Source organism: Penicillium maclennaniae (genome assembly GCF_028827695.1).
Source record: "Penicillium maclennaniae strain IBT 15551 chromosome Unknown utg000004l:1.0-3007600.0:1.0-3009580.0, whole genome shotgun sequence".
Classification (NCBI taxonomy): Eukaryota; Fungi; Ascomycota; class Eurotiomycetes; order Eurotiales; family Aspergillaceae; genus Penicillium; species Penicillium maclennaniae.
The window spans coordinates 281,895-1,281,875 of record NW_026623216.1 but is presented as its reverse complement, the minus strand read 5'-3'; the positions used below and the strand labels follow the sequence as shown (position 1 = coordinate 1,281,875).

At 49.4% G+C, this 999,981-nt stretch overlaps 358 protein-coding genes across 358 annotated transcripts; 170 read left to right on the top strand and 188 right to left on the bottom strand.

Moving 5' to 3' along the window:
- Positions 1-6,107: 6,107 nt before the first annotated feature.
- On the bottom strand, positions 6,108-7,118 carry N7477_004657 (Ccc1 family; the record flags this gene model as incomplete). Its single annotated transcript, XM_056966320.1, has 3 exons — positions 6,108-6,163; positions 6,548-6,638; positions 6,699-7,118. The coding sequence occupies 3 exons, from the start codon at positions 7,116-7,118 to the stop codon at positions 6,108-6,110; spliced, it is 567 nt and encodes a 188-aa protein (XP_056823101.1).
- A 1,118-nt stretch (positions 7,119-8,236) lies between these two features.
- On the top strand, positions 8,237-9,297 carry N7477_004656 (lactate/malate dehydrogenase family protein; the record flags this gene model as incomplete). Its single annotated transcript, XM_056966319.1, has 3 exons — positions 8,237-8,510; positions 8,579-8,808; positions 8,860-9,297. 3 exons carry the CDS (start codon positions 8,237-8,239, stop codon positions 9,295-9,297), a joined length of 942 nt encoding a protein of 313 aa, XP_056823100.1.
- A 621-nt stretch (positions 9,298-9,918) lies between these two features.
- N7477_004655 (phosphoenolpyruvate synthase) lies at positions 9,919-12,342 on the bottom strand (the record flags this gene model as incomplete). Its single annotated transcript, XM_056966318.1, has 1 exon — positions 9,919-12,342. The coding sequence occupies one exon, from the start codon at positions 12,340-12,342 to the stop codon at positions 9,919-9,921; it is 2,424 nt and encodes an 807-aa protein (XP_056823099.1).
- A 1,499-nt stretch (positions 12,343-13,841) lies between these two features.
- On the top strand, positions 13,842-14,696 carry N7477_004654 (uncharacterized protein; the record flags this gene model as incomplete). Its single annotated transcript, XM_056966317.1, has 3 exons — positions 13,842-14,397; positions 14,451-14,543; positions 14,608-14,696. The coding sequence occupies 3 exons, from the start codon at positions 13,842-13,844 to the stop codon at positions 14,694-14,696; spliced, it is 738 nt and encodes a 245-aa protein (XP_056823098.1).
- A 3,788-nt stretch (positions 14,697-18,484) lies between these two features.
- On the top strand, positions 18,485-20,142 carry N7477_004653 (oleate hydratase; the record flags this gene model as incomplete). Its single annotated transcript, XM_056966316.1, has 3 exons — positions 18,485-19,014; positions 19,073-19,474; positions 19,515-20,142. 3 exons carry the CDS (start codon positions 18,485-18,487, stop codon positions 20,140-20,142), a joined length of 1,560 nt encoding a protein of 519 aa, XP_056823097.1.
- Positions 20,143-20,933: 791 nt separating this feature from the next.
- N7477_004652 (uncharacterized protein) lies at positions 20,934-21,841 on the top strand (the record flags this gene model as incomplete). Its single annotated transcript, XM_056966315.1, has 2 exons — positions 20,934-21,152; positions 21,209-21,841. 2 exons carry the CDS (start codon positions 20,934-20,936, stop codon positions 21,839-21,841), a joined length of 852 nt encoding a protein of 283 aa, XP_056823096.1.
- A 4,598-nt stretch (positions 21,842-26,439) lies between these two features.
- Positions 26,440-28,345, top strand: N7477_004651 (serine hydrolase domain-containing protein; the record flags this gene model as incomplete). Its single annotated transcript, XM_056966314.1, is given in 6 exon segments — positions 26,440-26,989; positions 27,059-27,147; positions 27,233-27,361; positions 27,438-27,495; positions 27,551-28,144; positions 28,158-28,345. 6 exon segments carry the CDS (start codon positions 26,440-26,442, stop codon positions 28,343-28,345), a joined length of 1,608 nt encoding a protein of 535 aa, XP_056823095.1.
- A 1,578-nt stretch (positions 28,346-29,923) lies between these two features.
- N7477_004650 (MFS multidrug transporter) lies at positions 29,924-32,279 on the bottom strand (the record flags this gene model as incomplete). Its single annotated transcript, XM_056966313.1, has 3 exons — positions 29,924-30,052; positions 30,106-30,310; positions 32,002-32,279. 3 exons carry the CDS (start codon positions 32,277-32,279, stop codon positions 29,924-29,926), a joined length of 612 nt encoding a protein of 203 aa, XP_056823094.1.
- A 3,145-nt stretch (positions 32,280-35,424) lies between these two features.
- On the top strand, positions 35,425-35,715 carry N7477_004649 (uncharacterized protein; the record flags this gene model as incomplete). Its single annotated transcript, XM_056966312.1, has 1 exon — positions 35,425-35,715. The coding sequence occupies one exon, from the start codon at positions 35,425-35,427 to the stop codon at positions 35,713-35,715; it is 291 nt and encodes a 96-aa protein (XP_056823093.1).
- A 2,478-nt stretch (positions 35,716-38,193) lies between these two features.
- On the top strand, positions 38,194-39,069 carry N7477_004648 (uncharacterized protein; the record flags this gene model as incomplete). Its single annotated transcript, XM_056966311.1, has 1 exon — positions 38,194-39,069. The coding sequence occupies one exon, from the start codon at positions 38,194-38,196 to the stop codon at positions 39,067-39,069; it is 876 nt and encodes a 291-aa protein (XP_056823092.1).
- A 4,008-nt stretch (positions 39,070-43,077) lies between these two features.
- Positions 43,078-43,934, top strand: N7477_004647 (uncharacterized protein; the record flags this gene model as incomplete). Its single annotated transcript, XM_056966310.1, has 2 exons — positions 43,078-43,634; positions 43,688-43,934. The coding sequence occupies 2 exons, from the start codon at positions 43,078-43,080 to the stop codon at positions 43,932-43,934; spliced, it is 804 nt and encodes a 267-aa protein (XP_056823091.1).
- Positions 43,935-46,036: 2,102 nt separating this feature from the next.
- On the top strand, positions 46,037-47,162 carry N7477_004646 (aromatic ring-hydroxylating oxygenase subunit alpha; the record flags this gene model as incomplete). Its single annotated transcript, XM_056966309.1, has 4 exons — positions 46,037-46,336; positions 46,403-46,519; positions 46,589-46,860; positions 47,045-47,162. The coding sequence occupies 4 exons, from the start codon at positions 46,037-46,039 to the stop codon at positions 47,160-47,162; spliced, it is 807 nt and encodes a 268-aa protein (XP_056823090.1).
- Positions 47,163-47,888: 726 nt separating this feature from the next.
- On the bottom strand, positions 47,889-52,601 carry N7477_004645 (putative GTPase activating protein (Tsc2); the record flags this gene model as incomplete). The annotated part of the gene is made up of 1 exon (XM_056966308.1): positions 47,889-52,601. The coding sequence occupies one exon, from the start codon at positions 52,599-52,601 to the stop codon at positions 47,889-47,891; it is 4,713 nt and encodes a 1,570-aa protein (XP_056823089.1).
- Positions 52,602-53,288: 687 nt separating this feature from the next.
- N7477_004644 (uncharacterized protein) lies at positions 53,289-55,101 on the top strand (the record flags this gene model as incomplete). The annotated part of the gene is made up of 2 exons (XM_056966307.1): positions 53,289-53,515; positions 53,577-55,101. 2 exons carry the CDS (start codon positions 53,289-53,291, stop codon positions 55,099-55,101), a joined length of 1,752 nt encoding a protein of 583 aa, XP_056823088.1.
- A 646-nt stretch (positions 55,102-55,747) lies between these two features.
- Positions 55,748-59,036, top strand: N7477_004643 (uncharacterized protein; the record flags this gene model as incomplete). The annotated part of the gene is made up of 8 exons (XM_056966306.1): positions 55,748-55,808; positions 55,873-56,183; positions 56,248-56,415; positions 56,490-57,814; positions 57,878-57,960; positions 58,011-58,314; positions 58,367-58,546; positions 58,598-59,036. 8 exons carry the CDS (start codon positions 55,748-55,750, stop codon positions 59,034-59,036), a joined length of 2,871 nt encoding a protein of 956 aa, XP_056823087.1.
- Positions 59,037-59,524: 488 nt separating this feature from the next.
- On the bottom strand, positions 59,525-60,164 carry N7477_004642 (peptide chain release factor family protein; the record flags this gene model as incomplete). The annotated part of the gene is made up of 2 exons (XM_056966305.1): positions 59,525-59,917; positions 59,976-60,164. The coding sequence occupies 2 exons, from the start codon at positions 60,162-60,164 to the stop codon at positions 59,525-59,527; spliced, it is 582 nt and encodes a 193-aa protein (XP_056823086.1).
- Positions 60,165-62,033: 1,869 nt separating this feature from the next.
- On the top strand, positions 62,034-62,472 carry N7477_004641 (serine palmitoyltransferase small subunit family protein; the record flags this gene model as incomplete). The annotated part of the gene is made up of 2 exons (XM_056966304.1): positions 62,034-62,151; positions 62,228-62,472. The coding sequence occupies 2 exons, from the start codon at positions 62,034-62,036 to the stop codon at positions 62,470-62,472; spliced, it is 363 nt and encodes a 120-aa protein (XP_056823085.1).
- A 686-nt stretch (positions 62,473-63,158) lies between these two features.
- Positions 63,159-63,576, bottom strand: N7477_004640 (uncharacterized protein; the record flags this gene model as incomplete). The annotated part of the gene is made up of 2 exons (XM_056966303.1): positions 63,159-63,407; positions 63,526-63,576. 2 exons carry the CDS (start codon positions 63,574-63,576, stop codon positions 63,159-63,161), a joined length of 300 nt encoding a protein of 99 aa, XP_056823084.1.
- A 327-nt stretch (positions 63,577-63,903) lies between these two features.
- N7477_004639 (dodecenoyl-CoA isomerase) lies at positions 63,904-64,791 on the top strand (the record flags this gene model as incomplete). The annotated part of the gene is made up of 2 exons (XM_056966302.1): positions 63,904-64,094; positions 64,155-64,791. 2 exons carry the CDS (start codon positions 63,904-63,906, stop codon positions 64,789-64,791), a joined length of 828 nt encoding a protein of 275 aa, XP_056823083.1.
- Positions 64,792-65,053: 262 nt separating this feature from the next.
- cdc123 (cell proliferation protein CDC123) lies at positions 65,054-66,395 on the bottom strand (the record flags this gene model as incomplete). Its single annotated transcript, XM_056966301.1, has 2 exons — positions 65,054-66,209; positions 66,268-66,395. 2 exons carry the CDS (start codon positions 66,393-66,395, stop codon positions 65,054-65,056), a joined length of 1,284 nt encoding a protein of 427 aa, XP_056823082.1.
- A 174-nt stretch (positions 66,396-66,569) lies between these two features.
- N7477_004637 (COG1/VPS51 family protein) lies at positions 66,570-69,043 on the top strand (the record flags this gene model as incomplete). The annotated part of the gene is made up of 3 exons (XM_056966300.1): positions 66,570-66,712; positions 66,770-66,939; positions 66,990-69,043. 3 exons carry the CDS (start codon positions 66,570-66,572, stop codon positions 69,041-69,043), a joined length of 2,367 nt encoding a protein of 788 aa, XP_056823081.1.
- A 909-nt stretch (positions 69,044-69,952) lies between these two features.
- Positions 69,953-77,314, bottom strand: N7477_004636 (uncharacterized protein; the record flags this gene model as incomplete). Its single annotated transcript, XM_056966299.1, has 13 exons — positions 69,953-70,771; positions 70,914-71,426; positions 71,476-71,639; positions 71,702-72,106; positions 72,209-73,300; positions 73,355-73,817; positions 73,877-73,897; positions 73,949-74,532; positions 74,581-74,653; positions 74,717-75,121; positions 75,294-75,449; positions 75,500-75,732; positions 75,796-77,314. The coding sequence occupies 13 exons, from the start codon at positions 77,312-77,314 to the stop codon at positions 69,953-69,955; spliced, it is 6,447 nt and encodes a 2,148-aa protein (XP_056823080.1).
- Positions 77,315-78,311: 997 nt separating this feature from the next.
- On the top strand, positions 78,312-79,702 carry N7477_004635 (CCDC90 family protein; the record flags this gene model as incomplete). Its single annotated transcript, XM_056966298.1, has 3 exons — positions 78,312-78,687; positions 78,755-79,468; positions 79,524-79,702. 3 exons carry the CDS (start codon positions 78,312-78,314, stop codon positions 79,700-79,702), a joined length of 1,269 nt encoding a protein of 422 aa, XP_056823079.1.
- Positions 79,703-79,843: 141 nt separating this feature from the next.
- N7477_004634 (uncharacterized protein) lies at positions 79,844-81,247 on the bottom strand (the record flags this gene model as incomplete). Its single annotated transcript, XM_056966297.1, has 3 exons — positions 79,844-80,233; positions 80,468-81,093; positions 81,226-81,247. 3 exons carry the CDS (start codon positions 81,245-81,247, stop codon positions 79,844-79,846), a joined length of 1,038 nt encoding a protein of 345 aa, XP_056823078.1.
- A 241-nt stretch (positions 81,248-81,488) lies between these two features.
- Positions 81,489-83,170, top strand: N7477_004633 (uncharacterized protein; the record flags this gene model as incomplete). The annotated part of the gene is made up of 4 exons (XM_056966296.1): positions 81,489-81,652; positions 81,884-82,276; positions 82,327-82,771; positions 82,865-83,170. Coding segments are annotated over 4 exons (1,308 nt in total), but the record flags the coding sequence as incomplete, so codon positions are not given.
- Positions 83,171-83,368: 198 nt separating this feature from the next.
- N7477_004632 (Zn(II)2Cys6 transcription factor domain-containing protein) lies at positions 83,369-85,245 on the bottom strand (the record flags this gene model as incomplete). The annotated part of the gene is made up of 4 exons (XM_056966295.1): positions 83,369-83,914; positions 83,999-84,656; positions 84,709-84,987; positions 85,049-85,245. The coding sequence occupies 4 exons, from the start codon at positions 85,243-85,245 to the stop codon at positions 83,369-83,371; spliced, it is 1,680 nt and encodes a 559-aa protein (XP_056823076.1).
- A 392-nt stretch (positions 85,246-85,637) lies between these two features.
- Positions 85,638-91,939, bottom strand: N7477_004631 (AP-1 complex accessory protein LAA1; the record flags this gene model as incomplete). The annotated part of the gene is made up of 4 exons (XM_056966294.1): positions 85,638-89,021; positions 89,077-89,433; positions 89,482-91,541; positions 91,594-91,939. 4 exons carry the CDS (start codon positions 91,937-91,939, stop codon positions 85,638-85,640), a joined length of 6,147 nt encoding a protein of 2,048 aa, XP_056823075.1.
- A 39-nt stretch (positions 91,940-91,978) lies between these two features.
- On the top strand, positions 91,979-93,001 carry N7477_004630 (post-initiation translation factor DPC29; the record flags this gene model as incomplete). Its single annotated transcript, XM_056966293.1, has 2 exons — positions 91,979-92,318; positions 92,376-93,001. 2 exons carry the CDS (start codon positions 91,979-91,981, stop codon positions 92,999-93,001), a joined length of 966 nt encoding a protein of 321 aa, XP_056823074.1.
- Positions 93,002-93,205: 204 nt separating this feature from the next.
- Positions 93,206-95,560, bottom strand: N7477_004629 (Mis6 domain protein; the record flags this gene model as incomplete). Its single annotated transcript, XM_056966292.1, has 4 exons — positions 93,206-94,303; positions 94,354-95,372; positions 95,431-95,481; positions 95,545-95,560. 4 exons carry the CDS (start codon positions 95,558-95,560, stop codon positions 93,206-93,208), a joined length of 2,184 nt encoding a protein of 727 aa, XP_056823073.1.
- Positions 95,561-96,098: 538 nt separating this feature from the next.
- Positions 96,099-98,186, bottom strand: N7477_004628 (CLPTM1 family protein; the record flags this gene model as incomplete). Its single annotated transcript, XM_056966291.1, has 5 exons — positions 96,099-96,434; positions 96,485-96,970; positions 97,028-97,918; positions 97,978-98,088; positions 98,145-98,186. The coding sequence occupies 5 exons, from the start codon at positions 98,184-98,186 to the stop codon at positions 96,099-96,101; spliced, it is 1,866 nt and encodes a 621-aa protein (XP_056823072.1).
- Positions 98,187-98,387: 201 nt separating this feature from the next.
- N7477_004627 (short chain dehydrogenase/reductase family protein) lies at positions 98,388-99,848 on the top strand (the record flags this gene model as incomplete). Its single annotated transcript, XM_056966290.1, has 4 exons — positions 98,388-98,707; positions 98,814-98,899; positions 98,958-99,122; positions 99,175-99,848. Coding segments are annotated over 4 exons (1,245 nt in total), but the record flags the coding sequence as incomplete, so codon positions are not given.
- Positions 99,849-100,118: 270 nt separating this feature from the next.
- N7477_004626 (uncharacterized protein) lies at positions 100,119-100,499 on the bottom strand (the record flags this gene model as incomplete). Its single annotated transcript, XM_056966289.1, has 1 exon — positions 100,119-100,499. One exon carries the CDS (start codon positions 100,497-100,499, stop codon positions 100,119-100,121), a length of 381 nt encoding a protein of 126 aa, XP_056823070.1.
- A 786-nt stretch (positions 100,500-101,285) lies between these two features.
- N7477_004625 (uncharacterized protein) lies at positions 101,286-102,025 on the bottom strand (the record flags this gene model as incomplete). Its single annotated transcript, XM_056966288.1, has 2 exons — positions 101,286-101,810; positions 101,879-102,025. 2 exons carry the CDS (start codon positions 102,023-102,025, stop codon positions 101,286-101,288), a joined length of 672 nt encoding a protein of 223 aa, XP_056823069.1.
- Positions 102,026-102,321: 296 nt separating this feature from the next.
- Positions 102,322-103,118, top strand: N7477_004624 (SNAP receptor SEC22; the record flags this gene model as incomplete). Its single annotated transcript, XM_056966287.1, has 4 exons — positions 102,322-102,378; positions 102,434-102,543; positions 102,598-103,003; positions 103,056-103,118. 4 exons carry the CDS (start codon positions 102,322-102,324, stop codon positions 103,116-103,118), a joined length of 636 nt encoding a protein of 211 aa, XP_056823068.1.
- Positions 103,119-103,448: 330 nt separating this feature from the next.
- Positions 103,449-104,637, bottom strand: N7477_004623 (Elongator subunit IKI1; the record flags this gene model as incomplete). The annotated part of the gene is made up of 4 exons (XM_056966286.1): positions 103,449-104,176; positions 104,230-104,386; positions 104,439-104,496; positions 104,558-104,637. The coding sequence occupies 4 exons, from the start codon at positions 104,635-104,637 to the stop codon at positions 103,449-103,451; spliced, it is 1,023 nt and encodes a 340-aa protein (XP_056823067.1).
- Positions 104,638-105,548: 911 nt separating this feature from the next.
- On the bottom strand, positions 105,549-106,283 carry N7477_004622 (uncharacterized protein; the record flags this gene model as incomplete). The annotated part of the gene is made up of 2 exons (XM_056966285.1): positions 105,549-105,772; positions 105,836-106,283. 2 exons carry the CDS (start codon positions 106,281-106,283, stop codon positions 105,549-105,551), a joined length of 672 nt encoding a protein of 223 aa, XP_056823066.1.
- Positions 106,284-108,796: 2,513 nt separating this feature from the next.
- N7477_004621 (SNUT3/LISCH7 family protein) lies at positions 108,797-109,825 on the top strand (the record flags this gene model as incomplete). The annotated part of the gene is made up of 2 exons (XM_056966284.1): positions 108,797-109,079; positions 109,140-109,825. 2 exons carry the CDS (start codon positions 108,797-108,799, stop codon positions 109,823-109,825), a joined length of 969 nt encoding a protein of 322 aa, XP_056823065.1.
- A 413-nt stretch (positions 109,826-110,238) lies between these two features.
- Positions 110,239-115,021, top strand: cwh41 (mannosyl-oligosaccharide glucosidase; the record flags this gene model as incomplete). The annotated part of the gene is made up of 11 exons (XM_056966283.1): positions 110,239-110,278; positions 110,348-111,016; positions 111,136-111,520; positions 111,735-111,982; positions 112,041-112,292; positions 112,361-113,105; positions 113,162-113,271; positions 113,324-114,072; positions 114,127-114,371; positions 114,562-114,805; positions 114,875-115,021. 11 exons carry the CDS (start codon positions 110,239-110,241, stop codon positions 115,019-115,021), a joined length of 3,834 nt encoding a protein of 1,277 aa, XP_056823064.1.
- A 155-nt stretch (positions 115,022-115,176) lies between these two features.
- On the bottom strand, positions 115,177-115,461 carry N7477_004619 (MMtag domain-containing protein; the record flags this gene model as incomplete). Its single annotated transcript, XM_056966282.1, has 2 exons — positions 115,177-115,390; positions 115,424-115,461. The coding sequence occupies 2 exons, from the start codon at positions 115,459-115,461 to the stop codon at positions 115,177-115,179; spliced, it is 252 nt and encodes an 83-aa protein (XP_056823063.1).
- Positions 115,462-115,756: 295 nt separating this feature from the next.
- On the top strand, positions 115,757-118,321 carry N7477_004618 (uncharacterized protein; the record flags this gene model as incomplete). Its single annotated transcript, XM_056966281.1, has 5 exons — positions 115,757-115,870; positions 115,925-115,932; positions 115,988-116,036; positions 116,091-117,417; positions 117,597-118,321. 5 exons carry the CDS (start codon positions 115,757-115,759, stop codon positions 118,319-118,321), a joined length of 2,223 nt encoding a protein of 740 aa, XP_056823062.1.
- Positions 118,322-119,071: 750 nt separating this feature from the next.
- On the bottom strand, positions 119,072-120,974 carry N7477_004617 (RBR-type E3 ubiquitin transferase; the record flags this gene model as incomplete). Its single annotated transcript, XM_056966280.1, has 2 exons — positions 119,072-119,397; positions 119,426-120,974. The coding sequence occupies 2 exons, from the start codon at positions 120,972-120,974 to the stop codon at positions 119,072-119,074; spliced, it is 1,875 nt and encodes a 624-aa protein (XP_056823061.1).
- Positions 120,975-121,513: 539 nt separating this feature from the next.
- On the top strand, positions 121,514-122,340 carry N7477_004616 (phosphatase PAP2 family protein; the record flags this gene model as incomplete). Its single annotated transcript, XM_056966279.1, has 3 exons — positions 121,514-121,561; positions 121,629-121,818; positions 121,886-122,340. 3 exons carry the CDS (start codon positions 121,514-121,516, stop codon positions 122,338-122,340), a joined length of 693 nt encoding a protein of 230 aa, XP_056823060.1.
- Positions 122,341-123,781: 1,441 nt separating this feature from the next.
- Positions 123,782-124,759, bottom strand: N7477_004615 (uncharacterized protein; the record flags this gene model as incomplete). The annotated part of the gene is made up of 2 exons (XM_056966278.1): positions 123,782-124,306; positions 124,571-124,759. 2 exons carry the CDS (start codon positions 124,757-124,759, stop codon positions 123,782-123,784), a joined length of 714 nt encoding a protein of 237 aa, XP_056823059.1.
- A 1,623-nt stretch (positions 124,760-126,382) lies between these two features.
- Positions 126,383-126,741, top strand: N7477_004614 (cupin domain-containing protein; the record flags this gene model as incomplete). Its single annotated transcript, XM_056966277.1, is given in 2 exon segments — positions 126,383-126,563; positions 126,578-126,741. Coding segments are annotated over 2 exon segments (345 nt in total), but the record flags the coding sequence as incomplete, so codon positions are not given.
- Positions 126,742-127,042: 301 nt separating this feature from the next.
- On the top strand, positions 127,043-128,059 carry N7477_004613 (NADP-dependent oxidoreductase; the record flags this gene model as incomplete). The annotated part of the gene is made up of 1 exon (XM_056966276.1): positions 127,043-128,059. One exon carries the CDS (start codon positions 127,043-127,045, stop codon positions 128,057-128,059), a length of 1,017 nt encoding a protein of 338 aa, XP_056823057.1.
- A 2,571-nt stretch (positions 128,060-130,630) lies between these two features.
- Positions 130,631-134,018, top strand: N7477_004612 (FAR11/STRIP family protein; the record flags this gene model as incomplete). The annotated part of the gene is made up of 7 exons (XM_056966275.1): positions 130,631-130,696; positions 130,750-131,791; positions 131,847-132,592; positions 132,648-132,766; positions 132,816-132,958; positions 133,014-133,143; positions 133,199-134,018. 7 exons carry the CDS (start codon positions 130,631-130,633, stop codon positions 134,016-134,018), a joined length of 3,066 nt encoding a protein of 1,021 aa, XP_056823056.1.
- Positions 134,019-134,257: 239 nt separating this feature from the next.
- Positions 134,258-135,358, top strand: N7477_004611 (ribosome biosynthesis protein MAK16; the record flags this gene model as incomplete). Its single annotated transcript, XM_056966274.1, is given in 3 exon segments — positions 134,258-134,316; positions 134,447-135,296; positions 135,311-135,358. The coding sequence occupies 3 exon segments, from the start codon at positions 134,258-134,260 to the stop codon at positions 135,356-135,358; spliced, it is 957 nt and encodes a 318-aa protein (XP_056823055.1).
- Positions 135,359-135,938: 580 nt separating this feature from the next.
- On the top strand, positions 135,939-136,466 carry N7477_004610 (uncharacterized protein; the record flags this gene model as incomplete). Its single annotated transcript, XM_056966273.1, has 1 exon — positions 135,939-136,466. One exon carries the CDS (start codon positions 135,939-135,941, stop codon positions 136,464-136,466), a length of 528 nt encoding a protein of 175 aa, XP_056823054.1.
- A 1,944-nt stretch (positions 136,467-138,410) lies between these two features.
- Positions 138,411-140,154, top strand: N7477_004609 (putative MFS sugar transporter; the record flags this gene model as incomplete). The annotated part of the gene is made up of 2 exons (XM_056966272.1): positions 138,411-139,208; positions 139,258-140,154. The coding sequence occupies 2 exons, from the start codon at positions 138,411-138,413 to the stop codon at positions 140,152-140,154; spliced, it is 1,695 nt and encodes a 564-aa protein (XP_056823053.1).
- Positions 140,155-140,895: 741 nt separating this feature from the next.
- N7477_004608 (uncharacterized protein) lies at positions 140,896-141,507 on the bottom strand (the record flags this gene model as incomplete). The annotated part of the gene is made up of 1 exon (XM_056966271.1): positions 140,896-141,507. The coding sequence occupies one exon, from the start codon at positions 141,505-141,507 to the stop codon at positions 140,896-140,898; it is 612 nt and encodes a 203-aa protein (XP_056823052.1).
- Positions 141,508-142,924: 1,417 nt separating this feature from the next.
- N7477_004607 (aminophospholipid-translocating P4-type ATPase NEO1) lies at positions 142,925-146,707 on the bottom strand (the record flags this gene model as incomplete). The annotated part of the gene is made up of 1 exon (XM_056966270.1): positions 142,925-146,707. One exon carries the CDS (start codon positions 146,705-146,707, stop codon positions 142,925-142,927), a length of 3,783 nt encoding a protein of 1,260 aa, XP_056823051.1.
- Positions 146,708-147,357: 650 nt separating this feature from the next.
- On the top strand, positions 147,358-153,980 carry sec16 (COPII coat assembly protein SEC16; the record flags this gene model as incomplete). Its single annotated transcript, XM_056966269.1, has 3 exons — positions 147,358-151,586; positions 151,625-153,339; positions 153,394-153,980. The coding sequence occupies 3 exons, from the start codon at positions 147,358-147,360 to the stop codon at positions 153,978-153,980; spliced, it is 6,531 nt and encodes a 2,176-aa protein (XP_056823050.1).
- A 704-nt stretch (positions 153,981-154,684) lies between these two features.
- On the bottom strand, positions 154,685-155,987 carry N7477_004605 (checkpoint protein HUS1 family protein; the record flags this gene model as incomplete). Its single annotated transcript, XM_056966268.1, has 5 exons — positions 154,685-154,711; positions 154,766-154,842; positions 154,909-155,707; positions 155,779-155,846; positions 155,945-155,987. The coding sequence occupies 5 exons, from the start codon at positions 155,985-155,987 to the stop codon at positions 154,685-154,687; spliced, it is 1,014 nt and encodes a 337-aa protein (XP_056823049.1).
- Positions 155,988-156,134: 147 nt separating this feature from the next.
- Positions 156,135-157,672, bottom strand: hxkB (putative hexokinase; the record flags this gene model as incomplete). The annotated part of the gene is made up of 2 exons (XM_056966267.1): positions 156,135-157,442; positions 157,499-157,672. The coding sequence occupies 2 exons, from the start codon at positions 157,670-157,672 to the stop codon at positions 156,135-156,137; spliced, it is 1,482 nt and encodes a 493-aa protein (XP_056823048.1).
- A 905-nt stretch (positions 157,673-158,577) lies between these two features.
- N7477_004603 (GAS2 domain protein) lies at positions 158,578-162,588 on the top strand (the record flags this gene model as incomplete). The annotated part of the gene is made up of 1 exon (XM_056966266.1): positions 158,578-162,588. One exon carries the CDS (start codon positions 158,578-158,580, stop codon positions 162,586-162,588), a length of 4,011 nt encoding a protein of 1,336 aa, XP_056823047.1.
- A 340-nt stretch (positions 162,589-162,928) lies between these two features.
- N7477_004602 (cupin domain-containing protein) lies at positions 162,929-163,616 on the bottom strand (the record flags this gene model as incomplete). Its single annotated transcript, XM_056966265.1, has 2 exons — positions 162,929-163,161; positions 163,223-163,616. 2 exons carry the CDS (start codon positions 163,614-163,616, stop codon positions 162,929-162,931), a joined length of 627 nt encoding a protein of 208 aa, XP_056823046.1.
- A 1,579-nt stretch (positions 163,617-165,195) lies between these two features.
- On the top strand, positions 165,196-166,253 carry N7477_004601 (aldo/keto reductase; the record flags this gene model as incomplete). Its single annotated transcript, XM_056966264.1, is given in 3 exon segments — positions 165,196-165,520; positions 165,536-165,657; positions 165,723-166,253. The coding sequence occupies 3 exon segments, from the start codon at positions 165,196-165,198 to the stop codon at positions 166,251-166,253; spliced, it is 978 nt and encodes a 325-aa protein (XP_056823045.1).
- A 3,106-nt stretch (positions 166,254-169,359) lies between these two features.
- On the bottom strand, positions 169,360-172,007 carry N7477_004600 (GTPase-activating protein GYP7; the record flags this gene model as incomplete). The annotated part of the gene is made up of 4 exons (XM_056966263.1): positions 169,360-169,697; positions 169,746-170,064; positions 170,114-171,802; positions 171,855-172,007. 4 exons carry the CDS (start codon positions 172,005-172,007, stop codon positions 169,360-169,362), a joined length of 2,499 nt encoding a protein of 832 aa, XP_056823044.1.
- A 936-nt stretch (positions 172,008-172,943) lies between these two features.
- Positions 172,944-174,139, top strand: N7477_004599 (aromatic ring-hydroxylating oxygenase subunit alpha; the record flags this gene model as incomplete). The annotated part of the gene is made up of 7 exons (XM_056966262.1): positions 172,944-173,030; positions 173,088-173,240; positions 173,295-173,476; positions 173,528-173,723; positions 173,774-173,887; positions 173,963-174,068; positions 174,126-174,139. 7 exons carry the CDS (start codon positions 172,944-172,946, stop codon positions 174,137-174,139), a joined length of 852 nt encoding a protein of 283 aa, XP_056823043.1.
- A 625-nt stretch (positions 174,140-174,764) lies between these two features.
- On the top strand, positions 174,765-176,270 carry N7477_004598 (putative iron-sulfur cluster-binding protein; the record flags this gene model as incomplete). Its single annotated transcript, XM_056966261.1, has 5 exons — positions 174,765-174,974; positions 175,078-175,194; positions 175,249-175,609; positions 175,660-176,151; positions 176,203-176,270. 5 exons carry the CDS (start codon positions 174,765-174,767, stop codon positions 176,268-176,270), a joined length of 1,248 nt encoding a protein of 415 aa, XP_056823042.1.
- Positions 176,271-176,766: 496 nt separating this feature from the next.
- N7477_004597 (uncharacterized protein) lies at positions 176,767-177,680 on the bottom strand (the record flags this gene model as incomplete). Its single annotated transcript, XM_056966260.1, has 2 exons — positions 176,767-177,583; positions 177,646-177,680. The coding sequence occupies 2 exons, from the start codon at positions 177,678-177,680 to the stop codon at positions 176,767-176,769; spliced, it is 852 nt and encodes a 283-aa protein (XP_056823041.1).
- A 2,892-nt stretch (positions 177,681-180,572) lies between these two features.
- N7477_004596 (uncharacterized protein) lies at positions 180,573-183,403 on the bottom strand (the record flags this gene model as incomplete). Its single annotated transcript, XM_056966259.1, has 11 exons — positions 180,573-180,590; positions 180,734-180,792; positions 180,843-180,961; positions 181,012-181,408; positions 181,462-181,638; positions 181,707-181,935; positions 182,041-182,138; positions 182,190-182,402; positions 182,454-182,652; positions 182,702-182,895; positions 183,043-183,403. The coding sequence occupies 11 exons, from the start codon at positions 183,401-183,403 to the stop codon at positions 180,573-180,575; spliced, it is 2,064 nt and encodes a 687-aa protein (XP_056823040.1).
- A 330-nt stretch (positions 183,404-183,733) lies between these two features.
- On the bottom strand, positions 183,734-184,904 carry N7477_004595 (uncharacterized protein; the record flags this gene model as incomplete). The annotated part of the gene is made up of 7 exons (XM_056966258.1): positions 183,734-183,857; positions 183,919-183,960; positions 184,015-184,073; positions 184,124-184,199; positions 184,257-184,303; positions 184,359-184,437; positions 184,489-184,904. The coding sequence occupies 7 exons, from the start codon at positions 184,902-184,904 to the stop codon at positions 183,734-183,736; spliced, it is 843 nt and encodes a 280-aa protein (XP_056823039.1).
- Positions 184,905-188,123: 3,219 nt separating this feature from the next.
- Positions 188,124-189,764, top strand: N7477_004594 (CFEM domain-containing protein; the record flags this gene model as incomplete). The annotated part of the gene is made up of 8 exons (XM_056966257.1): positions 188,124-188,213; positions 188,266-188,398; positions 188,454-188,638; positions 188,688-188,724; positions 188,773-188,843; positions 188,894-189,181; positions 189,232-189,326; positions 189,395-189,764. The coding sequence occupies 8 exons, from the start codon at positions 188,124-188,126 to the stop codon at positions 189,762-189,764; spliced, it is 1,269 nt and encodes a 422-aa protein (XP_056823038.1).
- A 3,796-nt stretch (positions 189,765-193,560) lies between these two features.
- N7477_004593 (uncharacterized protein) lies at positions 193,561-194,541 on the bottom strand (the record flags this gene model as incomplete). Its single annotated transcript, XM_056966256.1, has 3 exons — positions 193,561-193,717; positions 193,812-194,054; positions 194,105-194,541. The coding sequence occupies 3 exons, from the start codon at positions 194,539-194,541 to the stop codon at positions 193,561-193,563; spliced, it is 837 nt and encodes a 278-aa protein (XP_056823037.1).
- Positions 194,542-194,896: 355 nt separating this feature from the next.
- N7477_004592 (uncharacterized protein) lies at positions 194,897-198,256 on the top strand (the record flags this gene model as incomplete). The annotated part of the gene is made up of 3 exons (XM_056966255.1): positions 194,897-195,154; positions 195,217-197,541; positions 197,594-198,256. The coding sequence occupies 3 exons, from the start codon at positions 194,897-194,899 to the stop codon at positions 198,254-198,256; spliced, it is 3,246 nt and encodes a 1,081-aa protein (XP_056823036.1).
- Positions 198,257-199,199: 943 nt separating this feature from the next.
- On the top strand, positions 199,200-200,898 carry N7477_004591 (MFS transporter; the record flags this gene model as incomplete). The annotated part of the gene is made up of 2 exons (XM_056966254.1): positions 199,200-200,141; positions 200,287-200,898. 2 exons carry the CDS (start codon positions 199,200-199,202, stop codon positions 200,896-200,898), a joined length of 1,554 nt encoding a protein of 517 aa, XP_056823035.1.
- A 781-nt stretch (positions 200,899-201,679) lies between these two features.
- N7477_004590 (uncharacterized protein) lies at positions 201,680-202,409 on the top strand (the record flags this gene model as incomplete). The annotated part of the gene is made up of 2 exons (XM_056966253.1): positions 201,680-202,022; positions 202,075-202,409. 2 exons carry the CDS (start codon positions 201,680-201,682, stop codon positions 202,407-202,409), a joined length of 678 nt encoding a protein of 225 aa, XP_056823034.1.
- A 2,583-nt stretch (positions 202,410-204,992) lies between these two features.
- N7477_004589 (uncharacterized protein) lies at positions 204,993-208,741 on the top strand (the record flags this gene model as incomplete). Its single annotated transcript, XM_056966252.1, has 3 exons — positions 204,993-206,814; positions 206,892-207,785; positions 207,840-208,741. 3 exons carry the CDS (start codon positions 204,993-204,995, stop codon positions 208,739-208,741), a joined length of 3,618 nt encoding a protein of 1,205 aa, XP_056823033.1.
- Positions 208,742-209,405: 664 nt separating this feature from the next.
- Positions 209,406-210,528, bottom strand: N7477_004588 (putative extracellular exo-polygalacturonase; the record flags this gene model as incomplete). The annotated part of the gene is made up of 2 exons (XM_056966251.1): positions 209,406-210,006; positions 210,083-210,528. 2 exons carry the CDS (start codon positions 210,526-210,528, stop codon positions 209,406-209,408), a joined length of 1,047 nt encoding a protein of 348 aa, XP_056823032.1.
- Positions 210,529-211,283: 755 nt separating this feature from the next.
- pmeA (putative pectin methylesterase) lies at positions 211,284-212,370 on the top strand (the record flags this gene model as incomplete). The annotated part of the gene is made up of 3 exons (XM_056966250.1): positions 211,284-211,720; positions 211,771-211,883; positions 211,943-212,370. The coding sequence occupies 3 exons, from the start codon at positions 211,284-211,286 to the stop codon at positions 212,368-212,370; spliced, it is 978 nt and encodes a 325-aa protein (XP_056823031.1).
- A 450-nt stretch (positions 212,371-212,820) lies between these two features.
- On the bottom strand, positions 212,821-214,378 carry N7477_004586 (putative 2-methylcitrate dehydratase; the record flags this gene model as incomplete). The annotated part of the gene is given in 4 exon segments (XM_056966249.1): positions 212,821-213,123; positions 213,141-213,436; positions 213,498-214,275; positions 214,334-214,378. 4 exon segments carry the CDS (start codon positions 214,376-214,378, stop codon positions 212,821-212,823), a joined length of 1,422 nt encoding a protein of 473 aa, XP_056823030.1.
- Positions 214,379-215,072: 694 nt separating this feature from the next.
- Positions 215,073-216,861, bottom strand: N7477_004585 (DNA cytosine methyltransferase; the record flags this gene model as incomplete). Its single annotated transcript, XM_056966248.1, has 2 exons — positions 215,073-215,550; positions 215,606-216,861. 2 exons carry the CDS (start codon positions 216,859-216,861, stop codon positions 215,073-215,075), a joined length of 1,734 nt encoding a protein of 577 aa, XP_056823029.1.
- Positions 216,862-218,453: 1,592 nt separating this feature from the next.
- N7477_004584 (amidophosphoribosyltransferase) lies at positions 218,454-220,296 on the top strand (the record flags this gene model as incomplete). The annotated part of the gene is made up of 3 exons (XM_056966247.1): positions 218,454-218,538; positions 218,607-219,047; positions 219,110-220,296. The coding sequence occupies 3 exons, from the start codon at positions 218,454-218,456 to the stop codon at positions 220,294-220,296; spliced, it is 1,713 nt and encodes a 570-aa protein (XP_056823028.1).
- Positions 220,297-221,405: 1,109 nt separating this feature from the next.
- On the top strand, positions 221,406-223,133 carry N7477_004583 (endonuclease III domain-containing protein; the record flags this gene model as incomplete). The annotated part of the gene is made up of 1 exon (XM_056966246.1): positions 221,406-223,133. The coding sequence occupies one exon, from the start codon at positions 221,406-221,408 to the stop codon at positions 223,131-223,133; it is 1,728 nt and encodes a 575-aa protein (XP_056823027.1).
- A 672-nt stretch (positions 223,134-223,805) lies between these two features.
- Positions 223,806-225,783, top strand: N7477_004582 (aldehyde dehydrogenase family protein; the record flags this gene model as incomplete). The annotated part of the gene is made up of 2 exons (XM_056966245.1): positions 223,806-224,081; positions 224,167-225,783. 2 exons carry the CDS (start codon positions 223,806-223,808, stop codon positions 225,781-225,783), a joined length of 1,893 nt encoding a protein of 630 aa, XP_056823026.1.
- A 166-nt stretch (positions 225,784-225,949) lies between these two features.
- N7477_004581 (uncharacterized protein) lies at positions 225,950-227,524 on the bottom strand (the record flags this gene model as incomplete). Its single annotated transcript, XM_056966244.1, has 1 exon — positions 225,950-227,524. The coding sequence occupies one exon, from the start codon at positions 227,522-227,524 to the stop codon at positions 225,950-225,952; it is 1,575 nt and encodes a 524-aa protein (XP_056823025.1).
- Positions 227,525-228,499: 975 nt separating this feature from the next.
- N7477_004580 (uncharacterized protein) lies at positions 228,500-228,752 on the top strand (the record flags this gene model as incomplete). The annotated part of the gene is made up of 2 exons (XM_056966243.1): positions 228,500-228,520; positions 228,576-228,752. 2 exons carry the CDS (start codon positions 228,500-228,502, stop codon positions 228,750-228,752), a joined length of 198 nt encoding a protein of 65 aa, XP_056823024.1.
- Positions 228,753-229,342: 590 nt separating this feature from the next.
- Positions 229,343-230,066, bottom strand: N7477_004579 (uncharacterized protein; the record flags this gene model as incomplete). The annotated part of the gene is made up of 2 exons (XM_056966242.1): positions 229,343-229,641; positions 229,718-230,066. The coding sequence occupies 2 exons, from the start codon at positions 230,064-230,066 to the stop codon at positions 229,343-229,345; spliced, it is 648 nt and encodes a 215-aa protein (XP_056823023.1).
- Positions 230,067-232,190: 2,124 nt separating this feature from the next.
- N7477_004578 (F1F0 ATP synthase subunit d) lies at positions 232,191-232,933 on the bottom strand. The gene is made up of 4 exons (XM_056966241.1): positions 232,911-232,933; positions 232,431-232,826; positions 232,283-232,369; positions 232,191-232,229 (listed from the first exon to the last, which is right to left on the bottom strand). The coding sequence occupies exons 1-4, from the start codon at positions 232,917-232,919 to the stop codon at positions 232,200-232,202; spliced, it is 522 nt and encodes a 173-aa protein (XP_056823022.1). The 5' UTR covers positions 232,920-232,933; the 3' UTR covers positions 232,191-232,199.
- Positions 232,934-233,256: 323 nt separating this feature from the next.
- On the bottom strand, positions 233,257-234,053 carry N7477_004577 (nascent polypeptide-associated complex subunit alpha; the record flags this gene model as incomplete). The annotated part of the gene is made up of 3 exons (XM_056966240.1): positions 233,257-233,578; positions 233,640-233,698; positions 233,832-234,053. The coding sequence occupies 3 exons, from the start codon at positions 234,051-234,053 to the stop codon at positions 233,257-233,259; spliced, it is 603 nt and encodes a 200-aa protein (XP_056823021.1).
- A 722-nt stretch (positions 234,054-234,775) lies between these two features.
- N7477_004576 (60S ribosomal protein eL14) lies at positions 234,776-236,147 on the bottom strand (the record flags this gene model as incomplete). The annotated part of the gene is made up of 6 exons (XM_056966239.1): positions 234,776-234,835; positions 234,943-235,071; positions 235,155-235,205; positions 235,313-235,447; positions 235,509-235,574; positions 236,145-236,147. 6 exons carry the CDS (start codon positions 236,145-236,147, stop codon positions 234,776-234,778), a joined length of 444 nt encoding a protein of 147 aa, XP_056823020.1.
- A 749-nt stretch (positions 236,148-236,896) lies between these two features.
- N7477_004575 (protein transporter YIF1) lies at positions 236,897-238,075 on the bottom strand (the record flags this gene model as incomplete). The annotated part of the gene is made up of 4 exons (XM_056966238.1): positions 236,897-237,097; positions 237,152-237,715; positions 237,771-237,959; positions 238,019-238,075. The coding sequence occupies 4 exons, from the start codon at positions 238,073-238,075 to the stop codon at positions 236,897-236,899; spliced, it is 1,011 nt and encodes a 336-aa protein (XP_056823019.1).
- A 258-nt stretch (positions 238,076-238,333) lies between these two features.
- Positions 238,334-240,346, top strand: N7477_004574 (signal recognition particle receptor subunit alpha; the record flags this gene model as incomplete). Its single annotated transcript, XM_056966237.1, has 2 exons — positions 238,334-238,555; positions 238,628-240,346. The coding sequence occupies 2 exons, from the start codon at positions 238,334-238,336 to the stop codon at positions 240,344-240,346; spliced, it is 1,941 nt and encodes a 646-aa protein (XP_056823018.1).
- A 1,788-nt stretch (positions 240,347-242,134) lies between these two features.
- N7477_004573 (RibD family protein) lies at positions 242,135-242,938 on the bottom strand (the record flags this gene model as incomplete). The annotated part of the gene is made up of 1 exon (XM_056966236.1): positions 242,135-242,938. The coding sequence occupies one exon, from the start codon at positions 242,936-242,938 to the stop codon at positions 242,135-242,137; it is 804 nt and encodes a 267-aa protein (XP_056823017.1).
- Positions 242,939-243,148: 210 nt separating this feature from the next.
- On the bottom strand, positions 243,149-244,159 carry N7477_004572 (glycoside hydrolase family 43 protein; the record flags this gene model as incomplete). The annotated part of the gene is made up of 2 exons (XM_056966235.1): positions 243,149-243,820; positions 243,869-244,159. 2 exons carry the CDS (start codon positions 244,157-244,159, stop codon positions 243,149-243,151), a joined length of 963 nt encoding a protein of 320 aa, XP_056823016.1.
- A 1,235-nt stretch (positions 244,160-245,394) lies between these two features.
- N7477_004571 (NAD(P)-binding protein) lies at positions 245,395-246,411 on the bottom strand (the record flags this gene model as incomplete). The annotated part of the gene is given in 3 exon segments (XM_056966234.1): positions 245,395-245,761; positions 245,778-246,249; positions 246,300-246,411. The coding sequence occupies 3 exon segments, from the start codon at positions 246,409-246,411 to the stop codon at positions 245,395-245,397; spliced, it is 951 nt and encodes a 316-aa protein (XP_056823015.1).
- Positions 246,412-248,433: 2,022 nt separating this feature from the next.
- Positions 248,434-249,627, top strand: N7477_004570 (SDR family oxidoreductase; the record flags this gene model as incomplete). The annotated part of the gene is made up of 5 exons (XM_056966233.1): positions 248,434-248,873; positions 248,948-249,257; positions 249,311-249,366; positions 249,426-249,534; positions 249,595-249,627. 5 exons carry the CDS (start codon positions 248,434-248,436, stop codon positions 249,625-249,627), a joined length of 948 nt encoding a protein of 315 aa, XP_056823014.1.
- Positions 249,628-252,035: 2,408 nt separating this feature from the next.
- N7477_004569 (Ras family protein) lies at positions 252,036-253,007 on the top strand (the record flags this gene model as incomplete). The annotated part of the gene is made up of 4 exons (XM_056966232.1): positions 252,036-252,047; positions 252,209-252,323; positions 252,409-252,684; positions 252,769-253,007. 4 exons carry the CDS (start codon positions 252,036-252,038, stop codon positions 253,005-253,007), a joined length of 642 nt encoding a protein of 213 aa, XP_056823013.1.
- A 1,018-nt stretch (positions 253,008-254,025) lies between these two features.
- N7477_004568 (flavin adenine dinucleotide pyrophosphatase) lies at positions 254,026-255,142 on the bottom strand (the record flags this gene model as incomplete). The annotated part of the gene is made up of 3 exons (XM_056966231.1): positions 254,026-254,659; positions 254,740-254,906; positions 254,957-255,142. The coding sequence occupies 3 exons, from the start codon at positions 255,140-255,142 to the stop codon at positions 254,026-254,028; spliced, it is 987 nt and encodes a 328-aa protein (XP_056823012.1).
- A 235-nt stretch (positions 255,143-255,377) lies between these two features.
- N7477_004567 (GMF family protein) lies at positions 255,378-256,060 on the top strand (the record flags this gene model as incomplete). Its single annotated transcript, XM_056966230.1, has 4 exons — positions 255,378-255,403; positions 255,470-255,570; positions 255,677-255,808; positions 255,873-256,060. The coding sequence occupies 4 exons, from the start codon at positions 255,378-255,380 to the stop codon at positions 256,058-256,060; spliced, it is 447 nt and encodes a 148-aa protein (XP_056823011.1).
- A 3,751-nt stretch (positions 256,061-259,811) lies between these two features.
- On the top strand, positions 259,812-260,897 carry N7477_004566 (uncharacterized protein; the record flags this gene model as incomplete). The annotated part of the gene is made up of 3 exons (XM_056966229.1): positions 259,812-259,897; positions 259,968-260,753; positions 260,813-260,897. The coding sequence occupies 3 exons, from the start codon at positions 259,812-259,814 to the stop codon at positions 260,895-260,897; spliced, it is 957 nt and encodes a 318-aa protein (XP_056823010.1).
- Positions 260,898-265,730: 4,833 nt separating this feature from the next.
- On the bottom strand, positions 265,731-267,185 carry N7477_004565 (uncharacterized protein; the record flags this gene model as incomplete). The annotated part of the gene is made up of 3 exons (XM_056966228.1): positions 265,731-266,026; positions 266,085-266,956; positions 267,013-267,185. 3 exons carry the CDS (start codon positions 267,183-267,185, stop codon positions 265,731-265,733), a joined length of 1,341 nt encoding a protein of 446 aa, XP_056823009.1.
- Positions 267,186-268,892: 1,707 nt separating this feature from the next.
- On the bottom strand, positions 268,893-271,056 carry N7477_004564 (uncharacterized protein; the record flags this gene model as incomplete). Its single annotated transcript, XM_056966227.1, has 8 exons — positions 268,893-269,310; positions 269,370-269,591; positions 269,650-269,913; positions 269,974-270,094; positions 270,154-270,430; positions 270,485-270,535; positions 270,589-270,807; positions 270,877-271,056. 8 exons carry the CDS (start codon positions 271,054-271,056, stop codon positions 268,893-268,895), a joined length of 1,752 nt encoding a protein of 583 aa, XP_056823008.1.
- Positions 271,057-272,096: 1,040 nt separating this feature from the next.
- Positions 272,097-274,116, bottom strand: N7477_004563 (S8 family serine peptidase; the record flags this gene model as incomplete). Its single annotated transcript, XM_056966226.1, has 2 exons — positions 272,097-273,280; positions 273,336-274,116. The coding sequence occupies 2 exons, from the start codon at positions 274,114-274,116 to the stop codon at positions 272,097-272,099; spliced, it is 1,965 nt and encodes a 654-aa protein (XP_056823007.1).
- A 1,827-nt stretch (positions 274,117-275,943) lies between these two features.
- N7477_004562 (uncharacterized protein) lies at positions 275,944-276,792 on the top strand (the record flags this gene model as incomplete). The annotated part of the gene is made up of 1 exon (XM_056966225.1): positions 275,944-276,792. The coding sequence occupies one exon, from the start codon at positions 275,944-275,946 to the stop codon at positions 276,790-276,792; it is 849 nt and encodes a 282-aa protein (XP_056823006.1).
- Positions 276,793-277,497: 705 nt separating this feature from the next.
- Positions 277,498-277,869, top strand: N7477_004561 (acetyltransferase GNAT family; the record flags this gene model as incomplete). Its single annotated transcript, XM_056966224.1, has 1 exon — positions 277,498-277,869. The coding sequence occupies one exon, from the start codon at positions 277,498-277,500 to the stop codon at positions 277,867-277,869; it is 372 nt and encodes a 123-aa protein (XP_056823005.1).
- Positions 277,870-278,900: 1,031 nt separating this feature from the next.
- Positions 278,901-279,678, top strand: N7477_004560 (uncharacterized protein; the record flags this gene model as incomplete). Its single annotated transcript, XM_056966223.1, has 2 exons — positions 278,901-278,940; positions 278,972-279,678. 2 exons carry the CDS (start codon positions 278,901-278,903, stop codon positions 279,676-279,678), a joined length of 747 nt encoding a protein of 248 aa, XP_056823004.1.
- Positions 279,679-279,787: 109 nt separating this feature from the next.
- Positions 279,788-280,937, bottom strand: N7477_004559 (putative oxidoreductase, 2OG-Fe(II) oxygenase family; the record flags this gene model as incomplete). The annotated part of the gene is made up of 2 exons (XM_056966222.1): positions 279,788-280,495; positions 280,554-280,937. The coding sequence occupies 2 exons, from the start codon at positions 280,935-280,937 to the stop codon at positions 279,788-279,790; spliced, it is 1,092 nt and encodes a 363-aa protein (XP_056823003.1).
- Positions 280,938-281,536: 599 nt separating this feature from the next.
- Positions 281,537-283,819, top strand: N7477_004558 (RNase P/RNase MRP complex subunit; the record flags this gene model as incomplete). Its single annotated transcript, XM_056966221.1, has 6 exons — positions 281,537-281,612; positions 281,675-281,978; positions 282,025-282,562; positions 282,636-282,714; positions 282,990-283,565; positions 283,623-283,819. 6 exons carry the CDS (start codon positions 281,537-281,539, stop codon positions 283,817-283,819), a joined length of 1,770 nt encoding a protein of 589 aa, XP_056823002.1.
- Positions 283,820-284,450: 631 nt separating this feature from the next.
- N7477_004557 (tRNA splicing endonuclease subunit SEN34) lies at positions 284,451-285,377 on the bottom strand (the record flags this gene model as incomplete). The annotated part of the gene is made up of 1 exon (XM_056966220.1): positions 284,451-285,377. One exon carries the CDS (start codon positions 285,375-285,377, stop codon positions 284,451-284,453), a length of 927 nt encoding a protein of 308 aa, XP_056823001.1.
- Positions 285,378-285,802: 425 nt separating this feature from the next.
- Positions 285,803-286,123, top strand: N7477_004556 (uncharacterized protein; the record flags this gene model as incomplete). The annotated part of the gene is made up of 2 exons (XM_056966219.1): positions 285,803-285,860; positions 285,924-286,123. The coding sequence occupies 2 exons, from the start codon at positions 285,803-285,805 to the stop codon at positions 286,121-286,123; spliced, it is 258 nt and encodes an 85-aa protein (XP_056823000.1).
- A 22-nt stretch (positions 286,124-286,145) lies between these two features.
- N7477_004555 (elongator complex protein 4) lies at positions 286,146-287,361 on the bottom strand (the record flags this gene model as incomplete). Its single annotated transcript, XM_056966218.1, has 2 exons — positions 286,146-286,846; positions 286,899-287,361. 2 exons carry the CDS (start codon positions 287,359-287,361, stop codon positions 286,146-286,148), a joined length of 1,164 nt encoding a protein of 387 aa, XP_056822999.1.
- A 280-nt stretch (positions 287,362-287,641) lies between these two features.
- N7477_004554 (DNA-directed RNA polymerase core subunit RPB8) lies at positions 287,642-288,146 on the top strand (the record flags this gene model as incomplete). The annotated part of the gene is made up of 2 exons (XM_056966217.1): positions 287,642-287,967; positions 288,041-288,146. 2 exons carry the CDS (start codon positions 287,642-287,644, stop codon positions 288,144-288,146), a joined length of 432 nt encoding a protein of 143 aa, XP_056822998.1.
- Positions 288,147-288,567: 421 nt separating this feature from the next.
- Positions 288,568-289,582, bottom strand: N7477_004553 (thiamine pyrophosphokinase-related protein; the record flags this gene model as incomplete). Its single annotated transcript, XM_056966216.1, has 2 exons — positions 288,568-289,492; positions 289,542-289,582. The coding sequence occupies 2 exons, from the start codon at positions 289,580-289,582 to the stop codon at positions 288,568-288,570; spliced, it is 966 nt and encodes a 321-aa protein (XP_056822997.1).
- Positions 289,583-289,786: 204 nt separating this feature from the next.
- Positions 289,787-290,500, top strand: N7477_004552 (OPI10 family protein; the record flags this gene model as incomplete). The annotated part of the gene is made up of 1 exon (XM_056966215.1): positions 289,787-290,500. One exon carries the CDS (start codon positions 289,787-289,789, stop codon positions 290,498-290,500), a length of 714 nt encoding a protein of 237 aa, XP_056822996.1.
- Positions 290,501-290,835: 335 nt separating this feature from the next.
- Positions 290,836-293,378, bottom strand: N7477_004551 (MHYT domain-containing protein; the record flags this gene model as incomplete). The annotated part of the gene is made up of 4 exons (XM_056966214.1): positions 290,836-292,314; positions 292,367-292,552; positions 292,606-293,170; positions 293,227-293,378. The coding sequence occupies 4 exons, from the start codon at positions 293,376-293,378 to the stop codon at positions 290,836-290,838; spliced, it is 2,382 nt and encodes a 793-aa protein (XP_056822995.1).
- A 4,769-nt stretch (positions 293,379-298,147) lies between these two features.
- N7477_004550 (thioredoxin family protein) lies at positions 298,148-298,548 on the bottom strand (the record flags this gene model as incomplete). Its single annotated transcript, XM_056966213.1, has 2 exons — positions 298,148-298,442; positions 298,517-298,548. The coding sequence occupies 2 exons, from the start codon at positions 298,546-298,548 to the stop codon at positions 298,148-298,150; spliced, it is 327 nt and encodes a 108-aa protein (XP_056822994.1).
- A 1,336-nt stretch (positions 298,549-299,884) lies between these two features.
- Positions 299,885-302,164, bottom strand: N7477_004549 (uncharacterized protein; the record flags this gene model as incomplete). Its single annotated transcript, XM_056966212.1, has 1 exon — positions 299,885-302,164. The coding sequence occupies one exon, from the start codon at positions 302,162-302,164 to the stop codon at positions 299,885-299,887; it is 2,280 nt and encodes a 759-aa protein (XP_056822993.1).
- A 5,578-nt stretch (positions 302,165-307,742) lies between these two features.
- Positions 307,743-308,847, bottom strand: N7477_004548 (translation initiation factor eIF2B subunit alpha; the record flags this gene model as incomplete). The annotated part of the gene is made up of 3 exons (XM_056966211.1): positions 307,743-308,290; positions 308,353-308,744; positions 308,798-308,847. 3 exons carry the CDS (start codon positions 308,845-308,847, stop codon positions 307,743-307,745), a joined length of 990 nt encoding a protein of 329 aa, XP_056822992.1.
- A 256-nt stretch (positions 308,848-309,103) lies between these two features.
- nuf2 (kinetochore-associated Ndc80 complex subunit NUF2) lies at positions 309,104-310,682 on the top strand (the record flags this gene model as incomplete). The annotated part of the gene is made up of 4 exons (XM_056966210.1): positions 309,104-309,199; positions 309,272-309,532; positions 309,603-310,517; positions 310,569-310,682. The coding sequence occupies 4 exons, from the start codon at positions 309,104-309,106 to the stop codon at positions 310,680-310,682; spliced, it is 1,386 nt and encodes a 461-aa protein (XP_056822991.1).
- A 950-nt stretch (positions 310,683-311,632) lies between these two features.
- On the top strand, positions 311,633-314,409 carry N7477_004546 (AP-3 complex subunit beta; the record flags this gene model as incomplete). The annotated part of the gene is made up of 5 exons (XM_056966209.1): positions 311,633-311,765; positions 311,838-311,995; positions 312,070-312,612; positions 312,660-313,375; positions 313,452-314,409. The coding sequence occupies 5 exons, from the start codon at positions 311,633-311,635 to the stop codon at positions 314,407-314,409; spliced, it is 2,508 nt and encodes an 835-aa protein (XP_056822990.1).
- A 782-nt stretch (positions 314,410-315,191) lies between these two features.
- Positions 315,192-316,296, top strand: N7477_004545 (serine/threonine-protein phosphatase; the record flags this gene model as incomplete). Its single annotated transcript, XM_056966208.1, has 2 exons — positions 315,192-315,498; positions 315,587-316,296. The coding sequence occupies 2 exons, from the start codon at positions 315,192-315,194 to the stop codon at positions 316,294-316,296; spliced, it is 1,017 nt and encodes a 338-aa protein (XP_056822989.1).
- Positions 316,297-316,648: 352 nt separating this feature from the next.
- Positions 316,649-317,369, bottom strand: N7477_004544 (rho GDP-dissociation inhibitor; the record flags this gene model as incomplete). The annotated part of the gene is made up of 3 exons (XM_056966207.1): positions 316,649-316,779; positions 316,838-317,206; positions 317,279-317,369. The coding sequence occupies 3 exons, from the start codon at positions 317,367-317,369 to the stop codon at positions 316,649-316,651; spliced, it is 591 nt and encodes a 196-aa protein (XP_056822988.1).
- A 1,007-nt stretch (positions 317,370-318,376) lies between these two features.
- N7477_004543 (KilA-N domain-containing protein) lies at positions 318,377-320,000 on the top strand (the record flags this gene model as incomplete). Its single annotated transcript, XM_056966206.1, has 5 exons — positions 318,377-318,437; positions 318,564-318,772; positions 318,841-319,003; positions 319,059-319,926; positions 319,976-320,000. 5 exons carry the CDS (start codon positions 318,377-318,379, stop codon positions 319,998-320,000), a joined length of 1,326 nt encoding a protein of 441 aa, XP_056822987.1.
- Positions 320,001-320,630: 630 nt separating this feature from the next.
- Positions 320,631-322,434, top strand: N7477_004542 (cleavage polyadenylation factor subunit CLP1; the record flags this gene model as incomplete). The annotated part of the gene is made up of 3 exons (XM_056966205.1): positions 320,631-320,876; positions 320,970-321,159; positions 321,221-322,434. 3 exons carry the CDS (start codon positions 320,631-320,633, stop codon positions 322,432-322,434), a joined length of 1,650 nt encoding a protein of 549 aa, XP_056822986.1.
- A 2,524-nt stretch (positions 322,435-324,958) lies between these two features.
- N7477_004541 (uncharacterized protein) lies at positions 324,959-327,394 on the bottom strand (the record flags this gene model as incomplete). Its single annotated transcript, XM_056966204.1, has 1 exon — positions 324,959-327,394. One exon carries the CDS (start codon positions 327,392-327,394, stop codon positions 324,959-324,961), a length of 2,436 nt encoding a protein of 811 aa, XP_056822985.1.
- Positions 327,395-328,698: 1,304 nt separating this feature from the next.
- N7477_004540 (quinone oxidoreductase family protein) lies at positions 328,699-329,910 on the top strand (the record flags this gene model as incomplete). Its single annotated transcript, XM_056966203.1, has 3 exons — positions 328,699-329,576; positions 329,633-329,807; positions 329,863-329,910. The coding sequence occupies 3 exons, from the start codon at positions 328,699-328,701 to the stop codon at positions 329,908-329,910; spliced, it is 1,101 nt and encodes a 366-aa protein (XP_056822984.1).
- Positions 329,911-330,171: 261 nt separating this feature from the next.
- Positions 330,172-331,822, bottom strand: N7477_004539 (uncharacterized protein; the record flags this gene model as incomplete). The annotated part of the gene is made up of 4 exons (XM_056966202.1): positions 330,172-330,399; positions 330,422-331,381; positions 331,509-331,598; positions 331,655-331,822. 4 exons carry the CDS (start codon positions 331,820-331,822, stop codon positions 330,172-330,174), a joined length of 1,446 nt encoding a protein of 481 aa, XP_056822983.1.
- A 1,021-nt stretch (positions 331,823-332,843) lies between these two features.
- N7477_004538 (inositol polyphosphate multikinase) lies at positions 332,844-334,278 on the top strand (the record flags this gene model as incomplete). The annotated part of the gene is made up of 2 exons (XM_056966201.1): positions 332,844-332,929; positions 333,069-334,278. 2 exons carry the CDS (start codon positions 332,844-332,846, stop codon positions 334,276-334,278), a joined length of 1,296 nt encoding a protein of 431 aa, XP_056822982.1.
- A 764-nt stretch (positions 334,279-335,042) lies between these two features.
- Positions 335,043-335,587, top strand: N7477_004537 (mitochondrial 37S ribosomal uS19m domain-containing protein; the record flags this gene model as incomplete). Its single annotated transcript, XM_056966200.1, has 2 exons — positions 335,043-335,085; positions 335,292-335,587. The coding sequence occupies 2 exons, from the start codon at positions 335,043-335,045 to the stop codon at positions 335,585-335,587; spliced, it is 339 nt and encodes a 112-aa protein (XP_056822981.1).
- A 468-nt stretch (positions 335,588-336,055) lies between these two features.
- Positions 336,056-336,885, bottom strand: N7477_004536 (putative TFIID and and SAGA complex TAF10 subunit; the record flags this gene model as incomplete). Its single annotated transcript, XM_056966199.1, has 2 exons — positions 336,056-336,490; positions 336,634-336,885. 2 exons carry the CDS (start codon positions 336,883-336,885, stop codon positions 336,056-336,058), a joined length of 687 nt encoding a protein of 228 aa, XP_056822980.1.
- A 437-nt stretch (positions 336,886-337,322) lies between these two features.
- On the bottom strand, positions 337,323-340,011 carry N7477_004535 (uncharacterized protein; the record flags this gene model as incomplete). Its single annotated transcript, XM_056966198.1, has 4 exons — positions 337,323-338,606; positions 338,658-339,311; positions 339,361-339,806; positions 339,933-340,011. The coding sequence occupies 4 exons, from the start codon at positions 340,009-340,011 to the stop codon at positions 337,323-337,325; spliced, it is 2,463 nt and encodes an 820-aa protein (XP_056822979.1).
- A 1,183-nt stretch (positions 340,012-341,194) lies between these two features.
- On the top strand, positions 341,195-342,955 carry N7477_004534 (uncharacterized protein; the record flags this gene model as incomplete). The annotated part of the gene is made up of 1 exon (XM_056966197.1): positions 341,195-342,955. One exon carries the CDS (start codon positions 341,195-341,197, stop codon positions 342,953-342,955), a length of 1,761 nt encoding a protein of 586 aa, XP_056822978.1.
- Positions 342,956-344,151: 1,196 nt separating this feature from the next.
- N7477_004533 (putative serine/threonine protein kinase (Nrc-2)) lies at positions 344,152-346,152 on the top strand (the record flags this gene model as incomplete). The annotated part of the gene is made up of 4 exons (XM_056966196.1): positions 344,152-344,550; positions 344,586-344,994; positions 345,051-345,350; positions 345,419-346,152. 4 exons carry the CDS (start codon positions 344,152-344,154, stop codon positions 346,150-346,152), a joined length of 1,842 nt encoding a protein of 613 aa, XP_056822977.1.
- An 846-nt stretch (positions 346,153-346,998) lies between these two features.
- Positions 346,999-347,560, top strand: N7477_004532 (DASH complex subunit DAD3 family protein; the record flags this gene model as incomplete). The annotated part of the gene is made up of 2 exons (XM_056966195.1): positions 346,999-347,235; positions 347,309-347,560. 2 exons carry the CDS (start codon positions 346,999-347,001, stop codon positions 347,558-347,560), a joined length of 489 nt encoding a protein of 162 aa, XP_056822976.1.
- Positions 347,561-348,101: 541 nt separating this feature from the next.
- On the bottom strand, positions 348,102-349,345 carry N7477_004531 (mitochondrial 37S ribosomal protein uS5m; the record flags this gene model as incomplete). The annotated part of the gene is made up of 2 exons (XM_056966194.1): positions 348,102-348,319; positions 348,370-349,345. The coding sequence occupies 2 exons, from the start codon at positions 349,343-349,345 to the stop codon at positions 348,102-348,104; spliced, it is 1,194 nt and encodes a 397-aa protein (XP_056822975.1).
- A 362-nt stretch (positions 349,346-349,707) lies between these two features.
- On the top strand, positions 349,708-351,330 carry N7477_004530 (tRNA (uracil(54)-C(5))-methyltransferase; the record flags this gene model as incomplete). Its single annotated transcript, XM_056966193.1, has 1 exon — positions 349,708-351,330. One exon carries the CDS (start codon positions 349,708-349,710, stop codon positions 351,328-351,330), a length of 1,623 nt encoding a protein of 540 aa, XP_056822974.1.
- A 389-nt stretch (positions 351,331-351,719) lies between these two features.
- Positions 351,720-353,264, bottom strand: N7477_004529 (actin-related protein 3; the record flags this gene model as incomplete). The annotated part of the gene is made up of 4 exons (XM_056966192.1): positions 351,720-352,619; positions 352,706-353,067; positions 353,153-353,175; positions 353,230-353,264. The coding sequence occupies 4 exons, from the start codon at positions 353,262-353,264 to the stop codon at positions 351,720-351,722; spliced, it is 1,320 nt and encodes a 439-aa protein (XP_056822973.1).
- A 656-nt stretch (positions 353,265-353,920) lies between these two features.
- Positions 353,921-355,665, top strand: N7477_004528 (threonine aspartase 1; the record flags this gene model as incomplete). The annotated part of the gene is made up of 6 exons (XM_056966191.1): positions 353,921-354,087; positions 354,140-354,339; positions 354,394-355,257; positions 355,310-355,419; positions 355,469-355,575; positions 355,638-355,665. The coding sequence occupies 6 exons, from the start codon at positions 353,921-353,923 to the stop codon at positions 355,663-355,665; spliced, it is 1,476 nt and encodes a 491-aa protein (XP_056822972.1).
- A 443-nt stretch (positions 355,666-356,108) lies between these two features.
- N7477_004527 (TFIIH/NER complex subunit TFB4) lies at positions 356,109-357,275 on the bottom strand (the record flags this gene model as incomplete). The annotated part of the gene is made up of 1 exon (XM_056966190.1): positions 356,109-357,275. One exon carries the CDS (start codon positions 357,273-357,275, stop codon positions 356,109-356,111), a length of 1,167 nt encoding a protein of 388 aa, XP_056822971.1.
- Positions 357,276-358,483: 1,208 nt separating this feature from the next.
- On the top strand, positions 358,484-361,073 carry N7477_004526 (UNC45-central domain-containing protein; the record flags this gene model as incomplete). Its single annotated transcript, XM_056966189.1, has 3 exons — positions 358,484-358,564; positions 358,645-360,257; positions 360,305-361,073. The coding sequence occupies 3 exons, from the start codon at positions 358,484-358,486 to the stop codon at positions 361,071-361,073; spliced, it is 2,463 nt and encodes an 820-aa protein (XP_056822970.1).
- A 1,144-nt stretch (positions 361,074-362,217) lies between these two features.
- On the top strand, positions 362,218-366,010 carry N7477_004525 (glycerophosphocholine phosphodiesterase; the record flags this gene model as incomplete). The annotated part of the gene is made up of 4 exons (XM_056966188.1): positions 362,218-362,353; positions 362,440-365,268; positions 365,330-365,730; positions 365,795-366,010. 4 exons carry the CDS (start codon positions 362,218-362,220, stop codon positions 366,008-366,010), a joined length of 3,582 nt encoding a protein of 1,193 aa, XP_056822969.1.
- A 1,404-nt stretch (positions 366,011-367,414) lies between these two features.
- N7477_004524 (uncharacterized protein) lies at positions 367,415-367,867 on the top strand (the record flags this gene model as incomplete). Its single annotated transcript, XM_056966187.1, has 1 exon — positions 367,415-367,867. One exon carries the CDS (start codon positions 367,415-367,417, stop codon positions 367,865-367,867), a length of 453 nt encoding a protein of 150 aa, XP_056822968.1.
- Positions 367,868-370,008: 2,141 nt separating this feature from the next.
- Positions 370,009-370,743, top strand: N7477_004523 (oxidoreductase, short chain dehydrogenase/reductase family; the record flags this gene model as incomplete). Its single annotated transcript, XM_056966186.1, has 1 exon — positions 370,009-370,743. One exon carries the CDS (start codon positions 370,009-370,011, stop codon positions 370,741-370,743), a length of 735 nt encoding a protein of 244 aa, XP_056822967.1.
- Positions 370,744-370,923: 180 nt separating this feature from the next.
- On the bottom strand, positions 370,924-372,180 carry N7477_004522 (TauD/TfdA dioxygenase family protein; the record flags this gene model as incomplete). The annotated part of the gene is made up of 4 exons (XM_056966185.1): positions 370,924-371,078; positions 371,133-371,507; positions 371,564-371,893; positions 371,955-372,180. The coding sequence occupies 4 exons, from the start codon at positions 372,178-372,180 to the stop codon at positions 370,924-370,926; spliced, it is 1,086 nt and encodes a 361-aa protein (XP_056822966.1).
- Positions 372,181-372,778: 598 nt separating this feature from the next.
- N7477_004521 (putative MFS transporter) lies at positions 372,779-374,741 on the bottom strand (the record flags this gene model as incomplete). Its single annotated transcript, XM_056966184.1, has 7 exons — positions 372,779-372,990; positions 373,043-373,079; positions 373,128-373,171; positions 373,226-373,769; positions 373,824-373,997; positions 374,048-374,265; positions 374,384-374,741. The coding sequence occupies 7 exons, from the start codon at positions 374,739-374,741 to the stop codon at positions 372,779-372,781; spliced, it is 1,587 nt and encodes a 528-aa protein (XP_056822965.1).
- A 678-nt stretch (positions 374,742-375,419) lies between these two features.
- N7477_004520 (uncharacterized protein) lies at positions 375,420-376,210 on the top strand (the record flags this gene model as incomplete). The annotated part of the gene is made up of 2 exons (XM_056966183.1): positions 375,420-375,505; positions 375,577-376,210. The coding sequence occupies 2 exons, from the start codon at positions 375,420-375,422 to the stop codon at positions 376,208-376,210; spliced, it is 720 nt and encodes a 239-aa protein (XP_056822964.1).
- A 3,878-nt stretch (positions 376,211-380,088) lies between these two features.
- Positions 380,089-382,092, bottom strand: N7477_004519 (choline transport protein; the record flags this gene model as incomplete). The annotated part of the gene is made up of 8 exons (XM_056966182.1): positions 380,089-380,568; positions 380,637-380,966; positions 381,021-381,418; positions 381,470-381,552; positions 381,603-381,692; positions 381,753-381,776; positions 381,849-381,919; positions 381,973-382,092. The coding sequence occupies 8 exons, from the start codon at positions 382,090-382,092 to the stop codon at positions 380,089-380,091; spliced, it is 1,596 nt and encodes a 531-aa protein (XP_056822963.1).
- Positions 382,093-382,793: 701 nt separating this feature from the next.
- On the bottom strand, positions 382,794-384,025 carry N7477_004518 (uncharacterized protein; the record flags this gene model as incomplete). The annotated part of the gene is made up of 4 exons (XM_056966181.1): positions 382,794-383,223; positions 383,276-383,418; positions 383,472-383,696; positions 383,762-384,025. The coding sequence occupies 4 exons, from the start codon at positions 384,023-384,025 to the stop codon at positions 382,794-382,796; spliced, it is 1,062 nt and encodes a 353-aa protein (XP_056822962.1).
- Positions 384,026-384,091: 66 nt separating this feature from the next.
- On the bottom strand, positions 384,092-384,437 carry N7477_004517 (uncharacterized protein; the record flags this gene model as incomplete). The annotated part of the gene is made up of 2 exons (XM_056966180.1): positions 384,092-384,247; positions 384,336-384,437. The coding sequence occupies 2 exons, from the start codon at positions 384,435-384,437 to the stop codon at positions 384,092-384,094; spliced, it is 258 nt and encodes an 85-aa protein (XP_056822961.1).
- A 2,518-nt stretch (positions 384,438-386,955) lies between these two features.
- N7477_004516 (glycoside hydrolase family 16 protein) lies at positions 386,956-388,088 on the bottom strand (the record flags this gene model as incomplete). Its single annotated transcript, XM_056966179.1, has 4 exons — positions 386,956-387,047; positions 387,168-387,603; positions 387,655-387,935; positions 387,995-388,088. The coding sequence occupies 4 exons, from the start codon at positions 388,086-388,088 to the stop codon at positions 386,956-386,958; spliced, it is 903 nt and encodes a 300-aa protein (XP_056822960.1).
- A 1,580-nt stretch (positions 388,089-389,668) lies between these two features.
- N7477_004515 (TNT domain-containing protein) lies at positions 389,669-390,337 on the bottom strand (the record flags this gene model as incomplete). Its single annotated transcript, XM_056966178.1, has 1 exon — positions 389,669-390,337. The coding sequence occupies one exon, from the start codon at positions 390,335-390,337 to the stop codon at positions 389,669-389,671; it is 669 nt and encodes a 222-aa protein (XP_056822959.1).
- Positions 390,338-391,784: 1,447 nt separating this feature from the next.
- On the bottom strand, positions 391,785-393,093 carry N7477_004514 (carbon-nitrogen hydrolase family protein; the record flags this gene model as incomplete). Its single annotated transcript, XM_056966177.1, has 5 exons — positions 391,785-391,964; positions 392,030-392,074; positions 392,131-392,343; positions 392,408-392,898; positions 392,946-393,093. 5 exons carry the CDS (start codon positions 393,091-393,093, stop codon positions 391,785-391,787), a joined length of 1,077 nt encoding a protein of 358 aa, XP_056822958.1.
- Positions 393,094-394,403: 1,310 nt separating this feature from the next.
- Positions 394,404-395,422, bottom strand: N7477_004513 (lipase family protein; the record flags this gene model as incomplete). Its single annotated transcript, XM_056966176.1, has 3 exons — positions 394,404-395,076; positions 395,126-395,294; positions 395,344-395,422. The coding sequence occupies 3 exons, from the start codon at positions 395,420-395,422 to the stop codon at positions 394,404-394,406; spliced, it is 921 nt and encodes a 306-aa protein (XP_056822957.1).
- A 1,365-nt stretch (positions 395,423-396,787) lies between these two features.
- N7477_004512 (protein arginine N-methyltransferase) lies at positions 396,788-399,532 on the bottom strand (the record flags this gene model as incomplete). The annotated part of the gene is made up of 4 exons (XM_056966175.1): positions 396,788-397,081; positions 397,148-398,673; positions 398,727-399,351; positions 399,416-399,532. The coding sequence occupies 4 exons, from the start codon at positions 399,530-399,532 to the stop codon at positions 396,788-396,790; spliced, it is 2,562 nt and encodes an 853-aa protein (XP_056822956.1).
- A 325-nt stretch (positions 399,533-399,857) lies between these two features.
- Positions 399,858-402,238, top strand: N7477_004511 (DEAH-box ATP-dependent RNA helicase PRP43; the record flags this gene model as incomplete). The annotated part of the gene is made up of 4 exons (XM_056966174.1): positions 399,858-400,138; positions 400,197-401,909; positions 401,939-402,062; positions 402,116-402,238. The coding sequence occupies 4 exons, from the start codon at positions 399,858-399,860 to the stop codon at positions 402,236-402,238; spliced, it is 2,241 nt and encodes a 746-aa protein (XP_056822955.1).
- A 77-nt stretch (positions 402,239-402,315) lies between these two features.
- N7477_004510 (uncharacterized protein) lies at positions 402,316-404,751 on the bottom strand (the record flags this gene model as incomplete). Its single annotated transcript, XM_056966173.1, has 1 exon — positions 402,316-404,751. The coding sequence occupies one exon, from the start codon at positions 404,749-404,751 to the stop codon at positions 402,316-402,318; it is 2,436 nt and encodes an 811-aa protein (XP_056822954.1).
- Positions 404,752-404,984: 233 nt separating this feature from the next.
- On the top strand, positions 404,985-405,649 carry N7477_004509 (nucleobindin SSP120; the record flags this gene model as incomplete). Its single annotated transcript, XM_056966172.1, has 2 exons — positions 404,985-405,111; positions 405,165-405,649. The coding sequence occupies 2 exons, from the start codon at positions 404,985-404,987 to the stop codon at positions 405,647-405,649; spliced, it is 612 nt and encodes a 203-aa protein (XP_056822953.1).
- A 1,972-nt stretch (positions 405,650-407,621) lies between these two features.
- N7477_004508 (uncharacterized protein) lies at positions 407,622-408,805 on the top strand (the record flags this gene model as incomplete). The annotated part of the gene is made up of 4 exons (XM_056966171.1): positions 407,622-407,874; positions 407,987-408,541; positions 408,602-408,672; positions 408,719-408,805. The coding sequence occupies 4 exons, from the start codon at positions 407,622-407,624 to the stop codon at positions 408,803-408,805; spliced, it is 966 nt and encodes a 321-aa protein (XP_056822952.1).
- A 786-nt stretch (positions 408,806-409,591) lies between these two features.
- Positions 409,592-411,116, bottom strand: N7477_004507 (phosphoinositide binding protein ATG18; the record flags this gene model as incomplete). Its single annotated transcript, XM_056966170.1, has 5 exons — positions 409,592-409,640; positions 409,694-410,567; positions 410,621-410,780; positions 410,852-411,006; positions 411,065-411,116. 5 exons carry the CDS (start codon positions 411,114-411,116, stop codon positions 409,592-409,594), a joined length of 1,290 nt encoding a protein of 429 aa, XP_056822951.1.
- A 3,380-nt stretch (positions 411,117-414,496) lies between these two features.
- Positions 414,497-416,695, top strand: pps1 (tyrosine/serine/threonine protein phosphatase PPS1; the record flags this gene model as incomplete). Its single annotated transcript, XM_056966169.1, has 4 exons — positions 414,497-416,222; positions 416,288-416,408; positions 416,464-416,520; positions 416,572-416,695. The coding sequence occupies 4 exons, from the start codon at positions 414,497-414,499 to the stop codon at positions 416,693-416,695; spliced, it is 2,028 nt and encodes a 675-aa protein (XP_056822950.1).
- Positions 416,696-417,392: 697 nt separating this feature from the next.
- On the bottom strand, positions 417,393-419,786 carry N7477_004505 (mismatch repair ATPase MLH1; the record flags this gene model as incomplete). Its single annotated transcript, XM_056966168.1, has 4 exons — positions 417,393-419,059; positions 419,142-419,385; positions 419,440-419,619; positions 419,685-419,786. The coding sequence occupies 4 exons, from the start codon at positions 419,784-419,786 to the stop codon at positions 417,393-417,395; spliced, it is 2,193 nt and encodes a 730-aa protein (XP_056822949.1).
- A 231-nt stretch (positions 419,787-420,017) lies between these two features.
- On the top strand, positions 420,018-422,133 carry N7477_004504 (uncharacterized protein; the record flags this gene model as incomplete). The annotated part of the gene is made up of 3 exons (XM_056966167.1): positions 420,018-420,609; positions 420,666-420,917; positions 420,983-422,133. The coding sequence occupies 3 exons, from the start codon at positions 420,018-420,020 to the stop codon at positions 422,131-422,133; spliced, it is 1,995 nt and encodes a 664-aa protein (XP_056822948.1).
- Positions 422,134-422,553: 420 nt separating this feature from the next.
- Positions 422,554-425,542, top strand: N7477_004503 (proteasome regulatory particle base subunit RPN1; the record flags this gene model as incomplete). The annotated part of the gene is made up of 5 exons (XM_056966166.1): positions 422,554-422,698; positions 422,797-422,861; positions 422,925-423,089; positions 423,146-425,458; positions 425,516-425,542. The coding sequence occupies 5 exons, from the start codon at positions 422,554-422,556 to the stop codon at positions 425,540-425,542; spliced, it is 2,715 nt and encodes a 904-aa protein (XP_056822947.1).
- Positions 425,543-426,012: 470 nt separating this feature from the next.
- N7477_004502 (protein kinase RIO2) lies at positions 426,013-427,382 on the top strand (the record flags this gene model as incomplete). The annotated part of the gene is made up of 3 exons (XM_056966165.1): positions 426,013-426,102; positions 426,161-426,305; positions 426,367-427,382. The coding sequence occupies 3 exons, from the start codon at positions 426,013-426,015 to the stop codon at positions 427,380-427,382; spliced, it is 1,251 nt and encodes a 416-aa protein (XP_056822946.1).
- A 513-nt stretch (positions 427,383-427,895) lies between these two features.
- On the bottom strand, positions 427,896-428,223 carry N7477_004501 (Glucose-repressible protein; the record flags this gene model as incomplete). Its single annotated transcript, XM_056966164.1, has 3 exons — positions 427,896-427,912; positions 427,968-428,151; positions 428,209-428,223. The coding sequence occupies 3 exons, from the start codon at positions 428,221-428,223 to the stop codon at positions 427,896-427,898; spliced, it is 216 nt and encodes a 71-aa protein (XP_056822945.1).
- A 1,779-nt stretch (positions 428,224-430,002) lies between these two features.
- On the bottom strand, positions 430,003-430,911 carry N7477_004500 (NAD(P)/FAD-dependent oxidoreductase; the record flags this gene model as incomplete). Its single annotated transcript, XM_056966163.1, has 1 exon — positions 430,003-430,911. The coding sequence occupies one exon, from the start codon at positions 430,909-430,911 to the stop codon at positions 430,003-430,005; it is 909 nt and encodes a 302-aa protein (XP_056822944.1).
- A 375-nt stretch (positions 430,912-431,286) lies between these two features.
- Positions 431,287-433,159, top strand: N7477_004499 (uncharacterized protein; the record flags this gene model as incomplete). Its single annotated transcript, XM_056966162.1, has 5 exons — positions 431,287-431,309; positions 431,362-432,142; positions 432,212-432,401; positions 432,453-432,498; positions 432,550-433,159. 5 exons carry the CDS (start codon positions 431,287-431,289, stop codon positions 433,157-433,159), a joined length of 1,650 nt encoding a protein of 549 aa, XP_056822943.1.
- A 313-nt stretch (positions 433,160-433,472) lies between these two features.
- On the top strand, positions 433,473-434,293 carry N7477_004498 (mitochondrial 54S ribosomal protein uL23m; the record flags this gene model as incomplete). The annotated part of the gene is made up of 2 exons (XM_056966161.1): positions 433,473-433,552; positions 433,690-434,293. The coding sequence occupies 2 exons, from the start codon at positions 433,473-433,475 to the stop codon at positions 434,291-434,293; spliced, it is 684 nt and encodes a 227-aa protein (XP_056822942.1).
- Positions 434,294-434,688: 395 nt separating this feature from the next.
- Positions 434,689-437,613, bottom strand: N7477_004497 (putative LON domain serine protease; the record flags this gene model as incomplete). The annotated part of the gene is made up of 4 exons (XM_056966160.1): positions 434,689-434,776; positions 434,834-437,072; positions 437,150-437,381; positions 437,416-437,613. The coding sequence occupies 4 exons, from the start codon at positions 437,611-437,613 to the stop codon at positions 434,689-434,691; spliced, it is 2,757 nt and encodes a 918-aa protein (XP_056822941.1).
- Positions 437,614-438,104: 491 nt separating this feature from the next.
- Positions 438,105-439,190, top strand: N7477_004496 (porphobilinogen deaminase; the record flags this gene model as incomplete). Its single annotated transcript, XM_056966159.1, has 2 exons — positions 438,105-438,366; positions 438,442-439,190. 2 exons carry the CDS (start codon positions 438,105-438,107, stop codon positions 439,188-439,190), a joined length of 1,011 nt encoding a protein of 336 aa, XP_056822940.1.
- A 193-nt stretch (positions 439,191-439,383) lies between these two features.
- N7477_004495 (IGBP1/TAP42 family protein) lies at positions 439,384-440,558 on the bottom strand (the record flags this gene model as incomplete). The annotated part of the gene is made up of 4 exons (XM_056966158.1): positions 439,384-439,698; positions 439,767-439,961; positions 440,016-440,292; positions 440,347-440,558. 4 exons carry the CDS (start codon positions 440,556-440,558, stop codon positions 439,384-439,386), a joined length of 999 nt encoding a protein of 332 aa, XP_056822939.1.
- A 364-nt stretch (positions 440,559-440,922) lies between these two features.
- On the top strand, positions 440,923-446,055 carry N7477_004494 (uncharacterized protein; the record flags this gene model as incomplete). Its single annotated transcript, XM_056966157.1, has 10 exons — positions 440,923-441,191; positions 441,292-441,446; positions 441,508-441,611; positions 441,659-441,924; positions 441,981-442,088; positions 442,136-444,266; positions 444,323-445,234; positions 445,292-445,477; positions 445,537-445,689; positions 445,753-446,055. The coding sequence occupies 10 exons, from the start codon at positions 440,923-440,925 to the stop codon at positions 446,053-446,055; spliced, it is 4,587 nt and encodes a 1,528-aa protein (XP_056822938.1).
- Positions 446,056-446,445: 390 nt separating this feature from the next.
- N7477_004493 (uncharacterized protein) lies at positions 446,446-459,523 on the top strand (the record flags this gene model as incomplete). Its single annotated transcript, XM_056966156.1, has 4 exons — positions 446,446-446,728; positions 446,784-449,455; positions 449,515-454,206; positions 454,253-459,523. The coding sequence occupies 4 exons, from the start codon at positions 446,446-446,448 to the stop codon at positions 459,521-459,523; spliced, it is 12,918 nt and encodes a 4,305-aa protein (XP_056822937.1).
- A 304-nt stretch (positions 459,524-459,827) lies between these two features.
- N7477_004492 (uncharacterized protein) lies at positions 459,828-460,759 on the bottom strand (the record flags this gene model as incomplete). The annotated part of the gene is made up of 3 exons (XM_056966155.1): positions 459,828-460,006; positions 460,069-460,222; positions 460,301-460,759. The coding sequence occupies 3 exons, from the start codon at positions 460,757-460,759 to the stop codon at positions 459,828-459,830; spliced, it is 792 nt and encodes a 263-aa protein (XP_056822936.1).
- A 2,923-nt stretch (positions 460,760-463,682) lies between these two features.
- Positions 463,683-468,176, bottom strand: N7477_004491 (sister chromatid cohesion factor PDS5; the record flags this gene model as incomplete). The annotated part of the gene is made up of 3 exons (XM_056966154.1): positions 463,683-466,040; positions 466,097-467,761; positions 467,844-468,176. The coding sequence occupies 3 exons, from the start codon at positions 468,174-468,176 to the stop codon at positions 463,683-463,685; spliced, it is 4,356 nt and encodes a 1,451-aa protein (XP_056822935.1).
- Positions 468,177-469,636: 1,460 nt separating this feature from the next.
- Positions 469,637-471,160, top strand: N7477_004490 (MFS transporter; the record flags this gene model as incomplete). Its single annotated transcript, XM_056966153.1, has 1 exon — positions 469,637-471,160. The coding sequence occupies one exon, from the start codon at positions 469,637-469,639 to the stop codon at positions 471,158-471,160; it is 1,524 nt and encodes a 507-aa protein (XP_056822934.1).
- A 583-nt stretch (positions 471,161-471,743) lies between these two features.
- On the bottom strand, positions 471,744-474,499 carry cdc48 (AAA family ATPase CDC48; the record flags this gene model as incomplete). Its single annotated transcript, XM_056966152.1, has 6 exons — positions 471,744-473,819; positions 473,881-474,042; positions 474,106-474,193; positions 474,255-474,310; positions 474,364-474,391; positions 474,450-474,499. 6 exons carry the CDS (start codon positions 474,497-474,499, stop codon positions 471,744-471,746), a joined length of 2,460 nt encoding a protein of 819 aa, XP_056822933.1.
- Positions 474,500-475,245: 746 nt separating this feature from the next.
- N7477_004488 (uncharacterized protein) lies at positions 475,246-475,733 on the bottom strand (the record flags this gene model as incomplete). The annotated part of the gene is made up of 3 exons (XM_056966151.1): positions 475,246-475,470; positions 475,524-475,631; positions 475,680-475,733. 3 exons carry the CDS (start codon positions 475,731-475,733, stop codon positions 475,246-475,248), a joined length of 387 nt encoding a protein of 128 aa, XP_056822932.1.
- Positions 475,734-478,138: 2,405 nt separating this feature from the next.
- On the bottom strand, positions 478,139-479,183 carry N7477_004487 (uncharacterized protein; the record flags this gene model as incomplete). The annotated part of the gene is made up of 2 exons (XM_056966150.1): positions 478,139-478,938; positions 479,117-479,183. 2 exons carry the CDS (start codon positions 479,181-479,183, stop codon positions 478,139-478,141), a joined length of 867 nt encoding a protein of 288 aa, XP_056822931.1.
- A 402-nt stretch (positions 479,184-479,585) lies between these two features.
- N7477_004486 (uncharacterized protein) lies at positions 479,586-481,715 on the bottom strand (the record flags this gene model as incomplete). Its single annotated transcript, XM_056966149.1, has 1 exon — positions 479,586-481,715. One exon carries the CDS (start codon positions 481,713-481,715, stop codon positions 479,586-479,588), a length of 2,130 nt encoding a protein of 709 aa, XP_056822930.1.
- Positions 481,716-484,309: 2,594 nt separating this feature from the next.
- On the top strand, positions 484,310-485,164 carry N7477_004485 (Mpv17/PMP22 family protein; the record flags this gene model as incomplete). Its single annotated transcript, XM_056966148.1, has 3 exons — positions 484,310-484,438; positions 484,504-484,779; positions 484,847-485,164. The coding sequence occupies 3 exons, from the start codon at positions 484,310-484,312 to the stop codon at positions 485,162-485,164; spliced, it is 723 nt and encodes a 240-aa protein (XP_056822929.1).
- Positions 485,165-485,585: 421 nt separating this feature from the next.
- Positions 485,586-486,883, bottom strand: N7477_004484 (defective in cullin neddylation 1 family protein; the record flags this gene model as incomplete). The annotated part of the gene is made up of 5 exons (XM_056966147.1): positions 485,586-486,018; positions 486,073-486,247; positions 486,303-486,373; positions 486,645-486,688; positions 486,800-486,883. 5 exons carry the CDS (start codon positions 486,881-486,883, stop codon positions 485,586-485,588), a joined length of 807 nt encoding a protein of 268 aa, XP_056822928.1.
- A 566-nt stretch (positions 486,884-487,449) lies between these two features.
- N7477_004483 (ribosome biosynthesis protein NIP7) lies at positions 487,450-488,249 on the bottom strand (the record flags this gene model as incomplete). Its single annotated transcript, XM_056966146.1, has 5 exons — positions 487,450-487,473; positions 487,539-487,610; positions 487,695-487,838; positions 487,890-488,048; positions 488,115-488,249. The coding sequence occupies 5 exons, from the start codon at positions 488,247-488,249 to the stop codon at positions 487,450-487,452; spliced, it is 534 nt and encodes a 177-aa protein (XP_056822927.1).
- Positions 488,250-488,485: 236 nt separating this feature from the next.
- N7477_004482 (nuclear export protein Noc3) lies at positions 488,486-490,558 on the top strand (the record flags this gene model as incomplete). Its single annotated transcript, XM_056966145.1, has 1 exon — positions 488,486-490,558. One exon carries the CDS (start codon positions 488,486-488,488, stop codon positions 490,556-490,558), a length of 2,073 nt encoding a protein of 690 aa, XP_056822926.1.
- Positions 490,559-491,180: 622 nt separating this feature from the next.
- Positions 491,181-493,271, bottom strand: N7477_004481 (uncharacterized protein; the record flags this gene model as incomplete). The annotated part of the gene is made up of 1 exon (XM_056966144.1): positions 491,181-493,271. The coding sequence occupies one exon, from the start codon at positions 493,269-493,271 to the stop codon at positions 491,181-491,183; it is 2,091 nt and encodes a 696-aa protein (XP_056822925.1).
- Positions 493,272-494,457: 1,186 nt separating this feature from the next.
- N7477_004480 (PT repeat family protein) lies at positions 494,458-498,808 on the bottom strand (the record flags this gene model as incomplete). The annotated part of the gene is made up of 4 exons (XM_056966143.1): positions 494,458-496,382; positions 496,450-498,253; positions 498,300-498,730; positions 498,784-498,808. The coding sequence occupies 4 exons, from the start codon at positions 498,806-498,808 to the stop codon at positions 494,458-494,460; spliced, it is 4,185 nt and encodes a 1,394-aa protein (XP_056822924.1).
- Positions 498,809-501,234: 2,426 nt separating this feature from the next.
- Positions 501,235-501,744, bottom strand: N7477_004479 (GNAT family N-acetyltransferase; the record flags this gene model as incomplete). Its single annotated transcript, XM_056966142.1, has 1 exon — positions 501,235-501,744. The coding sequence occupies one exon, from the start codon at positions 501,742-501,744 to the stop codon at positions 501,235-501,237; it is 510 nt and encodes a 169-aa protein (XP_056822923.1).
- A 1,060-nt stretch (positions 501,745-502,804) lies between these two features.
- N7477_004478 (GFA family protein) lies at positions 502,805-503,349 on the top strand (the record flags this gene model as incomplete). The annotated part of the gene is made up of 3 exons (XM_056966141.1): positions 502,805-502,870; positions 502,934-503,096; positions 503,150-503,349. 3 exons carry the CDS (start codon positions 502,805-502,807, stop codon positions 503,347-503,349), a joined length of 429 nt encoding a protein of 142 aa, XP_056822922.1.
- A 498-nt stretch (positions 503,350-503,847) lies between these two features.
- Positions 503,848-504,349, bottom strand: N7477_004477 (DUF3759 domain-containing protein; the record flags this gene model as incomplete). Its single annotated transcript, XM_056966140.1, has 3 exons — positions 503,848-504,017; positions 504,103-504,246; positions 504,334-504,349. The coding sequence occupies 3 exons, from the start codon at positions 504,347-504,349 to the stop codon at positions 503,848-503,850; spliced, it is 330 nt and encodes a 109-aa protein (XP_056822921.1).
- A 406-nt stretch (positions 504,350-504,755) lies between these two features.
- On the bottom strand, positions 504,756-505,868 carry N7477_004476 (isocitrate lyase/PEP mutase family protein; the record flags this gene model as incomplete). The annotated part of the gene is made up of 3 exons (XM_056966139.1): positions 504,756-504,782; positions 504,848-505,329; positions 505,385-505,868. 3 exons carry the CDS (start codon positions 505,866-505,868, stop codon positions 504,756-504,758), a joined length of 993 nt encoding a protein of 330 aa, XP_056822920.1.
- Positions 505,869-507,067: 1,199 nt separating this feature from the next.
- On the top strand, positions 507,068-508,052 carry N7477_004475 (putative MFS transporter; the record flags this gene model as incomplete). The annotated part of the gene is made up of 2 exons (XM_056966138.1): positions 507,068-507,164; positions 507,217-508,052. The coding sequence occupies 2 exons, from the start codon at positions 507,068-507,070 to the stop codon at positions 508,050-508,052; spliced, it is 933 nt and encodes a 310-aa protein (XP_056822919.1).
- Positions 508,053-509,166: 1,114 nt separating this feature from the next.
- Positions 509,167-509,688, top strand: N7477_004474 (uncharacterized protein; the record flags this gene model as incomplete). Its single annotated transcript, XM_056966137.1, has 1 exon — positions 509,167-509,688. One exon carries the CDS (start codon positions 509,167-509,169, stop codon positions 509,686-509,688), a length of 522 nt encoding a protein of 173 aa, XP_056822918.1.
- Positions 509,689-510,045: 357 nt separating this feature from the next.
- On the top strand, positions 510,046-510,738 carry N7477_004473 (uncharacterized protein; the record flags this gene model as incomplete). Its single annotated transcript, XM_056966136.1, has 1 exon — positions 510,046-510,738. The coding sequence occupies one exon, from the start codon at positions 510,046-510,048 to the stop codon at positions 510,736-510,738; it is 693 nt and encodes a 230-aa protein (XP_056822917.1).
- Positions 510,739-513,403: 2,665 nt separating this feature from the next.
- N7477_004472 (ATP synthase subunit C family protein) lies at positions 513,404-513,868 on the top strand (the record flags this gene model as incomplete). Its single annotated transcript, XM_056966135.1, has 1 exon — positions 513,404-513,868. One exon carries the CDS (start codon positions 513,404-513,406, stop codon positions 513,866-513,868), a length of 465 nt encoding a protein of 154 aa, XP_056822916.1.
- A 1,741-nt stretch (positions 513,869-515,609) lies between these two features.
- Positions 515,610-516,371, bottom strand: N7477_004471 (uncharacterized protein; the record flags this gene model as incomplete). The annotated part of the gene is made up of 1 exon (XM_056966134.1): positions 515,610-516,371. One exon carries the CDS (start codon positions 516,369-516,371, stop codon positions 515,610-515,612), a length of 762 nt encoding a protein of 253 aa, XP_056822915.1.
- A 1,652-nt stretch (positions 516,372-518,023) lies between these two features.
- Positions 518,024-519,202, top strand: N7477_004470 (uncharacterized protein; the record flags this gene model as incomplete). Its single annotated transcript, XM_056966133.1, has 3 exons — positions 518,024-518,265; positions 518,317-518,749; positions 518,810-519,202. 3 exons carry the CDS (start codon positions 518,024-518,026, stop codon positions 519,200-519,202), a joined length of 1,068 nt encoding a protein of 355 aa, XP_056822914.1.
- A 425-nt stretch (positions 519,203-519,627) lies between these two features.
- N7477_004469 (cysteine-rich PDZ-binding protein) lies at positions 519,628-520,139 on the top strand (the record flags this gene model as incomplete). Its single annotated transcript, XM_056966132.1, has 3 exons — positions 519,628-519,798; positions 519,871-519,994; positions 520,054-520,139. The coding sequence occupies 3 exons, from the start codon at positions 519,628-519,630 to the stop codon at positions 520,137-520,139; spliced, it is 381 nt and encodes a 126-aa protein (XP_056822913.1).
- A 326-nt stretch (positions 520,140-520,465) lies between these two features.
- N7477_004468 (mitochondrial 54S ribosomal protein mL46) lies at positions 520,466-521,595 on the bottom strand (the record flags this gene model as incomplete). Its single annotated transcript, XM_056966131.1, has 3 exons — positions 520,466-520,768; positions 520,834-521,498; positions 521,550-521,595. The coding sequence occupies 3 exons, from the start codon at positions 521,593-521,595 to the stop codon at positions 520,466-520,468; spliced, it is 1,014 nt and encodes a 337-aa protein (XP_056822912.1).
- A 362-nt stretch (positions 521,596-521,957) lies between these two features.
- Positions 521,958-522,359, bottom strand: N7477_004467 (uncharacterized protein; the record flags this gene model as incomplete). Its single annotated transcript, XM_056966130.1, has 3 exons — positions 521,958-522,059; positions 522,108-522,196; positions 522,254-522,359. 3 exons carry the CDS (start codon positions 522,357-522,359, stop codon positions 521,958-521,960), a joined length of 297 nt encoding a protein of 98 aa, XP_056822911.1.
- Positions 522,360-523,607: 1,248 nt separating this feature from the next.
- Positions 523,608-524,976, top strand: pex26 (the record flags this gene model as incomplete). The annotated part of the gene is made up of 2 exons (XM_056966129.1): positions 523,608-524,041; positions 524,100-524,976. 2 exons carry the CDS (start codon positions 523,608-523,610, stop codon positions 524,974-524,976), a joined length of 1,311 nt encoding a protein of 436 aa, XP_056822910.1.
- Positions 524,977-525,945: 969 nt separating this feature from the next.
- Positions 525,946-526,720, top strand: N7477_004465 (uncharacterized protein; the record flags this gene model as incomplete). The annotated part of the gene is made up of 3 exons (XM_056966128.1): positions 525,946-526,281; positions 526,341-526,455; positions 526,518-526,720. 3 exons carry the CDS (start codon positions 525,946-525,948, stop codon positions 526,718-526,720), a joined length of 654 nt encoding a protein of 217 aa, XP_056822909.1.
- Positions 526,721-530,409: 3,689 nt separating this feature from the next.
- On the bottom strand, positions 530,410-535,914 carry N7477_004464 (uncharacterized protein; the record flags this gene model as incomplete). The annotated part of the gene is made up of 2 exons (XM_056966127.1): positions 530,410-531,577; positions 531,626-535,914. 2 exons carry the CDS (start codon positions 535,912-535,914, stop codon positions 530,410-530,412), a joined length of 5,457 nt encoding a protein of 1,818 aa, XP_056822908.1.
- Positions 535,915-537,988: 2,074 nt separating this feature from the next.
- N7477_004463 (uncharacterized protein) lies at positions 537,989-540,834 on the bottom strand (the record flags this gene model as incomplete). Its single annotated transcript, XM_056966126.1, has 3 exons — positions 537,989-539,707; positions 539,763-540,614; positions 540,670-540,834. 3 exons carry the CDS (start codon positions 540,832-540,834, stop codon positions 537,989-537,991), a joined length of 2,736 nt encoding a protein of 911 aa, XP_056822907.1.
- A 411-nt stretch (positions 540,835-541,245) lies between these two features.
- N7477_004462 (uncharacterized protein) lies at positions 541,246-544,845 on the top strand (the record flags this gene model as incomplete). Its single annotated transcript, XM_056966125.1, has 1 exon — positions 541,246-544,845. One exon carries the CDS (start codon positions 541,246-541,248, stop codon positions 544,843-544,845), a length of 3,600 nt encoding a protein of 1,199 aa, XP_056822906.1.
- Positions 544,846-544,986: 141 nt separating this feature from the next.
- Positions 544,987-545,464, bottom strand: N7477_004461 (YCII-like protein; the record flags this gene model as incomplete). Its single annotated transcript, XM_056966124.1, has 3 exons — positions 544,987-545,019; positions 545,084-545,247; positions 545,407-545,464. The coding sequence occupies 3 exons, from the start codon at positions 545,462-545,464 to the stop codon at positions 544,987-544,989; spliced, it is 255 nt and encodes an 84-aa protein (XP_056822905.1).
- Positions 545,465-545,900: 436 nt separating this feature from the next.
- N7477_004460 (flavin reductase family protein) lies at positions 545,901-546,960 on the bottom strand (the record flags this gene model as incomplete). Its single annotated transcript, XM_056966123.1, has 2 exons — positions 545,901-546,813; positions 546,920-546,960. The coding sequence occupies 2 exons, from the start codon at positions 546,958-546,960 to the stop codon at positions 545,901-545,903; spliced, it is 954 nt and encodes a 317-aa protein (XP_056822904.1).
- Positions 546,961-547,897: 937 nt separating this feature from the next.
- On the bottom strand, positions 547,898-550,471 carry N7477_004459 (fungal specific transcription factor domain-containing protein; the record flags this gene model as incomplete). Its single annotated transcript, XM_056966122.1, has 9 exons — positions 547,898-548,340; positions 548,397-548,583; positions 548,634-548,809; positions 548,861-549,134; positions 549,188-549,639; positions 549,782-549,913; positions 550,010-550,194; positions 550,247-550,339; positions 550,425-550,471. The coding sequence occupies 9 exons, from the start codon at positions 550,469-550,471 to the stop codon at positions 547,898-547,900; spliced, it is 1,989 nt and encodes a 662-aa protein (XP_056822903.1).
- A 673-nt stretch (positions 550,472-551,144) lies between these two features.
- On the bottom strand, positions 551,145-552,610 carry N7477_004458 (putative proline oxidase Put1; the record flags this gene model as incomplete). The annotated part of the gene is made up of 2 exons (XM_056966121.1): positions 551,145-551,958; positions 552,024-552,610. The coding sequence occupies 2 exons, from the start codon at positions 552,608-552,610 to the stop codon at positions 551,145-551,147; spliced, it is 1,401 nt and encodes a 466-aa protein (XP_056822902.1).
- Positions 552,611-553,502: 892 nt separating this feature from the next.
- N7477_004457 (L-glutamate gamma-semialdehyde dehydrogenase) lies at positions 553,503-555,322 on the bottom strand (the record flags this gene model as incomplete). The annotated part of the gene is made up of 3 exons (XM_056966120.1): positions 553,503-554,987; positions 555,044-555,151; positions 555,200-555,322. 3 exons carry the CDS (start codon positions 555,320-555,322, stop codon positions 553,503-553,505), a joined length of 1,716 nt encoding a protein of 571 aa, XP_056822901.1.
- A 1,663-nt stretch (positions 555,323-556,985) lies between these two features.
- On the top strand, positions 556,986-559,433 carry mvp1 (sorting nexin Mvp1; the record flags this gene model as incomplete). The annotated part of the gene is made up of 5 exons (XM_056966119.1): positions 556,986-557,472; positions 557,541-558,329; positions 558,383-558,525; positions 558,577-559,170; positions 559,224-559,433. The coding sequence occupies 5 exons, from the start codon at positions 556,986-556,988 to the stop codon at positions 559,431-559,433; spliced, it is 2,223 nt and encodes a 740-aa protein (XP_056822900.1).
- Positions 559,434-560,702: 1,269 nt separating this feature from the next.
- Positions 560,703-561,677, top strand: N7477_004455 (Na+/H+ antiporter Nha1; the record flags this gene model as incomplete). Its single annotated transcript, XM_056966118.1, has 1 exon — positions 560,703-561,677. One exon carries the CDS (start codon positions 560,703-560,705, stop codon positions 561,675-561,677), a length of 975 nt encoding a protein of 324 aa, XP_056822899.1.
- Positions 561,678-561,736: 59 nt separating this feature from the next.
- On the top strand, positions 561,737-564,045 carry N7477_004454 (Na(+)/H(+) antiporter; the record flags this gene model as incomplete). Its single annotated transcript, XM_056966117.1, has 2 exons — positions 561,737-563,879; positions 563,999-564,045. The coding sequence occupies 2 exons, from the start codon at positions 561,737-561,739 to the stop codon at positions 564,043-564,045; spliced, it is 2,190 nt and encodes a 729-aa protein (XP_056822898.1).
- A 466-nt stretch (positions 564,046-564,511) lies between these two features.
- N7477_004453 (tethering complex subunit PEP5) lies at positions 564,512-567,731 on the bottom strand (the record flags this gene model as incomplete). The annotated part of the gene is made up of 8 exons (XM_056966116.1): positions 564,512-564,832; positions 564,890-565,288; positions 565,337-565,843; positions 565,893-566,228; positions 566,284-566,517; positions 566,568-567,200; positions 567,254-567,670; positions 567,717-567,731. 8 exons carry the CDS (start codon positions 567,729-567,731, stop codon positions 564,512-564,514), a joined length of 2,862 nt encoding a protein of 953 aa, XP_056822897.1.
- Positions 567,732-568,141: 410 nt separating this feature from the next.
- Positions 568,142-570,166, bottom strand: N7477_004452 (uncharacterized protein; the record flags this gene model as incomplete). The annotated part of the gene is made up of 1 exon (XM_056966115.1): positions 568,142-570,166. The coding sequence occupies one exon, from the start codon at positions 570,164-570,166 to the stop codon at positions 568,142-568,144; it is 2,025 nt and encodes a 674-aa protein (XP_056822896.1).
- A 1,946-nt stretch (positions 570,167-572,112) lies between these two features.
- Positions 572,113-572,870, top strand: N7477_004451 (S1 family serine peptidase; the record flags this gene model as incomplete). Its single annotated transcript, XM_056966114.1, has 2 exons — positions 572,113-572,380; positions 572,479-572,870. The coding sequence occupies 2 exons, from the start codon at positions 572,113-572,115 to the stop codon at positions 572,868-572,870; spliced, it is 660 nt and encodes a 219-aa protein (XP_056822895.1).
- A 1,660-nt stretch (positions 572,871-574,530) lies between these two features.
- amdX (putative C2H2 transcription factor (AmdX)) lies at positions 574,531-578,070 on the bottom strand (the record flags this gene model as incomplete). Its single annotated transcript, XM_056966113.1, has 4 exons — positions 574,531-574,637; positions 574,672-577,279; positions 577,321-577,952; positions 578,010-578,070. 4 exons carry the CDS (start codon positions 578,068-578,070, stop codon positions 574,531-574,533), a joined length of 3,408 nt encoding a protein of 1,135 aa, XP_056822894.1.
- Positions 578,071-583,940: 5,870 nt separating this feature from the next.
- On the bottom strand, positions 583,941-585,535 carry N7477_004449 (ribosome biosynthesis protein RRB1; the record flags this gene model as incomplete). Its single annotated transcript, XM_056966112.1, has 4 exons — positions 583,941-583,965; positions 584,028-584,703; positions 584,766-585,281; positions 585,340-585,535. 4 exons carry the CDS (start codon positions 585,533-585,535, stop codon positions 583,941-583,943), a joined length of 1,413 nt encoding a protein of 470 aa, XP_056822893.1.
- Positions 585,536-586,100: 565 nt separating this feature from the next.
- Positions 586,101-587,267, top strand: N7477_004448 (Spg1/Tem1 GTP-binding protein; the record flags this gene model as incomplete). The annotated part of the gene is made up of 3 exons (XM_056966111.1): positions 586,101-586,698; positions 586,751-587,118; positions 587,169-587,267. 3 exons carry the CDS (start codon positions 586,101-586,103, stop codon positions 587,265-587,267), a joined length of 1,065 nt encoding a protein of 354 aa, XP_056822892.1.
- Positions 587,268-587,995: 728 nt separating this feature from the next.
- Positions 587,996-588,586, top strand: N7477_004447 (uncharacterized protein; the record flags this gene model as incomplete). Its single annotated transcript, XM_056966110.1, has 1 exon — positions 587,996-588,586. One exon carries the CDS (start codon positions 587,996-587,998, stop codon positions 588,584-588,586), a length of 591 nt encoding a protein of 196 aa, XP_056822891.1.
- Positions 588,587-588,707: 121 nt separating this feature from the next.
- N7477_004446 (transglutaminase domain-containing protein) lies at positions 588,708-590,186 on the top strand (the record flags this gene model as incomplete). Its single annotated transcript, XM_056966109.1, has 1 exon — positions 588,708-590,186. The coding sequence occupies one exon, from the start codon at positions 588,708-588,710 to the stop codon at positions 590,184-590,186; it is 1,479 nt and encodes a 492-aa protein (XP_056822890.1).
- A 1,976-nt stretch (positions 590,187-592,162) lies between these two features.
- On the bottom strand, positions 592,163-592,492 carry N7477_004445 (uncharacterized protein; the record flags this gene model as incomplete). Its single annotated transcript, XM_056966108.1, has 2 exons — positions 592,163-592,323; positions 592,345-592,492. The coding sequence occupies 2 exons, from the start codon at positions 592,490-592,492 to the stop codon at positions 592,163-592,165; spliced, it is 309 nt and encodes a 102-aa protein (XP_056822889.1).
- Positions 592,493-592,495: 3 nt separating this feature from the next.
- On the bottom strand, positions 592,496-592,735 carry N7477_004444 (uncharacterized protein; the record flags this gene model as incomplete). The annotated part of the gene is made up of 2 exons (XM_056966107.1): positions 592,496-592,646; positions 592,692-592,735. The coding sequence occupies 2 exons, from the start codon at positions 592,733-592,735 to the stop codon at positions 592,496-592,498; spliced, it is 195 nt and encodes a 64-aa protein (XP_056822888.1).
- Positions 592,736-592,765: 30 nt separating this feature from the next.
- N7477_004443 (uncharacterized protein) lies at positions 592,766-593,048 on the bottom strand (the record flags this gene model as incomplete). The annotated part of the gene is made up of 2 exons (XM_056966106.1): positions 592,766-592,906; positions 592,941-593,048. The coding sequence occupies 2 exons, from the start codon at positions 593,046-593,048 to the stop codon at positions 592,766-592,768; spliced, it is 249 nt and encodes an 82-aa protein (XP_056822887.1).
- A 2,586-nt stretch (positions 593,049-595,634) lies between these two features.
- N7477_004442 (sugar porter family MFS transporter) lies at positions 595,635-597,356 on the top strand (the record flags this gene model as incomplete). Its single annotated transcript, XM_056966105.1, has 2 exons — positions 595,635-595,936; positions 596,024-597,356. 2 exons carry the CDS (start codon positions 595,635-595,637, stop codon positions 597,354-597,356), a joined length of 1,635 nt encoding a protein of 544 aa, XP_056822886.1.
- A 1,041-nt stretch (positions 597,357-598,397) lies between these two features.
- N7477_004441 (ankyrin repeat domain-containing protein) lies at positions 598,398-600,606 on the top strand (the record flags this gene model as incomplete). Its single annotated transcript, XM_056966104.1, has 5 exons — positions 598,398-598,531; positions 598,588-598,714; positions 598,911-599,325; positions 599,408-599,484; positions 599,527-600,606. The coding sequence occupies 5 exons, from the start codon at positions 598,398-598,400 to the stop codon at positions 600,604-600,606; spliced, it is 1,833 nt and encodes a 610-aa protein (XP_056822885.1).
- A 2,114-nt stretch (positions 600,607-602,720) lies between these two features.
- Positions 602,721-604,132, top strand: N7477_004440 (TLC domain-containing protein; the record flags this gene model as incomplete). Its single annotated transcript, XM_056966103.1, has 3 exons — positions 602,721-602,843; positions 602,894-603,625; positions 603,683-604,132. 3 exons carry the CDS (start codon positions 602,721-602,723, stop codon positions 604,130-604,132), a joined length of 1,305 nt encoding a protein of 434 aa, XP_056822884.1.
- An 854-nt stretch (positions 604,133-604,986) lies between these two features.
- On the bottom strand, positions 604,987-605,922 carry N7477_004439 (uncharacterized protein; the record flags this gene model as incomplete). The annotated part of the gene is made up of 1 exon (XM_056966102.1): positions 604,987-605,922. One exon carries the CDS (start codon positions 605,920-605,922, stop codon positions 604,987-604,989), a length of 936 nt encoding a protein of 311 aa, XP_056822883.1.
- A 5,614-nt stretch (positions 605,923-611,536) lies between these two features.
- N7477_004438 (carbonic anhydrase family protein) lies at positions 611,537-612,447 on the bottom strand (the record flags this gene model as incomplete). Its single annotated transcript, XM_056966101.1, has 2 exons — positions 611,537-611,907; positions 611,997-612,447. 2 exons carry the CDS (start codon positions 612,445-612,447, stop codon positions 611,537-611,539), a joined length of 822 nt encoding a protein of 273 aa, XP_056822882.1.
- Positions 612,448-616,133: 3,686 nt separating this feature from the next.
- On the bottom strand, positions 616,134-617,027 carry N7477_004437 (uncharacterized protein; the record flags this gene model as incomplete). The annotated part of the gene is made up of 3 exons (XM_056966100.1): positions 616,134-616,169; positions 616,220-616,808; positions 616,873-617,027. The coding sequence occupies 3 exons, from the start codon at positions 617,025-617,027 to the stop codon at positions 616,134-616,136; spliced, it is 780 nt and encodes a 259-aa protein (XP_056822881.1).
- A 702-nt stretch (positions 617,028-617,729) lies between these two features.
- On the top strand, positions 617,730-618,688 carry N7477_004436 (uncharacterized protein; the record flags this gene model as incomplete). Its single annotated transcript, XM_056966099.1, has 2 exons — positions 617,730-617,959; positions 618,007-618,688. The coding sequence occupies 2 exons, from the start codon at positions 617,730-617,732 to the stop codon at positions 618,686-618,688; spliced, it is 912 nt and encodes a 303-aa protein (XP_056822880.1).
- A 555-nt stretch (positions 618,689-619,243) lies between these two features.
- Positions 619,244-620,724, top strand: N7477_004435 (chitin deacetylase CDA6; the record flags this gene model as incomplete). Its single annotated transcript, XM_056966098.1, has 2 exons — positions 619,244-619,496; positions 619,550-620,724. 2 exons carry the CDS (start codon positions 619,244-619,246, stop codon positions 620,722-620,724), a joined length of 1,428 nt encoding a protein of 475 aa, XP_056822879.1.
- A 422-nt stretch (positions 620,725-621,146) lies between these two features.
- On the bottom strand, positions 621,147-622,989 carry N7477_004434 (uncharacterized protein; the record flags this gene model as incomplete). The annotated part of the gene is made up of 2 exons (XM_056966097.1): positions 621,147-622,522; positions 622,581-622,989. 2 exons carry the CDS (start codon positions 622,987-622,989, stop codon positions 621,147-621,149), a joined length of 1,785 nt encoding a protein of 594 aa, XP_056822878.1.
- A 395-nt stretch (positions 622,990-623,384) lies between these two features.
- On the bottom strand, positions 623,385-624,969 carry N7477_004433 (adaptor protein STE50; the record flags this gene model as incomplete). The annotated part of the gene is made up of 3 exons (XM_056966096.1): positions 623,385-624,436; positions 624,491-624,652; positions 624,705-624,969. 3 exons carry the CDS (start codon positions 624,967-624,969, stop codon positions 623,385-623,387), a joined length of 1,479 nt encoding a protein of 492 aa, XP_056822877.1.
- A 2,066-nt stretch (positions 624,970-627,035) lies between these two features.
- On the top strand, positions 627,036-627,548 carry N7477_004432 (uncharacterized protein; the record flags this gene model as incomplete). Its single annotated transcript, XM_056966095.1, has 1 exon — positions 627,036-627,548. One exon carries the CDS (start codon positions 627,036-627,038, stop codon positions 627,546-627,548), a length of 513 nt encoding a protein of 170 aa, XP_056822876.1.
- A 2,194-nt stretch (positions 627,549-629,742) lies between these two features.
- On the bottom strand, positions 629,743-631,005 carry N7477_004431 (uncharacterized protein; the record flags this gene model as incomplete). Its single annotated transcript, XM_056966094.1, has 1 exon — positions 629,743-631,005. One exon carries the CDS (start codon positions 631,003-631,005, stop codon positions 629,743-629,745), a length of 1,263 nt encoding a protein of 420 aa, XP_056822875.1.
- A 1,708-nt stretch (positions 631,006-632,713) lies between these two features.
- On the bottom strand, positions 632,714-633,913 carry N7477_004430 (alpha/beta hydrolase; the record flags this gene model as incomplete). The annotated part of the gene is made up of 3 exons (XM_056966093.1): positions 632,714-632,879; positions 632,934-633,636; positions 633,763-633,913. 3 exons carry the CDS (start codon positions 633,911-633,913, stop codon positions 632,714-632,716), a joined length of 1,020 nt encoding a protein of 339 aa, XP_056822874.1.
- A 612-nt stretch (positions 633,914-634,525) lies between these two features.
- N7477_004429 (uncharacterized protein) lies at positions 634,526-635,314 on the bottom strand (the record flags this gene model as incomplete). Its single annotated transcript, XM_056966092.1, has 1 exon — positions 634,526-635,314. One exon carries the CDS (start codon positions 635,312-635,314, stop codon positions 634,526-634,528), a length of 789 nt encoding a protein of 262 aa, XP_056822873.1.
- Positions 635,315-638,555: 3,241 nt separating this feature from the next.
- Positions 638,556-639,594, bottom strand: N7477_004428 (arylamine N-acetyltransferase family protein; the record flags this gene model as incomplete). Its single annotated transcript, XM_056966091.1, has 2 exons — positions 638,556-639,105; positions 639,197-639,594. 2 exons carry the CDS (start codon positions 639,592-639,594, stop codon positions 638,556-638,558), a joined length of 948 nt encoding a protein of 315 aa, XP_056822872.1.
- Positions 639,595-640,250: 656 nt separating this feature from the next.
- N7477_004427 (Amino acid/polyamine transporter I) lies at positions 640,251-642,146 on the top strand (the record flags this gene model as incomplete). Its single annotated transcript, XM_056966090.1, has 7 exons — positions 640,251-640,358; positions 640,414-640,484; positions 640,537-640,650; positions 640,705-641,165; positions 641,215-641,238; positions 641,298-641,623; positions 641,688-642,146. 7 exons carry the CDS (start codon positions 640,251-640,253, stop codon positions 642,144-642,146), a joined length of 1,563 nt encoding a protein of 520 aa, XP_056822871.1.
- A 1,306-nt stretch (positions 642,147-643,452) lies between these two features.
- On the top strand, positions 643,453-645,610 carry N7477_004426 (L-Aspartase-like protein; the record flags this gene model as incomplete). Its single annotated transcript, XM_056966089.1, has 2 exons — positions 643,453-643,637; positions 643,696-645,610. 2 exons carry the CDS (start codon positions 643,453-643,455, stop codon positions 645,608-645,610), a joined length of 2,100 nt encoding a protein of 699 aa, XP_056822870.1.
- A 991-nt stretch (positions 645,611-646,601) lies between these two features.
- Positions 646,602-647,453, top strand: N7477_004425 (uncharacterized protein; the record flags this gene model as incomplete). Its single annotated transcript, XM_056966088.1, has 1 exon — positions 646,602-647,453. The coding sequence occupies one exon, from the start codon at positions 646,602-646,604 to the stop codon at positions 647,451-647,453; it is 852 nt and encodes a 283-aa protein (XP_056822869.1).
- A 1,080-nt stretch (positions 647,454-648,533) lies between these two features.
- N7477_004424 (uncharacterized protein) lies at positions 648,534-649,514 on the top strand (the record flags this gene model as incomplete). Its single annotated transcript, XM_056966087.1, has 3 exons — positions 648,534-648,681; positions 648,746-649,128; positions 649,173-649,514. 3 exons carry the CDS (start codon positions 648,534-648,536, stop codon positions 649,512-649,514), a joined length of 873 nt encoding a protein of 290 aa, XP_056822868.1.
- Positions 649,515-652,419: 2,905 nt separating this feature from the next.
- N7477_004423 (putative PHD and RING finger domain protein) lies at positions 652,420-654,352 on the bottom strand (the record flags this gene model as incomplete). The annotated part of the gene is made up of 3 exons (XM_056966086.1): positions 652,420-653,029; positions 653,083-654,010; positions 654,100-654,352. 3 exons carry the CDS (start codon positions 654,350-654,352, stop codon positions 652,420-652,422), a joined length of 1,791 nt encoding a protein of 596 aa, XP_056822867.1.
- Positions 654,353-655,232: 880 nt separating this feature from the next.
- N7477_004422 (60S ribosomal protein eL43) lies at positions 655,233-655,953 on the bottom strand. Its single transcript, XM_056966085.1, has 4 exons — positions 655,878-655,953; positions 655,762-655,792; positions 655,496-655,660; positions 655,233-655,384 (listed from the first exon to the last, which is right to left on the bottom strand). Exons 1-4 carry the CDS (start codon positions 655,894-655,896, stop codon positions 655,321-655,323), a joined length of 279 nt encoding a protein of 92 aa, XP_056822866.1. The 5' UTR covers positions 655,897-655,953; the 3' UTR covers positions 655,233-655,320.
- Positions 655,954-656,735: 782 nt separating this feature from the next.
- On the top strand, positions 656,736-658,153 carry N7477_004421 (saccharopine dehydrogenase family protein; the record flags this gene model as incomplete). Its single annotated transcript, XM_056966084.1, has 4 exons — positions 656,736-656,925; positions 656,985-657,132; positions 657,185-657,382; positions 657,445-658,153. The coding sequence occupies 4 exons, from the start codon at positions 656,736-656,738 to the stop codon at positions 658,151-658,153; spliced, it is 1,245 nt and encodes a 414-aa protein (XP_056822865.1).
- A 210-nt stretch (positions 658,154-658,363) lies between these two features.
- Positions 658,364-659,747, bottom strand: N7477_004420 (alpha/beta fold hydrolase; the record flags this gene model as incomplete). The annotated part of the gene is made up of 7 exons (XM_056966083.1): positions 658,364-658,641; positions 658,698-658,749; positions 658,815-659,145; positions 659,203-659,312; positions 659,372-659,479; positions 659,534-659,586; positions 659,669-659,747. 7 exons carry the CDS (start codon positions 659,745-659,747, stop codon positions 658,364-658,366), a joined length of 1,011 nt encoding a protein of 336 aa, XP_056822864.1.
- Positions 659,748-660,148: 401 nt separating this feature from the next.
- N7477_004419 (pinin family protein) lies at positions 660,149-661,265 on the bottom strand (the record flags this gene model as incomplete). The annotated part of the gene is made up of 4 exons (XM_056966082.1): positions 660,149-660,568; positions 660,622-660,690; positions 660,746-661,190; positions 661,255-661,265. The coding sequence occupies 4 exons, from the start codon at positions 661,263-661,265 to the stop codon at positions 660,149-660,151; spliced, it is 945 nt and encodes a 314-aa protein (XP_056822863.1).
- A 272-nt stretch (positions 661,266-661,537) lies between these two features.
- Positions 661,538-661,864, top strand: N7477_004418 (PHF5 family protein; the record flags this gene model as incomplete). Its single annotated transcript, XM_056966081.1, has 1 exon — positions 661,538-661,864. The coding sequence occupies one exon, from the start codon at positions 661,538-661,540 to the stop codon at positions 661,862-661,864; it is 327 nt and encodes a 108-aa protein (XP_056822862.1).
- Positions 661,865-662,076: 212 nt separating this feature from the next.
- N7477_004417 (twinfilin) lies at positions 662,077-663,338 on the bottom strand (the record flags this gene model as incomplete). The annotated part of the gene is made up of 3 exons (XM_056966080.1): positions 662,077-662,193; positions 662,232-663,232; positions 663,320-663,338. The coding sequence occupies 3 exons, from the start codon at positions 663,336-663,338 to the stop codon at positions 662,077-662,079; spliced, it is 1,137 nt and encodes a 378-aa protein (XP_056822861.1).
- Positions 663,339-663,792: 454 nt separating this feature from the next.
- N7477_004416 (putative succinate:fumarate antiporter (Acr1)) lies at positions 663,793-664,933 on the bottom strand (the record flags this gene model as incomplete). Its single annotated transcript, XM_056966079.1, has 4 exons — positions 663,793-664,406; positions 664,462-664,660; positions 664,720-664,817; positions 664,870-664,933. The coding sequence occupies 4 exons, from the start codon at positions 664,931-664,933 to the stop codon at positions 663,793-663,795; spliced, it is 975 nt and encodes a 324-aa protein (XP_056822860.1).
- Positions 664,934-666,574: 1,641 nt separating this feature from the next.
- N7477_004415 (uncharacterized protein) lies at positions 666,575-667,887 on the top strand (the record flags this gene model as incomplete). Its single annotated transcript, XM_056966078.1, has 2 exons — positions 666,575-667,335; positions 667,386-667,887. The coding sequence occupies 2 exons, from the start codon at positions 666,575-666,577 to the stop codon at positions 667,885-667,887; spliced, it is 1,263 nt and encodes a 420-aa protein (XP_056822859.1).
- Positions 667,888-668,449: 562 nt separating this feature from the next.
- N7477_004414 (NAD(P)-dependent alcohol dehydrogenase) lies at positions 668,450-669,564 on the bottom strand (the record flags this gene model as incomplete). The annotated part of the gene is made up of 2 exons (XM_056966077.1): positions 668,450-669,385; positions 669,439-669,564. Coding segments are annotated over 2 exons (1,062 nt in total), but the record flags the coding sequence as incomplete, so codon positions are not given.
- A 546-nt stretch (positions 669,565-670,110) lies between these two features.
- Positions 670,111-671,400, bottom strand: N7477_004413 (O-methyltransferase; the record flags this gene model as incomplete). Its single annotated transcript, XM_056966076.1, is given in 3 exon segments — positions 670,111-670,500; positions 670,511-671,137; positions 671,239-671,400. 3 exon segments carry the CDS (start codon positions 671,398-671,400, stop codon positions 670,111-670,113), a joined length of 1,179 nt encoding a protein of 392 aa, XP_056822857.1.
- Positions 671,401-673,958: 2,558 nt separating this feature from the next.
- On the top strand, positions 673,959-677,779 carry N7477_004412 (Male sterility NAD-binding; the record flags this gene model as incomplete). Its single annotated transcript, XM_056966075.1, has 2 exons — positions 673,959-675,005; positions 675,062-677,779. The coding sequence occupies 2 exons, from the start codon at positions 673,959-673,961 to the stop codon at positions 677,777-677,779; spliced, it is 3,765 nt and encodes a 1,254-aa protein (XP_056822856.1).
- Positions 677,780-677,892: 113 nt separating this feature from the next.
- On the bottom strand, positions 677,893-679,557 carry N7477_004411 (uncharacterized protein; the record flags this gene model as incomplete). Its single annotated transcript, XM_056966074.1, is given in 5 exon segments — positions 677,893-678,515; positions 678,527-678,994; positions 679,052-679,223; positions 679,257-679,275; positions 679,337-679,557. 5 exon segments carry the CDS (start codon positions 679,555-679,557, stop codon positions 677,893-677,895), a joined length of 1,503 nt encoding a protein of 500 aa, XP_056822855.1.
- A 624-nt stretch (positions 679,558-680,181) lies between these two features.
- Positions 680,182-681,556, top strand: N7477_004410 (NAD(P)/FAD-dependent oxidoreductase; the record flags this gene model as incomplete). The annotated part of the gene is made up of 2 exons (XM_056966073.1): positions 680,182-680,820; positions 680,861-681,556. 2 exons carry the CDS (start codon positions 680,182-680,184, stop codon positions 681,554-681,556), a joined length of 1,335 nt encoding a protein of 444 aa, XP_056822854.1.
- Positions 681,557-682,929: 1,373 nt separating this feature from the next.
- N7477_004409 (uncharacterized protein) lies at positions 682,930-683,445 on the bottom strand (the record flags this gene model as incomplete). The annotated part of the gene is made up of 1 exon (XM_056966072.1): positions 682,930-683,445. The coding sequence occupies one exon, from the start codon at positions 683,443-683,445 to the stop codon at positions 682,930-682,932; it is 516 nt and encodes a 171-aa protein (XP_056822853.1).
- A 2,475-nt stretch (positions 683,446-685,920) lies between these two features.
- Positions 685,921-686,730, top strand: N7477_004408 (class I SAM-dependent methyltransferase; the record flags this gene model as incomplete). The annotated part of the gene is made up of 1 exon (XM_056966071.1): positions 685,921-686,730. One exon carries the CDS (start codon positions 685,921-685,923, stop codon positions 686,728-686,730), a length of 810 nt encoding a protein of 269 aa, XP_056822852.1.
- Positions 686,731-687,232: 502 nt separating this feature from the next.
- Positions 687,233-689,827, bottom strand: N7477_004407 (uncharacterized protein; the record flags this gene model as incomplete). Its single annotated transcript, XM_056966070.1, has 3 exons — positions 687,233-688,698; positions 688,727-689,472; positions 689,526-689,827. The coding sequence occupies 3 exons, from the start codon at positions 689,825-689,827 to the stop codon at positions 687,233-687,235; spliced, it is 2,514 nt and encodes an 837-aa protein (XP_056822851.1).
- Positions 689,828-690,812: 985 nt separating this feature from the next.
- Positions 690,813-693,971, bottom strand: canA (putative cullin binding protein CanA; the record flags this gene model as incomplete). Its single annotated transcript, XM_056966069.1, has 4 exons — positions 690,813-691,087; positions 691,141-691,225; positions 691,282-691,418; positions 691,469-693,971. The coding sequence occupies 4 exons, from the start codon at positions 693,969-693,971 to the stop codon at positions 690,813-690,815; spliced, it is 3,000 nt and encodes a 999-aa protein (XP_056822850.1).
- Positions 693,972-694,076: 105 nt separating this feature from the next.
- N7477_004405 (ribonuclease P Rpr2/Rpp21/SNM1 subunit) lies at positions 694,077-694,628 on the bottom strand (the record flags this gene model as incomplete). The annotated part of the gene is made up of 1 exon (XM_056966068.1): positions 694,077-694,628. One exon carries the CDS (start codon positions 694,626-694,628, stop codon positions 694,077-694,079), a length of 552 nt encoding a protein of 183 aa, XP_056822849.1.
- A 392-nt stretch (positions 694,629-695,020) lies between these two features.
- N7477_004404 (RNA lariat debranching enzyme) lies at positions 695,021-697,433 on the top strand (the record flags this gene model as incomplete). The annotated part of the gene is made up of 4 exons (XM_056966067.1): positions 695,021-695,062; positions 695,121-695,222; positions 695,272-697,309; positions 697,390-697,433. The coding sequence occupies 4 exons, from the start codon at positions 695,021-695,023 to the stop codon at positions 697,431-697,433; spliced, it is 2,226 nt and encodes a 741-aa protein (XP_056822848.1).
- Positions 697,434-697,905: 472 nt separating this feature from the next.
- On the bottom strand, positions 697,906-698,809 carry N7477_004403 (uncharacterized protein; the record flags this gene model as incomplete). The annotated part of the gene is made up of 4 exons (XM_056966066.1): positions 697,906-698,115; positions 698,165-698,296; positions 698,359-698,643; positions 698,708-698,809. 4 exons carry the CDS (start codon positions 698,807-698,809, stop codon positions 697,906-697,908), a joined length of 729 nt encoding a protein of 242 aa, XP_056822847.1.
- A 2,634-nt stretch (positions 698,810-701,443) lies between these two features.
- N7477_004402 (uncharacterized protein) lies at positions 701,444-702,098 on the bottom strand (the record flags this gene model as incomplete). Its single annotated transcript, XM_056966065.1, has 2 exons — positions 701,444-701,986; positions 702,069-702,098. 2 exons carry the CDS (start codon positions 702,096-702,098, stop codon positions 701,444-701,446), a joined length of 573 nt encoding a protein of 190 aa, XP_056822846.1.
- Positions 702,099-702,890: 792 nt separating this feature from the next.
- N7477_004401 (RTP1/Tango6 family protein) lies at positions 702,891-706,439 on the bottom strand (the record flags this gene model as incomplete). Its single annotated transcript, XM_056966064.1, has 4 exons — positions 702,891-703,566; positions 703,598-705,676; positions 705,726-706,311; positions 706,367-706,439. 4 exons carry the CDS (start codon positions 706,437-706,439, stop codon positions 702,891-702,893), a joined length of 3,414 nt encoding a protein of 1,137 aa, XP_056822845.1.
- A 2,865-nt stretch (positions 706,440-709,304) lies between these two features.
- On the top strand, positions 709,305-710,851 carry zpr1 (zinc finger-containing protein ZPR1; the record flags this gene model as incomplete). The annotated part of the gene is made up of 2 exons (XM_056966063.1): positions 709,305-709,436; positions 709,514-710,851. The coding sequence occupies 2 exons, from the start codon at positions 709,305-709,307 to the stop codon at positions 710,849-710,851; spliced, it is 1,470 nt and encodes a 489-aa protein (XP_056822844.1).
- A 530-nt stretch (positions 710,852-711,381) lies between these two features.
- Positions 711,382-712,093, bottom strand: cyp5 (uncharacterized protein; the record flags this gene model as incomplete). Its single annotated transcript, XM_056966062.1, has 2 exons — positions 711,382-711,999; positions 712,082-712,093. 2 exons carry the CDS (start codon positions 712,091-712,093, stop codon positions 711,382-711,384), a joined length of 630 nt encoding a protein of 209 aa, XP_056822843.1.
- A 295-nt stretch (positions 712,094-712,388) lies between these two features.
- N7477_004398 (uncharacterized protein) lies at positions 712,389-713,788 on the top strand (the record flags this gene model as incomplete). Its single annotated transcript, XM_056966061.1, has 2 exons — positions 712,389-712,573; positions 712,630-713,788. 2 exons carry the CDS (start codon positions 712,389-712,391, stop codon positions 713,786-713,788), a joined length of 1,344 nt encoding a protein of 447 aa, XP_056822842.1.
- Positions 713,789-714,086: 298 nt separating this feature from the next.
- On the bottom strand, positions 714,087-715,428 carry N7477_004397 (queuosine 5'-phosphate N-glycosylase/hydrolase; the record flags this gene model as incomplete). The annotated part of the gene is made up of 3 exons (XM_056966060.1): positions 714,087-714,716; positions 714,768-714,922; positions 714,978-715,428. 3 exons carry the CDS (start codon positions 715,426-715,428, stop codon positions 714,087-714,089), a joined length of 1,236 nt encoding a protein of 411 aa, XP_056822841.1.
- Positions 715,429-716,418: 990 nt separating this feature from the next.
- N7477_004396 (E1 ubiquitin-activating protein ubaB) lies at positions 716,419-718,852 on the top strand (the record flags this gene model as incomplete). Its single annotated transcript, XM_056966059.1, has 10 exons — positions 716,419-716,478; positions 716,570-716,740; positions 716,860-717,096; positions 717,152-717,276; positions 717,326-717,390; positions 717,446-717,725; positions 717,776-717,954; positions 718,005-718,117; positions 718,174-718,517; positions 718,573-718,852. The coding sequence occupies 10 exons, from the start codon at positions 716,419-716,421 to the stop codon at positions 718,850-718,852; spliced, it is 1,854 nt and encodes a 617-aa protein (XP_056822840.1).
- Positions 718,853-719,088: 236 nt separating this feature from the next.
- N7477_004395 (SDR family NAD(P)-dependent oxidoreductase) lies at positions 719,089-720,093 on the bottom strand (the record flags this gene model as incomplete). Its single annotated transcript, XM_056966058.1, has 2 exons — positions 719,089-719,246; positions 719,295-720,093. 2 exons carry the CDS (start codon positions 720,091-720,093, stop codon positions 719,089-719,091), a joined length of 957 nt encoding a protein of 318 aa, XP_056822839.1.
- Positions 720,094-720,282: 189 nt separating this feature from the next.
- On the top strand, positions 720,283-720,796 carry N7477_004394 (elongin C; the record flags this gene model as incomplete). Its single annotated transcript, XM_056966057.1, has 3 exons — positions 720,283-720,472; positions 720,530-720,578; positions 720,658-720,796. The coding sequence occupies 3 exons, from the start codon at positions 720,283-720,285 to the stop codon at positions 720,794-720,796; spliced, it is 378 nt and encodes a 125-aa protein (XP_056822838.1).
- A 1,140-nt stretch (positions 720,797-721,936) lies between these two features.
- Positions 721,937-724,823, top strand: N7477_004393 (putative ubiquitin-protein ligase (Asi3); the record flags this gene model as incomplete). The annotated part of the gene is made up of 2 exons (XM_056966056.1): positions 721,937-724,235; positions 724,282-724,823. 2 exons carry the CDS (start codon positions 721,937-721,939, stop codon positions 724,821-724,823), a joined length of 2,841 nt encoding a protein of 946 aa, XP_056822837.1.
- Positions 724,824-725,389: 566 nt separating this feature from the next.
- N7477_004392 (NAD-dependent malic enzyme) lies at positions 725,390-727,516 on the bottom strand (the record flags this gene model as incomplete). Its single annotated transcript, XM_056966055.1, has 8 exons — positions 725,390-725,718; positions 725,781-726,148; positions 726,201-726,467; positions 726,518-726,651; positions 726,708-726,836; positions 726,885-727,088; positions 727,154-727,375; positions 727,442-727,516. 8 exons carry the CDS (start codon positions 727,514-727,516, stop codon positions 725,390-725,392), a joined length of 1,728 nt encoding a protein of 575 aa, XP_056822836.1.
- Positions 727,517-728,173: 657 nt separating this feature from the next.
- On the bottom strand, positions 728,174-728,950 carry N7477_004391 (CFEM domain-containing protein; the record flags this gene model as incomplete). The annotated part of the gene is made up of 3 exons (XM_056966054.1): positions 728,174-728,619; positions 728,680-728,818; positions 728,870-728,950. The coding sequence occupies 3 exons, from the start codon at positions 728,948-728,950 to the stop codon at positions 728,174-728,176; spliced, it is 666 nt and encodes a 221-aa protein (XP_056822835.1).
- A 3,625-nt stretch (positions 728,951-732,575) lies between these two features.
- On the bottom strand, positions 732,576-733,238 carry N7477_004390 (putative DNA polymerase delta subunit 4; the record flags this gene model as incomplete). The annotated part of the gene is made up of 3 exons (XM_056966053.1): positions 732,576-732,716; positions 732,769-732,836; positions 732,893-733,238. The coding sequence occupies 3 exons, from the start codon at positions 733,236-733,238 to the stop codon at positions 732,576-732,578; spliced, it is 555 nt and encodes a 184-aa protein (XP_056822834.1).
- A 1,206-nt stretch (positions 733,239-734,444) lies between these two features.
- N7477_004389 (arrestin C-terminal domain-containing protein) lies at positions 734,445-735,795 on the top strand (the record flags this gene model as incomplete). The annotated part of the gene is made up of 3 exons (XM_056966052.1): positions 734,445-734,522; positions 734,615-735,499; positions 735,553-735,795. 3 exons carry the CDS (start codon positions 734,445-734,447, stop codon positions 735,793-735,795), a joined length of 1,206 nt encoding a protein of 401 aa, XP_056822833.1.
- A 1,243-nt stretch (positions 735,796-737,038) lies between these two features.
- N7477_004388 (uncharacterized protein) lies at positions 737,039-737,322 on the bottom strand (the record flags this gene model as incomplete). Its single annotated transcript, XM_056966051.1, has 2 exons — positions 737,039-737,224; positions 737,278-737,322. 2 exons carry the CDS (start codon positions 737,320-737,322, stop codon positions 737,039-737,041), a joined length of 231 nt encoding a protein of 76 aa, XP_056822832.1.
- A 135-nt stretch (positions 737,323-737,457) lies between these two features.
- N7477_004387 (tRNA-splicing endonuclease subunit SEN54 family protein) lies at positions 737,458-738,857 on the top strand (the record flags this gene model as incomplete). Its single annotated transcript, XM_056966050.1, has 4 exons — positions 737,458-737,570; positions 737,624-737,822; positions 737,888-738,356; positions 738,406-738,857. 4 exons carry the CDS (start codon positions 737,458-737,460, stop codon positions 738,855-738,857), a joined length of 1,233 nt encoding a protein of 410 aa, XP_056822831.1.
- Positions 738,858-739,472: 615 nt separating this feature from the next.
- N7477_004386 (NEDD8-activating enzyme E1 regulatory subunit) lies at positions 739,473-741,194 on the bottom strand (the record flags this gene model as incomplete). Its single annotated transcript, XM_056966049.1, has 2 exons — positions 739,473-740,777; positions 740,829-741,194. 2 exons carry the CDS (start codon positions 741,192-741,194, stop codon positions 739,473-739,475), a joined length of 1,671 nt encoding a protein of 556 aa, XP_056822830.1.
- A 1,885-nt stretch (positions 741,195-743,079) lies between these two features.
- Positions 743,080-743,959, top strand: N7477_004385 (ribose-5-phosphate isomerase RKI1; the record flags this gene model as incomplete). Its single annotated transcript, XM_056966048.1, has 2 exons — positions 743,080-743,455; positions 743,520-743,959. The coding sequence occupies 2 exons, from the start codon at positions 743,080-743,082 to the stop codon at positions 743,957-743,959; spliced, it is 816 nt and encodes a 271-aa protein (XP_056822829.1).
- Positions 743,960-744,150: 191 nt separating this feature from the next.
- On the bottom strand, positions 744,151-745,338 carry N7477_004384 (WD40 repeat domain-containing protein; the record flags this gene model as incomplete). Its single annotated transcript, XM_056966047.1, has 3 exons — positions 744,151-744,961; positions 745,026-745,281; positions 745,329-745,338. 3 exons carry the CDS (start codon positions 745,336-745,338, stop codon positions 744,151-744,153), a joined length of 1,077 nt encoding a protein of 358 aa, XP_056822828.1.
- A 154-nt stretch (positions 745,339-745,492) lies between these two features.
- N7477_004383 (GTPase GPN2) lies at positions 745,493-746,655 on the top strand (the record flags this gene model as incomplete). The annotated part of the gene is made up of 3 exons (XM_056966046.1): positions 745,493-745,781; positions 745,838-745,938; positions 745,999-746,655. 3 exons carry the CDS (start codon positions 745,493-745,495, stop codon positions 746,653-746,655), a joined length of 1,047 nt encoding a protein of 348 aa, XP_056822827.1.
- Positions 746,656-749,064: 2,409 nt separating this feature from the next.
- Positions 749,065-749,424, bottom strand: N7477_004382 (uncharacterized protein; the record flags this gene model as incomplete). Its single annotated transcript, XM_056966045.1, has 1 exon — positions 749,065-749,424. The coding sequence occupies one exon, from the start codon at positions 749,422-749,424 to the stop codon at positions 749,065-749,067; it is 360 nt and encodes a 119-aa protein (XP_056822826.1).
- A 1,847-nt stretch (positions 749,425-751,271) lies between these two features.
- N7477_004381 (Rpp14/Pop5 family protein) lies at positions 751,272-751,952 on the bottom strand (the record flags this gene model as incomplete). Its single annotated transcript, XM_056966044.1, has 2 exons — positions 751,272-751,645; positions 751,712-751,952. 2 exons carry the CDS (start codon positions 751,950-751,952, stop codon positions 751,272-751,274), a joined length of 615 nt encoding a protein of 204 aa, XP_056822825.1.
- A 464-nt stretch (positions 751,953-752,416) lies between these two features.
- Positions 752,417-754,444, bottom strand: N7477_004380 (uncharacterized protein; the record flags this gene model as incomplete). Its single annotated transcript, XM_056966043.1, has 2 exons — positions 752,417-754,247; positions 754,311-754,444. The coding sequence occupies 2 exons, from the start codon at positions 754,442-754,444 to the stop codon at positions 752,417-752,419; spliced, it is 1,965 nt and encodes a 654-aa protein (XP_056822824.1).
- An 889-nt stretch (positions 754,445-755,333) lies between these two features.
- On the top strand, positions 755,334-756,848 carry aclA (putative ATP citrate lyase subunit (Acl); the record flags this gene model as incomplete). Its single annotated transcript, XM_056966042.1, has 2 exons — positions 755,334-755,774; positions 755,832-756,848. 2 exons carry the CDS (start codon positions 755,334-755,336, stop codon positions 756,846-756,848), a joined length of 1,458 nt encoding a protein of 485 aa, XP_056822823.1.
- A 1,968-nt stretch (positions 756,849-758,816) lies between these two features.
- Positions 758,817-760,017, top strand: N7477_004378 (aromatic ring-hydroxylating oxygenase subunit alpha; the record flags this gene model as incomplete). Its single annotated transcript, XM_056966041.1, has 2 exons — positions 758,817-759,554; positions 759,583-760,017. 2 exons carry the CDS (start codon positions 758,817-758,819, stop codon positions 760,015-760,017), a joined length of 1,173 nt encoding a protein of 390 aa, XP_056822822.1.
- Positions 760,018-761,135: 1,118 nt separating this feature from the next.
- N7477_004377 (fungal hydrophobin domain-containing protein) lies at positions 761,136-761,502 on the bottom strand (the record flags this gene model as incomplete). The annotated part of the gene is made up of 2 exons (XM_056966040.1): positions 761,136-761,251; positions 761,340-761,502. The coding sequence occupies 2 exons, from the start codon at positions 761,500-761,502 to the stop codon at positions 761,136-761,138; spliced, it is 279 nt and encodes a 92-aa protein (XP_056822821.1).
- Positions 761,503-762,544: 1,042 nt separating this feature from the next.
- On the bottom strand, positions 762,545-764,912 carry N7477_004376 (fungal specific transcription factor domain-containing protein; the record flags this gene model as incomplete). Its single annotated transcript, XM_056966039.1, has 5 exons — positions 762,545-763,054; positions 763,103-763,552; positions 763,604-764,034; positions 764,090-764,639; positions 764,679-764,912. The coding sequence occupies 5 exons, from the start codon at positions 764,910-764,912 to the stop codon at positions 762,545-762,547; spliced, it is 2,175 nt and encodes a 724-aa protein (XP_056822820.1).
- A 381-nt stretch (positions 764,913-765,293) lies between these two features.
- N7477_004375 (uncharacterized protein) lies at positions 765,294-766,501 on the bottom strand (the record flags this gene model as incomplete). Its single annotated transcript, XM_056966038.1, has 5 exons — positions 765,294-765,415; positions 765,468-765,896; positions 765,948-766,069; positions 766,139-766,375; positions 766,425-766,501. The coding sequence occupies 5 exons, from the start codon at positions 766,499-766,501 to the stop codon at positions 765,294-765,296; spliced, it is 987 nt and encodes a 328-aa protein (XP_056822819.1).
- Positions 766,502-766,655: 154 nt separating this feature from the next.
- N7477_004374 (FAM50/XAP5 family protein) lies at positions 766,656-767,797 on the bottom strand (the record flags this gene model as incomplete). The annotated part of the gene is made up of 3 exons (XM_056966037.1): positions 766,656-766,961; positions 767,010-767,574; positions 767,631-767,797. 3 exons carry the CDS (start codon positions 767,795-767,797, stop codon positions 766,656-766,658), a joined length of 1,038 nt encoding a protein of 345 aa, XP_056822818.1.
- Positions 767,798-768,438: 641 nt separating this feature from the next.
- fip1 (cleavage polyadenylation factor subunit FIP1) lies at positions 768,439-769,550 on the top strand (the record flags this gene model as incomplete). Its single annotated transcript, XM_056966036.1, has 3 exons — positions 768,439-768,585; positions 768,636-768,685; positions 768,737-769,550. 3 exons carry the CDS (start codon positions 768,439-768,441, stop codon positions 769,548-769,550), a joined length of 1,011 nt encoding a protein of 336 aa, XP_056822817.1.
- Positions 769,551-769,999: 449 nt separating this feature from the next.
- Positions 770,000-770,601, top strand: N7477_004372 (GroES family chaperonin; the record flags this gene model as incomplete). The annotated part of the gene is made up of 3 exons (XM_056966035.1): positions 770,000-770,002; positions 770,192-770,416; positions 770,518-770,601. 3 exons carry the CDS (start codon positions 770,000-770,002, stop codon positions 770,599-770,601), a joined length of 312 nt encoding a protein of 103 aa, XP_056822816.1.
- A 315-nt stretch (positions 770,602-770,916) lies between these two features.
- N7477_004371 (uncharacterized protein) lies at positions 770,917-771,948 on the bottom strand (the record flags this gene model as incomplete). Its single annotated transcript, XM_056966034.1, has 1 exon — positions 770,917-771,948. The coding sequence occupies one exon, from the start codon at positions 771,946-771,948 to the stop codon at positions 770,917-770,919; it is 1,032 nt and encodes a 343-aa protein (XP_056822815.1).
- Positions 771,949-772,591: 643 nt separating this feature from the next.
- Positions 772,592-773,839, bottom strand: N7477_004370 (TauD/TfdA dioxygenase family protein; the record flags this gene model as incomplete). Its single annotated transcript, XM_056966033.1, has 3 exons — positions 772,592-773,332; positions 773,382-773,768; positions 773,807-773,839. The coding sequence occupies 3 exons, from the start codon at positions 773,837-773,839 to the stop codon at positions 772,592-772,594; spliced, it is 1,161 nt and encodes a 386-aa protein (XP_056822814.1).
- Positions 773,840-774,747: 908 nt separating this feature from the next.
- On the bottom strand, positions 774,748-776,500 carry N7477_004369 (nucleoporin FG repeat-containing protein; the record flags this gene model as incomplete). The annotated part of the gene is made up of 3 exons (XM_056966032.1): positions 774,748-775,705; positions 775,769-776,194; positions 776,430-776,500. 3 exons carry the CDS (start codon positions 776,498-776,500, stop codon positions 774,748-774,750), a joined length of 1,455 nt encoding a protein of 484 aa, XP_056822813.1.
- Positions 776,501-777,135: 635 nt separating this feature from the next.
- On the top strand, positions 777,136-778,627 carry N7477_004368 (uncharacterized protein; the record flags this gene model as incomplete). Its single annotated transcript, XM_056966031.1, has 5 exons — positions 777,136-777,404; positions 777,458-777,520; positions 777,575-777,716; positions 777,773-778,439; positions 778,491-778,627. 5 exons carry the CDS (start codon positions 777,136-777,138, stop codon positions 778,625-778,627), a joined length of 1,278 nt encoding a protein of 425 aa, XP_056822812.1.
- A 635-nt stretch (positions 778,628-779,262) lies between these two features.
- N7477_004367 (haloacid dehalogenase superfamily protein) lies at positions 779,263-780,255 on the bottom strand (the record flags this gene model as incomplete). The annotated part of the gene is made up of 2 exons (XM_056966030.1): positions 779,263-780,184; positions 780,239-780,255. 2 exons carry the CDS (start codon positions 780,253-780,255, stop codon positions 779,263-779,265), a joined length of 939 nt encoding a protein of 312 aa, XP_056822811.1.
- Positions 780,256-780,397: 142 nt separating this feature from the next.
- N7477_004366 (uncharacterized protein) lies at positions 780,398-781,352 on the top strand (the record flags this gene model as incomplete). Its single annotated transcript, XM_056966029.1, has 4 exons — positions 780,398-780,523; positions 780,582-780,884; positions 780,914-781,198; positions 781,251-781,352. 4 exons carry the CDS (start codon positions 780,398-780,400, stop codon positions 781,350-781,352), a joined length of 816 nt encoding a protein of 271 aa, XP_056822810.1.
- Positions 781,353-781,669: 317 nt separating this feature from the next.
- Positions 781,670-789,480, bottom strand: N7477_004365 (putative cell morphogenesis protein (PAG1); the record flags this gene model as incomplete). Its single annotated transcript, XM_056966028.1, has 2 exons — positions 781,670-788,701; positions 788,758-789,480. Coding segments are annotated over 2 exons (7,755 nt in total), but the record flags the coding sequence as incomplete, so codon positions are not given.
- A 2,357-nt stretch (positions 789,481-791,837) lies between these two features.
- On the top strand, positions 791,838-793,988 carry cprA (NADPH--hemoprotein reductase cprA; the record flags this gene model as incomplete). Its single annotated transcript, XM_056966027.1, has 2 exons — positions 791,838-793,634; positions 793,692-793,988. 2 exons carry the CDS (start codon positions 791,838-791,840, stop codon positions 793,986-793,988), a joined length of 2,094 nt encoding a protein of 697 aa, XP_056822808.1.
- Positions 793,989-794,614: 626 nt separating this feature from the next.
- On the top strand, positions 794,615-798,276 carry N7477_004363 (DDB1/RSE1 family protein; the record flags this gene model as incomplete). Its single annotated transcript, XM_056966026.1, has 5 exons — positions 794,615-794,709; positions 794,805-795,490; positions 795,541-797,429; positions 797,479-797,925; positions 797,974-798,276. 5 exons carry the CDS (start codon positions 794,615-794,617, stop codon positions 798,274-798,276), a joined length of 3,420 nt encoding a protein of 1,139 aa, XP_056822807.1.
- Positions 798,277-798,566: 290 nt separating this feature from the next.
- Positions 798,567-799,136, bottom strand: N7477_004362 (uncharacterized protein; the record flags this gene model as incomplete). Its single annotated transcript, XM_056966025.1, has 1 exon — positions 798,567-799,136. One exon carries the CDS (start codon positions 799,134-799,136, stop codon positions 798,567-798,569), a length of 570 nt encoding a protein of 189 aa, XP_056822806.1.
- A 346-nt stretch (positions 799,137-799,482) lies between these two features.
- On the top strand, positions 799,483-800,073 carry N7477_004361 (CENP-S family protein; the record flags this gene model as incomplete). Its single annotated transcript, XM_056966024.1, has 4 exons — positions 799,483-799,512; positions 799,562-799,685; positions 799,819-799,852; positions 799,950-800,073. The coding sequence occupies 4 exons, from the start codon at positions 799,483-799,485 to the stop codon at positions 800,071-800,073; spliced, it is 312 nt and encodes a 103-aa protein (XP_056822805.1).
- Positions 800,074-801,038: 965 nt separating this feature from the next.
- On the top strand, positions 801,039-802,424 carry N7477_004360 (uncharacterized protein; the record flags this gene model as incomplete). Its single annotated transcript, XM_056966023.1, has 6 exons — positions 801,039-801,185; positions 801,245-801,278; positions 801,328-801,576; positions 801,637-801,869; positions 801,946-802,204; positions 802,285-802,424. 6 exons carry the CDS (start codon positions 801,039-801,041, stop codon positions 802,422-802,424), a joined length of 1,062 nt encoding a protein of 353 aa, XP_056822804.1.
- Positions 802,425-802,831: 407 nt separating this feature from the next.
- On the top strand, positions 802,832-803,690 carry N7477_004359 (uncharacterized protein; the record flags this gene model as incomplete). The annotated part of the gene is made up of 2 exons (XM_056966022.1): positions 802,832-803,274; positions 803,357-803,690. The coding sequence occupies 2 exons, from the start codon at positions 802,832-802,834 to the stop codon at positions 803,688-803,690; spliced, it is 777 nt and encodes a 258-aa protein (XP_056822803.1).
- A 1,572-nt stretch (positions 803,691-805,262) lies between these two features.
- Positions 805,263-806,096, top strand: N7477_004358 (alpha/beta fold hydrolase; the record flags this gene model as incomplete). The annotated part of the gene is made up of 1 exon (XM_056966021.1): positions 805,263-806,096. One exon carries the CDS (start codon positions 805,263-805,265, stop codon positions 806,094-806,096), a length of 834 nt encoding a protein of 277 aa, XP_056822802.1.
- Positions 806,097-807,368: 1,272 nt separating this feature from the next.
- N7477_004357 (uncharacterized protein) lies at positions 807,369-808,744 on the top strand (the record flags this gene model as incomplete). Its single annotated transcript, XM_056966020.1, has 2 exons — positions 807,369-807,587; positions 807,650-808,744. The coding sequence occupies 2 exons, from the start codon at positions 807,369-807,371 to the stop codon at positions 808,742-808,744; spliced, it is 1,314 nt and encodes a 437-aa protein (XP_056822801.1).
- Positions 808,745-808,795: 51 nt separating this feature from the next.
- On the top strand, positions 808,796-809,131 carry N7477_004356 (uncharacterized protein; the record flags this gene model as incomplete). The annotated part of the gene is made up of 1 exon (XM_056966019.1): positions 808,796-809,131. The coding sequence occupies one exon, from the start codon at positions 808,796-808,798 to the stop codon at positions 809,129-809,131; it is 336 nt and encodes a 111-aa protein (XP_056822800.1).
- A 284-nt stretch (positions 809,132-809,415) lies between these two features.
- N7477_004355 (uncharacterized protein) lies at positions 809,416-809,646 on the top strand (the record flags this gene model as incomplete). Its single annotated transcript, XM_056966018.1, has 1 exon — positions 809,416-809,646. The coding sequence occupies one exon, from the start codon at positions 809,416-809,418 to the stop codon at positions 809,644-809,646; it is 231 nt and encodes a 76-aa protein (XP_056822799.1).
- Positions 809,647-809,790: 144 nt separating this feature from the next.
- On the top strand, positions 809,791-810,081 carry N7477_004354 (uncharacterized protein; the record flags this gene model as incomplete). Its single annotated transcript, XM_056966017.1, has 1 exon — positions 809,791-810,081. The coding sequence occupies one exon, from the start codon at positions 809,791-809,793 to the stop codon at positions 810,079-810,081; it is 291 nt and encodes a 96-aa protein (XP_056822798.1).
- Positions 810,082-810,450: 369 nt separating this feature from the next.
- N7477_004353 (acyl-CoA dehydrogenase family protein) lies at positions 810,451-812,097 on the bottom strand (the record flags this gene model as incomplete). Its single annotated transcript, XM_056966016.1, has 3 exons — positions 810,451-810,787; positions 810,840-811,434; positions 811,488-812,097. The coding sequence occupies 3 exons, from the start codon at positions 812,095-812,097 to the stop codon at positions 810,451-810,453; spliced, it is 1,542 nt and encodes a 513-aa protein (XP_056822797.1).
- Positions 812,098-812,552: 455 nt separating this feature from the next.
- N7477_004352 (phosphatidate phosphatase App1 family protein) lies at positions 812,553-814,919 on the bottom strand (the record flags this gene model as incomplete). Its single annotated transcript, XM_056966015.1, has 1 exon — positions 812,553-814,919. The coding sequence occupies one exon, from the start codon at positions 814,917-814,919 to the stop codon at positions 812,553-812,555; it is 2,367 nt and encodes a 788-aa protein (XP_056822796.1).
- Positions 814,920-816,090: 1,171 nt separating this feature from the next.
- Positions 816,091-817,193, top strand: N7477_004351 (proteasome inhibitor PI31 family protein; the record flags this gene model as incomplete). The annotated part of the gene is made up of 2 exons (XM_056966014.1): positions 816,091-816,265; positions 816,319-817,193. 2 exons carry the CDS (start codon positions 816,091-816,093, stop codon positions 817,191-817,193), a joined length of 1,050 nt encoding a protein of 349 aa, XP_056822795.1.
- A 439-nt stretch (positions 817,194-817,632) lies between these two features.
- On the top strand, positions 817,633-818,920 carry N7477_004350 (serine/threonine-protein phosphatase; the record flags this gene model as incomplete). The annotated part of the gene is made up of 7 exons (XM_056966013.1): positions 817,633-817,794; positions 817,855-817,896; positions 817,978-818,083; positions 818,139-818,465; positions 818,569-818,673; positions 818,726-818,798; positions 818,848-818,920. 7 exons carry the CDS (start codon positions 817,633-817,635, stop codon positions 818,918-818,920), a joined length of 888 nt encoding a protein of 295 aa, XP_056822794.1.
- A 583-nt stretch (positions 818,921-819,503) lies between these two features.
- On the bottom strand, positions 819,504-820,421 carry N7477_004349 (uncharacterized protein; the record flags this gene model as incomplete). Its single annotated transcript, XM_056966012.1, has 1 exon — positions 819,504-820,421. One exon carries the CDS (start codon positions 820,419-820,421, stop codon positions 819,504-819,506), a length of 918 nt encoding a protein of 305 aa, XP_056822793.1.
- A 739-nt stretch (positions 820,422-821,160) lies between these two features.
- On the bottom strand, positions 821,161-823,363 carry N7477_004348 (putative homogentisate 1,2-dioxygenase; the record flags this gene model as incomplete). The annotated part of the gene is made up of 8 exons (XM_056966011.1): positions 821,161-821,411; positions 821,473-821,595; positions 821,658-821,820; positions 821,876-822,478; positions 822,530-822,704; positions 822,759-822,781; positions 822,830-822,906; positions 823,192-823,363. 8 exons carry the CDS (start codon positions 823,361-823,363, stop codon positions 821,161-821,163), a joined length of 1,587 nt encoding a protein of 528 aa, XP_056822792.1.
- Positions 823,364-823,606: 243 nt separating this feature from the next.
- N7477_004347 (uncharacterized protein) lies at positions 823,607-825,386 on the bottom strand (the record flags this gene model as incomplete). The annotated part of the gene is made up of 6 exons (XM_056966010.1): positions 823,607-824,185; positions 824,247-824,588; positions 824,637-824,818; positions 824,869-824,916; positions 824,969-825,138; positions 825,202-825,386. The coding sequence occupies 6 exons, from the start codon at positions 825,384-825,386 to the stop codon at positions 823,607-823,609; spliced, it is 1,506 nt and encodes a 501-aa protein (XP_056822791.1).
- Positions 825,387-825,902: 516 nt separating this feature from the next.
- N7477_004346 (uncharacterized protein) lies at positions 825,903-827,620 on the bottom strand (the record flags this gene model as incomplete). Its single annotated transcript, XM_056966009.1, has 5 exons — positions 825,903-827,125; positions 827,181-827,240; positions 827,301-827,358; positions 827,425-827,445; positions 827,501-827,620. 5 exons carry the CDS (start codon positions 827,618-827,620, stop codon positions 825,903-825,905), a joined length of 1,482 nt encoding a protein of 493 aa, XP_056822790.1.
- A 506-nt stretch (positions 827,621-828,126) lies between these two features.
- On the bottom strand, positions 828,127-829,830 carry N7477_004345 (acyl--CoA ligase; the record flags this gene model as incomplete). Its single annotated transcript, XM_056966008.1, has 1 exon — positions 828,127-829,830. One exon carries the CDS (start codon positions 829,828-829,830, stop codon positions 828,127-828,129), a length of 1,704 nt encoding a protein of 567 aa, XP_056822789.1.
- Positions 829,831-830,260: 430 nt separating this feature from the next.
- On the bottom strand, positions 830,261-832,078 carry N7477_004344 (uncharacterized protein; the record flags this gene model as incomplete). The annotated part of the gene is made up of 7 exons (XM_056966007.1): positions 830,261-830,781; positions 830,837-830,879; positions 830,929-831,290; positions 831,350-831,525; positions 831,580-831,858; positions 831,911-832,001; positions 832,036-832,078. The coding sequence occupies 7 exons, from the start codon at positions 832,076-832,078 to the stop codon at positions 830,261-830,263; spliced, it is 1,515 nt and encodes a 504-aa protein (XP_056822788.1).
- Positions 832,079-832,979: 901 nt separating this feature from the next.
- On the bottom strand, positions 832,980-833,342 carry N7477_004343 (uncharacterized protein; the record flags this gene model as incomplete). The annotated part of the gene is made up of 1 exon (XM_056966006.1): positions 832,980-833,342. The coding sequence occupies one exon, from the start codon at positions 833,340-833,342 to the stop codon at positions 832,980-832,982; it is 363 nt and encodes a 120-aa protein (XP_056822787.1).
- A 1,420-nt stretch (positions 833,343-834,762) lies between these two features.
- Positions 834,763-835,521, bottom strand: N7477_004342 (fungal specific transcription factor domain-containing protein; the record flags this gene model as incomplete). The annotated part of the gene is made up of 2 exons (XM_056966005.1): positions 834,763-835,208; positions 835,266-835,521. 2 exons carry the CDS (start codon positions 835,519-835,521, stop codon positions 834,763-834,765), a joined length of 702 nt encoding a protein of 233 aa, XP_056822786.1.
- A 2,286-nt stretch (positions 835,522-837,807) lies between these two features.
- Positions 837,808-838,877, top strand: N7477_004341 (3-hydroxyisobutyrate dehydrogenase; the record flags this gene model as incomplete). Its single annotated transcript, XM_056966004.1, has 3 exons — positions 837,808-837,811; positions 837,862-838,040; positions 838,143-838,877. 3 exons carry the CDS (start codon positions 837,808-837,810, stop codon positions 838,875-838,877), a joined length of 918 nt encoding a protein of 305 aa, XP_056822785.1.
- A 913-nt stretch (positions 838,878-839,790) lies between these two features.
- N7477_004340 (uncharacterized protein) lies at positions 839,791-841,806 on the top strand (the record flags this gene model as incomplete). The annotated part of the gene is made up of 5 exons (XM_056966003.1): positions 839,791-840,698; positions 840,746-840,926; positions 840,980-841,074; positions 841,136-841,456; positions 841,512-841,806. The coding sequence occupies 5 exons, from the start codon at positions 839,791-839,793 to the stop codon at positions 841,804-841,806; spliced, it is 1,800 nt and encodes a 599-aa protein (XP_056822784.1).
- A 494-nt stretch (positions 841,807-842,300) lies between these two features.
- N7477_004339 (FAD synthase) lies at positions 842,301-843,302 on the bottom strand (the record flags this gene model as incomplete). Its single annotated transcript, XM_056966002.1, has 2 exons — positions 842,301-842,957; positions 843,186-843,302. 2 exons carry the CDS (start codon positions 843,300-843,302, stop codon positions 842,301-842,303), a joined length of 774 nt encoding a protein of 257 aa, XP_056822783.1.
- Positions 843,303-843,688: 386 nt separating this feature from the next.
- N7477_004338 (uncharacterized protein) lies at positions 843,689-844,429 on the bottom strand (the record flags this gene model as incomplete). Its single annotated transcript, XM_056966001.1, has 2 exons — positions 843,689-844,220; positions 844,272-844,429. The coding sequence occupies 2 exons, from the start codon at positions 844,427-844,429 to the stop codon at positions 843,689-843,691; spliced, it is 690 nt and encodes a 229-aa protein (XP_056822782.1).
- A 336-nt stretch (positions 844,430-844,765) lies between these two features.
- On the top strand, positions 844,766-847,187 carry dbp4 (RNA-dependent ATPase HCA4; the record flags this gene model as incomplete). Its single annotated transcript, XM_056966000.1, has 2 exons — positions 844,766-845,717; positions 845,851-847,187. The coding sequence occupies 2 exons, from the start codon at positions 844,766-844,768 to the stop codon at positions 847,185-847,187; spliced, it is 2,289 nt and encodes a 762-aa protein (XP_056822781.1).
- A 669-nt stretch (positions 847,188-847,856) lies between these two features.
- Positions 847,857-849,547, top strand: N7477_004336 (amino acid permease; the record flags this gene model as incomplete). Its single annotated transcript, XM_056965999.1, has 2 exons — positions 847,857-848,176; positions 848,251-849,547. The coding sequence occupies 2 exons, from the start codon at positions 847,857-847,859 to the stop codon at positions 849,545-849,547; spliced, it is 1,617 nt and encodes a 538-aa protein (XP_056822780.1).
- A 792-nt stretch (positions 849,548-850,339) lies between these two features.
- Positions 850,340-851,989, bottom strand: sclB (uncharacterized protein; the record flags this gene model as incomplete). Its single annotated transcript, XM_056965998.1, has 3 exons — positions 850,340-850,768; positions 850,833-851,360; positions 851,423-851,989. The coding sequence occupies 3 exons, from the start codon at positions 851,987-851,989 to the stop codon at positions 850,340-850,342; spliced, it is 1,524 nt and encodes a 507-aa protein (XP_056822779.1).
- A 3,025-nt stretch (positions 851,990-855,014) lies between these two features.
- N7477_004334 (ATP-dependent RNA helicase DBP10) lies at positions 855,015-857,771 on the bottom strand (the record flags this gene model as incomplete). Its single annotated transcript, XM_056965997.1, has 1 exon — positions 855,015-857,771. The coding sequence occupies one exon, from the start codon at positions 857,769-857,771 to the stop codon at positions 855,015-855,017; it is 2,757 nt and encodes a 918-aa protein (XP_056822778.1).
- A 364-nt stretch (positions 857,772-858,135) lies between these two features.
- N7477_004333 (uncharacterized protein) lies at positions 858,136-859,063 on the top strand (the record flags this gene model as incomplete). Its single annotated transcript, XM_056965996.1, has 3 exons — positions 858,136-858,139; positions 858,192-858,271; positions 858,323-859,063. The coding sequence occupies 3 exons, from the start codon at positions 858,136-858,138 to the stop codon at positions 859,061-859,063; spliced, it is 825 nt and encodes a 274-aa protein (XP_056822777.1).
- A 257-nt stretch (positions 859,064-859,320) lies between these two features.
- Positions 859,321-861,336, bottom strand: N7477_004332 (MATE family efflux transporter; the record flags this gene model as incomplete). The annotated part of the gene is made up of 2 exons (XM_056965995.1): positions 859,321-860,127; positions 860,239-861,336. 2 exons carry the CDS (start codon positions 861,334-861,336, stop codon positions 859,321-859,323), a joined length of 1,905 nt encoding a protein of 634 aa, XP_056822776.1.
- A 1,143-nt stretch (positions 861,337-862,479) lies between these two features.
- Positions 862,480-863,229, bottom strand: N7477_004331 (aminoglycoside phosphotransferase family protein; the record flags this gene model as incomplete). Its single annotated transcript, XM_056965994.1, has 1 exon — positions 862,480-863,229. One exon carries the CDS (start codon positions 863,227-863,229, stop codon positions 862,480-862,482), a length of 750 nt encoding a protein of 249 aa, XP_056822775.1.
- A 504-nt stretch (positions 863,230-863,733) lies between these two features.
- On the top strand, positions 863,734-864,435 carry N7477_004330 (DUF202 domain-containing protein; the record flags this gene model as incomplete). Its single annotated transcript, XM_056965993.1, has 2 exons — positions 863,734-863,816; positions 864,015-864,435. 2 exons carry the CDS (start codon positions 863,734-863,736, stop codon positions 864,433-864,435), a joined length of 504 nt encoding a protein of 167 aa, XP_056822774.1.
- A 339-nt stretch (positions 864,436-864,774) lies between these two features.
- Positions 864,775-865,744, bottom strand: idi1 (isopentenyl-diphosphate delta-isomerase IDI1; the record flags this gene model as incomplete). The annotated part of the gene is made up of 3 exons (XM_056965992.1): positions 864,775-865,010; positions 865,063-865,401; positions 865,504-865,744. 3 exons carry the CDS (start codon positions 865,742-865,744, stop codon positions 864,775-864,777), a joined length of 816 nt encoding a protein of 271 aa, XP_056822773.1.
- A 532-nt stretch (positions 865,745-866,276) lies between these two features.
- N7477_004328 (TauD/TfdA dioxygenase family protein) lies at positions 866,277-867,590 on the bottom strand (the record flags this gene model as incomplete). The annotated part of the gene is made up of 3 exons (XM_056965991.1): positions 866,277-866,456; positions 866,623-867,093; positions 867,147-867,590. 3 exons carry the CDS (start codon positions 867,588-867,590, stop codon positions 866,277-866,279), a joined length of 1,095 nt encoding a protein of 364 aa, XP_056822772.1.
- Positions 867,591-868,148: 558 nt separating this feature from the next.
- N7477_004327 (Dimethylaniline monooxygenase N-oxide-forming) lies at positions 868,149-868,911 on the top strand (the record flags this gene model as incomplete). The annotated part of the gene is given in 4 exon segments (XM_056965990.1): positions 868,149-868,282; positions 868,337-868,549; positions 868,561-868,750; positions 868,795-868,911. The coding sequence occupies 4 exon segments, from the start codon at positions 868,149-868,151 to the stop codon at positions 868,909-868,911; spliced, it is 654 nt and encodes a 217-aa protein (XP_056822771.1).
- Positions 868,912-869,269: 358 nt separating this feature from the next.
- On the top strand, positions 869,270-869,803 carry N7477_004326 (uncharacterized protein; the record flags this gene model as incomplete). Its single annotated transcript, XM_056965989.1, has 1 exon — positions 869,270-869,803. The coding sequence occupies one exon, from the start codon at positions 869,270-869,272 to the stop codon at positions 869,801-869,803; it is 534 nt and encodes a 177-aa protein (XP_056822770.1).
- Positions 869,804-870,517: 714 nt separating this feature from the next.
- N7477_004325 (uncharacterized protein) lies at positions 870,518-872,657 on the top strand (the record flags this gene model as incomplete). The annotated part of the gene is made up of 11 exons (XM_056965988.1): positions 870,518-870,689; positions 870,750-870,807; positions 870,858-870,943; positions 871,176-871,507; positions 871,571-871,695; positions 871,748-871,792; positions 871,841-871,944; positions 871,995-872,050; positions 872,104-872,219; positions 872,275-872,505; positions 872,570-872,657. The coding sequence occupies 11 exons, from the start codon at positions 870,518-870,520 to the stop codon at positions 872,655-872,657; spliced, it is 1,413 nt and encodes a 470-aa protein (XP_056822769.1).
- A 336-nt stretch (positions 872,658-872,993) lies between these two features.
- N7477_004324 (uncharacterized protein) lies at positions 872,994-873,211 on the bottom strand (the record flags this gene model as incomplete). The annotated part of the gene is given in 2 exon segments (XM_056965987.1): positions 872,994-873,187; positions 873,202-873,211. The coding sequence occupies 2 exon segments, from the start codon at positions 873,209-873,211 to the stop codon at positions 872,994-872,996; spliced, it is 204 nt and encodes a 67-aa protein (XP_056822768.1).
- A 4,144-nt stretch (positions 873,212-877,355) lies between these two features.
- Positions 877,356-880,683, bottom strand: N7477_004323 (uncharacterized protein; the record flags this gene model as incomplete). The annotated part of the gene is made up of 12 exons (XM_056965986.1): positions 877,356-877,800; positions 877,857-877,925; positions 878,004-878,038; positions 878,091-878,166; positions 878,512-878,548; positions 878,594-878,752; positions 878,924-878,944; positions 879,000-879,049; positions 879,110-879,565; positions 879,619-880,140; positions 880,192-880,585; positions 880,638-880,683. Coding segments are annotated over 12 exons (2,310 nt in total), but the record flags the coding sequence as incomplete, so codon positions are not given.
- Positions 880,684-880,953: 270 nt separating this feature from the next.
- Positions 880,954-885,878, top strand: N7477_004322 (ubiquitin-binding serine/threonine protein kinase VPS15; the record flags this gene model as incomplete). Its single annotated transcript, XM_056965985.1, has 4 exons — positions 880,954-881,167; positions 881,230-881,350; positions 881,406-884,511; positions 884,565-885,878. 4 exons carry the CDS (start codon positions 880,954-880,956, stop codon positions 885,876-885,878), a joined length of 4,755 nt encoding a protein of 1,584 aa, XP_056822766.1.
- Positions 885,879-888,804: 2,926 nt separating this feature from the next.
- Positions 888,805-891,610, top strand: N7477_004321 (DENN (AEX-3) domain protein; the record flags this gene model as incomplete). Its single annotated transcript, XM_056965984.1, has 2 exons — positions 888,805-889,185; positions 889,244-891,610. 2 exons carry the CDS (start codon positions 888,805-888,807, stop codon positions 891,608-891,610), a joined length of 2,748 nt encoding a protein of 915 aa, XP_056822765.1.
- Positions 891,611-892,232: 622 nt separating this feature from the next.
- Positions 892,233-893,391, bottom strand: N7477_004320 (SDR family NAD(P)-dependent oxidoreductase; the record flags this gene model as incomplete). The annotated part of the gene is made up of 4 exons (XM_056965983.1): positions 892,233-892,689; positions 892,740-893,070; positions 893,129-893,160; positions 893,267-893,391. 4 exons carry the CDS (start codon positions 893,389-893,391, stop codon positions 892,233-892,235), a joined length of 945 nt encoding a protein of 314 aa, XP_056822764.1.
- Positions 893,392-893,986: 595 nt separating this feature from the next.
- N7477_004319 (uncharacterized protein) lies at positions 893,987-897,199 on the top strand (the record flags this gene model as incomplete). The annotated part of the gene is made up of 1 exon (XM_056965982.1): positions 893,987-897,199. The coding sequence occupies one exon, from the start codon at positions 893,987-893,989 to the stop codon at positions 897,197-897,199; it is 3,213 nt and encodes a 1,070-aa protein (XP_056822763.1).
- A 364-nt stretch (positions 897,200-897,563) lies between these two features.
- On the bottom strand, positions 897,564-899,138 carry N7477_004318 (uncharacterized protein; the record flags this gene model as incomplete). The annotated part of the gene is made up of 1 exon (XM_056965981.1): positions 897,564-899,138. The coding sequence occupies one exon, from the start codon at positions 899,136-899,138 to the stop codon at positions 897,564-897,566; it is 1,575 nt and encodes a 524-aa protein (XP_056822762.1).
- A 1,338-nt stretch (positions 899,139-900,476) lies between these two features.
- Positions 900,477-901,000, top strand: N7477_004317 (uncharacterized protein; the record flags this gene model as incomplete). The annotated part of the gene is made up of 2 exons (XM_056965980.1): positions 900,477-900,676; positions 900,736-901,000. The coding sequence occupies 2 exons, from the start codon at positions 900,477-900,479 to the stop codon at positions 900,998-901,000; spliced, it is 465 nt and encodes a 154-aa protein (XP_056822761.1).
- Positions 901,001-902,176: 1,176 nt separating this feature from the next.
- N7477_004316 (Zn(II)2Cys6 transcription factor) lies at positions 902,177-903,850 on the bottom strand (the record flags this gene model as incomplete). The annotated part of the gene is made up of 1 exon (XM_056965979.1): positions 902,177-903,850. One exon carries the CDS (start codon positions 903,848-903,850, stop codon positions 902,177-902,179), a length of 1,674 nt encoding a protein of 557 aa, XP_056822760.1.
- A 284-nt stretch (positions 903,851-904,134) lies between these two features.
- Positions 904,135-904,302, top strand: N7477_004315 (dolichyl-diphosphooligosaccharide--protein glycosyltransferase subunit 4; the record flags this gene model as incomplete). The annotated part of the gene is made up of 1 exon (XM_056965978.1): positions 904,135-904,302. One exon carries the CDS (start codon positions 904,135-904,137, stop codon positions 904,300-904,302), a length of 168 nt encoding a protein of 55 aa, XP_056822759.1.
- Positions 904,303-904,670: 368 nt separating this feature from the next.
- On the bottom strand, positions 904,671-904,889 carry N7477_004314 (uncharacterized protein; the record flags this gene model as incomplete). Its single annotated transcript, XM_056965977.1, has 1 exon — positions 904,671-904,889. One exon carries the CDS (start codon positions 904,887-904,889, stop codon positions 904,671-904,673), a length of 219 nt encoding a protein of 72 aa, XP_056822758.1.
- A 108-nt stretch (positions 904,890-904,997) lies between these two features.
- On the bottom strand, positions 904,998-907,178 carry N7477_004313 (putative C2H2 finger domain protein; the record flags this gene model as incomplete). The annotated part of the gene is made up of 1 exon (XM_056965976.1): positions 904,998-907,178. The coding sequence occupies one exon, from the start codon at positions 907,176-907,178 to the stop codon at positions 904,998-905,000; it is 2,181 nt and encodes a 726-aa protein (XP_056822757.1).
- Positions 907,179-908,454: 1,276 nt separating this feature from the next.
- On the bottom strand, positions 908,455-909,281 carry N7477_004312 (synaptobrevin-like protein Sybl1; the record flags this gene model as incomplete). Its single annotated transcript, XM_056965975.1, has 2 exons — positions 908,455-909,187; positions 909,244-909,281. 2 exons carry the CDS (start codon positions 909,279-909,281, stop codon positions 908,455-908,457), a joined length of 771 nt encoding a protein of 256 aa, XP_056822756.1.
- Positions 909,282-909,790: 509 nt separating this feature from the next.
- N7477_004311 (uncharacterized protein) lies at positions 909,791-912,259 on the bottom strand (the record flags this gene model as incomplete). The annotated part of the gene is made up of 1 exon (XM_056965974.1): positions 909,791-912,259. The coding sequence occupies one exon, from the start codon at positions 912,257-912,259 to the stop codon at positions 909,791-909,793; it is 2,469 nt and encodes an 822-aa protein (XP_056822755.1).
- A 957-nt stretch (positions 912,260-913,216) lies between these two features.
- On the bottom strand, positions 913,217-914,101 carry N7477_004310 (DUF1115 domain protein; the record flags this gene model as incomplete). Its single annotated transcript, XM_056965973.1, has 1 exon — positions 913,217-914,101. One exon carries the CDS (start codon positions 914,099-914,101, stop codon positions 913,217-913,219), a length of 885 nt encoding a protein of 294 aa, XP_056822754.1.
- Positions 914,102-914,469: 368 nt separating this feature from the next.
- Positions 914,470-917,796, bottom strand: N7477_004309 (uncharacterized protein; the record flags this gene model as incomplete). Its single annotated transcript, XM_056965972.1, has 2 exons — positions 914,470-917,450; positions 917,511-917,796. 2 exons carry the CDS (start codon positions 917,794-917,796, stop codon positions 914,470-914,472), a joined length of 3,267 nt encoding a protein of 1,088 aa, XP_056822753.1.
- A 1,343-nt stretch (positions 917,797-919,139) lies between these two features.
- On the top strand, positions 919,140-926,005 carry N7477_004308 (bifunctional carbamoylphosphate synthetase/aspartate transcarbamylase; the record flags this gene model as incomplete). Its single annotated transcript, XM_056965971.1, is given in 4 exon segments — positions 919,140-919,830; positions 919,909-924,980; positions 924,994-925,893; positions 925,949-926,005. 4 exon segments carry the CDS (start codon positions 919,140-919,142, stop codon positions 926,003-926,005), a joined length of 6,720 nt encoding a protein of 2,239 aa, XP_056822752.1.
- A 4,471-nt stretch (positions 926,006-930,476) lies between these two features.
- Positions 930,477-930,876, bottom strand: N7477_004307 (uncharacterized protein; the record flags this gene model as incomplete). The annotated part of the gene is made up of 2 exons (XM_056965970.1): positions 930,477-930,658; positions 930,729-930,876. 2 exons carry the CDS (start codon positions 930,874-930,876, stop codon positions 930,477-930,479), a joined length of 330 nt encoding a protein of 109 aa, XP_056822751.1.
- A 2,326-nt stretch (positions 930,877-933,202) lies between these two features.
- N7477_004306 (uncharacterized protein) lies at positions 933,203-933,595 on the top strand (the record flags this gene model as incomplete). The annotated part of the gene is made up of 1 exon (XM_056965969.1): positions 933,203-933,595. One exon carries the CDS (start codon positions 933,203-933,205, stop codon positions 933,593-933,595), a length of 393 nt encoding a protein of 130 aa, XP_056822750.1.
- Positions 933,596-933,732: 137 nt separating this feature from the next.
- On the top strand, positions 933,733-934,443 carry N7477_004305 (uncharacterized protein; the record flags this gene model as incomplete). Its single annotated transcript, XM_056965968.1, has 1 exon — positions 933,733-934,443. One exon carries the CDS (start codon positions 933,733-933,735, stop codon positions 934,441-934,443), a length of 711 nt encoding a protein of 236 aa, XP_056822749.1.
- A 12,979-nt stretch (positions 934,444-947,422) lies between these two features.
- On the top strand, positions 947,423-948,577 carry N7477_004304 (uncharacterized protein; the record flags this gene model as incomplete). The annotated part of the gene is made up of 1 exon (XM_056965967.1): positions 947,423-948,577. The coding sequence occupies one exon, from the start codon at positions 947,423-947,425 to the stop codon at positions 948,575-948,577; it is 1,155 nt and encodes a 384-aa protein (XP_056822748.1).
- A 1,302-nt stretch (positions 948,578-949,879) lies between these two features.
- Positions 949,880-950,320, top strand: N7477_004303 (uncharacterized protein; the record flags this gene model as incomplete). The annotated part of the gene is made up of 1 exon (XM_056965966.1): positions 949,880-950,320. The coding sequence occupies one exon, from the start codon at positions 949,880-949,882 to the stop codon at positions 950,318-950,320; it is 441 nt and encodes a 146-aa protein (XP_056822747.1).
- Positions 950,321-950,425: 105 nt separating this feature from the next.
- N7477_004302 (uncharacterized protein) lies at positions 950,426-950,784 on the top strand (the record flags this gene model as incomplete). The annotated part of the gene is made up of 2 exons (XM_056965965.1): positions 950,426-950,479; positions 950,539-950,784. The coding sequence occupies 2 exons, from the start codon at positions 950,426-950,428 to the stop codon at positions 950,782-950,784; spliced, it is 300 nt and encodes a 99-aa protein (XP_056822746.1).
- Positions 950,785-950,908: 124 nt separating this feature from the next.
- N7477_004301 (uncharacterized protein) lies at positions 950,909-951,889 on the bottom strand (the record flags this gene model as incomplete). Its single annotated transcript, XM_056965964.1, has 1 exon — positions 950,909-951,889. The coding sequence occupies one exon, from the start codon at positions 951,887-951,889 to the stop codon at positions 950,909-950,911; it is 981 nt and encodes a 326-aa protein (XP_056822745.1).
- A 437-nt stretch (positions 951,890-952,326) lies between these two features.
- N7477_004300 (uncharacterized protein) lies at positions 952,327-953,652 on the bottom strand (the record flags this gene model as incomplete). Its single annotated transcript, XM_056965963.1, has 1 exon — positions 952,327-953,652. One exon carries the CDS (start codon positions 953,650-953,652, stop codon positions 952,327-952,329), a length of 1,326 nt encoding a protein of 441 aa, XP_056822744.1.
- Between the last annotated feature and the right edge of the window lie 46,329 nt (positions 953,653-999,981).

Here is a 999,981-nt window from a genome sequence, read left to right as displayed (position 1 = left end):
CTACCACGACCGAGAACTAGACGCTAACGTGAAGCGGGGAGAGCCACGCCAACTTAGTTGGTATGATAAACTCTTTGGACAAGCGGTCCCAAAACATCTAACATAAGAGTCATATTTCAAGGAGCTACTTAATGACAATTTGTTCCGCCTGCAGCAGCTTACGATACACTACTTTCCCAAAAATGTGTTTTAAAAGTGGCACAATTTGAACATTCCTACTAGTCCACCTTGATATGGACTTTGGACGAGAGACATTTCGTACTTTTTGGATTTATCGATCTGAACATTGTGGACTTTCACTTCAGTTCACGGTCTCAAAAGCAAAAAGACAAAAGTATTGCAGATTTGAATCCGCTCATCGCCAAATCGACCTTTAGTCTTTTTCATATCCCTTCTTGTCTTTTGTCTACTCTGATTGCCTTGCTCGACCTTTATCTTCAGCTTCCAAGTATTTTGGTATTTGCTCTGGTCACCAAAGGTAAGACTTAGCTTCGAGTGGTCAAGATGGCATTCGGTCTCTAATTCGACAAGACAAGTATAGCTTGCTAGGAATTGACACTAGAACATTCCTATTGCTGCCTCGGCCATTCTAGATACTTTCTAACTTCCGACATGCGATGGCACTGACAGATAATTTTTCTCATTTACACCTATAGCGTACACGAAGACGTGCTCACCATTTTCGCAATCTCTCTCCTTTGGACCATCCTCACAGTATTCTTCGTAGCTTAGAGTTATCGTCTCATTCTCCTCTGATGGAATCATAGTGCTTGCGAACTTTCTAGCTTCTCCTTCAGTTCTAAAGGTTCCTTGAATATGTGTGTCGTAGGCGGATTTCCGCTAGAGCTACATTAACGATCAGTCGTCTGTACCATAAGGTAAAGAGGGATCATATATCAGCTGTCTTCATTATCTATCCTCCAGTGAAGATTATTTGGAGACATGATGCGATCTGGGGATACTATACCTCTCATGCGATGGTATAGAGAGGAAATCCCGTTCCCTTAGACGCTACAAGTTCCTCCTGTGCTGTAGCATCTATTTCGAGGGTAAAAATCTATTGATGCTCATAAGCGCTTTGAGATTGACAACTACAAGCAGCTTGATAGTTTTGCCTACAGAATTATAGGTATAAATATTTGCACCTTCTCAGTCCGTTCACTCTAGGACTCCTTCGATTAGGAGATCAATTAAATAACATAATCAACGAGATCAAACTCGAATTCATGCTCATACGCCACTTTCTGGTATAGAGTCCTGCCAAGGCTATATTTCAAGGACGTGAAAAATAGTAATTGTGTTTCAGTTTCACCTCATTTAGTCCTATTGTGATGCCACGTCCTAAGTGCAGCGAACCACGACCCGACCGTGGACTTGGCTACACCGAACTATTAACCGTCGATTAATCCCTATTTGTAGCCTACTTAGCCTGTTTCCTGAAGCATTAACTTATCACTCTAACACAACTCCACCTTCAGTAGCCCTCTGGCAATCCCTAAAAGCCATACCACTTTTACTGACTATTACTAGTCCTTTTAATCAAGGCTGTACTGCTGAAGATCGTACTTTTTGTTAATCGACTTCGAATCAAGGATAATTGAACACATTCGTTTTTTACGTCCTTTGAGTCCTCGATTATTTTGACAGGATCCTCGGTCTGGAGCTTAGACTTAGGAAACGTTGCCATTTCTTCAAAAACTACAAATAATTGACGTCTTATGGCCCCTAAGCATTTACTTAGGGCTATTTCAGATATGACACAAAAGTCCCTTTGAGCATCACGAAAGCACTGCTCTTTGAAGAACAAGTTGTTTCATTGAGTGAATCATTTTTCATTTGAGTGTCGCAACAACGAGGTCTTCCTCGGGTTTTAGTCTTAAGCTGAACGAAAAGCTCAACCGTTTGGCAGAAGGTAGCTTCGACGTCCTAGGAGCTTTTTATAATAGAAATTCCTTCAGTCAGGCTCATAAGATTAACCAGATACAAGCTCATTCTGGACCTTTCACGGAATGAATCTTCTTAGTGTTCGTAGATTTCGCGGGCGCCTATATTTGACAGACCATAACATTTGAAACATCCGCGATCACTAAGCTATGTCTGCCATGAGCTTCATTCATTCATACTTCTAAGCGCTCCTATTTTTTTTGTGCGCACAAAAGATAGTGACAAACGACAGAAATTTCAACCATGTTGATGGTCATCGCGGTGATGGTGGTGACCGTCGTTATCATGGTGGTGGCCATCGTTATCATGGTGGTGGCCATCGTTATCATGGTGGTGGCCATCGTTATCATGGTGGTGACCATCTTTATTATGGTGTTGATTCCGAGGCCCGGGATTATGTTCATACGGAGACATTTCGCGCCGAAATTGAGAAGAGGCACCTGAAATAATGATGAAATTTGACAATGTACCGGGGCATAATATAGTTGGGTATGATTACTAACCATCAGCCATTATGGAACTTGAATGGCGTGATTGAGCACTGGCTCGAGCTTTGTAGTTAAGTCTCGATTATTATAAGGGATTTGAGAGTAACCTCTAGGACAACTTCTGATCCTAGGTATTTGTGTTATCTTGCTCGGGAGAATATCACGATATTAGTCACAGAGTGGAATGAACATACATTTTTTTGCCGAAAATCGATGATGTCAAAAGTCGCGCCATCCCTCATGTGGTCTGATTTGCCACGTCATGGCTGAAGGAAGATTAAGCTAGACCCATGCAGATTCATGGGTGGGCTCACTTAGCCTGCAATGTGAAACGGACCCTTCTCCCCTCCCCCCCAAGGTTTTGCTTGAATAGCTTGTGCTGACCCCAATAAAGCAACTAAACTAGAGAGAGGAAGAAGAGAGAAACAGGGAAATAAGTAATTATAGAATAATATCCTTCTCTCCTAAATTAGATTAGCCTGATATCTCATTCATAATTACTATAACGTATGACTATCTTAAGGCTTAAGGGAGGCCTAAGGGGGAATATAATCTGGAGGGAGCTATAGGTCTAACCTAATTTAGGATAGAAGTAGTTTATTTCGTAGATACTTATTTCCCTCTTTCTCACTTCTTCTTCTTCTCTAGTTTAGTTACCTTATTAATAACACACGAATTCTTCTTCGTCTTAGTCTGTAACACATAGCACAATATATCAAATGAACCCAAACTTATATACGAAAAGTGTAATTTCTCTTATATCCGAATGATGATATGTATTTCTGTATCGATGCTCGTGCTTCCAATATTTTTTCTGTCATCGCAAGCTTGAAATCAATGACAATTCTATGTATTGAAGGTATCTGCAATTGACTCTTCTTCAAAGTGCCCATTTTCCGTCTTCCTCCACCAAGGGACATATATTGTGACAAACTCAACCTAACGAGGTCTTATGATATGGAACTGAAATCTCAAAGTTTATGAGCTCTAGATTCCTTGGCAAATGGCTAATCGCGAGTCGTATGATCTCACTAGTGTCCGTTCCGGAATGTGATTACGTCATCACTTATCCGAGCCAGCCCTTTAGTTGTCGTAATGTAATCGCAAAAGTAATTTGCTACCTACTTCATAAATTCATATCGATTAATTGGCTGCTTCACTACTTTGGCATGCTTCCAGCTGCAGGCCAAATTTTCTTCACATGTCTACGCCCATCATTTGTTCGTGGCATGAATGGATAGACTTCCATACGAAATTTGCTTCCTTATTCTGTATAGATTGAAGCGAGAGGATCTATTGGCCTTCAGTCTCACGGCCCAAAATTATCTCCATCTTACTCAACCGATCCTGGCAGGATACAGACTTCTTGGTGCCTTGATTGTCAATGAAAAAGTTGTGCCGACTCTAGAATCATCGCATGCCGTACCTCACCTTGATCTATCAGTCTGTCATGACAATAAGTCAATTCTTCATTTTGCAATAGCCAGAAGCCACTCCAGAGTTGCTGAGTGGCTAATTGCTAAGTGCCCTTGCCTGCTTCAGACAAAGGATGACCGTATGCAGACACCATTAATGCATGTTGTATTTAAACGAGAGGATATTCTCTTGCAAAAATTCATCACCAATGGGGCGTTCATCAACGAGCAGGACGACACTGGCTCGACAGCCCTCCATTACGCGGCTGGCTGTGGGTCCTTTGTCATGGTTCGATATCTGTTAAATGCCAATGCAAATGTCTGCTTGCAAAATAAGAGTGGGTTCACTCCTTTGCTACTTGCGGTGAGAGCAAATCACGAGATAGTCGCGATTGAGTTAATAGAACGAGGAGCAGATGTTGGGACATGTAACGAAGATCACGATGCATTGTTCTGGGCGGCATTTCACAAGAACGTCAGTTTGTTGCGGCATCTCCTCGATAACGGGGCTGAGCCGCAGTCTTTCATCTCCAAATCGGGGGATACGCTGCTTCATAGGGCAATCTTCTATGGATACAATGTGGTAGAGGAGTTAGCATCAAGGGGAGCCAATATTCACGCCCGCAATAATGAGGGCCATACACCACTACGACTTGCACAGCGATACGGCGCAGAATCTATCGTGGCTTTGTTGGGGACAAGGTTTGCGGGTTGACACATTCATTCAAGGGCAGTAGGTCTCATTGTCTCTTGAATTTATTTACGCTGTTCGGAAATATTTGACTTGACTGCCACGGTACATCGATTTGTTAGCAATACTGTTATTCCAACACTTGCAGAGCTGAAGCCATTTGTGTGGTCTCGGTCAGATACTATCTGTTCGCATTCAATTGGGATACTGCCCCACTTCACTGCATCCTTGCTTCAGCCTCCATGATATCTAGATCCATAGCTTCATCTCTAGAATCCACAATAATCATCATATCTCTCATCATTCATCTTCCATCTTCGTACTATCAATGTCAAGGTTCTGTTGCTCCAATATCGTCGTTTTGACACACATATAGCTTGAATGCAGACTGACCTAGAGCGCCGCTTATCGTCGGAATATGTATGCGTCAGACAATTGGAATGTATTGCCTACTGATCTTTGAGCGTCTAAACTATGCATTCACGGACCAAGAATCTGCGCGAGCAAAAGCCGCCATTAAATTCGAAAACTGTAAGCAGTATGCTACGGAAGTACCAACAGAATCATATTTTCCCGCAAAGACGTCGAAACAAATTGTAAACATGGAAAATTTCATTTTGTTCTATTGACGCATTCTCGGCAAGTGATAAAACCTACAGAGCGATCACGCGGTCGTTCGATTCTATTTTTTAGGTATGCAATGTCAAACACGTAGCCGGAGCATACGCCTCGTCTTTGATATTATTTAAATAATGTATATTAGATAGCCCTTCTTAAAGAGGCAAATTCATAGGCAGTGGGCAACAATTGCACAGCAAATGTGAAAGTTAAGCTTTTGCTCATATCTGGAGGCAGTAGAAACCGTCATTTCAACATATGTATCATAGCTACCCGATTATTTAGTCGTCATGTGCACATTAAAAGTTTCTGTGCGAACAGAGACGGTAATATTCAAAAAGATCATGATTCAGCGAGCATAGATTGTTTTCATAGAATCAACCACAGCTCCTTAACGCCAATCTCCTATCACTCTTTTCCTTTGGGCAACGTAAAAACCAGTAGAGGGATGGATAGTCCTTCATGCTAGAAAAATTAATCAACATTGCAATAATTTATAAGTGATCTAACATTCTTATCGGACGGCTTAGTGACTGATTTGTAGTAAAATGCCCTCCTCGTGGTAGAGGGAATACAGTGAGGAATTGACGCCGCAATTATTAGAGTCCAATTTGAGTGTATTGGTGAGTATTTCGAAATGTACATCTTTGATTGTGTCATTGCACAAGTGTTGTCGTGGCCAGGTTCGATAAGTCCGAGGTGGACACGAAATGTATCACGATGTGGCGGCAGGTATCTCTGAAAAATGTTTAGTATGTTGGTGTGAAGAACACAAACAACAGGGTAGTGGACAGACTCTGTTTGAAAAAGGGAAAGGGGACAACTGAGGACAAGCCAGATGTGTCCAAGAAAAGTACTATAATTGACTCCCTCAGAAAATTTGAGGCTGATAAGGCGTCTGTGAATCGCAGTCGCTAAACACAACTGCCAATATTCTTGAGCACCTAGCATTTACTCCGCGCTCAACTTGATGGCGAAAATATTCCATTGAGCACTTCCATGCCAGCCTGGGGTGATAGTCAATAGCAGTATCCTTTGAGCTGAAAACGCGCGAGGAAGGAAATCAAGAGCATTCTGTTGGTGGGAATCCATAATTTATCTAATATTGGTGTGATCGATTCCATATACAATACCATAGCTGGCACCTGCAGCTACTACTCCTACAGACAATGTCTGTATCGCACCTTTAAATCCAGATCGCTTTTTCCTGACCATGCTATAGTTTTTGAAAAACCCAAAAAGCAACAAAATTGCAACCGTTATACCGATCGAAATGAAGAGAGCATGAGTGACGTCCCTCGTCGCAAAATATGGAATCATAGGCAACAGCCCACCTCCAGCGGTTAGCAAACTTTAGGCTTCCTAAAAAGGATTAAGTGTATGGGACGTACCAACGAAGTAGGAAATTCCCATGGTTAGAGCAGAGAGCCATGCTCGTGATGGATTTGGTTTCATATACCTGAGCTTGAATTCCATTACAAACTAATATAACCAATTAGCTCGGTATTGTGATTTTTGACAGCGATAAGGATATGCTCTTACTCTGACCAAAGTATCCTCGAGAGTGAGGCAGTTGAGAACACCCTCCGCAGCCTCTCTGCTTATCCCGTAGCCGAGAAACACTTCGATGATCTCCAATCTTTCGGCCTCAGGCCTGCAATTCACTTTATCTCTTACAAATTTCTCCTGGCTTGAATAACGATCTCGGTCCGTTAATGCAGCAAGATACGCACCCATTCCCATTGAGATGGTGCCACTTAGGAGCTCTGCAAGCCCGCCAATGACAACAAGCTTTGCGGAACCGAGACTGGAGAGACCCGCTGTTAATGCAAAAGGAACAGTCAACCCGTCTGCAAAGCCGATAATAATATCCCTCAGTATCAGTGAGGTGTTTGAAAGTCTTTCCGCTGGAGGGCAATAGTGATCAGTACTTCGCGTACCGGGTGGAATCCGCGCTGACATTTCGTGAGGACTTCAAGGTGAAAATTGTCTTGAATCTATTGCTAGAACATCCCGACGGCTGGATTATGAAATGGAACTTAGAGACTTGAGGGTGTTTTATGATGCACGGCCGGTCTTGGAATCGAAGTCGTCTGTGGAAATCTCGACGGGGTTGTGAATATTGTCTTTTCCACTCAAAATTGTCATCTCCCGAGGCTATTTACGGGCATCGTTAAGCTGCTGTCTAGAAACCATGGTCAAAAAGAACCTAAAAAATCGTATACCGAACCCACACAGGCAACCACGTGGCCTGGATCGCTTGCTCATTGCATTTCATTTCTGTAAATCGGATGACGATGCCACCCCCATTGAAAGAATCAGTTTTTTATTTTTTCCTAATTCTTATTCCCCCATATTTTTACTGCGGCTTAATACGGCATTGACATTTTCAATGTATCTCGGTCGCGGGCCTACAAACGGCCTATCTCTAAACACATAGCCGCAACTTCGCGGCCCGATTTCGGATTAAATACCTGGTCTCGTCTTTAATTTGATTTATGAACGCTAGATACGAACCCCCTGAGCTGAATATGTGGAGGTGGCTACTAATATCTGCCACCATTCAGACTATATGTGTCGGTATATCAGGGTCTTCAAGGGACTTTGGGCCAAGGGTAGCGAGGGCCAGTAGAAACGGCACTTGCGTGTTCGATTACCTTGAGGAAAATTTCTTACACTTACCCGAAAATCAGTGAAATAGAAACCTCGATATCAATATATTTGACATAAGATACAATGTTCCATATTTCAGGGATACAAACTTGTACTGGATGAAGTGATTCCAAAGTTAGCATGCATAGGAGATCAAGACCGTGGTTACTGTGTTCGTCTTCTAACTCCGAGGACTACGAACATATTCCCAACTACTTTTTTTTTTTCTTGGTGAATCGTACCATCTGCTAAGTGCAAGTCATCTCGTCATGATGAGGTAGTGTTGATTCAGAATTCAATCACCTTGGAAACGCCTCAGACGATTCGGTCACATGCGCTTACCCCACATCGTTCAACGGGAGTTGCTCTTGATATCTCTTTCCCATTGCAAGTCCATGGCCAATATGAGATCTTCATAATACCTGGAAATGTCATTGAGAAACGCAAAACCAATTTCTCAGATCGCGATCATCGGCGTTGGTCAGGTAGGCGCCGCCGCCGCTTACGCGCTTATCCTTCAATCGGTTGCTAGTGAACTACTCTTGGTAGATGTCAAAATGGATCTGAGAGACAGCCAGGCTCGCGACCTTTCTGATGTGTGCTATAGCTGCAACAGCGAAACACGCGTGCGAGCGGCTACCCACCAGGAAGCAAGTCAGAGCGATATTGTGGTTGTCACGGTCGGGTCAAAATTCTCCACAGGTAAGGAATGAAATGGAGATGAATCTTTCAATGCTTGTTTAATGGTATGGTATCTAATGGCGACTCAGGTGAAACTAGCGTTCAATACATGTACCAGAAGATCTCGATTATTCGAAGCGTTGTCAACACGATGAAGCCATTCAAATCTGACGCCATTCTTCTCCTGGTTGCAAATCCCGTCGACCTCCTCACTTCCATTGCTCAGGAACTGTCTGGTCTGCCAAGATGTCAGGTGTTGGGCTCAGGAACCTTCCTCGATTCGGTACGAATTCGCGGACTTTTAGCCGAAAAAACTGGGGTGCGTGCACAGATTTCATCATGCGTAAGGTTAAGGCTGATTTCAGAGTAGGTCGCGGCGAACTCGATTGATCTCTATGTAGTGGGAGTACATGGAGATTCGCAGGTTGTGCCGTGGTCGGATGCAATAATTGGTGGTGTCCCCATCCAGAAATTGATCCCGCTCAACACTTTAGACTACGACAAACTTATTGGTGAGTGCAAAAGTAGGACCCAGAAAATTATTCATGCGAAGGGGACGACACCTTTTGGAATTGGATCTGTCATTTCCAATATTGCCTCCTCTATCCTGTCTGACAAACGAAACATTTGTCCCATCAGCCATTTTCAGCCTGAATGGGGATGTTGTTTCAGCTTGCCTGTGGTTCTCGGGAGAGCGGGAATCATCAAGACAATGCAGATGCCGATGAATAGCGGCGAGAGGGCTGCTTTAGAAGAGTCGGTTAAGGCCCTTAAAGGCACGATGGAGAAGATCCACGAGGATCATTAAGCATGGTACGTATCCTGGAACGGAAATTTCCATAATTCTCGCATGACATACCTGGGTACAGCCTTTAGCAAAAGGATTACTCATCTTCAAGGACTACTTCGTTCCACATCGTATTTCACATGAATTGAAATAATCATTATGAAGGTCAAATTGAATGACGTTGTTGTCCTGTGGTTTCATGTACTTTTCTACTATCTCGAATCATTGTGTTTCACTATAATATCTTCAGTTCCTTTATCCATACGTGATTGAGGACCTCAGATTGTTTCTAGGCGAGGCATGTGATGTCGGCGTCCATCCCGCTGAGCAGAACATGACATGCTCAACAACTTGCTGGGTTCCAAGGCTTGGCTATAAAAAAGGTACTCCTATGCAGTTCTACCTGCGAATATGAGAATGGCCCCACCACATATCCCAACTGCGCCTTGGATTGGACTAGGTCTACAGAATTATATAAGAACGCCCAAGTGCCTCTACGGAAAGAGTTCAGGAAAATTGACATCAAAAAAATAAGAAGTTTTTCCTATTGCACTAAAACTTACCAAAGATTACGGAGCTGCAGAAACGGTCCAAGAACGATATTCGTAAAAACCCCACTTTTCATCTTATTCATTTTGTACATCACGTGGAGGAAGATGATGACCGCTCGCTAGCAACTGCATGTTTCTTCACGGCGACAAAGCTATCAGGGCTGACAGAAATCGAGTTAATACCAGCCTCGACTAAGAACTTTGTAAATTCGGGATGGTCACTCGGCGCTTGGCCGCAGATGCCAATCTTGCAGCCCGTCTTGCGAGCCACTGAGATTACCTGTGCAATCATCCACTTGACAGCCTCATCTTGCTCGTTGAACAAGTCTGCGAGCTCACCAGAGTCACGATCAACACCGAGGGTCAACTGGGTAAGGTCGTTGGAACCGATAGAGAAGCCATCGAAGTATTCAGAAAACTCAGCGGCTAAGATAACGTTTGATGGTATCTCGCACATGACGTAGACTTGAAGGCCATGCTCACCACGCTTGAGCCCGTTGCTGGCCATAGTGTCCAGTACCTTCCCCGCTTCTTTGATGGTGCGACAGAAGGGAATCATTACGATGGCATTTGTGAATCCCATCTTCTCGCGTAGCTGCTTGATCGCACGGCACTCGAGCGCGAAGCCCTCTTCATACAGCGGAGAATAGTAGCGCGAGGCGCCTCGAAACCCAAGCATGGGGTTCTCCTCCTTTGGCTCGAACTCAGTGCCGCCAATAAGGCCGGAGTACTCGTTTGTCTTGAAATCACTCATGCGGACGATGACTGGCTTAGGGTATACTGTTGCGCAAAGGGCCGCAAAACCATGCGCCAGCTTGTCGACGAAGTAGTCGGGCTTATGTTTGTATCCAGCAGTCAATTGCACGATCTTCTCCCTAGATTTCGTGTCCTTTAGCTTATCGAAATGGACAAGTGCCATAGGATGAACCCGGATAGAATTCGTAACGACAAACTCCATGCGAGCAAGTCCGATGCCATCTACTGGAAGCCGCCACCAGCGGTATGCCGCTGCTGGATTGGCGAGATTGATCATGATTTTTGTATTGATTGACGGCAATCCGGTAAGATCTAATGTCTGGGTGGTAATATTGGAGATACCCTGGTATACGAAGCCTTTGTCACCCTCGGCACAAGAGACAGTTACGTCCTGGCCGGTGTGCAGAACATATGTAGCATTTCCAGTCCCCACAACGGCAGGGAGGCCAAGTTCGCGGCTGACAATGGCGGCATGCGAAGTTCGCCCACCATGATCAGTGATAATAGCCACAGCGCGCTTCATCAGTGGCACCCAATCTGGGTCGGTCGCTTTTGCCACCAATATCGATCCGTCGAGGAATTTTTCAACATCTTTAGTCGTCTCTATCATGCAGAGGCGTCCCGAGACTGCCGCATCCCCAACCGAAAGGCCCGTCGTAAGGAGAGAGCCCTTCTTACCGACCTTGTAGGTCTTGAGAACACCAGCATCACGTCGCGAGTGAACGGTTTCAGGTCGAGCCTGGACGATGAAAAGTTCACCAGTGATACCGTCCTTTGCCCATTCCATATCCATGGGACACCGATAGTGCTTTTCAATTATGCATGCCCAGCGGCTCAGCTGGAGGATTTCTTGATTGTCGAGCACGAACGCATCTCGCTCCGCTTTTGAGGTAGGTATGTTGCGTGTTGGCATATCGTCACCACCATAGACCATCTTCATTGACTTGTCACCGCGCTTTTTCTCTATTATTGGGACTAGATTGACATCGTCCAGTAGCGGCTTGAAAACTTGGTATTCGTCGGGATTGACGGTCCCTTGTACAATATTCTCCCCTAGTCCCCATGATGCGTTGATAAGCACAAGCTTGTCGAAGCCACTTTCAGTGTCAATGGAGAACATGACACCAGAACCGCTAGCATCGGAACGGACCATTCGCTGTACCCCAATCGAGAGTGCGATTCTCAAGTGATCGAATCCTTTAGTCTGGCGATAGCTGATGGCACGGTCGGTGAAAAGAGAAGCATAGCAGCGCCGGCAAGCATTCAAAAGTGCATCGATCCCCGAGATGTTTAGAAAGGACTCCTGTTGGCCAGCGAAACTCGCGTCAGGCAAGTCCTCTGCTGTCGCGCTTGAACGAACGGCCACACTCAAGTTTTCGATTCCCACTTTGGCCGAAAGTTCGCAATAGGCTGTACCGATGGCACTTGCGATATCGGCGGGCCAAGTGCCGCGGAGGAATAAATTGCGAACTGCATGACCAGTCTCGGCCAGATTCACCTTACCTGATTGCCATTCCGCAATCAACATTGCCATACTCTCCCGGATCTCATTACTGTCGACGTAGAGCCAATAAGCGTGTGAGGTGGTTGCAAAACCAGGTGGTACCGCGATTCCTTTCGTCCCAAGGGCACCGATCATCTCCCCAATGGAGGAGTTTTTGCCGCCTACCAACGCAACATCGCCGCGCGTGAGAGTCTCAAAAGGAAGAACTATATTCCCAGCGCCAGCGACACCATTGGTTTTTTCAACTTCGGCCATGAGTGCTTCAACTGTTTACAACTTTTCTCGCCGATGGAATGGTGTGGAATCAAATATTAATAAGCGAAGAGTCAAGGTTGCCCTGAAAAATAGACTCATGCAGAGATGGGCTGTAAAGAAGGATCAGGGAAGTCGTGACGAAAAAGCGCGATGGGATTTCGGAGAGAAGGAAATACATGCAACTACATTTATAGAATGTTAAATGTGCCGAAAGCGAAATGTTCGTACAGTTGAACAGAAACGATGGCGCAAAGTCTATCCCAGCATTATACATTATTTAGAACTCTTATGGGTCCAAATGAGGCCTAGGCCAAGGCCACGATAAGGTGACCCCGAGTGGCGAATGAGATCATAAGACATGTATCATGAAAGGGCGGAAGAGGCGCTGGGGCTAGGCCATGCACGCAAAACAAATACAATCGATACATCATCTTTGCTCAGGTTCTTTACTGGTCTGGAATAAGTCCAATAAATGTGTGAATATTTCATGGATCATCTTACTTTTCAAATTTGGGTCGGGTCATCTAGGAATTTTGAAGAGGTTTTCAGATCTTCCCTAGTTCCTCCCGTGCTCTTGATAATTTCCGGAATTTCAAAGCCGAGGTTCCGAGGATCAACTTTTTAATTTGGTTGACATACGATTGTCAAAGATAATTCCCATTCAGGGCTTCTTTAATTACGAATAATTCGGAACGCAGATCTTTCAGGACTGCTTTTTTAGCCTCCTTTATTATTACATCATAAGCTAGGCTGTAGAATTTCCCGTCCAGAATTATGGTGGCATGACCGTTACAGTGCCATGGTATTGCATAGACCAGGCGGCTGGTAGACTTTAATTACGTCTTGAATTGGAATATCAAATACGAATCATTTCCAGTCTGAGGGTATAAAAGTCCTTTCAGTCTTACACCCTTACCCACAATGAACTTCAATTAGAGCATGATGGTACGACAGCTCTTAACTCGATACCGCCCCCACTATACCCAACCTGACGCGTTAGGGGCGAGAACAATCTACAAAGCTTTCACTGCAGGCTGCTCACATCTACGTCAATCCTCCATAAATCAGGTCCATTTTTACTCTGACTTCTCCTCTCACGATCTTCGATTTCCACGTAGTTGTATAGAGGTGAGGTCTTTGAATGTCTTGCCTGCAAGAATCTATTAGTGGCTGATTGTTCTAGCCCCACCGCCTGACAGATATGAAGGGCCTAGTCTACACAGCTCCGAACAGATACGAACTCCGAGACTGTATTATGCCTGAAATTCAATCTCCAACAGATGCCGTTGTTCAGATGAGCTATACAAGTATATGTGGTACGGACTTACATGATACTTAAAGGCGATGTGCCAACAGTAGAGCCGCGCCGAATCCTCGGCCATGAAGGCGTTGGAAAAATTGTTTCCCTTGGCGCAGCAGTTGACAGATTCTTTATCGGTGATACAGTCCTGGTCTCTTGTATATCCTCCTGTGGTACATGCACCGCGTGCAGAAAAGGCATGAATTCACACTGTGTCACTGGAGGATGGGTCCTTGGAAATGTCATTGATGGGACCCAAGCAGAGTATGTCCGCATCCCTCACGCAAATAATTCACTTTACAAGCTTCCTGGAAATATTGACCCATGGGAAATGATATCTCTTTCTGACGCGCTGCCTACGGGGATGGAGTGTGGAACCCTCAATGCCAATGTTCAGCCGGGGAACTCAGTGGCGGTCGTCGGAGCTGGGCCTGTCGGTCTGGCTGCAATGCTCACAGCGAAGCTATATGCACCCTACCCTGTCGTTGCGATTGACATTGATAATTCAAGGCTTGAGCACGCTCAAAGGCTTGGTGCTGATAAAGTCATCAATACGAAATCGCCTAATGCCATGGAGGAGCTCGATACGATTGTCGAGGGAAGAGGGTTTGATTCGGTGATTGAAGCAGTCGGGCAGCCATCAACTTTCGACCTCTGTCAGAAGTTGCTGGCGCCTGGTGGCTCTCTGGCAAATATAGGTGTTCACGGTCAAAAGGTATCTCTTGATCTGGACGAGCTCTGGGATCGCAACATAAGTAAAGTATACCTTCGCTTGTTTCTTTGCATTTTGAATTAATCCGGCCTAAAGGTATCAAAACCCGACTGGTTGACACTCTCTCAATCCCCCTTCTTCTGCGCCTCTGCCAGGTCGGCCGACTCCGACCTGCATTAATCACGCACCGTAAGCTTAAGTTTCCACATGATGATTTGCTCCTTTGCGGATACTATTCTCACACAATTATCAGGTTATCCATTCTCAGATATAATGAAGGCTTATCAAGTATTCGAAAACGCTTCAGAAGAGGGCGCCTTGAAAGTTGGAATCCATTTCTGATCACCACTGGTTGTACTATATCAGTTTTGCTAGAGCAGCCGTGAGCTGGCCGTTGCCAAACCAAAGTTGTGAATTGAAGTACAAGCAGCCGATTCAAATATGTATTGATTATATCTAGGGCTGAATTTGAAACAATTATCTTCTGCTAAAACATTGTTTCTGCATAGATTCTCGATCATCAGTTGAACCCGTTGCCAAAATATAATTCCGCCTGACAAGATAACGTAACGTTTCGGACATATGATACTGCAATGACCTTTCTCCGGGCTATGTCTGGGCTGATGATTTTCTTTGAGGGGATGATGGCGAGCGCCAAAGCTAGCTATGTAGAAATGCGCGTCAGCCTGCTACAGCATAGATCGACATCAGCGAAGCGAGCTTTGCTCACTTTGATTTTTCAAAGGTGTTGGCCAGACCCACCTCACACTTCATTTGGGCTAGCCCCACAATACTGGTCGAATCATGATACAATTAGGAGCAGGGATTGGCGGCAAGCTAGCGATATTTGGATTTTTTCGCCGACGAAGTGTCGAATACTTCGCATTCGAGCCAATAGTGACCAACTCGCCATATATTTCTTACTCCCAAGCTCTCGAGTTAAAGAAGAGAAACGGAAAGATACAAAGGAAGTCTTGGCATGATAGTTGTCGAGATATAGATACGTGATTGATCGCAATTACTATGATGTTAAGGGGTGGCGGATGGCTTGTGGATTACGTTAGTAAATGCGATAATTTACAATTAGATACCTCCACAACAAATAGCTAGATTTCTTTGATTATTGGGATTGTGAAGATAGAAGATGGAAGATGAGAGATATGATGATTGATTGACTCTAGAGATGAAGCTATGGATCTAGATATCATGGAGGCTGAGGCAAGGATGCGGTGAAGTGGGGCAGTATCCCAATTCAATGCGAACAGGGATGATACAATTGAAAGGCATATTTAATCGTGTAGACTAGGTTTGAAATCTACAATCAAGAATTCCGTTATTGTATTACCCAACATTATGTCTATATATCCTTGTGTTGAAAAAAGAGCTTAGGGAAGACGGAGATAGTCAACATGAGGTTGTTCAACTCAAGAATTTTTTTTTATTATTATCTTCTGGTTCTCAAGGGCACATTTTTACTATTCCCTGTTAACTAGAACGATTTTTTTATCAAACGCATACCAACCAGATTACTTCACCATAACCTCGGAATTAAGATAAGTACACATTGAATCTGAGGAGTAATATAAAGGAGACTCGGCCGCTTCGAATCCACGTCCAAAATAGGCTGGTCTACGATTTCATCCTGCGTATACCTAGGATGGGAAATGTATTCTTACGTGTCTTCCACGGGCCCACACATGCCACAATGTTCGAGGACTCCATAGCGCGGCTTCTTCAGCATTGCGGAAGACGGTCTCAATCTTCATCCGTTAATCTAACTCCGTTCTGGTTATGGACAATGCCTCGTTTCATCATTAAGAGCGGATGACGCAGACGAGTGGAAAGGCAGGGGTAATATTGCTCTAACTACCTACCACCCTACTCGCCGAACTTGTATTCAATTGAAGAAATTTTCGCCGAGCTCAAAGCCTTTATCAAACGCAACTGAAGTCTTTGGGAAGTAGATCCTGATCAAGGCTTTGCTTTCTTTCCTGGATATATTGATGGGGCGGGTGCAAAAGAAGAGAGTGCTATAGGTCATTTTCGGCATGGCTTGAAAATTGAAGAAGTATCAGAAACTTGCTAGGTGGAGCACAATTGAATGATCCTACGCGCGATTATAAGGTTGACTATTCCTAGGACAGCGGACATAGTGCGATAATGATTATGACCTTAACGAGAACGGACTCACGGATGCTTTCGTGTAGCAGAAATACCTTCACTGGCTGGAACTTGTCAGCCCGCTAGGGAGCATCTCGCAAGAAATAGGAGCTTTGCTTAAACTAGGTATTTTACTTCAGGTAGGCGACAGTCGGTCTAATCTGCAGAAATTCCCCATGTCTGACGAAGGCATGACTGTAATAGAAAAAGGGCGAGCCACAAACCGTTTTCCATCGGACTCGAGACACCTAGCTCTTTGTTCGATACACAAGGCAGAAATTGAAATCAGCCTTTTCAAGTATTCAGTCCGCGTCTTATCTTTGGCCCAACCCATCTTACCATGAGGACATACTATCAGAACAAAAGACCAAATTGGATTTTGACTGAAGCAATAATAGAGGAGGATTGGAGCGCATATCTTTGTATTCCAGGCAAAGATGGTAGCTTGGTCGTCTCAATCGCCTGGTCGCCAGATGGAAGCCGACTCACAAAATGAAGTATCATAGGTAACAGCCACCTGCCACGGTAAGCAAGTGTCAGGATTCTGAGGTTTAATAGTGCAAGACGTACAAGTGAAGCAAGAAACACCCATGGATGCGGGAGCCATGTTCGCGATGGGTTTGGTCTGTTATTTGGTTTGGTATACGTTGGGCTTTCCCACTACGAAACAACGTGACCCTCTAGCCAAGGTTCAAGAATGTCAACCACCAAAGTATGATATTACTCTGATTAAGTTATCCTCGAAACAAGGACACATTTCCACATATCTCGGCTTCGTTTAATATTGAGAAATGGCTCGATATCATTTCTCGATAATGTCCGACATTTAGTCTCATACTCGATCGCAGCAACATCCGGTAACTGGTAACTCTCAGAGATGTACTCAACCTTTGTCTGACCTTTCTTCGGAACACTATCATTCTGTAGCCCTCTTGACGACAAGCACAGCCCAATGGGAAACTTTCGTCCTCAAGTTGCACCTACAGCAAGGCAGAGTGCATGTCACAGCTAGTTGGTGTTTCTGACAGCTGTGGTCTATTGGTACCTTGTTAGTTTGGACTTGATTGGGAGTGATTTATACTTAACTCGGAAACAAGTGACTTGTTTTTGTTTGTCTTATTTCTTTTTTTCAAACTGCCTCTGTCGATTGCTGTTTTGTTTGTACTCTCTTGATCTCGGACATCCAATGATTCTTTCTCCCTGCGTGGCTCATATGCTTCGGCGTCAGAGGTTCGCTCCATCGCAAGGATAGAATCGACAGTTCGCATCTTCTCATCGTCGAGTGAAGTTTGGTACACCGCTTCCCCGCAAGGGGGTGTTGGGTCGGCGGATGATTGATCTGGCGTAGTCGTGTACGAAGATTGCTCAATTATTTTGCGGGAAGCCAAGGCGCTGGCAGGCATGTAAATGAATCTAGAGTCATCAGACATGTTCGAGGCTCGTGCCGTTGCTGAGCTTCAGGGAAATCAAAGTTCATGAATTACTGAGCGAATCTTCGTCGATATGGCTCACCTCTGGGGCTAGAGCAAAGACTTTTGGGCTTGGAAAAAGGAGGATTGTTCGATTGTTGGGGTCCATTTGCCCCACATCAGTTGACTTCCGGTGTTCGTAAATCATCTGTCAGAAAACAAAGAATTCATGGTTGACATCAGATGCTCCAAAGTCTAAATCGCAGTTCGGCGGGTCTGGCCACACTGGGAATACTCTTTGCGGTGAACTGATCCTTCCACAGGCAAAGACCTTCCCCATTCAACAAAAGCCTGAAGATAAATGGTCAAATTCAGTATGAGTTGATGATGCAACCCTTTAAGATTCCAAGGTTGAGAAATGACATGTTAAGGGGGGGGCAAACAGTTTCATCAGATGTTTTCGGCACCCGTGGGTTGATGGGGATTTGTGAGAATATTTATTTCCCAAGCCCTGCTTGAATATTACCCTGGTGACATACCAACAGTCCTGAAAACTTGACAATGACGCCCACTCGAGACCACAAGGACGTACAGGCATGGCTTATCGGAAGCGGTGTCGCATCGCTTGCGGCTGCGGTGCATTTGATTAAACAGGGGAAAGTTCCGGCGCAGCAAGTCCACATTCTCGACGTCCACCATGGTTCTGGCGGAGCCATGAAGACGTCGGGTAACGCGCAAGAGGGATACGTTCTACACACAGGCGCACAGCCGTACTTTCATGAGGACTGTGTGAAAGACCTCCTTTCGATGGTTCCAAGTCTAGGAAACCCGGACAAGACTATATGGGAGGACATCAAAGAGCACGAGTTGTACACGAAGCCAATTAACAAAGCACACACGCGTGCGATCAGGGAAACAAAAGATGGGTTGCGCAACGTTGACATGCACCATCTGAGAATCGGCGCAAAGCTTCGCATGGATCTAATCAGATTCATTTTGGATGGCGAGAGGGGGTTTGACTCAAAGCGGATTCGCGACGTTTTTGAAGAAACGTTCTTTGAGTCGGAGTTCTGGACTCTGTGGGCAACAACGTGAGAAGATCGCTATCTTCAATATCGCTGATTACACATGATAACTGATTCTCTGCAGTTTTCTGCTTCAACCATGGCATAGCGCCATTGAGTTTCACAGGTTGCTCCTGAAATACCTCCCAGAAATGAACACCCACAACGATGTGCGAGAGTTGGACAGGACGCCGTTCAGTCTTTACGAATCGGTAATCCATCCCATAACGACATTTTTGAAGGACCAAGGAGTTGATTTTCGGTTCCATACGATGGTTACGGATCTGAAAATGTACCCTTCCAGTGACCCAACCACGATTTCGGAGATTGTGATGCTGGAAAATGGAAAGGAAATGCTTATCACAGTGGACCCTATTGACATAGTAATCGTGACGTTGGGATCGTTGTCTACCGGTATGCAGACCGGATCTAACACAAAAGCCCCTCCGCCATGGTCAGGATCTCCAGATATCATGAAACATGGAGAGTGGGCTCTGTGGCAAAAGCTTGCGCAGCAATCTCTCAAGTTTGGCAATCCTTCAAACTTTTTTTTCTACGCGCTCGGATGAGTCGAAGATCGAGACATTCACTGTCACCTTGCGTGATTCGGGCTTTATGAAGTGTTATGCCGATCTCACTCGGGACAAACCGGGCGTTGGTGCTCTACTCACCGTGGTAGAAAGTCCCTGGGGTTTGAACATCAGCGTTCCTCACCAGCCTGTATTCGCAACTCAGCCCAAGATTGTACATGTGATTTGGGGTTACGGCTTACATCCGGAAAGAAACGGGAAATACGTCAAAAAGCCGATGGAAAACTGTTCTGGTGAAGAAATTCTCTTCGAGCTTCTTTCCCATTTAGGGTTCCCCGCCGACGAAATTCTTCCATCGGCGATCACAATTCCTTGTCTTATGCCGCTTGGGACTTCTATGCTTCTATCCCGCTCTTACCATGATCGTCCGCGTGTGGTTCCTCATGAGACCACTAACCTCGCGCTAATCGGCCAGTTTGCAGAAATCCCTGATGACACCACCTACGGTGTTGAGTACAGTGTCCGAGGAGCGCAAATGGCAGTGTGCAATCTAATGAATCTGGGACACGCCCCGTCGAAAATTAGGAGAAACAAACTCTTGGAGGTTTTTGAATTGTTAGTATGAGAACTCGCGTCATTATTCTCGAGCTGTTTCGACCCGTGTGGCTCCCTGTATAAGTCATGCGGGTTTCATGATGTGACTCTCAAATTTAATCTTTGGGGATGCTCGTATGTAACGTTTCGAATCTCCTGTAATATTGTTCTTTCTATTTACACATTCTTTTCCATAATCCGAATAATCAAAGGGACGTCCTTGACTATCTTCACCCTCTAGTCGTGATTGCTTGCTTGGCGACCTATGTCGCTGGATAGATGAGGGACTGATGAAGCCTACGACCATCACTTCCGTTTGCAGAACTCGCATGTCAAGATAGCTTTCCGAGTGCAATAAGCTGGGGTTTCTATCCAACGCCACTTATTAGCTAGTGATGCAACCAAACACTTAGGCTCGAACGAAACGATCAACCGGGCCCGGCCGACACGGTATTTTGAGTTTGTGTTTCCGGCGGAGACTCTTACTTTCCCCGCTTTAGACGAAAAACGGTTAGAGGTCGATCCATCAGAGCTCTCTCGCTTCGAAAGCCCGTTCCGAAAGGCGGCGTCTTGGGCGAATCAAAATCATCCGGGGGGGATCATGAATTCTCTACTGAAGTGATAAAAGACCATAAAATGAGATTTTATCGGTTAGCCCAAACTTAGGGGATGGTCTCGACCGTCTCCGCCGAATAAATCTGCCCATAAGCTCGAGGTGTGAACTTATTTAAGATACACTCAAATGACGCTGTCTTTTTTTTTCATATCTCATCAATATCTTAAGGCTAGATGTCCAAAACAAACGTGAACCTTGGCACCATAATGACTACGGTGGAGAATCTAACGCACTGGCCCCCTGCAGACGGTGGACTTGTGGACGTGTTCTATCCAGAACTTCCGCCCTGGGATTCGCAGTATGGTCAAAATTTCATGGCTGAGAACCTTTCTGACAGCCCTTCACTGAAAGACCCATTCGAAGATTTCTGGGGAGACCTTACGGATTGTCCCTTTGACCAAGGCTCTCTAATCACTATTGGCAGTGTATGTGTTGCCTGACATCTTTTCCAAGTCAACATATAGCTAAAAACACAGTCAAGGCTCCTGCATACAATGGACACTTATTGCCGTCGGATGGAAACAGGCCTTCAAAGTATAGCGGCCATATCTCTGGAAGCCTTGAAACATATAAAGGCCTAGCGAATTGTCGCCAAAATGGGCTGGGGTCACCAACAACTGAGCGAAGGAAAACTACCAATCGAGATTCAGAAACCTTTAACCCGTCGCTTAAGAACCCTCCCCAGAACCCTGGTTATATATTATCCGAGTCGCGAGATCAGCACTCCAATGCCGCATTTGAAAGAGAGAGTTATTCGAGTAGCGAAGACACGCGCCGAAAGAAAGCCCACTGTCTAGTTGAAAAGCGGTACCGGGAAAACCTCAACTCCAAATATCTACAATTAGAAAAGGATATGCTGAATATCGGCCGCGATCAATACCGCTCAAATGTGGAGATGCCCCACAAAACATCGAAACGATCGAAAAGAGCGGAAATTCTCGAGCTTGCTCATCAATCTATCTCGAGTCTCCAGGAAGAATTGAGTTCATGTAAGAAAAAGCTACAAATTTTAAGGGAGGCAACTATTCCTTTTGAAACTTGCCAGTTCACGTTGCCTGATGATCTTATTGAGCCTACGAATTTCATGTCTTCTAAATCAGAGGCCAAATACTAAAATTTGCGTGATTGATTTCTTGCACCCATTATCTGACTGCCAGGTAACCGCGCTGTATGTTCATTAATGGGTAAAATGGGTCTACAGTTATCCTATTCGTCGCCTCGATTCTAGATGCCCCATAGTTCCCAGGGGTCTTAGCCTGACGGAACTCATTTGACCCATGTAAGACGTTTTATAGGATATATCTCGATTCAAGTACACTTGAGTCAAAATGTTACAGTTCACTCTACAAGATAGTCACGGTTAGACCTCGGTAAGGACCGGGACCGGGCCATATGGTCTTTGGTCTTTTTTTAAGTAGTCAGGACCGCACCACAGTCCCCCGCGGTCCTTTGCGGTCCCTTGTGTGGTCCCCCGTAAATTCATAAGGTAGTGGGAGGACCGGTGACATAATAGCGTATGTGTGGCCTTAGGCATGATCTAATGTCTGCAGTGCATAGTGCATCTTTAAGACAGAAGTTAGAGATAGACTAAGCAACTACCTAATTCAATTCCAGTTACTTATATATTTCCCTTTTTATAATAAAGCTTTAAGGAGAGACCGTACAGCCTTAATAGGATATCTATATAGTGTGACGCATGACCGTCTTGAGGCCTGAGGGAGGCCTGAGGGGGAACGTGATCTGGAAGGAGCCGTGGGTCTAACCTGATTTGGGATAGAAGTGGTTTTGTTTCGTAGATACTCGTTTCCCTCTTTCTCTCTTCTTCTTCTTCTTTAGTTTAGTTACTCTTATTAATAATATATGAATTTGTTTTTATCTTAGTCTATAATATATAACTAAACTCTTCTTTTCTCTTTCTTATCGCCTCTAAGTATAATCTAGATATTAGATATCTCTGTAAAAAATCTACGTGTTCAGGGTAGAAGGCCTGTCGGTTAGGTAATGGTATTAAAAGAAGCAAGACTGATTCTTGCTAAGTCTAAGTTATCTGGGTTAGACCTGGCACTCACCCGCGGGTGACCCTAAGGACCCTCCACCCGACCCGCCCCGCGGGTGGGTAAGGTCTGACTTCTGGACCCTAAGGTCGGGATATAGAGGTGCCCGACCCGTATAGGGTCACCCGCAAGTGACCCGCAGGGTCTATAAATAGGATAAATAGGTAAAAAACGTGACTTATTTATAACGTATTCCACCACCTTCCCGCCCACACCACCCACCTACTTCTATATTTATTATATTAAGAGATTATAGCGATAACTAAGGCTAATAAAACTTAGGATAAATCCTTTAATCTAATTAATAATACTAAGGAGAATAATATATAGGCTTAGGATAAGGAGTCCTTTTTATAGTCTTATATAATAATAGTTAATCTTAAAGAGATAGAGATTATAGATTATAATAAGGACAATAATATTAATATTAACCTTCTGTTATTTAATATCTAATAATATATATTTAGTAAGAAGCGTAAGCACTTAAAGCTACTTAATAGCTATATACTTAAGTCTTAATAATTTATAATTTATTCTATATATTAATCTAATTATATAATATTTTTTTTCTGACTTTATAAAGATTAATTGTAAAGAATCTACGTGTTCAGGGTAGAAGCCTGTCGGTCAGGTAAGGAAGGATGTCTGGACTGGAGTGTGGTATTATAAGAAGCAAGACTGATTCTTGCTAAGTCTAAGTTATCTGGAAACCCTCTCGAATTAAGTACGAATCGGGTCCGAGACTCGCTTATTACACTGCGGGGTAAACCTTCACCGCTAGTCGTTAGTATTCCTTTACACTAATATTATAGCTAAAGAAGCCTATTATTAATAGCTATTAGAATCTACTTATATTATAGCTCTTAGTCCTTAATATCCTTTTTTAAAAGCTATTAGAAAAGGTAACGCCCTAGCAACATACCCCTAAATAATAATAGCTATCAGAAAATTAGAATTACTTAGTATTAAAAATTACTAATGAATATACAGAAAACCCCCCGGAATCTATATAACTTATATATGAATAAGTAAGTCACGTTTTCTATCTATTTATCCTATTTATAAAACCTAAGGGTGACCCTCAGAGAGTCGGATATATAGGTGCCCGACCCTTAGGGTCTAGAAATGGGACCCTCCACCCGCTAAGAGAAGGTGTGGGTGGAGGGTCTGGAGGGTCACCCGCGGGTGAGTGCCAGGTCTAGACAGGATTAAAGGAGGGGCCCAGAGGTACGATATATATAGCAATTTTCATACAAAATACGCGGGGCGAGGTCCCACCCGCGTTATGTAAAATGCAATTTCTATTCTTGATAAATTAGGGATCGACGGCTATACCTAATATAGATTAGCGTGTTTCAAATTAGGGTTCGGGAACTAATTCGTGACAGTGTGGAGTTCAAACTGATTTCGAATATGACTGTAATCAATAGTTTTCTTGGAGCCCGGAGGTATTGCCATTATGATCGTAACGGTGCTGAATATAGTCTTGCAAGCAAAGAAGATGTAAATGTTTGAGAAGTGAAAAATGACACTGAATGCAAAAGTACGATCCAGGGACCGCAGTGGTCTTTTATGTAGCATGTGGAAAGCTCAGTTTCTAGGACTTTGTATTGGCGTCTTTCTTTCACGCTTTCACCACCCTCTCTTCACCACCCTTAAACATACGTTTGGGGTTCCAATCAAGCACCGTGATTCCGTGCTGTATATTATTGATTTTTTTCGAAGAAGGCTCATTAGAAATTTACAAATTGGCGCTTAGAATATATCAATAAGCCGGATACTTGATGATGCAGCCATTGAACCGTTGTTCTAACGTTCACTTACCATTGAATATTTCAGTTATTCGCTTAATTAAGCCTGACAACAAATGATCGTGAGCAAAGACTTTGAGACGCCACAACTGTTGGAAGAAAGCTTCTTGTACATTACATCGTTCAAGGCCTAAGGACGTCGTTCAGACTCAGCCACGGGCAAGCCTCGCAGAGCGTTATCCGAGACACAAGCACCGCCGAGACATCAGAAACCTTTTGGGAGACGCACGGGCAAACTAGAGAGTGTCGGTATCTGGCTGGCGGCTATTGACGGGCTTCATTAACGCTTTGCCACGGGCAACCCGTCTATCCTTTCCAGAGACTGGGGACAAACTTTGTTAAAGGAGAGGTGTTTAAACGGTGTGGTTAAACGGTGTGGTTAGGCGGTGTGGATGAACGCAGGAGTGTTGACATGTGTCGCCTGATTCAGCACGCATGATTAGTTGTCTTTGCTAAGATAGTCTTCCTCACCAATACAACTTTCTAGGTTGTCTTGGGCTTCGCTCTCTCTCCCTCTCCCTCTCCAACATATAGTCTTAGATATTACCGACTTTGTCGGGTCCATATTTCCATCACTTTCAGAACTCAGAAGCGCCTCTACTCACAAGACCTGTTCGGTAGATCTGGACCCATGACCCACGGACTAACTCTCATGACTTAGGCAGCGATGAATATTGCCTTTCACATATAGTTTGAGTCAAGCCTTCTTATGTACGTGGGGTTCGCAGCACAGACGCCCGCAAATAATCACATGCATAAACTAAGCAAGCCCACCTGAGATCCCTTGGACTTCCAAAATCGGATGCGCTAAAGCCGCGGTTTCCGGCGGGGAAGATGACGATATTTGTACCTGGGTCGGATCTCAACACAAAGGTGCCGTGCTACCCGATCTCGAGACTTGGGGTTTTAAGGACCTCGTTGTAGCGGCGACCCCTGTCGACTCTTGACCGTAACTCTGGAAAGTCTAGTGCTTTGTGCAGATATACCATTGTAACATTAATTTTTGTAGTCTAGACAACCTGCGAATCCGTTAGCACAGGTTAACTTTCAGAGAGGGATTCAAAAATATCTAGAATAACATAGAGCGGGGCAAGGTTAAATCATGGTGTAACCCAACCCGTGCAGATCGAAGCTGATAGGCCGGCGGATCAAGCCAGAGTTCTAGCGCATGCATCTATAACCAAAACTGGGGTACCTCCGTTCTCTTTGTTATGAGAGATTTCGAGGCCTGCTGATCAACAATGTCCGTTCTTCTGTTTCAGGAGCAATGCTAATACTTTGATTCCGATCCGATGATCAAGAGCTACGACGAACCTATGACTATGAGCTGACAGGTATGATCCCTGCTCATCACTCTGAGATCTGCGTCCTATGGTTACAGAACGCCCCCATAGTATAAGGCGAACTGCCGCACCGACGCTAGCTAATTCAGTGTGACAATATCACTACCCTTAAAACCAATGAAGCAATGTAAGTTGGCCTCGCGAGTTCAATACGAGAAGTTTGTTCACTTGACTCCAGGGATGCATGGAAGGAGGAGGGCCCTTCCACTAAGGCGTGTGAATGAAGGGAAGGGTCTAGGTACAGTACAATATGATAATCGCAAGAACATAATTTGGATAGTCCTAGTCAAATCATAGTGGGAGTCTGTCACCCTTAATTGGATGCAGCCCCCGTTTGTATGCTTTCTATCTTCAGTCCGTGCACTGTCAACGTGGGTATATAGCATTGCTCACGAGAACTTTCACGATAATTTAATAGCTCAATTTCCAATGGGCTTGGCGTATCGGTACATCCTATAAATATCACGTCCACCCTGAACAACATCCAATTTTAACCTGACCAATATGGCTTCTCTCACTATGCTGCTGTACCCGCCTCTGCTGGTGCTTTGCGCTGCTCTCACAAGCGCTATCCACCTCTGTCCCCTCCTTGGACCTAGCTGGCCTGCGGCCACAGATATCTCCAACGATCCTACAGTCCAGTCGGCGCTGCAGAACATCACCACGACTATTCAGGATGCTATCAACGCCGGAAACTTTTCTGGAGATTCCCTGTCTTTGGTGATATTTGACACAAGTGATCCTGGTCCATTGCTCACTCTGTCCTACACGGCCGATGCTATCAATACCACCATTGGCGTGAAGGAGGTTGACGAGAACACCGTTTTCCGCATTGGCAGTACCTCTAAGATGTTCACTATGCTTCTGCTGCTAATTGAAGCCGGTTTTAATCCCTTGGAAGACCCGGTTGCTGAGTACGTACCTGAAATTCAGGCGGCTATTTTTGATCTTCTCCGGAATTCCACACAAAGACAAGATGGGATCGACTTTACAACGTGGAACGAAGTGACGGTTGGAGAGTTGGCGAGTCACTTGGCTGGTATACCAAGAGACTGTGAGTTTTGCCCTGGTTGAGAGTCCCTTGGGCTCCCTGCGCCCACGTGTCGAAGCTAAGAATTTCTAGATGGTGTCCTTGATCTCACTGAGCAAGCTCCCTTGCTTGAATCACTGGGATTTCCCGCCCTGCCACACGCGCAGATTCCGCCCTGCGGTGTGCCGAACCCCTGCAGCAGAGAACGTATGTTGATTACTATGTCTTACTTTCGTTCCATCTCGCTGACAGGGTTTGTGATAACAGAATTCTTCAATGGGTTACTCCAGGCCCACCCTATTTTCCCCCACATCCTCCACACCGATCTACTCCAATGCTGCCTTCCAGATCCTTGGATATGTCGTGGAGGCGCTTACTAGTAGAGATTTCGATAATGTCTTAGAGAAGGATATTATCAAGCCACTGAATCTGACCCACACCTTCTACAACACGCCTAGCACCAAGCTCGGAGTCATCCCTATTTCGCAAGGCGAATACTGGTGGGATTTCAATATTGGGGAAGAGGGACCGTAAGTAGCTTCACACAACTCACTGACCCTGGATAGAAGATTCACGTGTTTCTAGTGCCGGCGGCATCTACTCATCCGCAAAAGGATATGTCCATCTTTGGTCGTGCCATTCTCAATAGCTCTCTTCTGCCCCGGTCAACCACAAGACGGTGGATGAAACCGCTTACTCACACATCATCCCTGGATTACGCTGTTGGCGCGCCATGGGAGATTCTGTCATTCGGCGACGAGCGGCCGATTGACCTCTACACCAAGTCAGGAGACATCGGCACATACTCGTGTGTGCTAGCTCTGGACCCAGACCACGGCGCAGGCTTTGTAGTCCTCGGGGCCGGTGACAACACCCACGTGTCTCTTGCCCTCGCCTCGGATCTCGTTTCTGCAAGTCTGCTCCCCGCACTTGAAAAGGCCGCCAAGAACCACGCGAACACGCGTTTCGCAGGAAAATATGCTCTGAACACCGGCAACTCCTCGATCACTATCACCACAGATGATGGACCTGGCCTAGCCGTCACAAGCTGGGTCAACAACGGAACTGATATGTTCCCAGGCTACATGACCCTCAACGGCATCTCCGATCCCTCTCAGTTGAGCATCCGCCTGTATCCGACCGGTCTTGAGAGTCCAGGACAGCTTTCCCTTTCGGGCGGTAATCCCGCCAGACCTTGGGACTGGAATTGGGCCATTCACCTCATCTTGCATCACCTGGGTCACTGTTGACTCATTGGTATACGGCAACGTGGGCCTCGACGAGTTTGTTTTCAAATTGGATAAGAATGGCAATGCAGTTAGCGTTTCTCCGAGGGTCTTGCGCACGGTTCTTCCGAAAACTAGTGGCCCCATTTGTTAATTAGCTAGCAGCATAATTGTTTAAGTACGGTACAGCCCACAGGGTACACTTATTTTGATCATGAATTATACGATGCAATTTCTTCTCGTCTCCCTTTCTCGGCCAATAGGTTTAGCATTTATGGAGTAGGAACACCACCTTCTTGTGGTTAGAATGTAAAAATCACTTAACTGTTTATATGTAACGTAGAATCCGGGATCAAGCTAGCTTATACTCTGTGGGTTTCAAAAAGGATACTCGGGCTGAGTCTCTAAGCTCGACCATAGCTGGAGCTATTCCTCAATGGGAATACAAAATAAGATATTGGTCTTGTCAAAGCGCGTAGCCAAATCACGCTAGGAACTATCGTTGACTGATCTAGCAATCGCAACGTCATCAGGCGTTATCCCTCCGACTGTCGAGGACATTGTGTCGAAGGAAAGACTGCAGCTTCTCTTCCAAGAGCAACAGCCAGCAGGTGCTTGGCGCCAGAACCAGATCACCCGTCTGTGTGCTCCGCCAAAGCCTTCTTGTTGGCCGTAACTCGCCAACTTATGAAGTAGTGGATACGCCGAGGCGGATCCTCATCGGAGATTTCGTTCTTCTCAAACTCAGATGACTGAAGTAGTGGAATAAAATAGTAATCTGGTCGAAGTCGGCTTGCAGGTTTGGGCTAATCATCCAGCGCGATAGAAAGGGGAGACACAAGCTAGAGATCATAGCTGGCTTTTTGGATCATACCGATCGGGGACGTTCGACAAATGGGTCCACTTTAGCGGGCCGGCGTTTAAGCCTTTTGGTGGTTTCTATGGGCCCCTAAGCCACTTCATGGGACGCGCGAGGTTGGGAGTCCCGTGAAACCCACAGTGCTCTAGCTTTAATCAAGCTACGGCGGGAAACGTGCACTAAGTGTAGACCTGGCACTCACCCGCGGGTGACCCTCCAGACCCTCCACCCGCACCTCCTCTTAGCGGGTGGAGGGTCCGATTTCTAGACCCTAAGGGTCGGGCACCTATATGTCCGACCCTCCGAGGGTCACCCTTAGGGTCACCCTTAGAGTCCATAAATAGGATAAATAGGTAGAAAATATAACTTATCTATTTATATATGTTATACGGATTCCGGGGGCTTTTCTGTGTATTTATTAGTAATTTTTATTACTAAGTAGTAGACCTGGCACTCACCCGCGGGTGACCCTCCGGACCCTCCACCTGTTACCGACCAGGACGAAGAAGAATTCGTGTATCATTAACAGAAGCAACTAAACTGGAGAAGAAGAAGAAGAGAGAAAGAGGGAAACGAGCAACTACGAAACAAAACCACGTCTATACCAAATCGGGTTAGACCTACGGCTCCTTCCAGATCACGTTCCCCCTCAGGCCTTCCTCAGGCCATAAGACAGTCATGCGTCACACCAAGTCCCTCACAGTACCAAAAAGCCAACTTCGATAGGTTATAACTCAACAGCGATACAAATTATTAAAAATCTATCTGAAGATTTAGAATCAGCTGAGCTCATTGCCATTTTGTAGACTTTGTTTAGTTCGAAACTGCTGATGTGGCTATTAATCGAAGTTGGATTTTCCCTCATGGTAAACACTAATCTCTGCTGAGCTTTGCCCTAAGCCTTGCCCCAAAGAAATAAAACACATAGGGGATGAAAGTCATCCCCACCCCAAGAAAAGCCAAGAGCCACGACGCCCACTGCAATCCCAAACGATCATACATCTGTGTGGTAAAAAGCGGGAACGCAGCACCCCCCCCCAAGATCGCAAAAAAACCTTAGCTGCCAAAGCGGACGCAGCAAATTCCTGGTACGAGTCGATGATATAATTATTCACCGAGTAGTAACATAGTACCATGCCAAAACCAAACGCAATACCTGAGGAGGATGGCCCCACCCAGATGATGTGCTTGAATGATGTTGCGCCCAGAATAAACAAAGAAATAGGGATGAATGGAGCCCCCAGTAAGGCTCCGAGGAGTCTGTCCTCGGGAATTGGGGTCCGTGACTGGCAGACTCGCTTGAAATGTTTTTCGATCTGTTTGTAGCCTACTTAGCCTACTTCTCCCATAGCATTAATTCATCACTCTTACACATATCTCCATATTCAGTCATCCCTCTCTGACAGGTTATGAGTCCCTTTGCCTGGCGCCAGTGATCTGACCATCGCTGGCGCCCCCTGATCATCATCCTTATCGTCTCATCGCCGTGATCATCGTCACCGCCGTCCTCTCGTGGGGGGCAGGGTAGCCATCCCTACCCGTTTCATCAAGGCTTTCATCAAGGCTTTTATCAAGGCTTTTATTAAGGCTTTGCCCTTCTATTAAGGCTTTGCCCTTTCTATTATTATGTCGACCAAAACCACCGGCTTCACCGAGCCTAAGCTCACCGACCTCGTTTCTACCCTCGTAGGCGAGAATAACTATACTTCGTGGGCTACTAGCCTTCGCTAGTCTCTCGACGCTCGCGATATATAGTTTAATAAGCTCCTCGCCGGTGAATACGTACGCCCTACCTTCGCTGACCCTTAGGCTCCTTCTATAGCTAAAACTATTTCCTATAATAAGTGGGACACTATCTCGCGATACCTTCTGCTATTACTTTACGCTATAATCGATCTAACCCTCTGTTTATATATTAGTTAATCTACTGACGCTTTTATAGCCTACCAGACGCTTAAATATGCCTTCGCCACTATAAGCTACCACACGGGCTTCGCAAAGTATTACCGGTAGGTCCGCACTACTTATAGCGGCCAGGATCCTTAAGGCTTCGTTAATACGTAGCGCCTTACTCTCGTAGAGCTTTAGGAGAATTCCCTATATCTCTCAATAATCTATATCTTCTACTAATTCCTCGAGGTAGTTAGTAGCTAACTAGAGGCCTAGATCTAGCTAAACACTCTTAAGATTAATCGTACGACCGCGGTGTCTACCAAAAATATTATCGAGAACACCTACGCCGACTTTGTTATCTCTAAATTACGTTATCTCTTTAACTTCGACGCGCCTATATCTTACTCTATGCCTACCTCAAATAAGGTAAAGGCAAAGGTTAAGCGTTTCTACTATAAGTTCTATAAGCGCCAAGCCACATATTCTACAGAAGAATACTTCCTTAACCCACAGAACTAAGACCAAGATTAGCGTCCTAAGATAAATACCGTCGACCTAAACGATCCTGCCAGTCTCTTCCTTAGGTCAGCCTAATTATCTATCTATGCCTATCCACGGTATTATACCAATCGCCGGTATTCTTTCAATTTATGCTATCCACGCATCTATGCCTATCCACGGTATCTTGCCTATCCACGGCAGCCCTCGCCTACACAGACCTCTACCTATATAGCCTAATTAAGCTACACAGATACGTTTTGGCGGCACACACACACCCGGGAATAGCTTCAACAGGATCGAGGGATTATCATTCTTCATACGGATATCTCCCACACGCATGCACCATGCTATGGTCGTGGGGGGTGTTTGTAGCCTACTTAGCCTACTTCTCCCATAGCATTAATTCATCACTCTTACATATATCTCCATATTCAGTCATCCCTCTCTGACACGATCAAAGGTGTTATGAGCAGGGAGAATCCCGCCCCTATCAGTATGGGGATGAACATTAATCCTATTATGCCGTCGTTGTATCCGTATAGTTTCCCAAAAATGACCGGATAAGCGAAGAAAATGCGTACAACATAGAGTAAATCAAAACGATATACATAGACATCAAATCCAGCACTAATTCAGTTAGAATCATTGTGATGGGACGAATCAAGCTAGTGCGGACGATATCGCGTAGGCTCAATTTAACCTTCTCCTGCTCAGTGATGATATTCGGGTTACCGGTATCCTTGCGCAGCTTCTTGGCACGCCGTTTGAGAATGACAGGGGCGTAAGTCTCCGGGATCAAGCCGACAATAATTAGTATTGCGCCAGCAAAGGCCATGTTCACCCAAAAGAATAGGTCAAGACGTCCTGAGCCAACGTTGATCCAACCACAAACAATTGGGCCGAGACTGGGCCACAGTAAGGTGCAGCAGCAAAGAAAGCAATAGCCATCCCACGGTTTTTGATTTCCCAAATGTCAGCAATGGTTCCACCAGCTAGCGTCAGCCCCGAGCTGGAGAAAACACCTGACAGGAACCGACAGGCGAGTAGGCCGCCAATGTTTGGTGAAAGAGCGCATGGAATCTGAAAAATAGTATAGAGGCCAAGAGATAGAATGTAGACCGGACGTCGACCAAGGATCTCCGACAGAGGAGACCAAAGTAGCGGCCCAACTGCGAAGCCGCATACCATAATGGAGGTTGTCAGAATGGCGACTTCTAGCGAAACATTGTACTTTTTCTCTATCAAATCTAACCCACCAGTTACAAATGACGAACCGTAAGCGATGCACACCACCAAGGCCGATACGACCATCGTGATGTACCAGCGATAAAGTCGAGCCCAATTCTTTGGATTATCGTGGTCATCAATCTTGAAGGTAACAAAATGATACGGTTCACCTCCCTTCTCCACATCCAAAATAGATATTCTTCTTCCTGTTATTGTACTTGAACGGATCTGTTCAATTGTTCTTGCGGGTACCAACCCCGTTTGCGTTTCGAGCGTGTATTGTTCAGGGAAAATGGGATTTTCAGGGCGTCCGACTTCAGGGTAATTCACCCCTAATTGTGGAGGGATTTCGGGCAGTCCATATTCACGCATCGTCTCCCCTGTCTCTGTCCTGAGAAGATAAAGATTGGGAGGTTGTCGTGTTGCTTCCTCGGGCCTTCGTGATATCATAATTCGAGAGGTAAGTGGACTTTTTTTATAGTATCAATTGAACCCTGTTCGATAGCGCGTAGATATATTATAGCACTTCAAATACTGGAAACATACCCGTTTTATCTGTGAATTGTAATCGACGATTCTTATTTCGACCTGGAGAGTACGCCAATTAATAAAATCGCGGTTTGCACGTGCCTGCCCGTTAGTTCACATGACCTTGTATACAAATTTTCAAAGAGCAGCATGGTGAGGACATGACCCAATACATGCAATCAAGCCTAACATACAAATTCAGACCTGTTAAGATTTTGGTTGGCGAACTTATTCGCCGTGAAAAATCCCTCCGAAGGTTTTCATAATTATAGCTGCTACACCCGGCCAGTATTTTATGACCTGGATAGTAGGCCCGGGAGTGTTTAATTATCCTCGCTAGATTCGATCGCTGTGATCTTCTTGACCAATCAGGCCTTTCCCTACTCATCTCCTCTCTCGCATTTGCCTAGGCCAAAAAGGTCTGTATTTTGAGCTCGAAGACCTAAAGTATTATCGGGTAGCGGGTCCCCAAACCGCCCGATACTTTACGAATTATTGGGAACAAACACGTGAAGAGAGGTTTAAACGCGAGAATTAACCTTCATATCGATCACGGCGATTCAAGGACCAAATTAGCCTCGATACCCGCAAACCGAAAGCACTGCAGCGCAATTAAAACCGATTTAGGATACAGGTCCTGAGCATGTTGAAGCAGAATCTATTTTCAATCAATTGACTGACGAGGAGAATGTTTACGCTCAGGTTTTGCTCATGCTTTGCTCAATGAGCAAGGACGGATTGATCTCTTGATCAGGACCTAGAGGCTTACCATGCAAGCTCTGGTCGGCTCATACAACTGGCCGCCTCCAACTGTGAACAGAATCGCTCCTCTTCTTCAAACTTCTTAGTCATCCCGTCGGGCAGTTCAGGGAGAGCTTCGAATGGGCTGTAACCAAATTTACATTGTATTGATAGTCAGTGGACGGAACCCCAGGGACAGGAAGCCAATCAGAAGGTAAAATATTCCCTGACGGATAACTGCCTATATCGGGTTGCAGAGCTCGCAATAGCAATTTGTCTGTACCTATTGGATTTCTCCCTACAATTAGACCAATAATTCTTCTTTCACAACGCAAGGCAGACGAAGAATAGTCGATACTTGTACAAGCTAGTCTTTGAGCGGCTTGAAACAATTTCCGACAGAAGGCCCAGGGGTGTAATTTATTAGGAACTCCACGTGATCTGAGGTCTGAGTGGAGAATATGTTGTTCTCTGGCCAATCGACAACAATTCCCACCCTACCAAAGTACTGAGAGAACGGGGTTTAACCAGCAGCTTTACGCCTTCTGGGGGTGTTTAACGCTAGGATTTTAGAAATTCAATTTTTAATTCACCGCCTGTAATAGCCCTCTTTCCGCTATTCGCATTTTGATCGCCGCTCAAATTATACGGCCCAATTAAATGTCTTGCACGCTACATCTCCCTGGTTATTTAACTTCTTTTTACCCCCTATAGGAAAGGATCTAGCTTATGGGAATGTATTCTGGAGGAGAGATTCCCTATAAGTTAGGGAAGCCCTTGGGTGTGCTTTAATATAAGAGACGATATGCATCTAGGGAACCAATGCTTTAGGCGCCAATTAAAATGGGTGGTAGGAGTGTGTCAAGCTTCGTGTAACGTACAACACGAGGTCATTCTTAGAAGCATGAAGCGTGTGCTCTGCAGCGTGATGTCATATTTTTCGGCTCCGAGATAAGGTGGGTGACGGGGAGGCAAATGAAGGGAGCTGGTAAGTTGACAGAGATCTCCGCACGTTGACTTCGTTTACTCTCATGCATAGATGAATGTAAACCAAGTTCTGCCGAAGCTCGCAAACATCTGCATGCGACACATCTTTCTACTGTATCAGTCACTTACTACAAAGCAAAAGCAAGACGAAAGCCCCCATATTGTAACGTGGGAACCATACTCTTTGACGTGTGTCGCGGTGTTGTGTGATCCTTTAATTTGAAACTCTTAATTACTCGACAGTGTAACTTTGACAGGTCTAGACTATCTAAAGTAGCTCGTTCAAAGATTACGTTATTTCTTGACTTATGAACAATCCGATGATCCGTATCGTGGATATCGATACTGATCATCATGACGTAACATATTGAACAGCAATATCCTTACATAATCAGGGACATTAAATCGATACGAAAGGTCGTCAGAAACGCAGCCACTGCTTCATCACAACCCTGATCGAAGCACCCTTTTTATTGAACCAAAATATTTATCCAAACATGCCTAGAGCAAAATTCAACGACGACAACATCACACTGTCGGTGAACCGGGAGTACCCACATATGATGGTGGAACTGTTGGACAATAAGGGTAAACGACAGGGTTGTTTTGGTCCCCACGACAAAGTGGAACATTTTACCGGAGAAGTTGAAGCTATCAATATTAAAAGAAGCCCTTTGGGTCATGAGACGCAGACGCAGACCCTAGAAATTGCGGAGAATGTGGACTTTGACGCTGGAACGGATGTTACTCTTAAGATGGATGGTGAGCACCCTATACCAAATTATTAATGAAAAGACTATTAACTAGCCAATCAAGAAAATGAGTTTTATTTCGTACAAGAAAAGCGGGCTCGGTTCTATTATGAGTATTACTGAGACATGTCTGTTGCTTACCGTATCATATGAAGACCCAATGATGGAACAGAAATGTGGATTGATTGTTACACCTCTTCCACTGTATATGGCTAAGCCATAAATGTCCTATTTCTTCTTGATTTGTGTGTAAAATTGTGGGAGGTAGTTTAGTATCATCTCTAGAATTATAATCAGCAGGTAGTAGTGATATATTTCCCGGTCTTCCAATGTGACGTATGACTATCTTAAGGACTAAGGGGGAACGTGACTAGGAAGGAGCCGTTAGGCTAACCTAATTTAGGATAGAAGGGGTTTTATTTCGTAGTTTCTCATTTCCCCCTTTCTTTCTTCTTCCTCTCCCTAGTTTAGTTAATTTATTAATGACACACGAATTCTTCTCGTCTTGGTCCGTAATAGTGTGGCCATGCTGATATTTTGAATGCACTCTATTTCAACTTATGTCTATCTCGCTGCGGTATGAGCCCCATCAGTGTATTTATGTCATCCAGTACTATAATTAATGGCTTTGCGTGCTGTGGACCTTTTAACACTCTCTGCTGACGATGCTTGCTCATGGTATGCGGCTGAAGCATCAGACTAATGCTTTGGATATGAAACTTCAAATATTTTCTAATGGTACCTAGATTGAACCAGACGTAAATTCGCGCCTGGTGTGTCTTAAGAAGTAGGTAGTGGACTGAACCCAATCAAATGTGAATGCCAAAGAAATAGTACGGCAAGAACAAAAGTCGCAGTTAGGTAGAGAAGTATTGGTCTCACAAATGTTCGGTCGAGGCTAAAAAGCTTGGGGTTGCGGCAACATACCCATGGGGCCTTGTGAATGCACAAGAAAATATTGCGAGTTTATACTGCACGTCGCAAGTATTTCTAAATATGGACTTTCAGTTATGGCCTGTTAAACCTAAGGATCGGCAGGTCAAACGACGATGGCTACGCAAGACATACTGAAAATGTGGTGACCAAAATTAGGCTTATAACTGAACATGAACAGGACATGTTTGGCTTTATATTTCACCCAGAAGTGAAAAGAAGATCCGATGCACATATTGCGACCCAAAGCTTCGCAGTTGGCGGCATATTTGTGTGAGGCCGGCAGTTCCCTCTATTTTGTAAAGCTGGCAGGCTTGAAGATTATTAAAAACACACAACAATGTGCATGCAATGTTAGGCGCAGATCAGCATCTCCTTTGCAAGCCACTCACCAGCCACGGCTCGTATAGTCTATTGAAAACCATGTTCAAGATTAGGTTAACCCAGACGTTGGTCATAGGAATTTGGGGTGACGGTTTGGCCCAGGGGACTCCGGCGATTTCGCTGGATATCTTATGACGTCACCATTTATGGTCTACAAAGCGACGGTTGTGTGACTATTTTCATGTTAGTGTGGCAAATCAGCCCATTCTTTTCGTGCTTCTTGTTGTGTGATAAAAGTTCATCTCGTGTTACTGTGGCATTTCATGTCGCTTTTATTATGGTCCTAGACATCTCAATCATAGTAGCCACCGAGAGATAAAAGAGCCTGCTGCGGCGGCATTTAACTTGGGGAATATAATTCATTATCGAAAAGGTATCTGACAATGCACGACAAAGTATCATCCATTCGTGACCCTGAAAGTACCCAAGCATGGTTGGTTGGTAGTGGAATTGCCTCGCTTGCTGCTGCCGTGCACCTTATTAGAGATGCGAGACTACCAGGGTGCAACATTCATGTTCTTGACCGTCATGAAAAAGTTGGAGGGGAATAGCTAGCTCGGGAGATACAGAAAACGGATTTATCCTCCACCCCGGCACTCTGCCATATTTCTATGATGAATCCGTGGAGAATCTGCTGTCGCTCGTTCCGAGTACCCAAGGATTAGACAAGTCTCTGTTGGACGAAATCAGGGATTTCGAATTGAACGAAAATTCTCCACCCACAGAAATTCCCCAGACACGGTTTATCAGAAACAAGGGAGGAAATTGTGAACGATCCGATGCTGCCCATCTCTCGGTCGGGCCCTACAATCGACTACAGCTTATTAAGGTGTTATTGGAAAGTGAAAGTCTTTTAGGAAGACATCGCATCCAGGACTTCTTTGGAGATGAATTTTTCGGGTCCGATTTTTGGGCATTGTGGTCCACCACGTGAGTCCGCGGAATCAATTTCCGGCCAGTGTTCTTCCCTATCAGCTAATGTTCAATTGCAGATTTACTCTCCGTCCATGGCACAGTGCCATTGAGTTTCAAAGATGTCTTCGTAAACATCTCCCTGACATTCACAACCTCAATAATGTCAAGACACTCGATCGAACTCGGTATACTTTATACGAGTCAATTATTCAGCCAATTTCAACGTATCTTAAATCAGAAGGTGTCAATTTCCATTACAGTGCGAAAGTTGTTGGCATACGAATGAGCTCGGATGACGACTTAAGAGAAGAACCCACTACTGTCAAGGAGATTATTCTGAGAGAGCAAGAGGAAGAACGCACAGTGAACGTGAACCCTAATGATCTTACGATTGTCACCATTGGGTCACCAAACTCAGGCTATCAACTGGGAACGAACTTCAACCCGCCGCCTCAGCTTTCTGATCCGGACGATTTCACAGAAAGTGACTGGTCGCTCTGGTTACATCTGGCTCAGAAGTCTCCTAAATTCGGTGATCCATTGAACTTCACTTCGCACATCCCAGAGTCCACACTAGTCACGTTTACCGTGACTCTCCACAGCCCAGAATTCATACATTTGTATCAGGTGCTTACACATGATGTTCCTGGATCCGGTGCGCTTCTTTCGTTTCCCGATAGCAACTGGATGCTTAGCATAAGTGTTCCTCACCAGCCCGTATGCTCAAATCAACCGCCTGGTACACATGTCATTTGGGGATACGGTTTGCGCCCTGAGAAGATGGGAAATTTCGTTGACAAACCAATGACAAAGTGTGCCGGGGAGGAGATTATGAAGGAGTTACTCTCCCATCTCGACTTTCCCATGGAAAGTATCCTCCCTAAATCCATCACTATCCCATGCTTGTTGCCTCTAGCAACCTCAGCACTATTACCGAGGTATCCTAAAAATCGCCCGGAGGTCATTCCACGCGATACCACCAATATCGCTCTTGTTGGACAGTTTACAGAGATTGAGCGCGATACAACCTTTAACATGGAGTATAGTGTACGGGGGGCTCAAAGCGCAGTATATACGTTGATGGGCTTAAGAAAGTCGCCGCCGAAAACAAAGCGGAATCTTCTTCTTGATGTTTTTGATCTGCTTGCAGAGGGCTGATCAGCTCCGAGCGGAATAGTCTGTCTCTTTATAAATGGCACTAAGGAGACACCAAAAGTGATTTTGATGATTTATAGCTAAAATTGTGCATCGCTACTGAAATTCTAGTACTTCTTTTGTTTCCTGGTTTCCTCATTTCTGATTCCGGGCTCCCTTTTCACTCATATGTCCCTGGCCAAGATTTATTTTCCCTAAGCTAGCAGCACCACAGTGTCATAGATTATTCTCGCTCTTACTCCATGACATATCAACCGAGTTCAGGGGACTCTTGGTGTTATGACGCTGTGAGGGATCATCAAGGTAAGTCTGACTAGATATCATGATCAACGACACACTGTGACCCTGGCGCAATGGCGTTGATCTTTGAAAATATCTTCATGACTACTTGAATACTCAGCTTCTCACTAGTCGAAGGACTTCGAGTCTAAGACAGTCTACCTATAAGGACCTTATGTACCATTGATTTGTTTTGGCTTTATTACAACGTCAACGTATTGGTGGCAAAGCCAAACTCTTTCATCATTACTTTAAAGCCAATCAGTAGAGGCACGAGTTTGAAAATTACTGGCTTTTCCCCTCTTCATGACTCTGGTGTGGCAAGATCAGTTGGTTTATGTTCACGATCGGAGGCCATGGCACCAGATTCTCTAAACTTGCAAGTTTTCCTAGCACTGTCTCATGACTGCCTACTTTCATTTTAGAGGAAATCATCCATGGTTGACCGGAAATAGCTGCATTGCCCTCCTTGGAGGAGGTTGTCCAGAATGGGTGAGATCAGTGACACCTCAAAGGGCACCAACGATAATACTCAGGCTTGACACCGCTTTGGGGGAATGATCGTATTGGAATTCGAGCAAACATCAATACTTAGTTTTTAGGATCATGTGGTTCATAATTCCCAGAAGCAAAAGATCAGGCATAGCCGCGTTGAGTTCTCTGTGACCAGGATATAGGTGTTTCAAGTACCAATAGATTTTTGTCTCTTGGCTTCACGATAATCCCAATTGGAAATTCCCAGATGGAGCTGCTGCGGTGCCTGATATCAATTTCCGGTGTACGAACCACTTCTGTCGTGCTAGATGGGAATCCTATGTAGACTCGCGCTGAGACCCACATTGTAGACTTTCAGCCGTGGCAGTGGGCGCATATAGGCTGGTCACGAGCTTCTATCTGGTTGGCAAAGAATTCGAACACATTGCTCTAGAGACGGCAGAAGCAATACCAATGGAGCTATCGTAAAGATTCTGGTGCTGATCCTACAAAGGCCTCACAACGTGCAGAACGTATTAACTCATACTGACGTCCAATCGTTAAACAGTTCAGCAGACTTAACAGGGAGGTTCCAAAACGGGCGTGCTGAGCAAGGCGATACTACTTACACGACAAAACGTATCAATCAATTATTTGTACTCAGAAGACTCTCAATGAGGTTTCCGAGACATCAAGTATGCAGGCGTCAAATCTTCCACTGAAGCTCCGAGGTGAACATCATTGCCCATCTGAAATTGCAAGTCTATGCCAGTATTTATCACACTTTGTCGGCCCGACGAGGGGGAATTGCCAGGTTAGAGGTTGACTGGCCCAGACTGAGAAAGGTGGCTTCGAACCGTTATTCTTTCCATATTGTATCCAATTGATTCAGCCTACCCCTCCTGGAAGTAATTTGCATGCTCACAATGCAAATCTAATTGCTTCATTGTTGTAGTAGTAGCATTTCCGCCAGACTTAGACGCTGGCATGATCTGGACATTCTCCGCTGCCGCCCGAGGTATTTTGAAGGAGTCTTGATAATTTATGCCAGCATTGAATTCCCAATATTCTATGCTGTAACATTTGCATATATGCAGGTGCCTCTGTTCCCAACCAGATTGATCATTAAAACTGATCTTGAAGGAAAATTCATTATATCCGTCATTGGACAAATTGCGATCCACTTGTGTCCCAGTAGTCTGCCCTCCCTTCCGACACAGTCTTCCAACAATCCGTCGTGAAACGGGCGGCAAAGTCTTTTCAAACCCAGGATTTTCCTGCGCAAATGTACCGATCAAGTCTCCTCGATCCCATGATATGTCTATATGCTGAAGCATACCGCTGAGCATCTATAGTTGTCAGATCATTTACTGCATCGTGGAGCCGAACCTTCCATCCCCAGCTGGCCATATGTGGCTCAGTGGCTCCAATAATTTGACTTCCTCTGAACTCATCGGTATCTCCGACAGGGGTTGTTCTTCGCTCACGGCCAATGGGCAGTCTAATCCGGAAAAAAACGATGATTTTGATCTAGTTGGGATCGAAGTGCACCATCTTAGTGTCAACTGTAATTCCACATACAGTAGACGGCTGGCGTCCTTCCGAAATAGCAAAGAGCAGTGCGAACAATCTCGCCAGAATCTTGCGCAGATTTAAATGTTGTCCGGAATTCATCTCGAATTCTTTACGGAGAAATTGGGTGCGTCCTCACTTAGCAGTATCGGTGTATAGCGGAAAGAATCGCTCAAAAAGTTCGATGGGCGAATATTTTGATCTAAACACTTACACGCAAGGTCGAAAGGCGCATTAGTATCTTAGGTGGCAAAGTCGAGGAAAAGGAGTGGACAACCTATCTTGACTTTTTTATGATGTCAGAAGCCGAGAAACTGCATTATTGGCTTTCTGAACGAGGTCCAGACTGGTCTTTGACAGCAAGGTGGGATGACTACTAGCGAAATATGGTTGCAACGCGAAGTATCACCGGATCCGACCTTTGCTCTTCGGTCTTTTGTCGTCTTCCAACCGCGTTGCCGTTTGCCGCCACCGGTTCACCAACCACACTACTACTTTCTGGATTAAATGCTCTGTCCGATTTCCCCACGGAATGGGTGCAGTGAATTTTGAGATTTTCGAATGATAAAGTAAGATTTGCCATGTCGGAACAACCCTTCACAGAGACTTCTAGCTCTGGTCGGCAAAGTTGCCCTGCAAAGTCACAGGTAGATCAAGGTGGTGCTACCGGCGATATAACGAACACAGACGCCCGCAATGAGTAAGTCCGAAAGTCGAAATAGTGGAAGGGGAAACATAATTGACAGTGGGTTATTGTCTACAAGTTGTACACACGTTTCCATACCTGTTCAATCATCGACCATGAATCATGACAAAATAAGGGGACAAAGAAACTCCGAGAGCTCCAGATTGAAGGCTTGGCCATCTTTACCGACTTATCCTGTATCCGTTCATTGTCCGTATTGTCATATGCAGGGGGTTACTGAGATCAACTTCCGATTTGGGCATTACGCTAAGTACCGTTCGCCTATTTCCTTTTCATGAGAGATTTGACTGATGTTATTTAATACTAATATTTTGGTTCCTGTAGGCTTTGGTCATGTCTTTGCTGCCTCTTCCTGGGGCCATGCGGAGCTATCTTGCCCTGCTTCATAAGAAAATGTCAAGAATGTGAACATTATTGTGGGGAGTGTCACAGACTCCTTGCTGTGGTTGAAAGACCGGGTCAGATACGCGTTGTAGCCTAGGGCCAAGGTTTATGGGAGAAGTGCATCGAAATACCTCGGAGTAAGAATGACAATGCTCGCTCTAGATCAAGCTGCACGTGACCGTGAAGCGAGCTCATTCTCATTAACTTCCTAGGAAAAGGGATTTGCTTCTATTTCTCGGGGCTATAGTCAATGTCTTGACATGCATCGGTTGGAGGCTAAGCAACTATCATGGGATAATCATCACCACGTCTGTCCTGATGCCAGTGGGAAAGATGCTCTTCTAATTGATCAGTGGTGCAAGCCACTACCAGATTGGCTAGCGTAGAAAAAGGACATTAGAGAGGTAGGAATCACAGGTACCGGTCAGGAGATAACATTCAAGTTCTGGAAAGAATGCGCAAAAAGTAACAGGCAATCAGCTGTAATAGTAGCCATCATCATGAGGTAATAAAAATAGGTCCAGTATCTATTAAGCGAACATGAACCTCCAAACTCATTGATAAAAGAGAACGCTTTACCAGCCCAAAGATCTGTCATGTTTCCTGCCGTTCAAGAAACCCTACCCAGTCGTGACCCGCAAAGTACTCAGGTGTGGCTGGTTGGCAGTGGCATTGCCTCCCTCTCCGCAGCTGTCCACTTGCTTAACGATGCTAAGATTCCTGGCGCCAACATTCACGTGCTAGATCTACATACTTATTCAGGTGGAGCTATGAACCCGTATGGCGATCCACAGAGAGGGTATTTCCTTCCATTCGAATGTCATCCGCATTTCCATGGCAGCTGCATGGAAAGACTTTTGTCTCTTGTCCCCAGCGAAACCCAGCCAGGCAGGTCGCTTATGGAGGCTGTCCGAAACAATGAAAATTTTCAACGTCCAGTCCCTAAAAATATCGTCAACACACGTGCACTCAAGCTGGGTGACCTGGGACCAGTATTGGTTTACACTGAGGGCATTCACATTGGGATAAAGAATCGAATAGCACTGATAAATTTGTTGCTTACGAATGAGGATCACCTGGCGTCAAAGAGCATTGAAGACGTGTTGGACAAGTCACTCTTTGGGACTACTTTCTGGATGCTATGGGCAACAAGGTAAATTGCTGACGCTTTAAGATGAAGCTCCTACTCTAAAGCTTTCTGATTAGCTTTCAACTTCAACCATGGCACAGCGCTGCGGAGTTTAAGCGACATCTTCGTAAATACTTGGAGGACATTCAGTCCCTCAACAATCTCAAAACCGCAAATCGAACAGAGTTTAATCTCTATGAGTCTCTCGTCCTCCCCATCACGGGTTATCTGAAAAATGAAGGTGTCAACTTCCACTTCAAGACTGAGGTGACAGATCTTCGATTCTATCCGGGAGAGCGACCCAAGCACGGTCATCGGGATTGACCTAGTTGAGGACGGAGAGGAGAAAATGATTGAAATGAGCCCGGCTGATATTGTAATCGTCACTCTCGGATCAACTAGCGGAGGCGCAGTTTTAGGGACTAATGATTGTCCGCCTCCCAATCTGTCCTTGGATTGTGAAGCTCAGATGGTTCGTGACTGGAAACTCTGGCAGAAGCTTGCTCGGAGGTCTCCAAAATTTGGAGATCCTAGTAATTTTCTTTCCCCAAGGTCTACGGCCTACCGTCGAAACCTTCACTACAACATTTGATGGGCCAGAATTTATGAGGTTATACGAGCAGCTCACGCATGACCGGCCAGGTACAGGCGCATTGGTCTCGCTGAGTGACAGTAACTGGTCGATAAGCCTCAGCATTCCTCACCAACCTCTTTTCTCCAGTCAACCGAAGAATAGTAACATCATATGTGGATATGCCTTGACCCCAACTACCCAGGGTAGTTACATGAAAAAATCCATGTACGAGTGTTGCGGAGAGGAAATTCTGTTCGAAGTTCTCTCCTATCTCCAATTTCCTATTGAGCCTACTCTTTCTACTTCGAAAACCGTTCCTTGTGGGATGCCGTTAGGCACTTCACCCCTGTTGTCACGCCCTAAAGGAAGCCGGCCACGTGTGATCCCACAAAATACTAGCAACATCGCCTGTGTTGGTCAATTCGCGGAGATTCCGGATGAAACAACTTTGATGATGGAGTACAGCGTGCGTGGTGCCCAGATTGCCGTGGCCAAGTTAATGGGACTTAGAGAGAAAGATCATGGGGTCCGGAAAAGCCTACTGCTTGAAACTCTGGATTTAATGATTTGAAGTCTTTCACTGAAAAAAAGCCACGAGTTACATGAGGTGTTTCTAAATACATGCTATACGGATTTGGAAATTTGGATCATGATTTAGTCATAAATGATTCGCAAGGGAAAAGTTTGGGAAGGTTGAAGCATAGCTCCTGCTGGAAGGAACAAGTACTAAATTGCCAGAAGCGATTTTCCACAGAGAAGCTCCTTCAGGGGAGAAGCTCCTTCAGCGGAGAAGCTCTTTCAGCGCATTATAACAAAAAGATAATATAAGCCGACAATGGTGAGAGACACCCGAGGAAGGGTGACCGACGGCCCAGTTTAATCGTGCGATTTACATGATGTTTCTCGTTCTTCGGTCGATTCCTGCAGAGGAAAACCCATGCTATAACGTGTAGCACAAGACAGCCACATGTCACTGTATCCAGTTGCGATAAATTCTCTTTTCTTTTCTTGGGATTGAAAATTTGAATTCATAAAGCTTTTAGGTATCGTCTAATGTCTTCCTATCTATAGCCCACTTTCTTAGTTCCGCTGATAACTACCATTTGAAATGGAGCCGTATTGATCTGAACTTACGCAGCATCTGATTTATAGCTACATCGGTGGCGAGGCCATATAGTGGAGAGAGACACGTAATGACCACGTGGAGGTACCGATTCTTCCCAGTATATAAGAGTGACAACTTGGATCATTTGGTAAACTGGTGTGAATCTCGTCCATGATATCTTTCGATGCAGCTACAACAACATCCATGGCACAGATCCATCCGACTACATAATCATCCCTGAAGGCACGTCACTATGCACCCTCATCGGGATCTATTACTGAGACACCCATCAAAACCTCAGGGTCTGGGACTCGCGATATAACATATCAATAACCATCGGCTGGCGCATTATACCCAAATTCATTGGCTCCAAGTGGCTCAATCTCCAAGTCAGACCAAACGGAGTATACAGTGGCAATTCTATCCCGGGTAAGTGGGGAGCTTGACGGAATGCCGCCCGAAATTGCGGTGTGCAACAGGCTAGGAGATGACAAAGGTAGGTAGATCAAAGTATCATCCAGCTGGGCGGGTGTTTTCAGTGACTGATTCGGGTTGATGAGCGCGACTCATGCAGGGTTTTGATTCCACATCGAAATCGAGGCCCCCATACAATCGTGGAACTTGACCCGAACATGGAAGTGATCAAACAGACTGAATGAGTATAAGTGCATTGTATGGGCTCGTCATTCGTTTGCTCAAAACGCTTTACAGATCAACTCCAGTTGCAACGTGATTTTGACTACAATCATGGCGACCTCGATGATGCACTGCTTCCGCTTCGGCAGCTCGAAAGAATATGCCCCGGTCGTGAAAGAAAAACCGGTTCGTACGCTGCCTGCTCAATGGTATACCTCGCCGGAGATTTACGAGCTGAAGCGTCGAGCCATATTCTCTAAACGATGGTTGTTTATTACCCACCGCGCGCGAGTCAAGAAAACCGATGACTGGCTGCGGTTTGAGATCGCCGGGTTCGACTTCATCATTACCCGTGACCGACAAGGAGGAATCACTGCCTTCCACCATATTTGCCAGCACCGCACATACCCTGTCATAGAACAAGAAGGATCCGGATAAGTCAAGATCCTAGCATGTCGGTATCACGGCGGGTCGTAGGGATTGAACGGCAAAATGGCTAAAGTCCCGGGGTATCAAGATGTAGACGGCTTCGATAAAGAGCAGAACGGACTCTTCCGAATACACGTCAAGGTGGACATCAACGGCTTCATCTGGGTCAACATGGACGCAAAAGAAACACCTGAAATGTCGTGGGAAGAACACTTCGCCGACGTCGATGAGTAGGAGCGGTACAAGGCATACAATTTCGACGACTACGATCTCAACCATACTTATGAGCTGGACGGGCATTACAACTGGAAGATCCTGGCAGATAATTTCAACTACCACTGCCCCACGACACATGCGAATATCCCATTTCTCAACCTTGAATCTTTTGACAGCGACCTCAAAGACGGCCACATTCAACACCACTGCGTCTCTACACCCGAACAACTTGCTAAAGGTCTCTTCACAGTCAGTGCCTATTATTTTCCCGTCACAGCCATGTTCGTCTCGTAAGTTCTTTCCCAAACCCGCTTCACCAGCAAAAATTTAATCCCTAACACCGTAATTCCAAAAAGACCTACCTCACTTGATCATGATCCAGAAATTCCTAGCCAAAGGCCCTAAGTCCTGCCCAATGCTTTTTGAAATCTACTGGAATCGCAATTTCACTGGAGCAGACTTCTGCCTGATAAGCGACATGTATGAGCGCGTCATGCGCGAGTATAAAGTCTCCTGTACGGATGCGCAACGAGACCTTGAGCGCGGCGTCTTCGTGAATAGTCAACTTCATCTCAAGTATGAAAAGGATTAGACATGCTCATATGCCCATCACCCTCTTTGGAACATGTCCTACACCCAATTCGACCTACTGCCTCCTCCGCCAACTCAACAGGCGCATTACGATCCAACCTCTCTTGCCAAAGCGTCACTCCCGTACCATCAACATCCTCAAGTCGAAACCCCCAATCTCCAAGCAACATCAATTCGATCGCCATCCCAGCCCCGCCCTGTCTAAAAGCACCCCTCGTGGACTCTACCGCAGCAGAGCTACATTTGGAAAATTGATGCCGAGTCAAAACATCTAGGCGAAAGCTACAAGAAGCGATACGACGTCAATGCTCACGAGTGTGGGATGGTTTCCCAAGACACGCACAGAAACAGATACAGATACGGAAAGGGATCATCAGACACAAACAATATGGATCGTCATTGCTGAAGCTAGTCGATCTGAAGCCCAGAAGGTAGAAACAAGCGCCCAGTCTCCCTTTTCGCCGGGAAAGAGCAAAAGAGCAAGACATAAAAAACAGAACTTTTGGGGATGGGGTATTCACAAATGCCGCAGTGCTGCATTACAAAAAGCAAGGTGATGTACATGAATTCGTGCCGGGGGTCGTTCATTGCTCGTGGCAAGGTCTGTCGTTTCTTTTTGGCGTGTATATTTTTATTGGTAGATGGAGAATCCGATATTCAAAAAAGGGTGAGTGGAGGTTAAAGGAATGCCCCAGTTGGAAAGGCAAGGAGTTGGGTAGAAGAGACACTAACGGCTCCAGCGGGAGAAGTCAAGGTTCTGAAGAATATTTGTATCCGAGGCCGCGGTCCATTCCGAGATGGAGTCGGTCTTGAAGGAAGGAGCGCGGATAGGCGTTTCTTCGGAGAAGATACTGGCTTTCGTGTTGCGACGCAGGCCTGGGTAGGCTCCCTCTGGAGCCTCCGAGCCTTGGGCTTGGGCAGCCAATGCACGTTCGCGAACCTTTTTGATCTCGCGCAGACGGGTGCGCCAGGAAGATGCATGCTCGCCACCCTCGGTGTTGTAAACGAGAGAGAACACCGACGCGTTGAGAGCGAGGATCCTAACAAATGGCGCCAGGTTTCTGCCTGAGATCACCTTGGGCGTTGCAGCAGGTGAGACATCAGGGAAGCCCGGTTTGCTCATCACCTGCACACTGTAGTAAAGCTGATCAGGATCGGTTTCTCCCTTGACAAAGCCGGACTCATCGTATGCGATATTACTCGAGGGTGTAATGACAATGTTGATGGAGTTGAATTGGGACGGGATCGTGTCGAAGTTGAAAGGGAGGTTGGAACGATTAAACACGATGGTGACAAAGTTGTTACCAATATTTCGCTTCTTGTTGATGCAGGTAGGATCGCGGTCGAAATCAGTAGGCATCATTGTCGCGACGTGGTACACGATCTCCGTCACTCGGTCACGCCAAGCATAAGTGGCCTCTCCGTCGGTATCAGCGTATAGACCCTGGGTGTTGAATTGGGCGTCTCGAAGCGACACCTTGAATCCGAGCCCGGAGAGGAAGTGCTCATAGTCTGCGGAGCCTCCAGTGTTGGCCAAAATTTCGGCTTCTTGGCTCTGACCATTATCAACATAAACAACGCCGATCTTGTGCCCGTCGACAATATCGGTACGATCAAAGCTGCTAATTGCTCGTCGAGTAATGTCATCTTCGGGGATCGGAATGGGCTGCATCACAGTCGGAGTGGGGAAGGCAGTCGCAGTCATCTGCAGCATGATGTGGCTCGGTAGAATTGCCGTGCGCATAGAATCAGAGTGCAGGTGAGCATCTACATTTGCAGGAACCTGATGTGGGAGTACAGGGGCTGTTCGCTGCTGATATACCGAGTATGTTGTGCCGGAGGCTTGGCGCTTCGTGATCTGCGTCAGTCCAGATACACCGGCTGTTTCAACGGTGACGAGACTCATGCCCACAGCCCAAGATTTCTTTGACACGGGCCCATCTTCTGGAGTGGGAGGGAAGGTCTCGAATGGGATAGTCTCGCCGAGATCGGAAAATGCAACGCGTTGCATCAGGTCGATGAAAACCTGGCTTTGCTCCTCGACAACCTCCTTTCCGTTGTCATCGCGGAAGATGAGACGGCTGGTGATCCAATTGACATGTCTTGCGCGATCCTGCAGCTTCAGAGACAAGAACCAGAAGACCATCACGTTATATGTCAAGGTCATGACATAGCTTGACATGACATCTTGCGTCGGGAGCTCAGTGGCTTCGGCATGTTCCCGTGAACCAACACTAGATCTTGCTGATGGGTTCTGAGTAGGCCGAACCAAAGGCGAGTCAGAGCTTTTGTACCGTTGCTCCCGGGAGGTCTGTAGGAATCGAATGCATATTCCAAACACGGTGCGAATCTCTTCTTCTCGCAAGTTGACATAGACCTCAGGAAGACGTGCAAGCAGAGCCAAGAACTCCAAGATATGAACGGCAATGTTCGACATAGTTATAATTTTAGCCATCCTGTCTAGTATGCTCATAAGTGACTTGGTAACCGACATGGGGATCTCATGACAGCAGAGTGACAGTGCCTGAATGCATCCACGGGAAGTCGCGCCCCAAGAACCGATGATACCGGACATGAAGGCCCGGACAAGGTCATCCTCCTCACTCTTAGCGAGGTGTTCATGATAGCTGACCAGCATGCACAAAGCATCGAAGATGCAAGCGGCCACATCGCTCTTTTTCAAGCCAGTCGTCACTGGGGGCTCGTGGAATGTCTCATTCTTGACCTGGTCACACAAGATGCTACGCAGCAGCTTGACCTGAGGAATCGAGTTGTTGAAGAAGTCCTTGTTGGCAAGCTGAGGCCCAAGATGTGTGAGGAGATAACTGTAGACATCCCAATCGGTCTCTCGTTGAAGTAGAGCAATCACAATTTCAAGCCACATATTCACTTTCAAAATACCAATCTGGGCCGGCGTAGACTCGGAGAGGTCTGACGCGCCATCCATCGTATAGGCGAAAACCAGGCGACTGGACTCTCCTGGTGGCTGCTCAGGAAGAACCTGTGGCAAGAAATGCGTCCATGCTGGGGCTGTCAACTTCGAAGAGCGGGCAGAAATGGAGCCGCGCGGGGCCGACTTGGACGGAAGGCTAGATGGTGGCTCTTTCGTGGGGGTCTTCGCGTTCGCTGAGAGCGGCAAGGCATCCTGGGACACGTCCTTCGTGGGACTGTCGACAGAGGATTGTACCATACTGGCGACATCAACATTGCGACCTAGAACATTCATCAGGAAATCACCCTCCGATGTTGAGACTACCGTCACAGATCCTGCTGAGTCACACCGAAGTCGGAAAAGCAGCTTTAAGACGGTAAGACGGGAGTCTGTTGGACGATCCGAGGATTTTGCGATCTGCAATAGAGCCTCGAAAAGAATGACGGACTTGGTGCCAGAATGATTGAGGGCACGAAGCATCATCTTCACAAGGCTCACAGCACACACATTCGACAAAGTCAGCTCCAAAAGGCTGGTAGTTGATGTGCGACGAGAGGAGTTATAATTAGAAGATGTCTCACGATGCTCGCTGGTGTGGCAGTCATTCGTCAGAGGAGCGCTGATGATGTCCACCAAGTGTTTGAACGTGGAATCGTTGACTTGAGTTGCAGGTTCCGTTGCAGGTTCCGTGATGAATGAGACTAACGATTCCAGAAAGAGCAAGTCATGTTCCGTGGAGAAGTCTTGAAGGAGTCGATCCAACAAGCCATGTTCCTCGGTGAAGAGTAGCTTCTCATTGCCGGAAAGAGCTTCTTTCAGCGTATCCAAAGCCATTATGCGAATATCAGAGCTTTGTTTTCGAGGCTGAATGAAGCGCTCAATCAATTCCTGGCAGTGCTGCACCCAAGCCGAATCTTCCGATGGATAGCAGATCTTGTCGTGTCGCATATGGTTGATAATTAGCTCAGCCTGAGATGGCTCGATGTGCGCGTATCCTTTCATCAAGAATTGAGTAGATTGTTGTTTTTGTTCGTTGTCGAGCTGTTCCCACAGTCCTTCAATTGCGGAGGCGATCCGCGTTGTGTTGGCAATTATGTTTGATCTGGTATCGTCAGGAGTGTTCTTGACAGGGTGTTGCAGCGGACTAGTCGGAGATGAGACTGAGTCGTCAGATTCATCGAAGACTCGCCGAGAACATAGGAGCAAAAGCTTGACAAAGCTCGACCAGTCACTAGCCAAGGCGACTCGAACGAAGTTGCCCTCCAATATGTTTAGACATAGGTCCAACACATCAGCATCGACCTTGCCCTCGTCTTTTTGAGCAATGGCCAAGAGAGAGTCAACCAATTCATCAAAAGGAATTTGAGGCATTCCATTTTGACCGTAGTCACGAACAAGATCAGAGAAGACGTAAATGGTGCCTCGAAGAACATTCAAATTCCTTGGCTGGTCCTTGGCGCATGACTCCCTCATGAATGAATGTAAGGTGTTTACCATTTCTTCTTGTCGTCGAGACTTTGCCAGACTGCGAACTGTCCGAGAGGTTGGTCCAGAGAGAGACTTGACAGATGCATGAATACTGCACAGCACTTCCAGGAGAGGAACGAAACTGGCATCTGGCACATTTGCGTAGTCAATTATAGCCTCAAACACTGCCAAAGAGTTCTTGATATCACTTGCCACACTGGTTTTCTTGCAAACAGTAATGGTTTCTGTTAGCAGTAGTGAAATCTCCTCTTGTGATGGTGGCTTGCGTTGGAGAGTAATCAAGTCCTCCGCAAACTGGAAGAGCTCTTCCAAGACCGCTTCATCGTGGCTAAGCTCGTTGGGCTTGGCAGCCTTGACCCTCTTCGCTTTGTTGCGTGCAGCAGCCAGAGTTTCATAGAGAGGCATGACCCACGAAGCAATGATGTGGAGAATAGAGGTACTCGTGAAGTCCAACTTTCTACCGTGATCTGATAAGGCGACCAATGACTGTACACGCGAAGCCACCAACTCGGGGTCGGTGGGGCAGGTGATGGCTTCGAAAATCACACGCCTCGAAGATGGTGATAGATCCTGACGGGCTGCGATCGCTTCCAGTAATTTGCCCCCACTCCTTTGGGCCTCTCCGGAATGTTCATGATGTAAGAGATACTCCGCAGCCTCCCACAGTACCATTGACTGTTCCGCGCTGAACCAGGGAATAGTTCTTGACAGCGCCTCTGCTTCTTCTATTGCCTGAGCTAAATTTTGCTTGTTGGACAAGATCCGGAGAGAAGCATCGAAATCGGGACCACTAGGGGTGTCCGAAGAGCTCGACACAACGCTGCCACGATGCATTGATTCAAACCCGAGCACAAGCCGGCTATTTCCTCGACTATCTGTTGGGTGGTCGCTATTGTTCGCTTGCAGAGACACCGGTGAATGCGATTTCGGACGGCCGACTCCTAAAGTCTTGAAGACATCGACGAAGCTGTTAGAAGACGATTTGAATTGGGCTGCTAGAGGAGCATCGTCGGAAGACATCCGCCTGACAATGGCAGGGTGGGGTCCAAGTCAGGACTTGGTTTATCTGTATAATCCAGGGGATCTGGTCAGTATAATGTGGCATACCTTCGAGTGCTGCGCAATGCGGTCTCACCGTTGACCAAGGACGAAAACAGGCTTTTCACAGCATCAGGGGATTTGATAAATATCATGTGCAGTCAGGGGCAAAGGCACTGTCGGAGGCCTGTGGCAAAAGTACAGTCTGGCGCCGGGTGTCTCAAAGCGGGACCCGCGCAGAAAAAATAGACCGAATGGATGCTCAAAAGCTACAAGTTCATCGATTCGCAGCTTCTAGTATTCCGAATGGTTTGATATATGAGTGGACGAGCGAAGGCACCACAGGCGGAAGGGGTGTAGAGGAGTCACTTGGAACCACGGGAATGAGGTTATTCCAGCCCAAGTCACGGGATAGGGCCGTCATTGTATAGTCACCGCCTTGGCGGAGCAGCAGAAAAGGGAGCAGAAAAAGTCGAAGTGGGGGGGCGGTGAGCTGTGAAAAGTACGTGCAGCTTCAATTCTGCAGTGATTTTTCCTTCCTCCCCTCCTGGCAGAAGCCAGGAAGGACACCCTACATTTGATTTACTCGACGAAGGGCCTTTTCTCGTCATTCATTCTCTTCAGATACTTGGTGTCACTTGAACCTTCACTCTTTACGACACCGTCGACATGAAGTACGTCGTCGTCTCCGGAGGTGTCATCTCTGGCATCGGTAAGGGCGTAATTGCCTCAAGTACCGGTTTGCTGCTCAAGACTCTCGGAGCTCGTGTGACTTCCATCAAAATTGACCCCTATCTCAACGTCGATGCCGGCACCATGGCACCGACTGAGCATGGTGAGGTCTTTGTGCTGAACGACGGCGGAGAGGCAGACCTTGACCTCGGAAACTATGAGCGGTGAGTCACCATGGCAAATATTCTTCGAAGCCTTGCAGAGAGCTGATGATCCGTTTCTTAGTTATCTTGGAGTTACTCTCGGAAGAGATAATAATATCACCACCGGCAAGATCTATTCGCACTGCATTAGCAAAGAGAGACGTGGTGACTACCTCGGCCGTACCGTTCAAATCGTGCCACACTTGACCGACGCAATCCAGGACTGGATTGAACGTGTCGCTCGGACTCCCGTTGACGAATCTAACGAGCAGCCCGATGTCTGTGTCATCGAACTTGGTGGCACTCTGGGTGACATCGAGAGCGCTCCTTTCGTCGAGGGTTTACGTCAGCTCCGTCGCCGAGCTGGCAAGGATAACTTCGTCCAAATCCATGTCAGCCTTGTCCCCGTAATTGGGGATGAGCTCAAGACTAAGCCCACACAACAAGCTATTCGTGACGCTCGCTCAGCTGGTATGAGTCCCGATCTAATTGCTTGTCGTTGTGAAAGGCCTCTGGATCGGGCTACCACTGACAAAATCGCTATGTTCTGCCAGGTGGAGCCCGAGCAGGTCATTGGCGTGCACAACGTCAGCTCCACTTATCATGTCCCGCTGCTCCTCGAGAAGCAGGGATTCTTGCACGTGCTCAGTGATCTTCTCAAGATCCAGAATGTTGAACTTCCTCAGTCTCTGGTGATCAAGGGCCAGTCCACTTGGAAACAGTGGAAGGCTTTGACCACATCCCAAGAGCACGTTTTCGACACCGTCGAGATTGCTCTGGTCGGAAAGTATGTCAGTCTCCATGACTCCTATCTTTCCGTCATCAAATCACTCGAGCATGCTGCCATGGCTTCTCGCAAGAAGCTCAACATCATTTGGGTCGACGCCTCGCATTTCGAGCACAGTGCGAGGGCAGAAAACCCCCAAGACTATCATGCCGCGTGGCACGCCCTTACCACCGCCAATGGAATCCTAGTTCCTGGCGGCTTTGGTACCAGAGGTACCGAAGGTATGATGCTCGCCGCTCAGTGGGCCCGTACCAAGAAGGTGCCCTACCTGGGTATTTGCCTGGGTATGCAGATTGCCGTGATCGAGTATGCTCGTCACGTCTGTGGTCTGGAGGGAGCCAACTCCGTCGAGTTGGATGAACGTACCTCCCACCCCATGATCATCTTCATGCCTGAGATCGACAAGGTCAATCTTGGAGGTACAATGAGACTCGGCTCGCGCCCAACCATCTTCCAGGAGAACTCGGAGTGGTCTAAGCTCCGTGCACTTTACGGCCTTGACCGCACATCCGTTGACGAGCGCCACCGCCACCGCTATGAAGTGAACCCTGAATACATCGATCAGCTGCAAAAGGCTGGGTTGCACTTCATTGGAAAGGACGATAAAGGAGAGCGCATGGAGATTGTCGAGCTCAAGGACCACCCCTGGTTCGTCGGTGTTCAGTTCCATCCCGAGTATCTCTCTCGTGTTCTGGCGCCTAGCAAGCCTTTCCTTGGCTTCGTTTCTGCTGCCGCTGGCGTCTTTGATGAGGTCATGAAGGCATCCCAGGCGAATGAGGCGGACAAGTTGGCCAACGGCATTGACAACATCATCATCTAAGCATACGTACAGGATCTGGCGGAGTTCATCATTAGGCATGGATACAAGAAAACATATAATTAACATAGAGCATACAATCCATAACTGCATCGCTACACTTGAAGCAAAAGTTTCAAACACGTGCATGTTCGCGTCAAATTTGAGTGGCACCCGATAATTTGCAGAGACGAGTAGTGAATTAGACATTCGTCTCATATCAGGCAGACAGACTCTTACAACGGCCCATGTATCGAAATAAAGAATCAATGAGCGTTTCAAAACATGCCCATAGAGGAAAAGTGGAACCCCAGAGAAAATAGTCAGTTCAGGCTCACTTGCGATGTCTCCTTGCTGCCATGCGATTTGAAGTATGTGTTTTTGCCTGAGGCTAATTAACCGCCAGAAGCAGAATGGTGCACATGTGACGCACTAACCTTGTAGGGATTAGCGTGTTGTTGCGGTGGGCTGCCCGTATGTCGTCGGCCCTCATTATTTATTATGATCCTTGAGCTCAGCTTTTACCCGCGCATTGTGTCACCGCCTGCGTTCATCCTTTGTTCTCGGAGGACTTCAGAATCGCAGGAAAAGTTCTATCCGCACCTATCATTGCGCATTGCTCTTCTTTCGATCAGCCCCTCCCTCTGTTGATACCCCACGTCCGGTGAAAATGGCGGAGGCTCTTGGAGCTCTGTTAGAGGCAAGCTTGGATCCGAGACGGAACAAGGAAGGTGAGCGGGCAGCCTTTACCACCGTAATGGTGATAATTACTGACTGATTCTCCTCTGCTTCCAGCCGAAATTGCCCTACGTCAAGAAGAACAAAAGCCTGGTTTCTCGCTACAGCTCCTTCACATCACGGCATCCCCGTCCTCCCCGAACCACATCCGCCTCGCTAGCGCACTTTGCTTCAAGAACTTCATCAAGCGTAACTGGACGAACGAAGATGGAAATTACAAGCTCCCGGAGGAGGAGGTTACGACCATCAAGCGCGAGTTGATCAGCTTGATGATCTCTATGCCCCCTGGTATCCAATCTCAACTGGGTGATGCCGTCAGTGTGATTGCCGATAGTGATTTCTGGGAGCGCTGGGACACCCTTGTGGATGTAAGTAGAAAGTGCACCGGGATGTGCTCGTTTGCCTCCGCTAACATCTCTGTCTCCCCTCCAGGATCTTGTCTCGAAGCTGTCGAACGACCCTACCACCAACATTGGCGTGCTCCAGGTTGCACACTCCATTTTCAAGCGGTGGCGCCCGCTCTTCCAATCCAACGATCTGTACGTGGAAATCAACCACGTGCTGGAGAAGTTCGGCACTCCGTTCCTCGGTCTCTTGGAGGTAAGATCGGCTCTCTCCCTTCTGACGAGGACAGCATATTGAGTTAGCATTCTAACAATTTGTCTCTTTCCCAGAGCCTGGATGCCTATCTCGAGGAAAACAAGGGAAACAAGGAGAATTTGGCCAAGGGCTTCACTCAATTGAACCTGATGATTAAACTCTTCTATGATCTATCCTGCCACGATCTCCCTCCCATGTTCGAGGACAATATCTCCGGAATCGCCCAGATGTTGCTCAAGTACCTCACTTATGACAACCCACTTCTCTACACTGATGACGATACTGAGGCTGGTTTGCTCGAGTATGTGCGCGCTGGAATTTTCGAGGTGCTGACTTTGTACGTGCAAAAATACTTGGATGCATTCGGTGGCCTTGTTGGGCAATTTATCCAGAGTTCGTGGAGTTTCTTGACCACCATTGGTCAGGAGACCAAGTACGACTTACTGGTGAGCCGAGCTCTGCACTTCTTGACCTCTGTCGCCAGCATGCCCGAGCATGCCGCTTCTTTCCAGGCCGACGAAACTTTGGGTCAACTCATTGAGAAGGTCATTCTGCCCAACGTTAGTCTGCGCGAATCGGACGAGGAACTGTTCGAGGATGAGCCGATTGAGTTCATCCGACGAGACCTGGAAGGATCCGATAGTGAGACCAGGCGGCGGGCTGCTACTGACTTCCTCCGACGACTGGCGGAGAAATTCGAGGAAGCAGTGACTAAGGTTACCCTCAAGTACACCGAGCACTACTTGGCTGAATTTGCCAAGGACCCGGCCTCTAACTGGAAGTCTAAAGATACGGCTACTTATCTCTTCTCTGCGATTGCCGCCAAGGGCGTTGCCACTTCGACACACGGTGTCACTGCTACCAACAATCTTGTCAGCATCACAGACTTCTTTTCGGAGAACCTTGCTTCGGATCTGGTTACCGATGCTGGTATTCACCCCATCCTCAAGGTCGATGCTATCAAGTATCTCTACAACTTCCGTAGCATCATCACGAAAGATCAGTGGCAAGGTGTCCTCCCCATTCTGGTGAACCACCTTGCTTCTTCCAATTATGTTGTCTACACATACGCCGCGATTGCTCTTGAGCGGGTTCTTGTCTTGACCGATGCTCAAGGACAACCCGTCATTGCCCCAACTCAAATCACTCCTCTGGCTAAGGATCTGCTGGAACACATTTTCAAGCTGATCCAGAGCGACCCGGCCCCCCAGAAGGTGCAAGAGAACGAGTTCCTCATGCGATGCGTGATGCGTGTGCTGGTTGTCATCAAGGAGGGTGTGGTTCCTTTCGCGGACATTGTTCTGGAGCGTCTGATCACTATCACTCAGATCATCGCCAGCAATCCCAGCAATCCTCGGTTCTACTACTTCCATTTCGAAGCCATGGGCGCTTTCATCCGGTGAGCCTTCCGTCTTGAGTTTGAGCCTTGGCATACATCTCGCTCGGTGCTAATTTGTCGTAGCTATGCCGCTCCTGCCAACCCTGACAAGCTTGAGCAAGCTCTGTACACACCATTTGCCGGCATTTTGCAAGGTGATGTGCAAGGTCGGTCACATCCCACGATTTTATTTTCAATCCAGCTAATGTTTTCCCAGAATTCATGCCCTATGTTTTCCAGCTGTTCGCGGCTCTTCTGGAGGCCAACTCCTCCGCAACTCTCCCTGGATACTATCAGGAACTCATCGCACCCATTCTGATGCCCGTCATGTGGGAGTCGCGTGGAAACACCCCTGCCCTTGTTCGTCTGCTGTCCTCCATCATCTCAAGAGGCTCCCAGTACATCCTCGAGCACAACCAGCTTGAGCCTATTCTGGGCATTTTCCAAAAGTTGGTCTCGACTAAGGCTAATGAGGGCTACGCCTTTGACCTTTTGGAAACGGTTGTGTCGAACTTCCCTCCGTGAGCTCTCAGCCCAAATATATCATGATCATCTAATAACCGTCTTGATTAGCGCCGCATTGGAGCCTTACTTCGTTATGATTATGCAGATTATCATGCAGCGTCTGCAGGGCTCTAAGACCGAGAACCTGTCCCTCCGCTTTGTCCGGTTCTATCACTGCGTGACTGCCCATGACGATAAGGGATACAACCCCGACTTCGTCATGCAGGCGACGGAGAAGATTCAAGAGAAGTGAGTTGCGTCAATTCCTTCACAGTCCCCTACATGCTAATTTCTTCGCAGGCTTTTCACTCAGATTTATCTCGGTGTCATCATCGAGGAAACCCAGAAGCTCGCGCGTCCTCTGGACCGCAAGACCGCCGTTATTTCTTTTACGAAGACCCTTGCTAACTCTGAGGCCTTCGCAAACAAGTACGCCAAAGGTTGGGGCATTACGTGCAACAGACTGCTTAGACTTCTCGAGCTGCCCCCCGCGGTCGCTCTCAAGGACGATGTCGATGTGGACGTCGAGGAGATGTCATTTGGCGTCGGCTTCACCCCTCTGAACACCATCCGCCCTGTGGTCAAGGACCCGTGGCCCGAAACCGGCAACGATTACAAGGCCTGGGTGGGTGCTTATCTCAAGGAGGCGGACAAGCGCTACAACGGCCGTATCTCGCAATTTGCGCAAACGCGTCTGGACGACAATGACAGGGCTTTGCTTGGAAGCTACATTTCCTGAGTTCGGTCTCCCATGGACTTGGCTGGTCCAATCGATGAAAAAACAAAAATGTTTGAAAGACAGTTTCACTGCGCAGTCGTCTCTCCTTCGAGACATGATCTGCGCGAGGGCGGCATCGGCATGCATACAACGGAGGAATTTCTTAGATAGGGACTTGATGGTGTCTGGCCTCAACGATCTAGTCCGGTATTGGCAGCTGTCCAATGAATCATTCCAATGGAAGAACTAGGCAAGGAGGTTCATTACTTCCCAATTCAATTCTATAAAATTATACATAATCTTTGCTTGGTGCGATGTCTAAAGCTATCAAATTAGAAGCGCTACGCGCGGAAACAACATGGAAGTCACCATTTGATCCTGTATGGACAATGAAGACCCGCTCTGGGCCACGGAGTAAGGAACAAGAATCTTAATGAATTCAAACGCCAAACCAATGCATCATGTATTGTACAGATGGTGCGCAGCATCTTCGAGATGGTGCCCAGTAGTTAAGCCTCAGACGAGCCCTTGGACGTTTCACCAGCCCTCCTCGTTTCTGCCTTGCCACCTTGACCTTGCAATTCATCCTCAATCCCATCTTCAAGTCCATCCTCCAGATCCTCAGCCTCAGCCTCAACCTCAGCCACAACCACACCTTCTTCGCCCTTCTCCAGAGCCCGATACTTCCTTTTCGCCTTTTTAACCTTACTAGCCTTCTTCTTCTTCGCTGCCTCCGCCTTCAGCGCAACACGACTCTTATCCCCCTTCTCACGCGCCTCGACCCGATCCGCTAATAGCGAGCGCGCTATCTTTTCATTCTGCGAGCGCGAGCGTGTCGCCTGACACTTGATGACAATGCCAGAGGGTCCATGGGTAATCTGGACCGCGGAGTTGGTTTTATTCTGTCAGTGTTAGCAGCTCAAATCAATGATATCCATTGAAACCTGCGAGCGAACTCACAATCTTCTGCCCGCCGGGGCCGGTGCCCTTGAGGTAGGATACTGTCAGGTCGGCATCGTTGAGCTTGAGCCGCGCGGGAAGCGGCTTTTCTGGGAGGACAGGGGTTTGAGTAAATGTGCGTGATGGGATTATTGTCGATAGCGGTATTGATGGCTTTAGAGGCCCTAGCCAGGGGCGCAGACGTAGCATTGTGCTGGTGCGACGGAATTGGAGATGCCGATGCTTTGTGAAGGGCTTCGATAAGATAACAATACTTGGCATCCAATTGGCGATGAAGTTTCATATAACATGGTCATTGCAAAGCATGACACTCTTGCAAATTAGAGAGAGGCGACTATGGAATATGCGACCTTTGTAGTGTATTTCAAGTTCTACTTCTCATTTCCTCACTAATTCCTGGCATGTCATTCCCGTTTCAGTGCTCACCTCTCATGGGCTTTTTGCTGCTGCATTGATTATTACATAAGCGGCCTTTCAAACACATCGCTACTCTCTGCCACCACATCGGCTAGACATTTCCGAAGCACTGCTATAGGAAGGAAACTGGCTCCAAGTTCTATCTCGCGGTATTATAGGATGGGAAACCGGTATAGCGTGCACATGTTGCCTATAGGCTCTCTACCTTCTCTTGCCGTTTATATCCATGCCGAAGCCTCCCGAGGTCTGATCACAGTATTCAACGAATATTTAAAAAAATTAACCTTGACAAGAAAATGAGGATATATAGTCTGGAACAAAGGCTATGAGCATATTTACCGGGGCGGTAGATTGAGACATAGCCGATATTTGTAAAAAGGTTGGTTTCCAAGATGACGCTCCTTCATTATTTTGCCCACCTCGAATGTCGAGCATTTTCAATCAGCCCATGGATGAAACGACATCAACATGCAAAAGGCCATCATAGATAGTAGAGATAGGAAAATAGGAAGACCTGTGGCGCTTGTCTTGTCTATGCTAGATGGTTCTTATTACTAAGCGCATGAAGAATCGTGTGAACAATTGTGGTTAAAGGTCTTGATGGAGAATAGCCCGGAGCGTACATAAGCGGAATCGGAAATTTTAGCAATGTTTAGCGTACTGAACTTGGGTGCCTAGTCAAGGGTTGGCACTCCACTCCCAACCTTGGTCCCGACTCTTATCACCACGGATGTTCAAAGGTTAATTCCGTCTTGTCCACCTTCATATGTCCACAATTCCCATCTCATTCAGACTGTCCAATATGCCACTTAATGGATAATGCAATCAAGGGCCAGGATGTACTCGTAAATATGCCGTAGTGAGCACTGATTAATATCGACTTGCTATCCACTATTGGCGGGTTGAGGCATTTTGTCCGCGAACACTGGATCTACCGACACAAATGAAGATCGAAAAAGGAAGGACACTCATCGGAGTATGGGCGCGTATGGGCCCGAGGCAGATCAAATCATCAATTCCGTCCATTTTGTACACCGATTTGACTCGCGAGGTAGCAAAGACCAATGATCACGATTCAATTCATAGTTGCATAACTAGTCCGTGCTGAATAAGATTAATGAAGAGCCTGAAACGGGCCGCGGAAATTGTGCAGTTTGTGGCGACAGGGGCCGAGACGCGTCCCTTTTTCTCGCTGGTTTCTTCTGAACCCCTCCGCTCCTTGGACATTATTCTCACTGTATTCTCTCCTGTTACTTATACTTACTCACTGTTACTTATTGTTACTTATTGGCATTTCTTCGCCTCGAAGGCCCTCTGTTCTTGGTCTTCATCCTTTTGAAGTTACATCGAGTCCCCAGTAGCCACCCTCGACCTGCGACCCACCTCAAATCCATCCCCAATTAGTATGACTGTGTAAGGGACTGGACAAAAGCCTCCTTCGCCTTCATCTCCCTTTCAGATCGCCCAGAGTCCGCTGCTCCGCGCACTCATTTCACGAGGCACCAGCGTTGCCAAGCCGCCGGGACAGCGTCTGCGGACAAAGGAGTCAAATCCACCCCGGAATTCCAAACGACCGAACGCCGACCACAACATTCTCGAAGAATTTCATATTCCCCGATCACACCCACGACACGAACAGCAATGGCACTCTTCCTCTGGATTCTGACCAGTCTCGTCCGCTGGGTGCGGTTGAAGATCTACCAGTATGAGGTGACTTTCGCTATCTACATGCTCACCCCAACGGAAAAATTCATCTTCAGTATGTTCCTCCTGAGAGACCAGCCTGCAGAATTCTCGAGGCCTACAGATCAATTTTACTAACGCTAATCTCGTAGACTCCCTGCTCCTCACCCTCATCACCATGATCGCGACTGGAATCTACATTTACCTCCCAGACCACCTCCGCTCCATCTACGCACACATGTACTACTACGCCGTCGGCGAGCGCCCCTTCATCTCCTCTCGTCTATCCTCCATGAGCTCCGTGTTCGGCGAAAGCGCCACACAATCACTGGAGGTAGTCTACGAGACAGCCAAAAACACAGCCGCGAAAACAACGCAGCGACTCGCCGAGCTTTAAGCCGCTATGTGAATAATTCGGGATTTGAGGTGTTGGGAAGAGAGGTGCCGGGGTTGGGGTGGAGCCGTCTTCTTATCCTTTGCATTGGACACTCGGCCCCTTCCATGTACATGCTGGCCTCTCCGGGCGTTAATCAATCTGATTTAAGAGCGAGTGTTGGGCAGCTTGTCCTGTGTGTTCATACAGAATGTCAAGTGCTACCCCCCTGTTTGATTCTGTTTGTGGCGTGGCTTTTCATATTTCCCGTCAGTGGCTTGCAGTTTTCAATTCGTTCGGTGTCTCTGTTCGCAGGGATTCATCGTCATTTTTGATATTTTTCTACGCCCATCACTGCGACTGATAGAGATGGCGCATGCCCTTTTGCATATAATTTTTAATCGACGGTTTATGTATAATGCGCAGGCCCGGTAATGATAGACAAGAATGATAATATTCAATCCATAAAATCCCATCCTTAAAACTCCAAATATGCACAGAGTAGAGTGTTGTACAGTTGACTCCTCACACGTGTAACCCGACATCAAAGGAAATGTCATGCTCTGAGAAGGGCCAGCAGAAGAAAATCAAGCCATTGTTAGAAGCCTGATTCATTCGTCGCGCCACGCCCCCCCTTATAGCAACCCCCCTATCCTCACGCTTTTATTCCGCTCCGCATAATAGGAAAGAGTGCAAACGTTCCTCATTGCTCATTGCTCGGTGCTCGTGGTCTGGGCCTGCTGAGCCTGGATCTGAGCCTGAGCGGCGGCCTGACGCTCCCGTCGCATAGTGTCAACCATGCGCATGCGCGCCAACTCCTGATCGATTTCCTCCTTATCAAGAGGGATCTTGTGTGATTGTTCTTCGGTGGGCCAGAAGCCCTTCACTTTGAAGCGATCGTCAAGATTCGTGCCGAAGTAGTACATCCAGCCGATGGGGAAGAGGATGTACACGCCAAACTGTCAGCTCGGTTAGCAGCGGATCCGACGGTCCTATATACGACCCTCGCAACCGATATTTTCATAGGCAAAGCCTTTCGGGAAGGGCGGGGTGGGGAGGCGATTTTGTTTGGCGTACCTTGAAGACTTCCAGGTTTCCGCCCTGGAGTCTGCGGAGAATGTTGGACATGACGGTAGATATTGTTACCCTATCGGATAACAACGGATTTCAAGATTCAATTGAGCTGCACTTTCAAGCTCGAGAACTGCCCGTGTACAGAATAACCGACCATGCAACTGGAATGATCGAATTGTCTGATACCCAGTCACGGGGGTTGCTTATTCATTCAGTCAAACAGTGCAAATGGAACTCGGTCACCTGATCTGCCGCGGGCCTCGGCTCCCCGCAACAACGGGCCGCTTGAGGTGAGAGTATATGTTCGGCCTGACCGGCCTTCGGTGTTAGACGGTTCATCCTGCCAATTGATTCCAAAATTTTCCTTAACCAATAACTAAAATGTCAAACGAAGACCTTGTCACCCTCACTTTCCAAGATCGTGTTGCGATCGTTACTCTTAACCGACCTGCCAAGTTGAATGCCCTTAACCAGGAACTTTACTACCTCCTTGGCGAGCGGTTGCGTGAGATTGAGCGCCGCGATGATATCTTCATCACCGTTCTTACCGGAACAGGTCGATTCTTCTCTGCGTACGTTCAAGAGAATCCCATCTTTCAAATTTAATTCATGATTATTAACCTTGTCAACAGCGGCGCAGATGTCACCAGTTCTCGTCCTAGTGGAGACCTCAATTCTAGCGTCCGCCGTGACCTAGTTCGCAGCTTTGTCGCCAACAACGTCGACGTAACCCGCACTTTCTACAACCATAGCAAGATCCTAGTCGTCGCCCTAAACGGCCCAGCCGTAGGCCTTTCTGCTGCCCTAATCGCGCACGCAGACTTCATCTACGCCGCACCCCATGCATTCCTGCTGACTCCATTCTCATCTCTCGGCCTTGTCGCCGAGGGTGGTGCCAGCCGCGCATTCGTCGAGCGTCTTGGAATTGCCAAGGCCAATGAGGCGCTTCTCATGAGCAAGCGGATTACCTGTGACGAACTCGTGTCAACTGGATTCGTGAACAAGGTGATCACCGCGGCTTCGGGGGATAAGAACGATTCAGCAGGATTCCTGAAGAATGTGTTGCTGGAGGTTGACGAGCGTCTTGGGACGCATCTTAACCAGACGAGCTTGCTCGGTATTAAGGAGCTTGTTCGGAGGCCCGAGAGGGAAATCCTGGACCGTCAAAATGGAATTGAGGCTTTTGCAGGCCTTGAGCGCTTCCTGATGGGAATTCCGCAGGAAGAGTTTCGGAAGCTGGCTTCTGGTGAGAAGAAGCATAAGCTGTGAGCTGATAACCGTGAGCTTCCCTGCTCGAATGGCAAGATAGATTTGTGCTTGGGCTTTTCTGTACATAGTGGAGCTTCAGACTCTTGATTGTTCCTGTGAATCTACACTAACGTCCAAACGAGGACATAACCATGGAATTTTGAATTCAAGACTTCTCTTGTACAAGTAAATTGAGATGGTCGGTTCTTCGAAGATGCACTTTTATATTCTTTATACAGATCTCGTAACACCAAACCAAGTAACGACTCACTGCTCATGAGCTCTATTCAGAGTCACTGCTGGCTTGCTGATCCTCGCGTACCTGTTGCGCCAATATATCCTGCCACTTGCCCATAAATTCACTCATTCCTGCAGGTCCAGCCAGCGAGGCATCGACGAGTTCCCTCGGTACCTTGTGAGCCGAGTACTGCGGGGTATTGAAAGAATAGGCTTCGGGATCATTCTTCTTGATAAGACGGAACTCAGGCAAGAATGGAGCCATATCATCATCACCCTCTTCCACGGCCTCTTCGGCCTCATCTTCTGAGGATCCTGATTCCTCACCGCCGTTGCCATCAGCCTCAGAACCAGCGGTCATAATGCTTCCATCTCGCAATGAGATCCGCACAAACCCTTCGTTCAAACCATCGCCTTCGTTCTCAAACCCAACCGGATCCTTCATACGCAGAATCTCGAGCCAGCTGAACAGCAGCGGATCTGTCCGCTGCGCCCAGGGATTGATATCAATCAACCAAACCCGCTGATGCGGCTGAGGAATATAAACATCAAACGTGAAATTAGGATCCGGGAAGGAATCTCGCAACTTCTCGTCGAAGAACGACTGGATGCGCGAACGCAGCATGTCGCGCATCTCGAATAAAAAATCGAAATGGTTCTGGTCGCGCTGACACATGCACAGAAGCTTGCGGTTGCGCACGAAACATCTGAACTCAAGTGAAGGGTTGAAGTTGGCGTATTTGCGGAGGACTAGGTGGTAGGGGACTTCAGGAAGGACGCTCTCGACTTCGGAGTGGCCATTTGTATCTTCCGCGGAGTCAGGAACACAATCGTCAAAGGGGTGATCTAGGTCGTGGGTGATGAAGTCGCTGCTTTTCAGGAGGAGGTAAATGTCGTTGGGTGTTTGGCATTTTGTGTCGTTTGTGGCAGACATGAATGTTGCGTCTTTCGGGGCGCTCCAGTTCAGTTTCGGAGTCACTTTGCCGAATTCGGTGATTGTTTCTTTGACCTGAGAGTGAATCTCTGGCCACTCTTTCGAAGGGTCCTCTTCTTCTTCGCCATCGTCGGAGAACGTGTCGTAATCGTCGTCGTCACTTGGACGTACCGCTTCGGGTGGAAGGACTATGCCGTCGGCGCGGAGGTAGTTGACAAACGAAGATGAAACGGGGATGACTCGGGATTTTGGGGCAAGTGTGCGATAGCTGGTAACCAATATTAGAACATTTTTGAAAGATATTTCGTCAAGTATGTATGACATACCGGGGGTGCCAGTCATGGTATGAGCAGTGCAAGATGTGAGAGTAGGTGACGGGCGGGAAAGGGAGCCGGTCCGGCAGATCGTTGGTCAAGGATTCCACCGGAGAGGCTTCTGGGTCCATCATCGGCATCTTGAAGAGTCTGATACAAGACTAGGAGCTGAATGATGGAGGGGAATCGCGGGGGACGATTTTCTTGAGTCACCTGCCGATAACGATAGCTGAATCAGCCTACCGCCTCAGGCACCGGTTGCTGATTTGGTCTCAACGCAGCCTCGAGCTTCTACCCAGTATCGCCCATTTAACATGGCCCCTGAGGCCCCAGATCCCCAGAGTCTGAAGTCATGGCACGATGCATTTCAATACCCGATCCCGACGGTTCGTCGCGTAGAGCAGGAATTGCGTCGGGACATTGCGAGCAATAAGGAGAAGCTCCGAGCTCTCGTGGGGTAAACACCTCGCGCCGCATGACGTTGAAGAGTTGCTGACGATGTTTGTGCCTTTAGGACCCGATATCGAGAACTTGTTGGAACTGCCGAAACCATTGTTTCCATGAACCGGGAGATACAGGAGGTGGAGGCTATTTTGACGGATGTTGGACGACGATGCAACCCGCGACTTGTGGAGAAGAAGCACCAGCACGCGCGGTTGGTGAAGAGTGATGCTGCTAAGAAGGGTATGAATTCCAACAGCGTTGTTATCTGATCATTGCTAACATTGGGATAGATGGCGAAAAGCACGCATTTGGCGCGCAACTTGCGCTTCTCCACAGGTGTACTACATCGATCGCAAGATTGCTGCGCAAACGGGCGTCGCTGCTACTCGTAGCAAAGATTATGGTCGTTTCTCGGCTACTGCACAGTACTCTTACAAAACACGGGAGCACGCCACCCTTCCTCGATGACCTCCGCAATCAATTGGCTTCTCTCCGCCGAGCCTTGTTGAAACGGGTTGACAGACGTCTCACATCCACAAACGTCGCAGAGGATTACATCGTCGAGTCATTGGCAGCATACTGCCTCGCTACAAGTTCGTCTTCAGACGACGCCATTCACCATTTCCACCAGGTGCGCCTGGATGTCATGGTCAACCAGCTGGCCTTATCACGCGAAAACATTCCAAAGAGTCTTCAACTATTCGTTCGCACACTACAGACTTCGAAGGTGCTGAGGTCACGCCAATTTTCTGATGTTTTATCCAAGCTAAAGACAAGACCTCTCCTCTCTGACCCAGAGATTCGCGGCTTGGACGGCTTGGATATTGAGGTTCTTGGTCGCTGGGCTGCTCCCGATGTCAAGAATTTCACGCCTTGGATTAAGCTGAGTGAAATGAGCCGATTTGAGGGTGTTGAGTCCATTAAGCAGTGGTCCCTGCAGGCCTTTGACAAGTTTGTCGAGAGCTGCCAAAAGAGCCTTGCCCATAGTAACAACTTCAACGAACTTCTATCTCTCCGTGCCGATACTGTGGAGCTATGGCTATCATCCTGGGGCTCAACCATCACACACAGCTCTGTTGACGTCCTCGAGCGTTTGCGTAAAATTTTCCATGACCACCTCAAACGGGTTCTGACTGCACAAGTGCAAACAATCGAAGAAGTCGCGGCCCAAATAGCAGCAACTATTAAAGCCTGGGAAACCACTGAGCATAAGACCATCGGCTCCCTCTGGGGACCAGATATCATCAATGCAGATTTCTCGAACGGTGCTGTTCTTTTCAAACAGACTGTTGCAGATCGACTCTTTGGTCGTGACGAAGATGTTTCTACCATCCTTCAGAAATACAAATCATGGCTTGCATCTATTCAGGAGGTCAAAGAGTCTATTGACTCCCTACGTCGCCTGAAATGGACCGACGTCCTCGTTGGCAGCGAGGTTGAGGACGAAGACATTGATGTCAACCCACAACTCAACGAGGATGACCCCAAGTTCCTGTCAGATGCTCTCCACTCCGCTGTGCAACAGGCTCTTGAAAGTCTCAACTCATCAATTGGCGAGGTCTTCCAAAGCTTTGGCCCCTCTCACGCAAGCGAAAAGGCCGTATTTCTTCTCAGAGTTATCCGCCTCGTGCGGATGGACATCCCAACAGACTTTCTTGCCAAGCACTTTACATTCTCCAGCGAAGTTGTACCCGAACTGCAGAAGCTACTCGCCACCGAGATTGTTGCTCAAAATGGCTCATTATCATTCGTTCCGTCATCGAAATGTCACCCCGAGACCGGCAAGGTCAAGATTGTTCCTGGCAGGTCGCTCTGGGAAGGTGAACCGCCTGTCCCGGTGCAACCTTCACCAGGTGCATTCAAATACCTGCGTCGTCTGACAGCCACGATGGATGAAAAGGGGTCGGATCTCTGGGACCCGTCAACCGTAAAGGTATTGAAGCAGTTGCTGCAGAAGCATCTGGAGATTTCACTTGGCTCTGTCCTCGATGAACTCGAAGCCTGGAAACCCAAGACCAAGGAGTCCAAGTCTAATGGCGATAAGGAAGTTCAAAACGGCGGCGAAGAGAAAGACGCAGAAACATCCACGGAGACCGAGACTGCCGAGACTCCAGAACTCCCCAATGCACCATCCCACACTGAAATTCTCCGCGACTGGAAAGTCCAACTCTTTTTTGATGCGATGTATCTAGCCAACATGCTAGGCGACGCGACCCAGCTGGCTGGCGTCGCTGAACGAGTACAGAAGAGCGCAGAGCCAAGCGCGGAAGCAGTCAAGGCTGTGCGGAAACTGGCTCAGGAATATTGGAAGCGTACAGAGATGCTTTTTGGATTGGTGGCTTAGCGGTCGATGTGCGCATGGATCAGTGTAGCATTATTTGCATAGCATAGAGTGAACCCAATTTTGACTCGCATTCTAGCCGTGGACATTTCCTTTTCCCTTTTCCCTTTTTCCTTTTTCTTATACTTTGAAAAGTGGCCGGTCTTAGGCTATAGATGTAAATACCATTGCCTCAAAAAGGCATCGGACAAAAACCTTGAATGGTCATCTTGGAATTCCTACATGTCAGGGGCACCCTCTTTCCTATACCTTCTATTTTACCATCTTAGCTGATTATGTGTTGACTCCTTTGATGGCAACGATACAGCGGACTGAATCGCAGATAGAACTTATAGATTGATATGACAGCAACGGGAATAGGAAAACGGCATTGTCCAGAAACTATTTAAATGTTCTTGCATTGCTCGAGGACTCGCAACGTCCAACTTGCGCATTTCAAAACCAACTAGCGAAACTTTGCTCAGGCCTAATGTTCGCGAAACTTTCTTGGTGGTCCACTCAATCAAGACTTCAGCCCCGGTAGATGATTACAGGTGCACCCTATCTTCTGTTCATTGGTGGGTTTGGCATGTTTAGGAGTGAGCGAGATATGAAACTAGAGCATGATTTTCCAAATTCAAGGACAGCTTTCCAAATGGGATAGGATGAGCAAGTCTTTGTGCTCAATTAAGCAATTGACTCTCAAGAATGTACGCATCTTCTTGGAAGGGCCCTAAGGTCGTCACTTTACATGTTCCATGATAAACATTGATTCTTACATAATTCAAAACACTGATCATACAGAACGCGATTCTCGCAATCGTCGTACATCATACGGTCATACCACCATACATAAGCACACCGCAGTAGGGTTTCGTTTCTTACCTTGTTTTCGTCAGTGTCAAATTCCCCGAGAACTCACTCCTCACAGGCCTAGTACTTGGCAACTTCCTCAAGTTGGCTCCGCACAACCTCAATCTCTTGCTTGACAGCCCAGATAGTGCGTTGAGCTTCGCGAGCCTTCTCACCATGGGACTTCGCAGTGACCATGATGATACTGACACTCAGACCCTTCAACGACCATAACTGGGCAATTTGTTCAAGCTTGACCTCCAAGGGACGGATATGTCCGTGCACGGTATCCAGTTCCTCAATTTCTTCCGCGGTGACGTGAGGGTTCTCGAGACAGCTTTTCCACTTCTCCTTCAATCGACGGAGACTCGTATACAGGCTGTTGAGTTCACTTATAATGTCCACGCCGTTAGTGAAAATTAACTTGCGAATGCGAATCTTTTCCTTCGCAGATACGCGGGCTGAGCCAGGGAGAGTATTGAATCTTTGCTGGCAAAGGGCAAAAAGTTGGAGGAAGATTTGCCCTTTGTTGGATCTTTTCAGGCAGCGGGCGTCTGCGAGGATCTTCATAACGCGTCGCCATCGACTTTGGAGGCTAATGATTACTTCCAGCTCGTGACGGGTGTATTCGTCAGCGTCGGCGGCGTCTTTCGCAAGAGTTGTCTGTGCACGCTTATCCTCGCCCGACGAGCTTTCGAGAAGTGTGCTGAGCTTCACCTGCGGACTTGCTGTTGTAACAAAGCTGCGCAAAAAGGCTGGACATTTGTTGTTATCGTCGAGACAGATCACTTGCAATTTATCTTTGTCATTGTAGCCAGCATACTGCCGTGTGACTTCGTCCCGAAATTTCGAAATGGCTGTTGAACAAACAAATGAAGGCGGTGCAGAATTTATGATCACCTTTTCGATTGTGTAATTAGCAAATTGCAGGGTATCAAAATAGATGACGCGGAACGGTGAATTTGAACTGATATAGGAACAAACTCATTTCACTCGCGAAACAAAGTCTAAAAAGAGACTCTCCATTGATTATAACACGTACCTGTTGTGCTTTCTCCCACATATCTGCAAACCCTCGAGGCAGAGGCGTGTAAGCATGCAGATTCAGAATGATTGTTGTAAGATAGTCGAAAATGCGCTTCCTGTGGACCACGGGGGAGGATCTGTGACTTAGCGCTTCGATTGTGAAATTGTGCCGAGATATGGCATGCTCCAGACTTTCAGTGATTTTGCAGAATGATCCGATGAGTGCCTTGAGGAGTCCGAGCTGCATGTTGCGATCCGAATCCTGGTAAAAATGGTTCCATGCCAGTGGGGCCTTGAAAATCACTGGGAGATATTGTATGGCCCATGACGATGGCACCATTATGGCGTTGTTGTAATTGACAATACACAGCTGTAAAATGTAAGTAAGCCGTTCCCGACCCCAGACATGAAATTGACGCACTATGTATGTCGCCACAAGTTCGAAAATTGCCATTACGCTGTGGAAGGTCCTGAGCTCAGTAGCTTCAGCTCGCTCCACACAGATGAGAAACTCCCTGACTCGAGAGTACTGCAATGTTCAAATTAGCATAAATCTACATGCAAGCAGGAGGACTCACGAAGTCTGTGATGTTGGCCTCTGAAATAGCCCATCGAATCTGATCTACTGCCTGCACAGCGCTGAATGTGTTGTTCAACGGATTTGATTCTCTTCGGCGACGGCCTAGAATGTAGCTCTTTTTCTTTGCTAAGGCGCGGGCGTAGCTGAGAGCAACCCGAGGGCCTATGTTAAAATTAGAATTTGGATTGTCCGGGTGAAAAAGCAATTGACAAGAAATTACTCACCGAGAACATGGGCCATCTGAAGCTGCTCAAAGATTCCACTGAAGGTATAGATCTCATGCCACTCTTCCTGCATTCGATAGAAGAGGAGATTCTCAATGCTCGATGTGGTGGCAAAGAACATCGGGCTATGTAGCAAATTGCCTATTTTTGAAATTGCTTCGGCTGAATGCTCGAAAGAACTGATGAAAATCAGCTCATTGAGGAGTAGGTGCAACCAGCGTCTCCGCATGCCAAGGTATTGTACGCAGAAAGATTCCGGCATGAGTCGGTGATAATACAAGATGCTGAGTCTGCTCAAGACTTCACTGACGTTGAGAAGGCAAGTCAGCTTCAAAAAACAGTCGTCGTGGCTTGGTTTTTCATGAAAAAAATGACATTCTCCTGCGCGAGCTTTGAGGCAAGTCCCTGAAACGAATTAGCTCGAGCCTTCCTTGCTAATTTGTATGACTAGTAGGAGTGGGGGAGGCAGTCCCGAAGCAGCTTTGAGTTGCATTCATCTCAACTTACCCCTGTAAAGAAAGTGCTTGCAGCGCCGGGGAAAAAGATCTTTGAAGAGATTAAAAGCAACGCTTTGGAAGGCTTCCACAGTACTGAAGAATCTCTCTCGAATCCACTGTCTTGCTTGAGTCAGCAAAGCTTCTAGGGACATGTCCTCTAGCATTTGCAAACCGTCGGTCCGCAGAGGGGACCAAGGAAGTACAGTCATCTGGTTTGAATTTTTTGGCGAGCTCCATAGACCGCAGACGAGCATTAGACCTTCCGAATCCTTGAGCTCTCCAAATTCCATATTCTGAATGAGTCGAATGACATGGGTGAGGATGTCCATGGGTAGGTTCATGAGTTTGTCCCTTTCGAGAAGCTTGATCTCGGACTGGTAGACAATCGAGAAAAGACTGAAGAAGTCTACTAGGATTGGGCTTGCCCCCAGCGACTTGAATGAAGCCTGAGCGCTCTTTCCCTCATAATCATCAATTAAGTTGAAAATACTGAGCCATTGCAGAGCAGTCTTTTCTAAGGGTGTCGATCGGGATGACTGTAACAAATCCTTTTCCAGCTCGGGTCGGCTGTCAATCAAGTGGCGGTGATTGAGAAGGGTCTCAGCCATTGAGTAGTGCAAAATCATCTCGGCAACTTTCTTGTCGATCACTGGCAACAGTTTCTGGGTCAGAAGGGTGTTCATAGCTTCAGGCAGATCTCCAACGGCGACCGAAAGCTCGTAGTATTCAAACCACCTGTGGCGCTCTTTGTAGAGCGATCGCATCTGATCAAACATCTCAAATTCCTTGAAGAATGACAGTTTTTCTACATCGGATCCCAAAAGATCGATTGTTGTCGCTCTCAAGTCAGTCGAAATGCGGCCTTGTCTGAGCAGGATGTTGCAGAGCCGAGAATAGCGGGTCAAAGTATGGAGTGGAAGCCTATGTCCATGTCGCTTGATGTATTGGATCAGCTCACCGAATTCTTTACCTCGGCGCAAGACCTCTATTGCCTGTTCATAATCTCCATGCAAATGGAAACAATCGGAAGCTTGACGCAAGTGGCCACCTTTTTCGTAAAACGCTGCGGCTTTAGGTAATTGGCCTTGGCTTTTCCAGATTTCTGTGAATGGATTAGTCGGCAGTCATTGGCAAGTATGATACACGAATCCAGTACCTGCAGCTTTGTCGTATCTTTCAAGAGCCTGGTAGCAGTCTGCAGCGTCGGAGAACAAATTAAGTTCCAGAAAACACGCAATTGCTTGCTCATATTTGGAAGTAGAGCCTTCAAGATCATCGAGTGCTCGAAGTGATCGCGCCTCTTGTTCATATAGCCAGGCTTGGGAATGTGTCATACCGCGAGAGTCATTTGCTTTTCTGTAACAAAACAAGGCATCGGCAAAGTTCTTTTGGTGTAGCAGATGTGCTGCTCGCTTTAGCCATCTCTCTGGGTCCACCGAGCCACCTGCTCGGAGGACTTGGACCTTTACGGCAACATCTCGATCTTTCTTCCTCACGAGCTCAGCGAGATCAGTCTGTCCATGAACCGAGAGCGCTTGAAGAACTGGATCGATGCTGGCCTCAATGGTTTCCATGAACCACAAGTGCTTGCGCGCTCTTGTTACTGCAACGTAAAGATGCTTCAATAGATTCGTCAGTTGGGTCCCAGACAAAATGTGAGATTTAGATATTCGTGTACCTTCAGCTCAGAGCACAGGGCCTGTTCAAGATTTAGTGAAGTTCTATGATCTTCGTACCAACAAAGACTCACCGCGTGTTTTCGCGCGTCAAACTTTGTATGTTGCTTGTGAGCAAGCAAATACAAGCATCGATAGCTGCTACCAAGTCCACTGCTTCCAAAAAAGTCATAGACAAGGACATCGTCGAACTCCATGCCTTTGCTCTCGAGGATGGTAAGAACAAGTGAGATATCACCAATCTGTGCCTGCAGTCTAGATTTGGATGCATCGTCCCGGACAAGAATCACTTGTTCGGCACCGAAGTTAGCTATCTGGTCGTTCAATTTGACGAGACCGATCATCTTGGCTGACAGAATCGAAGAGTCAAATCCGGCAAAAATGATTGGTTTGGGGCCTCCGGTCTGACCGATCTCAGGATCTAGCTTGTCGATGGTCTCAGGGAAGCCATTCCACAGCATTGTCATAACCCAAGATGCGAAGCTAAGAATACCTTGATGAGACCGGTAGTTCTTGGCCAGCATGAACTGCACAGGCTTGGCGATGGAAGGTTGATTCAGCTCTTTGGAAATTACCTCATAATAGTCATAGAAGAGCGCTTTGATTTCGGGAAACCGGAAGGCAGAGTCCTTCGAAATACACTGTGCCGTGTCCCCAGCTTGAAAGTATTAAAGAACATTCAAGATTCACTGACCGAGTGACTTACCCAGATGAATGCCACGAGCATCACTCAAGCAGCTTAGAAGTAAAACGATGTCGAGACAACGTAAGTCTTGGATCTCTGAGCAGAAGGTTAGCGGCATGCAACTTTCGGAATGGGAGCTGATGATGATACCGTCTACATAGACTTCTTCAAAGCAATGACGAATGAGAGATTCCAAAGAGGAATCCCCTTTCAGCAACTTCAACAAATCTATGACACGGTCCAGCTCATCAATTTGGTGTCGCTGTTTCTTCTGCCGTTCATATCGTTCAAAAGTCCGGTAGACAACTTCGCGTTCTACCTCTGAAGCAAATGCGGGGGAGGCCTTGGAGGAATTGGAGAGATACTCGGCACGATTGAGGGGCATCAAGGTGCTCGCGGAGATTGCCGAACCCTTGATGACTCCCATTATTCCCGCAAAAAGAAGCTCCGGGGAACATCCAGATGGAACCATCCCGGAGAGGCAGCTCCAATACTCCGTCTTGAAAACATTGAAATCTACCACCTTGGGCTTGTCGAGTGCTTGCAGCTCTGCATTTGTACTCTTTGTCCTGGGTCGAGTGCTTTCGAGAAAATCTTGGCGGTTTGCTCGCCTGGAGAACGTTAACGAGAATTGAAACAGTCACATAGCCTTGCTTGATGGATCTTGAATGGAGGTGACGAACGAACCTGAACGTCTGCTCAAGGAGATTCAAAAAGGCATCATACGTGCAAACAAAAGGGAAATCTTCGTCTTTCAAAGCAAAGAAAGACTCCATCTTCTCATTGTAAGAGGGTGTTCCGTGTGCCTCTTTTTCGAACTGCGTATTGATCAAGCTTCTGGCATAGGTCTGAAGCTTTGCGGCCAGATATGGTGAACGGGTCAGGAGGAGCTTTTTCATTAGTATGAGAAGACCTGAGATTGACCTGGCTCGATACTTACCTGTCGAGCGGCTTTTCCATCGGGCATTTTCTGTCTCGCTCTGTGCTTGGCGAGTATCTTGAACAGAAGGCATGTGGTTTTACCCGTACCGCTTCTTCCAAGAATCAGGCTAGACGTGTTAAAATGTCCAATAATCTCCATTTCTTCTGGTGATAGGTCAAATGGAAACTCTTCCAAATCTGTGTTGCTGACGATGGACTTGAGGAAAGGTTCAGTCACATTGAAGAACTTGTCTAGATGATATCAATTTCATGACCTGATTGAGGGAGTGCTACGAGGGTTGATTGTTTCCTTACTTGACATCTCGATCAATGCATGATCAATCCTGGCTGCGCCCATCGGTTTCATCTTTGCGTAGACACCCTGGGTAGGCCCCAGCTTGTTCGGGAAAAAAACGCCATTTGGGTGCTGTCCAGGGCGCGTTAGGCAGAGTCGGGCGATCTCTGGAGCGATATAGCTCTGCAAGCTGATGATTTGATTGATGGCAGCGTCAACCTCGTCATCCGAGCTTGTGATCTGCCAAACTTTAACAATCTGCTGCTGAACGCCCGGGGATTGATGTTCAAATCCCACATCAAGGTGCCAGAGAATTGACATGGTGCGAGAGACGTGAGCTTGCAGAATTGGGATAATCATTTCCTGCCTTTGCTTCTTGGAGCCAGTTAGACGGGAGAGGTCCTTTCCTTTCCATGCACCGCTTGCCAACTCCCTGAGTTTTTGCTCAACGCGAGAAAAGTCGCCTGCGCGAGCCAACTTTTTCGCATTCTTCATCGCAGCGTCGGACAGTAAAACTTTCCACAGTCCGACTTTCTTTCCAAATATGTCAATCGAGTGGCTGTTAGTCAAGGCCTGACAATCGCGATGGTCCAAAAAGCCCGCGAACGTGGACGTAGTTCCCGTCACCCTCTCTAAGCAGAGTCTGCATGGGAAACTATCTAGCGCTTTGTGTAAGAGTTCAGGTATTTTCTCATTCTGAATGAATTCAAGGGCATGAAGAAGATGGCCGATGGAGCTTATCTGGGGCCCATTGAGTGATTTCAGGATGTCAAGGACAGACTGAGGTATCTTGAATGAGCTCTCCTGACTTTTCACCATGAGGGTCTGGCTGGTTTTCTTGTCATCGGGGTTAAGAGCCCGCATGTTCTCCAAGGGAGGCAAATTCTCTTTCTCGCTGGTCTTGTGGTTCTCTTCCCGGTGAGACTGAATCAGGCTCTTCAGGGTGGACATCAAAGTCCTGGCTCTGTACCAGCTTTCGGAAATTTCGCTGACACCATGGCCGGAGCAGCTGTCACACATGAGAATGAGTCTTTCCGTGATAGCGCAAAGGGTTTGGAAGTCCAGGTATGTCTTCTTCGAAAGCAACAATGATTTTATGGCGGAGCAACGCTTCTCGTCAGCAACCAAGCGCTCAAACATTCCTTCCTGTGTGAGAAAGAGGTCTGCAACGAGCTGCAAGTAGGCCCCGGGGTAGCGAGTAACGATCGAAAGGGAGGATCCGACTAGCTGGAAGGCTAGCTCGGGAGTAAGAAGGTGATCTGGCGAGTTGACGAGGGTTCCGACGACGCTTTTGAATATTCCCTCTGCGGCGGGTGCTGACATTTTCTGGTCTTTCAGTATGCTGAAGGCTCTCTGAAGACGTGTGATCGTTCGCTCAGGGTTGAGCATGATCTGGTCTCGGAGGGCTTCATCTCGCATGCTCACATGCAGACGAGTGTAGTACTTGCTAATACCGGATAGTAGATGATTGTAATCATGTAGACTCGGCTCGGAGCTCTGTAGCAACAACGTACACAGAGGAGGTTTTGGTGCCTCCATTGCGGAAGAAACCATCGCTGGTAAGCGATTTCTCAGGGCTGGGAGGGAGTCGGAATGTACTTTCCTAGGCGTGTCAAAGGTACACAAGGAGATACTGTGCGATAGAAATTGATGTGTGTGATGGGGGTTGAATGAATCGGTGGTATGAGAAGTGGGATGTGATGAAGTGACGAGAGAAAGTAAGAGCAGAGGCTGGCTTCGTGGCTGCCAGAACAACCAAAACTGAGATCAACGTGACTCAAGCTCAGTCTTCTTGAATTCTTCCATAAGGATCTTGTCTCGTTCTTCTTGTTTTGAAAGAGCATTTTCGTTTGCTCGCTCGTTAATATCCTACACCGACCCATCGTTTGCATAGCTTTCTTTCAAGAGCTTAGTCGTGGCAAACGATGGGCCCGGCATTTCTGTGGTAGCTGATTTCTCTTTTGGATATACAAGTGAATCTTGGATACAATGGACACTGTCTTCGATCAGAAAAATGGAGATATTGAACTGATCCTTAAGTTGCTACCGCGAATCTCCTCTATATATGTTGCAGTGCTCCAGTGCCAAGAACAGTCTAACCAGAGGCCTTTCAATTCGGGAACTATTGATATAATACATTACTTAGCATTTGATCGAGGAAATTATGCTGCAGGTACCAAAATGCCAACATTTTGGTTTTAGCGTGCATGTCTCTGTTCAGCAAAAGACAGAAAAATTGTAACTAAAAGCACCAGGGCTAAAGCGTATGGATCATGCTGAATTGAATCAGTGGTCGATATTTCAATCTTGGCACAAAGAGCATCACTAAAGGACTCGATATTACTAAAAATATTAGAAAAAAAGTAAGAACAATCAGAGAATGAGGCGAGTACATAAGAGTAGCTTCTACATCAGGGCAATAAAAATGCACGTGACTAAGCCGAAGCAGTGTGCTTACATAAGGTGATTTCCGCGGGGGACATCGTCACTCAGAGTTCCCCGACGGGAAATGATTGTGACTTCTTCAAATCCCACCATGGCCACTCCCAGGCTACCTTTCTTATATCCAAACTGGATGCGTGCCATTCGTTCATGTCAGCCGACCACTAATCGCTCTTGCCGACCCTTTGCCTCGCGCCATAGATTTCATACCAGCTGCCGCCGCCACCAGCAGTCCTATCATCGCCGCTATGGACCGGCCGTGGATCCAAATATCCCTCCTCCACGGCGACCCGGAGAAGCTCCGTTAAAGCAGGATGGGGAATATACACCTGTCAACCCAGATGTGACAGACCAGCCCGAACTGGGGGCTTCGGATTCCCCGCCAGAGCAGGCCGAGCCGCAAGCGCAAGCGAAAGAGTCACAGCCGGATGATCAGCAAGACCCTGTTGCTGATGATGCTGCTGCCTCAAGTTCAGAACAAGCCGCTGCCGAATCGACGAAAAAGTAGTCATGCCACATTGGAGCCGGAAGTGCCAGAAGAGGAGACCGATGATGCAGAGGCCTCTGCATCTTCAATGTCATCGGCCAAGGATGTCGGGGAGGAGATGTCACAAATGCCTCCATACATGAACCAAAGTGCCTTTGAAGAAGTCTTCCACATGCCATCTCCTTCGAATTATTTGGCCCCAACGGGGCCCTTTGAGTCGGAAAGCAAAGCGCCCCATCTGTCTCCTGCCCCTTATGTGCACCACTTCGATACATATTCGCTGGTTCTCGATCTTTCAAAGGGCGGTTACACCAACGAGCAGGCAATCACGATCATGAAAGCTGTACGAACTATTTTGCAGGGTAATCTCGACTACGCCAAGCGAAGCCTGACTTCCAAGTCGGACGTCGAAAATGAGTCATACTTGTTTAAGGCTGCTTGTTCAGAGCTCCAGCAGTCATTGCAAAGTGCACGTAACTCTGAAGTGCAGAGACAACGTGCTTCACGGACGCAGTTGGAGCATGAAGCAGACATTCTGTCTCAACGTCTCAATCAGGAGCTCGCTGGAATGAAGGATGAAATCAAGGGCATGTTCAATGATCACAAGATGTCCACGCGAGAACAGCAGAGAACGATCGACACTTCAGTTCAGGAATTGAACTACAAGATCACAGTGTCACTCAACAGTGACGGTAAGAGCGAGATTGAGAGCCTGCGATGGATCTTGACCAGACGTGCTGCTTTGACCCTTGCCACTTGTGCTCGTGAGTATTCTCTTCTATATTCCAGCCTCAATCCGTTGACTGACCCTCTTTTTAGTCATGATTATCCTCTTCCTCAAGTACTCTTCTACCCGCAAGGTTCCCGACTCTCCCAAGGTCGAGATGGTCGAGAAGCCAGTCGACAAAGAAGTGACCAAGGAGATTCAAGTCACCCACGACATCGGAACCCAGACAGAGTTGCCACCTGAAGCCCACCTCGGTGAATCCCTCGGCTGATCACTCTCGTGCCACCCTTGTTCTGTCTTTTCGTGCCTGTTCATAACTGCTATTCTTTGACATTTTTGTTTGCGTCCATGAGCCCTGTCTCAAAATCGAGAAGGGTTGTACAACTACCAATAGACCCTTATACCCCCACAATCAGATTACACTAGACAACACAGTCCATGTCAAAATAGAAAAATCGATACACTGTCCATTTGAATAGAAGAATCCACCCTTCAGCCACTCAAGCTCCTTCGGAGTGTATTTATAAGCCCTAAAAACGGCATTACTCTGGTTCGAAAATCCATTTCTCTCCATCTCCTCCCGCTCCTCAGCCGCCATGACCATCTTATAGTCCTGCAATTGCGGCACAACGAACTCCCACACCAGAATTCCACCCTCGGTAACTTCGAAAATCCGTCCCGTGGCAGCCTCACAAATCAAAACATTCCTATTGCCAAGCTTCTGAGCCGATCCCATGAAAGGCGTGAAGAAGCCCAACCCTCCAGTCGACGTGTCCTCGTATTCCCACTTGACCTCCTTCTCCTTTGAAACGATGATAGCCCGTGAGAAAGGAACTGAGGTTCCGGGTCTGAACACTCCATTGTCTCAGGATGAGAATATCGCCTGATGGCGTGATCTGGTGCGAACAATGCTGCTGAGAGACCGTAGGAGCAGCGAGATGCCAAAGCACCTCGCCTGTCTCCCGACTAATAATAAAAACCGACGAAGCATTGCGCGACGAAGCGACAATGTTTCCATTGCTATCAAATGACACACTTTGATAAGTGGCCAGTGCTCACGAGGATGATGAGCGTGTGCAGCAAATGCCTCGGAATCAAGATGTTCAATGGCCCGCCACGACCAGAGTAGCTTTGCGCCACCCTTTCCCTCGCCTTCGAAATCGGCCGATGGCGAAATTGTGGACGCCGACCAGGGCCGGACAAGTTTGATGCAGTCGGCGTGGATGATTCCGCCCGGTGCCTCGCTGCCGGGGATTCCACCTTGCACGCGTGCTGCCTCGGCCGGGGTGAGAGGCTCAAGAGTCGTGTAGAGGATAGTTCCGTCGTCGAGATGATTCTGGTCATGGTGCGCATAGGGATCAGAGTATTGGCGAAGGATCTTGCCGTTTGAATCAAGCTGTATCATCATCCCACCACGGTATTTGGCCCACATGGGAAACAATCTTGGAGCATCGGGATGTACACCATTGTAGGCCAGGGAGCTTTCGGGAAGAATGCGTGCATAACGTCCCACGCGGTACGGTAGGGTCCAGCGGTGGACTTCTTTGCCAGATGTTGACACGAGGTGTGCGGTATTTGATGTCAACGGAGAGTAGAGCACGTAGCCTGGTGAGACTAGTTGTTCGTCGATGCCTTGGAGGCCTAAGCCGCGCCGGCGGAAGGCTTACTGTTCCATTTCAACATATTAGTATGGACAAATGAAAGAAATTGGCACTGGAAAGTCACCTACGAGTAGCAGAGACGGAGAAATTTCAATTGGAAAAGAGAGGGAGAGCGTGATGTCCCAGTATTAACTTAGGGCTCCCTGGACCGGCATGCCGCGGTATGCCGTGGCGAGATAAGCGGGCCAAGGTGATGGTCGTGATGGCGTCAGATAAGCCCCAAATATGCTTATCAGTAAGTTTTTATGGGCAATTAGAAGACAGCTTTGCTAAGGTAATGAGGACATGGGCAAGTATAGAAAGGGGGTTGATTCTCGTCGGTGGACTGTGATTGATGTGCAAGTGTTTTACTACATTTCTAGCAACCAGAATTTTTTTTATTATTTTCTCGTCAATATGAGCCGTCAGCACTGTGATAAGCCTCAAAGTACAGCATCCTGTCAAAAGGATAGACCATGGTTCCATGGGAAATTTGATATTGAGGAGGGTGGTATTGAACGTGTTACCGACGACCAGCGACAGCAAGATACGACCAAGTTTTGGAATGCTGCTACTTTCTGGTAAGATGCAGTCTTTCTTATACCGGTGCATGTCAACTAAAGCTAGGGATTATTGTCTTTCTTGAATTTTTCCCGGGCATCTGGAAGGCATCTCTTATCTCTCATTTCGAAAGGTCTCGCCCATTGAAAATCTCTTTGGACATGCCTTGAGAGATGATTTTGACCACCTGTTGGGATTTTTCATGTTGAAACTCACCCAAATATGGCACCGGACTAACTGGTTGGGAACAGGTTCAGTGCCAACATGGCCGTTGCCACTCTCAATATCGGTTCCTTGGGGGGGGGCTCTCTAGGTCTTGGGTTCTGGGATTGTTTCATCATCATCCTGATCGTCAATCTATTGAGTGATCTACTTTCTGCGTGGACAGCCATAGTAGGATTGACGGGTCTACGAATGACGACCTTCTCGTGCGTGATCGTTTCAAGTCTTCCCAATTTCATTATCATTATACCCCAAGCTAACAATCTCATCTTGGTAAACGATACTCGTTTGGATACTGGGGCAACATGCTTGTCGTCATCTTCTCAATGGTTGCAACCACAGGGTGGAACGCAATCAACTCCATCTCAGGAGCCTTGGTGCTCAACGCTTTGTCCAACGGGAGGTTCCCAACTTGGGCCGGGGTCATTGTAATATGCACCTCCGTATGGATAATTTGTGCTCTAGGAATCAGCTGGATCCACCGTTTGGTCACCTATATCTGGATACCGCCTCTGATTGTATGGTGCGTGGCTGCTGGTACAGGCGCGTCTTCGTTCACCGGTGCGCGTAGCAAGCACCTTGAGGGTGCGAACAAGGCGGCTGCGGTCCTCACGTACATGGCGAGCATCTTTTCTTTTTCTGTTTCTTGGGTGAACTGCGCGGCTGATTATAATGTGCGCATGCCAGCCAACACTCCACAAGGGAAGATTTTCAGTGCGACCTATATTGGGATTTTCGTTCCCACTGTCCTGGTCCAGATACTCGGAGCTGCGAGGTACAGCGGTGTCGTGACTAGCACCAGGTGGAAGGATGCTCACGCATCCTGTTCCATTGGAGGTTTACTGCAGATGTCGCTTGAGCCGGCAGGTGGATTCGGCAAGTTTCTCATGGTCCTTGCAGCGTTGAGTGCGATTGTGGTAAGTCGCAAATGTCTTTCACAATTCAATTGCGCAATATCTGATGACCATGGGCACAGAATAACATTCCAAACAATCAATCTTGGCCCATAGGTGATGCGTATCCCCAGGATCATTCTTGTCACGTTCGGCTTCATAGTGTCTATCATTGTGGGTTGTTTCGCAGCTATGTATTTCGATAGCACACTGTCGACACTGTTGAGCGTCATTGGATACTGGACAGTCATTCACATTACAGTCGTGATGGAAGAGCACTTCATCTTCCGCCATGGATGGAAAACATATGATTGGGATGCTTGGAATAGCCCTACCGGACTACCGTTCAGGTGGGCAGCAATTGGAGCTTTTGCCTTCGGGTTCAATGGAGCCGCCCTTGAAATGAAGGTGACATGGTACGCAGGGTCAGTTGCCTCGCTTATCGAATAATCACGGTGGAAACATCGGTCATGAGCTGACATTTGCATTTTCTGGCATTGTGTTTCCGCCCTTCCGTTGGATTGAAAAGCGATATGGAGGCCGATGAAAATGCAAAAGAACGTTTCCGAGAGGTTCGGCTTTGAAGCTGTTGTATGTCGTCATAATTCACTGTTGTTCAGATCATGAAGTGGCAGAACTTTGCGGGAAGAAGCTCTGATCCGAGAGCAAGTCCCAATGTCCATCAGCAGATGCTCCCAGTCCCAGGAATTCGGGGAAGTAATAGTTAGAAAAGCTTTCCTCCGGCATGACATAGATAGGCGCAATTAACGGGATCTGTTCTACACGAGGACGTAGCATTTGGTGGACCTTTGCGATGATATTCCCTAGTGTGTGTGCGGCATGGCAAGGCAGGCCAATAGAATGAAGCCACTGGACAAGGTCTTGAATCAAACCATCGAGACCACCAATGTTAAAATTAACACTGAGCTCTTCCTCGTAGCTATTGAGTAAGCGGCAGATAATGATCGCTGCAAAAGTAATCATGTGGTAAACATGGTCACTTAAGTGGCGTGTGCGCTCATCCACAGTATCCATGGCGAGATGGACAATAGCAGTAGAATGGCGAATCATTTCTGACACGACAGACTCGCGGGCTCGAGCAGTCCTTGACTTCAAGGCATGCTCATAAAAGAGCAAGTTCGAGAAATGGAATCCCATCAATAGAAACTGGGATCTTGGTTGCTCTGTGATTTATGCGTCAATGAGAAGCACAAAGGGCTCAGCGGAGGGCGGGTTTTACCGAGAACGAACTCCCATTTTTCCTTCCCACGTTTGCAAAGCCGCTACTGACTTGAAAAGGTCAACAGAATCCTCAATCAGATGTTCGTAAACATTCCAATAGAGATAAATCTCCACCACCATGCGAATCTCAAAGTTGATCGCATGATCGGAAGTCAGAATAACCCGACAGCGCTCAATCTGCCAGGCCTGCAACATGGACCTGCGACTAGTCCCAACACAATAGTGCAGATGCGCTAAACACAAGTGATTCCACAAGCAGTATCGATGCAGTATTGTCCCATCCATTTTCATAGGTTGCTGAGATTGGGATGAAATCACATTGAACAAGGGACTTGATTGACAATGCTGCAAAGCAAAGCCACTCAGCAGCCAGCTGTCAATACTCAAAGGCACCTGTCCTACGGTTGTTGACCACATACAAAGAATAAGAGTCGCTTGGAAGAATTCGATAGGCTGTGGCGCTGCTATGAGTGCACTCGAGACCAAGGGTTGAGCACATTCATACAGCTTCGGAGCAAGACTTGCCGCTAGCTCCGTTGAAGTATGCCGAACTGCGATCAAGCAGGATGCGCAGAATAATAAAGGTGATCCTCGTACCTTGGACAAGAGAACAGTAGGGTCGCTTTCTGGGTCGAATGTAATCCAACGACCGTAATACTTAAGAAATCTCACTCCAAGGTTAGTCGAGCTGCTAGATGCAAGAATAAATAATGACCTACATTGTGACGAGGCTCAATGCCAAATCAGGCGCAATGAGATCATCCAGGACTTTCTCCAAAGTTCTCATATCTGGAGCTGGCCTTGGACCATAGTCCGTAGCTAAATCGCGGATAACCATGATCGGAGCCGCGGAAGATTCTCTCTCATGTAACCTTTGCTCGCCGGGATCCGGGGTCGTCAGTGCGCTCTCAAGTCTGCTTGAGTCATGTTCGGCTCTGTTCGGCGCCTCTCCCAATCTGTCAAGGAGATTTGCCACAGTTCTTTCAAGACGCTCCAAGCTATTCAAGATGTCAGTATGTTGATGCTCACTTGAAGGGGTGGCACGTAAATTAATCATACCGAGCATCCGTACCCGAAGCAGAAGGCACCGGATCCTCTTCAGGAGCCACATCCTCAGTTTGTACCAGCGAGCATCTCTGGTGAAGGCGTTCACATCGAAGACAGGCTTTGCCCGGTGTTCCAGGCTCATAGCAGCGAGTCTTTTGCTTTCTGCAGGAGGCGCATGCTCGAGAGGCGCGGCCTCGATCCGGTGGCATCGTGGGCGAAATAAGACCCACAGAAGAGGGTTATCAAAACGAACAGAGATATTAGAATTGAATCATGGATGCAATTGTGAAACGTGGAATTTTGAATCGGGTTTCTAGTGAAGGGTAAATGGCGTCACCTGATTCGGATGAGATAAGCGCGCCCCGAGCTTCCTAAAGCAAAAGCAGATGTCTACACCAGGCACTTCGCTTATCATGTATGTTCTAGGTTCTACCCATGATTGGTGATGATGGGAAATGAAGGAAAAGAGCTCATTATCGTTGCCTGTAGGCGGCCTATACATTAACTGTCTCACTGTGCATCAAGTCGTGTCACATTCATCAGCCTAGTTGATGGCACTGTTGTTTTCTGTAGCCAAACTAAAGCGAAACAAGCGCGGCGTTTAGAAATCCATGCGCAGGGCAATACTAGGCGCAGCCTGTGGTGGATTGTCGGCGGTTTCGCCTGCCTTGGCGGCACTCGTACCTCCACCCGCGCTGCGAAGAACCTCTTCCAGAAGCGACTTTTGGTCCGCGTTCATGTTCGCAACCAAGGCTCGGAAGATAAGTTGATCAGCTTTGGCAAGTTCAAGAAGATTACCAGCTGACTCTTGGTGGACTGCATGTCCTTCGCTCTTGGCGCGTGCCAGGAGGGCAGACATGACGAGCGACGCGGCAGTGGGCATCTCAGCGGGAGAGAAGATGGCATTGCTAACGCATGACACGAGGGTCCGAGCGATAAGGGTGCGCGAGTTCTCGGGGTCGCTGGGGATGTCGCCACCGTCAATTGGGCATCCGACGAGGAAGGCGATGAGTCGCGGAATGAGGTACCGAGAAATCACGTCGTCGGTCATATAGCGAGGGCTTGGCTTGAGTAGAATCGACCGAAGGCAGCCTGCAGCGACCGTGGCAAGGCCAACGTCATGAAGACAATCAAGGAGTTCATCTAGAACGCGGTTGATGACTGGGTCCTGAGGAGGGAGGACATGTCCCCCTGCTGTCAAAAGGAAGGTTATAGCCAGGAGGGTGTTTTTGGCACATGCCATAGAGGAGTCTGCCTCTCGTCGCTGAGCAATGGTCAGGATAGTCAAGAACCGAGTGAGACAGCCACGCAGCTGGGAGGCAACCACGTCGATATCGTCTGGAACTTCAGGGGTGTGAGTGATGCCGTAGACAAACTGTCGGAAGATCGGCAGAGCCTGGGGCACCACTTCATTCTGGCAGATTCCGGTAGCAAGAATTGTGGTAAAGATGTGCAGGATACAAGCGTGGAGATCATTTCGAATAATCGATGGGAACACCGATGCAACATCAACCAGAGAGCGGAGAGCCAGCCGAATAAGCGTCAAAGAATCATCAGACGAGACGTTGAATCGCGCGAGAGGAGTCGATTCACGCAGGTTAGGAAGCATCCCAGCAAGGACAAGTATGATGCTTCGAGTCAACTCGAAGAGTTGCTCGATGTCATCCGACAGATGATCACCTCGCTCCTGGTCGCTCTTAGCAGCTGGGTGGTCCAGTGACAAGTTCTGGGCAATCTCGACGATGACAGTCTGGATAGGAGTGCTCTCGGTCAGAACAAGGCGATCGAAAGTGTCCATGGTCTCCGAGAAGATTGCATCCTGATAAATGGCGTTTCCAGAGATGATGGGTCTCAAAATACGCTTGAGAGCCTGCAGAATCTCTAGGCGCTGGGAGGTTGTAGTAGCTTGGTCAACAAGGGATTCAAAAGCAAGTCCAAACAAGACGAAAAAGAAGGCGACGGGTTCCTCGCGGTAATTAATGTCGTCGCCCTTTCCTGTTGTTTCGCTCTTTGCGACCTCTTTGCCGGACTCTTCTTCCTCCGCCTCCTTTTCAGCCTCGTCTGTTTCTCCAACTAATTGGAGCTTGCCATCCAAAGCATCGAAGACAAAGTCAATATCCTTCTCAACCAAGCCGGCAATAGCATCAACAAGGCTGAGCCAGGTGTCTTGGTAGAATTTCAAGAGCGTCTCGCGATTCAAAGCAGCATAAACCTCGTCCAGATCCTTGCTCTGTGTGCTCGTGCCTAGAGCACCCGAGATGTCCGGCTCAAAGCGCAGACGGGCGTACTCTTGCAAAGAGGAAAGCCAGAGCGGTGTCAGCTTGGCAAGATAAGGTTGAACCACCTTATTGAGATATTCCTGCTCGATGCTAGCAATCTGCAGTCTAGCCCATGCAGAGAAAAGCGCCAGTTTGACCATCACTCGAGCATTGGAATTCAAACCTTTCAGATCCCCAATCCCAGTGGTGGCAGGGTTCTTCGCGAAGTTTTCAAGACCCAGAACCAGCAGCTTGAGAATTCTGCCCATGCGATCCACATTTGTCACAATGCCTGTGGCAATGAACGTCGCGGACACGTTGATTGCTTCAGAAGCCAGCTCTGCTGAGGAGTCAGCTGCGAATGCAGGAGTGAGAGCAGATCCGATTTGAGCCTGGTACTGCTCCAGCAGAGAAGCTTCCGCGAAATCGGGATCTGGGGTTTTGCCGAACATAGTCAAGACTTGATCAATGATCCTAAGACCCCAAACACGCAGCTCAATGACATTTGCAGTTGAGGCGGAGAAAGCCATTCTGACAATCTCTCCAACCTTAGACTGAAGAGCAAGCTCTGCCGGAATGCTCGTGTCTGGCAAGATAGCTTCCTGGACTGTTGCCAGCAGTTCGGAAAGGCAGCTCATGGCAAAGTTACGCGTCTGCCACTTTAGCATTTCCTGGCCAGCGACACCATCGCCTGCGGCATCGCCTTGACCTTCTCCAGCGACGGCGGATGCGAATCCTGCAACTTCGTCATCGGGAATATCTGCTGCAGTAGCTTGAACTGCTGTGGATGGTGGAAGCTCCACCTTGTTGCGAGTCTTTGTCATAATTCTCTGACAGCGTTGGATCCAAAGTTCAGTCTCTGTGAGGGCAGTCTGCTGCAGCCATTCTTGAATCATTTTTCTGAGTGGCTTGTTGTCTGGGGCATCATCATACGCAAGCCAGACGTCGTCTTCAAGTGTCTCACTGGCCGTTCGCACCACTAACGCGGCATCTCTCTTCATCAAATTGCTGAGACCGCGGACCGCCACGTCCCGCATTAAAGAGTTGCTCGCGCGAAGCTCCGTCTGAAGTCTTTTCACGTATCCCGAGAAGTCCACAAAGTTTGAGGCGTAGAGGGAGAAATGATCCAAGCATTTGGAGCTTTCTGTCACCAACGCAGGATTCTCCTCCAACTGGAACTGGCGGAGAAGAGTCAGGATAAGGTTGCGAGTCTTAGCAATATCCTGCAAATCCGGCCCAAGGACGTTGATGAGGGAATCCACGCAACGACTGATGACAACGGGTGTCAAAAAGCTCATTTCGATGTTTGAGGTAGCCAAAGCTGCTGCTTCCGCATTGTGCGTGTCGGCGTTGTAGAGCTGCGCCAGCATTCCAAGCGAGCTGGAGGCAAATGGGGAGAATGTCAATCCGGCAGAGTTCGCCACTCTCTCCAGTCCGACAAGAGCCCAGAAGTGAACGACAGGATGAGGATCATTACAAAGAGACATGAGTACACCAACGATTGTCTTTAAATGAAGACCAGCTGCCATACCACCTATTTGCGAGTGAATACAACCCAAAGCAGCGGCGCAGCCGGCGCGAGCATTGGGCTCTCGGTTTTCAACAATGGTATCGACCAGCCAGTTGACCTGTGCGTTGGTGCAAGCATTTCCAGCGCTGTCACAAAGACGTCCCAAAGACTCAACGCCAATAGTGCGGACGACAGGGTCAGTGTCAATCACGAATTTCTGTACCACAAGTCAGGATTGTCTCAATATGATACGGTCTCTGGGTATGTCTTACCTGAACAAGTTCCTGCAGAGTCTTGTCAGTGGAGATGCTCAATTTTCCGGCAACAAAGTCGGTCTCCTTGACTGCGACTTTGAGAGCATGCAAAAGTGCCACAGAAATGTTCACAACCAAGGCTGCCTTTCTTCCTGGGTTCCTGTGAAGACTCGGGGAAGCAAGAAATGAGGCGATCTGTTCCACACTGCTCTCCTGGATTTTGGACGAGTGAAGGGCAATAGCAACAGCAAAAAGGTCAATTGCAGAGTTCACAACTCCGGTGTTAGGGGGATCGACAGCGAGATTGTGATCAGCCCGCAAACTGTACAAAAGAACAGCATCGTGCTCGCTGGCCTCACAAACAGGAAATGTCAACTAGAATGGTTAGCTTCAAGCCATGAATGTGTGAACTTCGAGACTCACAGCATCATCAACATCCTTGTCTGCATTATCGAGTGCAGACCAAGCAGGACCATCATTCCCGGACGAACCAGAATGTGCAGCGCTAATATACTCCTTGGCAAGTCCAGTGACGCCAAAACCATAGTTATCACAAAGCTCCCAGAGGCCGTCGAACTGTCCAGCTGAACCAGCAATCGAGCTCTCCAGCGGGCGATACTGCGCATCAGGGTCGGCAAAAGAAGAGATAGCAAGACTAAGTAGGCTAGACTGGGAGATGATGTCTCCATGACTGGGATGATGAACATGCACGAGCTTCGCAAAGCACTGTAAGACCCGGCGGCGGACCATGGTGGTGAAATCATGGAGTTGCAAGGAAGGATGAAGGCGTTGAGAGATGTCCTCCATTGACTTGGGTCGTGGCAGATCGTCCAGAAATTCAACGGTATTCTGCAGCATAGCGGCGATTCTCTTGGCACCATCTGCTGTGATGAGCTTGCTGTTAAATTCCATGAACACCAACAAAGCGCCGAGAGCACACTCCCTAACGTGGGTGAGAAAGCTTGTTTCGAGAGTACCAGGCGCCGCAGAGTTCTCTTTGCTCAGATGTTTTGGCAGGGAATTCTTCCATAGCAGCATCAATTGAGAAAGATGGATCTTGACAAAACTAGGTCCGAGAGGCATCAACCCGCCAATCAGGATCCATGCGACTTGGATTTGGGTGCTAGCAACACGTAGCTCGGAAGTGCTGCTGTTCTTCAGAAGGTCGGTTGCTTGGGCGAAGATGCGGGCGAATACGTCGACGGCACCGTAAAGCGGTTGCAAACGAGACGTGCTGAGCATCGCAGAAAGGCCATTGGCATAGCCGACACACCGGCGAGATGACTGGCGTGGCGTAGCAAGCTGGCTGATTTCACGGTTGAGGCTGTTCATGCAGATTGTCACACCAGACAGAAGCTGATGAGGGCAGGCAAGTACGAAGCTCCGCAGGCAGTGCGCGGCGTGGACTTGGACAGTATAGCTCGGATGAGGAAGCACCTGAAGTAGAGCGTCTCTGCAGCTGTCTGCGTGGACACCGAAAGCAGATCCGAGAGACGAAATCAAAGAGGACAGAGCGCTGACTGCACACGTTAGGGTATATTTGGTTGGCTCGCGGCGCTCTTGGATGACCTGCGGGTAGTCTTTGAGGATTTCATTGATGATCCATTTCGCGGCGTTCAGCTGGCTGTTCTCGTGGAGCAATTCACGGCCAATTGTATCTTCGAGGATAGATTTTACAAACTTCCGAGTCATCAAAAGGCGGAACCGATTGTAAGTTACGGTCGGGTGGTTCATCAGTTCAACGAGCAGATTGGTCGCAATCTGCCCATAGCGTTCATCGATGATTTTGTCACCCAAATTGCGCAGGACATATTTGTAACAGACGCAGATTCCGGCACGCGAGCGGTTGGAAGTTGTGCTCTTCAGGTATTGCAAGGACAATTGGCGCAGTAGGTCTGGAAGGAGGAAGAACAATCGCGATTCGGTCTTCTTAGCAGCTCCTGGGACGTTCGCAGCAGAAGACTCGGACATCTCGTCCTCATCCTCTTCTCCGGGCCGAGCAGATGGCTTCTTAGACATCCTCTTGGTTTTCTTGGACTTGGGCTTCGGGGCCGCCATAATCGGAGTATCTGACGCGTGCAGCTTGACCAGAGCCCGTCCAAGACAAGCTGCTGCTGCATGCCTAACCGGGGCAGTGGGGCTGTCAATGACCTTCCACATAACAGTCTTCAGGTTGTCAAAGTCATTTGTATTATCGAAGAAAGGTGTCATGTTGATCAACTGCTCAATACAGCGACAAGAGTGAACCTGCACGAAACTAGACTTGTCGCTAGTCGCCGCATTACGCGCCTGTTTCCAAATATCCCGAGCAGTAGCCTCGTCAACCGGCACGCCAATGCCCACGATGATCTTCCGCAGTATGGCGAATATAGCTCCGCGGAAGCCCGTATGACTGCTGGTTGACTTTAGAAGCTTAATTGTGCTAGACACTGCAACGTTGGATTGCATGAATGCACTCTCGCCGGCTGTCGCAAACACCTCGCCTGAGACAATGCGCCGCTGCGAACTTTGTCTTGATATCCGCCTCGCTCTTACTAGCATTCATTATTCCAAGAAGATCGGTAATCGTCTCGAAGAGGATCCCGCGATCCCCGTTCGTCAAAATAGCGCCGAAACATCGTCCCAGGTTGTTGCGCAGGACTCGCGTGATGGTGGGGGAGGTAAGAGTCAGGATCTTGAACAATTCCTTCTTAAGAGACTTTTGTTGCGCTGATACCTGCTGTGCGTCGAGACTGGAAATAAATTGCACTAGATCGGAGGTAAAGGTGAGCAGATAGAGGTCCTGTTGTTCTGAGGGGAGTGCATGGAGCTTGGGGACATCCAGCTCTGGGGTCGCATTTTCGGGGGTCGATGACACCGGGGCCGATGCGGAGGAAGACATTGAATGAATGTTGTGAGGACAACAGGTATCCCCATCAGGATGAAAGGAGTGTATAGGGAGGGAGGTGTTGACAGCATCATCTCTCCTTATCGTGTTCGTCCGCGGAGACGGAGAAACTGTCGGCCCGTGTGGAATGTATACAGTGCGGAGGAGCGCAACTTTGCACTCGACCGGAATATGGCACTTCAGTTAAACAGGCTGTTACGGCAGCCCCGTGGGGCTTCCGCCTGCATTTCCTGTCGCACTTTCATTACAACAGCCATCACTTTCTCTGGTCACAACAAATGGTCGACAATCAAGCACGACAAAGCCAAGAAGGACAAGGGAAAGAGCAAAGAGCGCGCGATGGTGAGCAAGGAAATCAGCAGCGCTACACAATGTACTTACCGGCCCAGCACTCAATCAAGGAGTCTACTAATGATCATCTTTCCTCTAGTATGGGGCGCCGATCCGAAGTACAATCCACGCCTGACTCTCGCGCTATCAAATGCGAAACGAGCCTCCATACCTAAAACCGTTATCGAAGCCGCCATTCTCCGAGGCCAGGGGCTCAGTGTCACAGGACAAGCATTGGAGAATGTGACAATAGAAGCGATGTTCCCCGGATCTGTGGCCGCTGTGGTGGAGTGTCAGACTGACCAGAAAGCGCGCGTGCTGCAAGACATTCGGTACATGATCAAGAACGGCGGCGGCACAGTAACACCCACGACCTTTCTCTTTGAGAAAAAAGGACGGGTCACCATGGAAAAGAAGGAGGGAGTCAATGCCGATGACTATTTGGATCAAGCCATCGAGGCCGGTGCCATCGACATCATCACGGACGAGAAGGAGCGCTTGGTCTTGTTCACCGACCCATCTGAGACCAAAAGTGTCGGCGAGGCGTTCTCTAAACTTTCGGGTCTGACATTGGAAGAACTAGAGATCTTCTGGGATCCGAACCCTGATACCTTGGTCGATGTACAGGACTCGGAGCAGCTCAAGGATCTTGAGGACCTGGTGAGTACTTTACGGGAGGATCACACTGTTCAGGATATCTATATGAACTCGATCCAGAAGTTCTAAAAGGTCATCAGGCTCTCACACGATTTGAGACCAAGCCTACGTCAACATACGCAGAGCAGGCTCATGTACGATATTTGTACAGGTTACAACCCTTTTGCATTTCAACGGCGTTGGCAACAGTTCGTATGTAAAACAACCAATTCACAATCAATATTATCCTCTACCTCTCATGCTATAATTGTACATGTCCACGGGTTCCTCCCCTCACTCCTTCCGTAAAGCCTTCATAGTACTCCTCATCAAGTAACTTGTCCCCCTACTGCCAAGCGCCTCTAGCCAATCTAGCATATGAACGCGGTACTCTTGCCACGTAATTATAGCACCTCCATCCTTTTCGAGCGCCTGCAGAGCTTTTTGAGTCACCGGCTTCCTCAATTTCGGCGCATGTTGGGGAATTCTTTGGTCCGCCTCCAGATCCGCAAAACACGCGGCAGACAAATTACAGAATGCTGCATGATGGCTGATGGAGAATGCCGAGAGCAGGTTGGAATTGAAAGCGCTTTCCCGATCATAGTGTCTGTTCGCCTCATTCACATTACGAATGTATTCTGTGAAGGCCGCAACGCTCGCTTGCGGGATGAGACAACCGAGTGCATTCGGGTCCTCGACGTTCAGGGCCCGGTTCCGCCACACGAGGTTGCACATGTCCATCACATAGCCGTTGAATTGACTGACTAACGCGGTTTCATAAAGCGGTTCCGGTGGGTTGGGTGGTCGTATGACTTCTGATGTGAGGGAGGCTTCGAAGGATGACTTGTAGCTTGCTAGAATGGCATTGAGGATGGATATGATGGCGACGCTTGGGGTGAAGGCGATTGTGTAGACGGTTGGTGCGAGAGGCACCGTCAATCGGATTCTGGCATTTCGGGATGCGTGCGAGAAGAGATTTGCGAGAGATCTGTAGAATTCAAGGAAAGAGAGAATCATTGGCCTAGGCTCGTCTTTGTTCTCCTCGGTGACGGCTGTGAATTCTTGAATTGAAGAAACAAGGAGCTCCGCATGTTTAATCACCTTGCTCAAAGGAGTCGATTCCTCGGATGCGGATGGTTGGTCTCGCAGTTTGTTACCCCACTCGTTGATCAATGAGGAGTAAAACTCAAGCAGTTCAAGGAGAGCTTTTTGGGAACTGGAGGAACCATTCATCATGGCTGACTCCAACGGGGAGAAGGTATCCGCGCGCAGGGATTCGAAAGATTCAATAGGGAGATACCGCAGCAATCGAAGTATTTGCTTGCGATTATCGTAGCCATTCCATGTGTCGATATAAGAGCGCAGGAATGACCGAACCGAGGGTAAAAGTTGCTGTGATTAATTATTATCCAAATCAAAGGATCCGATGTGGGAAGCCTTACCTTGGTATAAGCTGCATAGCCTTCCACGAAACTCAGAACATATGACAATATCTCCGGCTCGTCATCATCACCTTCCCGAATCTGCTCCAATTTGTCCTCTAGAAAGCTGCGCAGCCATTCATCCAGGCGGTGACTCGCAGCTTCAGATTGGGTCAAATGAAGATACTTTTGAGCCATAGCATCTCCAAGCGTGGAGATGATCTGGTTCGGAAGTTCAATTTTCTCGATCTTCTCCACGAAATGGCTGACATCCCGAATCTCCTCCAATGATGTATGCTTGCTCGATACGCGTGAGGTTTGCAAGACAGGGATGACTACCTCAACTTTACTCCTCTTCACCGTACCCCGATGAGTGACTTGGTAGCTAGACTGCTCTGTCGAGTCCATCCTTTGGTCCTGCAGCAATTTTGCATGACTCGACCATTCAGGATCGGGATGCTTAAAGAACAGAGCGCTTCTCCTCGAACTGCCAAGATCTCCGACAATGATTTCAGGATAATAATTCTTGAAGACCCGAAGCAAGCTAAAGAGCTCTTTCTCATCCCCGCCGGAATTCCGTATTAGTTCCATAAGAGCCTGGATCCGGAAGGGCTTAACATGTTTGCGCCTCGTAATCAGCGTGAGCAGGTGGCACAGCGGTTTGCGCAAACTGATCATATCAAGATGATTGAAGAGAACTGCGTACAGCTTTCCAAGATGGGACTTGTCATCGAGGAGGTCGTATGCGAGGATCAGCCAGCGTACGAGTAGAGCTTGCGTTGCTGGACTGGGCTTGGACTTGCTAGGTCCCAGACAGCAGACAATTTGGGTGATATATTTGGAGGCGACTCGTTCCTGTGGATAGAGGTTCTTGACGAGCGCTGTCACGGTTCCCTGGTCTAGGTTGTTTTTCGTGGTCAGAACTTTCAGCAGGCGGCCCAGCGCGGTTTGCGGAATGCCGCTCTCATACGCGTCTGAAGCAATGGAGTTGGCCAGTTCGCCTGCATCGGTATACCTTTGCTTGAGCGGTACATGTGCAACTACGATTTGATCAGCGTGTGTGATCTGTATTCTCGAAAAAGAAGAGCATTTACATACCTGCTTCCAAATGCTCGAGAGCATCAAGCAAGCCACTTGGCCGAGTTTGTTCTGTGAAGCGTCAGCATTTGCGTGGCGAAAAATTTATTAGGGAACAAGTGTGAAAGGACACACTCTTGGTAATATCCATCTGAACATGAAATGTTCCGATGTGGTGGTCTTTCAATGGTGGGGAGCGAAGTGCTTTATCTCGGCGCGACGACGCGCAGTCGCGAAACGCCAATCGCCGTTTATAGCCAGGTACTGGGCGCAAGACCAGAAAAATGTTCTAAGTGATTTGACAAACTTCGCGGGGGTACGTTTCTGACCTGGCGTAGAGACAGAATCGCGGGAGAATCTAGAGGGCAGAACGTGGGCGCGAACCGCGGAGGATTGGCTTAAATCCTAACGCGGCAGTCAACAACAGCGGGCGGCAACATTGGGAGTATTCAAAAAGCAGCTCTTTCTCAGTGGTCTGAACCTAGACGAAGTAGAGATAACGGGCTCCGAAACAAAAAGAAAATTTTCAGGAATTCCTCAAATTTGAATTAAATAACGTCTTCCAACATCAACGCGATGAAACGAGACGAGTATCGGGAAGTCGCGCTATTTCTAAGACACAAAAAAGCTCAAAGCGAGCTCAATGAATCACGGGCAGATCAATGCTACAGTGTGACACTACCTAGACACTACTTCCTCTTGCGAGTCGAGGCTTTGCCGGAGTTATCCTTGCTAGAAGTCTGAGCAGTAGTCTCCTGCTTCTCACCTTCTATGGCTTTCTTCTCCTCTACCACCTCTTCCTCCTTCTCTTCGTCACTGTCACCTCCCTGGCCAAATTCGTTGACACGCTTGTAGTCAACCTTGTACTTATAGCTCTGGTACAGCCAGATAAAGAAGATGACATCGTCACGGAGCGTAGCCAGGCGGTGAAGCCAGGGCATCTTGACGGTGAAAGCGAAAAGATCGTCGATGAAGGTATTCAGGAACTTGTATCCCATAGCCTTTCCAGGCATGTGGGCGACGGACTAATAACTATTAGCGTATTGCTTCTGGAATTGACCCTGGTGTGACTGACCTTCAGGCGATAGTTAATATACAAGCTGGGAACCATCATGAGGAACCCGTAGGCGTAAACGCTGCCGACAAGAGTCTGGATGATGTACGAGTACCACGACTTGTGAGTGTTGTACATCAAGCTGTATCCGGCGTAGGCGAGGAGCAGAGGCACCGCCACGATGTACAGGTAGCGGAACGCAATCTCATCGTATTCCTTCGTCTGCCGCTCGGTCTCAGAGAGTTTGTGCTTATCCTCGAACACAATGACGTAGGGCAGGAACCAGAACCAAGAGCCGGCCGGGGGAGGACGCAGGCGGACATCAACAGCCTTGGTAATTTTCCAGAATTCCAAGAGGATACCGAAACCCTGACTGGCAAGAATCATCCAAGAGGTGTTGTCGCTGTTGTCCATGAGGTAGAGGAAGATGACTAGCTGCATGAAGACGTTGGCCAGGATTGTTCGAACCGAGGTACCAACGACATCCTTCTTCTTGCGCCAGTGGGACTAGAGGTGGGATTAGCATGCTAGTCAACATAAGATTATATGGAAACGACCACTTACTATATCACTTTTGAACGCCAGGGTCTCGAAGATCATGTGCAGAATGGTGACAATACCAGTGGTGCCAAGTAGGTAAATATTAGTATCTAACAGAATCTCCTTGACCATTTCCCACTCGTTGCCATCGCCACCACCAGGGGCGGAACCACCATATGCAGCCTGGCGAGAGCTTGCCTTGGATCCCCCGTCAATGCTAGTAAGGATATTGAATTTCCAGTTTGCCATGTTGTTGAGAGTGATGCGAAGGGGCACGGTCTCAACAGTAGAATTGAGCACGATCATGTGGGTCTTGAGCTGCCAGAATGTATTGAGGAAGGCAATGGGGTAGTACCAGCCATTCTTCCCAGAGATGTCGCGAGCGCCGGTGCGTTCCAGCTGGACGTGCTGACGAACGGCCGGGTGCATCTGGCTGAATCGCTGAGTGCCGGAGTCGGGGATCATGGAAAGAGTGAAGTTAGGATGGTAGTGAGAAGCAGTCCACACGTCCGGGGTATTATCCTCTTCCTCTTCCTCCTCTCCCTCAGAGGCAGCCAGGAGATTTTTGAGCTTCTTAGCTTTCTTGTGGGGGAGATACTGGTTCAGAGGGCGCAGGAAGTGCACGGCATCAGCTGTATCATAGTCCTTAGCGGCCGGGTCGAGCGGATGTCCAGTACGAGCGAGGAAGAAGTGAGCGTAGAGGGTTCCGTTGTTCTGAACCTGCTTCGGGACTTTGATGGTTGTCTCGATCTCACGGGTGTCACTGTAATTGCCAATGGTGAAGTTTTTCTCCTGCAGCACAAGAACACTTTCCGGCGACTTGAACGAGGGAACAACAATCGAGGGAGTCACATAGATGCTGATATCAACAGAGGTATCGGACGGCCAGATAGGAGCGATGAGTTCGGGAGGACGCTGTAATCGGCCACTTCGCTCGGGTCTGGGCGATCCGCGAAGGAGGGCATGCCACCCACTGCGGCACCGGGAGTACTAGACTCCTTCTTGTTGAACCATTGGTTCATCGCAAACTGCATGAGCAGGAAAAGTCCGAGTCCCTGGAGGGCGCCCTTGAAGCCGGAGCCAGACTAGAGATCATTAGCCCGGCATGACAGATAGTCCCTTCCACCGACAAGATACTAACGCTAGGCTCGGCATCCTGTCTGCGCTGCCTTGGTTCAGGCATGGTGAAAATGAGGTGGCGAGTGGAAGAAGAAGAAAAGAGGCCACAGCAGCCAAAGGTGTTATCTTTTGGCCCAAGCCGCTTGGACTAACGTTGCTTTGGGGGGAACCGCCTTGGCAATTTCCCCTCCGGCTCCGCAATAGCAATCGCAATTGATCTATTCTTCAGCGCGTTTGCGAGCTGTCGCTGATACCCTTTTAAGCGCGCGATGGGTATCGCATTTACCCTCTAGCGCTGACTCCGACTCCATGGACAACTACCCGTCCCCCGATTTCCGCTCGCATTTTCCCTCGCACACTAAGCCTAGAGTATGGCTCATCACCGCGGGGGGATTCGCCCATCGGGATCTCGGTCGCTCGGCAGGCCCTAGCGCACGGTGACTTTGTACTGCTTGGGCTAGCGCACTCGGTTTTGGAACGCGACGAGCGCCGTCGGAATGGGTTTGAAGCTTTCCTGGCTGAGATCGAGGAGCACCGCGACGAGGGATGGAAGCAAAGGACAAAGACCGTTCCCTTGGATATCAGGTGCGGGCATCCCTTCTTATGCCTATTGAGTTGTACAATGCCATTCAATTGAACAACTTGGAGGCAATTTCAGGTGCAGAAGCTAAAATAGATTTCCGCAATACAGGATGATGGGCGAATGTCAGGCAGTGGTTGCTGATGCAGTCGCGGCATTTGGCCGAGTTGATATCCTCCTATGCTGTACAAGTCAAAGTAAGCCAACCCAAGAGCTTCGATATACTTCCGTCAGCGTGTTGACAATTCTCTTCAGCTCTGGTCGGGACCGTCGAAGAGCTATCTGCTTCACAACAGACCCTCAATCTCGTCCGCGACCAATTCGAGGTCAACTACTTCGGACCTCTCAATATCATAAAAGCCGCCCTACCTCAGATGCGCAGAGAAAGCACCGGTCATATAATGATAATATCTGGAATCAGTAAGCCTATAAAATTTGTCCATCGCATCATGCAACATCTAACATGTCCCAGCGGCACACATCGGCACGCCCGGACTGGGAATGTACTGCGCAGCCGGCTGGGCCCTCGAGGGCTTTTGTGACGTGAGCAACACTCAAATTAATGAATTCAGCATAATCTCTAATGCCTCCAACCAGAGTCTGGCTTACGAAATCGCCCCATTCAATATAAAACTCACGATCATCCAATGCAGCATCGAAATTGGAATCCTCACAAACCTGGTCACCAGCGTCCCGCCCATATTCCCTGCCTACTCGCCTGCCAATAACCACGCACCTCTGTTCCGTGGTATACTAAACCACCTTGTACCGCGACTCCCGGACGCCGCGTCAGAAGGAGTGAACTCCGCAAATCACCCAAAAGACCAAAACGAGAATTCCCGCGTCAGCTCAATTGAAAACGGCCCTTTCTCAGTCCCGGAGATTGTCTCCATGCACCCGCCCCTGAGCTCTGCACATCTCGAGGTCCTGGTCACGGAAACAGTATACGCGATTACTTCAATTGGAGGACATGAGAACCCTCCTTCTCGGCATATCGTTGGACAAGAGGGTGTTGCAAGCGTCAAAGAGAAATTGAAAACTGTCAGTGAGGAATTAGAGGATTTTATTCAGGCTAGTTTCGCTGTTGATGTTGCTGCGGACTTAGATGCCATGCCGCCTATGGGAATGAATGATAGGCTATTCTGAGATCTAGGTACAAAGTCACGAGGTTTCACATCTGCACAGAGGAGTATGTAAGAGCTTTAATGCTTGAATTTGTCCGTGGGGCTGTGTTTCATCTCATCTTCGAATTGTTTGCTTCGTCTCAACGGTCAAGTGATGGAACCACACTATCCTTTTAGTTGTCTTAGACCCCGGTATGGATGCGGGTGCTCCCCGGGAAAGATGAACACTAGCTGCTGGATATTCGAGATGGACGGTACGCTATCAGAATCACATCTTAGGCGGAAAGTAATTCTAGCCCACCCAATCGGTGTCTGCGTCCGAGTCGGGCTGTTGGACCTTCTCGTTCCTTTTTTGTTTGAAGTACCAGGTCTGTCGTACCTCGAAAAGACTACCCATATCCTGGTTATTTCGATAGCAACGGATCTCTTTCCATGCATTTGCCGTGCGCGCGCCTTCTTTAGGTCGGCCATCGATTTGGAGAAGGCAGGTGACCAGATTTGCAGGGGCCTTGATGCCAGAGACAACAACCTCATTTGTTTTGTACGGTGTGATTGGAAAAATATGTCTGGGCTTGGCAGATGACTGAGGCTCCTGCTCGGATGTAGGCGGTGATAGGTCTCCTGGTGCCTCGGATAAAAGGGAATCGGGGGGATTGTCTTGAGTGGTTTTCATGTTAATTGGGGAGTCTGTTGGTTCTCGAGACTCCTTGGCAGGGTGTGTGCGCGGAGGATTTAGTGGGTTTTGTTGGGGTAAGTAGTTCCTTGGGCGAAGATATAACGAGGTCAGGTTTGGCTTGTTCAGACTCCGTTTGCTGGTTTGCAGGCCCTGGCTGGCTTGAACTTTCGGTTGGAGGTTCAGCTTCAGCTTCTTTTTCAGGCTCCGGCTTAGGCTGTATCAAATTCTTGCGTGGCCGACCACGCTTGCGCTTCGCAACAGGCTCTGGTGCAGGAGTAGGCACTGTTCGCTTGGCTGTTTTCTCGGCTGAGCTCGTATTCTTCCTTGGGCTTACAATCAAGACCTGCAAGCTAACTTTTCTATCCCTGGGAGATTCGTGGGAGAAGTCATCGGTTTTTGCGGACTCGTCTCGTCCCTTGCTTTCATCTCAGTTTCAGTTGGTATGACAGCAATTGCAGGCTTCTCATTCAGAATGTGATTGAGGTCTTTTGAGCGGCTTTCACTGGTTTGCTCGGCGCGCGTTGCGGTAATTTGGGCGTTATCTTCATTCAAGTTTGAGGTCCTGGTCTGCAGAGCAGGTTCGGCATTTTGAAGGGCAGTGGCGGTTTCTGAAGGGTCGGTTTGGACATCATCTTGCTTTGCCTCCGTGCTCGGTTTTGTTTCGGTAGTCTCTTGTGCTGCGGTGTCCATTGATTCACCAAAGGCACTTGTTAGGATAGTACGTGGGCCCTTCGCGACCACGAATGACAACAGGGTACCGTTAATTTCGTGGACCTGCACCATTTAGCAATCTGTAATATCAGGGGTCTTCAACCTAGATGATCCATACCCGAGCTTCCTTGTCGATAACCAGTCGATTTTCTCCCTGCCGAAGACGAAGTTGAATCGCCATACATCACCAAGCTTAATGACACCGGCCGCAACGAGCTCACGCAATTGTATACGACCATGCTCGCCAGCTGCGGCCGCCATGTCCATTCTTTGCTTCTGTCCCCAGAACTCCTCAAACTCCCTTTCTTTGAATTTGTCGAAATCGCCATTCTCGCGCTTGCGCCTAGCATTTTCGGCTTGGCGTAACCATTGGGGATCGTACCGGCCGTTTTCCAGATCGAGTTGGAAAACACGGATGCCCTCCCGCCAATTAGTTGAGTATCGAATAAATTCCTGTGGCAGTGGTGGAATTCGATATTCGGGATCTGTCTTTGACAGATCCCAGTCCGGGTGGATGTCTGCGGGGAGGAGAGCTAGAATCTCACGCTTCTCAGCTTCTTCAAGCAAGTTCCATGCTTCAGGTTTCGCTAAGAGCTTCTAGGAAGTAGAAGATTGCTTCGTTAGCTGTGTTTTGCGTACTGGGGGTCCGGACCATCGAAATTTACCACAAGGTCTTCATGAATGAGAACAGACTTGTCGCTCGTCAACAGCTTCTCCTCACTCCACTTGCCGCGAGCTACGGGTTTCCTTGGGGGGCGTTTGGCCGGGGAAGCCTTTTTACCAGATGTTGGGGGCGACATTTCAGGGCCCATATGTCGGAAATTCTCTGCTACATTGGTAGAGCGAGTAGAAGGTCGTCTGAAGCATCATTAGAAAGAAACAAAGCATGAACCAACACTGATCGGCGCAACACACCCGCGGCGGCGCTTTTTGCCATATGTGACCGCTTTCTTGCGGGCCATTCTGGCCGATTGCGCGCGGTCTTCAGGACAAAACAAGAGCAATTCTGTGATTTTACACCCGTCAGAAGTCGTCGGGATGGTCAAATCGACTCAGATTGCTAGGCTCGATGGTAAGGAAGCTTTGCGGATGAGATAAAGTCACGTCGATGCTAACTCAGGAGCAACCAGGCCTCATGCTGGCCGCTTCAGTCGACGATGAACAGGTAAGAGAAAGAAGTGAGACCGATGGACAAATTGGAAGCTGACGAACACTTTCAGGCTGAGTCCGAGCTGGCTGAGATCAAGAGTCAAGCGAAGATGATCTTCCGCCGACTGAATCGCAATGCTGCACCGCAGGCGAGCATTGAATCCGGTCAATACAATCTCCAGTGAGTAAGAAAAAAAAACGAGGCAATAATGTGGCACTACTAACACAATAATAGCTACACAATCAAAGACGATATCTGTTTCCTCTGCATCTGCGACCGCTCCTACCCCCGCAAGCTTGCATTCACTTATCTTGCTGATCTGGCTTCTGAATTTACGACCACCTACTCCGCATCACAATACCTCTCTCCCACTCTTCGCCCTTATGCCTTTGTCGAGTTCGATACCTTTATTCAGCGCACGAAGAAGTTGTACCAAGATAGCCGTGCCTCGGGCAACCTGGACAAGCTAAACGATGAGCTGCGTGATGTCACAAAGGTCATGACCAAGAATATCGAGGACCTCTTGTACCGTGGAGACAGCCTGGAGCGCATGGGCGAACTTTCAGGTCGCCTGCGCGAGGACAGCAAGAAATACCGCCGGGCAGCAGTGCGCATCAACTGGGAATTGTTGGTAAAACAGGTGAGATGTCATGCTCCATACCCTGGAGATGGAAATACTGACGTTGTCGCAGTACGGGCCTTTCGCTGGCGTTGGTTTCTTAGTGCTTCTTCTTCTTTGGTGGCGATTTTTCTGATCCATCTGCTACCAATGACTGGGCACAAAGACCCCTTGTACGAACGTATGCATATTAATAATTCCTGGTGGTTGCAGGATACAACCCACCAAGCTAGAATGCAGAAAATGTGTGCAGATTGCAGACAAGACACTTATCACCGTATAGTCGGACCGGGTAGAAAGCAAGCGGGTCTTAGTAGGCGGCCATAGCTTGGCCAGAACCTAGTACCCGCCCCCCAAAAAAGACCTGTGGAAGTACGCGCTAGAATCGATATATCTGAATCAAGAACGGAAAATGATGAATTTGATTCAACATTCACATTACCATCTCCGATTGTTTTAGACATGTCTAAATCTCATCTTCCTCTTCGTCGAAATCGTCTTCCTCGCCCATGTCGTAGAGGATTCGGCCACCTTCGCCAGGGCCGTTGCCTTGCTGCGCATCGAAGTATGGCAAAACAACACCTTCCCTCTCGCGTCTCTGTCTCTCAGTGAGACGCAGCTCGAATGTTGACTGGGGCTCCTCATCGCCAGCATTCGTGTCCAGCTCCATGGGCGGGTTATAAAGAACATTATCATCAAGTAGAGTGACGATCTCTTTCACTTGTTGTGACGAATAACGTGAGGCAGGCGGCAGAAGGTACCACTCCAAAACACCGCGTCCACTTTTACGTCTGTGTTCCAGTTCAAGAACAATACCCTCAGCGGCATTAGTGCCGCGCAACTTATCGAGCCGACCTAGAAGAACGCCCTCTTGTTCTTCTTCGAGGCCGAAGACGGGCGCAACGAGACTGCGGTCGCGAGCAGCTTTTTGCGCCATAATGTGAGAAAAGGAATGAAGAGTAATGATGCTAGTCGCCAGGTACGTGAGCATGGATAATGGCGATGGCGAGTAGGGGCTCTGCTGAGGAAGGCCCGGGACATCTTGGTGATATGTTACCACCAGCGATGTGTCAGCCTTGCCTGTGGGGCTAGCCGGCGCGATGAAAGAGCCAAGGAAGGTCGGTAAATGGAATCCAGTGTCGAGATTCCTCGAGCTCAGTAAAGGATTGATGGCATCGATAATGATGAGGCGTCCTAGAGGATTCATGAGCTGCAGCACTGTTGCACTAGAAGCCAACGAGACTCACGTTTTGACGGAGCGGCTGATGTTGGGGGCTGATAGGCCGCGCCTGCTTCTTTGACAATTCCTTCGGGGCTCTTGCGGCGGGCAGATACGAAAGCATCAACTCCATCGGGTTGCGCTAGTGTCTCAAATGCAATCAGAGTGACATGGACTTTGGAGAGCTACGCGACCAGTTAGCGTGATCAGTGTGATCTCAATGCCATCTAACGCCACAGTCAAAGCCAATTTATCTGGGATGGAGTCCTGAACTTGCCTTTGCGCGTCGGATGTACTCTTTGATGAGGGGTGTGGCGGGCTGCTCCAGCGAGTCCTGAAGGAGCGTAAGTGGAGACACTGTGTCCCGCAAACTCAACAACTTGGAAATCAAGAGCAAATTATGCGTTCGCCGATGGGACAAATTGAGAGGAGCCATGGCGCTAGGATCTGGGGTGCGTATGGCTGCAAGACAGATGAAGTGGGGTCGAGGGGCACTGCTGCAAAAATTTCGCGGTCCGATTTACAGTTGAGGCTCGACGGCTCGGCCCGTGAGGGTGCATTGCTCCGCGATCTTTCCATCGGCTTTTCATTTTTATCGCTAGTTAGTGACAAAATCGCAATACAAAATTGTCTTTGAGGTATGCCTTGGGCTTTACCGGAGAACCCTCTATCTAGGATAAAGGTTTGGATAGGTTCATACGAATATAACATGCAAGTAGTCTGGTACGGTTGCAGCTTAAATCTACGATAGTTCTTTTCATAGTTCCATCCCAGTGACATGTAATTCAAGATTAGACATTCAAATCAATGATGTTGACAAAAGAAATGCTAGCCCAAGTACTGCTCCCTCAAATTTCGACTGAAAATGTAACTCATGTACCCCGTTCTTGGATGTAAAAGGCTAGTATCGCCATCATGCCGGCCATGCAGTATATGAAGATATGAGCTTAGCCGAAACTTTGAGGTCTGCTTTCATGCTTATTGTGCTCGACATCTTCTCCATTACTGCTTTGTTCGAAAGGTAAAAGCCTCCATCCTTTGCGTGCCAGTCGTCGATGCATTCCTTTGCTTATGATCGATTCCAGAAAGCAATGTTGGAAGTCAGCATTTTGCGATGACAGCACTTGAACCATTGATGCCGCTGCTGGTAATTTCTGGCATCGGACGGAGGCGATGTACATCTTCCCGGTCTTGCTGGAGAGTAGGACTTGGCGATACGTCAAGGTTTTGTAAGCAGAGAAACCGGGGGAAACAGGCCGCCTGTTGAAAAGGCACCCTTGATGAGAACCCCCAATCAATAATGCTTCGGCAGTAAGCACCTTGGCTGTAACCTGTGGACAATCTCACTTACCCTGTGACATTGTTCTGCTCATCTATGAGTATGTTTTGTGGCGACATATCGCCATGGGCAATAGCGAAAGGCGCTTCATCAAGTTCAAGTAAAACAGCATCAGAGAGAAATTCCATTTGGTCAGAGCAGTCCTGTTCCGTGATCTCTGGAAGGAGACCCTCGCGGACACGACGGGTCTTGTTTTGAATTATCCGGGTGAAATGCTTTAGCGAAGATCCCCCTGAGATGATAAGCAAGGCTCAGTTTGAACAGATAAGGTATTGAACATAGGCATTGAACATACTAGCCTGCTTGGTACATTCAATTAGTGATGTGTGCATCGTCGCAACTTGATCTAGGATTTCTTTCCGAAGAGGTTGCGTAGGATGTTCATCGGACCATGAAAGCTGGTTGCCTGGAGTCCATGTTAATGCGATGAAGGGGTATCTGATGGCATTATCAAATGTGAGACTGCAGCCCCGGAGCCTTGGAGCCCACGAGAACCCCTTCAATCCAAGCTCCTCAAGAAGACAAACTTCGGAATCAAGGAGCTGTATAACAGTGTCCTGCGAAACATGGCGGACGAAAAGAGGGACTCGTACAGCCCAGCTCTCGCCATTCACGAAGGTCACCTTGAATACGCGACATTGGCCACCGTCAAAGTACTGGCGCAGGGTAGGAATTTGTTTATCGCCTCGAAGTTGGGATATGGCGATGGGAATGGTATTCTCGTAAAAAGACTGTTCCTGCATGATTTCAACGCGAAAGCGATTAGCCCGACTGTGTTCGTTGTGGGTAGGTATTTAAGTATTTTCTCGGTCGGAGCTTCTGAAACAATTACTCGTGGCTATGCTTGGTGGCGTCCTGTCCCGCCACCATTCTTTACTTGGTACTCTTTACTGCTGCCCCGATGGGTCAGGCGAACCGAGACTGTCCCAATTTAAAGGAAATTATGTTGAGTGCGCATGTGCCTGTAAGATTTCAAAAGTATACACGTAGCTGCTATATTGGAGACATACTTATGCCCAAAATTATGAACATTAATCTTTCTATCACATACTACAGCATACGGTCCCGGTAATGGACCAAAGACAATATTTTATATAACAGGGTATGGCTTTAAAGCTGAGTGCGTTTAAGGAAAGGATCCAAGCTCTTATTACTTCTGTAATCTTGTACAGAAGCAGTAAAGACTCACGGCACTCGTGTCATCCCTATCCAAAGACGCTGTGGATGTGAATTCCATGAAGGTGATCAGGATTGCTTGCATTGCAGGTGCATCGACACCCACGAGTCCAGACTGGTTCGGAAAGAACCCCGTCGGATATTGCAGCAACATCTGTTGTGAAAGCCCATTGTTGTTCAAGGATTTCCTAATCTGAAGCCAATTCCCCCTTAGCTTTCTAACTGTAAACCGGAAATGGGGCTGCATCATGTCAAGGACCACTCAAGTGTGGGGTCTCCCTCCATCGCTCCATCTGTTCCTCCATTTATTTCCTCCATCTCTCCTCTCCATTTGTCCACCCTCGCGTCAGGCATACATGCTTGTGGCAGCTACTCCACTACGGTTTTGTAAAAGCCTCTCCAGCAAGGCAAAATCAAAAAAGGCCGTCAATTTTCACCTCTTGAGACCTCGTAGCAACTTGTTCTGGCTTGGCAGCACACCCTGATAGGTTTAAGTGGATAGGTAGGGGAGAGAGGTAAGATCCGGCCCACTGGAAGGCGTGACTGAGTGATCTTCTCATCGATCAGTTAGAGAATGTATTATCGAGGCAACTACTGTGCTGTATGCCGAGTATAATTGACGATACATTCAAGCCAGACTTTGGATATTCAGGACAGGGAGGTCTTGGACTACTTGTATTTTCAAATGAACACGCACTGTCCTTGACCATAAAGGGAGGCTCGAATGGATTCCGAGCTCTTATACCAACTTGCTGACAAGTTGACCAAAAATGGTTTCCGAGTGATGAACCGCGCCAGATGCAAGTTTGGTGGTGAAGATATCGTAGTTAAACCCGAAGCAGAGATACCCCTTATTCTATTTTATCCACGGTGGTCCGCAAGATAGCTGGAGACAAGGGTTGGGACAAACGCTGCCATCTTGCGCTTTTTGCCGAGCATGGCGAGAACGGGACCCTGCACAGCACGCCGGCGACTGGCAGATGCCACAATTACTCATTCATGGCAAATGGAATCGTCAGCGTTCTGTCCCCGACACCCTGGCAACATTAAACACTCTAAACCTGCATTCAGTCGAGATCGCTCTGCTCGTATTTCCAGATGGAGACTTTCAGATCCGGAGCCCCGAGAACTTGCTATTATGGTATCGCACTCTGCTTAACTGGTTGGCGCCGTATACAAGATGAAGAGCAAGGAATATCTTGATGGTGTTGATACAAACACACCCCCTTCCTGATTTCTACCTTTTATGATTTCTGCTGGACCAATTTTGCAACTTTGAATTCAGCATTACAAATTTAAGAACGCCATTTCCAGTCAGAAATTATCGCTTGTTTGTCCATAATTACCAACTTTCAGCTATGCAGACTGCAGGCCGCTGCATCGGACCTCAGCTCCTCCCTCGGCATCTCCCTCGACACCTCTAGCGACAGCTTTATTGGTTCAACTGCACCAACTCTGTCTTGAAGCAAATATCAAAGAATGTCATCAAGTGACCGAATCTCTTGTTTCTTCTGTGTTCCATGAGGAATGAATTGATCCGTTCTATCCTACGGGCAACTGGTCAGGCTATGTATACAACGAGAAGATTCAAATTGATTTGGAAATTAGCTTGAGTGTCTGTACAGACACCTCGGAGCTAATTCCGACGATGCGGTCTGATTCCTAATCTGCACCAGCTTCACATGACAACAGTTTTCAACCCATGCCAACGCAGTGATCGAGCACATACCAAGGTTGACTACAAAAGTATCAATTGCGTGAGATTTTCGCGAACGAAACTTTGGCCAATTATGAAGTTGCATGTTCTGAGCTTAGCTTAGTAAATCAAAGGTGCTCAATAATTAGACAATCAGCGACTATAAGTAATCATTGCGCACCCACTGAGAGTCAGTCATCGGTCACGTCGTAGGACTGAGCATGATCACTCGGCCTAAGTACGTAATAAGATACACTCACTGAGCCTGAGCCTAAGCGGTTCCATAAAAGCGACAGCTGCTAGGATCAGGAATCCCCATCTAGCAGGGAAAATTCTGTACATATAGCTGCATCTAGAGGCATCGAGCGATATCAAACTGCGCAAATGGCGTTCCCCGATCACCGGAATAAACTTCTCTTCCAGCAGCGCTGGCCGGTTCTCAGTTGCGACAACTTAATACTCCTCACCTCATTCTCTGTTGACAATGTGCTTGTGAATTTCTCTATCATTCAACTGATATCAATCGTTGAAGGAACAAGTGAACGGACTACCACTTTCCCTCGCCTCAGCACACCCTACCACCCGCGCGAAACGGGCTTTCGCCTTCTGCAACCATCATGGCGGAACCTCCAGCCAAGCGCGCTCGGCGCATTGACAGCACTGCAATGTGGGATATGATAGACTCAAATCACCGCTCTGCGGAGCCAGAATCAGATCTTGACCGCAGACGCCCACCTCCCAGAGACGACCGACGCGACGCCCCCCGCGATGACCGTCGATATCGCTCGCGTTCTCGCGACCGGAAAGACACAAACCGTGAAAGGAGCTGGTCTCGAGATCGTCGTGATCAGGGAAGGGATCGAGATGGCCGTGGGCATAGGGTTCGGAAAAGGAGCACCAGCAGAGACCGTGGTAATGACAGGCGCGGTAAGATCAACCCAAAGGCCATTCGTATTCTTAACGAGAGCATCTCTGACCCGTGCTGCATCTATAGGATACCCATCTCAAGGCGACAAATTTCGCGACCGCTCACGGTCGCGGTCTCCCGTGCGAAACGGTACCAAGACTGCCCGATCACGATCACCACCACCGCGAGGAGGATTCAAAATTGATCGCCGTCCCGAGCGCAGAGAACCTCGAGCTCGAGGTGACGGGCGAGGTCCCAATGGCTCATCGGGGCCTGGTCATCTGAACCATGAGATGGACGTGGACTTCAAAGAAGATGCGGACGAAGGCGAAATGGACGAGATGATGCGGAGGAGCATGGGATTCAGTCGATTCCGGACCACGAAGAACACCAAGGTTCCCGGGAATGACATCTACGGCGTGCGGAAGGAAAAGAAGAGCGAGTATCGCCAGTACATGAACCGAACAGGTGGTTTCAACAGACCACTCAGTCCGTCGCGGTCTTGATGATCAAGTTTTTTCTGCTTTTCTTGGCTTACCCAGCTACCCATTTCTGTTCACTAGGGGAAATCTCTTTTTTTCATTTGCTTTTATTCCCAGCACAACTAGCATTCGTGGAGCATGTTATCCCCGGTTTTTGAAGATCTAAAATTTTGACCAAGGCTTTGTTATTTTATTGCCACTTGTTCATCGGAAGTTTGAGCAAATCAGATATGCTATTTGGAATTACTTAAATCACAGTGAGAAAACTACAGAAATGTTGCAGTTGATGTAAAGCATAGCACATGACCAGGCATACCCCGACAGCAGTGACGTAGCCTGCTTTGGACCAACACCGGTTCCCCCAGTTAGTCTTCTCGACACTCCTCAACGTGGCTTTGTTCAGATCACTTGCTACAAAAATCGCGTCTTTCAGGACAATGTCGGTCGCCGGAGATCGTCGCGAGATTGTCATTGTTGGTACGCGTAGACCGTTGCGACTTTCATACCCCGCGCCCACTCTATCAGCGTACTGACTAAAACCTTTAGGTGGTGGCATCATTGGATGCTGCTCTGCATACTATCTTACCAGACACCCTTCTTTTGACCCATCGCGTCATAAGATCACACTCCTCGAAGCCTCTGACATTGCAGGCGGGGCATCTGGCAAGGCGGGCGGACTTCTCGCGCAATGGGCTTATCCGAGCAACATCGTCGATCTGAGCTTTGCACTACACGCGGAACTTGCCGAGGAACACGATGGAAAGAACCGCTGGGGATACAGAGAGACGAATTGTGGTCAGGTCGTCGTCAAAGGCCGTGCCATGACCGAAAAGACCGAGAAGAAAGAGGGTGGAGAATCGCTGCAAAAGCGCAGCACAGCTGCAATCTCGAAGCTCAAGTCTGCCAAGATCCCACAGGATCTGGACTGGATTCAACCTGACCTTATGCGAGCCTATGAGAGCATGAGCGGACCGGGAGAAACTGCGCAAGTTCATCCTTATCTTTTCACCTTGTCGATGGCGAAGCTGGCTCAGGAAAAGGGCGCCGAGATCATTCTCGGACATGTCACAAATATTTCTCGTCCTGACGGTGTCGTCGAGTCAGTGACGTATACCGACAAAGAGTCTGGAGAATCGCGCACAATTCCGGCTACCGATGTAATCGTTGCTGCTGGTCCTTGGACGCAGGCTGTCCTTCCCGAAGCTCCAATTTCAGGTATGCGAGCACACAGTGTCGTTATCAAACCAACTAGGCCAGTCAGCGCATATGCTCTCTTCACGAACATCGAAATCCCGGCCAACTTCAACCTGCGAAAAAGTCTCGGCCAACTGTAGCTGCGCCGGAGATCTATGCTCGGCCTGATGACACTGTATATGCATGCGGTGAAGGTGATAAAGAAGTTCCGCTGCCCAAGACATCTGCTGAAGTTGAGGTGGACCCTGAGCACATCCAGGATATCATTGACCAGGTGGGCAGCGTGTCGGATGAACTTCGTGATGGCGAAGTTACCACCCGCCAAGCTTGTTACCTTCCCAACTGCACTGGACCCGGAGGCCCTTTAATCGGCCTGACTCACGACAAGGGGCTCTATCTCGCCTCTGGCCACACCTGCTGGGGTATTCAAAACGGGCCGGGAACTGGCAAGGTCATAAGCGAGTTCGTATTTGAAGGACAAGCCAAGAGTGCGAAGATCGGATCACTTGATCCTCGTAACCAGCTGTAAATTTAGATCAAATATACAAGGCAAGAAAGTAGTCGGAGCTTAGCGACCACATTTCAGATGACTGGAATTGTATAGTTTGTTTTTTTTCCTAGTTAAAGCGACTCAGCGGAATCTCGAGCCAGGAGCTCGGGCCACGTAATTGCGGAGTGAACAGCAAGCTCCGCCCTGGAACTGAACACCTTTCCGATGCCCACAATTGAGTGATGCCAGCATGATGCATCATCTCAGCATTTCCGTTCTAGTCGCATCGCTACTGTATGCGGTTGGGATCTTTGCAAGCCAAGATCCCAACGATGTATCCATCTTGGTCAAAGAGGCCGCGCGCGCTAACAACGAATCGCTGCTATGGGGTCCCTACAAGCCAAATCTCTACTTCGGTGTTCGCCCTCGGATCGCCAACAGCTTAGCTGCTGGGTTGATGTGGGCCAAGGTCGATGATTATGCGACCGCGCAGCAGAGTATGCTCCAATTTCATTTGGCTCCTTGAAGTACGATGGTTGCTGATACACGGATAAGACTTTAGGCACACCTGCGAACAAAATGAAGGCATGGCTGGATATGGCTGGGACGAATACGATATTCGGAAGGGTGGAAGACAGACCATCCACGATGCAGGAAACACACTTGACCTTACGATTGATTTCGTCAAGGTGTCTGGCGGCCAGCATGGCGGTAGCTGGGGATTCCGTGTGAAGGGTACCCCTCGTAAAGATGGTAGCCCTAACCAGCCGACCTCGATGGTTTTCTACACAACTCTCGAGGGGCTGGGTCAATTGGCTGTTGATCCTAACACTGTGTCCGAAGACGCACCCTCGACGGAAACGTTAGATTCACAGGCTACACTTCTGAGCTGGGAGATTTCTCTATCGATGTCACCGACGGGCCGGACAGCAACGAGTACTACACGCACGACCACCGCAGTCAAGAAGACAAGCCTCTGGGCCACGGAATCGTGTCTAGTGGTATGATGCCCCAGGAGCACCTCTGGCAGGCAAAGGGCATTCTATTCTCCCAGATGAAGACCGAGGTTGAGGATGTTATCAATGAACTCGGCACCGAAAACCCGCCGCCCCCCGCACAGCTGTTCACGGTTAAGCATGCACCCGGCAGTGGCAATGTTCACCTTGTTCAGAAGGTCTTTACGGGTGCTTTTGAATTCGATGTCCTTTTCTCCTCTTCCTCGTCGCCTGAGCCGATGACCTCGGAGAAGTTGACGAAGCAGCTGGAAGCCTCCACATTGTCGTTCTCTGAGCGTTTCAACCAGGTTTTGGCACCCCAGGCTCCCTTTGATTCAGCCAAGTACTCGAAATTCTCGAAGGCCATGCTGTCTAACCTCATTGGTGGCATCGGTTTCTTCCATGGTGACGATGTTATTGACCGGTCCGCCCATCCGGCATATGAGGAGGAAAACGAAGGTTTCTGGGAAGAGACGGCCGAGGCTCGCGCTGCCGCGAAACCCGTCATTGGTTCTCCCAAAGATCTGTTCACATGTGTTCCTTCACGCCCATTCTTCCCTAGAGGCTTCCTCTGGGATGAGGGATTCCATCTGATGCCCGTCATGGAGTACGACTCTGACCTTGCGTATGTTCCCCAAAGCCTTTTGTTTGTATAGTGCTCCTGTATACTAACTGCTCCAGTCTTGAGATTATCAAGAGCTGGTTCCACCTGATGGACGAAGATGGCTGGATTGCTCGCGAGCAAATCCTTGGAATGGAAGCTCGCAGCAAGGTTCCCCCCCGAGTTCACGGTCCAGTATCCGCACTACGCCAATCCGCCTACCTTGTTCATGGCATTGGAAGCCTTTATGGACAAGGCTAAGAGCAACAGGAGTACTCAATTCGAATCCCTTGACAGCCACGATGTCGCCGAAAATCTTCGCTCTGCTACTCTGCGTAGCCCTGAAGTTTCCGAGGCCTATCTCCGTTCATTCTACCCGCTCATGAAGAGACACTACTTCTGGTACCGCAACACCCAGCGTGGCGACATCAAGTCCTACGACCGCGAAGCTTTCTCTACCAAGGAAGGCTACCGCTGGCGTGGACGCTCCGTCCAGCACATCCTGACTTCCGGTATTGATGACTACCCCAGAGCCCAGCCTCCGCATCCCGGTGAGCTGCATGTCGATCTCATTAGTTGGATGGGTATGATGAGCCGCACCATGCGTCGTATTGCGGAGTACTTGGGCGAGGAAGAGGACATGGAGGAATTCGCATACTACGAGACTGCCATTACTCGCAACATTGACGATCTTCACTGGAGCGAAAAAGAACAGACTTTCTGTGACGCTACCATTGATGAATTTGAGGAAAGCGTGCATGTTTGCCACAAGGGCTACATCTCCCTCTTCCCCTTCCTGACCGGCCTGCTTGGACCCGACAGCCCCCATCTCAAGCCTGTTCTGGACTTGATCAACGATCCGGAGGAGCTGTGGTCCAACTACGGTATCCGCAGTTTGAGTAAAAAGGACGAATTCTACGGTACCGATGAGAACTACTGGCGAAGCCCCGTCTGGATAAACATTAACTACCTGGTGCTGACGAATCTTTATGTAAGTCTTGACCAGGTTCATTTGATTTCTCAAGCTAACCTTTCCTTTCTCTAGGACATTGCCATCGTTCCCGGTTCTCACCAGGAGCAAGCTCGCGAAATGTACTCCAAGCTCCGTAAGAATTTGGTCGAAAATGTCTACAGAGAATGGAAAGAGACTGGTTTCGCTTGGGAGCAGTACAATCCTGATACTGGCAAGGGACAGCGCACGCAGCACTTTACCGGCTGGACCAGTATGGTGGTGAACATGATGTCGATGCCCGATCTTGCTGAGGGTGCTAGCACCGGTCATGACGAGCTGTAAGTCCAGTTGACTAGACTGTAAATTAGACCCTCGAATAAAGTTGCGCCATGGTGTTCCTTGTGCTTGCGTGCAGATTATTCGCGAATTCTTTGTTTATAGGATCGTATGGAAGTCATCAATCAGGACCAGTGGTCATCGTGGTTCAGAAGTTTGCTGGCGTTCGCAGCAAGTAAAGTGGTAAGTCAGTGCCGACGGTAGTTCTTATCTCGATCCGCACGACGCTCCGGATCTCGCCGATGTTCACGCTGTCTTGATTCGGATCGTCCGAGCTCATCGCCCTCTCGGTATCTACGACGTTCAGAGTCTCGCCGGCGCTCGTGTGAAGATCTACGAGGGCGGTCTTCACGACTATCCTCCCCGTGTCTGCGCTCGTCGTGACGGGTCCGCTCCTGGCACCTGCGCTCGCCTTCGTGCTTCCGCGCATCGCTGTGTCTCCGCTCATTGCTTTGATTCAGCTCATCACGTCCCCTGCGCCCTTCACCAAGCTCACGCGAAATAGGTGGCCTTCGTAATTCATCTCGGTCTCGTGAGCCGTGGCGGTGTCTGCGGTGATGGCGGTCCCTTTCCCGATCCTGATCTCGATGACTCCTGTGTTCTCTCTGTCGGCGAGGACTGCGACTACGTTCATGTCTGTGCCGTCGACTAGAGCGCCCATCCCTCTCCGGATCCTTGGCATTGGTCATATCGCCACCGGCTTCCTCGGTGTTCTTGCTCCCTAATGGAATCAGGTTGGCATTCGTCTCGGCCTTCACAGGAAGAGGTAGGCCGAGGCGATTGCCATGGCTTCTTCTTCGGCATCCTTCACTCGCTGGAGCTCTTCGCGTTGTTTGCGAGCTTGCGCTTCTTCATCGCCTTCATCGCCCTTGGCGTACCACGAAAGATCTTTTCCTGCTGCCATCGTCCGACCGGGGCCATCAGTGAATGGCCCAAATAGTTCTCGCGATGTGACGAGTCCTTGACATCGGACCATTTGAACTCGGTCCGGCCGCCACTGATTGGGAACGTCATATTAGCCCTATAAGCGGAACAGTAAAGGGAAAAGACTTACCGGCTGCCTTCTTTGCGTACACCAGCAACAAGATCCATGATGTTGATCTAGTATCAAGGCCGAGAGGTAAGAAGCCGAAGAGATAGCGGCGCCGAAGGCGGTGAGGAGCATTTCATCATGGCTTAGACGTCCCCCGCTGTCACGGATGATGACTCTTTGTGTCGGTCTGATGATGTCCTGCTCATTGACATTTACATTTATGTTCTCTACTACCCCGCGTTCACCGGAAATGAGAATCATAAATACACGCCCGCTTTCCTCTTACTCCCCTGATCACCCATAACCTGACATCACTTTCTACTTCCACCAGTAACAAGCTACCCTTGCCTGAGAATGGCGTCAGACAGTGACGGGGCCGATGTTTGGAGCCAGAGTGCTTCGGCTAATGACTATGTCTCTTCTCGGCCTCAGATCCAAGTTCTCAATGTTGAAACGCCTAAAGAAAGAGTGAGTTCGCGCATTATCATACCTCACGTGAGCTTCTTGAACTAACTTTAACAGTTCCCTAGGTATAAGATACATGAGACAGGAGAACAATTTGGGTGATACTGATTACTTCTGCAGTTCTGAAGACACCAGGCCTCCTGATGTCGCAACGTGGAGGTGCAATCTGGTGCGAAGTCTTGAGGCTTAAATTGAATGTTCCTTTCAGCTAACCAGTGTTCAGACTGCACTGTCCCAAAGGCGCAACCTACTCTTCGTGGCATCTGGAAGAAGAATCCATGTATGGGTGCCATCTGGGCCATTCCAAATGCTGGGCTCTCAACCGCAAATGATTATCGAACCTGTGATGAAGATGCCTCGAGCAGAGGGCTATATTGATCGTCACAACCCACATACCATCAATGCAATACTTGTCGATGATCTAGGACGTGATGAAGTCCTCCTTTTAGTCACAGACTCCGGCAATGTATGTGGCTACCATGTGGAGGCAATCTACTTCTGCCTGGCCCGTTGCAAGGAAGAAGGGTTCAAAATACCCTTTGACGGTACTCAGGTGAGCCCTTTCTTCACAGAGGAAGTAGGCATGAGTGCATGGGGTCTAGCAACTCATAAGTTTGCTCGCTTGATTGCTGTCAGCTCGAACACCGGCCAGATTACAGTGTATGCATTTGCACTCGTAAATCAGACTCTGGATGAACATGACATGCAAGGTTGCACCCTGACATCAGATCAGACCTGGGTCTCCATCAACAACAGAAAGCAGTTACGAGAGCTTCAGAGGCTCATGCCCTACAATCACCGGTCCCGTAATCTACGGTTGACTTATCGAGGTCATTTCGACAATATTCCATGTGTCTCATTTGCTAATTTTGATCTTGATGCCAACGGTATCTGGATGGTCAGCACAGACATCAGTAACAGGGTTATCGTATGGCGTGTGTGGGACGACCTATGGCCTTGTCGAGTGTACTTCCCTGGTCACTCCTCGAACAATCCACCACAAAGAGGCTGGACAGTGCTACCTCTTGATCCACGCACATTTAAGCGCTACGACTCAAGAGAAGAAGCATGTGGAACTAGGGCAAGATTCGAGCTTGATGGGTTACGGACATTATTAGATGTCTCAAAGGCTATTCAAGAGGTCAAGGATGCGTCCCAACTTATCAATGAGGCGGAAGACCGATACCAAAGCGAACCTCTCGACAACCACTGTATCCCGGATGATATATTCTCTTCTGAATGTCGCATAGATGAGGACCACATTGTCTCACCGGCAGGCTTGGGACACGCGCCATCTGTCTTCAACCATGACCAAGTGGATGAATTTGGAGGCTGCCTCGCGCCTGCTGTATCAGTTGATACAGAGTTTGCGGTATCTCCGTCATCCTTACCTCCAAAGATCGGGTCGAGGCCTCGAACGAAGCCCCTTTTGACCAGCCTTTTCGAAGAAGACAACCCACATTCCCGCGTTGAGCCACGGTTAATCTACAAGCCAACCCGGGAAGATTTGACGGATAGTTTTGACGACTTTCCCCTGACGCCTGTCCACCGTAAGCTATACCTTGAATGTCCTTCGGACAGATTTGAGTCATATTAGGGGAGAAAGCAGGCTAACATCCAAGGAACCAGCTCCCTCTCCCGGTTTCTACCCTGTCATTCATTTCTCTGAGACCACCATCTCCCTTGCTCCCCTACCCGATGCGCTCCGAATATCATCTAATATGCAAAGCACCTCTCCTGCAGAAATTCCAGAGCTGGGACATTAGTCGCCATTGTGATCGTTTCAACATGGTCAAGTACATTCCTGAGCTTGGAATTGTTGTGGCTGCTTCTCAGAAAGGTCGCGTAGCCATTATAACCCTCACCTGGGCAAAGGAGATCGGCTTTGCATTCCGACTTGACTGGATCGTCCCATTCTCCACCCAAGAGCAGAACAACGAACGCCCCGAGAGCCCTCTTCTCGGCATTGCTGTCGGTCCCATGGCGGGTTCAGAGATTCCGCAGGATGTCCCTTGTATTCCCCAAGGCGTCGACCCCGATGACTGGCTCAAATTTCACTACCGCATTCTAACCCCCGAGGAAAACGACGACTTATCCTCTGCCTCTCTGTCGAGATCTTCTAGCCCCGCTCATAACGATGTCCCCTACTCTGTATCCGCCACATATGCACAGTTCGACCCAACATCGCAATCCGCAAGCTATGCAGATTCGAATGAATCTGAAGGGCCAGACACACGAGGCAACTCCTCTCCTATCCAAGACGAAAATGTGAAAGAACGTAGGACGCTTCCTGAGATCCACGCCGAGGCATACCGTGCCTACCGCCCCCACGAAACTTGGCACGGCTCGCACCCGTCTCGCCATTACCGTCTGCTCTTGATGTTTCATGATCACACGGTCATGAGCTATGAGTTCTGGCATGACTGGGAAATCAAGGGTTCTGCCGATGGGTAAATCACCTTGGCCTGAAAAGTCACATACATGTAGACATGCTAGCGTGCTATTTGGAGTCATGGGGTCTTGCGACGATTTTCATCGGCGGCGTTTTGCATCAAGGCGGCATTTCTTTTTGGTGATACCGAATCTCTTGTGTTTGATACAAATTAGCGTTGAGATTGGAAATTAGCATTTACTCATTTCCTGGCACTATATAAGTTCGAATAAGCCACCACAAGTCTACAAGCATTAGCTCTCTTCAAGCTGTCAGAGGTATTCGAGGTCCAATCAATCAGCCTTCCCACCTTTTCTTTTTCCGGCACCTCCAGACAAACGACCTTCAACAATTTATACTCCCCAATCACTAGTGGTTACCACAATTTCTTAGAGGGCCAGCGTTCTATGCCTTATCGAGTATGGATTACGTGGGCATCACGACCTGAAGGTTGGATTGGACTTTCCAGCGATCCAGGAGCCTTTTCGACAAGCCCTTTCAACGATGTCTTTGCGGGTCATTCTCAAGGCCACGACACAGGATGAGAAAGAAATTACTTCAAAATCAAGTGCAGTGTTGCATAATTCTAAAATTTGTGGGAAAGCAAGAATCGCTCAAGAAATGCAGAGACAAAGCTAGAACTCAAAACAGATATCATATAGCCAAAAGTAAAATGAGGCTCTCATGTGAAGCAAACTTCAACCTCACTGGGGATCATTTCTCGTAAACATCAAAGAGCAAAAAGACCAACCGGCCTTTTGTGCAAACCAGGACTAGAAGTCCTCATCCAGCTCATCGCTGTCCCATTCATCTTCCATGTCATTTTGGGCCATATACAAGAACCGCTGCAGTGCGGCATGCCGGTCTCGCGCTGCATCGACTACCTCTTCTTGACCGGGTTCAGGTCGCCGAATCGGACGGTTTCGGTTGCGAACTTCCGCCATGGCGCGTGCTTGGGCCTGGCGTTCTGCTGCTGCTGCGCGAGCGGCCGCGTCCCGACCGGGGTTATTCGCAGCACCGCCTCGTGCTGCGCCGGGATGCGGGTGGAATCGGCGCGGGTGGAGGAGGGCGGTTAAACGGATGATCTTCTTCGTCGTCGCTGAAGTGGGGACCCCACTCGATATGACCGTCGATATTGTCGTCGCTATCACCGTCACTCTCTGCGTCTGGAATTTCCTCGTCGTCGAAGACCAGTAAGGCTTCCGGGATCCTGTGTAAGGCTTCTGCGCCTTCAGGCTCGAGGCCGTCGCCGCCTTCCATATCCCAGAGACGGTTGTAGCACTTACTGCTACCGTTGTTGAAGTGTTGGTATGGATTGTCTGCGGAAAGCCAAGCGGAGCATAGGTAGCAAAAGTGGGTCTCGCATTTGGTGCAGCGCATGTGGTTGCAGCCCATCCGCTTCTGGCAGCGGACATTGCAAGTCGGGCAAGGAGACGTATATTGTTGCAGATATGCCTCGGTTGCTTTCTCTTCTGCTGTCTGCTCGGCTTGGCGCCGCGGGGAGCAGTAAACCAGCTCGCCATGCCAGCCCTTCTTGCAGACGGAGCAAAAAGCGTAGTTGCAATCTTCGCAGATGGCTACCCGTTCAGCCATAGGTGGCAGTTGGCCCTCCTCACCAAGAGGATCAAATGCGACGACCTCTTCCTCATCAGAGGTATCAGCGTCGTCAGCCATTCCCATTGGATCCGTAGGTTTTGGATGTCGTTTTGACCGAGCTGCCCCTTGGCACCATTCTCGTGGACAGTAAACTGTGGTCTTGTCGGACTCGATCTTCTTCTTGCGCTTGAGAAAGACATATCTTTGTACAGTTTCTGGCTCCAGGGGAATTTGCAGAAGCTCACTGGGTCCCAGGGTCCGATCACGTTTCTTGCGGCGCGGTGTATCAGCGTCAGCACCAGGGGCGCGCTTTGGGCTTTGATCATTTTCGCAGTCCGGGGCAAGACATTTGACACTTGTGACTTCACCCTCAGAAATGCAAGTGTTGTAGAAGTCCTGTAGACAAGGGACACAAAAGACATGGGAACATCTTAGCAGACGGTAGCAGTTGGTGCCTTTCTTAGGCTCCAGGCATACACCGCACTCGAAAGTCTCGTGTTCAAACTTTTCCCGCTCTGCCTTGCTATTGAAGTCCAGCAAAGCGACCTTCAGATCTCGGGACAGACATAGCTCTCCGTCCGAAGTGTCCTGAATCCCGAAAGCAGATTCGGCGAGTTGTTGAAGATGGTCGATGTATGTGTACACAACCATGTCCTTCCCGCATTCCTCCCACAGTCGTCGACAATCATCTGAGAGTTGTGTGAGAACAGGAGCTGGCAGCCATGGCGGAGTGGTGCTCAGTTTCACAACGGGCGGATTCTCGGAGGGGTAGCCATCTGGCAATTCAATCTCTAGACTGAGAGGGGGCAGATGTGATACTATATGAACATCTTTGACGGCAGGTGGACCGAGATCGGCCTTAAATTCATCCACAGAGGTGGGAGGTGTCAACGCAACTGCAGCATGTAGCCCAACCTCAACGGATTGCTGGAAATCGATACGTGTAGGCGACGGAAGAGCAACGGGGAGGTCTAGCGCGGCTTTGAATGGAGTGTCGGGCTCAAGTCGAATCTCCGGATAGATGGCGGCGATGGATGACAATTCGACGGACCGGTCGTCTTCGGGCTCCGGGTCTGCCATTTTGAGGTATAGCGTTTGCGAAGACAGGCACGTTTGCCTGCTTCCCTATTCGCGATATATCGATCTCCGCACGTCTTAGCATGCAGCCACGGCCATCGCAAAAGGGTCGCGCACAGTTTATAGGGGTGATTATATCGAGTCAGGCACGAATATGTGCAGGCCGGGAGCCAGGGATCACGATACTGGTGCGTGGACTATTCGTGGCCAGGTGAACCGAACAGGCGTTGGAGAGGGGTCTATCAAATGATGTAACAAGAGGGGAGTATATGAAGACGGGGACTGCGTCATGGTTTGGGGCAAAGTGAAACGGTAGTGATTAAAGGGTCATAAGCGCACAAGGACTAGAGAAAGAGGAAAAGGGGGGAAAGGTTGAAAAGAAAGTGGGAGACACTTTTGGTGCCTGATGAATTTTTCGTGTCATCGAGTTTCGCTTTTCCCCCGCCACAACTTTCTCCTATCTCTTATCGTTCCGCCTTCTCTTCTCTCATCGGTGTTTACTGCTTGAGTACCGTCCAAGCTTCAAACAGCTTTCTCTCACCATGGGCGACACTCCGTTAGCGTCGCTGTCTCTGACACACGTTCATTATGTGAGTCCTGTCCTTTTTCTCTTCTTCTTGATTTCAAAGGTTCAACCCGAACTGACTCGCTGCCCAGAATCCCGAGGATCCCCTGTCACTGGTGTCGGCGTGGCTGGCCTTGCTGCCACAAGCACTATGTGTCTCTTATGCAACCTTAGTGTGGGCCTCGAGGGAGGTGGAGGTCGTCTTGATGTTTGGAGGCCAACTAGCCTGTGAGGCGTTGAATTTTGTGCTCAAGCGGCTCATCAAGGAAGAGCGACCGCGAGGTGAGTCTCGACCACGTCAAACGCGATCCCGGCATGCACATGGTTTCTGACCCTACTCTATCCGCAGAAATGTTTGGCAAAGGCTACGGCATGCCATCCTCGCACGCCCAATTTATGACCTTCTTCTCGATTTACCTTACCCTTTTCCTGGCGTTTCGACACACCCCGGCCTACGCTGGGCCCTATCCCTACTGTGGCTTCTTGCTTCGCGTGGCCGTTACAGTGGGTCTCTGGGCTGCTGCTGTCAGTGTCGCTGCGAGTCGAATTTACTTGAATTACCACACTCCTAAACAGGTGCTGGCAGGCTGTGGGGCCGGTTTCGTGTTCGCCTGCGGTTGGTTCATATTAACCAGCCTGCTACGGAATTTGGGCTGGATCGATTGGGCCGTAGAACTTAGGGCATCACGTTTGCTGCGCGTCCGTGATTTGGTCGTCAGTGAAGATCTGGCCGAGGCCGGCTGGCAACGATGGGAAGGCCAGAGGCTGAAACAGCGCCTTGGTGAAGCGCGTAAGGCGGAGTGAAAATAGCTACCAAATGTACAGAATGTAGAACAGACATCTATATTCTGGCCTTGTTGTCAGTTTTTCGTCGCCATTTTCGGTCTCTTCATGATGTGACTTAACATTCATTGTCTCGTAGTTAGCGACGTGTTTGGAACAAAACATTGCTACCAATTCAGTGGCATCTAGAACTCTGCTATTATACAATCCCTCTATAGACAAGTTGTATAAAGGATGAACATGCAAACATATTAAATATACACTACAACGATTCCTCCAGCATCAGGGCTGGATCGATGCTAACAACCCCCTTCATGGCCTCAGAGTCGTTACTTGGCTAGTGAATCCCTGAATTCCTCTATATTCGGTCTCTCTAAGATATAGAGGCTCAATTCCTCTTCAGGGCTAGTAGTCTAGGTGACTCATATTACATATATCTCAATTTCCGCTCCGGGAAGTAATCGGCTCCTGGAGCACAGGGTGAGTTGGTCACCTTGCCGCCCTGAGCTGCTACCTGAGCGAAAGCCATGGAATGACGTGTTTCTAAGTTGCTATATCAATATTCGTCTCCGCTTCCAAACTTCTAGATGGTCGACTCAACCAGCCTACAAACTTGTACGAGACCTAACACCCGAGTTCAACATTGGCTGGCATGATCGATTCAAGCGAGGCCTATATTGTCTCAAGCCTCAAGGGTTCAACAACTGGAAGTAGACGACCTAGGATGCTTGTAGCATGGAGGATAAGGCGACCTATCTGCTATCAGATACAGACGCTTCGCATTTATCCTATGCGGTGATTCTACTCAATCGGCCAGATGTCTACTGGTGTAGAAATGGTAACGGTTATTATTTCGATACGCGCAAGGGATTGAGTGATGAAGTTGGTGACATCACAGCTCTGCATTCTTATTGAAAGGAGACTTGAAAGAAGCTGACTCATTCTTCTTTCAAGGCTCTGACAAGAGCCCAAGATGCACTATGTGCGAGGTCAACTACGTCGGCAGTAGCTTCAGTGACCAAGCACGTCCTGCGACGTTCAGCAAGCGTGACCAGAATGAACTGGTGGGGAGCGAATAATGGGTGAAGATTGAAAGTGTAGCCCCGGGAACCTTCATTTTGAATCAAATTCAATCATATGTCTTCTTTCCAGGTCCAGAGCTGCATCTGGATGAGCATGTCTGGTGGCCTCTGCCGGACGCTGTGGGCTGGAAGAGTATGTCAGACATCGGAAATACAAAACTTGAGTAAGACGCAGATTCAAATGAAATGTTTGCTATTCATGGCCTAGACATACTGGCTTGGCTTGAATACATGTAGAGTTGTTCATCTGATATACCTTTTCAATTTCTGTCAACCATGTGTTCTTTATTGAGCCGGAAAGATTTTGTAGCGAACACCCGAAATAGATGGGAGTGAATTGTGCCTTCTATCTATCTTTACTACCTAACAGCTCCAGGAAGTCAAATAGTGTACGGCGGCCCTCGGCTTCCGCCCTCATGATAGGCAGGGCCAATTTCTCCTTTATCACATTCAAAGTCACCTTTCCAAGTACGCTCGAACCAAGCGCCATCAAAATGATCTTCTGATCCATCATTATGCACCCGCCACTGCCTCACCACATTCCCACAATCATCTAAGAACACATGCAATAAGCCTCCACCGTTGATCGCCACCTCATCCTCCACATAGATATGAGTAACAACACAATCAGCCTGATATAGACTATACCTCGAAAGAGAGTTCTCTTCTAGTTTCGCCCTTTGCCGCGCTAAATACTCCTTGACCTCATCAGAGTAGTCATCTTCACCAGAATCTGAGCCTTCTTGTTCAGCAGCTACTATGTCCCTGAGTGCCTGGTCTCTGACCTTAAGAGACACACCCTCATTCGTGACACGCTCAGGAAATATTTCCAGAGCGGCTGCCAAATCCAGACCACCGAAGATACTTTCATCGTCGAGCACTACCCCCCCCATGAGTAACCCATTCTGTGTCTTCATTGTCAGACCATAGAGCCTTATGCGCCTCTTCATCAGTGTAGCAGAGACGAAGCCAGAGGCCCGAGTCAGCACCGGTATTATAAGCGTAGGTGCGTAGTGCCTCAGGCCGTATAGGCCGAAGAATTTCCTCTATCTGGGCTTCAGTGGGAACGGGTGGTGGATTTCGTGGCTGGGACAGGTAAGGCTAATATATTGAATTTTGTTCACTTAAGGGTGATGATTCTAAGATTGAGGAATATAGGAGGTATTTACCAATCTTCTTTCATATCCTAATGTGAGGAATTGGCGTAAAAGCCGTTTGCGACGGTCTGTCGGGGACTCGTTGGATTGTGAGGGGTCTGGGTGAGACTTTTCCCATTCAGAGAGGAAATAGACCTCCAATGGAAGTTCTCCCCAAGCAGGTTTTCTGGGGTTGTCGTCGGCAATGATATGGAGAGGCATTTTGTCTTGGTTCACTCCGAGGCTTGGGAGATTTATGGGAAGAGGAACAATGGCATAAAATGGTCCAAAACTTAGTCGTTCTACGCTTGGAAGTGATCGCGGCGCCCGCCCCATCGGGTTTAGCGCCGGTCAAAATCACAATTTCAGCAACTATTTTGAAGACAAATGGGTAGTTGTATTAAAGACTACAGTAAGCTATGTGAATCAACCAAAATAAGAATTTTCGAGATGATTTGAACTTTTCCATACTGTGATCTCTACTAAACCCTTTTTCCACTTCCGTCTCTGCCGCTTCTGATCAGCGTCCTCGCTTTATCTATACTGTTTATGCTTCATTTCCCAAACCTGACTCGAAGTTTCAATATCAGTGATTCTTGTCATTTCGTCGAGAGGTACCATGCCGAGCATAATTTCTCGCTGTAGCAGCTTGAGTGCAAAGGATTGGCGCTGTTTTCCGGACGCGAAGGTCATAGTCGTTTCAGCACTTTTTCTGAGTTTGCTAAGGCTTGTTTGTAGTGCAAAGAAGAAGGACTACGATGATTGATATAATAACGAATCGTTTGTACCCTTGGGCTGTTTCTGGGCTGCTATATTCGCTGAGTTGTGATGTTGTTGATGTTATTGATGATGCATTGACTCGTGTCGTATCCTCACTATGTACAGGCAGTTCATCTGCAATGGTGTTCGAATGAATGAGCCAGAAGCTGGGTCATCTTAACCCATATTTGATTGAATAAAGCAAAAGGTCTCTTGGTACATTTGCGTGATGGAATTTAGATATTCAAACTATGTAGACCCCATTTAACCAGTCACCGTTACAGCCTTACTCCCTCAATAAGTCAGTGTCTATACACATTGAAAGCACCAACATCGAGGGACTGTAAGCTATTACTTGAATGTAGGAGCGAGGATAGTTATAGTATCATTCTTCTCACAAGACTGGATAGATTCTCCGGTTAGCTGGAATCCGAAATGGTCACAAAAGACAAGGCGTTCTGCCATGTTTCACCATATTCCTCGGTTTGTATCATAGCTCATAGCACCAAGGATAGTACGTAATGCCTTATTCAGAGCAAGCTGTACCCGCCTTTTACGGAGCCTAGAGGGGGTTATACATATCCGCCTAGTTAGTGTTGCCGATTCTGCAGACTGATCTTGCCATTGAGCCATCCCGTCTCAGTACCTATTTTGGTTCTCTCAGAATGATGAAGGGAAGTACTATACATGACAATAATAGATTGAGGATCAGGCCACATTCCTTAATGACTGAAAGTCGTTCAAAGAAGTTCTCAAACACCTGCATCTGCCGAGCCTTGGAATACCCGAATGATATCGGATAGCCGGTTAGCCTATGCACAGCACCCTTACTCGCCAGACAATCATACCCCTTGAGCGTTGAATAGTTGAAAGCCGAAGACGCTAAACATATGTAAGCACCCTACATGTTTGAGCTAGCTTTTACTCCTATTCCACCATAAAGAGTCAGCTTCATCCTGTCACAATGCAAGAGCCAGTCTACAACACTGAGTATGTCCTCCAAAGACCACCCATCCAACGGAACCAGACAACTCACCATATGGCTTTACTAGATGCCCTATGGCAGACACAACCATCTCTTATTAGTACGAACAGGTCAATTGTCCTGGAAAGACCATCGTCGGCATGCTCGTTGAATATCCTCCTAGTGGTGCCACCCCTCCTCATCGCCATGGAGGTGCGTCTGTCTCTGCCTATGTTATCCATGGCTCTCTCTTGAACAAAATGAACAACGACCCGATGAGATTGGTTGAGAAAGGGGTTCCTGGTACGAGGCTCCAGGCTGTCACCATCGTATTGGCGCCAACGCCAGCCAGACCGAGCCAGCAGCCTTCTTCGTCAGTTTTGTGATTGACTCTGAGACGCTGGAGCGAGAAGGCCCATCGGTGCTGGTGCAATACGACGCGGAAGACAAGGATGTCATGGCGCAGAAGATGCGAGGATAAAGCAGACTGTGGTTAACGTCAATGTACAGATGACCTTATTGAATCTTTAATTATGGTTCAATTCTGTCACTTAGTCTTATACATTCTCGCCTGGAATATCCTCAATTAAATCCTGCAAACCTGTAGAACCACCCGTATAGCCTTCCACATCCATGAAGACGGCAGGATTATACCCGCTGCATATAGCCTATTCATAGCCTCCATAAATCTGCCAAAGAATCACAACCTCAAAGAATATTTAACCCAAGATCGAGTCATTCCAGTTCAAACTTTCACCACATTCTCTCTTCCACCACGCACAATGCAAGCCATTCGCCTCCATCCCGCTCCGCCCGAAACCACACCCTATTCACCATCCAATCCAGCGCCATCTACCGCCCTTCAGCTGGACCATGATATCTCCATTCCAGTGCCCTCCGAACCCGGGGAGCTTCTTATCCGCGTCAAAGCCACGACCGTCGTTCGTGATATGCTCAGCTGGCCCGAAACCTACGCGCACGAGTACGCTATCCCAGGCAACGACGTCGCCGGCATTGTGACGGAAGTCTTCTCGTCAGTGAGCAAGTTCAAGCCCGGCGACGAGGTCTTCGGCATGGCAAACGCAGATCGCGCGGCCACGTGGGCCGAATACACCATCGTCAAAGAGGGTGAAGTAGCCCGGAAAATGGACACATTGACGTTTGCACAGGCCGCAGCATTACCCCTCAGCGCACAAACTGCCTATGAGGCCCTATTCGAGCACGCGCGGATCCCCCGCCCCACGGTGGAGGAGTTTCTTTCCCGGCCCTCGACGAGGAAAGACCACCGCGTGCTGATTACCGGCGCTGCAGGTGCGGTGGGCGTGTATCTCGTGCAGCTTGCGGCAGCATCCGGGGTACATGTCGTCGCCGCTAGCAGTTCTAATGCGCGCAATGGAGAGTTTCTCAGGAGCCTGGGGGCCGACGAGATCGTGGAGTATAGTATGCTGGACAGGCATATGGGACAATTCGATGTCATTATTGATGTGGTTGGCGGGGAGGTGTTAGCAAACTGTTGGGCTTATGTTGCGGAGACGGGTGTGCTGATCTCGGTGGATTCAGCGAGCTTCAACTTTGTTGAGGAGCATGAGAAGCGTGGGCTGCGGAAGGTCGGGGTGCATGCTCTGTTCTTCATCGTCAAAGGCAGTCCGGATGCGTTGCGTTATATTGCTGAACTGGCGCATGCCGGGGCCATCCGCCCTTTCGTGGCGGACGTATACCCCCTTGCAAGAGCACGAGAGGCGTACGATCTTGCGAATGGGAGGTTCTATGCGCGTGGAAAAGTCATCATTGCTGTTTGACATAGTCATCTTGATCTATTAGTGCCAAACTAATACGAAACCGGACCATACTTGTATAAGACATTCAGCCATAGTCATTGACATGATCATGATCCATTGCTCATCCCCACCGGAGGACCGTCCAGGATTTCAAGGTTATACCAGCCATACAGTACTTCAATGGCTCCGACGGAAGCACTCAGATCGCTGTCGTTCGTCAGTAGACCGCCAGGGTCGAATCTAGACTTATCCCGTACGTCGTGACGGATATGCGGTGATATCGGCGGACTGGTAAGGCCAGAAGCCTGGTTTGGGCCTCCACCGCCTGTAAACCTCGGACAGTATGGATATTTTCCAGATCAGGCGTGGGTGTGTCCAGGGGCAGTGCCCAAGCACAACTCGAATCATCCTCGATGGCGTTAGGTTGGAAGGACGCTGCAAATTTGGCCTGAAAAATCTGCAGATCAATGGCGAGTTTAGCTGCCCGATCCGTCTATGATTTGGCCTCGGCCTTGTAGTCATATCAGAACAAGGCTACAGAGCACAGAATCCGGCGTTGGACCTGGATCGAATCATACGACAACAACAGTGAAAGAGACACTTCGACATTGTGTCTGAGTGGAATAGACCATTGTCGCACGTTGTAATTATTCTCCATGAAGCGCAAAGCGACGATTAGGAGTACAAGGCCGTGCTGTCTGCTTGGATCTTGATATCGTTCGGTCAGGTGGTTCCGAGGAATGGATCACAGATACGAAGATTTTGGAGTATGAGTCGATACATGGGTCATTTCCATCTTCCCCGGCGAAGTGTGTTCTTTGCTCGCGGGACGAAGCCCATGCTGTTGTCCCTTTATCAATATCGAGCACGTCAGACTCGGGTCGAAACATCCACCGGGATTGGCTGCGTCCCTACACTCCTCATGACGAACGGTTGTAGTTTGTTGAAGACTTGTGTGATCCATGGGTTCATTATAGACTGTCGGAGCCATTCATTCGCGACGTACCGTCAACGCAGCCTAATCTATTCTCCCGCCCCGCGATCGTGCATAATTGCACTGGTTGCCGACTTCCGAACAGCGAGCACAACATGGCCGCTTCCCAACGCATTTCGCATGACAGGAGCGACAGGGCAAACAAGTTAGCGATGAGCGTGTAGCCGACAAGCATGTGTGATTGCAGTCGCATCCATGGGGTGATGCCAATGTATACCTACATAAGTGAGACCCTGCATGCCCTGCGGAGTGGAACCAACGGGTATCCGGACAGTCCAATGTAAGCTTGTCTTGAACTACATAGAGACTGACAATCTCAGGCACATTCTTTCATTTAATTTACCTTGAAGTGATAGCTATCGTACTTAGATTTCGGAACTACCCGCGGTTGACCCTAACGGCCCTGGCTAGGCTTCACCAAAATCCGCGCTAACCCGGACTCCACCCAACCCGAACCCGCATGGCCTACAAATAGATTATGCAAAAAAAACGTGTGATCTAGGATTGCAATAGCCCTTTTATCCCGGGTAAGAACAATGTATACATAATAGGGTAAACTCTCTTCATAAAAGTCTAAATATATATAAAAGCAAGGCTCATAGGTTTCGAATAAATTAAGAAGTGGTGCACCGATCCTCAAAGGAATGTATATGCTTTGAAGTGGTGAGACGCATGACATAAGAGATATCGTTGCGGCCTGTGCCATGATTTCCTTGGGATATGCAATAGTCTTTAAATGAGAGCGAGCTAGAACAGACATCTATCCAATTCATTGCAGTTTCCACTACATCCTGTGATACATGTTGCAGCTTTAGATGCAGCGCGCAGAGCGTCATATAGAGACACCATCACCCACCTCCTGCGGAACCTGTGGGTGTTCGTGCGTGTCCTCATAGTAGGTGCTGCCCAGTCTATGTGGCCATACAGCCATTGAGCCATCTCCATTTCAATAGGTGCCTTGCTCTAATTGTATATCCCATTTACCAATCACAGTATTCGTAACTATTTTAAAAGTACATACAAGCTAGAGATACCCTTTACATAAGCTATATCATATTTAATTATCTAGATAACGTCATTTTTGACAATTCATTGAAATTCTGGATTACAGGAAAACGTGTATTGCTTAGTAGGAGCACAATGTAGGCGGTGCCGTGAAGCAGAAAAAGTTGGATAACGTGATCGTTCGTATCCCCACACAAGGCCATGTTATCACATTTTAGAACTCTGGTATTACATGATCCTCCTATTGACAATTTATATTGGAGAGACATGCAAGCAAGTTAAATGTATAGAATGACCATCGAGCATCTGGGGTGTTTTTCATGCTGACACGACGCTATAGTCACGTGACAATCATCACGATATCACCGCAACTCCGCAACGCTGCGTTGACTCGACAAAAATCGGCAATGTTGCTGGCAGGGACATAAAATCTTTCGCCAGAGGCCAAGCTTGGTGTATGAACCTGCCCACTCTCATTTGTCTCACCTCACCACCTCCTAATGCCACCATTTTGAGCCACCGGCGACAACCCCTCTTCCGCTCCACACTCCCTTGTTTTTGTACGAACCAAGACCTTGCGAAAGGCCAACGGGATGGAACCTCCACCTGCAGCTGCCGATTTTACAATTCCAGAGCAGCACATTGTCAAGGCCGATGAAGTTGACCAGACTGGAACCGATATTTCTCCTGTTCCTGACGAGCAATTGATGAGGAGGTTGCGGAGAGTCTTCGACAAGAGCAGACCTCCTCCGCAGCACCCATGCAGGAGTCTGCCATTGAAAATCAGCCTGAGAATGTGACCAAACGACCTGAACTTCGTCGAGACGTATCAGCACCTCCACCACCGCTACAACCCCCTCCTCCTGCCCCCGTCCAGCAAAATGCAGATCGACCCCCCGATTCGCTCAGCTTGTCGCAGCTCAGAAGATTGGTACAAGAGATGCCGAAGGTCGAGCAGCCGGCATATGCTTTCGAGTACGCAGATGCGCAGCCATTTACAGAAGAGATCGAAGAGTGGTTCCAATATAATGAATTCGATCGTGTGATGTTGATGGGAATGAAGGCGACCTTTGATCGCCGATGGGCTGCATTCGCTGAAGAGAATGGCTTCGATTCAAATGATGTCTCCTGGATTGACTCGTCAGATGAATTACGTCGGACTTTTATCACCGAGTCTTTGGAGCAGGTACAGCATGCTGACGCCTCCACCCGCCTGGAGGCATTGGAGACTATCTGCTATACAATTACGGGCGTGTGGGGTCTTACCGCAGGACGTGCTACAGATGGTCATTTCACGAGTTCAGACGCGAGGACAACGACAGAAACCCCTTGGTCTAAGTCGCTGCAGATCGCATGGATTGAACAAAACGTCTTTCTGCTCCAGCAATGCTCTGGAATACCTATCATAGTCGAGAAGCTGTCCCAATTATTCGATAAAACTCGTTCTTCGCTTGGCCCTGACTCAGATGGAAATGAATTCGAAAAACTGAACCCGGGTGACATCGCAGCCCCGGAGCGTGAAGCCAACTTGGTCCTCACTGTGCTCTATTTTTCCATTGAGGTTGGTCGAAAAAAAGAGGCTCAAGATCCTCAGTGCAATTTGATTCGTGATGCGCTGGCCGAAGCAAATCCTTGCCTGTTGGTCACTATCGTCGAAATAATTGCGCGGTTGAGATGGGACGAGTCTGCCAACATTCCACTCACCAGAATCATTCTTCTGCTCTGGAAGTCACTCCTTCTTGTATTTGGCGGCAGTGAGGAACTGAAGAGGGCCAAGGAAGCCCTCGAGCCGAGCCTCCCCCCCTCAAGAAGATTCTGCAACCCGTCGCACGCCATTCTTGACTGCGTCTCCTCTAGATTATCACCTATTTCGACAGGAGATTACCTCAAAATACCCTGCCTACAACCCTCCTGTCCCTATTGTGCCACTCGAACTAGAGAATAACTCGATTCTGCCCCCTCTTCCGCAACATCCTGCGAGGTCCAATTCGTCTAGCGGCCTCTTCTCCGGAGTCGGACCCCCTATCGCTGGTCCAAACGGCTCTATTCTCCAGCAAGCCGTTCACATTGCGACACCAGCTCCATCACCTCCTCCTTCTCCTATCGGACCTGGAGGTAAAGCTGGAAAGAAGCAAAACTACCAGACCAACCAAAACTTCCCTCTCATGTATCCACCTCTAGACGATTCTAGCAATCAGATTGGCGGCAAAGGTACTACTGAACGCCAGGATGTACTAGTCGGAAAGCGGTGGGAGGGCAGTGATGTGCCTGCATCAATTATCGAGGCTGGTCAGCTCTTCTCAACCCATGTCAAGATGACTCGCGCGATGCAACAACTCTGGGGCGAACGCGAGAATTTCATGAAATACGACAGAGGCTGGAATATAGAACATCCCTATCGCATGCCTGGTTCAATGGTACCCGATGATGTGTCCCTCGAAATGGACCGACTGGACTTGTCCAACACTACTCCGTCACCTCCGCCTAAGCCAACACGAAAGGAAACGGATGACCCAGATGTCCAGAGAAGACTGGATGCTGTTGAAAGCTTCTACGTTAGTATCCCCCCCGACTCACTGGATGCTGCCTTAATAATGACTTTACATGCAGGCTCATACTCTGTCTCACCTGCAATCTATCACGATCGTCTTTTTGAAGATCATCCTGACCAACGTCAGTGCTGTGGTCAATCAAGCTAATGCCTCCGGTTTCCCAAAGCATGAGGTACGGTACCCCTGGATCTTTCCAAAACGACCCCTATTTCTCATGCCAATATAGTAATGGCCACGGTGTGAATGGCTCAACCGACTTCTATCCCGATACATCTATTGATGAACTTGATAATATCCGGTTGCGTGAGATTACCGGGAAGGCTGTCTCTGGAACTCTGTTGCTGATGTTGAAGTGGTTCAAACGTTCCCGTGAGTCTTGACCAATGTTTAGTCATATAATGTTCATCTTGCTTACATGCCGAAGACATCTTGAAATTCGAGTATATGACGCAGCTTTTGCTCGACTCGAACTATCTGCCCCTCATCCTCAAGATGTTTGCTCATCAAGATGTCGACCAGGCAGTGGCACAAAAAAATGACCGTGAAGACTTATCGTGAGTATTCTGACATTGATTCTCCTGCTACGCACTAGTCTTTAACCATAGACAGATTTTTCTACTTCTGCGCCGAGAATTCAGATCATCACTCTGGATTTGAGGACCCAGCGAATGGGGACACGGAGAGTGAAGACGAGGCTGTTCCTCCTCCAATCTCGCGACAACGCCCCAATATGACACGCGGCAATACCTCTGTACGATTCGCATCTGAAGAATCGGTAAATGGCGGATTCGAATGTCCAACACGTCCTGAGGTTGACGAACTTGGCTATCCCACCGCACCTCTACCCAAGGAGCCAATCACTGTCTTCTCATTCCGAAACTTTTTCTCCGCCATAAACTACCTCCATATCATGCAGAAAATCACCCGCAACAAAGCACACCGCTGCCTTCTTCTTGTCCAATACAAGTCGAGCACGATTCTCCGTAAGGGTCTCAAAATCCCCGATCCTCACCTTCGCTTCTACACCCTGAAACTTTTCAAGTCGCAGGTGCCCTACTGCGGGCGGAAGTGGCGCCAAAGCAACATGCGCGTAATTACCGCTATTTACCTATATTGCCGACCGGAGCTGCGCGATGATTGGCTCGCGGGTTCAGATGTCGATGCTGAAGTGGAAGAGGCCCTTCCCCTGGAGCAAGCCCTTCGCGGATTGACGCATTGGTGGCACCTACGCCAATACAAAGACGTGATGGGCGGACCTGATGGTCCATCTATAATGGAAGAAGAGCGAGACTTCTTCGTCCGAGAATTAGAGTCTATGGGATGGGGATGGGCTGAAGAGATTGGTGAGGACTCCGACCTGGGACATAGTCACATGATGAATGGGACCGAGTGGGAAGGGCCTCAGATGCAGACGGAAAGCTGGTCTTGAGGGAAGGCTATCCTAGGTCAACAAGAGAAATGAATTGAATATAATATACCCTTTGCAGTCAATACATCAAAAGTCGGCATCGTAATCACGGGTGGAACGTATAGATTCCATGGGGGGACGGGCCACTGGCGGCGTGCCTATCGATAAGCAACTCACGTGACAACCACTTTTTTTTTCATCGATCAACACCTGGGCAACGGTTCTCCAGCACCGAACATCACCTTCCAAAGTTGCCCATCATGTCGGACGAAATTGTCTGGCAAGTTATTAACCAGCAGTTCTGCTCCTACAAACTCAAGTGAGTCCCACAATTTCATAATCGAGCGCCCATTTGTCTCTAGTCGTTATCGAAATCTTTCGAAGCCGAGCCGGAATCTGCAACTTTTGAGAACCTCAAAACGCTGACGAAAATTCTTCTTCTGGAAAAGAACCACCAAGGGCCAAAATTTCTGTCGCAATGAATACAACGTCAGCGGTCTCTGCAACCGACAGTCCTGCCCGCTCGCCAACTCTCGGTATGCGACTGTGCGCTCAGACCCTGAGACGGGCGCAATGTACCTGTACATGAAGACCATCGAACGTGCCCATATGCCGAGCAAGTGGTGGGAGCGGGTTCGCTTGCCGTCGAATTATGCCAAGGCACTTGAAATGCTGGACGAGAAGTTGATCTACTGGCCGAAATTCCTAATTCACAAGTGCAAGCAGCGCATGACGCGGTTGACACAGGTGAACATTCGCATGAAGAACATCGCCAAGGAGGAGGATCGGCTGGGCGAGACCATTGTTCCTAAGCTGGCGCCTAAGATTCGTCGTCGTGAAGCGACTCGTGAGCGGAAGGCCGAGTCCGCGGCGAAGGTTGAGCGCGCTATTGAACGTGAGCTTATTGAGCGTCTGCGCAGTGGTGCTTATGGTGATCGGCCGCTTAACGTTGAGGAGGGGATCTGGAAGAAGGTCATGCGTGGCCTGGAGCGTGCTGGTGAGGGTGAGCGCGATGAGGATCTGGATGATGGAGAAGAGATTCTCGATGAGGAGGAGGAGGGTGTTGGTGAGGTTGAGTATGTTTCTGACCTTGATGAGGAGGAGGATCTGGAGGACATTGAGGACTGGCTTGGTGGCGACTCTGCCGACTCCAGCGACTACGATGAGGAGAGTGACGATGAGAGCGACAGCGGCTCGGATGATGAGGCTAGCGAAGATGAAAAGCCCAAACCTGGTACTAAGCGGAAGCTTGCTGCGCCCCCCCAAGCCTCGCAAGAAGGGCCCCGCAAAGGGCAAGGGGTCCTCGCACCGAGATCGAGTACGAGCAGGAGGACGCTGGTCGGGACTTTGTCATGGCATAGACTCGTGGGGTCCTGCGAAAAACTTTATATCTGATCTTGCACGTGGGCATGGCGTTGGGTCGGTCCTATATTTTCTGTGTAATCGCGCATCATTTCCTTTTGTTACATCGACTGCCATATGCATCGGTCAAAACGGGTCCCGGATACCATTCAATGTTTCAATTGTTTTTTTTTTTTCAAAAAAAAAAAAATTTCATCTGTTCATGACTTCGTAGTTGAATATCTTGCATGTTCGAATGCACCTGTTCGAGCTCAATGGTTCAATCTTCTGAATCCCCAAGTATATGGTCACGTGCTTGCGGTCTCCGCCTTCTGTTTCACTCTTGTGACCACCGCCACTCTCTCAAACATCCACAAGAGCCGGCTCTTTTGTGGGAAGCGCCTTTTAATCACCTCTAATTACAATATCGCCGCCGAGTCCCAGCTCGTTCAGCGCCGTTCTACGATCTACAAATACCTGCATTGGGTTACTGCAGGATAGCAATTCCGCATCACCCCCTACCCCACACCACCTCGAAGCAGTCCTTTACAGCTCGCCGCGTTAGGCATTACCCCCTATCAACGCACCCAGTGACTCAAGATGAGCTCGTACTTTTCGTCTTTCACTGGATCGTCCGCCTCGATCTCCAGTGCCTTGGGCTCGCGGCTCACCAGCCTTCGCCGCGCCATTACTCTCGGCGACGAAAAAGATGATCCGGAAAATGAAGACTGCTCGCACATCTCCAATGCTCTCCGCGCTTACTACACCGAGAAAGGGCACCCCTTTCCTTCCTGGTTGCCCCCGGACCCGAAGGCGCCCCAAGCCACATCAAATCGTGTCGTGGCCACCTCACAGCTGCCCCAAGGCCAAGGCCTCGCCACCGCATCCTACAGCCGGGGCGGAGGTCTCGGTGACCTTTGGGGTGACTCCGGAGCATCCCAACCAGCAGGCGCACAGACAGCCAGTCTCCGCCGTGGCCGTGGTGGTAATGCTCCCCCGCTTATCCCCATGAACAGCGCGCCGGGGGGCGCCATGTCGCCGCCTTTCCCTCCGCTCCAGCATGCTCACTCGCAACCTCCGGCTTTATCCGGTGGTGTACAACCCGCAAGGCGCACGACCACTCCCTAGCCAGCGACTTGGATCGAACCAGTCTGGCGGGTCCCCGCGCGCATCGCAAGACCGGGCCGGGTCGGCACAAGAGCGACTACGGGCACGGCTTCAAGGGAGCCGGTCTTCGAGCCCTCATGTCGATCCGAGTGTGAGGAAGCCTGTGGGATCGTCGGGAAGACAGTGATGAGCAAGGCAAAACATAGAAGGAACACATTGCATTTCGCATTGTCGTCAGTGTGGCGACGGGAGTTTTTTTTTTTTATTTTTTTTTCCTTTTCTTTTTTGACAATTCAATCTCACCGTGCCTTGGAAAGCGTACATAACCAATGACCTTCAGCAATGACTATGTCTATGCCCGGGAACCAAGCCATCAAAGTCCACGTAGACTGTCCAGCGATGCCAATGCCCAGGTGGGCGAGCCTCGATCTGGGGTTTCTCTTTCCCTGTTTGTATACTTCGACCCGACACTAACCTGCCCGAAACCCGCCAGAACATGCCAGAGAAGTGGACCAACACCCTCCTCATCACCAATGGCGTTGCGTAACCCGTACCCACGATTGGGCCACCGACGTGGGATGGGACCATATCCCGTATCGATTTCGGGAGACTAAAGTTCGACCCTAACTTTGGCCACGCCAACCGGCTTTGGCGAATGACGCCCTCGGCTTGCAGCAAAGATCCCGTGTCATTCTTTTTGCGGGCGAAAATCGGGAGCTGATCACTCGGCATACTGTGCCAACATCGGGCTCCGGGAATCTCACCCGAGAACATCGTGCCTGGACCACCCCCCGACTGCCTGAATTTCCACACTACTTGAAGGACCTCTTGCTGGGCATGATCTCACCACTTTTTTTGGAGGTCCTTCTCTTCTCCTCCACACGGAAACATGTTTCCACGTACGCTCGGACAGAGAGTCATCACGCCTGGCACCATTCCGGGACCCACTGATATTTCGCCGAAGACTCTCCGACCGACGCCTCTCCTCCATGGGGAACCCCAAATTCCCCGTTCTCGCGCGTAATATGCATGGCTCGACACCCCCACGACCGCGGACTCTCGCCGAAGCCCAAGACCTCGTGATCCCGTCTCGTGTTCGGCTCATGGGCTCGGCTTTGTACTCTGCCGCAGTGTGATGAATGTCTACTCTACTCACACCGACACGCCGAGTCTTGCAGGATGCGGCCTGAGCCGGGAAGCCGACTGCTCTTCTGGAAGGATTCCTGGCGGGAATCGAAGCCCACGGCCTTTAAGCTTAAGCCTTCCGGGGGGGGCAGGCGAAAACTCGGGCGCAAGTCGTGGAAACCTTGGAAACTTGAGCGGGTTAAGCTTTTGTGTGGACGGCGGTTCGACCAGACGCCCGATACATGCCCCATTCCCCTCGAATTCCCCTCGAATTCCCCCGGTCTCCTCTCCATTCTGGAATCCCTGTCCTATGCACATACTTCTTCCGGCAGCTAGTAGGGATTTGGCCACCGGTGAGGCCTCTTCTCCTCATTTGGTGTGCCCGCGGGGGAGGGCGTTCTGTTTCGCCGTGGTTGGCCCGACTGCCGGAACGGGTCCCGTTCTTCGACCCTTCTCCACAACCTTCTTGGTCGATGTATGTACTCCAGAATTTAGAAAAAAATTGGGAGAAACACGGGGCGGGTCTCTAGCTTGAGACAGTTAGACTTGGGTGTTTTCCGCATTTTCCCCACTGCCAATTTTCTTTTTTTCTTTTTTTTTTCCTCTCTTTGCATCAAAAGGTAAAGCGTATTGCCGGGCGTCATCGTAGTAGTGGTCAGAGATCGACCTCAAATAGTCCCTTTCCCCCTCCTTTCTGTCCTACATTCCCCAGACAGTTTTGACTTCTACTTTTCTCCCTTTTCGCAAAGTCCCCACCGGGATTCAGTCTTTGCGATCCTCTAGTGCTATCATTTTCTAGTCTCAATACATCCTGACCCTAGGAAGGGTTTCCATCTTATCATGGCCGATGAAAAGGACTTCAAGGATGTCGAGGCTCCCCAGAGCACCCAGCACAAGGAGGGTATCGCGGAGGAGTTCGATGAGGTTGCTGATCAGAAGCTGTCCAACCGGACAGAGGCTGCTATGGACGCAGAGATTGCTGAGCTTGAAGAGCAACTGCCGTCGCTGAGGAAGCCTCGCACCGAGATTGAAGTCGTGTTCACGAACCCCGCTTATTTCACATGGGTTCTGGTGGCTTTTGCCTCAATGGGTGGTATGCTCTCTGGTCTCGACCAGTCGCTGATTTCCGGTGCCAACCTCTATCTCCCCGATGCTCTGCACCTCAACAGCGGACAGGCCAGTCTGGTGGATTCTGGTATGCCTCTTGGTGCCGTTGCTGGTGCTCTGATACTTTCTCCGTCGAACGGGTATCTCGGTCGTCGTATGTCCATCATCGTTTCTTGTATCCTGTACACCATCGGTGCCGGCCTGGAGGCTGGTGCCATCAACTTCGGTATGATCTTCGCTGGTCGTTTCATTCTCGGTATGGGTGTCGGTCTGGAGGGTGGTACCGTACCTGTCTACGTCGCCGAGTGTGGTAAGTTCTTCCTTGCTATGGCATACGATCAATCATCAAACATCAATCTAACACCCAATCCCAGTTCCCGCAAACTTCGCGGTAACCTCGTCTCACTTTATCAATTGAACATCGCTCTCGGTGAAGTTCTCGGCTACGCTGTCGCGGCCATCTTCCTCGACGTTGCAGGAAACTGGCGCTACATCCTGGGCTCATCCCTCGTCTTCTCCACCATTCTCCTCGTAGGAATGCTCTTCCTGCCCGAATCCCCCCCGTTACCTCATGCACAAGGGCAGAGAAGTTGCCGCCTACTCCGTCTGGAAGAAGATCCGCGGCTTCAACGACTTTGAATCCAAGGATGAATTCCTCGGCATGCGCCAGGCCGTCACCGCCGAAAGGGAAGAGCAAGCTCTCACCAAGAAGTACGCCTGGATGGACTTCTTCACCGTGCCCCGCGCCCGCCGCGCCATCGTCTATGCAAACATCATGATCTTCCTCGGTCAGTTCACCGGTGTCAACGCTATCATGTACTACATGTCCACTCTCATGGGCGCCATCGGCTTCGACCAGCGCACTTCCGTCTTCATGTCCCTTGTTGGCGGTGGCTCTCTTCTCCTCGGCTGTATCCCCGCCGTCCTGTACATGGAGCGGTTCGGTCGCCGATACTGGGCTAACACTATGCTTCCTGGTTTCTTCATTGGCCTCGTGCTCGTCGGCGCGGGTTACACCATCGATTACACCAAGTATCCCGCCGCCGCCGAAGGCCTCTACCTCACCGGTATCATCATGTACATGGGCTTCTTCGGCTCCTACGCTTGCTTGACCTGGGTCATTCCCTCCGAAGTTTTCCCTACCTATCTTCGTCACTACGGAATGACTACAGCCGACGCAAACCTGTTCCTGTGCTCCTTCATCGTGACCTATAACTTCACTCGCATGAGGGATACCATGACGAGCACCGGACTGACGCTCGGTTTCTACGGTGGTATTGCCGTGTTGGGATGGTTCTACCAGATCATCTTCATGCCCGAGACTAAGAATATGTCTCTGGAGGAGATTGACGAGCTGTTCGCGCAGCCGACTTCTGTCATTGTGAAGAAGAACATGAAGCAGACTGCCGAGGTGATTCGTGATCTGTCGCACTTCCGTTTCAAGAAGGTGTTTTCGCCCGAGCCTTATACTCGTTAAGACAGTTGAAGACTGTTAGGAGAGATGATTGCTATTTGTTTTCTTATCCTTTTGATGCCTAATGAGCACGTTATGTGGTGACGTGATTATGTGACTCGCTGCAATTATACCCCCCTTGCCAATCAATCTAATGTATAACATTGCAACTCCAATTATTTCTCCGTAAATTGCTATTTTTAAGGTAAAGTGTAATTCATTCGTGGTCTCGAATAATGGATTTCAAATTGGCATAGAAGAGTTCACAAGGACAGTGAGCCATAGATGCAGTTGATTAAAAAATGACGAGAACCTGCTGCTATATCAACTCTCTTTGGGGACTCCTCGTGCGCATCTTGTGTAGTATCTTGGACAATCGGATGCTCTTCCGTGAAATTTCTTCTTTGATTCTCTTCCGTGTCCTCCAGCACAGACCCATAGCTGTCCAAGATTCCTCAGCCTGCGGCGTCTCGGAGCTCTTTCTCTCGGCCTTCCTACCCTGATCTCCCTCTGTTTCTTTCTCAACATCAATGATTTGCTCAAACGACATAGTCCCCCCGATTTACGCTTCACTAGCCAAAGGCTAGTTCAAAATTTCCTTATTTCTTTCCCAAAACCTTGTACCACCCGATCTAGCCGCTCCACGTTTCTCTTCCGCCGCGGACCCATAATCTATTTAGGTCACAAAGTGTTCAGCAAATAATACTTGGAATTTCACAGATAACCAGGTAGTAAGAAGTGTCCGGATTGTTTCCCCGTTGAGTCTCATGAGCCGACACTGCGGACCTCTTTCAACATGATCCTCGCCATGTATTCAGATAATCTTGAGTAAACATTGACCCCATTCCATACTTCTCCGTCACGTTCTTTTGTAATCTCCGGTGTACCCACTTGCTCTATGGCGAACGATGCCCCAACCGAGCCGTAACAAGCTGCATCCAAGACGTTCCCCGTCTTGACATACCCAACAGCGTATGCCCCCAAGAAAGTGTTTCCGGCTCCAGTTGGATCAATGACCTTGGAGCTATTCACATCCCTCGAGTCAAATTTATAGTACGGAGGGAACCATTTGGGAGAATGGCCCCACGCACCGACAAGACACCCATGCTCACCAGCCCGAACGATCACAGTACCTTGGCGGTCTGCACCGACTCCGTGCTGCACAACCCGCGCTGCAAGATTCTCGATGCTTTCCTGGATCGATTCAGCATAAAGTGGGACTGAGAATAATTTGGCCAGCTCTATGTGATTTGGAGAGAACACGTCAACCATCGATGCGGCTTCTAAGCATTCCTGGAGGTTGTTCGGGCCGCAGAACAGAGGAGACGGCTCCCATATTATCAACGGACGCTCGGAAATCGCTTCTCTGTATCTCATAGTGAAGAGATTTGATATCCGTGTTTTTATGTCTTGGGGCGAGGCTAAATAGTGGTATGCCTTTGACTTCAAAAGTGGTGTTCCTTCTAGACTGCTATCTTGAACTCCGAGGACTGGGGTCGTGTACTTGAAGTCTTTTGCTAGAGAACTGGTTAGACTCTGGAAAGGTATGCACAGACTGACGAATTGACAATCCAAGGGGGATGATAATAGAAAATGGCAGAAGTGTGAAGGGACTCTTACGCCCAAAAGTAGTATCCTGATACTCGAGTAAACCCCTCGTTGAGGGGTTACCTGGTTCTTTTCGAATAATCAATGTTGAATTCCAGCTCCGCAGTCCTTCTTCAACGGAAATCGGAAAGTCATCTCCAACACGAATCATCCAGCCTAGGGTGGGACTGAGTAACCCGGGAAGAAATAATCGCGCACCAAGCGTGGCTTCAAAGCAGTTTCAGTGGCCATCAATCTAAAACAGAACTATTCATAGTCTTGGAGAAATAGGGTAGCTTTCACTCACCATATGTACCTGAACCACCCAGTATGTTGGTCAGCAGCTCCTGGCGAGGGACTCGAATGTCATCGAGCACGGCCAGGCCGAGGCTAGTAAAGAAAATATCCTGTTCGTGTTCGGGCATCATGCCATGTCCAGTCAATGAAAATCTTCAAATCTGTTTGGGCGTGATTGAGCCTTGAGTATCGCGTTTTTGTTCAATCGTCAAGGGATTCGAGGACGCGGTGCCCAGGTGGGGTCGGCTGCAAGCAGGTCCAAGGTTCTTGCACGAATATTGAATCCACATTCCCCCGCTTGAGACACCATTCAATGTGTAAGCATATAGCTCGTGGTCATCAAAGCGTTGCTCATTCCTGACTATATGTTCAATCGAAAGGAAGTTCGTGACCCCACCTTCCATGGTTTTCATCGGGAAGATATATATAATACGCTCCAAGTGGTGCGTGCGGCGATAGCAAGCCGTGGATATATTCTCTTTGAATGTTTCTTGTTCGCCTGGAATTCGAAACCTCAACCGTCTCTCTTGACCTGAAGTCTACTGTGTCGACGATTTACTCAGACTTCTTGCCACGAACACGTCATAGCAAAACTAGACAGGTGAGGTCTTACACCTGTAATCCAGAGATCCCGGTCCATATCTACGATTCCTACGGTGTCCAGGTATCAGATAATTAGATGCGAATGGCAGCATTTTGGCAGACCCAACTTATATGGACGATACTACGCCAGAACAAGAGACACGATAATGATTCCAAGTTTTCAACGCCTGATGCGCTTTGCAATGACAAGATGCTAGGGGTTATATACACGAGTACACCAGCCAGCTGGCTATGACCCAGAAAAGAAAAGAAAGAAAACCAAGGATGAGAATCACTGTCAAGATAAAACAAAATTTTACAGTGTAGATCAACCGCGCACCTTGCGGTAGCTCGGAGGTTTCCACGACTGCTTAATCATCTTGCCAGCCCAGACCGGGAGCAGAGAAACGGCCAATACGGCGGCGACACGCCAGAGCCAGTCGACAGTAATGACATATCGGAGATTGAAGTAATCGCCGAGGAAAGGGACACTACTGGCGTAGAGGAGAAGTGTGCCGATGAGGCAGAAGATCATGATCGGGTGCCAGGTGGTGATTGCGATTGCGACCATTCCCAGCTCGTTGAGCACGAGGGCCGTGAAGGACACGCTGATCAGACGGTAGCCAGTAATCGAGTTCAAGAGGATCTGTGATAGGCCTTGGATGACAGCTCCTTGATAGACAGAGATGAGCACCCAGGTGAAGAAAGAGCGGTAGCTCAGACTCTTTCCTGTTTTGAGTTCCTTGTACAATTCCGGGTACATATTGGCAAGGCGCTCATCCACGTCTTTATCAAACACTAGAGAGAAGACCGGTGCGTTGGTATACACAGTGGCATATCCGACCATGAGCCAATTGATGAAGAGGCCCTTGGGCTCGAAATGGCTAGCAATGCTGTACATGGTCTGACAGATACTGATAATGAGACCGCGATGCATGATGAACTGTGCCAATTTGGCAGACCGCTTGTAAGAGTTGCGTCCGTGCCAAACCAGAAGCTTGGTAAGATGGTGAAACTGGGTGATACTGAAGTCGGCGGCCAGCGAGGCCTGTTTGCCTTCTTTGCCCACAATACCAATGCCAACGTCGGCGGCCTGAATCATGGACACATCGTTACCACCATCACCAATGCAACAGACACGCTTCTTCGTGTACTGACGGATCAATTCGGCAATCTCTGCCTTCTGGGTCGGAGAGCATCGGCACGCAATGACAGCTGGGAGGAGCACTGCAACGGAGATGAAGGCAGTCCGGAATTGACTGAGCATCAAGTTCAATGATTCGCCGTCGATCAGCAGGCAACAGTCGGTCTTATTGCGCAAAAAGTCCAATGCTTCCTGCGCAGTCTGTTTGTCTGTACATTTTTGAACAGTATGGATATATTGGCCTCGGGCAACCAGCTTGGCCGAAATGGCGACACATCGGGCTGTTTCAACTTTGTCGCCTGTCAACATCCAGATTTTGATGCCTGCGTTGCGCATCAGCTCCAGTGAAGATTTGACATCACGTTGCAAGCGATCTTCCACACCAGTCACTCCAAGAAGTTCCAGGTCCCGTTCAAGATATTCGCTCAAAACCTTGGCCATGCCATCATCTCGTCCCTGGAATGACATGGAGGCCTTTTTATACATGGAGGAAAAGTCCTGGTACTGAGAGAGAGAGAGTCGCTTGCGACCAACCACCAAAGTACGCAGACCTTCACGCGCCATGTTTGCAGTCTCTTCATCAAGCCAATCATTTGCCGCGACAATAGATGACATGACAGTATCGGCACCCTTTTGATAGAACCATATCTCAGGCTCTTGCTTACTGTCAAGGCCAAGAGCACTCTCATCCTGCTGGAACTGGACAATGATACCCATTCGCTTGCTGTCGGAAGTGACTGGAAAAATATCGAGGATGCGAACACGAACAACAACCTGTTTGGAGTCTGTGGATTCAAGCACCACATTCTGACGATCACGATACGAGAGCTTCAACCCAACTTCTTCAGTGTATCGAACGATAGCAATCTCATCGGGAGAGGATGCTTGGTAGGCTGTGACTTTTTGTCCGTCCTCCTCCTCGGTAGTCGGCGTAACATTATGGCATAGACCAAGGGCCAGGATGATGTCTCGGACACGAGAACCAATCTCTCGCCGGGTTCGCGGGGCTGCACCTTGACCTGCCTGGGTTCCAAATACAGTCGATGGAGTCGTCAAGGCGTTGGCAGCAAAGCCTTGGCGAATGAACGATGCGACTTCATCCATTGCTTCGTTCGCATATGAAACTGTGCCAACATGAATCTTCTTGAGTTCCATCTCATTTTGAGTCAAAGTCCCTGTTTTGTCGGAAAGAAGATATTCAATTCTGCCCAGATCTTCGGGAATAGTACTCGTTCGAACCACAGTCCCTGGAATGTCTTTGTCCCGTTGGATGAATCGGCCGTAGACAGACTTGGCCATGTCGAGATTGACTCGAAGACTCATCGGAATGATTGTGGAGAACAGAATGAGATAAATCATCATCGCGACGTACCACTTCTTATTGTTCGTCGGTTCGAAACCTTCCAAAGCCACAAGCACAACTGACATCAGAATGCACAGAATGCACAGGATTTTAGTAAGATTGTTGATCTCATACTCCAACAAGCCCACTTTGGATCGAGACGGAGAAGTCGAAAGGGCGGCTCGAGTTTGTGAGCCAGTGTAGATGATAGCGGCGTATGTGATGGTGCTGGACGCAAGAACAGTATTGGCCCAGGCGGTGTTATCGATGGTCAGTGGCGCTGAATTAATTTCGCTGTCACTTCCCTGGGACGCAAGCTTTTGTGCCTGGGGAGTGTTCTTATCAACATGATCATCATAGAAGCCTGCGGGAGGAGCTAGCTCGATTGTGCCCATAAATTCATTTACCCGTTTGTCTGGAGGGCTTGCAGTGATCTTAAGTCGTGCAAAATCGGCCAGAGAAAGAGCTTGTGATAATGCAGAGGGAAGCCGAAGTTTCCAGTCAGTCTCACCATCCAGTTGATCGGTCCGAATGAAGGTATCACTAGCGGATGATACAGCAACATTCGCCGGCTCGGGACTCGTGTCGAAGCCGGCGGCAAGTTCCGACGGCCCCTGGCCTGTCTCGAGGAGATCTGTCACCTGCGCAGGGGCTTCCTCTTCAATTGAGTTCTGTCGGCTCGAGCCCGAATCATTGGAAAGACTCTGAAGTATTACCACATCGGCGGGCAAACGCTGATTCTTCCGAACCTTAAGTACGTCTCCAACTTTCAAATCACGGGACTTCTTGTTCATCTCTAACACGTTGGATCCCTCTAAAGACACCACAGTAAATGGTTCAGCGTTGGCTTCAGCATCTCGTCGCCGACGCACAATATCGTCGAGAGCCTCTTTGCCCAAGGAAATTGAGACAACGAAAGCCAGCGGCGCAATGTATGAAGACATATATCCAATGCGTAAAATGGGAATGATTTGTGAAAGGGCAACGAGGAGAAAGTATATGTTGAAGAAGAACGAGAACTCGTTGTACAAGGTGCGTGGGAGGAAGCTCCAAGGGGTATATTTTGCGTTCGAAACCACATTGGCTGGATATCTGGTTGCTTGGTATTGTCCGACAAAGACCTCTCGGGGAGGTTTTTTCGATGGATCATCGGGTTTTGAGCGCAGACGATTGGTGATACTGTGTAGAAAGCTCGGACCTTTAAGACTGGGCAAGCGGAACCGGCCACCATTGTTGGAAGGCTCATCGTCGTTGAATAAGCGTGTCGAGCCGCGACGGTCGAGAAGGGGTGCGTCGTCGTCAGTCAAATTATGGGAGCTGGCGTGTGACCGCCGTAACTCATCTTCACCTCCGCCCTGGAGTAATGCGTCCGTGTCTTCTTCTCGTTCTGTACGCCCAGATGCACTTCGTTTCCAACGACTTCCCACCCCAACGCGTAGATTTCTGAGCGCGATACCTGGTCCATAGTTTCGTGACCGGCCTGTGTAGTCTCGGGAGATCCGGGATTTTTGCGACGGGTTGTTGCTAGGATCAAGCTCCTCGAGGTCCAAGTCGTCGTCGGAGTCAGAAAAGTCGGGTTCTTCAGCCTGGTGTGGAGGATGTGTGTATTCGGGTGAGTCAGGCATGGTAGATGATGTTTTCAGCTTTCCACAATTGCCTGATCATGAGCTGCGAGGCAACACGGTGCTTTCCAGCCGTATCAGCAAGTAAAGGATCATGTCAGATAACATCAAGTGAAATTGACGATCAGGGCAAGCATCGGGAAAACGATTATGAAAATTGCGTAGGAAGTGAGATTGTGTAGATTTAGCCGAAGCAGAGATCGGTTTTGCAGCTGGTATCTTCAAGCGCAAGTCTAAAGGTCCAACTGTTATCAGGACGAGTAGTGACTGCCTACCGCCTGTGATGCGTAATCACCTGACGTACCCCGTGCACAAGCTACATTATTATCTCAGCATGCACCGATGACTAACAATGATCCAACCGGAAGAATGTTTGTCCTTGATGTCATCACGAATCAGGCCAAGTCAACCTATTCGCGATTCAAGGTAAACCACTTCTTTTTTTGCCTCTGGTGACTGGATGCTGCTCATGATTGATTATTTTCTCTAACTCGTGTTGTTTCCCTTGTTCACTACTCTTTTTAATGGATTGCTGAATTTATCCCGGTCGTGAGATTTGTTTATTAAGATTGTTGTTCATGGTCACTGGAGACGTGTCAGGTTGACCTCCGAAACTCCGAGTCGCCTCGATACCCGAGGGCCACACGTTCGCCATGGCCCAAGAACCCACAGCCGATGATATTGATGCATGGAACATACCGTCTCAACCAGATGATTCATCTACCACCGCCACGGTGACTTTCACGGGAGGCGACTTGTTGGATCTCCTGACGACCGCCGACGATACCAAAGAAACCCTTGCAACAACTATGAAGTCACCTGTCAGCGAGGAGAATTTTCCTGCATGGGAACTGCATCAAGATGCAGTTGCCTTTTCTCCCCAGGATGCACCGACAACGACAAACGCGCTCCGCGACAACGTGCCGACCTCTTTGGACGCTGCCATACATGATTCACAGAAGCCGGAAACCACGACAAGACCAGCTTCAGTGGAAATGCCTTTATACGTTGAAAAGCCGGAGACTCCAGATGGGGAGCTGATCAATGGTACCGAGTCAGCACATACGCAACCAGCTCAGCCTCTCGCAAGACCCGTGGAAGCATCCGTGACATACACCGAGACCGCTCATGAGCCTTCTGGCCCAGCTATATCAGCAGAGGTTTCACCCCAACCTCAGATCCACAAGCAGCAGGAGAATGCTCCCCTGCGAGGCGAGGAACCGGACGATTCTAAGGAGTTGATCGCACAGCAATTTGTTCTACCTGAGGTAGAGGCGCCTCCAGTAGCGGAAAATATCCCAGCCCCTCCCATGCCTGCTGAGGACACTTCATCTTCCAAGCCACAGAACTTGCCGATCGAGTCCGAACTCAACCTTGTAAAATCGGACATTGAAGAAACGGCGCAGTCTGAAACCCACGAGCAGTTAGGCATCGAATCTGCTCCTGCGCATAAGGAGCAAGCGTCAGAGGTGGAGTCAGAGTCTTTGCCCATTGACCCTGAGCAAAAGGAGAATTTCGAAGGATCTGCTATCGACGATGCTGTTCAGCCGATTGTGACAAATGGCCCTTTGGAGTCAGAGACAACCTCAAAACAGCTTGAAGTCAGAGTGGAACCAACCGTTGCATTCGAGTCCGCTGGCCAGAATATTACCACAGAAAATGCAATCGGAGAGCATCTGCAGCCAACGGCCGCGCAAGATCCTTGGGCCATCGATTCAACCCCGACACATTCCGAAGTAACCGAGCTCAAGGCCCCTTCCGTGGATATGACGCTTCAGAATGATCTAAACGACCCTGTCATTGAGGAAGCTGAACAGGAAGCGGCAGGTCACGATCCCCGGGCCGTCGAGCCCACCCCGCCACAGCCCGACACTGCTGAGAAGCAGAACCCTCAACGTGAATCCGCGGACCTCGTAAATCTTCAGGAAAGCGTCTTTCAAGAACCGGCGGGCATCGAGGCTCGCGAACAATCGATTCCCTTGGAGCCTTTTGTTGAACCCACGCAGGCCGCTCCTGAAGAGCATGTAGCACATATTCCACCACAGGAGACCCGCTTGGGGACTCCTGTGTTCCAGATTTTGCCCGATAAGGTCGGCCCGCTCAAAGCCGCGCGGGCAGATTTGAGCGTTAGGGTTGATGACCAGGAGTCTCGAGTTAAACATGTCGTTCAAAAAGATTTCACAGAGCAAACCGAGTTCAATACTCCGCCCGTGGAGGGCAAGACTGACGGAAACGATCTGTGGGACAATGAGCCAGCCGCCGATGTGGATTCGGATGGAGATGAATTCTTTAACCAACTCAAAACTCAAACCAAGCCTATCTTCGCATCACCAGAGTCAGAGTCGCGATTTGAGGAAGGCGTTCCGTTGTTGGATGATACATACCCAACTTCTCCCCCTCTGGCTATACCTCAGAGGAAGACTGTCGAGAATCCCTTCGGCGATGGAGATGATGGAGCCGATTTCTTCACTTCCATTCAAAACTCCCATGCAAGCAAGGAACTCCCAATTCGTCACATTACTCGCAAGAGTACCTCCCAAGTCGTGGAATCGATGGGCTTCGATGTTGACTCCCCGTCAAGCGATATCTCTGCAGCTGCTCAGCTTGAGGAAGTTTTGAAGTCCGCGGCTTCTAGCTCAAAGACCCCACAAGCAATTGAGGAGCCACAAGCTTCTCAGTCCTTCCAAGCTCAACAAGAAGCTCCAGAACCTACAGAAGAGGAACTGGCCGCTCGATGGGAGGCAGAACTTAGTGACGTCGGGGAGGAGGATCTCGCGGCACAATGGGAGGCTGCGCTTGATGATGATGATATACTGCTTGGAGATGAATCTACTCCAGCGCAGCCTATTGTCCAGAACCCCATGCAATCCGCGCCTAATGCTCCTTTGGGTGGCTTGAACAGCCCATTTGAGACCCCACAGAGCTATGGTCCGGCTAGGGCAGCGCCTAGCGTATACACACCACATCAACCATCTACCGCGGATTTGATGGCTGGGGTCTACATGCCAGGAGTTGCTCAATCGGCCAATCCAGCCATTCCGCCTTATTTCTCTCAGCAGCCGCAAAATCCTGTGGCTAGCAGGGGGGAGAGCTTTGCTGAGGCCTCAAAGCAGGGGTATAAATCTCCTTATGATCTGCCAGATGATCTATCCCGACCTCGGCGACCTCTAGCAACCTCGAAGCCGGCTCCCCAACCGGTAGCTCTGATGCCACCGCCCGCTTCATCAACTGTGGCTCCTCCGGCAAATACTGTTCAAGCCGCCGCCGCGACTGCACCAGCTGCGCAGTCCGCCCCGAAGAACTTTTACGAGGAACTCCCTTTACCAGCGCCCAAGTCTCGACCCGCTGGCTCCGGACGATACACTCCTAATCCAAGTGCGGCAGGGCCCACCTCTTCCCATATGCCTCCGCCCCAAAATCCATACGCGGCTGTTTCTGGTCCTGCTCCCGCTCCAGGGCCTGGGTTGGCTTCTGTGGCAGCTCCGCCTTTACCAAGCAATGGAATTCCGGTACAGTCTCCCCTACAGCCGCCTGAGCGGCTGGAACCATACGGATCTATGTTGGCGACGAGTGTACCCGCTGGGCCTCCCGCTGCATCTAGGTATTCTCCGCAGCCGCCGGATGCGCAAGCTCCCGCAAAGCCCTCTCAGTCACCGCGATACTCGCCTGCGCCACCCCCGGCAGGCCTCTCTCCCCGTAATCGCTATGCCTCGCAGCCTTTGTCCGTCCCTGGCCAAAACTTGCCATTCCAGCCTCGGACATCGAGCCCTCTTGCATACCACGAAAAGGTCTCTTATCAACCTGAAGATTCTCGGCAACATCAACTACCCTCGTTGCAACCATCTGTCGATCTTTCTCCACCTCGATTTCAACGAGCGAGCATCGACCAGGGATCTTCTTTTGCCCCTCAAGATGCAACTGGCCCACACGATGCTATGGGGCAACCAGTCGGCCCACCTGCTGCTCAGCGACAGACTCCTCCACCTGCCGGGAATCGTTATGCCCCTCAGGATTATATCAATGAGTTCGCGAAGCGTGTAACACCGAGTATGGCTTATGCTCCACCAGCCCCGCAAATGCCTGCTCCAGGACCTCCCCAAGCTGCCGATCCGCAGATGCCTCCCCTTCGATCCCAGACCCAGTCTCCAGGCCAGCACATGATAAGCCCCCGGGCGTCTGTCCCTCCGATTTCCACCATTCCGCGTCCGGCTTCAGTCCATGGTTCGAGCTCACCCACCAAAACCCCGAACCCATATGCGCCGTCCCAACCTTCCGTGCAAAGTCGTGCTCGGGCACTTTCTCAGCGTGGTCTCGGCTTCGTCACCCCTACTGATGGCCAAGAACATGATGTCCTTGAGCGGTGGAAAGGTGCTCCCATCTTCAAGTTTGGCTTTGGGGGAGCTGTGCTGTCATGCTTCCCCAAGCATATTCCTCGTTATTCTGCCGGTCAGACAGCTCCTATGCTGATGCCAAGTCCGGGCGAAATCAAGACCGCCCCACTCAACCAATGGCTACCTGCAGCGGAAACCATCGTTCAGCACCCTGGGCCTCTCAGGGCTAAGTCTAAAAAGAAGGATCTTGTGTCCTGGCTGTCAGGCAAGATCGTCGCATTGGAGAATGAACCTACTCCCGACTTTGATCTCTCTCACCCGGAATCACAAAGGCGCCACGAAGAAAGGATACTACTTTGGAAGGTCATGAAGATTCTGGTTGAGAACGATGGCACATTGGAAGGTTCACCTGCGATTGAAAACTCTCTCCGCCAGGCTATTTTCCCGCATCTTTCGGAAGCTACAAGTGATGGTTTTCATGCGAGTGGCTTTCCTACATCTGGCGTTCCCTTCAATGTCCCTCTCGTCCTGATGCCGTTGACTCTGAATCGGTTGAAAAATTACGAAACAGTTTACTGCAAGGAAATAGAGAAGAGGCAGTTTGGGCAGCAGTCGACCGTCGTCTTTGGGGACATGCGATGATTGTTGCATCCACAATGGATAAGTCTATCTGGAAGCAGGTCGTCCAAGAGTTTGTCAGACGTGAGGTTAGGTCCTCGGGGGGCAACACCGAGTCACTGGCAGCACTTTACGAGATTTTCGCCGGCAATATCGAGGAGAGCATTGACGAACTCGTTCCTCCGTCTGCGAGGGCCGGTCATCGGTTGATTAGCAAGGCCGATGGTCAGGGAACGACGAAAAATGCACTTGACGGGTTGAACTGTTGGAAAGATACACTTGGCTTGGTGTTGAGCAACCGTTCCTCTGAGGATCAGCACGCATTGCTGGCTCTTGGTCGCCTTTTGGCATCATATGGGCGCACCGAGGCTGCACATATCTGCTTTATCTTCTCCCGGGCTGCTGTCTTCGGTGGTGCTGATGATCCCCAGGCCAACATCGTCCTCCTTGGCGTTGACCACCAACAGTTCCACTCCGGTCTGCTCAGCGAAGACGCTTTCCTCCTGACTGAGGTTTATGAATATGCCACTTCTATCTTGGGCAACTCCCCCGTGGCGAATCTGCCTTACTTGTTGGCCTTCAAGCTCCTGCACGCCCGTCAGCTGGCCGATCGGGGCCGCATATCTGAGGCGCAGAACTACTGCGATGCCGTGGGGGCATCTCTAAAAGCAACCACTCGCCCTTCCCCCTACCACCACCAGCTTCTATTCACTGAAGCCGATGAACTTTCTGCGCGTCTTCGTCAAACAACCACTGATGGCGGTTCTTCGTGGATCTCCAAGCCGAGCATGGAGAAGGTGTCTGGATCTATGTGGGCTCGATTCAACAGCTTTGTCGCCGGCGACGACGCTGACCCTGCATCCGCCGGTGCACCAAAGTCGGGGGAAACTGCAGAATTCGGCCCCTTCGCCAACGTGGCAGGAACACCGACTGTTAGCCGCTCTCCTTCCGTGTCTGAACTGTACGGCTCTTATCCCGGACATGGGGCGCAGTCGGTTCCTCCCGGTGGTGCTTCGCGTTACTTGCCTTCAACCCAATATGCTCCCAACGCGTCGCCAGAACAATTCCGTGGCCGATCATCACTCGATTCCCAGAGATCTGCTTCGTATGGCGGGATGCCGGTCGGACTGCGTCGAAGCTCGACAGATTACCCATCCCCCCCAGTTGACTTCCAATCGTTCCAGGGCGGCCCCATCTATGGCTCGCCTGGTAGTACTGGGTACCAACCCACTCCGCCTCAGGCGTCTTATATCCCTCTTGCACCGGTTGAAGAGGATGCGTCTCTCCACGGTCAGTCGCCGGCTGACGCACTCACGTCGATGCAGCCTCCAGTGAACGGCCTCTTCTACCAGCCCTCCGGACAGGATGTGTCGCAGACAGACCAGTCGCCCTATTACCAGGGGCCGCCCGATATGCCGCAATCGGACAGCCCTGCTAAGGCGCAGTTTGAGAGTTCCTACACGCCTCCGGCTACGACTGGCAATGCTTATGACCCACCATCGTATACCCCGGATTTCCCACCCACGGAAGAGCCAGAGCAATACACGAAAGAGGAAGCGCCGCCCAAGAAGAAATCATTCATGGACGATGACGATGACGATTTGGCTGCACGATCCGCTGCCCTTAAGAAGGCAGAGAACGACCGCAAGGCTGATGAGGCGTTCCGAAAGGCCGCTGAGGAAGATGGTAGGTCACTTGAACCTCTTATAGTCAAAGATCTTATGCTAACACGCTGTTCAGCCAAGAAAGACGCCCAGCAGCAGAAGAAGGGATGGTTCGGTGGTTGGTTCGGAGGTGCCAAGAAGGAAGCAGAGCACACTGGCGGTGGCCCTATCAGGGCCAAGCTTGGCGAGGAGAATTCATTCTATTACGATAAGGAATTGAAGAAATGGGTCAACAAAAAGGACCCTGGCAGTGCCAAAGCTGTTCGTGCGACGCCTCCTCCCCCTCGTGGCTCAGCTCCTCCCAGTCGCACCAGCTCTGGTAGCATGCCTCCTCCTCCTCCTCCTGGACCCCCGATGTCCGCTTCGGGCAGCCGTCCTCAATCCTCCTCCAGTGACATGCCACCGTCTTTATCATCAAGCCCCGCGTTTTCCAATCTTGGTGTCCCGCCGCCAATTCTGGGCAATTTGCCCCGATCTGTCTCCACTGGCGCGACGGTTCCCGTGCCGCCTGGTGCGTCGTCCGCCCCTGGTCCGCCCCGGCCTACATCTTCATTGAGCCACGCACAGTCTATTGACGACCTTCTCGGCGCCCCCATGGCACGGAAGGGTAACAATGTCCGCGGCAAGAAGAAGGGCCGTTACATTGATGTTATGGCAAAATAAACAGCATTGCTGTTCTACAAGCCAGTATTGGAGTCCCAACAAGGTCACTTTGACTAGTTGAGACGAATTTCTTTTGTTTCATGTCTGATATGCTGCTTGTTTCTCACACTATGAATCCTCACCCCCTATAATAGATCCCCTCCCCAGCATTTTGCATGTGTCCGGCCTTTCGCAAGACACCCCATTTCCGGCGTTTTCGCACTGAGCTCATCATCGTGAAGCCTTGCACATAGCTAGCTTCTTGCTGTTCTTTGTTGCGACTCGTTTCGTCTGCGAAGCGAGGGAGACGATTCTCCTTGCATCATGTATATCATCCCCCATCTGCCTTGCAGGCATACACTGTGGCTTTCTGAGTTTCGCGTTGCACGCTGTATCTGATGTTCTCTTTCTTTCCGCATTGGCTCTGGTCGTGCGCTTGTCTTAATAATGATTTCTGATAATCATGACCGCGGGTCTGTCTTCCATTACATGACTGATCATATTCTCAACGTACATTCGTCTTATAAGATAATGGTAATGGGTCGATGTTGGAATATGACTTGTCCATTCGGTTTATTGATGAGTCCTTGGGGAAAAAATCCCGAGCAATATTTGTGAAGAAGTCAAAAGGATGAGAAGAATAATTGTTCGGACCGATTTGCATTGTTGATTCCTTGGTCCGGATATTAGCCGTAGAATATTGCAAGATAGAGCTGCAAGGGGTATCAAGCTGTGAAGGAATTAATGTAGTACTGCATATGGTTAGCGTGAATAAATCCGGCCATCGTGGGTCCATATCAACTTACGGTGAGGCATGACTCTTCGCCATTCCAGCTGCCCGGGAGATAGACGTAGAGAACAAGAGCCATCTCGTTAATGAAACCTAATATCAATGACTTGTCAGTAAAGCAGCACACTCTTGAACGGAGGTCCCGAATCTAAAACCCACACGCAACAACCTTGGGACTGAGCCTCCCTACACTCAAGACCCGACTCCAATCCTTTCCATCAATCCGCACTTTAGCCCACCCAGACTCATCATCATCCCCAACTCCCCGCATTCTCTCACTCGGTAACTGCGAATATTGCTCTTGATTAATGTGAGCCGGATCAAGCGGCGGATTCACTAAACCCGACCACACACTCGCAATCCGCAAATCATCCGTCGCAATCGCTAGCCTCAGTTTCCCATGCATATTCGCCGACAACTCCAGCTTCGGCGCCGAGTTGGTCGATAACGCTGTAGCCCCGGCCCCAGCCACAGCCGACGCACTCGGCGCATTATTGGCGACCTCTCCAGCCTGTCGACCCTTTTCCGTAGATGCAAGTTTCGTAAATCGATCTGAGATACTCTTCAACTGCGCCAATCCAGGCAGGATAATATGCACGTCCGGGTCTGGACAGTGCGGTTCATGTAGACCTTCCACGGCTGACTCGTGCAGGATCTTGATGGGAATCTCCTGCGTGATCCAAGTCTCACGTTCACGTGCGCGCCGGTCACCAACGACATCACTTTGACCGGGCTGCTCCTCGTCTGTGGCGAGGGCCATGTTACCCTCAGTCCATTCCGTGGTGAGAACGGTGAGTGCCAGAAGAGGCATTTTGTCTTTCTTAGTTAGGCGGAGTTGAGATGATGATGCGCCAAATGTGGAGCGCAAGGCCCGGTTCAGGACGGCGACGTTGATTTCGATGTTAATTGCGTCAGAGTTGGATTCTAATTGGTATGATTCTTCGTCGAAAATTGTGCTCTTTGGTTCGTGTCAGTCCGTTCTTTTTTCTTTGTCGTCTTAAGGGTCAGAATGAGACTTTTCACACTTACAACTGGAATTTGAGCCCAGACTTGTGTGCCTTGATCTGGGATGATGGTGAAGCGGACCACATCGTACTCTAGGCGCATCCAGCATACCTTGCCCAGGGAACGAGAGGGAAGCGGTCAATTCTGGATTTGTTAGAATCTACTGAAAATGTGCGGAGACTTCACTCACTGGAGAAGGTTCTCGTATTCTTTAAATGAGTGCGAAAGCGCATTTTGACTACGGGTGGGATGTTGGAGAAGAGATGGGTGTTGATGGTGGAGAATCCGGTTATCAATTTCTTATCGCTCTAGTCTATCGCCGACACGTCCGAGCCTCAACTCTTCATCTACACTTTTTATATATCTTTCACGTTCTGCCATCAATCGTCCTTTTTCTTGCTTAGGTGCCCCTTCATATCTCTATCAAGAACCAGAGCTGCCGCTAGAGCAGCTCCCACACTTGACCCATCCTCCGAGGGATTCAACACAATTAGGTCCAGCTCGCGAGATGGCCAGTCGAAGATGTCCCGCAGCCCCTGCGCAGCTCGCTGCTTAAACCCGCTATACTTGTTGAAGACCGAGCCATCCACGCCGACATGACATTTCTTGATGCCCTTCTTCTTGCAAATTGCCGCGATCCCGCACGCGTACAGACGCGCTGCGCGTGTCGCGATCAGACCGATGAGGTACCGACAAACTTTAAGCTCTATCAGCAGGGGGCTCAAACTTAGACTACTCTCGAACTCATCTCTCATGTCTTCCAGATCCTCTGAAAGATCCAGCTCGGCGATGGATAGAAATGTAGCATCAAGTGCGTTTTCGCATCGCAGACGCGTGATGTCTTGGCCTTTGAAGAGCCTATTTTCCTCGTGCAAGTTGACCATGATCAGTCGTAGCATTTCTCCGACGTAAAGACCTGCGACCATTTTCTCATAGCGCTGGGTTCCGGGTCGTAAGGACTCGCGATCGAGTTGGTGGTCCCATGGAGTCAAGGGTAATACAACGGAATCGTTGTCGAATGCACCGTATTCGGTGTTGATGATTACCTGCGCGTCTTTGGGAAGGTTCAGATGCTTCAACTTGGGGATCAGTCGACATTCTTCCATGTATGCTGCGTTGCATCCGGTACTGAAAACGCAGCCGACTTTGACTTGCGGATCACCGTAGTGCGAGGCGATGAGTGTGCCGGTCGTGTCGTTGATCAGGGCGACGATCTCGACTGGAACTTTCTGGATGAATGAGTTGTGGAGCTTTCCTCTATCATTCAGAACATATACCTTTCTATCAACCGCAGCTTTCAATTGTGCCACTACATCCTCGCCCTCCGCACCGGACACACTGAAGCTCTTCGTCCATTGCTGGAGGACCCCAGTTGAAATGGACCTCTGGTCCACTGGGAAGGAGAATGTGAAGGCCAAGGGTAACTTTTGGTTCTTCTGGCCACCGCTGTCGTGATCATTGAGAAAGTCCTGCACACGATCCGCAACCCAACTCCACAGCTCATCGGCCGTGCCTGTTTTGATTTCTTCTGGTAGTTGGTACTTCTTTTGAAATACATCAGAGTCTCTCTTCGTTGATGACAAGTGGACAGCGCAGACGCGGAGATTAGTGCCGCCCATATCTATTGTCAGAAATCTTCCCTTTTCGTTACCGGTGGGATAGCCCATAACCCAAGTGATGTTCATCGGCTTGGCCATTTTGCGTTACTAACATCTTCCTTGGGGGTCCTTGGACTCCGACGTACGATATTACCACCCTCTACCGTAAGCCCCTTTTCGAGCTCCTTAATGAAATGATGGGTGATCTCCTTCAGCTTGGGTGGTTCGAGCGTAAACCAGTCCTCATATTCCTTCAGGTCGCAGGCGATATGATCTGCAACCCCTTCCAGCATTTCGGGGCGGTTTGGGAAACTCGACATGATTCTTTGGAGAATGCTGACTATGAGGTGCTAATTGACAGGATTCGGTGGATCTTGCGATGTGGAACGTTTTGCAGATGCCTTGAAATGTGTAGATTTGCCCCGAGGACGCCATTGTGACGGTAGTATGACAATCCTGGAGCTTGACCACCATGTTGTGGGAGCCTCTTTCGAGCTCGAGACTAACCTCCGAGACGAGAAGGCTGCTATTCCGTGCACTGACGCTGTCAAGTCCTCGCGGTAGAGCCATTACCTACGGGTACACCGTGCGTGTTTCGGATGTAGTGAATAGGCCCGCTTTACCCAAACGACAGCTCGCAAGAATGAGTCCCAAACTAGCTATCCCTGTATTGGTATATATTTGAAGACTATTCAAAAAAAAACTAATCAAGGGCAAAATGGTAATAATTGTCGACATCTCCCAGACCTCCAAAAACAAATAGCGTCGCGGATCGGCGGAAGCAAATGGTCCACTTTAACCGTGCCCCCTTTTGACTCCACCTGTAATGAACCTCGATCAGCATTTATTTTTATTCCCCGGTTAATCGCCACGGAGCTAGGAGCTTGGAGGGTTTTTTTTTCTTCTTTTATTTTTCTTCAACTTCCTCGTTATCGAACGACTCGTCCAACCTCCCCATCCTCGAATTCTCACCTGTCTCACTTGCCGCCCACCTCGTGTTTTCACGCGTTGAGCTTCATTTAGGAGAGCCAGATCCCTTGGTCACAGCATTGGCTCCTGAAAACTGAGAAATCGGTTGGAAGGCGTCTCAGCATGCAGGCTCGACAGTGCTACCGTCCGCCTGCAGCCCCGTTCCGACCTCCGCAATTCATGTGCCACTGCGAACCATCCCAAGCTCTCTCTGTGTCTCCGTGAAGCTTGACTTGGACCACGACTATCAGTCGGCATGGCTACCAGTCGAAAAAGCCCTTTTCGTCCCTCGATTCGCCTCTCTCCCGTGCACTCCCGCGATAACTCCCGCTCGACTTCCCCTGAACGAAACCCGGGTTCATCATACTCCAAAATCGACCCTCTGCTCAGCAACCTCTCTCCCGAGTCAACATTGCAAGCCCTTACCTCAACCGAAGCCATCCCCTCGAGTGAATCGTTCTCCCTTGACAGCCTATCACAGAGTATCTCCCAGGTCTCACCCGCCGAACGGGCATTGGGCATTCGTGCTGCCATAGCTGCCCAGGACTTGAAAATTTGGTATAAGGAGGTCCAGTCGTGGACATGGCCGACACACAACGAAGCGAAAGATGGAAAGGGATTCGTCCCGCCGACACAACCGTACGTCGCGGGTGCAGCTTCCGTCCCGAGCTTACTGCTGCCCCCTGGTAGCGGTGAGGTCGAGTACTATGGGAGTCTGCCAGCGGATGTGGTCGAGAAATATGAAAAAAGGATTGAGGAGATACGCGATGGAATGGACAATTTAAATGTGGAGGAATTGAAGGAACACGTTCTCAATGCCCACATTCCATCCCGGTCTCGCCCTTCCTCCTCCACTAGCACTGTGTCTGTGCCACCGCCGCTCAGCTATGTACAGCTAAGCGACTTCACAGCCGTCGTCACCGCTACAATTCTCCGTGCACTTCCGTTTTTGTCAAGGTTGAGCGCTCTCCTCAGCACCTGGGACGTTCGACTTCTTGTTCTGCGCCAGGTCCCGGGCCTTCTACGAGAACTCAAAATCATTCGATCAGCTCTCGACTCCTCTTTTGACGCATTGCGCATCTCCAGTTCCCCCAAACCCAGCGACCATCTTTTTTCCAGGTCTTGTCTACGCGAAGAACATGTCAAACTCGAGTCTGCGGTTGTTTCTGTAGGCAGGCGGATGGACCGTGTCTTGGATGTGTTGGAAGGCCGCCAGGATTCTTTGCCTGAGAGTTGGATTGACGATTTGGAGAAAGTTGAGTCGGATTTTGCGGAGTGGGTAGTCGAAGCGGAGAAATATCAGCTTCGTGCGGATTGGTTACGTGCGAAAGAAGAAGCCAAAGCTGCTGCTGCGGCTGCGGCTTGCGAGGCAAGTAAGGCTCAGCTGGAGCAGACCTCGCAAGAGTCGATGCTGGACTTAGCTCAAGCTGGGACTGTGACAGAAACTTCATGCATTCAACAGCCTGCCTACACGGAGACTATTGAAGAAGAACCTCAGCCTGAAGTGGGGGCACCTGCGGTCTCAAATGCCGAGCAGCGTCAACCAAACGTCAAGGATTCTACACCAAGTTCGATGGGGGACCAAACTCTACCTACCCTGTCTAGACTGCAAATCATTTCAAATGTTCCTAGAGCCTTCGAGAAATCAGGCGTGAATGACGCCGAACAAGGATCTGCAAGTCGATCTAATGTCGTTATTGCCGAAGATCTGGAAACACCAACACAGGCCAGCTTCTTCGCCAGAACTTCCATTATCCCTTCAATGGGAACTCCACAGCTATCGCCATCTCGGATACCACTGCCAGGAACACCAGACATCAAGGACAAAGAAAACATCCCTCCTGAACTCGTGGAACCACCGGCTTCATCATCCCCAGCTCGAGGGGTGTCCAAAGCCGTCGCTTTAAAAGAGCACGATGTTGATGAAGACCCCTTCGTTCAAAGGCCTACTTCCTCCGGTACTATTGAGGTGAACGTCAACCCAATTGAGTTCCCCAAATCTAGCCCCAAGACAAAATATCATCCTACCAGCTATGATGGAGCCTCCGATAGCCGCGATGAAGAGCTTGAAGGGGATATGAATGCCCTCGATGTACTCTATTCACCAGATCCATCACACGCCAAGAATTCTTCAGCTTGCTCAACTGACTCGATGGCCAAGCTGGTCAGCGAGAAGCCCGAATATCAAGTGTCATTCCATGCTCCGAAGGAGATGATTGCGTCGGAACCAAGGACGCTGCCTGTTGAGGCTTGCAAGAACCCTGGGCTTTTTGCGCAGCATCAGTTCATTCAGTCGGAAAATTTAAAGCCTGCCACCTCCGATAGAGAGCCTGTCAATGTCAAGTCTCAACCAACAGGGAAGAGTACGTCACAGCAACCAAGCTCTGCCCGGAAGCCGCTACAAAGCCCCATCAAGCTTGGAAAGATCCGGCCAGGAAAACTCCATCTCGACAAGAAATCTCAAATACCGCGTCCTCGTCGACCCTCTACCGGGTCTGTGGGCTCTCTGCTCTCCGACAACTCCTCTTTGACCTCCAGCACCGATGCCCCTGAGCCTCAAACTGGGTCGTCGGGAGACCACTTGACCCCTTCTCGCCCTGATTTCCCGACATCCCAGACCACTAAGTCACATGGTGCTCGTTTATTGCGGAAGGATCGCCTCCTTCACCTGGAGAATCGAAAAAGCTCTTCTCACTCCTCATTTCAGCCAAACCGTTCCGTCAGCCTTCCTCTGGAGCGCTTCATCAACGAGGAACTCGCTTTCGAGTTGGTGACTGGAGAGGCGCCAGACATGGTCCAGCTTGAGTCGACCGCTAAGGACCCAGTTTCTGCCAAATTTCCTCCCAACGGGCCGTCTACGCCAAGAACCCAAGTGCCTCTTCGTTCCTCCGGTCGTCGTCCCGCTCTCAGCCGGGGTCGATCAGCGTCTGATTTAAAGGCTAGTACACAAAAGGCAAGGACTATCACCCCCGATTTGAAACCGTATGGCCAGAATACCGCCCAAAGAGCCGTACAGCATCAAGAGCAGCCAAAATCTGCTCGACTACTCAAGCGTTTGACTGCTCATCCCAGTCTGGAGAGCCTCGGTGTGAGAAAGCACGAACTGTCATACGTCGAGGAAGACGATTCGGAGATGACGGATATTGGCTCTCGTGCCTCATCGCCAAATAGGCTCTCTGGAAAACCGAGGGATCGTCTTGACGAAAAGATCAACTCCATCCTAAACACTATTCCTGGTCGTATCCACCTTGTGGATCCCAACAACGAGGCAGATACATCTTCCTCGTCCTCTTCCATGGACCGAAAGATGCGAGAGCGGTGTCTGTCAGAGTCTCCACATGGACCATCATCTCGCAGTATGACACCTGCTCCGGGTCTTACCCTTATGTCCGCTTCCAGGAGGCGCTCTTCCTACGCTCACAAGACCGAGGATAGCTGCGTCAAGCTGTATCATCTCCATCATGGAGGACAGTCAGCACCTACCAGGCTATTTGTTCGCACTGTAGGTGAAGAGGGCAAGCGAGTCATGGTCCGTGTCGGCGGTGGCTGGGCTGATCTTGGAGAATACCTCCGCGAGTATGTCATCCACCACGGCCGCCGCAAGGTTGCAGAGACACCTCGAGTAGAGGTTCAAGGCTTCGCACCTCGCACGTCACCAGGCTATTCTCCCAGCAATACGCTCCAGCCCGGGGCGCCCACCCATATTAAGTCCGGTCGAGCTACCCCCTCGCGGCCTCCTTCTGCTCTTAGCGCCCGCCCGCCCTCTTCACTTACCGTCCGTAAAGCCCGACGAAGTTCCAATGCATCTGATTTATCGACAATGGCTCCTCGCTCGGTGACAACGGGGGCTTTGAGCTCTTTTACCTCGCCACCCACAGCAGCCGTGGGCAACCGACGGCTTTCTATGTCATCTGGCTACTCGGTCGGAGATCTCCACGCACACTCCCCAGCAAACACTACCTCTGGCCACTCCGACTCACAGGCCACGCCTCTGGGTCTAGCAGGCCCCAAGCCTCGCTCGCGACAAATTTCGATGAGCCCCGAGGGCGAAGCTTGGGTTGAAGATGTTCTTCAGCAAACCCGGCGCTCTAGCTCCGTCAATCCCCCACCCTTTTCACTGAACATGGCACCAGAAAATGGTGTACCTGAAGCGCAAGATGCGCATGACCATGTGCATTCTCTCCCAAAAATCCGCAGTTTCGGTGACATCGGCTCAGCCGGTACAAGCCGACGTATCGTCCTGAAAGGACTCAACGGTCGCCGATAAACGATAGACCTTCTATTTCTCGGTTCTTACATGGATTTTTTTTTCGATTCTTCAATGCCCGAGCCCGGATGAACACTTGTTCCACATCGAACTCGATGCATTTTGATCAGCTTTGCGTCATTGTCTCAAATTTCTTGCTATTTATTTCTCTTCATTTGCATCAGCGCGGCGAACCTGAGACTGGATCTGTGTCACTTGAATTGTTTATCTTGGTTTTGGCGCACTGATATCCCGATATCCCGATATCCTTTGATTTTCAATTTTGCATTCAATACATACTCTCAGGCCTTGCTCGATACTCCCCTCGAGATTGGTTCACTTTCGGACATTTGCTTTTCTCTCAAGTAGATCGTGGCTTGTAATACTCCGGGTACGACTCTTTGTACCCCAAAACATACTTTCCCAGAATCAAACCGCCGAAGAAATTCAAGAGCACGCCTAATGGTCTAGCGACGACTAAGGGCCCAGGCAAAGCAAGTACTACACCACCGAAATAATTAAACAGAAGTACTTGCGGGAAACTCCGGTCCACCCCAGCCTTCCGACAATCATCACGATAGGACTGCACATTCCCTATAATCCCATTACGAATGTAAACATGCATCAAACCGGGCTGGAGGAAGAAATGACTCACGGAAGAAAGCCTCATCTCCTACCGCCCTCGGCTCTAGCACAAACTCCACAACCAATCGTTTCGTCAAACTCGCATTACAGAACGTATGGATCGCGCGTGGAGGGATCGTCATCGACTCGCCAGCAGATTTGATACTTTTCGCTCCATCACACGTAAATTCCGCTGATCCTTCTAGGACATGGAATGTTTCGGACTGGAACCGATGCCAATGTAGCGGTGGCTTGAGAGCGATGTTTTGGGTTCTAGCGCTTGAGGCTGGTGGCCAGCGATTTATTACTAGGTAGCGGTCGGTTGGAGGCTTGAACTCGATTGATGAGAGACCGGAGTCAAATTTTATTGGATTCAGGTGAGCAGTGGTCGTTCGAGGGACTCTTTTGGCGAGAAAGGAGAGCATTCTGGAGTGGAATGCCTAGATGATTATCGTGGTTTGAGATCACGATAGTCTCGGAGTCTGGGGAAGTTCGATGTTCCTGTTCCAGAGTAGGGCGGTGGGGCCAAAGGTCCGGGGGTACTTTTCCTCCCTAGGGATCCATCTATATTTGAAGAATTACTTCGAGAAACGCTTAGTTTAGTTTGGTCAATAAATAAGAATCTTGGCTTTCCGAGCCTAAGTTACACAGGTTCTTGCCTTGAATGGCTTCGTCTACGATTTGGTCTCTGCGGCCGACCGTGCTCATTCTAGTCATTGGCGCGGAGTAAGGTAAGCAACGAGATGTACATATTGGAATGCGTTCCAACTGATACTGATCAGCAACTAAAAGAGAGCGTAATGATTGAAGCACAACCTCAATGACCAAGCAAAGCTACTGGAGGGTAGCACATGTCCATTAAAACCTTCAAGAGTTCGGAAATGTAACAAGGCTGGCGTTGCCCTAACGCAGCTGTAAACCTTTTTGCATATAGATCGGGCTCCCGCACAACTCAGCTCTGAGCCAATATATTCGACGCAGGCCCCTTGACTTTGCGCAAGAATCAAGCTTATAGCATTTATGAAGCTAGTAAATATGTTCAATGCAAGTTTCACTATCCATGCCTATGCGACCCAAGGATGGACAATATGGCGAACCCCTTAGTCTATTGGCAGCCTATATGAATATTTTATATGGTTGGCTGAAGCCGAACACAAGGCGAGACATAAGGGTCGGGGACTACTGCGGTGCCATTGTAGATGACGCATCCATGGCCCACCTCTAAAACGAGTTCCCGGAGTACCGAGTGGGGCACTTTGGTGATCAGTCGCACCAAGATCTCAACCTACGGGTACAGGAGCCGGATATAAACCACAGGGGGCAACGAGGAATATCATAGACGATCAGACTACCCGGTATTGAAGTAGATGGCGCTTTTCCATTAATTGCGTTCAAGCGACCCATGGTCCACTTTACGCAACTGTCAGCAATTAGCGTGAGTGTAACCTTATTCCCAAACGGGGCGACTTCTCGAATTTCTCTTGCATAGTAATAATTCACGGTCCATCATATGCGGCCGTCAGCAATAAGCCTACTTTGCACTTGAGCGAAGGGACTAAGAGGTGTCTAGAACCAGAGAAATCCCGCCTGCAGTCTCCCGAGTCGATCACAGGTGCGCGTGAAACTGATAGGCCGTGAGTTAATACCGGAAACGGTTCGATTAGATAGAGCTAATCCGATCTTGCCGGATCATGATCATATGGGCACAACTGAGGTAATTTTGCCTGTCATCAATTAGCGCTGCCAGACATTCCTTTGTAACTAGTGGCAAAATGGACGCTCGACATTGTATAAAGATCGACAGACGCGTCACTACATCGAAGCTTTACCCTCATCACAGATCACTTGAAAACTGCCCATTCTCTGCCTTTTAGCATACAAAGCGTCATGGAGTACATCAGGTAAGTCCAACTTCCTTCTGCGCACGTTGTTCGACCTAACAAGAAAACCCTCTCAGACTTGGGAACTCGGGCGTTAAGGTCTCACAAAATTGTGCTTGGTTGTATGACATACGGTGATCTCAACTGGCAGCCGTGGATCACTAAAGAAACCGATGCACTTCCTCTGATCAAGCACGCTTATGACCGGGGTATCAACACATGGGATGTTGCCGACACTTATTCCAATGGAAAATCCGAGGAGATCCTCGGATCGGCATTGAAAGAGTACGATATCCCAAGATCCAAGGTCGTGATCATGTCCAAATGCTTTCACGAAGTGGATGAATCGCGAGGTCCTTTGAACGCCGCCGAGTTTGGCATCAACGACGGCGTCAGAGTGAATAGAGTCGGACTTTCACGAAAACACATTCTCGATGCAGTCAAGCGAAGTGTGGAATGACTAGGCACCTATATCGACGTCTTGCAAATCCACCGTCTTGACCGGGAGACTCCTATGGAAGAAATCATGCGAGCATTGAACGATGTGATTGAAAGTGGAAAAGTTCGCTATATCGGCGCCAGTTCTGTAAGTTCTTTTCTTATCACGAAATGTTATCTAGGATTTGTTGACGGATCCTAACTGGGAGACAGATGGCTGCATGGGAATTCCAGATGCTCCAGAATATCGTCGAGAAGAATGGCTGGCATAAGTTTATCTCTATGCAAGGGTTCTATAACCTGTTGTACAGAGAGGAAGAGCGCGAAATGTTCCCCTACTGCCGTGCTACTGGCGTAGGCCTCCTTCCGTGGTCGCCCCTCGCAGCCGGCGTGTTGGCTCATTCGTGGACGGATCACTCGGACAAACGTGAGCAGCAGGATGTCTTCCTCAAGGCTCTCTTCAGAAGCCAAGAGGACAAGTCTGCGGAGGAAATCGTCTCCCGTGTCGGTCAAGTTGCCGAAAAGAAGGGGATCAGCATGGCTCATGTGGCTACAGCATGGGTGCTCGCTCAGAAAGGCGCCGCACCAATTCTAGGCTTGGACTCCATCGATCGGATTGATCAGGCCGTCGAAGCATCAATGTTGAGCCGACAGATGAGGAAATTTCATTCCTGGAAGAGCCATATCTCCCCAAACAAGCAATTGCCTTTAAAGCACGGGTGTACATGTGCAGTCAGAACTTAATTACCTACAATCGAGGACGCCACTCAAGATTGAAAGTTACAAGTGGCCAATGCCCCCTTCTCGAGGGATTGAAATTTTTCAAACGTTAAATAAAATTCAGTTTGAGAGCAATTGCAAAGAATGAGGTGTTCAAGTGGATGTCTTTCAAGTCTTTCATGGACTCGAGCTAAATAACATAACCCGTACCGCAGGAGAATTTACGCAATCACCTTACTACTGACACCTAAGAAACCTGGAGAATCCTCGATGCGCTTGTTATTCGAGCATCGGTCAATAATGACTGTTTTGTCCTATGAGAAAAAATTTTGCTTTTCGTTTTCACCATGCGTGGCATGCGAAATTTGTAAAGCTACTGGGGAAGTGCTGCTGCAAAGTCCCATCATAAACTGCATCCTTTGGGTATGAGGTTATGGATTCGCGCTAATTGCTGACAGCTGCAGATGGTGGACCATGGAACTCGGTACCGCAGTCTATTTAGCTACTTCCGTGGTTAGCCAGTGGGGCACAGTGCCATTTATTTTGGGATGTTTCCGATGCTCATCTCCGTCTATCAGGTGAAGTGAGGCTGCTTTTCGGATCTTGAACAGCGAGTCATTTCCATACAATGAATGCAGTAACTAAGCAAAAGTTGCAGCACCCCAGACTGACCATCACTCACTACATAATATTCTGCCTGCCCGTAAACCCGAGGTCCTTTAGCCCGTCAATCTAATAGGGTGTGCCCCATGAAAACCATGGCTCTCAATAGTAGCTCTCACATAACGCGGCGGAGTCCTAGGTAGGTGCTCCAGGTTTCTTACTTCTCTCCCTCCGACTAAGCCATCTGAGCTATGTTAATTGTTACTACCGTCGATGGGCGGTGAAAGCGGTGTTCGAGTTGGGATGCGTTGCTTAGTCAGTGAAGTGCTTGATTCGCTATCTCTGGATTCCATTCGTGAGACTCTCACTAATATGTCACCAGATTCATCGCTGTATTTTCCACAATATGATACCTATCTGTTGATCTTATGACTTGATATGCCACTTGTATGAATCAGTCAGCTATCAGCCGGCCCTCGCACAGCCGACAAATGAGTCATGAAGAAGCCATGGTTTATCCCCTTTGCCTCTGAATGAGATAAGAGGCCAGTATAAAACACAGGCTGATACATGTGGCTATGAAGTGCATTTTTATTGTTATCCCACTATACATTAAATGATTCAAGGAAACATGATCGTATTCATTGTACACTAGCGAACAACACCACTGGCTTCGTAAGCACAATCTCGTTATCAAAGTAGAATTTGGTGAAGCCTGAGAGATTCCAAGAGCCGAGGATAGTTAGCGAAGACAACTGGCTTCACTTGACAAGAAGAAAGGTTTAATACAAGCCCATTTAAACCGGCGGAAATTGCATGTCCCTCGGCAACCTCCACATACTTCTTACAACAACCTGCCGGTTGATCCTTATTTGTGTGGAAGTCATCACCCGCAGTGATTTACCACACGAATATACCAGCTGGGAATGGGCAGCCAAGTAATTATGACGATCCCACGCCCTTTGTGTTCTCAATCGGAGGACAAACTCTGACCCGTCATGTTTATGAAGCACAAAACAAGTCCCGCAAGCATATTGAGTTGGTAAATCTCTCTCAAGTCGGCGAAGGAATAAGAAATTATCGCGGTAGTCGCTGGGTAGTAGGACGTCTGGTCTTAGACGATAGTGTCTATGCTCTCTTCGTTGTTGCATACATTTGTGTTGGCGTTGCATACTTCCTCTGGGATATTGGAGACACTCTCTGGATTCACAAATACGTTCTCTTTGGCGTCTCAAGCTTGCGAAAAGGTAGCGAGTGCAAAGTGAGAAGCAAAGTATATCATTTTCAGATAGGTAGTCGGATATTGAAAGGATGAGCTCGACGGGAAGGCTTTGAGGTGTGTGGCCCGATTTTACAAGAATTGGTTTCTCGCAAGCCCTATTAAGGATGGGCTTAGCTGACTTTGAAATATCGTCTTTCGTGATAGTCATAATCAGAGCTTCGATGAGTTTTTGACAGAGTCTCAGGGCAAGATTTGGGATGGTCCAGAAACTGCAATCAGTCCTGAGAATAGGTCCAAAGCGAGAGGTGAGAAGTTGACTGGGGATGTAAGTTGAGGAGTTAAGAAAGAGTGAAGAAGGTATAGTTAACGAAATGCCCTTCCAAGTTTGGAGTAGGACTATTTTGTCACACTACCGACCTTAATCGGGAACCAGCTAAGCCCGAAATAGAGGGACGACTGGACAACCACCATTTCACGATTTCACCTTCCTCGACGCTCCAGCGGAAACACGGCATAACCTGGCTGACCTCAGTAAAGGGCCATCTGCCCATATCTCAGAATAACCAGGTTTCTCATCAAAGCCTGACGTGCATAATACAGGACCCAGACTCGAGTGACCTAGGAACCCCTTCAAGGTATCTGATAAATTCATCTTCCGAGTGAGTGATATCAAAGCTGACCATTGCGTACATGTTTATGGCCAAGAGTCCAAGTGCTCCGAATCAATCGTTCATTCCACGCCAATATAGACCAGAACGAAAATTTTCGCCTGCAGGATCCTCGTGCCGCACGCTACATCTTCTACATCCTTCACATTGACTGTCGCCCCAACATCAATCTAGACGAACAAAACAGGCGGAAAGTTACTCACAAGGCTGCCATCCAGATATCTCGCTCGAATCATGTGGTCCAGCAGACAAAAACAAATATCAGGACATGTGTGACTCAAGTGACTATTCTCTCCGCACAGTGCAAAGGACAAGGTGCTTTGAGAAAGACGGGTATTGCCATTCTGAAATCGGATGTTCTCAACGGCGACGACAAGCAAACTGGCTCCGGAACCCACAGGTTACCTGGCCTAATAGAAAATGCCATACCGGGTGCTTTAAGATGAAATTGCGATGCAAGTAAATTTCTTAGCCTGACCCATATCAATCCCGCCCTGGCTGGACCCACAAAGAGCAGGGTAAATGAGTGAATCTTATACATAAGTAAATCATAAAGTCATGAATCAACGAGTGCCATGGTAGCAAAACCGACATATTCTTCTCCTGGTGATAAATCCTCGGGGCCAATGACGTGAAGCTAAGATGCCCGTTGTCCTTTCCAAGGGATATCCTTACGGAGCAATTCGCGTAGCTCGGGGGATATGACCTTTGGTTTGTCCTTTTCTATTGCCTGTTGTAATGTTGAAGGGGCTACGCTGCTGCTCGACCCCACTGTTAGACGCTGTGGTGATTTCCCTTTGCCCGCAAGATTGGAGTCTGGACTGCTGGTTCCTGGTCGGCGCTGGTGAGCAGTTGGAGCGGCGGGGAAATTGTCCTTTTTGTCGATTGCTTGGACGGCACGCTCGAAGCGGTGGAACAGTGACTCAGCGCGAGTCAGAAGGGGCACGAGATCCATGGTATTAGAGAGCTCGTTGACTGGAGCGGGTCAGCATGAGGAAGACTTCGAGTGAGGTGTCAACTAACTGTATTTCAACACTTCATCAAAGTGCTTGAGGTGATCCATGATCACCTCCCGATGCTTCTCAAGAATGGCCAGGGCAATGAAGAGATGGAAGCTGCTGGAGAAATAGTCTGTCCAGAGGGTCTCCCATAGACGTAATGTATCACTCCAGTCAAACTCTCGCTTGTACCAGACCAGCAGCATGCGGAAGAAGAAAAAGAAATTCGTGCTGTCCGCAGACTGCAGATGGAGGTACAGTTGAGGATCCATCAGCTGCACAAGTTGGTCAAGCGCCAGCAATTGAGAACGCATTCCAGACTGGTCCCTGAGGAAGTTCCGTTCCTGGGCCTTGTTAGACACCGAGTATTTGTTAGGGGAAGTATCCACTGACCATGCGGTCCATAAAGCCCACGAATGCCCAAAAGGCGACAGCGTCATCCTGCATCACAGCATAAAGCGGAGCTAAGAGATCGCTCATTCCCTGCACATAGCCGAGATCCGGATTGTACTCGTTGTAGGTAAGGAGCATGTCTTTCATCTGCTCTAGATGCACGTTGGTGCCCACATCGGCGAATGGTGAGTCGGGATCAGGATGAGGAATATCCTCTCCAGCGAAAAGAGGAATGGTGCGATCGGTACGGTGAACGTCCTTCTCTGGGGGGATGTTAGCGGCTAGAAGGGCGTCCAAATAGGTACAATAGTCCTGACCTATGCGATTGCGCTGTTCTTTCCAATGATCATATTCATCCGTAGTCGAGTTACCCTCGACCATGCGCTCCCACCATCCAGACTTCAATCGGATGTACTCGTCGCGTTTGGAATTCATAATCGCTTGGCGTTCTTCATGGCTGCTGTCCCATGGATACACGCCAAGAAGGAAGAGCCAAGCTTCTTTCCGGGCCCCATCGTTCGGGTCAAGGCCACCATGGAAGATGCGCTCTTTCACTTCTTCGGCTGTGACATGCAATCTTCCGGAGGTGGGGTCAAAGAAACCTTTCCACTCTGGAAGAGTAAGAATCTTGCGTCGCTCTTGTAGGGCCAGGTTTCCAGTTTCGAGCTCAAGGATCTCGAAGTCCCCAACAGAGCTATTCTCAGACTCCAATACATCCTGAGCAGTCCAGATGCGCTGTTGCCGCTCTCTCTCGCTCTGCTCAGCAATGCTCATAGCCCACCTAGCAAGGTAAAGCCGGGCACTATCGAATTCATCCTGTAATGTCTGAATCTCTGGATTCTGAATCAACCGTCGCACTTGCTGGGGAATGCCCGGATTGGAAGCAATGTCATTGGCTGTTCGCCGTGTAAAGGTTGTAATCTTGCTCAGGGATTCCAGTACTTTCCAACGTGTCTCCTTGAGAGTCTTCATGAAGGGATCCATGGTCGCATCTCGCTGTGGGACTCCACTAGGGCCGGCGGATGGAACTTCGGGCTGTGCCTTGGACACTGACCCATCAGCAGGCATGGTCGCCCGTCCAAATGATAGCTGATCTTCCGCAGAAGGGTTGATCAAATACACATTCCGGTCGACGGACGAGCGCTCAACTTCCACGTATCTCCGCAACCACCGAAGAACTTCGTCGCCTCCCCAGAATAGACCTCCCTCGCTATCAAAGGGGTCGAATGTATCCTTGACTCGCTTTTTCTTTTGAAGTATTGTCGACTCGCACTCGCTGTCGTGGAAGAACAGTGCAGGGAAGCTGTCACCCGAGCGTGTATTGATGACAACACTACCAAACCACCACCCCAGACTCGGCGGTCGCACGAGGAGAGAGTAGATCTCGGATACTGGAACAGCGAAGGAGTACAGCCCGATCGGATCTCTGTGGGTAGTTGTCGTTGGAAGAGGGGGCACGAGGTATCGCTGACGGGGTGGGGAATCACCGTCAGCAAGATCTACCTGGACGTATGTGCTATATGCGTCCCCTAAAGAAGACTCCGGGACCCATGCGAGAAGGTATGAGGCTGAATCGTTGCATTCTGAGGACGCGGCTGTGGTGGGGTTTGGTGGGGCAGGCTTTTGCTGGAGGAGGGCGATGAAGCCAGGAATATTGTCTTTAGCAGATGGCGAAGGGTGAACATACACCTAGATCGACATGTCAGCTTGTCAGTCACTGAAATTCAGGTGGCACGCATACCTTGCTTTTGGAGTAGAGCAGCTTCACGCCTTTGCCGGTGCTGGCGTGGGCGATGGTGTTGTACTCATCCTCGTCGTCATCGCTCATATCATAGAAGGATGCTGTCGGCGATGGAGGTGAGGGTGGCGGCGTGTACTGAACTGGACCCGCCATGATGTGATGTGAAGGTGAAGAAAGGCGTTGGAGATGAAGACGTAATGATCCCCGATAAGATAAGGATCCCCGCCTGCTCAGCTCTGTCTTCGTCCTTCGTTGGCTTATTTGTGGTTCTTCTTCTCGTCTTTGGGATGACTCTGCTTCGTTTCAAATTCCCTTGGTGGTTTATTTCTGTTAGCAGGACAGTTGTTCAAATTTTTCTTTCATGGCACTCCTGCCACGTCCCAGGGCCGCAGCTCCAGGCAACAGCAAATCCCACTCTGAATGAATAGCTTCACACTTTAAGCATACTCTACACATTAGCACGAGCGGTGAAGCTGTCTGCATTGTATATGCATTTCTTGTTTCGGTGTTTCCTGTGAGAAATCATCTGCAGTGATCAGCTGCTCCTTCCCGACGCCATGTCCAAAGACTTGATCATTTACAGCCATAGATAGCCACAATGAAGCAATAACTATCGAGAATATGCCCTGGCACGGAATTTATGGGTTAATCTCCGAATCGATGAGAACGTGACGTTTCTCAGATTCCTCTAAGTCGTGCCGAAGTCATGCTTGGAACTAGGATCCGCAAGGTATCATTTGCCCTGGAACACACGCGCTATGATCTACCAGGCCCAGCCGTAAGAACATTTCGGTGAGAAACAAGTTTCCCTTGAAGAAGAGGCATTGAGTCTGGATCATTGGGGTGGACTTACGCAACCAGCGGGTGCACATTGTGCCCCGCGGGATATGATAACTACTTCAGGAAACGATAAACCGCACTCCTTCGGATGACAAGCTTCGGCCCCTGTACCAATAGAAAAGGTAATCAGCCCTTCCTCACGAGCCATACAGTGAGAACTGCGCCTATAAGTTTCTACGTTCATCGCGCTGGGAAAGCGATATTTCAAATCCACAATTTACTATACTCGGACTACATTTGACGGCGATCATGACTGAACTCAGACGTACCCTACCTGCCTCATGGTACACCAACGAGTCGCTCTATCAGATGGAGCGAAGGGCGATTTTCAATAAGGTATGCAGAAAGCACAATGTATAAGATCGGAAAGACTAACATTGAAGGGATTGTAAGTCTTGGTATCTGCTTGGTCCGGTCACCAAGTTCCAGACTGTGGGCGAGCATTATGAGTATGAACATGCGCAGCAACCCATATATGTTGTTCGTACTTCCGGTGATACTTTGAATCCAACAGCCGAAGAGCTGAAGGTGTTCCACTCAGAGACGGTACGCGATGGCAATGGATCTTCTGTGACTTACTCTGATGTAAATGAATGACAGAGCAAGGAACTGCGTAGCCATCTTACCCCAACTGGTCTACTGTTCTCAACCATTTCCGATGAAGCTCCCAGCTTCCACGAGTTTTTCCCTGATATTGAGGAGCTACTTGCAAAAGTGGACTTCACCAAATTGCCTTACAGGCACAGTATCAAATATGAAGGCCGTTTCAACTGGAAGACCATGTATGATTATCGGAGAAGTTCTTTTATTAAGCCCTCTGACTTTCATTTTAGGGTCGATGGGTACCAAGAGTGTCTGCACTGTCAGTACACTCATCCATCATTTTCCATATATTATCCGCCTACTTTCTATACCGTGAAGAACTCCCATAATTTCAGTCAGCACATCGCCGATCCCAAGAAGCCGGATGACGGACTCTTTCTTTACACCTTCCCGAATTCTACGATCAATGTGTACGGAGGCGGAATGGTAAGGTACTCGCGACCCCGATTTCTTACGCTTGAATAACAGTGATCTAGTCTTCTTTTCGAGTGTGTCCGACATCTGATCCCAACGTGACTCGCATGGAGTTTGACTACTACCACTTGGAGTCGGGCGAGAAATTTGACGAGTACTACAAGTTTGTGCGGCAGGTAAGCTCTTTATGGAACGTAATCTTTTAATCTCAATTATGGATCTGACCGCAATACTCATTTTCAACGGCACAGGTCGCGCACGAGGACTTCGAGCTCTGTGAGAAAGCCCAGTTTAATCTCTCACAGGGTGTCTACCACGAGGGCATCTTGAATCCCGAGAAGGAAACAGGTGTCTCTTGTGAGTTTATACTCCCAACCCTCTCAAACAGAAAACTAAATATTCCCAGATTACCAGCAACGAGTATTTGACATGGTCTGCGAACAACACAGAGTGGATTGTGCAGCCAAGGAGGACGCCCAGAAAGAATCGCAAGAACGAGCTGCGCCAGAGATGGTTCCGATTGAAGCGTAATACCAATTTAGTCATGGTCGCATTGCATAGGCGTGCGGCTCCTCCGATCATCAGGTCGACCCTGACCTGATGACCTGAGGAGCTACATATTCCATTGCATCGTTGCTGTTACTGTATCTCAAATCGTTTCTCGGATCGCGTCTCGGATCTGGATCAGAAATCGGATGAAAGTTACCCTCAATCATCAATGTGGAGTAAATCAGTATCATCAGTACAGAATAAGGAACAAGGATGTGGCATGATAAGCTCAGCGGCCAGTCATCGTGGCCCGATATCCAAGGCGTGACTGGAGGTGGGTAGCACATGGTAGTCCCGCACCCTGGAAATTCTAACTCGATCGGGAAATAACGTGCAAAGAGGGGCGTGTATCTTTGGGTCAATGCGATATGCTTCCTGAAGTAAATAATGTGGGGTCTTCTGACGCAACTTGGGCCTCCATAGGCGTAGTATAACTATGGAAGTGGCCTGCGAGAAGAGGGTAAATAATTTGATTATTATTGGCATTTCGATTGTCACCTCGAGATGGAATTTATCAATGCTTATTTCCTCTCGTCACCGGCCTCGGTCTTTGTGGCTGTAGTGACTTTTGCGTTCCTCGCGGTTCAGGCCTGGCCACGGAAGCAGACCGATAAGATCAGGATCAGTTATCCGTCTACCAGAGACGAAAAGGCTTCGGATATTACGGTTTCTAAAGAGCCAGAGATTCCTGAGGGGTGGTGGTCCAAACGAGAAGTATTCGAACTTGAGCGACGAGCTCTCTTCAGCAAAGCAAGAAACCCTTTTTCTTTTTTAGAATCGCCGATCTTTGTCGTTTTGTCATCTAACTGGATTGCAGTCCTGGTTGTACCTTGTACACATTAGTCAGTTCTCCAAGGCAGGCGCCTATCAATCCTTTGACATCGCTGGATTCCCGGTGTTTTTGATTCGCGGCAAGGACAGCAAGATTCGCGCGGTAAGCTAGATTCTAATCCATGGCAGTTAAGACAAGGCTGACATTCATTCTCAGTTTCATAATGTTTGTCGGCACCGTGCGTATACCATAACCCGGAAAGAGACTGGTAATTCCACGGTTCTCGGTTGCCGTTATCATGGCTGGAGCTATGATACCACGGGACGATTGGTGAAAGCCCCGCAGTTTGATGACATTCCTGGATTTGATAAGTCTGAGAACAGCCTGTTTGAGATTCACACGCATACTACTGAAAGTGGTCATGTGTTTGTGAATCTTACTGCTACAGATCCGGACCCTTTTGATAAGCCTGCTCATCTAGCATTGGAGGAATTCAGTCGCACTGCTAGAGCCGGAGTAACTTCTAAATTTATCATTGGGCAGACACTGTCCGGACATTTTAACTGGAAACTTGCAGGTTTGTTGAGTACAGAGAGAATTCTGAAAATGATCCTAACTCGTGATTAGCAAGCGGACGTCAATTCAATGCCATTCTCCATCAATTAGAACAGCGCGTCTCTGAGGCAATGCTACCTTCTTTGGCAACAACACTCATCAGAATGATCACACAAAAGAACAAGCAAGCAGACTCCTCCTTCTTCCCAAATTCATTCTTCTACTCATTCGAGAGTTCGGATCTTTGGCTTTCAGTGACCTTCCTCCCGTCATCTGAGACAACTACTCAAGTCCGCTATGACCTCTTTAGCTCATCATCTGAGGTCAATACTAAGGGAAATGACTTGGCCAATGTCATTGAAGACGTAATGGAGAATCTCGTTCAATGTATTCAAGCTGAGTATCGGACCATGAGCGATGGACCGGTCGAAAGCTCGCAGTCTACTGGACGGATTCTACGAACGATCCAGGAACATTCGAAGATTGAGAGAATGAAAGGTGGACAGATCCTTCCCGCTATGCATAAGCCAAAGGGAAGCATGCTTTTCCAGCAAGCTGAGCAATGTAAGTCCTCCTTCAAATCTTCTGCAATGATGTAAATTAACGGGATACCAGTATGCAAGGAGATTGAATGCTCAGGTCCAGGCTCTAATGGATCTTCTTCGGGCGGTCTGGATTGGTAATTACCTCTGACGGGGTCACTTAATTATAGTCTCCATGCATATCATTAGACAAACAAGAAGGGGAGGGGGGGCTCGGTAAGCAGACGTTGCAGTTCATGATGGATGGAACGCAGTCATTATGGCAAGGGATTCTGGAGATTTGTTCCAATCAATTGTACTGATCATTTGAAGGCATATTTTGTTTCCAGAATTATTCCTGATCTGTGCAACTTATATACCCCCAACACACAATCCCATGATGCTTATAGGTTGGACGAAAAAGATGCAGTTCTACATATTCAACTCCCAAAGATAAATAGCCTCAAGTGAAAGCGCGTGTCAAGGTCGTCTGGGGCATCTTATCGATAGTATGGCATGCCCCGCCAAGTGACTGACTAGTCAAATCTCGTGTTCGACTGATCTTCATGGCTGATAACGATCACAAATTTGACAAAGCTTGGCGATCAACTCTATGAAATGTATCACCCACTTGGGAACTCCATTCAACGAATGCTCATCACTTTCCTAGCCAGCCTTCATACTGCGCAATCGCAAACCCGGACATAAGAATCAAAGCTCGGTTATCCTCAGTCTGGATGTCAGCCATCTTCGACCCCACCCCATCAAAGAAAATAATCCCGTCCCGATTCATCACGGCGACAGGACTTCCAGCCTCAAGCGGTTCGACGAATGAGCCAAATTCGCTGACCCGGCAAATTCGAGTATCGCGATTCACAGCAAATGGCAAGTCTTTTTGGAGATCTTTCGAAAGATTTCCAGTGCTCTGGAACTGCCATATCAAAGTTCTCGATGAGACATTTTGATTTTGGCTATCATCTTCGCGCTCAAATTGATAGTGCTCGCTGTCAATTTCAATCCATCTCCATCGCTCGCCATTTGGCAAGAACACATATCCTCGGTGGCAGTTACACACACTACAACCAAGCCAGGGAGGTGGGTCGACGTCGATACCGGCCACTAAGGCATTTGTGCTGAAGGATATCGTATCTGTATCGCTAGTCTTCAAAGCCTCCATGTCCTCTTCGTATTCTGTCACGATGAAGTCGTTCTTGATTTTGAGCTTGACAGGGTCAGGCCCCAGTTGTGTAAGGGAAGTACCAAAATATCCAGGACGCCATATATTGAAGATTGGGAAGACGGAGCTTTTATTCCAGCAGGTAGATTGGTTGATTTGAAAAGACAGCTTCGGCTGGAAAGAGATAAGTGGTAGACATGAATGGTCATTCGCGATCGCACGGCCCCTTGGTTGACTGATCGCATAGTATTCAGCGCATCGGGTCTTTGGTGGTGCTGAAGAATGACCGATTTCGGTGCTGGAAGCACAAGTTAGCCTGTTGGTACATATTGACTAGGCGGTGAAATGGGGTAGCTCTACCCAGAACTCTTTTTCTCGTCAGTGGTGCTAGGCATTGTTCTTAAGAAAATAACGATGTTGGCAAGGGATTTGGAATTTCAATTATGTCCGAAACCCACCAGAGAACGGCAAGTACTTATATGACAGCATCTCTTTTGGGTAGTCTGAAGGCTAAAGAACACATAGACCTTACCACGGAGCCGCAGGGTCTCGTGATGTGAGACCAGATCGATGACATGGACCTAAGCTTTTCCCTAGGCACCAGTTTCATGGTCTTGGGGTCCAATGGAATCTTCAGATCCAGCCGTCGGCAATTTGGGCTCGAAGGGGTTGGAGCTAGTCCTCAAACAAAGCCTTCTATTATTAGAGATGCGGTCATAGCGTACGAAGACAGAGCATTTCGAGAATAGCGTGTCACGGTTTCAAGTCGTTTCATAGGAATTGTTTTACAAACACGTCTTGGTGAACTATCGAATCGCGGTGACTTGAGACCACATTGCATCTTTCACTTCGGTTCGATTTGACCTTTTTGGAGAGACTTCAGATTCCGCCTTCCGGAAAAGTCTCAAATTTATCGCTGAACAAGCCTCTCCATCTTCTGTCACTCGCGTCGTGAAGCTATGCATCTAAAATGCTAATTATCAAATGTGGACCATATCTCTACGGGACAACTCCGTCAGCCGCATCCGCCCCACCGATCTTGTCCTTTCGCCCAACTCCAGTCTCACTCCACCTCATTTCTTCTCTTCACAATAAGTGAACATCCTCCGAGAGAATGACCGGGGAGACTAGCTCACATTGTGCATTCGGCCAGTCCATAATGTCTATTTCCAGATGATGTTAACCCGCCTAGCCTTCAGTTTCTCCCCGTGAAACAGATCAGGTGGACAAATACCTGTATACAACAGTCACGGCTGATAAATGGTCAGTCTAGCTTCATTGTTATTGAGACGTGTGGCCCCTCTCCTCTATCTAAAGAGAGCAAAATACGACGCGAGAAGGGCAATCGGCGGTTGCTACGACCTATGAGTCGAAGCAAGTCTTTGAGGATCACCTAGCCTATGAGAACTAAAACCACGAGTCCACGAGTCCACGAGTCCACGAGTCCACGAGTCCACGAGTCCACGAGTTGTTGTGAGTCATCTTGATTCGTGCACAACCGCTGTTTGCCCTCATGTCGACCAGAATGCAGCACACAGCTTAGACACAGCCGCCGAGGGGCTTGGATCAATACTGCACGGTCGCAAAAGAGTTACCACTCACTGAGACCAGTATCCTTGAACACCTTCAGACTATGCCCAATTTCCGGTTATAGTCTGGATTGGAAGTAATAATTCGTGCAGCCGTGCTCACTAGTGAAGCAACTTTCGGCGCTTTGATTCAGGTCCTAAATAGCGGCCGCTAGAAACAACTAAAGATTGATTTCTTGTGGAATATCATGTTAATGTGGCATGTTCGCCAAAACTAATCCCAAGAATCCGAAAATGTAAGTAGAAGTTAATCAGGAGTGAGGGCTATGGAACAGTAGAACTTCATATTACATAGTGTCACCTGAAAGGAGGGTAAGAAGGGAAGGAGAGGGGACAAAAAAGCGATAGATGGAAGCTATGAAAGACGAACCGACGAAGCAACTGCAATATAGCTAGAAAGCCAAGAGAACAAGGCGGTAAGGCTAAACAGCAATTTTAGTTAACAAAGCTTCCCGCTATACCGTCGTGGTGCGAGGTTAATGCGAAACTTGTGCTTGACAATGTCTCATGCACAAGTCAGATTCTAAATTTTCGGTGCAGCTCTAGATCGCACCATTGCTAGGAATGGATAGCTGAGACCTTCCCAGAAAAAATGAGGCGTGTAGCTCATCAGGTCATCAGGTCGACCCCTGACCTGATGACCTGATGAGGTCAATTTGGTTATGCCCAGTAATTACCAGTAATTACTGGTAGTTTACACCGTAAATTGAAAATTTTGAAACTCCCACTTTTGTCATGTGATCACGAAAAGCTCATCAGGTCGAAATTGGACCCACTTTTTTGACCTGATGAGCTTTTTGAGTCACTACCAGTAGTGACTAGATAAATGGATATTTTCATAATTTATCAAAAATGTGAGTGACCTGATGACCTGATGACCTATTACTGGGCATGACTGGTAGTGAGAGGATGGAAGCAGACATAGCCTGGAAATCTCGGTACTATCTTAAAGCTACTAGTTTAGATTGAAATTTTGAAATCTATCTTTTATCGTGTGTACCCTATTCTGAATAATATATATCTCAACATCAATGTTTCTAAATCTAGTTGTAACATAATTGGTAAAAGTTTCATTCTAGATTCTTCTTATCACTTATAAGGATAATGGGTAGTCACTGGTAACTCCTGGTGGCGACTAGTGTATCAGACTACTAATAATTACCTAAAGGATAAATATAGGGCTAGTAAGGGGGTAAGAATCTTAAATATATTGAGAAGGGAAGTAGGTATAACTGGTGGAAATATATAATAAAGTGAAAGTAGTTACTTAAAGCTCCTTGTATTGCTAGGTTCTTTCTACAGAGAACTAGTTCCGCTAAGTAGAATTGGCTTCATCTTCTGCGAGATCGGAAAAATTCCTTTGCAACATGACCTAGCTCACTTCTTGTCTGGCTTAACCTCTCATCGATCATACCCATAAAGGTGTCTAGATCATCGTCCTCTGGGGTAGCTAGTGACTGGTGATCACTAGGTGCCAATGGTAAGCTACCCTGGGAATGAGCTTGAAGGGTCACTGTATCGCTAGTAGAAGCCTGTGAAACTGATCTTGACTGGTAGTCACTAGGCACTAGTGTTGAGCTAGCCTGGCGTGATTGTAAAGGCGAAGGAAGAGGCGGTGAGCTAGACCAAGTCTGTGGACTTGACTGGTGAGTCCCCAAATCGATCTCATATGGTAGAGAGTGATCGTTACTAGTAATACTAGCTCTGCTCGGAGGACTGTCTGTGTCATTCAGAAGATGATATCCTAGTTATTACCGGTAAGTAATAGATATATCTGGAGGCTCCCTAAAGGATAAAATACCTTCGAGTGATAACTGATTTGCCTTTCTCTTCCGTGAAGTAGCAGTCGTAGGTCTTACTGGAACTGGTGTCTGCAGTAGGGTTTGAGTATTAACCTCAAGATTCTCTGGTGGCGTGACTAGTCACTATCAGTTAATATCAGAAATGTATGATAGTAGCTAGTCATACCTTGTCGCGGACGAGTCGCAGAGCGAGAAGTTGGTGTTGTAACTGCATGAGTTGGACGCACACCAAAGCGAGAATAGCGATGGAGATCCTCAAAAGACCGAAGATCTGATTGGTGAGACCTAGAAGCTACTGTTAGTCACTGAGAAATACTAAAGATAAAATAACTTACTCCTGAATTGCTGGGCGAAGTTGAATTTGAATGCCACTCCGATTAGTTGTGGCATGCAGTCCTTCAGTAAGATTGGTATGTTTTGGAAACTTCTTGAAGTGACTGGTAGGCATCAGTGAGAAGGCGGGGTTTAGACCTGAAAGAATCCATGGACGGATCTTATGTGTAGCCCAACTAGTAACACCAGGTGTTAAGGAGCCTTTAAGACCGTTTAGGATCCTCATACAGCCCTCTTGGGAGGGAACAGTAAGGATTGATTTCATCAGGTGGTAATCAGGAGCTCTGCGGAACCGATTCAGATTTCGTTGGAAGTGCACCTGGCAGTACAAGAAGATAGACTGCACGTGTTGTTGCCATGTCCGGGTTGGATCGATTGTTGTAAGATAGTGCCCGAAGCCTATTGATGTAACCGGTTATTACATGGAGTAACCAGTCACTACAGGTACTTACCACTTGCTTGCTTAGCACACATATCCACAATGACCGCCTGGATCCCATTCCGATGGATATGATGCCATTGGACCGGAGACCGAGCTACCTCTGCGATCTTCTGAAAGAGTGCTTTAAACAGTTCAAAATACATCTCAGTAGAATCGCAATTGACAAAGACACGTGCGAGCACGATCACTGAAGAAAATATTAGTTGTTACAGGTAGCGTCTTGTTATAACCAGTAGTAACAAGTAGCCCACTTACCTTGTCCAAGAGTGTCGTCCTTAGTGACAAAAACAACCTCATTGATATTCCCTGCAACCCGTTTAAAGGTCATATCCATCTGGAAGAAATGGATTTTAGCCCAATACTGGGCCTGCGCTAGGGTAAAGCAGATAATCCGTATGTTGTTGCCGTTGGTGTACATCTCCTGGATATACATCTCACAAGGAGATGATGATTCCTGAAGATATTCAAGGTAGGTACCTAGAAGCTATCAGTAAGGAAATATCATAGCTTGTCACACGTAGTAATTACTAGCCCAACCCTGACCAAGAGGATTTACTAGAATCCGGTGCTTTCTGATCAGTACTCGTACCATATCGCGACATCCAAGTGAAGGGTGTAGGGCTGCGAAATTTGGTAACTGGTAGCGTGCGAGGAAATCTCTGACAACATCGCTGCGAATAAATCGCCCTAGAAGTGACTCGTTATAACTAGAAGTGACTATCTGGTACCACTACCTACCATGAGTAATCTGTCGCTGGTCGACCTTTCTGATAAGATCTTGCACACTAGACACAATATGATGTGGGGTCTTTGTCATTGGTGGTGGTGGATGTGAATGTGTGCCCCAAGATGCGTAGACAATAAGCGGTAGTGCTGTAAGGTTCTTTGGTTTGATTACCATAGTTTTAACCTCACAGCCCTGGACTTCGATCATGTCAGGTCCATGTGCACCTAGAAATACAGAGTTACTACCGATATTTATTGGTGAGGAAATTTACTTACCACAAGCTGTCAGGCGGCTACTAGGAGCAAGAAGTGTCTCGCAGTCCTGGTTAGTGATAAGTGGAGGTTCGGCATTGTTAAGAATAAGGTCCCTTAAGTAATCAATGTCCAGTCCTTCAAGGGTTGGTAGCTTGAAAAATAGGTGTCTCCTGCTCCTTTGAAGAAAGAACTGGCTACAACCAATAAACCATCCAGATCCCTGAAAGATTACTAGTGGTTACCAGAAATAACAGGAAAGAACAACTTACATCTTGAAATTGGCGTAGCACCATTTGTCCACCCTCGCATTGCGTGCCACATATCTCCTGGTAGCGACTTTTCTGTTCAAGAAATATGTTGTAGGTTGATATCCGTAGACGATCAGAGGCGGCAACGCGAGCTCTTGCGGCTAGAACTCGCTCGCGGTCATCGTAAAGACGGTCCCAGAGACTCTCAGTCACATCTGTATGCTCGTAGTCATAACGAATATGGGATGCGAGCTGTTTGCAGACTTTGACTCCGGAGCACTGCCTTCTGATAAATGTGCAAAGGCTATCATTGAGTAAGGGGCAATTTTTCTCTTTCTGCCATCTCTGGTTGTTCCTAGTACCATTCCCATATTGTACATCAGCATATGCGATCTTCACATCATCTTCTGGTAGGTGCCGGATATCAACGATATAGGCAACACCCTCAGGGTGGGTTATTGGGTATTCCGGGACTGCCTGGGTGTATGCGATAAATCGGACACGGTCAAATCCTCCAGTGAGAGGCTTTTGAGAGATCTTATACCCCGCAGGATATTCAGTAAAGACATGAGATAAATTAGTAGAGTTATCAGGCTGCAGGGAAGGACTTGGTGTTTCTGGTGATACTTGATTATCACTCAGTTCAGGAAAGGTAGCAAGCTCATCTCGTAGTCGCTGCGGAAGATGAGTATTACTTCCCCAGTCATCCATAGGCGTCGCCATAATAGAAGTGGTGTAGTCAGGAGATACCGGAAGTAAATAGATTGTCAAAGATAGATCTTAGGGGGTAATCAGGGGTATTCGGGGGAGGGATAAAGGGTAAGTAAAGAGTGAAGATGAGAGGCTATAGAATAATAGGTATTTGAATAATTAGGTAAGCTTATAGAGGGGAGAGGGAGGAAATTCTATTTCTAGTAGCGACAAGTTATGACATAGATTTACTTGTAGTGAAGAAATCATTAAGGGGTATCATAGAATCTGGCTATCTTAAGCTCTCATAGGAGAGAAAATTACTATCCCGTAATATCAAAGTGTAACTAGAAAATCCACGCCCTAACTAGGGACATCAGGGAAAAGCTCCATATCAGGATCATCATTATCATCCACAGGGATAGGCGCAGGTCCGGGATCAGTAGTTGTAGGCGTAGGAGTAGTCGCAGGCACGGGAGCAGGGGTACTAGAAATAGATTGTCAGTACAAGTCATAACAGGTCGGTCCCTGAAAGACTACTAACTTACACAGCAGTCATAGAGCCGGTCCGGCCAGGAGGCTTCCAGTTGCTATTAGATATTAGCAGTAGTTCCTTCGAGTTACCAGTTATTATTTGTACTCACAACCAACCCTTACTATCCTTCAAAGAGACCACATAAAGGCCGAGGAAAGTGTCCTCATTCTAGAGTATCAATTAGTAACTAGTAATGGCCTGTATCACCCAGTACTTACCACATGCTGTTTCTCAATGTGCTTTCGGATGCTGCCACCTCTACCAGTAGCTGTGCCAACTGTGGCTTTCAGGCCGCTACCAGTAGTAATAATTAGCTCTGCAACGTTTCAAATTATGACTTGAAATACTTACGGACAGTAGGCGCAGTAGGGGCAGACAACTGCGCACGGGGGAATAGCCTAAGGCCACATTAATATTGGTAAGGACAAGTAACAACATACAACAACCACTTACAACTGGTCCAGATCGAGGAAATTCGGTGTAGCGGGTGTCCTTGTGGTCCTCCTCGGCGCAACGGCAAATCCACTTCACACTAGTAATAACCTGTCAGGAAAAGTCGCAGGATTTGATAACTAGTACTTACTCGAAATCCTGACGCAGACTCACACACCTTTCCGGGTTCTGATCGACGGCAGCGGTAACACGTGCTACCTGGTTAGGACCAGGAGCAGCCAGGAGAGGAAGATCGGACCGTCGAATGTTACTAGTAGCAACAGGGTTCTTTGCGAAAGACTGGCCAGAACCAAGTTGCTCCAAGTCACTACCAGTCTCGGAACCAGTACTGTCCTCATCGCTAGAAGGAGTATTGGCAGGGGCGTGGTCCTTACCGGTAGTGACTCTTGGCTTCTTAGGAGGCGCGACGGGCTGCTTTTCGACACGACCAGTAGCGACACGTCCCTTCTTTGGGAGCCCAGTAGCGACATTTCCCTTCTTTGGGAGCCCAGGCTTATCAGGAGCCTTCTTGGCACCACCCTCACCAGCGCGGCGAGTGCTCACCATTTTTGTCAGTAAGAAAAAAAAAAGCTTGGTGTAACTGGTAGCTAAAAATCAAGATTGTTAGGGATGCATCTCTTCAAGTCATGACTGGTCTTCATTCAGTCATTCTCGTCATGAATCCTCAGCAGTATGGCGGTAAAGGGAGACATAGGAGAATAGGTCATAACCAGTTACTTGATGCCGAAGAACTGGTGAGCACCGCTGAAGATAGAAAGGCATCCGGGCATAGCTAGTAGGAAGTAGGAAGGAAGGAAGGGTAATAGGGGTATGTCTGGGGACTTTTCCCCCTCCAATGGGCCCAGGTATCTCTCCAAAGCTCTCAGATCTTTCACTTTTGAGTTGCTGGATGCTTCTCGTAGTCGATATTGAGGTCATAAGAGGCCTGGGGAGACATTGTAGGGTCATGGAGGATCAAAAAGGATATGGTGGGGGATGGATACGTACCGGGAGTGGATGGAGGGGAGTTAAAGGAAGAAGAAAAATAGTAAGACTAAAATAAAGAAGTGAACAATATCATGGAGGTGAGGGTGAAGCATACTGCGTCACGTGATTACCCCGGATTTTGTTCTAGTAGTGACTGGTCAGAGAAAGTTTAAATTAATACTGAATATGTTTTTGCTACCTTCTAGAACCTCTCGGAAGCAACCAGTAACAAAATAGACGTTAATGAATCTCTAGACATGATTACTAGTGATATACTAGCTTCTGCTTGATTATTATTATACTAGTCATTATTGAGTCTCTGAATTAGAAGTAATCTATTCCTTCCTCTCACTACCAGTCATACTCAGTAATAGGTCATCAGGTCATCAGGTCATTCACATTTTTGATAAAATATGAAAATATCCATTTATCTAGTCACTACTGGTAGTGACTACGAAAAGCTCATCAGGTCAAAAAAGTGGGTCCAATTTCGACCTGATGAGCTTTTCGTGATCACATGACAAAAGTGGGAGTTTCAAAATTTTCAATTTACGGTGTAAACTACCAGTAATTACTGGTAATTACTGGGCATAACCAAATTGACCTCATCAGGTCATCAGGTCACCTGGTGACCTGATGACCTGATGAGCTACATACCCGAAAAAAATGCCAATTTCGCCTCATTGGAGAACGATCGACGTTGCTAATCTGCATGAAGGCTAATTGCTGACGTTTGAGAGCTCCGGTGAGCCTATTTATTGGATTTTTCGATCGTGGAAGCGGTCTCGACTCGGCTACGGACCTACTTTTCGACGTCAATAGTAAGAAAAAAGTAACTCAGACAAATTTCAGAACGACATTCCAAGTTCCAGCCCGATTAACTTTCCTCAAAAATGAGTTTGACATGACTGGAGGGTCTCTTGAGCCGAGTTGCAACCGACCAATTAGACTCGGGCTCTGTTGACACCCTCGTCTAAATGATTTGGAAATGTCTTCTTGGTCTTAAAGCAAAGACCAAACTTACTTCTTCAGACGATGGTGAAGGTCGATTCGTGATTGCAAGAGTAGTCGATCCCTGCTTTACCCAATATCCTCTCACCATCTTGCTCAGTGATGCGACATTTGGGCACACGTAACAGTAGAACGCACAATGGACTTATACTCTGTGTCTGCTTTGATGGTGCCATTGTTTCCACCCGCCTAAAATCGCTTACCCTATCTTTAAATTCACTCGGCATCGCCTGATCGCAAAGGCCGTGTTCTGAAGATCGCCCCACATAGCTCAGCGATCTGAGACAATTGATCGCTTCGAGCAAGTTTTTATCTCCGCCTAGCAAATATCATTCTGGTACAAGACCGTCAATGAAGCGTGTTCGGTTCGTTTGGAATTACCTTCTCCGTTTGTAAGCGCACGGGCGCCAATGGCGCCTCGGTAGATCGACCAACCCAATTGTAGAAATTAGAAAGGCCTATTATTATCGAATGATGTACTTTATCGCCTCCTCGATTTAGTTTCAAGCAATAAGACACTAAACGAGATGTTGAAAATGTTCTCCATGCGACCGGGTGCCTTGGTCCTAACGATCATTCAAAATCGTCGCCGAACACATGCTTTTCTTGAGAGTTGACTGTATTGGAAAGAATGCAATGAGTATGATCACCTGTATGTTGCCCAAAGGCAGCAAATGAAAGGCAAGATCACAGTTAAGTGGCGCCCATAAACTTTTACTTTCCAAGCCGATATAGCGGATCTCGGGGTGCGCTTAGAAGTCACTTGCTCTTCGCTTGTCTTTGTTTGTATGTAAGCGGTTCTGACAAAGCTATGTCTTTATCCACAAGTACGGTCATTCTTCCAAGGTTCTGGAGGCTTTAGGGGCCCCTGCCGACCTTGGCAACACAGCCGCACGCTCAACAGAATTTTTCAGACCCAGATCGGTGGCAAGAGATCCGATCGTCTTCGCAACCGAGATCTGACAAGTCCTCAATAGAAGAAAAGCCACAGATTCATTATGGATCATTTACCATGCCAATTCTTTTCTATACGTGAAGAGTACTGTGATACTCGGATGAAGAAAATACAGATCTGAACGGCCATGCCCTTTCTTTTGTGAGAAGCGCGGCGGGACTTCATCTGAAGAGCCTCATGCTCAAAAATGGGGTGGAGCACTTGCCAGCTGAACATAAAAGGGGAGTCCCTGCATACGACTAATTGACCACGCGATCGGGGTATCCCAAAGAGGCAGGTGGGAGCGTAATCGGTCTTCAGACCTAAAAAGAACAGAGGTGATGCCTGGGGGTATAGGTGTGAATTGGTTGACTGACTATAAACAAGGAAACGCTTGGGTTCAATAATCAACGCCTCGGGTCTTACCACTGATTCTATCAGGCGGAACATCCGAAGCAAATGATACGAGACACAGACGCTGTAATTTGCGATTTGTGCTCATAGTGGATACAAAAAGCGCCCCGCTGGAACGATCTAGACAGACCACGGATGATTTTCCCGATCTAGAAGATCAGACCGGAAAGAATCACCTCGGGAGATTAGGGCTAGTCTCAGTTGACCCGAAAAGCATTCCAATGTACTGGTACTCATTGTTCAGAGAAACGCCATCGTGCGAAATAGATAACCTTAAACCTGATTTTCCAGTGCTTTCGGCCTTTTGCCGCAAAAGCAAACTCCACGGTATCCACCTAGACATTTATGTTGACTCAGGATGAAAACCAGCCGTTCCCCTCGCGAGATGCTCTTCATTTTAAAGATCTCCGGCGGCCCTTTCTAAAGCATTGAGCGCCATTATGAGGCTTTACCTTTGCTTGCTCAGTGTACTGGCCCTGCTGGTGGTGGGGTCGCATGCCACAGATCTAACCGATTTCCCACCCTGCGCTGTACGTACGGCATTTTCAAGACGGCTCTCCGGACACGACTGACTTTCGCCAGATTACCTGCGATGAGAATTTATTTTCAAGTTGCTCGCTTAGCACGAACACAACTTGCTTCTGCGCAAGCGACTCGCGCGTTACTACATTCCTCGACGCGGTCGAGAGCAACTGCACGGTGAGAGACTTTTTTAGTGAGTTTCAAGTCTGTTTGATCGGCACTACCATGCTTTGGACTAACGGTTTCAGCGACAAAACGGCTATACCAAAGCGAATGTGACATTACTCCGCTCCAGAAGCCTCAGGTGGTCAACCCCTCTACGTTGATACCTTTTATACTTGCCACGGTTTTCTTCGCTGCCAGAATCTTCGCCAAGAGCAGTGGGCTTGGAGGTGGATGGGGATGGGATGACTATTCCATTATTGTTGCATATGTAAGCTCAACTATCTTGGTTTCCGTGCCACGGTATTAACAGGCGTCAGGTCCTTGGCACTGCGATCTATTTCCTCGGTATGCAAAGTGAGTTTTTCCCAAATCATGTTCTCTCACATAAAACTAAGAAGACAGTGGTCCGTTTTGGATTTGGTCGCAATATTTGGGATATCACACCACAAAATGACATAACCCTCATTTACATGGTACAACCTTTCTGTCACTCAAACACAGGTCCTCATATTAACGGTAGCAGATGTTCCAAGGTCTCGCTGTGATGTATAAGATCCAAATTTCGCTGGCCAAGATCAGCGTGATTTTGTTCTTATTACGCATTTTCCAGACACCCAATTTCCGCTACCTTGCGTACGCTCTGATCGCCGTTAACTCCGCCATTGGAATTACCTGGGCCTGTGTCGATTCATTCCGTTGCATTCCTACCCATTTGACCTGGGACGGTTGGACGGGAGAGGAAAGTGGGAAGTGCATTAACTTTATCGACTCAATCCTCGTCAACTGCCTCGTCAACATCTTTGTTGACTCTGTATGTACATTTCACAAGGTCTGGTTTCTTTAATCTAACAAACTCTTCAGGTGTTGATCATGATGCCTGTCTACGAAGTGAGCAAGCTGCAGATGCCTCTGCGGAAGAAGCTCACCGTGGCGTTGATGTTTGTTGTTGGTTCAGTGTACGTATTCCCTCACCGCGTTTCATGCCATTTCCTTTGGACTACCACATACTGACCGTGCCTTCAAGGCTTACCATCATTGCCATCATCCGTGTCGTCGTCTTCTGGAACAATCGCTGGGGTTATAACCAAACAAAGGGTCTCTATCCGCTCATCTATTGGTCCGTCATCGAATGCCAGATTTCAGTCCTGTGTGCTTGCCTACCTGCTTCCAGGGCTCTTGCTGGACGCTGGTTCCCCGGACTGATGGGTGGCTCTTCTCGACAAACATACGCCTCTGGGCCGAAGTACTTCAATACAGCCGGATATGCACGTCAGGACAGCAAGATCAACAAGTCTGTCAGCTACACCGTGAACTATGGAGATGCGTCGGAGCATGGTGACTCCAATAGTGATGTCGAGTTGGTAGTAAACAACGGAAAAGTGACCCGTCGGTGATTCTCTACATTTTCTTTTTTTAATTTCATTGTACAATCTTCTCGGAAACTCAGCACTATCAGCTTTGAAAAACACGACGCACTACTTTCTGCTTCTCTCACTTGGTTTACTTCCCTGTATTCTCTGGGCTCCATAATGTCGAGGCAAAGGAATGACAAATCTTTCATTGTCAAAATATATCCGGCATTTGCGTCCAAGTCAGCTAAATTACAGCCCACTTGATACTCCAAAAGCATTTCTTTGGACTGTTCAAAGCATTTGGAAAGCAGTTACTTAGCCCGGGAGTGGAATTTAATCATTACCCCCCATTTCTAGTGCGACTCACACTTTTTAACTCGCCTGTGAAGTTCACAACGAACACAATCCAAGTAGTCAAAAATCAATCGTAACCAATCAGCACGATAGCGAAGAGGAATCGCGCCGGGCTCATAACCCGGAGATCCCAGGATCGAAACCTGGTCGTGCTAATATCTTTTTTCACTCCTTTTTTTAATTCCTTTTGTCTGTTTTGCGAGGAATTGATATGCCAGTATCCGCTGACATAATGACACCCATCAGCACGATAGCGAAGAGGAATCGCGCCGGGCTCATAACCCGGAGATCCCAGGATCGAAACCTGGTCGTGCTAGTACCTTTTTATCTTTTAGATCTTATTTACTCCTTTTTTGCTCCATTTGTCTGTTTTGCAAAGAATGGATCCCCCAGTGTCTGCAGGTATGAGTCAGAATATTGAGTTGTGTGGCCAATTAAAGGTAGCATCAATGGGCAGAATTCTCACCGGTTTTGCGGTGCACGAGAACGCGCTCTGTGGCTTGATCATCTGGGCGAAGGCCAGATCCACACCCATCGGAGACGATACATTGATGACGATGGCAAAAAAATCCTCCAATTCGTACATATGGGAGGCATACCATTGACGGCAGAAGCAATCCGGCTGTTTGCTGCAGGTCTTCAAACCCTGATTTCTCAGACTACCCAGCCCTCCATTTTCTTATCATTCCTGGATCCTCCCTTATATATCTTTCGTAGTGTCCAGTGCTCAGAATCTTTGCCTATATATCCAACATACCACTCGTATTGTTTCCAAGAGCCCCGGGCTTGACTGGGGAAGCCACCATGAAAGCAAAATCACTTGCCACTATGATTGCCTGTTTCTTGCTTGATTTCGCGAATAATGCGCGGCATCTTGTTCGGGTACGTTACTCCCTGACGCTTTGAACGGCCCGCTCCAAGTGTGCGGTGATGTGAATGCACAATTCGATGACGAGACCTCTGTTGAGGGCGTCGCTCTACAGGAACGTAAAGGGATGAATCAAATAGACAATGAGAGAATGGACTTGATGGGTATGAACGCTGTTCTACACGGGAGCAGGATGCCACAGAGCATTCATTTCCACCAGCTGAAATGCCTATTTAAACTGGGAAAGGACAATTACGATTGTCCATGGCGTCTGTCTTCATAAGCCCAAAGGGCATTTTCGACCTCAAGGGCAAGGTCTTCATCATCCAAAGTCAACCCTTTCGGTCAAGACCAAAGGACAAACAGCAACGCAGCCGGTCACAGCAGACCACGTTGGCAATATACCGCGATAAAACTTCTTCTCCAAACAATCGGGCAAGCCGACATGGTTGATGAAAGAGTAGGTTCGCGTCGATCGAGGGTAGTGTAGGCCCGATGACACTGTGTGACAAGGCATGCGCAAGCACAGAGGCCAAGTCACGAGATCCAAAAATGAGAATAATCAATGTGATGTCACGTGGACATCTTTCAGAGATTAAACTGAAAAGAACAGATACTACACTTGATCTAAGCCAATTGGCAAAGAGAGCTAAAGAAGAAAGAAAAAAGGATGAAGGACAGGGAAGGACGAAAAAATATATATGGGACTCGCATGGTCCGTGCGCGTAAAGTCATGTGATACATGAGTCACAAAGTTCAGGTCCCGTGGGTCAAGTGTCAATCAGTTCCCCAATTTGGAGGCCGCGCTTTCCAGTGCATCCAGCCTCACCGTTCCATTCACCTGGCTTAATTTCTAAGTCTTGACACAGTCCATCTTCTACAGATCCTTCTTATGCAGTCATTCACGTAGATCCCACAAGATTCCCACTTCAAAGGTAGACGATGAGACCTCGTGGATTACTTTCGGAACTGTATTCTAGGAAATCATGTCTTCACACGGCTTTTAACAGCGTCCAAATGACGCGGATTGGAGACCTTTCGCCACACAGGGGATACACTTATCCAGCGCTTTCTTCACCTTTCTTTTCGTCAGGCCATCCAGAAACTTATACATCAAAGACCTCATAGGTCTTTTTTCGAAACGACGAAGCTCGTCAAATCCAAGAATGAAATTTATTGAACCCTACATCCGCTCATTCATAGACACTGCCTCGCTTCCATGAGCACAGTCTCCTGATACTGACTAGTCCGTTATGGGTAAATACTCCCCCGAATCAAATCACCGTGCTTGAGAATACCGTGCACATAAAGCAGATCATCGCCAACGACGGCTTGTACTTATTGATCTTCGGGAGCTGATGCGCGATGACCCATTCTGCACCGAAGTCTTTCAGGGGTTTAGCGTTGGACACCGAAACAATAGTGATGAAAGATCGATCCCCAGTAAGCTTGGTTGAGTGCATCGAGACATTTGCCAATGTCTGTATCCACCCAGATGAGGATTATATTCTGCAGGATAAAGCCAAATCCTCTAGCATCAGGGTTCACAGGCAAAGGTAGGCCGGAGCCAAAAAATTCAAAGACTTAGAGCTACGGTGGCGATGTCGATCGGATACGGCGCCGCTTCGGTATCTTGAATTTCGCCTGGGGCAATACCCAACTAGTTGCCATTTCAGAAAGATTTATTCCTGAAGACCATCACATGGTACCATGATGAGGTCGCTCAAACAGGGGCCGGGATGGCTTGGGTGCTGACATCTAGGTACTGTGACGAGGAAACCTGCGCAATAAGTATTGCGACTTGGTCGTGTACCTTAGCAAATGGAAATGCCACAAATTGTCCCAATGTCTTTCCTGTATGGCACAGGCCTTCTTGTTCTTTCACTTGTGACTCACCTTTCCTACTCACCAAAGTTCAATCTACAAAGCTCATGGCAGCCTACATTGAACGATCTATAACATCGCCTTGAAACAGGTCCGTGACGTTCCCAAGGTGGTGCATCGCTCAGTGAAGAGTCAAGTGGAGTTGGTCATTGCTCATAGTTCACATTAAGAATCAGGTTGGTATAGCTCGGCACAGTATCATCTCTTGGCTGCTTTGGGCGGCGTGTACGATTCTTGGCAGATGGGACATCGATATCGCCTATACTCGAACCAAGAAGTGAGACAAGCCAAGTGAAATGCATGATGACATCGACTCAGAACAATGATTTCACTGTCATGCTTGGAGCCTGGTGCGCCATATGAAACCGACCTATCTGAACGAGCGTGAGAGGGACCCCGCTGTCCAGCCAGATGGGTGGGTTCGGGGTTTGTGAGATACGGTTTTGATGATAAGGAGGATAGGCAGATGGGACTGGGACTGGTTAGCAAAGTGTCGGTGAGGTCAGAAACTCGCAAGAATGATCGAATAATGGCTGATACTCCGAATTCGGCCCAAGGAAGGAGGACTGGGTGCTAGATTATCGATGAAATTGGGAAAATGCCGGCACATGGCAAACCAGTGGGTCTCCGGATAGGGCAAGGAGACCCATGGCCCAGCCTAGGCATTCCCCGCATCACATCATCGAGCCCCATGAGCCAAGAAAAAGTGTCGGGGTTTGGAAGAAAAGAGACCTACCAAGTGTCTTGGGCGTATTGCTCTGGGTCGCTTTCAACATTTTGCTCTGCTAGCCACCTCGCCACTGAGGGCTCCTGCATGGATCCAGTCGCATTGAGAGTCTCAGAGGCAGTACGACGCGCTGCATTTCGACGATGGCTCCACATGATAATTCTGAAAGATAGAGGCATTAGCAAACTAAACGTCAAGACGCTTCGACTGCATGACGCGGGATAAAGCCAAGCCGCGTCCGCGGCCGAGAACTTACATCGGAACAATGCTGATTATGGAGAACAACGCGATAGCTCCAATCACGATCCCGATCACCTCACCCTGAGGCAAAGCTTGTTCGCTCATAGGTGGGAGAACATAGGACCCAGCTCTGAATGCACGTCGAGAGAACGAGGAAGAGTGTGAGGAGGTGACAAGCAAAGTATATCGCCCAGTAACAATTGATTTCAGTTCGTGCGTTGGGCAGAGCGAAGGCGCAACATCGATCGGATAAGTCGGACTACGCCGGTCAAGTACTTATCTTTATGAAATCAGATCAAAGTCATCGACCTTTGCGGGGAGAACTGTCCACGGGTAACCACGGTTGCCACCGTAAAGCAAATTTTGGAACTCAGGAGGGGGGGATCGGGACGGGAGAAGGGGGAAGATTTAATCACTCCGAAAACTCCTAGGTCTCGTAGAGACACGGATGCCAAGGTGAATCCAAGGCTAGCCAAGAAGGAGACACATCGCTGCCGAGGGTTGGAGAGGTCGAGCGGAGGATGCCCAGTCCCGCCAAGATTCCGCTCTTGGCACTCCGCGCCCTCTCGGCCAATCGGCGCTCGGTGGCGGCTCGTAGCCGAGCCAACGCCGAGACCAGTCGTGTGCGTCATCCCGCCTCGGCAACGAAAACGGAGGCTTTTGCCAAGTTCGTCCGCTCGATACCGACGTTTGGTACACCAAGGTGATTGGAAGGCGGCGGGAAACTTTAGACCCAATGCTGGCATGATATCCGAGATTCGGAACAGATAAACGATGGATCCGTTCGACATCCAGACCTGTCTTGCCATCAGCCTCAGACGGACATTATTTATAGAGGACGAATGCCCTGTGGGGAAAGAGGAAAGATAGAACATTAGAACGTGTACTTAAGAATCAAAACGAAGATCGGAGTCCGCTTATCCGATCAAGCCTTGTCACTGGATATACTTTCTTTACTCCAGTGCATGGACTCTCACTCCCTTGACGATACTTTTTATATGACACCTCCGTAAGGTCTCATTCAAGTACACTCGCTACTCTCATTTTCACACGGCTTTCTATACACTACTTGCGACGTTACGCTACTTCCCTGGATTCGCGATGGCTCCAGACCTCGAGAAAGCCCAATCCAAAGCCTCCAAGTCTTCCGTTGATGTCACCTCATGCCTTTCACAGCCTGCACATAGTCTTTCAATCGACGAGGCCATTCGGCTATTAAGCACCAACCCAGACGACGGCCTCACATCTGGAGAAGCCAGATTGCGAATTGAAAAGTATGGCGAGAACATTCTGCAGGGGGACACTGGAGTCTCCTTTGCAAAAATCGTCATTCGGCAAATCGCGAATGCCATGATGCTTGTAAGTTATCAATCAAAGATAATTCAGGCAAGATGAAGAAGACGCTAATACTAAAATCGCAGGTCCTTATCATCGCCATGGCAGTGAGTTTTGGTATAGCGTCTTGGATCGAAGGTGGCTTTGTTGCAGCAGTCATTGTTCTCAACATTGTAGTTGGGGTTTACCAGGACTTTGCTGCCGAAAAAACCATGGACTCATTGCGGTCTCTAAGCTCCCCGACGGGTGTTGTAACCCGCGATAGTAAAACCGTGACTGTGCCTGCCAACGAGATTGTTCCGGGTGACATGGTTGAGCTTAAGGTCGGAGACACCGTACCCGCAGATATAAGATTGGTAGAAGCCTTCAATTTCGACACCGATGAAGCTCTTTTGACCGGCGAATCACTCCCAGTCACCAAGGAGGCTGATGCCACATTCGATACCGACACCGGTCCCGGAGACCGATTGAATATCGCCTACAGCTCATCTACCGTCACACGTGGACGTGCAAGAGGCGTTGTAGTGGCTACGGGGATGGGAACCGAGATCGGTGCCATCGCCGCAGCTCTTCGCGGCGGTGATTCCAAACGCCGGCAGGTGAAGCGAGGCCCAGAAGGCGAAACCAAGAAGATCTGGTACATTCAGGCCTGGACTTTGACCACTACGGACGCGATCGGTCGCTTCCTGGGTATCAATGTCGGAACACCTCTACAGCGCAAGCTGTCTAAATTGGCTCTGCTTCTCTTTGGTATTGCCGTCATTTTTGCAGTTGTTGTTGCCGCAGCCAACGATTTCCGTGGTGATGCCGAAGTTATTATCTACGCGGTTGCTACGGGACTGGCCATGATCCCAGCTTGTCTGGTCGTTGTTTTAACGATCACAATGGCTGTCGGAACTAAGCAGATGGTGCAGCGACATGTTATTGTTCGCAAACTCGACTCTCTCGAAGCCCTTGGTGCAGTGACGAACATCTGCTCCGACAAGACTGGTACACTTACCCAGGGTCGCATGGTCGCAAAGCGCGCATGGATTCCTTCCGTTGGAACCTATTCGGTTGGATCCTCGAATGAGCCGTTGAATCCAACAGAGGGAGACCTGAGCCTTATTCCTGAACGGCCTGTCAACCTCGGCGCAGATTTGAAGCCCGAGACCTCTTCACCCCATGATCTGCTGAATAATGAGCTCCTCAAGTCTTTCCTCAATGTAGCCGCGATGGCTAATCTTGCTCACCTTCATAAATCAGCGAATGATGAATGGCAGGCTCGCGGCGAGCCAACCGACGTTGCCATCCAGGTTTTCGCATCGCGGTTCGATTGGGGACTTGATCGCTGGACAAAAGGTGACAGCCCAGTCTGGCAACAAAAAGCCGAGTATCCATTTGACTCCAGCGTGAAAAAGATGTCTGTAATATTCGCCAAGTCTGACGCAGACGTGGAATCTCAAATGATCTTCAGCAAGGGTGCCGTTGAGCGTGTCCTAGAGGCCTCCACGACTATCACCTGGCTAGAAGGTTCCGAGTCAGTTACCCTGAATGATGAAATACGCGATGAGATTTTGCAGAACATGGAAGCGCTAGCAAAGGAGGGGCTCCGTGTGCTTGCCCTCGCCGGTCGAAAGCATAAGCCGAAGCAGGGAAGCGACGAGCCCCTTCCTCGCGAGGAGATCGAGAAAGACCTTGAATTCTACGGCCTTATCGGACTATATGACCCTCCTCGCCCCGAAACTGCCGGCGCGATTGCCCAATGCTACAAAGCTGGGATTTCCGTGCACATGGTGACCGGTGACCACCCCGGCACTGCTCGTGCCATTGCAGCCCAGGTGGGAATTATCCCCGGCAACATGAACACCCTATCCAAAGAAGTTGCCGATGCGATGGTTATGACTGCTGGCGAATTCGACAAGCTATCTGAAGAGGAAATCGACAATCTGCCGACTCTGCCTCTCGTTATCGCCCGATGCGCGCCTAACACCAAAGTCCGCATGATTGATGCTTTGCACCGACGGGGAAAATATGTTGCCATGACTGGCGACGGCGTGAACGACTCACCGTCCCTGAAACGTGCTGATGTTGGCATTGCCATGGGTCAAAATGGCTCTGATGTCGCCAAGGATGCTTCAGAGTTGGTTTTGACCGATGACAACTTTGCCTCTATCATAAATGGCATCGAAGAAGGGAGAAGAATTTTCGACAATATTCAGAAATTTGTTCTACATCTTTTGGCTGAGAACGTGGCTCTTGCATTGATTTTGCTTATTGGACTTGTGTTCAAGGACGATACCAATCAATCTGTATTTCCTATCGCACCGGTTGAGATCATCTGGATCATCATGGTCACTTCTGGTCTTCCTGACATGGGCCTGGGGATGGAAAGGGCCTCTCCAGATGTTATGGACCGACCTCCGCAAAGCGTATGTATACACCTTCCATTAACAGCTACGCCACATATTAATAGCTTCACAGAAACAAGGAATATTCACCTGGGAAATTATCGTCGACATGCTCGTCTACGGTGTCTGGATGGCAGCACTCTGCCTATCTGCCTTCACACTAGTACTATACGGCTGGGGTGACGGAAACCTCGCGCAAGGCTGCAACACTCAATACAACGACGCCTCGAAGCCTTACGGCTGTGACACCGTCTTCCGTGCGCGCGCCACAACATTCACCTGCATGACCTGGTTTGCACTCTTCCTCGCCTGGGAAATGATGGACCTCCGCAAAAGCTTTTTCCGCATGCAACCTGACTCCAAGCGCTATTTCACGCAGTGGATGCATGATATCTGGGGCAACCAGTTTCTGTTCTGGGGCATTATGGCAGGGTTTGTCCTTGCGTTCCCGATTCTTTATATTCCTGTTATCAACCACCAGGTATTTAAGCATTCGAGCATTTCATGGGAGTGGGGTATTGTCTTTGTTGAGACGGCCCTTTTCTTCAGTGGCATTGAGGCTTGGAAATGGTGTAAGCGCTGCTATTTCAGGCACCAGGAGAGGAGAGCGAAGAAGGCGGGCGATGTGCCGAGAGATGAGCATCGTCGCTTGAGGGATTTCAGTCGACACACTACTATGAGTCGCTCGGAGACCCAAGCGACTGGCGATATGAAGGTTGCACAGTCGATGGTTTAAGGTGGAACAAAGGCCCCTTAAAAGATGAGACGCATTTACTATTTTATTGTTGATTGTCTTTTCACTAATAGATATCATTATTTGGGTGATGGAAAGTGGACCTCTCATGAAGCTATCAAATAGAGATACACCAACATCACTTCGCAACATTGCTTGATTGCTTTTACTTCCGTATCGAATTGCAGCCATGAAATTTTTACAGCTCACATCAATCTATGCACCAGAACTTCACTTTATCTCATGTACGAGAGTTTCGTCCCCTCAACGGTTGACGCATTAAACAAGCTTTATATATCCGTCGAAAATCTATTGTTTTCGATCATCTTCCAGTATGAACTCTACAGAATGCGTTTTTCTTTGCACCAGAAGGTAATGTGCAGTTTCGTAAGTCCTCTGGGGGCACAAATAAAAATGGGAGATCAAGAATTCATTCGATATCATGATCATGAGGGTAGACTGGCGTGATATAGAGTCGCCCCGAGACTTTTACTCCAATTGAGGAGACACACTTTCTTCCTTGTCAGAGAACCCTTCATTAATCACTCGATCCGGGTACCCTGTCTTAGTCCAGATGCAAAATGAATGATCTTCCGTAACCGGGCCCGAGACTTGCTCGATTGAGGACGATCACTGCGTCTAGAGCGCGATGACTCAGCAACACATACCGCTTACATCATCGGACCCGCGTAGTATCCAGCTTTGCCCTTGGTTCAGTTTCTTGTTTCTGCAACCTGATCTATTTCATATCCTGCGCTCGCTTTTTCTATCCTTCGATCATTCCGTGTTATACATTCTGTCGCAGCTTTCGGACAGTCTCTGGGTGCTGCAAGCTCGCGCACGACCCCAGCACCGCGGGCGCGCTCGGACTGTCACCAACCTCCCCCAATCGCATGGTTGGATTTGAAGGCGTCGCACCATTCCTCGGTCCTTTCGTGTTGCCAAAATGACAGTCACAGACCGTACTTTGATTGGCCGTCGCTCATCAACGCAGCACTACCAGACCTTCGACACTCCTCCACCCAAATCGCGTGGTCGTCCCAATTCCGGCCAGTCGGAGTCCTCTGGCGAGGCATCGCACGATTATCACAATGACCTCGAGAACCACGCACAGTCCCCATTGCCGAGAAAGCAGATGGCAGTGTTGGCCATGATTGCCTTGGCCGAGCAAACGGCGCTCAACTCGATCAGCCCGTATTTGCCGGATATGGCATCGAGTTTCCCCGAGGTGGAGCCGAGCCAAGTGGGTGTCTACGTGGGAAGCATTGCTTCGGCATTTGCGCTGGCACAATTCGCGACAAATTATTTTTGGGGATGGCTTTCCGACCGGATTGGCCGTAAGCCAGTCATACTTCTCGGCACACTGTTGACCGCACTCTGTTTTGTTGCATTCGGGTTCTGTAAAACTTTGTGGCAAGCCATTGCCGTACAAGCTTTGATGGGTGTTGTCAATGGTAACCAGGGTCTTGTGTCGACCTGTCTGGGCGAAATCACCGACCGGAGCAATCAGTCCCAGGCTTTCACTTGGCTTCCTGTCCTCTATGGCATTGGAGGCATCACAGGTCCACTCCTGGGTGGTCTTCTAGTCTTCGAGCGCAACCCCTTCACGGGCAAGGAAAGCACATACCCGTACCTGGCGCCCAACCTTTTGGCTGCATTCATTCTTCTGGTTGACTTTGTCTTGACTTCACTATTCATGGAAGAAAGTCTGGAAGATGCGGACATCCTTCCCAAGTTTGGCAAGAAATTCCGCAGTCTCTTCTCATGGATCTGGCAATTCACAGGCCTATCCAGACACCCCACCTATCTTCGGGTGCCTAGCGGCCCCGTTCGCCGCAACACTGGCGACAGCCAAGAACATGACAGTGATTTGGACTCTGCTTCGGAGGTATCAAGCCAGTCACATCAGCATGCCGAAGAGCTAAGATGGGACGAAATATGTACAAGAGACACCCTGCTCCTACTTATTACCTACTTGATCTTTGCTTTCTGCAATGTTTCCTTCAATTCGCTCTTCCCAATCTTTGCCCAAGCCAAGCCCCCCCATGGGACGCCACCTCACACCCTCTGAGATCGGTCTGGCTCAAGGATTCGCTGGAATTGTCACGATCATTTTCCAAATTTGCATCTTCAACCGTTTGCGCGACAAGATGGGCAACAGATGGTCTTACCGCGCAGGACTATTCGGTTTTGTGATTTCTTTCCTCTTGATGCCTTTCGTTGGATACAAGAGCGAGGACAGCAAGGGCTTGACCAGCAAGTCTGCTCTCATGGCCGTCGAGCTGTGCTTCGTCCTCCTGGTCAAGACCATCGCCTCCGTTGGTGGCCTGACGAGTGCTTTGCTATTGGTTACCAATTCAGCCCGGAATCACGCTGTTCTCGGTGCCCTGAACGGTCTAGCACAGACTCTCAGTGCAGCTGGCCGCTCGATGGGCCCGTTCCTTTCTGGTGGTCTCTTCTCCTTGACTGCAAAGATCCAGCCGAAGGGAGAAGCCCTTGCATTCGGCGTCTTCGGTGCTGTCTCCTTCATCGGATTCATTCTGAGTTTCGGCATCCGGGGTCGCTCTCTCGAGGCCGAGGGCTGGGGCGAAGATAGCGACGATGACAACTATAAATCAGACGAAGACGAACCCAACGGTGCTTGAATGCATTTGAAATCCGCGACATGACGTGACGACAATTCTCTGATTCCTTCGAGCCTCTTTACATTTGATATTATTAATCTTCAATGCCCTTGTCGAATTGGCAATCCTATTCTTAGCTGAGCATCCCTTGGTTTGGCGTTTTTCTCTTTTCACTCTTCACATTGAGCATAGCTTGAGTTTGATGGATTGCTGTTTGAACACACTGTATTATGTCTTTGTGAGACGCTGACTTTGCTTGTATTATTCTAGATGACTACAAATAAAAGTGCCCAAGCCATACACTGAGTAATGAAGAGGCCAAGACCTATGCCGTCTTGGCCTCCCACTCGAAGATCATTCAGCTAACCCACTATCAAGATATTGCACATGTTGAAGACGGAACTGCAAAGTATGCAAACTCATCGCAGAGTGTCGGCTGTCGAGGACTTGGAACATCATGAGTGACTAAACCTGGGCTGGGACCCACATCTCAAGATTTCCCCTCGTCTCTGTGTGAATCGTAGTTTTGGAACGTGCGATTTCGTATTTCACGAACATCAAGATGCCTTTTTTTGATGTAGGTTCAGATCCAATATTCGTCTTTCGTCCCTTGATCAATATTGATTCAAGATCGACAGGTTGTGGTGACTTTCACCGCGGATCAATTTCGTAGCATTTACCGTGGCAAGGCATACCATGAACCTGACTACGCGGCGGTTCTCAAAGTGACAAGATATTGCTCACAACCATGTCATTGAGTGACGCAGAACAAAATCTTCAATTAGTCAGGCAATTTCCAGACATGTGCAAGATGACGCTGGGCGTGCATCCGTACCATGCGGGTGAGATCTACGAGCATGAGGGATCTGAAGGCAGCCAGAATAGCTACCTTGCATCCATTCAAAAGTTCGCAGAGATGCTGCTGGCAAATAAGTCTTCTCCACTTGCAGCCTTTGGCAAAATTGGCCTCGACTATATTTATCTGGATCGCGCGGACAAAGACACGCAACAACGTGCATTCCGCGATCAATTGGGGTTGGCTACACAGCTGCAGTTGCCTCTGTTTCTGCACGTTCGTGAATCCACCGATGACTTCATCTCAATCATCAAGCCCTATCTGCCTAGATTACTTCGTGGGTGGCCTGGTACATTCATTTTCGGGCACCAAGGACGACATGCTTCGGTTGGTGGAGCTAGATCTTGACATTAGTGTTCATGGCGTTTCGTTTCGGACAGAGGAGCAAATTGAGATGGTGAAAAGCATCCCGTTGGAAAAGCTGCAGATTGAAACAGATGCTTCGTGGTGTGAAGTCTTGTCTAATGATCCTAAAATTGAACGCTTCTTAGAGACTGCGAGGCCTCTGCTGCCGAGCCGGAAACATAACAAATTCATCGCGGGGCAAATGGTGAAAACTAGAAATGAGAGCTGCACTGTCGAGAGAGTTGAGTTGGTGGTGGCAGGGATAAAGGGATTGACTCTGGAGGAGGTGGTTGAAGCTGCGTGGACGAATAGTTGTCGGATGTCCTGGTGAGAGCATATACTTTTCTAGTGACTTTACAGATTAGAAAATAGAACAGATCACTTCTGGATCCTTTTCGGCTATGTGGACTACAAGTGAGGGGCTTCATGTTTTTCTGATAGATGAGTATCATGAGATTCAGACTGGTTGATCGCGGGTCATGCACGACGATCCAGCGAGGCTGTTTGGACACATGCATGTCACATGATGGTGGGTGTGCTCGAGCCAGTACAATTTTATCTGTGTGCTCATGTAAACTTGGCTTGGCATGGGCACCTAGTTCGCCGAGATGCATGTCTACTATCACAAACAAGTCTTGAGATTGCTGAACATTCTCATAGATCCAATGGCTTGTCTATCATGGGCCAATGTTAGATGGAATATCTTGTCCGATCATCACTTTCGGGTACTGGCTGAGATTCTGCGTTATGAGGGCCACTTAGGGGGGTTAGCATAACCATGTTTTCTGTTGCCTGCAACTGTGAAGTGATGGTGAACTTTCCTACCAACACCAGAAGAGCCAGGAGTTCGCTCCTTGCCCTTTGGCCCCAAGTAGAATGATCTTGATGTGGCGTTTTGAAAGCTCTCGAATGCAGGATAGATGTAAGATAAGTTGTTGAGATCCCTTGCGGCCCCAAAATCTCGCCCTATAGCTTGCGGGTCGGCGGGTTAACGAAGCTCGAAAGGTGGTCAGCATAGAAGACAATGCGTATAGCCCTCGTGCAAATTATATTCTGCGGACTGCTTTGGCCGACGCTTTGATCGTTGAACCGCTTGATTTATCCTCAGTTAGCTTAGAACATAGGGAAGCCCATCTTCTGTATATTTGAGAAGTCAAAGATAAATCCTCCGGCGATTGACGGATGATCGGCAATCAACCTAAGAGTGGGCCGCCCGCACGCTTCGGGCCGACCAAGTACATAGTGCCATACACCATCGGAGCCCGGTTGACTGAGGTAGGCAATAATCTATACCATAAATTACTTAGGTAAGGTAGAAGTGGCAAACCGTGCGCTCGGCCGCCCAAATAGGTTACATATGCCTTGGAGGCGTTCGGGCGACCGGCCATTCTTTTCATTTCGCATGCGGGGACGGAACTAGTGAACGGTACTCGGTTTACAGACCATTACCTACTGCAATCAATAAGCGTATCGAGCCACTGCGTTAGATTTATACGTGATGGCACGCTTCTGGCTCAGAATAGGGGGGATATACGCCCCAGGGTAGGTCATACCCTGACCCAAAGAACGTATGTTTGGCGGCAAAGGGGTGTCAGACCCGCCCGTACCATTTTCGTTCCAATTAGATCCATTGGCCCTTCTCGTCCTCTCCCCGATGAAACCAGCAGGCAATGCTGCACGTTTAGTGGCGAATTATAGCATCTTAAGGGGCCATTCATGCAATGGCCACAACTGGACATCCTTCATGGTGTGTAAGGATGACAATATCTATGAATCTGCATGATTGTTTCGAGTCAGTGGCTCCATATCCACTAGATAGTGAGCGTGAAAAAGATCATCCGTCGTGCCTGAGAAATCACACATCAGCGCTAGCGGGATGATTAGCAGGGTATTCCACTTTGGTGCTTCGGACGTAGCACAAAGCTATAAAGAGCATGGCCTAAATCTGCATGGAGTCTCGTGGCTTTGCAGTCAGCCTTCAGCCGTACTCTCTCATGTTCCTCGGCAGTTGTGCCCTTCGTGTTGATCGTCGATCTCTTCCTCGAACCGCGATAGAGATCTGTCAACTCGAGAATAACTCAAAAATAAAATTGACTTCTTCCGCCTCTTCTAGCGCGAATTCAAGGTACAAATGTCAATAGGTTGAAATAGAAAGGTCCTTCCTGTCAAGATTGCAGCTCCTCCATAAACTGTTTTGGCCCCGGCGATCACTTGTTAGCGCAAGCACATTGTGACAAGACCCACCACAGAGATCAACTACTTATTTCAGGGGCCTTTGGGGATAATTCACGATCTACGAGGTATAGGAGATATAGACCGCGTTCCTCGGCCCTAAAGTAGAGCTGGTTCGCTGACCTTCTGACATTCAGGCTATCTTTAACCCTTGTGTATACTTGACTCGCTATTTAAGGAGCCCGAATTGTCTTTGTTCCTATTCTCATACAGTCCAGGACTTTTTTTCTTTCGACAATTGAACTTCCATGACTCGTACTCGGACTCTTATTACATGTAAGCCCTTTGAAAGACACGTTGCCGGGGAATAGTCGGGTGATCTCGAAAGACAAAGATAATTAATCAGTCAATAGAAAACGCCATAGCTTGACAATGCGCAAGGCTTAGTCTTCAAAGGCTCCGCAAGCAACCCATAAGTTTACAATGGTCGCAGCTTTCAGCTTTTCGATCCATCGGGCTCGTTGTGGTTCAACCAGTGCCAACAAGAAACAGCCAACGCGACCCTCTTCGCTTAGAAGACAGCTTTGTGAAGAGCAACCATAAACAGAGCTCTGAATTACAAGCAGTGCAAATAACTGTACCCCTTCAAGAGGATACAGAATCAGAGACGGTTCCGGTGAAGATGAGGATGGAAGTGAAGATGTCAGGATCTCGCTCCGTCAGTCCTGAACATCTTCGGACCATGTTTATCTCTGATCCTGCCAAGCTGGCCAACCCCCTCTCTGAAGCGCATAGCGAACTCTCCACCCTCCAGAACCGGGAGGGAAATTCGGAGAGCGGATCAACTTCAGACCATGCCGCATCACGCACCTTCTATCTGCTCGGTAGTCATCAGTCCGACTCCGACCCCGACATCTCCCCAATCTCAGATGGTCACCCTCCTGCCCGATCTACCTCTGTACTGGCCCGTTTCTTCCCCGAACTATCATCTAGCTGGCATGCTGTGTCCCCAACAACCCCCGATGTGATGAAACAAAATATGAAGTCGCTGGACTATGCCTCGATATTCGAGAATGAACGTGAAGATCGACTCAAGACTTTCTATCAAAGCCCACAGGAGAGCAAATTCGGCGAAGAAGCGGAGAAAACGAATCAAAGAAGCCCAGAGAGTGGCAAGAGCCGTGATTCTGGACAAGGCAGTCTGTCTGACTGCGCGTCCTCTAATTACAGTCACCGCACGTCTCTTACCAGTATCAACATTGACTGTCTCAGCGAACGAATCGCGTATAAGCCAGCAGATACATATTCCATGTTTAACCCTGTTTCAGCGGGTGTCTTTGAAGATGCATCATCAATGTACTCGCAGGCCCCATCCGTTGCGTTACCAGTCGCCCAAGGGGAGCCAAGAAGCGCAACCAGCATCCCTCCCCCACGAACAGGTCGCCTGGCCCCGAAGATGTCGATCGAAGAATTGAAGAACAAAGCTTTACCACTGGAGCCGATCCGAGAGCCCAGTCCGCTAGGGATCCGCCGCCCCAGCCCCTCGTTCCATATTTCGTCCACGTCGTGTTCGCATGCCTTGCATTCAACACATCGATCGAGCCCAAATCACTCGGTGAACATTCGACGGCAACAACATGAAGAGTTTTGTTTTGAATGTGGAAATCATCGCAAGCAACAGCCGCGCCATGGGACCATATCAGGACGGTATCGGCAATCGCAGGGTCAAAACATGCGCCGCGGGCAGACGATGTCGCAGGCCACAGAAGAGCTGGAATATGCACTGGCCGATTTTACTAAGGGCTTTGCGAGTCAGCAACGAACCGTCCTCATTCTGGATGGACCTCTCCAAGTCAGCCGACACAATGGTGACCTGGTAGCCAAACGCCCAGCTCCTCGGCCTCCACCTCTAGCGCCTCATTCAAAGTCGCATCCAGGAGGACCATCGATCTTTCTGCGACCATCCAAGAGCCAAAAAAGGTTGTCAAACAAATTGCCCAAGAACGAAAGCACGAGAAAAGAGCATAGACCGAGTAATCTGCAGTCCATTAGTGAGACTTCGCCCAAAGGAAAGGCCTCCAAGACGGCCGAATCGAGTGTTTCCTCGACAAAGAGAAGCACAAAGGCCTCCAAAGCAATCGAGGAGCACAAAGGACGGCGGCTTCAAGCCACGCCGAAATCCAGCGATGAGAAAAAGGGAAAATCGAAGGTCAAAAAAACCTTCACATTGTCGATACCGTCGTTCAGTCGTAAAACTTCCAATGCACACCTGCGGAACCAGGAAGAAGATCATCGCCTCGATGCTCACAGCTCGGGGTCAGAAAATCTGTCGAAACCAACGTACAGTCGTGAGTGCCATTCGCCTCACCAAGCTTCCAATTCGAGCTTGACTTCCAACAAGCGAGGTGAACTCCTCTTACAACTTCCCCGCCTTCAGACCCAGGACTTGAAAACATGTAGCCTTATCGACAATCAGACTAGCGATCAGGAACAGTACGCCACCCGCCCCGCAGGCTTATACTCGGCCAACACTGCAGCTGATGCCGCACTGCACCCTCTACTACGTGCGTCGCCAGTGGAAGAGAAGATTCTTGTCGGCAGCAGGATGTGGAACCCCGGAGCTTTTGTTTCGACAGCCCAGGCCAGCAGCATACACATTCCACCCGATCGGATCTACGAACTGGACGCGAGTCCGCCTTCCCTGTCAGCGCGGCCCAGGCCCGAGCCGCAAGTTCAAATAAGCATGTTCCGATCAAGGTTGACTTTCCGGTGGACCTACCGAAAAGTCTCGTCATAGCAATTATGAAGCAAATTGATTCCCTTGACGATCTTTTTGATTTCGTCCTTGTCAACAGGCGTTTCTATTCTATCTTCAAGCGCCGAGAGCTTTCTCTGATCAAAAGCGCTCTATTCGGAATGTCGCCACCAGCGTGGGAACTGCGTGAGATGAGTCCACCATGGGAAAACGAGTGGACACCCCTTCTGAATCCTGATTCGCACGTTCCGGAATACACACCTACCTCGTACTTGAATCGTTATGCGACCGACATTTATACTCTGGCCCGGCTAAAATCTATGATCCTTGTTCGATGCTCTTCATTCCTCCGCCGCGACACCATACACGGCCTGTCCGGCGCTGATCCAATTCGTCTTGAAGAAGTTGACGACGCATTTTGGCGTATCTGGACCTTCTGCCGTATCTTCGGTAGCGGAAAGGGTCGCGAAAACGACCTAGAGGGACAAGTGGACTGGCTGAAGGGTGGCGCAAAGGCTAGAAAATATACTGGCGCGACTTCAACCATGACAGAACCTTTCAGGATGAACAACAATTTATTTGAACCACCCGAGGGCTTTGCTCGTGGAAACTGCGGTGGCCTGTCGCAAAACCAGCTGTATTATATGATCGAAATTTGGACTTGTTTGGGCGTGCTGTTGCAGGATCTGCACGCAAAGGTCGCCGATGCGAGAGCTGTTGGCATTTTGGATTGTATGTGTATTGCAGGGGGTGATATTGTGCAGGAAGAAAGTGCAATTGGTTAGTGATGATCAGGCACCGCTCGGGAAAGCTTTTGCTAATGCATATTGACAGAGGAATGGACATCTTACATTCTCACACTGGGCCTTTCGGCTGTCTTGACTCTCAGCTCTCAGTGTCCCGCCAAAGGCGCGGCCGAAACTTTGGAAACAGCCAAGTCGCTCGGTCTGACCAAATGGGAAATGACGGAAAGCGAAGTCAGTCGGTCATCGTTTCTCAAGGAGGCAATCTCTCGCGCCTACGAAGAGCAGGAGCGAGCTCTCAGCACACAATCCAACAGCCCTCATGACCTTAATTCTCGCGAGCTAGACTTGACAAATGCTGAGATAGAGCGTGCACGAGAGCAGCGAAACCTCGCATTCAAGAACGAGCTCCGCGCCCTTCGTCTAAGAAACGTTCAATCGAATAAGGAGCTGGTCTGTTCATTCTCCAACGAACGTCCCATGTCCGAATACAGCGTCATTGTCCGCAACCTTGATGGAAGTCTACGCCACCCATCAGGTTCAGCACAGGAAGATATTCCTCCGGTTCCTCCCGCCCCTCCTCTTATTCTCAATCGCTCGTCTACCTCAACGTCAAGCGCTACACCTCCTACTCCGAGCTACATCCATCCACCACCAAATACCTCTAAGCCATCCTTTTATTTATTTCCGCGCACCTCTTCCAACCACCCACCCTTAGCTCCCCCTCCCCTCAGACCTCAAGTCCAAGATCCAGTCGATCGTGCCATGTATAGGATGGTACATGAGCTAGGTTTCAACGAAGATGACGTCAAATGGGCTCTCAAGATCACCGACACAGGCGAGGGCATAGATGGCCTCGCTGCCGAGCGCCTCCTCAAGGAAGAAAGGAGGAAACAGCAACGTGACCCTTTTGCACCTCGCGGTAAAAACAGCTTCCTTCATTCTGTCATGAATCTTCAAGGATCGCAGGAATCAGGCTGGCGATGGGCATAAGCATAATAGCCCCCGGCATTTCACAACGAGCCTAGATCATACTTGATTTATGTATTGAAATATATCGTTGCGCTTGTTCCCACGCTGCACGTCAATTGTTCTGATCTCCTTTGCGATTTGTTACATAAACTCGTTATTTGCAGAAATTATTTTAGCATTTGATCACTGTCTGTCTAGGCATGCTTAGAAATGAATTCTAGAAAAGACTTGACATATCGAAGTCTCCTCCATGAGACAGTTACCATGAGTAAACCGATTGGCTTGATGCTCTTCTCATCAGTGGTGCCGATCTGACTCCCCACGATCACGGCGGTGGAATCGGTGATTGAAAGGGAAAAGCGCAGCGGCAAGATATCGATTGCACAGCTTGGACGTGTTCTGAGATTGGGTCTTCAGTTGGAGATATTTCGCTCTATACTTTAAAACTTGAATTGTTTCCTAGGTCCATTCACGCAAATTCACCCCGAGGCTCCAGAAGTACAAGACACCCCAAGATCCTTCAAAGTATTGGCACAAAGAACCTCATTCTTCCCGTCTGGTGCCACAACCGTATATTCACGAATAGTAACGCCGCAAGTCCCATTCTCTCCACAATTCAGATTCGCGGTAACATCGTCATATTTCCCACTCGTTGTCCCACTAAACCCATCAAAGACAATATCCGTCAACACCGCATCCCCGGATATTTCTCGCAATAATCCTCATCTTCTCCATAGCAGCTCTGTATCTGGATCGCGTAATCACAACCTTCAACGTGGACATTGGTCCATGTCACATTAGTCACAGTTGATAACCCATGACTTCCACCAGAGGGATACGTCTTGATGCCAACCGCTTTCGTGGAATTGATCATTGTTGCGCCGGAGACGTATACATTCTTCACCGTATCATCTGAACTCTTTCCCAGGGATCCGACAGAAAGTCCATGGCTGCCAATGCAAGTGATATCGGTCACAGTCACCCCGTCCGCGCCGGGTTTGAACGCGACACAGTCGTCATCATTGGTGATGGAGACATTAGTGAGTGTTACATCTGTACTCTCGCCGATATCGAACCCGTCGGTGTTTTTCGCTGCGTTGGTGCTTTTCGATGTCGCGTCCATGGTTAGGTCTGAGAAAATCACGGTGTGGCTTCCGCCTTTGACTGAGTTGAACACGTTGGGAGGATTCTTTTGTCGCAGATTTGAAACCTCGATGTCTGAGCCGCCGGTTATATACAGGAGAGTCGGGCGTTTGTAGCTGCTGTTTGTAGCGAAGAGGTCGTACCTGTGAAATAATGATAAATCAGCCATTTTCCAGCCTTCAATATCTTTGACGTGGTAAGCAATTCGATTTGACGCACGCATCTTGTCCATTCCCATCAATAACACCATCTCCCGACACCGAGCGGATTTTGATCCCATTAATGTCATTGACGTTAATCATTGCCGTTCGGCCTTCCCAGTAGTCCGTATCCGATGCGAACTTTAACAAGCCCTCGATTTGGAAATCACAGCCAGTACATCCGGCGAAATCGAGTACACTGTTGAGGTAGTACGTTGTGCCGGCGGGAATGACAATCGTGCCTCCTTTCCCGCAGGAGGCGATTGCCGAGGTAATGGCTGGAACATCATCGATTGATGAGGATCCTCCGGCTTTGGGGGTACATGTTGAGGCGCGGGCGTTTAGCGTGTTACTTGCGTTGGGTAGGGATAGGGATAGGGCAAGGGAAGTGTTGTGAGGAGGGTTAGGCCATGGACAAGTTTGGACATTGTGAAATGGAATGAGAATCGAATGTTTGCTTGTCATTTCACAGTCTTGATGATCAAGGGTTTATAACATTAAATGGTGAGAAACATTTGGTTTGATCTATAGTTATGCCGATCCTTTCTGAAATGACCGCGGAGGCTGAGCGGTCGAATAACATGAAACACCAAACCCACGCTATTCGATGATTTGAGGAACTTTCTTGACCGAGAAATTCTAAACTCAATCTTTTTCCATGCTACTATACTGATGTAGGTCCGGTAGGGTCGAAGTGCCCCACTATTTTGAAACCAGTCACTCTCCTGTTCGCAGGCATAGGCCCGGAGCTAGTGTTGGGTAGGGACCAAAAATCCCGGAGACTCCAGACACTCTATGCGGGAAACGAGGCACTTGCCAGGGAATAGAAGTTCGTGACGGGGTCAAAGGAAGATTTGAACGACCTGGCTTTTTCTCATTAGGCGCTCGGGACCTCGGTCTAGATATTCACGATTACGTTTGGAGTTCAGCCTAGTATGCCGTTCATCGCCTAGGCAGATGACAGCTTCTAGCAACAGACTTGCTTCTGATAAAGTGTGCTATTCATGGAAATTTCAAGATTGTGGAGAATGTCGCCCATCCCCTGACCGTCCCTGATTCGAGGCTTTAGTGCTACTCATGAAACGAGATATTCCGGAAAAGGGCCGAGACATGTCTTGGCGCCATTGGCATTGTACAAGATGCATATAATACCTGACAATCACTTTTAAATCTCCATCATTGAGTATTGCGTCTATCTGGATAATTTCAGTCTACACGCAATGGTTTCCAAATCCTTCCTATCAGTCCTTTGCCTCGTCACCGCGGTGCTTGGCGCCCCGGCGGAACTACGCCGTCGGACAAGTAGAACCAGCGCCCCCGCGGGATGTCTCACTGTTGGTTCAGGTGGAAAATTTTCGACTATCAGTGATGCAATTCATGCACTTACTTCGTCAACTACCTCAGCTTGCATCTACGTTGCTAGTGCCACTTACAAGGAGCAACTCACCATCAACTTTGCCGGGACTTTGACAATTTACGGCGAGACGTCGGATACCGGAACTTATAAAGACAACACGGTGACTATCACGAACACTCTTTCCTCGCCCGATGCTGGATCTTTGGATTTGAGTGCGACTGTCAATGTTGTCTCCGATGGATTCAAGATGTATAATATCAATGTTGTCAACGGCTATGGTAAAGGGGCACAGGCCGTGGCGTAAGTGATAGAATCAAATGACTGAAACTTGTCAAAGCTAACAATCAAAGTCTCGTCGGAAATGCTGATCGGCTTGGTTTCTACGGCTGTCAGTTCTCGGGTTATCAAGATACCCTTTACGCTAAAGCTGGAACACAGTATTACTCCAACTGCATGATTGAGGGTAAGCCTGCACACATCTTTAATCTTCAAAAATGTTATATTTACAAGCTTCGTATCCAGGAGCCGTCGACTACATTTTCGGTGACGCCTCAGCTTGGTTCGGCGAATGCGACATCGTCTCGAATGGTGCCGGTGCCATAACCGCAAGCTCGCGCGAAGAGAGCACAGACACGGCATGGTACGCCATTGACCATAGTAATATCAAAGCTGCTTCTGGAATCTCCCTTGATGGACAGGTATACCTTGGACGTCCATGGCGCGTGCTTGCGCGCGTGATTTTCCAGAACTCGGACTTGGGCAGTCTGGTTAATGCAAAGGGGTGGACTACAATGGCGGATGGGGCAACGCCGTTGTATTACGAATACAATAACTCTGGTGATGGATCGAATACTTCCGGAAGGGCGTATGAGACTTCTATCTCGGCAGGTGTTACGAAGAAGACGGTCTTGGGGAGTGATTATGGGGATTGGATCGATGAGAGTTATTAAGAACTTGAATAGTGGTTGGATCAATGAACGACTACATTTACGCCAGACAATTGACATAGAGGAGTCATAACATTTAAAGTCCTTGGAATATGAGGACCTACTAAGGGATTGCTGTCACTTGTTCTCCTAGTGTTCCTAGCGGAGCCACTCGCACCTTGGCCTACTTCCGCTCTTCATTTCCTAGTCATGTAAACAAATTATCACAATTAGAATGTTCCTATCGCTATTTCTCAACTGCGATCGAATGTTGAGACTCTTCCCTTGCGGGTGCGGTGGTCAATGCCGAGTCTACGAAATGAATCTTGTGAACGGCGAAAGCAGGGCGGTACGTCTTTGGCCCATTTACACAGACTTATTCGTCTCTCTTACATGGTACGAGATACTTGAGGTCAGTAGAATCGTCTATATAATATTTTGCAGTATAAATCAATATGTCCATCAAACACACATCTAAGCCGAAGCAACCATCTTGTCCTTGACATAGAGGTCGACATACTTGTCAACATCGTAGTTCTCAAGAGCCTCGCGGTCCCAGCCCACCTGAAGCAACTCATCAATGCGAGCCTGATCAAAGTGCGCCTGCAAGTGACGCTTGTACTTAGCGAGGATTTCAGGCTTGGCTTCCTCACGTCGGAGACGGTGACCGAGAGGCGCCTCAATGACAACCTCTTCGAGAACGGTGCCATCGTTGAGGGTGACGGTCAGAGCGTTGGGAATGGTGCGCTTTGACGGGTCGTGGTAGTCGGCGGTGAACTGGGGGTCTTCGACACACTTGATGCGCTTGCGGAGGTCCTCGACAAGGGAGAGGTGGCCGCTTCACCGCCATCAGCGTAGTCGGTTGCGGTGAGGCGGTTGAATGCTAGCATGGTGGCGACCATGTACTGGACGCAGTGGTCGCGGTCAGCAAAGTTGTCCATGGCCTTGAATTGTTTGTCGATGATGCGGATGCAGGCTTCGTGGGTACGGTTGGTAATTTCCTTGATGTCTGCGGCGGTCTTGCCCATCTCGGCGAGCTTCTTGTTAATGACCTCTGCAGCCTCGATGGCGGTCTGAGAGTGGAATTCGGCTGGCCTGGGTTAGTTTCTTTTCTCTTGTTGTATAGGTTTGAGTTGAGTAGGGAATCTTACCAGGGTAGGAAACCTTGAAGAGAACGTTCTCCATGACATAGCTGCCGTAGGGGCGTTGGAACTTGAACTTGTTGCCCTTGAACAAAACATCATAGAAGCCCCAGACGGGTGCAGAGAGGACGGAGTGCATGCCACCCTCACCCTTCTGGACCTTCAGAACCAAGTTGACGGCGCGCTGGCAAGCATCACCGGCGGCCCATGACTTGCGGGACATGGTGTTGGGCGAGTGACGGTAAGTACGAAGACTCTGGCCATCGACCCAAGCCTGGGTAATAGCATCGGCAGTCTGCTTCTCAGTGAGACCCATCATCTTGGAGACGACGGCAGTAGTCGCAACCTTGACCAGAACGACGTGGTCCAGGCCAACCTTGTTGAAGGAGTTCTCAAGGGCCAGAACACCCTGGATTTCGTGAGCCTTGATCATGGCCTCAAGAATGTCTCGGATCTTCAGGATCTTGCCGTTCCCAATGTTTCCGCCGGCACGGTTGGTACGGGAGATCCAGTCGGCGACTGCAAGGATACCACCGAGGTTGTCGGAAGGGTGGCCCCACTCAGCGGCAAGCCAGCAGTCATTGTAGTCGAGCCAGCGGATCATGGAACCGATGTTGAAAGCACCGTTTACGGGGTCCAGCTGGTAGGGAGTGCCGGGCACACGGGTACCGTTGGGAACAACAGTGCCGTCTACAACGGGGCCGAGCAGCTTGGCGCACTCCTTGAATTTCAAAGCCTCCAAGCCGCAGCCAAGAGTGTCCAGGAAGACCAAACGAGCAGTGTCATACTGTATCGATTGAAATTGTCAATAGGCGGTCTTAGCAAAAGCGTTCAAGTCAACATACAGCCAAGTCGGAGTCCACCTTGTACTCGTGGATATAGCTGGCCATGTCCGAATCTCGGGATCATAGGTCTTGTCGCCCGAAACTGGGGGAGCAGCCGATTGACGAGCAGCCATAGTGGAAAATTGGGGAATTCGGGGAACTCTCGAAACGGAGGGGATGCGGGAGGAGAAAGTAGACAGTCTGGAGATGCGGGCCAAAGTGCGGGGAGACGAGTGGGTCAGCCGTCTGACTGCGGGAAGGGACATGTTGGTGTCAAGAAAGAATTGAGCAGGATCGAGGGAATCCAAGTGAGCTTTAAGGATTTAAGAGGGAGAAAAGAAGAAGAAACGAAAAGGACGATCGACAAGAATGTGGAGTGGTTGGGGGTTTAGTTGGGGAAAGGGTGTCAAACTGACTTCATCCTTGCCGAGGTGTTGCGGTTAGTGTCGGTTATCGGTGTGAAAGGCACCTTCTGCGGAGCTACACAGAGAGGTTCGGATCCGAGTCTATTCATGTTCCTGTAATTATTGGCCGTGATCAAGGTCTAAAGTAAATCTGGGAACTGCTACCGAAACTGAAGCTCGGTCGCAAGGGCCCCGAGGATCGGAGGAGAGCTCCTGGAAGGTGCCAAACATGCTCGAGAAAAGAGAGAACAGCGATTATCGGAGCTTAAACAGAGTTTCAGGTTATCAGGACCAGGAACGTGAAAGCTGCAAAGATACAAAGATACAAAGATGCGAAGAAAAGAACCAAGTCTCTGTTAACGTGACCCCCTCAAAGCTCGGCCCATCCCGTCACATGCCCGACGCGCTTCCCTTTGCTGCAACTCCTTCTCGTCGGTTTCACGCAGTGATCGACGGATCTCCCGAAATACGGCTTCGGCAAATTTGGGAGGTACCGCATTTCCAATTTGTTGGCGAACATTTGACTTGGAAAACTGAAAATTGACGGGGAAAGTCTGCAGAGACGCCAATTCGCGACAGGTGAACGCCCGTTTGCCACTGGGGTGGTAGTTAGAGTCGCCGCCACTGCAAGTCAAGGTTCTTGCGGGCTGGTGTCCATTGTACGGCTGACGCCATCCGAGCAATGCCCAACGTCGGAGGCCTTCCTCCACATCATGGTTTGGAGCATGTTGGGGGATGTCATTGATGGTACTATGGATGGTCTCAATTGACTTCAACCCACCTCCCGGAAGGGAGTGGGTGGGTTGGGGAAACTCGGGGAGAGTCTCGCCAGGGCTATAAGCAAGTCAGTCGAGAAAGAGGTAAAAGCAGCAAAGCCAGATTCACTTACCCAGCAGCGATGATCAACAGGCGTTTGCGGAACTGCGGAACTCCGTAATAGGAGCACTCAAGCACCGACCAGCGAACGGAGTATCCGTCTTGGATGAAGTTCAGAATGATCCGGTTGAACTCCGGCTTGAACCTCTCGTGTAAACCATTCGTTTCTTCCATGGTCAAAATGCGTGGGCGTACTCGTCTGATCAAATCGCTACCCGTGAACACACAAGCCGAGTTCCTTTCATCATTCGTCTGGTTATTGGTGGTGTGAGCGGGTGAGAACGGTTGACATGGTGGGGAACAATGGGCGATGTCGACTCGCAATTCAGACTCCGGAATGGTCATCAGCTGGAAGAACTCAGCGTGATAAATATCCGTTTCATCAAAGTTATGGCGGTATGTATCAACTGCATGACTGTTGAAATCCGAGGCCCAGGTATTTACCAGCCCGGCCTGTCTGGCTCCGCACGAAGCACCACCGGCTCCGGAGTAGGCATCACCGAACGTGTACGTCCTGTCACGCAAGCCTGTGAGATCAAAGCAAGGTGGAGACACGTCCTCCAGATCAACGGCTTCAGGCCCCTCTATCCGCGATCGCAAGTCGTACGGCACATTTGCTGCACCGAAGGGGACAGTCTCTCCAGGACCGCGCCAGCAGTCGCGCAAGTCCGTCGACGCCCACCCTTCACCTGCATCGCTCTCTTCAAAGGAGATGTATTCGACCATGCGATCATCCGCATTCAATGCATCCCGATCACGAACAGGCGGCTCGTCGCGCAGTCGGACGGTGAGTTTAAGTCGACAAACCAGATCTTCATGGTCCTGCCAATCAGTACGTTCATTGGTGAATCGTATACTCTGATGACCCGCAACTTCATTGAGAGAGACTGCTCTAGCCAGACTTGTCATCCAGACCAGTTCCCCTTCGACCTTGGGCAAGTAGTTATCTGCACGGCGATCTATCATAGACAGGAGATGTCGGCCATAGAGAATATAGTCTCCATTTCGGCGGCTAATAGTCTCGATTCGAAAGAAGGAGTCGTCAAGGAGCTTCAATGACATAGAAGGTCGATACACGATACCATCGGCAATCGCCTCTTGTGTATCTTGAGTCGGTAGAGCTCTTGGTGAACAAGAAAGCCATGCTTGGAATTCGTCGTCGGTCATGCAATCAGCAGGGCGTATGTCAAAAGTCTCGCCCACGCTTTCCAGCGGTTCTGTCAAGTCGACAAATTCAGGCTCCGTATAATCCAGCTCATCGTTGGTCATGTCAATTGGCCCCCGGGAAGACAAGCTTTGGGAGCATTCAACGCAGCAATGTGATCCTTCAAATCCTTGGTACCCATGAGAGAAGCTATTTGAATTTTGGGTTCTTTGTGAGCTCACCGGAGTAAATGGGGTCGAGGAAGAATCGTCATATCGAGAAGGCGAGGAGGTCACTTCCGAAGAATCATCCTTCGAGAATCGAGACGGCTCTTTATGAGAGTGATGATAATTTTTCTCGGGCGTTTCTTCGCCCGATGGCCATCCGAAGTCCTCTTCAAGTCCCAAATGACGGATAGCGAGCGAAGATTGAGATTGAGGGTTTTGTTTCAGGTGTCCTTGGCGCATGGTTTTTATCTCATCCGAGGGACAGTCCTCGTCGGCCATGCTTTCCATGCGAAGTGGTCGATCCATTTCTGGAGGACAGTTACGAGACCAGATTTTTGAGGAGCTAGGGAAAGATTGGGCTTTCGGATAATGGGGAAACGTTTGAATTTCGGGTGACAAACGACCCTCAGTGATCGAAAAGCTCTGATTTTGGGGCATGTCTGAGAGAGACGAAACTGAGGTCAACTTTTTCGTGAGTGATTTTGTGAGTATTCCTCTCTTGTTGGTATTCTGAATGTCCAATTTATCCTTCTGTATATGAGACAACAAGTTTTGAAGAAGAGGTAAGTGAGCAAATGATTGATACGGACGGTGTCTGGCCTGTGTCGTCTCTATCTCAAAGTCTGCCTCCAGATCGATGGTCTCGATGCCCATAGTGCGCTGAATATGAGGAATTTTTGAAAGTGATCGTAGCAAAGAAGCCAGCAATTATTATTGCAGGGAGGTGTATGTTCTGGGTGTGGTGGGTTGGTTAAGTGTGTAGAGATGGCTCAGGAACGACGACCGCGAGGAAGCAGGCGGAAGAAGTCGGTAAAAGATGAACTGACAGATTTGAATTATGCGCTTTGCGGAGTCTACAAAAAAAAGCTATTCCTACTTGTTGAAGGTGGGCGATTCCTCCTATGGTCAGAACCTCAGTAATCACATTATTGTCCGGTGTTATCATCTGAGCAAACAAAGGAGAACTAGTCGATGCCTCAAAGCAGTGCATCAAGCAAGAGGCTATAAACATCCTTATGTATATCCGAAACGGACATTCAAACAGCATCATGAGAATGTGAGAACGTGAAGCTATCCATGATGATGAGAGCCGTGCGCGGGGCAATAGGGCATGCTGACTAATCGCTAAGTCAGCCGGAGTCGGCGCGAAAAAAAATCTCAGTGGAGACGGAACCACGGAGGAGGGAAAGGCCACTATGGAGATTTTCTTCCTCTTCCCTCCGTGTTTTTGGGGTCCTGGATGAGCATTGCTCCCTAACTTCCTGGTTTCTGTGAGTGGTGTCTCGTGTCTTTATGTCTTCCGTTCCTTTCCCCCGTCTCTATGATGAACTCGGTTTTTTTTTATAGATGTTAGACTTCCTAACTGCATTGCGGAGAAACATCCCTTGCTGATTGAGACATCTTCACCCCGCGATTGATGATTGAATGGCAAAAGGACATTGTGCTAATATGTCTTGCTCGATCTAGATACCCCCTAACCCGCCATCAAGATGTGTGGAATCATCGCTCTGATCCTGGCGAACCCTTCCGCCGCCGCCGCGGTGGACCTCCACGAAGCCCTGTACCTCCTGCAACGTGAGTGGTGCCCGACAGCTCTGCAAGGATAAACACTAAGTATGCTGTGTGACATAGATCGTGGTCAGGATGCAGCCGGTATCGCGACCTGTGCGTCCGGGGCCGAATCTACCAGCTCAAGGCCAACGGCATGGCCGCCAAGGTCTTCCAGGACGGTGCTAAGATCGCCAACCTGCCCGGCTCAATGGGTATCGCTCACTTGAGATACCCGACTGCTGGCAGTAGTGCCAATGCTGAGGCTCAGCCGTTCTACGTGAACAGCCCCTACGGTATCACCTTTGCTCACAACGGTAACCTCATCAATGCGCCGGAGCTGAAGAAATACCTGGACCTCGAGGCGCATCGGCACATCAACACTGATAGTGACAGTGAGCTCATGCTGAACATCTTTGCCGATGAGCTGAGCGAGACAAAGAAGGCCCGGGTGAACAAAGAGGATCTTTTTGCCAGCTTGAGCCGTATGTACAAGCGTTGTGAGGGTGGCTGGGCATGCACTGCCCTGCTGGCTGGTGAGTTTTTGACCTCTTCCGTTGCATCCGAATCATGAAGACTGACAGTTTTTTTGGCTTAGGCTTCGGTGTGTTGGGTTTCCGTGACTCCTACGGTATCCGCCCGCTGGTTCTTGGCTCCCGTCCCTCTTTGGATGGTCTTGGAATGGACTACATGATGGCATCTGAGTCGGTTGCCCTGGATCAGCTTGGTTTCTCCAACCACCGTGACATCCAGCCCGGTGAGGCTGTCATTATCCAGAAGGGTTGCGAGCCGGTCTTCCAGCAGGTGGCACCCAAGAAGGACTACGCTCCAGATATATTTGAGTTTGTCTACTTTGCCCGCCCTGACTCCGTCATCGATGGCATTAGTGTGTATCGCAGTCGTCAGCGCATGGGTGATCGTCTCGGTGCCCGTATCCTTGAGGTCCTTGGCCCCGATGTCGTCAAGGACATTGACGTGGTTATTCCCATTCCTGAGACCTCCACCACCTCTGCCACTCACGTTGCTCAGTACTTAAACAAGCCTTACTGCCACGGCTTCGTCAAGAACCGTTATGTGTTCCGAACCTTTATTATGCCTGAGCAGAAGACCCGCCAAAAGGGTGTCCGCCGCAAGTTGAACGCCATGAAGGCCGAATTCAAGGACCGCAATGTCTTGCTTGTCGATGACTCGATCGTGCGTGGCACCACCAGTCGTGAGATTGTCAGCATGGCGCGGGAAGCCGGCGCCAAGAAGGTGTACCTGGCCAGCTGTGCTCCCGAGATCACCCACGCCCACATCTATGGTATCGACCTTGCCTCTCCCAAAGAGCTGGTCGCTCATAACCGTGACGCCAGCGCGATTGCCAAGCACATTGGCGCCGAGAGCGTTGTTTTCCAGACCCTGGACGACCTCAAGGGATCCTGCGCTGAGATCGCACGGGAGAACGGCCTGACCGAGCCCGTCAACTTTGAGGTCGGTGTCTTCTGCGGTAGCTACGTCACCCCCGTCAGCCAAGGCTACTTCGACCACCTGGAACAGGTCCGCGGCGAAGGCCGTAAGATCAAGGCTTTGGACAAGGCCAAGGAAGCTGTTGCCAATGGCGTCGCCAGCATGACCGACTTCGAGATTGCCGCTAACGGTGTCGCGATGGACACAAACGGCCAGATCATCCCTGCTTCCCACACTGTGCGGAAGACTGAGTACACATCCGAGAAGGAGGATCACCCCAAGGTCGATGACCGCATGGACATCAGCATCCACAACATTGCTGACCACCATGAATGATGAGCCATGCCATTTTCCTTTTTAGAGCCTTTGGGTTGACTTGCATATGGAGTCTTGGAGTTCGTTTCGTGGAATTATAGACAACGGAGGTGGAATGATTTTATGTTGAAGATGTGAAAACGGCATATCAGAAATCTTGATATTATATTATATTATCCTTTACCATTTCCCAAGGTTGAGGGCAGATACCATTCGAACCAAAATTATCTTTTTTGAACTATTCACGACCGAACTAGATTGCGACGCATCCCCTTATTGCCTTCCTATGTTCCCTCCTGATCACCTTCTGACATCTCCATTAGGGGGTCTGTCGGTCCGGCTCAAACTGATTCTGAGGTAAGACTACAGCATGCCGCGTGAGGGTCTCCATGTGAATTGCGAGAGGCCGTGACATTTCCAGAAATTCTAGAAATGATCGATCAATAGGGGCTTAGAATCCTCTTTCTCTTCGAATTTCTGGACATCTTCCACGACTGCTTTCTTCTTATTCTCCATGATATTGAAGTTTGTCTTGCTGCCTGCGTTTTCTCTTATTTCGTTCCGATCGTTCTCTTACAGCACGTTCGTCTCTAAACATGACTTTATCTACTTACAGTCTATTCCCGATGTCATCCATCTCCTGCGAGTCACCTTCTCCTATTTCAATATTCCTCTTGTCATTATTCTTCTGCGTCTTGAAGCCTCCTCTACATACTCCGATCGCTGCAATACGCTGCAACAATCTGCCTGTCGAGAACGACGTCACGTGCCAACAGTATACTTCCAGATTGACCATTCAGCATACACGATCCGTCTTACATCATGCACCACAGATTCGCTCTCGCATCGATCCCCCGCAGTCCATACATTCCAGACCTGCGGCCCAACCCCAATCGGGAATTCTCAGGGGCATCGAGATCGCGATTCTGCAGTCGTCCAAGCTTGACGTCATGCGCGCCTTTAATTCTTGATCCACCATCTACCCCAAACCATCTATTCATAATTCAGGTCCTACCTCTTCTCTTCATATTTTTAGTCGTTCGTCTCACCTCTTCCTCTCGTCCTGGCTCTTCCCCAAAATTGAATCAATGGGAGATTTCGAATATCCAGCAGGCCTCGAGGGATCTGCGATGCCCTCTGATGACTTGACGTCTGTGACCACACCCGCAGACTTTGAGCCGCGTCGATCGGCTCGCGTGCCAACGGCGAGATTCCCAAATCCTGGATCCATCAAGTTGGCTACATCCAATGACGCCGCCAGGTCTTCGGAGAAACAATCACTGGAAGGCCCGATTATAACTTCAAGCGACAGCATTGAGGCGATTGCTAACCCCGAGTCTTCGACTGATGTCCGGAATTCACACCTTACCCCCAGAGCTCGTGCCAAACCTGCTGCAAGGTCTGGCAAAGTGAAGAAAGCTACCACAGCCAATAAGCCTCCCAAGGCAAAGGAAACAACCCGGAACGCTGCTGTGAGAGATGCTATTAATGAGGTCGCACAAGAGAGCATGAAATCCGAGGCTTCTGATGAGCTTCCCCATAATCTCGGCAAAATTCCAGGCACACTTCCAACAACCAAGATTCCTGTGGGACCATCTGACGGTACCAATAAGGAAAATCAAGAGCTCGCTGCCACAATGTCCGACAATACACTAGCCGATCATCAACCAGTTGACGCTGACGCGCCTTCTGCCCCTGTGAAGCAGGAATCCGAGGACGCAAAAGAAGGCGCAGGTACTCCAATCAAGAAGCCGCGTACATCGTATGGCTTGGTAGCTGGCAAGACGCCCTTCCCCACTTTCAAGCAACCAACTGTCGCGCAGTGTGAGGAGGTCAATCGCCTGTTGAGTGCAGCTCATGGTCAAGTGACTAAGCCCAAAACTGTTCCGGAGCCTTCACTCACTGTCACTGGTTGTGGTGAAGTACCTTCCGTCCTTGATGCGCTTATCCGCACGATTCTCAGTGCAAATACGACAGGCAATAATTCAAGACTTTCTTTTAAGGGACTTGTGGATCGATTCGGGATTCTTTCTGAAGGCATCGGCAAAGGCAGTGTGAATTGGGACGCGGTTCGACAAGCTTCTTTAGATGACATATACAAAGCCATCGAAAGAGGTGGAATGGGCAGAATCAAGAGCAAGACTTTGAAAAAACTTCTCGATCAGGTCTACCAAGAGAACCAGGAACGGATGAAAGACTTGGATACCAAGCAAATGACGGCAGACGTGAAAGAGCCAAATATGTTGCCTGATGAGAAAGAAGAGGAACAGAAATATCGACATGCCTGTGCGGACCAACATTTCCTTTCTTTGGACCACATCCACAAACTCTCCACGCCGGAAGCCATCACTGAACTCGTCAAGTATCATGGTATTGGACCAAAGACAGCGGCATGTGTATGTCTCTTCTGTCTCCAGCGGCCGTGCTTTGCAGTTGATACCCACATATTCCGCCTCACTAAGTGGCTTGGTTGGATACCTCCAAATGCTAACGAGGTCACCGCGTTCAGCCACTTGGAAGTTTGTATCCCAAATCATCTGAAATATCCCCTCCACAAGCTCTTGATCACCCATGGAAAGACTTGCCCCCAATGCCGAGCTGGTACTGGAGTGAACAGTGCCAACTGGCATAAAGGCTGTGAGATCGAGCATCTGGTGAAGCGCACCGGGTCCCGCAAGGGCAGCACTGATTCCCACAAAGAGTCAGCTGTCCTTTCGAAGGTTGGTAACAAGAGAAAGAGGTCTGCAGTCTCGCCAGGTGCTGCAAGGACCGACCGCGAGGCTTCTGTTTCCATCTCCCAAGAAACTCGCCGAGAAAGAACCTTACTCGCAATGCATCGGCACAGTCTAAGATCCTGAAGGAATCATCGCCCTCGGATGGTGATGAATAGTCAACTCCTGCTTTGCCAACTACAGTAGAGTCTTCGATCGTCAAAAATCCTGCTCCCATCATCTCTCACGGACTCTTTGTCTCCCTCCATGCCAACTTCTGACCAAAATCATCTCCCGTAGCGCTCGGGCTACGAAACAAATTCAAGCCATGAAACCGACTACTCGAAAGACTCAATCTAAGAGAAGGCTACTGATACAGCCAAGTCCAAGACAGGAAGGCAAGGTCTTCCTCAAGAGAAGTTCAGAAGGGCCAAGAACATACCTATGAAGAAACCGCCTCAATGTAAACGACGAAGCGTTATGGACCTCATCAAGCGATCAAGCATGAGATCTGCAACAACTACTTCCTTCACGCGTCTCAACCGTATCCACTGACTAAAAGATGGAGTGGCGTTCACTGAGAATTGAGCTGCTCATGTTTTATACCCTTATATCGCCAGCCTCGATTATTTCAAACTATTCTATATGTTATGGTTAGATTAAAAAAAAAAAAATTCAATTCAAAACATGGATCATGATCATCCCACGCTCAAAGGAAGATCCCCACTTACTGTTTAGGAGGTCCGTGTTATCGTCTATCGGGAAAAAAGATCACCTCCGAGCTCCAGGGGCTGCGCCAACTTCGCCAATTCCGCCCACATGGATTCTTTCCTCGCACGCCTTCCTCCAGGCGTTCGCGTCGTCGTGGAGCCCCATTGTGCCTTCGTGTCCTCCGAACACGCTCAATGGGCTGGAGTCACGCTCGCCTCCCTACTCGCCGTCTACGTGGGGTACCTATATATCCTTCGCCGGAGGGAGGCTGCCGTCACGTTCAATGTCCCTCTGCCGCAGGAAGTGCGTAAGAGTGCAGGCGGGAAGAAATGGGATGATGTACAAGGGCAGGAAAAGCGCATCCTAGAGGATCAGGCTCGTGGGGTGAGTCTGCGCGTTCGGGTTGTCTTTGGCAGCCTGGGATCCGTCAATGCGATTGAATGTTTGCTAAAGGCCGGATTCGTTACAGAAATGGAACGACAAGCTAATCATGAGCTACTGCCCGGCTGATGGACGTGTCTTGGGCAACGGAATCAAACCTGCCACGGTCGAGGATGTCAACACTGCTGTGCGCGCAGCCAAGGCCGCGCAGCGCGAGTTCGCGAAGACTACTTTTGCCGAGCGCAGACAGATCCTGCGCACTCTGCTGAAATACGTCCTCGACCATCAAGACGACATCGTGACCGCCTGCTGCCTCGACTCCGGAAAGACAAAAGTGGACGCCTCTTTCGGCGAAATCCTGGTGACGGCCGAGAAGCTCAAGTGGACAATCGACCATGGCGAGAACGCCCTGCTCCCCTCGCGCCGCCCTACCAACTTCCTCATGATGTACAAGAAGAACATGGTCACCTACGAGCCTCTGGGCGTAGTAGCTGCCTGCGTTTCCTGGAACTACCCATTCCACAACTTCATCGGCCCCGTCATCAGCGCCCTGTTCACCGGAAACGCAGTCGTCGTCAAGCCCTCGGAACAAACAGCCTGGTGCACATCGTTCTTCCTAGATATCGTCCGTGGTGCCCTGTCTAGCTGCGGCTACTCGCGCGATCTTGTTCAAACAGTCGTCTGCCTCCCCTCCGTCGCAGACACGCTAACCTCCCACCCCGACATCGCTCACATCACATTCATCGGCTCCCGCCCAGTCGCCCACCACGTCTGCGCATCCGCCGCCAAAGCCCTGATCCCCGTCTGCGTCGAACTAGGCGGCAAGGACCCCTCCGTGATCGTAGACGATCCCCGCACCCTCCGCAACCTACCAACCATTGCCTCCATCCTGATGCGCGGTGTCTTCCAATCCGCAGGCCAGAACTGCATCGGCGTCGAACGCATCATCGCCCTCCCAGGCTCCTACGACAAACTCATCTCGCTCGTCGAACCGCGCATTAAATCCCTTCGTCTCGGCTCCATCCTCCTAGACACCCTGACCCCAGACATGGGCGCCATGATCTCTCCCGCCTCCTTTGAGAAACTGGAATCCCTCATCGCCGAAGCAGTCAAGCAAGGCGCTCGTCTCCTCGCTGGTGGTACACGCTTCCAACACCCTGTCCACACTCACGGCCACTACTTCGCGCCTACCCTCCTCGTGGACGTCACTCGCGACATGCGAATCGCCCAAGAGGAACTTTTCGCTCCGGTCTTCCTCGTCCTCCGCGCTGACTCCGTCCCCGACGCAATCTCAATCGCAAACTCGACCATCTACGCCCTCGGCGCTAGTGTCTTCGGCCACAATACCTCCGACGTGCAGGCATGCGTATCTGGTATTGAAGCGGGTATGGTCTCCGTCAATGATTTCGGCGCTTACTACGCGGTGCAGCTGCCGTTTGGTGGTGTCAAAGGATCGGGCTATGGGAGGTTTGCGGGCGATGAGGGATTGAGAGGATTGTGTAATTTGAAGGCGGTTTGTGTGGATCGGTTCCCGACGTTGGTTGGGACTGCGATTCCACCCCGAGTGGATTATCCTATCCATAAGGGAGGTGAGAGAGATGGTGTGAAGGCTTGGGAGATGTGTAAAGGGGTGGTTGAGACGGGGTATCAGATCACGATCGGAGGGTGGATTGCTGGTCTTTTCCGGTTGTTGGGGAATATGTGATGTGAGTGTTTTTCTTCCATTGAAGAGCATTTCTTTCAATTCTGTAATATATGACATGGGATTTCTATACAATCTAATTCTAGCTCGGACATGGCAGTCCGTTTGATTGTTCTAATTAAGACATGGGTATCGTAAACATCCTCCAATCTCAGGCGGGAGCGTCAGCTCAAGGCCCGGTCCGCGGAGGACTTCTCACAAAACGAGGAGGCACTTGCGGGCCAGCCTGCTTCAACCACCAATGCTTCGCGTCGAACGAAGTCTCATCGATATATCGCTTGGGCGGTTCCGCACCGGGGCCATATACTGCATCAATATACTTCCTTCCCATCCCATCCTGTGGATCCAACAATCCCTGATAGAACAATGCGTGGACAGGATATTCCCCCGCCCTTTCAATATGGTTCTCGATCTCAAGATAGAAATCCATTAACCAGTGGACGAATTTGCTGATTCGGCCATATCGCACGGGATCTTGCTCAGCCATCGAAACGAGATTAAACATCCATTGAGTCAGTTCCGTCGATTTGATCGGCATCGACTCCGCCGAGGCACGGAGGAGAGTCTGAAACAGTCGGACGCTCTGTAGGGGATCGCAGCGTAGACGGATCACGGTGAGGTAGTGCTCGGATGGGATGGTGTAGAAGACGGATTCTTCTGTTCTATGGCCGTGGAAGCGACAGAAGAGCTCGTCGATTTTGAGTAATGTTTCGAGAGCCGCGAAATTCTGCGTTAAGATTGCTTTGTTCACGCCAGTGTGTAGGGCGCCCCGGTCCACGGTGGTATATGTACAAGGTCCCAGCTCGCTGGAGGGCGGAAGGGTGTTGCCCGAGGTGATGCGTAGCATTTCGAGGAATTCGACGTCGGCATCGCTGAAGCCGTTGGGTCCGCCGCGCAGGAGATTGGGTGGGAAGACTTTAAGATTGAGGGCGGGCCAAGTGACGGTTGTGCCTAATGTTTTTGAGCGGTATTCGATGAGGGTCATCGGGTTGACGCATAGCTCGTACTCGTGCGGACCGGGCTGTTGGGCTCGACGCAGCAATTCGGGATTGGCCCTGATCTGGGGCACTATTTGGACTGGCGGTCCTTTTCCTTGGAAGGTGGCAACTTTGTTGTCTTTGCGCTCCATGAACTGTTCCAAAGCTTCCTGCTGGTCTGGCTCCATAACGATATCGTTGTTGATCCACTGGCGGCGGATGGTCAAGAGCATCATGGTGGGAATCTGGTCTCGGACGCGATCCAGGGTGCAAAATCGACAGCGGAAGACATCCTCCTGCAGCTTGGCGCGTTGAGTGATGCCCAATGGAATGTAATCCAGCGGCGCTAGGAGGGTCCCGATGCCTTTGTATGAGGAGCTGCTGTCTGGCGGGTCATCCCAACAGGCGAGGATGATCAGAAGCTTGTAGATGTGTTCTCTAGAGAGCGCGGCAGCGAGGGCGGGTGAAGCCCGTGGGAGGTTGAGGTTTAATGAATGGAGAAAGATCTGCTCAATGAGCTCCCTGGGCAGGGCCTCGAGCATGGACAGCACCCTGCGAGGTGGAGTTGGGGCGACGCTCGGGGATGCCGAGGGTCGGCCCGAGCGACTAGACCGGGATGATGAGATGCTTGCACTTGCACTCCGAGGTAGCTTGAAAGGGCGTCCGGGGGGCCGTTTGGGTCTGGACGTCGATCGTGCAGATTTGGAGATCCTAGGCGGTAAACTGCCTGTGCGCGTCACTGGAGTTTGATTGCCCTGACGCGCCATTATGTGATCAATCACCAAAGGAGTCACCCCGCCTTTCAGTAATCGCTCAGCTCCATCAACAAACGACCCTATGGAAATACTCTGATATCATGTAGCTGGTTCCCCTACAGTACGCTGTATGATATCAGTGAGATACCATTTTGATTGGTGGAAATGGAACCGGTGCAGGGCTGGTTCGGATCACATGATCTGCCGCCGTTTTTACCCCCACATCCGGTCATGTGATACCTCTTTGAAAGACGGGACGTGGTGATGTCATCACCATCTAGGTCCCGACAGGGTCCAGCTCCATGGCTGGAGCAGGGCCAAGCTGTCAACCCTAGCGTGCGCGGCAGAGATGGAGATGAACCTCGAACAGATTTTAAGGCACAGGGGAGATAAGCAGCAGTGAACCACTAATAGACACTCGCTAGGAGCACATGGGGGCCCTGAACCTGACGCGCCAAAAAAAAAATCAAGAAAATCAAGAAAATCAAGGAATTCGAACCCTGGCCACGGTCGAACAATGACGGAGGGGTCAAGCCACATGTAGCACCCGACATCGTATCTGAACCTTTTCTCTTCTTCATTCTTCCAAACCTGTTGAATAAACCTGGCAAGCCGCCACATTTGCGCCCTTATCGACCCAAATACGTCAGAGCTGTCTCAGCCCTACTTGGAACATTCCACCTAATTTAGCACAAAGCAGAGGGGATCCGGCCGTGACACAATTAGGATCGTCTCAGATTCCACCCGTTTTGAGACGCAGCTACGTGATAATATCGACGATCCTAGCTGGGTCGGCCTTGTTTCCATTGCGCGCAGGAACGTTGTGGCTGTTCTTGCCATCCCATAAATACCCTCCCCAACGACCCTTTTCCACCTTCTTTCAACATGCGCCCTTTCAGTGACACCTCTACCCACACATCAGCCTCTTCAAGCTACGGCTCCGTTTCTCCAAAGCCTAAACCTTAAAACACACTACTCAAAGTCAACATGGGTGCCGTCGTCTCTTGCGTATGTCCACCTCGCTCGTCCTTGACACTGTGAACCATTACTCACCATTTCCCAGATCCAAAGCGTCTTCCACGCCATCGGCTCGTGCCTGATGGGCATCGTGAACGCCATCGGTTCCGTTCTGCACGCTATCATCAGCGGTGTCGTCACCGTCATGGACGTGCTCATCTCCTGCCTGACATGCGGTTACTGCGGGAATCGTCGTCGTCGAGGCACTAGGTCTGCGGTCTAGCGATACGAAAACATTCTGCATGCTGGCTTATGAATCATGATTTGTGATTGTTATGCTTTGCGACTTGGTTTCGCTTATTTGTATTTCTTATTTCTGCGGGGTGATTCACCTCATGACATGGACCATGTCATCCCCACACTTTGCTACATACCCAGGCGCAATGGAATCCGAACCTTTTTCTAAATTCATAATCACGCTATGCTCTAGTATGCTATGCTCCAGTATGCTCAGTTGTATCTTCAAAAAAATCAAAAAATAAGGCCAGGTCCACCATATCCTTTTTCGTACTCAGCAATTCAACCCTTATATCCACTGCATCCCTCAGCATACCGTACCAACTGGTCCTTCTCGCCAAAAGGAATTTCATCCCATCGGCGATCGAGAATGAAATTTGCAAATTCATCACCAGCTCCACTCCCATACCGCCTCACTTGTGCATAGTGCTTCTCTTGTAATGGCCAACGCACTGGCACCCTACAATTCGCAGCACGGAAATACATCCCCAGCAACCTCTTGAACGGCTCAATAGTCCGTCGACGAATCAATCGCGTCGTTATATTCGCCGAGCGATCGGGCGAGAACTCATCATCTCAGAAGAAATCCCCCGCGAGCAGTTGCAGAAACTCGAATTGGGATTCTGACCACGGGGCGCGGAAGATTTTATCGGGGATGCGACCTGGTCCGATCACCACAGAGCTCGGCAGACGGAAAAGGTCTGCTTCGAAGTAGATGTCGTTTTGTTCGCGGATCTGGACGGCGCCGAAATGGAACCAGATTGCGACTTTGCCGGGTAGAGAGGTCGGGAGGGTGGCAGGGATGATGAGGTCCCCTTTTCCGCGACGGCCGTCGAGGGCCTGGTCACATTGACTTAGATTGGAGAAATATGGGTCTAGGTTGTCGAGGCAGGCTCGGTCCTCCGGGGTGAAGGTCAAGTCGGAGCATTTGCGTTTGATCGCGTGATCCACGTATTCGCGTTGACATCGGCGGAGGAGTGGTAGAGTACACCATCTGCAGGCGAGGATGGTGGTTTGCAGATGTTGGCGCTGTTGCCAGGGTAGAGACCAGAAGTCTCAGGGGCGGGGGCAGGAAGTCTGGGGTGAAGAATCCTTGTCGGGAGCCGGGGTTAGTGCTGCTGAACACGAGGCGGATCAACCATGTGTACAGCAGTGGGTTGGAGAGGGCGCGGCTGAGGTATGGGGAGGCTCGGGGAAGGTTGATTTCCAGGCTGTACAGGAAGATCAACTGGAGGATTTCGACGGGGAGGCTCTCGAGGCGCGAGCACGGATCGCCGGCCAGCGGGTGGGAGTCTCCCATATGCGGCGAATTTGACGCGGTCTCGGGGTGTCTTGAGCGAGGTTACTCGTGGTGACCGCCGCAGACACGGGGTGTTATGTGGGAGATGTGAGGCCAGCGAGGTGGACGGCTTTTGTAGGGCGGAGCTCGGTCATTTCAAAGGCATTGGGGGACCCTGGAATAGATCTCAATCAATGGTCATGGTGAGTTGCAGCTGGGCTGGAAATTGGAGCTGCATCTGGAGGTGAGAAGTGGGTATCTCGAAGCAGATTATGTCTTGGCAAAGACTGTAACACGCCCTGGTCGCATTGAGACGAGGTCTGTGGCGACATCATCTGCGCTGAGTCATTTGAAGATCTACAGGTCACGTCTTTGCCAATCTGCCGTCGTGGCTTGTAGATCTCGAGCCACAGCTATGTGTCGCTGACTGGGAGACCCTGGTCTTTGTATGGATCGATACCAGATTGAGCGGTGGATGCGAACATTCAAATGCAACCAGAAAGAAACCAAAAAAAAAAAAAGGGTTCTGTGATCGATCGATCTTATATTCTTTAGGATCATCTGGGTCTTGGTTCGCATTTTCTTTGTTTTGTCAAGCCCTGAACTATAGAAGGCCACGGAGGCTCGATCGATTTCAGATGCACTTGAATGCCGAGCAATTTCTACGCATCAATTGCAAAGTCGAAGATGAGATTGTCTTTGATGGCTTATTTGCACCTTATTGGAAATTAAAAACTCTGAAACTACTGATCGTGAGGTTCCCTGCACAATTCCTTTTCCTCCATATCTGCCATTTCTTGCTGCACAAGAGCCTCCATAGATTCCAAATCTTTTCTCACCAAGTAACTAGCTTAAATTTCTCATTACAGACCTCATTTAAGCCTATCGTGACCACGCCCCACAAAGCTGCGTGATATACAGCTCAGCAAGGGCGCCAAAGTAGGACGAGGAAAGTTGAAATGTACCATCCCGAGCTCCCGTCCTCAGTCTCACCGATAACTTCATATCCATCTGAAATGGCCCGAAACTTCAAATATCATTTTCGTCGAACTGCTCCAAGTATCTAATGGGTGGATGCGACACTTCCTTACGCTGAATAAGGAAGGGCATCGAGTGCAAATCAAGATAGCATTTGGGCTTGTTCAGATTCGACACATCCATTTCCAATAAAATCGTAATGATAGTTTTAATTTCTATATTAGCTAGATCGATGCCCAGGGTGGGTCAAGCGGCAAATGGCACGAACCTTTGATAGAAACGCTAAACCTAAGCCGCAGCCGCTCCAGGGACTGGATCCCCATACTATATCGGCCGGAATGAAATCGTCCTTCATCATTTCTCGAATTTTTACACTGCGTGACCTTCAAGCTCAAGATAACTCCATATTCTGCGACGCCGAGTTTGCTGACATGGGGATCCCGGTCATCGCGTGGGACCCGGGATGTCCAGCGCTCTGCAATTGAGCGGTGAATGTAAAAGTTGGTAGGGGAGATTCGAAGCATGCTTTGCTTTTTTTTGAGGCTTGGACATGTTATGGATTTGATTTCCGACCGACCTTGTGAGATCTGTCCACCGAGGTGGGCGGATTGCCGCTCCCAGTATATATACCGCGCTCCGTGGTTCCGCTCAACCAAGAGGATATAGCAATTGGGCATGATCTTTATTAGGGTAATTCTTCGCAACATTCGGTCCTACCTACGCTCATTCAGTGGGTTCACCCCTTCAAGTGCATCCGGATAGCCAAATCGTGCTCGACCACTAGGATTATGCACAATTATTTGGTCCGGCTACAATTCCCGAGTATTTCCTTGTTATTCTCAGAGCTTGCAGCAAGCCACACCAAAGCCCTCCTGGAGCTTTGTGCAGTCTACGTGTTGTACCTGGCCGGACAAATACATCGGGCGCTATTGCTTTCAATTGTTGCAGTCCACAAGAGGCGAGTGCACTGATTGACTGAGGTAGAAATACGATCAATGCGAACGCAGAAACCAAATTGAATTGTTTCTATACACATCCCAACCGCCCCACCACACCATGAAGGAAGGCGTCGGAGACGATCCTGGCGAAAGCGCCATACGCTTGACATCGAACAAATACATCTTGCAGTGTGATGCGTTGGGGGATAACAAAAGGAATTTGAACCGGGCCCAAAGTTTAGACGGCGGAAAGATCGCCGAAACGCTCCTGCGAACTGCATAAGTACGCGATAGAATACCGGGGGATAGTTGTATGCATACCTTGTAGCCCGGGGGCATCCACTTGCCCTTGGAAACGAGGGAAGCGGTCTTCTCGTCGATCTCGGGCTGGGCAGAGGCAACCTCGTCCTAGACGCAGAATGGAATCAGTATTTGGTCCAAAGGGTTTCGTCCAGCATTCAATACGTACGACAGTGAGATCCTCGAAGGGACGGGCAGTCTCGATGTTCTCCAGGGTCTTCTGCAAGTTGGCGAGCTCAGCCTCAACCTTGCCCTTGGTGGCCTCGGCGTTCTGGACAGCCTGGGCCTCGAAGGCGTCAATGGCCTTGAGCTGGCGGGAAACGTCGTAGGAAGCGGGCTTGAAGGTCTTGAAGTGGTTCTCGATCTCGTCGACGATGGCCTGGTTCTTCAGGATACCGCGGTAGTGGGAGAAGTCAACGGTCTGGGGCTGCTCGGACAAGACCTGGACCTTGCGGCGGGCGTCATCGTTGCGCTTCTTGAAAGACTGAAGAGAAGCGGCGGTCTGGCCGCGGAGGCCGAGCGAGGTCGAAACCTTGGCCCAGTCGATCTTGAGAGCGGCGCTGCGCTGTTGGGGAGGCTGCGTTAGCGGGTCTGGTCATTGCTTCCGGGAGCTTTTGTTGCGTGGGACGATCGGTACGGGAACACCTACAGCTGCCATTGTGTCGGGAGGAAAGATGGGTTGTGGAGGTGGAGAGAAAGAGGGGGGAGGTCGATGTGCAGGGAGGTGCCGGACAGGCGAGTTTGACTCGGAAAGGTTTGGATGCGGGAAACACGTGACCATCCGGGATCCGAGCACCGGCTCACTATAACATCAGCCCAATTCAATATTTACCAGGTACTACAAAGTTCCTTTTGGAGCATTAATTTAGATTTACGGAGAAATTGAGTTGGGCAATTCTTTTTGATTTGAATTGTATACACTCGTGGGCGCCATGACGGATCGCCATCATTTGCAAAACCCAAGTCGCTCAGAGAACCGTGTCTCGGCTAGCTTATTATATGCTGAGAGCCATGATGGAGTTGACGATATCGTTATCGTTCTCCCGCAGTGCCTTGACGGCCTTCTTGCGGGAAACGTTGGCCTGGGCAACGACCAGGTCAATGTCCTTGGCCTCAAGGCCACTCTCGTCAACCTCCTCACCATCGTCCTCCTCCTCATCCTTCTTGGGCTCAACAGCCTCGCCAAGGTCGGAGTGGTCGTGACCGGCGTGGTCGTGGCCAGCGTGGTCACCGGCAGCCTCAGCGGCAGCGAGCTGCTGGGCGGCGGAAGCCTGGGCCTGGGCGTTCAGGTCCTCAATCTTGGCCTCACCGAAGATGCTAGATTACACAGTCAGCAAGGCAATGAAAGTTGATATCCGGTTAGTGGGTCAGCACATACATCCAGGTGTTGCTGTTGGGGGACTTGTAGACATCGGGCTGGTTGACGACGAAGAGGATCTATACATCGAGATCAGCTTGGCTCGAGATTTTGACGAGGCGAAGCATGGAATTGAGACGGAATCTCCACCAGTACATCGATTTTGCAATGCGCTGGTCTATGATCTCATTCCACAGTCGGAGCTTGACGTACGTTCTTGGGGCGGCGGAGGGTGACACGGGTGATGCCGGGGACATGCTTCAGGCCGAGCTTGGCAATGGCCTTGCGAGCCTTCTTCTCGTTGCGAGAGTGGATGGTGACGGCGGCGCCGGCGGGAATGCTGGCATCACCGGCCTCGGACTCGGAGTCGCTGACCTCCTCAACGTTCTGGGGGACCTCCTCATCGGGAAGCTCTTCAACACGGGGATCGGCCATTGTGAATATGTGGGCGAATCTAAAGGATTCGGAAGTTCAGGATTAGTGATCGCGTGGTGAAGGTTGCGCAGGTTCGGAAGCTTGGTGGGTGGGAGGTGGGAGGGCGGGCGTATAGTGGGAGAACCACCTTACCGCCCACGAATCGCACAAACCTCGGGAAACAGCGATTCTGGAGGGTAGAAATGGCAGAAGATGGGTATTCGAGCAATGGAACGCACCTGGAATTCAGATATCGAGCTGTGGTGGTAGCAGGGGGATTTTGATGGTCGTAGAGTCAAAGGTTCAACAGCTGTGCGCTGGCCAATCCCGAAAATCGTTAGCGAGCGGTTGCGCCCACCCCGGACTCCCACATTGCCCTATACCTAAGGCCATCTAACATTTGGAGTACTGCCCATGACGGTGACAGTCTCATCTACAGTAATTCATTTACATTGATTTTTCAGAGATATTGTTGGAAATTCAAGGCTTTGATCATTGTCTACTCAATTCGCTTTTCCTTAGTCAAGGAAACGGAACTTCCCAGTTCTATAAAATAGACAGACTCGGCCTAAGACGCATAAGAGAAACGATGATACAAGCCCTTGCCGGGATATCAAGGATTTTGAATCATTTTTGCTGTAGTATCAATAATGCATACAGCGCTTTTGCTGGGGGAAATGCCAGCTTTGGAAACCCGTCCCAGGACACCTCCTTCATCCGATGCACCGAACCCTCGTAATCATTTATGACTTAGCAGCGGTAGCGCGGACCTTGGCGAAAGACTTCTGAACCTCGTAGCGGGCCTAGATTATTGTCAGAATGTTGCCTTATAGAATTTCCAAGGGGGATCAGTCGGAGCGAGTGGCGCACACGGCGCACTCGATACCCCCAATCCGCATCCATCACGTACCTGCTTGCGAAGACGCAGGACCTTGAAGCGCTCGAAGTCGCTCAGGTTCTTGCGGCGGTCGGCCTTCTCAGTCTTCTGGGCGAAGGTGGACTTGGCCCACTTGCCATCGATCTCGTTCTTGGCCCAGAGCTTCTTGACGGGGCCGGTACCGGCAGCACGGGGAAGAGCGGGAATGGTGAAGGGAGTGAGGGTAGCGTGGGCGAGGGAAGAACGTGACGGGGCACGGTCTTCTGCTCCTCACCAGAGGGACCGTCGACCAGGACCTGCAGGCAATCGCGAGTCAATACACATGTTCTCCAAATTTCTCGATTTCCGAGTACGGAGCTTCTTGATCTTCCGGGCAGATCGAGGAGTGCGGTTTTCAACGTACACGGCGGTGGTCGACAATCTCAACAATGGCGGCGAGCTTGCCAGCGAAGGGGCCGCGGCGGATCAGGACGAGGCGGCCAACCTCGACCAGCTTCCACGAAGCGAGCTTGACATCGATATCGGCCATGGCGAAATTCTGTAGACAATAGATCTCAGCGCTTGTTCAGATGCAGCGGTTCAGGAGCGAATGCACTCACGGTCGACAACCGGGGGTGGGAGATAAGTCGGGAGGGTTGTTGTCGAAAGAGTCGGATTGTCCAAGTCTGCGCTGTCGAATTTCGGGATGTGCCCACACAGTTCTCGCTTAGCGGGCCACTCAGCTGCGGGTCTAGGGTTGGCTTATGTCATACCTTCGCGGACTCGGACTCTCTTTCTTCCGATCTCCTGCTTTTCTTCACTTTTTTTTTTTCGTTCTTAGCTTCACTGTCATCACTGGTTTTGCCACAGTCTTTGCCATGAGCTTAATGTTGCTCTTCACTAACTTACCAGCTTCTTGAGTCTACTCCATTGTGAGCTGCCTCATGGTACGTGCAACTCCCTGTCACCCTCTTCTCCTCTCACATGATGCCGTAATTTGCGATTGACCCAGTGTCTGTGAGGCCCTCGCCGGGGTCTCGATACAGCGCTGCTGGATGATATTCAATTTCTTACATATTCTGAAAATGAGACGCAACCCACCACTTGTTATGATTGCACCAGCTCGAACCTTTTGCTGACTGCCCGAAGATTTTTTAGGCCTTGTCGCAGCGCAAGATACCTCTAGGCCGGAACAAGTTTTGCTTGTCCGGTCTCACGCCTCAAATGGTACGTTCTTTTATCTTTTTCTATCTTACCATGCTTTTGCCCACTGCATCCTCCTCCCGGTCCGATGATTACAAAACTTTATCACGCCTAGATAGTAATTGATGCCTTCGGGCAGCTGAAATTTCTCTTCTACCAAGATCTCTGAGAACCATCACACATCGCACATTGTTTCATGATGCTCTTGTTGGAATCATTTTCTAACATTGAACAGGGGTTTTCATATTCTCACGGACTTGTCTCCTGACACCTAGCTACATCAATATTAATGCAAAATAATACTCATTTCTTTGATTTCTTCTGTAAATTCTGCCACGCCGATTGAATAGATAGGTTTTGTCAAGGTCGCTCAGCTACGAACACATTACGTAGTGAGTGTGTGGCTGGCAATTGAGTTTAGCTCAGCTGCGGTATCGATTTTGATCGTCTTTTGCATCGGGATCTTTACGGCCAGCCGAGCTTGTTCATGGTCTTTAGATTCGCCATGAGCCACCTAGTCATGCTGATGAGAACTTCGTGCATAATCATGGTACTTTCAATTCAATACATATTCAGTCTGGGTATCAATTATCTTCCAATTCTGACCAAAACGTCTGGAAAGGGCGATTGAAAATGTGATATTCTGATTACAATAAGTCGTGCTATATCGTGACTGTTAAGGTCTGGCTCTTGGATCCAAGACCTTGAGCAATGCGATGGGTCGCGCTCCCAACCACACATGCCATTTCTTCCATCAACTCGATCTATTCCATCATGCATCTCGTTGTTCAATTTTATGACTCCATCATGAGCTTACGTTTGCAGCCAATGCGGACGGACCCTCGCGACTGAGCACCCACATAAACACAAATTGGATAATGTACGAGTAGACAAAGAGGAACTGAGTGCGGCGGTTGCGCTGGCCGCGAGCCACAGTGTGCATGGCACCTGCGCGCATGGATGAGTCGGCCGAGTCGGGGAGCAAGACATACTTCAGGGATCGGAGCTAAGTGAAAGATGTTAGTGAAATATCAACCCAAGCAAAGAACTGATTCCTCACCAGGAAGAAAGCGTTAGCCAGGTAGGTGTAAATAAAGACCGACCAGCCAACCCAGCCTCCAGTTCCCCGCCCTGGGGTAAGGATCTCGGATGTAACCAAGGTAGCAATGATTCCCACAAACTTGTATCCGGAGTAAGCCACTAGGTCCAATAGCTGCGAGTCATTGTTGATGCTGAGAATGTACATGGCCATCTTCAAGCACAAGATCTCAAATATGATCACCGCGATAGATGTGGTGGTGACCGAGCCTAGGAGCTCTGGGTGGAAGTCTCCACGGAACCCAGCCAGCAATACCGATAGGAGAATGTATGTGACCACGGCCATGACGGGGATATACATATCGGGCGAGTTGAGATCGTCTCGAGGGGGAAGGAACATGGAGGAGTATTGCTGCTGCACAATTTGGCCGTCCGGTCCAGTGGCATTGGTCGCCATTCTGGCTTGTTGGCGCGACCAGGGTTTGTGACGCCATGGAAAGAGGACGAGACCGACTTTGTTCAGGACGTAGGAGTTCGAGACGTTGAAGTAGTGCTTCAGGGCGGGTATGGACACATAGCGATTGAACTGTATTTTCCAGTTAGAGACGCGTTGAAAAAGCACAGTATGCGAGTCTTCATACGTTCTGTTCCATATATTCCTGTCCAGCTGCCATCGCACTCTTTCCAACCTGGAAACCCATCTGTGCCGTAGGATCGGTCATGAACCCGGGGAATCCGGGGCCATAGTTGCCAGCAGCACCCGCGGCCCCTCCCTGGGCGGGCGATGGCTGGTATGGATTCCCTCCGCCGCCATATCCGGCATTCGGTGTCTGTTGGGAAGGAGGGGAGGCGAGCGCATCATGGGGACGGTCGACACATGTTGCGGGACAGGGTGGTGAAGAGGCGGCGACTGCGCGGGAGGTGGTGCGAAGGAGCCGCGATACATAATGTTCCTTAAACGACAGATGAGTGACAGGGAGAGGGATCACTAAAGAGCTGAACTGTAGGAGTAGATGTAGTCGGGGGTTGAGAGAGGTGTAGAGTGGAAGTGTTTATACGTGGCTGAAGATCCGCTCTGCCTCCGAGCTCGAACATCGCTTTTTGGCCGACCCGCCACCACAACTTTCCATCCTTCTTCTGTCCCCCTTTTCGCCCGCAAAACCCCTATTCAAAGCTTCTATAACATCCCAGTACATAAATCTACATGCTGGAAGCTTTCGAAATCCTCACCACCTCCGGTGTGGTGCTGTGGTCTAAGTCTTACGCACCGGTGGGGTCTCATGTCATCAACAGCCTGATCAACGACGTTTTTATCGAGGAGAAGGTCGTGCCTCAAGGCGGCTCAAATGGCGGCTCCCCAGTCTTCAAGAAGGAGAAATATACGTTGAAGTGGAAGAGGGTGAAGGAGTTCAATCTGATCTTTGTGGTACGTTCGCCGCCCGTCGCATCTCTCGTCTTTCCCGTCACTGTGTCGCAAAGCTAAATAGTTCTTCTACAGGCTGTCTACCAATCACTACTTCACCTCGGATGGATCGACAGACTCCTGGAGAACATTTCGACGATCTTTATTGACCTCTACAAGGAGCAGCTTAAGGGGAACCGCGCGAGAATTACTGCGTACAAATTCGACCCGTACTTCGAGCAGCAGGTGCGCGAGCTGGAGGACAATACCGGCAGCGTTGCAGAGACATATCCTGCGGAGACCGAAAAGAAAGACCCGTTTGTCTCGTCGGACAATGGCGGCCCGCCGCCACCCCCCGTTCCTGGCCTCATGAGAGCGCAGCCTCAAGCTGCGCTGACCGGGGCGACCTCTGACGAGGGCACACCACCAGCAACTCCTGATTTCTCTAGATCTTCGACCCCTGCCGGTCATATCCTCACTGGAAAGGCTGGCCCTGGAGGTCGACTCTCTCGCCGTGCGAAGAAACTCCAAAATGCAAGTGCCAATGCTTCCTCTGGCGATGAAACTCCGCGTAAAGGCAAGACTCCCAAAGGCTCTGCGAAGAAGGGCCGTAAATGGGACGCAGATGGGTATGCAGATGAAGATGACGGTGAGATCTTGGACTACTCTGCTCCTGCAGGTGAGACTGAAATCGCCGCTCCTGCTGTTGAAGCCATCTCCCAGGATGACTGGGGTCGCCGAACTGGCAAGGGCCAGTTTGTTCTGAAAGAGCTTGGCGATGAAGTGCACAGTATCCTGGATAACGCCGATGCTGAGAAGAGCAAGGGTAATTCTTCTTCGGGTATTGTCGGCTCTGGTTTCAATGCCGTTGGTGGCTTCTTCCGCAACATTGTCGGCGGCAAGACGTTGACTGAGGCCGACCTCCAGAAGCCCCTCAAGGCGATGGAGGAGCATCTGTTGAAAAAGAATGTCGCCCGCGAGGCTGCTGTCCGTCTTTGCGAGGGTGTTGAGCGTGAGCTGGTCGGAAAGAAGACCGCCAATTTCCAGAGTGTCGACGCTGCTCTGCACATTGCCATGGAGGCATCTCTACGAAAGATTTTGACCCCCACCTCCTCCTTGGATCTATTGCGTGAAATCAACGCTGTGACTGCTCCGACGACCAAGCAGCACGCCCCTCGTCCCTACGTTATGTCCATCGTGGGTGTCAACGGTGTCGGCAAGTCTACCAATTTGAGCAAGATCTGCTTCTTTCTCCTACAGAACAAGTACAAGGTCCTCATTGCGGCTTGTGATACCTTCCGTTCTGGCGCCGTGGAGCAACTTCGTGTCCACGCACGCAACCTGAAGGAGCTCAGTAACCGTGATGGTGCTGGCGATATTGAGCTCTACGAAAAGGGCTATGGCAAAGACGCTGCCAACGTGGCCAAGGATGCAGTTGAATACGCCGCTGCCAACAAATTCGACGTGGTCTTGATCGACACTGCCGGTCGTCGTCACAATGACCAGCGCCTCATGTCTTCCCTCGAAAAGTTCGCCAAGTTCGCTAATCCCGATAAGATCTTTATGGTTGGTGAGGCTTTGGTAGGAACAGACAGTGTCATGCAGGCACGTAACTTCAACCAGGCGTTCGGAGCTGGTCGGAACTTGGACGGCTTTATTATTAGCAAGTGCGATACAGTGGGCGACATGGTTGGCACACTGGTTAGCATGGTCCACGCCACGGGCATTCCTATTGTGTTCTTGGGTGTCGGACAGCACTATGGAGATTTACGTGGTCTGAGCGTTCCCTGGGCTGTCAGTCTTTTGATGAAGTGATGATTTGCTATAGCCCCCTTGCTTTCCTATTCTTTCTCCGGCATCTTGTCTGGTATTTCTATGACTTGTACTATTTCTTCCAAATAAGAAGGCTGATAGATACTGCTAATGAGCGTTTGGTCACGTTGCAATGGGCCTGTATGCAGAATGCCTGCTGAGAACAAACAAATCGGTACTCGTCATACCAGAATAATCGAGTGACTGTTGACTAGTCCAGCAAAAAATGAGGCCATGGCCCCCGTGCAGCTTACCCTGCTTCCTTGTTCTTGAGGTGACCATCTCATCATGGGAATTTTCTTTGCTTTCGGCCTGTGCCGCCTTTTTATCCTCGTGTTTCAATATAGTGATGTCACCAGGTTGTGTGGGAAAAGGTAGTCGCCGTCTGTCGAAAGCGTTTAGTTTCAAAGTGAGGATATGAAGTAAATATTTTCTTGTGCCATTTGGGAAGATCTTGCCTCAGATCTTGAAGACGTACAAGGACGTGCATGTCAATGAATACTAGATGATCAATTTTTAAATCAATGTCATCATGCATCTGACTCTAGCTCCTCTATCAGCTGCCCTGACCCGCAATACACTTAAAAGGAAGATTGACAATTGGCCGAATCAAAGTAAGAGAAGATTGAATGCAAGGCCTAACCTCATATTGATAAAACCCCTCTGAGCACCACGAAGAAAAAACTTATACATAGACAGGCCAATGGGGAAAAAAAGGACCGTAGATTGAATCCAAAAACACCAAAAATTTGACCGACGCAGGGGTCGAACCTGCAATCTCTTGATTCGTAGTCAAGCGCCTTGCCATTGGGCCAGCCGGCCTTGTTGAAGACTGGAGCGGGATTGTGTTATATAATCCAGATCTTTTTCGCCGCAAGACCCACATTCCCTGTTAAGTGGTAATTCTAAAAGGCAATTTCCCCAACCTTATGCAAGAAAGGAGCACTCAAAGAATCAGAGGCAGATCAATGCTTTACAACAATATAAATCTGATAGGCCAAAAAAAAAAATGGAGATCCTGGTCGTGGTATATCTAGATTAAAAATGCAAAAACAAAAAAAGAAACTCTCCCTCGGGGAATCGAACCCCAGTCTCCCGCGCTTATCGGTGTTAATGACAAGCGGAAATCATGACCACTAGACCAAGGAAGATGAGATGACTGAGTTACTGCTCGGCCACTTGGGTGGTTGATGGAAGAATGAGCCACTTTTGATTATATAGTCTTCCTGAAGACCGGAAAAGAAATTCGGATTTTTCTCCTAAGCCCCCCTAGCACTTCTAATGTGTCGAGACGGGTGTGCAGATTATACCCGGCCTTACTTCCATAAGACAGAGAAGATAGTCTTTGGTTCAATCACTATTCAGGCTTTCATTATTGTTCCCTGAGTACTATTCACAGGACCATTTGAATGCTCGAATGAGCACTTAGCCTGGTTTTCGTGCAATTATATATAGTGCTGCGGCTTGATTCAGACCGTGGGGCTTAGAGAGATGATATTCCCGATATACTTATCAGAAAACACCTTGACCATTATCTGAAGATCATTCCAGCTATTCCGTTACTCTTGAAAGGTATCTAGGCATGTAACCACGAGTTTCTAATTGAGACACGTTCAAGACCACCTGACACTCTGGCCGAGCTATTCACAGGTATCCATCTCCAGACATTATCTACACGGTGTTCAATTGTAAGGCTTCAGAAATCCACTAATCTGAAACATTGGCTTCACTCACTAAGAAATCATGGCCGAGAAACTGCCGTCAAGTGATTGCTGTGGTGGCTGATCCTTCTTATTCTCGAATCTGACCACAAAGAACCACATCTTCCCCGAATGGATACCATTTGACATTGGTCAATCTCGCCGCAGAGATCGCTTTGCCTTCACCATCGAAGCGTCGAGCAGGGGAAACAACCACTCCGCCCTGGCCCAACCATGTAGGGGCAATCGTGATAATGACTCGATCGATCAGGGACATGTTCGATGGCTCAAGCAGAGAGTTGATAACCTGTGCACCCCCCTCAATCATAACGCTCCGAAGACCATTTAAATGAAGCGTAGCAAGCAAATCACTCCAATCGATCTTGTCCAATATGATGAACATCCCCCCATATTTCTCCAGCAAAGCCTTCTTTTCTGCCGGTGGCTCTGGGAGTGTAGTCACGACCCAAGGCGCCCGACCACGCCCTTGAGTACAAAGCTGAAATAGCTTACTATCATTCGAGAAATCCCACCGAGCAGAGGGATCAATTACAATCGGCCGCGGCTGACCCTCTAGACCCCCACCGCCGTACCCTCCCACCCCCGCGATGCGGCAATTAAGGCCAGGATCGTCCGCCACGGCGGTTCCAACCCCGATGAGGATGCCATCATGGCGGGAGCGCAGGTAGTGCGTCATGGCTTTGGACTGAGGTCCCGAGAGGACTGTACGTGCGCCTGGTGATAGAGCAAGCGATGAATCAAGGATGTTGCGAATGTGAGAGTCGTGAATGGCATATTTGGACGTGGGGTTGAGCCATCTTTTGGCGGGAGCTGAGGTTCTTAAGAATGATCTATCCGACTCTGGAAATTCCAGTGCATCTCGTGTTGATGCCATCGTGGAAATGGTCTTTCGATTCTTTTGTCTGGTTGGATTCGGAGTTTAAAATGCGATCGGTGGATGTTTCCTCCATATGCCTGATATTCAAGGCGTCAAAACTGTTCATTCTTTTTATTTTTCCTTGCTTGAGTCTACAGTGACTGGGAACATCATTCTATTTTAGATGAAAAAATTGTGATTACAGCTATCAAGCCTGCTGGTATATAATCAGAGCACGCTAAGTACGTTGTTCGAAGCGCCAATGTCGGCGACATACATCGCACGCCCCTTGTCCAGGTTCTGACCGTTCTCAAAGGCATGGAACACAATCTTCGAACCATCGGCATTGAAGTCAGCGCCACCAGGTCCACCCAGATCGCCAGCATCACTTGCATCACCCGAGACGAGAAGAGGAGCGCCTGGGGCCTGAGCCTTTGTATAGGGTCCGGTGATTGCAGCCGCGGTGGCGTAACTCACATCGTAGTTGAGCGTGTTGTACATATTGGAAGAGAAGCTAAGGTAATATGTGCCCCCAATATTTGCAAGGCTAGGAGCCTCGATCAAGGGACCGTCATTGTCGTCGCGGTCAAGGAGTTGCGTGGCATCACCGATTGGAGTCACGGCATCGGATTCAAGAGCCTGGAGCATAATGGGCGTGGCATGAGTAGTGCCATCGCCATTGAGGCTATTTCCATCAATTTTATAGACGACGTAGTAGGTGTCTCCATCTTTGTACCCATCAGCATCAATTGCGCCTCCCTGGTCGAGAGGGCAAGCGAATGGATCATTCTCCGGGGTATAAGGACCGGTAATGCTCGAGGAGGTAGCAGCCCCGACACAATGCTTGCTACTATCCTGACTTGAAGCGGCAGAGAAATACATGACGAAAGTTCCGTCATCCTGAAACCGATTAGTCTTTACATTGTGAAACATTCTTGGCGTCCTTACTCTTTGGTTAACATCGGGGGCCCAGATTGCTTGGGAGCTAGCTACCCAGGAGGGAAATGGACCAGGCATGGCATCTGTATCGGAAAGAAGATCCCATGTTAAGAAGTCTGCGGATGATGCAACTTGGACATTCACTCCGTTGCCAGCAGTAGCAAAAGCGTAGTAGCCACCGTCAACCCGAATGACACAGGGGTCGGCAAAATCCGAATCGATCGCACGGGTTGGCTGTGCCGCGGTAAACCCGCTCATTAAAGCTGTAGCCACATAAGTGATGAAAGCAATGGAGCCCATTGTGATTGGAAGTTACGAGGTGGTATAACTTAGAGAGATGGGATGATTGGGATGCTTAGAACAATACTCGGCTTAAGGGGCTTCAAGGGCCATTTATGGGCTCTATCTCAGGAGGGAAGGCATATTTGTATATCATTGTCAGGGCACGCTGCTAGTCCCAACTTGTTCCTGGCGCTGTTAAGGGTCTTGCTGGACACTTAGCCCCACACCGGGATCAGCAAGCACACTATGCCCAGATCAGAAAATGGTCCTCATCTTCATAGGGATTTACCTGTTGGGGAATAGAATTAGCTGAAATAGTGTATCTTGCATGATATTGAATAGCAGTCTCATTCAGTCATTAGAAAATCCCCCGTCGCGCTCGATTGCATAAACTTGCCTAGCACTGCCTCGCTCTTTCGACGCCGCCAAGTAAGGAACCTTGTAATAGTTGAACGCTGATGTCAGCGGCGTTCAAATATACCTGCCTCTCGAAACATCTTCCCATTCACAGTGATTTGGCAAGCCAACTGTGACTTGGCCCTGGGAAAAAGCCGCGCCCAGAGGAAGCCGAATTTGAAAGAAACAGTATCAGGTCTCGATGACGTTACTTGGGAGTTAAGCTGGCAAATTTTGGACGATACATCTACAGGCGGAGTATTTACAATAGAAAGGGTCTTGTTATTCACAGACATATGTCTTGTGTAGACTTTACGTGCACTGGGCCTTTCGTGAAAAGCTCCGCATACGTAGGTCAGGCTTTGCTTGGAGTCGAATTGACTTATCTTAGAACTCAGCAATAGGTCTCTACCTCTAAGGTCCAAGTAATTCATTTTGGCAATTTGATATCTCTCTCTTCTTTCTCTTCTCTTCATCTCTTCCCCTTCTTTTCTTTAAATTTATTTTCTCAGCAGTGAAAGACAAGCAGAGGTTCATCTAAACTTCGCTGAGTGGCCTTGACAGGGTGTTCGACCATCTACAAACTTGCGAGTGTGCAGTATCTCCACTGCTCAAAGTGTTCCGCAGACTATGATATCTGCTCAAGTAATGCCCGATCTCAGAGAACATGTTCTACCAGACCGGCACAAAATTCGACGGAAACAAATTCCACACTGAGGTATCGCCTACCTCATCGATTGGAAGTGAATCTATGTGGACAAAAAGTCAAGTATAGTGAGGCTGTCTCTGTTCATTTGGTTTCATGAGAATGAATTCATGCAAAATGTACTAAAGATGCTTCGTGATAGAACCCATTATCAAGATAGCTTTGACTCATCCCAGCTTGTGCTGTCCGACGCAAGATATTCTTGTCCCTTTTCAAGGATTTGGCTATTTTCCTTTCCCAACCAATTTGGTTCTAACTTCTGGATGCCATCTTCGATTTCGTAACTCTCCCCACCCGATACATACACAATCTTACCGGCGAATGGAAGACGAGCGCCCTGATGAGTCAGTCCATCCGTGCCCCGGTTAGCAGTAGCACAGATTAAAATGGCTCTACCGACATCTTCGGGCTCATTGACCGGTAAGCCCCGCTCATACCAACCCTTTTCAATCCCGAGAACCATCCGTGTTCCTAAGCAATCATTAAAATTGGACAGACAATAGACAATGAGGAACTTACTTGTCATCCAGGGACAAATGACATTCACCCTGATATTCTGCGGGGTCGCGGTCAAATGAAGGCCCCGCATCACCCCAATCACGCCATGCTTGCTGGCCGTGTAGGTGACCAGCCCCCCCGCATTCCTTGAACCCGGCAATGCTGCTCACAAGCACCAGATCTCCGCCCCCGGCTTGTCGCAAGTAATGCATACCGATGCGTGCACTGAAAATAGCACCTTTGGTGTTGATATCGATTTCCTTCATGGAAGGCTCCTGCGTAATATCCTCAGCGGGGTCGAATATGTCCTTTGTGATCGAGATCCCGGCATTCGCGATTACAATATCCACTCTGCCAAACTTGTCGTGAGCGGATTTGAATAGTCCGAGCTGATCCGAGTAGCTCGAGGCGTCGCATTTGACGAAGTGGACATTTGGACTGAGTTCGGATTCCAGTTGTCGCGACGGCTCCTCGAGGATGTCGCCGAATATTACCTTTGCACCATACTCTGATCATAATTAGGACATAGCCGGTTCATGTTGACTGGCATGAACTCACTGCACAGTTGCTGAACGGTTGAGTGGCCGATACCAGTGGCTCCGCCCGTCAATACGGCCACTTTCCCAGCCAAACTGTCGAGAAGAGAAGGCTCAAGGAGGAGGTGTGTCATTTTGCCGGTAAGACTGACCGAGATAAACTGGGCACAAGCTTGAATGGGGATATTTTAATGATCAACATCCCTCTTTTGAATGAATCTCCTCCCCGAGGTGGCGCTTGACCCCACATTCATTGTCCCTCGGGATATCGCTATAACATGGGGTTCGGATCAACACCCGTCAGGAATAGTATCTGGCTGAAAGAGTATTGAATACAGTTAGTCATTTTTAATTCATATATTTATGGATATCACGGTGAAGTTACAAGGGCGATGCAGCTGCGTTGACCAGGGGTTCGCAAGCGGGGCAGCGGAATTTACACCCCGCGCACACGCGGGGTAGAATAAGTGGCGATTTATCGAAGCGGCCTAGCTTGTCTCCGATATGCATCATGTATGATGTTGAGTTCCTATACTGACCCTGACCGGCAAGAAACGAAATTGACATTGAAATGGAAAATCCAGACGACAATGCATAGTTCTCTACTGATCGGATTTATACCTGGAATGACCACATAAAATGGGGCATTGGAACGAAAAGGATGAATTAGTTGGTCTAAAAAGCGATCGATAAATGCAGAAACCAAGAGCCACAGTTTTGAGCATGGAAAGTGAGATTCAATCACTGAGTGGATAACTTGCTTAGAACATTTCGAATTGTCTACCTGGGACGAGGAGCTGAGTTGGAGCTGGGTATGGAAAGGAGCGATAACAATTTGGATCTTTACTTGGGTCCGAATGCTGTGCGTCAGTAGATAGGGTTCAGCTTGAAAGACTGGGGACCCGAGCTTGTTTCTCCAAAAATTGGCGTTACCTGATAATGGGAGTCCTCGGGAAGAGTACTCGCATCACCTATGGCTTCACCACTGAAGCAAGCCATACTTGGCTTAGTGGAGATGGGCACTTAGGATGGTGGCCTCTTTGTGGTGGCCGGGAGTTGCAACGAGCTGTAAAGATCTCTCGACGAGTCTCAACCCATTCTGGTGCAGTCGGGATAAGCTCGAGAGTCGATCCGTTCGCGGCTGCCAGGTTAGACATCAAAAAATGAGAAAAGTTACCAGTGTCTTGGTCAAGATAAAGATATTCTCGATTTCTGCCGAGCCATCATCTGCGAATGAAGAGATGTCAGCGTGTCCTTTTGCTGCGTAGCCGAGCTGTGAGCCACGGAGGCTCAAGAAGTCCCTGTCAGTATGAGTTAGATTCACAAAATCAGGGTCAATGTATTTGGATGCATGTCGTAGGTCTGATTCGCATCTGCAGCCCAGTGAAAGTCTTCGCCTCGCAGGTGGTTATTTGAGACCTCTTTACTGCAAGTTGTGATGTTGGGTAGTAGATGATAGAGTGGACAAGCGTGTCAAGAGAAGTTGAGGTATACTTGCTGTTGAACTGATATCTTTTTTATATTATATCTCAACGTGCCAAACATACCTATTGTTAGCTCTCGATGAGTTACATCAAAATTTTAAGGACAATAGGGGTTTCTCTCTCAAGTGGGAAGCTCGAGGGGAATGGCAAATAAACTCCTGAATTTCTCTAAATCTCGAGACTGAATACATCTTGCGTTGGAACATGTTGGGAGAGAGAAGTCTTTGGGAGTGTTTGTGTGATAAAAGCGAGTTAAAACAATGAATTGCTGCATATCGCAAGGTAAAGTGTTGCAAATGAACCCTCGACTTTTCGCACAAAAGAGGGCCAAAACTTGCTTATAGTTCAGATGCGCATAGAAAACGAAATGTTCATCCAATGCCGAATCAAAGTACCGTTGATTGTTCTTCCCGTCTTCTACGATCAATCGATACTCTCATTCCGACACAATTTTAAAGATTCTCGGCCGAGCAATGAATCGGATACAGACCTCGCCGGTGCATCGCCGAATATCCAGAACAATGAAAATTGAAACTCGGCGCGAAGGCCGATCCCGCGCCGCAATTAAAAGCCGATTACATAACCCGACATGACGCCAACGCGATCCCCGCACGCCATGAGGCCGTTTTGTGATTTTCTTTGCAATTCGACCGAGAGATACGAGCACCCTTAATGAACCATATCAGAGCCTGTGGTAAATCAATTCAGCTCCTCCACCGACTCTCCGCATCCCAATCGAACGCTTTGCTCTCTACAAAGCCCAGCCCTTTCTCTCTAGCTGTTCAGTCCACCAATATCCGTCGCACTATGGCCTCCGCAATGGCAAAGCGCCTCGAGGGCAAGACTATTGTTGTGACCGGTGCTTCTTCCGGTATTGGAAAGGCCACTGCTCTTGAGTTCGCGCGTACCTCGCCTAAGAACCTGAAGCTTATTGTGACCGCGCGCCGTATCGACGCCTTGAACCAGCTTGCTGCTGAGATCAAGGCTGAAGTTGGCGATGGTGTCAAGGTGCTACCGGTCAAATTGGATGTGAGCAAACCGGAGGAGATCAAAAACTTTGTTCCCTCTCTGCCGGAGGAGTTCAAGGAGATTGACGTCCTTGTGAACAATGCGTGAGTCATCAATCACATCAAAGAAGACGGACACCGGACAAAGAGATAAATGAATGCTAATAATGGCTACACAGCGGTCTTGTAAAGGGTGTTGCTCATGCTGGTGACATCGCCACCGAAGATATGAACATCATGTTCAACACAAACGTAACTGGCCTTATCCACATGACTCAAGCCGTTCTGCCTATCTTCAAAAAGCGCCCGGAAGGCGGCCGCGGTGATATTATCAACATTGGTAGCATCGCCGGGCGTGATCCTTATCCCGGCGGTGGTATTTATTGCGCTACCAAGGCGGCTGTCCGCTCCTTCACTGAGTCGATTCGCAAGGAGCTCATTGCTACCCGCATTCGTATTATTGAGATTGACCCCGGTCAGGTTGAGACTGTACGTATACGTTCCCTTTGTACATTACAACACATAAGCTAACATGTGTGCAGGAGTTCTCTGTTGTCCGATTCTACGGCGACAAGTCCAAGGCTGATGCCGTGTACAAGTAAGTGGAGTTGATCAGATCCATGTCCCTTTTTGAGCCCAATCTAATCATTTTCTTAGGGGTGTTGAGCCTTTGACGGGTGAGGATATTGCCGAGTTTGTTGTCTTCGCAGCCGGGCGACGGGAGAACGTCGTCATTGCGGATACGCTGATCTTCCCCAACCACCAGGTATGTAACCTTTCGTTGTCTCAAATTACTTGTGAAAGAATTTACCTTACCATTGAATAGGCTGCCGCCGGCATTATGCACCGCAAGTCGTAGGTAAATGTGTGCGATAATTGGAAGCGTGGCAGGTACATAGATAGAGTCCGTCGTACATGGTATCACAAATATGAGAGTCAAAGATAGAATCTCGAGAAGATCAGGCCACACCTGCGGGTCCTTGTGTCCATAAGCTGCGTGAGAGATCAGTCATGTGTAGTAACCCTTGTAGCACCTTGGCTTTGTCAAGTTGTCAACAATATGAATATGGAGATGATCTTAGACGAGCACATCGACAATTTGATAGCACTTGATTCGGAGATATCCTCAGCATTAAAAGGGTTGAGTGCATGGACGGCCGTTTTGCTAGGTCGAACTGATCTGACGAGACCTTTGTCTCCTTTGTCCAATGGAGACGAAGGGTCCAGCGGAAGTGATTCGGCTTCAGTGGGTTGTCCTTATTGATGATATGATCTATCCTTGGTTTCAGATCTGCGTACTCGGCATTACTGAGATAGTGAGATGATACTGCATGACAGATTGCGTAGATGCAGACGGCCTGTTTTAGATCATGATTTCCGCCCTCAACCTCAATCCACGATAGAACTGACCGTGACTCTTTGACACCTTTCAGATTGACCCGGGCGCCAGAACATCCGTGCATCTCTATACTGATCTATAATGACGAGCAGCCCTATGCAGTTGGTCCCATCCGAATCGCCCAACTGCCGGATTGCGACACCTGCAGCAAGCCCTTGATCCATCACCGACCGTGCGTCCAGTACACGAATCGGGGAGTTTGATCCATCATTTCAAGACAGCTGCAAAGCTCCGGGACCTCAACTGCAGCGACACTCTACAATTTCAATCCAAACTGCTGAGTGTGGGCATTTCACTAACGAGAATCTGCAGCTCCAGGCTTCCAGAAGGCGACAATGAATTGAATTCTGACGTCCCATGGGTGTCACGGATTGCCTCGGATTGCCGGTCGCACAGTCCCCCCCGCCTAGAATGAGAGGGGCGTCGCGCTCGCGTCAGGAACCTTGGATCCTTGAGACTTCTAGAGCACATGCGATCTCCGAATCCCAAGTGCGGGCATAAAGGAGGGGTCTGAATAAGAGCTAGGCGATCGTTGCCTCCAGAGTGGGATTAATGGAGACTCCAATGTGACACTGAACGCGAGGCTTTTGACTGTGGGTGGATGAGCGGGGCACTACCCTACAACACATGAATCTTCCTATTGCTCCAGGGTCCAATACCAGGATCTACAGATGTCAACCACGGGGTGGTTCGTTGGGCGAGGACCGGGCTTCCCAAACCCTGGCTACGGACATGAAGGTTTGACGGAATCCTCCATGGGCACGGAAATTCCGGGGAGATGAAGCCGCAGAGAGTTGATACAGAGAGACCGGGGTTCTGTCGGGATGATGCAATCGACATGCAAGGCGGCCATCTCCTGCAAGCCATTCAGGTGTAAAGGAAAGCCAAGATTGATACTCGACTTTTTTGGTGCCCGACAAGCTACGGCCCTCACAGGTTGACCATCACCCATCAGCACCACGCTAAGTTGTGCGAACTAACCCGATTTTCTGAAGCGCCCTGGACCCATCCCCACCTACGATCCACTCGGGTCTGGAAGTGACTCGATGTGGGCTCTGCAGTTGATCAGGAAGATGGAGATTTTTATTTTTCTATTTTCCATGTTTGGGTCCGAGAACGGGGGGGATTATGTGCCGGAAGATGTGCTGTCTGTCCTATTGAAGTTCCGGATAGGGTCAGCACGTCGTTCGTAGGGGGCTGGTGGGATGGCCAATCAATGGAGGACTTCGATAGTAGCGTACCAAAGCTCGATATTATTTTAGTTCAATTCCAGAGCACGGCTATCCTTGTGCACCAGCAACCAAGTTATGAGGCTATGTTGAGGAGGAGGATTTAATGGCGGCAACCCTACCTAGGTAGATGGGGTTCCAAAGCCTATATATATAGGCTGAGGAAGTTAGGAGAAGAATTCCGAGAGTCGTAGAGACTACATACCATCAAAGTCCAGAATCTCCCCTTTTTCTCACCCAATCATCGCCTCCCCACTTCTTCGATCTCCTGAATTTCCTCTTTCCTCCCCCCCCCTTTCCCCTGCTTTAAGTCATTTCCTTTACGGCTTTAACCGGTAAGCCTTCATCTCGTAATCAAACATAATCATTTCTGTTTATATAATTAGTTGATCGTATAGGTGCCAGAACAAACCTGGGTTGTAGGGGCTCCACAAGCCAAAGAAGCTCACAACAGCGGTTCTCCATTTTCTTCCCGTCGACACTCCGAACCTCTCTTCTTCCCCCCCTAATCACTTCCTTACTCGACCCGTATTTTGCATTTCTCTTTTGGACCCTTTTTTTTTTTCCCACTTGCCTGATCGTCTCTTGATCTTCTGTTCCTCTCCCCTTTCTGTTTCGGAAAGGATTCCTAGAATCACCATGGCTTCAAAGGTGAGCTCCATCCCCAAACACCTCCTATCGATCTCCACAGATCTCCCTGTCTCGCAATCGACCTTCACATCAACCTCGACCTCGCCCTCGCGCCTCCTTTCCCAACCGAACCAATCTCGAGAAAGGTCCTCAATGGCTGACCATGTCCTTTTTCGTCGCAGTTCCTACGAGAATACAAGCTGGTGGTTGTCGGTGGTGGTGGTGTCGGAAAGTCGTGTTTGACAATCCAGTTGATCCAGAGCCATTTCGTGGATGAATACGATCCGACAATTGAAGGTGAGCCGAATACACCTGCCCACGGTCATCACCAGGCCCCCGATCGACGCGAACTGAATTGCTCACGACCTGTTTGTTTTCGCAGATTCCTACCGCAAGCAGTGTGTCATTGACGATGAGGTCGCTCTTCTGGATGTCCTGGACACAGCAGGTCAGGAGGAGTACTCGGCGATGCGGGAACAGTACATGCGGACCGGCGAGGGCTTCCTGCTCATCTACTCCATAACATCGCGCCAATCCTTCGAAGAAATTATGACCTTCCAACAGCAGATCCTTCGCGTCAAGGACAAGGATTATTTCCCCATCATTGTCGTCGGCAACAAGTGTGATTTGGAAAAGGATCGCGTAGTCTCGCAGCAAGGTACATTCCTTTCTCCCAGTTCCCCATTATCTCCACATCACGTTTCATCTAAACTGCAATGCCCGATCTAACACGTCTCTACAGAGGGTGAGGCTCTGGCCCGTCAGTTCGGTTGCAAGTTCATCGAGACTTCCGCCAAGTCCCGCATTCACGTCGAAGACGCCTTCTACGACCTCGTCCGCGAGATCCGCCGTTACAACAAGGAGATGTCATCCTATCCCTCCGGCTCCGGTGCCTACGGAGCCCGCGCACCAGAGGGAAAGATGGACGTGGCTGAGCCCGATGAGAGCGCCGGTTGCTGCAGCAAGTGCGTCATCATGTAAAAAGGCGCCCCCCCCCGGTCTCAACTTACACATTTGAGACGGCTGTCGGAGCGCTCAGAGCGCGAGAACGAGAACGAGTTCATACGAGCGGGTAATACCTCGGTGGGATATATGGAAAAGTGAGAGTGCTGAAATACGGTTATAATCGCCCCCAGGCTGGGAGGAAAGGGAAAAGGATACAACAAGAGGAAAAAGAACTGAAAGTGGTTTTGTGTTTTGCGGATTTCGTGGGGTTGCCAGGTCTCCCATGGAGGCTTGCTCTGCTACTGCAACGCAAAACAATGATTGCCTGACGCCCAACCCTCGTCTCATGAAACATTTTGATTCCCCTTTTGTTCCTTTGCGTCTATTTTTTTTTTTTGTTTTTATTATTGGTTCGCGAAAGATTTGTCCTGGTTACTTGTTTTGTCTATCATCAGGTGTCTGTCTCGGGCGAGACGACTCGGCTGTCAATATATGTTCCTCATTGGATTTCTTTGCTCTCTATCATGGTGTCATTTGGATCTAGATCGTATCTTCCAAAGGTAAAGTCACAGTGAAGGTGAACAGGTTTTGGGATGCATCTTCTCACTAATCTAGTTTCAATTCTTCTGCCCAATTGGTACCTCTCACCCGCATGTGCATGGTCAATTGCTCAATAGGCTGGAAGTGGACTTTCTGCAGAGCTATTCATGCCCAGGTGCCCAAATGTGTGATGCGATGGAGAATCGGCATGCAAGCATAAGTACTTCGCATATCCCGAGGGTTGGCGCGGGAAGACGTTGTCATCAAGAGTTTACAAACACGTTCACTATCTCAGAGTAGATCCTGTTTCTGGTGTCAGCAATCTTGAGACAGCATCGGAGGTGTTCTGGCCACTGATCGATTCCAACCTTGACTACCTAGATGACGAACCTCTGACAGCATGCTTCAAATATCAGATAAACTCATCAATGGTCTAAACAACCCTCCTCAAAAGGCGGATGCTCTATTGATACATCAAAGCCCCCTGATCACGCTTTGACATCATACATATCATCTACTGACTATAAACAGTCTCCCCCTCATCTTTCGGATCCAGCTCATCCTCCTTGGATACCCTCTTTCCCTGTACATTCTCCTCGACCTCTTGCACAAGGGACTCAAGATAATCCTTGTCCGCCCCAACCAAGGTGACAGTATTCCTCTTCCTCCCCCATCTCGGATAACTCCCGACCTTGACACCCTTCGGCTCGACCTTGGCCGCCAGCTCCGTCAAATAAGGTGCAACTGCACTCTCCGGCAACGGTGTACTGATCATCACCCGCTCGGTCGCCTTGCCATCCAAATGAGCCAGTCTGGGCTTGATGCTGGGCTGCAGGTTCATGAGGAGTCTTTCAAAGAGACGCGGGACGCCGGGGAGAATGTGCACGTTTCCGTTCACCACGGCGATGGGAACCCACATATCTTCCGCGACGAAAAGGGCTTGGTCTGCGGCCGGGACGGTGGGATCGTAAGGGAGTTCAACCATGCGGAGCTTGGCAGTTAAGCCGGGGGATGGGGTTTCCCAGTCGAAATTGGGTTGCATGGGATGAGGTTTCGAGAGTCTCTTCATGCGGGCAAAGGCTGCTTCGTGCAGTTGGAGTTTGAGGTTGAAGGCTTTCGCGACCGATCGGTAGGTTATATCATCGTGGCTGGGGGTTAGGTCAGGACCCGTGTATTGCGTGGATGTAGGGATAATGTAGATGGGGGAGGTTTGAGGGGGTGTACGGACGTTGGACCAATGCCTCCGCTGGTGACGACGAAGTCGTAGCGGGCGCTCATGCGGCGCACAGCTTCCATGATATCCTCTTCATCGTCGGGGATGACTTCCACGCGCTTCAGCTGGATGCCGAGGCCGAAGCAGAACTTGGCTAGGAAGGGCGAATTGGTGTCGATTGTCTGGGGTTTTGTCAATTGCTGTAGGTACCTCCTTGAGTTTTGGTACGGACCTTTCCGCCGAGGACCTCATCGCCAATGATCAGGCAGGCTGCCGTGTGGATGGGTTTGGTGAAGTTTGGATGGGCTGATGTCATTGCGAGCGGACCGGGACGGAGGGGTGAGAGCGTTGGGGTGGTAGGACGGAAACCAAAAGGATGGGCGAAGTGGCGAGATAATAAGTTGAGTCGGTTAAGCATGAAGTGGTATTAGAGCGTCTGCGCTGGTTCTTCGGGGATGAGGGTTGAAGGGGGAGCTGTAAGTGGGGAAGAGAGATCTCCGCCTGCATTTCGTTGGCGATCGCGAGCTTTCCCACATTTCTCGTGTGCTCGTCCTTTTCTTCATCTGCTACCACGTTGTCGGTTCAGAGCATCGTTTTTCAGAGATAATCGTTGTGGAAAAATCACAGATTCTTCCATTCACATATTAATCAAAATGGTGAGTCTTTCAATACTGCCTAGGTGACGTCAAAAAGGAAACATGCGACAACCCCCTCTTAAAAGGATCGCGGGCTGACAAGCTGCTAGTCCGAATCACGGTTATACACTTTCTCCCCCGGAGACAAGAGAGAAACTGCGCAAGTTCCGTCTTACCACGTCTAGGGCCAAGGAAGCCCAGGCTATCATCTGTACGTGCCCCTTATACCAACCTCCCACTTTCCACAAAATGCTATCAAGGCAGTCACATCTTGACCGAGGACATACACGCTGATAAACTCGATAAAACCCATGCAGATATCATCGATAAAGAGACACAAGAGATCCGTCCTGAAGATGGCGAAGTCTACACCAAGATGGAGGATCTCGCCGATGAGCTCCCCGAATCCTCCCCCCCGATACATTCTTCTCAGCCACCCTCTGACCACGGTGAGTGGGCCTCGATATCAACTCCGCGAAGGCTCCTAACGTAGCGTTCTGCACATGTAGAAAGACGGCCGTCTCTCTGTTCCTTACGTCCTGCTTTACTGGCTTCCCGTGAACTGCAACCCGTCGCAACGGATGATGTACGCCAGCGCAGTGGAGCTGATGCGCAACTCGGCTGAAGTGAATCGAGTCATCGAAGTCCACGAAGACGAGGATATCACCTCTATTGCCGAGAAGCTCGCTGGGTCCGACTAGATCCCATCTAAGCGCGGCCCGAGCGCGTATTTTCCCCACGGATCAGATCATTCGGTATATTTTCGATCTCCAGGGGAGTGTCGTATAGTGCGGGCATTTGACAGGTTGTAGATTTGCGCTGCAAGCGCAAGTACAAGTGTGAGCTTGTACCATACCATATTTTGGATCCCCGCAAGGCGTCGCGATTCATGTCATGTCAATAGGAACCGGATTTTCTTCGCAATGCGCGATCTATCACAAGGATTGACATGATTTGCAACGGTGCCGTCTGCTGTCTCGAGCTACAATAGGACTAGCGAGGGATCTGACAGCCTGATTTTTGAGTCTTGCCGAATTGAGCTGTGAATCGATTGATGTCTGTGCTTGAATCTTTATCGACCAGACTTGCTTGTTAGTACAGATCATCTCTGGATGTCAAGAAAATCGTGCGGACCTGTCCGACCGCACAGCCGGGAACCCGTAGATCGTCGATCTTCCATGACCGACAGCCAACCAGCCAGCTTGAAATTCTCAGCTGAACCCGCCGCCGATCTTTTAGTCTCTAGATGATTTCCAGCACAGAGCGAATAGCGGCCTTTCCTATCCGAACGGCATTCCAGCTGGCGACAATCCGCAAGCCTAATGATCTACAGCTGCTCTCTTTCCCCTCCCGGATCTATTCTCCAGTGTCGATACTATCGAATGCAAGTTGTAGTACGCCGCATGACTCGAACAATGAGTGTTAGTGTGAGCCATTCATTGGCTGGTCTTGAAAGGACCGAGTCCTAATCGTCAGCTACGAGGACATGCGCCCCCAAGCCTTCTTCGTCGAACACTGATTCGGCAAGTAGTCCAACGTGGTTGGTACCTGAGCTAACTCCCGGCTAGGAGTGCCAACAGACAAGATACGGAGAACACCGTGATCTCATGAAGACCTGCACATTCATGTTCATACAGCGTCGAATGCTTGGGCGGCGCGGGATCGTTGCCGGGCATTAATCGACAAGCTCAACGGCAGCATAGAAACATGCACAGCTGTCCAAGGATTGATCTGGCTCGGTGACACTCATTTAGTTGGCGCTTCTGACTGTCCAAAGACGAAAGTCAAGAGTGAAGTCGGCTCCCAAGATCGGGCGATGTGGCCAAGTGGCATGTACCAAAAGCCCATGCCTCAGTGGCGTTGAGACTCAACGCCATGCCCCTCCCCCCATTTTGGAGGTTTCTTGCGAGCTTAGGGCTTTGACAGTGAGGGGTAGGCGGTAATCGAAACAGGTGGATGCACTGCCGGCCTGTTGCTGGATCCGGAAGTTTGGGACTTCTCCCTGAGATGGAGGCCAAGTCACAGAAGACGAGTTCTATCTCGATGGAAAAACCAGCTTCTCCAATCACCGAATCGCGAAATTTATAGTGCGAATCTACTGCTGATTGACTTTTCAACGGCGCCAATAGTGTGAAAAATTATAATGTACTTTTGCAGCCGACTATTTTATGCCTGCAGAACCGTTGCCAATTGAACGGGGGTAACGATGGCCGAGAAAAAGGCCCGATTGTTCGAAGCTGCAAGACGCTACTCGGTGCCAATAGCGTAAATTGGGGTGTTCCAAAGCAACACGAATGTCAGAGCCAGTTCACCCCGTTCATTCCGATACCCGTACGGAGCATGGTCTCCACCGGGTGGACCTCGTGCCGGGCGTTTGTCCTGGGATCAGGAGTCCGTGACCCACTCCAGGCGATCGCATTCGTGTCCGCCTTTCCCGGTGGACTGGCGTCGGCACTGACCACCTTGAAACGAGGATGCACAGCTCATTTACCGAGGGGATGGTTCAGCTTACAGCGGTGTGTCGCGAACCCTACGCGCCGTGACTGGACGGTCAAGTTTTTTAAAAGGAGAAAAAAAAACCTTGTCGCTTCTCCGCCGGTGAGCTGTGGCTCTCCCCCCCTTTGGCAAAGAACTGGGAGAAACGAAGCATAGGTGGCACTCCTAGGATGCGACCAGGATGCACGGCAAAAATAGAGGTGGAACCGTTGGGCAACGAGGGATGTTCTGAATGTCATCGAATGATCATCCCACGGCGGCGTTGTTAGTCTGCAGTAGTTGCGTCCGACGAGAGCGCCGTCGCCTGTAGCCCAAAGTTTGAACTGTCCGATCGATGATTCCGTCCAATAGCGCCTGGGTTTCATCGAGTACAGTACACCGCTCGGCCCCAGAGATCGTCCATGAACTCCCATGTACTACTGTACGGGGCGGTGTTTTGCATTTGACAAGATGAAAAAAAAAAACCAAAGCAGCCTCGATGCATAGGCTCCACACTATTCTCTCCCGGTGTGCAGAATCGTTGCAGGGGGTTCAGGCTCTAGCGCTATTCGGGTACGCATCGTCGGGTCTGTAGATAGTGACGAGCGGAAATTGGAATTGCATCCCGGGTACTGGGCCGGAAGGCAACTGACAAATACTCGGATTGCAAAGTCTGATCCCCAAAAAGTCTCAGGAGGTTGCATGCGAGAATCCCGATGCTCTGGTTCTCCTCAGCGAGCTCGGCGCTTTATGCCCTTTGCTTTAGTGAAAGTCAAAGTGATGGCCATGTCCGGGTGAAGAGTCGAGGCAAAAAGTCAACATGGAGCCGATCAGCCCGGTAAGACCTTGATGCTATTGTCAGGGCGGGGGGTAATGCCCCTTACTAAACATGGTTTGATCTTCACTCTTGCACATGAATCATGAATCATGAATCCTTTGACCATGACTTTTGGGACATGATGGATCGGCCAGCGCATCCCCGACACAACGGCAATCTCCTGACTGCCCTGATCCGTAGGTTAACTCATTCTGGAAACGCATCCGAGCAAAGGGGCGGGTACATCCGCTTGAGTTTGTGGTTCAGCCGATGGCCCACTCCGCCACGCTGATCGGGACAAGACCAAGTGCAGACGCTCAGAAGAGATGGGATTGGGCCAGGAGTGACGGAATGGCGCGAATCTGTCCATAGCCCCGGGAGTCGGACGAGGTCCGGGGCAAAAGCCCAGAACTCGGAGCCCACAGTCTCCAAAGCAATGTGGTCCAAGCAGCTCCCGCTTTGGACCCACTACGAGTTCTGTACAGGAGGATACCAGGGATAGTCCCTGTCAGTACCTGAGAGCTACCATGAGGACGGTCGCGGAGGTATCCATACCTCAATACCGGGTGCAGACACGGAGGAAATCAGCGTACGGTGATGCAGTACATGAATCTTACCATACCGACCCAGACTGTCGGGATTGCCCCCCATGTGCCCGGTCTTGGGTTACTCGTCTCTCTCTCTGAGTCCCTCTCTACTTGCATTGTACCGTATTGTTTCCCCCCCCCCCCCTCCTCGTTTTATTATTAGGATCCTCGATCATTCAAGTATCGGGCTCTCACCCAGCTTAGCTTCGACCTGGATTTCGACTTCGGTTACCAACTATATCGACTTCGGATATTTCCTGCTCGCTTTGCTTACTTCGACACATCACAACGCCCCATTCCCCGGTAATAAGACCCTCTCGGCCGGGTCTCCCAATTCACTGGTTCGGGACTGGCACGAATATCTATTGGGTCTCTCGACGGTCGACTTCGATATAAAGGGAATGAAGTAATTGCGCGACGTCCAATTTTGATCTGCGCCCGAGCATTCGCCATCGCATTCTTGCGCCACCTTGAACTCGTCTGAAACCCACCGATCTTCAACATGTCTCAGCAAGACACCCTAGGCCGCCCGGCCGGGACAAACCAGAAGGCTTGTCCAAATATTTGAAACGTATGAAGACCGTTCTGCGCCCACGGTCTGGCTCAAAGCGTCAATCTATGACTACCGTTCTCGACGTTGGACAATCCAGCACTGCAGCGTACGCTTGACAATCTATACCTATTATCGGCTGATAATCGACCCGTCGCTAACACTGATCAATCTTTCAGAACCCCAGTTGTAGACCCGGCCCCGAAACTGGTGGTCGAACAACCCGCTATGCTAGCCGACTATAGTATCGCTCAGCAGGCAAAGGCCCGGTCTCTGTTCTCTAAATATGGTCTCACTCTGGAACCCGGCGAGTGGAAGTCGCCTACCGATCTGCAACTCGCTCGAGTTACCAAGCCGATTCGCATGCGCGTGCGCCGTACCTGTCACCGCTGCGACACCACCTTTGGCCCAGACAAGGTTTGTGTCAATTGCCAGCACCCACGCTGCAAGAAGTGCCCAAGGTTCCCACCATACGAGCAAGACAAGGATGCAGCGCAGCCACGTACCCCGAAGCTGCCCAAGATCGCCGAGATCCGCGCCCTCCAGCATGGCCCACCGCCCAACCAGCACTTCAAGTGGACGGGCGATCCTCATGCACCGCTCAAGGTACACTCGCGCTCTGGCGGACAGGATCTGATCCGCAAGACTGTGAGGCAGCGTGTGCGAAGAAACTGCCATTCTTGTGGGACGACTTTTGCCGGTGGATCCAAGGAATGCGAGAATTGCAAGCATGTTCGCTGCAAAAAGTGTCCTCGCGATCCAGCAAGGCTAGACAAACACCCTCATGGCTATCCGGGCGATGTCGACCCACCAGAACCGCTAAAGCAGAAGCCCGATCGTACTTATAGGAAAGCGCGTCATCGAGTCCACTACATTTGTCATGTCTGCGACACGGGATATAATGAGGGGGCGAAGACTTGTGGAAAGTGTGGTCAGGCAAAGTGTACGGAAACCGTACGAATTCCGTGAGTGCACTCCAGCCCGTACTTTGAGATTCGATTGCAACTGCTGACGATATCTACAGACCAAAGAAAGTCAAACGGGACCCGGACCCTGAAGTCCTACGGCGCGTCGAGGATAGAATAGCAGCCTGGACTGTCCAGGCATGAGCGATGCGTCTTGTCAAAGCAAACGCGAAGACAGCCTCGCAACCAACCGTCACATGAACCTGGGTTTTCTATCTCATATCAGACAGACATAGCATTGCATTGATTGCCGCAAAGAATGAAACTCGTACATTGACCAGCAATGGTCACACACATCGCAACCCCAACTCTCCAAGTCTTCCTCGCAAGTTTAAAGAGTTTAGAGATACACAGTCTAGAAGAGATACACAATTTAGCGAGGCACCGGTAGATCAAATCCTCCATTCCCGAGTGTAATTCCCTTATATTCCGTGTAGGACCTTGAGGACCAACGTCATTGCCGAGCGGCGTGTATTTCGACAAGTCTAGAGTCCAGGTACCATCGCCCGAAATTCCCCCACTACGGCCGAGATCACAAATCGAATTCTCCGTGGTATGGTCTGGATTGCCGGTCCAAGCTTTCTAGAATATGCTCCAATAAGTGAAATCAGAAAACTAATCTATTGCGGCCAGCGTGGCAGACATTCTCTCCACTCGCAACGGCCAATACCTTATCGGGAAGAACACTTGCAACGGCGAATCCCGCATCGGGACAAGCATGAACGCCTGCTTAATTTACTTCCGACCTCTTTCAGTCTTCCCCCACATCACCGTGGACTGGTGCGTTGTCGCGGGCTTTTTTGTCTTTTTCTGGCGTGCAGAGAACAGAACAGAGGACGCATCTTTTGAAAATTGTGCATCCTAGTAGGTTTTTTGCAATCTTGTACCTCTTTCTGGTAAATACGCGAGAATAACTCAAATCCAAGTATCATACCACAATCATCTCCAGATTTCTATTTTCTCATCATCGGATGTCCACCCTTTTCGCATTCCATTTCCAGTTTCCATTTACCGATTCTAGTTCTGGTTCCGCTTCTCAGAGTTGTGAGCGGACCGACCCGTTTTGAAGGTGGATTCAAATTGACACTCACTAAAAGTATTTGCCACCTTTCCATCGCTCATTCCATACGTAGTGGGGGGCAACATTTGTGGCTACGATTGGTCAGAATAGAGTCCCGGAAATACGCCATACCCGCTTTGGCCTCGTCGAGACTGTTTCCTTCTTGGGATTAGATGTGGGGGGTGCTGAACTTTTGCGTGGGACTCGGTTTGGCGGGCTTTGGGGTTTTTTTTGGAGTTTGGCTTGCGATGCTCCTCTATGTGGGCCGAGCTATCTTTTACAGTACTTTCTTGTCTCTTTTTGTTCTTTTTTTTTTTTTAGAATTTTTTTTTTTTAGAATTTTTTCCATTCTGACGTGCTTTCAAACTTGTCGTAGATCAGTGATGAGTTATTTTGTGCATAAAATTTGGGGTTTGGGATTCCGGTGGTATTCTTTCATAACATGGTATCATCGTATTTGGAATCTACATGAACGTATCGACAGGCGTTACACAATGGCCACATTTCCCCTCAGTATCCTTGCTAGATCCTGTCATGCACCCAAACACAAGTGCCTTGTTCTTTTCGCACTAGATCCCTCCCATTACTACCCTACTGCATTTATATATTGGTTGATTTGGCCACTCAAAGACCTTGGTATAATACTAGAGTCATCTGGTTCCGAAGTAAGGATAGACCAGCTGTCAAAGCGGGAGTCTAGCACAGGGACAACCCGAAGATTGGATGCGAGACCTATCTCCGAGTATGTTTACTATTTCCTCATTCTCGAATTGGCCCTGTCGATGGATCGGACTCTACTTTACCAAACAGAGCTGTCGGACAAGGGTCACATCTGCAGTAAGGAGGCCGAGGAGGGACCCGGTCTGTTGGGAATTATGGTGGCATCCGATTGGTCTGGTTGCAAATCCTGGCCCATGGAAGGAGACAATTCAAATGCCACTGTAACGGTCGACTAGCCGGATCGAGAGAGAGAGAGAGGGATGAAGTCTTCTTGAGGAATCTCCGAGTATAGACAAGATGGAGAACAGAGATCACTCAACTTTATTCGATGACATTATCGGGACAGTATCTCTTGCTACGCTGGTGCTCATCTATATCTGTGGCCGGATACTTAGTTTCATCATCCCATCGGACTACCGGCGTCAATACTACTCCTGCATGGCTCACCATGCATCTCGAGACACTTCTTTGTACGATCGATTCGATTAAATCCACAAGGGTAATGTTTCCCGACGCTTCTCCAAAACAAAGAAACTCGCCCCTGTCACGTCTCCTTCCACACTCGGCCCTTGGCACGTCAGTCCACGATCTCGGTATCCACTAGGAGATTATCTGGGTTATACCACCGGGTCAATGCCACCGTTGTATGTAGATCATCTTTCAAAGGTCCAGATGCCGCGGACGTCAGGGATGGAGACTAGTCTGTTTGGGCTCCACAGGTACAGCCTGTCACGACCAGACTGTCGGGATTCAGAAGTCGTCAAGGGTGAGCTGCACTCGCTGGTTCGCAGGAGTTGGCCGCTCTCATTCCGTTAAGGTTTGACAGGCCAGGAGGCTACATGTGCTTTGACACCTCTGCCGAGAGCGGTATGGCGGTTCTGAAGATGTGCTGATCTTTGTGACTCTGGCGTTGGGACTGAAGACATGTCGAAAGTACGGTACACGCATGATTCAAAAGTTTGGCACAAAGCTTGTTTGAGAATAGCGCAATTTTCAGGGGTCTGACTCAGTCGCACTTGGTCCAAGTGGAGAAAGGATTCAAATGGGGGTTTGATGCCAAGACAGAGGCCCTGGGCTAATGACTGCTAGAAAGTAAAAGTACGTTCAATTGGCCTTTGGACCCCTATGCAGCCATGCAATGCAATAGTATCATAATTAATGTGGCTGCTCTTAATACATGTCGAAATGGGGACGGCTCGATGGCTGGCAGTGCAGACGGGCAAACACCAACATGAAGGCGCGCACCCACACATATACACACACTCCCACCTACGGTAGGCAGGATATGGCATTTGCCGCAATATTGCAATGTAGATGGCCTTTAATCGAGTATCTTGAGACGTAGAATATGGTGAGAACCGGAATGAATTGGGTACTTGCTTAATCTATGTCCAACTCCCTGATGAGGGTGCAAAATGTTTTGTGTCTCAGGCATCACATATGCCTGAGGCCACATGTATGTCATTAGTCACAGGTTCTCCCACTACAATATCTGCTTGATTACTGCCCTAAGAGACTTAGTAAGGTAGGTGTGTGGATGATGGCTAGTTGCAAATAGGGAAGGCCATGGCTTTGCATATCTCAGATTAACGAGGCCACCGGTATAGGGCTAGCTAAGGCTTTAGGGATCCAATGAGCTATTATATTTTAATCGCTGTTCTTCTCAGTAGTGTTTCATGAGCATCTCTGCTGCAAAGTCTGTCAGATCAAGCCCAAATTCGTTATCAAGGAGGGAAATGACCACGTTGAAAACACTGCGAGCTGCTTGACACGCCCCGTAAACATCGTGTAGTATTCTTTCATTCATTCAATATATTGGTCTGGCTCAGAATATTCAGTATGAGGCACGTTTGCAAGACTGTTTAGATAGGGGACAGTGCTTTGATGAGGGGATCGGGATATTAGCAGAATTCTGGAATCGGTGTATTGTCACCCATGTCTAAATCGACTCAGATCAGCTTGCAGATAGCACGTGGTGCAATGGAGGGTTCGCAGACTCTGTGATTCAGCCACATGTAAATGTCCGTCAGAGCTAATGCACATGTTATACTGAAATTTGATCAATGGGGGATGAAATTCCCGAGAATAAAGACCCTACTCCTGTTATCAACGCATAGGCTTGCCCGAAGAGGCAGACAATTGATTCACTCCATGGAACAGGGTGAGGCCCCGCTAAGCGGGTGGCGTGAATGCATAGGTAACCTGGGTGCGCGGGTGGCCTGGATGCTGGGGTAGTCTGGGGGCGCGGGGTGGCCCGAGAGATTACATGATGGTGAACTGCAGTCTATAACATGGGATCAATACCTTTTTATGAGATATTTATTATCACCATCAGCCATTAATCAGCCTTTCTCAGCTCCAGGAAATCTTTGTGATTTGGGTTATTGTGATGCGATCTACATTGAGTCTCCTGGTCCTGAGCTATCTCTCCTTTGAGGTAGCCGCGGACGCAGCATACCAGCAGACTTGCAACAGCATACAGGTTTTCCAATCAGGTTTCGGAAGCGAATATGCGACCCTTTGCGGCGACTGCGAAAAGGAAAGTACTGTTTACTCGGTCAATGTGTGCGTCAATCTCAGCACCTGCTTTGCGAATGATAATGGCAACCTTGTGGTTCGATATGAGTACGTTGCCTTTCTTGTTGTCGTGGTGTATGTTACTAACGGGTATGCTATATAGTGGTGGGATGTCAGGAAGCTGCAGAAATTTGTCCGTCTCAGGTACTCTCTTAAGCGCCCAATGCGAAAATGAGTCGGGGGATTGGGTTAATACTTCTATCGATATGCGTACGTTTCTACACATTTTTTATATTTTAACTATTGCGTACTTACCATGCATAGAATGGTTCATTGGGAACACCAATGGCGAGCTTACCTGCTATGGTACGAATGGTCTATACTGATCAACAAGTTAGTATCCCCCTTTAAGTTAGTGGGTACGTCAACACCCAATACTGATGAGGAATCAGGACGCTCTATCCAAGACAAGTTTGGACCCACTGGAATGCTTTAGTCGGAACAAGATACAGTCATTACTTTCTCTAAGATTTCTAGATCTCTCATGTAGAGCAGAATGAATTTTAAATTTGAACCATCTGCTTGTCTTGTTAAATAGCCTGACCATGACATGAATCGCTCCTATGGCCTACTGTTGTTGGTAAAATCACGTGGCACGGTACCCTCGTGCCGTACAAATTTCAAAAGAAGCCCTTTTTACCCCTGATTTTCCATAGCAAGTACCACAAGATTAACAGCTCAAAGGCACCGATGCTCATCGTAATTCCTCCGAACAACTGTATGTTGAGATAATTGAGATCGGCACTACCATGAGAGCCAACCGAAGCGAGCGCTCCTGCGATAGGTGGCCCCAAAAGCGATGCGAAGCTGCTGATACTCTGAGCCATTCCAAGCCAGGTGCCAAGGATTTGTGAGTCTGGACAGACGTGATAGAATACACTAGGCGGGAGAGGAATCAAGGCACCAGAGATACCCCCTATCGAAAAGGAAACTGTTAAGTTTTGATAGTACCCAAGGCATCAGTTCGGACTGACCATAAAAGGCTGCAAAAAGAATAAATCGCACCAAAGTATCTGCACTGATCCAAGCAAAGCATAAAATTCCGGAGAGTATGCCACAGAATATCCAGGACACCATTGAACCAAAGTAGTGGGCACAGATGGTGGTCCCAACACGACCGATAATTGAACATGCTTGTGATATGATGAGCACGTAAGAGGCCATGCTCGGCGAAGTTCCAAGCTTAGTTTGTGCATAAGTTGGAATATAATAGAAGGGTGTTATGTAACCGAGATAAAGGAGGAAATTAGCAACAGTAAAACTCCAGAACGGAAGATCTCTCAGAGCACGGATATCAATCAGTTTCTTTCGTTGGTCGTTCGTGATCGTCGATACACCCTTTCCTAGGGTCACCAACAGAACGGCAGCAATGACGAAAAGTGACAACATCACAAATGCCATGACGCGGACTGTCCATGCAAAACTCAGATTCGAAATTAGCCGATCGAACATGACTGTATAGATGATACCTCCTGCAGGGGCGCCACTTGTCGCGAAACCCAAAGCAACAGCTCGCTTGCGAACGAATGATCGACTGATAAGCGCGATGCTAGGGATATACAATAGACCAAAACCAAGTCCCATGCATACACCTTGGCTAAGAAATATAGCATAATAGTCATGAGAAAGGCTCAACATCATGAAGCCAAATACGGACAGAAAGGCACCAGCGCCAATCATGATCGAGAAATAGCCGCGGTCAAAGAGAGGACCCGAGATGAGACCGGAGACGATGAGTAGCCAGCTCTGTATTGTGCCGATCCATGCTATTGCAGACGCTGAGAAGTTAGGGATGTAAGTCAGAGCATAGAAGCTCTCGAAGGATCCGTACGCAAAGGTAAGGCCCCTACCATCGTGTTAGCGATGCTCAAAAGTACTAATTGTCTTATGGAGAAATATTACCAAACATTGAAGATAATTAAGAATACTCCCACCACTTGCAAGGACCCGCGGAGAGTTTCCTCGGCTTTTAACGGAGAGGATGGCGCAGAAGACTCTTCAAGTTGGAAATTGGACTCCGCATCATTCAATGGTAGCTTCGCAGCATTCGATTCTGATTCCAGTTGCACTGACATGATGTCTGCAACAATGCTAAAACTTCCCCGCAGAAATCAGCTTGGACCCAAGTTCAATTTTGTACAGTAAAAGTAAGTCAAGGCGAAGGAGTATTTGAGGTATCGGCACTTGACTTCCGAGACAACAACCTATCGCATAGCTACGTATTACCAAAGCATTGGAGTCGGTGAACAATGTAAAAGCACCTCATCGAGTCACTAGCCGCACCATACCAATTAGTAATTCAGATCATCGAGAGAGCCACACTGCGAAACCTCGGTTGGCCTACTTTAGCACCCGAGTACCCCGCTTTGAACGGCAACAATTCCGGGGGGAGGCACAAGGCTTTGGGGTCTGTAACAAGATCAACAGCTTGATTCTGACAATCTCTAGGTACCCGCTGACTTTCGACTTCACGACAATTCTGTGTTTTGCCTTGAACGCATGATGGAAAATTACGCTAATATCCACTATTAGACTTCAGGATGAGATGATGCGTGCTCTGAAGCATGCTGCTGGGGAAGATACCGCTATATTGATGAGCCAATCCAATGCGGAGGGTAAAACTCCACAGAGCCTACTGAAGAAGACCAGGAACAGGTGGCAGGGAATAGCGCAGCCCAGATTTGGCGTCGGAAGAGACAGAAATAGAGGCAGAGGGCAGCTAGTAGGAGCCCAACTACAATTGAAGAATACCTCATTACTGTACCCATGGTAGCACCTCTTACTTGTTCTGGAGCTAGTGGAATATATATTTGCTGTAAGAACTAGGGTTCTTGCAAGATTTTCTGTCGAAATAAGGTGGGAATTTCTGACAAAAGAGATACCTTGCATCTGGCTGACTTTATGAGGTACAGGTGTCAGCACTACAGCCATAGACAGAATATGTGTACTACAAGTGTTCTTGGTAATCAGCAACGAGCTTAGATTGTAGAGAAGTGTATGAATAGTGGACGAGGTGGTCGACAAAACATGGATGGGCTTGGATTCCCTAGCAAATGGTGCTGGCAGTTTGCTTTTTTGCGTAAGTCTATTGTTCTAGACCTCGTGTCCTGTTGGGATTCTACAGGAGTTTCTCGCGCGGAAACCCCGCCAACCCTCTATCGACCGTCCCGTTCCGCCACGACCCAGATTTTGTCAATCGTGACACTCTCCTCAATCACACTGTGAAGATGGATGATGAATGATGAGAGATATGATAGATGATTGATTCTAGAGATGAAGCTATGGATCTAGATATCATGGAGGCTGAGGCAAGCATGCGGTGAAGTGGGGCAGTATCCCAATTCAATGCGAACACACACAAAGGAGAAGATCTCAGTTCCAAGGGTCTTTTACACTCGCATCTTCCCTTGCTTTCCTACATCGTGCTAATTAGATTGTGAGTCTCACCTGGAGCAGTTGAAGGTGCTCCTTGCTGTATTGAAGTTATTAAAGAACCGATGCGCAAAGGAGGAATTGGCCAAGGCCACTCAGAAAATTGCAAGCGTTCTTAAAGGGTGAATGCAGCAGCTCGAGTTGTTTCGAGGTCCTCAAGTCCCATATTATTCCGATTATACTGCATTCACGACAGAAATCAAACAGCTCAGCAAACGAAGATGAAATGATCGGTTTGGAGAGAAACAAGGATTGTGCACATATGTCGATAAGTAACAAAGAAAGTAACATTGAAAAAGGAAAGAAGCACTTGCAACCGCAGCTCGAACTGGTTCCGAGTCAAACAACCATTATGCGCTCTTTTTCATCAAGGTCCTTCCAATAGCCTCGCTACAGGTCCTGATGACATCCTGCTGCGCAGCTATCCATTCCTTGGTCCAGTCCTCCAACTTCTTAATCCCAGCCACAGCGTCCAACTCACCGGGATCTTCGTAGTCCTTTGGATCGGAACCCTTTTTCTCCTTGGCCACATTTAATCTCCAATACTTCTTGACCTGGGGGCAAGGAGCAAATGCGTCCACGAGATAGCGGAAAAGAAGATGAGTGCTCTCGGTATTAGTTGCAACTGAGACGAAGCTCATCATTGCGCCTTTGAAGTTGAATCCCGGCTGGGCGACGGCCACGTTGGAAGCCATCCCTGTACCAATGCTCAGGAAGCAGTCCGTCTCGCGAGTTGGGCCATATACACCGAGGACTTCAGTCCATAGCCTATATAGAAAATTTAGCCGTCATGGTCGTACAAGTTTTCAAGTACGCCACATTCTTACCATCCAAGGGGATTATTCGCCAACAAGCCACCGTCAACCAGTTTCACGCGGCCAACCTTGAGAGGCTTGAAGTACGCAGGGGCAGCGGAGGTAGCACGAGCAGCCTCCCACAACTTGATACCGGCCAGGTCCGCATCAGGCACCTCAAGGTCGTTGGTATAGGAGCGAAGGAAGACAGGTCCTCGGTTATTACCGGCTTCCTCACGCACCGCCATTAGGAAGCTGGATTCAACAGGTAAGCTTCCACAGTAATATCACTTCAATAGACAGGCAATCTCACATTTTGCAGGGATTCTCCTTGTCGTCCAGTAACAGTGCGTTATCTGCGTCTTCCCCAGCTGGAAGCCTCTTCCGAAGCAGGGCTTTGATCACCTTCTCCAACGTCTCAGCGGAGTAAAACGCCCCTGTCGCAGCATATCGGGCTGGCTTCGTGACATGGTCGTGTATCCATCCGGATCCAAACACCTCCTTCATCAACGCGCTATACTCGTCCAGGCATTCCTGAACGGTCATCTTCAGGCGGCCCAGCATGATAGCAATCAACCTAATTCAGTTAGCACCACGTCGTAGATGGAACAGGGTCTTGTCTCTCAGCTGTACGAACCCGCCTGTGCTAGTTCCTCCAATAAGATCAAATACCTCACAAGGCTTCTTATTCGGAGCACCCTTGTCCATGACTTCTTTCAGTAACATCAGCGACGAATACCCTCTCACACCTCCTCCATCTAAAAGAAAACAGTCAGGCTCTGAAAGTAATAGGTGGATGTTATCTGGAAAGCCTTACCCAAAGAAAGAACACGGAGAGGTCGCTTTTCTTTGCCAGAAAACGTATCCGCTCTGTCCCAGGCAGCTGTGATTGTAGGCCCGTACGCATTGTTACTAGAGTTGACGCAGTTTAAGATCTGTTGCAATGCGATGGTATCCTCTATCACCTGTGCGTAACTAGGAGGCTGCTCGACGGGGGTGGGACGTCCCATGTCCAGTACAAGACAGGCAGCCCTTCCGTACAACTCCCAGCCAGTGAAGCGGGCGCAGCCTCGCACTGCAATAACATTGCCAACCTAATACAGACAGTTAAGTACCCGATTTCACCGGAAGTCGGTCCAATAACTTACCTCGAGGAGAGCCAAAAGATCATGCTTGCTGGCGAAAACCTCACCAGATAACTAAAAGCCATCATGAGATCCCACACAGCATGTAGATCCGATGAACGACTTACCCAGTTGTACTCTTTAGATTCCATATCATTCTTGTGACTCATCCAAACCAACTCAACGCCTTCTCTTTTCTTGGGGGTGTCGGACGACTCATTCTCATAAATGGCCACCTCCAGCCATGTCCAGTTTCCAAGAGCACGATCATCCACCCAGCCCTGGTCATGAGTGTCTGCAAAAAGCTGTACGCTCTGGAGAGCCAGAATAGCAGCTTGACTGAAGGGCTAAAACAGTGGGGTATTTAGAACTGGGTCTTCCAGAGGCAGACATTGCGATATGGCAAAAAGGCTTACCGGTGACTTGAACCAGGTTTTTGTGTCTATCGCCGGCCCCTCTGCAGAGATAAATGGCTCTTCTTCATCCTCCGGTTTCGGTGCGTTGACCACATATCGGCCCTCTGGGAAGGTTGAGTTGTCATCGACTGCCCGTGAAGGCAGTTCTTTCAACCCTTGCAACGAAGGTGGAACAGACATGTTGATCTTTGCAATTGCGCTGTTTTCTTGAATTTGAGTTGAGATCTCTGACAACGGAGTTCGTGGGTGCTATTTGTATGTCAAAAGGTGGCTCAGCTGACAGAACTGTCAATGATTGCCGGTGGGTCTACTCTCGAGTCTTAGCGGCATTCGTATTTGACTACATACCTATCGCTTCATTAATCAGTATATCACAATACATGGCTCGGTTATATTATGTTGACAGGAGGCCAGGTAGTGTCACTAAGGTCGGTGATATCCGGCTCTGGTGGCAGTACGTATTCGCAGTGGGTCGTATTTGTTTTTGACTAAACCGAATATGTTACTGGTCTTGTGAGTCCCCCAAGACGCAGCTTGGTGGCGGTAACTATGCCCCTGAAGCCTGCTTTAGTGTGATTGTGACGAATGTGGTTCTGGATGGGGCCCACTCGCCTAAATTTCTCAATTTTTTAAGGTAGCGCTGTGATTCTCATCATAGTTTGCTAGCGTTTCCTTGGCAGCTCCGCCGTGATCAGATAGTCGTATTCTCAGCTGGAAAAATACTTTGCTTGTCCGGGGTTGCCGAAGCCTCCCAACGGGGCTGACTCCATTGTGTGGGTGTGATACTTTCACTGACAGAAAGTTAAGCAGCTTGGCGTTGTCTAGTTTGTTCTCACACGGCTTTGATATGTCACGTCACAATTTCACATTGGATTTCTTGCAAACGAAAGGCCGAATGCCTACGAACACTATGCCAAAATGTAAAGTAAACACTCCCCTGTAACCGATCGTTCAAAGCAAATTCTCAGTAAGCTAGATTGTGAAGAGAAATACAGAAAATTGATTGGTAAAATTAAAATAGTGGAAAATCAACATTGAACTACATGACATGAATTGCACGACAAACGGTAAACAAAGATGCAGTCTGAGCCGGGTTATATGACTCAGGACAATACAAGGGAGTGTTGAATCCAGGCAAACTAAACAGAAATGAAGAAACAGACATCGACACAAAACTTGCTGCAGTTGAATAAACGCACACCTCGCAGGTATATCCTCTACTACTTTGCTGCCGTGTCGCTCTCGACGCTCCAAACTAGTGCAAAGGGCTGAACATCGGCCATCATGGTTCCTCCCACTAAAACAGTGAAGGTCACGGTCGCCTCTCTTTTCAGATCCTTCCAGACAATTTGTTCGACAGTGTTGACCCCGTCAGAAGGAGCTGGATGGATATTCTCCTGCTCGCCCATGTTGCCATATCTGACACGCCGGTCCTGGCCTGGGATTTCAACAGTTACTGACAGGTTAAGGTTGTTCTGCAGCAACGCTCCTGCGACATCCGTGTAAACCATAGTCACCTTCAAGGTTGAGGACGGTGAGGCATCATCCATATAACGACTCATGTTGAAGGACATTGTGAATTGGTCCTTCAAATCCTCATCGGCTACTTCAGCTTCAAGGAAATCGCGGTTGGGGGTCTTTCCCTTGATGATCATCGATCTAGCCAGATCAACCCGACCAAAGCCTTGAAGCTCCCGTTTCTTTCCAGTGTCAACTGCACCGTTAATCAACAGGGCCTTAAGGAGAGCAGCACTGGGATTTGGGAGCCCATTTGCAATAAGCATCTGGCGCAGCACGGCCACGCATCCGGCAACCAAGGGAGTGGACATGCTTGTGCCGGATGAGAATCGCCAAAACTTGTCATCGCTCTTTCCGAATGAGTTCTCTGGCCGCATGGCTCGAGAAGCAGTGGACAGAATCATCCCTCCAGGTGCTACAACGTCGGGTTTGATGCGACCCTCCATGGTGGGCCCCCGGCTGCTGAATCCAGAGATGTTGTCAGGGTTCCCTTTGACCAACCCATTGGCATCATAGACCTCACAGCTGTAATCTTTGGAAGATCGTGGATTTTCGCACGAGCCTACGGTGATGCAGTTCTTTGCAGCTGGCTGTGCGCCAATGTGGCCTTTGGGGGTCGCTTGCTTGCCACTGTTCCCGGCAGCGAAACACACGACAAGGTCCTGATGATCCCAAACAAATTTGTCAATCTCTTCTGAAGCATTGTTGTAGGGAAGCTGGCCTCTCCAGTTCCACTGAGGGCCCCATGAATTGGTGTGAATGCGAGATTCATGGTTCTCATAGGCGTCCAGCAGGAGGTCCCCTAGTGTCTTGCCCGAGGAACCAAAAAGCGAACCGTTCTCCGCGAGGAGCGCCTGAACAACCAATGTTGCCTCGGGTGCAGCGCCTTGAATTGAGCCCCCCCATGATGTCTGACTTGCCGTTTCCCAGGACTGACCCACAGACATGAGTGCCGTGGCCATTTGGGTCACTTGTTGAGTTCTCCCGTCCAACTGGGATGAGATTGCGCACTCTGTTCGCGAACGCAGGGTGCGGGTCAGACTTGTCTCCAGTATCAAAGCCGGTATCAGCGACTGTGACAACCTGGTCTTTTCCTTTGTAAGGTGTGAGACTGCCGGCCACGGAATCCCCAATATCAGCATGGATGACATCCCGAGCGACGTTGTTCAGCAGCGTCAGGCTGTGAACCTCTTCAATAGCCCCAACGCTATCAATCTTGGCAATCTGCAACAAATCCTTCGGGGAGATTTGCGCTCGAATGACAGAGTTGTCTGCTCGGACGGACATATTCTCCGGAGCGATGCCGGTGATATGACTAATTTCTTGCATCAAGTCCTCGGCGGATTGATCGGCAGCTTGATGCAAAACGAGGTCCACTGACTTTGGCTCGTCGTGGTGCTCAAAGTGGCTTTGAGTCTTCAGACTCGGAGGCAGCTTCAGGAGAGGGGAGAGAACCTCAACATTCTCAATGAATGTTTGTTCCCTGATGCGATCGATATCGGTAGGTTCGTAACGGCACTTGAAAGTGTTGTCGCCAAGGAACTGCTGCACTTGGATGTGCAATTCAGAGAGACGTCGTTTCTTCTCCCGGTCCAGGGCACCGGTCAACTTGATCAGAATGTAGTTCGAGTCATTGATACTGGGCTTCACATCAAAGGTGCTCAGCGACGAGAACTCGGAATCTTCAGACAGAGAGAATTTATTTCCGTTGAGGTAAGACATGATGAATCGTTGAGAGTGAAGAAGCAGGCGGCGATGTCACAAAGCAATTATGCGGACTCGAATTCTGGACCACCGGCCGGTATTACTCCACGTCTTTATGTCACTGTGTCCAGCGGAGTATCATGGTCTAGTCACTCTCCTTCAGCGGGCTGCCACCATGGCCGAGATCCATAGGCTGGAATCGGTGTGCTTGGACATTATTCCAAATCCTAACTGCTTCGATTGGAGTCATTTGACGTTCGTTGCTCGAATCCACAGCCGCAGGTCTATATCACGGCCCCACTATATCCAGTCGCCTATTTTTGCCCGAAATGCTATCCAGGAACGGCAATCACTCGTTCGTAACTAATCCGGGTTCTTTTTCCCTTTCGTAAAGAACTCTGGATACGTGCCCCGTGCTCTGGCAGATCCTGTGAAGTCAAACCATGTGGATATGATGTGCAAAGCAGAGACCCCATGTCTTCAGCTGCGCCTTCTTGAAGTCTGTCGGCTAACTGCTTAGATGCGCAGGGTGGGCATCCTACCTGCTACAAGTTCCTCGCTAGAACAAACATTTAGCTCACATCTGGCCAGGAAATGCGAGTAAGTATAGGCATTCCGGGCTCGAATTGTGTTGTCATTATACCATGCTGCGGGAAAGAGGGTTTGAAAAGATTCAGGTTTGGTGAAATTCCCAAACGGGATGATGATCATGAGTGACATTTCATCGCAGAACGTAGTGGCAAAAGAGCCGGACGTAAATCAAGTATACGGGATCACCGTAGTCGCCATCGACAAGAACAAAGCATGTAGTGACAGGCAAAGTTGAATAGAGACGCACAGGTGTTCATGCACGGCCGCCATGGCGTCGCGGCGTGACCAAACACGGGGGCAACGCAGGAACCACTGCAAGGGCCGGCCCGGGTATGTCCACCGGCTTTGAAACCATGGGTACGAATTACCCCACTTCTCTTCAACTTCACACCATCACAATGTATCACATGGAATCACATTATATCACATCAATCGCTGAAATCAAGAAAATACACACTGTCCCCTTCGATGAGTGCACCATCACGTACTGTTCACACGTAGCGCACTTCTGTATAGGTGTATCTTTGCCGATTGGCGATGGCTTTTAGAGCCCTTTCCCCACTGTTCTGTGGAGTCAACGGAGAGGCCGGCGGCCCTCGCTAAATTCTACCTAGAGCTCAGCGCTCAAGTAGACTTGGCATCGCGAGTCTATGGTCTCATTGAGTTCGTCACCTGCAACGTAATTCTGAAGATACTCGCTAAAAATGCCTCCGAGACAGAGACGACCTTTTCAGCTGTGACTGGCTGTCACTTGTCTAGTGATGTGCTAGAGAAGACGAAAGCACTCACGAGAATCTTCTGTCTTAGAGGGAAGGTCCCACTGGTAACTATGGTTCCTAGTTCCTGTTCTATCAATCATCTGGTTGGTCTAAAGATACTCGCTAGAGGTGCCCTTAGATACAGCGGGGAGTCATTTTCAGCTGCAACTTGTTTCCAATCCTCTATTGCCCTCTTCGGAAAGGCCGAAGGCTGGCTGAAATGAGCCTGGGCGTCAACAAGGAATGTGCGACGGTCGGTCTAGTGGATTGCAAAGGCGACCTGAGGCTGGAGTAGCTCACAGCAGAATATACCTGAAAAAATGTATATAAAGTGCCTGTTCTCTCCCCCAACAATGAATACTCCATCAGCAATCAGCAATCTTGAAATCATCCGCTTTATATTCAGTCCTTCTGAGTATTCACCTTCTTGATATCTTTCGCAAGACGATCCTCTGCACATCCCAATCACTTTTCATCTCCACCTTCTACATTCATCATGTCTGCCCCCGTCGAAACCCTGGACGCCAGCTGGAAGAAAGCCCTGAGCAGCGATGTTTCTGTGCTCAAGTTGGCATCTTCCGAGGGTAACGTTGGTTTCCTCTCCGTCTTCTCCGAGAAGACGCTCATGAGCGTCCAAGCGGAGACTTCTTCTCTTCGCCAAGAACTGATGGCGATGGACATCAACACCATGTACAACAACTCGGACGTCTACCAGAAGCTCAGCCAGCAGACGACTGATGGTCTTCAAGCAGCCCAGAACGACGTCGAAGCAGTCAAGCGCAGCCTGGAAGAGAATGCGAATGGCCCTAACGCCAAGACTGAGGGTAGCTGGCAGACTGTGCTGCGCAACTCTATTGAGCAGCAGAAGAAGGCCAGCGACAAGCGATGGGACGATCTCCTTACCCTCGGCATCACGGAGATTGACAAGCTCCCTCCGACCCTGCGAGCTGGTGCAGCAACCACTTACACGGCTGGTCTGGCTACCATTGGTGCATTCGCTGGCAAGGCCATGGATGCGCTCAAGGGCTTTGTTGGCCGTATCGGCGAGTTCATCACCAGGGCCTGGGAGAAGATCAAGGAGTTCGGGCAATCCATTGTCAACTGGACCACCGCCGCATGGTCTAGCATCAAGGGAATCTACGGTAGCATTTTCTCCGCTCAGGGTATCTCCACCCAGAGCTTCGCAACTCAGAGCACCCTTGCCCCTCCGAATGCGAACGGAGACTTTGCTCCTCGCAACCTGAGAAAGGTTCTCAGTAACGCGGCATTGAATGGAGCCAGCGATTCGGACAACATCATGGTCCCTGCCGGTCTGCTTCGCGGTCTGTTTGAGATTATTTGGTAATCTCGTCCGTCTCTAGGCGACTTGTGAATGTATGATTCAAGGCTACGAGTCAGTCCGACTGAGTCACAATGTCGAACAATAATGGAGACGCTCCAGATCCTTCTAAGTTGATCATCGGTTGATGATCTGCTGGTCCTTCCTCCTTTTTCTCTTTTGTTTTATCATGCTCTGTTGGTTCGAATGGAATTTCTCCGCTTGTGGTCTTGTTCACTTCTTGTTGACAACTTATGCTGTCAAATCTTTGCCTCGTACCCATAATAGTGAATAAGATCCGGGCTCAACGCACAAAGACTCATCCCTTCGTACAAAACCCACATTTAGTCAATTGAATCCGTTTGTGAATATTGCTGTGTATTTCATTCTGAGTGCTTCATTATATGGCTCATGCCTGTCTCAGTGAACTGACAGATTCTCAAGCAGCAATAACTGCCCTGCCAGTCTGGACCTGAGAACATCGATAATTTAAGATGGCTCTCTGTTTAGCTGCTGCCCCATTGCAATACTAATAAAATTGAATACTAAGCCATGTTTCATGTCAGGGCAACCGAGGCAAGACGTTACAGAACGACGTTTGGAGGCGCTAGACTAAAATGGGCAAAGCTAACCCGCATGTAGTAAGTGGCATGTCCTTACTTTACAGCCTAAAAGGTGACATGATCACTGTCATTCACTTCCTGCCTTCAGTGTTAATTTATTTTTTACAAAATGGCAGCGGCACGACCGCGCGGTCCAATTGTCTCGTTGACAAAGGCATCTTTACCATCGGGCCAGACCCAGCTCCCTGGCCGAACCATTCTCCTAGAGAAGCTGGAATCAAACCACGCCAAAGACCTCTTCAATCTCGTGGGTGGTGGTGATCCTGCTCGCACGTGTCTATGGGACTACATGGGCGATGGACCATACCCCCAGCTAGATTCATTCGAGAAAGCCATCGCTTCCAAGTCGGCTTCCCCGGATCCCTTCTACTTCGCGATCGTCGACAGGCGCAGTGCTATGCCCACCTTCGGCAAGGCCATTGGATACCTGTCCCTCATGCGCATTGCCCCGAGCAATTGTGCATTGAGATCGGCAATGTGATGTTCTCATCTGCCCTTCAACGCACCATTGGAGCAACGGAAGCGATTTATCTTTTGGCGCGACATGCATTTGATGATCTGGGATATCGCCGACTGGAATGGAAGTGCGACTCACTCAATGCACCCTCGCGGCGATCAGCTCTGCGACTGGGTTTTACATTCGAGGGAATCTTCAGACAACATATGATCGTGAAAGGACGGAGCCGGGATACAGCTTGGTTTTCGATGTTGCAGGAGGAGTGGCAGGGGACTATGGCTAGGGCAATGGGATTGTGGCTGAACGAGAACAATTTCCGTGAGGATGGAAGCCAAATCAAGACGCTGCAGGAACTCAGACAGAATGTCGCACGATAATATCGCGGCTGATTTGACTTTGTTCTGCATCAATCCAGAAACCAGTCTAGTCATCTTGATCTTCACCATTCATCTCTCCCCCAATTTTACGTGGGCGAAGAATTTAGTCTGAAATATAATTGGATAATCACAAAACGCATCGTTTCATGATAAGAGAGCCTCTCATATCGCACGAACTACCCTGCGCTGCTAGCCGATTACCCACTACTGTGTAGGGATTCAGCGAGCATACGCTGGGTCCGAGTCTCAGTTCCCACTATTGCCCAATGAATCTGCCATGACCTGTAGCCTTAAGGCATAAGTCCTCGTGCTATGAAAGCTGTAGGGATCTAAGTACACGCCATTTAATAGTATTGAGCTTAAACAAGTCCTTGAATCGTGGACCTGTCAGGCATGACACAATGAAAAATGTGGGTCGGAGAAATGACTCTCAGCCGTGGTACATCAGCCCCTCAGCACTAGCTGGCACAGAGTCATCACACTGGACGTATTCTAGAAATGGCTTGTTCCCGCCGATGCTAAGTCATCGTACCGAGCATCCCAGAAGGCTCTCCGCATGGCTTGCGAACTTGTTGACCGCACTTGTCCTTGGTGTGTCAGCTTAACCCCATCTTCACCTCGCGCCTCATGAATCTCAGTCAAGCACAATCCGAACTTTCATTTCTACACCCTTCCAACATGGCCACGGTCGCAGATCTCCCCACTTTACCAGAGATAGGTATTCACCCCCCCTCCATCTCTTCTTGCAGCGAAGGCCTTTGCATACGCGAAACAGCATTGCACAGAAGCAGTCTATAACCATGCGATGCGCTCCGCATACTGGGCAATGATCATCGCCAAAAAGCTTCCCGAGTTCCACGATAACCCGCGACTGAATCTCGTGGCAGTCTTTGTTAGCTGTATTCTTCACGACATGGGCTGGGCCAAGACACCAGAACTGATATCGGCGGACAAGCGGTTCGAGGTTGATGGTGCCAATATTGCGCGGGACTTTATTCATAACGAGCTGTCTCATGCCGGTACCGAATCATGGAGCGATGATACTATTCAACGTGTGTGGGATTCGATCGCTCTACATACAACGCCCTCTATTGCTCGACATGCGGCGCCTGATGTTGCTCTCACTAATTTGGGCATCACGGCGGATTTTGCAGGCCCAGCGCTTCCCGGGCCTGATGGGGAAACGCTTATCACATACGAGGAATACTTTGCTGTCATGAAAGTCTTCCCTCGCGCTGGCTTTAACTCGGATGGATTCAAGGACATCATGTGCTGGCTGTGCCGTACAAAGCCTGAGACAACCTACGATAACTTTGTCGGGGATTTCGGATGCCGATTCGGACCTGACGGTACTGGGGAAGGGGTTGAGGAGTTTAAATCAGCGAAGACAGCAAGACAGACCATTGACATTCTGATGTCGGGCCTGGAAAAGTTGGACTCAATTGATCCTCAGTAGCTATCTTGATTGAATTCAATATTACGGAATTTCGTTTATGCAGGCACGCATGATTTGATTATACGGAGATTCAAGGTCGCGCGTCTCATTTTCTGCCATCCCCCGTTGACTAGACCACGATTCGTCGACTCATCTGCTCTGTGCCAGCAGATTTCTCATAATCAATCTCTTTACCAAGATCCACTCGACGGCCAAGAGCTCGACGAATAATCCAATCCCTGCTATTGATTTCCTCTTCAATCTGACCCTGTTTGATTGGAGGAATGATATCCGAGCCATCTAATCGTCGCAGCATAACACTGTCTTCCGGTCGAGCAAAGTACACCAGACTATATCGCGTTGAGTCACCTTGAATCCCTGGCGGTGCAGTGACACGGTGGATGTTGGAACGCAACAGGCCATTTGTAAATTTCACCATGGCATCCCCAAGATTAATAATCGCGTGTCCTGGCAGCGGCCGCACATACACCCAATCTGCATCAGCGCCCGGAGGAAGAACTTGAAGCCCACCAAGTCTGTTAAAAAGCACAGTGACACTTCCGAAGTCAGTATGTTGTCCTAGAGCGGTGCGACGGTCGTCGATCGGTTGAGGTGGTGCTTTGATGAACCGTACTTGGTCGCCACCAACAGCTTGCAATCGATGAATGCTGGAAAGTGTACCCTCTGCCAAGCCGAGTTTGTCATTGAGGATGTTCAAAATAAGAGACACGATCCCATGGGAGCCCCGCATGAACGATGCCTGCTGTCCTCGGCTTTGATTCAAGACGTCAGGTGCCGGGAGAGGATCGCCGATTCCCAAGATATCGTCCTTGGAAGTCTTCGCAGAACTGGTTAGTCTCCTATTTCCAACGACCAGGCAGAATGTATGCACTTACATTATAAAACTCATTTCGATCCAAGTTGCCGTCCTTATCGACAATGGAAACTCCCCGCCCTTTGTATCCAAAATATGAATTTTGAGCACTGAAATCATAGCGCTTCTTTTCCTCAAGGCTAATGTCGAAAAGCTTCTCCCCAACAATGAATAGCTTATCAGCATCACTCAGCAAAGAGACTCCTTGCTCTGAGTCTTGAAGATCGAGATAGAAGAATCCGATCTCAACACAAGTTTGAAAAACTCGCTCACACTCCGTCGAGTCTCCCGCTAATAGCTTTTTTAGGGAGAGCCGCAATAGAGGCGCGGTGGGGACATCATCTGGGAAAGGCGGGAGTCCAGGAAAGTTGTTTTGGATTTCTGCGTAACTCGCCTCGGATTGCATGGTTGAGATCGGGCCAAATATGATACTAGAATGGGAATTCTCTTTGAAAAGTAGGATGCTCAAGTAATTTGTTGGATCCGGGTAGCCGAAGCACCTGGTTACTGTTATTTAAATCATAATGGACTTGTGACAATTTGCCCATGCGGGGAAGCAGTACAAGCCGAGGATCAAGACGAATCTGGATTTAACTTTGTGAATCGGGCGACATTCATCTAAGCAGTGGTCCAGGTTGAATATGTAACATCACGTTCTAACAGAAAAATTTGTGAGACTTTCAATACAATATCCATATCGATTTCTCGGCAGTCACCATTCCTATCAGGTCATTCTTGGCGAGAGAGGCCTCGCTATGATCCTAGACTATTCCAAGGCATGCGGAACCTGACCGAGTGCCCAAACTCTAGAAACCTGGGAAAGAACAGTGTTAGTCGATCAGACCAAGAACATCATGTCTCTCCGTGACTTCTCTACCTAGCCTCCAAGTATGACCCCAAATGTGGAGTGCAACTTCGCAGGATACTGGGCCGGCCCACTCCAGATTTTAGCCCATCCCGCGACTCCTCTGCCTCGACAATCTGTAGTGTGAAAGCTATCCCAGTATGACAGTAGAAAAGATTTTATCCATTTCAGATCTTGAAGCTGCCGCTTCCAAGAAGCTCCCGGTGGCGATCCGAGGTATGTCCAAATTGCAGTCTAAACATTCTCTTCCCCAATTAATGAGGGGTACTGATAACCAGACTTCTTCAACTCCGGCGCAACGAACCAAGTAACAGTGCGGGAAAACTCATCAGCATATCAGAAGTACCGCCTTCTACCTCGAGTGCTCAAAGATGTGTCTCAAGTCAGCACAAAGACTAGCGTTTTCGGCCGGGACATCGCGTTCCCGCTCTGCGTATCTCCAGCAGGGCTACAAGGCATGGCTCATTCAGACGCAGAGTTGGCAACAAGTAGAGCATGCGCCAAGGGTGGTATCAATATGGGTGTCTCGACCTATGCCAACCATTCAGTCGAGCAGATTACTACTGCAGGCCAAGAGATCGGGTCAATTCATCATGTCATGCAACTACATTCAATGACAGATCGCGAGAAAGAAGCTCGAATTATTCGTCGCGCAGAGGCTTCAGGATGCAAAGCCATCTTTCTCACTGCAGATAGTCCTGTTCTCGGCGTGCGATATAATGAATGGCGTAACGATGGCCTTAAAACTACCAGCCGGGCTAACATATCCGATGATCGAAAAGACGTCCGAGCAGATCCAGTCGCAAACTCATGATGACGGGTTCGCATCTTTCAACTCGAATTCTCATTCTTGGAGTAGAGAAATTCCTTGGTTGCGCAGTTTCACCCGTATGGAGATTTGGATCAAGGGCGTCTTGACACCCGAGGACGTTGAAGCGGCAATCGAATATGGTTGCGAGGGTGTGATCATTAGTAACCACGGTGGACGGCAGTCGGATGAAACACCGGCGACGATCGATTTTCTTCCTGCTTGTGCGAAGGCTGCACGTGGAAGAATCAAGATTCATATTGACGGAGGTATCAGATCCGGCAGTGACATCTTCAAGGCCTTGGCTTTGGGAGCGGAGTGTTGCTGGGTGGGTCGTCCTATGCTTTGGGGACTAGCGGTGAGTCTCATACCTACAAGATAGCTCAATAGCTCTGGTATGAATCCAGAAATAGACTGACTGCTTCCATTAGTACAATGGACAGGAAGGCGTCGAGCTTATGCTCAAGATCCTTTACGAGGAGTTCCAGAGGTGTATGCAGTTGGCAGGCTGTAAGTCTATTTCTGAGATCAGTCCGTCAAGCGTAGGAATTGTTCAATCCAACAGTCCTCTGGCAAGACTTTAAATCAGAGATATAGAAATAAGATATAGAATTGCACTTCAACCTAGATGAGGTCAGGATCAACAGTGAAAGGTGTAGGTTACAGTCCCGCGATGATAACTCTTATCGGGGGGTGACATCAAACAATTTTTCCCTACTTCAACTCCAACTCGAACTTGAACTCGAACACCGACACAACCCACCTCGAGGGCCCTGAAATACCAGACACCTCTTACATCCTGGCCAAAAATTCAATTACCTACATAATGACATCTTCTTCTTCCGCGCCAACCACCCACATCGCTCAAACCCTCCTCGCGCGCGCCCATTCCCCCGACACAGCATCCCAACAATTCACCGAGCGCATTAAACAAAAACCCCTCTTCCTGCGCCCAACCTCTCCGTCCGCCTCTGACAACCGCTCGAGAAGACGTCTCCACCGCCTCCGTAAGAAAGAATATTTTCTGCGACACCAACGCCCGCGCCCTCTATCCGCACGCGAGAAGCGCACGACAGGCCTCTACGACCTCCCTAAAGAAGAATGTAAATACGCCATCTTCAAAGGTCTACATGACCTGTGGACGACCTATATGCAGGAAATCCTTGATCTAAAAGCTGATGGGAGAAGCGGACTCGTGACACCCGCGTCGCATGGTGCTAAGCTCGTCAGTGCGGATTATCATGGTGCAGAGATCGAGGTTGTGAGAAGTCGGTCTGCGGGGAGGGTCGGGTTGAAGGGATACGTTGTAAGAGATACGAAGTTCACCTTTGTGATTGTTACGGAGAAGGATCAGGTGAAGAGTGAGTCTAGTCTCTGCGAGAGGAGGAATGATTTTGAATGCTGATGATTTATGATAGCGATACCGAAAGAGCATAGCATTTTCCGCTTTACGGTAGATTTTCCGAAATCTGCGAAATTGAAAGATGGAGAGGAGCAAGGGAATGGTGAAAAGCCGAAGCCATTGGAGTTTGAATTACATGGGAGCCAGTTTGAGAATCGGCCTGTTGATCGGGCAAACAAGAAGTTCAAGTGGAGGAATGTTGATTATTTGTGAATCTTGTTTATGCGAAGGAGCTTCGAATGGCTATTTCATAGAAGTTACATGCTCCGAATATGATACCCTTTTAACCTATCCTTTCGAGTCACTACTCCACACCAACGGTAGACTATCTAGCCCGACTTGAACAAAATAACGCTCAAGGGATAGTTACAATTGGTACTAGCCAGGATTGCTCAAGGTGTTGGTATAAATTGCTTTGTCATGTAGGGTATCTGATAAAAGTCGAGCCACGATTGCAAGCGTGGGTAGGTCACCAGAGCCATGTGTGAAGAGTAACTTGATAGCCAATGTTACGCAACATAGCTTAGTTGAGTATTTCAAATAGAAGCATAAACCCATGTAAGTAGATGGCTCATGTTTCGAGAAATACCTCGAATATCAAGGCCAACTCTCAAGGCGTGCATCCGTCCACGGTGCAAACCGAAAGTTTGGTCGTCATGGGGTAGGTGCTGGACTGGGTTTGAGGGACTCAACATCGCGAGCAGTGTCGCGAAGTCCCAAGAGTTGTAGAAAATGCTATTGTCCCGTTCGATGCACTCGTTCAGTGGGTTCTGGCTGCTTTGCAGGCCACGAGACCGTCAAGCGGCATGTTCGATGTCATTCAAAAGCTCGAGGCGAAAACAAATCACATGCCAGCCCATTCAATACTGAAGGCACGAACGCTTTTGACTCGCTCAGCCTCGGAGTCGACTTCTTCGCGAGTCTTCTCTGGCCCACCGAGAAGAAAGCCCTTCTTCACACCAGTGCCGAGACGACCACCGTTGATGATGTCCATCAGATCGATGTTCTGGTCCCATTCCGCCGACACGACGAGGAAATGCGAATGAAAGCGAAGAGGATCACCGGGGTAGGCCACGTACTGACATCCGAAGCGCAGTCCAGGCGAGAGGAAGTAGCCTCGCGAGTGGAGGTGAGCGAAGAGTGGGTACGACAAGGGCACTTCAGGCTTTGAGAGAATTCGGCTGGACGAGGTGGGCTGAGGCAGAGGTGGATAGGATGTCGCAGGTGTGATGGCCATCGCCAGTTTAGATTCGGGTGTTATGTCTGCAGACCGAGAGGCCGTATTACTGCCATTGTCGAAGATATCCAGCACAGGCGATGGCTCATCCTTTGGCGCCGAGGAAGCAGAGGTATTTTCTGCGGCTTTCGCAGCCTTGAGTTTGGCCTTCTCGCCTAGCTTCTTCAGCGCCTGCTCTCGTTGCTGGTCCTTGCGGTCCGCCAGGATGCGCGAGGCGTGGAGACCCTGGGATTCTAGTTCGCGTAGATACTGTCGGCGGTCCTCTTCTATGAGCGACTTCATGCCATCGTGGGCCTTGGCTTCGTCTACAATGCAAGCTACATCCCTGTCTACCAACACCCGCGCCTCCTCGGGCATCAGCTCGAGCGGCAGACCCAAGAACACATTTTGCTGCGGGATTTGAGGAAGGGTCCCGATCAACACACCGCAGATGTTGTGCTCGCGTCGGAGATAGGTCACGGCATCGATTGAGAACAGCAAATATCTACCAGATATGTATGAGATCGGAATGGGGAGTGTAGGTTGGGAATCCATCTTTAGGGCGTTTTCATAGAATCTGAAACAAATGCGATGTTAGCAGTTGCTCATCAACACTAGTTGCAAGTTGAAAGGAATGAAGGTTTCGAGGCATATCATTTTCAATACGTTTCTCAGTCACCGGCGCTCAATTTTTTTGAGATTATAACGAGCTTTCAGGGGATTGACAGATTTGTAGATGGATAATCATGCAAGGAGGGGAAGATCATATAAAAGTTGCAAAGACTTACCATTAGCGAGACGAGTCTGGGATTTGACCAGCAAAGCCAGAGACTCGAAGAAGTGGAAGAAAGAAAAAAGCGAAAACCCGAGTTTTGTGAAGCTCCGCCCGCGCTTGTCCTGTTTGGGAGGCGGTCTTGGCTCCCCGCGGCTCTGCTTCTGCCGTTGAACTTCAGCTTCATCATGAGACGGCATATTTCGCGATGAACTTCCTTCTCTTGCTATTTTTGGTCTTCTTCGCCCCTTTGCTGCTTTTCGCAGGTGAGATTCTATATACTTCACCCCTCCCGATCCCGAGGACGACAAATGTGCTGACACAAACAGCATGGCTCGCGGCTTCATCTTGTTTAGGGAATGGCTTCCGCCTAGGAGGCTTTTCAGCGCGACCGGGCATGGCATATGGCCAGAGCTACCTCAGAACTATGGCCAATTCAGGACCCGCCATGTCGGAGCAGATCGAAATGGATGATATGCTGGCCGAGCCGGGAACTCACCGCCCCTTCGATGAAGAGGACGAGTATTAAATTTCAGGCTGTTGCGCACCTCTTAGAACTCCAGATCGGATTTCTTAGGCATTGTCCCGGAAGTGGATGCCTCCTGTGCCTCTTTGTCACCCTCATCCGGTGGCAAGCTGAAAGGCTTGATCTCGAAACGCCGACGACTCAAGATAAACGCCCAGTCCAATCCCACGTTCTGATCACTGCCGCCGCCACGTTCGTGCAATACTGGAAGACGATGAGTCTTGAGCATACCTTGCGGCGGCTCTTCTGATGATGTCGCACCTCCAGAGGCTGCCAGGGCATCAGAGGAGTGCGGGAAAGGACAGAGTTCAATGACACCGTCGCTGAGTAGCTCCATCCAGCGGACCAGGCCGGTTGAGCGAGGGAACAGTGATAACGGGAGGGTTATCATAGCGGTAACTCGGGTTGCGAATGCGCTCAACAAAGCTTTCAAACCATGGAGGAATTGCAGCACATATTCGGGCTGGCAGGCGTTTGGTGGGTACATGGTGGGATTGAGCAATGAGGGAATGACGATTCGGTGAATGGTACTCGGACTGTCCGAGGCGATGGCGGTTCGCAGTCGTTTCAAGATGGCAGTAAATGGCGATTCCCTTGAGGCCATCACCGGAGTAAATTTCATATTAGTAATAGACGGATGGGCAAGACGTTTAGTGAGATCGAAGGCGTGACAGAAGGCGGACTGCGGCTTCCCACCTTGATCTCCAGCCGCTGCAGGGGCAGGAGCTTTCATTTGTTAGCTCAATATATATGTACGACACATGCGCGAGAAGCTTACCATCTCGCGATCCCGCAATGCCCGCGCCGAACTCGCCTAGTCGCTCGTATCGCCATGCGATCTTCATCTTCTCATCCTTGCGCTTGTCTGACGTCTTGTCGTTCAGCGAGTCCGCTGTGCCGATCAACCCAGGAAGACTGCGACCCCATTGCTCGGGTACTCCAACAACATGAACCTTTTGTTCCTGGACGACTCCCTCCGCCGCATAGTATCGCAGCAATGCACCTGCAAAATCCGTCGTTCCATTCTCCTCAATTAATAAGGATTTGCCCATGGGAAGGCCTGCATGGCCAGCCATTAGATTGTCTAGCGAAGGCGTTCCAGTAGAAGTAGTTGGGCGTCCATCATCGGGGGAGGGGCGAATTCCTGGATTGGACTCTGGAGCTGGCTGTGGTGGGGCATTGGGAACAGCTGTACGGTCGATACCTGCTGACAAGCCGATGTTACGCTTGCGAAAGGACATCGTTTGTGAAACAGTCAGTAAACTGAAAATCGAGAGATGTAATAGTCGATGCGTTGCAGTCGAGTGCAAATCGTTATCGGCGGGGAACCAACACCGGCAGAAAAAAAGAAAAGCTTCAGAACTCCGACTCCACCTTCAGATCCTACCTTCCGCAACTTTTCGCCCGCCAACCGCTTTCACGTCCGAGACCTTTGGGATTTCAACACAACGATTCCAGGCGCCAAGCTTTCAAATTCTTTGCATACCCGTTAATCGCGTTACCACAAGACACAATCTCATAATGTCGGACCCGCTTCTGTTCGAAGACACTTTCACGATCACCGCGATCAACGCCCAGAAGTACGACCGTGTGTCGCGCTTGACCTGTACCTCCAACGATGCCTCTATCACATTCACTCTCGATGTGAACTCGGAGCTCTACCCGTGCGCGGTGGGCGAGTCGCTCTCTCTGGCTTTGGCCTCGACCCTGTCTCTTGACGGCAAGGAGGATACCCGAAACAGCTGGCGAGAGGTTGCCAACGGCGATCAGACTCTCGCGAACGACTACGACTACGTTTGCCATGGCAAGGTTTACCGATTCGAAGAAGGTGCTACCAAGGATACCATGTGAGTTATGCAATGGTTCTCTTCGCGCAGATTCTATTCGTGGATCTTTAACTGACATGCATTGTTCTTACAGGGCTGTCTTCATTTCTTTCGGAGGTCTGCTTCTCTATCTTGAGGGTCCCTACAAGAAGCTCGCTCCTCTGCGGATCGACCACGTCTACTTGCTTCTGAAGAAATAGATCAATCTTGTTGAATTGGTGTCTGACTTGTACCGCTAATGGTCGGAATTTGCCTCGAAGTAAATATTCAAGGGCAAAAAGTTACGGGGTGTACTTGATCTGGGCAGATGTTCATATCTTCTTTGTCGGGTTGTGCAGCGCTGGCGTTTTTTTTTTTTGCATTCTGATTTGGGAATACCAATAGATGATCGTCTATTAAAAATCGATCTTCGTTCTCGTAAGGAACAGTCTCCGTAATTTATTTCTGAACAGTGGAAGGCAATATTTCGGGATCACCTGACGCGTTCAGGCCATAATTCTGCATTCACCATATGTCTGCGGCTAGTTATACGAGATGGGGAAATAGCAGCGTAATGAATGAAGCTCAAGTAGCGTGAGTTGATCTATATCAGTTCATGTTGTATATACAAAATGCAAATATCTACCTCTGGGCGTGCGACGCCGTTGGGAATTCCAACCGACGATGCAGGCGCGCCTGGATATCCAAGAAATCTGGCTCGTTCTCCGCCGTAAGAAGACCATTGCGAATAAAAAAGTCAATGATAACGACAGCACAGTTAGGCTTAAACTCACCCCGTGCGAGCGCTTCCTTGACTTCATCGATTGACAACAGCTTGAACTCTTCGACCTCATTGTCGCATGGCGTGGGAACCACCGACGGATCAAGCTTCAATTCGTAGACGTATTCGACCTCAGGCTGCAAGAGGCCAGTCTCGCCACCGGCGCGCACATCACGCACATGGTGGTATGTCACGCAGCCTGTGGCGCGGATCAAATGGCGGACTTCGGCTTCTGGGAGGGAGGCTTCTTCCATTGCTTCGCGAACGATGCATTCGAATGGTCTTTCTCCGGTGCACATGCCGCCCGCCACGGTGTTGTCTGGCATGCTGGGATATGTCTGCTTAGTCTTTGCGCGGCGGGGGATCCATAATTTAAGTCCTGTTTCGTCCTCAACGTAGGCGGTCATATGGGCGCCGTAGGTGACGACGCCAAAGAGACATGATGCGCAGCGCTCCATCTCAAGAAGATATTCGCCACCCGGTCCGTACACAGGGTAGTTCTCATTACGCCATCCTTTCAGCACTTCGAAGGTACCTTGCTTGGCGGCCTCTGCGATGCTCTCTGCGACCAATTTGCTGCGAAGAGCGGGGTCTGCGTCGGCGGGTGTCACTAGAGTCAATGTCTTCGCGGCGGAGTCAATAGCCCAGTGTTCGGTCCACGGGAATTTCTCGATGACCGAATTCAGAACATATCCTAGCGTCGCATCGCAGCCAAATACTCGGAAAGCGTGATAGTTTTTGAGGTTTTCCGTGTAGGCGGCACGGTCGTCCTCATAGTAGGGGAAGCTGCGGGCGTCAGAAAACGAATTGCAAGACTAGATAGGAGCTTCAGTACTTATCGCATTCGCGAACAAGCTCCAGATTGGTCTTTCCCATAGTGCTTAAAGATTCTTCAAGACCTGTACAAGTCAAGGTTCGCAGCGCAGTCAACTCAAGATCAACGCCAAGCCCTTATCGGCCCGATAAGGGCCAGCTCCCCGCTCTTATGTCACCGAATCCTGGAATCTGTTAGAAGCTCGAACAACGAAAGTTCATTTCCTCAATTGCCTACACTACTTGTACGCAACTCGACTCTCAATCATGTTTTCCGTCGTCATTCCGGGCCGTCCGTGCCTAACAGATATCGTCCCACTTGACAGCCAACCGAATGGTCAAGCAACCAAGTTCGCATTCAACATCCCGCTCAACCCATCCTTCAGCGAACTAGTAGTCTTCTTCCTGCCGGGAACAGTCCTACCACCAGGCACAGGCGCCGCAATCTACGTCCAGACACCGGACCCAAATACCGGAAACCCTTCAGAGTTCCGCTTCATCGGCGCGTTGGCCAACGAAAAGCCCTCTGGCATCTTCACAATCAAGACTCCCTCCAACGACGGGGCGCGTCGCTCAGAAGCCGAAGAGGAAGACGAGATGCTCGACGAGGGCACAGCCGGACAAGCGGGCCCACCCAATGGTGTCGTAACATTGGGCATTTCAATCGAGGCTGCTGAGATCATCGCTCCGCAGCTGTCCGCGCTGGAAGCTGAGGCTTCGCGCGAATCTCAATCTCAGTCCACCGCCATGATCAGGTTGTCTCCGGAACAGGCGCAACAGAAACAGCTGTCGACGAAGGTTCTTGCGCAGCGCATTATCGGCAGCGCGTTTAATTTCCTGGCTAGTTTTGCTGAGTCGGATCCGACGAAAGGGCAAGACGTCGTGCCGCTTAAGAGCTTCCGAGATTGGTGGACGAAGTTTGAGAGGCGCATTGATATGGATCCTTCGTTCTTGGAGCGGCAAGATCCTAATGCGACGTGAGCTTTCTCGCAATCTCTTTTCTCTGTAAGGGAATTCCTTGCATGTGGTTTTCTGGAGTCTAGTGTGCATTAGGTATGAGCGAACTTTTTTTTCCTATCTTGAAATGTGTCATGAGATTGTGGTTGCGAATCGTCCCTGATTGATGACTTCATAGTCCAAGGGGAAGTGTAGTAATTAATGGATGAGTTCAAATTTTTTTTTTTCTCATTCGTCATTTGTAAAGAGAATTTATGATATACAAGCTTTGCGTATTTGCAATCGATCGTAGAATCAGATATCTTGTTTTCCAATAAGACTCCCGACCAGATATCCTCCCAGCGGTGCGTATGAAAAGATCACAATTCGGATTTGCGCTGCATGTGTTGTAATGTCGAGTCCGGACGGAGACGGATGCCTGGCTCATAGCAAAGACTGTACAGTTCATCCACGTATGTGGTCGGGGTGGTGACATCGTCACCCGCCGCGATGATAGCATCGTGTGTGCCAACGGGGTTGTGAGCTGCGTTTTCATTGAGCCGACTAACGTCAACACGAACCTCTTTCTGCACTGTGATATCACCAAGGGCTGTGGGGGTCTCAAATAATGATTCCTGAGAGTTCATTGTTCCAGAAGTAGATGCCTTTCGAGACGGCCACATGCGAAGGAACGCGTTCTTTGTCGTGGCCAGAATATCTGCTTCTGACGCTACTGAGCCGGAGCGAACGTCAGTAATGAATAGCTCCTGACTGAGCTCGCGGGTGAATCCATCTCGGTCGGCAATGCTGTCGTTGACTTGCTGCTGAACGCGGAAAAGACGGAAGGGAGTGAATGTGAAGTCGGAATTGGGGACCTGTGTGTCAAGGGTGCCGACGACACAGAATGAGAGGAGGGTGCATTGTTGGGGCTTCAAGTCTTCTTCTGAGAATCGGCCTGCAGTACGGCAGGGTGTTACGAGAGGTCGAGCAGAAAAGCGCGCCGCTGCACGCATATCCTCTGGGAGTGTTTTGGAGAGAGAGGCGATTCCGTCCATGAGGTATTGACGAAACTCGTCAATTGCGGAATCGGATTGTTTGGCAGCTGAGGATGCGAGATACTTCAAGCAGAAGTTCATTGACCAGCCTTCCATGTGAGAAATGAGATCGAGATGTTGCACCTGCAGTCGTTTCAAGGGCAAGGTAGCAGATGGTAACGGGTTACCGGTGCCCTTGGTGGTGAGAATTTCGAAATGGTCGGCGACGGTGGGACGCATCACGAACGAGATAAGGTGAACACCCTCCCCGAAAGTACGGTTGGAGGATGCGTAGTCGCGCATATCCCGCAGGCGCTCAATGAGAGTCGGCTCTGGGACATGGATACGGCGGGAGAGGGTCGATGTGATATGCTCGATGGTCGCAAAACGGAATCCAATCGAGGCAAAGCGAGTTGCTTCATGCTTCTGTAGCTGTTTAACACTAAACATAAGCTGACCCTTGCCTGTACGCAGCGATGAACGACCCATAGCTCGAGAAAGTCGTGAGAGAGGAATCGCTGTTGAGAGGACGTCGTCGTATAAGGTTCCCAGATCTTGTAGGGGCTGGCGAAGGTCGTCGGAAATCTCCTGAGCTGTCACACAGAAGAGCTGCTTGAACAGGGTATCGAAATCGGTCTGCAGCTCGGTATCCTTGTCCATAACAACCCCGCGAGTAATGACGTGTCTTCGAATAGCGCGCTGTTCGGAGTCCAGACGGTTTCGCATGAAGGGAATAAGATCTTTCACAACGGGCCAGTTTCGGCTTGCTCTGAAGGCCCAGAGGAAGGTCGGGTGAGTGCGGGTCAGATCGTCATCTTTAAAGGTCTGCATTAACGGTTAGCTTGATAGATTGAGTTATGCTTTTGGCATAGCGCACCCGTCCAATGTAGTGATCGACGACCTTCCGAAGCGGCAGAAGCGCTTGCGGGGTGACCATAACACGTCCAGCAGGATCAAAGTAAGCACACGCGAGCACAAGCTGGTGCGCGCGAGTAGTCGATCGTCGTCGGTTCCCACCGGCCACAATGGCACAGGCGGACAGAATCAGACACGAGACGCAGGCCTTGACGAGTGGTTAGCTGTCAATACAACCCAATCAAACGAAGGTAAACTCACTAGTACAGCACAGACAATGACAGTCTGGCTTCGCGACAATTGAGATCCCTGCTGGATGGACGTTTCGCGTTCTCTGTAGCTCGTACCGACGGCTGCAGTCCAGTGCATGCCCGAGACAGCAGCAGCAAGTAAACAGGCACAGATACCACGTCTCCACCAACTATCAGTCCATGACGCTCTCCATCGGAAGAAAATTCCAAGCGCAGCGATACTCGAGAAAATAGCGATAGCTGCGGATCCGACAACGTTGGCGACATTATAGGCGCATCTATAGTTTGAAATACCGAGTTGGCCGACATAGTGCATGCCACAGACAGAGCTTCCTGTGAGAAAACCTCCGAGCAGGATACGAACGTAACTCGCTTTCTCTTCAACCCCGACGGAGTAGAAGGCGGCAAGAAGAACGACGACGGGGAGTACAAAGGAGGTTCCGGTAAAAGCAACATTATAGAAAATTTGGATGTTCTGTGCTCCATCGCCGAGGACAATCGCACGATTGCCGATGAAATGCATGCACCAAATCCCGATACCGCCCATGGTGATGGAGGAAGTGAGGAGCAGATACCTTTTGATTAGTTCATGTTAGTGGAAAGTCGGAGTGGGAAAGAAAAGAAATTGTACCAATTGTAGAAACCAGATCTGGATGTTCTGCGATGCAGAAGCTCAAGGGTAGTTGCACATCCCATGGAGCTGATCACATACGAGAGGAAGATGTACCCGGCCAGGTATGAGATATGGGCGGGTGTTTCATCTTGAGCGCCTGCACTGGTCATGTTGCTAGATGCTGTATGGTGACGCACAGCGATCCTCGCATCGGCTAGCGGCGTAGATGTTGTGTAAGGCTGACGAAGCCGAGAAATCGACTGCAGTGATGTTATCAGACCGGCATAGATGAAGTGGGAATAACCACAGGTATGGTTGAGTGATTATACAGATTGTGTGGATCAGGGAAAGATCATCTCCCGGAGCGACGACCGTGATATCTTATAACCCCAGATCAGCGGGCACCATCTGGACTCGCATATTGCCCGTGGCCAGCGCAGTTAACTAAGGCATGCATGGCGTCGGACGAATCGCACGCCCCGAATGTGAGCGATAGAGACCCAGATTGCGATTCCCAGAACAACGAGGAGGCCCACTCGCAGGCGCGCTTGGTCCTGTATCTGGCCCGTCCCACCGTCGCATGGCATTACAGTCCAACCGGAAGAGTGGATTCGGGCTGATGATTTCGCACTAAGAGCACTGGAGAACAAACCTGTTTTGGATTGATCAGATGTGGACTATCCGAAATCCGGGATGGGTGCTTTGGACCCCTGTCAGACGGAACTTTTGAAACGAGAGTGGTATTTGCGCACACGAAGCAGGACATAGGCCAGGCTAGATCTAGATCGGATCGCAGGTGGGTAAAGAACGATGGGGCCCGGGGATCGATCGGAGCGCATCACAAGCGACCTAGCCTTGGTCCCCCGGTGCTGTCGCCCTGTTCGGGCTTAGTTCCTGACAGTAAAATGTTGTCCAAATTGAAAACATCGTGGATTTTCGCTACGCGGTGATAATGCAATGAGAAGATTCTTCGGTATTTTTGGCAATGAACAAGGCGTATGAGTATGCTATACGAGGTATGACCCCCAGTGAACGGGCTGGTAGATCTGCTGCAGTCTAAATGTGTGTGTGTGCATGTTTTGTGGACGGTGGTGCGTTCGGCCCCTCCGTGGCGTTACTTGGGGCCCTACACCACCAGCTCGGGCTTCAGCTGCGGCTTTTCGTCACTGACAAATGAAGTTTGAATAGATTAAAAGCCCCACGTAACTGGGCAAAATCGGAGCTCTCTCCTGCGTGCCTGAAGGCAATCACAGAGTTCGCATTCGGAGCTGCACTTTATCCCGGACGATCAGTCACAATGCCGACAAACTATCTTAGCGCTGATGGGCGTCTATCACTGCGTGAGAGCCATGTGAGACGGAGACACGACGGGGACTTGCTGAAGATGGATTCGAGATAAATTGCCAGGCCCCTAGAGCCGCACATGAACCGCGGTTCTGGTTCAGGACAGGTATGTGAAATTGTTCGCGCTATCCCGCAACGGGCTCATAGGGTGTGTGATTCGGGTCCTGAAGGGAATACAGACCCGTAGTCCCGATCTATCGCACTAGCGCCATCCTGTGCACTGGTTCACGGTGGGCGTGTTTTGGCTCGCCCATGGCTGATGCGACCGATAGCTCGAGCGTTTTGTCAACAAAGTACCGATCTGATCCATCTCACTGGGACATTCAGTCTGATCCGATTCACTTTGTTGAATTCCGGCACCTGCCAGATCCACTCTCATACCGCCACCGGCTGCCCGGACGACGTTGGCCGCCGTTTACAATGTCCCCATCGAGGAGAATCCAGAATGGAGGCACTTGCAGAAGGGTTTCTGGTCCTACCAAGCTCGACACATAATATCCGGGGGCGAGTGACGAGTCCAGCCCTGGAAGGCACACCGAACCTTTCAACCTGGAGAGGTTCACATGGCTGTGACATGTGGGTTGGTTCCACGGTCAATGGTAGAATTCTCCGGCCTCGCCCTCCCGTGGCTGTCAGGCAAACCTTGGAACCTTCCCGAGTCATCTATGAGGATCTGGAATGTCGCCCACAATTAGATTAACAGTGTGTCACGCGTCCAACGGTGCCTCGGCTATTGAGGACCATTGAATTAATCAATAGTTATGATCTGGATGGGTTGCAGACCCTGCCATGGAGTTCCTGCTTGAGGCGAGTGGTCCGCGCATGGCGTAGCCTTTGAAGGTACAAAGCCAAGTGCCCCGACGCCTGGGAAAGAAATCTATGCCATCGCTTCACCTCTGGGACTACCATTAATTGCCTAAATCTTTGTCTCTTAAAACAACACATTATTCTTGGCCTCGTTCCAAACGAACGTTGAATAGCGCATGAAAATTCCGGTCCTTAAGAGTCCTAGCATTAGCTTGATCCGACGGTAATCTGTTAGTGCGGCCACAACAGCTGACTGGTCACACTATGAGGGGAAGCAATCACTTGCATGATGCACAGCCACAAACTCGGGTCTGAGCTTCTTCCTTGTATTCCCCGTCCCTGCTTTGCTCCTGGCGGACCCTAACATGAGGAACCCTCAATTCTCTCCTCTGTCTGTCCTCTTCAATCTTCAATTAGACCCGCGTAAAGGACTCCCTATTCTCCACCTGGCCTATCGCTTAGCATGGCTTGTTTCATCAAGAAGTCGGACCCATTTCATGGTCCGCCACAGCGTAGCGTCTTTGACTACCGTCGAAATCGTCCCAGTTACGAACTTTTATCCTGAGAGTCCATTTCGGGGATCTCTATTGCGAATCAGGTGACTGTTATAATCTTTTTCGGCAATGACACAATGTAGAAATTCGTCCTCCCCAGTTGCTTCCTGCTACAAGAGAGGCAGGGAAAATACAACAATCTTTCCACGCCTTGGCGCAGTGTGCTCCACAGTAGCTGACATAGCTGAAAGGCTCCACGCAACCAATCAGGCCGCCTCATCCTACTACCGAGATTAGCTTCATCTTCATCTTCTTTTCATCGATCATGCGCGAACTAAGTGGGTACAAAACTTGTGAGATTAAGCGAATAACGAAAAGACCCCTAAAGGATCTCTCAACGCCGAAGCTTAGCTCCGCTCGTTCTAGGGTGTTTGCATCTTGCGCTTATACCTGACAGCTTTTTCTCGCGGGATTGGTGTGCCTTCTATTACAGTATGCTCTATTTGAAATGTCAAGGAGCCCACATGCCGTAATTAATCTAGACTGATCTAAGTAACTATATGCGTTGACCAATTTCTCACCAAGGGACACAGAACACATCTTGCATCCGCTTTCGATTAAAAGACAATGTGAGTTTCATTTCCGATGAAGATTTCTGTCAGGGAAGGAGAATCTGAGACGAGGCACTATCTTCCATCTCATTAGCTCGGTAGCTGTATACAATTGCAAGGTCAATTACGCAAGATCAGATTCTTCATCCGGAAACAACTCTTGCGACTGGAGCCCGTTGTTGAGCAACGCAGAATCCGGCTCAGGCTGATCAAATTGACGACTTTGCCACTCAAAGCCGCCAAAGAAATTTCGACAAAGTATCAGGCCGAGAAAATGCATTGCACCGTCGGCCTCGCCATCCTTGACGAGCCCTGTCAAGAATCCATCCATACTTCATCATGTCCAGCTATGGCAACAACTGAATCGGGTACACGCTGGATGTTCTTTGTTGAGGAAAAAAACGACACATCAATGGCTGTTACAGCGGAGTTTACAAGAAATATCTCGCTCTATACTATCTTGTGATCCTTGCAGTAACCCAACGAGCATTAAATCTGTGCGTAAACCAACAAAGAAAACTCCCTCCCCATCGTGGTATCCAAGACCAAGAGTACTATCATTCATGGCGGAGCAACAATACTCGCGATATTCAAGAGGCAGCCATATTAGTTTCTCATTTAAGAGGTAACCCACTGTCCTCCTGTAGAAACATGAGGGTTCGGCCTGTCTGGGCTCTACAGTCCTACCACTTTATCATGTTATCACTTACTCGACTCATAGACTGTAGCTTGTCTTATCACCCCGATCGTCTCTGAAATCACTCTCAGAAGACTCATCGCTTCCAACCAGTGAAGAAAATGGGTTTTGACAAACTCTCGAACCTTGGCCTCAGTGACACGAACTCTTCTCCAGTTGGTACACCCAGTGCCGACAGCAATATTGGACGCCTGGCTGAAGATTCTGCTCGAGTTCACGACTTTTCCTTTCGGTACGCTAAGGGCGACGCTGATCTTGAAGGTTGAAAGCCACTCAGGTCATCAGTTCAGAGATTGATATGCGGCAGCTCAAGTTTCTTAATCACATACACCGTCACTCTTCTCTTCATTAGCGTGATGACCATGCAGACTTTGCTATTTTGACTACTCTTTTCCCTTGTTGCAAAGATAGATCGAGGCTGTCCCAGGTACCGAAGTAAGAGTTGAGTCGTTCGATACATAAAGAATCGCATTTCGAGTTATTTATGTTGGTTTTGAAGCCCGCTTTTTTGTGAATGCCGAGACCCGCAGTTCATTTTTATGTGGGATATAACAACACTACAACAGCGAAAGAGGCATCTGGAGTTTATGGATCGAGCCGACAAGATCGAGTCATATATCCAGATCGTTTGTCAATCACGGTTATGAAATCGCAAAAATAGTTTACTCGATTTCAAGATATCAAGATCATAGTGCACAGCTTGGCAGCTCTCCGCAGAGCCCTTAAATAAACAGCACTACCCTCAAAATAGGAAGATGATGCGCATGACCATTGCCCAGGTGGCTTACACATGCATATGCGAGAAGGATATGTGAACAAGAGCATGTCACTACGTCGATCGCAAAGTACGACCAGAAACAAAGACCAATGGAGAATTGCATGTTTGGGATCAAAGACGGGGCCAGTGGCCCGGAATCATTATGTGTCTGATCTCAAAAATAAAAAAAATTAAACGAGACTATTTCACAAAACCGCCGAATAGTCATTTAAAGCAACTTCTGGATAGCAGCCTTGATGGCGGGAGGGTTGGCACCACGGACCATCTCGATCTGCTTGCCATCCTTGAAGAAAAGGAAGGTGGGCATAGCGGAAATGCCGTTATCGGCAGCGACCTCGCCGAGCTTGTCAACATCAACCTTGTAGAACTTGACGCCGGAGTGCTCCTCGGAGAACTCCTCGATCTTCGGGGAGATGGCCTTGCAGGGACCGCACCACTCGGCGAAGAAGTCGACGAGGACGGGCTCGGAGGAGTTGATGACCTTGGACTCCCACTCTTCCTTGCTGGAGGAATAGTCGTGTTAGCATGTGAACCTAGGAATGGAAATGGATCATTGGGAGGGGGAGTAAGAACGTACGAAGTAATCTCGATGACGTTACCACCAGCCATTTTGAAAGTCGAGCTTGAAAAGCTTGGGACGGGAGTAGATGAGAAAGCGCGAGGAGCGATGAACGGAATTCGCGAAGAGAGAGGAGTGCGAACGAGCAGCGGGGTAGCTCTTGTCAAGGAGTTGCGTGCGAGACGGAAAATGGGAGATTTGAACTAGGAGCTTTTTCAGTTTTGAAGGAGGGGCAAGCACTGAGGGGCGGGTGGTTTTTTATAGGGCGATGACGTTCCGGCCACCGGGGGCTTAGGTAAGAACAGCTGAATAATGGGCTGGCCCCCCTTTCCACGCAGTCTGCCTAAGGAATTGGGCGTGATAATGGAATGGGGCGACTTACGGCTTGCATGGTAGGATTTGTTGTGACAAATGGTCTTTGCTAGGCTCGAACTGTCCAATTGCGCGTGTTTTGACGTCCCGACGGAAAAGGAGATAGGGCGGTAGATGGGGGCAGTATTTGTGAGTGGAGATGACGTGCTCGGCTGCTTACGAATTGGACGCTTCTGGATTACAACTACATAATTGCCAAGTGAAGAGTTGGAAGGTATTGAGTCAAATGGTTCTATACAAGCTCGAGTGATATATGATACAAGTGTGCTGATCTCAAAGTACATTCGAGGATGTTCTGAAAATTCTCAAAGGCCCTTTCACTGTCTCCAGGAGTGCTTGGTCATGCCAAACACCAAATACCGGTGATCGGATGAGCGGCACCAATCTCTTGATAGTCTCCAACCTGGCCTCGATGAAATACAAAAAACACTGGAGGAAGCGTCTATGGAGTAATATCTGACATGGTGCAAGTGAGCACTTGAAGAACTAGAAGAACTAGAAAAAGAGAAGCACAGACAGAGCATCGTGCAGCAATCGCAAAAAACCGCTTATGTTGAAAGACAACCCAAGAACCCATCAGGGGACAGTACAAAAATGAAGACAGCCAGTGAGAACATCTACTGGATTATGTGCATCGTGGTTAACAGATATGGGGAAAGGCCAATCAGCCCGGCTATTGAAACATGAGGCTGGGAGATGCTGGGAAAGTCAGAACAGGGGGCGAGTTGGGGGTATCAACAAATCGAATGGGAACAGCTTGAAATTGCAAGCTCAGCTCAGAGGGGATATGGGGTAATGGGAAACAAGAAGGATTCTTTAGGGGATGGGAACATGGAGCACCGTCGGACCGATTGGGCCCGACATCACATCGTACAGTGTAGATAGCAGCATCGAGACCCCCCCAGGCCTGGCGCGAACAAAGGGAAAAAAAAACATAAGAAATGGCTAAAAGGAGTGACAGATCAATTTCAAGACCAGTTAGGCCCATGGCCTGAGGAGTTGATCTTTGAAAATTTAACCTTGCTGCAGTTCGACATGGCTAGTTACACCGTGCTGACTGGCCACTCGCTGAGGGGCGGGAGGAAGATCAGTCTCTTCATCAGAAATGTAATCCTCCTCTGCCGAGATGGGAGAAAGCGAAGGAATGCTCTTTAGCATGCCTTGGGTGGACTTGGGACGGACGGTTGGATTGACGATCATGGGCCGTCGACCGAATTCATTGCGGTGCCACATCTCGGAAGATTTGCCTGCGTCGGTAGCACCCAGCTCGTCATCCAGCTCCGGTTCACCCATCACATGGCTACTCGCTCCACGGGAGTCAACAGAGTCCCGCGAATCGTCATGTGTATCGGCGGTGCCGTCCATGGCGGCTTCAAAGGAGGTCATGTTCGCTCGAACTGGACTGCCCGGGCTACCAGGCTTTTGAGACATCCGACGGAAGAAGCTACCAGACATCCATGATCCCTCGGAGTCAATCGAAGCCAGCGACTGGGAGAGAGGTACATTGTCAGACTCGGCGTCGATGCTGTCGTTCCAAGATTGGTGGCGGCGTCGACGTGGGTTGATAATATCCACACCAGCACTGGGCGTGGTTCCATGAAGGAAGGTGCTCTCCTCCTTCTCCAACGAGGATTCGGGAACCTGCTCGGGTATATCGGGAGATTGCAACCGTGAGTCTGGTGGTGACAGAGGCTCGTCGCCAAAGTCAAAGTGCTCCGTGAATTTGGACTGAGAACGCATGACAGCGCCGGGAGACATGAAAGTTCTCGGCGGGAAGGCTGAGGGCGCGGGAGGTGATGATTGAGTGTGAACTCTGTAGAAGGATTCGTTCGAAGGCTGCGAGGAGTGCGCGATGTCAGGAGTGGATTCGGGGAACCGCTCGCGATAGCGTCGCTTGAGGCGAGAGGAACCCCGTCGAAATAATGAGGTGATCGTATTTCCACGGCGGGCACTATTATCTGGTGACCGATGTTCAGAGAGATCAGAGGCCGAACCCATGCCAAAGGTCTGGGATTGACTGGGAGTGCTGATTCCTTGGCGGATAGATGAATGGGACGGGGAGAGGGTCGTTCGCGACATGCCCATCTCATGCGACGGCGCAAAGCTGGGGCGCGTGGAAAGCTTGGGGATCTCGCGGGTAGAGGTGTCACCGATATTTGCGACAGCGTTGGCGCTGTCCAAGGACTCACGCCTGGCAGCATCGCTACCCTTTGACTCTTCTCGTAGCCAGGTCTCGGGTTCTTCAGCAGGTACAGGAGTGGGCTCATCAATTTGGATCTGAATTTGCTCTTCCCGCTGCCCCGAAACATCTTCCATAGCTAGCGACATCTCGACTTTGGGTTCGGCCTGCGGTTCTGTAGCTTCCGGTGTGGTTGCTTCGATCGCCTGTCGCCTTTCTTCTGCCGCTTGTTCATCGGCTCGTTTTTGCAATTTGCGCCTTAGCTTCTCTTGATCATCAATTTGTTGCTTATCTCGTCGTCGGCGATCCCGGTCTAATAATTCGCGGAGGCCTCCGGCATCTAATGAATCGGCGAGTTCATTCACGCGGCGTCTTGAGTCGTACAGGTTCTCTTCGGACATAGTCAAAGCCTGCATTCGATCTTTGTCGCGTCGAACGGTTTCTTTATTGGCAGGCTCCTGGCTTCGGGCCGTCGCGAGACGAGGCGCCTCGACATAGCGAACAACGGGACGGGGAGTAAGCGCGGCGAAGGCGTTGACTTTGTATGTGAACGGGTCCGAGTTGTCGGATATGGAGGAGGCAGCAGAATCACGAATCGATAGGCTAATGTCCGACATATAGCGGTCGGCACGGCGACCATTGGCCCTCTTCTTGCGATGTTCTAGCACATAGTCGCCGTCGGGTGCGAGATTTCGGTGCGGAATGTCGATCGGAGTGGACGACAGCATGCGAATATGCCGCTCACGTAGGATCTCCTCTGTGCGGCGCTTGCTTTTTTGGAGCTTTTTAGGCCCATTGGAGGCTTGTTTTTTGAGCATAGATTCGGCGTAGGACAGGCGTCGCTGGGGGATCAGGTCTGGATTGGGGCGATCGTGTTGTTCTGACATTCGGTGGTGTAGCGAGATGGGTCGGGCGCGCGCCGAGTCATTTAGACTGTCCGAACCATCAACGGTACGCGTCCGAGTGTTGAGCCGTTTGGAGGCACGGCGAGAAAGCTTGCGGCCCAAGCTTTCGGGGGTGTCCTGCTCGAGGGAGGTCTGAAGGGCGGCGGCTTCGTCGGGACTGACTTGAATGGTGTGCCGCTTACTCTTCCGGCCAAACGGCCACAGCGCCATGACGGCAGGAGGGCACTGAAGCGGGTTCAGTCAGAGAAGATGAGACTCATGGAGTGAAGTGAGGCGGGTCGGGCAAAGAGTCGGCCACTGGCGTCATATGTGGGTTTAGTCCCTTTTAGGTTTTCGAAGGTAAATAAACAGCGAACGTGGATCAAAGTGGCAGAGCGTAAAGACCAGGAAGAGAGAGAAAGACCATGAACGGTGAATGGTTTGGAAGATGGGGAGTCAGAAATGGAACCTCAACAATGAGAAAATGGAAAATGGAAAAATGGGTTAAAAAAAAATAAAAAATAAAAATACAAAAAAATGAGCGGAAAATGGACCAGAGACCAGAAAAGGCCCCAAAGGAGCCCCCCCCCCCAAGAGGGCCCAGAACACCAGGCAAGGCCAGGCACCATATTTGGTTGTCCCTCAAGATCATCCGGCATTCTTGGGATGCCTTTACATAAATTCGCCTTCCAGAGCATCCCGGGACCCAGGTCACACTGTACCTGGTACCTGCTGCCCCTATGCATGACACTCAGGCCACGGGTAGAAGATACGATCCGAAGTCCCACGCCCTATGTCCTACTGTACGTCCTCAGGGGATCGGCGAGTCCCATTTCGTCATTTGGCTTTGTGGGGGGATCACATCCACTTCTACACCGTCACTGTGCAAGCGATCTGTGCTAAACTCGAGGACCAAAGCACTAGTGATCATGACGAGTCTATGCATTCAGCCAGGTCTCTGATTTCCTCAATCAAGGTCTCTCTCACCCCCTTCCTTTCTCCCCTCGCGGATATAACGGGAGACTCGATCTCGTGGACAGCGCGCGTGCCATTACTTCCGAGCCAAGGCCGCCGTTGGGCGCCCGGTGGACCCCGAAAGCGGGCTCATTGAGAAAGATGCCTTTGACTGGGTTGACACGCGGGGATGGAGTCGATCTTACGCAACTCGTGGTTGGGGCCCTCCTGTCCCATGGCCCATCACAACACGCCTCTTAACTTTTGACCCATCTCTGCAGATTTGCACACTCGGCCAGCCTGCAGGGACTTGGCTACTGTACAGTACTGACTGGTGGGGGTGATCATCTAGGTTATTGCCGATTCGGTCAGAACTACGTGCTAGTGAACGTGAGCTTTGTTTTTTTGGGGTTCTGGGATGTGCGCTTAGGAGGGGCACTGGAGACTGGTACTCAATCAGGTCCATCTCCTATCCGGTGTTAGTGGTACCAGGGAAATTGCGTGGCTCTGTTCGAGAAAGATTCCCCTGCCACACTCTCTTCGGATTGGACCGTGCTCTGTCATTGCAGGGGTCTCAGTACAACGCTAAAGCTGTCCTCTGCCTCTTGTCTTGGGGTAGTACGATCACGTTTAGATCGGCTCAGCTCAGCTCTCTTTTTGCTTTCTGCTTGATACATCCCATCGCCAAGTCTCAGTCTCAGTCTCAATTCCAGTTTCCTCCCAGAACCCTTATATGACATATCAGCATCAGCAGGCCATTCGTCACAGGGCAATCCCTCCCGAGGTCAGCGGAGACGGGACACTGGATATTGGACACTTGCCAGCGTCTAAGCCCTGCACTCGGCACAGTCGGACTCCAGAACCCCGGCGCCAGAGACCAAGAGGACCTAGAAGACCTAGACGGTCTCAGATTACCTCAGTCTATCTCAGTCTAGCCGAGTCCCCCGCTTCCAACTGAGACAATTGCCAATTCGATCAACCACACCCACTCCTGTAACCCGATATTGTGTCCATCGAACTCACCAAAATCACCTGGACATCAGAAGGCAGTTCCCCGAGTCTAAGAGACAATATTGGGCATCAGGACATGCAGCGCATTCTGAACCGAAGTACCCGGCCCAGCCTTTACCCCTTTGGGATCAATAGCGCGAAGGCGGGCCAATCTAGTACCTAATGACCCTACACTGGGACCCAAACCCACGGTTGACCCACCTGAAAATAGAAAGCAAACACGCCGCAGCTTCTGATTGAGCCTCTAACATTCATGCACTCTGCTTATCGCGTTTAGTCAGACTAATTGGTCCGAGCTATTGGGGCTTGAGGGGTTCCCCATGCAAACGGCCGAAAGCCGACTCGGCAATAAGCAATCAAAGATCCCCTTCGTTCCTGTATGTGTCAAAGTAAAGTAAATCGAATCTAAAGGAACAATACCAAGTGCCACCTCCAGTCCCTCGTGTATCCCCCCCTCCTCCCTGATTCCCGAGCCTCTAGTGTTAATGTAAACGCCAACCAAAATGCCAATCAAAATCATGTGCCCAGAAGCCAAGACTTTAATCCTAATTGAATATGCCCTTCATGCAAGCCCAATAGTCCAGCAGTCCTCAACGACCTACACCACCAGCTTCCTACCCTAGGTACCTAAGTTCCGAAGTACTCTCAGGCCGAAGAGACACGTAAATCCGCCAACACTCACACATGTCGTCTGCCGATTCTCCGCTAGTAGTCCACGCAATATCAGGCACTGACACGTTTCCGCAGCCGATTCGGCTCTCGCTCCAAGACACGATACCGCCGGTTTCCGCGTCCGAGGAGTCTCTTTAGTGACCACGATCGGCAGACTTGGACCTCGGGACTGGGCTCTTCGTTTGGGTGGAGCTCATCGGATTCGGAAGGCAGATGGGATTGAGATGTCAATAATTGGGCATTCATTGCGAGTCGGTGTGGGATGGTTTGTGCTTGTCGGGAGGCTGCGCTGGATTGCGCTAGATAGTCGGTTTCGAGGGGCACGGATTCGAGGTAGAATTCTAGGCTCAAGATTTAATGGCCGTCCGAAGAACGTGATCTTATGGGCCCGATGTATTGAAGGTATGATGAGGGTGAATGGTAGCTCCAGATCCCCATGAGAATGTTGGATCAGGAACCAGAGAGCGGGGTTGAGCTGGTGGGGCGGTTGACATCCTCTGGTCCAGTCTTGATCTGATAAAAAGGGGTCTTGTAGACTCTACGTGGAGATACGATCCCAGGCTTGTCTTAGTCATTTGCCAGACGCTAGGTTCGCGGTTTATGCGACTGAAACCGGGCTTTCCAGTCCATGAGCTATGATGGTCATGATTATCTTTCTGGGTCAATAACCTGGCACGTGTCTTAATGTTCGTTACACAGTTGTTGCAAGAGGCTAAATCTAGGTCAAGGGTATTGCAAGTGCTAGATTTAATCGATTCTACTCTGATTCCTTGGCTTTGCCTGATGGTGGAGGGAGGCGTTCGTTAGTGTCGTCTCCGAGTAAATCACGCGACACGATGAACGCGCTTTGGGTGCCCAACTCTTGGTCGAGGACACACGAGGCGCAATATCTCGATGCAATAACCTTGGAACCTTTGAGACGACCTACAAATTCTGGCTTCACTTTTGTGTCTTGGTACAGAATATCAGGACTTTCCAGCGCGATCGTAACTTACGGGCTTGCGAGTCACCTGTAGACTTATGGGATTTTACATTACTTTCAGAAGATAGCTTTAACCTATGGAAAGAATAATTGCAATCCTCTAATAGAAGTTCGGAAGGTGTTACTTCGTTGTTCTTGTCAAGCTGCCAGATACTCAAGATGTCCAGGCTAAAAGGCACGCACAAGTCTGTCAGCTTTCCCGCCGAGTAAGCGTTTCCAGCCAGCTGCTTTTATAGACTATTGTCTACCTCTCTGTTGGGAAGTCAAGAGCCAGACCATTGCTATCTTCTCCAATGTCATATCTGCCGACAGAGACACCATGTTGTACGTGTCTCCCTGTACCGCAATATGGTCCAGAGTGGCTCCGGTTCCTCTAATCTGTTTTACTAACGCCTTGCATTCATCAAGATTCTCGCAATCAAAGTGTATGCTTCTCTCACAATTTTACTCACTAAGCTGAACTCGTGATCTGCTCAAAATTGGAGCGAGCTTGGGCCTGAGCGCCTTTATGAAAAAGACTACATTCTAGTTAGGAAAACCGTCAGGAGGAAGACCTTCTCGTTTCTTCTTGTGTTCAAGCTGATGTTTTCGCATTCTAAGATCTCATTGGAATGATCTGATATCTTTTGTCTGATCACCGGTGGCCGAGTCCCAGAAGCCAGCCCCTAAGTATCCAGAAATCGACCAAGTCCACAAATAAGCCTTTCGGACACAGCCAAAGATAAGCGCTAGGCGTATAATCTTGTATGCTCCCACACCCGTCTACCCTTGTCTGACACATTCGACAGTTGAAACCCTGATCACCGAAGACATACTTCCGCCCTTCAGTCCTCCCCTCAGTCATTTCGCAGTGGAAAAGAACAATAGACGTGTGATCAACGCCACTTGATTTCAGATCACAAGGAAAGCCTCATTTCGACCTCTAGCCAAAGAGCGACCTTGAGTATGTTTCCCGATCTGGGGCGGTCACCACAGATCGAGAATCGTGCTCTTCGAGAACCCCGCATCATTGCCGTTGCATCGTTCGGAATGGCCTCTCAATGGCCGGAATTCAAACACACGATCGACTCGTATTGGATGGGCAATTTCGGAGATGATGGAATTGTGTCCTGACTTATCAGTCTGGTTGGGTTCTAAATGCTCAAATACATATTCCTCGCTCGAGAGTGACGTCCTGTTCTTCCATCCTACGTTCCTGAGCAGACAAGCTGATATTGTTCCCCCTCATAAATATTTGGAGAACAGCGAATCCTAGCAAGGAAATTTGCGACTCTCTCCGTCAATTTTTTTAGTCGCGCGTGGTCTAACCCACTCGCTATTTCCCTCTTTCACACCGACTTTCCTACGTCTCGCGACTGCTAGCATGGCTCCGCTGTGGATATTTGTGGCCTTCGGGTATTTACTGCTGTATGCCTTTGCCTCAATGCAGACGGAGTGGCTTGATCTCATTTCAAATCGGTTAAGGGGTTGAGACTATTGTAACGTCGTGTCTCGCAGTTACCCGATTGCGAGATCGCCAGCTAGTGAGACAATATTGTCTTCGACAAAGCCGTTGACCGCCATTTACCTTTTGGCCGATGCTTCATGACTTTGAAGGCTCTGCGAAATCGGAGAGCGTGTGGGGTTGACGGCTTTGCTTGCCTATGAATTATGACTCGAGAATTTCATCAATGATACTCAAGATCATTCTTGACCCGGCACCACTGTCCCTCGAACAACCTCATTCGCTGTACTGAAAAATGATGTTGGAGAAATATCTATCTTTCGACGCCGGAATCGTTCGATGATTGATGATTGATGACTATGACTATGACGGAATTTAGGACTGAACAAAAGCGTTACTTCGTTAAAAAATCTTGTTCTATTTCAGAGTAGAATGATTAAGATTCATGATTTTGTACTGCGATCTATCAATGATGCACCGGATCATCACCGCTTTGACAAGGTCACAGTGGAAAGTAAAGGCATGGAATCCCACAGGCATGTGAGTACAAACTCTCAAGACGTCCTCTGGTTTCCTTTACCCAGGGCAGATCTCGCGCATTCGCCCTGCATTAGCCCTGGGGCCCTTCTTGTGGGAACAAGGCTATGGAGCGAAGAGCTAATTCCTTAAAAGGTCATTCCCCGTCATGTCATCAACTCATAAAGCCTGCGACTGGATTTCGAGCGCATAAGCTTGGTAGGGGCTCTTTAGAACCAGATCTTGATCAACTCCTCGCTGACAGCACTGGGTGTCAAGACACCGCTATCAGTGATCAGTGCTGAAATGAGGTGCGGCGGTGTAAAGTCCACCGAGTCGCAGAGCGGCAACTCGATTTGTCGGTCTCCACTCGTGGGTGTGGCCGGCTCCTCCTTCTGCTCAGTAATATCATCATCGGATTTGAAGTCGATAACGTGCTGGTTAATTGGCAGGTCGTACTGGCCCAAGGGATACAGTCGTACGAATTTATGACTCTCCGCCACCACGTAGAAGGGCTTACCGATGGCTTTGGCCAGAAGGCCAATCTGGTAAGTACCCATGCGGGACACAATACCACCATTCTCAACGACACCTTCAGCTCCAACAATTACCATATCTGTTTTTCCAAGAGCGTATGCGACTGCCGATTCCGGTATCGTTGAAACGGGGACGCCCTTAGCTCTCAGGGCCCGCACCGTCTCCATGCCCTCCGGCTCCCCCGAAGGATCATCGGCATTTTTGAAGGAAGACAAGACATAGATCACCCGGAAGCGCACCGCTGACGGGGAACCTCATCGGCTGTAGCCTTCTGCAACAGAGACGCGACAGCTCTGGATCCACCATTGGTAAGCACCGTGCAGCCGTCGCGAATGAACCCTCGGCCAAAGGCCGCGATCTTCTCTCGACTCTCCTTGGCACGGCGAATGAATAGTCGGCCATTTGACAAGAGATGTGTCCGAATAGCCTTGAAATCACCGGCAGGGCCTAGTTGACCAGGTCGTTGTAATGTAGTGATCAAATATCGTTGAAAGAGATCGGTTCCGGCGGAGAGACCGATGGGGTTGGGGTTGGCTTTTTTCAAGATGGCGGTAGACTTTTCGAGGAGGTCAAGAGTTTCAGAGATAGTCGAGGAAGGCTCCTTTGTAAGAAGCAATACGAGGGCTTCAATGGCCGCGATGGGCATTGTGAGATCGGGATCGGAGCGCAGGAGCTCATTGTATGATGCGACGATGCTGCAGAGAGCATGAGCATGGCACTCCGGGGATACTATGGATGGAGAACTCACTCAAAAGGCTTCGTACCGGCCGCAGCCGAGCTTCCCGTCTCTGTAGCCATGATTATCTGGTCAAGAGCTCTGGTCGAAGAGTTCGAGGAATTGAAAGAGTCACGATTTCTTTGATGGCGTTTGCTGTGTTTGCATTCTGCCCCTCCAGCGTTGCGCTAACCCGATGCGGGTGTCATGCGGGCTCCTCTCCAAAGTAAACAATCGTCGCAAGTCACAACATCACTGGCCTCTTCGACTCCTCACACTACCGACTTCTCGATTAACTGGTCCCTTACCTGATTGTGACCATCCTTTCTACGTGACGCGATGGCGTACAACCATCGTATGAGTATGGCTGGCTCCCAGCAGCAACAAAATCGGGGTCGCAAGAAGGAAGACGATAATGACGCACTGATGCGCCTGGTCAGTCCTGCCTCGGCCTCATAAACAAGCTTTATCTTCATACCGGTGAAACATCTGCTTACAGTGTCATAGCCCGACAGGGAAATTGCAGGATGTATCAACGATATCGGTATTCCGTTCACCGCGGCCGACCTGGCGAAACCAAATGCCCAGCAAATCCAGATGGTCTTCGAATGGTTCGCTGAGCTTCTCATGAACACAACAAGGGAGACAGTCGAGCCAGCTATGCACGCAGCTGCTGAAGATACCTGTGGCGACTACCCCGACATCGTTCCGAATGACACACGTAACCTCATGGGTTTTTTCATAAGCCTGCGGAGATTGTTGACAGAGGTACATCGTCACCATCACAACAGACTGAATTGGGAAACACCGAGACTGATATCCTATTTCTGGACTACAGTGCGGCGTGAATGACTTTACCTTCACAGACCTGACAAAACCGACCCACGACCGACTAGTTAAAATCTTCTCCTACCTCATCAACTTTGTGCGCTTCCGAGAGTCGCAAACGCCTATCATCGACGAACACTTCAACAAGACTGAGAAGACCAAGTCGCGCATTGATGAACTACTTGCCGAGAATCAAGAGATGGAACAACGCCTAGCGGAGATGCGACAGAACCAACAAGCCAATGAGGTCCAAGTGCGTGAGAAAGTCGCTAGAAACGACGCGCTTAAAGCCCGCCTCATCGAATTGGGCCGAGAGCAGTCACGGGTTGCAGAGACACTCGACCGAGTAAAGAGCGATAGACAACGGCGACAGCAGCAATTAGAGGAGAAGATGGAGAGGACAGTTCGGAGCCGGCAAGAGGCCGAAAAGCTGCGGCCCTACGTCCTTGAGTCCCCTGCCACTCTGCAAACGTCCTTGACGGAATTAGCGGAGAGCCTGATGCGCGAAAAGGCTCAAATTGATGCTATGGAGAAGCGCGCACGGGCTTTGCAGACCTCCTCAGACACGTTCACCGTTGTTTCCAACGACGTGCAAGCATGCGTGAAGCTACTTGATGACATTTCATCCGAACTTCAAAAGGAAGAGGAGGAGGAATCTCGTGCAGCTCGTAACAAGGAGGCTATTTCGGATAGAGGCAACAGCGTCAGGGAAGTGGAACAGACCGAGAAACTCTTGCAGCGGCAATTGGCCCGTTGGAATGAGAGAATCGAGGGTCTTCGCAAAAGCGCACAGGAGAAAGCCGAGGTTGCTCAGGCCCGAATGGAAGAGCTTCGCAACGTACAGAAGCAGCTTCGTGAGGAACGAGCCGAGAAACAGCGCGACATGGAGCGCCGGCGGATCCGCATTGAGCAGACCGAGAAGAAGGTAGATTCTGTCAATCACGGCTCTCATATCTTTTTGCTAACTTTTGCATAGATGGTCGATCTCAAAGAGAACATCGAGAGTGAGATACAATCTGCTCACGACCAGTATCTCAAGCTGGAAGCCCACATCAAACTCTACATCTCGGAGGTGGACAAGTCCTTATAGGGATTTGATTTTCTGTGGCTGTTACGGATCAGGAGTTCAGAGGTTAAGTCAAGGATACCCGGGTACAGATTCATTTGGGGGAGTTTCATCATATGGCAAGTGTTTGGCCGGCTTTCTCCCACTTTCAATATACCTCGTTTCTTTTCACAGATGCATGTTTTCATTAAAGTCGAACCAGCGTTGGGCAATCTGTCTGACAGATACGCCTCGTCCGCCCCAATTGCCGTCTTCGCCGCGTATTCGAACAGAGCCGTTTAGTAAGGGAACTGGTCTATCCCATAGTTTTCCGCCCCAGTCGTCACTCGAGGGAGTTACGGAATTGATACATTCGCAGAGCATCAGGTCCAGCTCTGTACGGGAGGCTGTTTCTACAGCTGCTGCAAAAGTTCTCGAGAGTCCTTGCGCGGAGAATTCCGCGGTAGTCCTTATGTAGAGCCACCATGTCCAGGATGACCAGTCGAGTTTCTCTCTCTGACTGGTCTTTAACGGTCGCTCCGAAAGCTGCAAGATAGGCTCGGAGACTCTCCAGAGTTGAGCAGAAGGTCAGTTGGATTCGGCTTGAGTTGGCAAGCAATCCGATTGTTGGGGTGAGTAGGTCATGACGAGACGTAGTACTCGAATCGGCGCGTTGTGAGCGAACGGCGGCTGCTAATTGCACCAAAAATTCTGCTTTGGTGCCACAGATGATGAGTTGGGATCTTGAGTTGATATTAAGCAACTCTTGTAAAAGATCCGTTACTAGACTGCAGGAAGCGACGGTTCGCGTTTGGCCCATGATGTGATGTTTCTAATGGTTTGGGTCGTAGAGTCGTAGGGTCTTCGATCCAAAATCGGTCACATCTCCTGGAACATGTGTGTCTGGTTCGAAATCATGGCGTTTTGTTGTCAAACTAGCCTTGGAGAGTGGTTGTGGTAGAGATCAGCGGAGTCCCTTTTACGCCGCGGAGGTCATGCTCCTCCGCCTTGCCTCCCCCACCTATCTTCATCACTCCCAGTCAATTCTCGCGCTATCTGGACTGGGCTTCGCGGAGGCTGGAATCACAATGGAGACAATATCTCGGATATCCTCGATGCTGGAAACAGGTATGTCACAATGCCTCGTGCTCACGCGCCCATCGGAGACTTGGAGCTGATCTGTGGTCACTGTGCGCATAGCTCGAGAGCTCACCCTGGAGGCCGCCCAGTCCGCTGCGAGCACCCGAAGCTCTATTGCGGACTATTCTTCGCGGTCTTACAGTGTCGCTAGTATCAAGAAGCTGCTGGACAGTCGTCATGAGCGAGAGGTTCTTGACGGAATGCGGCGGGTGATCTCGGTATGATGGTACTCCAATACAAGACAAGACCCAGGTACACAGTAGCTAACCCAGTCTTTACGTGATGATTACAGTTGATGTACCGCTCCGAGCCATCCATGACTTTCTTCTCGGCCGTTGTCAAGAATGCGGCCAGCGCCAACCTCGAAGTCAAGAAACTAGTCTACATTTACCTTGTTCATCATGCGGAGGCCGAACCAGATCTGGCCTTGCTATCCATCAATGCGATCCAAAAGTCCCTCACAGATTCGAACCCACAAGTGCGGACAATGGCGTTGCGTACCATGTCTGGTATTCGCGTGCCAGTTATCAGCCAAATCGTGTCACTAGCCATCAAGCGTGGATGCGGTGATATGAGCCCCCATGTGCGGAAAGCGGCGGCTCTGGCTATTCCGAAATGTTATCGTCTGGACCCGAACACGTTGCCGCAATTGACTGGGTATATCTCGACTCTTCTCGGTGACTCGCAATACTTCGTTGTTGGTCCGGCTGTTGCTGCATTCTTGGAGGTTTGCCCTGATGAAATTGGCCTTATTCACAAGCACTACCGCAGCTTGGTCAAAAAGCTAGTGGATATGGATGAATGGAGTCAGCTTTCGACGCTACGACTTCTCACGGTTTATGCTCGCCAATGCTTCCTCGTCGAACCCAAAAGGTCAAACAGGCGGCTTCAAAGCCATTCTACGATGACGAAAAGCAGGATCCGGATTCTCAGGATAACGGTGAAGAACACGAAATTTTTGTGCTGGATCCGGATCTGGAACTGTTGCTCCTAGCATGTAAATTGTTATTGCAGAACCGCAATTCGGCCGTCATTGTCAGTGTCGTTCGTTGCTTCCTTTATTTGGCACCACCAGGGTACCTCGCTTCGGCAGTAGGCCCTCTGGTGGCTTTGCTCCGAAGCCCTCAAGATATGCAGCTCATTGCTCTATACAACATTGTTGTTGTAGCTTTGAAGGACCCGAAACCATTCACAAAATACGTCGCTCGCTTCCTGGTCCATGCCAACGACCCACCGCATATCTGGCGTTTGAAGCTGGAGGTGTTGACAATTGTCTTCCCTTATTGCGGAAAACACTGGAAAGGTGTGATCATCAGCGAGCTGGAGCATTTCTCCAAGGGGCCCGATCCTGAATTGGTCCGAGAAAGCGTGCGTGCCATTGGGCGCTGCGCACAGGCGGACGCCAGTACTGCCGATATGTGCTTACGAATTCTGCTGGGTCAAATTTCCAGTCTGGACGGCAATCTTGTATCTGAGTCACTGACGGTCATCCGCCATTTGATCCAGCAGGATCCGTCTTCGCATAAGCAAACCGTCATACAACTAGTTACCCACCTTGGCACGACAACGAACCCGGACGCAAGGGCTACCATCATCTGGTTAGTGGGGGGAGTTTGCGGGCGTGGACCCAGGAAATAATATTGCACCTGACGTTCTTCGCATCCTTATCCAGAGCTTTGCCGATGAAACTGAGGTTGTTAAGCAACAAATCGTCCTGCTTGGTGCTAAGGTCTACCTTCATCATCTACTACAAAAGTCACCGGAACAGCCGAAAGATGAACCCCCAACATCACCTGAACGCGCTGCCGCCCTTGCAAAGGAAATTCGCAACGAATGGACCGAGGACCGGACTGATGAGCAAATAGAAGCCAGCCAAACTACAGAAGACCGACGCCCTGAGGACGATGGATTCCAGTCAAAAGGGGAGGAAGAAAAAGAAGACCGAATCACCCTGCTTTGGCGTTACATCCTTCTTCTCGCGCGTTACGATAGTTCATACGATCTTCGCGACCGCGCCCGGCTATACAAAGCTCTACTTGCTAGTCCTGCATCCACTCAACTCGCCAACCTGCTACTACTAGCACCAAAGCCAGTCCCTCACGCCCCGAGCCCCTCCGAAACTCGGAAAGACCTCCTCATCGGAACGTCAACTCTTGTCGTTGGCCCCGAAGCAGGCTACCACGGCCTTCGCGGCTACGCCGATATACCCGATTGGGTCGAGCTGGGCCAAGAGCCAAGCCCAAATCTGCGCACCGAGGACGTCAAGCCTGAATCTACTTCCCTCCAGACTTCAATGACCGCCGGCGAGCGCTTAGACCGAGCGCTTCGCGAGCATCAGACTTCTGTCCCGCCACGTAGGCATAACGGTGCACCGAATGCAGGGTCAGCTAATCAGAAATCTCTTGATCAATGGCTTGATGAGGAAGAGGAGACGGAGTCTGAAACTGAATCGGAGGGTGAATCTGACTCCGATGAGTACGAGACTGACTCAGAAGAGGAAGAATCTGGTGAGGACGATGACGAGGATGACGAGGATTACGAGGAGGACGATGAGGATGATGACGGGGAAGCTGAATCTGAATCTGATTCTGAGAGCAATGTCCATGGAGAGGCTCGGCAATTGCTTGCTTAGGCTGTTCCGAAACCTTGAGATGTGAATCGCGGATTGTTTGGAAGCATCCATAGATTTGATACTGAAAACAATGGAGATTTTGGTTTAACCTCATGCTACTTTGGAATAGGTGCCGCTCAGTCATCTGCAAGAAGTCGACCATAAGAATAAAGATCATCTTGGGAGCAACAAAGAAAGAATTGGACGGTGCTATGTTACAATGTGAGGGCACATACGTTGGCAGTGATGACCATATATATATTTTTCGTTTGGAATAGAATTTCCATATTCTCGAGTATGCAGGGCGATGCGAGACTTTGATAAGTGTTATAATAGATCAATCTTCATCACAGTTTTTCCACCTACAGACCAAATATCTGTAATTTGAGATCCTAAACTCGCGCAGGTTACATTTCCCAATCAGGAATCTAGTCACGTGCACTGACCGGTGTAAACAGGCAGAACCCACCCTGGCAAGAGTCCAGCTCGGGGAGGTTCCTGGCAGGTTTTAGATCTCACTGCTTGAGACGATAATCTCAAGTTATCGGAGTGAAAATGTCCTTGTGATTATGATGTCCGCTGCGCACCAATTTTCACTTCCATATCTTGTTGATCGCTATCGTCCTTGTCGTCTCTTAGCTGGCTCCCCTCTCTAGCCTCGCAGAGCACCGCCGGCCGTTTTCTCGCATCTGCTACGATTCCCGGTCGTCTTCGTTCGCATACACCCTCTGAGAATTACGGATTGCATACATTGGGCGGGTTTCACCAAATTTCGTCGCCATGCCTGGCCTTCCCAGTATGTTATGCGCTGCGGCCAGCCGTTACTCCAGCCCCGGCCCATCCGAGCTTCGGTAAGCAATGCTGACGTCGCAACAGCCAGTATCGACCTGGATGAGTGTATCGAGAGACTCTATCGCAAGGAGCTTCTTGCCGAGCCGGTGATTGAAGCCATCTGCGCTAAGACTAAAGAGCTGCTCATGAAAGAGAGCAATGTCGTTCATATCAAAGCGCCAGTAACCGTGGTTGGGGATATTCACGGCCAATTCTTCGATTTACTGGAGATTTTCCGCATTGGTGGCTTTTGTCCCAATACCAACTATCTTTTCCTCGGTAAGTGCCCATCTGCTTGTCCGTGAGGGACAGCTAGGATATTGTTCTCCTACTTGTGCGCGAGGCGTTGCTAACTCTGGAGACATAGGTGATTATGTCGACCGTGGGCTATTTAGTGTTGAAACTATCTCACTGCTCGTTTGTCTCAAATTGCGTTACCCGCACCGAGTGCACCTTATTCGCGGCAACCACGAGTCTCGCGGAGTTACCCAGTCCTACGGCTTCTATACCGAGTGTGCGCGCAAATACGGCAATGCCAATGTTTGGCACTACTTCACAGATATGTTCGATTACTTGACACTCAGTGTTGTCATAAATGATGAGATCTTCTGTGTGCATGGAGGTCTCTCTCCTTCCATCCACTCTATCGACCAGATCAAGATCATTGACCGGTTCCGCGAAATTCCACATGAAGGACCCATGGCTGACCTGGTTTGGTCCGATCCCGACCCAGATCGAGATGAATTCTCCCTCTCTCCTCGAGGTGCTGGATATACATTTGGTGCGCAAGTGGTTCGGAAGTTCCTCGAGGTGAATAATATGTCCCATATTCTACGGGCCCATCAGCTCTGCAATGAAGGCTATCAGGTCCTCTTTGATGACCGGCTCAGCACTGTTTGGAGTGCGCCCAATTACTGTTACCGCTGTGGTAACCTCGCCAGTGTGCTGGAGGTGGGCGATAAAATGGAGCGCTTCTTCAATATCTTTGACGCGGCCCCTGAGAATGATGTGCACCGCAGTGAGCAGCAGGCACAGCAAAGTCGGGACTCGCAGCCAGTGATTGATTATTTCTTGTGATACCCCGGGATTTTTTTTTTTTGCAAACTTGTTTTATCATGCCAGACACCGTACAGGATAGGAGTTTAGGAAAGGGCAAAGAAAATATGACTGCACATTTACAGACTTGATTTTGGAAGGCTGGCTAGTTTGCATTTAAATGGAACATGAAACAACTGCATAGGGAAAGGGATGTAGGAAAAGACAAAAAAAAAGCCCACGAATTGGGGGGCTTCAATCCATGCAAAGTAAATTGGCCCGAGCTGGGTCCATCTCTACCAGGCTTTTGGAGTCAAAGGAAATTCGTCACGCTTGGAAACAATTAAGCCACTCAAGAATTCAACGCAGTATCAGTCCAAAATCTCTGAACCGATTACCAGTCTTTGGCGATGTCGAAGGACCAGTCGAACTGGAGGTGAGTGTGGTTATCGTCATCGACGAAGACAGACACTGCGTTGTAGTGACCGCGGGCGATCATGCCGGAAGGAGCCTCCTCTTCGGCGACTGGAGCAACAGAGTTAGGCAATCGGATCAATTTGTGTAGAGAACACTGGATACTTACAATCCTTCTCATAAGTGGGCTTGTCGGTCGTGCTGGGGGCGAAGCTGCCCAGCATCTCCTGGTCCTTGCTGACACGGATACCTTTGCGTTTGACGACCTGGACGTACTTGAGACCGCTCAGAACCTCATTGTTGACCTGAAAGACGGCCTTGATGTGGAACTTGGCACCCTCTTTGATGGTGAAGGGCTTATCCTTCAGAGTCGCGAGAGACTTAGGGTCAGAGAGGTCGATCACGACATTCTCACGGCCCGGGGTGACCAGGGCGAGGGACTTGATGACACAGTTGGGATCACCGGGCTTGCCAATGGGGTTACCAGGGTTGAGACCCAGCGAAGCCTTCCAGCGGTTCATGGCCTCATCGTCCTTGTCTGCGGGGGAGGGGCAGAGTCAGTATAGGGGTCTGTGTGCTGTAATTGAGCCACGATGGAGAGAAAGCTCACCGAGTTCCTGGTACTCCTGGAGAGTCTTCTTCTCTCCAACCTTGAAACCCTCGGTCTTGGAGACAGCGAGATCGTCGTCGTGATCAGCCATTGTTATTGTTGAGTTGGTGGGGTAATGAGTCTTGGTGATAAGAGTGAGCGGTCAATTGGGGAAATAGGGTAGATCTCACAAGTGAACAAGTGAACAAAAGTGAAGAAAGGAAGTTAAGAAAGGGAAAGTGAAAGATATCACTTGTCTCCTGAATCGTGGTGGGGTTACAGAAAGGCGGTGGAGGAAGAGGGGCGAGGCTATTCGGATCTTCGAAAGGTAAACAGCCGTTGACGCATACATACGCAGTGCATATCTATTTCGGGAAGATGCGAGTTAATCTTTAAATTGACCGTAGCTGCTATGAACGATGGCGATGGGGAGGTAGTGAAGCTCATCTACCTATGTTGACCTGGGATGGTGCTCGTGGCCGCACCCCAGTACACGTAGCAGGGATGATCTAGGGCCCGGAGGCTGCCAGTTTTGGAAACCCGTAAGGCTTGTCATTGGAGTGCATAAGACATGTCTCCACCATACAGGGGATCAGAGTCGTGAGAAAGCAAACTCCGCAGCTAAAATAATACCCAGAGTAACTAAAATAGGGTCACTGAGGTAAAGTCTAGTGTAAAGAAGTAAACAGACTTGAATGCCTCAGGAATGAGCATGTCACGGGGCCAACGCCCCAACGGAGTGTATCCCCATAACAGGGTAATTCTGACATTGTCGAATCAAAACCCGTTATATCGTGTCTAGTACGGACTCGAAACCGGACCATTCCGGAAAGAGGCAAGGCCCGTATAGAGCGAATCCCCATGCCGTCGCGACGAGCGTCTCCCCTGATTATCTTCTCTTTTTATCGTCGTTTGGTGAACTACTTCTTTGTCCTGACTGTCGGATTTTCGGCGCGTTCTTTCGCCCCACCTCGCGTTTTATTCCAAAGTCGGTGCTGATAACCGGTTTCGATCCTCGTTCGTCTATCTGCGACGCGCCTGCTACGTGGCCGCGGTTGGCGCAACTTCTCCTTTGCATCTAACCGAGTGCTCATTCTGTCGCTTCGCAACTCGCCCGCCATGTCACGAACTCTCCCCAAGAAGACCAACCCGCTGATCCTCAGCGACGCCTCTCCGGCCTGTAAGTCTCCCCTCGAAGCGCGTGGTCGCGCGACCGCGCATGCAACCGGTGTCCCGCCCTAAATCGGACCTATCAACTTCCTTTTTATTTGCGCCCTCGCTAACTCATTGCCTTTCACCATTATAGACGAGGAGCTTCTTGCGCGCCGCCGTCTCGGCAAGACCAATCTTTCCGTTAAGCCCGGCCTGATCGGCTCATCGAATGCAACCAAACCCGAGAACCTGGGTGTCTTCGAGTATGCTCACCTCCGGGCTCCCTTGCCCAAGGACTTGAAGGGCTCTGAGATCTTCCCCTCGCACTCCCCGGCTCAGCATCCAGAGACCTACTTCTTAATGGCAAGTCTTTCTTTTTTTTTTTAAAAAAAAAAGGAAATGTGAAAAACAGCTATTAACTTGCAAAACAGCGGAGGAGTAAGGACGGCTTCGTCAGCGCAACTGGCATGTTTAAAATCGCGTTTCCCTGGGCCAAGACCGATGAGGAGAAGACTGAAAGAGAATATCTGAAGTCTCGAGAGTACACGAGCCAGGAAGAAGTCGCTGGCAACGTCTGGATTTCCCCAACTTTTGGTAGGTCTATCAGCCTCGCTGTTTTACATGTATATCATTTAATGATTATCTCCAGCTCTCGAACTTGCCCAAGAATACAAGATGTACGACTGGGTACGCGCCTTGTTGGACCCCACAGAAATCGTGCAGAGCCCGTCGACCTCGAAGAAGCAGATCACCCCGCCACCCAAGTTCGACCTTCCCGAGGATGATCGAGCCTTGGCCCAGCGCCGAAGCCGTCGCTCAGTGTCGCCTAGCAAGAAGACCACTTCGCCTCGCAAGTCCCGCAAGGCCGGTTCTGCGAAGGATGCTCCCAGTACTCCTTCAACAGCGGCTGCCAACAACAGTCTCCAAGAGGCGTTGTCACTGACAGCCGCCATGGAGTCAGATGAGCTACCTGTGTTCGAAATGGAGGAAATTGAAGTGAAGACCACGGAGTCACCGAAGAAGAAGGGCCGTAAATCTAGGAAGGCTGCTGAGGCCGAGGAGGAGAAGGAAGAAGACATGGAGAAGGAGACCAAGAAGGACGAAAAGGAAGCAAAGAAGGAAGAGAAGAAGACCGAGAAGAAGAAGAAGGCTGCTGCGAAGGAGACGGAAACCGAGGTCGAGGTTAATGAGACTACTGAAGCCACACCAACGGGCAAGTCTATCCTGACGACCTTATCGGACGATATGCCCGTTAGCCTGGCAGAAATGCCCTCGCCTTCCGCCAAGGATATGCTCGCCGAGGCCAAGGCGATGGTGGCATCCGTCAGCGGCCATAGTGAGGGATCCCCATCTGGCAAGGTGACGAAGAAGCGCAAGCCCGAAGAAGACGATGATGAGGAGACCGTGGCCGAGTCTGCCCAGCGGGTAAAGAAGGCCAAGGTGTTGGAGGACAAGCTTAAGCGCGAGCGTGTCCGCAACCGCGCTCTTTTCGGCGTTTCCGCCGCCTTTGCTCTTGCGTAAGTGGTTGTGGTCCAATTTTTGTTTTTGCTTGCTAACTCAGCCTAGTGCCTCTATCCCCTACTTCTTCTAGACCAGGCTTCAGCCTTGCCCGGAAAATCATACCCAGGCAGCTCTCGTTCCTCGAATTCCCTAAACACCGCTCCGCCATTGGACTTGCTGAACGGCTGATTGAATCGAACAGTCTTCCATTCATTTGCACTTGTCGGCCACAGACAGAGCAATCCCCATACCCGCTCATCCCTGGTTTCTGTCTCCGTTGTCGTGATGATAAATATATTCTTCCTGGCCCTCCTCGAGTGTGCACTGTACTTCCTTTTGACACCATTTTCCTTTAATATTTTCCCTGCCACTTGAGAAAGACATGTCAATGTCCGTTCTTATTGCCGAATGACAAAAGAGACACGCTCCAAATTAACCCTTCCATTGATTTATTCCCCTCTTCTCCTGGATACCAAACACTCGATTTCGCTGTTTTGTCTTCTGACTGCCCTGCGTTGTAGTGAAGAACGCCTTAGCCTAGCGATGACTAAACATTTCAAAGCCCATTATCTCTTCAATTGTAGACATACTCGGAATTATCGATTGAGCATACTATGAACTACGAAAGCAGAGTCTTTTGACGAGCCTAAGCACGCATTTAACGTGTGCGCACCCTTCAATTGACTGGCTGTTGATTGCAACTGCGGGCGGGAGTGCAAACATGTTAAACAGCCCGGAGCTATCCAGCTCAGCGCATTATCCATCTTCGACCGGTTCCCTCCCCCAATTTCTCCCTGTTCTTCTCTGGAAAATTGAAAGGAGTGATGCAATGTCGCTCCCAGGGTTAGAATTGACACAACCCTCGGAGGAGAGGCAGCTCGCCGTAGCGCCGCCATCGCAAATTTCCTTGAACCCTGGCTCAGAGTGGAGATTCGAAGTCGCATTTGGGCACCTCGTTAAAGTGAAGGTATATCATCTCACATAGTGTTCCACCGCAGAACTTGCTTTTTGAAGCTTTAGACATCATCCTGAAAGGACAGCGCTGACGTAAAAATCGCAGCTTCTTAGTGGCACAGCAGAGCTCTTCGGAACGGAGCTCGCACAATTGCAGACATACACCTTCCACGGGACGAAAGGCGCAATCTACACATGGCATGGCTGTGAGTTGGAAGTCAGCGCCGGAGAGACGGTTGCTTTGTCGACTGATGGTCTTACGACGACGGCCGGACACGGCGCCGGCGGCTGCCAGAGTGAATACATCGCCGAAGAGACCCCCCATGGTAGAATACTCCAACGTTCACTTCGCACTAGAGACTTTGCGAGAAGAGGCCCAGTCGGTAGGCAAGGATGGCCCTCGTGTTTTGTTGCTGGGTCCTGAGAACGCCGGCAAAACCAGCCTGGCCAAGATCTTGACAGCCTACGCTGTTAAGGTCGGTCGCCAGCCGCTGGTGGTCAACCTGGACCCGACCGAGGGCATGCTCAGTGTCCCTGGAACCTTGACTGCAACTGCTTTCCGGACGATGCTGGACATTGAGGAAGGTTGGGGCAGCAGTCCCATGTCTGGGCCGAGCCCTGTGCCAGTGAAACTTCCGCTGGTTTATAGTTATCCGATGCCCAATCCGCTCGACGCTGAAGGCGTAATTTACAGGCCCATTGTGTCTCGCCTGGCACTTTCAGTAACAGGCCGTATGGCTGAGGATGAAGACGCACGCGAGGCAGGGATCATCGTCGATACGCCAGGCATCCTGAGCAGCGGCAAACCAGGAAGTCTCGAGCTGATCAATCACATCGTGACCGAATTCGCCATCACGACGATACTGGTCATTGGTTCTGAGCGCCTCTACAGCGCCATGGTCAAGCAGTACGACGACAAGCCTAGTTCTAGCGCCACGGCGGCCGTCTTCGACGAACGCGTCTCCGTCGTGAAGCTGTCCAAGTCGGGCGGCTGTGTTGACCGCGACGCCGCTTTCCACAAAGCAACGCGCGAATCGCAAATCCGTTCTTACTTCTTCGGCAACCCAATTGCTACCACCGGCACATCAGCGCTTTCCCTCTCCTCATCTTCCGCCGTTACTCTCTCCCCTCATGCTCAGCAACTCGATTTCGCCGCTCTCCCGGTCTACAGCTACACCGATACATCGGCAGACGACGAAGACGAAGACGAGTACGACCCTTCTCAACTCGACTCTTTCCTTCCAGGTGGGGGCTCAGAAGACTACACGCCCCAAGAACTCGACAACGGCACATACCACCCCGGCATGGGCGACGCGAACCACACACCACAGAGCAACGTCCCGTTAAAGAGGATCCTGCCGCCCGCTCCCTCCACCCTCGCCAATACCCTTCTTGCAATTACCAATGCTCCCACCACAGCATCACCCTCCGAAGTCCGCGACGCTAGCATCATGGGCTTCCTCTATGTCGCTGACGTCGACGCTGACAAGGGTAAGATCCGTGTGCTCGCCCCAGTTGGTGGACGCGTCCCACCGCGCGCAATCATCTGGTCTCAAGCGTTTGCCCGGTGAAGTTGTTGGACTTGTTGGATGAAAGTCGTTCAAATTTCGCTTTCCACATATGCATTGTAATTGTCTTTTGGTTTGCGATGGCGTTTGAAGTTCAATGGCCCAGGTTGAGGGTCTGCAAACTGACGGTGTATATAAGCCGCTTTCTTTAGAGCATGAAAGTACCTTGAAGTCAATCTTGTTCTTCATAAGTCAAGTAAATATGTGTGTTCTGGACTTCCTTTGCAAACTTTCCACCGGATCATCTGGGAAGACCATCTGGACCTCACGTCTTCCAATTATGGGCCTTTTACTCCCGGACAAGAGAGCCCCTCTGTAGACATTAGTCGAATCAGTTTTGGCTCCTAGCGTTACCCAGACAGATCCTCAGGACCTCTCAACGTTTCTTTTTTTTTTTATATATATTTTTATATTTTTTTTGGCTCATTTTCGATTTTCTCTTGGGCAGATTACAGTCTTGAGGTCTCCTACTGATCCAAGTGACCGAATTGCGAAAGAAATCATGGCAACCTCCACCGATGTATCTTCAAATATTGCTCCAAAACTGACTCCCACATACACAATCACCTCCACATTCAAACTGAGTATAGGAAATTGATTGAACTCCCTTCTTCTCCATTCCGACATCAAACAAGACGACATGGCTCGAAAGTCCTCTCCAAAAACCGTGCCTCACCCGAGAGGTGGAAGCCACCACCCCGTCTCACACGACCACAGCTGGAAATTGGCAACAGTCCGATCAAACATGTTCACAAGTGGTTTGCTATTTAAATGGAGCGATCGAGAGATCGGGATTCATAAGGCACCGTCTTTACGAGTGTGTTATTGGCCGAAAGAAGCTGCCGGGGACTGAGTTTCGATGACATTTGGACCCGGAAGTTGGTTCCTTTTGGTTGTATTGGAAGACACATGATCATTGACTTGAGAGTGTAGCTCGAGCAGCCCAAGAGATAGGTCTATCTTTTGGAGAATGAGCCCAGGAGTTCAGGGACTCTCAGAGCTTAGCAAGTTTCTAAGTAGATCAATACTAAGCCTGGCTCGGAAGATTCGCTATGATGGCGTCCAGGAAAAAGCCTGAAGAACTAGAGTCCGGGTGTACCCTCAACAGAGATACTGACAGTCTGATTTCTCTGTTACTCCTGTCTGTGAATCATTGATCCCCTGATCCAAATCATTATCACCCCTAGACTAGTGGGTTGATCATGAACTTTCTCGCGCAAAATAATACCTGACTACAGCAGAATGCTGGCAACCCTAAGAAACAGACCGCGAGAATCTTGATACTTGGTGAATATACCCGTACCCTTAAAATATCGAAGTCAAGAACCCGCGGACATGCTAAGACTAACCCTTCTCAGCCATTTAGTCTACATTAGTCTCTTGGCTGCACATCACGGCGGCTGCCACGAAGACTGCTTTGACCGGTGAGCAGATCATACTTCAATTGGTGATATTCATAACTCCTTCCCAGAATAAGCCAGCCAAGAATAGGCGACATAAAGAGAAGCAAATCAACTATAAGAATCCTAATACGATCAAACACGGGTAAACTCAAATTTTACCTTCTGGTTCATGTGTGGGTCAAGCGAACCACGGCGTTGGGGAAACGTATTTTCTGCATATTGCGGGGAACCCACCATCCATTCGGATCGCGTGGGAGACAACGGTCTAGACCAGATGCCCGCGGGTTCGAGAAGCCATCAGACCAATTTCTCTGGGGAGATAAGTCGACCTCTCTGGCTATTATGATTGTACTTTAGTGTCATTATGATCGAATTTAGGCAACAGAGTCGACATTGCACTACGAGAGCACCTGGGCAGGTTTGCAGCTTGAAAAATACTGACTGTCCGATACATCCTCAGAAACGAATCTAAGCAGTAGTAGGCGACATGACTTACGGCCGGAGAAGAATGACAAAGGGAAAACTTCATCCCGAACACGTCTACTGGGAACTATCGTTCATCTCGAAATTTAGATTCTAGCTCCGTGAGAACCAAGATTGGCGGATGGGTGTATACTCCGTACGAGGTGTGTGCCAATCCAGTAATGACGTCTATGGGGGCGATCGATATCTTTGGGTCTCCAAGGCCCGGGTTCGCCGTTTTAAGTAAAGGGTTGTTTGTAGCTGTCAGAGAGAATGATCGAAGATGGAGATATGCGTAAGAGTGATGAATTAATGCTATGGTAAAAGTAGGCTAAGTAGGCTACACACAGGAGCTATTGTGGACTAGTTCATTCCGGGTACACGACCTCGGAAGCGGGAAAGGTTCTTGCAAGACACCAGAATGTCCAGCAGAATAGATGACAGAAAAAGCAAAGCAAGAGATAAGGAATAAGTTCAAGTTGTAATCGTACATAATGCTAATACTATACTAATGCGAATGCTAACGTTGCCCCCAGGCGCGCCAATCCAATGCCCAACTTTTATCGAACCTATACATGAAATTCAAAAGAAAAAAAAAGAAAAAAAAAGACCACCGTGATAACTATCCATACACGTTCCTTTTACCATCCAACTCCCCTCGATCACTCCCACCTCCGCCACTCCCCAACAGCCTTCCTCATCTCCTCATCACAATCATACCCTTTCCCCTCCGCAATAAGCAACTCCTCTCTCCGATCCTTAAATCTCCTCTCTGCCTCATACCGTCTCAGGGCCACAGACTGCAGCTCTGCAAAATCATCTTTGGCAACCGCATCCCTGAAGCGTGCCCTCATGCGCGCAGAATACAGCTGACAGCTCGCCTCGCGACAGCTCCGTGGTCCATCACCGGGTAATAGCCTCATAGACGTACAGAACATCCGTGCGATAGGACGGTTGCGTTTGGCAAGGGGCCAGACAACCTCATCGTAGCAGTCTTCGCAGACGCTTAGTTCCGGTAGAGACGGGATATAGTGCCATGCGCCGAGTGTGGGTCTATCGCGACGACAGTCACGGAGAACAATCTTCCGGCGAGCATAGCTCAAGAACTCGCGGACATCGGGTCGGCGTGATGGATCTTCCTCGGCGCACGAGGAGGCATCGTCGAGGAGATCGATGAACTGCACGAAGCGCGGGCTAGTAGTGACGAAGTCGCAGGCGCGTTCTTGGGGTTCTGGACAATGTTGGAAAGTATCGCGGAGTGCAGGCATCAGAACGCGAACATTGCGGGCACAGGTGCCGCAGATGTGGAACCGGGGTAGGTAGACGTTCGTCTCTGGGTCGATGATACGGTACCAGGTTTGGTTGGTGACGACTCGGCCTGGGCAGGCGCGGCTTCCCGGAGGCGGACGCGTCATTTGGTAGAGCATTTCGAGGCTGTCGTGTTTCTTTTTGATCATCTGGGTCCAGGAAAGACGGGTCCATGGGTTTGCGAAGGCACAGCGAGTTTTCTGGGTTGGGGGTTTCGCAAGGCTGGGGATGAAGAAGTCGCGGAAACGAGAGTGGGCGATCTGGCCCATGCAGGATGGGCAGATGTCTAGATGGGTGAGGCCCTTGAGGGTGTACCAGTCTGTTTGGCCTGCCGTCGGAGCTGAACGGGGGCATGGGGTGATGCATAGACCCGTGGGGTTTGAAGGACGCCGTGGTGGACTAATTTGCCGGCTTGGAGCTGGGACTGGGACTTGGGCTAGAACCTGGGACGTTGTCGGCTTCTCCGTTGGTATGTCTTGGAACTTGACCGATCCCGGAGTACGCGGAGGTTGGCTGAATCCAGATTGAGTTCCATTGACCAGAATAGATTTTGGGCGCTCTCCAGTCTTGGATTTCGAGCGAGACAGAGTAGGCGGCGGAGCCGAGCTTACAGTCGCGGCTCTGGGTCGTGAAGCTGGGGCCGAGGCGTGAGGATCACGAGAGGGCGAAATGGGCGCCGAAGCAGGAATCGAGGTCTTCAAGATTGATTCGCCCGGCTTAATGATTACAGTTGGAGCTTTCGAGCGAGTCTCTGTATCCGATGACATTCCCGTGTCGCGTCGCTCTTGACGCTGGCGAAGCTTTTCCTCGATTCGCTCAGCGAGCGTCGGGCTAGTCTGCTTCTCGATAGGTATCTTCTCCGGCACTCGTGGTGCAGGCGGAGGGTGGTGAGAAGATGCTCTGTTACGTACCGCATTTGAATCAGACATATAACCCGGCGGCGATTCACGTCGTGAGTTTTCATGCGCCGAGGATCTTTGGTCTCCAGTGCTTTCAGCTCGCACAGTCTTGGACTGGCTGATAGGTGGCGCGGACTGGCTTGAATGGGCCCGTTCGTTGACCGGTCCACGAGACCGAGAACGAGGCCTTTCAGGACGCACTTCTCGTGATCCATAGGGGATGGAATGAACAGGAGCCTCATGTTTGGTGGCACGACTGTCTCGTGAATGTGCCGGGGGCTGAGATTGGCGCGAGACATTCACTCCAGGATCAGAATGCCGTGGAGTTGCGGGCAGTGGTCGACCTCGAGAGTTGCTCGAGCAAGACACAGCCAATGGCGCCGGGACCTCATTCTTGGATATGCTATCCCGCGAGTGCGGTGGTGGACGGCTGTGGCGTCGAGGAATCGCGTCACGGCTTGACTGATGATGCATATGAGATGAATGGCCTCGAGACCGGCTCGAGGCAGAAGAAGCAGACGATGACGTATTCCTTGAGCGTTCCCGCGACTGTGGTCTGGAGCTTGTGCGGATTGCTGGTTCCTGGACCATGGGAGGTGGTGTGACCGGTCCGCTGCTGTCGTCTGAAGACACATTCCCCAGCCCGGGCACATTGGAGGCATCGGGTGGAGGCGATGAAAAAGAAGAACCAGGGGAGCCCGTATCCACAATAATTGGGTACTGGTCGACTGTACCTCTCACGCGAGTTCCCTCGAAGCCTGGTTTTTCAACCAGCTTGGTGAGGCCGTGTAGTTCTCGAGCAAGCGAGGTGGGTTCTTCCTCCACGCAAGGTGGTGGAGGGTACGCCACCAGCACGCTGCTTCGAGAACGGCTGCTCAGAAAAGATGGCATTGTTTCAGGTTTGATCATGCACGGGTTGAGTAGGTAGTGAATCGAAGAGCTATCCGGCTGCAATGAAGGCTCGATGAGAAGCTTTGCGGGCCGATTGACTCATAGTATAAATTAGAAGTGCAGTTGAGAAGATCGCGCGGCGATCAATTTAAAAACAGTCGAAAAATTTTCAGTGTCAACAAAGATGGGTGGTGTGTGCGCGTTACCCGGGTACGGGGTGTTATATGGTCCTTGAGATCGGGCACCATCCCATCCCTGATAGGGCCGCCACGGCCATTGGGCCAAAACCGACCTATCAACCAGAATAGCATCAGGCTGAAGAGCATCCGGATCGTCATTGAAACAGAGGGGGAAGCACATCAAGGGGTGCCAGTCGAGAACCTCGCCACGCGAAGGCTATCTTTGTTATTGGGCACAAAGACGGTTGCATGATGCTCCTGTGGTGCTTCACTGGTTGTATTTGCAATCGCCCGATCGGATCGGCGCTAGAGTGTAGTTTACAAAAGAATGTTCAAACGATGCTGCCTGCTCGAGGGGAGTGAGCAACACCCGCTCAGTGATCAGACACCGAGTAGAAACCCCTAAGATCAATAGGCGTGTCGCCCAAGGGGTCTAACATGATCTTAAGGTCAGCCCCAAGCAGGCCCTGGGGGGCACTGCATGAGCAACAAAGGATACCGTGCATGATGCCCAGAAATCGTCCGGGGTTCAGCGGGAGGGCGGCTCCGCCCCTCTTGTGGCTGCCATTGTTGGACGTGACTTGTTGAAACGCACGGAGGGGCCTCAGTCCAAACGTTGATAAAGTACAAGCCACGGTGGTCCAAGTCGCTTGTTTGGGAGTACGGGGGAACCGTTGAAGTGGCTGATGATGAGTCTTAAAGCCAGCATCCATGAAACCCAGAGCTCGTTTTGGAAGCAGCTATGTAGGGGAAAAGCGCCGTGTGTGAGTGTATTGTGAAGTGTAAACTAGGAATTGGTGACTCGGAAGTACAACGCATCGGAGATCATCCGACGGGTCTCGAAGACCCATCGGAAGTGCGTCAGTTCAACTCCACTTGGAGCATCCGAGTGCATTGGGCTTTGTACCCGTGTAGGAAGGTGGAAGCATTTAGGATTCTGAAGTAATCTGAGTCGGCTATTGAAGCACTTTGAAAGGAAAAAAGAAAAGCAATTGCAATTAATCTATGGAGCAAATCAAAAGAAAGCGACGAAATTCCGCGCTCGGAGGATGCGGGGATGGCGATGACAAATTGAAGCTCAAGTTGTGTACCTAACTCCCCGGAGCTTCCCCCACTATTTCTATAATGTCTTTCGCACGTCGCAGCACTTTCCGTCTCGTAGCTCTGCGTGGCCAATTGATCACTTCTACCGTTCCTATCACGCGCCCTTTCTCATTCTCACCAATTCGCAATATGTCCGTCCCCACCACCATGAAGGCCGTCGTGGTCGAGCAGACCGGTGGCCCCGAGGTTCTACAATATAAGACCTCCTATCCGGTTCCAACGCCCCAGGAGGGCCAGCTGCTCATTCGCAACAATATCTCCGGAGTGAACTATATCGACACATATTTCCGCACGGGACTATATGCTTCGCCTAAGCCCGAGATCCTAGGTCGTGAGGGCGCTGGCACAGTCGTCGCACTGGGCCCCAATACCTCGGGTTTCGAGATTGGTGACCGTGTTGCGTGGTTGGCCACCAGTGGATATGCGGAATATACTGCTGCACCAGCTGCCAAGACTGTCAAGATCCCTGAGGGCGTGAGCGATGAGGACATCATGGCTTCGTTCCTGAGCGGGTTGACTACTCTTGCCTTTGCGACGGAAACTTATGCTGTGCAGAAGGGCGACTGGGTACTTGTACATGCTGCTGCAGGCGGTGCCGGATTCCTCATGACTCAGATCCTAAAGAACATCGGCGCTAAGGTCATCGGTACTGCTGGTGGCCCGGAGAAGTGTGCGCTTGTGAAGAGCCTCGGAGCTGATGTGGTCATTGACTACCGCAGTGAGGAGGGTAAGGACTGGGTTAAGTTGGTAAAGGAAGCTACTGGCGGCCGTGGTGTCGATGTGGTTTACGACTCGGTCGGCAAGGATACGTGGGAAGGCAGCTTAGAGGCTGTGAAGCGCAAGGGTACTATTGTCTGGTTCGGCAATGCCAGTGGCCCTGTGCCTCCTATTGCTCTCCCGTACGCACTTCAAAGTTCTGTCGAGTTTTATGACGAAGCTGACTCGTTTGGAATAGCAAACTCTCGCCCAAGTGTGTCAAGATTGCTCGCCCTACCCTCTTCGGCTACATTGAAACTCGTGAGGAATTCGAGTTCTACACCAACAAGCTTTTCAGCATGCTTCAATCTGGTGCGCTCAAGGTGAAAATTCACAAAGTATATCCGCTTGAGGATGTCGCTCAGGTTCACAAGGTCAGTGGAATCGAAATTCCTGGTCAGATTATTTTATTGCTCACACAGTCCACAGGACCTTGAGGGCCGTAAGACTACCGGAAAGCCCCTCCTGAAGCCTTGATTAGATATTGAGTATCGAAAAGGTAGTGTCCTGGGTTGAAGAACTAGTTACATGCTACGACTGTACTTAAGAAATTTATGTTATCAACGAAGCCTAGCATTTACCTCTGGCAAAGTACGAAATTGATACAGACTGTTTGAACTCCAAAGGGGGAAAATGCTATGCAGTAGATACCATTGATTTCCCAAGGTTCATCCCTCTTGCTCGCTCTCCTCGGAGCCTTAAGCAATAAGTGCGAGTCTGAAAAAGATAACCTGTGATCTAAGCTCCATCTCCACCCAATTTGCCATTCTTCTGACCAGTCTCCTTGGAAGTCTCAGCATCAAAAGTCCAGTGAACCGCATTTCCAGGCTCTTTGCTCGTCTTCTCGTCATCACCACCCAAATCCCTTGGCCACTTCCACTTCATCATCATACCATTGGCAATAACCGTGTAAAAATTAGGATAGGTCGACAAAATTTCGTCGAAGTAATAGACTCCGCAGTTGAGCTTCCAAACCCCCCGTGTTTACTTTCAACCCCGCATACATCAGTGGGAGTAGAGCCTTGTCAACAAAGAACTCGAACTCGTACGTAGGAACCTTACCATGGTTCCAATCCCAACGCTCCTCCGGGCTCATGTCGAGATCAGGCTTGGCTGGGTCACGGAAGGAGACGGCTTTGACTCGGCCCAAGGCATCGTGCTGAGATGCGTATTTCTCATAGAACTCCAGGACTCTAGAATCCGGCTGTATGACTGCCAGTATCTCAAAGCCATCAATGTCGAGGACTTTCTCGGCTGCAAGCCTATGTTTGTTCCCGAGCTCTTTGAAACTGCTTGCTTGTTCAAAATTGCCAACCCCTGCAATGGCACATCTGACGACATCGCGGGCACGTTCCATCTTTGCCTTGTGACATTTTTCTAGCTCACTTCCCAGTGAAGGTGTATTGGATTGGGAAAAAGCTCCACCGAACAGCATGGAGCAGGCCTCATTGAATTGCCCGGGAGCTTCACGCACCAGCTGAACATTCATCCAAAGCTCCTTTGCTGCCAGGTCGCATGTCTTGCGGGCTTGAAGTAGATTGTCAGTGTATTCGAGACATACGTCGCGCTGGAGCAGGTAGGTGTAGAAGTTTTTGATGGTTTCAGTTGCCATCTTGATCACCTTTTCCGTCTCCAGCTTAAAGCAACTGATGAAGTACGAGCTCCTATACCGCATTAGTTTGGGTCGCGTATCGAGGAACGGAACTGCTTGCATGAAGCCTCGAAGAACTAAATCGAAATCCACATCCAGCGTCGCGCGCACTTTCCGAATCTCAGCCATAGCACGAGCCTGCATGATTTGGTCTGCGGTCATGCTCTCCATTTCCTGATAATTTGCCTCACTTGCGATAATGCTTTCGATATCGACTCCGCCATACTTAAGGTATTTCGAGAACATGTTCAGTCTGGCTGGCTCGATACGACGTCTGAATTGGAACCGTCTTAGAGCCTCTTCTATTCGGCTGCACACATGTTAGTTTGACGGAATCTCTGAATCCATTTTGTTCTTACTCGGTAAATGGTAGATCTCTGAAAAGTTTATTAGCTTGTATTATATCTTCGGTGCTCTGTTTCACATACGGATTAAAGACCTCGAGCATCTCAGCGTGCTCACTCGGGGTGAGGGGACCGTCGGCGAAGTATTCTTCAAATCCAGTAGGCTTGTCCTGCAACAGAAATATATGTCAGCTTCGGGAGATGATAATTTGAAAGCCATAAATACATTTCCCCGCTTGCTCTTTGGTCTTCTTCTTCTGGCTCTCTTCTTGGCCACGGTAGCAGCCAGGGCATCGGGGAAGTTCAGCTCTGGGTTCATTCTGGCCAGGTTTATGGCATCTTGGATTTGCTCATTTGTTGCATCTTGTACTTCCACCAGCGGAGGTTGAGCCATCTCTTTAGTCACAGATAAGGACCTGTCGTAGCGTATGGGAAGACCTCCTGAGATGGTTGCCGTTGTTGAAGTTGAAGGCTTCAAGACGGGGCGGTGGCAATGAGGAAAGGAGAAGCGCGACGAAGAGCGATGGGGCGTGGAAGAGTGACGAGGGTAAAACAGAGAAGTGACGGATGCTTGATGCTAGAGCTGATAGCCAGGAAGGCAGAGTTTTTTTTCGCAAGGTAATATTTCGCACCGTTGTTGAAGATTGGTCTTAAGATGCTGTAATTCATGAAAATCAATATACGGTGAATTCACAACACCCTTCTCTTAATAACGAAGCTTTTTTTGTTAACAAATCTGTCACCAAAATACCCTCTAGCGCCAATGAGGCGATTTTCTACCTCTCCTCAATGTCCATCGTGGGTGTGAAAGTAGCTCTTGTATGGGGAGAGCCTTAGTTTAAACCCCACGATTACTGAGCTGGAACTGGGGATAATTCATCCTAATAGCTAGTCATTTCTTTCTCATTATTTCGTTACGTGATCTTCGAGACATTGCCGGGCTCCTTCCCTTATACTTTTAACGGTGTTCTTTTCGTGTGTCTAGAATAATAAAAATTGGGCCGCCCACTCAACATGTTTTTGGTCGGGCTGCAGATCGCATCACATTCATTGATTGTCTTGTTGGCCTATTGTATTATGTGGATCTTGTACATTGACGAAAGCAATGGCTGCATTGACCCTCGATGGTAGAAATTTGACACGGTTAATAATCATCGCTACCAAGACTCCGCGGCAGTTATACAATCGCGGATAAAGCTGACTGGGCCCATGCGTTTCAAGTCCCGCACGCCGATCATGATGTCGTTTCCCTGACAGCTCTCTCCTTTTTGTTTTCCAGTTTGGTTTTCTTTGCGTTCTCAAATCATTTCACACGACAAGCAGCTACCGAGATCTTCTATGTTCAAAACTTGCTTGTTGAGTCATTCGGCATGCTGTGAACGTTCCTTGTCGCACGAGACTCTCGCACATTCAACATGCCGCCCTCAAGATCAGAGAGTTTAAAAACGCCGCAACTGGGCAGCGATGACTTGGTGCCATTTGACCACGTCGCCGCAGGCCAGTAAGTCTGTCCTTCCCCAGCTCCAAGCCCCCACTCGATCACCTGCAGCCGACGCCGACGGTGTCCTGCGTGGGGCTCAGAGCCTTATGCGCAACTTTGCGTGTTCTCCGCATTTAGCTAACAGTGCGTCTTGCTACAGCGATGGTGTCCGCTGTACCCTTTCCGGAGCCCTGATCGCCAAACCTTGCGTCCAGCAGGAGATCGATTTCTACGAAGCTAGCGCTCTCCATCCCGAGTTTCAGGAGTTTATCCCTCTCTTCATTGGCTCGCTCTCGTCTGCTGATCAGCAACAACCGCTGGCGATTGCTGCTGCCCAAGGTCCTGGCGCTGTCTTTCTACCACCCACTGGCGATGCCCCGACGGCTTCAAACACATCCTCGGTTTCGTCACAACAAACACTCGCCCCGAGCATAGGAGCTTCTTCCGGGAGAGATCAGCCATGGGTGCCATCTGAAGGCAAGAAGCTAGAGACAGAACTTTCTATCGTATTGGAGAATGTTGCCGCGGGATTTCGTCGTCCAAATGTGCTAGACGTAAAGCTCGGAGCCCGGCTCTGGGCTGATGATGCGCCCCCTGCCAAGCGCAACAAGTTGGATACTGTGTCCAAAGAAACGACCAGCGGCAGCCTAGGCTACCGGATTGCTGGAATGAAAGTGTGGTCTGGTTCAAATGGCGAGACCGATGAGGGCGCCAGGACGGATCCGTACGCGACCAAGTACGAAGGGGCGGAGGGTGCCAGAGGAGAAGTCATCGAGAAAGATGGATATCGACGCTACGACAAGTGGTATGGCCGATCATTCAGTGCAGACAACGTTAAGGAAGGATTCGAGACTTTCCTCGCTGGAGCCAAAGCGGGCTCTGTGGATCGCTCGAAAATGGTCGCACGCCGACTAACCGAAGAGCTACAAAACGTACAACGTGTACTTGAGTCAGAGGAGAGTCGTATGTACTCCGCCAGTGTCTTGGTGATTTACGAAGGCGATCCAGAGGCAATGAATATTGCCCTGGAAGAGGAAAAGAAGATCCCCGAGCAAAAGGATTCAGAAGACGGGGATGAAGAAGACGGGGAAGTGGATTTCAAGTTCACGGAAGAGCCCCTCGAGCTTCTCGATGTAAGACTTCCAGACGGACTACCCCAAAAAGCTATAAACATCAGCTTCGACCCTCAAATGGCGCAAGTTCCATTGGAGGTAGACGATGACGAAGATGAAGAGGAAACCCCGAAAGTACACGACCTACGCATCATCGACTTCGCCCATGCGAAATGGACACCAGGGGAAGGACCCGACGAGAATGTCCTGATGGGAATTCGCAACTTGGTCAAAATTTTCAACGAGCTGGCCGAATGAGCACCTTTTACACCATGATTCCGTTGCCGGCAACGGGGCTCAACATTGGCGATTGGCCTTTTTTTTTTTTCATACGCATATTGACTCATAATGTATTAGCCATCATTAGCCACTATCATCTTCATCTTATTGGCAGGTAAACGAGTCAGTGCAAGCTCAGGCCAGTATTCTGTAATCTTACATTGCATCGGCCACTCCCGGCCAAGATTTATTCGGCAATAAGGCCTATAGCTTATAGGTATGCTGGTCAGCAGGTCATTCGATCCATGGATAGATGCAGCCCCTCAAACAGTGTTCATTCATTGATTAATTTTCCATTCCTCGCACAGTGTGACGACTTTGTTCAAATGCATGGTGTCCGGGCCGAGAGTTCATCTCATGCTTATAAATCTAGGGCGAGAACTTTGAGGCAATTCTCTCTTGCCAAAGAACGGTATGTTGAATAGATATTCAGATTCTAGCTGTTGTATAGCTAGCCTGAGGTTATGGAGCCAAGCACTTGTCCGGAAATAGCGGCTAACAAGACCCAACGAGTACACAAAAAAGGGAGAACAGGGATAAGAACATCACGAGGGTATGTAAGAGCCCCTATGCACTTTGAAATGCTTTAACTTAATCTTAACTCATTCTAGACAAGTTGAACGACTCCGATCCGATCTACCGTCGCGTTCCCAATTGGGAAGTTCATCGATGACTAAGAATTCAAGCCGGAGGCCCTCTTTTCAACTTCTCCAGATTCAAGGCTTGATCAATTGCACGCCACAATGTTTCCCACACGAGCCCTACTGGGCCGATCGGTCTGGAAAGGTAAGATCTGGCGGCCATCCCCACAAGCCCACATGCCATCAATTAAGAAGAATATCGCTGCTAACACGTTCATCCAGGCCCGAACATCGTCCCGTACGTGAAAACCCGCCATGCGCCATTCCATACGCCCTCCTGTCCTTGCAGATTCGAATAGAGACACGGAGCCAGAGACTTGATTGAAGTTCTAACATCTTCCTGCCGAACAGTCTTCCTCTCCCGCGCACCCTTCCCCCGCCGCCAAACACCCCCCCCGATCCGCACACAGAAGCGCGCAGCTACCATCCTGCCTAACTTCGTCGGCCTGCGCTTCGCTGTCCACAACGGCAAGACTTACGTGGAGGTCCAGATTACCGAGGAGATGGTTGGTCGCAAACTCGGCGAATACGTTGCGTATGTCTTCACAAGCCTTCCAGGTGTAACGGTGGTCGTGCTCAAGATGATGCTAATTTGCTGCCTCAGAACCCGCAAGCGCTTCACATACAAGCAGTCCAAGAACAAGTAAATGACTTGCTCAACTTTTTCGGTTCCGTGGTCCTCATTCTGCCTCGGCTTGTTCTCTCGCCTTCAAACCCTCGCTTCAACGAAGCAATCTTTTTGGCCATTGGCCGTGTACAGATATATCCAACACTTCCCTTGTGACATTACTTGTGGGATGGAGTTTAGCATGGAAATTACTCAATATCATTCATGACTGGTTTTACAGCTCATTTAAATAAGCATCCCAGTCTCAACTATTTACCCCATAGCAGTGTAATGACGAAAGTGACAAAAACTCCATTTTCTAGATCCGTGGATTCCCAACCAAAATGCCCAGGGCCGTGGGCAGGATATTTTCATCCGCGACCCCTTTTCTCAAATGTTGTGTACGCCCAGCGCCGAAACCCATCATAGCCACGAAACATAAAAGGGAGAGGATAGCACACGCGCGCATTCGAGTGTATCAATCACCTCCAAACTCCAAAGGTACAAGTTACCGGTAGAACTCGCCCCGCTTGACAGTCACGCCATATTCCGACACAGCCATGCCCAGATCCTCCATCGTCAAGACGGTTCGACCTTGGCCTGTACCGCCTGAACCACCACCACCAAATCCGGCGCGCTGGATTCCGAGGTGTGTGTTGGCTTTGTTGCCTTTTCCTCCGTCGCCGGCCACTGGAGCCGCGGGGCCTCCTGGGCCGCCGAGGCCAGAGGCGACGGTTAAGCTGCCCATCGGGTTGTTAGCGGAGGAGCTGTTCGAGGCGCGGATGCGGGCGAATTGATAGGAGTCTGCGGCGATGTCGGAGACGAACTTTTGCGTTGCGAGCGCGAGGAGGCGGGCGAGGTGGGGTGGAGTCTGGTTGGGGCCTGTTCCCGGTGGTGGTAGGCCCGCGAGGGTGAGGTAGTGAGCCGTGACTGCGTCGGGGATCTGGGAGAGATGTCAGCTTGTGCTTCTGAGGTGTGCTCTCGTTTGCTTTCATCGATCGTCTCGCTCCGGGTACATGTAGGACTCGGATGAAATTAAAAGAACGGGACGATAGATCGAAGGAAAGAGTAGAGTGAAGAACGTACGATCGGCGCATAATCATCCATTTTACTCAAGAACTCGCGGAGACTGGTCTCCTTCTTGGAGGGTGTCGGCGCGGGGGCGATGGGATCCACGGCATCCTCGGCATTGGCGCTCTGCGCTGTTCCGTCGGCGTTCATGTCGATATCCTGCTCGATGGAAGGGTCGAGGTCAGGTTCGGGTTTGATAGCAGAGTCGGCAGTCTCAGCTGGTGTGGAGGGCTGCTCAGACCCGTTGGGTTGGGAAGGGTCGGCCATCTTCAAACCCTCGTTACGTAGACGCTTTGAGATTGGGCTGCAGGGACCGGGGATGAAGGGTCCAATCAATGCAGTTGAAGTTGTTGGAACGTCGACTTTGTCGCGCCAGTCACACGCGGGCGGAGGAGCCGTGCACGGCCCACATTTGCGGCGGAGTTGAACTACATCTCCATCTTCATCTACTGATTTACACTATCAATCTATCAAACTATCAATCTATCTGGCTATCCAAGTATCAAACTCACACACTATCGGCATCTACGGGGACCCTGATGATCTGAAAATCGTATCGTTATTTCACACGTGCTATCGCTATGTACTCATACAGTAAATGGGAAAGCCCCATGAGCATCGTAAAGCAAATCTCTGTTAGAGACTTCATTGTACATTCCTTCCTTGACTCCGAATTCAAAATGCGAGACAATCATCTCAATTATCTACTGGCCCAGCTGCATGTGTGGATCGATATGATGATCCGGCGTCTGCGAAGCATGCTGCTGAGGGTTGTACTGGCTGCCGTGGACTTCCTGGCTAAGGGTTTGCATCAGATTTTGCTCTGCAGTCTGGTCAAAGACGGCCTGGCTATTGGCGTCCGGGGGTAGGCTGTGGCTTGGTGAGGCCGACATCTCATGGCCACCGACGGGCGACTGATGGGCTCCCGCCAGCGCCATCATCCCCTTGATACCTTCCACGTGAGCCTTGTCTTCTTCACCTTGCTTCTTCTGACGCTCCCGGGCCTCACGCTTGGCAGCCTGGGCGGGGGCGCGGGTCTTCAGCTCTCCCGTAACGAACTTGAGGTAGTAGGGAACCTCGATTCCACTCTTCAAGAAGAAAAGCTTCAAGTTCCGCGCCTTGTCCTTGAGCTGAACCTGATTGCGGTCCTTCAAGGCTTCACTGATGGTCCCGCCGGGCCCAAACATGGCTAGAATCTGACTCCAATGAGGACCCTTGACACGGTCCAGTCCAGCCATCAGCGCATTCTCTTCTTCAGTTGTCCAAGGGCGGCGCTGGCTGGGTAGGCCAGACTTGCGGCTCGTCGGGGAAGATTTTGCCGAGGCAGCCTGGCGAGCTCGCTCGTAGAGCACCTGGGTAGGCTGCGACTGAGAGTAGTGAGGGATCCCTGGCATGTAGACATGACTAGCGGACATGCCATTGGCTCGCGCCTGCATAGCCTGAGCAGCATTGGGCTGGAACTGCTGGAAATTGACCTGCAGCGGGCTCTGCTGGAAACTCAAGCCGTGTTGCTGTTGATATCCACTGGGTGGCGTGGGGCTGTGGTGATATTGCTGAGGAGCCGGCTGTTCTGGCTGTTGAGCAGGGGTATAGCCCTGAAGATATTGGTTCTCTGGCTGGGAGGTGTGCTGGTGTTGTTGTTGTTGGTGTTGATGTTGTTGTTGTTGCGGTTGATGCTGTTGCTGCTGCGGTTGCTGCGGCTGCGGAGGTGGAGGCTGAGAAGGGGATTGACTCGCTTGAGACGGTGGTTGCTGCTGGTGCTGGTGTTGCTGTTGGGATTGCTGCTGAGAACGACGAAGACCATGGCCCTGGAGGGCAATCTGTGCAGCACGAGCAGCGCGGGCCACAAGATCTCCGTGCATGTTGCGATCAACAGGAACCTCGACCGGTTGAGTGACCGCGAACTGACCCTGGTGGGTAGTAGTAGGGGACTCTTGAACATCACCGTTGGAGCTTGAAGGCTGTCTTCCTTTGACCGGCTTCTTCCCCTAGTGCTCATTAGAAACCGTTCTGTCGAAGTAACATAGTAAGAGACAAACCTGTTGAGTGTTGATAGCATCGAAATTCTTTGAAATGTAAGAGCTGAGCTCCCAAAGGAAGTCTTCCCAGTGGTAATTGTCAGGCAATGCCTTTAAGGCCTCCTCATCATTAATCTTGCGTAACAAAATGTCACGGCGAGAATTGAGTCGGCTGACAAAATCGGTCTCACTTGGGGCCAACTGTCGGGAACCTGGGCGTCTCGCCAACAATCGCTGCTCCATATCTTCGGGGAACAGTTCATACAGGAGCTGTGTCCGGGTGCGGGACTTGTTGTTCATCGCTGCGATGAACGCTTGTGTCTTGAGATCCAGGTACAGACCACTTTGCGCCTTAAGCAAGCGATTGCCCTCGGGCACAAAAACATCCAGAAAGTGATCGTTGAGCTCCGCAAAACCAATCTCTTGCGAGCCAAAGATGCTCGACACAAATGAGGCCAAGTTGGCCTTGCGAATGACATCAAGCTGGGAGCTCTCCGTGATTTCAATATCGGTGGGTTGAAGGAAAGAGTTTTTTACGCTGTAGACACGCTTGGTGTGGTCGAACAAAGATCGCATGGTTGCATAGGCCTGACCGTTCTCGGAGTCCGGCTCGGACACCATAGCAGTGAGATCTTGATAGCTGTTCTTGGACAAGAATGACAGTATTTGGGTAGACTAATAAAGATCAGAACTCGTCTCTTCGCACGGCGTATTTGGAACTTACCAGGTTATCCAAGATGGGCAAGCTCTGGATCTTCAAATGTGAGTTGGCCTTCAGGAACGCATAGCCTCGTGCTCCGGGGAATTCATTGGTTGCAGGAATCTCCTGCGGGCCCATCAATACGGTATTTTCCTGACGGTCTGTGTGGTCCATGATGTCGGAGATGATGGAAGTGACATCGGCGTTGACGTTGGAGCCTCCATCATGCGGTGATCTCTCAGGCTGGTTATGACCACCTTGAGACTGATCGTTCGACTCGACAGTGTCGACGACACTTTCACCAAGGGCGTTGGCTAACTCTTGTTCAATCTTATGACCTGCGCCGTGCTCCTCCGACATGAAATGCTGGATCGAAAGGTCTTCATCCGGCCCAGAATCCGTGCGGCGCTTCTTCGCCGCGGGTGGCGATCCATGTTCCGCATCATCTAAAGGATGAGAGGGTTTTTGATCTAGTAGTCGATCAGATAAGGCGTCAGTCACAAGGATACCGGATTGCGATGTTCAAGATAAGGTTTATGGCAATTGCGGGTGGTCGTAGCTTGCGACGGCATGGACGGGGAAACATTGAAACTCACCAAAGTCATCAACGGTATCGAATGAAGGAAGCTCATTCGAACCGTCAAAAGACGGTTGATTGCCTCGTGTTTCGACCATTGGGGCGCAACAAAAGGTAGGGTTGGGCAGTCAACTTCCAAGAGCAGAAATGAGGGCTTAGGGGTAGGGCGCATTTGTAGGGCTTCGACGAGGGTTGAGATTTGCCGCTCGGGCGGTGCAAGGTTTTTCTGCCACTGGGGCCTCGTGATTGGTGATTGCGTGAAGACTCCCTCCACCGCCCACAAGGTGGGAAATATGTGCGAGAGACGGGAATTGTTAGCATTTTATGGGGGTAATTGATGTTTCTGCTCAATTCTCATCTGTCTGAATACCCTCGTATTCCCATCTACCTCTTTGACGGTCATTGAGCAACCGTCTTACTGTGGCGCTGACGCTGATCCTGATGTTGACACCTGAGGCAGAAAGGCAACATGAACGTCCCCCCGGATCTGCGAGCTCAGCCCTAGCTCCCCACAAAGGAATTTTCGATCACGAAAACAAGCCCTGGCCACTTAAAAGAGCTAGTCTTTAGTTGTTTCCTTGAGAGGGTCCTCCGACATCCCCACTTCTTCCCGCTCCTGGAGATCAAGCTCCTAAAATGCGGTGTTACTTGTGCGCGTCATCGACCCGAGGCTCCTCGGTCCCTCCATACTTTGCGTGTAACCCTCCAACCACACATCATAGCAATACCAGAGCACTTGAAAATGATTCATTACTTCTTCTGCCAGAATGCCAGAAAGAGGATGTCAACATTTAGCAGAAGAACAGCTCTTTGATGGACAATATAGCCAATTATACCATTGCGGACGTTTTTATCTCACTTAAACTCTCCATATAAAAGGCATGACTTGACTGGGTACAACATAGTCTCGATATATGGGTCCATGATTTCTCAAGATGCAAGGCGCTCGTGTGCCGAGGATTCCGAAACCCTTTCAAACCTATGGTCCATCCGTCGAAAATCATCTTGTCGAAAGGTAAGACTCACTTCCGAATGCAGATGATATCCTTGGTTCTTTCCCTGGTTTCCCTGAATCTATAGGCTATGCTCCAGGGGTCTGGCCCATACATCCTACCCTGGGATTGAGGTGGACTACAGTTTGCTAGCTTTATTACCCGTGGCTTTCCCAGGTCCGCGAGCGAACCCCCGCCTGAATGTGCTTTCCTACTTCTACTATTGGCCGTTGAAGTGATAGGATAACCTTCATTCGCGCTTTATAGGTCGACACCAATCGTCGCCATCATGTTTGCCCATCGACAATTGCTCGCTTCTGCTCTATGCCTTCAGGCGTCTATGCTTGTTACAGCGCAAGACTATGGCGCGAAAGTATGGGGAGTCTTCGCATATACCGTACACGGCGAAAGTATTCCCACTGTTCTCACAGTTTCGCCTGGATCCAAACTTTTGACGGAATTTGGTGCCAACCAGCTCCAAGCTGCTGGATCATCCTTCCGGGATCGCTATGTGCCGACTACCGATGGTAATAGCAGTGAAACTGCCATCGTGTACTTGCCGCCGGATTCCCTCAATGCGGAAGATGTTAGTGTACTTTCGATGGCCGATCAATACGTTTCGGCCTCCGCCCAGGCCTTTATGCAGGGTTTGTACCCTCCTCTCGGCGAATCGGATATTACCAGCTCTGAATCGACTGATAATGCAACAATTGACATGGCACCATTGGATGGATATCAGTATGCTCATATCATTACACTTGGCGAGGCGGATCCTAGTTCCATCATGGTGGATGGATCTGCTCAGTGCGACATGCACCAGACGGCCGAAGCCGAGTATAAAGATAGCAGTGATGCTATGAGAATCACAAAGGAGTCTGTGGATTTCTATGTTGGTCTTCTGGATGACGCTCTTGGTCCGGCATTTGATGCAACGACTGCTACATACCGAAACTCCCCCGAGGTCTCTGAGTATATGGACTACGAAGCTATCCACAACAGCTCGTTCATGGACACTGTCAGTGATAGCGATCTGAGCCGAGCTCGCTGGCTCGCAGATCAGTACACCTACGCAACGAATGGTCAGGACTCTACCGCCACTAGCAGCCTTTCCACGATTGGCCAAGTAAACGCAATCGCTGGTCAAACGTTAGCGTCCAGTTTGTTGAGCGCGTTTGATAAGAATATTGAGCACTTCGGTGCTCACCAGCAGATGACACTCCTCTTTGGAAATGATGCACCTGCTGTTGCCCTGGCTTCTTTGATGGGCATGGCATCTCAGCAGCAATCCAACTTTTATTCACGCCCCACCCAAGGTGCTTCTCTGATTTTTGAGCTCTACAGCTTCGCATCTGATGAGGTGTATCCGACATGGCCGGGAACCGACAACCTGTACGTGCGTTTCTATCTGCACAATGGAACAGATGCCTCGACTGAGTTCCAATCGTTCTCCTTCTTCGGCTACGGACCGAGCATCGAGTACGTCCCGTGGACCGAGTTCAAATCAGAGCTCGAGACCTTTGCAGTATCTTCGACCGAGGAGTGGTGTACTAAGTGTGATGCACAGTCAATCTTCTGTAATGGTGTGCTCAATAACGACAAGCCTGCGCCGAAGAAGCAGATGCAGCCTGCGGTGGCCGGTGTTATCGGTGCCGTGGTCACACTAGTCGCCGTTGGTCTGCTGACCATTGTCGGGTTCTTGATCTGCGGTTGTCGTAAATGCAAGATAGCTCACAAACCTAGCATTGGCGGCTTCAAGGGCAACGGAAAACTCGCTAGTGACACGGACGTCACGTTCCGCAACCCTATCTGGGGCGGCTCCAAGGCTGCAGGTGTTGAAGAGTCAGACGGTGTCGCAGGTGCTGATTTTGGCCCCGGACATGAGCGATTGGGTAGTTGGGAGATGGGCCAGCAAAAGAAGGAATTTGGCCAACCTGATTCTGCGACTATGACGAAAGATCGCGTTCCTATGTCGGTTGCATGGGATGAAATGGAAGAAGAGTGGAGAATTTACAGTGGACTCCAGCCTGTCAAGGCTCGGGAGAGCGTTTAATAGATATAGTATTTGATGAAGACTCGGCCTCTTCTGGTGCGTTTCGGTGCCTTAAGTATCTTTATTCGTTGACATACAGGCAAGCGCCAGGGCTTTCCAGGCAGAAAAAACAGCGTCAAAAGCTCTCTTGATATCAGTCTTCTTCCCTTCTTTTATTCTACCCTGGTAGAATTCACACGAAATCTTACCCACAGACACCAACAAATGGATGTTCTTCAGGAGCCGCATCGGCGTTACTGAGTTTGACGTCATCACAAGTGATAGGGAATTGCCTTATATCAACTCCGAAGTTACTGCCTCAACGACTTCACCTAGCTCTGCTAGATGATCTATGGGCTCTCAACTCTTGAGGCGGATTGAGTGAATGAGTTCTTTTGGATTCTCAAGTTCAATCACGTCATCTGGGGATTCACCGCGTAGCCCTATTTGTAATGATTAGGAGATACCGCTGAATCAAGGATCATACGTTGTCTTCCTGGGTGATCTTGAAGAATACATTGGACAAGAGCAGAAAGTAGACTCGAAAGGCCTTGATCACATTCTCAAATCATTCAGGAACAGGAGCAGGTCTTTATCTTGAACTCAGTAAAATACGGATAAATGAAGTCCGTATTTCCGAGATGCAGTCGAAATCACGTGTGGCAGATTGCAACCTGTCGCTACTCAAACGCTTCGAAGATTTTGTTTTCCAGTCCAAATAAACAAAGAGAGCACTTCACTCGTATGACTGATTTTCAAATACTCCATAGCCAATTCACTTTCACTCTATCGTTGGAAGAGTTGATCAATCATAGTAGACAAAAATACAATAGGCTGAAGAAGGCGTATTGAGGAGCCAAGGCCGGTGGGAATGCGATGAATTAGTCAGATTTCCCTCCCGGGGGCTGCGTTCGTCTCCACTTTCGACTCCTTCTCTTTGCCTCCCTCCAATCTGTCCTTGCTCATTCATTTTTGTTCGCTCTAAGATGCGGCTTTTATGAGCCTCGTTGCGCGATACTGAATTTCCGTTTATTCGGGTGGATAGCCCTCGTTGCAATTATAGTTGGCCAGGTTGGCCCCGGCGTATCTCCATCTTGCCCGGCTCTGAACATCCCCCCTCACATCGCCCGTTCCTTCACTTCGTGCATCTTGCCTTTTGAGGCCGATCTCCACCGCCCCAGGAGATAGTTAGTTCCAGTCTTCGCAAGTCGTCCGTCATGACACAGCTTTTCGCATCCAGTCCCTCGGCCATGTCTAACGAAAAGCGCGGGAATTTCCCTGGCCTTACGCTGCCCTCTCGCAAACACTCCAACGAGTCCGGTCATCTTCCGACAAAGATTAAGAACTTTTTCCGGATCAACAGTTCCAGCAGCAACTCTTCAGCGCCGAGCGGCAGCCCGTCTAGCAATGAACGCGAGAGAGATAACGCTTCGCCCGCCAAAAACGAAAAGACGTTCCGGCAATCTCGATTCCTGCCTACCATCGGTCGAAACCGATCAACAACCGTGGCCAGTGAGGGCAACCCTCTCGACGACGGAGTTTCTCCTACAGCGACCGCCAATCCATACTTTGCCCACCAGGGTCAACCTGCATTGCGACATCGGAACGATGGGTCTGTGCCTCGTCCCCGCCTGATACGCCAGAGCTACAGGTTACCGGAGTGTCGGCAGTAGAGCAGGCTACCACCGCCAACAAAGAAGAGCTGGCTCGCAAGTTGCGTCGCGTGGCGTCTGCTCCCAATGCCCAAGGTCTCTTTGCAAGCGGAGAAAATCGTCCTCAGCCTATTGAGATCAGCAAAGAGGCTCTTGCGGAATTTCCTGGTTCAATCTCGGCCAACGAAAAAGAACTCTCCCTGTCCGTGCCCTCTATCGGTCTGGCCCACAAGCTGGCCAACGAGGAGAGTAGTTTCCGCCGCACTTACAGCTCGAATTCGATCAAGATTCGCAACGTGGAGGTGGGACCGGCTAGTTTCGATAAAATTAAGTTGATTGGCAAAGGTGATGTCGGAAAGGTATACTTGGTCCGCGAAAAGAAATCCAGCCGTCTTTATGCCATGAAAGGTATGCTACATATTGAGAGTCTCGCGACTAGTTTGCCAATATTAACCTTTTTCTAGTTTTGAGCAAGAAAGAAATGATCAAGCGCAACAAGATCAAGCGTGCTCTGGCTGAGCAGGAAATCCTGGCAACATCGAACCATCCGTTCATTGTCACCCTGTACCATTCGTTCCAGTCTGAGGATTATTTGTACCTCTGTATGGAGTACTGCAGCGGAGGAGAGTTCTTCCGAACTCTTCAAACTCGACCTGGCAAATGCATTTCGGAGGACGCTGCCAGGTTTTATGCTGCTGAGGTGACTGCCGCACTCGAGTACCTCCATCTGATGGGTTTCATTTACCGTGATCTTAAGCCTGAAAGTATGTTTAGTCATCTCAATCCTGATTCCTGAACATTGGCCTGAGAACATTGACTAAAACCTCCCCAGATATTCTTTTGCATCAATCTGGTCATATCATGCTGTCAGACTTCGATTTGTCAAAGCAGTCCGGGCCCGGTGGTGCTCCTACTATGATCCCTGGGCGGGTTGGTGGCAATGCCAGTGCTGCTCTTCCTACCATTGACACCAAATCCTGCATTGCTGACTTCCGCACAAATTCTTTCGTTGGAACCGAGGAGTATATCGCTCCCGAGGTCATCAAGGGCTGCGGACATACCAGTGCAGTCGACTGGTGGACTCTGGGTATCTTGATCTACGAGATGTTGTATGGAACCACTCCATTCAAGGGCAAGAATCGTAATGCAACGTTTGCCAGTATCCTGCGCGATGATGCGCAGTTCCCTGAGCACACGGGTGTGCAACCGACATCAAATTTGTGCAAGTCCTTGATCCGGAAACTCTTGATCAAGGACGAGACGAAGCGTCTCGGTGCCCGTGCCGGTGCCTCGGATGTCAAGACCCACCCCTTCTTCCGCACGACACAATGGGCACTCATCCGTCACATGACACCACCCATGATTCCAAATCAGGGTCGCGTCGGTACAGACACAGTGAACTTCCGCAACGTCAAGGAAAGTGGCAGTGTCGATATCGGTGGTACCAATCCCGCTAAAATGAAGGGAGTCCCCATGGACTCTGGCCTGGCAACCCCCAACGGCGAGTTGAACGATCCTTTCGAGGAGTTCAACAGTGTCACTCTTCACCACGAGGGAGACCACTAATAGTGCTTGCGAGCATAGTCCATAATGTATGTTGCTGTTCTTCATTTTCTCCTGCCACATGGGGAACGGCCGCCTGGGCATCGGCTCGTTAACGACCATGATGCATTGACGACTGCATTCAAATTTATTGTTTTCTTGCATTCCCCCGCAATCTGTCCGATTGGAAGGGGTGACTCAAGGCTTTCCGCGTTGATTCACATGAGCTTACTGCTTTATGGATTCTTGTTTTTCTGGCCATCTCCCGCTTTGCATCTTGCATTCTCAAGATCGCCGAAGGTTTGAAATCGCGTGCTTCTCTCCATATTTATCACCCCTTCTCTCATGATTCCATCCTCTTCTGGATCTCCCTGTGTGGATCTCAGCTTTTGCTGAATGCTGCGGTATTCATCGGCTCACTCTTTCTAGTGTGCAGCGGGCGGCGTTATGGATATGTGTTTTTGAATACTTGTGATATTTTCGGTTTCGTGTTGGCTTTCTTCATTTTTGCCTTTGAATCTTATAGTCTCATGGCGCGGTTCTATCCTTTAACGAAAGTCGGTTCTATCTTGGCCTTGCAATGTGATTTGTACCTGATGCGAAAGCGGCCTGTTTTTTTGCTGGGCTAAGTGCGTGTCTCTGCGACGATTGAAAGTCACAAGAAAAAAATCCTTGTCGCAGAATCATCCTCCAAGTCATTGTAGAATCGATCCGTATCATCACTTAGTGCCAAGATGAGTTGTATGCTTCCGGGGCATTTACGTGGAACAGTCCCGCCCAACTCAACCTTAGAAATCGGGCTAACAACCAAAACACCTTCCGCTTCACGTGCTCCTCTTTGAATGAACAACACCACCTCAACCATCCACCATGTCCGCCTTTGCCGCCCCCGAAGACCCAGATGCTCAAGACTACTCTTTCGCCGAAGACGACCCCGCATGCACAACCCCTCCCATTCCGCAAGAACAAAACATATCCGACGCGGAGAACCCCCAGGCCCACAACTGCTCCAACAACCCTCTTCTAGGAAACGACAATCCCCTCGTTTCTGATCTCGAACAAGAAGTCCTTGACGAATACTCGCGACTCCTCCGAAACGTGAACCAGGTACGTTTCCCTGACGCGCAGTTCCCCGCAATGGATGTACCCGAGCTCTCAACTAATCTTCAAATTTGCTTAGCTCTCTGAAAAGGTCGCCGATCTCGCAGGCTCCCCAGCTTCCATGACTCTCGATGGAATGAGGCTCCTAGAGCGCAAGACTGCGACCGTGTGTACACTGCTCAAAGCCAGTGTTTACAGTATTGTTTTGCAGCAACAGATTTGGAATGAAGACCAGGAACAGCAGCAGCAGACTGAGAATTATGGGTTTCAGGATACGGAGTTTCAGCATGGTGGGGTTTATGAGGGGGATGGAGATGTGACATTCCAGTGATCTTTTCTTTGGTTGTGGGATTGGGGTGTTTTATTTATCTGCGTATACCCTAGGCGCGTTTTAGTTAATTGGCGTGGCATTCGGAATAGGCAGTGTTTTGAGGGATCATGGGGGGAACTTATATCCGCATACATACTGCCGTAACTTGGAGATAATTAACGTTCAGATGTGGATATATCTGTCGGGGCTACCCCAAGGCATGTTAACGATACCCCGAAAGAAGGATGCATCGAGATACCCATGTCTCAAAAGACTTTGGGACTATCGAGAAACTGCCTGAGAGGCTTGAAAGAATTCAGAAGAATATAGAAACCAAGTGTTTGTACCACATCTACAAATTTCCTTGTTCCGTCGGTTTATTCCCAGCCCTGAAGGTTTGCATATGTTCAAAATTTTTTTAAAAAAAACAATGCTATTGTTGATTGATCCTCTTGGAATATATGATGAACAGGTAAAAATACAAGTACATGCAAAAGAAAGGAGAAAAGAGACATTATATACACGCCGAGGGAATATGCACGACTCGACAACTCAAGTGAGCTTAGACCTTGCCTGCATAGTACACATTGCGCACATCGACCATCTTCCTACCGCGAGCCCGGGCAACTTCCTCAGGATCCTTCTGGCTCATGAGCGCCTCGTAGGCGGCCTTCACGGTGTTCATCTTGTTCCGGGAGCGTCCGACCCGCGCAGCGAGATCGTGGATACCAGCGGCACGACACATTTCGTAGATAAGGTACTGGACACGGAGACCGAAGCCTAGAAGAAGATTAGTGGTGATCGTGCGACTGTAGAGTCATATAGCATACCTGGGGGACGGTGCATCAATTGCAACTCCACGGCTCCGACCTTGCCCTCAACATCACCGAAGATCGTGCGGTTCTCGTAGCGGGGGATGGGCTGCATGTTGCGGATAGCACGGTACTGTGACTGAATCTTCGCATCGGAGGCTTCGTCAGACTTGCCCTCACCGATGCCCAAAAGACCGTTGCCATTGCCAGCGATGGAAAGGCGGTAAGCACGGCGGACCTTACCCAGACGAGTCTGGTTCACGACGCTGTGGGACACCAGGGTCTTGGTGCGCAGATCCCTGACCTGGCGCTCTGTGTAGCCCGTGGCGAGGAGAAGGCTCTTGAGAGCATCAGTCATCTCCTCTGCCGCCAACGAACGCTCCTTCTCACCACGCTCTTCTGCGGTCTTGCGTTCTTCCACACGGGGCTCGTCGATAGTCTCGTTGGGGCCGAAAAGGTCAGGAACCAGCACGCTGTGAGGATCCAGCTCGGCCTCTTCCTTTCCATTGGTGACGCGAAGTGATTCCGCGAACCGGACAAAGTCAGCACCTGTCGGGTTCTCGGGACCCTCGGCGAAGAAACGGCCAAAGTCCTCCATGAACTCGCTCTCGCTCTTGAGTTTCATGTTGTAGTCCGAGTTCGACTTGGGGGCGCGAACATTGCGGTCGACGCTGGGCTCGATCACGGAGAAGTCGTCTAGGTACTTGAATGCCAACGGGTCGGCACGCTCGTGGAATTGCTCGGCGAAGTCCTCTGGGTCGATGGCGGCCTCGCCGGCTTTGATGGCCTCCAATTGCTCGGACGAGTACACCTTGGCCAGTTTGGCCTGCTCTTCCTCGGTGTACGGAGCGGCCTTGATGTTACGGAACTTCGGAGTCCGCTTCGACAATGATGCCGGTGTCGGGTGGAATTGGCGACGGGGAACTCGCGTGATCGGAGTGGCAGCACGGGAGAAGCTGCAGAACAGACATCTTGCCGGCCGGGCAAGAGTCATGATGAAGGGTGATAGTACTCGACAGCTAGCAATTCGCTAGCCACGAGCTTTGAAACAAGAAAGGAATGGAAACACAGCGGAGCCTCGACACGGACAACAACGAAGTTTGGCGGTGTTGAACTCGGGAGGAATTTCTTGCTCGCGAGCGGTGAGCCCCCGGCCAATCAGTGGTGTCGCAGATCGCCTTTATAATTAATTTTCAGAATTTCGTACTTTTTGGATCTTCGTTCATGTTGGCCCTGCGCTCGTCTACTCGACGGTTTCCTTTCGCTTGCTCGGTTCTGTCTCGTTCGATTGTCAGAGGACAGTTCCTTAATCTTTCGACCTCGCCCATAGCCAATGCGCCACTCCCCGTCGCAATAATGCAGAACACTCCGAAGAAGCACTTTGGCGGCAAGAAGTTCAAGAAGGCCAAGGTCGAGCGCAAGGATAAGGCTAGTGGTTTTGATGAAGTTCTTCAGGCCGATATCGATCAGCTGCTCAAACGCAACCGCCCGGAAGAAGACCAGAATGGCGACCAGAACCCCGCGAAGCCCATTCTCCCAGAGACCTTCACCGAAATCGACGTGACAGTATCCGAGCTTTCCTCCACCGGTGATGGACTTGCGCTGTCGGAGAAGGCGGACCATGTGTTTGTGGTGCCCTTCACAGTCCCTGGGGACAAGGTTCGGGTGAAGGTTATCCGCCACCACCCCGCGCTGTCATACAGTGTCACCGATTTCCTGAGTGTGATTGAGCCGGGGCCTCAAAGAAATGACTCTTTGATTGGATGCAAATACTTCAGTCAATGCTCGGGGTGTCAATTGCAGATGATGTCGTATGAGGACCAGCTGGCGCATAAGCGGCGCATCGTCGAGAAGGCTTATGCCAACTTCTCTGGACTGATTCCCGAATTGGTTCCCAACATTGGAGAAACGTTCCCCTCTCCCATGCAATATGGATACCGCACAAAACTCACACCTCACTTTGCGAATGGCGTTGGTCGCAGGAAGAAGCAAAAAGCTCAAGAAGAGTCCGGCGAGGTTGAGATTGAAGTACCTCCCATTGGATTCACATACAAGAACCGGCGGACAGATCTTGACATTGAGGACTGCCCTCTTGGAACCGACGTTGTGCGTCTTGGTCTCAAGAGTGAGAGGAAGCGTGTTGCTGCAAACATCCGGTCCTATAAGAAGGGCGCTACTCTGTTGATGCGGGAATCGACCAGCCGCATCTCCAAGACAGCCCCAGAAGACTCCGAGACCAAGATCAATAACGGCTTAGTACCGACTCCCGGTGCGGATACCGGGGACGTAATTCGCGTTGAGCGCGAAAACTACATCGAAGAGAAACGCTGTATCACCGACAACAACGCTACATCTGTCGAATTTATTGACGACTACGTCTTCAGCAACAAGGCCGGTGGTTTCTTCCAGAACAACAACTCGATTCTTTCTGGTTTTACCGAGTTCATTCGCTCACAGGCCATGCCTCCTGGCAACGATCAAGACTCCAAGCCAATCAAGTACCTTCTTGATGCCTACTCTGGCTCCGGGCTTTTCACCATTACTCTGTCCCCACTCTTCAAATCCAGCCTCGGTGTCGATATCGCCGGTGACTCTATCATCTGCGGGCGCGAAAACGCCAAGGCTAATAATTTGCCCAACACCGGCTTCGCTGCTGCTGATGCTGCCGTCCTGTTCAAGGACGTTCCTTATCCGCCTGACCAGACTCTACTCGTCATTGACCCGCCGCGCAAGGGATGTTCCGAGGACTTCATTAAGCAGATGCTTGACTACAAACCTCGGCGCGTGGTCTACGTCAGCTGCAATGTGCACACCCAGGCCCGTGATGTGGCTCTGATGGTCCAGGGTGACGAGACAAAGAATGTCCGCTACGAAATCGAGAGCATTCGAGGATTCGACTTTTTCCCCCAGACTGGACATGTCGAAGGTGTTGCCATTCTTAATCGTGCCGAGTTCCCTCCCAAGGAGAACTTTGCCTGAAATTGTACACCAGGGTGGTAATGTGTGTTTATATAGTACCCGGAACTGGAGACATGACACGTCTAATACCTGCATCTTGGTTGTGGCGTTCGGTTTGGCAAGGGAGACTAAAAGCGTGAACAGAAAGAGGAATTTTGCATTTTCATACGCTTCTGAAACAAATCAAAGAGTCTCAACCAATCCCCTCTCTATCTACTCGGGACATCCGGAACCAGTTGTAGCATCCTTGGACCCAGCGCCATGCCGCCCGCTTTGGAGAACAAAAAGAGGAAAAGTGTCACGAGGAGAGGGCAGAAAGACATGAGAAAAAGCTATGGACTATGAACAAAGGTCCAGCTACACCAGCTGACAAAAGGACATGAGATAATAAGGATAAATGACAACCCACTCTACGAGCTTCCGGGACCACCGAGCAGTGCGAATCTCCGCACAATGCTAGGACCGATCTCGTCGTACTCGGCCTTGGTGTGGCAGTAGCTTCGGAATTCGGGCGTCTGACCCAGCAGGCTGCCTCCGAACCAAGGTCCGTGTCGCTGGCGCTTGTGTGTAACAACCGCGACGTCCAAACCACCACTGCGCGCACCACCGCTGCGGGCCTCGGATGCGCGAATGCGAGCATCCACGAGATGACGAATGTCACGCTGTAGACGGCGGCCGAAGTCCTTGTACAGGGTGGAACCACCGGACAGGACAATGTTCTTATAGAGACCCCTTCGAACGTCAATGGGCGAAGACTGGATAACACCGTCAACAACGTTGGGGAGCGGGGTCAGGAAGTCGGAGGAATAAATCTCGGGATTGAAGAAGATCTCCGGGGCGAGGAAGCGCTCGTAGCCAACATCGATCTGAATGCTGCGGCCGTTCGGGGACGTCACGGTGTGCTTCAAGAGGCGATCGGGTTCGCGGTCATAACGAGCGAATTCCTTGACGATATCCGGGCTGACGTAGCAGTATTCCTCCTTCACCTTTTCGGCGGTCTTCAAGCTGCTGTCAGGCTCACCGCGGTCACGCAGCAAGCTCTGCACGAAATATGTGATGTCACGACCAGCAATAGGAATGCTCTTGATGGAGGAACCGATAACGTAGCCCTCGGCCACGGGAATAACGTGCGTCACACCATCACCAGAATCAATTACAGTTCCGGTCAGGGACCGATCGGTGACCTTGGAGGAGGTCCACGAGGCGGCGAGGGCAAGCACAGCTTGGACGGCAATGTAGAGACCGGCGCAGTTGAAAGATTCAAACATAATCTCTGCGGTGTTTTCGCGATTCTCAGGCGGGTTCAGCGGCTATATTGATGCCTGGGTTAGCATTCTAGGCCACTATGACCGCCTGCGGGGGAGGTGCATATTTGGGGGGTCGGGCGCTGGCTTACAGGTTCGGTGAGGAGGAAGTAGTGGTCTTCGGGCTCGACGCGGAGATACTTGAAAATTGAGTTCGACCAGAAGCGCTCCATATGATCCCAGTTCTCGATCTGACCGTGTCGAATGGGGTAGTTCACACCGTATCCGGGGCCATTGCCGGCGGCCAAAGCCTCATCACCGATGAAGAAGTCCAGGTCCTCGGTGCCACGCTTTCCAGATAGATGTGAGCTGGCTCCAGCACTACCAGAGAGGAACGAGGGCTTGTTGGCGACAGCAGGCCGAGAACCCGCGGAGCTTCCAGCGCTCCCGGCACCAGCCTTGGTTGCAATTGCAGTGGGGAAGACGAAAGACGGCGAATCGTTACCGGCGAATCCTGTAGTCGGCAAGAACTATCGTTAGTTTCCACGTGCTGATCGATCATAGCAATTGAATCGAATTGCTTCGCATGCGTCACCTACCAAGCTTAGAGTAACCAGTACCGCTGTGAGAAGACTGGTTAGTAATGAGCCAATTCCACTGCAGCTGCGCAACTTACTTGTCCATGACAACGGCTGGTGTTTGAGACGCCATGATGGGCAGGGAATATCAGGACCAATGCGAACACAGAGAGGTATACCAGGTCCGCCTTCGAAGGGGGGGTGATGAAGTCGTGGCGGAGCTCAGGCAGACAAGGCGGGGAGCGTGCTTACCTAAGAGGGGGTCACATCAACATCATGTGCCCTTCCCATAGTCGAATTTGATCAAACTAAAAATTTAAAGGAAAGAACAGTCCTTTCATAATCACTTTACCATGGGGATGGAAAAGCAGCCAAGCTGATATAAAATGGAAGGAGCCTCTATCTTTGGTGGTCGGGAAACCCACACGCGTGACTCTCAGCTCTACACATCTCTTACCATTTTATCTTGTCTCTCTTGACCTTGACGCACAGGTGTACAGTCCCCCAAGGTGGTCACTGACTTTATTCTTCCTTTCTATTCATACCCCTGTTGTTAACCAACTTTGACCATCGGTATTCTGCATTCTCTGAACAAGGCGTCGGAACTGCTGCTGTCGCCAATATCCCATAGTTGTGTCTACGCAGAATAACGCGCATACGTACTCTGTTCACGCTCTCTTGAACTTTTTACGCGCCCTGCAGACCTGGTTTGCATGCTCTTGTACTCTCAAAGGTAACTCGCTTGCGGGCTTCCAGCCTCTGCTCGCCGCCTTCACTTGACAGCAGCCCATGGCGCCACACAACGATTCTCCACGTCCCTCTGGCCCAGTTGCCGAGCAATCTACCAACATGGAACGAGGCAAACGGTCCAAAGTTCCATGTGCTGTGTTTGTCCATGCCGGTGCTGGATATCACAGCCGAGAGAATGAAGCGAAGCACCTGAAGGCCTGCTCAGAGTATGTGACTCTCCTTTCTACTTGACAGATTACAGCTGATAACTTGATTTAGATCGACCAGGGCTGGGATGATTGTCCTGCAGACAGGGGCGACTGCGGTCGAGGCAGTGGAGATGGCGCTCTCAATGCTCGAAGACAATCCCATCACCAATGCAGGGTATGGTAGCAATCTGACTGCGAAGGGTGTTGTCGAATGTGATGCGTCCATCATGGATCATCTTGGCCGTAGTGGTGCCGCTGGAGCTGTTCCCAGTAAGTACAATTTGATTGCTGCATGCCCTCGATCGGTCTCTTATTGTGATACAGACGTTAAAAACCCGATCATGCTGGCTCGCAAGATCTACGACGAGGCGTACAGATCCCCTGGCATGTCGCGTGTTCCACCCAACTTCATCGTGGGTGACGGTGCTACCGAGTTCGCATGGGCTCATAATATTCCCACCATTCCACCTCATGCTTTGATCACAAATGCTGCCAGAGAACGCTGGACCATCTGGACTCGCGAGATTGAAGAATTTGAGGCAGAACGTGCACATTCTCTGGAAGACTCTGCACCTACGTGGGTGCGTCCTTCCACTGACCATGGCTCTCCCATACCGGCTGGTGTTGCCCGTGGCACTCCTCCTGTCTTTGGTAGACTCGATGCCAGAACTGCTTCCGCCAGTCAGCTCAATCCAGAACATGATAATGACTTACTAGTAAGCGGATCGACAATGGATGGAGTGCTTCCTCGTGTCAAATCACAGTCAGCCGGTGAATATTCCACATTTCCTGAGTCTGATTGGGCAAGATATCCGAAAAATCCCACCGACGGTGAAACTGGCGAGGATCGTATCACAGATACTGTCGGGGCGATTGCGATTGATCAGTGGGGCAATATCGCTGCCGGATCCTCATCTGGTGGCATTGGGATGAAGCATCGAGGCCGAGTAGGTCCTGCAGCATTGATTGGCATCGGAACTCATGTCATTCCCGTTGACCCAGCCGACCCAGAACAAACCACTACAGCTGTTGTGACGTCTGGGACTGGCGAACACATTGCATCCACGCTTGCAGCCAGTACCTGTGCGACTCGAATTTACTATGGCCAGAAGATGGGTCCAAACGGTACATTCGAGCCAGTCAGTGAAGAAGAGGCACTTCACTCAATGATTTCGAATGAGTTCACTGGTAAGCGCGCCTTCGTTTGACATTTAATTTGATCTGAACTAACCATCTCCAGGTCACCCTGCAGTTCAGAATAGTGAGGTCGGTGGCTCCATCGGAATCCTAGCTGTTAAGAAAACAAACGAAGGCATCGGTCTCTTCTTCGCCCACAATACTGAATCGTTTGTGAGTAAGTTGTTGGTTGCCTGTGAGGCTATTTACTAATCTTGGCCAGGCTGTTGCGTCGATGGCTGCCGGAGATCTCGAACCCCAAACTGTGATGTCCCGGGGTAGGAAGAACGGATCTATCGCTCAGGGTGGGCTAATGATTCGTCCTAGAAAGTGCGTATAGACATTTCATTTGGCTTGAACTACGGTAGTCGCTAATTGTCCACAAGGACTAGGTCCCACCATCAGAAATCCCAGAACTGATAAGAGCCTGCTCTCGTGAAAATTTTCTTCGAGATGCTCGCTACATCGTATCAACACCCGCTGATACTCCCGTTCGCATGATGTTTGTTGTCATCTCTGCGATGCATTCGGACTATCCACCTTGACATTTCCACTTGCGTTGAGCCCGGAGCACCCATCGTCGGCGTTCTCTTTCAGCATAACGAGCATTGCTTTTTTACTTCCGGACAAGTTTGATCATTCTCTTCTGGCTTTTCTCGCCTTCTTCTGCCGGCAAGGCATGCTTGTCAGTGGTCAAAAGCACTCCCATGAGTCCCTAGAAGTCCCAAAATTCCAGCAATGATCCTAGATATTGATTTGATAGATATCTTCATAGTAGCTGTCTCAAATCCAGCGAGAGAAAAATAAGCTCTAAGTGTACAAAATGTCCATCCTTTTTTTCTCAATTCGTTGAAATGAAACAATCATGGACCTGGCGTCGGTGTAGACATAGGCGTCCCCGCTGCCGAGGCCCCATTAATCAGTTTCTTCTTTTTCTTCTTCCTTTTCATGAGAGCAGGCTTAACATCATACTCGCCCACATCCAGCTCCGTCCCACAAGTGAGACAGGCACCACCTGGGGGAGCTTCACAGAAGATGCTCAGGCAGATAGAGCAGACAAAGCCGATATTAACCACTCTTCGATGACAAAAACAGGCCGCTCGGAAATCCACGTCCTCCCTCGTAGGAAGAACAAGATGTCGACGGGAGCGCTGATCTGGCAAAAATGCCATCATTAAATACTGTAGTAGCCCGCGCGGTTCGGAAAGAGCCATGTATACGCCCTTCGTGGCGTCGCAAGCCTGTTGTAAGAAAACCGCATCGCCGCTTAGTTTACATACATCAATGGGGATTTGCAGGCGCTGGCAGGCGAAGATACTATTCATGACGGGGATGTACTGGTGTGCAGAGTCACTGGACCCGCTAACGGAGACGATCAGAATACGGCTTTGGAGCCGTTCGTCGTCGTTCGACGCAGAGTATCGATTCGCACCACTTCCCGCGCCTGATTCAGCTGCATCTTCTAGACTTGCGCCGCCGTGCTCTTCCGCCCAGGCTATCGTGCGTCTGTTGATGTGGCTGAGTACGAGTGTCAATGCGCCAGCTAGCATTGTTGATGTATTGCCTTTGAGATCGTCGCTGCTCGTTGAGTCCATAAGGTCTTTCAAGCGTCGGGTTACTTGTTCTTCGACCACGCGAAACGGGCGGTATTTATTCATTTGTGCGGGGGCGCTGTTGGCGCCGTTCATTGTGACGTCTCCATCACGGTCTAAGGTTGAGTTTGGGACTGGGTATAACCATGCTGCTTTTTGGCTGTGGGATGCGACGACAGCCACTTCGTTGGCGTAGTTGCAGGCTAAATGGGCATTAATGAAGACGAGGATGTTGGCGACCGCTTTCGATAGTGGGAGGGAATCTTCGAGAGCTGCCCAGGCGTGCGGGTTCGTGTCAATGACGATTGTCAGCAGGGAAGGGGCGAGATCTGTGAGATATGGTGGTAAGCAAATCTCTTGCGGGCCTTGTTTGCAATATGTAAGTAACCAACCGGTGGTGCCTAGCTCGTAGTGCTCGGAAGCATCGACGGTATTCATGATGCCGAGACTTGTCAAGGACGGAAGCTCATGACGAAGTGGCCCTGACTAATGTTTTTTCAATAAGAGCTAAGGCTGCGATGCAACGGCAGAATCGTCTGATTGATGCCCGGACGCGTCCTTGACGGAGATGGCAAGAAAAAGCGCAGAGCAAGACGGAGAATCGCAGGAGCTCCGCGATAAGGCCAGTCACGGGATGATAACGAGGCTTTGAATCTATGTTGCCTTTTTATTTTACGACACATGAAACCCACATGGGGATACCTATCTCACTTTGAATACAGGACTTGAGTCGAGAACCTCCTATTGTGAGATCGACTGGTGTCTCTTTCTTGGCAACGTGGATAGTTGGACTATTGGACTACTGGGCTGGGCAGGTAATGCCCGTGTTACGGCCGAGCTATATTTGGTGATCTTCACCAGGGTAATCAGCTTGGCGGTTTTTTCGAATCCACCATTACACACCCCTGACATTGACTCGTCTGATCTCTCCAGAACCTCCGGAGCCTCTTTAACCTCTGCAGCCCTTAGAATGCATCGGCAAAGACTATAAGCTGGAAGCTAGGACAATCTGTACTTCGTATGCGGGAGAATGGATTTAAGGATGGCGCTACGCGGCGGATTCCTCGAATAAGAGCCTTGGACGGAGCTGTCCCACATGCCCGGTCTTCGCATCTACCGCGTTGAGCTCATCCTGTTGTGACGTACAGGTTACCGCTATCTAACGATACAAGCAAGGCCAGCTTATTCCGGAGTCTTTATAACCTGGAATGGATGACGAGTAGGTTCGAGCAATGTGACGGCGTGGCCAACTGGGTGGATGTGGTTGGTCTTATCAGCGGGATTGATAATGCTGTTGACCGAAGGGTATTTTGTTCCATTCAGGTTCGTTACTTTGACCTTTACCCAAAGAGTCAAGGGGCTAATGTGTGTAATTACCGTATGGAGATTCCCAAGCATAAGATGGAGACCGAGAAGCGCATTGCTTTTTTATCCATACGTGGCTCACTCCCATCTGATAAACCCAGTGTCGCCCACGTATCTTTCTCTCTTTCTCAACCGCTCCGCACCTCCGCCTCTCCGCCTTCCCCTCCTAAAAAAAAAAGTCCCGATCCGTGTGAAGTGAGAACTTTCTCTTCTCAACATCCCGCACATTCAAATAAACGGACTGTTCTTCGTCGTTGGTGCTGATTCTCAGCATCACTGCAATGGTCCACGCAGCAGGCGAAGAGCGCGCTGTTCAACTGGCCCGCGAGGCGGTCGAGTTGGTCGACGCCGGTCATCGCGAGGTGGGTAATGCGCGATAATTTCCCCCTGGAACGCGATCCGGAGGGAGTTCCGAGAGACTCACTAACCTTGATCTCTATAGGCCGCATCACGCAACCTCCGAGAAGCTCTTTCGATCGCGCCCGATAACATCGACGTGAAAGCCGCCTTTCTTAAGATCCAACAAGAAGAGAATGACGGCCACCAGCTACTAGATCTTTGTCGACGCTACGCGAGTCGTAAGGATGAGTCCGCCGGGAAGGGCGCTGTGGCTTATCTCCGCACAGACGGTCTGAAGCCGCCGGAGAATGTGGCTCTAGAAGCGTTGAAGCTGTTGCTGGGTGAAAGTGCGCTGGCTCTGTCTGAGCTACAGGATGAGATTATCTCTGGATTGGTTCGCCAGAGCGCCAGTGTTCGACAGTACTTTTCGAACCAGCTTCAAGTTTCCGTGACCGCCTTCTTCGACGAAATCTACGACCGTGGCGACGGAGCGGCAGTTTGCCTGGACACCGTGGTCTTGGATCCTAGTGTCTGGCCATCGGAGGACACACGGTTGCACTGCGAGAGTGAACTGTTTCAGCTCTTCTTGGCGAAGTTGATGGAGTCAGGCCATGACCTAGACGGCCGTTCTCTGAAGGGAATCACAAGACTGTTGGCAGTTGACGCCGATAGCCTTCAGCATTTGATTGACCACGAGGGATTTGAAGTGATTCTGTCGTCCTTGGACAACCGACTGCCCCTAGAGGTGAGGAGTCAAGCCACATTAGCAACCGCCAAATACCTAGAGGTAGCCAAGGAGAATGGTACAAAGCAATTCTCTGCCTTGATTGGGGCCAAGGTCGCCAAGGGTCGCCTAGACGATCTCATCCTCGCCTTTTCCGCTGTGGCGGCCGTTTTCCCTGTGGCACCTCCGGCTGCTGCCAATGTATTCCTCTCAGACGAGTTCATGAAGGCATTGACTCCTTTGGCCGCACCGGATGCGAAGCGCAAGCGTGTGGAGGTTACGATTGCGGAGCTGCTTAATGCAGCCTGTATCAGTCGTCCCTGCCGCGAAGCAGTTACCAAAAACTTTTCCGAGTGGCTGTCGCACACCTTGACGAACGGGAGCGACGAGGGTTCTGAGTTGGCAGCGGTGGTCTTGGCGAAAATTCGAGCTTCTGAGCTTAACACAGCCGAGAACGGCAAGGTCGAGGATGCAGACACCGGTGTCTCTGAGCTGGTTCAACGTTTCAAGGGACTGATGTCTGAATCCAAGGCTGAAAATGTTTCCCACGCCATCGAGGGTCTGGCTTATTCCTCGGTCAAGCCCGTTGTCAAGGACGATCTCGTTAAGGACCCTTCCTTCCTCCGTGAATTGGTTACGGTGCTCAAGAAGAATATCAGCGACTCTTCCGTGCTTTATGGTGGCCTGATGGTTATTTTAAACCTCACCAGATTCCTTCCCAACCTCTCGGAAGAGCAGAAGAAGATGTCTCAGCTAAAGGACTATGCGGATGCATCGGTTGGCAAGGCCAAGGCCGCTGCTGCTCCGGACCCACTGGAAGAAGATGAGGTGGTGCTTGACCGCTGCAGGGCCGTCATTGACGCAGGCGCCATGGCCCTACTGGTGGAATGTGGTCGAGTTGCGATGCCCTCCGTCCACGATCTCACAGCCAAGATTCTCCTCGCCCTGGCACGGCGAACGAAATCGCGGGGCACTTTGGCTCAACAGGGGCAGTCAAGCTGTTGCTCGGCCTGGCCGTTCCCAAACATGGCAACCCTAGCCTTGCTACGGAGACGACACAGACCGCGTCCCACGCACTGGCTCGTATCCTTATTTCTGTCGACCCTGCCCATGTATTCCCATCCTCTGGCTTCCCTCAGGTCACGTCTGCTGTGCGGCCGTTGCTTTCTCTTCTGACTACGCCCGAGTCGGCCCCTATCTCGGTAGACCAGCCTCGGGATTTGCTTCCCGTGTTCGAAAGTCTGCTTGCTCTGACGAACCTTGCCTCTTACCCACACGATGATACACCGGCCGAACTCACGGTCCGGGAAGGCTGGCCCGCCGTGGAAGATCTCCTTTTGTCCAGTAACCCTCGTGTGCAGCGGGCTGCGTGCGAACTGGTGTGCAATCTGATGACCTGCGAGTCCGGCATTGTCAAATTTGCCGACGGCTCCAAGCGCGCGTCTCAACGCCTCCACATTCTGCTGGCCCTCACCGATGCCGACGATTTTCCCACCCGACGAGCCGCTGGCGGCGCCGTCGCCATGTTGACTGAATACGATGCCGCCATCGCCGCCGTCTTGGAACGCCCACGCGGAGTGGATCTTCTGCTGGGGCTTTGCCAAGAGGACGACGACGCTCTGGTCCATCGAGGCGTGGTGTGTGTACGTAACCTCACCTGCGCGGCATCTGGTGATATTGGAGCTCGTGCCAAGGATGCGGTTCGTGCTGCCGGGGGGATTGAGATTTTGACTGCTTGCATCAAGAAGACGTCAAACCAAGCGATCTTGCAGGCGGGCGTAGAGGCTTTGAAGCCTCTGGTCCAGTAATCGATTCGGGGCGTGTTCCTACGATGGCCCTCTAGAGAGTGGTCACTTTGCATGTATACTTTGCTGGAGTTTATCTTATGGGTTTTTTGGGCTCTCATGATCATGAGCTCATTCTGTTTAGCGTTCTTTTCTTGCTTTTCGGGGACACGAAATGGGGAGTTCTCTATGTCCCTCTGGGACGGCGCTCTGAAATTTTGGCTCAGTATGAGGGGTTTGCGAACGCTATAGAATATGACAAAATTTCTCACATTGATCCCAAAGTAACATTGATGGTTGCTCAAAGACCGGGCTCCATCCTATCTAGGCAATTTCAGACAGTCTCCGTTCCAGCTGACAAGAGACGCAGGGTGGAACTGGTGGAACTAAGTATAGCGACCCCATATAGTCACCCGACTCCTTTATAAGCTTTTTTGAGGATGCTTGCATGTATCTCTCTCTCACCGATGACGGTAGCTTATCCCCAAGCGCAACGTGCCTCAACTAGCGACAAGCTAAGAGAGCACAGGCACTTGGCCCTAAGTCACGGGGCCTCCACCGGGCCCACTATTGGAGCGGATCCCCGACGATCCCCGTGTACAGTAGCCCGAGCACACGGAAAAAGGAATGAAAAATGTGCATGCACAACACATCACATGACACTCGGATCAAGGCGCCATGCCGCCGCAATCCAACGTTCTCACTGGCTGCGGACCTTTGGATGTACCGCGCGGGGGACTTTCGGGGATCGACAAATCACCGTTTCCAGTGCAGGCACGAACTTCACCAAGCCCTCATCAGTTGCTTACCACCCTGCTCCTATCTTCCCTTGACGACATCGGACCGCTCGAATCTCTTGTTTTACGAGCTCCACCGCCGAACAGAGTTTTTCCATTTCTCACCGCTTGGCCTCTCCTTAAGCCACCAGGTATAGTCGGAATTTGAAGCTACACCCTTATCCCCCTCCCTCATGGCGCTTGTGAACACTCTCCTACCTTGCGTACGGCCGCTCACCTGATCACTTCCTGTGACTCTCAGGTTGCCGACTCGACCCGTCTCCGATCCCGTGTACAGTGTGGAGGATTTGGGCGAAGCGTTGGAAAACGTGGTGGAAGAAAAGAGGACTTCGCGCAAGTGGTGAAACAACACTCTGTCTCACCTTCTCAAAATGAAATTCGGTCGCAATTTGCCCCAGTTCACCGTGCCGGAGTGGAGCGCTTCGTACATCAAGTACAAGGCTTTGAAGAAGCTTATCAAGTCCGCCGCTGAGCAAGTCAAGGATGGTCAAGAACCGGATCTGGCCGGTAAGTCTGTTCCTTTTGTCGCCTCGAGCTCTCCTGCATCACTCGGAGCACCTTTTTGACTAGGAGGCTTGTTGGGGTGCGTTTAGGTTTCTTCTATTCGCTCGACCGAAATGTCGAGGACGTCGACTACTTCTACAACAAGAAATATGCCGAGTACACCCGCCGTTTGAAGCTGCTAGAGGAGCGCTATGGGTATTCGATGGAAGGTCACCATCGACTGGAGCCTGAGGATAGACACGACCTGCGCGAAGCCCTCCTCGATCTGCGCTACCATCTGCGCCGCTTACAATGGTACGGCGAGGTCAACCGTCGTGGTTTTGTCAAGATCACGAAGAAACTTGACAAGAAGGTCGGGGCCCAGGCCCAGAAGCGTTACCTGGAGACCAAGGTTGATCCTGCTCCCTTTGCATCCAATGCTCGCGTTTTCAAGGCCCAGGAGCGTATCAATACCTGGATGGCCGTGATCACGGATCAGTCGAAGGAGCAAGAGAAATTTGACGATTCTAGCTCAACCCATTCATCCCTGTCATTGAAGCGTGGCGCAGCCCGTCCATTCTTGAATCTACCCACTGATGTCGTGATGGCCGTGGACGAAGCTTTGAAAAAGGACGACGTCCATGTTTTGCTCGAACTACTCGAGACCTTGAAGTCTGCCGCAGATGACGCCGGTGAAGGTGTCTTTGTCAAGGTTCTGAAGACCCTTATTCAGCGAGCCATTCTGCACCGAGCTCGGGCTTGCTTGTCATCTCTCCTTCCTCGCGTTGATACTTTGGAAGAGGATGATGATATCAATCGTCGCAACTGTCTTCATCGTCTGGTCATCTCAATTGGCCGGGAGCAGTCTACTAGTGACTCTGAGCCTACGGCATCGTTGGTGCTGGACTTCCCCTTGGAAACCTCCCGTTACATCACACCCGCAGCCCCACCTACCCTGCAGCCACCGCGATCTGTTGTCAAGGAGGCGCATATGCCCCAACAGATGGGTCGTGAAGATTCGGCTGTTGCTCTTTTGAGCCATTTGCTTGGTGCGCTGCGCCCGAATCAGCGTGAAGCCCTGATGGCGAAAGATATCTCTGGACGGACCCCACTCCACTATGCAGCCCAATATGGCTTCAAAGTGGTGTGTGAAGTAATTATTGAACACCTCCGAGAATGGGAGATGTTCGATGTTAGCGAGGGGATCGACGGCCCTATCTGGCAAGACGAGGATGGCTGGGCACCCCTTCACCTGAGCGTGGTGGGTGGTCATCCGAAGACTACCCGGTATTTGCTCGATGCCGAGAACTGGAAAGGATCCCACAGAAAAGAAGATCAGGTCCGCAAACAGGCTCCCAAATCCAGCGCCGTTCTTGCATTAGCTACAAAGGCCAATTTCGTGGACATTGTCCAGCTTTTGGTAGATGCTGGTGTTGATATTAACTACCAGGATGAACAAGGCGAAACTGCGCTCCATGTTGCCGCTCGCTTTGGCCACGACGAGTGTGCCCGGATCATTCTCGAGGGCTCTGATGTCCAAAAGGCGAATACGGATCTTCCAGAGAACATGTATTCGTGGACACCTTTGTTTATTGCGTGTGTTGATGGTCACCTGAACGTGGCCCAACAGCTGGTTGCCGCTGGTGCAGATGTGGAACGCTTTGACTCGTCCGGCTGGACGGCCAAGGAACATGCAGCTCTTCGAGGTCATCTAGATATCGCGCGGTGTCTTGCTGAAGTGAGCCCTGCGATTCCGGCCACCGAGCCTGAGCCCTTCTCAGTCCCAACCAACACTTCCTCCGCATCGTCTTCACCCCCTTCCCAATCTTCTTTGACTGACCGTCGGTCGAATGCGCCTGCTCCTACCTCTGCTGCGAATTCTGGTTTACGCAACACTGAGCCTATTAAGACTTTTGGACACCGGTATCTCACCGACGAAACCATGATTCTGGTGAGCCTAGGAACAATGGATATGCGCAAGCCTTTGGAGACTGTCAATCTCGACCGTATTCCCATGGAAGACGCACACGCGACACAGCTGGACACAGCTCTGTCTCTGGTCGTCACCGCCAGTGGTGCTCACGGAGAGCCCGAGGTGATTGACCTGCCCGTTCAGGATAACATCTCGACCGAGCCGATTGTCTTTCACACGACCGATGCTAGCAAGGTCCGTCTTCTTTTCGATCTTGTACCCACCTACGCCGGATCGAAAGAGAAGATTGTTGGCCGTGGTGTCGCGCTTCTTTCCAGCATTAAGCCGACAATTGGCTCTCAGCGGATCAACCTCAAGGGCGATTCTACCGTTCCTATCGTCGCTGCTAATACGTTGGATGTGATTGGGTCCGTGACTTTTAACTTCTTGGTCATCACACCTTTTAAGCACCCGAAAATGTCCATCACAGGGAACCAGACCTATTGGCGCTCCATGAGCTCGACAATGGTCATCGGCCACCGTGGTCTAGGCAAGAACATGGCCAGTCGTAAGTCTCTTCAATTGGGCGAGAACACCATTCAGTCGTTCATCGCAGCTGCGAACCTGGGCGCTTCCTACGTCGAGTTTGATGTACAGCTCACCAAGGATCATGTCCCCGTCATCTACCATGACTTCTTGGTTAGTGAGACCGGCATCGACGCCCCGGTGCACACCTTGACGCTCGATCAATTCTTGGAGCTCGGCAAGAGTCGGCATCGGAATGTCTTGCCAGACAGTGGTCATGTCAATCGTGACACAAACCTGGGTCTCCGGCAACGCTCGATGTCTGTCGGTGGCTCTGAGTATGACCCAGCCGAGCTGACCGAAAAGATCAAGCATACACGCGATTTCAAGAAGAAGGGGTTCAAAGGCAACACCCGCGGCGAACACATCCAAGCCCCTTTCGCTACCCTAGAGGAATTGTTCAAGAAGGTTCCCCAGCCGGTCGGCTTCAATATAGAACTGAGTGAGTTACAACCGCTTCGTAAAGAACGGCTACCTTTCGACGATCTAACCAAGATCGCCAGAGTACCCCATGCTCCACGAGAGTGAGGAGGAAGAGATGGACACCTACGCCGTCGAATTGAACTCCTTCGTTGATACCATCCTCACCAAGGTCTACGATATGGGCGCCGGTCGAGACATGCTTTTCTCCAGCTTCAACCCTGACGTTTGTCTGCTGCTCTCCTTCAAGCAGCCGTCCATCCCGGTCCTTTTCCTTTCCGACTCGGGCGCTTCCCCAGTCGGCGATATCCGCGCAAGCAGTCTACAGGAAGCCATTCGATTCGCTTCGCGATGGAACCTCTTAGGCATCGTGACACAGGCCGAGCCCCTGGTCTTGTGCCCGCGTCTTGTGCGCATTGTCAAGGAATCTGGCCTTGTCTGTGTATCCTACGGTTCCCTCAACAACGAGGGTGTCAATGTCGATGTAAGTCCACCCATCCATTCCATCCCTGATACATAGGCTTACCACGGATTTGGGAAATCAACAGTACCAAGTCGCCGAAGGCATTGACGCTGTCATTGTTGACTCCGTCCTTGGAATCACCAATGGCCTTATTCAGCGCCAGAACAAGAGCGAGCGCACCCCGGGTCCTTCACCCAACCCAGCCCCCGTGGGTGACAAGGGCGCCATTCGCATTCCGATCTTGGATCAGGCGAAGCACAATGTGGCTGATCATGACGTGAATCCTGCGACCGTTCTCTGAACGACCATCTCACAGTTTGGTACATTTACATTTCTTTCCGGCTCACATAAATACATGCATTTCAAGTTCATAGTTGCATAAAGGCTTTAGTGGCCTGCTTCAACAGCAAATATTACTGGTTTTTCTTTTATGAATCTCGAATATCTTGTCACAAGTAATAGCTCAGAAGATGCCCGGGTATAGGACATGGCCAAGTACAGATTCGAGATGAATGTTGGTGTGCACAGCCTAGCTACAGTTTAGAACCGTCACTTGACTTGATAGTTTAGCTACATGCCGTGGGTCTTGTAGTCGTAGCAAGAATTTTCGACGGTCATGTACGAAGGATCGAAACATCGAGAATACGTGGGGACATCTTTCGTTGTCAAGATTGTCCCCTACGTACCGGAATTCCTCTGCCACTTTTTAGCTTTCCCTATCCGTTTGAGTGCTCAGGCCTTGCCGCTTTTTGCTCACTGAGTACTGAGCGGTTTGATCTGATCATTGATCGTTACGTAAGCGATCTGGTCTGCTCTATAAACATCTCGTCTATGACGAATCGCGACGGAACCCCTTGCCCCGAGAGAGTTAGATGAGTATGCGGCGCTGAAGTCGAAGCAACCTGGAATTTCTATTGTCGAGACAACGTGCCCAGTGTCAGCATTGGTTGCTCAATGAATCAAATATGCTGCAAAGGACACTGGATACACTGCCACCGGAGCTTGTGTTCCTGATATTCAGCTATCTATCGCCCGTTGATGCTTCTTGCCTGGCTTTATGAAGCCACCATTTTATGGCTTTCACTCCCGGCTTCGATGAACTTTTAGGTAAACCTTTTCCTGGCGTCCGTATAGGAGGGCCGGGCGAAAACCTGCGGATCGATCTCTTAACCAGACTTGCTCGCCATTTGCCACAGTATTACTTCTGCTACGCCTGCTTGAGACTTCATCTTTGGCGACATGTCGACTTGCCAAGTCCAAATTTCAAGCTCCGGAGTTGTTTCGACTCTATTGAGGACAGATGCTCTACTCTACTTATGCCAGCTCAAATCTGCCAGTACCCCGCTTACTCGCCTCATAAATTTCATTTCGTACATCTCCATCTTGCCATGAGGAGATTCTACTTCGGTCCGTCCTTTGGTATTTCTGCAGAGTCGCTAACGCATACCGATGTGTCATGTATGCCCCTTTATCCACGAAAGCTCTTTAATGCACGGATGTCTGAAAAAGAGTCTTGGCCTCACATCGGACGAGCCTGATGTGAGTTGAGGCGCGTGCCTGCGACAAACCTCCGGGTCTGTGCCTGCGCATACAGAATCTCGCGGTAGCTAGGCGACAAAATGTGCTACAGCTTTGTCGGGAGGATGAACTTGTCCGAGTCTGCGCGCATATCAGATCCTGCGATAGCAATATCTCCCACATCTTAATGTCGCTTATCGAAACGTACTGCCGACAAGACCAGGAAGATATTAGCAGGCTTTTGCGTCAAGGAAAATGTGACCGATGCAACACATCCTGGAAGCTGGAACTACGAGAAATCGAACAAACGGATATTTGCCTGCTTTTGACCATCTGGAAGGACTTAGGGCCGGGTTTGGACCCTGAGGATGACCGCTGGAGAGCCCAGCAGGAATGGACATGTCAGAGGACATTGAAAGCCAGTGAGATGGTGGATCCGCGCATGCGATTCGAGATGCAATCGAATGAGCCAGGATCTAGTTCGTCCCAAGCTTTGTCAGAGGAGAACATGTTTCTTCGGAACGTGTCTCTTTTGAGAGACCGGCGTTATCGAACTGTCATGACACGATGGGGTCCGGGGTGGTGGTATCTTCAAGGGAAAGAAGACGAGGTCAAGCATTCCCATTGTATTGTCATTTAAAGGGAAACATAACTGTCTTTTGGAATTACCTCTTAGCTAGAGCTAGACTGGGATACAACCATACCGTACGGTTTCGGTGCAAAACGGCGATGGTCGTGCCTGCCCTGTTGAGTTGCCTCGCGAAGTGAGGTGAAGCAGGAGCGCCCTGCTGCCCATCACCCCCCAAAACTCTGTCCCATTCTTCCTCTTCTTTTCTTTCTCTTTATTTCCTCGCGCCCAACTCTTTAGCTGTTCTATCTGCTAACTCCGTGACGCTCGAGCTTTAGCAATGTCGGACACCAGAATCGGAGCCTCGCACGAAGTTCCTGATACTGTCGTAGTCATCGAATTGGCCTGTGATTATCTCTATCCTGATCAGACTCGATGATATTTTTGGGATAGCTTTTCGGGACTCCGGCAGTATCCTCGAATGGTGACTTCAGGGGGAGGTTGCAGTGTTTCGATGATGCACTGAGCAAATTTTCTAGTCACTCCTGCAATACCCACAGTTAGCGCCATTTTGTTTTGAGTATAATAAGGGGTTCAAAAAGAAGATAGGAAGGACTTTCTAGAGGTATTAGGATCAAATATAAGATGAATAGAGGGATGGTAAGTCGAAGAATGAGTCCTTATGGATTCACACGGCGGGACCATTCTATCTTTCTTTCCACTGTGTCCCGAATACTTAGAAACAGTGATGGCGCTGCCGGACTTGATTCGCGAGACTCACCCTGAAATATGGCTGACCATCAATTGATTCATTCCTGGAGTCCAGTCGAGGAAGTTGCGAATTCCACGATATTGAAACTTCGAGCCTGATACTAGGTAAACAATTGCCCACATTTGCCTTCCAATTAACACCCCTCGGGATCAGAATTGGCATTGTTAGCAAAGAATGAGGACCATGAACATTCGACGTACACCCAAGATACTTCCAGTGACGTAATGTGGAGAACTTCATGACAGGCTCCACTGAGCTTAAATCGCTCGACCAATTGTCTGACTGAACCACGGATCTCGCAATTCCTTGGGTTTTGATTTCACGAGAGTAGAAGATTGTTAATATGAACCCTCGGAGGCATACACCTCGTTGTATCGGTCGAACTACGATTGTCCTTAGCTAGTTTAGACGGTCGAGCCCACATTTCGAGCTCAAAAAGTGATGACCACCTTCTTCACGGACACACCCCTTCTATTGTATATCGAGACCATGCCGGATATCTTGAAGTCCATTGCCAACGACGAATGGCTCCGGTTTGGCCCTGAAAGTTCCGTTTTCCAGAGCCCGTGGGACGTATTTGCTCCAGTTTCACTCACCAATACCGCTGTGAGGGTCCTGAATGATAAGAGTAGGGAGTCGTCATGTTCAGTTCATCCAGAATTGCCGAGAACGCTTCAAAGCTAGCATCTTCCGAGTTTGCATCGTAGTTTTGAGGGGAGACCAAGGGAGTATTAATGGATCTTCCAGTCAACGGATTCTGGAAAAGCTGTCAATCAAACAGTCGTACAAAACATAAAGTCAGTGAAAGGTCTAAGTCACAATAGCAACAGCTTGGGCTTCGGCGCTGACTTGATCGTGAAAGGATACGCTAAAAGGCCCAGTGATTCAGGCTGCCTCATTATTTGCCATGTTGTGGTATCTCACTTGCTAAGTGATGAAGGAATAGACAAAACTCGCGAAAGTAAAGATTTTTGTGGTGTTTTGTACATTTTTGACGGGGAGAGGGCGGGGAATCGCATTGACTTATATATCCTTCCTAGATACATGTCAAATATCGATGACACATGCTCCTCGCCTTCCCCTTTCTTTTCCAAGTGATGCGAAGGTGGAGACATACATCCAAGGGCGAAACGCACCACTGAAAGGTATCGGTTTTACAGGTATTTCTGGATCTTTTCCTGGCATGACTAATGGTCATCTTCGGACTTTGCGATCGTAAGTCCGCTGAGTGGATCCGGAGCCCCACCAAACACCAGAAACAAGATACGTGCCCCAAGATAACTTGCACCTCTTCAGAGTCCGGATCGCTGATCACTCACAAACGATCGAAGAGGTAACTTCATTGATCCTTTCCAGTCGTTCTCTCCGACGTCCTGAATCATAAGCGAGGACAACTCTCTCCTTTAGTCTGCCTGACCTGACCAAATATCTCCAACCAGTCATGCCTTCAATCAAAGATTCCACGATTCTTGTCATTGGCGGCTCCTCCGGAATTGGCTATGGAGTTGCAGAAAAGGCCCTCTCTGAGCATGCCAAGGTGCACATCGCGTCTTCCAATGCTTCCCGAGTCCAAGAAAGTATCAAAACCTTGCAAGCCAAGTTCCCGGAAGCGCAAATTTCTGGACATGTCTGCGACCTTGCCGATTCAGACGTTGAAAAAAACCTCGAGCTACTACTGAGCACTATTGGACCGCTTGACCATATTGTATTTACCGCCGGCGACCGTCTGCCTGTTCGACCTTTGGATACCATCGATCTGGAGGCGATTCACCGGGCAGGCCACATTCGATTCGCCGTCCCTCTTCTGCTTGCCAAGCTAGCTCCTCGTTTCCTCAATCCGGGCTATGGATCATCAATTACTCTGACCACGGGCGCGGGCTCTCAAAAGCCATACCCGAACTGGTCATTGATTGCTGGGTATCTGATGGGCCTGCATGGGATGGTGCGTAACCTCGCACTAGACCTGAAACCAACCAGGGTGAACCTTGTTAGCCCTGGTGCGGTTGATACCCCTCTCTGGGGATCTGCTGGAGTGTCTGAGGAAATGAAGAACGCCACTGCTTTGCACAAAGTGGGCACAATTGAGGAAGTCGCGGAGGCCTATGTTTATCTCATGAAAGACACGAATGCTACAGGTAGTTGTGTCAGCACCAATGCTGGATCTCTTCTGCTTTAAATCGATATTGATACCGGGCGCGCGAAGGAATGCACAGATGTAGGCAGCGAAAAGCTTGACAATACATCAAGCTTTCAATTTCAAAACGAAGCGTGTCCGCTATAATGTATCCATTGTAAAGAAACCTCGAATTTGTTTCAGTTCAGCAGCTATGGAATAAAAGAGACGAATTGCGATTTTCTATTGATTCCTGGCCAATGCCTCGCGACGGCTGGTGCTGTTCGGGTCCAGGTATGGCCTCTCTCCAAGCCCAACCGCACGATGTCCTGTTCGCGGGCCGATCTCCTCATAGTCCCAAGTAGCAGCATGGTAGACTGATCTATTATCCCAAATGGCTATAAGAATATTAGAAAAGCATCTATATGTATAAAGCTAATTCCGAAACTCACCGAGGTCATTCGGGTTCTGCCAACGGAGGCGCACTTGTAAATCATGGTTCTCCACGATGAGACTCACGAACCACTTGAGAAGATGGGCACTCTCCTCATCCGTAACACCATTGATCTTCTGAACATGAGTACCAACAGCGAAAACACTCTTCCATCCAGTGACGGGATTGGTTCGGATCACAGGATGTTCTGCGCGCAGTTCCTCGCCAACATTCTCGGGAGCTCCGCGCGGACCAGGGTGTACCTCGAAGCCGTTCTTCTTGGCAACATCGTTGAAGCGGGGCTGGGCGTAGGTGGCTGTCAAGCCCTCGAGGAATTTCTGGTATGGCTCAGAGAGGCGGTCGTAGACCTCGTACCCGGAAGCCCACAGCGTATCTAGCCAGATTGTAAGCGAGAAGCAGCGAGGTTGCAACTGGATACTAATCACTTACCACCTCCAGTTCTGGGAAGTTCTGTCAGTCGGAGAAGAGTGTAGTCGCTTGGAATGGGTTCAAAGGTGATATCGCTGTGCCACTCGTTACGAGAGCTTTGTCTGCGGCCATTTCGGTCGGTGTACAGCTTTTGCCGTTGCTGGGAGCTGATCACGCTAATTTCATCATCTGTGACGCTGTGCTCCCGACCAGAGTTGGCAATCGGGTGGATGTGAAGTCCAGAAGTCTTTGGTTTGCCTGAAAGCTCACCCAGTCGCTGCACGAGCTCCTTCTGCAAGTTGTCGTCAAGTCCGTCTTGCTTGCGGAAGAATACGACGCCGCGTTGCGAAACTTCACTCGGATGTTAGCGAGAATATACCACTGCCAGGACACAAAACCAAGCAGTACTCACTGGTTAGAGCGAGCTCGCGAAGCAAATCATCCGAGTTGGGAGCCCGCAGGAAGTCCTTCAGGCTGGCATTGGGAAACTCGCGTCCAATTATCGGGGTCACGTCAAAGGACTCAAATGCATCTAGAATACCGCTTGACTTGAGAGGAGTTCGTTCAGGGCCTTTCAGTGAAATCTTATCTTCCATGACGGGGACGGCCGGGGTTGTCGCGGTCAAAGAAGGAGCCATGTCTTCGATGGATAGGAACGGATGCTTGCTGTGAACTTGGCCAAAATCTGTGTACAAATTTTTATTCCGTATCATGCCAGTATATATACTGATCTGTCACGGATTTAGTGCCGGTTATCCGATTGCGACATCGAAAATGCATTTACAACCATGCGCCAGGAGGTACACTTGCATGTCGCACGCCTGTCAACAAAGCACGAATTCCAAGTCGGAAGTAATGCACAGTCCGCATTCGCAATTCAGATCATGAATCATGTCAGATCCCACACTTATGGTCAGTTTCGGATCTTGATACTTGCGGGGTTATGGGGCGATCTGATGGGGAAGTTGCGCAACATGGTGCTATGATTACGAAGAAAGCCGCTTTCAGTGGTCCATCTGTAAATGCAATTTCTAACGCGCCTATTCACAAGGACGATTTATATTCATACCCACAAAGGTCAAGATGTGTTGTCATTGAAAGCACGCCAAGTAAGTTCCAGCTAATTCTAGATGTAAGAATAATGTTCAAGCGCACCAACAGTAAGATTGAGCATGAACAATCGAAGAAACGGCACGCGTCCTCGATCCACCATCGATTATTCCAGATTTTCAGAAATCAATGTGCAAAGCGGAAATCCAAACGTCCACTACCCTCATCCTTCGTGTTCGCCAAGTAATAGGCTTTTTGTTCATCCGTCATGGCATTCCACTTATCTCGACTCGAATTGCGCCATACATAGTAAGCCTTGGCACCGAGGTAGATGAATATATTTGCAACCACCAAGCCAACAAGCACGCGATTGCCTCGCTTATAGAGTGGAGCATCGTCTAAAAGTAATCAGTAGAAAGTCAAACGCATGCAGTCATTCCGAATACGAACCGGCTCGGTAGATGTTCGAGGCAATTATAGACGAAGCCTGCACAGACATGTACTACATGGCAGCCAAGACTGTCCGAGATCGGACTGTGTTCGAGTTGCGAGAGTTCCAGCCAACTTGTAATGCATGTGCTTTATGGTCATCAGCATGTGCCCTGAAAATCGAAATCGGTAATATTTACTTACCATTTGGAAAACCGAGCAGTAATGTCACAACAGCCCAGACAGACCATCTGTTTGCAGTGCCGATATCTACAACATACAAGTATACCACGAAAGGAAGGGCCCAAATCTGTCCGAACATTGCGACTAAACTCAGTTCGCCAACAACCTCTGCAACGTAGGTGAGAATGAGCATCGTGATGCATGAGATGACCGTGCTTGGAATCGTCAACAAATTAGTGACAAAAGTGCCAAATCCCATGCCTTTCAGGGTCAATGTGAGATATTGCTTTGGTGTTGTCATGGGCGTCTCGGATGTAAGACCAATGATGTAAAGAGGCCAAAGATCGAAATCACAAAGACTCTTCCAAAGTAGCTTCGGTGTGATGGGCTCGCGATTGTGCATGGTCCCTTTGCTGGGATCATCCCGAATGACTCGATTCACGATGATTGTTTCCTCGCGTGGGGTGAACCAGCCTGCCTTACCGCGAGACCAATTGGCCGTTTGGCATGGCCCCGGGGGCATCAAAACGTATGCGGCCAGACCGAAAAGGAAAGTAATAATACCCTACATTGTTTTTCAGTTATGAAAGATCCATCTTGGTAGACAGAGTGCATTTACCTCGATAAGGAATAGCCAACGCCAACCCGCCTGGCCTTCAACCCCACGGAGATACAGCAGACCAAAGGCCAGGAAGCTGGCAATAATATCGGCAACATTCATCGCTGTCCAGAAGAAGCTCAGGCGAATAGACAATTCATGAGATTTATAGAAATAAGACAAATAGAGGATCACCTAGCCATTTGTGAGTTGGAAGTTCAATGCTAGTTAGGCGGAATACATACGTCTGGTATGAACCCGCCCTGCAAGATTCCGAGCAAAGCCCGACACACTAAGAAAGAGGTCTTGCCCTGGAGTCCGTACTGTCCCATGGCCCCCGCCGACCATAAAACCATCTGCGTAGGTATGCACCGATCTGGGCCGGCCCACTTACTGACAAGTTGAGAGGGCAGCTCGGCGCAAAGGAAGGACAGTTTGAATACGGTGTTTCCAAGGTTATAGTCTGTGATTTGTACATTGATCAGAAAAGCTTAACAGAGCAATTGGACGAAATTACCGTTTGTGTTCATGCCCAAGTCCGACAAGAAGTCGTCCGTCAAAGCCTGTGAAAGATTACCCACGATCCAACTCCAGAGCCATGAACATGACGCAAGCGAAGAACATGATGCGAAGATCGATCTTTCGCACAAGGCTATATTCCTCTGCCCATGTCCATCTCGCAGAGGGATCGAATCGATGAAGATTCTCCCAATCAGCTCTCGGCTGGTACTGCTTTGCGATATCAGGGTTATCGTAGACTGATGGCTGGGTGGCAATTGCCTGAGGATCATAGCTTTTCGCGCGTTGAAACCAGAAACGACGTTCCTCGCTTGGGTTCCCCAAAGGTGCGACGTGTTCCGGTGAGTCTGAGGCTTTGATGGATGTCACTGACTCACGGGCGATTTTCTTGGAAAACGATCCGGAAAATATAATGCTCATATTGGCTAGCTTTGATTCCTTCTGGGGCTTTGCCTGCAAGAAATCTCTAAAGGACATGGGACTCACCCTTTATAATTTCCACAGTCGGCTATATGTGTTTCTTTTCCCACCTGCACAAGGCATCACAACACCTCCTTGAGATGGTGCTTGGCACTTGCATCATACGGCCCAGGATGACATGTTACGTGCCTGGGCTCACGATGTGAGAATCTGATGACGGTCAGATAGCAGATAAGAGCTTTTCCTTAGAGCCATGCTAGTGCTAGTGAGGATGACATCTTGATGGTGGTCAATCACATCATTGCGAACGTTGGGCTGATCACCTTAGAGTCACAAATGAATTCAATTCTCATTATCTCAACAATAGTTTGAGATTGCTTTTATTTTTGTTATGAGATGATGTATCGCAACATGTGCACCACAGTGTCTACACTCTGCTTCGTTGACATTGTTCACGAACGATGCCTCGACACCAGCAGCGTCACTTCTCTTCGGGTAGCGCTACAAACAGAGGCGGAGTCGTGCGTTTGATACCCACTTCTTCTATTAGAATTCAACCCCAGCTCTGCGCAACTCAATGCTCGACTTCCCTCACGCGAGCCACCTCACCATCAATACCCTAACCAGCAGCGACACACGAAAAGGTTGTCACCCTGGGCCTCGATTTAACCCATCAGAATGTCCGACCAGATTAATCTTCAGTCGCCCAGCGACAAGAAAGGAGCGAACGACGCGCTCGATGAAACACGCGACTTCTGGATCTTGTCTGACCCTTCTGTCTCCCCCACACACTGCGCCTCCATCCAGCTCGAGAAAAAGTTGTCGACTCAAACAGAGCCAACCCCCACCAGGGAGTTGACCTCCCGGAAATTGGAACCTTCAAGCTCCCCAGGATGGTGATCCCCCTCCGTGGACCATCCGATCTCGAAGACTGGGATATGGCAGTGCGAGAACTTCTTGTGCGATACTCACTCCACAATCTGGTAGACTCGAATATGCTCCGACCCAAATGGAACGACGCTACCTCTCTCAAGTGGCAGACCCAGTCTCGCCTGGTCCGAGATTGGCTACATGAAAACATAGTGCCGTACATGCTGAAACACATTCTGAAACGCAACCCGCGTATGGAATTCGCTGATGAGTTCATGGAAGATCTACAAAAAGCTGTCATTGATTTCGGAATCAAGTGGGATAATGAAGCACTCATGGAAGTGCTCCGTTTCAAACGCTCAGATTGCCTTAGTGCCAAGATGTTCATCGATTCGCTTGATATGATGTACCGGAGTCTGTGGGTGACCGTTCCTGCGCACATCATCATTGCCATTTTGTTGAAAGAGGTCCATGACGATATGCCTAGTCGCACAACTATGGTCTTGAAGGATATTGGGACGCGGAAAAGCCCATGGGATACGCTGATCAAGAAAGATTTTGAAAATATTCGGGATTTTCTTGTTCATGGTCTGGGATGAGACTGGGAGAATGAGTCCTCTTCTTTGCTACGTGGGTGGTTGATGCGGTTGTTTCCGCACAGTAGACATTCAATGGAGCGTTCTTTTGTGTCATTGTGCCGTTTGATCATCAAAATCTTTTCTGGAAACAGAAGTATGAATGATGACTCAAACTTAAGCGGTAACTGGTAGCAAGGCCCCATCCCCGTGCAAAGCTTTATATGCAGGAAGCTCAAGCTCAAAACTCACGACATCCCATGTGCATGGCCATGTAGCTATAGAGCTTGTTCTGTTCAAGAATGACGTCGATGGAGCAATCCGTGTGTGGGTCCTGAGCAAGAGCCACCAGCACTCATGCACGCTGGGGGATCGGCCTTTAGAATGGTTCCGTGAGTGGTTCAGACACGAGGATCAAAGACTGATGCCGCGGCAGGATGGTACGAGCTTTTACGTGCTCGACCATCTTGCCCCATTTCGTATGTCGGAGGATAAAGAGGTATCCAGGACAAACAAAAACTATGAGTCATATGAATGAACAGTTGACGTAACTTGAGCTTTCCTTTCGATCTTCGAGAAGCTCGCTGTGAATTTACTGGACGAGTTTCTGGACAGTCAATTTTTCTAAAGCGTAAGCATCGTCTACAAGTGTTTCTGGTTCTCGACTGTTTAGCGAGCTAGTCAAGAAGCGCAAAAATGTTGAATTCGTCGATGAAGATGGCTTATTGCTACCCTTCTACTATATCGTAAACAGCGGCACAATCGGAAACATTATACTCGTACTTTTCTGCCAAATGTGACTCAGGCGACTATGGATGGATTCTCACTCTCATCCACGTTGCTATTACCGGTCTGACAGACTGAATCAGAAGGGACCGCAGCATTCTCCGTTTTTGAAAGGCAATCAGTGGCTGCATCCACTTTTAAACGAAGTGCCCAATGATATCGAAGCATAAGAGTGGCTAAAATGACAAAAGCAGAGAAGATCAGCAGGCGTCGGATCGTGTCATGTAGCAAATGACATGCTAGTCTTTGTTCTGGTTAAGGTAGCCAGTTGTTCTGTAGGGGCTAGAAAAGGGGAAGCCTAAATAATTCCCTGAGGCTCGGCAGGGATCTTGGGTTTAGGTCAAATTAGGCAATGGGTGCGAACGTCCCCGTGGAACTCGGTGATGCTAGTGTCGCGCTAAGCTTGAGCCCAGGCTACTCTGGAGCCAGTGATCATGAACTGAGCGGGTCAGTGACCGATGCAACAAGTTCGAGCCGCAGATCACAGGGAGCCCAATAGCGACAGCTGGGAGCGTGGATTCCGCAAAGATGCCACAAACGCCAGATATATGGTCCAATTAGTCCCATTCATCTCCTAGTTTGCCCCATCTTTGTGCTGTCTTTTGTCCCCTAAACTTTCCTTCCCCTGACTCATACTCTGGTTGGTTTGATGAGCATCAATTCGTCGAGGCTTGGGCCTCTGCGCGATGGCTATGTGTAAAATCTGCCAGTCTCTCACTTTGAACAGCCAGTCTGGGTCTTGACTCATCAAATCGTGAAAAAGTCTCGTATAGTGTTCAAGCCTAGCACGGCTGCGGCGCCCAACCTCATGCCAGACTCAGCCCCAATCAACCAAGGGACCTTCAATCTCTGGCATTGATGGACGATCCAGGACAATGCAAAAGGCGGACTTGGCGGGCTTTCTCGCTTAATCATTTGAAGACGAAGAAAAATCTATGTAATAGGCAAGCCCGAAGTGGATCCAACGGGGGCGGTCGATCACCAAAGATCCCCAATTTAACGCTGTCGTCCCTCGATTCGTCTTTTTTTGTCATTTTGGAATCCACTATTCAAATTAGGATTACTTTACTCAGCCGATCTTGATCAATACGGTCGAGATTCGCCGCAAGACTTATAGAGGCCGGTTACCCCACCGAAATCAACCCACCTCTTTTTCTTCAGCCTTGCCCACCAACGTCTTGTATCCGTGCACTTGCGCTTCTCTAGACTCACACATGCGTCAAACGACTTAAAGCCGCTGCAGAACATGAAAAGCATAGCTTATTTGCGTTTCGCATGACATTCCTTCTCGAATGACATAATCGCACTCGGCGAATACTCGATATCAACGGCCTAAAACATGTCCCAGTTACCGACGCCTTTCATGGACTCGATTCCCCTCTTCACCGAGCCACAGTACGCCCATTCAATATCATCGCCTACCCCGACACACCTGTGCGGGAAGTCCACCAGCCCCAGCCATGGGTCTCTTCCTCCGTCCCCGGCTCCTTCCCAGAAAGAACACCGCGTGAGCAAGGCTAAGAAGGGAAAACGTGTACACGCATGCGAATTCTCTGGTTGCGGGAAAGTCTTTACGAGAGCTGAGCACCGAAGAAGGCACGAGTTGAGCCACAGGTCTAAGAAACCTCATGCGTGCTCACATGAAGGCTGTAACAAAGCATTCCACCGTTCCGATTACTTATCTCAGCACATGGCCCGACAGTGAGCATTCATTCAGACTATAAAACCCGAATACGGAGCTAAATATACGAGTAGTGACCCTGACTACCCGTCGAAACGACCTCCTTCAATGAAAACAACCGACCCTGCTTCGTCTCTTGTCACGCTCGCGCAGCAGGAACAACAAAACTCCAGTTCTCCAATTTTATCCGAATACCTCTCTCCTCCACCGTCGGTCGACATGGTAACGCCATCTATTCCTGCACAATTTATGACTTACGCCCTTTCTCCTTGCTATAGTTGCCAGCATCACGGACAGAATGTTGTGATGCGCAACTCAGGATACAACTATCCACTGAACATGGGCCAAACACCTCTCTTGCAGATTGAGGTAGGAGTAGGTTCAGACATAGCTCTCGATCAGTATCTTGGAAGTGTTCTTCGGCCTGGAGCCTTCCTGGCTCCGCGTCAACCTCAGACTGAGATGAACTCTTTTTCCGGGGCCAGTCTTGATACAAATCTGCCCTTGGTCAACCCGTTATCTTTCCAAGATTAAAAAGTCTACTCTTCATGGAATTCTGCGCCAGACTCCATGTCGACAATTGTTGCTGCAAATAGACTGTCCTTCACGGCCCCACCCCAGCCTCAATGATCAGAGCGTCTGACTTGGAATATTACTAGCATCTCTTTATTTCAGCGCATCATGATTTCAAAGTGTGCATTCTACTTGTTAAGAACCAGAGTTGCTGAAATCGCGTCGCGTCATACCCTCCATCTGGCATGTTTTTTGATCATCTAGAAGCTACGGGTATCACTCGTCCCTACGACAAGTAAGAACCTCTCCGCGTGCCAACATTATTCAGACTAGTCAATGTGGAATTCTGATTCAAGCACTTTCAGGTATATCATGCTCTGCCGCCGGGCTTCAAATTGGACTATACCATTTCATGCTTGTAGCTCCGGATGTCGCCCCAATAATTGATTCGGTCCGTATTTATGTATGGCTTACTACTGTGGCCAGTGAAATATTATGAAACTTAACATTGGCGAAGTATGCAACGCTTGGGTGGTGCAAATCGGCCGCTACGAGTCCCACAGGGTTCGCCCGTTAACCGATTCCAGTGGAAATCTGACCGGTAACTCCCTGTTTCAAAAGTGTAGAGTCTAGGTTGTTCTCCCGAAAGAATTTTTTTTATTTATTTTTACGGTCCCGTTGACCCTTTACCTGATTATTGGACATTGAACGACAAGAACGTCACCACCGTGCTTCGACTGTGCGCAAAACAATCTCGTCTTATGTTGCTAACAAGGATGAATAATGAGCAAACACACAGGAAGACGACTTTTTTCCTCATATTCAAGGATCGATTACAATTATACTGGAATTTTGAGCTCAGATAACGTCACTCTTGGGCTTTCTATCTCGTCTCGCCCCAATCAACTCTTAACAAACCTACTCAATCAATCTCCACGACCGGGCCATCATAGACATGCCGAGCTCGCACAGCATAATAAACCAGACTGAGAATGATCACTCCAAAAGTACCAACCACACTGAAATTCATAGACTGCACGGTGACAGCCCATGACGGAGGCCAGAAACTGAAAAACACGGCAATGGTCATATAAATCAACGCGAAAGTATTGACAGCAATACCTGCGATGCCTGGAAGGTGGAACGGACCCCAGGCGCACACGGATCCCGGAACATTGACGAGTCCGTGATCGCTGTTGCGGGCGTTACTGATGCCGCCCGTGCAGCGGCGGTAGAGTAGCAGACCAGCCACAACCATATACGACAGGTATAAGCCGGAGATAGACATCGCAACCAGGTCGTTGAAAGCAACAGAGGATCCAACGTTAATAAGTGCTAGTAGACAAACAACACAGGTTGTCAATAGCACGGAGTAGATGGGAACCGCAGTAGTGCCGTGAACCTAAAAAAAAGCAATTAGGTGAGCATGTTACGGCGACTACAAAAAATGATAGACATGATGATACATACCTGGCTCCAAAGACGCCAGCCTGGAATCCCACGGTCTCGTGCAAATGACCAAAATTGTCGAGAAGTAGAAGCTAGCATGCCGACCGAGGTAGTGATACCCATGGTGGTAATGATCGAAGCCATTACAGCAGTTCCGGCCACGGAGTCTGTAGCTTGTAGAAAAATGTCCATGAATGGATAGCCCGTGGTTGAGGCCAGGGCCTTATCGATATCACCCAAGCAGAATAGCATGGCGAGTAGCATTCCGAAGCCCAAGGAGCCGTTGATTAGTACAGAGAGCATGATTGAAGTTGGCACTGCTGTCGAGGCATTTACGATCTCTTCGGACATCTGTTCAGTTTGGTCAGTGCGTTGCCATACTTACTTGGAGATGTGCACTCTTACGTGAACCGCCGCATCACCACCGGCAAATGCAAAGATACACCCGACCATCCCAACGAAGAACGAGAGACCCTGAGAAGGGAATTCGCCTAGGTTCAGGAACTCGGTAAACACCTCCTTTGCAGTTCCATGATCACCCATATAAGTGAGTGGGATAAGGATGGCGAAAAATCCGAGAATGTGAAGGATGAGAATGAAGCCTTCGAACCGAGGTAGCAGTGTTCCTCCGATGGAATTAATTGATACAGAGAAAACTGCCACGGCCCAGAAAATCAGAGTACCGTGCCAGTTCTTGGGTTGGTAAGAGCTATTGGTTAAGACGATGAGACCCTGGATGAGGGTTCCGCATAGATAGCATGATGTGGCGTATGTGGCTTGCCATCCGATTACCGTGAGCCAGCCTGAATTGATGTCAGTACGAAAGTACACAGCATTTTCAAATGACAGCGCACCTGTAATGTAACTCAGTAGCTTCATCGCGGAGCGTGGTGCAAGCATCGAGCACCAGTGATACTGTCCGCCCGAGGTCGGTGCCCTGAACCCATTTTAGTGAGAATCACAAAGCGTCATGCGCTGAGCCCATACATTGATGCCAATTCTGAAAGCACTACGAAGGTGCATGCGACTCCGGCCCAGACGAAAAGATACCCATACACAGCACCGGCGGGACCACCACTGCACAACTCTGGTCAGCACATCTCGAGGAACTGCGGATAAGGTCTAGTGAAAGCTTACTTTTGATAAGCCTGCAAGAACAGCCTATTCAAGCAGCTCGAGTCAGCGAATGCAAGCCGCAAAAAAGCAATTCCATTGTGATGAGTCCAAACTCACACGACAATTCCTTCCCACGTGATAAGAATGGTACAACTGAAGCCAAGCATGGACATCAATCCGAAGTTTCGCTGGCTATAGTCAGCAGTTGACCTCAATCGTGTTGGAGTGTGAAGATCTACACCTTCAACACCGGGCGCTTTCCCATGCGCGCCAAATTCGCATCGTCGAGCTCTTCCTTCGTCGGACTGGCGATCTCCCGCATGCCGGCCGTGCTTGTTTGCTTCACTTGATGAGAAAGCATGGTGGGCAACTGATGAGCAAAAGACAAAAGTCCCTCCTGCTCACACGCCCAAACAAAAGAAGTAGTGGTTGAAAAGAAAAGAAGATTCCCAGGTTGTCGCAGAGACTAATGCAAAGTCCGTACTAGAGTAATGTTACAAGACATGACCTGGAGCGCTTAGTCTCGTCTATCCACTTAGGTAAATGTATCCCAAGGGGAAATTCTCTTTTTGCCGCGGCATTTTCGTTAACGGACCATGCAAGGAATACGGTGGATTCGACTAGCTTCTTGGTTTTGCAATGTCGGTGGCTCGGAATCCCGGTGTTCTCACAACGCGCCAATGGTCGAGTACGCCCGGTTATTGGCCCTCTTTACATTTCTTGACGATCTAGAACACACTGAGCAGCGAAGCCCGTTTACCTCGCTAGTTTTGGTTAGGGGCCCACTTGTCCCCGGCACTAGACTTCGATATCCCTGTGATGTTACATAGCTCCACGTTATTCCTTGTAGCCTTGTACATTACGTTTCCGATTTCTAACGCCAAGGCGGTATCATGAATTTGATTTTACGGTGTTTTTGAGGTTCGAGTTCCAGGAGCTATCATGGCTTCGCAAGTCACTTTATATTATTCATTCCATTAATAGTTTCGCTGGGCTACATCGTTCTGTTCCAACCATACCCTAAATTGGAAAGTCCCGTTTTAATATCGAACAAAGCCATATCTACTCTCGTTGCGCTGTGACTGTCCATGTCCGAACCTCACGAATAATCTGCGCCTGACTCGATTGGCTCTCCGAGTCGCAGTCTACCATTGAAGTGACAGTGGTATGGTTAACGCCGTCCCCATGGATTGAAACCAATTCGTGGGTGTCGCTTCGCGTGTCTCCGGCACGTCCAGCGCGAGATAATTTGTAGTACGAGGTCGCACCGTACGTTCGCTGCTTGCTCTCATAGCTCGAGTCTCCAAGACTCATCCCAGACGATCGGAGGCTATCGAGGAAAGGTTTGAACTGGGGCGAACAAGCAGTGACAATGCTCAAGCTCTGAGCCATCTGGGTCGAGATGGCGACGGTCCATGTATCCCATGACGGATCAATCGTGTGTTCATTCTCGTGAGCATAGGCCAATTGACATATGATCGCGACCACGACGCTGCCTTCAAGTTAGCAGGATCTCACTTGCGATAGAACAGACAAAAGCTTACATGACTCGCAGAAGAAACACACAGGCCAGGACAGCTTTCTTGTGGAAGTCCGCTTGGATCCGCAGAATGACCAACAATGCCTGTGCGACTATGCCAACCTCTGACAGGATGTTGGTAATCCCGAGGTAGTTCCACCAAGCGACCTAGTATCTATGAGTCATGATGCAAATACGGTATCGAAGCAACAGCGACACACCAAGTGAAAGCATTTCCCATGCAGATAATCCCAAGTGTCCGGTAACGAGCACTGGAATGCTGCGGTGAAGGCCCCCGCCATCGTCCATAGTAAAACGAAGACTCCCAATCCGAGTGCGAAGCGTCGGTCTAACGTGGCGGGTGTCAAGCTGCGAATGAACATTATGAGGGCAAGTTTGGAGCAGGCCATGCTGGCGATGAACAGAATATTTGCGGCGTATTGGGCCTATGAAGCCATATAGTTAGCAACGTGGAGACATTCCCTGTTGGAGGTCTGGGAGGAGCACTTACTTTCATCATACTCACTCGCTGCCCATCCGACAAAGAAAGCAGATGCTGTCCGAGACCGGACTTTGTCGCCATCGACACAGCAATGGACTGTCCGACACAGGCGAACATTGCACCGATACTCATAAAGTCATCAAGACCCCATTTTCTCACCATGAAATATTTGGTGCCCAGCCGCGTGAAGACACTCAATATGCTGGTGACCAGCATAAAAAAGGTCAACACATTGATGGCAGGGGTCCATGTAGCCTTCAATTCCGGCTTCATTGTGCGCGCTTTGATAGAATCACAGGAAGCCAAAGTTGCTAGAAACAATCTAGAACCCGACAAGCCTCATGCAAAGGCTCCCACAGTGGCTCCAGACAACAGTACCTTCACAAGACCGTGACCTGACCAGGTCCACTCAATACCACCATTGTTGATCGACTCCACAGTGATTCGGCCGCATCTTGATCCAGGCTCATCCAATGATTCGCCAATCTCGGTGATCTGAATCAAACGTGGGTCAAGAATATAACTCCACCATTAGTGGACGAAAAGCTAAGAGGGGCCGAAACCGATTCCTATCATAACTCACGGTTTCGCGGTCGGCGTTGACCGGGCCGGGTGATCCCTGTTCATCCTTCCAGGAACGAGTCAGCTGCGAAATTTTTTCTAAGGCGCCAAGAAAGTCTTTCATATTTTAAGCGACAATTAACATTCTTGGCAATTGAATGCCCTTGGCTGGAACAGAAGCACAATTTGACAACATTTCAGAACCAAATAGATTTAAAAAACACGAAGAGATAATGTTCGACAAACTTGATGTTAAGCCACGTCAACATGGGTATTCTGATGTTTCTTCGGCCAGGTACGCCTTGAATTCGACCGCGGCATGATTTACTATTCCTCCAATAGCCCGAATATTTCTAATTCCAAATCTCGGGCAACAACAATTACTATCCTCATCTAGACTACTAGCCCGCGGTGCCTTGGATGAAATAGAATTTATTCCTAGACGAATCAGACAATGACCAGAAACAAATTGCGCAAGGTTACACCCAAAGGTGGACAAGTTCCCACTAGCGCGGTTTGATGTTACGTGTTTTACAGGAGCACGCCATGTTTGGCCCTCAATCGATCTGATCATAATTCTGGGCTGCCCAATTCTCTCGACTCCAAGGGATTCGCAACTAGTCCTTCATTTGGGCGGCTTGAAAGGACGATCTTATGGTTGATAGGTTCCAAAATTCAACTGACTGGTACATCGATGTACTCAAGTGCTTTTGCGCCCGGGCGTTGAGTTGCTTCTTTGGGGCCCGAATGCAGATCTGCATATTACCTTTTCGCTGCGGGGACCTGGAGGATCGGGCTAGCGCAGATTTGAATGGATCCAGGGTCTCGTTACCGTTTTCCGTTGACGAATCATGTATCCTTGGAGGGGGCCGAAACTGAAACAGATCTCGCGTCTATAGACTTTATGGATACATGAATATAGAGCTTCCTTTTAGGAAAAAAAATGGTCTGAAAGTTCCCCAGCCGCTCCTTCAGTATTGGCTCTTTCAAATCACGTACCGACGGGTCGGATGACAATTCCAATCCATAGTCACATGGAAGCGTTCTGAGCCTTCATAAGAAGTATCCTGCCCGGTGCCAATATTTGCCGTCGTAGCATGCTCCAACTTCCGTATCTACATCACAATGGAAATTGCAACACCGTCGCCACTTGAATAAAATTCCGTAGAAACCAAAAGTAGCAACATTTGATTGCCAGTACCGAGGACCCGGGTTTGGGCATTGTAATTAAACTTGTGTAAATAGATTCAATTTCAACAGAAAGCTTTCATGACTCGACGTTGCGTACATGACCATCTCCACCTTGAGGGCCCCCTTTTCCATCCATGCTGGACATGATGGCAGTGCCAAGAAAAGCCACTACAAGCTTTTGATATCTGAGTAGCGACATATAGGATTGAAACTCGAGCTGAAAATGCTCTCTGTGTACCAGGATGAATGTAGGGAAGTGCACCAGTTTCAGAAATGAGGGTACATGTTTCTTGACGATTTTCCTTGATATGCTTCAATCAACCCGCGGAAAACAGACACTTTTACGAAGCCCAGAACAAAGCGTAGTGCCAGAAGCTTTTAAAATGGAACTGCTCGGATGTTTTTGCTCACGACAGCCGAGGAGGTAGCTTATCAAAAAAAAAAAAAGCCTAGATGATGCGAGTAAGAGAGTCCTTGGACTGGAACTTCAAGCAAGGACTCCTCACTAATAATGATTCCGTACAGATCGCCGACAAGACCGAGCACTTTCCACAGAGTTCTCAGTCTCGCGGTAGCTAATTTTCACGATCAGTATAGTTCACAATATCTACTCCAATAGTTGAAGTTCTGTGCCAGGTTCGTCTTCTTGTAGACATTCCAGTTGCAAACAGTTCAGCAGCATTGAAGGCAGCCATCTCGAGTCCAGCCTTCGCAACCGGTTCCTTGCAATCCTCAGTCGCGAGATTTGCCCTCATCTATCTCAGGGACACCCTTTCCGGCTTTGCTTATATTAACGTCTTTTCTCCGTTTCACCATGGTGGTCTGTCTTCCCAGCGCTGAATCCATAGTCTGCGCTCATCTTGTCTGCGGTACACAGCTCAGATGCCAGATTCATGTACTAGGCAAAGGCTCCTATCGACGTTCTCTGAAAGGGGAGAGCTTCATTCCGGAAGCTAAATCTATTTTTATGACCCCCACCTCCGGTGCACTACCTCACAAAAATTGTCGAGTATGGTGGTTTCCGAAAATCCCCTCAGGTTTTGGTATGCGCTCGATCTTGCACTTTGCCAATTTGGGCCACTGAGCGACTCGTCGCCCAAGGTCGCCAGCGACTTTCCTTGGGATTAAGATTGACCTGAAGGCTCGCTAGACTGCAATCACAACACTCATTATTTGAACATAATAATCTGAATCGTGCACGAACTTGTGTGTGAGTAGGTGTTTGCCAGTTTGTGGACAGGGACGATGCCTTTTCTCATATTCATACAGTCATATGGCTATCAGGTTTTGAACGGCCAAGTCAGTAGTATGACATTCCTTGACAGTTCTATATTATGTGCATTCAAATTGAACAACGCCGATGCGAAAGGAACGTAATATGGTTGGTACATCTACACATGAAAATCACCCCGAGACTATACAAGATCTGTGGTTGGTGGATAAAGGACCCATCACAGCTGGAAGACACCAGCAATAATAGCGACGATGGAAGCCGTGAACATAGACGAGACCATAGAGACCGAGGCACCAGAGTAGGCGTAAGCTGAAGCGGAAGCAGACGCAGCAGAAGAGGCTGTGCCGGAAGAGCTGGAAGAGCTACTAGAGGAGGACGAGCTGGAGGAAGAGGTGGATGACTTGGCAGAGGTGGAGTTGGAGCTGGTACCGTTGTAGGCCTTGATGCTGGTGTAGTCGCCGGTCTTGTCGGTGTACTTGTAGTACTTGGCAGGGTTGTAGTTGATGACCTTGACGGACTCAACGTACATGTTGAAGGGACCGTCATCGTAGTCTGTCTCGCCACCAGCCCACTCGATAGTACCCTCACTGTTGTCGGGGTCGCCACCGGCCCAGATGCCGATGCGAATGCGCATGGGAGTCTGGGGGTAGTTCTTGCCGTTCAGAGCATCGGCGTAGTTGAGGGTGCGCACGATGGTACCGTCAAGGAGCCAGTTGATGCGTTCCTCAGTCCAGTCTATGGAGTAAGTGTGGAAGGTCGTCTCGGGGTCGGTGACGTTTACGGTGGTGGCACGGTCCCAGTCGGTGGTGTTGTCTTTGCCAAAGTAGTCAGTCTGGATCTCACCAGTGTAGGTGCTAATTTGCTCCTGTAGCATGGTGAGAAATTTGCATCTGTTGAAATAACTTGCTCGTCTTACCCAGTCGATCTCATCAAGATCATCAGACTCCATCATCCAGGTGGAAACGATACCAGTGCCGTTGGCAGCACGGAGCTTCACGTCAACATGGCCGAAGAAGATGTAGAAATCACTCTCGATGGTGGGAGCATCTCCCTCCGCGGCAATTTGGAATAGAGCGCCAAGGTCAGTGCTGTTGACGGTTCCGGCGGTTGTGGTCCACTTGTCAAAGGCAGATGAACCACTGGTGAAGTCGACGTTGTACGACCACTTTGCCAGACCGGCGTCAGCAGGGCATGTCTCTTAGATAGGTAGTCTGTGAGAATTCTGGCTGAAGACCGGATTTAAGGATTGTGCTTACTGTTGAGCGGGTCGCAGTCAGTATAGGTCTGAGCAGCACCAAGCTGGGCAGTTGCCAGCAGCATGGCAGCCCACTTCATGTACGAGGCAACCATTTCGAACGTGAACGAGTGGAATCCGACAACTAATGAGGGAAGAATGGAATAAAATAGCAGATCCCGACAGAGGGACGGGCTTCGATAGTATAGGAAACGAGGAAACAAGCCATTTAGTGACAACTCCATCTATTTTTAATTGATCAAGTCAGCTAGGACAAGCCGAATTGACCAGTGCGTTCCGATCTTGAAAACAATCTCCACCCAGCGGCGATAAATCAGGTGCCTTGCTCCAGAAGGTCCCGTCATTGGGCTGCATCGACATCAGAGTGGATATGAGCCAGGAGAGAAACAGACCGATGGTCAATGTATTTCTAAACGATAGATGGCGGTTCCACCGAGAAAGCTTGGGTTGGTCGATGACGGCAGCGTCTTACGTGGTTCTCAACTACGACGGATCGAGCCGTGAGCCACGCAATTGGGCTAAATCTTTTTCCCCAATGTACTTTCCAGCCCTAAGCACCAGAATGGGAGTTGGTGCATAGTAAAACAATAGTAATAGATTGATGAAGATCTACGTCTTTGAGATAATGACTCAGTGAACACAATTGAAATCAATGGACGTGATGATTCGGCGCTAACGGATACAGTGTTCACTGGGGGACCCACTTGCCACGACGCCCTGACGAACGCACTCAGGGAAGACGAATCAATTCTTGTAGCCAAGGAGATCGCGAGAAGAGGATCATAGCCTACTCTCTGTCTTACTAGGCACAGTGAGAGTACGCCTTTTTGGGAAGCTAGCAGCCCTAACCTCAGGAAGGAGGCGTCACTCGGTGCCGTATGTAGGTCCGACGTAAGTCCTAAGCCGCTCGGGCATGTCCTAGTGGCCTCCAAGCCACGTATAACGTGGATTCCTGCATTGTATAACCACAGGACGATGACTGTGGGGAAGGATACCTTCGTCGCTTGCTGTATCATTCAACGGTCCCTCTTGCGTGTTGTGAAATTGGTCTGATCAACAATGCAAGAGGCACCATCGCGGTAATGCGACGAAATGCACTAGAGCAATCAGAGAATTTGTTTTCAGTTTCTCGTTTCAAGACAAAACTTTCGGTGTTCCCAAATGACTGTGTCTTATGCTGTGATTCGAATACATTCCACCAGACTTGTTCACATGTGCATTCTCTGGCCATTAGCACCATTCCATGCAAGCTAATTCAAAGTTTCTGAAAAATTTAACCCATTTCCTTTTTTTTGCTCCTAGTTAGCAAACTCCAATTGGTGAAGCAACAAGACACCTGATTTTTCTTCCTGCGTCGAAGTCCGTCTTGTCATGTCCCCTGTCCCTTCCACTTCTGCGCCAATACGACCCTGACTGGTGCCACCACGACCAGTTTGCATGGGCCTTGCATTATATCTGAGGTATTTCATCTAACTTTTGGGCTTCTTGATGCAAGCTACAATGGACGGACATGGGTCCGCCTTTGGGTCACTTCAATACTATATCATATTACTCTGCTGCCTTATTCCTCCCCTTTCAAAATCCAGTACAGATTATTACTTCTAGCTCAGCTAGCAGCGAAACTCGAAAAACCTCCACCTGAAATACCCATCAATGAGACAACACCACACTTACTTTAGCTATTATCTGGCCCGGGAGTGTAGTTGTCTGCAAAGTCTGCCCTTTGATCATACTCCGATCTATCCAGACGTCGGAGATTCTGGTTCTCCAGAAGCACTGAAATGTTGTCCGCAGTATAGAATTGGGTTCCCATTCCAGGCTGTTCAAACCACGGTGTGATAGGCGACAGATAGACCGTAAATTCCTTGATCACCTCATAAACATAGTATTCGTAAGGGAAACTCTTGTCGTATGTGTCCAGACTCGAGGGGGGCAAAGCCCGCTCGATGTAAGGCGCACCCAACGGACCGAGGAAGTTGCCACCTTCGGATCCGAAGCGATCAACCTTACGTCCGACGGGGAGGACGTAGTCACCCACAATTGGGTTCCCCTCGCTGTCGATGACGGATCCGTTGGAATCAGGATAATGGTATTTGCCTTCGAAGGGACCGCTGTGATATGTCCACTTTTCAAGGAATTCATACGGACACAGATTACCGAATCGGGCATAGGTAGCCGTCTCTGTAGAGAGCGGGAAGTCCTTGGGGAGTTCGACCGGACCAAGGCGTGAGTCGCCACAGACATATGAAGCGTTGGTGAAGGTGATGTTGAGGCAGGGGTCTGGGAAACACCGTGCCGGGTAGGGAGGTTCCTGAAGGTAAATAAGAGAACCGATTAGTTTCATTCTTGCAATTAGTTAGGGTTTGTGAAGCTGCGAAATACTTACCTCAACATCAACGCCGCCTTTCTGCCATGCTTGAGCAGTGGTCAAGGTTGCACTGAGTAGCAGCGCAGAGCGAAGAGCTTGTTTATAGAACATCTTCGTGAAGAGATGAGCCTCGGGACCTTTCTAATGAGACTGACAAAGCCTTCGCAGATTTGGCGGATACTTAGTATATTGAGAAAGCTTTCTGCTGGCAACCTTGGCATTATTTATACTGCGGAGTTATACCATTTCCTATGGTTTGCACAGAATGTATCCCTTGCAATATTTCTCCGAGCCTTTTCTGAAATTTACAAAGACTATGGCTTGGGATTGTGACATCGCAATGTTTGTAGGCATGTTCAATGCAATCCAGCCACACCAAGGAATTGACAGTGACAGAAATCGAAATCCAACACAAATCACAACATTGATATTTGGAGAGAGGCCATCATTCTTTGAAGCAGGCCGTAATTCATCTCATGCTACTTCTGCATTTGAAACGTTTTCACGCGTGGTTTCATTCCTGAATTATTGGCGGTAATTAACGCGGAGCAAATATGCCTCCAGCATTTTTCAAAATGCCCGCCCAATGGGATCATGCTATCTATGCCAAAGCAAGGTCGAAAATGTGAGCCGCTTATGTTCTCCAATCAGGTTTGCTAAGTAAACTATCCTTCCACCCTTGCTTGCTGGGGAAACACATTTAATGTCGCCAGTCAATTTTCGAACGCACTGACCAGCAAACATGCCGCATGTCCATCTTTATACACGTCTGATAAATGATACGCCGAGAGCTTTGAACAGAGCTAATCAAGTATACGAGTATCGAACGGCGAGAATGAAGGTCAGATATGTACCCCAGATGGGCCTGACCTTCTTTTCTTTGCAGCCAGTGATTGTGCCAAATGACCTTTTCCGCTCAAAGTCAAAAGTCCACTTCTTACCTTCAAGTTGTAGACAAATATGTCCCAGTGAATTGGCTTTGCCCTGCTATGATGCGTCGTATATCTCTTGTTCAACGGTCGTTGGCTGTACTGACATGATGCAATGCGCCCATTGTGATCATATTCAAATATATCCTTGTACAAGATAAGACCACGCGATGAGAACAAGCGAACTAAACATCTGAGGTTTAACTATCAAGCGAGGAGCTCTATAATCTAGAGCTACGTTTACAGACGCAGTCTAGGAAGAGCTAGTGAAAATCGTAAATTTATGCGAACTAATACAAAACACAAACATGAGAGGAGTTGACTGGTAAGCTACAGTCGCAAGGCTCTTGTTAAAAGCAGCTGACTGCTGTTATAGATAGATCTAAACACAAAATCGGACTTTCGGGGCTCCAAGGACAGACAATACCAAACGGGTGACCGGTTGCTGTCCAGTTATCGCAGACACTATGAATTTCCCTACCCGATGTTCATTTTCAGTTCAATTTATCATTGAACTCAGCAGTAGCAGGCTCCAGTGGGGTGGAAAGGCCAACGCGATCAGCCGTTCGAGTGTAAACGACACCTCCATTAACTCGGTCCTCTCGAACAACCAGGTCCTTACGATTGGTGTCGACAAGAAGACGGATGAGGTCGGGGCGCATGTAGTGGCCACCCTGTTTTGAAAAAAATCAGTACAAGCGGCTAATGAGAAATCCCAGGCATCAGAAAAAAGGCTTACAAAGTCCGCCAGAGATTTGGTCAGGTGAATCTCATCAAGATCAATCTGCGAATAATTCGTCAATGTGAAACTCGGATTTGTTTCAACTTTGGACAACTTACGTCGACAAAGAGCAGACCCTGGAAGTCCTTGGCGGGGTGAGGAACAAGATTCTGGCCATCCGGTCCAAAGATGCGGCCGTTACCATTGTAGATGTTCGGGTCCTCCAATTCCTTTCCCGGTGGGGTGTTCAGCTTAATGCCCTCGGTCGTGATGGTCTGCCAGGGAGCAAGAGTAAAAGATCCTGTCTCGATGGCATAGGCAGGGGTAACAAGCTGAGCCGTCTTGTCAGTCATCAGGCCAAAGATGGCACCATAAATGAGACGATTGGAGACTTACGTCCGCGTTCGCCTCTGCGATGTTAGTGTAAGGATCGGGGTACTTCAGTGTTTCCTTTCCAGGGTACAAAGGCCAGGCAGCAACGTGGACCTGCTCACCCAGAGAGGCAGCGTATGCTTTGAGGAACGGGTTCATGTTCTCCCAGCAGTTCAAGTGGCCGATGCGACCGATTTCGGTGTCCATGACTGACTCAGTGGTGTCACCGGTGCCATCCCCGAAGACAAGACGCTCGACGTGGGTGGCGCGAATCTTGCGGCGGTGATTGATGATCTCTCCAGCGGGGTTGATCATGACCTGAGTGGTATAGAGACTGGCCAAGTCCACCTCGGAGTATCCGAGAGATACGAAGATTTTGTTCGCACGAGCAGCTTCGCGAATACGGCGCATCTCATCAGAGTCTGAGGGGAGACTGTTCTCGCGATATTTCTTCAGAAGCGGCAGGCTTTCCTGGTAGTTCGTCTTCCAAGCCCAGTAAGGATAGCCGGGGATCCCTAAAAGGCATTAGCTAGAAGGCACAATATGAAATCGACAGACTTACACAGTTCCGGGAAAGCAATAAACTTGCATCCAGCCTTGCCAGCTTCGTCAATCCAATGGATGGTCCGTCGCGTTGACTCCTCCAGATCAAACCAGCCTGGTTCAGCGTTAACAGCTGCGGCCTTGTACTTTTTCAGAACGGGTGCCATTTTGAAGGTTGGGTCTTATGTTCGGGTGAATGGATGCAATGTAAAGAATGATTGTTGTGTTAATGACCTCCTCGAATAGATACCAAGGTCCCTTTTATAGCGTTCGCCCTGAGTATATGACCGGAGCATCATCCGTCCGAACACAGAGCATTCGTCACGCCCAGATCGGGTGTTCGGATCGGTGAATGCTTCTCAGGTTGATCAGTCCACATTGATGAAGACCCCGGTCGTTGATCGAATCAAGATGACGGATGAGAAGAGATGTTTCACCTTATCTTCGGCATTTGCTGTATATCACGCCATGGGCAGTTCACTCGATGTCACTTGCGATGAACATCCCGCTGCCGGGTTATGCATCGGGAGCTTCTCATATCCCGAGCCCTTCAACAGATTAGGAGGAGTCATTCCATTGGAAACACGGCAATATCTGCATTGATCTAACTTCTGGTCGCTGTGACCCATATGAAATGGTCTCAGGCGGTTGCCCAGATCCCGACTCGCACCGGGGTCTGTAGATGGTAGTAGGACACCACATAGCAGCCCTGAAGGATCTCTGTTCGGGACCTCTCTACTTTCACATCATGCCACTGTGGGACCTTTGTTTTCTCTGAAATCAGAGAGCGTTGGTGCCCTGGACCATTTCGGATATCCGTGGGTGATAAGCCAAACCCCGGGCAAAGCCCGCCCACTTGTCCTGGAATAAATGATTGGCAACAATCGCATTGACGATGAATGGAGATTTGCGCACTTTTGAGGGCATTTCTTTCCATGTCTGGGAAGTTTGGCTCCCCGGGGAGCAACAAAAATTTGTTGGTGATGGCCGAGCACTGCCTGGGGTCCACCTCGGAAATTGTTTGCTTTAGTCTCAACTTGCAATGACTCAATCGAGATAATATGACCGAAATCAGTATTCATCTTCCTCGAGAATGGAGTTGGCTTTTTTTTGCCAACATCCCGAGGTGGGCCAGAGTGGACTGGGAAAAACTATCTTGAGTTGCTGTTCATTCAGTCACGCCTTATGTCTTTTGACAAGCACGAAAGCCGAGAGAAATTCATGACCCGCGATTTAACCAACGCTGTGTATACCGAACCAGTATGGCCTGTACGAGTACTAACTATTTCTTCTAGTGTCCGGTTATTCTTCCCTATTGACATTAGCGAATATGTATCATGCGATCATACAAATACGAATATGCACAGATAGATGGGTTAAAAGCAATTCCTTGTTTTTTACACTATTTTTTGCATCTCTATAACTATTTGAACTCATATATAAAGTTTCATACTCTCTCTAAAGCGCTCAAGGATCTCTAGTGGGATCTCTTCCAGGGAATCCCAAGTCCAATGCATCCATCAGCACGCTCAAAGTACCAGTGGTGAGCGGAAAAGGCTTCAATGGTCGGGATACCTGTCTGCGTGTTACCTTGCAAGTTAATCTCACCGTCGAGAACCTGAATATCGCCAGTGGTAACAGTAACGTTGTTACCAGACGTAATATAGTACTCCTGGCTGACGTGTACGTAACCCATAGCAATAAGAGGCAGCTTAGGGACAGGGTCATTGGTGTGGGTGAATCGGTAGTTGTTATTCTGGTCAGTGATGAACTTGGCCAGTGCCGGATTAGCCACACGAGGCGAGGCATAGGCGTATAGCTTTGCCGAAGGGTGACCACGGCCCCGGATATCGGCGGCAGCGAGAGTCGCAACGCCAGCGCCAAGACTGTGGCCCACAACAATAAGCTTGTAGTCTGAGTTCGCGGATATGACTTCGTTGAGACTCTTCATGATGTCGTCGCGGACTACGGCCCAAGAGCTCCAGAAGCCGAATTCAGCTTCGCAGCCGTCGCAGAGACCGGGATCGGTGTAGGGAAACTCGACGTCAGCGATCCAATTACGGACTGAGTAAGAGCCGCGGAAAGCTAGAATCACGGCCTTGTTGGTGTTGTCTACCGCAATATAGCCCGCAGTATCGGTAGCAGTGGTACTGTACGTGTTAGAGCCCTTCTTGTTCCTCGGTGGGTTAGATAGCCTACCTGGAGAAATCATAGACAATTTTGGTGTCAGCTGCCTCAACCTGGGGGCAGTTACCGGCCCAGCAGCCCAATTTGGCACCAACCTGACCAGCATAATTGGCTTCACAGTAAGAGGCAGCAGCATACTGAACCCATAACTTGAATTGAGATAATTCATCGGATGGGACATCTAGAAGAGAATCAGCAAATAGATGACATGATTTGAGAAAAGATCCTACCTCTAGCCTTCAGCGGGCTTGGGAGTGCAAGACCCGGCACAATGGCCGCAAACAAGGTAGCCAAGATGGAGAAGCGCATTGTGGCTGTATATGAAGACTTGATACACAGGTTCTAACTTGAGGCCTAGGGAGCTCTTTATGTCTTATTGACCTACGCGGAAAAGAAATTCTGAGGCTCCTGCATATGACCTACCGAAACTGAATACTCATCAAGCCGTGGATCACCACATTCAGGTGTGATTTCGATCGATGCTGAGATGATCGACAAGCCGAGTAACTCATTGAGGGGAGTACCTCGGCGCATCGGTAACCCTTCTGTTTGGTGACAGATCCATGCAGATCGGATCCAAATCCCGCTTTGCCGAATCTCCAATATCTCTGCACCGGCTTCGGTAATGCCGAAGAGCCATAGCATAGATCTGATGGCACCAGCTTGATCCAACCCCCGTAATCCAGGGACAAGACCCTCGGTATCTACACGGCTTTACAAATCCCATGTGCAGTTCCCACCAAGTCTCCCAATTTTTGACCCATTGGGGCCCAATGGCTTGGCTTGGCATTGGCGAACCGGTGGATGACGATGGGGCTCCACGAGCATCTGACTGTTTCGGGGGATTCGACCGGCGGAGGATGTTAAGACACTGCCGATCAAACACTGATCATGCGGGTGAATTGGACACCCCGCGGCCGTCACTCAGCTGCATAGTGGACTGAGAGTCACAGTACTGTATGTGACAAGGGACCAGTGGAAGATGTCGCGTGCAACCAAAGCGCGGCATTCCAACGCCACCCGCCCCCGTGCATGAACCATTCCACTCAATACACGAGTCCACGAACCGGTTCGCTGAGATATGCAGGCTGGGTGACATGAATCGATGTAGATGAATACAGTCTCTGTGAGGAAGCATCTACGGTCACTTTCCGCCGATCAGGTCGCTGTAACTTCCAAGTCTTCTTGATTGACCCACTTTCGGAATGCAAGATTGATGACGATGCGGTGTCGAAGTACCATTTGAAGGTGCGTTTCTCGCTTTAGTCAAAGTCAAATTCTCGGCTTCTTCGCGCGGATACCGAGCCTCCACGTGCAAATCGATGTACCAGGGTATCTGCGTGGCTTGAAATTGAGACGCAGATATCGAAGAGACTAGCTTTTGTTAAATTATGAGACCGGATTCGATGGCGATTAAAGAAGCTGGTTGGATTGGGCCAGTCTCGTTTTCTATCAGAAACGACTGAGGACTACCGGTACCTTCCCGCCCGTGTTATCTTCAAGATTTGTCAAGTTGCATTCATCCCAGAGGTCCTTGAAAGTGAGAAGATGAATAATGAATATTGTGAAACTTGCACACACTTAGGCAACATATACTATTGCACTTAATCATGATCATCACCTGGGCATCAACCCAATTTTTTGAGATTCAATTCATAGATCTGAAACAAGCCCCTACATCAGGCATCCCTCCTTAATACTCGAATGCATGTCACTCAAGCCCACCCGCACGCGACGGTAGTCCGGCCGAGGACCTCCACGTTGGCTCTTATCCTTGCCCTTCAGACTTGCGATACTAGGTGAGATTGAGCGTGCACCACTCATAGCCGGGGTTGTGAGGCTGGGTGCAAGGAAAGTGCGTTCCAGAGCAAAGACTTCCACCATCCACTCGTACCAAACCTTCCGATCGTCAGTCTGACGGTACATGGTAACGACAATCTCGCCGTTGTCAGGAACGTTGAGAGGTGTCTGTTATTAAGAGTCAGTCTTTGTAACGAACTTGTGACCATGTCGTCGGCTTCAAGAAGAACTCACCTTCAAAGGGAAGTAAATAGGGAACCAGCTGATCATGCTAGCACTCTTGGCGTCCATAGTCACTGGATTGGTCGACAACTCAATATCTCCATATAGAACGGTCTCAAAGTATCCAGCCAATCCGTGACAGACACCACGGTTCTGAGCGGGGAAGGATAAGCGAGTTTGACGCACGTTGTGCGAATTGGAGATGGTGGATTGTGACGTGGACTGGATAGGAATGTTCTTGTTCGGGTGAGAGAAAGACCATGCAGTTTGCACAAAGGGGCTTGGGAATTCAGTGGCGGCAATAGGCGCCGCAGAGCCTGAGGCCCGGTTTGCCGTGTTTTGGTTTCCAGCCTCAGCGAGAGTGGGAGAGCCGGCGGTAGAGAGGAAGTCGATCGCGTGTAGCATGACGACATATGGTGTTTCCGGAGCCGCTGGGTTTGAGACCGTCTGGTTCATGACATCGGCGTGCAGCTTGGGGGCGGAGACCGGGGTGAAATGTGCTGTGTATGAGGCAGGAATGGAGATACCATGAACTGGGTTGATAAGATCGTTGACACCATCCAAGCACTCTGGGGAGAGTTCGTTGTCGGCAAAAGAGCCAAGCAATTCGGACACAATGATGTCCACGTAGGTGTGCGTGAAAGTAGAGGCTTCGGGGTTGACAAAATCGGACGCCGGGCCTGGGTCATTCTCACCCTTCTTCGGTGTGTAAATCAAGGTGTCTTCAATACCGAGAGTCTCGCCGACGCGTTCCTGGCTTCTCTGGGTTGCCTGTCGGCGCACGCGGGGGCCTTTCCAACTGCGCATGTCTGACTGAACTAGCGTGACCTTGTTGTCCCAAATGGTATCGTTGTGACGCTGCAACAAGACAAATGCGTTTTGATTTTTCTCAACAGCCCATAGATCTATTTCGACGCCCGCTTTAATACTGGCCTTGATCGCTCGAGTAACCAATGGGCCTCGGCCAGCACCCACAACTGCGAGGATCACCTTGCCCTCCGGGTGTGAGGTAGGTTTCTTCTGCTCTGCCCAATCTCTCAGGGCCTTTTCAATCGCACGCTCATACCACTCATACTTGATTGGATCTTTTTCAAAGACCTCGTATGTAATGCTCTCCAGGTTGACGGTCAGCGGTTGCAAGGGCGCCTGCAAATAGTCCTGATAACCCGTTCCAAATCGTTCGATGGGAGTACATGCGGGTTGGCGCTGCTGGAGATTCCTGATATAGGAAAGATGAGGAGTCGGGTCGTGGTGTGTTTTGGCCCCCGCGCCCAGACTTGGGTAGTCTAAGCTGGCAGTGTTTTCCTCGTCCGCATTGCCAAGTCCTGGGATTGGACCAACATTGCACAAAAGTATCCATGGAGGGGTCCGAAGGCGCATTAGCTTTGCGATAAAAGCCTGGTGAACCTTAGACAGAACGGGGTACCCTTTCTGGTTCTTCAAAAAAGCGGTACCCTCAATCGAAAGTAAGTGAACCGGCTCAGAGTGCCAGCGGGACTGCACAGGCAGAGGCGGGAGCTGTTTGGGCAGGGCAAGGGCTGTAGTCAACTTTAGCGACTGTTTCATCGATTGTAGAATATTCCATACGTACCAACGACCAGTCTGGAGTGATATTTGCAAGTCTTACGGATCAAATCCCATGCATCCCAAGTACCGAATAAATCTTCTTTCGACAATACACCGTCATCTGGTACAAGATACTCCTCTCGAGCAAATGGAGCCAGATCACCCATGCTATCAACCTCGAGCTCGGGAGTATCGACCATGCGCAACCAAGTGTGGAATTGGATATAAGGGCCCAGATTCAGTGCATCTTGGATGGCTCTCGCATAGTACACCACGCCTTCTGAGTGTATACCGCCGTGATGCAGCTTAGGGCTGGGTACTAGAAGATATCCAATGCCACAGAAAGCAGCGTAGGCCACCTCCAGCATAAAGACCTGGCGGGACAAGTCTGCAATCAGGGGGTCAGGTGAGCACATATCAATCCAGCTGCTGACCACACCGACAATCTGGCTGGTCGCATCATTTGGGGTGAGAGTTGAGTCTAGCTTTGAGAGCGGCGGCACTACCAAAGGTCGCGTATTTTGCGACGTGCCCATAGTTCCAATGGGATCATAACTGGGCGGCTGTAAGTTGGACAGATACGAAGAGAGCAGTCCCAAGACCCGCGAATGGAAATGCGGTGTTGTGATTGAGACAGTCAACATATCATACTAGACCTTCTTGGTTAGCTTGAAAAGGAAGAAGTAAACTGCTAGTTCGAAGGCGAAAACTCACGTTGGTTTCATGGACCCTGCGGATCATCTGAGGAGTAACCGTCACGGAACGATTGGCCTCATGATGACCAATGCAGAAGGTCGGTCCCGGGTCTTCAGAAGCACTGTAGCTGTCCATATTGACACTGGCCTCGTGGAATGGTGGGGGGGGAAAGTCCGGAGAGTGACAGGTTACAGTCTTTCAACCACACCACAGAAGGAGGTCACTGCAAGGGCGCAGATACTGCAAAGCAACCCTCGGATGACAATAGAGAAGCCCAAAGTTTCAGCCCCTGCGTGAATCACTCGTGTCCCTCGATCCCTTTGTGGGGTGCGGCAGAATACACCAGGCGGTGAGCCCCTCATACGCAGAGGGGCGATCGGCGGTTGACTTTCCTATCTGAGTTTTTTTATCGGCCGCCCGAGTTTTTGCTCTTTGCAACTTGCAACTCCCATACATCACTATGGCTGACCGAAGAGACCCAACTGACGGTACGCGAGCTAAGCGCCAAAAGATGGACGCCGGTGACCCCAAGGACAACCCTTACCTCGCCCACATGTACGAGAACAGCAATGGCGACGTGAACAACTCGTCCCTGGCCAAGTTCAAGCGCCACCAGACAACGGCGGCAATGGCCAAGAAGGTTGAAGATGGCGAGATCAACCCCTTCAACGGTCGGCCCTTTTCCAGCAAATATGTCTCTATCCTGCACGGTCGACGCGATCTCCCCGTGCATCAGCAGCGGTAAGCTTCTACCAGATAGCTCCTAGCGCGCTTTAGACTAACGATGTTGTTCGCGCAGTGATGAGTTCCTGCAACTCTACCAACAGTCTCAGATTCTGGTATTCGTTGGTGAGACCGGTTCTGGAAAGACAACACAGATTCCCCAATTCGTCTTGTTCGATGACCTCCCCCAGACTCAGCGCAAGATGATCGCTTGTACCCAGCCCCGTCGTGTGGCTGCCATGTCCGTCGCTCAGCGTGTCGCAGAGGAAATGGACGTCAAGCTTGGAGAAGAAGTTGGTTACAGCATTCGTTTCGAGGATATGACAAGCCCCAAGACCATCCTGAAGTACATGACTGATGGTATGCTTTTGCGAGAGGCCATGAGTGACCACAACCTCACTCGCTACAGCACCATCATTCTTGACGAGGCGCACGAGAGAACTATGGCCACTGATGTTCTGATGGGTCTTCTGAAGGAGGTTGTCGTACGTCGCCCAGACCTGAAGATCATTATCATGTCCGCCACTCTGGATGCCCAAAAGTTCCAGCGTTACTTCATGGATGCGCCACTCCTTGCTGTTCCCGGTCGTACGCACCCCGTTGAAGTTTTCTATACACCCGAGCCCGAGCAGGATTATGTCGAGGCTGCGATTCGAACCGTCCTACAGATTCATGCTACGGAGGATGAAGGAGATATTTTGGTGTTCTTGACTGGTGAAGAAGAGATTGAAGATGCTTCGCGCAAAATTTATATGGAGGCAGAAGAGATGGTACGAGAGGCCGATGCAGGTCCACTCAAGGTTTACCCGCTGTACGGTTCTCTTCCTCCCCACATGCAACAGCGCATCTTCGAGCCTGCGCCACCTCCTCGTCGCCCCGGCGGTCGACCTGGACGCAAGGTCATTATCTCCACCAATATCGCCGAAACATCCCTGACCATTGATGGTATCGTCTACGTCGTGGACCCAGGATTCTCCAAGCAGAAGATCTACAACCCGCGCATCCGTGTCGAGTCCCTTTTGGTCTCGCCTATCTCCAAGGCCTCTGCGCAACAGAGAGCTGGTCGTGCCGGTCGTACCCGCCCTGGAAAGTGCTTCCGTCTTTACACTGAGGACGCTTTCAAGAAGGAGTTGATTGAGTCAACCTACCCTGAGATTCTCCGTTCCAACTTGTCATCCACGGTGTTAGAGCTGAAGAAGCTGGGCATTGACGATCTTGTCCACTTTGATCTGATGGATCCTCCTGCGCCAGAGACTCTCATGCGAGCCCTCGAGGAGCTGAACTATTTGGCCTGTCTAGACGACGATGGTAATTTAACTCAGCTCGGCCGCCTAGCTTCTGACTTCCCTCTCGACCCAGCTCTCGCTGTCATGCTTATCAGCTCGCCGGAATTCTACTGCTCCAACGAAATTCTCTCCATCACAGCCTTGCTTTCCGTACCGCAATTGTTTGTCCGCCCGGCTTCTCAGCGTAAGCGCGCCGACGAGATGAAGAACCTTTTCTCTCACCAGGACGGTGATCAGTTGACCCTGCTGAACGTCTACCACGCCTTCAAGAGCCCTGAGGCGCAGGCCAACCCCAAGCAGTGGTGTCACGACCACTTCCTTAACCTGCGATCGCTCCAGTCAGCCGACAACGTCCGCAAGCAACTTCTCCGCATCATGGAGCGCGAGGAAATCGAGATGATCTCCACTCCCTTCGACGACAAGAAGTACTACGAGAACATTCGTCGCGCTCTCTGCGCCGGCTTCTTCATGCAAGTTGCCAAGAAGGACGCCCAGGCAAGAGCGTCTACACCACCATCAAGGACAACCAGAGTGTCCTCCTGCACCCGTCCACAGTGCTGGCTCACGACGCGGAATGGGTCCTTTACAACGAATTCGTCCTTACCACGAAGAATTATATCCGTACCGTGACAGCAGTCAAGCCCGAGTGGCTCTTGGTATGTTTCCTCTATCTTTCTATTTCAATCATGCACCCGCTAACTGAAACCAGGACATTGCTCCCACATACTACGATATTGAGTCCTTCCCAAAGGGAGATATCCGCTCGGCCCTCATGCGCGCGTCGGAACGACTTGCTCGCAAGGAGAAGATGCGCGCCGAGAAGCGCCGCTAGATTTGCTTTTATAAATCAACGCCGTTAGATTCCCTCTAAGCTTGCTAGAGCTTTACAAAGTACAATAGAATGTGTTTTTAGATTCTCTCAATAATAAATACATCTCGTCTATTGGTATTGAACCTCTCCGTGAGAGTGTAGGTATATTGTAATGTACAAGGATAAATAAACAGTGAACTTCCCGCGCTAAGCACTTGGCTCATTTCTGTCGAGCGGTTTTCTTGGCCATCGCACTGGCAATTGTGCGAAATCCCCTTGGGTCGATCCGCTTGCGCTAAGTTATTGGAAGTCGGCGTGTCCTTTGGGAATCGCCTTGTGAATGGCCGCGAGCTACCTTTCGATTGAGGCAGCGTGCGACCACTGTCGATCAATTCGGATATCCTTTCGAACTCGACGTTTTTAGGGGTGTGAGAGGTTTCAGGGGCGGGGGTAGATGAGGTTGCGGCGGGTTGTGAAGGGGCTTCTTGCTCGACTTCGTGAACATCTTCTTTGATTGAAGATTCAATATGATGTTTGCGAAGTTCAAATACCAGGCCCCGAAGCTGGTCAATTTCGTTCCTCAGGGTGGCCATCTCGTCATTTTGAGCTTTCCGTGGGCTGTTGATGGTCCGCAACGTGGCTGCCGAGGATATTGTAGTTGACTTCGCATCTTTTCCGATATTATCGTGTAACGTGTTGCTGGCAAGAGTTGTGGAGAATGCATCCTGCGCATGAAGAGCAAGCCAGCTGGCCCGATCTAACGCTAATGCGTGGTTCTCTGCTTCGAATTCGTTCAATTCTTCGCCGAAGTCGTTGACAAAGTCAAAGCACTTCTTCCATAGAGGCCGATTGGCGTTCTCTCTGGGTGATGATTGAGCGGCCTCTGTCCATCTTGCGAAGTCGCGATCTACAATTGGCAGGACATCACCCTGCAAAGTCGGAATGGCCGGGTCAAATCCACTGCGCATGGCCGCTGTGATTAAGACTTCTGAAACCTCCTTCTTGCCGCAGGAGTCACAGAGGTGGACCATTAGCATGAGCAGGCGCTCAACCATATGGCTCTGATGGTCAGTTGAGGCAACCAGAAAGGTGGTTGCTCTCCTTAATGCGTTGATACCTTTCTCCCAATCTTGCCGGATGCTGTAGAATCGGATGTAGTAGAACAGTGTTGTGAAGTTATCGAAAAAGCCTATCCTTCGCGCTGCTTGAAGCCATGCGTCAGCTCGATCGGGTTGGTCGAAACGTAATGCAGCCGCGATCAGCTCGCAATAGATCATTGGATTGTTACTGTCAAGCGGTGGGACGACGATTTCTAAGCCATTCACCTTCCGAACTCGGTAACGACCAAGAGAACCGAGGTTCAAAGAGTAGACGCCGTTGCCACTGAGCATTCGAAGGAAGAGATCAAAGTCTTTGAGATTTTTGGACTTGCGAAAGAATGTGATAATGGTGATGATGAGTGACGTGCTCATATTGAAGCCATTTGGAAGGAGGGCGCGGAGGAGAAGGTCATTTACGTCGTTCTGCTTAGCTTGCGAGAAAGCAATGAGGATGTATCGGAAGGCAGCGGTCCGGTCCGGCTCAGCCGAAGCGAGAAGATTGCTGGATACTCGCATGAGAAGTTCTTGCAGAGACATCTGCTCTTTTGTGTATAGCTCGATGTCCCGATTCAACTCTGCGTCAAGACGCTCGGCGTCTTTTCGTCTAGCTTCCTGCGGTATCGAAGCATAGTCACCAATCACATCGTCATAGTGCGCATATCTATTAGACTTGAGGGCCCTTATTCGATGCCGGACGGTGTTGAGTTCCTCCAAAAGTTTCGGGGTGTTAATTTGGGGCAGATCAAAATCGGCAGCGTAATTCATCGATACTCCAGAATAACGATGGGCGATGATCGGCCGTAGAAGAAGGCGAATTGCAAATTGTCTCACTGCAAGCTTCTGAATAGCTTTGACGCGCAAGGGATCGTCATGGGCCCAGCCCGGTAGCGCTTCGTCATCCATGCCAATGTCATCAATTTCCGCTTCGGCAGCAGTTTCAAAACTAGCGGCCTCTTCTGCTAGTGTAGACTCGAGCGATTGTGCGTTGGCACCGCTGAGCAGACTGCGCTCAGTATGGAAGGACCTTGTTGGCTGGTTTGGCGTGACTCGTCCAGGCGCGGGAGAAAGGTTCATGACCGTACCGAGCCCTCTGACCTGTAGCAATCGGTTGATTCCCCGGGTATTTCTTCTCCGTGACTCCAATGATTTCAGAAGTCGCTGTTCCTCGTCCACCAACTCGTTCACCTCGGCCTTCACAGCCGCGATCTTTTCCTCCCAGTCATGTCGACGTTGACTCTTGGCTCTGGCATCGGCAAGGGCGGCGGCGGCGAAGATGCTTGTGTAAAGCGCGGTCACAGAGTTTCCAATCCGCAGTTTTTTCTTGCTGGCAGCGCCTGCCGACCGCGAAGTGACTCCGCTAGCCGTCGTACTCAGACACGAGACACAGCGGCAGGACGACTGTGACCGTGCAGCGCGGGACCATAAATTCTGCATTATGGGAGCATATCTGTTACACAATAGTAGCGCAGAATAAGGTAAAGGGTCAATGAGACCCCCCGCGGAGTCCGATGCTGCAATGGGGTTGAGAAAACAATGAATCGTGCAATGCGAGAAATTCCGGCAACGCAAATCGCCCGTGCAAACAGAGCAAACAAGCTTGTCCGCTTGCATCTCCTGTTCTGGGGTCAAGGATACATTTCCCAGTTCCTCGTCAACTACATTCTACAATGGCCGGTCGCTTAATCTGCTTTGTCGCTGGGGTGCTCGCAATTGGCAGTGGCCTCGCAAATGCTCATGGATCTCATTCGAGCGACCAACCGCCGTCTAACGATTGGGCCACGAGACACATGATGGGTACGACTCGAAGAACCTCAAAGCATTCGCAAGGTCGCTAATCATTGGTTTAGAGGAACATCACATCGAATCCTTTGACGCGGGCTCATTCTTCTTGTTGCACGATTACGATTCCTCCGGGTCATGGTCTGTCGACGAAGTCCGCAAGACGTACGGTCTCGACGATGAATCCAACAACGGCGTAAGCGAATCCAGCAAACAGGCCGCTGTCCGCACTGTCTTTGATCTCTTTGACCCTTCCCACACGGGCTTCATTACCCGTGAAGCCTGGATGAAGGCGATCGCCGATGGCGTGCGCCTGCCCGACCTTGGATATGGACCAGGACACCATGGCGACATGGAGTATGAATACGAGATTCACCACTTTGAGAAATTCCACGGCGACGACGCAAAGGAGGAGGACTTGACTCACCCTCAGGATATCGAGCACTTCAGGAGGCATGACGAGATGGAGGCTGCTGAAATGAGGCTCGAGAAGCTCGAGACGATGCAAATCGTGGAAGTCAACATTCCTCAAAAATTCCGCCGCAACTTCTAAAGCTTTTGTGGGATCATGTCTTTTTTTATGTATATAAGTACTGACATATTGGACTTTTGGAGAGGTCTTGTGGCTCTTGGCCACATGTGTTACCTTCGACCTACCTAATGATACGAATCATCATGAACCAACCTCATTGGGACAATGAATGGACGTTTGATGTGAATTGAACATTGTACTCATGTCCTTGCGATTTAACTTTTTTCACTCGCTAGAAACTTGCAGATACCGCAGTCAGCGAGAAACATCTCCGTTGGTCCCATGGAAGTACAAATGGAGCTACCTTCTTTCTGTGTGCATTCGATTCATTTTCTGCCGATTCAATCGCGGGTGCTTCAGGCGATGTACTGAATGTCTCAAATGGCGTTCTAAGCCCCCAGAATGTACGGTACGCCATGACACGCCCCACATGGCAGTTGCTGAGGACTGGGTCTAGAATCTCGTTCCTTCAATGATCCAATGTTCGGGCATTCCAGGTGCAAGCTTGGTGCCACGCAGTTTCGCCTGGTCAATGCCCCAAAATACAATCAAGCGAGGAACATAATTTTCTGGACATCTCTACAAGGGTCTCCCTATACCTCCTTTGTTCCTGAATACTTTCTCAAAGCTTCCTTTTTGATGACTTTGAAGATAAGTCTTGAGTGGATAGATATATCATGGCCACGTACTTTGAACAAATTGTATAACATTACTCGAGCAGCTCTGTAAGACATCAACAATTGAATGCCCCCGAGTCAATGTCCGTCCCTCTTCATACACATGCCATTGATATATCAGAGGGATTGCATTTCAGATTCCTGAGTATCGGTGCACTGTATGTTTATTCTATTTTTTTTGTGGCATTGTGGGACATGAGGAGATTTAACAAACCCGGTGCCTGAGCATATACAGCGTTATAGCAATATTTGGAGATATGGTGTTCTGTTGTTCTGTCAAACCAAATGGGTGCCATAGGTAAATTCAGGCACACGGTTGTAGGCACGATGGATACGTTTTTTCAGGCCGAGCCGCAGCATTACAATCTTCCAGATTCAATGCCAATTATTTACAATTGAATGTCATGCAAATAGGCTATTGTTTGAACGTTTCTCATATAGTTGGACTATGCGAGAAGGATATGCCACGCTCGGAGAGGTCCTTACAGGCGTGAGCTATTTCCTTGACTAATGTTCCGCGGCGATCTCCAACTCCATTTTTTGTACGTAAGGCTATCACGATAGATGGAGCCAACGTGATCAATATTTATCATGGAAAGAGAACGATTGTCTTTATTAAAGTGTGGTCAACAAAAAACTTAGACTGTGCAAACTTGAGAATTGGCATAGATGATTACTCTAGAAAGGGGCTTATCTGCAGTATCACAATAGGGGCTCAAGACGCTATTGCTTTCCATTACAATTGCGGCACACTCAGTCTCGATAATATGGTATTCATGGAGTAATTTTATCCTCTAAGAAAACCGTTCGCCATATGCCCAAATAAAGCTGTGGGATCAGTCTATTCATGAGTTTCGCCGGTCGGCCAAGTCGGCGAACGCTGATCTCCAAAAAAAAGCAAACTTGACCAGATAGAGAAAGTCTATGTGCAGACTGACCCAATAGGAGCCGGGATTGATCCGAAAACACATGCCGTGCCGAACCTGCACCGCCTTCCCGTTCAGTCGTACTGCCGTCACTACTCCTTTCCATTATTAATCTTCTAAGTAACTACGTAGACTGAAATTGAAAACATTTATGCACGGAAAAATTACAAAGTAGCCTCTCGAAGACAATGATTCGCAGAAAATTACAGATCTCTCTCCAATTGATGCGTCCTTACGATCGAGCTTTGGGCCTGATGTGGAAGGCGGTCTCGGAAATGCGTGTCTGTAGCAGGACCCACAAAGCGCGCTTTCCCTTGCGTTGCTTCGGTGAACGGCAGACCCCCGAGGATTGTCTTACGCCGATTGCCTAGTCGCGCCTTGAAAGTCAATATGGTGGCTTATCTTCCGCAGCATGAACTCGATACCAAGGACGATCGCCCGTATATGGAGCCGGCCATAGCCCCCTTTGCTGGGCGGCTCGGCGGAAACCAGGACTTTGTTGTCGATCGGCATGACCCTCGGAATGTGAAAGTCCTGGAGAAGGTGCCTGACGCTGCACCGTGCATGACGTTGGCCGAGGTTTTTGATTTCCGTGGATTTCTGAGTGCCGATCTATACAAGTTTGCGATGCTGGAATGTGTTGGTGAGTTCTTTTTTTATTTTGTTTTTGAGGATATTCCGGACTTGGAAATTCCTTCATCCCGACCCAACCTTGAACCACGATATGGGAGGCTAATCTAATTGGTTATGTATAGCTAGTATGATGAATGTTTTCATCTCGTGCTGGGTCACGACGCATCCACTTGCTGCGACGACTTCCCCGAAAACCCAGGCCGGCGTTTACGCTACTGTCACCTTCTTCTCTCCACTCTTTGGAGGCATCACCAATCTCCTTTTGACTCCGCTCCTGATCTATACCTTTTCTCCATCGAGTGGAGGCCATATTAGCCCGACTATTACACTTGCCACATTCTTTGCGCGCATTATTTCCTTCCCACGCATGGTCTTGTACTTGGCTGGGCAAACTTTTGGTGGGGCTTTAGCTGGTTTCATGCTACACAGTGCCTACGGGAGTCGAGAAATCACGGTAGGAGGATGTCATATCGATACGTCAATGGTGAAACCCAAAGAAGGCCTCGTGATTGAATTCATAGCTTGCCTCATCCTCATTTTCCTGGCGTTTGGCGTTGCTCTTGACCCACGACAGGCTAAAATCTTTGGCCATGCCACAGCTCCGTGGTTTGTGGGGATCGTTCTGGGAATCGTCAGTTGGGGCACAGCCTTCACTCGTGAAGGCTATATTGGAGCAAGTCAGTTCTAGGCAGAAGTGGATACACAGAGGGCGCGTTTAGCTGACTCGGTTCATGCAGGTCTTAATCCAGCTAGATGTTTCGGTGCTTATGTGGCGTCGGAATTTCCTTCCTATCACTGGATCCACTGGGTAAGTTTGCCTGTCACGCATGAAGAGCTTGTTTAACCTTACGTAGGTTGGACCACTTGCCGCTGCTATCGGGCACGGTTTGGTGTACTTTGTCGACCCACTTTGGGCCGAGGGGACGTCGAGCCTACCGTGAAGGGCAAGATCAGGCCGGAGGTGGCCACCGAGAAAGCCGCCGCTTGCCGCCTTGCATACATAAGCCCGAAGTGATTGTCAGCAGAAACATGGACAAAGAAATAGATATGGACATAGACAAATTTATATGCGTACATAGTTTAGAGATAGAGATAGACAATATTTGGTTCGATCCGCCAAACTTATTCGACCATCTCCATTTTATAACCTAATGACTTGACTCAGGAAAGGTAACATCGACAGCTAAGACCAGTATAGGGTCCGTGTGCTTCGCACGGTGCAATTGCCCATTACACAGGGGAATTACTCACACCTATCTTGGGTTACGTGTCGCTATGGATTAGGAGGAATTAGAAGATGGAAAGGGTCATATCAATTGATTGCAATCCAGTGATGAACTACTATCACAGGAAAATTGAGGCTCGCAATCAGCCGTCACATGTACAGAAAACAAATCCACCAGAAACCAAAGATAACGAACGCAGAGCATGGGTGCTGACGCCAAACACGGAGAATTGAATCGCTAAAGCTCGGAACGAGGGAAATGAGGCCGAAAGAGGCCGAGAGCAATGTGCAAAAAATGTCATGAGCGACCTCATGGAAAGAAACTACCACGGACCAACGCTCCTGTGTCTTCCTTCCTAGGGGAGGGAAATGGAAGGGAGAACGCGACTAAATTCTTGACTTTGAGGTGATGTATAGAGAGAAGGCCAATGGACTGAGTCAAGAAGTCGTTATTGGAATATGCAGAGAGCCGTTGTCATCACGAAGACAAGGGAGATGTTGATCAGAAATCCATCGGTGGGTTTCCTAGCCGGTCAGTCGAATCTATCACCCTGAAAATCAATTAGTGAAACCAGATCAAACGAAATTGTGCGTCGAGACTTACGAATATTGCTTCGTAAGGGTTCCTTCCCCACCCTTGGACAGGTCGATGTTGAAGACGTAAAAGTTACCATCGCTAGTAACGACCATTACTTGGGGAGAGCTATTGCTCATAGCAACAACACTCCGAAGAGGTCCAGGACCGCCACTCCCACCTTGCGCTTGGTTGGATCGTGGAATCTTGATCCAGGCAAAGTCTCGTGCTGGTTCCCACATTTCACTTACACCCTTGGGGAGATATCCCCCCATTCTTGAGGCCACAGCTCCACCGACATTTTGCGATGTTCGGCGAAGCATCCCTATCAAAGTGCCATTGTGCTTTCGGGCGGCCAGGTTCGCACTGGTCTCCCCAACCCCTTCGTCGGACTCATGCGAGCTTCCAAATTGGCTGGTTCCGAGAGATGACTCGCGGCTGATTGAAGAATGCGATGGAGGAGAGCCTTCGGAGGGTGGACCTTGCTGGCTCAATTTAAAGAGATGAATGGTTTCAGTGGAAGAGGAGACACAAAGAAGTGTTGATGTGGTGTTGAAGGACATGCTAAAGATGCGCGAAGGCATGGACCCACGTCGGAACTGGTAGAGCTTATGACCGTCGGGGACTGAGAAAACGCGGACGATCGTGCCTTTGTCCGAGGCCGTTGCTAGCAGTGTCCCTTCGCTGTTCAAGGTGATACAGGCCAACGGAGACCTGTGAGCCTCGATAACGTTGATTGCTTCGAGCTTGTGTGCGTCAAATATGAGAACATCTCCAGTAGTCGGCGAGACATGCGTTGTTCCTGGTGGGGCATGAGCTGGAGGTTTTATTGATGTCGGGGCTTTCTGGGGTAGAGGATATGCCATATAGCAGTTGTCTGACGACGGTGTCAAGGCACAAATGGCTGATTCTATGTTAGTGACCATGGAGACATAAAGATCCAGCGTTACGGCATACCATGTGGATTCGGTGACGTATCGATGGTGGACAAGAGCTTCATGGTTTGGATGTCATAGAGGTAGATCTGATCTTCTAAGACAATGACGAGACGTTTGCGATTCAGTTTCACAGCCAAAACTGTCGTCGGAAACGTCAATTCACATATCGTGCATTGACGCTAATATGAAGTCGTCTTATCAGTTTCATATCACTTTTGCATGGCGGGCGCCCTGATAAGCTCTGACGAACCTTGGTGTTTGTGATTTGCAGCCGGCGGGGCGATAGAATGAGTGCAACTAACGAAGTTGAGAACAGCATTTCAATCACTGCTATATTCCCTTCTTTAGTCTCGTAGCTCTTGGCGAAAGGTTCAGTGGTGAATATGCGAAATCCCTTGGACGTGGCTGGCTGATGTCAGTAAAAACCGCGATAGAGGCTAGACTGCGTAGGCAAGAAGCTCACCAACAGCCAGGTAGCTGTAGTCCTGGTTAAAGGTTACGAAATTCATCGCCATTTCGCCGGTAGACTCGAAGCGCAGGGAGTCGGATCGCCAAAAGGTGGATACAAGCGCGGCGGATGGTGACCCCGCTGAGGGGAGCTGGCGGGGGAGGGGAGAAAGGGAGTAGTCGCCCGTCACCGATCAGCGCATATCATTTCTTGTGGGTAATAGGTCGTTCTGCAAATACGACGGAGGTGGAGAAGCGAAGATTCGATATCCGGATATCCCTGGCGCGGACTTGGTCGTTCGCAAGCGAGAGTCGCCGCGCTTGGGCCACACCTTGATTACCCACCGCCTACGAAGACGCTTATCGATAACAACTTCTCTCCCACCAACACCTACCCCCTTCAGAGCTTGCTCGTCTGGTCACGATCTGATCTTGCAGACCTTGCGGATATGATCTGAGCTTGTGACCTACAGCCTCTGGCTTACAGTATCGCTGACAAATGGTGGTATCGGCTCCAGCCTGAGCGAATCCTCCAGGATGATCTACCCCGAGCCGTGGTTCGTTTGCTGTGTAGTCCCAACGCTGATCGCCCATTATCAATCGCGGATAATGTCTCCAAGGGCTTTTTCCACGGTGAAGAGTCTACCATGGTTCAGGAATGAGATACATTTGTGGCATCTGTGCTGCGAGTCAGGAGTCGTGTCACAAGCAAGCCTGTGGACAATTACACTGGGACAGGATTGTACGGACCGTTTCAGCGAATTTTTTGATGAGCAGAGGTGGCTCCATGGCTGAGACGCCGTACCCGTCTAAGTGGACTATGAAGGCTCATGTAGCATGGCCATGCTATTAGCAACACACAGGAGCTTACGGCTTGAGAGGTAGAATAAACCCCACAACAAGATTCCATGAGGATCTGCGATCCTCGCTCGGTCTAGTGCGGTACCCAAACATGAGATCTGAACGAGTCTGACGTCTTGGTGAAAAGCATTTGACCCTGCGACGGTGGCTCATTCCCCTTCATTGTCAATGTATTTCTTGGCGTGCGTTTCTCACCCGCCCTTCACGAGGAGATACCGATGACGATCGCCTGGTGCAAGAGGATTAAACAATGGCTGAAGATCTTTGACACAACAGCATCGAGAATAATGGGCAGTGATCATGTCCTCAGGGATGTTTCGCCTTGAGGCCCCCTATCTCAATGGGGACTCTTTCCAAGTTGAAATGGCAGACCTTCAAAACATAGTGAAACCCCGCTTCGCAGCTTCATGTAAAATTTTAGATGGATTTGAGTACCAGCTCCATGTCGAACGCATTGTCACCGAAGAGTGATCCCGCGCCGACTGATAACGAAAACAGAAGCGTTGCTGATCTCGACACCGTTGTTGAAGTACTTGGACACAGCTGACGATCCATACAGCATTCTATGAATTCCTTTTTTTGAACCAGATAATGCATTCGCCGGGTCCGGGCCACTGTTTACCGGCCACGTCGCCTGCGCAAGCCGTGATACTTCAGCAATGACTCGGCCATAAACCGGTTTGTGAAAAGCTCAGGTATCGTATTCTACACCGGATTTGAAGAGTAGTACCTCGCGAATACCACCGGCTAAGATCGTAACAGACAGTCACTACCCGCATTATGCGAGTCCTCCACGGGTCTAGGCAGACGGCCTTCACAGGTTGTTCCACCAGTCGAATTTGATGAGTTTGATGACAACAGCAGCCGCTATTGTTTCCGACGATCAATGCTTCCAGTTGGGGTAGCTCCAGATTTCATGTTCCAATGTATCTCTAGAGTTTTGTTATTCAAGTTAATCCCGGATCTTGGGACTGCTTCCGATGTGGTTTCATCATACATATGCCTAACCTCGTATCAGCAGAGTTGGAGTTATCTAGGCAAAAAGGAAGACCCCTTCTCATCATGATGTAGAAGTTTAGCCAATGTGCTAGTCCGATCGACGCACGGCTCCTGTTCCTGCCCGAGGCCGCGCAGTGCATATCATAACCGGGAGCTATCTAGTTCCACTCTCACATATCTTCCCAATCAACCCCAATACATAATCCAGATAGCGAATTACCAGGCGTACCCGTCACCGGGCCAAGTTCTTGGCAGCCTCGCCACAAGAGTTCAATGTTGTCAGCATCCCACCTTGATACTTCGCCCAAACCTTCGCAGGGGCTAGCCCAACACGGCCGGCAATTGCGACAAGATCAACATAAAGTAGCCCGAGGGTACGACGCCGACTCGCCTGACATCTCCCGCATCCTGCGATTACTAGCCTAGGCCTGGAATCGCCGACCCATGACTGGCCCGTCGATGAGAGTTGTGTGGTTGAGATGGCAAACATTACGCGAGGGGGGAATTTCCCCCTCCCCTCCCCTTTCACCCTCCCTGTGGTACATTGGACACACATATGAGTTGGACTCGGACACCGGTTTGATAGTCGTTAGTGAGATACCTGTCTCTTAGGCATCGATATCGGTTTCTGCGTCTGTACTAGCGTTGGTGAGACTGATGATTTGTATCTTGTTCATCCTCTCCGGTTTTTGGCAATCCCCAGTCTCAAAAGGTTTGGGCCTCTCCTGCATCCCCCACTTGAAGGTGGATCAGACGGACGATCCGGGGTCGGCCCTGCGACAAACGTACGACTCTGGACTCCTGTACTCTAGATAGTGAAACCCACTTTGGGTTCCAAGATCAATCTTGCGCCTGGAGCAAATTGAGTTTCCTGACCCTCCCTTCTCATGGACGGACGGGCCTGGGTAAATTGCCACTGGAGGGTGAGCGTCTCCGAGTGGGTATCGAGGGTGCGGGGAGAGTCATCCTGGTGGTGCAGGGGCCGCACAGACGATGCCCGTTGGACAGGAATCCAGACCGAGGGAGCTCGGGAAACAATCGAGGAATCTCAGCGTCATCGGAAACCGCCCCGGGGGACCGTGATTGGGGTTGGGCATAGATTGCTGGTGCCGTAGAAGCGCGTTCCGTGGAAATGGACGAGGATGTTCCAGGCGGGGTACGCCTTTGCTCTTTAGTCACTAGGGTCCCAGCCGGTTCAAGTACTAATCGTGATAACTAAGTGGAGCGGCGGAGTCGTGAAGCCATCGGGAATGACGATGATGAGACCAAAACAGTAGCTCTCTGGAGTATTCAAACACACTCCCGACTCATTCCTGGCCCCTTACTAGCCTTATCTCCGTCGTATGATTGTACCGTGTTATACTTGTACATCTCACTTTCCCCCCCCCTCGCATGCTCCTGTCTCCATGTCTGATTAAGTGATTCCTCTTCTTCCTCTTCTTCCTTCTTTCTGCTCCAAGAAATGTGATCTGCTGGTTGCGCCGCCTGCCGAATAGTGTGTGATATTGAATCTCACTGAATCTCACTGAACCTCACTGAACCTCACTGAACCTCACTGTGAACCACTGGCGATCGTCAACTCTCCATCATGGCAACCGTTGTTGTTCAGCAGGCGCTGCGCCATTCGACCCCTCCCCCATCACCCATCCCATCCGCCATCTCCGTCAATCGACGACCGAGCCCGATTCCAACCAGACATCTGCCCGTGTGCCCAACAGGCCCCTCGCCTGCCGATTCACGGGAGACGCCTGCACAATGCACCTCCAATGATCAGACATCTTCTCTTCTCTACCCGGCAGATGGTTTTGTGCGCATTTCCTCTCCGCCGGCACCTAATATCTATGCTATCGATGCCGAAACCCTGTCTTCAGCGCTCGATCACCTGGCAGCGCAGCCATTGCCCGATCCATCGCAGATGTTCCCCTGGCTGCATGGTCTTCACCCGGATAATCATCTACAGTTGGGCTTCTTCTCAGGCCGTAGGAAATCACTGCGCCGGCCACCGAAATGCTGGCGCGGTATCACCGTGGTCAAACTGGGTGGAGATTTGAGTAAGGCGCGCCTCAAAGGGGCCGTCGCTCCCAACGAAGTCATCTCACCCACGTCGCGGTTCTTGATGGCCGACCCTCCGGACGGTTTCTCTGTTCGAAACTTCCAAATCCAGACTGCCAAGCTCGCGCATCTGTCAGATATTGTGGTCTATGCCGATGACCACGCCAGCAAGTCGGAGCTTCTTGCCCTAGCAGAGGACTTCGCGATGGCCCAGCAGGCCTGGCGCATGAAGAACGATCCCATGCATGAACGCCCACCCTACAACACCTTTGTAGTCACGAGCTCCTTCCACCACATTGAAAAGAAGCGCCCGCAACTGGTTGCTATCAACGCGGATGGCGTACTTACCGGGCGGGTCTTGGACTTTTCTCAACAAGAACGCCTGGAGATGTGCAGCATGTCTCGCGCATCGGAGATCTCAAAGAATGTTTGGCTCGGACCAACTCCTGATTACATGTTGCGACCTGACGCTTGCGAAGAGCCCGAAACATATCCCTATGATCTGATGATCGAGGCAAGCGATCTCGCCAGTATTCCCGGGCCCCGTTACTTGGCCACTGTCGATGCGAAGCTGGAAAAAGGACCGCAGCGAATTGATTTCCCTTCATCGGGCTCCATTGTCCTCCCATCAGGCAACACCCGCGAAGTCGAAGACTTGGTCGCCACCGTCCGATGGATGTATTACCTCACTCATCCAGATCCGCATGAGGTGGCTGACCGTGATGGCGACATCGCCATGACCCATCCCGGGAAGAAGCCTCGTCGAATCTACATCCATTGCGCAGACGGCTATACCGAGACCTCCGTGCTGGCAGTTGCTTATTTCATGTTCGCCGAAGCTGTTCCTGTGCACGAAGCTTGGCTTCGTCTGCATCGTGAAAAAGGCCGGAACTTCTTCGCCTACCCGACGGACGTTGCGTTTCTAAGCCATATTCAGTCCCGTCTTTTGCAAGAAAGTCCGACAAATCACAACATTGACACCTCCGAGATTTGGGATCCAAACTGGTTCTTGAAGATGGATGGATCTTTGCCCAGTCGTATTCTCCCGTACCTTTACCTGGGTAACCTCAATCACGCCAACAACCCGGATTTGTTGCGGGAACTTGGAATCCGACGCGTTTTGAGCATCGGAGAGCCTGTGTCGTGGACCGACGAAACCCGTGCCAAATGGGGCAAAGAGAACCTCATGTACATCGACAATGTTCAAGATAACGGTATTGATCCGCTCTGGCACGAGATCGACAGGTGTCTGGAATTCCTCGGTGAGTGAGATGCATTGAAATTGTGTCTAGTTTTGGCCTTGAACATATCACTGACGAAGATTTAGAACATGACAAAGAAGAAGGCAAAGCTACCCTGGTTCACTGCCGCGTTGGAGTTTCCCGATCCGCCAGCATCTGCATCGCCGAGGTGATGAAAATCAAAGGTCTCTCCTTCCCTCGCGCATAGTATGTCTACCTTTCTACAGTCCTACATTCGATCCCCCAACTAATCCCTACCTAGTTGCTTTGTGCGAGCTAGACGTCTCAACGTGATTATCCAGCCCCATCTCCGCTTTGTGTAAAGATCTCCACCCGCCCCCAACACTCCCCAGTCACTAACACTCTTCAGCTATGAACTCCTCCAATGGGAAGAAGATCAAATGAAAAAACGAGGCTGCCTGAAACGCGAACTTGAATGGCCAACTGTCGCCCGCGAGATCGCCCTCCTCAACAAACCTTACTCTCGATCCTAGGACAGCAACCAAGCTCAACTTGTGACAACCTGTAATTGCCACCATACGCCCGACCTCACTACATATTTCTTAATCTCTTTCTATTACGTTGCCGTATTCGCACACTGAAGTGGGAGCACGCATTTATGTTGAACGATTTGACACACGACTGCTACGAGGAATATTTTGTCGCTGGATCATGGCGCTTGGCGTTGCTGGATTTGATATGGAATATCAACAAAGATGCAATGCTTTCACCATCCTCACAATGTCGTGTTCTAGTGCCTTTCTTATTCATCTTTTAGCCTCCCCCTTTCTGTTCCTCTTGGACATTGTCCTTACGGTGACTCTTACTACATTATTCATCATCATTCTTATACTCTTTATCATTCTCATTTTCTACATTTGTTGTTTCCATCTTTTCGCTTCGGTCGCATCAAGAATACCGTTGCTTCTATGAGTGGTGATCCTTCCGTGCCTTCCTTTTTCTTACGTCTTGACTCTAAAATTACATAGTCCGGACTTATTGTTGTTTGCCTACCTGCCTTCTTCCCTATTGATATACACGTTCGACTTACTCGCGACGAAGAAGGCGCGGTTTTCAAAACCGATCAGTGCCAGATCTTCTGCGGCCTCCAGTCATGTGGGGGGTTCACTTGATTCATGATACGTATTGATGTGTCAATAAGAATGTTTCTCTCAATTCTAAACTTAAGTCTTAGCATCGTTCAAAGACCCTGTAGAGACCTTTAAGGTCGGCAACTTCCACCACGCCCTTGAGCATTCGCGACGTTGCCACTAGCCGGCTGCGGAGTGCAGGGAATACCGCGTGTTCCAGCATTCGGGTCATTTGCGCGCGCCGGGTAGTGATCATTGGGTCTTCTCGGGTATTTGCTTCTTCTGGGTTGGATGCCTCTTTGGATGGCGAGACTGGGAGCTGTTCTGGGGTGTAGAAAGCGGCTAGTTCACGGAGAAAGCTGCTGAAGCATTCTTCTTCACCGGACCAGTCCACGTAGGGACCGAGTCTGAGTAGAAAGCGAGGAAGTTTTGCTAATGAAGGGACGTACCCCTTTAACAGGAGGGGGATTGTGAGAAGGTCGCCTTCTGGGCTGACTTTAAATGAAAAGTATTCGTCCAGCATTTCACGCCGCTCGATGAGGGTCTGGGCTACCATTTCTGCGGCGTTGGCGAAGATGGTTTCTGCGTCTGGGTCATTGCTGCGGTGTTCTTGCTGCTCTGCCTCGGCGGCAATCTTCAGTATATCCACTAGCTTTGGCGGAGGGTCCAGCCTGATAACACCGAAGTTTCCAAAGTCTGTTAGCCCGATTTGGTAGAAGAACTCGTTGCAGGCGAGACCGTAGTCGACTAGGTAGAGTTTCACTCCGGATTGGATGGCTGCTAGGCGTCGTCGTTCATCCACAAGGCCGACATAGGTGAGTGATGCGAACATCTCCGTTAATGTGTTGTGCATGGTAGCGCGCACTGCGCTACGGAGGTTCTTGACGGATGTGAGGGCGATACGGAGGGGTTGGCGGTCTGTGGTTTCGTATTGAAGACTGTCATCCAGTATAGATGATGGCTGATTGCCCGGGGTGGTAGGCGTGTCGGGTTGTGCAGGAGATGGTGCAAGCATAGAGGTGATTTTGCGGACTTTGGAGTCTGTCCGAACGAGGCTGTTTTCGTATGGTCTTTTGGTCGAGGCCGGTGTTTTTGGTGTGCTTGCTGTCTTTCCATCCGGTCCACCTTCTTTGACAGAGCCCTGATCGAGCTGGATGGTATCAATAGTCTGAACACCAGGCAAAAGACTCTGCGTGAGGAATGTTCGACTGGAGTCCACTTCGGCAAGTTTAGATCTGATTTCATTGCAGACCATCTCGATGATCTCATCTTCGTTCAAGAAATTAACTTCGCGCTTAGTCGGATGAACATTAACGTCAACGCGATGAGGCTCGATTTCCAGATCAATGTACGCGAAAGGGTGACCACCTTTGGGCAAGAACGCGGAGTATGTCTGTTCCACGGCACGTTTGATGGCGGTTGATTCCACGGCACGGTGATTAATGAAGAGGAGGACAACGGTTTTCTTGACATGATAGTTTGCGTTGGTAACTAAGCCCGAGGCACGGAAGCCAAGCTTGTTGTCTGAAGCTTCAAATTCGACCACTTCGTTTGCCACGGCACTACCGTGGATTTGGCGAATGCGGTCGACAATGCTGGCAGCAGAAGGAGTTGAGATACTCACTCCTGAGTCTCCATGCTTGCGACATGAGAAGGCGACGCCGGAACAGTGTACTGCATATCGACCAACAACGTCGAGGATTTTAGCGTACTCTTCGCTTGCAGAGCGGAACGCGCGGCGGCGAGTAGGAACATTGTAGAACAAATCTTCGACCTATTGCATCCATTAAAGACCTGAAAAATCATCAGAAATGCTGCGGTAGTTACCGTTATCTGTGTTCCCCTCGACCAGCTGTCGCCTTGGGGGCGGCACTTTGTCCTGGCTTTGCTGGAACCAATTTGCCATCACCGTAATGTGCCCGCCAGGCACAGCTAGACCCAGCCGTCTTAGTTGTCACCGTCAAATGAGCGATATGACTGATACTGGCCAAGGCCTCGCCACGAAATCCATATGTGCCGATGGAAGAGAGATCCTCGAACTCCTTAAGTTTAGACGTGGTGAATCGTTCACAAAGAATGGGAAGGTCATCGCGCTTGGGGTGGCCAGTCAGGTTATCTATATTCACTAGAAAGAGATATGGACTCACATCGATTCCATGCCCGTTATCCGTAATTTGTAGCAGCTTCAATCCTCCATCCTTGATCAGAACCTCGATCGAGGTAGAACCTGCGTCGACAGCGTTTTCGATTAGTTCCTTTAAAGCGTGCATTGGAGCAACAATGATCTCTCCGGCGGCGATCTTGTTGACGACATCGGGATCAAGGGCCTGCGGAGGCTCGTTAGCATGGATTGTTGCATAGTGCGCCACTGGATGCCCGGGGTTGCTCGTACCTTGATTCTCTTAGGCCTGGACAGTTCAGAGACCTCTGCCTCCTCCGCGGCGCGCTTAGTTCCACGCTGATCAGAATGATCCAGATCCATGTTGTCAGCCATGGTGCTCATTGTTCTTCGTCGCGTGCGCGCGGCGTGAAGTGGATAAGAAACGCGGAGCTCAGGTTGGCGATAAGATGATAAGCCGTCGATCTCTCACTCGATGAGGAATGGTTCTACGTCCTCTCGACCCCTACGCACCTCTCCCACCCTAGGCGTTGCTGAACTCTGATAAACCTTTGGGCTCAATGCTCTTTGCAGATCCTCTGGCTTCAACGCCATCCGCGTTATAGCATGGCGCCCGCAAAGATGCCCTTACGCGCCGACGAGGAGCTGGGCAAGAAGGACGACGATCTCCACTTCGATCAAACTCGCTTTCGTCCTGCACAAAGTCGCGTGTACCCACGCCCTCGGCGTATCTTGATCATTGTCATCGCTCTGGTAGCCCTCTATCAATTCTTCAAACACATGCCCACGGACATCGCCCCGGCCGCCGAACGATACAACCCGGCAATCGCACAATTGAGACACCCTTCTCCGCAACTTCCTGTTCAGTCACCAGTCGTATCTAAAACCGATAGCCCACCGTACCGAGTGCTGCACATAAATGACGAGGAAGAAACCTTTGACGGGGCGATCAAATTCTACGAGTTGGCTCGGTCTCTTCCCCACAGCAAGCAGTCGGAGCACACGGCTAGCCATGCCGTGCTGTTTGCAGCATCGAGCCTTCATAGTGTCTCGGACATGCTACCTTTGGCCTGTCAGATGGCACGACAGAAGCTGAACCATGTACATTTTGTACTTGGTGGGAAGGATAAAGTTTCTATCGAAGGAATCAAAATAGTGAACGGCATTGTAGATACCGAGTGCCCAATGACTTGGCATGGTTCGTTCAAAAGCCTTTTGAATTGTATGTTATGGTAGTGCTGATCTCTCTAACAGACAGTCGACCGGATCGTTTGGCAGATTCTTCTGATGCTCGCATGGAACGAGCTGTGGCTGGAGGGTTGGGTTTGATCCAGGCATATGTGGCTCCAGAAGTTATTATCACGCAGAGAAGAAGCTGGGAAGACACATTCTTCTGGGATGGAGTGCAAGTCCATAAGCAAAAAGCTGCTATTCCCCATATCGCGCTCCCCTCAGCTTCTAGAGATATCATGTGGATGTCTTTCATCGATAGCACTGCTTTGAAAGGTAACTTCCCTTAGAGAAGCAGCCGCTTGATTGAAAATTGTTGATACTGATACATTTGATACCAGTCTGGAACGAGATTCGTATTGACATGGTGGTTCACGCTTCCAAATCGTCAGGATCCTTGATCAGACTCATCCGGTCCTTAGACGCTGCAGATTACCTGGGATCAATGCCTAGCTTGACTATTGAGCTTCCACCATCTCTTGACCCTAATTTACGGGGAATCTTACAGAAGTTGGAAGGATTGTCCCAGCTTGCGGGACGCATCACTCTCCGGCGACGTATTGACCCACGCTACATGGATCCAGCAGAATCTTCTATTCGCACGGTGGAAGGCTTCTACCCAATGAACCCCCACTTGAACCACTTGCTGTTGCTATCCCCTCAGGCGGAAGTAGCTCCTTCATTCTATCACTACCTCATGTACAACATTCTGCAGTACAAACAGTCGGCCAGGGCTAAGTACACCTCGGTGGATCTCATGGGAATCTCTCTGGAACTACCCTCTACAAAACCCACAATCGATGGAGGACCATTCAATCCGCCTTCGATGCTATCAGTGGATGATACCAAGAAACCTCAACTGAGCTCAATCCCATCTTTCTTGTGGCAAGCGCCGAACAGCAACGCAGCGTTGTTTTTCGGTGACAAATGGACTGAATTTCACTCTTTCTTATCCAGTCGTCTGGGTATTTCAGAGACGCAAATTAATATTGTTTCACAAGACAAGACCATGTCCAGGAGATACCCGGCCTTTATGGATTACCTGCTGGAATTAATGCGGGCCAAGGGATACTACATGCTGTACCCATCATTCCCGGGCCGCTCGGCGGCATCATTTGTTACCATTCATCATGATCTGTACCACCCCCCGGAAGAATTCGCCCATGAAGTCAGCCTCAATACCGGCAAGAGACCAATTCCTGATATCAATAGTCATGATGAGCCCTTGGAGCCCCTTGTGGATGATTTATCTCAGGAGAGGCCGTTGACTGGAGCAACGACTATTATGCCTCTCGTTGAGCTCTTTGAATCGGGTCTTCCAGACATTGAAGAGTTGTCCTTGCTCTCTTATAACGGAGAGGAAATGACACCGGAGACAAATCTGAGGCAAACCAGGGACTATGCCGACAGTTTCCGTATAAAGTATGGACACTGTACTGATGACAGCAAAGTAACCGAGGGTCCCGGCTTAGATCTATTCTGTCTTGGTTGAGCATTGGCTCAATTAACGTCTAGCATGACCCGCTGCAGATTTTAATCTTGCACACCTGTCATTTTTGTATTGGAGTTAAGCATGGGAAACCTATCAAACAGACTATTATATCTACTGAGCATCTATACAACGAAGTTTGTAGATAGGACCTTCTGTATCTAGTGGATCGACGTTCATGATTTCCGAGGTGTCGAGGCAAAACAATGACGAGAGCTTGGCGCTGACATAATACGGGAGCTGCACCAGCCCGAGCTCTCTGCGCTTCCAACTCCAGCTTACAATCAACTGCATCACCCGTCGTCTGCAGGTGTCTATCTCTCATTTCCTTTGTGACGCTGCAAGTTTCATCTATCGATTCTCAAAACCCCTGTCACGCAACCTCGAACACACAACGAACCGGTCGCCAGATACCCGTCAGAAATGGCGAACGAGGGCGAACGGCCAACAAGTGCCGACAAGGGCAAGGGCAAGGTTGAAGACGTTCGCGAGTTGAACGGCAAGAAGCCCCAAAATGATGAGAAGACCACCGAGGATGGCAAGAAGAAGGACGAGGAGCCCCGGGACGGTAAGTCGCGACAACACTTTGCAACATTCTCAGAGCGAAGCGTGTAGCTTCTGCGGCATGCTTCACGGCTTAAAATCAAATTGCTGACCTTTTTCCAGATGAGCTCAGTGAAGAAGACCAGCAATTGAAAGATGAGCTCGAGATGCTCGTGGAGCGGTTAAAGGTATGGCGGCCCCCAAATTCACCTCAAGCGGACGATGACGTTGATGCTAATGTCTGCTCGTAGGAGCCCGACACCTCACTCTACGGTCCTGCCCTGGACGCGATCAAGAACTTCATTAAGACCTCCACATCTTCCATGACAGCTGTCCCAAAGCCGTTGAAATTCCTCCGTCCGCATTACGATGACCTGGCAGCACTTTACGAGAAGTGGACAGCCGGCCCCGTTCAGGTTGGTCTGATATTTAGCCATTCCAATTAGCAACTTCTGATCATACCTCTATTTAGGACTCGCTGGCTGATATGCTGTCCGTGCTCGGTATGACCTACGGAGATGAGACCAAGCTGGAGACTCTGAAATACCGCCTATTGGCTAAGTCGGAAGATCTTGCCTCCTGGGGCCACGAATACATTCGACACCTGGCGCTGGAGATTGGACAAGAATACCAGAATCGGTTGAATGCCGAGAAGGAGACCAAAGACCTGGTGGATCTCGCTTTGTCGCTGGTGCCTCATTTCCTCAGCCACAACGCCGACGCTGATGCAGTCGATCTCCTCAGCGAGATGGAGATCATCGAGGAGATCCCGCGCTTTGTGGATGAAAACACTTACTCCCGAGTTTGCTTGTACATGGTCAGCATGGTCAACTTGCTCACTTACCCCGAAGACCAGCAATTCCTCCGCACCGCCCACGAGATCTACGTCCGTTACAACAAATTGACCCAGGCCATCGTACTCGCCATTCGGTTGAATGACATCGATCTCATTAAGAGTGATATCGACGCCACCGACGACAAGTCCCTTAAGAAGCAAATGGCTTTCCTCGTTGCTCGACAGCAGATTTGGCTCGACTTGCCGGCCGAGGACGAGGAAGGTGAGGCGTTGAATGACTGCCTTAATAACACCTCCATTCCCAAGCACTTCAAGTCTCTTGGAAAGGAGCTCAACATTCTGGACCCTAAGATGCCCGAGGATATCTACAAAACACACCTGGAGAGTAGCCGCGGAGCCGGTCTCACCAACCTTGATTCAGCACGACACAATTTGGCCAGCGCCTTTGTCAACTCCTTTGCCAATGCCGGCTTTGGTAACGACAAAATGATGCTGGTTGAGGGTGAGAAAGGCCCGTGGGTGTGGAAGACCAAGGATGACGGCATGCTCTCCACAACAGCGTCGCTGGGTATGCTTCTTCACCGGGATGTTGAGGATGGCTTGGATAAGATCGACAAGTTCACCTACGCATCGGAGGACCAGGTCAAGGCCGGTGCTTTGCTTGCCATTGGTATTCTGAACTCTGGAGTCCGTCTTGACTCGGACCCGGCTCTTGCACTCTTGAGTGATCCCGACAACTTAGAGGCCAAGAACGTGCCCATGCGAGTTGCCTCTATCATGGGCCTCGGTCTGGCATATGCTGGTTCTAACAAGGAGGACCTCCTTGAAATTCTTCTTCCTATTGTAGAGGATTCTTCTTTGGATATGCAGCTCTCTGCTATGGCAGCGGTCTCACTTGGTCTCATCTTCGTTGGCTCATCAAACCACCAGGTTAGTGAGGCCATTGCCACGACTTTGATGGATGAGGAGCGCCAGAAGCAGCTCAAGGACAAGTGGACACGATTCATGGCTCTGGGTCTTGCACTACTTTACTTCGGTCGGCAGGAGGAGGTTGACGTTATCCTCGACATCCTGAAGGCTGTTGACCACCCTATGGCCAAGCCCACCTCCGTCCTTGCCTCAGTGTGTGCCTGGGCCGGTACCGGAACTGTGCTCAAGTTGCAAGAACTTCTTCACATCTGCAATGACATTATTGAGGAGAAGGAGGAGAACAAGGGTGATGAGCTTGTTCAGTCTTACGCTGTCCTGGGTTTGTCCCTCATTGCCATGGGCGAGGATGTCGGCCAGGACATGATTCTCCGTCAATTCGGCCATCTCATGCACTACGGCTCTCCCAACATTCGCCGGGCTGTGCCCCTTGCTATGGGATTGATCAGCCCCAGCAACCCCCAGATGAAGGTTTACGACACCCTGTCTCGATACAGTCACGACAATGACAACGATGTTGCCATTAACGCCATCTTTGCCATGGGTCTCTGCGGTGCGGGTACCAACAACGCTCGTCTGGCACAGCTTTTGCGTCAACTGGCTAGCTACTACCACCGTGACCAGAACTCCCTGTTCATGGTGCGCATCGCTCAAGGTCTTCTTCACATGGGCAAGGGCACAATGACGCTCAACCCCTTCCACACTGACCGCCAGGTCCTTTCCCGAGTCTCGGCGGCTGGTCTGCTCACAGTCCTTGTATCCTTAATTGATGCCAAGGACTTCATCTTGGCCGATAGCCACTACCTGCTTTACTTCCTTATTACCGCCATGTTCCCACGTTTCCTCGTGACTCTTGATGAGGACCTGAACCCGCTTACCGTCAACGTGCGCGTGGGTCAGGCCGTGGACGTCGTCGGCCAGGCTGGTCGGCCAAAGACTATCACTGGATGGCAGACCCAGAGCACACCGGTGCTTCTGTCACATGGTGAGAGGGCTGAGTTGGAAGACGAGCAGTATATCCCCCTTAGCAGCACACTCGAGGGCTTGGTCATTCTGCGCAAGGTAAGCCACCCCGATCTGACACGTCATCCCAAGTATGCTTGCTAACGAACCGTTTAGAACCCTGACTGGGAAAATCCCGAATAAGGCAGAAGAGAAAGCAGACAACCTATCCTTACGACGAGCCTCACATAGCGGTCAGGTTATTGTCGAATCTAATGTATTCAGAACGACCGAGGAATAGCATGAACTTTTTTCATCTTCTGGATTTGGTATATCAGACGGCTTAGGCTGTGTCGACTGGGGATCTTGTGGAGACTACATCGCGGTCATGGGGACTAGAGCTATGTGCTCTACTAGATGTGTGAAATATCGACGATTAAATTCTGACTTTATTCCTCGAGCATAACCAAGTCATTTCCCGGCTTCGTGTTTGGCATCGTCGTGTAGATTGATAGCGATGTTCAACAAGGTACTCGCCCAAAGAGGAAATAGGGCTTAGGGCTATGAGCTTATCACTTTTTTCTCTCCGCGTTACTCTTTCCAGCGACAGCCCTACACTTTTTACGCCAAAGATCTGCCTATTCTCAGGCCAAGGACTCTGAGATCTTGCAAATATGAAGCTCGACGCGAAGGCAATTCGTTACCTCACAAGTGAGGATTTCAAAGTTCTTGCGGGGTACTTATCAGCCCCTCCACCCCGCCGTGTTTAGAGCGGTCTCTCGCGATGATCTTCAGATAACTAACACTGATCACCTCTACTAGGTTGAAACCGGAAGCCGAAATCACGAAGTTGTTCCGACCCCACTCATCGTGCAGCTTTCGGGTCTCCGAGGTGGCAGCGGCGTGCATCGCGCCATCTCGAATCTAGCCAAGATTAACCTGATCGCAAAAGTGAAGAACGCAAAGTGTACGCGTTCCATCCTCGTATCTCGTCATTAAAACACTAACTCATATATCTCGCATTGCAGATGACGGATACCGCCTCACCTACGGTGGTCTCGATTACCTCGCTCTCAACGGACACCAAAAGCAAAAAGTCGTCTACTCCGTCGGCAACCAGATCGGCGTCGGCAAGGAATCAGATATTATCGTGGTCGCGCACAGCAGTGGAGCACAACGCATTCTGAAGATCCACCGTCTCGGCCGTATCTCCTTCCGAACCGTCAAGACAAATCGTGACTACCTCCGACACCGCCACACCGGATCCTGGATGTACATGTCGCGCCTGGCCGCGATGAAAGAATTCGCCTTCATGAAGGCCCTCCGCGAAAACGGATTCCCTGTTCCCGAACCCATTGCACAGAACCGGCACACCATTGTCATGAGTCTGATTGATGCGTTCCCGCTGCGTCAGATCGCCAAAGTTGCCAAGCCCGCGAAACTATACTCTGAGTTGATGGATATGATTTTGGAGTTGGCGCGCTTTGGTTTGATTCATGGTGACTTTAACGAATTCAATTTGCTTATCAAAGAAGAAGTGATTCCGGATGCGGATGGCAATGTTCCGGATATTGAAGATGCGCATGATGATCAGATCAAGTTGACTCCGATTGTCATTGATTTCCCGCAGATGGTCTCTATTGATCATGCGAATGCGGAGATGTACTTTGATCGTGATGTGAACTGTATCAAGCGGTTTTTCCAGCGAAAGTATCATTTTGTTAGTGACGCGCCAGGTCCATTTTTCAAGGATGCGCGGAAGAATTTCTTGAAGAACCCTGGCAAACGACTTGATGTCGAGGTCGAGGCTTCTGGTTTCTCAAGGAAGATGGCACGCGAGCTTGAGAAGTATATGGAGGAAGTTGGCGCCAATGCGGGCGAGGGTGAAGGTGAAGGAGACGAGGAAGAGGAGGATGACTCCGAGGAGGAAGAAAATTCCGAGGAAGAGGAAATGAATGAAGATGAACCAGAGCAGTCTAGCGCGGCAGACGAGAGTGCCCAGCGATTAGAAGCACTGGAGATCTCGGGATCATCCGAAAAGTAGATGACCTGGGAGTCCTTGAAACCTTGCATCCTGCATGATTGTACTCTAATGACCACGAGTGATGAATCTAGACTGTAAATGGCCTCACCAAAGCATGTCCACGATACGCAGCCACCACATACCTTTTCTCTTCATTCACTACTAGAAGTGAGTCTTTGAGGCTTGCCCGGCGCTTCCATATCAACGGAAGCTGACCTCAGCGTCAATGGACTACTATGACATCCACTGAGTCTGATTATGTTGGCCATCAGAGCATACACCCGAGGTAAATACGTCAATGACAAACTGAAGAACACGATCATGACTCGGTCCCATCAGGAACAAAAAGAAAGAAAGAAAAAAAAGAAGAAACACGGTGTTATCAGAATAATATATTTATTATGCAGATATATGCTAAATTATAAACCATGGTATCATCAAACATCCAGAGGAAGCGAGGTGATGCATGCGGGAGCCGTAGTGTCAAACGGGGTAATAGCCGTTCTTCCACAGCTGTTCACAGGTGTTGAACACTTAGTGCTTAGCAGCCTCTATAAGTTGCGTTAGATTTGCTCTCAATCCAAACGTCCTCGATACTTTGCTTACCCTTGTGGACATCAGCCTTGGTGTTGTGGACCTGCTCGTCCTTCTTGTCACCGAGGGCATCGACGGCGGCGTTGGCGCGGGTGCTCAGGTTGGCATTGGAGTCCTTGGCGACCTCCTTGTTGGCCTCCTTGGAAGCGGTGGCACCGGCGCCCTGAATAGTCTCAGCGACGTAGTTGGCAGCGTTCTAGATGTCTCTTAGTATTGGGTATGGGAGGGCAGGGTCTTGCAGGTGGCCACGAACCTTGACGGTCTCCATTGTGAAGGTAGGATTGGTAAGATTGGGAGTTTTTTGAAGAAGCGATGGTTGAGTTATTGAGAGTGTGGATGTGATGAAGAAAAGAGAGGTAGTGTGGAGGGCTACCACGAGGTATTTATCCTCGACTTGAGCCCGGAGGCTTTCACGATGTTTAGCTGGGTTCCTTGCTTTTAGGAGATCTACTGCGTCATCGTAGCCCCATGAACCGTATTGCGGGACGTGGGAAAGACTTCCGGGGCTAAGTGTCTTTTGATCCGGGGTCTTGGATCTTGTTTAAACCCCCCAGCTATGGAAAGGGCCGATGAGGCTGAACTATACAGTCGTACTTTGTCCACCACGTCATGAATGCCCTTCTAACATCTCTACGCATACTGATTTTATCTATGAAACAGGCCATGGTTCACCTCCTCAAACCCCACGAAACCCTCTGAGGATCGCCACGGGACAAAAAGTGCAGCTGCGGAATCTCGGGATCTTCCGATCGTCGTCAGCGGCGCCGCACGGACCATGTTTGGCTCCGATCGCGCGATGCCAGAATAGTTTTTCAGATCAAATAGATTCAAACGCCACAGTAGCACTGTTGAGTCAGTGGCGGCTGACTGCCGATGGGTCGCACATGTTTGCATAGGTGGCGTGGCCGAGGTCAGAAATCAAGGATGCGCGACGCTTTGTCGATCTGACATTTCGGAGCGGACCGAGATGGTCGAGATCGTAGACCGTGTCCTTTCTCGGGCCATGCAAATTGCTGATCCTGTGGCGACAGCATTGCTGCTGTAGCGTCCACCTGCAGCCTCGGCAGCTTATGCAGGCAGTCTTCAGAATAGCCAGACCTGCTCTGAACCTAAGGACAAAAGATTGATGATCCAAAGTAGACCATGAAAGATTGCTAGGATGCTATGGTGTTCATGTTGATGGATACAGACCGTGAAATACCCTACTGCCACATGAGCCTTCCTTTTCAAGCTGCCAACCGGCTCTTTTTAAACCATTGCAGATTGTGGACAGTCTTTGTAGAGTCCATTGTTCAAATACTTCCCAATGAGTGCGTTTAAGGCAATTATGAGGGCATGGGATCGCATCGTCGAAGAGCAAGAATATCCAATGTGTGGGTAGTTGGGTTATCCACCACCATGGGAATCCCGAGTTGCCTAAATGAGAGACGATAGACCGGCTATCGACGGGAGAACAACAAACCAAAAGCACAAGATTTTGCGATGTTTTTAGTCAAAGGGAGCATGTGGATTTGAATGATATAACGGATAGTTTGATGGAGGCATGCTGGCCACAAGTCTGCCCCCGGTGGCTGGGCTCATGTCTCCCAGAACAAACCATGGAAGCTTTCCCCATTCTTTGTTCCCGCTTACGGGCTCAGTTCATGGACCTACGCTTGTTCTCATTTTCGCTTCATATTTAGCTTATTAGAATGTTATTTCAAGATACTGACTCTCTGATCTTGAGTCTATCCTACCACCTGCAGCATCTGCTCGAATAGTTGATCCGAGTCTGGCCCAATCGGGTTGGCCGCTGCCAGTGCCTCCCGGGCATCATGAGGAGGGTAAATCAACTTCTGGTTGATAAAGCGTTTGACGCGCTTTGCCAAATCCCCCGTCAGCTTGGTATGCCTCTCCCAGCCTCCCGAGATGATCGCGCCATAGGATCCGAGATCCAAGCAGCAGTTGTATGCCGCTTGAGCATACTCTATCAAGGGCTCGCCAAGAAGTTCGGCCGCAGCGTTATGACCCGAGACGCGTCCAAGCTGAAGAGCATGCTGACAGGACATCAATGCGTAGTGACCCATGGTATCGGCAAGAGCAGCGGCAGCATCACCAGTGGCAAATACCTCCCGGCGAAAGGAACGCGAAGATGCTGATCCACCTTCAAGCGACAGAGACCATCCTTTGACCCGGCAATCTGATGTGTGAGAGGCGTAGCCCTCACGCCAGCAGTCCAGATTACAGTCTTGCTCTCAATACTTTCACCTGATGCGAGTGTCACACTGTTCGCGTCAACCGCCGCAACCGCAGATCCGAGCTTGACTTCTATTCCGAGATCCTTCAAGGCATGCGTGATGACAGGACGAGGCCCCGGTCCAAGTTCAGGTCCGACCTGCTCGGCAGAATCGACCAGCACAATTCGATGATTGGGCATTCGAGCAAGACGCGCGGACAGCTCGGTTGCGAGCTCGATACCCGTAAAGCCAGCGCCGCACACAACGACAGTGTCGCGAGCAGATGTTGCTGGAAGGGAAGGAAGGTTCTGGATATGCTCTTCAAGCTTGATGGCTGACTTTAAAGAATCTATATCGAAAGCATGTTGCTCGATCCCGGCTATACCCCGAGGTCGTACGACAGAGCTGCCTGCCGCTATGATGAGGCGGTCGTAGCCAATGCTTGAATCTGGGCCGGAGGCTGATTGGACGGACACGGTGCGTGTCTCGGTAACGATGGTACTCACAGTACCTTGGATGAATTTGATACCTGCACTTTCGAACATTGGTGCGAGAGAATGGACCATATCAGAAGCGTTGGTTTCGTAGAGTCGAGGACGAATGACCATAGACGGCTCAGGAGAGATGACGATAACCTCAATGTCGACATCTTCGCGGGTCAGGTCGATTAGACGCTTGGCTGAGAGAGCGCTCCAGACACCGGCAAATCCAGTGCCAATGATGATGATTTTGCTGGACATCGTTGAGGCTCTATAGATCGGAGTGGATCCGCGAGTAAAACGAAGTGGTGCTTGGTTGAAGGCGAGAATATGAAAATATGAAAATATGATGTGCTCAATCGGATTCTCAGATGATCTTCAATTTAAAATCATATTTTTGATGATACTATCTCTCGAACTTGGAAATCAAAAGTCTTTATACTTGCAGAATCTCGGCGTGGTTTGCAACGGATTCCCGCATTGGGAGTGAGTCCCCAAATACCCAAGTATCCGCACTTCTTCACCTTCAACTCTATTCTATACTCTCTTCAATGATTCAATGAACTCGACTTCGCGAAATGCCCGGGCTACACGCTCATCTCTCGCTTGTTTACCCTGTCGCTCACGCCACCTAAAATGCGACGGCAAGCGACCGTGCTGTACCCGCTGCGCGGAGTTCGGCAAACAGTGTAATTATGCTCAATCGCGCAGAGGCGGACTCGACCGGGCGGCTTTGGCTGAGCGGCGCAAGAAACTCGCCGCTACCGAAACACCTCGTGTATCTCATGAGCCCAGCCTGCAAGAACACGCGGCTTTTCAACACGGCCCGGAATGTACACCATTCCTTGAGACAGAGTTCCCGAGTAGCTACGATCTACTCCATGAGATCGGCACTGCTGATATCACTGGAAGGGCATCGCTTACAGTACCAAATGCGGACGTTGGCAATATAGAGAAAGACGTTTTGATCGATGCATATTATCAAAATTTTCACAAGTTGCATCCGTTCCTCCCGCCGCAAAGGCATTTCTACAGACTTTGTCAGAATCCGAGCAGACAACTTGACTTTACCCCCCTCGTTGCTGTCATGCGCTTGGTTGGACATATCTTTCACGCGCGAGACTGGCCAACTTCACTCCAAGACCATGCCGAGGCGTGCTTTCCACGGGCATCTCCGACTGATCCGATCCTGATTCAATGCCGACTCTTATATTCAATAGCGTTGTTCTGGTTCGACTACAAGGACGAGGCCAAGAGCCAGAAGGACAAGTCAATCCGTCTTGCTGTTGATTTGCAGATGTATCTTCATGGTTTCGCAGCGAAACACGGCGGCGAAGACCCTGTGTTGACGGAAAGTTGGAGGCGCACATGGTGGATGCTCTATCTCGTTGATGCGTACTATGCTGGGACTCTCGGAACTATGAACTTTGAAGTTGTGGACATTGAGACTACTGTGGAATTGCCCTGTGAGGAGTCCGCATTCGAGTCAGGAGTGAGTGCTGCCTATGACCTATCCATTTAACAGTTTCAACGCACCTGTGCATAGCTGAATCGTGAACAGAACATTCCCGCGCCCAGAAGCCTAGAAGATTTTGACTGCCGCGAATTCACTCCTGAAATCACCTTTTCATCCTTCGCCTACCTCATTGGCGCAGTTCGTTGTGCAGCGTCGGCAATAGCGTCTGCGCCGAAGATTGTGAATAAAGACGACTCGTTACACATAATCCAGGCTGCAGACTCCAGCCTTGATGGTTGGAGGCTTCTGCTACCAGAGAATCGCAGGCAACTAATGACAAAGACAGGAGATATCGATGAATTGATGTTCCAAGCGCACCTGCTAGTCCATGTGTAAGTCGCCGATGAGACAAAAGAGAGAAGGGGAGTTAATCCATCTCATAGAGCCACCATTGGATTACACCGACCATTCTCAGACCTCAAATTCAACGCAGTGGAAGAAGTCTCAAGTTGCGCACGGGAACCGCCTCTCGTCACACCCACATCGGACCTCGTCAACGTACACACAGTGCGAGTCCTTCGCGCCGTAGAAGCCCAGATCCGCCTCTTAGCACTCCCAGTTCGGCGATTCCACCATACGCCCTTCACAACGTGTATGGTCAGCGAAGGCACATTGGCGCTCCTGTCAGCCTGCAATTTCTTATTCAAGGAAAGGGATCTAGCAACGGCAAGAGACCAGATCCGCATGACTATCGGGTGTCTGAAGGCACTCGGTGAGATCTGGCCGCGGACCGCGAGAAATGTTCGTGAGATCCAGACTATTGCGCATCATGTGTTGGGAATTAGGTCGAATATTGCAAAGAAGGGCAACACTCCTAGCTCAAGTGGAGTGCCGCATCTTTTCGGCGGTCAAGAGCAGAGAGGTCTTGGATCGGACGGGGACTCCAGTAATGGAACTGATATGTTACCCTCACTTGGCTCGATTGAGGATCTTTGTGGATGGTATCATCTGGGTGATCTGGAGGATCTTCCGTGGGGACTGCCTGGTCAATGATTAATGTCTTTGCTTGTAACGATGATCACGGTATGCCCGAGTTTAGTATGAGACCGAGGCCTTGATACAGGTGGCGCTGTAGAATATGAATAGGAAGCTTTCAGGCTGAAACCAGCCTTGGTGATGCGATATTACTGTCATTTGAATTGCACAATTCATGCAAAAAAAAAAGACGGCGCAATGTGAGAACAAGCCATGAAGGGTCATCGAGCAGAGTACGGCAGGCGACGCGGCCATCCGCGCAATTTCCACCCGCAAAAGATCACCAACATTAAACGCCGAACACTCCGACCATCAACTACCACACACCACAATGGTTCGCAAAACAATTGGCCTCCCCACGAAGGGGCTAGGATCGTTCGCCCCTCTTTCTGAGCGCAAACAAGTCTATCTGTCCGTCACCCTCCATCCTCTGGTCTCCCAACCTTCACCCCGAACTTTCAACTTTCAACTTTCAACCCCGTCGAAGTCTTCCGACCACTGCGCCAGAAGCAATTTCCTCGCAATCTGCTAACACATCCCTTTTCTAGCCCCGAATTTGTCATTTCCCTCGTCCGAACCCCCAACCTCTCAAACCGCTATGCCCAGTTCCGCGTCCCCCTCAACTTCAACAAACTCGACATGCGCGACTACCTCGAGCGTGCATATGGTGTCGGTGTCGTCAGCGTCCGCAGCTACGTCCAGCTTCAGCCTATTACCCGTATCACCAAGGACGGAAGACAACTGGGCGCGTGGCGACGACCCAAGTCCGAAAAGCGCATGACGGTCGAGTTGAAAGACCCGTTCGTTTGGCCCGAGGAGCCTACTGATCTCAGCAAGTCCGTTTCACCAACTCAATCCCGGCCCTTGGTAGAAATTGTCACTGATGCAAATAACAGATGGGAGAAAGATTCCTGGGACGCTCAAGAAAGAGTGCAAACCGAGCAGCGCCGCGAAAACGTCCAGAAACCTCATGCTGCCGAGAAGCCGGATGAGAAGTTGCGTGAGGCTTTCAAGAAGCAGGCGGAGGAGTTGAAGAAGAATAAGGAGGCCTGGAGGCCGACTTGGAAGGCGCTTGGGTTGGATTTCGCGCATAAGGAGATGGCTAATGTGGGTAAGAGTGTTCCTCCTCCTAAGTGGCAGCAGAAGCCATAAGGGTAGGGCCTTTATTTGCATCTTTCTGTGCTGGATTTTCTGGCAAAAATCGGTGTTATGTGTATTTTTCTCCCCCATTTGAGGTTCGAATTTTGTGATTGGGCCGTTTGTATTATATCTTCAGGTCGGATTTATAGATCTTTTGCCTTTGGGCCTTGTTTTCAAGACTTTGGTTTCATATTATTGTATGTGCTCATAATTGGAAACCTTGGTTGAGCAGGTACCGAGAGTTATATTGATCTACAGACAAGGGAAAACCTAAGCGCATGAGTGCATCAAAGACAGCTGAATTAGAATCAACGGTGGAAGGGTGAAATGTCGCTATGCAGAACGATTAGAGTCGAGAGGGCTTGAAACAACGCAAAGTGAACAGCAACAGCGAAAGCCGAGAATATCTACAAGCGGCTCTCGACGAAATTCATATGGTGCTGGCCGGGCCAGTGAGCATCCGGCCAGATCTTGCCGAGTGCCTCCCAGATATGCCTGTAAACGTTAACATATGAATGGTGTTGTAAGCTTCGAGTGTGGTGTGTGACTTACTGCACGTAGATGATTTCTAAACCATCGTGAACCTCCTGAGGGACATCCTTGACATCCTTGCGATTGGGGTAAGGCAGAAGGACAGTCTTAACACCGGCGCGCAAGGCACCGATGAGCTTCTCCTTGATTCCGCCAACAGGCATCACGCGACCACGGAGGGAAACCTCACCAGTCATGGCGATCTGAGGGGGAACGGGTTTATTCGAGAAAAGGGAGATGAGGGCGACAGTGTGGGCTAGACCAGCGGACGGGCCGTCCTTGGGGATGGCGCCAGATGGGCAGTGAACGTGCAGGCTGCGGTTCTTCATGACATCTTCATTGGGGTCGTGAGTAAGTCCCAACTCGAAAGAGTGGGCCTTGACCCAGGTGAGGGCCACCTCAACAGACTCCTTCAGAACGTCACCAAGCTTGCCGGTGAGCTGAACTCGTCCGTTGCCGGGCATATCGGCCACCTCGATGAAGAGAATGCTTCCCTGACCACCAGACGAGTAGGCAACGAGACCCGTGACCACGCCAGGCCGGCCGTGCTTCTCGGCAATTTCTTCCTCGAAGCGCTCGATGCCCAAAATATCTTCCAGATCATCCACAGTAACAACAGGGTTATACTCATCCAGCCGATTTGCGTCACCGGCATCGGCGAACTGGACTGCCTTGTGACGGCAGATCGAGCCAATCTCACGCTCCAGATTACGGACACCAGATTCACGAGTGTAAGAAGTAATGGTCTTGTCAATGACCTCATCAGACATAAGGACCTGTCCTTCGCTTAATCCGTTGGAACGAATCTGCTTGGGGATAAGGTGGCGCTTGGCAATATGTCTCTTCTCAACGGTGGTGTATCCGGATAGCTGAATGGTCTCCATACGGTCAAGCAAGGGGGCCGGGATCGTATCGAGAGAGTTGGCAGTGGCAATAAAGAGTACCTTGCTCAAATCAATCGGAATGTTGATGTAGTGATCGATAAACGAGTTGTTCTGCTCAGGGTCCAACACTTCCAACATGGCCGCAGAAGGATCCCCCTGGAAGTTGGAGCCACCAACCTTGTCGATCTCGTCAAGCAAGAAAACCGGGTTCGCGACACCAACTTTCTTCAGCCCATTGACGACGAGCCCGGGCATGGCGGCAACGTAGGTGCGGCGGTGGCCGCGGATCTCGGCCTCGTCACGGACGCCACCCAGAGAGATGCGGTGGAACTTGCGTCCAAGGGAAGCCGCCACTGATCGGGCCAGACTGGTCTTTCCAGTGCCGGGAGGACCGACCAGGAGCAGAATCGGGGACTTGTCAGTCATGCGCTTAGACTTCAAGATCTCGAGTCGGGTCTCCAGGGCAACTCGATCGGTTTCGGAGAGCAAAGGAATGTCCTTTTCAAGGTCTCCAGCAGATGAAGCGTCCAATTCTTGAGACAAGCCAGTAATCTGGCGTTGAACATCATTGTTGGTTGACTGCTTCAGGCGCAACACGGCCAAGTACTCCAACAGCCTCTTCTTAATGCGCTCCAGACCGTAGTGGTCCTCGTCCAGTTGCTGCCGGGCACGCTTCAAGGTATCCGGGCCAAGTTGATCAGCGGTAACCTTGGACCACGGAATCTCTGCAAGGTTCTCCAGATAAGTGCGGCAAACGCCGTATTCGGCATTCGCAGGGTTCATCTTGCGCAGGCGCTTCATTTCCTTGTCCGCAATCTTCTGAGCCTCGAGGCTCAACTCCGCGTCGTTGAGTTTCTGCTGTAGCTCATCAATCTCATTCGGCTCCTTCTCTTCATCGCCGCCACGTCCGCCGGGCCCAGGGGGCGACAGGCCTGACAGACCTTGCATCGCACGCCTGGCAAGCAGCTCACGCTCTCGCGGGTCAATGTTGCTAACATCGAGATTGGAGTTGGGCGGGAATGATGTCGTGGAGATCGATGTCACCTTCACGCTGCTCTTGATGTGCTGGGCTTGGCGGGAAAGAATTTCCACGACACGCTCCAGTCGCTCCTTCACATCGAAAGAGGCCAGTATCCGCAATTTCTCTTCGAAGCTTGCATCAGAGACATCTGCCATGAAATCTGCAAGCTTTCCAGCCTGGGCTAAGTCTGTCTTTGATATGTAGAGTTCAAATTTCCTTGCCACCAATGGCGACAGGCGAGTTGAGGCCGCCGACAGCAACGACGATAGGCGCAATAGAGTCAGGAGCTCACGGGACAACTGCCTCAATTGATGGAAGAGATCAGCAGCCTCCGAGTCGCCCTGAACGGATGAGTCTGGCGGAGAAGGGGTTAGTCACAAGATTGGGATTCGGGATTGCGTTAGTCGCGTTGGTTGCGTTGGTTGCACCTACTATTCTCCTCATGGATGAGGACCTCTGCCTCAAAATACGGTCGGTCCTTTAGGACCTTCTTCACAGTAAAGCGTTGAGAGCCTTGAACCAGCAGGAAAGGTTCGGCATAGGCGCGGCGTTGAACGCCAATCACCTTGCCCACGGCGCCGTGGCGGAACAGGTCATCCTTGCGCGCCTGGCCCGCATCGATCGAGTCATAGTCCTCCTTTCTCTCGTCATCGGAATTTTCGCCCTCGAGAAGTTGTTGACCGTCTCGGCTCAGGAACGGGGAGCTGAGGGGGAATACATCCGAATGTGATCGAGTTGCCATCGCGCTTGGGCCGGTCGACCAGGGAGGACAGTAGGTTGGTTAGGTCGGGACGGTTGGAGACGGGAATGCGCAGGGTCACGCCTGGCAGCAGGACGGAGCCCTTGGCCAGGGGAACTAGAGGGAGCTTGGTGACTCTACCGCTGTTTGAACCCATCCTGGGGCTAGTGTGAGGGTGGGAGAGTCCGGAGGAACAGTGAGAGAACCGTTCAAAACTGGAAAGGGGGGGAGGATTGACAAGGGACAAGAATAGGGTAATGTGGTAAATCGGGTGTTACAGGTGGAGAGAGGAGAAGTTCCAGAATCCTCCGTGCAAATAACCGGGGAGGCGAGTCCGGGGGAGAGGCGATAAGAGGTTGGTCGCATGTCGTGTAATCTCCACGTCCCGAAGCCGAGGTCTACGTCAGATTTGCAGATCCGGGCTTCCTTTTTGTCACTCCATTTGATGCAAATGCTTAGGCGTCGTGTTTAGGGATCTTTGATCGTCTCTGATCATCTCTTGTAGTATTTGCTTACATCTCGATGTTGCTCTTGCATCTTGTTCACGGTACAGTGGGTTCCGCGTCCCGTGATCGGCTCCCCACGCAATCGCCTCTCGCCTCTTTTTCCTCGGCTTCGTTTTCGTGATTGGCATTGCCCCAGACAATCATGGCTACCCCCGCCCCCAGAACGACCTTTACCATCGGTACCCGTGCATCCAAGCTCGCCTTACTTCAAACGGACTTGGTGCAGGCCGCCCTCAAGAGATCACACCCTCAATATGAATTTAAGATCTTCTCCAAGGAGACCGCAGGCGATCTCAACACCACCATTGCCTTGAAGGATTTCACTAGCAAGAACCTCTGGACCGAGGAATTGGAGGAATTGATGATCGAGGGTCAAGTTGATCTCATCGTTCATTCTCTTAAAGGTCAGTCTGCCCCGCTTAGACTTGCCCCTCGTTGGAGAGAAAAAAAGAGAGCAAATCGTTAATAGTTTGGTATAGATGTTCCCACCCTTCTCCCCTCGACATGTACCTTGGGCCCGACTATGTCTCGTGAAGACAGCCGGGATGTCCTCGTGGTGAAGCAAGGGCTGCCGTACAAGAGCCTGGCGGAGCTGCCCGCAGGCTCCGTGGTCGGAACGTCCTCCATTCGCCGCACTGCGCAATTGGCCCGTAAATACCCTCACCTCAAGGTGCAGGATATCCGTGGCAACATTGGAACTCGTTTGTCGAAGCTGGACGCGGAAGACAGTCCATACACGTGCGCTATTCTCGCTGCTGCTGGTCTGCTGCGTTTGGATCTGGCGGATCGTATCACTCAGTACCTCGACTCGAAGAACAGCGGGATGCTTTACGCAGTTGGACAGGGTGCTCTGGGAATTGAGATCCGCAAGGATGATACTCTTCTGCACGAGATGTTGAATAAGATTGGCGACTGGAAAACCACCTATGCCGTTTTGGCCGAGCGAAGTCTGCTCCGCACTCTGGAGGGCGGCTGCAGTGCCCCTCTGGGTGTTGAGACTGAGTGGGTCAAGGGTGCCGAGGCCAACAAGTTGCGTATGCGATCTGTTGTAGTAAGTGTCAACGGCCAAAAGTGCGCTCAGGCGGAGGTCGATGGTGATGTCGACTCCGTTGAAAGCGCCGAGGCTTTCGGTATTACCGTGGCCAAGGCTCTGGTGGCTGATGGCGGTGGTGAAATTCTGGACGAGATTCAGTGTAACAAGGTAGCCAAGGAGAGTCTCTCTTCTTGAGCAAAAGTAATTGTCGGATAGACCATTTGCACATACTCTACAGATACCTGTGAAATGACCAACATCAACGAATTTATTTTGAATCCTGGACCCGAGGACTTTGTATTTATGCATTGGATATTGAACCTAATTAAGAGCCTTCAGACTCCATCTATCGCTTTTGATGAAGACTCGCGTCAACACTTCATAATTTTCAGCCCCGATTAAGGGTGTTGCCAGATCCCTTTGGGTTGGCTTCGGTATATTCATCCCAGGCGCGAGCTCTCATCGTTTCCTCATCCGCCTTGTCAAAATCATCCTCGTCAACTTCCGGTATGATGCCAGATTGCTCTCCGCCCTGAAGTACATTTCCTCTCCTGTGCTCTTCTTCAAGATACTCGTCAATTGTCATTGTCGGCAGGTTGTGACCTGAGCGGAACACTCCTTGCTGGAGCTGTGTACGGCGGTCGAGAAGAGTGAAGGGCTGCATCGGCTTGCCTTTGCTATTCAGGATAGGACCACCTCGTCCCTGCCGAGCAGCTGTGAGATTGATGGGTCCAAGCGGTCTGAATAGTTGGCTCCTCCCAGGCCTCCCACCCGTTGTCTAACATCTTCCGGCTGCGGGTCGGGAGGTGGTGGCGCATTTTTCATGAGAGCAAGCATCGATAGCTCCTGCATCAAAAGGTCTAGTGATTGGAAGGTCTGATGGGTGTAGAGTCGAAGTTCTGCTAAATATAATCTTCGCGTGTCATCGTCGTCGCTCTGGAGTCGGGCCTCGTTCCGTGCGAGATACTCCATTGAGAGTAAGCAAGCATACAAAAGATGTCAGACCCAGTAGTGACCTACCTCTAATTTTTGTTTCAGCTCCTTCTCTTCCCTGAAGCGTTTCACTTTGACATCGCGACGAGCGGCGGCGTCACTCATCGGGGCGAGGGTAAATGTGGATGGATTGGCCATGTATTGCTCAAGAAGCTTCTTATTTCCTCCGGTGAGCAACTCGTACTCATCCAGACGCGTAATGAAAGTCTCATATTGTTCTAGGGCTCGACGAAGAACTGCTTCACGATCGGAGGTGGGGCCACGCTGGACCAGCTCAGCGAGGTGATATTCCAGGGTCATATACCTAGAATCGATTGTTAGCCCCACAGTATCAGCAGTCGTAGGTTGCTAGGCGTACGTAATGTTACCCGTTGAGACGTCATCTAGGGATTCATTTGAGCTGAAAAGTGACAAGATGCTGATCTGGCGCTGACATTCGTGAAATTTCGCGATTGTCGCATTCACGGCATCACGGTAGGCTTCGGTATTGGTATCCCCTCTCGTTTCCAACTCAGTCTTGTCATCACGAGCGGATTGAAAGAGTGATCTGAGACTCTGAGACTCCTCCATTATTTGTCCGTGCGGTTAGGTGAACACTGAACAGGTCCCCGCAGTCGCCTGAGTTTTGGCGAGCCGATAAGCCGATAACCGATAAGGAGCTTCATCTTATCACGTATAGTTCCCATGCGAAGTGAATTTCCACAAAAGTGATGGATTCGACAAACTTGAATCTTTCATGGTATCAACTTCTTGCTCTCATCTTTATCATGTGTCAGGCATCACATTCGTCGACCTGAATAAGTGCTATTTGCACAAGTCAATGATTATTATGGTGCCCATCTCCGCATACATACATATCGCCTGAGAGGTATTACCGTACTGATCATCCATCACCTCACTTCACTCTTCTTTCCAACAACATTCGCAGATCAAGATGCCGATACTATCAGACCGTACAAAGAGCGTTCCTATGCTTTTGGATCACTTTGAGATCCAAGAATCTACTGAAATGGGTCCATACTCCACCAATGAATCTTTTGCAAGCTACCCACGGACCGGAGAAGAAGACCTGCTGGCCGATGTAGTGAAGCCTGGACCAACGGACGGCTCTCCACAAAGCCCCAAAACTGAAGAGATTCAAAAAATGACCCGTTATGAAAATGCTCCCAGACGGCGCCTCCAGAACGCTCAGTTTGAAGCCTTGTGAGCCAAGATGCTAGTGAGCACCTGGCACATGAAACTGCACTAATGCGAATATAGACTCTCAAATCACGCTATCCAAGCTTCTGGCAGGATAGAAAAGGATAATACCTCAAGAACACCCAAGAACGAGCTTCCTATTGCCCCCCCTACTTGCGAAGCATGATCACAGCGGACGAAACTTGGATCCTCGTGAATATCAGATTGAGCTATTTGAACGCGCAAAGAAGAAGAATATCATTGCTGTACTCGACACAGGTAAGAAATCACTATTAATTTGTGTTTTGAAGAGTCAATGAAACCTGATATATTTACCCAGGCTCCGGAAAGACACTGATCGCGGTTCTTCTGCTCAAACATGTCCTCAACCAAGAACTTATCGACCGAGATAATGGAAATCCACCTCGAGTGGCATTCTTCTTAGTATATAATGTGAAGAGACAAAGAGGAATATTGCTAATAAGAACCAGGTCGACAGTGTGACCCTTGTCTTCCAGCAGTCAGCAGTCCTTCGAAACAACCTCGATCAGGATGTAGCACATATTTTCGGTGCCATGGGCCCCGACTTCTGGGACTCTCAGGTTTGGGGAGACCACCTGGCAAGACACATGGTAATTGTGTGTACAGCAGAAATTCTCAACCACGCTCTGCTCAATGGGTTTGTGAAGATGGTCGACATCAACCTATTGATCTTTGACGAAGCTCACCACACGAAAAAGGACCATGTCTATGCTCGGTCAGAATAATCGCACACTCTGGGGCTCACTGCTTGTTTTGCTAAATATGTGCTAGTATCATCCGAGACTCTTACCTCCCAATAGAGAAATCTAAGCGTCCGAGGATCCTTGGGATGACTGCCTCCCCGATCGATGCCAAAGTCAACATCGCAGCTGCAGCCACGTAATCAAACCTCCGATAGTACAATACCTCATGCTGACAGTAATTAGGAGGCTTGAAAAACTTCTTGATAGCGAAATTGCAACGACGTCTAATTTGACCCTGCTACGACAAGTCGTGAGAAAGCCAGAAGAAGAGACATGGACCTACAACAAGCTTGACCTACCCTTCCCCACGGAGCTCTATCGGCAGATAGAGAGGGGATTCGGGAACGTCAAAGCCCTCAAACCAATCCTGCAATTTTCATTGAACGCCACCTCGGAGCTGGGAACATGGTGTGCGGACCAGGTTTGGGAGTATGCCGTGGCAGAGGATGTGCTTCCAAAGCTCGAGGGCGTTATGTCAAAAGACCTAGACGCAGACTCTGCATCGAGTTCTTCGAAGCAGAGCCCGGAGGAAATCCAAAAGGACATCATGCTGATGAAAGAGGCCTGTCATATTGTCCGTTGTCACCAATTCAAACACCCATCAGGGCGGGATCAGCTCAGCCCAAAAGTCGAGCTCTTCATTCAACAATTATTTAAATTGTTTGCAACGTCCAAAGAACGGAAATGCATCGTTTTCACTCAGCGCCGAAACACGGCGAAAACCTTGGTCCGGCTTTGTGAAAAACTGGACATTCCCAATCTTCGCCCCGGAGTGTTGGTTGGAATTCGCGACGGTCTCATTGGATCGGCAAACTTCAGTCACCAACTTCATGTTTTGGCGAAGTTTCGACAAGGTGAGGTAAATTGCCTTTTTGCGACATCGGTTGCGGAAGAGGGCCTCGACATTCCGGATTGCAATCTTGTCGTGAGGTTCGATCTTTACAATACACTGATTCAATATATCCAAAGTCGTGGCCGTGCAAGAAATGCCAACTCTATCTATGCAACCATGGTCGAAATGGGCAATGAAGAACACAAAGGTAGACTTCAGGAAGTTCACGAAGCTGAGCGCCTCATGCAAGCCTTCTGCAGATCTCTGCCCGCAGATCGAATTGTCAGCGAAAACGATCATGATGTGGACATAACATTAAGGGAAGAGAAACAGAGAATCTACACTGTTCCTTCAAGCGGCGCAAAGCTGACTTACGCACATGCCATCAATATTCTGGAACACTATGCCACCTCGTTGCAATGCGAAAATGACCTTCCAGCTGTGGTCAGCTACGCCTTGTTCTCACAGGACCACTCATTTATCTGCGAAATTATTCTCCCAGAGAAGTCACCCATCAGAGGGCTAATTGGAAATCAAGCATCGACAAAAGGCCTGGCTAAACGATCAGCTGCTTTTGATACCTGTCTCCTGCTCCGCAACAATGGATTACTTGATGATAATTTCAGGTCCAGGTATCACAAGAGGCTGCCAGCGATGCGCAATGCAAAGCTCTCTGTCACGAAGAAGGTAGGTAAATATATCATGATTTGCAAGCCTTCAATCTGGAATCATGAAAGTATTACTCCAGACATGCTTTATGGCTTGCTCATCAATTTCACGCCAACGAAGCCTTTGAACAGGGAGCATCAAAGTTTGTTGCTATTGTCTCGGAAACGACTCCCTTCATTTCCGACTTTCTCAGTGTTTTTGGAGAATGATGTGAACACTATCATTCAAACGGAGGGTATTGACAAATTTGTGGTAACTTCCCAAGAACTCAAACAACTTTCCAGCTTCACACTGGCGGTCTTCCAGGGTGTATTCCACAAGAGCTTCGACCCGGTGCCCGAGAAATTGCCCTGTTGGCTTGCGCCAGTCCGAGCATGTGCTGGTGGCCTTAATCGAAATACCGCACCCAAGAGCGTGATAGACTGGGAGACAGTAGCTTTCGCGCAGGATCATTCGGACTGGAAATGGTCTCCAGATATGGACGTGAACTTTCTTTTGGGTCGTTTCATGTATGACCCGTGGGATGGAAGAAAAAGATACTTTCCCATTGCCGTTGAGACCAATCTACATGCATCAGATTCCCCACCAGACTGGACACCACGTCGACGCTGGATGGAAAACATTGCCAACTACTCTCTGAGTCTTCCGAGGAAATCACGTTCCAAGTTCTTCGAGCATTTTGACTGGAGCCAACCTGTGCTACAGGTAGAATGTCTCTGGCTGCGGAGGAATTTCCTGGATAAAGCGACCGACTCAGAGAAATCTGAGGTCAAAACATGCGTTGTTTGCCCACAGACACTGGCCATATCATCGGTAAGTTCATCTGCAACATGATTCGTGTTGCGTAAAATAGACTAACACTCAACAAGATCCCATTGACGATAGTGACTTCATGTCTCGCATTCCCTGCTATCATCAGCAGATTAGAGTCCTACATGATCGTAATAGAGGGCTGTAAATCCCTCAACCTGGATCTCAAGACTGACCTTGCCTTGGAATCCTTCACGAAGGACTCAAACAATACCGAAGGGCAATCTGGAATTATTAAGGTACAGCGAGGCATGGGAAAGAATTATGAGCGCCTTGAGTTCCTGGGCGATTGTTTCCTGAAGCTAGGAACAACAATCTCGCTCTTCGCCCAAAAGCCAGACAATGACGAGTACGACTATCACGTCTATCGAATGTGTCTCATCTGCAACAAGAACTTGTTCAATACTGCGATCAAGCTCCGCATCCATGAGTATATCCGCAGTCGTGGCTTTTCACGAAATACGTGGTATCCGCCAGGTCTAACGCTATTACATGGGCGGAACTATATTCCGCACATTGAAGCGGAGAGCTCTCACAACCTCAGCGAAAAGTCAATTGCCGATGTTTGCGAGGCATTGATTGCAGCATCCTTGCTGTCCTGTGGTAAAGATCATCGATTTGACTTGGCTGTTCAAGCAATCACCCTTCTCGTTAATAATGAGAACCACACCGCAACTCGTTGGGCAGACTACCTTTCGTCTTACACGAAACCAACCTGGCAGTTACAAGTAGCCGATGCAGCTGAGCGAGACCTTGCGAAACAGGTCTTTCAGAAGCTTGGGTATAGGTTCAAGTTTCCTCGTCTGTTGCGGTCTGCTTTCACACATCCTTCTTTTCCGTTATTTTATTCTAAGGTGCCCTGTTACCAACGACTCGAATTTCTGGGTGACGCGCTTCTCGATATGGTGTGTATTGAGTTTCTGTACCATCGATATCCCGATAAAGATCCTCAGTGGCTCACTGAGCACAAAGTAATTCCATGCATTAATTCAGACGCATCTCGGCCACAATCGCTAACATAATCACAGATGGCTATGGTGTCGAACAAATTCCTCGGCGCTTTGGCAGTGAGACTAAGCCTACACCAGCATCTTCAATACGTTGGTGGGCCCCTGCAAGGCCTGATCACGCACTATGCAGAAGATATCCAGATTGCAGAGGCCGAAGCCGACGGGGCGATGGACTACTGGCTTGACACAAGAGACTCTCCAAAGGTAAGTCTAAGCAAATTTGTTGCATAAGTGCTCATCAAACTGAATTATTTGTACTATAGTGCCTTGCAGATATGATCGAAGCATATACCGGTGCCATTTTCGTAGACTCGGAGTTCGATTTCACCGTGGTCGAGACCTTTTTCACAGCTCATATGCGGCCTTTCTTCGAGGACATGTCTCTGTATGACACGTTTGCCAACAAGCACCCAACGGTAAGTGAGCCTGGCCTGTCACCTGAGATACATACCTATCTATACATATACTCACGGCGTTAGACCTTCCTGCACGCCCAATTGACGAATGTCTTCGGGTGCACCAACTACTGTCTCAAGACTGGCGAGATCCCCGAGATAGATGGCGAGAAGCCAAAAATCCTGGCTACCGTAATGGTGCATGGCCACTCCATCGCGAATGCGGTTGAGACGTCTGGTCGGTATGCGAAGGTGAGGGCGAGCGAGCAGGCATTGGTAGCTGTTCAAGGAATGCTTAAATCCGATTTCCAGCTCAAGTACGGCTGCGGTTGCGGGTCCGTGGATAAGAAGGATCTCGAGGAGCTGGAGATTGGGACTGCGGTGTGAACTAGTAAAGGAGAGATGATGCAAAGCAATGACAAGCAATGAATGGCGCTGGATCAGGAACCCGCGTTTGTCACATGGTTGGGCGACTGCGCTAAGCCGAATTGAGAAAGGCGCATCCCCTGAAGTAAAGTGAGCTGTTCCAACAGACTCCGCGTACTGGATATCGACACCTGCTCCTGTCGACTTTTCTTCTCTATTGTTTAATCTAGATTCCCTAAGTTTTTCTCTCACAACTCCAAAGACGCGATCTATCAGCCGTCTCCACCATTGTACACTGTGCACCGCCACGACGCGACCCGTGTCAACATTTATTTCTTCCGCCCCGATCGCGCTTCAGCTTTCTCCCTTCCATGATCTGCCCGGGCTTGTCGCTTTAGATCCGAGACAACAATGGAGGTCGCCTCCACAGGGGTGCCAAACGGCGTCTCGACGCCGGATCTGGCAGCTTTGGTGGATTCCGGCGCTGTGATTCAGTACCTGACGGAGGTGCTCCAGGTGACACTGGGCGCTCTCAAATCCGAGTTGGAGGCCACCGGGAGCTTGCTCTCGGAGGCCAGGTACAATGAGACCTTGCATAGATGTACGCGGTTCGCCTCCGAGCCGCAGGTCGCGATCTATGTACAGAAAGATATCGCGGGCGCCGCGGAGACCAATGGCGAAACCGAGGGTCAAGGTAAGTTGATCCCCGCCTTTAATGCCGCGGGCATATATATTGATTCAAAGGCAAGACTCGGTACAATATCTCTATACTATCTCCTCGGAGATTTCATCGTCCTCAACCACCGTCTCGTCGGTGGCTTTCATCAAACGTCCTGCTCCTATCGACCCGGCTCTACCGATCGCTTCGCAGATTCAGGTCATGAATCTGCCCGGTGTCGCATCTCTCAATAATACTCAGGGTCAACAAGGGACTACTATGTCGCCTTACCAGGTTTTACATCTGCTGCTCCACCATGGTCTGAGTCCCTATTTCGAAGCCTACGCCCGCAACCAAGAAACCATTGCTGGCGTGAAGCCTAGAGCCGATACTGAGACAAAGACCGGTATTCCCGGAACGAAGAAAAAATTCGCCGAGTTAGAGCTAGGTCTTATGCATTTGCAGCAAAATGTGGAGATCCCAGCTTTGAACCTTCCAATGCATGATGTAGTCCAAGCCGCGTTGAAAGAAGCTGAGGCCAAAGGTGTCAAACCCTCGGTCGAGCTGATTCCCACGACAATTCTGGACAACAGTGCCTTCACGAACAGCATCCAGAATACTGTGAATGGTTGGATTCGCTCGATTCAGACGATCACCAAAATGTCTCGGGATCCGGACAGCGAGTCAGCATCTCCCGAGATTAACTTCTGGCTGTCTATGGAGTCGGCTTTGGAGAGCATCGAGGCTCAGCTGGCAAGCGATGGTGTCAGATTAACCATGGACATTCTCCGCCATGCGAAGCGTTACCAACCGACCCTTAGTTTCCAGGCTGACACGGGACTGAGAGATGCCTCCGAGCTGGTTCAGAAGTACAATCAGCTGATGCGTGACTTCCCTCTGGATGAGCTTCTATCTGCCACCTCTCTGAGCAAGGTGCAGGAGTCGCTTGGCTTAATATTCAGCCATCTGAACAAGAAGCTGAAAATCTGCCCCTACCCTATCAAGCGAGCCCTTTCACTCGTCGAGGCCATTTCAGGTGACCTCGACCGGAAAGTCCACGATCTCATTCCCGGCCGTGATATCTTGCACCTGGATTACCGTGAATTTCGGTCGTTGATGAAAACCACCCAGGCCATCTGGCGTGCGTGGGATGAGAATCTGAAGGAATTTACCAATGTTGCTCGTGACTCGACTAGACGCCGCAATGAAAAATTCATCCCGATCAAAATTAATGGAAGACATGAATTGACCCGCGAACGTCTCAAGTACATCGACACCTTCCGTGTCAATCACGAGCAGCTTCAGAGGACCATTATTAACGTCCTCGGACCTAGCAAGTCTTCCGCAGAGACCGGCGCTGGCGTTGACTCTGACGAGACTGTTATTGTTGAGGAGATTGGTGATGTTGATGCCGTCGAGGAAGTGACGCATGCCTACGCTGCCCTCAAGAATGTTGATGTTTTGGACGTTTCCCCTGAAGGATCTCGTACTTGGGAACAAGCCGAGATTGGCTACAGTGAGCGTACTTCTCGCGTGGAGAATTCTATCATTGCTCGTCTGCGTGATCGTCTTGCGACTGCTAAGAATGCCAACGAGATGTTCCGTGTTTTCTCCAAGTTCAATGCTCTTCTGGTCCGACCTAAGATCCGTGGTGCTATTGGAGAGTATCAGACTCAGCTCATCGACAATGTAAAGCGTGATATCTCTGGTCTACACGAGCGCTTCAAGCAGCAGTATGGCCACTCCGAGGCTCATGCGATGGCGCAGCTTCGTGATCTTCCACCCGTCTCCGGCGCTATCATTTGGGCTCGTCAAATCGAGCGTCAACTTGATAGCTACATGCGCAAGGTTGAAAATGTTCTGGGAGAGGACTGGCACTTACACACTGAAGGCCAAAAACTCCAATCTGAGAGCAACATGTTCCGCAAGAAGCTCGACACTCGACCTGTCTTTGAATCCTGGCTCTACGATGTTCAAAGAAGACACATCACAATTTCTGGACGACTCTTCAATATCGTGCGTAATCGCGCCGCTGGAAATATCCTGGAGCTTACTGTCAACTTCGATGCCCAAATTATTGCTTTGTTCAAAGAGGTCCGCAACCTTATTTGGCTGAATTTCCAGGTTCCTCATGCTGTCAGCAACATCTCCAAGGAAGCTAAGCGCGTCTACCCCTACGCCATCAGCTTGATGGAGAGCGTGCGGACCCTGCTACAAACCCTCCGTATCATTGCCTCTATGTCTGACGTCGCTATTCTTCTCAATGGATACATCAACGACTCGCAGGCCATGGTGGGCAAGGGTATACCTCTGCGCTGGGAGTCGTTTGTTCATTCTTATGAGTTGCATGTTAAACAGTCACTCCCAAATGGTACCATTGACAGCACCGTGCCTAACCGTACCGAGAGCAAACATGTTCAATTTGTTCGCGAGTTCGCGGGATCGGCATCGGTCCTTCAGGACAAGACGACCACACTGTCCACCATCAACGAAAGCATTCAAAAATCGACCCATGAGCTCAAGACTTGCGCATACGACTCCGCTGCTTTCAAGCAGCGCTTGGACACCATTCAATCTTCTGTTGATAAACTCAATCTTGAGAACTATGTCAACTTGGAACACTGGGTTTCAGAGCTTAATGGAAAGATCGAGGTAATCCTTCGTGAGCGTCTTCATCGCGCGATTCGTGAGTGGATCAGCACCTTCCAAGAATCTCGTACTGAGGCAACAACGTCTTTCCACGCTCAAACCAGCGCCGGGGAAGTCGAGTCCCCTGCCTACAACATCTCATTCCTGAACTCTTCCACGAAATTTCCATGAAGAACCAGGTTCTTCACCTTGACCCACCGCTGCAGTTCGCTCGAGCTAGCTGGTTCTCTCACTTTGACACCTGGCTGGGAGTTATCTGCAACCTCGAAAAGATCAAGGCCTCTCGTTACCAGATTTCCATCAATGTGCAAACTGTGCGTCAATCTGAAGCCTGTTTCTCAGAGCTCCCCCAAGGCTGTACCGATGAGCTCAACCAGGTCTATGGCGTGATCGAGTCGAGACTAGGTGATGTATCCGAGTACGTCGACAAATGGTTGCAATTCCAGTCGCTTTGGGATTTGCAATCTGAGCAGGTCTATGATATCCTGGGAGACGATCTTTCCCAGTGGCTTCAACTGCTACAGGAGATTCGAAAGAGCCGTGCCACCTTCGACACCTCGGAAGTCGGCCGATCTTTTGGTAACATCCGAATTGACTATGAGCAGGTGCAGACGAAGGTCAACGCCAAGTATGACCAGTGGCAGCACGAGATTCTCCAGAAGTTCGGTGCCAAGCTTGGTGGTCGTATGAGAGAAGTCCACTCCGAGATTGCTACTGCTCGTCGTGATTTGGAGGGCCAGACCTTGGAGGCTTCCTCTACCGCACATGCTGTGTCTTTCATCACCATTGTTCAGCAGTGTAAGCGCAAAACTCGTGTCTGGGAGCCAGAGGTCGACCTTTTCCGCCAAGGTCAGACCACCCTCGCACGTCAGCGCTATCAGTTCCCTAGTGACTGGCTTCACGTTGAAAACGTCGATGGAGAATGGGCCGCATTGAACGAGCTACTAACCCGCAAGAGTAAGATCGTTCATGATCAGACCGAGGGCCTCCGCGCAAAGATCAGCGCTGAAGACCGAGTCATCAATGACAAGATTGCTGAGGTAATTGCTCAGTGGAACGATGAGAAGCCCGTCTCTGGCACTATCCCTCCCGACGAAGCATCTCGTACTTTGAGCTCCTTCCAGTCGCGCCTTGAATCCCTTCAGTCTGAATTCGAAATGGTCTCCAAGGCCAAGGAAGCACTTGACCTCCCTGCCAGCTCTGAGTCATCTCTTCCAGCTATTCTCGAGGAGGTTCAAGACTTTATGTCTGTCTGGGCTGCTCTATCAACCATTTGGAAGAGTTTGAATGACCTCCGTGATGGTTTGTGGACTAGCGTGCAGCCCCGCAAGCTGCGCCAGGCTATTGATGGTCTGATCAAGATGACCAAAGAAATGCCTAGCCGAATGAGGCAGTACGCTGCTTTCGAGCATATTCAGAATGTTCTTCGCCAACTTCTCAAGGTGAACACTCTCCTGTCGGACATGAAGTCCGAAGCTGTGAAGGAACGCCACTGGCACAAGATTTACAAGTCTTTGAAGCCTGGAAAGCGGTTTTCACTTGTGTCGCTGACTCTGGGCGATGTCTGGGACTTGCAGCTGGCAACAAGCGAGACTGTGATCCGTGATATTATCGCTCAGGCCCAGGGTGAAATGGCCTTGGAGGAATTCCTGAAGTCCGTTCGTGAGACCTGGCAAAACTACTCTCTAGACCTGGTAAATTACCAAAACAAGTGCCGTCTTATCCGTGGCTTCGACGACCTGTTTGCGAAATGTAGTGAGAACCTGAACTCGCTCCAGGCCATGAGACACTCACCTTACTACAAGGAATTTGAAGAGGAGGCTGCCTCCTGGGAAGACAAGTTGAATCGCGTCCATGTTCTCTTTGATGTTTGGATTGATGTCCAGAGACAATGGGTCTACTTGGAAGGTGTCTTCACCGGCAATGCTGACATCAAGCATCTGCTTCCGCTGGAGTCGAGCCGATTCCAAAATATCAACTCGGAGTTCTTTGCTGTTATGAAAAAGGTGTACAAATCTCCGTTCGTTCTCGATATTCTTGCCATCAACGGTGTCCAGAAGTCTCTGGAGCGCTTGGCCGAGCTGCTGAACAAGATTCAGAAGGCACTTGGTGAATATCTCGAGCGTGAGCGTGTGTCATTCCCTCGCTTCTACTTTGTTGGAGACGAGGACTTGCTTGAAATTATTGGCAACAGCAACGACATCTTCCGTGTTGCCAAGCATTTCAAGAAGATGTTTGCTGGTTTGAATGGCCTCCTAATGGACGACGAAAACAACATCGTCGGATTAACCTCAAAGGAAGGCGAAGAAGTCCGCTTGAAAAAGGAAGTCAACCTCCTTAAAACTCCACGCATCAATGACTGGCTCACTGCGTTGGAGACCAACATGAAATTGACTTTGGCTGAGCTTCTCGGAGAGGCTGTCGAGCAGTTCGACACTTTGTACAGCGGCCCTGACGTCGATCGTACTGCCTTTAACGATTTTCTTGCCAACTACCCTGCCCAAATCGTTGTCCTTGCCAGCCAGGTCGTCTGGACTAACGCTGTCCAGAAGTCTCTGGAAGACGGCGGCGCAAACCTCCAAGCTTTGTATGACGCAGAGGTCAGAATTCTGGAATTGCTCGCTGCCACTGTGCTTGGAGAACTTGATGCCATCACTCGCAAAAAGTGTGAGCACATGATTACAGAATTCGTTCACCAGCGTGACACCATTTCCAAGTTGATTCAATTCAACGCAACCACCCCAACACACCATCTGTGGTTGCTACAGATGCGCTACGTTTACCAGCCGGAGGGTGACTTCCTTCAACGTCTGTATGTCCACATGGCGAATGCTAAGCTCAACTATGGATTCGAGTATCTCGGTGTTCCTGAGCGTTTGGTCCGCACTCCTCTTACGGACCGTTGTTTCCTTACACTTACTCAGGCTCTGTGCCAGAGACTTGGTGGCTCTCCCTACGGTCCAGCTGGTACTGGTAAAACCGAATCTGTCAAAGCCCTGGGTCTTCAGCTTGGTCGCTTCACGCTTGTCTTTTGCTGTGACGACACTTTCGATTTCCAGGCCATGGGCCGAATTTTCCTTGGTATCTGTCAAGTCGGTGCTTGGGGTTGTTTCGATGAATTCAATCGTCTGGAGGAGAGAATCTTGTCTGCAGTTTCCCAGCAGATTCAGAATATTCAGATTGGCCTGCGCAAGGGCGAGGAAGATAGCAAGACACAGATTGAGCTAGTTGGCCGTAAGCTGGCTGTCAACGGCAACACTGGTATCTTCATCACCATGAACCCCGGCTATGCGGGTCGTTCCAACTTGCCCGACAACCTGAAGAAGCTGTTCCGCAGCGTTGCAATGTCCAAGCCCGACAAGGAACTTATTGCGGAAGTCATGCTGTTTTCTCAGGGTTTCAAGCAAGCCAAGCCTTTGTCCAAGCAGACCGTGCCGTTCTTTGACCACTGTGCTTCTCAGCTGTCTAAACAAGCCCACTACGACTTCGGCCTTCGTGCATTGAAGAGTGTCCTTGTCAGCTCTGGAGGTCTCAAGCGTGCTCGTATTGCCAATGCTGACGGTGAGATTGGCCCTGACGAGGTGGTTGAGCCTCAGATTATTGTTCAGAGTTTGCGAGAGACTATTGCGCCCAAGCTTGTGCAAGAAGATGTTGAGCGGATGCTGAACATTCAAGTCGAAGACTTCCCTGGGGTCGACTATGTGCCTGCCAATTACGAGAAGCTTACTCAGGCCATTCGGGATATTGCTAAGGAACAACACTTCGTAGACAGCGACATGTGGATTTCCAAGGCTCTTCAGCTGTACCAGATCCAGAGTATTCACCACGGTGTCATGATGGTTGGAAAATCTGGAGCCGGTAAGTCAGCTGCTTGGAAGATACTTCTGCAGGCCATGCAACGCATTGAAGGTATTGAGGGTGTCTCCCACATTATCGACTCCAAGGTTATGTCTAAAGAGGCTCTCTATGGTAACCTGGACAGCACTACGCGTGAGTGGACTGACGGTCTCTTCACTGGTATCCTGAGAAAGATTGTCGACAACCTTCGTGGAGAAGATAGCAAGCGCCACTGGATTGTATTTGACGGTGACGTCGATCCCGAGTGGGTTGAGAATTTGAACAGTGTTCTTGATGACAACAAACTTCTTACTCTGCCCAACGGTGAACGTCTCAACCTGCCATCGAATGTCCGCATCATGTTTGAAGTCGAGACATTGAAGTACGCGACCCTCGCTACTGTCTCTCGATGTGGTATGGTGTGGTTCAATGCCGATACTGTTACTCCATCCATGATGATCAACAATTATGTTGAAAGTCTCAAGACCAAGACATTCGAGGACTTGGACGATGATAGTGCTCCTGCGGGATCCGCTGCGGTCAGAACCCAGGTTGCGCAGGATCAGCTTTCCACCATTCTTAAGCAGCACTTGGAAAGTGATGATCTGGTTCTTAAGGCTCTTGACGAAGCCAAGAAGTACAACCACATCATGGACTTCACCGACATTCGCGCACTCAATACTATGTTTAGTTTGCTGAATAAAGCGTGCCGCAACGTCCTGGAGTACAATATCCAGCATGTTGACTTCCCTCTTGACCCCGAGCAAATGGAGTCGTACATCTCCAAGAAGCTCTTGCTTACTATGGTCTGGTCCTTCACTGGTGATTGTCCTCTTGCGGACCGTAAGGCCTTCGGGCAGTATCTCTCTGGAATGTCCACCATGGACCTGCCACCAGATGGCGATTCGTCTCTCATCGACTTTGATGTGACTCTTCCTAGAGCTGAGTGGACTAGTTGGCAGTCACAGGTGCCATCGATCGACATCAACACACACTCGATCACCCAAACGGATGTCATTATCCCGACTGTGGATACCATTCGTCACGAAGATGTGTTGTACTCATGGCTCGCAGAGCACAAGCCTTTGCTACTTTGCGGTCCCCCCCGGTTCGGGAAAGACTATGACCTTATTTGCCGCTCTGAGAAAGTTGCCGAACATGGAGGTTGTCGGTCTCAACTTTTCCAGTGCAACCACCCCTGACCTCTTGATCAAAACCTTCGAGCAGTACTGCGAGTACAAGAAGACCCTCAATGGCGTGGTGATGTCTCCCAACCAAATTGGACGCTGGCTCGTCATCTTCTGCGACGAGATCAACTTGCCCGCCCCTGATCGTTATGGCACCCAGCGTGCCATCTCCTTCTTGCGCCAACTTGTCGAGCAGAATGGATTCTGGCGCACATCTGACAAGACGTGGGTCAGCCTTGATCGTATCCAATTCGTTGGTGCCTGTAATCCGCCTACAGACGCAGGTCGTACCCCAATGGGAGAGCGTTTCCTGCGCCACGCTCCTCTCATCATGGTTGATTACCCTGGTGAGATCTCTCTCAATCAGATCTACGGCACATTCAATTCTGCAGTCCTCAAGATCTTGCCATTGCTACGCGGATATTCTGAGGCCCTCACCAAAGCCATGGTCCAATTCTATCTTGAATCCCAGACCAGATTCACACCGCAGATCCAGCCCCATTATGTGTACTCTCCTCGTGAGCTTACTCGCTGGGTTCGGGGCGTCTATGAGGCAATCAAGCCACTTGAAAGCCTGTCAATTGAAGGCCTTGTGCGTATTTGGGCCCACGAGGCTCTGCGTCTCTTCCAGGACAGATTGGTCGGTGAAGACGAGCGCGCCTGGACTGCTGATGCTGTTCGCCGTATTGCTCTGGAGCATTTCCCCACGATCGATGATCAAGAGGCATTGAAAGGTCCCATCCTGTTCTCGAACTGGCTGTCCAAGAATTACGTGCCCGTGGATCAAGAGCGACTTCGTGACTTTGTCAAGGCACGTCTGCGGACATTCTGTGAAGAAGAAGTTGATGTGCCTCTAGTCCTGTTCAATGATGTTCTGGAGCATGCTCTACGCATTGATCGAGTCTTCCGCCAGCCCCAGGGTCACCTCATTCTTATCGGTGTTAGTGGCAGTGGTAAAACTACTCTGTCTCGCTTCGTTGCTTGGATGAATGGTCTGAAGGTCTTCCAAATCAAGGTTCACGGCAAGTACTCGTCGGAGGATTTCGATGATGATCTCCGAAGTGTTCTTCGTCGCGCAGGCTGTAAGGGCGAGAAGATTTGTTTCATCATGGACGAGGCAAACGTCCTCGACTCCGGTTTCTTGGAGCGCATGAACACCCTGCTTGCCAACGCCGAGGTCCCCGGTCTCTTTGAGGGTGATGAGTTCTCTTCCTTGATGACAGCTTGCAAAGAGGGTGCTCAGCGCCAGGGTCTGCTCCTCGACTCCCAAGAGGAACTCTACAAGTGGTTCACACAGCAGATTGTCAAGAACCTGCACGTTGTGTTTACCATGAACCCACCCGAGGACGGACTGTCTTCTAAGGCCGCGACTAGTCCCGCCTTGTTCAACCGTTGTGTCTTAAACTGGATGGGAGATTGGTCTGACCAAGCCCTATTCCAGGTCGGTTCTGAGCTCACCCAGTCGGTTGATCTCGATAAGCCCAACTTCGTTTCTCCCGACAGCATTCCGGTAGCTTACCGCGAACTGTCACTTCCAGCTTCTCACAGAGACACTGTTGTCAATTCGATGGTTTACATCCACCACTCGCTGCACCGCTTCAACCAGCGTCTGCAGAAACAACAGGGCCGGAGCACTTTCCTCACGCCTCGTCATTTTCTCGACTTTGTTGCTCAGTATGTCAAGCTATTCAACGAGAAGCGCGAGGACCTGGAGGAGCAACAGCGCCATTTGAACGTTGGCCTAGAGAAGCTTCGCGATACTGTCGAGAAAGTCAGCGACCTCCGCGGCAGTCTCGCCCAGAAGAAGACCCAATTGGAGAAGAAGGATACCGAGGCCAACGAGAAACTACAACGCATGGTCGCTGATCAGCAAGAGGCAGAGCAGAGGAAGCAGGTTTCGCTAGAAGTGCAGGCTGCTTTGGAAAAACAGGAGAAGGAGGTGGCAGAGCGGAGGGAGGTTGTCTTGAACGATTTGGCAAGGGCCGAGCCCGCTGTTGCGGAGGCACAAAAGAGTGTCAGCAACATCAAGCGTCAGCATCTTACAGAAGTCCGATCCATGGGTAACCCGCCGGCTAGTGTCCGCCTCGCCCTGGAAGCCGTCTGCACGCTTCTCGGCCACAAGGTCGATAGCTGGAAGACCATCCAAGGTCTTATTCGTCGTGATGACTTCATCGCTAGCATTGTGAATTATGACAACGAGCGCCAAATGACTCGCAACCACCGAACCAAGATGCAGAACGAGTTTTTGTCCAAGGAGGACTTTACCTACGAGCGAGTTAACCGTGCCAGTAAGGCATGTGGTCCCCTGGTCCAATGGGTTGAGGCTCAAGTGAATTATTCCGCGATCTTGGACCGTGTTGGACCCTTGCGCGAAGAGGTTGACCAGCTCGAAGAGCAGGCTCTGCAAACCAAGGCTGAGGCGCAGGCTATTGAGAATACCATCCATGGCTTAGAAAGCAGTATTGCTACTTACAAGGCTGAATATGCTGCTCTCATCAGTGAAACGCAAGCAATCAAGACAGAAATGTCCCGTGTCCAGTTCAAGGTTGACCGCAGTGTCCGTTTGCTTGACAGTTTGGCATCCGAGCGTGAACGTTGGGAGGATGGCAGCAAGTCGTTCGAGACACAAATCGGCACCCTTGTTGGTGATGTGATCATTGCCGCCGCTTTCCTTGCCTATGCTGGTCTCTACGATCAGCAATTCCGTAAGGCCATGATCGAGGATTGGGTTCACCAGCTGGCTCAGTCCGGGATCAACTTCAAGCCCCACAATCCGATCACGGAGTACCTTTCTAATGCTGACGAGCGTCTCACTTGGCAAGGAAATTCCCTGCCTGTCGACGATCTCTGTACAGAGAACGCCATTGTCTTGAAGCGTTTCAATAGATATCCTCTGATTGTCGACCCGTCTGGTCGTGTCACCGAGTTCTTGCAAAAGGAAAGCAAGGACCGCAAGCTTACCGTGACGAGCTTCCTGGACGATTCCTTTGTCAAGCAGCTTGAGAGCGCCTTGCGTTTCGGAAATCCCATCCTTATCCAGGATGCCGAACACTTGGACCCAATTCTCAACCACGTTCTCAACAAGGAATACCAGAAGACCGGTGGCCGAGTCTTGATTCAACTTGGCAAGCAAGAGATCGATTTCTCACCATCCTTCAAACTCTTCCTGTCTACTAGAGATCCTTCTGCTTCGTTCCCACCGGACGTTTGCAGTCGAACCACCTTTGTGAACTTTACAGTCACTCAGAGCAGTTTGCAGACGCAGTCGCTGAACGATGTGCTAAAGTTCGAGCGACCCGATGTTGACGAACGCCGTAACAACCTCGTCAAGATGCAAGGAGAGTTCAAAGTCCACCTTCGGCAACTGGAGAAGCGTCTGTTACAAGCACTGAACGAGTCTCGTGGTAACATTCTCGACGATGATAATGTCATCGACACGCTGGAGACTCTCAAGAAGGAGGCTGCTGAGATTTCCAAAAAGATGTCGGAGACCGAGGGTGTCATGACAGAGGTGGAGAATATCACTCACCAGTACAGCACTATCGCTCGTGCCTGCAGTGCTGTATTTGCTGTTCTGGAGCAACTTCACCACATCAACCACTTCTACCAGTTCTCACTGCAGTACTTTGTTGACATTTTCAACTCGGTCTTGTACCAGAACAAGCGACTTGCTCAGGAGAAAGATCACTCTGCGCGCGTGCAGATCATCATTCGTGACTTATTCATTACCACTTTCCAGCGGACTTCACTAGGTCTTGTTCAGAAGGATCGCGTTACTCTCGCTATTCTTCTTGCTCAGGCCACTCCGTTCCCTATGGACAGAGCTATCTTGGACCGTATTCTGGACGAATCTGTCGAGGACAGTGATCTTTCCACGACAACAGATTCTCGTGACCAAGTGATGAACAAGTTGCTCAACATGTCAATCTTCAAGGATTACGTACCCGGCATTCCCCAGGATCATTGGGATCGATTCTTCGACGAGGAACTTGCAGAAAATGCCGTTCCGATCGTCTGGGGCGAGAACACCACTCACCTCGATCAATTGCTTCGGTCATTGCTCCTTGTCAAGCTCTGCCGGATGGACCGATTTGTTCCCATGGCCGAGCGCTTCATCGAGGCTGTGTTTGGACGTGAGCTCTTTGAGGGCAGCAGCGATCTTAAGGACGTCGTTGAACAGGTCACTGCAACGAGGCCCATTGCTCTTAGCTCCAGCCCGGGCTTTGATGCTAGTTATAAGGTTGACGCATTGGTTGAACGTACTCATGCCACCTGTGCTAATATTGCCATGGGTTCGAACGAGGGTCTCGAGAGTGCCGACAAGGCTATCAGCAACGCTGCCGCTGCTGGTAACTGGGTGCTAGTCAAGAACGTTCACCTGGCGCCTTCGTGGCTTCAGAGTCTGGAAAAGAGATTGGATTCGCTCAAGCCTCACAAAGAGTTCCGCCTCTTCCTGTCTATGGAATCCAGCCCCAAGATCCCGGTCAACCTGATCCGCGCATCTCGCGTTCTGATGTTCGAGCAACCTGCCGGTGTTCGCGCCAACATGAAGGACTCTTTGTCATCATTGAACACCCGCGCCAGCAAGGCCCCCATCGAAAAGGCTCGTGTTTATCTCCTTCTTTGCTTCCTTCACGCTGTAGTCCAGGAACGACTCCGTTACGCGCCCAGCCTTGGATGGAAGGGTTTCTGGGAATTCAATGACAGCGACTATGAGTGCTCTGCGTTCATCATCGACTACTGGGTCGACACCGTTGCTCAAGGCCGCTCCAACGTTGCTCCTCAAAAGCTTCCATGGGAGATGATCCGCACGCTAATCACCGAGATGTATGGCGGCAAGATCGATGACGCCGGCGATTTCCAGCAACTCGAGAACCTGGTCAGCCAGTTCCTCACGCCCGCAGCCTTTGAGGACGAGTACAAGCTCGTCTCCGGCGTAGAGAAGGACGATCTCCTCACCCTGCCCAGCACGACCAATATTCGCGACTTTGTCAATTGGGTCAACAACCTGCCTGAGCGTGAACCACCCACCTATCTGGGACTTCCAGCCAATGCAGAGAAGCTGCTTCTGGTTGGCCATGGCCGCAAGATGATCTCTGATCTGTCGCGCGTTACCACACTGCTGGACGAAGGGGAGCAGTTGATGGTTGACGCCTAGTCTTGTCTTTGTTCGTTTCCTTGTTTGTTTGTTTCCTGGTTTGGGATTCCATCTCTAGACTACGGTTGGTGGTGGCATGATGGTTCTTATACCCAAAGACCGCTGGCGGAATTCTTGTTTACTACCTTTTGTTCTATGAAGATTTTTTTGTGTGATTTATTGAGATCCTTTCGTTGTACACTTTACTTTTCTAGCTTCTCTTCTTTTCAAGTCTTTTCGAAGAATATATTTCCTGTCCCATGCACAAAACTTTCCATAGTATTCCGTTCTACAGAACAGTATGCAGTGGTGAATGTAACTAGCTTTATATAGCAGCATTCATCTTAGCTTCCTTCATCTTCTTTTCTTCTCGTTCGCTAAAGCGATCACCAAACAGCGCAATATGAGGCCGCATCAAGATGGTATACTTGACAAACTCCTCCATGCAATCCACCAGACGATCTCGGTTGCCACTAGGCATAAGACGTTGATCTTCTGGTTGACCTCATCCGGGAATTGTGTATATGCCCTAGGGATCGAGGACTGATTCGGAATCGTGAACATACGCATCCACCGGCCTAGGATGCGCAGAGAGTTTACAGCGTTGAAAGACTGAGAACCACCGCACACTTGGGCAATCGCTAGCGTTCGACCCTGAGTGGGACGAACACTTCCTGTCGTCAAAGGAATCCAATCAATTTGGTTTTTGAACACCGCCGTCTAAAAGTGCGGGAGCCCGAATCATTAGTTATTGCGCCCATTGTCAGAAAGAGTTGTGATAGAAGATAGACCACTCACAAGATTGCCATGTTGTTCGGGCGACACCCAAAGATGACCATCACTCCAATAGCTAAGCTCGCGGAGTTCCTGGACTTTAGGATGGTCTGTATCATGATCGTTTTTGACCGGAAGACCTTCCGGGTTAAAGACGCGTACGTCACAGCCAAGTCGAAAAAGGATACGGGAGGCTTCGAGTGCCACAAGCCGCGAATATGACCTTCTCCGAAGACTGCCATATAGGACCAGAACTTTCAGCCTCGTCTTTGTATCGCGCAAGTTTTGCTCGGCCAAGTCTAGAGCCGTGGTGAGCTCCAAGTTGTTGACCCAATCCTCAGTCGCATTGTCGCTCAGGATGAATGGTCGGTACTTTTGGCGGATATCAGAATCATCTTCGCTGAGAGGCAATGCCAAAGTCCGATTTGATGCATCCATTTGGCGGCTATGTGAAGCCAATTGTTGAGGGACAGCGGAGTACATCCTGTATGGATAGATGGGCCGCGACAGAAAGGGTCTCCAAGAGATCGCCGACTTGGATGTCGTAGGTAACCTTTGTAGAGATCGATAGAACATAGAGTTGTCGAGAGCAAGCGCTAATAAAGACAAATCAAAAATCTCGACAGAAAGAAAAATCGGTTTTTATAACGATCGAGTGCATAAAATGAGGAGTATGTCACCTTCCCATTTTCATTGGACCGGATACAGCGCGCTAGCAAGTGGGTCTTTTCCGAGGCCCGGATCACGAATTCGACGCTATCAGATCGGGCCGCAGAGGTCAAATTCAGGTCCACTTCGCCACACGACCATCCGTATCATCGCTGACCGTCCTGAACACAATTTGATGACAGGGAAATAGAAATGGCAGCATCCAGAGGAGAATGATAAAGCCATGAAGCCGACTGATTAAGGGCGAAGTTTCAGTGGGGACTATGACGGTGTCCAGAAAAATGTCCAGATAATTGGAAGAAAAGTTGAATAAGAGAATGATCGATGTACCGCTACGGAGTGGATTCGCTGGTGGCACTGGAGGTCCGCAATTGGATCACTAGAGAGCTCCAGGCAAATATGGCACTGTTGGATATTTTGGCAGCGGAGCCAATGAAGATGTTTGCGGGGAAGATTGCGGAGAAGAGTAAATTGGTTACTGGCGGAAAGTAGAAACGGCATGCCCTTTAGGGATCAAGTGCCTATCCCACACCCTAGAATAAGTGCTATTGACCGCCACAGAGTAATAGTACCTCCTGACTTTTAGGGGCTGAGGGCCAATTTAGATATTGTAGTACCACTTTAGAGCATTATACTGAATACGAGGATAGATTCACTCATACTTGTGTTGGCCTATTTTCGAACAATAGATAACCCTGAGCAGTATACCCTGCTTAGGTATAGTCGAACATAGGCTTGAAGAAGAGGAATGCGGCTCGCTCATTGGACAATCAGTGCTGATAAGTAAGTAGTGGCTAAGTGATCAGTAAGTGATCAAGGAGCAATCACTCAGTTGCTATGATCAGTCACTGATCAGTGACATAAATGCACTCTTCAGATCACTGAACATGAGTCGTGCTGATTTTACTTAATGAGCATGAGCCTGATCACCTGCATCAAAGAGGCGGTAGCCCAGAAAGGAAAGCCGGCGGACAAAATCCGGTATATATAGGTGCATATGTGTGCGCTTCCTCCAAAAAGAGGAGTTTATTGACGTTGATCCGCCTTGCTTGCCCGAGTCTATTGTATTGGAGACTGAGTGCTCGCTATTTGTACATGCGGCTTATCTGCACATTTCTTTTGAATGAACTAAAGCCTCTCTTGTCAATTGCGGAAACCTAATGTGATATCCGCCTCTCAATCGAGCGGGATTTTGACATTGTCCAATATAGAGCGATCTTGCATAGATACAATTTTGGAGATGTGGTAGTGTACGTCCCGAGACTGTCTCGGTTTTACACATCAGCCTCGATTGTGAGTTTTCCAGCACAAGTATCCCAGCTTGAGACGCCGGACAGGACGGAGGCGGACCTCGGACCGAATGGGTGGGAGAAGTATACTGCTGGAGAGGTTTTGGCACTGTCGGTGAATGGAGATCATCTTGATCTGCCCATGCCGAGACATGTCCACTTGCTTCATCAGCAAATGGAGGAGGCTTTTGCTTATTTCCAGAGACAAGATTGATTTGCTACACCTACGTAAGAAACCCAGGAAAGTTAGAAATAAAATCATAGTGGATAGAGGCTTACTGAACGGTCTGCCATCGTGCAGCGTACGTATCTGAGTAGAACAGCGGTTTTATAGCTCGAGTTAGTGGATCCTTGTCTCTACGTAAAATATCACCATCCCCCTGAATCTGTTCACTCGCTCGTGTTCTGCACTACCGAACCAGTATGGACAGTTTTGCAACACGAAATCGCGCTCATCAGTGTAGAACTCACCATTTCCATCCCATCCCATGCAGGAAGGAAGGATGGTCGATACGGACGAGATCAGGGGTAGAAACCTTACAGACCAGAATATGGAATTCTGAATGACGGGTGCGAAGACTGTCTTGTGAAACCGGACGTCGTCTGGGTTCTTCTACGAGTTACTGCAGACCTATATCTCCTGATTGATGGCCGAGATCAAAGGGGCACAGGGAGACGGCGATATCGCACGACTGGCATTCTGAGATTGTGGGAATATATTGACAGCACCATCACTTATGCCGTAAGCGCCACTCACTGGCCCAATCTCAATCAGATGATATTGGGCTTCGCACTGTGGGGATTCACCATCTCATTCACGATTCTTGCGGTATTCGGCCATTAGAATCAATCTGAAACGCACGAGGTGGAGGGGGAAGTCAGATAGTAGTAGCCTCGAAGCACAATGAGTGATCGTCAATCCTAAAGGGGAGAATTGAGATTCGATCAACTCAGCTAGGTAGTAAAATAGGGTGCTTGCTAGATGGTTCTTTATTTTTGGGAAAACTGCCTTGTAGTTATGTGATGGGAAACTGGGTTCTTGTTTGCACTAGTATCATCAAGTTGGAGGGCCTCCATCCAATTTTGACACTACAACCATAGGATAAAGGTATACGTGCATCGGATGATGATATTGTACTGACAGATGCAATCATGAAGGAAACGATCAATACACGCGGACAGGCTGAAAATATCAGAAAGCAGGCTGGGTATACATCTCAGACGTTATCAACTGCAGGCAACACGCGCGATAGGTTATGAATAAGAATGTGCGTCTTTATGCGACGATGGTTTGTGATGAGAGCATAGAACAAGAAGATGAGAAAGCGGGTAATATTCCACTCATAAGACTTGCAAATCAGCCTCGCCGAGATGACCGGCGCGTGGGCAACGTGGCTGTCACTGGTTTCTTGGCCGTTTCCTTTGCCTTGGAGGCTTTGCTACCTCGGCTAGGGGGGTGGAGGTGGTGGCGAGTTTTCTTTTTCGCTAGTATCATCGGCTTCGGCATTGTCTTTTTGCTGCTCATCCTGACCTTCAGCTTCCACTTCGTCATCTTCCTCTTCCTCTTCGGCATCATCGACGTCTTTGGCCTTGGCTGCATCCCACTTCTGCATTTCTTCGTCCTCTTCGTCGCTGTCCTTGTCTGCGTAGCTGACATCGTGCTTTACAGTACCTCGGCTACTGCGTCGGCGAGCAGATGTGGGAATATCATTTCCCGCACCACCATCGGATGACCAGTCATCCCCATCCTTCCGCTTGCGTCTCGGGGCCTTGCTCACACCCACTGATGAAGTGGACCTGCGGACCGGACGGGTAGACTTCTCTTTCCGTGCCTTCTTGGTCGATGCCGAGTGGCCGTTGGGCCCTAGGGACTCTTGCTTGCGCTTCTTGGCAGAAGTGTTCCCACCGGAGGAGCCCTTGGATTTCATTGAAGCACGAACAACACGATCCAACAAATCGTCCATCTCGTCGGGAAGGAAGTTCTTATCAGCAACACTTTGGGCCTCGCGGTGGCTGGGCATGCTGGCAAACAGAGAACTGGGAACGCCCATTTTTCCAGGGTAGGTCTGCAAAATGTTGGTCCCGCCGGCGGCGCCGCCAAATTTGTGTTGTTGGGAGTAGATGTCGGCGAATCGCCGAATGACCGCCTGGGCCAGATCGGAAAGGGTATAGAGACGGGTAGAAATCTCGTCGGATTTGTTAATGCCATCCCGGAATTGCTTGACACGTTGGGCGATGTGGAAGATCAAGGACATGTTCTGTTCATTCGCCACGGCGGATAGGTAGAAGAGAATATATTGGGAGAAGTCGCTGAGATCCCCGAGTTTCGTAGACTCATCCAGGTCGTCTGATGGGTAGTCAGGATGGTAAGCAAGCAGAGACAAAAGACGGGAGAAGATCATCTCCATCACCATGTTCTGCTCTGTGCGCTTTCCACTTTCCTTGGCCCTTTGAGAGAAATACGCGGCACGGGATCGCAACCAGGTGAGTGTGCTCTCCTTGAAGCCTCGGCTCGGCTCGAAACCAAGCAGGCAAGGAACAACGTACCAGCGGTGACCAAGGTGTGACTTTTGAACCAATTTCTTCTTGAGATGGTTGACGAATCCACCACGCACCTCCAGAAGAGGGTCCTGAGCGACCAGGGCAACTACATTGAAGTCCGCTGGGGCTAACAGTGAGTCACAAAGAACGCTGGAAGCACATAACTTGACCAGAGACTTGGCCGCAAGAAGCCGCAGTCGGGACTTCTGTGTCGCCGGGGTATCGTTCTTCTTGGACAATTCGCCCTCTCCGACCACAAGCTTGTTCAAGGTATCATAAACAGGCTTAGCATGCGCACGGAAGTCGTCTTCACCATCCGCTCCGTCCTTTGCTCGGAGACGGTTGACAATGATCTTAAGGGCCCACTCCTTGGCTTGCGTTTCCTCGTCAGTTGTGTCAGACCAAAGATAGCCGGAATCAGTCTCAGGGGAACGGTTGGTGAGAAGAATCTTGTTGATGGCAATGGAAATGATAGCATCGCTTTCTTCGTCAGCTTCCCTCGGAGCGAGCAGGTTCAGTTGCGACAACGTAGCAAGGCGAGTAAGAAAGTGATCGGAGCCATACGCCCACTTCTTGACACATTTTTGGACCAGATCCTTCGCGTACATCTCCTTTTTATCAGCTGTGGCCATGAGAATTGAGACGGCATGCTTTGCGGACCGTGGCGAAGTGCTGTTAAGAGCATAGCTTGTCAGCGCTTGGAAAAACTTGCGGTCCTTGGGAAGCTTTTCCGGAAGCTTCTTAGCAAAGCCAGCGCAAGCTTTGAGAATGTCTTCATTGCTGTCATCGCCAGTGGAGTTCGCCTTGGGGGCTTGCGCCTCGAGGTCCTTGCACATTTCTTGCACCTGCGCCTCAAGGACTTCAGGGTTCTGATTAGAGATCTCCTTCAGCATCTCGTGGGCAGCATTAGCTAAGCCATTCTCATCGGTTCGTGAGAGACTCATGATGGCAGGAATGTGACTCCGGTTATAAATGATTGACCCTGATCTGTAAAGCAACGGCGTCAAGGTTTCGAGCAGTGGGGCATTGTTGGCACTCTGTGCACGTCGCTGGAGCTCTCTGATGGCCTTGACCACAGTACGATAATCGCTGGCGGCGGCCATGGCGAAGCGGATCAATTGATAACTGCGGCGGTCGTGGACCTTGGCGAATTTCCAGAGGTCGGCAGATGAACGAGAGGGGTCGGGGAACAGCTTGGACAACGAGTCAATGATGACCGATAATTTTTGCTTGATATTAGCTTCGTCTTTATCAATCACGCCACCCTGTGGACATGTTAGTACACTACCACAAGTTCCAGCGAGAAGCTCAAGATGCTTACATTGTACTTTTCGCAGGCATCCAAGTACATTGTCACTGCTGATCTCAGCTGCAACTGACGAGCCAGCATGACAAAGAATACTTTTCGGGCCTTTTCATCCAAGCCTCGGAGCAACGTGAGAATGCGACGCACACGAATCTTGTCAACATCAGTTTCTTCTTCGGAAGGCTGGCTATCTTTCTGTTTTTGAGACTGATTCGAGGCACTCCGAGACAGCTTTGACTTGATGGGAGGGTAGTTGAGCGGGAGAAGCGACTCATGGATCACCCGATCGATGAGGAGATGGATTTCTTGATCGTTTGTGTAGAAAGCATCGAAGATTCTTGATGGAATGTCTTTCAGTAAAGATGTGACAGGCTCAGTATTATGCTCGATATCACCAGCCGCCACCGCCCAGATTCGCGCTAGGACTTTGGTCGAATGCTCGCGTACTTGCTGTCTGCGATCCTTCGGTCGCTCCGAGAGAGCTGCAAGCACTGAGCCGGGTGATGAGCAGCCACCATTCAAACCCACTTTGTGAATAATGTGGGAATAGCCAAATTGTCCCACAGCATCCACTGCAGCAACACGAACCTTGTCGTCGGCATCTTGAAGCATAGCTGCGAGGCTTTGAACAAGGCCCTGCTCCTCGTTCTCGCTCAGGCCAGAGCCTCCCGCAGAAGTCAGGAGGATCCTTCCCACGACTGTGACCCACGCAGCACGTACCGAAGGGGTCTTGTCCAGTCTGCGGCTCAAGAATGCATCATAGGCTGAAACGTGAACTTGAGAGAAAGGCTTGGGTGAGACGGGTGTGAGAAGAACATTGGGCTGAGGAATCGTCTGCGGGTATTCTTCGATGGTCACTGGCGGGTATGCTACTGGGTCCATGGGAGGTGTGGGAGGGGGTCCGGCGACACCGATACCTGCAGCAAGATCTCCAATAGTTTGAGTAGCGAGTAACCGGAGTGCGACAGACTCTGCGGACAGCTCAGCTTCAATTTGAGGAATGACATTCTGCAGGACTTCGGGACAGGCGCGCCAAAGTTCTCGAATGAGACGATGCGCTTTGCTCAACTCCTTGACATCTTCCCCCTCCTCGTCAGAGTCGTCCAGGCCTGACTTCCGGGCGCCGTGCTTGCCATTCGCCGGACCGGACTGGGCTGAGGCATCGATAATGACATTGTTGAAGTACTGGCTGATATGGCTGGTCATCCGTTCGGGGCAGGCCTGGCAGATGGCCTTGGCCATATTATAGGCAGGCGGATAATCCTTTAGCAACAGGGTGTCCTGTTTAGCATCGATTGGGGCGTCCGCGCGCTTGCCTTTCTTGGGATTGTCCAGTACCCGAGGATCGACCCGCAAGAACTGTGCCACAATGGTATCCACCACCTCCGGGGCCAATACGGGTGTTTCGTCGATAACAGTAACCAAAAGGCGAGTCATATCAAATTCGACGCCCTTCGCGACTTCCTCGCCAGTAGAGGCTTTGGAGGAACCCGAGATGATGTCAAAGCAGCTGGTGAAAAGGGGAACGATGAGCGAGTCGGGGTGATCGAGATCTGTCATGAGAACCACACTCTTGACCTCGGCGAGAGAGCCCAAGACATAGATGTGCTGAGCATTGTAGGCATTGGAAGGATCGGCCAGTGCGGGGATAATGGACGTGATAACACATGTGAAGATATCCTGTTTTTTGTAGTCCGTGATCAGCGTAAATTCGTCAATAGCGGAAAAGTCGAATCCCAGCTCCCCATTTGCCAATGCGCACCTTGAGCTGGTTCCGTGTAAAGGGCGCGTCCGGCGCGCAGAGTCGCAAGACATCAACGATGCAGCAAGTGGCCCATGCCCGCACACCCTTATCCTTGTGGGCAAGCAAATGCGCACTGGCTAGTTCCTGCGAGACCTTGCGCAGAGTTTCCTTGTCAATTTCTTCCTGTTCGAGCTTGCGCAATTCCTGGGCGAGAGTTTGGAGGCGTTCGAGTAGCTCGGCGATGGGGATGGCGGAGCGCCCCACGCGCCATGATAACGGCTGGTTGAAGGACAGGCCACGAAGCCCAGAGTCCTCATCTGCGTCGGCAGGAGGTCGAGTGCGCGACGGCATGATGTAAAGAATCTCACATGAGGGATGGGGGAGAGAGGGACGCGGTACGAAAAGGGTGGAGCGAAGGTTGACCGCCCAGACGCGTCGCACGGGATCGCGTCTGCCCTACAAAACGTGGGCACGGTATTTCTCCCAGTTTAACTATGATCAACTATGATGGAGCTTAGATATTTGGGTCAGAGATCAATCGATTCAGACTGCTGAATTCTGCAGATTTGAATACAAACGTCTATCACCCTGATGATTCTGCCCCTAGCCTACCTACTATCAACACAGAGCACGGCATCTATGCTTGTAAGCCAAATCCCCACCATGAGCAACCCTTTTCAATGGATGCACCCTGAACCTTATACGGCCGAACCAAGATCATTACGATCCTCCTGTGTAGGTGACCGTCGGTTATTTTCCTGCGTCTATAGCAGTGGTTGAATAGTAAGAGAGAAAGAAGAAATCGTGATAAGCCCTTGACATGATCTCCGGAAAGAAAACAAGAAGAACCAAGAGACCTTAAACTATTGGAAGGATCTTGAGACGAAGTAAACGCACTCCTTGATCGGGCAATCGTCTGTATAGAGTTCTGCGCTGTGCCTCACAAAGCGGCGGAAGTAGCCGAGGGTTTCTGGAAGCTTTCAGCTGAGCTCCCATCGGGGCCGGTTAAGGAAAATGCCGACCGAGACGGAGTTAAGAGGCATGGAATGGCCCAGAGGCTTGGCTCATTAGGGCTGCCACGCTACCAGGCTACCAGACCATAGAAATAGGTTTCCCCACGTAAGAAATAAGGCCCAAAGAAGTTGAATAATCGGGGCATGAGGGTCCCGCGAATCTAGGGAGCTCCACTCGGTCGTTCGGCCCACGCGAAGACCGAACCCGAGCATCTCTTTTCCTATTTCCTTTGGTTTTTTATCTGCCCGCTTTCCTTTCTCGTAGTGACTGACGCCATCAGGTACTACCCCGGCCTGTGACATGACCATGAGCTCAAGCTGGGTGACTAATGTCAACGACATGGCCATGTTTACCCCCCCCCCGATCTGGCCTTGACGTGTGCCGATATCCGGGCTTTGGACCTGTTTCAAGATGTGAATCAGCATCTCGCGGCCTTTCGGACTTTAAGCCACGGCCTTACCACAGCGCCATCGATGGATTCAGCAGATAGTGGAGACAAGAGGAGTCAAATGGATCCGTCCACGAGGTAAGGCTGGCTCCGAGCTTGCTCTTCTTTTTGTTAGCTCCGGTCCATTTCCTTCTGGAAGACCCAGCATAGATTTCTCCATGTCGCTTAAATGCCCCCCTGATGCCCACCTGTAGCCTCTTTAGATCTGGATCACGGCTGTCAAATCTTCGAACCACTCAAGTGCGAGCGCGCTGCAAGTGTCTTCGCCATTCCCAGTCACGGTACAACTTGATATCAGGCATGAGTACCCACCAATTTGACTCAACTGTCACCACTTCCCCCCCTAAGTATGGAGCATCAACCTGAAACCTTCCCGGCCGTCAAGGACGAGGAGAACCAACTGCCTCAAGAAGATACCGATGTCGAGAGTACCCAAAACCAACCTGTCCCGGAGAAGCCTACCGAGAAGGATCCCAATCTCGTTGAATGGGATGGCCCCGAGGACCCGGAGAACCCTCAGAACTTTTCGAACACACGCAAATGGATTATCACCGTCACCATGTCGTTGATGACAATGTGGATTACATTCGCAAGCAGTGTCTTCTCCACCGCAACTGTGGTCACCGCAAAGGAATTCAATGTCTCCGACGAAGTCATGATTCTAGGAACTAGTTTGACTGTCTTCGGATTCGCCCTCGGCCCTCTGTTCTGGGCTCCCTTATCCGAACTATACGGCCGTCGTCTACCTCTCTTCTCAGGATACGCCATCTTCGCCATCTTCCAAATCCCCGTAGCCGTTGCCCAGAATATTGAGACAATCATGATCTGCCGGTTCCTGATCGGTGTCTTTGGATGCTCCCCTCTAGCGTGCGTGGGTGGCGCCATGGCCGATATCTGGAACCCCGTTGACCGCGCTGTGGCCATCGCCATGTTCAGCGCAGCCACTTTCCTTGGTCCCGTCCTCGGTCCGATCATCGGTGGCTTCATCACCGATAGCTATCTAGGCTGGCGCTGGACCGCCTGGATCACTCTCATCGCATCCTCCTTCTTTGGTCTGGTTGCCCTCATTGTCGTCCCTGAGACCTACGGTCCCAAGCTACTTCAAGACCGCGCTGCCCGTCTGCGTCTCGAGACCAAGAACTGGGCCCTACACTCTTTCTTGGACGAGCACAAGCCTACCTTTTCCGACATCGTCTACAAATACCTCCTGCGTCCGTTCCAGATGCTCATCTCCGAGCCTATTCTCATCTGCATAACCCTCTATCTCGCCCTCATCTACGGCATCCTCTACCTGTTCTTCGAAGCCTACCCGGTCTCCTTCGGCGAAGTTCGCGGTTGGACCCACGAAGGCGTCGCTGCTCTCCCCTTTATTGGCATCATGATCGGTGTCCTCATGGGTGTCGCCCTCATCATCTACACCACCAAGACCCGTTTCGCTCGCAAACTCAAAAAGCATGGCCGCGTCGTTCCAGAGGAGCGTCTCGTCCCCATGATGATCGCCTCCGTTCTTCTACCTATCGGCCTCTTCTGGTTCGGCTGGACATCCGACAAGAACATCTCGTGGGTTCCACAGGTCATCGCCGGTGTGCCGATTGGAATGGGCATCCTGGTTATTTTCATGCAGGGTCTCAACTACATCATCGATGTGTACATGATGTTCGCGAACTCGGCTATCGCGGCGAACACACTTATTCGATCCACGCTGGGCGGGGCGTTCCCGCTGTTCGCGACGCAGATGTACCATAACCTGGGTGTTGCGTGGGCTTCGAGTGTTTTGGGTTTCATTACAATTGCTATGATTCCTATTCCCGTGTTGTTCTTCATTTACGGTGCAAGAATTCGTGCTATGAGTCGGTTCTCTCCGAAGTTCTAGTCTGGAGTCTGATGGCTTGATACTGGGACTATTCGTAGAAGACTGATGCGCCTTCCCCCCCCCCTCATGGCTGGAGTTTATTTTGTTTTTGTTTCGCTGTTGCTTCGGGCTCTGCATGTGTGTTATGACCTAAAAGCTTACGTGCATTAAAAGACTAATGAATCAATATAATATTCCCATTCTAATTTCTCTGTTTCTTGTTTTTTTCTGATTACAATACCTCTGACGGAGTCGTCGCGTCGATGGAACATGACACACGTGATATTGAATTGTCGTACCGAAAGTCAGGAGGCAGAATTGCTTGAACAGATACGTCTTTATGCGGGTTTACGCCCGGGAGAACGCAAGATTGGTAAGATTACGAACGACGAGATTTCACATAGAGATCGCTTTACTTGTATTGGCTATTATGGCACATTGTATGAGGCAAGGAAAGCACGAATCGAAAGAAAGGTACACAGCCCAGTCTCAAAACAAATTCCGACTTCGAAAACGATCTTTCTAAAGATCTCAGCGCAGGAACCCCGGCCGAGACTAAGCGGCCCCAAAAATCAAATCATAAAAAGCAATAATAAGTACCCATTTAATCGTAGAGGCTATCGTCGTTGCCGGCTTCGCCGAATGTGTCGTTGTTCTGCACCTCCCCAGCAGAAGGGAATCGGAAGAAACTACCGCCTCCGGTGTTCTTCAAGCTCTGAGCGAAGGCCTCATAGCGGCGGATCTCAACGTCACTGACGGAGCGGCGAGCAGACTTCATGGCCTCCTCGAAGTGGGCACGAGTGAGCTCGGGGACGGGGTCCTCCACGTCCTCCTCGTCGTCCATGGTGACATCCTCGCCGGCAGCCTCGCGAGCCTTGACGCGCTCAATGTCGAGGGAGATGGCCTCCTTGATGGCAAGCTTGACGGCACGTTGGGTCACGAAGCCCAGATCAGCACCGGAGAAGCCGTGGGTCTTGCTGGCAATGAAGGGGATGTCGACATCGCCGGCGACAGGGGTCTTGCGGAGCTGAGCCTTGAGAATACCCTCACGGGAAGCCTGGTCAGGCAGGGGAACGTAGACTAGAGTGTCGAGACGACCGGGACGGACAAGAGCGGCATCCAGCTGCTCGGGACGGTTGGTAGCACCGATAACGAAGACATTCTTCTTGGAGGTCATACCGTCCATCTCCGTGAGAAGCTGGTTGACAACACGGTCGGAAGCACCACCCGCATCGCCGACGGAACCACCGCGGGACTTGGCAATGGAGTCCAGCTCGTCAAGGAAGACGACACAAGGGGCGGCAGCACGGGCCTTGTCGAAGATGTCACGAATGTTACTCTCAGACTCTCCGAACCACATGCTCAGAAGCTCAGGACCCTTGACAGAGATGAAGTTGGCAGCACACTCATTGGCGACAGCCTTGGCCAACATAGTCTTACCAGTACCAGGAGGACCATAGAACAGAACACCGCGAGAAGGCGAGAGACCGAACTTCTGGAACATCTCGGGATGGTCGACAGGATACTGGACACTCTCGATGAGCTCGCGCTTGACCTCCTCCAAACCACCAATGTCGTCCCAGCGGACGTTGGGAACCTCAACAACTGCAACCTCGCGGAGAGCAGAGGGGTTGGAGACACCGAGGGCATAGCGGAAGTTCTCCATGGTGACACCCAAAGAGTCAAGAACCTCAGCATCAATGGTATCCTCATCAAGATCGATCAGATCCATCTTCTCACGAATCTGCTGCATGGCGGCTTCAGAGCACAGGGAAGCCAGATCGGAACCGACGTAACCGTGCGTCTCTGCAGCAATAGTCTCGAGGTCGACATCCTCACCAAGCTTCATGTTCTTGGTGTGGATCTGCATAATCTCCAGACGGCCAGTGGGGTCGGGGATACCGATATCAACCTCACGATCGAAACGACCAAAGCGGCGGAGAGCAGGGTCGATGGAGTTGGGACGGTTGGTGGCAGCCATGACGACAACGTTGGAGCGGGCCTTCATGCCGTCCATCAGGGTCAGAAGCTGGGATACGACACGGCGCTCGACTTCACCGTTGGTCTTCTCACGCTTGGGAGCGATGGAGTCGATCTCATCAATGAAAATGATAGCGGGAGAGTTCTTCTCGGCCTCCTCGAAAGCCTTGCGCAGATTCGACTCAGACTCACCAGCCATTTTGGACATGATCTCGGGACCGTTGATGAGGAAGAAGAAGGCACCGGTTTCGTTGGCGACAGCACGAGCCATCAGAGTCTTACCAGTACCCGGAGGACCGTACATAAGGATACCACGGGGCGGCTTGATACCGATGGACTTGAAGAGTTGAGGGTGGCGGAGAGGTAGCTCAACCAACTCGCGGATCTGAGCCATCTGTTTCCGGCAACCACCAATGTCATCGTAACCGACTTCATTGAGGTTACCTTCCTCGTCCTCTCGCTGGATGGGCTCACCCTCGCAGTGAATCACTGTGTCCTGTGCGACAATACCAAACTCCGGAGCGTCAACCTCCACCACCTTGAACTCCACCTGTCTCATACCACCTCTTACTGTGAACAGGTCACCCTGTCGGACTGGTCGGTATGCCTCGCGGAAGTAGGGGGCGAGGAAGACGTCAAAGATGGAGCCGGTCAGGCCCTCAATGGTATCGGCAATGGGAAGAACAGCAATGCGCTTGGCCTAGATTGAAGATGACACATTAGCAGATAGTCAAAAGCTAGGGTAGTAAGAGGAGTCGCACATATTTAATATCGGGACAGGGGTGGACGGTGACGATGTCGCCGTGCTTCACTCGGAGGTTGTGGCGCACAACACGGTTGATACGGACACTGCCGTCATCCAAATCATCGTCCGCCAAAACAATAAGCACGGTATCCTTTCTCTTCTTTCCCTTCACGAGGACCTATTGGGGACATTGAGAATCAGCGGGTATCCAAAGACGGGTCGGAAAGTGGAGATGGCGTACAGTATCGCCCCGGAAGAGCTGAAGGGTCTCCATGGTGTTATTGGACAAAGCAATCACCGAGTTATCATCGTTGACGGCATCAGTGACGCTGTTGATGAGATGTCAGCTTCGTCCCAAGTACCATCCACAGTGGCTCAATGTTTGCTTACATCAAAGAGTTGGGCTTCTTCTTCTTCTTGAGGATGGCAGTCGCGGTGTCGAGCTCCTGTGAGATGTCAGCAATCGCACTGTGGCCAAACTGTGCTGAGTCCGCCTTACATCCTTGTGCTCAGCGCCCGAGGCATCCCTGATGTCACTGTTTAGCAGATTGATGGTGATAGAATAATGTGTTATGGAAAACTCACCGGAGGTTAACCCTCTTCTTATCGTGAGTGTGATCGGGCTCGGAAGACATCGTGAAGGATCTGAGATGTGTGACGTTGACGAGAACCGAGCTTGGGGAAGGGAAAGGTTCAAAGTGTTCACAACCGAGCGAAGAGAGCTCTATAACGTGAACGGAAAGCGAAAATGAAACAAGTGACGATGGAGATGCAGAAATCCAGCAGATCAAGAGACAGACCTGGCGGCGATGGGGAGATGAGAGGTGGTGTTGGAGCTACCAGGTACCCGCTGAGTGACGATCTGCCCGGCCGCTGACTTAAGCTGAGATTATGTCATCGATCACGGCGAATCTGATGGAAGTGCGTCGATTGGTGCCTTGTTGCCTGATCGGTCGGGGATCGATGTTTCGATCCTTGATCTGGCTATAGACAACGGATCAGAGTGGCCGCGGCTGAGATGGTCAGCCTGAAATTGGTTGTGAAAGGAGGAATGAATCAGCCAAAATCAATGTGGTATGTTGTAATCATTCTGAGGTTGGACCTTCTTCCTAGTCTGACAGCTACGTCCACGTTTCTAATAAGAATGATTTAAGTTGTACTCCTTTTATAACAACAATTTGCACATAATTCTGAATCTCTTTGCCCATTTGGTCCAACAAGTCTGATAATTCGTCGGGTCTGTCTCGGTTAAACTTAGAAGACCTTGTGTGTAGCCCTTGGGAATCAAAAATCAAGCCCCCTCCCAATGGCATATTAGACACCTCTCTAGTACTAGCCAATTGGTCTACCACTTCGACATCCACGTTGACTACCACAAAGTCTATGGCTGGCTTGATTTCTCAGCAATTCGTTGGAATACTGCCGATGGCTCCAGGAAGGTCTCTGCCCGATAGCACTTCACACGCCCGTCATCATCTTTCCGGACAGAGAACACCGCGAAACCGGGTATAGTAATTTCGTCGGTGACTGGATTGTCGCCTTTGACAAGATATCGGATGGTCGCAGCTTGATAGATACGAGGGGCGACATAGTCAAAGTAGCGGATCTCATGAGTCATCATATCTAGTTGGCCGAGACATTTTTGAACATCTGCCGCACCTCGCTGCCCTTGATGACGGCGTTATTTGCGTATTGCATCTCCACATCTTCGGTCATGAATTCGTCAAGCCATCGGTCGGCGTCGAGGGAAGCACTCGCCCTGTGGAACTAAATATCGCTATGAGCTGGCAGTCTATTGTTTCTGAACAGGCTTACCGCTTCTAGCCACTCCAACACAGCGCTATTATCAAGCTCAGGACCGGCTGACATTATGAAACTGAGAAAATGAGTTTTCAGGTTCCAAGGTCTCTTGAGATGCAAAATGAAACAGGCTCTCAAAGCCCGCTGAGAGCAAGGAGACTAAAGTATCTCATAAAGACTGCTTATAAATGCAGAATTGACTAGCTTCAGCCTACAGCACGTCTCTGTGAAGTTGGACCGTGCACATCTATCGTAGCCAACCACAGGTCCATACTTGATTCTGTCGGGTATAACGCTGATGTCAATTTGTCAGTCTCTGTAGCCTCTTTAATCTACACTGCAGTAGCCCTTCTGTCCTAGCCCCAGCCGGCGATTCTCATCACCGGTTCCCGAATTATTTCTGTGCACACCTTCACCGAATAAAGTTGAGCGTGCCTTCAAATTAGGGACCGAGAGAACTCACTCGTGAGAATGAAGCGTTATAAGCGGTTTCCAATACGATAACAATAACAACCGTTCTTATATCTCATTGAAAAGCACATCAGTCTTAACCACCATATTTTATCTTGGCTTTACTACTTGATGATAATAAGGTACACTGAATCTGTAAAATCACACTAACAGTTTGACATGGCTAGAAGGGACATATCACACCATCCTAGATACACTCCACTTGAATCAATCGACACAACTTTTCGTCGTATCCCTTGCCCGTAACTGCCTATTCCTTCCTCTCATTGCTCACAATTCCAAGTCAATTTCTCTTGGGTGCCGTTTCAAAGACCTCGGATTCAATATCTTCAAACCGAACTAGCTATGTAAAATGCCGTCTCCGCCACCAACTTTCACGGCTCAAAGTGAGATTTCTTCTTCTCCTCGGCGATGTTGCTATAGCACTATAGCAAGGAAAGCTACTTGACAGCATTGGAGGCAGGGAAGAGATCTGCCTACGTGTCATTGCTACGACCTGGTCAGTGACTGAAGTCGCCATCTACTAGTGGGTGGACATAGGCCGGCGGGTCCTCATAGCAATATCTTCACACCTCCACTAGAACAGCAGGAACAGCCCGAGATTTGCTTGAGATTCGAACGGGCCACAGGCCATAGACCATTCTCATTGAAGACACAGATAGTATGAAACTCGCACCATTCCTTAGTGGATATATCATTGGTACACACAATGATCAAACCGATCATGCTTCAAAAAGGAGGTATCTCACTCGGCAAATGGCGATTGTAATTTGAAGACATTAACATGGCAAGGCTTCCACAAGTGCATAACGCTATTTGTAGCCATTTATTCGAAAGTAAAGCGAAAAAGCAAAGGCTGTTACTCTTATACGTATGAACGCGCTGTGGGTGGGGCCCGGGGACAGGAAAAGCGGAGAGAGAGAGCGAGATTGGGGTACAACGCATTGTGAACACTACTGTAACCCGTTTCCCAATTCTACCGTAGTCAATTCACATATGCTCACAGCTTCATCTGGAACTAAAAGACACCCTCAATCAAGGCATTGTGCCGCCGATCGGTTTCTTGATATAATCTTCATCATCAGAATCCCTGAGAGGTGAAGTTATCTTCAAGCCTGCTCAAACGCGAGGAAAAAAATTTCTTCAGATCTCTCGCCAGAACCATCTCCATCGATTACGATCCATATTTCATCTCTTTGTGCCTGAAGGGTAAGGAAACTGGATTTCCCGAAAATGATGGTTGAATCAGCTCAACGGGAGCCAAACCAGAGAACCCCAAAGCGGCAAGTCCAACAGCCCCCAGGAGGCTCACCAAATCCATCAGAGCTCAGAGCAACAAAACATCATCTGTCCATAGAGATTCATTGAGAGCTCAATCCCACCAGTCAGTTGATGTACTCCCCGTGAACCATTACGTATATGTGTCCCATTTACCGTGGAATACCCTATCGCGTGAAAATACCCGTCACAACCGCCATCTTCTCCTCATCATCGAGCCACTTCCAGCACGGCGTCTCGGGAAAAAGATTTTTTTGCTCAAAAGAACTTTTTTTTTTCGCGGAAGCGGGACACGAAAACAGCATTCGTCCTGGCATCCGGCCGTGATGGCGTCGGTAATGGTCGCAAGTCATTTCATTGTGCCAGCGACATGCTTGGTGTATACTTTGTCACTTATTTTCACGTCGAGCTGGGTGTCATAAAGGAGAAAGAGGTACTGCAATATGATATTTTAGCAATTTGATTCGGTGAAGAAAGGGTAAACTTGACTGTGTGCAGGATGTTCGGCCCCTGCGTCAATGCTTAGGATTCTCTTGTTGGCTCGGAGAAGGAACAGCAGTACATGCACGAATTGCTCAGGTTTCGAAGGTCCAGCTTGAATGACCTCACGATGTTCATTCTACTTTCGCATTGAAACCTCGGGCAATATACAGTATATTGAAATGTACAGATTGGTATATTCGGACAAATAGTAAAGTAACAGGGGAAGAGAAAAGAGGGAAAGATCAAGCTTTGGCCGTGGCCGCCCAGGAGTCGCATAGACCCCAAATGCCAGCACCGAGACTGATAATCCCGACAAGGTGGTCAGGGACACCAATGCCCTTTTCGAAGCACCAGTGAAGGCACAAAGGAGCCCAGAGAGTATTGTTGACGAGAGACTTGCGCCATGAGCGGATCTCCAAGCGCATAGCTTCAGCGTCCTCGGCCTTAGTTTCTTTGCTCTCGGTGGTGCCATCTGCAGCGCGTTGCGCTGCGACACGTCTCTTGCGCAGAACGTGCTGGCGCCATAAGACGAAGAATTCGAAGAAGATATGCCCGAACCAGCCGCGTGTGCTCCACATCTCCCAAATCGCAGTTCCTCCATGCTTGTCAATGAACTTTCTCGAGATGATACCCTTCGACGCAAGGTATGACACATTCTCCAGGAATTGGTAGATTACATTGGAGATGACTTGTAAGATGGTCAGCGTGCGGATGATGGGGTCGGCAGGTGGTGATCTTAGAGTCTCGGATCCCCAAACCCAAAGAGGGATCAGGCCAAAAAGGCGCAAGTTATATCGTGTCTCCGAAGCGAGGGAGGAAAGGGCGGCGAATTTCGATTTTGTTCCCGTCGGTGTGGGTTTCACATGCTGCGATGCAGCCCGGCCCTTCAGACGCGTAAGAAGGGAAAGTCGAGTTTGCAATGCGATCCAGGGCGCGGATGCGCACAAGTGATGCAATATCGAGGCGACATAGCCCACTGTCGCTAATACTCGCTCTTCCCCGGCGGCTGAAGACAAAAGCCCGCGGAGTCGGTTAGCGGATGCTTTAGATGAAAGACGGGAAATAGGCAAGTTGGAGTCCCATTTTTCAACATTCAATTGCACATAGAGGGGAAAGAACACAGATTGCTTACAGATCTAATCGCCGTATCGTTTTGTCAGTCGCTGTCAAGGCTGCAAGCAGCTGTCGCCGTGTTGCTGTCTTCCCCGCGCCTATCGCACCTTTCCCCACACGCTGCTCGTGTTCCGCGGCCGAGGCTTCGGAGGGAGGGAGCTCAGGGTCTGCCATGCTGTGCTTAAAGAGTTGATGAGAAAGACCAGCTTCTCATCATCGGAAACAAAATAAAGTAGCGCGGCTCTAATCACGGAATTCGCGCAAAAGGAACGGAAGGGACCGAGGCTCGGAACTGGGTTGGGACTTCCCTAATCGGCCGGCTCCACTGCGGGTATCACGTACACGTTCCCAGCCTCGGACTTCATACTTCGTACGCCATTCTCGTGTTTTGGACACCCTCGGACATAAGATCTACTCAATTTTGTCGTTGATTCCACACGGTATTATTGAGTGTCTCGAGATCCCTGTCGTACATGGCATGTCTTCGTTGCTCTTTTTCCGGTGCACAGCAAGCTCCTCTATCACGCTATCGCCGGGAAACTCTCCTCAACCCTTGTCTACACCTCGTCAGAGGTATCATACAGGTTGTCCGGATTTTTTTTCTGTCCGCCGAATGACTGTGGTCTTTTGAGTCAGTTTGGGGGGAGAGTAGGCGATCTGGCTGGGCGCGGAGCTGGCACCCTGGGTGATCAGCGCGTCTCGCTGCTCCGTGACAAGCCGCGTGAGCTCCTGGTGTTCCAGCCGGCTCAAGGCCTGCCAACGATGCTCAAGGGAATATTCCCAGCCTGGATAGACCACAAGTCCTTCCTGTGTCTCAAATTCCTCCCAGATCGGGTGCCGACTGATAGAAAGCACTGGGTCAAGGCCCATGCTCATGTGAGAACATTGTCGCTCGCTCGACCGGGGAACAATGAAACGAGAGTCGGCGATAGACTGACTGAAAGACGAGATTTGTTCAAGGTTTCTTGCCTCGAGCCATTTTACGCACGCGCCGATCTCGCGTTCTGACCGGCGCTGCCAGTAGACCCACCAGCTGGTGAACTTGAACTGCTCCTCAGTCCACTCTCCGCTCAGGGCGTGACGAAGTACTGGAACCATATCTCGGCCAGATGAGTACCTATTCTCCTGCCACCAGAGGCCAAAGTCACGCCCGCGCATCCAGTGCATCGGACGCATCTCTCTTAGAACAGCGGCGTCGGAAATCGGTCGGTTCAGATACTCGGGGATGTTGGGGGGTACGACGTATGACTCATTGGCAACTTGGTCAATGTGACCGATGGAGCGTTCGGTGAGTTCCCAGTGGCATCGAGGGCAGAAGAAAGCTCGACAAGGACCTGCGTTCCATGGATTTTCCTGAATATTACCGTCAGGCTGACTTTCACGGCCGGGTTGTCGCGCGAGCCATTCACGCACTGTTCTCTCTTCCTCCGTGGTCGGCGGTCGTGCTGCGTAGGCAGTCTTTGTGGCGCGTTCTGCTTGGACTGCGCGGTCTCTTGCTGCGCATTCAACCACCTGCAACTTCTGTTTCACGAGCTTCTGCACTTGTGCCGGGGTGTACGCTCCTTTGGTGATCGCCTTCTGCATCCACTCTGCGAGTATGGTGATATCAAGGCCTAGGGTAGTAGTGGTGGAGCTAGTGGCAGCAGGGCCAGTTGAAGCAGATTCGTTCCCGGCAAGGCCTGGAGGAGCAGCAAGGCCAGAATAAGCAGATCTGGTGGAACTAAAGCCAGTGAGAGTAGGATCGTTGGTAGGGGGAGCGGGCGAAGCAGGCTTGTTGGCAGCAACGTCAAAAGAAGAAGATAAAGCGGGAACATGTTCGCTGGCAGCAGGTACAGCAGAGGCTGGGCCTGCAGACCGAGGGGATGCATCAGTCCAGTCAGGCGTGTCTGCAGTGCAAGACCACAAGAATCGAGCAGTGCCACCGCAAGTATCGCAGACCCGCTCTGGGGCGTCCTCGTTGACCCAATATCTCAGAACCGAAGTGTGATGACACTTGCCCGGACGAGCTTGGTAGCGTGCATGACGGACTGACTCGGGAGTTTCATGCATCTCAGGTAAAATGCGAGGGTCAGGCATTTCGTCGATTTGCGTCGGTGAGGAGTATTGGAAACGTTGACCGGTTCTCAATTCATGGAATTCAGGGCCAGACAAACGTCCGGGAGGAATATTTGCAGGGTTTTTTGAGATACCCTCGAACTCACCGATCTCAGGAATCAAAGCACGCCTGGGAGGTATTTCTGCCAATGTCTTTGAGAGATTCTTGATTTTAAGGCTGTGAAGTTCAAGATCACGTTTGAGATTGATTTTTGTTAGTGTCTTTGTGGCATTCTCGAGGTGAGAAATATCAGAATCAGAAGCCCATCTATCGAGATGGCGATGGTGAAGCAAATCACGGAGGGGAACTTCTTCGATGGTAAGATCTTCGTCTTCGGCCTGTTCCCACGCGGAAGGGCTCGAGATTGGCGGCAAACTATGGCGTCGAAGACAAGCCAAGCGCGTGAAGTCTGGCGTAGAGGGTTGGTAACGAGAGGTAGACACCTGTGGCCACAATCCGTCGTTGGTGGGGTATCCAAATCTCCCAGCATGGGCGTCGTTCGAACGGGACGAGTAAGTATTGGCATTGTCGCTGTTTCGATGAATTCCCCTGTGATGGGTATTATCGTGGACGCTACCAGCTCCTCCATTTCTGAAACTCGTTCCGCGCATCAACGTGTTGCCTTCGTTCGAGCATGCAAGGTCATAGGATGAGCTCTCCGAGTTCAAATTGTTGTCCTTATCAACGATTACAAACTTCCCTTCTGATCCCTGCGAAAGTCAGTACGCACATCCCATAACAACTTTCGACTGACGGAATGATGTCGCTTACTGGCCACTCACTATCCCGCGCTCCCAAGGTTTTCTGATCATCCTCGTCGAGCTCTGTAGCCTCACTGAGCTGGGTAGAGCTAGTACTTTCAATATGATTCGTGACGCTCGGATCACGCATCACCTTATGAACAGGAACATGCGACGCCGAGGGTATTGCTGACCCTTTGGCGCCGGCGACATCATCACTACGGACTTGGAGTGGCCGATGAATCCGATCTAGATGATTTCCATGCTCTGCTAAATATGAGGATTCGATACTTCAAGGTCGACTACTCGATGCGGAAGAAAACTTACCCAAATCTGGGTCCTCTCTCCAGATAACATCATCCACAGCATAGGGACATCGCTGCACAAGAGTTTCAGGGGTCGGCCTAGCACGTTCAAGTCCCAGCAAGCATGCCACAGAATCTGTGGACCCTTAGATGTCAGCTTTCCAGAAATCTTCCATCTATGTTGAAATTTGAGAAATGTGTCGTATTCGCTGCAGCCCAAGACATACCTTGAGGCATTTGATGGTCGAGAGTTAGTTGATGCGTTTCCGGCAAAGTCAGGTCGCTGACGCCAGCCTGCTTGGCCATTTTTTGGTATTCTAAATCATCCAAGCACCTGGAAGACATCATGACTGAATCGGACCCTGATCAAATGGCACGCCTGAACAGGCCCTTGACAGACTTTTCCGCGGTTCTGAGAAGCAAAAGAGCAAGCAGGAGGAAGTGGATAGATAGAAAGGATGAAGCGTTGTAAAAAATAGCATCAACGTGCAGGTCCACGCCTGATTGGACTTAAAAGTAAAGGACCCGTCGAACGACGACAAACAGATTACAATGGGCTCTCAATAGGCCGTGTCCATGAATTACAGTGCTTTGGATACGTTCCACGTGAAATGAGTGGTCTACGCTATTGTGCGTGGAAGATCCAACGTAGTAGAACCCACTAACAGCCTACTTGACGCTATTCTTAGTTGCAATTATGAAGTTCGACAATGCTGACTCCGACCTCATTTCGGACTGACCAGCTACATTTTAACCCCCAGCATATCATTAACGGCGCCGTAACCTCAGGATTCTTCGTTTCAATTATAGTAGGTTCCTGTGAGTGCCATATTGCGTGGACTTTGCACTAGTGCTTATTCTCAAAAGTCGTCGGTGTCCCGGCTCCGTAGCAGCTTGAAGAGAGGTTTCATATACGCACCTGCTGTGGGACCGCTTCACTGTCAAGAAGTTTTAAATGGTATTGTCATAATCAACACCTAAGGTGCCGGTGAGAGGCAATTGCCGGCTTTCACGCATAGTGAACCATCTTTACACTCTCTAGAAGTGCTCTGCAGAGCATGCTTCAGCCTTGACGCAGCATGTTTCTACACGGGCGGATTGTCAACCCCCAACAGAAGATTCTGATTCCACGAAGCGCTTTTGACAGGTGGACGTATTTTTGTCTGGCTTGGTTCGAGCGCAAGCGGTTCCGTGCATATGAGCGATTGTTAATGCGAGAAAAATCAGAAGAAGCGTAGAAGACGTCAGGGAGACGGGTTCCCGCCAAGTCAAAGTCCATTCATAAGGTCTGATGAGTTTGATAATGTAAATACTCCCAAAGAAGCCGCGGTGGCTTGTCTTCCCGCGTATGTGGAATCTGATAGGTAAGGTGTGCTTAGATTTTTTCAGATTTATACAAATTGTGTTGGAATAAATCTATGTAATTTTCTTCAACGCTTTCTGGAAGGGTTTGAGGAAGATAAATCAGGGATACAGACGTTTCAGAAAGTGCAAAGGCCCTTTGAAAGTTTGCTCTTCTAATTGGGGGATCACGGTAAGTATATATTGCTACTGCCGAGCAGCAGCTTCGAAGGTTTTGAGGATAAAGCCTTAATTCATTCCAATACATTGGGTTCAGGGATTAAATTGTTGCAAGACTTAAAAGATGAGACATCCTAGATTCATTAACTTAAATTGTCGACCTTCAAAGTACGGGTCCAAACCTCCGAGGTCCACCCCCGTTGAGAGAACCGTGGGATCAGTGTCCTGAAGTTGCGCGATGGCCGACGGAACCCCCCGATCTCCGACGAGCTCGCCCAATGGATCTGGCCGGGGTCTGCCCCATCTCATCTGCCGATGCGAAGGCCGACCGCTTCCCATTCATATACGGATTCTACCCCAGTTTTTCACCTGGTTTCATTCCAGAAATTCCGTGACCAGCCCTGTATCACCCAAAACACCAGGTACGTCGGCCCAAGCTTGGCCCAATTAGCCCTGCGGGCCTCGGTTACCGGGACCAGCCCCCTCCGACATGTCATAAACAAACATCCCAACCCCCTGTCTCTTGTTTCCCACGCGATACATCGTCTGGTTATCGTGTCTCTCCATTGACCGCTTTCCCATCCTCATAGGCGCCTGCGGAATCTCTAATCCCGATTAAACCCCCCCATCATATCCATCATGTCCGTCAAGTTCCAGGAGGAAACCGTCCGCACGGTCGCCGAAGCTGCCGGCGGCAAGCACGAGGGTCTGGCGCATCGCATCGGTGACCGATTGACTGGTGGCAAGGGTCAGACCGGCTATCTTCAGGTATGTGGTGCCCAAAATCCCCGATCTCCGACCGCGCCCACTAATCCGAAGAATGTGGATCGCAGGCCTACCTGAAGCAGCTGCAGCAGAACCCGCTGCGCACCAAGATGCTCACCTCCGGTGTGCTCTCCGGTCTGCAAGAGCTCCTCGCCTCGTGGCTCGCGCACGATGTCGGCAAGCACGGCCACTACTTCAGCTCGCGCATCCCCAAGATGTCGCTCTACGGCATGTTCATTGCCGCCCCGCTGGGCCACGTCCTCATCGGCATTCTGCAGAAGATCTTCGCTGGTCGCACCAGTCTGAAGGCTAAGATCCTCCAGATCCTCGTCAGCAACCTGATCGTATGTATCCTTCATGCGATATCCTCAAGGACGCGCGACAATGCTAACCGGAGCCCCGTTTCTGTAGATCGCGCCGATCCAGAATGGCGTCTACCTCTCTTCCATGGCTGTTATCGCCGGCGCGCGCACGTTCCACCAGGTTCGCGCCACCGTCAAGGCCGGCTTCATGCCCGTCATGAAGGTTAGCTGGGTCACCTCCCCCTTGGCCTTGGCCTTCGCCCAGAAGTTCCTTCCCGAGCATACCTGGGTGCCCTTCTTCAACATCATCGGTTTCTTCATCGGCACCTACGTCAACACCCACACCAAGAAGAAGCGCCTCGAAGCTCTCCGCAAGCGCTACGACCAGCGTCGCGGTCCCGAGTACGAGAAGCGTGACTACCCTTGAGTGAATCTCGCGCCCTGCAAATGAGTCGAGCAAGTACACACACGCGTGTACCACGATATACCTACCATTTGTGGCTATTTACCCTTTCTTTTGTACCTCATGCCCCCTTTTGTTTTCTCCCCGGTGTTCTGAACCTGTACACATCATGCATCCCTCGCCACCAAATATCTATTCACCCCTTGATGTTATTTTTCAATCTTACGACGAATGGCCTTCCCCGATATACTACTTTGATATTGGATTCTAGAGAGGGGCGCACATATGCTTTCATTGCCATCTAGAGCAAAGTAAACAAAGGTCTGCATAGAAACCGCGAGTCTTTGACAAGGAACAAGTTCCTCCATGACCCTCGTAAGTGGATCTTGGCCTCATATGGTATCCACAAGTAGTGGACACCATCAGATAAGAGTGCAAGGAAAGGCTACTCAACATCCATCTCGGACCCCTTCCCCCTTCTCTCCTTAACGTAGTCCACAAAGTCATCCAACGCCCCAGGCCAAGCCCCATCTGGACTCCACCAACCAAAATCCTCATCGTCGAGAGACTTGCGCATGAACACCTCAACCTGCTCCCACAGATCCTTGTTCACTGGCTTCTTGCCACGCTCCTCCAGGAACTCGAGCCACCAGTCCAACCATGGCGTACGGGCCGTGTTCCACAGCATACCGCCATGTTCGGATGTAAAGAAGAGCTTCCACTGATCGGCGGCAATCTCATATTGAAGGTTGCGCTGGCCTTGCATTCTGGAAAGAGGGAATGTAAAGCGGTATACGCGGCGGAACAGATTAGGGTCGTTGGGAATTTGCTTGCGGAGGTATTTGATATATTCCTTCATTCGGTCTTCATTGTCGCAACTATGTGGGGTAAATACGTGATTTTGTGAAGGCTGCGAGGAATGGATGACTTACTGGGCATCCTTCCAACCGTCGATGAACCCGTCGCGCGTGAATTCGCCCATTGAAGGGGATTGACACATCTCCAAGACGGCGAGACAGGCTACTTCGTCGAGTTGGACTTCGATGGTGCTGAGGAATTTCATGGCACCGTCGATGCCAATGCCATCTGGGTTCTCTTGTGGGTTATCTGTAGAGTGTGAGAATGCATCTGCAAGGTAGGTGTAGGTCGTGAAATAAAGTACCTCTGTATTTATCAAAGATCGTGCTGAGAGAGGCTTTAGCTGCGCCACGAGAAGAATCACTGCCGAAGAAACTGTATTTTGATGAGATTGTCAGCTTTGTGCACGTTTTGACGCCCTTGCTTTTGAGTCGACGGTTCGCAGTGCTGAAAGTGCTTGATGGAGTTTTCTCTTTCGAATGGCCCAGGGCATATTCAAGACCTGAAGCGAGTCGACGTTTGATACCCATGGCTGTGAAGCTTGTGGAAAGTGCTCTTTCGGGAAACAAGCATAGGAGAAAGACAGAAAAAGTATAAAGCATCGCAGACATGAAAGAATGTGTGACAAATTTCTTGTTCAACTCACCTGTCAACTGCTCTTTCGACGTTCCATCCTACTTGCTTCAGATACTATAACAACCTGTTAGTCCAACCGTCAACGAACATCAATCCTCACGCACGCACTAACGAACCGAGTTCGGATTTTGATGCGTTACTCATGGGCATACAAGAAAAACTCACCTTCGAAGCTATGGTCCGCTGGGAATTCGTCAAATCGACAAACTGGTCGATGGCGTCTTTTTGCGCCGCGGTGTAGGCCGGCATGGCGGGGTTGATATTGGTGCCCCGCGATGTCGATGATGGAGACGTAGGGGTATGAGTGATCTCGATTTAATGGCGCGTGGCCTAAAGCCTGGAGCACTAGATGTATACTTCACAATACCTACAATGAGGCCTGATTTTGAGCAATTGCGATAGGAATGTCCTCCCCGTCGATGCAGACGATCACCGCCCGCGGGCTTGATTGTGGTGACTCAGCTTGATGCCTCAGGCAGAACTTCACATCGCAACAAACATAAGTGATTCCTCGATTAGGGGACTCACGATACCTAGAATAAATGGGTTCGTGTGCAAGATCCTTGACCCAAAAAAATTTCCAAGAGAGATGGGACAAAAGCTCTTCAATGCAAGACCCTTGAATTGTTTTTTTGGGGGGTTGTACATGATGTGCGCGAGGCCGGAAAGATTTAAAGAGGTAGAAGTTTCATATTGAGATCGATGGTATTTGACTGCAAAGCAAGACTTTTTACGTGATAGAAATGACTCCATTAACTCCCATCCTTGATCGAGTATGCGAACATGCAAGATTCTTTTGCCCTCGCGGCCCATCCTTAAGTAGTGAAAAGGGTATCCTCCTATCTGATGTTAGCTCTGTTCTGTATAGAAACCGGACAGCCCATCGTAATTGGAACCGACTCACCTCACGGAGGTATTCTCCAACATCCGCTTGTCTGAAGAGGACAATGCCGGTAGGGTCCAGCTTCTTAGCCTCCTGGGTTGAACGCGCCGAGACTAGTTGTCAGTTAGTACATCTCCATACGTTAAGGTGACCGAACTTTGTCGAGCGAAATCTTACCTCCGAATCCAAGAGGGGTATCATCCTGACTGTACACAATGACACCACTGTGCTCGGGGCAGTCTCGGACCAACGGCCCACGTGCGCCTTCACGACGTTGCCTCCGTAAAGGAAAGGCATCTCTCCATTGGCCTTGATCCACAACTGTGAAAAGTTAGCATACGCTCAGTTGCTGCAGGTACGAGCTGAAGATACCTTGTATCTGGCGTGAGGAGCCACCACGTCCAGGCAAGTCAAGTTGAGCCTGAACTTTCCAGTCTTTGTGAATTTACCAATCTGGGTACCAGCCGACAACAGGTTGTCGCGGGGAATCGAGGTCGCCAAGTTCGCAATGGACAGGGGCATATAATAGACCTGAGAGCGTTTTGTTAGCAAAGAGCGACTTCCATTGGGCAATTGCGCATCATGGCAGGATCTTACTCGGCTTCCTTGCAGACGGAAGACCATCTGGGGTCCGCCATCAGTGGGGGCAACGAGGCTGTTCAAAGAACGCCCCGTGTAGTGGGCGAGCTTTGAGAACAATGTTTTAGTCTCTTCTTCGGTAAGTTGACGCATCTTGGCCTGTGAAACTCGTTACTGAGCAAGGCTGGCCGACACAGACGCCATTTTTTTCCCGGGCGATAACAGATCACATGACAGAGCGTCCACTTATGCCTATCGACACGTGACAAGGAATGCGATAGCGCTGGCAGAAAAAAAGTTTCGGTGCACAGGCGGTAAGGAAAAAGTTGGACCGCCTAATCGTCGCAGACCCTTCAAGTTCGGACACCACAACACCGATAAACAACAAAATGGCGCGTGGTGCGAACGTGAAAAGGAGACGTTTGAGCCCTCCTGCCGAGGAGGAGGGCTCTGCCTCTCGCAACAAGGACAATTCCTTCAATCGCGACAACGAATGGGATGTCGAAATGGACTACGAACGCCGCCCGCGAAAAGGGAACAAGAAAGCCAACGAGCAGACTCGATTGCCGATTAAGACCTCCGAGGGACTCGTTGAAGCTATGGAAGAAACCGAAGAACCCGAAGACGCAGGTGAAGAAACCGACAGCTTCTTGGGTACCGACGATGACGGTGAAGGCGAAGAATCCGAAGAGGAAGAGGAGGCTGTTGAAGAGAAGAAGCCCAAAATTCCGATCAAGGTTCAGATAATGCAGGCCAAGGAAGACCTCGCCCGAATCGCTATGCTGATCAACGAGGACCCCGAAGAAAACATTGCGCTGTTCAAGACAATGGCTGAAATGGTGGAGAAGAAGGACTCGCCGATCACTGTCAAGAAGCTCGCTCTGGCGTCTCAAGCTGCGATCTTCAAGGATGTAATTCCCGGTTACAGGATTCGCCCTCTTAGCGAGGAAGACAAGACCGCGAAGGTTTCAAAGGATGTGCGAAAGTTGCGCGATTTCGAGCAGTCCCTTGTGTCCAACTACAGAAACTACGTCAACAAGCTGTCTACTATTGCCAAGCCTGGCAAATTCGTCCAGGTCGATCCTGGCCTGAAGAGCATGGCCATCAACTGTGCCTGCAGCATGCTCCAAGCTGTCCCACATTTCAACTTCCGCAACGACCTGCTCAAGATCGTTGTGAATCGCCTCGCCAAGAAATTGATTGATGCAGACCAGATCAAGTGCCGCGAGACATTGGAGGATATTTTCGCAAAGGACAACGATGGCGTCGTTTCTCAAGAAGCTGTGCGCCTGCTCGCGAAGATGATGAAAGCCAGAGACTTCAATATTAACGAGACCGTTTTGGATACCTTCCTTCATCTTCGCCTACTTGGCGAGTTCAATTCGAAGGCCTCACAAGACCGCGTGGACCGGAAAGAAGAGGAGCAACCCCATGGCAAGAAGCAGAAGCAGAAGCGCGAATTCCGCACAAAGAAAGAGCGCAAGCTGCAGAAGGAGCGCAAGCTTGTTGAGATTGACATGAAACAGGCGGATGCGATTGTATCTCATGAGGAACGTGACAAGAACCAGGCCGAGACACTGAAGCTCGTCTTTGGTATTTACTTCCGCATTCTGAAGGCGCGCATTCCACACTTGATGGGCCCTGTGCTTGAGGGCCTGGCCAAGTATGCTCGTCTGATCAACCAGGACTTTTTCGGTGACCTGTTGGAGGCAATGAAGGATCTTATCGGCCATGCCGAGCGCGAGGAACTTGGTCAAGAAGGTGAAGACGAAGAAGAAGATGATGAGAACGAAGAGCGTGCGCCTGCATCCGAGAGCAGAGCTCGCGATGCGCGCCGCGAGACACTGCTCTGCACAATCACCGCCTTCGCCCTCTTGGAAGGACAAGACACTAGCAAGGCCGCCGCAACCCTCCACCTCGACCTCAGCTTCTTCATCAAACACCTCTACCGATCACTCTACTCGCTCGCCGTCAACCCCGATGTCGAGTACAACCCCGGAACCTCTTTGCGTCTTCCCGATCCCAATGCCCACGGAGAAGATGCCCAGGCTCGCATGCGATCAAAGAACAAGGTCAACTTCCAGACCCCTATGGTCTTGCTCCTCCGCTGTCTACAGTCCTCCCTCCTCTCCCGTGCACATGGTATGCCGCCACCAAGTCGCCTGGCCAGTTTTGCCAAGCGTCTGATGACAACTTCCCTCCAACTGCCCGAGAAGTCTGCGTTGGCCACCTTGACTTTGATGAACCAACTCGCAAAGCACAACCAGCGCCGAATCTCGTCTCTGTGGCATAGTGATGAACGCAAAGGTGATGGCGTGTTCAACGCATACGCGAACGATATCGAGAGCACGAATGTCTTTGCAGGCTCCGTATGGGAGGGCGAGCTTCTCCGCATGCATTATTGCCCGCAAGTGCGAGAGTCAGCCATTGATATCGAAAAGCTGATGAATGATTCGAAGTAGTCGTGTCTTTGTGTATAGAGGTCTCTAATAGAGAAAGTGACACGGCTCCTGTATGTACGCGTTGATACCATTTACTGCTTTGGCATCTTCTTCCATAAACAGTATTCATTTGCATTTCATTTTAATTCCCCTACCCAATTCATGCCTATAACATGAGAGCGCATCTTCTCTTCCACATAAACCAAATACGCTGATTTAGGGGCATTTGGTCCATATCTGGCCGCGATCGAAGCAAATTTTGACTAGTCTACTGAAAAACTTGCGACCTCAAGTATTGTTCAGTACCCTGAAACTCGCTCAGATACGTGACGAAGTGAACCCCTTGGTCTTGGACGAAGTGAACTCCTTGGTCTTCGGACTCGGTAGACTAGATGCCCGAGGTAAGAATGTTGATTCACGTTGGCCGTTTTGACCGTAGTGAAGATTAACAAACGTGATTAGGGAACAAGTCCAAATTTTATGAACGCATTTATTGCAACTAGGAGACCTTTGTATTAGGGAAAGGATTACCGAGAGTATTTTCAGTATCTCCGTCACGCTTTCCATGTGCTTTTTGGATGAGAAGAAAGAGTCGAAGAATGGCACATAGCGAATTGTGCAACACGAAACGCCTCCGAATACTTCAGATATCCACTGACTCCGCACCAGCAAGTTCGGAAATTTTTCGTGGAATTGCAGGAATGGGTGGAGTAGGAGTTGAGGTTCGCGAGCTGCCATCGTCGAGAAGCAGGGCGCCCTCGGTGCGACGGAGGGATGATCGAGAGTGTCTGCCCATAATGTTCTCGTGGTGATCACGACGGTGGAGAAATCCAAAGAAAGATCGTTTCTTTCCTGCATTGGAGGGGGTGTTCTCAAGTTGCTTCTCTTTGTGGTCTGGAACATTAGAGACTGAGACTTTTGGGCCAGTCATAAATCCTTTCTTCGTTAGGGATATGCTTCGAGGCAATGTACCGGCTGGCTTATGGTCCTGCGCGGAGGACACTCGGGGCCGCAGAGGAAGTGGTGTATGGTCAGACGCTGGGGTAGGTGCCAGAGACAGAGCACAGTCACGATCGTGTTCAGTGATCAAAGGTGGAGTACTGCGAAAAGTCGACTCACTGAAGCGCTGCACATTCATTGAGGGATACGAAGGAGCTCCTATGTGACCCTTTGGAGCTTCCAGCTCATTTGAGATAGCGGGGAGCTCTTCTAATAGCTCGCTATGATTCGGAGTAGCTGAGCAAGAGGAAGGAGGGAGCTTGGCGGCGTCCATGGGAGCCTTGACACATCGGACAACCTGCTCTTTCTGAGTCTCATCAAGCTTGTATTTTTCATCCTGGGCCTTGAGGTATGTGATATCCTTCTGAACTTCTTCATTCTTGCGGTGCTGACAAGCAATAAATTTTTGAATCGTATGGGACGAGTATTCGTTGATGAGGTTTTCAGTTTTGCAATTCAAATCCTCGTAAGAGCGAACCAACGCACGAATCTCGGCTTGCGCTTCATCCATAACCTTCATTTCGAAATTATTGAGTCGCCGCTCCATGACGCCGACCTCAAGGCGACATTCCATCTGGAATTTCATAATTTCTTTGGAGACTTCGAGCTGCTTGCTGTTCAGGTCGGCTTTAGCACGCGCCAAGTCGGAGATAGAAGTGACCTGTTTCTGAAGCTGGTCGCTGATCCAGTTGGCGAGCTCGTCCAGCTTGTTGTTGAGGTTATTGATACCGAGATTCGTGTGTCTCTGTATTGAGTGAACCATGTCGACGAGGTCGTCCACTTGCATGGGAATGCTGCGGCTCGGATACGCAATCTCCTCCAGCGGAAGGCCAACCTTCTCCATGCGCTCTCGAAAGGATGGAATGTAATCAGGCAAACAGGTCACAGGAGCTTTGTTCTCCTTGTAAGCAATTGGAATAATAATATTCTCCTTGGGTGGGACTGAGGGACCACAGTCTCTTTCAGCCCAGTTTCGGGGCTGGTATCTCGTCTTGCCCGGTACCTCGGAAAGATGGCGAGGCATGGGGGGCGATATCTTGTTCGATTGATGATTGGGTACTCTACAGAAGACGCTTGAACTCTGAGAAATGTCCACGCAGGTACGTGAGAGGACAAGCTTCTTTGGTCGTCGTTTTACAGTCCCAGTGGCTCCCGTGTTGTGCTCTGCGCTGGACTTGCTCTGGGTGCTATCCTGAGTAGTGGAAGAACTTTGACTCTTCGCACTAGAAACACGCCGGTTTTGGTTTCTGGACGGAACCACAATGCCATGCGCATTGGTGTATGTTCCAGAAGGAGGAAGAGGGATTTTACTTGGTGCAGTGCTGGATTGAGAGGTGCAGCCGAAGAGATTACCTTGGTCGATGGGCTTCAACTTCGCCTTGAAGTTGTAGTTGCTCTGCGCCATGGGAGGGATGGTATTTGGAGAAGCAGCAAAATGGAAGGCCCTTCTGGAGTTCTCATTCAATGGCGGAGTAGGGAGATCAAAAGCCTTGGGCATCGGGGGAGAAACACGGATATCCTCAAGGGAAACTTCCTTCCGCAAATCCTTGAAGCTCAACTTAGATTTTATGAGATCCAATTTAGACTTTTTCTTCATATCTTCGGGGGTGCATGAGTCAGATTGAAAAGGATCGTGGGTGGAAATTGGATCCGTCACCGAGCGATTCTTGAGTGCAGGTCGAGCTGACTCGTCCTCGAGAGGGGCGTCAACACCAACGTGCCGTGGTTTCGGCATGGGCAGGGCAAGGTCCTTATCGTAATCAAGACATGAAGTCTTACGACAGATGCCAGAACGATAGAGCTCTTCAGTTGGGCTGCTTGGAAGCGAGTCACCTGTAATATTTACTTGTTACTTGCCGGAAACATTGAATGACAGGACTGGAGCAACAGAACCAGCTTCGTTACTCACCAAAATTTTTGCGCGCATGTCTGTCTTCTTCCCATTTACGTCGAGCAACAAAGGAAAACGCGTTCCCAGGGGTAACAGATGGCGAGTCCGACCCCAGCACGGAACCAGGTAGAACGAATGCCGCAGGAGCGGGAGGTGGGATGGGAGGGCGAGCAAGACGAGGAGGAGCTTCAGTCGATGAGACTCTTACACTATCCAAGGAATGCCGCACAGTGGTACCCTCAGAGGACTTTTTGGGTGACTCTTTGGGTGATCCTTTAGGGGACCTAGGACTCAGATGTTCGGTGGGAAATGGAGGAAATGGTCCAAACATCCTGAGGTGACATGAAATAAAACAGGAGAATGGATGACTGGCCCAGAAACAGAAAAAGAAACGACTGTAGAGAGGAGAAAAGATGATAAGGAAGTGTGAATCAGAGAAGTGAGGGACGAGAGAGAGAGAGAGAGAGAGAAAGAGAGAGGTCAAGGGAAGCAAACGAAGAAAAGATGGCATGCCCATGTGAACATTGAAAGGTACATCAATAGAATGTCCCAGTCTGCAAGAGCACTGTAGCATACAGGCACTTAGTCAAAATAATTCATCCAGTTCATTAGGCTAATCGTAAATGTCATACACATTGGAGATGCAAGACCGCTTCTCGATCTATCTCAAGGCCGGCCAAGCTCGCCAATATGCTAGACGACAAATGAAATTCATAAAGCGAAACAGAAAGCAAGTCAAAATCCGAGAGAGAAGGAAAATCGTAATCAATACAGGGGAATCAAGCGCAAAAGAACATTCTGACTTTGCTTTGCTTTCAATCAAAATCCTTCCTGCAAATACAAGGTGAAGGGACTATCAGTGGTAAAACGTGCGCCAGAGTATCGCAAGAATGGGGATCACAGCAAGAGTTGTCCAAAACGAGGCCCTGGTGAATCAAGGTTAGTATTGCGATTCAATGCGTATCTTTCTCATTGAATTCGGGATCCCTTCATGCAGAGCATCAAGGATGGGGGAATCTCGGTCACAATCTTACTTGCGGTCCTTGCCACGACGGCGGAAGGGCGCAAAGATAGTTCCAAAGAATCCCACAAACATAGTGCGCAGGAACGCCTTGAGCCAGTTGTCAGGTGCGCTATTCAAAGAAACAGCAGTCACTGACCGGTTCTGGCTCGTGGGACGAGCATCCTCCTCATTAGCGTCGTTGGCAGCGGCGGTTTCCGGAGCGAGCTGGGCAGGAGTCTCGATAGACTTCTGAGTGGGCTCCTCCTCGGTTTCGACCTGGGGCTGCTTGGCGGGAGCGGAAGTCTGGGGTTGTTCACTGGTCATGCTGGCCAGCTGATCGGTCGAGGGTTGGTTTAGCTTGCTGAGAAGAGCTTCACGATCAACAGCAAGAGCTGTGAGAACCAGATCAGCTTCGAACGATGGGACCGACCCGTTGTTGGTCGAGGCAGCGTAGGGTTGCAGCTTACTGTTATCGGGCTGCGACTCTTCTGGGGCTTCAGTCTCAGTCTGGGCCTTCGTAGGCTCGTCCTTAGTCTCGGCGATGATCGACTTCTGCTCGGCTTCAGGGGCTGGAGTAGGTTTGGACTCCTGGTGCAGCGCAGAGGCGACACCGACGGCGGCGACCCCGGCCACGGCAGCGGCAGCTCCAGCGCCAATCACCTCGGCGGCGATATCGCTGTCCTTGGCGGGTTCCGTAGTCTCTTCCTTGGGGGCGTGCGTCAGCTCTCGGAAAGCGGAGTACTCCTCAACAGGAGCCTCGGACTGAGCAGGAGTCTCCTCGGCGATGGCGATGTTCTCCTCATCTTTAGTGGCTGGAACTTCCTCGGCCTGCACAGGCTCTTCCTGTTTTTCAGGCTCCTGTGCAGTCACAGGGGCCTCAGCAACTGGCTCTTCTTCTGTCGGGGTAGGGACTTCCTGGTGTTGCACATGCGTCTCCTCCACTGGCACAGATGGCTCAGCAGCAGGGGTAATTTCGGGCTCCACAGCTTCAGTAGAGCTTTGTTCCTCAACAGCCGGAATGGACTCCTGCTTGACATCCTCCTCGACGACTGGCTCATCAATCACAGGCTCATCCTTGGTTGTATTCTCGACAATTGGCTCCTCAACAGTCTCCAGAACGGGCTTCTCGAGGACGGGCTCTCCCTTAAAGGTCTCCTCAACAACAGCGTCATGAGTGATAGTAGGAGCGGGGGTCTCCTCAACAACATCCTTAACGCTTTCCTCAACGACGGGATCCTGTTGAACAGGCTCCTCGACGATTGGCTCTTCCTTGACGGGCTCCTCTATAACAGCCTCATGAGTGGCATCGATCTCAGCAACAGGAGCCTCAGCGACAGGAGCCTCAGTAATGGTGGCTTCTTCGGCAACGGGAGCCGCGGCAACAACGGGCTCGGCCACTGTGGGCTCCTCGGCGGCAACCTCCTTGGATTCTTCTTGGACAGCAGAGATCTCGACAGGCTCTTCAGTGACAGTCTTAGCAATTTCCTCGTGAGCAGGCTTTTCGACAACAGGCACTTCAGTGACCTCCTCCTTGGAAGCTTCTGCCTCGCTGGGGACCTCGGACTTCTCCTCGCCAGCGGGAATTTCAGAAGCATCTTGCTCTGTGACGGATTCCTCAACGGCAGGAGTATCGACAGTCTCCTTCTGTCCAGCTGCAGAGAGCTCAGCTGCGGGCTCTTCGATCGCGGCGGGTTCATCCTTAGCCTCCTCAACCGCGGTGGCGTCTGCAACAGGCTCCTCGGCAGCCTTAGTCTCCTGTTTAGGAGTAGCCTCAACAGCGGTAGAAGCCTCGGGCTCGGCGATAGTCTCCCCAACATTCTGTTCCTCGGCCTTGGGGACCTCAGGCTCCTGGGTGAGGGCTTCTGCAACAGCGGGTTCGGCGGCAGTCTCCGTGATGGGCTCAACGGGAGATTCAAGGACTGCTTCCTTGGTAGATTCCTCAGCAGCGGTCTCTGTAGCAGGCTCAGTGATAGACTTAGGGATAGACTCAAGGATAGGCTCGACGGGAGCTTCGCTGACGGTCCTCCTTAGAGGCTTCTTCGGCGACCGGCTCGGCGACCGGCTCAGCAACGGGCTCAGCAACGGGCTCAGCAACGGGCTCAGCAACGGGCTCAGCAACGGGCTCAGCAACGGGCTCAGCAACGGGCTCAGCAACGGGATCAGCAACGGGATCAGCAACGGGCTCAGCAACAGGCTCAGCAATAGGCTCAACAACAGGCTCAGCAACAGGCTCAGCAACAGGCTCAGCAACAGGCTCAGCAATAGGCTCAGCAATAGGCTCAGCGACAGGCTCAGCGACAGGCTCAGCGACAGGCTCTGCGGTAGGCTCTGCAGTAGGCTCTACAACGGGCTCAGTGACGGGCTCGGTGGGCTCAGCAATAGACTCCTCAATAGACTCCACAATAGGCTCAGCGACAGGTTCAGCGACAGGCTCAGCAATAGACTCCATAGTAGGCTCAGCGATAGGCTCAGCGACAGGCTCAGCGACAGGCTCAGCGACAGGCTCAGCGACAGGCTCAGCGACAGGCTCAGCGACAGGCTCAGCGACAGGCTCAGCGACAGGCTCAGCGACAGGCTCAGCGACAGGCTCAGCGACAGGCTCAGCGACAGGCTCAGCGACAGGCTCAGCGACAGGCTCAGCGACAGGCTCAGCAACGGGCTTAGTCACAGTCTCCTTGGCCGCTTCAATAGCTGATTCCTTGGTAGGCTCCTCGGTGGTAGAGTTATCAGCGGGGATAGACTCAGTCTGCTCGGCCGCAATCTGCTGTGCAGGTTCCTCAGCAGAATCCTTGATCTCTGTCTCCGCAATGGCCTCAACGTGAGACTCAGTGGCAGGCTTCTCGGTAGGCTCTTCATCGGGAGCTTCAACGGCAGGAGCTTCCACGGCTGTGGTCTCAGCAGCGGGGTCAACGGTCTTCTCGGATGCATATTCGGCCACGGCGGATTCCTCGGTACTCTGAGGCGCGGATTCTTCGATGGACTCCTCGGCCTTCGGCGCTTCACTAGCCTCCTCGGTAGACTGCTCTTTAGTAGGCTCAACAACAGCAGCCTCTCCGGTAGTAGGGGGCTCAACGGGCTCGGAAACAACTGCGGGAGTCTCCTCGACCTTTGAGTCCTCAATCTCGGGGGCGGGAGTAGGCTCGGCTGCCTCAGGAATAGCTTCGGGCTCAATCGTGGTAGTTTCCTGCTCTGGTTCGGCAACGGCAGGCTGTTCGATAGTCTGCTCAGCAACGGCGTCTTCGGCGGTAGTGGTCTCGGTGCTAGGTTCCGCAACTTCTTCATTGATCTCAACAGGAATAGACTCTTCGGTCTTCTGGGCAGTCTCGAACTTGTCTTCAGCCGGGGCAGCGATAGTCGTCTCCTCAGTGGGCTTGGGGGAGGCCTCTTCGGTGACAGTCTCCAGGACAGGAGCTTCCTCAACGAGTTGCTCAGTGCTAGGAGCTTCGGTTGACTCCCCGATGGCGGGCTGTTCCTCGGCAGTCTCCTTGGAAATTTTGGGCTCCTCAATAGCAGGGATTTCAGCGGGAACTTCTTCCTTGGACTCGGAGACAGTCTCCACGGCAGGTTCCTTGGCAGTCTCCTTGACGGACTCGTCGGCAGGAGTCTCTTCGACTAGAGCTGCCTCAGTAATCTCCGGGGTTACTTCCTCAGGCTTGGATCCTTCAGTTGTAGACTCTGTGGCGAGCTGCTCGGCGGGGGTCTCGACCGTCTCTGTCACAGCCTCAGGCGAGTTCTCAGCAGCAGGCTCTGTTGTCTTTTCCACAGACTCCTTGGTAGCTTCAGCGGACTTGAGACTCCTCCGCGACGCGCTCGGCAATTGCCTCTACAACAGGTTCAGTCTCCTCGCTCTTGCTGGGAATATCGGCCACGGGGGCTTCTGTGATGGGTTCTGACTCGGCCTCGATGGATGTAGGCGTCTCTTTAGTAGGCTCGGCAGATTCTTCAGTGGTGGGCTCGGGTTGCTTCTCGGAGACAGCCTCTTCGGTGGGCTTCTCAGCCTCAGCGACAGGCTCGGATTCAGCGACAGGCTCGGATTCCTTTGTCTTGGCGGTCTCCGCAATCGACTCAGTGGGCTCGACCTCTTGCGAGGATGAGACGTCCGCGGAGTCGTTGCCATTCTCGTCGGCCTTGGCGGCGGCCTTCTTTTCCTTCTTCTTGGCGTTCTTCTTAGCCTTCTTCTTTTGGGCTGCGGTCATTGGAACCTCAGTCTCAGCGTCGCCATTGGCGGCGGACTTATCGACGATTGAGGATGTGATGGGCTCGACGGAGACAGGGTCTTTGAGGAGAGTCTCATCAGAGACTATTCTCATCATTAGCAGGCTGTAAGATAAACATATAAAGCTCGAGGCGCACCATGTTGGATCGCCGCGGTCGCCATGCCGGCGGTTGTCAATTCGTAAAGGTCGTGAAAAGGTGAAGAGAAAAGCGACAAATGATTTGCAACTTGACCAGCAAAGCAGCACTAACGCTGGATCAACTGTACAAATTAAGCTCGCAGAACAAAATGGTATTATTAGAGGTGTGAGTAGAGGTGTAGAGAAGAGGTCAGGTCGGGGAGCACGATAAAAAAAAAACTCGGATGCCCAATTCGACTGTACAACACAGGCGCATATGATTCACAGCGTGGGGCAAGGTTGTCACAGTGACCAACTCGTGCTTTACTCCATTCTGACCAAGTCTGCTCCTCTGGCTCATTTGTCTAGTACCGATTCAGGATAATTGGACTTCCGTTGCAGCCCAATGGCCAGTCGTTGTCGTCTTGGGCCACTGGGTCCCCACTGGTGTCCAACATGCGGTGAAGCTATCCGGGTCTGAGGTACCTTGGCTGATCCGCTTTTTCTTGTATTGCACAGTACGGAGAACTAAGAGCAAAGAGCTATGTATGACAGCCGGACCCGGTGTGCATGACTCGCCTGCGCGGTCGCAACAGGGTCGAGTCAAGCCAAGTGGAAAGCTCCCCAGCGAAAGGGGAAAAAAAAAAGTGGAGCCTAATGCGCGACGGTCCTAAAGACGCACTAGAGATGCACTAAGAAGACTAATCATCACTAGGATCCATCCATTTGATCCTCTGATAGATGGGACCCAATAAGGGGCCAAATACCTGAAGGGACGTTTCTCCACCTGTCAATTGCACTGATTGCAGCGTGATCTGATGCTCGTACAAACACGGCCTGGCGGTTCGCCCGGCACACTCGACTTTGCTCTACTTTTCCCGAAATCGGGGCTTTATAAAAGGGAAATAATAGAACAATAAAAAACTCGGTGGCCTCGGATGTCCAAGGCTCGTCCTAACAAGTTCCATGGGTCCGCGATGGGGCACGGTATAGCCTGACACCTGCGCCCTCGGTTTCGAAGTGATTCCATGACATGGCTGGCACGATGCCATTAAATCCAACGGAAGCTACGGACGGCCCCTCACGAACAGCTTGCTTAAGGCGCAGGCTAGCAGGGGCTAACAGCTTTGCACCCGAATAACCTCGGTCGAAGCGGCTCCGGCCTCACCATCACGTAGGTAGCTTCCAGCTCCACTCATGCGGATCTCGGTCTCGTACAGTATCTATTCCGCGCACCCGTAGCCACTTTTCGGAGATCTTGCTCGTCATCACCAAGGTTCACTTTCGTCCGCTCTTATATTTTTTCATTCCAACTCGCAAATGCCTCTTACCAACCCCTTGCCGAACCGGGACCCCGCCTGGCACGCATAAAAATTCGGTGTGCGGGTTAGCTTGCCTGTCTATGCTGATCGAAGCGCTGCTGCATTAGGTTATCGAATTCAAACCACGCTATCACGCTCACATAGCGACGGCGCCGAAGCCGTTGCGTTCTTCATTGGTTGATATTGCGCCGTGGCCCACAGGGACATTGACTTTGGATCGGGGTTGGTAGCTGACTCGGGACCGGACGCAGACCACGTTCTGCGCGTCCCAGAGGCGACGCTCGAGCGAAGCGGTCTTTTGCGACAAAGTCAAATTTCAGTATGAGGCCGACCGTAGTCTGTGTTACCCTCTGAGAAAAGACTATCATATTCTTCATGGATATGCAGCATGATTGTGCTGTTCGTGACCCCGACGAGTTTCACATCATGCTGGAAAAAGAGGTTGCTCCTCGAGCTCGCCTCATGTTTGACCCGGCGACGATCTAGGGTTAATTGACAACATTCAACGTCCACTTAAGCTTGCCATATTTATTAATCGGGTAGATGCTGCAGAAGCCATGCGAGGAGACAATGATCTCTTCCCTGTACCGCATAGTCAATTTCAGACGCGCAAAGCTCCATGAGTCACTCCACTTCGTCCTGGATCCATCAAGCGGTGTGATACGAATATGCGATAGGCATGTCAACTTAAGTGTCTGGTATGTATGCGTTGCGCGATGACGGAGTGATCCACGCGAAGGCTTTAAGAGCGAGCGGGATCGATGTCAATCTAGACGTCTATTTTGGTATGCCACATGGTCATCCTATGATTTGCCCCCAGCTCAAGCAGTCGTTGAAATGCAATTTAGATATCATTTCGACTTTTGAGTCACTCCTGGGCTGCCAGGTTCCGGAAATCGAAGTCATTGCACGGCTCTGGCATGCCAAAGATGAGATTCATTTATCTACCAGTCGTGACAAGAACAATGCAGGCTCAGATACTTGGTTTACTCTCAATCGTACAATCATTATAGATATCTGAGATCTTGAGACTACTTATTCAAGAGTTTTCTTTTCTATTCAACATGATTCATATGTAGCTTTGGCCCCGCACTAGGCAAGCTCGTTTCCCGGGTTGGTTTCAGCTCCAACTGTCCTGTTCCCGTCGTCTATAGCTTCAATTCCCAAAGCTCGCCCGTCAATTTGACTCCGAAGGTACTGTGCTCTTCCGTTTCTATAAGCTGATACCCTTCATTCTTATATATTCGCCGAGCCGTCACTAGTGTACTCTGAGTCCACAGCACAATCTTCTCGTAGCCCACTTCCCTTGCAAATTGAGTGCACTGTCGTACCAAGGCCCGACCAACACCAAGGCCCCGAGCACTCGGCTCCACCAATAACAGGCGAAGTTTCGCCGTTTTTTCTTGCGGTCGATCTTTCAGTAGCATGATGCATCCGAGAAACTGCCCCTCTCGTTCGGCGATCCAACAACGCTCCAATTCGGGGTCGAGCTGGTCAATGAAATCTGCGGCAATGCGGGCAACGAGAGCCTCGAAGCGCTCATCCCAGCCAAATTCTTCATGGTAGAGTACTCCGTGGCGATGAGTGATAAAGCCTATGTCACCCGGGCGATGGGTCCGCATGGTGAAGGAGCGGCTGGTGAGTTCCGTGTCTCCCATTATGGGGATTCGGGGGCGCAGAAGTGATGAATAAGAGTTGGATGTGATGGATGGATATAGTTTTCAGCAGATAAAAATGAATCATTTCAAAGAATCAGGTTTTACGCTTTGTTTTAAGTCTTTAAAAGATCTCATGGGATGACTACAAAGTCGGTGTCGGCCTTCTGGACTATTCGATGTCATGTAGAGGGCGCAAACTAAAAGTGGGGCTGACAAGTAGCTTTTTGGAACCTTTTGCCCTTCTCAATGATTTGTTTTTAAGAAAAACGCCAACTATTCTCTATTCCTCTTGAGTCTTCTATACTTTCGCTTGGCAATGAAGTTTTGAAGATCATTGACTTGGCCGCCAAATTGCCATCTACCAAGGGAGACAGGCCGTCCTCGGGCCCAGCCGGAGCGATAGATCTCGGAATTATGGTCACTTCAAACATGGCGTCCTTGGTTTCCAATCGTCACATTTATCCATATTTAAGTAGAGAATAGCAATTGATGCTTTCTGTTGAATTCTCCAAGCTTTACCGCTAGAGTCAACTCTTCTGACGTAGCCAATATACATACATCATCCTCCACGACATTCTTCTAAATTCCTACTTCACTACCCCTCCATAATGCCTTAGTATCCGTGCTCCTGCAGCATTGCTTGATAACAGCAGTGGCTAGAGCCTCACGCACACCATGGAATACGGCAACATCTCACTCCGGCATATTCAAGCTGTGTTTATAGTTAGACCCGAATTGAGTGACGATTCAAAGCTCAAATGATAGCGTAGCGAGTTGCAGCAGCCGAACCGTCATACAACGCTAGCAAGAACTTGATCCAAGTCAAAAGCAGCAATGGCCCCCTATGCCTTCGAAGCCCGACCAAATCTTCATACTCAACATTCTATTGTTGGGGGCCAACATTAATCATTAATCTCTTTGTAAGCGGCTCGTGTGCTGATACTACGCTGCGGGCAATAGTTCGCCCGCACCGATTTCAGGTGAATCATCTCATAATCTCTGTTCATAAGCCCCCCTTGTCTTATGTACCATCATCGCACCAGAGACTTTCTCTTTCAAAATGGCTGTTGGCGGCTGTTTCTGCGGAAATATTCGGATTGAATACAGTGGCCAGCCTTTAACGACGGTCAGTGTACATACGCGAGATGGATTGCTGTCATCAACTTAACATCATACTTTCTATCAATAGGGATTTTGCCACTGTTCAGATTGTCGTAAACTGACCGGTGGCCTCTACACTTATAATTTTGTCGTGAAATATGCCGATCTGAAAATCACTGGAAGTCCTAAAGAAGTCGCAAAAACGGCGGACAGTGGAAACTATATAAAGAATTATTTCTGTTCAGATTGTGGTATCTGCTTTTCAAGGAAGTTTTGGCAAGGCTTTGATTGACAGTGATCATAGGAACGCCGCTATATGGAGGGAAAGTGACATCCACCGGAACTCCTCATGACATAGTCATCCTCGGGGCTGGTATACTAGACGACATCAACGTTCTCAATGAACACAAGCCCAAGGCGGAGATATACGTTGACGGACGCGTCAGTTGGCTCAGTCCAACTGAGGGAGCTGATCAACTTGTTGGCATGCCACCACTCCCGTAATCCTGCGTTCGAATGTGCGGGTAGATCTGTACTTAGACTCTATTGCGTCAGTAGAGTGAGATTCGGCTCTTATGCTGATTTCCACACAAATTGGACCTCATGTTTTGAGAATCGCATGCCGTCATGCTCCGGATCAAGTCGAACTTCTTTCACAATTGTCACGATCTAAGATGTGAGATTCAGGGAAAGTCCTTCGAACACATCGTTAATCTTACAAGAATGACTGGTAGTATCATTGCATAATAGCGCTTGCTTTCTTGCCTTGTAACGAAAATCCAGTACCCTAACTTCCTTCCTTACTCAGCAGAGGAACATCATCCTTTATGTCTTTATTGTTGGAAAAGGCAAGCGAAATTGAATGACTAATGAATCGGTATTTTACATGTGATTACGGATCCTAAACCGGGCTTCGAGTTTGACAAGAGTTTCATGTTTTATTGTTATTTGCTATGGACCACTCATGTCTCGCGTGGCAAGCCTTGAGTTCCGACCAGGTATCTAGTAGCCATACTGGCTGGGATCGACGTTGTTGAAGTGCTCCTCAGCCTGGCGCTTGGCCTTCTCACGATCAATGAAATCCAGGCCCTTGGTCTCCACCTCACGGTCAATGAAGGCACCAGCGAAGCCAGCAAGGAGCTCCTTGGCCATCTGGTGGTTAGGAGGTTGACCTATTAAGGAGATTTACCTTGTTAGCTGCTGATCTTTTCTCCTGTTCCACGATGCAAACTGGGGTTACAAAGAATCCGTGCTTACCGTTCTCAGCAACGTGGTTCTCGTAGGCCTTGGCGGCCTCGAAGCTGGCGGCACCAGCAATCAGCTCGTGGGCGAAGGAAGGATCATGCTCCTGGGGGTTGGATGCGTTCCACTGGTCTGCGTAGTTCGCCTGATCGGAGTCGTCTAGTTGTGGTAAACAAAGCATTAGTGACTGAAAAGGAAGCCTTAAACAAGCTGATGGCGGAACTAATTGGGGATTCAATCACCCACCACTGAAGAAGCCCATTGTGATGGTTTGAGAAGAAGAAGATAATAAATGTGCGAGATTGAGAAAGGTGGGAGATGAGAAGAGAAAAGGAGAAAAGAGGGAATGAGGGGCAGAGGGGTAGAGGGGCAGAGGTCACTTACTGAGCTGGGTTTAGGCTCGCGCTATCGACTGAGATCACGACACCAGCTCAGTCAGAACGAGGTGGCGATTGCCTAGTCACATTAAGGCTTAGCTGAGCTTGTTTATAGAGTAACCGAATCTGCATTAGCGCGTTTGGGGGTCTACGGTCCCCTGTCACCCAACGAATTTCCGAAGACTCCCTAAACAAGACCCACCAGGACTTACATAGAAAGTGAATGGACAGGAGACAATAGAGACAAAGGTGATATACGATACGGTAAGGAGTAAATTCATCATATCTGCTCTAGAACTTGTACTTCTCCTCTCGGTCCTGGGTAAAAGTTGATTAGCTACGTTCTGACAATATTCGAAAGGCAAAGTGAGTATGAAACTTACCCAGTATTTGTTGAACCCGACACCTTCGCACACCTCATCGTATGTCAATATCATGGGAGGTGCGCCCACTGTCATGCTTTTCTTGAGTCCATCCAAAGCCTCCCGAACACTTTTCAAGTGAGCCGCCACCAAGGTCCAAGGATACGCGACCGCGCTGTATCCCAACTCTGCGAGCTCCTTGGCAGAGATATTCTCGGTCTTTCCACCCTCGATTATGTTTGCAAAGATCGGAATATCAATTTCCTCCGCACACCGCTTCATGGCATCGCGATTGGGAAGAGCCTCGACAAAGATCGCATCGACTCCAATACGCTTGAATTCTTTGGCGCGAGTCATAGCTTCATCCCAGCCATGCATCAATGCATCCGTGCGGGCAAGAATGAAAATGTCTCTTCCTTCATTGCGGGCATCGACTGCAGCCTGAATGCGAGCGTAGGCCTCTTCACGGGAGACGACGCTCTTTCCCTTGGTGTGTCCACAGCCTGGGTTTGGTCAACGTGAGGTTTCCAAGAGGTTGAGAAAAGGATTTTTACTTACGCTTAGGCCATTGTTGATCTTCAATCATAACGCCCGCTGCGCCTGCGGCTGCAAAGCTCTCCACAGTTCGCTTCACATTCATAGGACTTCCGTACCCAGTATCTCCATCGGCCATGATGGGGATGGACACTTGCCGGTATGCCTCCTGAATCTTGTCGCACAGCTCGGGCATCGAGATGTACCCTGCATCGGGCAGTCCATATGCCGAGGACACGGCATATCCCGCCAAGAAGACCATGGGAAAGCCTGCTTCTTCGACTAGGCGCGAAGAGAGCCCGTCATAAGTGCATGCGTGGGCGAGAATCTTGGTAGGATCGTTGCGAGCCTCGAGCATCATCGTACGCAAGTGTGATGTCTGCTCAAATGGGATTTTGCCTCGAACATTTCTCAGAGTCAAGTTCACAGTCGTGGTACGTCCATCCTGCGGGCCGGAGCTTTCGCGAGGTTCGAATTGGAAAGGATAGGGGACAGTGCTTGCCGACATCTTGATCGATTTTGCTTGTTACTCAGAAAACAATGAAGTCAGAATGAGAGAAGCAGAGCCTTTTAAATTGTGAATATAAAGGCGATATCGGCAGTGGGTCCTTCTGCAAGTTGCCGCCGCGATGCATGGAGCGGATATTCAACGCGGGTATTTGGCACCATCCGTCCGCGGTTGATTCCCCCGCTCGACTTGATCATACCGAGGGTTTGCAGGCAGAGGAAGTTGATCACCCGATCCAATTAAAAACTCATCATTCACATTCGTGTCTGTGCCATGGAATTAATTGAGGCGGGGAACCTAGTGTGTCGTCAGGTATTGGTGCCCCCTTGCCTGTGGGGTACCCCGGATTTCCCAAAACTAATATGCATCTGCAATCATTAAGTTTGTTGGTGAGCGGCAGTTTTTTATACGAGGTATATTTATTTCCGCGATTTCCTTTCGCATTTGCTGGAAGAAGGCCTTCTTTTTTTGATATCTACATGCACTGATTGAGTAAAGCATCATGTCGAGAGAGAAAGATCCAGAACAGCTGCTCAGTTGCCAGCACTTTGAAACTACGGCCTCTGGGAAGAGCGATGCTCAAGTCGTGATTTCCGATGACCGACAATCTTTCATCCGAAAGAAGGTGAGCTCCGCTTGTCGCGCGTGGATCAAGCCAATCTGACATTGACCCAGTTCGATCGACGAGTGCTTCCCATTGTTTGTACTCTATACGTCCTGTCCTATCTTGACAGAGGTGAGTTAAAGCAGCCACCAGATCATCTCACTCGTTCACGCATACCATCTCACATACGTGACAGGGAATATTGGCAATGCGAAAGCCGCGGGAATGGGCAAAGACCTTGACCTGACCAATCGTCAGTGGTCCTGGGTACTGTACTCGTTCTACATCTGCTATATTGTGTTCGAATGGACGGTGGTCTTGTGGAAGATTCTCCCGGCGCACGCGTACATCGCATCATTGTGCATTTGGTATGTTTGTCCATTGTTATGTTGTGAGGCTTTTCATACTAAAGTCTTGTTCAAGCTGGGGTGCAGCCGCAATGTGCAGTGGTGCAGTGAACAATTTTTCCCAGCTGGTCGCTTGTCGATGCTTACTTGGTATCTTTGAAGCTGTCTTTGGCTGTGGGGCACCCTACTTTCTTTCCCTGTTTTACCAAAGACGAGAGCTAGGTTTCCGCTTGTCACTGCTTCTGGGCATGTCTCCGGTCGCGAATTGCTTTGCATCAGCTCTCGCATTCGGCATCACCCAGATCAAGGGCTCATTGGAGCCATGGCGGTATCTGTTTATCATTGGTAAACGGAATCGATCATTACACTTCGAGTTTACAGGGCTAACTTCTCGCAGAGGGAGCTCCTACGGTTCTTTTCTCGGTAGTTGTATTCCTCTTCCTTCCCGACTCTCCAGGATCCGCCAAGTTCCTCACTGAGACTGAGCAAACCGAAGCCGTCGAACGTCTCCAGATTGTTGATAGAACAGCAAAGGAGAAAATGCAATGGGGCCAATTCTTCCAAGGATTGACCGACTACAAAAATTACGTCCACATGGCCATTCATTTTTGCTGCAACTATTCCTTGTCAGGTCTATCGAACTTTCTACCAACGATCTTAGAGACCATGGGCTATACTTCAGTGAATGCGCAAGGGCTGGCAGCACCACCTTATTTTGCTTCATTTCTTTGCTGCGTTGCCGCTGCTCTAGTGTCTGATCGATGGGGAAATCGCGGCTACGTGGTCACCTTTTTTGCTTTAATGGGTACAGCCGGCTACCTTATCTTGACCTGTGTGCAAGATGAGTCAAAGACGGCCGCACGCTATGCTGGTGTTTGGCTCGCGACGTGTGGAATATTTCCTTCGCTCGCTATCAATATCACCTGGCTACTGAATAATCAAGGAGGTGACAGCAAGAAGGGCGTTGGTCTGGCTTTGTTAGCCACATTTGGACAGTGCTCTAGCCTAATCAGCAGCTCTGTCTTTCCCGATGCCGATGCACCATTGTATACTACGGGGTGCGCCCTTGGATGCGCTTTCACTGGCCTCATTGCTATTTTGGCCATGGGACTACACATTGCTTTAACGTTGGAGAACAAAAGAAAGGATCGTCTTTACGGGCCAGTCAATGAAAACGACAAAGTCGATGTGACTGAGGGAGGCGATCACCCCAACTTCCGGTACTTGACTTGACTTGATCGGGCTTGCAAGATTGAATACTGTTGGGCCAGATCAAGCTTATTCATGTCAGTTTCATTTCGCTACAGTAGAATGACAGCAAATTTGAATATTGAATTGAGCCGGTGACATTAGAGATCGGTGATCACCGCTACAACATTACGTATGCCTGACCCATCCTAGCTTTATGCATAACGACAATCTTCAAGCTTCTGTATTTCCCGGATTTGAGAAGCCATAGGACAGTGGTAAGCATGGCCGTTGTGCATATGACTTGTGTAATGTCATCGGAGAGGACCAGACCCACCGCGGATATTTGAAAAGGCCGCACCCCGCATATCATCTTCCATCTGTTGCGCCGTCATGGAAAAACGGCCGCCACGCAGTAGAGCTGTGATCAATCATGACTTTCAGCGTGCGTACAAGGCGTGCATTCCATGCGCTCGACGAAAGGTGAAGTGCCTGCCGGGGGAGGGCGACAAATGCGTCCGATGCAGCAGACAGCAACTCAATTGCGTCTTCAGCTCCAAGAAACCGTGGTCTCGACCTTCAAGGAATGGCGAAGACTCACAGCCTCTCCGAAGATCACAGATATCGAAGAGCAGAATACCGAGGTGAATTAGAAATTCATTGCGCTTGATTAGCGTGTGCTGATTGGCAATAGCAGCTCACAGTCGGCTTCCCTTCCCCAATCCGAGACCCAGGATGAGGGTTTACCTGCGTCAATGTTGCAGAGAGTCGTATCTAATAACAAAGATGCTATGAATACTCTCTTCGAAGCAGCACTTCGCGAGGAACCACAAGATGCACCGGCCGAACGCGGACTACATCATACGCACATATCGCAGACGCTCAATGAGACGGACACTGTCCAAATCTGGAATGCTCATCGTTTCGTGAAAATGGGCTGGTTCACAGCTAAGGAAGCCATGAAACTTGTTGACCTGTAAGTCAACCGTCCCCTTGTGATCGCTCTGCTATGAACCATAATGTCTCAGACTCATCTTGCTCCGGTAGTTTTTTCGCAAATCTCAGTCCGCTCTCTCCCATCCTGACCGACTTCTATGCTTCCCATGAGAATCAGTTCTACCTTGTCACTCAAGAACCCATGCTCAGTTGTGTAATCTTAATGATCTCCTCACGCTATCATACACTACCGGGGGTCGGCAGTTCCTCTCGAGCCTTCTTCATCCATCAGCGCCTGTGGCAACATTGTCAACATCTACTTCTTCGCCTGAGCCTTGGTCAGGAAAAGATCTCAAAAGCCAAGACACGGAATATTGGAAGCATTGAAGCATTGATATTGCTTTCCGAATGGCATCCGCGAGCACTACAATACCCCCCGGAAGCCGATGGTTGGGATTCTGACTTCCTCATGTCACATCTTGATGCCCGAGACCCACCTTTGCCGACTGAGGACTCACCTGTATCTGATAGATGGAGAGAAGATGTCGTGGAACCGACAAAGCGGTTTGAGCGAATGTCTTGGATGGTTCTCAGCTCCGCTTTGGCTCTTGCACACGAACTAGGCGGCTTTGACCCCACCAAACAGACACCGAAGCCAGACGACCTTGCTCGGTTAGACGCAGCAATCTATCTGGAGCACCTTGAGGTGCGTCGCCAACGTCTTCCAAGCTTGTTGTTTGTCTAATTCAATGTCTTGTCCACTCGCATCGGATGTACATCGCCCATTTCGCCCGAGGCAGAGGTCTCGCTTCCTGACTCGCCATTACTAGGTCCGAAGGATCAGATATGGGTTCGCTTCATGGAATCTTGGATTGAACTCACGAGATTGACATGTAGAACTTTGGCTGAGCTCTCTCCTCTGATGAATCTGACTTTAGGGACCCGGTCTCCGAGACGCTTTGTTTCCTTCCTGGAGGAAAAACAAATGGTACTGTCTGATTGGCATCGCCGCCATCTCACTACAAATATAGCAAATTCACCTTTTATGGAAATTCTTTTCATAGAATATCAGCACCTCCGTATTCTGATTAACTCGGTTGGCATGCAGAACATTGTGCAAAAGGTTCTGGAGCAAACCAATTTGCATAGCGGCTCGACAATTGATTACCCCTTCATCGAGAAAGCACGACAGACAAATATGACCGTCCGAGAGTATGGCTTCATTGAAGAGGTGATCGATGGATGCTGTCAGACATTGGAAAAAGTGGCCGCGCTGGGAACAGCGGGTTCCTTACACTACTCACCCATGAGGCTCCTGTTTCGCACAATCAGCTCTTCTATATTCTTGATGAAAGCTTTGGCATTGGGAGTTCGCAATAGCAAGCTGCAAGAGGCTTTGCAAATACTCGATCGAGCTATTAGCGCTCTCCAGGACGATAACCAGGACGATGTCCATTTGAAGGCCCAGTACGCTACCTTACTCAAGATTCAGGCCTCAAAACTCCGGAGAAGTCTGGTTTCCTCGCATCAGACTGCCTCTCTCCAGAAACCCCATTCGAGTGATCATACAATACAGCTGCCCGAAACAACGCCGCTACATGCGCAGCTTGTTCATCAACAAAGCACGGACAACGAAGTAAGCTCAGACACTTTCTCCAATTTTGATTTCAACGATTGGCTATCATTACCTTTTGATCCGTCTATGGCGCCTTTTGGCCCTCACGAGGGAGATTTTGGGGTTCGCATGGATGGTGTTGATTTGGACCTTGATTTTCTATGGCAACTACCTCCATGAGTCGTCCATCGTCGGTTGATCTTGCTATAAGTTATTCACCGTGCCAGGCCAGGGATGTCTCCAGCTCTAGATCTATTTCCACACAATTGAAATTTGTCACGTACACCTACAAAAGCTTGGCTGCGTGGGTCCGTCAATCAACATGTGGCCGTACTCCGATTCTGTTCATTAGATAAGAATGATCGCACAAATGTCAAAAAAAATTAACCAAAGCACGCTATGCCAGGTGTAGCAAGGGAGTGGATCTCAAGGAAAGCTGGGGAAAGCTCATCGAGAATGTGTGTGGCACCGATACTAGTGTTGTACCTGGAGAAAGCCCCCCCGTTGTGGCTTTCATCGTAGGGCACGACAGATGTTGGCCCCAGGCAGCCGATGGGTCCGGATCTCCTTGAGTCGAGAATCGAGAATCGAGAATCGAGCATTGAGCATCGAGCATCGAGCATCGAGCATCCATGGGAGATCTGGCTTTAATCTTCAGCTTCAACACTTCCGCTGCAAGCATGTACATCTAAGTATGCCCCATCCCTTTCCCGACGATACCTGGATCTACAGTAGCTATGTGCTCAGCATGCCAACTCGTTGGCTTTCTCGTGGAAGCTTAGTCCCTTCGAGAGCCGTTACCCTTTTGAACCAGCTCAACCCAGAACCAACACCAACAATACAAACAACCCCAGCGAAGCTTCGGATGGAAATTACCCTGAATCGACTGGTTTCTGCCGCGACGCGTCTCGTGAAATTCAGCTGTGTCGGTACCTGTAAACACAGCTGATACCAGCCTCCCCTGTATTGATGGGTTCCACTGCCCCCGTCGAGTGGATTCATCACCTGGACAAAAGCCTGGGATAGGTGATTTCCGGCTATAGGTATCCGTAGGCCCGTCCATCTCGTTGAGAGACAGCTGTTGCTATGCAACAACTCAACAGATGTTTGCCCGCAGCCCCCCCTGCATCTGCATGGGTGTAGTTTCCGCGCATATATATCACAGAGATGATCCCCTCAATTGGCTAGATACGAGGCAAGTGGCCAGCTGTCCTTCGCCAAGTATTTCCAGCATGACCTCACACAGCGGGTCTCTGGTCGATGATGCCTCGATGAGTCGGATCGATGGATACCGTATTGTAACTTTACACGTTCCCTAAAACACCCGATACACGGCCCCTGGATCATCCTCACGTCCACTGGGGCAAACATCCACCACTTCCATCATCATAAAAGCAACCGGATGTCCCTGGCAAGCTGCCACTCATTTTGAAGCTGTAATTTTTCTCTTTTCTCCATGATTTTCTTTTCACTTAATGTCGTTGGACGTAGGATTACTGCAAGGGCGTTGACGGTACCGGCAATCCCGATAGAGCTTATGTGGGTCCGCCAAGATCCGGCTGCAGCAGTTCGATTTCTCCCGGAATGAGCCTCTCAGAGCCTCCGGATCCCTGTGCGATGTTCTATAAGCCTTCGCATGGGAGGATAGGGGGGTGCTCCGATGCATCCTCAAGGCATCAAACTGCATCTACGAAAAGAGCCCTTTATTATAGGCGTCTTAGTTTTTCCGCGGTTCCTTGGCCGGGGGTTCCCGGATAGGTATATATTGTGATCCGGCTTTGGCGGACCCGGGAATCCACAGGGTGGAGGCCGAGAAGGTGGACTGGAATCTTGGAATCCGTATTCATTTATTGTTATTTCTCCCCAAATTTTTTATTTTATTTTTTTCTTCCTTTTGCGGGAAACCTATAAAGGCATCCTCTGGGCCCATGGCAGCGCCAGCGCATGACGGCTGGGAAAAGTGACGAGCCGAGCAAGCATGTAGTCCGAAGAAGGTAAGATTCGGTCTGTCTAAATTACGTGTTCCCAATTAGACCACTCGGTGAAGCTGGTTCCCGAGGAAAGGGCGAGTGGTAATATCCACTTGACCCTCCTTTGCCCCGACTAAGTGGCTCCCGGGGAACAATGGTTGCCCAGTGATGCCGTATGTGGTGGACCTGGAATCCGAGTCGGCCCGGTTTGGGACGACGCCGGGATGGATTCTGGACACCTAGCGTCTGTTTGGGAGTGCCGATACCATTATGATTGGTGATCCGGATGTGGATCCGGTGGATCTGAGACCCACTTCCACTCAATCGGAATATGACGATCCATTGCAGGAAAAAGGGTGGAAAAGAAATTGGGGACGGCTTACTCGGAGCTTTCTGCTCATTCCCACTCCCCCCTTCCCCTTCCCTTTCCCCCCCCTAACTGGAAAAATCCGGATCACTCCTATTGATCACCTCACAGAATTGAAACATTGATGCAGGGGAAAATCAGCTAGGTGTAATTTATTTGCTTTCTGAAAGACGAGTATCCAAGTGGATCCACGAACAGAGGCGTCGACCCGAGCGAACCCGAGTCCAGCCTGCAATACCGGTAAGAAATGAAAGATTGGTGAAATACAAGGTATGCATTCCATGTAAAGGGGATTTGCGAGTGAAATACTCCGGCGTCCGCACAGAGTAGGGCTTTTTTCACGCGCGCACTAGCCTCGACCGGGAGGCGGACGGGCGAAAATTGTGCCGTAGAGTATTTATGTCCTGGGACGACCTTCTTCCGTAGTTTCCCAGCTTTTTCTCCCTGAAAAGTTCCCTATCCATCCCCATAACCAACCCTCCCAAACTCCTCTCCAAAAACCATCACAATGGCCTCCCGTGTCTTCACTCAGCGCCTGGCTTCCACCATGGCCCAGACCTCCAAGGTCGCCCGCCCTGCCGCCCGCTTCCAGCTCAACGCTGCCACCAAGCGCACCTTCACCCAGAAGGCTCCCGCTGCCACCTTCGGTGCCCCCAAGCGCGTCGCCGCTCCCACCGTTCTCCAGGCCAACGCCCGCCAGGCCTTCCAGTCCGCTGCCCGCCGCCAGTACTCCTCCGAGGTCGCCACCGCCATGGTTGAGGTCTCCAAGAACCTGGGTATGGGTTCCGCCGCCATCGGTCTCGGTGGTGCCGGTATCGGTATCGGTCTCGTCTTCGCCGCTCTCCTGATGTCCGTCTCCCGCAACCCTGCTCTCCGTGGCCAGCTCTTCTCCTACGCCATTCTGGGTTTCGCCTTCGTCGAGGCCATGGGTCTCTTCGATCTCATGGTTGCCATGATGTGCAAGTACGTCTAAGCGTTTGATCCAAGGGCTTTGAAGGAACAAATAGAAAAAAGATCTTTTTTTTTTCTTTTGTCCGCCGGGGAGGGTATTTGGTCGTGATGTATTACCATGTACTACTTTTCAGCGTCATCTACAACTTTTCCTTTCTGTACATATAGAGTCAATATGGCCTACCTATCCCAACTTCCAAGAGCCAAACCAAAACTCTGTGTGTTGAGTCCTCCGGCTGTATCACCAAATTCCTAATTGCTCCCCCTGCATCTTTTTTGCCTCTTGAGCATTTCTCTCGTAGATGGGGGCCATCTTGCAGTAGCGATGGCATCCCCCAGCTATTGGATTCTGGACTTGGTCTCAGGCACTCCATGAACTGGAGCTCTGAGCTCCATCATCACCAACAGCTCCTGCTGAATCTGGGGAGTCGCCCTGGCTCCGAGTTTTGATGAGTCCCCCGTCTCTCCGGGTTTGCCACGCGTAGTCTTTGCCCATCGACAACTTTACAGCCACCATCGATTGGCGGTCAATGCTGGGCCAGATGAATCCACTCATCTCAGTGAGTCGATTGAGCTAGCTTGATTGATATTATATCAGCTAACGAAGCGGCCCCTTGAGCTCGATATCCCCGGCATCCCCAAGCGCAGAGCCTGCACTAGCTCCGGGACCTCGGGTAGCGCGTTCCCGCATGGGCCGGCTGACTCAGCTGCAATAGCAAGGAGATCCAAGTCGTTATATGATCTCATATGCCTATATATTTGCAGAGTGCCTTCCTGTGTTGCAGGTAGATGAAGTGATCAATTTTCCAGCTCTGGGATTCTTATCCGATGTGACTGTGGCTGTAATAGCCGGTGTCGGCTACCCAGAGGTTGGCGAAAGAGTTGGATGTCTTGACGCAAACAGTCAAAGGTACCATACCATGTGTCATTACATCAACGATCACTGGTGTCTCTTTCGGTCAAAATTAGTGTTTGCTATGTCTGTCGAGGTCTTTGAGCTGATGAGTCTGCTTGAACGAGGTCCTGGGTCATCCTTTGACCTGTCTAGAGATCAAATGGAGAGCTTGGAGACCGTTTGCTCGTTTGTGCATACATCTCACAATCACGAAGGCCAAATACTCCCGACCTTGGGAATCATTTTAGCTATTGCCCTCTGTCAAATTTTAGGTGTGGTTCGTGTATGCGATACGAGGCGTCCTTGAGCTAATAGATCAGAGGGTTTGCATGGGACAAGTATATATTGTGCGACCAGCACGTTATCTGACATACATTGATTCAAAGACATAGCGCTGAATGTATGCATGGAAAGGTCTCAGAACGAGAGAATCATACTTATTTGAAAGACTCAAATTATTCTTAAACAGCGAATAACATTCAACGTTGCGGGCAAGGCTGCAGCCTTATTTAGTGCCAACTATCCAGGGGCTACGGCTTCCGCAATCCGGAACGTTCAATTGCAGTGCACTACATCAGCCACACATCCACGGCAACTATTGAACTCAATAAACAGTTGAATCCAATATTCAAGATCAGCAGAATGAAGGTCATTAAGGTTAACACATAGGGAACAAGTAAGTATCCAGACACCAGCAAATTCGACTCCGATCATGCCACAAGACTCGCTGGCTCAAAACGCAGTGGGGGAAAATAGGTATCATGACATGGGAATAGGAAAACCCAGATAGAAAAGACAAGAACCAAGTTCCAGATAGAGACAAGAACCGAAGAGACTGGCTTTGCCCCCAAAAAGGGGGAACAGCACGTTAAAAGATTTCCAGATCTTCAAACTCCACAACCAGCCCGTCCGCGGATCCAGCCGCTAACGAACTATCCAGACTCAGCCCATTCATCGCGTCGAACATAGTCTGCCCGCGACCTAAATTCATAGGCCGACTCGCATACATCCCCACATGAACAAACTTATCCTCAACGCCGTAAAAGAACCAATTGACTTCCCGCAGCTTCGTCCACGTCGAACCCACGGCCCCCGGACTCCGCGCAAACGGCGAAACAGAAGGAACTTGATACCAAACCCAGAGTGCATGACCGATACGCTCGAGTTTGATGCGCAGAGACTGAACACGAGATCCTTCGGCCGATTGAACAGGAGACACGCACCAGTCGGCGCCATCGGCTGTCGCGCTCGTGGAGGATGCATTGACGGTGCCGGATGAAAACTCCATGCCGGCTTTGACCCATTTGCACGGTGGCCGGGCGCCTGATCGGCGGCTCGTGGTGCTTGCCGGGGCTCCCGAGAAGGACTGCGGTGCTGCGCCGGCGTAGATGACCAGGCCGCCTTGGTCCCATTCCATTTCCCAGTCGGCGCTGACGGTGACTTCGGCTACGACGAACGGGTGTCGTAGGGAAGTGAACACGATCGGCGCGGTCGAGGTATCGCCATTTGGGGGCTTCCGCCATAGATCAGTGTTCGGCCCCGCAGTTAGAGTGAAGTATTCCATGCATTGCGGTAGACTGAACTCTGGTGGTAGGTTCAAGGCTGTAAAGGAGGAACCGTCTGGAGGCATATTGAATGTGATGCTTGTTTCTTGTTGTTTTGTGAAGGGCGCCTCACAGCTCCTGGGGCTTTCTTGTGCTTTTATAGAGAATTGGCACGGATCGTGCTGACTGTCCAAGGCTGAGTCAATGCCTCCAGGTGGACTGCGCGTTCCTGTAAAGTAATCCCACCGAGTCTGTGCGGATGATTCAGACGGGAAAGTCAGAGACACAAAGAGGGTCCACAGCGTTCGCCTAGAGCATGGAAAGAATGAGGCGAACAAATCGAAAAGGTAATTGGATTCTTTGCGGGGGCAAATGTTGAGATATGAAGTCAACTGCGCGCGCTATGCGGATGAGCAGCCGCATGCGGGCATCGAAGGAACACAACAGATAGGGAAAAATCACAACAAATTGGAGACCCCCCCCGAGACGAAGAAATTAATTTGTGGCTAGTCACTATTTATACATAATATCTTTCCAACCCCCCCTCCCTGGGAGCTCAGGGGAGAGCCCGAAAGGAGTCTAGCAAGACTCAAGCCCGAACCACCTGGGGACACCCGTACTATCGGGCTCCCAAGCGATTGGGAGCACTTGGAGTCCGCCCTGGACTTGAGGATCGCCAAAATCTCAACTGATGGCGCGGGCCAGTTTGCAAGTGGCGGGTCATCATGCATCCGAGGGGGACCCATCACGTCGTGGATCCTAGGGCAACGTGGGAACCGGGAACTGGAGGCAAGGAACCAAAGCTGAAATGGAGCTTTGTCGGACTCAAGCTCCAGCTGTACGATGGACGTGCGAGTGGCGAGCGCAATTATACTTCGGATATCTGTTGACGACTGGGACACGGGAATCAACCCAAGCTGAGTTTGACTCCAGGATCTTCCCTGATCGGGGCGTGGTGTGGCCTGACAGCTCGGGGAGGACTCGATGCTTCTCAGCTGCAGGTGGCGGTGGTGCTAAGCCACAGCCCTGCAATCGGCTGAATCTGGCAATTTGCAGGTGTAGTGGCCGGAGGTGCCGTGTCTCTACTGATAAAAAGCGTTCATCCTGCCTCGACTACTCGTAGAGAATTTTGGATGTTCTCGAGGTGAGATAAATTGCGTGGCTAATTATAGTGTCTCCACCATCTCTACGATCGTGGATGCGTTGGCACAGGCGCCACTTAACTCGATCTTTGACCCCAGCTGACGATTCCATCGGTCACTGTAGAATAAAATGTATCCTTTCCCAGATCACTCATCCTCAGAAATATCACGCGGGGCCTAAAAATAATCGCCTTCTCTCTCACATACACACACACACACACACACACACACACACACACACACACACACACACACACACACACACAAAAAAAAAAGGGGCCAAAGCCACGAACTGCACGCCAAGCTCTCGGGCGCCTCGCATTGCTCTAAACGAGGCTCACACCCAATAGTAACCGTTAGAAAGTGGCCTATACTGGCTAGCCTTCTTCCAAGGGTCTAAGAGGCTCTGGGCATGATGCCCGGGGAAATGAGAGTTAAAACCAGCCCTGATGACTCGCCACGCCTGGAATATTTCTCTTTTGCGCAACCTCCTGCTTCTACTACACCCTGTGCAGTCACAATAACCATTCTTTAAAATTGAAATCTGAGACACTTTCGAGAATACTGTCTTCCTGCACTGGTCGACCCACTTCAACATGCCGCCGCACGGGCTGTTCGCTCGCTACAGCTACTCCTACAGTGGCGCGGACGCGTGGAACAGGGAGTACCGACTCTCATTAGACAGGCTTGATCAGCCAAAGCCCCTCTTTTATGCCCAGTTTGCGTTCAGCGTTCTGACACTGGCTGCCCTAATCTGCGGAACTATCTGGGCATGTACGATCCGCAACCATGGCGGTGCGATGAAGGGCATGCTCACTTCTCTGATTACCTGGCTCATGTATGTAAACCGCTCATGACATAGCGACAAGCGCTAATGAAATATTTTCAGTGCGATGGTTTTGATTGTCATTGAAGAGTCTTTCTTCCTGGCTGGCGTCACAGTCACCCAGTACTATCTGATCGACTTGTTCCTCTATGACTTCTTCCTCTCGTTCAACGAATGCATGCTCATCTTCGTCTTCTACAACGTCATACACAAGCTACTCGACCATCTGACCGACTCAGGAAGACCATACGCTGCCGTTGTCATCATCCACGGGATCGCTCTGGCCTTCGCGGTGGCGCTGGCTATTGCCTCGTGGGCCTTGTATGTCGGATACAGGGTGGCGTACGTGCAAGGCTCAAGCTTGTATAATCTTGGAACAATCTACAATAAGGTGGCAAGTGCGCAAGCGATCTTTTTCTGGATACTTTCACTGGAAATCCTCGCCTGGTCCATTTTTGCGACGATCAAGGCTGGAACCCATCGCTTTGTCTCGAGAGTGAGTTCACCACATCAAAGTTGCAAACGTGACCAGTTTCGTCGTATTAACAGCATACAGATGCCCGCTGTCGCCCTCATAATTGGCAGCGTCTTCTGGTTCGCCCTAAACATGATGTGGGCGGTCCTCGCCATGCATTACTGGCTTCCGGCTCGCTGGTATACTCCGCTGTATCTGCCAACCCTCGAGACTGTCTTCCAGTTCGTCTGCTGTGTCGGTATTTACGTGGGCCTTCTCACCTGCTGCATGAAGTGGAGCAAAGTCGGCGGAGAAAATGACAAGCCCGTGCCTTCGCAATATGCTGTGCCTGCAAGCTATCCGATGTACCCGGCACATACGACTTATCCCCATTTCCCACAGTCCTCTCAGCAGTATCCTCCGCATATGCAGCAGACCCAGGGTCAGCAGTTTTATCAACAGCCTGCGCACCAACCCCAGCAACAGATGCCATAGCGAGGAGGTAGTGCAGGAGTGGACGGAGATGGGGTAGAGTTACGACTTCCATTGCCAATGAAGCTATTTGCGAAGTAGCTTTGCGATTCACCTTTCATGTGCTCTGTGTTGAAATTCTATCACGCGACTGTATATTCTTTTCAAGTAATATCCCAGATTTGAAGTGGACGATGTTGTACTAATGAATTGATACCCGGTTGCGATATCCCGATTTTGCATTCTTTCTTTGTGCAAGAGCGTAAAAGAGTCAAAATACATAGACCTCACAAGCTAGAAGCCTTTGACCACCGAAAGAAAATCATGATCTAGTCATTTCCAAGTCATTCCATCTACACTCCGCAAAATGTCTTGGCAAAGCAGGCGGTGGCGGGCGAAGCGATAACATCACCCGAACATCTAACCCCAGAACAACATCTCTCAAAACCATGGTGTGCGCCAAGTGCCAGAAAAAGCTCAAGTCCACTGAGCTCGCCACGCCGGGCGTCAAGCGCAAGAATGATATGTACTACGGCTCTCCGTCTACCACGCTAGGCGGTTCCTCGGCGGCTGGTGCGGCGAAGGGCAAATCCACTCTGGGTAACACGGGTATTGGCAAGGTATGTCTCTTTGCTTGTTTATGTTGTCTGCTGTCTTTTGATTCGGGGGACATGGCTAACTTAGAAATGTAGAACAAACTTCTCAGCGCGAAGGCGAAGAATCCTTATGCGGCTTATGCTTCGTCTTGTGAGACGTGTAAGACGAAGACGGAGGCTGGGAAGAAGTACTGCCAGCGATGTGCTTATCAGAAGAATGGTATGTTCCTTCTCAAAGATTCGTCATCTTCGTGAGATCTTTGCTAATGGTTTACTTAGCCTGCCCGATGTGCGGCAAGAGTATGTCTGGCAAATCAGCCAAGGACCAGCCTGTTGTACAAGGCCAGAAGTTCAATTTGAAGTGAAATTGACCTTTCTCGCCCAGGTCGAGGGGATAGATGTGATAGTATTTTCTGTTGGTGCTATATTACGGCATGGCGTTTGGAGTCCCGGGCAGGGCTATGGAATTTGAGCCCAATCTCAGTGGATAAATTTGATTGACAGTACAGTAAAAATCTAGTTATACATGGCATGCGCGGTAAAAGTATATGCAGTGCGTCGATGACGCTTCATACCAGGCAACAAATGGCCAGTTCCTGGTTCCTGGTTCCTGGCTTTTGAGCTCGCTGCTCCTTGTTCATACACCAACTCGATCCTAACTCCGGTATACACACTTCATCAATCCAATCGCTTACCGATCGGCAAGCATGTTCTTGACGTAGCTGTAGTATTGCGGGAGTACGTGCTTCGCGATCTCGTCTTTGGACAACCACTTGAAGTCCTTGAGGTTTTGGACGTTGGAGGACAAATCGGCTTGACCGGTCATGATGCGGGCCTTCATGAAGAAGGTCTTCTCGCCGTGAGTCTCGGCGCCGGTCGCCTGGTCGATGTGGGGCTTGCGGTTTTTGTAGACGTGGTGTCCGGCGGGGTGGTAGCCGACCATCCAGGTGTTCATGTTGACTCCAGCGGATTCGGCGAGGGTACGCTCAGCGGCCTATGCAGAGAAATCAGTTAGAAAGACTGTCCCTAGATCAGAGTATGGATTGGGCGCATGCTCACCTCACGGAGGGTCTCCTCGCCCGCTACGGGAGAGCTGGGGAACTTCCAATATCCCTCCTTGGACTGAACAAGAAGGTAGAGAGTTTGGGGGAGCAGCCGGTTCAGACTCTTGAGGTCGCCCTTCTTGTCGGCCTCCGTCACTCGCGGAAATGGTCGCGGGATCTCTTCCTTCTTGCTGGTATCTTGGGAGGTGGCGTTGGCTGTGGACTCAGCATCTTCAACAAGCTTCTCCACCTGGTACTCCGGGTCGGACTCCTTAGATCCCATGAGAAGTTCATCATTCCAAGCGTCGCTGGCGTACGCGTTGTAGTTGCCGATATCGCGTGCCGGGGTCCGGCGTTCGGCGATCTTCTTTTTCCAGTCGACGTCGGCGGGAGTCCCACGCTTGAAATAAAAGTATTTGGTGAAAGGCAGCGCCAGACGCTCGTTCAGACGCTTTTGGTAGAAATGGTAGGCTTTTTCGAATGGCTCGAGGTCGCGGGTGATCTGGGGCGGACGCGAAAGGACAACACCGGCGTTGATGGTGTAGACGGGCTTCACGACGGGGAAAGTGGTATCGGGGGCAGCCGTCGTTGACTGCGTCGCAGCCGCAGCAGAAGCATAGTTGCGGCGGCCGATGGTTTCTTGACAGCTTCTGCACACATTGGAGTCGAGCCTTGACGGGCCTGGATCAGGGGAGTTAGTGGGAATTTCAATCCGTCATCAATAGTACGTACGTAACAAGGAGGCTACGCGCCGGGCGCCATTGGAACCTGACGACATCGTTATAGAGACAGTTGATGCTGTTTCGACGCCCTTACCAACAACGAGAAAAGTTCCCAGCAAAGTCACGTTGGCACTACACCTAAAGGGGGCTAGCGCGGAGCGGACCACATAAAAGCGCGATCTCCGCTTCAAAGATTTTCTCTTCTTCAGGCACCCATTTCCTTATCGTCAGCTGCGTCTAGTAATTCCCACGACCAGTCGATCATTTAGTGGTGTCTAGAGCGATCTCGCGGCTGATTCGCTAGCGGTACCTTCGTATTGACCAAGGTGTACTGTTAGATAGATGCGGCGAACATTCCGGCACTTCATTGATGCTATCTCTAGGTATCTGAATAGTCACTCAAATTCATCTCGTCCTTTCATGCTTCCTCCAAAATCATGTTTCTGGTTTCTTCGACCTCAGTGATTTCCACAATCTTCTCGTACATGCCGAAGTCGCCCAGCTTGTTTCCGTAGACGCCCTAAAGAGTATCGGTCAGGGAAGGAATTAACACACCATTGCGAGTTACCTTAGCGATTGTCCCTTTGGTTTCGGTGGAGGAATGTAGTGAAGCATCCAGAGGAAAAGAGGATTCTTTGATGCCGTCGTCGCTTTCGCCTGCGCAATCCAGGAGGTCGATCGGGTTGCTTTGAGCTTAACCGGTAAGAGCATTACCGAGGCTGCTGAACAACTCCCGCGCGCCATATGACTGAATCTGAGGATTCTGGAGCTGTATGTACTGCAAAGAGCCTGTCGCGCCTCGAGGCATGAACACCTCCATGCGAAATCGAAACTGAACGGGAGCCTGAGAAACAAGAAGGCCGTGAGCATGCTGTCATAGCCCACCTCATGAAGACTTTCGTGCCTCACGTACTTTCGGGACATTTTCTCCAGGACAGTACAAATTGAATATAGCTACCAGCAAAATTGAAGAAATCTCTGCAACATACTGATGGTTGGAACAGCCAAATTTGCCATCCTTGCAGGCCTCTGGTAGCGAAGAACACGCATTAGTACAGCACGAGTAGTGGGAAGATCCAGTGGAAGAGAAGCTAGACCTCTTTTACCGTGTCAGGCAACTTGCCGATGAAGTGGTAGTAGAAGAATCCTAAGTCGGCAAGCAGTTTTATCTAGTAATTTGTAAGAGCCAAGGGACGATAGTAGAATGTAGCACATAGTTTGGCATATTGAGAAGGATCCTTGGAGTAACACCAAGCGTATAGAACCTCCATGTAGAGCGACTGACTGACTTGACAACTCGGAAGGCGCCTTGGACGGTCATTCTCTCGATATATGCCTCGATAGCTCCAGGTACTTGTAGTTCAACAAAAAACCGTAGCCGAAGCCTGCCCTCGCTAGTTTCCCGATAGATGTTGCCATGCATACGCCGCTCCCAAGCTTCCACAGAGTGGGAGCGTCAACGAACACACTCCATGTTGACCATTTTTGACAGTCTCTTCTGCTGAAGCTCGAGCATTAGAGCCAGGATATGTGCAGACTCAGCTCCGCCTGGGCAACTCAAAGGACATATGGGCAGAAGGCCGATTGCTCGTGAATCGCATCAATTTCAATTAGGGAGATAATAAGGATTAAAAGAAGGGAATGCTGTCTATGTCTTTTATCCAATTTGAATACCTTCTTTTTCAGAACAGTGTGATGATTTGGCGATATACAACGGTGCTATGTCTTAAGTTGAGACCGTAGGTCTGGACAGACCGTAATCTTCCTTACCCAATTGTAACATCTGTTTAAAATTCCGGAAATTCTGATGATTATTGACAAGGCATTAATTACCGTGCAACAGAGCATCAACGACGTAAACATCTGGACGTTCACGGGGAAAGTAATCCCGTGACCAACCCCGGACTTGGGCGAGCCGAGGGAAAACGACAGCCGATCGCAGAGTACCCGACGCCAGCTCACCTCTCTTCCTTCGCCATCGATCTAATCTTTTCTTATTCATGCCCAGGAAATAACTTGATCCAAGTATTGCGCCATTCCATGCTTCTGGAAAGCATCGCCTGACGCAATGTCCATACATACCAAGCTCTCCTCCCCGTCCTCCACCAGCCCCATGAGGCTCTGCTCCAAGACGTACAAGAAAGCTTCCCAACTCTACCTCACACGACGCCTACCGGAATCGCTTGAATCCCTCCAGCCGATCATCAATGTCCCGTCATCACAAGAAGAACAGTACACAAACGGTGACTCGGCCGCGGTCGCGCCTGTCGCGCCGATCGCCACCGCCCCCGGCACGTGGAGAATCAAGGTGTGGAATCTCTACATTACCCTTCTCAGCGCAATAGTAGACCTCGGGGCCGAGGAAGGGCAGAATCAATTCGGCCAGAAGGAGTGGAAGACAATCGCGACACAAGTTCGCGAAGGCAGCATTTGGCAGACCGTTGTGCAGGTCGGATACCAAGGCCGGGAAGGCTCCGTGGACGCCGAGGTTGTCTACAATTTGTTAGTGATCGCTTTCTTCCTCTGAATTCGTGAACTACAATTAATGCATCATAAACAGAGCAACATTACTACTGAATCACTCCTCCTCTCAAGCTCTCAACCAGCAACGACTTGAAACCTACCTATCATCATACGGACAACCCAACCTCGACCTTACAGATCGTCTCCAAGATGCGTCTAGTGGCTCTCCACCTCAGCGGATCTCCGCCACGAGCGGAACAGACACCCCCAAGGATTTAGCCGCCCGCGTGCGGATTATCGAGCTGTTTGTCTTGCACGTTCTTCCCCGCAATGAAGAATGGGAATACGCGCATGAGTTTGTCAACCTGAGCGAAGTCCTCGACGAAGAGCGTAAGGATTTGTTCATACAAACCCTAGAAGGTCTAAAGGAAGAGAAAGAAAGAGGAGAGATGCGTGCCGCGGAGTTGCAGCGCCAGAAAGACATGGAGCTTGAGCGGCAACGAAATGATGAGCGCCGAAGGGCCGAGGAGGCAGCCGCAGTCACACCTCCAAGGGCCAATGGGCATAAGCGCAATACCAGCGAGGTGGACTATGGGATCGAAAAAGGAAGCCCGCGCAGCGCTTCCAAAAGCAAGGGCTCAGGCTCCAAGTCCTCCGATAAGTCGGCCACCAGCAAGTCTACAACACGGACGGCTCTTCCGTCTAGCTCCAAGAGCTCCAAGAAGCAGGTCAAGTCCCAGCCTCAGGCGAAGTCAAAAGCCGTGGCCAATTCGCTTCGTAACCTGTTCAAGCATATCGTCCAGAGCGTGTCGGGCAACCCACTATCAATAGTACGCACCCTGCTTTTCGTGCTTGGAATACTGATGGCGATAAGCCGACAGGACGTGCGCGAACGAGTCCGCAGGATCACGGGCTCCGCGTGGGACAAGGTGAAGGGTACTGTCGGCATGGGTGTGAAGGTCAGCTATATCTGAGATATCAGCTCACCATGAGTCTTTGCCTTCAACATTGCATTACTTGTTGTGTATATCTTTCTTATCATTTGGATCAACCTCCTTGTTTTCCGGGGACTTGAGGTCGCATATACATTTTCTACAATTGTGATTGATTCTTTCGAGGTATTCTACTATGAACTGAACCCATCATCATTTCTGGTTGACTTGGTCCTGCTACACAAGCCGAATTAGTGGGGGCTTTTTTTTCTTGGTAGCTTTTGCCCTTCGTCGATCTCCGCGTTCACAGATGAGATTCATATCTTGCCCAAGCCCGGGTGCGCAGACTTGGACTTTCTTGAATGCCCTGACTCCGGAATCATCCTGCCTTTTAGCGTACTGCTTGATAGTGCAGATCTAGTTACCCGTTGAGAGATCCTGACGATCCAAGCATTGATCCCTTATCACAGGTGAGAGTTTAGGGGGGGGAAATAGCAAGGCTTACTGAGCTGACATGTGCATGGGTCCTGACTTGGGTCATAGAATCGCTTGGAAATCCAGAACCTCGTACCTCGTGTAGTCCCGGGGGACCCTTTGGCCACAGGAATGGTGCCACATCCATCACTTCGTGACGGCTGCTTTCCGCCCTATTCCCGACATTTAGTCCCACTCAAAGTCCCACTCATCCACTCGTGTCCAATCAAGTCTTGAGATCCCCCCTGTCAACTCCGCTGACAAAGATCATCGGAGTCTCAAAACTCCGCTCAGCCGACACAAATTTTCAATGCTTATGAATTCTTTTATAAGAGCAAAAATAGTGGAGTTTGTAATCCCACCAGGTGGCTCGCAGTCAGATAATTGGTGTTGACACCCGTGGACCCATCGGTCGACCAAAAATAAAAAGACGCTATAACTACCCCCTCTGTAGATATGAAAACCGCACACCGGCCTCTTCTGTGGACTTTGATTCTCTTCATTCCTCTAATCTACTACCTCTACGCATCTATCACAATGGGCAGCCACGCAGTTGAGTTCAAGAACCCGGCGACTACCACTCTTATGGAGTTGGTCAAGTCCCGCCGCACTTACTACAACCTCAAGGCCGAGAGCCCCATCTCCGACGATGCCATTGACAGCATTGTCCGGGACTCGGTCCTTCACGTCCCCAGCTCTTTCAACACTCAGACTTCTCGTGTCGTCCTCTTGTTGAAGGAGGAGCACAAGAAGGTTTGGGACATTACCCTCAAGGTCATGGAGGGCCTCGTTGCTGCCGGCCACGTCCCCAAGGAGATGTTCGAGAACAGCACCAAGCCCAAGCTCGAGAGCTTCAAGGCCGCGTACGGAACTGTAAGTCACTTTGGCTGTGCTCTTCCAATGACTGTGAATCGCAACTAAATCCTGTCCAGGTCCTCTTCTTCGTTGACTACGAGTCCCTGGGTCCTATCAAGGAGAAGTTCGCCATCTATGCCGACAAGTTCGACCCCTTCGCGCTTGAGTCCAACGCCATGTCTCAGTACCTCGGTATGTTTTAGACCATGTTCCACAAAAGTTTCCTTTCTTGTAATGGTCCTAACAATTCACAGTCTGGATGGCTCTTGAGTCCGAGGGCTTCGGTGCTAACCTCCAGCACTACACCCCTCTGATCGATGAGGATGTTCGCAAGACCTGGGACCTTCCGGCGTCCTGGAAGCTGGACGCCCAGCTGGTCTTCGGTGTCCCCGCCTCCGAGGCCGGTGAGAAGACCTTCGCCCCCATCGAGGACCGCTACAAGGTCTTCGGAAAATAGATACGACCTGCTATTTTTTTTTTTTAGCCCAAGACTATGCATAGACTATGACTTCAATGGAATCAAGACATTATCAAGAACATTTTCCGGGTCGTATGGAGTTTATGAATCATTTGCATTAGAATATGACTTTATGAAGACGGTCTCTCTTTACATTCATGCTCAAGGAATGTTTGGTACATAGTTTTTCATCACATAGAAAGTCGTACAATAACGACCCAAGCATTATTAAGAATTGGAACTACTCTAGTTTTGTCGTAGGGTTTGGTCCGTGCATCTCAAGGAATGCGGGTAGATCCGGTTCGTTATGCAAGATTTCCCCTATTTTATTCACGCTTAATTTTCTGACAGGACATGAACTTGTGCAGTAAAGTACAGCAACCTTACAATTAGGCTCAGGAGCTTAACAAGCGCGTCATTTGATAGAATAAAGCTCCGCATAACCGCGTCAACCGGCATTTCCATAGTACACGATCCCCAATCACCACACGACAAGTGAATTGAGTTATAATATGGATGATCGGGGTCCGACAGATCAAAGGTAACACTAGAGTAAGGCTGAGCACCGCCATGATTGGCAAATTCTTTCGCTGGAATCGCTGGAGCGGTTGAAGCTTAAGCTTCTGTCGTTGTTGATTTCGATGTACAGTGCTTTGAAGTCAGCTGGGGTATTAATGGTTCCGATATCGCCAGTCTGCACAAAGTAATCTGTGATGAGTCAGTAAAGAGCGGGTCTTATATACTTGCTAGAGAGCTGACCAGTCACAACCGCATAATCTTGATCCGGAGTAACTTTGACATGGTGTGATCCGACTATCGGTTGGTCCTCATCCGAGTCTTCAAGTCATTTGACTTGGTTGAGATCACTGATGTCGAGAGCAACAATGCGACTTGCGGTTGTCAGAGTGAGTCGCAAGAAGCGACCGTCTTGGTTAATATCCTTGCTGTAGTGGGAGAGAAGCGGATAGTATGTATCATACACTCGGTTGAAGTAGTTGGTTGCTCGCATAGTCTTCGATGACTTCAAGTTCTGCACTTTCGACTTCACCGCTGGCGACACAGCTGTTTTGCCTGATGAAAGCGGTAGCAATATGCATTTGTGACAATGACTGACGCATTTTTCAAGGTCACTATATTGAAAAGATCTCGGAGACAGAGAAGTTCAACTGGATAGAGCTACACAAGAGCGACCGCGTGGCTGATATATATTTTGGCCCAGTGGCTTCGAATTACCCATCGGACATAGTTGCTGAAGTATCGAAGCTGGGAATTGAAGTGCTCACATGTGAAGAAGAAAAAGCAGCCACTCGTTCAAGGATAAGGTCTCCGTGCTTATCGCACATGGGATGATGTGCCGGGTCGTGATGGTTTTCTTTAACGACTACTTTCCCCATAAAATGCTTGTCTTCTCTTGCGACCTTCATCAATATAGCCATATTCTATGATAGTCCACAGAAGACGATTCTTCCTAGCCAGTCTATCTCGACTTCACCATTATGTCCGCTGCCGATAGTAGCCCAATACTTTCATCCCCCATGCCAGTGTCGAGGTGAATCCTTCCACTACATGCTCGGTAATGCGCTAAAGCGCGTAGTCTTTGAGCCTTTTCGTGTGTCAAGGGGAAAAGCCGGGTCAATATCAGAATAACCGTTCATCGTTATCCCTAAAGCACGGCAGAAATTAGTGAAGACTCCTTCTTTTGAAGGTTATGACTTACTTTCGTCAGAAGTAATGACGTTTGCGTATTCCTTTAGTAGGGCGCGAGACGTGGACTCGGAGCACTAGTTGTACCCGCCGCTTATTATCAGAAAGGAGGTCAGCAAGTAGACCCACCGTCAACTGGCTACAAGCACCAGAACTTACCGACCCATAGTGATCGCGTAGTGGGTGAAGATGGAGATGGTTTGATGGTTGTTGCAAAAAGGTCCAAGTAAGTGCAACAAGAATGGCTATACAGATGAAGAAAGATTCGTAAAGCTCGGAGGACATTTCGACAGAATAAAGCTCACGTAGACCAAGTCGTAGAGGCCGTTTCAATGAAACACTGGGCCCCTTTATATGGACGACGTAATATCCACTGACCGAACTTAAAGCACGAAAGATAGGACAAGGGACCCCCTGGTCAAAGTCTGCGATTTTTTGTGAGCTCATGCGAGGAAAGACGACAGATCACGCCTGGAAATTTTTTTAAAACCCTAAAGGTTACAATGAGAGAGTGGTATACGGCTGGCCAAGCATATGATGCATAGCCCTGTCTGTTTTCGTCCACGAATGGGTATCTGAGCAAATGATCCTTTTGATTATAGTTATCATTAGATAACACATACCAGCCGGACCAAGGAGATGCTGTAGATAGACCTCAAAGGCGACCAAAACTTAACCTTTCAGGTGTAGTTTACGGGCCAACAATTACAGTACCATCTAGAGAAGACATTTGAAAGGAGCCAAACGGTGCCATATATCACTCTTGGCATTATTTCATCAAGGACGAGGTGAAAGTGGACTTTGAGAGCGAAGACTTTAGGCTGCGGTCTATAATTCCCGTGGATAAACCGCAAAATAGTCATTGCACGGTCCTCAAAGTTATATCAGGAGCATGGAACACAATCTACCACCACAGTAAAGGATCCGTGCATCCACTTACATGATCCCAATACCTCCGAACAATTAAGATGACCCAAATCAAGCGAAGAAGGATTCCCAGGACAATGGACTGGGAATCCAAGGACCAGGCTCCTGGAATAGACCGGTGAATGACGCAGATCCAGGCCCCTGCAGTTCAGCAGGACATGTTTTCATGCAATTCAGTAGACCCGGGCGATGATCCATTGCCGAGAAAGTCGAACCTAGAGGACTACGAGTATCCCAAAGGACCCGAAACACACTTATGCAAGACCATGCATTTCCCGCGATCCGCGAGCAATGAGCATCTCTCATGGTGCAGCAAAGCCCCGAGCCGGTGCGGACGTGCATATCAAGCCCGAACTACTGCCGAACCCCGGTCCTCGGGTCCGTCGGCCCGCACCCATCTTACCACACAATCGGGTCGAAGGCCTGACTTGCCAATGAAAGATGACGAAAGCCCTTTCCGGTTGCTTTAATGTTGGCCTTCTAGGTATGCTTTCTGCGCTTCTGCTAATATGATCCTTGTCAGGAGGACGCCGGTGCCTTGGTTAACTCTTTGCCAATTTAGGTTGTTGGGCTGTCGATCATGCGGCTCTGTGCGCGGTTTCCTTCCCTCGGGACTATTGTCTTGGTGGAGATTTGGCCAAAGCAGTAGGAAAGAGGAAGGGATTCATCGGGACCGGATGAAGATATCCGCTGTAATGACACTATGAGGAATATTCTTGCTGGGAATTCAACAGAACTATGTGGGTCAGGGCATGCTCGGTCAGGGCCTTCGACAGCGAGTCTACGCGGAAACCTGTCTGCACCTTCAAGGAGACAAATTGAATAGAGATCGTCAGGTGAAAGTTTGCGTATCGAAATTAGAAGCGCTGTCGCTATAAACCATGACCATGAAGGCTGTGAAAAATCAAACTCCAGGAATGCAAACATGCAGATTGTGTAGACACCCAACACCAGGCCCGGCCAAGCCATTGTCAAGTCAAACCCCCGAAAACTCCATGACTTTACCAGAAATGCTTTGATAAAACCCGCTCCTCCCTTGAGTATGATGAAAACCATCTTTAAGCCTTGTTTGTAATCGCCTTTCTTTTGAGAATACCCAGCTCCTCCAATTTCGACCACGCCCTGCCCATGTCGGGACTGTCCTCGCCTAGGGATGGCCGAAGCTCCAACCCATCCAAGGTGCTGAGTGAGCCGCTTGTGCCAGCGTATAGCAAAAGCTCCAGCACGCTTCTGCGTAACCGAGTTGCTTTATCCAAATGGATGAGGTACTTCGCATCTGCGCTGGGGTCGGCAAGAGGGAGAGTGAATGGGTCGTTGATCTTGATATCTCGCGCGTCCTTTGACCCGTCCTCCCAAGTGACTGCATGAGTCATTCGGTCATTCTGATCAAGATCGGCAAGAGCATCCGAAAGGTCTCGTTGATATTCCTGTTCGTGGATCACTACCTTATCCTGGTTCTTCAACTTCTTGCGATCCGCGTTGCTACCATTGCCAGTGAGAGCTGGGGGGTAGAAGCCAACGGTCAATGGATTACCGCGGATATCAAGCTTTCGTAAAGAGCAAGGTTTTCCGCGGCCATCCCGACCCAGTCGGCTGAGAATTTGACAGATTCGTCTCATTCTGGCCAGTCGATTTCCAACGAGCGATAATCTGGAGAGGCACTTCATTCCCACAAGTGGCTCCAGCTCAATGAGTGAGTTAAAGTTCATGTTCAACACCTTGATGTTGGGGAAGTTTGACGCAAAATCATCGGGAAGAGCAGGCAGGGTGCAGGCAGCCAGATCAAATAATTGGAGTTGAAGCAGAGGTACCGACGGTGAAAGACATCCAGATGAAAGCTTGTTTGAAGAAAGGAACAGTTTCCGCACATCCTTCACACAACCAAGATCGAGATCCAGAGCGAAGCTCGACTCGTTCTCCGAAGGCGAAGACTGCTCTCGCACAGAAAGTACTTCAAGATTGTGGCAGTGCTCCAGGCTAGCGATAGCCGACAAGCAGTTCTGGTCAACGTATAGCAGGCTCACAGAAGACATGTTCTTCACATCAAACCGATCCAGTCGGTTTCCAGAGAGCCGAAGGGCACGTAGGCTAATAAGCGATGATGAAGGTTCAAAGCGTGTGATTTTGTTGGCGCTGAGATCAAGGGTAGAGAGAGAGGGAAGCCACTCAATGTTCTGAACCGAAGTCAGACAGTTATGACTTAGGTCAAGATCACGAACTCGAGTCCTAGAAAATCAGTACTGCACACAGTAACTACGTGACAGGGCAACTTACAGTTCAGCTCCTTCGAAATCCACGCTAGTAAGGGAATTGTTGCTCAGCTTCAAGCTCAACAGCCCATTCAGATCCATGATGCCGTCGATGTTGCGGATGTGGTTATCGTTTGCCTTCAATTCTCGAAGGTGGATCAAACTGGAGAATCCATCCAGTGTTTCAATGTCGTTGCCAGAAATGTCCAGATATTGCAAATTGGTCAAGTGGCTCCAAGGCGTGAGGTTTGAGAGACAGTTTCGAGGGATCTTCAAAGTTCGCAAGGTTGAAGGAACACCACTCAGCTGACCAATGTCATTATCTGAAACATCGAGATCCTCAAGTCGAGGACAGAAGTCGCTAAGCTTGTGGAGGGTAATCAGTCCCTTTTGACGAAGCACCAAGCGGCGGACATGGTCCCAGTAAGGCTCGTAAGGCTCTACATCAGTAATGTGCTTGATGAGATCCTCTGTCGCGAGAGCAAAAGTTCCATGAACCTGTCTCAGCGACTTGGGGTTTGTCCGTTGGGCCACGTAGCTCATTTCAAGGTTCAGTGGGTGGTCTGGCTGGTTCACAGAGAAGTCGGCGAGAGGACTCAGATGGAAACTGTAGTTCGTCTGCTCCGGACTTTGAATGGGGACCAAGGAGGTCTCAGCGCCATTTACACCTGGGGTTTGCTGGGCGGCTATTAGATCACCCACACGAACAAGACCGAGATCTTCGGCGCCTTCCTCGTTTCTTTCTTCGATTCGAGAGATAGGACGTCGGATAAATGGCTGGCCAGCTAGAGAGGTTTCACGGTCAATCGGCCGTGCGGTCGACCGAGTTGGAGCATGCGGCTGATCCGTACGAGCTGGACTATCTTCCGATGAAGTAGCAGCGTCAGTCACCTCTCCTTGTTCCGGAATCGATTCTGAGGCATCGGAGCCATTTCTATATGCGCTGTGCGACTCAAGAGGTGTCGAAGAGGTGATTGTTGCAACACGAGCCTGTTTGGTGCGAGGCTGCGAGCCGGGTGCAGGAGCCACTTGGCTGACTTGTCCTTGAATTTCAGTCGTATTCCAAGATGTGGCTCTGGTCCCAGACTGAGGCACACTTGATGTGAATCTTGTCGCTCTAGACTGCAGAGAGTTTGCACCCATCGAGGGCTCACCGTTCCTTGTGTGTGGTCGCAGGAGAGTCATCCTAGGGGTTGCACCTGCACCGGGAATAGGTGCACTGTGGTCCACGGGCACACTCTTCTCAGGAGATTCGAGTCCATGGACTCTCAGCATCTCTTGCAGCTCATCCACGCTCAGGTCCGGAATATCCTGGAATGGATCATGCTCAGTTTCACGAAGAGGAGTGGGCACTGGCTCTTCAGTACCGTCCTTGATCCACTGATTCTTTGATCGATCATACGTGAAACCGTTCACTTGCTGGGGAATCAAATGGGAGACAAGGTCAGAAGACAGCATGCCTTTCGCCTGCGAGTTTTGTGACGAGCCAGTTGGAACAGAGCGAACGCTGAACCCAGACATCTGAGTGTTGATTGTCATCAGGTCTTGAGCAATATTCTCAGCCGTATCATCGATCGAAGCACTAGTCTTGCGCTTTCTTTGTTCGGGGGCAAGTCCACCTAGTCGGCCATCATCCTTGTAGGAAGAGTAGCCGTTAAGTGACATAACCGAGTCACTACCGTCTTCTCTTTCTTGATACTTCTTCAGATGGCTGATGATGAGTGGATTCAACTCCTTGGGCTCCCGCTGCTTGCGTAGGTCTGTCCCATCCCGACTTGGAGGACGAGAAAAGGCTTCCCGAGTAGATTCGTCCTCGTAGCTGAAATCGCCCTCTTCGCTGTCCAGGTCACTCTCCTGCACACTGGTCAGGCCAACAGTTGATCGGCCTTTGGACCGGATCAAATCCATGATCTTGGTAGCCTCATTCAGATAATCCTGAGTGGTGATTGACCCTTTTCGCGATGTGTCACTAGTGCCAGTAACTTTGAGAATTGGGATTTCTCCTTCGATAGAGAATGAATCTGAATAGTCTAGTTCATCGAAATTGGACTCAGAAAAGTCCCTGACTGGGGCAATTGAGGGTTCATGAGTCGACCTGATTTGACTAGGAGTAGGTGTCCTGGGTCGTTGCATAGAGTGAGATAAGCCAGGAGGGGCGAGATAGTCTCCATTTTCAAGGTGCACGCCGTGCTGGAGCAAGCTCCTTTGCAAAAGAGACAAGCTGTCACCAAATTTTGGTGGAGAGTCCCCATTCTGGTAGGAATGTTCTGTTTCTGTGTTGTCTCGCAATATTGTTCGGCGGCGTTTAGGAGTTGGGTCGGCTGCCTTTTTGGGAACTCGTTTCACTTCGGGGGATGTCCGATTTTCCTTCTTGTTGAGACGTGACACTGAAGTATCGCGGAGATGGTCAAAGTAGCTCTGGCGAGTCCATGCTGATGGCTTTCGAGTAAAACTGGAACTTGAAGTCCTGGTGTAGTGGAGAGAGCCCTGTTGAGACGCTCCGCGGAGATATTGCTGTCTACCAGATGGAACCCTCCGTGAGGAGGGTCGAGAGCTGAATCCTTGGGCTTCATCGTAGACCAACTTATTCTCATATGGACTGGCATCAGAAAAGTCGAATTGATCGAGTTCTCCATCCCCAAACCGGCTCAGTCGAGGTCGTGGGATGTTCCGAGAGGCAAGTCGCTCGTTGAGCTTTGACGAAATTTCTCTCATTGGCTCGTGTCTGGGATTCAAAAAGCTGCGGCTCTCGCCTTTTTGCCGGGCTTCTTCTGATGGCGAAGGCGGCCCTTCGCCGTCTGAGGCGTCACTGAACTCTTCAAACTGACTCATCCGCCGCAAGAGACGGTTGTTCGTGAAGGTGTCGTGTTCGCCAAACAGCTTAAGCGGGCTGCCTGATGATGGCATCTTGGATTCATTTGACGCATCCCCCGCTGTTGAAGGGCGAACATGAGAGGAGGAAGGTCGCGGCAAAGAGGGAGATCCTTTCGACTGCGAAGGGTTGAAGAGAGGAGAGCTGCGGATTTTTGTATTGGCAAGGTTCGCAGGGGACATTCGATGGGAGGGAAAGGGCGAAGGAGTGAATCGATGACGGAAAGAGTGGTTGCCACGGCGGCTGCTAAAATCCACTGTTCCCATTGAAAGGTCCTGCGGCAAGGAGTGACTAGTCACATCAAGCAGACTATCATCTTGCGGTGAGCCTTCGGCGCGGGCTTCGCTGTGATTGTAGAAGAGAAAGCTATCGCTTGCTGCCGAGTCTGGTCGGCTGTCATTGTTCATTGACAGGCTCTCGAGCTTGTCGGTGACTTGCTTCAAGGCGGATTTGATGACCGCTGATGTAGCCCCGCCTTCCAGTGTGTTTGGTCGCGTGAATGTAATAGGCGTAATGCCCTCATTGCGGAGGTCTTCCAGCCCACTGGCTGTTCGCTGCTCGTTGTATCCCCATTGTGAAACATCCTCCTGGGCGTGATCCTGTCCTTCAGATCTTGTGTCCGTCCAAGGCGCATGATTAATCGTGCCCATTGGTGACTCCGTGCCGGTGCCCAATTTATTGCCATCAACAACACGAGGTTCTTGTTCATGGGGCTCGTCGGCGTCTTCTCGCATTGCGCTATCCTGTCGAGAAGTCGCGTCGGTGAAATCCCACAACGGGTCGTCCTGCTTCGTGAACGGGATTGCGTCTTGCTGCGGGTTCGTGAGTCCAGGCGTCGGCGGTTTGAACACGCTTTCAAGGCCCATAGGCGCAAACAAATCTCGTTGTTCTCCCACGCCAATCTCTCCGTGCACCAGTCGCTTCCGCCATTCGGGTGTTGCCGCGCCCTCATCCTGGGTCTTCTTTGGTTTGATCTGGACCGTGCTTTGATACCCTAACTGACTTGAAACATTCGAGACCGATCGCAAAGGGGAGCGCGTCTCCATGGCCTGCGGCTGCTTGCCAGCCGCGCCGGAGGGGGGCCTCGGACTGCGCTGCGGAGAGGGTTTCGGAGAGGCCTTCGGGGTGTTTGTTCTGGTCTTAGCAGGGGTTAGCGACTGGGTTGTCGAGAGTTTCCTGCGAGTTCGAGGCGTCTTCGGGGTTGGCGGCTCTCTTTTATAGAAGTGACATGGCCGAGTCACCTTTTTGTCGCTGGCGGGTGACTGTTGGGCCACGGACCGACGGGCGGGCACTGGAATGCGACTAGGGGTATCCTGGGCGCCCGTTCGAGGAGAGGAGGGAGGGATGGACTTGGAAGGGCCCGGCGTCACAGGTGTTGTAGGAGAGACAGGCACCGATGGCCAGTCGTCGGATAGGCTATCGAGCCATGGTTCGGCATTCATTTTCCCGCGTGTCTAAGTTTGTTTTGATGGGCGCGTCTCGCTCACCCTCCAATGGACGGGGGATAGAGTGGGAAAAGAAACAAGGTGTCAGTCCATACAGACAAACCCATCAGATCGAAGAACAGTGGAAAGTGCGGAGATGCGTTGTTGGTCCGGGCAGTTGACTGCTCCACTGGAGCTCCCTTGTTTATTTTCCTTAGGCGCCACCGGTCAGATTTGAACTTTTCACTTGTCGCTGCGATCTGCTGTGTCTATATAGTTTGTTTACTTTTATTTACTGCACTTCTAATCCACAACAAGTTCGATTAGTCTTAGTCTAGGATGCATTTTATTATATTCTGATTGGCTCCAGTCTCACTGCCCGATGTGTTGTCGCGGTCCCACTCGTCTCAACCCGAAGAGCCTTGACCGAGATTTTAGACAGTATAGACAGCAAATGGACATGACTAGGATTCTTGCATGTGTTAGTAGCCCTGGAAAATACCGACCTAGCAAGCCATTGTGCTCGGTTTATTTTGGTGTTACTTTCCACCCCCTCACCTCGGTTGCTATGTGATCGCAAAGGGCTAGCTCGACCTCTTGATTTAAATACATCCCAGTGGACGTAGCGGGGTCAAGATGTGGTGTATTGGGGCTCTTTGGATTAAGACTTCTTCAGAATTCACCTTCTGTCACCATGACCTAATCCATAGTCATAAATGGATTGATGAATGGAGTTCACAGAGCTCACCACTAACGAGCACGTTGCACATCCTGACTTATAAGATGCGAACTTCGGCATTTGCCTAGGTTGTGGGAAAAACATCCAAACAATTAATTTGTGAATAGGAAGTTTCCAAGATTGAACCCGTCAAAATAAATTCACAGGGCACAATATTTGAAAAGTAGCTGTAATACATGGCGTTAATTGAGTTCAAGTTTCATTTATACAGACTTCCTAAAAAGGAGTAGTGCACCAGTTATTGAGGACTTGGTACCAAACCGCCGCACACTGAGCCGTTCAACCATGTCTCCGGGCTGTATTAGGGGGGGGACCTCATCCTTGGGTACTACAGTCAGACCAAGGTATTATACTCCTGTCTACTATGATTTGAAAACTGTTCTCTTACTTCAAATCATGTCGCTTTAACGTACATAATGATGCCGCTTGTCGACTACTCCAATCTTGACACCGAGGCTACATGCCTGGCCCAACTTGGCACATTCACAATGCTTTCAACAGAGATACGACTATTGTTATGGGAATTTCTTTTCAATGGAAGAAAGCAGAGTCCCACGTATTTTGGAACAAACATCTTGTTCATCCTCTGCTGCAGCCGGTATCTCTACGATGAGGTCTCCTCCCTGGCCTATGAGAATATAAAACACGAAATCTATGTCTAGACGTCACAAGCTGCAAGAACCTATTTCGTCGTCAACATATCGTTCAAATCACTACAACAAAAGCCTGATATTCGGACCAAGCATGTTCGTCGACATACCCAAAACCTTCCTCATCATCGACTCCGAAATTGCAGTCTTGGACATAGTATTATACATTATTCTCAATTCGGATCATCATCGGAAAAATGATGAATCGGTGGTAATCAATAAAGTAATCAGCGATGCACTGAATTATATTGAAGTATCCCCCCAGATGCCTGGACCTTATGTATGCATACGTCTTCAAGGGAAATGGAACGACATGGGCACACCAAGACAGAGCATTAGGGATACAAGATCAGACATCCCTTATCCGTACGACCACGACATCGCATTACTACCATTTTCTCGCCTTCCAAATACGAAGTGGGAATGCAGCTTCCCTTCAAGCTGGCAAGATGTAGTCGCGTGGTGGAAAAACACAACCTGGAATATGAAACCCGTCAAAATCTTTGGAGACGGTCCGAGAAGAGCTGAAGAATCACCGAAAGAGTCAAGTATCCACGCCAAGTTCTCTAAAAAGTCCACTACAGAGTATGATAGGTCATTGGCGTAACAATTCGGACGATTTATTCACCCCAGATGGAACTCCTATATTCTTGCTCCGTAAATAATTTTTACAATGTGACACATAAATGGCAAACCGACTCCCTTAAACAATGAGCCTCTCGAAGGAATATTTACCAACCGCCTTACGACGAAGGTATCCGATCTCACGACTGGAACGAGACTTGATATCGCCAGTGGCCTTGTTGATCTTCGTTTTCGACACATCGGCTGTGGCAGGCTTCAGCGACAAAGGCAGCATCTTGCCACCGGCATCGCCATCATATCCGTCCTCTCCTTCACCAGGGCGACCAAAGATGACAAGGTCAGCTCCATTAAGCTTCTCATAACGAACAAGATTGGACGAAGCCGAGGTCTCATCGTCGATCTTGGAAATGGCGTCTCCAGCGGTAGCGGCTGGGGTAGACACTTGGTCGGCAAAGCGGAGGTACTCGCGGAGAATACCCTTGAGGTATGTGGCCTCCTCCACACCAGCAAGGGCGGCGGAGATTTCGGACTTCATGTCGGCAATTAGCTCCATTTCACGGCTGGCGGCGGCGATGGCCGAGTCTGAATCATCGTTAAGGTCCACGGCGGGCAGGGCGGAGATCCAGCCGGAAGGGCCAACTGCATCCACCGAGGCAGTCATGAGGTCGATAATGGTATTGAGAGAGAGAGAAGGGGTAATTTGGTCGAGAGTGATGGGAGTGGGGGGGTTTTCGGTGCAACGTGAGGTGTAGCCACCAGTGGCAAGGGAAAGACGGAGGTGGTGGATCAAAGAAATGAGTTCTGTCCGCGACAGGTTCGAGCGCAGAGACTGAACAATAGCGGACTTGGGCTGTGAGTGGACCTTTTGAATGGAAGTGTTCAGGCCAGCGAAGATATCCTTTAGAGTGACTCTTTCAACTCCGAGGTGGCGAGTGAGCTCCTGCGTGGGTGTAGCAATCTCACCGCTGGTTATGGCACGAGCAGTCTCTTCCAGAGCACTAGAGTGCAGGCGAGCCTGGTTCAGGAAGTACTTAAGCGCGTAGGTCAGCTCATCGGAGGAGATGACCGAGGGCCCTGCAAGGACTTGATTGACCTGCTTGAGCGAGGGATCGGCATCAATGAGAGATTGGACAAAAGAACCGGTAACCAAGGGCTGCAGAATGCGAGGCTTAGAGGCTCGGCGAAGAGCAATCTCGACGTTGTCAGGAGACAGATGACCCAGACTAATGAGCCAGTCGCATGTGACGGAAGGCCAGAGCACAAGGCGCAGTTGAGAGGGAGATGAAGCGGAGACTCCATCCTGAATTTTGAAATCCTCGACTGTAAACATCTTCGATAGCAGGAAAAGAGTAGACTCCGGATTAACATATTGTCCCCGAGTTGGAAGAGTCTCAGGCGCATCAGATTGGCAGAAATAACGGAGAACCGCCTTGTCAAACTTCTCGGCATCCCGAGTCTTAGCCGCCTCGTCCACATCCTTTGTCAACTGATTCCATTGTTCCACCTGTTCAGGAGAGGTGAGTCGAAGAGAGGTCATGTTCTCGGAACGGTGCTTCTTAGATGCCATATTCCACTGCGCAGCAGACGAGCCGATACCGCGGCCAATAGCATCGATGAGGAGACCATCGCGCGATCGCTTCAGAGAAGATCCGGAGTGGCTCTGAAGAGAGGTCAAGTCAAATGCGATAAGTGTATTTCCCTTGGTTGCGACAGCAATTCCAAGCTTTGCAAAGTAGCTGATGAAGACCAGGGGGGGCATCCGCGTTGGCGCTGGCTCCGGACAACACATCGCCCGCGGCGATGCTTCGCTGTACAGATTGATATTGGGTATCATATACTGCCACCAATGAGTCACTCGCGCCAATGACACATTGTGGTGAAATACGCATGACAGAGGAGAAGCGTTCGTCGAGAACGAACAGAGAGGTCACAGAGGGCGAATATTGTGACAAATCGACGTTCAAAAATCCCTTCGAGAACGACAACTGAAGGCCTGCTGACCCCGAGTGGAAGGTCCATTGGAGGCCATCACTGTCAACTTTGTCTAGCCCGGATGGGGCTGGAACCTGAATTGTCTGAAGGTGTCTAAGACGTTGACTCTCTTCGTGGCCTCCTGATTTAGCGCTAGCAGGAACCGAGAACATCTGAACAGTAACTTCTTTCAAAGCAATCTGGTCAGCGTCCTTTGGGTGGGACACAATCAGCAAAATGGAGGGTTCATCGGTTCCCAAAGCCGTTGAGTCCCCGAGAGCCAGAGCGGCCAAGTCCTGTCGCCGTCTGAACAAAGCCTTCTTAGCATCCTCAAGATCGACCAAGAAGCACGAGTGAACGGCATGCGTGGTGGAGCAGATTTTGGAGATTTCGCTGTGCTGAATGCTCCAACGCTGACTTTTCAGATCGGATGAAAGTCGGCGCACGCGACCGTCCTCGTGGACGGCAAGAATATCGAAGGGGTCGACCTCGTTGTCGTCTTCGACAGTGTAAGGGATAATGCCAACAAAATTTGTAGGGCTGCTTGAGTCAGTGATGGTGGCGGCAGAGGAAGAGATCACCGGCGCAGTGGAGCCACTGCCAATCTCTTCAACGAAGCACTTGATCTGGCGGTCCGGGCGTGTTGCCGCGGTATATGTCTGTCGCTTGACGGAGGACTTTTTGGGCAGCTTTCGGCGAATAGAGCATGGTGTGCAAGAGAAAGTGGACTGCGGAGGGACTGCGTATGAGGTCACAAGCTTGGGTGTTTGGACCTGGAAGAAAAAATGTCAGCCCGCACAAAATTGATCATTGAATCGGGTGTCATACATTGTAGATGTTGACAGCTTCACCATCCACTGCAACCGCGACCTCATAGCGCTTGCGCTTTTTGGCGTCGGCCAGACTGAAGACGTCGCTAATGCGAGTCTTGCCCGTAGACGCATGAAGAGGGCGTGGCAATTGCGCCAGAACCGATGGCGACTGCAGATCCATGACGCTCGGAATCACGATCTTGTCAAAATAAGGATTCCAGTCCCTTCAAAGCCTGATCGGTGAAGCTGCAAAGCCGTCCCAACGGGGAAATCTAAAAATTTTTCGGGATAACGACGGGCCGGCCCCACCACTGTGCTAGTCCCATTCAGGAAACAGCGCATCTCTACTCGGCGATGTGATCAGGCTGACATAATCACTCAAGACGCGCCTTTCGCGTCGGACGTGTAAAGAGATAACCACGATAAAGACCATTTGGCCTTCTCTTTTCTGCCCTCGTCGATGACCCGAGTCTCGACCGTAAGCGGCTTCTGATGAACGTGCATTGATCTCCTTCTCCTGCCGCCCCCTCCTCCTGGAGCTACTGAGGGATTCAAACTTATGGACACCCTCACATCCCATCCACCAGTAGCCATGGGACCGGGCGATCAGCACGTTGTCCACCCTTTCTTCAGACAGGGTATGAGCCTCGCGGTTAATTTTACACTACTATTAGCTCATATCGAACACCCAGATTTTGCAGTTCCAGGAAAAACCAATCACTCCCTTCCCAATGGCAACGCAGCCTCAACGCCAACCGATGTATTTGCTCGCGCCAACGAAGAGCAATTGCCGCATTTGCAAGAATCGAATGGACCTGAAGTCCCGAGGTCTCAGATCTCGGCGCCCTTGAACCAAGACGAAGACCCTAATGCGAGCCGACGCAAAAGACGCAGGATGGAGAAATCCAAGCCAGACCAAGGAACAATATTGAGAACAGGACTCTCAGGATGGCTGGGAATCGAGACTTCAGAAACTGCGGCTCCTCCACCCATAGCTGATACTCGGCCTGCCCCTGCCATCGCTTCACACCAGTCGCCTCGACCCTTGGACGATAGCGGTCAGGTCCTAGACCCGAGCTCCAATGAACAAGACGACGAAGACGCGTCCAATGGCGGCAAACGAAAGATATTGAAGTTGAATACCAATGGTAGATTGCTGAGCTCCCCTCCTGCCAGCTCCACGGCAATAACAGACCGAAAGTCGACGGGAAGCAAGCGACGAAGAGGTGCGAAGGTCCGCAGTAAACTCACCATCCTCAAATACAGCACCGAAGGAGAGAGGGAAATTGGGAGCTTGATCAACCAAATTCTCAATGGCCAAACGGTATATAGACCCGCCCCTCCACGGCCTGCAGCACCCCCAAAACCCGTGGTGAAAGGACCTGCGAAGCCAACACACCCTTTCTTTGTGAAGAAAGCGGCACAAAAGTCCCAGGATGACACGGCATCTGGTGGTGACTCAAACACTGATTCAAGCAAGACCAACACCCCTGCCATATCAGAGGCCAGGCGAGAACCAAGGCCATTTCCAACATTTCCCTCGACAAACAGTCGAAATAAGTCAAATTTTCCCGAGCTCATTGAACCTTTGTGGCCACCCAAAGACCTTGTCCATATCCGTTCTCTTGACTCGGAACAGGCTACCAAACCCTTCACCGTCAACCCCTTCATAAATGACCGAAAGAAAGCCAAATCTCCGGCGATCGTTATTAGCGATGACGAAAATGCTCTTTTGACCAGCACATCATGTGCACGGGAGATGGCAAATTCATACATGGGAGGACATGGCACATCGAATCTACGCTTGCCTTTACGGCATATCGCCAGTGGACGTGTTCTGCAGACTGCAATTGACAATCAAATGTCCTGGTCCTCACCAAACTCGCGTTATCAGGCCCAATCTGTCGCCCCAGTTATATCTAATTTGAGATCAGCATTGCTATCATCTTTCTCAGCTTTCGACCGTGGGAAGTATGAATCGCAACTCTGGGCTCACAAATACGCACCCAAAAAGGCTGAGGATGTTTTGCAAGTCGGCCGCGAGGCCCAGGTACTCCGTGACTGGCTTCGTCATCTTAAAATTTCGGCAGTCGACACTGGAAAGCCTTCCAAAGATCACGGCAAATCCAACCTAACCCGAGACAAGAAAAAGAAAAAGCGGCGAAAGAAGAACGACAAACTCGATGGATTCATCGTCTCTAGCGAAGAAGAGGCATCTGAGATGGACAACATCTCAGGATCAGACGATGAGCTTGCTGGAGATGTCACAATTTCTGCTCAACGAACTGTGATCCGATCAGGAGACCTGGCAATATCCTCATCACAAGGAGGAGAGAAGGGTCGTGTTTCAAATGCTATCCTTTTGAGCGGCCCATCCGGCTCTGGCAAAACTGCTTCAGTATACGCGGCAGCCAAAGAGCTTGACTTTGAAGTTTTTGAGATCAATGCTGGCAGCCGTCGAAGTGCGCGAGACATGCTGGAAAGGGTCGGGGACATGACCCAGAATCATTTAGTCCATCTTCTGAACGATGGCGACGAATCTTCTGCCAAGCCTCGACCATTGGGAACGGAAGACGATGCAAAACAAAACAAGCTGATGGGATTTTTCAAAGGACAGACGTCTAGGAGTGCTAGACCCGACAAGAAGAGTACTCAACCTAGTCCAACAACCGACAATGAGGCAAAGCGCAATCGTGAACAGAAACAGTCTTTGATTCTTCTCGAAGAGGTCGACCTGCTTTTCGACGAGGACAAACAGTTTTGGACTGGCGTTTTGACCCTCGTCAGTCAGTCGAAGCGACCCATTGTCATCACATGCAACAACGAAAGCCTCGTACCAACCCAGGACATGTCTTTACACGCCATTCTCCGATTTCAAAGGCCCCCACGCGATCTAGCCATCGACTATTTATTACTTGTCGCCGCGAACGAAGGCCACGTTCTCAAACGAGAGGCTGCCGGCAAGCTATACGATGCCTCAGGCATGGACATCCGAAGATCTTTGATGGACCTGAATTTTTGGTGCCAGATTGGCGTTGGAAGTGAAAAAGCAGGTCTTGATTGGATTTTATCCTTATGGCCTCCGGAGGCGAATGTAGACCAGAATGGTGATAGAGTTCGAGTTCTCAGTCTGAACACTTACGAGCCATACATGGGCTGGTTCAATCGCGACATTTTGCTGGAGCAGGATCCTCTGGAGAGTGAAACGGAGACTCTGCAGAATACCTTGCACTGGTGGAGACTCGGCATACAAGAAACAGAGGACGCGGCCCGCGGCAGTATCATGGAGACTTTGCCTCATGATCTTTATCAATCGCGGTCGAAGACGGAGCAGCTTGATTTGCTGAGTCGCGAAGCGGACTACCTGGAAATGCGAAGCTCACTCGACCTTCTCTGCTCGAAGTGTTCTTTGAGCATGCTACAGGCAAGTATCATCTCTTGCATCGACTCGACATTAGGACTAACCAAGTTCCAGGATGTTGTCGACACGTCTGCCCCTCCACCTCCCGAAGGTCATCGCTCCAACTATCTCGAATCATATCCTCTCCTGCAGGCCGACCTGCGACCCGAACACTCCTCCTTAAGTGAGAACATTAGTCTCACGTTCAATGCATTGATTTCACGAACCTTCCGACCCAAAACCGAAGACCACGAGTCTTCTAGCGTGGCTCGCATTTTCAAAGGCTGGACCAAGGATGGCGCACGTCGGATGCATTTCCCAAACACTCTACCCAACTTTCAGAAAGTGTTTGAGCCTCTCACGCGTGCGAATTACTCCATGCCGATCCCCACAGGGCGATTGGCGCCTTCTTTTGAAAACAGCCTTGCCCCAATCACCGAGGACATCGCCCCATACGTCCGCGCCATTATGGTCTTTGATGGTCGATTGAAAGAGTATCGCGACAAGTTGCGCGCACTTTTGACCAGGGAGCATGGTCCTGGCGACAAGCGTGGCCGAACTACTCGTGCCAGCCGAGCTGCGCTCGAAGGAGGCGACAAAGCTTCGACGCGGAAAGAGAGGTGGTTCCCGGACGACACGAATTATTTCTGGATCCTAGGTACGGGGAAATACGAGTGGCAGAATATCTTGTTCCAGATGGGACATTTCCACGTTCAGCCTGCCGTGGAATTCTCCGAGGAAGCGCGCAGTCATGATTCTGATGAACAACAATCTCAAGAAGGGGGGTCATAGTGATGCAATATATCGCCTTCTACAATCTAGATGAAATATCCATTTTTCATCTTTACCCAACCTATTGCTAAAAAATTCCCTATCTCGGTCGTACTTGCACCTTGCGTCTCCAAGCTCCCCTCTCCTTCGAGCCGTGCGTGCTCAAGGGAGTGGCAGGCGAACTGCAGGTACATACTGCATGTAGATTGACATCAGCAAGAAGCTTTGACGCATGAAATAACCAGGGAAGTCCACGTACGGGCATGATCTCAATCCTTTCAATGTCCCACACACCACTTCTTGCGTAAATGTCGTCCATGATGATATCTCGAACTTCTTCGGCGCTCTCGCCGGTGTATACGACCACGCTGCCCTGGAATTGTGCTTCCTTTCCTTCTTGAGGATGTTCTTTGAAAATGGCACCTGGAACCCGTTAGATGACCGAAGTCCTGTATAATCCCAGTGCCATTGTTCCTGACCTCCATCCACAAGTTTCCCTTGGGCGATCAATGGCTGTATCCCTACATAGTGCTGTCTATGACTTAATGTCAGTCTAAGTTGTATCTGCGGAAATCATCGTACAGAAGACTTGCCCCTTGACCTGTTTCCTCAATTTCAAGACGTTGGGATTATCTGGCATGATGCATAGGAATTCTTTTGCCTTGCCTCTTGTTGCCATGGTCCTTGAAGGAATCGCTCGTGGATAGCGGACGAAGACGGAGTTGATGCGGGGAGCAAATCTGGAAAGAAACATTTCAAAAGCCAAGTTTGATAGAATTGAGAGCTTGGAAAGTTGAAAATAGCCCCGGAAAGATACAGCTGCATTTAAGGAAACCTGAAGTCGAAAGTCGATACATTGGCGCGAAACACTTCGGAGGAGGCTCCCGAGGAAGATCCAGAGATCGTGGGCGAACGCGGATGCAAGATCCTTTATCTTACATGTCGGCCTTGTTATGACATAGCCTATCAGTGGATTTTATCCGAGGGACTCGTTGAAATGCATCGAGAGTATATTCTGGAGATGCCAAGAGATCTCTGGACATACTCATTCGGCTATCCTCGTGACTATGATGATTCTATTTGATATTTGTCTTCGAAGCATCTAACTTGGCCAGAAGCTCGCTCTTTGGAATTTCCTCGGACCATTTACCACGCGGCCTCTCAAAAGTGGACGTAATTCTGCCATATGCAACCCCACCCAATTGACCAACTGGTCGCAGCTTTTCCAAGTCGATATGGCTGTAGTCTGCGTCCGTAGTACCTTCTTTCACCCAGAAGCGAGTGGCTTTGATCAAGACATTGGCAGCAAGGCTCATCCCAGGGCGTTGATGATCGGTAAACTCTTTGATATCGATGACTTTGCCTTCAATGTTGAACACCGACTCTGCGACCCGCGACGGCTTGACTGTTGTGGAAGGGGCTTCTGTGAGACCCGAAACATCCCACTCTGAAACACCGTAGGGCACATCGAGGGAACTGGCATTGACAGCTTCGATCATGTTTTCGGAAACTGTATTGATCACGCATTCTCCTGTTTCTTTCAGGTTGCGGTAGGTATCTTTGACTCGGCCAGGACGCGAAGAGAATCCCACAATGAACATTGGGGGATCGTGGTCGATGACTTGAAAATAGCTGAAAGGCGAGAGGTTCTTCTCGCCTTTTGCATTCACTGTACTGATGAAGCCTACTGGTCGAGGTGCAATGCCGGACACAAGCAGACGGTAATTGTTAATCATTGGCCGATCAGACGCGTAAGGATCGATTTCGTGGTGTTTTTGGGCCAAACTGGCGCCCTTGTCTGGCACTCCCTGCCCGTATTTCCATTCAGGATAGGGAGATTTCGTCACCTCGATGGATGTCGAGTGGTCGAAATCAGGGCGCTTGGCTTGCACTTCATCGAAGTTGCCGACGTCTTGCACAATTTTGTAGTCTTGCTGGGCCTTGGCAGTAATGCTTTCTGAAGGAGCAGTTGCAGTCGATGAGCTCGTTCTGACTGCCCCTGATCGTGAATCTCGAATCAGAGAAACGCGATAAGAATCGCAGGGTCTTTTTATGCTTAGCTTCCAACCTCCACATGGAATAGATTTTCACTTACTGCTTAGCCAGCACTCGTCCGAACGTTCTTGATCGCCACATACTGAGAAGCCTGTTCAAAGTCTCACTCAATCAATTGCCTTGAACGCCTAGCTCTTATAATCGAACGCTGACCAGTAGATCTAATTTTCACACACGTGCTGCCTGGTTGCTTAAAAATTGATGTCAAGAAAAGTCGGGAGGGCTTCCCGACCGCCGGAACAGCCTACCGACATTGTGGAGATAAGGTGGATGAGAAGAGACCTTCTCACAAAACCACGATCGTGTACTTTTTTGACTTCGTCTGAGTGCTGTAGCTGCGATATCCAAGGGGCTGTGACTCCTGTGCTCCAAACATCGAGTCAATGAGTATTTTGGAGATTAAGAAGGGCAGTGCCGAATGAGTTGCCAGGGTAGGTTTCCATAATATTCTCGCGAGATCACCCTGCATGCTAATGCTCTATCGTTTCGGATCTTGCTAGATCTCGAGGTAAGGCGATGAAAATGAAGGACTAGGGGATGCAACGTGACTTTGGATGACTTGAAGGGGGACAGTTTTATTATCAGTAAGAGTAGTATTTGGAGATCTCTGTTTGGTACTCCGATTATCAGCATACCGCATTCTGCAGTACTAGGAACATGCGGCATCTAAGATCGGCCGATCTTTGTAAATGGTCGTTTCAATATCCGACCGGTAAATGCTCTTACTTTCGATCCAAAGTTGAAATACTCGTGTCAGGGAGGCTAATACTCGTCTCAATCAGATGATGGACATTGCACTGAGATACAGTCACCGCATCATAAATGGACGCGAAGGCACTTGGAGCTGGTTAAAGATAACTCGGAGAGCCCCAAAACAATGCTCCTAGAATAGCGCTTCTAAAATAGCGCTTATAAGTTATGCGATTACTTTTATTGTTTCACTACTAGCACGAGACAGGTAGAACCGGAATAGTGATCCGTTTTTCACGCTCATGTGTGGTTCATCATTCGTAGCAAGTCAATTGCTCGATTCGACTACACAATTCACGGATTGCATGATGCTTTCCACGTCTAGCTGATCCGCAAGATCAAGCAATTCTCTCGGCGGAAGGCTAACAGAAGAGTTTAAACCCAGCAAGTCCCACTCAAATTCGTCGCCGACGCCAACATGGTCCAGATCATAGACCTCCTCACCCTCATCTGGGGCTTCATCAAAATTCACTGGAGGCAAAGAGATTGAGAGATTAGGAGTTAAAGGTGCCAGGATTTGTTCCAACTGCTTTAGCTCCTGCTTTCGAAGTGGCGCTGCCAGATTTCCCTTTGAAATTAGCTTATCCAGCACACTGTTGAGATTTTCACACCAGTTGTTACTATGGATGAGCTCAGGGGAAATTGCGCGAAGCAAGTAGAGCACGAAGGCAGATGATGATGCATCTTCAATCTGGAAAGGTAGGAACGCATCTGAAAAATAGGATTAGATGCCTCATTTTCATCATGAATGATAGCCAAGAACGCACCTATGAGATCGTCATCGGCTAATGTTTGTAGTGTTTGGAGAATAGTCTGGGCGGAATCGGCACAACATTGTAAGAGCGAAGCGACGGGTGGAGAAAGTGATATTGTTTTGGATGCGCGTCTCTCGGTGCGTTCAATGTGCATATGGAGAGCGCACATCACCAGTGGTCTTGTTGTCAGAACCACACACTTTTTTTGTTAGCTCCCTAGACTGGAATACTGAGATAAAAAAGTCTCACATGGTGATGGGCCAGCATCAGTCGAATCGCCATCTTGGAGGCTCGACTGATCAGCCCGTGGAAGTGTGTATTCAAGAATGCTGTCAGGTCATGAGATAGCTCTGCCATGCTATGAAGTATGGATTGCATGTTTCGGACGAGCGACCCGTTGAATTCGTCGCCAACTCCGTAGACATCTATGAATTAAGATTAGTGATTGGCGAGTTGTGAAGCAGCCAAAAACGCACTTGCCAAGATTTCAGCCATTAAACGCGATAGACGGACATGCAGCGTCAAATTGATATGCTCAACTGAATGTTCGACCTCTGCTGGTAATCTGACTGTGATATCTTCATCTCTGATCGAGCTCGGTGCGCCCATGAGCGCAGAGAATTCCCTGTCTAACATATAGACCACCCAAAATATGGTTCTGCAGCGACGGGAGAGCTCCGGTCCGCCCAATTCTTCTGGAACATGTCTATGAATACCTTCTATTATACAACCACGCAAAGCTTGTCCGATCTAGAGTCAAGATTAGCATGCTATGGGTATGTTGCGCCGACGTGCAGACTCACGTGCTGGAATGCAGCCCGTCTCATGTCAATAGACTGAAGATAGACTGCCCCCAGGCTCAGCGCCTGGATGCAGGTCAATGGGTCTTCGTGCATACCAGACAAGTCCGGTAAAAGAGCCATTGCTCTTGAGGCATATTGGTGACCCGGGGGAGCCCCGGAGGCGTTCTTTTGAGTCAGAAACGCCTTTCCGAAGGCCAGAACGAGAAGATACTGAGCGTACCAATAACGCGAAGTGGCCGCTTTCGCTGCAGGGTCTTTGTAGAACTCATGTAGGTTTCGAAGGTAAGCATCCTCATCAATCATGAATGAAAGAAAGCCAAAGTAGAACTTGACAGTATTGAAAAGAAACAATGCATAATCCAATGGTGGTAAATTGGCCACATCAGGAACTTCGTCAGAGTGCATAGGCTTCCATTGGAGCTTAAATGCCATTCCATCTAAGTGCCATGGGTCTGGGGACAATTAGACTCGGGGATTCTTCTTCCTATCAAGGCAAGGACACGGCGACAAAAAGACCATGATGATGTTGGGCCCATGTACCCTGAAATTATTTGTATTAGTAGGTTCGAATTTATCTCGTCAGGGTTCACTTACAGAAGCGGCCGTCCGGTGTCTGCGCAAAGGAAGGATCCCTATCCACGAGAGGATTTCTTGAGAATCGTGACCTGCGTTCTTCTTCGATGTCGAGATCGCTGCCAGAACGCTCTCGCTGCTGATGCGGAGTTTCTGGGAGATTAAAAGACGTATCTATCCCTTGAGGTAACTTCATCAATCCTTTTGTTTCTCTCAAGACCAAATTCAAAGGCTTATTCATAGACTAACCGTTGGTGATATCTCCCAAATGGGCTTCAGGTTGATCATGCAAAAGATACGATGTTGCATTTGTGGTTGTCAAATTGATATCGCGTCCAACATCTGAGGGTCCACTCAGAGGTCTATGCCTCGAACCACTTGTGCGAGGGAAGCCGTTGCTTTGATTTAAATGTTCCTCAAGCTGTCGTAGATAGCTGGTCGAATTGGTTAGTTCTGAAGAGCTTTGGAGTACCGTCCATGACTGACCGCTCCGAGACCGAGACTCGTACATCCTCGGGAGGGAAAATGGCAACGTTGCTTCTTGCGGGCGCATCTTGTGCAGGGGTCCGATCCAGAGCACTTCACTTTCATACTCCGACATCGTACACATCTTGCATAAGATTTTAGAATTCAACTCCAATCATTAGCGTGCTGGGCAACTTACGCCTTCAGACATTTCTTAGCTTTCCCTTTGTTTGCTGTCGCAGGCATACCGGACGATCGAGCCGAATGAAATGAACAACTTAGCAGTATAGAATCGGTGAATCTTCTCCGATATCAACGATGAGGCGGGGTAGAATAGGATAATGCAAGAAGAGAGTGTCGGGAGGGCCTTCCGACGTTTTTTTATCCGCGAACCTTGTCAAGCCCCCACGTTATGAGATAAGGAATGTGGGGATAGTAGTCAATTTCGATACCTGATTGGTTGATTGGACCTAGAGCTCTTGCCACTACGGAACAAGATATCAAGTGTAGATCGTAAACAGATCAAGGATACATCTTGGATGGTACGTTATGACCCCGGCTCCCCTATAGCATGGTACTCTCCCTCGAAACTAATCTCGCGAGGTCATCGGTAATTTGTCTTCAAGCTGCTTTCGATCCGATCAAAATAATAGAAATTTAATCATTCAAAAAAATGAAATCTCAAGCTCAGAATGAAAAAAGAATTACAAATTTCCCCCAGATCATTATCTCTGAAGATAGGGTTATCCCTCCTCTAAGTTGTGTACTCTACCGGAGGCCTCGGAAATAATTCAGGCCTCTCGTTTACATAAATATATCAATTGCACAAAGAAGACGAGCACAGGTCAAAGTTTGACATAAGCGTCATTTTCCCTGGAGAATTCTGGGTCTTTGTTACTCTCATAGAAGTCTTTGATCGTCAACCAACAATCCTCCGCCACAGCTCCTGGCGCAGAGCAGTCGCCATATGCTGTGTACGCTCAACGGCGCCTTTGTTTTCAATAGCCCGTCGATACAGATATTGCATGCACTCCGAGACCGATCCCCATGCCATACATTTGAAAGCCTTCGGGACCGGCATGTTCGCTGCGGAAGATTCCTTCAAAGCATTCTCATAGTTCTGCACTAATTCGCAACTAAGCTCGTCCGCCATTCCTTGGATCTGTCCACATTCCAGCAACACCGTTGGCTTATTTGCAAGCAGACGACTCTGATGTGTGGAGATTGCTTTAGCAACGCTCGCGGCATTATGTGTGGCGAGGAAAAGGGCCGCGATGGGAAATGTCAAGTTTTTGACATCTTTGGGCATTCTGCGACAGAGCATTGTATCGGCGATCAGATCATAAGATTCGTCTGTCTCCTCCTTCGTATCATGAATGAGAGATCGAGCTTCATGTTCAATGTATGCTCCCCGAACCAGTTTAATTCCAAGGGCCCATCCCTCCTTTGCCGCCAAGGTTATGTGATTATCGAGATTTGCCTTTGAAGCCTTCAAATACCCCTGAATGGTGTTGTACACAAGTGGTTGATTGGTTCTGTTATGCTTTCGCATTATCTCAATAGCCCAGTCATCTAGGCCGTGCTGGAGAACTTGCTGTTCAGCATCTAGCCACAAGCGTGATCCCTGTGCTTGGGCAGCAATACAAATTTCATCTATAGCTTTCATTATGACCTCAGGCATGGTCCTCTTCTCTGCCATACCGTCCACGGCAATTGGACCGGCACCCGTGAGCCTGACAATGACATGAGATGGGCAACGGAAGGGAATGAGGAATGGGAATGGGAAATGAAAACTTACTTCACAGCCAGGAAATCTCCTGATCCAATCATACTGAGAGTATCAAGTGTACCATGTTTCCATTCTTCCACCATCTCATAACACTTTTCACTATAAGTTGCCGAACTGGTCTCATCCTGAGCCAACTTTTCGTTGGGGTCAATGACGATCTCTTTCGAATAACCCAGAATGACTCCTTGGTAGCCAATTTTCTTTATTTCTGCAACCGTCTTTGATACTTCTGCCCTGTTCGTGCCCGCACAAAAGTGGTCATACACTGTCCATCGTAGGATTTTATTGAGGAATAGGTTTTGATCGGGGTCAAGGATCGCGGATTTGGAATTTGTGACAAGGTTCAGAACGGAAAGTGCGGGCTTGAGAAATATCTTGGAAGACATAAGAGAGGTCAAAAGCAGAGAACGCAAGACCAATTTGGTTGGAAGTCTTGCCATGGTCGGAACTTCGGGCGGAGGCTGGATTGTGGGTGTAGCAACTGCTGCATCATGAAACCTTTGCTTGGTTGAGCGATGCCGCCGATAAATTGTGCTTTGCACTTGTGGAAGGCGGGGTTTGACTCCGACGTGAAGAGATGTAGATCGAGAAAGCATCGTGATGAGAATTCAGAAGGAAGAGGGCTGACAATAGGTTTTTTCGAGCCGTGACTCTCGAAACAAGAGAAAGGCGTTGGCTTTTGACTTGATGAAAACGACAAATTGCAGGTATTGTTGCGACGGTCTCTATATCTAGGATACTTTGTCAATTTACCTTGATCCACCAATGTATTATGCAAGTGTCAGCCGACTCCAGTCGGAGCGACCATCCGATGGTGAGGGGGGGGGGGTCGGACGAGGTGCTCCTCCAGCCAAAGTAACTTATCAAAAGAGGGGCCTCATGTTATCAAGGGAAATCGGGGCAGCCGCCAGGCTGAGACACTTCATTTACTTGAGCCGGGCCGGCTCGTGAGATTCCTGGGCTGTGAGGTGTTAGCCTTGCATATATGATTTGATCTCAACTAGTTTCGTACTGTTGCGTCTAGTCAAATAGACAAACTCATTGAAAGTGTTCAATCCATTCCTTTGATCTAGGTAATGCCCAGGAGAAGGCAGTTTGCTTTCAACACATCCCACTGTCCATTTTGAGGGTCAAGTTTTCTATCGAATCACGTTGAAGATATCAAATTCCAGCTACAATTTGAAGAGTAGAAGATGTGGCTGACTAGAAGACAACCACACCGGGAAACTCTCAGTTAACAGTTGTCGCCTCAGAAACCGAGGCGTAGGTCATATCAACGCTTCGGTGGTAACGAGAAGACTGTCATTATCTATAAGACTTCTATTTCACCATATAACCAGTCATACATGTAAGAGGCTGACGTTACATATTAGAAAGGAATTTGAACAATAGATCTCCACCCAGGTTTAATCAAGAATTCAACTCAAACTTATACATCAATATGTCTTGGCATGTGATATCCCATAAGAAAGAGGTTCTCTATCTACATTAAACCTCGTTGGAAGGGTATTCAACCTTCTCGAGAGGAACGAACTCCTCTTTAATGGTGCGAGTGCTAACAAATCGCTGCAGATGGGCCATTGTGCCGGTTTTATCATTCGTGCCCGAGTCACGACTTCCACCAAATGGTTGCTGAGCCACAGTAGAGCCGGTGCACTTGGTGTTCAAGTAAAGCATACCAGCAGCATGCTTCAGGATGGTTTGCGCCTGTCGGCTGGCATAAGGATCCTTGGCGAAGATACTGCCTGTGAGGCCATAGCGAGATGTAGTATCAATCAGCTTGAGAGTCGGCTCCCACTTCTCATCGGGATAGACGTAGACACCGAGAACAGGACCGAATAGCTCTTCGGACATGATCTCATGACGGGGGTTGGATGTGCGGTACACGGTAGGGTGCACATAGAAACCCTCCTGCTTGGAAGCCCTGCCACCAACAACCAGCTCCAGCTCCGAGTCATTCTTGGCCTTCTCGATGAAATTGTTGAGTCTATCGAAAGACCTTTCGTGGATCACGGGATTGATGAAGTTTCTATAGTCTTCAACACTTCCTACCTTGAGAGCAGCAGTCTCCTGAACAAGAACTTTTTGGAACTCAGGCCAGACGGACTCTGCTACGTAGACGCGCGAGTTGGCAGAGCATTTCTGTCCCTGGTATTCGAAAGCCGCTCGAATGGTGTTCAAAGCGGCACTTCTCACGTCCGCCGAGGGGTGCACAACACCCCAGTTCTTGCCACCAGTCTCTCCTACCACGCGGGGGTACGAATTGTAGATGCCCTGGCCAATTCCATCACCGATTTTCTTTTGAATACCTTTGAAGGTAGCGGTCGATCCAATAAATGTGAGCGCACCGAATTCAGGCCTCTTAAGAATGGTGTTGGTGACTTCCTCAGCGTCGCCGGGCAGGAATTGAATGACATCCTTGGGGAGCCCAGCTTCAAGCAGAATCTTGTGAAGCAACCAACTAGCATGCAGAGCCGAGTCGGAAGGTTTCCAGATGACAACATTGCCAAGCAAAGCAGCTGGTCCAACTAGGGTAGCGCCAAGCGCGGTGAAGTTGAAGGGTGCGATGGCATAGGTGAAGCCCTCCAAAGGTCGGTATTCCATTTTATTCCAATTTCCGTCAAGGTGGACTCGTGGCTGCTGAGAAAATAGGGCCCAGGCCTCTTGAACATAGTGGCGGAAGAAATCGGCAGTCTCAGCTGGTGCATCGATCTCTGCTTGCCAGATATTCTTGCCTTGTCCAAGCATTGTCGCCGCAACAATCTCTGAGCGATATTTGCCAGTGATGAGCTCGGAAGCGCGCAGGAAAACAGCTGCACGATCTTCAAAAAGTGTCGCCTCCCATGCCGGCTTGGCCTTCAGGGCTGCGTCAATTGCGGCGTTGGTTTGTTCTGGCGTGGCAGATGCATAGTTCGCAATGATCTCGCTATGCTTTGAAGGATTCAGCTGGGCTCGCGATCTTTTTGTCTCGACCTGCGCGAGTACGGAGGTTAGAAAATGTGGAAGAGTCATTTCCATCCGTATCTTACCTTTGAACCATTGATCTGAATAGGAATGGTGAATGGAAATTCACTCTTAAGCTTTTGGATAGTTCTGGTGAGCTCGGCTCTTTCAGCAGAGTCTTTCGCATAATTGAGCTATGTAATGAATTAGCAAAAGTTGGGTGAGATTATTTATTAATTCACCATTTTCTCATTCTCAAACTTGGGTGGTTGCAGCATAGTCAAGTAGCGACGGGCAATTCCATTGCTGTGTGAGGCCGTGACTCGGCTCAGGCCAGCTACACGCTTGATCACTGAAGGCCGCATATCTGATTTTCGGGGTGAAGAGCTCGTAAAAACACAGCGCATGGCTTCCCCTCATCGGATATTTAAATATGTTTAATACCTAACTCCGCTTCATATAGCATAGTCCGACTGCCGGAAGACCAGCCCGAGTCAAACATACATTTGTTTCACGGCTTATTATGTAATTGACTTCCACGTTCCACAATTGCGGGGAAGATGCATCTTGCATATCGTTTGTAGATGTCGGGATGGCCTTCCGAGAAACGACAAGGACGAACCCCGCGTCATTCGCCCTTGGTAAACGGCGAACGTTCGATGGAGATTAGATGACCCGGATATCTTTAAGGCACTTTGCAATCATGTCGGAGTCTTGTAAGTCGGACTTCAACGTCGCTGGTCGATTTCGAAACATCCGTCGTGAAGACTTTCCTATCATAACCGAGGGACATGAGCAATCCCTTACGACGAGAAAAATCAAAATTTGAAAACTATGTTTTTCGATCAAATTGAAAACTTTGAGATACGCCAGGGAAATTGGCTACCGGGTCGCCGCGGTGACGGCAGTAACAATGGAAGTGTAGGCCCATAATGAAGAGAGCATTTTGATAGAGATAAAAGTCAATATGAAGGTGGGCGATCTGCATAGCTGAGACATATGGGACCATCAATTCTCTTTTATAGGTGTTTCTTTTCCCTTGCGCGATTATGTTCTATCGGCCAAAACGCAATCCCCTACAGGTTTCCCTCTAGAGCCTGTCACCGCTAGGTAGGTGAAAAATACAACATCGCTTTACAAAGATAGCCTAGGAAATCATAGCCTAGCCAATAGCAAGGTCATTCAGCTCGCTAGATCCTGCTAAGAAAGAGCATTTCCGATAGCCTAGGAGGTGTGACATTCGCATCGCCAAGCTCTGAGGCGGAGACTTCAGGATATGAGTCCTGAAATAGACCTGATCCTGGCGCAATACAATGAGCACTTACGGCGTCGGCACGCATTTCTAGCCAAATTCAGTCTCGTGTCCCACGGGAAGAGAAATGGCGTCCGGGCACTTATCGATAATAGGATGTTGCTCCATCCTTGTCATCACTACACCAATTGCCTATAAGAGACATGGCCTTGGGTTGACTAGATGGATAATTTTTCAACGGTGCTTGGATAGTGGAAGTTGATCATGTGAATTGATGGCATACTAAAATCGCGTACACCGGTCGAATAAACATTCAGGCCCGCTCTGCTTATGGATAAAGGAAAAGAGATTATCTCAGCTCAGAAAATTGGGATAGTGCTACCTCACTCATCGTGCAATTTTCTTGAGATGTAATATGAGAGACTTTTGAGGCTCAGCGCCGATACATTAGGTATTGATTGTTAAAGCCATTCCAGTTGGTCTGCCGAACAGGTAGCGCCCCCCTGACCACGACCGACTAAATACCGAGGTTGATGATTCTGAAAAGGCTTATAAGAACTATGAGGTTCCTCACTCCACAGCTTGGATCTAAGAATGAACATGTCATGCTCGAATTTAGCATAGAGGCATCCCGACATGGTCTCAGTGTCGGCGACCCACTGTGCGACCATCCCGACCGAGCTTAGCTCCGCTTGATCGACCAAGACCTTCGTCATTATCGCCATCACCTCCACACCCCAATCCTCACCCCCAGACATTCCACCGGCGGAGTCACAATGTCTCTGTTTGGAACCTCGCCAGAGGAACCTTCTGCGGCACCGGCCCAGAGGTCTAAATCCTCGCTCTTCGCAGACGAATCCGCCGGCGGCTCCTCCCTCTTCGCGGATGACGACGGTGATGATAGCTCCTCCACTCCCTGGAGTCAGAACAATACGTTCAAGCGAACTGCTCGCCGCGATCTGGTCCGCACTCTGCTTCCCGTTACCGATGTCCCCGAGAGCTATGTCGACGCCTACGATCTGATACTCAATAGTGGGGACAGGGTCGGTTCCGGAATCGGCCTGACTTCGATTAGGGAGATTCTGTCGAGCAGTGGCCTGACAGCGTCGGATCAGGGCAAGATCCTCAATCTGGTCGTGACTGGCGATCAAGAAGATTCTGGAGGGCTGGGTCGTGCCGAGTTCAATGTCTTGCTGGCGCTGATCGGGCTGGCGCAAGAGGGGGAAGACCTGTCGTTTGATGCCGTCGATGACCGTCGCAAGAGTGAGTGGCCTCCTTTGAACCCTTTAAAAATGCTTTGGAGGCCCTGGCCTAACATGATCTACACACAGAGCTTCCTCAGCCTAATAGCAGCTTCCTCAACCGGCTACGAACATCCAATAACACGCCCTCTGATCCCACAGAGGGACGACCAAATACACCCCCGCCCCAAGTGTCACCATTACAAGAGCCAAACTCAGCGCGATCGCGGCGCTCTCGACGGGGATCTTTGGGCCTGGGCGGCGGCTTGGAATCAGACCCATGGGCGAGCCCAGAATTGCACCGCAATCACAACCACGAAGCAATCACCACCGAAGAGCGCGTCAGGGATGGCTTCGAACGCGTCGTAAATGGCTTTGGAAGTATGCGCTCTACAACAAATGCATGGTCCGGAGGGTCTGGTGCTAGAGTGATGGAAGAGGCCAGACAGAGCGAAGAACCACAACGTCAGCAGCATACAAATGGTCGGACCGAGGCAGCGCCGCCCAGCAGCTCCGGCTCTGGATGGGGGAGCAACATTGGTGGGCCGCCTAGAGATGATACATTTGGTGTTGGACAGCCCCCAGCCCTCGGTGGTTTCGGACCTCCTGGTGACGATCCTAGTGAGATCGGCCCCCGGCGTCGGTCTTTCGGTCTCTCACGGCCTACGAATCTTCAGGTTGAAGAAACCGTCTCTATCACCCTCCTCCAGGAGAAGGAGGGCATGTTCATGTTCCAACATCGAAACTACGAGGTCAAGGCGCCACGACGAGGGAGCACAGTCGTGCGGCGGTACAGCGACTTCGTCTGGCTCCTGGACTGTCTTCAGAAGCGATTCCCCTTCCGACAGTTGCCCCTCCTCCCGCCCAAGCGCGTGTCAGGTACGTCCAGTCCTGGTGAAGGCACTCCAAGTTGTTGGCTCACCTGTTTGAAGTGAATGGTACTCATTTATCAGCGGATTCGACTACTTTTCTGGAAAAGCGGCGCCGTGGACTTATTAGGTTTACCAATTCTCTCGTTCGACACCCCGTACTTGGCCAGGAACAGCTGGTGATTATGTTCTTAACTGTTCCCACTGTAAGTTTCGACTCTCCGATTGATTACGCCGGACATCTGACTTTCGACCAGGAACTGTCTGTGTGGCGCAAGCAGGCCACCATCTCCGTGCAGGACGAGTTTGTTGGCCGTGCTCTCCCACCTGATCTGGAGGACTCTTTCCCCGCTACTCTCGATGAGACCTTTGAAACTGTCCGCAGCGGCGTTCAACGATCTGCAGAAATTTATATCAACCTGTGCACTCTACTCGAGCGACTAGCCAAGCGCAATGACGGTCTAGCGGCTGATCATTTGCGATTCTCCCTGGCTCTGCAATCGTTGACCGAGGTCACCAAGGATACATATTCGATCGACACCAATGATATCCCCGCACTGAACACTGGAATCACCGCGACTGCCCGGCACCTCTCGGCCAGCCAAAGTTTGCTAGAAGACGAGGCTCGAGCCTGGTCGGACGGTGTCCTCGAGGATCTGAAGCGCCAGCGAGACGTCCTGGTCAGTGTACGGGAGATGTTCGATCGGAAGGACCGATACGCGCGAAACAATATCCCGCAGCTCGAACGCCGCATTGAAGCCAGCGAACGCAAGCTGAAGGAACTTCGTGCCCGACCAGCCGGATCTGGCAAGCCAGGCGAGATTGAAAAGGTGGAGGACTCTATATTCAAGGTAAGACGACCAATCCGATATCGGAGGCTCTCCAAGACTAAGTCCCTGTGCAGGATAAAGAGTCAATCGTGCAGCAACATGCGCGAGGCGTGTTCATCAAGGAGTGCATCCGCGACGAGCTCATTCACTTCCAGTCGAGCCAGTACCACATCAGCCGTCTGCACCAGGACTGGAGCCAGGAGCGAGTCAAATATGCCGAATTGCAGGCAGACAATTGGCGACAATTGAGTGATGAAGTAGAGGGGATGCCGACGGGAGAGTAAAGGTAGTTGGGCCGATCAGGTCGTACATAGGGGCGGCTTACTTGTCGACGCACCAAAACCTGTACCAGTCACGATTTCTTGACCAAGCGCGGGGTGCGCGATTCCCGGATTGCAGTGATGTGTGTGTTTGCTTTTTTTTTCTTTCTTTTTTCTGATTCCCTCTTGATTTGCCCTGGGTTTCTTCCCAATTCCCCCTCGATTGCCCCCATTTTTTCTCCGCAATTGCCAATGCATTTTTTCGATTAAATGTTTCACATGTTGGAATCCGGGCTATGTGTTTTCCCCAATATCCCAATCGGCTTTGTTCCAAGAGTGTTATACTTGAATCATGAATTACATATTGGCTTCTCGAAAGCGACCACATTGCAATGGCATCCCATAGTGGCCAAAAGTGGCCTAGAAAACATAGATGCGTAAAAATACAGGGACGATGACGTCCGCCAGCCACGATTGGCGCAGATCCACCGAGTAGTGGATATGATGGAGAATTAGGGCCACTGACCACCAATTGAAGCGGCTAGGATGATGCTGGTCTTGGCGGCTCACAGGGCTGGGCAGCTCATCCTCCTTGGCCCGAAAACGTATAAAATACCGGGATCGGCATCGTCACCTCTATTTCCATTCTTTCGCGGATTTTTGATTTTTTCTTCTTCTGCGTAGTTCGATCAGGGTTGTTCGCGAGATCTGGTTCTGATTGCTTCATACATATTCTTGCTATCTCTACGGGCCCTAAATCTATTCCTCCGCCGGCCAAGACTCGTCCGCCTTCAACGTGGGGCGCAAAAAGTCTCGGCTGACGAATCCCGCCCGTTACAAGAAGACCTTCGTTCTGGGCAAAGCTCCTCGAGCGCGCAATCGCTCTTTGGCCAAGAGCACCCCCCCCGCCCAAAGACTCTGCGCCCTGCTCACTCTCTCCTTCCCTTCTTAACACCCCCGGGACTGGTTGAGGCTGCCAGTGAGAAGACTTTTCCCCTCCCAATCTCCTCCGCTTCCTCATCGCGCTCGAACAACCAAGCATCTATCCTCGCTTCTAGGTTACCGACTTTGCCGGCTCCCCGAGCGTCAACCCGGTGCTGGACGACTGAAACTCCCGCTCAGCCCTACAGGGCTCGAAATTCGACCATCTGTTCGACGATTCTCCACTCTCACCACCTCCAAGGCATGAGGAGCTACACGGACGGTGGCGGCGGAATACCATCTGGTAATTGATTGAGGAAACGGGGTTGCGACAAAAATATTCCTCGGATCTGACGCGCCAGTCTTTGCACCATGGCGTGGGATCATCTGGACATCGACAAGCCGCATCTGGCGTACATGATTCTTGGCGGCTTTACAGGCTTGTTCATGCTGTGCTCGCTGTTCGTCAAGGAGAAGCTTTACATTGGTGAAGCTACTGTTGCTACTATTTGTGGTATTATCTTTGGTCCGCACGCGGCGAATCTATTCAATCCCTATGAGTGGGGCAATGTGGATAAGATTACGCTCGAATGCTCGCGCATTGTACTGGTCGTGCAATGTTTCGCCGTCGGCGTCGAGTTGCCCAAGGCTTATATGGAACGTCACTGGAAGTCTGTGACTTTATTGCTGATTCCTGTGATGACATGGGGCTGGCTGTTAACCAGCTTGTTTATCTGGTGGATGGTGCCTCCGCTGAATTGGTTGGAGAGTCTGGTCTGTGCTGCCTGTGTGACGGCCACTGATCCTGTCTTGGCTTCCTCTGTCGTCGGAAAGGGAAAGTTCGCTAAGCGTGTGCCTAAGCATTTGCGTGATCTGTTGTCGGCTGAGTCTGGATGCAACGATGGCATGGCTTTCCCTTTCATTTATCTTTCCTTTTACATTCTCCGATACCGACCTGATGCCGGAGAGGTTTCGCTGAACTGGTTTTGTATCACAATTCTATACGAGTGCATTTTCGGCGCGATCTTCGGCTTTACGATTGGCTACTTGGCTCGCCATGCCATCAAGCTCGCCGAACGAAAGGGACTCATCGATCGTGAGAGTTTCCTGGTGTTCTACTTCGTTTTGGCTGTTTTCTGTGCCGGTTCGGGCAGTCTTCTGGGAATGGACGATCTGCTGATCGGATTCTCATGCGGTGTCGGCTTCAGTAATGACGGATGGTTCACAGAGAAGACCGAGGAATCGCACGTCTCAAACGTTATCGATCTTTTGCTCAACTTGGCCTACTTCGTTTACTTCGGGTCAATTGTGCCTGGGAAACCTTCAACGCTCCCGAATTGGGCTTGACACCGTGGCGACTGGTTGTGATCGCGATTTTGGTCATTTTCTTCCGTCGCATTCCGATCATGCTGCTATTGAAACCTATTATACCGGACGTCAAAACATGGCGCGAGGCTCTTTTCGCCGGTCACTTTGGCCCTATCGGTGTCGGTGCCATTTTCGCTGCAATATTGGCGCGAGCAGAATTGGAAAATGACAACACCCAGCCATCGCCGGAAGGCAGTCTACCCTCACCTGGTGATGAAAACTACTACATTATTCAGCTGATCTGGCCTATTACCACCTTCATGGTTATCTCGTCCATATTGGTGCATGGATCTTCTATCGCTGTGTTCACCCTTGGCAAGCGCATCAATACCTTAACTGTCACCCTGTCCTACACTCAAGCCAACGAGGATGGTCCTTCCTGGATGAACCGTCTCCCCCGTGTCCAGTCTATTGCCAAGGGTTCCATGTCTTTCCGAAAGGCTGATGAGCTGGAGGGCTCGTCCGAGGAGAAGCTGCCAGAGTACCCTCCCGGTACCCTGCCACCAATTGGCATGCCGGGTAACTTCCTTCGCCGTGTGCGTGACGAAGACAGTGAATCCCAAGGTGTCGAAAACGAGCGTCAAAAGCCTGTGCGCAGGAGAAAGCGCCGCAAGCACGACGGTGCTGGTGGTCCAATCAGCCAGTCTGCTATCATGCCTGCAAGGCGCACTGAGAGTGAAATCGAGGCTGAAGATGAGCAAAAGGAATCGGAGGAACGCGATGCCGTCGAGCGCGGTGCGTCGCCACCCAACGCTGAACGCGACCGCTCCGGCCGCGAGCCTGAATTGGAAGTCTTCCAAGAGGGTCACCACATGATCATCGAGGACGAAGAAGGCAATGTTCTCAAGACCGAAGACACTAGCCACTTGACTCCAGAGGAACAGGCGCGGCATATCGAGGAACAGCGCAGGCGTCTGGAAGAAGACAAGAGCGGGAAACTGGCGCGTTCCCACAGCCAGCCTCACCAGAAGAACGAAGGCGAGGAGATCATGCAGGCTCTCGATGCTAGAGCCGGCCATCCCCTCGAAAAAACTCGCACAAAGTGGAGCAGCTGGATGGGTCGTGGTGGAAAGGACCAGGGCAAGGAAAAACCCGCGGAGAAGCCAAAGGAAGAAAAGCCTAAGGCCGACTATGCCAAGCCTAAGCACCGTTCTGCTCATGCTTACCAGTTTGGTAACACTATCATCGTTGAGGACGAGGACGGTGAGGTGCTGAAGAAGTACACTATTCCGGGCGACAAGCATACTAAGTCTAAGCCCGCTCAACCCGAGACGGAAGCCGGACCATCCCGACCCCAGCTCAAACGTGGTATCTCTCGCATGGGTACCTGGTTCGGCAAGGAAGAAGATGGCAAGACCTCCCATGCTGAACAAAAGAAGCCTGCACCAAGGTCCAATACCGAGGACTGGGCTACGGATGACGGCTTGCGATTTACTCTGGCTCAGAACCAGGAAGTCGATTCTATAGGCATCGGCCACAAGGGCCGTCGTATGAACAAACAAGAGTTCTTCCAGCAGCTCAGAGGCCTCGACTCCAAAGCCCGCCGTGACGCAGTGCGGCAGAGCGATGCCCCTGATTCCGTGAAGGAGGCTGTTATCGACGATGCCAAGCATGAGGAGAAGCAAGAGCGCCGCCTCTCTGCCGCAGCCGCCGCGGCCACCAGCGGTGTCATTCCCGAGGAGGCAGCCGAAGAACTTGAGTCAGAGTCGATGACTGAAAGCGAAGTCAGCGACGCTGAGACCGACGACGGCCGTGGCCCTGGCCCCAACGTCGCCACCTCGCTGGCCAAGTTCACCCGCGGTAGCTCTGCACAAGAGCGCCGCAGCAATCTCAGCCCTGCACCTCGCACCCGAGACCGTGCCCACCGTGACTCGGATGACGACGGCACTGAGCGTGTTCCTCCCTCTCGTCTCCGCAAGGCCGCCGGCCTCGCTGCTCCCCCACGCCAAAGAGACGATGAAATGGGCGAAACACCCGCCGAACGTCGCCGCCGCCTCGCAGCCCTCGGTCAAATCCACAGCGACGATTCCGCATCAGATAGCGACGATGCAATTCTCTCGGACAGTGACGATGACGGCGAACCCCGTCAAGTTCCTAGCAAGATATCTTTCGCCGAAAGCCTCAAACCTGAACAATCCAACCAAAGCGGCGATCAATCATCCCCATCTGGCTCTGGCTCTGGTTCGGGCGCTGGCTCAGCTTCAGGCACAGGATACATACGGGGCCATCGGCCCCGCGTCTCCTGGGCGGCGAAAAGGGTCGGGTTTCCTAAATTCCATACATTCACGTCCATCGCGCAGCAATGCCATACACCGCTTCTCATGCGCGCCACTGTTCGAGTGCATGAAAAGTGTCACAGAAATGACACAGTACACACAACTGCGGGACATGAGTTGTCTCTTATCAATCGTGTATTTCGTGTATTTTCGTTTTCCTTCCTGTGCATAGTACATTTGTTCTAGGAAATAATCAATGCATTGAGCGTTTTCCCATTGTTCAATATCGTGAATTTTCTCTGGACTATTCTTGCCTAAGAGCGTGAACTCCGTCAATTATACAATCTGATTTGCATGGCCCTTCTTTTACGTTTACAAACGTACTCGGCTTAGTTTGCAGTTTAGCTATCTGGAAAGATCTATAGATTTGGAAAAAGACGAGAACCGCAAAGGCACGTACGGTATCATCCAGATCGAAATTGAGGTATCAAACAAAAGCAGAAAACAAGTATTTCTACATCATTGAATAAATACCCATAGCCCTTTAATCCATCGTCGCCTGCGACCTCATAACTCCTCTTCCGAAGAACTCACTAACTACACCGAAACGATCTCTCGAGCGCGACAATTCCCCTTGAACAGATCATGCTGATCAGCCGAATCAACCTGGCGCTGACGAATAGCACGGAGGGTGGAATTTGTTGGCGCACAAACGGGACACTGAGCATCCTCGGAGGGGTTGAGACAGCGCTCGTGGAAAGAGTGACGACAGAGGAAGTGAACGGTGGGCAGGTCAAGTGTGCCGCCGCAGGATTGGCAGCGACGAGATTGGAAAACGACGGGTTGGGTGGCAAGGTTGTCGAGTTCTTGTTTCTTGGTGGCTGTTTCGGATTTGTAGCTTGCGATGAGGCGGCGGTTCTAAAAGAACAAAATTAGAATTTGGTTACAGAACTGGTAACGGGAGACGGAGCATACAGTGGTGATCTCTTTGCGTTCACGGTCAATATTATCGCTGAGATACTTTTTGACACGGCCCATTGTGACCACGGCGTTGTTGCTCAGAGCTTGGATCACTTGCAGCGGCGAGAGAAGGCCGTCTTGGTCGATGCGGCGCAGAACCACGTCCAGCTCGTCACCTGCTTCTTCGAGAATTTGCGGACTTGAAGCAAAGTATGTTAGGGCATCGATGTAGAGCTGAGGCTCGTCGGGTCCGTAGCGTTTCAGGGCTTGAATGGCACCTTGAGTGTCCTTGGCGGATGTAAAGGAACGGAATATGTCCAGACGTAGACCTTCTTGCTCGCGCACGAGCGTCGAGCCTTCCCGGAAGTTGGAGAGATCGGAGATGAGAAGGACGTTGGAAGTTGAAATTGGAATCTAGCCATCTTAGCGGCGTGAAGTCACATCCGGGTTTCAGGTACTCACGTCTTTGCCTTCAATCAGCTTCTTCGCCTTGCTCTCCCATTCTTGTTGTTCTGCTGGGTCTTTCTTTCCCTTGGCCGTGTCAAGATACATCTCGAAAAGCGTCGTGAAGAGATCGACCTTGGAATCTTTCTTCAAGTCGGGCTGTTGCACAAGGGTCTCCAGGAAGCTTATGAATTCTTTTGGGTGATCGACGAACGCCGAAAACGCAGTTCGAGGCTTTGGAACATCGTATTCCGGTGGAATGTCAGCGGGGCTTTCTTCAACTACGGTAGACTCAGTAGCCGGAGTTTCGGCCTTCGTGCTGCCTCCGCCGGTCATGTAGCGCAGCGGGAGGAGACCCGCCAGACTTTGGATGGTGCTTGTTGGTTGTGTATGAGGTTCGGCGGGAGGCTCAACATCAGTGTGCGGCCGATATTGTCCAGTGTAATAATCTTTGAATAGTTCCGTTGTACGCTCTGGACAGTGAGTCAGGAGGACTCGGGCGTACTTCATCAAATTGAGATATGCCTTGTCGAATTAGTATCTGAGCCTCTAGGTGTACTCCATGATCGCTTACCGCCTCGGGCTCCAATCGCCAGATATACTCCACAGCTTCAGCGTACTTCTTTGAATCCTCAATGAGTATGTCGACCACCATGTCATTTTCTCCATGTTTCGTGGCAAGATAGGCCGCTTGCTCAAAGTATCCTCCCTGGCGACACATCGCGATGGCTGTCTCCAAATCAAACTTGAGCTCACCGGGAGCTTGAATGAATGAATCGAGCTTGCTAGTGTCTTTCAACTTCGCGTAGCAGTTCAAGAGAAGTGTTGTGTGGTCCACTGTAGCACGCCCGTGGTCATGCAATTCCTCCAAATACTCTATCAGGTTGTGGATCCGCTGCGTATCCAGATACTGCATTAAAAGTCAGCGAAGTAATCTCTCATCATAAATGGTGTACTAAACGAACCTTGCGAATGACTTGAGATGGTTCCGTATTGTCAATTGCTCGAAGGTACTGCTGCATGGCTGTGTCGTAATCACCTCGCTGGTATAGGAAATCACCATATCTGCGATAGATGGCGTTCTGTTGCAGAGGATCAATGCCGATCCTTTGCGCAAGGTTGATAGCCAAGATGTAAAGATTGCGCTCATAGAGAATTTCAAGCCTTTGCTGTAGGCTCTTTTCACGATATCGGAAGATCTGCGACAAGTCAGATAACTTGTTTGCTCATCTGATCTCGAACTACATACCTTCCCTTCGGTCGTAAGCAAATACAGATCACCCCACTCTATGAACATATGCTTCACTGGCGCCACAAGCGCCTCACTATGAGCAATGAATTTGAGATCGGTATCCAGCAGAGTGAATGTCGTGGTGCCAAATATCTCGTCTCCAGGACTGACACCATACTTGCGCAAGGAATCACGTCTGACGGAACTCGCTTTTGGAGGGCAAACTAACGCCACGTAGTCACGAAAAGACTTGATAGACGTCTTGGGGCTTTCAAAAGCATAGCTCGGCCCACGGCCCCGAGGACCATATGTGTAGACCGCATCCTCTCTGGCAATGAGTATATCCCCCGTCTCATGATCCGGGGTCATGCAGTTCAGACCACATCCGGTGTCGTCCAGCACACGCGCAGGCTGACCCTGTCCACGCCCCGAGATAACCAACGTGAGGATCCGGCTTGTCGTTGAGATATATAGCACAGTGACAGATCCCTCCTGTATTTCAAGGCCCGTAATTGGCTCTTCTGATTCGAACACAATGCGTTGGCGCGCGCCGCGGTCGTGAATCAGGTCGCCACGAACAATCGTCACAGACCCATTTGCAAATCCAACCGCTACCTGCGAGAGATCATTCACGGCCGCAAAGGCTGAAATCTGATCCTATGTTAGAAAGAAGTCAAAATCACCACGTTATTAGACTCGCGCACCGGAAATTGCCGGCGCGCATTCTGCACCGACACGGTTGACAGACATTGCGGCCCACCGCCCTTCTTCTCCGTATCCAGCGCCCAGACCTTCAATACTGGCTCATTCGATAGATCCTCGGACACCGTTACGAGTAGGGAGGTACCGTCGATCTGCTTCATGTGCGTGATGGAGCCGGTGTCGTGGGCCTTAAACGAGCGCGTGATGCGGAAACCCTGGGTGACGATATGGATGAAGCCATCGTGGGTACCGAGGAAGAGGTTCGAGGAGCCGGTGCAGAGGCTGGAGAGATCGCTCTGTACATTATGTGAGCCGGTGGTCCGTATGTGGGAGGTGGATCGAGGCCTTACACCGAATAGCGCGGAGATCTCCTCTGGTATCTTGACCGGCGAGACGTCGATAAAATTGAACGCTTTCCACTGTGCTTGTTAGCAATGCAGATTTAAAGAAGATAGGCCTTCATACTGATGTCAGAGCCATGACTGGCCATGGGTTTACCTGGTGACGGAACTAAGTTGGAGATGGCCGGGAGCTTCATCCCCGCTGACGCTCGGGCCACCTCGTTCCTGCGGATCTAGAAGACGGAGAATTGAAATTCTCGAATACTGTTTGCTCCTACGTAGACGTCTATGATCATGGACGGTCTAATATATGCATGAAAGTTGTGTATGTCTAAAGTAGACGCCACTGCTCCAGATTCGGAGTTTCAAAGCACGCCATAAATGATGGGAAATGGGGAATCATAAGTGCCAAAGCAATCGTAAGAACTTGAAGATGCGCTGTCGTAAAAATGAAGCATTGAAGGTCGTCAAGTGAGAATATCAAGATCTCCAAGCCGATGAGGGTGTATTTTGAGGTAACTTGCCCCTTCTACTGTGCTGGCTGGTCGGTCAGATCTCCTTGAGAAAGTCAACGCTCTGGCCTAACCAACCCCCTAGATCGACAATGGCCTGGCTCAGCGGAAAGCTATCACCACCTTGGAGACCACCTTGGCCATCCTGAACCGTTGTGGGCGTGTCCCCGCTAAGGTCGAAGGGTAGAAGAGTCCCTTGGGTAGTGGATGGGTTCCCGGGCGCTTGTTCGGGCCGGGGTACAGCATTATGTGGACTGGGGGTTCCAGTTCGTGACTGGGCGGTCTCAAACACGTTTTCAGCAGATGGCGGCGAGCCCTTTTGGGATCCAGGTTCATTATGGATTATTTGTCCCTGGGGACGTGATTCTTGCAGCAAGAGCGGACGAGAAGCTGGGGCTTTCTTTTCGGTGCTGAACGTGAAAGGCGTAGCGGCATCGATCATACACTGTGTGCTCATAGCCTGCATTCTGTCCCGGAAAGTCTGTCTAAAGCTTCGTGGTTGAGACTTGTCTGCGGCATGAGATCGATACAAGGGTGTTTCTCGTGCTAGAAGTACGGAGTCATCACCAGAAGGAGACTGTGGACGTGGGTGAGCTGGTGTATTGCCTCGATTCTGCTCAGGGCTTTTCAGATCATCTTGGAATGATCTCTGAGCATGGAGCAATGCAGCTTGCGTTGAGAGCTGCGTATCAGAGCTGGTGTCTCCGATATGCTCGGGGTGTGTCTTAGGCATCGCCGTGGAGTGCAACGATGGCATCCGGTCTGACACACCGGGATGGGGAGGTACCTCTTGCGCAGATGGAAAGTCTTCACAAGTGTTATGCTCAGTGGGGACTTGTGCATATGTTGCTGTAGATTCCGACTTTTCAGCTTCGGCAAATCTCAGGTCCTTTGATCGATTAATAGACTGATTTGTTTCCTTTGCACTGTGATCATTCGCAGGTCTTTTGGCTGGCTCTGGAGCATCTGGTACTATAGTATCACCATCTTGCATCTCAATGGTCTCGGCAGAATATGGTGCTTCCTCGATTGCTTTGTCTGGAGACTTTGAATGCGCCTGCAGGCCAGAGTCTTGGTGCCAACGGCGATACTCAAAGCGCGGTAGTTGAGACGACGAGTTGACCACGCTGAAAGATGTAGCCACATGTTCAGGTATCTTTGGAGATATTTGAGCCTTCCTGGGCGATCGATTGGCGACCACAGAAGGTTCATTTGTTGTCGGCTCCGCCTTCTGAGCAGACACCGGTGAAGTATATGGTGTGGCGCCCCGATCCAGAGTTTCGGAGCCAGCAGACATATTTGGCTTCTGCAAAGCCGAAGATTTGGGAATCTTATGCTCAATTGAGCGAGGAACACTCCTGCGAGACGTGATATATTCTTGTCTAGAAGCAATTTTCGAAGTTGGGGAGCTGGGTGGCTCAAGTCGCCCAAAATTCGTGGGCTTCCGATCTTTCCTCAGCCACTGGTTGATATCAGTTTTGGCGACTGTAACATCCTCCGCCGCTGTACTTGTGAAAGGGGCGTTTCTCAATTTTTTTGCTAAGAATGGGGCTCGATTCTGCTGATCAGCTGCTACATTCTGGAACGGTCTTTTTCCAGTCGATTCGATAACAAAAGATGGCTTCTTTTGGTGCTGAGCCGAGACGACATTGGATTTTTCAGCCTGAGATGTATCAACAGAAGGAAGAATTACCGCTAGATCCTCTCTGTACTTTGGGCGTCTTGGGTCAGTTTCCTGTACCACGGGCTCTTTATCCCACCCGCGAGCATCTAGCCCAACCGCTCTGGAATTTCTATCGGATGCGATCTTCCGTTTCTTGGTCCAAGGGTTCTTCCAGCCGTCATCAAACGGTCCACGGAGAGATGCGGAGAGAAGAAACAAAGGCTGTCCTTGAAGGTATGACGCGGCGAGTTTCTCAATTCTTCGGTGTTTGGCAGCAAGAGCAACATCGTCCAGCTCATCGTCAGAGCCCAACAAGTCGTCCGGGTTTATATTGGAGGTCGCAAGAGAGCATGGTTCGAAGGTGATGGGAGAGATTGGCCGCGGGAAGGGCATCGGCATGAGGTGTTGAGGTCGCGACTTTGTGTATTCGGGGCGGCAATCATATACCGCGACGGAGCAGTTGAAGGATATTCCGGAGGGGTGGTCGACATGTCTGGGCGAACAAAGAGGGGCTTGGAGCCTAACGCGAAATGAAGCACTCAACGCGTGGAGACTGCCCCAGCAACCGCGGAGTGTCTGCTCTCACGTGAGACCCACCCGAAGTATACAAGTGACTTACTCTCTTCATGTAAATTGTACAGGCAACGGACAAGTTATATTAATTCGCTCCAATCGAAGAGAATTGGATTAATTCCTGGTATTAACACCATATACTTCAATCTATCTTTCCGGGCCTGCGTGCTCGAATCTGAAAGTCTTTGCGGAGCTGTAAGCTTTGACTCAGCGGCTTTCACATGTTCTTCGAGATGAGCCAGGTCGAATCCACATCTTCGAGGACCTTAGATAGAGGCTGCAAAGTTTGCTCGTGTAGCCACGGGTTAGTATATGAAAAGCCAACGAACTGAAACTGTGAACGCCACATAGCTGCAGGAATGGCATTGGTTTGAAAATCAGCCGCGATATCCACTGTCCTGACACAACTTGGCCTTTTTTGAAATGTGGAGGGTTAGAATGTTTTTATTTTGCAGCAGGGCAGGGTAAGATGATAGTTGCGGAAGCCGTGATCCTTGAACTCCCCTCTGACTGGTGGTGGTCGATTACTCATTCTCCTGCTACGTCTCCCTTGATACTTGTGGCGGACCATCGGATCTCCGAACAAATGCAAGGTTCATCCCTAATCTCTATGCACTTGTCTACAAAACTAATGCGTCCTTTGCAGGAGAAGCCAAATTGCTGCATGGCGCGTGCTCAAATCGGCTAATAACATACATCAACATGACGGCAACACGTGAAATAATCTATCAATTGGACAAAAGCATGGTGCCCGAGCCTGTGATTGATCATTTTAATATTTACAAGCACGGAAAATTTGCAACCTACGGTTTTATCATCTGAGGATGGCAAGAGGGGTGCTATAGATGAGAGAGAAGCTGCTAATGAGTTGAGTCTATCATGGTGAGGCTCCTCATCGTGGCGACAGACGTAAATGTGACTAAAAATGAAATAGCGTCAATTTCAGCATGGCAAAGATGCAGAAGAGTCCCTAAGCTCCCTTGAGCTACGGCGTTTAGTACGGACTCTGAAGGAAAAATTCCAAAGAGACATTTTCAGGCCCACTTGGTAGTACAGAGACTGACTTTTTTGAGGCAAGGTGCTTGTACAAAGAACCCCGAGGTCTCCATCATGAACAATCAGGTTCTCGTTGGGGTTTATGTATAGGTCAGTCTACGTGGGGATACCAAAACACCATGCGGTAATTTACGGAAAAGAAGAATCTTACCGTGTGGTACGTACTTCACTACTAGATGCAAAATAAGCTAGAGTCATTACCAAGAAAGCATCGAACTTCATTCTTTCGAATCAGCCACTTGACTTGTGAGCTCCAAGGTCAAATGGTGTCACTGAGACACCGAGGATTTCCGAGGCTGACATACCGCGATCGTCGTAGAGATCGGCATGGATAGATCGACCCACCTACATAGCAAGGGGTCATGAAAAGCCAATCCTGATGTACGCTTCCGTATAAGCCCCCCCAATCGCGCGCTGGAATCTGCATCGATGGAGCTTTGCAGGCAGGTCGAATTATTTTAGCTAAACAAACTCGTCTTCTTGGTCAAGTGTGGATGCCTAGGGGAAGAACATGATCATGTCGATCTCCATAGTCAAAACGCCACATTGATTTGACCGACCTTCCTGCTTCAGTGGTCATTAGCTATCGTTTTTTGCTTTCACCACACCCTGAATGTGTACTTCCCACGTGAGGCGGTCTTTAAAAGCCCTGGATTTCCTCCTTTCAGTATCCTGACGTTCACTCGCTGGCATCTTGCTGATTGAACCCCTCCATCATGAAGCTCATCAAGGCGCCTGGCAATCTGCTATGCTCCATTCTCATGGTTGCCCATTCTGCGAGTGCGATCGTGGGAGGGAGCGATGCATCTGCAGGTGATGCACCCTTCACAGTCGCGATCATCTCGAGTGGGTTTTTTGGCGACACCTATATCTGCGCTGGCTCTTTAATCAGCTCCAAGAGCGTTCTCACCACCGCTGGATGTGTCGATGGATCCTCCGCATCTTCGCTCAAGGTTCGCATTGGCAGTCTCGATCACATTGCTGGTGGCAAGTTGAATCAAGTCGTCAAAGTCATTAAGCATCCCAACTATAACACTAATACCCAAGACTTTGTTTTGCTGTTCTTCATCTCATAAACGCAGTCACGGATATCAAACCTGCGGGAATTGCCGAGAAAGCTGCACTGACAGGGGCCCCCATCAAGCTGTATGGCTGGGGATCCACTGCCAAACTCCTGGATGCAAAGCCTCGGGCATTGCAACGGCTCGATACAACTTTCATCTCAGCTGATGATTGCGAGACCGCATGGTCTGATGACAACCCGGTGACTTCCAACATGAACTGTGATGCTGCGCCCGAGAAGAACCAGGGATCCTGCAACGGGGATCAAGGGGGTCCCGTTGTCAACGAATCCGGCGAACTAGTTGGTATTATGGGGTACTATGACTACTGTGAGCCGCATTCAAATGGTCGGCCTGACGTGAATAATGATCCGGTGGCCGCCGTCGACTGGATCGATCTGAACACCATTTGATTGAATGGAACATGAAGGGGTTGTGAAGGAATCGTAGACTGAGTCGTGAACATAGAAAAAGGCTACTCTTAGAGATCCTGATCCGTGTTTGAAAGATTGCAACTTGTTCGATAATCCCAGATTTTGGCGAGCAATGGGCAGCAAGGCATCATGCATTTTTCTAGATCGAACACAGCCCAGCGGAAGGAAGTTCATGTATTACTGAATTCTCTTCAGATCTTACCCTCTCGACGTGGGAAGGGGCAATCGCCATGTTTGCGCTTGCAGGACTATATCTAAATAGGCATCATGGGAGTCACCTTCGGAGTTCAACCACGTCAAAGCAGACTTCCCTTCCGAGCTTAGTGCCGAAACGACACCTTAGTGCAAGTTGGCTCAGACAGAGTTGGCAGAGCTAGCTACCCCAAAAAAGAGCTGACCCTGTAGAAGCCTCTCACTATACATTGCCGAGTTTCAGGAATCCCAACGGACGAGATCCTAATTTCGTCGGATTTGGTGAGAGCGAGCAATAGCCCAGGCTCATCGGGTTCCGACTATCTTGTGTCTGAGCCCGCCTTTAACAGAATGCAAAGAGTCAAAGTAGTTCCAAGGTACCACTTCATAATTGAGCACTGCTCTAAGAGCCCCATCGGGCTCTCGTTGAAAGACCTGGAATATTTGAAGACAATAAAAAACTTAGAAGCTCACACCCTTGATGAGCCGAGACATGCATCACGTATCTGACCCCATTGCAAGGAGCGCATCGACGAGTCCGACTCGCATGTCACGCGCAGGGACTCTAATATAGATTTGCCAGGTGGATGCTTGGAAATCTGCTGGATCCACGATCCTTGTAGGGACTAGCATCAGTGCGCAAGTACTTATGGAGCTCAGTGGGATCTTTTCAGCCGAAGAAGTGGAACAGCCTTGTCGGACATGATTATCCTGCCGCAAATTTTCCGCTTGATATATGATGCTATATTGTAAGGGAAACTCAATGGATGCAGTATGTTTTATCTAAGAGAACTCAAACTCAAAATTCTCAGTATTATCATTCCAGCTACGGCGATGCAATGAGTCGATTTTTCCAGCCACGACATACCTTAGGTATCCGTCGAGCCGCATACACAACGTCGTGATTACGCCGAGATTCATTTACCGCTCGGTCAGGTGAAAAATTATTGATTAATTCATTGGTCTACAAGGAAAGAGAAGAGGAAAAAGGAGAATTGCGAATACGCGCGCTTTTGTTGTGGGGTTGATAGCAGGAAGACGTGCTTTCCTACACGACCTGCACTCTACAAAATACTAGCCTGAAGTCGAATGTAAAATCGTTTTCACATGAGGTTTAAGCATAATTGAACATATAAAAGGGCAAAGGACAAAGAGACCTGGTCAATCGATACAGCAGCCACATCAACAAAGCCTATAGTCATCAGGCTCATACAACAAACATCAACGCTAAACATCGTGCTAGTGAAGACAACATAAATAACATCTTAAGGGGCGCTCTATTATAATTCGAGGGTATCGAAGCATTCAGTTTGGTTCCGAGGCACGGGTGACAGGGAAAACGGGGGACAAAATGAGGAAAGAGAGAGAGAGGAGGACCTCGGAACATTGATTCATGACAGTGCCGCAAAGCATGGGAAGACAAAACCGCAAAAATAACACATGATCGTTAAGTAGTCATCATAACGGAATTCTCAGCTCGCTCTTTCATTCGCATAGCCTGGGCCTCCAGGGAACGCGCCATCAGTTTAGTCACAGGCCACACGGCAGCACGGTCTCAGGAGGCTGGCGGTGGCTATCAGTATTTTACACCCGTATCCGCCCTCCACGACCGAAGGGAGGCGTTTCATCACGCTCAGTGCAGACATGGAATTGCTGATCTGCACTGTTCGTTGCATTTTTGATTCAATGCTTGAAAGAATTTCTTTAATCTTGTCGATAAGCTTGCAGTCTTCGTCCTCAAGAAGCATGACGGCTGGGACCTGAGTGAGATCAACGTCGTCACGACCTAGTATGCCGAGGTAGGGGCCGACGCGCTCTTGGACGGTGGTTATCCATTCTGCGAGGACTTGGGAGCAGTCGAAGGAGCACATCGCGCATTGGAGGGGCAACTCGCGGGACGAGAAATCGGCGAATGTGTTACCAAGGCGGTCGGACATGTTTATTGAATCTGCGGCGTAAAAGGCGGCTTTACGAAGATGTTTCTCCCGCTTCGATTGGCCTGATCTGTAGACATTCGAGAGGGACTCCATAGGTTCTTCTTGTGTTGGGGTCTTGGAGAGGGAGAGGTCGGCCACGCCCAGGTCATTGATGGATTCTCGTCGGCCGTCGAGCTGACCGGTGAGTGAGGGGTCCACTAGGTCGTTCATATTGGTATCAATATGTTGGAACATCTCTGTACCTCGTGCGAGCTCGTCTGCCATGCCATTCCAATCCCGCTGCCAGAAAGCCTCTTTGCAGCGACCAAGGTTGACGAATAACCGAACATAGGCTAAGTCCAGAAGTGGAATGCTATCTGCTGAGAGTGGCCCGGCGCCAAATGGATTGGGTCGCTCCAGGCTGTGGACTGGGTTACTTGCCCACGCAGCCTGCCAAGCTCGGAGAGCCGGCTCGATATGTGCTTGCATTGCTTCAGTTTCTTGTGAGGTCCATTGGCGACCCATATGTCGTTGCCGGGTTTCCCAGATGTAGTTATGCAAAGAGTAGATAAGAACGAGACATCCAAATGTACTGGGTCTATTGTCCGCGCTGATTGGGTCATCCGAGGTTCCACCGCCGAAGAAAGCATTCGAAGATTGATTTTGCTGCTCTCGTTGGCTGGCGGTCAGAAGTGAAGTCAAAGCCGCCGAAAACGATACGCTTTTGACAGAACCTGTGGAGCCTCCCATCTTCTTCCATGCTTGAGGAGACTCGGCAGCCCAAACATCCTCCTCACAAGGGAGATCAAGGCGGATTTCGGAATTTGTCAAAGCAGGCGCGTGGTTGTATGCAGATACAAGGAAGCTTGAGAGTACAAATATAGCGTAAAGGGTGCGCTTTCGCTCTTCAACAATTTTCCAATTCAGCCAATCTTTTCGTTCTTTTGGATGGCTGAACGACGAAGACATCCAGTTCTCTGTATCAGCTGCGTCGGATAGATTGAACCCGGTGTTGAGGTGATCGTGCGGTAGGTTCTTAGTGTCCAAATGGTGGGTCAATTCAGCCGCGCGGGCCAAACTGACCAAAGCGGCGCAGTGGGTACTCGCGATATCCGCTGACGTCTTGTCACCGCAGCTATGACCATAAATCACATTTAACAACATTGCCTGGACCAGCCAAAGCGGTGTATTTTGAACGGAATTGTCTCGTGCAGAACTGGAGCGACTGAGTGCAGCAGACATGTCGGCTTTCCGTCTCTCTTCAAGGTACAATTGGATCATCTTTTTCGCGGCTTCAAACAAGTCTTTAGAAGCAGCTGCATCATATTCGTACAAGGCGCCAATGGCAGCCATCGAGAGTATCAGGCAACCTCCGCCTCCTGCGACACCGGTTGAGCTGAGATTGAGATGTCCACTGGGCGTGCGAAGGTTGCTGGTGTACTCAGGAGCTTGAAAGTTGAGGGTCGGAATGTGAAGGAAAGGCAAATGGGGGTGAAAGTAGGTGATATAGGCGGAAATGTAGCGCTGCATGTCTGAGGTGCTGGGTAGTTGACCGGAGCTGTTGAAGCCAGTCGAGCGGGCGAACAACTCGCGGCTGCTCAACATGCTAGAGGCGGGCTGAGAATACTTGCGATGATTGAAGCCAGTGGGTTGCGACATGCTTGCTAATAAAGCCTGTCGTGTGGAGTCTGTAAATGTATCCTCTGAGACTGCGGAATGTTGACTTCGTAGGGCACTATTCGGGAACGGAACGTTGAGAGGATTAGGAGATTCTCCGTGTGTTGTCATAGATGATGATAACATACTCTGTGAATGTCCCCCAACAATGGGCTGGCCAACCGACGTCATGGATGGAGGGGTGGCGTAATTCTCGCCAAAGGGGTTCTGGGTCATCAGTGACTTGGGCGACACGGTCTCTGGCGAGATCCCCAAGTCGTTCAGCGTCGTCGGTGAAAAGTCAATGGCGAACTGGTTGGCCGAGGCGTGCGTGGGGAACGGGTTGTGCCAGCCATTGGAGATCGGGATTCGGTTGGGTCCATCCAGCATGGCCTCGCTGATCCCACTCTGGCTGCCCGTGCTCATCGCCGAGGGCGATGACTCGTCGATGACCGAGTCATTGCCGTTTCCCAGAGCCACCGCCGCATCGAATCCGTTCATCCAGTCGAAGTTCATCTCTTCATCCATCATGGGATCGGTAGCGGGATGCATGCCGTGGGGGTTGTGGCCGAACGGGGAAGCGGGGGTGTCACCGAAGCCCTGGGGGGAACCTGCAAAGTGTAACTGTGCTGGGTTGATGGTGCTACCATGACCCATCAACATACCATCGATGCCCATGTCAAAGCTGCCGTAAACTGGGGCGGTCCGCAGATTACCGGACATGTCCAGGGGAGCCCCGAAGTCTCCAGCTTAGCCAATCCATTTACTGGAGGGTGGCCTGAGCTGAAGCCCCTGTAGTCCATACTTGAGCCGACCGAAGAGCTCAGGCTGGGGTGATATGTATGGCCTGGGTGATTCGGGGCGGAAGATGGGTTAGCACCGTCAGGAAGTCCCAACGAATTCCCACCGATATGACTGATCGTGTTTGCTCTGGGGCGCATTGAGGAGGCATTGTTAGCAACAGAATTCTTGCGCACCCGGTTCGCGCCGCCAGGGGCACCACTCGTGCTCTCTCGGCGACCATTTCTGGGACGAGATGAGGGGGTAGAAGTCATGTGCAACTTTTGCTGATGACGGAGCAAGAGATCGCGACGCGCAAAGCAACGGGCGCAGTCGGGACACTCAAAGGGCTTCTCCTTCGTGTGGGAGCGCTCATGGCGTTTCAGGTGCTCCAATCGCGCAAAGGAGCGACCGCAAGTAGTGCAAACGTGTGGCCTCGGCTTATCAGTCTTGGGAGGAGGAATGTTCCCATTCGCAGCCTGGCCATTGGCCTCGACCTTCTTAGTTTCTTTCGGAGCTTTTGACGGTTCAGAATTCACGGGGGCATAAGTATTCCTGGATCCGTGGTACTTACCAGGCATGTTTCCGGGGACTTCGTTGATACTGGCGAGATCAATCATAGGATCTAACAGCATCCTAGAGTAATGCGATTTCTACCCAACGGACCAAGCACCAAAACACTGATCCCGAATGGACGGGGATGATTCGCAAGTATGCGATGCGGGGAGCTTTTGGATTGTAACGGGGTCACTCTCAGGACGAGTCGTCAAAATTGTTGATTTACACTGTGTACTGTCGCATCAACGACTGATGTCAATGAGTCAGCCCATTTTCTTTGACCCTCTGATGATGCGTTGAGGGGACCAAGGTGACCCAGGGTAGCGAGGTTATTCATAAACCTTGGCCGGGACAGGACCCACCGAAGGGAGACCAAATGTACAGTAAGTCTATGGTGAAGTTTTGAGATTGTTTCGAGCGATTCAATGAGAAAGCGATCAACAGGAAGTGAGGACCTGTGGCCGGTGAACGGAACAACGCCTGGTATTAACGTCTTTCCGGGGATCAGCAAGGCAACCAACGACGAGGACCGCGCAACCACAACACGGCCACGAATCGGTATTCACGATGCTCGATTCTGAATGTTCGATTCTGTGGCAAGACCGAGCGAGAGCACTCACAGCTATGAATGAAGGCTTAAGTGTCAAGCTTCCCTGAACTGCGAATGTTCAGAGCATGGAAGTGGATAAGCCGGAGATAACCGAGATAGCGCGGCAATTGCTGATAAGGATCACCGAGAGCTATCCACACCAGGTCCGAAGAGAGAGAAGCTGGAGGTGAGGGTACGGAGGAAGGTAGGAGGTCAGGAAGGGAAGGTTGAAAGGTTAAGATAGGAATCGGAATCAGACAGGTATTAGAGAAGTTGCCTCTGAATCAAATGAAGGTACCTGGGTCTGGGTACCAGAGGTCGTCGTGGCAGTAGTGGCGGTTACCACGCTGTAATCACCTGGTGCCGTCCAATGTGTACCGGTGTACTTGAAGCTACGCAGTCCCCAGCACATTCTACACAGGGGCGGCCAGTACTCTCAACATACCCCAACTGTCTCGGCATGGGTACCTCCACGCCCCACGCACGAGGTGACAGACGCATTACGGGATAAAGTACAGTACTGGCACTAAGTGGAACCCGCACGGGCGGGCGGCCTGCATCGCCAATGGCCAGGCGACGATTAGCCAGGGTGATACTGAATGCGGCGTAGACGCAATCTTACACGCACGGTGCTGCGCCGGTCGGTCCACGCCCACCAGTTCACCAGTTCCTGGCGTTATCGGACAGACCCATTGGCCACTCACTTTACTGGCTTGGGTCTAGTGGCGTGGGTGGATGTAGGCTCCGAGCTGGACTCTGAAACCATGGGACGATAAGGAATAGAGGCCGGTTTCACCTGTCCCCCGTGATGGAAGTACCGTGGATGGTCTAGGATTCTCGAGGAGATGCTCATGGTGTGTTGAGAACTCGAAAGGTACGGATTGCGGACCACGACTGACTTCTACTCGTACAGCATTCCTCTTAGAAATTACGCTATTACCCCAGAGGCGCTTGGGTATCGTCACGGTGGAGACCCGGGGAGGAAGACGGACCATTCACCTTAGGTCGCTCACCATGATACGAGATGCCATCTCGTGACTGCACGGCCGGGATTCTTGTTCTTGTCTCGTTTCTTACCTTTGCTATTACTTCTCGTCATTTACAATACCTCCTGGCTTGGTTTACTTTGGTACTTGTTATTCTCAGGTACGATCCACCTTGGGGTCACGGCGGATGGATCCGCAAGGCCCAAATATTAGAGGGCCATGCGCCCATTTTTGTGGGGGAAGCAATTATGGGATGGTGTGGGGGATTTCCCTTTTCTCGTCTTGGTGCCAATGAAACATTGCCCAAACGGCCTGGAAGGAGTGGATGATCCATCCCCGGCTTTCCTCCATTGCACATGCCCTTTTCTTTTTGGGGGTGGCAAACTCCATTTTCACCCAGAGGCTGGAGGCTGCTTCTGGCGAAACTTTCTAGAAGTCCCCCGGTTCTCCTTTGACTTCGAGACGCACGTTGCAGCCACGCCAGTTTGAGTTTGGTCGCACGAAATGGGCAACCCACCCCGTTGCCAGGGATTAGTGATTGATGCGGCTGGATCGAAGTCCGGGGTTGACTGGGGTTTTGACGATCCTCGGATCCTAGAGCGTCCATCAATTCATCCTGAACACTAAGCGCTAGAGGCACAAGTCAAGGGGCACTCTGCCGCGAGCTTCCGAGGTCTGGAAACAGGTCTCTGTGACGCAAACAGACCTGAACTGCAGCATCGAAATACAAATTATCATGCTAATGCAATGAGAATTGCATATTGCATATTGCGACGGACTATGCAGCGCTAATCCTGCGTGGTCCTTCTGGAATCCGTCGCCTCCTTACTTGACCCCGGATGTCGCACGGACATCTCGTTTGCAGAAACCCCAGACCCGAGCAACGCGCACTAGACCACTAGGGCAAAGTCTGACGGCGAAGCAGGTGACCGGACCTGACAAATGGAACCAAGCCACCAAGCTCCGTCTGGCGCATTGAGCACTCAACCCGGCATCGCCTTCCGGGGCACCTGATCTGAGCGATTTTATGCTTCGGGTGCGTCTAGATTGTCTTTTTATTTTGTCTTGTCATCATTTTTCTTTTTTCTATTTTATCCGGCGTTCTAGAGTCGTAAAGACTATTAGGCTTTGACTTTTGCGCATCGGTGGCTAGCTCAGACCCTGGTGAGATTTCGGGACTTATACGAAAAGATGCATATTGGAATAGGTATTATCGGAATGAATGCAGGTCCACGGCAGAAGTCAATTCCCGTCCAGCTGGCACTAGGCTCCGTTCACCAGACCATTGCGCCACAAGGCCCAGAGCGCTCCGACTCCCCTGGTCAATCCAGATACCTCACCTGCGTCATTTAATCGAGTCGTTATTGTGTAACCGCGCTTTGCGGGTGATCGCTGACCGAGATGTGCAACAGTCTGTCGAATCCCGGGACAAATCGCAAGCCACGAAACCTTGGCTTCAAAGTCCTGAGTGGTGTAGATAGCGAATACTATAATTCTCCGACGCACGTATCCCGGTCCTGCGTGCCACAGGGGATCGCCAGGTGGCCTGTGCTTGCCACTTGTGCACGATGGCATCAAGTCTGCCGATGGCGCGACGGCTCGGATATTAGTCCACGGACTGATCGGACTTCAGGCCGTTTTCCCGCGTGTTGTGTGTACTGTGTAGTGTACTCTGTATTGCCCCATTTGAACCGACTCCCGCGTCCGAGACGAATGAGACGGCGCGTCAGACGGAGTGGCTCCGGGCTGATTCTCGTTGATGGAGAAACCCCATTTCGCGCTACAGGGTGACCTAGGAATAAAGGTTACTTCTCCACTTCGATTCTGCCAGTTTTATATGAATAATCAACGTATCTAGCTTGTTTCGTTCCCTCAATACCGCTGGTAATTATTGAAAAGGGAATAATTGAATGCGTCACGTAAAGTGAATACGTGGGCGGTATGTAATTGAAAGGAAAAGGCGGTGAACAGAAGTAACCTTTATCCTTTGGTCGCCCTGTACAGTGCTACCCGTGCTTGGCCGTTGATCTCCGTGGCTTCGTCCCGCTAGCTCCGTGGATTCGTCTCAAGATTTGTCAACACACTGCTGTCCCTGAGGCTCTGGGATTCGCTGGCCCTATGCGTCATGGTGTCCACCTGCGATAATGCAAGTCCGCGGGCAAAGGTTCGCCGATTGCGGAAGAGTGGATGAGGTGGAGGAGATGAACTCGGAGCCTTCCACTCCTGTGAGGAAACATCAGGAGAGGTACATAGTACATCCTTGTTGACATCGATTAGATCGCAAGAGGTGTCCCTGTCGGACCATTTTTGCTTTTACCAGTCAATCTTGACTCAACCCACTACGCCGTACTCGCACTGCTTCTTTGAATGCTGAATTTAGATCTGCCGCTCGGCAATGAGACCGTAATTCTTATCCGAAGCGACAAATTGACTGGCTAATATCAATTTGAAACACACAGCCACAACGAAACAGAGTCTAGACATAGAGTGGACTTAGAGTGGAACCTTCGGACAAAACATGGGAAACTACAACCGCGGATGGTTACATCGTCTTATTGGCTTCTATTTTCGATTTGTTTGACACGGCGGTTCCTCGTCAGCAAGGCTCCGAAACCTGATAAGCTCTCATCATTGCACGATCGGCCCTGGGTAAACGGCAAAGGCTAGATCCGCGGATACTACGTCGCCTGCAGATTGGCGTTGCTGACAATAGGGGGCTGGAAAGGTCATTCTTAATTCCGATTCCAGTGGACCGAGCTCGGAGCTCGGGAGCTTTCAGTCCCTGCAAGGATGATCGAGCATAGCCTATTAAAGAAATAAAAGGACGGATATCCCGGCATTCAAGAACCTGCAGGATCCTCTGGTGGCAAGTCGGGTCGCAGTTGGGCGAGGGATCTGCGAGCAAAGGCCGGCTCGAAATTTAACGCAACAAAGGTCAAGAGATGCATTTTGATTTTACTCAAGTTTGGAGGTACCACGCTGGCAAATCGACTCCAAGCCCAAGTGGATCTGATGCGCGCACCTTACCGGTGACCTGATGAAGTAAAACGTAAATCCCATCGCGACATCGCCCGATACAGTACAAGCACGACTCCAGCCAAGTTACATGCTCCAAGTTCTCCCGCCTATGTTCCATATTCCAAGATATAGAACACACCGGAGAAAGTCCGGCCGTGGACACTACGCGGGCAGAGACACAATCCAATGTGATTGATTCGCGGCGTGCATTAGCGGAGCTCGTAACGGATGTAGCCATTTCCCGAAGATCGCCAGGACCTAGACCTGAACCCAAATATGGACGTGGACATAGCCTCGTTACGACGACCGGGGTATACAAGTCCTGACATTGCGCAGAAGCGAACCCTCAAGTATGGCTATAGTACCTACATACTGGCCACCACATACCCGTCCGAGAAACACACCTCAGATCTGGGAAACCTCCACAACACCACTTTCGGTACAACATGAAATCTCATCCAATCCATGCATGTCATACCTCGGCCAAAGTTCTGTGGGAACTCGCACGGACAGCACAAGAAGCACTGCCCACTAGACGCTCCTCGCCCAGCACCCATCGCGCCACGTCCTGATCGCCTCGATCATCCTACCACGTCCCCTATGCCCACACACATCATCTAACTGGCCCCCAATAATCCACTCTCATGTCGGAATCGACCAGCCCATGCAGTGTCGCACCCGACCTGCTCCTCAACCTGGCGCCAATCCGATCTGGCGATGGAGCGTAGAAAGCGCGCAGTGACGGCGTAGACGCATCCCTGCTGTATTGCGCGCGTTTATTACGAGGACCAGTGCTGTACTGTGCTCGGAGTTCTGGAGGCCGGTGGTACATTCGTGCTGGGATACTCTGGGATCCCCCTTACTGTAGCTAAAGCATCCCACGCTAGTTTCGGTGAATGTTGTGCATTTGCAGATTTGCCCCCCCTCTCCAAGGTGACATGATTGTTGATAACCGATCGCTGATCTCGGCCGAGGCTGGTCCTGATTGCTTGGGGCGGAATTGAGGGTAGCTTTTCATTCCGCCTTTTCAGGGTTTGTGGTGGGTGGATTTGAGTATACAGCAGTTCACGCTATTCCATGGGGGGGGGGGGGAATGCCTGAAGCGCGGGAGATAAGTAGACTCCGATCTGAGTTTATGAGAATACGGTCAAGAGATCAACATTGCCATTAAATAAATGCAGGTCTAATCTACTCCGAATATGTTGTAAAGCAAGTTTTTTTGTTCATCGCCCGTCGTTGACGGGCTTCAACTCCGGTTCCGATATAGACGAGTAAACCTCGTACTCGAATGGTATATGAGCATGACATCACACATGAAATTCTTTTTTTGAGTCGAGCGCGCTCGATCTGCTCATTAGACACTGATAGTCTTGAAAACACTGTAGTTAATTTTGTTAGCATTGCATAGAGGACGGCTGAAACTTTCCAGGGATTGACGTACCTGAATCCACTGCCACCGGTTGCCATCAGCGCACCCGGCATCTGATTGTGCCAGTGCACCTCCTTGACAGACTCCATATAATGAACGAACAAGAGCTGCGGCGGAATATCCGCCATACCAGCCTGTCGGCTCTCTTCGTCATCCAACTCGACAGCCAAATCCCATAGAGTGACCGTATTGTCGGCGGAGCCGACAGCGACGACGCTGTCGTCAGTAGGGTGCCACTCGATACTGGTAATAGGCTCCTTGTGGAAATCGAAGGAAGCAACAGGCGAGGCGCTGATCTGACCCGCATTGTTAGGCTTCCAGTGTCGCAAGTCCCATACAGCCCATTGTCCATCGTCGGCACCAGTTGCCAACAAGTGGAAAGTCTGCTTAGCCCAGCTCATGACGTTGACGTCGGTTTTGGAGATCATCACATCCACAGCGGGCTTGCGAGACTTGGACCGTACATCCCACACCTTCACACTGCCGTCGCTACTGGCAGAGGCAAACACGTTCTTCTCGTTGGGGGACCACTGAAGCTCCTCGACCGAAGACTGGTGCCCCGTGAATGGACGGTTGTCGGTAACCCAACCTCCACCCTCGGTGCGGGTGGTCGCGTAAATGAGACCGTCATTGTCACCGGTCAGCAACTTGCCGAGCGGCTGTAGAGGAGACCAATCGAGGGCGTAACCTTCGGACTTGTGCATGCGGAGAGTAGAAAGAGGCTTGTTTGCGGAGGAGGGAGAACTGTACCGGGCACGTCGAAGCTCTGAAGGTGCGCAGTAACGTCGTGAATAAGAATTTGGGAGTTCTCAAGCATAGTAGCAGTCAGTGTCTGTGGGGGCTTGGAATAGTCCGCAGACTGCGAAGGTGTTTGGTGGGCGCGAATGCGGTTCGTTGTCGAGCCCAGTGGAATAGACTTGTGTTCCAGAATGGGCTCGCCCATGTCGTCGTCGTCATCAGAATCGGACTCTGAGTCCTCATTTTCACGCTCCATCTTGCTCAGTCCGCTCATCTTGAGAACCATAAGCTCGTTGTCCTTGGCCTTTCTGCCATCTGCCTGGGTACCGGCAACAGCGTACACTGTAGCGGGGAAGGTCTTGCGGTTGTCACCGAGCGAATCGCGAACTATGTCGAAGGAAAGACATGGCCATGGTGTGTTGAGGGCATGGAGCATGTCATAGGTGGACGGGTCTGGGGAGAGCGTCTCGCCGGGTGCCAATTTCGTTCGGCCAGGAATGAAGGTCTGCTTGTCGACATCCATCGCCTCTATTCATTGTTAGAACTGCTGCCGCGCGCCAATTGATCCGTAAGCCGTAATTCGTACCTTTCTCTTCCTCCTCGCGCTCTGCATCTGGGCGACCATCGACACCGGCCTCCAGAATTTCGTCCTCGCTCTCGAATTCATCCTCGAACTCGTCCTCGAATTCACCGGCCTCGTCCGGGATGGCGTCGGCCATGGGGCGCTCGCCTGCCTTGAGGGCAGCCGAGTACTCTTCGGTGTCCGCAGCTCTCTTAGACATGGTGAAGAGTGGTGAAGCGGGGTGTTCTAGAAAGAATGAGGGACGATAAGAACTTTTTTCAGTTTGGGCACGGAGACACACACTAAGCCTATCGGGGACTAGCGCACATCCCGCGCAGCGCAGTGTTGACAAGAGCTGAAGCCTCTCGGAGATTCGACTGCTGCTTTCTTTCCAGTTCCTGCAGCTTGCCTTTCGTTTGTGGCTTGATTTTGTCGCAGCACTCATCTCACCTCCTTCCATCATTGTCCCCGGTGCACCGAAATCCCTACCCGGCCGCTGTTTACGCCAAGGGACGGTTTACCAACTCCTAAACCAAACTTGATCCTCATACCTCCGATTCGTCCGATTTACTTGACGAGGAAGTGCAGAAGATCACTGCAGTACACAAAAGTTCGTCTGGACGTTTCTGTGATCTGATCGCCTTCGTAATTGGTTGGTGACATATCACACAAGGGTCTCCTTTCCCCGCAGGCGCTGACTGACATTCTCGAGCAGGGCGCGCCTACGAAGATACCACCTTGACACAAGCCCTACCGCCACCATAAATCCGTTGCAGCAGTCCGTTATGGATGATTCTGCTGTTGCGGAGCCGCAGCCCCCTGTGGAGGAACATGCGTCAGAGGTCCCGGAGCCTCAGGTTTTCTCCGAACAGCCCCTCGAGCATTCGATGGATCAATCATTGGGGCAGCCGATGGAGCACCAGGCGCCAGTCAGCGTCAACGTCGAAGAACCAGCCCCTGGAAGGGCTACGAGTCGTATAGACCACGGCTACAACAGCGATTCCAAAGCGCACTACCACTCTCGATCGACTGATTTCCACCACGCTGCTCCTGAATATCCTCCTCATGAGACCGATCAATCTGCTCCCCTTGCCTCATTCCCCTCCGTTAGCCAGCAGCCCTCTTTGCAGCCTTCATCACGCCCTGGCTCCAGTTTCTCCAGTGGCCCAGAGAGATACGGTCTCTCTCAGCAGCAACAACAGCAACAGCAGCAGCAGCAGCAGCCGTCAGAAGTCACCCAGCGACAGGCGGCTCAGGCCCAGTCCTCGAAGAACAGTGTTGTCATTAAGGTTGGCATGGTAGGAGATGCCCAAATTGGAAAGACAAGTCTCATGGTGAAGTACGTCGAGGGAAGCTGGGATGAGGATTACATTCAGACACTAGGTTTGTGTGAGCCGCTCTGATCAATATGTATTTTTGCTGACGTGATTTTCAGGTGTCAACTTCATGGAGAAGACCATCTCCATTCGCAACACAGAAATTACCTTCTCTATCTGGGATCTGGGTGGTCAGCGCGAGTTCGTCAACATGCTGCCGCTAGTCTGCAACGATGCTGTGGCCATTCTATTCATGTTTGATCTCACCCGCAAGAGCACGCTGAATTCTATCAAGGAATGGTACCGTCAGGGTCGTGGTTTTAACAAAACTGCTATTCCTTTCTTAGTCGGCACCAAGTATGACCACTTCGTCAACTTCCCTCGGGAAGACCAAGAAGAGATCTCCCTCCAGGCCAAACGCTTCGCAAAAGCGATGAAGGCCAGTCTGATCTTCAGCAGTACAAGTCACAGTATCAATGTGCAGAAGGTGAGTGTCTTTCCATCTGTCCTTTCCAGCCTACCTCTAACACTCCACAGATTTTCAAGATCGTCTTGGCCAAGGCTTTTGACCTCAAATGCACAATCCCGGAGATCGAAAATGTCGGCGAGCCTCTGTTGCTGTACAAGAATGTCTAGAAGAACCGCGGGGATGAATACGTACCTTGGGATGAAGTGATGCTCTTGATGATCGATCCTGACTCCTGGCCCTCGTGGCCCTCTTTTCTGTGTATTCTTTTCTTCCTTTCTCTCCATCATGTATTTCACGTTTATCATGTGTCCGGCTCGTTTTTGGTTTTCTGTTATCATCAAACTTCGGTCCTGAGATATCTACGAAGTCTGCAACCGCGTTTGACAACCTTCCTTTGTGTCGCTTGACTTTCCAGGGGCGATTCCCCATAGCAGCTACATCCTTTCTTTTGTTCATCTGTGTTTTCTCTAGACAGGGCCCATATAGCCGTCTTGAGGCGTTTGGGAGTCCGGTGGTATGAAGACTAAAAAATGAAATATGTTTCCAAAGAACATTCCCTGTCCACATGTGCCTGTTCCTAGTCATAGATATAGATCTGACCCATGGTCCACGCGATGCGGAACGCTCTTCACTGGGGCGAGACCCCTCTTTAAAATGAGCTGCCTCTAACATCACTCCAGGTGTTTCAGCTGCTCGTTCTACACTGCGTCGGAATTTTGTTCGAGGGTGCTTCTTCCTCTGACGACTACTTTTTGGCCCCCAGGCTTTCAGGGCTCTGCACCCGGCCCCCGCCAAGCCACCGAGTGCTGGGTGTGACTGTCTTTACAGCACCTCTGGTTTCGGGCCCTACTCTCCACCAGGGTCACTGGACAAAGTTCGCGGAAGAAAAGACGACATGACTGAAGAGCCGCAGCTGGGTTCTATCCAGGAGCGGATTGCCGCCCTGAAGTTGGCCCAGGCGGCCAATCCTTCTGGCCCTGAACCACCAATCTTCCGCCCTAACATCGACCGCAGCAGATCCGCCAACAACCCTCCTTCCTACAATGTGACCGGCTCTATCCTTGACAGCGCACCCATAGGGAATGAGCCCGCAGGCGAGCGACGCCCAGGACAGGCTCCGCGACCGCCTCCGACAGTGTCGCCAAAGCCGGAAGTAAAACCCAAGAAGCCCCCTCCGCCCTTGCCTACGCGCCGATCAGATCGCTTGCCTCCTCCAACACCAGCGCGTGCTGAAGCTCGTCCTTCTCTTCCACCTCGCAGACCTACGGAGCCTGTGCGGAGGCCCTCCGCCGAGTCAGTCACCTCCAAGGCATCACACTCGACAGCGGCTACAAGCGTTCGCGCTACCTCGACATCTGTCAATTCCAATGGCAACGGCCGTATCAAAGCGCCCGCGTGGGAGAGAGACCACGCTACCGGTGCTGCCTCCGAGACGCCCGAAGGAAGAGATCACAGACGTGACACCATCACCGTCCTCGCGTTCTGAATCTAGACCCGCCGAGGGCAAGAGCATCAGTGGCTTTGGCTTGAGGAACAAATTAAGTGCCAACGTAAACTCCTTGCGGGGCAAGGACTCCTCTTCTTCAACCTCTTCGTCCCGTCCGAGCATGCCGTCTATGCTATCTCGTTCCAAGACGTCCACCGATACGTATTCTGCGCCCCAGCCGCCCTCGCGCCGGCCCTCGGAGCAGAGCATACAATCAAATGGAGCAGGAGAAGAACAAATCCCTGGCTTGCCGCCGCGGAGACCACCCCCGAGGTCATCTCAGACAGATCTACGTGACGCTCGGACGGCCGGATTTGGCAACTTGAACAAGATGCCGGCGATCCCTGGGAGGCCAAATAGTACACCAGCTGTTGGAGCGCCTCCGCCAATCCCAACTGGGACTCGTCCGGATCTCTCCAAGCTTCTAGCCACAAAGCCGCGGTTTGACGGCTCGGCAATACCAGCTAGCCTCCCTGCTGGGTCATCCTACACAGACTGCCTGGTATGCCGGGACTTCTCAGCTCCAGACCAACACGCAGCACAGTATCCTCGTCATTCGCTTCCAACCCAGGATTTAGGATGGCTGGCAAATGAGCTGACTGCTCCATTCCCCTCATTGACTGACAAGGCCCGGGCTATATTTACCTGGCTGCATCATAACATCCGTTACGATGTTGACGCCTTCTTCAACAATCGCGTCAAACCCTCGACCCCTGCCAGCACTCTCGCCTCTGGCTTGGCAGTCTGCGAAGGCTTCGCCGGCCTATTTGCGGCACTTGCCACGAAAGCCGGTCTAGAATCCATCGTAGTATCGGGACACGGCAAGGGCTTCGGCCACGAAGAACTTGCGCCAAGTTCCCCTATCCCCCCTTTCAGCTCTACCCACGCCTGGAACGCAGTCAAAATCGACGGCGGACGCTGGAAGTTGATTGACCCTTGCTGGGGCGGAGGCCACATCCAAGGCGCCGGAAAACCCTACATGCAAGTTTTCGATCCACTGCACTTCACCATGTCGAACGACGTCTTCGGCTTGAAACACTTCCCATCAAACAAAGAGCACTTCTTCCGCGACGACGGTCGCCCTCAGATTAGCTGGGAAGAATACATGCGCACGAACCCGGATAGCCCTTCTGGCGGTTCACCGATCAGAATGTACTGCGGTGTCGGAAAGAACGACATTAGCAAGAGCACTCTCTATCCCACCGACGGCCGAATCTCGGTTTACAACACACCGAGCCCTGTTCGCTTTCAATTCGGTCTTCTATGCGAACACTGGACACTCGCACGCCACAGTCGTCACAAGCCAGGTCTTTTCATACTTTGTATCCACGGCGTGGACGGCCGCAAAGATGAGCGTCTACTCTTTAACCATGTTCCTGGCTCTGGACCCGGTGGTGGCGGCGAGTTTTGGTATGTGGATGTTCCTGATGCGCGCCAGCTGGGCGCACCGGGCCAGAAGGTGCTGTTGGCTGTTATCACTAAATTTGGAGATCGAGAGGAGGAGGAATGTCGCGGACTTACGGCGGAGGAGTATAGGGCGCAGTTGGGAGGTGTTGTTATGGCGTGGGCTTATGTCGCTGAGTGGGAGTTAGTCGCATAGTGATGCTTCAGGATCAGTTCACTCGAGGCGTTGGGTATAGCGTCATTCTAGTGCATTTTTGATGTCATTGACGCGGTTGAGTTGGATTCGAATTATGTCTTAATTTTAATAAGGAACTCTGGAAAACCTCTGCGAACTGTACCTCGTACTACCCACTCTACTGAAAATCAAAGCGGGCGCCTGGACAATCCCAGGGGTCTCTACATCATGCGTAAGCCCTATGTGGCATATACAGACCCTAGGCCACGCGCAAACATGGACATTTCAACCAGCATGTGAATAACTATTTTTCGTGGAACAACACTCAGTTCATAAAGGAAGATTTGAGCAAAACAAAATGAGGATGGACAGATCTCCTTACAAGACTCATTACTTACGAAAAAGCTTCGTGATCGAAAATATAATGGCCGAGGACGCCTTATTCCGTCTCACACTCTCCTTTTCACTTGAATTACCAGTCTTCTCGAGCAAATTTTCGTCCAACCACTCGGGTTAATGAGGCAGTGAAGCTTAATATCGTTGTGCTTTAGTACTCTCTTGGAAGCAATTGATTAATGATACGTGCAATAACTTTCGCCCAAATATCCAAGTCACCCGGCGGGAAAAAGAAAAACACTCTGCACAACAGACCCCGGACAAGAGACTATCGGTACTTACACGAGGCTCTACAGAACCTTCCACTGATATGATCACCCACCGGACCATGTTAAATAAACTGCTCAAGGATCGACTAGTAGCTCCAGTAAGCACCAAATGCTTTTACAGCAGGTGAAGGATTCGAGGGGACAGAATGTGACCGAGGATAGGTTCAGCTATCATGAATATCAAAGTTATAGGCGAGGTGTGGCGCTTTTTGTGACTATGAAAAGTCTACGATATGAATGACCCAAATATGACAGCATCAGTGTGACAGAGAGAGGAAAATAGAATTGAGCGTAAGACAATTAGAATTGTATTCCCGAAGAGACATCTTGTCACAAATCAAGTAGGTGAACATCTACTTCTGGACTAGCGTTGCCTAACGAGTAAAGCAACGCATCCCAGTGCATCCATGACCGTTTGGAAGTTCCAAGAAGAAAGAAATACTCCTACCCACGATATCAGAGGCCTCTTTTTCTCTGCAGATCTAAGCAGTGGACCATCCTCATCCGTCCATTTCATATCTCTCTTCGTGCAGAGCCGCCTGTATGACTTAGAGGAAAATACAATGCATGGGCGGGATTAAATTAATCCTCAATATGGCATAGGAGAAGTACGCGACTTGTTCAAGCCCAAATTTACACGACCTAACCTAAGTCATCGAGAGCTTAGCGATTTAGGTTTTATGTAATGGGGAAGATCTCAGTGACAAATTAATCGATAAATTGCCTAAGATCATCTCCTTGTTAACTATTTGGTGGATTAGGGAATGATCAGAGAAAGTTGAGCTAAGTTAACAAACCTCCCTCCACGCGCGTCTAGTCGGTGCTGCTGCTCCAGCCACGCGGATACAAAACATATTCACTAGCCTATAACCCAGAGCAATCAGTCTTGACGGCAAAATTCCAGCAATAGAATGAAGAAAGCGTAATGCTGTGTTCGCTTGTGATTTGACCACACTGATCATTTATGACAGCCTTGTAAGAATTGTCGCAGTTGGACACCATAACAGTCTGGACGGGAGGCAGGGTCGTGATACCAGTGCTTGTCGCAGAAGCCTTAACATCAATACAGACATACTCACTTGCATGGAGACCTGTACAGCCCGTCTTGACAGCAGGATTCCACAGGTTGATCTCATGTCGCAGGATCACGCTATCAATGCCCTGGAGCCTCTTCTACGTCTGTCACAGATTGGTCGATCTTCAGCTTCAGGTGATGATAGACGGCTGACTCTTGACCTATGCCGCAGAAGTTGGTCCTAAAGATCAGATTTTGTTGGGAACAGTGTCAATCGTTGCTTTATTGAGGAAGATCAGTGGAAGAGTAGCTCAATTCTACTCTTGTGCCTTAACTGGCAAGCTCAGTCCACGACTATTCAAAAAACTTAGTCCTCCTTCGTCCAAATTCGGATATTTGCGCAATGCAAAGAAATCCAACCGGAAATTACCCGCCTTAGTATAATCCGGCAAATACTTGCGTAGTAGGTCTTTCCATTCTTTTTCCTCTTATCCTAGACCAATTCCAGTATAAGTAAACTCCCACCGGACAGGAAAGTACCCCGAAGGTTCCCAATCTAGAATACCTGCCAAACTGCCATTATCTAACATAATATTGACATTAGTAAGGTCGGAGTGAGTAAAGGTATAGGGAGTAGCACTTAACATTCGTTAACGTAATTTGAGGCGGATATCTTCTAGCACTTTGAACAAGGCCAGCGACATCTCAGCCCACAGCTCATCGTCAGACAAAAAGGGCCCGTGCTCAATACCGTAGTTAGTCGGAAATAGAAAAGCCGAGTATAGTGGTTGTCCGCCTAGGCTTTCTATTCGGTTCGAATGAAGTTCACGAAGCTATATCAAATACGCAGCAGTCTGTTTTGCGACGCGTTCTTTGTCCGCTCCAGACATAGGAGACTAGATTTCACTCAAGGGTTAACCTTAAATCCGTTTCCTAAGCAGGAAACATATCCGATTATCTTCCTGCCACTCTTCAACAATTTTGGGTATAGGTATTGAAGTTCTTTCGGCCAAAAAGCGGATATTGAGAGCTTCGAAATTGGGCGGCTCAAATGGACCGTTCTTTCAGAATCAGGTTTGAACCCAAATACCATACTCCTCGATCGCTGACACCGTAGAAAACGTTCACATGACTGTTGTACCGACACCCCTCTTGACGTGTGGGCGACCAACTACATGCTGAGCAGATAATTTCGGAGGCCATCTAGGAAAGAGAAGTAATCAGAGGAATGAATGCCTTGTGGTTGGAGACGACTGCGGTGTGCTGCGTTGGCACCGAAAGTGGAAACAACCCACACAACGCCTATTGGTACTCTCGGGGGTGCTCGTGGTGGATGGCTTCAGATTTCCAGAGTGACTGCAGTATTAAGTCTTACGGGTATTACGATTTTGAACGCATGTGGTTCGAACCGGGCCTTGGCATGAGGTAGTCAAATTCTAGCTCTTTTGGTCAATCCCCCCGACCGTTTGAGTTCAGAACGGATACTGTCGCATGATGATTTGCGTTTCAATGGTCCTGCATCATGGGGGGCTATGCGGTAGTTTCTGTATCAGCTCGGTCTGTTGTTTTCTGAGTATTATTCTCGCTAGTCATCGAAGATTCAAGCACGCCGCTAGGCGTTGCCGTTTTTGCAGTATTCGTTTGCTTACCAGGCACAGGCGAATCAGCTGAAGATTGCTAAGAAGAGAAGGCGGGGAAGCATTCCAGGTCAGCCCCATCCCAGTGAGTGCCTACAAAAACTCTTCCAAAGAGGTCTTCTCGGCCTTCATACTCCGATGAAGAAAGCCATATTCTATAAACTTCGATAGAAACTCGTCCGACGAAGTCGTCTCGCAGCTTGGTCCCCCTTTGTAATCGCTGAAAAGACCGATCCAATGATCACAATGCCGTCTGGCCACTTCCCAGATGTCAAAGCATTTGTGCTGTGATCGTTCTGATTGTTCTCGGGAGAAAAAGTGGGGAAGCATTTTGGGTCTGGTCCGTTCAAAGGGATGAGCACAACACCTCGTCCGAAAAGGATATCGTCTTCAGTGTAATCTTCTCGGCTGAAAGTTGAACCTGGCCTAAACAAGAATTTTGGCGAGAGTGCACTGGAGATATTTCTTCCTGAATCAAGCTCTATTTCGATCGCTTTCTCGACATCATTTCGAAAGACGGAATTGGAAAGGCAAAGCAACATCGCGCTACCTTCCATCTGGCAGTTCCGAGACAGTCAAATTTAAACCCACTTCATCTCGGGTGGAACCGTCCACGCTGCCCATATTACCACACAACGTGCATGTCCACGTCAAAGTCCTGTAAAGTGGGTGGCATCAACCATGAAACCAGACGACGCGGGTACAAGCTTTAAGCCTCTAGCCCCAACAAGCCTCAACCGTACGGGAGGCTTCCTAAGGTTTCTAGGGAAGAACGCCGATTACATCACTCACACCGCAGCTGGCCAGTAGCGTCGGCCAGGAGCAGCCCGAAACTAATCTTTTTCAGGCCAGGTCCGTGCCAGTCACTTTCAAGAGATGACATTCAACGAGACTCAAATCGATTTCCAAGGTTCATCCCCATATAGTGAAGTCAAGAGGTGGAGGCAATGCCCGGGGAAATGCTTCCCGGTGTACGAATTCGGATGCGGGCACCCCAATCTCCGCAGATTGAAGGCGGGGATAGATTGGAGAAAGCAAGGAGCCGACGCAGCGAAGAGAAGAAACCCCCCCCTGGAAAAGCGCACTACGTCGGCGGCAGCGCCAGAAGTGGGACACTAGGAGCTAGACTGGCCCACATAGGTCAAGAATGGGCAAGCATCGAGGGCCGCGCAGAAATTGAATCACGGCCAACAACCGGGACACACGGGATTTGAGAGGAACGGGGCCCGAGTGTACGCTGTCCCCGAGTCCACTTCGGCGTGCGCCGGCCAGTCATGCCGTGTGTACGCCGGCTCAGGGCGTCGATTTCATACCTGTTCTAGGCAATTGCCCGCACTTGGGGTCCCCGGACTGGGACATCTGTGACAAGGTAGAGTTTTTTGTTCTTTCGAGTGGGCTCCGGTTAATTGTTATGAAATTTAGTTCCGTCCAAACAGGGTTATGGTGTGTGAGCCATACGGTACGAATAGTGTGTCAGTAATTCGATTTTTACCCAGTCTTCTGAGGATGGGGTGAAATTAGACCCTGGGCCCTGGGGCCCCCCCAGGTTGACCAGCTTTATTAGCTTATAATTCTCAACAACAACTATGCGCAGTATGTTTCCGAAATTTTAGGGATACTTGGGATCCCGAGTCAGAACCCGAGTGCGGTCCCAACAGCACACCAAGCCGACAGCAGGGATCTCGCCGACGCCGAAGGAGACCATCCTAGAACATCGCCCGAACGAGTCTAGTTCAGGTCAGCCACGAGGCCCAATTCCCCGGATCCAGACAGCGATCTCTCGGATGCACCAATCAGAGTGGCCAAAGTGGAGTTTTTCCACCAATCAGACCCCGCATGTCCGGAATAGGGTCTTGGCGACTACCCAATGCTCGAAACGTTGCACTCGTTTGCAACTATTCACCCCCATCCATTACATCCCCAAATCCACCCCAGATTGAGATTACCCGAAATGAGCCTGTCCACGCAGAGGGTGGGGACACTCGAGGCCCCGTGAGATTCTTCGGCCTGTAATTTTACAGCCGGGAGAAGCTGATCTATTTAAGTCCTCCCTGTTCCGGCGTGCTTCCTTTTTTCTTCTTTTTTCTTCTGTTCAGTGCTCGCTCTCCTCTTTTTCTCTTGCCCCTGGGATCACTGTCTAGGACCATTCAAGATGGCCGTGGGCAATATCTACGTGATCGCTGCCGTCTCCGTGATTGGTGGCGGTCTATTCGGTTTCGATATCTCGTCTATGTCTGCTATTCTCGGCACCACTGCTTATAAGTGTTATTTTAACGAGGGTCCTATTGGACCTCCCTTTACCGATGATGAGACCTGTTCTGGATTGAGCTCGCTGAACCAGGGTGGTGTCACTGCCGCTATGCCTGCTGGTTCCTGGCTTGGTGCTCTGATCTCGGGCTATGTCTCTGATCGTCTGGGCCGCAAGTATTCTATCATGGTTGGTTGTATTATCTGGTATGTTGATTATATGAATCTTAAACCTATCATTTCCCAAGTAACCCAATTGACCATATCACTAACATTCACACTCCATGCTCTCAGGTGTATCGGCTCCGCTATTATCTGCGCTTCTCAAAACGTGGGCATGCTAGTCGCTGGCCGTGTTATTAACGGTCTCTGTGTCGGTATGGAATCCGCCCAGGTCCCCGTCTACATCTCCGAGATCTCTCCTCCCTCCAAGCGTGGCCGTCTCGTCGGCTCCCAGCAATGGGCCATCACCTGGGGTATCCTGATCATGTACTACATCTCCTTTGGCTGCTCCTATATCGGCGGTCAGACCTCCTCCACTTACAGCACATCTGTTTTCCGTATTCCCTGGGGTGTGCAGATGGTTCCCGCTGTCCTGCTCTTCTTCGGAATGATGCTCCTGCCCGAGTCGCCTCGCTGGCTTGCTCGCAAGGACCGCTGGGAAGAAGCCCGCGCCGTCCTCACTCTGGTCCACGGACATGGCGATCCTGACTCCCCCTTCGTGCAGGCCGAGATGCAGGAGATTGGAGAGATGTGCGAGTTCGAGCGCCAGCATGCTGATGTTACCTACTTCGAACTGTTCAAACCCAGGATGATTCACCGTACCTTCACTGGTATCTGGTGCCAGATCTGGTCGCAGCTCACTGGTATGAACGTCATGATGTACTACATTAACTACGTCTTCAACATGGCCGGTTACTCCGGTAACAGTGCCCTACTCGCTTCTTCCATCCAGTACATCATCAACGTGGTCTGCACCGTCCCGGCCTTGATCTGGGTTGACCGCTGGGGCCGTCGCCCGACCCTTCTGGTTGGCGCCGCCTTCATGATGGTCTGGATGTACGCCAACGCCGGTATCATGGCCACATACGGTACTGTTGTCCCCGGAGGTATTGACGGCGTCCCCGAAGAATCCATGATTCTCTCTGGCGCCCCTGCCAAGGGCCTGATCGCCTGCACATACCTCTTCGTCGCTTCCTACGCCCCGACCTGGGGCCCCATGTCCTGGGTCTATCCCTCTGAGTTGTATCCGCTTCGTGTCCGCGGCAAGGCCGTCGCCCTCGCTACCTCCGCCAACTGGGCATTCAACACCGCTCTGGGTCTGTTCACGCCCGTCGCTTTTGCCAACATCCGCTGGCAGACTTACATTATCTTCGGCGTGTTCTTGACTGTCATGTGGTTCCATGTCTTCTTCCTCTTCCCCGAGACTGCTGGCAAGACTCTCGAGGAGGTTGAGTTGATTTTCGAGGACCCTCATGGTATTCCTTACATTGGTACCGCTGCTTGGAAGACGAAGCACGATACCAAGCGGACTGAGGCTGCTGAGGCTGGTGATGTTGAGGCTCTTGGTGATAAGCTTGCTTTGGGCGATAAGTCTGTTGTCACCCACAATGAGACTACGGCTTAAAATTTGTGTATTTCGATTCTGTGAACCCCTCAATGGGCGTCGGGTTTGGGATGTGGCGACTGTGTCGTTTCACTGGATGATGTTATGTAAAAAGTTTTCGTTGAGAAAACATCATGATATATTAGATTTTTATCTTCTTAATTCATCAATTCTTGAAATTTGGAGCATTACAATTAGATCCGAACATAGCTGTTAGAATCAAATGAGGAAGGTATCGACCTTTAGTGCTCTTGAGGCGGCTCAACCCACTTGCGCATTGGAGTCATTCTTTCATGGTCCTTCGCAAAACGGTTAGTCTTATACTATTGAGATAATTGTCGAGCTGGCCCCACGCACTCGGCGTCGGCAATTCTCTTCCAAATTTGGTGCACATGATGGATATAGGGAAAGCTCCCTCTACGTAGCATTGGTCAATATTTCAACAAACTATTTTTAGAGCTAGTGAAAGTCCATTCTCCTGGTTATCTATTTACTCATTCTAAGTTTGAAGCGCTAATCAGGATTTAACCGATGCATCCTAATGTGGGGTTGCGAGAAGGGAAGGAATCCTGTGATAACCTCAAAAAATTGCTTCTCGAGCCAGCCGGTACCACGTTGCTTTAATGACTTATCGCTTCATGCTCAACGGAATGGTTCTATAATACTTCAATCATATGCATGGATTTCATTCAATAAAATTGTGCAGCCTGGTGACCGTGACTATTGACAAGATAGTGTAGATATGCAAATTTATTTTTGATCGCTACTACTGCTTTCTCCACTTTGGCGTACAACACACGGCACACTTTACCTCCGGCATCTCCTCACTATGAATATTTCAGATCTAAACAAAGTAGTTCACCGTATCGTCCAGCGGTTTCCCAAAACCCACATTCTGCTGGCATTGAACGAGTGTCCTGAGTGCCACGGACGAACAAGTATCTGGACTGCAATAGCAACAATGCGGCAATGGGGCCTACCCGCTCTCCATATTTTGGTGACCAGCCATGATGTCTCCGACATACGTCGATTCCTTACCCCCAAGCGGGTCAGGATGTGACGATGAAAACCCCCGGAGTTGACAAGGACATTGACAACTATGTTTATCACCAATTGACAACTGACCCAGACCTCCATCGATGGAAACACGATCGTGCCGAAATTCAGGCTGCATTAACAGAACGTGCACAAGGAGTGTAAGTTGTTCATAGATGAGAAAGTGTAGGTTCTTGATAAGCTGATTTTTTCTCAGGTTTCTTTACGTGGCCTCCCAATTGCAACAACCTCTAAAAGAGGTTCATCTCAAGTGCGATCGCAATGCGGTCCTTCAGGACTTGCCTCTTGATATGAATGAAAGCTACGCGTGGCTTTTGCGTAGTGTTGGCGAGAGAAACACTAGAATGTGCGGCGTATCATGACTTTGCTTTGCTGTTCAAACCATCCACTGACCGTGGGAAAAATTTGCCACGCACTTGCGGTCAATCTCCAAAAGCCATCACGTTTGGACCTCGGAAACAACTTCTCACCGAATATGGACTTCATGAAATCTGTGGCAATTTGATTGAGATAATACAGAAAAACATCACCGTAAGCCTCCAGGCTCTAGTTGTCAACACTCCAATTGTCAATATTGCCCACTCCTTGGTTCAGCACTACCTTGAGTCGGACACTATCCGAATACAGGACGTTGCCGCGTTTGCAATCGAACGTGGCTCTGCAAACAGAGAACTTGCACAGATATGTCTGGTGTACCTCAAATCCGCCCTTTCAGATGGGACAACAGGCCAAGAAAAGAACGAAAAATTCCCATTCGCTCTTTTCGCTGCTATGGAATGGTTTCACTACTACGCGGCATGTCAGGATAAAGACTCTAGTCTCAAGGATCTTGCATTTGACCTTTTTAATGATGGAAAAGGCGGCTGCTTCAATGCTTGGATCCAGCTCCATGATGTGGATTCCCGCATGGAACAATTGGCAAAACATGGAGCAGGTGATGACCAATAGGGGACCGCCTATATATTACGCGAGTCTTTTGGGGCTTAATGACATTGCTGACATGATCCTGCAATCAGGATCTGATGTGAACGTCCAGGGTGGAAGATATGGCAACGCACTCCGGGTGGCATCTTTCAAAGGAGACGCCGCAGTGGTGCAAGTTTTGCTCAAGCATCACGCTGATGTCAACATTTAGAGTGGAAAATATGGTACTGCACTCCAGGCAGCATCTTTAAAGGGCCATAAAGAAGTGGTGGATATTTTGCTGAGCCATGAAGCTGATGTCATCATCCAAAGTGGACAACATAACACTGCACTCCAGGCGGCCTCCCTTAATGGCCATAAGGAAGTAGTGCGGGCTCTGCTTAAACGCAAAGCGGATGTCAATTCCCAGGGTGGAAAATATGGCAATGCATTCCAGACGGCATCAACCAATGGTCACAAGGAAGTGGCGCAGCTGTTATTAGAACGGGGTGCACGGGTCAGCCTTGAAACCCTAAGCAAGGAACTTCAGATGGCATCCATGCGCGGCGACAAAAAAAAGGCGGAAAAACTCCTGAATATGGCTCAAAAGGTTTCAAATGGCGATCTACAAGTTGCTATAGATACTGCACTGCTGAGTGCATCGGTTTTCTGCCATGAGAAAACGGTGAAGCTTCTCCTGCAGAAAGGTGCGAATGTCAATGCTCGAGGTGGGCATCTCGGTTATCCACTTTATGCCGCATCGTTGACCCAGCGAGAGATGCTTGTGCAGGCGGTGTACCAATATTGCTCGGAACTACATATAGATGTTACTGCTACCAAGGAGCTTGCCGATGGGAATGCGCGTGGAGTCTCGTTCATGACTACAGCCCTGCAAGAGAAATCCAGTCTACACCGAGTATTTGAGAAATTCTCGGCGATGCTTGTGAATGATTTGTATACAGACGGCTTCTCCGCAGACTTTGAGTGGATTGGTATATCATCCGAAGAGTCTGAGAAAGTGGTAGAGATACTACCGGCCAATGGTGCTGACGTGAACGCCCAAAGTGGAAAGTACGGCAACGCACTGCAAGCTGCATCTCACATCGGAAATGAAAAAGTGTTTAAAATTTTGTTGGATAATGGAGCCGACGTGAATGCGCAAGGCGGATTTTATGATATAGCGCTCAGTGCCGCTTTAGCTGGAGGTCATAGTGGAGTGGAGCAGATATTAAGAGACCACCAAGCCAATACTGCAAGGCGCACTGGCGCTGAGCCAGCTGAAATCTTCTCTGATATACATCGTTGTACTTAAGAGCTTTCAACGTTCTCAGCTTTGTCAGTCAAGAGACACTCGCCCATTGATAGGTTTGTGCCGCCGCATGATTCCCTCTTCGCGGTTTTGGAACAACTAATCGGTCGATCGTATTGCATGTTTCAATAGATCTATACAGTACATGACGTCTGAATTTGAGATCAGTTTATTGCCAGGCATTCTTGCTTTATTTTTCCATCAGTATTAGGTTTTGCGTTGGGTCTATTGTCGGCGACTTGACGGCTGCAATGCACACGTCCGCGGTTATAGCGCAGATCCGCGATTTGTGATCTGCAAATCGCGAGCTTAGAAATAACCTGAGCTGGTTACGAGGCTGTCTCTAGGAGTCACTGGGCGAGAGCCGCAGTTTGCATATCAAAAACACTCGGTTTTAGGCTCAGCTGCAGGTATCTCCTAATCACCGGATCACGATGAGAGTAAAACGACATATTGTAGGTAGAAATCGAGCTACTGCGAGAAAGGAATATTAGCATTTCTAATATATTAGATAGCGTTATAAGTAAAGTGTAGCTCTCAAAAGGTAAAGGGTCCCGTTTCATCGCGATCAGAAAAGCTTGAAGTAGCTCTTCGATCGCATAGCTGAAGATACGTAGGTGGGAATCTGAGCTCTATCATAGATAATCTTATTAGCTATTTCCAAAGGTACCCTCGACCCTTAAGGTGTGGCTAGGGTTCTTCTAAAAGGTATTTATTTCGATTAGTCGTCACTATCAAGATACTAGTGGCGTGACTTGCTCGTAATAGCTCTTCTAGTAATAGGTTCCTTAGGTCTCAGGATAGACACTTAGCCTCGTTACTCTATGTATATATAGGTAGAGTCTTTCCGATAACATTGATGGTGATTTTAGATAACGTGAAAACTTTAACGTAGCGGCCATGATATCTAGCTCACTAAACTTAGAACTATACTCTATTCTAGCTACCAGATAGTCACTGTCATTAACACTGACTCGACTTGAGCTATTACAAAGCCTAAGATTCCCTATAATCTGCGAATCTTAACCTCTCGAGATTCCCAGAGTAAAATTCTATTGACGCTCAACGCTGTGAAGTGCTCTAGTAGAATCCCGCAAGCATTATATATCCTGAAGGATCTATTGTATATCCGTTAAAGTGCTTCTCACGAATAAAGAACTATACCTATAAGCTAGGCGATCGTTATAAGCTCGCCCTTGTGATAACATGGGCGTTGTACAGGGGTCGAACGGTCATGTTATTCTACTTTTTCGTGCTCTCGGTTAGCAATACACACTTTCACGCCTCTGGAATCTCATCCTTGATGACTATCTTTCTTTTAATCCTTGTTTAGGTAGTAGGGAGCTCCAACGACTCCTGAATGAGGAACGCGTGATTTCTGTAAAGGTAATATGCTTAAGAATTCGGGAAGCTTAGATACATGCATCAAAGTGCCGGGCTACCTCGGTATCTGTACACAATGACGTCATTGAGAGCGAGATATCACCTAGCGGCTTGAAAAGACTCAATTTAGCACTTGGGGATAAGCAAATAGTTCTGGCAAGAAATACTTGCTGTCAAGTGAGAGCAGTAGATCCGCTATTCGGTATAAGTCACGCCACGGGACCAGTTCGGATAACTCTCATCAAAGATATGGTGATCAGGTACGGAGTTCCCACTGTGGGACTTGGCACTCCCATCAGGTCCCCCTTGTCTGACCCGACGAGATCATGGCAATTACTCGGACTATATTTTGCTCAGTACGGCATAGTATCGCCAAGCCGACGTTGTTTCGGATCTATTCGTTTTGTTGCAAATAATGGCCCAGATCTTCCATTTCTAGGGCGACCGAGGCATCACGAACGCCAAGAGCGAAGAGAAGAGCGCGGAAATCTGGCTGACTCTGAGTGGGTCGAGAGTTAGCCCCTGGGATCGGGGCAAAGAAAAAAAAGGTGATGGTCGTCACCGATGGAACCCAATCTTCCGTGAGTTCCAGTTCCTCTCTTCCATTCCCGCTCAACGTTCCTCCGAAAACACGTGAGCGATCTACAACTTTTCTGCCCGTCTTATCTCCCCGTTCTCTTTGCCTTCCACCATCGACCTCAACATACCTCGTACTCTCGTATTCGACTCCCGCCATGGTTCGCCCGCGCGGAAGGTCGAATCTGGGCGTGGACATCCGGGGCGACACCAGCGCCCCCGCGATGTCCACCATGAATGAAGTCAGCCCGATTGAGCCTTCCTCTCCCGACCTGAATAAGGTACGTGCTCTTGTTCTCCCGACTCGAATCCCTCTAACTTGGCGCATCAGCAATTGGACAAGCAATATGCAGACAAGGCCAAGACAAATTCCAAGAAGCGTCGCAATCGCTCCCACCTCCACCGCTTCGCCGATACCTGCCTCCGCTACACCTGGCTCCTCCCGTTGCTCATCATGATCTTCCTGCTGTCGCTGTACGCGGTCAACCCGACAACTTCGAACCCAATGCATAGCGCCATCTTCTTATCCTACCCGCAGCCACCAAAGTCTCCCGGCGGATCCATCATGTACGGTAAGGGTAAGAAGGATATCGCTTTCGTGGCCTTCTACACAGTGGTGCTGTCCTTCACGCGCGAGTTCATCATGCAGCAGATTATCCGTCCGTTCGCGGTGTACTGCGGTATCCGCGGAAAGGGCAAGACTGCGCGCTTCATGGAGCAGGTGTATACCGCCATCTACTTTGGCATTTTCGGACCGTTTGGGCTATATGTCATGAAGCGCTCGGACATTTGGTATTTCAACACCACTGCCATGTTCGAGGGCTTCCCTCACCGCGAGCACGAGGGTCTTTTCAAGGCTTACTATCTACTCGAGGCCAGCTATTGGGCGCAGCAGGCTATTGTGCTCCTGCTGCAGCTGGAGAAGCCGCGCAAGGATTTCAAGGAATTGGTCGGACACCATATTATCACCCTGGCGCTGATTGCGCTCAGCTACCGATTCCACTTTACCTACATGGGTCTTGCAGTGTACATCACGCACGATGTGTCGGACTTTTTCCTGGCGGTATGTTGAATATGCAATGACATGGTACGGGAAGGCGGAGCTAATAATGTTGACTAGACCTCCAAAACGCTCAACTATCTCGATGCGTACATCACCGTGCCCTACTTCGGTACATTCGTTGGCATGTGGATTTACCTCCGCCACTATCTGAATCTGAAGATTCTCTGGGCCGTTCTGACCGAGTTCCGCACCGTTGGACCCTTTGAGCTGAACTGGGAGACTCAGCAGTATAAGTGCTGGATCAGTCAGTACATCACTTTCGCTCTGCTAGCCAGTCTGCAAGCCGTCAACCTCTTCTGGCTGTTCCTAATTCTGCGTATTCTCGCCAACTACATCTTCAACAGCGTCACCAAAGACGAGCGCAGCGATGACGAAGATGAAGAAGAGCTCGAGACAGATCCCAAGGCCATCGCCACCGGCATTGAGAACCAAGCCCCCCAAGTTCTTGTCAACGGCGAACCGGCTGAGCCTCCGGGTCCTCGCAGATACAGCAAAAAGGACTCATAAGCCCCCTGTCCCTCTCTCTCGAAGTATTGTGTCAGTGGTTCACTTTCAGTAGCGAAAGGGCCCCAATTTTCAAGATTGTCTCAACAAAGGTTCCATATATGGCGCGCTCGCCTGTTTATAATTATGCATAAAGGGAAGCTGAATCTGCAGGCTTGGTGTTTGACCGTTCGGAGCGTGTCTTCTTCCCTATATTTCATGTCATGTCTCATACGGTTGATGGTTGTACTGAATGTTGGCATGCTATTTGATGCTGTGTATTATGCATCATGCATTGGTGGGGGGGGAAGGTGGTTTTCTATTCGTTGCACAGTTTGCCTTTTGCAGTAAAGGTTCATTCGACTGTTGGTTTATCACTACTTTATGTTCTTTATGTTGTGTTCTGTGGAGACTCGGGTCCACTTAAGGTATCTGTTGGATCTGGCAGGGACACATGTTGATGCGCCGATACGAATACATATGGATGATTTTCATTTGAATGCTTCTTGTGTAGCTTTACTGCTGGATGTAGTTATGAACTAATGTAATTCCCACCAAACCCACCTGTTCAATTTTCGCGTCTCTGTGCGTCCTCCGTATGTTTAGGTCACCCACTATGCCATTGATTCGTTCTATATTTGAGCAAGATTCAGTCCAGCGAGGAAGTAAGATGAGCTCACAGTTTAAGCTAATCAGAATGAAACTATTCCCTCGATGTAAAAGTTCATTATTTGCGGTGTGGGATGAAGGACCCAACCTGCCCTCCGCAAAAGCGCGAGAAACACACGAAGTGACCTCATACGAAGTCCATTGATATACAATATCATGTGCCCAACAGCTTATTTAGCTAAATACACAAACAAATATATGCAAAGATTTTACCAAAGGGCCTGCCATACTAATAAAGCCACGCCGATAGCCAATGGATTAGTGAGCGGGAGACCGGCAGGCGCAGAATTCTTGCTGGTAGTAGTTGAGCCCGTAGTATTGCCTGCGGCAGCAGTACCATTAGAGACCATAGCAGCGCTAATAGTTGAACCCAGAGTAGTGCCTGCAGTTCCAGTGGCGCTAGAGCTTGCCGTAGCAGATGAAAGAGCGGACGAGGAAGTTGATGGCTTAGGACAAACGTTGTTATACACATACTGCTCAGGGGCGCCGCTACAAGCGGTGGCAGAGTCAGCGTTATATGTGCCGTTCGGATAGACCCAGCAAGTGCCCGAGGCATACGGCGAGTTGTCGGGATTTCTCGGGTTAAAGACGGCATAGCTGCATGAATCGGCCTTGGCACACAGACTCAAGCAGTTCGATGCATCCGAACTAGCATAACAATCATCAAAGCAGTCCTCGGGCGCCGGGTACCCGCAGACAGAGGCAATAGCAGAGGGAGTCGCGGTGGCGGCGCAGGCGCCAGTAGTGGTGGTTGCGCTGCCGCCAGCACACACGGGCTTGCTATAGACGGACAGGGTGGGGTTGCCGCAGTCTGAACTGCCTTTGCTCGCATCAAAGGTTTCACCCGGGTACAGCCAGCATGTGCCGGTGCCCGTGTAAGGGTTGCCGGCAAGGAAGATAACAAAGTTGCAGGGAGGATTGGCGTTACAGTAGTCCCAGCAGAAGGCCTTGCCGTCGCTGGCGACAGCAAAGTCTGAACCAGGTTCCGGGTAGTCGCAGAGACTAGTGATGAGGGAAGCCGTACAGCTTGGTGCCGCGGCAGTAGAGGTAGTGGACGTAGCAGATGTCGCTGTAGATTCAGCAAGTACTGCTAGAGCGTGTGGAACTAGTAGGGCGATAGAAGCCCGGAACGGAGCGATCTTCATGGTAGCGAGCGTAGGTAAGGAAATGAACGTGTCCAAGACTGGGGAAAGTATTAAATTAAAATGAAAATAGGGGGCGGTCACTAGTACGAGCGCCCTGTCTATTTATACCTAGGCCACCATACGAACCGCATTCCCCCGGTGGGGGCTGACCTACTCCAGACGCCACCGCTTTAATGAGCCGCTCAGGGACAGGCACACTTGGGAAATTCCAGTCCGAGCTCAGACTCACTGAGCTGCTTAGTCCTAGTCACGTTCCACTGGGCGCTCAGTCAGTGCTTAGTAAACGCCCAGTGTTAGGGATTAGCTGCTCACTGATTGCTTACTTATCACACAGAGAAAGATCCGGGAAATCTTTTAAGCACTTCCTCCGCTTAGTCTATACCTGAAAGGGCGCCCGGCCCTATAAAGCAATTTTTTTGGACTTTTGATAGCCTAATTAGCTTCAGTTTCTTGAAATATTCTATACTACCATTTTAACCCAATCCCGGCCCGCCCAAAAAAGGAGATAGGGCGAGATAATGCTCAAATAGAAGGCACGGAGTATATCTGTTCTACACTGAAGTAGGAGGAATCTCCCTTTGCCAATGTTACCTACGGCTGCCTTTGCGTAGACCCGTAGAATATAGATTGAAGCTTCATTCTTTCCTTCGGTTATTGGTATAGTCTTATTCTTCATTCTTCTCTCAATTCCTTCGTACGTTCATTCTATCTTAGCACTAGTCTGGGTATTCTCTTATCTTACTTATAGGTAGAAAATTCTTCTTTACTTAATAAGATAGCCTCGCTAAAGAAACGTATCAAATGCAAATCGGATAAGAGTGGCTATGTTTTTAGCGCTCATACAGATGAGGACTCTATCCGCGATAAAGATAGAAGGGTACCAAAGACTACGAAGATATACTACCACGCTGTTAAACTCCAAATGAAGTGAGCTTCCATGCATACATACCTAGTGGTCGCTAACCGAACAGGATCAAGAGCTACAAAATGGGGCTAGGCTGTGCGATTCCAGATCATACACTCATTGGAGAGCTCGCTAGCTAGTACAGTCATTCTGCGCGAGGTGTGAAAAAAAAAATTCGACGGCTAGTGCTAACACCGGTTCTTAATTGTGCAGAAAGGCTGGTTGGTGGGTTTGGAGAAAAAACGCAGCTTAAGATCATAATAGAAGACCGGAGTATTTAATACAAGCTAGTAAACAGTCTTCATTTTCTTTGTTCCAAAACTGACTGTGGCACAGTGGATAAAGAAGACTTTAACAGCAAGTGAGGTAACGATTCAGAATATCGAGGATCTAGGGCATAGCTCTACCGACGAGGAATCTCTTCCAAATGATATCTTCTATATGGTAATCGGATCATGGCCGGTTTATGCCCGGATTACTTGAGGCGAAAAACGCCTAGGATACAAAGTGAGAACCTTTTGGTGTTAGAATTGCACATAGCTGCGGATTTTAGAATAAATTTCATCTGGTTAGGAACTTATTTAAGGAAATGCTCCTTTTTGCAGAAGACCTTAAAATCCACTGTGAACGAGATTTTAACGTTGCTTTCCTTCTATCAAGCCCTATCTAAATTTCTACCCTACTATAGATTGCCTCGTAGATATTGAATAGTGAGTTTCTCTGATAAAAAGTGATAGAATACATACTAACATTTTCAATCTAAAAAAGTCTGCAAGAAGCGCTTATATCCACAACTGTGTCTGATGTGAGATTGCCCTGGATCTTAGAATCTTAGAGTCATACTTAGAATCTTATTAGGAGTGTATGAAGTGGTTACAAGTACTGCGAAGTGATTGTATACCGCCACACAGTAATCCGACCTAGCTACTGTCCCTTTTGCTTGTAGAATAAGGATCTCGAGGAGCCAGATCGCTTATATTGATGGCTTGAAAGCAAGAAGTTTAGGCAATACATTGAAGAGAAGCATATACTTGAAGACCAGTGGCAAAGTGCGAAGCTAAGCTATGGATGAGGCTACGCTTTCGTCAATGCGCGCCACCTTTAACATCAGCCGCATGATATCTATAAGCTAATTAAGGCTATATAGTGAAGTGGGAACGGCTCGATGGCTGTCTGGCGGTGCAGACTGGACAACACACACACACACACACACACACACACACACACACATGCCTGTCCGGTGTAGAGGACGGTCTGGATGAGGCCGTACTGATGCCCTGATGTGGCAGTACGGAATAACCTTAACACTGTATCATGAATAGAGGAAATGGGATGAATCTGAATGAATTGGGTAGATGACTTCTCTATCTCCAACTCTGTCTTGAAGATGCACTATGCACTGCAGACATTGAATCATGCCTGAGGCCACACATATGCTATTATTCACCGGTTCTCCCACTACAATAGTTAAATTAAATGCTTTCGAGGAAAAGAAATCGTTCGTCCAAGTCAGAAGCTAAAACTCTTCCACAAAGTTAGAGAAGCAGCCCCCGAAGAAACTCCGCTTCTATCGTTCTCCCTCTGCGTCACGAACACGAGTATCAACTACTAAAGAGCTTTTCTTTGCCTACTACAACGCTTAGTATAATTATTAACAAGCAACTAAAGCGGCTTCACTATCTAGATATTTATAACAGTCTAATAGAAGGCAGCAGAAAGCTTAATTTTAAGCTCGCGGCTAAGAACCCTAGGTTCAAAGGAGGACAGTAATCTAAATCTCTCGAGCCACCTCCTATTCGCATAGGATAGCCAGCTCAGCCAAAGAATCAGATATTGAAAAGGAAACGGCTCGATGGCTGTCTGACAATGCAGACTGGACCACACACACACACACACACACACACACACACACAGACACATAACTCTCCCTGGTCGGCGTAGTGATTGGTCGGAATGAGGCCGTACAGATGTTCTGTAGAGACCGAACGGACCATGCCTAATGCTGCATCATGAGTGGGAAAATGTGGTGACAACCGGAATTGAACCGGGTCGTTGCTTAACTTATCTCTAATTCCGTCTTTAAGATGCATCATGCGCTTCAGGTATTTGTTATGCCTGAGACCACACACTTGATATCATGTCACCGGTCTTCCCACAACAAAATTTAAAATAGAACCCTAAGTCAAGGATCCTTTGAATGAGCAGGATATAGAGAAAAGACTATCCAGGGGGTCTTTCGTAGCTCCTGATATACCTACGGAAGAAGTTTTTTAACCTTATGGCGATATTACTAAGCCACTAGCTACGGGTAAGCTCAAAGTCAAATTGATATCATTTATTAATGCGGAACAGTTAGAGGACTTCGCCCCAAGCGTTGCAATCGGCTATGAACTAAAGTCTCATAAGAAATCTGCCCGGTTTCTATAAAATATAATGAATTATATGTTTTTCCAGAGCGTCAGCGTGAAAATGATCCGTTAATTCACCAAAATTTAGCGATAAAAATATATGCTGTACCAAGGATTTAGCGATTAGCCTTCGCGAACCTCTCATTAAAGCATCAAGAAAACTACGACCTACTTCGTATCGTCTAAGTAGTCTAACTAATAAATAGTAATAACGAAACTCAGTGCGGAAGAGAAACGAAGGCTACGTGAACAAAAGAGCCAAAACTTAACCCCAGGGCAGATTAGACTTAATTTCCCGGATATCAGTATAGTCTTGCTGCAATAGACTTGTATATATATAGGCGCTTCTCAGAGATGACTAGGTTAGGGGGGCTTAGGAAAGGGGTGGTTAAGGTCTATCAACTAGAAGTATTTTAATTTTATTCGATCAGAGTGTACATTAATTGCAAGATTTAGCCAAGATAATAGAGGATAGACTTTTATTCGAATATCAAAGATATCATAACCCCTAGTCTAATCAGAGCCCTGAGGAGTTCGTAGTACTATACAGAATTTTTTAGCATCTTTTTCTGTCTAATCTCTAGAGGAAATTCCTTCGGAACACTTCAAACGCAATGGGTCCTCTTTAAGTTCTTCATCGCGGGTCTAGCTACAAAGAAAATTTACTATACTAGTATTGCTTCTAGGATGTCGTCAAGCCAATAATCATAAGCCAGAGAAGGGAGTATTACCAAACGAACTCTCATTACAAAAACTTGTCATGATTCGAAGATGTCATTAAGCTTAGCATAGTCTGCATTGCCACAGCCGAATCTTAACAAAACTCCGCTGAGAATACTGTAATACAAGACGTATATTTGGCCGGGTATAATTCCTCTACGTAATGGGCTTAGCAAATACTGTCATGTTCCTTTAAGTTCCGAATAATCATGGATGGTCAATTGTGATCTCACCCGCAATGTCATTTGGGAACATTTTATTTTGAGATGGAATCGGGATGAACTAGGTCTATGATTCAAACGCTACATTTGTTTTTGCATGATCAATTAACTCGCATTTCAACTGACCTGTATTTTCGATCAGATGTGTCCAGCCGTGCACAAGTCACTTCACAACTCTAAGAAGATCGGGCATAATGCCAGAGTGACTTTAAGCGCGGGTAACCGATGGTCTTTGGGGTCCCGATTTGGTTGAGGGAAAAAAACGCCTAGTGTTAGCTCGAGGAATTCCAGGTCGAGGAATTCCACCTAAAACCTAACCGACTCCGAATCAGGTACGGTTGGGTCAGGGTTACATTGGGTTGTGCGGAAGCCTAGGTAGTAGTTTATCCTCCGTAGCACCTACCCAGGGAGTTTCAGTAGCAAAAGAAGGAAAAATAAACGGCAATATGTATACAGTATACACAGAAAGCCTAGCTATAGAGCTGGCAAACGTCTGATAGAGTTTCAATTGAACATAAAGGCGTTGTGGTCATCTGAATGCTTCATGAATAAGGAATTGATAGAATGGGTGGGCGGGAAGACCGGGAAATACGTGAACTCTCGCAATCGACGAATTGGGTCTGGTCGCTGGAATATGTGAAAGGCACCAAAAATCAGGTGGCGAACACAACGAGGGGCCGCGGGAGCTAGCGTGCGCACTTCGCACCGTATCAAAGTAAGATCTGCAGCGCGCTGGAGAATAGTGAACTTCCGGGGCCACTAACACTTCCAAACTTCAGAGTGGATCAGGGTCCCAAAACGTTCACAAGGATAGCGACATTCGATGATTTGGGAACATTAGTACGATGTCGCCCTTAATGAGTCTCACAAGAGAATCAAGTGCCCGTAGAACAAGTCCGACTTTGGTGTCGGGGAACTCGGCCGTTCAGGGATCTGCAGGTGAGATTTCCTCAAACAAGCGTCGGGATCAGAGCCCCGCTTTGCACAATAGATCTCGTACTAGAGATGCTTGTGGATGCTTCTTCCGATGAAGAGATTTCTCCTACGATGCCATCCGCTTGCCCCCTAAACGGAAGCTACGGCATGTACTTTCGTCTTTGAGACAGGAAACCTATTCTGTGCAAAATGATTGGGTGAAATGAGTCGTGTCTCCACATAACTAATTGGCATTTGACTGCCGAGATCTTGCCATCGATGGCTCGCTAAACCATGACTATTATTTTGAGATAATTGCTTGCATACTATTACAGCGGTGTATGCCCGCTCCAACCTAACAAGCCGGGCAGAACACTATGACACAAATTTGTTTCAACCGGCACGGCCAATCTGCGCAGCGAAACATACTTCAACAGAGCTTGAGCTTAGTTCAAGTCAGCCGCGGCAACCTCGAGCAGGTTGTCCTGGCCAAGGGCGTTCTGGGTATATCTCGAATTGAACTTGAGAATGTGCTTGACAGCATTGTAGCTCTGAACGTTCACGGGCAGAGGCTCGGTGCTGAGGTACCAGGCCACGCTCTCGGAGCAGGGAGGAGTAGTGAGAGAGCCATTGTACTGATAAATACCGTGGGTGTTCAGGTGGCGAGTGAGCGCAGTGAAGTCAAGCTTGCCAGTCTTAGTGTAAGTGCCAGGAGTGGCAATGTCCTCAACGTGAGCAAAGACGGAGTCGAATAGGGGGTAAGAGTAACCGAACTGAGAGAGCTCGAAGACGAAGCCCACAACGGCGATGGCGCCAGCTAAAAAAGTCTTAGTTCGAAAATTACAAGCTATGCAGATGAAAGAAAGTAAAAGTCTTTAGGCAAGACTTCAATACGGATGGACATACCAGAGTTCTCGAAGACAAAGTGAGCCTCCATGGGATAGTGCTCATCGTTGATGCGGTGCTCACTAGGAGTGTGGAAGTGGAACTGAGCAAGCTCGTAGGAGCCAGCCTTGGTGACCAGGGAACCGTTGGTCAGAACGACCTCAAGGCCCGAGCCAAGGTTCTCAAACTTGATATCGTTGGCAGTAGGAATATTGAAGTGAACGGAATTGGCGGCAGCGTAGTCAATGTTCTGGGTGACAATGTTTATGGGCGACTGACGCTTGCCAGTAGCGCAAGCACTGTTTTTCTCTTTATCGAGACCGTACCAGTTGAGGGGGCCGCCGAGGTTGGTATAGTTGTAGTAGTTAATGTCGACGGTGCCGTCAGCTGAACGCGGCAACAGCGAGGTGCCGTGAAGGCATGAGGCGGACACCGCGGTGAGAAGAGGGAGAATGGTAGCGGCAACTTTCATGGTGACTAAGACGATGAAGATTGAAATATAAGATGGACTTTTTTGCTGTTGACGAGGGTCTTTGCTGCGGGTTGGGGGGATTTTATACCCTCGCCATCCGCCAGCCGTATGAATTGAAGCATATACTGTAGGCCTTCACCCAGGCCAATGGGACGGACAGAACAATTGTTGAGGACGCCTCCGATGGAGAAAGCTCCGCTATTGTAGAGATCTCGGGGTCGCTGGACGGTCTACAAAACGACAGCGAGATCCACACATCACAATTCGAGATAAAGATCGACCGCGCCAAAACAACGCAGGTATAGTCGATTTTATGAATACCCGAGCACCACAAACTCATTTCAGATCATCTCAGAGAGCCCCATCCGTTCTCCTAAAGTGGAGGCTTAGCTCGCTTAAGCTCTTCCAAGTCCTATTGACCCTGAAACTGTCGCTGGGTAAGATCGTCGTGTGTTTTCGATTGGTGTCCAATCCGAGGACGCACACAAAGCCTGTGCCCACAAGCTCCATTCACCATATTTGACTAGTGTGAGAGCCTCAGCACACCCATACCGGAGCAACTCGGTCTTTCGATTCGATCAGATCCAGCATCGACTGAGTGGAGGCTAAACTAGATAAAGGAGGTTCTTGTACACTCTTGACTAATAGTTCACTACTTCACTGCACATCAGGACTATATCGAGAAGTTTGCTTATAGGATAATGCAAGTCATCAATTTGCTAGACTTGGCAGTGCCTGAACACACAACAGTCCGGTAGCACTCTGGAAAACTTCAGTGGCCGCCCTTTGTGTGCATACAGGATGACCAAGGAATAAATTTTGGTATTTTCACCGCCTTTTTCCTTTTCTTACAATCCACATACATTCATCACTATAGGTGACAAATTTAACTTCTTCCTCTATCAACTAAGTGAAATAGATCATCCCCCTATTTCGCCTGACTTAATCCCCAGCAAAGCCTATGGTATTGGCTAAAGGAGTACGTGTCTTCTAAATCCGCATCCTACGCATTATATTCAGGCTACTATGACCTTACGCCTATCATACAGGAAGGGTTGGAGGCTCTGCCTACAGATATACTAGAAGGGCTAGTAAATCACATGCCACACTGGATTCAGGAGCTGAATTAAAGCGAAAGAAGGGGACGCAGTCTTAAAACATCCAATTTAAAAGGATAATTCATATAATACTGGCAGAATAATTCCTTAGTCATCCTGTAGTTCGCCAAGCACTTTCACGATTGCTGGCCCACTTTGTGATAGGCGATCTAGCCCTTTTCATAGTTCATCCGGTCTGCTAGGCCGCCGCTTGGAAGGAAGCTGGGTCGGCAATTCCCGCGTACCCCTTAGAATCAGAACCACGGCCTCGATTAGCTTTCTTAGCTCTTCGAGCCGTAATTAGTCTCGTATAGTAGCTTCTCGGAAGTCCGCGGAGAGACCGCGCACAAGTGGAATCAGACCTGTGTTTCCAAACCTCAATACTTTTTTTGTTACCACATTATTGAGCTAGAAGAAAATAACAGCATTCGTATTAAGTTGACTTCCGCGCGACTTTGAAGAGCTTTCCACCCTTTGCTCAGTGAGCCTGCGCAATAGGTCTAACAATCTCTGAGAGATATGCAGTATTCGAAGCACGGCTCGTTGAGGAACAGATGTTACCTCCCCGTTCAATCTGGGGTATTTTGTCATGATCCTTCTTTCTGGCTTTCCGATCTTTTCCATCAGAGCTATTGTTGGTGGTATACTGTGTACGACTTGTTTCACCGCAACTCGCACTCCCATCCTATCACATGGCCTGCGGCAGTTTAAAAAACATACAAAGGGATGAATACATCTTCGACTCAGAAGAAGACTTCCGAGAGGCAATCTACACTGGACTGGGGTGGGCTCACCGACCCAGTAAGTGGTTGCTATACTCAGCTCTAACCTCAACCGCCGACCTTTGCTGGTTGTAGTCCCCCCCCCCCAGAAAGGCGCTCATCACGGCCTACCTGGCCGCACTAGTATGTGTTGTGACCTTCAACTCATCCGTCATGAATCCGGTCAGTAAGGACCGCAACCACGACTTTGACATATCCAAAGAGGTGTCGATTTTAACCACTTCCCTGTTCGGGCCGGCCTCTGAGATTCTTAAGCGAAAACATTCCAACAAGTGTCGGCGTTTTCCTATTGCGCTGAGAAGAATGTTGCTACCATCTTTGTCTGCCTCCTCCTCGGCGGATTCTTCAGGACTGCTTCTTTGGCTACCATTTGTCTTCGACCATGGCATTGAGCAAGTCCGTGTAACATATCCTCAATTTGAAAATCTCACTAGGCTGGTGGCGGTCTCGCCAAACTCGGGGCATTACTTTCGCGGGCCATTGCCGTGGCCGGTCTTGCTAGTGTAACGTTTCTAAGACCCGTACTTGGCCCCCTCAGTGAGTGATCCAGAAGCATCCTACTCTGCGACCCGGCATCAACATTTTCATGTAGTCGCTGGCTTCGTTACCCAGTTTCATCTGCGATGGCGTTGGCCGCAGTGGCTGTCCCTCGTTCTCGCTCTATTCTTCCATGCTATGTACACTCTATTTTGCCTCGAGACACATGATAATGTCGAATATTTAATATCCCGGTGTTCAATAAAATGAATCGTCATAAAAAGAAAATAAAGGGTTTCTTGACGTTAGCTCTCCATTCGATGAACTAACTCGCGTGTGCGTTGTTTCATGTGGGCTTTCCGTGTCCACCTTCGAGATGCTGGATAGAACAGTTACAATGAGACACGAAGGCAGAACCTGGACAAAGGAAGAGGGTTTCAATTCACTCCTCTCTATGATTGTATTGCTACCCATTGTCAACGGCACCGGTCATTTATGCTGACCGCGGCAAAGCTTTTGCGAATCCATACATCATATTCCTGGTTGCGATCGTAGTTGCTGGAAACTTCCAGTCACCTTGTCCCCAAGTCAGATTGAGCTTTCAGTGCTTGATCTTCAATTCGTTACACCTGACGAGGACCAGCCAGTAGAGGGTGCGACAAGTGGAGTAAAGCCCGGCTTCATGCCCTCACCAGTGCGGTAGTGTTTGAGCGAGAGCTTACCATATCGCTTCAGCTTTCGAGTCTTCCTCCAGGAGGTTGATACGTGGGTTGGCGATGAAGTGAGTCGTGTCCAACTTGAAGACAGAAGCGTAGCATTGAGCAGTCATAGTCTCAAGCCCATTGAAACCAGGCCGAGCGCAATCCTACGGCCGTCTCTGTTTGCCGCTGTGCCCTCGTAGACCGCAGTGCTCACCTGAGGAGTATTCCAAATGTAGTCTCCCAGCCCTGAAGAAAAGAGAACTCGCATGGACCTCATCCTTGCACCTGGAGTCGGAATTGATGGTATCTGGATGGTGTTTCCGGCGTATTGTGGTCTCTTGTGTAGGGCTCATCTCTATGTTGACAAAATATGACCGCGATTTCCGAATACTAGTAAGTGATCAAGTACGATAGAGCGATAGCAAAACATCTTGGTCATTGCGCTATTGAAAGGCATCGAGGAGGGGGTATCTTGTCTGGTAGACTGTGGCAGAAGATGGCTACTCTCACTGCTACAGAATTACTATGTAACCAACTAGTGAATACCATTTATGACCAGAAAAAACCTCATTAGATCATTGGGTCAACCCCAAACCACATGAGCCTGACGAGCTGTACAACCTTTACTTTCATTTCGTCTTTTCCGAGTCCATGTGGGAGGAAGACTATGGATTCGTTAGCTTTGTGACCTATAATTTGAAGTCAATTGGCTAACCTCATCCTTGCTCTCATCGGTGTCTTCCTTGTTGGCTTCCTTAGGTTCTTCCTTGGAGTCGTTCTTCGGCTCATCCTTGGTTTCCTTGGATTCCTTGGATTCTGTCTTTGCTTCCTTGGAGTCATCCTTGGAGTCCTTAGATTCCTTGGGTTCTTCCTTGGGTTCTTCCTTGGGTTCTTCCTTGGGTTCTTCCTTTGTCTTGGGTTCTTCCTTTGTCTTGGGTTCTTCCTTTGTCTTGGATTCTTCCTTGGATTCTTCCTTGGAGTCATCCTTGGATTCCTTAGATTCCGTCTTAGATCCCTCGGGTTCTCCCTTGGACTCCTTGGAATCGTTGGACTCGGTAGACTTCTGTTCCGTTTCATCATCCTTCTTCTGTTCCTTGTCTTCCTCACTAGGCTTCTCCTCGGCCTCCTTCACATCTTTCTCCTCCCCAGCATCAGAGTCAGAAGATGCCTCTTCTCCCTTCTCCCCAGCCTGGTCCTCATGCTCGCCGTGAACATCGTCATGCCCATGGCCATGAGGCTTATCGGAACCAGAAGGCCAAAGGTAGTAAATCATGGGGAGGGTCACACCAGCTGACGCCAGGAGCCTATAACGGGAAACAATTCGTCAGAGGCCCAATTGGCTGAAGAGCATAATGAGACACAACGTACCATGGAGTATCACTAGTCGCATACTCATGGTGGCCCTTTCCACCGGTAGAGTTAAACCTTTTACCCAATACCTGACCGGTACGCCTTGAGACCGGGGCGCGAAAGGCCCGAGCTGCATTAGCAGCGCGGAGTGCAGAGCGGCGGGCAAAGACCATGATGGTACAGATAGAAATGTGATTATTGAGAATTGAGGGAAGGGGGATAGAATCAGAAGAGCGTAGAGAGGAGGTGAGGTGTGCACGAGACCCAGGGGCCGGAGCTAGCCATGTCGCTTTGAGGTACAAAGCACCGAGCCCATCGTAAGACATGTTTCCCAGCCGCTCCCGATGGTCTGTGCGGCTGCCACGGTGATGTAATGGTGCAGCAAGCCTGCATTCTTGTCTCTGGTAAGAACCCCTCTGAGAGAATACAAGATCTAGAGTAGTAATTATTTATGGGGATTTGCTTTTGAATTAGCCTTTGTTGGCTTATCATGTCCCTAGGTGTGTATTCCTATGGAAGAGTTCATAGCTCGTGGGGAAGGGCGGAGCTCCATCTGATTAGATTGACCTCGTCAGGGAGGCTCATGGCGCCGAATGACTTCTTTCTAATACTTTCGGTCTTAATTGACTCAATAGTTCGAGATGAGAAGTCGTAAGCATGAAAAATTGTAAGCATAAGATGACTTAGTTCTGCTTCTTCCCACACGTTGTCTCTGCCCCAGGCAACAAGGCTGCTAGGCATCAAATGAGCTTCTGCCTGAGGCTCGAGACCCCACGTTTGGCGCAGCTATCAGCCTCGTTGACGATAACGTTGGCGAATTGCTCCTTTCATATCCGCAGCGACTCTTGCATCACGCTTAAGGCCTTGTCACCGCCATGGGAGACCGACACATTACCCAGCAGAGCATCTTCACCCTTCTGGGCAAGCTCGACGACCCCGATGCCGACCTGCGATACATGTCTCTCAATGATCTATTCAATATTCTCAACAGCCCAAACTCTTCATTTCTCTCGGGTGATGAAAGATCTGCCACTAAATTGGCTGATGGACTGCTCAAGGCACTGGATGATCAGCATGGCGACGTTCAAAATCAAGCGTTGAAGTGGTGCGTAACATCCTCCACCTTCCGTTCACGACTAACGCAGACAACAGTCTTGGCCCCTTGGCCCTTCGACTGCCATTCAATGCACTGATGCCCTTGCTCGAGAAATTAACCAACCTCACCTCTTCCCAGACGCTGGACACATCGGTCCCTAATACCGCCCTTCGCACCATTGTTGATACCCTCCCCCGCCCTCAAGCCGGACAGCCTGCGACTCCGTCCGCAGTCACCGCATATAACGCCGTATCCAAGGTTCTGATTCCTAGGCTGGTTGGTCCGACTCAGTCAAGCTCTGGCCGCCGAGGCTCTGTTGTGCGGGGCATGTTGGAGAAGGATCCGGCCAAGGGCTTCAGTAGTGATGCCATCGATGTGCTCATCAAAGTGGTTACATGTTTCGGACCGCTTCTCCAGGAGCACGAGCTGGCTGCTCTGACTGAGCCTGTCATGGCCATTATTCATAACGATACCGCGGGAACCGTGGTCACTAAGCGTGCGCTGGCGGGCATTTCTGGACTGGTTCTTTTCTACTCTGATTCCCAGCTCAATGCTTTTGTGAAGCGCCTCGCGGATACTCTTGCATCGCCTGAGATATCCACTGTCCACAGACGTCATCTGATTGCGGCGGTCGGTACTATTGCCCGAAGTGCCCCGGTCAAGTTTGGTCCACATCTGAATAGTCTTGTGCCATTCGTCTTCTCTGCTGTTGGAGAGGAGGGTGTTACAGCACACTGAGCTGGTTACCTGCTTTCAAAGTTCTGCGAAAGAAAGACACTGCTGGCTCCAAGTGCCTGTCATCGCGTGTCCTTCATGCAACACCGCGCAACCTGGACAAAGTGTCTCAGCGTTTACGAGTGTTATAGCTTGGCTCGCCGGTAACGCAAATCATGCAGCTTAGCTTCTTAGGCAGGATGTATCAGCTGAAAGCTGGATAGGATACAAAAGAGGGCCAGTCTGACTTGAATTAAACGATACCCATGTTGTCTTTCCATGCAAACATGACCCATGTCCTGGAAGATTCAGAAGAGGAACAAATCTGCCTACTATGGAACATGATTAACTTCGAGGGGCGAGCCTTCCTCACTATTTAGCTTTAGTCTCGCCAATGCAACTTTGCTTCCTCGCTCCCTCCAACCGTTGCCCCACGTACTTGCCGCTGATGGCAGTCTCCTTGTTTCTTGCTTTATTCCCTCATGTCTCCCACTTCTCCTTCTCGCCTCTCTCGCTAGTCTGCATAGCCAGCTTACCCCTACCTCTTATTGCCCATTTTACCTGATGGTATACTTCGAGATGCGGTTATATCGATTCCTTGGTATTATCGCCCTCTTCATGGGCACCGCCCATTGCTTCTTCTTCGATGCTATGAAACCCGACACAACCGGCACCGTCCTGGATCAGCCCAAGTCGGTCAGCGAAGAGCCTTCGGCCGAAATTGAAAGTCGACTCGAGAACATTCAGTCCCGCGGGCTCACTCAGAATGCCGACTATAAGTGTGGTGCCAAATGGGGCCGATGTCCTATGGGCACCTGTTGCTCTGCCTCAGGTAAGTCCCAGTGCCAGTTGACGGACAACATACTGATCAGAAACGGGTACCAGGTTATTGCGGCACTTCCACTTTGCACTGCCGATCTCCTGACTGCTTGATTGACTGGGGTCAATGCGATGCTGACCGAACACCCAAGGGACCGCCCACAAAGGACATACTTCGCCCTAGCATTGGTAAAGTCCCGTACGGTCCGCAGGAGATTCGTTCCTGCACTGTTCCCGGAACAGTCGCTTTGACATACGACGATGGCCCAACGCGATATACAGGTGAACTTCTTGATCTTCTCGACAAGTACGAAGCTCCAGCTACTTTCTTCATCACCGGTGTCAACAACGGCAAAGGCCAGATTGATGATCCCACCCTGCCTTGGGCTCCTCTCATCGAACGCATGCTTCTGAGTGGTCATCAAATCGCCAGTCATACCTGGTCGCATGAGGATCTCAGCAAGATCACTCCCACTCAGCGCCGCGACCAGATGGAGAAGAACGAAGCCGCCCTGCGGAATATTGTGGGAAGCTTCCCGACTTATATGCGGCCTCCGTACTCGAAATGTCTCGCTGGCTCTGGATGCCGCGAGGCCATGGGCGAGCTGGGGTACCACATCATTCTCTATGACATAGACACAGACGACTGGAAGAACGACAGTCCAGATCATATTCAGCTATCCAAAGATGCTTTCGACAAGGCCCTTTCCGGGGGAAGCCCTGCGAGCAAGTCTTGGCTGGTCATTTCCCACGATGCACACGAACAAACGGTTCGCAATCTTACGGAGCATATGCTACGAACAATGAAACGACTTGGATATCGCCCCGTCACAGTCGGCGACTGTCTCCAAGACCCGCGCGACAATTGGTATCGCATTGACAATCGATGGCCCGGCCACAAGAACAAGAAGAAGCCTCCCAAGAAGGGTCCCCAAAAGGGTATGCCACAACAGGTCTCTGTCGATGGCACCTGTGGCTCAAACTATACCTGTCTCAGTTCCCGCTTTGGACTGTGTTGCAGCAGCGACCACCTCTGTGGGAATTCCACCCTGCACTGCGGCGTTGGTTGTCGTAAGGACTCTGGCTATTGTACTGTTGAGACCCCCTCCAACGGCGACCCATGGGACCCGAAATTTCCGGGCAAAAGTGGCAAGTCCGAAGGCGAGTCTGATTTTCGTGCTGTTGGCACCGCCGCTTTGACTTCACTCCTTCTGGCTCTGATTGCTGCCATGTTCATGTGATTCCCTTGGGTCCAATGTTTGTCCTTTGGGATGCACCCGATGATGGATTTGTGGGATTGAATGATGTTGTATCTATATTCACCCACTGTGGCTGTTTGCCCTGACCCTCATTGCCTTCATTCTTTGATGAAGCTTGGTTATCACCGAGCAAGTTCCTGTGACTTAGGTCCTCCAATGGATTTCTTTGCATTGAACTGAAGTTTTCTTTTCTGCTCATTGTAAATTTCGTAATTGCTCACAGAGACAAAGGCCCATCAAGGCATGAGAATGCAAAATGATGTATACAAAATATCAATCCCACCTAAACAGATCTTCAAATCAAATCAAAGCATAATTCGTAAAAACAACAAAGGGGTATAAGAATAATGAACGCAGCAGAAGAAGCCAGAACACAGGATTAAAAAAATGACTCGATCCATCTATCACTTCCGAACAACCTTCAACAAAGGCGCAATCCGCGCCCTTTTACTCAGCCCCACTCGGTAAGGCACCTTTCCCGTCGATGAGATCGGGCTGTGTGCGCCTGGTGCTTTCCGGGTCTGTGTATCTGGTTGAGGCGTTTGGGGAAGGGGATTGGTTGGTTCATTAGGAGCGTCTGGGACGGGTGTTTGGTCTGCGCGTGGAACTGTTGGCTTGTCGCCCAGGATCTCAGGTGCAGCTTCAGGAGCTGGAGCTGGTGGCTCTGGTGCTTGGTTCTCTTTGGATGCTTCGGCATCAATGGGCTGTTCAGACGGTGTCTTGCGCTTGCGCCCTCGTTTCTTGGGTGCCGGTTGTTCTTCCTTGCTTGGATTTTCTGCAGCTTGAGGCGCTGTTCCCTCTATGGGTTCTGGAATCGTGGTGTTCATGCTTGGGTTGTTGGCATCCGCCTGGATAGGCCTTGGGTCCACCCAGATGACATCGTCATCCGCCGCACGGGGTTTCTGCATCACCGAATCCGCGGTCTTGCTTCTTCTGACTTTCTTCTTGGTCTCTTTCTCAACAGGTGGCAGGGGGGCTTTGACCTTCAGGATTGTAACCCTATTAGCCCCTGGGGCTTCAGCTCCCGCGACCTCTTTCTCGTTTGCGGTGGTTTCTCCAATGTTTGCAGCCTTGGGAGGCCGGCCTGGCTGCCTCTTTTCAGGCTTGCTCTTAGTGGACCTGGGTTCCACCATGGCGAGTTCATCGTCATCATCGTTCTCTGGCATTGACTGTTTCTTCGTAGGCCCACGCTTCTTAACCGTGGTTACCTCGACAGTTACAGCTGGCAAAGAAAGCTCGTCGTGGGCATCAGCTTCGGAGTATCCTGGTGACATGAGGCCTGATCTGACATTATCGCTCTTCACACGACCTACTCCCGGCGATACGATAGATGACATTGGCTCCGTGTCGTGTGGAGAGTACGGCTGCGAGTGCATAGATTTGGATCTCTGGGTACCATTTTGCGACGGATGCGCGCGAGACTCGTGAGTGATGTGGATGGTCGTAGGATACGACATGGTCTCTCCATATTCCCCAATCGGTGAATCCACGGGGGTCGATGCCGCGGGCGTACTATACTCGTAACCGTGGGCCTGAATCGATGGGATAAGCTGGGTCGCCTCGTATGAAGGGTAGACCACTTTTTTGACGGGGTTCGATTCAATTTTGGTGACCTCGTTCGTCTGCTGGTACGGGTAAACTGGCATGGTAGGGAAAGAACCCGGTTGGGATATCTCGCTCGAATATGGCGTCGCCGTGGATGGAAGACGCTGGGCGAGACTGAAAGCCTCGTCGTCAAAGAGGCGTTGCTGCGCAAGTCCGATCTCCGTCATCATTGCACCTGAGCCTAGGTATGTTAGCTCAAACAACAGATAAGCAAGCTTGTTGACCGCACGCACCAATCGATCCACCCCCGCCTTCACCAGTCGATGGAATCCACCTTTCTTCGCGTCGCTGTTGCGACGAATTGAGATTCACGTGATTATTTTCTTGCGATTGCAGGAATTGATCAAAGTTGACGTTCAGTTGTAGTTCGGCGCTAGCATCATGGGGCTCAATTGGGTAAGGTGTTTGTTGGTCCGCGACCGGGTGATATTGTTCATGGATAGAGGACTCATGAACCCGGGGCGGCTCATTGAACGTGGAAGCCTGCTCCTCAATGAGTGGCTCGTCCTCATCGGAGTCTTGAATCACTCGGTCCCAGCTCATTGGAAAATCGTCGTAGATGCGCAGTGAGGAAAAGGAAAGCTTATCGGCGCGTTGCGATGAGACACGAAGGCACGTGACGATAAGCACATTATAGACCATGGGACAAAAGACAAATGGAAGCAACTTTTAGGACGCCAATTGGAATAATGATGGAAATTTCAACGTGATCACTGAGCGCTGTTTTGTATCAAGGCTCAGTGTCTAAAATTATCCCAGAAAAATAACAAAAGGCTTATGCACGATGCGGGTTTAACAGATAAAGAAGCAGGCCTTGCAGACACTGCCAATGAAAGAAAAAGAACGCCGGACTAATCCATATCGGCAATTGCGAAATTCCCCAGCCCTCCGCGGGCTAGGACTACCAATATTGATGACATATCAAGAATAGAATATCAAGACACCAGCACCCCAGATGCAACGGAAAGATACAAAGGCATGTCATAAGTCACTGGGTATCTTGGGCGGCAGACGCAAAATGCTTCGACTCGTAATAATCACAGAACACCTCCTGGTAAATTGATTTGCCCTTGGCGTCCACCTTCAAATCCAGCACTGTTAGGCGCTGAACCGGTGGGGGGATACGACGAAGGGTTGTCCGGATGGATCTTTCGCAACATGAACATCGGCTTCCGTCCTTCCTTCTCGAGTTGTTTGAAGAGTAACAGAGGTTTCTCATCTAACGCTAGGCATCGCTCCTGGTCGCCGTAAACAATGTATAGCGCATAATTCTTCGGGTCGGAGTGGATGTTGTATTTCTTTAGAGCAGCAGGAAGGACCTTGTAGCACGGGTCCTCCCAAGACACGCGGAACGATTTGAATATTTCCACACTGGAGGGCTCGCCGGTGTTGCGATTTTCTGCGCGAGATGTAGAGGACGGTGTTTCGGTCCGAGGCGTTTGCTGACTGGGAGTGTGCCGATCTGCTCTAGACAAACTTCGTTGTATCTCTTCAGAGTGATCATGTCTGGAGTTGGAGCTGGGCTGAGAATAGGATCGCGGATTGAGTGTCTGATGCTGAACAGTGTGGGAATTTGGAGATGTCGGTGATGGGACTCCAGGTGAATGCTGCGTTCCTCCGTTCATCGAAGCAGTGAGGTGAGAAGAGGCAGCCAGGGCCGCGGCAGATGGATCGAGGCTGGCTCCATCGGCGTAATTCCGCCCATCGTAGACGGAAGGAGGAATATGTGTGGGTGAGTTGGTCTTGGATGTCGCGCCTCCACCATACGTGCGCTTGGAAAAAGCTCGACTCAATTTCGATGACGAGAGATTATCCACGAGAGTGAGCTGGGAAGGTGATGTAAGAGTTGCGCCGTCATGATAAGTGTCTGATGACTGGCTCATGGAAGAGGGCGGAGGAAGCGGCTGGGATCGATCTTTGGCGATTTTGATAACGGGCAATATCTCCTCCCTCAACCGCCGGTAGTCCTCCGCAAGGCGCCGCATTTCCGCCTGTACGGTGATAATTGTTTCATCTCGACGCTGAATTGACTGAATTAAACGGGCCAAGTCGTCTTGGGATGCAGTTTCGTTCATACTTTGGTCGGCAGCTGTGTTCAATATTAGCAGGAGCCTAAGTGACCAGGTTGACGGAGGAAACCTACAGAGAGGGATATAGTGATCAACATCTAGGGGAACCTGCTGGCGAATCTTGATCTCATAGACGCTTTTCAGGATCGTCAGCCTATGCCCGACACTGTTGATGCCCATTTCCTTCAGTTCATCATGTTTGAGAGCGATGAGTGCTTCGCCCACAATTCCATTCTCTGCGAAAGCGTTGTTAGTATTGAGGTTTGCCACTGTGGTGATATAAATTACCTCTGAAGGTCCCACAGTACTGGAGAAGACCGAGCGACGTCAGAAATTCGATACATTCATCTGCTGTCCATTGCGAGATGATGGATCGCGGTGTGCGTGGGCCGTCGCTGCCGTAGCCGAATTTGGTCGGAGTATGTTCGGAAGAAGGAATGTCGGAGTCAATAGGAGAGGCCTCGAATTCCGTTTGGAGGTGCGGCGAAGTGATTACACTGCGCTCGTACTCGTCGTCCGCATCGGAGTCGGCGTGATAAGAGGTGTGAAGCATCGCGCCGAGTATTGTTCAGGGGCGAGATTTGTGCGCGAAAGACGTAATTCGCTCAAATGACACCAGCGCCGTCGGCAGAGGAGAGCTGTTAGACAGAACTAACTTGGTAAATATGCGTAGCGTGGGCGTAGATCATGAAAGCGCGGTCGGATGAGGGCGAAGGAAGGACTCGAGCCTATCAAAGAAGCATAGATCGCAGTGATTGCAGAAATGACAGTTCACGCGGTTCTATCGCGCGATGCAGGTCTTGAGCAACTTTGGGCCCCTTGTGACGATAGGCGCCGGAGGTTGAAAACGAGGGTAGGCGCGGGAAGCAGAGCGGGGAAGCTTTCCCAGGCACGGGCCGATGTTTAGGGCTTCGTGGGGTCTGCAAAGGCACGCCAAAGCAGCAGCGAGACAAAGTCCGGAGTGGAAGACGATAACATGCGACAACGATGACAGAAATACATCGACTAGGGATTGTCGAGGTCGATGGGCATCGCAAATGGGACGCATCAATGGCGTGCACGTGACGCGGTCTGGACTCGGGCACGTCCGCATCTTTTTCCCTCTTTTTTCTGTTTCTCGCTAATCTGACTTGGAAATTAGGTTATCGCTACTAATGAAGATGTATTAGTTAGTCTTCCGGGACTAAACCTTCCTAGAATGGACCACAGCTGTCTTAGATCCCACCAAGATCAGCGAAAGGGAACGTGTTGGCCACCTTAGGCGCCCCACTCGCTTTTGTGACGCGTGGGCATTGAAACTGGAGAATGCTTCTAGACTCCTGGGTCGAGTGACAGATTATCTGTTCTTGAATTCGAGGTTCCAAAGTTAATATTAGTCACTAGTTGCAAAGCCTATTGTCATCGACGTCCTTTGGGTTTCTCTCTACACATGTGTATAACTTCGTGTCCCAATGGTGCGAGGAGAATGCCCTAGTTAACGACACGTCCAAAATGATAATTGTTAGCACCAGACAGCGGTGACCAGCTCATTTTTATCCGGATCTTCATAACTGGATTTTAGGGGTTCTGCAATCTGAAAATTGTAAAAGATGCTGGCTAGTCAGTCGTAAGTTCTTTTGGAGCCGCCTTTAAATTGAACAGATATGGCAAAGATGAAAGACATCAGCTTATTTCATATAAGCTCAAGTAGAACTAAAGCAGTCTATTATGTTTACGGTCATGGCCGCAGAGAACTCTTCAGCTGTCCGAAGACGATGAATATACACCAGATTTGTCTCTTGATAAACCACTCTATGCTAAGTTATTTACCCCCAAAAATGATCAATAGCGAGGAAAATACTGGATCAAGAGACTCGCCTCGTCAGGGCTGTGGTTATGTCAGCACACTCCTTGTCGCCTCCACGCCGATTGGCCTGGATACCATGAGCCGTGGCTCTCAACCTTCAGTTTTCTGCAATTGACTGCTCAGTGACAATTGTACATTCCGATATCTCTCCGGGTGTGCAATGGATACATCTCTTTGACCCGGTGTCTATTCTCCCGGCCGACCCTATTCCCTCCTTCTCGCCGGCTCCCGACTACCTTACCTCCGGAACGAGGACGTTTTGCGCCCGCTCGACCTGAGCTCATTTCCCTGACTACGAGGACCCCACTTTGGTGAGTATGCACTTTGACTACAGACTGAGTCGTTGTATCCCTTCCTTCCGTCAACTCGCATTGCATAGTCGCTGCAGCGCTAACCGGGATCGCTGCCGCATTGTCAGGCCGGACCGCGGAACCATCGTCATTCTCCATATCCACTTTTACGCGAGCTGCAACCGCCTCTCATCAGCGCCAATAATCATAATCAGTCTATTCTTCGACAAGCACAATTCATACTTGGGGCAGGTTCCCCTTTTCATTTTGTTGCCTGTTGTCGCAAAAGCTTAGGCCGACAAGCACCGGCGAATGCGACGGGGCGCAAACCCTCCAAGCCGAGCTCGCCGTGACCACCACATCCAATCCGAGTCCCTGAGGCGCATTTCGAGACCATAGGACAAACCTCAATTCAAAATCTGCGACAAGGTACTCCAGCCCGAGGGCTCATTCGCGGCGTGAACCCCGCCGAAGCCCTCTAACATGCCATCCTCCACCCCCACCGGCGCTTCTTCCACCCCCGATGCCCTCGAGTCCGACCTTCTCACGAAGCTTGCTGCCACATCCGCATTAGAAGAGCTACAAGACAGACTTTTGGGCTCGCTCCACCGCGCAGGGTGGACCGAGAAGATCACCAGCCTCGCCACCGAACTCCTCCGCGCCGGCCGCTGCGAGACATTCGACGACGTGATGGAGGCAGTCATAGCATCGGCCGAAGGTAGATCTCACCCGGCGCTGGGCTCAAAACACTCCGGAGAACAAAACGGAGAAGCAACACCGAATGGCACAAAAGAAGGAAAAGCCAATGGAACCAAGAAGGGTAATGCAGGCAATAATACAGATAACACCCCATACGACCCGTTGAAATATATCGAGGAGGTCGACGTGCGCATTCCGGACACGGTTGTGGACGAGGGCGTGCGCGGTCTCAAGGATATATTGAGGGAAATGGTTGACATGGAAGATGAAGGTGCTCCGAATGGAGACAAGAAGTAACGAACCTGCATGGCGGTGATTCTTTTCCGTATTGGTTTTCTTTCCTGTGGAGTCTTGATATGGTTTTCGGCAATGGCTACGGCATTAAATTTGGCATGTGCCCATCTATGATCCCTGGGTATGCGTGTATGATGGGCACTCTCACATCGAATTCAAATAGACAAATTGCATTGGATTGGGGGCTTTCCGCCCGAGACTGATCTATTTCTTACCTTTGTCCACACAATCTCTTTATAAGCCTGGCAGTTTGTGCCATCAATGGTCATAATTGAAGTCTTATTTGCTCCATTGCCTAAGATGTCGCTTACCCAAGGTATTGAACTCTGGGACATGTAACTTTCACATGCCTGTCAGTCCCAAAATAAAATTGAACATGTCGCCGAGTACTCAGGATTGATGGTACCATCTCAGCAGTCTCTAGCATCCAGCATTGCTGATTGCCTAACCCTCTCCTTCACCACATCTAAAACATACATCGAGCAATCCGTACTTTCATATTCTGTTACTGATATAAAGTCTTGTATTCTTGATGATCGGATTTGACCGTGGTAGATTATTTTCTTCAGAAGGCAACAAAAGCAAAGGTTGCTTTCAAAAGCGCGTACGGAGTTCTCCATGGACATCTTTTGTGAATAGTAATCATTCACCGCCGGTGATTTCGAGCTCGCAAATAAGCTCTCCAAAAGCGCAGAAAAAAGGCAACAAAAAAGCGCGAAATCTTTTCATTTTTCCGGTACCTTTCCTGTCTTCTGCCAAGCGAACATCGCAGTCACGGCGATACGAATAGGTCACAAAGATTTTGCCCTTTACGTTCGAGACATGTACGACGACGTCATTATGGAGGATATCAATTCGCGCCTTTGAACCATTCTGGGGTCTTCTGTTCTCATCGGAGCCCCACCATGAATTGGAGTGTCCACATAAGCATTACGGGTGTGATGATTTTGGATCCGAGCCACTCATTCATACTCAGAGACCAAGCGTGAAGAAGGTCCTATGCTTGAAAATGATATCTTGGCAGATACATTTCTGCAGGATGGGAATCCTGGCTCTTGTCCCCATTATGATGTCCCATGTAGCGATTTAAAAAAGTCGTTCATCAAAGCTTCGAGACGAGTGTCAAAGTCGTGTGTTTAGCCCTGCTGTTAGGCGCAACTTCAATGATTTCCCCATACACCAAGAAATGATAGGCACGGAAAGTAGCGCTAGTATAATGTCAATAATTAAAGGGGGCTCTGACACTAATAGAGACACGATACTGCATCGGAAGCATGAACAATTGAAGCGATGAATTATTTCTCAATCAATGGGCAAAGCTTGGCCAGCCCTCTGCATTCACTAGCCCAGCAAACAAAGTCACGGATGTGACTATCAATTGTCAATTCGTGCCAATTTTGCAACTATCACGAGCAGAGGCGACTACATACTTTCGACGTGCCTATCCTCATTCCGAATCGCTATGGCCTGCTCCATGACACATCGAGGCCCATCTGCAGTAAAATACACCATATCTGGCCCGATAGCCCCAAGTAGGCATTATCATCGTTCCCGTCTGCACGCGCCTCGTGTGTAAGGGTCCAGAGATGTGGAGACAATCGGTTGGTTCACAGCGCCAGGCTAAAAGGCTCAAGTGGGTCAGATGCCGTGGCAGGACCTTGGATCATGGAGAAATCTGAAAGGGGGCATTCCAGTCGGATTATGAACATTTATTGAAGTCTTTAACTCGCCATAAATAGTGGCAGCCCCTACCCGACCCAATCATTGATGATTGTATCGAGATGCGAGGGAGGAGTCAGAAGCGGTTTACCGGGATCTGGCACGGATCTCAATAGTTATTACACGCCCAATCTTCAATTGATTCCTCCCGGACTGCGGTTTAGGTGTATATCTTTATAATCGAAATCTTTGCTCTGTCTTGGATATAATTCGGAAGTATACATTGGTCTTTAGTGCAAAGCAACGATTTTTTACCGCGGCAGGCATGACATTTAAATTAATCAAACAAATCAAAAGATGTAGACAAACTAATAGATCAAACAAGAAAGACAAAATAATAGAGAAATACAATCGCCGGTCCTTTTCACGCGTCGGTTGAACGACACTGCGGTGTCAGACCATTTTGACATGGCTTTGTTGAATGCCAGATCAAACAGCAGCTTAAATTAACGAGTCTGTCCTTGCGAATGAAGAAATCTCACTGTGCAGGCGGAGTAGCATCATCAGAGAGCTCCCGCTGTTCACAGAATTCGCTCGCATGTTGCATGAAAGACAGAAGCCGCTGGCGCCGGTAGTATATGTTGGTAAGATCGATTCGGGCGTTTGCCTCCGCATCGTTCTGACCAGTGATGAGAATGAGCATGAAGAATGTCTCGATGATGCTGGGAGGCACATTCGAAATTAACTGTCCGGTGAGGCTCCACTTCATGGCGCTTGAAGCGACAAGACAGCCAATGGTGAGAAGGAAGCCTGCGATCACCATGAAGAGATGGGAGCTGACCGCATCCATCCAGCGGGACACACGCTGGCTCAATGATGGGCGCTTGGCGTTTCCAGATGAAGGGATAGCCATCGACAGGCCAGCGAAAAGCCTCACGTCTGCCTTTTCCACAATACGAATTTGACTGTTGATGTATTGGTGCACCTTACCTTGGATATTGCGGAGGACGAAACTATCGAACAGACCAACCAGCCCTGCATACGTGCCGATGAGCAGCCACCAGTTATTGTTGAAGTGGAAGATGGGCCCGACAGCTGCCCAGGTGATGATCACTAAGACGAGGAAGATGATGCCAATCAGGGTGCCGATGATGTCGGCATAGTAGAAGATCGTGACCTGCAGGAAGTTCTCCTTCGGTGGCAAGATTACTTCGGTCTGATTGGGAAGGTCATCTTGACTGAGGCGGCGAAGCTCCTTCTCAAGAGTCGAATCGAGTCTGAAGATGGCATCCAGGCAGACGTTGGTGTAATCAGCATAGCATTCCCGCAGGCTGGCCAGAAACGCAAAGACCAGCACCATCAGCGCTGACGTTGCGTCGTTTATGTAGAGTTGCCACCGGTCCGACCAGCCGCAGTGCGGGCCGAAGCCCAACCAGATGAAGATGCAGAACCAATAGAGACCGGCACTTATGATATGTCCGAACGTCTTGGCCGAGACGATAATACATCGCGCAAAGAGACCCTGGGCACGCAGTCCATGATCCAGGGGTTGGAGAGCCTGATCCTTGCGTTTCTCAGCGACGCGATGAATCACCTCTGGTCCCAACTTTCTCTTGATGCTAGCGATCATGCGCTGATGGCTGTTGCATCGGGACTGGATTTGGACCACGGCTTCGCGCTGCTCGGAGTACTCGCGGAGCAGCTGGCGCATGAGGAACGAATCAAACACATAGCACAAGATAGCCTGAACATCGGAGATGGCAGCAACCCAGACATCCGAGTTGCCGAAACGAATGCCCATCAAGGCCCACGTCAACAGGCCAGCGATGATACACAGACCGGAGCGGACCCGGCCATTCTGACCGTCACATCGAGCCAGCGATCCACCAATCTCGGACTAGCCTTGACCGTGTAGCCAGATCCATCCCCAGTACTTGTCACGATAACGGCATCATCCTTTGCGTCCTTCACAATTGTCACGGGCTGCGTGTCTGCAGCCCCCCTCAACCTCGCACCGAAAGATCGGCCTGAAGCACTTCATCGTGACCGACTAAGCGATCCAAACTGGATGATAGATCTGATACCGTGTGATTGCTCAGGCTGACGGCCTTAATCTCAATTGACCCACAAAGTCAGTTAGGGTGGACGAGTTGTATCTCCAGACTTGCGAGATGATTGCAGCCCAGCCAACGTGCCTGAGACCAAGGAGGCAGTAGAAACGAGAGAGTTCATGGAGCAAGGATCAGCCATTCAGAGTGAAAAGACCAGACACTGTGTGTCGTGGAAGAATTCAATTAGTGAGTAAGTGAGAGAGGAAGAAAGAGCAATACTGAGGAAATTGGGAGCGGACGGAAAAAAAAAAAGGGTCGGGAGTCAAAAACAATTATGTTTGATAGAGAGGTGCCATTAAATGCCGCATCTGCGCCTCAGTCTTGACTATGAGTACTCGAGCATTGCAGCCACATGGCTGGCGCCATATCTTCAGGCACTACCATTGCACGTGTTTCAGTACACTTCCCAGTGGGCCTCGTGGGTGGTGTGACAGACAAAAGAACATCTTTTTCTCGATGCTTCAGACCCTTCCCACGGACTAGGCAGGGTCGACAAGATGCACCTATGGCGGGGCCAGGCAGCAGCTTATAGATATTAGAGTTTTCTCCGTCCGACTCCATTCTTGACGCTTTTACCCGCGTGGAACAAGTGGTCATTGGGTCCAAAGCGAGTCTGAGCCGGCTGGGGTTGCGTTGCCCTCAGGCGGTCATTTATGGGTAGGGCTGGCGTAACGCAGAATAAGCTTCGGGAGGCGTTCCTGACACAAACCTGCGCAACTGCATGTATCAGTTCACACTTAGAAATGCTAGTTCGTGGCATTCAAATACAAACCGGGGGCTTTCAAACCAAGAGCGTCTCTATAGCACAATTCGTAGCTGTCGCAGGCTAGACAATCACTCGATTCCTCAAGCAGTCAGTGAAACCGAATCATAGGAGATATTCAAGCTGGGTAGAGCGACCTAAAGTGCGGATCCAGAGATGGAGCGCGATAACCTGCAAAAAGAGGGTGTGGTGCTTGGAAATTTAAAGCACGATCAGTTTGGCCGGTCTCAAAGAATAGTATCCATCATCCGGTGGCAATGATGTGGGTGTCTTGTTGCTGTGGATTTAGTCACAAGTCTTGGATCTGCTTGGTCATGAACGTAAATGGCGGGAATTATGTGGTATAAGACAGTGGATATGCAGATCATAAGTCTCATATAGACTGATGATGAGCGTTGACATCAGGGTTGGAGAGATCAACCGAAAACCGCAAGTGGTCGCAGCCATTGCGGGACCTACTGGAAGTGTTCATGACAATACCTCTCCGAAATCATTGATTACCAGTCTCTACAGGTCATCGTGAGAGACAATTAAAAATAAGATAATGCTATGTCTCTGAATTGGAATTATCTCCATGGCAAGGACAATCTTCCCCTTCAGCGGCAGTGTGATGTACATTAACTCACTGTGCACATTCAATCAGATATGATTTCAAAGGCCCCAGCTGGCGGGTTCGACAACGCCCAGGTAATACCGTCGCTCATGACCTGATCCCAATATTTACTCGAGGACGCTAGCTTATCGCCAAACCTTCTGAATCCATGCGGTACGCCACGGAAGACATGGACATCGATAGGGACACTAAGCAGCATTTTGTCAGTGGTAAAGTTAGATTGGGGTAATCAAGAGACTCACCCGTTGTCATTCAGAAGCTTTGCATAGAAAAGCCCTTCATCACGTAGTGGGTCATTACCTGCAATGCCAAAGGTCGTAGGCGGAAGTGCCTTGACGTCTTCCGCGGACGCATTGCCAGGGTTCATCCGGAGGTCCTTCTCCGCACCCCCAACGCCAACAACGCCAAGAAGACTCATAAACATATTGATGCGATCAACGGGCAGGATGGGCGCCTGAGCACATTGCTTGTAGCTAGACAACTCAGGACTCTTCAGCAGGTCTAGTCTCGAGCCATAGTAATCACTTTGAACGAGGCAAGGGATCATCAAGACCTGTCCCCTGATTCTGGGACAAGCTGCCAACTTCTTATTCTCACCACGAAGCTGGGCCAGTGCTAGTGAGGCAGTCAATTGGCCGCCAGCTGAAATGCCACCCACGACGACTTGGTCGCTCAGGCCGCCGATCTCAGCGATGTTTTCGTGAGCCCAGACGAAGGCGTCTTCGATATCGTCCCAGGCGGTTGGATACCGGTATTCGGGAGTGTGACGATAGTTCACGTTTAATACGACGATGGGCTCGTCCTTCTCCGCCCGCGAGGTAACAATGCGAGAGCAGATGCCATCCTCGGACGCGAGAGTCCCAAATAAGAAGCCACCGCCGTGAATATGGATATAGAGGGGAGACGCTCTGAGGGATCCACGCCGGCAGGTCGGTAGGTGCGTGCCTCGAGGTTGAAGCCATCACGAGCGGGTATGGTATAATCTTTGAGCTGGACCTTTTCACGGAGTCCTATATCAATAACATCATTAGTAAAATGTACGAATGATGCTGTGTAGTAGGTATTATTGACCACTGCTCATCGCCTGGGTAGCAATGTCCTCACGACTTTTGTTGAGCAGCTGCTTGAGTTCCTCGACCGAAACTTCAGGGAGCTTGGGCAGGCTCGGCTCCAAAGCAACCCAGTCGGCACTGGGTGCAGCGTATTCAGTATAGTCAGCCATTGCAAGATATATACAGTGCTTCGTTCACGAAGGTGTTGGTAATCAGAAGATGAGGCTTCCTGAGTGAGCAATACCCCTCATGCGGGCACCTCGGTTCGGCTATAAGCATATCTCCACCGGTACCCCCGTCATGCACACAGCAGCACATCAATCAGGATCCAAGATGTCCCAATTCCGGCCTTCACTACGAATGGGCCTCACAAAGAATGTCTCAGGAGCCGATCCATTGAAATTGACCTCAAAAGGTGTCGGCTGAAACTTTGCCCTGGCCAAGATCCAGTCCCTAGCCATGGATCCCGATCCCGAGATACCAATCGCCACTTTCCTGCTCATCGAAGTTTGACATCGCCTTCGTGGTCTCAATTTGAGAGTCCACGTGCAATTTAAGTTCGATGTATGTATATAGCTGCGCCAACGATATACAACTCTGATACAACCAAAGAAATAAGCGGGGCGCGACAAGAGCAAAGCCTGCTGTGTCTCTAACAACAGAAAGAATGATATCATATTAGGGCATTAGTCTTCTGTACGTGTTAATGATCAACACATTCTAATTATTGAACAGGGTATCTTCTAGCCAGTCGGCGCTATTCATATAGGGTCATGACTCCCTCAAAAATGAGAGGCTAATTCAGGCAATGAGCGCCCTGTATCCATCTCACTCACAACCGGCTTATTGTCCAACTCGCGCAATACATGTTGTTGATAGAAGAGAGAAGTATCAGGAGTGATGTTGGTCGTCGTCGTCATTGCTGTTGACTTTCGGCGCTTGAAAATCACAAAGGCGATCACCAAACCAATTAGAAATATACCGACACCAACACCTGCTCCGATTCCAGCCGCGGTCCCGGGACTAACAGTCGACGACGAGGAGGACGAGACTGAAGAAGTGCTCGTGTTCGAAACAGATGTCGCGGTGGCGGCGGACGTAGAATACGAAATAGTCCCGGTTTTGGGGAGATACAGGACGGTTTTGAGATTGGAGGGACCAGGAGCGGCGAACAGTTCATCGGTCGGTTCCGAACAATTGGGGACACCGCCGTCATATGAGCAACAGGCCCAAAGGCCAGAAGTTGAGTTGTAGGTAATCTGTGAGCCTGCGAGTCCTCCTGCGCGACCGAGAATACGCGATGTCAGCTTGCTATCTTGACCGTCACCAGAAACACAGAATGAGTACTGACCACAATGGTTCTGACAATGAGGATCTTGGAGCGTTGGATCTGTGCAGTCTGCCGTGTAGTGCCCATCACCATTGGTGTTCTTGCAGATGCCGTTGCTCATACACGTCGAGCCTCGTACGCAGCATGTCACATTGTGGCCAGCTTGGGTTACGTCTTCACATGGTGCATCGGAGTAGTTGATGTTAATCGCACCCAAATGAAGAGAGTAGCAGTTGGCCATTGTAGGTTGTTTAGAGAAAATGTGACATCTGGAGCAAACGAGATTCAGGGAAAGGGACTCGGAGCGCTGAAGCTGGAGCTATCTACACCCAGTTTGGTAAAGCTTCCCCACTGTGGATCGTTTGGGTGGTTTCTGGCCAACGATCCATGTTTAGCCCCCAAATCTTAGCGCCGGAGCGGACTGTGCTGGGTCAACCTTGGGCACAGTACCACGGATATCTGTTGAGTCGAGGATCGGTACAGCGAAAATGTTCATGAATGTACAAGTGTGTATTGTTCTCATCGCATTCCTTGTTGTTCGTCGGGTTTCTACGTTTCATGGCTTGACAATCGTTACTGTCCTGGGCGTGACAAATGAAATGACTCCGCTTGGCGCTGGTTTTCCTCATGCAGGGGTGATTCACTTGATCAGGGGTGGCCAGCGGCTAGATAAATTCTGGCCGAATGTCATATGAGGACAGATATGCGCTCGAGTGTACCTTCACTCATTTTCGCTGCTTATCTACTTCCCATACTTTATTGGCGACTCAAAAAGTTCTTGATTGATATTTATCAGAACATAAGATAATGAATCATATGATCCAATATATTGAAGGAATTGAAGCATAGGCATTACATTAGGCTATCATAATGAGTCAGGCATAAACCCAATCATGCAGTTTTAATACTCCCTCAACCTTAGGTTTGCTATACTGCCTGCCCCACTCGATTCGCACTCGTTTCTAATCCAGTGTCCTCCAAAGCCTTTGCGTCGATATACTCATGCCTCACACTCCATTGATCCGTCCTCTGAATTACCATGGTAGGGCTTCTATCTACCGGCAAATCCTCAGGGGACGTGATCGCAAAAGCAGCTGCCGAGAACCCCAACATTTCTATCTCATCTTCCACATATTGAGATGTGATCACAGTTTCTCGCTTGCCTCGGCTCATCCCAGCCAATGCATATGAATTACCGTAGGAGTTACTGTAGCTTCCACCGCCGATCCGTTTATGCAAACTAACATTGAGCATCCCAGTCTCAAATGCGTCAAGGAAAGGCTTTAAACATGGTGTGCACGCTGTCATAAGACTAACACAAAGGACGCATTGGGTAGCGATGATGGTTTGGAAGGCGTTCGTAGTCATTTCTGCGGCAGCCGAGGATTTCCGCATGAAGGCGAGACGAATGATAGTCGCAACAATCACACTAGATTCACTCCAAGGTCAGTCTATGTCTTGAGGTAACCAGCGGTCGGGCAGTCAAATGGCAGATCTTTTCGAAAAACATGCGAAATGCAAATGCAACGACCACGGTCATTTTCTTTCGGAAAGAGACCTGAACAGGCTTGATGATATAGATTGGGAGGATGCAGATTAATAGCTCGGTAATGATGTCGACTGTAGACATTGCGGCCCAGAAATCGAACTTGAAAATAAAAGTATCAGTATATACTTGGTGGAGAGAATCAAGAGAGAGGCCAGAACTCACTATATTTACACAGTGCCCGCTATTTCTGTTCCATGGACTCGGAATCCTACATTGAAATGCAAGAGTGAAGAACGCAGCCACTGCCCATGCGATGATAGCAATGGTCGCGAAGAAGCATGTCTTTTTGTGTAACTTGCTCACATTGAGTTTGTCGATGAATTGTAGGACGAATATCTTTGCGAGGCTCAGACCGAGGATGTAGAGAAGCTCGGATGCGTAGAGGTACTAAAAGGGATTGTTATCAGTACTTCTAACTTTCCACGGGTAATTGGAGCTTACCTTTTCTACTCGGCTTGTGTCAACCTCCCCCAAGGCCGACTTGTTCTTACCAAGGTCATGTCTAGTGCCTGCAAATATGGTACTGGATTGAGCAATGCCGAAGAGCTGAAGAACTATTGTCAGAGAATTGAAGCAATCGTTTCATGTATTTGGTCGTAGAGACCAGCGGAAAATTACCAGTGAGAGCGAAACAGTCATATCATCCCATTGTAACGAGCGAAGCATGAAAAGTCGAAATGCAAGTCGATACACAGCCATTATCATCATCACCAAGAGGTAGAGAGTCGCGATGGTGATTTGGTCTACATGGTACGTGGCTGGCGCTTCAAGTAGATGGCTCGTATGTCAAACGTATGAACAACATTCGAAGGGAAAGCGAGGTGTAGAGACAGCCCCATGCTGAAGGTCGCCCTAGAATTGCGCAAGGATCAACAGTCAGACCTTGAGGCTTCCTAACGAATGCATTGCATGGGGTTCATAGACACTGCCATGAAACTTCGAAACGTTCATTTCCTAGTAATCGTTTGTGGCTGAGTGTTTTAATGATTGGCGGCCACCACCCTATTTTCCGGTTCTCGAAAAGGAGAAATCTTTCTTCCACATGTGAATGGAAGCGAGTCGGGGGTTGACTGCTTAGTTCCTGAGGGCTGACAGGGACCCTTGTTCACTATATTTTTTCTCTAGATCTAGACTACCTTTTGGCAAGAATTTCAACTTGCGTTCGCTCTAAACCGATAACATTAACCTATGAAAAAGTCAATGAGGTTACCCCGAGACGGGCCAGAAGATGCGGCAGGCAGTATCTAGCGTGCAATGCGAGTCATGCGCAATTAATTCCGAGGAAGCATTGCAACCCTCCGTCCGTTGGGGCGTTCTCGCGCTGCCCTCTTGGGAAATGAAGAGAATTGAAGGGCTAAGTGTGTGCGTCTTAGATCATCATCAATTTGAAGAGTTATGCCGGAGACGAAACAGGTCAACTTTATCAACTCATTCAATTCGAGAAAGTGAAACGTGAAAGATTGGATGGTCCGAACATCGATGGATTTCCGAAGACCAATGACAATCCTGGATATCCCACGGCCCGCGGTTAAAGGGGAAAAGGTCAGTCCGAAAATACCGCATTAAATCTTCAAATGTGGCTGTGGTCTGATTCTATACGTAAATTGGACAAGGGTCCTTCCCGGGTGAAGACTTCGCGAAAGCTTTTATTGCATGGGGTTGGGGCTGATTTGTCTTGGCCTGGACATTCGACACATGATGGCTGGTTGCAGGCCGCGCCAGCCGCCAGGGGGGTGAAGTCCCACTAATCCGGAGTAGGGGTGGGTGATCGGATATCCGGAGATCCACAATCTCCGTATAATCTCGGGCCTGGATCAATGTCATTGACTGAATCAAACAAGAAAAAAAGCTTCTATTGATCTCCGCTAAACACTGCATATGCATCACGATATAAAACTAGATTGAACATTCGACACTAGCCACCAAACGAAGTCTAGATGATCTCCGAAATGGTGTAGCGAATGCCCTCCCTCTCTACCCGCGGGAAGTAAATTTGGAAGTACTTCTCCAGGGCTGCCACGCGCTCCTCTTCTGATGTAAAGGATTCCAACACCTCAGAAGTCGCCCCTGTTCGTCGCTTGAGGGTGTTGTTGAACAAAGTTAAATCTCCAATAACCTCGTTCTTCTCATCGAGGATCATTCGTACACAAACCACGTGAAAGGTAAACCAACTAGCTCGGTTGCTGCTCATGTAGTAGTTGATAATCTCGAAGTCTTCCGGTATGAACTCAGTTCCGGTGAAGCAATACGCAGGGGTCCATGCGTTCTTGGCCCCATTGCGGATCTCATACTGCCATACGAATTGGCCCTTGCTCGTGTGTTGTGCAATCGGGGCGTAAACGAGCCGACCACATTGATCTCCGGTGTTGTGGAACTCAAAGTTCTCTAGCAGTGGCACGGGCCGGTGTGGCCCATTGGAGCCAAACCCCACGTCGATGAGATATTGGTGGTCTCCGATAGTTACGATATTCACCATGTGGTTCCTGGAATGGAGTAAATCAGCCAGTGCGTGGATTGAAAATCCCCATTGCGGGGGTTTAATCTGCCACAACAATAGGGAGGAAATTAGCATACCATCCATTGTACGTCGGGCCTTTCCAGCTCTTTGATGCTGCCATCGGCTGTACGGCTTCATTGACCCGGCCTCCGACCGGCGTGACATTGTAGCCCAAGGTTCGCAAGACAGTTCCAAACAGGGTGCTATTCTCCATGCAGTAACCGCCCCGGCGCGATGCATTGTTGACAATCTTGTCGAAAACCTGCTCATGGTCTATAGAGATCGTGCGGTGGGCCGAATAATGCAAAATGAGATTCTCAAACGGGACAGCAGCCAGCTGATAACGCTGCAGTAATTCCAGAAACTGCAAAGCAACCTTCTCGTCCTTCTGGGCCACACTAGACTGTCGGTCGACCTGAGGAAGCCCGATTCGGTTGAAATACCGGTGCAGTTGCTCCAGCGAATAAGAAGCCATTCTGATTGAGCAAAGGGGGGAAGGAAAGAAGTCGAAGTGGCTACTTTTGCGCTGCCAGTGTGATGCTCCGAACCTGATGGTGGCGACCGGCTAGCCTTTGACGAATTCGTGCGGGTGTTTCAAGTGTTCTCCAAAAGTGGCTATCGGACTCTTCGCCACGATTACCCAAAATGCTCTTCTGTCCGGTTCTCAAGAAGGGATCGATCGATTTGTTAGACGACGCGGGGCACGGCCCTCCGGGTTCCTAATGACGCCAAGTGCATTAGTCCCACGCTTGTCAGGATCATGCATAGACGAGGCCTTAGCATGGAAGATAAGAATTTCGCATCCATTGTAGACAAAACTAATTAGTGGATGAATGCTATTGTTGTGAATAGGAGGCAATGATTCGCCTCGCACCCTGCATCGCACGGAGCCAATTAAGCAATTCCGGCTTCAGTCGGGAAAGCCGGTAATTTAGTCTCTTCAAAAGAGTTCATCTAAGCTATTAAGTGGACAGTCAATTTACGGGCTCGTAATTTCACCATTTTGCAAGTCGGCGACCAGGAGAGCGGCCTGTGAAGATTGAACGTCTTACTTTCTTTTTCTCTCTCAGAACTTGTACAACATTCAATCTTCTTTGCCACTGTTTCCTCCTCGACTCAATTTTGGTAAGAATGCGCATCAAGTCTGGCGATATGGCAGTTCGGGAGCTGGGCTCCAGTGGATACAAAAATCGAGATGATGAGGATATGGCCAAGCAGGGCAAGAAGCAGCAGTTCGAGGTACGCTTTCACCACCTATAGCTGGACCTGACCAGGTTCAAACTGATGAGAGCAGAGGAACTTTGGCTTCCTGTCAATGTTGGGCTTCACAACAACGATGATGTGCACCTGGGAAGCAGTGCTTTTGTAAGTCCCGAAGCTCAATCCTCCATGATTCCATGACTGAGGGTCTCTTTAGTGCTAATCCGACATCGATGATCGACGGAGGCCCCGCTTCGCTTGTCTACGGCTACATTTTCTGCTGGTTCGGCGCTCTGGTCACCGCAGCTTCGCTGGCCGAGATGGCCTCAATGTACGAGACTTACCTATCCATCGCATTTTCAACCGGAGGCTGATAAGGAAACAGGGCTCCCACTTCGGCCGGGCAATATCATTGGGTCGCAATACTCGCTCCCAGAAGTCAGGCCATCTTTTTGAGCTGGGTGACAGGATGGCTGAACTTGATCGGATGGTGGGCCAACACTGCGGCCGGTGTATACTTCGGGGCGACCGTGACTCAGGGCCTTTTGGTTCTGAACTTCCCCGATTATGAATTTGAGCGCTGGCATGGGACTCTACTGATGTTTGCTGCATTACTCCTCTGCGTATTGGTCAATTCCATTGGAGCAAGGCTTCTCCCAAAAGTGGAAGGTTTGATTCTGATTCTTCACATTGTGGGATTCTTCGCCGTCTTGATTCCTCTCGTCTACCTCGCCCCACACAAAGACGCCGAATTTGTCTTTGGTACATTTATCAATAGCTCTGGATGGAGTAACTCTGGTTTGGTTTGGCTCATTGGGCTCATGGGCACGAACCTTCCTTTCATTGGTATGTGACTCTCATTTTCCTCGCTAGAACTGTCTAACTAGGTACATAGGCTACGATGGTCCATGTCACATGGGTAAGTAATTATTTTGCATTTATCATAACCCCACAGATCTCTGACTAACTCCCTTTCAGCGGAAGAAGTCAAAAACGCGTCTGTCATCGTGCCTTGGTGCATGATTGGTACGATCCTGTTGAATGGTACACTCGGGTTTGCCATAGTTCTCGCATTTCTGTTCTGTATTGGAAACATCGAAGACGCACTAGGCAGTGCGACTGGCTACGACTTCATTGAAGTCTTTTGGAATGCCACCAAATCCCATGCAGGCACATCAGTCATGGCTGCACTTCCCACTACGCTCGTTATTTGCGCTTCTTTTGGATTTTTGGCTTCGGCCTCACGTCTTACCTGGGCATTTGCGCGCGACAAAGGATTGCCATCCTCCGATTTCCTCTCCCACGTATGTGCTACCTTGACCTTCAATCTGAAAGGGCGGCGATCACTGATTTTGCGGCATGGTGTAGGTAAATTCACGCTCAGGCCTTCCGATTCGGTCCGTTGCCCTCTGCGCTTTCATCACCGCATGCATTTGCGTCATTAATGTGGGATCTTCGGCTGCATTCAACGCCATTGTCTCATTAACTACAGCTGGTCTCTTCTTATCATACGAAATAGCGATTGTGTTGATCGTTATCAAAAAGATCAAGCGAGATCCCATCCCTTATGGCCCCTGGACACTTGGTCCGTTCGGCCTCGTCGTCAATATCGCCTCAATTTGCTTCTTGACTATCACCGTTTTCTTTTCTTTCTTCCCCACGGAGCTTCCTGTGGTGCCATCAAACATGAACTGGTCTATCGTTGTGTTCTCCGGCGAGTTCATCATCGGCTTGATCTGGTATGGAGTCTATGGCAGAAGGGTATACCATGGCCCAATTAATGAGTCTGGGACTGCTGTCATGGATGGCGAGATCATCGTTGAATAGAAAGGGTAGCGGACGCATGCAGCCTTGAACTTTGGAGTTTATAGTCTGTCGTTTTGTAAAAAATTGTTATAGTTGGATTCTGATATACAGAAAGTATTCGATCATCAATTGTTCGGATTTTGCACCGAGTTCCATACATTGAAACCATTCCACAATTAGAAAATGCATCATTTCTAGTGACATGTTGGACAGGTTTAGCTTGCTCTAACCTCAGAATTTTGTCTGGGGCGATAATCTCCAAGGCCTTGTACCATCGACCGAATGATGTACCACCTTTTTTCGTATACGCAGAAGGTCAAGAACACAAACACCAAATTTTCTTCTTCCTCCTTGACTGACTTTTAGGATATCCCAAATGCTCGTTTGAGGCAATAAGGCCACGCCTACCGGTTGAGTTCGAACCCTGTCCCAGAGATATTCTGCATTCAATTTTCAATCGCGAACCCCTCGTACTAGCAAATTGACAATTATGGGATCAGTAACTCCCTCTATACCATGAAAAGGTTTATAAACTAGCGACAGAACTACTTTAAAGATTACATCTGGGATAATCGTGTCATGAGCAGTCAACATTGACTAGACGACGTGTCTTATGGTCGATTCAGTCCCCTGAAATCCGGGGGTTTGGCATGCACAAGACTTGACGGGCGATGCGAGTAGGCTGCACAGGTCGACTCTGTCTCGCAGGGATCGCTACGTGCTACTCCACCTTTCCTAGCTCCACGCACTGTCCACGGTCAGATCTCCAAGTATGGGAGATCTGGCGCCATCGAGCCCCAGTAATTCTCTTGGCAAGGGTCTGTTTTTTTCCGAGGTCATGCATGTTCCACACCGCTAGTGGTCCCTTCTCCCAGATATCCAGAAGTATTGCTCCAGGTAGGTGAGCCTCCGAGAGCTTGAGGCCCATCGCATGGTAGATCTGGAGATCTAGGGATGCTTCGGCAGGGGCAGAATGCACCGGTCGCTTGAATTGGCGGGAATGGACCCCTTACGTAGGTAGATGAAGTCGATCAGAGCAGCGTTCCAGTGTTACGTAGAGACAGTCCCTAACCTCTTGATGCACTCATCGTACGTCTTCTTGTAAAGAAAACCGAACAGAGAGATCACTGTGTCCACTTCAATGCCTCTTTGGACTGTTTGCCTATACTGGAAAACTTTGATGTGAATTTTGCTCCCGACGTAGCGAAAGTATAATTTACCGCTGTGAACCGTCGGCACTCGTAAGCCTTTCCCCACGCTCGTATTGCTTGCGAAAAACAATTTCAAAAACGGACAACAATCTGCCACGACACACATCTCTGCTGCAATGGGTGAAGTATTCGAGAATTCCGTGTGCAACGAAGCGTTAGCCTCCAATAGAAAGTCAAGCGCGTCTTTTACCGATGCCACACTGCAAACATGTCGCGAGGTCCGAAATCTTCTCGGTGGAGAGACCCGGGTCATCTTGGACGGTCAATCTTTGAATCTAAGCTCGGCGGTGGCTGTTGCTCGGTACGTCGCATTTCTTGGGTTTGTCTCTTGATATTGTGCAAACTGACGTGCTGCTAAGACATGACTATAATGTTTCCATCACTGAGAACCCGGAGGTGCACCACTTGTTGAAGAAGAGCGTAGATCTTCTGAATCAAAGACTCACACGAGGCGAAATCGTGTATGGCGTCAACACTGGTTTTGGTGGAAGTGCAGACAGTCGAACAACCAACTACATTGCTCTGCAAAAGGCGTTGATCCAACACCACAACGCAGCGGTCTTACTACCCAGTGACCGAGGACGCGAGAGCTCTCAACTTTCCAGTCACCATTCCTTGAAAAGCCACAGCATCCCTGTGCCAATTGTCAGGGCCGCGATGCTGGTTCGATGCAACTCTCTGCTGCGAGGTCACTCGGCCGTTCGGTCAGAAGTGATTGAGTACATCTGCATCTTTCTCCGGAACTCCATGACCCCAGTGGTTCCTCTCAGGGGAAGTATCTCTGCCTCAGGTGATTTGACTCCGCTTGCATATATTGCTGGAGCACTCGAGGGAAACCCAGACATCTCAGTTCACAAGTCTGATGGAGATATAATTGGTGCTGATCAAGCGCTCCGCGAACTTAACCTGGAGCCCCTCGAATTTGGCCCAAAGGAAGGTCTAGGGCTGCTGAATGGGACGGCATTCAGCTGTGGAGCGGCAAGCTTAGTCCTTTATGATGCCAGTCAGCTAGTCCTTCTATCCCAGCTCCTGACAGCCATGGGTACCGAAGCGATGATGGGCATGGTCTGTAATTATCATCCGTTCATTGCAGCGACTCGTCCTCATGACGGGCAAGTTGAGGCTGCGGAAAATATCTACAATTTCCTGCTGGACTCCAAGCTGGCCACCCCAGCTGGCCCTGGACACGACGGTCTCGCCCAGGATCGATACGCTCTGCGAACTTCCACACAATGGATTGGCCCCCAAACTGAAAACATGGCTTTGGCCCTCCAGCAGGTTCGGGTTGAACTTAATTCGACAACGGACAATCCTCTCATCAATCTGGACGATGGCAATATCTATCATGGTGGCAATTTCCAAGCCGCAGCGATCACTTCCTCCATGGAGAAGACCATGAGCGTGATGCAAATGATCGGCAAAATGATTTTCTCCCAATGCTCTGAGCTATTGAACCCTACTTTGAGTAACGGTCTCCCTCCAAATTTGTGCATGGATGACCCAAGTCTTTCCTTTGCATTCAAGGGCATTGATATCAACATGGCTTCGTACACTTCGGAGCTCGGATATCTGAACCATCCTATCAGCAATCACGTTCAGTCAGCGGAAATGCACAATCAGGCCATCAATTCACTTGCCTTCATTGGCTGTCGTTATGCTGGCGATGCCGTCGAAGTTTTGTCACTTATGACGGCAACCTACTTGTACGTTCTGTGCCAAGCTGTGGATCTCCGCGTGCTTCATGCCGAATTCGTCAAAACTGTACGCCGCAAGATCGACGAAGCCACGGCGAGTACTTTCTCTGTCGCCCCTGCTCGTCTTGAGACGATCCAAATGACAATCTGGGAGGATCTCATGCACCACTGGCGTCGGTACAGCACTAGTGACCTTTGCGATCGCAGTGTCATGACTGCGAACGCCTCAGTGGGTGTTCTTCTCGATCATTTGCCGGCAGACGCCGGTATCCCGCAGGAAGGTGTCGCTCGGCAATGGAAGAGTAGCGTCTCGACTGCCCTTCAGCAATGCTATGAAGCCGCTCGGATCGAGTTCCTTGCTAGTCCCACGACAAAGTCATACCTCTGCACAACGTCTCAGAAACTGTATAAGTTTGTCCGGGAAGATCTGAAAGTGCCTCCTCACACCGGCATTGACGCTCACCCAACAACCAACAGAGTGAATTCCGAAGGAAAAGAATGTATTGGCTCGCAAGTGAGCAAGGTTTACACAGCGCTGCGTGAAGAGAAATTTCGGGATCTTTTACTCAGCTGCTGGTAGGGTGGTCCTCTTTCTTTGTCCTCTCTAGAGCTGTTTCTGGAACTATTTTCCGCCACCCCGTTTCATGTCATTGTCTTCCATCTTTAATTCCATCGCTCTATTCAATTGGATGTTTCTTTTACACAGCCACTTTGATGACTCGTACATCGGTCAGCACCGGAGTTAAGCCTCGACGTTCGGAACGAGCTGACATTACCGATTTCTTTCAGTCTTTCGATGCCTTGGCGGTCTTGGCAGTAATCTTGAACGTTCAGAATGGCCGTCAGCAAGTTGCATTGGCGCCTTGATTGCCGTTGTCGATCAATACTGATCAAGACTGTTGTAAGCTAAGGCATTTCTATCGCTTGGACAGGGTCCGATTCACCTTGTGTGAAGAGATGAATATTGAAGTGTATATTGAAGGGGTTGCATTCAATCGGCTTCATTTTATGAGCGACATCGGACAACAAGTGCTTAACGCGGCCTACGCTATCGATAATTAGTTTGATGATTCTTGATTCATCTTATCTGGACAGAAATTGATCAGGCAGGCAGCAGCGTTCTGTACACTAGGTCTCAAGATGTTGTAATGATGTCTTGCGCATCTGGGTTCTTAGTTGACCTAGATTTTTGTCTTTACTTTCACCTTGCTTCGCCATTTCGAACGCGTCACGATGCCAGATTACTGGCTCTCAAGTCCTTGGCATCGTGACCCACTATCCAAATGTCATCAACTTATGCTGGAGTGATTGGTTTCGTTGGAGGACTCAAAGTAATCAATCGTAGGAGTTGGCTTGAGTGTTTCCATGTTCTAATACTTAAGCCAGGAAATATTCGGGGCTCTGTTCAAAGCAAACCGCGAGACTATATCCTATCATGGGAAGGAACTTTGGAAAGTCAAGGTTTTGTTCATCTTCAACATGGGTTATCATCTCGGGGTATCTTGCGCTAGCATCTGCGATCAAATGTAAGATGAACTTGTCTTGTTTGATGCTCTCAGAAATTGAAGTCTATGATCTTAGTCAACCTGGATACCTTCCAAATCCAGGACCCAAGCGCTCCCGTTTTCTTGAATAAACAGTTCCAATTCACCAATTTCGATATCACCATCGGCATTGGCCAGACAAACGAGCGTTTGAGATTCATGCTGGAAGAAAACACCGATCTGTCACCGTTGCATACTTCGATTCAATACTTGGACTCAAATGGGCTGTCATATGGAGCAAATCAATTTTCCAGCTCGTATCCTCTCATGGCGAGAGGTTCAGTACTGATACAAGATTCGTTGGATCAAACCTGGGCGGATATCGGTTGGGCACGCATCGCTGTGATTGAGCAGAGAGATAGCCCATTATTCGATGGTGTATTCACTATTGGGTCCGTCACCTATGAGATACACCTGGAGAGCAGCAATGAAGAGCCGACACGGATGGTGGCACACCAAATCGAGCAAGGCAATTCACTGGACGATCCACCATCGCTGCGCTCAACATGTGCTTCACCATCGCACAATGTAATGCAAGGCAAGCGGCAGGAGTGGAATGCCTGGGGGGACGACTTGACACAATCTATCGGGAGTACTGATGGGTGTCCGCGCACCAGGCAGGTCGCCTATATAGGGGTAGCGACTGATTGCGCTTACACCGCTAGCTTCAATTCGACGGATGATGCCCATCACCACATCTTGAACGTGATCAATACCGCGTCAGTGGTATTCGAGAACAGTTTCAACGTCTCGATTGGCATTCAGAATCTGACCATCAGCGATGCTGAATGCCCGAGCTCTGTCTTAGGGACAACAGCGTGGAATGCAGCCTGTTCCGAGGGAGACTTGAATTGGCGTCTCCAAAGGTTTTCCTCTTGAAGTTCCATTAACGACAACAACGCTTATTGGACACTATTCAGTGGGTGCCCGTCATCTTCAGGCGAAGTGGGCGTGTCTTGGATTGGCGCTCTGTGCAACTCTGGATCTGGTTACAAGCTTCTCTGGAGCAGGGACCAATGTTGTAGCTCGAACGCAGTTGGAATGGCAAGTTTTCGCGTATGTGCTAAGACCCTTTCGATGATATCTTGCAACTCCCCACTCTAATCACTGGATAGTCATGAATCCGCGCATACCTTTGGTGCCGTACACGACTGTACTGCGGCTACATGTGGAACTCAACCTGGTCAGTGTTGCCCTTTGTCGGCAGATACTTGTGATGTTGGTGGGCAATACATCATGGACCCAACTTCAAGGCCGGGTGTGACACGATTCTCCCCATGTACAATAGGTACTGTCTGTTCCCGCCTGGGTTCTGGATGTATCGACTCGCGCTGTTTGGTTGATGCTGGTTCTGGAAATAATACTGGCAGCAATGGCCGCTGCCGGGAATGGGGTTCTTGAGTCTGGCGAGGCTTGTGATTGTGGCAATGGCGCCTGTAACGAGAGGGATACCACATGCTGTGACTCGGTGACTTGTCAGTGGAGAGAAGGGGATCAATGGGACCGATCCACGACGAGACCAGGAAGTAGTGACAATGGCGGGTCGAACAGTGGCTATTCGTGGGTACATGACCACTTCCGACTGATTATTGGGGTTGCAGCTGGCGTGGGAGGAGCTCTCGTCTTTCTTATATTTGAATGGATCCTCATCGGATGTCGACAAAGGAAACAGACCTTGACGGAGATCGAGAGGGGCGGAAAACTGGGCCAACTCTCTCGAGATGATCAAAGTAGAGAATGAATGCCCTCTAGAGTTATATACCATCACCACTCACGTGAATCTGGGAATCATTGCGAGATTTCAAAATGAGTCAAAGTTCCCAAGACTGTGGCTGTGCTTTTGCTAAGCTGAAAAGTCAACTCAGAGCTCTTTCACTCTACACAGATCTTTCCCCTTTTCCCTGTTCCAGATTTTTCCCTCCATCTTTCATATTTCCTGTTCCCTGGTCAGAGGGTTGCATGGCTCATCAGGCTCATAACATTCCCTGGACAATGTTGGCGTCCAATCTGCGGTGGGCCCGTGTGTCGAGTGGTCAGCACGATGCTTACGATCTCCACCCCGGCTTCAAATCCGACCAAGCCAAGAACTTGATCTATTTTGCGAAGGGTTTTTGCAGGAACTGTCAGAGAGCATTCAAAATGTGAACGCAAGAAGTACTCTCACTAGAAAGCGCCGAGTGCTACTGACATAATAATTGATGACAATACCGCCGCAAAGATACACTGCACAATTTGTCCATGGAGGGAAGCCTGCGAAGAAGCAATGCCACCAATGTTCTGCAGCTTAAATGGAAGGTCGTGCCGGTCTCAAAAACTTCTCTGCTGTACATCTGGGGTTCTCCCGCATGAGCAAAGAATCGCATCTGCATTCTGCGGGGGATTCCAGTATTCGCCATGCATCGGATTTCTTCCACAGCAGAGTGCAGGCTATTTCAACATGGAAATAGTCAAGACATTGGTCATCCACGGCTATATGGAGCCGATTCTTCATGCATGCGCTTATCTATACGTGGCTATTGGTGCCTGGTGGAATATTGACGTGTGTGGCTGTTTCGTAAGTTGCCGTCCTTTCTCTGATGCTCACTTGCTTTTACTCAGATATCTGATTTCGGCCTTGGCTCTGACTTGACTAGTCTTCTAACCTTGGATGGGATCAGATTTACAAAAAGCACTAATGGTATACATCTGTTTAAACTCGATTTTCTGTTTTCCGGAGTTATGGGACCACGCCTCGGTAAGAACGGAGCAGCAGGACTATCAAAGGACTATCGACACACCAGATTATACCAGCGCATGGTCATCAAATCTACAGAGCCGGGTGACATTTCACATGTGGTGGCATATCCACACCGCCAGTTCTTTGGGATCAAAGACCCTTCTCAAGCTTCATCCTTTACCAAATCCGCGGGAATGGCAACTTCTGTGGGGTCACTACGATGAATCCGGCAGTTTCAAAACTGTATGTGGGAAACTTTCGTACGACAATCTCCTTGCAATGCGGAAGCTGGACGCGTGTGAGGCAGCTCTACCAGATACAGAACAAGTGCTATCAATACTGGGCTCTAGAGGGCTTCCCGTTGAGCTTGCCCTCGACATCATGGAGATCGTCGCCGACTATTAAGGAAATTGAATGTAGCGCACGATCCATTCCATCCCGATAACAGGAAGCAATTAACTCAGTATCTCAATTAATGTTGGCAACTATTGGTCCGCTGTGACATGATGGCTAATGAGCTTGGCTTGAACATTGACTGGGAAGATACAGTGACAGACTGCATAGGTCAGCTTTGGGAACCCCAGAAATGGGCCGTAAGAAAATGACGAAAGATAGCGACGACTATGAGTGCGTGATATTTAGATGATGGGAGAAAAATGCAGTTTCATCGGTTTGATGGCAATACCTAGCTCCGGTTAGTGCGCAAATCAGCTTCCTCTCAATATAGTCTCAGCAGATCTATACTCATGAAGGCAGAAAGGTTTGAATAGCTTACTCACGTACGTGCAGTAGTGTTCTAGTCCATTTGAGAATTGTTATTGGAGATTTGACGAGGTCGACGCTGTTACTAGAACATAGCGACCCTGGAAGATAATTGGACCTTGCGAGCCTTTTGGAGATGCTGTGCGATCTGTGACCTTTTTGAAGCAATGTAAAGGCTAGTTAGCAATATCTTTTTCTCCTTTACATAATCCGTGTGAAAACTCGGACAGTTTACAGCTTGACTGCGCATATATATAACGCGGCTGATGGAAGCCGCAAAGGTCAACGACCAACCACACAATCAACATCGGCTCTGTAGGATATTCCAAATCGGTAGGGTTTGTGTCAATTGGTAGTCAAGTATTCAGCGGATGGCAGAAGTTTTGAATCTTTATTGATGTCCCAACAGTAGCTTTTCGAGGGTCGGACACGGGTGCCCACCTGGCAACCCAAATGCCTTGTCAATTCTTCTTTACCCCTCAGGAAAAATTTATCGAATCTCACGATATTTAGCCTAATGAGAAACATGGGAAGTAGGGTTATTTCGAAAATACAAAACTAAAGGATCATTTGAGCGTGACTCGGCTGCTAATGATGAGAAATAGGGGTGTTCAAAGATATGACACTTAGGAGGCAGGCTGGTTCAAAGATGCTTATCCTCGATACATTGGCGAGTCATACAGACCCTGGCAGTCAGTTGACTGTAGGATTGAAACTGTATCAGGAATAGCTATAACCAACTGGATTGTGTTGAACAATATCATTAGACATCTAACGATCGCGCGCACTATGTGTATGTTCCCGGTTATTGACCTAATGATGAAACTGATCCGAGGCTTCATATATTGCAAACAGACCAATTAAAGACAACAAATCCCATATGGGGTAACGGCTAGCCTAACCGTCTTTCACACGGTAGACCCGGGTTCGACTCCCGGTATGGGAAAACTCATACATGTTGCCTTCTTTTTTCTTTCTTTTTTTTTTTGAAGTCTTCTCAAAAAAGCAAAGTATGCTGCATAAATATTTCTTTTGTCGCAATTACAAATTACGGGTGATTTTTGCAGATATTTCTTCCATAATAATGACGATAACTCATGATCTAAATTGACTGTACAGGCGCGATGTAGCCTTGAAGACGCACAAATATCGTAGTACGGCGCATCCGATGTATCGCTGAGAACTGGCATTAGCCACGCCTAGTTGATTGGCCATGAGTGATTAAACGAAGACGATCAATCCTACGCAGTCCTTTTTGGACAAGTCGATAGATATGTACATTTACAATTAGCCTTACATCATAACAGGACTTGTAGCCCGACTGACATGACCAAAGGACTTTCACGCTCATCCAAACGAGATCTGAATCAACCTGCTTAATACTTGACCTGCGACCGATGGTGATATAGGACAAAATCTACCCAGGGATCCGATCGTCAGGTTTATTCGATATGTCCATTCGATTCAGATAACATTGTGTTTCTTTGATATAAGAGAAGGATTATCACTTCAACAAGAAGACCTTCTTCGATGTCATACTGTATCTAGCTTTGAACCATGTCTGAATGTTCTGGTGGACGAGGAAAAAAAAGATGTTATCGTATGAGTGTTCCCATACCGGGAGTCGAACCCGGGTCTACCGTGTGAAAGACGGTTAGGCTAGCCGTTACCCCATATGGGATAACATAAGCTAAATAGCATGATTTAAGACACATAATTACGGCCATGAATTACAGTATTAGGTGGATGGACTACGCCTAAAATGGACACACGCATCTAGACCAGTCTTGCGGGGTATCATGGCCCTTTGGGAGTACCTGGCGTACTACGTGGAGTGCCTTGTGCAAATTCAAATTAAGATACCCATGAGCCTTGGACTGAAGTGACTTTGTGAATGCACGTTGGCTGGAGTTGAGAGTAGTAATATAGATGTTCTGTCTATTGGTTTGACATGTCTCGGATGAGTCCTAATCCATCGGCCTATGCAGATGTCTAAGAAGACACCCCAAGGAAAAGGCCCAGACTACGCTGAAAGGATATCTTAGGCTCTTAGCAAAAGCTTCCATCAGGCTTGAGTGCCCATGCCTACATTACAATAAGAATCATGAGAATGGTTGCAGAGACAAGACCCCTAGTATGAAGTCATCAGAGATACGGTATGTGATATGCAGTGTGATATGTCTAGAACATTAGAAGAAGACACCGCCTATATCGCCTGCATTGTCAATGGTTTGAAGTTCCAAGAATGTCCCGCTAAAGAAGAAGAAGGTAACACCATCCGATGTCCCCGAACGCCAGCTGACATATGTATTCCATAGATCCATAGAAAGAAACGCCATTAAAATGCCTTGGGTCATGTCATAGCAGTCATTGTAAATCGCCATCGGAGTCAGATGTCAGCATGGGTTGTTTGTCTTTCTTGCGCAGCGCGCCGATGGTATTTTGGACCTCGTGTTTCGCGACGGCTTCAATATCCGTGCGGGGCTCGGGGTCGAGAGAATCAGCTGATCCGACGCGCTCGTATAATTTGCGCGAAATAGTGCGGTTGATCTCGGTGAATTGGTCTTTGGAGATGGTCTTGGCTCGGTAGTGCGGCTTGAGCGCTGCGCCGACCATTTTTTGAATATCGGATTTGACAGCCAGGGAAGGTCCGGCACGGGTAGGTGAGGCGTCGGCAGAGCGAGAATGGCCTAGGTGAATAGCTCGTCGAGGGATGCGAGAGCGTGGGCGACCGGCTTCACGTGGTGGCAGCGGGCTTGCTTTACTAGGCGAAGACGCCGGGCTGCCCGTGAATGAAACCTCCGGGGAGAACGGAGGCGAGCAGGGTTCGGCAGGAGAAGAGAGTCGAAGGGGGAGATGGGTCGGCTGCGAGAGAAAGGTGGTGGGGTTGTCGATGAGATTCCGGGAGATGAGTGCCGGGAAGAAACAGGGGAGAGGGATGGAGAAGATAGACCCGGAGTGGCATGGTCGGTAGGGGCTATAGAAGTGGAAGCCGATGGTCCATGTGAATTTCCGCGCTCTGTAACTGACGAGTCTTCGACCTCTTTCAATAGAGAGGACAGAAAGCTTGGCTCGCCTATGCTATTATCCCCGTTCGTGAGGCGTGCACTCGAACCGGCAGTTCTGGAAGATTCTCCATTTTGCTGAGCCATGGCAGCCAGCTCTTGAGGTCGTCTAGTGCGCGGGCGCTTGAGCTTGCGCTCTGGCTCGGTCGGCTCAGGTGATGGGGACAAGGAAGGCTCTTTGCGCTTTCGAGCCGCATTTGGGTTGTTCTCTATCTCTCGAGCTCTTTCAAAGGCATTCCATGCTCGCATTTCCTCAAGTGACTCTGGCTCAGGCGTTGGTTCTCTAGGTACTCGAGGCCGCGACGGGCGGGCAGGTTCGATGTCGAACAGCGAGGCTGTGTCCCGGAACCGACTACCACCGCCTTGTCGTTCCGCGACTTCAAATCGACGCTGCCATGCCCGGAACTCGCGCTGATTAGCCTCATCCCGACGACGTTGCTGCATAACACGCTGCGCCGATCGATCGTCGTCGAATGGGAAATCCAAATCGATATTCAAATGATCCCAGACCGACTGCCACACCCGAGCCCAGTGGAGTGAGTTGATGTTGTTTGAGGTTTGCGCACGACGCTGCTGAGCGCGAGTGCGGCGACTTCGTCGCTCGGCTCTTGTAGATCGGGCAGAAACCTCAACAGGGCCGATCGCACGTTGAGATTCGCATTGCGAGCAATACCATGAGCCGGCAGGTATTTCATCCAAACCGACACAGTATAGATGAGAAGGGGCATCGCATCCATCGCATAGAAGGAGAACATCCTCGTTATCTGCTTCGCCACATATCGTACACGGTTGAGAATCGGCGAGCTCATCTTCGGCATATTCAATGACCATCGACGGGTCGACGTCAGCAACCTGGGTTCGGTCTTGGACGGCATATGACGAGATTACAGGGCCTATATGAATCATCAAATTATGGTCAGCAAAAGAACTAGCTTCTCTAGCGAAAAGCCAGAGAATCCACTGAAACTAGGGGAGTACATACCACCAAGTGAGTCCGTCAACTCGACCATGTTAAAGTTGCGGCGACATATTGGACAACTGTTGGCCCGTTCTACCCATGGCTTTAAACAGTTATTGTGCAGTACATGTCCGCAAGGAAGCAACTGGGCGATCTGGCTATCCTCGTCGAGCCTGGCCTTCGATACATCATTATCGGGGTTCACGGGCTCGGCGGCGAGTGGATTACCGGCGCTTTCGCCAAGGTCTCCTAAACAGACAATACAAGTGTCGGACATGGACAGGATATAAGCCAGGAGTGGACGGCGGCATAGAGTCGAGGGGGAATATGTATGAAGGGAAGATGTGGGGAGTCGAGGAACGGGCGCCTTTTGAAGGTGGGCCGGGGTTCTCGGTCTAACGCAAAACAGGGCGCCAACGTGACGGAGGCGAATCACCCGCCAGCTGCGGATGAGACCCGGGTCATGGTCTTATGCATAGGGTTTCAACTCCTAATAGCTAGTGACTGGGATGAAAAAGAAGAAGCCGGGATAGATCGAAGATCGTGGTGCCCTTGCTGCAAGGTGCGCCAGCCTGCGACCCGACATGGTTCCGATCACCATAGGGACTATTTCTACAGGTTGCAGGGTCGCTAGCGCCCACATTCTTTGGAGGTCCCGGGCCCATTTGATCCCAGGGTCATGCGGCTGAGGAACTCGGTCAGGTTCGAGTGTGGTGCACGTCACCATCACCTAGGCGTACGTTGTGCCCGGGATAAGGAAATCCGGTGCCTAGATCTCGATCCTTCCAAGGTCCTTGAACGCAGACGTTGATAAGCCACGAACAGCGTCCAAGACCAAAAGAGAAGACAGTCCATATGGGTTCAGAGTTGTTTCCTGTAATGGTTCATTGAACAGCGAGTCTGGGAGGCGGCCGACATCTACAATTACTACTCTCTGCCAGTGTGCAACCCGGGGTGAGACATTCAATCCTCAATCCTCTTCGAGGACGAAGCCCAGTCGCACGGGTCAACGCCCCGGGGGAAAAGCAATTGGGTTGGGAAGGTCGAACAGACTGAACAGACGAGACCGGCCAGATTCGACACCGGAGGGCCTTGTCGATACTGGGTTCCTGTCCAGCGTTGCGAGCTTCGCGGATTACGGGAGAGTTGGAGATCGGTTCATGCAAAATCTTCAGATTCCGAAAGTTTTCATTTTTTGGTATTCAGACGTGACCGTAGAAGAAATAGGAAACCACATGATCGCGTTTAAACCTCAGCGATCTCACGGAGACGACGGATGGTGGAGCGGGTGGCAGCGGCGGCGGGGGTCCTGTAGCACAGTCGTTATTAGTATTTGTCTCGATCTGTGACCAAGCCTAGTGTCGTAGGCGTGGATTGAATCCCTTCCAGGTCGACCTCGAGGGTTCAGTAGGCGACTTACGAGACGGTGTAGGCACCACCGGCGACGGTCTTGTTGCAGCCCTTGCACTCCCAGATACCAACAGCCTTGCGCTTGACGGTGTTCTTTCCGCAGAAGGTGCAGATGTAGCGGGCGTGCTGGGTGATTTCCATCTTCTTCACCTGCTTACGCAGGGAGGCACCGTATCTGTTGGGGGTTTGGTCAATATTCGGTTCTTTCGTGTCGTTTCCCGTTCGATTTCTCATGGTCGTTCGAGGGCGTGTTGGAGGATTGGGCGCGATGCATACCTGACACCATATTTACCGGTGATACCGACCTCTGTGGAAGAGCGTTAGCATTGGGATTCATGGGTATTGAACGGGGGGGGACTGATCCATTTGGACAGTGCTTTGTTGAAACATACTCTTCGTGCGCTTGGTCATCTTGTCTGAGTGCGGCTGTAGATGATGAAGATAGAAAGCGAGATCGAGAGACGCTCCGGATGAGTGGTTGTGGGTGGAGGCTCGCTTAGGGCTCGGGGCCTTGGCAGTTTGTGCGGTCACATGATCCCTTCCACCTGTTCAAATTTGTGAGGGCTTGCGTGTGCTTAGTCACAATGCACGTACCACCAGACTCCGCTTTTTGGGCTCGGTTTCTCACCGTCATCGGCTGCTTGATGATGTATAGAGTGCTTACCAGGTACATCTCGTTATTCGATTATGCCGATCATGTCACAGACGTATGATGGTTTTTCTGAGAGTATATAAGATGCCGCGGCCTAATTTCGTCTCTCCTTGTACCGATCTCTCGCGACACCAACTCCAATCATTCGCCCACGCTACAATTCGCTCGAAAATGAGCCGTCGGCGACATTCATCTATCCGGTCACGTGGAACGGCGTGAACAGAATAACATGGCATCGGCTACGGAGTGTTTTTGTAGATGGCTGGTGGAACATGCTGAATGAACATATTCAAAATGCAGAAATAAGTTCAAAAAAGTACATGAAGATTGTTATCAATAAAATGTAGGACGAAAGCTAAATCTTGAATCGATGAGGTCAAATCACGTGCCATTATATCCATCGCGATTAACACGACCTGAAGCCTGGACCTCCCCGCTGTGTACGACCAAGCAAGGATACCTCAGCTGCAGCTATAAAATCTAGTCTCTGTCACAGTGCTTCAGTTTCCCCATTCCGTCTCTCCTTATCTCCCCACCCAGAAGCCCGCGAGCTTCCCTATACAGTCAAAAGCTTCTTCCGTGAACCACAAGAGCCAAAATGCCGACCAACCCACAATATGACATGGTCCTTTTGGGCCCCACTGGCTACACGGGCCGCTTCTGTGCTCAACACATTGTTAAGAACCATCCGACCAACCTGAAATGGGCTATCGCTGGTCGTTCTGAGAAGAAGATGGAGCCCATTGCCCAGGAGCTGAAGGAATTGAATCAGGACCGTGTCCAGCCAGGTATAGACTTGCATATCTTCGATGTTGTGATCGCTTGAGCTCGCACTGACTTGGGTTAGATATCCTGGTGGTGCAGCTCAACTCGGCAGAGCTCAATGAGCTGGCGCAAAAGACTAAGATCATCATCAATTGCGTCGGCCCCTATCACCTGTACTCCACTCCTGTGGTGGAGGCTTGTGCTGCCAATGGTACCCACTACCTTGATGTGTAAGTGCTGTTTTCGAATTCGCAACATTATACCTCGACTAAACCCCTGTAGGACCGGAGAGACTCCCTGGATCAAGGAGCTCATTGAGAAGTACCATGAAACCGCCAAGAGCAATGGCGCAATTATAATGCCCTCAGTTGGTGTCGAAAGTGCCCCCGCCGATATGCTGGCCTGGGCCCTGGTCAAGCGCATTCGTTCTGAGTACTCCTCCGGCACTCGGAGTATCGAGAGCTGTATCAAGGAGATGAAGTAAGTATTTCATGTTCAACCCTTCTGCTATCCAGACCACCATGTCTCATACATTTTGACAGGTCCTCCGGCCCCAGCGGTGGTACTCTCGCCACAGTTCTGGGAATGTTTGACTCTCTGCCGCTCTCCCAACTTCTGAAATCTGCCAACCCATTCTCCCTGGCCGCTTCTGCACCACCGAAGGATATCCCCAGCGACACCATTCTCCAGAAGCTTCTGGGTGTGCGCTCCATTAGTGATCTCGGCGCTGTGACTACTTCGCCCACTGGACTTGCCGACATGACCATCGTGCACCGCAGCAGCACCCTGATGCCCGAGTTCTATGGCAAGCGCTTCTACTTCCACCAGTTCCTCTACGTCCGGAATACCCTTATTGGCGCCATGGTGCACATTGCCTTCATGTTCGCCTTGGCTATGCTCATGATCCCACCCGTGCGCATGGTGCTGCGCAAGTTCATCTTCGCGCCTGGTCAAGGCCCGACCGCCGAGGCATACCAGAATGATCGCCTCGAGTACCACGCCGTCGCTACTGCTGATCAGGGCGGTCCTTCTCCTCCTCGGGTTTTTGGAACAATCAGCTACGAAGGAAGCTTGTATGTGCTTACTGGACTGCTGGTTTCTGAGGCCGCCATGGTCATTCTGCAGGAAGAGGAGAAGGTCAAGAAGACCTCGCGCTGTGGTATCGTCACCTCTGCTACTTTGGGCCAGGACTATGTTGATCGCCTGGATGCCACTGGTGTGAAGATTCAAACCCGGGTGTTCCAGTACTAAGCTCAAGATGATTGACGACTTGATTTTGTGTATTTATTTCTTAGCTCGCTTGACACACGGAATGAACGATGTAATACCACGTAATTGGTACCCGCAAAGACTTGACCCGTTCCATCTTGCAATCCAAGAGAATACAGCAACACTAATCCCTGATCTAGTGCAGTTTGTCCAGGTGGCCATTGTCTGCCCGTACATATTGAATCCACAGCACTAAAGTTTACCAGCTCGTCCCTGCGTGAAAACAACATTTTTCAACCAAGTCGCTATAATTTCGTTAACATCCTCGGGCTTCTCCCACAGCGCCCAATGCGCAGTATTGACCTGCGTCAAAGTCAAATTGGGAATGTGCTTAGCCATCGACTTCCCAAGGTGAGGCGGGAGCGCCTCATCCTTGAGAGCTTGGATGAACAACACGGGGATCTCGATACGCCGATTGAGGATAGCCTGCTCTTCCTCAAAATTGACCTTGCGCGTACGGTACCAATTGACTATCTCAAAATTAGCATAGACTAAATATCGGAAATGTGGGGCAGTGATATCATACGTGGGCCGTGGATGCCATTGCGCGCAAATTCGGTGGCATAGTAATCCAGCTCCTGAGACTTGTTATTTTGATTTGCTCAACAGTGCCTGTGTATCGAAGACGGTAGGGAGGACTTACCTCCTCGCTCAACAGTCGCGATGGCTTCAGGTGCGGCAACTTATCCAAGAGGACACCCTTTTCGGCATCGAAGCCGGGCTCGCGCTTCTCCGTCTTCCCGCCGTACAAGGCAGACAAGAATTGGCGAATTTCGCTCTTGGAGCGAAGTACTTGCTCAAGGTCGCCGCTAGCAAATTGTATCTGGTACGCAAAGTGCGGTGCGGCATTGGCTACCAGGTCTTCGATAGAGATGTACTTTTCCATAGGCCGGGCGTAGGGCACACAAACTGTGAAGAGGTGGCTGATTAGGTCTGAGTGCCAAAGTGCCACGCGGTAGGCTAGAGCGGCACCCCTATATTGCCTCGGATCAGCCATCGTGGATGTTTCAAAAGGGGAGAGGATGTCTTACCAGTCATGTCCTCCTAGAATAACCTTGGATTCGCCGAGATGATTTGCTAGAGCCTTGATATCATCGGCGCATCGCTTGTGTGAGTAAGCTTCAAACGCATCAGGGGCGTCCTGGTCGTGAATGCGACGTTAGATGGTTTGAAAAGACATGCCGAGGTTGATGAGCTCACCGTCCGGCCGTATCCCAAGCAGTCGGGAGCGACAACCCTCAGTCCCATGCTGACTAGCATGGGGATCTGATAGCGCCATCCCATTGAGATATCGGGGAAGCCATGGATCTAATAGGTTCTATCAGCTCAATGCTCACAGCGCGTCGGAAACGTGCAATTCACCAGGAAGATCGTAGCTCGGTATTTGCCTGATTCGGGCTGGCTGAGAAGGTAAGCTGGTCATGGATCGTTAACATTAACTGTGGCCAGGTTTCTTTGTGACTTAGACTGTGACTGTCCGCTGCTTGAGTTACTCACAATACTTGTGGCTATTGATTGTTGCAGATTGGTACTTGATTCGGGGATCCCCTGAGACGCGGATCTTGTCGACCGGCATGATGTTGCGAAATATTTTATGTCGTCAATTATGTGCATCCACGTGGAAAGAGAGAATTTTGAGGCGAACGTATTCAATCCAGAGGAAATGATGGTCTCTCGTCCCCGCGTGAAGCTAATATATATTCAGCATTTGAACCCCACTGGGCATCAAGTGAAATTCGCCAAAACCTAGCCAATATTATAACAACTCAAGTCTGATACAGAAATTTGAATGAGATATGTCAAATAGAAGATGGATATATGCAGTTGAAAGCCCATCAGGATGTTTTGGTGGACCGAAACCCCTCACGGGCGGTCCTCGGTCAGCCTCGGTTGAATCTTGAAGCTTCAACCCCAATGCCCAAATGCGCCACAATTTAAAATCCCCAGTCATAAACTGTTCACCGAAAAAAAAAAACGCTAATAGATCACTGTATCCTCATTATCCTCCACCACCTCCCCTCCGTCGTCGTGATGGGCGTCTGACTGCTCTTGAGCAGTGCCGTCGGCCCCGTTAGTAGGCGCTTCGGTCATAGCTTCCGAGTCGTCCGCGGATATAGTCTGTACAGCCCCAGTATCCGTTGTGTTCAGGGGGCTTGACTCCACCGGAGGTTCCGTCGCTGAGGGTTGTTCTGGATTTGGCTCGGGCTGCTTCTTGGATGTGTTTTGTTGCTTCGATTCTTCCGTAGACACTGGCTCTAGATCCTCGCGCACGAAGGCTTCAGGTGGATATCGGGCTTCGAACTCTGCAATTTCGCGGGCAACGGTTGCTTTGGCATCCGCTATCTGTTCCTGGATCACTGCTTCGTCACCAGGTCTTAGTTGCCATGGCTTGTAGTACTGTTATCAACGTTAGCTCGTGAGTCACGCGACTGGGTTGAGAATTCAAATACCAAAACAGGTTCTGTCTTTGTCTTCAGGAAATGCGCCATAGCCACTAGACTTGCATGGCGAGTCTGGATCTGTAGATAGACATGTCAGATCCTGCTGCATGACCTAAGTGACTGGTACACCTACAGCCTCACGTTCATAAAACGGCTTCTCTTTCCTTCGAATTGCATCACGTCGGTCCTTGTGTAGCTTTTTCAAGCCATCATATTCGCTATCTTGAGATTTCAATTTGTCCTGCTGTCTCTTTTCAATGTCTGCGCGCCGCTTTTGCGCCGCCGAATTTGAGCTCTGCGAGAGGGTACCCAGCAGTCCGCCGAACAGTCGCTGGCCACGCTTGCGCTCGTCCTCTCGTCCCCGCCGGGCATGTCGCTTTTCCGTTGGCTGCTCGCCTTCTTGCACTGGCGATGATGGTCGTCGGGCCTGAGACTGGGGAGAACCATCATCTTGCGCGCTGAGACGACGGCGCTTGGGATCGTGCTCGGTAACGGATGACTGGCGCCTCTTTGCGGGCAGTTCGGGAGACTGCCGTAGAGTATCCTGCTCAGGAATGGCAACTGCGGAGGCAAGGGTCCTGTAAATGATCAAAAGCCAGATGTCAGCGCAACTCAAGAGGCAAATCGGAAAAGCACCCGTACCCTTCAGACATAATGGACTTGGCGGTAATTGATCGTCGACCTTCAGTACACCGTGGCGAAAGAATCTCGAAAGTATCAGTAAGCGTCGCCCGAGATCTGGTCTGTTCCACTGACAAATGGTCTATTCTTCGAGTACTGGAAGTCGACCGCGAAGCTCGGGGGCTGCTGGGCACGTGCACGGACCACCATTCTGTTAGCTTCTTTTCCTCGCGTTCACCTTCACCTCTTTCTTTCTCCAGACCTACAGTTGTTTCAACACTTTACCCTCTCCCAACCACCCAATATGTCTCGCCATCACCCAGATCTCGTCATGTGCCGCAAGCAGCCCGGCATTTCAATCGGCCGTCTTTGCGACAAGTGCGACGGCAAATGCCCCGTGTGCGACTCCTACGTGCGCCCTACCACCCTCGTGCGAATCTGCGATGAGTGCGCCTTCGGTAATTACCAGAATAAGTGTATCGTCTGCGGTGGCGAGGGTATCAGTGATGCCTTCTACTGCTTCGAATGTACGCGCCTTGAGAAGGACCGAGACGGTTGTCCAAAGATTATCAATCTGGGAAGTTCGAGGACGGACTTATTCTACCAGAAGAAAAGTTTCAGGAATCAATGATCAAGCTCTGCGGCCTCTCTGGAGCTGGCTTGGTGTTCTCTTGCCTCTGGCGGACAGGAAGTCTCGTGCAGGTCCGCCGGTCTTGCAAAGGTCCACTCTGGTGGCTAGCATTTCCCCCTCAAGAGACGTGTTACGCTTTAAATTGGGCACGTCTTGATATGCTATTTCAGGCTTCCTATATATACTTATCGAATGTCTTGTCTTCGAGTGATTTACCGGCCAGGGCGGCGCGGACGGGCAAATCCACGCGCAGGACCCTGGTCCCGGGCCGGCTTGACCTCTTCCTGCAGGCGGTCACCAGTGATTTCATCTGGACCAGAGGCCTCGATCTGTCATTCGAGAATTAGCGTCTACATTTTCCACAAACCGCGAGCATACATACCTTCTTCTCGATCTTCAGTCCTTCCTCTTCGGCCACCGCAATGGCATTCCTCCGCGAGCTAGCGTGCAGCATACGCTCCTTAATCGACGATCCAGTCGGACAGGTATACACGAAAATCACAACACTCGAGCCGGGATAGTGGTAGAAGGAATACCGGGGCGAAGATGAGGATATATGAGCCGCAACGGAGCCTGGCTCGACACCGGACTGAGAGTCGGCGAGCGTGATTTTCTCCGTGGAAATATCAACAGTCTGTATCGGATGTAGATTAGCATTGAATCCAAGCTTATGCCCGCACCACTTTTCATCCGTCGTAGAATGGTGACGTTGGGGGTGGAATTGGATCCTCACCAGCTGCACCAGGCCACCTTCCTGTAGCTCCTTCAAAGCCGCCTTTGCGCCATCATCAACAGGTATGGAGACTCTCATGCCTGATCCGGAGCCCGGGCCAAATGTGCCGCCAATACCAATGTCACTTCGGGGTGTTCCACTACGAGCCTCGGCCTCAGCCCTCCGCACAGCCTCCAACTCGCGCTCCTTCTCGCCCATTAGCTCCTCCCGACCAATACCTGCAGCGATTCCATCACGCTCCTTCCATGCATCTTGGCCGATAATTTCATCCTCTTCCGTGGCGAATACCGAAGACCCGAACTTCTCGGTGCCAAGCTCACGAGTCAGCGACGTGCGAGTCGATGCAAAGAGCATTTTGGGGCGCACGGGCGCATTAGACGGGATATAGGTTAGAGCGATGAGGGAAGTCGAGGTGGAAGTGGGACGGCGGAGCAGAAGGTAAATCGGGGTCTTCGGTTGCAAGATGGATGAGATTTGCGGCAGCGATGAGAAGAATGCATCTGGGCCGGTAGAAGCACCCGCGAAACCAATAGGAGTGAGTGGCGTCAGCTTCTCGGATGTGATGGTTACCGGGAGACAGAAGCTTGAGGGGTCGGAGGTGAACCGGTTGAAGGCATCTTGCAGCTCCGAAGAGACTGGTTATCGTGTAAGCACTGTGTGTAGGATTGGGAGTTCAATGCGTGGATGGGCAATTGCATCCCACTGTACTCCACCGGACGTACCTGAGATTCCCGACTGCATGATGCCGATGCTGTGTTGGGATCCTGGGCTGATCGAGTGGTTGTTTACGGAGAGAGGGGAAGCGGTGAGGGGACTCTTGCCACGTTCGGCGGGGCTCATCTTTCAAGTTGCAAGGACGCACACCTCAGCAGCTATCCATCTGTTTCTCTGCTGTAGAAGATACACATCGGGAATATTGGATGGAGCAAAAGGCTCATGTCGATACATATTCACTGGAATCTACGGCAGAAACGCTTGAACTCACGTTGACAAGACTTCTTGAATCCAACCAGGTAGTATACAATTAACCAGAAAGACATATGTACAGAACCCGTTGCGACCGGCCTACTTTGGCCAGCGATTCTTCGCAGACTTCAAAACACTGCGAACAGACAAGGGAAACGCAACGCCCACCATGCTGTAGTATGATATCACAATGCTTTCCAAACAAAAACACAACGAATCACCAGATCCTTTACTCCTCGAAATTACCACCTACGAATGCCCAGTTGGAAGCCTCCAGCTTGCCCTTGAGGAATTCGTACACGGTGAATGTCACGGCCTGACCAGGAGCCACACGCATCACACGAGGGGTGATTCCCTTGTAGAAAGCGCTCGCACCCTCCTGCTTGAACATCTCCTTGGCGATAAGCATGATACGTTGAATGGCAGTCTGGCCGGGCTCGGCGCGGGTCCTTTGGAGACGGGTCTTGATGGTATCAATGGGGGCGTTAGAGAAGGGACCGACAGCTCCGGAGATGAGACCGATCAGGGTAGTCTGGTACGACGGCAGCTGGGAGTTAGCATACTCGGGCTGCATGCGCTGAAGAGCGGCCTTCAGCTCGGTGTATGCGGTGAAGTTGGCGGCTTGGTTCGTTCCTTGTCGGAGTGCGGTGAGAGACACACCGCGGTACAGGGTGCTGAAGCCCTCCTCCTTGATCACGGTGAACAAGGCGTGAGGAGCACTGCGGTACTTAGGTGTGTCGAGCGGGTCAGCAAGACTGTGGTGTTGAGCCTGCAGACGAATCTTAACGACTTCCATCGGGTTGACGATGGCCACGGCTTCAGTGACACCGGCGGCGAGACCAGCTGCGCGAGACATGAGCTAATGGATTGAGGAACAGCAGTCGCGTGATGGACTTACACAAGAAAGTGGCCTTGCTGGTGACGCTGCCTGTCGTCGGATCCGCCAACAGGGACTTGTAGTATTCGTATGATGTGAACCGAATGGCCATCTTGGGGATGATACCTCCCAACACGGCACCCAGACCCTTGTACAGACCCATGGCAGTTTCCTTCTTCACGATTTCGACACCAGTGGTGATAAAGCCACGGGGCTTAGCCTGTTTCCCAGCAACATGGTTAGCAATAGTGTTGGAGACATTGCAGCGAGTTGACTTACACCAGGAGCTCGGGCTCTCCGCGAGAGCTGCATTCGGACTTTAATTGTGTCCAGAGGGTGACACACGAGAGCTTCCATCATACCAGCACCGCCACCGGCTGTCTCACAGTTAGCATTGAAGCCGGAGGCATTGGGTATGGTGGTATCTACCAATCAAGTTTACTGCGGGCGATGCCCTCCTGTTGCCAGGGCCCTGTACATTTTTGGCCGACATGATGAATTGCTTTTTTTCTTCTTCCAGTCGGGGGATATATAGTTTGCAACCTGTTCACCCAACGATGATAGGATCACAAAGATGCTATTGTTTTCGCGTCCAAAACGTAATTCGATTGACCGAAAATAGCCGATGTTCGCGATGGGAAGAACCGAAATGCGGAGTGAGTCGGAAGTATACAATCCCGGGGACGAGCAACACGACAAGATCGTCAAAGACAAGAGAGGGATCGAAAGTCGAAGTGGAAGATCAGTTGTAGGTTTTAATGACCTCAGAAGTCCCGAGGATAAATCGGTCCGAGTGGCGGTTCCCAAACTTTGTGGGGAAGACAGCTCTAACGGGGAAGCGGAGGAAGCTGGACGAGCGGAAGTGTTATAGTTCTTGGCCGCCGAGACTTGCAACCCTGTTGACGCACAGCAGAAAATCGAGAAAAAGGGTAAACCAAACACTAGGAAATAATCCAGGCTGAAAGGAGGGAGTTCCGGCAATCTTATAATTTCAGCTACTTCCGATCCAGGAGTGTGCAAATCAATCCCGAGGCCCTTCGGGAACAAGGGCGGATGACTCTCCCCACGGCCCTGAACTGCGGCACCGCCATGAATTCAAAATGATCTGACTTCACATGCTTGTTTCCCATCGTCATAGGTAGATCCTCAAGACGGAGAGCTGTAGATGCTTGGATGATATTGACCATACTCTTTTTCGCCTCACTCCCCACGAGACACTTTCAGGGGGACTCTCTTCAATCGACTTTTATCTACGGAATACTCCGTACCGTAACCGCAGGGAGATGAAATTACCCCGGTACCGATCGGTCTGTGGAACCGCAGACTCAGTCGCGAGCGCATGCCGCCCTGTGACGCCTGCGCTGGGCTTACGGAAGAATTCGGACCTTCCCCAAAGCTCCCCTCAGCCGAGGTTCTTTTTTTTTTTGTGCAGTGTGTTCTCGAAGCCTAGGCCACTGGTCACTTGACGGCCCTTTGACAATCTGAGTCAGGGATACTTGGAATTAAGCTACTGTTTCTTGTCGTCCCGACCAGTTGACGTGACATGTGGCCGAAAGTCCGGGGGCTGTGAAAAGATGGAGATGGACATCCCCCGGGTGGCGGCTGAATGGTTTACCGCAGGGGGTTTGTCTACGGGGTTATGAGGTCTGGAGTGCCGAATAGGGGTTCACAGAAACCAACATTGATATCGATGTTGCTGTGTAAGCGTACACCGAACACGATCTTCTCGTTCAAGAAGTCGACGAAGAAGCTCACGATAGATTGCATCATTCTGCATGTGCCTGGGCATAGCGCGCATGTGAAGTGGCTGTCCCGAAGATCGGCTTGGGCTACTGTAAGTACCCGATTTCGGCGTACAATTCCGCTCAGGGCCGGATCATTTAGCTTTGGCTTATCAGATCATGGCGGTTGAGCTGCAGGGATGGCGGGATTGAGTGTGGTGATTGTTGAGTGTATACTGTAGGGTGAACAATTCGCCGCAACGATCTCCAGAGTCATGTCGGAGAACCCCCCGCGCTAGCCCTACCCCTGCCCAAAGTGTCTAAACACCTCCAAGTATTTGAGTGCACGACTTCGACTGTTGAATGACTTCCTCCGGACCACTAAAATAATGTCTACGTGTCTTTGAATAGTCATGGACGAATACACGGTCGCAGTGGCCACAGAGCAGCGAACCTCGCGGTGGCTGGCGGTGTCCAAGCGAGTGTTCTGGTTTATCCTGCACCAGTGGTTACTAATCGGCATCGGAGTTGTCTGCGTTCTGGCCTATTACTTTCCTCAAGTAGCCAAGCATGGAGGAATCATCAGAAGCCAGTACAGTATCTTGTACGGGGTAATTGCCATCATTTTCCTCATCTCGGGCCTCAGCATTCCGCGCCAGAAGCTTTTTAATCAGCTCTTGAACTGGCGACTGCATATCGTGGTGCAAGTAATCTCGTTTCTTTTCATTCCGGCGCTTGTTCTGGCCGTCGTATATCTGATCTTAGCCGGTGACGCGAGGGGGAAAATTGATCGAGCTGTATTGGCGGGCTATATCTTCACCGCGTGTATCCCGACAACCATTGCTTCCAATGTGGTGATGACGAGGGCTGCCGGGGGCGACGATGCGGCGGCATTGGTGGAGGTATTGATTGCCAATATCCTCGGGCCCTTTATCACAGCGGCTTGGACAGTCAGTTTGATTCCCAAAACGCCCGAGTTTGATCAATGGAGATATGGCGGCGGCAATTTGGGCAGCATGTATAAGAATGTGTTCCAGCAACTCGGGTTGAGTTGTTTGCTGCCACTCTTCGTGGGACAGTTGATACGATGGACCTGGCCCGATCGCACGGCGTGGGTGCTGCAGAAGACCAAAATGCCCAAATGGGCCTCTGTCTGCATGTTACTACTGATCTGGTGAGTCTCTTGATCGTAAAACATCAATTGATATTCTAACATTTGCATAGGACCACGTTCTCGTCCTGCTTCGCTACGGGAGCTCTTCAGTCCATGTCCAGTCAAAGCATCATCTTTGTGGTGCTTTTTAACATTGGACTCTATATCTTCCTGACCGCGGTGTGCTTCTTTGCAGCACGGCCTCCGCGATTTCTATCTTCTCGTGGTTGGTCCGAGCGTATCTTCAAGCCTATGGCCCCGGAACAAGCAATTGCTGTTTGCTTTTGTGGTCCCGCGAAAAGTACCGCCCTGGGAATCCCGTTACTATACGCTATGTGGGAGCCACTAGATTTATTCACCAAGGCAAAAACCTCCGTGCCGGTCTTGCTGTACACCACGGAGCAGATTGCCGTGGCTCATTTCTTCGTCCAGATGTTTAAGCGATGGCATGCCCGACTAGCTGATAAGCAGGATGTGGAACAGAGCCATGAGGATGTGACCAACGCCGATATGGCGGAGCCTTTGGCAGAGACTCATGGTATTCAAGACGAACATGGGCGCACAACTGCTTGACGCCCTCAGACTGTGATATGATGACTTATGATTAGCACTACGTGGTTTTACCCCATCACGTTTATCTCGGATTGAATAAGAGCACCTTAATCGGATAACACGAATCTATTAGTAGTCCTTGACAAGCCTTCTGAGAACTTCCAGTCTGCAAAGAGTATGATCTGTGGATCCAGGAATCTGCTTTTAAGCTATTTCTAAACATGGCAAGTCTTCGACCGCGCAAATGGATGACCCTTGGCGAAGCCACGATGCTTGGAGTTGTTACATCAAACTATGCCCCGAGAAGACTCACAGCCTGAGAAGAAAGGGCAATGGACGCGAACACTTCCGAGGTTGGTTCAGTATATCCTTTGTTCTTCAAAATTTCTTCGTAGCATTTCCCAATCTAAATGAGAAAGGGGCCCTATCATCAAAGTCTGGGATAGTGTTCCGTCGCTTATGAGCAACGACTCATCATGAATGAGTACGTGATGCTTAAGAAATTCCGCACAGCTCAACAATCCCTCGACGTCTTCGACCGCGAGTGATACGAGCATGCATAACAGTGTATGATAGACAAAAGCTAGTCCTGGACACCTTGAATCAGGTTCTTGATCCCCTCTCCTCTGGCTGTCTTCTCCCAGGCCGCAGAAGCATCTTCAAATGGCACCGTACTGCTGATCAACTCCTTAACCGAGATTTTACCCGAGCCAACCAGCTCCAGCGCAATTTCATAATCACCCGGAGCATACCGGAAACAAGTCTTTAAGACAACTTCTTTCTCACTCATTGCCAGGATAGGAATGTTTTGTATCGGCTTACCCATCCCAATCTGAACGAAAATGGCGCCAGGGCCGCATGCATGAAGTCCCGTTGCCGCCGACGATTCCACCCCAGTACATTCCAGAACTACATCGACGCCATCCATGATACCCATTTCTTCCTGGAATTTCATTGCGGCTATGTCCGGGGTAGAATGGATATCCGGAACGAATGTAGCGCAATCCACCAACGACTTCGCGAAGTCGAGCTTGGCTTGATTGATATCCGAAACGAAAACAACGCGAGCACCGAATGCTTTCGCTGCCGCAGCAGCCATCAATCCGACCGTGCCAGATCCTAGAACCAGGACACTTTGGCCGGGTCTCAGCTCAGCAAGTCGAACACCATGCACGGCAACGCTCAAAGGCTCAATGAGCACAGCTTCCTGCAAGCTCATAGAGTCAGGTATTTTGTAGACGTAGTCTTCGGGGATTTTGAATAGTCGGCATAACGTCCCGTTCGTAAGAGGGGGATCAGCGGCGAATCTCATATCAGGGCAGATATTGTATCGGCCTTTCTTGCACTGCTTGCATCGCCGACATGGAAACCCGGGCTCAATAGCAACCCGATCACCTGGCTTGACACTTGAAACGGCTGCTCCGATGGTTTCGACGACCCCAGAGGCCTCATGGCCCATGACTAGGGGCATGTCTTCCGAGACTTTGCGGCTGATACCACCATGTCGCCAAAAATGGACCTCACAAGTAACTCAGTCTCGGTTCGACAATATCATGAATGTCAGCAACTCACATCGCTGCCACATACGCCAATATATGCAACACGGACCAAGATATCATGAGGGTCTTCAAGTGAGGGAATAGGCAGGTGCTCGAAGCGAACTTTGCCCGCGCCGAAAAGAACGCAGGACAGATTGGTCTAGAACTGTTAATTTCTTGATTCGAGGATGAAGAAAGGCCTATTTTTCGAGTCTACCTTTTGCGGCATGTTGAGAGATTTAGGGGGTTTGGATTGTGATGGAGTGTAAGAATGAGTTGCAGCAATAAAAAAGTAAGATCCGGCGGGCGATAGCCCCTCACATAACATTCAAACAAGATGAAGTCATGGGTGACTTACAACAGGCTGACTCTTTGTGAACGGGCCTTCATTGTGCAGGGGACCTATCGCTAGGTATGACAGGAACTAGCCGGCATCATGAAACTTCCGGGTACTCTGCTATGTGTCTAGAGCCGTTAATCTGACTGAATGACCCGGAGTACGTAAGTGCCTCAATGGTTAACATGGGGAACATCTTCTGAGTACCATTCAAGGTAGGGGTTGATATTCGTCTTTATCTATGAGGACACAGACGTCTCACCCCGCACGGCTGAGTGAGATCCGAGGCCTTGGTCTATGTATACAATCTAATATGTACACGTCGTACTTCTGAGACAGTTTGTTGAAGGAGCGATGAGGGCGACACTATTATGCAAGTTCAGTCTCGATCAAGCTCCCCGCAACACCTGGGTAGCTATAGATCTTGACCACCTTCAAGCCAGCCTTATCAAAAATAGCCCGCCAATCCGCCTCAGTCCTCTCCCTAACTCCAAAGTGAGCGAGCATCATCAAATCCATACTAGTCGCAGCTAGTGTGGGCTTCTCTTCATGAACGACAATCTCATTGAACAAGACTTTCGAATATCCTTTCTTCAGCGCAGGTGTCAGATTCTCCAGTTTTTTAACTCCATCCTTATCACTCCAGTCGTGCAAGATAGAGTGAAGCGAGTATGCTCGAGCCCCCCCTGATAGGCTGCGGCGTAAAGAAGTCATGGGCTTGTGCCTCGAAGGGTAGGTTCTTGCTACCAGCCAGTACTTCTGTAATGACCGGTTCCCGGTCCTGAAGAATGATCCTGCCTGGTCGAGATTGAAATTCGTTTCCGAACAGTGCCATGTCGTGACCCCGTCCACCACCAACGTCAACAAGCAGGACATCGCTAGCTGAGCTCTCGAATCCGTCAATCAAACGCTCAGCTACTGGATAAAAGTCGTACCAGTTGGGCTTCCCGGCGCGATAGGCGCTCATGAATGAATTGAAATGCTGGAGGTTGGGTGGTGTCGCGACGAGCCATTCAAAGAACGGAAGCTTCGTGGAGTGCGCAGCTTGATAGGGACCATCGGCTCCTCCAGGTGTGGGCGATTGGTATTTATTTTCCTTGAAAAATTGAGGGAAAACGTTGAATGATGGTCGTGCCGCGTCGTGGCAGAAAGAAACACTATGTCGGAAGTTCTCAGCTGCAAGACCGTTGCTCAACGGTGTCGCATGGAATGTATTGTCATGGTATGCGAGGACATTCATCGCCACTAGATGTCTGGCAAGACGCTGCAGAAGAAGGACTTCCATTCCAGTTCTTTGTGCCAACGATTCAGCGTCTAGTCCGCCATCGCTAGCCTTTTGCAAATGTTGGAAAAGCTCGACATCGACGGCCATGCGGATGATTGGAGACTGTGCTGGCTATGATGCTTTTGTATTTGTCCCAATACTGCCAAGGCCCAAGCCAGAAATTCCAATCGAATATAATCATGATCTGGTGATAGAGGGCTAGCGTATCTTACTTCTGCCCAGAAAGTGCGCTGGAGGAACTCGCTAGGAATCTCCAGCGAGGCAATCAGAGCCCGACTGTGCTCAACGAGTGCTTCCCTTGAGCCAGGCTCATCGTTATCGAAAGCACGGTGCGCAGAGGCGAGTTCATTTAGAATTGAAGACGTCGCAGTCATATTGGCGAAGTCTTGAAAATCCGTGGAATTGCGTGAAGAGAAACCAATCGCACTGGCTGAACCACCTCCTTATGAATGGTGTTTCGCCCAAAGTTTGCCTCAAGACTATCATAAATTGGCCCCACGCCCTGATAGACACTACAAATGAGTTCGTGCTTAGAGCCACGATCAGCACAGTTAAATGCGCATGGCTCGCGCAATCACAGAAGTCTCCGAGCAATCAAATGCTTATTCCATCAGAAATGGCGCTCGGCTTAATCAGTGCATGCTCGCTTGGAACATAGTTGAGGTGGGGGCCAAAAGCAAAATCGGGGTGAACACCCCTCTTTGTGGGCCGGATAAAGGGGAAGTAAGATGCACACGGCGGCCTTCTAGGAACACTATATGATAAAAGACTTGATGTTCCGCTCACTAGGAATTGCACATCTAATTGAAGCCCCCGGAAAAATTTGACAATTACGGCTTAGAGTAAAGAGAGTGTCTATGCTTGACCTGCAGGCTATTGAACACTTGATGATAATCTCGATGAATCGACATCTGGCACGGATCCAATACACACCAAGTGACGCAGCCTGCGCCAATAGTTTATTGCCCTTAGTAGATACCCTGGGCCGTGCCGCGGTGGAGCGACCCCAAAGAGGGCATTGTGCGTTGGATCCACCCCTAGGCTCTGGAGAATCCGGCGAGGCATCATCTGCAAGATCTCACAGCTACACATAACACTGTGGTCTGAGGGTATGGACCGAATCAAAATGAGGTGTGGTCCGAAATATCCGAGACTTACTGCGTGCCGAATGCCTTGTTGAGCTCAATCTGATGCTTAAGTCGCTCCTTTGATCACCGTGATTGGTGTCGGGTTCTTCATCCTTGCACCGATTCGGGCGTCTCATATTACCGAAGACGCTTGCGAGGCTCGGCAAAGTGTTTATAGTTAGCCACAAGATCCATGGGCCGTGCACAGATTCAACATAGTATAATCGCGAAGAATCGGGCTTGATTTGTGCGAAGATTGTAGCCTCAAATATACCAGCTGTCAGTCTCGCTTAATAATTGGAGTTTCAAGATAACATATGCGCCTCGCGTTTTCCAAAGGTGTTTCTCCCTATTTACTGCCACCATGTCAGCTCATATCGTCGATGCTTTTCTCCAGCTTGTTGCAGACACTTGGTCCGGAAATATTCATCCACAACCGGCCTCGGGTCTCTCAGACATAGCGAGCTTTGCTATCAGAGCTAGGCTCCAAGAGTCGAAGTGGATTAAGCCAGTAATATGATTGGCCGATTCATCTCTTGTCAGGTGACCGCATCTATCGATGTCTTCCCCAGCTTTAATCCTCTCCAACACGGATAGACTCTCTTTTATTGTATACGCCCATGGAGCACTTTTATTTCATAATTTATTCAAATGGCGTTGACTTTTGAGTCCAAAAAAAGTGCCTGACTAGTCCGGACCAAGTGGAGACTTGGAGAAGTGACGTTCTTGCAGATCGAGTGATTTCGAAGAAATCATCCATACCCCATTGTCATACAATATTATTCTGATTTTAGATCCAAGCTTAAGCCATTGATCTCATTAGCTAGTCGCTTCGGGGTGATGAGAGAATGAATGGTCAATGATCGATGAACGTGCGCCACGTGGATCACGTGTTCGCCACGGCCAGGGCAGCTCAAACTTTGTATCAACCTAGACTTTGCTTTTATTCTAATCAATACGTTGGAATGACGGAGCTAAGGTTAGTTTCTAGAAACATGGAAAGGAAAGAGAATAAAACGGAAGCAATTTGCTCAAAGGAGACAAGCCCAGAACAATCGCGGGGTAGTTTCACTGGGCACAGCCAGGGAACATCCACATAAGCATGCAGCACGAGATCTCAAACCCTAGCTATGCAAAGAGCCATTGGTATCCAAAGAACACGGTTAAAAGATGATGAAATTAGTCACCAGGAACCAACACTAGAAAGTGTTGGGGAAGGGGGCTTTCACATGCAAAATCCCATATAGTGGGGGCGGATCCACAACTGGAGAAAAAGATGGAGCTGTCCCTCTGCTTCTCTGAAGCACTTCTAGGGAAGCAATTACTCTATGGAGGGGTAGTTTCCTGGGAAAGGTCATAACTATGCACACGAAGATTTAAGCAGAGTAGCGCCCGCCACTCAGGAACTATATAAGCAGCGATCAGGAGGGGGATCTGATGTGACTGGCCTCGAATCGATGCATGGCATCTTAGCGGATGCGGGATTGATTGGTCCCGATAAGGACCTTGACCTCTCTGAGGTTCCAAAGATTCTCCTGCTAAACGAGAAGGAGTCTAGCCTGGTGTTCCGTACCCATACGAGCTTGCCATCATATTCGCTCTCAACAAACTAGCCTAGAAAATCAAGAAATATGGCATGTGGCCATTTTCCGGTTTACATATTTCTCCCATCGCGTCATCCGCCTTTATTATTGCATCAGAACTCACCTCTTAACACCCTTGCGGCTGTACGAATCCGTGCACCAGACCTTATCTAGCTATTCGAGAACCGAGCACGATCGACTTTCGTTCGGAGATTCTCGAAAATGACCATCATCGATACCAGGCTGGACCTGCCATCGCTATTCAAGAAGCAGGTCCTGGCGACCCCCGATGCTCTGGCTTTGGAGGATGAGAAATCTACATATACCTATGCCGAGCTTGACAAGGAAGTCGAGGCTCTGTCCATTCGGCTGCGGCTTCGCGGGGTTGGCCGAGACACTTTGGTTGGAGTGCTCTTGCCTCGGAGTGCGCACTACGTGATTGCGTGCCTGGCAGCTCTTCGTGCGGGAGGTGCCTTTTTGGTCCTGGAGCTTGCCTATCCCCCGCAACTCCTCGCTGATGTCATTGAGGATGCGAAGCCCGCTGTCGTGATCACCCACCAAGCAGAGGCTGGCAAAGTGCAGTCCGATTGCCCTGTCATTTCCCTGGACCTGGCGACCCCCGAAGAAAACTACGATCCCTCAGAGTTGCCCCCGTTGCCGGCGGAGGACGATTTGGACCGATTGGCATTTGTCTCCTACTCTTCGGGTACAACCGGTAAGCCCAAGGGAATCGCGAACCCCCAGAGAGCCCCGGTACTTTCATACAACCTGAGATTTGCAGTACAAGATTTGCAGCCTGGAGATCGGGTGGCTTGCAATGTCTTCTTCATCTGGGAGATGCTGCGCCCCCTGTTCAGAGGTGCCACAGTGGTTTGCGTCCCCGACGAAGTTAGCTACGACCCCGCCGCGCTAGTCGATTTGCTTGAAGCCAAGAAGATCACCGAAACCCTCATGACCCCCACCCTCCTGGCCACCGTACTTGCACGCTACCCTCGAATTGCGACTCGTCTGCCAGATCTACGAACTCTTTGGCTCAATGGCGAAGTGGTGACCGCCGATCTGGCTCGCCGCGGTATCGGCACTTTGCCCGACACCCGCTTCCTCAACTGCTACAGTGCATGCGAAACACATGAAATTGCATGCGGTGATATCCGCGATCTGATTGATACGGAGTCCAATTACTGTGCGGTTGGTCCGCCTCTTGTTCAGACGTATATCCTTGACGAGAATGCGGAGGAAGTGGAAGCGGGTACTGCGGGTGAGCTATTTGTCGGAGGGGACCTGCTGGCTCGGGATACCTCAATCTCCCGGAAACAACTGCCAAGGCATTTGTTCCTAACAAATTTGACTCCAGGCCCGGTGCGCTCATGTACAGAACCGGCGATTTGGCACGCAAGTTGGACTCGGGCCATCTCGAGATCACCGGCCGCGTGGGTGCCATGATCAAAATTCGTGGCTATTCGGTGGTCCCAGCCAAGGTGGAAACTGAAATTTACCAGCACTTGGCCGTCAGCCATTGTGCCGTCACTGCTCATGGTGATGGCCTTGATCGTCAGTTGTGCGCCTACGTCGTGGCCGCTGAGAAAGATGCATCTGACACTCGGCCAGTGGTTGAGGTCAATGAGTCTGGACACAGCCCGTCCGCTCGTCGCGTTCTCGAGCCTCATCTCGCTCACTACATGATTCCATCCATGTGGGTTGTTATGAAGGAACTGCCCACTCATGAGGTCTCTGGCAAGGTTGATCTCAAGAGTCTTACTCCCCCTCGCACCCCAAGCCCCATGGGTGATCGCGTGGCGGAGAAGGACCCGATTGGTATCGACGATATCGCGACCATCTGGGCATCTGTCTTGAAGATTACCAAGTCTAACCTGAAGCCCGAGGACAACTTCTTCGATCTTGGCGGACACTCTTTGTCGTTGGCAGACCTTGCAGGCCGGCTGTCTCGTCACTTCGGCTTCCGTGTCGCTATTCCTCGACTCGCAGCGAATGTTACCCTCGCTGGTCATTTGGAGACTGTGCGTGCGATCCGAGATGGCCACACTGCTGCCGTGCAAGCAGATCTTCCCGCTGTTTTGCTCGCCGATGCCACCCTTGACGAGGAGATCAAGCCTCCCGCGAATGCATCACTCAAGTCGATTGCCTCGGCTGATACGGTGTTTTTGACCGGTGTGACTGGTTTCCTGGGTGCTTTCCTGCTCAGTGATTTGCTGGAAAACACTTCGGCCAAAATCATCTGTATGGTTCGTTTCAAGGACCCCGAAATGGACGACCAGGCTGGAGGTGTGGCTCGTATTCGCCGTAACCTTCTCGACTTTGGTCTCTGGCGAGACTCAATCATGGAGCGCGTCGAGGTTCTTCCTGGTAATCTGTCGAGACCCCACTTCGGTTTGTCGCCTGAGGCATACGACGAACTCGCTTGTCGCGTCCAAGTCATCGTCCACGCCGGAGCTACTGTCAACCTTGTTTACCCCTACGCAGCGCTGCGTGCTGCCAATGTTGGAGGGACTCGCGAGATCCTTCGGCTTGCAGCCAAGAACGGTGCGACCGTCCAATATGTTTCCACAAACGGTGTCTTGCCTCCCTCTGGAGAGAAGGGCTGGCCTGAAAGCACCATCATTGATATTGAGGATGTCCCTACCAAGCTTGCCGATGGTTACGGTCAAACCAAGTGGGTAGCCGAGCAGCTTGTTCTCAAGGCTGGTGAGCGTGGATTGCCGGTCAAGATCCATCGCTGTGGCACTATCAGTGGCCATAGTCTCACTGGCTCAGCCAATGCGTGGGATCTGTTGACTGCGTTGATCGTCGAGTCTATCAGGCTCGGCTATGCTCCTGAGGTCGAAGGCTGGAGAGCAGAGATGACTCCTGTCGACTTTGTGAGCAAGAGCATCATCCACCTGGCCACACAAACCCAGACAAATCAAACGATGTTCCACCTGGGAGACCCCGATCCGGTAAACATTCGATCCGTTTTCGAGAACCTGACCACGCTTGGATATCCCACCAAGCCTCTCCCCTGGGACGAGTGGGTAGCTCTCTGGTCCGAGAAGCGAGGCCTCGCCAAGGGTGGAGATGGTTCATTCACTGTCGACATTCTTCGCAGTGGCATGCCGACTGTGGAGTTCCTACGTGGCATTGTCGTCCTCGACAACGCCTTGACGAGACCCTTCCGATCGGCAGTCGAGCGACCCAAGGTGGATGCGCTGCTGCTAGAAACATACACTCGCCACTGGTTCGCTCGAGGTTGGCTTCCCCGAGCACCCATTCGTCAGCAAGCTCTTGCTTCCAAGCCCACTGTTCGAGGGCCTCTGAGCGGAAAGGTCGCTGTCGTAACTGGCGCATCCTCAGGTATTGGCGCAGCTGTCGCCTCTGCCCTGGCGAAGGCAGGATGTGCTGTTGCTTTGGGTGCTCGCCGCCTAGACGCTTTGGAATCTGTCAAGCGCCAGGTTGATGTCCACGGTGTCAAGTGCGTTATTCGATCCACTGATGTCACTAGCAAGACCCAGACCGAAGAGCTTGTCAAGGCAGCTAGCGAAGAGCTTGGCCCCGTGGACATTCTCGTCTCATGCGCTGGTGTGATGTACTTTGAGATGATGAAGAACACCAACTTCGACGAGTGGGAACGCACTGTCGATGTCAACTGCAAGGGTCTCTTGAATGCCCTCGGGACCACCGTGCCCGGCATGCTTGAGCGTGGCAGCGGTCACATCGTGGCTATTTCCTCGGATGCTGGGCGCAAGGTCTTCCCCGGCCTGGGTGTCTACTCAGCCAGTAAGTTTTTTGTGGAGGCTACACTCCAGGCACTGCGACTTGAGACCGCCGGTGCTGGCTTGCGCGTAACTGCCATCCAGCCTGGTAACACAGCCACTCCATTGTTGAACATGTCCACGGATACAGAAGCTGTGAAGAAGTTCGGAGAGCCCTCTGGCGCCAGAATTCTCGAGCCGTCTGATGTTGCGAATTCAATTGTTCACGCTCTTTGCCAACCAGAGTATGTCTCTGTCAATGAGATCCTGGTTGAGCCTCGCGATGAACCTATTTGATGTCCCCTACTTTGAATGATATCTAGTGTCTGAAATCCCTAGATAGAACTCTAGCTTATTTCACCATTTGCTTTCAAAAGACCCATTTCTTCATCTTCACCACCTCTTAAGGCTTATACCTCATTCACAGCATGTGACTGGATCGTCTTGCGATCGTAACCAGACGGCCCGGCCTTTCCACCCGAATTCTCATCCTCCAATGCAGTAAAAACAGTATCTTTTCCCCCAACGTCCTGACCATCTATCGCCGCCAAAAATTCTTCCCGCTTCGGCAGTAGATACCTCACATCAATATACCTCAAGATACACGTCATGATGATAACGAGAACCAACAGAGCCGACGCAGACTGCCATCCATATTTGTAATACGGCGCCTGAGTAGCAGGCCACACAAGGACTTGCGACCAGGCCGAGATAGCATAGTACCCAGCAACCGAAACACCAACAACCAGCGAGCGTGCCTCTGGATCCTGAGGAATCAGGTCAGAAAGCCACGCGAAGATCAGAGGTGCTGTCCCGAGACAAATGTAGGAGATGAAGTAAGACGCATAAGCAGCAGACAGAGCCACCGTATCAGGATGTGAAGTCCAAATGCTCATGATAATGCACGGAATGATCCCAATAACAGCCTGGAGCACAATGAGCGTCCATCGCGTTCGTAAGTAATCAGACAAAAGAGCCCAGATCCACACGAATACCACGTTTATCGCCGACCCCCCATCGGAATCGCGTTGACCTCGGACGTACTCCATCTCTTGCTTCCATCGGGATTCTTAAGCGATTTCAAGAACAGTGAGAAATAAACATATCCATATGTTCCTAGAACAGTAGCTGCGTAAAGTGTGGCTATGAAGTAGACGACCCACCCAGAGAATGTTCTCTTCGCACTGGCCCACGTAATACGCTTCGGTTCAGCGCGACCATTACGAGCGAGACGCTCCAAGGACAGTTCATCGTGGTTCTTCTTGAACCAGAATGCGCGCGGGTTGGGATTGTTGGGGATGTCGGGGATCATGAAGAAGCCTGCAAATCCCCAGACGACGGTGATTATGGCGTTGATTACGAATAACCAGCGCCATCCTGCAAGACCACCGGCGCCGTCCATGGTGCTCGAGATGGAGGCTTGCATGAAGCCGGAGAATAACGTGCCCATCCCTTGACAAGAGTGGTAGAAGCCCATGCGTTTGGCTAGTTCGGTTGGAGTGTACCAGTACACTAGCAGATGTTTAGTTCCTGGCTTGTCATAATGATGGGATGTGATGGTCTACTCACTGAGTAAAGTCATGAATCCAGGCCATGCTGAGCTTTCGCATAGACCGAGGAACACGCGCAAGACGTATACTTGCTTTGCGCTGGTGGTCATGGCCATGAGCCCGGTCATTAGACCCCAGGTCAATTCTAGACCGGGAAGCCAATAGCTCGGACGGACGTAGGTCATGATGATCTGTGAGGGGATCAGCATAATGCAGTATGCGACATTGAAATAAGTCGTGAATCTAGATAGCATCTGAGAGTCAGCAGATATCAATAGGTGCGTGCATTGATTCGCGATCTCACAGGTTCAACTCGTCACCGTAAAGATGAAGATCCTCCTGCATCCCCGAGACGTAGGCATTATTAATGTTTTGCTGATCCAGATACTTGATGATCTGAGACAGGCAACCGAATGTCAAGAAGAAAGTGTCAAGTCGTCGCACGAGCGCTTTCTCCTCGGGGGATCTCTCAAAGGTAGGCGCCGACTCCGGCGCAGTGCGGCGGAACATGTCGTAGTTCCCCATAGTGGACGGATGAGAAAGTAAAGGGGTTTCACACGATACTTCTGAGGCCATTTTCATGATTTATCTCATTGTAAAACCAACGCCGTGATCAGTCGCCGCGCCGATCGAGGGGTATCAAGCCGATAAGCTTGTCCGACCAATAGTCACTGTCCTTGGGAGGTTATAGCAACCTCAGAATGATTCCGGGCTCTGCAAATTTGATCCTAGAATGGGGTGAACCCCGCCCTAGCTGCTATTCCTTTGGCTTTGAATGACATATGGTGAAGGTCAGAGCGAGGGATGCCGAGCGCTGAGTCCCCGTTTCTGGGCACAGGGCGTGTGGCGCGTGCGCTAGGGGCTGCCGAATATCATTTTTGGTATCTCTAGGCGCTTCTGGTCGGCTGAAAGATTGCCTATTCAGTGTTTGTCTTCGACAAACTTATGATAGCAATGTTATGTGCTTTCGAGATATAAGAACCTGTGCAGTGGTGTACGAGATAAGCAGTCTTTCCCCGCACTGAGTCACTGTGGATGAATCCCGTTCCAAGTCGTTGACTCCAAATTCATCCATATTTAAACACCCGACCATTTCTGTTTTATCTCGCACATTGGCGTCATTTCTCTTCTTAGTTCTCTCTTCTGAACATGTCGCCCGATGTCGGCTCAAGCAGAAGCCTGCCGAATGCAACCCCTTGTCTTAGCTATTGGCAACGAACGACTCGGGGATTTCCCTATCTCTTTGAACATCAGTTCAACCCCGTACCCGTGACGTCCAAATATGTCATTATCGGTTCGGGAATCGCTGGTGGACTAACGGCATTCTCGCTTCTGGAAGCGGGTGTGAAAGCAGAAGACCTCATCATTCTTGAGGCGCGCGAGGCAGCCAGTGGGGCGAGTTCTCGGAATGCAGGTCATGTTCGACCTGACGCCTTTCGAGGGTTCAATGCTTATGCGAAAGTTCACGGGCCGGAACAGGCTCTCAAAGTTATCGCCAACGAGCGTCTTGTACTAGAAAAGGTCGACGAATTTGTCAAGAAACACAATGTGCAGTGCGACTTCAATCTTACAACCACATTCGACGTCTGCATGACCGAGGAATTCGCAAAGTACGAAGCAGAGAGTCTCACCGCGTATGAGCTTGCAGGAGGTGATATTTCGCACATTAAAGTCTACAAAGGCAAAGAAGCCCAAGATAAGACGAGGATCTCAGGAGCAGTAGCTGCTTACGAATGGCCCGCTGGCTCCAGCCATCCCGCTAAACTGGCACAGTTTCTGCTCCAAGCCGTGATCGAACAGGGAGCAAAATTATTCACCAATTGTCAAGCCAAAGAAATCAAACGCAACGGCGAAAAAGTGGGATATTATGACGTCCAAGGGCGTTGTAACGGCAGAGAAAATCATCCACTGCACGAATGCCCACGCTGCCCAGCTTCTTCCGTATTTGGAGCCTTATTTGCGACCAAACCGTGCCCAAGCACACACATTGGTTCCGACGCCAGCTTTTGCATCGAGAAATGCTCTGCAAAGCACATTTTCTTTGCGCTATAGTCTTCACCACTTTTACTCGCTGATCCAGCGTCAAGGAGACGGAACCCTTGTTCTGGGTGTATCACGATCTAATCCGACCCTTAGTGCTGAGACATTAGCTGGCCGATTCAGCACCGATGATTCCCACTACAATGATGAAATGGTGGATGATGCGCTTCGCAGTCTCGATAATTTCTTCCCAGAGTTCCATCTTACACAAGCTCGACATGGGGAGGGTCTGCAGGACGCTTGGACGGGTATTATTGCCATGACTACGGACTCTGTGCCGTTTGTTGGTGATCTGGGTCAGGGGCAGTATATTTGTGCTGGGTTCAATGGGCATGGCATGGCGAGGATATTTACTTGTGCGCCTGGTGTTGCCAAGCTTGTGCTTGGTGGACATTGGAGTGAGACTGGCTTGCCTGAATGCTTTGAGCTTAATCAGGAGAGGCTTGCGCGGATGTCAAATGGGGAACTACCATCAATATGGTGACACATGAAATGCTTAGCAGCTGTAATTGATTGATGTGTTTTGTAAAGGCAGTCAATATACTCAATGAAGCTAGTGACTAGACGGAGCCCACTCCCGATGAAGCATTTATGGCTTCCACTGAAAATGGTACTCATGGACTCATGACTCACAACTATCAAATGAATCGCATACACATTCGCATGCCATATCCACAAGTGGGGGCTGCCCCCGCATTTAACCACAACTTATCGGCTCCAACACCCGTACGCAACAGGGGTGGGGGGGGGATTCGACAAGCTGGTGTGTTGACGGCTGCTGCCATGGTTGCACTGAAGGAAGCGTGGCCGGCTATGAAGGAAAACATATGCTAAATATAAGAGACTCGAGGAGGACCTAAAGGGAATGGGAGTTGTCCCGCAAATTCCGGCGAACACGAACTTTTTCTTCATTGATGCCGAGAAGTCCAATATCGATGTGGGAATCCTGCTTCAGCAATGCCAGAAGTGCAATATTCAGCTGAAAAAATGAGAAAGATTCATGCATCATCAAGTCAGCAACGAGGCAATTGAGAATCTCAAATCTGCTATCGCTGAGGCGGGGGCCTTGAACCAACAACCTACCGCCCAGACATATTTCCAAACAGAAGTCCGCTGGGTACGGGTACGGCACATCTTTCAGAATAAACGAGTATATTTAAAAAGGGTCCGGAATGTCAAGTCTATATTTTTTTATTCAAATTATGTCTGACTCTATTTAGTTTAGTATCCGTTAGTCAATGCATCATGCAGCGAGAATACAAACTTGACCCTGTACCCGTCCTCGAGTATGATGAAAGGCCAGATGTCCCATGCTGAAACAAGACGCTGTGACTCCAATTCATTTGACATCATTTCCGTCAGACATGTTGCTGACTACATTGCTCAAGAAATGGTTCCATGGTAAGTAACATCCTCCAATCTAATCGTGAGCCCTCAGTGAAGGGCATAATTTAGCGAGACCTGGATGGGCTTGGTAAGGCTTGGCTCGGGTGGAGCCTTCACTTGCCACTCGGCAACCACGGAAACGAGGAACTACCCGTCACAGCCGACTCTAAGTTTACTTGACCATGGTAGAAGATTATCTTACAAAGATGGTCAGAGAAGTGGTCCAAAATGAGATGTTCAAAGAGAGTCAAACAATCTATGTTCGTGTCTATGATGTTGTCTATAATGATGATGTCTATGTAAAAAAAAAAATCAAACAGGCATATGATCCGTGCATATCCAGTATGCGACCACGGGATGAAGTATGTGCAATCACCAATGCTTTTTCAATTCTTGACAGATGAAATGATCCAAACACCAGCGCCCAGGACATAATAACGAGAAAGCAAGAATAGGAAAGAACGAAAGTGCTTAGCCTAGAGTGACGACGTAGGTAGCGCTAGTCGAGCAGGAAAGGGTGTTGACATCGTCAGGGTGCTGGTATGAATCGGCACAGTTGGCATTGCCGGGGGCACAGGTGGCAGTGGTGCAGCTGGAGTCACTGGGGACGACCGAGAAGCCGCTGGTGACGAAGTCGGAAGAGCTATCCATGTTAATGGAAGACAAGTCCCAGTAGAGAGTGTCGGAGTTGACGGTGTACTCGAACTGGAGAACACTGTCGGTGTCGCTCGTGGTAGTCGACAGCTTGATGGAGATGCCACCACCGTCGGGGTTGGTCTGCCACTCCTCGCTGTAGGTGCCACCGCCATTGCTGAGGGTCTTCATCTCGCCAGGGTTGGCGGAAGTGGTCCACATGTAGACATCAGAGCCCATGTTGTTGACGAACTGAACGCTGCCGGAGCCGGAGCTGGTGTCACGGGCACGGTGAGGCAGAGCAGCGGCAGTAGCGGCAAGAAGGCCGGTGAAGAAGACGTTGGAGAAGATCATCTTGAATGTGGTAGTCGTGTTGACTTTTTGTCAAAAGACAGTAAAAAGTTTGATAGTAAAAAAGAAGGGTCTTTGTGTATCAAGACAGGACAAGAGATTGTCAAGAGAGAGTGTGGATCTGAAAGAGAGTGATCAGATCGTAACAAGAGAAAGACAAAAAGATAGTAGAGTCGAAAAGACTGTAATGATTGTTGGGAAGGAAGGACATCGTAGGGTGTCGAGCTGAGCTATTTATCCTTTCTGATGAAGGCCGGAGTTGTGGCGGATTTGGTCCCTGTACCTCGTCCACCACCTTCTCTCCATCGGAGAACTCTGATTTGGGACAAAACGTTCGATGACTATCTGGGGTTCTCCAATGATCTAGAAGTTTGTGGAGCCGCTTCACATCCGACGGTCTCGAACGTCTTTCGCCATCGCCGGATATGGAAGGCTTCCCAGGCCTCTTTAACTTTTGAAATCTTCCATCCTTCCATAACATATGAATGGTACAGCTTCTTGTTCGCTCGGGACCTGGAGGGACAGGACCGTTTAGGAGAAACTGACATCAGAGGGTTGGTTTCCTGGTTGCATTCTCCTGGTTCGACGCGTAGGATTTCACCCTCACCCGCCACACAACAGGCGTCAAACTTTGAGTCCCTGAAAGGGCTTGCAGGCACCTAGGAACTGAACCAAATCTGTCTCATACAAGGAACCGAAGGAGCCCGAAAAATCTGGAAACTTGTTAGTGAGCGGAAGAATCACCCTACGCGAGACGTATCCGAGCCCAGTTGCCCTGAAGTCGGTCGCCACGCGAGATTCTCGTGGTATAGCCATTCCAGAGTTTGAGTCCGCGTGGCACATCGAACTAACTAGAATCAGGGTCACTAAGCATGATTGTATAGATGCATGCCGTGCTGACGCAGTGGGGCTACCCCATAGATCTGCTTTATCGGTGATCTACAAGATGCTGGTGGGGTTAAGGGATTGTCAAATGTGCCTTTGGACTAGAATTTCAGAAGTTCAAAAAATGAGGAAAGTGCTTAGTGGGTCACCTCCCACTCTACACTAGCACAAAAATCACACGGCAACATTACTTCTTCGGAAAAGAAGGTTGCCTGTCCGAGGTCTGGGTCCGTCGTCAGAGGCCCAGACAACCCATCTTTGGCCCCATTCCTACCCACTTGGGACCCTGGAAAATCCTTTGGTCTAGACCCTTATCCCAACCAAAGTATTGGCATATCGTTGAAATCCTTTGAGAGGCTGCCAAGTAAGAGGCAGGACAACTAACTTTGCATCTAGAAAATGGCTGCCAGGACCAGAAGCCAAAAGGTCTTTGGCTGGTCATGCTCTTAAGTAACAATATCTGTGACATCATATCGACTTTCTCCTCAATCGTGCGTAGTGAATATCTGTGTGCACCCCATAGACCGTAGGGACTAGCCATTCTTCCGACCCCAATTACCCCCCAGAAAAAAAAAAATCTGAATGTACGATATTTTTCTGAGAACGATCTTTGGTTGAGATGCACCTAAAAGTCTGTTCGTTTATTTCGCGGATAATGTATCCACCCAGTTCATGCCTCAGGCCTCAACACACTGTCAAAACTTTGACCACTAGACTAAAAATGCCAATGACACTTTTAGTGCTAGATCCGTCATGTTTTCATGCCGACACACCCCCTCAGGATGCGCCCTATCATAGGGGGTATCCTGCTGTATGCAGGAAAACCTCGGACTTTTTCAACTGTGGTATATTCGGCTCTTCTGAGGGCAATAGTCTTTTTCTGTCTTTCGCCTAGGGAAAATCTGTCCGGATCTTCTCTGCCGGGCCCCTAGGGACTAAACGAGACTGACTATACGGGTATTCGCGGGTAAGGATAGCGTATGGCTCACTTGCACCCAACCATTTCATATTTTAATGCTCCTCTTGTGGCTCGAACCTCTGACCACAAAGTCCAGGATAAATGCGAACCGGGCTCATGACTGTCGGAATGAAATGTATGCAACCAATCAATGATGCCTAAAGCTCTGTTCTTGTATTACCCCTCATTCTGCCAATTTATAAGGGGATTCTAGATTACATAAGAAATAAACATGAAGGATAATTGTATCTCCGGTCCACCGCGGTATCCGTACTGACACACACAGCTGGGCCGACAACGGAGTCCCCAGATCTACCCAGCTGTTGAAAGTACTGACTCGAAATGAGGATCAGAAGATCTATCCCACTTATTGCTCCCCTCTTTCTCCCCAGTCAGTTCGGACACTTGGAAAAGACCAATAAGCAAAGAGCATGAAGCATCTACCGCCAAGCCCCACCAAGTCACTCTCCGATCTCGGCCAACGAACTACACATCTGCAGCACCAGTGAAGGTCCATAAGTTCAAGCAATAGCACAACAAATCTCACAAAGAAAAAAAGCAAAAAGCAATCTCCTATCAGTCGTACTCATAAAGTATACAACTCTACTGCTTAATTATTCATGACCCTTCCCGAAATGGCCAAAGAAACAGCAACCTACACCCACGGCCACCACGCCTCAGTCGTCCGCTCCCACAGCTGGCGCACTGCATCTAACTCAATCGGCTTTCTCCTACCTCACCTGAAACCAAACATGAGGATTCTAGACATCGGCTGCGGCCCGGGAACAATCACCGTCGACGTGGCAGCTCTGATTCCCCAAGGCCACATCACAGGCCTTGAACGCGCCGGGTCAATCCTTACACAGGCACGCGCCCTCGCCAAGGAAAAAGGTCTTACGAATGTCGATTTCGTCGAGGGAGACGCAAATGGTCTATCCTACGAAGATGGCACCTTTGACGTCGTCTTTTGTCATCAGGTTCTACAGCATGTGGGGGATCCCGTGGGCATACTCAAGGAGATGAAGCGCGTCACGAAGACCGGAGGAATTGTTGCAGCGAGGGAGGCTGATTATGGTGTTTTTGTGTGGTATCCTGAATTACCGGCTTTGAAGACTTGGCAGGAGTTGTATGATCGTATCGCGAGGAAGAATGGGGGTGAGCCGAATGCGGGCCGTGTGTTACATACGTGGGCGAAGAGGGCGGGGCTTAGCCCGAAGTGTTCGGCTACGATGTGGTGTTATGCAGATAGAGGGGATACAAAGTGGTGGAGTGAGAGTTGGGTGGAGAGGGCGCTTTATTCTTCCTTTGCGACTACGGCGCTGGAGAATGGGATAGCGAGTCAAGAGGAGTTGCAGGGGGTTTCGGATGCTTGGAAGGAGTGGGGGAACCATGAAGATGCTTGGATTTCTATTCCTAGTATGGAGATCTTATGTTTTAAGGAGTAGTCTTCATTCTTGGGCGAATGGAAATGAGATGCGATGCATAGGTTCGAGGTATCATTATAGTAGATGCAAGTGTAGATGGCGCCGAGTGATGCAAGATGTCGTAGGCGTTATACCTTGACATAGGTGGGGAGAAGGTCGGAAGAGATGGGGGTGGGTGGGTCGGAGAAAATGACGGCTGGATCTTATGTACGTCGCGTCGTGTTCCAAAATGGCCAAAATCATTTACTCAAATAAAACCAGAAAAGGGTATACAAACCTTTCGAGAAACGGTGTTGGGACACGCCTAGCATCGAGCGGGTCCGAGATCGGCGTGGCCAATATGACAGGCGGACCAGGGACGTCGCACCGGTAGAGTCGGATCGGCAGCGTCGGAGAACGCTTAGTAAAATGTTTTCTTTTCAACATCTGCCTGAACCATTCGTTGAAATAGTCTGGTACCGACGACAGCATTCGGAGAGAGTACTCAATACGGTGGCTTCGCCACGTCACCGGCATTCCGTCGCTAAGTCTCGGGAACAAACTCATAGCGACTCCAGTTCTCGGCCACCCACCATTGAGCAACGTGTGCTGCATCTTTGATCCATTGAACGGCTTCTTCTCCATGAACTATTGCCACTTGCTCTAGTAATGGAGGCAAGGTGAAGGACTGAAGGGTCTTCTCCTCGTGCGGATCGAGGTCGACATCCGAGAAGCGCCATTCCACATCAGGGACCATTGGGATCACGATGCGGTATGGCTTAGGCGCGGATCGAAGGGCTAGCCATGTGGCGCCAGTGTTCATGACGGTGAATTGCCAGTCAAGAGTACCATCCTTCTCGGGCACGAGCTCTCGAATCATTGATTGTCCTTCGTAGAGAGGAAGGAGATCCTTGATCGCGTGGGTTGCCCTTTCGTTCAAGGAAGCGGACTCAACTAGAAGATCGAGAATCGTGGGGAGAATCTGAAGAGAGGTAACACGCCCGTCGATGTTGATCGGTGGTAGCTGCGGGTGAGAGAAAACCATGGGCACATGGAAGTTGGCGACGTGCGGATTGTCGTAAGGCGTGACGCCGCCATCTTCAATGAGAGAGATGCCATGGTCGCCCACCATCACAATCAAAGTCTCATTGGCAACACCTTGCTCTTCGAGTACCTCTATCAACTCCCCCAGCCATTTATCTGCGACGCCGATAGTGTTGAGGTATCGGTTGACATTTTTGTTATGATTGAATACATTAGAATGAATCAACTCCTCGTAGTCTTGGCCTGGCGGCATATCCCACGGGTGATGGGTTTGCCCTGTCAAATGAGTAATGAACAGACGCTCATGGTGCTTTTCGGCGTGTTTGAGAGCTTTGGAGAAGTAGTGTCGCAGTTCATGTTCAGGATAGCCCCAGAAGTTAAACTTCTCAGGCCCCTTGCCATATTTCTGCTCCCAATCCTTGGTGATCGTCTTGTCTGTTACCTTGTCCTGGAATCCCATCGCCGGAATGAGCAGATTCTGATTGTCGTAGTTATCATCGATACTCTGCATGAAAGTCGAGTGCCAGGGCCAAGTGGTGTAGTCATCCGACTTCTTCGCCACTTTCGTATTGTTGGATAGCGAGTTCAAAGCACTGAGCAGCTGCGGCATACAAGGCTCGTACATGTGGTGAAGATACTCGCGATTGAAATCGACGACCAAAGGTGCGATACCACACGTGCTAGCCAGGATACTCTTGAGGGTGAAGGTATCGCCGGTGTAGGCATTGGTCATGTGAAAACCCCCGTACGGTTCAACGTCGTATCGGTCGAATCCAGATGGTGTGTTGGTGAATCTCTCGGCATTCCTGGTCAGATTCGCAAGTCTTTCCTCGACTTCATCCGGAATTGTACCTGAGAAGGATTCCCGAATGAGTTTGGCCAGGTGGGACTCCTTGCGCAAAGGGAAGACGTCGTTTCGGGTGCTTTCCAGCTTGAGGAGAAAGACATGTTTGATGTGAACGTCGCCTTTGTTTAAGGCGTCCCTTTAAAGGACCGAGAATCTCTCGGTCGAGGTTGCTGATTTTGAGAGGATCCTTGTTTGGATCGTAATGTAAAGCACCGTTGTCGCTTGTTGCTGCGTACCAGTCTCGGAATCCTGCCAGTTTCTTTTTTGGTAGCCAATCCAACTTGGAGGGCGTATTCAACGCTGTATGATTATAAAGCCAAGTGTAGTCACCGTCCAATGGCGGAAGATCGACAGACGATGTCTGTTGATGAACTGGGGGTTTCTCAAAAGGGGTCACGATCACCGTTTGTGAGAGAAAAGAATATGCTGTATCCGACGGACGAACGCAGCGCAGCACCAGAACCAAGGTCGCGACTGATCCCACCACTATGCGTAGTAAAAGAGAAGGTCGGGCCCCGCTTGACGTGTGAGATTTGTTTGACCCCAGCATCGCCTCGGACTCAAGATCCTCCTCATCCCAGTCCTGATGAGTTACCTGTTCATAACTCCTGGGGCCTGCTGCCATCTTTCGTTTCCAACAGGGAAGGGGGGTCGCGATCGATTTGAGGATGCGCACAGGAATCCATATTGCGTTGTACAAGCGCGGAGTCGACAGCCAGGCGAGTGCGCTGAAGGCGATTTCGACGATGAGCATCCCCGTTAACCCGGTGAGGAGGGTTTTGATCGCAGCGGGATCGCGATGGAAGTAATGTGCTTGTCGCCAATGGATCTCGGCGCCGGTTTGGAAGTAGAAGGAGATATTAGCCGCGGCCAGGCCGGAGATTGCCACACTTCTATAAATGGTCGTCAGTCAACTTCGTTCAAACACTCCCCATAATTCACCTACCCAGGAATAGCTGTCAATGCAGCCAGCACATGCATCCATCTCCGGCCAAAATTTTGAGTCAGGAAGAGCGCAATGAGAATGCAAATGACATCCTGTAAGAAGAAAGTAGGGCCCCAAAGAAGGAATTGGCCGATGGATAATGAATTCAGGTGAGAGTAAATGTGGAGTAGTTTGGCGCTGATTACACCGATGAATAGAAGGTTGAAGAAATACTTGCGCGAGGCCGGCCAGTACACGTCAAACCATAGAGTGGGAGAGAGTAGAATGCGGAGCAGGTCCTTAGACCGAATGTCGAGCTTCATACTGGAGAAATTGCTCCGGAGAGGCTAGGCACGCGACACACCAACACACTCATGCCTTCTTGAGGCTCAAGGGAATTGTAGCTATAGGGGGGAATGAAGATGAAGAAGTCCAGAAAGCCTAGAAGGTCAGATTATCCTGGTGCCCACTCTAAATGGGGAACACCTGTTACCTAGTGATTACCTCGACACGTTAGACCCAGTTTCCCTTGGAACCGCCATGTCGCGTGTTTCAACAGTTCCAACCGCAGAAAGTCTCGGAATTGAGCTCCACAAAAGGGTCTGACCATCGAATGACAAGCCCTCAATTCTACATTATGGGATCTAATTGGTCTATATTTGCCCTGGCCCCCATCGGGTTGGTTCTGCCAATCGTTGGCCTCCCGCGCCCTGGTTCCTAGGACTGACTTCCGTGATTCATCCTAAGCGGACTTTTAAATCCTCCCTCCAGCTCTAACCATCTGGACTGCCTTCAACTATCGCTAGTGTGACCACAATCGCAGCTCCATCGAATATGGCAATATGATAATTTGAAGATCCAGAGACTGTATGGACACAAAAACCAGATTTTCAGGGTCCTGCCTTGAGACAAGTCTCCACTTTTCTACGGATGAAGTATCGTTCGTATTCAAGGCGTGCTAGGTTGCCCGGTCGGGCACACAGTATGGCCTCTCCGATGCATGAGCACACCATACCAAATAGGATGCAATATTATTCTATGCAGGTCAGCTTGTCGCTGCCTGGGTCTACCCATGACTCATTCCTCAAAGACGGCATCCCAGTGTGTGACAGCAATGATGCGTCAAGCTGAGCTAGACAGGTGAGGACTATAATCTAAACCGAATATTGAAAAGGACTACGTTCACAGGTTCGGGCGATGTATTTGGATTCATTCAGGTCATAAGCTTTTGAGGAGCAAAGTGGGCACCGCATCGGGGATCGACGGATCACCGGGTCCTAGGCAGCAACATAGGAAGTCAGGTCCCACTCAGAAGTCATCCAGACTCTGGAACTCTTTGGAGAATTGCTTCCGCACGTATTCCATGTAGGTTCTCCAGTGGTGCAGATCATTGGATGCCTCCGCAGTGGGGAACGCCTTGCTGAGTTCCTTGGTAATCTTGAGGATGCCCAGCGAAGCTTCCTGGGCCTTCTCCAATTCTTGCTTCACGGCGTTATCCTTGGGCTTGAAGGAGAGGACCTTCGTGTACTGTTCGGCAAGGAGGTCGAGACGGCGCTCCGTATCCTCGGGGCGATGGTGATCAGCTTGGTAGTCATGAGGTTGCTGATGGCACGGATATCCTGCTCATCGTCGATACCCGCTAGCACTCGGTTGTACAGCTCGGCGATGTGCGTACGCGAGAAGGACGTGTCGAGGGATGCATAGAGAGTTTCGTAGGCACTCTGGAATCATTGAATTAGTGACAGCCCCCAAGATAGTCCATGTGGATGTCGCTTACCTTGCGCAGTTCGAGTCCGTCATCCACCTTGTGTTTGAACGGGCCCATCTGCACCTCGCGGATCAGCTCTGGCTTGATCTGTGTGTCGCCAAAGACGGCCGGGAGCAGTTCGTCGAGGTGGGAAGGAGTAGGTTCATCTTATTGTGAATGGCGGAGTTCAGTGTGGTCAACGCAAGTCGGTGGTTGCCCAGGTCGTTGTCAGCGAGCATGTTGGTCAGAAGGGGCAGCATCAGGGGACGAAGAACGTCGTTGTAGGCGTCGCTGGAGTCAGCAAGCGTATACCGGAAGGCTGAGATGACTACGCCGCGGATGACGACGTCTTGGGTGGAAAGATGCTCCTGGAAAAGAGGAAGGTATGCCGCCGGATCAATCAGAGCAAGACGGCCAACACATTCGGCACCTACGGCCCGGTTGTCCTCTTCCTCCGACACGACGAGGAGAGACTGCCACAGTTTGGAGGCAGAAGACGCGAGGTCCGGGCGCACCACCTCAGGATGCTGGAGCAGCTCGCGAACTGAGTGGAGGAGAAGGTAGCCCTGAGGATTAGATTTGGTCAACCCGTTCAGCAGAATAGGCAGGTAAGCCTTGACACTTCCAGCTGCTGCATTTCCGAGGGCAGTAGCAGCGGCCAAGCGGACATGGTCGGAAGGAGAGTTGAAGTGGGCAATGAACAGATCGGGAGAGAGAGAGCATTCGGCACCCATCCGGAGTCCGATCTCGCCGAGAATTGCCAGGGCAAGGCATTTGCGACTGTCGTCTTGGGCGGATTGCAACTCATTGGAGAAGTCGTCCATCTTGACGCCGAGGTTGGGTCCGCCATGCACTAAGAGGGTACCAATGGCCCGACCAACGACGGACGAGTCGCCAGTAATGCCAACATTCTGCAGCAAGTTTTGCATCAATTGAGCACCGGTGCCCTCCTCGCCAATAACCTTGACTAAAAGAAGCAATGCCTTCAGGACGGTGCCGACCAGCGGTTGCTTCACAATGGTACAGATAGACGAGATCAGGGCATCGTTGACCAGAGTCTTCGAGTTTCCGGGGATCAATTTAGCAAAGATGATCAAGGTAGGAGTAAGCAGGTGGAAATCGGGAGCAGCCAGAAGAGGCAACAAAACATTCTCTAGAGTGGCCATTGTGGTAGCATTGAGGTGCGAGCGCGTGTTGGAGTTCATGGCAATGCTGCGAAGAGCTTCCAGACATGAGCCTCGCAAAGCACGGTCAGCCTTGCGAAGGTTGGAACCAAGCTCTAGAGTAACATCGTTAACCCATTCATCCGTCACGTCCTGCTTGCGGTCGGCTAGGACTACAACATCGTCGATGGCACGAACAGCTGCTAGACGTGTGGTCTCGTTTTTGCCACGATCAGACAGAACCGTAAGTCCCCGAGACCTACGGTCAGCGGACAGGTACTCCGTACCTCGTTCACCCGACGTGCGGGCGAGGATGACACCGAAGACATGAATGGCCCGCTGGCGGACTTCCAGATCAGCGCTAGTGTCAGCAATGCGGGCAAGAACCACATCATAAAGCTTCTCCAGCTGCATGGCCATATCGGAGGCATTGGACGATGCCCGAGGTGGAGTCAAGGCCTTGACAATCTGCTCCACGGCACCCAGGGCCTCGCTACTGACCTTGTAATTGCGTTCATTCACAGCACCGACAACGCCAGGCACGAGAGCAATCAGGAACGGCAGAAGCGCATCAGAAAGATGTGTCTCCGCAATGGCAGAGATCAAACCCAATGTCTCAATCTGCAGAGTTCCTGCACTGACAGCCGCACCTGAGTGAGCCGCTGAGCTTCCTGAAAGTGATGATGTCTTCAGTGCGTCCGCAATGAGGTCTTCGATCTGCTGAAGGTGGTCTGCTAAGCCGCCGTAGCGTACCAAAGAAAGGCTCTTCAGCAGAATGATAACGGCTTGTCGAAGAGGCATCGAGGCTTGCTTCCAGACCTTGACAAGGCTTTGCACAATCAGGGGCACGGAACGGGCCAATTCAGCCTGTGGGCCAGACTTCGGAGAGGATGGGACAGCGGGAGAGTCGATCGCAGAAGACGTGCCGACACTGGGCTCAAAATCAACCATACTGGCATCGCTGTCCTGGCGTCTTCTTTTGCGAGAATTCTTCGATCCGCCAACCGCTTCGAGGAATCCATTGGAGGTGATAATGCCGGTCCCTTCGCTAGTCTTACGGACAAGGGCAGTCAGGGTAGACACCACCTCCAGCTTGACACTCTCCTCTCTTTCACGACCAATGCGGGCGATCAGGGCGGGGGCAATCTGCTGGTATAGAGCTGCGTCGTCTAGGACACGGCTGCGACCGTAGGTAGAGATCAGCGAGTAAAGCAGCTTGGCTGAACACCGGCGGACCTTCCAGCTCATGTCATCCACGTCACTGTATCCGTCTTCCTCTTCGAAGTCGTCGAATTCGTCGTCGTCCAAGTCAGGTTCCTCTGTGGCATCATCCTCGCTGCCATCATCCTGGGTACCTCCCATCTCTTCATCGTCCTCCATTTCAGCGACATTCGGATCGTATTTGAGGAATCGAAGAGCTGCACTGGTCGTATTAGCCAGATACGGCTGCATCTGCTGGTTGCAGGAACTGATCAAAGCTTCAAGGGTGACCAGCGCAGTCTCGCGGAGCTCATCCGCTTGAGGATCGTGATCCTCATCGTGCGAGTAAACCGACATTGTGATGAAGATGGTTGAGTTGATCGCGTTTCTCCAGGTCAACAGATGTAAAGCTGGCGGGGCAGCTCCGACGGAACAATGTGGGTCCGACTCCGTGCAAGGCGTTTACTGCAAAAAGTCGAGCAGGTCAAGTGAAGGTTGCGCACTCTTTTTAGAGGCAAGTAATGCCTGAAGACCACCTTGCTTTCGTGCTTTAGCTCGCTTCTTGCTACCAGCGTTGTCATCCGCTTTGCTGGGTTGGGGCGTTGATCGCTGGGAAGGAGACGGCGCAGAGGCCTTCGTAGCTGTAGATGGAGCGGATACAGCGATCGAAGAATCAGCTGGCGCAGATGTCACATACGTACGCTTTGGTACTGTCTTCCTGCTCGGGATCACAGTGCGCTGCTGGCAGCGCGCACACTTGTACACCTTTGCGCCGGAGCCTGGCGCAGACTTTTTTCGGGGTTTAACATCAACTAGAGTAGATTGTAACTTCCTAAGGCTACCGCAAGCTCCACAGTGATGTTTCTGCTGTCGCACATTGAGAGATTTGTGGTCGTTGTGGAGGATACGGGTATGGGCATCTAACAGATGCGCCGACGTGGACGGGCTGCGCGACCCTAAGAGCAGTGCAGCTTCACTAAGAAAACGCAATTGGGGGGACTCAATAGGTGGCATTGTCGAGTGAGAATAAATAGGAATGATAGAGCCGAAATGGGCGACCAAAGCATAGTGGCACAAGAGCAGAAAAGCCCAATCGAGATCAAGAGAGAGGACATTTCAAGTGGTGCAAATCTTTGCCTGAGAATCACGGCACCACTTAAACCTCATCGTTGACCTCGCTCATCCGCTGTTCACCTCGGTCCCCCGCGAAACAGCTCCGTCCTTTCTTCTGTTTCTCACTCTCCTTTGGTCTTTTCTTCAAGTTGACCATGCTAACGCCCGTTCTGCAGTGAGCGCACTATCCGTCATTTCCGCCTCTGCAGAGGCCGATCTGATTCTTATTTCATTGTCAACTCACCGTCACCATCAACATCGTGGCCCTCACCTCCTCCATTCTCCCTTCAGTCATGGCTGAACCTTACCCACCCCGCTTCGCGGTCGTCGGGTGTGTCAGTGCCCCCCATGGGAGTCTGCGATGAACTTGAATTTTGATACTGACTTCCTCAGGTACATGGCTCACTCAACCAAATATATGCTGATGTCAAGGCTGAGTGTGAGAAGCGAGGCTGGGACACTGTCGATGCTGTCATCCTAGGCGGTGATACTCAGGTAAGTTTGTCTTGTACTCTAAGAGAAGCTCCCATCTAACATGGAACAGACTCTGCGCAACTGCAATGATGCGACATGCATCAAAATGCCTGACAAGTACAAGAAACTTGGTGACTTCGCTCATTACTACTCTGGCCAGCTCACAGCTCCGTACCTTACCATCTTTGTGGGCGGAAATCACGAGGCAAGCAACTACCTCCGCGAGCTCCACTACGGCGGCTGGGCATGCCCCAACATCTACTTCCTGGGAGCCGCCAACGTCATCCGTCTAGGTCCCGTGCGAATCTCTGGAATGTCTGGTATTTGGAAAGGCTACGATTATCGTAAGCCTCACTCCGAGCGCCTCCCATACAACAACGATGATCGTGGTAGCATCTACCATGTCCGGGAGATTGACATCCGCAAGCTGCTCCAGGTCCGTACCCAAGTGGATGTTGGTCTGAGTCATGACTGGATTCGTGGTATCGAGAAATTTGGTGATTCCAAAAGCCTCTTCCGAAGAAAGCCCTTCCTCCGCGAGGATTCAATCACAGGAAAATTAGGCAACAACGCTGCTCTTCAAGTCGTGGAACGTCTCAGGCCTCGGTACTGGCTGTCAGCCCATTTGCATGTTCAATTCGCCGCCACCATGCCTCATGATGGCGTGACCTTACAGAAGACTGATCCTACTCCTGGCGAGCCCGTTGAGTGGGCTGTTGTCGACGTCGCTGATTCGTCTACAACACACGTCCCATCTACCTTGGCTCACTCTTCTGCTTTTACGGATCTGGATGGCAACTTGAACACGAAGGTTCTGCACCCAGACAATTTGGGTCTCGATGCGACCTCAACTGCTCCCAATGCTGAAATGAAAGCCAAATCCTCAGCCATCGGTAACGAGGCAGAGCGCCTTGCTGGTTGGAACAATTTCCAGCCAATGGCTTGCAAGGCAGAGGTTGATGCAACGCTCAAACTGCGCGAGGAACTTCAACAAGCCGGATCTCGAACTATGAAAGCTCCCGAGACCCAGTGGAAGCGTGTGACATTTCATAACGGTGACCGCCGAGTCGATCCTGCCGTTCGCATGGATGCTCCCTCGCCGACAAAAAAGCTTAAAGTCGAGAACGAAGAAGAAATCCATTTGGAGTCTAGTGATGATGATCGTGACGCCGTCGGTGATGATAATACCATTCGCATGGACACTTCCTTGCTGTCAGAGAGACTTAAGGTGCAGAACGAAGAGGAGATTGACCTGGGATCTAGCGATGACGATCTTGAGACAGCAGTCCCCCAAAAAACGCTTGAATTGCGTCAAGATGCCAAGGTTCAGAACAACGAGGAGATCAGTCTGGAGTCGAGTAATGAGAGCATGTCATCTGCACCTCGGAAGACTCCTCAGGGTGTCTCCACGTTGGCCCATGCTGATCTGAACATGGAGCCTGTGGGTTTGTCTGAGATTACTGATGGTACCACCGAGTCTCGATCCGAAGTGGATCAGACCTTACGGAACAGTCTCCCAGCTAGTCTTTCTCGTCCAATCGCTTCCTCACCTCGAGAAGTCAAAATGACTCACCCGCCGGCGATTCAGAATAGGTTCACTCGATTCTTGGCCCTTGATAAACCCAATAACCGCGATCCGTATCTCCAGCTCGTGGAGATCCATCCCATCTCGGATCAGGGCTCTTTACAGTATGAAAGACCTTACCATCTGCAGTACGATAAGGAATGGCTCGCAATCACGCGTGTCTTTGCCGGTGATATCCGCATTGGCGAACCCACAGTTCCCGTCCCTGCGAATCTCGGGGAGGAAGAGTACCTCCGCAGAATTCTGGAGCAGGAGCAATGGGTTGAAGAGAACCTTGTGCAGAAGGGTCTCATGGATGTTCCTTGCAATTTCGAACAAAGCGCCCCGAAATACGATCCTTCGGTCCCGATAACCACTTCAGATCAACCGCTAGAGTATAGCAACATCCAAACCACGAAGTTCACGGAATTGCTCCAGATTCCCAACCCCTTTAAGATTTCGGAGGAAGAGGCCATTGCCAGACATGATGCCGGCCCTCGTCCTGTGAACTATCGTTCTTTCGGTGGTGATCGTGGCCCTGGCCGTGGGCGTGGTGGACGTGGCGGAGGACGTGGAGGTCGTGGTGGCCGAGGCCGTGGTGGAGGTCACTAATCTTTATTCCAGACTTCTACACATGGATATTCAAAACCAATCTAGTTCAGCCTTGATCCAAATCATTGTGAAGGGGATTTCTGGATAAGCAGGTAGCCGAATGAAGTCATTCTCATTGTGCCTGCTGTTGAATCCGCAGGTTGAAACAAGTGTTCAAGACCTTTCAATGAGCATTATTGCAAAATCGAGTCAATGAGGAAATATCAAGGATAGCTTACTCTCGAAATGTCTTAAGACTTATTTCTTCTTCTTCATTCTATTTGTCCTCCCATGCATTCGTACCGAAACCCTTGAAGAATTTTTCCTAAACGAGGGCTATGCAGACGAGCTCAAAGACTGCCAAAAGGGATCTCATGCACGGCTGATGAACATGTACGCGAGAGCAAGGACTCAATGAATTGGGAGAGGTTTCTTGTCCTGTGTGAAACAAAGCCACTCATAACAAATCTCTATTCAGACGTCTACTCGATCATATTGCCTCAATGCCATAATTGTATATCCGATGTGCAACTCACTTGGCCGAGTATCCTAGCTTCTTGCCATTCCCGCGGACCTCATTTTTTCAGTTTTTCTCGTAGCAAAATCCTTGATCGGATTTTGGTTCAAGCATAAGAGCCAAATGCCCATTGTAGCAAGTGTAAGAGCGATCGTAACTATCCAGTATAGCCAGAAGTCGGTGCCGACGTCTAGCCTCTTCTTCTCTGAGTTGTAGTCAAAGAAGCTCATGCCAAATATTCCCTAAAATGGTTAGTTGCTGAGAACGATGGACAGAATAATTAAAACTCACTGATACGAATGTCCCTGGTAGATAGATCATGCTCACGATTGCCACCGTCTTCATCATCGTGTTGTCGCTGAGTGAGTGTTTGGCGAGCTGGAGTGAGACTTCGTTGTTTCTTTGGGCGACAATGTTGAATGCCTAATACGACTCAGTCCGAAGATCTCAACGATTCTGTGAGAATGTCATTGGGTTAGACATACCAAGTTGATCTCATTCTGAAGTCGTTCACTCAGCGAGACACAGCGAAGCTTTGTCGCAGATATACTCTTTCTCCCAAAATACAACTGGCGTTTGATATCCTCAAAGTCCCATGGCCTTGCGGTGTAAGGAGAGGGTTTTGTCTGAACGAGCATTTCGTTCTCGTATATTAGACTGTCAACAGTTTCCAAAGCGACGTCGAGAATTTCCTTCGAGTGGCTGACGTGCCGAGCGATATCATGAAGGAAGAGGAATTCTGGTCGAAAAGTTTCTATCTCCTTATGATACTGTAAGAGATTATACGGTTAGCAACTGCAGCAGTAAACCAGGAAAAAGGTTGCTCGAGATTACCGCTTCAATATCCCAGACTATACCTCGTATTTCCCAGATCGCCTGGTCGAACAGCTTGCCGATCTCCTGGACAAAGACTGCGTACCACCCGAAAGAGTGCATTTGCCCGATTGAAGCAGACATGGCAGAGAATTTCTCACGAAGATGTTCCGGACAGTCGACAAAAATGATTAGTTGATTTGATCTGCTATAGTCCTGTCGCACAAACATCGCAAGCTGGATCCACTGATCGTATGTTCGGAAAGATCGGGAGGCTCGGAAGACACGCTTGATTTTGAACTGGACCCATGAGTCTGCTGAGTATCAGTACATGTGTTTTTAAGAGGCTAATAAGACCAGATAAAGGGGTGGGTACGCGACCGTGGGCAACAACCTCTCCGTTAACATGTCGACGATATTCACATCCAGAGGAACCGTTGAGGTTTCTTGATACGGCTAGGCTAAATCCATCCGGAAAAAAGCCATGGTTTCCTCTGGATATCCAGCTATCGATAGATTCGGTGGTTGCAAACCTTTGTGTTGATATGTTAAACAGAAGTTGATTTAGTGGGAATGATGCTCATACAATATACGTTGTGAAGAATCAGCTTGAGTCTGTGTGAATTTAGTCTCTCCGAGATGTCTTGAAGATCTTCTGGGTCTTACAGGAAGTTCACTTTCCAATGTTGAGAGTCGACTATGGTATTCTCCAATTCCTATAACGCGGTCAATATGGTATAAACGCTGTGTCCGTTCAGCGTCGCTACCAAGCTTTCGTTCCAACACATGAACCGCTTCTGTTTGTAAAAAAGTCCCGGATACGGGCGATTTTTCCGAGAAAAGCTCTTGGCTGCCGCTGGCGAAAGATCCTTTCGAAGACATCTTCAGCGACTTGGAATTTTCATGCCCAAACCAGGCCTATAAAGCTGAGGGTATCTTTGGCTCAGCGGGGTTCCAAAGTCCGGGGACTGATGGAAGGCGGTGCTTGTAAGAGCGTCCGAAAGTTGGGGCTACCATGCTTGAAGTAGTCTGCAGACGTCTCGGCGCTAAAATGGGACTTATTATGGTGATCAATTAGATGCCCTGTCGGCCGTCGTGCATAATAAGCCCTCGGGCTATCCCGAGAAAGGCTACGCTCGGCGTTTAGCCTAACATTGACGTGGCAGTGTCAAATACCTTGCTTTTTGAACTTTTTCACTTCGAAACATTCAAGTGGTGGGCTGTGACAGAAGAAAAGATGAGAAACACACTGAGATGTATACTTGCTCTGTTTTGTTTCAAACGGCGGAGCTGTGAATTGCCTGTTCTGGCTTGTTTTGCTTTTTCTAATTTGGTGCTTCAATGTGCCGTCAAGGAATCTCCCTTTCCGTCACTCCGATATTTTGCAAAACCCGCGTCTCGCGCTGTTGGACATCAGAACTCAGCTCTTTTTGCCTCCTTCCCGTCTACCTACTCATTGCTGCGCCCTGTAATTTTGACAACCTAATCGGGCACGCCGTCTTCCCACTTCCCACTTCCCCTTTATTTTCTATTCGGTTGCATGCAGAGATTGGGCCTATTAGTGCATCCCTCTAACTCCTTGGGATCGATAAACTCTGGTTTGTTTGGGGGTAGTATTTTTCAAGTAAGAGGGTCGTCTCTGAAAAGACTATCTTTACGTTATTTCGCAATTTAATGTCCCTTCACAGATTGCTTAATGCTACCCCTTCGCTTACGCCTGGATTTTCCAGATTATTTCTTATCTGCGTTCGATGCGATATCACGATATTCATGCGTCCTCCATGCCCTTCTTCGTGCTTAATCCAGGCATGAACCACTCTTTTGCGTTATTCTAGACTCGACAATTTATCTGGTCTGTCCTGACTCAATGACCCCATGTATGTAGGAGATGTATCATGTCAGAAGAATCCAAGAGCAAATATATCTCACCATAGTCTTCTCAAGTGCCAAAATTTGCCGTCCTACGAGTCATCTGGTACATTGGGCCTCCAAGCTGTATGGGAAATCGGCTTCGGCTAACTACTCGAATACTGAGTCAGTATTCCCAAGCCTATAGGTGGCTGATAGAAGAAAAATTTTTATTTTGAAAGCTCGAAGTTCTTGGATCCTGATACGTTATCTCAGGTCAACGGGAGCTTAAGAATGCTTATGTACTAAGACAGCACAAGCTCTTCAGACGACAAGATCTGTTACTTGATGATCAGTCATACTTATAATAAGCTCTTTACCTTCGGGTTTCTACAAGAAAAACTAATTACAGAATTTCGAAGTATGATATTTCTCCAGCTTGATAAGCTATTTGAAAGGATATGTTTGAAGCTTGCTTTGTATTGTTATAGGATGGTAAATAACGGTAAATAACTTTGAGGGTTATGCAAGAAAAAGTCTGATCATTGTCTGTTTCCAGACAGACAAGGTGTTTCTTGGACTCTTGTAGGATCCACAGGAAAGATACTCCATTCCTATTTCTAGCGATGCTCCTACGAAATTGGGGCGGAATTTGCTAAGCTGTAGCAAAACATTTTCCCATTCGCGAGTCATGAAAAGCCATCATTTACGGCTGGCATGCGTCATCCGTTAGTTAGCCGACGTGTTACAGAATAGGCTTATTGAGATATCGGCATGACTTTATTATTCTTTGCATGCCTCTGGGCACTCTAGAGGTTATTGATCATGATGGACAATACGTCATGTGAACGTGATATGATTTGTCTAACGCCATGGCTGCACTGCTTCCTCTGTATATCTCTCGTATTATTAGACACAGACACTAATCAGATTTTTCATTTTAGTGTCAGACTTCTCCCATTCTGAACCAATTTTCGAAATATCATCCGCAGTGAGACTCCGTCGCAGCGAACCCATTTTGTTGAAATCCTCAATAGTACGCACACCTCCTAGAAGCAATGTGCCAAAAATGCTCATCACAATTGTGCCAGAATCAGGGGTTGCGATGTCGTAGATACTATTAGTCAACATACTCGCATCACCAACCATTCTGATGATATTCGCCAACCCTTCCAGACTCTCAGAAATGAGATCGATCTCTCCCAGAACCGGTACAACAAGAAACAGTGCCATAATAATCTCTTCGGCCAGTTGTTTCTCTTCGTCCTTCCCATATTGATCGGCAATTTTCTCAATCTGTGCCATGTTCGCTACCGTTTGAACCATCGTAAAGACGGCCGTGGAGATACCAAGTACCACATTGTCAATCGAGCCAGGCCATGCACTAGTACTGATCAGAATTTCCGCGACTGCGATATTCTCTTTGAGATTCGCGATATTGGGTATCGTCGACTGAAGTGAATCTATGTCTGGGCAATATTCTAGAAATTGGAGATAAAAAAAGAGTTCATCTCTTTGAAGCCCGGGAACCGACAGTAAATGCCCAGAAGAACGAGGCGAACATGGCATGTTTTTACGGAGGAGGAGATTGGATTGATAAGATTGAAACAGAAAGGATTTCAAATCTTACGAGAAAGCAAGGGGCAAGACCTTGACATTTCTGCAGAGTTTTGTGCATATCTCGAGCACATAATTCATCCAGCTTCTGAGGCAGGTTATCGCATGCTGCTCGTCTTGACAGTATATCGTGTTTTCTCACTTGATCCACTTGTGAGGATCTCAATTGAAAGCCCGGGACTTTGTAGTTGTATCTGAGCTGCCCATTTGTTGCAGTCCATCTTGACATGATCAGGGCTACAGGATTCTGAGGCGGGGTTTCCTACTTACGAGATGACTATGCTCTGTATGCGAAGATGACCGAGAGGTTCCCACGAGAGACTAACGAAGTCATCAAAGCCGTGGAAATGCAAAAAGGCAACTATCACCGCGCGCCTTGGGTACGTGGGAAACATGTGTGATAGTGTTGCCCCTCACCCAAAATTGACTCGGCATGCGACGACTTCCCTTTTTCAACGACATCACAGATGTCCCGGAATATATTGAACAGAGCAAGAATCTCCTACTGAGCACGTGTATTGTGGGATTGACGAGATTTAATTAAATCAAAACAAAAAAATATTTTTTTTTGACTGTATCATCTAGAAATCAATATCGTGTCTCTGTAAACTCACGCAGGTCACGCTGAACCAATCTGGCCAACCCCTACAACCCGACTTAAACCACGTTGAAACCAGCCTCGAGGTTCGACCAAGATAACATATGTCTTGGAAAAAGGAAACGGATGTGTGGAGCGTGTTTACTCTATCTCCTCGATCTTCGGCCTCGTCGAGTCGCCTCGCCCAGTCATTGGGTTCACGGTCAACCCAGCGATCCGATCTCCAATCTCCAAATGTGGCTCGTCATCTCGCTGGGCACCGATTCCCCACATCAACGACTTCTCCAGCCAGGCTTCTAGGCTCTCGATCAGTGCACGAAGATGTCCACGTACAATCGAATCTGTCTCGATCGTTTCAACGAAGCCCAGCGTGCGCAGCATGGAAGGGATATTTCCGACAGTGACTAGGCCGCCGGATTGGTCTTGTGAACCGAAACTGTACGTGTCATCGTGAAGGGAGAAGCCGAAGCCAACATCCTTGCCGTGTCTTGTTTCGCGAGCGGCGTCTAATGCTTTCAATATGTCGAGGAGGAGGATTACACTTGCGCGACGGAGGATGGCGCTCTCTGGGGCAGGTTCCAGGGTGAGAGTGGCCAGGGCGAGATCCACAGCCGATGAGACAACGGATGGGCCGAGACCTAGGATGTTGGTTTGCACTGCAGAGGCGAGGATAGAAAGGGCCGATGCACGGACGCGAAGGTCGTCGGGCTCTTCGTCTGTTGATGCACCGGCTGCCCATGCTGCAACGATGTTTGCAGCGTGTACTACCTGTTCAGGAGACTCTGTGTCAGAGTCATCGCCCCTTTTCCTCTTCAAGCTTTGGTGGAATTTGATCAGTCGGGATCGACCATCCTGCTGGCAGAACAGCTTCTTTTTGCTTGCGCTCCTCTCGCTCCTTTCGGCGCTGCTCTTTTTCGAGTTGCTCCTTGCGACCCTTCTGCGTTTCGGGTCGGTGTCCTCGGCGGCCTGCCAGGGCAACCATACCGTCGCCGAGGATTTTGGCGGTGTCACCTGTCAAGGCATCACCCAGGTCTTGAACGGTGCGCAACAGAGACTCACCAAGCCTCAGACGTGAGTCTAGAGATCTTTGCTCTTTCTTGTCGATATAGCTGTCCACCAGAGTCTTCATCACCGTCCGTGGATGCCTCGATGCCAATGTGCCGATCAGCTTGATCGCGTTCAGGTAAATAAACTCTTCGTTTGCGGTTGACTCGGACATATCAGTAATGACGGATAGAAGAAGTGTCAACGTTGATGGGATATCAAGTACAGGCGATCCACTTATGATCAACTTTGACAGCAATGAGAAACCTTCGGCCTGGACGGGTGGCAGGTTCGAATTGAGATTCACCAACGCTTGGCGATGTGTCTCAAGGTCGGCGACATGAGAAGGTGTTGGTTTCGAACCATCATGCTCTGGCGACGTGAGTTGGATCTCGAGCAGCATTGATGAGGTTGTTGCTGGCTTGGCCATAGCCGGCGAGAGAAGTGGAATTAGCTGGTCAAGATGACTCTTGACCGATTCGAGCAACGGCTTGGTCTCTTGTGAAGTGGAAAATTCAGGGGATGCCAGTACGGTTGATAGCAAGCTGAAAGCGGTTGATAAGGACTCTGATGACTCCTTGTCAGAAGTATCCTCTTGCTCCTTCTGGCCGGATACGATATTGGAAAGGGAAGAGAGCGACACATTTTCAGTCCAGTGATCACGTTGCCTGGCCCTGGAATTCAGTCGACGCAGCTCTCCATCAATGACTTGCTTGATGAGTTCCAAGACTCGCATCGGACGGCGAGACAAGGTATCTTTGAAGTTGTCAAGCAATTTTTCTGCCAACTTGGCGCTGATCAGCTTTTGAAGGACATCGTCTGATTCACCAAGCTTCTGAGTCTTGGCACCATTGTCGGAGATTTGAGGCTGAACCAGCCAACGCTCGCTCACGTAGAGGAAAATATCCCCGGTTCGTTCCTCACTACTAGGGTCTGAGCCTAGCAGACTAACAAAGAGATCAGTCCGACATTGGAGCGAATCTATCAACTTGATGATATTTGTTCGATCACGTTCAAGTTTCGTTCGTCTTGTCAGTGCTATTTGCCTTTTTGGCTCTGTGAAGTAGGTCCATGTTGAGCCACCGTCCCAGAGAAGATGATCGACAAGTTTCTTGAGTGGCTGAACGCCAACCGAAATGCCAAAATACGTTTTCAGCAAGGCCATTATTCTTTCGTGAAAATCTGTTAGATCATGCTCTTTGGCATAGCATGCCAGGCCCCACAATGGAAGAAGAATCGGATACACGATCCTCTTTACGAGACCTGGATTTGGATGTTGTAGGGCCAGGCTTTCAAGCCTCTTGATTGCCAAATTGACCATGCTGCCGTTCACAAGAGCGTTTGTTGATGATTCTCGTGTGTTTAGTGTAGACGAACCCTCCATATCCGAGGATTGTACCATCCACCGTTCTGAAACGTCGTTGAGCTCGGCCGTCAGTGCTCCAAAGAGAGGCTCAAGGAAAATCGAGTGGCCTATAGTTCCAGGAACACCATATGCGCGTTTCCCCAATATGCCATTACCGATAGCATAAGACACAGTCTTCTTGAGATCTGGATCCGGCCCATCGAGTAGTGTGAGAAGCTGAGGAGCGATGGCAGTGAAGTACGACACCGGTTCAACGCCCAGTGGCACGGAGGAAAGGAGTCGCGAGATCTGCATAATAGCTTGCACTGTGAAATGTGGGCCTGCAGAAAGCTCGGTTTGGGCTTCTTGTCCCAGTGATGGCGCGAATTGCGAGGCGATAAACATTATGGTTTGTAAGACACCACCTGAGCGAAGTGGCACACGAGATATCTGGCTTGAAATGGCCGCTTTGAACCAAGGTGTAGTATCCGACTGCAAAAAGTTGGATAGCGTGGGCAGCAACATCACACTTGCAGTCCTTGAGTATGTCAGCACCTGCAAGGCCTCCAAACGGGGTTGAAACATACTGGTCGATGACCTCGGCGAATCCATCCTGGAACTTGGTTTGGTCCAAGGTTGAGGCTAGATTTGGATTGAACGCTAGATCCGCTGCGCCACTAATTATATCACTCAGAATGCGACCTCGGATAACTGGCTGGATGCTTGGTCTGGAATCCAAAAGGATGTTCAGAAGAATAGTCATAACATGTTGAAGAAGGTCTTTATCATGAGGAATACTGCTTGCCAGTGAATGTGCCTGCTTTGCGATAACACCAGCCGGTAGTACGGATATCACTCTTTGCTGTAGAGGAATGCCAACTCCCGAGGACAACGACGGGTAGATCCCTTCTAAGGAGATCAAGTCCAGCAGGGCATGTAGGATACGGCGTCGCTTCGCATCCTCGAGATCTGCAGTTCCTTGTGAGGATGCGGCTGGCTGAGGCTCGGACTGACTTCCGACTGGTGTAACAAAAGCCGTGTGGATCCGATGCAAGATGTCTAAGGCCCGATAGATGACGGTCGACCTGGCGTCGCCATCATCGGATCTCGAGAGTTCCGAGGTCCGGTTCAAGATCTCGAGCAGTGACCTTCCCTGGGACTTTTGGATTTCCTCTTCAACACAGTTAGCCTCCGAAGATGAAAATAGTCGTAGCTGGAAGTGGCATGCCTCGATTTAGCACGGGGCTCAAAAAGTCGCCGGCTGCATCGAATGCCTCCTGGACAAGTTTGAGATCTCCCATCATGAATGTGTAGAGATACGCATGATCATTAAATTACTGTGAAGAATTTCCCTCAACCACGACCAGTAGTTTGATATCATCCCTCTTGCGAAGACGAAAGAAGCAGGCGGTCCGTTGTAGAATGTGATTATGTAACCCGCTGAAAGCGCGTCAGTCACATGACTACGTGAGTCGCGCTGGCATTTGATGTGCATACTGCGCGCGCCTTCGCGCTCCTCTTCTTTCTCCAATCGCAGTTGTTTTGTTTCCCTTCCTCCAACACTCCCGAGAATTACGATTCGTAATGGCTTCGTCTTTTCAATCTGTCTATTCCAATCTCGCTTGACGCACGGCACCGTCGTTGAACCGAAGGTTTGTTGAACACGCGTCGAAGTTCTACCGTTCGTCTTGTTTGAGTGTGGAGCCACCAGTCTCTTGCCTCACGAGGCACCATGTACAGTTATTCCTTCTTTTGATCCGATACCCATCTCTGCATTCAATTGCAGTCAGTTGCAAATCATTTCTCTTCGATTCTGTCGATCTGATGTGATTGCATTTGGCGTGATGACGTCGCGATCTAACCCTAAGCCCAGCCCAGTCGGATTGTCTTCGTGACAAAGTTTCGCGGGAAAAGCATGCCGGATACTATGACTAGTCGAATTGGTCTATGATGGACTGAGGGTACGAAAGTTGTTCGACTTTTCCAGAGCCTCGCGGCACAAAAGACGGTCAACTATGCAATGAGTCCTCACGGATCACGCGTCGGTTTTCTTATGCTGGAATTTGCATGTTAGTCACAATCGGATGGTTGACCTATGCTGTGAGCGGTTCGAATTTGAAGAGAAAAAGTGGGTGGAGCTCGTCGGGCACCTCAGCATCAGGGGTTGTCTTTGGGAGGATCAACATGACAGTGCAGCGGATAGGATTTTAGTGTGACGATCGAGTTCGAATACCCGGGACATCAATCTGCTTGGTCTAGAGGTCCGGCGCCTAGAACACAACAATTACCATCACACACGCCGTGATGTCAGCGATCCAGAAAGATCCACTCGCCGGAATCAATATCATCTCCTTGGAACTGCCCAGGCAGGCTTCATAGATGGTACTGTCGCGAGGTCTTCTTGCTTCTTCTGTCATCATGGCCCTTGAATGCCCCTCTGCAAAGAAGGCATCAAGGTCTCTGGTTTGTTGTCATGTTCCGGCCAGCAATGGATCTCCCCTATCAAGATTGGTGTTTTTCGTTCTTGTTCGTTCGCATTTCTTTCCTTGCTTCCGTTCGCGATAACTGTCTTCCGTCCCGTACTTGTTCTTACAACGGAGATGCCTGGGCATCTGGCCCCTACTTTTTACCTCTTGGGTTCGTGCTGTTTCTCTGCCTCAAGCCAGCTAGGCACCTCGAATTACGGCATCCGCCATCGATTCGGCTTCTTTGGAAGATCCAGACTACTCGCGTCAACCATCTCTTTGTAAATTCCTTGCAAATCGATCGATGGACGCCGGCTACATCAACATTGACTGCCAATCTTTGTTCCTCTCTTTGGAGAGTAGGGAGCGATTTTTTCTGGATGTTCTTTGTGCGCTTCAAAATACGCCCTCCTGTGAATATCCTCGGAAGGAGCAGGAGCGGAAACAAAAACTCGTCCCAGAGGGTACTGTACCACGCACAAGAGATCGGCTTCATGCTCCTGACAGGATGTCCGTGCGAATGCTCGGCGGGTTGGACAGTTCTTAGGAAACGGCGGTCTCGCAAGCCGGATTTGATAAATTGATAGACATGACCCGCTTCCGGATGTCTTCTCGGCTGTGTGTGGATGGGGACACTGCAAATTGCGTTCACCATGCTTCGCTCTGTACCCAGTCATTCCTCAACTCCCCTTTTTCTACTCCCAGTCTGTTCAACCTCAATCGGTCGCAGTTGTTCTGGCCGCAGTCTCAAATCTATCAGTCGCCTCGTTTGCTTTCCCTTGGCTCTGGCCAGTCCTGGTCGTTAGGTCTTCGAGCTTTCAACACGTATGCAACATACAGGAAACACCATGGGACCTCTCTCGAGTGAGGATCAAAGCTTTGGCTTGTCCACGCTGTTTTCTGTGCTATGTATTGGCACTGGGAGCTTGCTTTCTGGGTTGGCCAATGATGAGCCCTCGCGCAACGAGGCAGGTATCTTGTGTCTTTGGCTATCAAGGAACAGCTGAGTGATCCCTTGGAATTGGCATTTTGGGAGTCGTCTCGACATGGAGCAGAATGCGCTAGACGGGCGAGGCTGGTGAACAGCCGTTTCCCTCTGCCTCGGTGGTTGGAAACGGCCCCCTTTTTTTTTATAAGTACCCCAACTCGAACCTTCCCATGAAAGAGAGGCTAACTACTACTGCAGAAAACTTGACACATTGTTTGCCGGCTTCCAGCATCAATCCCATTCATCTTTGAGATTTCTTTGTAAACTGCACTACTGACTGTTCCCACCAATTGGACCAGTTATAAGGTAGCTCGCGACCACACACATGGTGCCGAACCGGTTGGGGCGACTTGTAAGAACGTGAAAACCTCGACTGGCTCATATATGGTAGACTTGCATTGTTTCTGTATATCCTTAGTTCCTAGCTTCGTGATATGAAGTCGAAATGAAAGTCGAAATGAAAGGTGAATTATGATAGAACAGGTATAAAAGTGGATAAAAACATAGCTGAGTCAGCTGCATAAACCCCTCCAAGCCCCGCAGAACGAACAGGAATGTTCTGGCGGGCGCTGGAGAACTTTTTTTTGGGCGATAAGTCTTTTAGATAACTTACCCACACTCCATCTGTTCGCAGTTCGCTTTGCTTCGGAGGGGATATTTTAGTTTCTTTGGTTTTGCTACCTTCTTCTTTGACCCTCAAAAACATCGCCAGAATGTCTGCCGAGGAAAAGATGGATGAGATGATCGACGAGCAGATGTTCCAGAAGCCCAGTGATCTGGTTGAGCGCGATGATGACACCGGTCTCATGCAGCTTGAGAGTATGTGTATGAACTGCCACGAGAATGTGAGTCTTTTCCCCAAGCGAAACCCCCATGCGACGCGCGCGCAAATCTATGATTCATGCTAATCATAGTTGCTTAGGGCGAAACCCGTCTTCTACTCATTCGCATTCCCTACTTCCGCGATGTTATCCTCGAGTCCTTCGAATGCGAGCACTGTCATTTCAAGAACAACTCTATCAAATCCGCCGGTCAGATCCAGGAGAAGGGTTGCTCATACACCGTCGTCATTGAAAATGAGCACGACATGCAGAAACAGGTCGTCAAGAGCGATGTCTCCACCTTCAAGATTGATACTTTGGGTATTGAGGCGCCCCCGGGCAACGGGCAATTGACAAATGTCGAGGGTCTGATCCAGAAGATCCACGAAGGTCTGGCTAGTGACCAGCCCGCCCGTAAGGAGCAGGCCCCGGAACTCCACGATGCCCTCGAGCCGATCATCAACAAGCTGAAGGATATACTGGAGGGTAACGGGTTCCCCTTCACCATTAGCCTGGACGATTACACCGGAAATAGCTGGATCGCCCCCTCGATCGGACAGGATCACGCCAAGAAGTACCAGCGCCGCGAATACTTCCGCACCCACGAGCAAAATGAAGAATTGGGCATTTCGAACGACCCCAACGCCGCCCAGAACGAGGTCACTACCACCCAGGACGAGGACTTCGAATCCGAGATCGTCAATAACCAGGTTTATACTCTCCCGGCCGAGTGCCCCGCTTGCTACAGACCTTGCGTGGTTAACTGCAAGTCTGTCGATATTCCCCACTTCAAGCAAGTTTTGCTCTTCAGCACTGTTTGCGGTGGTGAAGTTCCCGGCGAGGGAGGCAAGTGGATCAAGATGGATGGCTGCGGCTACCGCAACAGCGACATCAAGACTGGTGGCGAAGTTCCCGAGAAGGGCAAGCGCATTAAATTGTCCGTTGAGAACGAGGTTGATTTGAGCCGAGACATTCTCAAGTCAGACACTTGCTGTCTCTCTAGCGAGGAACTCGACCTGACAGTCCAGAGCGGCAGTCTCGGTGGACGTTTCACTACCGTCGAGGGCTTGCTCACCGAGGTCCGCGACCAATTGCACGACCATATCTTCGACGCCGTTGGTTCCGGCGCCGGAGACAGCATGGCCTCCGAAGAGAAGAACAAGTGGGACAGCTTCTTCAACAAGCTCAATGATGCCATCGCTGGCAAGATCAAGTTCACTCTTACCCTCGAGGACCCCATGGCTAGCAGTTACGTTCAGGATCTGTGCTCTCCTGCCAAGGACGAGCAGATCTTCACCGAAGAATATACTCGCACCGAGGAAGAGGAGGAGGAGCTTGGTCTCAAGGATATGAAGACTGAGAACTATGAGGAAGATCACGCGAAGGAGATGGCCGAGAAGGCCACTGCTGAGAAGGCTGAGGCAGAGGAGCAGTCATGAGATGATATTCTCGGTTGACCTTTTCCTTATGACGATTTGATATCCATTCATGATGCGAACGTTTTCCTTTTTTCGATGTTGCATGACGGCGTCTTTGTTGTATACATTGATTTTTCTCTATAGATATCCGGTGGTGATTGGGATGTTTAGGGAGTAACGAACATAAAAGTTGTCTGTCTGATCATACAATTCTTCCAACAGTAGTCTAGAAAACTGTGTTACTAGAAAAAGGGCTAGATCGTTCCGATCTCTGCTTCAGATTGATATGGACGGTGGTGTCTTTTCGGCCAGATACCGTGATAGCAGGAGAAACCCGTCCGGCGGAGCATGTCATTTGGTCCCGAGTAAGTCGCTGTGACCTTGGAAGCGACCACTGTCATGCCGTCAGGCATACGGTCAGTTCGGAGTGATTGGGTATCTTGAAATCAAACGCTAGAGCGAAGACATGAAGGCATGCTTGCCTAGTGAGCCTTCTGGAATTTTATACTCGGAGACCGGCCCATTCAGGCCGCGTCAATTCCGGAGGCTCTTCACTTAGCAAATGGATTTGCATGAATGGTAACTCGATTGATGCGAAGCGCCTCAAAGTCGTCTCCCTCCTTAGGCTGAGAAACTTTGCCCTTCTTGTCAACCTTCACCTTTGCCTTCTCCAGCTTGGAAAGAACGTCTCCGCCTTCGTCCTGGGCACTTAAGTTCAACACCTTTCCGAAAACAGTACTGGCACCGTCAAGATGTGGCGCTGGCGCAAAGGAAATGAAGAATTGGCTGCCGTTGATAGCTGGGCCAGTCGCATTCTGCGAGCCTGGTGCTGTCCTATCCTTGACGGGACGAGAAGCCATGGAGAGGATGCCGCGCGCATTGTGCTTCAGGGCCGGAAGGTGTATTTCTAGGTTGAGCGCGGAGGGGTGGTATATTGAGGTGCCGCCCTTGGGGATCTCGAAAGGAAGCTGAGGTTTTGTCGAGGCCGAAGGCTTCGCGGCTGATCCAAGGGAGATGTCGCCACCTTGGATCATGAAGCCAGGGATAAGGCGGTGGAATGGTGTGTCATCGTATGCACCGCATGCGCATAGGGCGAGGAAGTTCTCTGCAGTCTTGGGTACTGCTTCGCAGAACAGCTCGACCTTGAGGTCACCTTGCGTAGTGTGGAGCTAGAGGCAAAATGTTTAGCAATGTATCGAAAATTGGGCTCCATAACAGATCATAGAGGCTTATAATAAGTGACACACTTACAGTGACAGACATGGATGTAGAGATAGCTCCGTATATGAGGTTAATACACACGTGAGAAAGCCATTGGCGAGATCGATGCGGCGGTCGATATCGCGCTTAGTCAGGATCTGCGGCCGTGGTTTCTTGGCTGTTTACTGTCGCAACTTCGTTTCAAGGGTTAAGACAACACTATCTCGTTTGAAAGAAGCAAACAATGGATACTTGAAGCGATTCGCAACCTCCAACCGCCAATAACATCTTCCCTTCTTGACTCAGCACCGCAATCCGCATATCTTCGAGCTAGACGTGCACAAGCACCCCATCGACAATGAACAACCGACAGGTCGAACAAGCTTTGGGACTCTTGGTTCCTACGCATGCGAACGATCTGCCGCAGGACCTTCTAAGCTTAGCATTGAATCTTGTGGCCCAATCGCGTAGCTTCTCAAGCAGTTTGAAGCCCGAAGAAGAAGCCGCCCGGCCATATGCCTGCGCGGAGATCGCCTGCAGGAGGTAGGCTAATCCGCTAAACCTGAGAACGAAATGTTACTGACTTGCTCAATCAACAGATTAAGTCGAGCTCTCAAGCTTCCCCCGCTCCTCGGCCATCCCCCATGTCTTCCGCGCGTATACAAGAAGCTCTACTCTTACCTTGAACGATCTCTCGGATCTGGAGCCGGAGCACTCAAGCGTTCAGCAAGTGCATCTGGAACACCGACTCGCAGTAATTCGGCGAAGACCACTCCTACAAAAACAGTTAGCAACAACCCTTCACGAGGCCTCCAGAACACACCCTCCAAATCAACGCCTTTGAAGAGGAGTGTCAATGTCGCAGCCAGACTAGGCTCACCCTCTAATTCCCCGCGGAAACCTATCCAAAGCCATCCTAGAGATGTCTCCAAATCGACAATTATTCCCGATGCTCCTGCATGGGCAATGACCGCTATTCGCACAGTCTGTAAGACTCTTTCTACCCCGGCTCCGCGGACAAGCACCTGGTCTAGACCTCCAATCTCACGGACTTTGCCCCCTCATATCTTCTCTGGTGTTTCGTCCATCCTGTACTTGACATCCTGTATGGACAGAGACGAAGAAGGCTTCGACGAAGAGACACTGGAGTTCTTGGACCCGATCGTTTCTATTACTGGAAATGATGCCGAGTTCAAAGATCTCGTCTATGCCATGGTAGTCGCGGTCTACTTTATAGTTCTTGCTCGACGACGAAACTCCGCGTCGTCTGAGGGGAACGGCGAGACAGATGGCGAGGCACAGAAGATGGACAAGAAGACTTTCACTGAGATGCGCCAAACTGCCCTGACTTCCTTGAATCTTCCTACCGATAGACGGCATCGTGATGATGTCGATCAGTGGATTGCCTTGATCATGGAACAGGGCTGGGCCCACGGCCAGGAGTGGTTTGAGAACATCCCACTTGCGGGAGAAATGCATGGCGAGGATGAGGAGGGCATTTCTTACCGCAATCTTGACGAAGAAGATGCCGCCTTCCGAGGCGTTAAATTGCCCAAGCGTCGTGACGACACTGGCATTTCCAAGTCTCGTTCTTTGAAGCCCGAAGCTTCCCACAGTGATTTATTACCTGGTCTGGGAACTATGATGCAGGATCGTGTGGATTGGCTTAGCGAGGAACGCAGGAGGACTTTATTGAATGGAAAGCAGATATCATGTCTCGCGTTGGATCTACAGCTGCATGATTCAATTACATGCTAGCGTGGGATGAAGGACACGGTAACAGGCGCTAGAATCATTTGATACCCTACAATGGAAATGAAATCGTAATTTCGGAACAAGAGAATGCGCTTTTTTCAAATGTGCTATATTTGCACAGATCTATCCAAAAATCCACAAAACTGGCTAGACCGTTGAGTCTATACGCTGTAGCCAATATGAAGCGCCTTTCCACCCAATGCCTGCAAGCTTCCAGAGCCAATACAGGCATGGGATAATGCATTCATGGTTTTTTTCCCGTTGAACGCCATCGCCGACACCGTATACCCAATGCATCTAATTAATACCAAATGCTTCTAGTCCGATGGTGCGGAACACTCTCATTCTGCTCCGCCTCCAGGTTCTTCATCGTATCGTACAAGAAGAAGTCGATCAAGATGGCGTTGATCCCATATGTTTTGTGGGAGTTTTCTCCTGCGGATCCTTTCTTGCCTTCGTAGTGCTCCATATCCCCAAAGTCCGAGTACGTGGCCCCCTTCTTGCCGGCAATCTTTGCCTCAGGGTGTCGCTTTTCGATCTCACGCTTAATCAGCTCAACACACCAAATACTCGTGCCGCGCAGCTCAATCTCCCAGTTCGAACCTGGCGTAAGAGGCTTCAAGCCACGGATGTGAGAGTCCAGGGGAGGCGAGTAACGGAGACAGCCGAGTTGGTTCAGCATTTGGGGGATGCGGTAGTCTGCAAACATGGTGATTTTATCGATGTCGTGGAATTCTCCAAAGTCTTCACCATTGAAGCAGGCCCATAAGTCTGCGACGAGAATTTGGGCGCGCTTGAGAATTCGGACCTTTTTGCCGTTGAAGCTCGTTTCGTCGCGGAAGCAGGCAAAGTTCTCGGCTAGGAGATTGACTAGGCCTGCGGCGGAGTAGTTGGCGTCGTCGATACAGTTGACAAAACTACCTCCGAATTCCTAAGGGTGGATTAGTGATGCATGTAGAGAGAAAGACAGCATCAGACGTACGTTACAGAGGACTTCCCCAGCTTCACGCAAACACCGCGCCCGCTCTTCAAATAGGGGGATGTCCTCGTCTGTTGCAGATCGAAAGACATGTCCAAGGACCTCATCGGTGCATTCAGCCTCGTTCACCCAAAAGTCAGGGGTGGTGATTGGGATGCCTGTGAGATAATCTGTTAATTTAGAAGACCCAGGCGCCTATCATTTGTGACATACCTTCATCTAGAGCTCTTTGCAGAGCAGCTACCAGACTCCAGTATCCAGTCCACTTCCTGCCACGGTACTCAATACAGAATCTCTTTGATTCATCTTTTTCATCGGACCAAAAGCTGAAGTTCAAAAGATCCATCGTGAAAATGAAGTCCACGGTACTCTCATTCTTCTCCTGTGGGTGCAGCTCATGCTCAGACCATGTCTGCGTGGAGTACGCCTTCTTCTGCATCAACCGCCAAATCGTCTCAGCAGCCTCCTTTACCTGCGCCGGACTCAATGCAACATCAATTGCATTATCAAAAATGTACTGTGCAGCCTCAAGCACCTTTGTCTCTGGAGGAGCAGACTTGTTCGTCTTTCCACCCAGACCAAGGTGCTGGCGAAGCAGTTCGACGAGCTCAGGGTCTGCTTCATCTGAGCCTCTCCGTTCGGAATCAATTTCCAGAGACGGCATATTCAATGGCTGTGTTGTTATGCAAAAGTGGAGTAAAGGCGAGTGTATATCCCCCTGATTCGTGGGGCTCAGTGCGACAGGGACCAGATGCAGTGCTAAGGGAGTGGCCACACAGCAATGTTTTAGCCCACACCAAGGCTATGTATTGAGAACTATAAGATCAGAAGACCTGCTCGGAGATTGCCTGGTCTTTGATCATGCACAATGCAAAGTCGAAGGTTGTCCTTTGTCGCCACGGAGAAAATTCAATGATTTCTGGATAGACACACATATTATGTAAGCAGGTGCAAGGAGCGCCCTGTGTCCGAGTTTTGGGAGTCGATAATCCAAATTTAGGGGTGACAAGGTATCCAGCAATGTAAAAGCTGCTAACTATTCGTGGCTTGTGTCTCACCTTAGGTTACTGTGGCACTTGAATGTTGCCGATGTGCATATAAAGCCGGCCTCACCCACAATGGTCAGATACCCGCAAATTGTAGCTGGAACTGTACCCCAAGGTCAAGAATGGCATGATGACAATGTGTGAAACATTCGAGATAGGGTCAAAAGCAGAAGCAAGTCAGGAACAGGCCCAGACCATCGCTCCGCCATAGATCAGCACATCGCTGTTCTTCATAGCCAGCGCAAACACGCCGTAAAATGCATAGCACTGTAAGGTGCCGGCAACAGGTCGCATGGAATTGCACAAACAATTTAATGGGATATTTACGCGATCACAATTATGCAAGATGCCCAACATTGAAGGAAAACAAATAGAGGGAGTAGTTGTGAGCCGCTAAAATACTTGAGGCTCCGCTGTGCCGTCATCGACGTTCCGGTCTCTGCTTCCGGGATCTCACACGAACACCTTCATTCGTATCGCGACTCATTCGCGTCCCCTTCTCCGACCCTCGCTTCCCTGTCTCTACTTAGTGTCCACTATTACATGGGCCGATAGGCTCATCTCTCCTGATACACGTTTCTAACGTCACTATCTCTGCGCTCGCAATCATGCGCGCCAGCTCGATCAAGCGCTCGCTCGGAGTGGAGCTCACGAACAGCATCAAGCAGGTAAGAATACTTGCACGGTTGTGGAAGCTCATCTAGAGTGCAAATTGGTTACCGCGGTCCGATTCTGACCTTGTTCTTCCTCTCTTTCTAGTCGCGCGTCCTACTCGTTGGAGCCGGTGGCATTGGCTGTGAGCTGCTCAAAAACCTCGTGCTCACAGGCTTTGGTGAGATTCACATCATTGATCTCGATACAATCGACCTGAGCAACCTGAATCGTCAATTTCTTTTCCGCCACGAACATATCAAGAAACCAAAGGCCTTGGTGCGTATGCCCTGCATCCAACCATCTCGATCCTCCCTTGCGAACCGCCCGTCGCGGACCCCGCGCAACCCCCATGAATACCCTGAGAGTTTTCTGACCTTTTATATATGCTATCTCAGGTCGCGAAGGAAGTTGCGCATCGGTTCCAGCCTGGCGCAAAGCTGGAAGCTTATCATGCGAACATAATGGACTCGCAGTTCAGTGTCGACTGGTTCGCGGGATTCAATATTGTATTCAATGCGCTTGATAACCTGGCCGCGCGCCGACATGTGAACCGCATGTGTCTCGCCGCAGGTGTGCCTCTTGTCGAGAGTGGCACCACCGGCTTCAACGGGCAGGTCCAGGTGATTGAAAAGGTAAGTAGCCTTACGAGATTACCTATCGCAGCTCGGATCCAACTGACAACCACAGGGGAAAACTGAATGTTACGATTGCAATGACAAAGAGACTCCCAAATCATTTCCTATCTGCACGATCCGCAGTAATCCGTCACAGCCTATCCACTGTATCGTATGGGCTAAGAACTACCTCATCCCGTATGTCTGGTCTATTGCTCGGTGTGATATACGACTAACTCCGTTACAGGGAGCTATTTGGGCAAAGTGAAGACAGCCCGGAGGAACTTGACACTACTGAAGATGCAGACAACGGTCAGTTTTGGGCCTGGAACTATGACTGCAATTAGCGACACTGACTGTTGGATAGCTCAAGAGATCGAGGAACTTCGAAGGGAAGCAGATGCTTTGAAGGAGATACGGAATTCCATGGGTTCCGATGGTTTCTGCCGCAAGGTATTCGAGAAGGTTTTCAGAGATGACATTGAGCGACTGCGCGGAATGGAAGAGATGTGGAAAGAGCGCCCAAGGCCAGACATACTGGGTTACGACAAGCTCCAAGAAGAATCTGCATCTGTGGATCCCGCAATTTCGATTACCGATCAGAGAGCGTGGACATTAGCAGAAAATTTTGCTGTGTTTAAAGACAGGTGAGAAGAGTTGTTCACTTAAAATGTGTGGCTTGGCTGAATGATGAAAGTGCCGATCGACTCACCAAACGTCTGAAGGAAATGCAAGCAAATGCATCATCCGGAGATGAGAAACCTATCATTACATTTGACAAAGATGATACGGATACGTTGGATTTTGTGACCGCAACAGCCAATCTGCGGGCTACTATCTTCCACTTGGAACCGAAGTCCAAATTTGATACCAAGCGTCCGTTCAGAACCCAGATTAAATGGGAACAGGAGACTGACTTCTAGTAGAAATGGCTGGCAATATCATCCCTGCCATCGCTACCACCAACGCTATGACAGCAAGTTTGTGCGTTCTTCAGGCTTTCAAGGTTCTCCAAGACAACCTCGCAGGCGCCAAAATGGTAATTAATCAATCTTCCGCCGGAATCTCTATCAATTTTTTGACATGTGACTGCAGATTTTCCTCGAGCGATCCGGCGCACGAGCAATCAACTCCGATTCACTGGATCCCCCCAAGCCCGGTTGCCCAGTATGCTCCCCTGTCCAGGGACGGGCGACATTTGACCCAGAGCGTGCTACGCTTCAAGACCTGGTCAGCCTTCTCCGCGAGGAACTTGGCTACAGTGAAGAGTTTGCTGTCATGAAAGGTGGTAGTTTGATCTATGATCCTGATCTGGATGACAACTTGCCGTCTGAGCTCTCGAATTTGGGGGTCACTAACTGGGCATTCCTCATCATCGTGGATGATGATGACCAGGACCAAGATCCTCGTATAGATCTACAGCTTGTCATCAGTGCACGGTCCGTTCTACATGCCAGCGGGTCCTTTAAGCTCTTTACTGACTGATATTTGCAGAACTGAACCAAGTGAGGACTCCAAGCCCATTTCCTTACAAAGCATCCCGGACATCCCGCGTAAGCCCAAGCTGGCTCTCATTCCACCCCCTGAGGATGCTCTTGTTCCTAACGGTGACGCCATCATCGGCAAGCGCAAGCGTGAGGGCGAGGACGAAGACACGACCATGACCAACGGCCACGTTGCTAAGAAGGCTGCCGGAGACTTGAAGACCAACGGCGATGACGTCGACCTGATCGTCCTGGATGACGATGATGGAGCTATTTTGATCGATGACTAGAACGAAACATGACAGATGGGTCGACAAGTGCTTTTATTCCCAGAAATAGAGATTCATCCGGTTTGAGTCGGTCTTACTCTTCATTTCTATTTGTATCATAGCAAGGAAAAAGTGTCTTCGAATCAAGACAAGAATTCATGATTTGAGATTACATTTATGCCAAGATTCATGAGCCGAGGCTGAAGCGTATCGAAATGTCGATGATATAAGTACATGATGGTCCTTCGAATGACTATTTATACAGCACCAAGTCCGCCGTCGAGATTGAGTATGCAGTTGTTGGCGTATTCATTTGTTGCGAGGAAGACAGCCGCATCCGCAACCTCGGTGGCCTTTCCGAATCGGTGGAGAGGGATCATAGCCTTGAGTCTATCAACTTCGCCTGGTGTAAAGTCTAGAGAATGTCAGCGGTAGTATTCCGCAGGAGTGTATCTCTACTTACCCGCGATCATTGGTGTATCAATATATCCTGGTACGATGGCATTAGACCGAATTACGGCACCCTTCAGCGACACAGACGCCTCAACAGCTAATGATCGCGTCAGACCCAAGAGCCCAGCCTTAGTTGCAGCGTACGGAACAGCCCCAGTTCCACCCTTGAGTGCAAGCAGGGAAGAGATATTTATGATACACTTCGACCGCGATATTTCTGCATCATCGGCCGTTTTACGGTTGCGTACTCTGTTCCGAATTGCCGCGCGCACCAATGCCCGGGAGGTGAGCATGGCGCCTTCAAGATTCGTGCGCAAGATGTCTGAGATATCCTGCAGTTCGGCTCTTGGGAGGATGTTGTTGATAGTTATACCCGCTGCATTCACGAGGATGTCCACATTGGCCTGCGGAATATTAGTTCTCGTTGCTCCGGCGATGTATGGGGGAGCTAACCATTTCTTTCTCCAGCTCATGCTTCCATGATGCAATGTCTCTCCTACGTCGCCGACAAGCAGACGCACTTTGTCCGATGTGCCTGTAGCGTTGTCGCCATGATTTTTTGAGATATCAAGACGTCCAGCTGCGGCTTGGAGCCGCTCTTGAGATCTGCCGACAAGAATGACGGTTGTAGCTCCTTCTTGCAAAAACCGTTCTGCAATTGCGAAGCCGATACCTGATGTTCCGCCTGTTATCATACAAGTGCGACCGGAGAGGCGATTAGAATGTGAAGGAAGTGTAGGTTCATCGGCCATTTCAGAGTAGAATCGAGTGGTTGCTGGGACGCGGAAGCCAGATGTGACACCATACATCGGACGCGCGAAATGAGAGACTACTGGCCCCCGCAGGCCAGTCCTCAAGCATATAGAGACATACATTGCTTGTTAAGGCATCAATTTGTACCAGGAACCATAGAAATAGTAAATTCATGGAAGGGTCAAGATGAAGCTCAGAAGGCAAGCATCAGGGCCGCTTATCGTTATCGGTGCGCACGGACTTCGATGCCTCGAGCGGCCTGCGACTCTTCGAATCCGCCATCGACGCGACTACGCGACTACATACCTTTCAACATGGTAGATAACACAACCTCCGAGTTCGTGACATTGGTCTCAAGCGATGGCTTTGAGTTCATTATCCCGCGCAGTGCCGCTTGCGTTTCCGGCACCATTCGGCGCATGCTGGACCCCGCGAGTACGTGGATCTGCTCCATCTTTTTCAGGCTTTTCACTGATTGATGGCGGCACATAGGCAAGTTCTCAGAAGCACTTACTGGTCGCTGTAACCTAGAGACCTTGAGGTATGTTCTTACTCGACGCTGTCTGCATCCCTCGACGTCGCCCCTCCACTCAGACATCTAACACCAAATTCCTCCGCAGTGGCATCGTCCTCGAGAAAGTTTGCGAATATTTCCTTTACAACGAGAAGCACAAGGACCAGATTAATGTCCCTGACATGGATGTTCCGCCTGAGCTGTGCCTGGAATTGCTGATGGCGGCTGATTACTTGGATACTTGATGTGGTGTAAGTGTAGATGGTTTCTCATTCTCTTCAATTGTGCTGATACCCGAATTTGAAAATTCAAAGTCTTTTGTCAATACATCTACAATGACTCACGGCGCGACGAGGATAATGGGGCGTTATCAACCTGGACTTGCAGGCGAAGTCACGGCGTTTTTGCTTATGAATCTACTGCTGGTCAAATAGAAAGCATGGTTGTCAACTTCTGACTCAATCTCGTTCTCTGAGCAACGAACAATATCCAAGCCAAGCCATCGAAGCATCAATCATTCGCCCTGTTAACGCCGTGGGCGAATGACCTAAAACAGATGGTAGATCAAAACACAATCCAAATAGCCAAGCTTGAACTCATGATATAAATGGGTCTGAGCTTAGGCATCAGGGACGGCACGCATGTGTGTGCTTCTCCTATCTTGTATCCATAGACTACTGGAAGTGGGTCTCTTGCGATATATGTTCTCTCCATAATACGATGGTAGATTGAATGGATTACATGACCTAGATAGGTGGAGATGATATATTGACCTATGACTTTATGTAGGTACATTTGATCTCAGCATATCTAGCTATATAAATGTTGCTTGATACGGACTGAGACTATTATCATCAAGTGCGCGTTCCAAGAAAATCCATGGCGAAGAAGCAATGCTCATCTCAAAATTGAATATCTTGTATAGTTCTTGCGGCCTTACCTGCACATTGGCGTGCCGTACTCTCTTCTCCCACCCAGCGTCCCTCGACTTGACAATTTGATCTTCACTAGGCCTGATGAATCATAAATTCACTTGTTTGCAGCATCAGATCAACCCCACTAGACACTTTCATCTCGATTTTTGCATGAATTCCCAAACCACATTTCCCCAGACCTCGGTTTGTGCTGACTCATCCGGAGGGCGCGCCCGCTGAGGGTCGATGATCATCGCCCTTCACTCCCCCTCAATCGACGAGATGAAAGTCTCAGGAGCTATGCTCACTGTGACCGACATACTCACAAGTACCTGACTTCATATAGCACATTGATCCCTCGCCTCGGTTCTGTCAGATATCGCACGCGGCGTGGGGGCGTCCCATTACACCTTTCCCCGGATCCTTGATAGTGGTTCCTGGTAGAGGGACAGTCAACACTCAACGCCCAACATGTCTGGTGGTGTCGGCCCATCCGCCATGCCGAGTACATCCGCTTCCTTTGCTCAGACTATCAACAATACGGTCTCCGCGACTTCCGGCAACTCGATCATCCCCTCCTCGCCGCTCGAACTTCTTACTTTACCCATTCGCGCCTTCCAGCGTGCCGAGACCTTCGCTTTTAGTACGGTCCCTCGACACGTGGCAAGGCTCGCTGGAATCGAAGACGTCACTGTGAATTTATGGAGTGGTCCTGCATCGACCGCAAGCGACACAGGGATGGCAGGCGAGGCAGCGGCTGCAACGGCTAACATGGCTCGCGAGGCAGTCGGATACGGCGATAGCTGGTATGCGACTGAGTTCCTGCAGACCATGAGGAAGGTCGGAGGATTCTTCGGCTATTTGACCAGCGTTTGGGCGTTCGCGTGCCTGGTCGAGGCTCTTATCCTTAACCGCATCACCATTTATGCATCCACCCGGAGACATCTGAGATTAGGATGGGAAAGACGGCTTGCTCTACGCATCATTCCGATCCTTCTTTTTGTCTCGCAGATACTTTCCCTTCTGCGTGGCATCCGGTGTCAGACGTCTCCCGAATACTCTTCCATGCGATACGGAAAGCCAGGGAAATCATTGATCTTCGACTATGCGAGTGGCGGAGGTGCTCTCCACTCGATCGCGTCTACGCTGTTACCATGGGAAAGCGATGAACGGGCTTGCAGCGCCGTTAGTATGGGACGTGATGCTACCAATACTGACATCCCATTCGGCTCTTTTTCTCTCCTATGGCCTGTCTTCCTGCTTCTTTGTCTGAGCCATTTTGTCGAAACTCTTTCGTGCGCACTTCAGGGTCGGCCTGTGATGACTGAGACTGGCATGTCCATCTTCGAGCACTCTCTGGCTTTTGCCGAGGCCGAGTCCATGATTGGTAAATCGATAGGACTTGGGCTTTTTGGTCTCCCTAAACAAAGCCCTCTCAACGAAAGTGGCTCGAGTGATAGCGCATCGCCACTCCAACTTCTCACGAGAGCTCAAGTCCTCGATAGAATGAACGCCACTCCAGAACTCCTGCTCATCGTCTTGATTTCATGCTTAAACAGCCTATCTTCACACGTCCTCGACGTCTTTGGGAAACAGAGTCGATACCGTCTCTTTAACACCGCTTTTTGGGGCTTCTGCTTTATGGCAGCCATGTCGTGGGGGATGGAAAGTGGACCTCCAGTCAGCCTCGAAACTGGAGTGCTCCGATTTCCAACAGTCTGCATCGTCGGCTTTGTCCCTCATCTTCTGGTCCTTTTCGGCATTGCGACATGTTTTGCTATCTATGGAATTGCTTTGCTCATTACTGCATTTTCTTTGCCCTTTGAGGAAGGCCAGCCGGCTTCTCTTCGGGAACGATTTGCGTTGGCTCACGAGAATATGCAAGGCTCCAACCAGATCCGTAACATCCACATCAACCGACACGAAGATTTTTACACCACCTTACTCCGGGTTGGGTATGTTGCACTGACCGCTGCAAGTGAAGCTGTCTTCTTGAATGAGGGCAAGGCCGTCGTTGCAAGGCAAATGACTTGGCTCGAAAAGGATCGGCTTGCTGAGATTGAAGCTTCTCGCCGGAGAAATTCGTCTCATGGGAATTGGCCGAATTACGTTGAAGGGAGTCCTTTGGAGGCTGTGGGCTTCGCTAGCTTTGAGTTGCCGGATCAGCCTTCGGCCTGGGAAAGTGGATATAACCGCGAGAAGAAATTGGAAAAACCGAAGAATGGATCCCGGCAGATGCGACCTCAAGCCGAACTCGGAGGTGTTGGTGCTGTGCGGGCATCCGTGCGTTTATGGCATGGTATATCCTTCCTTCGTTCGATCTTCTGGCTCATTGTCCGATGGATTTCATATGGCTTTAATCGAGCCCTTGACCGCTTGGGAATCGGCTATCGGCCTATGTGGCTTAAACGCCAGGCTGGGAAGAAGAAGAAGAAGACCAAAGCTATGGGCGGGAGAGGATCTCCAGGATCTCTAGACTTTTGGATTCTGACTGACGAAGGCGAGCTTGAACTACCCGATAACCACGACTTCGACGTTGAGCTAGAAATGCGGAAACGAGAACGCTCCAGTCAATTGAACCAAGAGGAACCAGACGAGCGGCGTCTGGATGAGAAACTTTATGCGTGGTGGAGGGCGGGAGGCTCTTGGGGCGATCAGGACCATACGCCTGATTTTGACCCTTCCGGAGAGGATGATGACACGACGAGTGTGATCTCAATGTCCACCAATGCCTCGGAACCCGAATGGGAGGACTATGCTTCGGATGGTCGTTCGCACTCCAACACAGGAGGACCCATATCCTCAATTCTCGAGAGAGAGCACCCCTCAACAGGATGCTCTCATGGATTTGAATGCTTTCGCCCGTTTACTCGATCCTCGCGATCGCGAAACCCGAGAAGAGGCGCGGATTCTTGCGGCACATCTTAGTACAGGCCAAGGATCTGGTCGAATCATGACTCGCAGCCAGTACCAGCAGCAAGTAGAACGGGAAAGATCCCGAGTGCTACTATCATCCCGGTTACACCACAACGCAACAAATTCCCACTCTGAGCATCGGAAACCATCTGCCGAGGAAGAGGCCGAGATGCTAGAGAGGCTAATTCTTTCCCGCCGCGCAGAATTAGAGAAGGCTTCCAACACAGACCCCAGCACCTGGGAGTCCGGCGCCATGGGTCTAGGAGAGAATGGCCCACCCTGTGTTGTTTGCCAGACAAGTCCACGGTCTATTATCACCTGGCCCTGTCGCTGTCTCTGCATCTGCGAAGACTGTCGTGTCAGCTTAGCCATGAACAACTTTGGCAGTTGTGTGACTTGTCGACAAGAGGTCGGCGGGTTCATGAGGCTTTGGGTACCTTGAACGACGCATATATCAGAACTCCCTTTTGCATTAGCGATTCGAAGACCTGGATCAACTTGATTGGTCTTTGAAAGCGCGTAACATAGTGCATTTACAACTCCGACTCGATCGTGTTCAGGCAGTTTCATGGTGAATTGGGCAGAGTCCCAAAGACGCATCCTTCCTTCTTGTATAGAGTTTATTTAGCCATTTTTAGTACTTTGCATAATCAAGACTGCCTGTTAGGACCATACCGCTTCCAAGCTATCTTGATCTTCTAGCTGGGTGGTTGTCATTGCTACGTCGGCATTGTCGAGCATGTGACCGAGATAATAAGAGATAATTTTGATCCCTGTATTAATTAACCCTGTTCATCAATTTGTTTTAAAGGGTTCAGCCCCTTCTCGAGAAGTTACTAGAGCAATGGATGAATTGACAAATGTATCGCTATGAAACTATTACTTGCGCTTGTGTAGGAAAACAAGCAAGAGCCAGGTAATATATGATAATGATGTTCTGCAGCCAACATCAAAAGCCTGAGCCCTCTTCACTCAGGTGCGATTAAGCCAGCAGGCAAAGGGCATTGCCTATTCTGCCTTCTCCAAAGGACGATACGCAGCTTCCCACATTTGAGCTCGGATCCATTCTTTCAGCTCATCATCTTCGGGAATACCCTCCTCCTGCGCAAGTCCTTCCTTGACAGCACACTTTATCACTCCAGCGGCGATATCAACACTTATTTCCCGCACATCTTCTACATCCGGCAAGAGGGCCCCCTTGGGATCTTCAAGAGCCGGTGATCGAGCCTTGAGCGCCTCGACGGCCGCAACGAGCATCTTCTTTGATACAAGACGAGTGCGTGAGAGAACTGCCCCGAGGCCGATACCGGGGAAACAAGTCGAGTTATTGCATTCAGCTGATGTATGACCCGTTAGTAGAACTCTCCAAAATCAGTCTCGGCGGGATATTGAGTTTTACCAATCACGTATTTGGTGCCTCCATACTCCACGGGATCGAATGGGCTGCCAGTGGCGACGAGAGCTCGACCATCTGTCCATTCGAAGAGATCTTTGGGCTGAGCTTCGTGGAGACGTGTTGGGTTGCTTAGAGGGAACACAATTGGACGTTTCACATGTTTGGCCATCTCGCGGATGATGTCTTCTGTGAATGCCTTGGGCTTTGTAGATGTCCCAATTAAAACATGGGGTTTGACATGTTTCACTACCGAGAGAAGATCACCCTGTCGTCCCTCTGGCCATTCGTTATCTTCTCTCGCGAAGGGAACTTGGGCTGGAGTCAAGGTATCTCCGAGCGACTTGACGAGAAGACCTGGCTTGTCGATACACCTGGACCGACAAGTTTTAGCTTTCAGCTTTAGATATGGCTGGCAGGACATACCATATCTGCTTTGATGCCTCTTCCTTGGACTTTTCTGTTTGTGTCGCAATGGTATCGGCAATCTGGTCTGCAATGCCAGTGCCCGCTGTCCCGGACCCAAAGACAACAACGCGAACCTCGTCCAGCTTGATGTCGCCGACATGCAAAGCTGCCATCATAGCCGCCAAGGTAACGCAGCCAGTACCTTGAACATCGTCATTGAAGCAGGGGATCTGCGATTGATATTTGTCCAGGATACGTTTCGCGTTTTGAAGACCAAAATCCTCACTGGAAGTGTGAGTTCCATTTATTTTCAAATGAAGTTTGATAGCACTCACAAGTGGATGTAGGCCTTGGGGAAACGTTTCCGTGCACTCTTGACAAAGTTGTCCACAAACTCATCATATTCCGCACCACGTACACGTGGCTGTCGTAGTCCTAGATAGAGGTCATCGTTGAGAAGTTCTTTGTTCTATTATCGCAGCCCTATTAGTGAAACCTCAATCGTAGGAGCAGGGACCTCATTACATTTGTTCCGCAATCAAGCACCACCGGCAACTGGCGTGCTGGATGAATGCCGGCACACAGTGTGGTGATGACCAACTTGGCCACTGAGATTAGAATAGCACCGACACCTTGATCTCCAATGCCCAAGATCTGAATGGTGTCAGTCTTTGGATTTGGGGATCTGCAAGTCTGTCTCACCTCTTCTCCATCACTCACAACAATGTAATCCACGTCTTCCGCACCTCCAAAATTAGAAAGACATTCATCAATGGAATCCTGATCCCTGATATTCAAGAAGCATCCCTCGGGCTTTCGAAACAGCCGAGAGTAGTTCTGGATAGCATCGCCCTCAGTGGGAGTATAGATGATCGGGAACATCTCCTTAAGGTGAGTTTGCAACAACTACACGTAATCTGTTATTTCCGCTTCTTCCGCGCATCCAGACAAAACCACAAATTCATACATACCTTGTAGTACAGCACCTCACTCTGCGCCTTCATACTAGCCATGAAAGTGTTCTTGGCCAAGTCATTGTCCCGGCTGCTGTACTGCTGGTAAGCTCTCTCCACCTGCTCATCAAGAGTCTGTATATTAGGTGGGAGTAGTCCATGGAGCTTGAAAGTCGCTCGCTCGTCATTTGGAAAGGCCGAGCCTTTGTTGAAGCGGGATGAGTGGAGAAGAGCTGGGCCCTGAGTTCTTCAATTCAGTCTCCCGTCCACGCGCGAAGATAGGGATCATAAACCCAGCTGACTCACTTCGAGTGAACATTTCAGAGGCCCAGATATCGCTCGTGGTAGATGACTGAACTTGGCGTTCTTGGTCGCAGACATGATGCCGGTGCAGCGCATGAGATAAGAGTGTGCGGGGAAGGGGACAAGTGCGGGGCAGTCAGGTTCAACAATAGCGTAGATAGAAGGGGGCAGCTCTCGTGCTGGACAATCTCGCTACAATGATTCCAGTGAAGGAGTCTGTGTCACGAAATCTTGGATGTTGCAGGGATCCTCAGGAAGCTTGTTTATGGGTTGATGTCATCCCCGTTTCTGGTGGGTCAAAACATTCACCATGTTAGCGTGGGTCATTTCAGCAAGACTAGCTACATATGCGTGGGTCCCCAGGTCAGTAAACGTGAGACTGTAGAAAAACGATATTTCGAATGCTCTGTGGCCTTACTGTATTGGCTATGAGGGTTTCACCTCGAGTCTTTGAAAGTGGCGCCCATGCCTACGGCCTTTTTTACATTGCCCGACATTCACTCAAATCACCAATATTCATATTAAGCATCCACTATACACATCTGTACTATATAAGCCCTCCAACGTGAGTGAATGTTGTACCATTGTTACATCGACGCAAAGCAACTGCCTTTGGCTGGCTGATCACAGTGCGACCCATGCTCAATAGAGAGCCAAGCCCGCATCTGTACCACGGCCAGCACAAGCCCCGACATGAATGTCAATGCCGACAGTGCCACATTAGATTAACTATATTTACAGAACATAGGCAGCGGCAGCGGCAATAGCAGCAACACCGGCCATGTTACCCTTGATGCCGACAGCGGCGTTGAAGGCAGGCGAGGTGGTGGCAGCAGAGCCGGAGCCGGTCTTGGTGCCCATGGGGGTCGAGGTACCAGCCGGAGTGGAGCCGGAGCCAGCAGTGGACGAGCCAGCAGCAGCAGAGCTGGTGGCAGTCACGGAAGAACCGGACGAGGAGCCACTGGCGGAGGCAGAGGCGGAGGAGGACTCGCTGGCGCTGGAGCTGGAGCTGGAGCTGGAGCTGGAGCTACCGCTGCTGGTTCCGGTGGCGCTGGCGCTGGTGGAGGAGGGAGCGCTGCTGCTGGTGGAAGAGCTGGCGCCGGAGGTGGTGGTCTCAATCGGGGGAACCACGATCGGGTGGCCGGCGGAAGAGCACTGGGCGACGACGGCGTTGGAGACGGCTGGAGCAATTGTTAGTGGGCTTCTCTCCATAGGTCACAGTCCGTGTTGGTGGGACCTACAGATCTGGTCGGCAACGTCGCAGGCCTTCTGGACGCAGGGAGTGATGCTGGAGACCAGGGCGGGCTTCTGGCAGTGGCAGGCGAAGTCTGTCAGAGCCGAGCAGCCATCAGAGGTCAGAGCAGTGACGAAGCAGTTCAGCTGGTGGCTATGTTAATTTTATTCGCATTAGATAGCGGGAGAGACACCTACCGAGCAAGTGGGAACATCAGGAAGCTGAGCGTTGGCCAGACCGGCAGCAACGAGAGCAACGAGGGTGGTAGAGAACTTCATTTTGATGATTGAGTAGATTCTTGATAGATTTGAGTGGGCTGGAAACGACAGTTGAGACAGTAGCGAGCGAGGCGTGTAGTTCGAATGAAGAAAAGGTTCAGGTCGGACAGGACGTAGATGAGCCTTTATAAGCTTCGCTCTCCAGCCATCGAATCCCCACTGCCCAACCCTGTCAGGGGTCACACCAGACATCCATCTCCATCACATGTCTCTTCTCATGGCGGGCGTTGAGATTCGCCCACGGCCGCGGTTGACTCAGATCTTTGATTAGCGGACTGGGGTCCCCGGAAGCTCATTACAGAGCCAAGGCCGAATGGCTGACACCAGACCCTGAAATGGGGCAGCCGATTGATCAGAGACAGGTTCATTGGCGTCTCGTTGTGGTAATTGGTATGGGGTACGTACGTCGCCTCGCCAAGTCGGGGCTAGGTGAGACCAGAGAGGCAAAGCGGATGTCACTGTCACCAATGATGAGATGGCGTGGAATCTATTTGAAGCTAAGTGCACAACAGAAAGACTTGTAGCCAGGTCTTCGCTTCTATTGGAAGCTAGACCCCCCGTGGAGATGCTTCTCGGTGGGTGAGATGCACCCGAAGTTGTCGAGTTGCACATGTACAGCAGATATCAACGGTGCAGGCCGCCACCGGTAAAGTACAAAAGACTCTGTAATTAAAATGGGTTTACAGGCGTTAGTCTGATTCCATCCCCATTGTTATGCAGTGCTCAGGTGTGAGATACATGTGAACGAGGCAGCATAGATTCCATGGCGTGATCATTGAGAGCAGCGAGAGCGGCCACAGCCGTAGTTTTGGAGAACCCTTCGGTATCACCCGCACGTACTGTATTGGCGTAATTTTGTATGGCGGAAGCCACAGGCCGAAGGCAGATCCGGGGAAGCAATGTGGACCCGAACTTCCAGGGCTGGACGTAGCGTAGCATTCGACTAGCCCAAACAAGGACGTGATCCGATGCCTAGTCAAGCCCATCAGCGACCCCCATTTCCGTTGTCGCGGCAGGAATTATACTTGATGTGAAAACCCAAAGTACACATGGTCTGAGAGATAATCAAAGCAAGCAGTCCAAGCCCTGACCGTTGATGCTCTTGGCACTTTGGGGGTCTAGTGGATGTTCTTCAGAGACCGAGTGGTTTCTGCGCTGAACTATTGCTGGGTATCCGGAGGTGGGACTGTGCGGAATGATGAGCATTCGTAAGTCTTTTGACTTTCGATCATCTCAAGGCCTCCGGAACTCGCCCACCTGTCGTGGGAGATATCCTCTCGATCTAAAGCGTACCTGCATGGCTGCCACGATCATCGCGGGCTGAAGTATGATTCCTGAGTTTGGGCCATGCCATCTACGTTGGACGGCGTATCATTCGACGACAGAAACACTCTCAGTAGCATGGCAGGGCTCGCGCAGGGCTCGAGAGCCACTGGATCCGACCAAGTGAGACATGGTGGCGGAGGTTACCCCAAGTCAGAAGAACGCATAAGATCAGGGGGAGGAAACAGGTACAGTGCCAGCCGAAGAGCTGGAACAAGTCTGGAAGCGAGCTGTCGTTGTGCAGGGACGAAAGCTCGATCTGGAGCGATCACATGGCAGGTACGGGACACATTTCGGCGCCGGTCGATGCGAAGAAATCGCCACCGGATCATTTTGAGACCCTTTCCAGGTTTGGCGGGGGTCGCAGTCGCGGGAATGTAAGAGAAACCAAGCCACATTGGGCTTAGGGTCCAGGCAGAGTAATATATATCGAAGTCAATGGACTCCACTTGGGGCATCTGCAAGGTCCGGTGGAGATGAAATGCCCAACTTTGGGGGCCATTGCTGGAAATGATAGGCTTCTATTCTCACATGGAATGAATTAGAGCTAATACTGTTAAGCCTTATTATTTAGGTTCAAAGCTGAGGGCATGTCAATATCTCATTGAAGTGGTGATCGATTGGATGTTGATCCATTGCGAAATTGCGGGGTTTTACGGAATCCGGGGTCGTGGGGTCTACCCACTGCCAGGTACGGCTGGAATTGGTTTTCCCTTTTTCGCTGATCTAACCCCTCTTATTGCAGAAATAAAACCGCTCAGAAGAGGTAGGATCAGGTCGTAGCTTTTATTTGTGCTCACTGGCGCCGTAAGATGACTGGGCAAGGCTGCGCCGTACTTTGGCAGCGCAGTGCCTAGTGCACCATCGCTGCATAGCGCTGACAAATTACCCTTATGACAACTGGCTTCTTGGGCTTGAAGAAATGTGGAACACCCCTGAAAAAAAGCAGGTAGTCAGTGGGCGACACGATCGTTTCTTATTCATCATAATTTCAGCCACGGTTGTTGGCCACTTTTGGCAAAGAAATTGAGGGTGCATCCAGCAAGCCCATGATATCCTAGAAGAAGTTCCACTGCAGTCAACTACTTCAAAAGAGCAGGATATGTTTCAAAGCTAGAGATCGACCCTTGACATCACCAGCGTAAATCTACAACATTGTCATAATGTCAAACAATCTTAACACCTCACTTAATTTGGCTCAACCGAATGTCCCGCAATTGAGCATCATCAGCGACGTCGGCCTCATTCAGATCCCAGTGGGGCATAAAATCAATGTAGCCAATGCAAACGGGATACTCAAACCAGCTCAGTCTGGTCTGGTCGGCCGTACACAAAACTCCCAGTCGACAGACTGGATAGGGATTGATATTTTCATTGATTGGTGGATGGATCAATCTGATCGATTGAAGCTCTTTAGAGCTGACGCAGCCTGATAAAACACATCGAGGGAAAGCATCCCGATACGCCGGTCAGAAAAAAAAAACATACCATCAGACGAGCGTAACCAGTTTGTGTTGCCTCGGTAAATTATGGCGCAGATTTAAACCCACATAATTAGTACAACGATCGGCTCGAAAGCTACTACGAATCAGGAATAGTAAACTCCATCAAGATAAAGCTCCATATCATCCTTCAGTCCAACCATTTTACGGTCAATCGGACATAAGAATGTGTACAGAGAAACGCTTCGTCCGATCTAGTTTGGCTGGGTCGGCCTAATCTAGAGTTTACTAGTCAAGAGACAAGAAAATATCCACCGAAATATATACATATCACTCAAGGTCATTGGACTTGATCAGAGCTCTCATGCAATGCGATTCTTCAATACCTCACAACGCATTAGCTCGGCCCACTTACCGTGATTTAGCGCACCAGCGGGGTATGGAGTGCGAAAGTTGCGGAGTGATTTTACTATGATCGGCCCAGATGAGCGCAGCAAGTGTCTGGGCAATAGGGACATGTATATTTGTACCCATCCACCCTATGGAACACGCTTAGAACGCCATACCTTTTCCTGAAGAATTCGACTGTACAGTCCACAAGGCAGGGCACAACTTCCCTTGCTTGGGCGCAGTCCAAGTATACAAGCTTCAGAGGGAGTAGAAAGTATCAAAATACGCTCAGATTCCGAATACTTTGTTCGACGGCTTTACATTAATTTCTCTTCGAAACAAATTTTACCTGAGGGTAAGCAGGTACGAGACAACCGGTCTCACAAAACATATTCCTTTCCCATTGCTAAAAGTACAATTCCTAACGCCACCCATGCAAATACACAACTTGGTACTCTTATTCCCCGGTATTAAGACAGCAGCTCATCCACGTGTGCGCGCTCATTTGCATTCTGCTTCTTAAGCAGGACGGCGAGAACCTCAATGGGCGGGTTGAGCTTCAGCATATTGGCACGGCGCCAGCGCTTGAGCCGTGCGATTCCAATACAGGGCTGGAGATATGTTAGCACATGTTGATCAACGGCGAGGGGGCCTAGAACGTACCCCATACTGGCTGCAGAGATCAAAGTGGCGCAAGATCTTCTCTTCCAAGTAAAGGTCCTGTTGGTGGACTACAGCATAAAGTCAGCATCCGTATGATGAAAAGGAATCCGCAGTATCTAGTTACCTCGAGGGGCCTTCCGACTCCGCTCCTCTTTATTCCAGTACTTCTGAAGATCTTGCTTGGTGAGCTTCAGAGCCCGCTTGTCTTCGGCCGAAAGCGGCTCCTCGTGTTCCTTTGTGGCCTGCTGTCGGACCACTACTTCTGCAATATGCGGCTTTGATGGTTCGGATGCGAGAACCTGCTGGGGTTCTGGGGTGCCCGACGCAGACTTGTCGGTGGGCAGCGGCGAATCAAGGGTCTTGCCCTTATGGAGTGTTGCGGGTGTAGTCGACGGTTTGGTCACTCGCGATTGATTGCCAAATGAGAGAGTTGACTGCGCAGCGGCAGCAGCATGGCGACGAGGAGGCATGATGATGAGAGACTTGCGACGGCTTTGGAGACTGCTGGGTTGTCGGTGGTCTTGCGGAAGCGGGTTGGTGGAGCAGGCGATGTCATTGGGTTGGTGTTGCCTGGTGCAACCAGCTTCACCCGCTGGCTCTAACCTTGACCGCCCATGGTACTAACACCTTGATATTGACGATATACTTCTGTTTACTTTTCTTGAGCTATATATCTTGTTTGAATACTAACCTCATTATACTACGTTCAACCATTAACAGTGCATTGCCGCTGCTGAGGTCATGTCTGAGAATGACGTCATCTCTTTGTATACCGGAAGTGTACATGGCCTAATTCGTTCTATATAGATCTTTCAATATAGATGTATCTGAGCTGAAAGCAGAGATTGGCAACAGAATCAATCACCACAGATGGTGATATCACACTGACCAGCTAAATGGAAGATCCTATCCATGTCGATCTCATATACTTCCTTGCCCATGTATGAGGCGGGCTCTTGCCCGTTCCACCGGCATGGATTGGAATACTGTTCATCAGATAGGAGAAGGGTAGACCAAATTCAGGACCGTAGGGTTGATTCATCCATAGGCGCATCAAATTAAGTATGTAGGGAGCAGTGTAATAAAGGCGAAGGGAGATTGGAAGGAAACCGATCGCGTGAGCGCCGCATTCTAACCTCTGCCACATCAGTACTAGATTATGGAACTGTGAGTACAACACATTAAAAATGTACGTCCAGCTGCCGTTCGGTGGAATGACACACCGCCCTAGCGAGGTGATGGCGGCGAGGGATAAATGCCAAACTCGAAGGGGAAATATTTTGGCAAAGGCGCAAAGAGCACATTGCAGTGCCGATGCATGCTACATCGGTACAACGAAACAAGATCCATGGAAGAGTACAGTGTAATAGTTCCAAATCGGACCATGAACATGTGTGCTGATCACGGAGTAATCGGTGATGCAATCGAGGCTCAAGGTGGGCTCGGGAGATGGGGCTGGTTCACCCTTAGCTAACACTAACAACCTGAACGCCCCCCACACCTTACAGCTCGCTTCTCCCGACATTTGTACCTCCCTTTCCACCCTCCACCTCCCGGAACCCCCTTCAGCTCCGGGTTATGAACCGTGTGACAGGGTCCCCGTCGAGGTCGCAGATTCCCAACTTCCCTGCGGCCCCTTCGCATGTCCATGGTGGTGCGGGTATTGCGCTATCGAGATGGCCGCCTTCGTGCGCGTTTCAGGTCCGGCAAATGGCAATTTCCTGATCGGATACCCAGGTATCTCGGCTACGATGGTAAGCGCTCCTCGAGACCTACTGCTAGCAACGCGCTTGAGCTGCGGTCCCTGCTCCCCAAATCGCATCCCAAAGAACTGACCTTTTCCCAGCCCCGAGTCGAGGGTAAAGTTGAGATCAGGCCGAGTGTCGGTATTTCAGCGCCCGTCAATGTGTCACTCGTGACCATTTCTCTCCTGCGTCGCGAAACAATCCATCCATCGGCCGACTCCGTCACAAAGAAGCGCCTTGCTCCGCCTCGCAAGGAGATCACTGATATTGTGGGCAAAGAGATGTTGCTATTTCGGTGCCCAGCTGGAAAGGAATACGAAGAGGTCATTGCTATGGACTTGCCATTTGTGTTGTTTATCCCATTCGGTCGTGGGGGACGCGATGCCTCTAGACGAGTACCCCCGGCGAGCCTACAACTACCCAGCCGTACCGCCGAAACATACTATGAGATGGTGGTGATGGTTCAACAAGGGCAGTCCGAACAACGAAAGTATACTTTTCCGGTTCCAATTGCTCGCTATGACACATTATCTACATTCGGCATGTACAATCGCCCAGAGTCGGCGGAGCGGGTTTCGGATCATCTGGTGACACTGGCCATATCCCTCCCACGATGGTCTTATGGGCCCCTTGACCCTGTCAGCGTCTATGTCAAATTATCACCAAACCAGGATTGGATGGGCAAAGCTCGGAAAGTGACTATCAGCAAGATTACGATCGGCATTGACGAGGAGATCATCTACAACCACGAAGGCGACGAGCCCCAGCGCAAGGTCAAGACGTTGGTCAAAAAGACGGAAACCGTGGGTGTCAAGCTGCCACAATCCGGCTACCTCACCAACCTGGGACTGGTCTTCCCTGCCAAGGATCTACGAGATTCAGAAGGCGTTTTACCGCGAAATCGTGCCGCATTTCCCATGTACGGTGTCAGTGGATTCACAACTACCGCAAGTCTCTATAAAATTGAGTACTATCTCACCGTTCGAGTAAGATTTCGTTCACTATCAGACATGTTCTCGACTTCTAATACACGCGACAGGCGCATTTAACATCAGCCAGAGACATCACTATCCGGCAACCGATCGTGGTATGTCCACTCGATCACGCCGGTTGCAAAGATGAGATGGAAGCCATCGAACAAGCTGCACGAGATGCGGCACACGTGAACCCAGACAACCCGATGCTACCACTCCCATCCATCATACGGCCCAGCGATCCCAAGGCCCTCAGTTACCTCGGCGTAGCTCTGGTCGGCAACCAGAAGAAGCCACTCATTGATTGAAAGCGAATACAAAGTATCTCGGACAGTTCTATTTCGGGAACGTACTCGCGTACAGAGTACATCTAATTGATCTTCATCTCCCGGGTCGATTGAAGCGACCGGGGCCCGCGACCCGGAAGCATACCACATCATGTCTTACGATTGCATTGAGCTTGGAGTTTGTTGCATGGCATGAACGCTTGTTCGTTCATTCTTGGGGTGGGGTGTTGAGAATATCGTTCTTGAGAGGCAGTGGATTGTCTATTGAAGATGGCAATAACCTCCGCTATTTCTCTGGCAGGCTGTGATCTGCACCGCAGATGCTCTACCGTCATGAAAATAATCAGAAATTCAAATCCATGATCAAACTTTTATTGCCTGCTCTATACGTCGACAAACGCATCTCAGCATAATCTGCCTCAAGTTTCCCTGCCCAAAGCGACGTTCACAAGTCCTCAACCACCGAAAATACATGACGTGCCCCGTCTCCTTGATGGACCTCGATTCATCCGGGATGATGCCTACCGAACCTGATTGAAACCCACGATGGGCGCCGAGCCCAACCCGCTGGCAGCATACTTATCCCACCAATTTTGGCCTTCAAGGCCGACTTCCGCGAATCCGCAGTTCGCAAATCCGTCGACGCAATCCTTTTCCATTCTCATCAAACCTCATCAGGGTCACAAAATATCTCCACATCAAAACCAGCCGCAGGTTCTTCTCAATGCGACTCGATATGTGCAATGCGCTGGAAGCAAAGCACATCTTTATGATATGTTTCACTTGCTTTCGATACGAAAATCTTCTTCTACTTTGCGCACAGCTCATCAGAAGTATAGCCGAATTCGTCGAGAAATTCAGCGACGCCAACAGCCGCGAGCCGTGTATCGCTCAAACCTTGGGAAATAATCTTCCTATGGAGATGACTTGATCTCCGGGGAAAAGAGCCTCGTTAGCACTTGAGCCTCCGCCCTGATTAGATATGATCTTTGTGAAGCCGTGATTGACTCGATACGAAGAAAGGAAATATACAGGCTGGATGGTTGATGGCTACTATGTCTGCTAATAGGACGTCTGGTCCCTCATTCTTGGTGTTGATATGGAAGGTCTTATTGCTGTCGATATCTTTGCCGCCTGACTTGGATCTGGCTCAGACCATTTCGAATTCCCTTTCTGTCATCTTACATTCGGTTGAGAGGCGAACTCTTAGTAGTTGTGTAACGCTCGCATAAATGTTGGGTATCAAAAACATGCCAGAACCCTCCTATTTTCCAATCTTCAAGAATTCCATAGCGGCACTTAACATGTCAGAGTCAACCACCTGTGTTTGCGTGCGCGCTTTCTCATCCTCAATATCCTGTAGGCATTCTTTTAATATTCCGAGAATGGCCCGGTACTGGTGCGAGGACGGCCCGAAAGTCTCTAAAGCGTTTTGGAGGCTGTTTGACACCTAAGCACTGGTTATGTCTAAGTCGACTGTATCTCTGCACTCTCAGCACTTACCTTGCGCAAAGTCTCGTTGTAGTCTGCTATCATCGACATTGACATCATGAGGATGTTGGAGTAGATGAGTAGACGAGTTGCTAGGAGAAAGTGCAGCGAAAGTGGGTGCTCTTATCGATAAGCCCCGATCTCCGATTTTCTCCTCCGCAAGCTCTGATTCTGCGACTACCCAAGCACATCATGGCCGACGCAGATGAAGAGGCCATTCGTGCCACTACGACAGAGGCCCCTCAGATCGAGACCGACCTGTCAGATGAGACCCAGGACTTTCGCCTGTTGAACCACCTCAACTTGTACGCGTCCACTACTGCGATTGCTCTCCGACCTTGACTAACTTGTGCTCCAGCTTATCCGACACATCGTCCGCTAGTCTCCCCCGCCGCGGCGAAAAGGACTTCGAGCCCAACCCGACCGAATTTCAAGCCGATGTTCTCTCCGCCTCGCGTGGGGCGATGCACAACGCGCTCGCCCACCCGCGCATTCACCACCCCAAAACCCAGGTCATTGGTATCTATGCGCCGGATGGACCTACGCCTCCGCCACAGGTAAAAGTCGATGAAAAGGGCTTGGGTGTATCGACGAGTATTGCGTCTGTGTTCCTGTTCCAAAGGGGCAATACTTCAAGACAATCGGCCAGGCAGATCGGTGGAACCGCGTGTGGCTGCTCCCCGAAGAGGCGATGTACTTGATGGAACGAGGCAGTCTGGATATCAAATGGCCGAGGGAACTTTCCGGCATCAATGCGGATGATATTAATGAGCCACTAATCCCAATGAGTTTACAGGCGGCGTATGCATGCCTGCTTGGCCGCAGTGGTCTGACGCTCGAGCGTTATACCGTCTTTACTGGATTGAGGCGGTTGGGATATGCTGTTGTCAGGGCGTCTGGTTGGGACGATAATGCCAACCCAGAGGATTCGAAGAGCGAGATCAATAAGAATGCTTATACTAAGCCCCAACAACGTGGACCTGGCCTCGCTGGTATTATTGAGCGCTGTTTTGCCTGGCTGGATGATCCATTCGGTACGAGTTCCACGGCGGCTGGTCCGATCGTGGGATGTGGTATTCATCGAAACTACGGTATGTAATTTTGCTCTCGTTTTAATCTTCTCTTTCTAACCCTTCACAGTCGACGTGTACCGCAAGCTTGCAACCATACCTTGGTACGACCCGGCAAAAGCAGAGACAAGGGACCCACTCGACACAGATGTTCCTTTCCGAATTGTCTTCCATGTTTACAAGCCCTCAACACCGATCAAGAAATCCGCCTGGCCAACTCCAGACTTCCGCATTGCTGTGGTCAACACCCGAGAGCAGACTTCAATCCCTACATTAACGCAGATCGGCGCGCTGCTGGAAAGCACGCCTCTGGACCCGCCTCGAGGCGAGAAGATGGACCGGTTGATGTATATGCGGCTGCGACACGGATATCGCAATGTTGTTCTCGCAGTCGTCGACCAGGGCGTCACGAGTTTCCTGCGCGTTAGTGACGCTGCATTCGGAAAGGAGAAGCTTTACGAGAACAAGGGTCTTCCGACCGGTCCGAAACGCAGTGGAAACTTCCGGCCGAAGAAAAGGTGAATCGGTTCTGGACTCATAAGATCCGATGCTTGAGCCTCGTGTCTATAAACAACAGTCTAAAACTCTTGATTCCGAAGCCAATTGACTGGCGCACAAAGGGCCACCCCGTGCCTCTTGACTTCAATATTAAGTTGCCGACTTGTGAGACAGTCTTGGTCATTGTGTCACTTATTAGTGGTGTGAAAATGAGCAAAGAACTCGTGAAAATGAGCGAAGACCGCAGGCGAAGAGCTACTGCGCCCTACCTGCAACAATGGGACATGTGTCGCACGAAGATGAGTGACACCACGACCACTTACCCATCTTTGAACAGTTATGAGATAATACAATCTGGATATTTCAATCTCTTTGAAAGTTGAAATGTCCCTCAATATCTTTTTTTGTTCCCTTTTCAGGATCTCCTCTGCTTGACTTCAAATACGCTTTTGGCAGACAGCCTAGAGCCACAAATTGAGATCCACTTGGAAAACATTCCTTTAAACCGGCTGTAGACCACATTCCGTTCATTGCAAGTCGTCCTGTTCTCAATATAGTAGAACATCCAAGGACACTAACTCATAAGTTCGTAAAGCACTATATCGTTCTCTCTATGGATAATGCATTTTCGCTCCCACCTCACAGTCGGTACATCTCACTCCGACTGCGAGCGCCGTCAAACACACAGGTATTATCCAGCGGTCCATATTGCTTCGTGATCACCTTCAACGACTCCTGTGAAACCAAACCACCTGCGAGCGAGGCGATATTATGCAACTCTCCACCTTCTGCACGGCGCAATTCCTGAATAGCCTTGTTGATGTTCTCCCGAGCATCGATGTCCAAAGGTGTCGGATCATCGCGCGTCAACAAGGCTAGGATTCGTTCCGTGTGGCTCTTCCACAATGCATCGTCGTTGATGGAGCGGTGGTCATTAGAGGTATCCTGGATCTCGTCGACCACTCCATCGAGGATCTGGGTTGCAATGTATACTGAGACTAGGGAGTCGGGGAACCCGAGCTGGGTTCGGATCGCTTTCAAGGTGATGGAATCGCTGTCACTGCTGATTTGAGGGATTTGTCGACCGTGAACGACCTTGATGTGTGCGGCATTCTTGCAGAATGCGTCGATGTCGCGGTCGGGAATGGGAGGGTATCGTCGCTCAAGCTGTGTCTCTAGCTGGCGCACTGTGGTGGTCACTTCCTCCACATCACGGCGGGCCTTGGCTTTGTAGAGATTCTGTAACGAGACGTAATCTGCTGATTGGGCTTTCATATCAGGTAGGGAGCCTGGGAGAGGGAGGACTCCGTGAGTTGTGTAGAAGAAGTGGATGGCGTGAGCGATGAGCCAGAAATCCACAGACTCGCTGTTCAGGTTGTGGCATTGATCTAGCTCGAAGATCTCGCGGACAGTGCTGCGTAGGCTGAACGGGGCGATTGTTTTCAAAACGGCTGCTACTGCCTCATCGAAGTTCTCTTCGCCACCTTCGGCATTGCTCGTGCGTGCCTTGGATCGCACGAAGTCTCGGAACTCGGTCTTTTCCTTGTAATTGCCAGGCACGTTGCCTCCGTGCGACTGCTTCCACTGTTCGAGGAAGTGGAGAAGGATAAGGATATACGGAACATGTCCGTGTTGGTGGTCGTCCATGCTATCCAAGTCACCCAGAGCCGCAGCTGCAGCGCTGAGTTCAGGCCAGGGATTCAGCAGCCGTAAGTCTTGTGCAGACTCTGGATCAGGGTGGGTCTCCACGATGGGGTATTCAGCAGGCAGTTGAAGGGAGAATGTCGCAAAGAACCCGACAGAGTGGGTGTACAAGACGGGAATACCATGGTTTTGGGCGCTTTGAATGAGGGCGTCTAGCGAAGAACGCTTGGTAGGACCAGAAATGATAATCAGCTTGTGCTGGGGCAAGAAGTCGGGATCTTGAAGCAAATTGGCAATGGGCTGGATTATCACTGTCAGGTCAAGTGTTTCGTAAAGCTAAGGCTGACGTACCTCAGAGTTGAAGAATCCCTGCACATCAGGATTCAACTCTCTCAGTAGGCGACATGTCTCCTCTGCACGGGACTTTCCGAGGGACTCTTCTTCCAGGAAGAAATTCACACCCAGGTCAGCCTCCGTGACAGTCGCCGGGTCTACGATAGTGAAACCGCCGATTCCCGGCAGAACGAGGTTCTTAAGCGCCTCCACGCCAACGACACCAGAGACGCCGGTGCTGTTGGCGCCTAAGGGACCATCGGAGTTGACCAGCAGGACACGAGAGTCTTCCAATGCTTGCTGTCCGCTGGCTGCCCAGAGCCGCAGCTGGCGATCATACTTGCGCTCTTTGGGTGTCGGCCCGCCGTGGAATGATGCAGCCATGGTCGGTTGTGACGGATGAATACGAGGCAGCAGGCAAGCAGAGCAGCAAAGAAGAATCAATACTTCACAATTCCTCGTCACTGAATCTGGCGTAGACTGTTGTATTTCAGTGTTTTAGTACAGTCGCAGTGCAGAGGGCGGTGAACTGACTAATCGTTTGATGTGGGGTACTCCTCTGTTATAACATCATACCTGTTTCTGTGAAGCTCCATACTCTGAGAAAGACTTGCCAGTAACACGTCCTTCAATTCAATTCCCTTGGTGGTCCTCCTGACTCAAGCTACCATATGCTACAGGTTTTCTAGGATTCTACTGACGGAGACATCGAAGCATCCGCGGAGTTCACAACTACTCGGGGCATACCCCTCCATTTCCTCATGATGATCTATGCAAATAACCTATTTGACCTTTGCGATAACCGGTTCTAAACACGGAATCAAATATAAACAGCCGAGTTCCCAATTCAATCCGGTCATACAGGTCTCTGTTCAATGACTCGGATCTCGGTGAATATTGGCCGTCATGTCACCGCAACACGCATCGAGACCCACCTCAGCCCTTTTCTTGCCGTACGGCTGATTTGACCACTGATCTCTTAAATGGCAGTTGACCAGGAATCATAGTATTGCCATCCTCTCCACAAGATGAGACACGTCTTTGTCTTTTTGTTGGGTCTCTGCCGCCAAGCATACAGTCAATTGGACCTGAACGGCTCTTACATGATCATCACGCCAAAGAGTCTACTCTATTTGACCGACGGACAAAGGCTTACATTCACCCCTAGCACTGGCTTTCAGAATCAGTACTGGTTTATCTATCCATACCGCGACAAATATCTTATACAAAACGTTCAGTCGCAGCAGTTTGTAAGCTGTCCCCTCAGTAGCAGGAGCTCCATGCGTGAGCGTCAGCAAACCGCATGAACTTTACATGCCATATCAGCATTCCGAAGGCGATATCTTCGTATTTGCTGAAAACAGGGCGGGGTTACTTCTGCACCGTACTACCAACAATCAACTCACATTGGGACTGAGTAATACGGATGTTGCCGATGAGTTGTTCCATGTTATGCCGGTACGAGTTTGTAAGCTCGGCGAATCTTGTGCAAAGAATGTGTAATACTGACATGACTCTAGGAGGATTGCCAAGAACTGCTTTCATTAAATGGTAGATACAATCGCGTTGTTATTGCGTCTATATGGATCAAGACAGTAGATCCGAATGGGCACTTCCGGATCTCCGGAGCAATGATCTGACATTCTTATTGATATGGAGGGCGCTGCATACATAGCTCTCCATATAGTATGTGTGTCGATATTTGTCCCAAAAAAAAAAAAAGGGAAATACGAGAGAACAGACTCCGTGTAGTCTTTCCTAAATGTGTCCGGTGCGTAGACTTTCCGAGTTCGAGGCCCCCGCGTCCCCCACCATGAAGCAGGCCATTGCAGTCAACCTTGGAGAAATAAAGGCCAACGCACAGCGTGGACCATAGTTTGAATATTCTCGCCGACAGCGGGAAAGGTCTCTGCAAGCAAGATGGAAATGCTGGGTGAAATCAAGGTCGCCAGGGGGTTAATTGAATAGAAAGAAAAGCCGCGCATAGTTGCCAAATGCCATCGAATTGCTTGACATTGTTCCCACGTTCGCAAACACATTAAGTTAAGAACAAACATGGAAAAACATTGAGCCTAGGAATTTGCGGAAATAATGACCCCACACTCCGAACATTAATGACGCTATAGTGCAGACCTTCAACTCGTCAACGCTCCGGAAGCGCAGGAACTTGGGGATGGTCCGACTTTTCTGCTTCTCTTCGCCCCGCCTTCTTCTTTCTCCGCGCCTCTTCCCTCCACATTTCTCCCTTACGCCTCGATTCCTATCCACCATGGCCGACGTTGAAGCCGCCAAGCGCGCTGCCGCGAAGGCTGCCGTCGCAAATCACTACCCTAAGGATGCCCGCTGGGTCGGTATTGGCAGCGGCACAACCATCGTCTACGTCGTCGAGGCCATCAAGGCCCTTGGCCTCGATACCTCCGCCACCCGCTACGTGCCGACGGGTTACCATTCTCGCCAGCTGATTGTCACCGCTGGTCTGACCGCCGTGGAGTTTGATTCTCTTGCTGAGGGAACCGTGTTGGATGTTGCGTTCGATGGTGCGGACGAGGTAGATGATGATTTGAACTGTATCAAGGGCGGCGGCGCCTGTCTTTTCCAGGAGAAGCTTGTCGCAATGCAAGCGAAGGAGTTTATCTGTGTTGCGGGTGCGTACTCTCCCTGATCGAAGAAAAAGCTAGAGACATCCCTCTGACTCATTCTCCCCCACAGACTCGCGCAAACTCCAATCTCGTCTCCTCAGCAACTGGAAATACATTCCCATCGAGGTCGCTCCTATCGCTGCCTTCCGTGTTCTGCGCAAATTGAAGGAGTTTGGCGCCGTCAACCCTGTCCTGCGCCAGAACTTGGACGTTAAGCAGGGTCCGTTGAAGACGGATCAGGGCTTCTTCATCATTGATGCGCCTTTCCCGCCCATGCTCACTAAGTCGGATGTTCGGGCTGGCAAGGTCTCGGGCCAGGACGGCGTTTGGGAGGTGACCGAGTTGTCGGAGAAGATCAAGTCGATTGCCGGTGTTCTGGATGTCGGCATTTTCTCTGGTTTCACTGGTCCCCAGGCTACTGCTGCTGGAGGTATTGGCGGGCAGCGGCCTGTGGCGGCATACTTCGGCATGCCCGATGGATCGGTGGCGGTGCGCAAGGCCAGTGATTAAACGGACCTTGCAATGAACGCACTTGACGACGTAAATAACATTAGATGATACCAGATCTGCTTCTTTTCGGACTAGAAATGAGAGAGCTTTTCTATTTTGGGCGGTCTACATGGGACGCTTGCATTTCAAGATGGTGGATCATTAGATTCGGTGAGTGGTATCAATGAGACTAGCATGTACACGCCGAGGGCTTATTTTGCGCCTTTTCCTTTGGCCTCCGTCTCGCCCAATTCGCGCACAAAGATCTTCACAACTCCCTCCGGTACGTCGTCCTGGCCATCCTCAAAGCCGGGACTGACTCCAATGGCCAAGTACTTACCGTTACCGCTGAAAGCAACAGCTGCAACACTGGAGGGATACTTCTGGTACTGACGAATTCGGCGCTTCGCAATTCCATCCCACAGCGCGACGACGCCGTCTCCACCTCCAGATGCGAAAGTCCCGTGCACCGGGTGGAAAGCGAGTGCATTGACGGGGTAGACAACGTCAACACCATCCTCCGCTGTCTGGCGATGACACTTGAAAGCGTATTTGCGGGCCTGGGACTCAGGCGAAGGGTCAAACCACTCGACTGCGACACGGCCCTCGATGCTGGAAGAGGCGTAGCCGGCGTCATCAGGCATGCAGGCAACACACCGTGTCATGAACTTCAGACTGCTCTCACGCCTTTGCCACGGCTCAATCTCGACCTTGGTCCCGCCGTTGCTTTCGCTGTCGGCTTGCGCTGTGAGAAGGGCGAGCGCCTTAAGATCGTAAATGTGTAGGGCACGAGATGCCATGGCCACAACTAGCTTGGTCGCGGTGAGGGAGACAGAGAATGGTTTTGAGGGGAGAGGAATAATCGCAGGAGCCGAGGTGGTACCGGCATCCGGTCTGTGGACGTGGAGGGTTGAATCCCATGAGCCAGAGATGATGAGGTTGTGCTCGGGGCTGAAAACGACATTGCGCACACCAGCTTCATGGCTGCTCAGGACGGTCTGCTCGGATGTGTTGAGGTCAATCCTAGATATTTTTAGCATATACCATCTCTCGCAAGCTCAAACAGAGTTATCGTGCAACCACTTACTTGCGGACATCCCAATCCAGCCCAGCTGTGTAGATCACATTCTCATTGTCGCCGAAGCACACATCCAGAACCGGTGCACGGTGTTCAAACTTTTGCAAGAGCTTGCCTTCACCGACTGTACCGTTCTCATCGCGCAGATCGTAGAGATAAACATTCTTGTCCCATGACGAAACAACGATGCGCGTGGAGTTGGGGTCGGGGGAGAACTTCAAAGCGGAGATAGCGTCTGTAGGCGGCGAAGCCACCGTGAATTGATCTATCACAGATTAGAACAAGCTCATTGGCCCGAGCAAAGCAACTTACTTGACGACATTGTAGCGGTAAAGGTGGATGAATGCATATCGGAGATCCAGACAGCGAGCTCCTTTGAGGGCATTTTCTGCCGAGGTTTACCGCCGTATTATTCCCCGCGGCTTCGATAAGAAAAAAAGGTCACCACGGACGAGCTACATCATCGCCACTTCAAAATGCCTTTTGCACAGCTCGTTATTGGACCTCCGGGTGCGGGCAAGTCTACATACTGCAATGGCATGCATCAGTTCTTGGGGGCGATAGGTCGCAAATGCTCCATCGTCAATCTTGACCCCGCCAATGACAAGACCTCGTACCCGTGTGCGCTGGACGTGCGCGATTTAGTGACGCTTGAGGAGATTATGGATGAGGAGAAGCTGGGACCGAATGGAGCTACACTTTATGCTCTAGAGGAGCTTGAAGAGAACTACTCCTGGTTGGAGGAGGGACTGAAGGAGCTTGGAGGTTTGTTGACCTCGCCAGCCGGGATTAAGCGCATGGCTGACTTCGTTGCAATGTAGAGGATTATGTTCTATTCGACTGCCCAGGTCAAGTCGAATTGTTCACGCACCACGTATCACTACGGAATATCTTCTTCCGCATCCAGAAACTGGGCTATCGAGTTCGTCAGCATCCTTCCCATACTCTTCAGTGAACAAAGCTAACAGAGGCAACCGAATAGCTAATAGTTATCCACCTTATCGACTCATACACTCTCACGCTCCCTTCAATGTACATTTCCGCACTTCTACTCTCTCTCCGTGCCATGCTCCAGCTCGATCTTCCACATTTAAACGTTTTGACCAAAATCGACAACCTATCCAACTACGCCGATCTCCCATTCAACCTGGACTTTTACACCGAGGTTCAGGACCTTTCATATCTGCTCCCACACTTGGAAGCCGAGTCCTCACGGCTCACAAATTCGAAGTTCGGCGCATTGAACCAAACAATCATCGATCTCGTTGAGGAATTCGGCCTCGTTGCTTTCGAGACGCTCGCCGTGGAGGACAAGAAGAGTATGATGAATCTTCTCCGAGCCATTGACCGTGCATCCGGATACGCCTTTGGTCCCGCCGAAGGTGCCAACGATTCTATCTGGCAAGTTGCCGTCCGAGAAGGAATGGGCGTAACCGATGTGCGAGATGTACAAGAGCGATGGCTAGATCGGAAAGACGAATACGATGCTCTCGAGAGGGAAGAGCTTGAAGAAGTGGCCAAGCTGCACGAAGAAGCGAGTAGGAACGCAATGAACGAAGGCGCCTTGGACGAGGACGAAGACATGGAGAACTGGGGCCCGTTACCCGATAGCGGAGTGACCGTTCGACGAAAGGAATGAAACCAAAACAAATCAATAATCAAATCAAATGTACTATATTATTCACGATGATTGGGTATCAACTAATGTCATATAGAATATAAGGACCTGTGAAAATAACGCCGCAAATAACAGTTTCTGGCGAGAAACGGCCGCATTTCCACCCTAGTTTAGTAGTGATGGAGTCCAGATAAGCGATGAGGCTTATCGTGCCTTTCCGCCTACAGTCACATATCATTAGTATTTGCACCCCAGTACTTCGACCCACATATATTCTGCCGGTAGAATAGAGTTCTATTTCTAATAACTAGTATGCCACCCTTCATACCGAATCACTTCCTCTACACGATGAGGCATAGTCTCAGCTAGATTGATAAAGTGCCTAATCGTAAGCTATTCCCACGCAGCCTGCGCTGTATCTACCAGCTCTGCCTAAGTAGTATCATTATTAGGCATCTCGCGAAGCCACGGCCGTAGCTTTAATATATTAGCCTTTAATAGCCCCCATAGGTTCTTAATTAGGTTTAAATCTGGCGAATAAGGCGGCCAATCTATTACAGTAATATTTAACTCACGGAGAAGGGTTTGGACGATATATATAGTATATGTCGGTGCATTATTATATTAAAAGATAGTATCCTCGTTCGCTAGTAAGGTAGGTAGGATACCACGATAAAGATTATAAATAACCTCTTTTGTGATACCCTTACGATCCGCAGTAAGATCTCCGAATAAAGGAATTAAGCCAGTCTTTCGCGAAGCGCCTAAGAAATAAGCCCAGAACATTTGTTTTGTCTGTTTCCCTTTCGATAGAGTTATTTAGATACTAGACTCGCGCTCTTGAAGCTAATTTTTAGGAGGAATAAATATCTACTCCTTCCGAGCACCTTGTCCGCGTTTAATAGTCGTTTTATCCGACCAAAAAACCCTTTTCCAGTCCTTTAGTATAAAATAGCGATAGGCTAAAGCCTAGGTAAGACGTTTCGCAGCGTAAATAGGTATAAGGTAAGATCGGTTTATCTTTCGCCACTTCCGGAGGCCTATATTATGCGTTAAACGCCAGATTGACATCGCTTTAACCTTATAATTAACCTTAGCAAGCAGATCCTCGCGGGTAATATCAGGGCGGTTTTAAATAGCATTATACACACGGTCTCGGTCCTCCGCAGTAAGCTTACGAGGTACGCCAGAGCGAGGTAGGGAAACACCTTTTGAACGCTTTAGATCTTGCCGGAGGGTATAGTGGATAGTAGAAAGAGGAATATCAGGGAACGCATTCTTCTGGATACGTTTTGCACCCCATTTTGCTGATCGTTTTAACTCACATATACGCTCGCGTATATATGGTTCAAGCTCAGGACCGCGAGGCATGGTTTAGAGGATCATAGGAAGAGGATTATAGGCAGACAATAATAGGGGTTGTGGGTGGATATAATGGGTAGGCGGTGTATTAAGGGCGGTCAGGATGCAATGTACTGGGGTGCAAATACTAATGATACGCCACTGTACATGTAAGAAGACAAAGTGGAGCCACCATAAGTTACTCTGCAGAGCTAATTCCGTGGTGCTATCCCAGAAGGGCTCATAGTTCCCATCCTTGCTGTTTGGTGGTGTTTTATCACGCTGCGGTTCTACACGGGTCACCACCGCAGATATACAACCTTCGCTCTTTGATCCAAAGCCTAAACCGTTACCGCCAAAGCAATCATTTACCTTACCATTCAATTCAAACTACATGCAGAGGGAAATATTCTGAATACTGATTGCATATACACGCTACGAGGAAAGTCCCTGACAGTATTTCCTAGAGTAATCGATGCAATCGGACTTGGCAGTTATCCAGGCCAAAACTACTGGACCTAGCCAAAAAGACAGAAATTTGTTGTCAGCGCGTGATTTCACTAGTTCAAGATTGTTGAGGACAATCTCTCTAGGTTTCCTGACCTTTCTCGTCTAGATTTGGGTACTGTCTTAGATTACACAAATCCGTCCAGAAAGCCTTAGCATCTTTGTGCGCCTCATCATATGCGTCTAAGCGCTCCTGGAGCAACCTTTTTCATTCCACGTCTATGTGTGTGAATCCAAAAGAGGCCGAACCATGCTTATACCAGAAAGGGGAGAAGGCAGCGTATTCCCGGTCAAGGATACCGACAACCGTCCGTCTTAGACCATTATGTTTCCTAAATTGAGATCGCAATAGGTAAGCACATAGGGTTCGCATTTCGGTAGGCGCTTTTTTAAGTTCTCCTAAACTTGTTCAGGGAGGTGGCGAACTTTAAGAGCCAGAGCATCCCAGAGCTCATGGTCAGAGTGAAACGGTCCACGGGGCTCAGTATCGAAAATTAATAAGCCTGGATAGCATGGACTTTGATCGACACACTAAATAGAGGTTGACTTAACAGTTCAAAGCTGCTTTCTCACCTTTACGAGTTAGTCCGCGATATCTATTTTTTTGGGGTCTGACAAAGAAGTCAATGCCTCCTCGAGCGTCTCGCCGCCGATACGTTCGTTCATAACGAAGTACCGCTCATCTTGATCGACCCAGTCACGTAAAACCTTTGGGATGGGAATGTCGGAATGGGTCGCTAAATCCTTCAATGTTTTGACTACAACTTTTGCTTTTGGACCCTCGTAGGGCCGGTCTTTTAGAATCACATCTGATCCGATGGACCTCACACCCCGAATAGATGCACCGTAGAAGAGTTTGAGGTGGCTTGTATAATGGCACCGCTTTTCTTTGTCAAGTGTCCACCCGCATGCGACACAACTTGTCTCAAGCGGTTCACCCATTGTGAATAATTTGTAGGAGGTCATTTCATGGCAAGAGACAAGTTTCAACTGACGATTGAGGGGAAAGTGAGAAGAAAAAGATGTTTCAAAGCGGAAAGCCCCTTGTTCATATTTCAAGACTGACCGCCATCAAACAAGCGTTCCCGCTCCCTTTTTGGGGCCTATGGCTTTGTTTACCTTACGAACAGCAATCGATTTTACATAGTAGCATGATATTCCAGGTATTAATATCAGACAGGCCCTCTTATGCCAGACTCGTCCGGTCGCCAAAGACCGTTAAAGGGCAGGCCATCTAGAAGTCGAAGGAAGCGGCCAGGAGGGCGAGGTCATGATTGAGGCTCTAAGCGCCGCTTGGGGTCTGCACAGAAGTTATTTGTGAGTGTATGCAGAGGAATAAGAATGGCGTGTGATAGACCTGCAAGAGGTGCATGGTGTCATAAAAGTCTACGTAGCTTCTATCATCGGATCATACTCCAATTTGAGGCTTATATGGATCTTACTCCGCATCTATCTTCTTTAAGTTGGCATCATTGGCACTCGAATCCTCCTATTTCCCCAACATCACAACCTAGCAATCATATCCAAACCATAAAGCCGCAGGAAACTATCTTATTTGCCAAGATGAATTGTCCATGGTGCGGATTCAACCTTATCTCTAAGCGTTTTTTTCAATGGAAACTCCCAAAAACTAAACAAACTACTGAGCTAGATCTCTTATCGTCCCCTTGTACTAGATGTCACATGTGCGGATATTGGGTGGTTTGCGGTGGTGCTGAGGAGTGCGGAATGGGTCAAATGTGTTTCAGAATCTAACAGCATGGGTTGGTTATGTACAACGAGATGTTCAATCTGAGGGCCTCGCAAAACTATGACAGACCCTTTTAATGATGATGATGTTGTTGTTCCTAATGCTATTGAGAGCGTTCATTTTACATAACTGGACGAATAAATCTGTATGTTTGCTTAAGTGTCTCTGTATTCATGCACTTTTTTGTGAGTGGCCGCGCCTTCAATTTGGCAAACAAGTTCTGTCGGTTGTAAAACTCCCGTGTCTCATCTCCGAATAGCTCTTCGTATTGTATAGCACTTAGGGTTATGCTTATCCTACACCGTCTTAGTTTTCTATCCTTCTTGTGTTATTGCGGGGAGTGATCGTGCGGCAGCAATATATTCATTGATTTTGTTGAATTTGAAGAAGGCAAAATGACATGGCCATTTGCCTTAGTCTTACAAGGGCGATATGAAGCTATCAAGCACGTAAGCAACATATGATGATAGCTTAGTTCCAAGGTAAGTACCGTCATGATTTGAGTCCGCAAGTTGTAGTTACGCAGGCAAGTATCGTAAAGCCTAACAAGATAAGTAGACATCTATATTGAGCCAATATACACTATTCACAAGGCTCGGCGGTGCCTAGCAGACAGCGAGGGACGGAAACTACCCAATAAATTTGGTGCTTGCTTCCATATATCATTATCTCATGCATATCACCCGGGCTCTTCTTCCCTGGCTTGGCTCCTGAGCTGTGTCTTATGATATGGAGTTAATTTTCTGTCTTTCACTTCGCGTTGGGGAGCTGGACATATCCACACACATGCTATAGGTCTCCCATTACTATGTTGATTCACCTTGACCTCAAATTTGAATGGACTCCTATATCACTCATCTCTTCTGCCGCGAGTCTCGTGCAGTAGGTTTGCAAACTCGCTCTATAGCAGATCGATACCAAGGAGGAGGTTAGGAAACAGCGTGTTGGGGCGCTAACCCAGGAACGGCAAAACTAATCGGGTATATTAAATCACAGATCCTAATAGTACAGTCCACATCCAGTCTCAAAATCCAAACTTTCACTCATCATCAAACATCAATCCTTCGTCCTCACTCTCATCCATCACGGGAACAGGACCAGGAATAATACTCCCCTTCATCTGCCCGCCCAACAAATCTCCAAGAACCCCTTCCTCCTCAATACCTCTTACCCTGACTATCTCCCTCCTCGCCCTCGAAATAGCCTCCTCCTCCGCCTTCCGCATTGTCCCAGAAACTCTCAATACTCTGAACACACAAGCCCGCTCACGACCCCCGTTTGGCCGTCTCACCCCAGCATCACCGCCCGTAGCAGGGACATGGGTCATGTACGTAAGTGCGGACCACACGAGACGGAATGCAGCTCGCGGGACGCGGATTATGGCTGTTGATGTTGCAGGAGAGAGGTATTTGACTGTTTTCGTGAGTTCTTTGCTTTTGCTTGAACTTCAACATTGAAGTTGAGGGTGGGGAAACACACTGTTTACGCCGGTGGCAGAGGCACCGCCTAATTTGCCAATCCCCCAGTCTCCGTACATCTCGGCGACTTCTTCACGGATCATTTTTGCGAGAAGTCCTGGTGTGAGCGCGTCGGAAGTTGGGGAGTGGATTGATAGGTGAGCGGGTTGAGGGTTTGAACGTTTAGATTTGGTGGTCGGCCATGTTGATGGGTCGGGGTAGAGAATTTCGACTAAAAGGTAGCGGCTTTTAAGGCGGACCATTGTGTGTGCTGCTGCAGAGGTGGAATTGGAGGAGGTAAATCCACTGTAAAGGTGAGAAAGAGGTTGAAGTTTGCGATTAGAGATACGCGATAAGAGCCTATCGGGGGACTAGACTCGCTCCCCGCTCCCAACGCATGCATCACTTTGCTCTACTTCTCTACTTCTTTACTTCGCTAGATAATACCAAGACGAGGGGACACTCACTACGCACGAAAGAAATGTTGATATCATGCAATGGGCACGTTCATTAGTCCCAATTCTAGTCATCTAAACAAATTAAACAGATCCGTAGTCGGGCGTTGCACCGTTTTTGTTCATGGCAAAACCCGGTCATGCCCACAAGGGGCGCAGTACATGAGATACACAAAACTGCCAAACAGAAACCAAGGGGTCAACCTTCCAAACTCCACCACCCTCCCGCACGGAGGGCGGACTGTATGCTACCAGCTGTCCAAGAAAGAAAATCACAGGTTGACCTCGACACGGCCCTCGGCACCGCCCTTCTGGAGGGTGGGCAGAAGGTAGGTGATGTCGTCCCAGGGGTGACGGTACAGACCGGTGCGCAGGCGCTTCTGGTCCAGGTAGTGGGCAATCAGACCAATGGAGCGGCCCAGAACGAAGAGACCGTTGAGGACACCCATGCGCATGTAGTCCTCGACCTCCTCAGCGGAGAAGGCACCGCAGTTACGGAGCAGGTCAACGAAACAGACAGCAACACAGCCGTCGACGTTGAGGATGAGGTTGTCCTTCTTGGAAGTGGTGACAGTCTCGACGGCAATGGCGTAGTCGAGCAGCTTGGTGCTGGGGAAGTTCTTCTTGACGAACTCCTTGACGAGCTCGACACGGAGATCAGGGTTGTTGCGGGACTTGACCTTGTGGCCAATACCGGGGATGAGCTTGTTCTCCTTGCGCATAATGTCGACGAAGTCACGAGGGCTGAGACCCTTGTCAAAGGCCTTGGTAAACTCCTCAGCGGCACCGTCCAGGGCACCACCGAAACGCGAACCAATGGTCAAAAGACCGGCGACCAGGGAGGAGATGAGGTCCTTGCCGGCACGGGTGGTGATAATGGTGTTCATGGCACCGGACACGGCGGGACCGTGGTCAGCAGTGAGCATGAGAACCATCTCAAGGAACTTGCTAGCGTAGCGGGGCAGGCGGCGGCGGAACCACAACAGAGACATGACACCGCCAATGCCAATGTCCTCTTTGAAGACATCGGAGATGGGCATACCGGCGTAGAGCAGCTCCTGGCCACGGTCGTCGGAAATGGTGGAAATGAAGGCAGCGGGCTTACGGATGAGACCGAGCTCCTGGGCCCAAGCGTAGTCAATGGGGATCTTGGGGACAATGGGCTCAGGGGCGGGCTTGATGGAGCCCTTGGCAACCTCGGCGTCGTAGACCTTCTTGAGAAGCTGGGGGAGGTCCTCGAAGGTCTCGGGGACGTGGATACCAGCCTCGCGCATGGCCTTATTCTTGTAGACAGCAGTCTCCATCTGGGAGTTGGCAGAGGCACCAGCGTGACCGAACTGAACCTCGGTCTTGAACATGCTGGCGCAGGTACCGATAGCCCAAGCAACAACGGGCTTGGTGATGGTGCCCTCCTTGATGGCCTCAATCACACGGTACTCCTCAACACCACCGACCTCACCGAGGAGGACGAGGATCTTGCACTCGGGCTCAGCCTGGTAACGGAGCAGGTGGTCGATGAAGGTAGTACCGGGGTAACGGTCACCACCAATGGCAACACCCTCGTAGACACCGTCGGTGTTCTGGGAGATAATGTTGTTCAACTCGTTGGACATACCGCCGGACTTGGAGACGTAGCCGACGGAACCCTTGCGGTAAAGCTTGGAGGCGACGATGTTGTCCATCATACCACCAGTGTTACCGATCTTGAACGCACCGGGCTTGATACCACCGACAGTGGCGGGGCCGATGATGGTGATACCCTTCTCCTTGGCGGTGACCATGATCTCACGGGCACGGCGCTCGGGGACACCCTCCGCAATGATGGCAATGGAGCGGATCTGGGGGCAGTTCATGAGCTCCATGGTGGAGCTGTAGACAGAGCGGGAGGAGGCGAAGTTGACGACAGTGTCAACATCGGGGTGCTTGGCCATGGCCTTCTCAACATCCTGGTAGACGGGAAGGAGGGTCTCGCTGGTGCCCCAGTACATCTTGCTGACGAACTGGCCACCGAAGGTGTAGATGATACCGGCCACGGAGGGAGTGGTACGCTTGCAAATGAAGTCAAAGTCGAGCATGCCCTGCACGGCTCGGGGTTGCATACCGCTGCGGAATTGGTCAATATGGATGCGTGCATGGCGGGGTGCATTGGATTTTCCGCGGACTTACTATACGAAGCATCGTGTCTTGTTGTGGAAGAGGGCGTGGCTAGAGGGAGAAAGGGCACGGGAGGGAGGGTTGAAACGGGTGATGTTGTCGTTGGCCGACTGAACGCCGTTGCCGGGAGAAGTAGTAGAGGGCATGATGAATCTATTCCAGTTAGAATTGGGAAGAGACAGAAGGGGTGACTAGGCAAGGCACCTTATGGCAAGGGAACATACCAAATGTGAAAAGCCGCTCAATGAAGTAGATGGGAAGAAGAAGGAGGAGGGAGAGATCTAAGGGAATCCAGAGAAAAGGGCCGCGGGGCGAGTACTCGCAGGTACGGTGTACAGCTCCTCCCGTTTTTTGCGCACTAGCGAGTGTTGAGCTCGTTGCTCCCCAAAGTCTGTGAAGTACCGGGTACCGCCGATACCAGGCGCCCCACCCCGTGGATCCCCTGGTGTTACAGGTACGTTACACTGCCAGCTTATAGCTGTCATCGATTCCACCACCGAGTGGTATTTAGCTCCCTAGCTGGATGCTGAATGCATCAATTGGACTCAATTGGCCTTCCTAGCTCTACTCTACGGTAATCCTACAGGTCATCTTCTTGTCGATGGGTTTTTACTTATTCGATTGGTTCTTCGGTCCCCGGTCATTCACCGCAGGAAATAAAATCAAGGTTTCCCGAGCTACTGTGTAGATCGGATTCCGGGGCGGACCCAACAAAAAAAAGTAAGCGGTATCGGGCCCGTGTACAGGTGACTACCGCGTGGATCTGAGTCCTGGGTTCAGCAAGGGGCGGAGAAGATGTACCTGTTACCTAAGTTTACGACAGTTACGGTCCCAACGAGACCACCCCACCTTCACAGTTACTTTTTCCATCGTCTCAACCGGTGGAGCACCCCTCAATTGTACGCTGTAATCTCCAGCACAACTTTTTTCCCGTACGCCGTACACTCCATTCTGCTTTGCCCATATTCCTCTATCTCCTCCTTCCATCCTTTCTTCTCTTTCCCATCTTCCCTCCCTTCACAACATCTACACATCATGTCAGCCAAGTCTATTCTCGAGGCCGACGGCAAGGCCATTCTCAACTACCACCTTACTCGGGCTCCCGTCATCAAGCCCACTCCCCTGCCTGCCTCCTCTACACACAACCCTCCCGCTCGTCTCGCCTCTCTTCACTTCCCCGAGGACAAGGCCGTTAAGGATGTCCTTGACCAGGCCGAGGTCACCTACCCGTGGCTCTTGGTCCCCGGCTCCAAGTTCGTTGCGAAGCCCGATCAATTGATCAAGCGCCGCGGTAAGAGCGGTCTTCTCGCTCTGAACAAGACCTGGGCTGAGGCTCGTGAGTGGATTGAGGCTCGTGCCGCCAAGGACGTCCAAGTCGAGACTGTCACTGGTGTCTTGCGTCAATTCCTCGTCGAGCCCTTCGTGCCTCACCCCCAGGAGACTGAGTACTACATTAACATCCACTCCGTCCGTGAGGTAAGTCAAGCTTGACCTTTCAATTCCAAGTGCGAGTCTCTAACCGACCAATTACAGGGTGACTGGATCCTCTTCACTCACGAGGGTGGTGTTGATGTCGGTGATGTTGACGCCAAGGCTGAGAAGCTTCTCATCCCCGTCAACCTGAAGAACTACCCCTCCAACGAGGAGATCGCCTCCACCCTGCTGGCCAAGGTGCCCAAGGGTGTTCACAACGTCCTGGTGGACTTCATCTCCCGCCTGTACGCCGTCTACGTTGACTGCCAGTTCACCTATCTCGAGATCAACCCTCTCGTTGTCATCCCCAACGCCGATGCCACCTCCGCCGAGGTTCACTTCCTTGACCTCGCGGCCAAGATCGATCAGACCGCTGAGTTCGAGTGCGGTACCAAGTGGGCCATTGCCCGTAGCCCCGCCGCTCTGGGCCTGCCCACTCTGCCCTCCGCCGACGGCAAGGTCAACATTGACGCTGGCCCGCCCATGGAGTTCCCCGCCCCCTTCGGCCGTGAGCTGAGCAAGGAGGAGAAGTTCATCTCCGACATGGACGCCAAGACCGGTGCTTCCCTCAAGCTGACCGTCCTCAACGCCAACGGTCGTGTCTGGACCCTCGTTGCTGGTGGTGGTGCCTCTGTCGTCTACGCCGACGCCATTGCCTCCGCTGGCTTCGTCAGCGAGCTCGCCAACTACGGTGAGTACTCCGGTGCTCCCACCGAGACTCAAACCTACAACTACGCCCGCACCGTCCTTGACCTGATGCTGCGCGCCCCCATCCACCCCGAGGGCAAGATCCTCTTCATTGGTGGTGGTATTGCCAACTTCACCAACGTTGCCAGCACTTTCAAGGGTGTCATCCGCGCCATTCGCGATGTCGCCCCTGTCCTCCTTGAGCACAAGGTCCAGATCTGGGTCCGCCGCGCCGGCCCCAACTACCAGGAGGGTCTGAAGAACATCAAGTCCGCCGGTGTCGAGCTTGGTCTGGACATGCACGTCTACGGCCCCGAGATGCACGTCAGCGGCATTGTGCCTCTGGCCCTGCAGGGCAAGAAGACCGATGTCAAGGAATTTGGCGCATAAATGAAATGATTTGGTTTTGGCTTTTTGTTTCTGCAGCGTCCCCGTCCGTTGCATGGGTTTGTGGTATAATGCATGGCATGATATGATTTGGGCCCGAGTCTCGATGCTCGGGTCCGTTCTTTAAATGGTCGTGGATATGGCGTTTCTTCCTGTCCGGCTGAAAAGACCGGATGCTTGGTGCCGACGTCTAGTACAATGATTAGATTTCCTTTATGTTCACCTACCGGGGGATAAGAGATGTGAGATCCCATCGGATAATATCAGTGATGATACACGATTTATTCCAGTAATTCTAGCTGAGTGCAGCGATAGTACCCAGTAAATGAACGTGGCGTATTATCCTGCGATGTAAGTCAGTCACGCATTAGGACTGTCGCATGTTCGGATTCACCCCCAGCGTCTGTCCCCGTGTGGAGGGGGATCGGTACGAAATCACATGACCAAAAATACAGCGCGTTACAAAAAAAAAAAAGACTCCACACAAGCTCCGATGGATCTCTGCACCCCAGATTGACAGGGGAGCTCTTAGCTCCCGTGAGATAAGATCTAAACCAGATCTTCAGGAACGACTAAGGTATGGACCGTGCCGGGATTAGATATTGGCGGGTGCAGTGGCGCGTTACCGTAGCCGCTTCCGCTGCTCCGAGGTTAGGGCCGGACGAACGGGTACTCTGAGCTCATTTCCTCTTGCGGTTGATTATGGAGCTGGTCTTATCATTGAGCATTGAATGCTTTAGAGATCGAGGGTAGATCTCAGCTGGTACTGTTTTATGAGGTTGGAGCCTATGGACTTCCCTTGAATTTGGATATGTTTTGGAATTTTGTAGTTTTCCAGTTTGATACCGGTGGATTTGACTTTATTAGATGATAGACTGTGTCAGCTCCTGAACTTCATAGATGTCGACCAGGAACCTGTAGGGTTCTTCCCTTCTCAGAGATCTAATCATTGATTATTGAATGAGTCGATTTGATGAACTTTCCCTGAGTCTATGTTCACATTGATGATATATCAGTCCGAGGCCCGGTGGGGAAAACCCTGGTACGTCTGTCATGTCGGCGGCAGTCCCACATTATATGCATCATAAGCCTACTGGGGGTTACTCCCAAGCTTTAAGTACAGCGATGCTCTAGAGAGCGACTTTGCACGTAGTGATAAGCTTCTCACAACTCTCATTGGTTTTCAAGGAGATAAATCACGGCCCTATATTACCGCTCATGTGACCGGCATTCCGAGGCAGAAGCCAGGGCTCTATCTGTAGGTCCCTCTGCACGATGATCATGACACAGGGCCAAGTTCAGGTAATTTTGGAATCTTATACGCATTGTGAAGACATAGCCGGAAAGAGCATCAAGCTCGAGTCAACTCATTTGAGCAGGGAATGAGATAACCGGTTCACCTCGATAAGACACCAAACAATTAAGGCGATTCCCATGGGCCTGGAAGATGTCAGTGAAAGATGAGTAAGTTATTTGGATAGATACAACGTTCTAGCAGTATGTGAATACTACCAACGGGTAATGTATATAGCCTACAAGCGGGTCTCCATCCTAGACTTTAGCTTCTTAGTCCTGTTTCTGTGGGCCATTTGAAGGCCGTATGGGTAAGGACTAAAACCCAGAGTCTGGTGGTACTATGACTACCATTCATGCGTTTCGACCAGGATCAGTGCAAGGATTGACGTCCAGACCCGGAGCAAATGCCGTTGACCGTGTCTCGGCTTATATTGCAATGGAATCCGGGGTATTCGCCAATGGTTCTGGGTCGATAAAGCTAGTGGCAAGAAAAGAAGATGCTACTCTCCGGTCCTGTGATCGGCGTTTGATACGGCCCGTAATAACTGAATAGCATTTCCCAAAGAGGTAAAACTGACCAGGCCTGAAGTATATCAACCGGTCCGATCCCACAGCTTTGATTGGAAAACCATGTGTCCTTTCTAGTGAGATTCACTTCGGGTTTCCAAAAAAAACATGGGATCGATTTTCAAGAACTTCCTGGGACTCTCCAAGGCCAAGGATGAAGACAGCTGCCCTGTCTCTCCTTCCAAGAGGCCTGTCAGGGCGCTTCCGGCTTCCTGGTACCTTTCGGAAGACCTCTACCAACTTGAGCGACGAGCCCTTTTCTCGAAGAAATGGCTCCTCACAACACATTCATTGCGTATTCCCAGCCCTGGTGACTGGTCTCGTTACGGTATCGCCGGATACTCGTTCATTCTTGCGCGCGGCTATGACAATAAGATCAAGGCGTTCCACGACATATGGACCGATCGTTTCAACGACGACCTCGCTGAGACGCTCCTTACCAACGCCAATGGCGACATCGACACCATTCACGTCCACACCGATCTGAATAACTTTATCTGGATCAACCTCGACGCTGGCGAGCAACCCGAAATCACCTGGGACCGCGATTTCAAAGACATCGACCTCCAGCCCCGCTTCTCACACTTCAATTTTGATAACTATGTCTACGACCACAGCTGGGAAATGGACGGGGAATACAACTGGAAACTGCTAGCCGATAACTACAATGAGTGCTACCACTGCTTGACAGCGCATCCGGACGTACCTGCGATCGCAGATCTCAGCACGTACGACGTGGACACCAAGGACGGCAGCATTATCCATTTCGCCAACGCGAAACAGGAAACCATCGATGCCGGGCTTGAGATCGCCAGCACTTACTACTTCCCTAATGCGTCGATGACTGTTACCCCCCCACTTCTTCTTTATGCAGCGCTTCGTCCCGACATCACCCACTCACTGTGATATGCGGTACGAGGTCTACCGCAATAAGGACTCCGATGAAAAAGACTTCCAGCATATCAATGAGATGTACAAGCGAATCATGTCGGAAGATAAATTCCTCTGCGAAGGAACGCAAAGAAGTCTGAAGACTGGTGTCTTTGTGAATGGTCTCCTGCATCCACATATGGAGAAGGGGCCTCTTTATTTCCAATCTGTGGTGCGCGAGAAGTTGATGGAGCACTTTGAGCGTGAGCAAGAGGTCGGTTGTCGAATCTGGCCTGCTCGGGTTGACGAGACGAAGGCTCGGATGGAGCGTATGGTTAAGAAGGGTACTAAGACGGATGACCATGCGTCGCTAGGGTATGAGGATGTGAAGTCGTCTACGGGGATGACTACTCGAATAACGGAGACTGCTGTCTTTTGATCCCTATCGCATTTACTTTCTTTACATATCTTGGTTGTTTCATAGCGTTTTACTTCGGTTCGAGTCCAGATTGATTGTGAGAACAAATAATAAATTGGCCGCTGCAATCGGTGCAGTAATGCCCTACACTTTTTGATCATACACTGAAATGATTAGCATTCTTGCCGCTATTGGAACATCATACTGTTCAATATATTGATTTTAGCTAATGTTAAATGATTTGAAACCGAATCAGTCACCAACTACCGATGATAATGGCTGACGAAGCTGAATGCAGCTAACGTACCATTCGAAGTGTCCACAGGGACCTGCTCCATCCGGACTTGTACCGATCGGACAAAGCTCCGTGCTAGAAATCCAACCCTGTCACATTTGCTAGGAAATACACAGGGAGACGTTACATTTCATCTTGCAAAGATCCGGCCCAACTTCTTATGCGTTGCGGGCCTCTAGGCGATAACATCGACGCAAAGCACGCCACAGCATTTGGCTATTTTGCCCTCAGCACCGCAACTTCTCTTGACCCCGGCACCGGTTGTTGTCTTTTCAGATAATATTTTCAAATTTGATTATCGAGATTGCCGAGGATCGAAGAAGGGGGTCCAATTCTTACGAGTGGTGCAGTCAAGGTCTGCGACACTTAGCATAGCTGACGTAGCTCGATTGCTTACATCTAGCCGGAGATAAAAAAAAAAGAAAACTTGTTCAGCGGATCTGAGCTTTGGTTCCAGAGTTCGTAGCAATAATCTAAAAAGTCATCCACCCAGACTGTGGAGTTTTTCCTTATGGCTGACTGTGACAGCTGAGGCGCTGTGATTCACCCCCATTGTTTCATACTTCCCCTTTAGTTTTGTAGATTCTCACATGTCATCATGCGAAACAAATCATCCACCTGTCGCTGATGACTGTCGCTGACTGCAGCTAACGTACGGTCCAGAAATTCCCGCTCATCAAGATCGTGCCGACCGCATCAAGTCAACTTTGGAAGTCCACTCCCATTCAAGATGTATTGAACCACCACACAATGAGACCCTGCACATCATCTTCCGCGTGTCGCTCTCTACTCCCTGTTCGTTGCCGACCTTTGGATAATATGTTTCAATGCGTGACCTGTCAAGTTACTCCACCACATCCGTGCAAAGGACGTCAAGCGTGGCGGCAGGCACGGTACAGCATTTAGCCATTGCGCCAGCGCAACTGCTCTTGAAGTCTGCAACGCCGATTGCACTCGAAGCTGTTGTTTTCGAAATGGTCAGCAAGGGTTACATTCTTGAACAAAATTCGGTATCGCCGGATATCGAAGAAGCATGGTCCGGTCTTACGAGTGTGGCAGTCAAGGGTTGCAACGTCCAGAACGCTGGTAGTGCAACAGGAAGGGATGCTATAGAGCGTAGTAGGGCATACACTGCCGCGCTCAGTGAGAGCAGCGGGTTGAGCGAGAGCTGCGCCGGCAGAAGCGGCAATGAGTAGAATGGAGGCCTTCATTTTAGACGGTTGGGTATCGAAAGACGGGTTCAGAAGAGTTGAAGTGGTAGGAGGTCGAGTTATAGAATATTGACTCTGGAAGAGGCGGAGCCTTATAGGGATATCGATCTACCTCTAGGTGGAGAATGACTTATTGACCTAGTAAAGTCAGATTACGATAGCTTCAATTGCAGTGCACACATTAATTATGTGAGTGGGCACGTTAACATCTACCATTCATTCTAGGCCAGTTTGATTCAGCACCGGTGCTTACAACTAACCAGAAGCTGTCAAAATGAGCTGGTTGAGGACGTTCCAGATGTATTTATCTGGTCCGAAGCAAACATTTGATCCGTCTTCAGTATAGACTTTGAAGTATAGTCGCTGTTAGTCTCAATCACAACTGCCGATCAGCCTTATCACCACAGTCCCTCGAAATTTTTCCGTGCGTCATCATATTATCCACTGCTAAGGACTAAGTGCGTTGATCGTAAACCGATCAGGCGATGAGAGATCTACATACCAGAGCTGAGAAACATGCTAGCTGAGCTTGTATTGGGTACCCCTGAACGGAAAGTTTTAAAATCGGGAAGTAGACTGGTAATCCCTTTTTTCACCCGATATGCACTGCGGTCGGCAAGCAGATCGCCGAATTAAGCCCGATCTGGTAAGATCTTCGCCTTTCCGCAATGTTCTCTGGGGGCTCATCTTGAGTGATCTTCGATTCTGTCTTCCGGTACGTTCCGTGCCGATATCTCGCTAAGCAGGCGATGCGTCTGAAGAAGTCTCTTGCCTGGAGAGAGTAGTGTGATTTGGGTGCGGTCTTGAGTAAGGCGGACTAGGCAAAGGAGCAGATGTTGAAAGTCGGAATATTATATGGTGAGCTATAAACACATGAGCAGGAAAAGAGTAACTCTCAAGGGGAAAACATGCACTAGATACAATGTACTGATTGTCGTATGAGTATGCGATTACTTGTTGACTCCGTCCACATAGGTCATCGAGCCGTGATCGCTGGACATCTGGCATGTTTGCATGTTCTCCACTTTTATGATGTTTGAGCCTACAGGTTTCCAAAATCCCACCATGTAGAAAATCCTTCGATATTGCCAATGGCTGTCTCGGGATCGAAATTGCTTGTGGATTCCATGTCGGAGAACTGGGTGTCTCCTGTCCATAGCCAGGGAACATTGAACATCAGACTATCCGTTGAAGGCACCACAATATCCCTAGTCATTGTACCCTTGGGGGAAGCTGGGTTCGATGAGATGGTGGTCTGAAAAGGGGGGAGGTATGTATTTTGGCCTGCAGAAGGGTCTATCGTGACCTCTGGTGGGGACAACGCAACACTTATTTCAAGAGTTGAATATTCGTCCACTTTCGTGGGATCGGTGGTTGCAAGAGACGAATGTAACAAAGAGACTTGTCCGGAAGATAAATTCGATGTGGAGACATTGAATTGCAAGATATCCCACATTAAGGGAATGCTGAGACGCAGTCTACATGGTGCCCATTCGAAGTCCATACTTTCTGATCCCGATGCTATTCGTGCCAATTTCTCCAGCATTCGAACCTTGCATCATTAGCTTTGTCTCTGACCCTTGCTCTGCTGGGAACATACCAGGTTTGCGCAGGCAGGGGAGAACGAGGCAAAGTTCTTCAGGAATCTTTTGCATTTCTCAAAATCCATCTTCGACTTTTGTTTGAGCCGTAGATCAGTCGCACAGCAGAAGTAAAGGTGAACTGTAGCTGCGATCGCAGCTGCGTGTCCATAAAATGGATCAATTAATTGAACTTCCTTCTCGGTTACCATGTCAATCATGCGAACAATCCATGTGCCATGTAGCAGGACTAATTCAGATGATTTCCTCCAGAAATTATTCGGCATCGCAAGATTTGGATGGTGTTGTGATGCCACGATGTACAAGAATGGATGGTTCAACGTAGTTAGAATGGCATGCCATGTAAACTGTAGCTTGATCCATGGTATCCAGTAATCTCTGTTAAGTTGAATCTCGTCGGCCTTGCGCTCAAAGAACTTGACCACATCGTATCGATGGCACCACGGAACCTATAAGCAAATTCAGCTGACAGTACCAAAAATCGGCATATTCAAACTCACTTTATTCTCAATCTCTGTCATATCCTGTCCACATTGGGCGTAGATTGAGTCGAGTCGCCACGGCTCTGTGAGCTTGTTTTGAGCACAATCAAAAACGTACTGTCTGACTCTGCTCCACACCCATCCGAAGTGCACTGCGAAACTCCAAATGCCTATGTCAGATGGATTGGCGGGTGCCTCGTGATCTCGAGGAAAGCCTGCATTACTACCGTCCGAGATGTAGTACTGGCGCCAAACCTCAGGAGCCGTACCAAGGATGCCCTCTTGCTCACTAAAAAACTGATCCAAGGACTGGAAGCTCCAGATTAGTCTTTTCTTGCGCTCCGAGTCGGCTGAGGTATCCCGAGATGCGAATCCGCGGTCTATGCGAGCAGATCGACATAGCTGAAAGCCAAGACCGAGATAGAATTGACCAAGATGCAAATTTCCGTCTTCGAGGTGTCAGTGACAAGTCTCCTGCAACGCACCGAGAGAGAAAGCCCATACCGATAAAAGCCGAATAGGAAAGGAGACAAAGACTCTCGATAGTCTCAAGCTCAACACTGCCATTGGCTACCCGGAGCATAATCGACCACTTGGCATGTTCTCCATACTGCTGTTTCTCGCTGTCTTGCATGAACCGGGCTGTCAGTTCCAGGATACTGTAAGCAAGTTCGGTGGAGATCTCCTCATTTTGCTCAAACTCCTCGTGGTTAAAACACCAGATTGGCTGTCGGTGAAAGAGGTCGAAATAGATTTCAATTCCAGCAGAGATAGTAGATGGAGTGATCTGGATTTCGGGGCCTGGAAATCCCATTTGGCGGCGGTGCTTTATTGTGGTTTGGGTTTGACCCTTTCCCATGGCGCATCGATTGTTGGGTATTCGGTCAGAGATCCGTGGCTCTTGATGAGTCCCATTGTTTGGGTTGGGTTTCGGAGAGGCCTCGAATGAGTTTGTGGATGTTTTTGGCGCATCTGAATTTGGTTGATCAGGAATTCTGCCTTTGCCACCATTGAGGATCAGATCGACTTTCTCTTCAAGAAATGCGAGTCGGTCCTATCATCAAGTTACCAACGGAATCTGCCACTATATCACAACATCACTGTCGTACAGACGGACGTGAGTCCCCAGCGGCATAATTACACGGTTGTTTAAGCCTGACGCAGCTTGAACAAGCTGGCTTTTCACCGGGACATCGACTCTTTTTCCTTCTGTATGATGTGAGGCAATGACCTCAATGTTATGTATCTCAGGTATTGATGAGACATACCGGCAGTTAAGGCAGGCCTGTCTAGAGCGCAGCCTTTCGCGGTTAGGAGCCTCGGGCATGACGATCACAGTCGGCCTCGCCAATGCAAGCCAATACCGGGACAGCCGAGGGAGTCACTCTATAATAGTGATGCGGGGCGTATGAAGCTCTGAAAAGCACAAAATCCACGATATGGTAAGCTTTACGCGGAAACAATTGCCAAACTAGGAGAAGAGCCGAGGCGGGGTAGATAAGTACATGGAGGGCTACACTGAGTAGTCTGGAGCTTCAGAGGTACTGATTTAATTTTGAGTGTATTACAGTCAAAGGAAGCTTTCTGTTTAATATTATAGCTCATTCGAAATCGCATTTTGGCAAGCATTTCATCCGCTCAAAAGGCACACACAGGGATTTGGTAGACACAGCACATCGAAGCGCTGAGGATTGCCAGCAAACTCATTCTACATTCCAAAGCGGGCAATTATCTCATCTTCAAGAGGCAGATGAAAGCCATGTGAAGAGGGCGGTCGGGGTGGGGGCGGAAGGCGAGTACGATGCTGGGGGTTCGAGGTTGGTCCTTGAGCTGGAGAAAGGATAAGCATCACGCTCGAGTATTGCAGTTCAATACCACTTACGCCTCTTTCCAATACAGACAGGTCTTTCTGGAGGAACCATAGGAATAGAGTCATTCTGTTCTCCTGCTCGCCTGGAACAACCAGTGCCACTTCGCTGATATCGATGCAGCCGCTCAACCCCATCTGAGCCCGTGGGGTACGGATGAGTTTGCAGGGCACGCCCTTGACGACTGCGCGCTTTTGCGTTTATTGGCGCAGGCTGGCCGTGGGTTGGGATGGGTGGAAGCATGGTGCTGTTTCGCGATGAGAGGTCATTCAATGTCTGGGAGACCGTGTTCGAAGCTGCGGTCTGCATCTCAGTCCGCATCGCACGCGCTTTGAGGATATTATAAAGATTTGTCATCTGCGATAACTTTTTGGACTTGTCTCGGATCAGATCAGCCAACTCCTCATTCTTCTTCTCTAGTTGTTCTTGCGCAGCTTGCATATCTGTCTCCAAATGTCAGCCAGAAATCGAATTCGGGACGCCGGTGTACTGACCCGCTATCTTGCTGTGAAGAACTGACATCTCCGAGTTAGCGTTGTGGACGACTTTATCCATTTGCGTGTTCAGGTTGCTGTATTTCTCTGTGAGACTCTTCCCCAAGAATTCTTGGTAGAATCTGGATAGAGATGAGTACAATTGTCTCAGCCATAATTCGTGCGTCACAAGAAAGTAGTCAGGTACATACATCTCCTGTGTGCTTTGGTATGCCCAAAATCCCAATGCTCGGCCGGCACACTCCATGATTGTGTTTGGATCAAGCCCGCTCAACACGCTGGTCTTGTAGTCCTCCGTGGGGTTCAAAATCGTCGACACGGCATCATCAGGGTTGCTTAGGAGTGTCTGGCATGCCGGGCACCGTCGACCACCTGCTGTGGGGAGTGAAAGTCCGAGACTGTCTGCACATCCAAGACAGAAGATGTGTCTGACCCATCAGTGTTGCTTAAGGTCAATATACAAGAGACATGACTTACGAGCAGGTTGTCACCACGGCTCTCTCCTTCAATAGTACCCGGCATTTCAGGGAGTTGCACCGCAGATGGAAGTCCATGACTTGTGAGTATTAGGAAGGTAGGTGGAAGAAGATGCGAGGCGTTGGTGATCACCTGAGGCAGGTTAGCCTCAACCACCAATATCAATATGGCATTGCTCTAGATTTATCTGCAGCTGGATATAATCATTTCGACGTCCCGGCAATATCAACACTAAAAGAAAAATGTATTTCCAGCCGCATCACGCCGGGTTGAAGTCATCTTCTCTTCAAAGTCCTTTCCTGGCTCGTACTCATTCCAAAGACTTGCGGGGTAGATATGCTTGTTCTTTTCATACCAGCGACGATCCACTACTTTGGTCTCACTGGAATCTTTGTCTGCGCCTTCTAATTGATCGTCGGGGTGATTTAAGGGGTCATCACTGGTTTCTGAGGGTTTATCCGAGTAATCAAAGAGTAGACCGCCGGTCTTTGAGAAACTCGGCACTCTATTAGCAATGAAATAGTAGAACTCATAGTGCTGGTAACATGTTAGCTTGAACAATGGTCCATATCTTGAGAGACTTACATGTGGAACAATCACATCACCCTTGACCAGCATCAGGTCATCGACACTGACTCGGGCCCATTCACGCCGAGTATCTTTTCGGGCTTTTGAGGCTCCATTGGCACCTCCCACTCCCAACTCAGCGCCGACCTTGCGGCACCGGTCCAGGAACAACCACACATGATCGCCCTTCTTGACCTTGACCGATCCAGCCGGTATGCTTGTCCCGTCAAAGAATACAAAGGGAATCACAATCTCGGTATTCTTCACCGCTTCCTGCATCGATAAAAACTCCTTGCGGAGTGTGTCGCGAGCCTGTGCCTCGGCTTCCATCGCAGCCTTCGTCATTGCCTTTGGAGGAGGTGGCGCATTCGGGTTCGCCTTCATGCGACGCGCCGCAGATGTAGCACCCTCTTCAGTGGGAGTCTTTGAACCTGATCGCGATGTGCTCGAGTCACGCGGAGTTGCCACGGACTCTTCCCCGGTATCCTCGTTTTCATTATCGTCACCAAAAGAAAGCTTGCTTTTGATAAGAGGCTTCTTTTTCTTCTTCTTAGGCGGACCGTCACTTCGTGGCGTCGAAGATCTGTTGCGCTGCGATCAGCTCAAAAGCTCGGAGAAGGAATGTGCCCCTTGACTTACCCGTCAGTCACTTCGCCGGTGGAGGGAGTTGCGCTTCTTGAAATACCAGATGCTAGTCGTCCTAGCGACTTGTCATGCGCCTCGCGCTCCTTTTGTTCCAAAACCTCGGCGCGACGTTTGCGAAAGTCGGACAGATGCACGAGACCGACAGTTTGCGACTTGAGCATCTCCTCGCGGAGACGCTTTGGCCCGTAAAGGACCGCGGTGTGGAGGTTTCGCTCTCTTTCTCGGATTCCATCGCCGACACTGACGCGAGTGTTTCAGGAAGATGGTCTTAAGAGGGAGGTTGAACATCGAAATCACTGACGTCTTTACAATACAGTCACGTGACTCTTGCGATATGAGGCGAATGTTTGCAAAATAGAGAGCTATGGATTTGGCACATTTGGGACTAATTGCACTCATTTGAATATTTATTTACATTCGTCTTTAGATTGCTTTGGCTGAGAGTATATTTGCTTTGAACCTATCTTGGAAGCCATTGAACTTGCCGATTACTGGTCTGACAGAGTAGCAGGACGGAGGATATACATCGAGCATATGCTAGGATGGTGTGAGTGCAGATGGCCAACCACTTGCTCCTGGAAGCAGATTACAGGAGCAATACGCACATATTGGAATCAAATGATCACTGCTTTTTGCCTTTACAAATTTCAAGATAGTCTTCCACGAAACAATTCTCGAGATCTGGGCGTTGACATTCACTACGGGAGTGCAAACAGTCCAAACGGCCGGCGCGCTCACTTGCGGACATCGATCCTGCTACTCTGTGCTACAGCAACTTTTACGGAATTAAAAGACCAGAATCATGGACGAAGAGGAAGACGACTTCTACGACCCTGCCGACTCGGTGCCGGCGTCCCACACGAACAATAATGCCCAGAATACAGCTCAAGCTCAACCGCAGGAGAGCGATGACATGGAGGAGGAAGAGTACGAGGTCGAGGAGGATGACGTGAGACTTCCACTCCTCTTTTCGATATAGCATGGCCTGACAAAGACCAGGATGACTTCAACATTATCACAGAAGCTCCGGCCGGGGCGCCTCCCGAGATGTAAGTCATGGTTGATCCTGCGCATTGGTGCTGCTTAGCTGACAATTGAAGCTCCCATCCACGCCCTGCGACCTTGCGACAAGAAACCCAACGACCTTCTTCAGCAGACTCTTCGATAGGCCCCAAATCTGCTACACCCTCCGCCACTCCTCGCCTCGATGCACCCACACCTGCCACTGGCGCAACGCTTGCCGCGAGACCTGCCGCTCCGCAAAAGCCAGGCTCTGCATACCCAGCAATTCACACCTCCACCATTGATGTTGATGCAAACCCCGTCCATCCGACAACAGGCAAGCCTATCATGCTCAGTGACATGGACAATGACTTCCCCGCAGACGACAAGCCCTGGCGACGCCCCGGCACCGACATTTCAGACTTCTTCAACTACGGCTTCGACGAGTTTACATGGGTCAGCTACTGCTTGAAGCAGCAAAACACACGAAAGGACCTTGTTGAACAGAAAGCGGAAATGGAAAGAATGCAAAGCGTGCTGGGTATGGGAATGCCTCCGATGCCCGGCGCTCCAGGACCCGGAGCACCAGGAAATGTGCCACCAGCTATGCCCCCGATGCCTGGTATGCCGGACATGAACCCTGATATGATGCAGGGCATGTTCGCTAGCATGATGGCTCAAGGCATGGACCCGACTTCCATGGACCCGATGGCGTTCATGCAGCATGCCCAGTCTATGATGGGAGGACAGCCAGGTGGTGGCCAGCAAGGACAGCCTGGATTTGGAGGACAAGGGCCGGGCCAAGGATTCCAAGGTGGTCAGGGTCAGATGGGACAGGGCCAGATGGGATACGGAGGCGGCTACGAACAGCGCGGGAATTATGGAGGCCGGGGCCGCGGGAGGAGGTGGTAATTCTGTCTGCTTGGTTCTTAAAGATCATTCTGAATTGCCGATGGGATTGGAGGATATGGCGTTTTATTGCAAATGGAATGAAATCTGAATTCTGTCGATTTGAGGCTTTGTAGATTTAGCTAAAAGCTCCAATCCGGGGGAACGGAAAGGCTCGAGGAGGTTAATATCCCCAAGTCTGCATGAGAGTACTTCAGAATCAAATTATGTAGTCCATTGAATAGGGCTGCAAGCTTCACAATCATTCGAATCGTCGATAGAAGCATAGAGAAGGAGAATAGTCGCAAAGAAGCCGAAAGTCGGGTTTGGCCCTCGGCGAAGCTACGGTCTTGGCATTCTGGAAATTTCTCGGTGTCAAAGTCCAGATCTTCCCCCGGACACTTCCATCTTCCCTTCTCCATCCCACTCTCATCTCCAACTCTTGGCCTTTTAGACCTCCAACTTCCATCACAATGGTACGTCTCTTCTGGGCTTGTACATTTACTGCACAAAACTCCTTCGCAATGAACCATGCAAAGCTACGCATCGCGTCGCCGAGCTGGTGTCCCCTACGCCATAGCCTCCACTCTTTTTTTCCCATCGCATCCGATCAACATTTGACTACTCTATTTGCCCAAGCTAGATACTTACCCTTGTCTCAATAGTCTGTCCTCCGCAACATTAAGAGCCTTGCTCCCCTCCTCGACCGCGTCCTGGTCCAGCGCATCAAGCCCGAGGCCAAGACTGCCTCCGGCATCTTCCTTCCTGAGAGCAGTGTCAAGGAGCAGAACGAGGCTAAGGTCCTCGCTGTTGGCCCCGGTGCCTTTGACAAGGACGGCAAGCGCCTCCCCATGGGCGTCGCTTCCGGTGACAAGGTTATCATCCCTATGGTATGTCGCACCTGCTCTTCCGTGTCCCTATCGCTATGGAAATACCCCTAGCACACTTTGTACGCAATCGGAACAAGAACATAATCTAACGTCTTCTACAGTTCGGTGGCAGCCCCATCAAGGTCGGCGAGGAGGAGTACACCCTCTTCCGCGATTCCGAGATTCTGGCCAAGATTAACGAGTAAGCGGTTAGCTCAATTGCCTCGTTCTTTTCCATCAAACCCGGCCGTTTCATACTTGTCCACTCTCAAACGAGGGACATAACGGCGTGTACTATAATAAAGCGCACGAGCTTGACCATTTCAACGACCTCTCAAACACAAAAAAAAAAAACCAAAATATTCAAATATACCTTTGCATACTGAGTTCTGAAGCGCTGAATTGGCTTGGTCTTGCATGTCTTTCTACTGTATCTATAAAGAGTAATTCGATTAATCTCCGCTCTCCAATATGATATGTTTTACTATTCAACTCAATGTAAGAATTGACCTGTAGAACCTTCATCGTCTCCCACGGTCTCCTAGTTTCTTGTCCTTCTGTATGGCTGTCTCGACTCGTCGTAGAATTCGCTGACCGAGTAGATCTTCGAACTGAAGACGGCGCTTCTCAGTGCTCATTCCAAGGAAGCTGTCCAACTTCACACCCGCGTCCAGAACCATGCGTGCGGCGAAAGGATTAAGTCCATACCCGCAAAGTGTAACCTCACACCGCGTCTCCTGCGATCGCAGTGACCGTATTGCAGGCATCATGGAAGGAAGCTCATTGTGACCGAGGTACTCAATCCAGTCTGCTACGGGCCCGTCAGCTTCTGAGACAATCATAGGAACGATGGTCGTCTCCTCGTTGAGCGAAGTACAGAACGATGACAGAGTGTTGAGCGCCTCTTGCATCTGCTTGTCTGCCTTGGTGGACGCCACGCAGATGAAGATGTAGAGCGTCTCGTAGCGGGGTGTGGTCACGTAGATGCGCTCCATGAGTGGGGATGTGATGTCGGCTCGAGAGCCTTTGTCTCCCGGGAGGTATTTCTGTGTCAATATATGGGTGGAGGTCAAGATGATTCCTGTTCTTGGCGAGATGATGATGTCGGCTTCAGGTGACCTTGGATCGTAGTCTCGGTAGACGAGATTGAGGCCTGGGCTACTCTCGAGGTGTCGGATGTGGGTTAGATGGGTCTTGAAGAGCTTTGTTGAAAGGAAGCATGTGAGCTTTTCAGTGGGAGGTCGTGTGAGCGGAAATGGTGGAGGTATGATGTTGAGGATTGTTTCAGGAGATGTAGATGTAGATGTAGATGTAGATGTAGATGTAGATGTAGATGTAGATGCACACTGTGGTGGCTTTCTTTTTTCCGGCTTCTTGATTCCCTCTGGCTGGACGAAATAAGGGCTCTTGGAGACTGGAAGTGGAGAATCTGTGATGCCTCGTGTCGACATGAAAGAAGATAGATTGCCCAAGCTTGACGAAGGGACAAGCTGCCTTGACGACCAAGACTTGGCTTCCTGGCTTGAGCTGGGCTTTGAGAGATTATTCTCCATGTCAAGAGCGATTGCCTGATTGATTAGTACGTCATGTTGGTGCGAGTATAGATGCGTACCTTGTATTCTTCAATATCCATATCTTTGTTAGTACTCTCTAGACACGAGTAACGCACTGACTTCTCGAAGCAATGTGTCAGTGGACGGTTGTAAAAGTCAAGATTCTCCTGGTCTGGAAGGGGGGCCGGCCCAAAGTATTCCACGGTACTGGTAGCCCGAGATACTTGAGAAGCTGACGTAGTTGATCAATACGGGGGGTCACTGGTTTTTTCTTCTAGGAGGTAGAAGCAAAGTGGACCTGCTCAGCAGGCATGGTGACCTCGGAGTCATCCATGAGTGATTCTCTAACCGAGTCGCAGGACACGAAATACGACTTTTCTCGAAAAGATACAGTGGCAGATCACAAAAATGCGGTAGTCATTGAAGTTGTAGGTCAGACGAGAAGAGATCAGAAAGGGGATCTCAGAAGTGATGTATTAGTTGAAAGGATACAGTATGTCTTGTAAATGTAAATGTAATTGATATTTATTCCGTTGATATTTGCCAAAAAATGACCCAACGCCTGCAGACTCGCTGACTGCTCATTACCATGCCCATATACTTTAAAGAAGGCGCTCGGTCGATGCAAATTTTCCTCTCAAACTTAATCATTGTAATTCGACTGCCGCGATCCGTCCTTGTTGACCGGTGGCAGTCCATACAATGCGTTCAACTCGTCTTCTTGCGACTTGCCCGATTCCTCAAGCACAGGGCGCTCGGCGTGGCAGCAGACTCGTACGGCGTGTCGCCGGTGAGGAGCGAATCCATATGAAGCAGAGTGCGTCGTTGTGCGGTTGTCCCAGAAAGCGACATCGTCCTTGTTCCACGAGAATCGAGCGTGCATTTCCTGTGTAGTGGCCACTACATCTGTGAGATACCGGAGGATGGCATCGCTCTCACCCTTGGGAATCCCAATGATCTTAGTCACAAAGCCGGGATTGAAGAACAAAGCATTCCAACCGGTGACAGGGTTGGTTCGAATGAGGGGGTGAACAGTGGTGATGGGCTCGCGGCGGACGGGCCGGCCGAGAGCGCGCGAGTCATTGGCTTGCATATCCGCAGAGTGCAATGCTGTCAAGCCCTTGAGATAGGTCTGCATGAAGGGCGACAGGACGTCATAAGCAGCGTATTGTGAGGACCATAGCGTGTCGCCACCGCCACCACTGGGAGGGCCAGCTAAAAGCTTTAATGATGTGTACGATGGTGGTTGTACTTCGTACGTGACATCTGAGTGCCACAAGAAGCTTGGGCTGAACAACGCACGATTATCGCCGGAGTTGTCGCCGGTATAAACAACGTGGACATCCTCGAGACCCTGCTTCTTGGGAACAGAGGTAGTTGCATGCTGCATAAAATTAGTACGTGCTCTCATCAACCTAAACGAGGTAACATACCTTATGAAGTGTGCCAAAGTGCTGTCCAAGTTTCCGCTGAGCTTCGATATCAAAAGACTTTTGTGAACGGAAGAAAACGACTCCACGGTACGCAATCAGACGAGCTAGGTCATCTTTTTGAGCATCAGTGAGTTTTGCAAGGTCGACACCATGAATCTCAGTGCCAATCTTGGGGTTGTAGTCGAAGACAGCCGTGGCGTCGGCCAGTAGATTGCGGAACTTGGGGTCTCCTCGAAGACCACGGTCTGTATAGGGGACCTCTCCAATGGGGGCCCAACGGATGTCTGGGAAAGAGGGAAGCAGATCTTCATGAGGATAGTCGTCGTGCTGTTGGACTGGTGTCCGTCCGGGGACATAGCCAAACTTGTTGTCGCCAGCCACTACTTTCTTGGCCGGGGTAGTTTCCCCAAAATAGGAGGTTCAACCTGAGCGATAGGCTCTTCGAGTGAGGGTGCCATGTCGACGCTCAATGTGTATATGCAAGTGATTGTGCAAGTCACCGGCAGCAAATTGTATGAGTTGAAGATGAATGTATTGACAAGGTTTCGAGAGGACTGAACTCCTTATGTAGACATGGATCCAAACAAAGCATGGCTCCCAAGTGGGACCATGAGTCAAGCCCAGATGGCAGATCTTGCGTGATTTCGCTTTGCCAGTGGTACAATGGTGCAATAGTGCAACGGGGCCCCGGGGAATCGCGCCATCGGTAGTGATTATGAAGCGATTGCAAGTGGACAGGAAGCGATGGATCTGGGTAAGCGTGATTCCCCAGTGACGAAATGGAGAATGGGCCGAACAAGGGAATAAACTCCCCAGCTTTCAGATCGGTTAAGGGGTGATCACGCCATCTTGGTGACGTTGATGGCAAGATTTGCCATCGACTCCCAATGACGAACTTGAAACTTCTCCTGAATGCGATAACGTTCTCACCGCTACCTGCAGTAGATCATTCAAAAAAAAAACAGGGGAAACTAGCGGTATGCATACGCAATCGCAGCGATCGTGAGACGAAGCCAAGTGGAGGTAGGAATTAAGCAGTCGGAGTTGCGCGCTAAGTGGGCGATCACGCAAGAGTGGCGGATCATGTTGCAACAGAGCCTCGTCACTCATTGCACATCCACGTGGGGACTTTTTGTATTCGAGATCTTCTGGGTTTTGTTTGGGGCTATCGTTTCCTTGTCCTGGGAACTGGAGCCGACATGTGGCGTGGCTGTTTCCCGTATGTCTAGTATGTCTACGGTGTCTACAGTTTCTTCAGTTTCTTATCAGATCTGCGTCACGAGATCAGCGAACAAAGCAGCCAGACTTCACCGCATTTCATATCGGAGACCAGCCCATTGCATTAGTGTACATATAATATCATGCTTTAGTTCATTCCGAGCCGATCGCCGATAGACAATGGTCCGAGGATTGTCTCTTGCACCTGCTCCTGCACACCTCCCAATCGGGCTGCGACTCCCATGATACCAGCCTCGACGTCTCCCAGCACCGCAGCCAAATCGTTGACAGCCGACTTCGGGGTCCCTGCACCTGCACCGTCACGAGACTTAGAGCTGACGAACTCGCTGATCTGGCGGTTCAGTGTAAGCTCGACTCCATGCAGGTGGTCCTCGATTTCCTTGAGGTTGCGCTTGTATCGCTCGAGTACTGTGCTCATCTCATCGGCTCGCTGTGAGAAGTAGTCAACCAAGTTGACAGGTACGCCGTTGACAGACGTGGCGGTGGAAGGGTCGCCCTCCACGTCGTCGGGAAGGGCAAGGGTGTTCTTGCGAGTAGACCGCAGAGACCGTCGATCGACTTTTTGATCTTGCACCGACCACCAGCCGCCACCGCTGGCGGACTGATACTGTAGAGGCAGCTTAAGGGTATCAATGGCCCGGAACGCAACCTGTGCCTCAGCCGCGTCACGGCCGACCAGCCCGCGCAGCTGGTCAATGTCGCCAGCATCGTTCTCCAAGGCATGTTGAATAGTCTCCAGCTTGCCCTGCACGAACTCCACGTCGTTGGGAATGGTCGAGCCCTGTTTCTCAATGGTAGGAAGCATATCCGCAACCTCGTGGCATACCTTCATCTGGTTGAGAATGTAGTTGTCAATGATCTCAATATGATTCCGAATTTCATCCGCACAGTTGTCGAACTTGGTGGTTGGTAACAAATTGCTGACATCAACCTTCACTCCCGGCACCACATTTGGTGTCGCTGTATTCTGCTGCAGCGGTTGTGGAGCCCCGGTGGCAGGGCCTTGATTTCCGAACAAGGAAAGTGTGGGTTTTTGGGCTTGTTGCTGCTGCTGGGGCTGTTGCTGTGTGTTTTGTGCGCCGCCGCTGTGATAGAATGAATCGGTTAGAAAGGGCTATCGCAAAGAAGGAACATCGCAATCCACTCACAAAAGGCCACCCGTGGTCGAGCCGCCAAGACCGCCAAAGGCAGGCTTTTGCTGAGTCTGTGTCGTAGGGTTGGCTCCAAGTCCACCGCCGAAAAGTCCGCCGGTAGTTCCACTCTGCGTGGTGCTGGTGCCAGCACCGGCACCAGCAGTTCCAAAAAGGCCACTTGACTGAGGTTGTGTTGTTGCAGCAGTCGAACTTCCAAAAAGACCACCACCAGTCGTCCCACTTTGCTGCTGCTGACCACCCAGACCGCAGAACATGCTTGATCCGGTGGTTTGCGACTGCTGTGTGTTTCCACCACCCAGACCTCCTCCAAAGAGGCTACCTGCCGGCTTGTTTTGCGGCGTTGAACTATTGTTACCGAAAAGACTGCCCGTAGTCCCCGTGGTCGCAGGTGTAGATGAAGTTTGTGTGTTGGCGCCGCCACTGTCGGAGGGAAGGACAACGTTAGCTAGTCATTCAATGTTGGCGTAACTGATGCCGCTGGACCCGCCCTGCGCACCACGACAGGCATGGCGCGCCCGATCGCGATCTCAGTAATGGTGCGATAGTGGCGACGATCACCGCCTTTTCCAAAAAGAAGGAGATATAACTCTGAGCTTGGAGAAGCTCTCAAGAGCTCGAGGTTGGGCATCAGGGGCTTCGCCGAGGAGGCACTCACAATAAGGAATTGGCCGAGCCAGTGTTGATAGAGAGACCGCCAGGTGCGGCCGAGGTCTTGGGGGCGAACATAATGATCGGAATGCGTAGGCCCTTGAATTCCCAAACAAAGAAGTCGCGGTTGTCCGATAAGATTTACGGCGCTGGCTCGGTGCCTAGTTTTCCCGGCGCCGACGTCAACGCTGGGTTGACGACTTTGCCCTAATTACTTTCTATAACCATATCTCTGTCCTGGCAGAAGCTTCAATTCATTCAATTCCCGAAAAGACGTCAAACAAATAATTTCTGCTCTAATAAACCGCCACAAATATACTTGGTATATCTGGCTACCTCTATAAGCACATCTAGAAGGGCCTCCAGATAGACCGCAAGCACGAAGTCACCCAAGGACATTTGGGATCTGGAGGTAAGAACACGGGAGCAGATCCAAATATATTGAGGAAAGGCCTAGGAGCAAACCATCATAGGATACAGAGAGGGGTTTCATCATATATTATTGAATCCGGTGACAAGCTTTGGCAAATCCTGAGCATCTTACTCAAATATCAAGCAGAGCCATTCATCGACATGGATTGATTCCGTATCTGGGAAGTAATTCACTGAACGTCTTTCTGGTTTTGACTGAACTGCAATCGAGGTTCAACAATCAGTATCAGTCCTTTCCCACTTCTACTCGAAGTCTATCATATCTCTCTGCAATCACGACTATGGACTGGTCACCGATCTGTGTGGCTACAACAGTCCCGAGCTTGTCGGAAGAGCGAGAATCTGATACTGTCTCACCAAAATGCAAGGGTCTCGGATCTCGATCTCCAATGGCCCGAGAGAGTGATCCTCCTTCCAGTGACGAGAATCCGGCATCGCAATCTTTTTCTCATGGTGATTCTCGAGCATCCCCAGCTGCCGCTTCCGCTGCCACTACCACCAGCCACCCGGAGGATAATCTTACTGCTCATCATTTCAAAAGCGTTAAATGGTAAGCTTCGTTGGTCCATCAATATGCTGCCCAGCTCACGAACATCTTGACAGGACGCCGGATGGCACCACGCTCCTCGCCGAGTCGGCAAATCACTGTATCCGAACCTTCATCCTGTAAGTTGTTTTTTTTTTCATCTTATTCTCAGCATCCTCGCTGATCACCCCCAGACCTCCAGACCTATTAGAGGGAGAAACGCCTCATCGTTTGTCGCCATACTCCTCGCTTGCTTCGGCTGAGCCGACATATGCATCAGCCATATACCCTTTTTTCAACCTCCAAGATCCGACAACCTGCCTGTTCCTCTCTTCAGTCCGTGACCATCCCATCAGATTAGCGTCAGCTCTAGCCCCGACATCAGTCGCGAGTTATTCATTGGTGAACCCGATGACCGAGGCATTCATCACTCCACACTCCATACTGTATCCCTCGACGCTTGGGGGACGCATTTCTTGACAGGATCGGATAGCATGATCTGCCTGTTTGACGTCTCTCGTTCAGGTAATGAAGGCCCTGTGTCGTGGATGCCGACTATCCCAAGTAAGCGCAAGCAGATTGTGGGCGGTGGTGTCGGTATGAAGGGCATTGTATCCGCCATGGCCGTTAACCCTACTGGTGATGGCATTCTTGCTGCCGGGACCTTTACCCGACACGTTGGGCTGTACAGCTCCAACGGCTCGGGGGAGTTGCTCGGGACCTTCAATATTGCGAAGACTGAAGCGAATCGGGATATTGGGGGCAAGGGTATCACTCAGCTCGCGTGGAGCCCTTGTGGTAGGTATTTATACATCGCTGAGCGGAAGTGTGATGGCGTTCTGGTCTATGATATTCGTGTTACAGGGCAGATGCTCGGGTATTTGCGTGGGCGGAACGCGTTGACGAACCAGCGTATGAACATCGATGTTGTTGATGCCGGTGCTGAGGGATCTCATGAAGTCTGGGCGGGTGGAGTGGATGGCATCATGAGGGTGTGGAAGAACCCTGCGTTCACCGTGGGTGCCCACGATCCGGATTGGGAATTAAAGGTACATGATGGTATGTTTGTCGATCTCCGCTTGGGATTGATCCATGACTAACGCGCTCTAGATGCCGTTACTAGTACAGCCTTTCATTCTTCGGGGAATGTTGTGGCTACTTGCTCGGGTCAACGGCGGGATGAAGATAGTGGACCGGCAGACAACAGCCTCAAAGTCTGGTCGATGCCCTTTTTGAACTCGGAATGAGACTATATACCTGAGACGACTATAATGACCGTAGGGAGTTTTTCGACGCTTTTCCATTAGAATATTTTGATCCTGCTGTGGGGAGGACGAGAGAAGAATATACGATGCAGATTTCCCGCACCCGCGGCACCGAAGAAGTCTAGAGTTCAATCCCCATGTGGTCGGAAATTCAATATTTATGAAACATAGTAACATATATATGAAACATAGTAACATATATATGAAACATAGTAACGCGCCATTCAATTACAGACCCAACCATTGAACCACAAGGACCTTCGGGTGCATCCCAGAATATGCATACCAATGTAACCAGTAATACAACCCGGCAGCTATACAATGACAATCGAGCAAAGACATGGCGATGATCCATATGTGATCACTTATTAAGAAGGCAATAAGCATCCGCGTAACATGAATTCATTGAGCATTCGGCATATCAATGGCTGTCTAACAAACATGTAGTAAGCTTCTACTCAATAAGATATGCGGGTTAATAATGAGCACCTCATGATCACGCAGGAAAAACCAAAACAATCAGCCAAAATCCAAGGTTTCGTCCCAACTGGATCAAAAAAAGCTCGTTATGCCCAAGAAGCTAATGCAATATCATCTAAACCAGTATATGCAAGATCTCACGGGATCTGGATGCCATATTTTGCGTATGGGAAATCCTCCAGCGAATGGTAGAGCTGCGCCCATCCATCGCCCAGCTCGCCAACCTTGCCAGCACCCTTGACACGCCAAGATTGCAGTTCGTCTGCCTCTTTCTCTGCTTCGCTCTTGTCTTCTTCCTTGTGAGCCCCCGTCAATCCGGCCAGAACTTCTTCTTCGCGGCCCTTGTATGTCTCGAGGAGACCCGGGTGCGGGCACCAGACGACCTGCATACCGGCACGGCGGCCAGCCTCGACGCCAGGAACAGCATCCTCAAAGACGAGGCACTCTTCGGGCTTGATCTCAGTTTGACCCTTACTGCGCAGGTCCGCGTTGATGGTCTCCAGCGCGAGAAGGTAGATGTCGGGAAGTGGCTTGCCTCGGCCCTTTCCGATCCGAGGATCATCACCTAAGACGCGATGCACTTGAGGAAATACGGAGAAGAGATCAGTCAGGTGGTCGGTCTTCAGCTTGAAATTCCTGCTGTTGGAGGATGTTGCCAATGCAATGTGACAGGGCTGGTCGGTGGACTGGGTTGCTGCAAGGTTGGAGAGCAGTTCAGGGACTCCTGGCAAAGGTCCACAACTCGGGAAGTATGCAGCTTGGAGCGAGGACTGCTTTGCTGCGGTCTCCTCGGGCGTGATGGGCAGTTTCGCCCAGTCGTGGAAGATTTTGCTAGCCTGAATTGGATTTGTTAGCATGAAGCTTCGATGTGTTTGATAGGACGTCAACAAAATACATGCCTCGGGTTGGGGCCGACCCTGCAATAGGGCCTTGATCGACCAGGGCAAGTTAGGTTTGCCATACATCTGGAGGACCTCGTTCGTGATCCTCGAGTAAATGTCCTCTGAGTCAATCAGCAGGCCGTCCATGTCGAAGAGACATGCCCGGATCCGGGGGAGTCTACCACATTGTCAATTGAGAGCCTCCAATTCATTATCAGGAACATCCACTTACTCCTTATTCTGCGCCATGACAGTTGAGTCGTCTGTGTACAGTGACACATGAGGGGAAATAGGGCGCCTGGGAGATAAGAGCCTGAACGCGGGGGCTGCTTATCGTCCGTCCCGTGATCGCCAGACATTTCACGTACTCGAAACATCTTTGCACATCAAGATGGCTGGCACGGACGATTCTAATCGTGCTTCAAAGCCCGAAGAAAAGGAGACCCAACTGGAGAATGGCGCGGAAAGCGACGAGGAGGAATTCCACGATGCGCGATTCCCCGCAGACGAAGAAGCTGTGAGTTGTCGCGATGACCGTGTGCACGAATCCGAGCTAACATTTGCTATTGTGACAGAGTCTTTTGAAAGAAGCTCAAGATATCAAAGCCGAAGCCAATCAGCTGTTCAGCGCAGGATGCTATGATCAGGCCATTTCATGCTACGACCGAGCCCTCGCCTCTTGTCCGAACTATCTTGATTACGATATCGCCGTGATCCGAAGCAACATTGCCGCCACATACTTGAAGCTAGAGGATTGGAAATCAGCAAGTGAATCGGCCACAATGGCAATTGAGCGCTTGAATAAGGTCATTCCGCCAAGTGCCGAGAAGAAGGACCAGAGCGATTCGAAAGAAGTCGATACACAAGCCAACGATGCCGTCATTGAGCTCTCGGGGATAATGATCAGGCAGAGGAGAGAGAACTCCAAAATTTGAAGGAGCAGGACGAGCAACGAACCAACGTTCTCCGGATTCGAGCCAAGGCTCTGATGCGACGGGCTAAGGCCAAATCAGAAATCGGTGGATGGGCCAGCTTACAAGGTGCTGCGGAGGATTACCAAGCCCTTGCTGCTATGGAGAATCTCCCAGCAGGTGATCGACGGATCGTACAACGGGCTCTTCTGGAACTACCGGATCGGATCAAAGAAGCCCGCGAAAAGGAGATGGGAGAGATGATGTCGAAGTTGAAGGGCGTAGGTGGACCCTTAATTCTCTGCTACCACCTGATAACTAACAGTCGTCCAGCTGGGCAATGGTATCTTGAAACCATTCGGTTTATCGACAGACAACTTCAATTTCGTCCAGGATCCCAAGACTGGAGGCTATTCGATGAACTTTCAGTCTTGAACTTAGAAAACATTTTAACAAAGGCATTGCATTGGGAACACCTCGGTTACGGTAGCATGGAAACGAACATCAACAATCAATCCTTATCAGCTGATTCATGGATTTTTGAAACGCCATCTACTTAGGCATCTTGGAACAATCATGATGTAGATAATATACAAGTTTCAATCAAATATAATATGCGCGGGTCAACGCGACATGACAAGTTCACGACAGAATGAAAGGCAAGGGGTATGAAAGGGTTGATCCAAACGCCCGAAAATGCCCAGGCTGGTAGAAAACAGCAAGAAACGGAAAAAAATGTAAATACTTGCGGCTCACCTCGGAGACGCCGGGTGGCTGGTTGGTCCTGCGAGGTACTCTTCTGGTACTTTGGGGACGCGCGGAGAATTGGCTGTTTGGACCATGGCGCGATGTTGGGCGCGGAGATGGTCGCGTTGTCGTTCTTTTTCTCGGTTGTTGGCTGCGCCGCCGGTGAGCCGACGCATGCCGCTGCGGATCATAGATTCGAGAGTGTGCGGGCTGTCTGTTGCGCTGCGGACCATGGGTGTCATGAGAGGGTGCAGGCGCCTCATAGTGGGTCGATCGTCCATATCGGACTGCGTTTCCTCGATGTCGTCGTCGGACATGAAGGCCGAGTCATTCAGGCCCATATGTGGTGTGCCGTGCTGCGCCATGGTCTGCGTTTGGACAAAGAGGTTGTTGGCGGGCGAAGTGACCGATCGAACATGGGACGCTGGCCGCAGAGTCTGATTTGCGCTGTAAGGTGTTGTCGCACTCACTGGAGATGGTATATCAGGTCCGTCGAAGCGGAAGTTGGCTGTGCGATTTTCAGCTAGACCGTTGTGAAATGACGACGTAGAGCCCGTTCGAGCGAGTGACTTTCGCAAGATGGGCGCCGTTTGTTGATCATAGAGATGGGCATTGGTGTCGAGGTAGCTTCCAGTAAAGCCTCGAATCATCGGCGGAGCCACGTTGAACGTGGGGATGTTTTGATCTGTCTCGTCGTCGAAGAAATCGTCCAAGCTGTCCAACTTTTGCACCATGTCACCCATATTGCCGTCATTCTGTGTATCGACGGACTTCATTGTGTCGGCTCTCATGGGGAAGAAGGAATCGGTATATTCCTCTGCACGGAACTCCACATTCGGCGTTATGGTGTCTTGGACGGTCGGGTCATCGGCCTCAGCACATGTGTAGAAGACAGCGTGTACATTGTTTCGAGTCGTGCTTGACTGAGTCGCCGGCATAGGCACAGACCAACCCGAAGGCTCAGGAATACCATAGAGGCTTTGGATTCGCTCATATTCTTTGCGTATGGCACGAGATGAGGAAGCCGATGCCATACTCATGCGCAGATGATGACGTTCCATCGGACTGCCAGAGACAGTCATGATATTATCCAACACTTCAAGGGCCTGAGGGCACAGATTTGTCTGCAGAAGTCGCAGCAGCGGGGAGATCAAATCTGGTCCATGACATGTGACCTCGTTCCGGCGCATGTCAACTTCAGGGATTAAGACGCAAAGGATCTTCATTGTCTTGATTCGGAACCAGTCCGTCGTGTTTGTGAGAAGGCCCATCAAGAAGATCAAGCACTGGAAATCCAGCTGCGGGAAGTAGTATGACTTGATCTCAGTGATAATATGGTCCAAAAAGACACCTTCGGCCTTGTACTGTTGGTTCGCGAAGCCAAAGATCGACGCCGCAAGCCGGGGGCATCCTTCGTTCTCTGCAACGCGAGCAAGCAGGCTGGCATGCGTGATGGGTTTCTGATCGATAAATCCCTGGTCGAAAGATTGAAGGAAAAGAGGTAGATTGGCCAGGATGGTGAACAGTTGTCGTGTCCCGTCCCCAATTAGTTCGTTATTTGGCAATCCGCTCAGACGGTGGAGTACATCCAGTGCCTGCTCAAAAGACTCAGATGACTTGAGACCCTTGAACACCAGATCCTGAAGACCATCGAATCCACCTTCCCACTTGGGTGGTTGGCCCTCAAGAAGTTGCGCCACCACCATGGGATCACCGAGGTCCAATCGGTCTAAAAGCTTCTCGAGCATACCTAAACTTTCCATGAATTCGCTTTCGTGAATGGTGTTGAGACACGCACACGTGGTCCAGAAAAGTTGAGGGTAATGCAGAAGGTCCGAAGGCGCCAGCGAACTGATGATAATCTTCAGCGTAGTCAAGATCTCCATTGAGAAAGTTTGATAGTCTGTCTCCTCATCCGCAATGGTATTGGAGAGTCGGGCAAGCATATCAGCCAACATTCTCGAGTCGAGCGAGGTTGAGATACACCGGAAGATTTGGAAGGACCGGCATGCCAGATGCCGCACAGGGCAGGAGGTCGCCCAATTCAACGCTTCTTTAGCCCAAATTTCACCGATGCCCTCATATCCAAAGCTGAAAAACTTGATTACGTCGCGCGTCACTGCACCCATAGATTGGGGCACCTTGCGATCATCATCTTCGTCTTCTTTGCCATTGTTCTCTTCGTATTCCCACACAACCGCGGGATCACTTTTGCGGATCGACTCGACAAAATCTTCAATCGCCTGTCGACTTCCAGTCGGGGCGTCATCTTCTAATTTAGCTGCAATGAGTTCGTGGAGAAGATGAACCAGCATTTCCCTCGCCTGCTCCTGAACAGTCACAGTATAGTGATCCCAAAGAATCAGGACGACGTGGAGGAGCTTGATAACGTCATCCAAAGCCAGTGTGACAGGAGCAACCATCAAATCGACGAGGAATATAAGCGCAACTTGTCCTAGTGACAGGCCGGCTTGTTTGTTCCCAACCGGTAGAACGGTACCTAGGTCGGCAACGTATGGAAGAGTCTTCAATTCAGGGGGAGGAGGCGTAAGTTCTTTTCGCTCCTGTACCATATTCTTCGGCATGACCTGCATGAGGAAGAACTCGATGACCTTTGATCCCGCAGGGGTTCCAGCGAGAAATACGACAACTTGCTTGGCGTATTCCACGAAATTTTGCTCTTTGCGCTCCAAACAAAGGCTGATGATGAAGTCGAGGACAAGTTGGACGTTTCCGCCATGAGGTCCTGTCGCCAGCGCCTGCCACAGCGCCTGCACCTGGTTGGGAAGGATCGTGCTACAGCGGATTGTGATTTCGAAGAGATTTGCGAGGAGCATGTACGACTTGGAGGTTGGGCCACCATTGGGATCCACCTGCAACTCCATGGTCTGGACCCATGGCAGGATAGCAGCTACCATGTTGCGCTGGCTGTCTGGGCGTAGATTGCGGAAGTGGAGAGCGAATTCGGAGAACAGAGTGAATGCCAAGTCCGAGTGCTGATTTGCCAGTCGTTTTGAAATATCAAACTGAGCCAGCTTGTACACTGCAGTGGTCTTATCAGAGATGCTGATATCGAAATCTTGAAGACGGGAGTTCTTCTGTTGGCGCTCTTCCAATTTCCGTAGAAGCTTCGCTGACTTCATCCGAATTTCACGCTTCTGGTTGCCTAGAGTCACCAAGACAGCGCCTAAGACCCTGCGGAACTCAAGTGGGTAATCGGGGTGCTCCAGAAGAACCTCGGTCACCACCTCGAAATAACTTTCGATAGCCTTGGGTCGCTCAGTGACGTAGCACATCTCGATCGAACGCTCCATCAGATAGGAGTGCTCTTTGTTATGAATGATCAGATTCTTCAAAGCGCGACGGCCAATCGAGTGCCACTTATCGCTAACGGTACTGAAGATGATATCAACCCAGGAGAGCATTCGACCAACGTCGAATTGAAGCACCGAGCCACTTTCAGTCGTGATACTAATTGGACCAGCACAAAGAGAAGCCATGGCACTCAATGCAGCCGCGCGAAGGTTTTTCTTCTCAATTTCCATGGCTGCCGCAGCATGTCGCATCTCACCACCTTCATATGGCTGAGCAATCGCGAATTTCCGCATGTTATCTTCTCTCTGGGTGATCTGTGCTTGATTCGGAGAGTAACCACACCAGTCCTCCATAAGAGAGAATGCGGATTTGCGAGACTCAAATGGAATCCAGCGAGAGGGATCTTTGGTGCGATTTACTCCCTCGAAAAGCTCTTCCATCAAGCCACAAAAGTGGAATCGCAAACGTTGGTATTCCCAGTCATTTTGAACTTCTGCATCGCTCAAGAAGATCCGGATATCCTTGGCGTAGGTGATCAGGTTGTTGACGACCCAGTCATCATTGTATACCTCGGGCTCGCGCAGGAAATGAGAAGTGAGCTTATAGACATGGGTAACCTCCGTGCGCAGGCGCTCCGTGTCTCTGTTACGAAAGGGGCTGCTAGGAGTGCGATGGTGGGTCCCTATGCGAATCTTCGCCTCTTCATTGCAGGTGGTGACTGCATACTGCAATGACTCCAGCATTGTACGATAGAGGTTCTTGTGGATAGATCCCAGCGCTATCACAATTGCATTTCGAATGGAATCACGCTCTGCAGAGAGAAGAGGAATGACAAATGCGAAGAGACTGCGGGCAGAGCTGATTTTGTCTTGGGATTGGGCTCCCTTGGAAGCCTTGCGCGCATGTTGAGCATTTGCTAGCTGGCTCTGTGATTGGGCACCCACACTAGTGACAGTAGTGCAAGCCATAACCAGGTAGAGTTTCCATTGTTCAACAAGAATCTCTGCCGTCATGTTGCTCCGGCCCATGGGACGATGTTGATGAACATCCACTGGGGAAGCATACTGAGGTCTGGTCCTCTCTGCAAGTGAGGTTATAGTCTTGTGCATCTGCAAAAGACGTGCGCACACAATCTCTCGACCAAGAGTCACTGCGAAGGGACATGTCTCAAAGCTGACCCGAATAATGTTGGGGAAGACCTTGGCCCAGAGCGTTGAGTCGTACGAGACTTCACTGCTGCACAGCTCGATTAGGGTATTCTGGGACGCACTTCTTCGTTTGCCCTTTTGAATACGACTCCTCTCCGCGACAGTGAGTTGCTCGTCATTCACATCCATGATTACCTGAGAATCGGCTTCTAGAATTCTAATGATTCTTGTGTTATCTTTTCCGAGTGCACTGTCAAATTCAGTAATCAATCGCAACACATTGATCGCGAACGCCCGGACTCGTCTTGACTGAGAACACAAGAAGAAAAGTCCATGCGACTCAATTTCTTCCACGTGGGCGAGAACACTTGACAGATCCAGATGGAGAGCTCGACTACCAGAGACGGACTTCTCAAGTTGATCCGAAGCTGCTTCCTTGGTCTTCTGCTTGATTTCGTCGATCCAGATGTGTAGCAGCTCGACATAGAGTCTCAGAGTAGACTCAATGTGACCAGGCCCGAGCATTCCTTCGTCAGACATGGTTGAATATCGTGCATCAAAATTGAAAATGAAACGTGCGAAACCAATAGTCACCTGCTGAGCATGTGATTGCCGGGCGATTGCTTTGAGCGACTCTGCAGAGGAAGTTGCAATATTAGATTTGACATGAGCTGTTCCAGTGCAGAGGAGATTTATCAACGTGTTGAATGGAATATGGTCGGAAAGACAGCGTGGCAAAGCCTGCACAGCCACATGTAGAAGATCGTAGAAGCCTTGCTTCTGATCTAGTGTGTTGATGTGATCATCGCGCCGTCCAAACCCAAAGGCATCGGTAATTGGGGTCTTTGGGGTCAGTCCTCCAAACTTCTCATCAAGGACTGCCTGGCCACCGAAGGTATTATCGCACAGGATAGTGATCTTCCCGAGAACTTCACAGAATCGAAGATAGTAATCTTTCACATTGTCACTGAGTCTGGAGATGTTGACAGGGCTCGACTGTGCAGGGTCGGGCTTCTGAGAAGCATTCACCGCCTTGAACTCAGCAAGGAGCTGCGGGCGATGGAAGTATGTTGGGGTGGATGTATCCATGAATGGATTTGGTAGAGAGCCTGTCGGGAACGGAGGGCAAAGCTGGTCGCTTGTCTCCAAATCGGACATGGTAGCCAGGAACGTACGAATGCCAATGACCATCTTTTCCGGCTCCATCTGTTCAATTCTCAATTCTCGACCTGACAAGAACAGATCGGAGTTGATCAAAGGGAATATGATAGTCCTGAAGCAGACATCGGGGTGTTTGAAGCCAATCATTCGGATCAGTTGGATCAATGGATCCGCAACGGCTGGTTCGGCACTGAGATACGTTCTTTTTCCAGAGGGAAGCGCAATCTTGACCACTTCTTCTACCTTGCGAAGGGTGGTTGTCGGGGAGTCGGAATAACGGAAGAAGTATGTCCAGACAAGGCGGCAAATTGCTTGCAGAGCTGGAGCACGAGTAGGACGATCCTTCAGACGAGCCGGCAAGCTTGAAATCATCGAGAGCCATTGTGTAGAGAAGGTCTCCTTGTTAGAGATGCAGAGCAGTAAAACGTTCAATGAGAAAGCAGCCGGCCAATGGCGAGGCTTGGTGAGTAATTGTGCCAATCGTGATTGTACTAGCTCGAGAAACTCTTTCCACCGAGGGAGCGAAAAGTCCACGGAGGGATTAGCAGCAATGGGCAGTAATAACTTTTCAATCACGTAGCAGTAGGCCTGTTTGATCTTTTGCCCGTGAGCATTTACAAACAGGCGAGCCAGAGATCGCATGAAGTCGCATGATTTGCCCCATGTATCCGGGTTTGTGGGCAAGCGCAAGTATCTCATGCCGAGGATCAAAAGTTCAGCCTTTGCATCGCCCTCACGCGAGGGACCCCGGGCAACTTCAGCTTTCTGGTATTGGTCAAGCTCCGACAAAAAGCGGTTGGCGACACTAGAAAAGTTCTGTTCACTCATGATCCCAAGTAATTGACCGTAAATCCTCCAGTTGGCCATTCGTAGTGGCGACGCGGAAATCTGATCGGGGTCAACGGTCTTGATTTGGCCAAAGACAATATCTTCCAAACGATCTGCCATATCCAATGTGATAGATGCAAGATTGCTCTGATTGAATATTTCAATCAGGACTCTGCAAACTAGGTATACAGATACGGTTGCTCGTCGTTCTACCAGCGCAACATCATCATGGCGACCAAGTAACGTTGACTGCTGTGCTGGCCGCTCTCCTGCTAATGGATTGACGTGTGGTTGTGTTGGTTCCGTGTTACGGCGCATCAGTACACCATTTTCCGTAATCACTGGCTTTGGGGGCTCGTTCGTCATTTGCCTTGCAGTGATGGCTGCATCTCCCTTTGCTTTCCGCCAGACCATAATGGTGTCAATGAGAGGTTTCGGCTTTTGTCTGGCAATATGTCCCAAAGCTGATATCAACTGATCAAAGTTCGGGTCTGCTCCAGGTCCACAGACCTCCTCCACAGGTGCCTCGGATTCTCCCAACTTGAGAATCGCCTGGTTTATCTTACTGTCTGCTTGTCCAACAAACTGTCTCCTTGTCAGCCCTTGCATTCGAGAATCTCTTTGATACGCCAATGCCTTACCGAGTTGAATAGATGATGCAACGCATACTCTCCCACAGTCTTCAAATCAGAATGGTGCTTCGAGTGCGAGCGACTATGCGACCGCTCCCTCCGTGCCATGCCTCCCGAATTCATGCGTTTATGTGTTGTGCTTACTGGACTGCCTTTAAAGACGTCTTCAACATGATTATCCTGAATCGTACTGAGCGTGCCTTGTGCGCCATGGCTCGTCGCTATTCCGGCGGTGGTCTGGAAATTGGCATGTGAATCGAGCTGATCCAGCTTATTCGGGAGTCCGGCTTCGTCGTAACCTCCGCGGCCAAGGGAAGCGATGAGCTCGGGGCTCAGCGGACTGGCAGAGGCGGTTGAGCCCGCCATGCTGGTATTGCGCGAGTGTTGCATGCCATGAACGATAGAAGTCTGACGGTGGTGGCCGTACGAGTTCGACGGTCGTCTTTCCAATTCCACGTCATACCCTGCAGGTCGCCCGGCTGAGACATCGGGGCTTTTTGATCCAGAGTGACCACGACGGGTCTGTAAAGTCGGGGCTAAGGTGGAAAGATCGGCGGCTCTCCCTCGGACGGCGGACGACTCGCGACTGTGCATTGGGGTGGATTGGGTGGTACGGGTGCCGCGCCGTTCGGACGGGGACGCGAGGTTGTGGAGCGATACAGATTTCAGATCGTCAGATATGGGCAGCGTTGATGGCTGGCCGGGGCCAGCTGCCTTGACAGGATGTGAAGCCACTATTTCAGGAAACGTCAGGTTGCAAAGGGCCGGGGAGTCGCGGAGACCGACTTACTCTTGGGTTAAGGGCTTACTGCCAGGAGAACCTCATGCAGGCTGCCGTATTGAAAGAGTCAGCAATAGATAGTAATAAGCACATTGCGGCTCAGTCCATTCGAGGGGAAAGAGGTCGTGCTATGAGGTCCGGAGTAGATCCGGAGTGAAGATGGTGAGCTTCATGTTTATTCGGGCGCACGGGGACCACTTTTTCTCCTTGCGGTGCTCGGTCTCCAGATACTACTAGGGGGTTTCTTTTTTGGCACTATTAATTTTCCTCATCATTCAGATATTTCTAGTATTATGCAGTATATATTGGGAATAGGCTGAATTTCAAGGGGGTAATGGCAATAATTTGAGCATTCCATTGTTCGCCCAACTGCATTGGGCGCTTGCACTAGCTTCGATCTCTCAGTGTGACTGAGCATCTAGTCAGCATTTGCAGTCTTTTCGGCATGGTACACACTAACCTATGTGTTCTTATACTTTTTCTCAAGGCTGTCACTTTGGCGCTTCACTCTCATCTTCAGGTGTACATGGAAGAAAAGATCGGTGACGAACTCCACTGTCCGCTTATGCGGGATCAAAGCTTCCCCAAGGTGGAATAGCTCTCTAATCTAGGCTGGGTTGACTCTTCAAAGTCTATGCTCATCTTGCACAAGGTGCTAACTCTTGGCTGGGTCACTTTGTGCATCCTCAAGCGGGTGACGTCCATTAGAGACACCGCCGCTTGACGCCTCGTGTATGGAAGCTCCTCAAGCGGGTGACGTCCATTAGAGACACCGCCGCTTGACGCCTCGTGTATGGAAGCTCCTCAAGCGGGTGACGTCCATTAGAGAGACCGCCGCTTGACGCCTCGTGTATGGAAGCCTGTGTCTTAATACCCTTGGACAGCTGGGTATACTTCCGGCTGCTTAGCTGAGCCGCTGCAGTCTCGCATAGTACAATTATTACATGATATACCCGTACTGTGGCCGAACAATTGTATTTGTCACTTGCCGAGAGGGAACTCGATCTAGCAGGCCGGCAATGCATATGGCAGATCTAGGAAACTGTCAACGAGGACTAATGACTCCACCGATTCCTCGAGATTGGCTTCAGTGTTTGTCTTTTCCTATTCCCGCTAACCGCGAAACATGATATTTGGTTAGCGTGATAGCCGTCCAATTCCCTGTTCCCGGGTGTGACGGCAAATCATATGAAATCCCCCGCGGATCCCCGCTTCGTCATGTCGCGTGTCCCCGGTCCAAAGGTTCGGCCTGGAATCGCCCTCGTGTTCGCTGCGAAAGTACGGGGCACCCAAGCACAGGGAATGACGATGCCAGGTTGAAGACTATGTTCATCGAGGGTAATAATCCTTAAAATGAAGTCCTGATGATAATCTGGATCGACCTGGTTTCCCCCAGCCCCGAGAGGCAAACTTTTCCCCACACCACAAGCCACCCCATGAACAGGTCGATGGCGAACAGACTGTACTTGTAGCCCTTTCTGTAGTCCTTCCTGCGTGTCGCAAAGCACAGCTACTCCACCAAGTACAAAGGCCAACCAGGTTGTACAGAGCGGAACCAGGCCGCGGTCAGGTTGAAGTGGCTCGGCGAAGTGCGGAAGAGGAGGATAGGCTCCGGTGTGCTGGAGTTCGACCGCATAAGCCCGGTGCACAAGGCGGATCTTTGCCACTTTCCGCAGACGGTGAATGGCACGAAACGGTGTGGGTGCGGGCGACAAGTTCGATCTCCCGGACGGGCCTGCCGAAGAGACCTACCCGAGGGTGTCCAAAGATGGGGGCAGAATGCCATTGGTACAATGGCCCCGACGGCACCTAACGTGTTATCGCGCGTATCGGTTTCGAATGTGCGACAAGGCACTATCCAAGGTTTCCCTAGAGTCGTGGGCCGAGTTCTCTTTCCGATAGACTGTTTGCCCCACGGCGATAAATGACGCCTCCCCCTCAGCCGAGGGCGATCCAGCTAGAAATAAAATTATAAATATCGGCGATTTACGTGATTTTGCGGGGTCACCAATTCACCGCAAGAGTTCTCTTCCCCCAGGTGCACACCGAGATCCCAACCCCTCATTGAAGATTGTGCATGTGGCTCGGCAGGGACAGATCCACTTTGGTCCGCACCGGAGCTCGGAGCGTGGTCAGACCACTTTGTTCTCTTCTACACACTTGTCAGGGGTCTTCTCTCGAATTTGAAGTCTTCAGGAATTTTGAGGACGTTCCATCGTCTTCTAGTTAACCACCAGGGCTCTCTATCCCTTTCTTCGCGCGCTTTTCGCCAACTTCCCCCTCTCCGAGTCGCTTGACTCATTCCATCATGGCGCAACTCGACACTCTAGATCTGGTCGTCCTGGTGGCCCTCTTGGTGGGTAGCGTTGCCTACTTCACCAAAGGGACCTACTGGGCTGTCGCCAAAGACCCCTACGCCTCCTCCTCCACCACCACCGCAACGAATGGAGCCGCTACGAGCGGCAAGACCCGCAACATTGTTGAGAAGATGGATGAGACTGGCAAGAATTGTGTGATCTTCTATGGCTCGCAAACCGGTACTGCCGAGGACTACGCCTCGCGTCTGGCCAAGGAGGGTTCTCAACGCTTCGGTTTGAAGACTATGGTGGCCGATATTGAGGATTACGACTACGACAACCTGGACACTTTCCCCGACGATAAGGTCGCGTTCTTCGTTCTGGCCACCTACGGCGAGGGTGAACCCACCGACAACGCTGTGGAGTTCTATCAGTTCTTGACTGGCGATGATGTGGCCTTTGAGAGCGGTGCCACCGCCAATGACCGGCCTCTGTCGTCCCTGAAGTATGTCACTTTCGGTCTCGGAAACAACACCTACGAACACTACAATTCTATGGTCCGCCAGGTCGATGCCACTCTCACAAAGCTGGGCGCGAAGCGCATTGGCACCGCTGGCGAGGGTGATGACGGTGCCGGTACCATGGAAGAGGACTTCCTCGCCTGGAAGGAGCCCATGTGGACTGCTCTCACCGAGGCCATGAACCTCCAGGAGCGTGAATCCGTCTACGAGCCTGTCTTCTCCGTTTTCGAGGATGAGGAGGCCTCCCCTGAGGATGAGACCGTTTACCTGGGAGAGCCGACGGCTGCCCATCGTGAGGGTCGCGCCAAGGGGCCTTACTCTGCTCACAACCCGTTCATCGCCCCGATCGTTGAATCTCGCGAACTGTTCACTGTTAAGGACCGCAACTGCCTGCACATGGAAATTAGCATCGCTGGTAGCAACCTGAGCTACCAGACCGGTGACCACATTGCTATTTGGCCCACCAACGCCGGCGCCGAGGTTGACCGTTTCCTCGAAGTCTTTGGTCTCGCCGACAAGCGCCACTCCGTGATCAACATCAAGGTGATCGATGTCACTGCCAAGGTTCCCATTCCGACTCCTACCACCTACGACGCTGCTGTTCGCTACTACATGGAAGTCTGCGCCCCCGTGTCCCGCCAGTTCGTCTCGACCCTCGCCGCCTTTGCCCCCGACGACGCTAGCAAGAACGAGATTATCCGCCTAGGTGCCGACAAGGATTACTTCCACGAGAAGATCACCAACCAGCGCTTCAACATTGGTCAGGCTCTTCAGAGCATCACTTCCAAGCCCTTCTCCGCTGTTCCCTTTCCTCTTCTCATCGAGAGTCTTAACAAGCTCCAGCCCCGTTACTACTCCATCTCTTCGTCTTCCATGGTTCAGAAGGACAAGATCAGCATTACTGCTGTCGTCGAGTCCGTCCGTCTGCCCGGTGCTTCCCACTTTGTCAAGGGTGTCACTACCAACTACCTCCTGGCCCTAAAACAGAAGCAGAACGGCGACCCCAATCCCGATCCTCACGGCCTGACTTACTCTATCACCGGTCCCCGCAATCAATACGATGGCATTCACGTCCCTGTTCACGTCCGCCACTCCAACTTCAAGTTGCCCTCCGACCCCTCCAAGCCGATCATCATGGTTGGGCCTGGTACTGGTGTTGCGCCTTTCCGTGGTTTCATCCAGGAACGTGCTGCTCTGGCCGCCAAGGGCGAGAAGGTCGGCACCACTGTCCTGTTCTTCGGATGCCGTAAGCGCGATGAGGACTTTATTTACTCTGATGAGTTCCAGGTATGATTCGATTCCCCGGACTATTATGATCAGACCCAATGCTGACTATTTTATCAGACCTACCAGGAACAGATGGGTGATGCCCTCAAGATCATCACTGCCTTCTCCCGCGAGGGTTCCCAAAAGGTGTATGTCCAGCACCGCCTGAAGGAGAATGCCGAGCTCGTCAGCGACCTACTCAAGCAAAAGGCCAACTTCTATGTCTGTGGTGATGCCGCTAACATGGCCCGGGAGGTCAACTTGGTTCTCGGCCACATCATCGCCGAGCAGCGGGGTATGCCTGCAGAGAAGGGCGAGGAGATGGTCAAGCACATGCGGAGTAGCGGTAGCTACCAGGAGGATGTTTGGTCATGAGCGACGAACTTTTGCTTTTCTTTTCTTGTTGTTCAGGTCATTCCATCTCATATCGAGATGACCAGCATATATGCTCGGCCCGTTTTGTCGACTCCCTTGGCGGGTTGTGTATGCCTAGCATTTCTTTTTTTTTTTATTTCGGAGCCTTGCTTTGTGGGTTATGAAGGCTTCAGCTTTTTTTTTTCTGCGCAGGAGCACTCCTTGGATAGGGCAAATCATGATTCTTTAGATTTGGGTGATATAAAAAGAATATAATTGTTCAAATAGCGTTTATTGCAACAGAAACAGTCGGGGCTTAACTGTCGTTAAAAGCTTGAATGTCGGGTCTTCAAGTAGAGTGGAAGATAACCAAGAGAAAGCCCCGAATCGTTGAACCTGTTTTCGGCTGTAAGCGCGGACTTAATCGTCCTTGACACCGCCCGACCTCGCAACTGCCCTCTCCGCAAGCTCGAAGTTTGCGAGAAATGCAACAACAATATCGGGATTGAGTCTTCTTTCTACCTATCCGGCAATCCCCGGCCGTTCTCACCACTACTTGCTACTCCTCCCGGCACCCGCTACACCTCGACGCAAGCTCCGACGGAATTGTGAAGGATCTCTAACGGCTCACGCCGCCAACCAACACCATGGCTTACGTGGTGCCGATTCACCGCGCCAGTGGCATTCGCCATGCCGTGAAACTGAACTTTATGAATGCAGAAGAGGACTGCCTGGTTGTCGCGTGAGTCTGCCAGGTACTCGGTGATTGCGGGGCGATACAGCTCGAGCATAGCTTCGTACTACGGGCTAAAGCTAATACGTCGATCCTTATATTAGAAAAGCAAATCGCCTCGAGTTCTACACCCTCACACCCGATGGAATGACCCTCGCTGCCACTCGTGCGATCTTCGCGCAGGTGACCATGCTTGCCCGCCTTCCGGCCCCAGCCAACTCACTGACTGATCACCTTTTCGTGGGAACCGACCAGTACAATTACTTCACGCTATCGTGGAACGCCGAGAAAAATAATATCCAGACTGCGCGCGCCTATCAGGATATCTCAGATCCGGCATCCCGGGAGGCTCAAACGGAGCCGCGATGTCTCATTGATCCCAGCGGGCGGTTCATGACGCTGGAAATCTATGAGGGAATTATCGTCGTTATTCCGATTATCGAGGCGAGTAAAAGGAGAGGAAGGATCTCGCATGCCGCTGCGCAAGTTGATGCCCCGCAGGTCGGAGAACTGGGTGACCCGACTGCTTCGCGGATTGATGAGCTATTCGTTCGATCGTCGGCATTCTTGCATTCCGCGTCAAATACACCGTGGCTGGCGCTTTTGTATGAAGATAATCAGAAGAAGGTCCGGCTGCGTATCCGAGAGCTGGAGTATACTCGGGCTACTTCGAGTGCCTCGGCGGATGCTACGTTCAAGGAGGTGCAGGAGAAGAAGTTAGACGGTGGAGTCTTCGCACATGAGCTCGATGTGGGCTCTTCACATTTGATTCCCATCCCAGCGCCTTTGGGTATGTTCATCTCTGAGTTGAGGATTGATCTATGCTAATTATTTACCCAGGGGGTCTCATTGTTTTGGGAGAGACGTCAATCAAGTACATTGACGATAATGCAAATGACATGATTTCGCGTGATCTCGAGGAAGCAACCGTCTTCGTGGCGTGGGAGAAAGTCGACAGTCAACGATGGCTACTAGCTGATGACTATGGACGACTATTCTTCCTCATGTTCCATCTGAATGACGACGGTAATGTCGAAGACTGGAAGCTCGACTACCTGGGCAGTACATCGCGCGCCACGGTGCTTGTCTATCTTGGTGGAGGTGTCCTTTTTGTTGGCTCGCACCAAGGTGACTCGCAGGTTCTCCGCATCAACAACGGTGGCTTTGAGATCATTCAGACATTGTCCAACATTGCTCCTGTTCTGGACTTCACTTTGATGGATCTGGGTAACCGCGACAGTGAGAGCCATACACACGAATTCTCGACTGGGCAAGCTCGCATTGTGACCGGTTCAGGTGCGTTCGACGATGGTACCTTGCGGAGTGTGCGAAGCGGTGTCGGTATGGAAGAGCTGGGTGTATTGGGCGAGATGGAACACATCACAGATCTCTGGGGTCTACAGACTCAAAGTATAGGCGACTGCCTTGATACACTCCTCGTGACATTTGTTGACGAGACGCGCATTTTCCGCTTCAGCGCTGATGGAGAAGTTGAGGAGCTGGAGAATTTCCTCGGACTTGCCCTAACCGAAAGCACTCTTCTGGCCATGAATCTTCCGGGTGGTCGAATCTTGCAAGTCACAGAGAAGAGAGCAGTGATCGCCGAAGTCGAAAGTGGAATGGTTACCTTCGAGTGGACACCAGCTACGCAAAAGGCGATTACTGCTGCCTCGGCCAATGATGATAACCTCGTACTGGTCATCGGTGGTCAAGTGCTAGCATCTTTCGATCTCCAGAGCAATGCACAGCTCATGGTCCAGAAAGATCTCGGCGCAGACCACCAGATCTCGGGCGTGACTGTCCCTTACAAGCCAACGGGGGTCTGCATTGCCGGATTCCCTCAGTCAGCAAAGGTGTCGGTTTTAGCGATCAACGATCTCATTGAATTGCAGAGCAAGTCATTAGGCCCAACAGGAGAAGCATTCCCTCGATCTGTTCTCGTGGCGGATGTGCTTGCGGACAGTCCTCCCACCCTCTTCATCTCCATGGCCGACGGAAGTGTCATCACATTTGCGTTAGATCCGCACAGCTACTCGCTGACAGGCATGAACAAGTTGATACTCGGATCCGAACAGCCCACATTTAAGAAGCTGCCTCGAGGTGATGGCTTGTTCAATGTCTTTGCCACCTGCGAGAACCCTAGTCTGATCTACGGCTCTGAGGGCCGCATCGTATACTCTGCAGTCAACTCCGAAGGTGCTTCTCGCATTTGCCATCTGAACGCAGAAGCATATCCCGAATCGATCGCCGTGGCCACTGCAAAAGACCTCAAGATCGCACTGGTGGACAGAGAGCGCACAACTCAGATTCAAACGCTACCAATGGGATCGACTGTACGTCGTGTCGCCTACTCTTCAGCAGAGAAAGCATTTGGTCTTGGTACGATAGATCGAAAGCTAGAAGATGGTGCCGAGGTCGTGAAGAGCCATTTTGTCCTTGCCGACGAGATCCTGTTCCGACGCCTGGATGCGTTGGAGCTTAATGAGAATGAGTTAGTCGAGAGTGTTATTCGTGCTGAATTCTCGGTTGGCAAAGACGAGACTAAAGATCGATTCATTGTCGGTACGGCGGTTATGGATGATAAAGAAGAGAATATCCGCGGGCGGATATTGTTGTTGGAGGTGGACCATGGACGCAAGCTGACCCAGGTTGCCGAGATGCCGCTCATGGGTGCGTGCCGAGCGTTGGCCATGATGGGCGACCGGATCGTGGCAGCGCTAGTCAAGACTGTGAGTTATTGAGCTCGCTGGGATCGCGCTACTGACTAACAATTTTCAGGTCGTGGTCTACAAGACAATTGACAACAATTCGGGAGCACTCAAGCTGGAGAAGCTCGCTACTTACCGGACATCGACCGCGCCCATAGATGTCACTGTAGTCGACGACATGATCGTGGTTGCTGATCTCATGAAGAGTGTCTGTATCGTGAAGTACGTCCCCGGCGAGGATGGGGTCAAGGACGAGCTGAAGGAAATTGGCCGCCACTATCAAACAGTCTGGAGTACGGCAGTTGCCTGTGTCGACAACGACACTTTCCTTCTCAGTGAAGCGGAGGGCAACTTGATTGTCCTGTCTCGCAACACCAATGGTGTCACCGACCAAGACAAACACCGTCTAATTCCTACCAGCGAGATCGCACTGGGTGAAATGGTCAACCGCATTCGCCCGATTCACATCCCTCAGCTCGCCAGCGTCACGGTGACACCTCGTGCGTTCATGGCAACGGTATGTACTGCATCCCGAATGCAGACTACAGCTGCTAATTTTCCATAGGTCGAGGGATCGATTTACCTCTTCGCGCTCATCAATTCAGAACACCAAGACTTCCTCATGACTCTTCAAAACGCCATCGCCAGCAAGGTGGAGTCATTAGGTGACCTACCCTTCGAAAAGTTCCGTGCTTTCCGCACACTTGTACGTTCCGCAGATGCACCGTATCGCTTTGTCGACGGTGAGCTTATCGAGCAATTTTTGACCTGTGATCCGAGCTTGCAAGAGGACATCGTGGCGGAGGTGGGCTCGGGCGACGTGGAGGAGGTGAAGGGAATGATTGAGGCATTGCGCCGGCTGCATTGATTTTCATGTGGGAATGGACCTTTGCTAGATTTTGCGAGATTTTCCTGGTCTATTACGGCAGATTAGTGAGGTTAATAAAGGTGTCGACTTTTCGAAATTACCCATGGCCGGAATCAGTACCAACTTAGGGAGGATTCTATGGAGGACACTGCACCTTGGTGTGTCATGCTCACTTCTGATCATCATTCACATGATAAAATTAGTATACAGGGTTGAATTAGTACATTAGATATTGGCAACATTCACCGGTCTATCTTCAACAAGATCCGTCGTCCTCGTCACAACCCCCCCTATTTCGACTTCTTCTCATCCTCAGACTCACTCCAGTCCAGCAATTCCAGGATCTCCTCCTCAGTGAACTTCTCAGCCTTCGGACCCTCCTTCTTCTGCATATTCTTGATGTACTTCTTTTGACGCCTGCGTGCCATCTTGTTCCATTCCGGAACACCACTAGCCTCAGCAAGGTCATCCTCCTCATCGTCCTCAAGCTCATCATCCGTGTTCTCAACCTCACCGAGAACCTTGCCCTTGTCACCGCCGCGCAGCGAGTTGGCAGACATTTTGGCCTTCTTTCCGCCCAGTTTGGCCTTTTCAGCGTCCTTCTTCTCCTTCTCCTTGCGGCGCTCGCGGTCGTGCAGGTACTTGAAGAACTTCTCCACGTACGGCCGGACCAGCAAGTAGAAAATCACACTGCCGATGACCTTCGTCCAGCGCGACATGCTGACTTCGGCGAACGAGTTGTACAGGTTCTTGAAGAAGCGGCGGAAAGCAAGTTCGACCATACCGAAGATTTCGCCGAAGAATTCGTTGGCGGCCTGGGCGGCGCGGTCGCCGAGATCTGAAGTATCTGCGTCGGCCATTTTGCGTTTTAAGTTTTTTTTTTTCTCGGTGGTGGGAGATACGGAAGGCCCGGAGGAGTCGGATGGAATGAAATTGGGTATTGTGGGTGGTATGTGATGAGATAGGGAGTGAGGAGCGGGGCGTGAGGAAATGACACAGTATTCCAATGTTTCCCAACACGTAAAACAGCGAAACGATCAAGCTGTCCTGAAATGTCCCGAACCTAGAAGGAGAAGCGTTGGGAAGGGGAAGCTTTGGAATTATTTAATCGCGGATGAATGGTTTCTCCGCTGACGCGTCTCGGGCCAATCATATCACTATTGTTGAATGTATGGGACGCGCTCTTTCACTTCTCCATTAGACATCATGGAGACCGATGAAGCTGGACTCAAGGAGGTGTGTGTTCTCTGACGGTACAGATTCGCACTGCTGATGCCAACCTTAGCGCTTGAAATCTGCCTTGTGGATGTCCGTGGGCCAGATCGTGGACGAGGAGACGATGAAGCTGGGCGTCAATGCCACGCCGCAGTTCATCGGTGCTCTGACGGAGATGGTGTGGGCTCAAATTGGTAAGTTCAGTGCCTTGGTCAATGGTCTGATCTTGGAAGACCTCGCACTTGTCTACTGCCCAAGGCGATCGCGAACCATCATCGCGTGTTGCGTCAACCTTTGAGGGCGTCCCTGCAACTGACAATGTCACAGAAACAGTCAGCCAGGACCTAGAGACGTTTGCCAAGTGAGTGAAACCGCATTACATCAACCAGAAACACAATATCCTGCTTCTCTCCTCACCCTGGTACCGCACCCAGGGCTAATCGGGATTACCGCATTAGGCATGCCGGAAGGTCAACTGTCAATGTGACAGACGTGATGCTACTTGCTCGCCGCAACGAGGGGCTAAATTCGATTCTCCTTGCTTTTTTGGAACAGCAAAATTCATTTGAGGAAACTTCCTGAGTGGCCGGGCTGGTATCCGACCTTGTCATCGCAAGTCGATGCTCCCCTGCATTGATGTCAACGCGGCTGGCCGCTCATTGGTGGATTCTTGGCTAATTCAATCTTTGTTCTCTGGGGAAATCAACCCCAGCTTATGATGTACGACAAAATACGAACATCCCCGTCGATGATTTCATTCATGTGCAAGCGGCGATGTTTGTGGCTTCGTCCGGTCATCTGCTGGTTTCCGGTCATCTGATGGTTTTCGGTCATCTGATGGTTTCCGGACATTGTGCGAATGTTCTACCGCAAGCTGTTCAGATCTTATTCCTGTGCATCCTACTGTGCTGCAAACTGTGTCCATTCCATTGGAACGCTTTATGACGCCATATTCTATGCTGTTTCGGTCTCTCGTTTTAGACACCAGCCACACAGCTTATCAGCATCCGTTCGCCTACAGTTCTTGGCGCTGGGGAGCTGTTGTTCGTTGGGGCCCCGACTCGCGATCCTTGGAATGGAGCTTCTGGTGATACCAGCAGAGGTGATGGATCTCTCTTCCTTTGTGAACCCAGCGAATCGGCGTCATTTCCTCAATCCGAATGATCACAACTTTTCTGGTATGAACCCTGGCTCTACCCTGCCTCCCCTATCAATGAACCTGGTTCGCGCAAGCTGGCGGCTGCGCTCACGATGGATGACGTCTAAGTAATTGATCTTGTTCGTATTGTACAAGCGCTCTCAGTGGCTGGCCCGTAGTCCGACTAGACCTTATAACCTGGATAGCTACCTGCTTTCGTACCTTTGTGAACTCATCGTTTTATTGCCACATTCTAGAGGTAGTTGATCTGCCTTTTGAAGGGGATATAAAGCACCCTCCACCCGTGCGGCTCATTTGACTCGAGTGATGAAGGTTTAAACGTTTCTCGACAAAAGTCTACATCACACAGTTGAAATGCCGACAACTGCTACGCTCATATTCAGCCAGCATGGTGAACACAACCACCCAGTCGGAAGACACACGGCATACGACGCTCACGAGTGTTCCGTTGATGAGATCTGTTCGTTTCCACGGTCCGGGAGATATCCGCGTGGACGAGATTGAAGAGCCATTATGTGGAAAAGGTCAAGTCAAGGTTGGTTCAGTGAGATTTTGTCCTTGAGCAAGTCTATGATACTCATCGACCGTGTACAGATGAGGCCAGCCTACGTTGGAATTTGTGGAAGTGGTGAGTTCGCTCACTTCAGACTTTATCATATTTGATCTGACAGCCACAGATCTACACGAATATACCGGTGGTCCAGTCTTAATACCGAAAACACCCCATTGCATTACGGGCTCGACGTATCCCGCCCCGATGGGCCATGAATTTGGAGGCATCATTGAAGCAGTTGGGGACGACGTTACACACCTCTCGCCCGGCCAGCGCGCCGTCGTGCGTCCCACGATCTTTGACGGAACATGTAGTGCCTGCAAGCAAGGTTACAACCACTGCTGCGAGAACATTGGATTCATCGGATTAAGCGGTAAGAGTTATTTAATCCTTGACATGTTGTGAGACTCTAACTCACTCCATAACTTACCAGGCTATGGCGGCGGCATGTCAAAAAAGATCGTTGCACCAGCCGGCCACTTCTACCCCATCCCCGAAACCATCTCCCTTAAAGCTGCCGCCCTCATCGAACCACTGGCCGTCGCCTGGCACGCCGTAAACCTGTCCCCGTTCAAGCCTGGCGATAACGTGCTGATCGTCGGAGGCGGGCCTATCGGGATCGGCGTCGTGCAGGTTCTCAAGCTGCAAGGAGCGAGACACATCATGGTGGCTGATTTGATGGAAAATCGTCAACGCCTCTGCAGGGACTCTGGGGGCTTCACATGTTTTCGACCCGCGTGAGTGCGATGTTGCGCAGCGCGTGCGCGAGATTACGGGTGGCGTCGGCGCAGATGTTATTTTCGACGCCGCGGGCGTGGAAAAGGCACTTGTCAGTGCCATACCTGCTTGCCGAGTGCATGGTACGATTGTGAACATTGCTGTTTGGGAGAAACCGCCCTCTATTCCCGTGAATCAGTTGATGTTCCACGAGATCCGATATATGGGAGCGGCGCTCTACGACGAACAGTCATTTTTGGATACGATCCGCGCGGTGAACTGTGGTAGGTTTGCCCTTGACCCCTTTTTTGGGTGGTTGGGAATTAGTTCTCCAGGGAAATTGGGCTAATATAGGTACGAGCAGGCCAACTCAAACCGGAAGGCATGATCACCTCGTGCATCACCCTCGATGAAGTGGTTGAGAAAGGATTAAAGGCACTGCTTGAGCATAGAGACGAGCACTGCAAGATTCTGGTGGACGTGCAGGCTGAGACCTTCACGTAGGCAACATCATTTAAGTTGCATGTACCATAGCTTTCTGCGTTCATGGAAAAAGGGGCACCGCCTCCACCAGTGTGGCTGGAGACTTAAAATAATTGGAGACTTTCTGCTTATTTTCGATTATTTTTCCCTTCACATGTGGTGGCGGTCGGGGTAGAAGCCAGTCATATTGTGTCCATCGCTAAAAGTGGACACGATGATTCCGACCCTGACATCATTTCTTGGTGGCTGAGCCACTAACTCGTCGAATGAACCAGGGATCACCTTGGTCCGCATCCACAGATCTTCAACAATTGCGTCGCGTATGGGGTCAGGGTCTGGTCACCTTATAAAATCCCCTTCTCAGCCTTGAATCCTTCTGCCTTGGGCTACTCAACCTTTCTTTCATCCTCCTGTATACAATCATCACCATGGGTATTGGCGGAGTCATCCTACGCTTTTCCGCACTCGCTATACGCGTGTTGCAGCTTCTCGATGCGGCCGTTATCCTTGGCATCTTCTCGTATTACCTTGCCATTCTGGCCCAACACAACCTGCACATCGCAACATGGATTCGAGCCGTCGAAGGTCTATCAGGTGCTGCTACACTTTACGGAGTCCTCGGTACCATCTTCGTCTGCTGCCTTGGCGGGATCGGCTTCTTCGCTTTCCTCGGTGTCGTTCTCGATGTCTGCTTCACGGGCGCTATGATCGCCATCGCCATCCTTACCCGCCACGGCGTCAACACGTGCACTGGCATCGTCAACACGCCTCTGGGCACCGGCAATGCCAGCGACGACTCCCAGGCCGGACTGAGCTACGGTATGGCCTGCAAGCTGGAGAAGGTGACATTCGCCGTTGCCATCATTGGAATGTAAGTGGATCCCTCATCTGGGCGATTTTCCATGTCGCCGCACCCAAGATTCACTGTCAAATTACTAACGCCACCGCCTTAGCTTCCTGTTCCTCATTTCTATTGTGTTCCAGATCGCTCTCGCTCGCCACCACAAGCGCGAGAAGCGATTCGGTCCCTCCCCGGCGAACGGTTACACCTCGGGTAGTCGCCGCAAATTCTGGAGCCGCAAGAAGAACAACCCCGAGGTTGCTGGCGCGGATGCTCTGCCTGGCCACCCGACTCCTGCTGATGTCGAGATGGACGGTGAGACCAAAGATGAGAAGCGTTGGTACAGTTCGTTCGGTCGCAAGAACAAGACTGAATTCCCCACCACCGCCACTGGAGGTGCAAATGGGTACGGCTATGGCAACTCTGCCTATACTGGCAACATCTAAACTTGGCCGTCAGCTTCGCCATGATTTACCATGGTTGATGTCCTTCTTTACGGACATCTTTCCGAGTCTGATGTTCCGGTAATTTCCATGCCGGTCGACGATTATATGACCTTTTGCTTTGGCAGCAATACCTTCTTTGCCTGAGATTGATATATACAAATACCGAGTCATAGGCTAGGAACCGCGTTATGGCGCGGCTCAGGATATAATGATAATGTGATTCTTTTTGACAAATAAATAAATTATTGAGTTCGTAGCGTACCCAAGGTTGATGCAAGAGTTAAAAGTGCCTCCCGGGTAACCCATCATTTTCCGGATGCGGCCAACAGCTGATATTTTTAGCACAACCATTAGGCAGAATAAACTAATCAAACACGAGATCGCAACACGGTTAGCATTATCGATATCAGGATCTGTGAGTGGTTAATCCACAAGCCCATTTCGTACTGCTTCATATCTTGATTCCTGATATTTGATGATGACTTCTTCATATCCTGTCAGGCAAGTCGCGCTCTTAGTAGTTCTGAGGTAGCTGCTCGTAAATAATCCTGTCTACTTTATAACTACTGACACACGAAAATTCGCTCAAATGCCCGAAACCTTCAAGGAGAAGCAAAAGGTGTATACACTTGTTTCCTCGTGTTGAGCGTGGGCACTCGCAGCAGGGCTTCAGTCGAACCCTAATGTTTCCTCGAACTCATCCTGCTCCTTGAGTCTTCTAGAACGCTTCGACTGTAGTGAATATGGAGGATTGTAGGCCCGGGCGTTTCCTATAGTAGATTCGGTAATTCCATTCGCACACACTGTCGTCATTATCTTTTAGTTTGTATTTGACGCAAAGTCATACAGCTCTACCTTTAATTATGCAAAGTAAGCGTATCGAGGATCGATTCAGATCACACTGTTTTCCACAGACCGGGTCAGTCAGATATTGTGGACCTTAACAATCACGGCAACAGTCACGGCACTAACGCATTGACAAAGTCTCATCAGTGCTAGATAGGCCAAAATTGTGTCATTTCTAAAACAGAGTGCTCCCTCTGGGGGTTGGGAAATATACGCTGTTTCCCTCACCACAAGACCTGCAATCGAATTGTGGCAGTATAAGTAGTATACAATTGTCACTTAGCTGAATGATACTGGAACCTACCAAGTCATACCACGCTTAGCGTCCAGGTCTCTGTCAACCCATAGCACTAAAGCTCATAGTTCCATCCACGAAGGCTCCATCCGATTCTCATGATCATGGGGACGCTGGGATTCGCTGCGTAATACGTGTCGTGGGCAAAGCAGTCAGTTACAATGCCAAGTCGCAGATGCGAAATATATTCTTGATAAGCAACATGGTTAGCGCTGTAACGTAAAGTACCACGGTGGGGGTTCAATTTTGACGGGATTGGGGCCGCGACCAAAAACCGTTAGGTTGATGGCTCGCTTGTGGAGGGGGAATGATTACGCTAGGAATATCATTTTGTCAGCACCATAAGATGGCGTGCCTATCCAGAAACGACGCATTGAACATTCTGGCAACTGCTTCCCACAGAAACACCCCCTCACTAGGCAGTAACAAATATGGACTCCATGCTATCTGCACATGAGATTGGTGAAGGACTCCCTGTCTTGATCATCCATGGATGGCAGATGGAGGGAAGAGTCGAGGAACTCGACTTCGAGCCAATCTTCAGCAAAACACCGGGACTTTGCCGAATTTACGTGGACCTTCCAGGCATGGGCACATCACCTTCGAATAATGTCAAGGACCTGGATGATATGTACCTTCGCTTGGGACAATTCATTGATTCCCGACTTGGGAGCTCAAGATTCTTACTTGTCGGCTCATCCTGTGGCGGTTACCTGGCACGAGCCATAGCTCACAAATACGCTGCGCAAGTCGATGGTTTGTTATTGCGTGTACCGCTGATTGAGCCCAAGGATAGCATGCGCGATCTCGACGCTTTCCGACCTGTGGTAGCAAACGACCAATTCATGTCAAGCATACCAGCTGAAGACAGGGCGCTTCTTGGAAATGTTCTCGTTCAAACACCTGATTACATTCAAAAATTGAAGGCAAAATACGAGGAAATTTACCTGCCAGCGGAGAGAGCATCAGACGCTCAGGTGTTAGATCCGATTCGAGCAGACCCACATCGATATCGGTTATCATTGTCGTTGGACAATGAAAGCGCCAAGTTCTTTGCACCCACACTCATTCTATGTGGCCGCCAAGACGAGAGCGTGGGCTATCGAGACAGCCTTCGCTTGCTGGTGCTCTATCCACGATCCACCTTTGTTGTTTTAGATCGCGGTACGCACGGCCTACCTATTGACGAGACTAGTGTATTTGAGGCTTTGGTTCTTGACTGGATTACCCGGGTTAATGAATGGCGAGCTCGCACGGACATGTAAGGGCTGTCTATGATAGCCACCTATATCTTCTTGTTCGTAATGGAATGGCCACATTTAAAGCCCTAGCGATGACCGGCTAGGAGCGGTATGATCCTATAAGGCCATCTTTGAATTTAATGATGTTAATTGGAAGATCTCTTCATTCTTCGTTCACAGCGTTGATTGTGCCTTTCGCGACCCGGATTGCTCAGATTAGAACCTAACAAACATACCTGGAGACAAAGAGATGAACTGATGCCAACTGAAGCCATCTCTCAAGATTTACATATATATCTCAGCATGGGTAAAGTTCGGCCTTTTTCCTACTTGTCGGATGCTATTGAGGGTCATTCAACAGCTTTCTGGTATCTGCAAGAAATACCGCCTTTGTCTCTCTCTTGGTGCAAGGTCCAAGGTGGAAGTTCAATTAGATTTGAACCAATCTGAAGACTTTCTAAAACCCCTTAGAATGTCCGCCATGAACCTTGAGTGGTGCTCCTAGACACGAGTAGAGATAGCCTAGGCGCAGACTTAGTGAGCAATGACAGACAAAATCAGGATTGGTAAATCGTATCCTAGGACGCACTGACTAGCATGTCATCACTCTGTATACAAGAAGAAAACTGAGAAGAATGCCGCGCACAAGTAGAAACTTGTGAGAAACTTGTGGGGTTTAGATGTGTTTCCCAGGATGCGTGTAACGACATTCCCTACAGAGGTTGATTCCCCACTATGAGGTCAATCGCCACATAGGCTTGCCTTTTTGTAAATTAAACAAGTGCATAAGACAAATGATCGAACCCGAGACTTTCCTTTACAGTCTTCATCGATCTTGCTCTGCATAGAGTAAGGATCGGTCTCGTCGTTTTCACCGTCACGAAATGCGGCGCGTCGCGGATCACGCGTCCTTCCGATCCTCAACCTCGTAACGAATTGCCCGCGATCAACATCCAGCCTCTCACCATATTGAGAGCCCACTGGATGTGTCGTTCTTCTGTACGGCTCCTCCGTGGTCTGCCTGTCCAGAATTCCGGCGTCAGGTCGGGCCCCGGGGGTCGCCACCCCTCCTTGAGGATCTCCGATCGATCTCTCGTGGCGAACGTCAGATCGCCTGCGCCGGTTTTGGGCCATGTTCGTCATGGAGCGCGACCAAGTTTGCGCTTCCCCTGTCAAGGCCTTCCTTGCTTTACGCATTTTTCGTATACCTCCCTGAACCTTATTGCACAATCTCTCCAGCTGTTTCCCCAGAATATCTCGCGCAGCGCACTTCGACAAGTACACACCGCAGTTGCAATGGCGTTGGACGCGGACGTGGACGGCATTGATACCAAGCCTGCTGACATTCTCAATGAGGATGTCGTCTTGCCCGAGAGTCGCGCAGAGGCAGCCTTGGATCCAGAGTCCGACGAAGACATTCCCATTGAAGCCGAGGAGCTGCAAGAGGCTCTAGGTCGTCCTCCGCCGGTGAACAGTGACTACCTTCCACTTCCCTGGAAGGGTCGCCTGGGTTATGTAAGTTGAATTGTATAAACCCCAACTTCGCGCGACTCCAATTCTGATATCTATTTCTACAGGCTTGTCTGAACACTTACCTGCGATACTCAACTCCTCCCGTTTTCTGCTCCCGAACATGTCGCATTGCTTCCATCATTGAGAATCGACACCCATTACAAGATCCAGACCAGCCTGCGCATGCGACGAAAAACCGCCCCAATCGTGATCAACCAGCTGAACTAGCGCGTGGACAAGCATTTGTGGAAGCGCTGGGGTTGGCGAACGCGCGTGACCTTCTCAAGCTGATACGTTGGAACGACAAATATGGCATCAAGTTCATGCGACTCAGCAGTGAGATGTTTCCATTTGCTAGCCACAAAGAGTATGGTTACAAGTTGGCTCCATTTGCGGCCGAGGTTCTGGAAGAGGCTGGACGAATAGTTGCGGAGCTCGGTCACCGTGTATCGGTTCATCCCGGCCAATTCACCCAGCTGGGCTCTCCCAGAAAAGAAGTGATAGAAAGCTCCTACCGAGACCTTGCATACCACTCGGAGATGCTGCAGCTGCTTAAATTGCCTCCCCAACAAGACCGCGATGCTGTTATGATTCTACACATGGGCGGCGTCTTTGGTGATAAAGCTGCTACATTGGACCGTTTCCGGGAAAACTATGCATCATTGTCGCAGGATATCAAGAATCGCCTGGTACTCGAGAATGACGATGTTAGCTGGACCGTACACGATTTACTGCCCATTTGCGAAGAGTTGAACATTCCTCTGGTACTTGACTATCATCACCACAATATCATGTTTGATCCAAATGAGGTTCGTGAGGGTACGCAGGATATAATTTCTCTCTATGACCGCATTGCAGCCACTTGGTCCCGAAAGAACGTCACCCAGAAAATGCATTATTCTGAACAAACCGCCCCGGCAATTACGCGCCGCCAACGGCGCAAACATAGCGACCGGGTCGCCACTCTGCCGCCTTGCTCACCCACCATGGATCTCATGATCGAAGCCAAGGACAAGGAGCAAGCGGTCTTTGAGTTGATGAGAACATTCAAACTGCCAGGCCATGACCTGTTCAACGACATCATCCCGTACATGCGGACGGATGAAAACAAGCCATTCAAGCCCCCCGCGCGCGAAAAAGAAGAACGACAGCTTCGTTGACCTTGAAGGAACTGTTCCTCCCCTCGCACCATATCCGATGAGGAGGTCGGCATGGGTGGTCCTGACAGACGGGTCTATTGGCCACGCGGCATGGAAGAATGGCTGCGCCCCGCGAAGAAAATCGTGAAACCCAAGGCGAGCCCGAAGAAGGTCAAGAAAGAACCTGAGGCCAACGGCGCCCTGGAAACACCAGTGGAAAAGCCTGCTCGTGTTCCTCGACGGACTCCTTCAACCAAAAAGCGGAAAGCTGAAAAAATCGAGACCACCCCGGAGTTGGATGAGCTAAGCGATCTATCTGCCGAGCCGGAAGGTGTGGCTGCGAAGGCGCCTGGCTCGCGGAAAAGTACTCGAGCGAAGAAGGTCAATTACACCGAGGATAGCGCATAGATGAATTTTGGTTGTATGATACCTGGCACTGAGATGCTTGATTTCTTGTGTATATAATGGAGGGTTTGGCGTTTTGGCGATAATGGCTTCTAGACATGCATGAACACGTATGATGTTCGATCTTGGTTTGTGACCTTGATCCTCTTGTTGGATCTAGAGACCCTGAAGAGGACTGCGATGGCCTTCCCGGACACATCCCTCCGCCACGAGAACCTACGCCAGAAGAAATCGACTTCATTCTTCAACCCTATCGGAGTGATTCACTACGATGGCGCGCGAAGGTTATGTACCGCGACCATCTATGTCCCGTTTTTCTGCGCACATGCTATAGCACCGTCGAAGACGAGCGGGCTAAGCACGACCACTTGAAGAAATGGATCGACGTAGATATCTTTGGCGAGGAAGCATGGTGGGCCGTTCTCGATAATGCGGATCTGTTCAACTTTAGCTCCGACTGGCGTCGAGTATACGGAATTCTCTTCGAGGTCGCTGGCCCTCTTTTGTCCCGGGCTTGATGATAGGTGGACCAAGCGATTTTTTGATCCCGGTCACTGTGATACGATGCGTTCGTATTTCAAAAAAGACGCTTGCCGACAAGAAAGAAAAGAACCCCAAAGCATGGATAAAGGCACAGAGATGCCTTTATCGAGGAAGTTGCAATGGCGTTGCAGAAATCTGCCACGAGTACATATGTGATGATTGCCGATGAGGAAGCCTTTCAGACTGGAGGTCCCCGTATGTTATATTTGGATGGGTTTCGAAACATCATTCGTGAGGGTCGCTTGGATACCGAGATCGATGATATTTTTAATGTAGTCGGCGATTGGATGGAAACTAACGATCTATTGCAAGGCTCGACGGTCGGCGAGAAGTATCGAGTCAATGGCGACTTGGGTAGGTATTCATACCAGTTGACCGAAGAAGATCTTGCAGACACTATGTCTCTATGAAAAACTTTCAAAGTGCTTCGTTCGCTTAACCCGAGACTTCTCACTCCATCAAGATCGATAATTTATCGAGACCAACCACTCGACTGACCCATCAAGTCATCCGTATCTGTGTAGGAAAGAAAGACAATTGGTCCGTGGATAGGAGGCATTTTGCTTTGATATGGTATTATTGAAAGAAAATAGAATACGGTCATGAGTGCAAGATAGAGGGGTTGAAAGGGAGGGGGAAAGAAGGAGAAAAGAGCTCGACAAGGCGAAGTTAGGTCTATTATGTTAAAGGTGATGGAGAGATGACAAGACAGCGTATTGAGACGCTAGTCTAGGAACGGCAAAAACAAACCAGACGTAGTAAATCACAAGGTCCCAATATTACAGCATAGATTTGGGGAACTTCTTCATCGCCTGTCGCACGCCTAGATCCGCAAGAATCTCCTCGGTTCCGCCAAGGATAGCATCGAACTTGTACGTGCGGTGGAACATTTCTACAACCTTGCCCATGCCGCTCTGGGTGATACCACGACCTCCAAAGATGTTGGTAGCCATGCTAGCAATTTCGCCGGCGGATTTGGTGGCATGCGACTTGAGCAGGCCGATGGGACCGCCCAGATGGATAGACTGCTCGGCGTAGCTCATGTTGCACATCTGATAGGCGATGGACTCAAGCCAGGCTTGATTGGATTCGGTGAGCGAGATCATGCGAGCGAGTCTAGATGATCGTTAGATGATGGACTAGTTTTGGTCTCCTCGGGATTACTCACTTTTGACGAATGGCCGGCTGGGCAACTAGATTCTTGCCGAAGACGATACGCTGGTTGCACCACTTCAAACACTCTTCCACAATGGTCATCGACATGCGGACCACAGCAGCAACCATCATGAAGCGCTCGTGGTTGAAGTTGCTCATAATGACAATGAAGCCCTTGTGCTCCTGGCCTAGGAGGTTCTGAACGGGCACCTTCACATTCTCAAATTGCACGAATGCAGTGGCAGCGGCAGTCGAGTATGAGGTCTTGATCTGCTTGGTCTCGACACCCTCGCCGCGCGGAATCAACAACACAGAGAAGCCCTTCTCAGTACGGCAGCCGGTTACGAAGTAGTCGGCAAACATGCCGTTGGTGATCCACTTCTTGGTGCCGTTCACAATGTAGTACTTGCCATCCGGGGTTTTCTCGGCGGTGGTCTTCAAGCCCGCAACATCACTGCCCGCAAAGGCTTCGGTGATGGCCAAACACATCTTCTTCTGTCCAGATAGGACTTCGCCAGTAACCCGCTCCTTGAGAACGGGATCATTCAGCCACTGCTGCACCGCAGTGAGACTGATAGCCATGCCAGCCATGTTGCCATCTTGGAAGCCTGGAGAAAATTAGACCACTATCTCACGGGGCATAACCTGGGTCAGGGCTTACCTCGTGCATTCGCACGAACCAATTCTTGCGTCACAATCATGTCGTGGAGATAGTCAAATTCCTTGCCATCCACGGCGCCACCCAACAGCTGGCGGCCATGCAAATGCTTGCCGGGGCCGAGGCGCATAGCCAAAATATTCGTTTCCGCCATACGGTCAATCAGTTCCTGACTGATATAGGTCCCATCACGCTCTTTCTCCTGCGCCTCGGGGGTCACATAGCGATCTGTGAATTCGCGAACAGCCTTTTGCAGTCGGCGATGGCTCTCCTTGAAGTAGGGACTCTTAAAATGCGGGCGCAACCAAAGGGGTTCCGCATAAGGAACGGGGCTCAGGGCGCCAGGCACGGGTCGGATAACCTCGGGCTTTTCACCCTCAATGGTGCCAATGTACAATTGATCGTGATATTTTTCTAACACCTCCTGGCGATGCAAGTTGTAAAACTCAGTCGTGGCATCTTGACCGGCAACCTGAGCGAGCACGACGGCGCCGCCAGGGTGGGCATCAACAAAGTCAGTGAGGTCATAGACGTTGTGGTCGATAATGCACCAGAGGGAATCCTCGGTGTTGTGCTTGGCCACCTCGGCGCGAGTGAGTATTTGTGAGGGCATATTGAAAGATTTCTGAGGAGGTCAAGAGAGAAGAAGAAGATTGGGAAGGAAAGCCTGAAGTAATTCGGTGAAGAGATGTTGCATACCCCGGATTCCGAAAGCTTGTTGCCAATGAGCGGGCGGGAAATATCAGCCGAGGTTATTTTCACTGCACGTTCCTCAGACACTTCCCGAGGTTAATTTTTCCCCTGTCTTCGTACCCTTTGCTTTACTTCCAACACCATGCGACTCTCCATATACCTGATTTGAGAATGTACAGATTATCCGGAGATCTAATAAGAAAGAGACTTCGAATGGGAATTCATTAGCTAGAACCCCAGAAAGGGAGGTTAAATGACGACAAGCAAGACCCCTTAACGGTGTCGGAGGATGATGGTGAGCAATGCCAATATGAATAGAGATGGTATAGATGTCTAGGAATATGTACAGTTCTATCCTAACCTCGTGAAGCGAGTCTAAGGCTGGCGTCCTGCACCCGCCTGCATATCCTTCTGTGCCTCTTCCACCAACCACACGCTCACTGGCAGCGCATCGCTTCCAACCCGCCAGCTGCCTAGGACAACATTCTGCCTCTGCAGAATCTCTGATGCGCGCTCCCACCGACGGCGCCAGAGCTCCTCACGCTTGTTGGGGAGTGGTGCCGGTGGCATGGCGGAGTCACTAGCCGTCCGTGGCAAAGATTGGTTAGATGCGGGCTTTCGCAGGCCTAGCGAAGGTGATGAAGAGAGATTAAGTCGCTCAGTAGCATATTGGAGAGCAGCCTGAGCCGCAGATACTGGGTATGACGGTAAATATGACGTCTTTGCAGGTGTTTGTGGTACGGGTCGAGAGGTAGTCGGTGTGCTCGACGGAGAGCTGGCATTTGACGAAGACGTGTTGGTACGTCGCGGTGGGGGCACAGGAGGAGGTTGCTTGGGCCGTCCTTGCCCAGAGCCTGGTGCATCTATAGTGTCGGCTGAATAAATCTCGTTCGTGAACGGCTCGGTGCGACTGCGGGATACTGGAGATGGTTCAAAATTGACCGATGAAACTGTTTGGACCGGTTGTCGAGCCGGTAAGGGAGGCACGGCCTTTCGTCGTACTGGCGGTGGTGGTGGGTTTGCCTTGCCAGATAAAGTCTCAACCTGTCCTGGTGCTGCCGTTGTGCGTAAAGAAGATGGCTTGGTTGGCTTCAGGGGTGGCACACGCGGCTTCGTAGACACGGGCACGTCTGGTGCAAACGGCGTCTGTTCCTCTTCATCGCGAAGATCAATCAAGTCGCCGTTGTCAATGCTCTTCATATCATCCCGGGAAAACGATGGATCTTGAGCTCGCCGGGGCGGTAACGCAGGCCTGTTGGGATGAGAGTCTGAATGATCCACCAATTGCGGAGTACTGCGACTACGACTCACAGACCCTTCTGGGTTTCCGGCCGACTGGTCGAAGAAAGGCTTCTTATCTGTCGTTGTCACATCTCGAATGAATATTCCCAAGATTCGACCGGGGTTAGCCAGCACAATATCGGTGTAAACCTCCAGGTCGGCTTCGCCGCTATCGCCAACCAGAATGAACTTGCGTTCAGGAAAGTCACGCAAAAGCTGCTCAAGGTTGCCTCGCTTTCTCTCGGCAGTGGGCTCGAAGATTCCTTGCAGCATACCAGAGTAAGCTTTGAGATGGAAGGAGCCCGGAGGCAGTCCGACAAGCTTAAAATACTTCTCCAACAGAGGGTATAGTTGCCATGGAGCGTTTGAAACGTAGTGGAAGTCCACATTACGCTTGGCTAGCTCTTGATACCAGTCGCTGACTCCTTGAATGGTCAAATCGTTAAGGTCACGAACAAAGGTGTTGCGGAACATCTCTTTCGCGCCACTAGTAATGGCGGAGTGTTTGACGGTATCATCAATATCACTGATCAGGCTGATGCCAGTCGGCTCAACGAGCTGGATCGGTTTTGCAGCACATAGGTCTTCGGAGGCTAAGACCCGAACGTGAGTTGGGACGAACGGTAGCGCAGCACGTAGCGTGAAATGTCCCGACTCGTCTGTTCGTAAAGTTCGTGATACACTCTCCTCCTCATTAAAGAAGAACGCCATGACACCCAGCCCAGCAATAGGGTTGGTCAAGAACGGACGAAGTCTTTCCATCAGTTGTGCGTTGGCTATGGTCATTTCATCCTTACTCAAAGGAGTCGGTTGGCCGGTGCCTCGGGACTGATCAACGCGAGAGCTCTTCCAAGCCTGGTCCGCATCTTTCTCCGCCGAGTCAACCAGAGTCTCCATCTGCTTATTCACATACTCGTCTTCGCCTTTACTTGCTGTTGAGCTCTGTCCATTCTTTGCAGCAGAAGGAGCTTGTACACCACTCAGCTGCCTAGCCAGCGTGATCATGAGGCGATGCTTCTTACTCATCGGCTCTCGACCAGGTGCATAGATCCAGCCACGCACATCGACTTCCACAACCGCATCTTCAGCCTCTGATTTATCCCAGCCGTCTTCTGAGTGGCGCTCATGGTCCACGCCGTGATATTCATCGAGTTCGCGAGACCAGGATTCACGGCGGGAGGGCGCACCAGCACTCTTTTTTGGCTTGTACGTTAAGCGCCTCGCATAACTGGGGAATAACACCATTTCCTCATCGCCTGAGCGCGCGATCTCCACATCTGGAAAGGCGCCTGGTGTATTGTAATAATCCTCACTGTTGTATTCGTTTTTCTGTGAGGTCCATTGAGCCTGATAGGCCTGGCGTAGCTCATTCGCCGCTTTGAAGTACCCGTAGACCCTGCGCCGCCGGCCACCACTGCCGTCCCCGCTCCCGGGTGTTGACGAAAGCCCAGATTGCGCCATCGGGTCTCTCACAGCATGTTTTGGCCCTTCAACAGGCCCGCTGATAGGTCTTGTGTTTGATCCCAATTTACCTGTTGCACCTCTGCCGCCCCGCAACCGTCGCCGTGGCCCAAGGAGATAGGCAACGAAGCCGCCGCCGAACCTGCGGTTGCGGGCTGCGAGCCGCGCCTGACGCTGAACGATGGCTTGATAGAGTCGCGACTGTGCACGGTGGCGAAGTGCGGGGGAGGGTCTCGTGGCGGATGTTCCAGAGACGATTCTGGGCTCTACGGGTTGTGAGAGGTCCGACGAGAACGCGGAGGAGGGAGGAAAATCTGCCGGGTCTTGGCTCACGGCCAGGCAAAGTAGGGCTCGGGAATGGATTAGGCGGGAATGGATTTCTGAATAGAAAGGGTTTGAAGCGAGCGATAGGCCAGCGAAATCGCGATTTGGGCGCCAGGGTCTCGGATGTGCGAAGTCGATTGGTGGTTCTGTGCGAGGGCCTGGACTAAGACGTCCGAAGTAAAGATGAATTCTATACTGAAGATATGAGTTGACGACAATATGATTCAGATAGGTCAGATACTCACGCGGTAAGTGAATAAGAATATGCAGAGGGGAAGTTGGCAGGGCTGAGACGTTCTAGCTCCAGGTTCCTGCGGGGCGGCCATGACGCCAATTTGGCCCCGTTTCACTCACTCGGTCATTTTCTAGTTATTGTACACAGCATCTATGTACTTCGCTCTCGATCCGTTCGTACAAGCTATTAAGACTACCTTAATTCCGACTCTTGAGGCTTCCTAGCTTGACACATCTGTGCGTCAAGGTAGAGAGAGACAATATATAGCCCAGCTATGTATCCTGAGCGCCGCATTCGTTAGCTCCACAGCCTCTTGTGACTACCACTTTGCAATTATGAAATATCACAATAAACAAATCTGGACATTTCAATTCCACCACCTTTCATTGCGATAAATCAACACATAACTCTACACACCCCTGTCCTTTTGGTCATTCTTTTCGTTACTCACTATACTTGGTTCAACGTTGAGGGTCAGTGGATCATTGTTGATCCGCTTATCTCAGCTCGCATCAATACACTTCATGCGGCCTGGGGCTATTTGCTACTTGCCACAACTGAGTCCTTCCAGCTCTTGGAGTGCATCTGAGGTCCATCCTCATATCTTGCAACATGTCAAACACAGACGTCTTGGGCCCGGATCGCATCCTCGGTCTGGCAGCCAAAGCTCTCGGTGACGGGCAGCCGAGTCTCCATAAACCCGCTGAAGCTATCGCACTAATCGGTCATGCCTGCATGGCAGCAGTGGACTTCAGATTAGTGGGGCTTGGAGAGGATCATAGTCTACGTTCGCTTTCTTTCCCTATCCTGCTAATACCTGCTCATCGCTAACCTTTTCAGAATCATCAACAGAGAGTCCCACCCTCCCCGCAGAATGGAACGCTAATGATACCTTTGCCTTTCGCTACGCACACGCACAGTCCTCCATGCAGTACTTGCTCAAAGTGAGCCGACTTGGTAATAATGCGGTGGTATTTGCACTGGCTTTGGGCGACGATCGCACCAGCTCCTTCGATCTTCCTACCAAAGATTACATCTCCGGATCTTCTCTCCCATTGCAGCCCACGGACAAGCTCACAGATGCCCTACGCGAGGTTTTCATCTCTCCGGCTCGACTGAGCGATCTCATCGGGCTTTTCAAGATTAATGTGATCCAGAAACTAGCTCCCGGCTTGCACAAGGAAGGCTATGAGGATCCAGCTCGAGCACCTAGAGAACAAGCGGAAACTAGTCGGCTCCGCGATCGCCTCCGAGATGACTCCCCTCCCCAACCTGCTCGTCCATACCCATTCGATGATCCTTTGGCTGCCGCTCCTCGTCGACCCGACCCACCTGGTGACTTTGCCCCGCCAGGATTCGAAGATGAGTACGAAATAAATCGCCCCCCGAGAGGATACCCTCCTGGCTTCCCTGGCGGAAGAAGCCCATACAATATTGGAGACCGTGATCTGTATCCCGCGGGCCTTGGACCCGATGATCCGCTCCGGGGCACCATGGGTCCTGGCTTCAGAGGTGGTGGTGGCATGCATCCGACGTTCGACGATCCTCTTTTTGGGGGATCTGGTGGAGTGGGTGGTTATGACCCCCGTGCACCACCTGGAGCCAGATACGATCCTCCTTGGCCAGGACAGCCACCGACGGGCGGTAATCGAGGACCGTTTGGTCGAGGTCCGGGTGGAGGCTTTGGAGGTGGGTTCGGCGGCGATATTATCTGAGCTGTCAGCCAAAGATGGGACGTAGTCCCTGATTGTACGAAGAGATGACCTGCTATAATGAAACGCGAGAAATGAAATTGTACAGTGTGTAAATTACAAACTTGGATTGTTACCAACGAAGACATAATACAACTATATTAGAGGAAGTATACGTCGAGGATGGCGGTGTGGCTCAAGTGTGGCGCAAACTCACCTCCAAACTTGATCTTCCCGCATCTCCCATCTCTTTCTCCCCCTGTTCCCCTCCCACCCCAGCCGCTCATCCCTAGAGTCAAGTTGGGAAAGTTGTGACTGCTGTCTGTTCTGACGTCTTTCCACTTATCTCTCCTTTGATTCCTCGATTACCCTACATAACCTGGTTGTTCGTTTCTCACGAGACCGCCCCTCCCCCCTCCCCAGCTGGCCCCTCCTCCCCTGTTCCCAGCCAGCTGTGCCCACAATGGACAACAATATGGAAATCGATACTGCGCGGTCACCCGAGCCGCATCACCTCTCGCCCACAAGCGACCCCGGCTCCATACCCACCTTGGATGGCTGGATCGAGAGTTTGATGACGTGCAAGCAATTAGCGGAGGAGGACGTGCGGCGACTTTGCGATCGGGTGGGTTTTCTTGCTGGATCGCCCCTGCAGGATCTGAATTGATGATTTCTTGCATTTTAGGCACGAGAGGTATTGCAAGAGGAATCGAATGTTCAGCCAGTGGTATGTGATGATTCTCCTTGCCGGTCGGACTTGGCGGGAGCATCGAGACACGACCTCAATCAACTGACGATCAAAATACAGAAATGCCCGGTGACGGTTTGCGGTGATATACACGGCCAGTTTCACGATCTAATGGAGCTCTTCCGCATCGGCGGCCCTAACCCTGATACAAACTATCTCTTCATGGGTATGTTTGTTTGGTGGACCGGACTAGACCCACAACTGACCTCGACATCATCCAGGTGACTATGTCGATCGAGGCTACTACTCCGTCGAGACCGTGACCCTTTTGGTCTGTTTGAAGATTCGTTACCCCCAGCGTATTACCATCCTTCGTGGCAACCACGAATCCCGCCAGATCACCCAAGTGTACGGCTTTTACGACGAGTGTCTGCGCAAATACGGCAACGCCAATGTGTGGAAATACTTCACCGACCTCTTCGACTACCTCCCTCTCACTGCTCTCATTGAAAATCAGATCTTCTGTCTGCACGGTGGGCTGAGCCCGTCCATCGATACCCTCGACAACATCCGATCCCTGGACCGCATTCAAGAAGTCCCGCACGAGGGTCCCATGTGCGATCTCCTTTTGGAGTGATCCCGATGATCGCTGCGGCTGGGGAATTTCTCCTCGCGGTGCGGGGTACACATTTGGTCAGGACATTTCGGAAGCGTTCAACCACAACAACGGCTTGACTCTGGTTGCTCGGGCGCACCAGCTGGTGATGGAGGGATATAACTGGTCACAGGACCGTAACGTGGTGACCATCTTCTCAGGTACGCCTTCTCTCTATGTTTGCATTGTGTGGATATCGACTAACCGATTTAGCGCCTAATTACTGTTATCGCTGCGGCAACCAGGCCGCCATTATGGAGATTGACGAGCATTTGAAGTACACATTGTGAGTATATGACTCAATGATTTTGCTGATCCATGCTGACCTGCCTTAGTCTACAATTTGACCCTTGCCCCAGAGCAGGAGAACCTATGGTATCGAGGCGCACACCCGACTACTTCCTGTGATAGATTTCATTATTGTCTCGCAGAAGGCTCCTGGGCTAGCGGAGGTAGGTGGCATACGATCGGGGCTTTTGTCCGCTTAATTCTGTATGGTTCGGTGCCTGGCCGGCTGTTGATACCAATCATGAAAATAAAAAGACCCGCGAGACTTCCAATTACATGTTACAAGGACTGCTCGATTCCAAGCTGCTGAATCGGATGCTTGCCCGACTTTGAACAGCAGACGGTGTAATTAGTGTAGTTAGCGTGCTGCACGTATCTGGGTCGGTAGTTGGTTTGGGATCCTCGAGCCAAAGCCCATTGCTCTGCAGGGTACAAGTTTAATCCATTATAATCATGATTCAGTCACAAGGAAAGCAAGTAATGAAGTCCAAATCCCATTGCTAGGAAAGTAAATCCATAAGGATGATGTAAATAATGCCCAGAGTATATATACAGTCTTCCAACTCCGCTCTAATAACGTCATGTACTATTAATTAAATTATATAAACATTTTGGATAGCATCAGTCAAGCTCAAAGAGGAAAGCACATGACATTATGCAAGCGCCTCGCGTTCCTTCTCCTGCTGATTCCACGCAGAAACAATTATATGGTTCGGCTCAGGAGAGGCTTCTGCCTCGCTCTTTCCCTCTCGTCAATCTCCCCAATACGGTAGTGTCGTACTTTGCTACTTCCATCCGGAACCCACATGCGCTTGTCCTTCCGTGAAACCAAAAAGATCATGACAACGGTCCAGTCAATCGCAAAGTTGAAGATATAGAAACACGCCTTGGACTGGTACCATGCTGGATCCGTGACCGGACGAGGCTTCATCCAGGTGGTGCCTGCGCGGAACGAAGCCCCGAGACAAAGGAGACAACCCGCAAGTAAGATGATGAAGGCCCGAGTATGCCATGATCCGGCACCGGGGTGCTCGACGGACCGGAAGCGGGTGAGGATGAGAATGGCCATGACGATGGGAATAGGCAGGAACGAGACGATAGCGAAGTAGGTTGATCCGTAGAGCTGGATATCGCGATCAATACGGTGCGTGTTGGCGTTGAGCGTGTACATGCTTTGAATCACGACCGTGATCACCATGATGATGGAGATGACCACGATCACGTAGAGAAATTTGAATAACCATGACAACGACCGAGACCAGCCGAATGCAGGGAATGCCGCACGGAGCATCCGCTGCGCATAGATCAGGTTGAGCACGAATAGAAGGAGTACGCCTGCCGCGACGAAGATCTGAGCGGCGATCGCGAGCGAGATGTTGGTTGGGTAGCAGGCCCAGACGATGCGAATTACATTTGCGATTATGCGGGACATGCAGAAACCAAAAGTCGCAGCTGAAGGGATGAACTTGTGGCCTCGTTTCCTGTTGCGTTGGAAGATTCTCATGTGGCCGGCGGCGGCGGCGGCGAAGAGGACAAGGAAGACGGCGCAGATGGGGACATCGAGGTCCTTGGTTGGACGACCGCCCAGTGCGGCGGTTGTAGGGGCGTATGGACCTCCCATTTGTTGCTCAATAACTTCAATTCCACGCTTGTGATGAGTGTTCCAATAGGAGTGTGGGGTAATGCTGTGATAGGAGATTGTGTACGTATAGATGGAGCTAGGCGCTATGTGTAGGGCAGGCACGAGTCTCCGGTGAATGTCAAATAATGGCTTGGTATGCAAGGAATCGAAAAAATCGAGTTCTCGGACTGGAAGCTAAAGCAAACGACTATATAAGCCTAGGGCTCGCTGCACGGCCTTGTTTCCTTGGCTTCGGCAGTAAACAGCGCCGATGTAAATGGCCCGAGCCGATCGATCGAGACAGGGGTGACGGCGCATAGCGATGGGAACCTTGCTTAACCTGTGTTAATATTAGCGAACCCAATCTTCAAGCGCCTATCGTCAACAAGTCGAGGTCGGAGTCGGGGTTTGTCGCGCTCCGGACTTTAATGGACGGGGGCCGAGAAGGCCGACTCCCCGTGATCTGGGATCGTCGGTTTTGGGGCATTGTGAGGTTATCGTGGTCAACTTCAGTCTCTTATTTTAATTACATTCTATACATAAAAGGAAAAAGTGAAGGGATGATGGAACCACTATTCAGCTTCAGGTGAGACTTCATCACCAAAACAGTGAGCTCACTGCAAGGACGGTTTGGAATGTGCGGAGGATCTAGAATCGCGATTATCGTCAAGGGCGCCAAACAGGCCCAATTCAGCCAAAGGGGGGCCAGAGTCAGCACATCGGGCGTAGTGTCCTAGGATCAGAGATTCTTGGTCTTGGCCAGGATTTCCTCGACCTCCTTGGCATGCTTCGCGAAGTTATCCACCAGACTGTCCCACATCTTAGGCTCATGTTCATGCCTCTTGTCGCTATTCCACGCGTAATCCGTAATCGTAAATGGCCGACAGGATTCAAACATGAAAGCAATCGAGGACTCGGAGATTTGCATCACCGGTGGTGCGTCCTCGCACGCCGCTTTGAATTCCTCATATGCAACGCCGTGGGGAACCACTATCGCGATTAGCGGGGTTCGACTTGAAAAACCAGGGAGGGTAAGGTAAGGTACACATACTTCCGCATTCGAACGATACGCTTCCCGGCTTGAATGCGTCACTTCGACCGCCATAATCTCCGTAAATCAGACCCATCAATTCGGAGGCTACATTGCGATGGTAGTATGGGGGCCGATAGGTGTCTGAATGGAATTAGAAAATACAAGCTGGTATTCCTCGTTCTCGGGGGAATGGAAAGACCTACGAGAAGCAACATCCCATCTAGGGGAAAAGATAAGTAGATCGGCCAGGGGTGCGGTCAAATCCCGTGATTTGGCTGTCAGCACACAGAAAATACTTGGGTCGATATGATCCACGGAGATCGAGCCGACATTGACAAACTTCGTCAAATCATATTTATAAGGGACCTGGAAAGTCAGCTGAGATCTTGTCCCACGCTTAGATGAGGGAGAGAATCCATACATAGTTCCCGTGCCAGGCCACAACATCGAATGGGCTGTGGTTCTGTTTGCTGTTGAAGAACTTGCCTGCAAGCTTATACACAATCTCCCAGGGCTCTTGGGCAATCTCGTAACGAGCCTCGGGACACAAAAAGTCTCGTGCATTAGCCAGTCCATTGGCGCCCAGGGGTCCCAATTCGGGCAGCTCGAAGCAGGTACCCCAGACCTCGAGAATATAGCCACGCGACGGCCCGTCAGGAAGTTCCACGCGGAAACGCAGGCCTCGCTGTATCACTACAATCTCACCGGGTTGCACGAAGAGAGGTCCGAACTCGGTTTGAATGTCTAGTGCTCCCTGTTGTGGAACAATCAGGAATTCGCCGTCCGAGTTGACAAAGGCCTTCTTCTTCATGCTGGCGTTGGCTGCGTAGACGTGAGTGGCCAGCCCCTCGCGCAGCGTGGGCTCGCCTGAACCCGCGATAGTCTTCAATCCCTGGACAAAGTCGACCTCACCGCTGGTGGGGATATCGAAGGGGTGCCAGGCCAGCTGAGTCGGCGAGACATGAATGCGTGGATTCATTGGAAGAAAGTTCGATTCGGTATCCTTGTTGTCGGGCATTTCGGTCTACATGGATGTTTAGTACCGAACTACACAAAGTCCATCTTCAGCACATACGAATCCCTGGTGAGCGACGGCCGGGCGAGCACGATAAAGCCAAGCCTTCTTGTTGGCATGTCGTGGCGCCACGAATGCAGTCGCGGTCAATTGCTCGGCGTATAGCCCAAATCGAACATTGCGGGGACTGTTCTGGCCTTGTGGAAGGGTACCAGCCACCGCTTCTGAGGCGAAGCTAATATTGGTGAGCTACATCAGCCAGTTGAATCGCTAGATGCAGGGGACATACGCATTGCCAAAACCAGCTTGATACTAGAAATCGTAAGATTATAAAATCAGGATTGAGGGATTGGCACATACTTTATAAGGATCGTTGCGTCTTGTCGCAAACGAAGGGATCGTTCCATCCTTTTGCGTCTCGGCCGGTGGAATATCTTCTGATATTCCCAAAGGTCGGCCAGGTCACTGGTTGAAGGCATGTCGTTCTCAGAAGCCAATTAAATTGTTTAAAAATATTCAAAAAATGTTCAAGACAATATTTCACGCGGGACAGGAGTCCTATATACTCGGCACAGTTCAGGCAGTAGGGTTACGCCTTCCCCCGGACCGAGCCATAGGGTATACATCGAATGTCCAAGAAATGAGACCACCGTGGAGAACAGGCCCGTGTCTCGTCATGGCGGAGCTCATCAGCTGAGGATCAAGCCTGGAGATATGCTTACTCGGCATATGTTGATACACTTGCTTTGCCGACCTCCCCGGGCAAGGATCGCGATTCGTCACCGTGGGCGTGTGGGGAGGCCACACCAGACGAGTCGATTCGTGGGTGCGCGACCCCACATGAGTCAGGTCTGAGTAACGGCGGAGGCGTAGGAAATCGACAATCAACCCCATTCACTAGCTATTTGAACGACGGCTTGAGATGCTTTTGGTGGGTCGCTTGTTCAGCGCTGAACAAGTAGTCGCGGGACTCAGTTGAGTGTGCAACTGCCGAGCTCTGGACGGAATCAAGGAGATGATACATAATTAAGCCTATACTTCTCTGCTTGGCTGAAACAAGTGATGGCTCTTATAGACTGGAGGCTTGTAACGAGATGTTTTATGTATCCAACTGCATGTTACAACAACATTGTGCATTCAATTGAGAAGGCTGATTCGTCCCGCGGTGAGTGCACCGAGGATGGGGAGATAGACTTCTGTTCCCGCTTCTCCGAGCGCTTTGCAGGGCTCGACTCTTCGTCGCGCCGCGAATTGCCTCTCATCGATCTCCTTACATTCGCCGAAAGGCCCGAATGCGAACCGGCTCTCTGCAGGCCAAGGCGCTTCTCCCGAGACGAACCTGATCCAACGCTGTCGCATCTCTTTTCCTACTGCCTGTGCGGCAGGATTGAATGAAAGATCCACTCCTTCAAAAAGAAACAGCAGATCAACTGCATGATGGGAGCGACTCGATTGTTGCCAGGGGTTAGGTTGATCAATGACGTACTTGTAAACGCGTTTATTGGCGGCGGCTAGCTTGTTCGCGACGATCTCAACTGGAAGTGTGTAACGGGTATCGTTGACAAAATCCAAAGCCCCGAGCTTTGCAGCCGTAGGCTCATCGGAAATCACATGGTACATCTTGCGAAGCTTGCTACCCCATTCTTTATCGCTTTCGAAAGCGGCTCCTATAGTTTCGCCGTCCAGTGCCTCAATACCGTTGCGCCAGATGACGGACTGTTTCAGATTAGGAGTCAGGTCAGCTTCAATCATCACTGGGGTTTGGACCTTGAAATACCTCATATTCAACATCGCCGATCATGACCTCCTCCACCTGCTCCGGCCTACTCTCCCACTCCGCCAGCTCGGGTTCTTCTTGCATCCACATGGTATTCACCTTGCAGTCTTTCAGAGCCTGAATCAACACTGAAACGGAAGATTCTCGTAGCGAGGGTTGCCCAAGCTCTTTCACTTTTGCTTCCAATGTCTTGATCAACGCATCACCTCGCTCTACGGGCAATGGAGATGATAGGTAAAGGGTACCCGATGCCATTATAGCCCTTTTGACAGGAGGGCCTGTGATCAGATGCGCATGGGTATAGATGGCCCCGGCGCTCTCACCAGTGAGAGTGATGTTATTCTATGTATTTTTTAGTACAAGATACCAATGATTATTCGGGAAACTTACTGGATCACCACCGAATGATGAAATATTCTTGCGAACCCACTCAATACCAAGTCGTTGATCCTTGAGGGCAAGATTTTTCTCCTTGCCATCTCCGAAGCTGAAGATGTTGAGACGATAGTTAACCGAAACAAATATGATGGGTTTTCCAGCTACGATCGAATCCGACACGAGCTTGGTGGGATCTAGCCTAGGATCAGTATACATGAAGTTACCGTGTAGGATCAATACGCACCGCAAATCTTCGATGCTGCGGAGCAAAACGTGACGATCTGTGAGCCACCTGTCGAAAACAATGAGATATTTAGTACTACTAATCAAATAGAGAAACAAACCATGAATCCAGACGACAACTGGAAGTGGCTCCTTAACGGAAGACAGCGGAGGACAAGTGATCTCAAGATTCAGACACTCGAACTCATCTTCCGGCTCTGGGGCAATTTTGAAATCCTCAGGGATCCGAAGTAGATGTCGAACATCTATCTCCATTTGGGGACATCGCGGGCTGTTTGCTCATGTCAGAATCCTTAAGTGAAAGATCGCCTGGAAAGTAGTAGCGGTGTCATACCCATATTTCGTCGCATCAACAACAGCCCCCGCCAAATCATTCACCGGCTCTGATTTCTCAAACCGCGCAGGAACACTTGCATATTTAATTCCCAAGAATTGATGAACAGGGACTTGACCATCCGGTTGAATTCCCCTGAAAGTCGCATTCAAAGTTGCGTGGTGAACTTCCGGTGGTGCCATCATTAGTGACACGATAGTGAAGACAGTGTACTAGAGTCGATGATACGGAACACTCTGGGGTAGTCGTTCTCGGCTATTGTTCGAGCCTTCAATTCCCGAGGCACTCACCCCCAGATCCATCGTGGTCCGCAGCAACATTCGACTTTGGACGCCGTGGGGCTGCGGGGAACCCACTTGTGGGGAGCCTTGGGGCTTCGGCTGCGGATAAAGCAATTTGAGGATTTCCAAAAAGCGGCTTGAGACACAGTGAAGATTTGAAATACCGAGTGTTGAAGGGCAATGCGATTGTCGTCGCTGAATGTCGAAATGTGTCTGTAGGTTGTAAAAACGCCCGTGGCCAGGCAGCAAGGCATCGATTCCTCCCCGAGGCCGATCTACACTCGTTGCACCAAATAAGAATGAGGGAAGATCTATTGACTTTACTGTGAGAAGGAACATTCTAGCCATGTGCAGAGATGAGAATGGGAGCTTGTTATATACATATGTATGCAAGAAACAAGAGATATCTAGGACTTTGTTTTAAGAGTTCTCTGACTCTGGCTGATCACCAGCTGCAGCTGGCTTTGGCTTCCTTAGGATCCATCCACCAAGGAACAGCAAATTGGGGATTGCGGACACACCAGCAACCAGGCCCATTGCCCATCCCATGGTGCCCCAGCCAGCATTCTGGCGAATGAACCCAGCGAAGAATGGGCCGATGAGACTGCCTGCTGCGAAGCCCATGTTGGAAAGGCCAAAAGCCAAAGCCATGGCCCCTCCACGGCCAAATATATTCGGTGATTTGTCCTCCTTCTCTTGGACTGCGTTGAATACTTCCGTCACGATCGGAGTCATGACCATGGAAATACAGCATCCGAGCAAGGCGAGCAGGGCGCAAAGAACAATCTTATCATGCATGGTGTTCTCCTTGACAAGACGCAGGAGGGTCGCCACGGGGACGACGCAGAGGAATCCCGCCGCCGTGAGATAGCGCGGAGTCCAGCGATAACGATCGATGATAAAGCCAGTGATCGGATCCAGGACATGCGGGACCATGAGTGGGATGAAGATGAGTCCTTGTCCAGTCTGTTTCCATCCGAATGTCTCCTCCACGAAGATTGGAAGAACACTATCGAAGGAAGTCAGCACCAATGAAATGACGAAGTACCCCCAGAGCGATACTATCAGCCGATATGAGCTCAAAAGACTGGCAATCTGTCTTAGAGGGCTATGTGCCACTGGCTTTTCCGCAGATGTGTCGGATGTCGCATCGTTGACAATTGCAGGAGATGCCGTGATCGAACCCATGGACGGCTTTTTTTTGCCCTTCTCCTCGCTAGAGGCCAAAGGCTTCATTTCAGGTGATATCCAGGGAGCAGCATGTCGCTTCTCAATCAAGACGAGCCGGAGGAAAATATCAATGCCGATTAACCCAAAGGCAAGACCGAATACAGAATAGTATCCTCCATTTTCATAAAGGACGCCGCCCAAAAGAGGTCCAGCAATAGTGCCAACACTTAATGACATAGAGACATATCCAATGGCCTGACCGAGGCCTTCTTTACCGACCGTATCAACCATTAACGCGATGCCAACGGTCCAGACAACCGCTGCGGCAGCGCCCTGGCAAAGACGACCGACGACCCATAAACCGATATTAGTTCCAATACACAGAAGGGCAGTGGCAGCCCCTAGTGCAACGAGGCCTAGGAGAAGGGGCCACCGTCGGGATTCGGCGCGGTCTGCTACATACCCGACAACAGCTGATCGAAAGAAGTCAGTTGTGCTCGCATCTCTCACAGTATGATAGTTACTCACGGGAGAAAGCCAATAATGCCGCCGAGTATAAAGCTAGAAGAGTTGAGGTCCATGTTTGGACTTCAAACCTTGTATTTAGTCACAGTGCACAAAGACAAAAAAACAAAGACCTTGACCTACTTTTATCTGGTGACAGACCGACTTTCCGCTCCAATGCTGTAGGTGTGACAGGCACAATCTAGAAGGGCTCGTTAGATTTGTATTGAACGGTAAAGCAGAGTTCTTTCAAAATATCATATCATACCAGGCCATACAAAAAAATATCCTTCTCCCAAGTCAGCCACTTTTCTGCCATGCAAGATACCAGGATAGACACCTACCGTAGAAGCCGCGAAAGAAACAGTGAACATTATAAACCATTTGGCAGACCTAAGCTCAACAAGCTTCGGCCGCGTAGGTTCGCCCTTTTCGGGGAATCCGAAGAAACCCAACAAGCCCATGGTTCTTTTTTTTTCAATAGTCAAGCAGAGCGGGTCCCGGTACACGTCACATGGGGAAGTTCACAGGTAAGGGATGTGCTGTGCAAACATGCGGTATTGGCGTAGGATCTATGAGGGACAACAGAGCTTGACAAAAAAAAAAAAAGTAGAATTCAAGATATGACATTGATAAACTTCCGTTGCGCTCTGAATCTTTCTGACACCGAACATGCAAATAAATTGAACGGAAATAGAGTCTGCTCCGACCGCGCGCCCCGCGGGCCCCAAGACGTGCGCCACTTTACCGCATTCGTGCATACCGAGCTTATCGGACCGCATTTTGCCCAGTGCTTCTTGATTCTTGATTTGATCCTTTGATTGAAAAGCAGGCTCACGCTCGAAGCGGTCTATATACAGTTTTGAAGTCGCCTGGTGGGACACAGTCCACGTGGCTATGTCCGCGGGCACCGTGTGATATTCAAATGTTTGAATGGGATCAATGAGTGAAATTAATGACATCCAAATAATCACAGCTTCGCTTTCGGTTTCGTGATCTTCAAATTTTCCTTGAGCTGTCTTCGCAGGATTTTTCCGCTCGGGCTCTTGGGGATTTGATCTACTATATGGATTCCGCCTCGGAGTCGCTTGTGGTTCGCGATCGTCGGGTTTAGCCATGAATGAATCGCGCCGATCACGGCCTTGAGATCCTTTTCTTTCGCCTGGCGACTAAGTACCACGAATCCAACGGGAAGCTCGGTAGCTTGTTCATCAACCCACTGACCAATGACAGCGGCGTCCGCGATGTCGGGGTGGTCGATGAGTTTTCCTTCCAGCTCGCTTGGAATCACCTGGAGACCCTTGTACTTGATCATCTCCTTGATGCGATCGTGGATGGCGACATAGCCCTCCTTGTCGATCTGACCAATGTCTCCTGTCCGGAACCACCTCGTGCCATCGGAGTCAATGTGGAATGAGCCCTTGGTTGCAGCTTCGTTATTGTAGTAGCCTCGAGTCACATTAGGTCCGCGACACCAGATTTCCCCCGACTGGCTCGACCCGTCTGGGTTTGTACCGACGTCCATCATTGTCTCTGGATCAACAAAGCGGAATTCCATGCTGGGAGCAATGCATCCAACTCCCGAGTCTCGCTTATCCATGCGACCAGTCGGAATTCCAGTTGCCAGAGGAGACGTCTCAGTGAGCCCCCACGATTGGGTGCAGAAGACTTCCGTTTGATAGAGATCCTTGAAATTCTTTTCAAGTGAACAGCGAAGCTCATTTGTCAAGGGTGCCGCGGCAGACATGATGCGCTTCACACTACTCAAGTCGTACTTGGAAACTCGATCGTCCTTGACAAGCATGAGAGCGACGGGAGGTACTAATGCAAGGTCTTCCGGTTGGTATTTATGGATACAGTTTAGATATAAGTCGAGGTCGAATCGGGCCATGACGATGACGGTAGTGCCCCAGAGCAGGCATTGGCACATGTAGAGGTTCAATCCGTAAATGTGGCTGAGTGGGAGGAATGCAACCGTTGACTCGCGCTGGACTGGTTCATCAGGATGACCGGACTCCGTCTTGAGGGCACGCCATTGTTGCAGGTTGGATGTCACATTCTGGTGTGTGGTGATGACACCTTTGGAAGGACCAGATGTACCGGATGAGAAGCAAATAAATGCAATTTTCTCGGCCGCATCAGCTGAAGAAATCGTCGATAGAGCAGCAGGTGGGAAGGTGCTGGCAAGATGCTCACAGGTAGGCTGGCCATTGATCGGGGTGGAGCCATCCAGAATAATGAGATATTCCACGGAAGTCCCCTTCACAGCCTTTTGTGCAGTCTCGAGCAAAGATGAGTGGGCAATGATGAACCGAGCCTGACTTGTCTTAAGCTGGGCGTTGAGCTCCAACGACGTCAAGGCTGCGCTTGTAGGAGATAAAATGGCACCAGATCCAATAACTGAATACATCACCACTGGATAATCGATGGAGTTGGGACTGAATAATGCGACCACATCATCTGTTTTGAGACCAAAGCTCTGGCGAAGTCCATTTGCGAGAGATTTGGTGCGCTGGGAGACATCACCAAAGGTGTACTGTTTTCCAGAGACCGCATCGATGTACAGTGGCCGGTCTTGAGGGGTGCCAAGGGGATTTGAAAAGAGATATGAAATCAAGTCTACAGACTCAATGCTGACATCCGGAAGTGGAGAGCGGTAGACCTTGGACGGCATTGTTTGAATTATGCGTCTCGAAATGTGAAAGTAGACCGATTTTCAGGATTTAGTGAATTGCAGATGGGTTTAAGTAAAGCTGATGATCATCATAGCACTATCGCGAAATCAAGAAAGGCGAGCAGTGACAGAGTACCGCGATTACATGCCGACCCACAAACTAGCAGGCGCGCAACTATTGCAGCTTGAGAGATTTGGGTATTTGAGGGGGCGATGGGGGAGCTTCCCGGACCCACCAGAGAATTTTAATTCGGTTCACCCGAGGGCGATACGCGATACCCTCGGTCCAATTCATCTTACTCGGCCGGATTATTAATCTAATCACTACGATCCTTGGTGATCTTAACTTCTTTGAAGTGGTAGAATGCTCGCGGAATCTGCAACTAACGCGTGACGAATGAATCGAATTGTAAGAATGGATGATACAAAATTAGCTAGTCATGAAGATCGCAAAGACCCTTGCATATTCATCCAGTGACACCGAATCAGCAGAGTCAAATAGAATACCTCTGCGCATACTGACACCTCCAAAAGCCTCCGTCGCTACGCGAGAAATCATTCCTTTGTCGCTAGGTCCGTAGACCCGAGCGGAGAACCCGTCACGGATATTTCCAGGAGTGATAGTAGGCCATGGCTTGATCCCGTGACAGAACTTGAAGAAGTCCTCCGCAAGCGCAAGTCCAACAGCTCGCTGCTCCGGGCTCAAATATTCAATGAAATTCTGAAAGAGATAGGCAGTGTCAAGAATGTGGTTTGCGCGACCTTTCCATGGTCCATCCCATGGATTGCCCTCGTTGAAGTGGTACACATAGGCATTTCCGCTCCAACCACGGACAAAGCTGAGGGCAGCTGCGTGGCACATGATATCTGAGATGAAGTTGAGGATTAAGAAAATCGACTTCTCGTCGGGCGTGTCCATCGTAATTCCGTAAGCATTGAGTATGCGTTCTGCTTCCCGGGATACGGGCGAGAACTTGCCGAGCCGCAGAAATGAAACGCTTCGTACTGTTGGTGTTGATGTGCGGTGCCACCACCTGCAGTATGCTGGCCTATGCACACAGTTAGTTCTGGCCAAGTTACTCATTGTAAGAACCCTACGTCAGCTTCCGCATCTCCGATCAGCAAATCCTGGCACCATGAATTGCCTGGGAGAACATTTGAGTCCTTTTTTCCAAGCTCGGTGTATGTCACGCCCGGCAGAACGATTTCGCTATCAATGGCTGGAGCCACCAAAATTGATGGAGGGAGCTTGGCGAGAAGCTCATGACTTGGCATGTTCAACAATGCCTTTAACCGGTCTTCTGCGGTCAGGTCCGTTAATCCCAAAGCGGCAATTGCATTTGCATAGTTTTCCTCGTGTACGTTAAACGGCAGAGCCTGAACGAATAATGACGTGCCACTCATCGATATTGCCCGCTTGAAGAGTGGAACTTTGGACTGAAGATGGTAAGTCACCGATGCTTAGGTAGGTTAGCATCAATGAACCTCGAGACTTTGATCTCCAGGAGTCATATCTTACCTCCTCCCGCGCTCATTCCTGCTACAGTAATGTTGTCTGGATCTCCGGAAAAGTCCGCTATGTGCCTTCGAACCCACTCTAGAGCCACGCGCTGGTCTCGGAGTCCATTATTCGCGTGGTAACCCGCGTTACGTAGCTCCTCGGATGTCAAAAAGCCTGGCGCTCCCAATCGATAACTGATAGAATTGTTAGCCGATACAGATGAGAAGGAATGATTCATGTGGTCTTACTTGATGGCAACGACCACTACAGGTAGTCTCTTCTCGGTGGACAGCTTGACCAGTCGATAAAGATCATTTTGAGGCCAGGAGTTGGCCCCAATAAAGAGGCCACCGCCATGAATGTAGACAAGCACAGGAAGTTTCGACGACGAGCTGGCATCTGAGGGACATGCGATGTTCAGATTGAGGCAATCGATGTCGGATTGCGTTAATTCCTTTCCAGGCAATGAATGCTGGACGTGTCCAAGCTCTATCTCACACCCAACTGGCAGGGACAGCGCCGTAGGCCTGGGCGAGCTATCAGCATGTATGATTTTCTTGCAGTGCTAAATGAACTAACCCATCGGTCAAGGCATCGAGGATGTCACCCTTCCGTTCTTCAATCAGCTCAGCATCCGCAAATCGATCCTTGAGATTGGCATATTTGATTCCTAAGAACTGAGTAACGCCCCCCCTCACTTTTACCTCGGATGTCGCCCAAGGAGCGCGTTTTGAGAATTGTCGTCATACTGAGTGGAGAGAAAAGTTCTCAACGACCAAAAGATGCCTCCACGAAAGGCAGCAACGGATTGAATTTTTGTTCGTCGATAAAAAGCTGCTCCTTGAATACGGCTTTAAATCACAACCCCTCATTGTGGACCCCGGGTGTCATCGCGATCGCCGGGGGTTTCCCGCGCTCTTCGGATTTAGACTGCTTCTTCCCGGATTCTGAAAATGATTAATTCCGTAAGGACCTCCAACGGTAGCTCCTGTGGCACTTAAATGGCTCCTTGGGAGGACCGAGGTCTTTGGCCCCGCGGTAATGACGTGATAACGAATCGAGATGTCCAGGTCAACTTTTCGTCCTTTTCACTTCCCTTTCCCCAGCCGATTGACAAGATATTCAGGTTGATTGCATCTAACAACAACCACCTCCAACCACCTCTCACAGCTTCTCATGTCTGGCCATTTAAAGATAATGGCAAACTGGGAGCTGAGCTTATGAACTAGAATGTCAAGCTGGGGTGAAAACGCGCTACTGCATACAATGTACCTCCGTGTTGTGTTGAATCTTCGCCGACCTGCGCAGACACCTGGGCATGAAGAGCGTGTGAATGATTATCATCGCTGATAGGGTGATGCTCCAAGGTTCTACCATCCATGTATGCAGCAAACTTGATTATACTCAGAGGGATCATGCTAAAGAGTCCAGTGCGCAGGTGATGCGAAATCTCGTCACGACAACGCCTCAAATTAACAAACAATTTGATTCAGATTTTGACTATCGTGTGACTCTTCATAGCAAAATCCTAATAAATCAGATACCCTCTCAAATCTCATCGAGGTTGGCCATCCTTAAATACGCCCGATGATATAAACACATGTAGCCGACGTTATGCACCATTTCCCGAAAAACCAAAGACGAGAAATCATTTCATCCCTTTCTTCATATTCGACTTATCGCCAATAAGTGTATCGGCGTTGCTGGTTATTGACTTGGAGTCGGTATCATAGCTCTTGGTGCTTGATTCGGACTTGGAAGCTTGTTTTTGACGACGTTTCTCGACCTTTTGGCTCAAGTATTTCCATGCATCCTTCGCAAGCTCGACATCAGTGCGAGGACGAGGAGTGAGGGGCCCGGTAGGTGATCGTTGGATGGTAAAGCCGGCCATGGCTTGAGATGATTTTGTGTAGATTGAGTGAAACAGAGTGAAGATATTTGTGAGTCGGTTGTCGTTGAATTTGGCAATGCAAGTACGACAAGATTGATTGAAGGTGTGGTTGATGGGCATATTTCAGACAGGATGGACTTGACTTATATAGACTTCCATGTCTCATCGCGAATCATCCTGACACCCAATGAGTCAACGCCACCATCTAGGCAAAACAAAGCTTGCGTGTTAATCAACGAAGTTGATATTCTGAAGCTTTACCCCGACTCCGAGATGCAGAATTTTGTCGCCTGGATGAGGTGGCAGTGGAAGCCTAGCCCTACGAATGTGGTGGCTCGTGCGAGTGCGAAGGACTCGGGCACCATTTTAGTTAAGCCTCATGGTGGTTCTCGGACAGGATTGGTTCGGAACCCGAATCGGGCTACCAGGATGATTCGGAGCTCGGTTCCACTGCGACAAGAAAGGACATGGCGTGCTAGACTTATTCGATTTGAAATTCATGTAGGTTTATTTTTATTCCCAATCTGGACTCCGACCCTGAAACCGCAAACAATGTTGAGCTTACCCCGACTCCGACCCCGATCCCGACTCCGGATGGGCCCCCACTTTTGATCTACTGGCACATCGCGACCAAGCGAACACTGTCTGAATATTTCATCTCCCTTACAAATCAAAATTTACAGGGATGAAGCATAGTCCTTGCGGTATAATTCTCTTTCTGATGACAGATGACAGATGACCCACCCCTAGACATTGTAATCACAGCATATCTAAGCTATTTTGCAGGTCAAATTGCCAATTATCGAGATGCGTTATATAGTAGTTGTAATCCAAGAATATGTCTGCGATATCAGAGCTGTTCGGAGGTTGTAAGTTGGGGGCGCTTGACTGCATGGCCGGATGGACTGGCTGAGCGGCTTCAGGTGACAGAACAAAGTCTAGCACGCGTCGAATGGTGCCTCGGGCCTGCTGGCATATGTCATAGTTGCCTTCATGTGGTTTAATGATTGTTTGGAGGTATGATGCAAAAATGCTCAGGTCCTGAATAGCCTGTGATCGGGAGAATGAGATGGCCGACTCTAACGAGGGGCCGGGTGTGTCCACGGATTGATTGGAAGCCCGCCGGATGAGCTCGATTGAAAGAACGCCGGCTACCGGTAGGCCAAAAAAAGACATCTTATGAATAAAAGGTCAGCGGCCAAGGCTGGAACGCGAGGGAGCAAGACATAGTCACCACCCAAGAAAGTTCACCAGAAGATTTCATGGCTCGGATGCGACTTTCAACAAGCAAAGAGAATATCGCGCAGAACCTCATGCGAGACCATAACAAGGTTCGGGCTCCATGTGTTGAGGCGCTTTGAGAGGATTCGATATAATAAAAACCGATTGAAGATATAGTCCAGGTGAACCTGAAGGAAGATGCTTTCTGGAATGTCCCGGACTTCGGATGGATCATGGCTTTCCCGAATGAAGAATGGGAGCTTCGACCAGACTTGATCAGACTGCTGCAACAGTTGCCTTGGGTAGAACTCAGCAATAGTCACGTCAAATTGAGGAATAGGCCATACTCAATCTTTGCCGGGAGACCCTCAACCTGCTGGTTCAGTGATAATTCTAAAATGCTTTCTCGTACCGGGCCCATCAACAAAGCAACCCTGACCCAGACTGCTTGTGAGTCGCTTCTCGTTTTGCTCCAGCCGTCGGCATCTAGCCTGCTAATTGCCATATCCCTGACACTCGGTTCGGCGACAACTTCCCGAAAACTGATATCCAAGGGTAGAGTGATGTTACAAAACCGCCAGCTTAGGCGTGGTGGCCTTCCCAGGAAGGTGGCCGATTGTTTGTCCGCGCTATAAGCAGACCCCATTATCCTTTTCCGAGTCTCCGAAAGCCAGAAAGGGATGTCACTATCGGATGACGGCTGGTTCAGACCCAAAGTGAAGATGACAGTTGTCAGATCCCCCAGCGCTCTCCAACCACGGTAGTCTGTAAAAATACACGTGTAAGCGGATGCGCTTCGTCGCTAAAGCTCACACGAATTACCTCGATCTCCGTGAATGAAGGTAGTGAGATAAGTGTGTTGGCAAGTTAACCAACTGACGACATCATTCAATATGCCAGCATCATTACAGAATTTCAAGCATGTCTCCGTCGCTGATAATGCCAAGTAGCCCATGTCTTTCCGAGAGATGACCGGTTTGCCCTCAAGTTGGAATAGTGACTCCCAATCACCAGGTAGAACAGCACCGGCACCCACAAAAGTGAAAGCAAGACCAATAATCTCCCACCTGAAAGACATAGATGACATAAACTCCGAAAAGGTTAGCGAAGAGTGTAATGGGACTGGTTTTGACGATAGATGAAATATCTCGAGCGAACGACTGAACAAGGCATCATCAGGGAGTGAGTGTACATCAGAGAGCTCCTGGAGTGAATGAAAAACATGTTCCATCACCAGCTCACCCAGAGCATCACAATCTTGCGTTGCGTTAAGCCATGATGTCACGATCCTCCGATACAACGGGAGGTCTTTCAGAAGGCGGAGAAGGTGTGCACCCTTTCGTATCTCCCCGTGGTCGACCATGAAACTTGAGCTGGGATCTTGAGTTACATCAATATGACTTTGTCTATCATGAGTTTCTGAGATGTCCAGTTGATCAGTACTCTCCTTGAAAAGCGCAAAGTGACTCGTCATTCCAAGGTATTCGGAGTGTAGCATTCCTCTCCTCTTTGGAGTTGACCGATCCTCACGGCTGGAATCAAGCGGAGTCACATCACGACTTGACAGGCGTGATCGCTCTTTTGAGCGTGCTGGCGTTGATCTGTTGACAGCTCTGAATGTCGTGGCTGGAGAAGGCTGGTAGATACATCGGTCCTGCTTGTTTGTACGAGCGCATCGCCCACATATTGGAAGTTCATGGTCACAGCGTAGCTTAGTCTTCCGACACGGCTCGCACGACGATGGCAGACCATTTTTTCGCAGGGTCACCATTACGTGCTGCGCTATGAGTCGATCGAGCGACCAGATGTAAGGGTTCGATGGACAGTGGATTCGGTCTGCTTGGCGCTTTTTAAGCTACTGACTAAGCACACCAAGCTGCCCCATGGTGGGCTGAGGCTCTCAAGCCCTGTTTGTATTTGACCTTCAATCTAGTCAAATCGTGGAGTTAGACATGTAAATTTATTACAAATTCCGGACTACAGAAGATCATCAAATATCGGAAATTATCATTTAGCTATCCGATCCGTCAAATTCTCGATGAAAGGTTCTCGAGTGGAGGCCAAGGCCTTTTCACAGCGCTGTTCTGATGCTGGTCCAATGAAAGACGTGGGTTGGATCAAAGAAGCGATGCCAATATTCCCACCATGGCGTACAGGACTTTGCGTAGAGACGATTTGGCCTTTCACACTAAAGATCTCATCGTATTCAACTGGCATGCCAATCTCTCTTCTTGTTCAATATTGTTATCAGTCGCGCTGAATATGGGCATCGTTTAGCGGCCGTTACGCTTGACATTTTACATCTCTCACTCTGCTATCTCCCTTATTCCTCTAATCTGAATCAACATCAAAATGACATCTGATGAGTGATGAAGGGACTTTTCGGTCTTCTTCTTCCTACAAACTTCGCTTGAAGTAGTATAAAGAATGAGTCAAAACTACCACATCCACGAATGTAAATGCGACATTAGAGGCGTAGTCAAAGGCAAGCGAGTCCTGGGAGTAATTAGCCTGGATCGAAAGCGGTATTGGATCGGCCACTCAAACCGACAGAATATTCTAATAGCGTCCCAGTTCCCGTTCAGTCTGCGCATTTTCCAGGCAAAAGACTATCTTTCATGCGAGAGCAATTTGGACCACTTCCATCGAGACTGTATGAGCTCCTCGATCGAGCAAAGCTGAGCTCGATGAGCCTTTCATGTGGTCCTATGTGGCCTGTCCAGCCCCTGCCTGCCAAGGCCTAGTGCATCAATCCTCCCACTTGCCTATACTAAGCCCAAATGTTACGAGCGAAAGGCTGCGCGTGACGATACGTGCTCTTCTCTCCAGCATTCGATCAATTTAGCTGCTTGATTAATACCCCTGAGGATACCACATCAGGACACATTTCCTTCGGGGCATCCCGTGTCAAATGACATTTAGGGTCTTTTCGATATAGTGCACGATCAATACATCTTCTACACAAAGTAGACTCGAGTAAATGACAAGAATGACGATGCTATACAATGCACGTGACTCCATCCTCATTTCCCCGCAACCGAGCACCGGGAACCCTGCGTCCGTCGGGCTCGGAAAGCCACGGCCTAGGTGCTCCTCTTAAATGCCCCTCCCCCAGGCCCAGAGGTTGCGTGCATTTACTCATTTTTTATGTTTGAACAGCTCACCATACCCATCGTGAAACTCGGCCTTTCTTCAACTTCGCGATGAGTGCCCGAATTGCATACTCTCTACCCGGACGGCTCTTCTCCGCAATCCGGGGAACCTCCGACGCTGGCCGTCCACTACAAGCTCCCCGCAATTGGCCCGAGGTTTTTCAACCACACTGCACCGCGACGCAACATGGGGATTTGTCGGTCTAGGGCAGATGGGTAAGTGCATGCTGAAGCTAGAATCATTTCACTGTGTTAATCGCATACAGGCTACAACATGGCCAAGAACCTACGCGCCAAGATCCCCGCATCCGACACTTTGATTATCCGTGATGTCAACGAGGAAGCCGCCAAACGTTTTGTGGCGGAAATTCAAGAAACCGCTCACGATCCCAGTGAGAGCCGTGTTGAGATCGCCCAGAATGCGCGTGAAGTTGCAGAGAAGTCGGTGAGTGTTATTCTTGACCAAAGCATTTCCGTGACTCCATCATGCCGCTCCTGTGCATTCGACCCCTGAACAAAGTTTAATGATCGCACTCAATTGTTTTAGACTGTCATGATTACCAGTCTTCCCGAGTCACAACATGTCATTGATGTGTTCCATTCCATTCTCAAGGACGGCAAGCTTCCAGCGCTCGAAGAGGAGCGTCTATTTATCGACACATCAACCATTGACCCCGTGACATCTAAGGATATTGCTAACGCAATCCACACTACGCAAGCTGGGAGGTTCGTGGACGCGCCAGTCTCGGGTGGTGTGGTTGGCGCTCGGGCAGGTACTCTATCTTTCATGTTCGGCGCTTCCTCCCAGTCGGAAGAATTCCTCGAGCGTATCCGAGGAGTCCTGGCTCACATGGGCAAGAAGGCATGGCACCTTGGGGAGCCAGGCTCTGGAGTCTCAGGCAAGCTCGCTAACAATTACATGCTGGCAATCAACAACATTGCAACTGCCGAGGCCATGAATCTTGGTATCCGCTGGGGATTGGACCCCAAGGCGCTAGCTGATCTGATCAACTCATCGACCGGTCGCTGCTGGCCCTCGGAAGTCAATAACCCTGTCCCAGGGGTGGTCGAGTCTGCACCCGCATCGCGCGGCTACGAAGGCGGATTTGGAGTCAGTCTGATGAACAAGGATCTACGGCTGGCTCTTGAGGCCGCGGACCAGGCGGGCGCTACTTTGGCCCTCGGTGACGAGGCACGCAATGTTTACAATGCTGTGGAAGAAGCTCACCGTGGCAAGGATTTCTCCGTTGTATATCAGTGGCTGCAGAGCAAGTCTGAGTGACTGTTCCATGTTTCCAAAGCTGTGCTATAAGCATCTAAAGTGATTCTCCGTTTCCTTCGACAGTCTACTTGTCACTTCTATGAGTCGGAATAGACGAATTTTACTCCTCTTGAATGGCTAAGGAATAGAATCATAACCCATCAAATGCTCGCCCCGGGATACCGGCTGATGTATTCATGGCGGGTCGTCTTGCAATACATAACCTCGCGTCACGATATTCCAAACATTCACTTCTCATCACCCTCCATTTCACCCATTTTTCTTTTCGTATTCATCTGAACTTGTTACAATGTATTTGTTGTTTCTTTGCATCCGTCATTGAACTCATCTTTTCTATCATCGCGTCGCCACCACGACATCGCTCCTGCTGTCTGGCAGCAGGTGCGCTCTTTCCCTTCCCAACATCCGCCCTCACCACTCATTCATTTCTCCGATTCATCTTTCTTCCCTGTTCATCCATCTCATGACTTGTCTCATCGGCTGCTTCATCCTCATCAGCTTCAATATTCCAATCTCCAGCCCCATTTTCACTTCAGGCTCTGGCGAAAATTCCTTGTTGTTTTGTTTTAGTATTCCCTGAAGTCATTGCTTTACACGAGTCATCTCTGGTGAGCTTGACTCATGCGGCTGCCGCTTGCATCTGAACTTGTGATGAGAGCATTCGACTAATTTGCATCTAGTCTTCCATCGAAGGGTCGGATCAGATCAGCCTACGCTGACATACTCCCCCTGTGTAAAAGGTATGTCACCCATCTCCTGCACCAGACTTTCTACTGGACATAAGGAACACTCAAGGGTTTGGACCTTTTGCTGTTTACAGACGCAAATTTCTTGTGGGGTTCAGCTGTGCCCATCGTTGGCCGATGCGATCCATGATATGGCTAATATTTGTCAGTTACTTGCGAATTACAAAATGCAACATCAAGCTCAACAAAAAAGCACCTCGAGCTCTGGCCAAAGCTCCAACCAGTATGACCCTCGCTCGCCTTACGGGTCTGTTTTTCCCTCAATGGGACTACCTCAACCAGCGACGCCAATGGTCATGGGCCTCGCATGTACCAAGTCTCAAACCATCGTTCCAGATTCCCATCGAAAAAGCACTGCGCCCACCACCCCGATGAACAACAGCATAGACTGGTCGGCCGGCAATCGTACACCCTATACGAGCCCTTTTTTTCTGCTACCTAATTCGCCCGTTTTCAATGGCCTGCCCCAGATGACCCAGTTCATGACAGGCTCTGTTCCGGGGCAGACTGACCAGGTGGTTCAATATCCCTATTTTTCGTCTAATGGTTACACCAATCTCAACTCCATAGTTCCAGGGTCTTACCCTGGATGGCCCTACGTGATGAACTACGATGTGCAGGATGTCTCCAACACCAAGCAAAATGCATGGACTTCTGTCGATGCACAGCGATCAGAGAATATCGGACCCATGCAATACTATCCCACACCTCTGCTTTCCACCATGGATGCCAATGCTCTCCCAGGATACGCCTATGGGGGCCTCTTCCCGCAACTTGGCTCACTCTCACTGCCGTTCCAAATGATGAAGACTACAAATGGGTACATGGTTCAAGACCTGGAAGCTTTGACACAGCAAGAGCCCGCAATCCCTCGTGCAGTGCCGGCCATGTGGACCAATCCGTCCGAGCTGACACTCGCTAAATGCCTGGAAAATCGCGAGGGCATCACAAATGTTTACATTCGCGGTTTTCTCCCAGAAACAACTGACGATATGCTTCACTCTTATGCCGTTCGCTTTGGTAAAATTGAGCGCTGCAAGGCAATCGTCGATCTGGACTCAGGTCTTTGCAAGGGGTATGATGATCCATATTCTGCGCTCTTAGTACTAATCACGGATGTAGCTTTGGATTCGTTCAATTCTTCAACTTCGAGTCGTGTGAGAACTGCATTCGTGGATTTTTCTACCTCGGTTACCAGGCCAGCTTCGCCCAGAAGTCCCGCAACTCTCGTCTCAAAGACTTGGAAGACAGCTCGTCTACCAACATTTACTGTACCAACATTCCCATTGACTGGACTGAAGCTGTAAGGCTGCATCCTTGCTTCGTGGATATTGATCCTTGCTGACGTTCACAAAGGACTTGCGTCGCCACTTCGAGCCATACCGCGTCGTGTCGGAAAAGATCAGCCGCGATGAGAAAACGGGCGTCAGCAAGGAGGTTGGCTTCGCCCGGTAATAAAATCTTCAGGTTATGACTCTACTCAAGAGGTGCTAATTTCGAGTTCGTCTACAGTTTTGAAAGCCGTGACGTCGCCGAGCGGGTACTGAGCCAGTTTCATAACACCACCGTGAAGGACAACGGTGTCAAATTGTTGTTGCGTTTCGCAGACACCAAGGCTCAAAAGATGCTGAAGCAGCAAAGTAACGAGCGCCGCGCCTACCGTGCTGGCGAATACAACTACTCTGTAGAGGTTGTGCAGGGGTCTACTCCATCGCCCTCGGCACCGCATGACCAGCAGAATAGCTCGCACTTTACGCCCAATTCCCAGGGCAGCTTCACTTCTCCTGCTGGGCTTGGCTCAAATTGGACTCCAGCATCTTCAATCTCTCCCACGTGAGTAAAGTAGATGCACCCTAATCTTCGCGATATGTTTTGACAAATTCCACAGGTATGCCCTGATGAAGAATGCTTCTGGAAACGACCCCTTGTCATCTGTCAAGACAAACGCCATTGAGAACACCCCTGTGTATCGAGGGCGCCAATACAAGGCTCGCCGTTCCGTGACTGATATTTCTGGGGGCTCATCCAAGACGGCCATGCCGAGATCCTCTTCTGGCGAGCCTCGTTCCTACCTGTCTACGTCACGAAAGGAGAGCATCAAGACCTCCTCGGTGTCTCCTCTGCGATCGCGGATGGAGTTTGAAGTATCCACCCCACGCTCGTGCACACGCTCATGCACCTAACCCGCCAACGCATTTGACGAGAATGAGTATTATCTCATTCACGTGGAGCTTCAGTCGAAGCCTACTGTGAGCTATTCCCCATCTTCATTCGCGACATTCATTACCACCTGCAGAATATACTTCCAAGTATTTCTTGCCATTCAGGTCTTCTTACATTTTTCTCACTGCGTTTTGAAAATGTCCTTCGGGACAATTTATCTCAACGTTCCGCTCTTATCTTTATTGACCAAGGAGTTGACGGAAATGTTGTTTACTTTGTTCTTGTAATTCTGTTCATCGTTGCAGCTATAGGGGGAACATGTCTTCTGCAGTATTTGTTCGGGATGCATGTTTTTCAATTCGCTCGAAATGCCCTCGCCATTGCGAGGTTGCGCAGTCTAAAATATGATATCCTCAATTGAAATTCACCGCAGGTCCGGCGTAGGTATCAAGTAAGCACAATCTAAGAACAAATCGCCAAGTAAGGGGGTTTCCATCTATACAGTCTCCAACCATCAATGCCGACCAAGTCGCTCCTCGATGTCCTCCGTCAGCTCATAAGCTGGCAAATATTCCGTGTCATGTCCGCCCTGCTTCCTTAATTTCGGATTCGGCTTGGTATCTGAAGTTCCTCCAAGACTGGTATACCCCTGTCGATAAAGATCGCAGTATTCAAGATCCAAATGGCGGATAAACGCCCAGATCTCCGCATAGTGCCAATCGATCACCGGGTGAATGCGCATGAAATTAGGCCACCCGTGATCTGTCCGGTCGAAATGCGTCAGCTTCGCTCCATGCGGGTCCGTCCGTCGCGTTCCCACGAATATCGCTTTGATACCCGGGTGTCGGTGGAGATAATCTTCGAAGACGGTGCGGATTGTAGTGTTTGGAGGATTTGTTGTGTATTTAGTGATGGAGAGATGATACGCTTGGGCGGAGGAGACGACAAATTCTTCAACGGAGGGGAACGGGTCCGGCGGGAGAGCGTAGATGGAGGGAATCATTTCTTCTGTTGCGGGGCCTGTGCTTGTCTCGGTGATTGTCTTGTGGTCTTCATGCTGATGCGCAGAGTACGGGTGCAGACCGGCCAGGAAGAGGATAAGCAGAACGAGGCAGTCTTTGCCACCATTGTAGGAAAGCGATATTTCGGATAGTTTGTATTCGGATAGGGACTTGGAGACCACGTCTCAGGGAGATTCGAGTTTGTTTCTGGACCGCGGCGAGGAGTGAGTCGGCAGGGTGGGACTCATTCAGGAATGCGTGGATGCGGGCATGAATTCGCTCGATGACCGTGGCGAGGGAGGAATCGCTGCGTCAGTGGCTCCATTTCTATTGTGTGTTTGTGATCCATTCTGCTGCGCCGGTGTTGTTGAGCTGGTCGGATCAGATGGTTGCTCGACCCCGCGATGGGCTGGGTCGATCGGAGGAAACGGGCGCAGATGCTCTAGCGCGCGCGCAATCGATTGAGCCATGGCAGGCTCGGACATCCTTTCTCCAGATGCCGTGGACTCGGCCATTGTGAATAGTGGTGAGATACAGGGTCAGAACGGAGGTGAAGGCGGGGAGAGTGGGTTTCTCGGCATTCGGACAATTCAGAATGATCTAATCCCATGTGGGGAGGGCAGTGCGAACATGATTTGGAAATTCCGCGGAACTTCAGGTTTCGGGTCATTTCTTATTTCGGGTTACATGGGTGTTGGAATAAGAACGATCATCTGCGCAGCTGCATCGAATCCTCTAGATATTTCCCTTGTGCTTATCGCAATGTCGAAGTACAAGTGCATGGGCCGCCGGCGCCGGAGAGTTGCTAGATTGCATAAGTGAAGTTGTGGACAGTGTATAAGGTATAGTGCACTGTGAGCTAGCTATGATATGCGATAACATCCCGAATGTCATGAGATGCTTATCCAAGCACCTTCATCTTCTTCTTTTTCTTTTTCTCATCACCAGGTTTGCGCCCCTTCTGGAAGTCCCGCCAAGTCCCAATCCGCTCTTCGCGACTCTCCTCCCACGCCTTATCATTGTCGCGCTTTCGTTTCCGCGCTTCCAGCTCTTCTTCTTCCTTGCGCGCTTCTCTTCCTTCTTCCTGCAAGCGCGCTTTTGCCTGTCTCCGTCGACGCGCTTCTTCTTCCAACAGCACGTGAATGGTCTTGGCTCGCCACTCTACCTTGAATTCCTCGGTTTTCAGCTCTGGTGAGTCCAAATTATACTTGTGCTCGCGAATTAATAGCCTTCGTGCGTCTGCAATACACTCATCGAGGTAGGTACGCTGCTTCTCGTCCAACAAAGCTGTTTGGGCTTTGGCAAGACGGTCGAAAGCATCGGGGGCGGCTGGGTTCTTGGTTTTGTCCGGATGGATGAGCAGGGATTTCTTGCGGTATTGCATCTTGATGTCTTTCTCTGGTACACCGGGCTGTAGATCTAACACGGCGTAGCTGGTTGCATTGCGTTAGTACAAGGCGTCGGGGAGGTTGAAGAAGACTTACGAGTCCAGAGAGAACGCCTTGCGAATGCGGTCGATCTCCGCATCCTGGAATTGCGCGTTAGCAGAGTCGCGTAGTAGAGCTAAGAGGTAATTTACCTTGGTGAATTCCGACGCTTCGCGCTCGAGCGAGTCGAAAATGTCCTGATCGTCATCCGCCATGAGTAAGTGACAAGCAGTCGCTGTCGCCAACTCGCAGATAAGCTCCTTATCAGTAGCTGAGTCATCATGGGACCGCCTGGGCTTGAATTTCACATGATACCTGGCCTGCTACGTCGTGATATCATAGTTGTGAGATCTGCCAAAGCCTTACAATTTTCAAGGCTGTTCTGATAGTGGTGTCACTTCTTCACAGCCATCAGACCTCGTGTTTGCTGTGCTTTTATGCTCTGAGTGTGTTTCCACCGATAAGCTCTTATCACCAGCTGACTCATCAAGAAAAAAAAGCTGCGCCGTTTTGGCTTCGCCGACGATAAGAAATCTACAAACCACAGCATCATGGCGCCTGCCCGGACTTCTCGCGGAAAAGCTCCGAAAACTCATCATGACTCCGGTCGGACTCTTAAGCGAAAGCGTGGCGAGGACACACTCTCTTCGCTCGTTCAACGCGTCGAAGATCTGGACTTGAAAGCCACCGTGAAGAACTTCTCCGATCTCCCACTCTCCGAGCCCACCCAAAAGGGCCTCGCAGCCTCGCACTTCAAGACCTTGACCGACATCCAGCAGCGCGCTATCGTTCATTCTCTCAAGGGTCGCGACATTTTGGGTGCTGCGAAGACTGGATCAGGAAAAACCTTGGCCTTCATTATTCCCGTCCTCGAAAATCTATACCGTCGGCAGACGACCGAACTCGATGGCTTAAGTGCACTCATTCTCTCCCCTACACGCGAACTGGCGATTCAAATTTTCGAGGTGTTGCGCAAAGTTGGCCGTTACCATGCCTTCTCCGCTGGCTTGGTTATCGGTGGAAAGAGTCTGCGCGAGGAACAAGATCGACTGGGTCGCATGAACATCCTGGTCTGCACGCCGGGTCGTATGCTGCAGCATCTGGATCAGACAGCCATGTTCGAGACACACAATCTGCAGATGCTCGTTTTCGATGAAGCCGATAGAATTCTCGATATGGGATTCCAGAAGACCGTGGATGCGATTATCGATCACCTTCCCAAGGAGCGCCAGACTATGCTGTTCAGTGCTACGCAGACAAAGAAGGTCTCTGACCTGGCACGTCTCAGTCTAAAGGATCCCGAATACATCGCTGTTCACGAAGCAGCCGCCTCGGCCACACCGTCGACTCTCAAGCAGCACTATGTAATCACTCCTCTCGCCTCAAAGCTCGATACCTTGTGGAGCTTCATCCGAAGCAATCTCAAGTCCAAGACCGTCGTCTTCTTGGCCTCAGGAAAGCAGGTACGATTTGTGTACGAGTCATTCCGACACTTGCAGCCCGGTATTCCCCTGATGCATCTTCACGGCCGACAAAAGCAAGGAGGCCGACTCGATATTACGACGAAGTTCTCCCAGTCTCAACATTCGGTGCTCTTCGCTACTGATGTCGCGGCTCGAGGACTGAGACTTCCCAGCTGTAGACTGGGTCATTCAAATGGACTGTCCCGAAGATGCCGACACGTACATTCATCGGGTAGGACGTACTGCTCGTTACGAGCGTGTCGGCCGTGCTGTGCTATTCCTTGACCCCAGCGAGGAGAAGGGCATGTTGAGCCGACTCGAGCAAAAGAAAGTGCCCATTGAAAAGATCAACATCAAGGCGAGCAAGCAGAGCAGCATTAAAAATCAGCTGCAAAACATGTGTTTCAAAGATCCGGAATTGAAGTACTTGGGTCAAAAGGCTTTCATCTCTTACGTCAAATCGTGCTTCGTGCAACCCGACAAGACGATATTCAACATTAAGGAACTCAAGCTGGAAGACTTTGCGGCTAGTCTGGGTCTTCCTGGTGCTCCTCGCATCAAGTTCATCAAGGGAGACAATACGAAGGAGCGCAAGAATGCTTCTTGGAAGATGGCTCACCTCTCTAGCGGTGAGGACTCAGATGAGGAGGGCGAAGGCAAGAAGAAGGAGAAGAAGGATGAGAACCAGGTGCGAACCCGCTATGACCGCATGTTCGAGCGACGAAACCAGGACGTCCTGGCGGAACATTATCACAAGCTCATCAACGATGACGGCACCATGGTTGCGACCGGAGCCGGCGATGGCGCTGGTGAAGACGCCGACGAGGATGCCGACTTCCTGTCTGTCAAGCGACGCTTCGTCGCGGGTGATGAGGACCTCGGCCGCCAGAGTGATTCTGACTCGGACGAATCTGTCGAGGAAGCGAAGCCAACCAGGATGGTGCAAATTGACGGCCAGGAGCCGCTGGTTATCGACTCCAAGCGTCGCGAGAAGCTCCTCAAATCAAAGAAGAAGTTGCTCAAGTTCAAAGGCAAGGGTACCAAGTTGGTGTACGACGATGATGGTGTTGCCCACGAGATCTACGAGATGGAGGACGAGGAGGCATTCAAGGCCCGTGGCGATGCCAATGCCCAGCGCCAGCGCTTCGTGGAAGAGGAGATCGAGCGTACTCGCCGTGCCGATATCGAGGACAAGGCGCTCGTGCGCGAGAAGAAGCGCGAAAAGAAGGAAAAGCGCAAGGCACGCGATCGTGCGCTTGCCGAGGAGGAGGCCGAGGAGGAATCCGGTGTTCAGGGTCTGCCTTATGTGCCCTTCGAGATTCCAGGATCCGATTCAGGCTCCGAGGCGGAAGAGCACCGGGCCAGCAAGAAGGCACGCGTCACTTTTGCCGACCCCAGCAGCGACGAGGACGAGAGCAGGAGCAAGAAGAGCAAGAAGGCCAAGAGAGCAGAGCCTCAAATCGAGACGCTCGGAGATCTGGAGGCTTTGGCCAGTGGATTGCTGGACTAATGTGCATCACTACAAGGTATGGGCGTTCCGATTTTGTGCAAGCGAAGCCAGTAAAAGCATTGATTTCATTCTGCATGAGTATATAGCGAGATTATCCAAGGCTTCTTTTCTATGTCTCTCCTTCGAATTCTCTGTCACATAGAGACCATCGCAAAATATTCAAAAAAACTTAGACAAGCTAGGAGGTAGAAACAAGCTATCGGCTACTGTCAATGCCGAACTGTGCCAAATCTTCCCAATCGGGGCATGAAATATTTAACCTTGATTCGAAATAGAGGCATAAGTGGAGACCATCGAATTTTTCTTAAGTCATCGCGGGCGGGCCCAAGCGCAAAGCTGCGCTCTAGTGATTTTCGTGCTCGATCACGCCATCGTAGACATGCACGCTCTTCAAGTGACCTTGTCCTTGACGATCAGCAATGATTCTCTTTTCCAGCTTCCAACCTCAAACCGGCGTGGACGTTGCGGCTGTCATATCAGTCCGATCTCTAAATCCGGGGTAAACCCACGTGCTCGTCACGGGATCATAGGGCTGTACGTTCTTTTTTCTATGTCAATCATGTCAACCATGTCAACCATGTTAGACGTCGTACTGATGATTCTTTACAGCTTCCCCTCTTTGAGCAAGAGGTCCTCTTTAATTCCTCGGTCAAGGCTCCTCTCTTCATGATGACCTTCGATTCTGAGAAACAGAATGATTCCAAGGTGGGCGTCCAGGACTATGTTGGCGACCTCTCGTCCACCCCTTTCGCCAATGCCGACAAGTTGGCTCGTCGCCTATCGGCGCGTCAAGTGCAGATGATTGCCATCGGCGGTACCATTGGAACAGGTCTGTTCCTGGGAACTGGTGAATCCATCGCCAAAGGTGGTCCTGCCTCGACATTGATCGCCTATGCGATTTGCGGTGGCATTATTTTCATCACAATGCTGAGTCTTGGTGAGATGGCGGCCTTTATTCCAGTGGCTGGTTCCTTTTGTACTTTTGCGGGGTGAGTGCTGATCGGTGCCCGATGCAACGTTGACTTTTTTGCGGGTCAAAGTTCACTAACACTTTGTTTACTAGTCGATTTGTCGACGACGCGCTTGGTTTTGCATTGACCTGGAACTACTGGTTCAACGATGCTGTGTCAACCGCTTCTGATATTATCGCGTTACAGTTATTACTGGAATTCTGGACTGATAATTTTCCCGGTTGGGCGATCAGCTTGATCTTCTTGGTTGTGGTCATTGCATTGAATATGCTCTCCGTGCGTGTCTATGGTGAAGTCGAGTACTGGCTCAGCTTACTGAAAGTGGTCACCATTATTATATTTATCATTCTCGGTATCGTGGTCAACTGTGGCGGCAACACCAAACACGAATACATTGGCGGTAAATACTGGAACACCGGAGACGCACCTTTTGTCGGTGGTATAGGTGGATTTGCCTCGGTCTTCGTGACAGCCTCCTTTGCTTACGGTGGGACCGAGTCCATCGCCATCACCGCTGGTGAAACCAAGGACCCTGCCAAGAACCTGCCCAAGGTTGTACGCAACGTCTTCTGGCGTATTGTATTGTTCTATCTGCTTTCCATCCTTCTGGTTGGCTTGAACGTCCCTTACAATTACCCCAACCTCTCCAGTGGCGATACGCGCGTCAGTCCCTTCACCATCGTCTTCACAGAGGCCGGCAGTGCTGTCGCCGGTAGCTTCATCAATGCTGTGATCATGACCTCGGTGATTTCCGCCGCCAACCACGCTCTATTTGCCGGATCTCGCCTCCTCTACACCCTCGCCGTGGATGGCTATGCACCCCGCTTCTTCGGTCACTTGAACCGCTTTCACGTTCCCTGGGTCGCGGTTCTGGCTACATCCGTCATCAGCGGTCTATGTTTCGGCGCCAGTTACATTGGTGCCGGTACGCTGTGGTCATGGCTGCAGAATATCGTCGGCGTCTCCAATCAATTGTCCTGGATTTGCATTGGGCTCGCATCCCTGCGCTTCCGGGCTGCCGTTCGCGAACAGGGCATCGAACATCTGCTCCCATTCAAAAATTGGACTTATCCTTACGGTCCCATTTTCGCCGTGGGTCTGAACATAGTCTTGGTCCTCGTGCAGGGCTGGAAATGCTTCAGCCCGCATTTCAAGGCTGTTTCCTTTGTCTCGTACTACATTGAGATCCCGATCATGCTTGTCATGTTCGTAGGATGGAAATTGATCAAGCGGACCAAGTTCGTCCACAAGTCTGAGATGGATCTGCGCACCGATCGCTATGATGGAGGGCTGGAAGATACGCCTTTTCCTCGTGAGCTGGAGCAGGAGCCTAGCCGCAAGGGGTGGGTGGGCAAGTTACAGCGCTGCGGCCAGTGGTTATTTTTCTAGACTTTTGGGTTTTTCTGCGGTGATACCTTATTCAGTGCACATCACGCACATACTTCTAATATGCCTCAATACGATTTCTGCCCAGATGCATCATGTATCATGCAATCTGCAATGATGATCTGTATGATGATTATTCCATTTTCTATTAAGTATTATTTGAGACAATGTTTCGTTTAGTCGCCGTCGCGCACGATAACGACTTGCACATTAGCGAGTCGAACAAGGAAAACCAGCACATTTCGTCATGTACAGCTGATATACAATGATTCCCTAATCTGCCGAGTATCGTGAACTCAAATGCATGGTCATGTTTGGACAAAGGAGACAAGAAAAACAAAAATGAAGATAATAAATGCGAGCCCGCCCCCTTCCATTCCGCCAAACGCCATGCCATGTATGATAAAACTGTAAGGGGTACTCGCGAGAAAAGAATAGAAAGAGAGACCGACAAAGGAAATGTAAAGGAAACGCCAATCTGGTGCACGTGCAACAAAACAAAGACAAAGGAAAACAACAAAAAGAAAATCGCATGCTTGTGGGTAAATATCCGAAATGAAGTCGGAGATTGTGACGTTCTGTAAATCCGTCCCATCAAAATCACTTTGATCCCAACTCAAATCAATTCACAGATGGTGCTTCCTGGTGCACTGACATGTACTTACCATGTTAGTTAGGGGTATCGGTTCTGTAGACCCTGCTACAGGAGGGTGCACATTATACAATACAAGAAGCCTCCAGGGCTGCTGGTATTGTTAATCGACAATTTCAGAACAGAATCAAAGGAACATGTTGTTAGCCGTTGACCATATCGTCGAGCGCCATCTTGCGTCGTTTGATAGGTTGGGGCTTCTTGGTTCTCCGCTCCTGTGCCCGGATGTGCATCTTGGGCTCTTGGAGGAGACTGATGCATTGTGACAGGAGAGAGGAGTTCAACAGGTCCGAGATGCCGGGGAATAGGATCGAGAGGGCCTGTCTGAGAAGACGAGCGCTGGTGTAAGTGGGGTGTAGAATGTGTGAACGTAGAGCCTGTGGGTCGGTGGAGGATTCCTGGTGAGCGCGGCTCACGGTTGGCGTCTTCTCGAGCTGAAGTCCAGGTTGCTGGATAAGGATCACTGAGACGGTGAGCATGATGATGAGCTGGACCTGAACTTGCGGTTGCTTGCTGAATTGGAGGAAGTCGGAGTGGGGATTCAAGATATGGCTCGCGTGGTCCGTGAGGAACTCTGGGATCGCTCATCGGTTGATGCATTGCAGATCCCGGGGTCTCATAAGGGCTGTATGGAACACCCGCTGGCATATGTTGCGGAGGAGATGTAGGCGGAGGTAGAGCAGGACTTGGGTACTGTGCAAATCGACGTTCCATTCTAGGAGGCATAACTCCGGCTCTGAAAATTGGATTGAAGCCACTAGAATTTGGCACAAAAGCAGGAGGTGGATGAGATGGTGCTCCATATGTCGGTGGACCAGATGCAGAAAATGGTCGCCTTCCTGCCTGGGTGGGCATCATCGAGGGGTCAATCGGCCGAGTTAGCGGAAAGACAGAGGCAGACCAACGATGTGACTGGCCTCTAGGCATCTCCATGGCTGCAACTACTTGTCCGGGCTCGTCTATTACTTGAAGATCAGTCATCGGTCGAAGTTCCCGAGAAGATGTTGCTCGATGCATGATGTTTCGTTGGGGTGCCGCCGATGGCTGACCCTCTGATGAAACGGCCGCATTTTCCATGTGTGATGTATATGGACAAAGAGACGAGTCCTCCGCTTTCAGCGGAGGTCGTCCTCGCTTCTTGTGAGTGACATCCACACATGATGACTTTGCTCCTGGTCAGTTTTTTCTGCATACCCTTAAGAATTAAGAGGGCGATGGCGACTCACTGCCTTTCCAGCTAGAACACATCGTCGACATGGACGTGCTGGGTCACATCCAAGATGCTTCTTCTTGCAGTTTACACAAGCTGAAGCTACATGAGCCTTGGTCCGGCGTGTCGATTTTTGTACTAATGAACGAGTCGCTGGACCCGCACCAGGAGATTCCAGTGTTGATGACGGGTATGGAGGTGCCCCGGGCAGTGGTCTTGGGGAACCTACATATGCCGGGGCAGTTTGCTCGCCATACCTAGACTGGAGCTGTGGTAGCTGAGGCTCATTTGGAACCAATGGAGTCGGAACGGCAGTCGTAGACGACGAGGCCGGTTCCCCAGTCGTCACGACTACCGGAGAGGATAGTGGATGAGACGGTTTTGGCTCTCCGGATGTCACCGAGGGCAGCTCAGCAGGAGGAGAGCCAGACATAGATTGACGGAGGACAGAAGCCCTAGGGCTGCACCCTCGAGCATTAGACCAAGGACGACTCAACGGTAGCCGCTCTGGGCCCGAGTTGAACCGGGGCTGACCGAACTGGGCGGTGGCGAGGCTCGGAGGATGAAGCACGAGTGGTTGCATCGGGGCACCGGCAGGAAAAGGAAAGGTGAGTCCCACGGGGAAGTTTCTGGATTGGGCGGGGATACTCGTTCACAAAAGGGGACCACTGGCTCTCGGTTTTGCACTTGGGGCCAGCATAGCGGATCCCTGTTGTGGAAAGGGCAAAGTGCAGAAGGCGAAAGGGAGAGAAGAACAGGGAAGACCAGGGAAGACCAGGGAAGGGGTGATGTTCAAGGGTAAGAGAGGAGTAGGAAGTAGAAGACGTTCAGTTGCAGACGCAAGTATACCGGTGTCAGCGGTGAACAGAGACGGCCGTCACCTCCTTGGATGACCCAAGCTTATAATCCGTGGGAGAAGAGATCCGCTATTGGAGGAGTCAGAAAATAGACTGCATCGATCAGCGGGAGATTTCCAGATCATGACAGCAGGGTTACTCATAGCCGCGCATGTCTTTCCCCTCGGGCATCTTTATTGCAGGATGGCGGTCGATCATCGAGCTAGGATCACGCTGCAGCGTGTCAAAGCTCCCCCCCCTCTCTCTCCACGCCTTGCCTCTAGTGTCTCTCGTGCTCCTCCAGGGGTGGGAAAGCGAAAGAGGCGGGATAATGTGGGATAAAAGGGGGGGCAAAAAAAAGGAATCTTTAAAATCAAAATACAACAATAAAGGAAAGTTGGTGGAACTATACCAGGAAAGTGATTTGCTGGTTTTGTCAGGACACACTCAAGTATGTCACATCAATCAACAAGTTCCCAAACTGTCTGCATACACAAAGCTTCGCCCTCGATTGGAATAGGGCAGGGGGAGAGGGGGGGGCAATGAATGAAAGTAGAAGCAGCCACAGAAGGAGACGATGAATGAGAACAACAAATCAATCAACGGTTATTATTTCTCCAGAGTAGCAAGCACACTCCGACCTGCGGGATCCAGGCTTTCGATACCAGTAAATAACGTAGATAAAAAGAAAGAGAGAGAGGTCAAGTGGGCGGGTCCCAGACGACTAGGTGGACTAGGGCCCAGGGTGATTGGTCAGTGCTGACACCACTAGTAGCTGATAGACTTGAATCGGCCATGACGGAGATCCTTTTTGGGGGGTGGAGAGGGGAGAGGCGAGAGGGGAAGGAGTAGGAAGGAGGGGGGGAAAAGAATCCAACGGTGGGAGAGTGGGGGATTATCCCCATTCGGTGATAATTAGGAACAATATCTACGATAGTCACTAGTTCTAGTAGTTACCCAAGCTACAGGGAACTAGGGCCCGCGGTTCACATCTTTGGGGCACGAACTACTCGGTTCTCGGGCTGCAGTGGCTTGCATGAGACGGGTGGACCAGTCGCTGTCAGTGACACCCTGGACTGACACTAGGAAGAAATAGGATATCGACATGGCAAATCAGAGGCAAATCCCAATCTAAGACACGACTTAAGCCATATAGAGAGAGAGAGAGAGAGAGAGAGAGAGAAAAAAAAAAAAAAAGAAAAAGAAAAAAGAAAAGATAATAGAAAAGGTAATAGAAAAACATGACCAAAAAAAACAAGCGAAGGAGGGAAAAAAGGAAGATGCCAATCAAGACCGGAGAGGGACGCAAGGTGAGGGATTGACGGATCGGACGGCGCCCGCCGCCATTGCCAATAGTCGGACTCGGCAATGGAAATGCACATTCCGTACTTTTGGGAGGGGCTACACGAAAAATCAGATGCCCAGGTACTATTTAGGAATACTGCAACCCACCAGATGATCCGACGCTCTAGTTTCATAGTTTCATAGGAATCAGAGCCCTTTCTTGTGCGTTGCCGAACTACAGTATCTTTCTCCGACTGTCCTGCCCGTCTTCGTCTTTTTATTTTCTACTCCACCGAGGGCATCGGATCAGCTGAACGGCCTAGCTACATTTTTCAGCCGTTTCAAGTCTTTGCCACCGCTCAAAAGTGTATTCTCCGGACCCTTAATCTCCGTCACACAAAGGTGAAGGGTTACGGTTACAGTCTCAAGGGGTAGAGGTCTCACAACAGCCCAGGCGTAGTTTGCCATGAACCATGAGTCGGCCGGCTGCAGAGGCACGAACCATCGAGCCCACCGTCCCCGAAGTTTGGTTGGATCGGCGCCGATACAAATAGTGCTCGGGAAAAATTAATATAATACAACGCCTGGGCCTGACCTAGATGGGGCTAGATACGTCGATACGTCCCATTCTGGTTCTGGTTCTGGTTCTGGGCAACAGGGCCTTCGGGGTAATGTCGATGAACCATCTCTCTCTGATACCCCCGTTTGGCACCTTGGTTGACTTTTCGGGGTCGGGGCGTGTGTCTTCCAAGTTGATTGGGTCTATGATCACCCCTAGACACCACGTCATGACTCGGCTGCGGCCGAAGGGGAAACAAGCGGCGGCTCCAGCCCCTTTTAACAGCTGGAACATGCACGCGGAGCAGCAAGGGGTCTGTCACCCCGTTCATGCACGATCTACCCTGGCGCCTGCTTTTATTTCAATAGTGCGCCTCCCGTCTGGTCTCAATACCCGGGTATCATGGATTCGGTATTTTTCTTTTCTCGGGGATTTATCGATATTTGAGTGGATGTATTGAACTATAGGGAATGTCTTAACCGGACTAGGGGTGACCTATCCCAGGTGATTCCAAATCTTGGGCGTCAAATTCGCCGATCGAGGGGGGCCCCCCCCCGGAGATTATTTGGATCATTCGGGACTCCTCGTGGAGCTCTTGGAAAAAAGGCCCGCGCATGTGTGATCCTCTGCCGAGGGGGCAATTTGTACCGTGCACTAACGGTGCTCCACTGGCATCGAGGCCGGGATCGGCGTGTGACTGATTCATGCACGTGTAGCTCAATTGGAAAAGGGTCGAACATGGGCACTAGCTTAGCGACCCCGGCTCTAAAAGTGCGGTGCTGGCATGAAAAGCATGCCTTGTTATACAGTGATCGGGGCGCAAAAACTTGGATCATATGACTTGGATTCGGCAACGTTGGTATCTCCAATAGCAAAATGCAAAATATAGACAAGATGGCGATTAAATACAAACTCCCTACGGTTCCCATTTAACGCTTCTTGCGCTGCGGACGTGCGTTTTTTTCCTGCCGTCTCTGCTTCAGCTTGCGAGCCTTGCGAATATCGTCAGTCGACTTGATCTCGCTCTTGCCCCGCGAGCTTGTGGCCGCCGGGCCCTGTCGTTCGCGCGCCGCCTCGTTCTTCTTCTTCATCTTTTCGTAGTCGTGTCGCAATGGGTCGGCCCGCTTGGGTGCCCGGTTCTGGTGGTGCTTGAAGCGTCCGCCAGCGCTGCGACCGCCAGGGTTCATTCCGTGGCCCATGCCGGGCTGCTCGGCTTCACCCACGCGTGGAATTCCGCTCATACGCTTGCCCTTCTTCCAGGACTGGAAACGACCGCTTCGGAAAGAGGCGGCGATCTTGGCACCACTCTCGCCGCGCACCATTCGTGCGCCCTTCGATCCGTCCTCGTCGTTCTGACGCGCCACATATTTCTTGTGTCGTTTGTCCCAGCGCATGGTCGAGCGAGGTTCACCAAAGTGCTTCTGTCCGTCGTCGCCATTAAGATCCATGGCTGCATCGCGTGAGGCGGCTGTGAAGTTGGAGTTGGTGCCGGAGTGCACACCGTATCCGCGATCTTCGGCGGCGTTGCTGTGGTTGGGTTTGTAGCCCATGAAGTAATCGGGGTTCTGGAACGAAGCGGTAAATGACTCCTTAGTCTTGTCGCCGGAGTCCTTCTTCGAGTAGGCGCCGAAGGTAACCTCTAGGTCAGATTCGTCCGCCTCGGACATGTTCTCTCCAGCTTCTTCGGGAATGTCCACGTCCATCTCATCAGCATCCTCTCCATTACCAGCGCCTCCAGCCTCGATCAGATCAGCCTGTTCCTTGGCATGTGCGCGCTGCTTCTTTTTGTCGACAGTGGTGCGGATCCGCTTGATGGTCTCAATGGCCTCGTCACCTTCGGCCTTGCCGGCCTTTCCGGCACGTCGGTTGTGGTGCTCGAAAATTGTCTCCTGGGGGCGGAAACCACCAATGCGGGCAAGCATAGACTCTCGCTCGGCCTCGAGTTGACTTGTCGCATCGTTGAAGAGGACGTGAATGGCAGACCAGTCTTCAGAGGAAGTGACCTTCTTCGCTCGCTTAGCACTCTCTGCAGATGCAGCGTTTCGAGTGCGCATGTAAAGCTTCTCACCTCTGGTCGCAACCTGGCGCTGCGAATGAATGTCCGGGACCTCCTCCAGAACCTTGTTGGCCCATTCGCAAGTTCGGGCCAATGGGTCTCTGGGGATCGTTCCTACAACAACATCCTCGGCAAAGTTGACTTGGTCGCCATATTGACGGCCAAGAACCAATCGTCGGCCTAGGAACAGCTGAAGGTCCAGCAGATACGGAGCATCCGCATCGCGCACGAGACTGTAACTCCAACCGGTCTTACCGGCGCGAGCAGTACGCCCGACACGATGAATGAAGATCTTTGGCTGAGACGGGAAATCGTAGTTGATGACGTTGGCAAGAACGGGAATATCGATACCACGAGCAGCCACATCGGTAACGACCAGGATATTGGAAATGCCGCTTCGGAAGTTCTGGACCTGCATCTTACGAGCAGTCTGGTCTAGGGAACCGTAGGCATAGGAAGTAGCAAAGCCGGCTTCGACGAGAAGAGAGTAGAGATAGTCAACGTGATGCTTGGTGGCAGCGAACACAATAGTAGAATGTTCGGTGGGCGACTCCTTCCAGGTGTTGCGCTTCTCTCCATCTCGTTTGCGCTTGTTGTCCCGGAAGCCTTCCTTGAATCTCAATGAAGCTTCAGTGGGCCCTGTGGGCATCTTGATGATTTCATGGAGAATGTGAAGAAGAGCTCCTTCCTTGTCAGATGACTTGACCGCAAAGAAAGCATTCTGGAGATCGGGAGAAATTTTGCTCTCAGCATCCAAACGAATCAAGGTGGGCTCTTGCAAACCAGCACGTGCGAATTCAACCAGTGATTTGGGCAGTGTAGCGGAAAAGAGAAGTGTCTGGCGGGTAGTAGGCAGACCGTGCAAAATTTCGGCCAACTGGGCAGCGAAACCCATTTCGAAAAGTCGATCAGCTTCATCGAAGACGACATACTTGATAGACGAGAGATCCAGATCCATCTCGACCTTCAAATGCAGGAAACGACCAGGAGTAGCGATAACAATGTCGGGATTGCCTGCCATCATACCGAACTGGTCTTCAAGACTATCACCACCGACCAGGAGTACACAGCGTAGATCTGTACCGCGGCCCATTTCCTTGACCACCTTGAGCGTTTGCAAAGCCAGTTCACGCGAGGGGGACATGATCAATCCACGGGCTCCGAACGCGTTGCTGTGGCTCTTCAATTTCTCGATCATAGGAATGACGAAAGCTGCAGTCTTTCCGGAACCAGTACGAGCCATACCCACCACATCCTTGTCGTCCATAATAACGGGAATTGTCTTGCGCTGGATGGGAGTCGGTACTGAAAATCCTTTGCGGGCAATCGCCTTGAGAAGTTTGCCGTTTAGACCCATGGCCTGGAAGCCACCACCCTTCTTCACAGTACGACCCTTTAAGTTGGCACCTTTTCGGTTCGCGGACGCCTGCTGATTCGCAATGAAGGTCTCGTCGTCGTCATCATCGGCGCCCAGGAAGTCGAGATCTTCGGTGGGAGCGGGCTTGGGCTTCTGACGGCGCCGGGGTTTTTCGTCATTGTCGGAGTCGCTGCCATTATCATTCTGGAAAAGCGAGTTCGTAATGTCGAACTCGTTTTCCGACATAGCCGGAGAAGACTCGCGGTGAGGCATGATGAAAGCCTCAAGGTTATGCGCCGATCAAAGGCGGATCTGGATATGATAACGATTGAACAGATGTCTCGGACTTCAGGAATGAGAGTTAGAGCAAAGGAATATTGGGAGAATAGAACCCAATAAATGAAGTTTAAAACAAATTCTCAGACAATCTCCACGCTTGAAAATGTCTTTCAAGGTGTTGGTCTGCGTCGAAACATTCCCTCAACTTTCGCCGCAAAAAAAAATTGAGGAAACTAAAGGCGGTGAACATCGGGTGCAAACAGTACAAACCGGCTCCCCGCGACGCGCGACACGCTCGCCCGATGAGGTAAAATGATTTTACGATTCTCCCTCAGCTACTCACACACACTCTTTCACCATGGGTAGGTGACCTACTTGATTGTGTATTCGCCTGTATACTAATATTTTACCTAGACAACTACAACAATTACGGGTCAGGCGGCGGTGGTGGTGGCTTCATGCCAGGCGAGACCAACAGCCCTTCTGGTGGAAAGGTACGATGAAATGGTGTTTTCTAGCACACTGTCACTAAAACACTCGACTAGTCTGGCGACCGCGATAACAAGACTCTCCGCCCTGTCACAATCAAGCAAGTGAATGACGCCTCGCAGCCCTACCCCGAAGCCAATTACCAGATCGACAACGCGGACGTGGCCAACGTGCTCATCATCGGCCAGGTACGCAACATCAGCTCCCAAAGCACGAACATCACATACAAAATCGACGATGGTACGGGTGAGGTCGAGGTCAAGAAGTGGGTGGACTCAGCCACCGCCGACAGCATGGACATGGACGGGGGCAAGGCACACGGCGATGGCAAGAGCGAGATCGTAACAGATGGATACGCCCGCGTCTTCGGAGCTATCAAGTCCTTCGGCCACAAGCGCTATATTGGTGCCCATAGCGTGCGCCCCGTGACCGACATCAACGAATTGCACTGTCACGTCCTTGAGGCTACTGCCGTGCATCTGTTCTTCACTCGTGGTCCTCCTGGTGCCCCTGGCGCTGGTGCCAATGGTGCTGCTGGTGATGCCGCTATGGGCGGTGCGGATGACTACGGTGCGGGTCAGAATCGCGCTCTCGCATCCATGTCGCCCCTCGCTAAGAAGATCTACAACTTGCTCAAGACCGAGCCCCAGGATGACACTGGTCTTCACATGCAGCAGATTGCCTCGAAACTCAACTTGCCTGCTACAGATGTTGCTCGTGCCGGTGAGGAGTTGCTCGGAGCGGGTGTAATTTTCTCGACCATGGATGAACAGACATGGGCTATTCTCGAGTATTAAAATGTGGGTTTCCCGCTCAGTGTTTGGTTAGAAGCTACGTGCCGTGTCAAATGATATCATGAATTCATCTTGCATTCAACTTGACAGTCCAACTTATGTACAAATGAGTCAGGACGTTCGAAATAATTAATCCCGTTGACTCCTTTTTGAGCACAGTGAATTGTTTGGGCTGTTCAAAAAACAATGTATGCAATGGCCAAGTTTTAATCAGATGCTATCGTATATGAGTTTCATGTCAATCATGTGTAGACCCGGATTCAGGTCAGCTCATTGCGCAGTTGAGCTTCATCAACAGACCGCTCCCAACTGATTCGGCCAAGGATGAAGAACTCGGCTCCAGACACAAGTAGAAGAGCAAGAGCCACACCAGTCCACAGACCCATGACGCCCCAATTCAAGCCGAACGTTGTGCCCATACTGATGGGCATGGCAATGGCATAATAACAGAAAAGCTGGATGTAGCCACCGATTTCCTGGCGGCCGAGACCACGAAGGATACCATTGCAGTTGGCGGCTAGAGCATCAAAGAGCTGGAACGCTGCGCATAAAGGAAGGACCTTCGCGACAAGATCAACAACTTCCGAGTCCGAGCTGAAGAGCATTGGAATGTAGTTTCGCAGACACATCAGCAGAACCATGTTGAACATACCAACGATGGTAGCACCACAGAAGCTCACCCTGGCTGAGGTCTTTGCGGCACCGACCAGACTGGCGCCGATCAAATTTGCAACACGCGTGCTACCGGCGATGGAAAGCGGGAAGGGAATCTGCCATGTGATACTCGAGATAGTTGAAAGAATCGACTGCGCGGCGAGCTCGGTGGTGCCGAGATGACTTGACGCCAGAGTCAGGACCTCAAACGCCAAACACTCGGCTTCCACCATGATCAGACCCGGCAGTGCGAGGCGGATCATGGGACCCCAGTTCTCGAAGGCTCGACGAGTGAAGCCACACCAACACTCCGAGCCCACGAAGAAGTAGGCATATGTAAACAGACAGATTGGCATGAGATTCTCCGTAATTGCAACGGCGATTGGAGCACCAACGAAGCCCATCTCAAGTTTCTAACATGGCTGTCAGTATCATCACATCTCAAGGTCTGTTGAGAGGGACTTACCCAGACGAAAAACCAATTCATAAAGGCATTCAACGGCGCGCAAACAAGCAACACATACAGCGATGCCGAGAAGACCCCCCTGGGCCTGGAGATAACGCTTGCCACTCTCGAAGCAAGCAAATCCCGGTGTTCCCAGCAAAGCAACCTTGAGATACAGACCAGCCATTTTGGCTACCTCTTTCTCTGGAACAATCTTCGCCAGGATGTGCTCGGAGAAGTACCAGAGAACGGCGATGGGAATAGTCACCAACCACAAGAAAAACACCATACGCAGCATCTGCAGCCCGACCAGCTTTCTCTTACCGGATCCATACGCCTGTGCACACAGGGTATCCAAACTGGTAGCCAGACCAGAATAAATTGCATTTCCAGTAATGCTGACTGTCATACTAGCCAGACTGACGGCTCCGAGTTCCTCTTTGCCCAAATGGCCAATGGTGAAGATACTCGCCACCGTCAGTGAATACTGCAGCAGAAAGGTCACCATTAATGGCGCCGAGTATCTTACAATCACTCGGGCTTCCCGCTGCCACGTCGTGTTGATCAGACCAGCTGTCACGGCCTCTTCCCATTTCCGATCGATTTCCTCCGGTCCCATCGCGTCTCCTTTTCCGGGAGGAGGTCCCAGCAACGCTGTAGACTCGGTAGCGATCGCCTCGGTCTCGGCATCCACTCCACTTGTGCTTCGAACCGACCCATACCTTTTGGACGAACTCTCTGGGGCAGATGTCGAGAATAGGCTGCTTAGCTTATGTTGCGGTCCGTGGGGTATTCCGTGGGCCTGCTCTGGAGGGATGATCTTGTTATCACTTAGCAGATTGCGCTCTTCTTCAATCGCGTCTTCCCGCTCGCTTTGCGTCAAAGGCTGGTAGTCGCCATTTGAGAGAATCACGGTGGTATGGTTGACGGAGGTAAAATTACTCGGGCGGCGATAAGAGCCGGCTAGGGAATGCGGGTTCGTCCCTGCTAAGCTGCTGGAGGGGCGCACCGTCGACGAGTCGGAACTGTCATTGGTGTCGATTGAGTCCTCGTCGGCATAGTGAGCGAGGTCTCGGGCAATGATGGAGGCGGCAATGGGGGAGCTGGAGGTGAAGGATCGACCGAACGGACTCTGATACTCTGCGGCATCCGCGGAGAGGATGTTGCGAGGGACCATAATGGGAGAGACAGTTTACAGCTGCATCTGCATCTGCATCATCTACACTCTCTACAGAGAATACCAGATGAGGAAGTCGGAAGCTGGAGAGCTCGGAGAAAAAAAATACGGATTCCCCCGCTGGATCCGAAGTGGGGAGGAACCGACCGCCGCCTTCTTCTGCTTCTGCTTCTGCTTCTGGTCTAGATCTCGCCTTCAGTCCGCGAACTAGTCACGATCAGGTAAGGTCAATGCGAGGCGAATCTCCATCTCCTTAGGGTCCACGCAAGATCTGAGCAGTTTGTTCTGTTCCCACGCAAGGGTGTGTCAAGCGCATTACTCGACCATAATCAAAATTCAAAGACGCTTATCTGCTTCTCCACCGACCCACTGCGGCAGTGCGCTTTTCGCTTTTCAATGCCACTGGGCTTGGCCCGCTTCAAATATGTCACGAATCATGGGAGTGGACTGTGAAGGGCGAGAGAGAGATGGCGGCGCCACCGATCATAGTCCGTCCTTGGAATGGCTAGTTGGATATTTTAAACCAAGCTTCGGCACGACATTCCCAAAGACGTTAGCTACCGAAATCGTGTGCCCTCGCCCAGACATGCAGGATAAATAAGCAAATGAACAACTGAGCCTCGCTAAGTCAAAGTGACTAACCATTTCAGAGATGCCAGGTTACTGCCTCATATCATTTTTCAAGATCTCGGCCCTAACGATCGTCTGGGGCTGTACCCATAGACACCCAGTGGTCTCCACTCGCCGCTGTCACTTCCGCGATATGCCTTGAACCGTAAAGGCTTATATGTAGAAGCGTAAGACATGCAATAGTTTGGAAAAGATCATATTTGAACATAGATCACGTTCACTGCATAGTACAACCTCCTTCCATTCATAGGCAATCCTCAGACCACCAGGCACCATCGTGACTATGCAAAGACATTCGCAATCTGTTCGCGGGGTTGTCGATTTAGAGATATTTTATTCATGGATCGCGTTTGCATTACATCAAAAGGACCAGCAAGTCATTGTCAATGCTTTCAACTTGGGATTCATGCCTCATGTGAAATGACCATCACTGTCAGCTCCCTAGGCAGATTACCTGTATGGTTTGACATATCTGATCAATCGCCCACTTTTGAATCATTCGAAAGCAGAGTCTCAACCCATGCCATTCATTCCAAAATATCGTCGTCGTATATTCTCGACTTTCAATTCATATGGCCGTGGGGTCAAGAATTTGTCGATCTCTTCTCGCCAGAACTCATTTTGAGGATTCACATCAGACGCTGTGGTGTATTCCCAATAGGGAGGAAACCATCCTGCAGTCTCCCAGTCAATGATTCCAACTACTTTGTCACCTTGCGCGATAATATTGAGGCTACTCAAATCGGAATGTGTCAAGACGGGCTCGTTCCAGGACATCTCATGGAACCTGATGAGCGCTTGAATATCGGGGTATTGCGAAGTGACATTCGTATGATGGGCTTCGATGCCGTTTCGTAGCTGGCGGTGAAACCCATCGATGGTCTTAAAAGGACCCCATGAGGAGTTGTTTGGAAGTCGGCAATCATAGATTGGACCACCGTCCACATTACAAACACCAGCATCTTTGGGGGGCGCAATCGCTCGTAACTCCTGTATCATTACTCGCAGCTGAGAAAGAATCTTTACTTTAGATTCCTCAGAGCGTAAGTGCCAACTTTCCCCTAGCGTCTCTCCTCGAATGCGCTCCATGACAATATACGTGTCACCTTTGTGGATAAAGGAGCAGTGCACGGTTGGAATTGGGATCGAGGTGTTTTGACGGACATATTGCATAGCGTTTGCCTCCGCAAGACTAGTCGATCCTTTATGTTTGATGCAGATATTTGAGGAGAACACAACTGCTCCAGCTCGTGACTTTGCCATTTTGACAGCAGCGAGGGTCCAAACACGATTCCAAATCGTGTCGTTGATGGGGCGCGACCCTGATTGCATTTGATTTGGTGAAGAGCTGCCACCTGTCCCAACAAAACTTGCAATCCCCGTCGATTATTGTCTCGCTGTGTATACTTGAAGAATCTTATGGTTTAACAAGAAGAAAAATGGGCTTCAATGATAACGGGGAAATCATTAAATTAATGTAATTTCGCTAAGCGCCCAGATCCCGGTCATGCCGATTAGTCGTTTCATCTGGCTACAACTGAGCCGGCCAATTTCTGTTAAGATGAAAACAGAGAACAATAGATCTAAAATAGCATTGCAATGGATGATTGACGTATAATGTATAGTGTTTGGGTAAACACGGCAGGAGATCGTGTGCAAATGACATCAACCGCAAGCGGGGGTCAGGTGACTCTCAGTGAAAGCCCGCGCTCCGACTCTTCGCCTCTTTTGGTTTTGGCCCCGGTCTCATTCTCAATAACCTTGAACATGGATCAACCTGACGTCCTCACCCGAGGACCATACAATCCGTTAATTAACCCGGCTCATTCGAAACCTGCATTGGTGGAAGAGTAAGTCCCCCCCCCCGTGGAGACTGTGGGCCTGCGGCACAAGAGGTTACTCGTCCTTGAAAATTCCGGAGCTCTTATTGTTTGCTTGTATCTATTTCCGAACACCTGATGATCATTTCGATGTTGTTTCACTTTTTTAATTCCGATCGTTCTCGTCATGTATCGCATTCTTGGACGGACACTAAACATTGCTCGTAGAAATGTCGAGGCTCAGCACCACATCCTTTTCTCGCGACCCCTTCTAGGCGCGCTGCTCTTCGAGAACTCGTCTTCCGATGCCCGCGACCACTGCGCTAACGAGCGTACTTTTCTCTCCTGGCTGCGCTTGTCCATGTACTTGGCCGTTGTCTCTCTAGCTATCATCATCTCGTTCCATTTCCGTCAGCAGCCCTCCATTCTGGAGCGGCGCATGGCTCTTCCCGTCGGCATTATTTTCTGGCTCCTAAGCTTGACCTGTCTCGCTAATGGGTTCTTCAACTACGCTCGGACCGTCATGAAGTACAGCCGCAAGGCCGCTCTTGTCCAGAGTGGGTGGAAGACTCAGGTCGTGTTCACAGTGGTGGGCACGGTGATTCTGGGCAGCTGTATTCTCTTTTTGTCAACAAATCGAGACGGTTGAGACCTTCGATTTTGATGCGTCGCATTTCGTTTTTTTTTCTCGATCATGTTGCTAAATGGGAGCGTTGCATTGCATTGTACATGGCAGGCGCCCTCTTCTACGGCTGCATTCACACTATTTCGTGTCATAAACGAAAGTTGCTAATATTGCTAATATGAGAATGAACCAAGTCAATCACTTAAATTCCTATACTGCAGAGGCTTTTCGAAATGTTCCCAAGGTATTGAATTAAATGGTGCGTCAAGATGGTGCAATATGCAGGTGAAACGAGCTAGAGGTATCGGAGAATGTATCGAGAAAGAAGGAAAAGACAGAGACTGCTGGAGATTGCTGGAGATCTCACATCCGGCGAATCTCAGTCTCATTTTTGTACTTGTCCAGGGCTGGGGTGCCCAGGTGGCTCCACCATTCGAAGAGCATTGAGTTGCAGATCAGCTTGAACCAGGGAGTGAACTTCAGATCAGGCTTCTGGAACATGGCCTTGAGCTCGTCAGCCGAGACGTAGCAGGTATCCCGCACTTCGTTCGGGCTGGGCTTCAGGTCAACGTCAGCCTGAATGAAGAGGATGTAGTCCACTAGTGAGATGTTAGCAGCCATGCCACTTTGTAAGTCCATTTAATGACACACCCTCATGTTCACCCCACTTTCCATCACTAGGAGCCTTGTAGTGGATTCTAGTGAAGAATTCAAACTTATCCAAAGGCACCTGCTCGGCCTTGATGCCCAGTTCATGGTCCAGCTTGCGCTGCGCAGCACGCTTCACACCCCGAACGGCCGCGTCGAGCTCCGCACCAGTCTCACCAGGAATTCCAAGGGGGTGAGAACAGCAGGTGTTGGTCCACATGTCAGGGAAAGTGATTTTTTCGGTCGCACGCTGTTGCAGTAGGAGGCGGTTGTTGGAGTCGAACAGGAAAACGGAGAAGGCACGGTGCAGAAGGCCTTTGTCAATGTTGGTCATCAAGTGGCCTAAAGAATAAGCAATTGTAAGTACCGGGTCCTTGTAACCGGAGGCGACCGCTACTACCCCTTCCTGGGGAAATGGAGGGGTACTGTGACACAGAGACGTACAGGCTTTCTTGCTGGCACTGCCAATAGGGCGGTCATTGTTATCCAAGACAATGCAGACCTCGTCCATCAGGCGGACCTGCTCCTCGTCGTAGCCCTCGAGTTCAGCGCCTTCGTGAGCGGCGTTGCCATTAGTGGTGGGGAGGACATCTCGAGCCAAGGAAGTGTCGACGTCAGGGAAGAGGGTAGCCACGTTCTCAGCGGTGATCTCCGGCGGGGCCGTCATTGTCATGGTAGCACTCATCGCGAACAATTGCCTGCTATGTAAGTTCGCGATGTCCAGGGAACAGAAAAGGATATTCGAAATGCGCGCGGTGGATACAAATGAATGTTTGGGGCGGCAATACCCCAAAAGGCGGTGTGAATTGGCAGTTCTGACCCGCCAGTTCAACATCCTCCTCTTGGGAATCTCCAATTGCTGCACAGTTATACTGGCCAGATATCTGTATTCCTTTGAATGTTTCAATGTTGACATCTGCTCTAGAACAGCTTGATGTAGGTCAGATATCAAGTTTGATCAACTTTCACCAGATCCAGCCGGGATCCCTGCAAAACACAAGTGGATATGTGCAGTGCATCATGCAAATTTGGCATAGTATATTGAGGAGAATCTCTTCACAATTAAGCAGTGCGGATAAATTGACTTGGGAATAAATGCAAGAACTAGAGCGTGGACAGGTCCTATGGGGCACATTCTGTTGCATGTCACAATGTTATATATCTGGGGCTCTTGATCTGGTGCTGGCCTCGAGCAGGAAACACAGTCCTTTTCACATTTACCCCTTTTGCATATCTGCTAGGAATTTCATATGCGCGCTCACTTCAAATTCAAGCCATCCAAGTCTGCTAGCTCCTGGACTTCCTCCAAGTGCTTGTCGCCGAGTGGGTGCATTAGCATCGAAAATAGGTTTCTCTGCTAGCGAGGTTACTCGAGTTCCATGTCTCGCCTGCGATCCCTCATAATCCCAGCTAGCGTTATGGATTGTGATGCTGAAATTCGTCAGTCTGAAGTATCATCGAGATCACTTTTAGTAGAGTCATGGTTTACCGATTATCCCAAAGTGCAGTTGTCCGTGGACTCCACTTGAAGCGAAGCTAGATCTCTGGATTCTTCTCATAGACATCAAACAGGTATCCAAGAATCACATCACTTTCAGCCTTGTCCAAACCCACGATTCGATTTGTCATAGCCCGGTTGACCCAGAGAGCTTTCCATCCGGTAGCTGGATGGACCCGGACGATGGGATGCTCGCGCTCCACGTATTTGGGCCCGGCCTCAGGATTCTTGCGGTCCAAGTAAGGGTGGGCGGATCGATAAATGGCGGTTTTGCCATCAATGAATTGGCGGAAGAGAGGTGATAGCTTCTCATATGCTGAATATCCACTGGCCCAAAGGGTGTCTCCTCCCACTGTGGGCACCGTGTCATTATGAAGGTGTGTCACTCCAGCAGGCTGTCTCTCATGGACCAGAAGATCTGTATGCCAGCGTGATGCTCCGCCTGGTCGACGGAAGCTGGCTGGTGTCTCTGTTGCCTGTAATGCAGGCCAAATGACACTCACACCGGCAACCCCTGGGACCTGAGGCACTTGAGGCTGTAGAAGACTTTAGCGATATGGACTTGAAACAAGTAAAGTGGGCGTCATACATGAATCTCAATTTCGCCGAACCATTCCCCTAGCTCCTTATGTTGCTGTGGAGAGATGTCCTGGTCACGGAAGAAGACGACGCTCCGCTCGGCAACGAGTAATCCCAGTTCATCTTTTTGCTTGTCGGGGAGATTTTTGAGCTGAAGGCCCACAATCTCAGTACCGATGTGCCTGGTCAAATGTATTACTTCTCTGGCTGCTGATAGCAATGCCTTCTTCTCGGGATCGGCTCGGGTGCCTGGGTCAATGTGCGAGCGATCATAGTCTCTCACGTTGTAAACATCATCGACAAAAAGAGGGCGAGAGGGTCGGTATGGATATCCAGCACTCAGATCAATACCAGCCTTTTCAAGACGTTCTCGTGCTGGCCCTGGGATACCGAGACTATCCTTCCTCGGAGGCGCGACGTCTACAATGCGGGAATCGATAGGAGCAGGGGCCATGCTGATCATAGAATTCTCATCTACACCTTTCTTGAATGAGAGCAGAGATGTGTTCTACTTAACATTCTTGATGATCAGAATCCCAGCACATCATCGTCGCGCCACATTGCGTCTTCTGGCAACACCCATCGTGTGACGAGATCGTAGCCCTTCTATACAGGGGTTCGCTTCTACCCCTCACCATTTTCTAATAAGAGACTTATCTATTTCATCGCGCAACGTTGGGCCAATCTCAGCCCAACAATCCTGCGGCCCTCCCTTAAGCGGGGAGCTTTATATGCCACAATACTCACTGCAAATCACGTAGGTTGCATGGGCTTGATTTCCAATCCATTTGAAATGATAACGTTCTTTCCGAGAGTAATTTCACATTGGGGAAACTTTGATTTCATGAGAAGGAGGAAGCTTCGATGGCGAGATTTTGGGCCCAAATGCTTCATCGCCGCCACGGCAGACACTAGATAGTCAAGGATATTGTACATATAGCTTGTAAAAAAAGTAGTTTTAGCTTCAAAAGAAGCCTTTTACAGCATTTTCAGAGCACAAAAGGTCAATATAATGAATGAAAGCACAATAAATCGTGTAGCGGTCATTGGCGCTGGAATCAGTGGTATTGTCAGTGCCGCCCAGCTTCTCGCTGCTGGATTACAAGTCACGGTCTTTGAGAGGAGCCAAGCGGCTGGTGGTGTCTGGTATGCTCTGCTCACAGGTTAAAAAACGCCAGTTTCCGTTAATTCAAGTTGCAGGCTTTTTGATAAGCGAGTACCGATCGAAGCCCATTATCCTAACTGTCAATCATCGGATGTGGGAAGATACAGCAGAGATGACAGAAGTGAGAATGAACAAAAGATTCTGATTCACGCACCCCGGGTCCTTGCTATGAAAGTCTTACCAACAACGTCTCGACCCCGTTGCTCCGCACAAAACTCAACGCGTGGCCAAAGGGAACCCCGCACTATGTCAATCATAGAGTGCTCAAAGAATACATTCAGGACACATCTAAGAAAACTGGCGTTGACAATGTGACTATTTATGGCGCTCTCGTGAAGCAAGTCTATAAAACTGGACAAGAATGGCACGTTCATTGGACCACGTTGGAACAGGACTCCAACTCAGGACATATTGCTGAGCAGCAAAATACTGCGGTACACTCCACCTGGGTATTTTTCAAGGATTCCAAGAACTTATTCTGACTGGAAAACAGCAATTCGATGCCGTTGTTGTTGGATCCGGCCATTATCACACTCCTCTCATCCCTGATATCACAGGTCTGGCTGAAGCAAAAGCCAAATGGCCTGCAAAGATCACTCATTCAAAATAATTTCGGAGCTCTAAAGGATTTGAAGAAAAGGTATGACCTACAAATTACTAGTAAAAGACTTAGAACGTTGACCTACTTCAGAATGTTCTATTGATCGGAGGTGGAGTTTCCTCGGTGGACATTGCTCGTGAGGTTAGCCCCATCGCGAACTACGTCTATCAGAGCACCCGCAATGGTGCTTTCGACATTCCAGTGACGGTACTTCCCAAGGGCATCTCGCGAATTGAGGAAGTAATTAGATTCGAGTTGATCCCATCTGAAACGTCGTCAAATAAGACATCTACCGCTGATTGCGTATCTAAAATCCGGCCAAATACTGCGCGACATCGATCGAGTCATAGTTTGTACGGGTTACCAAATGGTGCTGCCTTTTCTTCCGCAATTTAACGAGTCCGGTGTGACTGCAACTTATGCAAGTGACTCAGCGATTGTTACCGACGGTTCTCAATTTCACAATCTGCACCGCGACGTCTTTTATATCCCGGATCCGACATTGGCCTTTGTGGGTGTGCCGTTCTATACTGCAACTTTTACCCTTTTTGAATTCCAGGCCATCGCCGTCGCAGCTTTATTCTCCGGGACGTCACAGTTGCCATCGACTGAGGATTTAAGGGAGGAATATGAATCTCGAGTTAGGGAAAAGGGGCACGGTCGGAATTTCCATTCGCTCAAAGGCGAGGAAGAGGCCTACGTGAAGAGCTTGGTCGAATGGGTGAACATTAGAAGATTACGCCACGGAGTACCTCTCATTGAAGGCCATACTTCATCCTGGGTAGAGGCCAAGAAAGACCAGATTGAAAAGCTGCATCTACTTTGGCAAGCAATTCCTCAGTCCAAAACCGTGGCAGAAGCTCTAGCCCAGGGGGCTGCAGAGGTAGAGGTGATAGCCTGAAGATGTCTCGAGGCATTTGGAAAGCATGTGTCTATCATTCGATGATGAAACTCAGCTCGTCTCTTCAAACTAAGTAATCATTGTGTGACTTCTTCGCCAATACCAGTGTGGGCATGTGGGCAGACTACATGATATCCGAAGACATCATAACTCAAGTAAATGATATAATGGGATCTCTCAATTTGACAAACGTGATTGGCTAGCTGATGTCCTCTAAGCGGGAAAATTGGGCTCTTTATTAGTGTGAGAGGTTAGTGGCACATAATCAGTGCTTTGTATGACGAGCTCCAAGGTGTGCACGATCTGGATCAATCGATTAGCCTGTTATCTTCTGATGACATTTCTGGCACTTTTGTACAGAAGTCGGTCATCCTCGCAGAAATTGCGCAAACAGAGCTGACCATCATTTGACTACAGCAAGAAGCTACCCCCTCTTGCCGAGCTAATGTCAACTTACCAGAAGTCAAGTACCACTAGATCCCCGCATCCTTGTGGGATTTAAAATTCAGCCTGACAAGCACGCAATCTTACCACACGGCTTAATGGCAAATATGCTCGGGGTGGATCCGATAGCAATCTTTGGAATAGCTTACCATTCCATTCGATCGATAGACGCGGGGCATTAATTCTAATTTCCTCCTATAAGAGTGCAGGCGGAATTCCATTGAAAAATCGAGAAAAAAAAAAAGAAATCGAGTGAGATTAGAAATTAAGATGTCGGCCACCGGTCTCGCAGAGGCAGCTGGCAAATCGTCGGGCCCAGTGTTTGGTAAAACTATGAAGAAAAGATGGGTCAGCTACATCTGGGATACATTTGATAAATCTCCGGAAGAGCGCAGATTGATTTTCAAGTTGGACTCGGCGATCTTGACTTTTGCATCCTTGGGTGAGTTTTTACTTTGGGTTCAAGCTTGAGATTGATGCTGACTGCGTTTTCTGGATCTAGGCTACTTTATCAAATATCTTGACCAAACTAACATCAATAATGCTTTCGTGTCGGGAATGTAAGTCGCGAGTGGAACTGTGATCATCGCGTCGACCTAACGATATTCAGGAAAGAGGATTTGGGCCTCTACGGCAATCAGCTCAACTACATGCAGACGCGTTGGACTGTCGGCTACGTTATTGGCGAGATCCCTAGTAACATACTCCTGACGCGTATTCGTCCTCGATACTGATTCCTGCTGCGGCGGACAGTTCACTTGAAGGAATTTCTGCTTAGTCTTATTTTAGCTTCTTTGGACGGTTCTCACCTTTTCGTTGTCAAGATGCAATACTGCCACTCAATTCTCCGCCCTGAGGTTTTTCATCGGTATATACATCCACGTCATATCCGCTGTTGATAATCTGGACCTGACATTTCGCTCACAAGGTCTCGCCGAGAGCACCTTTTACCCCGGCATGCAGTACATCATCGGGTCCTGTTATCGCAAAGACGAATTAGCCAAACGATCGTGTATCTTTCACACAAGCAGCGGTATTGCCAGCATGTTTTCTGGATATCTCATGAATGCCGTTTATCATTTAGGCGGTCGAGGGGTGGCAATGGTAAGGCAAAGACACTCAGTCCCGCAAATATTCTTACCTCATTTCAAAAGGCTCTTTCTAGTTGATGGAATCATGACGCTTCCGATTGCGATTAGTGGGTTCTTTCTGTTGCCAGATGTGCCCGAAATATCCAGTCCGTGGTATCTCAGCAAGGAGGTACGTCGATCGGTGGGCCCGTAGCTGATCTACTTTTAATACTCACCTCCATGGTCGTGCTAGGAAGTCGCTCTGGCGCAGAGGCGGATGAAAGAAGAAGGCAGAAACAACAGAGGGCCCTATACCAAAGCGAAACTGAAGAAAATCTTCTCCTCGTGGCACATTTACCTTCTTACATTACTCTACATGTGAGTACAAAGAGTCATGTCGGTTAATGGGTCGCTAATACCCGAGTCATAGTCTCTTCAACAACGGTGCTACCGGAGCTCAGCCTGTTTTCCAGCAGTAGGTTTCAAAGGCTTCACTCATCATGTTTGTTTAACATTATCGCAGGTTTTTGAAGGCATCAAAAGAGCCCAAATACTCAGTCAGCCAAATCAACGCATACCCTACAACAACCTATGCTGTCCAAGTTGTCACCACACTCGCTTATGCCTGTGAGTCAATGCATTTTTGCTGTCAAGAATTTGCAGCTAACAGATTCAAGGGTCGTCGGACTCCTTTCTCAATGGAAAGCGCTGGCCGCCAATTATCTTCGGTGCTGTAAGTGGAAGACTGTTGTGATTGTCTCGTAATTCAGAAGCTAACACGACCAGATGATGAACATCATCAGTTATGTCTCGTTGGCTGCCTGGGACATCCCGATTGGCTGGAAGTGGACTTGCTACATTATCTGTGGTTCTGGATTTGGATTAAGCGGTCTCTTGATGGCGTGAGTCAGACCGGCTTCAGGGCAATTCGACTTGTTGATTAACGATGTACAACAGCGGGGCCCATGAAATATGCTCCGAGGACAACGAAGAGCGATCTCTTGTCATTGGCAGCATGAATGAAATGGCATATGTGCTCCAGGCATGGCTTCCTTTGATTGTGTGGCAGCAAGTGGACGCGCCGGAGTATCGCAAAGGTTTCATCACGGTCTCCTGCCTATCGGTTTCTTTGATCCTTGGCACTCTGGTTGTCCGAAGACTGCATCTGAAAGAGAAGCGAGAGAAGCGGTAAGTCTAATCTCAATTCTTGCTCGTTTATCATATAAACTGAGGATGTTAACTCGGCTCGCAGTAATGGGGCCATTCACATAGATGGGGCCGAGGACGATTTGTCGGACTCACCCGCAGCGACCCCGGAAGCAAAGATATCCAAGCTCTAGGTGCCATTGGCACTAAATTCAACCTTGCTATGGCCTTCCAATTGGTAGCTCCTTAACATTGAAGTGCGGCCAAGAAAAAAAAAGTCTGAGTGCACTCGCAAAGATACAGTCTCGTATGCTGTGAACTTAGCTTTCATACAGAGGAGGCTGTGTACTCGGATCAGTCTGAGGTTTCATGTAGGCCTAATTGTATCCAAATTTACGCATTTACGTATTTCCCATGATCCTTAATCTCGTCAAGACTTAGAACGTAGAGCCCCCATTGAAACGAAAAAGGATGAAAAAGAAAATGAAAAGAAAGTAAAGAGAAGAAGAGACGCTGCAAATAGAAAGAGACTAGGCAATGCATCCCAATAGCTCCACGACGGGGATGTTTTTGTCATCGTTTTGCATCTTCTCGTTGGCGGAACCAATCTTAGTGCCGTCGAAGCGCGACTCTTGATCCACCGTCTCCTCTTCACCTCCAACTTTGGCGGCTCTGTTATCCTTGTTCAACAATTTCTCTAAGCGGTCCCTGAGGCCAAAGCTTCCTGTACAAAAATACCCCTTATCATGACTTCCCCTCTTTCGTCGGAGGATCGTGGCGTTTGTACCGCAACCTGATACGCGGATCAAGGGGAACTAATGCTCATCATGTCGGAGCTGCAATCTCCACCGATGTAGCGCCTGTGACATCTCGACCTGGTCGGACGTTTCGGGGGAAAGTCATCTCCGCCACCTGCCTTCCACTGATGGGTCATTGCTTTACTTCACATAGTGTCAATCGTGATACTTCAAGAGCTACCTCCGTATCCCGTTCGCAAGGGACTCAAAAGTACGCAGATCGACGATCGTGCTCCCGGCCTGTGCAATCGACGTTTCGAACCAAATTAAAGCGATGATCGACACTCAGGCGCGATGGCTTGCTATTTTACTAACGGTGGTTCCACCCGCTCCCATTTGACGAACGGAGCCAGCTAACTTGAGCAAGTGGAGATAGCGGGGAATACCAACACCGTTCGGTGACAATGTCCGACGGGTGATTCAAGGGTATCAGGCTGAAAATGGTCGACCCCACAGGCCAGGGTACGAACTTGTTTCCTGTGAATAGCCGAGCTCAAGGAGATCAGAGCTCTGAGACCAAGTGGCTCACGTACCAGAGGCACAGACATCTGCTGTATAGCGTTGAGTCCTTAGCTCTGAAGAGCTATGACACAATCACGATGAAGCAACTGGACGAGGCTAGCTCGAGGAGCTTGGGACACTTCGGAAGGTTCCCCGACCACATTACGCTATGAGAGAGGGTCCCTGTTCTCCCCAAATCATCTTAACCTCGCCGATCATGGCCAAGTATGTCTCGAAGATCCTTCTGACCCTGTCTTAGCGTGTGAACCGGCTTAAATGGGTGGGGAATTGAAGAGTCGAGGCTTTTGCACGGACCGAAAGGTTACGTGGTGCCCTGTTCTGCTTAGAAAGCCAGGTGGCTAGGGAAAGATGGACGGGCTGTATAGGGAGTTAGTTACGCGAGAGGTGGAATATTTCATGATCGCGGGGCTATCGCGGACACTGCATTTGCCCGGTCAGTCGAGTGTAGAGAGGGAATTACAGTAGCGAGATAGCTGCTCAAGAAAACAGGAAAAGAAAAGAAAAGACAAGTCTACGTTTGCTGTCCTGTCCTTCAAATGCCAAGTTGAGATTCATGTGCAAATATTGGAGGGACCCGCTCATTAACCGACAAGCTCCGGCTTACCGCGCGCCAGCGAATCGAGCCCACTGCAATAATATCACACCACCACCGGAACATTGGAACATTTATTCTCGTGATTCTGAAAAAAAAAATGGCGAGTCAAAAAAAATCAAATCGAATGTATGCAAATCGCCATCACCTTCGTCCATCAAATGTGTCGAAGTACACAAGAAAAATCCATGCCGAGATGCAATGGCCGGAGAATGGTCAAATAAGCCTCACTGCTATGCTAGTTCGCAAAAAAATGCTAAATTCCAGAGTGTTAAATTAAAAATACTGAGCATTATTCTGCCCAGCAGAACGCGTAGAAGGCAGCGTATAGACAAACCCCGTGTAAGGCCCGCCAAGAGGACATGTTGGGCTTCTGGGTTGCTTGGAATGCAACGTTTTCAATTTTTCGACCCTGGGCAACAGCTTCTAGAGGACGGCCTCCTGATCGCGGCTGATGCAGGCTTGACGTCGACTTTGGCAGGGAAGGGTATGGGTGAGGATTTTGCATTGCTTGGTCGCATCTTACACTCCCCCATATGTCTAGACAAACATCAGTAACTGACTTGCCAATGTCCATTTAATAGTGCATCTTACTTTATCAGGGTATCACGTCGAGCTACTCTGACCTCACACCACTTGCAGGCATGCTTGCGCACTCCTCGGTGTATCTGGATCCAAGTCAGCACGTCCCTTTGTCCGGTCCTCTTATTTCACTTGCATTATCAGTGTGTCTTCGAAGATCCGCGTTCCTCCCAAATGCCTTTTTGCATTCGTGACAGGTGTAAATTTTTTTGAAGGTAGGGTCATGCCGTTTCTGGTGCTCGGTACAGTTGGATCGCCTGGTGAAAATGTATCCACACACAGGACATTTGCGTCCGTCCTCCATGTTCTTGTCCAGTAGATTGCTGATACTGCGATGTGTATCAACGTTCTGCGGAGAACTCTGAGAGAAACTTTTGGTTGAGACCGCGCTGCGAGGAGAAGAGGAGATTTGTGCTGAGTTGTATTGGCTATCAAGAGTTCTGGTTCCATTTGTAGCTATTGTAGGGTGGTGTGATCCTCTGCGGACCGGTATCGTTGGCGGTCTAACGGTGATGCATGGCTCTGGGACCAAGGGCTGATTCCAATGGCCGGTTGCGCAAGCAGCTTCCAATTGAGTCGACGATCCAGAGCACGACATCGGTGTCCAATAGGCAGGATCCTGCCCTGCATAGTTGCTCAGCTCATTTGATCCCAAGGATGAGTTAAAGCTTGGGGATACACCCATGGTCTGTAAGTCGTAGGGAGTAAGTGGGACGTTGGACGTAGGTGGGACGCCATTATAGTTTAAGAAACAAGGTTCGCTGGAGAAGTGGTCGACTTCCATAAGATTTCCGTAGTAGTCCTCGGAGGTGATCATCTGCTTTGAAGCTACCTGAGAAGCTGCAAAGGGTACAGTACCGAGAAAGGTCCTGAAGTTGTCGAAGCCAGGCTCCAGGCCACAGCCACTGATGCCTAGCCCAATCGGCGAAATCCTCAACCCTTGGGAGGTCGTTGCGGAGACTGGAGAGGGGAATATAGCTGACGCATCAAATGTGTGAGTGTCTTTCGGTATGGAGTGGGCCATCGAAGAAAAACGATGTGCCGGGGTTTGATCCATGATGATTGTCCGAAAGACCTCTCACAAGACCCAAATTGATGTCATGCGCAAAGCGAGACGAAGTCATGGGGGAAGAGTATTATTGAGGGAGCCACGGCAGTATAAATAACGAATGCAACAGCTAGAGCTGTTGGTGACGAGTGGCGGCATACATCAAGGGTGGCTGAGGGGCGTCAAGCAGGCACGAGACAACTAGAACGGCTTTGCGCCGCATCGGTGGTGAAGAGTCGCGTAGTATTGACGCCTTGCCGAGCAAGGCAGATTTTCAAGACGAAGAAGAAGAGGGGGGATGTCTGCAAATGCATTGGAAACAAGTGGAGTAGGAGACTAACGGCCGGGGGGGAGGGACCAGATCGATGAAGTCTGTCTGCAAGTTTTTCCGTCGAATTCCCCATGCACCATAGAATTAGCGCCGGAGAAGAGCGACCAGAGCGACCAGAGCGACCAAAGATGCCCGATGCTCCCTGGGCAAGTGATATGTCATGGGTTTAGGCAGGCCTGTCTCTTCCGGGCTTAGGGTGTTCCTAGAGTCCTCGGATAGGGCAGAGGACGGAGCACGAGAGCATGGATCGGAGAAATAGCTCTGGAACCTGGGAGTGAGACGGGAGATTGGCATCGTGCAGGGTCGAAAGGTCAGAAAGAAACCCCTAAATTGCGAATAAACGCAATAACGGCGGCTGTAACCTATGGACCTGGGAAAGGCTAATCATCCTATCGATCACCGCCGGACTGGTCTGCCCAACAGCGTCGCGTCCCATGCAATCCCATACATGAAGGGTGGCCGACGCTGACCATACAGCATGCTCATTTGGACCCGAAGCTTTGGGTGCTGGCTTGGCGATATGCATCGTACTTGACGCGGAACTCCATGAGACTTTGTGTACACGGCCCCTCGACCTTCGACCTTTGTCTCCCCCTTGATCAGGCAGACTTTGCCATCTGACAATTGTTGTTTCCCGAATTGCCCTCCCGAGCCGTAAGTATATCACCGTAGGCTCCACACGTTGCACCCCACAGGTTGTGCAGAAAATCCATGAGCTATGTACTAAGCACGGACCCTTAATATAGTGGAATCCACAGGCTATTGCGCAAAAAGGAAACAAAGAAAAAAGAGAAAAGAGAAAAAAAAAATTAAATATCCATGAAAATGAGGAAGCCTCGAAACCGCCGCAAATCGCTAATGCTAACGGATCTAGCCCTCAAACTCGAGACGTCAGGCTGGCTCCACACTGTCGTGCAGGGGATCAAGGTCGTGCGTGGCTATAGGCACCAGGGGTGTGGCCCTTTCGGTATTTAGCACGAGGACCCCTTTTCTTTTGGATCACGATTCCACAACTCTGTCTCATTCGTCACGGGGCTGCACGACTGTCCTGGTTACGCGCTCCACTTGTACTCGCAGCAGTTCAATTGCGTCGATCACATCCGCAAGCTGTGCCTGGCCGGCCCGCGCCAAGTCTGGCTCACGCATATCATCCTGCTCCACATCAGTTCGTTCATTTCCAGGGCCTGGGCGTGTTTCGGCTACGTAGGGGTGTTGTGGGTCCTGACATCGTGAGGCACTCGGCTCACCGGCAAAGACATGTCCTGCCATTGGCAGCGGCGGGAGACCCGTTGTCCGTCGATTCAGACGGCGCCAGCTAGACTCATAGACCCAGATAAGCATGACAAATGGAAGGTGAGTCGCGCGCAGGAGGACAATGCGCACTCGACGAACCGTTCCCGCTGAAAGGAAAAGTCGCATGGGCCGAATGCAAAATAGCGGGATTAGATTCTTTGTGATGTGTGAGCTTTTCAACGTTCGAGAACATGAACAGAAGCCTTCAAGGTTTCTCCGGGCGCTAACTGACCAGGGGGGGGCATAAAATACGTCAGACGTCGGGAGTTGCTGCTCTCCAGAACGTAGATAGATAATCTAGTTACATTAGCGACCTGGTCATTTTTCTGTGGGGCAGTGCGACGATTCAAGTTAATCCAGGAACTCAGTACTCACTGAAACAGGTATTCCTCACGAGCATGAAGCATTACCTAGAGTGGGATTAGTAACATGTGATGATTTAGGCGCCGCGACTAAACGCACCCCTTCCATGCTCATGCTCATCAAACTGATCAGCGATGAGAGCAATAAAATATTACTCATTGGAACAAAGATCAGCCTGCAATATCGTCAGCCATGGGGGCCGAACGTGAAATGAAACAATCTAGCATAGAGGAATGCGTGGCAGTTAATCCATGGAGGGCATCAGCCCTAAGAGGAATAGGTTGTAACACCGCAAGAATCACAGACTAATGCGGGCCACCGTCACTTCTCATAACGTGATCGTAGCAATATGCGACTTCCGCCTCGACGAAACGCATAAAGAAGAAACTCACATTAAGCCGTAGCCAAAGATCGGAGAGATCTAAAATCTAGTGCGTTAGTCAACTTAACGCGATAGCCAACCATTTCGCCAATCTACAGGGAATCTTGCAGAAACAGCCACTAGCTCCAATAGACTTACTTCGGAGGCGGAGTCCTATAGCCAATCAATCCGACCACTGTTAGTCAAAGCTGCAGGTCAAGGAAAATGTGAAGCCACCCACGAGTCCAAGAGCGCTGGATCTGCCTCGCAGTTAGAAAGAAGCGGTCGACAACAAGGACATCTTCACCGCCATACCCAAAGAATACCTTCACTAGCATCCACGACATCTCTTTGAGCGAAAGGCGGTCGCGAGCCAGCATCGTAAATGTAGTCAAGAACCCTGCAGCGATCCCGTCACCGTTAGTTGTTTCAAATCCCCTGGGCTATGCCATCTCAGCCACTCTCACCGATATACAGCACCATCACTACCGGCAAAAATCTAAAGAATGCTTTCGTCTAAGGATCCATCAGCCTTGCGGCTCCACAAGCCGGTTTCGAAGTGACACAGTACCATCTCTTTTAGCACCGGGATCTGTCATAGCCACAGTCAGAAAAGACAGATCTTCCGTAGAGGTCGTACGACTTACGAGACTTCCAAAGTAGGAATTCAGGCTCACGAGGGAGCATATTCTGTGGGCTATGCGTCAGAATCTGCGAAGCGCGACTTGTATTTCAGTCAAAATGTAGCGGGACCTACCTCGGGACTAAGAACAGAGCCTCAAGGGACAGGATATCGAATGACATGTCGAGGATGTAGCCATTGCCTCTCGCTAACCCAATGACCCCTGTGCCCTTGTCAGCCCTGGTGCTTGTAAATGACCCACTTGCGTCTTTGAAGATTGGCAAGGCCGACTTTGGGACAATTAACTCACTTGTGATGATGAAGGAGATCCCGACACCGATAATGCCGAGGTTCCAAAGGCTCCAAAAGTCCATCTGGTAGAACAACATGCCCGCGTCGACCATTCCACTCAGTTCGTCGTACGCAAAGGCAGCAATCCACACATCCATCAGTGTCTCAAAGAATCCAAGGCCATTCTGTTTCCTTTCCACGAGGACTGAATAATACAGAAGTAGGAAGGAAAGGAAGAAGGCTGCTTCGAACATTTTTCGGTATACGGGCACTCTCAGCCTAGAATACGGATCCGCCGTTCTGTGGAAGCGGAATAAGCCTGCTATCACAAAATTTGAAAAGTCACAACGAACCTTCTATTAAATATGTGCGGATTTTTTCTCGAGTTCACGGTAAGTGAATCCCAGAACACAATTTCCCCGTTCCAGATGTCGTTGACCACGCGCTGAACCACGCGCTGGCTTAAAAATCTTTTGGCCTGGGCAATTGCAGCGATTTCTAGTGCATTCAAACCGAAAAATCGAGAGTATCTGGCGATACCATAGGCTTCCTCACTGATGCTTTCTCCACCGGATTCACTGTTCCGGTTGGCTTTCCCAAGCCCAAGCCGAGAAACAGCAGTCGAAGAGCCAGACAAAAGTGGAGTAGTCTCCGTTTCCCTTGGTGTCGTGTACCCGGAGAGCCCTCTTCCGGCTTCAACTGAATTAGTAGATCCGCGTCGTGGGATCGAAAGCTCTTCTAACAGGAATTCGATGGTCTCACGCTGGTCTAGGTGGCATAGAAACTGCCAGGCAACGAACTCACAGGCTGAACCTCGACTTTCATTGAGTCCCCAATCGTCCTCCGGGGCATTGGTGAAATCCCATTTCAAAATCCTGTGTCCTCTTGTTAGCCTGCGTTCTTCGGAGAAGCTGAACGTACTTTACATCAGCGCAACAATGATAAACGGATTGTGGCTATCCTCGGCCAACGCGTGAACTAGCTGTCGCAGGCGTTGCCCGCGGGATCCATATCTCATCTGCTCGAATGAATATGTCATGTCACCCACGGTGAGGCTGATGAAACTGCTCATGATAATTAGTGTTCGGCCAAGGAAGATATCCGTGGAAGGTAAGGGGTACCTAGACAGCTTTGGTATTACTTCAAACAGGGGCTCATCTGTGCCGATGTTGGGAATGACAATGTGGTCCATGGTGTCTAAATCCATAGAGTGCGCATGCAGGCTGGACTTGGCAGAATGCAAGCTGTGGAGTTCGGCTGGAGGCAAACCCATGTCAAAGGTGTAGAGCCGAACCCCCAGATTACCCCCACGAGAGTCGACTATTTCAACCTTGACTGATCAATCCCTTCACTCTATGTGATAGTGCCTCACCGTTGCGCTCTTTGCTGTTCCCTTGGCCGCCGCGGTGTGTACTTGTTTCTAGGCAAAGTTTAATCCGTGGGCGACACAAGATCATCGCAAACATGAGAATGAGAACAGATTCATCGCATCAGATCTTTCAAACCAAATTGAACAACGTTCAAGCGTAGTTGTTTCAAAGAGAAGACCAAGCTCCAGATGTTGACATCGCTCACCGCCTCTCCATCACGTGTGTACGCGTCAAGTGACCGCGACCTCCGCTTATCAACTTTATCGATTGTTTCAGTCTCCCGCTAATAGACTTGGGAGATGACGTCCTGGCAAAATCATGGGCCAAGGTTACTCCCTCACTACCCTGTCCGCGGGGTCGGCAGGGATCGATGTGCCCGAGCTTTCGGACCTGGTGTATGAGAAGTCCATGGGTGGGGGCCGTTTCATGAAGAGCATCCGCGCGCGACAACAGAATGGCCTGGTCTTCGTTAAGGTCATTATGAAACCGTACCCGTCGATGCAGCTGGAGCAGTATGTGAAGTCAATAATCAGTACGCGGGTATTCCTCAAGTGCTTTTTTTGGTCAAGCTAACCATTTCGTAACTCGTCATAGGGGAACGCAAGCTCCTGTCAGACGTGCCCAATGCATTGAGCTACGAGAGGATCCTGGAGACTAGTACCAGTGGTTATCTAGTCCGCCAGTATATCCACAGCTCTTTGTATGATCGGATGAGGTAGGTTCACTATGTTGACATTCAAATAAATTGGACCTGACAGACGACTACACAGCACTCGACCGTTTCTAGAGGAAATTGAAAAGAAATGGATTGCATTCCAACTTTTAAGTGCACTGCGCGACTGCCATTCCCTGGACATCTTCCATGGTGATATCAAGACCGAAAACGTGCTTGTCACGTCATGGAACTGGCTATATCTCTCCGACTTTTCTTCGTCATTCAAGCCAACCTTTCTACCAGAAGATAATCCAGCCGATTTTTCTTTCTATTTCGATACTTCAGGTCGACGAACGTGCTACTTGGCGCCAGAGCGATTTCTTGAAGCCGGGGAAGAGCCGGGAAACCGACATGTCAACTGGGCGATGGATATCTTCAGCGCCGGGTGCGTAATTGCAGAACTCTTCCTAGAGTCACCGATTTTCACGCTTAGTCAGATGTACAAGTATCGCAAGGGTGAATACAGTCCGGAGCATAGTCAGTTGGCGAAGATTGATGACCCGGAGATTCGGGAGCTGATCTTGCACATGATTCAGCTGGATCCAGAATCTCGATACTCGGCTGAGGAGTACTTGAATTTCTGGAAGAAAAAAGCTTTCCCCGAGTACTTTTACAGCTTTCTTCATCAATACATGTCCCTCATGACGGATCCATCATCGGGGAGAACGAAGGTGGATGCTGAATCTACAAACCGAGGTGAAACGGACGAGAGAATTGAGCGAGTCTGTTTCGACTTTGACAAGATATCTTATTTCCTTGGATCAATATCTCGAGGCTCTCGAGAAGCATCTACGGTTGCTGACTCTCGACTCACTGGGGACATTCTTCCGGTGAAACTCGACCTACCCAACGAAGGAAATCAAACCTCCGGGCCGTCCTCGCAGTCAGACGATGGCGTTTTGATATTTTTGACATTGGTTGTATCCAATCTTCGGACCACAGCCAAAGCTTCGGCTCGAATGAAAGCCTGCGATATCCTTTTGGCCTTTGCAGAACGGTTATCAGACGAGGCAAAGCTCGATCGTGTCCTCCCTTACATCATGATCTTGTTAACGGACCGGACAGATGCCATTAAGGTCGCCGCCATTCGTACGCTAACCCAATTGTTGGAAATGGTTCACGTCGTTTCTCCGCTTAACGCTTATCTGTTCCCTGAGTACATTTTCCCCAGGCTTCAATCATTTATCATCTCGTCTAAACACAATCCGAGCCCCTTGGTTCGTGCGGCATATGCTTCGTGCATCGCATCCCTGGCACAGTCATCGCTCAGGTTCTTGGACATGATCCAAGCATTACGTTCTGATTCGCGCTTGACGGCGCTAATTCCCGCCGGTTTGGAACCGCAATGGACTGAGGATGCTACATATCGTACTCTTTACGATATTGCTAAGGGTGATCTACTGGCGTATTTTGAAGTTCACACCAAAGCTCTTCTCACAGACACGGATACGTCCGTTCGTCGAGCATTTCTAGGATCCGTGTCCAGTCTTTGTGTGTTTTTCGGCAACATCAAATCAAACGAGGTTATCCTGAGTCATTTGAACACATACTTGAATGATCGTGACTGGATATTGAAGTGCGCTTTCTTCGAAGCTGTGGTTGGTGTCGCTGCCTACGTCGGAAGCATCAGCCTGGAGCAGTACATTCTTCCTTTAATGCTCCAATCTATGACTGAGCCCGAAGAATTTGTTGTGGAAAAGGTGATTCGCTCTCTTGCAGCCATGGCTGATCTTGGACTGTTCCAACGGTCCACGACTTGGGATCTACTTCACATCACTGTCAGCTTCTTAGCACACCCAAACATCTGGATCAGGGAGGCTACTGTGAATCTTGTGGTGAAGGCTACCAAGTTCATGTCAAAAGCAGACATTTTTTCGATTCTGACGCCTCTTATCCGGCCTTTCCTCAAATTTAAGATCATCAACTTTTCCGAGGCGGATCTTCTAGACGCCCTTAAACGGCCAATGCCCAGAAAAATCTATGACATGGCTTTTCTTTGGGCATCAAAAGCTGACAAGGGACTCTTTTGGGATCCATCGAGCTCCCAGGGAGCATTCAGCCTCCCGGAGCCCGGTAGTTATAGTGCTCGCATGGGACGAACTCCCACGTGCCTACTGGCCACTCAGAAGAACGACGAAGACGAGCAATGGCTCTCCAAGCTGCGGAATCTCGGCATGAGTCCAGAAGATGAACTAAAGCTTTTTGCACTTCGTGACTACATTTCTGGAGTCTCGCTGCGTCAATCACGAGATCTCGATACTGATTCATCTATGCCGTTCAATGATATCATCAGCCTATCGCAGCATGGGGTTACGCCTCAAACAGTTTTCTTCGACAAAAATCTCAACGAAAGGCCGCGAGATTCTCCTGTACATCGGGCTGAAGGTCGTCTTGTCTCCGATGATAATAAACCGAAAACAATCGCGGATGCATTGCTCGACGCCTCCACAACAATCGAGCGAGGTCCAGGCGCTCATCGTAAACATGTCAAAGCCAGAAGCCAACTTCACAAAGAATTGGAAATCCCACGTCCAGGCCGCCTTGATCACATAGGGGTCGATTCTTCGTCTGCATCTCCTGCTGCATCGTCTCCTGCTGGTCCTGGATCTCGCCCAATCTCTCCCCGGAGCTCTGATGTTGATCACGATCTTAGTCGTCGCTTGAGCTCCGGTCAAGAGAGCTTGTCAACAACTCCTACCAATACCGAGAATCATTCTCTCAGAGGCGACCAAGTCCATCGAAAGTCAAGCGCAATCAACCTTCTCGGTCGCAATGAGCCCACCAAAACCTACGCGGAAACCAGCACAAGCTCGGCGAATGCGTTTGGAAAGGTAGATGCACCCATGCATCGCGCAGGGATTCCTCAACCCTCGCCTCTCTCCCAGGCGTACGAATGCAAGTCGGTCCAGGCATCCGCGCGGCGATATCATACGAATCACTCCTACGCAGGCGATGATCCCGCGGTCTTGCAGCTACTAGATAATGTATTTGCAGAGAACTACCCGACCGACCTGTTTGACTTGGGTCCATATGTCAAGGAGTTGGATCCTCGACTGCCAATTCGTCAACCCAGCAACCAAGACCCCACGAAGATGTGGAGACCGGAGGGACATCTAGTAGCCACCTTTGGTGAGCATAGCGGCCCAGTGAACCGTATCGCGGTGCCCCCGGACCATCTTTCTTTGTCACTGCATCCGATGACAGCACTGTCAAGATCTGGGATACGACTCGACTTGAGCGAAATTTGACTCCTCGCTCTCGCCAGACCCATCGTCATGCATCTGGAGCCCGGGTGAAGGCATTGACGTTTGTCGAGAATACCTACACGTTCGTCAGCGGTGCTACCGACGGGAGCATTCATGCAGTCCGAGTTGACTACCAGAAGGTCAATGAAACTGCCCGGTATGGAAAACTTCAAATTGTGAGAGAATATCACCTTCCGACTGCCGAGAACGGATTGCCCGAATATGCTGTCTGGATGGAGCACTTCCGGGATGAGGGCCAGTCAACGCTTCTGGTTGCCACCAATACCTGCCGAATCATCGCGCTGGACATGAAAACCATGCTGCCCATTTACACTCTTGAAAACCCAGTCCATCACGGAACTCCAACCACCTTTTGCTGTGACCGGCGCCACACGTGGCTGCTAGTGGGCACGACTCATGGAATCATGGATCTATGGGATCTCCGTTTCCGTGTACGATTGAGGGCATGGGGCCTTCCAGGCTGGGGATATGTCCATCGAATTCAGCTGCACCCGCTAAAGCCGAGAGGACGCTGGGTCTGCGTGTCCAGTGGCGGCTCTCGCGGGAATCAAATCACCGCGTGGGATATTGAGAAATTCCGCTGTCGCGAAGTCTACCAGATGGCACCACTGAGTCTCAACGACGTCACGTCTGGTGCTGCGCATCGGGGCTCCGCCCGGCCCGCTGCTCCCCGTGGACCACGTCTCAATGTCAAGGATTTCGAGGCATGGTCCGTCGATGATGATCGACCAGAGGGTATGCTTCGGCGATTCGCCAACGCTCCCGCTGCGGCGGGAATGGGTGCTGCCCCGGACAGCAACGGCTCCGCGTCTGCCAACTACTCATCCGGTGATCAGCTCGGGACTTGGGCATTTGCCGCTGGCCTCAACCCCCCCGACGACGATAAAGCGAACAGCAGCAAATGCGGGTTCATCATCTCGGCGGGAAGCGACCGAAAAATTCGATTCTGGGACCTTGCCCGCCCCGAGGCCAGTATGATCGTCACTGGTGGAGACTCAACAGGCAAGCCGACCTACGAAATGGCATCCATCGCAGCCAACATCCAAGTCACCCTGGAACACCAGCCTTCGACTCCAGCCACCACGGGCCACTCCAAAAAGGGTACCAGCCCCCGGCCCCCTCGCAGTACTGTCATTAGTCTTCAGCAGCAACAGCTTTTGAAGAGTCATTTGGATATCATTCAAGACGTGGTGGTGCTGCGGCAGCCTTACGGGATGATTGTGAGCGTTGACCGAGCGGGCATGGTCTACGTTTTTCGGTAAGGAGTGTCATCAGCGTTGCGAATTTCCTCAACTGGAGTAATCCGAAAGCCTCAGAGCAATAGAATCCCATATACTGAATGGAGTTGTTCCCAATGCTTCTTCATAGTCGGCAGCATCAAGTCAAGATAAAACTGGTGGGTACGCCACCTTTCTACGAGACCATATCGCAATAAGCTTAGGGACTAAGTGCTTCCTGCTTGGACGTATGACCAACATGCCTCCAAATATACCAGCCTGATAAATAGTAGCGTCGAGTATTTTACTTTTGCACAGCTCAAAGAGGATAGTGAAATACCCAAAGATGACAGGACCGCGATTTCAGGATGCGCGGGCGCACCCATCTACGGGAGATGCCCGACCCGTCATTGCGCATTTGCTCAAAATAACCGCCAAACAGCACTTGAGGTTTAGGCACGTGCCCTATCATTATTCGTTTTTGATTTCTCATACATTCATTCGTCATAAGAAATAGACAAACGAATCAAGTATCTAATGTGAAATAAATCTATCGAGTACAATAGTGTAGTGGGGGAACTGCTGACTGCTTGAGGGAACGGTCTATCGGATGAACGAGGCTTTTGTGATATATAAGGAATTCTAGGCGCAGGAGAAGCAAGACAGACACACTTTCTCTTCCAAACTACGCCTATGTGTTCCTCCCCTATGTTCCTGCCTCCTTGGCCGTGTAAGTGGTGTGTTGTGCCTAGTCTGCATTGCCACATAGCCATCGAGCTATTCCTACTTCCATAGTTACTAGCAGGTGGCGGTCACCTGACAGGTCAAGGTTGGATGGTTTGTTGCTTTTCAGTAGACAGATAATACACCATGAACTACACAGCGATTCATTGTACAGAACGGATATTGCTTAGGTGTGACCCCCTCCATGTACTCAATACACCATGGACCCATGTGGCTTGGAACAAACATAACATTGAACAGAGAAACGGCCCGGCTGACCGGATAGCTATCGGATATATTTCTGCGTCGGGAGTCGACCCCTCATGAAAAAGTTAATTTGTTAACTTTCGTGCCTCGCCTCAGGTACAGATATCCAAATATCCAGATTTTCAACATTCAACCCCATGACAGAAGGGTTCCACTTGCGTTATACTTAGCTAGGTCGTACTGACTGCTATTCTAAAGTTCTCCGTTCTCCGAGTGCAAGACACCTGGAACGGGTACCTACCCTAACTTTGGAGTGGGGAAAGGGCCACGGTTAGAACGATTCCGGAAGTACTCGGTACTTCTAAAGCATATGGGGGTGCAGCGCGAGGGCCGAAGTAGTGGATACCTCTGCAGGTACAAGCTGGGATGTGGAGACGGACGACGCCGCGGTTTCGGACTGCTGGATCGGTGGTTGATCGGCGGCCCCAGCTTCAACTTCCTTGCTCTCTTTTTCTTTTCTTTTCGGGTTGGTCCCGTGTTCGCCCCCTGCCCTGCAGCTGCATGTCACTGATGGCATCGATTGGCCCCCTGGGCTGGATCAGATGCGAGGTAAGAAGATCACTGAAATCTCTGCAATCATTGGCAGTCTTTGCAACGATCCGCCATCGGTCGCGATGTTTACCGCCATTTATGTCGGTAGGGGATCCTCTTTGACCGTACGAATGACCGCCATGGGCCCCGGTTGCCCACCGCAGAGCAGCTTGGTCCGAGAGTGGCTCTGGATACCCGTGAACCTCAGACAGCTCGGTATATTTTGACATGGGTGGAGCTCGCGAGGAAACCGGCTTCAACAGGGAGATGGAAGCCGTAGAACCTAGAGCACTGAGAGGACCGAGACTACATAAGTCCTAGTGCATGATCCTTCACATTTCAGGGGTCGTCAACCTTACGAACACACGGACCATACCCAACATGACATCCCCCCAATAAAAAGAAAATTTTAATACGTGGGTCTGCAGACTTCGCACTCGTGTCAACACGGGGGAAAAAAAAAACAACGGCTGGAGACGCATCTCCAAAAGAAACCATGGTTCCCTGGCCCATCTGACGGTTGTTCGGTTGGCCATGCGCTTCCAAATCATAGATCGCGATCGGGTGCCCACTTCGATCGTACCGCGTTCTCGCCCTGTTCGACAAGGTCTATAGTCGCGTCATTGCTGGGGACTCCTCACTTCTGTGAGCAGTGTGAGACACCTGGTCTGTAGATGTAACCCAGAGCACTGCTGGGACTCGGTAGATGACAGTGGCAAGGAGTGAGATGCGTGCACTGTTAAGACTTGGACCGTGAGCAGACCCTGTGACACGCCAGTACATTCGGACCTATCGATCGTGGGGATGAAACGACACGCATGAATCGGTTTGGATAGATCGCGTCCAGCCCTAGGGTTGGGTGTCTTGCTTCTGATGTGGGTGTCCAAGTGCGTAGAGGATTTAGGATTCGGACTAGGATCAGGATTAGTGTCAGTGTCTGGCATCAGGGTCCTTGAGTACTCGGTACTCCGCACCAAGACACATTCCTAAGCATCTACAGCGCAGCGCAGCACAGGACAGCACGGCACAGAGACCGAGATCCTGCCCCTAGCAGGTCCTAGCAGGGATCAATTCCAATTTCCCAAAAAAAATATCTCCGTCCAAATTTAATTAACGGACCGAGCCCAAGTGGAGCCCTTCTGCCCGCTCCATCTTGAGTGTTCGTTAGTCCCCAAACCATCCCCCTTGGGTTTAGACTCGACCGTCTCCTATTCTTCTCTGTTCCCCCCTAAACTTCAAACCCTTTCAACCTTTGATAGTGGGCACTCTCTACCGGCCTGGGGCTTTTGACACTCCCTATTATCCAACTTTGGCCTCAATCGTTTCATTGTTCATTGTTCATTGATTTTTCTCTTTTTCTATAGACCCGGCACTCTAGTAGTGCAGAGGTTCCCTCATCCCCAGGCCCGAAACCTACTCGACACTCGTCATACATTGATTTCCCGACACAATGGGAGCTTCTTTGAGAGATCACTCATCCTTTGTCCGGCCCGCGACTCGGGATCGGCCCACGACTCGCGGCGAAGGGGAAAATTCGCTGGTCGTCCCTAGCCGCACGTCGTCGCTGCACTCTCGCATCACGCAACCCATTCCTTCTTCTCTCAGCGTGAAACCCGCTCAGCGGACTCCGAAAACTCTTACTCATGCATACATGGTCTGCGGTGTCGGCCGTGAGCCTTCACAATGGGTCAAGGCACCGATCCCCGACCAGGGCAAAATTGGCCATATGAAAGGTGCTGTCGGCCAATTCTGGCTTCCGGAGATTTTGGGCAGCAGTCCCCGTTTAGAACAAGACAATGATATTGCGAGAGCTCTACACTCGGCCATGAGGGTAAGCTCTGGAATAGAACGGCGGTGGAAGAGTGACGGACTAATCAATCGATATCTAGGCTTGCTTCCCGCATGATGTGGAGATCTGCACCGGAAAGAGCCAGCCTCACTGTGCTCACCACGCCTTTGTCCTCCAGCAGGACTCATCTCATACTCTGTACGGTATCGCGCTGCGCGTTTGGTCTCGTGCAGATGAGAAACGTGCCGAAACCATCCGCGAGCTTCGCAAGAAGACCGAGCCCGACTTTTACGACAACCCCGATGAGACCTACTGGATCCCCTATTGCTTAAGTTTCCTTTCCCGCTACCCTCTGTACGACCTCCTGGGCGACTATCTCCGGGGCATGTGGATCCACTGGAACAAGGCCACCAACCTCTTCCACGCCGAGGAGGTTTCTCGCATCCTGAGCTTCCCGGCTCCTCGCCTCAATGATCTGGTTCGGATTGATATGAAGGACTATGCCCTTTGCTACCAATTTCCATCGTCACCCACCGGCTTCCAAAATTTCTCCATGTGGCCCCTTTTCAACTGTCTGTCGATTCCTAACATCGTCGGTGTCGTCGAGGCCGCCGTTTCGCCTACTCGCCGAATTATCTTTGTCAGTCACTACCCCGCTATGCTGACCGTGGCTTCCGAGACTGTTCGCTACTGCGTGCGTGTCTACGAATGGAGTGGTCTGTATGTGCCCGTTGTGCACGCCCGCCACGTGAAAGATCTTGTCCAGGAACCTGGCCCCTATATTTTGGGTATCACTGCTGAATGCCGTACACTGTTCAACGCCCCATCCGATGCCCTGGTCGTTGATCTGGACCGCAACTTTGTGCTGACCTCTAGCCCTCCCAACGTTCTCAACCAAGGCCAGCGCACCAAGTTCATTAACCGTCTGACACAAGCCTTGAACGGTGATGTGTCTCCTTCCGGTGTTCCCACTCACCTGCGCTCTGCCTACGCTGGTGGAAAGCTGATCCCCGCCGGTCAAATCATTGTCATGCGCGGCGAGGTCGAGAGTGTCCAGGAGCCCCAATGGTGGAACCAGGATGCCGTTATGGGCGTAATGGACCACGTCTGCGAGAAACTTGGCCGCAATACCGGCATGAAGGCCATTTTCGGTGGCTCGGTCAAGAAGCCTCTGATGACCAAGGTCTCGATGCGTCACTTGAACGAGATCGTTCGCGAGCGCAACCAGTACTCTCGGGATGCCATGGAGGCTTGGCAGGATTTCATCAACCTCAAGGGCCGTATGGACACCGAGCTCAGCAAGGTCACCAAGCGCAACAACTTCCTTGTCGAGGAGCTCGAGACCTGGAAGCAACAATTCCTCAAGTTCCAGGCCTTTGCTGAGCAGCTTACCAAGGAGACCTCCGAACTCAAGGTCAAGATCGAGAACCATAAGCGCGAGAGCCGTCGCCTGACTGGTCTTATCGACCAGCAGAAGGATGACGTTGCTCGTCTCACTCTCCGTCTTTCCGGCACTGAGAAGCAGCGTGATGATGCTCTTGAGGCTCTGGTTCTTCAGCAGGAGATTGCCGAGGAGCTCGAGCGCGAGCGCAAGCGCAACCAGAAGGAACTCTCTGCTCTTAGCCACACTAACTCGACACTCACTCGCCAGCGTGATGATGCCCAGCGTGTCGTTCTGCACCTGCGCAGCCTCGTCTGCGGCCAGAGTCACCATATGGAGCACATTGTGCGTTCCATTGGTAGCAGATCCGAGATTGCTGAGATGATCGAGCAGGGTTACGCGGACGCCCCCGAAGAGTCTATCGAGGACATGTCGGAGGTTGCAGAGGAGACATCGGTGGGCAAGAGCGGCAAAAGCAAATCGGTAAATGATATGAACCCCGTGCTCGAACAGCACCTGCTGAACCTTGGAAAGAACCACAAGTCCGCTGCTCGTCTGAGTATGTCTGACGTAGCCGACCGTTACCTCCAGGACAAGACCGATGCCATCGCGGATATCATCCGCAGCATCAGTGACCAGTGCGCTGCCGCCGTCGAGGGTCTGCATCTCGCCCAAGACGCCGAGCATGAGGAGGTCGATGCTTCCAAAATCTCGTCCGCCAACAACTCTCCCCGTCTGGGTTCCGAATACGATGGTCAGGATGGTCGCACCACCCGCGCTACCAGTGAAGTGAGCGACGCCGATAACAACTCCCTGCACCCAGAAAACCGCCACTCCAGCATTCCTCCCACCCCGGACCTCGTTCACAACCGCTCCAGCACATCCATGTCTATGGTCAGCAGCTCAACCTTCCCCGAGCGTTCGAGCCAGCAGTATGGGCCTGGTGACATTCCCACCCGCATCGTGGAGGATGATGACGAGCACGCCCACGACTCCGGTGATGACCAACAGACCGAGACTGGCACTCTGTCCAAGCAGGCCAGTGAGGATCTCATGCGGCCCAACACTGCCCGTGTGATCTCATAATTTGGTTCCATCACTCCTTCATGGATGATTGCAACGCTTCACTGAGATGACCCTGTTTTTTTTTGCCTTTCCTTTGGCGTGGTCCTACCTTCTTCATTGGCGCCGAGACCCTTTCCGGCCCGGCATCGTTTTGTTTCGCTTCGTTGTGTCGAACATTTTGATACACCCGTTATATCCATCCGCCTTGAATCCTCATCTTCTTGTCTATTGATTTGCGGCTTCGTTTTCCTTGAGGTGTTTTCATTATTACCTGGGAATCTGTTACTATTTGTCGTACCTTCTGGGATGGACGACTCTCTTATTGTCTGCTTTCCGCTACCTCTCCGCCACCTTGATTTGCAAGACTTGGCGTGAGAGACAGCGATACACTGCACTCTTATTGCCGCACCAAGAATATGCAGGCTTTTCTTATATTGTGCCACACTCCCTATTTCCTTTTGTCCGCAATCGTTGATCTGGACTCACTCGATTGCCTTGGGAATTCCATCCCTGCTGTATCTAAAAATGGAATCTGTAATTTTTGTTCAATCCCGTGTCAAGACTGTAGACATTGTTTGCTTCGTCGATGATGAACCCTCGTTATGTTGGAAATTGAATTATGTACATGTTACTAGGCAAGACACTATGCAAGCTTCCCTGGAACCACGGGGTGCCCGGCACTTAGTCCACCACAAACAGCCCAGGCCTGACCATTGACATAGCTGCTTTCATCACTACCTAAGAACAAGGCCACACGTGCAACCTCATCCGCGACAGCACCTCGCTGTGTGGGGTTCAACTGTCCGATCTTCCGCTGCGTGCCGCGCTTTCGCGCATGGTCGAAAACCGCCTGTGTCATGCCCGTCTCAATCAGTCCAGGACAGATGGCATTGATGCGAATACCAGTACCGGCCAGCTGATATGAGACAGTCTGTGCAATGGATACAACTGCAGCCTTAGAGGCAGAGTAATCTGTCGAGCCGGCGTTGGAGCGCAGTCCAGCCACCGATGCAGTGCAAATGATAGATCCACCAGGATACGGCTTGGCTTCCGAGGTTATTTTCATCGCTGGAGCGGCATGCTTGGCAGCCAGGAAAGGACTGTCGAACCATGTCAGTTTGCGTCCTGCAACGTCGGACTTGAAGCTTACCCCAATGCATTAACCTTCATAGTCTGCATGAATGCATCGCCTTCAATCTCGGTGAAAATCTTCGGCTGGCCGACAATCCCGGCATTGGCGAAGAAGATGTCCAGCCGGCCGTATGCAGCAATCGCTTCGTCAATGACAGCCGTCAGGGCCTTTTCATCGGCAGCATCAAATTGCCGCACATGCACGTCCACACCCGGATACAGGGACTCGATCTCACGCTTGTGCGTTGCAAGATGCGAGTCGGCGAAATCACAGATGTACACGGCTTTGGCACCGTTGTGCGCGAATTGATGTGCGCTGGCACGGCCAATTCCGTTGGGAGAGTTTGCTCCTACGTTGTTTTAGTGTTCATAGTCCAGAAGAGCTTTGGCGTACTCCGTGTAACTTACCGGTGACAATTACCACCTTGTCTTTTGCCCGACTATACCGAGGTTAGCTTTGCTCTTTTATAGCCATTGAGCAGGTAGCTCGATAATGTATGGATCCTTCAATGGCATATCATGGATGAAGCACTGAGTTTTACTCACGGGCCTACAGAGTCTGATGCAATGTGCCGAATCTTGGGAATATCCTCAAAGGTGCCTTCATCGGGTATACCCTCGACAAGCTGCTTGCTGAGAGCTTGGAGACGTTGTTGAGCTGCCGCAGACATGGTGGCTTCTGAAAAAGCAAAAAGTTGAGCTTGGGAATGAAGTATTCGTAAAAGTGCTCACCTTTACAGAAAGATCGGGGTTGATCAAGGTAAAACAGCGAGTGTAATACTAAAGAAGTAGGGGACTCTTCGCACCTTCCCCACTCAAGTCGGTTACTTTGCGGAGAGCCGAGGCTGAGATCAGGTGACTTATCGAAGCCGCATCGTCAGGTCACATGATAGAGAGCCTCTATATCACGTGAGAGCGCATCACGTCATGTGCCGATGCTTGTTTTTAGTGAAGCCTTGACTTGTGTCAGTTTTCAAAATCCCGTTTTGCCCCGCCGTGAGTGTGCACTAGTTCTCGGCCGTTGTCAAAACTCACCTGTACCGTTGGTTGACACTGCGGTCGCCGATCTCCCTTTATTCTTTGGATCCACACAGACTGTTAAGGATCGCCAAAGGCGCGTGACAAAGAGAAAACGCCCTGCTGCCAGGATACCTCCATCTTACACTGGAAATTTTCCATATGTCTACACCTGATAGTGAAAGGAAGCATTCATGAAGTCCGCAAGCTCCCATTCCCCCGTCTATGTCATCAAACAGTCGTTGAGTCATGGCCGAGCCCGATCCTCAACCCCAGCGACGGTCTTCCTCCCAGGCCTCCTCTGCATCCAGCAGGAGCCAAAAGGCTAGAACACTTCGCACAAAAGGCCAGAAACGGCACTCGGCTTCTTCCAATGCGCCCACCGATCTCACCTCGTTCCCTTCGCTTTCCCCGCCTGATCACGCCCCCACGTTGAACTCCGGTTTGACGAATACGTTGATGACTGCCAATGGCGCGGATGGGACTACGGAGTTTGGTCGTGGGCGTAAAGCCACGTTGGCCAGGCTTACCACTGGGTTGTCTCACAGTTCAGGTCGGGCTGCCTTGTTTGAAGATTCCGCCCCACTACATGACATCCCGGGGGCCCTACATTTGGCGGATGATGCCCATATTGAGCGCCTGATAGCGAGTACTGGTGCCGTGAAAATCGTTAGACAGTATGCGCGGGACTTGGCTCAGCGTGATGCTGAGATCTCGGCTCTGCGGCAGCGTGCTGATGCGAGGGAGCGTGAGCTCAAGCGGATGCTTCGAGAAGTATCTGTATCGAATCAGGATATCGAGCGTCGCCTATACCAGCTGGAGAATAATCCAGAGGACCGCCATTCGGACGGAGAGAGCAGTCACAGTGGCAGGAAATCCGCAGGGCTGGATGGCCTCATGTCCCAGGCCATGACAGATGCAGTTGGATCTCAATCAGATGCAGAAGACTCAGATCTCCAAGCTACGATTCGCGCCCAGCGATCGGAAAATGAAGCTCGCAAGGAAGTGACCAGGGCCGAATCAAGCAACAATCGAAAGCGAACAGGCTCATTGCGCGGCTGGGGTGACTACATCTTTGGTGATTCGACCAATGCGAGTCGGAAGACCAGTCGCGCCAGCAGTATTATGAGTGATATGCACGGCATTGAAGAGGAAGGCGGCGAACGTCCTCGTATACCCAGTAACCTCTCTGTCCGTCGCAAGGCTCTTGACGAACAGCTTTTCCAGCCCCCGGGCATCTCCGCGAGTGATGCGAAGCGGATTGCAAGCGAATCCACCAATGGCGACGACCGTTCTAGTGTTCATTCTCGGAAATCATCCCGCTCACTTGGGTCATGGACTGTCAAATTGTTTGCCGGTAACACACAGACGCCAAAAGAGGCCAGCGATTCCGAGGCCATTCGCAGCAAGTCTGTCAATCTAGAAAAATCAATGACCCAACCTGGCACTCCAAAGAGCGGTATGTCCGCTGTTGCTGCGTTGAAGAGGATCAATGGTCACGGCGTGGTTCCACCTGGACGTCCTGCCAGCGTGGGCAGTGGGACGGTCAGAATTAATCCAGCCGCACGCAGGACTGCAGCAGGGAGCGTGTCACAAGGTACCGCCGCCGAGACATCAGATCGTACCACGACCAATCTGGGCCCCGTCGAAATGGATGCCATCTTGCCTGTTGAATCTCGACCTCCGACTCTCGCCCCAATTTACAACAACTCCCAGCCTGGCGAATTTCTCACCGATCGGTTTGGTTTCATTTATGATCAGCGCCGGAAGAGACGACAGAGGGAAGCTACCTCGGGGAAGCGGGTTCGATCACCTTTAAGCATTACCGAGACTCTTGGAAACCTCCGGAGTGAAGTATCGGACGGAGAAAACGATCAGACCGACTATCAAGAGACACCTCAAACTCCGGGTTCCCCTCCAGGCTCTCCTGACGACCCAGAAAGTGGAGCTGTTAGTCTTCGCCGCTGGCAGGACTATCTGAGGTTACCGTCTCGTCCAACAGAACTTTTATCGCATACTCCATCTGCGGCCCCGATTGTTTCTCTGACAAATGCTGAGGATAGTCGCTCTCATAGCTCGTCTGTTTCAACCGACAAAGGACTCTCTGTCAGCTCGAGCCCTCAACCATCGGCATCCACGTCGACCATTACCGCTAAAAATCCTGAATTTGCTGGAGGACTTACGGAAGAGTCTACTACTTTATCTGCGAGAATCAACCCTGCGGAGGCTGAGCCAGTTAAGCTACTGCTGGAGCAACTGACTGATCTCCATGATACTCTCCAGCGCGATCGTACCGTCCGGTGGAATGAGTTCCTTCGCAAGGTGCGCGCCGAACGCAGAAAAGAGGGTGAAGCCGCAGCTGCAGCTGCAGCAGCCACGTCAACGGACCGGTCCCTAACAGCAGTGGACACACCTGAAGCCACCCTCGCTGATGGTGAGGTTATTGGCATCGCTGGTCTGGGCAATAAAGGCAAGGTCGGCCGCAACAAGTGGCGAGAGTTCCGATCTCTTGTCCTCGCCGGCATCCCCGTTGCCCTCCGTGCCAAGGTGTGGTCTGAGTGCAGTGGCGCATCTGCCATGCGTATTCCTGGATACTATGGTGACCTGGTGCGGGGCGTGGGAGGAACCGAACCTGATGTTTCGGTGGTCGCACAGATCGACATGGACATTCGTCGCACCCTCACCGACAATGTCTTTTTCCGCAAAGGTCCCGGTGTTGATAAGCTCAGGGAGGTCCTCTTGGCGTACTCACGACGCAACGAAGAAGTGGGATACTGCCAGGGTATGAACCTCATCGCAGCATCGCTCTTACTCATCATGCCAACGGCCGAGGATGCATTTTGGATTTTGGTCTCCATGATCGAGATTATTCTGCCTGAACATTACTATGATCATGGACTTTTGGCATCTCGTGCGGACCAGGTGGTACTGCGCCAGTACATCTCGGAGCTTCTTCCCAAGCTCTCGGCACACCTGGAGGATCTTGGCGTGGAACTGGAGGCTCTCACGTTCCAGTGGTTCCTTTCTGTGTTTACGGATTGTCTCTCTGCGGAAGCGTTATACCGAGTATGGGATGTGGTATTGTGTCTCAATGTGACCAGTGCAGTTCCCAATGGCCCGGGTCCGACCGTCTCTTCGGCTTCCAGCGTCAAAGACGGCAATGATAAAGCGACTCTGGCCTCCGAGGATAGCCCGTCTGGTAGTGGTGGTGGAAGTACATTTCTTTTCCAAGTCGCCCTCGCCTTGCTTAAGCTCAACGAACCGCAGTTGCTTACAACCTGCTCCACCCCGGCTGCTCTCTACACGTATATCAACCACCAGATGACTAACCATGCTATCAGCATCGACGGGTTGATTCAAGCCAGCGAGGCATTGCGTAACATGGTCCGCCGCGAAGACGTTGTCTCTCGCCGGGCTGTCGCGCTCAGAGACATGCGCGAATTCAGCGTCGGGCGGGACTAGAATTATCTCGAATGGTCTTCAGTCCATAATTGATGATCCTTCACACTTTTCTTTTGTTCTTTCATTGACTTTCAATAAGAGAGCTTTGACGATGCCAACATGACGAGCATTGGGCAGGGCGTTCTGGCATTTTTGATTCGTGGATTCCCCACCCGCATTCATTCCTTGGGCGCTATTTTCCTTCTGATCTTGCTTTTTTCAGCAAGACATTTGACTTGGGCTTGTCTTATACTCCTGCGTGGCATTTCGAGATACCCCTGCTTCTCATCTGGGATCGTTAGACTTTACAAAATAGCATCTTTTTTTTTAGAAAATAACTCGATTGTCTATTTTGCTATGTCATATGCTCTGTTTCAACACATCTCTATATGTCACCGACAGAGAACCGGCTCCAGCTCCGGATGCGAGCTCCATATACCATGAACAAGATGGGTGAGACCATGATTACCGCCGATAACCCGGCTAACAGCGTGGCCGACCAGTTGATGCCCAAGCTTTTGTACATCGGTCCCTCAAACAGAGGAAACGTGGCCGAGGCCATGGAACGTACCATGACATGAATACTGATTGCGGACACGGTGTTGAGTAGATAGACATCCACGATGAAGACTATACCCGAGATGAAGATGATTTGCAGGGCCAGCCCAATCACAAAACACGCAATGACCTGACATAACCAGTGGGCATTGCCACTCCATCCAAACCACAACAATGCCGGTGGAAGCAGCACTGCACCGAAGATCATAGGCGGCAGTCGATGTTCCGGGGTGATGCGAGGTGGTCGGGGAGATTCATCGACCTTTTCGGTCTGATAAGCATCCCATCGCTTCTTATACCAGGTCATGGTGAAGAGTGAAAAGAGTCCGACAGCTGCCACGACACCGATGCCGACAGCGATGAATGGGAGACTCGCAATAGGCGTGCTCCAGCCTCTGTCCTCAAAGGCTTTGGGGAAGAGCTGATACGAAAGGTACGACGAGCCATAGACAAGTGTCAAGTAGACCGTCATCACGATGAGGATAGGCTCCCGCACGAACATGCGCACTGGCTTGGTGCCGTATTTGCGCAGCATTACCTTCAAATCCGTGGAGACCATTTCATTCCGAGATTTCCAGTTTTCGTTGCCCGTTTCACGACGCAGACGAGCCGCGCGCTTCCTGAGAATCTGGTTATGCGATGTTTCGCGCAGCAGGAAAATACACATGAACCCGACCACGGCGCAGAGAATCAGCGTGACCCATGCCGTCCAGCGCCACGAGCCATTATCGACGATGAAAGCCCCGACGATGGGCGCAATAGTCGAAGCGAGGTTCATACAACTCGCCGACATTCCCACCGCCACACCTCGTGTCGGTCCGACGAAGACATCTGCCAGAATCCCCGATCCCACCGCGAGTCCACCACTTCCCAATAATCCAGCTAGAAATCGGCATACGAGGATCGTGGTGACCGACTGCGCCAGAGCCAGCGGAATCTGGAAGATCGCGCATCCGGTCAAAGCAATCGCCAGCACTGGAGCGGAGCCCACCAACTCGGCCATGGGGGCAAATACAACAGGACCGGTGGCAAACCCAGCTACGAAGAGAGCAACGCCTAAGCTCATTACTTCCTGTGAGACCCCATACTCGTGAGCCGTGACGTCCGCTGCCGATCCGAATATACTTGATGCAAATGCGATCGGGAAGATTACTGCCAGCGGCGCTGATGAGCGTAATAGCTTCTCCCGTCGCGACCAGTTCTGAGGATTTTCAGGATCATTTGGACCATCCCAGGTGACGAGGTTGAGAGTCGATTCATGTTCGTCTGATGATGGTGGTTGAGATTGAGATTGAGATTGAGGTTGAGGCTGAGGCTGAGAGTTGAATGGAGTGGCTGATCCCGGCATGGAGAAGTCGACAGCCCTTCGATCCATTGTATTCTCCATGGCACTCGAGTCCATGTGGAACAGGGAAGACACAGGAATTAAGAAAATTTCACGTATTGAGAGATCTCTGGCAGAGAACTCGACTTCAAGGCCTTTGTGATCGGCAATTCAGGCACTGCGGCTGGATCCACGACCGTGTATAGTAGGGCGGCGCTTGCTCCGACACTAATACTTGACCTCCTTAGCCTGTCAGGAAGTGTCGTAGATCGATTTAGATCAATTCAGATCAACTGTATCATACCTAGCAGCTTGACCAAAAGCTATGAGAAATGGATATAAGCACTAGAGATTCATTTGATTGCCCCTGGATGTAGATATTCTTCGCTTCGGGTATCGTGTTGTACTCGAGACGAGGCAGTATCCAAGGCTCGGACAAGTCGCCGAACCATGTTCACCCCGCGTTAGGATGATCAGTAACTCTGTCTCGTGTCCGATGAAAATTGGATTGCCTTGAAGTTTGAGACACTAGCCATGGTCAAGGTGGACGGACGATTCTCATCGAGTTCTAGTATATCGAATTCCATCAAGTGTCGTGACATCGGGACTATGAGCAGGATAAAATCCACATTGGCGACATCTCTTCCTCCGCTTCTTTTTCACCCAGTGGAACAGATCACCCACTGTGACTCCGTCGTGGACTGGGAATGAATTCGGCAACGGGTGTGAAGTCCCTATATATCTGTCATCGTTCAAGGGAGAGAGATGCGATGGTTAAACATCGTCGAACTATCGTTTTCAGTGCCTGGTGTTGAGTCCATCTGTGCGAACCAATACCTCGACTTTGTATCGAACATCGCTCAAATTTTTTGCAATGATCGACACCCTTTTCTTGACCACCCAATGAGGCACTCTCTGACATCCTGAGAATAGAACGGGGCTCAGACTTAGGCGCAAAGCCTGCTTCGGAAATGATCTCCGCTTCTCGACTTTGGCCCCAAATCCACGGCGATCGCAGGAATCATTAGAGATCGGGGGCCTGAATGCATCAGCCACAGCCGCAGTCTGGAAAGAGATCTATTCCGAACCCAAAACACGAGATCTGGATCATCATCTGGGTGGCCCAATCTTGAAAGGCTCGCAGGGACTGGAGCGAACTCACGGCCGTGTTGCATTTGACGGCTTCGAGGCCTTGAAAGTAGTCACTCATTGCGCCGTGGACATGTTGACAAGTGTCTCAAACCAAGGAGTTTACTATTTTTGATTCCAAAGTATTGGACGCCTCATGAGAAGCATCTTCTTTATTGAAGCAGACAATCGAGGTATAAAGACGTGTCTTCACGGCTTCAACTAGCTCTCATCCATCACAACTTCCAAATCTCCTCAGTCCTTTGACAAGCCAATTCAAGCTACAAAATGAAGTTTACTATTGCTTCCATTCTGCTGGCTGCCAGCTCAACTTTTGCTGCTCCTACGAATGTCGCCCGCAGCAACTCCATCCAGATCAGCGATTTCTGGGCTCGCGCTGGACCTCTCTCCCCCGGTGCATACATGCACTTCACCGTCACCGATCCCAACTACCCCGATGACACGCCCACGGATTGCAACCTCATCTGGTAAGTCCATAGCTGCCTCGAGGGACAGGTTTCAAAGGCTAATCTTCGATTGTGTCCAGGACCTATGGGTGGCTGCCCGAGTCCAATGCTCGGTGCAACAACGGCGAGTACTACATCAAGTTCCCTCAAGGGGCTCCCGACTTCAATCGCTTTACGCTGGAGCTGGAGAGGGTTTCGGGTTCTATTCCTGAAGATGGCCAGGTCTTGCTGAGTTCGAATGCCAATGGAGAGGCTCCTGGCACTAAGTGGATTTGCGTGAATAATCCCGATGCCAACACCGAGATCAGCTGTTCCTATGATGGAATTCTGGAGATGCAGGTCTAATGAATGGACATTGGAGGAACATGGGTACGGAGGCACGAGGTTTCATGCATGGTTAGATTGTTTATACATGCTGCATGGTCAAGTTAGTAATAAATTTCAGTGGAAACTCAAGAATTCAGTGGTTTTTTATATATCAGGTCTTACAGAGTCATCTGATAGGGGATTCTGTCATGAGGACACACAGGATGGGACAAGATTAGACCCATCAATGTGTTTCATGTGTTCTGTGCTCCCCAAAAACGCCAATGAATCCAGCCTCGCCTTTTCTCAATCAAAGTTTGAATCGTATTGGAAGATCTCATCATGTGCACTTGGTCTTTGCAACTGACTTTTAATGCAAAAATCGAGAAATCAAAGAACCAAACAATCATACATACTCGATGACAAATCAAGTGGAAACGACGGCCCGGGGACCACGGGCCACTTTGCTCTGCAGCTTGTTGACGTTCCATTGAGGCTACCAAGAGAGATCGACAGGGCATGATGGTGGTCTCAGATGGGAGACATGATCTATCTTGCTTTCCCGATAACATCTACAACTATATCAATCTGAAAATATATGGATCACGAAAAAAGGTATCCGCTTTATTCTTTCAAAAGTAGATCCTACCCAGGTATCTTCCCAGGTTGTGGTCACAAAGGCAACTAGATACAACAGAACCCAATATCGATGACATGAGAATTATTAGTATAGATGATCGGACAGAAAGTCCGTGCTCAGAGTCCCTTAGTGTTTGCCTTTGGCAGCCAAGACCCATAGGAAGTCGTAATCTGACGACCTCGGGATTCAAAGACGTGTCATTCCTGCAAGAAAGAGAAACCTCGACCATTAATCAAGTAATTGACTGCCAGGTGCTGAGCATGGAATGTCTAGATTATGTTTGCGAGCAAGAATGGAGGGCGCGACTCTGTGTGGTTTCTTGGCTTCACCCTTTGGCCGCTGTCAGGCTTATATCAGCTGATGGTTCATCTTAAAACCCCGTAGATTTCAGTTTGAAGAAACCGAAAGTCTGGTTTCAGTCGGACCTTGACAAGAATACGGTCCAGCGAGATCGAAATCCAGCCCCCCTCCCCTTCCCTTGATTCTGTTCAACAGAGACACCCAATATTCATGCGAGAATATACATGATGCCACAATGTCACTCGAATGACTGGGCCTTCCCTTCAGAATCTCCTTCAGCTGCCGCCTTCCTGAACCCAGAAGGTCAGATCAAGCGGGTCCATACTCGGTCGAACACCCATGTCCAACACATCCCGAGATACGGCTTTGATCTGTCGCATAATGGACTGCGATATGGCCCAGGTACGGCCCAGGGATTTGAAGACTCCGATGGTGAGACCGATGCGCTCACGACTAGGGTCGGGCATAGAGCCTGCTTTGACGGAGCAAGCGGCCAACTGCACGATTGAGCTCAAAGTGAGGGCGCAAATGAAGAAAGGGGTGTGTCTCTCCACTGGCAAACGAATGGCAGCCAACGAAGACAGCTCACTGGCTGCCTTGACAGCCTTCATGGCATGGGCATGATGTGAAAATGCCGGCACGCTTATGGGACCGTGGTGACCACAGATGACCTCTGAGGCGACGGCAGGCGATGACAGAAGATCGGATCGGGGGAAGTTCAGATAGATGGAAGCACCGTTCACGATCATAGTCGCCTGGAACATGATCTCGTCGACTGAGCCGTCCGGTCGCAGCAGTTCCGCCTTGGACTCTGGAAGGTGATGGAACCAGCTAGCAATGCGCGCGTCAATCGCTTCAACATGGTCTTGCTGACCCTCTACCATCTCCTGGGTGGCGACCACACGACCAAGAATGCGCACGGCCTCAATTCGATAAGTGTACGAGGAAAAGTCGCGCTCCTCGTCGGCAAATACACGCTGATCGAATTGCATAATAGTAGGTGGTACCGGAGGGGTCAAACCATCCTGGTAGATGCGCTCTTCACAAGGAAGAGGCACTATAGGTGGAACCAGATTCGTGCGGTAAATGCGTTGCACTCCCAGAGCTGTCAAAAGTCCCTCGATAACAAAGAGTTCCCACCAGGTCCGACGCAAGCATTCAGCACGAATAGGGTCGAGGTCGCTGGCGGTCTCGGCATAGGTCGCCTCGTGCATACCGAGGTCGAATGCCAAGTCCACAGCACTAGCCAGGCACTCACCCGCTTCGCTACGCTCATTGCGCGAATGTAACACGATAGCTAGCAGGAGCAGTGCTTGCACCTTCTCAACTGAGGGGGCTTGGTCGCGAACCGCCGCGACCACCATGGGTCGATATGTTTCACTGGAAGCGGCGGGCGTGAAGTGAGCGGCGATAAATTTCATCACCTGCTCCAAATAATGCGGGAAATGAGCGCGATAGAGAAATCGCAGTGGCGGTAGAATTGGATGGGCCGAGTGGAAGTACGTGTAATAGATATCGAGCAAATACCCGTCCCCACCGATTGACGATGCAGATTCCGGGGTTAGCGGACCGGTAGTTGGTCGCGAGGGCGTCATTGTCAAGGGCATCTCGTTCAATCTGGGACTTGCAGACCCGGAGGACGATAGAGGCATGGTCGGCGTATAGTGGAAGCCGCCGTGTAGATTCCAATCCACGGGGACGACGACCAGACCCACGGCGGGATCAAGAGGCAACTGGTCCGGGGAGGCCGGTTCTGCGCGCCGCTTCTTAGACGGGCCTTTGTAGCCTCTACGTGACTTTGTGTAGTTGCACTCGGATCCTGTGAGGGCACATCGGCTGCAGATTGGGGTCTTTCCATCGCATTTGAGATGCTTATGGCGGCACAAGAGACAGGCCAAGAGTGAGGGACCCGAGGGTTTCGTCCCGGGCGCGGAAGGGGATTCGTTCATGTCGAGAAATAGATGTGCATGGATCTGTGAAAAGAAGAAGAGAGCGGGGGTGTGGAACCTCGAAGAGGGAGAACGAGAGACAAGGATGTCCCCAGTTGCGGGTTGCGGGCGCTAAAAAGGATGACACGTCCCGTCTGTCCTTTATCATCTTCAACACTCGCAACTCTCTACATCTTCCTACTGAACCACTCGATTCCAACTATCTCTCGCGCCTCGTGCCGAATTGATCTATCCCTCTCACTTTGGAAGCCCATTCAAGTCCTTCAGTACTCAATCACTTCATCATGATCTCCGACGGCGACCTCTACCGCCTGGCCATCTTCCTGGGCTCCTGCGCCATGATGATGATTGTCCTCTACCACTTCCTCGATGTCAATGCTCACGACGACGACGAAACCGAGAACACAACGTCCAAACAAACCAGAACCACCGCCGAGTTCGCGACATCATAAAGGTGCCTTCGCTGGCCATAAGGACACATCGAGATGCAGGTCATAAATGAAGCTATGAAGAGGACGGACAGGAACCCAACTTTCAGCGCAGTCTACGTGGGAGAAAAGCGCACTACAAGCATGTACAATACCCGCTCGATGGTCTTGGTAATGCCATGACCATGGAGCAAAATGCCAGATGGCATCTGTTTTCGTTTGCAATTCATTCACATTGTTCCATGATTTTACTCTGCAAAGTTGATCGCATATCATAGGACGTGCTATGCGAAATAATGGAAGATTGGATATTCATAACGCCTGCTTTCGAACTAAGTCTTGCAACAGGGGTGGGGGAAATCATGATGCCGATGAAGATCATCATGGCCATTTTAAGGGTTATTGACAGTCATCGCAATCTCCAGGTCGGGCACAAAAGGCTGCATGGCCGGTTGGGAGAGGCTTCGGTTGCTTGCATCTGTCTCGACTCCAGTTCCCATCTTCCAGCGAATGCCAGCATCTCGGAATTTTCCCGCCTTTTCCTTATGGTTGTAAGGGCCGTGAACGCGACTGAAGGCGTCGATGGTGTTTTGGTTGACTGGAAGGGTCATGGTTTCAGGGCGAGGATTCCGCAAAGATTGCTGGAACCTAGATGATGCAGGGCCGTCCGCTAGACATGCAGATCCCATTAGACATTTCTCGTACAGGTGGTCATTTAATCAAGGATCACCGCTGGGACTCTCCGCAGTAAGGTCAATTACAGCCAGGTGGCTCTCACCAGAAGAAATCACTGGGCCGTCGCCAGAGGCCCAAGCCACTTTTTCGAGATGCTGCGAGGTGAAATGCTCCCACATGTTGGCTGCAGCCCGTGGGGTTCGGTCGGCACATTCTTTCCAGCCACATTGAAGGTTGTGCGGAATATGGACCTTGAGGACATGGCTTTGAAGTGCCTGCAGGTTGTGAAGTTCTGCCTCACAATTCACCCATTTGCAGTCAAAGACTGGGTACGGGACTGTCGACTTGTGGTTAATAGTCACCCCCAGCATGTGGTTAACGGGGGCAGTCTTTCCGGGCCGACCGACTTGGCCTTTCTTGCGTGGACGCATGCCGCGAGGGCTCGTTGGGACCACAACCTGCATTTGCATGCGAGAGGATTTAGGCGGAGACTGCGATGGCTTGGAAGCCTGTCTTAATCTTGAGCTGCTTGAAGGTGATGCTAGATTGGTTAATGGAGCCGGTGATGACGCCGATGTCGGCACCGGCGTTTGCTTTGAGCTGGATGGTAGCTCCACCACAGGCTGTCGCACTGGCGTCGGAGCTGGGGTTGGGATTGGAGTTGAATTCAGAGTTGGTACGGACGGCCTTGTAAACCTCGGGGTGCAGGTTGGAAGTAAGGGTCGAGGCGAAGAAGGAGGTAGAGGCGACTGAGGAGGGTGAAATGTAGGACGCGCGAATTTCGAAGTAGGAGCTGGAGCAGGGACAGGAGCAGGAGACGGCGGTGTTTGACGAGAAAAGTAAGAAGGACGTGCGAACGGCAGCGCGCCAAGAGCGTGCGGACGCGACGGAGCAGGCGAGCCTTGAGGGGTGTCACGTGGGCCTTCGGGGTCAAGCAAATCCCAGCGAAGGGTGGCTAAATCAGAAGTGATGTTGATGGAAGGTATTTTCTGACTGAGAAGTTCCAGATGATGGTTCAAAATCGGCTCAGTGGGGTGCTTGTCTGCATTGATTAACACATCCCGTGCGATAGTGGCGGGGTCATAGGACTCTTTAATAGCGGCGTCTTGAGCATCGATCGACTCAACAAGGTCGTTCCTCATATTGACGTGCGCCCGAGAATGAGAGCGAGGAGCATACTTTGAGGAGTCTGAAGTACCATTGGAAGAATTGACCGCGTGCTTGGTGACATGTTGCAGTCGCTGCCTTTTCGCGGTCGGAGCCTGTGCATCGGCCGGGGATTCTACCGGTGGCAGCCCACTTAGCCATACATCTGGGGCGGTTGGAATTCGAGGATTAGAAATCTCTGTTGCGTATCTGCCGCTCCTTCCATTCTGTCTATGCTGTGGAGCTGCTAGAGGCGATTGAGACAAGAACGCCGCGGGCTGTTCCGCGTCGGAGGCGTGGGATGGATTAAGCATATTCGGCGTTGCGCGAGGGCGTGAGAGTTGTGACAAAGGTGGGTTGATAGTTGGCCTTGAAGAATAATCTTGGGCTGTTGCAGGCATGATTGAGTTGTCGGATGGCAGAGACGTTATTTGAGGTTGTTCGGGGTGCGAGTGGGATGTCCCTGTAATATCGTTCTGAAAATTGGTGACCATGTTATGTTTGGGGTCCTGCTGGTGGGCCGGCGCTGCTGCTCCTATAGCTGAAGACAATCGAGAAGTTTTCGGCGGCTGATTATGGGCTCGGCGGAAGGTATTGGACGAATACGGGGACGAAGATGATTTGGCGTCAGGCTGTCTCGTATACTGCTGCCCCGAGTGGTGAGGTGGCTGTTGCTGCCGCTGTGCCCAGTGTGGTTGTTGCATCTGGTTTCCTTGAGGTTCATTCTGCACCCACGATGGCTGGTGCTGCTGCTGCCGTGTCTGCTGCTGCTGCTGCCGTGTCTGCTGCTGATGTATTGGCTGTAACTGCTGTAACTGCTGCCATCGCGACGCATAGCCGTCGCTTATGAGCCCCGGGTTCGAGTTCTGATCTGTCCATGAAGCGTGGGTCGCACGCTGAGCCCGATGGGGCGAAAGGTCTTCGTTGACAGCCTGTGCGACAGGGGCGGCTTGAATAGACGCTGGGTTCACATAAAGTGTCTCTGGATCCTGGAACAGCTCCAAGGCATCTTGTATGTCTTGTATGTCCACGGTGGGTTGGAAGCTCTGAAACCAGTGATCAAAGTCGCCATTGGCCATTGCGATGTAAAGCGGCGCGCAACGAGATCATTGGCCGAGCTCCCTAGGAGAAAAATGCCATGCGCGCACTGAGGCCAAGGTGATATGTTCGGCGTGCATAGATCCAACAAATAGATGAGGAAATTGTAGACGCGGCTTTGAACGCGAAAGAGCTCGCATCATGAGCAGTTGCGCCTTTCCCCATGTGACCTGTGGATCCGTACACGTGACAATCCACGATCTATATAAAATACGTCCACTCTTGACTTCGACTAAGCCCCGACTGCGCCTCGATCGAGACTTTTAAGACTGCTTCAAAAGAAACTGTTATGCAGTTTTCCCTTGCAATAACTGGGGTGGATGACACGGAACGAAGTTATGCACTCTTCCCCGCTATGATCGAAATGCATCATATCTGCGAAACTGCATCATAACAACCATCGAAACTGTTGTTTCTTGAGCCGTCAACGTGATGATTCTTGCCTCATCGTTGTAGCGCATATCGCCTAGTCAGCTTTGACAATCTCAATTCAATTTGAAGACTACTCTTCATCAGCCTGGTCTACTTTTTTAAAACATCATTTCGCTGAAGGGTCACCTCGTTGATTCCGGTTTGATGGACCCATGGTTGAAGGACTATTAAACAAATGGCGTATGAATAAATCAGAGCTTACTGGGGAAAGACCAACTGGTTCTGTCTTGCTAGCAAGGCGACACCGATATCCGAAAATTTGTGTTTGATAACGAATACATCCCTGGATATCAACAAGGTACATCTATGACAGCCTTTAGCCAGCGCAACGATACCATATAACTGACTTTAAGTAGGCGACCATGGAAAATCATCTCACCTATATAGGAACTTAGTTGGAAAGATATGAACGGAGAGGCAGGCAGAGATTCAAAAAGCGCTTGAAAGAGATACCCTATAAGATCTCGGGGAGGAAACGAGGGGTGAGTAGACCATATAGTCTGCGTGCTTGTCCGCGTTGAAATGCTCAATATAAAAGATTGGTCACAAACTTGGAATGGTATTGTATATATTTCAGATTCAATTAGAATCAATGCAAACAACAGGACTTAATGTACAGAAATTCCCGAGGTCATGCCCACCACGGACGAATACAGAAATCCCAAGTTCAAAGCAAGAGGACCATCGCATCATACTTCATCAGAGTTAGAAAGACAATTAAAAAAAGAAAAAAAATTGACATAGAGCCACGCTCGCTGAAAAGTAGAATGTTGTAGCACCCAGACCGGAACCCCCCCCCCCCTTTTCCTGATCACATCCCAGGCTTTACTCCGACTTGTGTCCGACACAGCTCGACCACGCTGGGAGTCCACAACCTATGCCAATAAACAGATACAGCAGGAAGATAATCACGACGCCGAGAAGGACCATCAGCTTGACATTCTTCCACCACATGCGCCGCCGCAACCCACGGCTTCGGATACGAAAATCGTGCGCGCTGCCGCCCAGACGATCTGTTTTGTCTACCAGTAGATCAATCCGTTCACCGCGCTCGAGCACCCGTTCGATGTTCTCAGTCATGATGTCGCGAACGCTGTCGATTTCGCGCCGGGCTGTGGCGAGTGAATCGGCTGGTGGGGCAGTGTTATATGTCTGAAGCAGGCCGCGGAGCTCTGTGTTGAAGGCTGCACATCCGTAGGCAGGTAGGGTGGAAAAGTCCGTACTAGACGGGGGGTAGCTAGCAAGGAACTTGCGCTTCATCTCCAGGAGGTAGGCGAATGGGATGCGGCGGCCCTGTTCAGCGGATGCAACCACGAGATAGCTGAGCGGGGCATAGCTATTGGGCTCGGTGCGGCCGTTTGCTTCATCCGCCGAGTCTCCTGTGGGGGAGTCGGCGATGTAGTGGACGAATAGTCGTTCATGAGTGTAGGTTAACTTCTGGGGCTTGTCATGCGTGATCTTGGGGAGGATGATCGACGCGATGGACGAAGCAGAGGTTGAGGAAGTGCCTGGAGATGAGTGCTCAGCTAGAATAGTAGTACGATGGGCAATGCAGGAGCTTTTATCAGCGTGGTTAGTGTCGACCTCGCTCAGTCTCAGGGTGGGATGTCTCACTAGAGCAGGGAGCTTGGAGCCTTTGAAGAGGAAGCCATAGCTGATATTCGCAGATGCAAAAGACGGGGAATGCTCAAATATTCAGATCTGAAACAGCAGTCGTGCTGAGCGGATGCAGCAAGTTGGTGATTAGATGCGTAGCTCGAGACCCAGTTCCTCTAAGAAGCGTAAATCCCGCTTACGTCATCGCGGGTGTCCAACCATTCGAAGTACCGCCTTCTGGATCTTGAACGCAGGTATTGTTCAAATGTTCTGTTGGTGCTCCTAAACACTGCGGTGAGACTTGTGACCTCTTTTTTCTCTTCTTCTCGAAGGTCCACTTTTTGGACTCTGTCCTTCTGCCATTTTGAGGTTTCTTCTTCCTCAACAAATGTGGTGGTTCAACTGTCTCAGGATATATAATTCAAACCCTAGCGACATGTAATCTGTTATTTTAAATCTAATCTTTAGATCCAAAGGTTGACTTGTTCGACTCCGTTCGTCACCGCATTCTGATTTCTTTGCGCTATTATTCATATCTCATAAGTCGTTATACATCCTTCTCCCTCTAATCACATTTCATCTCTCTATGCGAGCCATCTTGAAGCTCGAACTCCACAACGGCAAAATCATCATCGCTCCTAGGGTGTTCCATACTAATGCCGAGATCATCAGAAAGACAAGGAGAGCCCATGGTCACCGTACCAGCACCGTCACTGCCATTGTCCAGGTCCAACTCCTCTTCAATGGACAGGACCGATGGCACCGAACTTTCGACGTCACTAGGCGCCAGATGCGCGGCTGCTATTCCTCCATTAAGGTTTTGGGCAGAATCAGCAGAGTTGATTGATATGAGATCGGAGATGTGAGAATAAGTAGCATGGTGTGAGGCACCAAAGACAGTGCTCATAGAATCACTCGGGTTGATGTCGCTAAAAGAACAAGAACTCGAGGCGGCGCTACCAGTGTGCACTGCTGGACCTGGCGCAGAAAAGCCACCCCTATTCAAAAAAGGAATGTTGTGGTCCGTATACACACCGCCGGATTTATCGTCGTTACCGCCTGCCCACAATGGGAGATACTGGTATTGATCTTCCCCCAGGCAGGTCAAAGTGGGTGTTGCCTCCAGTGATATGTTTTGTTCATTGCAAGGAAAAAGGAGTTTCCGTGAATAGGTGCTCATATATGATGACACCTGTGCGAAGAATTCTTGGAGATTGAACATCCTGCTCTCAAGGGTTTCCGAAACATACGATCCTTCCGATCTCAAGTCCTGGGCGGATGAGTCGACTTCGTCTGCGATGAGAACTGACGAAGAAGTGACCGGGCTCTTCTGAGATGGAGTGGGTCTCAAGGGAAGTGACGTGTTCGCATCAATCTCCGTGAAGGCGCTGCTTTCAGCGACTGTTCTGATTGGAAGTGTGGTTGGGACATGAGATTTCGCGACAGGAACGTTACCTGTTGAAATGAGTGCGTTGGCGAACGGAAGAGGACAACGAAGATTTGAGTTGGATGTCCACCATTGTTTCTCGTTCGCTATCTGAGTTGCTGCAGCCCACGGGCTGGTGGCTGCGTTGCCTCGGACGGCGACAGTGCTGTTGAATACATCCACACGCTGACCGAGCCATGCACGCGAGATATTGTGAATTCGTGCAGTGTCCTGGCCTAGAAAAGCGAGTATTCCGTTGCCGACATCGGCAATCGAGTGGTGATCCTTGGAGTCAAAAATTTCACTTAACCTAAAATCTAAGACCAGGAGCGCCTTCCAAAATCTCCTGCCGATGATACGCTGAAGAAGATCGCAGGGTCGGAAGGCAAGCAGGTATGCCTCATGATGTCCGGGTGGCACGGAATCACAGGATCGCCAGGTGTCCCCAACTGAAGCCAGAGCTGTGTAGATTGTGTAGCGAATGTAATCTCTCAGCTTTGAGATCAGGTCAAGAACCATAGGCTTACTAGCAGGACTCTCTTGGGCTAGCTGTGTAAGCTTCTGGAATTCCCCGAGGTCTGCTAACCAGATCATCTCAGCCCCAGCCAGATGCAAGAAATGACCGATGACCTCGTCCGCAAAGCTTTTGCTGGCATACTCGACGCGTTGCATTTCGGAATCATCCAACGACTCGGCGGCTCGGCTTCGAGCAAAGTTCTTCTCCCATGCCTTCACTGGTTTCAGTTGACCAGCTCGAATCAAATACAGAAGGGCCTCGTCGCCAACCAAGCCAACAAATGCATTCCGACAAAGGGTCTGAGACTCGATCCCACATGCCACGCGATATGCAATCTGCGGGTGAACCTCGATGAACCGTGTGTTATTCTCCATGTAGAACCAGGAGCTGATTAAGTCTGCCACAGCAGGAAATGTCGCAACCTTGAAAAGTTTGGCTACTGCAAAGAATGTCCACAGCTTACACGGGGTGTCGAGGGTGACATTGAGTCCTTCCAGGACGTGCAAAACCTGTTCAATACCATCTCGATGGCGCACAGCCGAGTATTCGACCGGCAAGCCAGCTCGTTGATACATCCGAGGAGGCCCTTGCTCCTTTTCTTCGCTCGCCTCCTCCTCTCGGGCATCATCTTCCCAGTCCTGGTAGTCATGATTCTCTTCCATGAGCGAATAATCCTCTGCAACAGGGAAAAAAGCCTCTTCCACCATTTCCGTTTCATCAGTTCCCCCAACACACTGAGAAGGGAGATTCCATATATTTTTGGAGCTTGCCCATGTTCGAATCTCCATCGGACAGGAGACCTCGGTCATTGAGATAATGGCTTCCTCTTCAAGCGTTGGGGGCGTCAGATCCAGGACGTACTTGATGCCTTCGGGCAGTGTGTCTGGAAAACCACGCTGCTTTCGAACTCTAGTCTGCTGCCTTGGACCTAGCCGGCGCTTGAAATAATCTGATTCTGTGGCCAAAAGCCTGTCGCTATGGATTCGGTGAACGGTTGACGGCTTTCGAAGGCGCGGAGCTCCGTCCTCAGGCGCGGGGTCGATGTACAAAAGCGTATCTCCGTCAGGAAAAAGGAGTAGCGGTAACACCATCACATGGCCTGGCTGTGGTACATTTAGCTGATGACAGAGGCGCGCGTTGTGAAGATCAGTAGGAGTAAATGCAGGAGGTCGCTCGATCCCGGCTTCCAGCCTAGGGCCCGTGGGAGAGGGGGGGTGGATTGGAATCCATGAAGAAATCAGACTTAGAGGTTGTGAAGATCCCGCAAGGCTCTTGACACTCCCTCGAGACTCAGGAGACGAAAAGAGAATATACTGAGCAATAAGTTTCAAGGTGGAGAATGTGGGGGAGGGAAGGGGGGGAACGAGGCTGCGCCGATGAGGCTCAACTTGATTTCTTGTTCGGTCGTTGCCTGTCTCATGCAACCAATCACGGCGGCATGCAGCCAAATGGCTTGACTCATTCGGTTTCATTGGACTTGGCGTGCGATGTGATGTGGCGCTGTGAGCAAAATGGAAGAGAAGACACAACTCAAGTAACATTCGTGATCAAATTTAGCGCCCATCTCTCTCACTCTCTCACTTTGTTTCCCAAAACCACAACCACCACTCAGTGACGGTCCACTAGCCCCTGTTAGAGCTCGAACACTTGTCGATGGACCTTTAATGAGCTCGCCATAATTGTCAATTATATTATCAATGGTTAATATCGAGTTCTCTGATCTAGTATCCCAAACAAATATCAGTTGCCCATGGAGAAACTCCTTGTTTTGAGTACTAAATGCTGGAATGGATCGGTGATTTACATCTACTGAGTTCCGAGTCTGGGCCCATGCATTCCAAAGGGTGGGGGCCTTTGGAAACAAATTGAGAGACATTGGAGGTAAGGATGAACTCGAGTCTACCCTCCTGCTGTGGACCTGTGCATGTGTGGGAATTCTTAGAGGGGCCGCTAATTCTCATCTCTCAAGATCGACCAGCCGACACCGGACGTTATGGGACGGTACAAGGCGTCTATTCCATATAAAAAATCTATCGACGGGTGATTGACTAGAATATTACATTTTCAAAAGCCTCATGGAGTCCCTTCGCCCCGAGCCACGCCTCCAATGCCTGCATATCTCCACGATTAGCGCGTTGTCCGCCTCTTTCTCCTAAGGAATCTGTGATTTCCTCCATTCCCGGAAATACTCTCTTAATCCCTTCCGTCTGTCGGAATCTCTCGCTAACCTTTTTCTGGTGACTTGGGATATCACCCCACGAATGTGTTTTGATGAAGCTCATATAGGCGTCGATGTCCGTCGACGCGCCCTCGAGACACAATACACCCGGCTTGCCTGCCAGCACGAAGCCAGTTAGGGAATATCCCGGTGCAAGGTTGACCATATCATCCCTCTTCTTACGGGTCGAAAGGGACGGAAAATAGAACCAGACTCTCACGAGCGGTTCTTTGGAATTCTCTTCTGAAGTCGCAATCCGTAATTCGGACTGCTTCTCTTCAACAAAGCGGCTAACTTCTGCTTGAATGTACTCGAATGCCTCCAGAGCATCACCTTGTGGTATCGAGAGGGCAAGCCTGGCGACTTCGGCTTTGGACATCCAGTCCGGTTGTCGGAGTGAATAGCCTAATGATGGTGGCTCGTCACACCCCGTCTCTTGATTTTCGCAGTGTAATGGAACTGAAACATTGACCTGGATTGTTTTCTCTCCATTTGAAATTGGGAGACAGACGACGAGAGATACACTCGGAGGTATTCCCGATAATGTGCGGGTCGGGTCCTCGCGCCAGTCTCGGAGTTTCACCACACACTGCGTTGTAGACTCGGGGATTTCCAGCTCGCCCGGTGATGGAAACATCGCTTCTAGGAGGTCAATTGTGGACAATTGGGCCTCCATGAGACCCGCAGGAAGGATGGATGCTTCTTTTGAGGCCATTCCGGGCACCGGGGGATTGACAGGGTGGGAAGATTGCGCGCAACCCCGGGTATGAGGTGGGTGAACGCTACCAAATGATGGATATGTTAAAGCTTGGAGATCGAGAACCAGGTTGATTCATTCAATGACAATATCAGGTCCCTTTCATGCGGAGACTTCCAGATTACCGGAGAGCCTAAAAATGGCAGTAAATTTGGGGTTGTGCTCGGTGGGTACAAAGCGGCGAGGGGTTCGCCCTAATAAAGCAATGATCAAATTGCTATCTTCTATGTTCAGTACACTTCAACAGGTGGAAGACCAGGATGACAAAATAAAGGACAAATACCGCCCGCGATACATATACAGGTTCCAATCAAATGTACAGATAATTACGCTTCCGGGTCCCCGCCGCGCGCATCCTGGTTCTCCTCAAAGTTCGGCCTACGCTTCTTAGGATCCTTCTTCTCACTCCTCTTCTTCTTTTCTTTGTCGCGTGCGGCCGCTCGAAGCAGGTCGGACCGGCTGCGACTGCGACTGCGACTAGACCCACCGCGCGCGAGGTCTTTGACTTCTTTGATCACTTCACGGAAGCCTTCTTCAATGTTGTTCATGCGAGCCAGTACTAATTTGCTCAGCATGTCTTGATTGGGCACATCCCGGCGGGTACCCCCAGCGGCGAGTGCGATCTGGGTATTAAAGCTGCCCGGGATGGCACCCGCAAAACCGCCAGCCACAGCCCTGTTATCCCCTAAATCAGATCCTAGATCAAAAAGCAAAGACCGCTGACGCCGTGCAGAAGGACGGTCAGAGAGGTAGTCGAGCTCTGGGACGGACATTGGGTTCAAGCCGCCAGACATATTCCGCGCCAGAATTGTCTTCAGTGTATGCTTCCTCATCGTGCCTTGGTCAAGCGAAGCAGATACGAGGGCGGGGTTTCCGTCATCGGAAGAGTCGTCATGCGTACGTGGAGGGGTGGTACGACCCTCAGTCTCTTCATTCGGCGACCCGAGGGGATTGTAAAGCATGGTAATGCCAGATACATTTCGAGCGTGCTTAGGCCGACGCGTCGGGCTCCCGCGGCGCGACACTCGCGCAGTGGATGGTCGAGAGCTGTAGAATTTGGGGGTCGTCTTATCGGCGCTCTTCATGTGCTTGTCGTCATCGATAGATCCCTTGTCCGACAATTTGCCATGCGAGTCCCCGTCGTCACTAGTTAGCTCATCATCTCCCTCCATATCCGTGTGCTGTGAGAGTTGCCGGGTGCGAGTCTGAGAGACTGATTCGCGGCGAGGTCGGAACGGAGGACTGACAATACGACTAACTCGATCTTCCGGATTCGATGCCACTGAACGAGTAGTCTCAGTGAAGTCTCGACCACGCGTAGTCAAGGTCTTCCGGAAGGGCAGCCGAGGTCGACGCGGAGGCATTTCAAGGACAGCCGAGTCTTGTTCATCGGGAGTGAGACCAGGGCCAGACGCAATTTCCTGCATCCAGTCCTTGATCACGTTGTTTGTCTGGCGCTTCAGAATACTGCTTGGTCGCCGCTCACGCTCTCCTTCCGCTCCAAACGGCCTTCGGAATACTTCCTCTAGCGCCTGATCTTTCTGGTATGTCGCAACAGATGGCTCTCGCACCAAGCGGTGCGGTCTTGAGCTAAAACCATGGAATCGATTGGGTTGCCGATTTTCTGGGCGGGCTGATGCTTCCTCCCGAGATGTGATTTCGACCAGATCCAACGGCTCAATTACTTGGCGACTGAGGATCGCCCTCTCGTAGAGGCAGATAGTGAAAAGAATCGGTAGATGTGTGATTTTAATGATCGTTCGGTTGAGTTTGATAAATTGGCGGAACGGCATAGCAGATCGCAAAGGTGTCACAAGCCAAGCGATAGTGTTTGCCGGAGCCACGTAGGAAAACAAGGCATCAGATTTGACCATCGAGATCGTGTTGACGGCAAATAAGAATTGATGCTCCTGATTCGCATTTTGAACGATCCTCATGAAGGAGTTGGTGAGGACAGTGATCAATATGGTCACCACCACGAAATGGCAAATAAAGAGGAAGACCGTCAAAATGGCCCTTCCCACGAAGTTGTAATCTTCCCACATCGCCCAAGCAGTGGGCGTAAAGCCCATGAGCATTTGAAACAAACCGTAGGCCACTGTTCTCGGTGAGTTATCGTTTCCAAAGGACAAGAAAGCCACGAAGAAGCCGCTGCATGTGATCCCAATAAGCACTAAAACCGCAATCAGATCCGCGGCCATGATACGAAACGCAATTAGCAGCTGCGAGAAATAGCGATAGTGGTCAAGAATCGAAAAGAGACGCGGAAAAAGCAGTACTGCATTGGCTGCCAGGATGTCGTATGCTTGGTCGGCCAAATCACGATTTCGCGGGTATGTCAAAAAGGCCCCATAGATCCGAAGGCAGTAGTAACAAAAGAGTAGCAACAGAATACCCAGGTCAAAAAGATTCCAAAAGCTCATGAGGTAAAGGCTAAAGCCCTGCTCGTTGAATCCAACGATCTCGTCCAGCATGAAACCGGCGCTCCAGAACCAGAACAAAATCTCGAGGGAAGTGATTGACCGACTCCTTTCAGTAAGAACCGCCAAAAACAGTCCAAGTAGCACTGCGAACGACAATGTCGAGAGAAACTGGCGATAGCGCGGGACCCGTAATCGCGAGAGCTTGAATAGTGACGCATCGCGAGGATTGTACAAAGTCACGGACCGCCTGTATGATGCATTGCGAGGGACGGGCACCTGGTTTCCACGCTGGTCCAACGACGCCCCGTAGTCTCGATCGCCACCAGTAGCTCTGTTCGCCTGGCGATGGAGGTGATCGGCCGCGGAATGAAAGACAATCGTGCCGGCCCAAATGGCCTCTAATTGCTGCACCACGACCGGGTGGGCCAAGAATCGCTTGGCCTGGGCACGAATGGCCACCTCCAGACATGACACACGGGCTGAGCCTGCCAACCGCTTTCCCTGTGGCGTAGACGACCATGCAGCGCCGGGATCCTGGCCTTGAAGAGGGTAGAACTCGTAAGACAATGCGTCAATCAATTCTCTGGTTGTGTATTCCCGCAATAACTTGATAGCAAGCAGCTCGCTTACCATCGCCCTAGTCTGACTAGCACCGCTGTTGCCAGGGCTAAGTTGTATTTCCTTTTCGAACTGGAGACAATTGGCCATTAAAGCGTAGAGGGTGGCTCGTGAGAAGTGTGCCGACATGATTTTCTGCTGGATCGGCTTGACGAGGAACTGAGACACTTGAGGCGAACGCAGTTGGTCCCAGGTCAAGGTTGTTTCGCACCGAGAGGCGATCAAGGGACGGATAGCATGGGTAATATCGTACACAGGCAGGGCATCTGTAGCAGACTCGGGTTAATCATTCGCTCTGATGGGGGGGTTGATCGGGTTCAGCGCACCCAAATCCGAGGAAGAGAACATGGGCAAGAGAGGCGTTGACTCGACTGGCCTATTGTCTTCCCCATCCTCTTCCCCAGCCCAGTTTTCGGCCATTTCCTCATCGATCTCCTCGAGCTCTGGCGCGTCGTCTTCACTACTATGGTCGGCATCGCGAGCGCGCGGCGGAGCGCGTCGCGCGGCCGCTCGAAACCACGGGGAGGTTTCACTTGGTGTAAAAGGGGAGGAGAAAGGCGTCTGGTCGATGTGATCCCGCCGTCCTTTTGGACGAAGCAAAGAGGCCAGCATAGTGAGATGCGAGGATTTCACGTGGGTCTGTGCATGGCCGAGGTATGTTGAGGGGGGGTTTTTCTTATAACATTTGGATGATGGAGGGGCAGCTGGGCCACGATTTGACTTTGGAAGCAGGGCAAGAGCACGACAAGCGGTGAAGATGCAAGAAGGTCATCCGGTATATCTTGAAGTAAATGCGTGAGCGCGAATAAACACAGGAGCCAAAGCTATCGCAGATCTGGAGGAGCTCCACACGTCATTGTGCGCGATCTTTCCAGGTGCAGCTGACCACACATTCTTCCTTTGCAGGTTCAACACCAAAGATACTTGTAGATAGACGCTGATGACAGGGTTTGATTTTATTTTGCTTCCTCCGAGAAGTGGGCAGCCCAAGTGATGCATACCTACAGATAAGGAAAACTTGGAAGTTGTATAAATATATCCTAGGTTGTAAGTAGCAACTCTGGCTGGAGCTGGTTACATAGCTGTTGTGAGACTCCCAGATCGGGGGTCTAGGAGAATACAGTCAATCTTGGAAACCTTACGGCGTATCCAAGATGAATTTCCAACATTGAAATACCGTTTAGGTCAAGTTCCTTTGCTCCTAGGATCTCGGTTCGCGCTAGACCTGAAGAATAAGGCGGACCAGCTAAACGGTCCTCTTCCGTCATTGTTCTGAACGATCGGCCCTCAGCCTGCCATGCCCAGGCCCTGGAACGTAAGCGGGAACTCATCCCAATACTTCATATGAACTTCCTAACAACCCGAGGAGCATCTAGCTTCAATAGCAGAGTCCGATAATATGCATATATTGTAAGCATCTCTACGTCTCCGCCTATCATGCTTATCAGCACTCACCGCCTGCATGCACTGCAGGGCGAGCTTTGCGAGGGGAATCATCTGCATAGAGGCCGGGATGATCACAGTCAAACGCAGATGCTCTCCAACAACCCTCCAAACACAAAAATAAAATAATTTAAGAACTTCCTTGCCCGTCGTATACCCAGTATAACTCGACTTCGCATTACTATGGGCTTCCACACTACCGAATCAGTGCGAAAACTCTGAGGCGGTGAGCCCCACTCAACACCGGAACCGGTGGGTCCTCAGTGGCACGAAAATTTTATTCTGCCACAAACCTCTTCTTCCTTCTTCATACCTCCAGCTCTTGCAGCTGTTCTCCTTTCATCTCTTCTAATTACTCCTCTACCCCACTTCTTTTCAAAAATTCCCGAAAAGGACACTCAAAAAGTCATTCGAGAAAAGTCCTTCTGGTTGATGTTGCAGTAGAGGCACCTGCACTCATTCAGAACGTCCTCGAGAGGACTCGTCCCCTCTTTCTCGCTTCTCCAATTCCGATGTCCCAGTCGCTTCCTCACGAGGAATTGACTTCCCTGACTAGTCCCAAGTCGGGCGGCCCAGTAGCTTACCAGAATACCAATCCGCTGCCAAAGATGGCCTCTGGTGCTTTGATCACCCCGGCCTCCATCCCCGTCAGGGGTGGCAGTGACCGCCTCGTGGCCCTCGAGCTGGAGGATGGCACTGTGTACCAGGGTTACAACTTCGGTGCGGAGAAGAGTGTGTCCGGTGAATTGGTCTTCCAGACTGGTATGGTCGGTTATCCCGAATCCATCACCGACCCCTCATATCGCGGTCAGATTCTGGTCATCACCTTCCCGCTCGTTGGTAACTACGGTGTGCCGGACCGCGAGCAGATGGACGAGCTGCTCAAGACTTTGCCCAAGTATTTTGAGTCGACTCAGATCCACGTCGCCGCCTTGGTGGTGGCCACTTACGCCGGCGAGGATTTTTCCCACTTTTTGGCCAAGTCCTCTTTGGGCCAATGGCTCAAGGAGCAGGGTGTTCCCGCCATGCACGGTGTCGACACTCGTTCGCTGACCAAGCGTATCCGTCAAAAGGGTAGCATGCTTGGTCGTATGCTGCTCCAGAACAGCGGCGCCACCGCCGCTATTGATGAAGCAAACTGGAAGTCGCAATTTGAGCAGATTGACTGGGTGGATCCCAACACCAAGAACCTCGTCGCTGAGGGTGAGTCATCCTAATCTACCGCTGAATCAAACATTGCAGAGAATGGGTATAACTAACTGAAATATTTTTCGATTACAGTCTCCATCCGTGAGCCCCAGCTTTTCACACCCCCCGAGAATGTCGCCCTCAAGCACCCCTCCGGACGCCCTGTCCGCGTTCTGTGCTTGGATGTTGGTATGAAACACAACCAGCTCCGCTGCCTTCTTGCCCGTGGTGTTGAGGTCCTGGTCGTTCCTTGGGATTACGACTTCCCTACCCTCGCCGGAAAGGATTATGACGGTCTGTTCGTCTCAAACGGTCCCGGTGACCCTGCCACTTTGACTACCACCATCAACAACCTTTCCAAGACATTGAAGGATGCTCGCACACCCGTATTTGGTATCTGTCTCGGTCACCAGCTGATTGCTCGCTCGGTTGGCGCTACCACCAGCAAGATGAAGTTCGGTAATCGCGGTCACAACATTCCTTGCACTAGCTTGATCTCTGGCAAGTGTCACATTACCTCTCAGAACCACGGTTACGCCGTGGATGCCTCTAGTCTCCAGGACGGCTGGGAGGAATTGTTCGTCAACGCAAACGACGGCAGTAATGAGGGTATCCGTCACACCAGCCGCCCGTTCTTCAGTGTCCAGTTCCACCCCGAGAGCACCCCTGGCCCTCGGGACACCGAGTACCTGTTTGACGTCTTCATCAACACTATTCAGAAGACCCTTGCCTCTACCGAGGCTCTCACCAAGCCCGTCGAGTTCCCCGGCGGTCTCAAGGCTGATAACGTCAAGGCTGCTCCCCGTGTGCATGTCAAGAAGGTCCTTGTCCTGGGCAGTGGTGGTTTGAGCATTGGACAGGCCGGAGAATTCGATTACTCTGGTAGTCAGGCTATTAAGGCGCTGAAGGAGGAGGGCATCTACACGATCTTGATCAACCCCAACATTGCCACCATTCAGACTTCCAAGGGTCTAGCCGACAAGGTCTACTTCCTGCCCGTCAACGCCGACTTTGTTCGCAAGGTGATCAAGCACGAGCGGCCCGACGCTATCTACGTTACTTTCGGTGGACAGACTGCCCTTTCGGTCGGTATTCAACTGAAGGATGAGTTCGAGAGCCTCGGTGTCCAGGTTCTGGGTACACCCATTGACACCATCATCACCACTGAGGACCGTGAGCTGTTCGCTCGTAGCATGGACTCCATCCAGGAGAAGTGTGCCAAGTCCGCTTCTGCTTCAACCATCGAGGAGTCGCTGCGTGTCGTTGAGAACATCGGCTTCCCCGTCATTGTGCGTGCCGCTTACGCTCTGGGTGGTCTCGGTAGTGGTTTCGCCGACAACATGGAGCAGCTGAAGGAACTTTGCACCAAGGCTCTGGCCGTCAGCCCACAGGTGCTGATCGAGCGCAGTATGAAAGGCTGGAAGGAGGTCGAGTACGAAGTCGTTCGTGATGCCCAGGACAACTGTATCACTGTCTGCAACATGGAGAACTTTGATCCCCTCGGCATTCACACCGGTGACTCTATCGTCGTCGCCCCCTCCCAGACCCTCTCAGATGAGGACTACAACATGCTGCGCACGACCGCTGTCAATGTCATTCGCCACCTTGGTGTTGTTGGTGAATGTAACATCCAGTACGCCCTGAACCCCTTCTCCAAGGAATACTGCATCATTGAGGTCAATGCCCGTCTGTCTCGTTCCTCGGCCCTTGCTTCCAAGGCTACTGGTTATCCGCTTGCCTTCATTGCTGCTAAGCTGGGTCTCGGTATTCCTCTCAACGAGATTAAGAACTCCGTCACCAAATCCACCTGCGCCTGTTTCGAGCCTTCGCTCGACTACTGTGTGGTCAAGATCCCCCGTTGGGATCTTAAGAAGTTCACTCGTGTCTCTACCCAGCTTGGTTCCTCTATGAAGAGTGTTGGTGAGGTCATGAGCATTGGTCGCACCTTCGAAGAAGCCATTCAAAAGGCTATCCGTTCCGTTGATTTCCACAACCTGGGCTTCAATGAGACCAGTGCTCTCATGTCAATCAAGGCCGAACTCCAGACTCCTTCCGACCAGCGTCTGTTTGCCATTGCCAATGCCATGCATGCAGGCTACAGCGTTGATGACATTTGGAAGCTGACCAACATCGACAAGTGGTTCCTGAGCCGCCTCAAGGGCTTGAGTGACTTCGGCAAGACCATGGTTGCCTTCAACGCCACCACTGTTCCCATTGACATGATCCGCCAGGCTAAGCAGCTTGGTTTCTCCGATCGTCAGCTTGCCAAATTCTTGAGCTCTAATGAGCTGGCTATTCGCCGCATGCGTGTCGAGGCTGGCATTATGCCCATCGTCAAGCAGATTGACACTGTTGCTGCTGAGTTCCCGGCTGTGACCAACTACCTGTATCTGACTTACAACGCCGTTGAGCACGATCTGACCTTCGATGACCACGGTATCATGGTTCTTGGCTCTGGTGTCTACCGTATCGGTTCCTCTGTCGAGTTCGATTGGTGTTCCGTCCGCACTATCCGCACTCTGCGCGAGCAGGGTCACAAGACCATCATGGTCAACTACAACCCTGAGACCGTCAGTACCGATTACGACGAGGCCGATCGCCTGTACTTCGAGAACATCAACCTTGAAACTGTCCTTGACATTTACCAGCTTGAGTCCTCGAGTGGTGTCATCATCTCCATGGGTGGTCAGACTCCCAACAACATCGCTCTGCCCCTGCACCGCCTCAATGTCAACATCCTGGGTACCTCCCCCGAGATGATTGACGGCGCTGAGAACCGTTACAAGTTCTCGCGCATGCTGGATCGTATTGAGGTTGATCAGCCTGCCTGGAAGGAGCTCACCAGCATTGACGAGGCCCGCGAGTTCTGCGACAAGGTTGGCTACCCCGTGCTGGTCCGACCCTCCTACGTCCTTTCCGGCGCTGCCATGAACACTGTCTACTCCGAGCACGACCTGGCCAGCTACCTGAACCAGGCTGCCGATGTTTCTCGCGAGCACCCAGTCGTCATCACCAAGTACATTGAGAACGCCAAGGAAATTGAGATGGATGCTGTGGCCCGGAACGGTGTCATGGTTGGCCACTTCATCTCTGAGCATGTTGAAAACGCCGGTGTTCACTCTGGTGATGCTACTCTCATCCTGCCCCCTCAGGACTTGAGTGAGGAGACTATGCGCCGCATTGTTGAGGCGACCCGCAAGATCGGTAACGCTCTGAACGTCACTGGTCCTTACAACATCCAATTCATTGCCAAGGACAATGACATCAAGGTTATTGAGTGCAACGTTCGTGCTTCGCGTTCGTTCCCCTTCGTGTCCAAGGTTATGGGTGTTGACCTGATCGAGATGGCAACCAAGGCTATGATTGGCATTCCGTTCCAGGAGTACCCCCCTATCAACGTTCCCAAGGACTACGTTGGTGTCAAGGTGCCGCAGTTCTCTTTCTCGCGACTCTCCGGTGCCGACCCGGTGCTGGGTGTCGAGATGGCTTCCACTGGTGAGGTCGCTTCTTTCGGTCGTGACAAGTACGAGGCCTACCTCAAGGCCCTGCTGTCCACTGGTTTCCGTCTCCCCAAGCGCAACATCTTGTTCTCCATCGGTTCCTACAAGGAGAAGATGGAAATGCTTCCTTCTATCCAGAAGCTGTCCAACCTCGGATACAACTTGTTTGCCACTTCCGGTACTGCCGATTTCCTCAAGGAGCACGGTGTGACCGTCAAGTACCTGGAGCACCTTCCTGGTGAGGAGGATGACATCAAGTCTGAGTACTCTTTGACCCAGCACTTGTCGAATAACCTCATCGATCTGTACATCAACTTACCGTCTGCCAACCGCTTCCGCCGCCCTGCCAACTACATGTCCAAGGGTTACCGTACTCGTCGTATGGCTGTGGATTACCAGACCCCCTTGGTTACCAACGTCAAGAACGCGAAGATCCTAATCGAGGCTATTGCCCGTCACTTCCCTCTGAACATCCAGACTTCCGATTTCCAGACCAGCCACCGCACTGTGGTCCTTCCCGGTCTGATCAACATTGCTGCCTTTGTCCCGGGTCTTGTTACCCCCGGCTCCAAGGATTTCGAGTTGGTCACCAAGGCCTCGATCGCCGCTGGTTTCAGCATGGTCCGTGTCATGCCTGTTGGCGTGGACAGCTCCGTTACCGAGACCAGTGATCTGAAGATCGTCCAGTTGAACGCTCAGGACAAGTCCTACTGCGACTTCAACGTCTCTGTTGCTGCCACTGCTTCCAACTCCGACCAAATCACTCAGGTCGCCAGCGAGGTTGGCTCTCTGTTCATCCCCTTCAACCACCTCTCGGGCAACATCAACAAGGTGGCTACTGTGACCAACCACTTCGGAGCCTGGCCCTCGAGCAAGCCTCTGATCACCGACGCTAAGGGCACCGACCTTGCCTCGATCCTGCTGTTGGCCTCTCTGCACAGCCGCAACATCCACGTCATGAGCGTGACCTCCAAGGAGGATATCAAGCTCATTGCGCTGAGCAAGGAGAAGGGACTGAAGGTGACGTGCGACGTCTCCATCTTCTGCCTGTTCCTCTCCCGCGAGGAGTTCCCCGCTTGCAGCTCTCTTCCTTCGGCTGAAGACCAGAAGGCTCTGTGGGACCACATGAGCACTATCGACGTCTTCTCCATTGGCAGCATTCCCTTCCAGATTGCTGACAAGAAGGCCTCCCCCGTGGCAGGTATTGCCGAGTCGCTCCCTCTGCTGTTCACCGCTGTCGCTGAGGGCCGCCTGACTGTCGAGGACGTCACCGCTCGTCTCTACGACAATCCGAAGAAGATCTTCGAGTTGCACGACCAGGTTGACACCTCGCTTGAGATCGAGGTTGATCGCCCTTACGTGTTCCAGAGCTCCGAGGGCTGGTCTCCCTTCAACGGCAAGACGATGCGTGGTTCCGTCCAGCGTGTTGTCTTCCAAGGCAAGACCTCTTGCCTTGATGGTGCCATCACTAAGGATGCTGTCAAGGGTACTGACATGTCTTCCCACCGGATCATTCCCACTTCGCCTGTGCAGAAGCCCATGACCCCGATGGTCCGCCCTGAGAGCTCTCTTGACCGCCATGTCTCCATGTCCGGCACCCCCAGCCGCCGTACCCGCGGTCTGGATGCCAATGTGCCTTCTGTTGGCGAGCTTGGACCCCCCCTTGTACCCCTCTCAGGTGTCGTCCCAGCTGCACGATATGCTCGCTCGCTCTCCCTTCCGCGGCAAGCACGTCCTTTCTGTGAGCCAGTTCTCTCGCGCTGATCTGCACCTGCTGTTCTCCGTCGCCCAGGAGATGCGCCTTGGTGTCCAGCGCCAGGGTGTCCTTGATATTCTCAAGGGACGTGTCCTGACCACTCTCTTCTATGAGCCTTCGACCCGCACTTCGGCCTCGTTCGATGCCGCTATGCAGCGTCTTGGTGGACGCACTATCGCCATCTCCACCGAGCATTCTTCTACCCAGAAGGGCGAGACCCTTCAGGACACCATCCGCACCCTCGGCTGCTACGGTGATGCTCTTGTTCTGCGCCACCCCAGCCCCACCAGTACTGATGTTGCGGCCAAGTTCTCTCCCGTGCCCATCATCAACGGTGGTAACGGCTCTGTTGAGCACCCCACTCAAGCCTTCCTGGACCTCTTCACTATCCGTGAGGAGTTGGGTACTGTCAACGGCCTGACTATCACCTTCACTGGTGATCTCAAGTACGGCCGTACCGTGCACTCCCTGCTGAAGCTCCTCCGCTTCTATGAGGTTAGCGTCCAGCTCGTTTCTCCCAAGGAGTTGGCTCTTCCCGAGGAGATTCGCAAGCAGCTTGTGTCCTCTGGCAAGCTTATCTGCGAGTCTGTGGAGCTGACCCCTGAGATCGTCGCTCGCTCCGATGTCCTGTATTCTACCCGTGTGCAGAGGGAGCGCTTCACCGACCTCGCCCAGTACGAGCGTCTGAAGAACAGCTTCGTCATTGACAACGCTCTGCTCAAGCACGCTAAGAGTCACATGGTCGTTATGCACCCGCTGCCCCGCAACGCTGAGATCTCCGAGGAGGTTGACTTCGACCAGCGGGCTGCCTACTTCCGCCAGGTACGCTTCTCCCCCTCTTCCTTCACCCAGGAACTTGCTAACGTGCTGAATACAGATGAGATATGGTCTGTACTGCCGCATGGCACTGCTGGCCCTGGTCATGGCACCTTAGGCGTCTTTTCATTATATCTTGTCCTCTCGACTGGGACAACGAAAAGCGATCCGTCGATTTCGATTACGCATGTCATGTCTTTCTTTTTCTGTTTTGTTTTCAAAAGTCGTGCGCGTTCTTTCTGGATATCTCTCGTAGGTGCAGCTACCTCGATAGAACGTGAGCTGTATAGATTAGACGAATCTCCGTTTCATGAATTCGATGAACCCGTGTTATGTATGTTGTATATTATGAGATTATGTGTCATGTGTGTTGTGTGTTGTGTGTTACGTTTTGTGTTTTTTTGGCGTGGCGAGCGTTGCGTTCGGTCGGTTTTTTGGTCGGATTGGATTTCTGGCGTTTCTGGGGGGTTGGGGAATCATCATTCGATTGCATTGGCTTTTTTGGCAACGAGAAATACCCATATACCAATATTATCATCCATTTTCGATTTTATGAAGCTGCACATCTAATTTACAGTGGCCGGCACATCGCTCGGTGGTGGTTTCGAGTGGGTCTCAACTTAGTTGGGTGGAGAATTCGCGAAGAGAATAGCCCCAAGATTGATCAATTGATGATCGCCTTGACTCGACATCATCATCCGATGATCGTCCTCGAAAGCGACTGAAGATCGGCTCTATAAATACGCTAATTTTATGAAGAAAGAAGGCAGAGGTTCTCAACGCCCGGGGAAGAGAGGGACAGACAAATAGTTAACGAGAGATTTTCTGCGAGGTGGAGTAGGGTAGTAGGAGAAAAATGTTGATAGAGCCCTGTGCTAGATATCATCTAGGGGACAGGTTTCTTGTGAAGCTTTCACCGATCCATAACTGGCCTCAGTTTCCTTCCGACCTCTTTATCTACCTCGCTATGGGATAGGTGGCAACCAGCGACCAAGGGTATAGATTACTCAGGTAGCGAGACCTACTTAACACCGTTTTATTAGTTATCTCCTTCATTCTTTAGACCCATACCAAACAGAATTGATCACCTATCTTAGCCATGCCGAGATCCGTTCAACACTGGCCGGGGGGAATCCTCAATTCCATCAAACCATACCCAGAAATACATTTACTCTTAGACCAGATCAAGGAGGAAGTCAAGGGCTGGCTACTATTTGTACAGGTATATCTCTATAGAATCTAGATATTTGATAGCCACGCCTTCAGTACTAAATTACAATGAGGAAAATTGGGGTTCTGCAGCAAACCCACATGTTTCCTCCAACGATGGGGAATATGAGCTACACCACCCGAGGCAACTCGTGGAAGAATGGGCTTCGGCTACACAGGAACTCCGTGATGTGAATCCAACCCCGTCAAATCTCCGAAGTTTTTTCATGAACTAATTTTTTTCTTTCAGTCGTACCAATCGCGTGCGCCTACAGGTCTTCCAGGTACGGAGGGGCCACAATCTCGGAGTGAACCTAGTGAAGGCCTTCGATATCCAGCCGACGCGTTGGCACGTCTCTACGACACTCTTCAGCCAGTCAATATCATAAGCCTGATTTCCATCGCCCCTGTTGACGAGGCTCATGCTGCCAATCGGGCGCGATAGGTCAAATTCGCTATTCTGTTGTATATCTATGATATCGACACCGGGCACTGTCTATTTGATAATTATATGCTATCAGAGGCTATCTTGAATCCAGCAATCACCACTGATCCTTTGATAGAGGGCTTTCTGTCCTGGTAGGATCTAGAGACCATCGATTTCAGGAGTATCTATCTCACATATACTGGCACCGTACTCTATCTTGTTTATACTGGCTTATATTTGTTGGTCGATAAAGAAGGCCTAAGAAATGGCCGTTTGACAATGGTCGAGTATAAAATCAACGGGGCTGTTAAGGATGCTATTCACATTTGCCCTTTCAATATGCGAGTGCTATACATTCACGCTTCTGAGCTTATGAAGGGTTTTAATAATATTCGTTATATTCAGGGTGGCCGTAAACACCATAACCAGCCGTGAGTATTCTTGAGCCCTCCCCATACAGACCAACGGACTAATACAAGATATCAGACTTGACATGGACCTACCGATCATTAATATTCTCTGTCAAGCTAAGGCCGCTACTCAACTTCCAACAACGATAGACTTCTGTGATCTTGAGCAATGGATTAACGATGTTGAGCTTTATGCCCCGGGCTACTTGGCCCTCGAGGCTGAAGGACGTGTGGGAGAGTATCCCCTACACCGTCTCACTATCCCAAGCTCTGTCGAGCGAGTTATAAAACAGGTTTTGAACAGGGTGCAGGACCCGAAGGTTTACATTCATTGCTCCCACCTTTCCATGACTATACAAGTTTCAAATATATAGAGTGTTTATGATGCCTTAGGATTACACAGTCCTGATTGAACGCGCGGTAGAGTGAGCAAGATGGAGCAAATCTGTGTTGAATCTACTGAGTCTTTCATTATACCCCTAACCGAGGACGTTAACTTCACTGAATTCTCTTCTATTCCGGACTACTATCCAGGCGATCAGTCATCTTCCAATTTGATTTGCCTTGATACTGTGCCTCATTTAGCATGAAAATGATGAGATAATTTCTGATACACCATTTTTGAATCTTTGTAATCTCTTCTTGCCTTCTTGAGCTGCGCGATAGCGCTACCAGCGAAGCTTTTTGCAAAGGTGGCAATAGAAAGCCCCTAGAAGTCGTGGTGCAGCCAGTACCAGATTCGCACATAGGCTTTGGGCGAGTCGGATGGCTCTGAAAAAAGGTACTGTAGATTCACTGCGACCAAGCCTCTCCTTTTTCAATTAGTTCGGGGCGATGTAATCGGGCCCATGAGTTGTCAACGGATAGGCAGAGGCTAATCCAATTTTTCGATGCTCTGTTCCTTGGGTGGACATGGCGAATTTTGTCGTTCAAGTACATGATCTCTATCCAACGAGTGGCCGGAATATTGCTGCAGCTCCAATTGTGTCACAACAGAGCAGCAGCTTTCCATTATTTTTTCAAGGGTTTGCTGACACCGAGTGACCACCCTGTTGCCCTTTCCGAGGCCCCCGACGGCATCAGCCGCCATGCGCAACGTCTCGAGCAGGTCCGTAATTGAGCGTTCTTGAATATAAGACGGCTCTCTGAGAAACAACACAATGGCCGCGAATATGGACAACGATGCAGTTAGAGCTTCCATGAAGGGTCAGAAATTATTCCGTCGCCTGATTCCTTTTGGTTGACTTACTGTAATAGGCGGACAACCACATGATTGGCAGCAAGTTTCGATTCTGAACACCACGAACGACGATCTTGATTGATAGGACAACTGACTCCACACAACAATTGATACAACTTCGTAGTCCATAGAACGCCCGTCGGCGATCTGATCCGTGATGTTGGTCAAGAACACGACAAAGTGTTGCCCGGTGCAAAAGTGCTCGGAGATGGAGATAGCGAAGACTGAGGATAACCTGGCTTCTAGTCTCGTGCACTTTCTTGGAAAAATGAAACCCTGTTGGATTATTGAGTATCTTGGTGACGTTCAGTGATTCAGGTAAGTCATTCATCCACTGAGCTAGGCGTGTCTCTATTCTGACCACATTCTGCAATAATTCAGGCAAAGTCGAGGAATAACATCTTTCCGTATTGTGATGATAGACCGACTCGATCACATATCCTAGTAGCAGGTTCAGTCGCCTGATAGGATGAATGAGAAGTTAGATCCGTAGTCACTGCTCCGGGAAATAGAGTGTATCTCACATGGTCTGGAAAAACAGATCAGAGCCCGCAGATGCCCGCTGACGATAGAGGCTCCGATATATCCTTCGCTGTCTCATTGTTGGGAGCCAAACTGAGAGGCAGCGAGGACTGCATGTGGCTGTTTATAATCAGCGGCGGGCGACCAAAAGTCACGCTACACATCCTTATACGGAAACCATGAGTTGTCTATCACCAGAGTGGAATCAGGGGAATAACACACTTATCCATCATGAAACACATCCACCATGTATTATTTCGGATCTCTGTATTGGCTGGACTCAAACGCTTCCCACTTATCGAACGGTGCAAACCAAATTGGAAAACACTTTCGATAACATGGTTCATGAGTCTCCATGTCTCAGCTGAGCATTGTGTACCTTGTGAGTACTGCAAAACAAGTAGTAAAGCTTGGACTGAAAGCCTCATCAGCATCAATCGTGAGCAACAAGGGGATCACGTAGTGCCGACTCACTGGACTCAAGGCTGGCCTTTTGAGATAGAATATCAGGCAGCACGCGCCGTGCCCTTTGAAAGTACACGTCGGGATTGACAGTGTGTCGGATCTCAGATAAAACTGGTCCTTCCTGAAGACTCGCAAATGCCATGCACGTGTTGACCAGACAGACCTGGACAGACTGCGGTCTCTCTGTATGGCCAGATTCTACCTTGGAAAGATATCTCGTAATCGTTTTCTTGTCCAAATATAAGAACATGTCCCCGATGTTTGCGAAAAAGATCTCCAATAAACGGGATTCTTTGCCACTTGGGGCTGGTCCAAATTATTCCTTAGATTGGGGAAGAGGACAGTCGATAGGAAGAGCCGGTTGGGTGACAGGAGGCGGTGACTCTGCTCGAGATTTTACCTTCACATCCTCTGAGGCCCCTCCGGGCACGCGCTCTTGTTGGAGATGTTTATAAGCTTTGACAATGCGGTCTAAGAAAGCAGCGGTCGAGGTTGGGCCTTGATTGTTGAGAAACATTTGGTGAGCGGGAGATCGTTCAATGGATATAGAAACCAGGAGGACGCCTACCAAAGTATCCTACGTCCTCTTCAGCCGAGAACATCATGCACCCCATCCCATCAACCGGGTTAGAATAGTCTGCGGTGGAAGCAACAGTCAACGAGCTTGGCGGTGACCGGCTTTGTCTGGTGCTGCTGTCGGCATTGGATTTGCTCATGATGTTTTGCAGGAGTCGTTCCAACTTCTTGACACGCTCTTCTAACGCAACCTGCTCTTCAGTTCAAATCTTGATGCTGCGTGAATTTGATTTCGTCGGTGATGAGGATCGAATGCTCGCTTGGGCGTCTTCACCAGCTAAATCCGCGGTTCGAGATTGCCAGCAAGCTGGGCGGGTCCCATTGCATCGTGATTTTCGACGACGACATGATTCACAGGCATGGATCATCCGTTTCCGCTTAGAGCTTCCCATGCTACGGAAGCTGGAGTTGGAGTCTATCACGAGTGGTTGGACCATTGTGTATAATTCTGTCGAGGGAATTGATGTATGGGCACGCGTGTTGCCTGCGCTGAAATATAGGACATCCACTTGCGTTTCTTGAGTTCACGCTGAAGAGTCCCTGAGAGAAAACTCATAAAACTCTTCCATTGGAGACCTAAGTATCGAACGTGAAAATATACTCGTGTCACATATCAAGCTAGCCTTATGGAGACGTGACGGCGGAAGTCCGAGCAGCCGAAGGAACTCGAACGTCCCGATGGGGGACTGCATCCTTGCTGACATCCAATGTTGCCGATCTACCGTCTTGGTCCACTGCCTTACTGCCTCCGATTGGGCAGATCAGGGAAAAAGGAGTTCAAAGTGACGTGAAGCCGTCTCACTGTTCCAATCATATTGGCGGTTGAGAGTGCTCCGCTACCTAAGCCTCAAGCTATCGCTGGATTTTGCTAATAGGTTGACCTCCCCGTGGAAAAATTACGATTTGTGGTGTGAGAACTATTTCTTTTCTAGTAGGCATACCGCTACCAATTCTTCAAATTAAGATTTGTGGCATAATGGGTAAATAGAGATTGAGAGACCCGAAGTCTCGAAGTCTTTCCACAAGGCGATTTACAAAGGGGAGAAGCATGAAGGGTCCATTTGTCCATACCATGTATTGACGCTTTGAACATCCTTATGCATCTTTGCCCTTGTGGTTCCTTGATCCAAGAGACGTAATGATGCTTGACCGACTTAATAGTACTTGACCGACCCCCTGCGAGAACCCATCACATAGGTATGCACAAATTCCTAAGAGCAGAAAGCTTTCGCTTCCAGAGCGAAAGGGCATACTCGGGTGTGTGGAAGATAACTAACTGAACCATTAGCTTCGAGGACGTAGGTGCCATTGTCAACAATCATGACGCTATAAGTCAATCGAATGGTCGCCGCAACACGCCTACAACCGCGTCACCCTGCGTCACCTTCAAACACCATGAAATGAGGGATCATACTTGACAACTCGCAAAAGAGAGACTCGATATCGCTGAACCTGCATTCCGATATGGAGTGATGGCTGCCAAGTCCCGAAGCATCGACGTAAAGTTGTCTATCCCTTTTAACAGATATCTCCCTGTACTACAACCTGGCTCGCCCAATCTTCGCCCTCCTCCTCGTCAAGATTGCTGGACTTTGTGACGGAAAATGCGGAGGGATTTGGGTTCTACTTCGTTTCTCCTGGGGTAAGATATCTTGGAAATATCCAAGGCCATGGAAGACAAGACATACATCCAAAAGACTACCCGAGACGATCTTAACGTGTCCCGCAAAGGGTGGGAATCTTGAGCAACACTCCAAACCAGACGTCAAAAGCCAAGTGAATCAAGAAAAGCCATGAGATGTGCATGAAGTAATGGTGAGATTCTGAGCTATCCCAAAGAAAAGAAAATTAGACGTCGGTCAAGGTCTCATTCCAAATCTGTAAAAGCGTCCGCTGGGGGAAAGATGGAGCTTGCGCCCTGGACGACAGCTCCGGGGATGGGGCGTCTCCGCCAAACCACCCTTGCCATCCGTAATATCCCCGCGACCCGTCGAATCAACGGACCGGACCGTCTCATTTCCCCAGAGTTGCATGGGTGGAGACACTCCACACTCCGGTCCCCGGATCGTCGAGGCCCTTTGTAGAGGCGGCGCGACCCGGGAAGGTTTACGGAGTAGAATCGCCCGTTCGTCCAGTGACGGCATGACTGCAAAGACGGGTCAATCTTTACACCGAGACAATTCAGCTTCAGACGAATCGCTCAGGTCGCCTCGGATTAATGCAGACCGAACTGATGCATTTCGGTCGGGTATCCGAAAGAACTCACGAGACAGGTAGATCCAATCTTGGAGGAAGCCGGGCGAAATCACAACGGAAGAATGTATAAATATCCCACTATTCGCGACTACAACCCCCTACTCATCACATTTCACCTTTACAAGTTACAGTCACTGAGTTCTTGTGTCATCAAACCCGATCTTTACCTATATTCTGCATCGCCAGAATTCCACTTCCCATCGAGACAACATGGAGGTTGCCGGCAAGAACCCTTGCGGCGTGAAGCCTTTCTACTGGAAGAAGGGCGTTGCCCTCGAAGATACCACCCGCCCTCCTCTGGTCCCTAACAAGGAAGAGGTTGCGGATGGCATGCATTTTACTTGGGACGTGCCTGTGGCCATGTGCGACGGAGTCAAGGTCTACGTGGATGTTTTCCGCCCCGAAGGTGTCTCAGGCAAGCTTCCCATCATCTTTACCTTCAGCCCTTACGGCAAACATGGCCCTAAGACCTTTGATATATTCCCGGGCGCCGATGTCCCTAAAGGCTGGTTCTCCAAATATACCGTCTGGGAAAGCATCGATCCCGTGGTGTGGACTAAGAAGGGGTATGCCGTGATCAATGGTGACAGTCGCGGCTCGTGAAGATCCGAGGGTAACCTTGAGATCTTTAGCCAGCAAGAAAGTCGTGATGGCCACGACTGCATTGAATGGGCCGGCACTCTGCCGTGGTCTAACGGCAAAGTTGGTATGATCGGAGTGTCTTATCTCTCTATCGTACAATGGGGAATTGCAGCTCAGAACCCTCCTCACTTCGCCTCGAAGTCCGTGATCGCGCATGGAAGGGCGAGTTCCGACCTGAACAAGAATGGCCATTGGCTCGTACTCAATACACCAAGAAGTATCTCGATATCACTCAAGGGAGGCTTATCGACCAGAATTCCTCCTCAATCTCGGTCACCACCTATAATTCCCAAGTCACCGATGACGATGTCCGTTTCCAATACCGATTCTCGGAGGATACCGAGCTGACAGGAAACATGCGCCTACGTCTCTGGGTTGCTGCTGATCAGGGCGAAGATATGGACCTGTTCGTCCAGCTTGACAAGCTTGACAAAGACGGAAAAATTACTCCATTTGTGGCCTTCTCCATGGTCGACGATGGTCCTCTTGGTCTTGGATGGCTCCGTGTTAGCCACCGCGAGTTGGATATTGCGAAGACAACCATTGACCGACCTTACCACATCCATGCTCGGAAGCTTCTTCTCCGACCAAATGAGATTGTCCCAGTGGATATTGAGATTCTTCCAACATCGACTCTTCTCCGTCCCGGGGAGACCCTTCAGGTTCGGATCCAGGGTAACGACAGCTTCCGACACAAAACTCCGGATGTTGTGCAGTTCCACGAGAATTCTGTCAACAAGGGAAAGCACTTTGTCTACTCGGGCAGCAACTTTGAATCTTACCTTGTCCTCCCCATCATTGAGTCATAAATCGAGGATTGTTGATCTTAGTGGCGGCGTGATTTTCCTGTGGGGGCACAGTTTGTCTTTCTGTAAACATGTCATCCCCGCTTCAGAAATCCCAAATCGAAAGTTCATTTGATAGCTTACCTTTATTATTTTCAATGTTTTGCTACAATAATTCCGTATGTGGGAGCACGTCCTTGAAGTGTCAGCTATTCTGTTCGTATTGGTCGACAGAACGGAGGTAAGCCAACGAATATCAGGGTACGAGATTCAACCGAAAATCAATCTTCAGGGATATTGACTCTCAAGCAATTGAAATTCACCGTAAAACACGAATATTGTATGTTTCTATTGCATTTAAAGTGTGCTGGTGACTTTGACATGCAAAAATAATCAGAACTCGAAATTTGGGGTGCGTTCAACATGACAAGGAAGTGATATTGCTTAACCCATTGAGGCTGTAATATGTATTGAATTCAAAAACCTCCATTGAACACTTGCAAATGCTCTGCCAGGGTATTGACCCACGAAAAGTCAAGTTCGACTTGGGTATCTAACCAGGGCTCTGCGGGCGTGAATGGGGGTAATAACTGCGAGGCTTGGTAGGATAGCAAATCTCTCGAATTCAGCATCTTATCCCTCTGACCTTCCTGTAGCGCGTTTTGCTCACGGAAGAAGCCCGTAGAAGGAAGATCTGGGAGAAGTTGACCAGTAGCTGTCCAGCAAGTGTGTATGATTCGCCGTAGGGCTTCTTGACATCGATATACGACCAGGCTGTCTTGCTCAAGACTGTCTAGTGAGTCAAGTGCAGTTTGAAGCATAGAAAGAAGTTCGTGAATTGTCAACCGCAGGCGTTGAGTTGGCTCTTTCAGGAGAAATGTAATTGCGGCAAATATGGTTAGAGAGGCTGTGAGTGCTAGAAAATTTAGTAAATGATTATGACTTTTGTCGCGGATATGACTTACGATAGTATGCAGAGAACCACCATATCCATAACGCATGCTTTGATCTTGTTCGCATTGAATTGGGATACTGCCCCACTTCACCGCATCCTTGCCTTAGCCTCCATGATATCTAGATCTGGGCACCTAGCTGACTGGGACCCAGAACTGACAGACTGGGACCCAGAACTGACAGACTGGGACCCAGGATTTTATGACTAATCCTAGGTCCTATTTAGGTGCTAGAGCTGACTGGGACCTAGGATTCTAGCTTATATAATCTTTCTTAGCGTAAAATAAAAATTTCTGCCTTTTAGATACCCCTTTTCAACCTAATTATATACGTACTCTACAGAAACTAAGATAGCCTATTCTTATTTTAAACTATCGCTATTGCCCCTACTGATAGTACCTATATAGTGTAGTGGGAGAATTGGTGACATAATGAGCCTATGTGTGGCCTCAGGCATGATTTAATGTCTGCAGTGCATAGTATATCTCCAGATACACTTGGAGGGAGACAAGTCATCTACCCAATTCATTTAGGATTCACCCAATTTCTTCTATCCATAATACAGTATTAAGATTATCCCGCACGGCCGCAATAGGGCATTAGTACGGCCTTATCTAGTATCCTCTATACCAGACAGGCAGTGTGTGTGTGTGTGTGTTATTTAGTCTGTATCGCCAGATAGCCATCGAGCCGTTCCTATTTTATATTGGCGTCCCCGGGAAGGCTCTTTTGTTAAGGTATATCACTATACGAAGAAATACATACCTAAAGGGTGGGGATCGCGTTTGACCCTAAAGGCTATAAGACTGTCTGAGACCTTAAGCGGGAGACTATATTCACTAGTAATTGCGACGGTATATAGTTAGTATAGATAAATAAGAGTGACTAGCCGAGATATAGTGTTCTCCTAAATATACCTAGTTCCTACGAGAAATACTATCGGACTAATATATAGGAGATACTGCGATACTTTAGATATTACTAAAGATATAGCCTATCTAATTAAATATAATAGCTAAGTAGGGGTACCTAAGTATCCGATAGCTATAGCACTCTATTATATAGATAATATTAATATAAATAATTCTATATTATAAATTATAAGAAGAGGAAGCGGCCTCGATAAGAAGAAAAGAAGAAAAAAAAGAATTATTAAAGAGATATAATTTAAAGTAAAGCTTATAGAGTTAATATTTCTTTTTAGCTAAAAAGCTATCTCTTATCTATAAGTAAGTAATAGCGCACGATATATAAGGTATAATAGCTCCTAAGCTATTAGACCCTAAGAGTATTCTAACCTTTATAGATTACTATAGACCTATACTAGAAAGATCCGAATTAACCCTAAGTAGTAATAATTATATAGATAATATAGATTATAAGTATTAGCCACTATTATCCTTAGCTAAACCGCTTAGTAGGGTATAGGCTATACCTTATCTTTATATAGTTTAAGTACCTTATTTCTCTATATTACTAGCTTTAGGATCCCTAAGAGCACTATATTTTAATAAAATCGATATCTCTGAGTTCCTAGAGAAGCTATAAGATATATATTTTAGATATAGCGTTAAAAGCGATAAAGATATTATAGATATATTATCTTAGTATTACGCGAAGGTCACTAAGTCTTAGGTAAAGAGATAAAACTCTTAGCTAAGAAAGGACTAAGATACCTTTAAGGAAGCTTTCTTAGAGCACTTCTATAATAATAATAGCGAGTAATAAAGATATATAAAGATATACCTTTAATCCCTTATATAGGTTAAGCGAATAATATAGGATAATATTCACTTATATCTTAATAAGTTCGATAATATCTCTAGCTATATTTACTTAAAAGGCGAGATTAGCGATATAAATAGGGTAAGTCTCCTTATCTAAGGACTTCCGTAGTAGCTTAAAGAGAAGGTTATTAGAAGGCACTCTTATAAGTAGTTACCGAGAGGGATACTAATCACTTATTTAGAGATATATATAGAAATTAGGTTATATATTAGAGAGAAAACCGATATTTAGAGAATTCTTTTAACTATCGAATCTTCTCTAAGTAACCCTAAGCGTAACTAATAACTTTATCCCTTATAGTAATCGCTTACTACTATTATAAAGCCTTAGGAAAATCGTTAACTAACCGCTAATTAGGTCTAGCGTTAGAATAAATAGGATAGGAAGCTCAGAGAAATATAATTATAGATAGAGGTACTTACTCTTAAGCTATAGGCTAGCTAAGATATAAGGAATAATATTTAGTATAAGCCTAATAGAAAAAACTCTTCGAATAGCCTCGGCGCTAATCCTTTAGTAAAATACTAAATATACGAAGGTACCTACTTCTCTCGACTAAATTAATATCTATCTATTCGCGATATATAAGGCTATAGTATTATATATTATAATACTGCGAATCAGATAGTTTTAGGTATTATTAAATAATTAGGCCTAAGACTACGTATAATCCTAGGATAATTAAACTAAGAAGCCTTCTAAGCGTAATATAATAACTAAAAGAAGTAGGAGTCGTACAGAGTATCCGTATAGCTAAGTAATAATATCGCTTATGCTACTCTTTTTGCTCTTACTTATCTTATAAACCTAAATATACCTATCTACTCTATTACTGCTACGCTTCTTAGTATCGCGCCTATATAGGAGAAGCTCAAGAAAAGTGAGGATAAAAAAGTAATTATCTTATTCGGTACTATTAACGCTATTAAAGGCTATTCTATAAAGCGTCGTAGAGACTAAGATATTACTAAAATAAGGAACTCCTAGACTAATAGATTCTAACCGTATATTACTAATACTAATAATAATAATATAATATAAGATAGATAGCCTAAAGAGACTTAAACTATATAGCCTTAGTAGGAAGCTACTCCGCTATATAGCTAGGTTCTAAGAAGAGTTCGCGGCCCTATCGATCTAGATATTACGTAGCGAAGATCTTAGCTTTCAGATATTATAATATAAAAGATATAGGAAACCGAGATTACCCTTATAATTAGTAAGCTCGCTAGGTCTGCTCCGAAGATACGCGCTAGAATAGGTAAAGGTATTAATATAGATATTATTAACTAGCGTATTAATAAGGTACTCTTATAAGTATATACTTAGTCGAACTTCGTAGATATCTCTCTCTCAAAGGAAATAAAAGATAAGATTAACTAAATTATAAGAGATATTACTAAGTATTATTAGGAGATAGGTAGTCCTATTAATATAAAAGATCTAGCCGCGAAAGTGAGCTACTAGAATACTTAGATAGCAGATACCTCGCCTATATCTTCTCCCTATAAATACTCTAAAGACCTCTTGTTGGGAGATAAGAGGAAAGCTACCACGAAGCAGATCGTGGCCCCTTAAGTCCGTGAGATCAACCTTAATCCGGCTGGGTCAGTCGGTGCCAGACAAAGGAAGAAGGTCAAAGGTCGTAGGATAGACCATAAGCAGATATAGCCTAAACGAAGGCAGAACCACAGTCCTAAGGATCAAAGAAAGAATGTAGAGATGACTTTTTGGAAAGTAGAACTGACTTGATTCTTTCTGCTAGAAAAGAAGGACATATTTATAGGCTAGAATAGCCTAGAAATGATGTCTAGAATGTCATACAAATACTAGGCAGCAACATAATTGTCAGCATATTTAAGGACTGTCAGCATTATCTTTGTCAGCATTATCAAGGACTGTCAGCATTACCTTTAGTCATCCAAGAAGACTATGATCTTTATAATTGGTCAGGTAAATACGAAAAGCCACCTAATTATAATAGGTCTATTAAAAGGTGTTCTATGGATAGACTATTAATGATGCCTTGATATAGGTCTAGACTATTGATGATACCTTGACATAGGTCTAGACTATTAATGATGCCTTGACAATAGGTCTAGACTATTAATGATGCCTTGACAACTAAAAATGATGCCTAGACTATGATTGATTTCAAAGCAAGACAGGCCTAGACTTAAAACAATGCAAGTCTAATATAGGCCTAGAATATTGTTGATTGGATATAAATATGTCCGCAATTCTCTACAAGAAAAATATAATTCTTCTTCAATCATCATATCATACCCTAAGGTTTCCTATTAAGGAAATATTCTTTTATTCATCGAAGGATAAAAGACTTGATCTCTTATTGGATCTCCCACTGGATCTCCCATAGGTTATGAGCCCGGCCCTTTAAGGTCAGTATACCTATCTATACTAATTACTTCACCTATTTTATATATACCTTTCGGTATATATAAGTACCTATACCTATATAGGTATCCTGTTATAGGAATTTTATTATAGGTCCAAACCCTATTTAAGATTAAGGTTATCTAAACCTTAAACTTAAAAAGGTTTATATATATATATATCTATCTATATATATCTATATATATTCTATATATATATAAGATATTTATATACTAGGTACTATATAAAAGGATCTATCCGAAGTACGTCTACCGATCGGTACTTACCTCCTCACCTAATATATACCTACATCAAGGTATATATAAGTACCTCTACAATTATTTAGGGTTTCAAACCCCTAATTCAAACCCTAATTCGAACTTTATTTCAAACCTTATTTCAAACTCAAAATCGAAAAACTTGAAGTTTGATATTGATTCAGCTTATCCTTATTATATATATATATATATATAATATAATAAGCTATATACCTATATCCACCCTAGGTATCAAGCCTACCCCTAGGCTTTTATTATCCTATATTATGACCAATTTCGATAAATTTGGCATAGAAAAGCTTAAAGGCTCCGAAAACTATGCCACTTGGTCTACTAGGATAGAAGCCTTATTATGCAAAGACGAAATTGAAGGCCCAATCACAACAAAAACCCTATCATCTGATACTAAGGCTATCCAATTAAAAAATACGAAGGCATGCGGTATTATCAAGCTTCTTTGCCTTGATAGCCCACTTCTATATATCAAAAATATGGATACCGCCTATGATGCATGGCAAAAGCTCAAAAATCTCTATAATCCTAAGGGATTTATATCTGAATATTTGACATTAAAAGAATTCTTTAATCTATCATTAACTGACTATGATAGGATGGAAGAATATCTAAATAATGTGAAACGCCTATCAGATGAACTAAAAATGAGGAATATTATATTACCTAAGCAAGTTATATTCGCCTGGGTTCTTACCTCACTTTCTAGTGATTATATTGGCTTTGTGTCCAATATAACACAAGCTTTAAGGAAGGATCCTGATGCCTATACTATCGATACCCTATTTACTAGCCTAATTGATGAGGCTAGGGGTATTGAGGACCTTTCTAAGCCTATTATGACTATTACTGGGCACGATATACGTCAAAACAAGCCCAGTAACATAATACGCCCAAATAGGGCCAAACGCTATCCTAGGTCTGACCAAAAAGGTCAAAAGGGTCATTATAAGGCAAATAAACCTTATAAGCCTAAATACCAAGGAAAAGCTTATAAAAAGCTACCCTACTCTGGTAGATGGTGCACGAACTGCAAAAGAAATAGTCATAACACCGAACAATGTTGGATACTATTTCCTAATCAGGCACCACCTAATTGGGGTAAAAACAGGACTATAAGCCCTAAGCCTTATGATTTAAACCCTAATACTAGGGTTAATAGGGCAAAAAATCCTATAAATAATAGGATCACGCACAATGACCACTATGAGACTCAAAATGCATATATAACGACTACGCGTTCCCCCACGCCTTTATATAATGCAAAAAGCAATCATAGCCCTATGAATTCTCCTTATATGTCGCCTAATAATAAGGAAGATATAGAGCTGTTTGATATTGCAGAAGATGAGGTACGCTTCCCTCTTCTCATATAAGCAAAACTCTAATACGAACAAATCGTATATAGATGATTTAAAAGGCTTATATAGTCAAAAAGTGGATTTTATCATTGATAGCGCTGCAAGCATTAATACTATATGCAATTTAAAGCTTTATGAAACATACCACGATACAAACACTATTGTACGATGGGGTAAAGCTAAAAGCCTAAAGGCAAAATATAAAGGCGATATAATATTAAAATTTATATCGGGCTTTATATATAGACTAAAAAATGTCTATTATATACCTGATTTAGGTATAAACTTATTGAGCATAGGTTCTATGCAAAATATAGAGACTTTATTTACCCAAAATAAAGCTTTATTATATTCAAATAAAAGGGCTATAGCTGTAGCTAACCGAAGTCCTAATGGTTTATACTGTGTTAAAACTACTATATTATATCCTATATGGAATAATGATCAATCTATATATACTTCAGATATATATAAGACAAAAGATAATCAAAAACTCACTTATAACAAGTGGCATAAGAGACTAGGGCATATAGGTGCCCTATCCCTAAATAAAATGATTAAAAGAGGTAGTTTACCAGATAAATCCATTAAAACACAAGCTACCAAAAAATGCAAAGTATGCCTAGAATCAAAAGATAATAGGCATATAAATAAGATATCTATAAACCCTCAAAAATATGATATCCTAGAAAGGATACATAGTGATATAGGAGGGCCATTAAGCCCAAAAACCTACAATGGCTATCGTTATTATATTACATTTCTAGACAAAAAGTCTAGATATCTATGGATAACACTGCTTAAGCAGAAAAATGATGCATTTAAAGCTTTTGAAAGCTTCAAGGCTATAAGCGAAAATCAGACAAAAAGATCTATAAAAGAACTTTTTACTGATAATGGCACTGAATATATAAATAAGGACTATGATAAAGCCTTATCTAAATACGGTATTATACACTGTACTACGCCCGCTTATACAAAAGAACCAAATGGTTTAATTGAAAGGATTAATCTGTCCCTAATGAATAAGGTAAGAGCAATGATAATCCAATCAAAAGCATCAAAATACCTATGGGGTGAGGCTATATTAGCCGCGGTATATATATATAACCGCACACCGCATACAAGCCTAGATTATAAGGCACCATATGATATATACTTTAATATAAAACCAAATTTATCTCTGTTGAAGATATGGGGCTCACTAGCTTATTATCATGATAATATGATAAGTAATAAGCTATCACCTCGAAAGCAAGAGGCTATACTAGTAGGCTATAGTGATTATAATCACTATAAGCTTTATAACCCTAAATTGAATAGGGCTTTTTGGTCACGAGATGTGACTATATTAGAGGGCGAATATTGGGCTGATAAGCCTAAGACCCCTAAAAACCAAGCTAGTATGAATTCGGATCAAATCCAAATGGATTTAGACCAAATTGAATCAAATATAGAGGAAAACAAGGATAATAAGCCTAAACCTCTTCCTAAACCTCTTACAAGGGGCTATAATAAATATATAGCTTCAAAGCCAGATCACAAAGTGGAAGTACAAATACCCGCTTATATATATACCATAAAAGATACCACTATTGCAGACACTATAAGTGCTATTGAAAGGACTAATCATCCTTCTGATAATAGGGCTGATTACCCTAATTTTATACTTACTGCAAATATAGCAAATGAGCCTAAAAACTATAGGGAAGCTATACAAAGTCCTAATTCGGACGAATGGTATAAGGCATGCATAAATGAGGTACAAGAGCTAGAAAGCCAGAATACCTATGAAATAGTGGATATACCCCCCTAATATAAAGCCTATAAATGGTCGGTGGGTATTTAAAATAAAGCCTATAAATAAGGATACTATAAATAATAGTAATACCTATATAACTGATATAAATAAAACCATCCGCTATAAAGCGAGATGGGTTATACAAGGCTTTAATCAACGTCTAGGAATAGACTTCCTAGAAACGTTTTCCACTACATGCCGCACTGAAATATGGCATATATTGCTTATTATAGCACTAAATAAGGGTTGGCATATAAGACAATACGATGTGAAAAATGCATTCGTTCATGCCGATATAGATACTGATATATATACTATATTGCCTATAGGGATATATAACCCTATAAAATATAAAGATAAATGTTGCCATTTAAATAAGGCACTATATGGCCTTAAACAGTCTCCTAGACTATGGTATCAATACCTATCATCTATATTAAAAGGGGAAGGCTTTTATATATTCCCCTATGATGAAGGCATATATATGAATGATACTACAAAATGTATTATTATATGTCACGTGGATGATCTTATAGTTCTATCAAAGGATATAGACTATATAAAAAGGCTTATAAATAGCCTAAAAGGCTCTATAAAGCTAGAAGATATGGGACAAATCTCTACCTTTCTAGGAAACAATATAATTATTGATTATCCTATGAAAAGACTTTATATAAATCAAGAAGCTTATACATTAAAGCTTTTAAATAAATTTGATATATATAAGCTTAAGCCCACGTCTATACCTAGTGATCCTAGTATTAAGCTAAGGAAAAGCACTATAGATATAGATCCTAAAGATATAAGACAATATCAAAAAGAAATAGGATCTTTACTATATTTAGCCTTAAAAACAAGGCCTGATATTACTTATGCAGTAATAAATTGTGCTAGGTTTATGAGCAAACCAAATAATGACCATTTTAAGGCATTAAAACATATATGGCAATATTTACTAGCCTATCCTAGTATAGGCCTTATATATGAATGCTCAGGCTATAATCTTATGCTAAAGGGCTATTGTGACTCTGATTGGGGAAATGATCTAGATAATAATCGATCAACCTCAGCCTATATATATAGCCTATCATCAGAGCTAGGATTTAATAATCCTATAAGTTGGATATCCCAACTACAAAAAACCACCGCATTAAGTAGCTGTGAAGCTGAATATATGGCTTTAAGGGATGCCACAAAAGAAGGAATATATCTATCTAATTCCTTTCAATATATAAATATGCATATGCAACTAGGATATATAAGAAGCATACCAAAAATCCTAGTGGATAGTGCATCAGCTATAAAGCTTGCTGAAAATCCTGAATTTCACAAAAAATCAAAGCATATAGGTATAACCTATCATTTTACTAGGCAGGCTATACTGGAGAAAAAGATATCTCTTATTAAAGTGCCATCTAAATATAACCTAGCTGATTTCTTAACAAAGAATGTGAATAAAACTATACACAATTCTTTAATACAGCTAGCAAATTTAGGCACTATTTATAAGCCAAAACCCTAAATATATATAGAAGAAATCTATATAAAGAGGGTCTATATGCTATAAGAACCTATATATATGCAGACATAATCTATATATTTATATCTATATATAGATTAAGGGGGAGTGTCAGCATATTTAAGGACTGTCAGCATTATCTTTGTCAGCATTATCAAGGACTGTCAGCATTACCTTTAGTCATCCAAGAAGACTATGATCTTTATAATTGGTCAGGTAAATACGAAAAGCCACATAATTATAATAGGTCTATTAAAAGGTGTTCTATGGATAGACTATTAATGATGCCTTGATATAGGTCTAGACTATTGATGATACCTTGACATAGGTCTAGACTATTAATGATGCCTTGACAATAGGTCTAGACTATTAATGATGCCTTGACAACTAAAAATGATGCCTAGACTATGATTGATTTCAAAGCAAGACAGGCCTAGACTTAAAACAATGCAAGTCTAATATAGGCCTAGAATATTGTTGATTGGATATAAATATGTCCGCAATTCTCTACAAGAAAAATATAATTCTTCTTCAATCATCATATCATACCCTAAGGTTTCCTATTAAGGAAATATTCTTTTATTCATCGAAGGATAAAAGACTTGATCTCTTATTGGATCTCCCACTGGATCTCCCATAATAATAAAGGTGGCAAAGAAGGGAACCGAAGAAAAGCCAAAAGAATGATGTCAAGGATCGATGGTTTCAGCCACCCCGAAAGCTTCCCCGCAGTATCAGGTTATGCATACCCAAAGGTGGACCATTTTATCCTTAAGGGAAAGTGGTCCGCCTATCCTTGAGGGGACCGAGGGTCGAAGTCTGTTCACCGAGGTCCGAAGACCATGGTCGAAGTCCGCAGGCAAGATATGCCCGAAGGCACCCCCGAAGGAACGGACCATTCATGCCTGAAGGAAAAGAGTCCCGCCTATCGTTCGGGGGGAGGGCCGCGGACCAGAATCAGAAGTGGTCAAAATATCATTTTGATAGAAGAAAAATCTGGTTACGTGTTCAATATCTGATCTTATATGTTGAATATAAGGATAGATCTTTCTATGTAGCATTGGTCTATATTCCAATACCTCTTATTTATAATAGTTTCTGTTAGCGGATAAGTAGTTAAGGCGTATATCGATACTAGATTATTAGTTAATATTATTTGCAGAGATATCGCCTAATCTATATAGGCGCAGATACGGCTAAAGCCGAGGCTAAAGCTTATTTCTATTAATAGCGGTAAGTTCGCAGTTAGTGCTTATATTAAGAATTTACTAATTAATATCGGTAATATCGTAACTGAGTCATATACTATAGTCGGGGATAGTTATACGAACAATCTCCTACTTAGTAGTGAGATTCTGGAGGTGGGAAAGTGTGTTCCATTCAGTAAGTGTACGGAGGAGTAGATATATGGTAGCCGTGCGGACCAATGCGGGTCCGTACGGCAGAAAAAGTTGGGTAACGTGACCGTTTCCCGACAACAAGAAGGCCCTGTTATCACACTGGTACTTCGGTAGGCCAGACCCACATACTTTCTGCCGGTAGAACTTCTATTTCTAATAACTAGATAACGTAACTCACAGCAAACCCGCCACCACAGCAAACCCGCCACCCCAAAACACCATAGGAATTGTGATAAATTAACAACTTCATATCGCACAAATAACACTTTATTCAGAAGCCTTTGTTCAATCTTATACTCTACTGGGTAAACTATATAATAATCTAGGCTCTTAGATTAATTATATTATCGCAGATACTAGTTATAGACACGATGCTATAGAATTCCTGTAATTTTTGGTAAAGTGGTTTAATATTCAGTAACTTTCTATGAGGCTAGTAAATCTTACTTAAAATATGGAAATATAGCTATAGACAATGATTTAAGTTTCAATAATCAATCGTTGTTGAGATATGGAGGTATAATTTATCGCAATTACTGTGGAGTTCTGAGGTGGCGGGTTTGCTGTGGTGGCGGGTTTGGTGTGAGTTACGTTACCATCCTTCATATTGAATAACTTCCTCTACAGGATGAGGCATAGTCTCAGCTAGATTGATAAAGTGCCTGATCGTAAGCTGTTCCCAAGCAGCCTACGCTATATCTACTAGCTCTGCCCAAGTAGCTTCATTATTAGGCGCTCGCGTATATATGGTTCAAGCTCAGGACCGCGAGGCATAATAGAAAGAGGATTATATGAAGAGGATTGTAGGAAGACCATGATAGGGGTAAACACGTAAATACGCGAGTTGTAGATGGATATAATAGGTAGGCGGTGTATCAAGAGCGGTCAGAGTCGAATGTACTAGGGTGCAAATACTAATGAAACGCCACTGTACAATATCGGATATTATTACGATGTATATACAAAATTGGTAATTTACCTGAAATCCATTTTGGGTAAACATATCATGTGATTAGGATTTGAAAGAGTATCTCTATGTTTCCCCATATGGAATGCAATAGCGGTCGGCACTGTAGTACACCTAGCCCATTGAATGGATCCAAACCCTCCAAGCGCTGGGTGAGTTGAGGTATTAGTGGAAGCGAGTTATGTGACAAATGGGTGGAGGACCCTCGTTAGCGAGGGTCCGTAATTTTGGTAAAATGTAGGGGCCGGTTAATCCAAACCAAACGAATTTGTCCTTGAAATCACTACGACACGAACACATTTAAGATGGCCTTAGGAATCTTCAATCTTCTTCTTAGCTCTTTTTTAGTTATAACTCCCTTTTGCGACGATACTCGTTTGGACACCTATAATTACTAAAACTGTGGACATTCGAAGTGGGTGCGGCACCTACGCCACTCGGGTATTACGCTAAAGATCAACCCTTAAATATCTCCAAGCTCCCATCTTCTCATCTACCTTTCCCAGCCCAAAGTTTCTTTAGTTATAACATGGATTCTTTCGAGAAACTGCCCCCTGAAGTCATTCAACAGATTCTCGCCAATATCGGTGATTTTGCAGGCATTGAAAACAGCCTGTTGGCATCTCGACGACTCAATGCCGTCTTCCAGGCCCAGCCTACCCGCATCATACAAGAGCTGATCCTCTTAAATCCGATTACTTGTATGCCAGAAATACAAAAGTTATGCTATAACATCGGGCACCTCAGTATCTCTTCACTGCAATGCCCGGATCTTGAGCACTATCACCAGACATGCGAGGATCCGCCAACTTTAGGGTACACAGAATCACGGCATATACTTAAGATAGGCGCGCAGATCCAGCGGCTTGCGTGCAAATGTCTCTCTATTATGCGAGAAGGTCTCATCAAAAATCTTGATAATATCCCCGCGGATTCAATAAGTGGACCTCCACTCCAAATCCAAAATGCCAGCCAACCCTTCACCTGGACAGAAGAGTATCGCACATACTGGGCTCTCTGGCATCTGCATCACTACTCCCACCTGCGCAAAGCAGCAACCCAGCGATGGAACTGGAACGAATCCTCAATCCGGGAACTAGACGCATACAACACCTGGAGCGAAATCGACTATCGCACAGCCGAAAGACTCTGGACAGTATCCGCCGTCCTCTCAGATCTGGGTCTGACCCTGAACTGGCTGCCTAATGACCCAGAAGCAGAAGAACCCGCCCAAACCATCTGGCCCGCTCCGGAAGAAACATCAATACCTTTCTTCCCATCATTTGACCTGCCACCCACACAGTCACAAGATAGCAGCCTCTGGGCTACGCCAGATCCTCCCGAGGACACAGAGTTAACATCCGCCTGGATGCTCGCGCCGAGACACCGTGCCTCGCATCACTGGCACTTCGCACACCTCTATCTCAGTGGTATAAATCTCACGCGGGCCGTGCCTGCATGCTACTCGCTGACGAACATGAAACCGTGGCGACGACTCGGTTGGGTTATCTGGGATGGGTGGCGTATGTATTCTATTGGATTGAGTAATATCGCTCGAAAGAAAAAAATCCCTCTTCCGGATGGCGGTTTCCTTGAACCGGAGCCGCGGAATCCGAGGGATCGGAAACCCGGGATTGATTATGTGGCTAGGTGGTTTGCGATGATTGGGGAGGAGAAGCCTTGAGGGGTCTTTTGGAGACTGGGGATAGGGTTGATGGGATGTTTTGAGAAATATTTGGGGGGGGGGGAATATAGAAGTCATAATCCTCCAGGTTTGATCTTGATATCAACGTGGAACCTTCGAGCTATATGATCTCAATATCCATGGATATGGATATTCAAGTACTACCTACGACCTAACTCTCTGTCAAGTATGTGTACGGTTACGAAACAATGTAGTTCCACAGGCCGTAAAGTTGTCCGCGTGGACTTGTGGTTTCTTGTATTTCGCCATTTGGCTCTGAACACCGAGATGATTTCTTTACTGCTGTCGTTGATGTCCTGCTGAGGACTCAATTGTTTGCAATTGTCAACCCGGTCATCCCTAGTGTGAGCCATGAAAGAGAGCTCTGATCTGAACAGCATCAACATCAAAGTTGCTTTCGACCGCCCAAAATAAAAGCTCTAGGTCAGCGTTTTCCGGTCAGCCTTTCGGAAAATATACTATAATCCTACAATGCCGAGGATTGCCTCGCCTGAAAGCATGTCTCACCCACGTAGGTGTTCAGACCACATGCCTAGGCCCGCCAGGGACCTAAACCCCCGTGTATATCTCCAGAGCGGGCTTCAGTCGCTAAGGGTCGTATGGCTTGCCGCATAGGATCTAACGGGTCCCACGTCGACCGTATCCTGGGAGTATCGATTCCGGGAGCAGACGAATCCCAGGATAGTCAATCCTGATTGAATTCATCCTAGGATGGTCAATTTCAGGCAAGGAACGTGCGCCAGGGTAGAGGATTCCAGGATGGGGAGTCATAGGATTGCAATTCTCGGAATTTATTCTGTTCCAGAACAATCTCTCCTGAGCTTGCCGTATCGACCTATTCTTGTAGCTTGTGCGCACTTTTGCTTGCGGTACCGACATGGGTGGGAAAGTTAAGTATTATATCAGATAATCAATAGATCTCCCTCAGGTCTACCTTGTAAATAGCATATGGATCTATGTCAACTCTAGAACGCGAGACATGCAGTGGATTCAGTAACGTGCAGCTGCAAACGTGTGATGGCAGACTTGGTCTTCGCTCTTTGGGGTTCACTCGGTGCCTCGCTGAGCACACTGTCCCTTCAGCAGAACAGGCGGCTCTCCAGCATCCAATAGGAACCGAAGGTTCCCAGTGTTGGAGTTCAGCGGCGTTTCAGTCGAAACTCAATGCTTCTCAACCCAGATCAGGTTGTTTGTCCTCCTACAATAACCCATTTTGCTGCACCGAACCAAGGCCATCCTCTATCATGGATGTCTCCTTTTACATACTTCTCAGTAGATCAAATGGGCCTTCTCAATTTACCTTGCGAAATTTTGCTCGCCATCGCGGAACAATGCGATGGCCCGCGAGATATCCTTTCGTTTGCATGCATCACGCGCACAACCTACAGCATCCTGCAAGACCTGGTCTATCAATCTTGTGCCCGACAGAGGAACTGTACGGCTCTACACTACGCCGTAAAGTACGATAACCATGACACTGCAAAGTCACTTTTAGGATACGGGGTTAATATCAACTCCACGCTCAAATCAAGCACTGCTCTTCTGGTCGCCGCGGCATTCGGGTCAGAGTCCGTGATCGACCTACTTCTGGCCAAGGAAGATATTGATGTGAATGCCCGAAATGCGCATGGAGAGACCGAGATCCTCACTCATTCTCTCAAAATTCATTTTCACCCCCCTAGCCCAGTTTTGCCGAAGTCTTCAAACAAAGTGTGCATTTAGGTCCACTCACCCATCTGCAATGTCGAAGAAGAAGATGTTTCGTACACTCTTTCCAACGAATGAGAAGACGGGATAGAGCCCCTTATCGCAGAGCCAGCCAAAGAAATGCGGCGCAACGTTTCTCTTGCTTGTACAGAGTGCCAAAAAAAGAGGACCAAGGTCAATTTCGGCCTCTTCCCCGGTTGGAGGACAGGGCTAATATCGTCTCTCTGTTGCAGTGCTCTGGAACGACATCATGCGAAAGATATGCAACCGAAACCCGCCAGTGTCTATACGATCAAACCGGTGATCGCCGACGCAAAGCATATATTGCCGGGTTGTTGAATTCTCATGCCGCTCTTTGTCGACTGGCTGCCAAGCTCCGCTCTGCAGCCCCCGAGGAAATATCATGGTTGGTCTGGCAAATTCAAAGCTTGCCGAACGACCAAGATGCAGTAAACTACCTTGTTCGCATGCTGGATTAGTATATGAGGATCACTCAGGCGTCGTTCGTCGACGATTAATTGAGTCCCAAATAAGCATATAAGGCTTATCAAGTGCCTCGTATCGAGTGCCAAAAAATATCTTGAAATATGTCCAAGTTCCTCGTTACACACGGCCCTCTAGTCTTGGGTGTGGATTCTTTTTCCACCGTCGCCGATGGGCTATCGCAAATCTCCACTCCCCGATCACTTTAGAAAGGAAAAGTATTACCAACATCAGCATGAGGAGACCTGTCACAGATCCGATCAAAGTGCTGAGCCAGTAGCAACTCGCAAATAACAAAGCACTCGAATATCTCTCATCGGAAGAAGAGGCTGCAAGACTGACTTGCATACAATTGAGGACGATGGAGAAAAAGGCAAATGCAGATATCAAGGGACCTTGGATTCGAGCAAAATACGCTTGATACTGATAATTCTCACGTTGGTAATGGCTTTTGCCCAGGAGCATGGGCGCGTAATAGTTGAGCCGAGTCAATCGGATCTCTCCGTAATGATATCGGCCCGAAACTTCGTTATCCGTGATGTCGATGAAACGGGAAGTGAACTGGCAGAACCGAGACCAGGTTATCCCTTGAGGGATTAGGCAGAGAGCCGGATCTTGGGCGATTCGTAGGTCTGATTCATGCTGGATCAGGTAGAAATATGTCCGCAGATACCCGAGTGCGGCCTTTCTGAGCTTCACCGCCGCGCTATGTTTAGACGGATCACTCATGAAGATATCCCAGAATGCGTAGGATATGATGTACTGCGGAAGGGGTTTAAGGTAGATTCGGTCGTCGATCCAGACGAGATGCAGCCGAGCATCCTCAGTCACGATGATCTGTCGGCCCTTCACTCGCTGTCGATGCAACGGAGAGATATTGCTGCTATCCTGCTTCGACATCCACCAGAGTCTGCCCGATATCGACTCGAGGTCCTCTGACCAGACTTCGCGGCGAATGAAATCAAACAACCCCGTCTCATCCCCAACCTTGATCCGGGGATGGCCTGGCAGGTAATTAAGCGATGTATCCAAATCATCATTGAGCTGATCGTCTTTGTGGAAGGGGCATGGCACTGAAGAGGTTTCTGTTTGAGTTGACATTTTCTGAAGTGCCAGATTTAGAATACGCGAAAGCTTAAGATGATGCTGAATGCTGAGAAATCAATAACGAAAATTGTTTCCCCTTAACAAACTTGTCGCTAAAAAGCGGGGTTTACTGTACGTTCAACCTTGTGAGAGCCTGCGGAGCTCAGCCTCGCGGGAACACAACACTGCCGCCTAACCAGACCCTACAAGGCACATGCGCAAACAGCCTAGCCAACGAGAATTCTGGATGAAAACTTACAATATCTGCCTTTAGTGGTGACTTAACTAAGTGTATGTAGCAGACGTAATTTCAATTTGAAGTATCAATAGCTGATAATGATATGCGAATAGAGGAAATATATAATATCTAACAGCTGGCCTGCTGAAACGTCAAGCAACTCCTGGGCGATGAATTGATAGAAACACAGGAACTTCTAACGTGCTGAACGAGTCTACAAATCTAAAACTAAGCAATAATCACTCACATTCCATGCTTGAATCTCCTGCTCCGCCTTGCGCTTCTCCTCCGATTTTGAAAGCAGCTTGCCCCCAGCTTTCGACCTCTTTGCCCGCGTGGCTTGTTCCGTCATATCGCGTTTCTTCTGCGCCTCAACGATATCCTCGTAGCTCATCACTTTTGCATGTCCTACAACCGTCAGGCCACTGGATTGTCGACAGGTCTTCTCATTGTTCTGCTCAAATAGGATCCGGTTCTCCTCAAGCAACAAGGCGCGTTCTGCAAAGACCTTTTCGGCCGCGCAGCTCAGTGTCTGAAGACGATGTTTTGACACACTATCTATACTCTGGGTATCTTGCTCGACCTCTCTCCTTAGCAATGCGAAATGATCAGAAGTGTTTGGAGTGCAACGGACATTAGAGGACACGGTCGCATGGTCCACAGGGACCACGATCTGTTTCTCGGACTGGGATGCTTCAAACTCTCGGAGGACGCGAGACGGATCGAATGGAAAGAGGCCGCTTTTCGACCAGGCAGATCGTATATTACGGGGTGTAAGTGCCTCCTTTCGGGCGCGATTATAAAGATAGGTGAAGTGTGGCTTACCAATGGTACCCACTCCAGCGCGGCAGGTCTGCTCAATTTGTGCCCGGTATGCTGTTTTTAGGGGACCAAAAACACCCACATCACACGGCTGCAGTTTATGAGACGTATGAGAAGGGAGACGACACAAGATAATGCGGTTGGCAAAGCAGAATTTCATAACCTCCAGAGACTCGTGGGTGCCGAAACCATCGCAGATTAAGAGCCGTGGGCGATCGCCGGCTCGCTCTCGAGTCTGAGGATCGAACACATGTTCGATCCAGTACAGACTGATTTCTGTATTCGTATAGCCTGTTTTGGAGCAGGCAAAATGCCATCCGGGTGTAGCATGAGTGGTCCACGAACCACGATGGGTGGCGGCCGGCCAGATAATGAGAGGATGAAGGGAGCGACCATCGGCGGAAATGCATTCAACCGCTGTGACTAGCTTCCGCTTCACCGTGGTTCCTCGATGCTTTCTCAAATCATCTTTGCCGACGAGCACCTTAAGGGAGTTGAGAACGCTAAGAAGAACTCCCGTCTCGTCCATGTTATATACATTTTCCGGGAGAATGGCTGAATCAGCTAGTTCACGGCCAATGACGGCAAACCAGAATCGGACTTTCTCTTCGATCTGCCGATCATCTCGCTTCCGATCGATCGCTCGTAGCCGTCGCGCTTTCAACTGCGGGTGGCGTAAGTAAAAACCCTGCGGCCAATTCTTCCCCGGAGGTCGCATTTTGAGGCTTGGATCTATGATCTGGAAAATCGAGGATCGTTGGCGCGCGATGATCAAAGCGAGCGATCGGAGAAACTTGACTGGGAGCGGATAGCCGTTGTTCGCTAGCCGCAATACATATTCTACCAGCGCTTGCTCCTCTTGTGGAGTGAGGTACTGCTGATTGGTGGCTTTATCGGCAATAGAAGGCTTGTTATTAGCCCGGCGCCACAAGGTTGACGCGGGGATCCCGGTCGATCTCGACCGGGTTGCGTACGATGTCCGCCTCTGGCGTTGATGGGCGGGGACATCGGGGGCATTTTTGAGCGTATTATGCTTGCTGCAAGGTATCTATTGCTTGGAATCGAATCATGGGGACCGTGAGACCGTGAGAAGGTATTAGACTAGATACCGCAACTTTATACGAATATCAATAGGGGGATTCCGGGACATATTACTGTATCTTAGGTTGGTACTGAAATTATTTTCACCTCATAGCTCAAACAAGATCAAATTTTGAAGCATTTTTCACCGGTCGAACTCGGTGAATTCCATGAACATTTCGAGAAGGCCGAAAGCTACAGGATCTTCGTTTGAAACGTCGCCACCCTTATACGATATTCGAAGACGGTGAACTTACCTGACTAGTGCTTTCTGGATCACTGTTGATGTATCTGTCAGACTAAGTGTATCGTCGCGTGTTTAACAATCACAGTTCATTGCCGCAAAGTCTGCTAATAATGGTGATCCGATATCACGATTTGCCAGAATCCTCTAACGTATTCCACCACCTTCCCGCCCACACCACCCACCTACTTCTATATTTATGAAGCAATTAAATAACCACAACGCCTTTATATTCAATTTAAACCTTCTCTGTACAGAAATTAGCCCTATGGCCAGGCCTTCTGCATACGCTGCATGCATATTGACGTCTGTTAGTCTGACTATTGGTGGTTAAAGCCTTCCGGGTGGGCATTGTAGAGACCACCCCGTCATCTTCTATATTGCTTAATAGACCAATGCCTTGCTCATGGGCTTCAGATATAGCCATACCTTTAGCGCGTTCTATCTGCCGTTTGGATAGAGATCTTTTCTGTATTTACTTCTTGTTCGCAGCGCGTAGATCTCTGACTTCCTTCTCTAATAGAAGCATACTTTGCATTACCGTTTCGCATGCTTTATATGCTTGATTGATAATGTCTTTGGTAGGTGTTAGTGGGCTTTCCGACCGATATTTTAATAGCTTCTTAGCCGATTTAGCATGCTTCGATAGCTGGGTAATATTCCTTGGTGTCTCAGGGCAATAATTGCTTGATTTGCTAGTAGGTCGTTCCGCATTTAGTGTAGGTGACCGAATTAGAACATTAAGCTTCGATAGCACTGGTTCTAGATCTAACGGCACAATACTAGTCGCTTTGAAGGCATTCACAATAGTATTAACCTGGAAGGTATCCTGGCGCGCGCGTGGGTATGCCGTAAGAAAATCAAGCTTATTAATAAGGTTGATTCCTAGACACATTTGCTGGTCGACTAAGCGACTGTATAATCGCTTTAGAATAGCGAAACAGCCAATATCTAGTGGCTATAATAGATGCGAGCTATGGGTAGGCATACAAAGAGGTATGATATCGTTCTTCGTGCATAGTTGATCAAATTCGGGCGTAAGGTGGCTGCCATGACCGTCGAGGATTAATAGCCTATATCGCCTATATCGCCGGCCATTTATTAAAGGAATAAATAGCTTTTCAAGCTATCGAAGACCAATTGCATCAGTAGTCCACCCATTGTCGCTAACCTCGATACGCTAGTCACCAGGGATATCGGCACAGAACCAGGATTCGATAAAATGTTTGCCTTTAAATATAATTATCGGCGGTAAAGACCAGCCCGTAGCATTAACTGTTTCGATTATAGTCACCCATTCGCGATTACCTGGCTGCAGAACAAATCTACGGCCATAGTATTCAGCTCTGGTGACTACCTTTGCGGTAGAAACAAGGCCTATTACGAAGCCTGTTTCGTCAAAGTTATAGATATCATTAGGTTGGATACTATAGCGCGAAATAGTCTCTTACAATAGGCGAAACTATGCACGTATAATCCGGGGATCTTCTTGTTCCGCACGTCGATAGTCATACCGACGCGAGAAGCGTGATTGAATGGCCGGTGTCCGGCTAATATATCGAGTAACCCAATTTAGGCCAATTGCATCAACACCGCGGGCTACAAGCAATAAGTTGGCTATATCTTCCACCGTAGAGTGCCTAGGGGCTGCGCCGCGAGCATCCATAGAGAGGATCCACTGGGTAAGCGTATCCTCTTCTGTTTGGGTCATTTTATAGGATGTTGCGCGTCTGGTTGACCGAAATGAGTGGCCTGCGAGGCGGTCGCGTAGCGTGGAACGCGGTACGTCATATGTCTGCGCAGCAGCCCTAATAGACGGAATTGATTTTTTCTGAATAGCTTGTATTGCAAGCTCGATCCTACCCTCTTGGTGGAGAGATTCTTGCTTGGTTTTAGAACGAATTGGTGGCATTATAGGTGATCAAAGTGGTTGGGGATACGCGGAGACGCGAAATTTGGTTGGGTGGGCGGGAAGGTGGTGTGGGCGGGAAGGTGGTGGAATACGTTATAGCGTGACTCTTGAAAATATGCAAGGATTTAGACATTGTTATTTGAGCATAGCTGGTGGCGCGAACTGTAGTGCTGAAACAAGAACAAACGTGAATTCAATAAACAGCCTTCACATTACAGCATGGACATAAGCTAAAGTTTTCAAACTCAATCTTAGATAGCGCACCCTTCTAACTGTTGAAAATAAGCGGAATAGTAAATATTGTCAGTTGAGCAAAAATAAACAGGAATAAACGTTGAAAAGGTGGTTATGGAAAAAATGTGATGCTTGATGGTCAAGGTTTAGCCATTCAGTTGCATTTATTTAGTCAGGTTTCACCATTTAGCAGTTTTCACCAACACTGTGTAACCGGATCTGAGTTAAACGGTGGTTTTGGTGAATTTGGTTAAACCCCACATCCTGCTGCTGCCCTGAGTCATCCGTCACGTGGAGTTCGGGGTCCACGGGTGTCCCCCGAGGAACAGGAAAATGAAGACCTGAAACTTTTTTTTCGGACCACCCTGAGGCAGGCTCACGTGAACCTTCCTCTCTTGAAAGCTAACTCCAAAATGGCTAGCTCCAAGCTCAACCAAATCTAGGCTGAGTTCTAGCACGTGATGTCAGGGCATGACTTGTACTTATTAGTGCCAAGCCGATCCAATTACGGTCATGATAATAAGCCGCCTCCTAAATGGACAAAGGGTGCTGGATAGCGGTGAAGCGTTTCTTCTCTATAGATAAATTATTTGCGAGTAAATTCCATTTAGTATACGGTTAAGTTTACGAAGCCATAGTAGCAATAGTTGCAGAAAATATAGAGATAATTTTCAATTCTAGACCTGTATCTATACTACGTATTGTAAAACAGCGTCTGTAGAGATCTGAGCCTATACCTGTTAAACTTCGTTCTTTGCTTTTTATCCTCACAGTTCGATGCGGTCCTAGACTTATTTCCACCAGACTTACGTTTTCTTGTAGCAGGCTATCTCCCACCTGCTGGCACGTTTAGGTGGGGCTCTTGCGCTTAGCGGGCGCTAGTATCTTTTCATACAGCATGTTACATGGTCGTTTTTTACGGGCGTATTGGCCTCTTCACTACGTTTATTCTTGTATCTTTTTGTTACGAAGACTTCCACCAAAATCGGTGTCCTTCAAGGCAATATGACCATGATAAGTTAAGAAATCGGATTTGGGGAGAATGTAGACGAATAAATGCAACCGTTTCTTTGCTACCCAACCCAGGTGTTTTGGTTGATGATCTTGGCGTGATAGTAGTAAAGAGCAGATTTTCTAGCAGTGCGTGTCGGGCTGTAATTCGCCCCGCCTAGCATTTGATAATCCGCGTTTGAAATTTGCTATCAAAAAAGCATACGATGATTGTTGTTTTAGCAGCTTCCGGGCAAAAATCAAGATGTCGATTGGGAGTGATATGGCTCGAATGTGTAGGTACCTGATGGGCGTTTCATCACACAGGGCATTTCATGTCACCGGGATGGGGGTTACTATCTAATGGCTCTTCCAGAATTGAGGAAATGAAAGCAATGGCCATATGATTCTAACTGAGTACATGCGAAATTCTGCGGTTACGGTAAGATCTTCAAATAAGCAGACATGCAATTACCGAAGGCTGAGCTTATGAGTCACAAATTAATTGAATGAAAAGTATAGTGCATTCGTTCTCATTCAGGAGAGCTTTCAAAACGACTTCAGAGCACTATATAGTTCAAAGAAGCGGCTCTAAGGGCCGCCTTCTTTGGTCTACACTCGATATAATTTAGTCGACAATTGCGGTCAAAATGTCTAATCGGCACCAACAACTTAACGATGACACAGATTCTTCCTATAGTGGCACTACCTTCAGATCTAATGAATCTGACGCCGTAGATCTCGCCTTCTCCGATTATGATTCCGAGGATCTCTTGTCGGAAACAAGTGCAGACCGGGTATTTGTTGTTTCCGACAATGACGCACTCTCGTATGATTCCGACAAATACTCTATAGAAGGAGAGGTATCATGCGGCTTAGGAGAGGGAATTCTGAGAGATTTCGAAGATGTGAGCTGCTTCTTGATTAAACGACATTATGTCTCTGACAAGCTGTGGTAGCTATTATTATCTCTGGGGAAAAGAAAGCCGATAAAAGCGATTTCTAAGAGGACCGCTTTCTGCAATGGTCAGTAAGAAACTCATTATTTGGTTCTTTAGTATTCCTGGGAAAAGAGAAGAACCCTTCAGGAAACCGAATGAGTGAGATCGGGATTTAACGGAAGCTTTTTGTTAGTATATATCATGCTTGGGAGAATGGTATTGGTGTGTTACAGTAACAAATTTGAACTTGGTTATAACCCTTGGCATGGTGAGCTTTTGCCCTCTTAGTATTGTGTTAGATAATTCGACTGCCTCACTTAAGTCTTTGTTTAGCGCTCGCTTAGAATATACTTTCTTGCGATGCGTATTTCGTGTTCTATTTTCAGCGCCTATAATAAGATTTCGTTTGGGATTTCCAAAATAAGACTATTGATTTACTCTTTAAACCGTCGTTATCCTGCTTGGCTTTGTCGCTATCGGGTTCTACGGCCGGATTAAGTTTTCTTCGTGCAATCTCCAGAACGGACTATCTGTCTTTGAAGCGGAATTTGTGTGGTCCCAGAATGGCTTAAGAATCTTGGCTACTTACTGAAGTGTTGACTATTCGTCGTCGGTAAGCTGGAGGGCCTGATATTGGGTTTCTATGCTCTCTCGTTAGGTTCGCTTGTCCCGTCTATACTCTGCTTCCCTACCTAACTCGCTGAATAGGCAAGGGAATTAATAGGGATAAGCTGGAATTTACGTTAGCCCGAAAATCTCCAACTCGAATTTAAACTCAGGAGATTACCAAATTATTTCCATTTTTTCTAAGCCTACGAAATTAAGGGTCTTGAGTAGGTCCTCACTTCTTTTAGTGTTCGAACTCCTCCCGTCCCGAGTAAAAGTATCTGGCTGAAGCGAGCGACGGCCCTAAGAACCACATATTCCAGACTTCACTGTCCCTCGCTGTGGCGACTTATCAGTCTAGTGTCGGGGGGCCAGGAATCATCGACATTCTGGGCCAATTATAGGGCCGCCACCTTATCAGGATATTGTAACCAAACTGCTTCGTCGGAGTGGCATTAGTCTACCAAAGCACAAAAAGCAGCAGCGGGTAGCATGACTTTCGTACTGATTACCTTTCCTACCGCAAAGTCCTACGCCAATTGAGAATCGCCGCCATCGGTCTCTATAAAATCACGCTCAGACATCAGCTCGGGAGAGCAGCTTTCCCAATCTTTGAGAACGTTAAAGATGCCACGCCGAACATTTTCAAAGGCTTCTTCAAAGTAGACCAGTGATACTTCTTAGTTGGCGTGCCGGCGCTCTAGAGACTCTCTTTCCTGGCATAGATAGATATTAATAGCCCGCAGTGCCTCGTTTTCTCTCTCGAGCTACTCGCTATGGGCTTTCTTAGCGGAGTAAGACTCCCACAATATAGAGAATAGCGTCGCTATCTGAGTAGCCGCTGGCTGCACATTTTGGGGATTATCTTATTCTAGGCGCTTCAGCTCTTCGACCAGAGGTTAAAATAGGTCGTCGAGGGTCTGCGACTGTGGATCTTAAGGCAGGATCAATTTAGGCAACTGTTATCGAAGAATTAGAATTGAATTGTTATTTCTCGGAACAAACTTACCAGCCATTGCTCTGCGACCTGATCCGCTGGTTAAATAGGAAACGAGCGTTCATTTTCGGATTCTGGAGAACAGAGTGAATCTTCAAATTGCTCAACCTTCGGATTATACTCATGGTTGGAGTTATCCATAGTCTTTACGTGAGCAGCTAAATATGATGCTGGGAGGCACTTTCACACTGGGAAAGATACCTTTATACTGCGATTAACTGGTATACTTTGCTAGTTATGTAGTCTCTCGCCTTTTTGATAAATGGATGCATGACCGGGCGTTTACCGCCCACACTGAACAAACTTATGAGGGTGGCGATTATTGAGGGCGAATCGTTTTGTTCGTCTGAGCATGATTACAAGTTCTGATTGATTCAATTGACGTTTTCTCCGATGACTCCAATTATTTAATAGGCCCTCTATCTAGGTGGGGCTGTGCATAATACTTAGCGGTGGTACAGGCTCGGATAGTCAACCCTTTCTGCCATAATTCTGATAAATTAATTGAGCAAGTGGCGGACAGGGTTTAAGTGTAAAGAGATATATCTGATCTCAAGTTTTTCCCATTTTTAGGTTTATGGAAACCGCATTGTGGTAGATAGTCCGCCGTTCCCTAGATAGATCGAAGCAAGGAAACGCGACCGCATTCTTGTTATGATTCTCGTGCCAGTGGGGTCGGGCTATATGTCGATGAGTTATCCTGCCACTCTTCCTAGAAGGGCCAGACGGAGCTACTTAGCTACTTAAGCGGAGTAAGTATAACTAACCTTTTCTAATGGAGTTACGAATAATGTGTAGGAGTTTATGTTTTGTCGTTTAATATATATGAGCTAGCCAAAGCTGATCAGTATGTGTCGCCGGATGCCACTGGGAATATATATGCAGCTTTTATATATTTAACTGGACCTAGGAGCAAATCTGGGACCGGATTGCAACTACTCCTTAAGTCTTGGAATGCAAATATAAGTATTTGTTTACTTAAAAGAAATAATTTAATAAGTACTCTAATCGTTTATACTATAATAATCTAGTCTGGATAGGCCTCTTCGGTTGAGCATAACTTATATTCGATATCTCTTAGCAGTAATTAGGGTTTAACTGGGGTTTAACTTCAGCTAGCCTGCCCTTCCTTTACGTGACCTAAGCAGATTATTAAAGCCCCCGTTCGAATCCCGTACGAACCGATTTATTTTCTTTTCCTGCCAAGCTCTTTTCACTCTACCACTAATTTACTATCCGGCGACTATACCAATAATATCAAAGCAGTTCTTAGGCCTCAGTATCTTATTTCTTAGAGCGTTCGGTGTATCTATATCACCAATATACCTATAGGGATGTCCTATGGTTTAAGCAATAATATTTCACTAGACAATTAATTTCATAAGACAATCAATTTCATAAGATAACCAATTTTATAAAATATTTAATTTTAGTTATACCGTAATTTTAACTAAGCGAATCACAAACTCGTTCCAATTAATATATTACTACTAAACTGGGATACGTTATATCGGCTAGATATAGTAATTTGGCCTTAACTGATTCTATAGTAATAGAAGCCTGCAATCCCCGCTAAAACTGATTTCTTCTCCTGCCAGATCCCTTTTTCGTAGGTGCTAGCCTACGGGGAGGCCTAGGGCGCAGCCGTTAAAGCTAATCTTTGCGATCCTTCTAAATAGTATTGTCTTAGTCTACCTAGCTACCCGTATTAACTAGTAGCGTAGGAAGGGCCCACTGCCCTAGTAAGTGATAGGGACCCTAGTACCGCCGATGCGTTAGCCGAAAACTGACCTATCTTTCTGGGTGCGGTGGTATAACCTGAGTTGGCTCCAGAGGCCCCTAGGGTTATTATAGGTGGCCCGGAGTCTTTCCTCTCCCTAGTATAGGTACCGGGAAGGAAGGGTAACCTAGTAGGCGACTTATCTCGGGGGTCTTACGCTAGCGCCTCCCTCTGTTAGAAAATCGAGCTATTTAGGAATAGAGGACTAAGACAAGATGGATAAGAGCTATTAAGTGGATTATCCAGAGCTATTTATCCGTTAGGCCTTTGCCGCTCGCGTTCTCTCGACCAGTACTTTCTGATCACGATAGACGAAGCCCTTAGCTTCGATAGTGTGATCACAGAAGGTGGTTACCTAATATATATACTGGTGCAACGGATCTCTCGGTACCGAGAGATCTCGTTATGGCTTTTTAGCCTATGGGTTAAGCGCGAGCACCAGCGTGTGAGATCTCAATAGAATATTTTGTTAGATATAAAGGTGCGACTTATATAGATAATACTTTTTGGGGCTTCGGAGTCTGTGTGAGATACTATTAGAAATTAAAAAGGGAGTCTGAGTAGCCTTTAACCTTACACCGTGACCTAGTCTTTATATATAATCGTATATATTCAGTAGACAGAGAGCAGCCGCCCGGAGGAAAGCCAATACTAGAACTTTAAGTCTTCTCTAGCCCCCGAAAAGTGCTATACGCTCTGTATATAGGCGGCGAAAGAGTCAGATTATATAGCGTAACGAGGACATTCTAGTCCGTAATTAGTTAGCGACGGACGCTTATCACGCGAAGTACAGTAACTATAACTGTCCTGACCCTATAAAAGCTAACGAGCCTGCTTACGATATATACGTTAATACTTTAAGATTAAGTTAAGTAATACGGCAAATTATTTAGGGAAGAGCGGGCTAATAAACTCGCACGGAAACCCGCTATACTAATTAATTATATTCTTTAAGCACCCTATACAATTAGCCTATGCCTTTATCACCGCGTAGTCTTATATAGTATATAAATCAAAGTCCCAGCAGAAGTATATATCTCTCGAAATAACTCTGATAAGTAACTAAAGGCGTGCGTAAGTACGGCAGGAATATCGCGAGGCCCTAGCAGTGCATATTCGTAAGAGCTTACCGAAGAGGTCCTCTACACTATAACTGACTAACTAAGCTCGTTAGGTGAACGGCTAGGCCTAGTAGTCCTACCTTAACGCGTGCGTTTATAACCTTCTCCGGAGGACGGCTATATATAGGCTATGCTAGAAGGTAAAAAATACTTACTGGCTACTAACCTCGGTAACGGCACAGTCGGCCGCTACTAAGATATTTAATAATCACTTAGATTATCGCTTAAAGCGGTAACCCCATAAAGCTAGTAGCTAAAAGGTCCAGGCACTATATCGAACACAGAGGTAAGTGTCTGTAGTATCTCCTGGCCTTACAGGGCAAGGCAAGAGCACAGTAATTCTAATATAAGTAGCTCGAAATCGAGGAACCTAGTTTCGCGTCCTTCACGGAAACTATCTGCTAATTAGAGCATAATAAATAAGGCCTAACTATCGAGCTTAAGCGTACCTAGGCCCGCTCGGAGGAGCTACTAAGCAAAGACCGCGAGTGGCAGGCAAAGACCCGCTATCTATAAAAAGAGTTAGAAGAATATAAGTCCTCGGTCAACCGGCTCGAGAAGGAGCTAGGATAAGCGAAAGATAGAATTATTATAGCTATGAAGGTCTTATAGAACTCGTAATTAGTGGAAGAGGATTTTAGCACGCCGCCTTATAATTTGCAGTCTAATACTAGTGTATAGTGAACTAATATAGCTTCCTAGATAAGAATACAATAGAAATTTCCACCTAAGGACTATATAGTAACCTTAGAGCAGCTATTAGTCGCAGGAAATCCTAATAAGGCGTACTAGGCGCCTGTCACTTACGTTAGTTAACGTATTTTACTTAGTAACGCCGATACCTTAGGGACACATAACTTAATATAAGTATTTAACTAGCCCAGCTACCCGGATATTATAGCTCTATCGAACCGTCTATCCCGCGTCCCGGATAGTTATCGAAGCCGATCCCGACTAAGGTCGCTCCAGAATAACTGCTATAAGTTCACGATCTATCTATCCACGGGTAAAATTGCCTACTATTATTAGCGAGCCCCGCCTCTAACCGCAATATATCGTAATCCGAGATAGATCTTAATGCTAACACGAAGTTTTAAGTAACAGTCGCTTAATTATAAGTATCGAGCTAGCCTTAGCTCGATACTCTAGCCCTCCCACCTTCTTAATAGGTCTGTTAAGACTCCTATTATATCCAGAGTATTAGGGTCAAACGGGCACTCGGAGGGCTACCTGAAGGCTTAGGATATAGAGCCCCCCTACCATAGCTAATACGTTTCCGCGATAAATATGCCTATAATATCTACCGGGAGGACCACTTATAGCTTTCTTTAATCTTCTATTAGATAGGCATAAGCCATACACTAGACAGGAACGAGCTACGCGTGTGACACTTTATTTATTATTGGAATATAGACCAATGCTACATAGAAAGATCTATTCTTATATTCAACATATAAGATCAGCATTGCATTGATCACGTGACCAATTTGGGGCCTTCTATCAAAATGATATTTTGACCACTTCTGATTCTGGTCCGCGGCCCTCACCCGAAAGATAGGCGGGACCATTTTCCTTCAGAGGTAAATGGTCCGCCTTCAGGCATGAATGGTCCGTTCCTTCGGAGGTGCTTTCGGGCATATCTTGCCCGCGGACTTCGACCATGGTCTTCGAACCTCGGTGAACAGACTTCGACCCTCAGTCCCCTCTAGGATAGGCGGACCATCCCTTAAGGATAAAATGGTCCACCTTTGGGTATGCATAACCTGATACTGCGGGGAAGCTTTCGGGGTGGCTGAAACCATCGATCCTTGACATCATTCTTTTGGCTTTTCTTCGGTTCCCTTCTTTGCCACCTTTATTATGTTGCTGCCTAGTATTTGTATGACATTCTAGACATCATTTCTAGGCTATTCTAGCCTAGAAATATGTCCTTCTTTTCTAGCAGAAAGAATCAAGTCAGTTCTACTTTCCAAAAAGTCATCTCTACATTCTTCCTTTGATCCTTAGGACTGTGGTTCTGCCTTCGTTTAGGCTATATCTGCTTATAGTCTATCCTACGACCTTTGACTTTCTACCTTTGTCTGGCACCGACTGACCCAGCCGGACTAAGGTTGATCCCACGGACATAAGGGGCCACGATCTGCTTCGTGGTAGCTTTCCCCTTATCTCCCAACAGTTAAGGTAAGGACTTAGCTATAAAATAAAGATAAATCGACCGCGAGTAACGATAAAAAGGGTATTAAAATTAAAGATATCCCTTCCTTTTTAAAGGACTTTAATCTCCGGAAATGTTAAGAGTAGATTCTTAACCTCGAATACTAATTTAAAGCTAACCTAAAATAATATCCTATAGACCGAGAAAAGGTATTCACTAGCATAGTAATAATAGAATATAACTATCACTAAAGATAGCTATAATATATAGGTATAAAGTCTATAGAGAAATAATAAGAGCTTAAGAGCTTATAAATAGCTTTTAAAGACTAAATAACTACCCTCCTATATAATATAGCTACCTTATAGGCTAATATAAGTGTTAGCCTTAGCTAGGTACGCTAAAGGCTATAAGATAATCCGGATTAATTCTATATCTATCTAGATAGCCTAAAATAATATTTTAAGCGAAAAAGTAAAAAGGATAGTATAATATTCTATTACTCTAAGCTTAACCTAGCCCTTCGCTGTTATATAAGCGAATATCTCCCCTAGAGGATAACTACTAAAGATATATAATATTATAATAAGTGAAGTGGGATATTTCTAGAACCTACTCTAAATAGCTAAGAAATATCGCTAATTCGCCGATAAAACCTAAGAGTATTAACGCCTACTAAGATACCTTATATAATCTAGATATATATATAATTAGAGAAGGGACGATGCCTCCTAAAGATATAAGGAATAATAACCCTTAAAGACCTAGCTAGGTTCCTTACGCTTCCGGGAAAGCTATAGCTATTATAACTTAAATAATATATATAGATCGATTACGAACCGAGACCGAAACCTACTACGCTTAGGATTAGGACCCTAATATTACTAATACTACGAATTTAGCTATATCGCCCTAAACTATACTAAAGATAGACTAAATATATACCCCGCGTATATCTAATTCTTAAGGAACTTAAGAAAAGGGAATAAATCGAAGTAAGCCCTACCCCTATAACTCTAGACCCTAAGATAAGGACTACCTTATACTTTTATATCCCGATTTAAGTACGGAACACCCTTATTATATACGCGGACCTAGATAGTTACGATAAAGTTAATTTAGTTAGCTACTAATTCGCAAAAAAGTATAACCTAGAATATACCCTAGCTATTACTCTAACTATTTAGGTAATCTTAAACTAAAAGATTATCTCTTATAAGATATAGAAAGTCTTTATTACTGTTACTGACTTAAGAGGGACACCCTATAGCTTTATAAGATAATATATAGCTATAGATAGGGACCTACGCTTAGAAGGTAGCCCTATCTTTTTATTAATAACTATAATTTAAGACCTTTAAATCTATTTATTATTAGATTAATAATAGTGGTTTAAGGTAAAAGAGTTCTTCTCACTTAGCCTATAGTAATTTACTAAGGCCTACCGAAACTATATCTATATTTATATCGCGATCTAAATACTAAAAGATATATAGCTTCTAAAGGATAATAAAGAAATAGAGACTATATCTAAACTAATATTACTAAATAAACTAAAGATATTTTATAATATATTCGCGGCTAATTAGTTAAAGATTCTACCGATATAAAAGTTAACTAACTATACTATTAAACTTAAGGAAGGGGTATTACCCCCCCTATAAGCTAATATACCCTCTCTCATAAATCGAACTCGCGGAATTAAGGAGATATCTTAACAAAAACCTTATAAATAGATATATCCAACCCTCTAAGAGTCCTATAAGGGCGCCAATCCTCTTCGTGCCTAAAAAGGATAGTAATTTATATCTCTGCGTAGACTACTGAGAATTAAATAAAGTCTTAGTTAAGAATCGCTATCCTTTACCCCTTATTTCGGAGATTCTTAACCGTCTTTTAGGTACAAAATACTTTAGCAAAATCGATATATAGGATATATATTACTAAATCCGAATAAGAGAGGGCGAAGAATAAAAAATAGCCTTCCGAATATAATATAGCCACTATAAATATATAGTAATACTATTTAGACTCACTAACGCACTAACTACCTTTTAAAACTATATTTATACTATATTACGTAGCCTACTTAATATAATCTATATTATATACCTAGACGATATCCTTATCTTCTTATTAGATTATAAGTTATATATAAAATACCTTCGATAAGTCCTCGAAAGGCTAAAGGAAGTATAGCTCTACACAAAAATATCTAAATATATATTTTACTAAGACTAAGTAAAATTCCTTAGCTTTATAATTAGTAGCTAAGATATCTTAATAGACCTATAATACGTTATCGCTATCGCGTCCTAGGAAATACCTAAAATAGTCTATAATATCTAAGTATTCCTAGGATTCTATAACTTTTACTAGCGCTTTATTAAAGGATACTCTCTTATTATAGTCTCTCTTATTAACCTTCTAAAGGGAAGCTAGAACAGTAAGAAATAAGGGAATATAAATCTAAATAATATTAAAAAGGTAGCGTTTTAATAACTAAAAGATATCTTTTAGTAAGCCCTACTCCTTAAATTCTTCGACCTAATAAGATATATCTAAATTAAAACTAATATATCTAACCTAGGGATAGCCGAGATAGTATTATAACCTAATAATAAAGAGCGATAGTACCCTATAGCGTTTTAGTTAAGAAAATTTATTAGCGCAGAACTAAACTATAGTACCCCAGACTAGGAACTATTCGCTATTATATATTTATTTAAGTAATAGCGATATTACCTAGAAAGAAGTAAGTACACTATTAAGATCCTCTCTAATTATTCGAACCTCTAGAGCTTTATAAAATAGCCAAAAATTAATAGACGCTAAGCCTAGTAATATTTATTTTTTACCCCCAACCTAGATAGGTTAATAATAAAATATAACTAAATAGAAAAGGTAAATAAACCGAAGGGTAAGGATAATTAGCACAGAAATATACCTAGTATAGGATAGAACTTAGCGTATTATATATATAAATTACTAAGAAGGCGCTCTACCTATCCTAATCTTAGAGGGAGCGATAGGCGTAAGAAATATACTAAGTAAGCTTAGAGATTAGAGATATATCGATTAGAGATATATCCTATAAAGGGCGATAGCTAAGGGACAAAAGAGTAAATATATTAATTCGCGAGCGAAATAATAATAAAAATAGAGAAAAAAAAAGAAATAAAGAGAAAGCTAAATTAATAATAAGTTACGGCTAAAGAACGAACAAAAAGAAGTTAAAATAATACTAAATATAAGCACTAAGGAGATAGAAAAGAGTTATTAAAGGGGGAAGAGTAAGGGGAGAGAAGTAAAAAAATATATAAGTAAAGATATTAATAATATATATAAGTAAATAATAATAATACGCTAAAAAACCACTAATACGCGACCGGAAAAGATATATATAAATATATATTATTATTAGCTAAATCAAATATATAACCTTACGTAGTATAATAATATTATTGCCCTATCGTGGCTAGGTCTGCCGCAAAACTAAAAGGAGTCTAATATTATTTATAACTCCTATATAATATACCTTAAATATAATAATACCTAGGGCTTATCCCTATTATATAATCTGACCCCGAGGAGTCACGTGTCACCAGATAATATTATACTAAAGAACGACTAAGAGAAAAAAAATAATTTTTTTTTAATTATCTCCGGGGCCCGTCGTCTCTAAAAGGGGGAGGTAGTTATAAAGGAATACTAAGGACTAGTGGTAAAGGTTACCCCGCAGTGGAATAAGCAAGTCTCGGACCTAATTCGTACTTAAATCGAGAGGGTTTCCAATTAATCTAGACTTAGTAAGAATCAGTCTTGCTTCTACAATACTACACCTAGTCCAGACATCCTTTCTTACCTAACCGACAGGCTTTCTATCCTGAACACATAGATCCTTTACACAATCTGCTAGCTTCATTGCCTCCTGGACCGTGGCTCTTCCTCCGTATGATGTATGCGCGTCTTTTAACATCTGCGTTATTGATACTCTCCTTTGTTGGCTATTGATAAATCACAATTTTCCTTTAGATGGAAATAATACTCCCAACGATACTTTTCGACAAAGCGGTGATCGTCTGCTTTCGATCCTCTATACTGGAAATATTATGTGTCTGAATTTAGATGGCTGAGGACGCGCGGAATGTGGACTGTGGTGAAACGCGGAATGTGGAGGAGATTAGGAGGACGGATGTAACTGTCAATGCATGTCGCGAAGGTTACAATGAACGATGCGCCCGGTAGAGACTTCCTCAATTGGCCAATCGAGGAGCCTACTTTCGTGGACTGACGTAGCGAAGGAGTGCATTCCGTCAATGAAACCATCGTTAAAATCAACGCTTTGCAAGGGTGCGTCAAGGTTCGCTTGCGTTTGAAAATAGGTATTGAAATGGGAACGGCTCGATGGCTGTCTGGCGATGCAGACTGGACAACACACAAACATACACTGCCTGTCTGGTATAGAGGACGCTGGATGAGGCCGTACTGATGCCCTATTGCGGCCGTGCGGGATAATCTTAATACTATATTATAAATAGAAGAAATTAGGTGAATCCTAAATGAATTAGGTAGATAACTTATCTCTCTCTAAGTGTGTCTAGAGATATACTATATATTATATCTATTAATTTATTACTAAAAACTAAATAACTATCATCTAAAGCCTACCGCTAGGTAAAAAGCTATCTCTAGTACTTAATTATTAGATATTACTATTCTAGTAAGTATTTATAGTAATTATAGCTTACTTCTTAGATTAGGACTTAGTATATTATAAGTCCTCCTTAGCTTTAAATCTCTATCTAATATATATTTAGGTACTAATATTAGTAAGATTATATTGGAATATAGACCAATGCTACATAGAAAGATCTATCCTTATATTCAACATATAAGATCAGCATTGCATTGATCACGTGACCAATTTGGGGCCTTCTATCAAAATGATATCTTGACCACTTCTGATTCTGGTCCGCGGCCCTCTCCCAGATGATACCCAGGACCATTTTCCTTCAGAGGTAAATAGTCCGCCTTTAGATATGAATGGTCCGTTCCTTCGGAGGTGCTTTCGGGCATATCTTGCCCGCGGACTTCGACCATGGTCTTCGAACCTCGGTGAACAGACTTCGACCCTCAGTCCCCTCAAGGATAGGCGGACCACTTTCCCTTAAGGATAAAATGGTCCACCTTTGGGTATGCATAACCTGATACTGCGGGGAAGCTTTCGGGGTGGCTGAAACCATCGATCCTTGACATCATTCTTTTGGCCTTTCTTCGGTTCCCTTCTTTGCCACCTTTATTATGTTGCTGCCTAGTATTTGTATGACATTCTAGACATCATTTCTAGGCTATTCTAGCCTATAAATATGTCCTTCTTTTCTAGCAGAAAGAATTAAGTCAGTTCTACTTTCCTGAAGTTAGTTCTACTTTCCAAAAGTTACCTCTACCTTCTTCCTTTGATCCTCAGGACTGTGGTTCTGCCTTCGTTTAGGCTATATCTGCTTATAGTCTATCCTACGACCTTTGACCTTCTTCCTTTGTCTGGCACCGACTGACCTGGCCGGACTAAGGTTGATCCCACGGACATAAGGGGCCACGATCTGCTTCGTGGTAGCTTTCCTCTTATATCCCAACAATATCTTTTTAATATATATTTAATATATATTAAGAATAAGTATACTATAATATACTCTTTTAGCTATATAATATTAGATATAAAAGTAATTCCTAATATTATACCTAGTTAATTATAGCCCGTTCTTTTTATAAAGGAGTTTTAAGAAAGTAGTATTAACTCCTATAGCACTTTTAGATATAGCCTAAGTATAATATTAAGTCTATTAAGGTATACTATTAGGATAGCTAATAAAGGTAATCTATTTTAAATTATTAGTATATATTTAATATATTATTTATATATAGACTTACGCTATTCTATATTAATACCCTTAGCCTTTATCCTTAATATATCTAATTACTAATTATATATTAATATAGTCTGCTAATATCCTACGTAAAAAGAAATATAAAGTATAGCCTATAGTTAATTTAAGAAAAGAAAAATTAATAGGGATAAGATAAAGATATACTCTCTTATTCGCTCTTCGATTTATTCTTTAATAATATATTATATAGGCTTCGTAGCCTAGGACTAAAGTTTATAGAATATCTATAGCTAAACTTAATTATACTTTAGTAAAGAGGTAATGTCGGGATATAAGGGGAAAGCTACCACGAAGCACTTCGTGGCCCCTTATATAAAGGATCTATGTGTTCAGGATAGAAAGCCTGTCGGTTAGGTAAGGAAGGATGTCTGGACTAGGTGTAGTATTATAGAAGTAAGACTGATTCTTGCTAAGTCTAGATTAATTGGAAACCCTCTCGATTTAAGTACGAATTAGGTCCGAGACTTACTTATTCCACTGCGGGGTAACCTTTACCACTAGTCCTTAGTATTCCTTTATAACTACCTCCCCCTTTTAGAGACGACGGGCCCGGAGATAATTAAAAAAAATTTATTTTTTTTTCTCTTAGTCGTTCTTTAGTATAACATTATCTGGTGACACGTGACTCCCCGGGGTCAGATTATATAATAGGGATAAGCCCTAGGTATTATTATACTTAAGGTATATTATATAGGAGTTATAAATAGTATTATACTCTGTCCAGTTTCGCGGCAGACCCGGCCGCGATAGGGTAATAATATTATTATATTACGCGAGGTTATATATTTGATTTAGCTAATAGTAATATATATTTATATATATCTTTTCTGGTCGCGTATTAGTGGTTTTCTAGCGTATTATTATTATTTACTTATATATATTATTAATATCTTTACTTATATATTTTCTTATTTCTCTCCTCTTACTCTTCTCTCTTTAATAACTCTCTTCTATCTCCTTAGTGCTTATATTTAGTATTATTTTAACTTCTTTTTGTTTATTTTTTGGCCGTAACTTATTATTAGTTTAGCTTCCTCTTTATCTCTTTTTTTTTCTCTATTTTTGTCGTTATTTCGCTCGCGAATTAATATATCTGCCCCTTTATTCTTTAGCTATCGCCCTTTACGGGATATATCTCTGATCCCTAAGCTTACTTAGTATATTCCTTACGCCTACCGCTCCCTCCGAGACTAGGATAGGCAGAGCGCCTTCTTAGTAATTTATATATATGATACGCTAAGTTCTATCCTATATTAGGTATATTTCTATACTAATTATTCTTACCCTTCGGTTTATTTATCTTTTCTATTTAGTTATATTTCGTTACTAACCTATTTAGGTTCCCCTTAGTATATAAGGTAACTTAATTAATATAGTTAATTTAGTTAAGTATATCGCGGATATTTAGGCTATTATTACTAAGTCTGCTAAGGAGGCGAATAAAGATAATAAGCTTATTATTAGTAACCTTATTTAGTCTAGTACTATTTGTGTCTGTGCTAAGGAGGTAGTTCGCGCCCTTATCACTAACTTTCTGTACTTAGTGTCTTATTACTCTAATATTTATAACTTAGGCACTACGCGTGTCACTAAGCCTATAAGTTAGAAGCCTATTTAGTATAAGTTTCGCTAATAATTTTATAGGTTAACTTCGCTATTTACTAGATATATTTATCTAGTTATCTCCCTATTCCTATCGATAACCTTAGCCTTAGCGTATCTGATATTTACTGTCTCTTATAGGAGGCTTCGCTAGTCCCTCGTTTATCCCCTATAGATATTATATTTACTTCCTAGCGGGTTACGAAGCTAACCTTCCGCGATAATATTTTGGCCGCGCTTCGCCTCTAATACGCGGATAGAGACACTAATAGTGTAGCGATTATTAATAATATTATAGCCTATCTTCCTCCTATACTTTAACCTTTTAGTCTTATTTCCTTAATATATCGGTATATCTTCGTAGAGATTTCGTGTGTAAAACCTTAAATACCTAATTTTATTCTTACTATTTTTATAGTGGCCAACTTTAGGTCGGGATCTTTTCTTAGGATTTTAATAAACTCTTCTGCCTTTTCTCTTTTTCCTATAGTCCTATATTATTTCTTAGGTATTCTTTATATTTACTTCTAATAACTATTAGTTATATTTTGCGGGCTATCCCTTCCACTTAACTAAGAAGTATATCTTATTATAGAAGATTTTCTTATCCTTAACCTCCTTAATCTCCTATTTATCGTTATCCGCGAGCTCTAATATTAGAAGTGGGTTCGTATCTAATTTATACTAATATTAGGGCTTAAGGAAGATCACAGGGAAGATATTATATAACCGAGAGTATTAGTTAGGTAAGCTTAGATAATATACTTATATTCCGACTATTATAAGTACGCGGAATAGTCTAATAAAGCGTAATAAGAGTTTTCTTATAGGTATCTTTAGCTTTAAGTTATAGGTTAAAAGGGCTATAAGATCTTTACGCTTAAATTTTATTAGGGTATAGTATTTATTATAGTGCTTCGCTATAGTTTCGGTAGCTCTTCACTATATTTTCTTTATTTTTTTACGGAGATTATATAGCTTTTATATTCGATCTATTATGGCTAGCACTTCCTCCTTTAGTGCTCTAGCCTTAGAGCGTAATTAGAAATTTAGGGAATATCCTATAAGGGCTTAGAAGAGCGAGACACCTATAGTAATATTTATAGTATTATTATATATAAACTCTATAATTCATAGCAGATTCGGCTATATTTATTACTTAGTATTTATAAAATACTATAAGTAATATTTAAGGGTTTAATTTATTCTTTCTATTTAGCTATCTATCTATAGGTGGAAAGCCGTAGAAAATCGGAGTTTTATCCTTAAGTAAAAATATAGTTTTAACCAGAATTTACTAGTAAAGATAGGGCCTCTGTCGGATACGATATCTTCTAGTAGGCTAAACTAGAGTTTAATCTTATAATATATTATAGCGATAAGGGAACTAGCGTTAATCGCTATTAAAATAGGGATAAATCGGCACTATTTCGTAAGGCGGCAAATAATAACTAAGATTATATTATAAGGCTCGTTCTTATAAATTACTAAGGGTAGACCTATAATAAAGTCTATAGAGATTTTAGCGAATAATCGTAAAGGTTACGGTAGGGATTCGAGGTTACTATATAGCCTATACCGAGATACTATAGTTCCTTAGTAAATAGAGTAGGTTTTTATATATTCTATAATATCTTAGTATATATTCGTCTAATAATATTTCTGTTATAGGAGCTCTGTCATCCTATATTTCCTAAAGTGTCCTACTAAGGGATCGTCGTAGTAGATTTATAGTAATTTCTGTTTTAGGTTACTCCTTATAGGGATATAGAGGCGTATTCTATAGCGCAGTAGGCTATTAAGATTAATAGACTATCCTTTTATACGCTGTTTCTCTTACGAAATAGCTATCTTTTAGCTCTGAGTCTCTGGATTATTATCCTAGATTCTCTTAACCTAGATTCGTAGATTAGCGCTTATATACTCCGTATAAGCGTTCTTACTAGCACTAGCACTCTATACTATACTTTAGGGTAACTATTAAGCGCGACTTAACTTCTCTTAGATAGCTTAGTTAGCTATTTCTATATCGCCCTAGCCTTAATTCACTTAGGTATTAATAGGGATTCGCACACGGAGTTTAGGTTCTTCGTAGTTATTATACTCTAATTAGGATTTGCTAGCTAGGAGGTCTCTTAGTTTAACCTCCGAAATACCTACGATTCGCTCTCGAATAGGGTTTAGAAGCTCTATTTTTAGAGCTATATCTTTATTTAGCTATCGTAAGAGGCTATTAGCGGGATTTATTCTACTTACTTAGTATTTAATTACGAAATTAAAGGGGGTAAGGAATAAATACTACCGGGCTTAGCGTCTATTAATTTTTAGCTATTTTATAAAGCCTTAGAGGTTCGAATAATTAGAGAGGACCTCGATAGGGTACTTACTTCCTTCTAGGTAGTATCGCTTTTACTTAAATAAATATATAATAGCGAATAATTCCTAATCTAGGGTACTATAGTTTAGTTCTACGCTAATAAATTTTCTTAACTAGAACGCTATAGGGTACTATCGCTCTTTATTATCGGGTTATAATATTATTTTGGCTATCCCTAGGTTAGATACGTTAGTTTTAATTCGGATATATCTTATTAGGTCGAAGAATTTAAGGAGTGGGGCTTACTAAAAGATATCTTTTAGTTATTAAAACGCTACCTTTTTAATATTATTTAGATCTATATTCCCTTATTTCTTACTATTCTAGCTTCCCTTTAGAAGGTTAGTAAGAGGGACCGCAATAAGGGAGTATCCTTTAATAAAGCGCCGGTAGAAGTTACAGAATCCTAGGAATACTTATATATTATAGAATATTTTAGGTATTTCCTAAGACGCGATAGCGATAACATATTATAGGTCTATTAAGATATCTTAGCTACTAATTATAAAGCTAAGGAATTCTACTTAGTCTTAGTAAAATATATATTTAGATATTTTTGCGTAGAGCTATATTTCCTTTAGCCTTTCGAGGACTTATCGAAGATATTTTATATATAACTCGTAGTCTAATATAAAGATAAGGATATTATTTAGGTATATAATATAGATTATATTAAGTAGGCCACGTAACGTAATATAAATATAGTTTTAAAAGATAGCTAGTGCGTTAGTAAGTCTAAATAGTATCACTATATATTTATAGTGGCTATATTATATCTAAAACGCTATTTTCTATTCTTCGCCCTCTCTTATTCGGATTCGATAATATATATCCTATATATCGATTTTGCTAAAGTATTTTATACCTAAAAGGCGGTTAAGGATCTCCGAAATAAGAGGTAAAGGATAGCGATTCTTAACTAAGACTTTATTTAATCCTTAGTAGTCTACACAGAGACATAAATTACCGTCCTTTTTAGGCACGAAGAGGATTAGCGCCCCTATAGGACTCTTAGAGGGTCGGATATATCTATTTATAAGATTTTTATTAAGATATCTCCTTAATTCCGCGAGTTCGGTTTATAAGAGGGGGTATATTAGCCTATAGGGGGGTAATACCCCTTCCTTAAGTTTAATAGTGTGGTTAGTTAACTTTTATATCGGTAGAATCTTTAACTAATTAGCCGCGAATATATTATAAAATATCTCTAATTTATTTAGTAATATTAGTTTAGATATAGTCTCTATTTCTTTATTATCCTCTGGAAGCTATATATCTTCTGATATTTAGATCGCGATATAAATATAGGTATAGTTTTGGCAGGCCTTAATAAATTATTATAGGTTAAGTAAGGAGAACTCTTTTGCCTTAAATCACTATTATCGGTTTAGTAATAAATAGATTTAAAGGTCTTAAATCGTAATTATTAATAGAAGGATAGGGCTACCTTCTAGGCGTAGGTCCCTATCTATAGCTATATATTATCTTATAAAGCTACGGGGTGTCCCCCTTAAGTTAGTAGCGGTAATAAGGACTTTCTATACCTTATAGGAGGTAATCTTCTGGTTCGAGATTATCTAAATAATTAGAGCGATAGCTAGGGTATATTCTAGGTTATACTTTTTTACGAATTAGTAGCTAACTATATTAACTTCGGCGTAACTATCTAGGTCCGCGTATATAATAAGGGTGTTCCGTACTCGAATTAGGATATAAAAGTGTAAGGTAGTCCTTATCTTAGGGTCTAGAGTCGTAGGGGTAGGGCTCACTTTAACTTATTCCCTTTTCCTAAGTTCTTTAAGGATTAGATACGCACGGGGTATATATTTAGTCTATCTTTAGTATAATTTAGGGCGATATAGCTAAATTCGTGATATTAGTAATATTAGGGTCCCGATCCTAAGCGTAGTAGGTTTCGGTCTCAGTTTATAGTTAATCTATATATTGTAGTGGGAGAATTGGTGACATAATGAGCCTATGTGTGGCCTCAGGCATGATTTAATGTCTGCAGTGCATAGTATATCTCCAGACACACTTGGAGGGAGATAAGTCATCTACCCAATTCATTCAGGATTCACCTAATTTCTTCTATCCATAATATAGTATTAAGATTATCCCGCACGGCCGCAACAGGGTATCAGTACGGCCTTATCTAGCATCCTCTATACCAGACAGGCAGTGTGTGTGTGTGTGTGTGATCTAGTCTGTATCGCCAGATAGCCATTAAGCCGTTCCTATTTCATATTGGCGTCCCCGGGAAGGCTCTTTTATTAAGGCATATCACTATACGAAGAAACACACACCTAAAGGGTGGGGATCGCGTTTGACCCTAAAGGCTATAAGACTATCTGAGACCTTAAGCGGGAGACTATATTCACCAGTGATTACGATAGTATATAGTTAGTGCGGACAAATAAGTAACTAGCCGAGATATAGTGTTCTCCTAAATATACCTAGTTCCTACGAGGAATACTATCGGACTAATATATAGGAGATACGGCGGTACTTCAGATATTACTAAAGATATAGCCTATCTAATTAAATATAGTAGCCGAGTAGGGGTACCTAGGTATCCGATAGCTATAGTACTCTACCACACAGATAATATTAATATAAATAATTCTGTATTATAAATTATAAGAAAAGGAAGCGGCCTCGATAAGAAAAAAAAGCGAAGAAGAAGAAGAATTATTAAAGAGATATAATTAAAAGTAAAGCGCACAGAGTTAGTATTTCTTTTTAGCCAAAAAGCTATCTCTTTTCTATAAGTAAGTAATAGCGCACGGCACGTAAGATATGATAGCTCCTAAGCTATCAGACCCTAAGGGTATTCTAACCTTTATAGATTACCGTGAACCTATACTAAAAAGATCCGAATTAACCTTAAGTGGTAATAATTATACGGATAATACGGATTATAAGTACTAGCCACTATTATCCTTAGCCGAACCGCCTAGTAAGGTATAGGCTATACCTTATCTTTATATAGTTTAAGTACCTTATTTCTCTATATTGCTAGCTCTAGGATCCCTAGGAGCACTATACTTTAATAAGACTAATATCTCTGAGTTCCTAGAGAAGCTATAGGATACGTATTTTAGATATAGTATTAAAAGCGATAAAGATATTATAGGTATATTGCCTTAGTACTACGCGAAGGTCACTAAGTCTTAGGTAAAGAGATAAGACTCCTAGCTAAGAAAGGACTAAGTTACCTTTAAGGAAGCTTTCTTAGAGCACTTCTATAATAATAATAGCGAGCAATAAAGGTACACAAAGATATACCTTTAATCCCTTATATAGGTTAACCGGATAATATAGGATAATATCCGCTTATATCTTAATAAGTTCGATAATATCTCTAGCTATATCTACTTAAAAGGCGAGATTAGCGATATAAATAGGGTAAGTCTTATTATCTAAGGACTTCTATAGTAGCTTAAGGAGAAGATTATTAGAAGGTATTCTCGTGAGTAGTTACCGAGAGGGACACTAATTACTTATTCGGAGGTATATATAGTAATTAGGTTATTTATCAGAGAGGAAACTAATATTTAAAGAATTTTTTTAACTATCGAATCTTCTCTGAGTAACCCTAAGCGTAACTAATAACTTTATCCCCTATAGTAGTCGCCTATTATTATTATAAAGCCTTAGGAAAATCGTTAACTAACCGCTAGTTAGGTCTAACGTTAAGATAAATAGGATAGGAAGCTGTCAGCATATTCAAGGACTGTCAGCATTACCTTTGTCAGCATTATCAAGGACTGTCAGCATTACCTTTAGTCATCCAAGAAGACTATGATCTTTATAATTGGTCAGGTAAATACGAAAAGCCACCTAATTATAATAGGTCTATTAAAAGGTGTTCTATGGATAGACTATTGATGATACCTTGACATAGGTCTAGACTATTAATGTATCAATGATGCCTTGACAATAGGTCTAGACTATTAATGATGCCTTGACAACTAAAAATGATGCCTAGACTATGATTGATTTCAAAGCAAGACAGGCCTAGACTTAAAATAATGCAAGTCTAATATAGGCCTAGAATATTGTTGATTGGATATAAATATGTCCGCAATTCTCTACAAGAAAAATATAATTCTTCTTCAATCATCATATCATACCCTGAGGTTTCCTATTAAGGAAATATTCTTTTATTCATCGAAGGATAAAAGACTTGATCTCTCATTTGATCTCCCACTGGATCTCCCACAGAAGCTTAGAGAAATATAATCACAGATAGAGGCACTTACTCTTAAGCTATAGGCTAGCTAAGATATAAGAAATAATATTTAGTATAAGCCTAATAGAAAAAATCCTTTAAATAGCCTTAGCGCTAATCCTCTAATAAAATACTAAATATACGGAGGTACTTACTTCTCTTAACTAGATTAATATCTATCTATCCGCGATATATACGGCTATAATATTATATACTATAATACTACGAATTAGATAGTTTTAGGCACTATTAAATAACTAGGCCCGAGACTACGCGTGATCCTAGGATAATTAAACTAAGAAGCCTTCTAAGCGCAGTATAATAACTAAAAGAAGCAAGAGTTATATAGAGTATCTATGTAGCTAAGTAGTAATATCGCTTATATTACTCTTCTTACTCCTACCTATCTTATAAACCTAAATATACCTATCCACTTTATTATTACTACGCTTCTTAGTACCGCGCCTATATAGGAGAAGCTCGAGGAAAGCGAGGATAAGGAAGTAATTATCCTATTTAGTACTGTTAATACTATTAAAGGCCGTCCTATAAAGCGTCGCAGAGACTAGGATATTACTAAAATAAGGAACTCCTAGACTAGCAGATTCTAACTATATATTACTAATATTAATAATAATAATATAATATAAGACAGATAGCCTAAAGAGACTTAAACTATATAGCCTTAGTAGGAAGCTACTCCGCTATATAGCTAGGTTCTAAGAAGAGTCCGCGGCCCTATTAACCTAGATATTACGTAGCGAAGATCTTAGCTTTCGGATATTATAATATAAAAGATATAAGAAATTAAGATTATCCTTACGATCGGTAAGCTCGCTAGGTCTGCTCCGAAGATATACGCTAGAATAGGTAAAGGTATTAATATAGATATTATTAACTAGCGTATTAATAAGGTACTCTCGTAAGTATATACTTAGTCGAACTTCGCAGATATCTCTCTCTTAAAGGAAGTAAAAGGTAAGATTAACTAAATTATAAGAGATATTATTAAGTATTATCGGGAGATAAGTAGTCCTATTAATATAAAAGATCTAGTCGCGAAAGTAAGCTACTAAAATACTTAGATAGTAGGTACCTCGCCCGTATCTTCTCCCCATAAATACTCTAGAGACCTCCTATTTATAATAGTTTCCGTTAGCGGATAAGTAGTTAAGGCGTATATCGATATTAGATTATTAGTTAATATTATTCGCAGAGATATCGCCTAATCTATATAGGCGTAGATATAGCTAAAGCTAAGGCTAAAGCTCGTTCCTATTAATAGCGGTGAGTTCGTAGTTAGTGCTTATATTAAGAATCTACTAATTTATATTAGTGATATTATAATTAAGTTATATACTATAGTTAGGGATAGTTACACGAATAATCTCTTACTTAGTAGGATATAGGCGAAAGACGCACTACTATAAACCTCTGAGAAAGGTAATAAAAGTATTATTTATATAATATTAAGCTAGGACAGAAGGAAGCGTATTAGCTTTAAAGCGTATTATCCATAGAATAAGGGATCCTTCTATAAAGACTAACTTTAGCCTAAAGAATATAAGACTTTTAGTTTAAAAGCCTAAGTAGGTATTTAGTAGCCGCCTTAATACCTATCTCTGTCTTAGCGGCTGAGTCTACCGAGATTATTCACTTAATAGTACTATCGAATACTATAAATATAATAATCACTAAAGAAGAAATAACAAAAATACACAGAAAGTAAGAAAATATAAAAATATAGCGATAAGAGAAAAAGAATTATATAGGGGAGACAAATTACGGGGTAAATAGTTTTTTAGCTAAAAAGATCTCTCCTTATCTTAGTGCCTTACAGATCTAATATCTAATAGATCCTTATTACTATCAGAAGACTATAGCTAATATTACCTATTTCGATTAGATTAAGTATTATATATTCTTTTTAGACTTTATTATATTAGAGCTAGGATTCCCTAAGATAAGATTACCTAATACCCTTTGATCGAGGAACTATATTACCTACCGCGCGTAAGTTAATACCCTTTATAAGAGGAAGATAGATAAGATATACCTAATTAATTTATCTGATTCTAATAGATCGATCCCTGCCGATAACCCTAATTAGTAAAGGATATATCTTAAAAAGTATTATACGAAATATCGCGCCGCTAATACTTCCTCCGAATTCGATAACTTACTATAATCTCGTATAGTAACTATTATAAGAGATACTAAGCTTACGCCTAAGAGAGAGGAAACACTACTTATTAATATAGCTCTTCTCCCTAGAGAGAGACTATTACTATATAAGCTATTATTTAAGAGGGAAGGGGTACTTATATAGTCTTAGGAGTATATAAGTTATATTCGTAAAGAAGTTATATCGGCCTAGCGTATTAAGACTATACCCTATAAAGCTTAGCAGTATCCTAGCTTTAAGATTCCCTATACTCTCGCGCCTATTATTAATAAGATACTCCGAGAAAGACTATAGAAAAGTGTCCTTAAGCTATACGATAGTCCGTACAGAAACCTATAGTTCCTAGTAAAGAAGAAAGGCGTAGGTAAGTATCAGTTAATTAATATTACGATATTAATTAATAAGGTCACAAAGCGAGACATAAATATACCCCCGGACGTTAATAAGTTCGCTAAAGAATTTTCGGGACTTATATTAGCCTCTTTAGTTAATCTCTATTCCGGATATAATTAGATTACCCTCGTAAAAAAAGATAGGGACCTTACTACTATTTAAACCTCGCTAGGCCTTCTACGATAGACCACTATCCTATAAGGCGCGGCTAATTTAGTACTATAATCCTAAAGGGTAATATTATAGATCTTATATTGAATTTTTGGTATTATTACTAGGTTATTTCTAGATAACGTTACGGTTAAAGGGCTACGGTCCTAATATAATAATAAGTTCGTATTACTAAGAATATATAGGTTTGTCCTTAAGCACCTCCAGAATCTCGATAAGACTTTATATCTTCTTAAGCTAGCTAGTATTATTATTTTAGCGGAAAAATCTTAATTCGCTATATTAGGTATTAAAGTTATTAGCTAGGTCTACGATATTAATAGGCGCCGCGCTATAGAGAGTAAGATAATAAAGCTTATTAACTAGCTAACCCTATTAACTAAAGATAAACTACGGTCTTTTATTAGACTAGCTATCTACTTCTATATTCTAGTGGCTAGGTTTCAGATTATTATAGATAGCCTATACGCCTACCTAAGGAAGAATATCCTATTTTAGTAAGGGGCGAAGTAATAGTCCGCTTTCGATTAGGTCAAAGAAGTGCTCTCTATATTCCCCACTATATTATCTATTAATTATAACTTTAAGCCTCTAGTAATTATTATCGCGGTAAACGTATCTAGAAAGGGTTAGGGCGCTATCCTAATATAAGAACGAGATAATATTAGGAAACCCACGCGGTATAAATTGGGTATATAGATAGAGACGTAGCTTACCTATAATACGGGTAAACTAGAATATCGCGCTATACTAATAGTATTAAAGAAGTTCCGATATTACCTATATAGTATCTACTTTATATTAGAAATAGACGCGAAAATATTAGTGTCCTAACTAAATCGCCCTATAGCCGACTTACCTAGTGTACTAATAACTTAGTAGATAGTATAGATCCGACTCTTTAACTTTAATATTAAGTATATATTAGGGAGGAAGAATAGCGCGGCAGATAGGCTTTTAAGGCGTCCTATTACCGAAGAAGAAATTAGATAATAATAGCAGAAGGTTAATATTAATAACTTTATTAATACGGAAGTATCCTACTTACGGGCGAGCTAGTTCCTAGCGCGTACTGTTATTATAATAGACGAGGATAAGGATAAGGATAAGGATAATAACCCTACCGCTAACACTATAGTCCTACCTCTTAGAGAGGGTTATTTAACCGAATTATAAGATATCGCGCGATACCTAATTATACTAAGAAGACCGCCGGAAATATCTTATAGTTAATTCTACTACTTTAAGAAACGCTATTTAAAGTTCGTTTACTAAGATAGCTACCTCTTCTACTAATAGAAGGGAAGAATAGAGATCTTACGATATATTCTTAATAATAAGGAAGACTAACAGAATATATTATATAGTATATATATAGATTTATCCTATAAAGGTCGAGAAGCCACTTATATATTATTAAAGCACTAATATTATTAGCCACGAATATTTAAAGACACCGCTATATTTATTAGAACCTATATTAAATACTAAGCACGAGACCCGATATAAATATACGAGCCCGCTATCACCCCGAAGAACCTAAGGCTATTTAATAAGTGGTTTATTAATATTACTTATATATTAGATAAGGATAGCTTTAAATCTATTATCTAAGGGCGAGAGTCAGTTAGCGGCTAGGTAGAAGTATAAATCCTCACTAGCGTAGATTCTAAAGTAATCCAGAATTTTATCTACAAAGATATTATCTACCGTTATAGGTATCTAAGAGAGATTATTATAGATAATAGACCTAAAAATCGTAGTAAGACACTAAAATTCCTTAAAGACCACGGTATTAAGAAGGTTACTATTTTAGTATATTATCCTAGCTCAAATAGCCCGGTTAAGCGTTCTATAAGAATATTAAAGGACGCACTCTCTAAGATAACCAGCGGATATCTAATAGGAGATACTTCTACCTAAATAAACTAATAGAGACCTTATTTCTATACTATATTAATAGCAGACCGAGTGACTGTTAATACTATTATCGGAATTAGCCTATACTATTTCCTATTTAGGGTATATATAGTCTTATTAGTTAAACTAAAGATACCTATATAGAGTATACTACTATAGGAGACTATCTAGGACAGACCGAGTCTTATTATAATACGCGTACGATAGATCGAAAGATAAGAGAAGGATATTAAGGAAGCTATCCTATAAATAAATTACCTTAAGGAGAATAATATAAGATACTTTAACGACCACTATCGCACTCGTGATACTCCCCTTAAGAAAGATAACTATATCTTACTATATAATAGTTAAAGGTCTTTAGATATAACGTCTATTTAGAAGCTCCGCTTTCGATAGCTTAGACTATATTAGATTAAGTCTATTAAAGGAAATAGATCCTACTCTATTAGGGAACTTAACGGCACTATCCTATACTATATCGGAGATAAAAATACGGATATAATTAATAGCGACAGACTTAAAAGATTCTACCCTCGTAGAATAGGAGATTCTGATAGGATACAGAATATTATATAGACTGGCCACCTTCGGAAGCGAAGACTAGTTAGTTAACTAAGAGTAGCATAATAACTCTTTTATCCTACTATTTAAACGATTATTCTACCGATACTACGAGATACTTTTTAGGCCGAAAAGATCCTTCGCCTAAGGCACTAAAATACCTCATACCTTACACTTATTTATATCGCTAAGGGACGGCTCTCCTATTATAACGAGGAGGGGAAGAATACTTATTACTACTAGTTATTACCGATTAAATGCTTATTACTACGATTTTCCTTTGTTTATTGCAATTTTATTGCTAAGTTTAAAAAGACCATATAGTAAATCCCCTATAAAGCATTAGAATCTGAAATGCTGAAAGCCCCAAACTTCACTTTAAAAACTTCACTTTGAAAACCTCACTTTGCAAACCTCTCTTTCCAACCCCCCACCATACCCTCGTATACCCTCGCATACCTTCGCATACGAATTCTGATCGATATAGATAACGATAACCTCCTAAGAGATATCGAGGTACATAGACAGTCTATTAATAGTATCGAGAATGCCCTCTAGCTTCTTCGAAGCTATGAGTAGCTTTAGGCGTACGAGCTCGTATCTTAACTGTTCGATAGGCTACTTATAAACTATAGTTATACGGAGCGTGCTATTAATTTATTATATTAATATATTAATAAGGAAGAACTATAGAGAGGCTCAGAAGAGTATAAGGAGTTCTAGAGAAGGTAGTCTAAAGGCTAGAGGATATAAGTATAACGCGCCTAGAATAAGTAATATCTTATTACGAATAAGCTAAAAGCTATCGAAGTATAGGGAGAATAATAAGCGAATACCTTCTTCGATTACTTAATTACTTATTTGATAATAGAGCTAGCGAGTAAGTTTATCACTATAGGCCTTAGCTACGATTACGTTCGCCTCTCTATTAATAACGAAGTTCTCTCTCGCTTATTATCGCTAGGCAGAGATACCTAAAATACTAAAGGAGTTATTTAAGGGGATCTTTTAAAGGCTCTCTTCCGGAAACGTACCTTAGCCCTTCGATAAGAGAATCTTCTTTAATATAGACTATAACTAGACTAAGATAGGTACTACTACAAAGTAGGCTTCGGCCAGGATCTACCCGCTATCGAACTAAGAGGCTAGACTACTCTTTTAGGATAGTTTATTTCTATTATTACGGTTAAGATAGAGGATAAGGCTAATACCGATACTAAAGCGATAGATAACCGTAATCCTAAGAGTGTTATACCCAATAATATATAGGATATAGCGATATAGCTTAAAGAGTTAGATAAGGAATATATAGCCGACCTAATATCTATTAGTGACTTATCTAGTATAGTCTCTAATCTTTTTATAGCTTAGTTACTTACTAATAATTACCTATTAGAAAGTAATAAGGAATATAACCCCTTATAAGAGAGAAAGGAGACTACTAAATATAGTTATATCGCCTAAAGAGTAGCTATAAATAAGACTTTAGCCCTTCTTATAGATATTACGAACAGATAAAAGTTAGTAGTACTTAGGCGTATTAGAAAGCTATCCCTTCCGGAACTAGATTCGATCTTTACTAAGGATATAATCTATTTACCTTATACGAAGAGAGTATTTAAATTATTCGATATACGCAGTACTAATAAGGATCACGCGGCACTAATAGTATAAATTAATTTTATTTACCGACACACTAAGGACTAAGATATTATAATAAAGGAGAACTAGATATAATTTCTATTAGATACTAATAAGTTATAGTTAGATTTCTACCGCTTTAAGTATTAGGCTAATCCTCCTATTATCGCCGACTATCGTAGGGTAACTTAGTTATCCTTTAAAAGCCTCTATCGTAGGGTATCTCTTACTCCTGACCCTATAACGCCTATACCTATTATATTAAAGTTATAAATATAAGAGCGAGGGAGTATAGTTATTCCGTAGTTATTTAGCTAGTTAAAGGAGGACTTCGATAGGTATTACCTAGGTGGCCTTCTTACTCTCGCATATAAGAAGATAGATATATATAATTATCACTATCTACCTTATATAGGTAGGCCTCGCCTTAGGTGGTTAAGGAATATATAGTATAGTATTATTTAATAGCTTATCCGTTAGGATCTAGCGTACTATACGTGCTATATTTTTTTCTGGCTAGACCACGCTTACCGACTAATCTTCTTCCCGTACTATATAAAGAGTACTATACCTAAGGAACAGACTTATTTTAGGTATATTAATATAAATCTAAATAACTTAGTGCAGACTAAACGAGGCAGCGTAATCCTATAAGGCAATCTAATATTAGATAATAAAGATAAATAGAACTATACTGAGATTCTGCCTAATATATATCGTTATATTTAGAAGTGGTAGGCTCTCGTGCGGGATAGGACGAACACTACGGATAGCTTCGTGTAGAAGATTAATAATTAGCTTTAGACCCTAGAAGATACTAAGCGATATAGTATTAACTAAGTAAAGGAGATCTATATAGCTAGTGATATCCGAGTTAGTTTACCTAGTATCCCTTATAGGTTAATAGGCCCCGTAACTAAGAGGCAGAGAAGTATTTTACTATAGTTTATATGTATCAGAGATAATCACTTAACTCTAAATACTCTAAAGTCTAATATATAGGAAGAAGTATCTGCGGTATACCGAGACCTTATATAAGCTCTAAGAACTCTATTAGGGCTTACGAGTAGTGTACATAGCCGTCTATAGTATATATTCCTTATAGCGCCACGATTCCGCGGGGAAGGTTTAATCTCTGAATACTTAGTTAGTCGTAGCCGCTAGACAGACCTTAGTATATTAGCTAAGTTAGATATCCTCTTCGGACCGAATAAAGCTATAGTAACCGCCTATATTATTCTATAGAGGAGGAAGGCGTAGCAAATATACACCTAATTATTTAGAGATATAATTAAGGCGGAGAAGCTAGTATTCAGAAAAGATTCCTTCTTCCACCGTAAGATATTAGGGCTATATATTAGTCCCCCTAATCCAGAAGTTACACCTCCGGAGGATAATAATAACGAGAAAGAGATATAATATCCGCGGCGATAGGGAATAGGTATTCTGGTCCTATCTTTCTTTACTTTTATTAAAGTAGCTTAGGTATTCTAAATTAATTGCGCTTAACCACGGGACGGTTAATTTTATAGGGAGGGGTAATATATAGTGGGAGAATTAGTGATATAATAAGCCTATATATGGCCTTAGGCAGGATTTAATATCTGCAGTGCATAGTATATCTCCAGACACACTTAGAGGGAGATAAGTTATCTACCTAATTCATTTAGGATTCACCCAATTTCTTCTATCTATGATATAGTATTAAGATTATCCCGCACGGCCGCAACAGGGTATCAGTACGGCCTCATCCAGCATCCTCTACACCAGACAGGCAGTGTGTGTGTGTGTGTGTTGTCCAGTCTGCATCGCCAGATAGCCATCGAGCCGTTCCCATTTCACTATGAAGAAGCGATGGAATCTCCGACCGTTCGACCGGATAAGACACCAGCGAATACTAAATCGCTTAAGTCTTTAGCGCATGACCGGGAGGGCAACGAAAAGAAGCCTCGCGAACACTAAGGTGATCTGAATGAGGCTTTAACCACTAATATTGGTGGTTTCATTATCCCGTCTCTGCCAGAGGAAATTCGCCCGCGACGTATTCTTCCGGCGCACACAGTCACGATTACTTTCAAGGCGTACGAGGATAGAAGGTGGCATACCACAGACGAGATCTAGGTCGATCCGGCCGATCCGTCCGAGGCTCAACGTATAGCGTATAAGTACACTCGCAAAGACGGCCAACATACGCAGTTTTATAACAAGAAACTCCGCCTAGTCAGCGCGGCGCAATGCGTCCGAGCGGCAATGGATGACGGCTCGAATACAGTTCTTATGAGTCTCAGAAAAGAACTCGAAGTAACACAGGCCGAAGTGAACGAGGTGGCCAAAATGTTCAAAGTAGATAATGAAAACCAGGATTCAGATGATGGAATTTCATAGTGTGATCCTCTCTTTTTATTAAATTATCTTAAGGCCACGGATGTCTGAAGAGCGAAAACTTGCGACCGCGAAGGATCTGAAATCGCAAGGGGTGCCAGTTAGGGTTCCCGTGGCTTATTAGGTCCTGAGACCCCAGGTCCCTAGACCTGAAAGGTCTTCGGTGTTACTTCTTTTGTCTGGGGTTCAGTATCACTGGGCCCAGAAACTTAATCCCATATTACTGGTCCTCTGTTCTTAGATTTATGCTACTATTCCTTAGTTATTGTTCTAATAACGCCCCAAGATCGGAGGCTCCGGTCCCTAACGATTTATTGTCGTCAGACTCAGTACATATATTCGATTTAATCTGATATCCCCTTGGTACTAGTGACCAGTCATCGGTGACCCCTAAAGATATAGGCTCTTATATATCGTTAGTGTTCTGACCGCAGGTGCCCCGTGCGGGCCAAAATATCTACGTTGTCTCCGTTTATGCCAGTGTAGCAATAGTTGGAATAGGATATGTTATATTATGTTAGACGGAGTGCCGATCTTAATTACTCTTTTGACTCGAGCACCACTTTCAGACTCTGGGAAAAAAAGTTCGATCTTTCCTTAAAAATAACTTGATTGGCATATAGTAGCCTTCAAAATAACAATAGAAAATGGCGCGCTGTCAGAAATAGCTTTTCCACGAAGATGGCTCGCTCCTAAGCTTAATGATAATTTCAAATTATGATCTATATTAGAAATAAGCAAAAAAGCCGTTATACCACGAGATAGATTAAATGGGTCAATGGTGGAAATGCCGCTGAAAGCTCTGGCTTTACTACGTTATTCATTGAATTTGACATCGCATTTCATCGCATGAGTTCTATTGTTACGTGCTTAATTGGAGTGATCGTTCCTATCTTTAGGGCTGCGGAACTAAACGTAGGCGTCTGGCTAGTTTGCTTTGGAATAGTACGGTAGATTGGACGCCCTTACTTGAGCCTCGTCTACTAGAATCTATAACAAGATCCTGGGGTTTCGGTCTTAGTGCTATATATACTACTGATTAAGGTGAAAGGAAGAATCTCAATAGCGTTTAATTATTAAATAGCGTGAGTAGAACGATAAAACATATTAAAGCAGTAAGATAGCTAGTTTCAATATCGTATATATTCCAAGGGTGCATAGGTCGCCCGCGACACTGCCCAAGTAAAATATCTTTTTTTCGATATTTTCTATTGCGTTAGTATACTTCCCTTATATACCCCTTCTGTGTGCCGAAACTCAAGATAGTCGTCAAAAGATTTGTGGGATTCACAAACCTAGTAAAAGTCTCAGTTTATCTTAAGAGCCCTTCCAAAGTTAATTTTAGTATCCACGACCTTTATATTCTGTCTCGTTAAGTCGCGGATATAGATTGCGGCCGCCGCTTGAAATCTCGCAAAAAGTGAATCGTCCAGTCTTTTCCAGGGTATGTCCGGGTCGACATTATTTTTCTCCATAAATACTTCGTAAAAATCGCTAATATCTTGCTCTTCCCTATCTTAGCTATTAGCAAGTGCTTGTTGAGTCTGTTCCTTAATGCCATAACTAGGTTTTTCTTGGCTCCGTGTGTTTTGGCTTAGAGGAGTCCGGTCTCGATCCAGTCTACCTAAGTCTGGCTTAGGTGTCTCTCTCAGTGGAGTCGGGCTGCGATCGGTTCTGCCCTCTCGTGCTTCTCCAGCCCATTCCTTGTCTAGTCTCTTGCCTGCCCAATTTCTGAACTTTTTTACCTAAAGGCAGGCCATTTCATAAAACTTTCTGTCCGTGCGTTCATTTGAGCTCTTTCCAGAGCTAGATAGCGCCTTATACTTCGAGCGATTAATCTATACAGCTTTGTTTTTACCCTCATTCTGCTCGGCGGTGCCTTCTAGCTCAACGAGTACCGTGCTCATAGGATAGATATATTTTTGTAAACCCTGTTTGTTAAGAGGATTCAGTTCCTCGACGGAGCGTAACACGCTAAGCATAGTATCTCCTCCTTTATAGGGTAGCCAAGCAATTACTTTAATAAGGCTAATTCTGCCCTTGTATATAAGTGCATCGGTGTTATCATCCCGATCCATAGCTTCCTTGTGGGGCTTCCCAAGGAGATTTGAGACGTTTTTTACTTTATGTGAGGCCCTTATTGTGCTCTATATAAATATAGGGCTGTTTCTGGGCCCGTATGAGTTAAGAGAAAGTTTTCGGCTCCGTGTATTAAGAATAACTATACCCTCTTTCAGTGTGATGCTAGGTGGAGCGTCCTTGCCGGGGGGTTTATAGGTCAAAGTCTTCAAAATTAGCTGGCCGGCGGTTTATCTCCGGGTCGTAGGGTTGGGACTGCTCTTGAGACTCTTCTTAGTTAACAAATAATTCATTTGAATATATAGGGATGCCGGAATCCGATTAATCCTTAACGGAATTGGAATTTTTATTTACCGGGTGGGCCTCACTAGCAGATATAGTATTATCGAATAACTTATCTGTACTAGCTACGTATAAGCTCTGTGGAGGTATGTCTGTATCTATATCGTTTATGTCTCTGTCTCGCTGGTTTTGCTCCCTGTTATCCCTCGGTTTAGTCTCATTATTATCTGAGTCTCCGCTTTCCTCGTCAGAATCTCCGTCGTTTTGATCGTCATCCTGGTCCATTAGCTCCCCCCGAACCAATTTGGGCGATCGATAAATTAATCTCTATCAAATCTGATTCAACGCCTTCCAGCTCGGCCTCTATCTGAGTAACGTCTTTATTAAGTGTGTCTAACGTTATTTGAAGCTTATCCCGTGCTTATTGATCCTCCTTATGGGAAATGAGATTCCTGGTCTTTTGGATATCTTTTTGAAGCTTCTGAATCTCCTTTATTTTTAATCTTCTGGTAGTGAATATTTCCTCTTTCCTAGCTTATAGTTTCTGTCTTTGTTTCCGAGCGACCGACCTGGAATTTGGCCCAGATACGTTATTTGAAGGTCGATTCTGGCTTACCGGTTTCGACTTACTGACCTTGTCCTTTTTTCGCGCCATAGTTATTCTCGTACTATCCACTGGTCATATAACAGTTCAATAGTTAGGATTCGACCTTTTCTACAATGCGTTATAGGAAGTGATGTGATATGTCTATTCACAGTCAGAAGATGCAATATAAAGACGGCTGTTCTCAATCAAAGCTTCGTTGAAGTTAGCACGAGTTTTTGGGGGTTTATGAGAGCCAGAGTATTAAAGGTATCGAGCCATTTATACGTGAGTGAATAAGATTTCCTAGATAAAATGTGTGTCTACATCATTTTTCGAACTTTGAACAACCTCAAAACGTGAACTCAACTTCTTGCTGGACTTCGCAAGCAAATAATAAAAACACGGCCTCACAAAAATACGTGTATCTGGCCCCATAGATTTGTTGCTTGTTCCTTCTGGGAATAATAATGAATATCAATACTATTAACGCCTTACTGCACACTCTCAATCTGAGATCATAAGCCTGGTTTCTATCCTAACTCACACCCTCGAATTAGTGACACTAGCTTTTTCAGAGATGTGGTCCAGAATACCAGGGTATTCCCTCTTGATTAGAAATAGTCTTATCCCCCATCACATCATTTACAACGGTAGAATATTCATTAAGGGCCTCATTAAGGGCCTCAAAACTATCGCCTCACATAAGCTTTTCTATTCAGGTCTTTCTCGATATGCAAATTAAAAATATTATATACCTACCCATCTTCTGACTGCTTGGCCACACCTATAATCTATTTTTGAGAGGTACCAGAACAATTCGCTTGTTCAATATAGAGAAGGCGTGATTCTTTTATTCAAACGTCCCATTCAGTTCAAAATCTCTAAATAATATCGACTTATATCATAAATTAAGTCTCCCGATAGTCAGCCAAAGAAATAGTCATCGTGATATATTTCTCATCACGAGGTATACGGCCAAAGTCAGTCCGGTGTCTGCTTTCACGGCGAGGTTTTGATCGATCATGCCGGGCTATTGAATCCAAGGTATCTTTGATATCAAAGCAGCATGCATAGCTAAGAGGGCCCGGGAGAGTTTGGAACTAGAGAGCGGTTGATAGATAGATTAATAACCTACTCGCAAGCTATTAATCAGTGAACGAGTCCATTTCTTTCTCATCCGAGGACGCTAAAGACGTATTATCGGTGAGTTCATCGTTTTGCTCTACCCATAATTTTAGTGCTTATTCTGTATAAGAACTAGCTGGCCAACGACTTTTTTAAAACAATAGCAAGCCATAGGCATTCTCGATCCACGAGATAGCAAGAGTCACAGACCAGACTTTCCCAAGACGAGTGATTATTATTTCCTATATTTATTGACAAAAGCGTCAGCTAGTTAAATATGTTAGCTAGGAATGTTCTATAGACTCATAAGCTAGAGGTCCAAGTTTGACCAGCGGTATCTCGCTTATCCAGCTAACACAGCTAAGGTGCCCTTAATTATACACCAGCTCTTTGCTCATAAAAGGATAAAAATTAAATAATATGACATCCTAAGTTGAGAGTTGACTAAGCACTTATTATAATGCCCGGCTGGTGGAAGCTGCCTACCTCTCCACCATAAGTATGGCTGGGTATGTCAATCTAGAACTAGATGCGATGAACCAGTTGTGTTCTCCGATAAAGCTCCTTACTGATGGCTATCTATATAAGAAACTTACTTCGGGATTACACGAGTATTTTGTCCTCTTCTGTTGTCCATATTCTCTATTTATAGAGCAAACTTTAGCATAGCTTAGCAAAGCTTTGAAAATATTAGGGCTCTCATAATACACCACGTCTCCGCAAAGGTTGGCGAAGGACTAAGTCCCTTATGCTCCCGCTTAGATTATAATTAACAGACTGACGACCAGACAATACTCATCGGGGGATCCTTAGAGTTGATACGCATTTCTTTCACTTTATGTGTTTGTCAAGATCTGCGAAAAGAAGCAATGAAGAGGTAGTGTTAATAGGTTAAACGCTATCTCACCCCAGGAGCGAAACGACGGGGGAATCCCAATAGCTTTATAAAAGCGAACTAGCTTGGGTGGGATCTCCTTAAGTCTAGGTGTGGGAACAATGAACAGAAACCATGGTTAACCCCAATTCTTGTCTTAATCACAGAAGAGAGCTTACAAGGATATATCTAAAGCTAGCCAACTATAAATATCCCTATTAATAAAATAGCACAACGTCCCTACCGATACTTGATTACGGGATCTAAGGTCAAAGATATTGTTTATAACTGTGACTCTGATTCGCCGCGCATTTAGACTTTATTGGTTCGTCTTTGCAATAACAGTTAAAAATAATTATTTATTCACCAAGCACCTATTGTGGCGTATTCAATTGGTTCCTGCTCAGACATGCGATGACTCCTTAGTCAATCTTACGGAGAGTGCTTTGCTCTCATTTTACGACTAGTCTGAAGTCAGACTTTAGCAAACCTTATCTACGAAATGCAGATGTCTTTAACTTACCATACGTGTTACAGCATCAAGGTCTGTCAACGCCCTATCCAATAACTTTCTACCTATCGATATAGGGCTTACACTTTCCCGGACCGAGGTGATATTACTATATATACGGCCTTAAAAAATGTCTTTCCCGGAAATTCGAGGTGTATAGTTACACAGATGTTATAGCGCGAGGAAGAGCAGATCTCAAATCTAATTTTAGATTCTCCCCGCGTGTGACGTTGAGACAGGCGAAGCTTAAATCACATTTCGCCTGCAGAGCTTTCGAACATTATTCTTAGTTTAGAAGCACCCCGAAAAAACTAGGAGCTTGCTATCGGTATCTCGGCTTAATATACGCAGTATGGGCTCGGCGGGCGAGCAGATAATAAATTATCCTTGAGAGCGCTCTATATCCCAAGTGTTCTACGTTCATTATCGTGGCCCACTCTTGATTAGACTCCTCACTCATGCCTGCATTCAGTTATTAAATGCGAGGAGTAGAGTCGATAAGGCTATAACTGGCCTATTATTGGCTATGCCTTGGCTTTTGAAATTACTGTGGGTCTTATTTTAGGCCGAACCACGGTTCGTCTGCCGATTAGGTTCTGGACCCTACTATACTAGTACGATACCGGAGGTTCGTTACTAGTGACGGCGATTTTGAGACGGAAAAACAACAACATTGAACCGGTACTGTGGAGTATATAGAGCCCTCGGAGAAACACCGTGTTTGGCACTACGTTATCGTCTTAATATAAGTACGATGGCTAGCGCGGGCATATATCGCGAACGATTGGCATAGGCCGCGTGCTCTATTGCCAAAAATGGAAAGCACGAAAGGGGTATCTTCTGTCTCTGAAAGGAAATCTGTTTAGGTCAAGGGAAAAGCTTACTAGGTTAATCCACTAGCGAAAATTGGGGTAACAAAACCACATAGCGCGCTCCACGGCCTCCGCCACGGTACATAAGCTGCTAAAGCCAGAATCAGAAGTTTATTAGGCTGGCATAACGTTACGAGCGTTGAAAGCAACTCCAAATACTTATTTCTTATATAAGGGTGGTTATTGCTCTGGTATGCGGTGCTATCTACAATCGGCACCGTTATATATACCGGGTGACCCACACTGCACATTCGATCAAGTGTATGATTAGCGTAGGGCTCAAACCCCTTAAACCCTAGTACGTAGTCTTTAAACTAATTAATATCGCAAATAGGCTCCACGGTGATCCTTCGGCTACGCCCGCCGGACAACCCCTAGCAGGCGCCCGGATATCACGAAGGAAAGAGGTATCCTCTACGAGTATATTCGGGGACTCGAGATTTTCCCCCGCGACCCGTCTTCTGTGAGATATCTAGTTCGTTATGGCCTCGCACCGGTGTATAAGGCGAGACTGGCAGGTTTTTTTCTGCACTATCACGTGTATTTCTCAAGGCGGTCTTATAGCGCACCTTAGGTCTACCGCCACCATCAGGTATATTAGTGTCTGCTATTCCTCCGCTTTCACTTAGCTCCACAACCTTGTTCTCGAGAATTGCTGCAGGCTCTAAATATAGCGTTATAGCCGCCGACAACGCCAACTAGAAAGTCTCGTTTTTCCTAATTCAGGGCCCTCTTCCTCGGTTATATATGCTCTATAACCCTGAAACATCGCTATAGCATAAGGCCGAAACAAAATGGGTCGAATACTAACGGGCCCCAGGAGGTCAGACGAAGTGAGTGTTGCCCTCGGGTGTCCTTACTTATCTAATAATCACAACTTATTAGGGACAACCTAAGCGAGACCTATACTTCCCCCGCCGAGTCTGCTGGCCCCAGTAACCAGTTGAACCTGCCACTTAAGAACATACGTTACTCTTCACAGTATTCCTAGTCTCGCTTGGCCAACGAAAGTAATCAGGGACATAAGTAGGGCTATAAGGCTGCAAGCAAGAAAACAGACTGAACGCGCGTTATGTGTATATAGAGCTAGAAGGACGAATGCTCAATAGAGGCTTTTTTATTTGAATTCATATTACTATACAAGGCTTGGTACTCCCGCAATTCTCCACCTTCTTCCGCTATTTGCTCTGGTGATATAATCGTAAATCTTCCAAAATTTGTGCGATAGGTTGGGCAAGTGGGCAGACTGCTAGTTGGTAGAGAAGTTCCCTGTTATATCAAAAGAAGCCATTAGTACTGTGTCAAAAACTTCATACTAGTATAATCGAAGCTCACTTAGTCTGTGTCCGACTTAGGGAGGGGAATTTTGCAGATCGTCATCAATAGGCCGGGTATTTTTTAATATAGGCTCTCGCGTAATATCTAGCTTCTATATTCGTTCCAGCAGTTGACGGATCCGAGGGTCAGGTTTCTTCAAAACTAGTGGTGGAGGAGACGCTAGGAATACTACCAAACATCTCCGCCCCCGTCGACGTGTCCGGCGTGCTGCTAGATAATGAAGCGCAGATGCCCTCTGCGAGAGGGGACGCTAGCGTTTATAGCCCTTCCGCAACTAGTCCAGCTTCCCCCGCAGGGAATAGATCGATCGTAGGTTCCCAAATTATCGGGCATACTCCTCGCATATCTTTGACTAGGGCAGATAGCCATAGCGCGACAGCCACGCCGGGAGTCTTTGTTCCTCTTTACGTATCTAAGGTGTGTACTGGCCTCTAGCTATTATATTCTCCCGAGCAGCCATCAATCAGAGTGCACGACAAACCCTTAAGATAGATAGGTGGGCAATGGCCTTAAATTCAGTGAACAGGAAATGTCATTAAAAATAATAGACTCGGGGGGTTTTAATTCATTTGAAAAATGCCCTTAACCTTCCTTTAAGTCTAGGGTTGTATTAAATAGGTCAAAGCATGGTTTCTCGGGGGAAAAATGGATCCGCTTTAGCAATCTACCAAAATCTGCCCCCAGTTAATTTGAACTGACCAAGTGGGGAATTCGTACGGCGTCATTTGATACGGGCTAGCTACAACGGTAGTAAGTGTCATTATCATAGCATCACGCAATTAAACGACTGTTCCGTCTTTCGCCTATTCAGAGCGAATTGGGCAATTAACAGAAATATACCGGTAATTTCTCATATCAGGACTTTAAGCGGCCCGAGTCCTTATTTTACACTATTATGGGAAAGCTATCCGTAGGTTTTACTCATATCGCCCTGCACTTTTTTACTCGGCAACCGCAGACCACCAGGCACATGCGTTTGCCGCGTAAATTAAAGGAGGGATTAATTATACCCTATAGTAGTCTTTCTATCTCCTTCTGGTCTCACTTACCAAAACTCTTAATATACACAGTGGCATATTAAGGTACGGTACTGCATGAGATCTTTGTGATCCGCCTAACATCCCGGCACGCAAAGCAGTAAAGATAAGGCCTATGACGATGATACCGTGCGCTAATATCTTGCGTATCTGACTTAACATAATCGGCAAAACCAGAGGGCGTGCAAACAGGTCCAGGCCACTTACACCGCGGATCTTCTGCGGGCCCCGGCCCGGACCCCAATATTTTGGGGGTATATATTTTGTCCCTACGATCCTTTGCATAAAAAATCCTCGTGCAATCCCTGGCCAATCCTCGCAGTCTTGTTCTGTTGCCTATTTTGAGCCACTATGTCGTACGACAATCCTGACTAGCACCTCGGTTACGAGAGCCAATGGTCCAAGATACGTGATACCAAGTTAACCCCGGTCGCCAACCTTAGGAATGTTCCCGAACATAACGCTGCGCCAGAGGATACAGATTATGACTATAAGGAAGATCTATCCTATGTGGACGAAAGTCAAGCACTAATAGACGATAGCAACCATAGCCCGGTACAGGACGGGTACTAGGTCTCGGGAGTCCACTGTGACAGCGGATCGGCCCAAGACGGAGCTTCCAAGCCCCCCTGGAAATGGAATCATTGCTATTTGCACGCAGTATATCTCTCGATTGATGCCCTAGGTCGGCCATAGCCTCAGCTAATAGTCTTCTAGCTTATATAACCGCGTGGGGTGAGTACAGTGTCACTAGCTCAAAGGCCCTAGAGTCCCTACGATATACTTTATATAAGGATGCACTAATATGATTTGCTAGTGGCCTGGAGGACCAGTTCCTTAAGCAAAACACGTGGAACGAAAATACGCAGCAAGGAATAGAGGCTATAGCTTAGCAATATAACGAGGTAGGTGCTCTCCGAGATGTGGTGGCTATATTGGAAGTAAAGCTCAACAACCTATGCAAACCCAAGCCGGGTAGGCCCAAGCGTTAGCCGCAGTAGGCCAAGGTAGACATATAGTTATAGGTCAGATAAATCGAGGATAGGTTTTGCGATAGAGGAGGGAACATCTAGGCCCTCTAGCCTAGTCGAATAATCTCTTAGCTGTCATACTTATATTACACCAACCCAGATAGGACCCACCTTAAAATCAGGTGGCTTGATTCAGAGTTCGTTCTTATCCTTTCTAGGAATATCGTAGTCGGCCTTAGCAGGGACGATGCCTCTATCCTCGCGGGCCCCACTGCTGAAGTATTTGAGTATTTTATAGCCAATCAGAACACACTAACGGCTCTGCCCATAGAAAGATTGCCTCAAAAGTATAACTGGTTGCGACGATCTTTTGGTCGATCATATCGTTATAACCTCGGGTGAAGGGGCTTATTAGCCGAGTCGTTAAGCCGAGACGTTAAGTTAGTTCCAGTCTTGACTACTACACCTATTAACTAAGCCGCTCTTATTTTGAGCAGATTAATTCCTCACTCTGGGGAGGCCTACAATTCTCAAATTCTTGCACGACGTCACAGTGCATACGTACCTTAAGGACTAGTGGGTAGTGGCGATCTCTTTCCTAGCATCGCTTCTCGCGATCCCGTTTCGCTCTGGAACTTCTTAGCAGGCTATAGCCCACCAAGCCCGTTGCAGATCAATCGGAACAACCCTAGCTTATGTCTGACTCCACCCTTATCGTGCGAACCTTGGGTCTCACGGCACGGAACATCAGTGGATACCCCGTCTAGTCAAAGTCTAGCACCAGCGCCTTTCCTAAATAGTTGTCTTTTACCTATATCTTTCGGCATACGCCGCTTCGAAAGCTTACTAGGGAAAAAGATCTAGCCGACGCGCCGCATAACTCGAACAAGCCCTAATTCTCGGGCTATCCATTCTGGCCCTTTCCTCTCTATTATTATTCAAAAAAGGCGTATCGTTAACTCGGCTGAAATTTTTTAGAGGATTACGCCTTGCGACACACGCAAGCGCATTTAGGTTGCGAGGACCAGGGTTTCGAAATATATGATACCAAATCACCCGAGCCTATTAATTTATGGAGTGTTCCAGACCATTATGCTCCACGGAGAGATAATAAGAGCCAAAGTCCAGCCCAGGAAATACATTAGGCTCCCAGAATCAATTATAGCGACTGCGTAGCCGAGGATGGAGCTTCCACCGGGCTCTTTAAAAATGTTATCCGGGCTCTCTTCGACCAGTATGTCTCTATATTTAGCCTCCAAAAGAGCGACAGACTCCGCTAAAATTTCTTAGCTTTCAAGATTATATACGGTGAGTATACTTTCTTCTATTATTAGGGATATCTGTCCAGTCGCTGCTTTTCGCGCCGAATTCGATTGTGCTGACTTCACTCCGCAGCGACCTGGAGAAGCAATACCTTACACAGTATAGATGGAACGAAGAGGTAGAGTAGTTGATGGAGACAGTTACCCAGGGACAGAACCTTAACCCTTTTACGCTTTAAGAGACTGTTGCTATGTTACAGACGAAAGTCAAACGATTTATACAAAACCTAAGAGAGAATTATCGAGTGGACGGCCACCTTATCGGATATATTAAAAACTAACCTCACCTTAAGCAGACGATAACTAGCTCTCTGTTCCTCTGGGGAGACATTAGGCCTACCACTATTCTTATCCTATAAAAACTTAGATAGCTGCCGGTGTTAGAATTAGTTGCTTAGAAATATAGCTTAGTGTTTTATAAGTAATAGCGTAGTCGGGACTGATAGGGAAAGGATATCTCTGGCTATCAGACGCCCCGCGAAGTGCAATCGGGGGCCCGTACCGTTTCTCCCCGAACCGCCTTTGCCTTTGTGAGCCCCACTATTACTAAGGGATTGAGTTTTACGATGGTTTATA

Bases quoted from the DNA above. Each gene is read 5' to 3' on its own strand.
- N7477_004578 (XM_056966241.1), bottom strand. The intron at 232,370-232,430 runs GTACGTATTGAA...TTCTGCGTCTAG, and splicing joins CCTTCGAGGATCTCACTGTC to GACGAGGTTGCCTCTGCCCA. The intron at 232,230-232,282 runs GTATGCATACAA...TGCAGTTCGCAG, and splicing joins GGATGCCCCCGGGCTACAAG to GAGCGTTTCGGCGATCTTTC.
- N7477_004422 (XM_056966085.1), bottom strand. The intron at 655,661-655,761 runs GTATGCATCGCG...AACCCCCAACAG, and splicing joins ACCGGTAAATATGGTGTCAG to ATACGGTGCCTCCCTGCGTA. The intron at 655,385-655,495 runs GTAAGTCGCCTA...ACTGTGCTACAG, and splicing joins GGTGGTGCCTACACCGTCTC to GACCCCCGCCGCCGCTGCCA.